The sequence below is a fragment of the Hemiscyllium ocellatum genome, chromosome 8, assembly GCF_020745735.1.
Source record: "Hemiscyllium ocellatum isolate sHemOce1 chromosome 8, sHemOce1.pat.X.cur, whole genome shotgun sequence".
Lineage (NCBI taxonomy): Eukaryota > Metazoa > Chordata > Chondrichthyes > Orectolobiformes > Hemiscylliidae > Hemiscyllium > Hemiscyllium ocellatum.
In genome coordinates this window covers 29,655,417-30,699,985 of record NC_083408.1, presented here as the reverse complement: position 1 = coordinate 30,699,985, position 1,044,569 = coordinate 29,655,417, and the positions used below count along the sequence as shown (strand labels likewise).

The 1,044,569-nt window shown below is 41.0% G+C and overlaps 10 protein-coding genes, 1 long non-coding RNA gene and 1 pseudogene across 24 annotated transcripts; 8 read left to right on the top strand and 4 right to left on the bottom strand.

Annotated features, from left to right (window-relative positions):
* Window positions 1–29,955: 29,955 nt before the first annotated feature.
* On the top strand, window positions 29,956–100,938 carry ccdc135 (coiled-coil domain containing 135). Its single transcript, XM_060828941.1, has 17 exons — window positions 29,956–29,991; window positions 30,474–30,583; window positions 37,828–38,002; window positions 44,132–44,257; window positions 49,418–49,612; window positions 61,604–61,762; window positions 64,119–64,337; window positions 66,143–66,262; window positions 72,401–72,473; window positions 73,913–74,041; window positions 76,615–76,743; window positions 80,757–80,980; window positions 84,928–85,143; window positions 87,002–87,112; window positions 89,316–89,426; window positions 91,327–91,521; window positions 100,795–100,938. The coding sequence occupies exons 1-17, from the start codon at window positions 29,956–29,958 to the stop codon at window positions 100,936–100,938; spliced, it is 2,472 nt and encodes an 823-aa protein (XP_060684924.1).
* Window positions 100,939–115,628: 14,690 nt separating this feature from the next.
* knstrn (kinetochore localized astrin (SPAG5) binding protein) lies at window positions 115,629–143,413 on the bottom strand. 5 transcript variants are annotated; one of them, XM_060828766.1, is made up of 10 exons: window positions 142,987–143,413; window positions 134,420–134,467; window positions 130,854–130,949; window positions 128,857–129,007; window positions 127,457–127,504; window positions 126,858–126,957; window positions 124,825–124,939; window positions 119,716–119,777; window positions 118,950–119,024; window positions 115,629–116,754 (listed from the first exon to the last, which is right to left on the bottom strand). In XM_060828766.1, exons 1-10 carry the CDS (start codon window positions 142,994–142,996, stop codon window positions 116,581–116,583), a joined length of 879 nt encoding a protein of 292 aa, XP_060684749.1. In that variant the 5' UTR covers window positions 142,997–143,413; the 3' UTR covers window positions 115,629–116,580. The 5 variants fall into 5 exon arrangements, with proteins under 5 accessions (XP_060684749.1, XP_060684752.1, XP_060684751.1 ...); XM_060828769.1 differs by lacking the exons at window positions 134,420–134,467; window positions 142,987–143,413 and adding exons at window positions 136,409–137,187; window positions 137,439–138,237; XM_060828768.1 differs by lacking the exon at window positions 142,987–143,413 and adding an exon at window positions 137,439–138,237.
* On the top strand, window positions 143,278–256,418 carry knl1 (kinetochore scaffold 1). 6 transcript variants are annotated; one of them, XM_060828761.1, is made up of 26 exons: window positions 143,278–143,297; window positions 151,973–152,030; window positions 155,974–156,016; window positions 159,427–159,486; window positions 164,501–164,568; window positions 179,300–179,349; window positions 182,931–182,973; window positions 188,459–188,496; window positions 190,604–190,656; window positions 191,001–196,880; window positions 198,838–198,982; window positions 206,887–206,945; window positions 207,397–207,495; window positions 209,901–210,016; window positions 213,244–213,334; window positions 213,703–213,819; window positions 220,272–220,359; window positions 224,694–224,789; window positions 225,903–225,942; window positions 233,745–233,825; window positions 238,882–238,982; window positions 244,768–244,836; window positions 247,752–247,861; window positions 249,343–249,461; window positions 250,347–250,469; window positions 255,726–256,418. In XM_060828761.1, exons 2-26 carry the CDS (start codon window positions 151,996–151,998, stop codon window positions 255,862–255,864), a joined length of 7,863 nt encoding a protein of 2,620 aa, XP_060684744.1. In that variant the 5' UTR covers window positions 143,278–143,297; window positions 151,973–151,995; the 3' UTR covers window positions 255,865–256,418. The 6 variants fall into 6 exon arrangements, with proteins under 6 accessions (XP_060684744.1, XP_060684743.1, XP_060684745.1 ...); XM_060828760.1 differs by having other exon boundaries at window positions 143,283–143,495; XM_060828762.1 differs by lacking the exon at window positions 143,278–143,297 and adding an exon at window positions 144,261–144,406.
* A 34,900-nt stretch (window positions 256,419–291,318) lies between these two features.
* Window positions 291,319–377,541, top strand: rad51 (RAD51 recombinase). Its single transcript, XM_060828312.1, has 10 exons — window positions 291,319–291,411; window positions 305,035–305,137; window positions 317,745–317,882; window positions 335,423–335,540; window positions 355,788–355,879; window positions 356,634–356,728; window positions 365,923–366,036; window positions 370,304–370,433; window positions 371,880–372,001; window positions 376,601–377,541. Exons 2-10 carry the CDS (start codon window positions 305,057–305,059, stop codon window positions 376,722–376,724), a joined length of 1,014 nt encoding a protein of 337 aa, XP_060684295.1. The 5' UTR covers window positions 291,319–291,411; window positions 305,035–305,056; the 3' UTR covers window positions 376,725–377,541.
* A 97,779-nt stretch (window positions 377,542–475,320) lies between these two features.
* On the top strand, window positions 475,321–477,815 carry LOC132818092 (cytochrome P450 1B1-like). The gene has a single exon (XM_060828759.1). It carries the CDS (start codon window positions 476,125–476,127, stop codon window positions 477,751–477,753), a length of 1,629 nt encoding a protein of 542 aa, XP_060684742.1. The 5' UTR covers window positions 475,321–476,124; the 3' UTR covers window positions 477,754–477,815.
* A 4,613-nt stretch (window positions 477,816–482,428) lies between these two features.
* LOC132818093 (uncharacterized) lies at window positions 482,429–496,924 on the top strand. 3 transcript variants are annotated; one of them, XR_009644957.1, is made up of 3 exons: window positions 482,429–482,541; window positions 485,543–485,661; window positions 496,481–496,924. It is a non-coding gene; the product is annotated as an uncharacterized LOC132818093 (long non-coding RNA). The 3 variants fall into 3 exon arrangements; XR_009644956.1 differs by lacking the exon at window positions 482,429–482,541 and adding an exon at window positions 482,565–482,724; XR_009644955.1 differs by lacking the exon at window positions 482,429–482,541 and adding an exon at window positions 483,635–483,908.
* Window positions 496,925–504,279: 7,355 nt separating this feature from the next.
* Window positions 504,280–737,185, bottom strand: LOC132817814 (regulator of microtubule dynamics protein 3-like). Its single transcript, XM_060828311.1, has 12 exons — window positions 736,651–737,185; window positions 726,336–726,522; window positions 723,366–723,512; window positions 713,671–713,866; window positions 708,328–708,430; window positions 685,864–685,924; window positions 569,648–569,723; window positions 538,264–538,341; window positions 516,621–516,719; window positions 513,729–513,782; window positions 512,551–512,631; window positions 504,280–504,479 (listed from the first exon to the last, which is right to left on the bottom strand). The coding sequence occupies exons 1-12, from the start codon at window positions 736,838–736,840 to the stop codon at window positions 504,420–504,422; spliced, it is 1,332 nt and encodes a 443-aa protein (XP_060684294.1). The 5' UTR covers window positions 736,841–737,185; the 3' UTR covers window positions 504,280–504,419.
* Window positions 737,186–737,361: 176 nt separating this feature from the next.
* Window positions 737,362–804,196, top strand: gchfr (GTP cyclohydrolase I feedback regulator). 2 transcript variants are annotated; one of them, XM_060828757.1, is made up of 4 exons: window positions 737,362–737,559; window positions 773,894–774,000; window positions 789,027–789,121; window positions 803,023–804,196. In XM_060828757.1, the coding sequence occupies exons 2-4, from the start codon at window positions 773,917–773,919 to the stop codon at window positions 803,156–803,158; spliced, it is 315 nt and encodes a 104-aa protein (XP_060684740.1). In that variant the 5' UTR covers window positions 737,362–737,559; window positions 773,894–773,916; the 3' UTR covers window positions 803,159–804,196. The 2 variants fall into 2 exon arrangements, with proteins under 2 accessions (XP_060684740.1, XP_060684741.1); XM_060828758.1 differs by lacking the exons at window positions 737,362–737,559; window positions 773,894–774,000 and adding an exon at window positions 777,947–778,223.
* Window positions 804,197–804,670: 474 nt separating this feature from the next.
* Window positions 804,671–964,951, bottom strand: dnajc17 (DnaJ (Hsp40) homolog, subfamily C, member 17). 2 transcript variants are annotated; one of them, XM_060828756.1, is made up of 11 exons: window positions 964,739–964,951; window positions 924,280–924,349; window positions 910,862–910,920; window positions 906,481–906,568; window positions 902,072–902,148; window positions 884,585–884,681; window positions 881,665–881,714; window positions 880,769–880,846; window positions 877,653–877,733; window positions 870,249–870,383; window positions 804,671–804,861 (listed from the first exon to the last, which is right to left on the bottom strand). In XM_060828756.1, exons 1-11 carry the CDS (start codon window positions 964,811–964,813, stop codon window positions 804,754–804,756), a joined length of 918 nt encoding a protein of 305 aa, XP_060684739.1. In that variant the 5' UTR covers window positions 964,814–964,951; the 3' UTR covers window positions 804,671–804,753. The 2 variants fall into 2 exon arrangements, with proteins under 2 accessions (XP_060684739.1, XP_060684738.1); XM_060828755.1 differs by lacking the exon at window positions 964,739–964,951 and adding an exon at window positions 925,414–925,635.
* A 271-nt stretch (window positions 964,952–965,222) lies between these two features.
* zfyve19 (zinc finger, FYVE domain containing 19) lies at window positions 965,223–988,527 on the top strand. The gene is made up of 11 exons (XM_060828310.1): window positions 965,223–965,414; window positions 974,051–974,172; window positions 974,973–975,026; window positions 976,679–976,830; window positions 980,075–980,220; window positions 981,439–981,547; window positions 983,732–983,938; window positions 985,585–985,664; window positions 986,789–986,881; window positions 987,663–987,802; window positions 988,147–988,527. The coding sequence occupies exons 1-11, from the start codon at window positions 965,361–965,363 to the stop codon at window positions 988,217–988,219; spliced, it is 1,230 nt and encodes a 409-aa protein (XP_060684293.1). The 5' UTR covers window positions 965,223–965,360; the 3' UTR covers window positions 988,220–988,527.
* Window positions 973,293–973,651, bottom strand: LOC132817860 (large ribosomal subunit protein eL33-like; annotated as a pseudogene).
* A 36,829-nt stretch (window positions 988,528–1,025,356) lies between the features above and the next one.
* LOC132817812 (intelectin-1-like) lies at window positions 1,025,357–1,036,251 on the top strand (the record flags this gene model as incomplete). The annotated part of the gene is given in 7 exon segments (XM_060828309.1): window positions 1,025,357–1,025,395; window positions 1,025,857–1,025,917; window positions 1,030,494–1,030,741; window positions 1,032,875–1,033,033; window positions 1,034,367–1,034,487; window positions 1,035,407–1,035,510; window positions 1,036,099–1,036,251. Coding segments are annotated over 7 exon segments (885 nt in total), but the record flags the coding sequence as incomplete, so codon positions are not given.
* Window positions 1,036,252–1,044,569: the final 8,318 nt, after the last annotated feature.

The window sequence follows — 1,044,569 nt, the reverse complement described above, 5'->3', positions numbered from 1 at the left end:
CCCAGACACCCCCCACATCTCCCCATAACCCTCCCAGGCACCCCCACATCTCCCCTATACCCCCCAGACAACTCCACATCTCCCTTATATCCCCCTCATCACCCCCAGAAACCCCACACATCTCCCCTATACTCCCAGACACCCCCCACATCTCCCCTATACCCCCCACATCTCCCCTATATCCCCCCAGCCAGCCCCCATCTCCCCTATATCCCCCCAGCCACCACATCTCTCCTAAATATACACCCAGACATCCCACATCTCCCCTAAATGCCATCCAGATACCCCCTCATCTCCCCTAAATCCCCTATCAGACACCCCCACATCTCCCCATATCCCCCAGACACCCGCCACAGCTCCCCTATATCCCCCTAGAGACCTCCACATCTCCTCTATATCCCCCAGATACCCCCAAATCTCCTATATCCCCCCAGACACCCACCATCACCCCTACATACCTCCACACACCCCATATCTCCCCTATGTACCCCAGACACCCCCACATCTTCCTAAATACCCTCTGACACCCCCCACATCTCCCCTAAATACCCCCACATCTCCCCAACATACACCCAGACACCCCCACATCTCCCCTACATACCCCCAGGTTACATCTGGATTACACCTCTTCCCACCCTACCTCCTGCAAAAATGCCATTCCATATTCCCAATACCTCTGCCTCCACCATATCTGCTCCCAGGAGGACGAGTTCCATCACACAACACACCAGATAGCCTCCTTCTTTAGAAATCACAATTTCCCTTCCCACGTGGTTGAAGATGCCCTCCAATACATCTCCCTATATTCCTCCAGACACCCACATCTCCCCTATATCCCCCCAGACATCCCCATCTCCCCTATATCCACCCTCACCTCCCCTATATCCACCCTCACCCCTCATCTTCCTTCCTCCTGCTCCTTCATCTCATTAACCCCACCCCTCATTTCCCCCTCCCAACCTCTACATTCCCCTGTCCCCTTCCCTCCATCTCCCCTATCCCTGCTCCTCCTACCTAACTTCATCATCCCTCTTTCCCCCCCATCAATCCACTGCCTTCATCTGCCACCCTGTACCCCCAACCACATCATATCCCAGAACCTCCCCCCTCCCCTTCCTCATTCAAATTCCTCCCCCCTCACCCCTTCCTCCATTCCTGTTGCCCATCTATCCCCTTCCCAATATTGTCACCCATCCCAGACACCCTCCTCCTGATGGGAGAAAGTGAGGACGACAGATGCTGGAGCTCAGAGTGTGGTGCTGGAAAAGCACACACATTCCTGTTGAAGAGCTTATGCTTGAAACATCGACTCTCCTGCTCCTGGCCGTGTGTTCCCAGCACCACACTTTTTTGACCCTCCTCCTTATGCACCTCCTAATCCCCTTCCCTCCTCAACCCACACCCCTCCCCAAAATACTCATCCATTCCCTCCTCTCTCAACCCTTCCCTTTAACTCCCCCTTCCTCCAACTCGTCCACCCTCTCCCCAAACTCCATTTCCAATCACTCATTCATCCTTTCCCATTACATTCTCTCCCTTACCTCCCCATATTTCCCCTATACCGACATTGGCCTCTACCCTCTCTCTACTCCCTCAGCCATCCTGTCCCTCACTTCTCTCTGCCCTCCCCTGATCTACTCTGCCCACTTCTCGCTGTCTCCTCCTCATTGACCCTTCAACTTAATTCACATTTCTCTCCCACTAAATACCCAGCAAGCCTCCCCATCCCCCCGCAGGTGAGCTGGAGTCAAAGGGAGGATATGAGTGGGGCTTCAGCTGGCAACAATTCTCCAATTAGTTTGTGGATGGTTAGGCCAAGGGGAAACCTGAGGAATTCCTAAGGGCTCTTCGTGGTAGAGCTAGGTTCAAGTGACTGAAGTCTTCTTCCTGCCAGTCCTGTTTATTTTTCATTCACAGGATGTGTGCATCACTAGCTGGGTTTGCCCATCCCTTGAGAACGTGAGGTGAATTGCCTTTTTGAATTACTGCAGTCCATTTGCTGTAGGTATATCCAAAGTGCGTTAGGGAGGTCGTTGGAGGATTGGGACCTAATGCCACTGAAGGAGCATCAATAAATTTCCAAGTTAGGATGATGAGTGGCTTGGAAGGGAACATGCAGGTGGTATTCTATGCCTGCTGCTAGCAAATATGTATGTCTGGCTTCTATGTCATCCTTCTAGATGTTGGATGCCATGAGTTTAGAAGGTCACATGAAGAACCCTGGTGAATTTCTGCAGTGCATCTTGTAGATGGTACGCACTGCAGAAATTCGCACTGCTACTGGATTGGGGAGGGAGTGAATGTTTGTGGATGTGATGCAAAGCAGGTGGGCTACTCTGTCCTGAGGTGTCAAGTGTTTTGAAAGTGTGTTGATGGAATCATGCAAGTGGGGAGCATTCTATCATAGTCCTTGCTTGTGTCTTATAGATGATGGTAGGCTTTGGGGAGTCAGGACCTGAGTTTCTGACTGCAAGGTTCCTAGCCTTTGACTTGCTCTTACAGTATTTTTATGACTAATCCACTTGAGTTTCAGGACAACGCTAATCCCCAGGATTTTAGTAATGGTGGACTCAATGATAGTGATGCCATTAAATGTTAAGTGGTAGTGGTTAGATTCTCTCATGTTGGTTATTGCTTGGCACCTGTGTGGCATGAATGTTACTTGCAATTTGTCAACCCAAACATGGATATTGTTCAGGTCTAGCTGCGTTTGAACACTAACAGATTTAGTATCTGAAGAGTCATACATGGTCCTGAACACCAGCGAACATTCTTCACTTCTGACCTTAGGATGGAGGGAAAGTTAAAAACCACACAACACCAGGTTAAAGTCCAACAGATTTATTTAGAAGCACTGGCGTTCAGAGCGCTGCTCCTTCATCAGGTGGTTGTGGAGAATAAAATTGTAAGACACAGAATTTATAGCAAACATTTACAGTAAACTGTACATCACACTGTAAACTTTTGCTATAAATTCTGTGTTACATGATTTATAACTTTGTCCACCCCAGTCCAACACCGGCATCTCCAAGATAAAGCAGCCATAGATGATTAGGCCATCTGAGGAATTACTAAGGTGTGGTGGTAGAGCTAGATTCAAGTCCCACCTGCTCCAGAGGTGTGTACATGTCCAAACAGGTTGATTGAAAAATACCTCCCGAGAAACTTCTGGCTCCCAGGAGGGTGAATAGCTTGGGGTGTGAGAATGTGCCATCAGACCTCTGAAAGGGAAGGAGCTGTTTTCCCTCTGAAGTGAAAAAGGGCCTTAAGAATTGCCAGTTTATTTGACATGTAACAAAAACGTCAGATATTTTTATAAAAGTAAGCCAGCGTGAAACTATGCCCTCTGTCAGCAAGTGAAATTATCTGGAGAAGGAAGATTGTGAAGCAGCTAAGTCCTGACAAGTCAAAAGGATCATCTGCTCAGTTAGCTCAGTTAGCTGGATGGCAGGTTTGTGGTACAGAGGGACACCGACAGTGTGGGTTCTCTCCCTGCACCAGCTGAGGTTACCACAAAGGTCCCATCTTCTCAACCTTGCCTGGGTTATCTAATGAGGGAGTAGACCTCTAGGAGTGGAATGACTTTACCTTTTATGAGCAGCATGGGAGCACAATGATTAGCTCTGCTGCCTCACAGCTCCAAAGATCTTGGCTCAATTCCAGCCAAGGTCTTTTCCCCAGGGTAGGGGAGTCCAAAACCAGAGGGCATAGTTTTAAGGTGAAAAGGGAAAGATTTAAAAGGGACCTAAGGGGCAACATTTTCACACCAATGAGGGGGCATGTATGGAATGAACCGTGATAGGAAGTGGTCGAGGCTGGTACAATTACAACATTTAAAATGTATCTGAATGGGTACATGAATAGGAAAGGTTTAGAGGGATGTGGATCAAATGCTGGTAAATGGAACTAGATTAATTTAGGCTGGTCAGCATGGACAAGTTGGACTGAAGGGTCTGTTTCCATGCTATACATCTCTGTGACTCGATGACTGCCTTTATGGAGTTTACAAGTTCTCTCCATGTCTGCATGGGTTTCCTTCAGGTGGTCCGGTTTCCTCCTACAGTCCGAGTTAGATGGATTGGTTATTCTAAAACTTGACCCGTTGTGTCCAGAGATGTGCAGGTTTGGTGCGTTAGCCCATATGATTATGGGGATTGGGGAAGAAGGTGGGTCTGGGTGGATTGCTCTTCAGAGGGTCGATATAGACTCAGTGGGCTCAATGTCATCTTTTTGCACTGTAGGGATTCTATGATGTCAGTGAACCCTGTGAATTAAACTGTCTATCCAGTCTATCCCTTTCTCACTTTTTTTTTCCTATCTGTCTGAATATGTGTGTAGAGGGGGAGTTTATAAGTGGGTATGTTTTTTGACTAACAGAGTTATTTGCCAACATATCATTTTGTTTACCTGCAGCTGGAGTCTTATTTATTTGTAATAAATGGTGATTCTTGTCACGTAAAGAAACCTGTTTCATGCTTTGTCACCCTTGGGTTAATAGACAGTAAATTTGTGATTCTGCATACTTGTAAAAATCTTTAACTTTTGTGATAACTCCAGGAATAGTGGGGCTAAATTTCCAGCATGTGAGTTGTAACCAATGTGACACATAAATGCACTCTAAATTCATTAATTTGTCCAGCGCAGTGGTTCCTCAATGCCTTTTCCCCACCCTCAATTACATCCCTGGATTGGGGAGAGAGGAACTGAGGGAATCCTTTCCAGATTTCTATCCAACGACTCTGATTGACAATGTGCTGTCAATTTTCACAGCAGTGACCACATGGATGGACGGTAGTGGGTTGCAATGTTTCTTTCAGAGGAAAACTTTGTGAAGTCCTGGTCAACTCCAGGCTAGATTCACTGTTTGGTTTGTGGCAAGTGGGTTCCAAAATTCACCCCTTTGTCCTCAAAGTGGAACCTGGCTAATGGGGAAGAAAGCCTAAATCAAAATAAGATGAAGTACAGTGGGACATCTTAAGTACTGAGCTGCCTCAGTGACTGTGCAGGCTACTTAGAAATCCTGGAAATACTCAAAAGATAGAGCTCTGGCAAAAAAAAAGTTCCATCCAGCAGAACAGATGGCAGAATTTGTGCCAATGGAATATCTTGACTGCTATTCTGAAGAATGAAGGATACAGGAAAATGAATCCTCCCCAGCAATCATCTTGGTTTTGTTGTCATTGGACCAAGATATTGTTCTGTCAAGATACATATGGAAGTTGGTGTGCAAGTTTCTCCATGCTAAAATATGTCATGCTCAGGCATCTTCCTTTTTGCATACATCCTCCAAGCTCTTTGGTAACCAACAAATGACGACAGAAACATTTGTCTGAAAACTTCTATACAACATGATATCCAACATAAATAAAAACAGAGAATCAGCAGATATCTCCAAATGAAAGGTGTGGCTTTGGGTACCTACATGACTGTCTCTTTGTGGGCTATATGAAACATTTCTTGTTGTAGTTCTACTCGGGCTCCAACTCACAATTCTTTCTCTACGACGTTGATGATGTCATCAGTGCTGCTTCCTGCTCTTATCCAAAATTAGAAAAAATCATCAATTTTCTATCCAATTTCCATCCTCTTCTCAACCTTCACCTGATCCGTTTATGACTTTTCCCTTCCTTTCCTTGACTTCTCTGTTTCCATGTCTGGGAATAGGTTGTCCACCAATATACACTAAAAAGCCACAAACTCCCATATGTACTTCTTCACACATTGCTTCCTGCAGGTATTCTATTCTATTCTCGGCAGATGCTGCCAACCCTGCTGGGTTTCTCCAGTACTTCCTGTCTTTATTTCAGATTTACAGCATCTACAATATTTTGCTTTTATTGTGATCCTCTAGCACTTGGATGAGGATGGGATTCCTTTTAGCAGCTGCAGCTGTACATCCTTTTTTAGGATCCGCTCAGCTAACCTTTTATTGGGGAGGGGACTTGGAAAGGTGCCATAAACATAATCCACCTCAGCTCATCCAGCTGGATAGCAGTGTCCCGATGGATCACCTGCTTTGATGAAGTTAAAAGTTACACAGCACCAGGTTATAGTCCAATAGGTTCATTTGGAAGCACTAGCTTTCGGAGCACTGCTCCTTCATCAGTTAGTTGTCTGATGAATGAGCAGCGCTCTGAAAGCTAGTACCTCCAAATAAACCTGTTGGACTATAACCTGTTATGTGATTTTTAACTTTGTCCACCCCAATCCAACACCAGCATCTCCATAGCATATCTTCTTCAATAAAGAAAACACAGGAGATATAAATATTGATATTTGCTAATCAGTCTGTTTATGAATGTTATGACACACCTCTGGAGCTGATGGGACTTGAACCCAGGCTTTCAGATTTGGAGTTAGGGGTACCACTGCACTGAAGATCCCCTATACAAATGTATTAAAGTTTGGCACTTGAAAACATAAGCACACTACTGTGAGTGAATGCCTGAAATGTCACATTGCTGAAAAATGTGTTGCTGGAAAAGCGCAGCAGGTCAGGCAGCATCCAAAGAGCAGGAGAATCGACGTTTCGGGCATGAGCCCTTCTTCAGGAAGAAGAAGGGCTCATGCCCGAAACGTCGATTCTCTTGCTCTTTGGATGCTGCCTGACCTACTGCGCTTTTCCAGCAACATATTTTTCAGCTCTGATCTCCAGCATCTGCAGTCCTCACTTTCTCCTGAAATGTCACATTACAAACCCCAGTGACATGACCTCAATGTAACCTGAGTGACAGCCAGTGAGCTAAGAGGGCACCTCAAAGAAAACTATACTTCCTTCTGAAAGGGAAAATCACATGATTTCACTTCAATCACAAAAGGAAAATTCTGTGACGAATGTGAGAGTTCACAGAACTGGATTTGTCATCAAGAATTAACTTGCCAGCCGGCTTCTTGAGTTTAATTTTGAGTGCCTTATAACCTTTTATCTCATACTGGCAGAGTGTGCCACCACGATCAGTGAATATGTTCGAACTCTAGATGCCAGGGATGAAACCAAGCAATATTCCTCTGCCAAACTTGACCAAGCTGCCTTTGATGTTCAAAGGCTTTGTCTTTTCAGTGAGGAAAGGGATTCAAATCTCTGATATGGCAGCATGGGCATCAACTTATCGACTGCCTTGCTCCTCAAATGCTGCTTGACCTGCTGTACTTTTTCCACAATTTATCGATTCTGACTTCTCCAGCATCTGCAGTCCTCACTATCTCCAAGGAATTTGAAATGCTAACTTCAACAGCATTCTTCTGTTTCCCAAATATGCAGAACATGCAAATATCATCCCCGATACGCTTCCACTAGAACAGCAACTCACATGGCGATGTGGATAATTACATAACCATCCATGCTTGGAATTACAAAGATGTCTGTACCATCAGAGCAATGACAGAAGTTGATAACTGATGAACCAAGCAATGGTTTATTTCTTCAATCTTGTACATTGAATGATAGAAGGATCAAAAAAGATGTTCATGCAGCTCTGAAGGATCCAATCAAATCATACCAATTCCAAGGTGCCTTGGGTAGGGAGGCTGGGGGATGAGGTGGGTAGAGCTGAAAAATGTATAGCTGGAAAAGCGCAGCAGGTCAGGCAGCATCCAAGAAGCAGGAGAATCAACGTTTCGGGCATAATCCCTTCTTCAGGAATGAGGAAAGTGTGCCAAGCAGGCTAAGATAAAAGTAGGGAGGAGGGACTTGGGGGAGGGGCATTTGGAATGCGATAGGTGGAAGGAGGTTAAGGTGAAGGTGATAGGCCGGAGAGGGGGTGGGGGCGGAGAGGTCGGGAAGAAGAAGGAGAGGTCAAGAAGGCGGTGCTGAGTCCGAGGGTTGGGACTGAGATAAGGTGGGGGGAAGGGAAATGAGGAAGCTGGAGAAATCTGCATTTATCCCTTGTGGTTGGAAGGTTCCTAGGCGGAAGATGAAGCGCTCTTCCTCCAGGCATCATGTTGCCATGGTCTGGAGATGGAGGAGGCCAAGGATCTGCATGTCCTTGGCGGAGTGGGAGGGGGAGTTAAAGTGTTCAGCCACGGGGTGGTTGGGTTGGTTGTTCTTAGATTAGATTACTTACAGTGTGGAAACAGGCCCTTCAGCCCAACAAGCCCACACCGACCCGCCGAAGCGCAACCCACCCATACCCCTACATTTACCCCTTACCTAACACTACGGTCAATTTAGCATGGCCAATTCACCTGACCCGCACATCTTTGAACTGTGGGAGGAAACTGGAGCACCCGGAGAAAACCCACGCAGACACGGGGAGAACGTGCAAACTCCACACAGTCAGTCGCCTGAGTCGGGAACTGAACCCGGGTCTCAGGCGTTGTGAGGCTGCAGTGCTAACCACTGTGCCACCGTGCTGCCCGCGAGTTGGTGCGGGTGTCCCAGAGGTGTTCTCTGAAACGTTCCATAAGTAAGCAGTCTGTCTCCCCAATGTAGAGGAGGCCACATCGGGTGCAGCGGATGCAGTAAATGATGTGTGTGGAGGTGCAGGTGAATTTGTGACGGATATAGAAGGATCCCTTGGGGCCTTAGAGGGAAGTGAGGGGGGAGGTATGGGTGCTAGTTTTGCATTTCTTGTGGTTGCAGGGGAAGGTGCCGGGAGTGGAGGTTGGGTTGGTGGGGAGTGTGGACCTAGATATACACTCTGTCTAAGTCATGACAGAGCCCTGTAACTTTTCTATCCTGCAGAAGCCTGAGATTTGAAGCCTATAGACTTAAGGAATCCAGGAGACAAATTCTAAATGAAAATTGACTGAATCAAAATAAGATTCTGCAATATTCCATTCACCGATTTTCTCTTATTTGGCTATTTGCCCTTTAACTAGGATCTGATGGGGATGGAAAACATCAAGTATCTGGTGTTTTGAACTCTGGATTTCTTTACAAGACAATTATATTTTGAGATGTCCCTTTAGGTTTAAGGGGGAAAAGGGGGACATGAGACATGACAAACACGTCCATGCAGACATACACTGGTGTGAGTTGATTGCCAGAAGCAGAGAAACACAGAGGCCTACTGAAATACCAAGTGACAATTTCCACACCTTGACAAAGTAGCTCACCAAAAAGGACAGCTTTTTTTTGAGGACAAGAAAAGACAAAGAAATAATGCTGTGGGGGGACATAAGGACTACTGCTGTGGAGAAGTAGAGAAGCACTATTCTACGTTAACAACCAAACTGAGTGCTTACAAAGTTTTGTTTCCTGTTTCAATGAAAAGGGGCGGAACTAATGGGACTTTCAGAAATAGACCAGGGTGTTGCCAAGATGAGCCTTGCTGGCAAGAATCCATTCTGTAAGTCTTAAACTGAGTAGATCAATTCTCAAAGGAGTGTTTTAAATTAAAACATCAAGTCACAAGATTGCCACTAAAACAACAGTACAAAGTATTCAGATAATATAGCTGCATTCCATGTAAACGTTGGTCTCTCAGTCACACAAAGGGAATAACCTACAGTGGTTATTCTTTCTTTCAATCTTTCTTGATTGAAGTCTGAAAGCTTCTACCCACCTCATCCAGGAGAAAGTGAGGACTGCAGATGCTGGAGATCAGAGCTGAAAAATGTGTTGCTGGAAAAGCGCAGCAGGTCAGGCAGCATCCAAGGAGCAGAAGAATCGATGTTTCGGGCATAAGCCCTTCTTCAGGATTCCTGAAGAAGGGCTTATGCCCGAAATGTCGATTCTTCTGCTCCTTGGATGCTGCCTGACCTGCTATACTTTTCTAGCAGTAGGGTAAAAAATGAGGTCTGCAGATGCTGGAGATCACAGTTGAAAATGTGTTGCTGGTTAAAGCACAGCAGGTCAGGCAGCATCCAAGGAATAGGAAATTCGACGTTTCGGGCATAAGCCCTTCATCAGGAATGAGGAGAGGGTGCCAGGCAGGCTAAGATAAAAGGTAGGGAGGAGGGACTTGGAGAAGGGGCGATGGAGATGTGATAGGTGGAAGGAGGTCAAGGTGAGGGTGATAGGCCGGAGTGGGGTGGGGGCGGAGAGGTTAGGAAGAAGATTGCAGGTTAGGAGGGCGGTGCTGAGTTGAGGGAACCGACTGAGACAAGGTGGGGGGAGGGGAAATGAGGAAACTGGAGAAATCTGAGTTCATCCCTTGTGGTTGGAGGGTTCCCAGGCGGAAGATGAGGCGCTCTTCCTCCAACCGTCGTGTTGTTATGTTTTGCCGGTGGAGGAGTCCAAGGACCTGCATGTCCTCGGTGGAGTGGGAGGGAGAGTTAAAGTGTTGAGCCATGGGGTGGTTGGGTTGGTTGGTCCGGGCGTCCCTGAGGTGTTCTCTGAAGCGTTCCGCAAGTAAGCAGCCCATCTCCCCAATGTAGAGGAGGCCACATCGGGTGCAGCGGATGCAATAGATGATGTGTGTGGAGGTACAGGTGAACTTGTGGCGGATATGGAAGGATCCCTTGGGGCCTTGGAGGGAAGTGAGGGAGGAGGTGTGGGTGCAAGTTTTACATTTCCTGCGGTTGCAGGGGAAGGTGCCGGGAGTGGAGGTTGGGTTGGTGGGGGGTGTGGACCTGACGAGGGAGTCACGAAGTGAGTGGTCTTTGCGGAACGCTGATAGGGGAGGGGAGGGAAATATATACCTGGTGGTGGGGTCCATTTGGAGGTGGCGGAAATGACGGCAGATGATACGTTTTATACGGAGGTTGGTGGGGTGGTAGGTGAGAACCAGTGGGGGTCTGTCTTGGTGGCGGTTGGAGGGGCGGGGCTCAAGGGCGGAGGAGCGGGAAGTGGAGGAGATGCGGTGGAGGGCATCGTCGATCACGTTTGGGGGAAATCTGCGGTCCTTGAAGAAGGAGGCCATCTGGGCTGTGCAGTGTTGGAACTGGTCCTTCTGGGAGCAGATGCAGCAACACATTTTTCAGAGTGTATATCAAGGCCAAGTTTCACCATCCACGGGGGAATTCTGTCTTCAATTAACATACTTATAGTTTATCATAATCCCTTGTGCAATGGACAGTGGGCCTTAGGGGCTTTTGTGGTGTAGTGGTAGAGTTCCTGTTTCTGAAACAGAAAGATCCAGACTCAAGTTATGCTTGGTCCAGAGGTGTACAGTAGAACTCTGAACAGGTTGATTAGAAATATCTGTCAATTGGGCAAGCATTTGAGCCAAATATGTACACATTCAATGAAGAGCCTGAATATCATTGGAAGGTAAGTAGTTAATTTATTTTCCTGAACTGAGTTGGAAACAGGGATTGGAAGATCTAAGTATGTATCTTGACTGATATCAAATCCAGTTCACTCACAATGAAACTCCCAAAGCATTGGTATTTTAACCAGCGGACCTTTGCATTCAGTCCAGACCAGAATCTCATGAGCATTCTCAGGGTTTATGATTAGAAATTACAATGAACCTTTCAGGAAGTCAATAGCATCACATACTACGTGGAGCCTTTTCTCTTAAATGTTGGAGTTAGTTTTCAGAACTAAAATCTGCTAAACGAAATAAACAGTGAACGATAGTGACTACTAAAGGAAACTGTGACTACTGGGGAGCTCCATCACGGAAGTCTAAGGACCTTGACCAACTCTCCTTCAACTTGTCAAATTTGGAGAGATGCAGAAACAACAGCATCTTGATTATAATTAAACATCCCAAAGCACTTCACACAAATGTAATCAAGCAAAATTCGACAATGAGCCCCGTAAGGAGATATTTGGAAAAAAAATCCTGTTCGATGAGATAGATTTTAAGAAGTGTTTTAAAGGCCAAGAGAAAAACAGAGAGCTGTCGGGAGGAAATAGAACACACGAGTAAAAGTTGAAGGCACAGCTGGAAAACATGAGTTATTATAAACAAGGATCCCCAAGAGACCAGAAATGAAAGAAAGCAGAAGTCTCTGGGAATAGATTGAAAATCAGACAGGCGTGTATCTTTAAAATAGTTACATGATGTCATCAGATATAACATTCCAGCACAAAGGCACCAGCCTTGCCTTCAGTCACTCTCTCAAGGCAGTAGTTTGTTCAGCCAGTCAGTTATCTAATGTACAATAAAACCTTCCTCAAATCCCATCTAAACCTCCTGCTCTTAACTCAAAACCACGCCCCCTAGTTATTGAAAGGTAACTTCCTGTCCACCATATTTATGCGCCACAGAACTTTGTATACCTTAACAGATCCTGACTCAGCCTTTTCAGCTCAAAGAAAATAAGCCCAGATGATCTGATCTTTCTTCATAGCTGATTTACTCCGGCCCAGATGGCATCCTGGTGAATCTCCTCTGCTCTTTCTCTAGTGCAGTCACACCTATTCTATAGTATGGCAACCAAAACTATACATTGTACTCCATCTGAGGCCTAACTAATGTTTTAAATATCTCTATATCGCCTTGCCCTTGCATTCAATACCTTGGCTAATAAAGGTGAATATCTCTAAGTCTTCTTAGTCATCTTATCCAACTTTCCTGCTTTCTGTAAGGATCCATGTATATGCACACCAAGGATGATCTGATCCTTTGTACTTCCTAGGGTCATATTATTCATTACGTACTTCCTTACCATGTAGTCCTCCCAAAGAGCATCATTTCAGGATTAAAATTGCTCATCTGTCCTGTGGTATAATGCTTTCCCCTTCACTGTTACCATACCACTAATTTTTATGTCATCTTCAAACTTAATGACTAACCTTCTGTATGTCTACACATATCTAGGTCATTAATGTGCATTACAGACAGCAGGGGATCCAGAACCAAACCTTGTGGTATCAGGCTATCAGTTACAAAAACACCCTTCAACCATCACCCTTTTCTTCCTGCTACAAAGCCAATTTTGGATCAAATTTGCCAAATTGGCTTGTAGGACATGTGCTCTTAGTTTCTTAACCAGTCTGCCATGTGAGAACTTGTCAAAAGCCCAACTGAAGTCCATGTAGACTACATCAACTACACTACCTTCATCTAACACCTCGTTACCTCCTCAAAAAATGCAGTCAAACATGATCTCTCCCCTAACAAAGTCCTGCTCAATATCCTTGATTCATTCTTATCTCTCCAAGATCAATTCTGTTCCTCAGAAATGTTTCCAGTAGTTTCCCAATACTGATGTTAGACTCTGGCCTGTAGTTTCCTTATTTATCTCTATTACCTTTCTTGAATAATGATATTACATTAGATGTCCCCCAGTCCACTGGAATTTCTTCTGTGGCTAGAGAAAATTTGAAAATTAATATCATGTAATCTCCTCCTTTGTATCCCATGGCAGACTGATACTGATTTCATCTGGGTCTGTGGGTTTATCTACTTTCAAGACCACTCTAAAACTGCTAATACCTCCTCTTCAATGCTAATTTGTTCACGCATATCACTGGCCTGCTCCCTGATTTATATATGTGTGAGTAAAAAGTGAGGTCTGCAGATGCTGGAGATCAGAGCTGAAAATGTGTTGCTGGTTAAAGCACAGCAGGCCAGGCAGCATCCAAGGAACAGGAAATTCGACGTTTCGGGCAACATTCCTGATGAAGGGCTTTTGCCCGAAACGTCGAATTTCCTGTTCCTTGGATGATGCCTGACCTGCTGCGCTTTAACCAGCAACACATTTTCATCCCTGATTTATATACCTATCTTATCCTTCTCTATATGGAATGGAGATTCAAAGTACTCATCTAAATCCTCAGCAATGTCTTCTGGCTCCACACATAGATTGATTGCCACTTTGGTCCTTAATTGGCCCAACTCTTTTCCTCTGTATTTTCTTACTCCTAAAATACTCATAAAACATCTTTGGATTTCCTTAATATTACCAGTATTTTTTCATGCCTCCTCTTTCTATTAATTTCTTTTTTAAGCAAACATCGCTCTTTCTTTACTCCTCTAGGCCATGCATTGTTTTTAAGCCTTTGGTATCTACCATAAACTATTTGTTTTTTTCCCCTTGTCCAACTCTACACATCCAGGTTACTATGGACTTGTTGGTCCCATGGGAACATGTTGGTCTTGTGCTCTCAGGTTTACCATTCTGAATGTCTCTCAGTGCTCTGACATTGATTTTCGTCCAAGCTGCTCCCAGTTCACTTTGTAGTTTGGCCAGATCCTGTCTTATTAAAATTAGTCTTCCTCATTTCAGAACGTTTAGTTCCAGTTCATTACTTGTAATTACCTTTGAATAAGGTCACTATTACCAAAATGCTTCATCACTGACATATCTTCCACTTAGAGTCATAGAGTCATAGAGATGTACAGCTTGGAAACAAACTCTTCGGTCCAACCCATCCAAGCTGACCAGATATCCCAACCCAATCTAGTACCACCTGCCAGCACCTTGCCCATATCCCTCCAAGCCCTTCCTATTCATATGCCCATCCAGATGTGTTGCCATTGCACTAGCCTCCACCACTTCCTCTGGCAGCTCATTCCATATATGTACCACCTTCTGCATGAAAAAATGGCCCCTTTGGTCTCTTTTATATCTTTCCCCTCTCACCCTAAACCTATGCCCTTTAGTTCTGGACTCCCTCACTCCAAGGAAAAGACTTTGTCTATTTATCCTATCCATGCATCTCATGATTTTATAAAACTCTAGAAGGTCACCCCTCAGCCTCTGACACTCCAGGGAAAACAGCCCCAGCCTATTCAACCACTCCCTATAGTTTAAATCCTCCAATCCTGGCAACATCCTTGTAAATCTTTTCTGAACCCTTTCAAGTTTCACAACATCCTTCTGATAGGAAGGAGACCAGAATAGCACACAATATTCCAACAGTGGCCTATCCAACATCCTGTACAGCCACAACATGACCTCCCAACTCCTGTACTCAATACTCTGACCAATAAAGGAAAGCATACCAAACGCCTTCTCACTATTCTATCTACTTACAACTCCACTTTCAAGGAGCTATGAACCTGCACTCCAAGGTTTCTTTGTTTAGCAACACTCCCTCGGACCTTACCATTAAGTGTATAATGCTAAGATTTGCTTTTCCAAAATGCAGCACCTCACATTTATCTAAATTAAACTCCATCTGCCACTTCTCAGCCCACAGGCCCATCTGATCAAGATCCTGTTGTAATCTGAGGTAACCCTCTTCGCTGTCCACTACACCTCCAACTTTGGTATTCTCTGCAAACTTACTAACTATGCATCTTATGCTCACGTCCAAATCATTTATATAAATGATGAGAAGTAGTGGACCTAGCACTGATCCTTGTGACACTCCACTGGTCACAGGCCTCCAGTCTGAAAAACAACCCTCCACCACCACTATTTGTCTTCTACCTTTGAGCCAGTTCTGTATCCAAATGGCTAGTTCTCCCTGTATTCCATGAGATCTAACCTTGCTAACCAGTGTCCCATGGGGAACCTTGTTGAATGCCTTACTGGTCCTTAAAATTAAATCCATCATCACCCTCTTTAGTCAGACTTTCTACATGCTAGCTTAAATACTCTCCTGGACACATTTTTAGAATTCTGTCCCCTCTAAGCCTTTCACACTAAACTGCTCTTACTTACATTTCGGGAATTGACTTTGTGTATCTGGCAGGAGGTAGAATGGAAACTGCATAAAGCTGAGGCAAAATGAAGTAACAATGAGAGGCCTCTCAGTGCTTACTGGTGAGAATAGGGGCATGTTTTCAAACTCATGTTCCTTCCAACTCAGCACCACCATCTTAAACTGTCCAATTGTCCATCTTACTTCCCACATATCCACTCCACCCTCTGCTCCGACCTATCATCATCACTCCCCCCACCTGCCTTCCCAGCTATCTTGCCCCTCAGCCCAACTCTCCCTCCTACTTATCTCTTAGCCTGCTCCCCCCCCCCCCACCCCCACCAAACTCCTGATGAAGGGCTTATGCCTGAAACATCGATTCTCCTACTCCTTGGATGCTGCCAATCCAGTGTCACACTTTTTGACCAAGAGCAGGAGTAGTAAATTCAGGTCCCCAAACTTCCCTGGCCATTCAATATGATCATGGTTGATCTCACCTACCCCTCAACTCCACTTTCCTGATTGTTCTCCATAACCATTCAACCCATGACTAATTAAACATCTGACTAGGTCCTCTTTAAATTTACTCATCTAGCTTCTCATCTTGCTGGTCTCAGCAGTCTTATCCTGCTGGCCAACATTTCATTGGAAAATGGGACTTCCTTGCTTTTAACATCAAGGAGTTCCCCACTGCCAATTTTACATGATTTTTCCAACTTTTGAGAATGCCCAAGTTATTCAGTGCCTGGGAAGTTTGTGTCCCGTTGTGTCTTGGGAGGTATGCACTGTCTCTCACCCAAAAGCTACCACCAGCAAATGATTAAAACAATTCTTAAAAACTGTAATCCCCTGTCCTTTGTCATGGCTCATCTCGACCATACAAAGCTCATCCAAATTCTGTTCCCCCATTTACACATCAAAACCTTTCCCCCACCATCCTTGTGTTTAGTGACCTACAGTAGCTCCTGCACAAGTCATGTCTTGATTTTAAATTTACCTTCCATGTTTTCAAACTCATGTTCCTTCTGTCTGTAATCTCCTCTGTCCATGAAACTTTCCGTGAGATTTCCACATTTTTTTAATTCCAACCTCTTGTGGAGCCACAATTTGACTTAATTATTCCTTAAGCTAACTTGGTTCTTAGCTCTGGAATATCCAACCTAGACCCGACCATTTATCTACCTCGATTTCCTCGACTTATTAAATCCTACCATTTTGACAAAGCTTTTGGTCTCCTGACCTGATATATTTATGTGATTTGTTGTCATATTTTGTCTCACAGTGCTCCTGCCCTGGAGTGTTTTGGGATGTTTTATGTTAAAGGTGCTATACAAATCTATGTGGTTGTTATTGTTGTAATCTCTGGCCTACTTTCTTGAGATCTCTTCCTACCTGGAATCGGTCTTTTCTCCCCTGCCCATACACATCCATGATTCCTCTGTTGCTGTACGCCAGTTTTAGAATTTCCAAGTTGCAGGTTCCAGCCACTTCCTCTATACCCATAGACGTGCAATTCCTTAACACATCCATCTGCCACTAGGATGGTCTCAGGACTCTTCGTTTCTTCCTGGAGCAAAGGCCTGAACCATCCACACCCTCCTCCACTTGGCCGAGTTCGTTCTCACCCTTAACAACTTCTCTTTCAACTCCTCTCACTTTCTTCAGGTCAGAAGGGTGGTCATGGGTACTCACATTGGCCTCAGTTAGGCCTGTCTCTTTGTGGGGTACATGGAACATTCCTTGTTGCAGTCCTATTCTGGCCCCCACCCTCAACTCTTTCTCTGATATATCAATGCTGCTTCCCTCTCTTGTCCAGAATTGGAAAATCTCATCAATTTCACTTCCAATTTCCACCCTGCTCTCACTTTCACTGGTCTAGCTCTGATTCCTCTTGGTATCTTCCTTTCCTTGGTATCTCTGTTTCCATTTCTGGGGATAGACTGGCCCCTAATATTTACTATAAACCCACTGATTCCCACAGCTACCTGACTATTCAACCTTAGCACCCTGTGTCCTGTAAAGACTCCATTCATTCTCTCAGTTCCTCTGTCTGCATCATATATATTCCAATGAGGCCATCTTCGACAAGGGAGCCCCCAAAATGTCCACCTTCTTTCTCAACCAACGACTCCCCAGCACCATTGTTGACAGGCTCTCAACCAGGTCCGACCACTCCCATACTTCCACCCTCACCTCCTCTCTTACCTCCTGCAACAGTGACAGGGTTCCCTTGTCCTTACCTACCATCCTACCAGCATCCACATCCAGGGGATCATCAGCCGTTATTTCCACTACCTCCAGCAAGATGTCACCACCAGACAACTATTCCCCTCCCCTCCCTTATCCGCCTTCCACAGGGATCATTCCCTCCAGGACATCCTGTCCATTTACCTCCTCCCTCCTGAGTATGCAAGGGCCCAAACATACCTTCCAGGTAAAACAGCACTTTACCTGGACGTCTCACAATCTAATCTACTGCATTCGCTGCTTATGATGTGGTCTCCTCTACATTGGGGAAACAAAGCATAGACTGGGTGACCGCCTCACAGAACGACTACATTCTGCAAGCAAAAAAGAGTTTCCAGTTGCCTGCCACACCCCACCCTGTTCCCTGCCCAACATCTCTGTCTCAGGCTTGCTGTGGTGCTCCAACAAACTCAGCGCAATCTGGAAGAACAAAACCATATTTTCCAGTTGGGGTCCCTGTAGCCCTCCGGACTCAATATCGAGTATAATGATTTTAGGACCTGAGTTCCCCCATGTCCTCATGCCTAATCCCACACACCAGGCCTTGTTATCACATTGTTTGCCATTACACACTAATTGTTAGCCACTAACAGTCTCCATTAATAGCTATTCACCCTCCTACCCAGATCACTATCCACTCCTTTGCCTCTCCAACTGTTCTTTTTTGATCTGTATCCCTACCTATCATTTACTCCTGACCCCTTCCCTCACCCTAACTTCTGCATATAAACTGACATTTTACTAGCTACTATCTATGCTGAGGAAGGGTCACCTGATCCGAAATGTTAACTTTGATTTCTCTTCACAGATGCTGCCAGACCTGCTGAGCTTCCCAGCAACTTCTACTTTTGTTCCTGAGAACTGTCTTAGTTTTGACAGGAAAAAACTACAATACCCAGAGTGCCCTGCCTGTTGCTAGGGACTGGTTGCTAAGCTCTGGTTGCTAATTAAACATAGGTTTCCAATCAGCATCACAGGCCTGAGGCACTTTCTCCTCAAGGAAAAGTCTGAAAAAACTAACAGTTTAGACTATTTGGGAAAACACAAGGTAAGGGATCATTATTGACATTATTTAATTTATTATGTATTTATTTTATGTACCTTTTCACACAATGAGCCAATTGTTAATTTTTAATTTGGTGAGTGAGCGAACCAGTTATTCTCATTACATGTAACCTAGGAAGCTTGCTCAGTATTAAATTGGTGAGAATGTGTAGCTGCACAGTGTTTGGTCCCAGGTTATGTTACTTCCTTTGAAGAATAAAGAAAAAGTTTCTACAAATCGGGAGGAAGTAATTCATGTTTAGCTGTTATTGAAGGAATAAATAATGGGAGACATAAGGGAAGCTACATTAGATTACCTACAGTGTGGAAACAGGCCCTTCGGCCTAACAAGTCCACACCGACCCTCCAAAGAGTAACCCACCCAGACCCACTTCCCTCTGACTAATGCCCCGAACACTACGGGCAATTTAGCGTGGCCAATTCACCTGACCTGCACATCTTTGGACTGTGGGAGGAAACCGGAGCACCCAGAGGAAACCCACGCAGACACAGGGAGAACATGCAAACTTCACACAGACAGTCATCCGAGGCTGGAATTGAACCTGGGACCCTGGTGCTGTGAGGCAGTAGTGCTAGCTACTGAGCCACCATCATGTATGTTTTTGAAAAGGGTATTTTTGATTTGATAATCACTCATCTTAGATTATGGGGGTTGAGGTGTGGTGCTAACTCCCAGCAGGACCCCTGGAAAACAATCTGGGTCTTCTTTAAAATGATATCAGGGGGTTTTTCACACCCACTTGAGAAGGCTTTGGTTGAGCATCTCATCCAGAGAACAGTCCCTATTCTCTCGACTGAATCTGGAGTGTCAAGTTAGCTTATCTGCTCAAGTCTCTGGAATGCCCTGTACCTAAGGGAAGCCAGTGATGTTGCCAAAATTTACTGCCTGGGCAACAACACTGTCCTTGTCTGGGGGAGATGTGAGGAAGTGGTGTGACCTGGCAAAAATTGCACTGGTGACAGCCTTAGTACATTTGTGGGTCAAGGGTTGAGAGATTCCGAACAGGTCCTCAGTGGTTCCTTGAAAGGAGTCATTTGCGTGAAAGTTCAATGCAGCTATCACTTTGATAGCCTTCAGGTTGTTGGTCTCACGCTGGCTGAGATTACCATGAAAATTCCACCTTCCCAACTTGCCCCTCACCTGAGGTGTGCTGATTCTCAGGTTAAACAACCATCAGTTGTCTCTCTTTCTAATGAGAGAGCAGCCCTATGGTCCTCTGGGACTTTGATTTTAGCTTTAGGTCCTGCTTCAGCCGTTGGAATAATTCTGTGACGCTGTCCTGGGATATAAGGGTCCTTGATATAAGTCAGGGTTATGTACCAGAAATGTGCAGCTCATACTGAAGTGACTTTTATAGAGGAATTTACCCCCCCAAAAGAATAATGTAAATATGGACTTATAGAGAATGTAAAAACATTAATGTTGCCTAATTGATTTAAACTAAGGTGAATTATCCCTGAGAAACAATGGAATAAACTATTAATAGGGACTTTTACTTAATGAAATGTTGTGATTCAGACATACCAACCAAAGTACGTACTATATACGTACTATATTTCCCTTCCATATTCACATGTCCAATTGTTGCTGGTTATTGTTGATGAAGTACCAAGTCTGGTTATCCAACTAGGGCCTAACCAATCCCCACTCATCACTACCCTAAGTTTCTCACTCCTGGTTTTAATCACCAATCTTCACATTGGCCCCCGCCTTATGCCAATTTTGACCTCTGTTGCACAACAGCTCAAATCTATAGAACATAGAAGGATACAGCGCAGTACAGGCCCTTCGGCCCTCGATGTTGCGCCGACCGAATCCTACCTAACCTATACTAGCCCAATAACTTCCAAATGCCTATCCAATGCCCGCTTAAATGACCATAAAGAAGGAGAGTTCACCACTGATACGGGCAGGGCATTCCATGAACTCACAACCCGCTGTGTGAAGAATCTACCCCTAACATCTGTCCTATACCTACCACCCCTTAATTTAAAGCTATGTCCCCTAGTAACACCTGACTCCATTAGCGGTAAAAGGTTCTTAGTATCTACCCTATCTAAACCCCTAATCATCTTATACACTTCTATCAGATCTCCCCTAAACCTTCTCTTCTCCAATGAGAACAGCCCCAAGTGCCTCAGCCTTTCCTCATAAGATTTTCCTACCATTCCAGGCAACATCCTGGTAAACCTCCTCTGCACTCGTTCTAAAGCTTCCACATCCTTCCTATAGTATGGCGACCAAAACTGCACACAATACTCCAGATGAGGCCTCACCAGAGTCTTATACAACTGCAACATGACCTCAGGACTCCGGAACTCAATTCCTCTGCCAATAAAGCCCAGTACACCATATGCCTTCCTCACAGCACTATTTACCTGGGTGGCAACTTTCAGAGATCTGTGTACATGGACACCAAGATCCCTCTGCTCATCCACACTACCAAGTAGCCTACCATTAGCCCAGTAATCCATCATCTTGTTATTCCTACCAAAGTGAATGACTTCGCACTTAGCTACATTGAATTCCATTTGCCACATTTCCGCCCAGCTCTGCAACTTATCTATATCCCGCTGTAACCTACCACTTCCTTCCTCACTATCCACAACTCCACCGACTTTTGTGTCATCCGCAAACTTGCTTACCCAGCTTTCAAGTCCTTCCTCTAGATCATTTATAAAGATAACAAAAAGCAATGGTCCCAAAACAGATCCTTGTGGTACACCGCTAGTAACTGCGCTCCAAGATGAACATAATCCATCAACTACTACCCTCTGTCTCCTTCCAGCCAGCCAATTCCTAATCCAAACCTGTAATGTATCCTCAATGCCATACCTCCGAAGTTTTAGCATTAGCCTACCATGGGGAACCTTATCGAATGCCTTACTAAAATCCATATACACAACATCTACTGCTTTACCCTCATCCACTTCCTTAGTCACCTTCTCAAAGAACTCAATAAGGTTTGTGAGGCACGACCTGCCCTTCACAAAACCATGCTGGCTATCCCTGATCACGTTATTCCTACCCAGATGTTCATAAATCTTATCCCTTACCATTCTTTCTAAGACTTTGCCCACCACTGAAGTCAGACTCACTGGCCTATCCTCGTGATTCTGGCCTACTTGTCTTACAGTTATTCTGATCTACCCTGGCAGCTGTTGCCTCTGTACTGTCCCCATATTCTGACCAGCCTGTCATGCCGCAGTTCTGAATATTATTGTCACTTTGCACTCTAGCATACTTTGATTGCTCAGACTAACTTAACAGGCCATATTCTTTGATATGGGGTCTGAGATATACCACACAAATTACCAGATGTACCTCATGACACAACAACATGGGTATGTGGGAAATTTTATATTTCGTTCCTCAAAATATCAGTGACGTGAATGCGAAACAACTTATATCATGATAACGTATATTGCAGTAACTGTAAGTAAAGCCTGCAGCAATCTCACTTATCTGGAGACAATGGACATTATGGACAAAAACCTCTAGCCCTTCTAAACCTTCTGCACATCCTGAGGAAACTTTCAGCTGTACCTCCCTCGTGGAGGCTGTTCAGCATATTTCAGGGTATCTGTTCCTTCTCCACTTCCTTTGTTAGACTGCCGCAATAGTGACAATAACCCTGCTGTGACTGGATCCATCAATTACGCTTCAATGAACCTATGTTAGGAATGCAAGAAACAGAACAGGCTTTCAGTAATTTGAGCAGTCAGCCTTCACATTGCCCACAAATGGCAGATTAGCATACTCTTCCATACAATGGTTCTTGGAGCACTCCGACAAAGAGATCCATGGAATGCAGCACCAGTAATGATGCAAACAGATAGTGGGAGATTTTCAGTAGTCGTGCAGCACTTACACTTAATCCTCCCACCCCTACTTCTCCTAAGAAAGCATCACTGTGTATAAGATCATGTCAATGAATGTCACAGGTCAAGGTGAGCAAATCAATCTCATGCCCCAGTGCAGCCTAGGAGACCTTGCAATATTTTGTCCTGAAGGTCTATAACAGAAAGACCAAGCCCAGACTCGGGGACTGGTTCACAGAGCATCTGCACTCTGTACACTCCAATCAACACCACCTTCCAGTTGCCAGGCTTTCAACTTCCACTCCCACTCCTTTGGCGACATAGAGTCATAGAGATGTACAGTATGGAAACAGACCCTTTGGTCTGACCCGTCCATGCCGACCAGATATCCCAACCCAATCCAGTCCCACCTGCCAGCACCCAGCCCATATCCCTCCAAATCCTGCCTATTCATATACCCATCCAAATGCCTCTTAAATGTTACAATTGTATCAGCCTCCACCACTTCCTCTGGCAGCTCATTCCATACATGTGCCACCCTCTGTGTGAAAAAAATTGCCCCTTAGGTCTCTTTTATATCTTTCCCCTCTCACCCTAAACCTATGCCCTCTAGTTCTGGACTCCCCAACCCCAGGGAAAAGACTTTGCCTAAACCTCTTTAAGGTCACCCCTCAGCCTCCAATGCTCTAGGAAAAACAGCCCTAGGCCGTTCAGCCTCTCCCTGTAGCTCAACCCCTCCAACCCTGGCAACATCCTTGTAAACCATTTCTGAACCCCTATCAAGTTTCACAATATCTTTCTGATATGAAGGAGACCAGAATTGCACACAATATTCCAACAGTGGCCTAACCAATGTCCTGTACATCTGCAATATGATCTCCCAACTCCTGTACTCAATACTCTGACCAATAAAGGAAAGTATACCAAATGCCTTCTTCACTATCCTATCCACCTGCAACTCCACTTTCAGGGAGCTATGAACCTGCACTCCAAGGTCTCTTTGTTCAACATCACTCCCTCGGAACTTACCATTAAGTGTATAAGTCCTGCTAAGATTTGCTTTTCCCAAATGCAGCAACTCGCATTTATCTGAATTAAACTCCATCTGCCACTTCTCAGCCTATTGGTTCATCTGGTCCAGATCCTGTTGTAATCTGAGGTAACCCTCTTCGCTGTCCACTACACCTCCAACTTTGGTATTGTCTGCAAACTTACTAACTATGCATCTTATGCTTACATCCAAATCATTTATATAAATGATGAGAAGTAGTGGACCCAGCACCGATCCTTGTGGCACTCCACTGGTCACAGGCTTCCAGTCTGAAAAACAAACATCAACCACCACCATTTGTCTTTTACTTTTCAGCCAGTTCTGTGTCCAAATGGTTAGTTCTCCCTGTATTCCATGAAACCTAACCTTGCTAATTAGTCTCCATGGGGAACCTTGTCAAACGCCATACTGAAGTCCATATAGATCAGATCTACCGCTCTGCCCTCATCAATCCTCTTTGTTACGTCTTCAAAAAACTCAATCAGGTTTGTGAGACATGATTTCCCATGCACAAAGCCATGTTGACTCTCCTGAATCAGTCCTTGCTTTTCCAAATACATGTTCATCCTATCCCTCAGGATTCCCTCCAACGACTTGCCCACCACCGACGTCAGGCTCACCGGTCTACAGTTCCCTGGCTTGTCGTTACCACCTTTCTTAAAATTGTGGCACCATGTTAGCTGACTCCAGCCTTCTGGCACCTCACTTGTAACTATCGATGATACAAATATCTCAGCAAGAGGCCCAGCAATCACTTCTGTAGCTTCCCACAGAGTTCTAGGGTACACCTGATCAGGTCCTGGGGATTTATCCACCTTTAACCATTTCAAGACATCCAGCACTTCCTCCTCTGTAATATGGACGTTTTGCGAAATGTCACCGTCTATTTCCTGACAGTCTATATCTTCCATATCCTTTTTCACAGTAAATACCGATGCAAAATACTCATTTCGTATCTCCCCCATTTTCTGCGGCTCCACACAAAGGACGCCTTGTTGATCTTTGAGGGGCCCTATTCTCTCCCTAGTTACCCTTTTGTCCTTAATGTATTTGTAAAATCTCTTTGGATTCTCCTTAATTCTATTTGCCAAAGCTGTCTCATGTCCCCTCTTTTGCCCTCCTGATTTCCTTCTTAAGTATACTCCTACTTCCTTTATACTCTTCTAAGGATTCACTCGATCTATCCTTACATATGCTTCCTTCTTTTTCTTAACCAAATCCTCAATTTCTTTAGTCATCCAGCATTCCCTATACCTACCAGCCTTTCCTTTCACCCTGACAGGACTATACTTTCTCTGGATTTTTGATATCTCATTTCTGAAGGCTTCCTATTTTCCAGCCGTCCCTTTACCTGCGAACATCTGCCCCCAATCAGCTTTCGAAAGTTCTTGCCTAATACCGTCAAAATTGGCCTTTCCCCAATTTAGAACTTCAACTTTTAGATCTGGTCTATCCTTTTCCATCACTATTTTAAAACGAATGGAATTATGGTTGCTGGCCCCAAAGTGCTCCCCCACTGACATCTCAGTCACCTGCCCTGCCTTATTTCCCAAGAGTAGGTCAAGTTTTGCACCTTCTCCCGTAGGTACATCCACATACTGAATCAGAAAATTGTCTTGTACACACTTAACAAATTCCTCTCCATCTCAACCCTTAACACTATGGCAGTCCCAGTCTATGTTTGCAAAGTTAAAATCCCCTACCATAACCACCCTATTATTCTTACAGACAGCTGAGATCTCCTTACAAGGTTGTTTCTCAATTTCCCTCTGACTATTGGGGGGTCTATAATACAATCCCAATAAGGTTATCATTCCTTTCTTATTTCTCAGTTCCACCCAAATAACTTCCCTGGATGTATTTCTGGGATTATCCTCCCTAAGCACAGTTGTAATGCTATCCCAACTCAAAAATGCCACCCCCTCCTCCTCGCTTGCCTCCCTTTCTATCCTTCTTGTGGCATTTGTATTCTGGAACATTAAGCTGCCAGTCCTGCCCATCCCTGGCAGATTAATGTTCCAGGATACAAATGCTACAGGAAGGATAGAAAGAGAAGCAAGAGAGAAGCAGGGTCATGTCCATCCTGGACATCCTCCACATGCAAACTGGTGGAATAACACCTCACATTCTGTCTTGGGAGCTTACAACCCAATGGCCTCAACATAGAGTTCACCAGCTTCAAAATCTCCCCACCCCCAACTTCAACCCATGTCGAGGCCTTCCTGTCCTCCTTGACCTGTCCATCTTCCTTTTCACCTATCTATTCCACCCTTCCCACTGACCAATCACAATAACCCCCTACCTATCACCATCCCACCCACCTTTTCCCCAGCCCCACCTGCTACCCTCTATTTATTTCCAAGCTCCCTTCCCTTTCCCCAATCCTGATGAAGTGTCCTGACCCGAAACTGACTCCGATGCTGTCTGACCTACTGTGGCCTTCCAGCTCCATATTGTATCGACTCTGACCTCCAGCATCTGCAGTCCATTCTATCTCCAAGTCACCAGTGATTACTTCTCCTTCACAAAGATGACAATCTTCAATCTACATTGACAAATGACATGATCAAGATGGCTTGTGACCAGCATTTGCACCCTATACTGTTGTATACTTGATGTGTTTCACATGCATGTTATGATTATAGATGATTTCAACCTGTCTATGAAATTGCCTGATTGGTGCAGTCACACCTTGAAGGGCCTCAGATCATAAGTGGATCTCATATGTGGAGACAGAACAAAACCTCTGACTCCACTCTGGGTGTGTTCACAGCCATGTTCCCTTTGCAGTTAACATTGAGCAGTTGATTGAATATGGAACACGATACAGGCACAGTGAGTCATAGGCTAAGCCTGTTAATCAAGGGGTCTCCCTGAACCTGCATGTCCCTTTCCTCTTATAATCCACAACACTGAGTTCCTCAACCTCCCTGATGCAGTCTTCCCTGATAAATCCACCGTGCTCTGTTGACTTTCGTTCTGTTCACCCTCAGTACTGATCATGGTCTACCATCCGACTGACCCAACTGATGACTGACCAGACCCTTTTAATGATTTGTGTGCCGCTTCCCATCTGACTTACTGTGACCTCCCTTATTGTTTGTAGTTGACCTGCAGGACCGAACATGGCCCACTTCCCAGACTTCAGTGAAATGGACCCCTGACCATGTCTGCCCCAAGCAGTCAGCTGACTGTGTTCAAGCCCCTGGACTGAGATCAGATGATGCCCATGTCTTTCTGTAATGGGTCCCCTGGCTAATTTGACTTGAGTCAGAACCACTCTCGTTAGACTTTGAGAAGATCATTCCTGCTGAATGTTTCTCTGGACCTGGGAGACCATACTGACCTTGGTGGCAATCTTTGACCAAGCTGGTGTCATGGCTCCTTTGCTGGTTCTGAAGGAAGAGGACAGTGAACAAGGTCCTTTAGGTCCCTGTCTACAAAGAGGGGTGTCAGTTTTCCTTTGGGCCATTATTTTTCTCTCATCTGCATTGTGTGGAGTAAATAATTGAGCAGGAAAGCTCCAGACGGACCATGTGCACAATGGCCTGGAAGACAAAAAATGGCATCCTGAGACAAACAGAAGTGCAGGAGGCAAATGGAGGGAGAAATTTAAAAAAAAACACGCTCAATCAGGAAAAATTCCTAATGAATCAAATGGAATAAAAGTCCTACAGGTTCACTGGGTTTGATGGCCTGCATCCAAGGATCTAAAGAGAAGTGGCTTGAGAGATAATGGATGCTTTAGTTGAAAGTTTCTGAAATTTCCTAGATTCTTGAAAGATCCCAGCTGATTGTAAAACAGCAGGTGTAACATCTCTGGTCAAGAGAGAAGTGAGACAAGAAGTAGGGATATGGAATAGACAATTTAGGGATGAGATCAGGAGAAATTCCTTCACCCAGGCAGTAGTGAGCCTGTGGAACTCTTTGTAACGGTAAGCAGTTGAGGCCAAAATGAATTATTTCAAGTAGGAGTTAGCCATAATTCTTCAAACTAAAGGATTAAAAGGGTATGGGGAGAAAGCAGGGACAGTGTACTCAATTGGATGATCAACAAGATCATATTAAACGGCAGAGCAGACTCAAAGGGTCAAGTATCCCTCTCCTGCTCCTATTTTCTATGTTACTATTAGTTAGTCTAATATCTTTCTCGTGGAAATGCTTGAATTCAATTTTAAGAATCTTATAGCAGTGTTAGAACACTTGCTGATTTTGAATGATTTTTTCTTTGATCAATGTAGTTTGGAGCTATGCGCTGAGAACTGTGAGTTGATAATGACCTTTGGACTGTGGGCATCAGCTTGTGTTTAAAACAAAATTTGAACAATCAGGTTGGTTTGTTTGTGAGGCCAGGTCCTGGAAGTTAATAGATGTGAAGCTGGAAGAGCACAGCAGGTCAGACAGCATCCAAGGAGCAGGAAAGTCAGCGTTTCAGACCATAACCCATCATCAGTCCTAATGAGGGGTTGCGGCCCAAAACATTGAGTTTCCTGCTCCTCAGTGCTATCTGACCTGCTGCGCTCTTCTAGTTTCACATCTATTGACTCTGACTTCCAGCACCTGCAGTCCTTACTGTCTCCAGGCCTGGAATTTAATTGATCAATTGGTTCTACTGATGCTTCAACAACAGGGTAGAGTAATATTTTTTAAAAGATAGTACATGTTGGCCATTAATGAGGTCAATACCAGGGAATTAATTCCAGCAAGTTTGGGAGAACCCTTATACTCCAGGAGTTGAATGGTAACTGTGGGAGACAGGCTGTCTGACAGGGAGAGGCCAGAGTTTTGAACTGGGTTTCAGATTGCATTTTCTGTGAGAAGGAGTTTGGCTGCTGATGCTACAGCTTGGAGATTCGAAAGCTCCTTACCTAACTTCCCATTCTCAGATATTGGAAATTAAGAGAATAGAAACTAAGTTATAAATAATACTGACTTGCTGCATTGGGGTGGTCAAAAGGGATGAAGCAGGGGAATTTGGTGAGGGTTGGTGTGTGTTGGAGGATGGGTGGAGTAAGGTACTCTATAATTGAGGATGCAGGAGAAAATACTTTTACATTTTAAAAAAATATTTAAATGCATTTTGAGCTTTCTTACTGCACCTCAATATTCATTGATAACTTCATCAGAAAATCCAGAATTATGCATTTGAGTAGGATAGAAGACTTGAGAATCAACCCACCTTCATTTCCTACTGTGCCTTATGAGGCTATAGACCCATGTTTTCCAGCATGTTGGCAAAGATTGTGTTTCCGACTTGAAATTGAACCTGCATCCTGCCTTTGCCTCTGAGCAACAAAAGCAGACACTATATTCTGCAACAGGACGTTGATAGGTTAAGTGATTGGGCAAAAAAAAAATGGTAGATGGAGTAAGATGTGGGAAAATTTGAGATCTTCCACTTTGGTAGGAAGAGTTTTATTTAATTGGTGACAGAACTGCAGAATGCTGTGGTACAGATAGATTTGAGTGGCCCTGTATGTGAATCACAAAAGAAGTTCGTATACAGATACAGACGTAATTGGAAAGTCAAATGATATTTTAATTTTTATTGCAATGGGAATGGAGTATAAAAAGAGGGAAATCTTTCTGCAACCATATCAAGGTATTTATGGAACTATATCTAGAGTACTGTACTGAGTTTTGGTTTTTTAGTTAAGGAAGAATACACTTGCATTGTAGGTAATTCAGAAGGTTCACCAGGTTGATTCTACATGGAGAGACTGTCTTTAGAGAAAAGGTTAAGCAGTTTGGGACGATACCCATCAGAGTTTAAAGGAAGAATAGGTGATCTGTTTGAAATGTGTAAGATTTCGAGAGGGTAAATGCTGAGAGGATGTTTTCCCTCGTGAAGATATCTTAGAACTAGGGGTAACATATTCAAAGGGTCTCTCGTTTAAGATAGATATGATGAGGACTTCCTTTTCTCAAAGGTCATTAGTCATTAGAACTCTTTACCATAGAATCCCTATAGTGCAGAAAGAGACCATTAGGCCCATCAAGTCTGCACTGACCCTCCACAGAGCATCCCACCCAGATTCAGTTCCCCCACCTCACCCTATTCCCTTAACCCCACATTTACCATGGTTAATCCACCCATCCTGCACATCCCCTGGACACTATGGGACAAGTTAGCATGGCCAATCCACCTAACTTGCATATCCGTTATTCCTGAGGACAGTGGTAACTGAGTTATTGAATATATGAAAGGCTGAAAGGGTTATGACAGGAAACTGAAGTTAAGGCCACAAATCAGATCAGCCATGAAGTCAGCAAGGCATGGTGGGCCAAATGGTGTACTTCAGCACCAATTTCTGAGGTTCAGAAGAACTAGCTTGAGGGCATGGCTACCAAAGGTGGAATGATGAAAATCAGTGATGTATGATTAGGCCGACGTGGAGAAACAGTGTGTTCTTGGAATATACGGAGGAGGTTATGGAAATAGGAACGGGTTAAACACTAACCTGTGAGGGCGGATGGATTCCTCCTGCACACTTGGTATAATTTCAAAACTGATTTGATTTATTATTGTCACATGTACCTAGGTACAGTGAAAAGTTTTGTTTTGTGTCCAGTAGAGGCAGGTCATACAAAGTGTGTTAAGGTAGGAGAACAGAATGATGAATATAATGTTACAACTGCAGAGAAGGTGCACAGAGTGTGGGATCAATTTAAAATTTGAGAGGTCCATTCAAAAGTCTAATAACAGCAGGGAAAAAAGCTATTCTTGAATCTATTAATCCTACTCATCTGGTACACAGAGGAAATCTTCAACAGCAATTACGCAATTGTGACCATTACACAGATATCAAATTAGACGTTACTCCCCTGATCTGGCTTTTTTCTTGGCTCCCTCTCTAGGGTGCAATGGATCTGCTGGAGGAGTCAGATGAAGACCTTTTCCGAGATGAAGATGATAAAGTACCTAAGAAGGGGAAATTTAGGGTATCTGCTCCTAAAGTAGACCAACTGTAAGTAAGGTTTATTTCTGTTTTCATAACTTTTCTTGCATGTTTTGGAATACGTTTCCCAGAATACAAATCTAAAGGCAACATGGGAACTTTGTAATGGAAAAAGGAATTAAACAATATAAAATATAATGGATGCAATGATGAGCCTACATAAAACTTTAATAAGAGCCCTGTACAGTTTGGGCTGCACACTGTGGGAAGGGGCTTTAGGGATTATAATGCAGACTCATTAAAAGATTAGTTGGAATGAAGAAATAGGAAACATGAACGAAGATATGTAAGATTGGGATTTTTTCTTTTAATTTGAGCAATTAGATAAACATGTTGATAATTTTGAAAGAATAGAACTGAGTAGTTAGAATTAGAATCCCTACAGTGTGGAAACAGGCCTTTCGGCCCAATAAGTCCACACTGACCCTCCAAAAAGTATCCCACCCAGACCCATTCCCCGACATTTATCCCTGACTCATGCACCTAACATACATCCCTGAACACTGTGGGCAATTAAGCATGGCCAGTTCACCTAACCTGCACACCTTTCGACTGTGGGAGGAAACTGGAGCACCCAGAGGAAACCTACGCAAAGCACCAGGGACTTGGATTTGATTCCAGCCTCAGGCAACTGTCTGTATGGAGTTTGCATTCCTGATGAAGTGCTCTTGCCCAAAACATCAATTCTCCTCCTTCTCGGATGTTGCCTGACCTGCTGTGCTTTTCCAGCATCACAGTCTCGGTTGTCCAAATGACCAGCCGTAGTACTCTGGAAGTCAGTCCCAGTTTTAATGGTGGCTGGGGGAGATTTGAGGGTTAGAGGAGGTGACAGAGATAGGGAGGGGTATAGGGGTGACAGAGGTTACACAGATAGGGAGAATAGGGGCTGCAGGATGTTACACAGATTGTGTAGTGTGTAGGGGATGCAGAAGGTGGCAGGGTTAATGAGGAGTGTAGGAGCTGGGTAAAGTTACACAGATAGGAAGGCACTGCAGGGCTAGGGGAGGTTACACAGATAGTGAGGTTTTAAGGGGCTGGAGGAGGTGACAGAGAAGGGGAGGAGTGTAGTGATTGGTAGAGGTTACAGATTTAAGGAGGAGTGTAGTGTGCAGCAGAAGGTGACAAAGATAGGGAGGAGTGTAGGAGGCTGGCAGAGGTGACAGAGATGGCGACAGTACAGGGGCTGGAGGAGGTAACAGAAATAGTTATAAGAAAAATGGCCCTTACTCCTCATCCACCATGCACATTTCCATGCTCCACTCTTACCAAATCAAGCCATCTCATGGCTTATACTCAACCCTTCTACTGTCCATGTCAACCTATGCCTCTCTACCTGTCCCAAAGTCTACTTATGGAGTCTACTTCATACCAACTTTGAGCAAGCTCATGCTAACCCATGACCCCACATTCATCCCCATGGCCTTTTATAGCCCATATGACAACTTGTGTCATACCCCCACTACATGCTCAATGTCAATTCATCTAGTATCCAGAGCAGGTAAATCTCAGAAGCCATGCTGAAAAGAAATAAAATAAGTATCTATCTATTACAGTCTTCACTATATTAGAAAAGAACTATAATTGATAAAGGCCTAATCAAGCTTAGTATTGAATCAAAAACATATTCACAATCCCATCAAACACAGTTGTATCAAGCTGTGAATTTACAAGATGGGCTGCAGGATAAGGCATTTGTGGTTGCAGTCAAACAGTGATAATACACTGCAGCGGTAACATAATACAATGTTATTATATTGTATTAAATATACAATATTTAACCCTCAGGCTTTTGTCAACAAGTAGCTTTAGAAAATACAAGCACTGATATTTTTAACTGAGAGATTTTTTTTCAAAATTTTAAAAAACAGTGGATTTTAATGACTTGCCAACTTTTCAGTTCCAAGACCTTATCTACATTGGTACATGGATCGACTAATGTAACAATCCCAAAGGGATACCTGACTTCTCCAGTAGGATACTTGATTTCTCCAAATAACTTATTAGGACCAGACGTTTTCCTTGAATTTGAAAATCCCATCAATCATGTTTCAGAAATCTAAATGGGGGTAAAATTTTGATTTTGATGAAGACAAATGCAATTTAAAATGTGTTTCTGCCTCCATCAACCATGGGTGTGCCAATTTTGATTTGACCTTACACCTTCAGCAAAAATGGTGACTGCCAGATGTTGGAACAGACTTCCAGATGTGGATATCTGGTGCCATTTTGGCTAAGAAGCTTCTATGTATTCCATAATTTTGACTTGCACCAACATTTGTGATTAAAATGATAAGCCTGAGGAAGTGGAAGGACTTGAAGGGATAGGAAACAGAAAATTAAATTTTACATGGAGCAAAGTTTACAAAACAGAAACTAGCCATTTGTCCAATGGATACGACCTTCCTGCCACCTTAGTAATCCGAACAAGCACACTAACCTGACCAGGTTATGTGGTAACAAAACGTCTGTTGAAGAATTCAAGGGAAACATCTTAACCCAGAGAGTGATTAGAATGCAGAAGAAAACTAAACAATAGTTAAGGTGAATTAGAATCATAGAATCCCTACAATGTGGAAGCAGGCCATTTGGCGCATTGAGTCCGCACTGACCCTCTAAAGAGCATCACACCCATAACCATCCCCATCTTATCCCTGTAACCCTACATTTCGCATGTCTAATCCGCCTAGCTTGCATATCCCTGGACATTATGGGCAATTTAGCATGGTCAATCCACCTAATCTGCACATCTTTGGACTATGGGAGGAAACTGGTCCAGCCAGAAGAAACCCATGCAGACAATTGCCCGAGGGTGGAATCGAACTCAGCCCCCTGGTACAGTGAGGCAGCAGTGCAAACCACTGAACCACCATGCCACCCTTCTTGAAGTCAGGTTGCGTGTGAATGCAGCCCAAAGCAGGTGGCAAACTCCATCTAAGGCTAAATACTGGCACAAGACTGATAGTCAACAAGTACCGTAAGAGAAAGTTGAAAAGAGAGTTCAAGAGGGCATGGAACTATGAAGAGGTTAATGGGTGAGGAGTCAGTGCAGGAGGCCCATGTCCTCCTGATCAAGACCTAGCTTGGGGATTGTGTCTTCCACATATTTACGCTGTCAATTAGGAATTAGTCACCAGATCCAAGCACTGATAAAGTGCTTAAAAGCACTCTTAAGGTGTCACTTACCTTGTTCTTTCAAACAAAATTCCTTGCCAGAGTGTCTTGAAAGGATTCTTGTCTTAGAATTCAGAGAAACAGTGAAGCTGTCCATCTTCAAATACAACATTACATAAATGTATTTAAAGAGAAGCCAGACAACTGCATGTGGAAGAAGAGGGACAGAGGATTGTGCTGATAAAGTGAAATTAAGAGGGGTTCAGCATGTGAATATGTGGTACATAAACACTGGCACAGATGAGTTTGGTCAAATGGTCAGCTTTTTGTACTGCAAATGTTATGTAACTGTGCACTCACTATATATTAACTGATCAGTATATCTTTCTATTCCTTACTCACTAATTTGTTTAACTATTCAGTAGATTCATTGTTCTTTCAGCGATCCAGCACAGACATGTTAGGCCAAAATAAATTTCCCTGTGCTACAACCATTCTTTTCCAATCAACATTTTCTTGGTTAAGAATATTTAGATGTACAGAATGGATGTGCCTATACCTGCTGTCTAGCTCAAACCTGAAGAATGCAATTAGGACATGATTGGAGAGTGCTTGGCACCAATGCTTGTATATTTCAACACAGATCAAGATCTACAGGAAAGTAAAAAGGTGCAACAAATTGGTGCCTGATCAGAAAGCTATAACATTGTGTTTTCTATCTTTAAGGTTTTTTTTCTCCACATCTTCTCCCCAATCCCCTTAAAGTAACGATTCAGATTGGATTGATATTCTGCCAATTCCAGATATTTTTTCTGGAGTTTTTATATGTTTGAAATCTGAACCTCGATAATGCACTTTAATCCTATTCATGAAGGAGCAGGAAATAACATGGATAGTAATCATGTCCAATGTCTTCTCCTCTTTAGACAGTTAAGCTAAAGCAAATTGAAATATCATTCTGATACCTGAAATGAGATCAGCTTACTTGGCAAAGGTTGTCACTAGTATCTTATGGTCTGAATACTGTATGCTGCCTTTGCCATTCTTTGGCCCATTTATTATATCTCTTTATTATCCCACTTGAGGGCATCTATCTTGGCCCAAGTACAGTGGCATTAGCAGGTTGTGAGACAAAGCCCAATTCCCAAGAGGTAAGCACGTTCCAAGTTGACATTTCAATAAAAGCACAGGGGTAGTCTTGTTTAGATGGAGGTGCTGTCTTTTTGAATGAAACATGAAACTGAGGCTTGTATGCCCTTTTGGATGAATGTAAAAGATTCAAAGGCACATTATTTGAAGAACAGAGTTGCTGTGATCTTCATATTAATGTTGATTCTTCAAGCAAAATCATTTAAAAAGTCAAAGAGGATGCGAATTTGACAGAGCGACAGGAAACAGATGACAGTGACAAGCAATTTTTTTTCTCTGACTGAAGGAAGGTATTGAATGTGGCAGAGGCAGATGTGCTGTTCCTCAACTTTATTAAGGTGATGTGATTGTTCAGTGCAGCCATGTGGGATGATGGTGGTGGCAATGGAACAATACTATGGGTAGGCTCAGATAGCTGGAGCGGACTTACACAGCACTGGCAGGTATCATGCCTCGGGGTGTACAATAGCACTTAGGTGTTTGCATTTGGAAGTTGAGCCCTTGGTATTTTGAATTAATCACGTTGAGAGGATCTGTTTTTCTGTTTAAGTGCATAAAAGATTTGGTGTCTGTGAAGTATAAAATCACCAAATGGAGTCATCAAGTGTTCAGTGCGCTTATTCCTGTGTTTCATTTGATGCAGTGGGCAGTACTCAGGCAGGCACTGATCCCCTAGTAAGTTATCTTTGTGGCCAGTGAGATCCAGGGCAGTTGCCTTTTCCCAGTACATATCATAGTGTAACTCTCAATATCTTCACTCACATTTGAAGAGATGGAAATGGACTTGACACAAGAAGAGAGGCTGAATAAGCTGGGACTTTTTTTCTCTGCGGTGTATTTGCTGAGGGATGACCTTTAGAGGTTTGTAAAATCATGAGGGGCATGGATAAGGTGAATAGTCAAGGTCTTTTCCCCAGGGCATTGAGTTATGGTGAGAGGGGAAAGATTTAAAAGGGACCTAAGGAGTAACTTTTTCATGCAGAGGGTGGTGCACATGGAATCAACTGGAGGCTGTTATAATTACAACATTTGAAAGGTATCTGGATGGGACATGAATAGGAAGGGTTTGGAGAGATATGGGCCAAATGCTGGCAGATGGGATGAGATTAATTTAGGATATCTGGTCAGCATGGATGAATTGGACCAAAAAGTCTGTTTCTGTGCTGTACATCTTTATGACTCTATAACTGAAACTGGCTACATCACTCATTTGTTCAACTATTCACTCGATAAATTGCTCTTTCAGAGAGTCAGCACAGACACATTGGGCCAAATAATTTCCACTGTGCTGCATCATTCTTTTCCAATCAACATTTCTTGGTTGAGAATATTTAGGTGTTCAGGATGACGGCCTTCATCTGCTGAGTAGGCTCAAACCTGAAGAATGGCAATTTGGACATGCGATTGGAAGAGGCTGATTGAAAGGATAAATGAAGGAGCTGGGACTGTGCATCATAATCAGTCAGCTCCCCATCTTTGTCCCAGTGACGTCGTGCTGTCTATTGGGTCTGGTGCAGCCTTGCCAAATAGTGATGGAGATGGTGAAGGGTGCAGTGCTGGCACAATTTTCTGCAAGCAAGGTCGTTTGTGATGAGGACAGTTTTGGCTGGTTTGTGTCAGCGTAGGGGCTTATGCCTCAGGCCACAGGCAGACATTTAGTCTGCTATTTTTATTTCAGCGTTGAACTCTTGGCTGGTTTGGTTTCAGTGGAATAAAGAGTCAATGAACTGGAATCTTCAGGCATGTGTGTTCTTTCCCGCATTATGTAATGCGGGGTCTCCAAGAACTTAAGACCGTAAAGAATAGGAACAGCAGTAGTTTGTTCAGTCTCTTGAGTCTGCTTCACTATTCATGGCTGATCTGACATTCCTCATACCAATTTCCTGCATTTTCCACATTACCATTAATTCCCTGAATGACGAAGAATTTATCAATTTCAGCCTTGACTGTTTTAATGATCTATATGAATCGATATAGATGAATGGAGCACCATTTCAAAATTTGAACTTGGAAGTATTATGAACTGAAGGATAGTGATAGATCTCAAACACATTTCGACGTATTGGTGAAACGGTGGCAGATTAAATCCAATGCAAGGAAATGTGAGCTGATGCGCTCCAGCCAGAAAAAAGACGGGTGACAATTTTAAACAAAGGATAAAGTTCTAAGAAGGAGTGTAGGAACAAAGGACCCTGGGAGCATGTTATTGAAGGTGGAGAAGGGGAAGAGAAAATAGTCAATTTAGAGTAAGCGAACCCTTTATAAATAGTGACATCAAGTACAAGAACAAGGAAGTTGCAGTGAACGTTTGTAAAACACTGGTTCTGCCTCAGCTCAAGTATTGTATTTAATTTTGAACACCACTTTTAGGCAAGATCTGAAGGTTTTAGAGGTGATGGAAACAAGATTTATAAGAATGGTTTCAAGAATGAGGAAGTTCAGCTACATGGATCGAAGCTGGGGGCTGGTTTCTGAGAAGGTTGGGCAGAGGTGACTTTGAGGCATTCAGATTCATGAGGGGAAACATCAATAGGGTGAAGCTTTTTCCATACATGGCAGAGAACCAGAGGACACTGATTTAAGGTGACTGTCAAAAGTACCAAAGGTAACATAGGGAAAACGTTTTTATGCACCGTGTGGTTGGAAGCTGGAATACACTGCCTGTGAGTGTGGTGCAGTCAGATTCAATCATTCCCATCAAAAGGAAAGTAATCATCCAAAGAACATAGATTTCAAGGCTGCGTTAAAAGATTGGGGGAGATGGGACAGACTGAGCAGCTCTTGTGGAGAGCTGATACAGACATGAAAGACTGAATGGTCTCCTGTGATGTAACCGTACAATGACTGTATGGATCCTATGATCTGTTCATAATGTTATTACTGTGGAACCTTGCCGTTACACTCATTATATACAATTTTTTAAGAACATTCTGAGGCTGGAGCGGTGTTTTATACAAATTAAAACTATTTCTTTCTTATGTTTCCATATATAGGGAGTTACTCAATCTGGAAATAGGCATCTTGAGTTACCCAAAAAGTTATCAAGTAAACACTCCTAAAGAAGAGAAAATGCTCCAATATGCTGAAAATTTCAGACGACAATATATTTATCTGTACCCAGACAGAAAACCACTGCTTCTTAATCCACTCAATGAATGTCAAGTTGAGGTATTTATTTTACTGAGAGTTTTGATGTTAGGAAATAAATGTTGAATAGTCTATGGTCTTACAATTTTATTGTAAGTCTTAAAATAAGTTTTGATTGTTTTCTCCTAACCAATGAATGACCAAGCTTCTGCATTGTACAATTTTGTTTCCTGTTCTGCTGACAAAATTATCTTCTCATGGCTCTTATTCCCCAGGTCCTAACACCCAAGTGCCCATCATTCACTTGAGTGTGTAAAGTGAATGTTATCAGACACTGTAGAAAGCACCATCACAGAGCTGCATCATTTCATCTACATGTGTTGTTCATCATGGGCCTTTCAATCAGGATCAAGATCAGAAACTTTAGTTGGACATTTGTTTCTTTCCCAGATGAAGAAATTGAGAAATTTGGGCTTGTCCATTTGGCAGAAAGAATAGAATAGCAGTACACTATTTCAATGGAGAAACATTTAAAAAACTCAGGTTTACAGATGGATGGATCGAGGTGTCCTAGTACATGAATCACACCAAGTTAGTATGCATGAACAGCAAGTGGTTATAATGCACATGGAATGTTGTTGTTTATTGAAATGAAAGTGAAATGTCAAAATAGGGAAGGTTTTGCTGCTGTTAGCAGCATTGGTGTGACCATATCTGGAGTACTGTACAGAGCTTTGGTCTCTCTATTTGCAAAAATGGTGCAATTGATTGAGAGGCAGTTCAGAGAAGATGAGCTCGATTGATTCCTGGGATGAAGAGTTTATCTTATGAAGAAATGTTGAATAGATCCGCATTTATTGGAATTTAAAAGATTGAGAGAAGATCTTATTGAAACAGATAAGATGAGGTCTGCCCACTCACCCGTATTCCATCCTGCCTACTTGCCAGTCTACCCTGTACACATTTTGAAATAACTCCTTATAGGCTGCTATCCCACCACCAAGTCACACTTTATTTACACACACATAGTACTCGACATCAGTCCGGCTTCCTCAGAGGCAGCTCAGAGTGAACAGAACCTCTGACACTCCTTTTATTTTGGTCAACTAGGGCTCCCTGATCGGAAATGTTAACAGCCCCAATCATTTCATATTCTATGAGGTCCATCTGGCGGAGCTCATTACAATCACTGCATCTCTCCTCCTCTAAGTCCAGGGATGTAGGCCTATTCTTTTTCTTATAACCTGTTCAGGGGCGTTTTTCACATTGGGTCCAATTCCTCCGACTCTGCTTCGGATATGGGCAGCATGTACTGGAACATAGTCTGTCTCTTGTGCTCGGAGTATCTTGGAAAAAATTAATCCCTTTCTTCAGGCAGTAAATGTGTTGAGACTGCAATATCCACCATGTCCATCTCAGACTGAGGGCTCCTCGATACTAGATGGAAAGGGAGAACTCATAGATTCTGACAGCTATGCTGGCTGTTCTGAGGGGCCATGTGTGTTTTGCACCCATTTGCGAGTTAGCAGCTGTCATGTATGGTCCCCATGCTTGTTCAGGGCCGCCTCATGTACCAGAACTTTGTACTTCACAGGACCTGACTTCACGTCGGTCATGCCTCTTACCTATTCACGGTCATCGCCGTGGTTTCGGCACCAAACTTCGAGCCCCGAAGTAAACTGTCTCTCTTGCTTCAAGGAGTCTTACGTCTGGTATTGGCATTCCTCATGCTGTTTCACCCTCCCCCTCCATGTCCAGTAAGATCAGATTTAACCTGGTGTGGGGTCTTCTCCCTATGAGCAACTCTGCTGGAGCTTTCCTGGTTGTATGAGGCGTGGGCCAGTAATCAAATAGGAACTGGGACAGTTTTGTATCGAGTGAAGCTGTAGGTTGTTCCTCGAAGCCTGCCAAGCCATTGGTAGGCTCATATGCCAAATGCCATTTGACCTAAGGAAACACTCAAATTCACTGCTGATAAACGATGGCCAAACCTTCCAGGAGCAGGTGTATGGCAAACGATGCTTGTAGCTTTTCTATTGTCATACCTGTGTTTGACAAATGAACTCTGTGCATGTACATCCACTTTGAGCGGGTTCCCACAATGGCTAAAAACGTTGAGCCCATGAGAGGACCTGCTTAGTTTCAGGGTTTACCTGAACTTTCCTACAAACGTAATTTTTCTCCTTGTTGGCGCTCTGGGCACAGCCGCACCAATGTGGCAATGCATCCAATCCAGCCACCAGACATAGCTTCTTGTCAACATCATCAGTTTGGAAATCCTTGCATGACCCTGGTGGAGTTCAGCCAGTATCTGGTGATGACCTTTGTTCAGGACAGCCACTCTTGCTCCCCATAATAATACGCCATTCTCTTCCAGTGATCTAGTGTCACTGGGCTCAGAAAGGTTTCCATTGTGGTTGTGATGGACCTTTACTCCCTTCACCACCAGCTGTTTCAGTTTTGCCAGGACCAGATTTTTTGCCTCCATAGTCTGATATTGTCAGTGGTTACCAGAAGGATATCCGGAAAGTTTAAAACCAGAATGGAGTCTTCCAGTGGTGGCACCACCAGTGACGTATTTGCCAATGAGAGGCAGCTCAAGACATCTTGCATTTGCAGCTTGGCCTCCAGAACTGTGTTTCAACTTGTGATTTTATATACTTAGTATGAGAGCCCACCGCTGAATTCAATCGGAAACTATGGGTGGCGGGGCCTTGTCCTCTTTCTGTAGCCCTAGCAGGGCTTTTTGGTCTGTTACTATGACAAATGTAAGTCTGTAAAGGTATTGGTTGAATCTTCTCACATCCAAGATGGCCGCCAAACCTCCCTTCTCTGTCTGGGCGTATTTGCGCTCTGCATCAGCCAAAGTCTGGGAAGCATACCTATTGGGCCATCAGTTAGCCAACACTACCCCGATCCCCTATGGACATCCCCTATCACAAATCTACACTAGATCTCACTTGGGATCATAGTGTATCAACACCCTAGACAATGATAGCTGCTTCTTCACTTCCCTAAAGGCTACTTTTTGGCTACGAGACCATTTCCAAACTTGCCCCTTTTGCAACAGCAGGTGTTAGGGTGACAGCATGGAGGCCAGGTTAGATTTGAATCTTCTGCAATAATTTACCACTCCAAGAAAGACCTATGCTCCAGTATGGACATGGAACTGGGATACCTTTGATTATCCTCACTTATCTTCCAACAGGTGCAACCGGGTCTTCTCTACTCTGTCACTCAAATAGGTCACTTGGGGTGCCTGGAACATATTTTTTCCTTTTAAGGCATACACTCATCTTGGAGAAATGTGTAAGGACTATAACTGAGTCCTCTCAATGCTCTTTTTTGGTTTTCTGTTATTAGCATGTCTTCCAGATAAATGGTGACCTGGGGTAGACCATGTAAAATGTTCTCCATCTTCTGCTGAAAAATGGCACAAGCTGATGATAATAGTCTCATTTATTGGCATAACCCTTTGCCGTTTATTTAAAACACATACAAAAATGAATCGACCTGTCAGGCTTCACAATCAGTATGACTGGTGTTGCCCATTCCGCAAACTGTTGGGGTTTGATAGTTTTTTTCACTTTGCAGCCTCCAGATGTCTGCCTGTACTTTTGAACATAAGGCAAGTGACAATGGGCAGGCCTTGCAGAATTGCAAGGTGTCGAATAAGTCAAGCTTCCCAAGTAATGGCACGATTCCAGAAATGCTTACCACAATTCAAAAATGAGTATTGCCGGTGATTTTCTTCAGGAGCATACTTTTTCTCTCATCACTGTGCAAGGAGTTCTTGGCTGCTTTGATAGTCCCGAGACATCCTTGAAAAATGTCCGGGTATTTAATTAGGATTTCACTCAGGCAGCCATTTTCTAATCGAAAGATGTTTAAACAAACGAGGTGAATGTTTCTCAACCAATTTTGCCCCGTCAGGCTCGGGCCTGAGACTTTTACTACAATCACTAGTAACTGAACCGGCTGTTTTTCATACAAGACCAGAAGTGAAGTTATATCCTTGATCTGTAAGGGTTCCCTGTTATAGGTCTTACACAATCTAAAGGGTTAGCGTCCATAATATTATGAGTGAATATTATTAAAGCTTGGTTCTGCAATCACTGATACCAACCTCCATTAGAACCAAGTGAACATTTACCTAGGCATTTATTTTGATTGGCTCTGATTTGGCTGTTGCTAAGCAATTTAGCTGTTTTAAGATAGATGGAGATGGGTGTGCACTGTCCTGAATATGGGTCATAGAGTCATAGAGATGTACAGCATGGAAACAGACCCTTCAGTCCAACCTGTCCATGCCGACCAGATGTCCCAACCCAATCTAGTCGCACCTGCCAGCACCTGGCCCATCTCACTCCAAACCTTTCCTATTCATATACCCATCCAAATACCTCTTAGATGTTGCAATTGTACCAGCCTCCACCACTTCCTCTGGCAGCTCATTCCATACACGTACCATCCTCTGCGTGAAAAAGTTGCCCCTTAGGTCGATGAGTTCTCTTACTCAATTCAGGCCTAGTGGAACTCTTTCTCTGTCTCGAGTCCACAAACTGGCAGCAACTGGCTTGCTTGCCTCAATCCTGAAGAAAATGTGAACCATTTGGCCAAGGATTAACTTTGTTTCAGGGTTTAACTGTGGGCTGATCTAGAGTCCCTCTGTTCAGGACATGTCCTGAGTGATACTATGCAATTGCCTTCATTCAAGTGATATTCCCCAGTTGGCCTGGTAAAGGTGAACACTTCTATTGACATACCCTATAATTCTACTTGTTGCATTTTCTAATGACAAAGCCAGTTGGAGTGCCTGTTTGAAGTCCAATTGGGCTTCAACTAGTAGTCGCTTTTGCATGGTTACATCATAATCTCACATACTGAACTCAGGATCTCATTAAGGATTAAACCAAAGTTACATGCCTCTACTAGTCATCTTAACCTTGTCAAAAATCCTGACACTGATACCCTTTGGTTTGTACTGCTGAGTAAAACTAATAGCATCTAAGAATTAGAGGAGCCTTTGGGTCATAATATTCCTTAACTAATTCTGTCAATTCTTGAAAGGCTTTAGCATCTGGGGCTTCAGGAAGCATTAGGTTCCTAATAACTGAAAAAGCTGTGGGTTCTACAAGCTGTCAAGAGAATGACTTGTTGTTTTTCATCTGCCCAAAGTCATTTGCCCAGAAATAATAATGCATATACGGGGCCCAGTCTTCGATGGCAAAATCAAACAAATAACAGTATGATTCCAGAAATGCTTACCACAATTCAAAGATGAGTATTGTGAGTGATTTTCTTCAGCAGAAAGCTTTTTCTCTTGTCGCCACTGAAATAGCTCCATAGAAGCTGGTATCCTATCATTAAGTCACCTTTTGTTTAGATGTGCACATTGCGTGTATTAATCCAGCTACATCAGAGCCAGCTTTCAGAATGAACAGAACTTCTGACACTCCTGTTTATGTCTGTCAGCCAGGGCTCCCCGATTGGGACTGTTAACCTTGTCCGATCAGGGAACTCGTATTCTATGAGGTCCAACTGGCTGCCCTCGGTACAATCACTACATGCTTAATTGATATTATTTACTTCTTACAAAGAAGCTACAAGATATTTAAACCCAGTGCTTACCATAATACACTAGCTTGTGCTGTACAAATGGGTTTTCATAGAATCATAGAAGCCCTACAGTGCGGAAACTGGCCATTCGGCCCACCCAGTCCACACTGACCCTCTGAAGAGCATCCCACCCAGACTTATTCCCCTACATTTCCCCTGACTAATGTGTCAGTGGTGAAAGTGAGAACTGCAGATGCTGGAGATCAGAGTCTAGATGAGAGTGGTGCTGGAAAAACACGACAGGTCAGGCAGCATCCGAGGAGCAGGAAAATCGACGTTTTGGGCAAAAACCCTTCATCAGGAAAGCTCTGTGGACCCAAGAACGCTGTATTCCTTGTCGAAAGTAACCTTAATTCTCTGGTTGTGGGAGGGCAGAGCTCAATGTGTTTTGCTATCTAAGGCCTAATGTGATTTCAAATGACAGCAGCAGTCCTTCAGTGTGTGTTAACATGTTGTAGCCTGTAGAATGGAAGGAAAACAAATGATAAACCACCCAGTGAATGATAGTGAATGCATTTAAGTTTAATCCTTTTGTAATAAGAAATAATGTGAATAAGCTAACAAGCTAATTTTATTTCTTTTTGTCAACAGAAATTTGTAAGCACGACACTCCGCCCAACATTGCTGAAGCACGAGGAACTGTACAACTGGAAGGACTGTGCCCAATTTGTGGCTGACTTTCTAATAGTAGATCCTTTAGATCCTATCAATGATGTGGTAAGAAAGTCCACTTTGAAGGGGAAATTTGCTCTCCTTTTGAAAACATCACCAGTGGGGAACAGCAAATTTCTCCGTGAGCAACAATTTTCAACAATGATGACAAGAACTTGCTTTCTCGATAGTGCTTTTAATATTTAAAAGATCATTTCTGAGTGGTTTGAACAAAGAATCCTTGGCAAACATGGGTGAAACTTCTGATTAGAGAGTTGAGGCAGCGGGGAACATGGAGTTAGAAGAGCAAAGGATTCATGCAGAATACATCATTGCCTACTATTCACTCCTTTCCTTTACAAAGACCTTGGGATGTGTTTTGTCTCCCAGATCTGTGCCCATCTTTGCCCAGGCTTCCAGTCTGAATCCCTCAAATCAGATTGCTGGACTTTTTGCTTCACTGTTATCATACATTATCAATGTCACATGTTGACATCCTCTGTCAGTGTGATCATGGTAAGCTATCTTTCTTCTTTGTTCTCAACATCCAAAGAAATGTTGGGTAGAGTGAAGCCATTGACTTCATTCCTCTCAACAAACTTCATTACTTAACCATGATTTCAGCTGTTTCAAGACTTAACCAAATAATTTACTGTCCAGCAGTGGCATTATATTCAACTGTAACTGGACAATAAGCAAATATCCAATCCATCACCAAGACTGCTTTCATAGCTGCAGCCTTACTCAGCTGCATCCTTTCCTGAACTTGCTTCTGAAAGATTTTTGTTACCTTTAGACTCAACTGCATCCAGGTTGTTCTGGCTGGAAGCTTACTTTGCAATCTCTACAGACATAAATTCATCTGCCTCAGTGCCTGAATCTCAACACTCAATAAATCCTGTTCACCCATCACTTCTATACTGGTCGACCTACATTGGTTCCCATTCTGAGAATACCTTGAGTTTTGATTTCATCCTTGTGTTGAAATCCTTTCATGCTTTCTCCCTAACTCTTTCAGCTCTAAACTCACTAAGATCTCTGTTTTCCCTCCATTGTGATGACTCAAGCATCCTCAATTTTTCTGTCTTCACATATTGAAGCCCTAACTTCTTTAGTTCCTTCCTAAGCCTCTACCCTCAGGTTCCTGCATTATAATGCTGCTTAAAACTTTTCTCATTGTGCTATCTTCTTGGTTCCACCCTACCTCAAGGCCATATTTACAGAAGCAGGTTTAGGGGAGAGAGGTAGGAGGCTGCATTACCTGCTCACATGAGGAGGGTAATCTACATGGCTCACTCAGAGTTTATTACTGCCAGCCGGGCTATTTCTACTTGGAATCAGAAGCACCACAGTCCTCAAATGATGGCCTGTCTGCAAAGTCTATTTTTAATCCATTTACAGATTACAGGGTTAATGGCAGGATTCTTGACAGTGTGGAGAAACAGAGGGACCTTGGAGTCCATGTCCATAGATCCCTCAAAGGTGTCACCCAACTTGATAAGGTTGGTAAGATTTTATCTGGTGTGTCCAGAAAGAATTCCTGACTCAATATGTAATAGACCAATGAGGGGAGGCTAATAGGAGCATACCTAATAGGTATGGGAAAGTATTTGATTGGGAAAGGGGAAATTACAATTTCAGGAAGAAACTGTGGAGCATAAATTGGGAGCATGTATTCTTAGGGAAATGTATGACAGAAATATGGAGGTTGTTTCGGGTGCATTTGCTGTGAGTGCTGGATAGGCTTGTCCCATTGAGACAAGGAAGGGATGGTGGGTTGAAAGAACCTTAGATGTCAAGAGATGTAGAACAACAGTCAAGAGGAAGAAAGAGCTTACTTAATGTTGAGGGAGCAAGGATCAGACAGGGCTGTAGAGGGTTACAAGGTAGCCAGTAAGGAACTGAGAAATGGACTTAGAAGAGCTACATTTATGTGAGGAAGAAGAGAATAGCAAGAGTAAGGGTAGGGCTGATCAGGGATAGTGGAGGAAACCTATACCTGGAGTCGGAGGAAGTAGGGGAGGTCCTTAATGAATACTTTGCTTCAGTATTCACTCATGAGAGGGACCTTGTCGTTTATGAGGACAATATGAAACAGATAGATATCTCAAACAGGTTGATGTTAAGAAGGAGGATGTGCTGGAAATTTTGAAAAACATGGACCAAACGGGATGCACCCAAGAGATTGCTGCACATTTGGCGATGATCTTTGCATCCTCACTGTCCATTAGAGTAGTACAAGATGATTGGAGGGTGACAAATATTCACGAAAGGCAGTAGGGAGAACCCTGGGGATTACAGACCAGTCAGTCTTATGTTGGTGATGGGCAAATTATTGGAGAGGTTTGTGAGAGACAGAATTTATGATTATTTGGAAAAACATAGCTTGAATAGAAATAGTCAGCATTGCTTAAAGAGGGACAGATCATGACTCACAAACCTTATTAAATTCTTTGAGGATGTGACAAAACACATTGATGAAGCGAAGCATGAGGTCCACTGAAGATATTACCTAGTAAGATAATGAAACGTCTGGAAATGAACCTTTCAACTTAGCGAGCAAATCTACATCCAAAACATTGAAGGTTGAGCAGTGGCTGTGGGTTGTATGGATTTTAGCAATGTGTTTGGTAAGGTTCCCCATGGTAGTCTCATTCAAAAGGTAAGTGGGTATGGGATACAGGGATATGTTTGGTTGTCTGGATACAGGATTGCCTGGCACATAGAAAATAGAGGGTGGTATTAGATGGGAAGTGTTCAGCCTGGAGCTCGGTAACCAGTGGTGATCCGCAGGGATCTGTTTTGTGATCTCTGTTCTTTCTGATTTTTAATATAAATGACTTGGATGAGGACGCGGAAGGAGGGTTAGTAAGCTTACTGATGACACAAAGTTTGGTGGAGTTGTGGAGAGCTATTGTAGGTTGCAGCAAGACATTGATAGAATGCAGAGCTGGGCGAAAAAGTGGCAGATGGAGTTCAACCTGTAAAAGTGTGAAGTGATTCATTTTGGAAAATTGAACTTGAATGCAGATTACAGAGTTAAAGGCAGGATTCTTGGCAGTGTGGAGGAACAAAGGGATCTTGGGGTCCACATCCATAGATTTCTCAAAGTTGCCACCCACATTGATAGCGTTGTTAAGAAGACATATGGTCTGTTGGCTTTTATTAACACGAGATTGAGTTTAAGATCCGCGAGGTTATGCTGCAGCTTTGAAAAGCCCTGGTTAGACCTCACGTAGAATATTATGTTCTGTCCCGATTGTCCCATATGAGAAAGGATGTTGAAGCTTGAGAGAGGGTGCAGAGGAGATTTACCAGGATGTTGCCTTGACTGAAGGACATGTCTTATGAAGAAAGGTTGAGGGAGCTCTGGCTTCTCAGAGTCATCTCAAAGAGATTCATATATAATAAGTGAAAGACTGCGGCTATTTCTTTATAGGTGAAAATGCCTACTCAATTTGCAGGCAGCAAAAGGATAATGATTTAGTTCCTTCATGTTGGTCAGAGTTAGAAGGACTGCCTGCTCTTCATCAAATAGGGGCATGGGGTTTTTAGCATCTATTCCACAGGGCCTTCTCAGTACTGTGTTCTAGTGTCCACCTCAATCACATGCTCACATCTTAGACTAGCAATTGATCTCAGAATCTTCTGGCTAAAACAAGTGTGCTGTCAATTGAAACCAGTTCACGTAGCTTATCCTACCTACAATTACTAAATAAGAAGATCAAATATAGCCTGAACGTCAAGCAAAACGTTTCCAACTCTTCCTATTCTTAGACGTTGCACAACGTAGGGATTTACTCTCCAATACTTGCACCAAGTAACATCTATTCAAAAATAAGCTTTAGTTGTGAGCTATGGCAAAGTATTTGATTGATTAAGGCTATGCAGCCAAGAACCATCTTCAGCTAACTTTCTTTGGTTTTCATTTTTACTAGCAGACATCACCAGATAGCAGTCAGAGGGGTGATTTCTTTCCTCCCATGAGGAGGAATGCCGAAACTGATTGCAGCACCCTTACTTTCAGATCACTTAAGTAAAGACTGACCCAGTATTGGACCTGATATCTTTCTGGCTCGGCTTCACATTGGATAGCAAATTTGAATCACTCAGGGAAAGTGGTATAGTCATTTTTAAAAACATGAATTCAAAAGAAGTATTTTATTGTGGAACTATTCCAAATTTCATTATGATTATTGCAGCTATTCACTGCCAGATATTTGTGAAATTACCTCAACGTGCATTTGAGAGGACAAGTAGGTCAAATCAGTGCTTTCCAATCTCTGGGGCCAGTTCTCAGACCAGACAGTTAACTGAATTGCTGCTGAGTTTGTGGGCAGTTGATTGTGGGAGTCATTAGCCCTCTTCCTCAGGTCCATCACTACAGAGTTCAGTGATTCAACACTAATTAGTCTTTTTAACTTAATTTATCTTTTATATCAAACTGATACACTCTCATATGAGTTGAAACGATCCCACAACACTGAGCAGAGGAGTTCATCTGGTGTCTCAGCTGCCACATATTTTATAACCAGCACATAAAACAGATGGTCCAACCTTTAATTTCCATGTTGATTATGATAGCTTGCAACAGCTAAAATACTCTATTGATTGCAGAGTCCATTGGGACATTCCAAAGTCATGAAAGGAGCAATGTTAAGTTCTTTTTAACTCGGAGATGCTACAAGCACAGCCAATGGTTATGTTAAGTCATTTCAGTAAAAGCCCATAAAAATAGCAACACTCAAAAAGAGAATAGTATGCGAAGACTGTTCTGAGTCTGGTACAGCAACCATCGTTTAACTGGCAACTTATGAACCAGCACTCCAATAAACCAGCAAATTTACTGCAATATCATGACCTCGGCAATGTCCAAGTAATCAGTTTAGGGTGTGAGTGAGAAGGTCTCTACCTTATTTAAGTTTTATTTAAGATAAAGTTGCAATACTATTTAAGTGATGTATTCTGTAAATAGTGGTCTATTCTATAACAGTGTATGTATACCCCCGCAGTACCTTTCTGTTATTAGTGTGTGTTTTTACATTGATTATGTGGACCTCTTGACCGACCGGTACACTCCTAGGTGCCAGTTAATAAAAAGTTTGCTGTTGGATGCGTACACATCAGTTCAACCAGGTATTGCATGTGGCTTAACTGACAGTTTATGTGATTTTACTTTTGGTTTTAGATGTATTTTGAACATGTATATTTTTGCCTCCCCGACAGCCAGAATACTTATTTTCCCCAACCACCTTCCTGAAACGTCAGAAGGGAAACTGCTTTGATTTCAGCAATCTGCTCTGCTCATTACTGATTGGCACGGGATACGATGCATATTGTGTCAGTGGATATGCTGTCAAAGAAATGTGTCTGGTGGATGAAACAAGGGAGATCTGTCCACTGCTGAAAGAAAGTGATCAAGTGAGAAAATAATTTTGCACAGTTAAATATCCTAGCCTCTGGCTGTACTGCAGGTATCAGAATGGAAATATTTTATAGCAGGTCGGCGAGAAGCATCCCAGCCAGGTTGAAGCTGTTCTACCATGTTCAAGGAATATAATATAAGAGTGGAAGTAAGGCATTTGGCGCATCGAGTTCACTCTGCAATTCAATCATGGCTGATGGGCATTTCAACTTAAATATGATAGTGTAATGGGAACCATACTCTGTATCTAACATGTTATCATAACCAAACAAAGACGGTTTTATGCAAAAGTGTAATGGGAGGTTCATGTTGCGCTGATCCGTGCTGTACATAGTTTTGGAGTATTTGATAGGAAGAGTGCAGGTACCTTTACTGTATTATGGCATGGTGGCTCAGTGGTTAGCCCTGCTGCCTCACAGCACCAGGGACCCAGTTTCCAAGCCTTGGGTGACTGTCTGTGTGGAGTTTGCACCTTCTCCCTATGTCTATGTGGATACCTGCCAGGTGTTTGGTATCCTCCCACAGTCAGAAGATGTGCAGGTTAGGTAAGTTCGATAAAATGTGGAGCTGGAAAAAGCACAGCAGGTTAAGCAGCATCAGAGGAGCAAGGAGTCGACATTTCAGGTCAGAACCTTTCATTGGGAGAATTCCGACATGAAACGTCACTCCATACTCCTGTGATGCTGCTTGACCTGCTGTGCTTTTTCTAAATCCATATTTTATTGACTGACATTCCAGCATCTGCAGTCCTCACTATCTCCAGGTTAGGTAGTTTGGCCATGCTGCATTACTCCATAGTGTCCAGGGATATGCAGGCTAGATGGATTAGCCATGGCAAGTGCGGGGTTATGGGGAGGCCTGGGTGAGATGCTCTTCAGAGAGAGACACTGCAGACTTGATGGGCTGAATAGCCTCTTTCTACTATTCTATTTAATCTCCTATTCTAGTGATTCTATTACTAACCGATAGTTTTTTTTTCTAACTCTGCTGCACAGTATCTGATGGTTTGATATAACGTTGTAGAGGGAGCTTTGTTCTATGGCTGCCCTTGCTGTTGAGGCTAATTAGGATAGTGCACTGGAAATAAAGCCCCACTATTACCAAAGTCATCACAAAACTTAACTATTTTATAAAATGCAGAAACTTCCCCCAATTTATTTGCCTTTCAGACCCAGGTTGATGGAAACCACTGACCTGGACTCTGTACTGAACAAGAAATTACAACAGGTAATTAGACTCTAGCTGCAGATAAATACTTACAAACTGTCAGAATACAATACCATGGTCTGAGCTTGCCTTCCATGCATCCCCACCTTTATGTTTCTATACAAAGGCAGACTTCTTGCTGGTTGCCACCCACTGATACTTTTCCGTGTTGTTGCATTGTCATCTTTGTTGTTGATTCACAGATAACCCTTTTACTTGACATTATAGCATTGTAACAAAAACATAGAGAGCTGGAGAAACACAGCATGTCTGGCAACATCTATTGAAAGAAAAACAAAGTTAACATTTCAAGTCAAATGAACTTCCATTAGAACAGTTGGGAGCAGCAGATATCCTGGGCCCTCGAGGATTCTGCAGCTCATAAACACCTGGTGAGTTGGTATATTCACAATATCTGCAAACAATGTGCCTTAGAATTATGTTCAAATCATTTACTTGAGATGATCTCACAACATCACCTAAGATTAGCTGAGATGTTAAGAAAAAGGATTGGCTGAGAAATTGCAGGTTGGATGTATGCCACAATTTGGCACTGTGTTAAAGTTTACATTGTTGTCCTCATACATCACTAGATAGCTTCTCAAAAATCAGCATTGAAAATGCATTGTAGTTCCTGCTGAGTCTACCTAAGCATTGCAACTGATTTGTATGTAAATATGTTACATATAAGAGGTTTATAATGTTATTATATTTTGGGATTAGAGTTTTAAATTTCAGGTAAATGAGGGGAGCTTTTGACTTGTTTCACAGTGTGTCTGACAATATGTGTGGATAATTTGATTGTTAGAATTCAAAGGATGACTCAAATTGTTTTAGTGAGGAGAAAGTGTGAAACATTTACACTTGGTGATGATGGCAGCTGCCTCTGAGTTTACAATGAATAGATCCTGAGTCCTCCAATGTCCCAGAAAGGTGTTGTAGGCATCACGTTGTAAGCTGTTGTGTTGTGAACTGGTCATTTTACTTCTCAGATGAAAGGGAGTTGAAGTCAAGGATATGATATTGCTACCTATTTTCTAACTATGTATAAGGTTAATTTGTTTCATACTGCCAGAGGAAGAGAGCAAAGGAAGTCATCTTCCTTCAAGATTGGGTTACAGGCTTCCCAAAAACTCAATGACGATCAACAGAAAAAAGTCTTATGTGATCAGAAGGATTGGAAGGGAGACAGTCAAAGAAATGCATCTTGGAGCTATCTAAGGATTTCAGGAGATTCATCCTGGCATTGCTGTTGGGCAAAGACCAGCAGAGCAGCAATTAGTGCTATTGATGCATCTAAAGAATTCTCTGAAAACTGTAAAAAGACCCTGAAGATCATCACTTGAAGTTACTACTCAACAAAGTAAAGATTTGGAAACCTATTGGAGGTTGGGAATATTCTAGAAGGTAGGCATTGTGACACTCCCTGGATAGGTGACACACGTCTGTATGATTTGTTATCTTTGTTTACAAATGAGCTGGACATTAAGCGAACTCTTTTCCTATTCAGGAACCTGGCTGGATGATGCCATACAGCTTTGAGCGCTGTATGTGCTGTTGATTGTCCCACAAACCTGAAGGAACACAGCGATGACTGCAAATTTGACAGCTCAAGCAGCGTGTCTCTCTGGGTTCATTTGAACTGGACAAACTGCATTGCTTTCCTGTAAAGGGTATCACTGAACGTATGACAGCATTTGTGCTAATAGAGAGATGTAGAGGTACCCTTTTCAGCTTTGAAAAGAGCCACTGGCTGAGAGGTTTTGTGCCCAGTATTCAGCACAGGTGTAAAGCTGCCTCCTAAGCAATGTGCCTCAGATCTGCCTGCGGAAGGTGGCAGATGTAGGTAACTGCTCCAAAGAAAAACAATCCCAGCCTATCTAGTCTCATAGTTTTAAAAGCTAACATTTACGGAACATCCTGGTGAGTGTTAGTGTCCGTGACTGTCAGCAATCTACTATCTTCATTGGTCACATTACAAGTAACCCTACCTCTAAATGTGAGCCAAACTAGAAACAAAATGCTGGTATCAGTAAAAATGACCATGAAGCTGTCAGGTTATGTGAAAAACCCAGTCTTTACTTACCCGGCCTACATATAACTCTGTTTCCACAGTAATGCAGTTCCCCCTAAACTGATGAGGAGGTGCCAGTGTCGGACTGGGTTGGGCAAGATCAAAAATCACATGACACCACGTTATAGCCCAACTGGTTTATTTGAAAACACGAGCTTTCGGAGTGCTGCTCCTTCGTCAGGTGTTAGTGAGACAGGAAGACCTTAGACACAGAATTTATAAGGAAAAGATCAAGTTATACAATTTATGTGAACAAATTGAACACGCATAAGATGGCTCTTAAATCTTTAATCAGTTAGAATAAAGGTGCAGGTTGATTAATATGCAAATCCCAGAATTTCTTTCGAGTCACTGCCCTGAGACAGCTTAAGGTGCTATCAGTATAAAGGAGGTGACACCTGCAGTCAGATAATATATTTTAGGCTAGCGGTCTTGTTCAGAGTCTGTCTGTATTTTCTATTTCCCAAGTAGGAGTTTATAACATGCTACATTAACTGGCTGTCTACAAATTGTCTGAACAAAATAGAATGTGTCTGCAAATACAAATATGCAAATTCACCCCACAGATTTGTATGTGTGTGCGGTGGGGGCACAGGGAAGGGAGGGAGAGAGAGTGTGTGTGTGTTTGTGTTTGAATTTGAGAAGAGAGTGTTTGCGAGTGTGAGGGAGTCTGTACATCTGAGAGAGAGAGTATGTGTGTGTGAGAGAGAGGATTTGTGTGTGTGTGTGTGTGAGAGAGAGTGTGTGTGTGTGTGAGAGAGAGAGAGAGAGGGTTTGTGCATGTGCGAGAGAGAGAGAGGGTGTGTATGTGTGAGAGAGAGAGTTTGTGTGAGTGTGTCTGTGTATGTGTGAGAGAGTGTATAGTGTGGTGAGGTCACTTGTAGTGTGATATGAACCATGTGAATTTTCCCATGAGTGCCAAACGTGGCTATCAGCCTTTTAAGAAACATTGTATTGTTGTGCACCCTGAAGCCCACCTTGGAGGTTGTTTACTCAAAAATCCAAGGATGAATGTCCTTGAACTCTAAACTGATCATTGAAATGACCCAACAAACGAGTTGTTTTCACAAGTCTGAACATTCACTTCCTCCACTGCCAGCATACTGTGGCTGTATTGTTGGTTATCCAAAGGATGCCCTGAAACAACACACCAAGGCTTTCAGGAAACCTGCAATTGCAAATACTTAAAAGGTCAAAGCAGAAGATGAATGGAAACAGTATTTCATGCAAGTTCCTTGCCAAGCTACTCAATGTACTGACTTGGACTGTGTCACAATACTTTAACTATAGTTAACTCAAATTCTTGAAACTTACTCACTAATAGCAGTGTCAAAAGTCACATAACACCAGGTTATATTCCGACAGGGTTATTTGAAATCACAAGCTTTTGGAACGCTGCTCCTTCATTAGGTGAAGTGAAGAGAAGCACACAGGCGGAGAGATCAAAAGGTGGTGTGAGTAGAGAGTCACCAGGCTTAATAACAAGTCTGTACAGGTGATCAAAAGTGTCAGGCGATGTGAGTAAAGTGTCAACAACTGAATAGCAAGTGAAGGGATGACCTATGATCTGATTAATTGAGGCGGAGGGATAATGACAAAAAATAAAAATAAGATGGTGCTGCAGACAAAGCAAATGACTGGAATAACATGATAGGTATAAGAGTCACATGCTGAAGGTCTAAACAAAACAACAAGTAATCCAAAACTGTATAAACTAATTAAGGTAGAGAGAGATCATAACACGTGCTTCTCGCATAGGAGATTTCTACTGCCTTCCAAAGATACACAAAGTCAACACACCTGGACGCCTCATTGTATCAGGCAATGGGACCCTGTGTGAGAACCTCTCTGGCTGTGTCGAGGGCATTTTGAAACCCATTGTACAGGGAACCTCCAGGTTCTGCCATGACACTACAGACCTCTGACAGAAACTCAGCACCCACAGACCAGTCGAACCAGGAATATTCCTTATCATGATGGGTGTTTTAGCACTCTACACTCGCATCCCTTATGACGAAGGCGTCACTGCAACAGCCTCAGTACTCAGCGCCAACAGCTGCCAATTTCCAAACGCCAACCTACTTCATCCTCGACCATAACGTCTTCACTTTCAACAATCAGTTCTTCATGCAGACATATGGAACAGTCATGGGGACTAAATTTGCACCCCAGTACACCAACATTTTCATGTACAAGTTCAAGCAAGACTTCTTTGCTGCGCAGGACCTCCAACTAATGCTATACATCAGATACATAATGACATTTTCTTCCATTGGACTTATGGCAATGAATCACTGAAACAATTACACAATTATATCAATAAGTTTCACCCTACCTTCAGACTTACCATGGACCACTCTTTAGTATCTGTCTCATTCTTGGACACACGCATCTCCATTAAGGATGGACAACTCAGTACCTCACTTTATCACAAGCTCTCGGCTATCCTCACAGTGCTGCTTTTTTCTAGTTTCCACCCTAAACATGTTAAAGAAGCCATCCCATATGGACAAGCCCTGTGTAAACACAGGATCTGCTCAGACATGGAGGGACACGATAGACAACTAAGGATGGTGAAAGACACCCTCATAAGAACAGGATATGATGCTCAATGCCTTGATCATCAGTTCTGAAGTGCCACAGCAAAAAACTGCAACGACCTCCTCAGAAGACAAGCACAGGATATGACTGATAGAATAATCTTCATTGTCCAGCACTTGACCGGACCAAAAAAATTGTCCTTTGCAACCTTCAAAATATCATTGATGACAACGAATATCTTGCCTCCACTTCTCACCTTCAAACAACCACCAAACCTTAAACAGATCATTATTTGTACCAAAGTACCCACCCTTCAGGTCAACATCAACCACAACACCACCATGGCAACCTCTGCAAGATATGCCGGATCATTGACAAGGATACTGCCATCACATGTGGGAACACCACCCACCATGTACATGACAGATACTTAGAATACTCGCCCAATGCTGTCTACCTCACATGCTGCAGGCAAGGATGCCCCGAGGCTTGGTATATTGGTGAGAGCATGCAGACGCTTTGGCAATGGATGAATGGACAGCTGCAACAATCACCAAACAGGAATGTTCCATCCAAGTCGGGCAACACTTCAGCGGTTAAGGGCTGAAGTAAGCATCCTCCAAGGCAGCCTTCAAGATATACAACAACACAGAATTGCTGAACAGAAACTGATAACCAGGCTCTGTACCTATGAAGACAACGTCAGCCGTGATCTTGGGTTCATGTTGTGCTACATGTAACACCACCATTCTGTGTCTGCAAATTCCTCCCTACCATCTTGCTTTGACACCATCACTTTGATAACATGAAATGATCTCTCTAATTAGTTTGTATAGGTTTGGATTACTTACCTTGATTAGATCCTTGGCATGCAACTTTCTTATACCTATCATGTTATTCCAGCCATTTGGTTTGTCTCCAGCACTATCTGATTTTTAATTTTTTGTAATTATCTCTCTGCCTTAATTAATCGATCAGAGGTCATCCTTTCACATGCTATTCAACTTTGACACTTTACTCACATCATCTGACACTTGACCACCTGCAGAAACTTGTTACTAAGCCTGTTGACACTCCACTCACACCATTTGTATGATCTTTTAATGTCTCTGCCTGTAAATTATGTGCCTGTGTGCTTCTCTTCACTTTATGACTCTATGACATTGCTCCATCAGATAGATATGTACAGCACGGAAACAGACCCTTCAGTCCAACTCGTCCATGCTGACCAGATATCCTAATCTAATCTAGTCCCATTTGTCCATATCCCTCCAAACCCTTCCTATTCATATACCCATCCAAATGCCTTTTAAATACAGTAATTGTACCAGCCTCCACCACTTCCTCTGGCAGCTCATTCCATACACGCACCACCCTCTGCGTGAAAACGTTGCCCCTTAGGTCCCTTTTGTATTTTTCCCTTCTCACCCTAAACCTATGCCCTCTAGTTCTGGACTCTCCCACCTCAGGGAAAATACTTTGTCTATTTATCCTATCCATATCCCTCATGATTTTATAAACCTCTATAAAGTCACATCTCAGCCTCCGACATTCCAGTGAAAACAGCCTTAGCCTATTAAATCTCTCCCTATAGCTCAAACCCTCCAACCCTTCCAACATCCTTGTAAATCTTTACTGGACCTTTTCAAGTTTCATAACATCCTTCCGATAGGAAGGAGACCAGAATTGCACACAATATTCCAATAGTGGCCTAACCAATGTCCTGTACAGCCACAACATGATATCCCAACTCCTATAATCAACGCTCTGACCTATAATGGAAATCATACCAAACGGCTTCTTCACTATCATATCTACCTGTGGTTCTACTTTCAAGGAACTATGAACCTGCACTCCAAGGTCTTTTTGTTCAGCAACACTCCCCAGGACCTTACCATTAAGTGTATAGGTCCTGCTCTGAATTGTTTTTCCAAAGTGCAGCAGCTCGCATTATCTATATTAAACTCCATCTGCCACTCCACGACCCATTGGCCCATCTGACCAAGATCCCGTTATACTCTGAGGTAACCTTCTTTGCTGTCCACTACACTTCCAATTTTAGTGTCATCTGCAAACTTACTAATTACACCTCCTATGTTCACATCCAAATTATTTGCATAAATGATGAAATATAGTGGATCCAGCACCGATCCTTGTGGCACTCCACTGGTCACCAGCCTCCAATCTGAAAAATAACCCTCCACCACCACCCACTGATTTCTACCTTCAAGCCAGTTCTATATCCAAATGGCTAGTTCTTCCTGCATTCCGTGAGATCTAACCTTGATAGCCCGTCTCCCATGAGGAACCTTGTCAAACGCCTTTCTGAAATCCATTTAGATCACACCCACCACTCTACCCTCATCAATCCTCTTTGCTACTTCTTCAAAAAACTCAATCAAGTTTGTGAGACATGATTTCCCATGGGCAAAGCCATACTGACCATCCCTAATCAGTCCTTGCCTTTCTAAATATATGTGAATCCTGTCCCTCTGGATTCCCTCCAACAACTTGCCCATCACTGATGTCAGGTTCACTGGTCTATAGTTTCCTGTTTTTCCTTATCATCTTTCTTAAATAGTGGCACCGCATTAGCCAACTTCCAGTCTTACGGCATCTCATCTGTGACAATCAACGATACAAATATCTCAACAAGGGACCCAGCAATCACTTTCCTAGCTTTGCCAGAATTCTAGGGTACACCTGATCAGGTCCTGGGGATTTATCCACTTTAATGCATTTCAAGACATCCAGCATCCAGTAATATGGATATTTTTCAAGGTGTCACCATCTATTTCCCCACATTCTACATTTTCCACATCCTTCTCCACAGTAAACACTGATGCAAAATACTTGTTTAGAATCTTCCCTATCTCCTGCTGCTCCACACATAGGCTGCCTTGCTTATCTTTGAGGGACCTTATTCTCTCCCTAGTTACCCTTTTGTCCTTAATGTATTTATGAAAACCCTTTGGATTGTCCTTCACCCTATTTGCCAAAGCTATCTCATGTCCCCTTTTTACTCTCCTGATTTTCCTCTTAAGTATACTCCTACTGCCTTTATAGTTTTCTAAAGATTCCCTGAAAGCTTGTGATTTCAAATAAACCTGTTGGACTATAACCTGGTGCCATGTAACTTTTGACCTTGTCCACCCCAGTCCAACGGCGGCACCTCCACATCACTAATAGCAATAGAGGATTATCTTCACCAGGTGGACTACACAGGTTCATAATGGCCAATTTTCACAGGCAATTGGGAATGAGCAAATATGTTATGATCCAGAAGAGCTGGTGTTGGTCTGGGGTGGACAAAGTTGAAAATCAAACAACATCAGGTTATCATCCATCAGCTTTACTTGGAAGCACTAGCTTTCAGAGCACTGCCCCTTCAGGTGGATGTGGAGTATAAGATCGTATGACACAGAATTCATAGCAAAATATGACACTGTCATGAAACTGAAATGATATATTGAACAAACCTGGATTGTTAAGTCTTTCCTCTTTTCGACTGGGTTGCAGGTTTCGGTTCATTAATATGTAAATCGCAGAACTTCTTTTAAGTCACGTTCTCGAGATAATTTAGGGTTTTATAACAAAAAGTGACATCTCAGCTCAGACAATGCATTAAAGATGTGAGGTTAGAGTCTGTCTGTATCCCAATTTTGAGTCAGACTGCTTCTATTTCCAAAGTAGAATTTGCAAAATATTACTTGTATTGACTGCCTGTCGATTGTGCATTTTTTGAGCAGATAGAATGTATCTGCAAATACAATTCTGCAAATACAAATTCACCCCATAGACTGATGTGTGTGTGCATGCATGAGAGAGGGAGAGAGAATGTGTGAGTGGTATGCATTTGAGTCGATTTGGACCCCTCTGGACGGCCACTGCCCTGGGCATGTATGTTCAAATTAGCAGGGAATATGTGAATGCCAGATTCATCAGCCGCACGCACAGAGTAGAGCAAAACATCACCTAATCACAATACAATGCCATCCAAAACCAATTGCAACATTGTCATCAAACCAGCAGAAAAAGGAGGAGCCATCGTCATTCAGAATAGAATGGACTACTGCAAGGAAGTGTACCGACAACTGAACAACCAGGAACACTACAGGCAACTACTGGCCAATCTGACCAAAGAAGCCGTGAACTAAACACATTAATCAAGTCTTTTGATCCATTCCTTTAAGTTTCCCTACGCACTCTCATCCCACGTACTTCTCGCAAAGGCGACTTCTACTGCCTTCCAAAGATACACAAAGCCAACACACCAGGACGTCCCATTGTATCAGGCAATGGGACCCTGTGTGAGAACTTCTCTGACTATGGCGAAGGCATCTTGAAACCCATTGTACAGGGGACTCTAGGCTCTGTCACGACAGTACAGATTTCTTCCAGAAACAGCACCCATGGACTGGTCAAACCGGGAACATTTCTCGTCACAATGGACATTTCAGCACTCTGCACAAGCATCCCCCAAGATGACCATTCATTGTCCAGTATTTCCCGGGAGCTGAAAAACTACGCCATGTTCTTCATGCCTGCAGCACATTATCGATGAGGATGATCATCTCACCAAGACCTTCCCTACTTCTCCACTTCTCGCATTTAAACAATCGCCAAAACTTAAACAGATGATTGTTCGCAGCAAACTGCCCAGCCTTCAGGACAACATCAACCACAACATCATACAACTCTGTCATGTCAACCACTGCAAGATGTGTCAGTGTGTTGGCACGGATACCATCATTACCCGTGGGGACACCACCCACTGTGTACTCATGTGACTCAGCCAATGTTGTCTATCTCATACACTGCAGGCAAGGATGCCCTAAGACATGGTACATTGGCGAGACCAAGCAGACACTACAACAACAAATGAATGTATACCGAGTAACAATCACCAGATAGGTGTGTTCCCTCCCAGTCGGGAGCACTGTACACTCTCTCTCTCACACACACACATGCACACACTTAAATATTCACACACTCACGCAGACTTTCTCATACACACAGTCTCTCTCATATACACACACACACATGCCCCAAGCATACATCCTGTCACAGGCTTATACTCCATCACACCCACACACACACTTTCATACATGCAAGCACACACTCTCTCATGTGCACTCACACTCACATGCACACACTTTCTCTCTCCCTCTCTCATACATGCACACCCATTTAAAGTCTATGGGGTAAATTTGTATTTGCAGAATTGTATTTGCAGATACCATTCTATTTTGCTCAAAAAATGCACAATCTGCCAGCAGCCAATCCTTGTAATATTTCGTGCATTCTACTTTGGAAATAGAACCAGTCTGACTCAAGATTTGGATGCAGATAAACTCTGACCTCACACCTTTAATGCTGTGACTGAGCTGAGACGTCACCTTTTGTTATAAAACCTTATGTTATCTCGAGAAGGTGACTTAAAAGAAGTTCTGGGATTTACATATTAATGAACCAAATCTTGCAACCCATTCTAAAAGATGAAAGACTTAACAGCAATCTAGGTTTGTTCAATATATAATATCAGTTTCATCACATTGTAATCTTTTGCTATAAATTCTGTGTCTTATGATCTTATATCCACAACCACCTCATGAAGGAGCAGCGCTCTAAAAGCTAGCAATTCCAATAAACTGGTGGACTATAACCTGGTGTTGTATGTTTTTTAACTTTGTCCAAATATATGTTGGTCTTTCAGTGATGCTAAAGCTCTGTAGATGGGTCAGAACAGAAATCCTATCAGTTGTGTGGATAAATGCATTTAACAGTACTGAGTTTTATAGCTCAGGGAATGCTCAGCTCACTCTTTCATTCTGTGCTACTGTGAGCAACACATCGTTGCATTAGTTTGCTTCAGTGTTTCATGACTCAAGAGGGACCAAAACACACTGATATTCTATTCCCTAGCTGAAAACATTTGCTGGAAATTTATTCATGTGCAGACAGGGGCATAAGTGCACTATGATGCTTCATGTGGTTATATAGCTTGCCTGCACCATGGGCTCATAACAGGATGAGACGCTATAGCACTGTGCAATCCATAAACCATCAGCTGCTGTGAATGTGGAGAAAGAGTAATTATGAACAAAATTGTCAAATGCTGTTGTCATCAGTACTTTTATTATACACACATTTTTCTTTTCAAAAGATCAATAAAGAACATGAAAAACCACCTGTGAAGAAATACTCGGTGAAACCAGTCCGAGAGTTAAGGAGCAAATTTGAAATGAAACAGGAAGCACGCAGGCTGGCAGAGGAGAAGGCAGAAGAGGAAAGGAAGCAGAAAGAACTAGACTATTTGGCAGATGTGAGTCCCATTAGTTAATTCTTCTGTTTATGTGCGCATTGAGTTGACAAATATGGCGCTGGAAAAGCACAGCAAGTCAGGCAGCATCCGAGCCCTTCATTAGGAATGTGTGTGTGTAGGAGTGGAAAGGTAGCTGGGAAGGCAGTTGGGGTGACGTGATAGGTCGGTGGGGAGAGTGGAGCAGATAAGTGGGAAGGAAGATGGATAGGTAGGACAGATCAAGAGGGCGGTTCGAGTTGTAGGGTTGTTTTGAGGTGGGGGGAGGGGATATTTGGAAACTGGTGAAGTCGATGTTGATGCTGTGTGGTTGGAGGGTCCCAAGGCAGAAGATGAAGCATTCTTCCTCCAGTCATCGGGTGGCTTGGATTTGGCAGTGGAGGAGGCTCAGGACTTGCATGTCCTTGGTGGAGTAGGAGGGGAAGTTGAAGTAATAGGCCACAGGGCAGTGGGGTTGTTTGGTGTGTGCGTCCCAAAGATGTTTCCAAAAACATTCCACGAGTTGGCGGCCTGTCTTCCCCCATCAGAAGAGACTACATCAAGGGCAGTGGACCAGTAGATGAACTGTTTGGATGCATAAGAAAATGTCTGCCAGATGTGAAAAGATCCTCTTGGGCCTTGGACCAAACTAAAGAATGGGTGGATCTTGGTAAAGATAACCCAGACTAGGGAAATCACTGCTAGAACATAACAGCATGAAAAATAGGAGTAAGCGTAAAGTACATATTCTGTTGAACCTGCTTTACCAATCAGTTGGATCATAGCTGAATTTTTGGTTTCAATTCAAGTTTTCTCCCTCTCACCGTAGCCATTAATTTTCTATGCCCAAAAATTGATTTTAAAGACAACAGTCCCCCCGTATCCGCAGGGGATACATTCCAGGACCTACTGCAGAAGCCCAAACAGCGGATAGGAATGAACCCATTTATTTAAATGGGAAATGTACCTTCCTGGCAGCCTCCTGGTCCCTGGTTCCGGAACATTCCCATTTATGTGTTCAGGCCACGGTAGACCCCAGGTAAGTGAAACTGCAGTAACTGGATCTGTGGATACGGGGGTGTCGCCCTATTTTTAAAAGAAGGGAGCATCCACCATTTTGTGGGGTGGGCAATCCCAAAGGTTCGCAACCTTTAAAGTATAAAGAAAATCTCATCTCCATCCAAAATAATTGGTCCCTCCTCATGAGACTGTGCCCCTATTGTCTAGATTCCCCAGCCAGACGAAACTACTTCTCAGTAACTTGCTCATCGAGCCTTTTCATAATGAGATCACCACTCATTTTCCTGAAGTCCAGAGAATACAGCCCCATTTTACTCAGCCTCTTTTTAAGCCCCTCCTTATTCAGGGACAAATCCAGTGAAGCTTTGCTATACTGCCTCTAAAGCATGCATGGATAAAAGGAAACTGTTCGAAATACTCAGCAAAACTCTTTAGACAGCATTAAATGTACTTGCTGGAAATGTGTTGCTGGAAAAGCGCAGCAGGTCAAGCAGCATCCAAGGAACGGGAAATTTGACGTTTCGGGCATAAAGGAATGATGAAGGGCTTATGCCCGAAATGTCAAATTTCCCGTTCCTTGGATGCTGCCTGACCTGCTGCGCTTTTCCAGCAACACATTTTCAGCTCTGATCTCCAGCATCTGCAGTCTTCACTTTCTCCTATTAAATGTACTTGGAAGAACTTTCGGCCTTCATTAAAGTTTGGCCACTGGCTGGAATTCCATTTTGGTCTGCTGACTGGGTGGAGTTCTAAGATGAAATTCTAAAACCGCTTGATTAGTTGGGAGTGGAGGGATAGGTCCAAGTCTAGATGCAACTTGGTGAGATGGGTTCAGGTAAACCACTTTAGACAGGTAGGAGCCTGGAAGAACACAGCAAGCCAGGCAGCATCAGGAGGTGGAGGAGTCAATGTTTCGGGTGTAACCCTTCTTCAGGACTTGGGGGTGGGTGTAGAGGGTGCTGCAGATAATGGGGTGGTGGGGCCGGGTGGTGAAGACAGGTAGAGGGTGCAACCTGATTGGTCAATGGGAGGAATGAATCTGGTGGGTGGCAGGGAGGAGTGAAAGGGAGAGGGACGGGCTGAGAAGGAAGACTGGTGATGGGAAGGGAGGCTATTTGAAATTGGAGAACTCAGTGTTGAGTCCTCTGGGTTGTAGGCTGCCCAGGTTTTGAAATTGGAGAACTTAATGTTGAGTTCTTGGCTACCACTGCTGCTCCATTAGTTGATGAGCTGAAGTCTTTTGCAGTTTGATACTGATCTTTGCTATTGGAAATCCTAATGCCCTAAGAGGAAAATAAGTCATTAGGGAATTAGAATTCAAGGAAGGCAAATGTGTATTAATCATATTCTCTTATTTTAGCTCAAGATCAAAGGAACGCATGACGTCATGCATGGTCTGCGGGTGCATTGTTGGGTTTTGGTGCTTTCAGGCAAAAGGGAAGTCCCAGAGAACTTCTTCATTGACCCTTTCACAGGAAACAGCTATGAAACTACTAATGAAAGATTCTTGGGAATTGAGAGCATTTGGAACCATCGTAACTACTGGGTGAACATGCAGGACTGCAAGTTTGGTTGCAAGGTATTCTTTTCCAATTCTAAAATCAACCCGTAAATGCTAACTTGTGCAAGTTACCTTCTCTCCCAGTGCACCCCTGCATCTTCATCAATTGTCCGCTTTATATCCAGTGGTATCAGGTAGTCCCATGACACACATGTTGATTATGTACAGTGACTTGTGATGCATATCACCCTTTACCCCCAGCCTCCAAAATCCAAAAGAGTGTCACCTACTCCTGCTCTGTTGTCTTTTCACTTTCTTACAAACCATATCCTTGTGTGTTCCTATATCGAGCTGAAAACGTGTTGCTGGAAAAGCGCAGCAGGTCAGGCAACATCCGAGGAGCAGGAGAATCGATGTTTCGGACATGAGCCCTTCTTCAGGTCGAAGTATGTTCAAGCAATACTACACTTGGGAGCTCTCTGCTCATTTGGGAATTGGAAAATCACTTGGACCAACCTTAACTAAATCTATTGTCAGCCTTCAGTCCGCCTGACTCTATATTATTTTCTGCTGAAGGTATCAGGACTTTGTGCATGGGTTGGAGGAGGGGGAAGGACATAGTTTTGATGCTGGGCACATGGTTGGAATTGGAATTTAATCTGATTATTGCTTTTCGTTTTAGTCAATTGCTTATGTTAACTTCTTGTTAAATTTAGTGTAGTCTGCTTTACACGGGTTAGGTTGGCTTAAAAATAGCATATTTTAACCAGCACAGTCGACAAGTCAGGTGTTCCGGCATAATATCTTGCTCATGGCCAAACCTTCTCCTGCCAGACCTTACCCTCTGCAGTTGGGCTGCATCTCCCTTGACACAATGATTTGAAAGTATCTGGATATTATGAGGAAAAGGAGAGACATTGTTGCTGAGATGTGCGGAGGGGAGGAAAGACAGTGAATAGAGCAAGTTAAGTTTTTCATTCACATCAAAAAAGGGAAAGTTCACTGGGAGAATCTGTGGGCATCTCACAATAGTCAATGGCAAAAGGCTTGCTCCAAAATGACCAAGAATAAAGCAGTTGTGCCCACCAGTGCTCTCCAATTTGACCCAATAGATATTTCGGGATCGATGATGGGTTTGCATTGGGTAGGTGTATTGGTGACGTTCAGCTGCTCCATGCCCGTGGACCAGCCGTTTCTCTCCCTTGATGTCCTCACCACAGTCTGGTTATATTCTGATCAACCTATGAACAAACGTGCCCATCCCGAATAAAATTTTAGACAAGGCCAGTCCCAGAATCTACATTTGCTGCTGTAGTGATCCGTTTCTCTCCCTGCCTCTTGTTCTCACTCCTAGGACATCCAAGCTTAACATTTTGATGTCATCCCAATTTCCCATCAAAATTGTAGTAAATTAACTCTTAGAAGCCTGACTTGTTTCAGGCAGACAAGATGCTGTTCTGAAGGGATAGAAAAGAGAAACCATGAATTCTGGATTTTGGAACTGTTCCATCTGAATCAGATACCAGTAATTCTGCCGCCAGCTTCCTGCTTTGATTTAAAACGTGTATTGTTCAAATTCATCTTTAATACACTCTGTATCTTATCGTTTGGATTTCCCAACATCCTGTCCCAGACCTGTCATTTTCCAACCTAATAGAGAAAATGTAAAATGCCAGCCCCTATGTCTGATGTGACCTGTGAAATTCCTCAGGACCCCTCCACTTCCACAATGTTTGCAGGGACCTGATGGATGAACATGGTTTTTGCTGAACTTGTGCCTGATTTTCAGTGACGGAACCTGAGAGACCCTGAGAAAATTCCCAGTGAGTATTCCTTTGTTGATATATGCAATAAGTGATTGTGTTATTCTTTTTTTTCTCTAGAACGTTGTCTTTGACCTCGGTGACCCTGTGAAATGGGAGTATATGCTGCCTGACTCTGATAATTCGCAGGTTGTCCTCCCTGAATCCTATGAATACCTTGTGGACGAAGTTGATGATGATGTGAGACCTGATTGATAATCACGTAGTTGATAGTGTTAGTTAACAAGATCGCAAAATTTTGTTAATGCAGAGCAAGAGTAAGTTCTCTTTCCTCATTTCCTCACAGTGCTAACTTGCAAGCTACAGTTCTATGGAGGCAGCCACAGCTAACTGCCAATCTTTATTCAAATTTTAATCAGGTGGCTTAGTTCTGATAGGTCAAGGCATTGCCATGGGAGATGAACAACAGAATGATGTTAACACTTGGCTTTTTCAATTGAATTAGGCATAGTACGCGTGCACGTTCTGTCTACAAACCGTAGTTGTTGAATGAATGCTAATGCAACAGTTTAAATAATTTCAAGCATTTATCACTCTCCACTGTTTTTCAGTTTAGATCTACTCAAAGCTCTAAACAGTTTTCAACATTAGATGTGATTCTGTGATGGAACAATATTTGCTAAATAATTTTGAATGTGCTAAGAATTATGCTGACAACCAGTTTAACATTTTCCTTTGGTCTTGTGTGTGGTACACTTGAATGAACTAGAAGCTACATGTTTTAATACAGAGTGTTTTGATTTTTGCACACAAAAAGATATATACATGCATTGTGCCTGGTTCTGCTGAACAAGGCTTTGACCAATCAGAGTCAACCTGTCTGCTTTATATTTAGAACTTGGGTTATTTTTAGAACAGATAGAACTGTTGAGAGCATTCAAAACCTTTGAATCTGTTTCATGAATGTCAGTACCAAGCCAAGCCTTCATGTGTGAGAACTCCATTGGATTATAAGATGTTTCATTTTTTTCAACTTCACCTTGCTACTGAGATTTGCCTCATCGAGGATACTGTGTGATTGGTCAGAGTGGTGGCAAGAAGGAGGCATGGGTTGGCCTGTAGTGGGCAGGAGTTGGAATGGAAAACCACATGAGTACTCAACATTGAAAGAGGTGAGAATTGGAGGGCCTAGTCGCTTCTAAAAATCCAAGAGAACTAAGGTAGGCCTTCTAACTTTGGCACCCATCTGTCCCTGTGGCCATCTACGACCAGCTTTCTGAGTCAGTGGACCTGATTCTATTCCACCTCTTGTTTTCAAAATGAAAATCTGGTGTAGTTGGGCTCAGGTGTAACAAGAGCCCGAGACCTTTGATCATTGTTGCTGGTGACTTAAAGAACGTGTTACCAAAATACCATGAACACGTCATCTGTTCCACTAAAGGCGTGAACATCTTTGACCATTGCTGTACATCCATCAAAGATTCCTATCTCTCCATCCACCATCTGCATTTTAGAAAATCAGATCACAATATTGTGCTCCTCCTCCCAGCTTACAAGCAGAAATTGAAGAGTGAGGACACATACAGAAAATCGTGCAGTGTTGGTCTGAGGCAATGGAAGGACTTCTATTGCTTAGAGATGATGGGCTTGTCCGTATTCAAGAACTGAGCAGCCAACGTAAACAAATATGCCGCTACCGTTATAGACTTTACTAGTAAGTGTGTAGAAGACTGCTTGACAAAGAGGTTAATCTGAATGTTCCCCAACTGGAAACTATCGATGAACCAGGAGATCAACTTCCCCACCGAAGTCCAGATCTAAGGCGTTCAAGTCTGGCAACCGTGACCTGTACAGGAAATCCAGGTACCACCTTCGTCAGGCAATCAGAGACGCCAAGAAGCAACACTAAGCTTGGACCACATGACACCTGACTTTTATGGCAAGCCTTAGACAACATAATGGGCTACAAGGTGGAGTCAAACAGAATCGTAGGCAACGGTACATCCCGACCCGATGAGCTCAATACATTCTATGCTCACTTTGAACAGAAATTCAATGAAACGATGTCACCTGCACCAACAGCCTCAGATGTTCCTGTACCCAAAGTCACCACTGCAGACGTCACATCGGACTTCTTGAGAGTGAATCCATAGATGGAGTCCTCGGCCATACATTCATATCCTGTGAGGACCCACCCCTTATTATGATCTGAACTCCCCACCTGCTTCAAGAAGACCACTAACATCCCGATGCTAAAGAAAAATCTGCTACTGCCTGGTGGCTCTGCCCTCAGTAATTATGTCGTGCTTCGAGAGGTTAGTCATTGTTCACTTCAATTCCAAATTGCCTTGATTCTTTGCAATTCACTTACTGGTGCAACAGGTCCATGGCAGATGCTATCTCTCTGACCCTACACTCATCTCTGGAACATCTGGATAACTAGATACCTAAGTCAAGTTCCTACTAATTGACTACAGCCTCACTTTTAACACCATAATTCCAGACAAGGTCTTCTCTAAATTCTCTAAGACCGAGGTCTCGGCTCCCACCTCTGTAACTGAGTCCTCGATTTCCTGATCCATAGACTACAATCTGTAAGAATAGACGACAATATTTCCTCCACCACAATCCTCAACAAGGCTGGGTGCTCAGCCCCCTATTTTACTTCTTATACACTTGAGACTGAATGGCCAAATTCCACCCCAAATCCAATTACAAGTTTGCTGAGGACACAGAGTTGTAGATCGGATCTGAAACAACAATAAGACAGAATATAGGGAAAAGATTGAGGGCTTCACAGCAAGGTACAAAGACGACAATCTCTCTATCAACATTAGCAAAATGAAGGAGCTGCTCGTTGACTTCAGAAAGCAGAGTGGAGGGCAGGCCCCTGCCTGCATCACTGGCTGAGGTGAACGTGGTTGAGAGTGTCAAGTTTCTGGGAGTGATGATCAACAATCTAGCCTGGTTCACCCTCATTGACACGACAGTTAAGAAAGCACAACAATGTCTCTACTTCCTCTGGAGGCTAAGGAAATTCAGCATGTCCACAAGGACTCTCTTACCAATTTTTATAGACACACCATAGAAAGCATCCTGTCTGGATTCATCACAGTGTGGTAAGGCAAATGCTTTTCCCAAGACCACAAGAAACAACAGAGAGTCATGGACAACAGACCCGTCCATCACACAAACCGGTGGAAGTGGGTACTGCATATGCTGGAGATCAGAGTCAAGATGAGAGTAGCGCTGGAAAAGCACAACAGGTCAGGCAGCATCCAAGAAGCAGGAAAATCGATGTTTCGGGCAAAAGCCCTTCATCAGGAATTCCTGATAAAGAGCTTTTGCCTGAAATGTCGATTTTCCTGCTCCTTGGATTTTGCCTGACCTCTAATCATCACACAAACCAGCCTTCCATCCACTGACTGTATCTGTAATTTCTGCTGCCTTTGAAAGCAAACAACATAATCAAAGATCCCTCCTACTCCAGCTATACTCTCTTCAACCCTGTTCTGTTGGGCACTAGATATGAAAGTTTGAATACATGTACAAACAGATTCAAGAACAGCTTTTTCCCCGCTGTTATCAGACTTTTGAATGGACCTCTCAAATGTTAATTCTGATCTCTCTTTGCATTTTCTCTGAGATTGTAATACTGTATTTTGCACTCTGTTCAACTACCCTGATGAACTTTGTGTGGTACGATCTGCTCATATAGCATGCAAAACACCACTTTTCACTGTATCTCAGTGGATGTGACAACAACAAAGCAAACTCCTCAGACTCTCTGAACTTAGGATTGTCTGCCAAATTAAGAAATTTCCTGATTTGAGCTACCTGCTGCACTGGCAAAAATCCAGCCCTCATCTTTTTTTTTCCCAGAGAAACAATCCCCAGCCTTTTTAATCTTACCAAATAGTTGCATCCTTGTGATTTTGTTATACTCATGGACAACCACTTTGTACTTTCTCCACTGCTTCAGCATGTTGTTAGTATTACAGAGACCAAAGTACTCCAAAAGTGGTCCATCTAGGGTTCTTTGACTATTTACTGTCACGTCCCGTGCCTTTATGTTCCACTGCTCTGGAAATTAACCCCAGAGCTTTGAACGTTCCATGGCTCAATTTGCATTGCTACTTCGTGGTTTATACATCAAATGTCTGAGGCCTTTTTGCTCCTCTGTGCCACTTAGCTTAATACCATCCAACAAATACCTTTCCTTCTTACTCTTCCAATCAAAATAAATCACATCATACTTTGCAAGATTTAACTTAATTTACCATTACTCCACCCATTCTGTGAGCATCTTTATATCTTCCTATTGTTTAGTGCAACTTTCCACATTGTTAACTATAACCCCTAACTGGGAATTGCCTTTGATAATATCGACACGATATCACCAAATTTGATTCAAAATCTTCTAGGTGTATAGCGAAGTCAGGTGAGTTGGAATAGGTGGGAGCAGGAAGGACAGGCTGCGAGAAATTTGCACACATAGCAGAGTAAATGATGGTCTCAACAAGATATATAACAGTGGCATAGAGTTCTTTGAAGGGACTCACACTTGATGGGCCAGTTCCTAATCCTCTCCAGCAAATATGACAGAGACATAGCTGCAGGCTGATATAGATTGGGAGCTAAATCTTGAAGGATACCCGACAATTACGAGGGATAGGATGATAGGAGCAGGTGGAAGAGTGGCACTATTGGTTAATGGTGATATTAGCACAGTAGAGTGGGATGAAGTAAGTTTAGGAAACTAGGATGTGGAAATGGTTTGGGTAGTGAGAATAAATAAATGAGAAATCACTTGTGGGAGTGGTAAGGTGCAGTATAAGGAAAGAAATTTGGTATGCTTTCCTTTATTGGTCAGAGTATTGAGTACAGGGGTTGGGAGGTCATGTTGCGGCTGTACAGGACATTGGTTAGGCCACTTTTGGAATATTGCATGCAATTCTGGTCTCTTTCCTATTGGAAGGATGTTGTGAAACTTGGAAAGTATCAGAAAAGATTTACAAGGATGTTGCCAGGGTTGGAGGATTTGCACTACAAGGAGATGCTGACTAGTCTAGGGCTGTTTTCCCTGAAGTGTCGAAGGCTGAGGGGTAACCTTTTAGATGTTTATAGAATCATGAGGGGACGGATAGGATAAGTAGACAAAGTCTTTTCCCTGGGGTGGGGGACTCCAGAACTAGGAGGGTATAGGTTTAGGGTGAGAGGGGAAAGATATTAAAGAGACCTAAGGAGCAACCTTTTCACACAGAGTGTGGTATGTATTTGGAACGAGCTGCCAGAGAAAGTGGTGGAGGCTAATACGATTGCAACACTTAAAAGGCATCCGGATGGGTATATGAATGGGAAGGGTTTGGAGAGATATAGGCCAGATGCTGGCAGGTGGGACTCGATTGGGTTGGGATATCTGGTTGGCACTGACAAGGTAGACCGAAGGCTCTGTTTCCATGCTAAATGATGATAGCTTATCCAAGAGGTAAAGGCACAAAATGTACTCTGGGTGGGGGATTTAATTATCCATCACCCAGAGTGGCTCAGCAGCAGCCCTGGTGATTTTTTTGCCAGTCCTAAAGGGCGTAGCTGCTATACTGGACCTGTAGCAGGCGATGAGGGAACCAACAAGAATGAAAAATGTACTTGACCTTATCCTCACTAACCTTTCAGCTGCAGATGCATCTGTTCATAACAGTATTGAAACAAAGTCCTGCTTTCTCATTAAGAGCATCCTCTATTGTGTTGTGTGGCACTATCACCATTCTAAATGGGACGGACTTTGAACAGATCTAGCAACTCAAGACTGGGCATCCATAGGCACTGTTGCCCATCAACAGCAGTAAAATCATACTTCAACATGATCTGCAACCTCATGGCGTGGCATATCCCCTCTCAACCATTACCAACAAGCCAGGGGATCAACTTTAGTTCGATGGAGAGTGCTGGAGGGAATGCCAGGAGCAGAACCGGGCATATCTAATCATGAGGTGTCAACCTAGTGAAACTACCAAACAGAACTACTTGTATGCAAAACAGCATGTGATTGAGCTAAACAATCCCACAATCAATTAATCAGCCATTCGCCATCCTGACTTTGAAACATATTGCCATTCTTTCACTGTTGCTTGTCAAAATCCTAGAATTTCCTCCCTACGAGCATTGTGTCTCTATCTACAGCGAGTGGACTGCTGTGGTTCTCGAGGACAACTAAGAATAGCCAATGAATGCTGGCTGGCCAGTGACACCTATGCCCCATTAAAAAAAACTAGTGGGAGAACTCAGTGCTGACTGTTGACATCAGCTAAAAAGAGAATTGTAAAATTTGTGCAACAAAATTAAAATTATTGTGCTTACAGATCTCTCTTTTTATAGGATGAAAAGGAATTGGAAAAGATTTTTGACATGCCTCCTTCGTGGGTACAACCAATTGTTATTCCTGCTAAAGGTAAAAGGACCTACCTTAACTTCCAATGTTACAGTTTTGCATATTGTTCCTCAAAGTAAAGATTAGAACTAGAAAAAGATGAATGAAACAATGCAAAAATAGTCAGCTGAATCGAATTACTGACACTGGGTTCTAAGGCTTAAAGTGATAACAGTACATTTGCATTTATAAAATGAAATAAAGAACTTGAATTCAAACACCAACTTCATTCAGTCTTAGCAATGTTATCTATCACAGGCAAAGACCAAAGAACAGTATAGCACACTAACAGGCCCTTTGGTCCACCAAGACCGCACTAACACATGATACCTTTCTAAATTAAAAAGCTTTTGAACTATGCAGTCCATATCCCTCTAGTCTCTGCCTAATCATATACTGGTCAAGATGCCTCTTAAATGTTGCTCTTGTGCTTCCCTCCATCATTTTCTCCAGCAGCACATTCCAGACACTTACCACCCTTTGTGTTTAAAAAAAAACTTGCCTCTCACATCTCTTTTAAACTTTTTCCTTTTTACTTTAAACCTATGTCCCCTAGCAATTGACATTTCTATCCTGGGAAAAAGATTTTGACTATCCACTCTATCCATGCCTCGCATAATTTTGTAAACTTGAAGTTTGATGTTTTGAAGCTCCTGTTGCTTTGTAGGCAAGCGTGGCAGCCAGTTTGCAGACAGATAGGTCCAACAACCGTAAATGAGTTGATTGATCTGTCATTTTGTGGGGGAACTGATTGAAGGAGTAATGTCAGTGGGGACAGTAGGAAATGCCTGAAAAATGCAGAGAAAGATGACAGCCATAAATAACCCTGTGTGAGTTGAGTTGATGACACTACTCAAAACACGGGTGGTTCAAGCATTTTCAAGTGGACTTAAGATACTTCATGGCACTCTTTATAGAAAAACAAGGAATTCTTTTCAGTTGTGCAAAAATTGCCATTGCACTCAAAAATACTGCAATGGCTGTAAAATGTGTTGAGATGTTTTATGGAGGTGAGTAGTTGCAATATATTCAAGGCCGTTCCTCCTCCTTCTCTGCTCACTAGCCACCAACTCGCTCCCAAACTCTGAGGCTGAACTGTTCAGTTTGCAACCTCAGCATCATGTATAACTACACATGACACCATCATTTTAACCTTCTATTTCCACCCATTACCCAACTCTGACCTTGCCTCAACTCATCTGATGCTGAAATATTCATCCATGCCTTTGTTACCTCTGACTTGACCAATCCAAAGTACACTTGGCTGATTTCCTATACTCTATTTTTGTAAATGTGAAGTAATACAAAAACCATGTTGCCTATGTCCTAATTTGTAGCAAGTTCCATTCACCCATTAGTATTATTCAAAGATATAAAGTGTTCAGAACTTAAAAGCATGATCATAGAAAATTGGTCAGTCAATGAACAGGGACGCTCAGGTGATTTTTGTGCTTCTTTAGACATTGAAACACGCTGTCCAAAAGGTGAGAAGATAATTCAGTATAAGAAGGCAAACTTAGAGAAGTATGCACCATACTTGAACATTGATGGGATGGTGAAGCGACTGATAGAATACGAGGACATTGAATGTAAGTTTTTATTTAGTTTTACATATTTATATCACCTTTATTGCCTTTCATTTCTGAAGGAATTCTGTCATGTCAGGGACAATTTAATGGATATTGGCAGTCTTGGTTGACCAGTCTTGTTGACCAAGGCTCTTATCTGAATGCTGGGAATAATGACACGCTGTTCAAGTGCCAATGAGTATCACAACCAAAGCCTTTTGGTCCTTATCCAGTATCCACACAAGTCATGAACTTTTCAGTAAAGTGTGGAGGAAGGTTGCTATATGACAACTAGCTGATCAGCATCAGACCTTCTGCAACCCTTAAACCTCAGAACTAAATTAGTAAAGGTGCATTGGATGCTGAGCTGTTCAAATTTTAAGCCCTTTTCATCAATAAAATAGCAAATCTCCATAATAAGACCCTGTCTGGCTGGGTTTTCTGTAGGTTGATTAATGCTAAATATTTCAGCTCAGTCTGCTTGTTCGAGTTTTGTTTATTATACATATCAAGAAATCATGGATGTGTAGAACAAAGAGAAAGGGACAAATTACAATTAGGCTGAGGGCAATAGAGGAATTCAATAAATTGTTAGAGGGAATATTCTCATAAATCAAAGGGAAAATATTCTCATAATTCAAATTAGAACGAAAACAAGTTCAGAAGTTGAGAAATGTATGTACAAAATGTTAAACAAGTACATAATTTCAGCTTGGAATCTGCAGCTTTACCCATATGGGCATGGGTTATTTTACTGGTTTGCCTTCAGACATCCTCAGATGGCATGTGGGATCCTTGCCTTTTTAGCTAGAAGCATTGTGCATAAAAACAAGCCATTGACGAGATACCTTTATAAAGCACTGGTTAGGTCCCAGCTGGAGTATTGTGTTTAGTTTTGGGCAATTACACTTAATTAAGGATGTCAGGCCTGAGGGAGGATAATAACAGAATTGTTTAAGTAAATTCAATAATTACTTTCAAAGGGGAGTTAGATTTGTATTGGACGTTTAGAAATTTCACATGGCTAAGGGGAAAGAGCAGAAGAGTGGGATAATTTGAATTGTATTTTTAAAGATCTATCACAGATATGATGGGCAGAATGACTCCCATCTGTACGGTACTGTATTTTTACTTGTGTTTTGGTGTTTTCTTTTTCCACCCTAACAGTTGTAGTTATGTTGGTGTGTGCCCTTTTTCTGCTGTCTAAACTGTGCAACCAAATAATCACAAACTGTTAATCATCACATTTCTGAACGTGTAATCGTGACACTAAGTGTTTCCCATTCAGCAATGTCAAATGTTTCAGACATGTTATGATTTATCTTATACTGAAAGCTAGAAGAATGCCGCTGTTTGTTTGATTATCATCTCATTAATTCCTTCTGGCAAGCAGGACAGATAAGCAACATGTAAAGGCAGCCCTCATTGACATTCAGAAGGTAATTGCATGAGCTAGAGTCTTAGAAATGTTCATGATTTGGAGGTGCCAGTGTTGGACTGGGGTGTACAAAGTTAAAAATCAAGTAACATCAGGTTATATCCAACAGGTTTAATTGGAAGCACCAACTTTCAGAACGACGCTCCTTCAATCACCTGATGATTTTTAACTTAGAAATGTTCAGCTTTTTCACATTAAAATAAGTACAGAGAGGAAATTGACATAATTGGTTAAGTATTGTTCAACACATTGCAGTGACTACTGTGATTTATGTCCATCAAATTTATTTTTCTGTACCATTTCCGTATATCCTGCTGATGCATCTTTGTTCATCAGTATCTGGAACCTGGCATCAGTGTATCTCAATTTCTTCACTCTCTTTTCACAAGTGATCCCATTGTCTTGGTAATTAAATGCTTTCTGCATATTGTGCTTGAGGAACACGATAAGTGGGTCAAATAAGAGGAAGCAATTATGTTGTTCTGCGATCCCCTCTCTATAATGAATAGCAGTTTTTAAAAAAGTCCAAGCACCCTTGCAGATTAAACATCCTGTCGACATATGACGTCAGAAGAATCAGACCTTCGTTTCTTTGGTATATGTTATCTCTTTGCTCTAGACATTACACAATGAACTGAGTAAACTCTAGTGGTCTCTGTGATATTGTCAACAAAATTACACATGTCTAAAAAGTGGCCAATGTCACTGTAAAATAGATAGTTTGTTTTAGATGTTCTTCTCTTTTATTTAAGAAACTTTGCACTAAAAAGTTGACTGAAAAAAATTAATAACATGTTTACACTACAACAGCTTGTTGAATATAAAGGCTCCCCATCACCTTCTTAAGGGTAATTTGGCATAGGTAAATGTTTGCCAGTGACATCCACCTCCCATTTACAAATAAAAATTACAGGTGAGAAAAGTCATTAGCTCCATTTTGGTTCTTCAACAGGATGCACATCTCCAATGGGATGGTATTCTATGAAGGAAACAGATTTAAAAGCCAGTTTTGTTGACGAAGAATGCTTAATAGAAGTCAGCATCCTATAGCTCTCTACTTACAAATAACCACATGACTAACAATGAATAATAAAGAATAGAGCAGAAGGCAGAATAGCAGGAGATTCAAAATATTTGTTTTTAAAACCATTCACAGGTACTTCATTTGTGAAGGTGACAGAGTGGTATGCAAACAGAAAGGACATGCTGGAGAGAATTGAACGCAACATGAGAACTCGCACCATTACGGAGCATTTTAAGAATGGCCGATATATGGCAGTTAAGAGTAAGAGCAATGGACCCTCTGTAAGAAGATTTTGATTGACTGGAAGGGGGTTTAATAAAACGTTCGATCACACTGAGGCTCCACACATCCCTCCTTGAATCAACTTCCCTCTAATTTTGTTTTGGGTGTTTGAACCTCTAAGCATCGCTAAGAGGGAACCTGGAGTATTGCACACAGTTTTTGGGGTGGGGGGATGTAATAGAGTTGCCTATGAAAAAAGATTGAGGAGATTAGGCCCATATTCTCTGGAGTTGAAGAGTCTAGGATGTGATCTCATTTGAGAATTCAAAATTCTTACAGAATATGTCAGGTTCATCACAGGAACTAAGTTCCCCTATCTATTTCTAAAACCAGGGGACAAAGTCTCAGAATAAGAGCGGGACATTTAAGACTGAGTTCAGGAGAAATGTCTTTACTCAGAGCATTGTGAATCTTTGGAATTCTTTCTGGAAGGTCAGACATTGAGATTGTTCAGGACAGGGATTGATAGATATTAAAGATATCAAAGGCTATGGGAACAGAAAGTGGCAGAGAAGTCAAACATCGGCTATGATATAGTGAATCGTGGAGCAAGCTTGAGGTCCCAATTCCCTAGCCTCCTGCGCCCTCACCATGCATTGGATGTGTGTTTTGCTGACTACCTGACACTATGTTCTGTCCACAAAAATTGACCCCGAGCTTCCAGATGCCTGTCACTTCAACACGCCACTGTATTCCCTGGCCAACACCTCTATCTCAGACTTGCTGAGGTGCTCCAGCAAGGCTCAGCAAAAGCTGGAAGAACTGAATCTCATTTTCTGCTTGGGGACCCCGCAGCCTTCGGGATTCAACATTGAGTTCTCAATAAAAAAAAACTTTGGGCCTGAACACCTTTTTCCATGTTCTTTGCCAGTTCCCACACTGACACTCCCATGCCTTTAGCACAGCCAATCCATTTTCACCTTATAGTCCCATTATCAGCTGTTCTTTCTCCCTGGCTTACCATCATCCATCCCTTTGTTTCCCTAACTATCTTTCACTCTCTCTCTCTCTCTCTCTCTCTCTGCTCTATCTCCACTTATCGGTGCCACTTTACCACCCCTATTCATTGCCGTCTCCTCCCCATCACCTTGTATTTTCAGCATATTTATCACCTTTTCCTAGCCACCATCAGTTCTGAAAAAGAGTCACTGGACCCAAAACATTAACTTTGCTTTTTCTTCACAAATGCTGCGAGACCGACTTGCTTTCTCCAATAATTTCTGTTTTTGTTTCAGATTTCCAGCATCTGCGGTTCTTTATTTTATTTTACTACCATGATCACACCTGGCCTGGCATACATGTGACTCCAGAGGCTGACTATTAACTGCTTTCTGATTAGATTAGATTAGATTAGATTACTTACAGTGTGGGAACAGGCCATTTGGCCCAACATGTCCACACTGACCCGCTGAAGCACAACCCACCCAGACCCATTCCCCTACATTTACCCCTTCACCTAACCTGCACATTTTTGGATTGTGGGAGGAAACCGGAGCACCTGGAGGAAACCCACGCAGACACGGGGAGAACGTGCAAACTCCACACAGTCACCTGAGGCAGGAATTGAACCTGGGTCTTTGGCGCTGTGAGGCAGCAGTGCTAACCACTGTGCTGGGTAATTAAAGGTTGGGAATTATTGTTGACCAAGCCAGTGATACCTCGCATCCCATGACCAAAAAAAAGACATTGTTTTTGGTTTAAAATATCTAACGTGAAATACTCAGTTACTCTCCACCTTTCGATTTATAGCACCTTGAGATTACAATGCCTCTACCCCAGAGCCTTGCAGGCTGGGGAGTTGCAGTAGGAATCTGAGAACTGCTTGGATTGACTGCAAGTAGAAGAAGAATCTAGCTTTAAGACCGATAAATTGGCTGTGCTTCGCGTGCTGATTCACTGAAACCCTAAGCTGTTTAAAAATTAAGTAGGATATTGTGCATGGGGTTTAGACTCTGCCTACCTCACTGCAGTGAGCTGTTTGATTTCAACCTAAACTGACAATGGGACGAAAATGCTTCAGCAATTCATCTAAAATAGGTTTGGTAATCGTACCCAGATGCAGCAGTTTAGATATGATATGTTAGTTAATTAGACAAATCCAATAACTATTCTGGAGAGTGGAGGACAGGGGCATGAACCCCAATGGTTTACGAGCAGTGGAATGTTTATCCCTGGTGTTTTAAATTTTCTTTCTGGTAGTCTTTGGTAGCAACCATCTTTGTTCTTCCAGCGGACTGATGTATGGGAACTCCTCATTTTCTAACAAGGAGATGGTGATTTGTTTCCTTGGATTTCTTCTTTCTCCCTCTCTCTTACCCCATCTACCCCTGTTTATATATCTTATTCTGGAGCCTTATCCTTAAACTGTGTCAATCAGCTATCCAAATCCCCTGGACCAATGACTACAGGCAGAATGTTACTCAATGCTCCAGAATGACCATAATACCCTTCCCTGCTACCTGAGGATTAGCTTCCCATTCTTTCTAAGAACAAAATCTTCTTACTTTCCCAAATAATACTCTCTTAACAACCTGAGTGGGATCAGGAGTTAGCTGGAACAGGCATACAGGCAAGGCTGCCTTCTGACCTTTGCACCTCTGACCTCTATCTTGACAATGTGTTGGAGAAATGCCTATGTTCACATCACTTGACTTGTGCCTCCCCTTCACCAAAGTTGAATAATTCCTTGCCATCACAAGTACATCCTGACAACTTGAGTGATTAAAAGACAAGGAGAAAGTGAGGACTGCAGATGTTGGAGATCAGAGCTGAAAATGTGTTGACTCTAGTTCAGTGAGGCATTGCGAACTCATGATTCTTCCCTTTTGTTTCCTTATATGAAAAATTTTAAAAATTACTTGTTGCTCTAATAGCAGCCAATAGAAATCTCACGCTGCACAGTGAATACTAGGAAAGTTCAATTTTATAGAGATCCCAATTTCTAACAAATGGTAAGATATTCCATTTCCTAGCAATAATACCCCTTACAAAACACTTCAAAGAGAAAAAAACATAATTAGGAAAATTTAGCATTCAGTGCATAGATAATAGTTATGGGTTAAATGTCATTAATCATCGGTGCTCTGCTTCCCCTTCCTTTGCCATTATCCTCTCAGATTTTTAAAATTAGAGCTTGGCTCATTGTCTCCTGGATTAACTTTACCGCAGCCTCTTATCCCTACTCCATTTTGACCAGGAGCATTATTTTTGTGCTACTGTTGAAGTAATGCTGTTTGGAAAAACTGAGCTATTGGCTCCTTGCAATACAGTTCAATTAACTCAACTTATCTTTTAATCAGAGCTGAAAATGTGTTGTTGGAAAAACGCAGCAGGTCAGGCAGCATCCAAGGAGCAGGAGAATCGACATTTCGGGCATGAGCCCCATTCGTGAAGAAGGGCTCATGCCAGAAACGTTGATTCTCCTGCTCCTTGGATGCTGCCTGACCTGCTGCACTTTTTCAGCAACACATTTTCAGCTCTGATCTCCAACATCTGCAGTCCTCACTTTCTCCTTGTCTTTTAATCACTCAAGTTGTCAGGATGTACTTGTGATGGCAAGGAATTATTCAACTTTGGTGAAGGGGAGGCACAAGTCAAGTGATGTGAACATAGGCATTTCTCCAACACATTGTCAAGATAGAGGTCAGAGGTGCAAAGGTCAGAAGGCAGCCTTGCCTGTATGCCTGTTCCAGCTAACTCCTGATCCCACTCAGGTTGTTAATTACAGGCTGAAGTCAGCTGAGGCTGCAGTCATGACAGAGTAGCCTGTTATCATGTGCTACCTAAGTTGATCATCATTTCTGGGAAGTTAGTGATTTGAGGGTTGTCAGTAGTTGTAAAACTAAGCACAGAAAATGAAAGAAGGGAAGAAACCTGGTCATTATTGGGACTCTAATAATGAAGTAGTGAAATGCTTTGGGTCACTTTAAACTTCGATTTGTGGAGCAGTCTGTCAGTGTCACTTATTGTACAGCTCTTTCCTGGTGTTGCAGGGCACATATATCGATCGTCTGAACCAGAGACTGATCGGACTTTGAAGTACAACAGCAGGCTACGTGTGGATGGACTGGTGAGCAGAGTGGAAACACCTGCAGAGATGACAGAGAAATTCAAGAACAGGCCAGATTTCCTCACTTACAGACAAACAATATTTGCCAAACGAATGAGGAAAGTGAGGCTCCCTGGAGTTTTTCATTTAAACTATCGCACCATATTGGTAAGTAGTCCAGTTTATTCCTTGCTCCCTCTTCTTTATTTTCCCAATTTGCTGCACCTCCTGCAAGAGCTATTACTTATGTGAGATTTTGGCACTTTGTACGAGAGCTAACGTTTCAAGGGTGAATCTAAAACAGTCAACTTGGGGTGGTGGGGGAGTCACCATAAGCTGAAAATGTGAAGGTTTATTGGACAGTTAGGAGCGAAAGGTTCCTCAAACACATTGTAATCAGTGTTACTACTCACACCATTGTTCTCCAAGTCCTGAGATTAACGCCAGGGGTCGTGACTGTTAGTAGGGTCACGGCATAAGATGTTATTCGTTTCAGGGGTTCCAAGGCAGCGCTGGCTGCTGCAGAGCTCAGACTGACAGCTGTGAGGCTCCTTCAAGCCCTTGAGTAATATTCTTTGTGGGCATGGCCAGATTTTTGACTCCTGATTGCTCCTGAAAGAAAAAGTCTTTTCGTTAAAGAACTGCAATTTATATAATTCCCGCCGTGCTGAAAATCACTCCTCACCCCATGCTTAGCAGTTGAAGCTAATTTCTTCCCCACCACTCAAGAGCTATGTTATTATTTCATATGATAAATGTGTGTAGCCAGTGCAATGCACCCTGGTTATTGGCTGATATCACAATTTACTAGGGCTGTGGAAAGATTTGTGGTGCTGGAAAAGCACAGCAGGTCAGGCAGCATTCGAGGAGCAGGAGAATCGACATTTTGGGCAAAAGCGCCTCATTCCTGATGAAGGACTTTTGCCCGAATCATTGATTCTCCTGCTCCTCGGATGCTGCCTGACCTGCTGTGCTTTGCCAGCACCAAACTCTCGACTCCAGCATCTGCAGTCCTCACTTTCACCAATAGAAAGATTAACTGCACATCTTCAAGGATAGTGCATTGTGAGTGTAAAGTGATGAGAATAATTTTAAAAGTGAATCTGTGCTTTGAAACTATCGTGGTTGATGGACATTAAAACTTTGGTGGTTGACGCAGAAAGCACTAAAGTTTCCTGATGGTGTCTTAGTGCAAGATGCAGAGAGGGAAAGGCATCTTTATTTGTAAACCCAAGTCCAACATCTGAAGAATGTGCCAAATGTAAGTGAGCAACTGGCCTGAGACTTTATGATGTTACCTGACTTGAGCCATTCAGCACTTGAATGTAAGAACAGAAAATGCTGGAGAAACTCAGCAGGTCTGGCAGCATCTGTGGAGAGAGAAGCAGTTGATGTTTCAAGTCTGATATAACTCTTCTTCAGAATTGGAAGCAGGCACATTCAGCTTCCAAGGTTATTACTCGATGTTTAAATTCTACTAAGGTGGACCTGCTTACTGTTAATGCTCCAGTCATTACAAGGAAGCAAGGTCCTTCCAGAGTAGTTCTGAGGAAGAGTCGCTGGACCTGAAACAGGAATTCTGATATCTTTCCAGAGATGTTGCCCAGACCTGCTGAGCTTTTCCAGCAATTTTGTTTTTTTCCATCCAGAATAGAATGGGCAAAACTGACCAGTGATGCTTGTCAGCATCCCTTCCAAAAACAACCAACAGCAAAGAAGCTCAAGTCCAGGGGGCAGATTCCTAGATGATGACAAGCCCCTAGAATGTAGCCCACAGATGCCACCTTGGCAATGATCACACCTTCTACAAATCGAGGCACAAAAGTTGCCAAATGATCCAGAGGTACCCGTCCCATTGGCAACCAGTGAAACATGACCTACTCGACTGTGTTCTTACTTTCCTCAGGGCTGTTTTCAGCCACCTACAAGGCCTTAATGCAGATTGCTTTATACCGCCAAACAAATCCTGTCGATTTTGACTGCAGAGGGGCATCACAAATGATGAAATGTCTCCTTAAATGCCCTGTACTACCAGAGTCATATAGGTATGAAAGTCTGAGCTTGCACCTTTGGAGAACCATGGCAAGGCAAAGTGGAGCAACATGTCAGGAAGAAGAAATACATTAGGGAGTGCTCCTGCAGAATTCAATCCGACCCCTGTCTGGGAACTGTTTTGGGTTGGCTATCACAACCGCAATGATGTGAGGCAACAAACAGCTGCTGGTATCCAAAATGCTTTCTCAAAATACAGGGCAGAAAAGATTTCTGAAACATTTTTTTTAATGAATGCCATGAGCCCTGGTATAGTGGGGTTGTACGGTTGGCTCTAAGTCAGAAAGTGCTGTGTTCAAGTCGCATCCAGACATTCCAGTGCAGTACTATCAGTGAAAAAGTAAATCAAGGTACCCAAAAGAAATTCAGCCGATCTCTGGCAACATCTGTGGTGAGAAAATAGACTTCCCTTTATGAGTCCAGTGACCCTTTTTCAGAACTATAAGTTGACTTGAAATGTTAACTCTGCTTTCTCTCCATAGGTGCTGCCTGAACTGCTGGGTTTCTCCAGCACATTCTGCTTTCAGCATCCACAATCTTTGTTGTATTAAGGTGAATCAAGGCTTTACCTAGCCGCCCAGGTGAACTGAAGGAACCCAATTCCAATATTTTATAGAAGAACTAGACAATCATCTCCTCACTGCTATTTCGGGCTCTTTTTGTATGCAAATTTGTTCCACCTCACTGGAATATCATGTTAGAAATCAAGCCCCAATATTCCCAAGTCAATTCAAAAACTAAAAGTATGCAAAGCCCCCAGTTTACCAAACTTTTAGACCAGGGTTGACAAAATTTGGACCTGATTTGTGTATTGAACAAACATTGCTATTTATTAGAAGTAGATGGATTCTATCTACAGACTTTGCTAATAAAATCTCTGATCCCGTTACCAACTCACCTACAGAAACAAACCAATGCACACACACACACAGACACACGCACACAGAGACACACAAACAGACAGACACTACAGACACACACACAGACAAACAGACACACACACACACACACACACACACACACACACACACACACACAACACAATCACAGACACACACACAGACACATGCACATGCGCACACACACAAACATAGGCACACACACAGTCATGCAAACGCATGCACACCCACACACGCACACGCACACACACACACACACACACACGCACACGCACACCCACAGGGAAAAAAAGTCATGGGTGTTATGAGCAGAGGGAAAGACTGAGAAGGCAGTTTGGTGATTCTTGAGATGAATGTTATGATTCTTATCCTGGTCAGAATGCTACTTCTCAGTTGTCCTTCTCCGGATGCTTTCACTGGAATCACAGAGTGGCTGGCTCACTGATAAAAGATATCTGACTAGCCGATTTAAAATCATGGCTAACAGCAACTGCTGAAGGAAATATTAATTCAGACTTAAATTGACTTTTACTCAGAGAATAGACAGCTCCTGTGCTAGTGGAGATCTGAAACCTATTTGTTCACAAGCCCAAGCTGTTCAGTTACTTGAAAACCCATCACATAGTTGTTGGCAAGCAGAAGGCCTTTGTGATTGGTCTGTGGACTAGTAACCAATTACCAGTTATTTGCATAAACTAAAGTTCCGACTAACCACAGCTCTTTGGTTCCATTTTGTCTGCGTCCACATTTTAACCACAGCTCGTGCCAGCAGCTGTGAGAACAGTGCTTACAATGGGTGTGAGATTACCTGCTTCCAAAACATGCAGCCAACCTACTGCAGTCCTTGGTTCTGAAACAGTTCTTTTCTCATTTTGATCCACAATTTCCTTGGCTGAACAACCTCCTTCGGTACTATAACAATACAGTCATTTTCTTAATTATCACAACAACTCCAATTCAAAGATTATTTCATTGATTTTAAATTTTTTTGGGATGTCCTATGGTTGTAAAATGTGCTACGTAATTACGTCTTTCTTTGAGTGTCTGTTGTGGTCACTGTTCCTGTAAAACTGTTGAAAAACAAATAATATGTGTGTGTGTGTGTGTGTGTGTGTATATATATATATATATATGAGTTGTTTGCTTTCTCACTTTGCATTTTAGAAAATAACAGAGCGTTTTGCCAGAAACAGAAAAAAGCCAGCTCACGAGGATGTGGCAGAACAAGTATTTCTGATCACTGCAGAGCACATCCATCTGACTTATCATCGAGAGGATGACAGGATTACAGCACTGAAACGTGAATTCGCCCTCCCACCAAACTTGATGCAAAAAGATGACCAAGAGATTAACATGGAGCAGATTGTCGTCACTTTTGAGGTACATTAACACAGTTACTGCACAGCACAAAGTCCGTTCCTTCCCTGAATATGGGCCTTCTTGGCAAAGCCAGCATTTACTACTAATCTGTAGTAGGCCTTGAGAAGGTTTGAGAGCCTTTTTCTTGAACCACTGCAGTCCATGTGGTGTGTGTACACTTGCAGAGTTGTGAGCGAGGAAGTTTCAGGATTTTGGTCCATTGATAAAAAGGAATGCATATATGTCAAAACTGGGATGGCATTTAACTTTGAACAGGACTTGCTTTGCTTGCATCAGCTGCCAATGAGGTTGCAGGTTTGAAAGATGCCATTAAAGAAGCCATGGTACAACTGCAGTGCTTTCTGTAAAGTGTGCATACTGTATGCTGGAGGAAACTGATGGAGAACCAATCAAGTGGAATGCTTTGTCCGCGATAACTTCTACTGTTTAAAGCATGATTGGAGCTTCATTCACCCTAACATGTGGATGTTTTTGCATCATGTGCCTGTTCTGTGCCCTTGAAAGTACTAACCTTTGGCCTGCTCAACCACATTTATGTGGCTCATTGGGTAGGTGGCCACAAACAAATAGATTGTGGGTAGGGGGCTTTTTGAATATCAAGGTGAGCTGGTTAATCTGTCCCTGTCACAGATGATCCTATACTGATGGCCTGAGGTCTCCATTTGGCAGTAACCCACACCATGAGTGAGAGATCTCCTTGAATAAACTAAAAACAACTGGTGAGCATTTGATGCCTAAGCCTGTACTGTTCCTGATATCAGTGATTTGGGTTCCAAGGTCAGTTAAAGGATTGCATTTTAAGCATCAAAGGCACTTGGAATATGACACGTGAATTATTTTAAAAATCAGATCATTATGTTCAACTCTCAGCACAGCTGTTGCCTCAGGGTTTCAGAGTCTTGTTTCATGTTGCATATATCTTGTTAGATGGTGATAAGGCTGAGGTATGTTATTGTGAACTTAAAAGGCTGAGGCATGATCTAGAACCATTTAAAAAAAACACAGAAAGAGACTTTTGGCCAATTGTCTGGGAATCTTTTCAAAGGTCTTGCTGATATTCATGTAGACTACACCAAATGTGCTATCTTCACTGAATGTCCTTGTTACCTTCTCAAAACATTCCATTCTGTTAGTCATAAATGACCTTCTATTTATAGGTTCATGTGGCTGGCCTTGATGAATTTACATTTTAAATTGCCCATCATAATTGTTTCTTATAATTTTCCCACTACTAAGATTGGGCTGTTGGCCTTTTGCTACCTGATCTAACCACAACCTTCTCAACAGCATTTAGGAATGATTGAGCAGTGATCCTAGTGATGTCCATTTCCCATGAATGATTGTGAAAAAAGTCTTCAGTTAAGGTTGAGATAAGGGATCCAATCCCTCTATGGGTTGGATGTAGGGAGTATAGTTGCACAAACTACTATTCCTTCTGGCCCACTAGTAGTGAGCTAAAGGCATCTTCCACCTTCCTAAAATTGAACTTACCTCCTTTCATCTGTTAGGCTTCCCAGAAATTTTCTGGTCACTGTTAAGCCAGCAAAGTGGGACAATCACAGGATGCCAGTCTCTTAAACATCTTGAAGTTACCAATCCCTTCCTGGTTGACCTCCCCCACTTATCCCCAGAAATGGACAGATGGAGTTGGGTTTCTAGATTTTTAAAATTTTAAATTCTAAGCTGACCAGGATCACTTTTGCATCAAGTTTGGTGGGAGGGCGAATTCACGATAAAATGAATCATCTTGCAGCCACTCTAATACTTTATCATAGTAGATATAAACCTTCTACCTCAGGAGAAGCAATAGAAATTCTGACATTAAAGAAATCCATCTACTACATTTACTGTTCTGCAGGTTGACCCATTGGCGAAGCCTTGCAAAAATGTGGTTCTGTATCAAACCATGATGGACCTGCTGAAGACACAGGCTGCTTCGATGCAAAGTGTCAGAGATTCAGAGCATGAGGTAGTGTTTGTGTCACTTTCTTAATTTGTCAGAAAGACATTGGTTTGTTAAGTGTAAAATGAAACTTCCAGTTTGGGAAAGAGAAACTCTCCCTCAAGCTTACAGCTCCACCTAAGAGGAAGTATTCAATGAAGCTCGATGGCTTCAACTTGGCTTCTCCCAACCCTCAAAAAAGTGTGGATGAATATACAGGCCTTCTGGGATCTCTTTGTACCAGTGCTAACATGCTTTAGTGAATCCACCCAGGTTCCTTCCCAATTCCTTTTATTCCCTTTGCACCTGTTTTTAAACCTTATTCGAGAATAGAAATCTTTATTAAAATTGGATAGGGACTGTGTGGAAATTAATTGTATCACAGCTAGGCCATTCATACATTAGACTAGCAGGTACTTTCTTGCTAAATTATGTCAGAGATTAATGGAAAACATAAAATGTTTGATTGCTGGCTTACTTTAGGCAAGAGTATTAAAGGCAATGGAACCAAGGTATGGGTAAGATATAGATCAATCATGATCTAATTGAATAGATCATGGAACAGGCTCTGGAGACTGAATGCCCTACCTCAGTTTCAGCTTTGTTGACTCGGATGAGAACATTACCAAACATTATGCCTACTAAATGTAGTCTCAAAAACATATTATTCATTTATTTCCTCTGATATTCCACTACCCATCACCTCCCTCGATTCTCCCAAACTGAAGGTTCTGACCCTTGAAAGATCAAAAATACAACAAATTTCCAAGTTGCCATTTACTTATCTGTTATCTTCACTTGCCTTCTTCCTACAATAATCAGATTGTTAAGTCATAAATTTGGAATCAACTGGTCATTGCTTTCTGATTTCCCTCCATTGCGCTATACTGGCTTGATGAGAATGTTTAATAACACAGAAGATCCAGGGAGAGCCCAGAGAAATGGAATAATGACACAACCAATAGTCTCTCATTTCCATCCTCACAGACAATGAAGGACACAAATTCAACTGGGATAATGTAACCATCCTAGCACAGACAAAACAGAGACACGCAAGAGAATCTCTTGAAGTCTGGCACTCCAATTGGGAACTCACTCAATAAACACATTCAACTGGACCCCATAAACAAACCACTCAGAAAGTACCAGAAAACAAAGACATGTAAATACCAGGCAAAACAGACCAACAATGATTTACTGGAGGCACACTGACAATGCCACCTAGCGAGGTGATGAAACATCTACAGAAAAGCACATTAGCTCGTCGAATGAATCTACAACATGGAGTAATGATGTTCACTGTTTCTCCAAGGAATCAGTGGCTCTTCTGTTGCAACTTTGGCAGACAAAAATGGGAGAACGTGTTTTGGAAACAGAACTCCATGTTGTGCTGCAACATGCTCTTTGAATCTTTTTTTTCTTAATAGTTCTTTTGAATATCTGGTAGCAGAAGAATCATGGACAATAGTCACCTCTAACTTTCTGATGGGCCACTTGGATTGGTGAAATGTACAGGAGAGTATGCTTCATTTTCCTTGGCTGGGTATTCAACTCCCACGTCACTTTGACAAATTGTCTTTCCAACAGGAGCAGCATGGTGGCTCAGTGGTTAGCAATGCTGCTTCACAGCTCCAGGGACCCAGGTTCGATCCCTGCCTTAGGTAACTGACTGTGTGGAGTTTGCACATTCTCCCCGTGTCTGCATGGGTTTCCTCCCGCAATCCAAAGATGTGCAGGTTAGGTGAATTGGTCATGCTAAATTGCCCATAGTCAGGGGTGAATATGGGGAATTGGTCTGGGTGGGCTACTTTTCTGAGGGTCGGTATGGACTTGTTGGGCCGAAGGGCCTGTTTCCATACTGTAGGGAATCTAATCTAATCAGACTGGCATTCTTTAAGTATAAGTTGGTACAGCCAAACTTTTTCATCTAAATTAGCCAGACATTTCCAAAGTTTAATTGTAGTTGTAATGCAGGAAACACAGCAACCATTTTGCCCAGAGCCAAGTTTCACATGCACCATTATTGTTAAGCTATGATGCGTGCGTATTATTATATGGGCACTAAACTGAGTTAGTACTTTTGTGAAATGCTGTAGCGCAGGGTTGCACAGAATGCATTAAGTGTTGAACGTGAACTTACTCGATCAGAAGTTCTACCTTGAACTGTGCACTGAACAGGATTTCAAGTCAAAAGCCACTCAATTAACAGATGATCATTACTATGTTTAAGATACGTGAATTTCTCAAGGACAGAGCAGCTGAACGCAAGGCAAATGAGCTGGTTATCTCTGTGTATGACACAGAAAGAAATGAAAAGGCTAAAGAACACAGAAAGGAGCAGGTAAGTCTGGAAGGAAGTACCCCAAATTTGCTTATGTTTAGAAAAAGTAAGTACTACCCATTATCCTACAATCCGGTGTCAGGTGAGTAACAATTTTGTATTGGACTTGAGTATGAGGAGTTACATTAATACCATACAAATGGGATTTGTTGTGAATTTCTCTGCTTGTTGAAGGATGGTAACTCTGGGGCATGAGGTTATTCTTCCCTTTATCTAAAATAAAATTAACAAAAGGTCAAAGAGAACTAGACCATTGTTAAGAAGACAATTGTATCAGGATTATAATAGCAAGAAATAAACAGAGTCTGGGCTGGCACATGTGAAACAGCAACGGCATAGGCAAAGTGGCAGAGGTGGGAACAGAATTGTTGTCACCTTGAGACATTTGTATTCCATGGGGAGTGGCACTTTAAAAATCCTCCTGATCTGCTGGAGGTCAGATTGATGGATTACTCTGATGCCTTGAACAAGTGTACTCACAGCCAGATGGCACAGTTAGCCATTTCACTGCGCCGTTTAAACCTCTGATGAACGCTGCTTGTGCTGTATGAAAGTTGTCACATTGCTTATGAGACACTGCGTCATGCTGGGTTCCAGAGGTAACTCCTGATTAATACACCTAACCTACACGTCCCGATTCTCCTGTCAACCGTTGGGATGTCCTGTACTCAGTGGGTTGGCCAGCCTGCCTCTGAGCCAGAAGCTCTGGGTTCATGTCCCATCGCGTGCTGACCTAGGAAGGAGCATTTATAATAAGATGAAACCAATTTGCAAACCCTTCCAACATAAATAAGTGGCAGTAAGAATTGGAGAGAGATTCCTGGTCAGCTTTGTGATCGAAACAACATCAGAACTAAGAGCAGGAGTTCAGCCCCTCAAGCCTAGCCCACTGTTAGATAGGATCATGGCTAACCTCAACTCAGCTGCAATTCCACTTTTCTGACTGCTCTTCACAACCCTTCAAATCATTGCTAATTAAAAATCTGTCATCTCCTCCTTAAACTTACTCATATTGCAGCATCCATTGCACTCTGGGGTAGTGAATTCCACAAACTCATGACCCTTGAGAAGTAATTTCACCTCATCATTAAACTTCAATAATACTAAATTACATGCTGTTCCTCTTTCTCACATCCTTTCTATCATGGTGAATTATATCTAATCACACAATATCATCCTTCAAACTCAGTTTTTGCTGGGACTTTCATCTTTCCTCCCATGCTTGCTAGTTTCAAACCCATGTTTGCTTGATTTTACTGGTTATTTCATGGTTCACCCCGTCCTTTTATTGTAGGGCGGCACAGTGGCTAGCACTGCTGCCTCACAGCACCGGTTCCTAGGTTCAATTCCAGCTTCGGACGACTGTCTGTGTAGAGTTTGCACATTCTCCCCGAGTCTGCGTGGGTTTCCTCCGGGTGCTCCAGTTTCCTCCCACAGTCCAAAGATGTGCAGGTAAGGTGGATTGGCCATGCTAAATTGCCCGTAGTGTTAGGTGCATTAGTCAGAGGGAAATGGGTCTGGGTGGGTTACTCTTCGGAGGGTCGGTGTGGACTGGTTGGGCCGAAGGGCCTGTTTCCACACTGTAAGGAATCTAATCTAATATAAACTCTTCTTAATATTGTGCATGCTGTACTTACACTCAATGATAAACTGGTTTAGAAGCACAATATTGATTGATAATAACCACAATAATAAGATATTGGAATAATTGTCAACTTTAATGTGACAATAATGTGATTTTTAAAGAACCCATTCTGATTATTCCAAAGCCAATAGGAATGGGGCACATTCTACGATGACGCATATGGTCAGCTACCGAGGCAGTGGAGCTGGGAATTATTTCTTACAGTTTTCAAATGACGTTAACAATTTATGCTGTGGCAAATACTTTATTCCTCAGGTGCGGTTAGAGGAGGAACAGCGACTGCGGCGTGCTGAGGAGGAGCTTGATTATCTTGCACCATTCCTTGCTCGACTCGGACAGCCCAGAAGAATTACAAAGAAAGTAGCCATGACACTCAGGAACGACTGCTTAACCGACATGAAGCAGAGGCTCATCGATAAAGCCAATCTCATCCAAGCCCGTTTTGAGAAGGTATTGAACATTCTTGTACACATTGCATAGTTCACCCACAACTATGATAATCCAACCCAAAGTTTGCTTATGATCAGGGTGTGCCATCAAACTATTCCACATGGTGCTGAGCTACAGGTCTGGAGCTGACCTTGTGAACTCTGATTTTGAACATGTGAGTGTAAAGGTTTTCACTTGCTGCACAGAAGCTGTCACAAGTGACTCCAAACACATTCTCTGAACATTCTTTTGCTGGTGGTCAAGAATTAATAGGAAACATCACTAAACTTCCAACTAAGTAACATGTATGGTGATATGTAATGGTACAGAAACATGTGGAACAGGCAAAAAGTGAAAAGAATGAAGTGTTTTTTTATTCTTCTAAACTCCAATGATAAAGTCCTATTTTGCTCAATCTTTCCTAATAATTCCTCCATCCTGGGAGTCAGTAGAATGGGTTTTCTGAACACTTCAAATGCAATTATATCACTCCTTATATAAGAAGATCATAACTGAACACAGTACTCCAGGTGTAACCACACCAAGGTCCTGTACAGGTGCAGCAATACTTACCTGATTTTATACTTAATTCCCCTTACAATAAACATAAATGTATCATTTGCCTTCTAAACACTTGAAGGATTGCACACCAACCTTTCTTTGATTCATTTACCAGGACATCCACATCTCTCTGTGTCAAAGAATTCTGTAATCTCTGGCCATTTAAATAATATTATATTCTCTATGTCCCAGTGGACACGTTCACATTTTTTCATGTTATTGTCTGTCTGCTTTATTTTGCCTACACACTTTGCTTTTTTAAGTCTCTTTGTGTACTCTCTATGTCCTCCTCACAATTTACTTTCCTGCCAGTTGAGTTCAAGACTGTAAAACCATATAAAAGCATTAGCAGGATTTTTTCTTTATGTTTAAATTTAGTTTCTCTTTCTTCATTATCCTTGGTAAAAACAATGTTTGCAGATGCTGGAAACCAGAGTCTAGATTAGAGTGGTGCTGGAAAAGCACAGCAGTTCAGGCAGCATCCGAGGAGCAGTAAAATCGACGTTTCAGGCATCAGGACTTCATTATCCTTGTACAATTCAGCAGTCAAAAAGGATAACCTCTCTATTCACTCCCAGGCCAGCTCTAATTCATCACTACCTCTTTAACTGCTCCATTGTTGCTAAGTTATCAAATTATTTATCCAACCTCCAGTCTCATAGAGTCTTAGAGATGTACAGCACGGAAACAGACCCTTCTGTCCAACTTGTCCACGCTGACCAGATATCCTAACATAATCTAGTCCCATTTGTCAGCACCCAGCCCATATCCTTCCAAACCCTTCTGATTCACATACCCATCCAGATGCCTTTTAAATGTTGCAATTGTACCAGCCACCATCACTTCCTCTGGCAGCCTCTCTCTCTCTCTCTCTCTAGTTCTAGACTCCCCACCCCAACGAAACAACCTTGTCTATTTATCCTATCTATGCCCCTCATGATTTTATAAACCTCTATAAGATCACCTCTCAGCCTCTGACGCTCCAGGGAAAACAGCCCCAGCCTGTTCAAACTCTCCCTACAGCTCAAACCCTCCAACCCTGGCAACATCCTTGTAAATCTTTTCTGAACCCTTTCAAGTTTCACAACATCCTTCCGATAGGAAGGAGAACAGAATTGCATGATTGCAAAAGTGGCTTAACCAATGTCCTGTACATTTGTAAAATGACCTCCCAACTCCTGTACTCAATACTCCGATCAATAAAGGAAAACATACCAAATGCCGCCTTCACTATCATATCTACCTATGACTCTACTTTCAAGGAGCTATGAACCTGTACTCCAAGGTCTCTTTGTTGACCATCACTCCCTAGGACCTTACCATTAAGTGTATAAGTGCTGCTAAGATTGGCTTTCCCAAAATGCAGCACCTCACATTTATCTAAATTAAACTCCATCTGACACTCCTCAGCCCATTGGCCCATCTGATCAAGATCCCATTGTAATCCGAGATAACCTTCTTCACTGTCCACTACACCTCTAAGCTTGGTGTCATCTGCAAACTTACTAATTATACTCTTATGCTCACATCCAAATCATTTATATAAATAATGAAAAATAGTGGACCCAGCACCGATCCTTGTGGCACTTCACTGGTCACAGGCCTCCAGTCTCAAAAACAAACCTCCACCACCACCCTCTGTCTTCTACCTTTGAGTAAGTTCTGTATCCAAATGGCTAATTCTCCCTGTATACCATGAGATCTAACCTTGCTAACCAGTCTCCCATGGGGAACCTTGTCGAACGCCTTACTGAAGTCCATATTGTTCACATCTACCACTCTGCCCTCATCAATCCTCTTTGTTACTTCTTCAAAAAACTCAATCAAGTTTGTGAGACATGATTTCCCATATTGACTATCCCTAATCAGTCCTTGCCTTTCCAAATACATGTACATCCTCTCCCTCAGGATTCCCTCCAACAACTTGCCCACTACTGACGTCAGGCTCACTGGTCTATAGACCTCGGCTTGTACTGACCACCTTTCCAAAATAGAGTCTTAGAAATGCACCACGTTAGCCAACCTCCAGTCTTCCAGCACCTCACCTGTGACTATCGATGATACAAATATCTCAGCAAGTGGCCTAGCTTCCCAAACATTTCCAGGGTACACCTGAGGATTTATCCCCTTTTTTATTCGTTTCAAGACATACAGCACTTTCTCCTCTGTAATATGGACATTTTTCAAGATGTCAAGATCTATTTCCCTAAATTTTATATCTTCCATGTTCTTTTCCACAGTAAACACTAATGCAAAATACTTGTTTAGTATCTCCCCGATCTCATGCTGCTACATACAAAGGCTGCCTTGCTGATCTTTGAGGGGCCCTATTCTCTCCCCACCTACCCTTTTGTCCTTAACGTATTTGTAAAAGTCCTTTGGATTCTCCTTAACCCTATTTGTCAAAGGTATCTCATGTCCCTTTTTTGCCCTCCTGATTTCTCTCTTAAGTATACTACTACTGCCTTTATACTCTGCTAAGGATTCACTCGATCTATCCTGTCTATACCTGACATATGCTTCCTTCTTTTTCTTAACTAAACCCCCAATTTCTTTAGTCATTCAGCATTCCTATACCTACCAGTCTTTTGTTTCACCCTGACTGGAATATACTCTCTCTGGACTTCAAAGTTTGGGAGAAGATTTGTAGCTCAGGTGCTCGTTCTGTTTGCCGAGCTGGGAATTTGTGTTGCAGACATCTCGTCCCCTGTCTAGGTGACATCCTCTGTGCTTGGGAGCCTCCTGTGAAGTGCTTCTATGATGTTTCCTCCGGGATTTATAGTGATTTGTATCTGCCGCTTCGGGTTGTCAGTTCCATCTGTCCGCTGCAGTTGCCAGTATATTGGGTCCAGGTCGATGTGCTTATTGATTGAATCTGTGGATGAGTGTCATGCCTCTAGGAATTCCCTGGCTGTTCTCTGTTTGGCTTGTCCTATAATAGTAGTGTTGTCCCAGTTGAACTCATGTTGCTTGTCTTCTGAGTGTGTGGCTCCTAAGGATAGCTGGTCATGTCGTTTCGTTTCTAGTTGGTATTCATGGATGCAAATCGTTAGCTGTCTTCCTGTTTGTCCTATGTAGTGTTTTGTGCAGTCCTTGCATGGGATTTTGTACACTATATTGGTTTTGCTCATGCTGGGTATCGGGTCCTTCGTCCTGGTGAGTTGTTGTCTGAGAGTGGCTGTTGGTTTGTGTGCTGTTATGAGTCCTAGTGGTCGCAGTAGTCTGGCTGTCAGTTCAGAAATGTTTTTGATATATGGTAGTGTGACTAGTCCTTTGGGTTGTGGCATGTCCTCATTCCGTTGTCTTTCTCTTAGGCATCTGTTGGACTCTTGTTATCTCATTTCTGAAGGCTTCCCATTTTCCAGCTGTCCATTTACCTGTGAACATCTGCCCCCAATCAGCTTTTGAAAGTTCTTAGCTCATATCATCAAAATTGGCCTTTCTCCAATTCAGAATTTCAACTTTTAGATCTGGTCTATCCTTTTCCATCACGATTTTAAAATGAATAGAATTATGGTCGCTGGCCCCAAAGTGCTCCCCCACTGACATCTTAGTCACCTGCCCTGCCTTATTTCCCAAGAGTAGGTCAAGTTTTGCATCTTCTCTAGTACGTACATCCACATACTGAATCTGAAAATTGTCTTGTACACACTTAATAAATTCCTCTCCATCTAAACCCTGGACACTGGCAGTCCCAGTCGGTGTTTGGAAAGTTAAAATCCCCTACCACAACCAGCCTATTATTCTTACAGATAACTGAGATCTTTTAACAAATTTGTTTCTCAATTTCCTGCTGACTATTAAGGGGCCTATAATGCAATCCCAATAAGGTTATTATTCCTTTCTTATTTCTCAGTTCCACCCAAATAATTTCCCTAGATGTATTTCTGGAAATATCCTCCCTCAGTACAGCTGTAATGGTATTCCTTATCAAAAACACCTGTCCTCCTCCACCTCTCTTGCCTCCCTTTCTATCCTTCCTGTAGCATTTGTATCCTGGAACATTAAGCTGCCAGTCCCGTCCATCTCTGAGCCACGTTTCTGTAACTGTTATGATATCCCAGTCCCATGTTCCTCATCGTGCCCTGAGTTCAACTGCCTTCCCTATTAGGCCTCTTGCATTGAAATAAATGCAACATAATTTGTCAGTCCTACCTTGTCCTCTGCTTTGTCCCTGCCTGCGGTCCCTGCCTGCCCTGTTTGACTCGCTTCTTTTCTCAACTGTACCAGTCTCAGATTGATCTCTTTCCTCACTATCGCCCTGGGTCCCCCTCCGCCACTTATTATTTTAAATCCTCCCGAGCGCTCTAGCAAATCTCCCTGCCAGTATGTTAGTCCCATTCCAATTCAGGTACAATCTGTCCTTCTTGTACAGGTCACATCTACCCTAGAAGAGATTCCAATAATCCAAAACTGTGAATCCTTCTCCTATACACCAGCTCTTCAGCCATGCATTATCTGCTCTATCCTCTTATTCCTACCTTCACTAGCTCGTAGCACCGGGAGTAATCCAGATGTTACTACTCTCGAGGACCTCCTTTTTAAATTCCTGCCTAACTCTCGATATTCTCCCTTCAGAATCTCATCCTTTTCCTTTCCTATATCATTGGTTCTGATGTGTACAATGACCTGCTGCTCCCTCTGTTCACAACTTTGTCCCTGACGTGAACACCATCACTCAGACTGATTTGAAGGAGGACATTTTCGGTGTCCTAAATTCCATTATGGTAGAGAAGTTGCCAGGGCCAGATGAGATCTATCCCAGGTTACTGCAAGAGGTAAGGGAAGAAATAGCTTGGGCATTAGCAGATATCTTCACACCCTCTTTCACCACAGGCGAGGTTGCAGAGGACTGGAGATTAGTCAATGTTGTTCCCTTACTTAAGAAAGGATAATCCAGGAAATTATAGGCCAGTGAGCCTGATGTCTATGGTAGGGAAGCTCTTGGGACAAGATGTGTGCACCAACCTGACTGAATGTTTTGAAGAGGTGACAAAGATAATTAATGAGGGAATGGCTGTGGATGTAGGTTATATGTACTTTAGTAAAGTACTTGATGAAGTTCCACTTTATCAGATTGGTACAAAAACTAAAATCACATTGGATTTGGGATGGACTGGCGAGATGGATACAAAACTGGCTTGGTCATAGAAGATAGAGGGTAGTGGTGAAAGGGTGTTTTTCAAAATCGAAACGCAACTATTGATGTCTTAGGTCCTCTGTTGTTTGTAGTATATATAAATGATCTAGAGGAAAATGTAGGTGATCTGATTAGCAACTTTGCAGATGACATGAAGATTGGTGGAGTTGCTGATAGTGCCGGCAATTGTGAAAGGATACAACAGGATATAGAAAAATTGGTGACTTGGGAACAGAAATGGCAGATAGAGTTTAATTCAGATAAAAGGATAGACCAGATCTAAAAGTTGAAATACATTAAGGACAAAAGGTTAACTAGGAAGAGAATAGGGCCCCTCAAACATCAGCAAGGTGGCCTTTATGTGGAGCCACAGGAGATGGGGGAGATTCTAAATTAGTATTTTGCATCAGTATTTACTTTGAAAAAGGACAGGGAAGATATAGAATGTAGGGAAATAGAAGGTGACATCTTGCGAAATGTCCATATTACAGAGGAGGAAATGCTGGATGTCTTGAAACGCAGAAAAGTGGATAAGTCCCCAGGACCTGATCAGGTGTAGCCGAGAACTCTATGGGAAGCTAGGGAAGTGATTGCTGAGATATTTGTATTATTGATAGTCACAGGTGAGGTGCTGGAAGACTGGAGGTTGGCTAACCTGGTGCCACTGTTTAAGAAAGGTGGTAAGACAAGCCAGGGAACTATACACCAGTGAGCCTGACATCGGTAGTGGGCAAGTTATTGGAGGGAATCCAGAGGGGCAGAAGTACATGTATTTGGAATGGCAAGAACTAATTTGGGATAGTCAACATGGCTTTGTGCATGGGAGATCATGTCTCACAAACTTGATTGAGATTTTTGAAGAAGTAACAAAGAAGATTGATGAGGGCAGAGTGGTAGATGGACTTCAGTGAAGCGTTCGACAAGGTTTCCCATGGGAGACTGGTTAGCAAGGTTAGATCTCATGGAATACATGGAGAACTAGCCATTTGGGTACAGAACTTACTCAAAGGTAGAAGACAGAGGGTGGTGGTGGAGGGTTGTTTTTGAGACTGGAGGCCTGTGACCAGTAGAGCGCCACAAGGATCGGTGCTGGGTCCACTACTTTTCATCATTTAAATAAATTATTTGGACGTGAGCATAAGCGATATAGTTAGTAAGTTTGCAGAAGCGAAATTGGAGGTGTAGTGGACAGCGAAGAAGGTTACCTCAGATTACAACGGGATCGTTATCAGATGGATCAATGGGCTGAGAACTGTCAGACAATGGAGTTTAATTTACATAAACGCAAGGTGCTGCCTTTTGGGAAAGCAAATCTTGGCAGGACTTATACACTTAATGGTAAGGTCCTAGGGAGTGTTGCTGAACAAAGAGACCTTGGAGTGCAGGTTCATAGCTCCTTGAAAGCGGAGTTGCAGGTAGATAGGATAGTGAAGAAGGCATTCAGTATGCTTTCCTTTATTGGTCAGAGTATTGGGAACTGGAGTTGGGAGGTCATGTTGCGGCTGTACAGGACATTGGTTAGGCCACAGTTGGAATATTGCTTGCAATTCTGGTCTCCTTCCTATCGGAGAAGAGCGGCACGGTGGCACAGTGGTTGGCACTGCTGCCTCACAGCGCCAGAGACCCGGGTTCAATTCCCGACTCAGCCGACAGACTGTGTGGAGTTTGCACATTCTCCCCGTGTCTGCGTGGGTTTCCTCCGGGTACTCCGGTTTCCTCCCACAGTCCAAAGATGTGCAGGTCAGGTAAATTGGCCAGGCTAAATTGCCCTTGGTAAATGTAAGGGGTAAATGTAGGGGTATGGGTGGGTTGCGCTTCGGCAGGTCAGTGTGGACTTGTTGGCCCAAAGGGCCTGTTTCCACACTGCAAGTAATCTAATCTAATCTAATTTGAAAGGAAGGGTGTTATGAAACTTGGAAGGGTTCAGACAAGATTTATAAGAATGTTGCGAGGGTTGGAGGATTTGAGTTTTAGGGTGTGGTTGAATAGGTGAGCTCTGTTTTTCCTGAGGAAGATGGATAGGATAAATAGACAAAGTCTTTTCCCTGGGATGGGAGAATCTACAACTAGAGGGCATAGGTTTAGGGTGAGAGGGGAAAGATATAAAAGAGACCTAAGGGGCAACGTTTGCACGCAGAGGGTGGTAGGTGTCTGGAATGAGCTGTCAGAGGAAATGGTGGAGACTAGTACAATTGCAACATTTGAAACGCATCTGGATGGGTTTATGAATCGGAAGGGTTTGGAGGTATATGGGCCAAGTGCTGGCAAATGGGGCTAGATTAGGTTAGGATATCTGGTCGGCATGGACAAGTTGGACCGAAGGGTCTGTTTCTGTGCTGTACATCTCTATTTCTCTAAATGCAAGGTGATGCATTTTGGAGGATCAAATTTAGGTATGAATTATACTGTAAAAACCCTTAGGTACATTAATGTATACTTGGATCTGGGTGTGCAGGTCCACAAGTTCCTAAAAATGACAGTTGGCCAAGGTGATTAAGGAGGCATATGACATGCTTGCCATCATCAGCCAGGACATGGGGTAAAAGCGTTGACAAGCCAAATTGCAGCTGTATAAAACTCTTGTTAGACTGCATTTGGTTGCCACATTACCAGAAGGTTGTTGCAGCTTCGGAGACAGTGCAGAGAAGATGCACCAGGATGTTGCCTGGTCTTGAGGGCATCACCTATGAGGAAAGGTTAAAAAATCTGGGCTTGTTTTCGCTGGAAAGACGGTGGCTGAGAGGTGTCTTGATTGAGGTCTACAACATTTGAAAGACATAAATAGGGTGGATAGTCAGAGGCCTTTTCCCAGGGTTAAAGTTTCAATTACAAGGTGACACAGGTTCAAAGTGAGAGGGGGAAAGTGTAAGGGAAATGAGTGAGGGATGTTTTTCCCACAGAGTGGGAGTAGGAGCCTGGAACACACTGCCAGAAGAGGTGGTGGAAGCAGGCATGTTGGCAACATTTAAGAGGCATCTGGATGGTTACGAGAATAGGGAGGGAATAGAGGGATATGGGCAGAAGGTTTGTCTTTTAGTCTAGTTAGGACATGATGATCAGCACAGGCTTGGAGGGCGGAAGGGCCTGTTTCTGTGCTGTATTTCTCTTTTGATCTTTTGATATTTCCACCTTTTGACTTAGAATCATAGGATCCCTACAGTGTGGAAATAGGCCCTTTGGTCCAACAAGTCCACACTGACCCTCCAAGAGTAACCCACCCAGACCCATTCCTCGAAACTATTACTCTAATTTAACTCTAACTAATGCACCTAACCTACACATCCTTGAACACTAAGGGCAATTTAGCACAGTGCATTCACATCTTTGGATTGTGGGAGGAAACTGGAGCACCCAAAGGAAACGTTTGCAGACACGTGGAGAATGTGTAAACTCCACGCAGACAGTCGCCTGAGGCTGGAATCGAACCCGGGTCCCTGGCGCTGTGAGGCAGCAGTGCTAACCACTGAGCCACTGTGCCACCCCATTTTGGCCCTATCTTAGCAATTCTGTTGCAGAAACTCATTCATGCCTTTGAAAGTAAGTGCCTTTAAGTCAAAATAACTCCTTAACAGTTTCATGTTGTTTCATTCTAGGAGGCCATGGAGCTGCAGAATAAACAACAATGGTACCAGCAGAACCAGATATTCATGACCAAGGAAGATGAACAGGCTTACTTGGCCTACTGCTCGGAGGCTATGTTCCGCATCCACATCCTTGAAATGCGCCTCAATAAGTAAGGCTTCTTATTTCACTTAATTTTTGAAACTTTCAAGCTTATTTCCTCCTTCATCTCCCAGTAATATTGCTGGGTTCAATTGCATGGTGAGAATAGCTTTCCAGTCTCCATCAATGAGGATTAGCAGGTTAGTTGGACACATAACCCCGGCCTGATCCCATCATCTGACAATTAATATCGAACCTCTGACTGATTTGTGTGTATTTTCTTGGAGCTTTACCATTATCCAGGCTAAGATCAAGTAATTTTGTACACATCATGAATAGACTTAATTGTCTAAAAGTCAACACTGGAAAGTGCACATAATAATGAATCCACGAGGAAGTCTGGTTTCTACTTTGAAGAATTACTAAGCTGGTCAGATTGCGTGCATAGCCTACAAATCTTGTAGTTTGATGTGTGACAGCTCGCTACAGGCAATTTCAGCAGGTTTAAATATATCGCTCATGTAGTTAAAATGCCTGCTTCAGAGCATGTCAGTCACATCACACTGTTCAAAGATTTCCCTATCCCTCCTACAAAAATACACAGCTGAAAATGTGTTGCTGGAAAAGTGCAGCAGGTCAGGCAGCATCCAAGGAGCAGGAGAATCAACGTTCAGGCATAAGCCCTTCTTCAGGAATCAGATTGCATCAGAATCCATCAGGATTCACCAGAAATCCTGAAGAAGGGCTTATGCACGAAACATCGATTCTCCTGTTCCTTGGATGCTGCCTGACCTGCTGTGCTTTTCCAGCAACGCAGTTTCAGCTCTGATCTCCAGCGTCTGCAGTCCTCACTTTCTCCTGCAAAAATACACAGCCTCATATTTATCAGCACTGAATTTCACTTCCCAGTTTGCCTATTTGCAAGTTCAATTTGCTCTCATAATTTATTGCAATTCTCTTTAGTTTTAACTATCCCTCTCAATTTGGTATCATCACAGATTTAGACATTTATGTTGTTTGATTCTAAACTCCAAATTGTAAATATAAATTGTGAACAAGAATGGTCCCATGGCACTCTTGTGGAATGCCATAGAGTCATAGAGAGAAACAGCAATGAAACAGACATGCTGATCAGATATCCGGAAATAATTAGTCCCATTTTCCAGCACTTGGCCCATATCCCTCTAAATCCTTCCTATTCATGCATCCATCCAGATGCCTTTTAAATGTTGCATTTGTAGCAGCATCTACAGGCAGTTCATTCCATGCACCACCCTCTGCATGAAAAATTTGTCCTGTAGGTCCCTTTTAAATCTTTCCCTCTCACCTTAAACCTATGTCATTCAGTTTTGGACTCCCCTATCCTGGAGAAAAGACCTTGACTATTCACCCGATCCATGCCTCTCATAGAAGTTTATATAGTCATAAGGTCAGCCCTTAGTCTTCGGCACTGCAGGAAAAACTTCAATCAGTCTCTCCTTATAGCTCAAACTCGCCAACTCTGGCAACATCCTTGTAAATATTTTCTGAACCCTCTCAAGTTTAATAATGTATTTCCCATAGCAGGGAGACCAGAATTGAATACTGTATTCCAAAAGTGGCCTAACCAATGTCCTGTGCAGCCACAATATGACCTCCCAACTCCTAAATTCAATGCACTGACCAATAAAGACAAGCATACTGAATGTCTCCTTCACTCCACCATCTACCTACGACTCTACTTTCAAGGAACCTGCACTCCATGGTCTTTTTGTTTGGCAACAATCCCCGGATCCTTACCATTACGTGCATATGTCATGCCTTGATTTGCCTCACCAAAATGTAGCAGCTCACATTTACCAAAATTAAACTCCATCTGCAACTCCTTTATCTATCAGCTTGTACTGGAAGGTGACATTACTTGCTGCACACTATACCATCAATTTTAGTGTGACCTGCAAACTTACTAACTATTCATCCTATATTCGCATCCAAATGGTTTATATAAATAACAAAAAGCAATGGACCCAGCACCAATCTTTGTGACACGCTGTGGTCACAGGCCTCCAGTCCAAATGGAAACTCTCCACCATCACTCTCTATCATTGAGCCAGTTCTTTATCCAAATGGCTGGTTTTCCCTGTATTCCATGTGATTTAACTTTGTTAACTAAGTTCACCATGTGGAACCTGTTGAACACCTTACAGATGTGCATATAGATCATGTCCACCATTCTACCTTCATCAATCATCTTCATCACTTCTTCAAAAGACTCAATCAAATTCGTGGGACACGATTTCCCATGCACAAAGCCATGTTGACTATCTCTAATCGGTCAATAAAAATAACTGCATATACTGCAAATCAGATACAAATATGGAAATTGTTGGAAAAGCTTAGCAGGTCTGGCAGCATCTGTGGAGAGAAATCAGTGTTAACATTTCCAGTTGAGTGACCCTTCCTCAGAATCATGAGTTCTCATAGAATCTGTACTGTGTGAAAATAGACCCTTCAGCCCAGCAAGTCCACTGAAGAGTATCACACCCAAACCCGTTCCCCTACCCTATTACTCTACATTTACCCCTTACTAATACCCCATACCTACTCATCCCTGAACACTATGGGCAATTTAGCTTGGCCAATTCATCTAACCTGCAATCTTTGCATTGTGGAAGGAAACCGGAGCACCTGGAGAAAACCCACGCAGACATGAGGAAAATGTGCAAACTCCACACCGTCTTTGGCGCTGTGAGGCAGCAGTGCTAACCACTGAGCCATCGTACCGCCCCCTTCTGAGAAAGGGTCACTCAAGCCGAAAAGTTAATTTTGTTTTCTCTCCACAGATGCTGCCAGACGTACTGAGCTTTTCCAGCAACTTCTGTTTTTGTCCCAAATTAGCCCTTGCCTTTACAAATACATATACATTCTGTTCCTCAGAATCCCCTTCAAGAACTTGCCCACCACTGAGGTCACGGTCACCAGTCCATAGTTCCCTGTTTTTTCCCTTTCCACCTTTCTTAATTAAGGGCACATTGTCAGCCAGCCTCCAGTCTTCCGGCATCTCACCTATGGCTATCACTGATAACAATATTTCAGCAAGGTGCCCAGCAATCACTTCCCTAGCTTCCCACAAAGTTCTAGGATACACCTGATCAGGTCCAGGTCATTTATCCACTTATATGCTTTTTAAGAAGTCCAGCATTTCCTCCTCTGTAGTACTGACACTTTTTGAGGTATCACTATTTATTTCCCCACACTCTCTATCTTCCATATCCTTCTCCATAATAAATATTGAAACAAAATACTTGTTTAGTGTCTCGCCCATCTCCTGTGGTTACTGTGATCTTGCTGATCTTTAAGGGGCCCTAGTTAACCTTTTTTTCTCTTAAATGTATTTGTAAATGCCCTTTGAATTCTCCCTAACCTTATTTGTAAAAGCTACCTCATGTCCTCTTATGGCCCTCCTGCTCTCCATCTTAAGTATACTCCTATTACCTTTATATTCTTATAGGGATTCACTCGATTCCTGCTGCCTATACTTGACATATGCTTCCTTTCTTTCCTTGACCAGAGCCTCAATTTCTCTAGTCATCCAGCATTCCCAAACCTCTCAGTCTTCCCTTTCACACTCACAGGAATGTACTGACTCTGGACTCTTACTGTCTTATTTTGAAGGCTTCCACTTACTCGCTGTCCCCTTACATGTGCAGATCCGCACCTAATCAACTTTTGAAAGTTCTTGCCTAATACCATCAAAATTGACCTTCCTCTAATATAGAATGTTCACTTTTTCCATAAGTATTTTAAAACTAATAGAATTATGATCATTGGTCCTAAAGTGCTCTCCCACTAATCCCTCAGTCCCATGCCCTACCTGTTTTACCAAAAAAAGGCTAAGTTTTGCTGATAGGTACTGAATAAGATAATTTTCTTGTACACACTTAACTAATACTTCTTCATCCAAGCCCTTACCATTATTGCAGTCCTAGTTTGTTTAGAAAGTTAAAATCCCCTGCCATTGCTACCCTGCTATTCTTACAGAAAACCCATCTCCTTACAAATTTGCTTCTCAGTATTTTGTTTTTGTGTGGGTGGGGTGCTATAGTACAATCCTAATAAGGTCATCACCCCTTTCTTATTTCTCAGTTCCATCCAAATAATTTCACTGGAATACTCCCCAGAATATCCCAAATACACCAGTCACACTAATCAAAAATGTCACACCCTCCTCTCTTGCCTCCGCTTTCTATCCTTCCTATAGCATCTATACCCTGGAACATTAAGCGATCAGTCATGTCCATCTCTGAGCCACATCTTTGTAGTAGCTATGATATCCCAGTTCCATGTAGCCAACTGTACCCTGAGTTAATTTGCCTTCCCTGTCAGGCCTCTTGCATTAAAAAAATGTAGTTTAATTTATCAGTCCTATCTTATTGTCTGCTTTACTTCTGCCTGCGTTGACTGTTTGACTTGCTCCTTTCCTAACAGTGTCACAGAGTCATAGAGACGTACAGCATGGAAACAAACCCTTCAGTCCAACCAGATATCCCAACCCAATCTAGTCCCACCTGCCAGCACTCGGCCCATATACCTCCAAACCCTTCCTATTCATATACCCATCCAAATGCCTCTTAAATGATGCAATTGTACCAGCCTTCGCCACATCCTCTGGCAGCTCATTCTATACATGTACCACCCTCTGCATGAAAAACTTGCTCCTCAGGTCTCTTTTATATCCTTCCCTTCTCATCCTATGCCCTCTAGTTCTGGACTCCGCGACCCCAGGGAAAATACTTTGTCTATTTATCCTATCCATGCCCCTCATAATTTTGTAAACCTCTATAACGTCACCCCTCAGCCTCCGACGCTCCAGGGAAAACAGCCCCAGCCTGTTCAGCCTCTCCCTGTAACTCAAATCCTCCAACCCTGGCAACATCCTTGCAAATCTTTTCTGAACCCTTTCAAGTTTCACAACACCTTTCCGATAGGAAGGAGACCAGAATTGCATGCACTATTCCAACAGTGGCCTAACCAATGTCCTGTACAGCCGCAACATGACCTCCCAACTCCTGTATTCAATAATTTGATCGATAAAGGAAAGCATACCAAAAACCTTCTTCACTATCCTATCTACCTGCGACACCACTTTCAAGGAGCTGTGAACCTGCACTCTTTGTTCAGCAACACTCCCTAGGACCTTACCATTAAGTGTATAAGTCCTGCCCTTTTCTCGCTATCTTTTTGGGTCCCACTCCCCTTATTTAGTTTAAATCCTCCCAAGTAGCTCTAGAAAAATCTCCCTATCAATATATTAGTCCCCTACCAATTCAGGTGCTACCCATCCTTCTAATACACATCACTTCTACGGTAGAGGAGATTCCAAAGATCCAAAAATGTGTGTTCCTCTTCCCTGCCATGCATTCATCTGCTGTATACTCTCCTTACTCTCACAAGCACAGGGCACCGGGAGTAATCCAGATATTATTACCCATGAGGACATACTTTTTAAACATCCTATATCCTCTCCTCATCCTTTTCTCTTCCTGTCATTCATTCCAATGTGTGCAACAACCTGTTGCTGATCACTCTCCCCTTTGATAATATTCTACATCCTCTCCAAAACATTCTTGACCCTGACACCAGGGTGGCAACACCATTCTGATACCTTGTTGTTGGCTGCCCTTCTACCTCTGACTAAAGAGTCCCTGATCACAATCAATTGCTTGGATCCTGATGTATCATCATATTACAGTAGGTCCAGACTCGGTACCAGATATTTTGCTGTCCTACATTCTCCCCTTCTTCAAAGACTGCCATTTCCCATTCCACATGTTGTTGATGCCCTCCAGAGCATCCACTTCCGGCAACTCTGCCTTCACACCCCACCCCTCCAACCGCAACAAGGACAGAACTCCCCTGGTCCTCACCTTACACCCTACTAACCTCTGTATACATCGCATCATCCTCCACCAATTCCACCATCTACAAATGGACCCCACCATCAGAGATATATAGATATATTTCCCTCCTCATCCCTATCCACTTTCCGTAAAGATTCTCTGCGACTACCTCGTCAGGTCCATGCTTCCCTTCCCCAACAACCTACCCTCCCCTCCCGGCACCTTCCCCTGCAACCGCAGGAATTGCAAAACCTGCTCCCGCACCTCCTTCCTAACCTCCGTCCAAGGCCTCAAAGGAGCCTTCCACATCCATCACAGTTTCACCTGCACATCCACAAGTCACTTACTGTGTCCGTTGCTCCCGATGCGATCTCCTGTACGTTGGGGAGACAGGACGCCTCCTCACAGAGTGCTTCAGGGAACATCTCTTGGACACCCGCACCAACCAACCCCACTGCCCCGTGATGGGCACTTCAACTCCCCCTCCCACTCCACCGATGACATGCCAGTACTGGGCATCCTCAATCGCCACTCTCTAACCACCCGATACCTGGAGGAAGAACATCTCATCTTCCACCTCAGGACCCTCCAACTCTATGGCATCAATTTGGATTTCACCAGTTTCCTCGTTTCCACTCCCCCCACCTTATCCCAGTTCAGCACCGCCCTCATGACCTGTCTTACCTGTCCATCTTCCTTCCCATCTATCCACTCCACCCTCCCCTCCGACCTATCACAATTACCCCCCACCTCCATCCACCTATTGCACTCTCTCAGCTACCTTCCCCACCCCAGCCCCACTCCCCTCCCATTTATTTCTCCATCCCTGAGGCTTCCAGCTCATTCCTGATAAAGGGCTTTTACCCAAAACGTTGATTTTCTGGCCCCTCGGATGCTGCCTGCCCTGTGCTTTTCCAGCACCACACTGTTGACTACATTCCCGAAGAGTTCATCACTCCCTACATTTTCCAAAACAGCATACTTATTTGAGATGGGGATATTCTCCTGTGGCTATCTGCCTACCGTTCCTAGAAGTAACCCTCCACTGGATTGTATCTGCAATTTTTCTACCTTCTTGAAACTGTCATCCATCACACCCCTAAGCTCCTGTAAATTCCTCATTGCCTGTAAATGATCAAATCTATCCATGTGATCAGTTAGGATTTGCAACCAAACACACAGACATAACTATTAGTTATATTGAAATTCTCTCTAACCTCCCACATCCATAAGGGTCCACTACTATTTGTCATTTACATAAATGATTTGGATGTGAACATAGGATGTATAGTTAATAAGTTCACAGATGACACCAAAATTGGAGGTGTAGTGGACAGCAAAGAAGGTTACCTCAGATTACAATGGAATCTTGACCAGATGGGCTAATGGCTGAAAAGTGACAGATGGAGTTTAATTTAGATAAATGCGAGGTGGTGCATTTTGGAAAAACAAATCAGAGCAGGATCTATATGCCTAATGGTAAGGTCTAAGGGAGTGTTGCTGAACAAAGAGAGCTTGGAGTGCAGGTTCGTATCTCCGTGAAAGTAGAGTCGCAGGTGAATAGGATAGTGAAGAAGGCGTTTGGTATGCTTTCCTTTATTGGTCAGAGTATTGAATACAGGAGTTGGGAGGCCATGTTGCAGCTGTAGAGGACATTAGTTTGGCCGGTTTTGGAATATTGTGTGCAATTCTAGTCTCCTTCCTATCGGAAGCATGTTGTGAAACTTGAAGGGGTTCAGAAAAGATTTTCAAGGATGTTGCCAGGGTTGGAGGATTTAACCGATAGGGAGAGGCAGAATAGGCTGGGGCTGTTTTCCCTTGAGTGTCGGAGGCTGAGAAGTGACATTATAGAGGTTTGTGAAATCATGAAGGGCATGGAAAGGATAAATAGACAAAGTCTTTTCCCTTGGGTAGGGGAGTCCAGAACTAGAGGGCATAGGTTTAGGGTGAGAGGGGAAAGATATAAAAGGGACCTAAGGAGCAGCCTTTTCATGCAGAACCTGGTGTGTGTGTGGAATGAGCTGCCAGAGGACATGGTACAGGCTGGTACAATTGCAACATTTAAAAGGCATCTGGATGGGTAAGGATTTAGAGGGATATAGGCCAAGTGCTGGCAAATGGAAATGGATTAGGTTAGGATATCTAGTTGGCATGTATGATTTGGACTGAAGGTTCTGTTACTGTGCTGTGACTGGTCACATCACTCTACTAAAGGCTATCTTTCCCTGCTAACAATCTACAGACCCAGAAAGTAGCACTGCTCTAAAACACTGCTGCTGGAAACCTATGTTTTATATTTTAAAAAACAGCAAATCAAGAGACTGATCTGAATAAAACACATACACAAAAACATCTACTCACTATTGTAGATTTACAGGAAAAGAGTACGGTTAGATTAAAAAAATACGCTTAGCTCACCCCCTGATGTAAATAGTTCTCAATACTGAGTCTCTTCAAGGTCAGCCGTTCACTTTATCAATTTTTTTTTTCCGAACTCCGATGTCCAGAGACGTTTGTAACTACACAGGTAGTCAGCTGTGAAAGTTCACTGCCTGGTCAGTCAGCTGTGCAGGTTCACTGCTCCTTTATTTTCACCTTCCACATGGTTCCTGCTCTCTCTCTTTCCTCCAGTTTTAAAGTACCATTGTTTTGATTTTGCCTCCAAAGTTCCAAAACAATGGCAACAATTTATAAAACTGCTCCAAGAAATTGAGGAAATCAGCCCCAACACTGAAAAAGGATCACCTCTTCCAGCCACAACTTTCTCCCAACCATCCTCTTGGCTTACCATTTCCCACCTTCTGCCACTCTGCTTTTTGTCATAAAACCAGATGACAATCCATTTTGTCACTTTTCCCATGCTTTCACATTCATTTGTTTATTGTGACTTTTCTACGTCCAGGTAAATCACTTTTACTGCTTGCACTCTCTGTCTACTCTGTTGTTGTTTTTGTTTCGGTTAAGCAAGATTTTCGCTTTTGAAATCTATGCTGACTACTCCAGAGTTTCCTTCTCATTTTTTTCTACCAATGATGTTAAGCTGCAGTTTGGAAATGTCTGGACATATGCTGATCCACTTTTACATACAGGAATCATGTTAGTTAGGTGAGACTTGATACATCTCCTTTTTTCCGAAGCTTAAAAACATATTCTAATCATTAGAACACGTTTCAAGAATCCACCACAATATAATATTTTGAAGCCATGAGGTGGAGGAGCTGGTATTGTGCTGGGGTGGACAAAGTTAAAAATCACACAACACCAGTTTATAGTCCAACAGGCTTGTTTGGAAGCACTGGCTTTTGGAGCGCCACTCCTTCAGGTGGTTGTGGAATAGGACCATAAGATGCAGAGAGAGTGTGTGTGTGAGTGCAAGTGAGAGTGTGTGTTTGTGTGTGTGCAAGCATGGTAAAGTGTGTGTGTGAGTCTAATGGGGTACAAGTCTGTGAGAGGATGTGTGCATGTGTGAGAGTGTGGGAGGTGTATGTGTGTGAGTTGAATTGAATTTATTGTCACGTGTACCGAGGCACAGTGAAAAGCTTTAGTCTTGTGAGCAATACAGGCAGATCACATAATTAATAGCATAGATAGTTAAATAATAGGTAAACAGCAGCAGAAACAAAAACAGAGGTACAGGTGAATGTTAAGAGTTTGTGAGACCATTCAGTATTCTAACAACAGTAGGGTAGAAATTGTTGCAAAACCAGCAGGTGCGTGCCTTCAGGCTTCTTTACCTTCTCCCCGATGGTCGAAGTTGTAGAAAAACATTGCCGGGGTGGGATGGATCTTTAAGAATGTTGGTGGCCTTTCCTTGACAGCGGGCCTGGTAGATGGATTCTTTAGATGGGAGGTTGGCCTTTGTGATTGTCCAGGCCAAGTTCACCACTCTCTGTAACAATCTCCACTCTTGAATGGTACAGTAGCCATACCAGGGAGTTTGACATCCAGACAGAATACTCTCAATGACACACCTATAAAAGTTGGCAAGGGTATTCGCCGTTATGCTAAATTTCCTCAGCTGCCTGAGGAAGAAGAGATGTTGTTGGGCCTTTGTAACAGTACATCCACATGAAGAGTCCAAGAAAGCTGCTTGTAGATTACCACTCCCATGGGTATACAGTGAGTACATTAGGGGGCTGCGTACATACCCCTGGGGTGCTCCAGTGTTGAGTGTTAGTGAGGATGAAATATTGTCCCCAATCTTCACTGATTGTGGCCTGTGCGAAAGGAAACTGAGGATCCGGTTGCAGAGAGTGAGGCTTAGTCTGAGATCTCGAAGTTTAGCAATCAGTCTTGAGGGATAATAGCGTTGAAGGCTGAACTGTAGTCAATGAGTAGGATTCTTGCCTTGCTCTTCTTGGTGTCAAGATGTTCTAGGGAGGAGTGAAGGGCAAGTGATATGGTATCTGACGTGGATCTGTTGATCTGATAGACAAATTGGAGTGGATCAAGAGTAGTGGGGAGGCCGGAGTTGATCAACGCCATGACCAGCCTTTCAAAGCACCGAAATTCGGGCCACTGGGCAATAGTCATTGAGACATGCTGCAGGAGTCTTCTTAGGTCCAGGGATGATGTTGGCCCTCTTGAAGCAAGCAGGGACATTGGCCTGCTGCAGGGAGAGGTTGAAGATGTCCGAGAAGACCTTTGTCAGTTGATGTGCGCATGCTCTGAGTGCACGACCTGATACTTCATCTAGACCCATCACTTTCCTTGGACTCACAATAAGGTAAACTGATCTGACCTCTGATGCAGTGACTGTTGGGATAGGTTCGTCAGGACTTATCAGAATAGGTATTTCCTCTCCACCAAAATTCTGCTCAAAGTGAGCATAGGTGTTGAGACGATCTGGGAGGGATATGTCATCATCTGCTATCTTGCACTGTCCCTTTTTAGAACATGTGATGTCATTCAGTCCTTGCCATAGTTGCTGGGTGTCTGTCTGGGTCTCTAGTTTGGATCGATATTGGTCCTTGGTTGTCTTAATGGCTCTGCGAAGGTTGTACATGGATTCCTTATATTTGAGTGAATCTCCTGATCTGAAGGCCTCACGCCTGGTTTTTAGCAGGTTCTGTATGTCCGGATTCATCCAGGGTTTCCTGTTGGTGAATATCCGGATTGACTTCCTGGTATGCAGTCCTCCGCATGCTTGCTGATAAGGTCTGTGATGGCGATGGCATACTCGTCCCACGTACTCTGTGTGTGCATGAGAGAGAGCTTGCATATGAGAGCGGGTTGCATGAGTGTGTGAGAGTATGTAAGTGTGTATGCGAGAGTGTACAGTGTAGTGGGGTCACCTGTAGTTGTGACAAGAATCCAAGGTCCTGGTTGAGGCCAAAGATTCCTGAAGAAAAGCTTATGCCCGAAACGTCGAATCTCCTGCTCCTTGGATGCTGCCTGACCTGCTGCGCTTTTCCAGCAACACATTTTCAGCCCTGGTTGAGGCCATCCTCACGGGTACCAAACTTGGCTATCAACCTCCGCTCAGCTGCTTTGCGCTGTTGCCTGTCCCGAAGTCTGCCTTGGAGGATAGTCACCTGAAGATCCAAGGCCGAATGTTCCTAATTGCTGAAGCATCCCCCAATGGGGAGGGAACACCCTTGTCTGGTGAATGATGTGCAGTATCCATTCATCTGTTCTAGTATCTGCTTGGTCTTGCCAATGTACCATGTTTCAGAGCAACCTTGCCTGCAGCGTATGAAATAGACAAAGCAGGCTGTGTCACATGAGTACCTGCTGTGTATGTGTTGAGTGATGTTCCCATGCGTAATCAGTGTTGACACTCTGACACATCTTGCAATGGTTGCCATGACAAGGTTATAGTGGTGTGGTTGATGTCACACTACAGGTGACCCCACTACACTGTACACACTGTCTCACATACACACACTCTTACATACTCACCCAGACCTTTTCTCATACACGCACACAAACATGCCCCACACTCACACCCATGTGTGCAGCCTCTCACAGGCTTATACCCCATCACTCTCATACTTTACCAAACTTGCACTCATACAAACACACTCACGTAAGTCTATTGAATTTGTATTTGCAGAATTATATTGATAAATACATTCTACTTTGCTCAAAAAATACATAATCAGTAGGCAGTCAATGAATCCATGTAATAGTTTGCAAATTCAACTTTGGAAATAGAACCAGTCTGAGTCAAGATTGAGTACTCTGACCTCACACCTTTAAGGTAATGTCTGAGCTGAGATGTCACTTTTCTGTAATTAAACCTTAATTTATCTTGAGAACATGACTTAAAAGGAGTTCTGGGATTTACATATTAATGAATCAAAACCTGTAACCCATTTTAAAAGATGGAGACTTAACAACAATCGAAGTTTGTTAAATATATCATTTTACTTGCATGGTACTGTAACCTTTTGCTATAAATTCTGGGTCTTATGGTCCTACTCTACAACCACCTGGAGGAGTGGTGCTCCGAAAGCTAGTGCTTCAAAATAAACCTGTTGGACTATAACCTAGTGTGTGTGATTTTCAATACTTTGAAGATTTGAAAGCTTGTCATGATTTGATGATCACCCATCTGGCAAAGTTTTCATTGGTCTCTTGCAGTTGCTCAACAACTTGTCTGGTTTATGGTTGGCTTTTCAGTAGCACTGCATAAGCATTGTCATCAGAACATTCTTCCTCACTGCCTTTGTCCTTGATCATGTGCCTTACATTGCTTTGAGCCAGCTTCTGTTCCTTTGTAATGTAACACCATGATCAATAATGCACAATCTGGACTGGTTGCATATTCTAGAAAGCTTTGCTGCTATCCAGCTATTTGTATTTCTAACTTGCTTCCAGCCCAATGCACAATGTTTGTTAGTTCTCTAGCTACTTGCTTTTTGTCTCCAGCTCCTTCTCCACAATCCTTGATGATTGACATGTATAGGCAATTGTTTTCTTGGCAAAGTTTTTTTGCACTTGCCTTCCAATGCAGAATTTGAGCTAGTTATAATCCTTTCTCCATTTGTGTCATATACAAACAGTTAAAGATCACACAACACCAGCTTATAGTCCAACAGGTTATTTGTAAGCACTGCCTCTTCATCAGGTGACAATGTTTAAGACAGAATTTATAGTAGAAGGTCACAATGTCATACAGTTGAAATATATTAAACAAACTTAGATCAAGTGTTTTATCTTTTAGAATGGGTCTCTTAGTTTTGGTTCGTTAAAATGTAATCCCAGGACTCCTTTTAAATCACATTCTCAAGATTATTACCTCAGATTTTCCACAAAAAGGTGTCATCTCAGTTCAGACAACACATTAAAGATGTGAGGTGAAAGTTTGTCTGTGTCCCAATCTGGAGTCAGACTGGTTCCATTTCTAAAGTGGGTTTAGAGAATCGTACATGGATAGACTGTAGGTTATGCATTTTTGAGCAAAACATGACTTAAAAGGAGTTCTGGGACTTAGATGTTAATGAACTAAAACTAGGAAACCCATTCTAAAAGATGGGAAACTTAATCTAAGTTTGTTTAATATATTTCAACTGCATGACACTAACTGTTTGCTATAAATGCTGTGTCTTATGGTCCTGCTCCACAAATCCTTAAGAAGAGGCAGAACTTTGAAAGCCAGTGCTTCCAAATAAACCTGTTGGACAATAACCTTGTGTTGTGATATTTAACTTTGTCCACCCCAGTCCAACACCAGCTCCTCCAAATAGTGTATACAAACATAGTAATGCAATATGAAAATCTTGCTACATTGTTCGATACAATGAGCACTGAATTAACAAAAACATCCCAAATACTCTGCATGACCAATTGAGAATTGATGGTAAGGTGATGGTGTGATATGGGTCACTTCTTACTTGAAATAGGTTAACTATTAGAGGGATGCAGGTTTTCTTCCAATAGAATATTTCACCTGCTGCAGCAATGTTTACATTTTCCCCTGCGACTAATGTTCCCTTTAAGTTGTGTGGTCACTGCTGGTTCCATGCACTCCAAATGGTGTGGCAATCCATTGCTGTCTTATTTGGACACAGACCTGAGAGGTCCACACACAAAAGGAAAGGAAGTGTTACTTGTAATATCAGACCCTGGACATGAATGACATAGTATTGAAGAATCCAAACAAGTTTAATTATATGCTCCAACTTAGAGTGCCAAGCTTCAAATGATTCAAGGAAAGATGGCATAGGAGGCCGTAATAGTCTCCGGTTACATGCTATGATAGAGTAAACATGTATCAAAAAGTTAAACTGGTATACTGATGAGACACAACATATTTCCATTTCCCTTAGTCCAAGAGGAGAGTTGAAGGGGAAACTAAGCTTTTAACCGTCTGCTAATTTTTCCTTAAATATCATGGTGTGATAATTTGTTCAATAACACTTAAGTACCATGACATGTGGCTGCATTAAAACCATGACAAAAGCAAGTTGTTATCATAACTTTTCCTACACCAGTCGTGCTTCAATAAAAGATCAAGTCAGTGTGAACTTGTGGCACATTGCAATGGTTCAGTGCGATGGATCTACAGCTACAGGAAAAAGTCTAACACAAAACTAATTTTACATTAGTTCCTTATTAATGAGAGTATTCCTCTTGCATTTAGCTTAGTTTTGAACATCAGAAATAAAATACCCTGCTAATCCATTAGGATTTAAAAATTAGATATTATCAACCATTCATAATTTAAAAATTAAACCCCCTATTGTCAATTAATTTCCTTCTACCTTCAAGTACTAAATTAAGACTCCAAACCTTGACTTGTTTACAGGCACAAAGAGACAGCACCAATAAAGTATCTTGAACTGGAAGAAAAGATTCGCAAGGACCCGCGCTTGGCAAAGAAATTAAAGAACTGCTGAACATATTTAACTGTCTCAATGAAAACAAGTACTGTGACAAAATTATTGGATGTGCAGTAATACACTTTATTTGGTAATCCCACATACAAAATCTAAAAATGGTTTCACATGAATAATTTAAATATATTTATGTTTTAGTCATATCCATTGACATTTTTTGTAATAAAAGGTTCATATATAATTAGGCTGTGTATTGTTCACCTGAAGGATACCAACTGTTCTTTAGGGAATGAAATCAGCAATCCTTAACTTGGTCTGGAAACTCCTGAAGACTAGATGTGATTGACTCTCAACTGCCTTCTGAAATGGCCTAGCAAGTTAAATTTATTGAATCAAAGCAAAAATATACTTCAGGTAAGGGCAGGCAATAAACAAAGCAACCTGAAAAGTATGGCTTGGAGCTAATTAGTAACCCAAGTCCATAAACATTATACTAGCCTATACTGCACCATTTAAAAGATAAGCCGAGAACAAGTCCAATAGTGATTGAAAGTTTGAGGCAAGAGAGTAATATGGGCTGTTGATAATATTTAAGACAATTGGTTTCTCCATCATATCAGACAAATTGTCAGTTTGGACTTATTAGGCCCAATTGTCTGTTTCAATGCTGAATACAGAATAATGTGCCTTAACCTTAAACTTACTAACTTCCTTTCATAAAAGCCCACAAATTTTATCTTGGACTGAAATCCATATTTGCAGGTTAAATACTATCTACAGCATCTGTCAAGTTTTGTGACACAGTAGCTCAAGACAGTTCAGATAATTAGCTGAAGGTTTGACCAAAAGCATTTCTATAAAGAAAAATACTGTAAGGAAGGCAATAGCACATAAAACAGAATAACGTAACACCCATGTTAGTTTACCTTGGGGATAGATTTCAGTGATTTGTCTATTGTGTGATATCAGTATATCAATGGTTCAAGATCCTAACAGGCTGATTCCATTATTCCCTCTGTGCAACTTTATTAAACTTACACAATCAATATACACCTTAAAGCGATTCATTATAATCGCAAGGATCAGCACATTCAAAGTCCGGATGTAAAAGTTGTTTTGATTGGTTTAAAGATATTCTCCACTCCTCCAGGTCCTTCTGGATCAAATCGGTCTCTTGTATGATTCTAGCACTCTCCTCCTTTGCGTTCTCCAACTTCAGCCTCGTCACCTATTCATAGGGATAATAGGAAACAGTATAAGTGGCACATGAATGATCACCGAGTAGAAAACAACCATGAGGAAAATTTATTTCACCCTGAGTCTAGTGGGGGTCTGGAATGCACTGCCTGGGAGTTGAAGCAGGTAACTTCACACCTTTTTAAAAGATACATAGTTTAGTGAGAACACTATGTACATTAACAAGTTCTCAATTTCAATCCACCATGATGATTTTGATGTTTAAGTGTGATCACAGTAGGTTAGTAATGAGTACCGATTGTAGGGCTCCAGAAAAATGAATGTTCAACAGCTCCTCTTTCTGCTGCAACCAGGAGATCCCTGATGTCAGCCCAATGGTCAATATCAGAGAGGGAGAAAACCAGGTTTTTGTTTTATTAATTCATGGGACACAGGCATCGCAGCATTTATTGCTTGTCCCTAGTTGCTCTTAAAGATAGTGGGAAGCTGCTCAATTACTTCCATTAGGGAGGATATTCTAGGATTTTGACCAGTGACAATGAAGGAACAGCAACGTATTTCCAAATTAGAATGGTGAGTGGCTTGGAGGGGAACTTGCAGGTAATGATATTCTCTATGGACAAAATGCTTACTTGTGAAGTTCTGATTCACTAATGTCCTTCAAAGAAAGAAATCTGTTCTTAGTTGGTCTGGTTGTCTTTTGGTTGTTGTAACTCCAAAAAGGTCTAGTGTGTCAGTTTCATAAATAGAATGATAAACAAACTACAATACATATAAATAGTCCATCTATCTATTTAAGTTCTGGGTCTGGACATGACAAATGCAATCCCAGCCTAGCAAAGTTTTTCTCATCAACATTCCATAACATGGAACTTGTGCCAAGATTGAGATAGTTGTTCAGTGGAATAGCCAAGTGAAACAGCCTATCAATCAAATTCTCTAAACATATTCACAAACCCACCTCTAATATTGGAAATGAGAAAGGCAGCAAGTACATGGCAGACATCACCATTTCTATACGTCACTCACCATCCAGACTTGAAAATGATCATTCCTTCCTTGTTACCCAGTCAAATTACTAGAACTCTCTGGCTCAATCACACTAACTGCACCATATTGAATACTGACTCTTCAATGTGTCAGTTCTGCTTTTAAAGGGCAGTCAGGGAAAAAAAAAGTTGATATTTTTACCCATTTTGATTCAATTACCAAGTAAACCGACAGAATCTTATATGCACATGAGCAACACCATGATGATTCCATTAATTCTTACATTTTCTCAAATCTCTATTGTAAATAGACCTCAAACATTCGTTTTTAAAACATACTAACGCACAGGGCTGAACGGTTCTTCCTTCAATTGTTTAGGATATTGTGGAAATTTCAAAAATTCCAATATCCTAAAGACCACAAAAATAAGCCATACTTCAGAAATAAAACTAGTCTTAAGGATGGCGTATCCTTCAGTGACAAACTTATCTGACAATTGGCAACCCAAGATTATATTCAGGAATAGAAAAATTTCAAACCCCAATTGTAAACTGATTTGAGCATTATTGTTAGGCAAAGGTTGATCAGACCATCCTATCAGACATCCAGCATAAATGATGTCTGTTAAACTGGATTACATCTTTCTTCAGTGGCAATGTCTCCTTTTCAAATAATATGTACTGCGGTGTAACCCAATTCACATCATTGCTGACAGAACTGAAGCACCTACTCACATGCAACATGAATGCCTTGGATCAGATAAATATGTTTCCCTCAAGAACTTAGAATAATGTGATAATTCTGATCAATATAGTTATGAGTTAGAAACAAACATTGCTAGACTATACTATGGTTTCAAAAAGAATCATAGTCACCTTGGTAAAACAATTTTGACACAGGTATCCATTTATCTGTGCACCCTCACCAACTGACATTTATTAACTAATTGCATTGTGCTGCCTGCTTCAGATCATCAGATTTCATCAATTTGTGCAATGTTTAAAATTTACTCATTAGTTAGTTCAAGTTTCCCTGCAGTACTAACTTAAAAACACTTCCATCAGAAATTTTCTTTTTGACATGACAGTTTATACATCGGTAAAATTATTTATATCTTGTTCCCAGTTTGTGCTGCTCCAACAGGATTCTTACATATTCATAAAAGTAAATGTTAAATTATTTTTTATTGGAAAACATTGCAATGAAATATTACAATGCTTAGAAGTAGATTCTTACCTGGAACCTCCCCCTCTTTTCTTCTGTGAATTTTTCCAGCGTTTGTAGTTCTGCCAGGAGATTCTCCACATGTACCTGAAGCAGACAAGTTATTCCGCAGTCATTCCATTTCGTAACTCAGTAGTACAACTTAGAATATGAAAAAAGGGTGTGGGGAGTGAAACCTCTTTTGGTCAGTGTTTTGAAATCTTCAGCAGCAATAGGGAAAGAAAAAACATGTTCGTTTGTGGTGGAGGAAAGAGATCAATCACAAAATGGTCTAATTTTGGAGCAGAAAGTTTCAAAATTGTTGCTTTTCTTTGTACTGTATATGCTTAATAACTCATACATAATTTCTAACTGAAATAGAACTGTTGACTTTGATTCAGATGTGTAGCTTGCAATATAAAAAATAATGCCCAAAACAAGTTAAATTCATGGTAGGAATTTTGACTCAATTAGAATAGATTGTTGTTTTACAACTGAAATGCAATCTTGCTATAAAGTCGATGTGGCATCTGTTCTGTCAGTTATAATTTGTAGACTTACTTGCATGTATTTTCTGATATTTTTTTCCCCATTCCAAATCCCTCCTTGGGATGCAGTTCCATAGTAAGTAAATTGCCCTCTTGAACCAGATCCAAATGGGCAGGGAGCACTGGCAACCTCCAACTCTAAAGCAGGTCAAATTATACCCACAGCACCCAAACCCTTGGCTGCAGACCCATTTCCAAATTTCACTGTCCACAAACAAGCAAAAATCAAACAAAAAAAAAAATTACCTTACCATTACATCCCTTCGGCATGCATTCTTTTGATCATGTTCTTCAATTATTCTATTGGCTGAAACTGAAAAAACAAAAATAAGCAAAGATGAGAACAGACATTAGGGGTATATCCTAAATCAGAGGCCTCTTTGTGAACAGGACCTTTAACTATTTACACTTTTGCACTTCAAGGAAAGAGTAAAGCAGCAGTCTCACTCAAGGGGGAAGCAAGGTGATGACAACCATCTGTTTATGTGTTGCTAGATACTTTTTGTTAATTCCATTCTGTTAGAACGGTGCAATGACAGAGCTAAAAAAAGGTGTGCTGCGCTGCTGGTGAGAAAAACGAAACAAGCTTGGTGAGAATTCTACAGCTACACTCAAAAAAAATTATGACTACCTCCAAAGAACTGAGCCTGATTTTAAACTTCATGTCTTTGTATTTGGTTATCCTATACTGTAATTTAACACCACTAGGTAACCAAGCAATTGTTTTATTGAACAGTAGAAATTGGAGCAAAATCAAAAGTTGTAAAACAAAATCATAGATTTCTGATACTCCCATGTTTCACGCTGCACAGCAATATATGGCTAACCAATACCTTTAATAGAAACAAATATGATGACCAGGACTTACTTTATTCATTCCTGGGCTAGCATTTGTCACCCATTACAAACTTCCATTGTCCTTCAATTGGAGTAGCTTGTTAGGATATTTCAGAAGACATTAAAGAGTTAATCACATTGCACAAAGTCATGATTCACATGTTTACCAGACCAAGCAAAGATGGCAGTTTTCCTTCCCTAATGGATTCTGGTGAACCAGAAGAGTTTCACAACAATTCACAATAGCAATGGTGACTCTGAAACAGAGATTGGCAGAGGCTGTTCTCATAATACTCAAGGATGTGTGGCATAAGAATCTAAGTACAATGTGAAAACCAATTCATATAACATGCAGGTTGCCATGTATAATGTAAGCATCAACCAAAATAGAAAAATGACTCCAGAGATTGAAAATAAAATTTAAAAATTCTGTAAACACTCAGCACGTCAGGTAGAGTCTGTATAGAGAGAGAAATGGAATTAAAATTTTGATTCCAGTAAGAATATTCTTTGGAACCAACAGCCAATTTATGCATTCATACCCTTTCTGCTGCTACGCGTGTTTTGTCAACGTGAACTGGCTGCAATGCAATTGATGAATAGGTGAACACTGCTTAGAAAACGAACTTTCACATACATGTGCTGGCTATTACACGATTCCATCTCTTAACACTAAGTGTCGCAGCGCGTGGGGAATACATTGTTTATGCCAGAGTCTGCGTCAACATCACATGTTCACTTGACTCTCGTGCTTTGTTGTGAAATGCTTTTTGAGAGATACTCCATTATTTTCAGTTTATTTTTTGCAAATGTTGCTGTGTTACCTACAAATATAGGAGGACAACATAAAGAATGTTTACAAGCAACATCCTGGTGATAAAATTGCAGGTGGTGAAAGTAGAAGAAAGGCTATAACACTTGAAGAAGTTCGATTTTATAAAATGTTTTGAATGTAATGAAAGAACATATGATATTATTGATGCAACAGGAATAAAGCAGTGTATGTTATGGGGCATTAGAGACAATGTAGAAAAATTAAAGCTGTATTGCTGGAACAAGTCTTAGTACTAGCAAATCTGAGAGATCACAGCCAAAGGAACTTGAGGAAATAGAGCTGCTTCTAAATGTGTGGATAGAAGATCAAAAGAAAAAGTGATCTGGGACCAGCTTTCTCACCATAAATGAGAAAGCCTTACGAATTTATGAAATTCTAAAGAAAAAATGCTGAAAAACCTACAGATTTGCCTGCCTTTAGTGCTAATCATGGCTGGTTTGCTGGTTTTAAGAATTGCTATGCTTTTCATAAAGCAAAGTTACGTGGTGAAGCTGCCGGTGCAAATGGACAATGTGCGACAATAATTCCTCCCATAGTGGGAAAAAAAAAATTGATTTAGAAAGAAGGCTACAACTTTGATCAAATTTTCAATTTGGATGAGACAGGTTTATACTGGAAGTGATTGCCACCAAGCATCTACATTTCTAAGAATGAAGCACGCACTTTCGGCTTTAAGGTTGCAAAGGATCATATGACTGTTGTTGGGTGCCAATACGAGTGGAGACAAAGCTTAAGTCTGTGGTGGTGTACCACTGCCAACCTGTGAGCCTTGAAAGGTTGTCTTAAGTCCACTATAGATATCTACTTTAGGTCACCAGAGGGGTTGAATGATGGGGCAATTTTTTTCTGACCTTTATTGTTGATGTTTTTGAAGATGTTTTTAGAAATTATTGCAAGAAAATCACTTTGGATTTTATGATTGTCCTCATTCTGGATAATGTGCCAGCCATCCTCCAACATTGCTAAACATCATAGAATATAGAACATTGCAGCACAGTACAGGCCTTTTGGTCCTCGATGTTGAACCGACCTGTGAAACCAATCTGAAGCCCATCTAGCCTACACTATTCAATTTTCAGCCATGTTTATCCAATAACCATTTAAATGCCCTTCAGGTTGGCAAGTCAACTGTTGCAGGCAATGCATTCCACATCCCTACTACTCTGAATAAATAAACTACCTCTGATATCTGTCCGATATCGATCACCCCGCAATTGAAAGCTATGGCCCTTCATGCTAGCCATCACCATCGGAGGAAAGAAGCTCTTACTGTCCACCCTATCTAACCCTCTGATTATCTTTTATGTCTCAGTTAAGTCACCTCTCAACCATCTTCTCTCTAATGAGAGCAGCCTCAACACCCTCAGTCTTTCCTTGCAAGGCTTTTCCTCCAAACCAGGCAACATTCCTAGTAAATCTCCTCTGAACCCTTTCCAAAGCTTCCACATCCTTCCTATAATGCAGTGATCAGAACTGTACGCAATATTCCATTGCGGCCACACCAGAGTTTTCTACAGCTGCAGCATGACCTCGTGATTCCAAAGCTAAATCCCTCTACTAATAAAAGCTAACACACCGTATGCCTTTTTAACAATCCTATCAACCTTGGAGGCAACTTTCAGGGATCTATGTACGTGGTCACTGATCTCTCTGCTCATCTACACTACGAAGCAAACTTACCATTAGTCCCGTTCCTGCTTTTCCCTGTTTATTACTGTTACTCCTTCCAAAGTGAATTACCTCACATTTTTCCGCATTAAACTCCATTTGCCATCTCAGCCCAGCTCTGCAGCTTAATGTTCCTCTGTAACTTACAAGATCCTTCTGCACTATCCACAACTCTACCGATCTTAGTGTCATCCGCACATTTACTAACTCATTCTTCTACGCCCTCATCCAGATAGTTTATAAAAATGACAAACAGCAATGGACCCAAAACAGATCTTTGTGGTATAACACTAGTAACTGAACTCCATGATGAACATTTCCCATCAACCACTATCCTCTTTCAGCCAGTCAATTTCTGATTCAAACCGATAAATTGCCTTCAATCACATGCCTCTGTATTTCATGTAATAGCCTACCATGGGAAACCTGATCAAACACCTTACTGAAATCCAAATACACCATATCAACTGCTTTACCCTCATCCACTGGTGTGGTCACCTTCTCAAAGAACTTAATAACGTTTGTGAGGCACGACCTAGCCTTCACAAAACCATGTTGACTATCCCTAATCAACTTATTCCTTTCTAGAGGATTATAAATCCTATTTCTTATAGCCTTTTCCAACACTTTACCCACAACCGAAGTAAGGCTAACTGGTCTATAATTACCAAGGTTGTCTTCTTGAACATTGGAGCAACACTTGCTATCCTTCAGTCTTCTGGCACTATTCCTGTAGACAATGACGACATAAAGATCAGTGCTAAATGCTTGGCAATCTCCTCCCTGGCTTGCCAGAGAATCCTAGGATAAATCCCATCCAGCCCAAGGGACTTATGTATTTTTTACGTAATTGCTAACATCTCCTCTTTGTGAGCTTTAATCTCAACTAGTCTAGTAGCCTGTATCAAAATGCTATTTCTATTTCCAAACACAACCTTTGTCCTTCATGGATGGAGCAGGGTGTAATAGCAGCTTTTAAAGCTTATTATTTAAGACATAGATTTAAGAAGCTAATTTCAGCTACTGAGAGGGATAATAAGGGCAGTATTCTTCAATTTTAGAAGAGCTTGAACATCAAGAGTACTATTGACATTATTTAGAAGCCTGCGATGATGTCAGTAAGGACAGCTTGCATGCAATTTGGTGGAAGCTTCTCCCAGATACTATTTATGATTTTATAACTTTTGAACAGTCAGAGGAGCTCCCACGCATCAAAGAACATTGTATTGCTCCTGCAAAACAAGTTGGATTTAAAAAAGTGGAGATTGAGGATGTTGAAGAGCTGCTCGAGTCCCATTATGACCACCTATGGAAAGTGAAGAAGAAGATGATGAAGTTCAAGATGCAGCTGCATGAGAGCTTCCCACTTCTCTTCTATGCTGAGAAAGTAGAGAGGCAATTGCAGCTCTTAAAAGACAATGATTACAATACAGAACACAGCAAGATAGCAGTTTGTGGAAATAAGGTCTTACTTGGCACCCTATGAATAGCTTCCTTATGAAAGAAAAAAAATGGTAAAATAGCAAAACTTTAAGCCAACCCCCTGGAAACAATCAGAATACAATCAACCACAGCCATCCATTTCTGGATTAACTATTTTTCATCCTAACCCTGCAACCACAACTGGTGACGACGACGACTCTCAGACCATCTTAACTCAGCAACCTCAAAACCACACTCTTTCCCCCATCAAGTTATCTTCAAAGTTTTTTTAAGGCAAGTGTTAAATTTACTCATTATCAGATATGAATTTAATATTTAACTGTACTTTCCATTGTGTTAGGCTAACTACTATATTTGTTTCAAATCTTAACTAATATTGTTGGTGGTCTGTCCCGGCTGTATTTTTTCCATAAACCTGGTTATTTTTATTGCGTGATTTTCTATAGTGCAAGGTTTCACAGGAATGCAACTGTCACATTATAGTAGAAAGGAAAGTACACGTTTCACCAGGACTTGTATAACTTTTTTAACCAAAACAAAACCCTTACAGTGGTGACAAAGACTTGGTCAGATTTACCAGGATCAATCAGGTTATTTTCCAGTACAGTTGTGCAGTTCTGAAGCCTCCTGATTAGTGTTTCCTTCTCAGATTGCAAGCTCTTCGTCCTTGCCGTTAACTCCTCCGTTTGGCCCTATTAACAAAATGTGGGATAATAGTTGAAATAGTACAGGTAATAAGAGCCGTGACACCTTAGTCTTTTTTAAAATCCATGTGACCAAAAAGAACTTAACCAAACTCCAGTATTCACATTAATATGGCAGGTGCTAGTTTTTTTAAAAAAAAATCTGGGATTAGATGTGGGCATGGTTGGATAGGCCAGCATCTATTGCCCTACCTAATTGTCCTTGAGAATGTGGTAGTGAGCTGCCTTCTTAAACTGCTACAATCCAGTTGGTGCAGGTACACCATAGTATAGTTAGGGAGGTGATTCTATGACTTTGATCAGTGACACTTAAGGTACAGCAATATATTTCCACATCAGGATGGTCAGTAACTTGAAGGGGGAATTGCAGGTACTGGTGTTCCCATGTCTGATACCAATGTTCCTCTAGATGGTAGTGGTCATGGATGTGGAAGTAGCTGTCCAAACAGCCCTGGTAAATTTCTACAGTACATTTGTAGATGGTACACACTGCTGCTAATAAGTGTCAGTGATAGAGAGAATGAGCCTTTATGGATATGTTGCCAATCAAGAGGACTGGCATGTTCTGGATCGTGTCAAATGTAAAATAGAAACAGAAAATGCTAGAGAAGCAGCATTTGTGGAGAGAAATAAAGAAGTTCTCAGAACTCGTCAACATTAGAAGTTTAACAGATTAAGAACAAACAGAAACAGGATGATGGGAGGAGAGAACAAACAAAAAAGGGGGCCAGTCTGGAACAAGGTAGAAAGCAGGAATACTGCTGAGTATTTCTGCACTTTGTTTTTATTTGACAGGTTCTTAAATCGAGAACATTCCAGTAGAAATACAGTTCTTAACTAAGAAAATTCCTTACTATTATATTTTTGTCAAATTTTGACAAGAATTCCTGTAACTCCAAAATTTGATATCTAATTAAATTGTTTCTATACCTGCCATAGCACAGAAATCGCCGTTTGTCACACAGTAACACCCTATGTGTTATGTGCTGTCCTTTCTCAACCGGTTGGTTAAGAATAAGAATGAAGCAACATATGCTTCCTTCTTATTCTTAACCAAAAACTCAATTTCATGAGTCATCCAGCATTTCCTATACCTACTAGCCTTGCTCCAACAGGAACACACTGTCTTTGGACTCTGATCTCATTTTTGAAGGCTTCCTATTTTCCAGCCATCCTTTCACCTGCCAACATCAGACCACCCCCAATCAACTTTTGAAAGTTCTTGCCAAATACCATCAAAATTGGCCTTCCTCCAATTTAGTATGCTAATTTTAGATCCAGTCTATCTTTTTCCATCACTATTTTAACATTAATAGAATTATGGCTCCAAAGTGCTTCCCCACTGACACCTGCACTGCCTCATTTTCTAAGAGTAGGTAACGTTTGGCTCCTTCTCTCTTAGGTACGTTCACATACTGAATCAGAAACATTTTGTACACACAAATTCCTCTCCATCTAAGCCCTTAACACTATGGCAGTCCCAATCTACGTTTGGAGATTATTTACTACAAAATAACCGGTGATATAAACTATAAATGGTAAATACTTGTTTGAATAACAGCTTTCATGAGCAAAGAACTAGAAAAGACCTCAGAACTAGTTAGGGTTAGTTATATGATCACTTTGTCATTGTTAAGTAATCAAACCTTAAACATCACATTCAAGAAAAATGGAACAAATTCCTTCACAAATTCAGGATACTTTTCACAAATGCTTCAGAATTAGGCTGGCAGTAAATCTAGGAGGAAGTGAGGACTGCAGATGCTGGAGACCAGAGTTGAAAAATGTGGTGCTTGGAAAACACAGCAGGCCAGGCAGCATCTGAGGAGCAGGAGAATTGACGTTTCAGGCACAAGCCCTTCTTCAGGAATGGCAGTAAATCTACTCAGCCAGAACAGAATCTTGCCTTTGCCATCTTCAGTTCCTGCTTTAACTGCTGCTGGGCAACTTCCAAGAGTTGATTTTGGTCTCTAAGCTCTGTTTCAACCACTCTCAGTGCCATGTACCTAAAGAAATAAAATGATCATGAGGATTGAAAGAAATCTCAACATACATCACTAGAGATATCAAAAGCCAAAGAATAAAGTCACCTGCATAGTTCTCTTTTACAGCTATCACATACATTTACAATGACTCTAGATACTTTTAGTTATACAAATTGTTTTGTGTAGTTGCACTCAACTGGGGGCCTGCTTGGTTCTCAGATGGATGCAAGAGATTTTGAGGCATTATTTCAGAGAAGAGAGGAGCCATCCCCAGTCACCTGGCCAATACCAAAATCGTCCAAAATTAAAAGCACAAACCTTCTCATCATACCTATTGGTGTGGGGAGAGGATCAGTTACACTCTCAGGGGCTAACTAGGATCAGTTACACTCTCAGGGGCACAACAAACTTTTAACCCAATTTACCGTGTAACAACATTTTAAAAAGGATTTGAGTATGCCAACTATTCAATGCATTAAGTGCACTCAATTCAAATGCATCACAGCCAAATTTCACTTACTTTTCCATATCAGCACGAGTCATCCTTGATAGAGGGGGTATTTTCTTTCTGAAAAAGAAAATATATTAAAATCTAATTCAAGTTATATTTATTATGCACTAAAGTAAGAACATGCATTTTAGTCAGAAGATTTACGTCTGGAACAACAGTGAAAGAGACAAATATACTGTCAAAATCAGTACGTCAATTTCAAACCTATTAAAATTTATCCAATTCATAACAATGCCAGCATTCGTGAGCAAAAAACAAAAAGGTTGCCAATGTTATCATGGCAATATCAGATTTCAAAATTAGTTGACACCACCAGGACCAAGCAAGCAATGTATACTGCATGAATAATACACAATTATAGGTATCTGTGACTATGGAGTTATTTCAAAATAAATTTTGAAATAAAAATGTTTCAGTATGGTAAGAAAATAGTAGAATTGCATCCATATTAGAAGTCTTACTTTTGATGCTGTAACAAAGACATGCAATGAATTAATTTTGCTTCTATGTTTAAAAACATGACCTTTGAAGACTGTGCTGTCAACAGTCTGATCGAGGTTAAACACACAAATATACAGTATATAGATCGGAGGTTTCTCATTTCATGAATGATTCAAGATTGTTTGTAGTAAGATTATATGATGATTGGCAAAACTATTGACAATAACACAAGGAGAAGCTTATGACTACACCAAGCTGTCAGAGATATTCATCAATTTGTAGTGAAGCCTGTAATCTAACTTCAAAAATGACTTCTGTAATACCTTCCCCAAATGCGAGAGAAACAATGGTCTTGTTTCTCAGGTTGAAATACTAATTTGTTATTCTTTTGTCAAAATTAAATGCAGAGTTCATAGCGCTACATTTTACAACTCAATAGTACTAAGACCTGAGATTCTGGACGTCTCAGACTGTTCATTGAACTCGGAGACTGTTGCCTTTATGATAAACTGCAAACAACTTACTCCATCACCTCAGTACAAACTTCTAGATTTCCACTGATACTTAAGTACCCAAGGCTTGTTGTCAAGTAGGTGGTTTCACAATAGAATGCCAACTTTTAAAACTTTCACAAAATTAGTGAATGTGAAATTGTAAAAGGAATTAAATAAATACATTTTCTCCAGTTAAAGAAAGAGCAGTTATGCATGTAAAAGGTACAACTTCCCCTTCTAGGTTGAGAATACCTAAGAAAAAGGCAGCTAGTATAAATGAAGGATCATTGCAAGGGAATGGAGACAGTCAGAAAAGCAGAACTTATCCTGTTTATGTAATCCCAGTTAGCCCAAAAGGCATCAATTCGTTACATCTCAGTTAATGCGCCAAGTTGTAATGTGGAGTTGGTTACTGGGTGTATTCACAGATTATTAATTTACACTTCTGAGCTCAGATTAGAGAGTAAATTTTACCTTTTATTTAACGTCTGTTTACTTGGCTGTGCTGTTGCCTCAAACAGGACAGCACTAGACTTTTTCTCTGAAAAATTAAATGTCCGAGGTAAATCTTTCTCAAATTCTGGGAGTACAGGGAGCTTTCTCAAAGATGGCCGTGAGACTTTATCTAAATTGAGAAAGAAATGGTGAATTGAATAAACATGGAAATTTCTCAATTATTGCTGATATTAACGACTCAACAATAAATTTCTTTTGAAGCTAGTGTCCTGACAAATGAATCTCTTAATACCCTCAAGTTCAGAACAGTTATTACCCTGGACTTGAAATTGGTTTCTCTCTACACAGATGCCTTCCAGACCTGCTGAGTTTCTTCAGCATGTTCTACTTGGTTTCATAGTTCCAGCATCTGGAGTATTTTATTTTTGTTTGAGTACTTCGCCCCATTTGATGTATAACCTAACCAACTTCTTGATCACTGCACCAGCTGAGCTGCATCAACGTCTGATACACCAACACTTGCTGATCAAACCCCCACCATGGTCTTGCACCTCTCCATCTTCTGACTTCCTCTAATAGTAAAACCAACCAAAATTGTGTTCTTTTGTTGCACCACTGACAACCATACTTTCATTCAGCCTTTGGCCTTGGAACTTTGAATCTCCCCATTTATGAAAATGCATTAGTGAAACTGTATCTACAGTATGCAGCATAAAATGCCATACCCAAATCTTAGAAGCTAGCTGAGGTGAAGGTTGGGGAGACACTGACCAAGAAATCAGCTAGGAGAAAGTGAGATTACAGACACTGGAGATCAGAGTCAACAGCATGGTGCTGGAAAAGCACAGCGGGTCAGGCAGCATCAGAGCAGGAGAATTGACATTTTGGGCATAAGCCCTTCATCAAGAATAGGAGCCCTCATTCCTGATGAAGGGTTTATGCCTGAAACATTGATTCTGCTACTCCTCAAATGCTGCCTTCCCTGCTGTGCTTTTCCAATACCACACACTCGATCTATGAAGAAATGAATGGATTTTTAAAAATTCACCCATGGGATGGGGCATCTTTAATAATCAATTCACAGTTACCCTCAACATGCTGGTGGTGAGCTGCATTTGTGTGCTATAGCTAGGCTTACAATGCTGGAGGGAATTCCAGGATCTTGACCAAGCAATGAAGAAGTCAAGATAATGAGTGGCTTGGAGGGGAAATTGCAGGAGGTGGGTGGCCCCAGGTATCTGTTGCCATTGTCCTTCTTGATGGAAGTGGTCATAGGTTTGGAAGGTGCAGTATAAAGACCTTTGGCAAATTTCCGCAGTACATCTTGTAGATAGTACACACTGCTACTACTGAGCATCAGTGGTGGAGTAACTGAATGTTTATAAATAATCAAGCAGGTTACTTCGCCCGAATGGTGTCAAGCTGGAATGTTGTAGGAGGCCAGTGGACAATATTCTATTACATTTATAACTTGTGCCTTGTGGATGGTGGATAGTGTTTGGGAAGTTAGGTGGTGAGTTATTCATTGCATTATTCCAAGCCTCTGGCATGGTCATTCAGCCACATAGTCCAGTTTAGTTTCAAGTCAATAACAACGCCTAGGATAGTTGGGGTTTCAATGATAAGTCACTGAATGTCCCTTATTGGAAATGGTTATTGCCTGGCATTTGTGTGGCGTGAATACTACTTGCTACTTTTCAGCTCAAGCCTGGGTATTGTCCAGGTGTTGGTACATTTGGACTTGGCCTCCTTCAGTATCTGAGGAGTTGTGTAAGGTGCTGAACCTTGTGCAGTCATCAGCAGACATTCTTACTTGTGATCTGATGATAGAGGGAAGGTCACTGATGAAGTAGCTGAAGATGGTTGTACCCGGGACACTGAATTGATTGAAGATAGTGGGTTGCATGTAGAAATGAGCATCATGTAAGCTGCTGATTCATATTCAATCAAAATATGCCACTGACTTTGAACTTCACCTTACTAAACAAAAGACAAACAAAAAAAATTGAGTTTACCTGTTCTGAGCATCTTGGCAGTCGGGGCCTCCATTGGAGGCATGGCATTTTGTGGGTGTCTCGGACGGTAAACAGGTAATTTGGACCGCTGCATCTCTTCAGACAGACAATATTGAAGAAATATAACATTGTGAAGGAAGACAGTAGACAGAATAAAGACCAAAACAATTTAGTTGCATATTCACTTCTGGTTTTAAACTCAATTACCAGTAGCTGGTATTTCATCAGACTTCTGTCTTATGATTTAGAGATTGGATCAGGCATAAGGGAGAAAAGTGATGAATTATTTGAGAATCCCCAACTTCTGACCTTTCTTGTAGCCACAGTATTTAGATGGCTGATCCAGTTCAGTTCCTGGTCAAGTAACCCTCAGTTTCATTTGCAAATAAGAATAAAGAGAAGAGAAGATCCAGCAACATAGTGCCATTGACTGTCAAATGGAGATGGTAGTAATCTCTAATTTTAATTGATTATTGCTTGGCATGTCTGTTGACTTATCAGACCAAGCTTGGATGTTGGCCAGATCTTGCTGCATGTGTCATACAGTGCTTTTGGGGCTCAAGTGGTGACAAATGGTGCTGAATGTTGTGCAGTTGTCACAGAGAATCCCCACTTCTGATTACATGATGAATGAAAGGGCATTAATGAAACAACTGAAGATGAGTGGGCCTAGGACAGTAACCTGAAAAACCTAAGGATGTTTTGTGCCACAGCAGTAGCATCTCTTCCTCTGTACCACAAGGTCCACGCACTCATCCAATGTGTTCCAAAAGTATGTTATTACATTTCTGAACAGGCTGACTAAAAAAAGAAACTATTTTGAAGAAAACCTGTCACAATAGTCTAGAATTGAGATGATTGATCTCCAACAAACACAGTTCATCTTCCTTTTTATTGGACACAAATCCAACCAGTAAAACCATCCCTCCGACACCTCTCCACCAATTTCCATTGTCTCCAGTTTCGTTACGGCTTACTTTTGGGGTTTTTGGGGAATAATGGTTGTGTGCCAACCCCCTGGGCCAGGAGATCTGGGTTGAAGTTTCACCTGCTCCAGAGTTAAATAAGAACATCTCTGAACAGGTCAATCAGAGAACATCTGTTTTAAGGGCTTTGTGATGCCTCCTGCTGCCTATCAAACACTGGTTTGATGCCAAACACAATAGCTCACTGATGGTGTTCAACTGGGGAAATACAAATTCAGATAGTTGGTGAGGGGCAGGTGACATGACAGTAGAGTCATAGAGATGTACAGCATGGAAACAGAACATTCCGTCTAATCCATCCATGCCGACCAGATATTCCAACCCAATTTAGTTCTACCTGCCAGCACCCAGCCCATATCCCTCCAAACCTTTCCTATTCATATACCCATGCAAATGTCTTTTAAGTGTTGCAATTGTACCAGCCTCCACCACTTCCTCTGGCAGCTCATTCCATACCCATACCACCCTCTGTGTGAAAAAGTTGCCCCTTCGGTCTCTTTTATATCTTTCCCCTCTCAACCTAAACCTATGCCCTCTAGTTCTGGACTCCCCCACCCCAGGGAAAAGACTTTGCCTATTTACCCTATCCATGCCCCTCATAATTTTGTAAATCTCTATCAGGTCACCCCTCAAACTTGGACGCTCCAGGGAAAACAGCCCTGGCCTGTTCAGCCTCTCCCTATAGCTCAAATCCTCCAACCCTGGCAACATCCTTGTAAATCTTCTGAGTCCTTTTAAGTTTCACAACATCTTTCCGATGGAAGGAGACCAGAATTGCATACAATACTCCAACAGTGGCCTAACCAATGTCCTGTACAGCCGCAACATGACCTCCCAACTCCTGTACTCAATACTCTGATAAATAAAAGAAAGCATACCAACACCTTCTTCACTATCCTACCTACGACGCTACTTTTAAGGAGCTATGAACCTGCAAGGTCTCTTTGTTCAGCAACACTCCCTAGAACCTTAAGTGTATAAGTCCTGCTCTGATTTGCTTTCCCAAAATGCAGCATCTCTCATTTATCTGAGTTAATCTCCATCTGTCACTTCTTGGCCGATTGGCCAATCCGATCAAGATCCTGTTGTAATCTGAGGTAACCTTCTTCGCTGTCCACTACACCTCCAATTTTGATGTCATCTGCAAACTTACTAACTGTACCTCTTAAGCTTGCATCCAAATCATTTATGTAAATGACAAAAAGTAGAGGACCCAGCACTGATCCTTGTGGCACTCCACTAGTCACAGGCCTCCAGTCTGAAAATCAACCCTCCACCACCAGCCTCTGTTTTCTACCTTTGAGCCAGTTCTCTATCCAAATGACAAGTTCTCCCTTTATTCTGTGAGACTTAACTTTGCTAACCAGTCTCCCATGTGCATGTAATCTTCAGGAAGTTTCCCTGACCATCTTGGACCTGATGCTGTCAAAGGAAGTTCGTGGAGCAGTTTGTCACAGTTTCATGGCAAACAGATCCACTTCTGCAGAATTGCTAAACTCCTTCTTTAAAAAAAAAACGACATGGGCAAAAAGGGGACATGAAATTGCGTTTGGCAAATACGGTTAAGGAGAATCCAAAGGTTTCTTATAAATATGTTAAGGACAAAAAGTTAATAGGGAGAGAATTGGGCCCCTCAAAGATCAGCAAGGCAGCCTTTGTGTGGAGCCGCAGAAGATGGGGGAGATACGGAACAAGTATTTTGCATCAGTGTTTACTGTGGAGAAAGGGCTTATGCCCGAAACATCGAATTTCCTGTTCCTTGGATGCTGCCTGACCTGCTGCGCTTTTCCAGCAACACATTTTCAGCTCTGATCTCCAGCATCTGCAGACCTCACTTTCTCCTTACTGTGGAGAAAGATAAGGAAGATATAAAATGTGGGGAAATAGATGGTGACATCTTGGAAAATGTCCATATTACAGAGGTGGTGGTGCTGGATGTCTTGAAATGGATAAATCCCCAGGACCCGATCAGGTGTACCCCAGAACTCTGTGGGAAGCCAGGAAAGCGACTGCAGGCCCCTTGGTGAGATATTTGTATCATCAACAGTCACAGTTGTGGTGGTGGAAGATTGAATGTCGGCGAAAGTGGTGCCACTATTTCAGAAAGGTGGTAAGGAAAAGCTAAGGAAATATAGACCAGTGATCCTAACATCAGTGGTGGGTAAGTTGTTATCCTAAGGGACTGGATTTACATATATTTAGAAAGACAAGGACTGATTATGGATAGCTGCATGGCTTTGCGCATGGGAAATCATGTCTCACTAACTTGATTGAGTTTTTTGAAGAAGTAGATTCTGGGTAAAGCAAGATGGAGGACGGGAAAAATTCCTGGCTGTAAGACTGCTCCTTTTTTTTTAAAAAAGAGGTATTTTAGGAGGTGATTTTGTCGAATTCCAGGAGCAGCAGTTACTGTTTTATATGCTGTTGCATTGTTTTGGAACTTTGGGAAAAAAAAAGTCAAAACAACAGCAGTTTTGAAAGGGAGAAGAACACACAAAGGAAGCACATAGTGAGGACAGTGCAGGCAACAGAGAGAGAGAGACAGAGAGAGAGAGACAGAGAGAGAGCCTGCACAGTTACCTCCTTTGCTGTTTTTGAATTCATGTACCACTGGACATCGGAGTGCATCTGGGAAAATTAACAAACAGTGAATTTCACAACCAATCGTGGAGGAACCGGTTTGGGCGATGTTGACAACACAGAATCAGATAAGTTAATTGTTGTTTTAAGTCTGTCCAAGAGAAAGGCTGCATTAGTGAGTACAGTGGGTTCTTTCTTGATTATATGTTTTTGGAGATAAGGCTCTTGATTAAACTTAAAATATATGCCATAGCTATTAATTTAACCTGGTGCAGATTTTTGTAGAGGAATAAGACAATGTTATTTTCTGAGTCTGTAGATTGTGAAGGAGCAAAAATGGCCTTTAATAGAGTGATATGTACTTCTTGTCAGATGTGGGAGTTTAAACAGAGTTTAAGGGTTTCAAGGGCTGGAAGATTTGAGCTATAGCGAGAGACTGAATAGGCTGGGGCTGTTTTCCCTGGAGCGGAGGCTGAGGGGTGATCCCATAGGTGCTTTATAAAATCATGAGGGGCACGGATATGCTAAGAAGACAAGGTCTTTTCCCTGGGGTGGAGGAGTCCAGAACGAGAGGTCTTAGGTTTAGAGTGTGAGGGGCAAGATATAAGAGTCCTTAAGAGCAACATTTTCATGCAGAGAGTGGTACATGTTTAGAATGAGATGTCAGAGGAAGTGGTGGAGGCTGGTACAATTACAACATTTAAAAGGCAACTGAATGGGTCTATGAATAGGAAAGGTTTAGAGGGATATGGGCCAAGTGCTGACAAATGGGACTAGATTAGGTTTGAACAACTGGTTGGCAAAGACAAGTTGGACCGAAGGATCTGTTTCCACGCAGTACATCTCCATAGCTCTATGACACACCTCTGAACCAGATTACTCGAACCAACACCTTCTTACCCAGAGGTATGAACATTACCACAGCATTACAAAATACCTTCAACTAATACACCTTATTTTCTGATCGCCCTGTTCAGGGATGTTATAACAAACCTCTGGAGCAGGTGGGACTTGAATCCAAATCTCCTCGATCAGAGATAAGGGCATCACTACTTCTAACTAATACCCCTTTCATGACTGATAAATCTCCATAACATACAAATCATTAAATCTTCCATTAAAATTTGATTGTATCTTTTTATGCTGGCAACCTACAAGACAAGTAAACCATTTGTCAATCCCTAAATCTTCCATCACAAACAAAAACAAAATTGCTGACAAAGCTCAGCAAATTTGGCAGCATCTGAGGAGAGAAATCAGACTAATGTTTCGCGTCCGGTGACCCTTCCTCAGAACTTAAATCTTTCACTGTAGATGTTACACCTGGAACCAGTTGCACTTTCACAGCTCACATCTTTTTACAGAGACAAAAAAATACTGCTGGCTGGAATCCAAGAGACACAAGCAGAAAGCTGGAAGAACAGCAAGTCAAGTATCATCAGCAGTTGGAGAAGTCAATGTTTCAGGTGTAAGGGGAGCTGCAGATTTGGAGGTGGGGGTGGGGCAGTGGTTTTGCTGAGGTAGGGATACATGAACACAGGTCGAAGGTATGACCTGTTTGCTCGATGGGAGGAATGAAATCGGTTGGTGGCTGGAAAGATAGATCGATGAGATGAATAGAAGGGAGGGCGAGGGGCTGGGAAGGGAGTTGGGTGCGGGGAAGGAAGTTTATTTGAAATTAGAGAACTCGATGTTGAGTCCTTCAGGCTGTAGCCTGCCCAGGTGGAAGATGAGGAGTATTGTTCCTCCAATTTGTGGTCTGGTTCATTGCGGCAATGGAGGAAGCTAAGAATGGTCATGTTGGAAAGGGGGTGAAATGGGCAGTGGGGGAGGGGATCCAAGAATTGCGATGTAGAAAGATCATGCTGCAGATCTCCGTGTCACATTGCAAGCGGGATGAAGTCCTAACCCACCCTATCTGGATCACACAATATCCTAGGACTTTGGAGAGGTCATGGAGTCCCAGGAAACTGTTAAAGAACAAGTTACCTCAGTTTTCACCATCCAGGGACGCTGAAGGAGGGAGCAGGCACATCCAAGGCCAGGCCTGCGGCCCAATCTTGAGGATCCTCGGGCTCGATTTCCTACCAGTCCTGGTAATGGAGCTTGCAAAATCTTGCCAGATGTTGGGTAAGCAGATAGAGGAGAAGCTGGCCCTGATCTCCATCATGCTGCAGATGCATGAACAAGCAGCTGGGAGACCTTGAGAAAAAGATGGATGAGGAAGAATGCAGTGGTGGAAACTGATACCGATTCCTCCAAGGATAGGATCTTGGCCCTGGAAATGCAGCCCATAATTTGCTGACCAGGTTGATGACCTCAAGAACAAGGGCACAAGAAGAAAAAAATCTTTGGATTGTTGATCTGTTGGAGGGTAAGCAAGGTGAGCGACCAGTGGAATTTATTGAGGACTGGTCGCTGAAATCCCTTAACTTGGAGGCTGGAATGGGAAGCTTGAAGATTGAGAGGGCTTACTGGTTCACGGCACGGAGGTCAGGTCTGGACCAGTGTCCTGGTCCTATCTTGGTACAGCTTCATCATTATTGAGATGATAAGAGAATCGTGGAAGTTTCCAGAATCCGGGGAAGGATCCAAAGGCCCAAGTTTACAAGGGCTCAAAGATCATGTTCTTCCAGGACTCCGCAGCAGCAGTAATCCAGAAAAGAAAATCCTACGATGGCATCAAGAAAAGACTGAAGGAGCTTGGGATCGAGTACTCTGAGGTATCTGACAGTGTTTCGTATCACCTTGAATGGATCTATATATCTCTTTGACATGTCGGAGAAAGCAAGACACTTTGTGAACAAATTAACTTAAAATGAACAATTTACTATGTACAAATAGTAGTGTTGCTTGGGTATGTCTCTTTTCTTTAAAAAGAAAAAAGAGGAAGTCTGGTTGGGGCTCTTATTTTTATTAAATTGGCGATAATCTGGTCTAAACTACGCTCGGGGGCATTTGGGATGTTTGCTTTCAATTTCTACGTTAAGTTATACCAAAGGATGGGTGAGGTACTTACTTTTTTTCGAAGATTTCTTTGTTCACATTGTTATTCCATGGTGCATTTTCTTTCTTTACTGCTTGTGTTTGTGGTGCGGTTCTAGCTAGGAGAGAAAATAGTTCCTAGGGAGGAATGGCTAGATGCCTACTTACGACCAGTTTATGCCGAGTTCAGGTATTTAAATGCCCTGGCTGCTATATTGGCAGCAGAATGGGAAGTTGGATTTTGGCATGTGTAGGTGCCCCCTTTGGGCAGGGGGTGAGTTTCCCTCTTCAGCACCATTAACGTTTTATATGTTGATTTGATTTTGGTTCTTGTTTGTGGGCGGCACGGTGGCGCAGTGGTTAGCACTGCTGCCTCACAGCGCCAGAGACCTGGGTTCAATTCCCGCCTCAGGTGACTGACTGTGTGGAGTTTGCACGTTCTCCCCGTGTCTGCGTGGGTTTTCTCCGGGTGCTCCGGTTTCCTCCCACAGTCCAAAGATGTGCAGGTCAGGTGAATTGGCTATACTAAATTGCCCGTAGTGTTAGGTAAGGGGTAAATGTAGGGGTATGGGTGGGTTGTGCTTCGGCAGGTCGGTGTGGACTTGTTGGGCCGAAGGGCCTGTTTCCACACTGTAATGTAATCTAATCTAAAAATCTAAAATCTAATATAGCCTTTGACAGCTTTGTAGGTTTGTTAACTGTACTGGTTTTAGTTTATGTAGTTTTTACATTCAATGGATCTTGCGACACTAAGGCTCACGATTTGGGTTTCGAGTTCCTCTTCTTTGGAATCCAAATGTTCCTGCAGAAGGTTACAGCTAATGACTTGATTAAATGGCGTACCTGGAACATCAAGGGGAGTCACTCAACAATTAAGAGAAAAAAGGTACTCTCGAGTCTTAGAAAGGAAAAGGTGGATATTAATTTATTACAGGAGACACATTTGGATGATAGGGAACATTTGAAACTACAGCAGAATGGCTTTGATTGGGTTTCTTTTCATCTTTTAATACCAGAAGTAGTGGAGTGGCTATATTGGTTAGGAGGAATCTCCTATTTAAGTTAATGGCACACCCGGGAGGTTTGTAATCCTCAAAGCTTTGATAAACGGGGAAGAATATGGTATTTTAAATGTTTATTGCCCTCTGGCCCATCCTGTCAAGTTTCTGGTAGATGTGTTCTCTAAATTGATTTGTCTCAAGTGTCAGCATATCATCATTGGGGGAGATTTAACTGTCTCACAGATCCCACAGTAGACAGATTGCCCAAAGGCCCCTGACATCCTCTGTACAAACTAAACAATTAGTGGATTGGTGCGTGAAGTTAAGGTTGGCGGACGTCTGGAGGCATCCGAATCTGACAGGAAGGCATCTTCCGTTATTTCAATCTACACAGATGTCACACCAGGATTGATTTTTTTTTTGACTCCCATGGCAACCCTGGACTTGGTGGCATCTTGTATGATTTGTAATATTACCATCTCTGATCATACTCCAGCGTACTTGTTGGTTAGGATTAAGGAAACTATAGTGGGCCTGAGGCACTGGTGAATCTTTATTCTTAAAGATAATATAATTGTGGAGTATCTCTCAAGAATTTAAAATGTTCCTACACATTAATTCAGGCTCAGTTGGTCACCCATCCATCCTTTGGGAAACTGCCAAAGCCTATTCTGGGGGTTACTTATGTCCAACTTTGCCAGTAGAAAGTGGCAGAAGGGCAAGCAGCAACATCTTCTCGAAGCACGGTTGAAGGCAGCCGAGAAGGCCTACATTGACAGGCCCTTGTTCGCCAAGCTAGAGGATTATGGCGCTGCACTCTGCATTTAATTCAGTGCTCACACAGACAGCAAAGGAGCCTACTTTTGCAAGACAAAGGTTGTATGAGCAAGGTGACAAACCAGGCAAGTACCTAGCGTATCAAGCCAGGGGAAAAAACCCCCTCAAATCATTATGTCAATTAAGAAGGTGCTGGGAACCTAACATGTGATTCTAAAAAGATTAATGTGGAGATCCAAGATGGCGGCGACTCAGCAAGTCTGAGTTTACAGTGCTCTTCCCAAAACCTGGGTAAAGTGAGTTACTCACCCCCACCACACTTACCAAACCACCCAAAAAAATTTTCTAACCTTAATTAGCTGCTTACTATTATATCTAAGCAGTTTAATATTAAGTGGATAATGAGTAAACCAAAGGGATCCCGCAGCTCTCAGAAAACAAAGACCCCTCCCCCACCCTCCTCTCCTCCGGCTGCAGCTGATGTAAAAACAGGCCTTGAAGAGATGATTGCCAGGCTGGAAACGACACTCGTCAATTTCATCGCAGAATCCAGACAGAGATGGAACTCATTCGAAGAAAAGTTACAAAAGTACAGCCAGGCTCTCGAGGAATTACAGGGCCGAGTGGAGGGGGCGGAGCTAAAGGCCACGACCTCCGAGGCTGCAGCACAAACAGCTGCAGAACAGGTGCGAGCTCTGGAGCAGAGAGTCCGGGCCTTTGAAATCTACATGGATGACCTGGATAATAGAAATCGGAGAAAGAATATCCGTCTTCTGGGCCTCCCTGAACAAGAAGAGAAGGGACAGTTAGCAGTATTTCTGGAGCGATGGTTGCCCAAGCTTTTAAACCTGGGGGCTGAAACTGACCGGGTAAGGGTGGAGTGGGCCTACCGGGTCGCAGTACGCGGATCTGGCCCAAACCAGCGCCCACGCCCGGTCCTGTTCCGGATGCAGAGTTATAGGGAGAGGCAGATACTCCTGGATGCCTCCAGAAATCTTGGAAAGGATCCTAAAGCTATGATTCATGAAGGATCCAAGATTATGTTATTTCAGGACTTCTCCCCGGCTCTGGCACGAAGGAGGAAGGCGTTTGATGAGGTGAAGAAATGTCTAAGGAACTTAAATATTCAATACACCTTACGCTACCCAGCGACGTTATGCTTTACCCACGAAGGATCCGAGTATAATTTTAGATCACCAGAAGAGGCTAAGGAACTTTTAGACTCGTTTAAATAAATCGTAAGAGACAATTTATGTTGGCTTGCCTCTTCCACACTCCGTGGGGAGAAATGGATACTTTACTTTACTTTTGCTTCTGGGAGCAGGGTTGTCTTCTCTTGCTATTTTATGTTATTATACTTAACTGTAATTTGTTGGAGTTGTAATTTTATAGTTATGTGTGTTTGTACGTGGCATTGATGCTATCAGATATACTCAGGTATGGGTGGGGAGGGGTGGGGGTGGGGCGCTCACTGTCAACTCTAGCTCGGTATTATATCTAAATCCTATTAAGGAGCGCCCGGGTTAAGGGTGGGACACTGTTTGGGAGAGGATATGGTGGACCTTTAGAAAGGAAGTAAGGCCCCCTGAGAACAAGGGGGAGGATCTCCATTCAAACATGTTTTATTTTTTTTGTTCTTATTGTTTGGAAATAGTTTCCTTTTTATTATACTGTTACGAGTGTATTAGAGAACATTTTCTCTTGTTTGAAGGATGTAAGTGACTCAACTATACACTCTGGATAATTGTGGATTAGATTAGTAGTTAACTGAGTTTCATTGTTTTTCTTTCTTCTTTAGTATCATTCCTTTGAATTTTGATGATTATATATTTAAGATCTATTTTTATATTAATGTTTGTGCTTGAAAGTTCTGTTTATTTTTGTAAATCTGTCAAAATATTAAATTTCTAATAAAAATATCTTTAAAAAAAAAGATTAATGTGGCATTTGGGAGATTTTACTGAGTTGAGGGGAGGGGGCAGGCCAAAATGGAGCACTTTTTCAAGGATCTGGAGCTTCCGGGTATGACCCCGAACAAGAGTCTTTTCTCAATGCCCCCTTATCAAAGCAAGGGGTGGAGGCTGTGAAGCAGTTTCAGAGAAGGAAACGTGCACTGATGGACTTCCCAGTGAATTTTATAAAGAATTTATAAACATATTGTTAGGCCTGACGCTCAACATGTTCAATGACTCATGTATTTGGGCATATTCATCACTCCAGGTTTTGATTGGTTGTTTAAAAGTTAAAGTTGTTCAATTACTCAACAAAATGAAACAAGATCTTCAAAGATGCAAGGCGCTTCCATTCGCATGATTAGGTTTGATCTTAAGATAAACATTCTCTGTTTGTTGTACACTATATGAATTCTCCCCTGAATTTTGAAAGGCAAATGTTCAAGAGACTGAATGACTAGTTCAGCTCTTTTAATTGGCATCATAAGCAGCCCCTTATTAAATTAGCTAAACTACAATTGTCTCAAAATTTGGGGGGGGGGGGGTGCGGGTGCAGGGAGAGAGAGAGACACTGCCAGCTTTTGCCCAAAACATCGATTTTCCTACTCCTATGATGCTGCCTGACCTGCTGTGCTTTTCCAGCACTATTATAATCTAGACAGAGGTTTACATGCCTTTCGCTGCACCTTGGATGCTGCCTGAACTGCTGTGCTAGTTTGTCACTGGCCACTTGGGTGTTTCTTTTCTTCCTGGTGATGGAAATTGAATTAAAGAAAAAGAAACAAACAGCACTCTTGCTGATACCTATCATCTCTGGTCACTAATACCCTACTGGTGACAGTAATCACACCATTACCTATTAATGCTGTACAGGGGGTCTGGTGGCACACTGAAAAAGAACCTCTGAACAAGTGGATCAGAAAAGATCTACTCATTAAATATTCTCACACAAAGCTACCTCCGTGGCAGCACGGTGACTCAGTGGTTAGCACTGCTACCTCACAGCACCAGGGTCCCAGGTTCAATGCCAGCCTTAGGCAACTGTCTGTGGAGTTTGCACATTCTCCCCACGTCTGTGTGGGTTTCCTCCGGGTGCTCTGGTTTCCTCCCACAGTCCAAAGATGTGCAGGTTAGGTGAATTGGCTATGCTAAATTGCCCATAGGTTAGGTGCATTAGTCAAAGGGAAATGGGCTGAAAATGTGTTGCTGGAAAAGCGCAGTAGGTCAGGCAGTATCCAAGGAGCAGGAGAATCGATGTTTTGGGCATGAGCCCTTCTGCTGTGCTTTTCCAGCAACACATTTTCAGCTCTGATCTCCAGCATCTGCAGTCCTCACTTTCTCCTCTCAGAGGAGAAAATGGGTCTGGGTGGGTTACTCTTTGGAGGGTCGGTGTGGACCTGTTGGGCCGAAGGGCCTGTTTCCACACTGTAGGGAATCTAATCTAGTCAGTCATGCCCCACCCTATACTCAATGGTCACTAAAACCCCAACACCCGGCAAACGTTATGCTCACCAATACACACACTAAATCCCCGCCAGCATCATATTCAATGACCACCCAGCATTTTTTCAAAAAAAGTCATCTACTACTTGCAATTATTAGTGTCCCTCGGAAGCTGTGACCTGCCATTTATATATAAAAAAAAACTTATTCTCTAGGACGTGGACGTCTCCACCTCCTGATGCTGCCTGGCTTGCTGTGTTCTTCCAGCCTCCCTGTCTACCTTAGATACCAGCATCTGCAGGCTTTTTTTTGTCTCTAAGGTAGCACTGACTAGCTCACCGTCGCGACCATTACCTATGCCCCCCCATAAATGTTTCACAGTCCTCCACGTCAATAAAACACACATTACCTTTACTCATTACTGCCGTCCGCCTCCCGCTAGAATATTTCTGCAAAACTATACACAGGGATTATACAGATTTAGAGTGGAGACAAATCGCCGCCTGAAAATTTAAACTTAGTCCCGCCTAGTCCCTTGACGTCACTTTCCTCCCGTGAATCCGTTACTAGGTTTTCCTTTTCCCCACAAGGCAGACTCCACATAGCGTGCTCAGAAATTATTGAGTTTTTTTTTCTCTCTCGACTTCAAGAAGTTGAAAAGACCGCCGAAGGAAGCAACTTTTTTTTTAACCACCCGACAAAACGTATGAGGATGGATAGGTGGGTGGGTGCATCCCCTCGCTAAGCACCGTTAATGCGCATGCGCGGCAGCTCCTGCCCGTCAAGGCGGTTGAATTTAAAATTCTCTCGGGCTGAAGGGCCGCGCGCCGATTGGTCGGCGGTGGGAGTTTGTTTTCCCGGGGAAGGGGAAGTTTCAGATTGACCGTTCGTTCGGACAACCCTCTTTTTCCCCCTTCGGTAAGGAATGGATTTATCATTAATCGTGGTGCTAATCGTACTTCCTAGCCGTTGTTTGTTGTCCGTCCGTTGGGCGGTTGGCCTTTCGTGCTTCTGTACAAAAGGCGCATAAAGTGTCTGTTTGCTTGTTTTGTTTTTCTTTTCCGGCGCAGCTTGGTTTTCGAGTTTGGGGGGTGCGAGGAGGTTTGGGAACCATTCCAGCCTGGAGTGCTTTGTGTCACGGGCGGTGGGGGAGAGTATTAAGTTGCTTTCCCCCCCACACAAACTTCTTTCGCTGCAGCTTGTAGCTTCTGATGCTTGTCCTTTTAACGTGTGTAGATTTTCACTTTGTAAACCTCTCCTACCCCTATCCCTGCTGAGGGATTGCTGTTTGTCAGACTTGGTTTTTCTACGTTGCTACAGTGACTACGCCCCGAGGTTTTTTTAAAAAAAAACGTGAGTGGCGAATAGTACTTGTGCTAGATACCACTCCCTTCGTGACTCCCTTGTCAGATCCACACCCCCCACCAACCCAACCTCCACGCCCGGCACCTTCCCCTGCAACCGCAGGAAATGTAAAACTTGCGCCCACACCTCCACACTCACTTCCCTCCAAGGCCCCAAGGGATCCTTCCATATCCGCCACAAGTTCACCTGTACCTCCACACACATCATCTATTGCATCCGCTGCACCCGATGTGGCCTCCTCTATATTGGTGAGACAGGCCGCTTACTTGCGGAACGCTTCAGAGAACACCTCCGGGCCGCCCGAACCAACCAACCCAATCACCCCGTGGCTCAACACTTTAACTCCCCCTCCCACTCCACCGAGGACATGCAGGTCCTTGGACTCCTCCACCAGCAGAACACAACTACACGACGGCTGGAGGAGGAACGCCTCATCTTCCGCCTGGGAACCCTCCAACCACAAGGTATGAATTCAGATTTCTCCAGTTTCCTCATTTCCCCTCCCCCCACCTTGTCTCAGTCGGTTCCCTCAACTCAGCACCGCCCTCCTAACCTGCAATCCTCTTCCTGACCTCTCCGCCCCCACCCCACTCCGGCCTATCACCCTCACCTTGACCTCCTTCCACCTATCCCACCTCCATTGCCCCTCCCCCTAGTCCCTCCTCCCTACCTTTTATCTCAGCCTGCTTGGCTCTCTCTCTTATTCCTGATGAAGGGCTTATGCTCGAAACGTCGAATTCTCTATTCCTGAGATGCTGCCTAACCTGCTGTGCTTTGACCAGCAACACATTTGCAGCTGTGATCTCCAGCATCTGCAGACCTCATTTTTTACTAGATAAGGACCATCTCCAGCAAGTCGGTCTACCTAACGCATTTTGATGTATAATGACATGACTATTGCTGAGTCCTCCACTGTCAACATCTCTGAGCGTTAACACCGTCCAAAAACTGAACTGGATCACCCATATAAATCGCGTGGCTAAAGAATAGGTCACAGGATAAGATTTCTGTGGTACTTAATTCACTGCTTAACTTTCCTGTCTGTGCCCAGCCTATACAAGGAACAGCTCAGTGTGATACAATGCTTTTTTTTCTTGCCTGGATGAGTGCTGGTCCGATAAAATTCAACCTTAGACCCATCAGGACAAAGCAGTCTGCTTGATTGGTATCCAATCCACCAACTTAAATATTGTTAATTAATAAGTGAATGTTAAACTCTCGCTTTGCTGATATGTGGGATAGTTGTCCCTGTTTTTGCACGCAATTTTACTAAGTGGAACTTTAGCAATTTTAACAAAGCTGTTTTGCCTTGATTTATAATGTGCATAGTATTTGGAACGATATAAATGAATTAATAGCACAAATAGAGGTTAATGGATATGATCTTCTAGCCATTGTGGAGACATGGTTACAAGGAGTTCAAAACTTGAAACTAAATATTCAAGGTTAGTGACCTTTCAGAAGAGTAGTAGACTGGAAGGAAAGAATAATGAGATAGTTTAGTGTGAGATGGAATAAGTATGATCGCAAATAATGTTTATGGATTAGAGAGAGAGAGAGAGAGAGAGACGGAGGATCTGTATGTTTGGAGGCAAAAATAGGGCAAGAAGATGCTTTTGGGAATAGTTTATAGACTCCCCAACAGTAGCTGCTTGGTAGAGTAGAAAATGAATTTAATGATGATTTGATAAGAGTATGTATGTAGAAATGGCAGTACATTGTAGGTGACTTTTGATTCTTATGTAGATTGGGTAAATCAAATCGGAAAAGTTGGTCACGAAATAATCCACACATTATTCGAGACAGTTGTCAATCGGAGGGATCAGTTATTTTAGATCTGAGAACCTACAGTGAGTTAACTTTAACAAATAATCTAAGTAAAAGATCCCCTCAGAAACAATGACCATATCATAATTGAATTTAGGATAAGAAAATGACAAACTTTGCTAACTGTAAATAAGTGCAATTACAAAAGAATGGGGACCATGCTAGCTGTAGTGGATTGGAAAAGGAGTTTAGGAGAATGTTGAGAAACAGTGGGAAAACATTTAAGAAGTTAGTTCATGGCACACAGCAAATGTACATCCTAATTAAGAAGATGAACTCTAGAAACTAGTATCTAGAAACTCTAGAAATGAACTCTAAACTAGTATCAAGATAGTCAAGAGTGGGGAAGTGATGGTCTAGTGGTATTATTAGACTATTAACCCAAGTAATGTTCTGGGGACTTGGATTCAAATTTTGCCATTAAGTGGTGGAATATGAATTCAAAGAAAATCTCTATTCTTGACCAGAAATCATTATTGGGAAAAACCATATCTGGTTCATTTATGTCCTTCAGAAAAGGAAATCTGACTTCCTTATCTGGATTGGTCCACGTATGACTCTCAGTTGCCCTTGAAATGACGTAGCAAGCTATTCTGTTGTACCAATTGCGACAAAGTCTTAATGAAATAAAACCAGATGGATCACCTGATATCAACCAAGGCACCAGAAGATACTGACAAAACAGCCCTGTTGGCCCACCAAAGTCATCCTTACTAACATTTGGAGGCTAGTGTCAAAATTGGGAGAGCTGGCTCAGGCTAGTCAAGCAATAGCCTGACATTGTCTGTAAGGAATGACTCCGTGAGTATGACCATGTCCCAGACAGCGCAATGGTATACAGCCCTAGGAACCCTCAACATTGACTCCAGAATCCATGAAGTCTCATGTTTTCAGATTAAATATGGACAATATGTATCATCATCCCGCTGCTGATGAGTCAGTATTGCTCCATATTGAACAAAACATCAAGGAACCACTGTAGCAAGGGTGCAAAATGTAATATAAGTGGGAGATTTTAGTCACCAGAAGTGGCTTGGCAGCAGCACTACTGGTCGAGTTGGTTGCATCTTAGACTGAGTGGGCAAATGGTGAGGTAACCAATGAGGGAGAAACACACCAATCTTCTGGCTGCCGTTGCATCTGTCCCAGACAGTATTGGTAAGAGGTATTGGTACGCACAGTCCTTGTGGAGACAAGGTCTCACCTTTTGCATTGAAACTACCCTCCATTGTGTTGTATGGCACTATCATTGTGCTAAATGAGCCAGACTTCGAATATTTCTGGCACTTTACAGATTGAGCATCCATGAGGCCCTGTGCATTATTAATAGCAGCAGCATTGTACCCTAGCACAATCTGCAACCTTGTGGTCTGATATCTCTTCCCCCGCCCGCCCGCCCGCCTGCCTGCCCGCCTGCCTGCCCCAACCATTCCCATCAAGCCAAGGGATTAGCCCTAGCACAAAGGAGAATGCAGGAAAGCATGCCAGGAGTAGCATTAGGTATTCCTAAAGATGAGGGATGAACCTGGTGACACTATGAAACAGGGCTACTTGTGTGCTAAACAACAAGCATCCAATGATAGACAGAACTAAGTGATGCCACAACCAATGGATCGGTTAGAAGCACTGCAATCCTAGCACATCCAATCGTGAATGGTGGAGGACGATTAAACAAATGATGACAAAAAGAGGATGCTCCACAAATACTCCCATCCTCTACACATTGCTGTGAATACTTCAGCCTTATCTTTTGCACCAATCTTTAGCCAGAAGTGCTGAGTGGATGATCCATTGTGGCCTCTTTTGCCATCTCCAGTGTTAGTGATACTCTTCAGCCAATTCAATTCATTATCCTTGATATCAAGAATCAGAATCCCTACAGTATGAAAACAGGCTATTTTGGCCTAATAAGTCCAGACTCCGAAGAGTAACCCACCCAGACCTATTACCATACTCTACATTTACCATTGACTAATGCATCTAACTCCACATCCCTGAACGCTACAGCAATTAGGCCAATTCACCTAACCTGCACATCTTTGGACTGTGGGAGGAAACCTACGCAGACACTGGGAGAATGTGCAAACTCCCCACAGATAGTTGCCCAAGGCTGGAATGGAGCCTGGGTCCCTGGTGCTGTGAAACAGCTGTTCTAACCACTGAGCCACTGTGCAGCCCCAAACAGTTGGAGGCACTGGATACTGTAAAGACAATGGGCCCTCAACATTATGGCAATCGTACTGAAGAGTTCTGATCCAGAACTTGCTGCTCCTTTCACTAAGCTCTTCTAGTACTGTTACAACACTGGCATCTACCTGATAATGTGGAAAATTGCACAGGTATGTTCTGTACCTAAAAAGGAAGACTAATTCAACCTGGCCAGTTACTACCCTGTCTGCACTCACTCAGCTGTAAAGTGATGGAAGATGTCATCAGTGCTATCAAGCAGCACCTGCTCTGCGATGCTCATCTTGGATTCGGCCAGGGCCACTTGGCTCCCTACCTCATTACAGCTTTGATTCAAACATGGACAAAAGAGCTGAATTCCGGACGTGATCCTTGACATCAAAACTCTACTTAACAAAGTGTGTTATCAAGGAACCCAAGTAAAACTGGAATAAATGGGTATCAAGGGCAAGCTGCTTAGGGTCATACCTGCAATGTAGAAAGATGGCAGTGGTAGGTGGTCAGTCATCTTGGTTCCAGAATAGTCTGCAGGAGTTTCTCTGGATAGTGTCTTAGGCCCAACTATTTTCGCTATTTCATCAATTACCTTCCCTTCATAAGGTCAGAAGTGGGGATGTTTGCTGCTGATAGCACCAGTGTTCAGTGCCATATGTGACAACTCGGACACTGAAGCAGTCCATGTTCAAGTGCAACGCAATCTGGACAATATCCAGGCTTGTGCTGACAAGTCGTGAATTTGCCTGATTATCACCAATAATAAATAATCAAACTACTGGCCCATGACATTCAGTGGTATTACCATCACTGAATGACATTCACTGTCAAGGAACTATGAACCTGCACTCCAAGATCTCTTTGTTCAGCAGCACTCCCCAAGACCATGAAGTGTACAAGTCCTGTCCTGAATGGCATTCATTTTTGGAGTCTCCACATAAATGCAGTGGTTACAAGAGCAGGTCAGAGGCAAGAAACTCTCCTCTTGACTCCCCAAAGCCTATCCATCATCTACTTAGCACATGTCAGGAGTGCGATGGAATACTTCACACTTGTGTGGATGGCTGCAGCTTCAAGAACACTCGAGAAGCTTGACGTGTAGGACAAAGTAGTCTGTTTGATCGGAAAGACATCCGCTCCCTCCACCACCCTCAGCAGCAGCGATATGTACTATCTACAAGATGCAGTGCAGAAATTCAAAGTTCCTCACACAGCACGTTCCTAACCCATGACCAATTTCATCTAGAAAGTGAAAGGCATTGGCCGCATGGCATTATCACCACCATAACCTGCAAATTCCCCTACAAGCTATTCGTAGCCCTAATTTGGAAATATGTCATCATGCATTCACTGTTGCAAAATTAAAATCCTGGAATTCTCTCCCTAATGACATTGTGGGTTAACCCATGAATCAACATGAGTCAAGAAGACAGCTTGCCACCACTTTCTCAAGGACAACAAGGCTTGGGCAATAAATGCTGTTGAGCCACCTTGCATCCCATGAATGAATTAAATAAAAAACACTAATCTTTGCTCATATTTTAAATCTGAGGACTTGGAAAGTTTTGAAAGCCAGTAAAGACGACCAAAGGAAAGGAAGAAAATAAACCAGGAAAACTAACAAGTAATATAAAAATATAGAGCATTTTACAAACACTAAAAGGGATGAGAGAGGCCAAAGTGAATGGAAGACTCTTTAGGAATGAGACTGGGCAAATACTTTGCATTTGTTTGGATGAGGACAAGAATAGCATTCCAAAAATACTAACTAATCACTGGCAAAGGTAGGAAACACCATTTTTAAAAAAATTGGGTAACCTTAAAGCTAAAAGCTGATAAATCCTTGGACCTGATGGGGTTTGTCCTCTGATTTTCAAGAATGTAGCTACTGTAATGGTAGGCGCACAGGCTCAAATCTTCCAAGAATCTTGGAGCCTGTGGTGATAGGCAGTTTATCAATGTCTAAACATCTAAATTCAAAAAAGGAAGAAGAAACATAAATGGGTCATTATAAGCCAGCTGCAAATGTGTTGCTGGTCAAAGCACAGCAGGTTAGGCAGCATCTCAGGAATAGAGAATTCGACGTTTCGAGCATAAGCCCTTCATCAGGAATAAGAGAGAGAGAGCCAAGCAGGCTGAGATAAAAGGTAGGGAGGAGGGACTAGGGGGAGGGGCGATGGAGGTGGGATAGGTGGAAGGAGGTCAAGGTGAGGGTGATAGGCCGGAGTGGGGTGGGGGCGGAGAGGTCAGGAAGAGGATTGCAGGTTAGGAGGGCGGTGCTGAGTTGAGGGAACCGACTGAGTTGTCTCAGTCGGTTCCCTCAACTCAGCACCGCCCTCCTAACCTGCAATCCTCTTCCTGACCTCTCCGCCCCCACCCCACTCCGGCCTATCACCCTCACCTTGACCTCCTTCCACCTATCCCACCTCCATCGCCCCTCCCCCTAGTCCCTCCTCCCTACCTTTTATCTCAGCCTGCTTGGCTCTCTCTCTCTTATTCCTGATGAAGGGCTTATGCTCGAAACGTCGAATTCTCTATTCCTGAGATGCTGCCTAACCTGCTGTGCTTTGACCAGCAACACATTTGCAGCTGTGATCTCCAGCATCTGCAGACCTCATTTTTTTACTCATTATAAGCCAGTCAGACTAACGTCCTGTCGTTGTGTGAAAATGTTAATCTATAATAAAGCATTTAGAAACGCACGATAAAATCAAGCAGAATCGACATGGCTACTTGAAGGGAAAACATTCTTAACAAATGTATTATAATTATCTCCTCAAAATAATAAACTGGATAGATAAAGCAGAACCCGGAGAAGTAATTTATTTTGATTTTTTTCAAAAGCTGTTGGATAAGGAACTGGTACTAAGCTTGCAATCTTGTGAAAGAATAAAAGAAACCTGAGGTGACTTTGGGTAAAGGGTGAGAAGTTGCTATGTCTTTGCTGAATTAAATAAACATGTACAAAAGAGTGTGTGTGTGAGTGTGTGACTAAGATCTAATACCTTCTTTCTCTTTTACCATTACTTTTATATGGCTTGGAGGTAGGAGACCAGGGTGTTGGTGGAGGGTTGCTCTTCAGACTGGAGGCCTGTGACTAGCAGTGTGCTGCAAGGATTGGTGCTGGGTCCATTGCTTTTTTGTCCATAATATCAATTTGGATGTGAATATGGGAGGTCTGGTTAGTATGTTTGCAGATGGCACTAAAATTGGTGGTATAGCATACTTGAGTGGCAGATGGAGTTTAATCGCTATTATAAATGTGAGCTGCTACATCAGGGAAGTTGTTATAAACTTAATGGTAAGGCTCTGCAGAGTATTGCTGAACAAAGACACCTTGCAGTGCGGATTAATTGTTCCTTGAAAGTGGAGTTGCAGGTAAACAGGATAGTGAAGGTGTTTGATATGCTTAGTTTTATTAGTCAGTGAATCGAGCAGAGGAATTGGGAGGTAATTTTGCGGCTGTGCAGAACACTGATTAGGCCACTTTTGGAATCTTGAAAGGGTTCAGAAAAGAATTACAAGGGTGTCGCCAGGATATGAGAGTTTGAGCTACAAGGGGAGGCTGAATGGGTTGGGGTTATTTTCCCTGGAGTGTCGGAGGCTGAGGATGACCTGATAGAAATCTATAAAATCATGAGGGACATGGATAGGGTGAATAACCAAGGGTTTTTTTTTCTGGGATGAGGAGTCCAAAATTAGAGGGGAAAGATTATAAGGGATAGGTTTTTCATGCAGAGGGTGGTATAGTGTGAAACAGTTGCTTGAGGTACAATTGCAACATTTAAAAGTCATCTGGTTGGGTATATGAAGGGTTTAGAGGGATAAAGGCCAAATACTAGAAAATGGGTTCAGTTTTGGATATCTGGTTGGTGTGGACGAGTTGGACTGAAGGGTCTGTTCATGTGCTACACAAATCTATGACTTTATGTGCTGCAACACAATTAACCTGACTTGAAATTAGAAGTCTCAGAGACAATTGTTTTTGAATCCTATTGAGTTATTTCTTTCTCATCTTGCAGGTTTTCAGTTCCTGGTTTAAACCATGGATGAAAATTTTCCTGTATTTCCAGAGGCTAAGTATGTTCTTCGTGTTGATTAGCATCTGTTTTTGGTTTGCTATCATTTTAAGTCATGTACCCACTGAGCTCTTTTAAGATTAATGAAAGTGGTTCAACACTTAACCATTCTTTTATTATTATAAGCAAAGTTCTTGTATTTGCTGGTCATGGAAACAAATGAACCTTGTCCATGCAGTTTTCTCCTCCTTTATCTGTTACAACTGGGATTTGTTCCAAATTTGGTTGACATTTGGTGATTCCACCTGGTGGATCAACTGCACTTGTATTCAAATGCACTAAGTAAGAGTCCAACCCAAGATTTATTTCCATTGGGAAAAAGTGGGGAATATCTGTAGAACAACTTGACAGGTGAAGAAGTGAAAGTGTGCACTTCTATATTTTCTTGGACAAGAACCAGTGGAGCCAGTATTTTTGTTTTCAGTGTAAATGGATGCCAAATGTAACACCTGGAAGTTTAGAATTAAAATGTGATCCATTGTCCATCATATTTGGATATAACTATTATTTCCTGACTCTCCAAAGAACTCCTTTTTTTTATGTAGCAGAATTTGAGCCTGGTTCAGAGTTAGATACAGCATAAATCTAGAACCCTTAATGAGTTACCTTGTATTGAAAATAATTATAGAAATAAACATGATGGCACTTTATATGAAAGATTAACTCCGAGTGTAGGCAAGGAATTTCTAACGTATTGGGAAGCCCATTATGTCTACTGTTGACAAGTTTATGAGAAGACCAAATCTCAAAAAGAACTACACCTTATATTGTATGAGAAGAATGATTTTGATTGATTGTCATGTCGCCTGTAGTCAATGGATTATCATTCTGAATGTTAAATGACGAGCTTTCCTTTTAAAGTCAAAGCAGGCAAGTAGAGTCTCGTCAAGGGTTTGCTAGGGCAATTGCACCATGGGATCGCTATCTGAAAAGCCTCTGAGCTGAAAAAAAAATGCAATTTATGGACAAGTTATTTCTGTTTGCAAGGGTCAGGGCCAAGTGTATAAGCATAGGTGGCTTCTAGTACACAAAGCCACACTGCAACCCCAACCGGTGATCTGAATTAGTCATTGGTTATAATGTTTAACACATTGTTTAGCAATAGTTGCCCAGTCTACGGAATTGAAGTGTTTGGAGTTTTGCTTGTCTGGGCTAATTGGCTGTAGTGAGTAATACATAAGAGAATAGACCAGGAGTGGAGCCTACTTTGCCAGTGAATTAAGTCATAGTAGACAATGCATTTCAGTGCCAACTTCCCATAATATCTCTGTCACTTGATGTCATTAGTCTTTAAAAATCTATCCATTTCTGTTTTAAAAATGCTCCATGATTGAGCTTCATATTTTCTAATTTTTCTTCTCATCTGAAATCATGACCTGGATTCTAGACTCCTCAACCAGGGAAAGAAGCTTGTCAATGTACAACTCATCACACCTGCTAAGAACTGAATTAGTTTTGATGAGACCATCTCTCAATCAAATTATTAGATAATACAGGTTCAATCTCCACTCAAAGGCAATTGCATCACTATTTTGTGACCTGGAATAGCCCACATGCATGGATGTAGTGAACCATTAGAACAGTCCTAACACACATTCACTAGACAGATCATTATCCTTATACAATTTTAATGAAGTATTTTTAAAACTTGCTTTCAAGCAGAACACTGCGCTAGTGGAATTGATCACTAAGGACAGTATTCACTTTGTAACATTGCTCATGCTTTGTTCAGGATAATTATTCCAGTAATTTCTGTGGGCTTTTAAGTATACCACCAGATATTTGTAGTGCTTATGAAAATCAGCAATGTCCTTGGTTATTGAACAACAGGTGCATTTAAAATCAGTTAGATGTGCTTTTAAGGACTTGGTCTCTTCATTTAATGCTGTTGTGCTGTGATTATTGAATATAGCGGTGTTTGGTCAAATGCAAATACCTCTTCCCATTTGTGGGATGAAAGTACTCCAAAATGAAAGCCATGCATGAGAACAAACTCCAAGTTTCAAAGAAATTTACTAATTGTTTAGTGTTCCTAATTTTGCTGCCAGACTATTTCTGTTTAAATGGGATTGGAATACAATCTTGTTTCAAACATCTTTTGTTTATTATGTGGTCATCTATTGAGGCAATGTCGTGGCACAAATGCATCAAACTGAAAAATGTAATAAATTTGTGCACCTTAGACCAAAGAATGTGGGACATGTTCCTCCTGCACTTAACAAAGACTTGGGGAACTTCTTTTGACCAATCCAAGTAGACTTGCCAAACAATCTCCACCTTTTCTCATAGAACATAAATTGTTCTTGTGATTTGGTATTCTTGATTCTATCTTGATGCATGCAAAGAGCTTTTTACTACAATATTCTAGTTGTTTCCAACACCAGAGTGGTACAATATTATTGATTGCTGTGATGCTTGTCCTGATCAATTCAATGTTCTTATATGGAACCTCTTCCTTGTGTCCATCTCAACAGCATTGTTGTCTTGGTATGCTTATCTTTATCAATTTGTCCAGTTTATCTCCTAAAATCCATTCTGTATTTTCTGTTAAATCCATGGTACAAATCTGGGCCCCTTGAATGATCCTGATTTATGTACAACATCCTTTGGCAATGCTGTTCCCAAGTATAGATTCATTACCACTTATACCCATCTGTGGCACAACCATCAACCTTGATCTTGCAATTAATGCAAATTCTGCTCCTCCCTGAGGCTTATGATGGATGAATTGGAATGTTTTTGCAATTGAACATGAACAAACCAAAGAATAAATCTGACCCCTCTCAAGGTTTATGGCATATCTCCAATTTCATTCCTGATGCTGAATTTGATGATAATCAGCCTTGTAATTTGATTGTATGGTGCAGATTTCAAAGTAAGATCAATGAATCTGTCAATCAAGCTGTGTCTGTTTGGCCACCTGCTAGTGTCCACATTTTCATCTTCAGATACCAACACCTCAGCTGTCTCCTATATGCTGTCTGGATCTACTTCATCTGAACGGCTACACCTTTGCCATATTCAAACTTCCTTTGAAATCTTGTCTGTAAAATTCATTGGAGTTTGATTTTAAACATCATGTAATTTTAATGTATTAAAGCACTTATTAGCATTTCAATAATTGTTCAGCACATAATCTTGGAGCAATCTAATATTTGGCCATTGGAAATGTATAATGAAGAGAAAAGATGTCTAGGTTTAAAGAACTGCTACTGTGCAGTATGTAAGCTAGCTGTTTGCACAAGGTCAGTGCTATACCTACATGTTCTTGCTGTTGAATGCAGAGCAATTTTGTTCATTTGAATTAACCATTTGCATTGGAAAGGTAGAAAAAAGTTATTGATTTCTGGTACAGTTCATTTTGATGAATATATGTAGTTCACCAGCAAAATCGATTTTTGCTTTTTTGGTTAGGCTTCGCAATGATTTAGTTTTCAGATTTTGCACTGTTTTTGTTCATTTTCCTGTTTTTTTTAACACCATTGCTCTTGTACTCTTAAGGTTATAGATTCTGGGATAGTAAGAGAAGACTGCTGGGAAGCTCATCTCCTATAGATGTGTTAAACACCTCCATTAGGACTTCCCAACTAAACTTAAATATTTTCTTCTAGTTGTATCTCACTGTTTTGGTATCCAAGTCTAAAGACAAAGCGTCTCCTTCTCTTTTCCATTCTATTCAGTCTTTGAAAAGAAATGTAAATAGTTCATATTATAAATTCTCATTTTAAATTACTTTTCCATACTTCCCACATCAGTCTGCCAAACCAAATGTTCGAATGTTGGCTGTTGTGGATGTCATGAATTTTTCAAAGTAGTTCAAATATAAAATTCCAGTTTTCACCACTGCAAAATTAATCTTTTTGACCAAATGAAGAGACTTCAAAAAGATCACAGTAGTGTTGAATTTGTATTAGTTCTAAAGCTATCCTTTTCTTACTTTTCAGTGCTGAAACCCAGGAAGGGAAATGTAAGAGAAGACAATCAGGTGTAAGTTTTTGATTTAGTTATTAATTACCTTTTCATGACCGAAGGTGCATTCAAAAAGAATTCAAATCTTCACTATGTTTTATGTGCAATTCTTGCTGTGCTTACATTCCTGAATTGTGCATCACAAGTGACAGTCAAAGACGAAAAAATGGCAGATGCTGGAAACCAAAGTAGACAAACAGGAGACTGGAAAAATATAGCAAACCAGGCAGCATCAGAAGTTGGTTATATTCAACTTTTGAGTACAACCCTTCAGGAATGAAGGTGGGGTAGGAGGAGTTGCAGATAAAGGGGTAGGTGGGGAGAGGGTTGGAGTCATAAGGTAATGATAAATAGTTGGTATGACCAAGTTGTTTGATGGGAGGACTAAATCAGCTTGGAAGCTGGAGGGAGTGGTTGATCAGTGGAATGGAGGGATGCTGGAAAGGGGTGTTTTGTTTGAAATTGGAGAACTCAATGTTTAGTCTTCCAGGCTGCAGGCTATAGGGGCGGAAGATAGGGTGGTGTTCTTTCAATTGGCGGTGTAGTTCGTTGTAGCAATGGAGGAAGCTGAAGATGGACATGTCGGAGAGGGAATGGGAAAGGGAATTGAAATGGGCAGTGACTGGGAGCTCAGGCCGGCCCCTGCAGGCCCGCTTAAATGCCCGAAGAAATGTCCTTAGTTTACATTTTGTCTCACCAATGTAGAGAACCACCTGATGAAGAAGCAGTGCTTCTAAACAAACCTGTTGGACTATAACCTGGTTAGCGTTTTTTAACGCGATAAAGAAGACCACATTAGAAGCACCAAATGCAGTAAACCAGGTTGGGGGAGAGGCAGGTGAACCTCTATCTCACCTGGAAGGACTCTTTGGGGCCCTGGATGGAGGTGAGGGGGGTTGGTGTGCAAAACCTGCCAGCACATTTTCTTATTATGGGGAAGGTACTGGGGGGGGGTGAACCAAGGAGTGTCAAAGGGACCTTTCATTGGGGGAAGCAGGGAGGGGTGGGGAGGGGAAGATGTTCTTGGTGGTCAGGTCTAGTTGGAGTTGACAGAGGTGTTAGAGGATGATATGCTGACTGTGGAGACTGGTGGATCCTCTCCTTATTGCATTTGGTGGTAGGGGGACAGGAATAGAGTTTAGAGCAGTGGAGTGAGGAATGGAGGAGGTACAGTGAAAGGTTGCTTGGATGACTGGGAAAAGCATGTTGTTTAAAACAAGTTGACATTTTGGATGCTTAGAAGTGGAATGTCTCCTTGACAGAGCAGATGTGACAGAGAAATTGGGTAAACGTGCTGGAATTTTTGCAGGATACAAAGTGGGAGGTATGTTCTTCCTGTTTGACTACTCACAAATGACAGTCAGCATGTAAAGAATCCAATTGAAAACATCAACCTCCTTTTCAGCATTTCCAAGTTATTTTTACTGAGGTATGTTTTCTTTGTCACATTGTTGAAATTTAATTAAATATGCAGTGATAGCAATTTGAAATCTCGATTTCAGTTTGCAAAAAATAGTTAAGAGGCCACAACACGACTGCAAAAGATCTAACAACTCCTGAGTTTTTAATTGTAGCTGTGATGATTTGTCTTATTTGGATATGAAGATTTTAGATTAGATTAGATTAGACTTACAGTGTGGAAACAGGCCCTTCGGCCCAACAAGTCCACACCGACCCGCCGAAGCGCAACCCACCCATACATTTACCCCTTACCTAACACTACGGGCAATTTAGCTTGTCCAATTCACCTGACCCGCACATCTTTGGACTGTGGGAGGAAACCGGAGCACCCGGAGGAAACCCACGCAGACACGGGGAGAATGTGCAAACTCCACACAGTCAGTCGCCTGAGTTGGGAATTGAACCCGGGTCTACAGGCGCTGTGAGGCAGCAGTGCTAACCACTGTGCCACCGTGCCGCCCACTAAGATCTGAAGGTTTGAAAAGCCTTTGTTCAAGGCAGTTTTCTCGTTGAAATGTCAACCTGTACCTGAGCACAATGACATGATAGTATTACAAGTTTGATGAGATCCTTAGACAGTGCAAGTCATTTGCAGAACTCAGCATGCACAGACAAAACAATGTGACGCTGATCAAAATTCCAGTTCGTTAAAACATGCAAGAATGTTTTTTCATTTTGTTCTTTTTCACCTCAGAGTAGGAAGCAACAAATTTACAAAATCTGCTTTGTTAACACAGATTATTTAACATTCATCACTAGTCCATCAATAGCTATAAAAACATGCAAAATGTTTCGAAGTATCTGTTGATGAAATGTCCTTTGTAACTGCACCATTAATTGTATAAAAGAAGGTTGATTATATATTACTAGGATACAAAGGACATCTAAGTTAATTCAGTGATGGAGACATCAAGTATCCAACTATTTTGTGGTCATTAGCTGGAAATCATTGTCAGTTTTCAAACATTTTTATGTCCGATTTTATAAAAATAAATATCACTATCGAAACATTTGTGACCTTAAGGAAACCATGCAAATATATTTAAAAAGCCATTTTAATCATGTCCCATTGTAATCATGTGAATGGAATTTTTTTAGTTAGGAGGATGACCAGACAACCAACTTCAAAAAGGGGAGAAAAAAACATTAGGAACAACTGGGAATTCCGTTTCACTTCTAGCCTATCCTGATAACTAACATTTAAGGCACGAGACCATTTGCAGCCAAAATTAGCATGGTATTTACATTTATTTTTCTTGCAGATTTATTATTGGCTACAATGTCATCTTGTTTTCCTGTCAGATTGTTTGCTTTCGGCTGTCTTCTAAGGAATTACTTTGTTTTCATTGATATTCACGTTTTTAAATTTTCTTCACTTTGTCCATCTACAATGAGAACTAGGGTTTAATAAAATCAGCTCAATATTGCACCAGTATGAAGAGTATCTCAATATGATAGTTAAATATGGCTACCAATATTCCTATTTGGTTAATTATATAAACTTAAATGCTAAACTCATTGGAATTTTTAAAAAAAAAATCAGCATTTAACTATTGCTGGTCACCTTGTTCTCTCAGTTGATGTATTGAAATAGATTGTTAGGTTTTTTAAAAAAAATACAACTATGTTTAATATATCTTCAGTGTTTTAAGTTGTCCTGAGTTTTTTTTTATGGCAGGTTAGAGGAACACAATTTTAAGTGAGCTCTTGACTATTATCAATTCCAGTTTGAACTGATGCTTCTGACTATCCGCTGTCTTCTCAGTTGTACCAATTTAGACTGCACAAAGATTTGCAATTACTGAAAGTTGCTTTGTGTAAAAGGCCTAAACGGCAATATGATGCCATTTAAAATTACAGCTAGTCTTTTCAATTTTAAGCCAAATTAGGTACTGACTCATGTTGATCCATCTGTCTTAGAATGTTTTATACTTAAGATTCATTTTTCTTTCTCTCCCTACCACAAGATTTTGAAAGTTTCAAGGAGCCCACTTCGAACTTTGAAAGAAGCAGATATCAGCCAGAAGGTAACAAGGAATTACCAAAATAAGCAAATCTGCTGAACTGTTAGGATTACAGATAACAAAATTGTGTGGTATGTCATTTGTGACATACCTGGCTTTGTGACATGGGAAATAAGACGTGGGCAAATTGGCAGAGGAGAGGTATTTAAGCTTACATATACTGATGATTTGATTCTACACAAGTGGGTACTAGAAGCCATACTGAAGCCCATTTGAAGTGACTAAATTGGTATATGGATAGACCAATTTAGCATTAGCAAAGAACACATTCAGATTGGAATGCTTCTATGGAAACTATTGTTTGCCATTTCCAATCTAATGGTGTGCCCTAGTCCTGGGTGACTGTGCTGCATTTTGGGAAAGCAAATCTTAGCAGGACTTATACACTTAATGGTAAGGTCCTAGAGTGTGTTGCTGAACAAAGAGACCTTGGAGTGCAGGTCCACAGCTCCTTGAAAGTGGAGTCGCAGATAGATAGGATAGTGGAGACGGCATCTGGTGTGCTTTCCTTTATTGGTCAGAGTATTGAGTACAGGAGTTGGGAGGTTATGTTGCGGCTGTACAGGTCATTGGTTAGGCCACTGTTGGAATATTGCGTGCAATTCTGGTCTCCTTTCTATCGGAAGGATGTTGTGAAACTTGAAAGGGTTCAGAAAAGATTTACAAGAATGTTGCCAGGGTTGGAGGATTTGAGCTATAGGGAGAAGTTGAATAAGATAGAACTGTTTTCCCTGGAGCATCGGAGGCTGAGGGGTGACCTGATTGAGATTTACAAAATTATGAGGGGCATGGATAGGATAAATAGGCGAAGTCTTTTCCCTGGAGTCGGGGAGTCCAGAACTAGAGGGCATAGGTTTAGGGTGAGAGGGGAAAGATATTAAAGAGACCTAAGGGGCAACCTTTTCACGCAGGGGGTGGTACGTGTATGGAATGAGCTGCCAGAGGAAGTGGTGGAGGCTGGTACAATTGCAACATTTAAAAGACATTTGCATGGGTATATGAATAGGAAGGGTTTGGAGGGATACAGGCTGGGTGCTGGTAAGTGGGACTAGATTGGGTTGGGATATCTGTTCGGCCCAGACAGATTGGATCGAAGGGTCTATTTCCATGCTGTACATCTCTATGACTCCTCTGATTCAATAACTATTTTGAATCAACCTGTTCAGATATGTTATACATCACTGGAGCAACTGGGATTTCAATCCAAGCCTTCTGGACAAGAGGTAGAGACACTACCATTGTGCCACAAGAGTCCCATACACATGAGGTTAGTTAGGCTGTAACACCCCATACAAGTGGGGGTTAAACCTGGGTATTCTGATTCAGAGGTGAGAACACTACCATTGCACCACAAAACGCAGTACACAAGTGAGTTGATATTTTCTCAGATGTTAAGGCACAACTCTGCAGCAGTCTTGAACACAAGCCTCTTGGCTCAGACAGAGACACTGCCATTGTACCACAAGAGCTTCCACACACAAGTATGTTTTAATCAACTTGTTCAGATATGTTATGAGACACTATGTTTGAGGGCCAGTTAGTTCACTTGACTGATTTGCAATGCAGAGTGATGCCAACAGTGTGGATTCAAATCCCACTCGGGCTGTGGTTGCCATAAAGAACCCTCTGTCTCCACCTACTATTCTGCCCTAAGCGTGGTGACCCTCGCAGTAAAACATGACCAGCAGTCTCTCTGAGAGAAAAGCTCCATTTTGCTGTAGACTATGGGTAACCATTTCATCATTCCTTGATGAAAGGTTGATGCCCAGAACATGAACTCTCCTGCTGTTTGGATGCTGCCTGACTGACTGTGCTTTTCCAGCACCACACTCTCGACTCTGATCTCCAGCATCTGCAGTCCTCAGTTTCTCCTAGTTGAATTACTTCAATCTGCATACAATTGGTGAAACTCCATGTAACGTATTCTATCCAGTTTTCTAAAATTATCGAAATGTGGCCAAACCTCAGACTTGCAATGAGTCATCTTTCATATAAATTTTAATCATTAATTTTAAAATTATTCAAACCTCCTCCACTATCAGTTTGCTTGACTCCTAGTTCTGAAAATACTTTACAGCTGATCATGTTTCTGGCTGGACGAAAAGTGCCTGGGCCCATCTTTGTTTTCTCTTCAATTGGGGTGGAACCCATGTTCATACATTGATTTTATTTTCCTATTGGTCGTAAGATTCCACTTCCTGAAAGCATGAAATCTAGTCATCTTTATACCTGGTTTGTCATCTTCAAACACTCTCCAGTCCTTTTATTTAATTAAAAAAAGCTCCAATTTGAACTTTCTATCTGAAAATAAACCTTCATTTCCAGCTTTCACTTTTTAATGACCATCTTCTCTCACCAGGTTTAGAAGGCCTTCAAGTCTAAAGAAGAATACAATAAGACTAGAATGTTTGAGATTTTTCTGTTGTGTGCCACTGAGCTCGTATCTCTGTTCTAAAATCGTCCACCTTAGTGCTGACTGACTCTTTATTCACATTTGAGAGTTTTGTTTTAAAAACATGTTCAGAAAGTTATGACATCTCTTCAGGGGAGGTGGAGCTTGAACCTGAACCTTATCTTCCAGAGATAGGGAAGCTATCCCTGCACACCTAAGTTTGTTTTTCTTTCAGTCAAACTGTTCTGATATGTTAGGATATAACTGGAGCAGGTGGGACTTGAAACAAAGGTCTTTTGGATTGGTGGTAGGGACCTCTGCATCACAAAATATGGGCGACAGTGACTCAGTGGTTAGCACTGCTGCCTCACAGTGCCAAGGACCTGGGTTTGATTCTAGCCTCAGTGACGGTCTATGTGGAGTTTGCACGTTCTTTCCATATCTGCGTGGGTTTCCTCTGGGTGCTTCAGTTTCGTCCCACCGTTCAAAGATGTGTAGGCTTGATGGATTTGCCATGCTAAATTGCCCATGGTTTTCAGGGATGTGTAAGTTGGGTGCATTAGTCAGGGGTAAATGTAGAGTAATACAGTAGGAGAATGTGTCTGGGTAGGTTACTCATTGAAGGGTTGTTGTGAACTTAGAACACAACTAGGAGTAGGACATTTGACCCTTTGAGCCTGCTCTGCCATTCAATGGCTGATCTTTTCAATTCAGTTCTAAATCTGATCCCTCTAATTTTGAGGCTGTTGTACCACCTCTGCACCTCCTTCAGTGCCAGTACTTCCTTTCTCAAGGAAGTATAATCAAGGCTGCACGAAGTACTCCAGGTGTGGCCTCACCAGCCCCCAGTACAGCTGCAACATAATCTCCCTGCTTTTAAACTCGATCTCTTGAGCAATGAAGGACAAAATTCCATTTGTCTTCCTAATTACTTGTTGTACCTGCACACCAACCTTCTGATTCATGCACAAGACAGTGCAGGTCCCTCTGCAGAGCAACATGCAGCAATATTTTACCATTCAAGTCATAATCCTTTTTACTGATACTCCTACCGAAATGTATGACTTCACATTTATTTACATTGTATTCCATCTTCCACACCTTTGCCCACTCACTCAATATATCCATGTTCCTCTGCAAAGTTTCACAGTCCTCTGCACACTTGGCTCTGCCACTCATCTTAGTGTCATCTGCAAACTTTGACATCCTTCACGTGATCCCCAACTCCAAATCATCAATACAAATTGTGAATAATTGTGGTGCCAACACGGATCCCTCAGGCACACCACTCATTACAGGTTGCTAACCAGGATAACACTCATTTATCTCCACTCTTTGCTTTCTGTTAGTCAAACAATCCTCCATCCATGCTAATACTTTACCGTTAATGTGACGCAGCAGTCTCTTGTGCAGCACCTTGACAAAGGTATTTTGGAAATGTAGATACACTGCATCCACAGGGTTCTCATTGACTTTGCTCGTAATGTCTTAATGGAGTTCCAAAAGATTAGTTAAGCATGACCTGCCCTTCACGAACCTATTGTGTCAGCAGAACAGGACAATTTCTATTTAGATGCCTTGCTATTTCTTCCTTGATAATAGACTTGAGCATCACCCCTACTACAGAAGTTAAGATAACTAGTCTATAATTCCCCATCTTTTGTCTACCTCCCTTTTTGAACAGTAGCATCATATTTGCTGTTTCCCAATCTACTGGAACTGCCTCAGAATCCAGCCAAATTTGGAAAATTACCACAAGCGCAGTTGTGGTTTGTGCTGCCTCCTCTTTTAGTACGCTGGGATGCATTCCATCAGGGCCAGAAGATTCGTCTATCCTTAGCTCCATTAGCTTGTCCAACACTACCTCTTCCATAATATTGATTTGTTTCCAGGTCCTTAAGTACTTTTGTCTCTTTGTCAATTACTAGCATGTTATTAGTGTCCTCCACTGTGAAGACCTTCACAAATACCTACTCACTGCCTTGGCCATTTCATCAAATCCCATAACTAAATGCCTATTCTCTTCCCATAAAGCCAATCTCTTTTTCATTTTTATATATTTATAGACACCTTTTTTTTTTGCTTTTTGTGCTATTTTGTAAGTCCTATTTTTTTTATGGCTTTCTGTTGAGCTTGAAAGTTTTCCTAATCTTCTAGTTTCTGTTGATTTTGGCCACTTTGTATGCCTTCTCTTTCAATTTGATAGCCTCCCTTATTTCTTTAGACACCCATAGCAGATAACCCCTTTTTCTTACAGTCCGTCCTTTTCACTGGAATGTACTTTTGCTGAGCACTTTGGAGAAATTGCTTTGAAAGTCCTCTACTGTTTACAACTGTCCCATCATAAAATCATTGGGTGTCTTGGGCGTAATGGCCTGTTTCCACACTGTAAGGATTCTATGAAAAAAAAGCCTCTACGCATCTAAGTATAATTAAGAAGTATTAGTCAATATCTGCTTTCTTTATTACCTTCAACTACTAAGTATTTAACATTCAATAATACTAATCTAATGTTATCATGGGTGTAATGTTTTCAATGGTCAGAAATACCAATATACAAATAATCAAAAGTACAATTTAGAATAGTAGTTCTGATTTTTTTTCTTCTTCTTTCCTGCTTTGTAGATGGAGCCTGTGGGAAAACTTCGCAGGAGCTCTCGAAGAGTCAGCTTTGCAGAGACCAAAGAAATCAAGTAAGTGAAAGAGGTGGAGCTTCACACATTAAAATTCCATTTAACATGAGCATCATATAAGGATTTAAATTCTTGACGGTTTATTTGGACCAAGCTAATTTTTAAAAAAATTGACCTTTTATTTTTCTAATCACTGTTCCGAAATATTATTATACACCTTTGGGAGCTGGTAAGACTTGAACCTAGCCCTTTCTCTCTGGTGTTGGAGTAGGGAGACTGACTGTGCCACGAGAGGGCATGCCAAACTAGTGAATGTTGAAATCTGTGCTTTAGTGTAGACCACCTGGTAGTGGTTAAGTGGTAGACATCTTGTTCTTTGTTTGTCCCACTGCACTCCTTTAACTATATTAGAAGTTTTTAAAATATATATAGTTGCCAAGTGTTAGGTGCATTAGTCAGAGGGAAATGGGTCTGGATGGGTTATTTTTTTGAAGGGTCACTGTGGACTTGTTGGGTCGAAGGGCCTGTTTCCACACTATAGAGAATCTAATCTTTAAGAAAAAATCCAGTGGTCCATTTGCATGTAATGAATTGAGTTTTTTATAATCAGGCAGATTTGCAGGTTTTCTTAAGCTTTAACAAAGAGGTTAGCATTAATGTACTTCATCTAGTCATAGTAAAATCATAAAAAATATACTCTCTAGCTTCGGCGTATACAAAATATTGTTGGGAAGGATAGATAAAGTAATTTAGGAAAAAGAAAATGCAAGGGCATGCAACCAGTGTAGATTGGTGGTTTGGTTGGCTTCAAGTTGAATTTTGTGGTTTCAGACTTCCCCATAGTTCTGATTCTTCTTGGGTCATAATTTCAAAACAGAAATGGGCAATTTGTCTGTTCTTCTGGGGATAGCATTGCTGTGTGAAATTGTCATTTGCCAACTAACTAATTCCAGTCAGCGAACAGGAGTCGATGGTCAAGAGGAAGACCAACTTACCAGACTTGAGAGTCAAAAGGTATGGCACAGCAGGTCAGGCAGCAACCAAGGAGCAGGCGAGTCGACATTTTGGGTGTAAGCCCTTCATCCTGATAAAAAGCTTCTACCTGAAATGTCAACTCTGCCGCTTCTCTGAAGCAGCCTGGCCTGCTGTGCTTTTTCAGGTCGCACTTTTCGACTGAGTTGTCGTCATTACTTTCTCCTAACCAGAAGTCAGTCAGGACTTCGTCTTTGCAAAGAGAAATTAAGGTATGACATGACTAGGGAGTAGGTAGTTTATTGGTTGTTGAATAGTTCCTATTCATCCAAGCTAGGAAGTTTCAATTTTGTTGTAACAGGCAGAACTTCGAAACATCATTTGGAAATCTAACTAGTACAATAGTGACTGAATTAGCACATTATAATTTAGTGTTTTTGCTCTTTTTGACCCTGATTGCATTGCAGCAAGTAAGTTCCAGGGTGGAATAGAATGCCCTTTTGTTGTCCTGTTTATTTTTAACTGGTTTGCAGCATTGAGTGAGAGATGGTAGGGAACAGTTCTTTACACTGTTCAGTCCCACTGGTGCACTCCCAGAGTTGAAACCAGTGTTTTTAACGTGTATCCTTCAAAAGCAAAATGCTAATTGAAGGTTAGCCTGTTTTGATGTACTTTTGTGTGGTCATTACCACTCATTATCTTTGTAGTCACAAGATTGCAGTCCAGTTTTCACTACCCCCTCAAAGCCCCCTCTGAAAAGTTGCTATTTGAATTTCCTCTTTTATCATAGATGTGATACTGTGGATCTGTCTTTCTAGCTCTCTCCAGACAGCCACTTAACGCACATTGCATTTATTATTGGCTGAATCAGCCCTCATCTTCAAAAAACAAAAGGCCATTTCAATACTCCAATACTTTTGGGTTTCTTACCTGTGACCAAGAGAGATTATTTTGATTTATGAAGTATTGGCACCAGTTCTAGAGAGAGTTGGTGCTATACTGTTAGGATGCTCTTCATCTGAACTGTGCAGAGACCAGCACTATGGGCGGTTGTATAATTTAGGTGTCCGAGAGGGCTTTACATTAAATGGTGGAAGCAAATGATCAACTAAGGGGCGATAGGATAAATTGAAAGAAGAGCACAAAGCAAGAGAACAAGGCCATGATAAGGTTATGACAATCTGAATATGGCAGGAAGAGACAGTGTGTACAAATGCACGTGTCAGCAGCTATGGGCAGAGATACGAGTATAGTAAATGGATCCTGAAGGACATAACGAGATTGCTGAAGTTAAGACACACACACCAGGTTATAGTCCAACAAGTATTTGTGGATCTGATGAAAGAGCAGCGCTCTGGAGGCTAGTGCTTCCAAATAAACCTGTTGGCCAATGACCTAGTGTGTGATTTTTAACTTTGTACACCCCAGTCCAACACTGGCAGCTCCAAATCGAGATTGCTGAAAGTATGTTTCACCACTGGCAGAGTCAAAAAGAAACAGCATCTTTAAAAATAAGAGAGATTGGATTCTCCCCAATCTCAGAATTTGCAATGAGGTTCTTGAGGGTAAGAAGCAGAAGGTGATAGTGGAAGGATGCTTGTCAGATGAGAGGCCTCTGACTAGTGGAGTGCCTGGAATCGCTGTTTGTTACCTATATTAAAGATTTGGGTGAGACTGTGCAAGACATAACTTTGCAGATGACACTAAAATAGACAGTATTGTGAACAGTAAGGAAGGTTCTCAGAAATTGCAACGGGACCTTGATCAGCTGGGGAGATGGATTGAGAAATGACAAATGGAGTTTAATTTAGGTAAGTGTGAGGTCTTGTGTTTTGGAAGGTCAAATCAAGGTAGGAGTTTTATGGTGAATAATAATGCCTTAGAGTATAGTGGAATAGAGGGATCATGGTGTTCAGGTGCATGGTTACTCTGAAAGTAGAGTCCAGACAGGGAGTGAAGAAAGCTTTTGGCACATTGGCTTTCTTCAATCAGGGCATGGAGAATGGAAGTTGTGTTGCAGTTATGTAGGATGTTTGTGAGACTGCGCTTGGAGTATTTCGTTCAGGTTTGGTCACATTGTTGTAGGAAGAATGTTATTAAACTGGAAAGTAGAGAAGAAATTTACAAGGATATTGTATGGACTCGGTCTGCATTACAGAGAGAGGTTGGACAAGCTAGGACTTTTTTCTTCAGAATGTATGAGACTGAGGGGAGACCTTTTTTATACAGGTAGATAAAGTAATGAGCTGCATGGATAGGGTGAATGCACTTGGTCTTTTTCCCAGATTTGAGGAATCGTAGACAAGAAGGCATCAGTTTAAGGTTAGAGGTGAAAGATTAAAAGGGAACCTGAGGGGCAACTTTTTACAAAGAATGTGGTACACATTTGGAATGAGTTACAGCAGAAGTGTTTGAGGTAGATACATTAACAACAATTTAAAAGGTATTTGGACAAATACATGGATAGGAACAGTTTAGAAGGATGTGGGCCATGCAAGGAAATGGGGTTAGCGTAGATGGACATTTTGGTCAGCGTGTTTAGTTGGGGCCTGTCTCCATGCTGTAGGACTCTATGACTCTTGATTTGACTTTCTAAAATACAAAACCCCACACTTTCAGTGTCAACTTGTAGATTTAAATGAGCACAGCACTTTTTAGATTACTTACAGTGTGGAAACAGACCCTTCGGCCCAACGAGTCCACACCGACCCACCGAAGCGCAACCCACCCAGATCCATTCCCCTACATTTACCCCTTCACCTAACACTACGGGCAATTTAGCCAGGCCAATTCACCTAACCTGCACATTTTTGAATTGTGGGAGGAAACCGGAGCACCCGGAGGAAACCCACGCAGACTTTGGGAGAATGTGCAAACTCCACACACAGTCGCCTGAGGCGGGAATTGAACTCTGGTCTCTGGTGCTGTGAGGCAGCAGTGCTAACCACTGTGCCACTGTGCCACCCACTTGTCTATTTCCATATCTGTACCTCGTTTTTCTTTCTTCTTGTCAACATCAGTGGACTGGAGTTCATCTTTTCCTAATAAGGTGACTCCTTCAACCCAGAAATTATTGACGTTAAAATTCTGAGGGTCTGGAACATGTGGCAGTCTCCTCTCCAGAGAAGTGGGGGATCAGCTTTAAAAATATGCAAATTCTTGACTAATGAGGAAGTCACAGCATAAGAAGTAGAGAGGAAAGTGTAGGTTAGAGAGATACAAAGAAGTATTGCATGGTGCCAGGCAAAGTTGTGATGCTGCTTCTTAGGTTATTTTGTCCTTGAGTTTTTTTTTAAACCCAGATATGGAGTTGCCAAAATGTCAGAAAAGACCCTGGTTTAACATGGCAGGGGAGTGGTCAGTTCTCCCAGTTCAGTTTAGTTTTCCAGTTTCTTTTTAGGTGTAGCAGAGAAGCTGCTGCAGTCCAGAGAAAAGTTGCAAGCTTCAGCAGATGGTTCCTCTTCTTCCTGTATGAACCTGTGTTTGAATTCACCTTTTGTCAAGGAGAATGTTTATGGGATGTTACAGGAAATGGAACAGCTCCCTTGTTAAGTTCTGGGATCGAGTTGGTTGAGTTTTCAAACTGTTTTATTTTTGCTCATTTTTCAACTGTGTTGTTTAAATAAATTGTTTCGCTTAAAGTGGAATCCTTTGACTAGCTGCATCACACCTGGAATATTCACTTCACATCTGCGTTTAAAATAAAAGCTATGGTCGAGGCTACCTTGAAGTATTTTGAGGGTGTCTGGTCTGGTCCATAACAACAGATTTGTGACTTATCCAGGATTTGATTCAATTGTTCCACCTGAAGATTAGGGTTAATGGACACTAAGTGGTGAGTGGTATGTGTTAGTGTCTTTTTGTTCTGGGCATTGAATTCAGTTCGTTTAAACAGTGCTTTATGTAGCAATGGCACTTTTAGTCACTAAATGTTTTCTGGGGGTGGAAGAAGTGACTTTCAGGGTTTTACAAAAGTTGAGGAAGGCAAAGCTGCTGGAGTTAGAGTTGCCCTCATCAATGAGAAAAGGAGAGATAGTTACAGCAATAGTTCTGCATTTAAGCTTGCTGGAAATGCCACCAGAATCTTTGCTTCATTTTCAATTGAATTTTAGCTGCTTGCTTCTGAGACAAAACAAAGAGAAAAAGAAATTAAACACCTTGAATTATGACTAAAAGCAGAGGAAAAGAAAAAGAACGAATTGTCCTACCAGAACAAAAGACAAAGTCAGAATAGTTTTAGCAGAACAAAAGGAAGAGAGGAATGTCCTAGCAGAAGTAAGGGAGAAAGAGAGTTTGAACTTCATAAATTGGCACTTAGACAGGAAAATCAGCTTTAAAAGAATAGAGGTCAATATAGAAGGTGGCTTAGTGAGGAGTTAGGTTTGCTCATCCTCACTATCATAGCCAAAGCCCTGGTGAGGATCTACTTAAATATAGGTGAAAGTGAAGACTTCAGATGCTGGAGATCCGAGTCAAAAGATGTGGTGCTGGAAAAGCACAGCCAGTCATATAGCATCCGAGGCGCAGGAATGAAGAGCAGGTGCTCGAACTGCCGCCACATCTGTTTAAATATATCCAAGCATCATCTAAACTTGATGAGAAAGATGTAGAAGCCTTTTTCATCTCATTTGAGAAGGTAGTTAAATAATTGAAGTGGCCTGTGACCATGTGGATTTTGTTGATCCAATCAAAACTGTTAGGTAAGAGCTAGTGAGGTATTTGCATCACTACCACAGGAGGTATTTGGGCAATTGAGGAGATGACCAAAGCCATCTTAAATGCATTTGGGCTTATACCAGAAGCCTACAACCTCTGGAATCGAAGGAGGAACCCCGTTGAAACAAACATTGTGTTTGAAAGGATCAAACAAGCAATTTTGATAGGTGCATAAGTGCTTGAAAATAGATCAAACATATTCTGTTGTTAGAGAGACTATTATTTTGGAAGAGTTCAAAAATTCACTTCCTGAAATAGTGAGAACTCTGAAGAGTAAAGAGTTAAAACAACATTCGCTGATGATTGAGATAATTCATAAATCAAACTTTGGTTTCTACCATCAATTGCAATCCATTAGGGATAGAAATTGGGGAAAAGAGAAATCCTCATATGGTAAGGGGAAAGTATATCTCAGTGAAGATAAGAATAACGTACTATAGGGTATAAAGGAAACAATGAAGGGGAAAGAAAAGTTGAAAAGCTGCACTGTTTCCACTGCAATAAAAGTGTACCACATGAAGTCGGTGTTGGTGGATTAGAAAAAGCACTGGGAAGATGGATGTAGGAAAACAGGAGAAGCCAGTGAATTTTGTTGAAGTGGTGAAGGAAAGCACAGTGGAGGCTAATACGTTGGACCAAAATGTACAATCTGGAGGTTGGTTTTGGAGGAAGTGCCAGATCTTAAACCATTTACTTGCAAAGTTAAGGTTGACTTGCAAAGGCCAGGCGCAGCAGGTAAAGAAGTTAGTGTTAAGAGGTATGGGATCATCTCAATCTTTTTGAGAGATGAAATATGTAATTCACATGGACTACTGCTAAAACATTGCTTGTCTGTGGAATTCAGTGAGATAAGAAGTGCTCAGTTATGTAGAATGAGGTTAGGGTGTCCAGTGAGAAGTGGTAGTAGGAGTACTGGATGAACTCTTGGCACTAGGAATACAATTTGTCCTTACTAATCATATAGTTTGGTCATAGTAGGAATGCTGCCTACTGTGGTTGAAAAACCTGTGAAAAATCAAGCAACTAGACTTTTCTTGACTGTGCGGTAATAAGGTCACAAAGTCACCAGTCAAAACAGCAGGAGAAATCAACGAATACAGATAAGGAGATTGAAATAGAATTATCAGAAACCATGTTGCGACAAAACAGAAACACATGGGGGACAATGTGGATATTTTTAGCTCCGAAATTAACTGAGTTACAACAGAAAGATGAACAACTGAAGCAATTGTATCAAAAAGCATACATGGAAGAAGAATCTGAGTGTATCCCTGAGTATTACTATCTGAAAAATGATGTTTTAATGAGGAAATGAAGAACATTACATATTAAGGCAGAAGAGAACTGGGCAGACGTTCATCACTTATTACCAGTGGGTTATAGAACATTACAGCCCAGTACAGGCCCTTCGGCCCTCATTGTTGCATTGACTTGTGGAACAAAGGTTATATAAAAAAAAAAAGTGATGTGGTTATCGCATCAATTACCAGTAGGAGGTTATTTAGGGGTAAGAAAAGCTCAAGCTATAAAACAAACATTTTTATTGGCCTGGGCTGCGTAAGGATATAGTTATATTTTGCCAGACATGTCAGGTAAGTGGAAAACCACAGGCAATAATAAAACCTGCACCTTTTTAATACCTTTTTTCTGCATTTGAGGAACCTTTACGGGAGTCTTTAATTGATTGTGTCGGACCCTTACCTCAAACAAAAAGTGGGAATTGGTGTTTGTTGACAATAATAGATATAGGAAAAAGTGAGGACTGTAGATGCTGGAGAGTCAGGGTCGAAAAGCTGCACTGGAGTCGGGTAGCATCTGAAAAGCAGGAGAGTTGCTGAGTCCACTAGATTTCCAGAGGCCATTCCATTATGCAATATCTCAACTAAAAGGATTATACAAGAATTACTGAAATATTTCACTAGATATGAGCTACTCCGATACAATCAGATAATGTGTTAACTTCCTTGAATAATTTTGATTAAAATTTATGGACAGCTTAGGAATAAAATAATTTAAACCCACGCATACCATCATGAACTGCAGAAAGATGGCATTAAATATGAAAGACCATTTTAAGGACTTATCGTCAAGACTATCCAGATGATTGGGATAAAGGGATTCTGTTTGTACTTTTTGTAGTTAGATTCACCAAATGAATCTACCAAATTCAGTCCATTTGAATTAGTTTTTGTGCATGAAGAGAGAGAAATCCTGAAATTGGTGAGTCAGAATTCAGAGGCCACATTTGAACTATTGAGTCAAATTTTAGGGAATGATTAAATAGAATGGGTGAAGTTGCCTAGACGGTATTTAAAACTATCACTGCATACAATGAAACAAAGAATACAAAATCAAAAACTCATCATTTTGCTCATTGAGGTAAGGTTTTAGTGTTACTTCCTCGTAATAGATGAATCTTTTTGGGGAAAAAAAATGCTGAGTGGATCTTAGCTTGCCTCGCTCAATTCCTTTTGACTTGATATTTGATATGTCACACAGATGTCTGTCTGGAGTCTTGTGAATGTGCTCAAAAGGTATTTTGATAGGGAAGGAAAGTAGAAGGAAAATATGCTACTGGTTACAACACAGTAAAGAACTAAGTTCAGAAGATTCTGAATTTACATTCTGCAAATCAAATTGGACAGACCTCAAATTAGATTGTACAATGAGCAAGTTACCAAAAACTTCAGGATAAATTGAGTTACTTTCCAGAGGAAAATTTAAAATGACCTGAAAGAGTTATTGCTATGCATGGGGAGGTATGTGTGAATACACTGGGATATACTAGATCATAAGAAATGCTGTTCCAATTAAGCAACATCCTGATAAATTTAATCCTCCAAAGCTGGCACAAGTTCAAAAAGGGATTACACACATGCTGCAAGACAACATAATTGGAGTGAGTTGCAACGACTGGATCTCACCTGTTGTAATGTGCCAAAGCCAGATAGTCCACACATAACCATTGGGTACAATCGCAAAATCAATGCAATTACAAAGTCTGATTCCACGTTTGTGGACTGTATTGGGATAGATTTACTCAGAGGATACTGGCAAGTACCTATATCTGAAAGAGTGCAGACAATTTCAGCTTTTGTAGCATTGAATGAACTGTATCACTTTAAAGTTTATTTGGTGTGAAAAATGCACCAGCTGCATTTCAATGGCTGACCAATATTATCATTTCTGGATTACCTAATTTGTGTGGTATATATCGACAACTTTTTGTGATTTTTTTTTGTCACACAAGGAAGGACCATTTACAGCATGTATCAGAATCTTTCTATCAACTTTGGGAGGCAGGCTTGATCATAAACCTGGCTAAATCAATTTGCTAAAACCTAAGTCATATTCCTGGGCCTTGTTATCGGTCGTGGACAGATGGCCCCACGGAATGTGAAAATAAAAGTAATTGGAGAAATTTTCTTTACCATCGAAGAGAGCATGACTACTATTCCAGGATTGAGTGGGTTTTATCAGAAAACTATCGAATTTTAGCAGTGTTGCTGCTCCACACAGTTACTGAAGAAAAGTAGTGGATGGCAGACTGTCAAAAGGCATTTGACAACCTTAAAGCTGTGTTAACCATTGCCCTGATATTAGCCACACCGAATAATGCAAAGCCATTCAAGGTGCCTATCAATGCGAGTGATAGGCCTATTGGATATTTCTTCAGGAAATTGAACATTCATCAACAGAAATATTTGACAGTTGAGAAGGACGTTTTGATCTTGGTGTTGGTGTTACAACATTTCAGCGTTTATGTTGCCAGTAATATGTCTGAGACAATCCTATATGAGGATTATAATCCATTAAAGTGTTTGGAGAAACTTAAGGACAAAAATACCAGACTGATCAGGTGGAGCTTATTATTGCAGCCATTCAATTTGAAAATTGTACATGTGGCCGGCCGAGAAAACATAATTGCTGACGCATTGTCGAGATTTGGATGAGTAAACTCAGGTTTTCGGTGGCAAGAGAAAACAGACTGAAATAGAATGTGCTTTCATGGTTAAAGTCGATGTAAATGTATTGTAGTGTACTAACAGTAAGACCAAGGGATTTTAAAATGAAACCATTTTTGTAGATTGATGGTTAATTATTTTTAGGGGGGGGGAGCTGGGATGATGATGTCACTTTTACAAGATTTTGTCCTTTTTGGTTTTTTTTTTGAGGTCGTAAAGACAAAAGTGCCAAAATGCCTGAAAAGCCCCTAGCTTAACAATGGAGGGGAGTGGCCAGTTCTTCCATTTGAAGTTTGTTTCCTAGTTCCTTTAAGCTGTAGCAGAAGCTGCTGCAGTCCAGACAAAGCTTCAGCAGATGGTTCCTGACTGACTTTTCACTCTGAAACCTCTTCTTCCTGTAAGAACCTGTTTGAATTTACCTTTTTGTCAAGGAGAGTGTTTATGGGATTTTACAGGAAGTGGAACAACTCCCTAGTTAAGTTTTGGTATTGTGTTGGTCAAGTTTTCAAATATTTGTTATTCTAAATTGTTTTATTTTTGTTTGTGTTTCAACTGTGGTGTTTAAATAAATTCTGTTTTGCTTCAAGCAGTCATTTGACTAACTGCATCACGTCTGCAATAACCACTTCACATCAGTTTTTAAAATAAGAAAAGTTAGGGTCTCAGCTCTCCTCTTGAAGTATTTTGAGGGGGTCTGGCCTGGTCCATAACAAAGTGCAGGGTAATCCATCACATTCCTGATTTGTACCTTGGAGATGATGGACAAGCTTTGGGGAGTTGGGTGGTGAGTAACTCTCTCTCCAAAGGCTTTCCTGCTTTTTACTGCCCTTAGCCCCGATATTTAAATAGCTAAATAAAAACCAAAAGAACCGGAGATGCTGAAAATCAGAAACAAGATCAGAAATTGCTGGAAAAGCTCAGCGAGCCTTGAAGCATCTGTGGGGAGAAATCACTTAGTTTTAGGTCCAGTGACCCTTCTTCCAGTCTTATGGTAGCTCAGAAAAGATTGGTTTTCATACAGTATGGGGAGAGGGTCAAGAGATAGTGTAAACAATAATTGGAGATGGGGCCCAAAGAGAAAAGAAGAGATGAACAGATAAAGGACTGTATAAACATCTGCTTAGAATGAATAGCTACCAATGGCTAACAAAGGGTTGTGTGTAAAAGCAGAAATGTGCTAACACCTGGTGTAAGGGTTGGGATAAGGACATGGGAGACGTTACCTTATAGAGTCCAGAAGGCTATAGCATTCCAAGCAGAAAATGACATTTTTCTTTAGGCTTTTGCTGAGCTTTCCTGGTTAACTGTAGCAAGCCTGAGATATTGGTCAGGATACAGTCATAGTCATACACCACAGAAACAAATCCTTTGGTCCAACCAGTCCATGTTGACCACAGTTGCAAGTAAACTGGTCTCACCTACCTGTGTTTGGCCCTTGTCTCTCAGAACATTTTCTTTTTTATGTACTTATGTTTTAAGTGGTGTCAGTGTACTCCTAATCACCACTACTTCTGGAAGTTCATTTCACCCATGAACCACCCTTTTTTAAAAAGAAAAGCCCATTGTGTCTTTTATAAGTCTTTCTCCTGTCACCTTAAAAATATGACTGAGTGTTGAAATCCCCCACTTAGAGGAGTGGAAGTAAGGGCATTCAGCCCATCAAGTCCACTCCGCCGTTCAATCATTGTGATGGGCATTTCAATGCCACTGACTTGCACTCTCCACATATCCCTTAATTCCTTGTGAGATTAAGAATTGATTAATCTCTGCCTTGTAGACATTTAAAGTCCCAGCCTCACTGCACTCCGAGGCAATGAATTCCACAGGCCTACCACTCTCTGGCTCAAGAAATGTCTCCTCATTTCAGTTTTAAATTGACCCCCTCTAATTCTAAGGCTGTGCCCACGGGTCCTAGTATCCCTACCTGATGGAAACAAATTCCCAGTGTTCACCCTTTTAAAGTCATGCATTATCTTAAGTTTCTATTAGATGTCCCCTCAACCTTCCAAACTCTAATACAATCCCAAGATCCTCAGCCATTCATCATTATGTTAGGCCTTCCATTTCAGGAATCATCCATGTAAATCTCCGCTGGACATGCTCCAGTCCCAGTATGTCCTTCCTGAGGTGTGGGGCCCAAACCTGGACACAGTATTTTTAATGGGGCCTAACCAGAGCTTTATAAAGTCTCAATAGCAAATTGCTGCTTTTACATTCCAATCCTTTTGAGATAAATGACAACATTACATTTCTTAACCGTGGACTTAACCTGCAAATCAACCTTTATAGAATCCTGGAGTTCCACTCTCAGATCCCTTTGTACTTTGGCTTTATGAATTTTCTCACTGTTTAGAAAATAGTCATCCCTGTACTCCTTTCTCCGAAGCACAATACCTCACATTTGCTCACATTGAATTTCGTCAGCTATTTCTTGGACCACTCTCCTAAACTTTCTAAATTTTTCTGCAGCCTCTCCACCACCTCAGGACTACCTGCCTGTCGTCTTAGCTTCGTATCATCAGCGAACTTCGTCAGAATGCCCCCAGTCCCTTCATCCAGATCATTAAAATATAAAGTGAACAGCTGCAGCCCCAACACTGAACCCTGTGGGACACCACTTGTCACTAGCTGCCATTCCAAAAAAGAATCTTTTATCCCAACTCTCTACCTTCTATCAGATAGCCAATCTACAATCCATGCCAGTAGCTCACCTCAAACACCATGGGCACTCACCTTACTCAGCAACCTTCCGTGAAGCACCTTATCAAAGGCCTTTTGGAAGTCTAGATAGATAACTTTCACTGGGTTTCCCTGGTCTAACCTACTTGTTACCTTTTCAAAGAATTCTAACAAGTTTGTCTGGCACGACATCCCCTCCTTACTAAATCCGTGCTGACTTGTTCTAATCCAACCGTACATTTCCAAGAATTTAGAAATCTCATCCTTAATCATGGATTCTAGAATTTTACCTACAACCGAGGTCAGGCTATAATTTTCCATCTTTTGTCTTGATCCTTTCTTGAACAAGGGGGTTACAACAGCAATTTTCCAATCATCTGGGACTTTCACTGACCCCGTGATTTTTGAACGATCACAACCAATGCCTCTGCTATTTCCTCAGCCACTTCGCTCAGAACTCTAGGATGTAGCCCATCAAGTCCAAGAGATTTATCAATCTTTAGATCTTTTAGCTTTTCTAATCCCAGCCTCTCCCTAATAACTTAAATCTTCCATTCCTGGACACAACCAAAGTAATTTTCTACTGAGCCCTCCAGCTTAATAATATCCTTCCTGTATCTCGGCAACCAGACTGGGCACAGTACTCTAGAACAGGCCTTGCCAATGTCTTGTACAACCTTAACAAAGCATCCCAACTCCTATGCTCAAGTGTCTGAGCATCAAAGGCAATCATGCTAAACATGGTGGTGATTTGGAATGGCAGGCAACTGGGAGCGCTCATTCTCTGTGTGCAGAAAGTTCCTATGTGTTATGTAAAGCAGTCACCCAGTCTACGCTTTGTTACCTCAAAGTAGAGAACACCACATTGTGAACAGTGAATGCAATAGGTGACAGTGACTGAATTACAGACAAAGTGCTGATTCACCTAGAATGTGTGTTTGGGCCATTGGATCTTGGTGAGGGAGGAATTAAACTGGCACGTGTTACACCTTCTGCAGTTGCAGGGGATGGTGCTATGAGGCTGTGTCGGGCGTGTTGAGGATGAAGGAGGAGTGGACCAGGCTTTCACAGAGAGAATAGTCCTTGCATAAGGCTGACAAGGAAGGGGAGAGGGATATGTGTTTGATGGTGGCATCCTGCTAGAGGTGGCTGAAATGGCAGCTAATGATGCTCTGTACTCGGATGCTAGGGGGATGGTAAGGGCGCTTTTGCTGTTGTAGGAGGGAGGTAGGCAATGGAGTATCTGGGAGAATGGAATAGTGTCTTTACAACAAGTAGGGGTGTGAGGATATATATAGTCAAGGTAACTGTGGGAGTTGGTTGGCTTGCATTGGATACTGGTGGCCAGTCTATTGCCAGAAATGGAAATAAATATCAAGGAAGGGAGGAGTCATGGATGGACTAAGTGTAAATTTGAAGAGAAAGTGATTAACTTTCCAATTTAGATGAGAGACTGAAGCAGCATTGATGATACCATTGATATGTTGGCGAAAGAGTTGTGGGTGGGGAATAGAGTAGGACTGGAACACAAAGTTCCACGCACCCCACCAAGCAGGCCTGCATGATATTCATCCTTGATGAAGGGCTTGTGCCCGAAACGCTGATTCCCTTGCTCCTCGGTTGCTGCCTGACTGGCTGTGCTTTTCCAGTACCCCATGTTTCAATTCTGATCTCTAGCGTCCGCAGTTCTCACTTTCTCCTGGATAACTGGGGCCTGTGCACATACCCATGACCACCCTTTTGACAGGAAGAAAGTGAGAGAAGTTGAAAGATGTTGTTCAGAGTGAGGGCAAATTTGTCAAGGGGAGAAATGATATGGTGGATAGCTATGGTTCAGGTCTGTTTTTTCCAGAAAGAAACTGAGAGCGTGCAGTCTGTCCTGATTGGGAATGGATATGTGAAGGGATTGAATGTCTATGGTAAATAGGTGGTGGCTGAAATTCTGAAAGTGGTGTAAAGATTCAGAAATCACAGATGTAAGTGGGAAGAGACTAGACAAAGGGAGGAAAAGGTCAAGTCAAGGTTGGCAGAATTTAGTTCTGTGGTGCAGGAGCAGGCCAAGACAGTGGATCTTGGGTAGGAGGTAGAAGTGAGCTGTGCGGGGTTGGGAGACTGAGCTTAGAAGAATTGTGGGGGCATGGGGGGTGTGGGGTGGGGAGGCGGCTTCTGAGAGCTGGCGCTCAACCTCCGTAATGTAGAGGCCAGTCTGGTAGACAACAGCACCATCCTTGTCAGCAAGCTTAATTACAAATTTGGGGTTGGAACTAAAAGCAGTGAGTGCAGTCACTTTGTAGGGGAGATAGGTTGGAATGGGTGATGGGGTCAGAGAAACTGAGACGACCCATGTCATGTTGACCGTTTCTAAGGGCTCCTGGGGTAGGGGGTAAGCGAGAGGGGAAATGGTTGGGAAAACCTAAGCATTGTGCATCTCATATTTTTGTCTTTTATTTCCTGTTTAGGGAGTTTGTGACTGATAAAATGATGATGATAATGCAAGATGTGGAAAATGGTAAGTATGATTCCACTTCAGAATACAGATGTCATGAGTTAATTTTTATAATCAGGACAAAAAAACTTAACAAAATTATTGGGATCAAGAATCGGCCACTCTTCAGGGAAGCAAGAAAGCATACTCTTCACAGGGCTTTAACAATGGATGCACTGGAATCAGTGGGAAGGGCACTAAACTAAATAGGTAGGTGTTTACAATGGGCAGTTTTAGAAAGTTAATAATCAATGATAGTTCAGTGAAGGGGCAGAGCGATGAACAAGAGTACTGGTGAATAAAGTCAGAATAAGAAAAATTGAAGAGACAGAATTAAAGTTTTTTTTAATCTAAATGCATGGAGTATAGGGACCAAATGGGCTGCTTGATTTTCAGGGAGTACTTTTTTGTTTCTCATTGTCTCAAGCATATGATGCAATTTTTTTTACCTAATGTTTACCTGCTGTATATGTGTTCACTTTTCTAAAAAAAGATTTTCCTCTTTTTTAAAAAAAGGATATAGCACAAATACTAAAGATTATATAGCCTTTTTTGTTAGATTTTTAACGCATTCAAAGCATGTGGGTATAACCTTATAAGGATGGCTGTTTCCTTCCCTAATGGTCACTAGTGGACAAGGTGAGTTTTTCTGACAACCTACAGCTTTCGTGGTCATCATTAGACTCTTAATTTAAGATATTTATTGAATTCAAATTTCCATCATCTGCCATAATGGGATTCCAACCTGGGTCTCCAGAACACTGGCAAGGTTTCTGGATTAAAAGTCTAATTCTGTGGCCACAAGATCATCAACTCACATTAAATGTTTTAACCTGGAATCTGAGTGTATGTTCTTTTTTAGATTCTGATAAATAAAGCTCGTAAACCATGTTTCCAAAATGTGGTCATGGAAAACCGTGAACTGACATTAATTCAAATTTAGCAGATGGCAAATTAGGTCAGGAAAATTTGATCAATTATGAACTGAAAAATTCAGAGCATCACATTGGGACAAGTTTCAAAAATTATACGTTCAATTTGATGCAACTGCATAGTTTGAATCATTATTGCGTTTTCCCAACAGCAACCAGAAACAGGTCTATCTTCCAAAGCTGTAAATCCCAATCACTCAACAGCTGAGTGATCCACCGAAGCCGCCACCCCACTTTTGTAGTCCAAAAATAATCTCTCCAGTATTGGGCTTTTCTTCTATTTCAGAAATGTTCTGCATAATAGTTTGTTGACCTGTACAAGCCAATCCAATGTATATAGAATCTACACGGTATATCCACTGTTTTTCTCCTCCCAAATTTCACTTTTTCTGTACCCCTCAGCAAGGATTCTGACTCATTGCTTTTCTAACAAATAAGCTTAAGAAAATAATGACAGTAAATTAGTTAGTGATTTTATTATGGAATGTGAGCAATCATATAAATCAGTGATGCCCCTCAGCTTAAAACGCCACCAGTTGTCTCACTTACTTTAGAGTTTATGATGTTGAGGAAATTGACATGGATAGAGAATTGGCTAATGAACAGGAAGCTGAACTGTGTTAAATGGCTCATATCAGGTTAGCAAAAATTCATCAGATCGGTGCTGGGCCTCAGTTATTTGTAATCTGTGTTAATGACTTGGATAACAAGACTGAAGGATGTCTTGAGGCAGAGTGAGTAGTGTCCCTGGTTCTGAGCCAGAATTTCTGAGATCAAACATCACCTCCAGATTAATGGCCAAGGAAGATGTGTTTGTAACGCAGCCAAATCAGTTCAGTGTCAATTTGTAGATTGTTCCAATAAACATCAAATTCAGGCAGGAAGAGCACGAAAGTTTCCTGGTAAGCCATATGATGGAGACAAAATTGAAGCCTTTATTATCACTGTTAACTACAATGTGGGTGGCTCAGTGGATAGCATTGACTGCCTGACAGCACCAGTGACCCCGGGTTCGATTCTAGCTTCTGTGACTGAAGTTTGCGTGTACTTCCAGTTTTTCAATAGCTTTCTCCTGTTCCTCCATAATTCAAAGATATGCAGGTTAGGTGGATTGGCCATGTTAAATGACCCATGGTGTGCAGGGATTGCAGGCAAGGTGGATTATTCATAGTAAATAAGGATATAAGTATAAAGGGCTTTTGCCCAAAACGTCGATTTTGCTCCTTGAATGCTGCCTGACCTGCTGTGCTTTTCCAGTACTACTCTAATGTTGACTCTAATCTCCAGCATCTGCAGTACCCACCTCTGCCTAGTTGATTTTAACCTTACTGTGAACCCTCTTCCAAGGATGCCTACCTTGAAGAAGTTCTTCTCCTCCTCCCTCTACAAGGATCTCCGTGAGTGTGTGTGTCTTTCTCTCTCTCTCTCTCTCTCTCTCTCTCTCACACACACACACACACATTCACTCACTCACTCACTCACTCACTCACTCACTCACTCACACTGCAACCCCCAGGTTATCTCCTCTACCCTGAAGCTCTTAAACCATGTCCTGAAACAGACTCACTACCACAGCCACATCTCCTTCCACAGTGTCTGCCTCTAGAACCAACTGATCCCATGTGGACTCAGAACCACATTCAGACCATATCATCCAAATACACCAAGTGATCAGGAAGACACCTGGAATTTTAGCCATTTTTGATCGGTTGATAGATTATGAAAAGAAAGAATTCTTGTCACAGCTATGTAGATCTTTGTTGAGGCATCACCCAGATACTGCATACTTTATTGGCTCTTATTTAGAGGGATACACTTGCATTGGAAACAGTTTAGAGGAGGTTTACTAGTTTGATTTCTGGTGTGAAGTATTTGTCGTACTATTAAAATTGGATCTTGTAATCATTTGTCATTTAGAAGAATGATAAGTGATGTTGATAGGATAAATGGATAGATGCTAGTGAATGTTTTCCCTCATGGGGCAGCCTAAAACTAGAAGAAAAAGTTGCTAAATAAGGAGTATTCCATTTAAGACCAAGATTAAAAATTTCTTCTCTTGAGATTTGTTAATTTCTGTGCCATAGAGACGAGTGGAGATTTGTCAGCCTCAAATTATATTTAGAATATTGATTTCAAGGAGTGGAGGTATATAGGTAGATAATAGTAGGTAGCATCTATCTTCTATAGCATATTTTAAAAATGAAAACACCCAAAAGCATTTCACTGGTGCACTATACAAAAAAGACACACAATCACCGGGGGTATTAAGTCAGATGACTAAAACACTAGTCAAAGAAGTGATTTTTAAGAATTTGTTTGAAGAGAACAAGTGTGATTAAAAAAGCATGACACCAGTAGTAGAATGATTATGATAGATATTTATAAACAAAGTCAGAATTAAATGAGGTCCTGAAGGAGATTAGAGATTGGGAGGCGAAGACCATGGAATGCTTTAAAGAAAAAGGATGAAGACTTTAAATCAAGGTTGTCACCCTGGGAGTAAAAAGTGAAAGTGCGGCCACAGTCAGATCATTGAAAAGTGGAGCATGGCCTGTGTTTACTTTTTATGTTGTCATATTCTTAGTAATATTTTCTGTTAAAAATTAAAATTGGAGTACTTGCAAAAAGGATTCATGTTTTTATTCATTTTGTAATTGCTGAATTTTTTTTTAGGAAAAGACAGCCTAAAGGAGAACCAGTCAGCTGAGTTAGAAAGGTAAAGGTAAAATTTTATTTAATTTGTTTATTCATTTGCAAGCCATAGACATAACTGGCATGCTCAATATATTGCCCACTTCTAGTTGCTGTCAGGTAGTATGCTGACTTGAACTACTACTATCTCTGTGGTGACACAACTACCATGGGGCTTTTAATGAGAGGGTTCTCGGATATGCCTTCGATTGAAGGGGTGCCTGGCTTGTTGAACTTTATTGGAGCTGCTTTGAGCACTCTTAACTGTGCCTTATGGAGAGTAGAAAACCTGTGGGAAGTCAACAACAGCTCAGGAAGTACCTTACAGTTCACCAAGTTCTCCCTTCTACAAAATTGTTTGTGCATGACAAAAGTAACCAATGTTTAGCAGTACATGCTCATGCACAACAAAAAAAAGGAATGTTCTTTCAAAGTTGAATCACTCGATATAACCGCAGACAGTGAAGTCTGCAGATGCTGGAAATCAGAGTCGAGAGTGTGTTGCTGGAAAAGCACAGCAAGTCAGGCAGCATCCAAGCAGCAGGAAAATCGACCTTTCGGGCTGGAGTACTTCATCAGGGATGAGGCTGGGAGCCTCGGGTGGAGAGGTAAATGGGAGGAGGGTGGGGGTGGGAATAATTTAGCTGAGAGTGCAACAGGTGGATGGAGGTGGGAGTAAAGAGGATAAGTTGAGGGGGTGGAGGGTGGAGCACATAGATGGGAAGGAAGATGACATGTCTTGAACGTGGTGCTGAGCAGGCAGGTTGGAATTGGGGTAAGGTGGGGGGAGGGGAAATCAGGAAACTGGTGAAGTCCACATTGATGTCCTGGGGTTGAAGGGTCCCGAGGCGGAAGATAAGGCATTTTTCCTCCAGGCGTCTGGTGGTGAGGGAATGTCGATGGAGGAAGCCCAGCACCTGCATGTCCTCAGCAGAGTGGGAGGGGGAGTTGAAGTATTCAACCACGGGGCAATGGGGTTGGTTGGTGCAGGTCTCCCGGAGATGTTCTCTAATGCGCTCTGCAAGAAGGCATCTAGTCTGCCCAATGTAGAGGAGACCACATCAAGAGTAATGGATACAATAACTGACATGTGGAAGTGCAGGTGAAACTTGATGGATGTGGAAGGGTCCTTTGGGGTCTTGGATGGAGGTAAGGAGGGAGGTATGGGCGCAGGCTTTGCAATTCTTGCGATGGCAGGGGAAGGTGCCAGGAGGGAGGGGGAGTTGTTAGGTGGCGTGGACCTGACCAGATAGTTGCGGAGGGAACAGTCTTTGTGGAAAGCAGATAGGAGTGGGGAGGGAAATACATCCCTGGTGGTGGGGTCAATGTGTAAGTGGCGGAAATATCAGCGGATGATGCGATTAATGCAGAGGTTGGTGGGATGGAAGGTGAGGACCAGGGTGGGGGGTTCGGTCCTTTTTGCAGTTAGAGGGGTGGAGCTGGTCCTCCTGGGAGGAATGACGAGGAATTGTGAATATTGGATAGCATTTTTGCAGGTGGTAGAGTGGGAGGTGGTATAGTTCAGATAGCTGCGTTTGTTTTAAAAAAAATGTCAGTGTTAAGTCGGTTCTTGTGGATGGAGAGGTCGAGGAAGGAGAGAGAGGTGTCAGAGATGGTCCAGGTGAATTTAAGCTCTGGGTGGAATATATTGGTGAAGTTGATGAACTGTTCGACCTCCTCGTGGGAACACGAGTTGGCACCGATGCAATCATCAATGTAGCAAAGGAAGAAGTAACTCCGGAAGATGGACTTTTCTACATAGCCACAAAGAGGTAGGCATAGCTGGGGCCCATGCGGGTGCCCATGGCTATCCTTTCGTTTGGAGGAAGTGGGAGGATTAGAAGGAGAAATTGTTGAGGGTGAGGACCAGTTCAGCCAAACGAATGAGAGTGTCAGTGGAAGGATACTGGTGGGAGAGAAAGAAACTAAGGGCTCGGAGGCCCTAGTCATGGCGGATGGAGGTGTCGAGGGACTGGATGAGGTGCTGGGGGCCGAGCAAACGCAAGTCTTGGAGGAGGTGGAGGGCGTGGGTGGTGTCCCGAACAAATGTGAGGAGTTCCTGGACCGGGGGGATCGAACAGTATCGAGGTAGGTGGAGATGAGTTCGATGGGGCAGGCGCAGGCTGAGACGATAAGTCAGCTGGGGTGGTCAGGCTTGTGGATCTTGGGTATGAGGTAGAATTGGGCGGTGTGGGGTTCTCAAACTTTGTGGTTGAAAGCTGTGGGTGGGAGGTCCCCTGAGGTGATGAGGTTGTTTACGGCCTGGGAGATGATGGTTCAGTGATGCGGTGTGAGGTCATGGTGGAGAGGGCGGTAGGAGGGGATGTCTTTGATTTGGCGCCTGGCTTCAACAGTGTAGAGGTCAGCGCACCAAACTGCGAACTGTCCATCTGCCTTCCCACCCATCTGCCCCATCTTCCCCTTCGACCTATCACCTTTAGCTCCACCTTCATTTACCTATAGCACTCTTAGCCTCATTGCTTACCATCTCCCCATGCTCACCCCTCCTCTTTATCTCTCCACCCCTGAAACTCCCAGTCTCATTGCTGATGAAGGGCTCTGGCCCAAAACGTTGATTTTTTTTTCTCTCTGCTCCTCTATCGCTACCTGACCTGCTCTGCTTTTCTTGCAACACACTCTCAACTAGAATAACCAGCCTTTGACCTTATCTTGTGGTCACAGTGCTCGCATAATTGGTTAAGTTTCTGGGAGAGGGTAATGTCAGACTCTTGATAGTGCCATTTGAATATAATTGGACTCTCTTATTGGGAATGGTCATTATTTGGCCAGATCTTACTACATCTAAGGATTGCTTCAATATGTGATGAGTTGCAAATGAAACTGACTTGTGTGCAATCATCAGTGAACACCCACTTGTGACCTGAAAGTTATGAAGTCATATGGGGTATGATCGCAACCATTAGAGAGCTTTCTCTCTGATTTTCATTGATTTAAGTTTTGATAGATCTACTCAACGTCAAACACAGTAAAATTCTGCTTTAAATGTAAGAGAATTTGTTTATGGGTTTGTCAAAGCCAGCAGTGGGGTGTCCTTCATGAAGCTGGACTTGAGCTATGTGTACTTGCAAATGTGGTTATATGAGAATTTCTACAACTAATACTGATAAGGATTTGTACCAATATATGACACTGCCATTGGGGTAATGTCAGGCTGCTCAATGTTTCCATATACAATGGAAAACATTTTACAAGGTCTAACCCAGGTCACCATTGATCTGGATGACATGCTAACAACAGGAAAGATCAATAATGAGCACTTGGAGAAGTTGGACATAGTACTTAGACATTTCCCCCAGGTGGGCATACACCTCAGAAAGGAAGAATTTGTGTTCCAGGCACACCAAGTCTGGGCTACAAAGTCAGTACTGGGTTACGTCCATTGGAAGATAAAGGCTCCCACATCTGTACCAGAGCTTGGGTCTTTTCTTGGGCTGATGAATTATTAGAGCCACAGAGGTGTACAGCATGGAAACAAACCCTTCAGTCCAACCCCGTCCATGCGGTCCAGATATCCCAACCCAATCTAGTCCCACCTGCCAGCACCTGGCCCATTTCCCTCCAAACCCTTCCTATTCATATACCTATCCAAATGCCCCTAAAATGTTGCAATTGTATCAGCCTCCACCACATCCTCTGGCAGCTCATTCCATACATTATGGAAATGTCATACATAACTTGGCCTCCATTCTGATATCTTTTACATCAACCCTTTTAAAAAAACGGTAAGTCTTGGAAAGTGCCCAAAACGTCAATTTTACTGCTCCTCGGATGCTGCCTGAACTGCTGTGCTTTTCCAGCACCTCTAATCCAGAATCTGGTTTCCAGCATCTGCAGTCATTGTTTTTACCTCGTTGATTTTAACTCTACTGCGAATCTTCTTGCAAGGATGCCTGCCTTGAAGAAGTTTTCCTCCTCTCTCTACAAGAATCTCAGGGAGACCCTCTCCCACTGCAACTCCCAGGTCATTTCCTCTGCCCTGAAGTTCTTTCAACCATGTCCTACTACAGCCACATTTCCTTCCTCATTGGCTGCCTCCGTAACCAACTCATCCCACATGGACTCCAGACCACCTCTAAACGGGGTCCTTGATGCCACACTTGGTTGGATGCAGCTTTGATGGCAAGGGCTGTCACTGTCTCACCTCAGCTCAGCTATTTTGTCCGTGTTTGAAACAAGGCTATAATGAGATCAGTAGCTGAATGACCCTGTGTGTCACTCAGCACGTTAGTGCTGAGCAATGTTGATGATACCTTCGATCACTTTACTAATGTTTAAGAGTAGACTGAAGGGGCGGCAATTGGTCAAGTTGGATTTGTCCTTTTTTTTTTGTATGCATTAGTGAGCCAGGTGGGTTTTTTGACAATTAACAATAGTTTCATGGTCATCAGTAAATTCTTAATTCCAGATAGTTTTTATTGAATTCAAATTTCACCGTCTACTGTGGTGGGTTTTGAACCTGCGCCCTCAGATCATTTACTGAATTTCTGGGTTAATAGTCCAGCAATAATATCACTGGGCCATTGCCTCCAGCATGTGCCCCTATAAGCCTTTTGAAGGTGGTAGAAAATGTTGCATCAAGTTGTTTTTAAAAAAAAAAGTGTACAGGACAATTAATTTTATAGTTAGAGCATGGAAAATGAAAAAAAACGTAATGAAAAACTATTTTATAAAAAGACACTCAGCCTAGCTTTGGTGTTGTGGCCAATAATGGGCATCATTACTTTAGAAAGAATGTCAAGATCTTGGAGATGGTATAGAGGAGATTTACGAGAATTGGATCGGGATGAACACTTAATTCATATGAAAAGACTAAGAAACACTGGACTTATTTTCCTTTTCGGCAGATGGTTTTAAATGGAAATTTTGATTTGAGGCATTCGAAATTAGAAAGGGTTTTCATAGATTAGATGAGGCAACAGGTTGCAGTTGACAATAGAGTCAATAACCGGAGAACAGATTAAGGATCGTTTTCAAATGAAGTAAGTGACATGAAGAGTTGTTTTCTCTTTTTGTTTAATTGAAGTAAGTTATCATCTGAAATGCACTTCCTGGAAGTGTGGTGGAAATAAGAATAAATTTGAAAATGAATTGAGTAAGTAAATAAATGGAAAGATTTGAAAGAAAAAAGAATGGATCTAATTGGGTCATTCTTTGTCAGAATATTGATATTAATAGATACAAGTGAATTCAAGGATGTCTTTACAACCATTTGTGAACTCTTCTTTGTTCTCTTGCTGAATTGTTTTCTTTCTGAATAAAACAGCCTCCTTCTATCCTGTGGATAACTATCATGAAACGTGTAGCTAGCAGAATGTCCTTTTGCTTTCTTTTTCATGTAGCTTAATGCTGTGTGCCATTTTGATGGTCTATAATGTGGAATACCGGAGGCATGTTTCTCAAGTGCAACAATTAAAGCTGAACATAAATTTGTTTGCTTTAGAAGTATGTAATGTAATGTAATGCAATAAAAGCATGTTTTTATTTCGTAGGGACTTGATGCCACAAAATACAAATTACAGCATTGCTGGTGAGTAAACGCATGCACTTTCAATCATTCCTTTAATATGTAAATTCTCCCTTTTTTTGGAAGGGTTTTATATATTTGTTTTGAACTATTGCAATCTGACATGACATAGAGCACTTCTGAGAGCACATGATATAGACTGAGGGAAAAGTTCTTGCCTCTTTTTACATTTCACTTAACAGCATTTTATTTAGATTATTTGCGTGTCTCATTGCCTTTACTTTATGTTCATTGTTCTGTACATTTTTTGCTTAAATGCTTTACTTTGTTGGGACTAGCTTTATTGTGTGTCTAATTCTAAATGCTGCCTCCATGTTTACGTGAATGCATCATGACTTGCTCATTTGTCTGTTCAGACCCTTGGTTTGTATGTGACTGGCTAACTCATGAACACTTTTCTGTAAATGAAATGAAGATCTGAATAGCCATTCTGTGCGGATAGGAAAATGCATTTGCTCATCAAAGCTAAATTTCCAGATTGTCTTCCTGTCTTGCTTATGACACAGGGCAGGGAATGTTTAAGCCTTGGGCTATGATTAATAGGATAAGTGTTTTTTAAAAAAAAGTGAAAGATTTGTTTTTGAAATGTTTCATTTTATTTCTGTTTTTATTTGAAGTTACAAACAGATAAGTGTAAGTGAAGTATTTTGCAAGGAGCTTGTGCTCCAATCGGAGACCCTTTCTCTCCCTTGTGCACTCCTGCAGGCTTACTCGTGAATCTATTGGCAGGAGATTCAGAAGAGACATGATCTGTGATTGGAGGAACAACAAACAGCTTGAGGCATTGAGTCATGATTCTTCTTAGACCAACAGAGTGAGGGTATATGGAGAAGGGTAATGGTGATAAAGAGGATAGGGGTAAAACTGTGTGAGAGGCAAAGCAGGCTGAGAAAGGAGGAAACCGAACTCTATAGGTCTGTTCACTTCTGATATCAACAGGTCAGGAGCATTCAAGGAGCAGGAGAATCCGTGTTTGGGCATAAGCCATTCAGAAATCCAGAGCTTATGCCCGAATCGTTGATTCTCTTGCTCCTCAGATGCTGCCTGACCTCAGTGCTTTTCCAACACCACACTCTCAACTCTGATCCCCAACATCTGCAGTGCTCACTTTCTCCCATTCACTTCTGATACCCATGTTCAAATCCAGTATGGTGAATTACCAACTAGAAATGACTTATGGGTCAGCATTAGTTAAACTTAACTGCTTAGCTTAATCCAAGTCATAGCTTCATCCCCTGTTAATCATGAATTGTAGATCTGCTTCTTAACCATAAAGGCGAATATTGGCTTTACTTTTAAGCTTTGTCTACTTCCCATTTTCTAATGGTAATTTCTATTAACCATTCAAATGATTAGTTTATTGCTTTTAAATCTTTTTTGAATAAATTCATGTTTGCTGTTGCAGCAGTCCTTATCTTTCTGAAGTTTTTTCACTGGCCTCCTGAGGAAGAGAAATTTAGATGTAATGCCATCCCAAGCAAAAACTGGCCACCCCAATTTAGCTGATAAAACAAAAAAACAGTATCTTGTCAATCTAATTACTTATTTAAGGTCTATTGAGCATGTTGGAAGTTTGTTTCATTTCAGCACATCTGAATTGCATGTTGCCATAAATACCTGATCAATATTTCTAATTTCTGAATGAAATTTTCTTCACCTTTCTAATAAGCAATGTCTTTGACTGTAGTAAATCTCTCCTTTTGCTACATTAAGCCGATTAATGCCTTTTAAAAATCTTGTACTATGCCCATGCAATATTCAAGCCGATCCCACTGTCTAGACTGTTGTGATGAAGCATTTCTATACCAGAGTAGAATTAATTAATTAGAATCAAAATAGTTCAGCAAGTGCCTCAAGCTATTCATTTCCAGATACTCCACTGTTTATTCTGCCATGTCCTCTGCTTCTGTTGAAAATTTTGCAATACCTTTGATTTGACTTTTATGTTCTTGTGCAACTCTGTATTTGAGTCCTCTGTGACAAGCATATTTTACACTTAAGCTTTATGTTCCATCTACCTATGTACACTCATGTTATATATAATCTGATGAATTAGAGATATCTTCTGGATGGTGCAATACTGATTCTTGGTATTTTTTTCTACTCAAAGGAATGGATGCACTACTTCATGCACCTCTCCGAATCCCATTGCAACAAATTGAGGTAAATCAGCATTTGTCTTTGATACAAGTACTGATGTCTGTTTAGGATTGTACCTTCAACTGTGAAACCTAATAGTTTGCCTTTATTCAAAGGAAGAGTAAGAAGAATTATGGTCATATGTTTCGTATCTGTGACTGAATTTCCATACAATTTTGACAAAGCATGTTTGAATTAATTTGGTCCATTTCTGGTATATTGAAGTTACAGCAATTTTATAGAAAGTTTTTTTTATTCTGGCAAATGTGTTCAAATTCCATTTTAGTTGTTTAAAATCAAGAACAGCATTTGAAGCAAAATGTCTAATCTTTGAGTTTTAATGTATTTATTTTCCCATTTTTAAACAGCACTGTGAACATATTAAGACTGTCAGTAAACATCAAAACTTCCCTATTTCTGGAGTTGAAATACAAAGAGACCTTGAAGAGACAGTCCAGTCTTCTGCAATTACAGCTGTAACTACACATTCTCAGAAAATTGACTTCAAGTCTTTTTTGGCTGGAATTGATTCTACAGAACAAGTGTATACCACTGTGTGTTTTGACACTGAGAATGAGAATGCTAATAAGTCCTTCAGCTCTACCAGACAAAATGAGGTTCCTAAACAGCAAAAGACAATAGATTTTAAAACATTCTTAAATAGCATAAAGCAGAGTGACACAGACCAAAATAAAATGACATCAATGACTTCCATTTTTGAGGAACAGATCATGAAACAGAAAGACACTAGTGTTCTTTCAGCTTGTGGAACAGTTAAAAATGTTGGGACAACAAAGGACTTAACGAAAATTAATTCCAATAACAATTTAGATTCAAACAAAACTGTGCTGTTTCTAGACCAAGACAACGATATGGAACTTACTAGAAGTCATACTGTTGCTATTAACCATTTTGCCTTGGGAAATGTTACCACTCTTCATTCAACCACAGTCTCTAACAATGTAGAGGGCTTAGGTACTGAAAGTTCAACTCATTCTCCCTTTTCTCAATATAAAACTGTTTCACCTTCTGTAGAAGATGATATGGATTTGACCAGATGTCATCCTGCATCTATTGACGTCAGGAGGGTAGAACTCCTCACAAATCAAAATCAACTGGCAGCTGTCTCAATTCAAAAAGAAGATAAATCAATAATGCCCTCCTTTACTCCTCATGAAGATAAATTATTCTCTGATAACAGATGTTGTGGCAAGATTGACCAAAATGAGGCTTTAGTTGCAAGTAAACTGAGCTCCAAATCTGTGCCTGATCTGTCATCTTTTCCCAGTGATAAGACCATCATATTTTCAGAAGCAAATGACATGGATATAACCAAAAGTCACTTAGTCACAATTGACAGTCGAAGTCTTGGGCGAGTTGGAAATGAAGTGAAGGGTTCAGATAAATATACTTTGAGACAAAGTACTGCTGGATCTGTTCTGTCATTCTTTCCAAATGATGAGACAATGGTATTTTCAGAAGCAAATGATATGGATATAACTAAAAGCCATACAGTCACAATTGATGATAAAATCACTGGACAAGTTGCAAGTGAAGTATTGGGTTTTACAAGAATGATCTCTGGGCTGACTTTACCTGGATCAATTCTGCCACCTTTTTCCAATGATAAGACTGTGGTATTTTCAGAAGCAAATGATATGGATATAACTAAAAGCCATACCATCACAATTGACAATGGAAGCATTGATCGAGTAGAAAATGAAGCTTCAACAAAATTGATTTCAAGGTGGAGTACTGTCAGGTCTTTATCATCACATTTTCCCAGTGACAAGACAATATTATTTTCAGAAGCAAATGATATGGACTTAACGAAAAGTCATTCAGTTCCAATTGACAATGGAAAATTTGGTGCAACTGCAAATTCTTTCTTTCCAAGTGGTAGAACTGTGGTACTTTCTGACGCAAACGATATGGACATAACAAAAAGTCATACAATTCAAATTGACAGTGAAAATGCGAGACAAAATACAGCTGGAACATTGGCTCCGAAGAAACTATCCTTGAGATCCAGCACTGCTGCATCTGTTCTGTCATCTTTTCCCAATGATAAGACAGTAGTATTTTCAGAAGCAAATGATATGGACATAACCAAAAGTCATACAGTTGCAATTGAGTGTGAAAACCTTGGGACTGTTGTAAGGCCTACAGTGGGACCAGATAAAAAGATTTGCATTGAGAATGCAACCGTGCCTATACTGTCCACTTTTTCCAATGATAAGACTCTGGTATTTTCAGAAGCAAATGATATGGACATAACTAAAAGTCATACCGTCACAATTGACAATGGAAACCTTGGGCAAGTTAGAAATGAAGCATTCGCATTAACTAGAATGTCTTCCAAGCACTCTGTCCCTGAGTCTGCAGCATCCATTCACAGTAATAGAACTAGTGTGTTTTCAAAAGCAAATGATGTGGATATAACAAAAAGCCACACTGTTGCAATTGAGAGTGGAAATCTTCAACACATTCCAAATGAAGCATTGGGATCAATGAAACTAACTTCTGTTGAGAATACTGCTCCATGTGCTCAACCATCTTTTTCCAGCAAAGCAACCTTGGGGTTTTCAGAAACAACTGACATGGACCTAACCAAAAGTCATACAGCCATAATTGAGAGTGAAAACCTTGGGCTTGTTGCAAGGCCCATAGAGAAACCAGATAAAAAAAATTGTGTTGAAAATGCATCCGTCCCTATTCGATCCTCTTTTCCCAATGATAAGACCTTGGTATTTTCAGAAGCAAATGATATGGACATAACTAAAAGCCATACTGTTACAATTAATGGAGGAGATGTTGGGCAAGTTACAAATGAAGCATTAGGCTTTCGAAGAATGACCTCTAAACACAGTGTGTCTCGATCCATATCATCTTTTCTCACTGATAAAACTGTTGTCTTTTCAGAAGCAAATGATATGGACATTACCAAAAGTCATACAGTTGCAATTGAGAGTGAAAACTTGGGGCCCATTGCAAAACATGCAGAGGGTTCAGAAGCAAACGACATGGACATAACTAAAAGCCATATTGTTACAATTGATGGAGGAAACCTTGGGCCTGTTGTAAATTGGACAGAGAGCTTATGTACATCTTTTCCTCATGACAAGACATTAATATTTTCTGACACAAATGATATGGACATCACAAAAAACCATACAGTTCCAATCATCAGTGGCAATATTGGGAAAGTTAGAAATGAAGATTTGAGTTTACCTAAAGTGATTCCCAAGTTGACAGATGCTGGCTCTTCTCTATCATCCTTTCCCAGGGATAAATTCACAGGGTCTCCAGGAGCAAAAGATATGGATATTACCAAAAGTCAGATAGTTGCAATTGAGAGTGAAAACCTTGGGCCTGTTGCAAGGCCTATAGTGGGTCCAGATAAAAAGCTTTGCATTGGAAATGCATCCATGCCTAGTCTGTCCACTTTTCCCAATGATAAGACTCTGGTATTTTCGGAAGCAAATGATATGGACATAACTAAAAGTTATACTGTTACAATTAATGGAGGAGATCTTGGACAAGTTTCAAATGAAGCATTAGGTTTTCGAAGAATGACCTCTAAACACCATGTGCCTCAGTCTATATCATCTTTTTGCAGTGATAAGACTGTTGTCTTTTCAGAAGCAAATGATATGGACATAACCAAAAGTCATACAGTTGCAATTGAGAGTGAAAACCTTGGGCCTGTTGCAAGGCCTATAGTGGGTCCAGATAAAAAGATTTGTATTGAGAATGCAACCGTGTCTATACTGTCCACTTTTCCCAATGATAAGACTCTGGTATTTTCAGAAGCAAATGACATGGACATAACTAAAAGTCATACCGTCACAATTGACAATGGAAACCTTGGGCAAGTTAGAAAGGAAGCATTCGCATTAACTAGAATGTCTTCCAAGGACTCTCTCCCTGAGTCTGCAGCATCCATTCACAGTAATAGAACTAGTGTGTTTTCAAAAGCAAATGATATGGATATAACAAAAAGCCACACTGTTGCAATTGAGTGTGGAAATCTTCAACACATTCCAAATGAAGCATTGGGATCAATGAAACTAACTTCTGTTGAGAATACTGCTCCATGTGCTCAACCATCTTTTTCCAGCAAAGCAACCTTGGGGTTTTCAGAAACAACTGACATGGACCTAACCAAAAGTCATACAGCCATAATTGAGAGTGAAAACCTTGGGCTTGTTGCAAGGCCCAAAGAGAAACCAGATAAAAAAATTTGTGTTGAAAATGCATCCGTCCCTATTCGATCCTCTTTTCCCAATGATAAGACCTTGGTATTTTCAGAAGCAAATGATATGGACATAACTAAAAGCCATACTGTTACAATTAATGGAGGAGATCTTGGACAAGTTACAAATGAAGCATTAGGTTTTCGAAGAATGACCTCTAAACACCATGTGCCTCAGTCTATATCATCTTTTTGCAGTGATAAGACTGTTGTCTTTTCAGAAGCAAATGATATGGACATTACCAAAAGTCATACAGTTGCAATTGAGAGTGAAAATCTGGGGCATGTTGCAAGACATACAGTGGGATCAGCTAAAAAGACTTCCGTTGGGAATGCCTCTATCTCTGATCTGTCATCTTTTCCTAACAATAAAATTTTAGCATTTTCAGAAGCAAATGACATGGACATAACTGAAAGCCATACAGTTCCAGTTGTCAGTGGAAGTATTGGGGAAGTTAGAAATGAAGATTTGAGTTTGCCAAGAATGATTCCCAAGCTGATGGATGCTGGCTCTTCTCCATTATCTTTTCCCAGGGATAAATTCACGAGGTCTTCAGAAGCCAACAATATGGACATAACCAAAAACCATACAGTTGCTGCTGAGTGTGATGGATTTGTATCAGCCATAAGTGAGTCATTAGGTTCAGATAACATGACTTCCAGATTTACTGCTCATGGGTCTGTTTTGCCACCATTCCCCAAAGATAAGAATACAGTATCTGAACAAGTTACACCAGTTAGAGAAATCGGTGGCGTGTCCATTTCCAATAAGTGTGCTGTTTCCAGTAATCGCCAACTTTTCCAGTTGGAGCTTGAAAAAAGGCAGAAATGTTCTGGTAACCTTTCAAGCAATGTGAAATTTGTCAACATACAAACCACAGTCGAAAACACTGCGTGTAATGTTAATCAAGCTGTTCATACAGTTGGTACTTCTGATCCTTCAACCAGGAGCGTGGAAATCACTGTTCTAAATACAGAAGGCGAGACAGAGGAAGATGGAGAATGTGTCAGTTCAATGTGTGTAAATGAAAAGCTGAATAGGAAAGAAATCAAAGAATCTGTATTGAGCAAGGGGAACTCTTTGGATCCTATCCTGAAAGGTAACAATGACCTTGAAGCTCAGGAAATATTGTGTCAGGTCAATCAAAGTAGGGAGGCAGCTTCTGAAGAATTAGTCAGGCATCAAGTTAGTGATACCCAAACTGGAAATAATATGACTGATGTAATTGAATATGAAAATACAGCCAATAAACATATGGGACTTAATCAGTCCAGAAAGTCCAGTCTTGCTAATATGCAATCACTTCAAAAATTGAACACTGTGACCAATGTAACTTACGACTCTGTATCAGAAAGGCCTCCAGTGGGTGAAAAAGGTTCTTCAAATGATCAAACCTTGGATGCAAAGTCACGACTCTTAAAGCAAAGTTCACTTATTAACAGCACATTTAAATACAACCTTTCTCTAGGAATCTTTCCTCCTAAATTACCTATTAGAGAGAATTTATATAAAGCTGTAAGTTCAAATCATCAGCATGTAGCAAAATCATTCGGAGATCATCTTGGCTCTGACTCACTTCTGAGTACCATGTATAAATCAAACAAATTTGAAGTGGATTCAGATAAATTAAGACTTAATATTGACCTAAAAAAACCCCCCGATATCCAGAACAAAAGCCAAGTAACTGATCATGACCACAAAGAAAAAATATTTGATCAATCTGAACCTTCTCTGTCCTTGAAGTCCCCTGATTTGACCTGCCTCGACATCTCTGAACAACTTGGAAAAGAACCTTCAGCTTCTTCTGAACAGAATGAGAATGTTATGAGTTCTCAAGGTGCTGCTCTTGGAGGTTTGAAAATGATTAAGTCAGTAGAAGAAAAGCTTTATCATAAACGATCGTGGAGCGAAGTGGAGGAAAACAGAAATTCATGCAGCAAAAAGAAAATGAGAAATTTGGGTCCTGAAGATACTGATTCTTCAAGCCAAAAGGTAACTTAAAAAAAGAATGTGCACAAGAAGTATTGTCTAACATAAAATTGATTGTATTAATAGTCTGCATGTGAGATAAATTGGGTGAAAGGAAAAACTTGATTAGAAAGCTATCTGAAGTCTATACTTTCCTGGGAATGAAGCAGCTGAGCTTCTGGAATAATTGATTTTGGTTGCAACTGACATTTGACGTAAATAGTTACCCTTTCTGCTAACCTTTTTTTCTTCTTATTAATCTGAGGCAAAAAAATAAATTCCACAATAATTGTTTGCCTGGATTTCTTAAAATCCCATGTACAATGCCTCTCCTATGGTGGTAACATTTTATCTTCCGGACAAAGGCTTAGTATGTAATTCCTTTGATAATGAGGTTTTTTTGTCTTGAACAAAATGTCTCAATTTATTCAGTTGGAATTTAGATTGGGTAAAAAATGAGGTCTGCAGATGCTGGAGATCACAGTTGAAAATGTGTTGCTGGTTAAAGCACAGCTGGTCAGGCAGCATCCAAGGAACAGGAAATTCAACGTTTCGGGCATAAGCCCTTCATCAGGAATGAGGAGAGGGTGCAAGGCAGGCTAAGATAAAAGGTAGGGAGGAGGGACTTGGGGGAGGGGTGATGGAGATGTGATAGGTGGAAGGAGGTCAAGGTGGGGGCGGAGAGGTCAGGAAGAAGATTGCAGGTTAGGAGGGTGGTGCTGAGTTGAGGGAACCGACTGAGACAAGGTGGGGGGAGGGGAAATGAGGAAACTGGAGAAATCCGAGTTCATCCCTTGTGGTTGGAGAGTTCCCAGGCGGAAGATGAGGCGTTCTTCCTCATGTTGTTATGTTTTGCCGGTGGAGGAGTCCAAGGACCTGCATGTCCTCGGTGGAGTGGGAGGGAGAGTTAAAGTGTTGAGCCACGGGGTGGTTGGGTTGGTTGGTCCGGGCGGCCCAGAGGTGTTCTCTAAGTATCGTGTTCCCCAAACCTGGGTGACGAGCACCGCAGGGCGGCAGAGCCATCGCACTTGCCGGTTGGCAGAGGAAGGACCGGACTATGTACAATAGCGGCCAACCACTCCCAGAGCCGGTTGTGCGGCGTGTGAGGTCTGCTCTCAGCGTAAGAGGTTTTTGGGAATGCTCCAGCAAGGGCCAGCCTGCACCCTTCCTGGCCGCACCCACGGGAACCAGGCTACTTGCGATCCTTTCCGCCAAAGCAAGTGCCTTTTGGAGGGACGGCCGGAGTCAACGTGGGGTTTGCCCGCCCTCCAAAGTGTCAAGAGACCGCCGCACAGGCCTCTGACTGATTCTTAGAACAGGCAGCAAGAGTTGGGTAAGTCTGTCGAAAATTTGACAAAGTGTCAAAAATTAGACTTCCGAGAGCTCTTGGGCATGCACACAGGCCTGTCATTCAAGTGCTCTGCCCGCGGAACCGTTTTTTGGATGCCTTTCAAAGTGGTCCCGCGCCGCCATTTTGTTCTAAAAATCGTTTCAGAATTTAGATTGCCTGAGCAACGCAAACTTCTGGAAAAGCTAATAAAAAGTGAATACTATTATTGCCTGATCCTCATCTGAAAAAAAGGAGATGCAATGTGTAAATTTTCTTACAGTTCCAACTGTAAATTGAATAACAGCTTATCCTCCTTACACCACTTCCTGTCTCCCACAATAGTGAGATGTTGCATTGTGGTACTTTTATGAACTCCTCCTTTGAATGAAATCCTCTACATCACTTTAGACTGGTCTTACTGTTTATTTTCCCAAGTATACAATTTTACTTTGCCTTACCTCCACCAATTCCATAAAATCATGTATACTATTCAGAACAAATTCCTTTTAGTAAACAGTTTAATTCAACTGTATACTTCAGTTCAATAATAAAATTTCTACTATTTGTGCAGTAAATATTTCTTAATGGCATCAAGTTGAGTCCTCAGATGTTTAAATGGCAACTGTAACTTTGGAAACATTTTTAACATAGGCCAACAATGCTCCAGTTGTGCAATGGGAAGGCATGGCTCATAAAGTCGTGGAAGAGAACCAACTCAGTATGATGACAAAAAGCCTGGATAGTAATAGTTCCTTAGATTCAACCAAAGGAGATGGAGCCTCTGCAGATGTTGCCAGTAAGTTGTGATCTTTTAGTCAACTTGCACCTCATGTTTAGAAGTAAAGAAAGGAAAATAACTAATTTCAGACAGGGTCTAGCCTACCTGTGACTTCAATCTCACATTAAGTAGTTAGCCTTTCTTGGTTGGAACACAACCAGGGGAAGGCAATAAATAGATTATCACATGTATTTCCTTCTAGGTCACGACTCATCCTGACTTGGAAATATATTGCTATTCATTCACTATCACTGTATCAAACCTTTGGTACTTCCAGAAGTGGAAGATTGCTTCCTTTTTACTGAAGCGCCAATTCTGGACTTTGAGGTTACAAAAGATCAGCTTTTACTCTCTTGATATTGTCTTAGAGTAATAGAATCGTACAGCATGGAAACAGATGCTTCGGTCCAACTCGACCATGCTGACCAAGTTTCCCAAATTAAACTAGTCCCACTTGTCTGCAGTTGGTTCATATTCCTTAAACCTTTCATATTCATGTACTATCCAAGTATCTTTCTAATGTTGTACTTGTACCACTTCCTTTGGCAGTTCATTCCACATATGAACCACACTCTAAAATGTTGCCCCTCCAGTCACTTTTAAAACTGTTCTCCTCTCACCTTTTAAAAATATTCCCCCTAGTTTCAAAATCCTCCACCCTAGGGGAAATACTTTTTTTTTGTTATTCACGTTAGCTATACCCCTCATAAGATCATCCCTCAACCTCCTACACTCTAGCGAAATAAGTCCCAGTTTACACATCCTCTCCTTATAACTTAAACCCTCTATTCCTGGTAACCTCCTGGTAAATGTTTTCTGAACCCTCTCCAGCTTAATATCCTTCCTATAACAGATACCACAGGAATTGGTACTAGGACACCAGCTATTCACATTATATATGAATGATTTTGATGAGGGAGATAAATATAATATCTCAAAGTTTTCAGAAGACACAAAACTAGGTGGAATGGTTAGTTTTGCTGAGGGTTCAAACATTTTGCAGTGTGCATTGTACAAGCTGAGTGAGTCATAGAGATGTACAGGATGGAAACAGACCCTTCGGTCCAGTCCGTCCATGCCAACCAGATATCCCAAACCAATCTAGTCCCACCTGCCAGCACCCGGCTCATATCCCTCCAAACCCTTCCGATTCATATCCCCAACCAAATGCCTCTTAAATGTTGCAATTGTACAAGACTCCACCACTTCCTCTGACAGCTCATTCCATACACATAACACCCTCTACGTAAAAAAGTTGCCCCGTATGTCTCTTTTATATCTTTCCCCTCTCCACCTAAACCCATGCCCCTCTTAGCTATTTGTCTATTTTGTCAATTTACCCCATCCATGCCCCTCATAATTTTGTAAACCTCTATAAGGTCAGCCCTCAGCCCGATACTCCAGGGAAAACAGCCTCAGCTTGTTCAGCCTCTCCCTTTAGCTCAAATCCTCCAACCCTGGCAACATCCTTGTAAATCTTTTCTGAACCCTTTCAAGTTTCATAACATCTTTCTGATAGGAAGGAGACCAGAAATGCACTCAATATCCAACAGTGGTCTAACCAATGTCCTGTACACCCGCAACATGACCTCCCAACTCCTGTTCTCAATACTCTGGCCAATAAAGGAAAGCATACCAAACTCCTCCTCCACTATCCTATCTACCTGCGACTCCAATTTCAAGGAGCTATGAACTCTCACTCCAAGGTCTCTTTGTTCAGCAGCACTCCCCAGGACCTTACCATTAAGTGTATAAGTCCTGCTAAGATTTACTGTCCCAAAATGCAGCACCTCCCATTTATCTGAATTAATCTCCATCTGCCACTTCTCAGCCCATTGGCCCATCTGGTCAAGATCCTGTTTTAATCTGAGGTAACCTTCTTCGCTGTCCACTACACCTCCAATTTTGGTGTCATCTGCAAACTTACTGTACTTCTTATGCTCACATCCAAATCGTTTATGTAAATAACACGAAGTTGTGGACTCAGCACCGATCCTTGTGGCACTCCACTGGTCACAGGCCTACAGTGTGAAAAACAACCCTCCATCACCACCCTCTGTCTTCTACCTTTGAGCCAGTTCAAATGGCTAGTTCTCCCTGTATTCCGTGAACTCTAACCTTGCTAATCAGTCTCCCATGGGGAACCTTGTCAAAAGTCCACATAGATCACATCTACTGCTCTGCCCTCATCAATCCTCTTTGTTACTTCCTCAAAAACCTCAGTCAAATTTGTGAGACATGACTTTCCACGCATAAATCCACATTGACTATCCCTAATCAGTCCTTGCTTTTCCAAATACATGTACATCCTGTCCCTCAGGATTCCCTCCAACAACTTGCCCACAACCGACGTCAGGCTCACTCGTCTATAGTTCCCTAGCTTGTCCTTACCACCCTTCTTAAACAGTGGCACCACGTTAGCCAACCTCCAACCTTCCGGCACCTCACCTGTGACTATCGATGATACAAATATCTCAGCAAGAGGCCCAGCAATTACTTCTCTCCCTTCCCACAGAGTTCTAGGGTACACCTGATCAGGTCGTGGGGATTTATCCACCTTTAACTGTTTCAAGACGTCCAGCACTTCCTCCTCTGTAAACTGGACATTTTGCAAGATGTCACCATCTATTTCCCTACAGTCTGTATCTTCCATATCCTTTTCCACAGTAAAAACTGATGCAAAATACTCATTTAGTATCTCCCCCATATTCTGTGGCTCCACACCAAGGCCACCTTGCTGATCTTTGAGGGGCCCTATTCTCTCCCTAGTTACCCTTTTGTCCTTAATGTATTTGTAAAAACTCTTTGGATTCTCCTTAACTCTATTTGCCAAAGCTATGTCATGTCCCCTTTTTGCCCTCCTAATTTCCCTCTTAAGTATATGCCTACTTCCTTTAAACTCTTTTAAGGATGCACTCGATCTATCCTATCTATACCTTACAGATGCTTCCTTCTTTCTCTGAATCAAACCCTCGATTTCCTTCGTCATCCAGCATTTTCTATACCTACTGGCTTTTCCTTTCACCCTGACAGGAATATACTTTCTCTGGGTTCTTGTTATCTCATTTCTGAAGGCTTCCCATTTTCCAGGTGTCCCTTTACCTACAAACATCTGCCTCCAGTCAGCTTTCGAAAATTCTTGCCTAATACTGTCAAAATTGGCCTTTCTCCAATTTAGAACTTCAACTTTAAGATCTGGTCTATCCTTTTCCATCATTATTTTAAATCTAATGAAATTATAGTCACTGGCCCCAAAGTGCTCCCCCACTGACACCTCAGTCACCTGCCCTGCCTTATTTCCCAAGAGTAGGTCAAGTTTTGCACCTTCTCTAGTAGGTACATCCACATACTGAATCAGAAAATTGTCTTGTACACACTTAACAAATTCCTGTCCATTTAAATCCTTAACACTATGGCAGTCCCAGTGTACGTTTAGAAAGTTAAAATCCCCTACCATAACCACCCTATTATCCTTACAGATAGCTGAGATCTCCTTACCAGTTTGTTTCTCAGTTTCCCTCTGACTATTAGGGGGTCTGTAATACAATCTCAATAAGGTGACCATCCCTTTCTTATTCTCCGTTCCACCCAAATAATTTCCCTGGATATATTTCTGGGAATATCCTCCCTCAGCACAGCTGTAATGCTATCCCTTATCTAAAATGCCACACCCCCACCTCTCTTGCCTCCCTTTCTGTCCTTCCTGTGGCATGTGTGTCCTAGAATATTAAGCTGCCAGTTCCTGCCCATCACTGAGTCATGTTTCTGTAATTGCTATGATATCCCAGTCCCATGTTCCTAACCATGCCCTGAGTTCACCTGCCTTCCCTGTTCGGCCCCTTGCATTGAAATAAATGCAGTTTAATTTGTTAGTCCTACCTTGTCCCTGCCTGCCCTGACTGTTTGACTCACTTCTGTTACCAATTGTACCAATCTCAGATTGATCTCTTTCCTCACTGTCTCCCTGGTTTGGGCAGAAAAATTGCAAATTATGTAAAGTGTACCATAGATACTCGAATAATAGTCGATCTCATGTAAAAGTCGACCCTCTAGTTTTGGCCAAATAACCTGGAACTTTCCATATATCTCCTGTAAAAGTCGATCTTAGACCAATCTTTGAGTCAGTGTGCTGGCCATCGCGTCTTGCTCCAGCTTTCCCGTCTGCCAGTAGTTCCGCTCTGCACCCGATCTTGCAGTCTGCTAGCTGTTTAGTTCCGCTCCAGGTTTTCATAATTACCATAATTTTTTTTATTTGTTTAATGATCAATTGGACTTCTGCTAATGATATGATATGAATTTTGATGGGCATGAATTTCAGCCCCTCAAAAGTAGTATCTATGTAATAGTTGACCCCATAAATTTAACCTTTAAAAAGTAGTCAAACATATTTGACTATTACTCCAGTATACAGAGGAACCTCGATTATCCAAACGACATGGGCAGCAAATATTTTGTTAAGATAATCGAATGCTAGATAACACAGTTTAGCCAAACATCGGAATGTTGCAATCTTGTTTGGATAATTCAAAATTTGGATAATCAAGGTTCCTCTGTATATGGCAGATAAATGTGAGATTATCCACTTTCCAAGCATAAATTGGAAGGCAGATTATTATTTGATTGTAAATTGAGAGAAGGGATTGTACAATGAGACTTGAATGTCCTGTGTATGAGTCACTGAAGTGAAGTGTGCAGATGTAGCAGGCAGTAAGGAAGGCAAACCATATATTGGTCTTCATAGCAAGAGGATTTAAGAACTGAAATAATTTCTGCAACCAAATAGGACATTGGTGAATATTTTGTGCTGTCTCAGTGTCCTTTTCTAAGAAAGAATGCTCTTAACTATACAGGGAGTGCAAAGATCCCAGAGATTTACTTACCTTTATATTTTGTAAGATCTCCAGCACTACTACTTCTGTAATGTGAACTGTTTTCAAAACATCAGTGTGTATTTCCGTGAGTTCTCTAGGCTCTATTATATTCTCCGTGGTAAAAACTGATGCAAAATATTTGTTTAATATCTATCCCATTTCCTGAGGTTTAACACAAAGACTACCTTTGACTTTTAAGGGGCCCTACTCTCTCTCTCTAGTTACTCTCTTGCTCTTAATGTACTTGTAGAATCTTTGTCAAACAAGGTTAAGGACTAATCCAATGCTATCTGATATTCTCTCCTTGCCTTCCTGCTCTCCCTCTTAAGAATGCCCCTACACTCTTAATCAAGTTCAAGAGATTCATTTCATTCCAGTTGTCCATATCTAACATACAATTTTTTAAAATTCTTGACTAGACCCTCAATCTTTTCATCCATTGTTCAGTAATCCTACCAATTTTGCCTTTCATTATAACAGAAACATAATGATTCTGAATTCTTGTTATCCCCAACATCAGACCTCCAAACAGTGTAATCCAATCAATTTTTGAAAATTTTTGTCTTGTACCATTTAAAATTTGCCTTGCTCCATTTAACAACTTTATTTTTGTGGAAGCCTTATCCTTTTCCATAACTATTTTAAAGTAGTTAGAATTATGATCACTAGACCAAAAGTATTCCCCTACTATCAATTCAGTGACTTGCCCTGTCTTATTATCGAACAGAAAGTCAAGTGGGAACATTTACATGTTGATAAAGAACATTTTCTTGAACACGTTTAATAAGTTCTTTGCCATCTAAACCTTTAACAGTATGATAGTCCCGGTCAAGATGTCTGGAAAATCAAAATCACCTACTTTTACAACCTTCATATTGGTTCCTCAATTTTCCTCTGATGTTTAGGGTGTCTATTGTACAATCCCAACAAGGTAATTTTTTTTTCTCCTAATTTCAAGACATATATTTTCACCAGATGATTTTTCAGAAGTTACAGCAATAATGTTTCCCTTAATCAAAAATGCCACTCCCTCTCCTCTTTTGATTATTTGTATCTTTCCTATATCATCTGAAACCTAGAATATTGAGCTGCCAGTTCCATCAATCCTTGAAGTTACTCTAACAGTGGTAATGTCTCAATCCTGTGTTCTCAAACGGGCCCGAGTTCCTGCAATTTAATTCTTCAGAGTAACTTAGTTCTGTGCCTTGTTCTTGTCTGTCTTTTATAATTAACTTGATCTTTTCAGAATCAAAACCATCCTGTTCTATCTTGCCCCTTACTGTGATTCCTTGGACCAGTGCCCACCCCATAATTTACAATTTATAATTTAGAAGAATGAGGGATGATCTCATAGAAACCTGTAAAATTTTAACAGACAAAACCGGTTAGGTTCAGGAAGAATAAAAAGTAAACCATTTTGGAACTGAGATGAAAACAAATTTCTTCACCCAGAGAGTAGTGAGCCTGTGGAATTCACTTCCACAGAAAACAGTTGAGGCCAAGACGCTCCTGTAGCTGAAGGGATCAAGAGGTGTGTGTGTGTGTGTGTGTGTGTGTGTGTGTGTGTGTGTGTGTGTGTGTGTGTGTGTGTGTGTGTGTGTGTGGTGAGAATAGAACAGGATGGTTTTGAATCTGAAAAGATCAAGTTATGCACGTGGTATTACATTTCATGACAAGGCTATTGTTTATGTGGTTTTACTTCTGCTTTAAGCAGAAAGTGAGTAAATGTAATAAAACATCATTCCACTGCTCACTAGAACAATCATTCATTTTCTAATCGTAAACTCTGGTTTAGAATGGGACAGAAAGTCAACTTGTCCTACCTAAGTTCATATTTGAAGAGTAGGTGGGAACAATGAAACAACAGCTCTGATTTAATTTTTGATTTTCCTAATATTCTCTTACACCTGACTCAAATGGTAGTTATTCACACAAGTCCAGTCATTTTTGAAAATCCAGCTAAAGGCAACAATTGTTCTTGCCCATTTTCTCCTGAGTTCTAGTTCTAATAAGCACTAGATCTAATTTTGAATGTTTTGGTCTCAATTGCTTTCAGTGGCTGAGAATTCTATAGACTCTCCATTGTGGATGAAGAAATTTCTTAATGGACCACTCTATATTCTTAGACTGTGATCCCTAGTTCTGGACCTCCTCTGTACATTTACCTTTTGAGTACTGTTAGGATTTTAACTTTTCTCCCTCTGTTCCACCATTCTTCTAAACTCCAGTGAATACAATCCTAACCAGCTCAATCTCTCCTCCATCATCAATCTCGTCCCAGGAGTCAATTTGGTAAAACTTTATTGCCCTCTCTCCATCGCAAGAACATCCTTCCTTCAGTAAGGAGTCACATAATACTCCAGGTGTGGTGTTATTGAGGCCCTGTACAGTTGCAACAGGACATCTCTATTTCTGTACTCAAATCCTTTTGTTAAGAAGGCCATCATACGATTTGCTTCATTCACTGCTTTTTATAGCTGTATGTTTGCTTTCAGCAACTGGCGAACAAGGACACCCAGATCTCGTGGAAAAGGTGCCACTCAGATAATCTGCCTTCCTGTATCCACTATGAAAATGGAAAACCTCACATTTGTCCACATAATACTTCATCTGCCATGCACTCAAAGTGTCCAAATCACAGTAAAGCATCTTTGCATTTTCCTTGTATAGCCTCTTATGCAGCTTTGTCATCTGCACGCCTAAGGATATTGCATTTAGCTGTGTCATTAAAATCATGAATATGTATTATGAATAGTTGACAGACTGTCTTCTATATTCAGAACATTTTTCAAAACGTTTCTAAATTACGTCAGATTAGTTTTACTAATAGATTGACAGTACTTTTAGCATAATGTGACATCACAATATGTAGTTACTTTTGTGTGACCTGGGATGAAACTGCAAAATCAGCAGTCATTGAGATAATAGCACCAGTTAAACACTTTAGAAAGCCTTGTAAGCCAGTAATATTGTTAACTTAGGTGAAAGAAATATAGATCTATAGCTGACCATTCTGAAGCTTCACTGTGCAATTTCTGTCTCTCTTCTTAGATTCAAAGTGTAACCTGAATACATCTCTAGTGATTTTAGAAGAATCTGAGTTACATGAGGTATAGTCATTCTATTCCTTTGTTAAGTCCACGACTTAAAATTCCTTGTAAATGCTTACTGGGAAAATTCCGATGTTCACATCTATGTTAAACTTAGCTTGTGGAAAATGTCTCACATTATATACTTACTTGAAACTGATAGGCTATTTCACATATCTTAAGGGCACTCTGCAAGATGTCCTAACATGTGTATGCTTTATAACTTTGGTTTATAGGAATAAACCAAGTTTTTCAACATGATTTACAGAATGCTTCCACGTGTAATCTAGTTACCACTAAAAAGTTGCCACTTAAATGTGTAAGGAATGTAATGGGTATGTGCTAAGAGGAAAGAATAACATCCTAAAGAGCTACAAATACCGACATGTACTTCTGTATGGCATCTTGTAATAAGTGCAATTTCATATAAACCACCTTAAGAAGAATTTTGCTATTTTGTTTCTTTCTATAGAAATTAATGGATGGCCAGATCACAGTCCGAGAATTTTTCAAACTTTTGAAAGTTCAAACCCATGCACAGAAATCTCGCCAGAGTGAACTACATGTTAATGTAAGAATGTGTCTATAGATGTTCAGACTCCTGAATTCTTTCCATGCAATTGTCTGCTGCAAATCCACCTCCAAGCTATGCATCACAATTAAAATGTCAAACATCAAGCTGCATTTTGTGTGTTTAATCCTTGTACTTTTATACAGGATATTGCTTAGGCCATTGTTGGAATATTGAGTGCAATTCTGGTCTCCTTCCTATCAGAAAGATGTTGTGAAACATGATAGGATTCAGAAAAAATTTACAAGGATGTTGCCAGGGTTGGAGGATTTGAGCTAAAGGGAGAGGCTGAACAAGCTGGGGCTGTTTTCCGTGGAGCATCGGAGGCTGAGGGGTGACCTTATAAAGGTTTACAAAATTGAGGGGCATGGATAGAGTGAATAGACAAAGTCTTTTCCCTGGAATCGGGGAGTCCAGAACTAGAGGGGATAGATTTAGGATGAGAGGGGAAAGATATGAAAGAGACCTAAGGGTCAACATTTTCACACACACAGTGGTACGGGTATGGAATGAGCTGCCAGAGGAAGTGATGGAGGCTGGTTCAATTGCAACATTTAAGAGGCATTCAGATGGGTATATGAATAGGAAGGGTTTGTAGGGATATGGGCCAGGCAGGTGGGACTAGATTGGGTTGGGATATCTGGTCGGCTTGGATAGGTTGGACCGAAGGGTCTGTTTCCATGCTGTACATCTCTATGACTCTGTGACTATTTACCTAGCTGTCTCTTTTTGAATGAACCACAGTTTATAAGAGTTTGAAAGTTAGCTATGGTTAAATTCTGCTGTTTGAATTGATAATGGTTGAGAGGTTTGTACAGTTTTGTTGTCTTCAAAGTTTGAAAGATTCATTGTGTAACTGAAATGTAAACAGCACCTGTCATCTGGTTTCCTAGCACTCCAAATAAAGCTGAAATTTTGCATTATCTGTTTAGTAAATAGTCACACGAAGCATTGAAATTATTTAGATCGTTAATCAGGCAATTGAAAATTAACAGTGGACACATTTCTAAAGAATTAAGTATTTTTTTTTATTAAAGCTTTCAAATGGTTACAGGTCAGAATATGATAATTTGGCCTTTATTGTCCCCTTATTCTTCACTATTTTCCCAATCTATTATTCCCTATCTACTTTGTCCATATGATTTTGAACACTTTTCTATTAATCCCCTCATGAATATTGAGCTCAGGATTGGATGCAGTATTGTAACAGACAAACTGTTGTGGAGCTACAATCTGTCCTGCCGTCTTTAACAATTTGTGCAGGTATACTCCCATGCTGTCTGCTCCCGTAATCACTGTTAGAATTTTATTTTTCATTTTGTGTTGCTACATCTCTTTGTTCCTCGCAAAAAAAAGCCACACTTCTTTCCGCTAAATTTCATTTGCTGCATATCTGCCCTTCCACCAGCCTGTCTATGTTCCTTTGAAGTCTACCCCGTCAGCTATTCCAAGTTTGGTGTCACTTGTAAATTTTGAATTTGTGCCCTGCAAATCTTAGTTTTGATGATCAACATAGGTCAAGAAAGTTGATCATTTCAGGAAGTCCTAGTGTGGACTCTTGGAAAGCCATTCCAGCCATTAAACAAAAACAGTCATTCACCACTGTTTTCTGGTTTCTGTCATTCAGCCACTGTCCCTTCTAGTCCATATGCTTTGACTTTTCTAAAGTAGTTGAACATAATTTGTCTTAAATATTTTTTGACTTTCGTAAGTGCACATTTGACCAAGTGACTGTTAATTTTGTCCCAGCTTTTCATTTCTAAAAGCTTTTCCATTAACAAGATTAAATTGACTTATAGTTGCTGGGTTAATCCATACAACATTTTTGAACAAGTATAATTTCAATTTCCAAGGTTTTTCTTAACATTAATGAGAATTGGAACACTATTGCCATTGCTTTTGTAATTTCCAACCATCTTTCCCGCAGTTACTTTTCAATGTATCCCATCTTGTTACGTTGACCTATATAACACTTAAATGAAGCCTTCCTTCTCTTTGTTGATTTGAACTTACCCAGTATCCCAACTATCTTCACTATGATTTTGGGAGCATCTTCTTGGTAAAACCAATTGCAAGGTACTTTTTAAAATTTCTAATCTGGCTCCAGAATCCACCATCTGAGATGAGAAGGAGGTGGAATGCAGACACTATATCTAAGTTAGTCAATTTGTCACAAAAACAGTTAGACATGAAGAGGACGTCAAAATGATGCAGCATTGTTTCTTTTGAGTTGGCATGGTTTTTAAGAGGACTGGGATGCCTTTTCCAGTAAAAGCGCCAGATTGGCCATTACTGCTGTGGTACTATTAATTATTTCACTAATATTTCTGAGTTCTGAAACAATTTGAATTGTAATTTAGGGTATTTATTTGCCTAATTTCTATTTCCGTTCATACTTTGGACAGGTTGAATTGGACAAGTCTTCAACTGTCGAAAATTGGCTGGCAGTGAAGTTTGTTCACCGGCCAAAACGGGAAGTCTATGAAGAGGATAGCTGTGCTCTCTCTGCAGCCATAGCTGAGTAAGACCTTGTAATATTCAGATAAGAGGAAAGCAATCAACTGCAGTCAGATTTTTTTCCCCTCTACTGAAGTGTACCTTAAAATCAGTATGCTCGTGTGAAAATTAACATTGTTTTGCTAACTTGCTAGTGATCGGGGGAAACATATTATTTAAAACAATAATATAATATAATATAATATAATTGAATAGGTATCTTCCTTGGAATAAGTTATTTAAATAAAAGTAAAGTCACCACAGGGATATACTCGTTAAAGAGAAGTGACTGGTAGTAGTTTAATCTGAGGGTTACCATTCCTCAGCTGAAGGGAGAGGTTGATAAGGAGAGTCTATTACTAGATGAGATTAGATTCTTTATAGTGTGGAAACAGGCCCTTTGGCCCAACAAGTCCACACCAACCCTCCAAAGAGTAACCCACCCAGACCCATTTCCCTCGGACTAGTGCACCTAACACTACGGGCAATTTAGCATGGCCAATCCACCTGACCTGCACATCTTTGGACTGTGGGAGGAAACTGGAGCACCCGGAGGAAACCCACGCAGAAATCCACAGGGAGAATGTGCAAACTCCACACAGACAGTCACCAGAGGTTAGAATTGAACCTGGGACCCTGGCGCTGTGAGCCAGCAGTGCTAACCACTGAGCCACCGTGCCGCCCTTCATTAACGTCAGCAGTATGGGGATTGAACCTACGCTGTTAGCGTTACTCTGCATCACAAAGCAGCTGTCCGCCAACTGAACTAACCTACACCATTTTTAAAAAATAATCATCTTAATCTGATAAAAATGGGATAGCTTGAGATTATTCTGCATTATCTAGCACACCAAGCTGATTTTGCTCATTTCATTCCTAGTAGTATGGAATTATGTCAGAATTGATTTAATCTAATACAGTGAATTACCTACAAACTATAAAATCTTTCTGGTAAACATCTTGCCACTTTTGAGAAGTCCACAGTTAAAATAGATTCTCATTTATTACAAGTTGTGTGCAGCACAGAAATAGACAAATGGTCTATTTGGATTAAGTTGGTATTTATCTTGCACATACTGACACATCCTTCCATTCCTTTCTCCCTCATAGCTTTCCTTTTAATTAAAATTTAAGATATCTTGTCAACAACTACGCGAGGTAACACATTCCATATTCTCCTTACTTGTCAGATAGAGTTTTTTCTGAATTCTTTATTGGATTTATTTATGACTGACTTTTGTCTACATTTCCCCTAGCAAATGACTTCATAATTTACAAGGCCTATCAAGTTCCTTTTTTGATTTTCCTCTTCGAGACAAAATAGCCTCTGCCAGTCTGGTCTTTTCTGATAGTTTCAACGCCTCGTATCTGGTGTTTTTCTTGTACATTTTTAATACGCTTTCTTCAATGCTGCTTTACATTTTTAACATTATGGAGGTTAGACCTATGCATAGTATTCTCCATTGTGGCCCAATCAGAGGCTCCGTACAAATTTTAAGCATTTCTCCATTTTTCATTTCTACTGCTGTAGCACTGTAACCCAGTTCTTTGAAATTCTTTATGGCCTTGAAACTTGCATTGCTACTTTATTATTTTGACTCTTTACCATTCTAAATTTTGCTGATCTATTTAAAAGCTTGGAAAGCGAACTTTTTTTCCTAGTATTTATGGCTATCACATAATGGGCAAATTGTTTTTACGCTTAGTCCACTTCTGAGTGGTGGAGCCTTTAATAAACTAGTTTTAGTGTATTGCATCCTGCGAACTATATCATTTTTAAAGGATTACTCTGCAAGAGAAATGTTCTGTTACATTTCTGTCCTGTTGGTCATCAGCTTTAAATAATTCTTATGAATTGAATAATCTTGTTACTTCTCTTATATACAGAATATTGCATTCAAAATGGTCTGTAATTATAAAATGCCACTAGGACTTTTTTTTGGATTACATTGAGTTGATTCAGAGAATAAGAATGTTTATATCCAAAATGAGTGTCAATATTTAACGTGCTTCTGCTTTTATTTTGGTTCGAAATATGGCATTGAAGTCTGCCTGCCATATTACTGTGTCTGAATCCTGTGGAACGTTTTGCTACCTTTTAATGTGATATAACTGCTTCAAAGCAGCCATCTGGGACATTCCAAACAAAAAATTTTACGAAGTCGGGGAAGATTGATGACTGCTGTTGCCCATAAACATGGGCTAACCCTAACTTCTGCTACTGGTGTCCTAACTTACATTCACCTATTGTAACTGTGTTCATTCTTGTTAACACCTCATTTTGGAATTCTCCACCTTGCTTTCAAGTTCCTCATTGACACACTTCTCACTAGTTTTCTAATATCCTTCAACACTACAATGTTCATAAATTTCTGTATTCCTATAATTCTGGTGCCTTGCACCTGTCTGGATGTTGGTTGTTCTGCCATCAATATTCCATTGTCTGTCCTAAGCTCTGGAATTTGCTTCCTAAACATCTGAATATCCATCTCTTTGTTAAAGTTGCTTATTAAAACCAAATTTCTAATTTGTCCAAACGTTTTGTTATCTGTCCTTATATCAACTTTGATGGCTTGGTGTTAATTTTCTTTTCATAACACTACTGTGAAACACTTTTTGGGCCATTTTACTACTTTAAATTTGCTATAATATAGGTTGTTTATGGCCCACACCTGATGAATCTGACTTGAGCCAATGCAAACTTACTACTTGTTAGGCACTTGCAGCCAGGAAGAAAAGGAGACTTTCATCCTTGAACTTGAGCTGGCTTCTGGTCCAATATCAAGACATAAAAAATGTTTGATTCCATTTTGTATTCTGATTCCCAGATTATTTTCTCTTCTCTGTTATAAACTGAAATGATACAAAGCGTAAAATATTACAGAATAGACATGGTTATATGCCACATGAACACGTATGACTCTTCAACTAGAGCTGTTTCCTTTCCATTCTCTTTCCTGGGAGAATAACTAAAGAATACCCTTATCAAAGCTTACCGGCCTTAAGTTAATTGTACAATACATTCAAACTTTATGTTGAAAGCTTTTTTAAGAATGGATTTGTAAGTTGCAGTTATGCCTAATTTTACCTTTCAGCAAAAAAATCCTGTATGAAAATGTGCTCACAGTTTTAAAATGATCAAACTTTAGAAATTAGAGTTTGCATATGAGAACAGGAGACAAAAATCTAGATAATACTAGCATTGAATATTCAATGACTTTGTAATGTTCTGATTTTCCTTTGTCTTTGCAGACTGAAAGATCAGTTGTTAGACCTTGATAAACTTCTGTCAGAGGTGAATCCTTCTCTTTGGAAAGATGTGATGGAAATGACAGAAGAGGAGGTAACAAATTTATCAGTGTTGAAGTTATCTACATGGACCTAAGTTCAGTAATTTATTCTTTCAAAATTAACATTTATAATTAATGTTTGGTGCTGAGATTTTTTTTCCTGAAGCATGTTACATTTATTGATGCTCAATTTCACATCATTCTTGATCATACCTGCAAACTGGACTAAATTTAGATTTATGGCATTCAGATACCTGATTCATTTTAAGATGAATTTGTTGCCATAGCTTTGTTAATTCAGCAATTTGTTTTAAAATGTGCCAACCAGAATTTGATAGGAATAGATTATCTTGAAATCAACAACAACTGCATAATGAATTAAAAGCTTTTAAATTGCCTTATTGAAAAATGTTCTTTTCAGTTGCGACAGTTTCGTTCTTGCCTGAATGCCAAGAAATCTACTTTTGTGAAAAAAACCAAAGCAATCTGCCATGAACAAAAGGTTGAGCTGTATTCAGCACAGCTGAATATGTTCAAGGTAAGTTTGCTTGATGGATCTATTTCAGCAACATTTAATGGTATGATAATCTGGGTATGCACAGTAAGGTCTGACCCTTGAATAGCTATCAACTTCAAATGCATTATAATTTCAGAGGTTGGAACTCCATGCCCTGGAGAGCTGTGGGGGCTGTGTCAGTCCTTTTGTATATTTAAAGCTGAGATAGGTCGATTCTCAATCAGTAGGGGAAATCGAGGTTTCTGTGGAAAATGCAGGAAAGTGGAAATTAGTGTCAGATCAGCTGTGTTTTTAATGAACGGTGGAACAGACACAATGGCCTATACCTGTTGCTATTTCTTATAGTCTTATGACTTGGAGTTTCTGTTGAATAATTAAATTTAGCACCTCTCCTGTCGCAATTTGGGCTTCAAGGCACATGTTAAGTGGTAGTTTAACCTTCGAAAAAATGTGTCTTCTCAAATAATAATATAACTTGTGATTTAATATTCAATTTGTAGCTGTTAATTTGTGTATTGAGTATTTTGCTTTGCAGCAATTTGCACATCATGTAATGAATACATTATTCTTTAATCTGTGGGTGCAATATTTAATGTGAATATGTAAATAAGAAGAATTGTGCCTTTTATACAACCCTCCAATTCATGCTATGATCTCCTTTTCTTGCTGAATATGTTTGATTCAAGATGCTTTCGATCTTTATTGAGCATATTTAAGAAGATTTGTGATATTGTTTGGACTAAGGCCCATACAGACGGTTTTACTTATGGTATTGGAGAGGGTTTAAACCAGGAGGGTGGAAACTTGAGAGAGAATTCCGATTGGAGAGAAAATAAGGTTGGTTATGGTAAGAGGAAAATTAGCAAACTAACTTGGAAGATAGCAGAAACAAAAGCGGACATCAAATGGAGAGAAGTTACAAAAAAGGGCAAAATTAAAGGCATGTACGAAGGCATGCAGGCAGTAAACAGATATGATTTAATTGCCCTTGGAGAGATGAGGCTGTAAGGTGACCAAGATTGAGAATTGAATATTCAGAAGCAATAGACAAAAAGGACAAAAGTAGGAGCAGAGTAGTTAATAAGTGAAGTCAAGACCTAAGTGAGAGAAGATCAACCAAACAGCCTAAAAGTTACTTGTTGTTTATTAGCCATCAAGCTGTAGAGGTAATGTAAGGCACACTATGAATCTGGAAGATAAAGGTCAGTGTAACAAAGACAATTTAGTTATCAAGGGAAACTTCCAACATACATATAGCTTGGCCAAACGTAATTTGCATGAATGCTGTGATGTGGCCATTTTCTGGAATGCATTCAAAATGGATTTCTAAAACATTATACTGAGAAATCAACTAGAGAATGGATTATTTTGGATCTAGTTTTGTGCAATGAGAAAAGATTAGTTAATTTTGTGGAAAAGGAGCCTTTTGGGAAGTGTGGTCATAATAGAATAGAATTTTAGATTAAATATGGAAAGGTTTCTCCCACTTTCCTTTCTTGAATTTATTTGAAATTAAAAAATCTCCTAGGTTATGAAAACAGTTATTCCAGAGGCACTGCTGAATATTTTGTTTTATTATTGGGCAGCAAACATTAGAAATTTTGGCTCCAATATGAGAACCTTGACGTGCTCCTAATTTGGTTGACTATTGAGGCAAATTCTACCCATCTGGTAACATTGAAGGCTTTATTGCTTTCATCTCTCCTTTCTTCAGCCTCTATTTACATGAACAATGTAATTGTTTAATCCTGTCTTAAAATTTGATTCCAATTTAGACGCCACTTTAGCTTTCAGTCATTTTCTACTAAGGTGCAGTTGGCGGCAAATCATATTTTTCCTCCATATTTAGCGGACAGTGCCTTTTCTGATTGGGCTGTTAGGAATAAAACCTGTGAAAGATTTATATATTGATGGCATTTTTGCATCTTTTCAATTATTATTTATTAAGTTTTCACTTTCTAAAAGCCACTTTAGATACCTCCAAGTTCGTAGTTTTGTCCGTAGTTCATTTCAGGTTTTCCCAGCTCTCCTTCATGATTCTGATTTTGACATCTTTCTAGAACCGATTTCTACATTAAAGGAGGCTATTTCCACTATTTATTCAAACAGTCATAAAGTATGCTCAGATTCATTTGATTCTATTAAAGCTATCTGGGAGGCAGATCTGGGAGAGGTAATTCAAGGTAATGTGTGAGATGAGATTTTACAAAGGTGCACAGATCTTCTATCTATGCAAAACATTGTTTTATTCAGTGCAAGATTCTGCACCGCACCCATAACACCAAAGTTCAACTTGCAAACATATTTAAGGAGGTGTCTCCGTCCTGTGATCGGTGTCAACAAACCCCAGCAAATTATATGCACATGTTCTGGCTTTGACCTTCTTAAAGTTGCGGCTGGACTGATATCTTTGACACCTTATCTAAGGTATCCAGAGAAAATCTTACTCCTAATGCTCTTACCGCTTTGTTTGGGGTGTCACCATCTTTACCTACTTTCCTTCCTCTGCAAAATATGTGATAGGATTCACTATCCTATTGGCCAGAAGACTGATATTGCTAAAATGGAAATCCCTAATTCCTCCTACTCATACACACTGGGTTAGAGATGTGCTATACTTTTGTAAATTAGAAAAGATTAGATTACCCTTATTTGGCTCCTCTAACAAATTTATAAAAATCTGAAACCTTTTTTCTCATATGTTAAGGGTATTGTCTTTTTAACCTTTCCAGACTCGGGTATCTTCTATTGTGGTGATTTTTTTCTTTATCTTTTGCTAATGCAGTTATCTTACTGCTGGTCTAATTTATTATGGTTTTGTGCTTTGTATATGTTTATATTGGGGTCATTTGTCAATTTTTTTCTTTGTATTTTCGGGTAGGTATGTGCTGTGGTTTTTGTTTACTATTACTTTTGCTTGTGTTTGCACCTTCTTCTGCTGTCATTTTATTTGGAGAAAAGTCAATAATTTTTTTTCAAATGAAAATGTGCAATCAAAACGACCAGTGTACCTTGGTAATTTCCTTTGTTTAAATTCACAAAGGGCATGTTTACTGTGGTAGATTGGAAATTAATACATTTGTTACTGTTGAGGCAAATTCCGGTAACATTGGAGGCTTTATTGCGTTCATCTCTCCTTTCTTCAACCTCTATTTACATGAGGCACAAAAACCTAGTGGGGCAAGTGATCCAAATGTAGCTACCAAAATGTTAACGTTAAGTCCAAAACAAGTCATAAGCCTGAGGATTGGTGGTGTTTTAAATTGTAGTAAATGGGGATCAAGAAATTGACAGAAGGACATTAGGGCATGCAAACCAGAAAAAGGTATTAAAAAAAAGGATTGTAAAAGCTTCTGCAGATACTTTAAACGAAACCTATTAGCAAAGGCAGTTTACAGGCAGGGACATTGGGGAATAAGGAAATGGAAGAGAAACGAAGGAAACACATTGCACCTATCTTTTTGAAGAAAGATGCAAAAAAAAGCCTGAGCAATGCTATATGTTCAGGGAGTAGCAAGAATAATGAACTGAAGAAAGTTAGTATCAGTAAGTAGTATTGACACAGCTAGGTGGGAATGAGAGTTGTAAGAAAGGTATGAGGCAATTTTAGAGGGTTTAGTGAGTGGATTTGAACATGATGAAGAAAATATAGTGTGGAAAATGGAAATAGACTATTTCTCAAATGGTTAGAAATTGGGAAGTGTTAATGTCCAAAGGAATTTTGGTGTCCTTGTTCATAGATCACTGAAGCTAACATGCAGGTGCAGCAAGCAGTTAGAAAGGCAAGTGGTAAATTGGCCTTTATTGCTAGAGGATTTGAGTACAGAAGTAAAGTAGTAATTATGTAGAACTTTCATGAAACAACATCTAGAGTGTTGTTTTCCATTTTGGATTCCCATATGTAGCGAAGGACACAACAAAGATTCACTGGGCTAGTTCGTGGGATGGTAGGATTCAAGTTCAAGTATAGAAATCACTCTTAAAAGCTAGTGAATTGGACCAAAAATTACACAAGTTAATGAAATGTTGGCTCCTATCTAAAACGATCAGAGCACAAAGTGGTAGTAGTTGTATTACATTATGCTGAACTCTTGGTGTGACTTCAGCACTGCAATTAGTTCAATGAATTGCACCTCACTCAGAATATATTAATCTTTTTGAGTGAATACAGTGCACATTTGTCATATTAATACCAAGACTAAAACGATTAAGTTACATGAACAGGTTGCATTGTGTAATCTTAAATTCATTTGGATATAGAAGCATTAGAATGATTTCAAAGCATTGGTTGATTAGATAGAAACTGTTTTCTCTGTTGGGAAAATCAGTAAAAAGGACCTAGACCATTGAGGACTAATGTCAATAAACAGTTCTTAAAATTATTTTGATTAAGCCTTAGTAGCTTTTTTTAAGATTCTGGATTTCCAATACTATATGAACTAAGATGGATAGACCTTTGTTTGATAAAATATGTTAAGCAGCAAAGGAACCAAAGAAAACTGAGTTGGGAACATAGATGAGCCACAATCTATGGGTGGCACGGTGGCACAGTGGTTAGCACTGCTGCCTTACAGCGCCTGAGACCCCGGTTCAATTCCCGACTCAGGCGACTGACTGTGTGGAGTTTGCACATTCTCCCCGTGTCTGCGTGGGTTTCCTCCGGGTGCTCCGGTTTCCTCCCACAATCCAAAGATGTGCGGGTCAGGTGAATTGGCCATGCTAAATTGCCCGTAGTGTTAGGTAAGGGGTAAATGTAGGGGAATGGGTGGGTTGCGCTTCGGCGGGTCGGTGTGGACTTGTTGGGCCGAAGGGCCTGTTTCCACACTGTAAGTAATCTAATCTAAGTAATCTAGTCTAATTGTGAATAATGGAGCAAGCTTGAAGGGCTGTGAGGCCTGCTACTATTCCTATAGTCATCTACTGAAGGGCTTTTGCCCGAAACGTCGATTTTACTGTTCCTCGGCTCCTGCCTGAACTGCTGTGCTTTTCCAGCACTACTTTAAACTCTGGTTTCCAGCATCTGCAGTCATTGTTTTTATCTACTGTCTTACAGTCGGATCCTGGATTAAATTCCCCAATTTTTTATATTTCCAAACAGGCTTCACCAAACTGTAAACTCATGGATGAGGAAGGATGAACTGGCTCTCTTTTAGTCTCGCACAATCTCAGTTGATTTCAGTGATGTTCATTTGAAAAGGATCTCCTCCATTGTGAATACTTTTCACATTCTTAAAAAGGCACCAATGTAGCCTCACCTAAATTAACAAAACAGTGTGTTTGTTTGTCTTAGGTTTAGTGATTAGTAACGCAACACACAGGCACACATAAGAGAGGATTCCAAAAAGATATTAGATATACTGATCAGTCTCTGAAATATTCATGAAAAGCTAGATAGCCATTGAATTAGAGATTACGAGTGGCGTTGACTGTGGTATTTGAACAATCCATTTAATGATCCTTGGAATCTTAACTGATCAGTGAAACTCATTTTTGTATTTATTTGATTGTTTGAATTTCAGCATTCAAGGTGAGAGTCATATTGTTCTCCTTTTCCTTTTTGCCTGGCACCCAGCTAGCCAGCTAACTTGCACTCTGAGCAAAAGACTGTCTTTACCTGCAACACAGTTATGACTATGAGAGTTTTTTTGAAATTGACCTTCATAGCACATTAACTCACACTGAGGCTAATGTACCTGAAAATGTACAGTGCCACTCGTACACTTCAGTAAAGTTGAAACTGATTCTTATTTTAGTTAACCCTTGTCTTTGTATGTCCTTTAAAAGAAAAACAATATAATATGCCTGGAACTTAGAATATGATCCACTGGGATCCTCGACTCCTCATTATCATATGTTGATGCTTCTGTTTGAATTTTCTTTTACTCTTAAAGCTGTCAGGTCTCATCAGTCCCACACAACTTTTTCCAGCCAGTCACTGAATTTGCACATCAGTAATTTTGTCACAGTAGCAGTCCTTGTTTTTTTTAATGAAAAAGAATGTTGGGATTAAGGACTAAAAACATCTGTAGTATTTTTAGGGTTCCGACCAATTACTGTAACAACTGGGGTGAACAGATTAATTCATTCCCTGTCATTCCTTGCTCTCCACTTGAGCACAATATAATTTATTTGTGTTTTACTTCATAGCTTGTACTTTTTATAATACACCAAGGTTTTCAAATTACATCACAGAAGATAACTGAAACATTTAACTCACACGAAGGCTACTGTACCTGAGAATGTTCAGTGCCACTAGTACACACACAAGTAAAGTTGAAACTGATTTTTATTTTTCGTTATCCCTTGTCCTTCTATGTCCTCTAAAATAAAATAAAACCAAGCATGCCTGGAATTTAGAATTTACTGGAATTTACTCTTCTCCACCAATTCAAACAGAGACTTTCTACTTAAAATGGTTATGTGCTACATCTCCAATCTCTGACAAATTTAAATCCTTTCTCTCTTTAATTTAGGAACAGCGTCAACAGAGAAGTGAATATGAGGCTTATTTGGATGATATATTACACAAAATGGATGATTGCCTTGCATCATTAGATCTTGGTAAGTAAATATGGATTTGTGTAGCTGAATTTTCTTTTCTTCAATTCCTTCCTCTTCCCCTTCCACTGCAGCAGTAAAAATTGTCCTGTACATTATCTAAGATGATGATTTAGTCGATAGTTTCTGGCAATTAGTGGAGAGATAATTCTGTTGTGGCCTGCAAACCCTAGTCAAATGGTACAGCAGATCAATATCCATATCTTTGGGCAGCGTGTCAGTTGGTGTAGTGTATAGTTTAGCGTAAATCTTTTTAATGTGGTAATGATAGGGTGTAGTATTATTTGAAATATCATCTTTCAAGTAACCTGTTTGATGACGATCCAATGTACTTTAATGTCGGATGTAAATAACCTCTGAGCACTATTTAAAATATAATTACTTGTTGACTGGGCAACATTTTTATTTACTGTGCCGTTAGTAGCCTTACCACAATGCAATATGCTAGACGTCCAAGTTTGAGAATAACTAAAGCCTGTTTCCTAACACAGCCTATCCCATTGAAGTAGAGGTTAATATTCCATTAGCATTTTTTGTTTAGTCTTTCTGTCTGTGCACTGACATAATTGAGTTTTGCACATGGGTACCTTGCATCTCTATTGTCTCTTGCAAATTAGAAAATAGTTTGGACTTTCTGGATGCAAAATGGATGACCTTATGCTTTGTCACATGTACCTCCATGCCAGTCTTGCCCATTCAACCTTGTAACCTTCTTGAGGATATGCAACTTTCTGTACCTTAATTATTTGTTATCTGAAAATTTGGAGAAAAAATGTTATTCTTTCATGCTACTGAATACTATGTGGTCGAAAGCTCTGTTTCCAGGACAGATTGGTAGTGAACTGTTTGCCATAGCCCACCAATCGATGAACACTCCCTTCATCCAGACCTATTTCCAAATTGCATATTCATGACTGTTTCTTTCAATTCCAATTTAATTTTTGTTGATCTGTTTCACTGGCTCTTAAGAAATGCCTGTGAAAGATCATCTCAAGCCTGCTTCACATTCAGAAAATTTGTAGTTAACCATCAACCTTCGTGCCTTTTTCCCACACTGTATCCCTATCTTTGTCATTGATATTTAGTAATCTGTCAATTTCTAAACCAACACGTTCACTAAGTTTCCACAGATCTCTGGGGTAGAAAATTCTAAAGATCCATAAACGCCTGAGTTTAAGAAAAGAACTCATTGTCTATGACTTTTCTGGTTTCCACTTTATTTTGACATTTGTGTCTTCTAGTTCTGGGCTCCCCAACCAAAGAAAACACTTGCATCTAACCTGTATATCCCCTTGCAGTATGTTGGAGGTTTTAATGCAGTGGCTTCTCATTCTTCATAACTCTAGAGAATACAGGTCAAGTTTGCCCAATTTCTTTTCATAGCACATCGATTAGGTTGACCTAGTCTACATGCAGATTGAAGCCATCCATGATTTCCTTGTTATCAATACCACATTCTTCTCCACTCTCCTGATTTAATACAAGGCCCATACTATATACACTGTTTGCTAGCTGATAAACAATGCCTACTAATGTTTGCTCCTTGCTGTTTCTCAATTCCACACAAACATATTCCACACTTTGTTATTCCATTTCTGAAATCTTTTGCCTGTGCTATATAAATGCCCAATATCCTTGAATATTCAGCTCCTAGTCTTCATTGCTGTGTAGATTTGTTTCTGAAATGGCAATTAAACCATATACATTTACCTCTTTTGTGCCTTGAAGTCCTCCAACTTGTTGCAAATTCTGATTACATTCAGGTAGAGAGCCCTTAACCTTTGCCTTTTTGACATTATTCTGTAAGCTGACACCATCGTCTGAATTCCTCAAATGTTATACCGGACAGACTAGGTAGGCCATCTTCGTTTGTTGGTAAATATTTGTAGAAGCTCAAGCGTCAAGCAGATGGCCTGTCTCGACAGATCACAAGCAAAGGACTGGTGTCTCTAGATTCCTAGGAACCTCATTAGAGGTTCAACTCCAGCTATTTTCTTTTTACTCCCATGACAAATCCACAATGTATTGGCTTAGAACTCCCAGTCAGTTCCTGTGTTTGTGTTTGCACACTTTCTCAACCCATGCTTTCTCTCTAGTGCTGCCTTCTTATTTTTGAACCACCTCTGTCACTTGGTCTTTTCCTGAAAATTAAATCGTTTCCAAAGCAATTTGTCATTGCCTGTTAACTTTGGCTCGATGTAAGCTGTTCAACCATATTTACTGGCATATTGCTACAACTCCAAAACTATCTTTTTGTGCCTTTTTATACGTGCATTCTCTGCATTCCTAAGCCTACATCTAATTTGCCTCCTCTGTAACTGGATCCTCCAACTTCTGACCCATAGACAACAATCAGTAAGATTATGTGACAACATCTCCTCTACTATAATCCTCAACACTAGTGCCCCGCAAGGTTGTGTACTCAATACCCTACTATACTCCTTATACACTCACGACTGTGTGGCCTAATTCCACCTCAACTCTGTTTACAAGTTTGCTGACACCACCATTGTAGGCAGATCTCAAACAATGATGAGACAAAATAAGGGAAAGAAATTGAGTGATTGGCGGCATGGTGTAAAAATGACAACCTCTCCATCAACATCATCAAAACAAAGGAGCTGGCCACTGACATCAGGAAGCAGAATGGAGGGCATGCCCCTGTCTACATCAATGGTACTGAGGTGGAGATGGTTAAAAACGTAAAGTTTCTGGAAGTGCTGATCACCAACAATCTGTCCTGGTCCAACCATTTGACACAATAGTCAAGAAAGCACAATAACACCTCAACTTCTTCTGGAGACTGAGAAAATCTGGCATTTCCACAAGGACTCTTGCCAATTTTTATCAATGCACCATAGAAAGCATCCTATCTGGATTCAACACAGTGTGGTATGGTATGTACTCTTCCCAATACCAATATAATCCAAGACCTTTCCCACCTTGGTTTTACACACTCCCACCCTTTTCCATTGGGCAGAAAATAATGAAGTTTGAAAACGCGTACAAGCAGATTCAAGAACAGATTCTTCCCCGTTCTTATCAGACTTTGAATGGACCTCCCAAATGTTCATTCTGATCTCTTTCTGCACCTTCTCTGTAGCTGTAATGTTTAATTTGCACTATTTTGCTACCCTGATGAACTTTGTGTGGTAAGATCTGCCAGTATTGTTCGTAAAACACTTTTTTTCACTCTTTCAATGAATGTGTCAACAATAAGTCAAACTCAAACTCTCGTTCTCCTTCATTTCATATGCCAATCTTCTTTCTTTTACCAGTTTTAGTTCCTTCCAATTTGAGTTAACCCTCAGATTTTCATCCCCTGACACGATAGTTCAGACTGTCTCAAATAAACTTACTGTGAGAATATTAATCTTGCTTTTATCCAAGTTTAACTGCCCAGCTTGTTCACGTCCCAATGCCTCAGAAAATGTACGCCCTTCCTTCCACACTACTTCTCCAGCAATATGTTCAACTGATCAATCCTTCTCATCCTGTACTTACTACCCATGCCACTGGGAATAGTCCTAAGATTACTGCTTTTCAGGTTCTCCTTTTCAATTTTCTGCCTAACTCCCTGAAGTCTGCTTTCATGATTCTCTTTCTATCATGTTTGTACACCTGAAAGATGCCCTCTGGCTGTTCACTCCCTCTCCTCCCGAAGGATATTCTGCTGCCATCTCAGGTATCTTTGACATTTACTGTTGCAGACAAGGTCTGCTTGATCTCGTGACTATGAAATCCTCTATCTCTATTGCTCTTCCACTCTGATTCCTCCCTCCTTCTACAAAAGAATCACCAGGGCGCCAGAGAGTTGGGTCTGACTGCAGATCCCTGCAAAATCATAACTCTCATCAGTGTCCAAAATTGAATATCAATCATCAGACAAGGTACTTGAGTGACTTCTGCACCACCTGCCTGGTTCTCTTGTATTAACTCAGTCAAATGTGACCTACTCTACACACATCCATATTAGCTTTTGGTATTATAGTGCTTCAAGTGCTTTGTCCCATTAATAGATTTCAGTAAGTTCCCCATAGCTTGTGTTTAACTGAGAAGACTAGAGTTTTGTGTTTTCCATCATTCCTTAAAATAGTAGTGATGTTGAGATTTTCCAATCCAAAATCACGTATCTCAAATCTAGAAAGCTTCAGAAAATTATGATTAACATATACAAAAATGTGAGAAAATTCCACTAATATCCTGGATTGGAAATGCTCATTTCATAGAGATTTGTTTATCGTATGACTCATTGTATTTGCAGTTATCTAACCTTTATACATTAACTTCCTTAATTTCTTTTTCTTGAAAATTAATGCGTTTTCTCTTGAATGTAGCAAATTTAGATCATCTGGGTGAGAGCAGTGCCGATGTCATTGACAATGATGATAGTATTACACAGCTGGAGCAAACTGTGCGTGACAGACGTGAGGGTAAGCAATTGGATAGCAAAAGAAGTAGGCATGAGGAAAAAATCTTATTGGTTATAGAAATCATATTTGTGTAGGTGGTTCTGATTTTGATATTTGAAAATTGACACTTAAAACTGAAGCATGTCATGAATGCAAATTATAGTCAGTTCTGACAAGTTTAAGCAAATCCGCTAGCATGTGTGCTTTGCCACTTGAACACCATTATTTTAGGAAACAACACTGATTTCAAACCATTGGCTAAATTTCTATTTTTAATTCGAAAGCTAAGTTATGAAAATAAGTGAAGTATACATTTTGTATAAAAAAAATTATGCTGAGTACGGAAATATAAGGTCAGCTTTAATTTGACTTCTCTCTGTTTCTCCCTCTTGGTCGCTTTGTCCGTGTTTCATTTTCCTACCTAGACATTTGAAGTATTTTCTTTGGGGAGTAGGTGGAAAGCTACATTCTGTGACATCTAATTTTTTTGGGGGGGTATGAATGAAGTTAAAACTGATTGGATTTAGTCTCCACAGTTGAAATAATTCCACAAGAAAATTTGCTGCTTCATAGAGTAAAATATCTCCTCTCATTGCACTAATTTGGAACTCAGGTACTGGAAAGAAATGTAAAGTGACTTGGAGAGATGCTTTTCAGGTTATGTTGAAAGGAGTGATGTTGCTGTGCTATATGGGGAGCTATACATGGCCATTGTATTGTTTTAGCTTTTCATCTGTTTGATGCTGATGAGTAACTAAAAAAGGATTGTTCACAAGCACTGAAGGTCTCCTCATCGAAGATAGAAAATTTCCTTTAATTCTTAATGTGTGAATGAATGGCTTATTCTTACTTAGCTCCTTGAAATATCAGTAATCTTGAGTATGTGCAGAGTTAGTGTTGTTTGATCTTGGACAGTTGTACAACTAACCATTGTTGATGTCAGTTGCACATTTTATCTAGATTTATCAGTAATTGTTCTTGCAGGTTTATGTTCTGGCGCATGATGCTGCTCAATAATAGGAGTAATAATTTGGGTTTGACAACCAAAGAATAAAAATGTGTAAAATTGGCAAATAATTTAAATGTTATATTTTTCAATACTGCTCTAAATAACTCAGCTCTTTTTCTGTACAGAGCTGAAGAAACTTCAAGCAGAATACTGTGAAGTGGAAAGGTATGTTTTATACCATTGTGTTTGTTAATGTGTTTTTTTTTCCCAGCTATTTTACCATAGTTCAGCTTTCAGGATTGGATCTGTATTTCTCAATGCTTCTGTCATATGAATGTTTGTTTAAACATAGAATCATAGAGACGTACAGCACAGAAACAGACCCTTTGGTCCAACTCATCCATGCCAACCAGCTATCTTAACCTAATCTAGTCCCATTTGCCAGCACTTCGCCCATATTCCTCTAAACCCTTCGAATTCATATACCCATCCAATGCCTTTAAATGCTGTAATTGTATCAGGCTCCACCACTTCCATATACTCACCACCTTCTGCATGAAAATGTTGCCCCTTAGGCCTCTTTTATATCTTTCCCTTCTTGCCCTAAACCTGTGCCTACTAGTTCTGGACACCCCCACGCCAGGGAAAAGACCTTGTCTATTTGGAGTCGTAGAGTCATAGAGATGTACAGCATGGAAACAGACCCTTCAGTCCAACCGGTCCATGCCGACCAGATATCCCAATCTAGGCCCACCAGCCAGCACCCGGCCTATATCCCTCCAAACCCTTCCTATTCATATACCCATCCAAATGCCTCTTAAATGTTGAAATTGTACCAGCCTCCACCACTTCCTCTGGCAGTTCATTCCATACACGTAGCACTTTCTGTGTGAAAAAGTTGCCCCTTGGGTCTCTTTTATATCTTTCCCCTCCCACCCTAAACCTATGCCCTCTAGCTCTGGACTTCCCGACCCCAGGGAAAAGACTTTGCCTATTTACCCTATCCTCATAATTTTGTAAACCTCTATAAGGTCACCCCTCAGCCTCCGACACTCCATGATCTTATAAACCTTGATAAGCTCATCCCTCAGCCTCTGATGCACCAGGGTAAACAACCCAGCCTATTCAACCTCTCTCTATAGCTGAAGCCCTCCTACCCTAACAACATGCTTGTAAATTTTTTCTGAACCCTTTCAAGTTTTACAACATCCTTCCGATTGAAAGGAGACCAGAATTGCATGCAATATTACAAAGTGGTCTAACCAATGCCCTGTACATTAAAGGAGAGCGTACCAACTGTCGCCTTCACTATCCTATCTACTTGCGACTCTACTTTCAAGGAACTATGAATCTGCTGTCCAAGGTCTCTTTGTTCAGCAACACTCCCTTGGACCTGACCATCAAGTGTATACATCCTGCTGTGATTTGCTTTCCCAAAATACAGTACCTCTCATTTATCTAAATTAAATTCCATCTGCCATTCCTCAGTCCATTGGCCCACCTGATCAAGATCCCTTTGTACTCTGAGGTAACCTTCTTTACTGTCCACTGCAAAGTTACTAACTATACCTCCTACGTTCACATCCAAACCATTTATATACAAATGACGAAAAGCAGTGGACCCAGCACCAATCCTTGTGGAACACCTGTGGTCACAGGCCTCCAGTCTGCAAAGCAACCCTCCACTACCACCTTCGAGCTACAAGCCTTTTTTTACATCCAAATGGCTAGTTCTTCCTGTATTCCATGAGATCTGAACTCGCTAATCAGTCTCCCATGAGGAACGTTGTCGAATGCCTTACTGAAGTCCATGTGAATTGTGTCTTTTGCTCTGTCCTCACCAATCCTCTTTGTTACTTCTTTAAAAAACTCAATCAAGTTCGGGAGACATGATTTCCCAAGGACAAAATTATGCTGACTATCCCTACTCGGCCCTTGCCTTTCCAAATACATGTAAATCCTGTCCCTCAGGATTCCCTCCACCAACTTGCCCACCACCGATGTCAGACTCACCAGTCTATAGTTCCTTGGCTTTTCTTTACCACCGTTCTTAAATAGTTGCACCACGATAGCCAACCTGCAGTCTTCCAGCACTTCACCTGTGATTATCAATGATACAAATAACTCAGCAAGGGACCCAGCAATCACTTCTGTAGCTTCCCACAGAGTTCTTGGGTACACCTGATCAGGTCCTGGGGATTTATCCACTTTTATGCATTCCAAGACATCCAGCACCTATATTATAGGCATTGTTCAAGATGTCATCATCTATTTCCCCACAAGCTATATTTTCCATGTTCTTTTCTACAGTAAACACTGATGCAAAATACTCATTTAGATTCTTCCCCATTTCCTGCAGCTCCACACATCAGCTGCCTTGTTGATCTATTCTCTCCCTAGTTACCCTTTTGTCCATAATGTATTTGTAAACACCCTTTGGATTCTCCTTAACCCTATTTGCCAAAGCTATCTCATGTCTTCTTTTTATCCTCCTGATTTCCCTCTTAAGTATACCGCTAAAGCCTTTATACTCTTCTAAGGATTCACTCGATCTCTGCTATCTAAACCTGACATAAGCTTTCTTCTTTTTTTTTAAGCAAAACCTCAATTTCTCTAGTCTTCCAGCATTCCCTATATCTACTAGCCTTTCTATCTGAACTTTAGTGTTTGTTCCAATTCAATATTTGCTCGCACTGAGATACAAAGAGTGATTTTTCATCTTTGAACAGACGCCGGTTTCAATTTTGCTAGTTAAACTGAAAATTTATCTTCAATTCAGTAATTATTCATTGATTTAGGTGCAAATTTGAGTGAATCTCAGAACGATTGCACAGATAGTTGAGAAATCCAAAATTTAAGGATGGGTTTAAGGGATGCATAAAAGAGGATGGTGAGAATTGGTGAGCATTATAAGATATAAATAAATGGGTTTTTAGTTTTCAATTGAATTAAGATAACTTTTTTTTAAAAGGTCAAAAACACGTGTTCGGAAATGGATCGAAACAACATTTCCTAGAAATATGTTTTAAGCTAGTTGACTAAATGAGCTACCTGATAAAATAAATGCCTTAAGTGTTGATTAAATCAAGCTCTTGTAATCCAGAGAGGGAGACAGCTGGCTAAAGGCCAATAGTAGGTCTATTTTGGAGAGAAAAAATTGTCATATCAGCAGAAGTTTTAGTTTTGGCAGTCTCCAGACTATCAGATATAAATATAGTCATCAGCCATTTTACCGGTCCAAGTAGACAATTTGAAAAAAGCCCAGATCTTTTGTTAGAGTTCAGTGAATTAGTCGGTGTATCGATCGTGGTCCACGTTGGCACCAACGATATCGGTAGGAAGAGGGGTGAGGATGTCAGACAGGCTTTCAGGGAGCTAGGTTGGAAGCTCAGAGTTAGAACAAACAGAGTTGTAGTCTCTGGTTTGTTACCCGTGCCACATGATAGAGAGTCGAGGAATAGGGAGAGAGAGCAGTTAAATGAGTGGCTACAGGGATGGTGCAGGAGGGAGGGATTCCGGTTTCTGGACAACTGGGGTTCTTTCTGGGGAAGGTGGGACCTCTATAAAAAGGATGGTCTACACCTGAACCTGAGGGGCACCAGTATCCTTGGGGGGAGGTTTGCTAGTGCTCTTTGGGAGGGTTTAAACTAACTCCGCCGGGGCATGGGAACCTGGACTGTAGCTTTAGGGTACAGGACCTTGAGTGTAGGGAGGTTATGAATAATGCAGCGATCTCGGAGGAGGGTGCCTGTAAACAGAAGGGTGGATTGAAGTGTGTATACTTCAATGCCAGAAGTATAAGAAATAAGGTAGGTGAACTTGCAGCGTGGGTTGGTACCTGGGACTTCGATGTTGTGGCCATTACAGAGACGTGGGTAGAACAGGGACAAGAATGGCTGTTGCAGGTTCCAGGGTTTAAATGTTTTAGTAGGATCAGACATGGGGGTAAAAAAGGGGGAGGTGTGGCATTACTTGTCAAAGATAGTATTACAGCAGTGGAAAGGACGATGGAAGAGGACTTGCCATCTGAGGTAGTTTGGGCTGAGGTTAGAAATAGGAAAGGTGAGGTCACCCTGTTAGGTGTTTTCTACAGGCCTCCTAATAGTCCTAGAGAAGTAGAGGATAATATTGCGAGGATGATTCAGGAAAAGAGTGAAGGTAGCAGGGTGGTTGTTATGGGGGACTTTAACTTCCCAGATATTGACTGGGAGAGCTGTAGCTCGAGTTCATTAGATGGGTCGGTGTTTGTCCAATGTGTGCAGGAGGGTTTCCTGACACAATATGTAGACAGGCCAACAAGAGGTGAGGCTATACTGGATTTGGTTCTAGGTAATGAACCAGGCCAGGTGTTAGACTTGGAGGTAGGTGAGCACTTCGGGGACAGTGACCACAACTCGGTGACTTTTACTTTAGTGATGGAGAGGGATAAGTGTGCGCCGCAGGGCAAGAGTTATAGCTGGGGGCAGGGAAATTATGATGCAGTGAGGCATGACTTAGGATGTGTGGATTGGAAAAACAGGCTTCAAGAGAAGAACACTAATGAGATGTGGGGATTGTTCAAGGAGCAGCTACTACGTGTCCTCGATAAGTATGTACCAGTCAGGCATGGTGTAAAGGGCCTTGTGAGGCAGCCGTGGTTTAGTAAGGAATTGGAATCCCTTGTGAAAGGGAAGAAGGCGGCATATGTAAAGATGAGGCGTGAAGGTTCAGTTGGGGCGATAGAGAGTTATAAGGTAGCCAGGAAGAATCTAAAGAGAGAGCTAAGAGAAGCGAGAAGGGGACATGAAAAGTCTTTAGCTGGTAGGATTAGGGAAAACCCAAAGGCTTTCTATAGGTATGTCAGGAATAAAAGGATGACTAGGGTAGGTATCGGTCCAGTCAAGGATAGTAGTGGGAAGTTGTGTGTGGAGGCGGAGGAGATTGGAGAGACACTAAATCAATACTTTTCATCAGTATTCACTCAGGAACAGGACACTGTTGCTGATGTGAATATGGAGTCACAAATGATTAGAATGGATGGCCTGGAAATATGCAGGGAAGAGGTTCTGGGAATATTGGAGAGGATGAAAATAGATAAGTCTCCTGGGCCTGATGGCATTTACCCTAGGATCCTATGGGAAGCTAGGGAGGAGATAGCAGAGCCATTGGCCTGGATTTTTATGTCGTCATTGTCAACGGGAATAGTACCAGAGGACTGGAGGATAGCGAATGTGGTCCCCTTGTTCAAGAAAGGGAGTAGGGATAGCCCTAGTAACTATAGGCCAGTGAGTCTGACTTCAGTGGTGGGCAAAGTCTTAGAGAGAATGGTAAGGGATAAGATTTATGAACATCTGGATAGGAATAACGTGATCAAGGATAGCCAGCATGGTTTTGTGAAGGGCAGGTCGTGCCTCACAAACCTTATTGAGTTCTTTGAGAAGGTGACTAAGGAAGTGGACGAGGGTAAAGCAGTAGATGTTGTGTATATGGATTTTAGTAAGGCGTTCGATAAGGTTCCCCATGGTAGGCTAATGCTAAAACTACGGAGGTATGGCATTGAGGATACATTAGAGGTTTGGATTAGGAATTGGCTGGCTGGAAGGAGACAGAGGGTAGTAGTTGATGGACTATGTTCATCTTGGAGTGCAGTTACTAGCAGTGTACCACAAGGATCTGTTTTGGGACCATTGCTTTTTGTTATCTTTATAAATGATCTAGAGGAAGGGCTTGAAAGCTGGGTAAGCAAGTTTGCGGATGACACAAAAGTCGGTGGAGTTGTGGATAGTGAGGAAGGAAGTGGTAGGTTACAGCGGAATATAGATAAGTTGCAGAGCTGGGCAGAAATGTGGCAAATGGAATTCAATGTAGCTAAGTGTGAAGTCATTCACTTTGGTAGGACTAACAAGAAGATGGATTACTGAGCTAATGGTAGGCTACTTGGTAGTGTGGATGAGCAGAGGGATCTTGGTGTCCATGTACACAGATCTCTGAAAGTTGCCACCCAGGTAAATAGTGCTGTGAGGAAGGCATATGGTGTACTGGGCTTTATTGGTAGAGGAATTGAGTTCCGGAGTCCTGAGGTCATGTTGCAACTGTATAAGACTCTGGTGCGGCCTCATCTGGAGTATTGTGTGCAGTTTTGGTCGCCATACTATAGGAAGGATGTGGAGGCATTGGAACGAGTGCAGAGGAGGTTTACCAGGATGTTGCCTGGAATGGTAGGAAAATCTCATGAGGAAAGGCTGAGGCACTTGGGGCTGTTCTCATTGGAGAAGAGAAGGTTTAGGGGAGATTTGATAGAGGTGTATAAGATGATTAGGGGTTTAGATAGGGTCGACACTGAGAACCTTTTACCGCTAATGGAGTCAGGTGTTACTAGGGGACACAGCTTTAAATTAAGGGGTGGTAGGTATAGGACAGATGTTAGGGGTAGATTCTTTACACAGCGGGTTGTGAGTTCATGGAATGCCCTGCCAGTAGCAGTGGTGAACTTTCCTTTATGGTCATTTAAGCGGGCATTGGATAGGCATTTGGAAGTTATTGGGCTAGTGTAGGTTAGGTAGGATTCGGTCGGCGCAACATCGAGGGCCGAAGGGCCTGTACTGCGCTGTATCTTTCTATGTTCTAGTGGAGAGACAGTTACAGTGAGAAACACATGTGGTGAATGTGCAGAAAGTTGCCAAAAGGGAACACTTATGAACTCATCAGTCAAGTAAGAAATTTAAGTGGATAGCAGACAGATAATTCACTAAAATGCATGGTTTCCCTTTGGAATCTGGTTTGTCCAGTATTACCACCAGCTGGGTTCATAACAGTAACACCCGTATTAATATACTGAACCAGCTAGGTTTCTCTTCCATACCAATCACCCAGGCTGTTAATAGTAGGAGATTCAGAGATGTTCAATGTCAAGAGGAGATAGTTAGTTTGATTTTATTTTGGTGACGATAGCTGTTGTCAGGCATTTGTGGCATGAGTGCTACTTGCCAGTTACTAGCCAACTCTGATTATTATGCGGGTCTTGCTGCAAGAATGGAAGTACCTTCATCAACTGAGGAACTGCTAATGGCACTGAACATTGCGCAGTCATCAGCAAAAACTCCCATTTCTGCCCTTGAATGGGAAGGAAGGTCATTATTACAGTGGCTGATGGTGACTTTTGTATGTTGCAATCTTAAAGAATGCTCAAGGACACAAGAAATCAATGTAGTAGTAGACTGTAAGACCTGTTGAACCTGTCCTGCCATTCAGTATGATCATAGTTGACCTTGTGCTCCAACTCCATTTTCCCACCAGCACCTCTGCTTCCAATAACCTTGATTCCCTAAAATAACAATAATCTGACTCTGCCAACTTTTTATGCATTCTACAATACAGTATCTCCAATGTTCTGAAGTAGATTCCGAAGACGGTCATTTGAAACAATTTGTCCATTCTAAATGATTATCCCCCTTTATCCTGAGACTGTTCCCTGATGTTTTAGATTTCCTGACCAGTGAAAGCAACACCTTGGCATCTACCCTGTCAAACCTACGTGATTCTGAAGGGGATTCAATGAGTTTTTTTTCTCATTCTTCTAAACTCAAGAGATCATGGGTCCAATTTATTCAGCTTCTCATTCCAGGGACCGATCCGGTGAACCTTTTGCTCCAATAAAAGTATGCCCTTAATTATGGAGATCAAAACTGCCCAAAGCTATCTAAATTTGGCCTTGCCACAACTTGGTACAATTGTGGCATGCTGGCTTTACTCCTGTACACAAATCTCTTGCAACAAAGACCAACTAATCTCTTGAGTACTTGCATGCTGACTTTGTTTTCTATGTATGCACACACTAACATGTCTTTTGAAATCATTTACAAGTTTCTCGCATTTTATTAAATAAAAAGTTTTTCTATTCTTACCACCACGTTGAATAGCCTTTCACATCCACATTATCTGTCGTATTGTCTACTCAATTTATCTGTAATTCGGTTAATTTTCATTCTAAAATGTATTCTTGATTCTTGAACTGTTTTATTAAGACCATTTAATATTTTTTCCTTCAGTCAACTCACCAAAGTTCTTAATGAAAAAGAACTGCAGGAAAAGGCTGCCAATGTGTGGGATCTAAAAGAAGAGTTCCAGGAGTGAGTACCAAAGCAAGTAGTTATTGTAAGAACAGGAGTAATTTGTTCAGCCCCTTGGGCCTGCTTCATTCAATAGGATCATGACTGAGCCAACATTCCTCACGTCTATTTCTTCTTTCCCTATAACCGTACTGATGAATAATGAGTCTATCTCTACCTTAAATCAACAGAAGGACTCTGCCCCCACAGCTCTCTATAGCAAGGAGTTCCAAAGATACTCAACCCTTTGCGAGAAGAAATTCCCCCTCATCTCATTAAATAGGTGCCCTTTATTCTGAGGCTACATCCTCTACTTTTAGATTCTCCCATGAGGGGAAACATTGTCTCAGCATTGACCATGGTAACTCCCTTAAGAATTCTATACATTCAATGAGATCAACTTGTCTTTCTTTTAAATTCCAGTGTTTAGTCTTTACTCATAAGGCAGTCCCTCCATACCAGGGATCATTGGAGTGAACCTTCTCTGAACTGTCTATAATGGTATGATACCTTTCCTTAAAAAACAAGACCAAAACTGTTCACTATTCCAGATGTGGCCTCATCAGCACCTTGTATGGTTGAAGTAAGACTCCCCTACTAATACTCCAACTCCTTTATAAGGACCAACATTCCATTAGCCTTCCTGACTGCTTATACACCTGTGATTGTTTTGTGTACAAGTACCTCTAGTCCCATTATGTTGCAACTTGCTGCAGTTTTTCTCCATTTAAATAATATTCTATTCTTTGGTTCTCCCTTCCAAACTAAACAACTTTAAATTTTTTCTGCATTATACTCAATTTGCCAACTTCTTGCGTATTTACTTAACCTATCATTCTCTCTCTCTAATTGATTTATATTCCTCTTAGAAACTGCCTTTCCATCTATTTTTGGCTACAGTAATTCATTTCTTTCTTCCAAGTATAGTGTATTGTGGTCCCAGCAATGATTCCTGAGGAACCCATTGCCAACCTGACAAAGAATACCTTTTGTCCACTCAGTGTTTCCTACCAATGCCAGTACACCACCGCCAACATTGGCTGCTATGACTTAATCTTTTGTGCAGTACTTTGTTGAACACCTTGTGGAAGTCCAAATACAATGTTGTTACAATGCTATACAAATATCAGTTCTGCTCTCTCCATCTAGTTGAGATGTCCTCAAAAAGCTCCAATAAATTAGTCAAACATAATTTCCCTTTTCATGAAGTCATTTTGACTCAACTTGATTAGATTATGATTTTCCAAATGTTTTGATATTACTTTCTTAATAATTGATTCCAATACTTTTCCAACAATAGATTTTAGTCTCATTAGCCGACAGCTACCTTTCTTTGCCTTGCCCTTTTGAATAGAGCTGTCATACTGGTAGTTTTCCAATTACGTGGGACTTCTCCAAAAACCAAGGATTTTTGGAAAATTACAATCAATGCATCCACTATCTATAGCTACCACTTTTAGGATCCTAGAATGCAAACCATCAGGGTCAGTGGACTTACCTGCCTTTAGTCCCATTAGTTTGTTTAATATTAATTCTGTAGTATTAATTCCTCCTTAATATTCCTTTGTATTAATGTCCAAAGTATCTTCCACTGAAAAGATGATACATTTCCTTGTTTCTTAAAACTATCCCCCAGATTCATTTTCTAAGGGGCCTATGTTTACTTTAATCTCTCTCTCTTTCCTATATTTAAAGGTGCTTTTATTGTCAGTTCCTTTATTTTTTGCTAGTTTGCCATCATATAATCTTTTTAGTCTTCCTTTGCTGGACTCTGAATTTATCCCAGTCTTTGGGGGCAGTCTCTGACTTTGGCCTCCTTTCTATATGGTTTATCTTTCAATATTTTCTTAACTTCCTTGTTTAGCCATAGTTGATTTATCACACTAGAATCTTTCCTCTTTACTGGATGTATTTTTGCATGATAGACATGAATTACCGTCATAAATGTCTGTCATTGTTTGCTTACTGTCATTCTTGCCCAGTCACCTTTTAGCTAATTCCATACTGAATTCATTGTAAATCTCTTTAAACACAGTTGGTTCCAAAATAAGTTTCTCACTTTCAAACTGAATATTAAATTAACTATGTTATAATCACTACCTGCCTTATTACCAGATCCAAGATCAGAAGCTGATTTTCATGAAATGTGATCTGTGCCTAACTGTATTCCAGCTACACTTTCCTGTGGGCTGGGGAACTGACTAATCTTAAGCTGAACTTCTTGCTGCCTTGCTATAGAAGGGGAAAGTAACTTGCAAAAGATTTCAGTCAAGGTATTGGGGGGGGGGGTGATCTTTAATTCAGTGCCTGTGTTCTGCAGTTCAAAGCTTAAAAGGAATAACTAACTTTAGATTTATATTGTTGTCACTACTTAAATGTTGCTTTTGTTAAGCAAATGGTAATATTTTTTGCATTTAAATGTCAGTTTAAAAGATGATGGGGTGTCTTGCTCAGTAATTCTAACCTCAAGTCTGAAATCTTTCTTCTAATCTGGTATAATTTAGATTATTGTATTTTGATTATTTTACCCCATTTCTGTTCTTCCAACCTTCATTAGCTCCTTTTGTGATAAGGAAGAAGTTGTATTATATTGCCTGATGTGATAAAATGGCCAACTGAACATTTTTTAGTTTATTTCTCTTCCTCTTCTTCCCCTCTCTTCTTTCCCTGTCAAAGCTATCTATACTACCCTGATTTCAGCCTTTCACTGAGATAAGATTATTGTCAGTTAAAAGCCTTTTGTGTTCATGATGGATAGTGATTGAAAAGTATGATAATGTCAACTTTGAAAAAAGAACAAATGAACATATGAAGAAACACTGTTCTCTGTAACTAGTTGGTTATTTTGCAAATTTGGCATTTGTACACCTTTTAAGAAATATGATTTACTTCTGTAAAACCACTTAGTGCAAAAGCAACCCTTGATCCACCAGTTCTTTTCTCTAGGCATCAAACTTTGTTATCAAACAACCAACCTGGTTACTATTTTGTTTCATTCCTTTAAAATTCTGAATTCCTGTTGAATTTGTATCTACTGCAGCCTGCATAATGCAATAATATATCTGTTGCAATTTTTGAAAGACGTTATTGGTGGCATTGACACCAATAACTGCCCCATATAAAAATATTTCTTGGTTGTAAATAAGTATAAAGTTAATTCTTCGAAAAGCACTGGATAAAAAAAGAAATCTTTCATCAGAATGATGGTAATGAAAATAAGCATTACATTAATGACAGCAACATAAATATCTCTATAATTCTGAAATATCACCGAGTTTAGACAATACAGACTCTACTTAATCTCCTCCTCCTTTCAATAAATGTACACATCTGTTTTCTACCAAAATATTATCTTGTTAATAATGCATACAATACAGTAATAGTCACTAATATGAACTGGAAACCATTTTATACAAAACTGTTAAAAACATAAATGGAATCCTTCTAAAATGAATGGCTATGCTTTTTTCCCAATTTCTGCTCAGTTGGAGTTTCCAGTCACATTTAACTGGGTTATATATCATACTTTGAACAAAGCAATAATATCGCTCAGCTTCTTTGATTTAAAAATAATCACTGTTTGAAGAATGTATGTACTTGGCAATCTCATTGCCTTCAGGGATTCTTGTGTGGTTTCAGTGAAGTCTCAAAAAATGGGGAGCAAATTAAACTTTTTGATGTTGCAAAATAAACATTTTCAACTTTCTATTCTTTTTTAGGAACGTTCACATTCTGAGCTACCAAACAATTACTAGAATAAAGCATTGGAAAACCAATGACATTACAAAACCATACTCTGCAAAAATAAAGGTCCATAGTGGAGAAAAAACAAGAAAACAGAAAGCAACACATTGATATGAGGCACAGGGGCCTATATATATGGTTTCTGCCTACGCTACAGATCCATAGTTGTGACTGAGCACCATCTGTTTCTATGGAGGTTAATTTAGATGGGTTGAGAGGGTGGAAGGAGAAAGGTGGAACATTGGTACAGAATTGAATTTTGTGATTATTCTTAATACAGTGCTTAAATAAGCATAAGGGGCTAATTCATATAGGCAAGTGGAAAATAAAACATATAAAGGTTGAAAGAGAAAATGCAAATAATTGAATAATTAATTTTCCCAGTCAGCATTTTATCATACTTTGACTATTTCAAATGTTTCAACTGATGTAAATATACCATTTCATCTCTCTGAGGAGAATAGATTAGATTAGATTGCCTACAGTGTGGAAACAGGCCCTTCGACTCAAGGCCACACCAACCCTCCGATGAATAATCCACCCAGACTCATTTCCCTCTGACTAATGCACTAATTTAGCATGGCCAGTTCACCTGGCTTGCACATCTTTGGACTGTGTGAGGAAGAAACCCACACAGACACGGGGAGAATGTGCAAACTCCACACGGATAGTCACCTGAGGCTGGAATTGAACCTGGGACCCTGGTGCTGTGAGGCAGCAGTGCTAACCACTGAGCCACCGTGCCGCAGAAGACTTTTATTTAACTTGATCTGAAACACTGTGCAGTGTCTTGTACAGCTGAGGATCTATCCTTTTATTGTTCCTACTCAATGTTGATATTAATACCAAAGAAGCCTTAGTGATTTGCTGCAGTGCATCTTACAGATGGTGCGCTCAATTGCCATTGTTAATCAGGATGGAGAAAGTGTACATTTCTGGGGATAGAATGGCCACCAATATCCTCTGCAAACCCACTGACTCCCATTATTACCTTGACTATACACGATGCCACCTATTTCCTGTAAAGGTTCTATTCCAATCTCTCAGTTTCTCCATCTTCATTACAGCTGTCCTCATGATGCCAAATGAAGTAGTTGACTCTACTTCAGTAAATGATTTTAAAGCTAAGATAGATTTTTTTTAAACAATGAAGGGGTTATGGTGAGAGGGCGTGCAAGTGGAGCTGCGTTCAGTCACAATCTTATTGAATGGCGGAGCAGGCTTGAAGGGCCAGATAACCTACTCCTGCTCCTAGTTGTTATGTTCTACCCAAAATGGTGTTGGAATGACTAACTTGTGGTGTTCATTGTTTATTTTCTTCATCTCTTTGCAGGCTGTTAGAGTGGACATTATGCCTCTGCCAGGATGATCAGGCTGTTTATAAATTTCTGTACGACTCTCTGGAACTCACTTTGAATTTTGGCGAGCCTGTGTGTAAGAATGCTAATTAATTGCCTTGAAATATAAATACATTTTTTGAACCAGTAACACAGTAATTATTGAGTTCCAATTTGATTTAATGTGTCAGATACATGGCTGTGGAGTTAATTTCAGCACTTCCGTTTCGTACTATGATATTGTAGGGTATACTTCATTGTACAACTGCATGATCCAAGTTCAGAGAGCTGAGTTCATAATGTGACTGAAAATGCCTAGGGGGAAGCAGTGATATAGAGCTAATGTCATTTGGACTAACAATCCAGAAGCCCAGAGACAGTGGTCCAAATTCCATTATGAAAGTTTAGATTTATTAATAGAATTTAACATTAATTCCAATAAAATCATTGCTAACTGTTGTGAAAGCCCATCTGCTCATTAATGAAATTTTTTAGGCAAGGAAATCTATCTGGCTGGTCCTGCATGTGACTCCGGACCCTCATAAACCCTCTGGAGTGGCCTAGCAGAGCGATTGGTTGTACGAAATTGTTTTTAAAAATTAAAATGGAATTAAACCAGATGCATCACCTGGACATGGACATAATGATGATCCATTGATCCTAGCATTTCTGCTGTTGCAAGGAGATGGGGAGGTTGTAGGGGTTTATGAGGAGATAGGAAAGTTGCAAAAGATCTTCAGGATGGAGATGGGAAGGCTGTCAGGGAGTTGAGGTGGAGTTAAGACAGCAGTATTGGAGGTTGTGGGGATGACAATTGTGTACTATTGGACCTGATTCTTGGAAATGAGCAGGACAAGTGGGTCAGTGTCAATGGGTGAACGTTTAGGAGATAGCGATCATTGTATTGTAAAGTTCAGAACAATGGTGGAGAATAATGAGCATCAATTCAGAGTAATAAAAATCAGTTGAAGAGTGTTGACTCCAATAGTACAAGAACATTGTTGGAATAAGCAGTAACTAAACAATGGACTACCTTCAAAGAGGACATGTTCAGATACAGTCTACGTATATGCCCTCAAATAGGAAAGATAAAATAAACTAATCCAGAACTCTGTGGATGACAAACAGAAGTAGAAACTAAGGTGGAGAAGAAGTGTGCTTGTGATAAGTGTCGATGGCAGCCATGATGTGAAGGTGCGGGTGTTGGACTTGGGTGTACAAAGTTAAAAATCACAGGAGTGGACCTCCAAAAGCTTGCAGTTTCAAATAAACCTGTTGGGTTATACTCTGGTTTTGTGTGATCTTTGACTTCGTGACACATGTGACATAGACGATAAAATCTACATCCAAGATGAATGCGGAAGGTTTTATGTAGTGATTGTAACGAGGTCAGCCAGGTAGAACTCCAAGTGAATTGCTTGATTGGGGCTGTTAATCTGGTCCAATCAGAGAACCCTGGCTGACAAAGTTGAGTGTCAGGGATACTGCCAGTCTGGTGCCTGACTCTGTATGAAGCAGTACTGTAATCAAGAACTGGTACTGTGTAAATAAAGTGTAATTTGGTGACAGGATACTGGCCTCTGTAGGGTTATTTCAGTTCAGAGGAGGTTAAATAAGAGGACCAAAAAAGGAATTGAAGAAAAACTGGCAACCAGCATATTTATGTGGTTCAAGGACTTAGATAGGTATATAAATAGTAGAAGAGTGGTGAAAGGTAGAAAGAGTGGTGAAAGGAGGAGTAAGGTCCGTTGCGGACCAAAAAGGGGTTTACACTTTGAGGCAGGGGCATTGCTAAAGTGTAAATGAATACTTTGCATCCTTCTTCGCCAAGGAGGGAGATGCTACCTACGCAATGACAAAAGAGGATGAAACTCTTGCTCAAAGGTTCAAACTTATAAGTCTTGGATAGACTGTGGATGCTTAAAGTTGACAAGACAAGATTATCCAAGAATTGTAAAGAAAGTAAGAGTGGGGATTGTAGGTTCACTAGCCATAATATTTCAGCCTTCCTATTGTCAACAATGTTGCCAGAAGACACTAAAATTGCAAATCTATAAAGCCTACTTCAAGAAAGATTGTAAAGATTACCGTGGTAGACCAGTCATTCTTCAGTGGTGGAGAAACGTCTAGATGCAATTTTGGGACAGAATTAGGGGTCATGGAAAAAGGTGGGTTGCGAGTCAGCCTGGATTTATAAATGGGAAGGTGTGTTTAAATAAGTTGCAGCAGCTTTTGAAGTGGTATCATAATAGCTTAGTCATGATAACTATATTAATGTGATGTATGTGGATTTCCATAAAGTGAGAAAGGTTTTAGATTATTGAATAACATGGTCAGTAGCAATTAAATTTGGCTCACTAACAGGAAACAAAGTAATAGTTAATTAAATTCTTATAATGCTAAAGGAAGGTTTGTAGTGGAGTTCCCAAGAGGTTGATTATAAGACGCTTGCTTTTTGTGACCTTTATTAATGATCTTGATGATGTTGTGCTGGGAACAGTTGCAAAATTTGCAGAAGACATGAAACTTGAAAGAACTGTAAACGTGTGGGTTGGACAATGTAGAACTTCTAATAGATATAGACAAGTTGGTAGAGTGGGCAGATAGTTGGCAGAAAAAGTGAGAGATGATGCATTTTAGTAGAAGGACCATTAAACCATGCTATAAAAGAGGAAGTATAAACTGAAAGGGGGTGCAGGAGCAGAGGGACTAAGTGTATGGATCATTGAAGGTGGAGGATAGATAGAGCAGTGAGTAAAGCAACTTTTAATTCAGCTACTTATTAAGAAACCTCTTACACAATTGAACACTGAAACAATTTAAACTTTATTGCACATAGAAACCAAAATAAGACCCTTAAGAAAGGAGGTTAAGCTTCACAACCCAACTTGGCTGTTACCCAGTTTAGTGGTGGAATTCTAAATTCCACACAACAGCACATGTCTCTCAAATCAAGTATTGTATCCTGATGTACTGGTCTTCTCCAGAGTACTGCTACTGAAGAATCCTGGAGTTGAACTCTTATAGTTTTTCCTGTCTTTCAACTTATGGTTTGACATTATTGATGATCCTTTAGATTCTTTCATCCACAATATTACAAGTCTGTAGCTTGCCTTCTTATCGTAAGAGCTTCCCTGTTCCTTATCACTTTTGGCATTGACTGTCAATTTGAAGACAACCATTTTCTCAGTGAGTAGTTAGAATAGAATCCTGGAAGTATAATGGAGAAGATTCATGAGGCATTCAAAAGGGCATTGGATAATTATTTGAATAAAAATAATTTATAAAGTGTATGGGAGAGAAGCAAGAGATTGGTACTATGTAATGATGCCCATTTGTGGAGCCAGCATAAAACTTCCGTAATTCTGAGACTAGGAGACTGCATTAGGACTTTTGAGAAGAATGGGTAGGTAACATTGCTGTGGGGATCTGCTTCAAGACAAGTGTAAGGACAGTATTCAACCTGTTTATCAAAGGGTTGGTCAGCTCACCATGAACCAGGAAATCTTAAAATAACAGATAATTAATTATTTGCAAATGGATGTGTTTTCAGGCTGCATATGTCCAGAAGCTACTATATAGGGGATCATATTTCAGTAAAAATGATGACAATTGTTAAATTTAAATTTGAGGATTTAAATTAAAGGATAGTAACTGTCAAATTGAAATATCCCAGCTAGGTGAATGTGATGGAAATGCATTAAATGTGATTTAAACAGTGACCTCTTTTTTTGAGCTGGATTTAGTGTGGTGGTTTCTTTTATTTAGAATTGTTATATCACCGACTTCAGGTTTAGGAAGAGGGGAACTTTGCTAACTTATGCCAATCGTTTTCTATTAATATGAATATAATGTTGTCTAAGGAATCAGTGATTATCTTGTGTGTTATAGTTTTATATTTGACAGTTGATAAATTATCAAAAATGTTGATAAATATACTTAAATATGCTACAAATACACCATATGTCAAAAGAAAAGGTGCTAAGAGGATGTTTTATCTCATAAAGGAACCTAGCCCTAAGGAGACACAATTTCAAAGTAAGTAAGAACAGTACAGCACAGGAACAAGCCCTTCAGCCCACCAAACCTGCAGTAAAATGTTTTTGCCTCAATGCAGTCCGTATCTCTATATTCCCTGAAAATTTATGTATCTGCAAGATGCCTTATTAAATCTTGCTGTTGTCTCTGTTTCCACCACCTTCTCTGGTAACACGTTCCAGGCACTGTCCTAGTAATTGACAGTTCTATCCTAGAAAAAAGACTCTGCATATCCATTTTATCAATAACTTTCATAATTTTGTAAACGTGTATCAGTTCACCCCTCGGCCTTTGATGTTCAAGTGAAGACAAACCAAGTTTGTCCAATCTTTCTTCATTGATAATATCCTCCAAACCAGGCAACATCTTTGTAAATCTTTTCTGCACCCTCTGCAGAGACTCCACATCCGTCCAGTAGTGTGGCTACTAGAACTGTACACAATGTTCTAAATGTGACCTAACTAAAGTTCTGTATAGCTGCAATATGACTTGCTCAGCTTTATACCTGCCCTAGACAGGTGTGCCCTAGACTGCCTTGAACCACCTTATTCACTTGTGTTGCTACTTTTGTGAACTGCACCTGTATCATACATCCTTCTGTATTTTAATGCTTCTGAGGGTTTTTTTGTTCTTCTAAGGGTGCCATTTACTGTATACTTCCCTCCTGCATTAAACTTTCTCAAATGCATCATCTCACATTTATCTAGATTAAATTCCATCTGCCATTTCTCTGCCCAGGTCTCCAGCATATTTATATACTACACTGTGTGTAGTTCCCCAGTCTTTGTCATCCGCAAACTTACTAATCAGCCCATGTACATTTTCCGCCAAATCATTTTTTTATAGATCTATAACAAACAACAGGGGTCCCAGCACTGATTCCTATGGAACACCAATGGTCACCAATCTCCATTCAAGAAAAATAGCCTTATGCCACTACTCACTGATTTTTTTTACCTTAACAGCTTGCTACAGATCCCCTGTGAATTCACCTTCTGCATCAGCAGCTATGAGGGACCTATTCAAAGTACTTACTAAAATCTAGGTAGACATCGATCACCCTGCCCTCAAAATTTTTTGTCACTTCCTCAAAAAACTCAATTAGGTTTGTGAGACATGACTCCCCCTGTACAAATCTGTGCTGCTTGTCACTAATAAATCCATATTTTTCCAAATGTGAGTAAATCCTGTCTATAAGAATTTTCTGTGTGATTTACCAGCCTGTAATTTTCCAGATTATCTCTGTTGCCTTTCTTTAATGAACTACATTAGCTACTGTTCAGTCCTCGGGAGTGCTCCTGTGACTAAACAGAATACAATGATTTTGTACAAGGCCCCAGCAATTTCCTCTCTTGCCTCCCTCAGTATTCTGGAATAGATTCTATCGGGTCCTGGGGATTCGTTTACTTTAATCCTTTTCGAAACATCTAACACTGCCTCCTTTCTTATAAGACATGCTCTAGAATATCAACATTCACTCAAAACTGAATAGAGTTGGAGTTCTTTCACTCAGAGGGTTGTTTACTCTATGGAGTTCTCCTTATAAAGAACTGTGGAGACTGGATCATTCCATATATTGAGGCTAAGCTAGGAAAGATTTCAATCTAGCAGGGAGCACAGGGTTATGAGGAGTTGAGATGTAAAGTGGAGTTCAGGCCACAGTCTTGAATTGATCGAATTGAATGGCGATAGCTCAATGAGCTGAGTGGCTTTCTCCTACTGTTATTTATTTCAGTAATGGTTTCGGTGGGTTATTTAATAATAATTAACTATTGTTTAAGTAACTACTGCTTTCGGGCCTGTTGACACTCAGCTAATTTATTGATGTTTCTTTTTATACATAGTGGTTGATCTTTCTCCTGGTGCAAAGTGTAAGAGAATCCTAGATATTAATCTTGTATCTGCTTTGGATGGTAAGTTAAAGTGTTCTAAGCGTGAACCTCAAATGAATTTCCCACTAATATTTTGCTTTAAATATTTCCTATAAATTGACCGATCTAAGAATAAATTTAAATTGGTTCCCATGCCTCCAATTAAAGGAATAACAAGTTTAATTGTCATAAACAATTAGTTTGTCATAAATAATTGGTCTGACCAGCCTAGATTGCCTTCAGACAAAGGACTGCTGGTTACTTAAAGCACAGGAAGGTGATTGGCTAGAATGTAATGTGATTTGGGAATTGGATTTCTGTCATTAGTCTTGAAGTACCGTCACTGAATCTCCCATCGACCGGAAATGAAATGGGACTAGCCATATAAATAATACGGCTTCAAAAGCATGTCAGAAACTAGGAATCCCGAGTGCCCAGAATCTGTCCTTCATCTACAAGGCATAAGTTAGGAGTGGACAAAGTTAGAAATCACACCTCACCAGTTTATAGTCCAATATGTTTATTTGGAAGCACTAGCTTTTGAAGCGCTGCTTCTTCATCAGGTGGTTGATAAAGAAGCAGCACTTCGAAAGCTAATGCTTCCAGATAAACCTGTTGGACTATAACTTGGTGTTGTGTGATTTTTAATTTTGTCCACATCAGTCCAAAACCAGCTCCTCTAAATCTAAATCTAAATCTAAATTAGGAGTATGATGGAATATTCCTCACTTGCATGGCTGACTGCAGCTGCAACAGCAAATAAAATGTGTCACCATTCAGGATAAAGGATCCGTGTGATTGGCACCACATCCGCACGGATTCGTTCTTCTACCACTAAAGCTCAATAGCAGCAGTGTGCCATCTACAAGGTGCACTGCAGAAATTCACCATGACTCCTTAGACAGCGCCTTCCAAACACATGACCATTACCATCAAGAAGGACAAGTGCAGTAAATACATGGGATCATCACCACCTGCAAGATCCCCTCCATGCCACTCACCATCCAGACTTAGATTTCTAACCCAACTCCTGCATGGACCTCCATCCCAAATGGCATTATGGGTCTACCTACACACCATTATGGATTACAGTGGTTCAAGAAAGCATTTTCCCGCCACCACCTCACTGGTAACTTGGAATGGATAATAAATGCTAGCCCAGTCAGTGTACCTGTATCCTCTGAGTGAATTTTTCTAAAAAAAATTTCGACTTAAATTGGATCTTTGGTTTTAAAACATTACTGAAGTGATTTATGTGAGATGTATTTTTGATGCATAGACAGATTTTTGCAAATAAAGGCGGTTGAAGGATGACATGATAATAGTCTCAAGGATGATAAAGGGATTGTTAGAGTCAATATGGAAAGTGTATCCACTTGTGGGGAAAGACAAAAACTAGGAGCCATGAATACATAGTAATCACTAACTCAGAAGAAACTGTCTAACAGAGTGACATAAAGTGAAACTCATTATGACAAGATGTAGTTGAAAAGATTAGCACAATGGAGTTGAGATGAGATAAACACGTGACAGAAACAAGTAGGAGCTTATACTGATGAGGATAGACCAGGAGGAACATGAACATCATGTCAACTTGTTGCTGGTTCAGGACTATATATTTGATGGAATTAAAACTGGAGAACAGATAAATATTGAAGTTCAAAGAGCAATCTGCCATCCATGGATTTATCCTGGAGTTGGTAATCTACCAAATCTAATACAAATTCATGGAGTAGCATATGATCTAAAAATTCTTTAAATTATTTCCAAAATTAACTTTGTGGTAGAAGATGGCGGATCATGGTAGAAGGCTGTTTATGTGACTGAAGCCAGGTGTCCAGTGGCATACCACAAGGATCCGTGCTGGGTCCCTTTATTGTTCATGATAAATGTGAATGATATTGATGAAAATTTGGTTGGGGAGATAATATTGCTGATGACACATAACCTGGGTGGATAATAGTGAGGAAGAATGTCTTCGTTTACAGGAAGATGTAAATAGGTTGGTTAAAAAGGCAGATTAATGGTAGATGCAATTTTCACCTGAAAAGAGAGGTGGCACACTTTGGAAGAAATAACAAAACAAGTGAGTACTAGGATAGGAGCAACAGTGAGATCTCGGTGTTTGTCCACTGATCCCCAAAGGTGACAAAACAGATTAATAGGGTGGTTAAGAAAGTATGTGGAACATTTGTCTTGGCATTGATGTATAAGGGTAGGTAAGATGCGTTTAAACTGTAAAAAAAATTTGGTAAGGTCAAAACCTGAGTGCTGTGTAGCGTTTTGAATTTAATTGCACTGGTGGGGGTGCAGAGGGAATTCTCCAGAACATTGCCTGGGTTGGAGCATTTTAGCTATGAAGAAAGGCTGGATAGGCTTGTATTGTTTTCTTTGGAGCAGAGAAGATTGAAGGGTGACCTGTTTGAGGGTGTGGATAGGAAGGGTTGAAGGGTCACAAAGGAAGGGGGCATAATTTTAAGGTGACAGGCAAGTGGATTAGAGGAGATGTGAAAAAAATAATTTTCTCACCAGAAGGTGGCAGAATGCTCCGCCTAGGAGGGCAATAGGAGTCAGAAGCCTCACAGCCTTTTTAAAAAAAAGGGTGAATAAGCACATGAAGTGTTGTTATGTTCAAGGCTACGGGCCACGTGCTGGCAAGTGGAGTTAGTGTTATAGATTGGTGCAGATGCAATGTCCTGAAAGGCCTGTCCAGTGCTGTATGACCCTGACTATGAATCTATGATTAAACATTTAAATTCTGCTTTGTAATGGTAACTGTTATCTGTACCTTTCTGAAAGGAAATAAGCTAGTAAGTTAACTCAGTTCTCATTCTATTGATCTTGGTGTTAAAGCTAAATATTATTTCTTGTCGATCCTACAGTGAAAGTGTTCCATCAGTTTAACATACTGAATTGCTATTCAAAAACACAAAATTTAGTTTTGTCCTATTTTTCAGAGGATGAGGCTCCGCTGCATTCAAAGCTTGTTCATGAGTTAATTATGACCTACTGGAAGAGTCAAGACAGTTGGCAAGATGTATACACAAATGAATTGCAGCTCCCCATGGTACGAATCTGGCTAGATCATTACTTTCAATCTTGTAGTCAATCCTAACTTCAGACATTTGTCTTTATTTTTTCCATTCCGCTATTCCACGATTTCATTTTCCTGACTTTGCATTTTAATAACAAACTGTTAAATTTCTAAATTTGTTTGAACAAAAATGTTGCTGTTGAGAAATATTAACTGTTTGTCTCCCCATGAATTCTGCCAGCATTTTGTGTTTTTAAATTCAGGTTTCCAGCATTCAAAAGTTTTCTTTAATAGCTTATTAGCTCCTTTTGACCTACTGTTAATATTGCTTTGTTTTTTCGGCAGCAGGAAGCTGTGGAATTCTGAAAGCAATCTGTTAGTTGTAATTGTCAAAAGATTGTCATTTGGCATAAACTGAACCCGTCATAATGTATCTCTAAGTCAAATAAATAATTTTTCTTTCAGTAGATAGAGAAAGGAAATGGAGAAATGTAACTAAGTGGATAGCATTTTTAGGAAGTTGACAGGCATGTGAGGAAAATTACTTTCTCCTAATTATTTTATAAACAAACATTGTTAAAATTAAAAGATGAGATTTTTCAATTTAATTTCCCAATTAATCATCAATTTTGTTTTGAACTGTAATTTACATGTCAAGTCTTATTTGTTGTTGTTTTTAAAAATCCAGGGAGTTGGCAGAAGAAAAACTCTGGGGCATTATACTTAAAAAAAAAAACCTTGACCAGCAGTACACAATCACAATTAGGTGCAGAAGGAGACTATTTGATCTATGGGTTTGCACTTATTCTATTACATACTGCTCATCTCCTGCTTGTTGCCCCCATCTCTATACTGTAAATCATATGTATATCATATATTCATCATGTCCTCTTGAATGCCTCAATTGAACCTCTGTCCACCACATTTCCAGGCATTGCACTCCATACCATAACTACTAGCTGTGTGATTTTTTTTTTCATGTCACCCTATTTCTTTTGCCTATCACTTTAAATCTATGTCCTCTTATTGTTCCTTTCACAAATGGGAACTGTTTCCTCCTATCTACTCTGCCTAACCCCATATGACTTTTAGACCTTCAATGGAATCTCCTCTGAATCGTGTTCTCGCCAAGGGGAACAGTCCAAATTTTCCCAGTCTATCCACGGAACTGAAATTTCTCATTCTGGAAGCATTCTTGTAAATCACTTCTATACTTTTATACTCAGGTGCTTTTGTACTCAGTCCCCTTTTACGCATGCACCCCCTTTGGAACTACTCCCTCTTCCCCTACCCTGTTTTGCATTGTCTTCTGTGAGGGTTGTCTGAATCACAGTTTAACACCTCAAACTGGATGTAAACTATAACTTGCAAAGTGACTGTTGGATTACTGGATCACAGTCCAAAGCTTCTGACTTCTTCCAGCCTGCAAGGGATGATGTATTTTGGAAGATTGAAAGGCTTCCGTACTCTGTTCTGGTTTTGGTAACATTTTGACTCTCTCTTTGCTTCTCTAGCTCTTGCTTGATGTTTCATTAGTGGTGAGTCGATGTCGGTTGCTTGGTGATGAGCTGGAATATTTGATGAACTGGGGATCAAAATTTGACATTCTGAAGACAGAGGTTCAAAACATGGAGTAAGTGTAGTGTATCACACAGTTTGTAATTACGCAGTCAGAAGTGGGTATGTAAGAGTTCAGATTTTGAAGCTTCACCTACTCTTTCCAAAGTGATCAGGGTTTGCACTTAGACCTGTCATTCAAGAACTTAATGTGATTACTTTGCATGCACAGTCTTTGACTTTCTTTGTGGAGCAGGGTCAAATTGTGTTGTGATTTGCGCACCATAAGTTTATAAACTCTCACCCCCATAACTGACTACATAGAGCAAAAACGATATATAAATGATAAATAATAGCTAGGAGATGCATTTGAAAACTTGATGGGCAACTGACAACAAAAGCCTAAAATGTCCATTCTTGTATGTCTTGTATATAGGTAAAGTTGCCAGAGGCCCATTGGACTGCTCTGTCATTAGAGAGAACCAACTAGTAATGGTTTAACCTGAGAGTCACCACATCTAAGGCGAGAGGCAAGGTTGAGAAAGCAAAACCTTCATGGTAATCTCAGCCGGTGCAGAATTGAGCCTGCTCTGTTGGTTTAACTCTGCATCACAAACCAGCTGTGCAGCCAAGCTGCATAACATTACCTAGCTTTGCCCCTGTATCAGCTTATCTGCTGAAACCTATACTTATGTCTCTTACTTCGATTCCAATGTGCCTAATACTTATGTAGCTTTCAAACTCGTTTTTTTAATGCCCTGCAAACCATCTTGGGATGTTCATTGCACTAGTGAGGTGATTATAAATTAAAATTTGTTATGAACTTTGTTTTCCATTTACTTCCCTAAGTACACCCTGGCATCTGAGTTTTCTGTTAATGAGTTAGTCACAATGTAAAGATTTAAATACATGTTTCTTTGGTTGACTGCTCTCTCTATATGATCATTGTTTTTCTTTGCAGTGTGAAGTGTCTTTTCTCAAGTTATGATGCACTATCGAAATTTGAACTTACATTTCATATCAAGCCAGGTTATCCATGGCACCTAGTGCAGTTCACATTTAACTCTTGGTTTGGAAACATCAGGTGGGTATGCATGGAAATTTCCATTTCAGTAGAAATTTCTAATTTTGTATGCCTTGCTTTGAAACAGCATCACCCTTCAAACCTCTCAGGGTGGTAATACTGTTCTTGTAGGAAAGTTGCATATACTTTCCACAGGATTGGAAAAATAATCATCAGTGATGTTGATGCACCGAGCTGAAACATTCTTCATTCATCCTTGTATGTTATGCAGTTTTATAGATACAGACATCTAGACAACAATACAATGACAAGCTTGGTAATGCAAGACAAAAAGTGTCAACAGCATCTCTTTCAGCAATACATGACGAATTCTGATGTAAATTTTGACTGTTTATTTAGAGTCGTAGAGATGACAGCACAAAAGCAGACCCTTCAGTCTAACTTGTCCATGCCGACCAGATATCCTACCTAATCTCGTCCCATTTGCCAGCGCTTGGCCCATATCCCTCTAAATTCTTCCTATTTAAATACCCATCCAGATAGTTTGGTTCTGCCCACACTTAACATTAATCGATGTACGTTTTCATGCTGGGGTAAATTTCAACAGGGCACTGACTTTTATTCATTCACCCTTGCATACTCATTCCACTCTGCAATGAATGGCTCTGAGGGAACTGATGGAGATCCACTCACTGACTACAGACTAAGAACCAAATCTGGACTGTAGCTGTATAAAGTCATGGAATGCTCTGGGTTGCAATTCATCGTCATTATCAAATCACAAACGTTATTTGTAGGCTGTATGAAGATAGAGAGCTTTGTTGCTGAATACAGCTGTAACCGGATGAAGCAGTTGTACATAACACATTCTACATCAGAATGTTACTTCAAAATAATGTTTAGAAATGGGAATCTTGAGTGATTCATCTTGGGTACTTTTAAACATTTTACAGTAGACCTGCTACATACTGCTGATGGAATTTGAATTCAACTAATACATTAATCTGGAAGTTCAAGCTATTCTCTGTAATTCTGACCATAAGGCTACCAATGATTTGTCACAAAAATCTGATTCCCTAATCTTCTGTAGGGAGGCAAATCTGCCATCAATCCCTGGTCTGGCCATTGGATGACTCCAGGGGAGCAACAATGAGGTTTATTTTTAAGTGGCCTTGCAAGGTGTTCAGTTGAAGGTCAATCGGGGATGGGCAACAAAATGCTCACATTTGTTAGCGAAAACCACATCCAAAGAAAGAGTAAAGAAAACATTAGTTAAACAAAGAAATTTAGTGTAGTATTTGATTTAAAATAAGGGATGTCTAAAGTTGCTGACTAACTAACACAAAATAATTCCAGAAATATTTGGGAATTGACTCTATTGAGAGGTAGGAACTTTAATTCATGGTGAAGGAAAACTAGTGGCAAAGTCTAATGGCAGACAATGTAGGATCCTAGAAGATTGTGGATCATTGGTTGTGAGCTTGAAAAATTTCCTAGATGTGAGAATGGTTGCACTGGATTGGAAGGTAACAAATTTAAAACAATTATTTGAAAAATGAAGAAAAGAAAAATGGTACTACCTACCAGTTAACCTGACATCAATCGTCAAGAAAAATAGGCAAGTTGTAATAGGGCACTTTTTTAAAAAAAGCAAAAAAACATAATGTCTCGGGAAATTGTTTGCTTAATCTGAGAGTTTTTTGAGGATGTAACTAGCAGGGTAGTGGGGTTAATCGTTGATAACTCCCCTGAAATAGATGTGTTGCATTCAATGACATGTAAAGGAAGTAGCAACAGAGATGGTGATTACATTGGTATTAATCTTCCAAGAATCCATGGAGTCTGGCAGTCTTCTAATCCTCTGGAACTTTTCCAATGTGACACCCTTATTCAAAAAGGCAAGAGGCAAAAAAGTGATAAGACCAGTTAAATCTATATTGATTCTATTTTAAATTATATAATGGAAGAGCACTAAAAATGCATGCTTTTACCAAACAGAGTCAGCAGAGCTTCATGAAAGGGAAATCATGCCAGGCAATTTTATTAGAATTATTTTAAGGAGGTAACAGGATAGATAACCAATGGTTGTCATGTATTTGGATTTCCAAAAGGTGGTTTCTAAGGTACTACATATCAGGCTGCTTAATAAGAACCCATGATGTTGGGGTAGCCATGATTTATTTACAATCTATTTATAAATGGCTTGGATGAGAAACTATTACCAAGTTTGTGGATGACACAAAACATGTGGAAAGGCAAGTCCTGACAATGACAGTCTGCAGAGGGATATGGACTGATTTGAGTGAGCAAAAACTTGGCAATTGGAATATACTGTGGGAAAAGGTTATGCATTTTAGCAAGAAAAATAGAGGAACTGAATGTTTAAATGAAGAGCAACATAACATTTAGAAGCAGAATTGGACCATTTGGAGTGTGCTGTATCATTTTAAATGAGATCATGGGGGCAGCATGGTGACTTAGTAGTTAGCACTGTTGCCATTACAGCGCCAGAAACCAGAATTCAATTCCAGTCTTGGACGACACTCTTTGTGGAATATTCTCCCCATGTTTGCATGGGCTTCTGCTGGGTGGTTTCTCCCACAGTCCAATGATGTGCAGCTTAGGTGGATTGGCTATGCTAAATTGTCCTGTAGTATCTAGGAATGTGTAGGCTGGGTGGGTTAGCCATGGTAAATGTGGGTTACAGGAATAGCGTGGGGAATTGGGCCTGGGTGGGATACTGTTTGGAGGGTTGGTGTCAACTTGATGGCTTAATATCTCCGCCTTTATACATCATGATAATGCCTAAACATTCCTCTGTGATAAATCAATTAGCTATACACTGATCAATAAAAAACAACCTTTCTTATCTCAAATTGGTGACTCCTTACTCTGAGGTTATGCCTTCTGGTCTTAGTTTATCCTTGTCGGAGACTATCGCTTTGCATCCACCTAGTCAAGTACCCTCAAAATATGTTCTGTATTTCAATAACATCTCTCATTACTCTGAACTCTAGGCTCAATGCTGATCTTGCTAATGTTGATCTCTCCAATGTTGATTTCTCCTAGTGCACGGCCTGTGCAATGTAACCTGAATGCCCCTCTCTCTATATCTTCTTGATCTGTGCAACCTTGCTCACTTTGATTTGGCTGTACTGCTCGTAAAGCTTTTAACTAAGCTTCGGTACACGTGACAATAAATAAATTAATCAACCAAAGCTCAATCATTGAGTTTGTTCAAGAGAAACTGATGGGTTTTTAGATACGACTCATTATAATGAGATTGACATCATGGGAAAATGAAATTGAGGTAGGCATGACTGAGAGTGGCAGAGCAAGCTTGAGAATCTAAATGGCTTAATGATCTAAATGGCGAGGCTGTTTTCCCTGGCTCAAGTCTAGAACAAGGAAGCATAGTTCAGTAGAAGATTGTCAATTATTAATGGTAAGTCCTCGGGAGTGTTGCTGAACAAAGTCACTTTGGAGTGCAGGTTCATAGCTCCTTGAAGGTAAGTCGCAGGTAGATAGGATAGTGAAGAAGGTCATAGAGATGTACAGCATGGAACAGACCCTTTGGTCCAAACCATCCATGTCAACCAGATATCCCAACCCAATCTAGTTCCACCTGCCAGTACCCAGCCCATATCCCTCCAAACCCTTCCCATTTATATACCCATCCAGATGCTTTTTAAATATTGCAATTGTACTAGCCTCCACTATTTCCTCTGGCAGCTCATTCCATACACGTATCATCCTCTGTGTGAAAAAGTTGCCCCTTAGGTCTCTTTTATATCTTTCCCTCCTCACCCTAAACCTATGCCCTCTAGTTCTGGACTCCCCGACCCCAGGGAAAAGACTTTGTCTATTTATCCTATCCATGCCCCTCATAATTTTGTAAACCTCTATAAGGTCACCCCTCAGCCTCCAATGCTCAGGGAAAACAGCCCCAGTCTGTTCAGCCTTTCCCAGTAGCTCAGATCCTCCAACCCTGGCAACATCCTTGTAAATCTTTTCTGACCCCTTTCAAGTTTCCTTTCCTTTATTGGTCTAAGTATTAAGTACAAGAGTTGAGAGGTCATGTTGCGGCTGTACAGGTCATTGGTTAGGCCACTGTTTGAATATTGCGTGCAATTCTGGTCTCCTTTCTATCGGAAAGATGTTGTGAAACTTGAAAGGGTTCAGAAAAGATTTACAAGGATGTTGCCAGGGTTGGAGGATTTGAGCTAAAGGGAGAGGCTGAACAAGCTGGGGCTGTTTTCCCTGGAGCATCGGAGGCTGAGGGGTGACCTTATAAAGGTTTACAAAATTATGGGGCATGGATAGGATAAATAGAGAAAGTCTTTTCCCTGGGGTGGGGGAGTCCAGAACTAGAGGGCATAGATTTAGGGTGAGAGGGGAAAGATATAAAAGAGGCAACTTTTTCATGCAGAGGGTGATACGTGTATGCCAGAGGAAGTGGTGGAGGCTAGTACAATTGCAACATTTAAAAGACATCTGGATAGGTATATGAATAGGAAGGGTTTGGAGGCATATGGGCCAGGTGCTGAATTGGACTAGATTGGGTTGGGATATCTGGTCGGCATGGACGAGTTGGACCGAAGGGTCTGTTTCCGTGCTGTACACGACTCTATTGAAAGACTTTAGATCAGACTGTTTCACACAAAAAGATTGTAGGTGCCCAACTGGTGAATATATTTGTCTGAGGTTGCTTAGAATTTTGGGCTCAAAGGGAATCAAAGTTAATGGGAATTGGCAGGAAGGGTAAGTAGAATGGAGGTCAAAGATCAGCCACTATGTTGAACAGTGAATCTGTGTAGTCCGTTCCATCTATTCTTTTCTTCCCAGGTGGCACAGTGGTTAGCACTGCTGCCTCACAGCGCCTGTAGACCCGGGTTCAATTCCCGACTCAGGCGACTGACTGTGTGGAGTTTGCACGTTCTCCCCGTGTCTGCGTGGGTTTCCTCCGGGTGCTCCGGTTTCCTCCCACAGTCACAAAGATGTGCGGGTCAGGTGAATTGGCCAAGCTAAATTGCCCGTAGTGTTAGGTAAGGGGTAAATGTAGGGGTATGGGTGGGTTGCGCTTCGGCGGGTCGATGTGGACTTGTTGGGCCGAAGGGCCTGTTTCCACAATGTAAGTCTAATCTAAACTTTTAAAGGTATAATATTCATTGATCAATCTCCTATGTGATGATGACTAGGTCAACTGTTTTAAGTAATTAAAGTAGTTTTATTAAATAAGAACTCTATTTTGTTGCTGAGTACTAACAATAATAGTTAACTTATTTCATACTGCTAATATTTTGTTTTACATTGTAGTGGTGAACATATCAATGAAGTCTTACTGACAGTAAAACCAGGACCCAAGTACCTGACCAAGATTGTGAAGAGTCTCTACTTGACATTGCTCGTCAAACCAGGAGCTAATAGATTCCGGTTACAGCATTCATCTCCATAACTAGGATAGAAAGTGTGTGCATTCAGCTATCCTTCCCAATCAAATCTGGAGAGACACCAATCGGTCCTGTCTGTACAGTGGAACTTTTGATGAGCTTTGTACAGGAACTGGTTTGAATCCAACTTATGATGAAGAGATGCATGGAGCCTATTTAAATTTCAGTATGACAATTTGAAGTGGCCATGGGCTACATAATATCTCCCTGAAGAGTTGGCCATTTTGTCCTGATAAACTAAGGATGGCCTCACTGACATGTAATATAATAACTGCTTTTCTGGGTTAGGTGTTAATTATAGTGTTTTTTTTTCTTGCTACTCTGATACTTATAATTTTATTTAGACATACTGATATAAAGTAGGTGGTATCAGTACAGAGTACAAGGAGACTTGCTTTGTAACACAACTACCAGAATGAGTGATAATTGCTCCATTTTCTAGAATTAATTCTTTCACCTAGAATACCACAAATATATACTATTGCTCTGCCATTAAGAGTGTGAAGTATTGGTGCCATAATTTCTGTACCTTGTATTGTAATTAAAAATTTGTATATCAGCTACTGATCCTGATACTTGAACTTTCAAATTCACCAGGTAGCACAATCAATGTAATGTGGTAGACATTGAGAGAAGTAACTACTTAGACTGTACATTAGTGTTGCAGTGATGAATATTGCAAGCACATTGGCAGAAATCCCTTCTTCAAATATTATCATTGTGTTTTATACCAATTCGAATCTGCAGTGTCTCTATTTAATATGTCATCTGAAGTTGCCATACAGCATTGTACTGAAGTGTTTGCAGTTATTACTTTTGCATGTTCTTGAATGACATTTGACAAGTGACTTTGACTTCAGGATGAGTATGCAGCCCAAACAAACCAAACTAACAATGACATAATATTATGAAACTTTCAACAAAATGTTGACCAAATCAATGTTTCAGGAGAGAATTTGAATCATGTCATTGGTTCCATGCTATAAGCCTCTTGCTAACTTTTTGATATGTTGTTTTTCCTTTAATAGTTTACATATCTGTCTTTTCATTGGTAGCTTTCTGTTGGGATCATGATTCCTAATTAAGTTGTCATAATTATCATCATTTATTCAGAGATATGCACAAATCACTAACATGTCGGGTGTCTGGGGTGAAGACTGTAAGAGGTATTTAAAAAGAAGCTAGGTAGGTACTCAAGGCAAGAGAAACAGCATGCTTGTAGAGGTGAAACACTGGCACAGGCTTGTAGGGCTGAATAGTTTGCCTGTGCTGTACATATATAAATATGAATGTTAACAGATGATGCTTTCTATCTTCCTGCATGTCTAATTCTTCAATACACAACTAGCTAGTTTATAAATTAATTGAATTTTTAATTGCGAGCAATCTCCTCTTCAAAGCTGATTCAATCTAATCAGTGTTTCTGCTGGTACTCCCTGGGGTTCTGTCACAAGTTAGTAATCTCAATTTATTGTCTTTATTTTACTTCCTTTTATATGTGGCTTTGTAAAGAGAAAGAAAGCTTGATCAGCATCCTGGTAACCATGAATTTTTTGAAGGGAAACTTACACTCAGTACTGTGGCACGTTTTGAGCTATTCCAAAGTGCTTCATATGCAATGAATTATGTCTGATGTGAAATCATTGTCGTTAAGTAGCAGCCAAATGCAGCAATCAAATTGAATTCTGCCAAGTCTCTCAAACAGAAAATAAAATAAAACTTTGTGTAGCTTTCCCAATCTAGGACACCCAACTTTACCCTCATGCTTTTGTTGTTTCCATTGTTTAGATTTAAGTTTCAAATTGAACTGCATCAAACTTAATGTAAAATTCTACCATATTGTGGTCATTCTTCCCATAAGATTGTTTTACAATAGGATTATTAACTTTTTTCTAGTTGCATTATACTACATCCAAAATAGCCTATTCTCTAGTTAGCTCAACATGCTGTTCTGAGAAATCACCCTGTATGCATTACATGAATTTGTCCGCTACAACATTTCAGCTAATTGGTTTACCGCGCCTATGTTTTCAGTTAAGATTCCTTGTTCAAAGTATGATCCTTGTTATAGATGGTGGGAATAAATGGCTCTTTTTCTGTTTGCAGACAATGACCTCCACCAATTCGCAATTTATATAAATGACTTGGATGGGGGAACAAGTACATTACCAAATTTGCTAATGACACAAAATTAATTGTGATTGTGTGTTGTGAGGAAGATGCAAGAAGGATTTGGAGGCTCTAGAGAAGTTTGGTTCACACGCCATTATGAAAACGGGGAGAGACTGTATAGATTATCCTAAATTAGGAAGTGTGGATCTACAAAAAAATAAGGGTGACTTGTACATCTATTAATGAAAGTCAATGGGCAGATGCAGCAAGCAATTAAGAAAGTAAATGCTATATTGGCCTTCATTGCAAGAGGATTTGAGTTGAGTAATAGGCATGTCTTACTGGAGTTATGCAGGGCCTTAATGTGACTGCATCTGGAGAACTGAGTGCAATTTCCCTATAAGAGTTGGTCTCCCTGTCTTAGAGTGGATATATTTGTCATAAAGTAAGCATAATGAAGTGGTCTTTTATGAAAAGTGATTGGTTCAAAATTCACTAAAGTTTAGGAGAATGAGACAGGATTTGATTGAAATATTTATTTTAAAAAAAACTAACCAGGCCAAATAGATTAGAACGGGAAGGATATTTCCCTTGTGCGGTGAGTCAAGGATACAAGGTTGGCCATTTAGGACAGGATGAGGAAACATTTCACTGAGGGTGGTCAACTTGTGAAATTTGCTCCTGTAAAGTTGTGGGAGTCAGGTCAAGAGAGTGATTTATTTTTTGAATTTTCAGGATTTTTAAAGGGGAGAAAAAGTGGGAGCATGGCATTGAGGTGGAAGAGCAGCCATGATTGTATTGAATGGTGGAGAAGGCTCTAACGGCCAATTAGCATACAACTGCTCCTAGTTTTCATGCGCCTGTATCTTCTTTATGTACCTGAACAGCAAACAGGGAGTTTCATGTGGGAGTAGTTTATCAGCCCTTTAACAGTAGCAATCCTGTTGGACTGGTATTAATCAAGAAATAATGAGACCCTCTAAAAATGGAGTTGCAATGATTATGAGAGATTTTAATGTAATCAAATTGGTAAAAGCAGCCTTATGAATAGAATGTAGAGTTTGTTCAGACTTGTTTCTTCAAACAGTACATTCTAGAACCAATTAATATAGCATATGTTAGGCTAAGTCCCACAAAGAGTTAACTGTTAGAGGGGAGGAAATGGCTACACGCATGACTTCAGAGTCTGAGAAAGTAGCATGGACAGAGCTAGTGTAAGGGAATGTTCTTGCATCTGTAAATACATGATAATAAAGTTATTGTTTTTTAAACTAGCAGTCTACAAGAATTATTGAAAGTACTGTATTCCAACATCATAGTAAGCGGTGAACTGTATTGGAGAGTTTCTAGAAAATATTGGGCTTTAAATAACTGATGCATAGCCAAACTGCTACAAGAGATTTGCTTGATTTAGTGCTGCATTGGGACATGCAATAAAGCCAGCCTGAAAGCTGGTCTCTCAACTTTTTTTTGTACACAAGGGGAGCTGTGCAGATACTATTTCAGTTGCCCTGGTTATCAACTATGGTAAAGCCACATATTGGAAGTTAATGATGCACTGGAAGCATAATTTAATGTTGACAAGAACACTTAAATGGAATACACTTTCATTATTCGCTCATGGGATTTGAACATCGCTGGCTGGCCAGCATTTATTGTCTGTCCCGACTGTCCCTTGAGGAGGTGGTGGTGAGCTGTCTTCTTGAACTGCTATGGTCCAGGTGCTATACCTTGGTGCATAGTGCCTTTAGGGTGAGAATTCTAGGATTTTTACCCAACGACAGTGAAGGAACAGTGACATATTTTCATGTCAGAACGGTAAGTGGAATGGAAGGGAACTTGCAGATGGTGGTATCCCCACTCATTGGCTGCTTCTAGTTGGAAATAGTTGTGGGTTTGGAAAGTACTGTTGAGAAACTTTGGTGAATTTTTGCAGTGCATCTTGTAGTTAGCAGGGGTATATATTGCTGAATATTGGTGGTTGAGCAAATTGTGGTACCAATCAAGTGGGGAGTATTCTCCATATTCCTGACTTGTCTTGTAGATGGTGGACAGCCTTGGGGGAGTCAGGAGATGAGTTACTTACCACAGTGTTTGTAGCCTCTGACCCCCTCTTGCAGTCACTGTTTGTGGTGAGCCCACTTGAGTTTTTGGTCAGAATTTATCCCCAGGATGTTAATCAGGGGTTCAGTCTTGGTAACACTATTGAGTGTCAAGCGTGGTTAGATTGTCTCTTATTGGCGATTGTCATTACCTGGCATTTGTGTGGTGCAAATGTTACTTGTCACTTATCAGCCCAAGCTTGGATATTGTTGGGATCTTTTTGCATTTGAATATGCTTCGGTATCTGAGGATTTGCGAATGGTGCTGAAGATTGCAATCATCAGTTAACATATCCATTCATAACCTTATGATGGAGTGAAGATTATTAATGAAGCAACTGGAGATATTTGGACCTTGGTCACTGAGGGATTCCTGAGATGACTGACTTCCAACAATCGCCTTCCTACATGCCAGGTATTAACTGCTATTTCTACACATCCTACCATCTTCAATGATTTATGTAAATGACCCAGGTCTCTTTGTTCTTGCAACCTGTTTGTAATTGTGGCCTTCATTTTATAAATTCTTCTTTTCAAAATGTAGCACCTCACACTTCTCCACTTTGAAGCTCATCGCTCGCTTCTCAAATTTATCAATGTCACTTTATATTCTTTTTCTCTGTCAGTTTCCAATGCTTCCAAGTTTCATAGTTTTGTGAGGTTTTACTACTCCTGAACTTTCCAAATGCTAATTTTTTTTTGAAGTGCCTGGAAAGGCTGGGGAATATGTATATTACATGTTTAAGGAGCTGGTGAGACCAAAATCTTGATTTCCCCTAGTAGTTGAATCCTGAAACTACAGCTTAACCTTGACATAGTAAAGTTGAATACAGTAGACATGACTTTTTGATACGTGGTTGGAGTTGAGTTGATGCTCTTTAGAGGATGAGTGCAGAATCAATGGGCCAAATAGTCTCTCTTCACATTGTAGGGATTTTATAATTCTATTAAGTTAAAAATGTCAAGGTAAAGATAACAGCACTTGCAAGCTTTTAAGGGCATCCAGAAACCAAAGCATATCAATGATCCTGGCCCTGTTTAAAAGAGTTGTTTTTTTTTTCCCTCTTGTCTTTGGCAATAGGTCTCAACTTGGAAAAGATCTCATCAGATTTTACTGAGTCAGCAACCCCACAGCCCAGCAAACTATGAATCCAAAGAAGTTGCTGATCTTAACCCAGTGGGCCTTTTCATCTCTTTGTGACCATTGCCCAGCAGCAAGCTTAGGCACATGGGAACAGGAGGAGACCATTCAATGAAATCATGGCTGACCTGTGGCCAAACTGAATAGATCTGCATTTGGGCAAAATCCCTTAATACTTTTGTTTAAAAAAAAATGTATCTCTCTCAGATTTAAAATTAACGACTGATCTAGCATCCACTGCCATTTGTGGAAGAGTTCCAAATACCTAGGACCCTTTGTGTAGAAGTGCTTCCTAACATCTCTCTTGAACATCTGGCCCTAACTCTATGCTCATTAATTCTGGAATCCCAAGTCATTATTAATAGTTTATCTTAATCTCTGTCTTTTCCTGTTATCTTTATGACTTTGATAAGATCATTTAGTCATCTAAATTCTAAAGAGGACAGGCTTAATTTGTATAAAAGTCCTTAAAGTCTAGATTTCATTCTTGTTAAACAATATTGTACTCCCTCCAAGACCAATATATTTTTCCTAAACTATGGTGCCCAGATCTGATCACTGCCTCAAGGTGGGTCGAACCAGGGTTTTGTATAATTTCTGCATTCTTGTAACATAAGAATATAAAAGATCGGAGCAAGAGTATGCCATTCGATCCCTCGTACTTGCTCCACCATTCAATATGACCATGGCTGATCATTGAATTTAATGCCATAATTCCATTCCACTACTACAGGTACTTGATCCCTTTAGCCATAGGTGGTTTATCTCCTATGTCCTTCATAATGCATAGTGTTTGGCCTCAAACACTTCCTCTGGTAGTGAATTCCACAGCCTCCACATTCTAGGGGTGAATAAATTTCTCCTCCACTCGGTACTAAAAGGATTTCCCCATATCCTTAAACTATGATCCCTGGTTCTGGACTCCCCTATAATTGTTGTACTCCAGTCCTCTAGGTATAAAGGCCAGCATTCCATTAGTGCTCTTGATTATTTTCTGCACCTGCTTGTGACACAGTAAAGATTTTAAAGGTGGCACAGAAGTCATGAAACTAGAAATCTATTCTGCAGATATTTGAGTCAGTGGCCGGTAAGGGGTCAAAGATGGTACAAGTGATTATAAATTTGGCCTTGATAGACTTTGAAATAATTGGCTTCCATCTCTTTTTCAGCACTGTAGGATCATTTGCCATAGTCTCCGAAAAGACTTGTAAAGGTATTTAATTTCGCCCTGGTAAGTTGTGCATTGATTGCTGCGAGTAAAAAGTGAAGTCTGCAGATGCTGGAGATCAGAGCTGAAAATGTGTTGCTGGTTAAAGCACAGCAGGTTAGGCAGCATCCAAGGAACAGGAAATTCGACGTTTCGGGCCTGAGCCCCTCATTGATTGCTGCGTCAATACTTATTATTATTTTTTTATTCTCCTTAGATCCCTAAAATAAAATAATTGCCTCCCTTTAGAAGTCACAGGTGTTTATATTTGAGGGGATTAAATACAAACTTGGAAATATGCTCTTTTAATATTCTAAAGAGATGATTTGCGCGGGGGCGCGGGGAGGGAGTTTGATGGGCTGAGATAGAAGAGATGGCATCAGACTGTAAATGGTGGAGTTTTTGTAGCTTATGTCTTGCCTCAATCATGTCCTAAATGCAGGGTTTGGGAGACTGTAATGGCTGTGATTGGAGGAGTGTTGGAAATGAAACTCCATGAGCCTTACCCAAAGTGTACAACTATTTACTTCAATCACCAAAGTAGTCATTTGTTTCTCTTTATTACTGCTATCTGGAACAAAACCGACTTTCACCAGATTTCTTCATTAAACTCAAAAATAATTTCTTAATATTAAACTTATTCTAGTTGCAAAATAGGTTATTAATTAAAATACTGTGTAGGATTGAACTCTAGCCCCTTTACTCCTACCACACACTATCATATTCACATAGGACAAAATTATACAGCTTTGCAGAGTATTATAACTTTGAAAATAATTGGGGAAAAACTCTAAGTGGATCAAAAGTCTAAACTAGTTGGGTACAATGGGCTGACATCTCATTGTTCCTTTGGTTTCTGTCAATGAGATCAAGTTACTGAGAGAAACTGAAGTGATAGCATATCTTCAGTCGAGATAAAAGATCCTGATTGGAGTATATATTAGACCAAATTCCATAAAGAAAAGTTTGAGAAAAGTCTTTACCTGAAAGTTAATTGGGTTTTTTTTAAACAATCAAGTTGACCGACAGAGACCAGTGTTTTAGTTGGCTTTGTGTCAAAGATTTTTTCCTTACTGACAGAATGAGCAATGTGTTTCCCTTTTTTCCAGCTTCCTTTCAAATGCCTATTTTTAGGAAAAAGTTTGCTACGTCCACCTTGGCAGTCCTTTCCAACTGACTTAAAAAGTTCACTAAAAGCCACGTGCATTCAGAGTGTTGTTTGGTAACTGGCAGCACAGGGTACCCCACCTCTAAAAATCCAGTTTGTTTGCTTTCTGGCCTGTAAAAATGGTGAACAATCTCCTATCTCTGTCTCAAAAGTTTTCTTCTTCCAAAGTCATTTTGCATGTTTGTAAATAGTAGTTATTTTCAATGTTTGTTGACTTTTTGAGTTCCAGGAAGTGACATGGTAAATCCTTTGAAATCCAGAAATTATCCAAATCTGTGATTTTCCAATTAGATTAGATTAGATTCCCTACAATGTGGAAACAGGCCCTTTGGCCCAACCAGTCCATACCGACCCCCCGAAGAGTAACCCACCCAGAACCATTTCCCTCTGTCTAATGCACCTAGCACTATGGGCAATTTAGCATGGCCAATTCACCTAATCTGCACAACTTTGGACTATGGGAGGAAACCCACGCAGACATGGGGAGAATGTGCAAACTCCACACAGTCACCCGAGGCTGGAACCAAACCTGGGATCCTGGTGCTGTGAGGCAATAGTGCTAACCACCGAGCCACCGAACCACCCGTTTCTCATAATCCATAAATATAAGTATATTTCTGACAAGACAACATCTCTCTTCTTCTTGTGGCCAGATTATGCATCAACAGCATGACTGATGACAGAGTAAGTTATATTGGAGAAAGCTGCTTTTGTAACCAAAGAGTCCACCTTTCCTACAAGGCTCTGAATCATTGAAAATGGTTAAAATATCTAGGGAATTGAAACACTAATTTACTCAGGACATCAGAGGATGTTGGAAGTCTGGATTGAGATCTAGGGGAAGATGTAGAACGGACTATATTGGACTAAATTCCATAAAGAGTTAACTGTAATAGTTGGTGATGAAAGGAAGTGATTCAATTGTAATCAGAGTTTAAGAGAAAGTAGCATAGAAAAAAATGTAGTGTAAAGGAATATTCCAATAGCTGTAAATATAATAAAGTTTGTGTTGTCTAGTTAGCAATCGTTGAATTATTAAAATGACCTCCAACCAACATAGCATCCAGTGTTAGACCTTGTAATGTTGACTGGAACAGAATTAAATAATGACTTAATAATGCAGGCAAGCATTTTAGAATTTCACATTCTATTTAAGGATGAGAAACATAGGTCTGAACCTAGTGTCTTAAATGTAAAGGCAATTACAAGGTATGAAAAAAATTGGCTACAAATGGACTGTAAAATAGTTTAAAATGTAAGATGGTAGAAACAGAGGCAGACATAATATATTCCACTGACTTAGCCATGGAATGCCCTTCTTGGTAGAATCTAACTATAGAAGTTGCGTATGCTCTCAAAAATGTATACTATACTGTAAAAATTAGTGGTATGACACAAAATTGGAAAAATGTTCACAAACCAGTAACGAATGATTTCACTCATTCTAACTTTTCCCTTTTTTTAAACTATAAAGAAAATATCAGATCATGTAAGTTTATTTATAAATATTGTCATGATACCATTTAGAGGAACACTGGACCAGCTGGATCTTTACTTATTCGACTTGATTAATCATTTTTTTTAAAAGAGTAGAAATGTGTGAAAGAACCAAATGTAAGAAAATAAGTGGCAGAATCAGAGGATAACTATAAATGACAAAGAAAAATAACTTTATTAAACAAATAAACAAACACACAAGCAATAAGACATTGTATAAATTGAACAAGCAAGGTAACTATTAAACCATATACATTAAAGACAACTTATTGTTTGGAATATTATGAAGTAAACATGAGTTGTTAGACAAACAGTAGTCAAACACTCAACAGATTGATCTTTCACTGACTGATGCATTCAAGACAGATCCCATCCAGACACCAGATCATTCTGGATTTATGGAGATGATGGAGATAACACATTAGCATGCATGTAGGAATAGTCTAACTGAAACAGGATAAATGGGTCATTTTCAGGTTCGGAAATAGTAACAGTGGAGTGCCACATGAGTTAGTGCTGGGGTGTCAACTATTTATCATGTAACAGTTTGGTGCTGGAAAAGCACAACCATTCAGGATTCCTGATGAAGAGCTTGTGCTCGAAACATCACCTCTCCTGCTCCTTGCATGCTGCCTGACTGGCTGTGCTTTTCCAGCATCAGTTTTTCAACTCTGAGCTCCAGCATCTGTAGTCCTCACTTTCTCCTGTCAGTTATTTATAGTCTTGACCGAATGAAGGAAATAAGTGTATTGTGGCCAAATTTATAGATGGGTAGGAAAACCAGTTATGAAGGCACAGAATCCATGAAGGGATATAGATAGATTAAATAGATAGACAAAGATTTGTTATAATGTGCGAACATGTTAATTTGTTCACTTTGACAGGATATTGCAGGTAAGATATTGCTGAATGCTGCAATGCAGAGGGAAATGGGTTTCCCATTCATCAATCACTAAAAGAATTATCAAGTATTTATAACATCTTGACTGGTAAAGATGGCAGAGACTCTAGGAAAACTATGATGTGTGTAGCATGCAAGATATTGGAGGTTTGAATGCACAAGACATCCAGATTAGTCACAGCTGCATGAAGTACCAGAGGGCAGTAGTCCTTCAACAACATATGGTTGATTTGGAGTAGCAACTCTACTGCACACCATACAAGGAGGAGAGAGGTTTCTGGAACAATTACACCAGAGGTGTCACTTGACATTGTGATGGGTGACAACGAAGACCATAGAGATGGCAGAAGACTGGGTAACCTCACTTGTTGAAAGGAAAAGAAACTTAGACTCCTTGGAGCCATCCAACAGTGGCCAGCACGGTGGCACAGCAGTTAGCATTGCTGCCTCACAGCGCCAGAGACCCGGGTTCAATTCCCGCCTCAGGCGACTGACTGTGTGGAGTTTGCACGTTCTCCCTGTGTCTGCACGGGTTTCCTCCGGATGCTGCGGTTTCCTACCACAGTCCAAAGATGTGCGGGTCAGGTGAATTGGCCATGCTAAATTGCCTGTAGTGTTAGGTAATGGGTAAATGTACGGGTATGGGTGGGTTGCGCTTCGACGGGTCGGTGTGGACTTGTTGGGCTGAAGTGCCTGTTTCCACACTAAGTAATCTAATATAACATTTTTATTCAGTGAGCAACATGACTGTGTTGGGGTGGATAACTCGAGGGAAAACCACAGTACCATGGTGCCCAAAGCTACTGTCAGAAAAATCAGGGAGGCTGGTAGGCAGATTAGAAAAGTGGAAGTAGTAGGTGACTCAATAGTTTGAGGAATAGACCATCTAGTTTGCAGCCAAGATTGAAAGTCCTGTATGGTTTGTTGCCTTCTGGGTGAAAGGGTTTGGGATAAAATGTCTGGAAAGGGAGGGTGAATAACCAATGCACAACCATCCAGGTTCCTATGAAGAGCTTGTGCTCGAAACATCACCTCTCCTCCTCCTTGCATGTTGCCTGATGGCTGTGCTTTCCAGCATCAATACTTCATGTGGGAACCAATGGCAAAGGGAGCTTGGAAGACTTGCAGGATAAGTTTCAGGAGCTAGGAAATAGGTTGAAATGTAGGACCTCCAGGGTAGTAATCTCAGAAATACAATCTGTGCCATGAGTTTTACCATTTAGGCAAAGGCAAATCCGGGAGGGAAATGCATGGTTTGTGGGATGGTGTAGAATGGAGGGGTTTAGATTTTTGGGACATTGGGATCATGTTGGGAAAGGAGAAAACTGTTCAAAAGAGATGGTCTTTACCTGACTTCAGGCTGAGAGAGTACATAGTGTATTGTCAGCTGATTTAAACTTGTAAGGCAGGGAGTAGTAAGGGTATGGAATGCTTTGCCTGCAATGGTAGTAGATTCGCCAAGTTTAAGTGCGTTTACGCTGTCATTGAACAGGCGTATATGGACGTACATGGAATAGTGTAGGTGGGATGGGCTTCAGATTAGTTTGACAGGACGGCGCAACATCGAGAGCCGAAGGGCCTGTACTGCACTGTAATGTTCTAAGATGGAGTGATTAATGAGCGTTGTATTGGAAAGATCAACAAGGGCAAAAAAGAAAAAATGAGGAACTGAGAAAAGGAAGTGAGGGAAGGCTTGACGTGAAAGAATGAAATGGTTCCCCCCCACCCTCATGATCAAGAGAGATAATGACAGGGTTAAATTGTATATATGTAAATGCTCTAATATGGTGAACATAAATAGGAAAATGGAAGCAGAAATTGCTGTTTGTGGATATTACATAGTAGCACTGATAAGACGTGGCTCAAGCCAGATCAGGAACACAGATGTAGCATCCTAGCTTATAAGACTTTTCATATAAAGGTTAAGTAAAAAAGGAATTGTAGCATTCTTGGTCAATGATGTAATTATAGCCCTTGAACAAGATGTAATTCCTGAATTACAATCTATACAGTTGGAGGTGAGAAATAGGGAAAGAGAAATGGCCTTGTTAGGTACTTATTATGGACATCCACGCAATGGTGAGGAAGTAAAAGAGAGCATTTGTAGGTAGATTATGGGAATTTGTCAGATTCTAATACTTGGTGATTTCAATTACCCTAGGGCTGACTGCAAAAAAGGTAGTGTGTGGAGCATGGAAAGGGAGAAATTCTTGCAATGTGTGCAGAAGAACAGTACTTTTCTGAAGTTAAAAATCACACAGCAGCAGGTTATAGTCCAACAAGTTTATTTGAAAGCACCAGCTTTCGGAGCGCTGCTCCTTCATCACAATCACCTGATGAAGGAGCAGCACTCCAAAAGCTTGTGCTTCTAAATAAACCTGTTGGACTATAACAGGGTGTTGTGTGATTTTTAAACTTTGTACATCCCAGTCCAACTCCAGCATCTCCAAATCAGTACTTTTCCAGTCCTGCGAGGGAGGGAACTGGCTGGATCTGGTCCTAGGAAATAAGGAACGCCAAGAGAAGAACAATGGCATGGGTGACTGTTTGAGAAATTGTGACGATAATATAATAAGTTTCAATGTTAAGTTAGAATAAAAATCAGTCAGGGATTAAGATCCCATTTGGAAAAGGGCAGATTTTAGGGGTCTGAAAGCTGAATTGAAGCAGACTGATTGGAAACACATTTTAGTAGAAAAAACAACAGAAGAAAACTGAGACACTTTCAGAAGAGAGAAGAGTAGGATGCAAGCTAGGTCCATGTTCATGAGAAATAAATGCAGAGTATCCAAAACTAGAGTAGCTTGGATGACTGAGGAAATTGAAGAGAAAATAAGGGAGCAAAGGCAGGAAATGATGCAATAGAAATCAAGAAGATCATCTCAAATTGCAAGAGAGAGGCTGAGGCTGAAATAAGGAGGACGAAGAAGAAGCATGAGGAAAGGATGGCAGGCTGCACTAAAATGGGTGGCACAATGGCTCAATGGTTAGCACTGCTGCCTCAGAGTAAGGGACCAGGGTTCAGTTCCAGCCTCGTGGATTGGCCTTGGGAAATGCAAGGTTACAGGGACAGAGTAGGGATAGAATGGGTTTGGCAGGATGCTGTTCAGAGGGGTGGTATAGAATTGATGGGCCAAATGGTCTGCTTCCATACTGTAGGGATTCTATGATAATAAAACATTCTTCAAACACATAATCCTTCGATACTTGTTTTACTATTAGAGTGGGAGCCATTAGGAAAATGCAGGGTAAACTACTCTCTAAAGCCAAGGGTATGGTAGAGATATTAAATGAATGCGTTGCTTGTCTTTACGAAACTGGAAGATGGCAACAACGTCACAATTGAAAATGTGGGTGTTGAGCAACTGAACTGTAAAGGGAGTGCTAAAAAGGCTGGCAGCTCCAGATAGAGAAGTCGCCAGGCCTAGATGGGATGGATCCTAGATTACTAAGAAAGGAGCAAATTGTGGAGCCATTCACTGAAATTCTCCAGGCCTGTCTGAACACAGGAATAGTCTGCAGGGACTGATTGATTGCAAATGTGATGTTGTTTAAGAAAGGGGTAAAGGATAACTCAGGAAACTAAAGACCTGTCAGCTCGACATCAATCATGGGGAAAACCAATGGAGGCCATAATACAAGAAAAGATAAATATACACTGAAGAGAAAAATAAGTTAATACTTGACAGTCAACAGGGTATTGTGTCTGACAAATTTAAATGAATTATTTGATGAGGTAATGCTGGCAATGAATGAGGGTAGTTGGACATTTAATGTTTCAGAAAGCATTTGAAATGGTGCCAATGAAAGGTCGGTCAGCAAATTAGAAATGTGTGGGATTGATGGGTTCATGACAGCACAGATTAGAAGTTGGCTCAAACATAGGAAACAGAGGGCAGCTTCCAGATTAGAATAAGTTGAAAGTGGTGTTCCTCAGGGATTGGTGTTAGGAACATTGCTTTTCTGGTTTATTTAACTGATTAGGAGTTGAGTGTTGAGGGCAAAATCTCTAAATTTGAAAATAATACTAAGCGAGTGAGATTAAGGAGTTGTAAAAATGATGTTGAGCCAAGTTCTGCAAATGAACAGGTACTTGGCAGATGAATTTCAATGCAGAGAAATGTGATGTAATGCATTTTGGTAGAACAAACATGAGACAATAGAGTGCATCGTACAAGAGGAGTACAGGAACAGACAGACCTTGGGGTTCAAGTGCATAGGTGGTCAGGCAAGTGAAACAGTTGTGAAGAAGGAGTCTAAGATGTTTTGGGTTGATAAATAGTGGAATAGAGTATAAAGTGCTACACCTCTACAAATCATTGATCAGACCACATTTGGAGTATTGTGTTCAATTCTAGGCAGCTTATTCAAGGATGAATGTTAAAGCCCTGAAGAGAGGGAATTTTCTAGAATGAAGTCAGGAATGAGGGATTTTAGATACAAGGAAAGATTAGAGAAATTGGAATTCTTCTCCTTGGAGCAGAGAGATTAAGTGGTGCTTTTATTGAGATGTTCAAAATTATGAACAATTTTGGCAAGGTAAAGGAGGATATTTTGTTTCCACAAGTTAGTATGTCAGTAACTAGGAGTCTCATTGTCGAGACTCAGCAAGAGAGCTAAGAGTGAAATGAGGGGAAATGTCTCTACTCAGAGTTGTTAGGATTTGGAATGCAGTGCCTGGTAGAGTGATGGAGGCAGATTCCAAAGGAGGTTTCAAATGAGAGCTGGATATATATCTGAAAGTGAAGAATTTACAGGACTGCAGAGATAGGGCTGGAGAATGGGACTGCTTGGGTAGCTCTTTTAAGAGCCATTAAAGACACACTGGGCCAAATGTGGACCCCTTCTATACTGTAAAATTCTATTTATAGAAGTGATTAGGAAGTCGAGTTAAATGTTAGTCCTTACTGCAAATGGGATGGAGTATAAAAGTTGGGAAATCTTGTTACAACTGTACCAACCATTGAGATTGCACCTCGAACACTGCAGTTTTGGCCTCCTTTTTTAAGGAAGGATATACTTGAGTTGAAATCATTTTAGAGAAGTTTTAAGGTGATGCAAGTGTTTCCATTGAGGAAAGGGTGAACAGACTCATTGAAGTGTTTCAGTATAAGAGATAATTTACTGAAACGTATATTTTTGAAAGGATTTGATATGATTGGTGCTGCGATGCAGCCACCCGTGACAGATTCTGAAACCAGGGACAAAGATTCAAAGTAAGGGGTCTTCCATTTAAGGCAGAAGAAATCCTTCACTTCTATCAGAAAGGCATTAATCTTCAGCATTCACAACCTCCACTAGCAGCCTATATTGAATTGTTTAATATATTCATGCCTGAATGTACACATTTTCTCTGGCAACCCATTCTATATACACGTCACTCTTGAGGTTCATAGTATCACCTGATGAGACTGTGAAGGTAAGGATACTACAGTGGAAAAATGGTGAGTTTGTTTATCTTTTCATGCATCCTTTATATTGATTTGCAAGTCTGCAGTGCTCAATTATGATAGCACTTCCCATTTTCTACAGTCTATTTTCTTTTTTATCTTGGTCTGTTTTAAGCATCTGTATTAAGAACATAAACAGAAGAAGGAAGCCATGAAGGCCGTTGAACATATTCTGCCACTGAATAAGACTATGCCTGATCTGATCTTGGCATCATTCCATTTTCCCTCTTGTTCATTTAATCCGAGACCCCTCAGAGAGTTCAAAACTGCCCATCTACACGTTGAATATATTATTTAATTATTGGGCATCCTGAGCTTTAAGTAGGGAATTTCAAAGGTTTGTGCCTGAGTGAAGAAATTCTCCTTAATCTCCATTTTAAACGTATGACTCCTTATTCCGAAATTATGTCTCCAGTTGGAGAGTTTGACACAAGGAGAAACATCCTTTCAGATCAAATCTTGTCAAGTATTGGAAGAATCTTGTTTCAATAAGATTGATTTTAATTCTTCTAATGCCTGTGATGTTCTATGCCTGAATACAAGCCCAACATGCTCAGCCTTTTGTTGCACACCCCAAGGATCGGCATAGTGGGGCGACTTTCTACTGCCTCCAGTATGAGGATACCCTTCTTTGGGACAGCACAATTGTATACAGTACAATTGGTCTCATCAATGTAAGTGCAACAAACTTACACATTTTTACATTCTATCTTTTTTCCAACAAGGCCAACATCATACTTGTCTTCCTAATTACATAGTATACTTGTGATATAACTTGTGTTTCTGTGCCAAACTAGATCCCTCTGTGCCATAGAATTCTATGATTTCTCTTCATTGAATTGATATTTTGTTTTTGTATTCTTTTAAAAGTGGTGATCTCACATTTTTTGCACAATATAAACTATCTGCCATATTTTTGTCCGCTCATCTTATCCATTTGCAGACTCTTTGTATACTCACATCATGTTTTTCCATCTATTTTTATATTATTCAGTAGAAATGCATGTAGCTCCTTCTTTAAAGCTAGTAATATAGATTGTAAGTGGCTGAAGCACTGACTCTTCTGATACCCCATTAGTTAGTTTGCCATCACATAAGAACTACGAACAACAGTAGGCATCTCAGCCCCTTGAATCTGCTCCATCATTTGATACCATCATGGGTTATCTAATCATCGCCTCAACTCTATTTTCCTGCTTACTCTCCATTACTCTTGAACTCGCTGTCAACTCATTTATGTTCAGTTCCCTGTTAAGTAGCCAGTCCTCTCTACATGCTAATATTACTGTCCACCTTTCTCTGTCCACCTTATTGAATATATTTTGAAAGCCAAAGGTACTGAATCTTCTGGTTCCCTTATCCATTCTGCTGCATATAATATCTTTGAAGAATACTAATAAATTTATTAATCAAAACTTTCCTCACAAAAATATATTAACACTGCATGGTTATATTATGATTTTCTCAATGTTCTGCTGCTCCTTTCTTAATGGATTCCAGCTTTTCCTAATTACAAATGTTGGACCAATTCATCAGTTGTTCCTGCTTTTTACTTCCTCTTTTTTTCATGAATGGGTTTATATCTGTCAGGATGTTTCCAGATCTAAGGAAGTTTGTAGGATTACAATCAATACACACTCCATCCCTGTAACTCTGTTTTAAGACACTCAGATGCAGTCCATCAGGTTTACAGGGCTTGCCAGTCTTTCATCACATCAGTTTTCAAAGTACTTCTTTTCTCCACCAACTGTCATCTTTCTTGCCATAGGTTTTCTCTTTTGGGAAAACTATTTGTCCATCATGAAGACAAATAAAAAATATTGGTTCAAAGTGTTTGCCATTTCCTACGAAAGATGGAAGGAAGTATGGATTGGGTGTTAATGTTATGCCAGTCTAATTTAATCTGGCATTAAAATATACTACAAGTCCCAACTCTCATATCTACTACTTTGCTGTAGACATCACTAATGAGCTTTATTTTAGTTTTTGTCACAAATAGTTCTATTTTACTGAACAACTCTTGACTTTTTCTAAGGCTCGAATCCAAGATTAGAATGCTGTTCAGTCTGCGAAGCCCTTCTAGAATCTTCTCATTTTTAGACTACATACAAAACCTTTTCATATCCAGCCTTACGCTGGTCTTTTGTTTTATCGTGACTGCTGTGATCAGTGCTCTGGAATTTTCCTCATATTTATCAGGTCTGAGTAAACCACCTTTTTTGAGGTATTTACCTTCATCTTGATCCTTGTGAAAAATCTGTATTCATCAAGTAGCTGTTTATTGACTGAATCTTTCTCTGGATTACTGCAAGGGTTGACAACTTCAAGTGAAGAAATTTCCATTCATTTCAGTCCTAAATGGCTACTTCCCTGACCTGAAACTGCCGCCTCATTATCGGTACTCTAATTCGATAAAACAATTTGTCAACTCCTACCCTGTTAGGATATTTATATCTTTTTTTGATTATGTTTTAATCAACAGAAAATTATGGAACCATTTTAGTCAACCTGTGTTCCTTTTTCTCATTGTCTCATTTCTCTCTAAGAAAAGTACAAGTGGCATCTGTGATAAGCTGGATGAAGAAAAAGAAAAGGGGCATAGGGGCTAGATACACAAATTTAATTAGGATTGGACCTTGTTTGGAGAATAAACAGCAACATGGAGAGATTTGATGAAACGTATGCTTCTGTTTTGTTCAATGGAGGACTTGAGTACAAAAGTCAAGGCTCACAATGCATTACTCCTCAGAAATGACACTGAACAACTAGGCATTGTATTTTGGATGAAATGTTAAACCAAAGCCCTCTCTGGACATATCATTGGATCTTTTTGCTCCTTTGAAGAAGAGCTGTGGGTTATCTTCAGGGTTATCCTAAAAAAAAGTATCACTCCCTCAAATCACAAAATTCAAATTTATTTTATCACATTGCTACTTGTGAGATCTTGCTGTGCCTTTTCTTTACTTTACAGCAGTAACTGCACTTCAAAGTATCGACTCATTATAAAGTACTTTAAAATTTTCTGTGTTTGTGAAAAATACCATATAAATGTTGTTTTAGCTCTCAATATTTGGTGTCAAATATTGATTTTCACCAATGTGAACTAGATCTGTTATTGGTGTATAACTCTCTGTGACAAATAGAGGGAGCCCCTGAGCTGCTGCAAAAGGTAATCTTCATTAGGACTGTGTAAAATACCATCACTGCACTCAATGAGGAGGATGTGGCATGGAATGATCAGATGCACATTCACATCCCTGATTTCCTACTTACAATACCATGAAGTAGCTTGTCATGGCAGTGTCTATAGTGAGACTCCATATCAGTTACAAAGGCATGTAAAAAAACAATATGGAAAGTTAGTACAAGTTAAAATATCACATTCATCCATGATAACAAAATAGACACTCGGACATTTCTAAAGCTCCTGAACGTAGTTCAATAAGTAATTGCGATAGTGTTGATCTCTATTAATTCCACAGTCCTGTCCAAGCAAATTTATCTAGAAAGTTTTCTTCCTCTTTACTTAAATGATGCTCATCTGGACTCTTGTTCAGTTGAGATGCACATATCCAAAATGTCAACTGCTGTTATTTTTGAGTGACTTGGGTTTTTTTTTCCACATTTTTATTTCCATGTTTCAGACCTCCAGCATGTGTTGAATTTTACTTTTTGTTCTGCAAGTAGTTGATTCATCTTCAATATTCTCCAAACCCTTAGGTGATCACAAATATAATGGTTTGATTTGACTTCTGGAACCTGACAGCTACCTTGACACAGCAGCATACAGTCATAGAGAATTCAGAGTATGGAAAGAGATCATTTACCAGTCATCAAACATCCATTTATCTAATCCCATTTTCCAGCACTTGTATCCTTGTATGCAAAGACGCTTTCTTGATTTTTCGATGTGCACAGCTCATGGGTGAAAAGTTTTTCCTCAAATTCCCTCTAAACCTCCTGCTCCTTATCTTAAAACTGTGTCCCTGGTTACTGGCCTTTCTAAAGGGAAAGGTTTCTCTCCATCTACCGTGTCTGTACCCGTCAGAACTTTGTACATCTCAAACACAACAATCAAGACAAGGGTGTTCCCTACCAGTCGGGGAGCTCTTCAGCAGTCAGGGACATTTGGCCTCAGATCTTCAGGTAACCATCCTCCAAGGTGGACTTCAGGATAGGCAACAACGCAAAGTGGCTGAGCTGAGGCTGATAGCCAAGTTCGGTACCCATGAGGATGGCCTCAACCAGGACCTTGGGTTCACGTCACATTAGAGGTGACCCCACTACACTACACACATACTCTCACAGTCACGCAGATCCTCTCTCTCACACACACATACACCCCCCACACTAACAGCCACGCACACATCCTCTCACAGGCTTCTACTCCATCACACACACACTTTATCACCCTTTCATACATGCAAATGCACACGCATCCACTCACATGCAGACACTCATTCTCTCTCAGCACGCACACACAAATATAGAGTGAATTTATATTTGCAGATACATTCTATTTGCTTAAAAAATGCATAGTCTGCAGGCAGTCAATACATGTAATATTTTGTAAATTCCACTTTGGAGATAGAACCAGTCTGACTCAAGATTGGGATACAGATAGACTCTGATCTCACACCTTTAATGTGTTGTTTGAGCTGAGATGTCACTTTTTATTATTAAACCTTACTTTATCTCGAGAAGGTGACTTAAAAGAAGTTCTGGGACTTACATATTAATGAACTGAAACCCATTTTAAAAGATGAAAGAGTTAACAATGATCCAGATTTGTTCAATATATTATTTCAGTTGCATGATATTGTAATCTTTTGCTATAAATTGTCTTTTTTTTAAGGTTCCCTACAGTGTAGAAACAGGCCCTTCACCCCAACCAGTCCACACCAGCACTCCAAAGAGTAACCCACTCACACCCATTTACCGCTGACTAATGCACCTCGCACTATGAGCAATTTAGCACAGTTAATTCACCTGGCCTGCACATCTTTGGACTGTGGGAGGAAACCGGAGCACCCGGAAGAAACCCATGCAGACACGGGGAGAATGTGCAAACTCCACACATACGGTCACCTGAGGCTGGAATCAAACCTAGGTCCCTGGGGCTATGAGGCAGCAGTGCTAACCACTGAGCCACCATGCCGCCCTAAAAGATCCTACACTCTACAACCACCTGATGAACAATGCTTCCAAATAAACCTGTTGGACTATAATCTGGTGTTGTGATTTCTAACTTTAACCAGAAGAAAGCACTTAGTTCTTCAGGTATTGCTTTGATGCCTGCCAACAAGGCCAAGTGGAATTATTTTTTTTGAAGAAAACTACTTATCCTTTTTGTTTGAGTTTTAGTTTTGGTACCTGTGCTTACATTTCTTAAATTGTATTCAAAAACTCTGTCTATCTTAAGAATAATCAGTAGATTTGGCTGTCTTCCACCAACTTTGGAGCCTGTCTAAGGATCATGCAATTTGAAACTGACCCTGAACAGATGCCTGATGTCCCACAACTACCAAAGCACTCCTACTCTTTAGCTGAATTAAGGCATGGATTTCAGCCAATATCAGAGTTTCACTGCTTGGATGAATATATGCTGCCCTGCAACACCAGATGTGATCGGCTTGGCTCAAACCCAGTTGAGTCTTTCTCATGGTAGATGTGACACCATGCCTAAGATCTTAACTTCTTGCTTGATATTATTCCAATTGGCAATGACCTTCAGTCAGAGCTTGCACAAACTCAAAGATCCATCTATTTCCTTTTTTTCTTGAACCATTCAATACACTCAGTGTCCATTGGACTGCAGGTCTATTTATTCATCAATTTGGCAAGAAATACATTTTAATTGCTGGAACCATAAGAGCCTTATGCTGAAGTTCAAAATATGAATCTGGTTTCAGCAATGCGAATGACTTATTGCCTCTTCATTTTAACTGTCCTCATTATACTTGAAAATAAATCAATACCATTTCACAGAGGCAGCTCGTTTATAAGTGCCATGCTTGCCATTGCAACGTAATTATTCAATATTATGTGGAGAGTTTGAGTAAATTTCAAGTACAAAGCATTAAAAAAAATCTCTTAGCCTGTTATTAAATAATGAGTAAATAATTTTCCATTCCTCCTCATTCTCTAACACCTCTGAGAATATATGATGGAAGTACTAATGAATTTAAGCAATGACATTGCTAACAGGCACACTGTCACGTATAATGGTAGATACTGTCTACTGGTCAAAGTGTGATATACCAACAATGTGTTAGTATTCATAGACTCTTATTTTTACTTTTTGGTTTTATAGAATAACGTGCTGCAGTAATTTTATTTCTGGACTAATATGCAAAGAATTTAGTTGGCAGTTACTTTTTTAGATTCCCTACAATGTGGAAACAGGCCATTTGGCCAACAAGTCCACACTGACCCTCCGAAGAGGAACCCACCCAGACTCATTTCCCTACATTTACCCTTGACTAATGCACCTAACACAGCAGGCAATTTAGCATGGCAAATTCATCTGACCTACACATTTTTGCAATGTGGGTGGAAACTGGAGCACCCAGAGGAAACCACACAGACACGGGGAAAAATGTGCAAATTCCACACAGTCACCTGAAGTGGGAATCGATCCCAAGTCCCTGGTGCTTTGAAGCAGCAGTGCTAACCAATGAGCCACCCTGCCGTCCTACTGGTCTGTGCCATATTATTTTCCTGTCCACAACTGGGAATTTAGTTGTGTGTAAAACCTACAATTTACAAAGTAGAGATTACAGTTTTTGAGTGGTGTACCAGCCACAATATAATTAAACATGTAATTACAATGAATAGTTTTGTAACAAAGTGAACTTAATTAAATATGTGCTAAATTGGACAGCTCACCATTGGAACGTGGTGTTGGCTAGGAAATCACTAAAAACTGCATGGGGGTTTTTGATACACAGAAACTTATGAAACTAAAATACAGGAAGAGACTTGGAGGAGAATTTTAATTCCAAGTTTGGGTTTGGGAGCAGATGAAAGGTTAGAAGTTTGAGTTGGGATTGAGAATTTAATGTACTGACTTCTAGTTTTAATGAAGTTGGGTTGGTGGATGTGTTGAAAATTGAGGTCCCTTTAAAATGGAATTCTTCTAGCATTTCATGCCGAGCATAATACCAAATGTAGCTGTTGTGACAGTAGTTGCTATCCCTGAAATATAGACAATTCCTAATTTTACAAAATGACAGAGGGGAGGTGACAATAAATGCCACTGAGGCTATGTTTCATTAAAGAATTATTTTACACAATTATTTATTATCAATGTAGAATTTAGGAAAATAAAAGTTTTGATCCTAGACAAATGAAAATTAACTTTCATATGAAAGAGGGCAAGGAGACAGTGGTTGTCCTGACATTGGGAATAGTTGTCCCATGTCCATTAGCTAGAAAGATTCAAGTTGGTGATTGACATAGTGTAAACTACCAACCCCTAGAAACTAAGAATATCAACAAGTGTTCAGAATTAGATTTCAGCTCCCTTCAGAGGGAAGATGAACTAGGAAAAAAAAGAAGCAAGAGGCAGGGGACAGTTCACAATGTAAGACTTCACCTTGAGAACAGGATGCTGGCCTGACAACTTTAATGAGATCATATACCTGTTCATCCTCTGTATCATTGATGGATCATCAGTTTTAATAATTGTGTACAGTTTTGTCTAACTACTTTATATATCAACTGATGCTTCTTAACTAATTTAATAGGTTATCTGGAAAATTCCTTATGAATAGCTAGGTAACTGTGGATCCCAAACCCCAAAATCTTAGATTGGTATCAGGAATGAGATCCATGGTGTCAAGGTTTAATTGGCTTTAAGTTTTGAGAAGTGACAGACTTGGATCACAATTGAATATGTGTAGCAGTTAAGAAAAATCAAAAACTACAATGACATTGGTATAACTTAGGTAAAGGTTGGTGGAGTGTTTAGTTACAAAAACTGGGGTAGCTGAAGCAAGTAATAGTTAGAGAATGTGACTAGAGATGATGAATCTATCACTGATAGATAAAGGAGGCTCAGAAGATTAAGTTAAAACCATTCCAGTATAAGTCAATATACAGTGCAAACATGTCTGCCTTAAAGACGAATAAAAATATAAAAAGTCAAGGGATCATGTTAAAAACTTATAAAGGAAAACTGAGAGGTCACAATTAATTACTATGAAAGATAGAAGAATGTGATGAAGCATGTTCTAAAAAGCAGAAAGGAAATGATGGGACAAAATGCTAAGTAATGAACTAATATTACTAGTTTGAGGGATGAACTAAAGGATACAAGAGACACTATGAGACAGACTGAAACAGAAGGCAATCCTTGTATAACTAAAATCTAGACAAAACTTAGCCAACAATGAGTAGAGTACAATCTACAGGTGCAGGAACAAGTGACTTTGATATATATGGGGACAGTATATGTGAATCATTTTCCTTCTGATTTTTATGCTTTATTGTGTAATTGATAGTTTAGTTGAAAACAAGCCCTCCCCTGGTCTATTAATGCTTTGTTCTGCCTATTTTCAGACGAGCAGAGTTAACTCTTTCTGCTGACAGCTTTTTAAAAACAATTTACTGTTGGAATGGCTACAAGTGTAGTTTAGCCATTCAGCATTTCTAAATGCACATGAATGCTGGTGCCACAGCAAGGAACCCGTGTGCCCACAAATTCAAGAACCTATTACCCTTGCACTCAAGATGTTGTCTTTCGTGGTCTCTGTCTTAATGAAATAATCACTTATTAGTCTGTAAGACAAAATCTTTGACAATGGGAGAATTCTAAATTTACTGCAATCAGTTGTATCACTAATATAAATCGATAATTTAAAATCACCAAATTGGGATTTTTTTAAAAATTGGGACTTATGGAATAACTTTTGTTTCCAAAGTTCTAAAACAATGCAACACCTTATAAATAAGTAACTACTGCACATAGCATTCGTGGAAATCAACTCTAACACTGAAAATACCAAAAAAGGAGCAGCTCTTACAGCTACAACTTTTTCCCATCTACCATTTTGAATGACCAGAATCTGATCCAAATTGCTATTTCAGGCACTCAAAGGAAAATTCACATGCCACTTAAGACAATGTCAATGAAAAGAGCCTTGGTGATTTTAACTTGTATTACATAAAGGGAAAACTTATTTAGTAAGTTATACCTGTATGTTGACCACGAACAAAACCTATCAGTCCAACACTACTAAAACTGTAAATAAATTTTTAAAAAGTGTGTTGTTGCCATATTTGAATTTAGGAATATTTTATGTAAAGAAAAATCAATTGTGGGCCTAGCACTTTTGAGAAAATAGTTTTTCAAAGAAATAGATACAATTTCTTAACCAATTTTGAAAACAAAAAATGCTGGAAATCACAACTGGTCAGGCAGCATCCATGGAGGGAGAGCAAGCTAAAATAAAACAGAGGCAGGAATATTTATCCCATCTGGAAACTTATCGTTTGCTTCCAACTATCTTAGGTCATTTATTAGTCCCCCTATCTATACATAATACACAGAACTCAGACTAAATATCTCCATGTAGAATCTCTCTTAACAGTTTCATCCTGTTTGATCTCATAATTTTCTCAGAAACTGTAAAATACATCCCGTTTTTCATTTCGGTAGAAGGTCCAGGATTCCTGTTTGGAAATTTTCACTCACCGTGCTTCCTTCCTGGTCCATTCTAAATGTCAGAGGTATGTTCTGCTCCATATGGATGTCACACACCATTGTCATGCCTATCCATCATAATTCATACAGCTTTCATCAAAACAAAGCCAGAGATCCCTTGGAGAGGTAAAAATAACATACAAATTGAGCCAAATTATGAGGTAAGACAGAGGAAAATGCCTCTCCAAATCCCTTGAGCAGTCAAAACTAATTCAGGAGATCACCCTGGCTCTGGTTTATGTTTCCATGTACTTACCTCTTTTATGAGGTAATCTCCATCCAGCCAGAAATTAGCCAGTTTTTATTTAAATGATTTAATGTTATTGCATAAGATCGCAATGCTCAATTACAATTACATCTCTTGAAAAAGTACCTCTAACTTTTATGTAACTTTAAAAATGATTCCTTCCTAAACTTTACATGACCTTGAAGCATGATTCCTTCTTAACCTATTCAGTGAAATAATTCATCTATAATACACAATCAGTCCCTTCATTGTTTTATAGGCTTTGATCAAAACACCTCTAAATCTATTATTTTCTAAAGTATACAGCCCAGGTCATTGAGCCTCCTTCTGTAATCAGTGAAATTAATCTCATGACTTGCTCTGAAACCTTTTTAAAATCTCATCATCCTTAATATATCAGACCAATGCAGGATATAGTGTTCCAACTATTTGCACAAGGGCAAAACAGTGCGGTTGAAGGCCTCCTACTATTACATTGATGGCAGGAAAGCTGTCTTATTGCAGAGACATACAGACAACACAGATCATTTGTTACTGAAGATGCTTGAAAGAAGGTGCGTCACAACAGAGTGATTAGTTGGTCCTATCTAAGGCTAAAGGTCACTGTTCAACAAAAGCACAGATAATAATTGTGGAGTGGCTAAGGGAGGCAGTTGGGAGGGTATTTGCTGTATCAATGCAATATTTTTTCTCCCTTTCTGCAAATGAACAAATTTGCCGATGTCAGAGTAAGATCGACGTACTTCTTAACTGGGTTCTGGTTTCTCACAGAGCCTATCAATCATGATGCAATTAGGAACACCTGGCTCATCTGGGAGGTATCAGTTCAAACACTGAACAACATTGTCTTTTTCGAAATAGTCTTTTTTGTACCCGCTTTATAACACATTTTTCTTTACAATGAAGTTCAGTTCAAACTTGTAGAAATATAAGACAGGATTTTGCAGGTTATGATCCCTGCCCCTTCTCAGAGTTATGGGGAATTTGTGAAGGAAAAGAACAATTACTCTGCTGCTGCATAAGACATTGGCTGGAGATGAGATTTCTGCTCTTCAGGGGCAATCAAATAGCTGACAGCACTTTTGGTTCCAGCACTATAAGGCAGGAGCAATGACCACTACTGTATAAACTAAATATCATCTTCAATCCAAAGTCCTAAGCATACGCAAAAAACTCTTACTTAGCACCTTATCTAAGGCATTTTAAAAACATTATATTTTCCTTCTTGTGACCTCATAAAAACCCTAATGGATTTATCAAACACAATTATCCAATTTAAATCCATGTTGACTGTTTAATTATATTCTTTCTAAATTCTTTACCAAATTCTTAATAATGGATATTAGCATTTGCCTATTACATGTTGGGCTAACTGGATACTTTACTCTCTCCCTTCTTTTTAAATAGAAAAATTATATTTGGAAGATTGATGGAGATGAAGCCTGGAGAGAGAGAATGACAAGGAGACAAAGCTCAGGAGGAAGAAAAACTGATAATGGGGACCATTTCAACCCAGGTAAAAACGGTTTGGCTGTGCTGAAAGTAAGTGAGGACTGCAGAAACTGGAGAGCCAGAGTCGAAAAGTAGGGTGCTGAAAAAGAACGGCCGGTCAGGCAACATCCGAGAAGAAGAGTCAACATTTCAGGCATAAGCTCTTATCAGGATGGAGGACTTATGCCTGAAACATCGACGTTCCTGCTCCTCAGATGCTGCCTGAACTGCTGTGCTTTTCCAGCGCCACACTTTTTGACTGTGCTGAAAGTAAGTAAACCATGACAGGGCCTGGAGGTGTGGCTTTAGGTAAAGGACATAGAAGAGGGTTTTTAAATTATTGCACTCCATATTGAGTCCTAAAAATCTGTATAATTCCCAAGTGGAAACTAATATGCCGTTCTTCAAGTTTGCAAGGAACGACACTGGAACACTGCAGCAGGTCCGAGACACAAATGTCAGCCAGGGACCATGGTGGTGGTGACGTGGCACGCAACTCAAAACTCAGGGTCATTTTTGCAAACAAATGTATTTATTGCACGAAGTGGTTGCCCAGTCTGCATTTCGTCACCACAATGTATAAGACCACATTGTGAGCAGCAAATACAGTAGATTAGATTGCGTGAAATGCAGGTAAATTGTTACTTCACCTGGAAGGTGTATTTGGAGCCTTGGATACTGAGGAGGGAGGACATAAGTGGGTAGGTTTTACACCTTCTACAATTGCATGGAAAGGTGCTGTGTGGGTTTTGTGAAGTGCTGAGAGTGTAGAAGGAGTGAATGAGGATGAATGTTTTCTAATGCTGAAAAGAGGTTTCCGTGTCATTTTCTCTCTCTCTTTCTCTGGACTTCATCTCCACCTATACACTCACCCCCAACTTTCCCCTCCCCCAACACCAACCCTATGCCTGTTTTCAATATAAATACCATTTTCTCCTTTTTACTATCAGCTCTGAAAAACTTGCTGAGTTTTTCCATCAGTTTCTGTTTTTGTACATATTTCCAGCATCCGCAATTGTTTTATCTTTTGTAATTAATTATCATTTCTACCTGAATGCAAGATTAATGTATTTCATGTTGCCATGGGGAAGAGGATAGAACAAACCATATTTGAGATCAGGTTTCAAGCTTCCATATAAATCAACGAAAATGTGTTTTGTGTGGTTAGCAAAGATAACAGTTTGCTTGGGTTTGAGAGTTACTAGCAATCATTGCAGAAGGGAGACAGTTTCTCGAGAGTCATTCTGCATCAATCTAAGAATTCAAAACATTCCTCTTCAAATGGCGAGAGGAAGAAGAATCCTCTGAACAGATCTTACTGCTGCTCATGGATATAAGAAGTTCTCAGAAAATCACCTGAAGTGCTTGGTAACCATCATTTCAAGTCACTACTTGGTGAAATAGGAAAATGACAACTCATCGGTGATATATATGTATATCTTCCTTAAAAGAGTCTATATTAAAGGGTTCCATGTTTTGTCTGTAGTTTGCCTGCTTAGGATTTGTAAGCTGTACACAATCGAAACAGTTTCTCCTGCTCCTTGGATGCTGCCTGATCTGCTGCGCTTTTCCAGCAACACTTTTTTAAGCTTTGATCTCCAGCATCTGCAGTCTTCACTTTCTCCACAATCGAAACAGTTGGCTAAAGGTAGTGTGTGTTTTTTTTATTTTATCAACAGTACAAATTACAAACAAACAGTTAACATGAACAGCTGTATACAAGAAACAGCAATTTACAGGGGAAAGGGACGGCAAAGCCAGACCCCAAACTCCACCACACAACCAGTTCATAGGGAAATGAGGATGAACCTCAAATTAATGTGTGCTTTATATGTGGCTTACACTTTACTATTTTAAATGAATTAATCCATGGTGTTAATCAATTCCTAATGAGCAATGGATTAGATGATTATCATGATACTATTAGACACAATAAGGAAAGGACAAAGAAGCTCGTGTATATCTTATAAGTAATGGGGCAATTAATATCTGTGTTGTTGCATCACCATAGACTTACCAGACCAAAGGGGGCTGTTCTCATTAGAGGGAGAAGCGACTGGTGGTGATTTAACTTGAGGGCCACCAGGTGTCAGGCAAGGGACGAGGTTGAGAAGGAGAATCCTTTATTGTAACCTCAAACCAGTAATATGAATTGAACCTACACTGTTGATATCATACTGCTCTGTGAACCAACTGAGTTAAACTGATTCCCAAAATCTGTGTAAAGAGATAGAGAGCAGAGACTCTTCACCATGTCTTCTGTCAGCAGGGAATATGCAGAGTTTGGCTAAAACTGACATGATTACACAAGACAATAAAATTTTGAAAATAATAACAAGGCATTAAAATTTGCTCAGTTATTTGGAATGAAGGTCTGCACAGACTTAGCATATTAGGTTTAACAGCCAAAGAGCTAAAAGATTCCCAAAGGATATGTGCTTCCAGAAAGATTTGCTGGACAAATCGAAAAATTAAAATGCAAAGAACTATTGGAAGGTTTAGTAAGTACAAAGCAATCCTTGTAGGTCAATGAAGTTTAGAGGCCTTAAGCATAAACTGGACAACTGTCACAATCAGTAGCACACCAAACGTAGCAAGAGATGTGGAAAGTGTGGCCTTCTGCATACACCAAGGAAATGCCCAGTTTCAATCAATTTTACAACACACACAACAGAAAAGGCTACTGGCAGAGGCAGTGCACTAAAGCAAGGGATTATGCAGCTGTAGAGAGCTGTGCACTGACCCAAACAATTTGCACAAAGAGTGTCTCAAAACTACAATAAGGAGCAGCTGTTATCCCACCAGAGCATATACATGAAGTAATCAAACCAGAATCTGACAATTGCATATGTTGAGACAAAGAGCAATGAACACATCTTGTTGTCAATCTCATGGAAAACATCACTGTCATCAAACCATCCAAGGTGATTACAAAAATTCAAATAATCTGTTCTCAGAAAACTGGTGACTATCTGTTATAGCTAACATTAACAGGGGGAAATGCCAATGTATTATGCCAGCAAATACTAAAACACATATACTCAGAGACACCTGTCCATTTTCTTTCCCACATATCCGCTCCACCTGCATCCACCTATTGCCTTCCCACGAGCCCCACCCCACCCTCCTATTTATCTCTCAGCCTCCTTCCCCAGTCAATAGACAATAGGTGCAGGAGTAGGCCATTCTGCCCTTCGAGCCAGCACCACCATTCATTATGTTCATGGCTGATCATCCTCAATCAGTATCTTGTTCCTGCCTTATCCCCATAACCCTTGATTCCACTATCCTTAAGGGCTCTATCTAACTCTTTCTTGAAAGTATCGAGAGACTTGGCCTCTTCAGCCTTGTGGGGCAGAGCATTCCATACATCCACTACTCTCTGGGTGAAGATGTTTCTCCTCAACTCTGTTCTAAGTGGCCTACCTCTTATTTTTAAGCTGTGTCCTCTGGTTCGGGACTTACCCATCAGCGGAAACATGCTTCCTGCCTCTAGAGTGTCCAATCCTTTAATAATCTTATACATCTCAATCAGATCCCCTCTCAGCCTTCTAAACTCAAGCATATACAAGCCCAGTCGCTCCAATCTTTTAGCGTAAGATAGTCCCACCATTCCGGGAATTGATCTCGTGAACCTACACTGCACTGCCTCAATAGCCAGAATGTCTTTCCTCAAATGTGGAGACCAAAACTGCGCACAATATTCCTGGTGCGGTCTCACTAGGGCCCTGTACAGCTGCAGAAGGACCTCTTTGCTTCTATACTCAATTCGTCTTGTTCCTAACGAAGGGCTTACGCCTGAAACATCAATTCTCCTGCTTCTCGGATGCTGCCTGACCTGCTGTGCTTTTCCAGTGGCACAATTTTCAACACTGACCCTCCAGCACCTGCAGTCCTTTCTCCCACACTCAGAGACATAGCAAGCCATGAATACCATCAATGCATTGTGCAGAAGACCTACATCACATTAACTGCTGAGATCAGCGACTGCAGGTCTACCAGTATGCAGTAATCTAACATTAGTCACAATCTATGCTGAGGGGTGCACTACTGCTTGGGGAGCTGGCACCAGGTGCAGCAGGGAAAGACCACCATCTAAGGTCTTTCTGCCAACGTACAATGGGGGTCCATTCAGTCATTGGATACTCCTGGACTCTCAATACATGTAACTATTGTCTTGTATAAATAAAAAATGCCTTGGATTTATTTGTTCTCCATATATAAAGACTGTACAGAATCAAACTGCTCTAAGTGACTGTGTACGTACATAAAGATTTTTAAAATAAAGTATGTTTTTGAAATTAAATGAGTGCAGTTAGACATTAGACAACAAATCGAGTTCTGAAACAGTGTCTATCACTAAACATCAAACTATCCAGAATGTCTTGAAAAAAATTGGCAGTTTCAAGGGAATTGAAATGATGTTCTCAAATGCAAACCCATCCATTGACGCATCATTCTAGTGCAGCACCCACTTAAAACTCGATGATTAAGCTAGATGAGATGGAGCAAAATGAAATCAATAAGAAAACAGTATGTCTCAATAATGTGTCAGAAATAAGATGGTTTTTATGCATGATGCCTAAGTGAAAGCTTTGAAATGGTACCCTGACAAAGTACAATTACACAATTCTTTGTCCGAAATCTGAAAAGCCCTGAAAACCAAAACATTTTTCTTCGAGTGTGGAGTGTCATTTTGGCATGTGAACAGATGACCCAACCCACTTGAATCAAATCACACAGATGTGATGTGGGGGTGTGGCTCAGCATTGGTAGGCATCAATTGTGTCTCTTAGCGCTTGTGCTATTCACATGTGTGTCTCCTTTTAGGTTTTTTTTATTTCACTGTGAAAATGTTACTTATTCTAAAATCTGAAAAATTCAGAATTCTGATAAATAACTGGCCCCAAGGCCAGGATAAAGGATTGTGTATCTGTACCTTAGAAAATTAAAAATTTCAAGATTAACAGGACAAAATTCTTCGTAAATTTCTTTGCTAAGCATATTTCTTGGTCAGTATATCTTGTGGTGGTATCTCATGAGCTCACAGCATTCCATACCCCATTCAGATGACACTACATAATTTTTACTGACTCCCCTTCAGACTATGTGTTAGCCAAGATTTCTTTCAGATTCAAACATGATGCACCTATATTGCTGATGACATTGCTGTGGTACCAGGGGTTGTTTTAGCTCAGTTAATTAGAAAAGTGGTTTGCAAAGTAGTATGAAGCCAACAGTACGGGTTAATTTCCCTCACCAGCTTAAGGACTCTCCTTCTCAACCACTCCCCTTGCCTGGGATGTGGTGGCTCGCAGCTTAAATCATCACCAGTCATTTCCTGCTAACGAGAGAGCAGCTCTATGGTCTGGTAAGAAGTGGCGACTTGACTGGCTGTGATACGTAAAACAGAGCAAGAATATTACCACAATCTGCACTTAAGGATGCAAGCAGTATCCAATGAAGCATAGGCAATCAGAGATGTCACATCAATGTGTCATATATTAAACATGATTTGGAGATGCTGATGTTGGACTGGGGTGTACCCAGTTAAAAATCACACAACACCAGGTTATAGTCCAACAGGTTTAATTGGAAGCACACTAGCTTTCAGAGCGACGCTCTTTCATTAGGTGATAGTGGAGGGCTCAATCCTAACACAGAATTTATAGCAAAACTTTACAGTGCAATGTAACTGAAAATATACATTGAAAACCTGATTGTCTGTTAAGCCTTTCGTCTGTTGGAACACAGTGATAGTTTCACTTCTTTCATGTGTAAATCATAAAACCTTTTTTTAAAAAGTTGCATTCTCGAGTTAGCTGTTAACAACGGTGATAGCTAGACAATATGTTGAAGGTGTTGCCCCCTCCCCCCACCGTTCTGTCTATGCCATGATGTTTAGATTGATTCTAATCTAAAAAGTGAAATAACGGAGTTTTACATAAATTCATGCAGTTTTTGAGCTCAGAGTTTTACATGAATGCATGCAGTTTTTGAGCAAAGTACAATGTAACCCTGCAAGTACAAATTCACCCCACAAAATATATGTGTGCATGTGGGTCTTTGTCTGTGTGTGTGTCTATCTGGGTTGGGGGTTGTGACTGTGAGAAAGTGTACGTGTGTGTAGCGAGTGCAGAGTGTCTTAAGTCTGTGAGGGGGTGCATGTGTGAGTGTGTGTGTCTATAAGGGTGTGTGTGGGTGTCTGTGTGCGCATCTCTGTATATGTGTGTATAGGAGTACCTGTGTGAGTGTGTGTGTGTGTGTAGTGCAATGGTGATCACCTGTAATGTGACATGAACCCAAGGTCCCTGTTGAGGCCCTCCTATGGGTACCGAACTTAGCTATCAGCCTCTGTTCAGCCACTTTTCTCTGCTACCTGTCCCGAAGTCCACCTTAGAAGATAGTCACCCGAATGTTCGAGGCTGAATGTCCTGGACCACTGAAGTGTTCCCCAACTGGGAGGGAACCCTCCTGTCTGTTGATTGTTGTGAGGTGCCCATTCATCCATTGTCGTAGCCTTTGCTTGGTGTCCCCAATGTACTATGCCTCCGGGCATCCTTGCCTGCAATGTATAAGATAGACAACATTGGCTGAATCACATGAGTACCTGCCATGTACAAGGTGGGAGGCGTCCCCATGCATAATGGTGGTATCTATGTCCATACTCTGACATGTCTTGCAGCGTCTACCGTGACAGGGTTGTATGGAGTTGTCCTGAGATTCGGGCAGCTTGCTACGAACAACGATCTGTTTGAGGTTTGGCGGTTGTTTAAAGGCAAGAAGTAGAGGTGTGGGGAAGGTCTTGGTGAGGTGCTCATTCTCATTGATAATGTGTTGCAGGTCACGAAGAACATGGCGCAGTTTTTCAGCTCCTGGGAAGTACTGAACAACGAAGGGTACCCTATTGGTTGCAACACGTGTCTGTCTCCTGAGGAGGTCATTACGTTTCCTTGCTGTGGCACGTCGGAACTGGCGGTCGATGAGTTGAGCATCGTACCCCATTCTTGCGAGGGCATCCCTGAGTACTTCCAGGTGCCCATCACGTTCCACTTCCTCTGAGCAGATCCGGTTACACGTAAGGCTTGTCCATAGGGGATGGCTTTTTAATATGTTTTGGGTGGAAGCTGGAGAAGTGTAGCATTGTGAGGTTGTCTGTGGGTTTGCGATAGGGTGTGGTTCTGAGGTGTCCATCCTTGACTGTTGCCGCGATGCCATCGTTGTGGAGGATGCTGGTATAGAGTGCGGAAACATCCATTGTAACGAGGAATGTTCCCGGTTCGACTGGTCCGTGGGTGCTGAGTTTCTGTAAGAAATCCGTAGTGTCGCGACAGAAGCTGGAGATCACCTGTACAATAGGTTTCAAGATGCCTCCCACATAGCTGGAGAGATTCTCACATAGGGTCCCATTGCCCGACATGATGGGACGTCCCAGTGTGTTGGCTTTGTAGCAACACACTACGGACTTCTTATAGAAACTCAGCACCCACGGACCAGTCGAACTGGGAACATTCCTCGTCACAATGGACCTTTCCGCACTCTACACCAGGGTCCCCCACAATGATGGCATCGCGGCAACAATCTCAGTACTCAACACCAACAACTGCCAATCTCTAAACACCATCCTACAACGCATCCGCTTTATCTTTGATCACAACGTCTTCACCTTTGACAACCAGTTCTTCATCCAGACACATGGAACAGCCATGGGGACCAAATTTGCATCCCAATATGCCAACATTTTTATGCACAGGTTCGAACAAGACTTCTTCTCTATGCAGGATCTCCAACCAACGTTGTACACCAGGTATATTGACGACACTTTCTTCCTCTGCACCCATGGCGAGGAGTCACTGATAAAACTACACAGTGACATCAACAAGTTTCATCCCACCACCAAACTCACCATGGACGACTATCGGTCTCATTCTTGGATACATGCGTCTCCATCAAGGATGGACAGCTCAGAACCACACTCTACCACAAACCCACAGACAACCTCACAACACTACACTATCACTGTATTCTAACAGATGAAAGGCTTAACAATTTTTCAATGTGTAATTTCAGTTACATCACGCTATAAATTCTGTGTTAGGATCACGCCCTCCACTATCACCTGACGAAGGAGCGTCGCTCTGAAAGCTTGTGTGTTTCCAATTAAACCCGTTGGACTATAACCTGGTGTTGTGTGATTTTTAATTCGATTAACATTACCACAACAGGCTACTTCATCTATCCATGGCGACAGCTCCTTCATTACAAGCGGCTTCGTCCAAACTGACAGCCGGGATAGGCTCCAGGTAAACGACCGTTATCCTCATGGTGCTCGCGCTCTCCTTCAGACAGCGATAATAGCAGCGCACGTTCCACTTCCGCCCGCGAACGTCTGCGGCTTGCGTCACTGCGTCACTGCGAAGTGGCGCGCGTTTTGGAAGGGCAGAGCGGACAGAAAGAAAGCCTGAGGCGGCGCGAGGGGACGCGGCCGCCCGCTTCAACGGACTAGCCGTTGGCCGCCACCGTCTCTCAGGTAAAAAAACAGGGAGTTCCTTCGGCAAGGCGGGACCGTGGCCTCCGATGGAGGGTACAAGTCCGAGTCGGGTTGCTGGCACTTCCCTTACCCCTACCTGTCCCAGGGGCAGCGTTTGTCTGTTGTGTTAATGTCTATAAGAGGATCTGGGAAGGGGGCAAAATTGACCCCGGGACCTCCATTCCATTAGTAAAATCTTGAGTTTGAATGCTGGCTGCACTGTAATGCGTGCAGTGGTTGCACTGCCCTGCCTTCTTCCTTATTACCTACTAAATTTAGATGCTAGCTTTTTGTGATTCATGCTCCAGGACTCCAAATCACTCTGTACTGCAGCTTTCTACACCCTTAATCCACTTAACTAGTGTTTAGCTCTTCTGTTATTCCTGCCAAAGTGCATAACCTCACATTTTCCCACATTTATATTTCACCTACCAAGTTGTTTCCTACTCATATAATCTGTTTATATTCATCTGGCGACTTCTTGTTTATCTGCATTAGTTGCCTTTGCATCTGTTTGTGCCATCTGCAAATTTGGTAAAATGATATTTGCTTCCATCATCAAATCTATTAAAGTTTATTGTAAATCATTGCGGCACTCCACTAGCTAAAGGTTGCCATTCCTGAAAATACTGCCTTATCTCAACTCTGTCTGATTAGTTAGCCAATCCTTTACCCATGCTAATAATGAGTGGCATGGTGGCACAGTGCTGCCTCACAGTGCCAGGGACCTGGGTTCAATTCCCACCTTGGGCAACTGAATGTGTGGAGTTTGCACGTTCTCCCCGTGTCTGCGTGGGTTTCGTCCGGGTGCTCCGTTTTCCTCCCGCAGTCCAAAGATGTGCAGGTTAGGTGAATTGGCCATGCTAAATTGCCTGTAGTGTTAGGTGAAGGGGTAAAGGTAGGGGAATGGGTCTGGGTGGGTTGCTCTTCGAAGGGTCGGTGTGGACTTGTTGGGCCGAAGGGCTTGTTTTCACACTAAGTAATCTAATCTAATCTAATCTAAAACAACCTCAACACCATGGGGCCTTATCTTAGTAGCCTTATATGGTACATTAGCAAATGCTATTTAGAGAAACAAATGTACTGTATCAACTGTGTCCTCTTTATCTATTTTGCTTGGTACCTCCAACAAAGAAATTTGTTAGACATGATTTTCCTTTCACGATGCCAAGCTGATACTGCTTAATTATACTGAGTTTCTAACTGCTGTATTATTACATCCTTTTATGATCATAAATGTTAAGATAACTTGCCTATAGATACTTGTATTTTCTGTAATTGGAGTTTATAGCATAGAAAAAAAGTGCATCGAGTCAAAACAGCACCTAAGTACTCTAATCCTATTTTCCAGCATTTCTACATAGCCTCATATGCCTCAGCATCACAAGTGTATAGCTAAATATTTGTTAAACATTATGAGCATTTCTGCCTCTACCACCCTTTACAGGCAGTGAGTTCCAGATTTTCACCACCCTCTGGGTTAAAAAAAGAACTTGCATCTCCTCTGAACCTCCTGCCCCTTACTTTGAATCTATGCCCCCAATCTTTGATTCTCTCCATCAAGAGGAAAACTTTATTCCTGATTTACCCTGTCTATGCCCCTCATGGGGTCCAGACCTAGAGGGCATAGGTTAAGGGTGAGAGGGGAAAGATATAAAAGAGACCTAAGGGGCAACTTTTTCACGCAGAGGGTGGTACATGTATGGAATGAGCTGCTAGAGGAAGTGATGGAGGCTGGTGCAATTGCAACATTTAAGAGGCATTTGGATGGGTATATGAAGAGGAAGGGTTTGGAGGGATATGGGCCGGGTGCTGCCAGGTGGGACTAGATTGGGATTCCTAGTCGGCATGGACGGGATGGACCGAAGGGTCTGTTTCCATGCTTGCATCTCTATGACTCAATTTGAATCACATCTTCCTCCTCAGTCTCCTCTGCTCTAAGTTTATCAAAACAAAAACAGAAATTACTGGAAAAGCTCAGCAGGTCTGGCAGCATCTGAGGAGATAAATCAGAGTTAACGTTTTTGGTTCGGTGACCCTCAATGGTTATGAGGAACAGAGAAATGATAACAAAGTGAAATATTTTGCATCAGTCTTTATGGCGGAATATACTTCAAACATCCTCTAAATACAAAAGAATACAGGGAAGGAATTAAGTACTATCGCCATCACCTAGAGAAGTAGTATTAGCAAACGAATGAGGCTAAGGATCCTAAAAGAAGTAACTACAGAGATGCTGGATGAATTGGGTGTAATTTTCCAAAACTCCTTGGATTCAGGAGATGTGTTGGACAAACGGAAAACTGCCAATGTGACATGAAGATTCAAAAAAAAAAGTGGGAGGCAAAAAGTCTCTTTAGGCCGATCAGCCAGACATTTAATGTTAAAATCAATTATTAAGGAAATATTAGCAGTACATTTGGAAAATCATACTCTAATCAGGCCGCATCAGCATGGCTTTGTGAAAGGGAAGTCATGTATAGCCAATTTATTAGAGTTTTTCAAGGAAGTCTCACCCAGAGTGGATAGAGTGAACCAGTATATGTTTGTATTTGGGCATCCAGAAGGCAGTTGACAAGTTACCTCACGAAAGGGTAAGTAATAAGATGCCCATGATGTTTAAGAAAGTATATTGGCACCAATAGAAAATTGGCTGAAAGTCATGGAACAGCAAACGGTAATTGGGGTTATTTTGAAGTTGGCAACATGCAACCAGTGGGATTCCACAGGATCAGAGCTGGGACCACAATTGTTCATAATATATATTAAGGACTTGGAAGAAGAAAGCAAATGTCCTGAATTATAGCCAGATTGGCAAATGATAACAAACATCGTTGGAAAGGCAAGTTGTGAGGGATGCATAACAACAGTTTACAGAGAGATAGTGATAGCTTAAAAAAGCGGGCGAAAGTTGACAAATGAAGTATAATGTGAAAACAAAGTTGCTTATTTTGGAAGAGAGAACAAAAATAGCATATAATTTAAATGGAGAAAAACTGCAGGAGGGTGCAACATGAAGACACTTCAGGTAGTTGTGCATGAAACATAGAAAGCTAGCAAGCAGATGGAGTAGGTAATCGGTAAGGCTAATAGAATGATGGCCCTTATGTCATAAGGTTTGGAGTATAAGATTAGGGAAGTCTTCCTGAAACTGTAGAATGTGTTGGTGAGACCATACCTACGAACTGTGCGCAGTTTTGCTCCCTTTATCTGAGGAAAGATATTATTTCATTGGAGGCAATTAAAACAAGGTTCACAAGGATAAGCCCCAGTATGGAGGGATTGTCTTATGAGTAAAGGCTAAACGGATTGGGACTCTGTTCACTGAAGATTTGAAAAATGAGGTAATTTCTTTGAAACATATGGGATTCTTGAGGGGCTTCACAGGGTAAATGCTGAGAGGATATTTCCCCACATGAGCGAGTCAAAGACCAGCAGGCATAGTGTCAGAATGAAGGGGCACCAATTTGAAATTGACATGGGGAGAATTTCTTCTTCCAGAGAGTTATGAGTCTTTGGAATTCCTTGCCATAGAGAGCTGTGGGAGCAGAATCATTGTTCATATTTAAGGCTCAGGTTGTTTCTTGATCCATAGTGGAATCAAGGGTTATGGGGTAAAGGTAGGAAGGTGAATGTGAGGAGTTGGATCAGCAACGATCTCTTGTTTATTTTTGGATTTTCGGTTGAATCTTCCCACCCACCCCACTGATTAGTCTAAAGCCTTTCTACCACCCTGATTACACAATTTGTCAGGACTCTTGTCTGAACATGGTTTCAATGATGCCTGTTTGAATGGCACAACTCTCTTTGCCCAGTATTGGTGACTGTGCCCCCTGAATTCAAACCCATTTCTCCCACACCAATCTTTGAGCTACACATTTACCTAATATTAGTTAACCTGTGCCAATCTGGACATTGGTCTGGTAATTATTTTGAGATTATTACCTTTATAGTTCTATTTTTAAAAATTTAACCCAAATTGCTTATGATCCCTCAGCAGTGCCTCTTTCCCACTCCTACTTATGTTCTTGCCACCTACATAGGCCACAACATGGTTCCTTTTTTGTCCCAATCTAAGTTCCTCTCCAGCCAGGGAGATGTGCTTAACCTTGGCATCATGTACTGAAAATGTGTTGCTGGAAAAGCACAGCAGGTCAGGCAGCATCCAAGGAGCAGGAGAATCGACGTTTCGGGGCATGAGCCCTTCTTCAGGAATTAAGAAGGGCTCATGCCCGAAACGTCGATTCTCCTGCTCCTTGGATGCTGCCTGACCTGCTGCGCTTTTCCAGCAACACATTTTCAGCTCTGATCTCCAGCATCTGCAGTCCTCACTTTCTCCTTGCCATCATGTAGGCAACACAATCTTCATTGCTGCAAACAGCAGTAACTCGTGTCCTAACTATGCTATCCCTTATCACTCTTACATTTTTCACTTCTCCCTACACTTGAATGGTTCTGTGTACCATGATTGTTTGGTCATTTCACTTATTCTCAGTTCAGTCAATGCTTTCATCTACATTGGGTAAGAACCTTGTACCTTTTGGACAAGGGGGCTGGCTGAGTCTTTTCCAAAGTTAAATTCTGGATCCCTGTCTTAATTGCAGTCATACCCTCTGTCCCTGACTACAAACCAAATTTGATGTATTTAATCTAAGGGGGTGACTGCCAACTGGAACAGTGACCAGATAACTCTCCCCAAACCTGCAATGTCAGTGTTTACAGTTTGGACTCCAGCTCATGAACTCTGAGCCTGAGTCCCTATTGAGCAGCCAACATTTGCTATAGATGTGGTCACTGTGGATTGCATCAATGTCCAGTAGCACTCTCACTGTAGCTGCAGTACATTGCCTGCCCAGCCATCTCTATTTGATTTGATTTAATTTATTTAGATGTTATTTTAAAAGTGAATTTCTTAATTGTATTCTTCAGCTGTAATATTATCTGCTTATTTAAACCAGTTGTCCAATTAAGTGACATGGAAGGAATACGCACTAAACACTTGTCGTTGGAGCAAGTGCAGAGCAAACTCTGAGATTTCCAAGGTCTACGGTGGTTAAACGGGCAGATTTTCAAAGGTTCTTTGATATCAAAGGATTTCCCTTTTAAACCAGAAATGAGAGGTTTTTTTTGAGGGTTGTACAGCAGTGGCACCCTATCTAAGAAAGTAGAGGTGGAGTCAGTATATATCTCTGCCTTAAAGATATTTTGATTCTTGTTAGATGTGCCAATCAATTGTAATTGGGGTTATATGCAAATGTGAAGCTAGAAGCACAGATAGATCAGCCAAGATCGTTCTGGATGTTGATGCAGGCTCAAGGGGGTTGAATAGTCTATTTCTGCTTCTGTTTTGTATTTTCATATGTACTGGATTGGATTTCACAATCCATGTCATATTTGACTCCAAAGTGACCTACCTATCGTATATCATGTTCATGACCAAGAATGATTACTTCTATCTCTCAGCATCATTAAACTCCAGTTCTCCTTGATTTATTCTACTTGATTTGAGGTTTTTGAGGAAGTGACAAAGACAATTGAGGGCAGGGTGGTCGATGCTCTCAACATGAACGTTAGCAAGGCCTTTGACTAGGTCCCTCATGTTAGGTCACGGTATCTATGGTGAGCTGGTAAGATGGATAAAGAACTGGATTGGCCATAGAAGACAATGGTGTTGGAAGGATGCTCTTTTTCTGGCTGGACATCTGTGATCAGTAGTTTAGATTAGATTACTTAGTGTGGAAACAGGCCCTTCGGCCCAACAAGTCCACACCGACCCGCCAAAGCGCAACCCACCAATACGCAGACACGGGGAGAATGTGAAAACTCCACACAGTCAGTCGCCTGAGTCGGGAATTGAACCCGGGTCTCTAGCGCTGTGAGGCAGCAGTGCTAACCACTGTGCCACCGTGCCGCCCAGTAGTGTTCTGTAGGGATCAGTATTGGGACCTATGTTTGTTATACATGTAAATGATTTAGAGGAGAATTTAGTAGGTACTGATTAGTAGGTTTGTGGATGACAAAAAGATTGGAGGAGCTGCAGATAGTGAGGAAGATTGCCAGAGGATGTAGCAGGATATAGATAGATTGGAGCCTTAGACTGAGAAGTGACACATTGAATTTAATCCAAACAAAAATGAGGTAGTTTGGAAAGTCTAATGCAGGTGAGAAGTGTACGCATATGGCAGAACCTTAAAACCATAAGAGATAAACAACATGGAAACAGACCCTTTGGTCCAACTTATCTGTGATTACCAGATATCCTAAATTAATCTAGTCCCATTTGCCAGCATTTGGCCCATACCCCTGTAAATTCTTCCTATTCACATATCACCCAGGTGTCTTTTAAATGTTGTAATTGTACCAGGCTCCACCACTTCCTCTGGCAGCTCATTCCATACATGTATAATTCTTTATGTGAAAAAGTTGCCCCTTAGGTCCCTTTTAAATTTTCCCCCTCTTATCTTTAATCCTATGCCCTCTAGTTTTGGACACTCCCACCCCACGGAAAATACCCTGTCTTTTTACCCTATCCATGCTGCTCATGATTTTTATACACCCCTATAAGGTCACTCCTCAGCCTTTGCTCCAGGGAAAATAGCATGGGTTTCTTGAGAGTCTCGCTATAGTTCAAATCCTTCAACCCTGGCAATATCCTTGAAAACCTTTTCTGAACCCTCCGCAGTTTCGCAATATCCTTCCTATAGCAGGGAGACCCGAATTGCACGCAATATTCCAATGTTCTGTACAGCTGCAGCATGACCTCCCAACTCCTATACTCAATACACTGCCCAATAAAGACCAGCATACCAAATGCTGCCTTCATTATACTATCTACCTATGATTCCACATCCAAGGAACTATGAAGTTGCAATCCATGTCTGCAAGCATTAACACACAAGGATCTAGGTGTCCATGTCCACAGTTCTCTGGAAGTAGCAACATAAGTGGATAGGTGGTCAAGAGGCATATGGTGTGCTTGCCTTCATCAGCCAGGGCAGAGAATGTAAAAAAATGACAAGTTATGTTGTGGCTATATAGAACTTTAGTTTGGCCCTATTTGGAATATTGTGTACAGTTCTGCTCACCATGTTATCAGAAGGGTGTGGAGGCTTTGGAGAGGGAACAAAAATGGTTTACCAGGATGTTGTCTGGTTTGGCAGTATTAGCTGTGAGGAGAGATTGTACAAACTTGGTTTGTTTTCACTTGAACTTCAGAGGCTGAGGGGGTCCCCGATTTGAAGTTTACAGAATTGAGAGGCATGAATAGTCAGAGATTTTTTTTCTCCGTGTACAAGTGTCAATTACTAGGAGACATAGGTTTAAGGAAAAAGGGAGGAAATGTTTGAAGGAAATATGAGAGGCAAGTTTTGTTTATGAATCTCTCCATGGCCCTATCCCTTCCTATCTCTCTAAATATCTCCATCCTGTTGAGTTTTTGCACTTCGGCCTCTTCACTTCTGGTCTTTGTACATTCCTAGTTTTAAATATTTCATTATTGGTGGCTTAAGGTGTTTTCAGTTTCCTGACCCAAAGCTCTTGAGTTTTCCTCCTGAAACTAGTTTTCCTACTTATTCACTTTTAAGATAAGTGTCTTCACCTATCCTTCTGTGGCTGTCCATTGATTATGCTTTTGTTGAGAGCATTGGGTTTTTTGCTTTGTCAGTGATGCTACATATATTGCAACTTATTGTTTATAGCTGCTGAAGTAGTGACTGGGAATGTGTGTCCCTCTCAGCTCCAAAACACCCTTATCCTCCCTTAAAATTGCAGACTCTCAACCCCTTCACTGTCTCTGTTATGATTAAATGTTGTGATGCAAATTCATAGTGTAAGCTGTGGAAAAAAAAGTTATGTTGGAGGCTTTTGGGGGCGGCACGGTGGCACAGTGGTTAGCACTGCTGCCTCACAGCGCCAGGGACCTGGGTTCAATTCCCACCTCAGACGACTGACTGTGGGGAGTTTGCACGTTCTCCCCGTGTCTGCGTGGGTTTCCTCCGGGTGCTCCGGTTTCCTCCCACAGTCCAAAGATGTGCGGGTCAGGTGAATTGGCCATGCTAAATTGCCCATAGTGTTAGGTAAGGGGTATATGTAGGGGTAGGGGTATGGGTGGGTTGCGCTTCGGCGGGTCGGTGTGGACTTGTTGGGCCGAAGGGCCTGTTTCCACACTGTAAGTAATCTAATCTAATCTTTACATAACATGTTTTGGACCCTGGGAACTCTTTCACTGGCAAGATGTTTGACACCCCCTAATGTAAAGCATTCCACAAAATTTATTTGAATATTGAAGAAAGAAAAGAAATGTGTAATTGTACAGTACTTTTTACAACCTCGGAATGCTACTGTATTCACAGCCATTGAAGTCCTTTCTGAAACTTGGTATTATGTTATTGTGGTCAATTTGTATACAGCATGATCCTAAAAACAACAAGGAATTAGAATACTAAATCTGTTTTAGGAATACTGTATACAACAATAACTTGGTTACATTTGGGGAGGCAATGATTGAGTGGTATTATCGCTGGACCGTTATACCAACGATCCCGGTCATGTTCTGGAGACCTGAGTTTGAATCCTACCACAGCAGATGGTGGAATTTGAATTCGATAATATTTAAAAAGTCTGGAATTAGGAGTGTAATGATGACCATGAAACCATTGCTGATTGTTATATAAACTCATCTGGTTCACTAATGTCCTTTAGGGAAGGAAACTACCATCCTTACCTGGTTGGGCCTGTGTTTGACTCTGGACCCACAGTAATATGATAGCCCAGAGAGCAGATGAAAGTCAATTAGGGATGGATAATAAATACTACCTAGCCAGCAATGCCCACATCCTGTGAATGAATAAAGACAAAATAAAGCCTTTGTTATAATAAAGTAAACTAAGGCACTCTGAAAGTATAGTATTAAAGTAAAATATTGCACCGGGGTGCATCAGTGATTGGCAAAAGCTTGGTCAAAGAGGTAGGTTTTCAGAAGACATAGATAAATAGGTTTCAGGAGGGATTTCCAGAGCTTAGAGAGTTTCAGAGGATATGGAAAAGCTAGTGTATTATCAATGATATAATTGGAACTTTAATTCCACCTAAGATTGCTAATAGAGCTTTTCAGGTGGCAAAGGCATCGAGGTATCTATCTAAACATCATCTGTATCTATCTCAGATTCTGAGGTATTGACACTTGATGGAGAGAGAGAGCCCACAGGTTCTGGATTTGCAAGCTTGCAGCTTTCATGTGATCCACATCCTTGTTAAAGACTGTCACATCTACCTGAACTTTAAACGTCACTGGATCTAACCTTGCATCAATAATGCCTCTTAGCCATGTAGAGCCATTCCTGTGGTTCCTACACCAAAACCTGATCCCTCAGAAATAAGCTGTCTCTGTTGCTTAGTGTAGTGTTGTGTCTGGCACTGGCATTCCTGATGCCATTTCACCCCTTCCCACCTGGTCTGGGAAGAACAGGTTTAACCTGATGTGGAGTCTTCTCTCCATTGACAACTCTGCTAGAGATTTCCCTGTAGTTGCATTAAGGATGGTCATATAATCAAGTAGGAACAGTATAGTGAAGCTGCAGGCTATTTCTTGACTTCCCTGAAGGCTATGGCTTGGCTACAAAACCATTTCCAAGGCTGACCCTATTTTAGTTTAAAGAGTTAATGCAAAGGTGGCGCAATGGAGGGCAAGGTTATTTATGAACTTTCTGTAATAATTCATCAGTCCAAGGGAAGACCTAAACTCTGGTACAGATGTGGGAGCTGGGTCCTCACTTTATTTTCCAACAGGTGTAACCTAGTCTTGTTAACTCTGTAGCCCAAGTAGGTCACTTGGGTTACCTGGAACACATTTTTACCGTTATAAAGCTTAAATCCACTTGGGAGAAAGGTTTGAGGACTGTGTCCAAGTTTTCTAAAGCTTCTTTTTGTCTTCTGTTATTGGCACATCTTCTAGATAAATGACAAGCTAAGATAGACCATGTAAAATGTTCTGCGTCATCAGTTGAAAAAATTGCACAGGCTGATACCCCCAGTAGCAGTATCATATATTGGTACAAACCATTATGGGTATTAATCGTAACATACTTCTGGGAATCCTTATCTAATCATAGTTGCAAATATGCGTGGCTCATGTCCAGTTTCATAAAGAACTGCCCCCATGCTGTCAGCTTTGTGTATAAATCCTCTATGTGATGGATTGGGCCCTTATTCAGCAACAAAAAGCAGCATACTGTTTGTTTTAAAATCTCCACAAAGACGAACCGACTCATTAGGCTCCACAATGGGTGCAACCAGTGCTGCCCATTCCACCAACTGTGCAGCTTTGATGATTCCTTTGCTTTCCAGCCTTCTGATTTCACCCTCTACTTTTGCCATAAAACAAATGGCACTTCCTGCAGAATCATGGAATTGCTTCCTGGTCAACCTGGCTATTTTAATAGTCCCTAGACCTTCCTGAAAAACCTCTGAATATTTAATTATATCTTCACTCTGACAGTCACCTCCTAATCAAACAGTTTTGAGCCAATCTAGGTGAACATTTCACAACTAATTTTGCCTCATCAAGTTTGTATCCAAGTTTTTTACTACAGTCCATGGTAACTGAACCAGCTACTTCTCAAAAGAGACTGAACTGAAGTTGTATCCTTAATCTTTGAAGATTTCTCAGTATAGGTTCTTAGTCTTGAAAGATTTGGGGTCTCGGGAAAGATTTGGTTCCTTAAAACAAAAAAAAGCTGTGGGTCCACAAGCTATCAGGAGAATTACTCATTGCCTTTCATTTGTCCCAATGTCACTTGCCCGGAAGAAAATAATGCATTTCTTCCACAGACTGGGCCCAGTCTTTGACGGCAGGATTGAACAAGTCAAGCTTTCCAAATGATGGCATGAAGCCAGAAATGCATTTCAAAGATGACTTGTGAACGAATTTCTTCAGAAATGTGCTTTTCTCTTTTTACCACTGAAATAACTCCACAGGGGCTGGTATCCTGTCACCAAGTCACCCTTTATTTACATGTGGAAAATCTTTGGCACTGATCCAGCTTTCTCAGAAACAGTACCTTTGACATTCCTGTTTATGGAAAAGCGCAGCTGGTCAGACAACATCCAAGGAGAAGGAGAGTCCATGTTTTGAGCATAAGCATGTGCTTTTCCGGCACCACACTTTTTGACTCTGATCTCCAGCATCTGCACCTACACTCCTGTTTATATCGATCTGCCAGGGATACCTGACTGGAGCTATTTATCTGGTCCAGTCAGAGACAACATTCTGAGATCCACCTGGTTGACCTCAGGACAATCACTACACTGACAGTATCTTATTTTGCCTCCTAATCCAAAATATGGTGGAGAGAAGTATTTGATTAATGTGGCAACCATTGTGAGTAAAGCCCAAGGATGATTTTTCTACAAAGTTGTTATCATGAAAATTTATAAACATTACCTTTATGTTGTTGTTCGAACTAAATCCAAGAAGTCGCAACAGTTTTGGGCTGCTTTTATATCAAAAATGTTGGTAAACAATCAAAAGTATGCTGTGCTCTCCTGAGTGAATTGAGATCTGGAGTCTCCATTTTAAACCTTGAACTGATCTGATTAAATGCAAACCGTGAAGTATGATGTCTTTGAGAAGGGGGTTCGGAAGTTCAAATTAAAGAAGTGCCATTGTGACCTCATTGTTGAGTGTAGTTTATTGTACGACATCTGTATATCATTCCTCTTTAGTCTACCTCTGATAGATGATTCCATTAGTTTCCAAATGACCAAGATTCAGCCAACAGCTGAGTCTTATCCCCTTGAGTGCGAACTGCTTCATATTTTTCAATTATTTGACCATTCTGGTGTTTTCCAATGAAATCCCCGGAGAGACCAAAAACTTGCAGAGATATTTGAATTTCCAATAGATAGCTGAAGGAATGACATGTTGCTTGCATGTTTTTAAAGATGTTTACAGCCAAAGAAATAACTAAAACACTACCTTCATAGCTTATTTCATTATGTGATTCAAATTATATTCCCCTGTTATTTACAAGCTAACCAAAACAATATTCTTCATAGGCTTACTTCTCTGTCCTTTATGCAAGCATTTAGTTTTGCTAGAATCAATCCAGTGATTTTTATCCCCAAGGTTTTATTTCTGTTACTTTTCTCAGTCTAGAACTGTCTTTCCTTGTGAGACTTTCTTTTCTTGCACACTCTTCTCGCCCAAACCAGAATATTTCTCGCATCTTTCAGCCTCAGTTGAACTTCACGTAAATTTGTTCTCTTCAATCTGAACAGATCCAAAACACTGATAGTCAAGAAAATCCTGTAACCCCAATCTTTACAAAGGTTTCATGTACTCTCTACCCCATATCAACCTTATATTTAAGAATAAATGATAATCAACTGTCATGGAAAGCCTAACTCTGTCTCATCTTTGAACTAAGTGAACAGTATAAAGCACAATTGTTTATAGCACAACTTTCTCAATACATATCTGGAACTTTGGAGACTTTGTTTCCATTGTTAACACACAGGCTACTGCCATTGTCTCCCAAGTGTAAATACCTTGTACCACCTTCCTTTTTCAAAGCTCTGCTTCGATCTCTAACAATCAAACCATTCTGCCTCCCTGTCAGGCAGACTTTAAATTATCTTAGATATAAAGTCATTGTCCCAAGCAATCTTATAATCTCATTGGAACAGAGTCGGTGCTTTGTGTGAACCTCTGTTAAACTTGCATAGAATCTCTTTATAAAACTCTTAAAAGAGGGCACACAGCACTTTTTCAAGTTTAGCACTGTCTGGTTAGTGAAGCTTTACAAGGATTATTGAATAGGAGAAAGATGCAGATCAGAGCTGAAAAATGTGTTGCTGGAAAAGCACAGCAGGTCAGGCAGCATCCAAGGAGCAGGAGAATCAATGTTTCGGGCATGTTCCTGATGAAGGGCTTATGCCCGAAACATCAATTCTCCTGCTGCTTGGATGCTGCCTGACCTGCTGTGCTTTTCCAGCAAAGGATTGTTGAATGATTGACATATTTATTGACCTATTCATTTTTCCAGGGTTGGGGAATTGAGAACTAGAGGGCATCCATTTAAGGTGATTGGGGAAAGAATAAAAGGGAAGCTGAGGAGCAATCTTTTTACACAGAAGGTGAAGCACATATGGAATGAGCTGACGGTGGGAGTTGTTGAGGCAGGTACATTAACACCATTTAAAAGGCATTTGGATAAGTACATGGATAGGAGGGGTTGAGAAGGACATGGGCCAAGAGTAGAGAAATGGGTTTAACGTGGATGGACATCTTGGTCAGCATGGACCAGTTTGGGTCAAAAGGCCTGTCTCCATGGTGTATGAGTCTATGATTTTATATTGCTATATTCATTGTCAAATTTCTAATGAAGTCCAAAGCATATGGTTTGTTTTCAAGATGCCTGATATGTCTATAACTAAAACTCATTTTATTGGTAGTTTTTCTTATCTCTGAGCTCTGCCTTTTTTTTTGCAACAATCTGTCTGTGTTTAAGAATAGTAGTTGACTTGGTACAAGGCATGGTTTGTGGCAGCAGTATGGCAGAACTGCTGAAACATTGGTGCTGTCTTCATAAAACTTTCTTCTTTATAACTTTGTTTAAATTTCAGTTTCTCTACTTGAAGTTCCAAAATGGCAATGCAAATGAGAACTGAAGAGAATGCTGGAGTTGAAGAGGAAAACTTTGGACCACAAGCTATATCTCGTTTGGAGGTGAGTGTGACAAAAAGGCTTAACCTTTGATTAGTGTCTGATAGATAGATCTTTCATAGATCTAGGATATCATGCCTAGGATACATGTCAATTCTGAATTGAACGTTATCTGCTGAGGCTGCAGAGATCGACCCTCCTTTTGTCAACATAAACCACAAAGATGGTGTGACCTTTCAAAAGTGCAAGGCTCAAAAGATAGTTTTAGAATTTGAATTGTCCAAACATCAGGACACTTCTCACATCATTGCTAGTATTGTCAAAAGGAAAACAAGTAAACATTGAAAGTACAAATTGTGAGTAGAAATAGAACAAGCTAAGGGAACCAAATGGCCTATCATTCAGTAAGGTCATGGCTGATCTGTTTAACAAGGTCCACATTCCCATCTACACCTGATAATTTTAGATTTTTCTTTAGCATGGGAATCGATCAACCTCCACCTTAAAGATATTTAATGTCCCTGCCTCTACTGCTTTCTGATTTCACATTTCTGGATCAAGTAGGACTTGAACCCAGGTCTCCTTATCCAGCGTTTGAGATGCTACTACTGTGCCACAAGAGCCCTGTGCTTCCCTTCTCTAAGTAATTGATATAAATTGTAAAATGTTGAGACCCAACACAGCCTTCTGAGGCAGCATTTCTTACATTCAGACAATCAAAAAAGGACCCATTTACCCATTCTGTTTTTGTGAATCAACCAATCTACTATCCAGGCAAGAATGTACTGCCATTCACTCTGCTTCTACTTTGCACAATAGCTTTTATGTGGCTGCTTGTCAAATGCGCTCTGGAAATACAAATACACTATATCAACTGCTCCTGATCTGCAATACGTGTTACTCCTTCAAAGATCTCAAATAAATTGGTGAAACAATTTTCTTTTCATAAAAGCATGCTGACACTTCCCAATTAACTTAAATCTTTCTAAGTACCCAACTCATAAAATTTATGACCATCAATTCTAGCACGTTCCCCATATCTGTCTTGTTAACTGGCCAATAATTTTCTGTTTTCTGTTTTCCTCACATCTTAAAAGATAGATTATATTTGCTCATTGTCAGTGTCATGGAGTCTTGCTTGAATCTAGAAAATTTGGAAAACCAACCTGTCCTTGAAGTGCCTCTCGCGCTCGCTCTCTCTCTCTCTCACCTTCTCCATTGATTTATCTCTTAGCCGAGTAACCAGTTGACTACGGCAAACTTAACTTTCGTGCCCTTATTTAAATTGAAAATGCTAGCCCTAAACCCACACAGCTTGATTCATATTGTGACCGCTGCTGCCTGGGGGTTGCCTTTACTCTGGCTGATTTAATTAATCTTGTCTTATTGTGCAATATTCCATCTAATCTGTTTTGCCTGTCTGATAGATCCATTTGGAACTAACCTCAAAACATTCTATGAACATAATGGGAGTTATGGTCAGGATGGTCAGGACCGGGGGTGCAACATGTACAGGGAAATAGAGAAGGCATATCAGAAAGGCAAGGTCACGGTGATCATGGGAGACTTCAATATGCAGATGGACTGGGTAAATAATGTTGCCAGTGGATCCAAAGAAAGGGAATTTATGGAATGCTTACAGGATGGCTTTTGGAACAGCTTGTCATGGAGCCCACAAGGGAGCAGGCTATTCTGGACCTAGTGCTATGTAATGAAACAGACTTTATAAAAGATCTTAAAGTAAGAGAACCCTTAGGAAGCAGCGATCATAATATGATAGAGTTCAGTCTTCGGTTTGAAAGAGAGAAGGCAAAATCGGATGTAATGGTGTTACAGTTAAATAAAGGTAATTATGAGGGCATGAGAGAAAATAGACTGGAAGCAGAACCTAGCAGGGAAGACAGTAGAGCAAAAATAGCTGGAGTTTGTGGGTATAATTGAGGACACTGTACAGAGGTTCATCCCCAAAAAAGAAAGATTATCCGGGGAGGGATTAGACAGTCATGGCTGACAAAGGAAGTCAGGAAATGTATTAAAGAAAAAGAGAGATCCTATAAAGTGGCCAAGAGCAGTGGGAAATCAGAAGATTGGGAAGGCTACAAAAACAAACCGAGGATAACAGAGAGAAATAAGGAAGGATAGGATCAAATATGAAGGTGGACTAGCCAGTAATATTAGAAGTGATAGTAAAAGTTTCTTTCAATACATAAACAAACGACAGGCAAAAGTAGACATTGGGCCACTTCAAACTGATGCTGGAAGCCTAGTGATGGGAGATAAGGAAATAGCAGGAGAACATAACAAGTACTTTGCGTCAGTCTTCACAGTCGAAGACATGAGTAATATCCCAACAATTAAAGGGAGTCGGGGGCTGAGTTGAGTATGGTTGCCATTACAAAAGAGAAAGTGCGAGAAAAGCTAAAAGGTCTTTAAAATTAATAGATCTCCTGGCCCCGATGGGATACATCCTAGAGTTCTGAGAGAGGTGGCTGAGGAAATAGCTGAGGTGTTGGTTGAGATCTTTGAAAAGTCACTGGAGTCAGGGAAAGTCCTGGGTGATTGGAAGATCGCTGTTGTAACCCCCTTGTTCAAGAAAAGATCAAGACAAAAGATGGAAAATTATAGGCCAATTAGCCTAACCTCGGTTGTTGGTAACATTCTAGAATCCATCATTGAGGATGAGGTTTCTAAATTCTTGGAAGAGCAGAGTTGGATTAGAACAAGTCAACATGGATTTAATAAAGGATGGTCGTGCCTGGCAAATATGTTGGAGTTCTTTTGAAGAGGTGACAAGTAGGTTAGACCAGGGAAACCCAGTGGATATGGTCTATCTAGACTTCCAAAAGGCCTTTGCTAAGGTGCCACATGGGAGGCTGCTGAGCAAGGTGAAGGCCCATGGTGTTTGAGGTGAGCTACTGGTATGGATTGAGGATTGGCTGTCTGATAGAAGGCGGAGAGTTGGGATGAAAGATTCTTTTTTGGAATGGCAGCCGGTGACAAGCGGTGTCCCGTAGCATTCAGTGTTGGGACCGCAGCTGTTCACGTTATATATTAATGATCTGGATGAAGGGACTGGGGGCATTCTAGCGAAGTTTGCCGATGATACGAAGTTAGGTGGACAGGCAGGTAGTACTGAGGAAGTGGGGAGGCTGCAGAAGGATCTAGACAGTTTGGGAGAGTGGTCCAGGAAATGGCTGATGGAATTCAATGTGAGCAATTGTGAGGTCTTGCACTTTGAAAAAAAGAATAAAAGCATGGACTACTTTCTAAATGGTAAGAAAATTTGTAAAGCCAAAGTACAAAGGGATCTGGGAGTGCTAGTCGAGGATTCTCTAAATGTAAACATGCAGGTTGAGTCCGTGATTAAGAAAGTGAATGCATTGTTGTCATTTATCTCAAGAGGGTTGGAATATAAAAGCAACGTTGTGCTACTGAGACTTTATAAAGCTCTGGTTAGGCCCTATTTGGAGTACTGTGTCCAGTTTTGGTCCCCACACCTCAGGAAGGACATACCGGCACTGGAGAATGTCCAGCGGAGATTCACACGGATGATCCCTGGAATGGTTGGTCTAACAAACGAGGAGCGGCTGAGGAACCTGGGATTGTATTCATTGGCGTTTAGAAGATTAAGGGGAGATCTAATAGAAACTTACAAGATAATACAAGGGTGGTCGCTAAGAAATTGTTTCTGTTAGGTGAGGAGACCACGACCCGTGGACACAGCCTTAGAATTAGAGGAGGTAATTTCAGAACAGAAATGCGGAGACATTTCTTCAGCCAGAGAGTGGTGGGCCTGTGGAATTCATTGTCACAGAGTGCAGTGGAGGCCGGGGCACTAAATGTCTTCAAGGCAGAGATTGATAAATTTTTCATGTCACAAGGAATTAAGGGCTAATGGAGAATGCTGGTAAGTGGTGTTGAAATGCCCAGCAGCCATGATTGAATGGCGGAGTGGACTCAATGGGCCGAATAGCCTTACTTCCACTCCTATGTCTTATGGTCTTATCTCAGCCAGGCTGTTGCCAACTTGATTATTTTCAATTGATGCTGAGAGTAAAATTGTCCATGATTATTTTTATTCCAAATCACAAGCAGCCAACAATTGTTCTTTTAATATCCCGTCCTACATGTGGTTAGAGTTAGGTGATTTATAGATTATTCCTATTAGTGATCACTTACCCTGAGTATTATTCATTTGCACCCAAACAGATTTTATGTCTGATCTTCTGAATCAGGATCACCTCTAAGCACTGCATCAATGCTATGTCTGATACCACCCCTCTGCCAGTACCCACTTCCCATTTTTCTTGCATGTTTTATATGCTTTAATATTCAGAATACAATTCATGTCAATATGCAACCACATTTCCATAATGGCTATCAGATCTCATATATTCAAGTGTACGTTTGATATGTTTACTTTTTATGAATGTTATTCACATTCGGGTACAGAGCCTTTATTTTTGTTGACTTGTGATCTTTGTTGTATATACTTGTATCTCCATGGTGACGACAGCTGAATCCTATCAGCCTCCCCGCTCTATTTCACAAGAGTGAAGTTAAAACCTTCAAAGACCCTCAAAACTGACCCCAGTGGATCCTCAGCATTTTTCAATAACCAGCCCTAGACCTTGTGAATAATTGGCTCCTGATACCAGGTTTATAGAATAAACAAAAGATTTAACAATTTATTAACAATGCGGTATCTCTAGTGGAGCAAAACTAAACAACAAAGTAATCCAATTAATGTTTATGATTCAAACTGTCATGACCATCATGTTCTCTCCCAGACTCTGGCACCAAGACCTATGTACTGAGCTCGTTAATGGCAAAACATCTATCCGTTTAAACATATTGCTTTTCCCAGAGTCAAGGATTCTATAGAGTCCTTTGTCAAGAACCAACCTGCAGTTACGTTTCGAGCATGGCCTCTTAAACAAGCGATTTGTTTTTCCATTTATTAAACACAAGGTACTACGCACAGTCCAAAGATCACTTCAGTTCACAGCTCCAAGCCAAAAATTCTATTTTAAAAAAAAGAAACATCAGTGACACAAGTCTGTAGTGTATTTAGTTTTTCAGTATGTTTCTTGCTACCACTTTGGTTTTTTTTGCTCTTTTTCGCATGAATGGCATTTCGTACAATAGTGCCATAGTTGATTAGCCCACCTATCCTTTAGTCCTCCCTGTCAGCCAAGTAAGCTTAAAAAATCCTCAAATCTGTTAGACATTTAGAAAGGCTGAAGCTCTTGAGTCCTGTCTTCTGAGTCCCCTTATTGCTTCCTTTTGGTTCCCACATTACTAAAAGGATGTGGTATGGAGGGTGCTAGCTATGAAGAGAAGTTGAGTAGGTTAGGATTATTTTCATTAGAAAAATGGAGGTTGAGGGGGGACCTAATTAAGGTCTACAAAATCGTGAGAGGTATAGACAAAGTAGATAGCAAGAAGCTTCTCCCCAGAATGGGGGACTCGATTACTAAGGGTCATGAGTTCAAAGTGAGAGGGAAAAAGATTAGGGAAGATACGCGTGGAAAGTTCTTTACTTTCCAGACAGTGTGGGTGCCTGGAATGCATTGCCCGTGGAGGTGGTAGAGGTGGGTGCAATAGCATAATTTTAAAATGTATCTTGAATGGGCTGAGAGCAAAGGGATACAGATACTTAGAAAATAGGTGACAGGTTTAGATAGAGGATTGGCGCAGGCCTGGAGGGCAGAAGGGCCTGTTGCCATGCTGTTTTTTTTTGTTCTTTGTTATTCATTTGCAATTACACCTTCTTGTCTTTGATCACTGTCCAAATCAGGCAGCCTTATTCGAAGATGTGTGACTCCATTTGAAATAGTGTCCAGTTGACCTCAGTTAGTGTAGGAATTAAACCACACTGTGCATTGAAAACTATATAGCCAAATGAACTAACTGACACCCCGCCCCTGCCCTCAAAATGTACATAAACATCCCTAACAGCGGTTATTTGCAAATCAATCAACCTATGACTTTCCTGTGTCTTGTGTTCTCCACACAATACAACTGCAAAACCCAACATATCTTTAATCTGAACCTCAAGGTATCATCTACCTCCTGTCATGCTACTGTTTTAAAGGTGAATTGCTGGACCTCAATTGTTGTCTGTCTCCTCTCTTAATGCTGTCTACAAGTTAAGGGAGTAAATCAGTACTGTTTGCTACTATCTCTAGAATAACCAAAAAGCTGCTTGATGGATGGCAAATTGTCACCTATGGCGCTCCATTCTCCATATTTTGTCAGGGGTTACTTCCTTAGCTATTCCTCTCCCAAGTCACCACAAGACAGTGAGGCTATTTACCCATAGCTGTAGGTCTGGTTAATTGGCACCAGGATGTAACCATACTCCAGGCCTGTATGTCATGCATCTGGGGGGGGGGGGGGGGGGGGGGGGGGGGGGTGGCGGTGCAGGTCTCCTCTGAATCAATACTATTTCAACCTGGATTTGTGAGCTACTTGATTTGTGTATGTTCCCATAAAGAGGCACTACATTGAACTTGCGAAAGAAGAGCCTATGTACTAGTAGGCTAATTGGCTTATGCACTTTTTTGCAGTATACTTATGGGCAGAGTTGAGGGCTGAAAATGAAAGGTGTCAAGCAGACTAACCACTGCACACAGCTAATGACACTTAACATCAACTGGAGACATACAGGAGCTGTTTAAAGGAACTCAAATTTGATGATATTTTTCTTGTAGTTCTTTAATTGCTTGAGTCTGATTTGCTCATGGCTCTGCCCTGAAATGGATCTGATCCAGTCCTTCAGTTAGTATTTACATTAAAGTTTTGGTCAAATATAATGATGGTTCTGTAAAACCAACTTTTCATATCCATGTAAAAATGTGGCAAGGCATCCAGCAATTTCATTTAAACCTGCAATTTGCCTTTTCAAATTTTGAAAAAAGCATCTTGAGCTGTGTTTAGAAAAGACTGAAAATTTGAGAAATTCATCCTCAAACCGTCTAGCCCTTGTTTCATGTGGCCCCCATCTGTTGTGGCATTTCTACTGATGCTAAAATGATAAATTCCTTTACTTCTGTTTTTCGTATCTCCTATTCCATTTACTATTTTAGGGTTATTACTGGTAGTGAAAGTCAACCCAAGTATTTGTTGCCTCATCTCTCCAATGTCTCCTCAAATCCCTTTCTCCCATCCTCCATCTTTATCCAATCCCAATTAGAAAGAATGATAGAATTGCTTGTTTTGGATTGAAACCACGCTTGCAAGTATGGTTTTGCCACCTTGTCCTCCCTGTTCTCGCCTTGTAACTCCCAACACCTTGCAATTTCTGTCCCATTTTCCCCTTGATGTCACTACACCTCTGTCTTTACTTCAGTCAAGTCTAGTTTTCAGTTTCTAAATTTTAATGAAGATACTAACTAAAGAATTGGGCCAGATGTGTTCTGAGACCTACCTTTATCTTTGATCATTCAGCTTTGTGAGCTTAGTGCAGTAATGTTCCTGATATCTAACATGCACAGGCATGAAATGTGCAGGTGACATGATCGTGTCAGTTATGGCTAGAACCACACGAATGTACTCTTCGCAAAACTTAATCAAAAAGTGAGAGCAGGATGAAATGAACAGTTCCAGATGTGAAGAAACCTACTTCCATTGATTGCATGTGAATTCTTGATAATGGGGACTTAATCGTAAAACTTTTCTTAGCTGATTTTGTTACTAGCTCCCTTTGCTGAAACACTGCCCCTGCCATCTTGAGTGAGCTGTTGTTAAATCCCTGCCATTTTTAACAGACCTACCTTTTACTTGACTCTAACAGCTGTCTCTTTAATTTGTGTTAGTTTAGGGTTTTAAAATATATAGTATCTTAATACTGTGTTTATCTGCTTCCTGACTTTTTCTCTCAGAACTGACCAAAAGCAAATAACAATTGTGAATTATCTGACACCTTTCATGTAGAAAAGTATTTGACAGATGTAAGGAATATAGATACTGAATCGGGAGAAATTTGGTGACTTGGTAAAGCCTTTGATTTGCCAAGTGGACTTCAAGGAAATACAGAGAAGTATGGAAAGGCTAATATACTATTCTCAATCTTAAAAACATTAACTTTGTGTGACAAAGTTTCGTGTGAAACCTTAATAAATTTAATTTTGAGGTCTTAGATTCATTCACTAAGCTGGTGTGTGTTTTTTTGCGGATGTTTCGTTGCCTTGCTAGGTGACATCGTCAATGCATCTTCAATAAAGTGTTGGTGGTCTGTCCTGCCTGGTATTTATGTGTGTCTGTTTTTTGGTACTTCCAGTTCTGAACTGGATGCAAGACAATGAATGTCCGCTGTAAAAAAGCACACTAGCAAGTCCAACAAATTTATGACCTCGTCCACAACCCGAGCTACAAATCTTTTCTAAAACTAAATGTAGTTTTACTATCAAAATGTATTACATCCACATTTCTGTCAGAGTTAGTGATTTTGTTTAATGCCTCTATTCACAGCTAGAAGGGAAACGTGCCCAGAACCTAGATTTTCTAGTGTTTTACTAAAGGCTAATGAATCGCTTATTAGGCAAAATCAACTTTAATACCTGTTCTATGAGAATAATAGCCTTTTTTCATTTAATTCTTTTTCTAGAAGAAGCCTGTGGCGGTACTGCGAAAAGCCCAAATTTAAAACAAACTATTTTCAAATCTATTCCATGGGGGGGGGGGGGGGGGAGAAAACATTAATCTGCTCATGATAGATAGTAGATTTGCAAGATTAAAGGACTGGTTTAATAATTTACTTCATAATGACTTAAACTATCCCTTTAAAACACTAAACACATGACCATTCATTCACGTAGAAGGCAGGCAAAACAGTTTTCCACCCATAATACAAACAGGAATAAACAAATTTTGTAATTCCAGACCGCACAGTGTATCTCACTGTTCTTTTGATTTTTTTTTAAAATGGTGATACAATGTTGTCTGGAGAATGATTATTTATGTTCGGTTTGCTGATCGGTGAATCTAGGGCTTAAGTCATGAGGAAATTTACCTTTTCACCTGGAGAGCAATGGTGAAGATGCTTCTTGTTTGCAGGCTCTGGATCTGTGGCTGCACTGCATTCTCACCTGTACTAAACTGCATCTGGACCAATTGAAAGGTGGTTGTCAGGCAGTTGTTTTGTAACTCAGACTGCTGGCATAATTCTTTCTCAAAGTTTCAATTTTGCTGCTCCACGAAGCTAAAATTATACGCCACACAATCCCACTTGTTCCTCAAGTTGTAGAGAAAAGAAATCTCCATACCTTTGTGATTTAACAGTGACCAACATCCATTTTTTTCAGTTTTTAGTTCAAAAGGCAAGATATGTAGTCCCTTCTAAAGCTCCTAAGAACAAATTCTGATGCTTGATTTCTAAGTTTGCACCATACCTATGATGTTTATTCAAAATTGTAATCGGCAAGCTTCACATAGCAAGTGCTTTCTTTGAACGGACATCTCAGTCCAATTTTGTTCTTAATTGTGCCATAATCTGAGTCCAGAATCTCCTTAATTTAGTGTATTTCACAGCATTGGGATCTCGGCCTCACTGGTTAGATATAGTCTCAAAAACATCATGCACCATTGTCATGAAGAAAATGTTGCTTAATCCTCTACTCCTCCCGTTATCCTTTTCAGTCAAATCTGTAGAAATAGAACAGTCGAAGAGGATTCACGATATACCTGAATATGATGTGCACATGGTGCAATCTTTCAAATTGTTCAGACTTCCCCAAATTCAACTAAAAATTCCACAAATGCCCTTCAGTGTTCTTCAGGAAGTCCAAGATGTGCCAAGGTGATGTAAATAGATCCACTATCCAGCTTGATGAATGCAGTTCCATGATTTTCGTCTGGCTGGAGGATTTATATTCTATTGAATGTTCTATGCTAGTTTAATTCTGTTGATGAATGCATCATTGCTTTTCTAAAATTGCTTTCTGTAACAAAGTAGGGGTAAGACCACTGTGCTTGTTTTGTTCTGTCAAGATTTTTAAAAAGATAATCCGTACAGTTAAGCCACCCATGGCATTGTGGACTTGGCTATGGTTGTCCTTCTCAGAAGAAGGATTGCTCTTGCTATAGTTCTTAAACAGTGGTTAGAGAGGGAAAATCATTGGGACGAGTCACCAAATATCTGGTACGTTTATCTGTCATGGTTAACCAGTTTCTTTCTTCCTGTAACCCCCAGCTGCTATCCAAGTGTGAAATGCATAATATAGGATCACTCTTTGTGCATCTACAATTATCCAAGAAATGGAAGCAGTACGCAGTCTCACATGACAAATACACTGCAATGGATATAATTATGTTGCTTTACCTTACCTCTTTGTCATCCACACCAAGTTATGACACTGCAAATGAGATATTAAACAGCTGCATTTAGCTGCAGAGTCACAAATTCCAGAATCCCACTGTTGTCCTGTAACTTTTATTAAAACCTTATCTTTTAAAAAACTCGGCCTACCAGTCAATCAGTAATTTCCTTTTATGCTGTCTTCATTTAGCTTTTTCTTTTGCATCTCTCCCTGAATGTGGCACTTTCTCTGGGCTCTCCACTTGAGCCTTAGCTCCTTCAAGTCCATGCTTTCTCTTGACTCTTTGGTTCTCTACTAATTCTTATTTGTACTAATTAAGGAACTGTTGGTTGGTTTGATTGTTTCCCTAAGCAGTATGATGGTTCAGTGACTTGTCGGGACATTGAAGTGTGTTACACTTCCATATTTGAAAATGAGAGCTTAGATATTGCTCAGTAAAATGTTTGCATTGATATAGTACAATTATCAAAACATTTCATAGTCAACTAATACTTCTCTTTTCTTTGTTGCATTGCAAAAAGATGGCACCCAAACTGAACATAACAAGGTCCCATAAACAATGTGATACTATATAATTGTCTTTTGCGTTCTGTTTGTGAGAAATAGTTGTTGGCAACATCTCCGAGAAAGGTACTTGCTATTAGAAAAAATTAATGGAATCCAATAACTAAGAGGATAGACTGTTTTCCAGTCAAACACTCCTGCAATATGAAACTGAAGTTTGTAAAACTAGATTGTGCTCAAGATTTTGAATAAGGGTTTGAAATCACAGCCTTCTGTACCGGGAGACAAGAATACTACCACCCGGTGGCAGCAGACACCAAAGCAGATGAGACAAAACAAATGAAATGGATAATTCTACTATCTAGATTTAAAGTAAAATGGCTTTCTCAATCAATTTTTTTCTGAGATCTTATTTTGTTCACATTATTCATGAAAAAGGCAATTCAGCCCATTTAGTTCATGTCATTTTGTGTATGGCAATCCACTCAGATCCATTCTTCCACTTGATCCTTTTAGCTCTGCAAGTATTGTTTTGCTCAAATGCTGGTTCAATTTCCTTTTGAGATCATTGATTGCTTTCACTTTCTTCATCCTCATAATGAGTAGGGTGTGTGTTTAAAAAGCCAATATTAAGACACCTAACTTGTTGACTTTTTAAAATATATTTTTGAGTGATTCTCATTAAAACAAACTTTAACTCATGTTAGGAAATTTTTTTGGCTGTTGATTGTCTTAATTTGTTTCGAAATAAATCTGTCAGCATGTTCAAACTAATTTATTGTCTTGGATATATTAGAAACAAGAGTGGTTACAACAATGAAATGTTCCTTGAGCCAAAGGCATTGAATATGTTATTGTTTTAGTTATACCACACGAGCAGTTTATTTAGAGCATAACTATATTTTTCATTAAAATAATTACTTGAAGACATGATGTTTTAAGAATGCACCTCTTTTTCTTGACATTTTTTAGGCCTTTTTGTCAAACTCAAAATTGTTGGAAGCTACAAATGAGATGTTAAAGAGCCGCATCTGGCTATAGAATCACAAATTTCAGATCATTGCTGTTGTCCTTTTGTTTCCATTAAGTAATCATAGTCTTCTTTGACTTGAATAAACTTGTCATAATCTTGTGCACTCCTTAATAATCTCCCCTTAATTTGGTCCAAAGGCAACAGCCCAGCTTCTCCTAGTTAACCTTGGAGGTAAAATCCCAAGTCTCTGGAATAGCCTGGTTAATATACTCTATACCTTCTCTAGGACCTTTTAAATTAATGATTGCTAATGATAAATTATCACTATCACTATAAATGCCAGAGGAAACATCTCCGAAGCGCTTCACAGGAGTCTCCCAAGCACTGAGGATGTCACCTAGACAGGGGACGAAACGTCTGCAACACAAATTCCCAGCTCGGCGAACAGAACCACAACAACGAGCACCCGAGCTACAAATCTTCTCCCAAACTTGGATTACCATTAGCAAAATTGGACCCAAAAGCTATCTCAAGCTGTCCACACACCTTGAAAAGATCAATGCATGTGAACCTTCTGTTTTCTCTATCCCTACACACCTCTTACAAATATGCTATTAAGTCTATAGTACCTCTTCCCTGGATCAATAACTTCTCTTCAAAGCTCCTTAACTTTTCCCTCCATAATTTTAAAACCTATTAAAGATCCTACTCAATTGTATTTTTGGCATGTTTTTATTTCCGTTTTACCTCTAATTCCTTAACTGCAAGTAGCTGATTAATTGTATGCATATATTATAGCATTAATGTATTGATCAGATTTTAAAAAGAGATTACTTATATAAATTTTAACTGACTTTGCTTCTATTCTCAGCAATGTGGAATCAGTGCTAATGATGTAAAAAAGTTGGAAGAAGCTGGTTTCCACACGGTTGAGGCAGTGGCCTATGCCCCAAAGAAGGAACTGCTAAATATCAAGGGCATCAGTGAAGCTAAAGCAGAGAAAATACTGGTAAGAATAGAACTACGTATTTCCTCTTCCAGTTTTTTTTTGAACAGTGACACCTGAAGGATTTTCTGCCAAGGATCCTCTTTAAACAGCTACAAAGTATTGAAAATTCAGCATTTCATATGCTAACTATTTCTATAAACTTTACAATTCACGCATTTAACACTGAAGCCAACTTATCTTGGGCATAGCTTTAACATCAATAGTAAATTCATACGATTAGAACGAGTACTTGATTATAAATGTTTGTCATCCCAAGTTCTCTTGTTTTTAGTTCTTTCCCATTCCTTTGGCACTCTCTTCCCTATATTAAAACAATTAAAACTTCCATTTGGAGGTAGAAAACTAGTAGCAAACAATTACTACAAAATATAAGCCATAAAAGTGTAAATATGGTACAAATCACCTTTTAAGTTGAGTTGTTATTGTTTTTAATTATAATGTATCGATGTTTGGTCTTACCTTGAAAATGATATATATTAACAGAATATGGCCAAGAGTTAGTCCATCTTCATTGTCTTAAGAGACAATTCTTTGCAACTGGGTATGTCCTCTGCAATCTACTGCTTTGGTTAAACCAACAGTAAGGAAAATAGGAATTGAAATACCACAGCATTTTAACTTCCTATTCACTTTCTGCCCTTCTTATCATCAACTATGTTTAATTTGAATTTACATAGCTTGCATGTTCAGAAGAACTGGTGTTAGACCTATGTGGATAAGCTGGAGTCTGTGTGCCTTGAGTTACAGCATTCATTTCTCACTCTGCTAGATTATCATTGAATTTTTCACAATTCTCCAAATTTCAAAATCAAGGTGAATAAAGGACAAAACCCAAAGTTCAAGTGTTTAATATCATCCTATCCTTGAGTGGGATGGAAAGAGGGATATAGAAGATAATTTATTTTCTGTGAAAATGGCACTTCCCTGGGAAACACAGTCATCAGCTCATAATCAGCCATTCCTACTGATTCACTTTTGTTGAAACATATGGTAACCTGAATTCAATTGCATTCTGTTCTGTAAACTGAGTTCCTCAAATAGATGTTACAGCCAGAATTGTAAATTGTTCAAACTAAATCAGTTTATTAGTTATTGGGTACAATTAACATTTAGTGACCTCAAAAGTATATTGTCGTTTTTCTGGATGAAGCATAACAACACGCATTCACATGTTTCTAGAAGCTTTTGATACAGCACTTACTTGAAATGTCTTCAAGGCAGAGATTGATAAATTCTTATTCGCGCAAGGAATTAAGGGATATAGAGAGAGAGCAGGTAAGTGGCATTGAAATGCCCATCAGCCATGATTGAATGGCAGAGTGGACTCGAGCTGAATGGCCTTACTTCCACTCCTATTTCTTATGGTCTTACTCTTTTGGAATATTTGAACTGAGATGGCAGCATTTACACAATCATGACTACACATTCACGTGTACTCTTAACACTTATTGCCCAAATAGCAACTTGTTCATTCTGTTGGACCAGTGGTAGCTGTTGTGCTTTACAATGCATAGTAAACCTGACTGCTCAATTCCATTTAATCTCCAGCCTTGATATTTAAGAGCTTTCCACTCCATTATCAGTGAACTTAATATTGTCAAAGCAATAAAGATGAGGAACTCTTCCATAATGTCTTGAAACACATGAAAATAGAGAAATCCCCAGGACCTGATCAAATCCTAGAACTTTGTGGAAAGCTAGGGAAGTGTTTGCTAGGCTCCTTGCTGGGATATTTGTATTATCGATAGTCACAGGTGAGGTGTCAGAATACTGGAGATTGGCTAATGTGGTGTCACTATTTTAGAAGGGTGGTAATCAAAAGCCAGGTAACTGTGAGACTGACATCAGTGGTGGGTAAGTTGTTGGAGGGAATCCTGATAGACAGGATTTACATGTATTTGGAAAGGCAAGGACTGATTAGGAATAGTCAGCATAGCTTTGTGCACGGGAGGCCATGTCTCACGAATTTGATTAAGTTTTTTAAAGAAGTAACAAAGAGGATTGATGAGGGCAGATCAGTAAACTTGACCTATATGAACTTCAGTAAGGCGGTCGACAAGGGAGACTGGTTAGTAAGGTTAGATCTCGTGAAATACAAGGGAGAACTAGCCATTTGAATACAGAACTGGCTTGAAGGTAGAAGACAGGGTGGAGGGTTGCTTTACAGACTGGAGGTCTGTGACCAGTGGTTTACCACAAGGATCAGTAGTGGATCCACTGCTTTTTGTCATTTATATAAATGATTTGGATGTGAACAAAGGAGATATAGTAAATTTTGCAGATGACACCAAAATTGGAGATATAGTGGACAGCAAAAAAGGTTACCTCAAGATTACAGCGGGACCTTGATCAGATGGGGTAATGGGCTGAGGAGTGGCAGATGGAGTTTAATTCAGATAAATGCGAGGTGCTGCATTTTTGAAAAGCAAATCAGAACAGGATTTGCACTTCATGGTAAGATCTTAGGGACTGTTGCTAAACAGAGAGACCTTGGAGTGCAGGTTCATAGTTCCTGAAAGTAGAGTTGCAGGAAGATAGGGTAGTGAAGAAGGCATCTGGTATACTTTCCTTTTATTGGTCAGAGTGTTGAATATAGGAGTTGGGAGGTCATGTTGCGACCGTACATGACATAGGTTAGGCTGTTTTTGGAATATTACATGCAGTTCTGGTCTCCTTCCTATTGAAAAGATGTTGTGAAACTTGAAAGGTTTCAGAAAAGCTATAAAAGATGTTACAAGGGTTAGAGGATTTGAGCTATAGGAAGAGGCTGAATAGGTTGAGGTTGCTTTCCCTGGAGCGTCAGAGGCTGACCGGTGATTTTATAGAGGTTTATAAAATCATGAGGGGCATGGATAGGATAAATAGACAAGATCTTTTCCCTGTGGTGGGGGAGTCCAGAACTAGAGGGCATTGATCTAGGTGAGAGGGGAAAGATGTAAGAGACCTAAGGGACAATTTTTTCACGCAGAGGGTAGTACATGTCTGGAATGAGCTGCCAGAGGAAGTGGTGGAGGCTGGTACAATTACAGCTTTAAAAGGCATCTGAATGGGTATATGAATAGGAAGGGTTTAGAAGGTTGTGGGCCAAGTGCTGGCAAATGGGACGAGAGTAGGTTAGGATATCTGGGCGTCATGGACAAGTTGAACCAAAGGGTCTGTTTGCGTGCTGTATATCTATCTCTATGACTAATTAACGCAAGAGAACACCTGGGAGGTGAACCATCCCAAGGCACCACTGCAGGTGTTCCTCCGGGTTAGTGTTTTCTAATCAATCTGGTCAGAGATGTTACTGCACATCTCCGAAGCAAGTGGCCCTTGAACCTCAGCCTCATTGTAGAGAGTTACTATTGTGCCACAAGAGGTTTGAGCTCTTCAGGATAGTGTTCTGGGTCCAATCATTTTCAGCTGCTGCTTCATTTACTACCACCAAAAAGTGTGGTGCTGGAAAAGCACAGCCTGTCTGGCAGCATCTGAGGAGCAGGAGAGTTAAGGTTTCTTGAACTCAACTTTTCACTCTGATCTCCAGCATCTACAGTCCTCACTTTCACCCATTTACTACCTACAACATTCCCTCCCTTTACCAGCAGCAGCAGTATATATCATTTATAAAATATACTGCAGCAACTCATGAAAGCTTTATCTACATACTTTCAAAGTCCTCGACCATCTCGATCTTGAAAAACAAGAGCAGCAGATGTGTGGCATGCTATCACCTACAAATTCTCTCTAGCACCACACAGCACACTGAATTAGAACTATAGAATCATACATCACAAAAAGGCCTTTCAGCCCACTGAGCTTGTCCAGCCAAAGATATACTACTACCTGCAATAGTCTCACTTTCTGTATTGTGATAGGTTTAGAGTTATGTCACTTCAACTGTTCACCCAAGTACTTTTTAAAGCCTGTGAGGTTACCTTCCTCAACTACCCTCCCAGGCAATGCATTCTAGACCCCCAACGCGCTCTGACTGAAAACGGTTTCCACAAGCCCCCTCTAAATCTCCTCCCTCCCAACTTAAAATTATCCCCCATTGTTCTTGCCCCTTCACCTATGGAAAACAGCTGCTTTCAATTGACTCTGCCTGTGCCTCTGATAATCTTATGCACCTCTATGAGGTTGTTACCTGCCCCAATCCCTCGCCTGATCTTTAATGCTGTAAAGTACACAACTTAAGCTACCCCACCTCTCTCAATTGCTAAAATGCGCCCTACCAAGCAGCATCCTGGTAAATTATCTCTTTACCCCATCCAGTGCAGTCACATCATTCCTATAGTGTGGTGACTAGAACTGCACAGTACTCCATCTGTGACCTAACCAAAGGTTGTACAACTCCAACGTAACCTCCCTACTCGTATAATCTTTGCCTTGACTGATAAAAGCTTGCATCGCATATGCTACCTTAATTACCCTATTTAGCTATCCTGCTATGTTCAGGGATCTATGGACAAGCATCCCAAGATCCCCTTATTCCTCCTAGTGTCTTGCCATTCACTCCTACTCCCTTGTCTCGGTAATGCATGGTGCATTTATCAGGGATTATCACATTAAACTACCGACACAGTAGCAGCAATTTGTAGTATCTAAACAATGCACCACAGAAATTCTTTTATAGGAAGTATATCATTAAGTTCGAGAATGTTCAGAAGAGATTTACCAGGATGTTGCTGAAGATGATGTCCATGGAAAATTTGAATTCTAAAGAGATGCTGGGACTTGTTTCATAATAGGAGGTTGACAGGTGATCGTATAGAGGTTTATAAAATTGTGAGGGGTATAGATAGAGTTAATAATGGGTGTCTTTTCCCGAGGATGGGGCATTTCAAGAATAGGGGGCGTATTTTTAAGGTGAGAGGACAAAGGGCAAATGTTTTCCGCAGAATATAATGAACTTCCTGAGGAAATGGTGTATGAGGCCATAGTTACACCATTTAAAATACACTTAGCAAAATACATGAATAGGAAAGGTTTGGAAGGAGCAGGCAACTGGGACTAGTTTAGTTTGGGATTATGTTCAGTATGGACTGATTTAGAAACAGACCCTTTGGTCCATGTTGTATGACTATGGCTCCATAGGATCCTCAGACAGCACCCTCCAAACCCATAGCCACTTCCATCCAGAAGAACAAAAGCACCAGAAACATGGCAACAAACTCAACCTCAGCTTCTCCTCTAAGCCATTCATCACACTGACTTGGAAGTATATCACCATTCCTTTGCTGTTTCTGGGTCAAAATCCTGGAATTCCCTGTCTAACGGCATTATAGGTTAAACTACAGCAAGTGGACTGTAGTGGTTCAAAAAGGCAGCTTACCACCACCTTCTCAAGAGCAACAACGGCCTGGCAATAAATGCTGGCCAACCAGCGAAGCCCACATCCCATGAATAATGAGCAAAGAACAACATAAGCTTTAAGGGGCCTTAAGAGAGAATGATGTGAACTCGGTCAGGGCAAAGTGATGGATTGCTTTCCTCCACCTTGTGATTTCATGGATGTTTGCACAAAGCAATCTCTTGATGGCAGTAAATTGCAGTTATTGATGGGCTGCATAAATTGTGGGGATTATAATACATGGTTTCATAAACTGACTTTAATATTAAATGTTTAAATATGAATTCTCCCATGTGATCAAAATGGTGGATTCTGCATATGGTTTTGTTGAATGTATTTCACAAGTCAAGGTTACAACGTAGTCTTGAAGAATAAATGCTTGAACAAGTGAAAACAGCTCATCCAGTGATGAAATAAACATGGTATTCAGTAATTCCATATGTGAATTGTGTGAGGCTTGCTAAATTTAACAATTTTTAAATGGATTTATTGGTCTGATTTGTATGTTTATAATATATGAAGCAGTACAGAATTGCATGGGACTTTGTTTTGTAGAGGTGCTCATTCCTTATCAGTGTATGTTTCTCAAATGGTGAGCTGAGTGTTTATATATGTTCTTATTACTACAGCTTCATGCTTGTTGAATTACTTGCAATTCAAATTTAGTTAAATGCATGGTATACAATTTTGAGAGTTTATTAAGTCTGCAGGGCTGCTCATGAGCATCATAAAGTTTTCAAATTTGTTCATGGCTTGTGGTAAAATTAGATCTGGTCATACTGGTACCTCATTAATTTTTATTTCAAATCTCTCTCTCTCTCTCTCTCTCTCTCTCTCTCGAACATTTCCAAAAAATGTTGATGCCATCTACTATATGCTTTAATAAATTTTCTGATGTCTTGGTGAAACAGTTTTATTTTTGGGACTAGATATTAAATGAGACTTTGCTTATAACCTGTGAAGTTCTTTTTTTTAAAAAAATGCATTTGGGCAGTGCAGGTTGACTGGCTATTTTGGCATTCTTGTGAAGGACTTTGCAATCAAAGTGATTTTTATTGGGCACCAATGCTTATACGTTTTCAGCAGGAAACATTGCTCTGAAGTCGGAGGATAACATTATTTTACATCTTCACCAATTTTTTATTTGCGTTGAAGAATTTTAAAATAGGTTGCTCATTTTATGCTACGAGAGACAGGGTTTGATTTCTGAATCAGGAGTGAAAAATAAGGGGAAGTTAAGTAAATCATCTTATCTAGTCGAAGGATTATTCATGCATTCAATCTGTTACCAGCTGGGACAATAACCTTTGAAAGTTTGAAATTAATGTTGTACAGATATATGGGATATTTATTGTGGCCTGGAACTAGTAATGGAATTTTAAAAAAACAAATTTGAAAAGATATGAAGTGTTGTGTGAGCTTGCTTTGAATTTTTTCAGGTTACAGCTCTACAGTAATTTTAAAAAAAAGTTTTTTGCCAGTAGCACTAATTATAGGAATACGATTTCTATAATTACAGTATTGTATAATCCTACATAGAACTATAAAGTTATCGAAATTTTAACTTAAAATGACCACAAAACCTAAAAACACGAAACCTAAACTGAAGTTGAAGTGGAAGTTATCATTAAGCTGTGTGGGCTCTTGTGGCACACCAACTGAAATAAGGTTGCTGGGCAAAAAGCACCCTACCCGTAACAGTAGTACTGTTCAACCATTTGTTAAAAGTCCAGCCAATTTTTTTTTTTGAAGGCCTACTGGCAAGTCAGAGAGTCCTCATTTTGGATTAGATCAAAACAATGGAAAATATGAAATGGCTGACTATCATAAGTTTCCACATGATTCTGAGATTGTTAGGTTGGTCTGCTGAGGAAGAGGAGAAGCTAGGGCTAACATTACTTTCAAAGATCATACTATTTCTATAAACATCATGATCCAAAGACCATAAGATATTGAGCAGAATTCAGCCATTTGGCTCATCGAGTCTGCTCCACCATTCAGTCATGGCGCCTATTCTCCTGCCTTCTCCCCATCCTGTTTGAACCTCTTATTAAGAATCTATATATCTCTATCTTAAATATACTCAATGACTTGGCCTCCACAGCCCTCTCTGGCAATGAATTTCACAGATTAACCACCATCTTTGGTGGTTAAATTCCACCTTTCTCCATTTTAAAGGGTCATCCCTACCGTCTGAGGTTGTGCCCTCGGGTGCTAGTCTGCCCTACTTGTGGATGTCGAGATGATTTTTCTACTCTATGTAGGCCTCTCTGTATTCTGTAAGCTTTGGTGAGAGCCCCATCATCCTTCTAAAATCAATCGAGTATAGATCAGTGTCCTCACATTCCTCATATGACAAGCCCGTCCTCCCCAGGATTGTCCTTATAAACCTCCTGGACCCCTCTAACACTAGCACATTCTTCATTAGATATGGGGCCTAAAACTGTCCTCAATATGTAATCTGACCAAAGCCTTGTAGCCTTCGTAGTACATTTCTGCTCTTGTATTCTATTCCTTTTGAAATGAATGCTAATGTTGCATTTGCCTTCCTGTCAACTCAACCTGCATATTAACCTGAAGGGGTTCCTGAATTAGGATTCCCAAGTCCCTTTGTGTCATTAGAAAATAGTCTACACCTCCAATCTTCCTATCAAAGTGCATATCCTCACACCTTCCCACATTGTATTGCATCTGTCACTTCTTTGTCAACTTTCCTAGCCTGTCCAAGTTCTTATGCAGTCTCCCTGCTTCCTCAACACTGCCTGTCTCTCCAACTTTTTCTGTGTCATCTGCAAACATAGCAACAATAGCCAAATGGTTGTGGCCTCAACACTGACCCCTGGGGATCTCCTCAAGTCACTGGTTGCCACCCTGAAAAAGACCCCTTTAATCCCTCCTCTGCCTTCTTCCAATTAGCCAATCCTCTATCTGTGCCAGTACTTTGCCCTAACGCCATGTGCTTTTATCTTATTGAACAGCCTCCTGTGTGGTACCTTGTCGAATGCCCTCTGGAAATCCAAATAGATCATGTTTACTGGGTCTCCTTTGTCTAACTTGCTCATCACATCAAAGAATTCTAATAGATTTGTCAGGCAATTCCCCTGTTTTACCCCACAATCTAGTGTGATAATGGACTCTCAAATCTTATCAACAATCAAGGTTGCCTATAATTTCCTGTCTTCTGCCTCCCTCCCTTCTTAAACAAGAGTGTTATATTAGCCATTTTTCAGCCCTCTGGGATCGTGATTCCTGAAAATTATCACCAATGTCTCTACAATCTCCTCAGCTTTTTCCTACTTCAGAACTCTGGGGCATAGTCCATCTGGTCTGGGTGATTTATCCACCATCAAACTTTTCAGCTTCCCCAGCACCACCTCCTTAGTGATGGCCACTATACTCACCTCTGCCCACAACTCCCTTGAAATTCTGGTGTCTTCCATTGTCAAAACTGATGCAAAGTACTTGTTGAATTCCTCCACTATTTCTTTGTCACCATTACTACTTCTCCAGCTCCATTTTCCAGTAATCCAATGCCCACTTTTGCCCCTCTCTTGCCTTTTTAGATATCTGAAAAAAGCTCTTGACCTCTTCTTTTATATTATTAGTGAGCTTACCCCATATTTAATTTTTCTTGCCTTTTTGCTGCTTTTTTAGTTTCCCCTGCTTGTTTTGCAAAGCTTCCCAATAATCTTTACCACATTGTATGATTTTTCTTGTTTTTATGCTGTTCCTGACTTCCCTTGTCAGCCATGGTTGCCTTATCCCCCTCTTAATATGTTGTTTCATCTTTCAGCTGTCTTCACTGCTAGGTTCCCTTTCTGGCCAGATCCTCCCTCATGTCTTTGAAATTAGCTTATACTCCATTTAATACCTGATTCCAGCCTTTCCTCCTCCAACCACATTCTATCATATTATGTTCAGTGTCCCCTTAGGGGTTCCTTCATTCCTAGCTCCCTAATCAAGTCTGCTTCATCAGACATCATCAACTCCAGAATCACCTGTTCCTTTGTATGCTCTATTACAAGCTGCTCCCAAAAAAAAACCATCTTGTAGGTATTCATTGCATTTCTTTTCTTGAAATCTGTTGTCAACCTGGTTTTCCTCGTCACTTGCGTACTGAAGTCCCCAATTATTATTATGATAGTGACATTCTTACATCTCCTGATTCATTTTCTTCCCCACATCCTGACTACTGCTGGGAGCCCTGCACACAATTCCCATCAGCATGTTTTTTTTAATCTTTGTGGTTCCTCAGCTCTACCCATGCAGATTCTAAACCTTCCAACTTTAACACTTCCTTGTTATTGATTTATTTATTCATTATTTATTTACTCATTGATGCAGGCATCACTGGCTAGGCCAGCATTTATTGCCCAGAGGGCAGTTAAAAGTCTGCGATATCGCTCTTGGTCTGGAGTCACAAGTTGGCAAGGATGACTCGTTCCTTCCCTTCCCTATAGGATGTGAGTGAACCAGATGGGTTTTTCCAACAATCACAATGGATTTGTCATTTTTTTTCTTAACTGAATTCAAATTCCACCATCTTCCATGGTGGGATTTAAACCCAAATTCTGAGAATATTACCTGGATCTTTAGATTAACAGTTCAGCGATAATACCACCAGGCTGTCACTTCCCCTCATTTCTTCGCCTCCTCTCCCATTTGCTAACCCTGCCACCTCTACCCATCTGCCTTTCTTTTTGATATCCTTGGATATTTAGATCCCAGTCCTGATCCCCTGGCGCTACGTCTCTGTGATACCCAGAACATTGTACCTACCAATATCAACCTACACTACGAGCTCATTAACTTGTTTCATATACAGCATGAGTTAAAGTGCAGCAAATGGTTCCCTCCCATTCCATCCAAGTTTCTCTACAGGATGACAGGATAAGAGATCCTGTTACCTAGGCAACACAGCCTTTGGTACTTGATCCTGGCTACAAAGAGAAGTATTTATTCCCCTGACTGTACTATTCCCAATTACAACTGCATTTATCCTTTCGTAAGCCTCCCTCCTTGATGGACCACAATATTATGGTCAGTTTGCTCATCCTCCCTACAGCCCTTGCTCGTAACCACACAGAAGAATTTCATACTGCTTGGGTAAGGTCAAGGGCTGAAACCCCCTTCTCATCCCTCTACCTGCCTCATTCAGAGTCAGACCCTCCTTTGGTTTCTTAATTTGTTTTTTAAAAAATTTTGTGCTGATCTTTTAGTTTATAGCCTGTAAATATTTCCCCTATTTACTTTCAATCTGAAAGTAACCTATCATGGTCAAGTTAGTGGTTGTCATCAACCAATGAAATTATGGTTTACCTTGTGCTTCATCCTGGGCTTCATTTAATCCTGTTTTTTTTAAACCCTAGAAAAAAGCAAGCAGAAAACATCACTTCCACACTAAATTTCCATGTTGCCACCAAATTAACGAAACTATATATCACTCGGGCAGTGTCTCATTCTGGATGTGAACTTCCTTCCTGACCATGCAAACTTAGTGCACTTTCAACAGGCCCTTTAAATGTGCAGTTGCCTCCTAAATCTATATTCATCTTTCCCTGTACTTCATGTTTGAATCCCTCCAACCAGAAGCAAATGGCTTTTCTTAAAAATCAGAGTCACAAATTACGTTATATGTGACCATGACAAAGGTGAACTTTCTTCCTTAAAAACACCAAATACTAGAGATCACAGCAGGTCAGACATGGAAGGGACATCACACCACAAATTGGAGGAACAGTATCTCCACCCAGTCTTCTGTGGCTGTCCCTATTTCAAACTAGTGTGCTTTTTGGAAAACATAGGGGGTGATGGACTGTTGGGAGTGTAGCACCAACGGTCAAGTTTCTGGTATCAAGGCAGGCTCTGATGTAATGAGGGATACGTCAGGTTCCAAGCAATTAATCGTGATAGGGTACTCCCTAGTCAAAGGTACAGACGGATGTTTCTGCGGCCAGCAATGGAAAATCAAAATTGTGTTGCTTCTCTGCTGCCAGGACGAAGGATGTCTCAGGGTGAAGAATGTTCTCAAAGGGGAGAGGGACCAGCAGTAGGTCATTGTACACATTGGGACCAGCGGCCTAGGAAGGGAAAAGAATGAGATTCTGAAAGGAGAATTATAGAAAGGCATGAATTGAAAAAGGAAATCCTTGAAGTAGTAATATCTGGATTACTCCCGGTGCTTCAAGCTAGTAAGGGTAGGAATAGGAGGATAGAAAAAAAATGAATGCTTGGATGAGGAGCTGGTGCATGGGAAATGAAATCATACTTTTGGATCATTGGGATCTCTTCTGGGTTCGAAGTGACCTGTACAAGAAGGATGGATTGCACCTGAATTGGAAGGGGACTATGCTCGTAGCCAGATTTGCTAGAGCTGCTTGGGAGGATTTAAGCTCATAAGATGGGGGTGTGGGGGTAGGGGGTGCAGGGAGATGGTAAGAAAAGAAATCAATCTGAGACTAATACATTTGGGAAAAGGACAGAGTCAAGCAGCCAGGGCAGGCAGGGACAAAGCAGAGAATAAGGTAGAACTGATAAATTAAACTGCGTTTACTTAGAGTCAGACAGATGTACAGCACAGAAACAGACCTTTCGGTCCAACTCATCCATGCCAACCGAATATCCCAACCCAATCTAGTCCCACCTGCCAGCACCCGGTCCATGTCCCTCCAAACCCTTTCTATTCATATACGCATCAAGATGCCTTTTAAATGTTGCAATTGTACTAGCCTCCACCACGACCTCTGGCAACTCATTCCATACGTGTACCACCCTCTACGTGAAAAAGTTGCCACTTAGGTCTCTTTCCCTTCTCACCCTAAACCTGTGCCTCTAGTTCTGGACTCCCCCACCTCGGGGGAAAGACTTTGTCTATTTATCCTTTCTATGTCCCTCATGATTTTATAAACCTCTTTAGGGTCACACCTCAGCCTCCAACGCTTCACCACCCTCTGTCTTCTACCTTTGAGCCAGATGACAGAGGCTAGTGGTGGAGGGTTGTTTTTCAGACTGGAGACCTGTGACCAGTGGAGTGCCACAACTTTTCATCACTTATATAAATGATTTGGATGTGAGCAGTGGTTTGTAATTTTGCAGATAACACCAAAGTTGGAGGTGTACGGACAGCAAGAAGGTTACCTCCGATTACAACGGGATCTTGATCAGATGGACCACTGGGCTGAGGAGTGGCAAATGGAGTTTAATTTACATAAATGCGAGGTGCTGTTTTTTGGGAAAGCAAATCTTAGCAGGACTTATACACTTACTATTAAGATGCTAGGGAGACCTTGGCGTTCAGGTTCATAGTTCCTTGAAAGTGGAGTCGCAGGTAGATGGGTTAGTAAAGAAGGCGTTTAGTATGCTTTCCTTTATTGGTCAGAGTATTGAGTATAGGAGTTGGGATGTCATGTCACAGCTGTACAGGACATTGGTTAGGCCACTGTTGGAATGTTGCATGCAGTTCTGGTCTCCTTATCAGAAGGATGTTATGAAACTTGAAAGGGTTCAAGGAAATTTGCAAGGATGTTGCCAGGGTTAGAGGATTTGAGCTATCTGAAGAGGCTGAATAGAACATGGACCATAATAGGCTGGGGCTGTTTTCCCTGGAGCGCCGGAGGCTGAGGGATGACCTTAGAGAGGTTGATAAAATCATGAGGAACATGGATAGGATAAAAAGACAAGGTCTTTTCCCTGGGATGGGTGAGCCCAGAACTAGAGGGCATAGGTTTAGGGTGAGAGAGGAAATATAAAAGGATCCTAAGGGGGGTGTGCGTATAGAATGAACTGCCAGAGGAAGTGGTGGAGGCATTTAAAAGGCATCTGGATGGGTATATGAATAGGAAGGTTTTAGAGGGATATGGGCCAAGTGTTAGCAAATGGGACTAGATTAGGTTAGGATAACTGGAGGGCATGGACAAGTTGGACAGAAGGGCCTGTTTCTGTGCTGTACATCTCTATGACTCTGTGACAAGAAACAAATTTTAAAGTTTGAGTCATTGGAACTTTTTGAAGCAGAGCCATAACTAGTTTCTCCTTATGTATAATTTCATTGGGAGGATGCAAAAAAAATGAGAAATGCTGAAATTAAGGTTGTACTAATACTTGGGTTGAAAAAGGAAAGTTTCAATGTAATTTTTTCCATGCTGAGAATGTTTGATATTTTAAAAAATTTGGTTTGTTAAAGTACTGGTTTGAAAAATCCTTTCAAGTAACTGTTTTGCCTTGTTTAAATTAGGATCGCAATTCAGTGTGTTTTGTGGGCTATGTAATAGGGCAGATTTTGTTTTTAGATTGCAGTTGTACAATATTATGTCCTTTTCAAAATTATTAAACTTGTAACCTTAAAACAAATTGATTGAATGCTTTGAGCCCCTGATTTGTTTGAAATTCTGCAATGCCTGTTTTTAAAAAAAAAGTTGGGTCAGTGCTCATATTTTAACCGGATGAGAGAATTGTATTAAAATATCTTTGCTGTGTTTTTAATGCAGTGTGTTCACAAAAAGAAGAAGGCATTTTTAGTTGGATGTCTTGTTAAGATTTTAGAGAATATTAGAACTTGAGGCTGAGCTGTTTCGGTTCTGTTAACCTCATCGGTCCCTTTCATTATTGCAAATTCAAAGAATGTTGATCTCTACCAAAGTTGCCACTGTAATTCCAACTGTCTTATTTGGGAAGTTTCATTTGGAGAACATAGTTCAAATATTCTGCATTTGTTTGCCATGAATATTTGAGATTTAAATCTGAACTGAAACTGCTTCTTCAATTGCTAAAGTACAAGAAACATTTTGATGTTTTCTTGCTATTCCAGACTTTTGAAAAACTTTTCCTGACAGTTTTCTGATTAGCCAAGTATTAATTTGTTAAAGGAAAGTAATTTTTGAATAAACCGAATGGAATACCCAAGGGCTTGATTTTAGGACCATTGATTGTTGTGTATAATTGACTGCGTAGTTTAGAAGTTTATGGATTGTATAAAACTTGAAAATGTTATAAATAGTGAACAGAATAAAAGAATTCAAGATGACTGAGAATTTTGATATAGGCAGACACAATTTAGTGTAGTTAAATACTTCATACTGATAACCACCTTGTTAAGGAAGGAATGAGCGAGGAAATGCAAAAATACTTTCAGCAGCTAACATTGTCTCTAGAGTTTCTCGGTTCACAGGTAAAGGGTGCCTTTGGACCACTGCCCACCCCTCCACAACCTGATCCAATGGATTCAGTCAGCTTCCCAGTTGAGTATGAAAAGTGAAGAAGCTAACAATAGTGAAGAGGAGGTCTGTATGCTTTTTGTCAGTGGCCTTCCTATTGACATTAAACCACATGAGCTTTACCTTGTCTTTCAGTCATTTAAGGGATATGAAGGTTCACTGATCAAGCTAACAGAACAGCCAGTTGGCTTTATTACATTTAACAGCAGAGCAGAGCAGAAACAGCAAAGAATGCTCCGTTCACCTAGCCTGCAGTTGCAGCTGCTGCACTGCATGTTCAGATGCGCTGGTATCCTTCATCTGAAACCTCTCTGGAAGGAAGAAAGTCTTGTCAGTTTTGTTAAATATTTAACTACCTTTATCCAAGGGTTCAGATTTCTCTGTGGAGTGATGCGCAAGGGCAGACTGTATTTTTGGACTTTACTAAAGAAGATTTTGGAGAACTGACTCATTTCTACTTGACTTGGAGGGGATGGAATGGTCACTAAGGATGTGGATTTAAGAACTTTACTAGTGAATTTTTTTCCACGTGGGAGGATTCTTCAAATTCTATTTGCTGTAAAAGACTATTAATTTTTGTTATTACAATCACTGCATGTTGTGTATTAATAACTTGCTTAAATACTGGCTGTCAGAGTCTTATGAAAGCTGATAATGCCATTGGTTATCATGAAATGATAAAAGGAGGGAATGAGAATGTGTATAGGGTATGAGCAGGTAGGCAAAGAATTGGATTTTGAGTTTTGTTAAACAAGAGGTTCAGCTGAGCATGGCTCAGATAAGATAAGAACTTGTACTTAATAATGGGGTGCTGGAGGCAAGGGTAATGGGTTAACAAGGTGGAAAAAACATTCATTATGTAGAGCTATTTAACAATATTGGAAGAATTCAGTATGTAAGGTCAGTTAACAAGATGAAAAGTATTATGTGAAGCTAGTTAACTAGGTTAAGAACATTCGTTGTGTGGCTGCAGATGGCTTAATCTTTACTATTGGCATTCACTGTTTGTATCAGTCACCCAATTAATATGTATGTTGCTCTGTCTGGATGTGTAAGTGATGATATAACATAAAGAACCTGCTGTTCCAAAAAAGACCTTGAACTCATGTCTCTCTGCACATGGGCAATCGTTTTCTCTCCCTCAAGGGCCTGGAATAAAGATGGAGGAGGTAAAACCATACTGTCTCTCTGAGCGTTTTGCTTCAACTGAGGCGGGAACGGGACAACACACACAGAGTTGCCCGAGGCTGAAATCAAACCCGGCTCCTTGGCACTGTGAGGCAGCAGTGCTAACCACTGAGCCACTGCTGCCCAAAAAGCATAGAGCAACATCCCTTCCTTTTAATAGACATAAGAGGAAATTTGCCCATTCATTTTTGGAGAAATACAGCTTAGGAAGAACACAAAGGGACAGCTTGGATGACTTGCAAGATTGTTTTGACTAAAAGTGAGCCAGGCACTCCTTAGTTTTCCACCAGTTTTCAAGGGATTAGATTAGATTATTTACAGTGTGGAAACAGGCCCTTCAGCCCAACAAGTCCACACCGACCCACCGAAGTGCAACCCACCCAGACCCATTCCCCTACATTTACCCCTTCACCGCACACTACGGGCAATTTAGTATGGCCAATTCACCTAACCCGTACATTTTTTGACTGTGGGAGGAAACCGGAGCACCCAGAGGAAACCCACGCAGACACAGGGAGAATGTGCAAACTCCACACAGTCAGTCGCCTGAGGCGGGAATTGAACCTGGGTCTCTGGCACGATTTTTAAAAAATAATCCTGAGAAACTAAGCAGATCCATAGTTTTTCTCCTTTGTTGGAATTAGATGACTATTCATGTAGAAATAACTGGAATATATAACTGGTTTTTAAACTTGGATGAACTGTCTAACATAAAATCAGGTAATTCAGCTCATTGTGCTAGTGCCATCCAAATTAGTACAGTTCCCATTTCCTGTAGCCTTTAAATTTTGTTCCACGGAAGAAGTATTTGATATCCTTTTTGTTAGTCGTTATTGATTTTGCTTCCATTGTCCTTTCGGGCAGAGCATTCCCAATCATAACACCAGCTAATTTTTTTTTAAAAAAGTAGAATTTCCCCTATTGCTCTTTTGCTGATCACTTTCAATTAGTGTCCTCTGATTAACACTCTTCCTGTTGGTAGAAATAGTTTCTTGCTTATGTACTCTATCAAAATTCCTCATCATTTTGAATACCTTCATTAAATCTCGCATTAGCCTTTACTGACATCACAGTTGCTCCATTTAATTTGTTTTTCATATTGTAACTGTTTCAGAAACCTTTCTGAATTTAAAATAATAAAATACTAATAAAATACAAATGTAACATAAACTTTAAAGTCATTCTGAGAATTATTAATGGTTCTGTATTAAATTGTTTTCTCTCTACAAAATAAGTTTTGTTCCTCTTAAGAGTTTGCTGTTGAATTCAGTTTTTGTGATATTTGTCTTTGATCCAAAATGCATTGTGAACACGAAAATGAACAATTCTGATACTTGGAAATGTTTTTAAGATCATGAGCATAGCAAACCTCTAGTTGGCAGCAGACCAAAGAACATGATGTGTCCCAAACTGACAGCTCTTGAAAATAAATAAATTCTTGTTTGAGATCAGTGACAAATTGTTCTGACGCTAGCATGTTTTGTAAATGTACATTGACATAAATGAAGTGGGCTAAGTACATCGAAGGGCAGGAAATTATTTCCAGAAAGAATATTTTATCAGATGCCAATATTGAGCTCCTGAGAACTTGAAAATACAATTCTTGTTCCTGGATTTAATAATCTTAAATGTGCCATTGTCAAGTAACATTTAATGAGGTTGGCAGAGTTGGCAGAATACAGGGCATTTGTATTTAGAAAGGAAATGCATAGTTTTAATTAACATTTTGTTGTTACCTTTGAGGCTAAATTTCATTGTCTTTGCATATTGCATAGCTGTTGCGCTGTTACATCTTTGTTTATTTATAGGCTGAAGCAGCTAAACTTGTGCCAATGGGCTTTACTACAGCTACAGAGTTCCACCAGAGGCGCTCAGAAATCATTCAGGTCACAACAGGATCGAAAGAACTTGATAAACTTCTACAAGGTATAAATTATAATTTTATTCAGAAGCTTGTGATCGTAAAGGGAAAGACCTCATTTCTGTCCTGTGTACCTTTTTATGGAAAACTGGGACTAATGCACCACACCCCTGTTGAAATGGATAATTGAAGTGGAGTCTGACAAGTTGTTTAAAGGGGTGCTCCCTTAACGGTGCATGCGTATCATAGCATAACAATATTTTACCCTTTAATGAAGTATCCCTACCTGATTATATCTTCTGCCATTTTGTTCAGATCAAACTGTTACAATTTCTCCTGGGAATTCCTTCTTTAACCTTGTTCTAGAGTTCTGCCTCTCATTTAAAGTTTTTGGAGTGTACTATGCAGCCAAGCGTCACTCCAAACTTCTCACGTATTGTCTCTGTTTTCTTTCCCTCTCTCTGCATTGGCAACTTCTCACCGTTCTCCAATTTCAGCCTCCTTTCAGCTTCTAATGTTTCCTTCCCTGAGTTTACTATCTTCCTTCCACCCCACTCCCATCTCTCCTTCCGTGTAAGCTTTCTTGCGTATGTCTGCAACCAACTCTTCAGCTTGTCTCATTATCCATATTGTTACTGTTAATGATAAACTGTTCTTTAATCATTTCCTTATCTCTTGCAGTCCACATTCCTGTTTGTGTACTATTACCACTTAGTGTCCAAAGATTCAATTCTTGGCCCCCCTCCTATTTTTCATTTACAAACTGCCCCTTAACAACACTATCTGAAGTCTTGGTATAATTTTCAAAGTATGTTGGCAACACCCAGTTCTATCTTACCAACACCTCTCTCATCTCCTTCACTATTGGTAAATTATCAGGCAGCTTATTAAAATCCTATTTGGATGAGCAGATATTTCCTCCATTTAAATATTATGCGAACTGATGCCATGACTTTCAATTACCACTCCAAAATCTGTTCCTCAGGAATCGATTCTAGTCTCTCCTGGGCAACGATCTGCAAATGAGCAAGTCTGTTTGCAAATTTGGTGTTTCACTTGATCATGAGATGAACTTCCAACTTCACACTCATGCCATGTGAGATCCTCAGTTTCCACCTTTGTATAATTGCTTGTTGATTTAAAACATGGAAGTGAACTTAACCTCAATGTTTACTAAACTGTGCTAAAATATTTACTATCAAGCAAATAGTCAAAGGACTTCATACAGACAGTAATGATCATCGCTAAAAGTCAAAGGCATCTTGATGTCCTAACTTTTATAGAATTAGTCCAATGCATCGAAAGTTGTTTTGGAGGTTATAACAAATTTGTTAGGAAGGCACACAACTACATCAGAGATGACCAGTTTGGATTTCGAGGAGGAAGCGAGTAAAGCAGTTGGCATGATGAGATTAATGAGTGATATTTGATCAGGGGTTTGGACAGGAACTGAAGGTTGTTTTGCTGCGATGTGACAGTTGTGTTCCTCTGAAACCTCACCCTATACAAAATCATGCTGTAGCAGATCGCTGTACGTGTTCAGCGGAAGGTTCATACTATTCAAACAGCGTCCACAATCCATCAATTGCGTTATAACCGATGTGTGTTGGCAAAATGTGTTATATCAGAACGATCTATATGTGCTTGTTTTGTAGATTTTGAGAAAGCATTTCATCAGGTTGACTGAATTTAGCTGTTAACGTGCTGAAATACATTGGGGTAGACTGGGGAGATGGATGACTTAGAATGACTCTGTACATGGGTCACAGCAAAAATGGGATAAAACTTTGTCTAATTGGAAAAGGAGGTTGGTGCCTTCAAAATTAGAAATGTTCATTGCCTGTGCAAAGGCAGTGATAACTTGAAGAGTCATACTCTGGTGTTATGATGAGCAGGTGTATCATAATATCGGTTAGAATTACGGATGATAAGCACTTGTAGCAAGCACAGAAGGAAGACTACAAAAGCTAATACAGCGATGATACCTTGGAGGGGGGGGGGAAGCGAATGACGGCAAAACCAATATATCTCAAAATCACCAAGAAATATGCAGCTATGAAAAGAAAAAGAATTAGAAGGAATCATAAGATTTGCAGGTAGAAGGCACAACAAAGAAATAAGAACAAGGAGAACAATGGAAAAAATCATATTTGATTAAAAGTGATAGTTGTGAACTGGAAAGCTGAATGAACAACTGAAAAAGTGACTTGTCGAGAGCTTGATTTGTGAGACATGGGCTTTCTGAAAGGGGGAGACCAACTTGGTAAAGACCTTTTCAAAATATTGGTTTCAAAGAATCTGCTGGACTTAAAAAGTAGCAAAAGCTCTTGGTGGGGGTGGGGATGGGGAGTGAATGTACAAAGAAATTTGTTGGAATATAATTAGGAAAATACAGAGAGACTGGTTCGGACACATTGCAAGAGGCATTATGAAGAATAGCGTTCAAAGAAATAGAAGAAGGAAGATAAAATTGAAGCTGGATGGCTTAGAAATTGAACGAAGGATTTGGCAAATGAAAGAAGTGGCACTACATGGAGATCCATAGAAAGATTACTGTAAGCCAAGGACCTGCCTTTGGCTCGAACATACATGAAGACAATTATCATCCCTCAACTTCACTCAGCTCAGTTCATCTGCCTTTGTGACTGTTCCAATGCACTGATCTTTCATGTTCTCGCCTTCATAAACTTGAGGTCATCCAAAAAGTGGCCTGTGTCCTAACATGCCAATGCAAGTCCTATTCCCGTACCATGTCTGGTTTGTTGACTTGTATTGGCAGATATGAGATTATCCATTTTGGACCTTAACAGGAAGCAAGGTGTCTTCCAAATGATGAAAAGGCCTGAAATGTCTAAAGAGATTTAGGTATAATATATACATGAATACAATAACATATAAAGGCACAGAAAATAAAACCATTCCGATGCTAATCTTTATCTCTAAAAGACTGGATATTTTCTAATCACCCTATTCAAGGATTTTATTACACGTCTCTGGAGCAGATGAGAGTTGAACTTGGGCTTCCTATACCAGAAGTAGGGGCAATGCCACTGTGCTACAAGAACCCTCAAGTCATCCTTCAACCAAAAATGCCTTAGTTAGATACACTGGTTACAATTACCAATCATTGCTTCATGTCTCTGGAAGGATATATTGGCTTTAATGTGAATTCAGTGAAATAATTGCTGAACTCCGAGTTAAACGACAAGGAGAATTAACAACAAAACAGGATAATAACAAAGGATATTGAAATATTAAAAATGTTATGGAAGGTCACTGACCTGCAATATTAATTCTGTGTTTCTTGCCATAAATAGTGTTTGGTAGACAAACATGAGGCTGGAAGAACACAGCAAGCCAGGCGGTATCAGGCGGTTGAGAAGTCAACATGTTGAGTGTCACCCTTCAAGGGTTCTTCCTGCCTCCTGCTTTTCTACTTTGAATTCCAGCATTTGCAGTTTCTTTTTTATCTGTAACTTAGTTTGTACCACTGTGAAGTCTCTTCAAAGGATGCCCACATTGAAGAAGTTCTTTGCCAGTCCTGAAGAAGGGTTACACCTGAAATATTGACTTCTCCACCTCCTGACTTGCTGTATTCTTCAACCTCCTGCTTGTCTACCTTGGATTCCAGCATCTGCTGGGTTTTTTTTTGTCTCTCACTATAAATGGTGCTTGAACTGCTGAATATTTCAGGTATTTTTGCTTTTAGTTCAAATTTCCAGTATCAGCCCTATACTTTTTTTTAAACTTGTGTTGTATTCAAAATGTACAACATGAGTCACTTGATCAAATATTTCAGGATACTATGGGAAATAGATAGAGGAAAACTATTTCTAAAACAAACCAAAAGAACTGCAGATGCTGGAAACCAGAAACAATAACAGAAATTGCTAGAAAAACTCAACAGGTCTGGCAGCATCTGTAGAGAGAAATCCGAGTTAACAATTCAGATGAAATGACCCTTCTTCAGAAACTAGTTCTGTTAGTTACGGGCATTGTCTAATAATTAGAGGTAGGTCTTTTTGAACTGAAATCGCCACACTGTTGCACGCTAAAGGCCATAGAATTCTGCTGGGGATATTTGATACTAAATTAGTTATTAGTTTTAAATCTGAGAATGCTATATTTTTGTTGATCAGAAGGTAATAAGAGTAAAGACAGCAGACAGAGTTCCTACAGCTAATGCTATAACTTAACCAGGAAGAATGCACTGACAACTGAGCTGTACTGTTGTGCAAGGTGTCACTAATGTGGAAATAATTAAACCTCCAAGGTGACCCATAACCTTTATGCTTTGCCAATCAAGACAAAGACAATTCATACCAAATTTTGTCATTTCAATAAATACAAAAGATTTTATTGTTAAATATGGTCATTTATTTAACAAGGGATAGAAAAAGTGTGCCTTAAACAATACAGTTTTGAAATCCCAAGTGTGCACATTCATTCATGGATAAGACAGACAAAAGACAGAAGTTGGAAAATTATGAACAGTGAAGACAAAATTCTGAAGACCATAAGTCTAGCCCATTAGGTTAAGAGTTCTTTCTCTCAGTTCTTTTGAGTTTAATGATGGTGACAAGCTGTTGTCTGAGGCAAGACAGCCGTTCTTTGATTAGATGCTCCAAGATCTTCTCTTCTAATAGAATCATTTCTTTTAAGTTCTTTGGCATATTTTATATTTTTGCTTGCATAGAGAGAAGGGACAGATTTTTTTTCTTTGCTGACTTTGTTTATGACTGCACTGCTTTAATCAGAGGGCTGTCATCAGGCAGTTCTTTTCTTAGATCAAAATTCATAGTGGCACCCTATCTTGATGATGTAACAATCTCAGGGCTCCAAAAGCAACATAATCCTGTCCAGTTAGAAATATGCAGCACGGTTTTCAAATCAGCATCCCTATCTCTGTGTATTTGCAACTTTGTAAAATTAAAACACTGTGACCTTTTTAAAATTGCTCCACTGGTTCCAAATCAGGCTTTTAAAATATTCAATACAGAACTGTGTATAGCCCATATTAGACATTAAGCTTAAACAAAAGAATTAGCACTTTATTGAAAATTCAGTTGATTAAGTAGAGCAGAGTTAAACAACAAAGTAATCTAATTACTGTCTGTGATTTAAACCCAATCTTCTTTTATTCTAGCCCCCATACTCTTTCAGACAGGCAACCAGACATATTTAATTGATAAATCTGAAGGAAAAAATGATGTACTTAAATGGTTCACTTAAAAGGTTTGCACAATTTGTAATATCACGTGATATGGGATTGTATCTTGCTCAGTTTCTGAAGACACCGGGCACTGAACAGCTTCCAGTAAGCTCTGAAGAATATTTATAACTTAAATTTTATAACTGATATTCTATTCTCCAAACTTCCAATGAGTTGCTAATGGCAGGATAACCAGGGAGACATGAAACCTCAATCCTGTAGCTTTGGCAAATGCAATCTTCTGACAAAAACACAGTTCAAAACATGTGATCCCTTACAGTAGTCTAGAGGTCTTGTGCTGCAGTGGTAGGGTCCCTGCCTCTGCGGATTGAAGTCAAACAGCAGCACTTAAAGCCATGGGAGATGTTTCATAAAATGGCCAAATGGGTATCGCCTTATAATTCCTTCTAAAAGTCATGAACCACAGTGTGTTAAGAGGAAGAGAGATTCTTCACTGATGACATGGCAGGAAGAAATTGGAGACTCTAATGTGGTTGTCGATAATTTCAGGCTACAAAATACATATTGACATGTATTTGGCTCACAGGACTAGATAATGATCAGGTTGTTGCCAATAGTGAGGTTTGATCTCTGTTCAAGTTGAGGTATATTCAGAACCTGAAAATGTGTTGCTGGAAAAGCACAGCAGGTCAGGCAGCATCCAAGGAGCAGGAGAATCAACGTTTTGGGCATGGGCCCTTCTTCTCCTGCTCCATGGATGCTGCCTGACCTGCGCTTTTCTAGCAACACATTTTCAGCTCTGATCTCCAGCACCTGCAGTCCTCACTTTCTCCCATATTCAGAACCTGCCTACTTGCCTGCTCCTGGTCTAAGTTGTTGCACTGTGGGTCAGACATGACTTCAGGTAAAGAACTCGAAGAGATAAATAAGAACAGTTTCTGTTGGATGTTTAACTTTGGGGATTTGTTATGTGACGAAATTTTAATAAAATCAAGTTTTAAATTTAGCATTTAACTTGACTGTGATAGTAATTTATAATTTCTTCGAGTTTCAGTCAGTGACAAATGAGTGCTCCCTTAAAAAGATGCAAAAATAAATAAGCAGGGACCAAAAAGCAGGAAGAAGCGGTGGGGTTGAAATAAAGTCATTGTTTTTGAATGATCAATTCAATGTGATAATACTCTTTTTGACTGGCTTCCGTGACAGATATTGATGTACATCAGACTGGAATATTCCTTTTGTTCCCTGTTGAGAAATGCAAGGTATCAATCTGTAGAAGCCTTATGCCAGGTGATCTTAGGCAGCCAATTTTCCCAGTTTTTTCCATCCAATTTTAAACTAGTGTGAAGTTCAGAGTATGGCATGATGTTAGTAAATATGACGCTGTTAATAACCTCGATGCATGCATTATCTCCAGAACTCATTGTTTCAAGTCTGTATTTGCATGTATGTATGTTTAAAGGATATCTTCATTGCTTTTACGTTTTTGGTTTTGTGTGGATAAACTTTTATCTTTTCTTTTGATTTAAACTTACCCTGTTTTATGTTTATTCTTTAAAGTCACAACACTCAAAGTTGAAAGCATTCTCTCTGAAAAATTATACAGGCAGCCCCCAGATTGTGAACAAGTTCTGGTTGCAAGTTGATTTCTGTGCTGGTCAGAACACAATGCAGGATAATATGAAGTAGCTGTTCTTATGTACAGGAATTGTTTGTATGTGGATCTTTAAAATTACACCCTCCTAGGATGGGATCTCCCTGTATTTTGTTGCATTCATCTGAGAGGTAAGGAAAAGTTATCCCATCACCTCTCCCTATTAGACTTGGAAGGTTGAAGATGTGGTTAAATCTGTAGTATGATGGTGTATGTTAGACTAAGACACTAAAAGCATTAATTGTATTAGTCTGTAATGTCACAGAAGGAAGTGGCACACACTTATGAGTGGGAGAATAATATGGAAAGAAGCTAGTGCCAGAAAGCTTTTTCATAACTGTAAATATGCACTTATAAGTTACTGTTGATAGGTTTCAGTAGTTTACAAGGACTGTTACCTAATAGTGTAATGTTTGACTGTTACTTCTACATCCAAAGGTTACAGATTGAAATATCATTCTAGAAACTTGCAACCCAAGATGTGAACAGGCACCAAGGGAGTGCTGAACTGTTGAAGATACTGTATTTCAAATGACATGTTAACTTAAGAGAGCCAATGGGTCCTCAGTTTATGGTCAAAAATCCCATGGCATTACTTGAAAAGACCTGACCAATGTTCGTACCTCAATTAAGGTCAATTTGGAAACAGATTATCTGGTCAACATCATATTGTTTTTGAGACTTTGGTCTGTGTAAATTGGCTGCAGTATCCTTTACATTGCTCCTCTTTCATTGTAAATTGCTTCAGGATATCCTCAGGTTATGGAAAACGCATAGCAATTACAAAATTGTTTTTGCCCCTTTATTAGTTTGTTGGGCCCTCCACAAACTGCTTCTTGCAAAATTTTGATGGGGGAGTGTGATAGCTACACTATTGTATATCACTTGTGCTGTTGGCCATGATGGACTACACATGTCACTAAAACCTTTAGTATGTGAAGCTTTTCTTGTTTAATTCCCATATTCAGAGTGATTTATGTTGTGCCTTTTAAGGCTTGTACATGTTCACATTCAGAAGACTTAAAAATTAAAACATTCCTATTGGTTTGTACATCTGGGTCTCATTGCACACATGCAATACTAATTACTAACTTACAGAAGGCAGTTCCTTAGAATCAAATAAAATCTAACAGCTTGTTGTAATTGATAGCAATATGTAATAGTGTAGTAGTTAAAAGCAAACTGAATTGGGGTACCAGTTGTGAAGTTTTGAATGAAGATGCAAGTATTATTGTAATATTTTTATTTATTTGTTCGCAGGTTATGGGCTGGCAGGGCTACCATTTATTGCCCAACCTCATGGCCATTGAGCTGGTGGTGAACTGTTGCCTTGAGCTGTTGAAGTCCATCAGGTGTAGGTACACTGACCATGCTATTAGGAAGGATTTTAACTCGATAATTGAAGGAAGCATGGTGTAGTTCTCTATTAGTTTGGCGTATAGGTAATGTTCATTTGCAGCTGCTGCTCTTATCCTTCGAGGTGTTAAGAGATTGTGGATTTGGAAGGTTTGAAAGGAGCCTTAGCAAGTTTCTACGGTGCAGCTTTTAGACTGTGTGCTGGGGGTGGGGGGCAGTGAGTGAATGTCTAAGGGCGTATATCGGTCAGTTAAGTTGTTGCTTGATCCTGGATGGTGTCAAAATTTGAAAGTTGTTGGAGCTGCACTCATGCAGGTAAGTGAGAATATTCTATCACACCGCTGACTTTATATTGTAGATGGTGGACAGGATTGGGCGAGTCAGGAGTGAGTGACTTGCTGCAGATTTCCCAGCCTCTGACTTGCTCTTGTAGCCACAGTGTTAATATGGCCATTCCAGTTCAGTTTCTTGTCGGTGACAACTCCTAGGATATTAATAGTGGGGGATTCAGTAATGGTAATGTCATTGAATGGCAAGTAGAAATGGTTGGATTTTCTCTCTTTGGAGATGATCACTGATTGACACTTGTGTGGTGGAATATATGTATAGATTTATATATATAAATAAATAATACTTTATAGCTAAGTTGTAAAGATTGTCTTTTCATTTTCATATATGTTTATGTTGCTGATGGATTGGGAAAAGAACTGTTTGATAAACAAAGGATTGCTGAAGGATTACTACATGTTTTTGAAAGCAAGTATCCTGACACTCATTGGGAGGAACTATTTACACAGTTGCAAATTCAATCAGTAGTGGAGGAATGTGCAGACATGCTGAAGCCATGAATGTACGCAGCTTCAATTGGCATCAATTATCTGATTGGTCTGTGGTATAGTGACCATTTATTGATGGCAGAGGCCTCTACCTGCCAAAATCTGATTAGTTCTCAGGTAGCTGAACAGCATGGGACTGAACAAGATTGCAAGAAACCATCAGATTTCCACTCGTTTAGGAATCCTCTGTTCTCTGCAGTAAACACTACTTCAAGCTTACAGAAAAGAAATGTATTCTTCCTTCAGTAGTTGCTGTAAGCTGCAACTTTTAATTAATAAGTCAGGGACTTTTAATAAATGTAAACCAGCCATCCTGTGCCGCCTGCAAACCTGTGAAAGGATCTGGAGAATAAAGACCGAGAAAGCAGCATTCTGATCAGCACAAGAATCATCTTAGCAGATTCTGTGAACAGGAACCACTGAACTACATTCCTAATCTTCCCCTCAGCCAATTGTTATTTCCCTGTGTGTGTCAGGAACAATTTGAGGAGTTAGAATTTTAAATAGATGCCAACTGTTCATTATTGTTTACATGTAGCTAGAATGTCTTATTGTCGTAAATATTAATTCTCGACAATTGCAGACAGCAAGTCTGTGCTGAATGTCAACCTGGACCTAAAAGACCAGTAAATTGGGCAATTCTTCATTCTCTTTAAAATCTTTAACTTTTGTTATATTCTGGGAATAGTGGAACTTGATTTCCAGAGCCCTACTCCAGTGAGGCATAGCACATCAGATCATGTTTTTGTTTAATTTGCAACATAGGATTTCTTGCAGCCTGTTTACAACAACAAATCTTCAATAATGTTGTCACATCCATATACTCGCAGAAAGAACGCACGAAAGAAAGCATAACAAAACCAGTGTGGCTTCTAAAAGGCACCCAGTTTTCATACATAAGTGTGGGTTTTAACATCAAAGTGGGAGAAATTTTAAAATTTGTGATTAGAGGCTCACAGTATGTAAGTAGTTTTTTCAGGCATCTGAGGGACTTTTTGTTTTTTGCTGGATTGCACTCTTGGCAGGAGGAAAGTTTATTCTAAATTCCATGCTTAGTTTGTCTTCAGAAATAGACATCTAATTTTCAGCGTCTTGCAACTTAAGAATGAATGAAGACTTTTTTTTAAAAAATCACTGCGGTTTAAGCCAAACCTAATTACAAAGGCAGATTTATTGTGCACTATTGAAACCAATATTTCTTTTCAGGACACCACACTGGTACTAATTTGAGAAGAAGCTCTTTTTTTTGTTTTAGACATATTTAGTCTTAAATAAATACGTAGTTACTCAGGGTATTAAAGTAATGATGTGCAGGAGCATGATGTTGGACTGTGGTAGGTAAAGCTAAAAATCGCAACATCAGGTTATAGTCCAACAGGTTTATTTGGAAGCACTGGCTTTTGGAGCACTGCTTCTTCATCAGGTGGTTGAAACCTGGTGTTGTGTGATTTTTTTTCACTCAGGGCTTCAAAGTTATATTCAGGCACGACCCAATGTACTAAATGTTACAATTCACAAAGCAACAAGTTTGATCACGACATGTGCTGAGTTAGCTGATCTTATTCAGGACAGCGTTGGAAGCCTACAGTAACCTTCAGTCTTAGTTGGCTGGATGAAGTTGAATCTGTTTTTTTTATTAACTTCTTTTGAAAACTATACCTGTATGAACGTCTGCTTAGACGAGCTGCAGAGCCTTAAGCGGCACATAATTCATAGTTTAGCCTTTTTAGTATTGATTTTTTTTAATGCAAACTGCTACAACTAAGTTCTTCCTTTCCCACTCCAAGTATAATTGATCTTCCAAATATTAGTGTTAGGCAGGCAACCAAACTTTAGTATAATTAGCATGACTGTGAGATACTTGTGTGAGATACTTGCAAATGTGAATAGGCATAAGCACTTTAGGGTGGATGGGCAAAATGACCAGAGCTCTACAATGTCAGAGGCCATTTAAGTAAGGGAATTAAATTGGGAATATGGTAAAGTTAGGAAACATCATAGAGGAATAGATCCTGTTATCTGCAGCCAATATTTGGTTTTCTGTGTGGTGCCAAGGCTTGGAAGACTTAGTCCAACATTTGTAGCCCACAGAGGAATGGTTTAGAAACCAACATAGGGCGAACACAATGTTCTGAAGAAATCATGTTGAACTCGGAGTTTTCATTCTGTTTCTCTTTCCACAGATGCCACTAGATCTGCTGAATTTCTCCAGCATTTTGGATGCTGGACATCTGAAATAAAAACAAAGTATTTTGGATTATGAGCTGTGAGGTGGACAGGAGGGATTGTATCTTCTTGACTTTTAAAACTTTTCGTGAAGTAGGACCTTTCTCGTGCTGCAGCATGCCTCTTAGCATGAATTTTGCAGGGGGAGGCCAGTTATGTGGCTGCCTGTCTGTTGATTGCCCAGTCTTTGTGTCAGCAGTGCAACTGCTGCTGAGGGCAAAGCGTGCCTGAGAAGGACTTTATTTTTATTGGTAGAGCAGCTTTGCTGCATCAATTCCAATACATCAGTCACTGCGACACCCTAACTCACTTCTATTGTTTTCTGGTGCAGACCCATGAGCTGCTAGCATTAGCCCAAGCTCACCACAGAAATAGTGGGACTACATTTGACAAACCAGCTTAATGCTTTTGTTCAAAACGTTGTGCCCCTCATCACCTTGAATAGGTTGAGAAGTCTTTCTCTCTAAGAGATTGCAAAGAACTATGGATAGGCCTGGTGAGTGAGCAACAGGATGACAGATGGGGTATAATGTGAGAACTTTATGATTATTCTTTTTGGTGCTAGGAGTAGAGTGCAAATTATTTTTTACAAGGTGTGAAACTTCTGACTTATTGTTTGGTGAAGTTTGGGTTACTTGTGCAAGGAACATGCAGTGGGACTGCAGTAAACAGTTGGGAAGTGATTGCCATGTTGGTTTTAATTGCAATGGGGTTGGAGTACAAATGTAAGAAAATCTTGCTACAACTCCAGGACCCAATGCCTTGACAACATTACAAAAAAGGTTCACGAGATCAATTCCTGTGGTGACAAGATTTTCGTGTAATGAAATAGGGTCTCTATAATCTCCAAAGTTTCTTCTCTGTTTTCATTAATGCAGTAAAACATACTAGATTCTAGAAGAATGTAACGTCGTAGATATTGAGAGTTTTTTTTTCCTGACTGGGGAAACTGATGTGGGGCACTAATTTTAGGATAAAAGGTTGATTATTTAGGACTGAGATGAGGAAGTAACCTTCACCCAGAATCCCTGGAATTGCCTTCACAAAAGTTGTCAGTGCTCCAGTGTTGAGGATATTCAAGGCTAAGAGAAATGTTTGGTCTCTTAAGAAACAAAAGATAGAGAGTTTTGGTGGGAAAATGGTAGATGATCAGCCATCTGTATATTGAATGTCAGAGCAGGTTCATCCTGTTTTATGTTCTTGTGCAAGAGCATACTGTCTAATGTTCGTATGAAAAATCATTAGTCAAAATGCTGCAAAGTCGTTGGTGCTATGAAGCAATGCCACTATAAAAGATCAGTATTTTTAAGAAGACTGAGGAAAGTACATTTATATCATTCAATACACATTACTGAGAATCAGTACTTTATTACTGGTAACTTTGCTTTTATACTGTTTTACTTTAAAATGTTGTACAATGCCTTTTGAACCTTTTAATTCATAAGAATGCAAAAAACAGTTGTTCCTCTGACACCAGCTTCCTAACCCATGACTGCTGCCATGTGGAAAGACACTACAGTAGATGCACGGGAATCTAACTAACTACAAGTTCCCCTCCAAGACACACATCATCCTGAGTTGAAGATATGACATTGCTCCTTCACTAGAAAATCCTGGAACCTTCTGTGACAGTACTCTGGGCATCGTGACACCCCAATAACTGCAGGGGTTCACCAAGGCATCTCACTGCCATTGCTCTAAGGCAATCATGGATTAGCAATAACTGTTAATCTCGTCAGTGACATCCGCATGAGCTGAAAATGTGTTGCTGGAAAAGCGCAGCAGGTCAGGCAGCATCCAAGGAGCAGGAGAAACGTCAATTCTCCTGCTTCTTGGATGCTGCCTGACCTACTGCGCTTTTCCAGCAACACAATTTCAGCTCATGTGGATGTCACTGACTAGTTTGCAGGGGGAATATCATTCCTGCACTTCTCCTGTCTCGTCCTGTTCTAATTTTGCAAGTTTCTTTGAGATCCTCCCTCATTCTTTTTGTAAGTGTAGCTAAGAGAATTTTGAGGAGTTTTGTAGCACAGATTGAGGTTTTGGATGTAGGTTTGCTCACTGAGGTGGAAGGTTCACTTTCAGACTTTTCAGTACCACACTAGGTAACCTCTTCAGTGAGCCTCTGGATGAAGCACTACTGATGTTTCCTGCTTTCCATTTATATGTTGCGGTTTCCTTGGTTTGGTAATGTCATTTAGATTAGATTACTTACAGTGTGGAAACAAGCCCTTCGGCCCAACAAGTCCACACCGACCCGTTGAAGTGCAACCCACCCAGACCCATTCCCCTACATTTACCCCTTCACCTAACACTATGGGCAAGTTAGCATGGCCAATTCACCTAGCCTGCACAGTCTTTGGACTGTGGGGGGAAACCAGAGCACCCAGAGGAAACCCATGCATACACTGGGAGAATGTGCAAACTCCACACAGACAGTTGCCTGAGGTAGGAATTGAACCCGGGTCTCTGGAGCTGTGAGGCAGCAGTGCTAACCACTGAGCCACCGTGCTGCCCAATGGTAATGGTATTTCCTATGGTGATGTCATTTCCTGTTTTTCCCCTGAAAAAAGAGCAGAAAATGAGATCACCATGTGAAATGACATCACCAACCCAAGGAAACCCAAACGTATAAATGGAAAGTAGGAAACACCAGCACTGCTTCATCTGGAGACTCACTGAAGATGTTACCTAGTATGGTGATGAAACGTCTGAAAGTGAACCTTCCAGCTCATCGAGTGAACCGACATCCAGGTAGTTAAGAGAGTCAATCACAATGTTATGGAATCATACGTAGTCTATATCAGCTAACAATGGCAGTTCATTCTCTAAAGCATATTAGAATACCAGATAATCAACAATGATTTCGTGGTCATCATTCATTTCAACTTCAGATCTTTATTGAATTTTAATTTCACATCTGCTGAAGCGGAATTCAAACCCAGGTCTGTAGAACATCACCTTCTCAATCTTATCAAAAGCCTTCTGCAAGTCAAAACAAATCACATTCATTGGCTCAGCGTTATACTCTTGAAAGTATTTCAGTGGGTTTGCCAGTATGATTTCCCTTTTGTAAATACATGCTGATGCTGTCCAATCCTGTCACTGCTTTCTAAGTGCTCTGCTATTAAATATTTTATACTGGATCCTAGCATTTCCCCACAATCAATGCCAGGCTAACTAGTCAAAAAATCAATTTTCTCACTCTCTCTTTTCTCAACTAATGGGGTTACGTTAGTTGCTCTGCAATTCATGGGAACGTTTCCAGAGTCTACAGAATCTTGAAAGATAATCACCAACGCATCAACTATTTCTCTGGCCACTTCTTTAAAGTCATCTCTGATATAGATTCTTGGGTCATAGGGATTTATTGGCTTTTTTTGCCATTAATTCCCCAACGTCATTTACCTTCTTATACTAATCTTCTTCAGTTCCGCCCTCTCGCTAGACCTTGTGTTCCAAAGTTCTGAGATATGATTTGTATCCTCATTTGTGAAGATGGAACCTAAGTATTAATTTAGTTAGTCTGCCATCTCTTTGTTTCCCTTTAAGTTCTCCTGTTCCTGACTATAATGGACCTACATTTGTCTTTACTAATCTTTTTCTTTTCACATACAAACTGTAAATGCTTCTATAGGTATGTTACCCGCAACCTTACTCCAGTACTCTGTTTCTCCCTTGTTAACCTATCTCTTTGTCCTCCTTTACTGAATTCTAAACTGCTGCCAATCCTCAGGTCTGCTTCTCCTATGACCAACTTGTATACTCCTTCCTTGGATCGAATACTACCCCTAATTTCCATTGTTAGCCACGATCAGGCCATCTTCCCAGCTGTAATTTTGTGCTGGACAGGAATGAACAATTGTTGGAGTTCATACAGGTGCTTTTTAAATATTTGCCATTTAAAGATTCAACTAATAGAGTTTCTAAGTTTGCCTAAGATTAGTTCAGTGTGATCTTACAGTTATTTCAATCATTTTAGACAGAGGTCACAGTTTAATGAAATAGCATAGGCTATATAACATTAAGATGAGGAGAAATTTCTTCAGAGTAGAAAGCCTGTGGAACCACAGAAGGCAGTTGAGGCCAAAAGACTGAATGTTTTCAAGAAGGAGTTGGTTGTAGTTCTTAAGGCTAAGGGGATCAAATGGCATGTGGCGAAAGTGGGGACAGAGTACTGAATTATATGATTAGTCATGATCATGTTGAATGGCAGAACAAGACGAAAGGCTGAATGGTCTACTTCTGCTCCTATTTTCTGCTTCTTGGGCATTGAAGCTGCATCCATCTCACCAGCATGGTTTCACTAATTCTTTGCTCACCTTATTGCTTATTTGAAAACTTGGTTGCTTTTGCCATGAACATCTCCAAAATCTTTCTTACAGTCTGGTGTTGTGTACATCTATAATGCGTTCTAATTTAGCTTCAAAGTTTCTTCTCTGTTTTCATTAGTGCAGTAAACAATGGCTCATTGATTTGCTCATTGTATATTTTTTCTCTTTATTTGCATGTTCTTCTCTCTCACACTTGCTCAAATCTCTACCAGTTTTACTCACCATCATTAGCGTTCCTCTGACCTTTTTTAGTTTATTCATCAAACACCAAATATGCTGTCAAAAAAGCTGTTTCTCTTTTAATGAAAGTTTAGAAACGAAGAACACATGGATTCTGTAATCCGAGATGGAAGATGGGAAAACCTGTGGGTGTAATGGCTACTCTACGTTTTTGAGGTACTTTCAGTGTTGCAGCTGATATCCTTGAATTCTAGGAGGAGTAGTTACTGTTAGAGAACTGGTTGATTTTGTTTTGGATCTTTGGAAACAAAAAGAGGTTAGGTTGGAGCAGCAGTTAGAGGCAGTGAGGAATTTACAGGAGCTAGGGGGTATAATGAATGGCAGTTGCAATGAGGGAGATAAACTGAAGATACAGTCAGGTAGATTGGTTGCCTCCAGGAATAGTAGGAGAGGAAGACAAGTAGGCAGGAGTCTCCTGTGGCTATCCTCCTCTAAAATAAGTATACTGTTCTGGAAAATGTAAGGGGCGATGCACTCTGAAGAATGTAGCACTGACAGTCGGGTTTCGAGTACAGAGACTAGCTATAATGTAACAAGGGGTATGTCAGGTCTCAAGTTATTGATTGTGTTAAGGATCTGTCTAGTCAGAAATTAAGACAAATGTTTCTGCGGCTGACACGAGACATCAGAATGGTGTATTGCCTCCCTGGTGCCAGGATCAAGGATACCTTGGAGACAGTGCAGAATGGAGAAAGTGAGGACTGCAGATGCTGGAGATCAGAGCTGAAAAATGTGTTGTTGGAAAAGTGCAGCAGGTCAGGCAGCATCAAAGGAGCAGGAGAATCGACGTTTCGGGCATAAGCCCTTCTTCAAGAAGGGCTTATGCCCGAAACATCGATTCTCCTGCTCCTTTGATGCTGCCCGACCTGCTGCGCTTTTCCAGCAACACATTTTTCAGACAGTGCAGAATATTCTCCAAGGGGAGATGGACCAGCAGGAGGTCATTGGAGCTAACGATGTAGGAAGAGAAAAGGATGAGATTCTGAGAGAGAATGCAGGAAGTTAGACAGGAATTTAAAAAGTACATCCTCATAGGTAGTAATGTCTGGATTACTCCCTGTGTCACAAGCTAGTGAGGGTAGGAATAGGAGGGTAGAGGAGATGAATGCTCGGCTGAAGAGCTGGTGCAGAGAGATTTACTGAAATCATTGACCAATATGGTATCAATTATGCAAATTCCTAACTACATGGCTTTGAGGGCATTTAAAAATCAATGATATTGTTGTCTCCTGGAGTCCTAAAGGACATTACTGAACCAGATTGGAGTTTTGTAAACAGTCGATCATGCTGTCATTACTGAGTTTCAATTTGAGACCATTATATGAATTGATTGAATAAATAAATAAATTTTAAATTCCAGCAGTTATGTAATAGAGTCTTCTGTATTGCACGTGTGATTTACTTGACCATCTTTGATGAATTACTATAATTTAATTTCCTTAAAAAAAGTTTGTTCAATTTCATTAGAGGAAAGAGCAATAGTAAGGTACGTAATAGCAGTGGGTATGTTCCATGAGATTTTTTTTGTAGAAATAATGAAATACTTCTTTATCCCCTCCTCTAGAAAGCGGGTGGGAGGGTATGAAACAAACTGACCGGGGTTCTCTTTAGACTTTATACAACCATATACAAGTGATTTTCGCCTAAACAGTAAAAGCAGTAGCCGGATCCTTGCACCGTATGCCTTGCAATCCACAGAAATTAAATTCTCCTTTCTACACATAATTATTCTGTCAGTTACGTTTTACATACCTATCAATGTAATTTTAGGCCTGAAGATACCAATAATGACAAAACGTGTCTAATATTCCATTAGTCTATCTTAACATGCTAGAATATAATGGAGAAGTAATGATTTAGGTGAGCAGTGATTCATCAGGACTCCTGACGTAGTGCATTCAACGTTGGAAGATTTATTGGCCTTGGAGCATTACAAAACAAATTCACTATGAGAGGAGGGTTTAAGTGGTTAAACTGGACAAACTGAATAAACTTTATTTATATTTACTTCAATATTCAAGTGATTAATTTGTTTAGATCAATACAGATTTATGAAGTTAGATACAATTAAGCTATTTTCTTTAGTGGGGAAATTCAGCACAAGGACTTATGAAATTACAGCAGAACTATTTGGGATGGAAATCAGGAAGTACCTGCTGCTATACCTTTTGGACTATGTAAATTCTCTCCCCGAAAGTGCTGAATGCTTGGTCATATGATATTTTCTGTAGGTAAATTGACTGATTTTTTAAATTATGAAAATGCATGCATTTTACCTCTTTGGGATGTTGACATTTCTGGGGAGAATTTAAACTCAATGATAATGGAGTGGCCATCCGATATCCAAGTCAAGAGGATGTGTTAATTAAAGAAGAACATGAGCACATCATGTTCCTTGTGTGGGTTATACTTGTTCTTCTAGGTTTTGGGAGTTTAAGTTTTGAAGAAGCCTCAGGAATTTGCTGGGAAAAAGCAACGATGTACCACATACTGCAACAAGGGCATACTCGTGATGGCAGGGCCTGGATGTTTAATTTTAACCTTGACCCCTTGTTCTGATCTCCCCCACAAGTAGAAAAATCTTTCTTGTCTCCAACCCATGGTGACTCTTAATGACAGTTGTAGGAACAGAAATAGGCCATTCTGCTCATTGAGCCTTGTTCACCATTAAATTAAAGTATGGGCAAGCATTTACCTGAATGCCACTCTCCTGTATTATCACCACATCTGTTGATACCATTAGTCTCCAGAAATCCCGTAATTTCTGGGTTTGAACATACTTGATGATCGAGCTACTGCAACCCTATGGGAATAGAGAATTTGCAAGAATTACCATCATCCAAGTGAGGAAATTCCTCTTTCTTTTGGTCTTAAATGACCTATCCCTTATCCTGAGGTTGTCGCTTGGTTTTAGATTTACCAGCCAGGAGATGCAGCTTATCTACGTTCATGCTATAAAGAATGCCTTATAATAATTTTGTATGTTTTGATGAGGTGACACCTTGTTCCCCAAGATTCTGTGAAACACAGACCCAGTCTCCCCAGAAGACAGTCCTACCATCCCTGTAATTAATCTAGTCAGCTTAATTGCAGTCCCTCTATGGTATATACATCCTTTCTCAGATCAAGGGACCAAAGCTGTATGCAACATTCCAAGTGAGAGCTCACAAAGGTTTTGTACAACTGAATAAGTAGCTATGAATTAGTCCATCCACTTAGTCTCCCCTAAGTCGTCTTAATACGTCCTCGTTTCCCCCTAAAGTTGCTTCCGACATAGTTTATTGTCATCTGCAAATTTGAAAATGTTTCATACGATTACCATATCCAAATCGTTTCAATAAATTGATTGTGTGTGGTTGTGCATTGATTCTTGTGGCACATTATAGTGTCAGGGACCCAGGTTTGATTCCAGCTTTGAGTGACTGTGTGGAGTTTGCACGTTCCCCCCATGTCTATGTGGGTTTCCTGCAGGTGGTCCAATTCTCTTTCTTCTCTTCCCCCACCCCCCCACCTCCCCCACATAAAAAAAAAACAGGCAATCCAAGGATGTGCAGATTAAGGGGAAATTCAGGGTAGGGTAGGGTAGCAGGGTGGAATGCTGTTCAGAAAGTTGGTGTGTACTCTGGCCAAATGCCCTGCTTCCATTCTGTAGGAATTCTAGGTCTACGATCCTGGTAACGTTCTATTTATTCTTAGTCCATACTTTCTGTCTCTTAAATACTTCTCAATCTATAGCATATTCCCCTCAACCACAGTGCACTAATTTTATTTCCTATCCTCATGGGGCCTTAACAGCCATCTGAAAATCTACATATACTACTTTCACTGGATTGTCTTTGTATGAGAAGTAACATCCTCAAACAAGCTCGAGTTTGTCAAAGATTATTTTCCCTATTTAAATGTTTTAATAAAATTTTGCCAGATTTTAGGTTGAGTGGTTCAGACTGGTCAGGGTTGTGTGGTGTCAAGAGTTAGTTGGAGCATGAGGATAGACACTGGCGAAAGAGACAACAATCTAACATCATGCAGTACTTCACTGAAAATATGTTGAAGTTGACTTTAATTAATGAAAAACATGACTCCGAGCACATTCTAAAAAATATCAGTTTTAGGATTGCTTCAGGTTTTGTGTAGCCAGCATTTAGTGTATGTAATTAAAAGCAAAATACTGCTGATGCTGGGCTGAAATAAGCAATGTGCTGGAGAAACTCAGCGGGTTTGGCAGCTTCTGTACAGAAAGAGAAAAACCATTAAGTTTCGAGTCCAGTGCAACTTTTCTTCAGAAGAAAAGTTATACGAGACTTGAAACATTCACTGTTGTTCCTCTCTCCTCAGATGCTGCCAGACCTGCTGAGTTTCTCCACCACATTCTGTTTTCATTTAAGCGTATGTACCTGCTTTACTTTAATCAGAAACTAATATGCTTTTGTTTTTTCCTGGATAAAGACCCTGACCATATTGTACTGAGACATAATTTGCTCTTGATGTTTCAGGTGGAATTGAGACTGGTTCAATCACTGAGATGTTTGGAGAGTTTCGGACTGGGAAGACCCAACTCTGTCACACGTTGGCAGTAACGTGTCAGGTAGTGTATTTTTCCCAATTATTTTATCCTCATTTGATCACATTAGTTCAATCACTGAATTTTTCACTTAGTCTGTCTGTTGATGATTTGGAGGTGCCTGTGTTGGACTGGGGTGTACAGAGTTAAAAATCATACAACACCAGGTTATGGTCCAACAGGTTTATTTGGAACATTAGCTTTTGGAGCGCTGCTCCGAAGTCTCAACCACCTGATAAAGGAGCAGCGCTCCAAAAGCTAATGCTTCCAAATAAACGTGTTGGACTATAACCTGGTGTTGTGAGATTTTTAACACCTGCCTATTGAAGTTACCGCCTGCTTCCCTGGACTGCACCAGCAATTCTGTCTGATTTTGTTTTTCATGAACAGTTAACTAACATCTATCCTTTCCTTTCTGCCGGTGGCATCCCGAGCTTGAGTATCTACTGTATGTGTTTATTTTGCTCTGGGGAAGTAACTTATGCCACTTGGCAATTTCTTTTGAACCTGCTTATAATTATGCGACCTATTAGAAGAATTCCGCCTGTGCCATAATCCAATTAACATTGTTTTGATAGTTGGATGAAAAAATGCACATGCCTTGTGCTGCTCCCACTGCATATGGGGTCACTGTTATCTCATGGCAGTGGTAGCTGTTCAGCATCAGAAGTCATTGTAGTGAAACAAAATGGTTCTTATTTAAAGGCCGTTACGAGAAGATGAAACCTACTGATGGTAAAAGGGCAAATATTTTGTTGAAACTTTCTTTGACTTACAGCTACCTATTGACCGTGGCGGCGGAGAGGGAAAAGCTATGTATATTGACACTGAAGGAACTTTTCGCCCAGAACGCCTTCTTGCTGTTGCTGAAAGGTTTGTAATGCATTGTATTTATTTCAATGGATTTTCAAGCAGTCATTAGACTGTATTTTAAAAGTTAATTGTCTCTAACTGTGCTTTGTTTTCCCCACATTCCTTATTAGATAATAGTAGTTTCAAGACTATTTGTCCTCATTACTTACCATCTCTGCCGTACTTTAGACTTTTGAGTGCACTGGAACTAAATAGTTGCCCTATCTCAACACACTTTGCCAGTTGGGGCTAAGAACATTGAAAACTCCATCCCTGATGGGCCCGCAGGGGAGCACTAAAAGCAAAGGTCAGAGGCCCAGGTTAAAGTTCCACCTGCTCCAGACATATATCTGTGAACAGGTTAATGTGAAGAACATAAATTGAATGGAGTTAAAATACTGTACTGGATTTATGAAGGGATTCGTTAGCAAAAAACATTAATTTGAATCCACATGTTGGAGGACAAAGATCCAGGAGAAGCTGACAATAGATGATCAGTAAATTGGCATTTTTTTTCTACAGGAAAGGAATGAATGATTTATTTTTCTGCTAGTTGTAGATTGAGGAGGGATTGAGGGTTTTGAGGCTGTCAGTTTTCAGGTATTGAATAATAAGTGTTGCACTTGTGATAAAGGCCAGCAATTTTGTATTAAGTAGACTTGATGGATCACTTGATAGTTGAAGCTCAACTTCATTGAACAAAATCAGCTGGTTAAAGCTGAAAAGCTACTGGTGAGGTTAGGTGCAGGTAGCCTACTGGTACATAGTTTTTAATTGCAGATGATTAAAATTGATTTGGTTTACCCAGTGTTAAATTTGAGAATGTTCTATCTCATCTGTCTGCAACTTGGTGTCAGGCATTTTAATAATTCAAGTGAAGAGGACGAACTGAATATTACCAGCATCCATGCAGGGTCTGATCTCTGCAAATGAAATGAAGGGAGGAACACAGGTTGAATTTTGTGTATACTCTTGTGGTTATTATATTAGATTATTGTCAGAAGCCACTTCTAGGTATGTAGTCAAATGGATAAAATGAGTACCATTCAAGATAGAGATGGACTATTGAGAAGAGAAATGGAACCTGCACAGTACTACAGAGGTTTAGACAGGCAACTCCTCTTCACAGAGGATGCTGGTGATCATGGAACAAGAGGATTCAGAAAGAGAATCTGACTCAAACAGGAGCTCTGCATGGAGCTGATTGTAGGCATGGTCTTGGATCTTGGCATGGTAAAGGTGCTTAGCTTTAATAGTCAAGAGGATTGAGGATATGATTTGAAAACAGAGAATTCTTGTTTTGAAGGTATAACATTGCTGTCTAAGCAAGACATTCATTGTTGTATTTGGGCAAGAAGAGAAAATTTGTCAAAATTTTATTGACAACAAATTTGATTTGACTGTTGGGTGTACACTTCATTTGTGGAATGTAGGTGTAGCTGGCAAAGCTAGCAATTCATTTTCCATCTCTAACTGCCCTCAAAATGAATGGTGAGCTTGCCTTCTTAAGATGCTGGAGTTCATAACGCTTAAACATACTCTGTGCTGTTAGGAAATGAGTTCCAGGATTTTGACCCAGTGAAAGTGAAGGAATAGAAATATAGTTCCAAGCCAGGATATTGTGTGGCTTGAAGAAGAACTTGCAGGTGGTAGAGTTCCTTTACAATACTTATCCTTGTCCTTCGAGGTGGTAGAAGCCATGGGTTTGGCAAGTGCTCTTGACACATTGCTGCAGTGGATCTTTAAAATGGTGTGCACTGTGTGCTGCTGGTGGACTGGGCTGTTTTATCCTTCATGATGCCAATCTAGTTTGTTTTGATTTTGCTGCATTTGGCAAGTGTAAAGTATTCAAATACAAGTTTGACTTGTAGATGGACAGCTTTTGAGGAGAGTAGGGCCTTTGGCCTGCTCTTGTAGCTACAGCATTTATGTTGCAGTTCCAGTACAGTTTATAGTCAATAGTAATCTTTGGAATGCTGCTTGTGCGGGGGTCTGGATGCTATTGGATGTCAAGAGAAGATGCCTAAACTGTCTTTCAGAGATGATCATTATCTTGCACTTCATGTGGCACGAACATTACTTGCTACTTATGAGATCAAGACTTCATGTTGTCTTGGTCCTGCTCCACATGGGCATACCGTGCTTCAGTATTTGAAGAGTTGCAAATGGTGCTGAATATAATGCAATCATCAGTGAACATCCCCAAATCTGACCTTATGGTGGTGGGAGGCATCATTGATGCTGCGTAGGCTCATAGTGATATATAGCATGGGAGCAGATCCTTTGGTCCAACTCATCCATGCCAACCAGATATCCTAACCTAATCTAGTCCCATTTGCCAGCACTTGACCCATATCCCTCTAAACCCTTCCTATTCATATACCTGCCCAGATGCCTTTCAAATGCTGTAATTGTACCAGCCTCATTCACTTCCTCTGGCAACTCATTCCATACACACACCACCTTCTGTGTGAGAACATTGCCCCTCAGGTCCCTTTTATATCTTTCTTCTCTCATCCTAAACCTATGCTTTCTAGTTCTGGACTCCCCCACCTCAGGGGAAAGACCTTGTCTATTTAGCCTATCCATGCCCCTCATGATTTTAGAAACTTGTTTAAGGTCACCCTTCTGCCTCTGAAGCTCCAGGGAAAATGGCCCCAGCCTGTTCAATATTTTCCTATAGCTCAAATCCTCCAACTCCAGCAACATCCTTGTAAATCCTTACTGAGCCCTTTCATGTCTCTCAATATTCTTCCAACAGGAAGGAGACCAGAATTGCACGCAATATTCCAAACATGACCTAACCAATGTTCTGTACAGCTGCAACATGTCCTCCCAACTCCTGTACTCAGTACTTTGACCAATAAAAGGAAGCATACCAAAAGCCACTTTCACTGTCCGATATACCTACGACTCTACTGTCAAGAAACTCTTTGTTCAGGAACACTCCCTGGGACCTTATCATTAAGTGTATAAGTCCTGCTCCAAAATGCAGCACCTTGCATTTATCTAAATTAAATTTCATCTGCCACTCCTCAGCCCATTAGCCCATATGATCATGATCCCATTATATCAAGGTAACCTTCTGCTGAAGATGTTTGGACTAGGACAATATCCAAGATTTGTGGTAGAGTGGCATAGTTCCTACCTATGAACTAGGAGGCCCAGGTTAAAGTTCCACCTGCTCCAGACATATATCTGTGAACAGGTTAATGTGATCTATCTACCCTGAAGAACCCGTGCAGTGATGTTCTGGGGCTGAAATGATTGATGATTGAAGTTCAACTGCCGCAGCTATTTCCTTTGTGCTAGTTGTAAGTGCAATTAGTGGAGCGTTTTCCTGGATTCCTATTGCCGTCAGTTGTGCTGCTGCTCCTTGTTGCCACACCTGGTGAGATGGCATCTTGATCTCAAGAGCAATCACTATTACACCCGAGGATGGTCACCTTTTTGTTCATGTCTGTAATGCGGTCAGTAGTTGAGTAGCCGTGGCAGAACTCAGCCTGATCGTTAGTGACCCAATTATAGCTGAGCAAGAACCACTTGGTTATGCTGTTGACAACACCTTCCATCTGTTTGTTGATGAGTTGCACATGGGATGGGATGGGAATTGGCTGGTTTTATTTGTCCTACTATTTGCAGCCAGGACACAAATCTGTACTAGATTAGTTTGGCTAGGCGCATATGTAGTTCCACAGCACAAGTCTTTAGTGCTATAGCCAGAATGTTAAGGTCCATAGTCTTGGCAATATTTAGTGCATTCCACCATTTCTTGATATTGGGTGGAGTGAATTAAATTTACTGAAGACTGACATTTAGGTAGCTGGGTACCTAGGTGAGAAGGTTCTTTTACACTGACTTAATGGGCTGCCCATGGGGATGGTTATTTCTGGAGTCACTACCTCCTGTTGGTTTTAATTTGCCATGCCATTTCCAACTGAATGTAGCAGGGTGCAGAGCTAAGATTTGATCCATTCGTTATGGGGTTCATTAACTTTGACTATTGCAAACTGTTTTCCACTGTTTGTCTGACCACACAGGACTACTTACAAACCAAAGTGAGGACTGCAGATGCTAGAATCAGAGTCGAGAGTGTGGCACACTGGAAAAGCACAGCAGGTCAGGCAGCATCCGAGGAGCAGGAGAATCGACATTTCAGGTGTGAGCACTTCATTAGGAAGCCTGATGAAGGGCTTATGTCTGAAATGTCAATTTCCCTGCACTGCGGATCTGATCTCCAACATCTGCAGTCCTCACTTTCTTTTAGTTGATTTTAACCCGACTGAGAAGCCTCTTCCAAGGATGCCTACCTTGAAGAAGTTCTTCTCCTCTCTTTGCAAGGCTCTCAGGGAGTCTCTTTCTCACTGCACCCCCCCATGTCATCCACTCCTGATGAAGGGCTTATGCCCAAAACGTTGATTCTTCTGCTCCTCGGATGCTGCCTGACCTGCTGTGCTTTTCCAGCACCACACTCCTGGACCTGTGTAGTAGCATAACAAAGGTTAATACTTCATTTATCGGTCTGCCTGTTGCACTGTTTGAATTAGAGTTGATTCCCTGGCTTGATGTTAATGATAGACTGGGAAATATATTGGGCCATGAATTTACAGAATATAGTTGAATGCAATCTTTCTGCTTCTGATGGCCACAGTACTTTGCGTATGCTCAGTTTTGAATTGTAAGACTTGTTTGGAATCTTTACCATTTAAGCACAAGTCTAGCACTGTGGAAAGTTTCTCAATGTTAATACAGGACTTCCATCGCCACAAGGATTGTACGCTATTCGGTCCAGCTAATACTGTTATGGACAGGTGCGAATATGATAGTTGTTGAGGATTAATTCAAGCTATTTATTTCCTTTTTGGTTCCCCCACAACTTGTTGCAGTTTCTGCTGGCGGTTATGTCCTTTAAAACTCTGCCACTTTTGTGGCAGTGGCACTAATGAGCCACTCATGATGATCCGTGTTCCCACTAATTATCTTTTTGGTTGAGTGGGCCTCTGACCTTCATTTGTGGCTGCAACGTTTGGAACCTTGGACTGCCTGCAGCTTAGAGGAAATGTTCTTGGTAATAAATATTTAATGCCTCCTACCACCTTCTCCTCCCCCAAAATATGGATTCTCTGCCCTTTCCAGAGTTGCTTTTTCCAATTGGGTATGATCGCAGAGTGATTATTTTACCACATTCATGATCCAGATGCCTGGATTAATGATTCATAGATGCATTCAAATACCACCATTCTAGCTGGATAATTTAGATTCAATTAGTTAAGTACATCTAGACTAAAAGCTAGCATTAGCAGCAGCAATCTTGAAACTATTTGATTGCAGAAAAAAACCTCATCTAGTTCACTAATGTAATTCAGGAAGAAATTCTGGCCTCCTTTCCTGATCAGATCTAAATGTGAATCCAGACATTCAATCATGTGATTGATTCTTTACCGACCTCTGGAATGCTCTGGTACAAACACAGTTGTCAAAAAGGTGGATTTTCACAGACAATTAATAATGGGCAATAACTTTTGGCCTCGCCATTGACACCCATTTCCCATGAACCAACAAATTACTGGAGGTTGGGTTTTGGAAATTTGCATGGAAAATAGGGTAAAGTTGCAAGGGTGACTATATCTGGACGCATTGCTAAGATTTTATATTGTTGCATTATTTTAACTTTGTCATTTGGATTGTTGGACTGTACTTTAAAGTCTTGACTAAGCTATATTTTGTGGTGAGATTTTTCTTGTCTGTCCTGCTTAGGACAAGCCCTGTAAGAGGTTTCAAAAGGGAGAGAGGACTGTATTTTTGTTTCCTTGAATTCTCTAACTTTGGCTTGTACACACACCTCAAATTTTTATTTCGGGGTTAATATAATAATGAGGGTTGTGAATCAATAATGAGGTAGTAGAGGCAGGCACGGTAGATTCATTTAAGGTACATCTGGACAGATGCATGAGTAAGTGGGGAACAGAGCGATCCTGAGGATTTGGGTGATAGGTTTAGTCAGTGGATTTGGATCAGCTCAGGCTTGGAGGGCCTAAGGGCCTGTTCTTGAGCTGTCAATTTTCTTTGTTCTTTGAATCAGAATTTAGGCATTTTTTTTCTTGAACTATACCAGTGCTTAAAATAACAGAGCAAGTCAGAATGTATATGAGTGAGCTGTTGACTAAAGATATGACCTTTCAGTTTTCCACTTTGTAGCCAAGGAATTTTGATATCTAACAACATCTTTTATCGGAGTTAAGAGTTTAATGAGTGAATCGACTGAAATCTGTTTTTTTTCTCAGTAATATTCACATTTCATGTACCTTTCAATTGTACGCAGGGAGTGTTATTGCAATTGTTGAATATTTGTACAGTTAAAGGAGAACCTGAAATCACATGACATATTTGTGGACATGAGGTCAATGACAGCAAAAAGCAAAATTTATGGCATTCATATCTGAAACAGATTTCTAGTTCTCTCTTGCTCCCCACTTCAATATCCTCCTCATCCTCATCCTCATCCTCCTCCCACCACATACATACTTCCACTCTTGAACCTCCTTTTATCTGTATGTGGCCTGTTTCTTGCATTCCTTTGAGACTGCTAAGGTCCTACACAACACAACCTAAAGGATTTCTTCTTGCTTGTGGTCTTTTTTTTTTCCCCTGCATGGCCCTTTTCCAATTGCTGCATAGCCTTATATCCGCACAGCTCAGGGGAAATGTTGCTCTCTATTGCCAAACTCTCCTTCGCATCTCTCCTCTCACTCCTCAATGCTAATAATTCAGACAGCAATTCATTCATTGAATTTTGGCTACAATATGAAAAAGTGGTGAATTGTAAATGTTTTTCTCTGAGCAGCATGAAATCAATAAATTTCAGTCCGTCTGCCCTGACTATTGTTGTTAAAGATTTATGTTTTCACAAATTGATGCTGAAATAATTAGTAATAACATTAACTCTGCAGTAGAAGACTTCTGACTTCATGAAGAGATTTGCTTAGGTAAGCCCAGCATTAATGAAAACCAGAAGCTAAAATTCTGGAAATTTCCCATTTACTTCTATCCCATTCTGCAAAACAGCTACCTTTGTGCTGCAACGATTTTGCAATTCCATTTCTAATTTACCATGTTTCAGATGCCTTTTTTAAAAAATGTATAATGCGGCTTTTCAAATCTGTATTCAAAAGAAGCATTAGAGTTATGCCTATGTAATTCAGTCCAATTTAAAAGTCACGCGTTCTATCCCTATTTGTAATCCTATCATAGGTTTCTATGTCCACATTAATAATGAAGCTATTTAAGTATACCTTTCCACTGTTATGGCACCGTTCTTGTCAGTGGCAGTCCAACAGTGATTCCTTGAAGAACGGAGGTTATATTCACTGTTTGAGAACATTGCAATGTTATAAATGTGGACAATACAAAGAAGTTCACCCAGTCCTCTGCTAATTGAACACTAATATGGGCTTTAGGGAGCAGACATTCTAAGTAGTTAAAATAGGAAGGAGAAAATGAATTGAAAAGATGCAGTTTAAATATATTTGGGTAGTTTGCAGATTATGTGTTACTTTTGAAGGAGGAAGCCTCAAGAACTTGAGGTTTTTTTTCAATCTTTGAATATTGATTGAAATTGAATTTAGAAAAAAAGCCACTGGGATTTATCTACTAAGTAATTGGTGTGAATATTACAAAATCACGTCTTGCAGAATATTAATGAAGATGAGCTATATCTAAAAATATAGAACATAGATAGAACAATACAGCACAGAACAGGCCCTTCGGCCCACGATGTTGTGCCGAACATCATGTACACCTATCCATGTACCTATCCAATTGCCGCTTAAAGGTCGCCAATGATTCTGACTCTGCCACTCCCACAGGCAGCGCATTCCATGCCCCCACTACTCTCTGGGTAAAGAACCTACCCCTGACATCCACCCTATACCTTTCACATTAAATTTATGTCCCCTTGTAACACTGTTGTACCCAAGGAAAAAGTCTCTGACTGTCTACTCTATCTATTCCCCTGATCATCTTATAAACCTCTATCAAGTCTCCCCATATTCTTCGCCATTCCAATGAGAAACTCTCAACCTATCCTCGTACGACCTATTCTCCATTCCAGGCAACAGCCTGGTAAATCTCCTCTGCACCCTCTCCAAAGCTTCCACATCTTTCCTAAAGTGAGGCGACCAGAATTGCACACAGTACTCGAAATGTGGCCTTACCAAGGTCCTGTACTGCTGCAACATCACCTCACGACTCTTGAATTCAATCCCTCTGCTAATGAACGCTAATACACCATAGACCTTCTTACAAGCTCTATCCACCTGAGTGGCAAATTTCAAAGAGCTATGGACATAGACTCCAAGATCCATCTGCTCCTCCACCTTACTAAGAACCCTACCGTTAACCCTGTATTCTGCATTCTTATTTGTCCTTCCAAAATGGACAACCTCACACTTGACGGGGTTGAATTCCATCTGCCACTCCTCAGCCCAGCTCTGCATCATATCTAAGTCCCTTTGCAACTGACAACAGCCCTCCTCACTATCCACAACTCCACCTATCTTTTGTATCATCTGCAAATTTACTGACCCATCCTTCGACTCCCTCTTCCAAGCCATTAATGAAAATTACAAACAGCAGAGGACCCAGAACTGATCCCTGCGGAACTCCACTCGTAACTGGGCTCCAGGCTGAATATTTACCATCTACTACCACTCTCTGACTTTGACCGGTTAGCCAGTTCTCTATCCAACTGGCCAAATTTCCCACTATCCCATGCCTCCTGACTTTCCGCATAAACCTACCATGGGGAACCTTATCAAATGCCTTACTAAAATCCATGTACACTACATCTACTGCTCTACCCTCATCCACATGCTTGGTCACCTCCTCAAAGAATTCAATAAGACTTGTAAGGTAAGACCTACCGCTCACAAATCCGTGCTGGCTGTCCCTAATCAAGCAGTGACTTTCCAGATACTCATAAATCCTATCCCTCAGTACCCTTTCCATTACTTTGCCTACACTTGCTCTTCTAAAAGCTTTGATGTGAGGTAACTGATAAATCTTTGGAAGCTCTTTTGAATCTTCATAGACAGAAAGCACATGACTATAATGCCAGATTTTGTAATTTGCAAATTTAACAATTTAATGATGCATATTTTGAGATAATGTTGTCAATGCTTTTTATGATTCAAAGAAGCTTTGCTTATATTTTCTAGATATAATCTTTCTGGAAGTGACGTGCTTGACAATGTTGCATATGCTCGAGCTTTCAACACTGATCATCAGACCCAGTTGTTATATCAAGCATCTGCCATGATGACAGAATCCAGGTACTGATTTGTTTAGTGAGTGTTTATAGTAGGATTGATCAAACTTTAAACTACCACATTAGAATTCACTTCATAATTTCAGTTTGTTTTTATGACTCCACAGTAATCTTGACCTAATTGTATAAAAGTAGCTGTTGTGCAAATGCACATGGAGAGTCGCATTTTATTAGGAAAAGGTGGGAATATTAAAATATTCAATTCATGGATCAGGCATTTAAATCTCTTTATGCAAAAAAACTATTTTTATGCTTAGTTAGCACAAAGCTTAATTGCCTCCATCAAATTAAATGTGCTTATGGTTAGATTAGATTAGATTCCCTACAGTATGGAAACAGGCCCTTCGGCCCAACAAGACCACACCGATCCTCCAAAGAACAACCCACCCGACCTTATATTTACCCCTGCCTAATGCACCGTTATATAGGATACTTGGTACGGTAGCAGACCATTCAGTCCGATATGTCTGTGTAGGTGTTTATCCTCCATTTAATCTCCTCCCATCTTTTCTAATTTAAATCTGCCATCACAACTGTTCCTTCTCATTCAAATACTTGTCTTAAGTAATCTATAAATAATCAGTAATATTTTCTTCAAACAAGCACTGTGGTAGCAAGTTACAGTTTCTGAATTTCTTGGTGATTTATTTTGTATTTTGCTCTCTCTCTCAGATGTAACATTTTCTGTGTCCATTCTCCCAAAATCTTCCATGATTTTAAAGACCTGGTAGACCATTCCTTAACCTTTTCCTAAGAACAGATTCTCAGTTTGCCATTTTTTTAATGCACATGCAGTTCTACTATTGTCCTTGTAAATTTTCTCTGCACCTTCTCCAGTGTGTCTCTATCCATTTCATATGGTAAGCAGAGCTATAAACAGTGCTTGTGTAAACAAACCAAGGTTACTCAGCATATCTTCCCTGTTTTCCAACTCTATCCCTTTCGAAACAATACTTACTGCTAGGTTTGCTTTTTCTATGGCCTTGCTACCCTTTGGTCCAATTTGTCGTGATTGATGTATTTGTTTTCAGAGACTCCTTTGTTCCTTTATCATACTTAGACTTGTATCTTCTGAGTAATGTGACTTCCCTACTCTCTAACAAAGTGTATTATCACACATTATTCTGTGTTGAACATAATTTGCCAATTATTAGCCTAATCTGCAAGCTTATTAATATGATCCTATAATTTTTGCACTCCTCAACATTGACTATTCCATAAGTTGGTGTCATCCACAAATGTAGCATTTATGATTTTAGTTCTAAAGTCCAAAATTTAAATATAAGTTGTGAACGTGGTCCTTGTGGAATGCCCTTTCCCAACATATGCTACTCTGGCTAACTACCTTTATTTTCACTGTCTACTTTGTTTTTGGAGCCAACTAACCATCTATTTGGCCACTGTCCTCTGCCTCTACGTTAGTCTCTAACATGGCACTTCATTAAAAGGCTTTTACAAGATCCATTTAATTAACCTCTTCTATATTCCTTTTGTACTTAAGTCAGCAGGAATTAGAAAAAGGAGTAGGCTGTTTCGCTCTTCGAACTTACTTCACCATTCACTGAGATCATGGTTTGTCCAATATTTCTCGCAAATCACTTTCCTGTTCTTACCCAATAACCCTTAATTCCCCTACAGATCAAGTATCTGTCAATTTCAGCCTTAAATATACACAGGAACTCTACCTCCCCAGTTCTTCATGGCAAGGAGTTGCAAAGATGCTCAAACTTCTGCGAGAAGAAAATTTTCCCCATCTCCGTCTTAAATCGGTCCCCCTTAATTCTGAGAATATGCTCCTCTGGTCCTAGACACTCCCATGAGAGGAAACCTTATTGGAGCATGTACTGTCAAGCTGCTTAAAAATCCTATATGTTTCAATGAGGTAATCTTCCTTCTTCTAAACTCCAATGAGTAGAGTTCCATCCTGTTTAGCCATTGTTTGTAAGGTGGTTCCATCATACTAGAGATTATCCTCGTGAAATTTCTCTGAGCTGCCTGCAGTGAAATGATATCTTTCCTTAAATAAAGGGATCAAAACTGCTCGCAGTAATCCAGATACTGTCTCCCGAGCTCCTTGAGCAATTGCGGAAAGCTCCCCGACTTCAATTATTCACAATTTACATAGATGATTTGGAATTGAGATCTATATGTAGTGTCTTCGAGGAAAAAGTGAGGTCTGCAGATGCTGGAGATCAGAGCTGAAAATGTGTTGCTGGAAAAGTGCAGCAGGTCAGGCAGCATCCAAGGAACAGGAAATTCGATGTTTCAGGCATAAGCCCTTCATCAGCAACACATATTTTCAGATCTATATGTAGTGTGTCAAAGTTGCAGATGACACTAGGGTGCTTGGCAGAGCAAAGCAGATTTAGAACTGAATTGAGAGGGAATTTCTTCACCCAGAGGGTTGAGTATCTATGAAATTCCCTGCCCAGTGCAGTAGTTGAAGCTACTTCAGTAAATGTTTTTAAGGCTAAGATAGTTTTTTTTTAAACAATAAAGGAATGAAGGATTACAATGAGAGGGCGGGTAAGTGGAGTTGAGGCCATGAAAAGATCAGCCATGATCTTATTGAATGGCAGAACAGGCTCAAAAGGCCAGATGGCTTATCCCTGCTCCGAGTTCTTATGTTCTATTTCACAATGCCCTTGAAATAATGGCCAACATCCCATTAGCCTTCCTGATTAACTGCTGCATCCATGTACTAGCTTTGTGTTTTGTGCACAAGTATCTCCCCCAATCTCTTTGTGTTGCAGTTGTATTCAGTTTTTCTCCATTTAAATGATATTCTGTTCTTTTGTTCTCCCTTCCAAAATGAGCAGCTTCACATTTTCCCACATTATACTCCAGTTGTCAAGTTTTTGTTCCCTTATTTCACTTGTCAATTTTTCTCTGTAAACCATTTGTATTCCTCTGAAAAACTGCCTTTCCACCTATCTTTATGTCATTTGTAAATTTGGCTGCAGTATATTCACTTCTTTCCAAGTTATTAATATATATTGTAAACAACTGAGGTCCCAGCTCTGATCCCTGTGGAACCCCAATAGCTACAGGTTGCCAACCTCAAAATACCCCCTATCCCCACTCACTGTTCTCTGCCTATGAGCCAATTCTCTATCCAAACCAATATACTCCCTTAAATACCATGGGTTCTTATCTTAGGACTTAACTTATCATATGGTTTCTGGCAGTCTTAACACAACACAACCACTGGTTCTCTTCTATCCACTCCAGGTCAGACTTCTCAAATAAATTAGTCAGATGCAATTTCCTTTTTATGAAGCCATGCTGACTCTGCTTGATGAGATTATGATTTTCCAAATGTTCTGCTATTACTTCTTAATAATAGATTCCAATACTTTTCCAAAAATAGATATTGGGCTAATTGGCGTAGTTACCTCTTTTTTGATTAGAGGTGTCATATTGGCAGTTTTCCAATCCGCTGGTACTTCCCCATAATACAAGGGTTTTTAGTAAATTACAAACTATCTCTACTTTATACACAATCTCTACTTTTAGGATCTTAGGATGCAAGCTATCAGGGTAAGGGAACTCATCTACCTTCAACCCCATTAGTTGGTTTAATACTACTTTTCTAGTGATGATGTGGAGTTGCGGGTGTTGGACTGGGGTGGACAAAGTCTCTCAAAATCAGGTTATAGCTCACAGGTTTATTTGAAATCGCAAGCTTTCAAAGCGCTGCTCCTTCGTCAGGTAAAGTGGTGGGAACTGCACAGGCACACAATTTATATATGCAGAGCAATAGTGGCAAGATAATTCCAGAGTGTCAAAAAATAAGTACAGACAGTGTGAGTGGAATGTTGACAGTCTTTGCAGGTGATGAAAAGTGTCAAACAGGGTGAGTAAAGTGTCAACTGCAAGAGATGACCTATGATCCTTTTTAATGAAGTTGAGAGATAATTGCAAATAAATCAAAAGTAAAATAGTAATAGAGGCAAACCAACTGGCTAGAATACCCTGATAGGTATAACAGTTGTACAATGATGTGAGGATAGAATCACACAATGAAGCCTCCAAATAATTTAATACCATACTCTCTTACTCAAGGGATGAATTAATTTTTGGATTAATTTTGTGACCAGATAGTGGAGGGATAAGTCGTGCAATCAATATGTAGTTGAATGAAAGAACGCTCAATATGAATTTTGATGGAGACTAATAGCTTTTCCCCAAGTACTTCTGTCCTCACATTGTTGAGAACTCTGCAATAGTTTGAATGCAGTGTTTTTTAAAGTCATATTTCCAACTTGTAGATATGCATTGTTAATTGTGGACAGTGCAACAGCCTTGTACAGGACCGACTATTCTGGGCGGGGTGAATTATCAGCTAGGCAGATGCATCTTGCACGATTTCTCCGAATGTTGCTGCGACTAGCAGATGAGGTAAGTCATCTACAATATGTATTGACATTTTTAATATTAATTCTGAATTCTATTTGTGGACCAAGGTTAAGAGGAATTCGGCCAGTCATTTTGTGGGAAACATGATAGAGGAGACTTGTAAGAAATATCTGAGGTAACGTAAGACAAGATAAATATAGAATAATATTATTTTGATTTGGGAGTCAATTAAGAAGATTGCTAACATTTTGTGTTGTGGTAACTTGTGGGAATCTGATGTTCTTAATAAGTGGGATCTAAATACTCAAAAAAAAATCCAGCTTTCAAAATGCTTACTGTCCACCTTATTCTCAAATTCTTTTTGTATACCAAATAGTTAGGGACAAACGTCCAGTAGTGTTGTCTAGAATGATAAACATTCATAGCACAGCTGGGCTATTTGATCAATCTTGTATGCCTGGAGCTCATTCGTAAACCAATGTAACTAATCCTGTGGTCTAACTGTACCCTTGTGTTTTCCAATGTTTTACGTACTTCTCCACTTCCATGTGATATAATCTTTTCTTCACTAAACCCTATGGTAAAGAATTACATGTTTGAACAGCTCCCTATAACTTGCTCTTCTGCTTACTTTGACAGTTGATTTTCATCACTGACTTCCTGTCCAATGCATATTTTGTCTTTATTAAGTCATCCTATTTTCTTATTGAAATAGAGGACTATTATTAGGATGTACACAAGGAAGTTTGTTGCTAACATTGCAAAATGCTAATTATGGTTTTTATTGAAACACAATATGTTGAAATTCCTCATCAGATCAGGCAGCACCTGTGATGAAAGAAACAGAGTTAATGATTCTGCTCAATTTCTTTTCTGAACTGGTTCTAGCGTTTCAACTTAACATTAACTGTATTTCTTTCTTTACAGTTGTTACCTCACCCGCTTAGAGTTTCCAGCATTTTCTATTTTCACTTCAGATTTTTCACAGCATTTGCACTTGCATTCATTTATATTTTTTATTTTATTTGTATATATTTGATCAAAAACCCTGAAAATTAACAGATTTGAACACGTGCATTTGAATGTAGAGTTTTGCAATACAGCTTCATGTTACGTGCTTTGTAGAGATTGTCACAATACTGCAAGTGTTTCCACTGAAAGTTGAATATGCCTGTCAGCACTTCAGGTGCATTCAGTCAGTGGGTCAGTTTTGTATTATGTTTGCAGTGTTTGAATCAGTTATCACTTTATTGGTTCTTACTGATACTGGGTCTGTTCCATAGGATTTTGCAACTTTGTATTCTTAGCTTTTCCGGCAAAGCCCTTGTTTACATTGGCTTTCTGAAATGTAAATTTCTCCTTTGTGTGTAGGAAGTGGATCCAAAAGGGACAGGGAAACTAAAAGAGAAGAATTGAGATTTCTGTAATGTATTGAAATTGGAGGAGTGTCCATCACATCCTAACATCTTGCACTTATTTTTCTTCTAGTTTGGGGTAGCTGTGGTAATAACTAACCAGGTTGTGGCTCAGGTTGATGGGGCAGCAATGTTTGCTGCTGATCCAAAAAAGCCAATTGGTGGAAACATTATTGCTCATGCATCAACAACAAGGTAAGATGGAATTAAAAGATGGTAATCATGCAGGACAAAAATTTTGTTTTCTTTTGTGTATCCTGGGTAGATGGGCAGACAAATGTAATTGAGCAAAGCTGAGTGATACAAGTTTAACAGTTGAAGTTTCACAAATTTCTAGATAGAGTTTAACCAACTGATTTCAAGTTTGCTTTGCAACTGGAGTGCAATCTACAAAGTCCAAATTGTTTGAGACTGTTACCTTGTACTTTAAATTATTTGTTTCAATTACTTGAGAATAATTTAACAATCTTTTCCAACTGTGACCCCTCCATAGTTGTAAGCTTAACTGTCTTAGTGCCATGTAATTTAATGGATGACAATCACAAATTGACACCGTATCAACGTGAGCATTTTTCATGCTGGAGGCTGTCATTGAGTATATTCAAGGCTGAGATAGAGATTTTTTTAACAGTGTAATTGAGTGTTATGGGAATAGGTGAGATAATTGGGTTGTGGCAAGGAGCAGATCAATCCCATTGGCAGAGCAGCTTTGAGTGACCATTGGCATTTTATTTTGTTCTTGTGTTCATACATGAGCCTTGATGCCAGACATAGATAATTTATTCATCAAAAAGATAATACATCATCAATTGTTTTATAATTGCTGGATATTAGTTGAGCTGGGAACTTGAGGAATTCCTCTTAAAAAATGTTTTATCAAACTATAGAACATGTCTCCATAGAATAGGGAAGGCTAATAGCAAAAAGCAAATTATATATCTTATTTTGTAATATAGTTGGAATTACCATAAGACATTGGAGTGGAAGTAAGGCCATTCGGCCCATCGAGTCCACTCCGCCCGCCATTCAATCATGGCTGATGGGCATTTCAACTCCACTTACCAGCGTTCTCCCCGTAGCCCTTAATTCCTCGAGACAACAAGAATCTATCAATCTCGGCCTTGAAGACATTTAGTGTCCCGGCCTCCACTGCACTCTGTGGCAATGAATTCCACAGGCCCACCACTCTCTGGCTGAAGAAATGTCTCCGCATTTCTGTTCTGAATTGACCCCCTCTAATTCTAAGGCTGTGTCCACGGGTCCTAGTCTCCTCGCCTAACGGAAACAATTTCCTAGCGTCCATCCTTTCCGAGCCATGTATTATCTTGTACGTCTCTATTAAGTCTCCCCTCAATCTTCTAAACTCCAACGAATACAATCCCCGGATCCTCAGCCGTTCCTCATATGTTAGACCTGCCATTCCAGGGATCATCCGTGTGAATCTCCACTGGACGCGTTCCAGTGCCAGTATGTCCTTCCTGAGGTGTGGGGACCAAAACTGGACACTGTACTCCAAATGGGGCCTAACCAGAGCTTTATAAAATCTCAATAGCACATCTCTGTTTTTATATTCCAACCCTCTTGAGATAAAAGACAACATTGCATTCGCTTTCTTAATCACGGACTCAACCTGCATGTTTACCTTTAGAGAATCCTCGACTAGCACTTCCAGATCCCTTTGTACTTTGGCTTTACTAATTTTCTCACCATTTAGAAAGTAGTCTATGCTTTTATTCTTTTTGCCAAAGTGCAAGACCTCGCACTTGCTCACGTTAAATTCCATCAGCCATTTCCTGGACCACTCTCCCAACCTGTCTAGATCCTTCTGTAGCCTCCCCACTTCCTCAGTACTACCTGCCTGTTCACCTAACTTCGTATCATCGGCAAACTTCGCTAGAATGCCCCCAGTCCCCTCATCCAAATCATTAATACATAATGCGAATAGCTGTGGCCCCAACACTGAACCCTGCGGGACACCGCTCGTACCGGCTGCCATTCTGAAAAAGAACCTTTTATCCCAACTCTCTGCCTTCTGTTAAACAGCCAATCCTCAATCCATCCCAGCAGCTCACCTCGAACACCATGGGCTCTCACCTTGCTCAGCAGCCTCCCGTGTGGCACCTTATCAAAGGCCTTTTGAAAGTCTAGATAGACCACATCCACTGGGTTTCCCTGGTCTAACCTACTTGTTACCTCTTCAAAAAATTCCAGTAGGTTTGTCAGGCATGACCTCCCCTTACTAAAACCATTACAGAAGTAGATCTAACAGATCATGCACAGGTTTGAAAACACTGGTTATCTTTGACTTGACCTGCATTGTCATGGCTGAATATGACTAGTCTAAGGAACACACATTAATGACAAGGTGGTATTGAACTCAAGCAAATTTTCTGCAAATGCATGTGAGGTATTTCATGATGAGGTGAAAAAAAATTGTTTACAGAAATAGAACATATACTAAAATTTGTTGGACTCTCTAGTGTTATCCGCTATTCCCGTAACTAGCTAAGAAACCGTACAAGTCACTTTGTTTGCAACCTGCTGCTTTTATTGTTTTGAAATGCTTATTGTCCACCTTTTAAAGAAACCTAGCCTGTGATTAGTTGTACATGCTAATTTTATTGCATCTTTCTTTCTTCTGCTTCTTTCTCTCCTCCATTCCTTATGCTGCTTTAAATGCAATAGAAATATAAAATCCTTCATGCATGTTAAATGTTCTCTTGATCCGATAACCAACTGGAATTGTGACCAGATGCATTTCATCATATCACCTCTTTATTACTTGTATTTACTTTCTTGCAGGAGTTTGGCTGAAATGTATTTTAGTCCTTAGTTTTAAAAATAATTCTTTTGGGAAATGCAATCTGGTAACCACATTAGAGTAATTTAATCTTTGCTCCAGCTATTTAATTGCCAATCTGAAACTAATTACCCGGAGTGTACCATATAAAGTTATTATTGAACTGTCACATTTTCTGCAATGAAGTGAGATTCCCAGTGAAAATTCAGCTGTGTTTAGAACAGCAATGGGTGATGTTCTCTGAAAAACAATTAGCTTATTGCTACTTCACCATACCTTGTAATTTGAACCTGCTATGTGAAACTGTTTTAAATGTCATGTTTTAGTAAATAGAGTACTGTATTTGTTATGGAATGCAAATAAGGATCATGTGACATCCAGTTATGTTCTGTTGATCCTTTAAACTATTCCTTTAAACTCTTCTTTCCCTTCCATTTTCAAATCCTTGATGTCACTGAGGCTTTCCTATGTGCCATCTATTACCTTTGATAGAACACCTTTGCTGGTGATTCAAGTTTCTTGCTCATACTAAATCAACCACTGTCTCTTTCCGATTGACGATATCAATTAGATGGCACAGGATTGTTTTCATGTGTACTAATAATACCCAGTCCTGCTGCTCCATTCCTTCCCCTTGACTGCATCCATGATGTTACACTAATACCTAAGTTATTTGATGAATCACAGCTTCCTCCAACTAAACATTAGGAAATCTGAATTAATTGACTTCGTCACATGTAATGAAGTGTCTGCTGAAGACCTGATAATACACTGGAGAAAATATGAAGATTCAATCATTATTGCTTTGTGACTGGCATCACTTATTTCCTGACTCCCATCAGATTAAGCCAGACCATGTAAAGTTGAAACTTTGAACTGAACTTCAAGCCCTATATCCACTTCATTACAAAGACTGCTTATTTCCAACTCTGCAGTAAATGTTTCCTTCCACTCATCAAAATCCATCCACCAACCAGACACTTACTCATACTCTCTGGACTGACTCTCCTTTTCTAATGCATCTTTGCTGGCTCTTATCCTCCTACCCTTTGTAAATTCCAGAAGTTCTGAAAGGATATTGTCTGGAATGTAACCTGCACAACTCAGCTCAACTTTAGACTGTCCATTGGCCTACATTTCATCCCATTCTCTCAAGCAACATTTCAATTTCTTCTCCAAGTTTCTGACCCTAATTGTACAACTTTCTTTAGTTTTATAACTCTGATTCTCTTAGTCCTCTAACTTTGCTATTTTTCTAGTCCCCTTTGCCACATTATTGGTGAAAAGGTTATCATTTGCCTTTGACTGTTCTCTGGAACAAGTGTCTTCTGACACATGCACATACGTGCATGCGCGCGCACACACATCCCTTGAGCCTTTTCTATACTAAAGTCAATGTACCTGGGGATTTTGAATTCCCTTAAGATACTGCAATCTGACGTTAAAAGAAATCAGTTTCACTGCTTCACCATCCAATTTGAGGACGACTTTTTTTTTCAGCCAGATTCTTCTTTCCTTCCACCTTTTTAACCATTCACTTTCTTTCTGGAATGAGCTTTTTTGTCATAATCGCTATTTCAATGATGATTGAATGTTGAGGCGTTGACTGATCAGCTTACCATGAAAGTTGACTCTGTCCTCAAGCTAAATCCAGTTGTGAATTTCCAGTAGAGATTTCTTGATGATGGGCAGCAGCTTTTGCTGATTGTTTCTCCAAATCTACATGAGTGAGTCCAGTTGTAGCTGTTTCTCTGAGAACCACTGCAACATTTGTCAGAAATTGAACAATTATGGCTCACCTGCTGAAAGAATTAACTAATTGAGCTGTAAGGAAAGGCTTTTAAGCTGCTTTCCTGAAGTACTAAGAACATTTTAGTGGGGAATGCAATATGGCAATAAGGCATTTCCAATTTACTTATAAGTGACCAAAAATGTAGTTATGACATCTGACTGTTAATTACACATTGCCTATCTTACCTTTCTTTCTTTTTCAGATTGTATCTGAGGAAAGGACGAGGTGAAACCCGGATCTGTAAAATTTATGACTCTCCCTGCTTGCCGGAGGCTGAGGCTATGTTTGCTATCAATTCTGATGGGGTTGGGGATGCTAAAGACTAAATGTGACTGGACCTTCCAAGTCCTATGTTGGAAGCAACTAACAGCAAACAAGTGTCCTCAGGTCAATCAGTAATGTTATACGTAGGCTCCTCATTATCCTGATTGACGTAAGCAATTTGAACTTGGACAGCTTTCACCTTCAGGGAATAAAGCCATACTTAATCACTATCTGATTTTTTTTTCAGGCAGATCTAATATTAAAATTGGGGCCATAGGGAGGATGATTTATTATGACCCCATGTTCATAATGTTTTGCTAAGATGAGTGGGCAGAGAACACAACATTGAATCGAGATTCATTACATGTTTGAAATAAATTATTTCCAGATTTGCATGCTGCAGTTCCAGTGACAGCAGTTTGAAACTATGCTGTCTGGATTACCTCTGTTGAGGTCATTGTAACAAACTGGAAACCTGTTGAACACAAACTGGCAGTACATGCCACGTTACTTTTGAGTTCAGAGCCTTTTTAGATGGAAAGTACCCTTTTGGCGATGAACCGTGCAACAACTGTAGCAAATGGCTCATGTCCCCTTCTGATAGAAGGTCGTTGAACCTATCTATGCTGCCCAAGGTTTGTCAGATAGTATATTCCCTTTTTGGTTTTGTTTCTTTGGTTTGTTTTAAGTAACAAGAACTGTAGAGGGTATAGAAATATATACACCTGGTGGATAAATGTTTTAAACTGAGTAATAGTTTGGCAGAAGAACTTATAATGCTTTTGTTTCTTTGTGCATCCTACACATGGTGCCTGTTTTGCTTTTTGAGGCAAGGCTAATAAAAAATCATTTTTGGTAATGATGGAAAACTTAAAATTCATAAAAATAAACTATTTTGACACATTTCAATTAAATCTCTACATTTTTGTTTTTTTAATTGTTAATGGGTGAGTATTATTAGCTAAATCAACATTAATATATCAAATGTCCATTCAAGTATGTTTCCTGGAGAGGAGAGGTCTTGTTTGGCAATTGGCATGCTCAGTTGGACAGCCAACAATGCAAGTGTGCTCACACAGAACTTGAAGCCTGAAAGTTGTTGTGAAACTTGTAAGGGTTCAGAAAAGATTGAAAAGGATGTTGCCAGGGTTGGAAGATTTGAGCTATAGACAGAGGCCTAACAGGCTGGGGCTGTTTTCCCTGGAGTGTCAGAGGCTGAGGGGTGACCTTATAGAGGTTTACAAAATTATGAGTGACATGGATAGGATAAATAGGCAAAGTCTTTTCCCTGGGGTCGGGGAGTCCAGAACTAGAGGGCTAGAGGGTTTAGGGTGAGAGGGGAAAGATATAAAAGAGACCTAAGGGGCAACTTTTTCATGCAGAGGGTGGTACCTGTGTGGAATGAGCTGCCAGAGGAAGTGGTGGAGGCTGATACAATTGCAACATTTAAGAGGCATTTGGATGGGTATATGAATGGGAAGGGTTTGGAGGGATATGAGTGCGGTGCTGGCAGGTGGGACTAGATTGGGTTGGGATATCTGATCGGCATGGACAAGTTGGACCAAAGGGTCTGTTTCCATCCTGTACATCTCTGTGACTCTCTAATAGGTTCAGCAGATCGATGCCATGCTTATGTATGCCTCAACTGTCCTCCTAGCTGTCTTCATTTAAAATTAGTAGCACATCCTTCTATTCCTTTCTCCCTTATGTTCGTATCTGGCTTCTCTTTCAATATATTTATGATTTAATTTGAGCATAATAGTCAAATACCAATGATGGAGTGCTGTGTTGTTGCACTCTTGGGAAGATGTTAAAACAAGGCCTACTCTGCCTTCTCTGGTACTTGTTATGGATCCCATGGCTCCTTTCTGAAGAACTCATGAATGTAGAAATAGGATGATTGAGTAAATGAACATGTGGCTGGAAAATTTGATGAAGCAGACTTTAGATTTTCACGCATTAGAACAGATCGGACGTGTGCTAAGAGGACAGTTTATATCTTAGCAGTGCTGGGACAGATATCCTGGTGGGGAGAGTATAAGCCATATTGTCAGGGGGTTAGGAACCAAAGAGGGGGAAAAATGTTGGAAATTAAAGTGCAAAGGAGAAACATCTGAGAATCAATCAAGGGTAATTTACTGAAGAGAATGTTAAAAAGTCACAATTAAATCCACTGTCTGAAAGCATACAGTACTGTCAATGAGGGGTGAATTGATGGTACGAGTGCCATTAGAGATGATCAAATCTGAGAAGTGAATGTTAAATGTGTTTAATATTTAGGATATAAAGGGAAAAGGTGCTGTGTGAATGCTATTGATGAAGGACAGGATCATTACATTAGAGGGAGAAGAACAGGATGCAGAATTTGAGTGGAATTAAAAATACAAGGTGCAGCAAGGATTTTAAATTATCAGAGGCGAAGGGATCTATTACATGTACTTTAGAGGACAACGTTTAATATTTTCCTGAGAGTCCAAAAGCCCCCTAAAGTTTTGAAAGAAATATTGGTTGTGTTGTGATTGTTCAAAATTCTGTCACTTCTGCAGTTGGAAGCTTGCAAATGTAACTCCATCATTTAAGAAAGGAGGGGCATAGAGAACATAGAGCTGCAAACCAGTTAGCCTGATGTCAGTAGTAGGGCAAATTTTAGAGAATCTATTATGAAGGTGTGATTACTGGCTGTGTAGAATGTAGTTGACTGAGTGGCCACAATCAAAATGGACCTATGAAGGTGAAATCGTGTCTCTTCAGAATGTTATTAGTAGAGGCTGTATTAGGGAACCATTGTAAATAGCATGTTTTGATTTACAAAAGACTTTTTGATAAAATTGCACCTATGAGGTTAGTATGCAAAGTTAAAGTGCATGGGATTGAAGTAATGTACAATCATGGACTGAATAATGGTTAACAGGCATAAAGAGTGTAGATATAAATGGGTCATTCCCAGGTTGGCATGACTAATTGACCTGTACTTGGACCATAGCTATTCATAATCTGTAAAAATTATGAAGCAATTGCATGATATCCAAGTGTGCAGTTATCCCTTTTAGTAGAAGGAACAAAGGTGCGGAATATTTCTTAAATGGTAAGTGATTGGAAAGTTTTGTTGTCAAAAGGGTTCTAGGTGTTCTTGTTTGTAAGTCACTGTAGCAAGCAATTGGGAAGTTGAATGGAATGTTACCTTCAGAGGATTTGAGTACCAAAACAAAGAAATTTTGATTCAGTAGTAAAGCACACTGGTGAAACCACACCTGGAGTATTGTGTGTAGATCTAGTCCCATTGCCTAAACTTGTCAAAGGGTAAGTGCAGTGAAGTTAACAAGTGTGATTCCTGGGATGGTGGGACTGTCCTGTGAGGAGAGATTGAGGAGATTGTAACTGTATTCTCTGGAGTTTAGAGAATGAGAGATCTTATCGAAACTTATAAATTCTTAAATAGATAATCAATCGGTGCAGAATCGATGTCACTGTGGTTGTGGAGTCTAGAATAAAAGAGTATTGGAGTAAAAGGCAAGCTATTAGGAGTGAGACCAAGTATATTTGCGCAAAAGGGTAATTTATCTTTGGAATCCTCTACTCCAGAGATCTCTGAAAGCTTAGACATTAACTAAGTTCAGAGGCAGAAATTGATTACAATTACTTAAGACGTCAAGGGTTATTGAGAACACGCCAGAATACAGTGTTGAGGTAGATGGTCAGCTACGGTCTAGAACAGTGTTTCTCAAGAGGGGCGGGAGTGCCCCCTGAGGGGCGTTTGCCTTCCTTTGGTGGGCATTGAAGTCAAAGGGGGCACTGAACGACTTTTGACAAAAATTGAACCAGATATTTATGATTTAGCAAGACAATATGAACCACAAGGATCGCGTTGACTATTTTACTATTACAGACTAAATTTTATACAGTAAGCCAAAAGTAGGTGGACAGTAAGAACAGTAATAAATTATAACATTTATTTTTTGTTGTATATATTTCACAAAAGTTTTCCATTTTCAGCACTGCAGTGCATTGCAGTTATATGTGCAAAAACAGACTTTGGTGATTTGGGGGCATTGCGTGATTTCAAGGACAAGAAGGGGGCATTGAATACAGAAAGGTGGAGTAACGCTGGTCTAGAATGATGGAACAGGATCAAATGATTGCATGGCGTACTTCTGTTTTTATGTTCCTGAGAGTGTAGAAATTTTTCCCAGTGAACTGCCAACATCTGTGCAGGAGATCTGATCATTCACGTTGCTCTGTATGGGTGTTTTCAATGTTTAAATTAGCTATCACCTTTCTTCTTTTTTTAATATATATTTATCAAAAAAAAATTATACTCACAAAAGGAAAAATAATTATAAAAATACAGGAAAAACAGAAATGATGTTAGTGTTATACTACAGTAATATTAACAATAAACTACCTACTACTCTCTGGGATTCAATTGTCTCATTTTTACCTAACTTAACACAAATTAAAATAAGTTTGAATTAAATGAAATAGACTTAACTTTCAATTAAATTAAATTACATTACATTATGCACTCGCCGCACCTCCACCGAAGCTCCTGTCCACGGGAGCAACAGTTGCTGTACCTGTATTTATTAGGTCTCCTCTCCCTGGGGTTTCTGGGCCACCTCATACACCCTCACGGCACTTTAAAGACTCTAATCAGTATCACTGATAGGTCCGTGTCTTTGTAATTTAAAAAGGACTGCCATGTCTTATAAAATTGTTCTGTTCCATCGCGCACCATACTTGTCAGGTAATCTTGGGGGGTATACTCCATCACAAGTCTGTGTCACCCCACAAAACCTGGGGTTCCTTCTGATATCTAAGTCATTAGGATGTTCTTCCTTGCACAATGTGTAAGAATGCTAAATAACCTCTTCCCGTGCTCAGCCAGAGAGGGCAGATTCGGCAGTACCAAAAGAAGGGATACTGGATCTATCTGAACTTCAATTCCCAGGATCTTCTCCAGATCATTCACAACGGCACCCCTGTATCCACAAATCTTGTAACAGGTCCAGTAGCAATGTGTAAGGATGCTTGTGCTAATTCTACATTTTAGACATCGTGGAGAAGATCCTTTCTTAAACTTTGCTGACCTCCCTGGTGCTGTATGGGCCCTGTGAAGGATCTTCATAGCTTGTGCTTTATTGCATATTGAGATTTTCTTTACATTCTCCCATATCTTCCATGTTTCCAATGAAAATTCTTTCCCTAGCTTCTGATTCCAGATTCCATGGAGTCTCTCCATATCCCCCAAGGCGCTCCCTCTCTGCAAACGATACTAACCAAGAGCACATCCCCACATCAGAGCATTCTTTTCTCCATGTCCGACTTGTAGGATTGTGCCAAGAGCATGGTCGTCTTCTGTATATAATCCCTAACCTGGAAATATCAGTAAAGGTCCCTGTTAGGAATCCTGTATTCCCGACTAAGCTGGCTGAAAGACATAAAGACCTCTCCATCAAAAAAATCCCCCAAACATGAGATTCCCTTACCTCCCATGCTTTGAAGTTGGAGTCCATTGACCCTGGCCTAAATCCTGGGGCTCACACTAATGGGGTGAATGTTCAAGTCTTAAGCAGATTGCCCTCACCCTGTTTCATTATCCTCCATGCTTTCAATGTGTTAAAGATAATTGGGCTCTCACAATGCTCAGCCATGGATTGCATCTTGTCCATAAACGGTAAATTGATGAGGGGACACCTCGCGAGGCCTCAACATTAAGCAATATTGACCTTGAATCCTTATATACCCAGTATCTCCTCAGATCTGGGAGATCCACCCCCACCACCATCCTGCAGAGGTTGCAGCTTGGTAAATTTAATTAGGGGGGCACCTTTGGCACCAAATAAAGGATCCAAGCCAACCCGCTAAACCTCCGCAACACTTCTCTGGGTAGCAACAATGGGAGCATCCTCGTAGACTACATTAGCTGAGGAAGAATGTTCATTTTAATCAAAGATGTGTGGCCTAGCCATGATATTGGTAGCCCCTTCCACCGTTGCAAGTCCTGCTTTGTCCTCTCAAATAATTGCACAAAGTTAGCTCTGTACAACTGATAGATGACTGGAGTAATAAAAATTCCCACATGGAGAAAACCTTTCTGCAACCACCAAACAGGTGACAGGCACTTATACCAATCCTTCCACGTGCATGACTTCCAATTTTGTAAAATTTATCCTGTATCCCGAAAAACTACTGAATAATTTTTTTGTATTGACCGGGGTACAGACTTTTCTGGGTTAGCCAAAAACAAAAGGACATCATCCGCATAAAGAGTAATTTTATGTTCCCTAATTTTCACATTTCTTCTTTTACCTCCTTAACTATCCTCAAGTGGCTCCGGTGTGAGAAAACTTTATCACACTCTCAGTTGTTAGGGCACAGAAGGCAATCTTTTCTGTATTGGCTCTCTGTGCATTATACAGGTTGGACAAAAAGGTCCATTTCTATGCTGTATGACTAAGTACCATTGTCCTGCCTTTTCCTTATAACTCTGAATATTATTTCTCTTTAAGTAATCACTCTATTGCCCTCTGAATTCCTCAATTGAACCTGCCTCCACTACAGGTGATGCATTCCAGACTTTCATGACTTGTGTGAAAAGGTTTCTTTTCTCCCATTGCATTTCCTACTTTTGGAAATTACCTTTATATCTGCCATTTTATTAATCATTTTATTAGCAAAAGCAGTTTTTCCTTATTTACTCTGCCCAACCCCTTCATGATTTTGGAGACTTATCAAATCTCTTTGGTTCCAATTTCTCCAAACTATCTTAACTGAAATTTCACCCCTAAGTATTCTGTTTTATAAAGGAAAGAACCCCTGACATTTAGGTTTTCTTAACAAGCGTAACCTCTCATTCTGGAATTAGTCTTGTGAAATCCAGAGTGTGACTTAATCTCACTTTGATATAGGTTTAACATCTTTAAGTCTGTATCTCCACAAATGAACTACTTTGTTTTTTTGTGTAGTCTCATTTTGCCACTTGTATTGATTTCTTGACCCCTGCAGTGTCTGAACTCTTCTACCTCATCTGAACTATTTTAACTATACAATATCTAGGTTTACATAACCTGAGTTCCTTTAGACAACATATAAAAAGAAATACATGGTATTGAGCATATTTATATCATAATTTAGGTTTATTTGGCTAAATTCACTAATGCTTTTAATTTCAAGATCAAACAAAGTACTGCTACTATTATAAAAAGCTTTTGGTCCCCAATGGATGCTCTTTTATATTATTTGTGGAAAGGCTGCTGATCTTTGTTTCCTGATTTATAACTGACTTTCTGATTGGGCACAAGTTGATGACTGCTAGATCTAAAATGTCCTGAGTTGCAATTTCCAGTGGCTAAACAAAGTGTTGAACTAAGTTTTTAGCTTAATTAAGAAAATAGTTGTGAATTATCTATTGTCATATTGTAAATATGCCTAGTATGTTTAAGGCACTAAAGTTTAAGGTTTATGTTGAACCTGTGTGATAAATAGCATCCGTGTTTTAAAAAAAATCCGGCCAAACTATTTACTTCTAAGTTTTTGAATACAAAAATACTCATAGTGGACTGGTTATAATACTTTTCACTTGATGTTTCTGATACTTGAATTCAAAAAGCTCTTCATTTTTATGCTGGAATGTTTTTGTCTATAAGTACTAATTGAATTGCTTTGCATTGTGTCTGTGTACTGCTGGATATCTTTGTTCAGTTGTTACATGCCATTATTCTCCTATTTAAGCCTCACGTTTTTAAATTGAGAAAAAGGCTTTGACCATCTTAACTTACAAACTCTTTTTCAATTTGAGGCACACCAGGGAAGTCAAGTGCATTCCTTTGCTGTTGAGCACTCCAATTTCACCAACCACTTCCAGTTCTTCTAGGCTATTATTAAGATGCCAGCTGATGATATTACCAGAAGAAACCTGGCTTGATGCATCATATTTTGATTTGAATAAAATGGTCTCTTGCTAAAACACAAACACACACAATTTTGCTTTCACAATAAGACAAGGTTATTTTGAAAGAAATTAAGATCAAATAGAACAAACTAACCATTTATTTAATATAAATCCAAACTTTTACTGCATTTAAAAATCATTATCCTATTAATCCCAAAATACTCTTTTATAAATTGAAAAGAGAGCACCTTTTGTATGTTATCCAAAACACAATTTGCAGTATCCAAAACTTGACTTGTACAACACTCATGAGTTCCTATACTCAACTGATAAGTTTTTAAGTCACTTGTTACTTCAGTGCTCAGACTGGAACTGTAGATAGTTTGTTCCTCGAGCTAATGTACATCTACTTAAATATACTCCATTTTAAATAATTTCTTCAAGGTTTTTCCACAACACTTCTGGCATGGGACTAAGACTTGCTCTTCTCTCTAAAGTTACTTCGTTCTTTATATGTACTTCCCTTCTTGGGAGAACCGATCTATGCAGCTATCCTATGACAGGGACTTCACGGGACTGTCTCAGACTCCAAGTAAAAACTGAAAAAATACCTCAGTCCTTAAAAGGAACTTCCTTGGTTAGGAGTTTGGTCATCTGCCACAAATATTTTATGATCTGGTATCAAATTCTGTTAAATACTAGTACTCCAAGAAAAATCTTGAAATGTTTGACGTTAAATATTGTATAAATATGTTTGACACTTGTACTAATTTAAATAGGTTTTCCATAAATGAACTGTCCTCAGTATAAGGCATTGAGAGTTTGATTGAAGGAATTGTCTTCAGTAACTTGTTAGTCGGCACAGTCACTGTGGCCTGAAGGGCCTATTTTTATACTGGATGGCTCTATGACTAACTTTTAAGTGTTTTCTGGTTTCGGAATGGCATTTCAGTGTGCCTTCTCAAACTAAAACTCCTTGTCAGACTTGGTGTAGGTACTTCTGATTTATTTGTTTAAATTTGGAATGTCTGACATAATTGACAATTAACAGATTTATTTAATCTTTGCACATGGAATAATTCATTCTGAGTTTACTGGTAGGCAATTGAAATATTTAGGAGGAAGTGAGGACTGCAGATGCTGGAGATCAGAGCTGAAAATGTGTTGCTGGAAAAGCACAGCAGGTCAGGCAGCATTCAAGGAGCAGGAGAATCGATGTTTTGGGCATGAACCATTGAAAAATTTATAAATGTTTTCAGTTTCTAGGGCGGCACGGTAGCTTAGTGGTTAGCACTGCTGTCTCATAGTGCCAGGGACCCGAGTTCGATTCCAGCCTGTACAGAGTGTGTACATTCTCCCCATGGGTGCTCTGGTTTTCACCCACAATCCAAACATGTGCAGGTTAGATGAATTGGCCGTGCTAAGTTGTCCATTGTGTTCAGGATTTGTGGGTAAGGTGCATTAATCAGGAGTAAATGTAGAGTAATAGTGTAGGGGAATAGTATGGGTGGGTTACTCTTCGGAGGGTCAGTGTGGATTTGTTGGGCCAAATTGCCTGTAGGGATTCTTGATGATTTCTATGAAAGAACACTATTATACCTGCTGATGGAAAATTACTGAAGAAATTAAATGCTACCCAAGACACATGTATCTTCAAGACACATTACAGCAACTTGTCAAGGCTCCTTTAATAGCATCTTTCAAATCTCTCACCTCTACCACTGAGAAGGAGAAGGGTAGCAGATGCAAGAGAACACCATCACCTACAAGCTCCTCTCAACTTGGAACTATGTCACCATTCATTCCACTGTCACTAAATTAAAATCCTGGAACACTCTAATGGCCACTGAGTGGCAATGCAGAAAATGTTCACCAGTTTAATTTCTAGGATGGAAAGGGTGATTTATGAGGAAAGCTCGAGACTATGTAGGAGTAAATTACTGCAGATGCTGGAATCTGTACTGAAAACAAAAAAATGCTGCAAATCACAGTGGGTCAGGCAACATTCATAGGCAGAGACAAGCTAGCATTTTGAGTCTAGATGGCTTAATCAGAGCTGATGTGAGAGGTGGAGGGGACAGCATTTATGCATTAGTGGGGCAGTGGAATGCTGGGGGAGAAAGGGAGTTGATAGTGCTGATTAAGTGATCGGGATGTGAGTTTGGCAGAACGATGGTGTGTCTAACTACCCAATGAGAAAAAACAGATGGTCCCAGTGGAGTGGAGAGGATAGGGTGACCGTGGTACAAAAAGTAAAGCTAAAAGAAATGGGAGTGAGTTCACAATCTGAAGGTGTTGAACCCAATATTAAGTCCACAAGATTGTAAAGTGCCGTGTCTGAAGATGAGACATTGGTCCTGCAGTTTGCGCTGTGGTTCACTGAAGCATTGCAGCATGCCGAGGACAGACAAGTGGGCATGCAGACAGGATGCTGTGTTACGATGACTAGCTCTGGGAAGGTCAGGGTCACGCTTGCACACAGTCTGAAAATAGTGACTCAAGCAGAAGGGTATTCATTTATGGAATTTCCAAACTAAGAGTTTGTATAGATGTTTTAAGCTGTCAGAACCAAAAGGGGGTTCCAGTCGGCATGGAAAGAAGTTGTAAAACTGTCTTAGCAGTCTAAGGAGAACTGGATAATGAGTCAAATAATAAATTAAGCAGTTGAGACAGTAGTGATACCTGTAAAATGATATTGTTGGAATATAGGTTTGAACATTTCACTCTTAACATCTCTCAAAGCTATCTTGTATGTGTATACCTGTAAAGCTTTTTCTTTCTTTTTTGTAATAAACTTTTGTGTTTGTTTGTTTGTTAAAGAAATTTGCAGACACGTGAATATGTTTCAAATACTAATCATTGCAATAACTAACTGCAAAAAAAAATGAAGATCTAGAATCTAACTTGCACAGTATTTCCATCATCTGGGATTGCAACACCATATTTACAATATTGTACAGAATAAGACTGCACCAATATGCAACAGGGACCTAGCAAAGTTACAAAATAGGCCTGAGAAAAAAATAATTAGGAACTGGAGAGAAATTTGTTCTTGGGGAAGCCCAGGGTAAAAAGGAGCTAGAATGTTGAGTGATGATATCGGGAAACGTGTTTTCACATTGCAGATTGGAATTTGTAAGTCTTCCTTTGGAAGCATGTTCAGGCAGTGTCATGGTGGTAATATCACCGAACTAATAATCCAGAACTTCAGGTTGATGTTCTGGAACCATTGGTTTAAATCCTATTTTGGGAGATGGTGAAACTTGAATTCAATGAAATCTACAATTAGGAAGTTAACTGAATTGCCATTTAGTCATTATTGTTTTAAAAACCAATCTGATTTAAATGCCCTTTGGGAAAGGGAATCTGCCATTCTTTCTTGGCCCGGCTTACGTGTGACTCTAGATCCACAGCAGTAAAGTTGACTTTTAAGCACCCTCTGAAATGATCAAGCAAGCCACTCCGACTGCTGCAAAGGAATGAAATTGAATGGCATCGACCTGGGCACTGGAAATGGTATCAGGTACAACCCAGCTGATTCTGCAAAGTCGTCCTTACCAACATCAAGGGACTTGAGCCAAAACTCAGAGAGCTGTTCCACAGTCTGACATTATCTGTAATTGAAATTCCATGAGTCTGGCTATGCCCCAGGTTCCATCACAACCCTTAGGAAAATCCTGTTCTACCAGAAGGGTAGAATCACCAAAGATAGCTGTACAATTCCACACAATCTGGGAGTACTCAGCATTGAATCTAGACTCCATGAAATCACATGGCATCAGATCAAAAGTGGTAACCTGCTGATTACCACTTACCAATTTACCTCAACCAATTAATAAGTACATTCTTTGAGAGGAAGATACAAAGGGTGGCAAGAGCATTGAATGTATTCTGACTTCATTGTTGCAATATGGAGGCAGACAGCCAAATCAAATCAGCTTCCCTATCCCTATATTTGTAACATAGTAAAATCAAATTACTCACCCTCAAAATTGACTTTTTGAATAACCAGTTCTTGACATTGTGAATAATCAAAACCAGGCACATAATTTATAGATGAAAACAAAAGACTTAATTTATAAACAATATAGTAGCTTTAGCTCAACAAATGCAAATCACAAGGTAATGTATAAAGCACTTTTTAACCAAGAAGCAGGACTGAAAATGAACGTTCAGTCCTGATCTCAAACAAATATCCGTTTAAAATCCATTTTTTACAGAACTGATCACAGTCCAAAAGTCATCTTTACTTCTCTGTTCATCGTTCACTGGTCCAAACCAAAATGGTAGAATATTGAAAAATCAGTGAGTTCTAACACCATCTAATGTAGTCAGAAGGAATACCTGAGAACTAATGGAATGAGGGAACAGATGATGAATATATTAATTGACTTATTTGGATGTGAATTGGTTGTATAAATATGGTGGGCTCGTAATCGGTGTCTTTTGAAGTATAACATTGAGAGCAGGGGAAGGTTGAGTCAAAATATGAAGTTTCTGGATACGATTACACTCTGCTGTTTTCTGAAAATGAGCCTTATGAAGAAAAAGTTACAATGAAGGACTAGGTTATTTCTTTGTCAAAGAAGAAGCAAGGAAAGACCTTAGTATTTTCACTACCATGCAGAAGCAAGATAAGCAAAGCATTGTTTCAGAATTGGAACATGTTGATTTGAAAATGGATGATGCTTTGAACAGGTTGTTAACTTTAATGGATAGGATTTAATGAAAAGACCCATTGACTGCTTATGAGGCATGGTCAGATTTTAACAAATTTAGACTGAGGACAGTACAATGGAAACATACATAATGGAATTCAGTAGGTTGTATGCAAGACTGCAGAAGTTTCATTTGGAAATCTCCCAATTCATGCCACCATTTAAGTTGCTGGACAGCGCCAAAGTATGGACAGACTTCTAATTTTGAAGGGAGTTGAATTTTCGAGTAAACATATGCTGCTCGAACAAATGTCAGAATCTCAAAAGATTCCTAACAAAGTATTCCTTCCCAGTAGCTTTCATGTCACGAAGAGGGTAGTTGGTGATGTGCCAGAAAATGGAGGAGACAATTCCAGAAAATGGAAGAGACCACATTCTCAAATTGGTGAGATCACCTGAAAGGAGAACTGTAACGAAAAGAAAGGATGACAGAAATACTATTGATAAGTTTGAGAACCAAAGAAAATTTTGGATTTACAGTAAGAGATGAACTCCAGAAATGATTAAGGTGTAATCAGTCGATGTTTTCAGGTGCAATTCAAGGTACCACTTTGTGGTGCTGTACTAAATGCTACAATAAGGTATTTTAAACCAAACATAAAATGAAGGATTTGAAGGTAAAAGCTGAAGATGCAAATGAAAGAGAAGGCATTGTATTGGTTGCAAATGTTCCAGCCCAATAATGAATGTGTTAGTGACAGGGTGTTTCAATTGTGCAGTTGATGTGTTTCTACTGTGTGTGGAATATATTAGCTAAGATGATACCAAGACTTTAACTAAAAAGGACCTGGACTAAGTTGAAAAATTTGACAGTTCTACCAGTTTCAGCTATTACGCCAAGGAAAAAACAGTTTTTGTTGATAAGAAAGCTATGAATTAATGGCTTAAGCATTTTGAACATACAATAATTTATAGGTTTTAAATTAGATTTCCTACAGTATGGAAACAGGCCCTTTGGCCCAACAAGTCCACACTGACCCTCCAAAGAATAACTCACCCACATCCTGTATTTACCCCTGACCAATGCATGTAGCACTATGGGCAATTTAGCATGGCCAATTCACCTGACCTGCACATCTTTGGACTGTGGGAGGAAACCAGAGCACCCGGAGGAAACCCACGCAGACACGGGGAGAATGTGCAAACTCCACACAGACAGTCGCCCGTGGCTGGAATTGAACCTAGGAACTGCTGCTGTGAGGCAGCAGTGCTAGCCACTGAGCCACCATGCCGCCCTGTGATTCTGTGCAGTATCTATTGGATGAATGGGCATAGAAATGCCATAAGTTGGTAAAGAGGTTTTAGGTGATCATTTAGGTGAATGGAGGAACATAGAAAGGCAGAGGAAGTATGGTTGAAATCATTCAGACACCTCAGTGTTTTCCATCATTTAGACTGTGTGATTCACAACGTCTCAGAAGAAGCTGTGATTGAGTTTTTGGAAGTGCGTGACACTCAGAGATGCCTATCTCCTCAAAGGAGGTGGCCAGATTGGAAGTGCAGGATGTGGATTCACAAACCACACTCCCCTCCCCCCACCCCACCCCCCCCTCCCCCGTGCCACTATCTTACACTAACAGAAGTTGGAAATCTGGAATCGGGTCCCACCCATCTTTGAAGGTCCATGGAGACACACCTAAATCCAGATCTAGCAGCATTGAGTGTTATGCTATTGGTTAGAACTTGAACAGTTTAACAGTAAAATACGTCCACTCACATGCAACACAAAAGCTTAACTTCATAATCCTTATGTGAGTATAAGTTTGGCTTAGTTAATAGCTTTCTCTTGCCAGAGTCAGAAGGTTATGGGTTCAAACCCCATCCTAGGGTGACAGCATCTTGGCTTACACTTCAATGCGTTATTAAGGGTGTGCCTCTTCTAGTAATGCAGTGAAAGAATTTAAAGGATCACATGCAACTATTGAAGAAGAACAGGAGGATCTCACATGTGGCCAAAACTCCACCCTAAACCAATGCCACTGAAAACAGATTAATGGGCATTTGTTGTTTATGCAATTTTGCTCAGCTATGCTTAATTGAATAACCAACAAAATTGTTGAATGTAAAATTCTTTGTGATATATGTATTGAGGAATTTTGTGAGATGCCATTTAATTGTGAATTCCTTTTTCTATTCAGAAGCATCTGTTAATTCATCTTTGTGAACTGGATTTGCCAATCAGTCTTTATGGCAATAAGTGAAGATATTTGAGTTTTGCTTCTTTTAATTATTTTGATTCAGGAGAGAAGGTAGAGCACCTTTTTTTTAACCTAGCTATTTCACTCCCCCACATTTTTCCTCACTTCATTTTAATGAATGTGAATATTTATTGGAAGTTTGATTCTCTAAGCAATGACATCTCTCCAGTGCCTCACCCAGATGATCAGACTTCAAACATAACCCTGGAAAATGTGTTAGTCAGCTGTTCAAACATGTGTGACTATTGCTTCCAATCCAAACCTCCCCATGTTCAGTATTTATGTTTGTGTGCTTTGAGTTGGATTGTTTGATTGAAGAGAAATGCAATTGCCTGTGTTTGATTGATTAATCCTGGTGACTAATACTGATTGTTGGACCCACCCATTCTTACTTCATTAGCAATAGATTTATATCTGGGGTTGTTATATTGTTTTAAAGGACCTTTTTGTGACTGCTTTAAGATTTCTGTTCTTTTAGCTTATGAACTGTGAAGCATGCATCTGTCTGGTGTCATGCCTCACTGGGGTAGTGCATTGGAAATCAAGCCCCGCGGTTCTCCGAGTCATCACAAGCGTTAAAGTTGGAAGAAGTATGTAGAATACCCCAATTTTCTTAGAGAACAAGGCTGACAGAAAGAATACAGACAGGAGGCTGGAAGAGCACAGCAAGCCAGGTAGCATCAGGAGGTGGAGAAGTCGACATTTCAGGTATAACCCTTCTTCAGGACACTGGGTGGGTGTAGGGGGAGCTGCAGATAAAGGGGGTGGCGGGGCAAGGTGTTGAAGTGGGGATAAATGAAGACAGGCAGAGGGTACGACCTGCTTGGTCAATGGGAGAAATGAATCTGGTAGGTGGCTGGGAGGGGGAGCGACTGGGAAGTGAGTTGGGGGAAAGGAAAGGTGGTTATTGAAATTGGAGAACTCAATGTTGAGTCCTCTGGGCTGTAGGCTGCCCTGGTGAAAGATGAAGTTTGTTCCGCTAATTTGTGGTTTGGTTGGTTGTGGCAATGGAGGAGGCCAAGGATGGTTGTGTCAGAAAGGGAATGGGAAGGGAAATTAAAATGGGCGGTGACTGGGAAGTCCGGTTGGCCCCTGCAGGCCTGGCTGAGTTGTTCGGCGAACCGTTCCCTAAGTTCACATTTAGTTTCCCCAGTGTAGAGAAGACCAGATGCAGTAGACAGAGGCAGGTGAACCTCTGTCTCACCTGGAAGGACTGTTTGGGGACCTGGATGGAGGTGATGGGGGGGGGTGTTGTACAAGCATAGACCAGGTTTCTCTGCGCTTAACAAGAATTATTATTTATTCCAGATAAATAGACTTGAGCTTCAAGTAAACAATTATGAACCATCGAAGTATAACTCCCTTGTTAAAACACTGACTTACCCGTAAAACTCCCTTTGTTCACGTATAAGCACTGACAGAAAAAAATGACGTTATAGACAGAGGCGAAGGACTGGGAAGGCAGTTCAGTTGTCCCTGTCCACAGGTTTGCTGAGATGATCCTTTTGCTAATCAGAATGCTGCTTCTCAATCTTCCTTCTGCAGATACTTTCACTTGTTTGCAGAAGGCGCAGGGTGACTGGTTCACACATATAAAAGCCTCTGGTTTATTCACTAAAAATCCCACATTGCAGCAACTGATGAGGGGAAATAAACTGGCCAATTTCAGGCTTGACATGCCTTTTACTGTTGAGGAAAAACAGCCCCTGTATCGGGGGCCTGATGGCTTCTCCTAAACATTCACAATCCCGAGTTACCTGGGAGCCTTCACCTTTGTCATCAACAACTGGTCACCACTTCAGAGACCAATCAGCTACTTGTTGCCAGCCAAGTCTCCATTCACACAGTCTTCTGGCTCCAGTTGACTGTGGCCCAGGAGACTTTTTTCCCACCATTTGAACCAACAGCTATGCACTGAGTGTCTGATTACTTGCTTTTAAAAGTGCAGTAATGAAGTTCTTTTCCCATTTCAGTGCACAATCAAAAATGCAGGCAATAAAAAAAAGGGATTTTTGAGATTTGTAGCTCACGTTGAAGTTTAGATTGTAAGTTTGCTGGCTCAGACATTTCATCACCATGCTAGGTGACATCATCAGTGAGCCTCCGATGAAGCACCGGTCTTCTGTCCAGCTTTCCATTTATGTATATTGGTCTGTTAAAGTGGGTGATATCACTTCTGATTCTTTTTCTCAGGGGTCGGTAAGTGAGGTCCAAATTGATGTGTTTATTGGTAGAGTTCCGTTATGAAAGCTAGGCCTTTAGGAATTCCTGTGCGTGTCTCTCTTTAGCCTGTCCTAGGTTAGATGTGCTGTCCCAGTCGAAGTGGTGTCCTTCTATGTCTGTGTGTAAGGATACTCGAGGTAATTGGTCTTGTCTTTTGGTGGCTAGTTGGTGTTTGTGTATCCTGGTGGCTAGTTTGCTGCCTGTCTATCCGATGTAGTGTTTTTTGCAGTCCTTGCTTTGGGTCTGCTATGTGGATGACACCTTTGTCATCATGAAACAGAACAAATTAGAGGAAACCTACAATATCATTAATAACATCCTTACTGGCATAAATTTCACCAAAGAGGAAGAGAACAACAACAGAATCCCCTTCATAGATGTCACAGTGGAATGAGCAGTCAATGGGGAACTGCAGACCAACGTCTACAGGAAAGCAACTCAGACAGACCAAACACTTAATTGTAGGAGCAATCATTCCCAACACCCCCAAACAGAGCTGCATCAGGACATTATTTAAACAGGCCACCACCCACTGCAGCACTCAGGAACTACGAGCAGAAAAGAAATACCTACACAGCGTATTCAAGAACAGCAGATACCCAATGAACACAGTCTGCCGATTCTTCACCCCTTACCCGGCAAAGATAAGTTAACGTGTCTTCACCCAATTTGTCTTTTTCAGAGGGCGACGAGTAAACTCGTCCAAAACATAATTTCAAAAACAGCCACAGACGAGTTTATACGTCAATTCTCGGCATTTCTGGGCCCTTCTCAGCTAGAAACGAGTATACTCGGTGACTCATACATCTGGTAGCTGTGTCTCTTCCGCCTCAGGCATTGCAAGAAGCGTCGACACACCGCGTTGGGCACACACTGTCATTCGTTTTTTTTCTGTTTTTTTCTACAAATTACACCCAGATGTCGAGCTCAGAAGATGACAATGAGTATGAACCTTCTATTAGAAGCTTGGATACATCAGATGAGAGCGCAAGCTCGTCTGGTAATGGCTATTCTCTCTCAAGTGAGGAGGAGGAGGATGGACGAATTTGGTGTCGACACGTGATGTCGGAAGAATGCATGCTTCCTCCACCACGCTTCCCATTCACTGGAAATCCTGGAATATCAATTGATCAAGACACAGCTGATATGAATCCTTTGGATTTTTTTAGTCTTTTATGGGACAACAGAATTGTGGATCAAGTTGTGGACGAAACTAATCGCTTTGCTGAACAGACTGGAGAAAGAGATTGTATGAGGCGCCCTGTAACAATGGCAGAAATTTGTGTTTTTCACCTTGAAAATGCTTGGGGGTATTGTGAAAATGCCAGATCAAGAAATGAACTGGTCGAAAGATGCGCTATTTGAAAGACCAATTTTATTTTGCCGAAAATGGTATCTTCAAAATAAAATTTCAAATAAAATATTGGAAATAGATAAGAACAAAAGTTATTTCCATAATCAGCATTAAAAATACTATTTTAAAAAAAAACAATAAACAAATTTGTCTGAAAATGAAATGTTTTCTCCAAAAAAGGTAGCCGGGGAAGGGGTTAAACAACAAACCCAAACAAATAGACACAACACGCCCCAGACACTCTACCCATACTACCATACATCAAAGACATCTCTGAGATGACTCCCAGAATACTCTGACCCTTTGATATCATGGTAGTCCACAAATCTACCAACACAGTGAAACAGCTACTGATGAACCTAAAGGACCCTGTACCTTCAACCAGCAAAACATGTAATTTATAAAATACCCTGCAAGAACTTGTCAGGAATTCCTGGAGGCCTGGCATTCAAACCAGAACTCCATCAATAAACACATCAATTTGGACCCCACTTACTAACCTCTGAGAAAAAGAACCGGCAATGAAATCACCCACCTTAACAGACCAAGACACAAGTAGGAAGTGAGACGGTACATGAGGACTTCACCGGAAGCTCACTGATGCCTAGCATGGTGACGAAACATCTAAAAACAAACCTGCCAGCTCAGTAAACAAACCAGCAACCTAAAAAGGTAAAACCTTTGCAGTAGAGGCACTGCCCATTAATAACATGGACCTTTACATTTCTGAATATGGTAAGTGACTACCAGGGTGAAAGATGGCAAGGAGGCCAAGTAATTGTTGCCGTGTTTAGGGTAGGTCAGAATGGATGGGAGAAATTGGATCAAGCAAGGCATGGGAAAGGGAGGTGTCAGCTCATTGATTAGATTAGATTACTTACAGTGTGGAAACGGGCCCTTCGGCCCAACAAGTCCACACCGACCCACCGAAGCGCAACCCACCCATACCCCTACATTTACCTCTTACCTAACACTACGGGCAATTTAGCATGGCCCGCACATCTTTGGACTGTGGGAGGAAACCGGAGCACCCGGAGGAAACCCAAGCAGACATGGGGAGAATGTGCAAACTCCACACAGTCAGTTGCCTGAGTCGGGAATTGAACCCAGGTCTCAGGCGCTGTGAGGCAGCAGTGCTAACCACTGTGCCACCGTGCCGCCCACGGTGAGTTAGACAGCAGGGAAGAGATCAGGTGTGGAGCAAGGGGGAAAAGAAACAAAAGAACTGTGGATGCTGTAAATCAGAAACAAAAACAGAAATTGCTTGAAAAGCTCTGGCAGCATCTGTGGAGAGAAATAATAGTCAATATTTCGTGACCCTTCCTCAGAAGTGGGGATGGTGGGTCGGTTGTGGATCATGCTAGGGGTGTCAAGTCTCTGGAGAGATGGGAGAGGGAAAGTGATACTAGAATGAGGAAGGGAGAGTGTCAAGTCAGGGCTGAGAGAGATTGTGTGTCAGTGGTCCGGAGAGGTGTACGTGGGGGTGTGCACAGTAAGTATGGGCTCTGTTAAATAGTTGAGGAGAAAGTGAGGACTGCAGATGCTGGAGATCAGAGCTGAAAATGTGTTGCTGGAAAAGCGCAGCAGTTCAGGCAGCATCCAAGGAGCAGGAGATTCGACGTTTCGGGCATGAGCCCTTCTTCCTGAAGAAGGGCATTTGCCCGAAACATCGAATCTCCTGTTCCTTGGATGCTGCCTGACCTGCTGCGCTTTTTCAGCAACACATTTTCAGTTCTGTCAGATAGTTGCTTGGAAATGTATTTAATAATCTAATTTTCTTGAGTAACTGTTTCCATAATTTAATCAGCAGTCTCTGATTTAAATGGTGACTGTCAGAGGGGTGCAGACATAGAGGAACGGCAAAATTCAATTTCATGGGCAATTCCTTGGGACTGTATTATAATGGGTATTCCACAGGGTTCTCATGCAAAACCCTCATCTATGCTGGAATAACAACTGTCTGACAGTCAGACATTCTGAGTCAATCTAGATGTCTTGAACTAATTGTTTATGCAATGTAGTGAAATGTATTGCAGAAAGCAATTGCAGCTTACCATAGGGTTACCACAATCACACTTAGGTTAGGTTAGATACTTGTGTCTGTGTGGGTTTCCTCCCACAGTCCAAAGATGTGCAGGTTACGTAGATTTGCATACTCAATTGTTCATAGTGTCCCGGCATGAGTAGGCTAGGTTGCTTGGCCATGGGAAATGCAGAGTTACAGGGAGGATAAGTTAGGGTGGGTGGGTCTGGGTGGGGTGACCTTCAGATGGTCGGTGTGAATTCAACGGATTGAATGGCCTACTTCCACTCTGTAGGGCGTCTATGATTGTATGATAACAGGGAAAGAACTATGCAATTAAACTGTCTGTTATTTCAGATGCATGCAATTCTCCCAACTTCATCCTGCCTTACTCATTTGTACGATTGTGTGCAGCGAGTACTCATGCTCAAACTGCTTTAAATTCAACTGAATTGTTGTCCAGAAAATGGGCAGGTTAGTGGATTGGTCATGCTAAATTCACCATAGTCTCAAGAGATATGCTGACTATGTGGATTAACCATGGGAAATGTGGAATTACAGGGATAGGGTAGCGGGGATGCTCTTTGGAGGGTCAATGCGGACTGGCTGAACTGAAAGTCCTGCTTCCACCCACAATGAATTCTGTAAATGATCACAAACTCAAGTGACTTATAATTTGATGTACCTCATCCCCATTGTATTTTTACCAATCTTAAATACAGTGCATATTAATTATCTCTGCCACCTTGGCTTCTGTAGAAACACCCCCCCAATCAGTTCATTTTTTAATTCAGTTGCTTGCTCTTAGTTAACTCCTGTAAAGCAGTCAGGGGTATCTCCTCAATCTGCAGGTTGATGTTAGCTGTTCCCAATCCCATACTATTTTGTAGAGCAGGAGCCTGATGTCTGTCCTTTCATCCTTTCCCAACAAATTTTACTTCACTTCAATCTCATGTTGTCTGCATTCAAAAATCCAAAAGTGAGCCTTAGCCTTGATCTGTAATCAAGTCCCAGTATTCCATAAGCGACCATTAATGTATAAACACAAAATAGTTAATTTGTCTGACTTTTAACTGCTACTCAGAAAAGGATGCAAAGGTAAGCCTGGGAACTATAAATCAGTAGGGTTAATATCTGAGATGAGTAAGTTATTTGAGAAGATTCTGAAAGATATGATATACATGCATTTGGAAAGACAGTTTTTGATCAGGAGTGGTCAGCATGGCTTTGTGTGTGGAAGATCATGTCTCATAAATTTGTCAGAGTTCTTTGATGAAGTGACCAGAAAAGTTGACGAGGGCAGGGCGGTAGACATAGTCTACATGGATTTCAGTATAGCCTTTGATAACATTCCACATGGTAAGCCACTCTGGAAGGTTTGATCGCATGAAATCCAGAGGAAGCTGGTAAATTGGATAGAAAATTCACTTGATGGTAAGAAGCAAAAGGCAATAGTGGAAGTATGCTTGTTGAACTGGAGGTCTGTGACTAGTGGTATGCCTCAGGGGTTGGTGCTGGGCCCATTGCTGTTCATATCTATAACAATGATTTGGATGAGAATGTACAAGACATGATGAGTAAGTTTGCAGATGACACTAAAATAGGCAGTATCATGGACAGTGAGAAAGGATATTAGAAATTGCAGCAGGACCTTGATCAGCTGGGGAAGTGGGCTGAGAAATGGCAAATGGAATTTAATATAGATAAGTATGAGGTTTTTCATTTTGGAAAGTCAAATCAAGGTAGGGGTTTTATAGTGAATGATAGGGCCTTAAAGAGTGTAGTGGAACAGAGGAATCTTGGAGTTCACATTCACAGTTCTCTGAAAGTGAAATCACAGGTAGACAGGGAAGTGAAGAAAGCTTTTGGAACACTGGCCTTCATCAGTCATGGCATTGCACACAGAAGTTGGGAAGTTGTGTTGCAGTTAAACAGGGATGTTGGTGATTCTGGATTAGTGGTGCTGGAAGAGCACAGCAGTTCAGGCAGCATCCAAAGTGCAGCGAAATTGACATTTCGGGCAAAAGATCTGCAGTCATTGTTTTTACCAGGATGTAGTGAGACTACACTTGGAGTATTTTGTTCAGTTTTGGTCACCTTGTTACAGGAAGGATGTTATTAAACTGCAAAGAGTACAGAGGAAATTTACAAGGATGTTACCTGGACTCAATGGTCTGAGTTATAGGGAGAGGTTGGACAAACTAGGACTTTCTTCTTTCAAGTGTAGGAGACTGAGGGGAGACCTTAGAGGGATGTAAGATCTTGAGAGGCACGGATAGGCTGAATGCACTCAGTCTTTTTCCCAACATTAAGGTTTAAGGTTAGAGGGGAAGGAATAAAAGGGAACCTGACTGACAACATTTTTACACAGAGGGTGATACGTGTATGGAATAAGTTGCCAGCAGAAGTGGTTGAGGCAGGTACATTAATACTATTTAAAAGGCATTTGGACAAATACATGGATAGGAAAAAATTAAAAGGTTATGGGCCAAGTGCAGGGAAATGGGGTTAGCATGAACAGACATTTTGGTTGGCATGGACCAGTTTGGGCCAAAGGGCCTGTCTCTTTGCTGTAGGATTCTATGAATCGATGTATTTCGCACAAAAGAAAATCATACCAGGTTTATCAATAAACAGAAAGTAAAATGTTATCCTTCAACAAATGGCAAAATGGTTTATTAACTCTATATATGAACTTAAACTGTGTCCCTATTAAATCTATGTTTGCACACATTCATTTGCAAATAGGACAGACAATAGAGAGGTCTGCAGAAATAGTATATGTGGAAAGTAGGCAAAATGAACAAATTTTGTGGATCAGAAGTCCAAACAGGAATGGTAGAATGAATTGACTTTCCCAGAATTCTTTTTGCATTTAGTAAAGATACCAGGGTGTTGTTGACTGCAGACCAACAGAAGATCCTCCGTTCAGTCGCGGTCATTTGGATCTGGGTCTTTGCTTCAGGTAGATATTCTTTTCTGAGTCTTTTGAGAGGTTTCTCATTCTCTTAAGGTGAAAAAGAGGTAGAGGCTTGTCATTGCTTGCGGGGTTTCTGGAGGTCTGTGTTCAAGTGTTTCTTCAGTCTGTAACAAGCTGCCATTTAAAATTCCAAAGGAACATTGCTAGGCAGATTTGTAACCCCAAGGCACCTGGTGTCAAGTTGTGTCACAAAAGTATCAAATCCAGCTTTTCCAAAAGATATGTGACCTTATTAACAAGTAAGAGAACAGAACATCGCTCCATTTTTGACCTTTGAGTTACAAAATGAAAATTCTCTGCACACAGTAGTGTCTAATCTTCCATTTCTACCAGTTTATATTCCCAAAAATAGACATGTTTTTGATGTGTTTAAATGAGGAACTCAGCTCATTTGTCTATTGCAACCACGCACCCCTCCAACCCCCCAGCCTTGTTAAAACTCGAAGTGGATTGAATTTGAGTTTTCAGTTCTGTCTTAACTCCTAGTGGACCTAGGTCCATCAATTTGGGATTTAAAATTACTCCCATGTGTCAGAAATGCCATTATTTTGGAAATTTTGGTTATTTCATGCCACAGAATCATGCAACAATTTAACCCTGTTTGCCTGTGTAGCTTTCTTGATCTATGCAGAAAATATAGTTCCAAAGCCCAATGGTCAATTCAGCAATGTTCACGTCATAAGACAATAGTCTAGAAAAAGGGGGTTAACTGCATTAAGCATCACCTGGTGTTTCCCAGTAGCCCCACTCTGACATGGTTGTCTCTGTCACATTTGTACAGATGAGAATAGTGGGCTGAACATGCATGTGATTTGCTGGTCTTGGTTTGCTTTGGGCCATCTTCTTGGCTAGCTGAACTTCTAATTTCTACTTCCTTCTTCCAATGTACTACAGAGGTCATGCTCATCAGCAGCTGTCTCTCAATTGTCAGTATCAATATCTGCCATCTGCAATACAACATTTTTGTCCACGTCATTTGTCATACAGTCATAGAGTCCTACAGCATGGAGACAGGCCCTTTAGCCTAAACTGGTCCATGCCGACCAAAATGTCTATCAATGCTAAGCCCATTTCCCTGCACATGGCCCGTATAATTCTAAACTTTTCCTATCTATGTATTTGTCCTAATGCCTTTTAAATGTTGTTAATGTACTTGCCTTAACCACTACTGTTGGCAGTTCATTCCATATGCGTACCACCCTCTGTGTAAAAATGTTCCCACTCAGGTTCCTTTTTATTCTTTCCCCTCTAACCTTACACTGATGCCCTCTAGTCCTTGATTCCCCAACCCTGGGAAAACCCTGACTGCATTCACCCTATCCGTGCATCTCATGATTTTCTACACTTCTATAAAATTCCCCCTCAGTCTCCTATGCTCAAAAGAAAAAGGTCCTAGTTTGTCCAACCTCTCCCTATAACTTGACCGTTGAGTTCTGGCAACATCCTTGTCAATTGTTATTACATCCTTCCTATAGCAAGGTGTCCAAAACTGAACACAGTACTCCAAGTGTGACATCACCAATGTCCTGTACCTCTGTACTCGACGCCTTGACTGATGAAGACCAGTGTGTCAAAAGCCTTCTTCACCTGTCTACCTGGACTCCACTTGCAGAGACCGTGCACCTGAACTTGAAGATCCCTCTGTTCCACTACACTCCTTAAGGCCCTACCATTCACCATGAAACTCCTACCTTGATTTGACTTTCCAAAATGCAAGACCTCATACTTATCTCTATTTGTCTCACTGATGCTGATGGAGTTTACAGGTATTATAGCCTATCTTTTTGCAACTGAAGATGTTATTAGAGTCATAGAGTCCTACACCATGGAGACAGTCCTTTCAGCCCAAACTAGTCTATGCCGACCAAAATGTCCATCCACACTAACCCCATTTTCCCGCACTTGGCCCGTATCCTGCAAAATCTTTTCTATCCATGTATTTTTCCAAATGCCTTTTAAATGTTATTAATGTACACGCCTCAACGATTACCGCTTGCAGCTCATCCCATATGCTTACCATCTTCTGTGTAAGAAAAGTATCAAGTATTCCTTGATATGGGATTCTAGTTTGGCATCGTCAATATAGAGCAGTTCTGTGATGGGGTCCAAGTGCACCTTTATCTTTAATCTCAAGCAAGCAAAGTTGAACAGCTTTCTATCCATTCTGGTATGTAAGTAGATGTACTTTGTAGATGACCTGAAGACCTGTGACAGTAATAAAAGAATATGCCAAAGAATGTCGGTGCCTTTTGATAGGCTTACTGCCATTTTGTTCCTTTCATGCAAGCCCCTAGCATTCTGGAATTTTGGCAACATTACATCCAGCAGTCTGCTGAATTTCGCTTTGAATGGCTATTCAAATATTCAGTGTCTTCTCACTGAGTGTGCATTGTCGTAGATACCAGGGATGCATATTATTGAGCGTTTCTTTTTGTCGGTTTAAGTTTTCCAGGTTTCACTGTCATATAGGTACACGCTAAGGATATAGGCCTTCTTTGTAGCTCTTTTTTTTGTGCCTGTGGATTAGTTTGTGTCTTTGATCATGTTAATTTTGTTAGTGAGCCAGAGTTAGTGACTGTCTTCCCAATATTTGTGCGGAGTCCCTTGTCAAAGTGCAAGTTGACTGTCATTGATCTAAGATGGCAGAATTTTCTGACTACTTCAGGTGGAATGTTTTGGCTGAGTCTAATTTCAGCTCCCATGTAATGTGATGACTAATTCCCATGATTTGTATTATGGAACATGTTTGGATTATTTCCATAATATACTCTCATAAATCACTGTTATTTTTATGGCTGATTAATGCTGAAAAACTTGACGTTCTGCAAATGAAAAAGATCAAATGATTTTCAGCAGGAAGTCAAGATCCATCTGCTGTATTACATTGACATATTAAGTCACATCAGAGCTTTTGTTGCAAATGAGTTTGAATAGTTTGAACAAATATGGGCAGTGTGTTTGAAAGGAGTGTTTTTTTTAACGTTTCTATATTTTGGGCCAAAGTGGGCTTTGAAGATTTGGATATGCCAATATTTGGTAAGAAGTGAAAACATTTTAGTGTTAATTATGGGCAATGAAACAGAGCATTAGTTCAGAATAAGGTGCTTCATTGACAAGCAAGTGAGTATATGAACAGAACTAAATTAATATTTATTCAAATAAAACTAAATATTTGCCATGATCATCAACAAAATTACACTGGAATTCTGAAATGTATATGTCGGGTATTAATATTTCTTTTTGGCTGTTTAGGTCCATTTGAAACTGGATACTGGCCATAGCAGGAATGTCAGTTTGACCGAAGAAGGCAGCCTCTTATCTGTCTACTTTTCTAATATAATATTCTTCTGAAATTTGAATTAAATGTTTTGGCTAAGACGTAATAGAAGATGTTTATAACTTATATTGAGTCAATCTTCACAGTTTGTTTTGAGCTTGAGAAAACAACTTCTATCCACAATGCAGGATACCATCAAGATTTGGAAAAGAAGTAAAGAGGAAAGATAAAACAAATTGCTTGACACACAAGTTTGGATTGAAAGGCATTGTAATAAAAATGTAGTGTGGCGACAAGAATTTTGACATTAGATTTGTTTGACACTCTCAAACAAATTCCTATTTTCAGAAAACACAGCTCAGCTAATAGGCTAATGCTAATTAGTATTTATTAGTAGTTAGTTGCGTGGGTATGGAAGTGTTGTGCTGGTGGAATTGCAACTCCTCAGTCATATGGGTTAAGCAAGATTGTGTGTCATTCTGTCAACCATTCCCTCAATCTTAACAAATCAGAATTCAAACTAAAGAAAATTCTTCTCTCATTATTTACTGCCTATGTAGGTTATGCATCATTATTGTATTTAGTTAAGCATGGCATTGGAACAATTTACTTGGTTATGGCATCGAAAATTGTGACCCTGGAAAAGTACAGCAGGTCAGGCAGCATCCGAGGAGCAGGAGCATCCATGTTTCAGGCCCTTCATCAGGAATGGCATGACAAAGGCTAGGCTCGTGTTTGTAATTCTCATTGAGATCCTCCTGTCTGTTGTGAAAGAGAACAAACTTGCAAAGACTTTTGTTACCACCATCTCTTCCATTCTTTCCTCTTGACTAAAGAAATGGGTATATGTCAACTCCGTTGACTCTTGTGTGTCACCTCACAACTACAGGCAATATTGGCAGAGAGCAGGGAACAGCTTGTCTTGGTCAGAAGTAAAGTGTGACTTTGGGAGAGTAAAATTTATGAAGGGAAGAAAAAAGAAAAATGCTTAGATGTATGATTACATTTTACATTGGAGGGGATGAAATATTGCTTTCCCTGAGACTTAATTCAACCTCAACTTTGAGTATAAAAATGGAAGAACCATTTGCAGAGCTTGTGAAACAAGAGTTTTGTAAAGTTTGTTCAGGATGGTGAAACATCTGATGTACCTGAAAGCAAATTTTGTTCCCAACAAAAGTATTTGTTTACAATTTTCTTTGTGGTCCCTATGTGTTGGCAAAACATGGTGTCTCTCGGACCCTGCAGACTTATTCGATCAGTACATGATATTATTAACCCAGATACATTTGCATATATCAGAGAAAGGGCACATAGCATGAAACATCGACAAATGAAACAGCCGCAACTTTATTTTAAGACAACAGGTAAGAACTAAGCTTTACAATTTTAAATATTCTATTTCTAACTACAAGTTGTTCCACTGTAATGTGTGTTTTGTTAATGCGAATTTGCTATAACACGATTGACGAATTGGGGACACTTATTTCTAAAGCACAAAGTTTTAAACCGTGTATTGATTATAACGTGTCCCATTACTTTAAATGGTGCTGCTATTATGTGATTTTCTTATAACATGGGATTGCACAAGAACGGAACCAACGCATTATAGCAGAACTGACCGTACTTGATTCTGTAGAAAATTAAATACTGGTAACCTTTGCCAGTTTGTCAAGTTGTTTGATCTGTTTCTCTCTCTCTTTATGGTTTTGTCTGGTTGGGGGGAGGGGCCGAGCCACTCTGGTCTCTGCCATATCCTAACCTGCCTCTCGGTGGGTGTCTGAAGGGAGGGGGGGCGTCAGGTCAAGCCCTGCCAGGGCCTGGTTCTTATTCCTTTCTGGTGACCTTCTGGAATTTTCCAAGGATTTGACCAGTCATGGGACGTTGCGTTAATTGGTTTTATCACCTTGAAATGGTATTAATTGTTTGCTCACAGTGAACTCTGTAATGTGTCTGCCCTTGGGCATGGAAGTCTGGTTTTGGGCCTAAGAATTGTTCTGTTTTACTGAGGCACAGCTGCCCCATGTATCTAATTGTGCTCTGTTCTGTCAGGAAATATTCACCAGCCCTTTTTTATACTTGCTAATATATTGTGGTACCTCTCTGAATTGCAGATGATCAGAATTCCAACAGTATGGAAGCAATCCATGTGGCCAATCAAGTCCACATCACCCCTCCAAACAGCATCCCACCTATACCACACCCTATTCTATCCCTGTAACCCTCCATCTCCCGTGGCTAATTTACCTAGCCTGCACATCCCTGGACACCATGGGCAATTTAACACTGCCAATCCACCTAACCTGCACATGGAGTCATACAGTAATACACCTTGGAAATAAGCCCCTCAGTCCAACCAGTCCGTGCCGAAAACAATCCCAGACTAAATTAGTCCCACCTGCCTGCTCCTAGCCGAAATCCCTCCAAACCTTTCCTATTCATTTATTTATCTAAATGTCTTTAAAATGTTGTAATTTTACCCGCATCCACCACTTCCTCAGGAAGTTCATTCCAGATGCAAACTCTGTGTAAAAAATGTGCCTCTCATGTCTTTTTTTAAATCTCTCTCCTCTCACCTTAAAAATGTACCGTCATCTTGAAATCCCCCAGCCTAGGGAAAAGACAACTACCACGAACTCTATCTATATCCCTCATTATTTTATAAACTTCTACCAGGTCATTTTTGGACTGTGGGAGGAAATGCATGCAACACAGGGAGAATGTGCAAACTCCACAGAGACAGTCATCTGAGGCTGGAATCGAACCCAGGTATCTCATTTGATTTACTCTGGACCAAGTAAAGAACAACATTTTCACGCAGAGGGTGGTGTGTGTGTATGGAATGACCTGCCAGAGGAAGCAGTGGAGGCTGGTACAATTACAATATTTAAAAGGCATCTGGGTGCGTATGTGAATAGTCGGCATGGCGGAATTGGACTGAAGGGTCTGTTTCTGTGCCGCACATCTCTGTGACTTTACTGCTGTAATTCTAAAGTCTAATACACTTCTCGTTGCCAGTTTACATGTTGACTGTCATGAGATCTGACTGGAGACAATAAACACAGCCAAACACTGTTAGTGTCAATGAATACACTCAGATTTTAGTTCAGATTGGTATACAATTTTGTCTGTCATAACCTGATTTTGAAGTAAATATCAAATTCTTCTATGCGGCTGTTTACTGTCCCTTTCCTCCCCTCTTTGCAGGCAGCTGTTTCATGTGATCTTAATGGATGCAAAGTCTCTTGACTGGAAAATTGGAAAGCATGATATTCGCAAGTCAATGCAAAATGGTCAGTACTTAACTCTGTCCAGATATAGAGTTGCTTGTGCCTGTACTCATTTGCCAGTGTAATGCAAATCCTCTGCCAGTGCTGTGCTCTTTACCTCGCTTTCCATTTTTTGCTGCTGAATAGATAAGTTAACTTGTTTTCAGATTTCTTTTTCGTGCAGCATGACTTACTATCCAATTTTGGTGTGAGTACCTACTCTGAGTACAGGATTAGTGCATGAACTTTTATGTTGCCATTTGAATGTAACTCCACATCACACCTCCATATCAGTAAGGATAGCGATCTTTTGTCTAGTCTCTGTACAGAGTGTTGAATTATCCGTGCCATGTTATATTATCTATTTAGTTGTGAATGCTATATCTTTATATTGCTACATCATAACAGTTGATTAAAGCACAGAATTACATAGAATTTTGAATTAAAGCCGTATCAGTGCTTATCTGAGCTCAATTCTACAAGGGATATATAGGTTCCTTATTTCAATTTCCATATATTCTCATTAAAGGTACACTGTTGTAATGGTTGTGTTACTGGATTAATTAGAATTAGAATTTCAAATTCTAACAAATTGGTTTAAAATCTTGAATTCACTTTTTAAAGAAGCTGGAAATAAAATCCAGCAACTGTAAAAGAGATCATGAAACTTCCAAATTGCAGCAAACATCCATCTGGAAATCTGCCGTTTGTACCTAGTCTATGACTCCAATAAAATTGCCTCTGTAAAATGGCCAGTAAGGTCCTCCGTTGTATCAAACTGCTATGAAGAATCACCACAGCAGTAGTTCAAGAACAGCACCACTTAGGCCTAGACTGGTAATAAATGTTGGTGATGCCGTTGTTATCCACATCCTGTGAACAAATTAAAGGTACAAGACCTGGACCTCTCAAACTATGAATACACCTGCCATCCCTGAATATATAACTCCATATTCCCATATATAGACTGACAATGTTCTTCCTAAAGATGACACAATTTACGCCATCTCCGAGATTAGAGGCTCAGAGATACGAAACTTCAATAACACTAGTGATGTATTATTTTCCAGGTTCATGGGAATATCTTTAATTACAGACAACATTGACAGGCAGATGATAAGCAGAGGTCCATTAAGTATGGTGTATATTATGATATCCAGACCCATCATGGTTATGTACTCTTCTACCCACTCCCAACCTCCAATTACATATACTATTACACAATTGCACCTTACACCCACTTCCTCTACCACGTAATCTCGAAAATGCAAATTACAAGAGAGAATACCCTGGGCCAATAATGTAACCTACAAAATCTCTCTCAGACCTCCATCATATGAGCAAAACCAGTTGTACACATCCAATTAACTAACAACTGTCTATAAAGACGTTTGGCATCTATCGACCCAGCTCGCTCACAGTAAGAGTAAGTAACCCACCCCTCAACAATCAGCCAGTAATTAATTCCATAATCATAAAGCTATAAGAAAAGAAGTACCTACAATCCAGACTACTTCCACTCTTGTATGAGTTAAAATTACGTTCCGATCCATTAAACCCAAATAATCTATTAATTATGATGCTATGCAGGCCTTTCATTATTTTATAGATATTTGTCAAGGCACACATTGAAGTTATTCAGGTCCTTAAGCATAACTGAATTGCCAATGTTCTTTAAGTTGAGAATCTTCATTGTTAGCTTGTTGTACCGCTTTCTAAGAACCATAAATCATCCACCACATGGGAGAATGAAAACTGGCCACAGTACTCTTGACACTGTCTGGCCAGTAAGCTATACAGTTGTCCTTTGGTTTGTACTGACAGGATCTGTTAATAGAATTCAGTAACCTATTAACATTAATTGCAGTTTCTCTACATTGGTTATGAACTTTTAGTGACTTCTGCAAGATATTTTTCTCTAAACTTCTTTTATTAATATTCCTGCAAATGATATGCATATTTTAATTGACCCTACCAACATGAGAATATTCCATTTATCTAAATTAAATGTTATTTGCCATATGCAGTCCACTCCTGTAGCACATCTAAGTTTTGTTGAATTTGAATTGCATGCCTTTACTAACTTAATCTATGAATAGATTTTCGTTCCATCTGCAAACTTACTTTCCATACTCCCACTTCCACTTAAAATCTTTATTAAGAGCCAGGAAGACTAATGGGTCCAGAATTTATCCCAAGGGGGACCTGTCATTTGCAATTCCGTGTTTTCTGTTACTGTTAGTGCCTGTCATCTCTCTGAGATGACCTAGTCTGAGAAATATTATTAAAGGCTTTCTGAAAGTCAGATAAACAATCTTCACCAACCCTCTCAATAAACCCTATATTCTTGTATAACTCTATCTCATTTGTTAAGCTGTTTTGTTGGAAGCTTTCCTAATCAATTTAAGATGACATTACTTCCTCTTCTAATATTAATATTGATACTTTATGCACATCCCATACCCCCACCAACATCTGGAATATGTGTTTTAGTGAGTATAAACTGATACATAACAGTTACTTAGTAAGTCTGTGATAATCTGAAAGTCATTTGAATCTGGCTTATGTTAAATGTCTTGCGTCCAGTTGATGAAGGAGGAGACCAGAGTCTCAGTTTTAGATTTATTAATAAAGTGAGACTATACAGATGTATAGCTCCTAACCCTACACCACATCACCACAATGATACACTCCAGTCCCTGCAGTGTCCTCTGATCCCCGAAGAAACTAATGATGCGTAAACATGACCCAGAGATTACGAGTCTTAAGGTCCAGAAACTTGACTCTAAACTTTTGTTAAATTAAATCAAATTAAAACCAAAACTGATTAACTGAAGAAATATTCCTTTAAATGTTGACTGAAAGGAAAGAAAACAATGGAATCAACTTTAAATTCCACCAGCTGCCTTAATGGAATTTGAACCAAAATCCTAAACGTTTGCCTGGGCCTCTATATTTATTAAAGTGTCATTACTACAATCACCTCCTCCCCAATCTCCTTTTTTAAACAAGCGTGTTTAGGCATGGAGGAATGGATCTCTGGAGCAGGTGGGACTTGAACCCACTCTGCCTGGCCCAGAGGTGGGCCACTTACCACTGCATGACAAGACTCTTCAAATGTTTTTGATACTTGTTATAAGAGAAATGAGAAACAAATTAATCAATTGACAGCCCCTTAAAGACGCATTGTAATAAAACTGGAACAGTCATTAAAATAGTTACAAGATCTTTGAAAAGGAAGATGGTGGGTACTAGTGACAACAATAGCAGAAGTTTTTTTTAAGTCATGACAGATAATCATAAAGAGTTAAATAGACATGGGCACTTAGCAGACACTGTAACAAAAAAACAGCTTCAGAGAAACCCTGTGAAATTTAAATTAAAATGCAATTTTGGAGGCTGATTTTCACTTCAATCTTTGCAGATCCCACTGGTTCTTGGTGCAGAAAGCATCAAACATACTGGCAGAGATTGAGCTTTATGTGTCTCAAGTTCCTGCAAAGTGCCCCCTCCAATGCACACGCTTAACTTCTTTCAATTAACACTCAAAAATATGTCTATTTGAACTTTTATGATGATCTGACATTGCTAAAATAAATTCTGCTATTACTGCCACAAGTATCTACCATCTTCCTTTTCAAAGGTCTCATAACTACTTTTATGATTTGGTCCGGTTTCCCTGACTGCATCTGATGGCAATCTCTGTTCTAACATTTTCCGATGAATAAGATAATTATTCCACTTCATCATTTTCCGATGAATAAGATAATTATTTCAGATCATAATAAAACAAAATAGTTGGTAATTATTCATACAGAACCTCACTTCTTATGGAAACATTGTCTATTTGCAATGTTTTGAATTCTTTTGTAAGTGTTTTTTAGAAAGAACAAAGAAAATTTACAGCCAGGGAACAGGCCCTTCAGCCTTCCAAGCCTGAGCCGATCCAAATCCACTGTCTATACCTATCGCCCAATTCCTAAGCATCTGTATCCCTACCTACTCATGCATCTGTCCAGACGCATCTTAAATGAATCTACTGTGCCTGCCTCTACTACCTCTGTTGGCAACGCGTTCCAGGCACCTACCACCCTCTGTGTAAAGTACTTGCCGCATGTATCCTCCTTAAATTTTACATCTCTCACCTTGAAAGCGTGACCTCTCGTATTGAATCCTTCACCCTGGAAAAAGCTTATTTCTATCTACCCTATCTATACCCTCCATAATTTTGTAGACCTCTATCAGGTCCCCCTTCTAATGAAAACAATCCTAACCTACTCAACCTCTCTTCACAGCTAGCACCTTCCATAATAGGCAACATCCTCGTAAACCTTCTCTGCACCCTCTTCAAAGCGTCCACATCCTTTTGGTAATGTGGCGATCAGAACCGTACACAGTATTCTAAATGCACTGAACCAACGTCTTGTACAATTTTAACATGACCTGCCAGCTCTTCTAATCAATACCCCATCCGAAGAAGATAAGCATACCATATGCCTTATTAACTGCTCTATCCACCTGTGCAGCAATCTTCAGGGTACAATGGACCTCAGCTCCCAGATCTCTCTGCTCATCGACTTTTCCCAAGACTCGTCCATTTATAGTATAATTTGGTCTAGAATTAGACTTCCCAAAATGCATCACCTCACATTTGCCTGGATTGAACTCCATCTGCCACTTCTCTGCCCAACTCTCCAGACTATCTATATTCTCCTATATTCTTTGACAGTCCGCTACCTTTCTGCTTCTCCACCAATCTTTCTGTCATCTGCAAACTTGCTGATCGTACCAACAGTGCCCTCTTCCAGATCATTCGTGTATTTCACAAACAGCAGTGGCCCCAGCACTGATCCCTGTAGAACACCACTGGTCACCTTTCTCCATTTCGAGAAACTCCCTTCAACAACTACTCTCTGTCTCCTGTTGCTCAATCAGTTCTTGATCCACCTAGCTAGAACACCCTGCACACCATGTGACTTCACTTTCTCCATAGTTTGCCATGGGAAACCTTATCAAATGCCTTACTAAAGCCCATGCATATGACATTGACAGCCCTTCCTTCATCTATCAACTTAGTCACTTCCTTAAAGAACTCTATTAAGTTGGTAAAGCATGATCTCCCCCGCACAAAACCATGTTGCCTATAATTGATAAGCCCATTCTTTTCCAAATATAAAAAATAAATAATTTTTTATCTACCAACCCAAATTTCCCTCCCTGATAAGCTCCTCCATTGTCACTAAAGGGATGTATCTTCGTAATCTCAGGAGAATCTGTTGTAACTGATAACACCACAATTTGTTTGGGACAGCTAAAGTCCTACTTGCTAAAATTGCACAAATCGTTTAAGTGACAGAGAGACTGAATCAAATTTTCAATGAGTACATTAATTCTCGATATAAAATTTGGACAAAAGATACTACTGGATTTTTGTATACTCTGAACAGTGTATCTGTTTATTAAACCACTGGGACCATGTCCATCAGACCTAAAGACATTAGCCAATACATTCCTATGGTGCTGTTTTCTCATTTGCTGTTGAAGGCAAAAATGTTCCAGGTTTCTAACAAAAGTGACTTTACATTTAAATTGTAATCCATTGCTAATCAAGCATTTTGGGACATCCCAAAGAAATTGTAAGGCTGTTAAGTGCAAGATTGGCTTCTTTCTTCATTTCATTTTCCTTATCACTTAGAATCATGAAAGAAAATCACAGAAAGAAACTCTAGACTATCTCTTAAATGTGCAATATTCAATTCTGCGGAATATATATGAATTCCTATGGCTTCAATAGAATAATGTAGTTGTATTTTCCATGGAATAGACTTCTATCTGACACGACCACGTTGCATCCCAAAGTGATTTACAGCCAATTAGATACTTTTCAAGAATAGTATTGATGTTGGAAATATAGCATTCAATTTGTGTACAAGTTCTTGCATATAGCAATTATTTTGGTTTGTTGTTCTTTGAGGGATCAGTATTTACCAAAAAGATCTCCTTTCTAATTCTCCAGTTTATGCCATATGAACTGTTATATCCATCAGGACGGAGGCAAAAAAAAACCCCATGGGTGCTGCCTGACCTGCTATGCTTTTCCAGTGCCACAGCTTGCAAAATAGAGATTTTTTTAAATGAGTGACGGAAATTTTGGTACATTGTCTCCTCCAAAGATGGCACCTCTGAGACTGCAGCATAATGCTGAGAGTGGGGGCATGATTCAGAGTGAGAGTGCTAGCTGCTAAACAGAGAGTATTTTTAGATTAATCCATTTGAATACTATACAATCAAGTGAAAGAGAGTTTGATCGAACAATCAGATTTCTACATATTGTGCTTGTATCACAAGTCTGAGGGTGCTGGATTCAATCTGGCCCCATAAAAGATAGAAAATTGTGCAAAGACGTTGTGCCTTGCAAAATAGAAGAAAGTGAGTACTGCAGATGCTGGAGATCAGAGTTGAGAGAGTGGTGCTGGAAAAGCAGGAGAGTCCATGTTTGGGCATAAGCCCTTTATCACGTTCCTGATGAAGGGCTTATGCCCAAAATGTCGATTCTCCTACTCCTTGGATGCTGCCACACCTTGCAAAATAGAGATGAACAAATTTATTTAAATGAGTGATGGGAATTTTGAGCCAGAGGTTTTGTGATTTTACACTTTGGGAAAGCTTATTTCAAACAAATCTACTGAACAGCTGCTGGAAATCCCCTTAAAAGGACAAAACCCCTGTGATTAGACTTACAGTGTGGAAACAGGCCCTTCGGCCCAACAAGTCCACACCGACCCGCCGAAGCGAAACCCACCCATACCCCTACATTACCCCTTACCTAACACTACAGGCAATTTAGCATGGCCAATTCACCTGACCCGCACATCTTTGGACTGTGGGAGGAAACCGGAGCACCCGGAGGAAACCCACGCAGACACGGGGAGAACGTGCAAACTCCACACAGTCAGTCGCCTGAGTCGGGAATTGAACCCGGGTCTTCAGGCGCTGTGAGGCAGCAGTGCTAACCACTGTGCCACCGTGCCGCCCAGTTGTTTGAAGAGTTTTTTTAATATATATATTTAGCATTCCTCCATTCTTGGAATCTGAGGTGGTAGAGTTTCTATTGGTTTAGCAAGGGAGTGTGCTTCCCAAACTGTCTTTCTCAGTTTTAAATACCTTGCCACCATCTGTTCTTCCTCTCCAACAGTGCTTCCCTGTCCAGATCCATGATGTGGTTGTACTTCTCTGCCTAAGGAAACATGACACATTCCTGTCTAATGGCTTGTGGAGACTGTCATTTCTCTATAATTAGTCATGATGTTATTTAAAATTATCAGTGCACAAAATACCTTCCAGGTGACTACAGTTTTCAAACATCTCAATACCTGTGGTTTTCTAACTTTAACTCCCCACATTGCCCCATATTGTGCATCACCCAACTTACTTTCTTGTAATGCTTTCCCCTGCTGTCTCATAATACTTGGCACTGTGATGCAGATAGATAGCATTACAGGCTCCTCAGTTGTCAGTTTGGGCAAAGTTATTGAGGGATTTGGAAGAGGACTGTCTGCTTCACTCTGGATGTGGTTTCTTTCAGAGGATCTTGAAGAGACCAGCAACCATTAAAATTGCCTATTGGTAGCAATCTGGCCTCTGAGTTCAAAACCCAGAGGTCAGGTCCCACTCTAGAGACTTGAACACATAATCCAGACTGACACACCAGTGAAGCACTGAGGGAGTGCTGCATTGTCAGATGAGAAGCCAGAAACTACAGCCCTGTCTGCTGTCTCCAGTGGAAATAAAAGATTCCATGACATTATTCACAGAAGAGCAACTGATTTTTCTCCAGTCATCTGATTAATATTTATCCCTTAGGCAACATGACTAAAAAAATTCTGATCAATGTTGCATTACTGTTTGAAAGGTTCAGATGAGTACAAATTTCATAAATTACAAATACCATATTTCCTACATTACAATAGTGATCACATTTCAAAAATGGTTGCAAATGATAAGTGTTTTGGGGCATTCCAAAGTTATGAAAGAGTCTGGAAGTACAAAATTTGTCTTTCTTTTATTAGGACAATTAGCACAGTGTATTTAAAGAATTTGTGCTTATCCATTCCCCAGATGAATCTAGAGTGACCTCTGCTCTCATGTGTGAATCTCGATTGCAAAACAAACATAGCGTTTTTTTTCAATTAACCTTACATTCTCATATGACAGAAGTAATTACAGAGCCAAAGTCAGCCTAGGCTAATGAAGTTAAAAATCACACAACACTAGGTTACAGTCCAACAGGTTTATTTGGAAGCACTAGCTTTTGAGGTGCTGCCTTTTCATCAGATGGTTGTGGAACATGACCATACAACACATTTACCGCTAATGGAGTCAGGTGTTACTAGGGGACATAGCTTTAAATTAAGGGGTGGTAGGTATAGGACAGATGTTAGGGGTAGATTCTTCACACAGCGGGTTGTGAGTTCATGGAATGCCCTGCCCGTATCAGTGGTGAACTCTCCTTCTTTATGGTCATTTAAGCGGGCATTGGATAGGCATTTGGAAGTTATTGGGCTAGTATAGGCTAGGTAGGATTCGGTCGGCGCAACATCGAGGGCCGAAGGGCCTGTACTGCGCTGTATCCTTCTATGTTCTATGTTCTATGTAACACAGAATTTATAGTCAAAGAGTTCCAGTGTCATGGAGTTGTAATGATATATTATGTAACTTCAGATAAAAATCACACAACACTAGGTTATAGTTCTTAAACAAATTCAGATTTAGTCTCTCATCTTTTAGAATGGGATATGGTGGTTTAGGTTCTTTAATATGTAAATGATAGAATTACATTCTCAAAGTGGTGTCAGCTTATCTAATAGTAGGTGTCATCTCAGCTCAGATAATGCATTAAATGTGTGAAGGTAAAGTCTGTACCAATGTTGAGTCAATTCTATTTCTAAAGTGGGGCTTACAGAATCTTACATGGATTTATGCAGTTTTTGAGCAAAATTACATTTAATTCTGCAAATACAAATTCACCACCGTAAACTTATATGTGTGCGCGTGCAGGAGAGACAAAAGTGGGTGTGTGTGAGTGTGCGCGTGCAGGTGTGAGTGCATGTGAAAGAGTGTGTGTAAGCTTGATCAAGTGTATGTTTGGGTATAGGCCTGTGAATGGGTGTGTGCTTGAGGGTGAGTGCAGGGCATGCATGTGCATACGAGAGAGAGCTTATGTATGGGAGAGGGTCTGCATGAGTGTGTGTGTGCACGTGCATGTATGCTTGTGTGTGTGTGGTGTGTGTCAGAGAGAGTGTATAGTGCAGTGGGGTCACCTGTAGTGTGACATGAACCCAAGGTCCCGGTTGAGGCCTTCCCCATGGGTATGCAACTTGGCTATCAGCCTCTGCTCGGCCACTTTGCATTGTTGCTCCTCCCGAAATCCATCTTGGTGGATGGTCACTCGGAGGTTCGAGGCTGAATGTCCTGGACCGCTGACGTGTTCCCCAATTGGGAGCAAACAGTCCTTGATCAGCCATGATCATATTGAATGGTGGTGCAGACTCGAAGGGCTGAATGGCCTACTCCTGCACCTATTGTCTATTGTCTGGTGATCGTTGCGCGGTGTCCATTCATCTGTTGTTATAGTGTCTGTTCAGTCTCGCCAATGTGCTAGGCCTCAAGGCATCCTTGTCTGCAGCGTATCAGATGGACAATGTTGGCCAAGTCACATGAGTAACTGCTGCATATATGATGGGAGGTGTCCCCACGTGTAACGGTGGTACCTGTGTCGACACTCTAACATACCTTACAGCGACTGCTGTGACAGGGTAGTACGGTGGCGTGGTCGATGTTGTCCTGAAGGCTGGGCAGTTTGTTGTGAACAATGATCTGTTTGAGATTTGGTGATTGCTTAAAGATGAGAGGTTGAGGGAAGGTCTTGGCAAGGTGCTCGTCCTCGTCGATAACATGTTGCAGGCCACGAAGAAGATGGCGTAGTCTTTCGGCTCCTGGACAAATTTAGGCTAATGAAAGCCTTGTTGCTGTAATAATGTTAAAAAGACATGTGTAATTTTTTTTAGGTAAACAAGAATGTTTCATTCCTCACTTCTGATATGTCTTGGACCTTTGTTGAGTATGGAATAGAACCTCCAGGATCACAAAAGTGCATCGGGACACACCAGGTTGCTATGCACCCTGGCTAGAAATTGTTCTAGATATGTCACAACTGATCTTGATGTCTTGAATCTAGGTTATAAACCACTCATCATTCAGGTTTACTGTTATGCAGAGACCTAGTCCAAAGGAAGAATGGGAATACTTAGCGGCAACACTCTAAATTAATGTTGACTATCTGTTTGCAAAATAGTGGCCATTTGAGAAAAAATGACAATGGAGAATTATCTCAGCAAGTACTTGTGTATTTTTCTGGTGGGAAACGTGAAATAAAGGCTAAACCTTTTATCAGACAAAAATAAAACCCCCAACAAATTGAAAAGTACAGCTCTAAGTTTAATTTCACTTTAAGTGATTTAGAGGTTATTGTGGTTTCTGTATTACACAAGCCTTTTAAATTAGTACCATCTGCTTAACTGGTGTGTTGGGAAGAGAGAAGCTTGCAAGTTGAAACATTCAATAACTGTCCATTGGTGAACAAATCCGAGGTTTGCCACAGTGCAACAGGCCAAGTATCTGACTTGTGGAGTAGAGCAAAGACATCAATCTCCCTAAATACTTCAGTAGGGGGAGTGTTATTATTATGAAGCCTGCAGAGTTCTGTTGTAGACAACTGGCTAATCAATGCTGGTTTACTCCACAACAAAATGATGACTGGATGTCCAGAGGACAGAGAGTCTACCTGATAAATTACACGTGAATAACCTGGGCTAGCAATCTTTAAGTAGCAAACCAGAACAGAGATTTATAGACGCAGTATTTATCTCTCATTTAGTTTCCTGTCCTCAACAATAACATCTTGCAATCATGTAATGAAGTGAAATGCCATAAGAACCTTTACAAGAGCATAATCAGACAAAACTGAGCTAATGTTAGGACACTTGTCCAAAAACTTGATTAAAGAGACATTTTTGAAGAGCAACGTAAATGAAGTAAAAGACTTAGAGAGATGAAGAAGTTTAGGGAGGAACTATGGCCTAGGTATATGAACCTACGAAGGCCAATGGTGGGATGGAAACTGGGGATACGTAAGAGGCCAGAATGAAGGAACACATACCTTGGAGCATTGTAAGATTGGAGGAATGTCGTTGCTGTCACTGAGTCATGAGAAAGGGGCAGGTTGGCAACTCAATTTTCCAAGATATAGGGTCTTCAGGCAAGGCAGGGAAGGAGGTTAAAGAGGAGGGTTTGTTGCAATTTTGGTCCGGGAATCTATTACAGAAGTAGAGGGATGACATCTTAAAAAGCTCCTCAAATGAAACTATATAGGTAGAACTTAAAAAAAAACAAAAAGGAGCAATCATATTGCTAGGTGTGTACTTCAGGGTCCAACAGTGAGAAAAATAGAACAGCAGACATAAGACCAAATGCCATTAGGCCACTCAGCCCATTGAGTCTGCTCTGCCATTCCGTCATGGCTGATAAGGTTCTCAACCCCATTCTCCCATTTACATTAGCATTACATTGGTGATTTCCCAGTCCTGACTGCAGTGATTCTTGGAAGATCACCACTAATACCTTCACTATCTCTTCAGCTATTTCCTTCAGGGTTTAGTCTATCTGATCCAGATTATTTATCCACCTTCAGACTTGCAGTTTTTCTAGCACCTTCCCCTTGGTGATGGCCACTGTACTCACATCTGCCGCTTGAGTTTTTGGGATGTTACTTGTGTCTTCCACCGTGAAGACCGACACAATGTACTTGTTCAGTTCCTCCGTTATTTCTTTGTTTCCCATTACTACTTCTCCAGCGTCATTTTCCAGTGGCCCAATGTCCACTTTTGCCTCTCTTTTGCCCTTTATAAATCCAAAGAAATTCTTGCAATCTTCTTTTATATTAGATTATTTACAGTGTGGAAACAGGCCCTTCGGCCCAACAAGTCCACACTGACCCTCCGAAGAGCAACCCACCCAGACCCATTACCCTACATTTACCCCTTCACCTAACACTACCGGCAATTTAGCATGGCCAATTCACCTAACCTGCACAGTTTTGGACTGTGGGAGGAAACCGGAGCACCCGGAGGAAACCCACGCAGACACTGGGAGAATGTGCAAACTCCACACAGACATTTGCTTGCGGCAGGAATTGAACCTGGGTCTCTGGCGCTATGAGGCAGCAGTGCTAATCACTAAGCCACCATGCCGCTCTATTATTAGCTAGCTTACCTTCATATTTAAACTTCTCCCTCCTTATTTCTATTTTTTCTTGTGCTCTGTTGGTCTTTGCGGGCTTCCCAATCCTCTGGCTTCCATCTGCCCTTTGCCGCATTATATGCTTTCTCTTTTGCATTTATGTTAGCCCTGACTTCCCTTGTCAGCCATAGCTGCCTCATCCTCCCTTGAGCATGCTTCTTGAGATGAATTTTTGCTGTGTCTCCCGAATTACTCCCAGAAACTCCTGCCATTGCTGTTACAATGTTTTTCCTATTCTGTCCTCTCTCAGTCAATTCTGGTCAGCTCCTCCCTCATGCCTCTGTAGTCTCCTTTATTCAACCACAATATGGTTACATCTTGTAGAGTAAATTCTAACATGTTATGGTCAATGCCTCCTAAAGGTTCCTTCACCTAAGCTCCCTTAACAAGTGCATCATTGCGCATCGTTAAATCCAGAATTGCCTGATCCTTAGTGTGCTCCACCACAAGCTGCTCCAAAAATATGTAAACAAGTTTTAGAGAAATGTAAATGTAATAGGGTGGTGATGGTGGGGATTTCAAGTGCCCCTACATTAATTGGATTAGTCATAGTTTGAAACATTTGGAAGGATCAGCATTCTTAAAATTCTTCCAAGAGAGCTTTTTAAGGCAGTATATAGAAGTAGGTGTGATCCTCGCCCTAATTTTAGGTAATGAAACTGGGCAAGTACCTGGAGGAGCATTTTGCAGACAATGATCAGAAATTCATTATATTCAAGATTGTTATGGAAAAGGTCAAGTATGGGCCTGAAATCAAAGTTCTAAACTGAGAAACCGCCAATTTTCATTAGATCAGATATGATATGGCTAGATTGGACTGACAACAGAAACATTTAGGTAACTCTGTATCAGGGTGCTCCTTCAATTATTTATTGGGTCAGCATGGTGACTCAGTGGTGAGCACTGCTGCCTCACAGCACCAGGGACCCGGGTTCGATTCCCGCCTCAGGCGACTGACTGTCTGTATGGAGTTTGCACATTTTCTCCATGTATGTGTGGGTTTCCTCTGAGTGCTCCGGTTTCATCCCACAATCCAAAGATGTGCAATTTGGTTGAATTGGCCAAGCTAAATTGCCCATACTGTTCACGGATGTGTAGGTTGGGTGCATCAGTCAGGGGTAAATGTAGAGTAATAGGGTAGGGGAATGGGTCTGGGTGGATTACTCTTTGGAGGGTCAGTGTGGATTTGTTGGGCCAAATGACCTGTTTCCATACTGTAGGGATTCTATGATCTATGATTCTAATAGTGGATGCATTCAAGAAAAGCGAGAGAACATAAGGCCAACATATTTCAATAAAGACAGAGGGTTGGATCAACCACAAATCAAGGATTGAATACATGATTGAATAAAGAGAAACAGGGAGGCTTATGGTAGATACCGAGTGATCAAAACTGCAGAAGCCCTAGAAGAATATAAAATGTGCAAGAGGGAACTTAAAAAGTAATTAGGATCAAGCACAAAGGAGGCGTGAAAGGATAATGACAAAGGAATCACCTAAATTATTTTACAAGTCCATTAAGGGTAAAAGAGTATAGAGAAATGTCATTTAATGGCCTTAGCAGTCATTTGTTACTGAAGTTGGAGGATGTAGGGAGGGTTCCAAATGAATACTTTGTTTGTGCATGAGGTTGAAGAGGTGGTAATAGAAATCAGAGAGAAGGACTGCGATAGAATTAAAGAAATTTGCATTGACAGGAGGTTCTGAATGATAGAGCAGGCTTAAAAGTAGATACATTTACAGGGTCAGATGCAATCTATCCCAGGCTGTTGTGTGAGACCAGGGAAGAAATAGTAGCGCTAGCCATAGTTTTCAATTTCTATCTTGCCACAAGAGAGGTGTCAGAGGACTGGAGGATACTCCGTGTAGTACCATTATTTAAGAAGGGAGGAAGGATAAACCAGGAAACCACATACCAGTCAGTGTAATCTCACTGATGGTGAAACTATTGGAAGTAATTCTGAAGGACAGAACTAATCCGTACTTGGAGAGGCAGGTATGAATGAAGAATAGTCAGTATGCTTTATTAAGGGGAGGTCATGTGTGATTACGTTGATTTTTACAAAGAGGTGACCAGGTTTGGAGATGAGGGCAATGCATTTGGCATAATCAGTTTGGACTTCAACAAGACATTTGTTAAGCTTCGACCTGGGATCTAAGGAAGTTTGACTAATTGGATTCAGAATTGGCTGAGTTGCAGGAAGCAGAAGGTGATCGTTGAAGGGTATTTTGTTGTCTGGAAGTTGTGTCCAGTGGGGTTCTGTGGGGATCAGTGTTGGGGCCTTTTCTGTTTATGGTATATGATTTATTTTTGAATCTAAGGGGATTGATAGTAAGTTTGCAGATAGTATGAAAATTCTTGGGTTGATCATATAAGAAGTAATTAGATATGTACTTGTGGTGCTAACGCATACAATGCTATGGTCTAACTGCAGGAAAATGGGAGAAGAATAGTTCGGTGCTTATTTTTGATGGGGCTGAAGGGCCTTTTTATGTTCAATAGACCTCAATAACCCTTTGACTCTATGAGATGGCAAAGACAGGGAAGAGCAAAGCTATGGAGGTGCCATTAAATGAAACCTCTTTTGGAGAGCTGTGTACAGTTCCGGTTGCCCTGCTACAGGAAGGATATTATTAAATTGGAAAGGGTTAGAAAAAGATTTACCAGGATAATGCCGGGAATGAGAAGTTTGAGTTATAAAGATCGGCTAGGATTTTTTTCACTGAAAGATTTCAGCATATGGCTAGACCATGTGTCCTGGGAGGGTACTGGACTCTTTAGACATTGCAACAAAATCTGGCCCTGTCGTCAGCTGGAGCATCCATGTGTGGAGCAGGATCTCAGCTCAGTAACTTTGCTTCCTCTAACCCAATGTCCTTTCAGAAGGGATGTGAGGCTATGTGTGAGGCACTAACATTACAATGTGGTTATTGAGTGGAATGAGGAAATGCTTTGGCCTATGTCATTGTTTACTTAATCATCCATTTCTTTTCTCTCAGTAGAGCGTGGCCTGTGGATGTAGCTGAGGGACATTGATTGATAGGGCTTAACCTCCTAGGAATGCCCTAGTACGTGATTGGCATTCTGATGAAATACCTAACCGTACTCGAGCCCAAAGTGAGTGTTACAATTGTCATCAAAATTCTAGGCTAGGGATCCCAAAATCTGAGTACCTATTCTGATTTGTGATCCAACTGGAAAATGAATGGTTTGCAGATGGCACCAAAATTGGAGGTGTAGTGGACAGCGAAGAAGGTTACCTGAGAAGGCAATGGGATCTTGATCAGATGGGCCAATGTAGCAAGGAGTTTAATTTAGATAAATGTGAGGTGTTGCATTTTAGAAAGGCAAACCAGGACAAGACTTTATACACTGAATGATAAGTTTCTGGGGAATGTTGCTGAACAAAGAGACCTTGGAGTATAGGTACATACTTCCTCTAAAATGGAGTCAAATGTAGATAGGATAGTGAAGAAGGCAGTTGTTATGCTTGTCTTTATTGGTCAGGGCATTGAGTATAGGAGTTGGGAGATCATGTTGCAATTGTACAGAACATTAGTTAGGCCACTATTGGAATTTTGGGTGTAACCCTGGTTGCCCTTCTATAGGAAGAATGTTGTGAAACTTAAGAGTTCAGAAAAGGTTTACAAGGATGTTGCCAGGGTTGGAAGGTTTGAGATATAGGGAGAGGCTGAATAGGCTGTGGCTATTTTTCCTGGAGCACTGGAAGCTGAGAAGTGACCTTATACAGGTTTATAAAATCGTGAAGGGCATGGATAGGAGAAATAGACAATGTCTTTTCCCTGGGATAGGGTAGTCCAAAACTAGATGGCATAGGTTTAAGGTGAGAGGGGACAGATTTAAAAGGGACCCTGGGGGCAACCTTTTCACACAGAGGGTGGTGCGTGTATGGAATGAGCTGCCAGAGGAAGTGAAGGCTGGTACAATTACAACATTTAAAAGGTTTCTGGATGGGTATATGAATAGGAAAGGTTGAGAAGGATATGGGCCAAATGCTGGAAAATGGGAATAGATCAATTTAGGATATCTGGTCGGCATGGACAATTTGGACCAAAGAGTCTGTTTCCGTGCTGTACATCTCTGTGAGGTCAGGATTGAGCTTGACTGTGATGCCTGGTGTAGTTCTCCAAAACTCAATTGTCCCAAAGTAGAACAAGAAAAGATTACTGCTTTGACCGTGGTTCCAGGTGCCTGTAACCATCCAATGATATGTTTGTAAGATCTGCCACCTTCAAGGAACAAGTGAAGAAAATGACAAAATGGGATTAAATTTTAAACTCGTTTTTAACATTTTTTTCAGTACAAGCACAAAGGTAAAATTTCACCCCATGAGACTGAGAGAAAGGATGGTCATTATAAATGAATTATCAGCCCCAGTTAACTAATATGTTATGTGCAGCTCCTCAACATAGGGATTTCAGATGTTCTTAGAGGAGGGAAACAATTCATTTCTAAGAGTGTTCAGAAGCAAAATGTCATGCAGTGAGTAGTGAAGAAAGGCTGTTTAAATTCTTGTGGTGTTCCCTCAGAGACCAGCCCAATAAACTGGAAGGCTCACCACAAGGGCAGGCACCACTGTGAATAGGAAGATTTGTTTTTGTCTAACCATGAGGCTCCATTTTCTACAAATGATCTATTTCTCTTCTGCAAGCCTGAAGACTTTCTGGGCATGATGATACTAGTACTGGTACGTGGCCCAAGTGGAAGCTTATTTGTATGCAACTGCAGTTTTTGTGTTATTGGGCTAATCATAGAGTCATAGAGATGTACAGCACGGAAACAGACCCTTCGGTCCAACTCGTCTATGCTGACCAGATATCCCAACCCAATCTAGTCCCATCAGTCAGCACCTGGCCCATATCCCGCCAAACCCTTCCTATTCATATACCTCTCCAGGTGCCTTTTAAATGTTGCAATTGTACCAGCCTCCACCACATCCTCTGGCAGCTCATTCCATACACATACCACCCAAAATCCATGGACGTTAGCACCTCAAGTTTTAACACAGTACAAGTAGATGAAGCAGATAAATATAAAAGCAATATCTAAATCTTGAAATGGCAAAGACTTTAGTGAAAGCACAATCGAGATACTGTGTAGAGGTTGGACATCCATTAGGCAACAGAAATCGTACTGAACATATATATTTGGATAAAGTGAGGACTGCAGATGCTGGAGATCAGAGCTGAAAAGTGTGTTGCTGGAAAAGCGCAGCAGGTCAGGCAGCATCCAAGGAGCAGGAGAATCGACATAAGCCCTTCTTCATTCCTCGATTCTCCTGCTCCTTGGATGCTGCCTGACCTGTTGCGCTTTTCCAGCAACACATTTTTCAGCATATATATTTGGATGTCACCATAGATGAACAACTATAGTTACTAATAGTGTTGAGTAAGCAGGGTTTCTTCTGAGAAGTTTAAGGAGTGACTTGATAAAGATCTTCAACATTAACAAGGGTTACGATAGAATAGATGGTAATGCATTGTTTCAACTGGTTAAGAAGACAGTAAATAAAAGGGTATACATTAAACACAATCATAAAAAGAATTGAAAGGAAAAGTTCTGGTTGGAAACTCAAATTCTCTCCTGTCCCTCATTGTTTAAGGGCATAGCAAAGGTAATTAACTGGCCTCTGTTCAGCAATTGTATATTTCTAACATGTCATGCAGTCATTTATTTTCAGTCCTGAGAAAAGTCACTGGACTTGAAACATTAACTCTGATTTCTCTTCACAGATGCTACCAGTCCTGCTGAGCTTCTCCAGCAACTTTTGTTTTTGGTAGTCCTTTCTTTTAAGTCTTCCAATCGAATGTCGCAGGTCAATTCTTGCGTGTATCAGAATGACTATTCATTGTTCCCAATGTTCACACATTCCTGATGAAGAGCTTATGCCCAAAAAAGTCAACTCTCCTGCTCCTCAGATGCTGCCTGACCTGCTGTGCTTTTCCAGTGCCACATTTTTCGATTCTGACTCTCTGACATCTGCAGGCCTCCCTTTTTCCTTCCCAAAGTTCAGACCAGCAAAGATAGTTTATGACTGGTGCCTTGGGTTCTTTCTATGGCATGCTGCAATCAGCCTGTATAGAAGTATTCTGAATGGGCATATCTATCAAATTCATACATTTGGTTTGGCTTTCACCTGGCTTAGAGCAGTGGAATCAGAAGACCACCTGCATTTGAAGATGGTTAAATGAAAAGTAAATCTGTGGCATCCTGTGATTAAGTGGTCAATCTATAGAGCAGCTTTCCTACAGAAGTAATCAATAATGATTCATTTAAAAATAAAGATGATAGATTTCCACCATAGTATGTAAGTCATTTTATATATGACTGGTATAACACACTTGAGAGCTTTGACGCTATGGTTTCTAACACTCTCTCAGCAGTGAGAGCTTCCTCAGATTGTGTCTAGTTTATTATAAGTTAATTGATAGAAATATATGCCACAATTAAAATACAACTCCATTATTAGTGCATCATACTGCTGCTACTAGGATGGTAAAAGGTGAATTAGACAGACCATGTTCTTTTACGGTAGTAAATGACTATGATATTATTTACTCATCCCTCAGCTCTCATCTGATTTCCTGATCACAGTAGGAATTTACCATGTCATGAGTTATAAACAAATCCAATTCTGAGCTTTATTATTAAAGCAAATATACCAGGGAACTACCTCCATTGATTCAGCCTTTTGAGGTAAGTAAATTAAAGTCACAAAATTAATGTTTTTTGGTTTTAATCCATATTGTATGATCCCGCTGGAAGAACAGATTTGTTTAAAAAAGTTCATCATCCAGATGTGGATAAAGTCAGCAACTATTACCTTGGGAAGCTAATACTGGGTCTTCTTTTTAAATCAGTGGAACATGTGGTATAGGTGCTCCAATTCCTATTTTGAAAGGTGCTGCTATTCTTTTTAGATTGATCCAACTGAATTATTTGTTCAACTACACAAAGGGCAGTTAAGAGTTAACCATGTTGGTATGATTCTGAAGTCACATGTACAATATGTAAGGATGACAGGTTTTCATTAAAGGACAACAGCGATCCAGTTGAGTTATTACAATTTGATAGTTGCATTTCACTTTTAAGGAGACTGCCATTTTCTTTTATTTCCTGATTTTTAAAGTAAATACAAATTCTCAAAATACTACTGCGAGATTTGAACTCACAATCTCGATGTCCTTCATTGGTCAGAGTATTGAGTACAGGAGTTGGGAGGTTATGTTGCGACTGTAAAATGTTGGTTAGGCCACTTATGGAATATTCCATGCAATTCTGGTCTCCTTCCTATCAGAAGGATGTTTGTGAAACTTGAAGAAAGGGTTCAGAAAAGATTGGAGCTATAGGGAGGGGTTACCAGGGTTGGAGGATTGGAGCTATAGGGAGAGGTTGAATTGGCTGCGGCTGTTTCCCTGGAGTGTCGGAGGCTGAGGGATGACCTTATAGAGGTTTACAAAATCATGAGGGGCATGGATAGGATAAATAGACAAAGTATTTTCCCTGGATTGGGGGAGTTCAGAACTAGAGGGCATAGGTTTAGGATGAGAGGGGAAAGATATAAAAGAAACCTAAGGGGCAACATTTTCATGCAGAGGGTGGCCCGTGTATGGAATGAGCTGCCAGAGGAAGTGGTGGAGGCTGGTACAATTGCAACATTTAAAAGGCATTTGGATGGGCATATGAATAGGAAGGGTTTGAAGGGAAATGGGCCAGGTGCTGGCAGGTGGGACTAGATTGGGTTGGGATATCTGGTTGGCATGGATGAGTTGGACCAAAGGGTCAGTTTCCATGCTGTACATCTCTATGACTCTATGACTCCTTCATTTTCAAGTTCTGAAATGACTCAAAGTTGAACCTTTGGGGTGACTGTGATTCTATTTGTTATTATAGTGTTATAAAGATATACTGCATGGACACAGACCCTTCTGTCCAACTTGTCCATGCCGACCAGATGTCCTACATTAATCTAGTCCCATTTGTCAGCACTTGGTCTACATTCCCCTACACATCTTCAAGTGTAACTTCATTATTGTCATGCCCTGCTCATCACTACACTACCTGCTGTCATCGTTAAGTTAGTCAGAGTGAGACACACTACAAACTCTGTGCCCCATGAATCTCTTCTAGTTCTTGCTCTATAGTCAAAGCTAATGGAAAATGATCTAACTTGACCATTACTTCTTTAGTACTTCAATGGCCCAGTTACAAAATCTGTCATGTATTTATCTGCCTGGTGTTTCAAAGTCCCTGAATTGCACCCTTGGGCTCCTATCAGTTTCTAAACACTTCAATGTCAAGCTTAACTAAAGCAAGAAAAACAGAGTGGACTTTACTGTACCTGTGTCAGAACGTATGGTTTAATTAAAGTGTTGATCTCTCTGTTTTCATGCAGCCGTTTCCACACTCTGCTAGACTTCTGAAGAATTTCAATTTTGACCACTTCATCATAGCTATTCACAACTTTTCATCAAGTCACCTCTCAGTCTCTTTTACCCGGACTCTACAGCAAGCAGGAACTAGAAAACAAATCAGGATCAGAGTCAGTATAACAAATCAAAGTGCACGTGCTGTCATGAGTATTTAATTATGTTTTTGTCAATTAAACCCGATGAAGGGATTTCCCAGGATTCGTATCACCTTTGAATAACCCATGTTCCTGGACCCCAAGTTCCTCTGTTAAACTTTAACAAGTTAAGATCTACTTCTTTTCCAAATTCTTTCCTCTGAAGTGTTTTACATAACCACTTCCTGTGCCAAACTGTATCTGCCACTTGTTATCCCAGTTTTCAAACCAGTGTCCTCTGGGCATCTTGCATAATGTTCACCATAATTTGCAACCCTTTCACTATCATGCCTTCTCAAGGCCCACCCAAACATACCTTTCTGTTACTATACTGCAGGTAATTTCCTTTCAATTATGCCTATTGTGTTCTTTTGTTTACCATCTTAAATTGGTTTACTCAAGTCCCCTATTTTTTTTCATTCACAGGATGAGAGTATCGCTGGATGGGTCAGCATTTATTGCACATCCCTAATTGCCCAGATGGCAATTAAGAGTTAACCACATTGCTGTGGGTCTGGAGTCACATGTTGGCCTCACCATCTTCCCCAAAGGATATCAGTGAACCAGTTTACTGCCCTGAGAAATGCCCTTCGGCCCATTGAATCCATTCTGTTCTTCAAGCAGCTTAAATCCAATTTCTTAAATCTTAATTTAATTTAATTTTAATTTAATCTTAATTTAATTCTTAAATCCAATTTCCCAGCACTTGGCCCATGGCCTTGCCAGCTATGCATTTTAAAAGTTCACCTAAATATTTCTTAAATGTTCTTTAATGGTTCCTGCCTCAACCTCAATAAATTCCATATAGCCACCATCCTCTGTTTGAAAAATATTCTCCTTAAATCCTTTCTCAACCACCTATCATTTACCTTAAATCTATGCCCCTTGGTTATTGACCGCTCTACTCAGGGGGAATATTTATTCCTGTTGACCCTATCTATACCAGTTACAATTGTATGGACCTCAATCAGAACCCTCTTCAGCCTTCCAAGGAAAAAACACCTCCCCTATGCAGTCACTTTTCATAAGTGAAATGCTCCAGCCCAGGTAGTACTCAGGTGACTCTCACCTGTACCCTCTTCAATGCAATTACATCCTTCCTATAGTGTGGTGACCAGAACTGAACATGTTACTCCAGCTGCAGCTGAATCAACATCCTATGCAACTCAATTGCAACTTCCCAGTTCTTGTATTCACTGCCTCAAGAAATAAATGTAAATATCCCATAGGCCTTCTTATCCCCCTGTTCTATTACCTTCAAGGAGCTATGTATACATGCAGACCAAGAGTTCTGCTGATTGTTAGAACAGCCAAGGGTTTACCATTCCTTGTGGATACATTTGTCTTATCTACTCTGATTTGAAGGCTTTTTTTTGCATTTAAAGTAAGGCCACATTTGGTAACATCATTAACTATATGATCTTTAATTCACCATAATTTAATTTCCCCTGTCATCCTTGAGACTTCAGCATGGTAAGTGTTTGGGATTGTATTTATTCACAGAATTTATATTATGCATATTCTCCATGGACAGAATTTTTCTGGATAATAAATCCTACTTAAATTAGCAGAATTTGCTGTAGTTTTTGTTGCAGCAGGCTTGGCGTTTACTGCTTTGAGTGATCTATCATTTTAATTCCCAGTGTCATCCTCCTTTTTCAGTTCACTCATTTATTCCAACCACACAGATAACGGAAAGTTTCTGGATCCTTCAGTGTGCTTCAGTGTAAGAATTTGCTCCTTTCTCACGATCTAGTTGCACTTGTACAGTGGAAATGATGACTTAAGATACACAATCACTCAAAGTCATGCTACGCATTCTCAGAAGAAGGCAGCGGAGAAAATTCCTGTTATCAAGCTGACAAACATCATCCTGAGTCGTCAACAGCTCTTAAAGCAGTCACCAAGAAAGCAAGGCAGAGTAGAAAATACCAGCAGCTAACGCAAGCTTGCATCTGACTGATTGACATCTAGTTAGTTTTATGTCAATTCAGGCAGAGGCAGGCCATTCAGCCCAACAGGTCTGAGTTGGGTTTATGCTCCAACAAATTTCCTCACATCATCCTTATCTAACTATATCAGTATATCATTCTATTGCTTTCTCTTTTATGGCGTCCCTTAGATGCTTAAATATTATTCATCTCAATTATTATGTTTGGTAGCAAATTGCACATTCTCATACCCTGTAGGTGAAGAAGTTTCTCCTGAATTCTCTATTGGATTAATGAGTAACTATTGCTTATCAATGTTAGTGATTATAATGAGGTCAGCCATCTGAACCTCATGGACTATGAGTTCCCTGATTGGGGCTGTTAATCTTGCCCAAACAGGAAGCCCTGGCTGACAGGTGAAAAGAGTGACAGAGGTTCTGACACTCTGGAGGCTGACTCTGATGAGGCTGCACTAGAGTCAAGGACTTTCCACCTGTTAGTAAAGGGTGACTTAGTGACGGGATAACGGCTACTGTGGAGTCATTTCAGACGATCCCTAATTTTGGTCTCCCAATAGTTGGAAACATAAAATAAAGTTAGGAAATGTGAACCTATGACAGGATCTGGCTGTCCTTGTACAATTAAACTAATGAGATCAATGAAAGTAAACAGACAGGTGTAAGCAAGCAGGGTCAAAAGGTGTGGCACTGGAAAAGTACGGCAGGTCAGGCAGCATCCAAGGAGAGGAGAGTCGACGTTTCAGGCAGAAGCCCGTCATGGTATGTCGGCTTTCATTGCAAAATGATTTGAGTTCAAAAGGAGGGATGTCTTGCTGCAATTATACAAGAGTTTGGTAACACCGCACTTGGAGTAACATTCCCGCAAAGCCATTCTAAAGCTTTGCGCACGTTGGTGGCATTGACTTACTGATCGTGGCCTTGACTCACAGTTCCAGAAGTCATTGCGTTGAATGTACTTCAGAGGTATGTGCATGATGGCAAAAATCAAGTAATTGAGAAGAGAAGAGGAACGTTGGCCTTCAATGAAGGGAGTTGATGGAGTAAAAAAAGTAGTGAAATTTTGCTACAAATGTAAAGGAGCAATCATGAGGAGTGCAGTTCTGGTCTGCATAATTAAGGAGAGATATAATTGTATTGGAAGTAGTTCAGGGAAGGTTTATTAGGCTGATTTCTGGGATTAAAGAATTGTCTCATGAGAAAAGATTGAGCAAGTTTGGCCATTGGATTTGACATGAGGGGGTTTGGCAGGTTAGATATTGTAAGAATATTTTCTTTTCAGAGCTAGGGGATACAGTTTCTAAATTATGCTTAAAATGTATATAAGTTGGAGTTTCTTCTCTCAAAACATCTTTGGCATTAAGAATTCTCTTCCCTAGCAAGCAGTGGAGGTTGAATCACTGGATCCATTCAGGGCTGAGTTAGACAGACTCTTGATTGACAAAGGAATTGAGGATTATAAGCAAAGACAGGAAAGAGGAGTCATGGCCCTAAGAGATCAGCTATGATCTTATTAACTGACATGACCAAGGGCATGATAAAGAGTCCAATTGGCTTACTCCTGCTCCTACTGTTTATGCTTTTACTCCTTACATCATAACATCTGAAATGCCACAAAGACCAAAGTGTACTTTCAGGCATTCTACAATTATCACAGCCTCCTGGAGTCTGAATAGTATATGATCGTGATGAAATGGTCAGTTTCTGTGAGAGTGAAGAGGTCAATTCCAATCTTCATCCATTTCGTCTGGAATGTTACAAATGGCTCTTTAGCTTGCTTAGCTTGATGGTCATTACAAACACCACTGTAGCTGATGTGGTCCTAAATCTCATTGCTTGCATTTGCCCAGTAGAGGACATCCTTTCAGCACCACTTCCTGCAGCATTTGAAGAGTTGCATCTGTTTCTGTAATTTGCTAACTTCAGTGCTGATGTGCCAGTCTATGGTATACAATGATTGATTAGAATCATAATCTGGTATCTCTTTAGCAACCATCTTATAGCCTTCCTCCTCTTCTTTGCAACAAAACAATTACATACATAGTAGTTCAACTCCTTGCTGTTGAAGCAGTCCTTTCCCCATGCTTTTGCATTGATCTTTCTGCTGGCCCTTCTGTAAGATGGTCTGCCTTTTCTTCATTGCCTTGTGCTTTTAGGGCTTGAACTACCTATCAACTACCTCTCCCAACAATACTCTCCAGCTAATAATTAACTACCAGATCATCCACACAGGTCCAATAACTTTATCGAGAGTGGGGTTCTTTTAATGGACAGGGCTTTAATGAGATCATACTTTAGTTGCCCAAATTCCCAAAATTCAGCTGGATGTCTCGCTGCAGTATTCTTTCTGTCTTTCTGAGCTGCATGTTAAATATGTAGCATTTATAAATATGATTGGCACAGGGGCTGCAAGGTCCCCAAAGTTTCATGCATCTTACTTTCTCATCATTGGTGCAATACAGCTTATTGGGTTCCTTTCCCATCACTATTAATGGTGGTGCTACCCTGATTTGTTCAGGTATAGGTTGTTATAATACACATTTCATCAGCGTGAATTCACTGTAACACGATGAATTGGGGATGCTGTTTCTACAGCAAACATTTAAGATATGCATTGATCCTAACATGATTACAGTGCCAACACTTTAAGCGCGATTTTTATATTGGACAACAATGCACTTTTTGTGTTATAGAAAAACTGACTGTACGTTTTTCCACTCTGTGGCAATTTCATCCTTCTGATGTTGAAAAATTGTCAATTCAATCTCACATCTCCCATTATCTCCACATTGAATATTCCAGTGCCTAATGCAAAGCTGTAATGTCTCACAAGCTGTCAATATCCTGCATAAGATTGCAGACCAAAATTTAATTCTTCTGTTTTGATTTTACATCTGCTGGCTTTCTTCCAGCTATAAAAATTCACTCAATCCCAGCTGCACAGATCTGACACCATGTTTCATGCAGAATGGTTTCGACATTTAAAACGGTTATTTAATGTCATGAGTATGATAATTCACAGTGTACTAGGGTATTTATTCAAATACTTTCTAGCAGCCATGATAATACCGATGTCCTGAGGTCAAGTGTGCTTCCTGCTATCAGTAGCCTAGCTGAGGTCATGTACTTTAATACAGACACAAATTCAAAGCTAGAGACATGGAGTCATACAGCACAAAAACAGACCCTTCAGTGCTGAACAAATTTCCCAAGCTAAACCAGTCTCATTTGGCCCATATCCCTCTCAACCTTTCCTATTCATGTACCTATTCAAATGTCTTTTAAACATTGTAACTATACCTGCATCTATTACTTCCTTTGGCAGTTCATTCCATGTATGAACCATACTCCGCGTAAAAAAAAGTTGTCCTTCAGGTTCCCTTTTTACATCTTTTGCCTCTCACCTTCAAAATATGTCCCCTAGTTTTGAACCCCTCCAACCCCAGGGATAGATTCATCTTTTCTATGCCCCTCATGATTTTATAATTGGCCTTAGCTAACTTCGAAAGCTTGATCTCACTTGGGGACCTCTTGCTCGAAAGTGCCAGTTGTGGATATGAGAGAGTGTAAAAATGCAGCACAGTTGTGGTGTCCCTCATTGTGAAGGCCATTTGACAATCAGCCACAAAGAAAGAGCAACGGGATGACACAGTGGTCATCCGACAACCACAGCCAGAATGGTTTTGAACACTCTGGGATGCGAAGGCAGGAAAAAACTCTTCTGCAAAGGCACAGAATTAAATCTGTCCATGTACAAAGACTTGTTTTGACACAAGGAAAGCCAAGCAGAGTGAATAGTGAAGAAATTAGATGAAAGGGTTGAAGGAGGGGTTCCAGAGAGGAGAACCAAAGCACAAGCAGGAATAAGGGCTAAATAGATAAAGTCCATTACACACAACCTGGATGTTTATAACCTGCTTCTTCCTCTGTATTCATCACTGCCCTTTGCTACTTTCTGGAGGACTTCAGTTGCTGTCCAGCACTTTACTATTGGTGATTGGTCTGGGGTGTTTGGGGACATTTATTTTCTTTGTGGCTCAGTACAATGCTGCACTGAGCTATTTATCACCTCCTTTTTTCTTTTTCTGTTCTGTTTGACATAATATTTTCACCACATGCCTCGAGCTAAAAGTAAAATACTGTGGATGTTGGAGATCTGGAATAAAACAGAATGTGCTGAAGAAACTCAGCAGGTCTGGCAGCATCTGTGGAGGGAGAAACAAAATTGATGTTTCAAAACTACGATGACTCTTTGGAATCAAAGAGAGGTGGAAAACTGATTGGAGTTTCATAAGCTTGACAAAGACTGGAGGGACGAGTGATATGAGAAAGAAGATTGGGGAAGGTTAGAGGGCAAAGGTAAAACAAATAATAAAAGGTAAAGGGATTGATCATTGAGTTGAAACTTCGGTGACTCATCGGTACACAGCAGGTGTTAAAAGCAAGAATAAAGGTCAATTCAACAAAAACATGAGAACAAGATACTGACACTGGGGACAAAAAAAAATTCAATGAAAAGCAGGGTTTAAATTGTTTGAATGCAGTGTTGAGTCCAGAAAGTTAAGAGGATAATGAGATACTGTTCATTTAGCTAGAGTTGGGCTTCACTGGAACCACCACTGCAGCAGGCTGAGAGCAGGAATGTGAGCAGCAGAATAAGATAATGCATTTAAATAACAAGCAACTGGAAGTTTGAGATCTTGCATTGTGGGCTGAGTGGAAATGATCTGCAATATAGTCACCAGAGGTGGAAACTAAGGACAAAAGGATCGTTATTGTGGTTATGGAAGGTTGAGAGAGGGTTGATGGCAGAATCACAGGCAATTTTATTCATTTGTAGGTATAAATATCTCTGACGAGGCCAATATTTGTTGCTCATCCTTAATTGCTCTTCAGAAGGTGGTAATGAGTTGCCTTCTTTAGCTTCTGTAGTCCATGGGTTGTAGGGACACCCCGCTAGGTTTTTAGGGAGAGTGTTCCAGGATTTTGATCTGGGAACGGTGAAGCAATAGTGATAATGTCATAAGTCAGAATGGTGTGTGGCTTAGAAAGGAGCTTGTTGGCAATGGTGTCCCCATGTATATGTTGATAATAAATAAATATAGTCACCACTTTATGGTGGCATGATGGCACAGTGGTTAGCACAGCTGCCTCACAGCGCCAGAGACCCGGGTTCAATTCCTGCCTAACCCGGGTTCAATTCCTGCCTCAGGCAACTGTCTATGTGGAGTTTGCATGTTCTCCCCGTGTCTGCGTGGGTTTTCTCCGGGTGCTCTGGTTTCCTCCCACAATAGGTGTATTGGCCGTGTTAAATTGTCCCTAGTGTTAGGTGAAGGGGTAAATGTAGGCGTATGGGTGGGTTGCGCTTCGGTGGGTCAGTGTGGACTTGTTGGGGTGAAGGGCCTGTTTCTACACTATAAATAATCTAAGTAAATTTTCTAAAAAAAAAAGAGTTGTGGGAGGGAGGGGAGGGGTGTACAGGTAGGACTGGAAAACGGCATGTTCTACAAGTCCCACAAACAGGAGAGGCATAACTTAAGGTCAAGATGGTTCCCATTGTCAAACCTTTTATTTGGAGGAATAGCGACAAGCTAAAGGAGAAGTTGTTCAATGAGAAGCCAAGCACAGCCAGGTGGAGGAGATGGTGGTGGTGGTGGGTGGACCATCTTCAAGGAAGAAGCCAAAAGGCCTCAGGTCATCCTGGTGTGGATAGAGGTAGAGAGTGATTGTACATCCGACAAGAAGAGAAGGTGGTCTGGCCTAGGAAACTGGAAATTTTTGAAATGATGTAGAGCATTAGAAGAGCCATGAGGGAGTGACTGGACAAGTGGAAAAAAAAATGCATCAAGGTAGGGAGAAATAAGTCAGTGAATACCAAATATGTTTAGCATGAAGCCTGAGAGTTGAATTATTTTAACTTGTTTGCCTTGGCAATTGGGAAGAAATATTGTTTTTCTACAAGATGCCACAGACCTTGATTCGACCTTGTTGTAAAATTTGTAGAACTAAAACTGTCACTCACAGGAGTGATAAATGGCAAGAAGGTGACTATAAGGGTAACTTATCCTATTACAGACATGGTTCTCAGAAAAAAAAATACGTCTCGTGTGTGGAACGATTGCTTGTGGAATGAAGCTAGGAAATAGTTTCTGCAGAACTCTCTGGGATATTATAAGAAAACATAGTTTTGACGCATCCTATAAATAAATGTTATATTTTTAAAAAAAATTTTCAGTATCATTTTGAGGGTGTGGTAGATTTAACTACCATGATTATGCCAGAGGGTATGGTATTTGTTTACATTGTTAACTAATTCTTTGAAATGCTGGCCACACATTTTCATGAGGTTTTATAAATTCAGTATCATAACACTGCTCTCTCATTGAATTATAGAATCATACACCACAGAAGGTAATTTGTCCCATCAAATTACTGAATCCATGCTGAATCTTTGAAAGACCTAGCAATTCATTGTGCTCTCCTACTTTTCACTATAGCCCTGAAAATATTTTCTTTTCCATTATTTCCCTAATCTCCTTTTGAAATTACTATTGAATCTGTGTCCATGATGTTTCTGATTATACTCGCTGCAGAAACACAGTTTTCTACATCTCTGCCCAGGTTCTTTTTCCTAATTGTCTTGAATGCATATCTTCTATTTTATAGACCTTCTTACCAATAGAAACAATTTATTCCTTTCCACACAGACAAAATGCTCCCTCACAATCATGAGTACCTCCAGGAAAGCAATAGAAAATTGTGATGGCTACTTTTCCTTTTCTTAAACTGAGTGGCCCGTTTAGACATTCAGTTTAGGGTTAGCGTTGTTGCTATGGGACAGGAATCACGTATAGACCAGGGTAAAGAGAAGCAGATTTCTTTCCCAAAAGCTACTAAGAAATTCAATCAGCTGTATTTTATTAATGAGAATTTGACAATTTCTAGTTACTTTTACTGATACTAGTTTTTTTTTGTTAATTCCAGATGCTCCAATTGTACTCAAATTAAAAATAAAGAATTGCAAACAAAAACAGAAGTTGATGGAGAAACTCAGCAGGTCTGACAGTATCTGTGGAGAGAAAGCAGAGCTAACAGTTCAAGTCCTGTGACCCACCACAGATGCTGAGTTGCTCCAGCAACTTCTGTTCAAATTTAAAAATGTTGGCTTCCTCTTACTTTGGTTTTCCTTGTGAAGTTCTCCAACTTCTATTTTTGTTTCAGATTTCCAGCGTCTGCAGTTCTGTATTTTACTTTTTAATCTGAGTTCATTTGGAGAATCTGGAAACAACAAAAAACATTTCAACAAAATGTGTATTTTTATCAGCAATAGTCAAGTTCTACACAACCAAATGACTGTTTATTTACTTGAGTCACAGATACCCAGAGAGACAATAAAGGCCAAAATCAGGTTATCAGCAACATATTTTTACTTACAGGTAAATTTAAAAAAATAAATTATTTAACAATTTTTTCCAACAGAGCGTGAAACCTAAGGTTATGCCATTTTTCATTTCCAAACATATTGATAATGCTAAATGAGACACAGTCCCACAATTGAACAAGTATGTAAACTGGATGAGATTGAATAGATTGATAACAGGGTTACCAATTTAGGCCATGCTGTTTGCTGAAATGCATTGATTTCGCTCATTGTTTGATTTGATTTGTTTATGCCAGAATATTGCTTCAATAGATGACCATACCATAATTTGAATTTGCATTTAAAAACTACCCACACACCGTAAACTCTCACAGCGGTAGAAGTTTCACAACACAGCTCACTATACCATTGAACATATCATAAATCTCTCTGAGTTAACCTGCCTGGTTTAAATTGCATTTCTGTATTTCAATAGTTTGGTCATTGATGCGTTTGGTGATAGGTTCATCCTGTTGTAGCACTCCTGCACCTTGATGATGAAGTTCCTAACAGCCCTTTTGCAACTTAGGATATTCTGGGGCATGTCATGAACAATGAAGTAGCTTTGAAGTATAGTCAATGTTGCAATTTACGGAAGACAGCAGCCAAAATGTACATAGCATGCTTCCACAGTCTGTTTGAAAATGGTTATGATCGAGGAGCAAACAGTGGACAGGAAACCCCAGGTAATCCCTTGTTTATTTTCTTTGTTAAGTCTTTCTTTCGTTATGTGGCCTGCGAGGTTTAATATGATCTTGGTTTAAATCTTATCAGAATGAAAATGCCTCCCACAAGGCATTACTCCCACTGCCCTGGGAATATAAAACAGCTGATGTGCCTAAATCTGCAACCTTCTGAGACAAAGTTGAAGATTCAGATCTCATTGCAATATTGCAGTCTTCTTTTAAATGAATCTCCGTTATTTGAAAAGACTGGTATCAGTTGAGAGCGGGAGTGGAAGTTGGAGGAATGTCGGGGTTGCTGCTTTCTGGATAAATATATTTGGCCAGGTACCAGTCATTCTACCACAAACAATGTTTCTTTCTCAAAGCATTTGTGCAGGAATTTCCTTCTTTGAGGATTAGTCATTTGTGGTTGTTTTGCTGTTGGATTGTTGTCAAGTTTATACAAAGATATACAAATCATAAATCCATCAGTAACACCAATTCACAATGTCCCATCTAATTGCTGGTTAGATGAAACTGAGATGATGCTTGGCCAAGGACTAGTCTTTGGGCTCCCGTAGTAAGACTGTGAAATTACTTATGTATTATCACACTCAATGCTCACTCTGATGAGTTAATGCAACGAGGAAGCACCTATAGCACTTGAGACTGTACTACAAGCATCTGTAAACAAGGTAAACAATGAGATTTGTGTTCTGCACTGCACTCTTAGTACTTGAACAGTGAAACCAAAATTCAGTGTCTATATCAAACAAATACTGGGTGGTGAACCTGTCCGTCCTTTCCTGTACCTCTAAAGGAGAAATTGCATTAAGTAGCTACATGTTTTTCTAGAAATGTTATTATTTATTTCATGCTGTCCTTGACAGCAGTGGCTGATAGTCTTGTCTCTGAGAGAGATATTTAAGGTTCCACTCCAGAGATTTGAGTCAAATGTTTAGATTGAAACCTCAGTGCACTACTGGGGGAAATTGCTGTCTATTGGATAGGATGATATCCAATATCCTGTTGCCTCCATCTGTGAAAGATTCCTTGCCTCTATTTTGAAGGAGAGCAGTGGGGTTCTCCGTGGTCTCTAGGAAATATTATCCCTCAAGCAGCACCTGTTACACACAATATGATCAAGAACTGAATGCTTTTTTTATGGGAGCTTGCTGTGTGCAAATTGGCTGCCATTTTTCTTACACCACAATGGTGACAATACCTCAGAATTATTATTTTGGCTGTGATGTTCTTTGGGATGTCTCCAAATGGTGAAAGATCCTATATAGATAAAAGTCTTCCTTTTTCCTTCTGGACTGCAGTTATCTTAGCCAAATCATAACATAGAACAGTACAGCGTAGTACAGGCCAATTATCCTACTCTAAGATCAGACTAACCTACATACCCTTCATTGTACTATCTTCATGTGCCTATCCAAGATCTGAGCTGAAAATACCTGTAGTTTGTTTTGCAAGAGAAATGAACAATTTATAATCAGAGATCAAAAAACATTGCTTCACTTCTCTTATCCTCAAAATATCTCTTAAAAAAAAAAGTTATTCATTTCATTTAGGAAGAAATTATAAGCACAATTAAATATGGAATTCTGTTGCAAGAATTAGAGCATTGAAATTACATTTTCCAAAAAAAATGCTCCTTAGTACTCACTCCTGGATAAAAACTACAACATTTGGGGAAATAATATTCAATTTCTGTTCTGCAACATGGAAGTTACTAGCAAATAGGTAAGGGTGAACCAGTGTATGTGGTATGTTTGCATTTTTAGAGTCTCCTGATAAGACCTGACACAGATTTGTAAACAAAATTACATCAATTGGGAAAGGGGATAATATGCTGGTCTGAATTCAGGATAGGCAAATGAATAAAAAACAAAGCAATAAATGGGGCATTCTCAAATTTGCAGGCTATAATTAGTAGTGTGTTTCAAGGATCAGTGCTAAGACCCAGATGTTCACACAATCTGTTAATTTGGTTGCAGGTACAAATTGTACATTTTCCAAGTTTGCAATGGTACAAACTATGTGTTGTGCGAATGATGGAAAGAGGCTTCAAGTGGATTTGGACAGATTGAGAGAGTGAGCAAAAATGATATACACCGAACCTAATGTGGATTAGTGTGAGATTATTCACTTTGGTATGAGGAACAGAGAGGCAGTTTATTTCTTAAATTCAAGAGTTTTATTTTCCAATAGAACCTTGATGTCCTTGTTCATAATTCACCAAAAGCGAGCATGCAGGTTAATCAAGGAAGACAAATGATATGTTACCCTTTTATTACGAAAAGATTTCAGTACAGGAATAAAGCTTCAATTGTATGGAACCTAGGGAAGACCACACCTGGAGTGTTGTGTGTATTTTGGTCTCCTTACTTAGGGAAGGATATATGTTCTACAGGAGAAGTGCAGTGAAAGTCCACCCTACTGTCCTGAAAGGTGGCATTGAGGAGACTGGGTCTGTATTCTCTAGAGTTTAGAAGAATGAGAGGTAATCTCTCTGACACTTAAGGAATAGAATGGGCAGATGCAGAAAGAATGTTTCCTATGCCAGTAGGGGAGAGGTTGGTCATGTTGTTGGTCTGGAACGAGTGGACACAGGTCTCAGAATAAAGGTCAGACAATGTAAGATAGATGAGGAAGAGCTTCTTTGTTCAGAAAATAGCGAGTCTTTGGAATTTTCTAACTCAGAAGGCTATGCAAATTCAAGCATTGAATATGTTCATGAAAGAAATTGATAGACTTCTAGAAACTAATGACATCAAGGGAAATGGGAATAGTGTGCAAAAACAGTATTGAGGCAGTTGATCAGCCATGAACTAGAATTGTGAAGTAGGCTCAAGGGTTGAACAGCTTACTGTTGCTCCATTTAATTAAATGGAATTGGGAGTAAAGATGCAATTACTCTTAAAATTAAAATCTTGAAGTACTTCAACTCTGTGGATTTGCAAATGTATGAATCACTTTAAAATCGTGATGATCAAAATGGAAAGTTTATTTGTCATGAATGAAAATCCCCAATTTTATACGGTCCATGAATGGTGACTCTTTTACAGAGGGCGTAGGTTTAAGGTGAGAGGGGAGAGAGTTAAAAGGGACCCAAGAGGCATCTTTTTCACACATAAGATGCCGAATGTATGGAACGAGCTGCCAGAGGAAGTGGTGGATTTGGATACAATCGCAACATTTAAAAGACATCCGGATGGGTCCATGAATAAGAAGAGTTTAGAGGAATCTGGACCAAATGCTGGTAAACTGGACTAGATTAGTTTAGACTATCTGGTTGGTATGGACAAGTTGTATCAAAGGGTCCAATTCCATGCTGTTTAACTCAATGACTATGACTCCATGCTGAGGGTCCAAGCACTTTTCTAACCCTCTTCAACTCTTTGCCTCTCTCTTTCATTCCTTTGAGAAGCTCCTAAAACTAACCTTTTCAACCAAGTTTTGTTCATCTTCCTAATTTCTCAGTTTATAGCTTAGCATCAAATTGTGTCGTATCGTAAGGATGAATTAGTTAGCCAGAGAATGCCCAGATACACTTAAAAGCTGTGAATTAAAAATTATTATAATGTTTTGTCTCAAACTCCTTATCAGGCAGAAGAAATTGGCTATTTCTACCAATTTAATTTTCTACCAATCTAAGTATTAGGCAATGAGAAAGGGATAGTTAATGATCTTGAAAAATAAACTTCAGAGAATAGTGACCATTGTAGGATAGAATTTCTATTGCACTTGAAAAATGTGTCATTCAATCTGATTCAAGAGTGCTAAATCTAAACAAGGACAATATGAGGAATTTAGTTGCAGTGGATTGGAAGATTTGATGGTAGGCAATGGCTAGTATTTAATGAATAAATCCTTAATTTTAAAAAAAGGATATGTCCTTTAAGTCTGAAAGATCCAACAGGAAAAGTGACAGAGCCACAGATAATGAAATAAGTTAAGGATAGTACCAGAGCAAAGAAGGCTTATAAATTGCTAAAATAACTTAGTAAGCTTGAGCATTGGGAGAAATTTATAATTTGGCAGAGGAAGACAAAGAAATTGATAAAGAAAGAACAAAATATGAATGTAAATTATCAATAAACCTAAGAATGGATTATAAAAACTTATAAAGGTATGTTTAAAGGATAAGATCAGCAAAGACAAATGATGCTCAGAGACAGGACATTTTATAATCGGAATTTGCGAAACAGCAGAGAAGCTAAATAAGTACTTGGTGTCAGTATTCATGGTGGAAGATACAAGCAGTTTCTTTGAATAATTGAAATTCAAGTTCCCAATGAGAGTGAAGAACTAGAAAAAAATATATATTCGTAAAAAAGTAATTTGGAGCAATTAATGGGACAGTAAGTTAATAACTCCTCAAGGCCCACTGATCATCATGCAAGGATGTTAAAGAAATAATGATGTATTGCTGATCATGCTGCAATGATACCTGCAGATTGGAAGGCTGCAACACGCAATTCCACTGTTTAAGAAAGGAGTGCGAGAGAGAAAACAATGAACTACTGACCTGTTAGCCTGATGTCAGTAGTCACGGAAATACTAAAATCTATCCAAATAGATGTGTATTTGGATATTTAGAAAATTATTGTCTAATTGGGTTGAGTCAATATGGATTTATGAAAGGAGAAATCAAATTTGGCAAAAATATTGTGTTTTGATGATGTTACTTGTAGAGTTGATCATAAGGAACCAGTGGATGTGGTGATTTGGATTTTCAGAAAGCTTTCAATAAATTCCCAACACAGGAGGTTAGTAAAAACATTAAGGTGCACCTTTGGCAAAGGTAGAAAACAAGACGATGTAAATGACTCAGTCTAAGGTTGGCAGACTGTGACAAATGAGGATTAGTGATTTTTAGATTAGACTTACAGTGTGGAAACAGGCCCTTCGGCCCAACAAGTCCACACCGACCCGCCGAAGCGCAACCCACCCATACCCGTACATTTACCCCTTACCTAACACTACGGGCAATTTAGCATGGCCAATTCACCTGACCCGCACATCTTTGGACTGTGGGAGGAAACCGGAGCACCCGGAGGAAACCCACGCAGACACGGGGAGAACATGCAAACTCCACACAGTCAGTCGCCTGAGTCGGGAATTGAACCCGGGTCTACAGGCGCTGTGAGGCAGCAGTGCTAACCACTGTGCCACCGTGCCGCCCACCGTGCTTGGCCTCCAGCTTTCACAATACAGAACAACCTTGATTATCTGAACGAGATGGGCAGGGAGTATTTTGTTCAGGTAAGTGATTGCTCGGATAACTGATCTGATCATAAACAAACGGTAATTTATGAGTGCTGGTTTTCTGAACATTTCTCGGTTATCTCGCAATGCATGCCATAATGCCATTTAACTGATAACTGAATGCTGAGTTGCCTAAGCTGTTTTTACAAGACCCTGAGATCTGGATAACTGATGTTCAGATAATCGAGGTTCTCCCTGTAATAGCCACAGAGAGAATACAGCAGATGTCCACCAAACTGATTCCTGGAAACTTGGGATTCCTCCATGCTGAGAGATCTTGGAGATTGGTCCAAAATTCTCTGGAGCTTCCAATATTGAAAGGTGATCTCTGAGAAATTTAGAAAATTCATAAAGGATAAACAGGTTAGATGTAAAAAGGATGACCTCAGGACTAAAAGGCAAACCAGTTAGGACTGAGAGGAGGAACATTTTCACTCAGATGATGGTGAATTTGGAATTCATCAGAGGTTTGAGGAAAGTCAATTATCAAGAAACTTCAAGACAGAGACTGTTAGATTTCTACTTACTAATGGCATATGGGAATGGCAGAAGAATATAGTGTTGAGAGGATGAACAGTCATGATCTAGAATGCTAGCACAGGCTTGAGGGGCTGAAAGGCTTAATAGTGCATCTATACTACATTCCTGAATGGACAGGTGAATTGGATTAAAGAGATTTAATACAGAGTGGGGGAAATGTCTTTTAGACAGAAGTATCTGAGGCTGTTATCTCACTAACCATTATTGGTGCATGGAGCAGAGGCCATATTAGCACTTAAGAGCTGGTGGATGGAAAAAATGAGATAAAGGGATATGGGAAGAGGGTACTGACTTTGAATTAGGATTATTACTCATTATGTGGAAGATAAACACCAACTAGTTGAGCCCATCAGTCTGTTTTTGGTTTACCATTTCCATATACTCTCTGTATAGTAGACTTCCTTCTATAGTGACCATGCTGTAGGACCTTAACAACACTAATCCTTCATTTATAAAGCATGACAACTTCTATGTAACATAAGTGCCAGGCAATGACCATCTCCAACAAGACAGAATGTAACCATTGCCTCTTGGTTTTCAATAACTATTGTTAAATTCACCCACTATCGACATCCTAGAGTTAGGATTGACCAGAAATTAAATTGTAACAGCTACGTAAACACTCTAGCAACAAAGGCAGGTCTGAAACTAGGAATCCTACAGTGAGAACTCACCTCCAGATTCCCAAAGCCTGTCCATTATCTATGAGTCAGGAGTGTAATGGAATACTCCCCACTTGCCTGGATGGGTGCAGCTCCAACAGCACTCAAGAAGCTTGACACCATCCAAGACAATGCAGTCTGTTTGATTGGCATCACACTTCAATAGTCATTCTTCACCACTAATGCACAGTAGCAGCATTGTGGAGCATCTACAAGTTGCACTGAAAACTCACCTACATTCCTCCAAAAGCACTTTCCAAACATATGACCTCTACAACCTAGAAGGACAAGGGCAGCAGATACTTGGAGTGGATATCAATTACAAACTTATTTCCAACCCACACACCATCCTGACTTGGAAAAGTATCACAGTTTCTTCCTTGTCATTAGATTAAAATGCTGTAACTTTGTTCCCAAACGTCCTACACCCCAAGGACTTACAGCAGTTCAAGAAGGCAGCTCACCACCATCATCTCCAGAGCGATTTGTAAGGGCAATAAATACCTAGCCAGCAATATGCAAAACTGATAATGAATTTCATAGAAGTACTATTCTTATCTGGGTAACAGATAAAGCAGTCATATTTAACTGGAGCTAGAACCATAGGGCAAAGGAATTAATGGAATTTATTATTTACAGTGTGCTGTGGAGAAAAATGAAAAGACAGAAAATAGATGTTTATACACATTTGTAACACATCTTTCACAACCTCCAAGCTCTTTACAGCCAAAGAAGCCTCTGTTTGGGATCAGTGCAATTTATACAGATGCTACTTCCAAAAAAAAAAGAGTGGATAAACAGAAAAAAGTAAAAGAAAAATGGCATGCAAAGAACAAAAATACGATTTAGCCCTTCGATTCTGACCAGTCACTCAATTATGGCATGGGTGATTTGCAAAATCTAAGTTTATACTCCAATAAAGTACTGAGAGAATGCTATATTGTCTGTTTTTGGATCCCACAAGCAGGTACTAAAATAAATGCAGGTTATCATGCTTTGGTGCAGAGCATTCTTGCCCTTTGAATTGTTCCACAGGATCTTTTGTATCCACCTGAGATGTGAATTCGGGTCTTGCATTTACAATTTCATCCATTGCATCTTCAGCAGTGAAATTCCTTCAGCACTGAGCTGGGTTGTCAGTCTGGATTATGTGCTTAAAGCATCTGGAGTGTGACTTAAGGCCACAATCTCCTGACTCAGGCAAGTGTGCTACCAACTGAGCCACAGCTGCAGCTCCCTCAGTAAACAAATCTGCAGATGTGTTTACTGACAAATATTTTAGAAGGGTATGCCAAGCATTTGTTAAAAATTACAACTACATATTTAATGACGAGTGATGCCCTCAGTGTGTTCCAACTCTACTTTGTGGTGAAGAGAACCATCCCTCCAATGGATAATAGCTACTAACTTTCTGCTCCTGATCCTGGGGAACCTAGCCACCATTCCCAGTTTTCCATCCCTGATTATATATTCCCATTTTCCAATCCCAGTCCTCCACTCTGTATTATTCACTCACAGAATGGGATAAGATTCATGAAACCTTCAACATGAAGGTGATGGTTTTGTATCATGTCTGGAATAATTATACTATCTTGGATAGTCTGATGTAACATAGAGTCATAGAGACCATTTGGTCCATCATGTTTATGCTAGTCATCGAGCAACTATCTACTCTAGTCCCATTGTCCAACACTTGGCCCGTAGCCTTGCATGCTATGGTGTTTCAATTGTTTATGTAAATACTACTTCAATGTTGTACCACCTTTCCAAACAATGTTTTAAGTACCACCGCCAATTTGGTTATGGTGTACAATTCCACCCAATCCCTGCAACCCCAGTCCCTAATACCACTAAGGGATTTATATTCCTCTAATCCCCTCTAAATGTCCTTCAACTTACTTTAAATGTATGCTCTTGGTTATTGGCCTCTCTACAGTGAGGAAAACTTTACTTCGATCCACTGTATCTTTGCCCCTCACATTTTGTACACCATAATCAGGTCCCCTTCAGCCTTTTCTACTGTGAGGAAAACAATCCCAGCCTTGTTTTTTAAAAACCTTCTCACAGTTGAAATGCTCCAATCCAGGAAACATCCTGGTGAATGTCTTCTGTACCCTCACTCATGCAAACACATCCTTCTTACAGTGGGGTGATCAGAATTGCACACGATATTACAGATGTGGCTTAATTAACTTATATAGCTGTATTATAACTTCCGAGCTCTTGCATTCAATGTTTCGATTAATAAATTGCATATACCTTCTTACCCACTTTATCCATCTGACCTGTTGCCTTCAAGGATCTATGGACATGCACACCAAAGGTTGCTCTATCCTTTTGTATTTCCTAAGGTCATTCGTTTAATCATGTATTCTCTTGCCTTGTTATTCCTTTCAAAATGCATCACCTCTCGCCTATGAGGGTTAAATTTTATTTGCCAAATTTTATTGTTCTGATCAGTCCATATGCATTATTCTGTAGTCTGAGGCAATACTCATTATTTACCACACTTTCAATTTTCATGTCATACCTCTTACATTTATGTCTAGGTGTTTAATCTACACAACATACAGCAAGGGACCAACCCTGCAATAAGGCATTGGACTTTGGCTTCCAGTCACAAAAAATAATCATCGATCATAATCCTCTGCTTCCTGTTATTAAACCAATTTTGGATCTGATGTACTAAATTGCCCTGGATCCCATGCATTCTTACCTACTTGATCCGTGCAAGACCTTGTCAAAAGCCTATACTGAAATCCATGTAAATTACATCAACTGAACTACCTTCCTTACACCCATAAACACACCTTGAAAAATTCATTCAAATTTTGTTTGACTTGATTGCCCCCTGAGAAAGCTATTAATCCTTGCCTGTCCAAGTGGTGATTAATTCTGTCCTTTACAGTCTTTCTCAATAGTTTCCCTATTTTAGAATCACTGGCCTGTAGTTTCCTAATTTATTCTTACCAAGTTCCTAATTTATTGAGTTATGGTAAATATCACTAAAATGTACTTTTACCACTTGCCCAGCTTTGTTGTATAAAGTTAGATCCATAAGAGCATAAGAACTAGGAGCAGGAGTAGGCCTTCTATCCCTTCGAACACACTCGCCATTCAATAAGATCATGGCGGATATTTTCATGGCCTCACCTCCACTTGGAGCCACATCTTGTACAGCCTAACATGGTCCATGATGTTGATTCTATTCATTTACCACTTTGGATAGCTTATGCAAGGTGATTACACATTGGCCCAAGATAGGGGGTCATTTCAGATACTAATAACTAGGACTACTGTACTTAAGTCAGAGGTTGAGATTGCTGTGCTAGAGTCAGGAGGTTGGGTGGAATGGGGCCGCTGAGATTGGGCTGGAGTTAGGGTAAGTGTTGATGAGGGAGAAGATACAGGTAGGGCTGATGTACTCAGATCAATGGTAAGGCCACCAGTGCCTAAGAACAGCACTGGGGTCAGTGATTCTGTCTCAGCCCTTGCCTATCCATCCTCCCATGTCTGAGGAATCCCAAATGTTTCTTCGTTGTACTGACTGATTTTTGGCCTTGATTTCTACCAGGGTAAAGAACCTGATTCCCTGTTCCAAAGCTGACTTATCATTCGATTGACAATAATGATAACTTCATGTCCTTCACACAGATTACTATGTGATCTCTAAGTAATGTAACTGTCAAAGCTTCATAGCTACGATATCCTCTGTTTGATATAAATCCATTGAAAATACTTCTATCAATTCTCCAAAGTGCTGTGATAACCAGTTAAATTTTGCCTGTTTTATCACTAAATTTCTTAGGGTGCTAAATAATGCATTGAATGAGATCATCAATGCATGATTCTCTATAGTACTTTCTTCCATGTTTTTTTCTTATCAGGTCATCACTGGCTATTGAGTCTGCTGTACATGGTTGGGGCTTCATGTGCCTGCTTCTTAGCACCTTAAGTCTGACAACACTCTGGCACTGAAACTAAAATTGGCTTATTGTGGGGCTTCAACATTGTTAAATCATCAAGGCAATGGTAAAGTCTGAGCTGTCATCTCACACCAGACTCACACTATCACACCAGACTAATCTGGGTGATTTCTTCTTCTTTCTATTGATATATTCTGATTCTGTGTTTGCCTCACCAGTGTATTGCCAGGCATCAATGTCACCTGAGATTCATTTTCCTAATCTTCGGAGTCTTCCCAGTCTGTAGCCCTGAAATCAAAATCTTCTGAGGTCTTAGTCTGTCTTTAAGAGTCTTCCTGCTTTTTTTTCTCTCATTTTCACCTTTTAAGCCTTTCAAGGTCTCTTCCTGCCTTTGGAGTCTTCCCATTTTCAGCTATGGCTTTAGTAGCTCTGGGTCTCTGCATATACACTATGCCTGAGGCTTCTTGCTCCTTATATCTAAGTAAGGTCCTTTGGCTCCTTTCCATTATTTACAACTGTACACAGGCTGCATTTTCAAGGTATTCCATCGTTCCTTAATCAGCTTTCCCTGACCCCAGGAGTCGTTAACTGAACTGTGATGAGCTTTGTCTTTATTTACTACTTAAAAATTATTATGTATGACTTTTATTAAGATGGGCACTGTGTATAAAACTTTTCACTGTATTTTTCATGTAAAAGTACATGTGACAATAAATTTCTACTCTAGAGTCTCAAATACAGCTCTTCTTTGTAGTGTCTTCTCCCTTACTGATCTGATCTGGGTGTATGGTTTCCACAGACGTGCTCTCTTGAGCTGCTTCTCCACCTCCCATTTGTTGATGGCATTAATGTGGGGTTGGTTAGCTCAGTTGGCTGAACAGCTAGTTTAAAAGGAGAAAATGAGGATCGCAGATGCTGGAGATCAGAGCTAAAAATGTGAAGCTGGAAAAGTGCAGCAGGTCAGACAGCATCCAAGGATCCATTCCTGAAGAAGGGCTCATGCCCGAAACGTCGATTCTCCTGCTCCTTGGATGCTGCCTGACCTGCTGCGCTTTTCCAGCAACACATTTTCAGCTCTGAACAACTACTTTGCAATGCAGACATAAGACTAAGACCATGGGTTCAATTCCTGCACTGGCTGAGGTTACCATGAAGATTGCACCTTCTCAACCTGTCTACTCACGTGAGGTGTGGTTTCCCTCAGGTTACGCTGCCACCAGTTGTCTCTGTCTCTAATGACAGAGCAGCCCTGTGGTCTGGTAAGACTATGGCAGATTATACTTTTTATCTTGATCACAAATTGAAGCCTGATATGAAGCACATGTTCCTTAAATTTATCACTTCCAGGCCAGTGAGAAAAAAGCTGTTCATCTGCAACATCACAAGGATTACCTGTGAAAAAGAAAAGGTTATTTATCTTTAACAATGTGAAGCCTAATATCTTTATCCATGCACCTCTGGGATTATTTTCCTGTGAACCATTCTATATCCTTTCCTTAAAACAAATTGTTCTTGATCAGAATTTCCTTTCTCAACTTTAGTTTTCATTTGTCAAGTTTGTTTTAGTCCCCCAAACTAAAAGCTTTCCTTCATTACTGCTTTCAAGTCCTTTGTAATCCAGTGTTTATTATTTGGTTAAATCAGAGTTTGGACATGAAGCTGTTTGAAAAAGATCATATAATCCTTTATAATGCATGTAAATACTCTTTTAAAAAAGAATTTATGTCATCAAAGAATTTTTTAAAATCTTTAATGGCTTCATAATCCCAAACTTTAACCACTTTCCATCATGTTTTACTTATTTGTTTCTGTCAGTATTTGGGAAACTACTACGATCTGAATCTTCAAATCCTGGTCAATTCAAATTCTAGATGTAAAGAATGGAACAGAGAAATTCATCCACTGTCTTCTCTCAAATGAGTTAGTTTGTCAACATACCTGGTGAAATGACAGAGGGTACCCTTTTCAACAAAAATTTCTGTGAAATGTTGGTTTCATACATTTACACCCCCTTTATTTTTCAAAAGGATAATTTTACAGTGTTAATTAGTGGTTGGTACTGAGCTTCTGTTCTTGAGACATCTGTAACTTGTAAGATTTGGTGCACTTAAAGAATCAACAAGTTTGTGTCCCCAGATATTTTAGTTATAAGACATTTGGTCTGAATTGTCATGCAGATATACAATTTTGTTGTGTATTAAAATGATTGGTTGCTGTACGTGAACGTGTGATGAGATGTTTCCAATTACTATAAGACATAGGAGTGGAGGTAAGGCCATTTGGCCCATCGAGTCCACTCCGCCATTCAATCATGGCTGATGGGCATTTCAACTCCACTTACCAGCGTTCTCCCCGTAGCCCTTAATTCCTCGAGACAACAAGAATCTATCAATCTTGGCCTTGAAGACATTTAGCGTCCCGGCCTCCACTGCACTCTGTGGCAAAATTACAGGGAAATCAAAACTTTGGGTCATAAACATAACATAGTTACTGTTTGACCCAGTAGGGAAGTTTGGAGAAAATTATTTTCACAGTGAATGGTGGCAAAGTAAATTTTGCTACCTCTGGGAACAGATGAGGAAAATAGCTTAGGTTTGCAATAAAATGCTGGCCAGCCAACAACACCCATGCCCCATGAGTGAATTTTAAAAAAATGATACATTTAAAGGCAAACTGAATAAACACGCAAGTAAGAAAGGAACAGAAGGATGAGGAATTAGATAAAGAAGGCTGAGGTTGATGTAGAGCATTGACACTGACACAGATTTGTTGGATTGAATGCGTTAATACCATGTAATATGTTGAGTTCTGGCTCCACAATTAAATATCTCCACTTATTAATTGGTAACTCTGAGGCCCCGATTAATAGAATTATAGATTTAAGACCAATATATCTTTATTTGTTCTTGGTTCAACTTCATTTTTTGAAGGTTTAAGAGGGCCAATTTTAATTTTTTCAACATTTCACCTCCACACACCTTGCTAAAACGTCTGGTGGGAACAGTGTTGGCAGGGGTTACATTAGCAGTGTAAGTCTTCACACCACTCTCCTTATATGTTTCCAACATATTCCTGCATTTCCCCACCATTTTTACTGACAATATTTCATAGGAATAGAGAAGGAACCCTCTACAAGGGAGCAAGTACCTACACTTCTACGTCATCTGCAGCTATGTTGATACCATTGGACACAGAAGGCATTTTAACAATATGCCCAAATACAATCCGCTAATACCTGCATTGGCATCAAGATTCCAAGTATATAGACCCACAAGGGGTTACAGTGATCAGGATGTAGGGTAAGAAAGACTTGTTGTTACTGAGAAGGTCATGGAAGAAGCAGTTAAGGTTGCTAGATTTGCAGAGTGTCTGAGAGCACGGGAAGGAGACGAGTTAATAAGGGGTCACATGGAGGTAATAAAAGTGATGGAGTTACAGGATGTCACTGAAGAGCTTCCTGAAGGTTCCAAGAGAGGGAGGTAAGATCGGCCGGGTGTCACTGACATTCAAATGAAACAAAGCTGGTGTTACTTAGGGACCATTGAGTGCGTGGAAAAGGGCTAAATGAACCAGTAGGATCTTCTGTTAAACCTGGTATAAGAATATAAGGAACTGGACAAGTTACACATTTGACAGGATACCAGACCCATTTCCAGCTGATTCCATCGTTTCTTACCGAGATGTCATTGCATATCTTACCACATGGTGGTGCTGTGCTACTAAAGAATGTGCTATCCCCAGGTTTCGAGGCATAGTTTAGGAACAAGTTGCTGGTCGTGGTCCTGGTCTTAGTGGGATTCTGTACAAGGACTGAGACCTATCTGGAGCAAACCAATGCCCAGCGTAGAATGCACAAATTAGTTCTTCTCCACAGTTTGTTCAAAAATTGTCAATATTCTTCTATTTAAAAGTTGACAATTAAACAAGTTTTATAATAGATAGCCCTCTTTGAAAATAATTCTTACGTGGATGTATTACTAATAGGAGTTTCTGATAGATCATTAAAGGGACCCTGATTGAGAGACTCCACTCTGTGTACAGAAATAATTACAGTGAATATTCTTCGAATGAAGGGCTTATGCCCGAAACGTCGATTCTCCTGCTCCTCGGATGCTGCTGGCCTGCTCTGTTTTTCTAGCACCACATTCTTGACTCTGATCTCCTGCATCTACATTCCTCACTTTCTCCCAGTGAATATTCTGTATTATTTTAAAGCCTGGTATGGCAAAGGGAATCCAAATATACTTCAGTACGAAGAATGGGGTGGAGTCTAACTTACTGAAGTCCTTTGCTTAAACTGAATGAATGTCAACAATGTAAGATTGTGTAGCGTGTGGATGAAAACCATCCACAACCAATGTAAAGAGTTTTGAAATGGTAGCATGGGGAAACTGCCTCTACTGGCAGAAGAGTTCATACCAATTACCAACAAAGAAAGAGTAAGATGAGAAGAAATACCTTAGGGAATGTTCCAGACAAGTTTGATCAGTGCTGCAATGTTTCACCTCGATGTAGAAGTCTACCTGAGAAAAAATATTTTACTATAAGTCTGTCAAGTGGTCGTCTGCATGTAGTATCCTCAAAGTTCTGCAGGAAAAACTGCTGGTGCACCTTGTTAGACGTGCATCTTCCCATGATAAGATTGTCAAAGTTATTTTGCAGAATATCTCATCACTAGAACTTTCAAACAAACAGTAAGGCATATCTTGGCTTGTGAGGACAAAGTCATTCCCTGTCAGATCCTTCTTGCACAGCCAAAGTCTCACCACCTCTGCACCCTGAGCTTGCGAAGATTTAGGTGGGAAAGGCTTTGTTGTTCTTCTCCTTTTACAATCTGCCTTTGCAAAGAAGGCTCTGAAAGGAGATGCAGTAGCTTTTGTCAAAGCTCACCACAAGGAGCTCTGTGATGTCAAGAGTCTGCGCTCTTCAGGTTGTTCCTAGGGATGCACTTCAAAGCAAACATTAACCACTGCTAGAGAACCATTAACTCAGTGAAAGACACCATTTGGTCTGGCCAAATGTTGTTGGTCTTCCAAGGCAACTGATATGATGACGTTTCATAATATGTTATTGCCTGAGAGCTTGGATTCTAATTGGACGAATTATGCATGGCCAGACAATATGTTGAAGGTGTTAGCCCCCGTGTTCTCTGTCTATGCCACGATGTTTAGATTGATTCTAATCTAAAAAGTGAGATGACAGAGTTTTACATGAATTCATGCAGTTTTTGAGCTCAGAGGTTTACATGGATTCATGCAGTTTTTGAGCAAAGTACAATGTAACTCCGCAAATACAAATTCACCCCACAAAATATATGTGTGCATGTGGGTCTTTGCCTGTATGTATGTGTGTCTGTCTGGGTTGGGGGTTGTGTGTGTGAGAAAGTGTATGTGTGTGTGTAGTGAGTATAGAGTGTATTAAGTCTGTGAGGGGGTGCATGTGAGAGTGTGTGTGTGTGTCTGTAAGGGTGTGTGTGAGTGTCTGTGTGCGCGCGCGTGTGTGTGTGTGTATAGTGTAATGGTGGTCACCTGTAGTATGACTTAAACCCAAGGTCCCGGTTAAGGCCCTCCCTATGGGTACCGAATTTAGCCATCAGCCTCTGCTCGGCCACTTTTCGCTGCTTCCTGTCCCAAAGTTTGTCTTGGAGGATGGTCACCATAAGGCCTGAGGTCAAATGTCCTGGACCGCTGAAGTGTTCCCCAACTGGGAGGGAACACTCCTGTCTGTTGATTGATTCTACTCTAAAAACAACAATCTAAACATCATGGCATAGACAGAGAACACAGGGGGCTAACACCTTCAACATATTGTCTAGCTATCACCCATTGTTAACAGCTAACCTGAGAATGCAACTTTTAAAAAAAGGTTTTGTGATTTACACCTGAAAGAAGTGAAACTAACATGGTATTTAAACAGATGAAAGACTCAACAGACAATCAATTTTTCAATGTATAATTTCAGTTACATCACACTGCAAATTTTTGCTATAAATTCTGTGTTAGGATTGAGCCCTCCACTATCACCTGATGAAGGAGCGACGCTCCGACAGCTAATGTGCTTCCAATTAAACCTGTTGGACTATAACCTGGTGTTGTGTGACTTTTAATGATGAAAAGAATTTGCTCCTAGGAAGAAAATGGAAGGAACTATTTCATACAACACAATGTTTTGATCTGGAATGTTTGATTGCACTGCCTGGAAAGGTGTTAGAAGCAGATTTGCAAAGAAATTGGATATACAATTTAAAAGCTGTATAGGATAGCTGGGGGGCGGAGAAGCACAAAAATGAGACACAGACATGTTGGGCAGAATGGCCTACTTCTGTGCTGTAACCATTCTTTGTGACAATGTTTTATTCCTTATAGGTTTTGTAGAATATTCCACCAGATTAACCAGTTAGTTAATGGAATAGTGATTAGTGGGTTTACTGCAACCTAGCAGTGGAAAGTAATCTCTTGCAACACGGATGGGTTTTGCTCAAAGCAAGAACCTGTACCTGGAGTTTTTTTTAATGGGTTGAGACCTGTTACCACACTCTTCTGACCAGAAAATCCCCATGCTCTTACTGCCTACGATAAGTATGTCAGAAGGAATTATAAATGAATAATCCATCTATTGGCCATCAAGCTCTAAGGTGGGACTTGAACCCAAGAATTTCTGACCCAGAGAGAGGAATGTTACGACTTCACCACAAGACCACCTCAATCCAGCAGCAACAAAATTGCAGCAATCCACAATTCCTGAGAATTCAGAAAACCTATGTTCAATTGCCACACGTGCAGGCAATTAAAGTTTCTTGAACATTATATAGGTTATCCTAAAAGTAACAAGTCCATAGAGATTCCAGCAATGGAGGTTACTGGCTGAGGTGACTCTTGGTAAGTCATTTGTTTTTTTGTGTTGAGAAGTAAATTTTAGATGATCAACAAGCAATGTCTTCTTGAACTTACTTGTCCATCTGCCTTCCCACCTATCCACTCCACTCTATCACCATTACACAACAACCCCCCCCACCTTCATCTACCTATCTTCTCAGCCATCTTCCCCCCAGTCCCACCCTCCTCCTATTTATCTCTCAGACTCCTTGGGCCCCCCACATCCTGATGAAGGGCTTATGCCTGAAATGTTAACTCCTTCAATACTACCTGTGCTTTCCAGCACCACACTTTTTGACTCTGATCTCCAGCATCTGCAGTCCTCATTTTCTCCTAACTAATATCTTAACCTTGTCTTGGATAGACTACACTGGCAAGTGGCAGATGGTCACTGGCCACCACACCTCAGCTGTGGTGTTCCTATGAGGCCTGAAACTCCACATGCACCTTTTGACTTTTACACATATTATGGGTCATCCACTGCATTGGTTACCTCTTGCCTCAGTGTGCTTTGTTAGCCTTTTACCTCTTGCTGCACTGATATTTCTGTCATAAAGACCACAAAGCTCATGCTCTCATTCAATTCTTTCGTGTTCCTCATGGGTCAAGATGTTAAATATTTGGAGACAATTTTTAAGGGCTTTTTGTAGTCGAAGGGAAATTGATACAATCTTCATTGCTATACTAAAAGAAGAAAATAAGTTATTAATTGCCAGTGTTTGGCTAGGCCTCAATGTATGGAGAGGAAACACTGGAATAAACAAGGTGGGAGAAGCCATTGCAAATAATGTCCTCCTGTTGACAAAATGTGCCTTGCATGGCCTCATTATAGCAAACAACCACTTCCACCAGCTGGATAAAAAAACTATAGTGACATAGATGAAAGCATTGGCACCTCCTGGATTATGTCATTTTACAGATCAAAGACCTAAGGAACACTTGTTTCACTCAATCCGTGTAAGGGACAGATGCATGCTGTGATGATCAACTTATCTAATCAGTAATGAATATCTTTCTAGCGCCAAGAGATTACAAGATCCAAATGTCCAAAAGGAAGAAGATCAATGTCTCAGGCTTAAAGCAGCCTGACTGAAGAGGGAAATCCCTTTATGGAGGAAAATCTTCACACATCCAACTCAATTCGAGTCAGTAGAATCACTTAAAGTCAGATGTATTACACTCTCGAATGCAGACCATTAGGTTTGAGCACTATCACAACCAGGGCTGGATCAATAGAAACAAAGCTGAAATATGTGACCTCCTAGAACAAAAATGAGCAGCTCTCATTGCCTGGCAAAATAACCCAAGTAAGCAGCATCTCAACAGAGGCTGAATCCCAAAAACAAATCTGACAGATAAAGGGCATGTGGTGAGAACAGAAAGCTCAAGATGTCAACAATATGCTGTTCATTATCGTATAAGATTTTTTTGTGTCACCAAGGGCATCAATCTCAAATGGACAAAATCCCCTTTGTAAATAGCACGGTGTTCCTCTTACGGATAGCAAAGCCATTCATATACTCTGGAAAGGAGAAATTTGAATAACTCCTCTGCCATGAATCCTACTAACATGAAATTTCCATGAAATCTAACTAATTCCCAGTACCATGTGTAGAATCCATGAATAGACTGCCATCAATGGGAAAGCTTCAACAAGCAATCAGTTTGAAAAAAAATGCAACTAAGCCTACAGCCTTGAATGTTTTCCAGCTGAAATCTTTAAAGCAGGAGGATTTTTGTTCACGTCAAGACTCTTTGTATTCATTTTGTAGATTTAGGAGGAAAAGAAAATTCAGATGTCCATGAAATTTCTTCACAAATATGCAGTTGCTTCATGATGATATAATTACAAATATCTTGAGTGGGAGAACTGATGGAGACATCAGAAATCCAAATCAGTGTCATGTAAGGCTGTTTGATTGCCTCCATACTACTTAAAATCTACCCAACAGTGGCTATTCACCTCAGCAAAGATCTACTGCTCTCTGGAGTCTGTATTTGTGCCTGTGTCACTGGGGTGGCACAGTGCCTCAATGGTTAGCACCGCTGCCTCTCAGTGCCAGGGACCTGGGTTTGATTCCACCCTCAGGTGACTGTCTGTGTGGGTTTCCTCCCACAGTCCAAAGATATGCTGGTTAGGTGAATTGACCATGCTAAATTGCTCGTAGCCTGCACATCCCTGCATACTAAGTGGATTAGCACATGAGATATGTGGGGATGGGATGGATCAAGGTGGGATGTTCTTCAGAGGTTTGATGTGAACTCATGGGCCGAATGGCCTGCCCCCACACTGTAGGGATTCTATGATTCCAATGAATGTTTTGATGGAAATTCTAACCTCAATCATCTCTATACCAAAGCTGACCACCATAAATATACTTGATCTATAATTTGAGGAAGACTGTCATTGTCAGGTTTACAAGACAGTTTCAATCTAATCAATTTCAAGAAAATAGGCCTCTCCTTGAAGGCTGCCATCGCAAAATTTGTATATCAACCTATTCTGGTCAGCCAAATATCTCCCACCTCCTAAGTATGTTAAAGGAAAGACTCTGGAATCTGTTGACCACTTCCAATTCATTGGCAAATATTTCCCAAAACACCACCATTGACAAGGAGATCCAATATTGGATCAGCTATACTAGCTCTGGCAGTCAACAAAAACCTCTGCAAATCAATAAAAGTCCTAGTGTGCAGTCTATTTATCGAAGAAGGGCTTATGCTCCTGCTCCTCGGATGCTGCCTGGCCTGCTGTGTTTTTCCAGCACCACATTTTTCAACTGCAGTCTATTTATTGTTGCTACACTCCTATACTGCTGTGAGATCTAGAAAATGTATCAGTAGAACATAAGAGCACTAGAGGTATTCCATTAGCATTGCCTCTGCCAAATTTTCAGCATTCAATGGAACAACTATTAAGCAAAGACTGGTATTCTTCTTATGGCCAGTTCCACAAACAGAGGCAAACCTTGGCAAAATTATACTCCAATGGACAGTGTCAGGATAAAAACCGACGTCTTCTTCTCTCTAAAGTCGATCTCCTACACCTTGTGAGTGTAAATAAATACTGTAAGACATTAAATTATTATTTTTAAACACCAGCCACTCTGTTGATTTATCATGACTACATTTGCCTACTTTAAAGTCAGTTCTATCTAAATATAGAATTTTAGTAGCTGTTTTCTGTTTATTTCTATTCAACACTATTGAATTTATTAGATAAATATCCACTCACTAACTAAATCTGGCTTGTTCCTCATTATTAAATCTAAGATGGTCTGACCTCTTATTGGCTGTTGGACATATTACTGCGGAAAGATGTCACAGTTACACTTTGAAAAATTCGCTACCTTTCTAACATGTAAAAGTTAAAATCCACTTTGTTTTTTATATAATTGTTTAATCCCTGCATTGATGCATTATACTACTTCACAGCCTCTAACAAGGGGCCCACACATAATTCACATAAGTTTTAAATCCTTTCACATGACATTGCTATTGTCTATCCCTAATTACCTTTGCCTTTGTAGCTAATTCAAGCCATATAAAGTCTCATTGCTTGCTTACCTCTTGTAATATCCAGTATAATTACTGAAGTCACTTCATCCTTAATCATCAGGTTACATTGCTTTACTATTTTCCCTATTTTTTTTTCTCTATAGTTCTTATAGTTCTTAGGGGTTACTATGTTTGAGTGTATATATGTGCACAGAAATTAAATATTTAGAATACTGAAGTCATCATTTTTGGTCCAGACCCAAACTCCTCTTTCTTGCTACTGATTCAATTTCTTTTTTTTCTGAGCTGCCATCACACCTACTGATTCAAAACATATAAGATATACAACACCTGCACACTGTGATTGTGGGATGTTAATGCTGTGACTGAGTTGAAAAACTATACAAAACCCAACAGGGAAACAAACTGCTTCTTGACCCATTGCCCATCCTCCCAGTGAGGACAAATTTGATAAAATTCACCCTTGTACAGACACACATACATACTCACTCAAACTCAATACACCAACATAGAAAAATACATACAGACACTCATTCACACTTCACATGCTTGCAAACATATATAATGTACAATTAAATGTAGGCACATATATGCACAAATTCACACACAGGCACACTCACAGTTATGCCAATGCACAGACACCTACATATACCAACATATTTGCACACTGTCTCCCACAGGCCTACATACTCATATTCATAGATTCTCACACATTCACACAGACTTAAATATACTCACACTTACACATGCACTCACACAAATACATACAGAAACAGAAATGCACATGCATACACTAACACACATACTAATGATTACACTAGCACATAATCATACCCACAGACATACATAGACGCTCAGATTTGTCTGTACATATGTACAGGGGAGTTACAAAATAATTTGCTACAGACTTTTGAGAAATGTTTCCACAACAAGTTTCTATTTTCTTTCTACTTGCCTTACTGTGTTTGCTTTTCTAAACTGTGAACATGATGTAAACCCCTTTGGGAGCCAAGAAGTTGTGGGAGCTGGACAACAAATCTTCTGATGGAATAAGCAGACAACCATGTCATCCCCAGAGAGAAAGAGAGATTGAAGCAATGATGGATGTGCCTATGTGCATTATTGCCAAATTGAAGAGAAGCTGGACTGTGTAAGGACAAGAGTGAAGATCAAGGCCATCAATCTTGTAACCCATCTCCAGCCTTGGCAAGTCTATACACACACATATCATCCATTTCTGCTGAACTCCAGTGTATTCTTAAACATTGTTTATTATCAGACTCCATATTATTATTTTTAAAGTTATTTCTCCCCTGATAACCTTTTCTCAATTTGTAAATGGTATTATGATTGCAGCTGATAATACTTGTCAAGTCAGATTCCAGAGTGACAACTGGCTTGGTAGATCATACGGTGAAACTTTACAATTGGTTACCATTGCGGTTAGTCACTGAACATATTCACACAAGGCTTCCAATGTTCTTCCACACAAGAACTCAAGGTTATTACGTATAATGAAATAAAAACAAACAAAACTACATGTAAATCAGTTTAGAAAAATCTTAACATAAACAGCAAAGGAAATTTTCAACTTGCTTACTGGAAATATTTTTGGACAGATGGTCAATTTGAAGAAATATAATTCCTACATCGACTATTTAATTCCTCACTGAACTGACTCATCTCGTTCTCCTTCTTGGACCACTGAAATACTATTGTTACTTCTTTCCAGTTATGGTGACATGAACCTTCTTTCAAATCAAAGATTTGAAAAATTCTAGACAACTATCAAGCTTGGCGATTTATAAACTAAAACCCTTCTGCTGGGGTGAAAATTGTTCTGAACTGAACTCCCGATTCCTCTGAACAGAAGTCAAAACGAGTTTAAAAAGCTGTTTTCTCTGCTTGTCATAAACTCAGCTGTATAAACATTCCAACCACTAATACCACAGGTATATTGCTCAGCACTTGACAGAATCATGCTTTCTTGAAAATGATATAATTAGGTCACTGTTCCAAATGACTTTCAACATTTAAGTTAGCCTCACAAAACTGAAACCAAAATCCATTTTCCTCTACTTTAGAACCTAAATTCCAAAAATGATTATAATACCTCGTACATCTTTACTCATGTGGTGTATAATGTCCCCCAGCAGTAACTTCAATGTCGCATGAGAGATGTTCCAGAAATTCTCTTCCATCCCCGCATGGCTATATCAGTTTTCTACTTAGCAACTTCATGTTGTGATATATCTAGAGATTAGATTAGATTACTTACAGTGTGGAAACAGGCCCTTTGGCCCAACAAGTCCACACCGACCTGCTGAAGCGCAACCCACCCATACCTCTACATTTACCCATTTACCTAACACTACGGGCAATTTAGCATGGCCAATTCACCTGACCTGAACATCTTTGGACTGTGGGAGGAAACTGGAGCACCCGGAGGAAACCCACGCAGGCAAGGGGAAAATGTGCAAACTCCACACAGTCGCCTGAGTCGGGAACTGAACCAGGGTCTCTGGCGCTGTGATGCAGCAGTGCTAACCACTGTGCCACCGTGCTGCCCACAATACCAGAGATCCGGGATTCCTTGGTATTAGGGATAATTGCTCTGGATCATCACTCTGTTTCCACTTCAACTCCTTGGGTCTTTTCCACTTAATTTTTTTGTACTTCTTTTAAATCAATTTTACACTGCATTTTAGGGCGCAGTTCACAGAAAGGATCAGCCCGGAATGAAAGAAGACAGCATCTCCTGTTTGCTTGTTTCACAACCATCTACTGAATGATTTGATGCAGCAGCCCAGGTTGATTGAAAGTTGGTTTCCCAGGAGAATTTCCACAGTACTGCTTGGTACCATTCCCTCAATAGTACCATAAAATACCATTGTATTGAGATAGCTGAGGGTTGGAACTGATCATTGGTGAAATAATTTGAGTTGACCACAGTCTGCAATGCAATTGTCTGGTCAGTTTGTTTGTGCTCACAAAGATGGTGGCTGTTAATTCTGGGACTGCCCAAGCAGTAACAATAAATACATCTAAGGTGGAACTGATCAGGGTGGGGAGAAGGTTACCTTCAAAACTGTGCTGATCCAAACCAAATCCTTCAAACCAGGTAACCAAATAGGTGTGCATCCATTTCTCTAACATTAACACCAATGACAGCAGGTTTGTTAGTACTCTTCCTGTCTCTGTTAATCTCCCACCATCACTGTATAGATTCTGTCACTATTGATTTATGTCATAATCCTGTGTCCTCTCACTTACATAACTGGTCTCTGTTGTATGTGTACCTTGTCTTTAAGAGGGTTTATCTTTAAGGTCTCCATGTGCTATGTGCATGCACTGACTATTTGTCAATTAGTCTGCTGTGGTTCCACAAGCTGCATAGAAATGAAATGTTGTGCTGTAATATCCATTTCATAACTTATACGTGTTTTATGTAAACTAACCTATTGAGTTAAACAATCTTTGATGAGCAGTTGATTATGACACCATTATTATTAACATGACATGGTAAACAGTGCTGGAATATTTTGCTGATGAGGGCTATTATGCTTAAACAGTTGGCAAGTTAGGAGAATGTGACAACTGCAGATGCTGGAGATCAGAGTCAAAGAGTGTGGTGCTGGAAAAGTACAGCCAGTCAGGCAGCATCTGAGGAACAGGAGAATTAACGTTTCGAGCATAAGCTCTTCATAAGGATACAGCTGGTCAACAGTCTTAAAATATGCTAAAGTACATGAGCTAACCTTTGGTATCTTTATTCACTACTGTGTTGGACAGTGTTGAAAACTCAGTTTGCTAGTTAGCAGACAAATCCTTATTGAGATGTCAATTTAACTGACTCGAAAGAGGGAAATAATGGGTGTGTATACTAAATTGATAGCAAACAAGGGAAGCTTAAAGGCATATTGTTCAAATGTCCACAAAATTCCCCAGTTTAAATTGGGATAATGCAGACCTCTTAACAAACTTTAAAATGTTTAAACAGCATTCGGAATTATGCTGATTTGCTTGCGTCTGTTGAAGAAACGAGGGCCATTAAGATTTATTTAACCATTGGGACTAAAGGCCTACAATAGGTCTAAAACATCAGAATTAACAGCTGAAGAGCTAAATGATTAGAAGGCCTATTCAGAGTCAGATTAAACTTCTGTATTAATTGAATAAAATTCATGCCACCTGAACAGAAGTTGACAGAACCCATCAACCACTCTGAGCAGATACAGAAAAAATGACTCATTATGTAATTTTTCAAATCGAGAGCTATCAAACAGAATTGAGTTGGTGATTGCATTCACCCCACAGAAGCTTTCCAGAATGTTTTGCTGGAAACTGAAGACTTATAGCAAAGAACTATTAAAGGTCAGATGGTCGAAGTGATCCTTGCAGATCAAAGAAGCTTACAGGCCCTAAGTACAAACTCAATGGTTGTCACAATTGTTACTGCACCTAAACCTAGCAAGAAGTCCAGAAGATTCAGCCTTCAACATGCACCCAAAACATTGCCAGCTTTCAATCCATTTTTGCAAAGCATGCGGCAGAAAAGGCAGCGCACTGAAGCAAAGGCTGAGACAGCTTTAAAGAGCTGACTCAAACCAATCACACACAGGAGATCATCAAGCTGCAATAAAGACCATCTGGTATCCCAACGGAGGAGTTTATATGAAGTGATCCACAAACTAGAATCTGACAGTGCACACAATGGGACAAAGAAGGCAAACACATGTTCAATCTCATAATAAACATCAATGTCATCACACTCTCTAAGGTTTGCAAAAATTCAAATTATCTGTCTTAAGAAAACTGGTGACTTTATTATTGTATAATACTGACAATACATTAACCCTGCAAATTCTAGACAACATCTTGCCACAGATACGGAAAGCTGTGATAAAATCTACATAATACAGGGTATAAGAGTTAACCAACTCCAAGTGCGTGCACAACTGTGTTAGGGGACAAATGTACAATCAGATGTTGTTCTACATGATAAACAACTTTAGACCAACAAATGCAGGTAGACCAACATGCACTATTCATAACTGATGGAATCAGCCCATCATCAGAAACCCACAGAAAGTGCAGGAGATTGTTCAAGAAACATTTGCAGATATAAGTATCAAAGAAGAAAATAACTTATTTTTAATTGGTAGAATAAAAGTCTTGCTCTCTACTGTGGGGAGAAAGGTGAAAATTAAAGAGGAAAAGGCTGAACTACTAGCTCAGATTAAATTCAAACTTGAGAATACCAGCCCTGGAATGATCAAGTCTTCAGTGGGATATCTCTGCTCAGCTCACAAAGGTGAATAAAGAGTTGAAAGGAAAAGAAAAGCAGGATTGACCAATTTCTGTGTGTCATAAATCCAGTGAAAGATTACTGGTTTACAGGAAGATCTGGAGTAACTCAGATGTCAAAGACATAAAGAAAGTAGGACATAGAAGAAGCTAAACAATCAGTGAAGCAGCAAGTGGAAAAGGTCCAGGTTTCAAAGAAAGGAAAAGAAGTTGTAAAGACTGGACAGTTATTAGAACAGGTTATGAAGGAGATGGTTATATACAGAATCAACAGAAGGCTAAACCTTTGATAGAATTAGAAGAATCTAGAGTGTAAAACCAGTAGCTTTAAAATGAGCTGAAAGTTTTGAAGGAACAAAACAGTAAATGCTAAAATGATTTGAACCACTTGTTTGTGGAATGCAATTAGCCACTAGCTAATCTGGAACAAAACTTGGCTGTGCAATATCAGGATAAGTAAATTCTGGAACAGCAACTGCAGTCCATGAAATAAAAACTTGGCATCACTAACAGAAAACAGACAATATCACTGATGACTGGAAATCAACAGCATCTCCAGGACACAGTTGCCATCATGAGATCTGGAAATACCAGCAAATTACCCATACATTATATAGACTCATAGGCTCATGTCTAATTGAATCATTTATTTCAATAATCACTTGATTATGCAAGTGAATAATTAAATTATATTCTGTTTTGTTGTGGTTAGCTTTAATCAGTTTTGTAGAGAGAAAATACAGTCCAGGTCAAAAGAAAAGTCATTGGTTTATGGTTGTTATATGGCTCAATCTAATATAAACTTAGGATAGCAAATTGAAAATGCAAAAAGGCTTTTACTCAGAACACTGTGCATTTTAGAATGATTTAGCTTTTTATGGTTATTTTGAGCTTTGCTAACTTTGCTTTATAATCTCAGTATTTGTATCAATAATTATTATGGAATCATATAGGGTTTTTTTGTTAAGGGAGATTGGTAGGTTTAGGAGAATATTCAGATAAAACAATTGGGACATTTGGGATTATAGTTAATTACCAGGAAAGTGATACTACATATTATAAACAGTTACATAAATTATTCACTGGTATCACCTGATTGAGGTAACGATCTAAAGACAAAATAAAAGGGATGACCTTACAAAATAATTTGTATGTCAAAGAATAAATCAGGAGATGGTAGAAAATGAGGTCACTAAACTGACCATTACTTTTAAAGAATTGGAAATGACTATTTAACCAATTCAAAATTGGCCATTAACTGTTCATGCACGAAGTAAACCAATTAGAGTTCAGAATATGACTGATCACACACAAAGTGGAACGGTTAACAAGGATTGCTTGGTGGTTTGATGCACAAGTAGTAAGATCAATGACAGAAAGACGTTTAGTAAACAGAGCAAAATAATGAAAGAAGATAGTGTCCTAAAGAAGATAGACTGTACAGCACTACTTTAATTAAGTACAGATCGTTCTACTATAACGTGCAAATTTGCTTTAACGTGATTGATGAATTGGGGACACTGTTTCTAAAGCACAAACTTTTAAAATGTGTTAGCTGTAATATGATCACATCACCAGCACTTTAAGTGTTATTTCTAAAGCATGATTTTTCTATAAAATGGGGTTGCACAAGAAAACAGCCAGTTATAAACTGTATTATTTATTTTGTACTTGAAATGATAAATGTATTGATTCTGCAAATCTTATGAGAACATATTCTGTACCTGGAATTGGTGCAGTAGCTAATCAGAATCAGCAAACTTTGATGAGCTTTTTGACTTAATTGCTGGAGTACGATATCAAGTGACACCACCATCATAGGATCAATTCCTGCACTGGCCAAGATCATCATGAAGGCTTGCCTCTCACCTGAGGCATATTTGCCATTAGGTTAAACTCACCATCCACTGTCTCTCTCTAATGAACAGACTCTAATGAATAGAATTATGAATAGAACACTAAAAAAATGAATAGAACACCATCTCCCTATAATGAATAGAATTGATTAAATTAAACATTGGTCCTTTAGAGGATGAGAAAGGGCATTTAGTTATGGGATATGATGAAATGGCCGAGGCATTGAACAGGTATTTTCTATCGGTCTTCACAGTGGAGGACACTAATAACATGTCAATAATTGACAAAGAGACAAAGGTAGGTAAGGACCCGGAAACAATCATTATTATGGAAGAGCTAGTGCTAGGCAAGCTAATGAAGCTATGGATTCATATGGAAGCTATGGAAGCTATGGCATGCATCTCAGGGTACTAAGCAAGATGGTGGGAGAAATAGCAGGTGCACTGGTGGTAGTTTTCCAAAATTTGCTGGACTCTGGGGCAGTGCCAGCAGATTGGAATACAGCTCATGTGACTCCACTGTTTAAAAGGGGAGGTAGATAAAAGATGGGGAATTATAGACCATTAGCTTAACCTCTGTAGTGGGGAAGATACTTGAGTCTATTATCAAGGAAGAAATAGCAGGGCATCTTGATAGCAATTGTCCCATTGGATAGATGCAGCATGAGCTCATGAAGGGCAGGTCATGCTTGACAAATCTTTTGGAATTCTATGAAGAAATTTCAAGCAAGGTGGACAACAGAGACCCAGTGGATGTGGTGTACCTTGATTTTCAAAAGGCCTTCGACAAGGTGCCACACAAGAGGCTGCTGCATAAGATAAGGATGCATGGCATTAGAGGTAAATTATTAGCATGGACAAAAGATTGGTTGGCTAACAGGAAGCAAAGTGTTGGGATAAATGAATGCTATTCTGGCTGGCGATCAGTGAATAGTGGTGTACCTCAGGGATTAGTGTTGAGACTGCAATTATTTACAATTTATACACATGATTTGGAGTTGGGGACCACGTATAGGGTGTCAAATATTGCAGGTGACACAAAGATGAGTAGCAAAGTGTGTAGAGGAACATAGATACATTGGGCAAAGGTCTGGCAGATGTAATACGATGTTAATACACGTGAAGTCATACAGTTTGGTAGGAGTAACAGTAAAAAATATTATTACTTGAATGGTAAAAAGTTGCAGCATGCTGCTGTGCAGAGGGACATAGGTGTCCTAATGCATTAATCACAGAAGGTTGGTCTGCAGGTACAAGTAATTAGGAAGGCAAATGGAATGTTGTCCTTTGTTACCAAAGCGTTTGAGTTTAAAATCAGAGAGGTAATATTGCAGCTGAAGGTGTTGGCAAAGCCATACCTGGAGTACTGTGTGCAGTTTTGGTCTCTTGACTTGAGAAAGGATGTAGTTGTAGTGGAAGGTTGCAGAGGAGGTTCACTAGGTTGATTCTGGAGTTGAGGGGGTTGGCTTATGAGGAGAGACTGAGTAGATTGGGATTATACTCATTGCAATTCAGTAGAATGAGGGGGGATTAGAGTCACAGAGATATACAGCATGGAAACAGACCCTTTGGTCCAATCCGTCCATGCCGACCAGATATCCCAACCCAATCTAGTCCCACCTGCCAGCACCCAGCCCATATCCCTCCAAACTCTTCCTATTCATATACCCATCCAAATGCCTCTTAAATGCTGCAATTGTACTAGCCTCCACCACTTCCTCTGGCAGCACATTCCATAAACGTACCACCCTCTGTGTGAAAAAGTTGCCCCTTAGGTCTCTTTTATATCTTTCCCCTCTCACCCTAAACTTATGCCCTCTAGTTCTGGACTCCCCGACCCCAGGGAAAAGACTTTGCCTATTTACCCTATCCATGCCCCTCATAATTTTGTGAACCTCTATAAGGTCACCCCTCAGTCTCTGACGCTCTAGGGAAAACAGCCCCAGCCTGTTCAGCCTCTCACTATAGATCAAATCCTCTAACCCTGGCAACATCCTTGTAAATCTTTTCTGAACCCTTTCAAGTTTCACAACATCTTTCCGATAGGAAGACCAGAATTGCATGCAAGGTGGACAACAGAGACCCAGTGGAAACTGCAACCTTCCACTACAACTACATCCTTTCTCAAGTCGAGACCAAAACTGCACACAGTACTCCAGGTATGGCTTTGCCAACACCTTCAGCTGCAATATTACCTCTCTGATTTTAAACTCAAACGCTTTGGTAACAAAGGACAACATTCCATGCAATATTTCAACAATGGCCAAACCAATGTCCTGTACAGCCGCAACATGACCTCCCGACTCCTGTACTCAATACTCTGACCAATAAAAGAAAGCATACCAAATGCCTTCTTCACTATCCTAACTACCTGTGACTCCACTTTCAAGAGCTATGAATCAGCACTCCAAGGTCTCTTTGTTCAGCAACACTCCCTCGGACCTTACCATTAAGTGTATAAGTCCTGCTAAGGTTTGCTTTCCCAAAATACAGCACCTTGCATTTATCTGAATTAAACTCCATCTGCCACCTCTCAGCCCATTGGCCCATCTGGTCAAGATCCCGTTGTAATCTGAGGTAACCCTCTTCGCTGTCCACTATACCTCCAATTTTGGTGTCATCTGCAAACTTACTAACTTTATCTCTTAAACTCACAAATCTTATAGAAACATATAAAATAATGAAGGGAATGGATAAATGTTATGAAGGTATATATGTACTGTACCTTTAAGGGAGACTGGAAGCTGTCGTGGACTTAGAGAGGCACAAAGTGTGCTGAATATAACATTTGACTGTGAAATAAATAGTGCATGATACAAAAACCAATTCAGATCTGGCCAATCGGTTTAAATTATGCCCCAGATACCAAAATCCAATCACATTTGAATTTAATATTTTGACAACATCAAATCAATGAAATGATCTGATGTTTTGGGTTATAAAATTGGACAAATGGAACAGTTGGAGGGAGAACTACCAAGAAAACCAACAAGCATAGACTGCAAGCCAAATAGCTCTTTGCAAAGTACCTGTACATAAGAAAGGTTGTGCAGCAGAAGAGACGACCCAGGAAAGCCTAGAGAAAAATCGACAGAAGAAAATCTACAAAGGAGAATCGACAAAGCTGACTGGATTTGAGACTATTTTTTTGTTAATCATAATTGGGGTTTTTATAGTATCAGTATCGTAGAGCAGGAGGTAAAAGATAGGTTTAAGAGAAATAGTTATAGTTTAATGTTCTCTGTTGGACTTAAGGAATAGAATTGTTAATTTTTACTTTAACTAGTGACCTCTGGGATAGTTCTTTGCCTCTCGAAATTTAACAGATTACAGAGCATGGTGAGCTTCTCTTTGTTCTGGATTAGTGGTGCTGGAAGAGCACAGCAGTTCAAGCAGCATCCAAAGTGCAGCGAAATTGACGCTTCGGGCAAAGGCCCTTCATCAGGAATAAAGGCAGTGAGCCTGAAGCGTGGAGAGATAAGCTAGAGGAGGGTGGGGGTGGGGAGAAGGTAGCATAGAATACAATGGGTGAGGGGATGAAGGAGATAGGTCAGGGAGGAGAGGGTGGAGTGGATAGGTGGAAAAGGAGCTAGGCAGGTAGGACAAGTCCGGACAAGTCATGGGGACAGTGCTGAGCTGGAAGTTTGGAACTAGGGTGAGGTTGGGGAAGGGGAAATGAGGAAACTGTTGAAGTCCACATTGATGCCCTGGGCTTGAAGTGTTCCGAGGTGGAAGATGAGGCATTCTTCCTCCAGGCGTCTGGTGGTGAGGGAGCGGCGGTAATGGAGGCCCAGGACCTCCATGTCCTCGGCAGAGTGGGAGGGGGAGTTGAAATGTTGGGCCACAGGGCGGTGTGGTTGATTGGTGCGGGTGTCCCAGAGATGTTCCCTAAAGTGCTCTGCTAGGAGGCGCCCAGTCTCCCCAATGTAGAGGAGACCGCATCGGGAGCAACGGATACAATAAATGATATTAGTGGATGTGCAGGTAAAACTTTGATGGATGTGGAAGGCTCCTTTAGGGCCTTGGATAGAGGTGAGAGAGGTGTGGGCACAGGTTTTACAGTTCCTGCGGTGGCAGGGGAAGGTGCCAGGATGGGAGTGTGGGTTGTAGGGGGGGCGTGGACCTGATCAGGTAGTCACGGAGGGAATGGTCTTTGCAGAAGGCGGAAAGGGGTGGGGAGGTAAATATATCCCTTGTGGTGGGGTCTTTTTGGAGGTGGCAGATGATTTGGTTTATGCGAAGGTTTGTAGGTGGAAGGTGAGCACCAGGGGTGTTCTGTCCTTGTTACGATTGGAGGGGTGGGGTCTGAGGGCAGAGGTGCGGGATGTGGATGACATCTTTAACCACGTGGGAAGGAAAATTGCGGTCTCTAAAGAAGGAGGTCATCTGGTGTGTTCTATGGTGGAACTGGTCCTCCTGGGAGCAGATATGACGGAGGCAGAGGAATTGGGAATACGGGATGGCATTTTTGTAAAAGGTAGGCTGGAAAGAGGTGTAATCCAGGTAGCTGTGGGAGTCGGTGGGTGTGCAAAACATGTCAGTGTCAAGTCATTAATGGAGATGGAGATGGAGAGGTCCAGGAAGGGGAGGGAGGTGTCAGAGATGGTCCAGGTAAATTTAAGGTCAGGGTCAAACGTGTTGGTGAAGTTGATGAATTGCTCAACCTCCTCGCGGGAGCACAAGGTGGCGCAAATGCAGTCATCGATGTAGCAGAGGAAGAGGTGGGGAATGGTGCCGGTGTAATTACGGAAGATCAACTGTTCTACGTAGCCAACAAAAAGACAGGCATAGCTGGGGCCCATACGTGTGACCATGGCTACCCCTTTGGTCCAGACCACTAATCCAGAATCAAGATTGGAGGGAGCAGATTTAGGTCTGAATTGTGAAGGATCTTCTTCACCCAGAAGATTGTTAATCTCGCCATGTCGTAACAATAAGATAGAAGTAGAGAGGATGTTTCCACTAGCAGTTGAAGCGAAGGCAAGAGGACATAGCCTCAAGATTAGAGGGAACAGATTTAGGTCTGAATTGAGAAGGAACTTCTTCACCCACAGGATTGTTAATCTATGGAATTTCTTGCCCAGCGAAGTAGTCGACACAACTTCAATAAAATGTTTTTGAAGCTAATGTTTTTGAAAAATAAAGGAATTAAGGGATACGATGAGAGTGTGGTTAGGTGGATCTGAGTCCACTTAAAGATTAGCCATGATCTTATTGAACAGCGGAGCAGACTCTAAGGGCCAGACGGCCTACTCCTGCTCCTGGTTCTTATGTTCTTATAAAAGCAGTACATGGCCCTCTGAAACTATGACAACTTTCCATTTACTTAGGTATTGCAGTTAAACTAAATCCCACAATCTTATAAATTTAATGTAAATTGTTAAACTTTCTTTTGGAAAGAAGGGGTTATTGTATAAACACCTTGCCTTTAAGAGACTTCACCATTAAGGATCCCTGACAATTCGTCTGCTGTGGGCCTGCCAACTTTCACACACTCACAAAAAATTAGTCAGTTATGACTACTTCATAACTTATAATTTGTATTACTGTTAAAATAATCTAGCTAACAGACTTTATCAAAACGTGACAAGTGATTCATTATGAGACTATTACCATTAACATTACAATCTAGCAACAGGATGAAATTTGAAATAAGACAGCACCTTCAGAATTTTGGAATGTCCAATTTTACAATGTATTGAATATATGAATTGCACTGTCCTGCCTCTCGAGATAATAATCTGTTGACTTCACATTCTCACCGCCCTTGATAAGCTTCTACCTTCTTGTTTATCAAGAACCTATTGACATCTGGATTAAAAAAAGTATTTAAAGAAGCTTTCTTCCTCCACCTTTTGAGGAAGAGATCTTCTGAGGGAAAAATGCCTCATCTCTGTCTTAAACCGTGACCCCTAGTTCTAGATTTTCCCACAAGAGGAAAAATCCTTTCCAAAAACACACTGCCAAGTCACCTCAAGATCTTGTACATTTCAATCTTACTTGTTTAAACATCAGTACACACAAGTAGCATGTCTAACCTTTCCTCACAATACAACATTCCAGGAACTAGTGCAGTAAAATTTCTCCATTGCATTTACATCCTTCCATAAATAATGAGACTAATACCTGTATTCCAGATGTGGTCTCACTGATACTATAAATAACTGAATCATAAAGTCCCTACTTTTGCAATAAATGGTTTAAAAATTCATTAACTTCCTAATCATTTGCTGTACCTACATACTAACAATTTGTGATTTATGCTGAAGAACACTAAGAACACTGAGGAATCGCTCACCATTGGTATAATATGCTTCTTTGTATTTTCTGCCAAAATGGCCAATTTCACATTTTCCCTCCCAGTCCATTTAGCAGATCTTTGCCCAGTGATTTAACCTTCATATACAGTAATCCCTTTTCACTTCCTTATGGCCTCTTATTTAATGACTAGTCTTTGTGTACTCAACATACTTCAGTCTCTTCATCCAAACCGTTTGTATTAACTGTAAAACATTGAGACCCTAGCACTGATCCCATGGTACATTAATCAATACATCCTGTCAACCAGAAAATATAACCCATGTGTTAGTCTTTGTTTCCTGTTAGCTAGCCAATCTTATATCAATGCCAATATATAATATGCTTAGTTTTAATATGCAATATAATATGCACACAATATGCTTAGTTTTTCAGTAGACTTTTCATGTTGCACCTTATGAAACATCTCTGGAAATCTAAGTACTGTATATCCATCAGTTCCCCTTTATCTACATGTAACTTCCTCATGATTTCCCTTTTACAAAACCATGTTGACTCTGTCTGATTACCTTGAACTTTTTTTGAAGTATCCAGCTTTAAAGTCATTAATTATAGCTTCTAACATTTTCTCCATGAGCTAACTGGCCTGTACATTCCTTTTCTTCGTCTTTTTTTCTTTTTTGAATAAAGGAATTATATTAGTTTTTTTTGCCTAATGCAACATTATTTATAAGTAAGGATTTTTCAAAAATTGAAATTAATATAATCACCTATTTCACTAGCTACTTCTTTTAAGATCCAAGGCATGAAATTCCATCAGGCTCCGGGCACAACTGTTTGCTCCTACAATTTACTTCATACCACTTCCACGGTGATTTTAATTTTCTTGATTTTCCCTCTCCCATCAATTTCCTGATATTACTCTGTTTCTGGGATGTTACTTGTATCCTGCTGGGAGGACTGATGCAGAATAACTGCTCAATTCATCTTCTGTCACTTTATTTTCCATTAAATATTAATTAATTCATCACCAATGTCCTCTTCAACTGTCTCCTCCCTGTGGTTGAGGAACTCCTCCCAGAATTTCAATTTGGTTTTCAGCCATGGAGGAGGGGCACAACGGACATGATTCTCACCACACGATGAGAATGGCAAAAAGATCCTTGCCATGTACACAGACTTGCCAAAAGCCTTTGTCACAATCAATGTGGAAGCATTATAGAGACTCCTTCTCCGTTTTGGTTGCACTGTGAAGTTTGTCACCATCGTCTGCTCCATGATGACATGGAAGTCATAGTAATGACAAATGTCTCCAATTCCTAGCTATTTCCTGTTTGGACCAGTGTCGAGCAGGACTGGATCATTGAGAACAGTCTTGGGGCAATTTACCTCGCTTCAATGTTGCACTTCACTGCTGACATAGATCCGCTGGAATGGAGCTAACTTACAGAACCAGTGAAAATTTATTCAATTTCTGCCACCTTAAAGCTAAAACTAAAATCACCTCAACTAGTGTCATTGACCTGCAGTATGCAGATGATGCTTGCGTACGTGCAATCTCAGAGGATGTACTCCAGAGCACCTTTATGGAGGTATACAAGAGCATGGGTCTCACCCTGAACATCCATAAGATGTAGGTCCTCCCCCAATTTGGCCTGGTATTGTGGAGCGAGCCTCAGACCATCATGGTTCACGGGGAGGTTTTAGAGAATGTTGATCACTTCCAATACCTTGGGAGTGTCCTCTTGGCCAAAGCAACTATTGACAAAAGAATCCAGTACCACCTCCAGTGTGCTGGCGCAGCCTTCAGCTGCCTGAGGAAAAGGGTATTCAAGGACAATCACATCAGATCTGAAACCAAGCTCATGGTTTACAGAGCTGTGATGCCTCCTATATGGCTCTAAAACAAGGACTGTCTACAGCAGACACCTCAAGGCATGTTTAAGATCCTGTGAGTCCGCTGGAAGAAAGACACACCAACACCAGCATCCTTGACCAGGCCAATACCCCCAGCATCAAGGCACTGATCATCCTTGATCAGCTACGATGGGCTGGGTGCATCATTCACATGACCATGAGAGCAGATGCTCTACTCCAAAACTCCAGGGGGACAAAAGAAGCACTTCAGCGATACCCTCAAGGCTTCACTGGTGATAGGCAGCATTCCCAGACACCCAGGAATTACTGGCCTGAGACCGTCCAAAGTGGAGGTAAGCATCTGAAGGCACCTTGCCACCAGAAAAAAGCTGAAGGCAGGCGATAACAGAGTAAAGAGCATGTTGCCGCAACCCTTCCTGCGACCTCTTTTGCCCCAAGTGTAACAGAACCTGTGGAAACCGCATCAGTCTATAAAGCCACCTAAAGACTCACCATGAGAGTGGAAGAGAGTCATCTTTATCTGCGAGGGACTGCCAATGATGATAATTGATTTCTCAGATCCCCTTTCTATAGAACCAATGCTGACTTTAGCTCTTTGCTTTTCTAAATACCTATAGAAACTCAGTATCTGGTTTAATATTTCTAATCAGCTTTCCTTTTTATTCTAACTTTCCCCTATTACATTTTTTGCATTGTTTTACATTCTGCCTTCTGTCCATCTTTGTAGAATGAAATGTTTTTTTGCTTTAAACGTGATGATATCTGTAATTTTGTTAGTTAATCATGGATGATGGATCTTCCCCTTGGAATTTTTCTTTTACATTGGAGAAAGTGAGGACTGCAGATGCTGGAGATCAGAGCTGAAAAATGTGTTGCTGGAAAAGCGCAGCAGGTCAGGCAGCATCAAAGGAGGAGAATCGACGTTTCGGGCATAAGCCCTTCTTCAGACGTCGATTCTCCTGCTCCTTTGATGCTGCCTGACCTGCTGCGCTTTTCCAGCAACACATTTTTCAGTGTATCTATTTTGTGCAAGCTGAAATTTCATCGCCAACTGTAACAAAGCCGGTAGGAAACATGAAGCAGTTCAAATGTGCACAACGAATTCCCACAGACCACAAATGTGATAACGATCAAATCAGCTTTTTTTTGAGGTTTGAGGGATACATATTGGCCAGGATAGCATGGAGAACAACCCGCTGTTCTTCAAAATATATCGCCGTAAAATCATTTAATCACTTTGAGAGGGCAAACGGGACTCTACTTTAACTTCTCATCCCAAGGACAGCACCTCCAACTGCGTGACACTCAGCACGGTAGCCCTTATTGCGACTGGAACCCAGGGAATTCTAACTCAAAGAGGGGGAAAATGATGCCTTGTCATTTAAAACAAAAACCAAGCCAGTGAACTGCTGAAGCAATTCTGCGTTGGGGTAAGGGCCAGCTTTCTGTCCGACGTTATGACAATGCCATGGTGTTCATTTGAAGGGTGCCTGCACAATACTTACTCCTCACTTGGCATGGGAAAAAATATATATCTGTCCACGATCGGTGTAGTTTGCGCCTGTACATCGCAAGTACTTATCTGGATATGAAATCTCACTGTGTAAATGCGAGCTCTTTCTGACAAGAATTTCCCAGAACGAACTCCAGCGGAGTTAAGAGATGAATATTCATTAATGCTATCCCGCAGCTCCAGTTGCAGTTTATTTCTTGCGGAATATATTTACCCGAACGTGGTAATTTCTCGGTTTCTAAGGTCCGCTCGCTAGACCGTCACCGACATCACAGGCGTTAAAGAGGGGAGGGGAGGAGGACGACTCTGCTGCGGGTGTGGTTTCTTTAAAGGGGAGGAGACGTTCACCCACTCCGGGGGATCAGAACCGAAGATGATCGCGCTGATGTTGGGGAGAAAGGGGAGTCTGCCGGATCTTCCAACCCCGGAGCCGTCTTATTCCCATTGGTTTGACATCACGTAACAGGATGGAATGGAGTGAAGACAGTTGGAAAGGGAGGGCAATATGCGGGTCCTCGCACTCTTTATAAACTGGACCCCCCTCCACACACACACTTCTCTCCGAGTTATCAAAACCTCAGCGCTTCAGAGCAGAACATTGACCGGCAGCTCCTTGAAGTCCCTGCAAGAGCCACGGCCACGAAACTGCAAGCAGCAAGGTGACCAGGAGGAGTGGAAAGGGTGGGGAAAATAAAAAGTTCAACTCCATTTCAACACGAGGATTGGCATCGAGAAGGAAGTTTGGGAGAAGAACAAGCAGCAGCAGCAGGAAGAAGAAGAATGGGGATGAGGAGGTGAAAAAGGAAATCATCTCTGGAGAACTTGGAAGTGCAAAGGTCGGCTCGGTGTGGTTGAGTTTGGGGTCTGAGTACAAGGCGCCCAGCCAGAGACACTTTCCAAGGTCAGGGATAGAGGGAGGGGGAAGGAGATCCTCGCTCCCATGGATGTTGCCCTGGGGCTGAGTGAGGGCGGCTGGAGGCTGCAGGTGCAGCCCGCCCTGTGGCTCTCCTTGCTGCTGCTGCTGCTCTGCCTGGAGGCGTGCGGCTGGCTGCGGGACTGGCGGAGGGGCGGGGCCGGGGGCGGGAGCGCGAGCGGGAGCAGGCGCCTGCCGGGGCCCTTCCCGTGGCCGCTGGTGGGCAACGCCCTGCAGCTGGGCGACTCGCCGCACCTGACCTTCGCCCGCATGGCGCGGCGCTACGGCGACCTCTTCCAGATCCGCCTGGGGCGCCGCCGCGTGGTGGTGCTGAACGGGGAGGCGACCATCCGCCGGGCGCTGGTGCAGCGCGGCGCGCAGTTCGCCGGGCGGCCGGACTTCGCCTCGTTCCGCCTGGTGTCGGGCGGCAGGAGCCTGGCTTTCGGCCGCTACAGCGAGCGGTGGCGGCTGCACCGGCGCCTGGCGCAGAGCACGCTGCGGGCGGTCTGCGGGGGCGGCGGCGAGGGCCTGCTGGAGCAGTGCGTGTCGAGCGAGGCGTGCCGCCTGATCGAGGCCTTCCTGAGGCTGGGGCCGGCCGGGCGGCCCTTCGAGCCGGCCGCGGAGCTGGCGGCCGCCGCCGCCAACGTCATGTGCTCGCTGTGCTTCGGGCGGCGCTGCGCGGACGACGACGGCGAGTTCCGGCGGCTGCTGGGCCTGAGCGAGCGCTTCGGGCGCGCGGTGGGCGCCGGCAGCCTGCTCGACGTCATGCCGTGGCTGCGCGCCTTCCCGAACCCGGTGCGCGCGCTCTCCCGCGACTTCGAGCGCCTCAACCGCGACTTCTACCGCTTCGTCGGCCGGCAGGTCGCCCGCGGCCGCGCCACCTACCGGCCCGGAGTCCGCCGGCACATGAGCGACGCCCTGATGGCGGCGGTGGGGCGCTGCATGCCGGGAGAAGGCGGGAACGCCGAGGCGCGCGAGGCGCCGGAGCGGTTAGGCCTCGAGCCCGAGTACGTGGAGAGCTCGGTCAACGACCTGCTGGGGGCGGCCCAGGACACCACCTCGGCCGCCCTGAGCTGGATCCTCTTCCACCTGGTGCGCCTGCCGGGCCTGCAGAGCCGCCTGGGCCAGGAGCTGGACCGCGTGGTGGGCCGGGAGCGGCTGCCCCGGGCCGACGACCGGAGCCGCCTGCCGTCGCTCGAGGCGTTCATCTACGAGACGCTGCGCTACAGCAGCTTCGTGCCGCTGACCATCCCGCACGCCACCACGGCGCCGGTGGAGCTGGACGGCTACCGGCTGCCCGCCGACACCGTGGTCTTCGTCAACCAGTGGTCGGTCAACCACGACCGCCGGAAGTGGGCGGAGCCCGGCGCCTTCCAGCCGTCCCGCTTCCTCCGCCGCGACGGCAGCCTGGACCGCGAGCTGGCCGCCAGCGTCATGCTGTTCTCGGCGGGAAAGCGGCGCTGCCTGGGCGAGCAGCTCTCCAAGACCCAGCTGTTCCTCTTCACCGCCATCCTGCTGCACCAGTGCGCCTTCCGCGCCAACCCGGCCGAGCCGCTCAGCGCCGGCTGCACCTCCGGGCTCACCATCCGCCCGCGGGCCTTCACCCTGTCGGTCACACTGAGGGACAAGCGGCGGGGCATCGTCTCCCCGGCGTGAAGCTGCTGGGCGGGCTGTTCACAGCCACATACACCCCCCCACACCCCACCCCCCCCCCCCCCCCCCCACACACACACACACACCCACAACCCTCACACACACACCCACAACCCTCACACACACACCCACAACCCTCACACACACACAACCCCCACACACACAACCCCCCCCAAACACACACAACCCCCACACACACAACCCCCCCACACACACACACAACCCCCCACACACACACAACCACACACACACAACCACACACACATACAAACCCCCCCACACACACACACACACACAACCCCACACTCACCCACACACCCGCAACTCCCACACCCACACACACACCTACAACCCCCCCACACGCACACAACCCCTACACCCCTCACACACACACCCACAACCCCTCATCCCACAAACCCCCCCCCACACACACAATCTCCACACACATCCACAAGCCCCCCACTCTCACACACACACATCCCCCCACACACACACCCGCAACACTTCACACACACAACCCCCTACACACACACATCCCCACATACACACCCATAACCCCTTACCCCACACACCCACAACCCCCCCCCCACACACACCCATCAAGCAATCAACAGATACCAGCTCCTGCTAACCCCTATCTCCCCCCACCCGCGCACACACCCCACCCACTCCCACACGCACACAGACACTTTACACCCATACACACCCAGCAATGAACAGATACCAGCTCCTTCTGGTAACCCCTATTCTCCCCACCCACACGTACACACACCAAGCAATGAACGGATGCCACTCACACCCCACTAGCACACTCCGCGCCACACACACACCAATGAATGAACGGATTCCAGCTCCTGCTCAACCCCCCACCCCCCAAGCAATGAATGGGTACCACCTCATTCTGCTAACTCCCTGCCCTGCCCCACCACCACAATATCATCCAAACTCAACACCCTCCAGTGAATGCAACATCAGAAATTTGCTGCCAAGGACTCAGCAGGTCCTGCACCACCTGTGGAGAGACAACTCGAGGGTTAACTTTTTGGGTTGAGTGGCCCTCCCTCACAACAGGATGAACAGCACCAGGATGTCACATTCTGTGCCGTCCTTCCTCTGTATTCTCGGGATCGGCTTGCAGGGTGTGCAGCATAGCTCATGTTTGGACAGCGGTTTCTGCAGTTAACCGGGTTCCCTTCGAATCCATGCCTTGGAATTTGACCGTCTAGCCAAAGCCGGGTGTTAACTTCAACCGATGTTGGGTCCACGCCCCAGCGGAGAGCGAGAGGGTCTGGAGGCTCTACCTTTTTGACATGAATTGGTTCCTGTTGAGAATTTATGTTTAGTTGTATTTCACAACACTGTATGTCTTCAGATATGATGTGGTGAACTGGGTGGACAAAGTTAAAAATCACACACCAGGTTATAGTCCAAAAATTTTCTTTGGAACTATAAGCTTTTGGAAGCACAAGCTGCTACTTCGTCAGGTAGCTAGTGGGGCAGGATCATTGGGCACAGAATTTATAGTAAATGATCAAAGTGTTGAATGGTTTAATTCATCACATCAATTGTATGAGACCTGATCCTGCCCCACTAGCTACCTGATGAAGGAGGTGATCTCTGAAAACATGTACTTCCAAATAAACCTGTTGAACTATAGCCTGATGTTTGATTTTTAACTTTTTTCTTCAAATAGACATTCAAAACTGTTGCTTAAGCATGCAAGCTGGACTGCACTGAGATTTGAACTGTGATCAAGCTCTGCTGGAAAGGACATCTTTTACAATTACAAAGGCTTCCTGCTTGGTGTGAATATTCAAAAGCTTTTGAGAAACTCGTGATTTTTTAAAATTTATGTTACATCTGTCTGAGTTGTGAGACTGACGATAGCGAGCAAATGTAGATGTATTGGGGACCTCTGAGTTGGCTAATGTTTTAATTTGCATTCACACTGGATGAAGAGTCTTCTCTGAACTTCATGCTAAATTTTTAAGCAGTCTCTTGGTGATCCCACTGCACTGTCATTGATACCCTATGAAAAAAAAACGTTTTGCCTTAGACAATTCACTGAGTGCCACTGGTAGTTAATAGCCAGTAAGAAGAACTCCCAGTTTGTAGAGTAGTGAAATGAGGAGTCCAGTTCTGCCTGTATGCTTCTAACCTGTAATGGGGTGGGGGTCACTCTGGCCAACACAGCAATCTAGAATCAGACAAAACCAAACTATAGCTATCAGCACCACAGCTTGTTAACATATATACACATTATATACTACAATAGAAATATGGAAGTTGAAGTATATTCAGAAAATGTAGAAAGCTCGGTGCACAATGAAGAGACAATCTTTTTGATGCTAAACCTTTATTATAATACAATTCTGAAAGTAGACTGCACTTCAAAACTGAGCCTGTTTTGCTCATCTATATTTTACTATTGTGACAGACATGTCGTGCATTCCTGGCTTTTTCTGGTGTTGACACATACATAAATGTAGGCACAATCTCCATTGCTGTGATGTGCTTGACTCCCATTGAATGCTGTGAAGTCAATGTAATTCAAAATTAACTCATGATTAAGATGTGAAGTTGAGGAAGGTGTCATTAGATTGTGTATTGACATTTCTTATCCACCAGCAAACCTGGTTAATTTGAAGTTTGCCTAATGCAATCTGTATTTAGTTTCAGTGTCTGTTTAAATACTGTAACAGATTGATGTTACACACTATGTATGCGTTTCGTATAACTGTCACTGTACATGACTACTGCTGTAAATTATTCTGCTAATTCATGCATATACTGTGGATGATAATAACACAATTTCTATCACAATCCTAGAAGTGTCTTTTTGTGTGTTTGCTTATCCTGAGGGGGTTTTGTAGCAAATAGTTAGACTTTCAAATCTTTTATGTCATTGGTAAAGATCGGTAACTTTCCCTCGTAAATTTGTTGGGTCTTCAAATTGGTAGATTATTGGATCCGAGCACAGTCCTCACTGTGTTCCTGAATCGTTCGATTCCTGCCCAATTGGCCCATCCCAATTTAGTGATAGTGTTGGTGTGACTATTAGCTTGCGGAAATTGGTCAGAATTTCTGATTTAAGTTCCTATGCCTTGCTCTCTGCTCGTTGTTGTGAGAACTGAATTTTTAAGTCTACTGTGTCCAAATTGTCAGACAAGCCCCCTTCCCCATTTTCAACGTTTGTATGTGACGAGTATCTCTGAGCCAGAAGCTCTGGTTTCAAGTCCCACTTCAGGACTTGGCGCCAATGGAAAGTGTGTCATAATACGGCCGAACGAGTTCATTGTCGATGCGTAAATCCTCCAGGTACGTAAAAAAGGCCGGAGTTCCCCGGTCAGTCAGAACACACTATTGTTACAGCCTCTCCTCCGCACCCGTGTTGAGATTCCACATGCGGGTTATTGTGGTCAGAAAGTGTCAGCCTGAGGGACTGCCACACACAGATAGGGTGGAAAAGGTGTCTCTGAAACAGCCAGTGTTACTGTACAGCAGGGGAGAAAGCCAAGGTAGAACTATCAGCCCCAGCAGTTATTTGTTGTCATTGCAAATGTGACACGGTATGTCTGTAGATGCGATCTCCTTACGTGCCACCTTCTTAGCAAACACCAAACTGAACGGAAACAGCCGCTCAACAGCCACCCGTGTTTTCCTCCTTGAGTTGTCCGGGCTAATCCCACTCACCTTTGATTGCACCTGCTTCATTTTGAGTGTGGAGCACCTCCAAAACATTTGCCAAAATTCCTTACCCTCACCGCCGCCAAACGCACGCACATCCTCTTTAATCCTTTCTGCGAGTAACGTGTGGACTAGCGGAAACAATCTGTCCTCATTTACCAGATCGTTTAGCTCTTCAAAATGTGGAAGGTCTGGGAAGAATAGCCGTAGCCTTTACCATGTCGAGAAAATCTGGCATTGTCAAACATCCCTTCAGGTCAACAATCCCTGGAGAGAACTGGCCTGCACGTTCTCGACAGCTTTAACACTATATAAAGTTGCAAACGGAGACTGACCAAAGTCTTGCGTAAATACTGTAATAACAGTTCTGAAGAAACGTTAGCTGTTTTCTTCCCACAGATGCAGCGAGGCCTGCTGAGTTTCTCTAGCAATTTCTATTTTTGTATCTATAATTACTCCTTCCCGTTGCAAAATACGGAACAGCCTTTTGTGATTTTTTTTGGCTTCTCCTTTTATGAAAATCCACATATAAAAAGTGAGCTTCCTTTCCTTTATCTTATCAGTTTTGTTTATTTTTGAATCCAGAAGTGCTCTTACACAACCAAATGGTTGTTGACACCACCAAATCATCCGTAGTGTATTTTATTTAATCAGTTAATTACCACCACTAAATCTCCAATGTTTTCCAATTAATTACTTTAAGCGCATGGGTTTGCTAATAGTTCATAACTTCTCGTCTTCGGTTACTTTCGCAATTGACTGTAATCTCAATTTGTCACCTGCAAATTTCATGGTGCTGTATTCGAGTTCCAACATGTGGAATATTCAGATATAAGTACATTCATTTAATTGATATATCAACATTTCAGATCTGCAACTACTGATTCTGACAGCGACGTTATTCTCAGGGGAGGTGTAAAAATTTCTGCAATGCCTGTTCTTTGTTCCAGTCACGACACAATTCAGTGGAGGATTTGAGTTATTGCTGTGCGAATATCTGTCAGACAGCAAGTTAACTTGAGTTCAGACGTTTGAACTTCCCTTGGGAAGCAGTAAATTACTGCGGGATTCGAAACTAAATTGATGCGGAGTCTTTTTGGAGAGGTTAGCTCTGAGAGTTCATGATGTTGCTCTTTATCGTAACATTGAATACACATTTAGCACACCGTCATTCGGGTGTTAAGGTATCGGGTTCCCCATCCAAAGACTAAGTCAAAAACTTGCGAAACCAACGTTCAAAATGAAAGGAACCAGAACTATCCATTTACTAAAGGCTATCAGAGGGAGGTAGGAAGCCGTAATTCAACCTTTCAGTTGTCAATCACAGCTGTTTTCCCTGTCCATCTACCTCACAGTACCTGTCTAGCTAGCAGTATTCCTGAACGCTTACTGTATACTGTCCCATTCAATGTCTTAGTGAAGCATGTGCAGCGAGGTAACAGTTTATCTATTTTGCAAGTCGAAAGACACGTCAGTGAATTGTACAACGGTGCAGCACTAATCGCTCCCACGAGTCTCATTCTCCAGTCGCTCATTGTTTTCCCCCCTTTTTAATCGAATTTGCTTTTGGAATTTGCGATAGAATTCGCTACCCAACATCTTTTCAGTGTGTTCCGTATCATATCTTGCTGCGTTTTAGATAAGTTCTTGTCTTAGCTCTTGGTTCCTTTGTTAAAGTGTGTTGACCCCTCCCCAACCCCGGTTATTAACTGACCCCTGGGAGAACATAACTCTTTTCAAAACCTCTCACCATCTCAACAGCGGACAGACTGGATATAGGTAATTCTCGTCTGATTTTCTGCTTGGATGACACACAGTGAGCGACTGACCAGATACCAGACTCTAACTACTGGCGAAACAAAAACTGAATTTACAGCGTCCGCGGTTCTTTCAGTTTTTATTTAGTTATCAACATGAGCCAGTCTAACTCTGTATGGAGGAACACAATGAACTTGCGTGGAACACCGGCTTGCCCAGTGCATTCACCCCACACTACACCAGCAGACTAGCAAACATGTTCCTAAAGGGTTAACTGCAGGGTGGGCGGAAACAGCGCTAAATGTTGATGTCGGAAAACAGTCTGCAAAACTGCTGCCAACATCAACAAAATTACAAAATGAGTTTAGATGGGACGGTTTTATTAAAAACCTAATTAACCTTTCGATTGATAAGGTTGTTTACAAGTTCAGTTTTTCTCCATTCTTAACTGCATCCTGGGGTGTATTTGCGATTGCACTGGCTGTAGGTTCTTTGGTACCTCCCCATTGAACATTCCGGGTGGTAACATTGACTTTTTATAATTATTTTTTATAGTTTTGACCTTTTAGTGTATGAAAAACTGTTCAACTTTGAAGGACAACTCCTTCATCTGATAGCCACACTTCTAAAGCGCGCTATTAGCGCCTTTTGTTTGCAGAGCGATTGTAAAACAAATACGAACACAAAATCACGTTACGAGGACATTTGGTCAGGTGAGCAAAAACTTGAGAGAAGAGATGGGGTTGTAAGGGATATGTTAAAAGAGCTAAGAATTCGATTCATCTCCCTCCACGGCGGGAGCTCCAGGGTCGGAAGTCCAACACATGAATAGCAAGTATCTTATTTCCGACATCGTTATTGCAAGATAGAGCCACGCCCGGAAAGTTTAGGAAGCAATTGTTTAAATGGAGCAGCGCTGATGTGAAAGGTTGTGCTTTTCGATGTGAAAGTAGTAGGGTGGGAAAGATGTTCTGCAACGCACGTTGTGGACAGCAGAGGGAGACAGTGGCCCGAAAGACAGACAAGGAGGGACCCTGATGAAGGAGGCGACATCTATGGGCAGAAAGCAGGATGAGAGTTCGTGATGAAGAGTCACCGGACTCGAAACGTTACCTTCCGCTTTCTCTCCACAGATGCCTCCAGACCTGCTGAGTTTCTCCAGCAATTCCTTTTTGTGTAGAGTGTAGGGTGCTACAAACCTTCACAAATCCTGTTTGTGTTTCAGACCTCCAGAGTCCGCAATTGTTTTGTTTTATAATGCTGATGAAGGCGAGAGACCGGGGGAGAGGGGAGGAGAGTCAAAGCTACAATTATGAGATCTTGCGCGGGTGAAGACGAAAACAACTCGGGAGCAAAATAAATAAAAATACAGGTGTCCTTGTTTAACTCCCACCCAGGCTCTGAAACGACCCTGTAGTGCACCAGGCAGACGTTTTGAAGACACCATATCCCTCATGAAACAGTTGGATCTCCATTAATCGAGGCTCTCCCTATCCCTTCCCCCGGTATCAATGGGATCGTGACCTTAGATTCCTGACAGTGTGGAAACAGGCCCTTTGGCCCAACAAGTCCACACTGACCCTCCGAAGAGTAACCCACCCAGACCCATTCCCTTACATTCATCCCTTCACCTAAGGCTAGGCATGGCCAATTCACCCACGCTGCACATCTTTGGATTGTGGGAGGAAAGCCAAGCTGACAACATGCAAACTAAACACAGACGGTTTGCCCGAGGTGGGAATCGAACCGGATCTCTGGCGCTGTGAGGCAGCAGTGCTAACCACTGCGCCATCACAAAGGTTCTCACAACCAGACCCCTTACTAAATGTGGGTTTTTACCACTAGACCCTCATGAAATAGAATCATCACTAGATCCTCGTTAAAATGGGAGGCACTGGTACAGTGGTAAAGCCACTTGATTACTAATCCAGGAGACCGAGGTAATGTTCTTGGGAATTTGGATGCAAAGCTCACCATAGCAGATGGTAATATGAGTCTGGAAATAAAAGTGTAACGTTGGCTATGGATCAATTGTCTCCATTAATGCCCCCTTCTGGGAGGAAAATGTACTGCTTGACCTCTGTGTGACTCCAGACCCACAGCAATATGGATTCCTAACTGTTCACTGAAATAGCCTGGCAGCAAAATACTGCAAATGCTGGAAATCTGAAATAAAGACAGAAAGTGCTGGAGAAACTCAGGATGTCTGGCAGCATCTATAGAGTGGAAAACAATTAATGTTTTGAGTTCGATATGACTTCTTCAGAACTTAAGAGTCGAAACTTTAACTCATTCTCTCTCAACTGATTTGTTGGAGTTTCTTCATGTTTTTTGCTTTTATTTATAGTATGCTACTTAGTTGTGTGAAGCTTAAAAAGAATGAAACTGGATGGATGACTTGGCATCAACCTTGGCACCAGAAATGACAGCAGCAAACTCAGCCCTGTCAACCCTGTACACCTTAAGGTTAGTGCCAAACTTGGGAGAACGGTCTCACAGACAAATAACAGCCTGACTTGTCATATTCACAGAATCATACAGAATAGATGTCACATGTCCCAGAACAACCTTCCACAGTCCTGTATGTCCTTTCAGCTCAGCAGAGGTGGTGGCATAATGGTACACAGGCAGAAGGGAGTTGCCCTGGGAGTGATCACTATTGATTCTGGACCATAATGTCTCATGATATCAGCTTAAATATAGACTTGAAACCTACAGCTGATCACAGTCCCACTCAGCTGATGAATATGTGCTCTTCCATGTTGAACATAACTTGGCGGCTGCACAGGGGATGGAGTACAGAAAGTATTCTGGGTGGGGAATTTCAGTGTCATCACTAGGTGTGGCTCAGCAGCACCACTACTGACTAAGTTGGTTGACTCCTGAGGACATTATTGATAGAATGGACCTGTAGGCAGTAGTGAAGGACCAAACAAACATCTCTCATTCTCACAAATCTACCTGTTGCAGATGCATCTCCTACATTATCGGTAGAAATGACAGCCACACCTCTTGTTGAGACAAAATCTAGAATGAAAATTAGAATGAAAAGCATCTTCAATAGCCTGTGGGCGCTGGAGATCTGGAACAAAAATAGAAATTGCTGGCAAACTCAGCAGGTCTAGCAGCATCTGTGGAAAAAAAGAGTTAATGTTTCAAGTTCTCCGTTACTCTTCATCAGAACTGATGATCAGAACATGCTCAACTGTTAATCCAGAGAGCCAGGTAACGTACTAGGGACCCGGGTCTGAATCTCACCATGGCAGATGGTGGAACTTAAATTCTATTCAAAATTAAGAGTCTAATAATGACCATGAGTTGATTGTTGGAAAAAAACCCATCTGGTTCACTAATATCTTTTGGGAAGGAAATTGCCACCCTTACTTAATCTGGCTCAGATGTGACTCCAGCCACACAACAATGGCTCTTATCTGTCTTCTGGGCAATTAGAGCTAGGCAATAAATGCTGATTGAGTCCTGCGAATGAATAAAAAAAATTCTCATCTCTGTGTTGGGGAATGTCAGCATGTCAGTGCAAGTGATAAGGCTGAAGAAATTGCAATAGTCCTCAGCCAGAAGTGCCCATCTTGCCCTCCTCCAAAGGTCCCCACCATCACAGATGCAAATTTCCAGCCAATTTAAATCAATCCATGTAATACCAAAAAACAGTTGGAAGCATTTGATATAATTAAGGCTATGGGCCTCTGACAACATGACCCTTGGCAATAGCGCTATAGATTTGTGCTCCAGAAATAGTTGCATCCTTAAGCAAACCTGGCAATCTCCATTTTTGGAAGTTTTAACTAGCATAAAGGAAGATGATTGTTGTTGGAGGTCAGTCATCTCAGCTCCAGGACATCTGGTTCAACCTGTTCTGTGATGCTAATACTTTACACACATTTGAACCAGGTGGAGAGGTTCAGAGGCAAGAGCGCTACCACTACACCACAAGTTCCGCAGCACAGTGCTCTCAGCCCAATCATCTTTAGCTCTTTAATCAGTTAGCTTCCCTCTACCACAGTCAGAATTGGGAATGCTTACTGATGATTGCACAATGTTTGGCACCAACTGTGATTCCTCAGATATTGAAACGATCTATCTCCAAATGCAGCCTCAACAACTAACCAACTGACAAGCAGCAAGTAACATTGATCATGGAGTCCAGGACCAGATGGCAAAGCTTAAAGATACATGGTAGACCACTTAGGACCGAGATGAGGAGCAGTTCCTTCACCCAGATAGTGGGGAACCTGTGGAATTCACTGCCACAGAAAGCAGTTGAGGCCAAAACATTAAATGGTTTCAAGAAGGAGTTATAGTTCTTAGGGCTAATGGGGTCAAATGGTATGTGGAAAGAGCAGCCACAGGGTACAGTTAGATGAATAACCATGATCATAGTGAATAGCAGAACAGGCTTGAAGGGCTGAATGGCCTATTGCTGTTCCTATTTCCATGTTTGCGCCACACACAAGTGACAGGCAGTGACCAGTTCCAGTAAGTTTGAACCTAACCATTGCCCCATGACATTCCAAAGATATTACCATTGTAGAATCCTCCATTATCAATGTCCCTGGGGGAGCTGTTGTGGTGTACAGTGATGGTGGAATCCTGCAGTCAGTAGTCATCTGCTGTCCATCATCAACAGGGCACAGGTCCTGAGTATGATGGAATATTCCCCACTTGTCTGGATGAGTGAAGCTCCAACAACACTCAGGAAGCTTCACATCATCTAGCACAAAGCAGCCCACTTGATTGGCATCACATCTACAAACATTCAGTCACTCCACCACCACCACTCAGTAGCAGCAGTGTTATCCATCCACAAGAAGCACTACAGGATTTCACCAAGGCTCCCGAGATAGCACATTCCAAACCTACAACCACCATCTAGAAGGATACACCGAGCAGACACGTGGGCACACCATCACCCGCAAGTTCACCTGCAAGTTCCCCTCTAAGCCAGTCACCATTTTGGTTTTGAAATAGTGCCATTCCTTCAGTGTCTCTGGGTCTAAATCCTGGAACTCACACCACCCTCACCACCTTTACCATTAGTGCTTTGGAATGTGCCTACACCAAATGGACTGAAGCAGTTCAAGATGACAGTTCACCTTCTTTTCAAGGTGAATAGGAGCAATAAATGCTGATACTGCCAGCAATGGCCACATCCCATAAATGAATCAATAAAAAGACAGCTCACACTGGGTCCCCTTTAAAGGGAATGTCATCATCAAGAACCCATTTAAAATGGGCTCTCACCACCAATATCCCATTAAACTCAGGCTCTTGCCATCAGATCCCACATTGAACACAGGATCAATACAAGATCCCATTAAACAGTGGCTCTCTCTTTTGTTTGTTGGGTAGTGGTATGGTTAGAAACTGTCAGCTTGTATGGAATAGATCTGAAGAATTTCTTTTAAAAAATATGGAGGAGATGAGGAACTAAAATTACTTGGTCAGAGAGTATAAAAATTCTATTAAAATGAACAATGAGTAATCCACTGAAGAGAATTAAACTGATCCAGCTATATACCACATTCCCTAATGTTAGATAATGCTATGACTGTCTTCGTGATTTTGATCTGGTGAAGGGAAATTAATGGACACTGGGCCCTTAAAGTGTGCTGGATCTTCATGTACTACATCTCAGCCCAAGTGCCAGTCAGTGTTCTCAGGAAAGAGAAGATTGAAATCCTGAACCATACAAACAAAAAGAAAAAGCTTTGCTTTCATTTTTGGTTCAACTCCACATTCATGCCATAAAAGAAAAGCTCACAAAACTTCACTAATTCCACCAGCATGGCCAGTTCCTCTCCCATGTTATGGAGCAGAGCAGATGCTCTCAAAATATTTTAAGAAGGTAGCCTAGACCTTAACGTTTTTTTATTTTTAAAGGTAGATATGAAGTACCACTTCCAGATGCAATACGACCAGTCAAACTACTTGACATTAAGCAAAACACAATTTATTTAAACACTACAGTTAAAATCTAGAACAACAATTGTTGGAAAACTTAACCGAATAATAGATACAGTACCCATTACTAATTAACCATTCTAACATAGTAACATTCCATTATCACATCACTTGGCAAAATAGGTAAATTCACGCACAGATTCTTACATGCAGTTTTCCAATCCAGGATGAAGGAACATCAAGAGAAGATTTAAGAGAATAGCAGCTAGGAATCATTCATGGAAGCTTCCAACTCTTTTGAAACCTTATAGGCTTCTGCTGCTGAAAGCTAAAACCAAAAACTAGGAGGCCACACCTGTGCTGCCTCCAACTGTTCCAGCTTTAAAAAAAAACACCTCAAGGCCTCACGTATTGTTTACTTGAGTCATCTTCAGTAGCTAGTTCAGCACCTCTGCCTTAAAAAAAGGACAAAATAACCTTTTAAAGTGACAGCATCATCACACCCTAAGGAATAGCACTGGGTCAAAAGTGATATAGATGTGTGTACATTTTTAAGAGGTGGTTCTTTTAGCAAGATCTAGTTCGGTGAGTTACAGGTGAAAATGTAGATGCTGAGGGGACGGTGAGGTTTCTTGAATGACAAAATCTGGGAAGAAGAACAAACATGAGAGCAATGCAGACAGCATATGCCACACTGTACTGACTGTCCTGCAGAAACGTTCCTATTAAGGTAAAATCTACACCATTAATCAGGATTGAGAGCTGCTCCACTGCTTATAGTATAAATATATAAAGAATAATAAATAAAGAAACAGATGTGCTTTTCTTTTTAATTACTGATTCATTGCACCGATTGTGATCACGGTTCAGTCACAATTTGCAGGTCTAGGAACAATGGTTTATTTTAGAATCAGTTTTTGAAACTGGCTTTCAAAGTGCATTCAGTGCTGCTGAACGTTATTGCACTATTCCAGTACCTTGTTTGTTTAACACCAAATCTCCATATATTAATTTTGGAAGGGGAATACACTGCACAAAGAGAACACAGAACATCAGATATGCCATGTCTTCTAGTCTCTGAAGAGAACTTAAGATTTGCATTGGATATGTATTGAATGGCTGCAAGAGGAACAGCCCACATCTGTGGGTTACTCCAGCAAACTGAACATTGCGTAGGGTTTAATTTCCATTGTTAGTGTTTCCGAACAACAGAATAAAAGTCAAAATGTCCTCGAGATTAAATGAAGCTAATTTTTGAAAAAAACATATATAAACGAAAACTAACATTATGAAGGTACAAGGAAGAAGTTGGCTCTTGTGGATCGGAAAAATACATTAAATGTCTGATGGTAGATAAGCAATGGCTAATATTTAAACACTTTATGGGGAAAAAAGAACATATGTTCAAGCGGAAAAGCCTGGGGATTTGGAAAAAAATTAGAATTCAGAAGAGGACCAAGAAATTGATAAAGGAACAGTGAATAGAATCTGAATGTGAAATAACAAGAAACATAAAAATAAACTGTAGAAGCTTCTACCGTTATGTGGAAAGTGACATTAGTAAAGACAATTGAGTCCATAACAAACACAGACAGGAGAATTTGTAATAGCAAATAAAGAAATAGTAGAGAAGCTTAATAAATACTTTGTATCCATCTCAACAGAGGAATACACAAGACGTTTCTTGAAAAAATTAAGATCTAAGGGCCTAGTGAGAGTGTGAAACTGAACTAATATCAGTAAAAAAAGTGTTCAAGAATTTAACAGAACTGTAAGTTATCAAGCTTATGAGACACGATGACATTCACTGTAGAATTTTCAAAGTGATTGTGAGAGAAATGGATGTAGTAGTGATTATGTTTCAAAGTGTTACTAACTCTGCAACTGTGTTGACAGATTGGAAGAATGCAAATGTAATGCTGTTGTTTAATCAAGGATTGAGGTGAAAAAAGGGACCTACAAACTTGTGAGCCTCATGTTAGACCATAGTAGGGAAAATGCTAGAATTTAAAGAAGTCATCATTAAATATTTAGAAAAAAATTAGATAGATTCAGCACAGATTTATAAAAAAGGAAAATCATGGTTGACAAACCTGACAGTTTTTTGAGGATGGTATTCACAGAACTGATGAGGGAAACTAGTTGATGTAGTTTGGATTTTCAGAAGGCTTTAGGTAAATATCCATGCAGGAGGGAAAAGTGCATGGGTTTGGATTAATTTGGATTGAGAATTGGTTTCTCGGCAGAAAGTAGAGAATGCAAATGAATGAATCTTTCTCAGACTGGCAGCTGAGACCAGTGGGGGTACTGCTGATCAGTGCTTGGGCCCCAGTTGTTTACAATCTATATTACTGATGCACATGAAAAGGAGGAAATTGTAATTTTTCCATGTTTGCAGATTACACAAGACCAGTGGGAATGTTTTGTAAGGCATATGCAAGGAGGCTTTAATGTGATTTGGACAGTGTGATGAGTGAAGTGATAAATAAGTTTTAGAGTTTGTATTTTGAAACAGTGGCAGAGATGGGTTTATTTATATAAAAAGTTTAAAAATATAACTAAATCATATTGTCCTTCCAGAACAATGAGACAATCACATATGTCGTAGAGCAGGCACCCATGTAGTGCTAATGGAAGATTGCTTTTATTGTTATGGTTTACAACAGGCAGAATAACACTGAAGACCATTGGTCTCACTGAAGTGTATAAAATACTTAAAGGGACAGACAAAGTACATGTAGGTTAAGATACATTCCTCAGTTGGAGATTCTGGAACTGGGAGCACAATTTAAAAGTGGGATGTTATTTAGGACCAAAGTGACGGGTTTTTTAAAACTTCGTTGAAAGTTTTGGCATTAAAGTAGAAATCAATAGATTTCTGATTACCAAAGACATAAAGGGTTATGGGGATAGTGTAGGTAAAAGGCATTGAAATGTTTGTTCAGCCACAATAATATTTAATAGTAGAGCAGGCCAGATGGTCTGAATGATTACTTCCATTCCTACCAACTTGTTTTTTGTCAAGATAATCAAGGTTTATAGGAGACTTAGCTGGGGGGAAAAGTCAAATATGATTTCTCCACTAGAAAAGAGTATTGAACTGTTCAAGAGAAGTATAATTACCTCAGTAGAAAAGTTTAGTTTGTGAAATTTCCGAACCAGGACTGGTTATTAGAACCAGGTTATTAGAAGCTGAGAAAATCTAAGTTTTCAATTTTGAAAGTTTTCATGTAAAACTACTTCTACAGGAAAGAACTGTAGAGAATCAGTTCAGCCAGATTTAAAGATTTGATACAGAGGGGTAAATTTTCCAGATTTGAGTCGCTGTAATAGGATGTGATTTGATTTGCTATACGTTTTGAGAACTTTCAAATTGTGTTCTATATATAGATAGCTTTCTTCCCCCTTTTTGTTGTTAAAGAATCTCTGCAGCCTTGTTGTGTAGCTATGTTTCAGTAACTCAACAGCCCATATTAACTAAATAAACCATATGATCTATTAGGCCTGGGATCTGACATGTTCAACGCTACCTTCAACTGGGATCATAACAGACAGCAGATTATATCACCCGAGGGGTGGTGGTGGGAACATGCCAATGAGAAATAGGAGGAAGTCAAAGATATATCTTTGAGGAACACGGACATAGTGAAGGAGAAAGAGAAACCATTGCAGATGATTCTGTGGCCACAGCTGGATGGATAAGAATGGAACTGTGCGAGTGCAGTTCAACAGTAAAGGAGAAGCATTGGATTGTCTACAAATAAGTTGATAAGGATAAGATCATCTATCACAGTCATATAGGATGTCATTTGTCACATTGATAAGAGGCAGTAAAAAATCTTAGTGAACATTGTGACAGCTTCATGGTCACTTTTATCAGTTCTGTAACTTAAATTCCAAAGCTGCTCTGGTGGGATTTGAACTCTCAGAGTCTTTGATTACTAGTTTAGTAATATACACCATTACAAACTAGGGTGATTGGAAGGCAGTCAGGAGGAGAGATCAAGATTCTCAGTTGCCTTCAGGAAGATTGTGACTGACTAGAGTCCTTATTGTCACCTTGGCTGAGAGCAGCTAACTCAGCTCAGCTGGCTGGAGCCAGGGACTCTTGCCTTAACTACAGACCAAGGTCAGAATTTCAAAAAAAATGGTTCCTTGATAGTTCTATTTTGGTTCTCTTGTATTTTCCTTCAGCTCAAGTGGCTCTAAAGTACAAATTGCCTTCGTTGCAGCTGCTTTAAGTTGTGAAACAGATGCAATGAGACCCAATTTTGAGGGTTAAAGTTTTGCAACGTAAGTATGCCTGAAAAATATATGATATAAAAAGATTGGGCCATTTTTCAGAAGCTGCTGGCAGCCTAATGTGATATTATGTCTTAACGTAATTGATAAGCCTATGAGTGCTTTTAGGATCCACAGTAGCAACTTAATTGCAATGTAGGATAGAAATTGCTCAGAAGTCTTACACAGCAGTCAGCTGAAAGATTCAGGTATTGTCCCGGTGCAGTCAGTGGAAACAGGAACCATAGCTGTCATTCCTCCACTGCAATCTCCCATAACCCCATTCCTAATCCACCATTGCTAAGCTCCATACCATCCTATGCATGAGGCAGATGGTTTGCATTCAAACTCTACAACTGTGTGAGAGACACCATTAGCTCAGATATAAAATGAGCGAGGCCTCACTCTGGGCAGATTTTGGACACTTCCGTTGGCATTCTTTCTGGGCCTGAAAATGGTCCAGCCAAATTCCTCCAGCCTCAAGTTAGTGATGCAAGATAACATTTATATTGAAGGACTCTCAAGCTGGATGTGATCACCAAGTTTATTAAATTATATCTTACAGAATAATTCCATGAAAAAGAACAAAGTTTGCAAATAATAAATTAAAAGAAAGGCAAAATTAAGTTCCTTAGGAAAAGTTGTAGTACCTGGTGATAAAGTGTGGTGAAACATTTTTACTCCAGTTAGTGTAGTAAAGTTAAAATAATATACATTTCTGGGAACAATATTCAGCTTCTTATTGGATACTCCTGTGCTCAGAACTTGTTTTCACTGATGAAAGACTGGCAGGATACTTCTTCAGTGTACTGTACTGGTAAGGGTTGGCCAATAGCTGCAATCAGTGAGTGACAGGATCTATAACAAATATCTCTTCAAGCACTTGTGCAGGTGGCAAGGAAATGAAAGATAAGGATATTTATATAATGCAAATGAATAAAAAATTGCATGGAAAAATGAGGTATTTGTTAGTCAGGAATGTAATCATTCAAATGTGCATTTTAAAATAAGGGTCAGGCAGCTTTTGCATCATGAAACTTCATGACCAAGTACTGGAATATTTAATTGATAGCTGATGAGGAAATTTCTTCCACTCCCTCGACATTTATGACGTAAGAAACAAGTTTCCTTCTCTTGAATGAGAATATTCTCAATGTTGAAGCATCAGGCAGTGAAGACATTGTATTAAAAAGTGCATGTGGGCACAAAGCATAACATTACTTTTAAACACATTTCCAAACGATCAAATGACTTGAATACAATATAATCACAAAACAAATTCTTGCCAATGGTGGAATGTAAATTACAATGTTAAAATCTTGCAAATGTTTTTGGAAAGAAAATTGATCAAAGTTTCATTTGATAGAGGTGAAAGTTCCAACTTCATTTGCAAATAGATATGTTGTGATTGAATGATGGCAAGTTGCTATTTGCAATTAACATGATGTGGAGGCTGATTCAGAGTATTAATATTGCAATCTTTTGCTTTCATGAAAAACTAAATATTTTATTAAAATTTTAAAAAAAGTTGAGACTCTAAGCCTAAAAGGGGTTTACATGTTTCAGTGGTGAGCCTCTGGAATTATCTGCTTAGAAGGGAGTTGACAAGAAGTGGCAAAACATTGAATGCTTTCGTGAAGGAGGTAATATAGTTCTGAGAACTAAGGGGGTCAAAGGGTATGGAATGGAAGCAGGAATTAGTGAATTGGATAATCAGTGCTAATCAATGAATTGCGGGTGCAAGCTTCTTAAAAGTGGCAACATAAGTGGATAAAGTGGTAAAGATGGCATAGTGCATCCTTGCCTTCATCAATAGGGACATTAAGTATAAACGCTGGTATGTTATGTTTCAGCTGGGTAAAACATTAGTTCGACAACATTTGGAATTCTGGTCACCACACTATAGGGAGCATGAGGAGGCTTGGAGAGTGTGCAGAAGAGATTTTCCAGGATGTTGCCTGGATTGGAGTCTATTAGTTATAAGGAGTGGTTGGACCAACTTGGATTGCGTTCTCTACAGCTTTGAAAGCTGAGTAGCAACTCGATAGAAGTATATAAAATTACGAGAGACATGGACAATAGGAATCTTTTGCAAATACTAGGGACATAGTTTTAAGGCAAGAGAGGAGATGTGTGATGCAAGTTTTTGTATACGGGGAATGGTAGGTGCTTTGAACATGCTGCCAGGGGAAACAGTAGAAGCAGATATGATAGCAACGTTTAAGAGGCATTTAGATAGAGGCCTATGGACCACGTGTAGACAGATGGGATTAGATTAGAATGGCATCATGGTTGGCACAGGGATGATGGACTGAAAGGCCTGTTCCTGTGCTGTACTATGCTTTTCTATGTTCAGGCTTGACGCAGGAACTCCCGTTCCTATTTTCTATGATGGTAAAATAAGAGGTCATGTGCTCATTACTGCATTCAGATCCACTTCATTTCTCAAAAAAAAAACAAAAATCTCTCAATCAGGTTAGAATTTAGGGACAGAGCCTTACAATGATCCAGACTCTGCGCAGGATTATTACTGTTCAGAGAACCCTGTAGGTGTAGTGATGGGTTATATAGCAGTGGTTTAATAAAGTGCATTAAAGCTCAATTACACCAATATATTTAATTACCAGTAATTCATCCTAATCACGCTTCATGTTTGGAAAGATAACAGTACCATTGAGTATATCGTTGGGGACAAAGTGTGGAAATTTCACCTCTCCAGCAACTTCTTTCCCCCCCCCCCCCCATCCCTCCAAGTTCCTTTTATAAAAATCCCAATGGTAGATCTCAATTTCTCTTAGAAATTAGAACAAATACAGCTTCAATTATTAATAAATACAATACAAAAACTGTAAATCCTAAGGTTGTGCCAATTTTAGTTGTTGTAAAACAAAAACAAGGCTGCTTGATGCAAACATACCAAATATAACAATTCAGATAGACAGATCGATAGAAGTTTGTTACATGTATTTATGAAAATACAATAAAGTGTGTATAAGTCACTACAAAACAGTGCCATTTAATTACACAAACTACATTAAAAATGAGACAAAGTTAAGACAAATATCATTTTTTGTTCACTCCACAGCTCTCGCTTTCACGAACCGGCCATTGCTGAAGACTGGAGCCTGCCGAGGACTGAGGCTTTCTCCAACTTCCGAGTGTGACACCCCTGAATAAGTCTGTTGCTATCCGAGGTTGTGTGTTTTATCATTAGTTATGCATGTTGGTCAGTTAGCTTGAATATTAAAACTCCTGTGGGTTCTAATGCAACAACATTGCAAAAATAGGCAAAGTAGAACATTCGTGCCATTCTAATTTAAGAGTTAGAATTGATCCCTGTGGTCCTGATAGTGCATTGCCACTATTTACCCATACACTTTAATGCATGGCTGCTCTGCATACTACCTTACATCATGCTGTAATCTTTTGCTATAAATTCTGTATCTTATGATCTTATACTCCACAACCATCTGTTGAAGGAGCAGCACTCCAAAAGCTAGTGCTTCCAAATAAACCTGTTGGATTATAACCTGGTGTTGTGTGATTTTTAACTTTGTACACCCCAGTCCAACACCAGCATCTCTAAATCATTAACTGTCTTCTGACAAGATGCCACCCAGGTAAAGATTAGACACTATTAAACACCCATTTTTGTAAGCTTAATCAATAGTGATTAGTCTTCTTTCAAAATTCTGGAATTCTTAGTCTTACTTATTTCCTCCAATTGACAAATTAATTTCTCCAAACTTGTTAAATTCCCATCCTATTCCTCCCCCATCACATAGCACTATCCATTAATAGGTGCCCTTACATTGCTGTCATGTGTAAACTTGTTCTAAATTTTACTACTCCTAAATTGCCTGCTCCCTCTGCCCATTTGCTCAATAAGGGAATTAACTCACTTTGTGGGGGACCTATGAAATAGAATCCCATTGAACGAACCTCTGAAAAAACATGGCAACATGGTGTCCTTCAATTCAACAAACAGCATGTGCTACTGCAGTTTGTTAAACCATGTGAACTCTTTAATCCACACAGCTGCCTGTTATTAGATTCACAATCCATTACAAAGATGGAGAGAGTTAATTACATTTCCACACTGAAGTAGTATTCACTGGACAACTAGGGCGGAGCTGGCTTGAAATACTTCAGAAAAATTCTCTCAAGTGGTATTTATCAATCTACATCTTGTGGACAAAAAGGCTGTCACTTTATGTCATACTACACAGGTTAGTTCATCAATCATCTAGAAAATTAACTGATTTGTTACATAGACACATTTCAACCACTTTGGTATGGTGAAAGATGTCAGTTGGATTGTCCTGTGGATGAAGGACTCATAGCTTCCATTGTGATGGGTACTGATTTGTCTCACAGAAACTTGCAAAATATTATGTTCACCTTTTGTGAATATTTCTAATGTGTGTCAGTCTTGTGAAAATGATATGCGTCACCTACTGATGCGAGATGCAAACTTATCCTGACAGACATTTAGTTCTGTACACAATCTAGATTTCAAGTATTCCTATACTCACATGACTCAAAATTATTTGAATAAAAAGTTGCGAGAGAGCAAAGTTATCTTCAAATGCTATGTGGAAAAGATGAACATAGCGTGGCTATTTTTCACTGGATTTTATATAGGGGCGGCACGGTGGCACAGTGGTTAGCACTGCTGCCTCACAGTGCCTGAAACCCGGGTTCAATTCCCGCCTCAGGCGACAGACTGTGTGGAGTTTGCACGTTCTCCCCGTGTCTGCGTGGGTTTCCTCCGGGTGCTCCGGTTTCCTCCCACAGTCCAAAGATTTGCGGGCCAGGTGAATTGGCCATGCTAAATTGCCCGTAGTGTTAGGTAAGGGGTATGGGTGGGTTGCGCTTCGGCGGGTCGGTGTGGACTTGTTGGGCCGAAGGGCCTGTTTCCACACTGTAAGTAATCTAATCTTGACTATAAAAAAAGCAAAATAAATAATTTAGTTTTACATGTATCACCTCTTCTGTGACTTTTCTCAAGGCCAATATTCAGGTCACTGATGATTAGGTTCCTAGAGGAATGACAACTTTTGTGTTTTTTTAAGCTGTAAAAATTAATTTTGATATCTTCTTATACTTTGCACTCTTCCTTAATACCCTCACATCCACAACTTGTCATCAATCCCAAGACTATGTTCTATCCCTGGTACAGGAAGCTTTGGTATATATCTGTGGTATATACCAATGCAACCATCTGCATTTCAGAGAATAGAATCAAGATAAATATTTTGAATAATTCCTGCCTGTCAAGGAAATATTTCATGAGGTCTAGCGATATACACTCCCAGTCTTTAAATCGATGGAACAGTTTGGGAATACACAGGACAATCTTCACAGTTTGTGCTGCAAGTGGGAATCCTGACTGTGAGTCGTGTATTTTAGGAAATTATTAAAGCACCAATCCCCATTTTACAGACATTAAAACTAATTGTTGAAAAACTGCACATTTTGCCCATGGATTCCAAAACATGGAGCAGATGGAGTTTTGGGAGGATCTCCAGTTATGTTTGAACTCCAGTTCAGAGGGGACGACTTCATATGGAGGACCTGTACTTGCCCATGCACCATGTTTTTGCCTCCAATCCCACAATCAAATAATTCAAAATAATAAAAGGAACAAGTTCTTGTTCAAAACAAAAATATATCCACAAAAAGATCAGCCATGATCTTATTGAATGGTGATCTTATTGAAGGGTCAGATGGCCTACTCCTGCTCCCAGTTCTTACGATCTTATAAACCACATACTACATTTTTAAATTTCACAGGCATTAGCTGCCATGTCTATTTCAAGTTGAAAAGAATTTGAAGGATTTTGAATGTAGAGTGTTCTCATGGTATTCATGTAATTTTATACATATCTATTGAGACTTTTCTCACAGGATAAGCAAAGGGCAAAGAGCAAACAAGAACATAGGGTGAATGCAGCATGATCTGAAACACTGAGGATTAAAAGACAGAAAGAATGGCCCACAGAGAATGAGGAACAAAGATATGGACAGCTGGTCAGATTCCAAGTGGAGAGTGAGTGATTTGCAAGTTCAATAGCCTTCCCGAGAAGGAGTCCAGGAAGTGAATAATTGGAAAATTTTGGATGCCCAAGGGGGAGAAAGACAAACTGTAGTGGGTTCAGTGGATTGAAAATATGTTGTTAGGCCTTACAGAGAAAAAAGGAACAACTTGCACACATACTGGGTCTTAAAATTAGGTACTTGTCTTCCAAAGATTAGTGAATCAATTGGCAGAGAACTGAAAAGGCAGCTGAGGAAGAATTCAACATTCTCATTCCCTGTAAGTGTTGTGGGGTATAGTGAATATCAACTAATACCAAAACTGGTTATTAAGATTTGTTTCTCTTCACAATATCTGTTTGGTTGTTTTATGCACTAGAAACACTGAAAAGTTTTAAAGCTGGTGTCTCAAAGTCATACCGAATCAGTCCAAAATAGGCAAAAAATATTAAAATTGGAAATAGATGCTGCAATTCAAAGGAATATTTGTTAGACAGTTGAAGATGATTTGCAGCCTTCCACTCCCTCCATAGTGACAGTCATTTTACAGTAATGAGTCCTATTGGATCTTTGTAAGGTTGGTGGGCTAACCATGGTTATGACCATATACACAAAGGAAACTGAGTTCACACTGCTTCTTGCTTGGTTATAATAAAGTTATTTGCAGTAATTTATATATAAGATCTGTGTGTGTATTGGGATCATGCAAAACAAAATTGCACAGAAGTGAAATGCAAAATTTGCATGAATGTTTGGTCATTGATTTTATCTCAAACGATCAGCATTTTTGATGGTTGTCTAGTTATATATCATTCGTGATTATTTAACACTGAAAGTGTAACATTCCAAAATGACCATGCTGTTTATCATTTTCCCATTGGATAATGATAGGATTAATTTATGTTGCTGATACATCAGTAGTAGAATTTCTCATTCAATATATATGTGGCAGATTCCTGTCAGTCCTGCTGCTAAATCATTTTGTTGCAGTCACAAAATCTAACATAGTACACAGATTGTACACAATGAGGGGAGGGATGGGGCAGAATGTTACAAGTTTCCTTGTTGGTAGCATTTCTAACATTAAAACCTTTCATTCCTTTAAAACCTAGTAAATGGCCCAAATGTTTCTGCAGACATTTTGAGGCGTCAAGTCAGTTTTAAACTTAAAACAATCAACAAATTCTCGTTACACCAGGTTCCCTAAAAGTTCTATTTTTTTGTTTTATGCAGAAGAGCCCTGACCTTTGTATTTATCTGACTATGCTCTACAGAGAAAACAATCTGTGTCTGAGACTATTTTATCTGCCAACACTACACTTGTCATTCATTGTAAATGAAAACAGTGCCTTTGTTGGACAAAGCGACAGTACTAAGTTACTTGGTTACTTACTTAACTTGCAGACATTATACCTGAATTGCTGTGAAGAACACACACGTGAACTTGCTTGGATGTTTACATAAAGATTCTTCACTGTGCCTTATTTCAAATATTTCTTAACTATAAATGGAGATATTTCTCCCAGGTCAAACATAATCGTCACTGAAAATTATTGGCTTCTTCACCACTGCACTGCATTACCAACTTACTGCACTATGAAAAAAAAGTTATAAAATGGTAACAAATCAATCTCACATCTAAGTTAAATCTAAATATTATAGCTAATGAGGTGAAGATGATAGTTTCTATGTGCATTGCAGAAATACACATCTCTCTCTGTACCACCATCTTGAAGCCATTGATTTAGGTGTTCCAGGAATTCCTTTCCATAACTGCCTTTCACAATCTTCACAAATACATTGAGGCAGTAAAAGCTGGCAGATCAAGGTCAAATTTACAAAAAAAACTTTCATAGGATGTAGGCTTCATGGGCAAGGTCAGCATTTGTTGTCAGTCCCTGATTACCCTTCAACAGAAGGGCCAGCTTGCCTATTTCAGAGAACAAAATTAGTGAGCAAAATTAGGGCGCATGGTATTGGGAGCAAGTACTAACTTGGATTGAAAATTGGTTGGCTGACAGGAAACAAAGAGTAGTGATAAATGGTTCCCTTTCGGAATGGTAGGCGGTGACCAGTGGGGTACCGCAGGGATCAGGGCTGGGACCGCAGCTTTTTACAATATATATTAATGATATAGAAGATGGTATTAATAGTAACATTAGCAAATTTGCTGATGATACAAAGCTGGGTGGCAGGGTGAAATGTGAGGAGGATGTTAGGAGATTACAGGGTGACCTTGACAGGTTAGGTGAGTGGACAGATGCATGGCAGATGCAGTTTAATGTGGATAAATGTATGGTTATCCACTTTGGTGGCAAGAACAGGAAGGCAGATTAGCTAACTTGACTCCATTTAGGTAGTAAAGGGGCAGTACAAAGAAATCTGGGGGTTCTTGTACACCAGTCAATAAAGGCAAGCATGCAGGAACAGCAGGTAGTGAAGAAAGCTAATAGCATGTTGGCCTTCATAACAAGAGGGATTGAGTATAGAAGCAAAGAGGTTCTTCTACAGCTGTACAGGGCCCTGGTGAGACTGCACCTGGAATATTGTATGCAATTCTGGTGTCCAAATTTGAGGAAAGACATTCTGGCTATTGAGGGAGTACAGCGTAGGTTCACGAGGTCAATTCCTGGAATGGTGGGACTATTTTACGTTGAAAGATTGGAGCGACTGGGCTTGTACACCCTTGAGTTTAGAAGACTGAGGGGGGATCTGATTGAGACGTATAAGATTATTAAAGGATTGGACACTCTGGAGGCAGGAAACATGTTTCCGCTGATGGGTGAGTTCCGAACGAGAGGACACAGTTTAAAAATAAGAGGTAGGCCATTTAGGACAGAGATGAGGAGAAACTTCTTCACCCAGAGAGTGGTGGGTGTGTGGAATGCTCTGCCCCAAAAGGCAGTGGAAGCCGAGTCTCTGGACTCGTTTAAGAAAGAGTTGGATAGAGCTCTCGAGGATAGTGGAATCAAGGGTTATGGAGATAAGGCAGGAACAGGATATTGATTGAGGATGATCAGCCATGATCATAATGAATAGTAGTGCAGGCTCAAAGGGCCTGAACCTATTGTCTATTAACACCCACATTGCTGTCAGTTTAGAGTCACATGCAGGCCAGACAATGTAATAGTGGCAGATTCTTTTCCTAAAAGACAAGTTTTTAATTCAGATATATCAATCGAATTTAAACTCCAGTGGGTAATTTGGTGGTATTTGAATCAGTGTCTTTATAGCATTAGCTGGACCACCAGATTATGAGCCCAGTGACATTACCGTTATGCCATTACTTCCCCACATCTGATCCTGAACCTCTTCTCAACAGTTCATACATATTTACACTTTCTGTGCTGATCAATTGAGTAAATATTGAGAAATTCCTCCTCTCTTTAGGCCAGGATGTTGAAGGCCATCTGAGGCATTGTCACTGATGCTGGCTCTGAACTTGGTTAATGACAACATAGAATGAGAATCCAACCTGGGTTGCTTTGTTCTGAATGATCACTATACGTTCACTTTGCCAAATGAGCAATAAGACCATAAGTCATAGGAGTGGAAGTAAGGCCATTCAGTCCATCGAGTCCACTCCGTCATTCAATCATGGCTGATGGGCATTTCCACTCCACTTACCCGCATTCTCCCCGTAGCCCTTAATTACTTGTGACATCAAGAATTTATCAATCTCTGCCTTCAAGACATTTAGCGTCCTGGCTTCCACTGCACTCTGCGGCAATGAATTCCACAGGCCCACCACTCTCTGGCTGAAGAAATGTCTCCATATTTCTGTTCTGAATTGACCCCCTCTAATTCTAAGGCTGTCCTAGTCTCCTCGCCTAACGGACATAATTTCCTAGCGTCCACCCTTTCCAAACCATGTATTATCTTGTAAGTTTCTATTAAATCTCCCCTTAATCTTCTAAACTCCAACGAATACAATCCCAGGATCCTCAGCCGTTCCACGTATGTTAGGCCAACCATTCCAGGGATCATCCGTGTGAATCTCCGCTGGACACGTTCCAGTGCTTGTATGTCCTTCCTGAGGTGTGAGGACCAAAACTGGACACAGTACTCCAAATGGGGCCTAACCAGAGCTTTATAAAGTCTCAGTATCACAACGGTGCTTTTATATTCCAACCCTCTTGAGATAAATGACAACATTGCACTCGCTTTCTTAATCACGGACTCAACCTGCATGTTTACCTTGAGAGAATCCTGGACTAGCACTTCCAGATCCCTTTGTACTTTGGCTTTACGAATTTTCTCACCGTTTAGAAAGTAGTCTATGCTTTTATTCTTTTTCCCAAAGTGCAACTTCCATCTCTAAATATTTTTATGACCTCATTGCTCAGTCTCAGACAGCATCTTTCATCATGGTTCTAAATAATCATTTTGTTAGTCACAAAGGTACAGAAGCACTATAAAAGTGTTGAGGCAAATGCACAATAACAGTACAAAGTTTCAGTCACAGAGTGTTCTGAAACACCAGTTTTGTGGTGTTGGAAACTTTTATGCTGCATTACTTTTAAAAAAAGGACAATGTCTTTCTTACAGCTGTGCATATACCTCTTGTATCCTTATCAAAATAAATTGAAGGATTCAACCTTTAAATGAGCTCCTATGCAGCTCTTGTTGGAAGCATGTGAATAGGAGCCATGAAAAATAAGAATTCTTTTTACATACAGGAGCCAAGCCAGTCACTTCGCACAGCATAGGAAGTCTCAGCTGCCAAAATAAATTAAAATTGTCAACTCTTTGACATCCAATATCTATCCCTTGCATTGTAAGGGTTTGAGAAAAGGTCCCTTTGTGACTTGAAGAACATTCTCAACATCTGACCATCAAGTTGACATGATTTATGATATTTTGTGATACTTCAGAGACAGAATAAAATACCAGAATAACAGGATAGTTTGGATTCAAAGTGCTTTACATAACATTCTGCAGTGGAACAAAGACCTTCTAAGCTCCTATGCTTAACAGGACAGTGCTTAGCTTCTTAGGCTGAGGACATTTTGCATTTCTTGTAGTTCACTTTCGGCATTTTTGTCCTAGATGAAGAGAAAGAACAGAATTGTAATATCTGGAGACATGCAACTTTTGCATTAGAGAAACAGGAGCCTGAGAAACTCAAAGACCACTTAAATATAGCCAGTGGGCAGGAGAAAACAACCAGTGGGCAAAGAGGGCTTCAGGGACAGAATATCAGAAGGCAATGTCAACTGGCCACCATTCTCACCCTCATCAACCCCTTCCTCACCCTCACATTTCAATTGATTGTATGGGTGGAATATCAGAACAACCAGAGTCAGAGTTTCTGAATGACAGAAGAACTACAGAGTAAGTTGACAGTACAATGAAGGAGAGAATGTATATGAAGCATATCGCAGGTTAATAGTACATGTGAGAACCAGGCTAAATGTAGGAAGATCAAAGAGGTGGTGAACAAGAAAATGAGAGATGAGAGGGGGTGCAGTAAGATGTAGTGCCTGTTTAATTATAATATTATACAATTAATAATTGGACCTTTCAAAATGGATCACAGCAACTCACAAAATGGCTCTCAAAAGTCACATGATTACCCTTGAGGATTGAGCTGGCACTGAGGCAAGACTACTAATCTCAGGAAGAAATCATGATACCTTGTTGAAATTCAAAAAACCAACTAAACAGAAACTTCCAGACAATGGTTTATCTGGAGGTGTGAGCAGCTCATCCTAGCTCACCGCAACCTGCCAATGAGAACTACCGAAATTGAAAGATAAGACAGTTAAAACTAATTAGCTTGATATGATGATAATAGGTGGTACTACAATCCAGACCAAAGCAACTCAGTAGATAACATGGAAGCATGATGTGTCAGTTTTAGGACGGTAGCCATCTTAAGTTTGACTTGTATGAAAATCTGAGAGACTCTATTTTAAAATAAAACCTGTCACATATGAAGATGGTTCTGGTTTGTTGGAGGTCAGTCATTTCAGCTTCAGGCAATTCTGCAGGAGTTCCTCAGAGTAGTGTGCTAGGCCCAAACATTTTCAGCTGCTTCATTGATGACTTTCCCTTCATTATAAGGTGAGAAGTTCACTGATGATTGCACAATGTTCAGCACCGTTCGTGACTCCCTCAGATACTGAAGCAGTCCATGTTCAAATGCAACAAGATCTGGACAATATCCAGGCTTGGGCTGACAAATGACAATTAACATTTGCGCCACACAAATGCCAGACAATGGGGAGAAAGGAACGAGAACCATACTCCTAGACCAAGAGCCATGAACATTTCAAATGGTTTCCTCCTTCAAAGATTGCAATTTCCCCTCCCATGTGGTCGATGATGCCCTTCAGCATAACTCTTCCATTTCCCACACCTCCGCCCTTGAATCCCACCCTCCCAATGCAATAAGGACAGAACCCCCCTGGTTCTCACCTTCCGCCCCACAAACCTCCATATACGTTGCATCATCCTCCGCCACTTCCACCATCTCCACACAAACTCCATCACTACTATTATATTTCCCTCCCCACCCCATCAGCGTTTTGGAGAGACCATTCCCTCTGCGACTCCCTTGTCAGATCCATGCCACTCACCCCCCGCCAACATCAGCCCACACCCAACTCCCGGCACCTTCTCCTGCCACTGCAAGAATTGCAAAATCTGTGCCCACACCTCCACCCTCACCTCCACCCAAGGCCCCAAAAGAAATTTCCATATCCGACAGAAATCTACCTGTACTTCCACAAATGCCGTGCACTGTATCCGTTACCAATGTGGTCTCCTCTCGGATTGTTTCAGAGAACTTCTCAGGGATACCCTCACCAACCAACTCCACCGTGCTGTGGCCAACTACCTTAACTCACCCTCCCATTCCACCAAGGACATGCAGCATGTCCTGGGTCTCCTCTGTCACCAAACCCTAACCACCCGATGCCTGGAGGAAGAATGCCTCATCTTCTGCCCTGGGACACTACAACCACACAGGATTAATGTAGATTTCACCAGTTTTCTCATTTCCCTTCCCCCCACCTTATCCCAGTCCCAAGCCTCCAACTTGGCACCGCCCTCTTGACCCCTCCATTGTCCTTCCCCTCTATCTGCCCCACTCATTTTGCCTAAAGGGCTTATGCCCGAAACATCGAATTTCCTATTCCTTGGATGCTGCCTAACCTGCTGTGCTTTAACCAGCAACATATTTTCAGCACCCTTTTTGCCTACCTATCATCTGCTCCCCCACCTTCATCTACCTATTGTATTCTCAGCTACCTTCCCCCAGCCCCACCTTCCTCCCATTTATCTCTCAGCCCCCCGGGCCCACAAGCCTCATTCCTGATAAAAGGCTCATGCCCAAAACGTTGATTCTCCTGCTCCTTGGATGCTACCTGACCTGCAGTGCTTTTCTAGCACCATACTCTCGACAAATGCCAGACAATGTCCATCTCCAAACAACCTAACCACCACCTCTTGGCATTCATTGTGTTACCATCACTGAATCACTCATTATCAACATACCTGGAGGTTATCATTGACCAGAAACATACCACATTAACACAGTGGCTACAAGGGCAGAACAGAGGCAAGGAATACGGAGGTGAGTAACTCACCTTCTGACTCTCCAAAGCGAGTCCACCATCTACAAAGCACAAGTCAGGAATGTGATGGAACATTTCCCACTTAGCTGGCTGGGTGCAGCTCAACAATACTCAAGAAACTTGACACCATTCAAGATAAAGCAGCCTACTTGATTGGCACCATGTCCGCAAGCATCCACACCCTCCACCACCAATGCTCAGTTAAGAGCAATGTTTACTATCAACAAGATATACTGCAGAAATTCACCAAAGATCCTCAGACAGCACCTTCCAAATACACAACCACTTCCAGCTAGAAGGACAAGGGCAGCAGATACATGAGAATACCACCAGCTGAAAGTTCCCCTCCAAGCCACTCACCATTCTGACTTGGAAAGGTATCACTGTTCCTTCATTGCCACTGAGTCAAAATCCTGGCCCTCCCTAATGGCATTGTGGGTCTACATACAACATGTGAACTGGAGCTGCTCAAGAAGACAGCTCACCACCAACACCTTCTCAAAGGCAACTAGAGTTGGGCAATAAATGTTGGCCAGCCAGCAAGACCTAGGCCCCACGAATGAATTTTAAAAGAATGCCTCACAGCAACCTACTGTTGCTGGCAAATAAAACTTGAGGAGAGTGTAATTTTAACACAAACAGAAATTGCTGGAAAAGCTCAGCAGGTTTGGCAGTATCTCTGAAGGGTCACTAGACATTAACTTTGCTTTCTCTCCACAGATGATGTCAGACCTGCTGAGTTTTTCCAGCAATTTCTGTCCATGTTTCTGATTTCCAGAATCTTTCTTTTTTATTGATTTGTAGGATATGGGCATCGCTGGCTGGCCAGCATTGATAGCCCATCTCTATTTGTCCTTGAGAAGGTGATGGTGCCTTCTTGAACCGCTGCAGTCCACTTGCCGTGGGTTGACCCACATTGCCATCAGGGAGGGAATTCCAGAATTTTGACCAACTACTGTGAAGGAACAATGGTATATTTCAAGTCAGATGGTGCGTGACTTGGAGGGGAACTTGCAGGTGGTGGTCTTCCCAAATACCTTCTGCCCTTGTCCTAATAGGTGGACGTGGTCGTGGGTTCAGAAGGCGCTGTGTAAGGATCTTTGGTGAATTTCTGCAGTGCATGTTGTAGATAGTACACATTGCTGTTACTGAGCTACCAATGGTGTAGGGATCGAATGTTTGTAGATGTGGTGCCAATCAAGCCGGTTGCTTTGTCCTGGATGGTGTCAAGCTTCATGAGTGTTGTTGGAGCTGCACCCATCCAGGCAAGTGGGGAATATTTCATCACACTCCTGACTTGTGACTTGTAGATGTTGGATAGACTTTGGGGTGTCAGGAAGTGAGTTACTCACTGCAGTATCCCTAGTCTATGACCTGCTCTTGTAGCCAGTATGTTTATGTGGTGAGTCCAGTTGAGTTTCTGGTCATTGGTAACCCCAAGGACATTGACAGTGTAATATCATTGAATGTCAAGGGGTGGTGTTGAGAGTGTCTCTTAATGGTGATGGTCATTGTCTGGTATTTGTGTGGTGTGAATGTTACTTGCCACTTGTCAGCCCAAGCCTGGATATTGTCCAGATCTTGTTGCTTTTGAGCATGGTCTGCTTCAGTATCTGAGGAGTTGCGAATGGTGCTGAACACTGTGCAATCATTGGCGAACATTCCCACTTCTGATCTTATCTGCACTTCTCTGTTTTTTTTGTTGTGTAGAATTGGCTGTATTAACGCTGGAGGATGGGCCCTTTTCCATAGTGCTGGTTTCCCTACCTTTGGGCCAGGTGGCTCAAGCTCACGTCCCACTTACTCCAAAGGTCTGTCATAACAACTCTGAATAGGTTGTTTAGAAAGTATCTTCTTATTTATACTGGAGAGCTAGGCCATTGTGGTACAGTGGTATTGTTCCTACTTCGAACCAAAAGACTCCAGTTCATGTTCCCCTCCAAAGGTGTGTAATACCATCTCTAACCAGATCAATTATAAAATATCTATAGTCCAACTGAGTATAGAGCAAGCAGAACATGTTTACTTTCGATGATATGTGGGGAATTTATTAGATGTCTGCATGGGATGGTTGATAGACTCTCTCAGTGCAAAGTTACAAGAATATCATGGATCCGAGACTTACTGGGATTTTATTTGGTCTCTTGTGGTGCAATAGTGGTGTCCCTACTTCTGAGCCAGGAGATCTAGTTCAAGTCCCGCTGTTCCAGTGTGTATCTGAACAGATACATTTTTTAAAAAGTCCATCCTTCCTTAGTGTTGAGATCAAACCTGTGAATGAGGTCATCCCATATAAAGATATAATTCTAAACGGGTGGAAGAACATAGAGAGGCTTATGTGTAGAAATTAATGAAGGTACATGGAATCTCCTTCACAGGAACGGCGCAGCTGAGAGGCAAGAAACAGGAGCGGAAATGGCACCTTCAGGCGTATTCAGCAGACAGCAGATGCTACGGCCAACCTAACAGGAACTTCAATCAACAATGATGTGAAGGAGCTGGTGTTGGGCTGAGGTGGACAAAGTTAAAAATCTCACAACACCAGGTTGTAGTCCAACAGGTTTATCTGGAAGCACTAGCTTGCAGAGCGCTGCTCCTTTATCAGGTGGAGGTGCTCCAAAAGCTAATGCTTCTAAATACACCTGTTGGACTGTAACCTAATGTTGTGTGATTTGTAACCTCAATCAATAAGACACAGTTGCAGGTCTTTTGCTGGAAAAAAGTGCACCCTATAGCCCTGCAAATATGATGCCAGCAATTTAATAGATAGCCTATTTGTGGTTCAAAACTGCCACCGTGGATCTGCCTCATCTCTATTTCTGGTCATCTGACATTGTAGGTGATCCTGAAACTGTAGGAAAAATTGTAATCTGTTTCTACAATAGGGGCTTATTGTTCCATTAAGTGTCCTAATTAGCTAGCTACTGGTATTGGAAGCTCACCTCTGGGACAAATGCCTGGAAGTGGAAACAATTAGCAGGACTGACCTCATACAAGTTGATTGAATTTTCCTCTCATTCCACCTTCAAAGTTATCTATTCGGGACTCGGAAAATTTGGCACATTGTGTTATATTTTGCACACTGCCCATTTGTAAAAATGTGAAATTATTAGAGGGAGTGTAGAAACAGTATACAGATATAGATCCAGAAATGAGAGACTTCAGTTGAATGGTTAATATGGAGAAGCTGAGTTGTTCTTAGATTTTTAAGAGGAGTTCTGAAGGACGTATTCAAAATTATGAGGTATTATGCTCATCCCCAACTATCCTTGAGAAGGTGGTGATGAACTACTTTCTACGGTTTGCAAGGTGCTTCAGATAGGGGTTTCTAGGATTTTGACTCAGAGAGAATGAAACAACAGCGGTTCAGTTTCATGTCAGGTTGGTAAGAGACTAGGAAGGGAATTTGCAGGTTGTGGTATATGCTGTCTTTGTTTTTTTAGGTAGTAGGGGCCACACATTTGGAAGATGCAGCAATACAAGTTTTGTGATTATCAGAAGAATTACAGAAGAAGCAGAAGAAGATAACATGAAGACATTTTTACACATGGTAAAAACAATGACTGCAGATGCTGGAAACCAGATTCTGGATCAGTGGTGCTGGAAGAGCACAGCAGTTCAGGCAGCATCCAACGAGCAGCGAAATCGATGTTTCGGGCAAAAGCCTTTCATCAGGAATAAAGGCAGTGAGCTGGAAGCATGGAGAGATAAGCTAGAGGAGGGTGGGGTGGGGAGAGAGTAGCATAGAGTACAGTGGGTGAGTGGGGGAGAAGGTGATGGGTCAGGGAGGAGAGGGTGAAATGGATAGGTGGAAAAGAAGATAGGCAGGTTGGACAAGTCCGGACAAGTCATGGTGACAGTGCTGAGCTGCAAGTTTGAAACTAGGATGAGGTGGGGGAAGGGGAAATGAGGAAGCTGTTGAAGTCCACATTGATGCCCTGGGGTTGAAGTGTTCCGAGGCGGAAGATGAGACGTTCTTCCTCCAGGCATCTGGTGGTGAGGGAGCGGCGGTGAAGGAGGCCCAGAATCTCCATGACCTCGGCAGAGTGGGAGGGGGAGTTGAAATGTTGGGCCACGGGGTGGTGTGGTTGATTGGTGCGGGTATCTCAGAGATGTTCCCTAAAGCGCTCTGCTAGGAGGCGCCCAGTCTCCCCAATGTAGAGGAGACTGCATCGGGAGCAACGGATACAATAAATGATATTAGTGGATGTGCAGGTAAAACTTTGATGGATGTGGAAGGCTCCTTTAGGGCCTTGGATAGAGGTGAGGGAGGAGGTATGGGCACAGGTTTTGCAGTTCCTGCGGTGGCAGGGGAAAGTGCCAGGATGGGAGGGTGGGTTGTAGGGGGGCGTGGACCTGACCAGGTTGTCACAGAGGGAACGGTCTTTGCGGAAGGTGGAAAGGGGTGGGGAGGGAAATATATCCCTGGTGGTGGGGTCTTTTTGGAAGTGGCGGAAATGTCGGCAGACGATTTGGTTTATGCGAAGGTTGATAGGGTGGAAGGTGAGCACCAGGGGCGTTCTGTCCTTGTTACGGTTGGAGGGGTGTGGTAGTTAGGAGTTAAAATAAACTGTCCGAGATTAGTGGAGGCAGATTCAGTCATCTTTGAAATAGGGAACTGCATAATCATTTGAAGAGGAAAAGTTCTTACAATAGGGAAAGGGTAGTGGAGCAGAACTAACTGAATTGCGCTTGCAAAGAAATGACACAGATATGAAGAGACAAGTGGCATCCTGTGTTGTAACCATTCTATGGTAATACAGTACTGGCAGTCCTTTTGTGTTAGAAAAAACTTGTGTACTGTCAAAAACTGTGACTCAGCAGGTTAGTTGAATATTCAGTGGCAGTCAATGAAAATCATAACTGAGCTGTTTACTGTCCTCGCTCACATCTGCACATGTATACACTTCCAAAACAAAATGTCACAGGAAAGACCTGAGGATAGGCAATACTTACTAAGTTTGTTTCTTTATGGAGTACAAAAGATTAGGGAGTGAGTTAATTGCTGTTTTCCAGCTTTTGAATGGAATTGATAGGAGAGATAAAGAGAAACTTTGTTTGTAGATGGGGGAGTCTAAACCAAAGAGCCATTACTTTAAAATCAGAGACAGGCTGTTCTAAAGAGAGGTTAGAAAACACCTCTGCACACAAAATGTGGAACTTCCATCCACTAAAAACAGGAGGTACATTAGGATACAGAACCAAGGTGGAGTAGGATATGGATCAGCTGTGATCTCACTGAATGGCAGAACAGGCTTAAAGATTTGAATGGTGATCCTTTTTTATTACATAAAAATTCTACATAGATATAAAAGAACAGTGTGGCATTCAACAAAAGACATACCAAGTGTTTCAAAACTGGTTTCTATTGCAGAAGTGAAGTTCAATATTGCAAAACTGTCAAAATAAATTACAATAATTTTAAATGGGCCTGTACTGACATAACTCACTTGCAAATAGTAACTTCTGTCTAACTTGATAATATGTTTTTTTCAAAGGAAAAAAGGATGCTAATCGAGTGCTGAATTATTCTTACCTCCTTAGATTTGATGGGTAATGCAGATGCTAATTCAAGCCAATGTAGGGCAGTGGCATAGCTCCCAAGATCCCTGTAGCACTATGAATACCAGAAAAGTTAAATTAGTTACAGTAAGTGGAGTAGACTTGGTGAATACTATAGCCAAAATCATCTTCTGAAACTCCGAGTGCTACAATGGTTTGTGCAGATTGAAAAGCAAGTATAACTCCGCTATTTAAGAAAGAAGGAAGAGAGAAAATGGGGTTCTACAGATCTGTTAGCCTGACATTAGCAGGACAGAAATTACCCAAGTCTTTTATCAAGGGCATTACGATGTAATTAGAAGGGCATCATAATAGTTTTCTGGAAGATACCCTATCAAAGAGATTTACAAAAGTTAAGATTAAATCACAAGTAAATTTGAGTGAATAAAACAGGGCTCATTATGTTAACATAAGGGATGTGTTACCACTAAACAAGATCCTTAAGATTCAATCAGGAGAAATTAGCCTCAGTGAGATGGCAACTCAATGAAACTGAAGTAGGGTTTGTCCAGTGCTCCAGCTGTGATAGGGAAGTTAGTGAAGTCAACTGTGGGGATTGGAGGCAGTATGTCTGGAAGCAGACCGGACAATAATTGTTAAAGGGAAGGGGGTGGGGAAAATAACTATGCATTGGAGAATATGGATTATTGCTTACGTTTCAGTGAAATAAAGAAAGCCTAGTAAATACATTCCATAAAAACTCTGATGACCAATACATTGTCAGAAACTGTTAAAATTGGAAGTAGTTTAGTGGGTGATTCGGGTTAACTGATGAATTAGTTGGCCAGATAGATAAATATAAAAGAATAGCAGGTAGAATTATTGAGTGGAAGGAACTATAAACTTGAGTAATTAATAAACTCCAACCACAAAGAAAGATATTTAGATTCCTGTCTCACCCACTGGCTTGGATCTAAATTGACAGAAATTATTACTGTAAACTGGATAGGATGACAAAAGTATCATCGTTGTTAATGCTGTGCGAGCCCCAAAAGCCCTCAGTCAGCCTTTTGAACCTCTGTTACATTGAACACAATTGTATCTGTACTCTTTACAATAGAGTGCAGTAATTTTATGCTTTGGCCAATTGGCATCCCAAAACCCCTTTAGCTATCCCACTGCTAAGCAAACAGAAAATTGGCACTAGACTACCTTTGCAATGTAGACCGAGTTCACTTTGGAATATCCTGGTTTCAATTCTTCAGCCTGTAGAGGATAAAAATAACAACATTTGTTTAGTTACAGTAGCAGATGGATTATGATTGTGAATGGTTTTGCTCATGAATTTAAGCCCCTTCCGGCTAAAAGAACAATGAGGAAGAATGGCTGCTCCATTTTTTTTTAAGTGCCCTAAATGGAGGATATTCTGAATTTTCTGGTTATTTTGTTTTACTTTACCCCCACATTACTGCCTAAATGTGGTAGTGCTTATATTTTCCCCAGCACCCATGTTGTGTGTGTGCAGGTGTGAGACACAGTGAAAGACAACAGGTATACCAATCTTTATTCAGTTTCCACCACCAGGAAGAAAGGAAACACCTGAGTGGCCAGTGACAAGCAATGCCCTTCACATCAGAGGACAATGTTGCATGATCAAACAGTGAAGGTGGTGGGGGGGGGGGGGCAGGGATTACATCAAAATAGAGTTGCAAGGGGAAATAATGCACTCAACTCCCTGTGGTGCCCACCTTTCCCTGAAAGTATTGAGGGTGTTGGTGGACACCTGGGCTCGGACATAGCCGTGGAAGAGGTGCAGGCAACCAGTGGCTGCTCCATTAGTATTTAATAACCAATTGGTCATCAGTGAAATTGAGATGGTATTTCTGCCCCTCATGTCCCATCTTAGCGATCTGAACTAGTCACATAACCAACAGCTGTGTGATCCCAGCAGCACCGCGCAAAGGCAGTGATCATTACTGGGTCCATACACTGTCCCCAGTGGAGATTATCGCTGGAACTTCACACCAAGCTAAGTGGAGGAATATCACCAGCACAAAGCTGGCAGTCCCCTGCAATGTGGGGTTATGGATGGTTGCTTTGAGAGGCTGGCAACTGGTGGTAAAGGAAAAAAAAAATCACCTTGCCGTGAATGCCTGCAATAGGGGAAAAGAGTCACAAAAAGGTCCCGCCTTTGCTTTATAAAAGCCTGTGCAGGTGAAGCTGCCAGCTTCCTATGTAGCATCTGCTGGATTTTAGCAGGTTCCCTGGCTTTCATAGCTGCTGCTCTGTTTTGGGAGTGGTGGTCTGAAATCCAGCTGAACAGGTTAAGATTACTTCTGGAAAAAGACAGGGAATGATCAAAGGCAAGAACATACAAGAGGAAGAGACCTCCTTTTACTAAGTCAAAAAAAGCTCTCTGTCCCAGATAGGATGAAATATTTTTATAATCGATAATTGCAGGTGAGGTGCTGGATGACTGCAGAGTGACTAATGTGCCTTTGTTTAAGAAAGGATGTAAGGAGAAGCCTGAGAACTATAGACCTGAGAGTCTGACTTTGGTTGTAGGTAAGTTATTGGAAGTGATTTGGAAAGAAGTTATTTATATACATTTGTAGAGGCAAGAAACGTTTAGCGGCAATCAGCATAGTTTTGTATGAGGAAATCATGTCTCACAAACTTAATTACGTTTTCTGAGAAAGTAACCAAGAAGATTGATGACCACAAAGCGGTGGACATTGTTTACCTGGACTTTAGCAAAGTCTTTGGTAAGGTTCTGCATGGTAGATTAATTAGAAAATTAGATCGCATGAGATTTGGGGTGAGCTTGTCAATTGGAACCAAAATTTGATTAATGGCAGGAGACAGAGAATAATGGTGGAGGATTGTTTATTGACTGGAGGCCTCTGTCCACTTTTGTTTATCATTTATATAAATTCTTTATATGAAAATAAAGAAGGCACGGTTAATAAGTTTGTGGATGACACCAAAATTGGTGGTATAGTGAACAGTGAAGAAGGTTATCTAAGGTTACAAAGAGATCTTGATCAATTTGGTCAATAGGTTGAGAGTGGCAGATGGAGCTTAATTTGGATAAATGTGAGATATTGCATTTTGGTGAAACAAGCAAAGGCACAACTTACACAATTCAAAGTAGGCCCTTGGGTAGTGTTGTAGAACAGAGAGACTAAGGGTTCAGTTACACAATTCTTTGAAGTTTGTGATTTGTATAGATAGGGTGGTTAAGAATATCTTTAGCATGTTTGCCTTCATTGCTTAGACATTTGAGTGTCAGCGTTGGAATGTTACGCTGATGTTGTACAGAACGTTGGTGAGGCCTCTTCTGGACTACTGTGTGCCATTCTGATCACTCTGCTTTAGGGAATATATCATGAAACTGAGGAATGTTCATAAGAGATTTATCAGGATGTTGCCAGGAATGGAAGGTTTGAGTTATAAAAATAGGCTGAATAGGATGGGACTTTTTTCACGGGAGCATAGGAGGTTGAAGAGATGACCTTCTGGAGGTTTATAAAATTATGAGGTGCATAGATCAGGTGAATAGCAAGGGTCTTTTCCCTTTGGTAGGGGAGTTCAAAACAAGGGGAAACATTTTTTAAGGTGACAGGAGAAATTTTTCAAAATGACATAGGCACAACTCTTTTACACAGACAGTAGTTCGTGTATGAAATGAACTGCTAGAGGAAGCAGTGGATGTAGGTTCAGTTACAACATTTAAAAGACATTTGGATAAGTACATGAATAGTAAATGTTTGGAAGGATATGGGCCAAATGCAGCAAATGGGATTAGTTTAGTTTGGGAACATAGTCGGTGTGGACAGGTTGGACTGAAGGGTCTGTTTCCATGTTGTATGATTATGATAAGAGCACTAAAAAGAATCAGCACCTTTAAAGCAAAAGGAAAATATTACTTCCTGGGATTACAGAAATTATCCTGAGTGCACAACCCTGCCCTTTTCTGAAAGGGATATCTATAATTTTTTAAGGTTTTTGATAATCATTAGCTTTTTCCCCCATTATAAGAACCATCACATTATCAGCGATACAACATAAAAATACTAATATTTAGATCAAACTGGATCTCACCTTTAAAAAGTTATTTAGAGCTTCATCAATGGTGGAACTTGGAGGTGTTCCATAGAAAGTTGCAGCTGCCTTCCTTTCGATCCAGCCTAATTGCGCTACCTGCAAAAGAAAATTCAAGTACCTTGTAAAATTTTATAAAGTGATATACACCTACCATTTAAACAATACTTATTTTACAAAGGTCTTTGTGGCATATTTCAAACAAACTGAACTGCTGACGTGAGAAATTATTTCAAAAACATCTTCTGAATTGATACAGCAGATAGTATTGCTGTAAATTAAATGTAACCTTTTCATATGTACAGTACTAGGATTTTTACAACTCTAGTACATGCCTCCAAAGTAACAGGCATATGTTTACACACTGCACGACCAAAGCTGTTAAAGGTCACATGGCTAAAACAGAGTGTTCTAAGGATTCTTCAAGTGGATGTTTCTAAAAATTTTTTACACTTTTGTCTTATTCTTTAATTATTACCTTATTTGTAAACTTCTGCATATTATTTAATGTGCAATTACACAGACCTATGTTGGCTTCTGGCAGTGGCATGCTTTTATTTTAAAATTCACATCCTTGTTCCTTCCCCATCTCTAGACTTCTCCAGCTAAAAAGCCCTCAGAGATCTCTGTGCTTTCCAAATTTTGCTTCCTGCGCATTCACAATTTTCATTACTCCATCTGTGGTGGCTGCACCTTCAGATGCCTAGACTTTAAGCTCCTGAATTTTCTCCCTAAAACATGCAGCTTTGCTATCTCTCTTCTCGTTAGATGCTTCCTAACACCTACCACTTTTACCAAGCTTTTGGCCACCTGTCCTAATGACTTCTCATGTGGCTTGGTGTCAAATGTGGTTTGGAATGCTTCTGAACTGCCTCTTAATATGTTTTACAACATTCTACATACATTAGTTACTATTACTGTGGTTATGTGGAGCAATTGAAGAAAATCCATTTTGTTCACACTTTATGAAAAAAGGTTCTAACTTATAATAACAGTTTCTCGTTTTTTTTATTTTGTAACCTTTTTAAAAAAGTAACATTTCAACTGCTTACTACTCCTTTGCAATACTGACCAACACAAATTGGGACGAGAGTGAATTATTCCTAAGCCTTTGATTTGTTACTTGAAAAACAGAAGTAACTGAAAAACATCACAGGAGAGCTCAGATTACTTCAGATGACAAACTGGAGTCAACGTCCCAGACTTTGCATAATAATGACTGAAAATATCAGCATCTGCCATCACAGCCTCATAATTCTGAATCACTATGAGCAATACTACAGCAGGTCCTTGCATTTTTGCTAAGCACGTTTGTTAAAAATGTTGGATTTATGAAACTCTTGAATACAATAAAACCAGTGTTTCCACTTTATAACATTGCTCACCAACATGGAGGTTGAAATACAAATCTCGAATCAATACAATTTCATTGATAAGTCTAGCAAATTTCTTGGAGGGGTGGTGTCACAATATTTGGAGTTGATGTTACACGGAGGATAAGTCCAATGCAATGTGAAACTGGATTTGAATTGTGCCCATAGTTTCCGTTAGACTTCAGGGACACCTTATAAGTAGACATGGAGTGAACTGTAATATACTGGCACTACTATTCCGCACTGTCCATACAATGACATCATGGATAGAAGAGGGACAGGAATAGTTGTTGAAGGTTCCTAGTTACAGATGTTTCAGTAAGATTAGGGGAGGTAACGTTGCTAATTAGAAATGGTATAACGGCTGCAGAAAGGCAGTTCGAGGGGGATCTGCCTTTGGAGGTAGTATGGGCTGAAGTCAGAAACAGGAAAGGAGCAGTCACCTTGTTGGCTGTTTATTATAGGCCCCCCCCCAATAGCAGCAGAGATGTGGAGAAACAGATTGGGAAACAGATTTTGGAAAGGTGCAGAAGCCACAGGGTAGTAGTCATGGGCGATTTCAACTTCCCAAATATTGATTGGAAGCTTTTCTAACTCAGTATGTAGATTGTCCAACCAGAGGGGAGGCCATATTGGATTTGGTACTTGGTAACGTACTGGGCCAAGTGATGGGGTTGTTAGTGGGTGAGCATTTTGGTGATGGTGACCACAATTCTGTGACTTTCACCTTGGTTATGGAGAGAGATAGGTGCGTGCAACAGGGCAGGCTTTACAATTGGGGAGGGGGGGGGTGGAAGGGTAAATACGATGCTGCAAGACAGGATCTGAGGAGCATAAATTAGAAGCATAGGCTGTCAGGTAAGAATGTCATTGAAATGTGGAACTTTTTCAAGGAACAGATATGACGTGTCCATGATATGTATGTACCTGTCAGGCAGGAAAGAGATGGTCGTGTGAGGGAACCTTGGTTGACGAGTGAGGTTTAATGTCTTGTAAGGAGGAAGAAGGAGGCTTACAAATGGTTGAGGAAACAAGGTTCAGACAGAGCGTTGGAGGGATACAGGATAGCCAGGAGGGAGCTGAAGAAAGGGATTAGGAGAGCTAAGAGAGGGCATGAAAAATCTTTGGCGGATAGGATCAAGGATAACATCAAAGCCTTTTATGCGTATGTGAGAAACATGAGAATGACGAGAACGAGGGTAGGTCCGATCAAGGACAGTAGTGGGAGACTGTATATTGAGTCGGAAGAGATAGGAGAGGTCTTTAATGAGTACTCTTCTTCAGTATTTACAAATGAGAGGGACCGTATTGTTGAAGAGGAGAGTATGAAATGGACTGGTAAGCTAGAGGAGATACTTGTTAGGAAGGAAGATGTGTTGGGCATTTTGAAAAACTTGAGGAGAGACAAGTCCCCAGGCCTGACGGGATATATACTAGGATTATGTGGGAAGCAAGAGAGGAAATTGCAGAACCGTTGGCAATGATCTTTTCGTCTTCACTGTCAATGGGGGTGGTACCAGTGGACTGAAGAGTGGCGAATGTTGTGCCCCTGTTCAAAAAAGGGAATAGGGATAACCCCAGGAATTACAGGCCAGTTAGTCTTACTTCGGTGGTAGTCAACGTAATGGAAAGGGTACTGAGGGATAGGATTTATGAGTATCTGGAAAGACACTGCTTGATTAGGGACAGCCAGCACAGATTTGTGAGGGGTAGGTCTTGCCTTACAAGTCTTATTGAATTCTTTGAGGAGGTGACCAAGCATGTGGATGAAGGTAGAGCAGTGGATGTAGTGTACATGGATTTTAGTAAGGCATTTGATAAGGTTCCCCATGGTAGGCTTATGCGGAAAGTCAGGAAGCATGGGATAGTGGGAAGTTTGGCCAGTTGGATAGGGAACTGGCTAACAGGTCAAAGTCAGAGTGGTGGTAAATGGTAAATATTCAGCCTGGAGCCGAGTTACAAGTGGAGTTCCGCAGGGATCAGTTCTGGGTCCTCTGCTGTTTGTAATTTTTGGAAGAGGGAGTCAAAGGGTGGGTCAGTAAATTTGCAGACAATACGAAGATTGGTGGAGTTGTGGACAGTGAGGAGGGCTGGTGTCAGCAGCAAAGGGACTTAGATATGATGCAGAGCTGAGCTGAGGAATGGCAGATGGAGTTCAATCCTGTCAAGTTGTCCATTTTGGAAGGACAAATAAGAATGCGGAATACAGGGTTAACGGTAGGGTTCTTGTAAGGTGGAGGAGCAGAGGGATCTTGGGGTCTATGTTCATAGCTCTTTGAAAGTTGCCACTCAGGTGGATAGAGCTTGTAAGAAGGCCTATGCTGTATTAGCGTTCATTAGCAGAGGGATTGAATTCAAGAGTTGTGAGGTGATGTTGCAGCTGTATAGGACCTTGGTAAGGCCACATTTGGAGTACTGTGTGCCGTTCTGGTCGCCTCATTTTAGGAAAGATGTGAAAGCTTCGGAGAGGGTGCAGAGGAGATTTACCAGGATGTTGCCTGGAATGGAGAATAGGTCTACGAGGATAGTTTGAGAGTGCTAGGCCTTTTCTCATTGGAACGGCGAAGGATGAGGGGTAACTTGATAGAGTTTTATATGATGATCAGGGGAATAGATAGAGTAGACAGTCAGAGACTTTTTCCTTGGGTACAACAGAGTGTTACAAGGGGACATAAATTTAAGGTGAAGGGTGGAAGGTATAGGGGGGATGTCAGGGGTAGGTTCTTTACCCAGAGAGTGGTGGGGGCATGGAATGCGCTGCTTGTGGGAGTGGCAGAGACAGAATCATTGGTGACCTTTAAGCGGCAATTGGATAGGTACATGGATGGGTGCTTAAGCTAGGTCAAATGTTCGGCACAACATCGTGAGCAGAAGGGCTTGTTCTGCGCTGTATTGTTCTATGTTCTAACTGTGAGGGTAGGAGCCCTGTGCATACATGAAATTACATGTGGACAGGAGAATAGTAGCTCAGGGAAGGCAATGTAAACAAATACTGTCAACTCCAACTGTCACAGCTCAAATCCAAGAAGACCACATTGGAACAGCTCTGCAGTGTGAAGGAAGGCATATAGCAGGGGCAGGAGCAATAAATTTCAATTCCTCCCTGATCACAGAAAAGAGGTATTAGATACTGGAGGATAGTACTACAGCAATGTAATCCATAGCTCTTACTCAGGCAGGGAATAAGAGATAAATAGGAAACTTCAGGCCAGTCACTCTACCCTTAGTGGTGGGGAAACTATTGGAAAATAGTCTGAGGAACAGAAATAAACTGCACTTGGAGAGGCAAGAATTGATCAAGACTAGTCAATATAGTTCATTAAGTGAAGATAATTTCTGCTCAACCTGATTGATTTTTTGAAAGAGGTAACCAGGAGTGTAGATGACGCAATACATTCAATGTCATTTACTTGAACTTCACATTCTGCGCAACATTGGACATTAGGAAAGGGTAGAACTCCTTTAGTTAGGGCCCACATGAGAAATTGATAGCAAAGGGAAAAACCAAAGGCATTCACATTTGGCTGAGTGGCAGGAAGGAGAGGTTGATGGTTGAAATGGTTTTGTCTCTGGAAGTCTGTGTCCAGTGTTGGGGCTCGGGGTGCTGGCAGGTGGGAATAGATTGGGTTGGGATATCTGGTCGGCATGACGGGTTGGACCGAAGGGTCTATTTCCATGCTGTACATCTCTATGACTCTTGTTGTTTGTAGGATATATAAACAATTCAGACTTGAATGTAGAAAGGTTGATCAGTAAGTTCATGGATGATGAGTGAATTGATGGGATGGTAAATAGTGAGGAGGATAGCTTTACATTCCAGCCAGATAGGGTGATCAATGATAAATGAAATTCAATATGGATAAGTACGAGATGATACACTTGGGCACGATAAACAAGACAAGGGACAACATGATGAATGGCAGGACTCTCTTCACAAAGCGATTCAAAGTCTTATAGCCTGCACAAGGGTATGGAGCTGATTTTCTCTCAGCATTAATTGTATTTGCCAACATTTGACACTGCCCTTCTAAGTCGCAGTGGGAAGTGGAGTTAGGGATGGGGGGGCAAAGTTTCAGTTAGCTTAACATCTCCTCTGGCATTCGGGGACCTGATTTGTACTGCATACATAGGATTAAGTTCCCCTATGTGGAAAGTCCATGTGAATGTAATCCATGTCCAATATGGAGAATTGTGCTACATGGTTATTTGTGTGTGATTGAAAGCTGATTGCTCACATTACAAAGAACCTATTCTGCTCCTGATATTCCCCACACAGGGTCATTGGAGCTATGACTAATGGATCCAGCCACAGCAGAGATTATTGTCACTGTGGTCCTGGTGCAATGATTTGTGCAGAGAAATTGAGAAGAAATAGATGCTTAACAGATCCAGGACCAGCAGCAACCTTCAGCAGCTGTGGAACAGTCTCCACATGAAGCAGTCACAGCTGAAGCTCCCCAAAGGATGTGGAGGAGGTACACACTCCATCATTCTTGATGCCATTTCCTCAAGATAAGTATGGTAAATGTCCTAGGACACTGTCACAGAACTATGCTAACTGCTGGAGTGGGATTAGTGACTGAAGAGGGTGGGTGGCCATTCTATCCCAGTGGGCATCATAATGACAGGTGCATTAACTCGTTACTTCCAAATATCCACCAAACACCTGTGTAGGATCTTTAAAGCCTTTACTAAAAATGTATTAAGGCTGTTATGGACTAAATTTATGCCAGATCACATTGCTTCATCTTATTTCCCCAGTGCCGCAGCCAGCCTGTAAGCTTTCTAAAATGTAATGTTCCCAAACCGAACAATGATCACATTCTGCGCAACATTGGACAATAGGGAAAGGGTAGAACTCCTTTAGTTAAGGTTCTAACATGGCATGGTGGGCAGGATGGCTAGACTGTGTAGCTTGCTTCTTGTAACTCTAATTCCAATGACAGTCAATCAGACGAGTTATGTAAAATAGCAATGAGTTTATGAACGTGAAATTTATTTTCAATGGAGTCTAACTTTACCACCTGTATGCCCTCAAAAGCCTTTTTATTTCATTTCCTCCTACTAGATATATTGTGAAGGGCAATCCTTAGGTGGCAGCATTTGATCGGCTGCATAGCTTATTTCTAGATACAGTGCCAGTGCCATAAACCCTGGAAAGTCCCGGTGGTCCCAAGTACTTACACCAACGGTGAATGCAAGATAGCATGGGCACAATGCATTATGATATAAACAGCACAAAATCAAGTGAGAAAACTTGCCAGAGCTCATGAAGATAAATCCTCCATGGATCTCTCTGAAATTGACACAGTACGTATGCACATCCTTGGCCTTATTCTCAACTCAGTTGTGACTGGAATATAAATCCATGAATACTAGATACCAGTCAGTGCTGCCCGAAACTCGGTGCGCATGAATACAAGTAGTAAATACTGGTAGTACATTACGGTTGTTAAAGACTCCGTCATCAAGTCCAATAGTGTCCAACTAATTCCAAAGATAAGTCATTCTGGACTTAAAATCAACGCTGTTTCTCTCTCCAAATATGTTGAACTTGTTGTCCTTCTCCAACTGGGTTTTACAATTGGGTTCAAATCAATTTTTCAAATAATATAAAGTGTGTAGGGACATTCTTTGGTGGGGTGGGGGGGGGAATCATCAGGAAGGCAAAGAGAGGATGTGAGATAGCTTTGGCAAATACATTTAAGGATAATCCAAAGAGAGCGACTAAAGAGAGAGAAGGGCCCCTTAAAGATCAAACAGGTCGTCCATATGTTGAAGCTCAGGAGATGTCAGAGATACTAAATGAAGATTTCACGATGGGTTTTACTGTGGAGACTAGAAAACTCAGGGGAATAAATATTGATGCTTTGAAATTAGTACAAATTACAGAAGAGGAAATGCTGGAGGTCTTAGAAAATATAAAGGTGGATAAATCTCCAGAACCTGATCAATTGTATCCCAGGACAGTGTGGAAAGTCAGATTGCAGAGCCTCTTGCAGAAATACATGTATCATCTATACTTTGGGTGAGGTGCTTCTGAAATCTGTTCTGCCATCTCCTTGGGTTCAGCTACAATATAGAGTACATCTCAAAGTGATACAAAACTAAACTAAGGGCTTTTTATTATAAATGTCAACAGGATCTTTCATTCAAGCTTCATTTTCCTGTTCCATCATCTCTCCTGAACATGCCTTCTCTTTCTGGATTCAGATCCCTGTATGTTGCCTAGGTGCCCATTCTTAATAGGAATCTAGAAGAATGCTCACAGGTAATTCAAAAGTGGAGACAGTCAAAGCTGCAACACCTCATTGTGCACGACACTCTAGACATGCAATAGACTTGAGCTGAAAATGTGTTGCTGGAAAAGCACAGCAGGTCAGGCAGCATCCAAGGAGCAGGAGAATCGACATTTCGGGCATCAGCCCTTCTTCAGGAATCCTGCTTGACCTGCTGTGCTTTTCCAGCAACACATTTTCAGCTCTGATCTCCAGCATCTGCAGTCCTCACTTTCTCCATGCAATAGACTTGGCCAATCTTCTGCCTTAGCTCAATTTTCCCACCTACTCCCCATATTCTGTGATTCCATCAAACCAAACATCTGTCCATCTCAGCCTTAAACAAATTCAACAGTGAAGCAATACAGAACTCCAAGAATTCACAAACCACCAAGGAAAGTCATTAAAAGTCATACAGCATGGAAACAGACTCTTCAGTCCAACATCCTTGCTGAACAGACATCCCAATCACCAGCATTTGGCCCGTATCCCTCTAAATGCTTACTATTCACATACTCATCCAGATGCCTTTTAAATGTTGTAATTACACCCACCTCCATTACTTCCTCTGGCAGTTTGTTCCGCACATGCACCACACTCTGTGTGAAAATTATTTCTCAGGTCTTTTTAAATCTTTCCCCTCTCACCTTAAACCTGTGCTCTCTAGTTTTGGAATCCTTCACCCGAGGAAAAAGATCTTGGCTATTCACCCTATCCGTGCTGCTCATGATTTTACAAACTTCTATAAGGTCACCCCTCGGCCTTGAATGCATTAGGGATAATAGACCCAGCCTACTCAGCCTCTCCATATAACTCAAACTCCCCAGTCCAGGCAACATCTTTGCAAATCTTTTCTGCATCCACTCAAGGTTAACAACATCCTACCTATGGAAGGGTGACCAGAATTGTACACAGTGTTCTAAAATGTAGCCTCAATGTCGTGTACAGCTGCAACATAGCATCCCAACTCCAATAAATAATGTTCTGACTAATGAAGGAAACTATGCCAAATGCCACCTTCACCAGCCTGTTTACCTGCGACTCCATAAATCCCTGCATAATGATATCAACTGGCCTCCAGGATGCACAATATTAGTCGATTTAAATTGATCTAAAGAGCTTTGGCATGGCCACATATGACAAGTTGCATATGCGTGATTCGTCGTACTCCCTGAGGATTCCACCTGAAACTTATCACAGAAGGTAAGACAGGTATGAAACACTGCACAAAATCTTATTTAAAAAATTGAAAAATGATAATTGAGTTACATGGCTGCATGCTGTCAAACAGGTGTGCAGAATCCATCTTCAATACAAGATTTATTTTAAGTTGTATGAATTTAGTGTTAAAATCAATATCATCCTGTGAAGATGGCAATAATGAGGTTGAATATTCTATAATATGCCATTTAATTGATAGATATAGTCATAGATGTGTTGCTTCTAAGTTACAATTGCTCTCTCACTGGGAAATTATGCAGGCAGGTGCCCTCATCATAACCCTCCAAATGAATATCATGAAGCACATTTCCAGAATCTGTAAAAACAGATCACTCTCAAACTTTCTCTTTTCTATGCAGAAGAGCTCAGGACCACAGCTGCATCAATGTTTAAATGTTAACACGCAGACAATTGACTCCAAACCCATGTTCTACAGTAACACTGTTCACTAAACTTCAGAAGACTCCATTTCAGTTCCAAACTCATCTTTCGTCACGTACTGTGCCCCTTCTGTGCTATGTCCATGCCCAAACATGCCTGGAGAGGGATCATGCAGAATCTGCTGTGATACTTGAGATGTTTCATGATTGAGGAGTACCAGAGGGACTGGGGTGTAATACCAACTTCAGACTGTCAGCCCCTTAATTGTCTGAGGGCTACCATTAAAAAATAAGGCCGCAATACTGATTTCTCAACCTCTCATTGTCACAAGTAGGGTTCATGTTAGTTCAGTTTGGCTGCCAGCTCTAAGAGTCAATGAACTCTGTGGGGTGGAACTATGAATGCTTGGTTTTGTAAGAAATTAAGGTAAGTTAAATATAATAAATAGCTTTTTTTTCAAAAACTGAGTGTTTTGTTTTCATCAATCAACACTTAAGAGCTTTCTATAACCTCAGCATAGTTATTGAGGTAGATGTTTTGGGAGATGATAGTGGGCCATGAGCTTGTGTGATTTAGAACTAAGTTGATTATAAACAATCATGCTGGTAAAGGGATACTGGTTTGCATGGAAGGTATGTAGGAGGGTAGATAAAGGGTCATACCTTGGCATGGAGGGTAAGAAGGTTATGGGGGTTTACTGAGAACATCAGGTAGATGGATGGGGCATAGGCAATGTGCTGGGGTGGAGAAATGGACTGGGAGGTGTGAGAGTTGTTTTAAGTTTTATTGTTTTTCTTATAGCTTCAAAGTGCCAGTGCACTTTTGCCCACCATGCTTCTGTACCTGGCAGCTTCTGAACTCTTTCCAGGGTTGCCCTCATTCTACCAAAATGTCAGCCCTTTTCCCAGAACCAAGAGCTGGTTGGATGCAGAGGTGAGAATTGTCCCCTCTCTGTGTTTTTGACCTGGGGTGAAAATTTAGGCCTTAGCTTTTCTGAATTGAGTAAAATGTCTGATTGAATCAATTTTTATCTTTGGTTACCGCAGTTACCCACTGCTTAACTTTCAGGCTTAAATTGTATGATCAGTACCAATACTTATTAATTAATTAACACAATTGCTAATAATCCACTCGAGATGTGAAAATACTTAAAAAAGTTAATTTTATTTAAATAAAAATGTTTGAATGTATAAATTTGTAAAGGAGACTCTCCAGTATTTTCATTGCACTAAGAAAGTTAAATAATCTTTGGTCAGAAACCAATAATTATTCAAGTTTGGAATGCTGGCATTTTAAACTGCAATACAGCAATAAATCCCAAAACTGAAAATGTAAGATTTTGCTCCTGAATGCTAGATTTCAAGATACAGATATAATTATATAAACTTAGGGCGAGGATAGTGCCAAGGGAGAAGCAGTTATGGAGTCATAGTCATAGAGTTAAAAGAAGATACTATATGGAATATATCAGGTAATGGCAGATTTTAAGAGTTCAATTACTGCAGGAAGAGGAGAACAACCAGACGATTGGTCCTAATCTCAGTAAGGGAAAAAAAGGAGGGGAGAAGGAGTAGGATAAGTAGAACAACACGTCAAGAATGTAATAGCAACAAAAAAAGGACAGCTTACAGGAGCACCATCAAGGTGGCAAATGGTGGGACAAAATTGGTTGTGATGAAGAAGTTATGGTAATTGGCCAGGATGGTGCATATAATAACTAATTAGATGACAGACCTTCTTCTTCAGTAAGGTGGTGGAAGACCTTAAGGGCCTATACAGTCTTGAGAAGAAAATGTGTTTGGTAATAAAACAGGAACCTGGATTTTTTTTTTGGATGTAGCTTCAAAGAAAGGAGGTAGGAGTATCACTTCCAGAAACCAGATGCGACAATAAGATCTATTAAAATATCACTTGAATAAGTAACTTTCAATTAATGAGCATGGAGTGCGTAGGTTGGATTTTCACTCCAGAGAAATAACAGTCATAATACACCATTACCACTCCAATTAATTGAAACTGCAGTTTTAACTTTCATTTCTCTGTGGGCTTTAGTGTACTATCAAAACCAGAGTGCAGGCCAGAGAAAACACAGCTGTAATCTCTGGTTTCTCATGATCAGGGAGAAGGATTTCAGCCAGAAGCTTAAGAACCATTACATGTCTCTGCAGAATTTCTGCCCTTCAAGAACATTATTTTACATCCTTTGAGAATTGGGTCAAAATCTGCCAGCTTACAAAACGAAAGAGTGAAGTCAACCAGTTCTCCATTTTATGGAATCTTTAGCTCTATATCAGGGATATGGTTATTTTTCTACACTTTTATATAAATCTCAGGTCTCGATTATAACAGTAACACAATGTAAATTTACAATATGGAACAGCCTGGCAAATGACAGCCATTTCAATGCATATATTATTGAGTTCATTTGGCTAAAACTTTGTGTTGGAATTTACAAAAACAAATTTAAAAAACTCAATTTACAAATGCTTGTTTATTTTCAAGGAAACATAGTATTTTCAAAGCATTAGGAAAGTTGAATAATCTTTTGTCAGAACTCAATACATACTCAACCTTTTACACTCAATCACTGCAAACTTAAATTTTATCTTTGTTTATCATTGTTTTGAACCCATACTTTTAAAAAAATCCAGTTTTTAATTTCCTCCTTAGTATGTGTTACCTAGTTCTTTGCTTAGACTTGTGGAAATTCTGAATTGTAAATGCCAAAGGTACAGAATGGAAATTAGACAGTTGGCCCTTATTTCAAGGGGAGTAGAGAACAAGAGTAGTGACATTTTATTACAAGTACAGAACAACCTCGGTTATCTGAACATCAATTATCCGAATTTCAGATTATCTGAACATGATCTCAAGGTCCTGTAAAAAACATTATCAGTTAGCCGTACAATCAGTTATCTGAACAAAATATTTCCCACTCGTCTCATTCATGTAATCCTGGTTGTTCTGTAGATGAAGTGAGACCACATCTGGAGTACTGGGAGTAGTTTTCGTCTCCTTACTTTAAAATATATTATTTCATTGGAGGAAGTTCAGAACAGGTTCATTAGGATGATCTCTAGTATGGAGGGATTGTTTTATGAGCAAAGATTAAATAGGTTGCAACTCTTCTATTGGAGTTTAGACAAATGAGATATATAGGATTTTTAAGGGGCTTGACAGGGTAAATGCTGACAGGATGTTTTCCCTCATGGGAAAGTCTAGAATCAGATGGTGTAATTTAAGAAGGGGCAACAATTTAAGACTGAGATGAGGAGGAATTTCTTCTCACAGCGGTTTGAGTATCTTTGCAACTCCTTGCCACAGACAGCTGTGAGGACTGAAACCTTGTGTATATTTAATAAATTATTTATTAGTGGGGAAGTAGAAGGTTATAGGGTAAGGAAAGAAAAGTGGAAGTGAGGATCAGCCATGATCCTATTGAATCGTGGAGCAGGCTTGACGAGCTGAACAAAACAGGAGTACGCCATTAAAAATTGTTCTGTCATTGAATGAGATTGCATATGACATTGATCCAAATTTAAATCCCATCTACCTCTCGAGTCCATTGCAACCTAAAAAAAACTATTGCTCTCAGTCTCAGAGTTAAAAATATTCATTGAGTCTCTATCAATTTCCTTTTGAGTGTTCCATGCTCATCAGAAGTTGGTTCTATCTTGTTTGCATTTTATATTTGTGACCTTTTGTCCCAAACTCAACACCCACCCATCAGCAAAAAGTACTTCGCCCTATCGATTTGATTCAATATCCTAACCTGAATTAAATATCCTCTTAACACTCTTTCCAGGCAATACAAGTCTAGTTTATATAGTTTGTTTTCATAATTCATCCCTTGGAGTCCTATTTGTGTTCTTATGAATCTTGTTCCAAAGTCAATACATCTGCTCTAAATTGCAGTACCCAGAACTTTATGCAGAATGCCAGGTGTTGTCTAACCAAGGAACATTACTATAGTTTAACTTTCTCTCCACTATATTCTAGCCATCTAATTACAAAAACTAATATTCCACTTACCAGGTTTGCCTATATTTTGTACCTAAACGCCATTTTAATGATCCATGCATTTAGACTCTTAAATTGCTTTTGATTTCCACCGTTAATAGGGATTCACAACTATCTGCGTATATTCTCCATTATATATTTGTTTACGGGCCATACCTCATACTTTGTTGCAGTGAGATCCTTCTTTCAGTTTTGCCCATTCCTTTTATCAATGCCTTTCAGTCATTTTATCATCAAACCACAGTACAATACCAATAATTATTGTCTCGTTGGCAAACAATAGTGTTAACTACTTTGTTATTTATATCAATGATGCATAAACTGGTCGGCCCAGGTCATCTACCTCCTTCCACCTATCACGTCTCCATTGCCCCTCCCCCAAGTCCCTCCTCCCTACCTTTTATCTTAGCCTGCCTGGCACCCTCTCCTCATTCCTGATGAAGGGCTCTGGCCCGAAACGTCGAATTTCCTGTTCCTTGGATGCTGCCTAACCTGCTGTGCTTTAATCAGCAACACATTTTCAGCTCTGATCTCCAGCATCTGCAGACCACACCTTTTACTCGAAGATTTTAATCTACTGCGAATCCTCTTGCAAAGATGCCTTCCTTGAAGAAGCTCTCTTCCTCCCTCTACAAGGATTTCAGTGAGTCTCTCTCTCACTGCACCCCCCAGGTCATCTACCTCCTTCCACCTATCACATCTCCATCGCCCCTCCCCCAAGTCCCTCCTCCCTACCTTTTATCTTAGCCTGCCTGGCACCCTCTCCTCATTCCTGATGAAGGGCTCTGGCCCGAAACGTCGAATTTCCTGTTCCTTGGATGCTGCCTAACCTGCTGTGCTTTAACCAGCAACACATTTTCAGCTCTGATCTCCAGCATCTGCAGACCTCACTTTTTACTCATATCATTCATGCAAATACTAGGTTTAATTGCAGCCCTCATTCTGAGGAATAAATAACATTTATAAGATTGGTTATATCATTCAATATTCAAGGACTTAGTTGGGGTGGGGCTCACTAAATCTGCTCATATGCAGCAATAGTCAGTAAAAGACAATTCATTTGACAAAAGAAATTGAGAGGTAGATGAAAAACTTTTAGATTTGGTGTCATGCCTCTATGGTGTGTCCATTTTCTTGATACCTTATTGGGTTTAATTAAAATACATGCTTGAATTGAGGATAAAATCTGCCAACCATGATATTAAAGTACTGGGATTGAGGAGTTATAAATACTTCTTATTATTTGACTTTTAGCCTAAAGGGGCAATAAAACTATGAAATACTCCATAATCTGACAACAAAGGAGTGCTTTCATTGAGATATTTTCCAACAAGCTCGAGAAAATGATCATTTGAAGGTCAGATTAATTTTAAATTTGGCTTTCTATTGGTAAACACAATTGATGAACAAAAGCTGGGATTCCTTGGATGAGTTCAAATTAAAAATGTGACTTTTAAAAAGGTATAGGTAAAATAAAACAAAAAAAAATCAAGTGGAGCAAAGAACTAGAGGGGAAACAAAAATCATTAGAAAGCTAAAGTATACAATGAGGAAAGACAGTGGATTACAGAAAAAAATCATTTTATAAATATAAAAGCTAGAAGAAGAATAAAATCAAGGAGGACTCCAGTTTGCGATGTCAGTACTGGAGAGCTACTGCACCTCTGATTGGCGAGCGTTTCTCCTTGGTGGGATTTCAGTGCTGTACGGGTTGGTGCAATGATCTACTATTTACACATCACAACAGGGGTTCTGCTGCCAATTAGGCACAGCACTTCATTCTGTTGGGGTTTCCAAAGATTGAGTCAACAGGAGTGTCACCAGCTTTCATTTTGGATGTTAGGATCCCCCTTGCCTGCATTAAATTCTGCTCTTTATCTCAGTTTTGAGCAAAAGTTATAATGGAAACAAGGAGGAGATTGACCAAAAAAAATAGGTTTTAACAGAAGTAGTACTGTTAAAAAACTGATGAAGCTTAATATGGAAATGTGCTACGCCCTGAGGGAAGTCAGAGAGGAAATAGCAGAGGTGTCAACCACATCCTTGGATTATGGAAGTTGTGACAGAGAACGAGAGAGTTGCTAATGTAAAGTTCAGGAGGAGATTAAATTAGATAACGATAGTCAGCTGTAAAATGGTAGCACAGAAACTTCTAGATACCATTAACACAAAATAAAATTAATACTTATTTTGAAAGACCAGGACTAAGTGTAGGCAGCTTGGATTTGCAAATGACAATTCATATCTGACAAATTCAGTTGAACCTTTTGAGAAAATAACAATATATTAGTACATGAAACAATTGGATGTTGCATATTTAGTTTTTGAAGAGGAGTTTGTTAAATGCCAAATGAGAGACTTACAGATAATCTTTTTTTAAGGGAATCTGGCAGCATGGAACGGAAGTTGGTCAAAGGATATAAAAACAAAGAATAGTAGTTAATAGCTATCTTTCAAACTAGAAGGACGTAAACAGAGGTGTTCCGCAGGGGAACACTATTGGGAACATAACTGGGATCATTAAGAAAAATGGGAATTATTTTCCTTATAGCATAAAATGTTATAAGGAGATCTGACAAAGGTGTCCACAATTATTATTGAATGGGTGGCTGTACTGTACTATTCAAAGAAACTATTAAATCTATAAATAGAGAGGCGGACGTACCACCAGAGCTTCACTGAAGGCTCTCAGTGATGATGTTACCTAGTCATGGTGACAAAACATCTGAAAACAATCTTCCAGCTCAGCGAGCTAACTTCCATCCATATCATCAACTTGAGATGCAGATCTTCTCAAAAATCGCTAACTATCAAATCTGTTAGATTCTTCCCCCAAAGCTTCCAAATGCCTGCTTATTTCTGGCAGATTGGAAGGGCTCTTCCTTGCATATAACTCCCAGGTTTCAGAATTTCCTCTCAAATGTTCATAAATCTTCAGACTGCAGACATACATGCTTACGAATTAGAAGGAGGAGTCAACCAATCAGTCCTTAAAGCCTGCTTCATCATTCAATAAAATTGTGGCTCATCTTCCTGCAGTCTCATAGATGCATTCCTACCTACCCCAACAACCTTTGACACTCTTACCTAACAAGAATATATCTACATTTGCCATACAACTATTCAAGGACTTCCACCACCTTTTCAAGAAGAGAATTCCAAAGACGCATGACCCTCAGAGAAAAACATGCCTTATCTCTGTTTTAAATGAACGATTCCTGATTTTTAAACAGTTACCCCGGGTCTAAATTTGTTTACATGAGGAAACATTCCCTTTACACCTACCCTGTCAAGCGCTTTCAGGTATTAGCCTGGTAAGCTTTCTCTGAATAACCTCCAATATATTTATATTTTTCCTTAAATAGGGAGACCAATATTGTGCACAGTACTTCAGATGCAGTATCATCACTGCCCTGTATAACTGAAGCATAATCTCTTAACTTTTGTATTCAATTCCTCTTATGATAAATTATAATCCTCTTAGCTTTCAGAATTACTTGCTGTAAAATATAATTTTGTGCAGTTCATGCATGAGAACTCTCTGCAATCTCTCTCATTATTTTGATAATATGCTTTTTTTCACTTGCTGAAAAATAGATAATCTCACATTTGCCCAAATTATACTCTATTTGCCACATCTTTACCTACTCGGTCTATGTATAGGTTTGTAAACTCTATGTCCCCTTTACAGCTTCCCTCCAGCCTATCATTGTGTTGTCAACAAATTTGGTGACTATACCTTTCATTCCTCCATTTAGGTCATTTGTATTCATTGTAAACAATTGAAGACCTGACACACCACATGTTACATTTCATTAACCTGAAAAAGACTCATTTAGGTCTGCATTCTGCTTCATGTTAGGCAGCCAATCTTCTATCCATGCCAATATGCTAACCCCAACAACATTAGCTTTAGGTTTTCACTACAATCTTTGACATGGAGCTTTATCAAATGGCTTTTATAAATCTAAGTATGCAATACATCTAAAGTATGTGTTACTTCCTCAATAGCTTGGTCAAACATGGTTTCCCTATCAAGAAAACCACATTGGTTTGCATGATTACCTTGAATTTACCTAAGTGCCCTCTTTAACTTATTTAGTAATAGCTTCTAACATTTTTCCAATTTAAGCTAACTGACCCATAGTGCTGTTTTCTGTCTCTGGTCCTTTTTGAATACATTTGCTATCTTCTAGTCTAACGAGAATGTCCCCAAACAAAGGAGCTTTTGAAAATTAAAACTATCTCACTAGTCACTTCTTTTAAATGAATTCCTTCAGGATCCAGGTATTTGTAATTCTGCAGCTCCGACAATTTACTAAAAATGACAAAAAATATCATTGGAATTTTCCTGAGTTCCTCCCTGCCTTTTATTTCTTTGATCTATCACTCCTTATGAAAGTTACTTGAATACTTAATAATGAAGACTGATGAAAAATACCATTCCATTTTCCATTAGTAATTCTAAAGATGCACTCTCTATAAGACCTATGCTCACTTTGTTAATTCTTTTTTTCTTTAAATATTCATAAAAAACACTTCTATTTATTAGTATATTTCTGGCTATGTCTTTCTCGAACTGTATTTTTTTCCCCTCTTTATTCATCTTTTTAGTCATTATTTGTTGTTTTTATACTCCATCCAATCTTCTGACCAGCCATCTGTCTTTTACAATTGTATGCTTCTTTTTGTGTGTCTGCAACTGCATCTCTATCGACCTATACTTCAATCTAATTTGTCAATTCACTTTCAGCTCTGCTTTCATGACCCAAATTTTAAAATAAAATCTTAGATGCACTCCCTTCTCCCTCAAATGAAATGTAAACTGCAATCATAATCACTGCTACCTAGGGGCATTTACACAATGAGATTGCTGATTAATCATGTTTCATTGCATCATACAAGGTCTAGTACAATCTGCTCTCAGAGATGTCAGTTTTCTCCTTTTACAAATCCTAGGCTGTTGGCTGAGCTCAGATTTCAGGCCCTTGGAGATTCCTCCCTAAGATTTCCAAATTGCAAAACCCCCATTCAATTGATTCCAGATACTTGGACCTACAGCAGACTACTCATTCTGAGTAGCAGCCCTTCTATAATATCCCTTGAGCACAATTTCCCTCCCCGTAGTTCATTAAGTGGAGTCACCAAATTATTTCTCATCCTTTTACTTCAGACTATATGACCTAATTCGACTCCTGATAGACCTTGCGACCCATTCTCATAACTGTCTCTGATATTGAAATTCAGTGCCCTTGATAATATTATTAATATCCCAGTGTTTAGAAATTTCCAAGTGACCACGGGAATACCATGAGAAAAGTTTTGGTAAACTACAAAAACATATCAACAAAAATAAAAACATTAGAAGTATACCATTCCTGGAGGTGAATCATACATTAAGAAATAGATGGTAGTTTTACGTGGAAAACAATAATGGACAAATGTGCACTGATCCACCATGCATGTCACTAATCAAAGAGCATGGGTTTTCAGATTCATATTGTCAGATCATTAGAACTATAATATTTGGTTATGAGCTACAGTCTTATGAAAACTCTGCTGAAAAAGTGGTTAAAGCAGCATCAATGACTACTAACTTTCCTGCCTATTCTGAATTTAATTAGTAGGAAGTTGGTTTTACTTCAGTAATATTGTGAACTCTGTTGGCATTCGGTAATATTTTATCACATTGATATAAATAGTTAACAATTACAATAACAAGTGTCTAGAGCATCTATCAAGTGTAGTGTCTGTACAGCTTCTGTGCTAATTAGCAGTCTGAGGTCTGGCATCTGTTCCAGATACGTTCACAATGTGCAGCCCCTTTACTATATAATCTAACCAATAAACTATCACTCTGTAATATACAGAGCATCAAAATGTAATCATTATTTCTCCTGGCCAGGGAAATCTAGAACCTGGGGACACTACCTCAGGATAACGAGTCAATCATTAAATCCTGAGAGAAGTATAAATTTCTTCACTCAAAGTGTTGCAATTCTTTACATTTTTTGAGAATCCAACATTGTGCATATTTAAGGCTGTGACAGCTACATTTTTGGTCTTTCCTGAAATCCAAGGATACGGGGAGTAGTTGGTAAGGTGGAGCTGAGGCAGAGATCAAGAATGATTATATTGAATAATAGAGCAGGCTTGGGGGCACAGGTTATATGGTCTTCTAAGCCTATTTCTTACATTGTAATAAAATAGGAGACCCTCACCAAAACATTTGATCACCTACTCCAAGTGAAATTTGCATTCTTCATTTGCAATCAGCGTTGCCTTGTCTCAATTATATTCATCTGCCAATTAAAGGCTGAGCATACCCTCCCCAATGTTAAACTGAAATCGATTGCTAAGTCTCAGCCTGACCACAAATGAATGGATTCTCCTCCAATATTACTGACTAATAGAAAAATGTTTAAATGGCTGGTGCCATGTTGCAAGCATGTTCTTCAAGATCTGCTACAAATAGGTTTGTTCTATTGTTAGATTTCAGATCCTTTAAAATGAGACAATATCTGGTACAGGAAACTGGTTAAGTATATAGAAAACAGAAAGAAATACTGAAAGTTGGAAGTGCTATAGTTCAGAAAGAAAATATGACAAGAGCTTTTTCAGATAGGTTCAATTACATTCAAAAGACGACCTTACATATGGAAGAAAATGTAAACTTTCCATTTCTGCACAAACATAATTCATATCATACAAATCAAGGTTATTTTTCTACATTATTGCCAGTTTTAGAAATAAGCAGCTCAATTTCATCCTTGTAATCATGCATTCTTCTTTTCATCATAACTGAGAATGAGATAAATCAGTGGGGAGAAGCAAAATAACTCCCCCAATAAAGAGACTGAGATGCCATGAAGCAAAATGACATAATGTGAATGTAAATCTCAATTACCATTTGTTGCATATGAGATTAGGCTTTGGGTTCAATGTCTAAAATAACGTGCAGTCAAAGCAGCTTTATTCCAGATACTCTCTATACCCACTATAATATTCTTCATAGTTATGAGGTAATAGATAAATGGATTAAATGTTTCATGAAAATCTCCGAACTGGAACAAAAAGTGCCCATCATGCCCACTCCTGCCTACATCAATGTTTCTGGCTCAATTGAGTACCAACCAGCTAATTAGGGACAGCTGATCATTAGGACTGCTGACTACTTTGCACCTGTCCAGTAAGGCTCTCATTAAATCACAGGCCTAGGGCTGGTGTCCACCTCTAATGTAGTCAGGCTGAGACTTGGTAATCAATTTCAGTTTAACATTGTGGAGGGTATGCTCAGCCTTTAATTGACAGATGAATATAATTGAGACAAGACAACATTGATTGCACAGGATCAAGGGACTTAGGAATTAGAAGAACCAGAAAGCTATTCAACCTTTTGCATCTCCACCACTGGTTAACAAGATCATGGCCTTTCCTATAGGCTTTGTGCCCATGAATATCAAACCTAACTTCCTTCCTGTGGTCCATGTGCACCATAATATGGAATGGTTCACATAAAATGTAAGTCAACTGCCTTTTAAAATCATTGAATTACCAATTAATTGGACACTTAGAAAGGCAGGGAGGCATCCTACATTATTGGCACCCTACTTTGTGAAGATGTGGCCAAACTACCTGTGTAAAATCTATCCCATGCTTTTTGGTCAGACAAGTGAAGGCTAAATACAGACTCAACAAGCACTGCTATCTCATCATATAAGGAAAGGCTGAACAGGCTGGGGCTGTTTTCCCCAGAGTGTCAGAGCTGAGGGATGACCTGACAGAGGTTTACAAAATTATGAGGGGCATGGATAGGATAAATAGACAAAGTATTTTCCCTGGGTTGGGGGAGTCCAGAACTAGAGGGCATAAGTTTAGGATGAGAGGGGAAAGATATAAAAGAGACCTAAGGGGCAGCCTTTTCACACAGAGGGTGGTACATGTATGGAATGAGCCACCAGAGGAAGTGGTGGAGGCTGGTACAATTGCAAGATTTAAGAGGCATTTGGATGGGTATATGAATAGGAAGGGTTTGGAGGGATATGCGCCAGGTGGGACTAGATTGGGTTGGGATATCTGGTCAGCATAGATGGGTTGGACCGAAGGGTCTGTTTCCATGCTGTTCATCTCAATCAATAATTGGATTGTCATACTTTACCCTATAGACTCAGATTGGAGTGGTTAAAGAGTTCAAACTCTTTCTGTTTAAATAAAAATTTGGCAAGGTTGAGATGAACAGCTTTGACTCATGGTTTATTCTCACTGCCAGAGAATATATTTTACTGTCAAACTTTACAGGCTACTGCCAGCTTTGTACACTACAAGATGCATAATAAAATGACCCCCTTTTCACCGTCACTCGAATATTACCTCATAACACCATCTTCCCAACAAGTAGTATAAAGAAGGGTCATTAGGCTTCAGCTCAATGGCCTTGTCGATGTGCTCCTAGAAGAATATCAAGAAACACAAGTTAGATGGTAAACTTACTAATATTGCAGTTCGAAGTCAGCAGAATATGATCAAAAGTATCCAAAATATACATCCAAAACCTGAAGATATAGCTCAGTCCAATACTTCTATTTTTGTTCTTTATTTAGCTATAATTTGATTTATTTTGTCTTTGTCATAAAGACCTTACATAAATTCAAGGGATGCTAAGCAGGTGTTCTATTGCTGGAAGTGCCAACTGTCTTATAATGACAGGTCTTGTCTGCTTACTCAGGTGGATGTAAAAGATCCCATGACACTATTTGAAGTTGAGCAGTGTCTTGGACATTAATATTTCTCCAGTAATTTATACCTTGACAGGTGAACTGATCGTTTATTTCAGGCACAGCAGTAAATGTGTGCCAAACAACTCTCATTTCTGGTAAAACTGCAAAGTTGAAGGGCACTATAAGTAGGAAAAGGAATAGAGAGGCAGTAATTCAGGAATGTGGAAGCTGCAAGAAATAATTACTGGATTCTGGGTATTTCACAAATGGAGGACAGGGAAAAGTTGTGGCTGTAAGAGCTGCTCCTTTCTTCAGATATTTTAGGTGTTGGAGCTGATTTCCTAGAATTCCAGGAACAATAACTACTGTTTTGGAACTTTGGGAATAAAAGATCAAAACAACGGCACTTTCAAAAGAAGGAAGAGAGATAAAGGATGGACCACATGGTCAGTGAATAAAACGAGAAAGAAATCTACACTGCTGTCTGACACTGCAGTGAATCTGCACAGCTACTGCCTTTGCTGTTTGAGTTCAAGTATCTCTGAACATTGGAGTGCGTCTCTAAGAAAAATTAAACAGTGAAGTTCACAGCTGATCTTGGAAGAACGTGTGTGGGAGAGTTCACATCACAAGAGCAGCTATGTACATAGTTTTAAAGTATAACATTGCTGTTCTTTTTCTATATCTACAATAGTGAATACAGTGGGTTCTTTTTTGATAATATGTTTTATTGAGTTCTGTCTCTTGATTTAAATTTTAAAAGTATAAAACATAGGTATTAAGTTAGCCTGGAGCAGTGTTTTTTTTAGAGTAATAAGACTGTGCTATTTTCTGGATAGCACAATCTGGATCTGTAGATTGTGAAGGTGAAAAGATGGTCATTAGTACAGTGATGTGCTCATCCTGTCAGATGTTGGCGATTAGGGAGAGTTTCCATGTTACTGATGATTATATCTGCAGTAAGTATCTTTGGTTGTGAATCCTATCAAATCGCATGGATTGGTTACAGTGGCAGATAGAAGCAATGCACAATTTACAGGAGCTAGGTGATGATGGATGGCAGTTATAGGAAGGGAGAAAAACCGCAGATAAGTCTCAGGTTAGATGGGTTACTTCCAGTAAAGGTAGGAGAGGGAGACAGATAGTGTGGGGTCACCTGTGGTCATCAAGGGTCAAAACAATATGCTGTTTTGGAAAATGTAAGGGGTGATACGCTCTCAGGGAATGTAGCACGAATAGCCAAGGTTCTGGCTCTAATGTAACGAGGGATATGTCAGGTTCCAGGCAATTGATTGTGATAGGGGACTCTCTAGTCAGAGTCACAGACAGACTTTTCTGCAGCTGACAGCGAGAACACAGAATGGTGTGTTGCCTTCCTGGTGCCAGGATCAAGGATATCTCTGAGAGAATGCAGAATATTCTCAATGGGGAGAGGGACCAGCAGGAGATCATTGTACACATTGGAACTAACAACATAGAAAAGGAAAAGGATGAGATTCTGAAGGGAGAATATAGGAAGTTAGGCAGGAATTTAAAAAGGAGTCCCGCGAGGTTAGTAATATCTGGAATACTCCTGGTGCTCTGAGTTAGTGAGGAAAGGAATAGGAGGATAAAGCAGATGAACGTATTTCTGACAAGTTGGTGCAGGTGAGAAGGTTTCACATTTTTGGATCATTGGAATCTCTTCTGGGCTAGAAGTGATCTGTATAATTAGAAGGGGACTAAAATACTGGCCGGGAGATTTGCTAGAGCTGCTTGGAAGGATTTAAACTAGTAAGATGTGTGGGTGGGGGGGTGGGACCCATGGACGTATTGAGGAATGAGATCAGTCTGAGACTGGTATAGCTGGGAAAAGGAACAAGTCAAACAGTCAGGACAGGCAGGAACAAAGCAGAGAATGAGGTAAGACAGACAAATTAAACTGAATTTATTTCATTGCAAGAGGCCTAACAGGGAAGATAGATGAACTCAGGGCATGGTCAGGAATGTGGAACTGGGATAACATAACAATTACGGAGATGTGGCTCATGGACAGGACTGACACTTAATGTTCCAGGATCCAAATCCTACAGGAAGGATAGAAAGAGTGGCAAGAAGAGGGGGCTGTGGCATTTTGATAAGGGATAACATTACGACTGTACTTAGGGAGGATATTCCTGGGAATATGTCCAGGGACGTTATTTGGTGGAACTGAGAAATAAGGAGGGGATGATCACCTTTTTGGGATTGTACTATATACCACCCCCCCCCCATAGCTAGTGGGAAATTGAAAATCAAATTTGTAAGGAGACCTCAGTTATCTGTAAGAAGATCTCAATTATCTGTAAGAAGATAGGGTAGTTATTTTAAGTTCCAAACATAGACTAGGACCCCATAGTCGAAGAATGTGGTGCTAGAAAAGCACAGGCAGTCAGGCAGCATCAGAGGAGTTGGAGAATCGATGTTTTGGACATAAGTTCTTAATCAGCAATGAGGCTTGCTGCTCAAGGGGACTGAGAGATAAATGGGAGGGGGTGGGCTTAAGGGTTTAGATGGAGAGGAATTTGTTCAGTGTGTACAAGAAAATTTTCTGATTCAGTATTTGGATGTACCTACTAGAGGAGGTGCAAAACTTGACTTGCTCTTGGGAAATAAGGCAGGGCAGGTGACTGACGTGTCAGTGGGGGAGCACTTTGGGGCCAGCGACCATAATTCTATTAGTTTTAAAGTAGTGATGGAAGAGGATAGACCAGATCTAAAAGTTTATGTTCTAAATTGGAGGAAGGCCAATTTTGATGGTATTAGGCAAGAACTTTCACAGGTTGATTGGGGGTGGATGGTTGCCAGTAAAGGTACGGATGGAAAATGGGAAGCCTTCAAAAATGAGATAACGAGACTCCAGAGATAGTATTGCCTGTTAGGGAGAAAGGAAAGGCTGGTAAGTATAGGAAATGCTGGATGACTAAAGAAATTGAGGTTTTGGTCAAGAAAAAGAAGGAAGCATGTGTCAGGTGTAGACAGCAAAGATTGAGTGGCTCCTTAAAAGTGTACAAAGGCAGTGGGAGTATACTTAAGATGGAAATCAGGAGAGTAAAAAGGGGACAGCAGATAGCTTGGGCAAATAGGGTTAAGGGGAATCCAAAGTGTTTTTATAAATACATTAAGGACAAAAGGATAACTGGGAAAGAAAAGGGTCCATCAAAGATCAGTAAGGCAGCCTATGTTTGGAACCGCACGAGATGGGGAACATACTAAACAAGAATTTTGCATCACTGTTTACTGTCGAGAGGACATATAAGGTACATAAACTGTGGAAATAGATGCTGACATGTTGAAAAATGTTCATCTTGCAGAGGAGGCAGTGCTGGATATCTTAAAATGCATAAAGGTAGATAAATCCCTAGAATCTGATCAGGTGTCCCTAGAACTCTATGGGAAGCTCGGGAAATGATGCTGGGCCCCTTGCTGAGAATATTTGCAGCATCGATAGTCACAGGTGAGGAGCTGGAAAATTGGAGATTGGCTAACGTGGTGCCACTATTTAAGAAAGGTAGTAAGGAAAGGCCAGGGAACTATAAACTGGTGAGCCTGACATCAGTGGTGGGTAAGTTGTTGAAGGGAATCCTGAGGGACAGGATTTACATGTATTTGGATTAGGGATAGTCAATATGGCTTTAAGCATGGGAAATCATGTCTCACTAACTTGATTGAGTGTTTTGAAGAAGTAACGAAGAGGATTGATGAGGGCAGAGAGGTGAACTCGATCTACATGGACTTGTGTAAGGCATTTGACAAGGTTCCTCATGGTAGACTGGTTAGCAAGGTTAGATCACACGGAATACAGGGAGAATTAGCTATTTCGATACAGAACTGGCTTGAAGGTACAAGGTGGTAGTGGAGGGTTGCTTTTCAGATTGGAGACCATCGGTGTGCCACAAGGATCAGTGCTGTGTTGACTGCATTTTGCCATTTATATCAATGATTTGGATGTGAATATTGGAGATATAGTTAGTACGTTTGCAGATGACATCAAAATTGGAGGTGTAGTGTACAGCGAAGAAGGTTACTTCAGAGTCCAACAGGATCTTGATCAGATGGGCCAATGGGCTGAGGAGTGGCAGATGGAGTTTAATTTAGATAAGTGAGCTGCTGAATTTTGGAAAGGCAAATCAGGGCAAGACTTATACACTTATTGGTAAGGTCCCAGGGAGTGTTGCTGAACAAAGTAACCTTGGGGTACAGGTTCATAGTTCCCTGAAAGTGGAGTTTCAGGTAGATAGGATAGTGAAGACGGCATTTGGTATGTTTTCCTTTATTGGCAGAGCATTGAGTATAGGAGATGGGAGGTCATGTTGTGGCTGTACAGGACATTGATTCGGCAATGTTTGGAATATCATATCCAATTCTGGTCTCCCTCCTATAGGAAGGGCTTGTGAAATTTGAAAGGGGTCAGAAAAAACTTACATAAATGTTGCCAAGGTTGGAGGGCTTGAGCTCTCGGGCGAGGCTGAAGAGGCTGTGGCTACTTTCCCTGCAGCATTGGAGGCTTAGGGTGACTTTCCAGATGTTTTTAAAATTATGTGGGATGTGGATAAGGTAAATAGACAAGGTCTTTTCCTTGGGGTGGGGGAGTCCAGAGCTTAGAGGGCATAGTTTAAAGGTGAGAGGGGAAAGATTTAAATGGTACCTAATGGGCAACTTTTTCATGCAGAGGGTGGTGCATTATGGTATGGTGTGTGCCAGAGGAAGTGGTGAAGGCTGGTACAATTGTAACATTTAAAAGGCATCTAGATGGGTATAAGAATAGGAAGGGCTTAGAGAGATGTGGGCCAAATGCTAGCAAATGGGACTAGATTAATTTAAGATATCTGGCTGGTTCGAAGGATCTGTATCTGTGCTGTACATCCCTATGATTCTATGACTCTAACTAAAGCCACAACAGAGTCATTCTAGATTTTTTTCCCCTTAAATTTCCCAGTTTCTATCCCAATTCCTGTATTTCATTGAAATCTCCAGCCAATAATGAATTTAGGGAATTATCCACAAACATGCTGACTTTGATCATTGGTAAAGTTCTGAAACTACTTGCTGAATTTTTTTGACATGATTCTAATTTTCTGAGATGGCCAACTTATTTCAACTTTTATCATCAGAAGTTCATCTGGAGCAGGCCTTGATTCAAGAACTGAGCGCAAGGAAAGACAGAGGTTCAAAGAGACAGCAAAAGTACTGGGAGAACAAGAGAGAAAAAGTAAATTAACTTTGAAGGAAGCTTGCAAAGAATCAAAGAGAAAAAAGAAAATGATTTGCAAATATTATCAGAATTAAACTTGGAACAGAATATTTTCTGTGTGTGACTGAATTCAAACACAAGGACAAAAACAACATCCGTGTATACGCACAAAAAAAGTTAGAAAGTACAAGCCAAAAAATACAAATCAGAACTGACAATGATCTGCAAACATTGACTATTCCCCATGCATTCCCCATTAAAACAAATAACACAGCTGACAGACATTTCAACTTTCAAGCCAGTTATTCAGGGACATAGTCCAACTTAAGAAAAAAAACCAAAAGAACTGTGGATGCTGTAAATCAGAAACAAAAACAGAAGTTGTTGGAAAAGCTCAACAGGTTTGCCAGCATTTGTGAAGAGAAATCAGAGTTAGTGTGGCAGGTCTGGTGACCCTTCCTCAGAACAGAGAAAGGGTCATCTGACCCGAAATGTTAACTCTGCCAGACTGCTGAGCTTTTCCAGGAACGTATGGTTTTATTCTTAAACAAAATCAGAAGACCATAAGACACTGGAGCAGAAGTTAGGTCATTCAGCCATGGCTGATAGGTTTCTCACCCCTGCTCTCCCACCTTCTCCCCATAACCCTTGATCCCCTCGACAATCAAGAACCTATCTATCTCAGTCTTAAATACATTCAAGACTTTCACAGCCTTCTATGGCAATGAATTCCATAGATTCACCACTCTCTGGCTGAAGAAGCTACTCCTTATCTCCATTCTAAAAGGTCATCCCTTTACTCTAAGGCTGTGCCCTCAGGTCCTAGACTCTTCAACCAATGGAAACATCTTCACAACATCTACTCTGTCCAGGCCATTCAAATGTTCTTTAAGAGATCCCCTCTTTTCCTTCTAAATTCCATCGAGTATAGACCCAGACTCCTCAAACACTCCTCAAATGTTAAGCTTTTCATTCCTGGGTCCATTCTCGTGAACCTCCTCTGAACATGCTCCAGGTTCAGTATATCCTCCCTGAGGTATGGGGCCCAAAACTGTGCACAATACTCCAAATGTGGTCTAACCAGAGCTTTATCAATCCTCAGAAGTCCATCCCTGCTTTTATATTCAAGTCCTCTCAAAATAAATGCCATAATTGCATTTGCCTTCCTAAGCATTGACTCAACCTGCAAGTTTAACTAGACAGAATCCAGGACTGGAACTCCCAAATCGCTTTGCACTTCAGACTTTTAAATTTTCTCCCCATTTAGAAAATAGTTCATGCCTCTATTCTTCTTACCAAAGTGCATGGCCTCACACTTTCCCACATTGTACTCTATCTCCCACTTCTTTGCCCACTCTCCTAACCTATACAAACCCTTCTGCAGCCTCCTGTCTTCTCAATGCTACCTGTCCCTCTATCTTTTTTTCTAACACAGTCATTTAACTTCTCCTAATGCATCTATGCTATTTGCTTCTAACACACTATATGTTATAACAAACTCCACATTGTTACTACTCTGGAAAAAGTAATCTCTTCTGAATTTATTATTGTATTTATTCATGACTATCTTATAGTTATGCCCTCTACATTAGCACTTTTGAACAAATAGAAACATTTTCTCTATGTCAATCCCACCAAACCCCTAAACAAAAACAGAAAGTGTTTGAGAAATTCAACAGGTCTGGTAGCACCTGTAGAAAGAGAAACATAGTTAATGTTTCAAGTCCAGTGAGAGTTTCTCCAGTAATTGCTTTTTTTTGTTTCAGGTTTCCAGTATACAGTCTTTGTTCTATTAAACCCTTCCATTTTCTTAAACGTCTCTGTCAGGTTACCCCACATCCTTCTCTTTTTGTGCAGCAAACAATCCTAGCCTGTTTTACAGAGGAAGAAATGATTTAAAAAAAAATTATAGAATACAATCCTACAGTGTGGAAACAGGTCCTTTGGCTGAACAACAAAACCACCAAAGAGTAACCCACCCAGATCCATTCGCCTACTATTCTACATTTACCCCTGACTCATGCACCTAACCTACACATTCCTGAACACTATGGGCAATTTAGCATGGCCAATTCACCCTAACCTGAACATCTTTGGAATGTGGGAGGAAAATGGAGAACACGGAAGAAACCCATGCAGACACTAGGAGAATGTGTAAACTCCACACAGTCAGCCGCCCGTGACAGGAATTGAACCCATGTCTCTGGCACTGTGAGGCAGCAATGCTAATCACTGAGCCACCATGCCACTAAAATTAAAATTTGGTTAGATAAATTGATTCTTTGGAGGGTGAGATAGTTCAATAATCTAAATGATCATTTCCTGTTTCACATTTCTAAGCTTCTGTAAAGTCAGGATTAAAGTGATCAATATATTTCTAAACATTCTCCTACCAGTTGTTATAATAAAGATGTTCCTCTTTCCACTAAGTTTGAACTGTCCTAATTCAGCTCCTAGTGCACTTGGGTCAACAGTAATAAACTGATATTAAATATGGTAATCTCCCTCCAAGTGGACATCCGGTTGCAGGATGCTGGCTTCTACTTTTGTGCATTCAAAGGACATCCCAGCTGGCAGGAGGCTAGAATGGGGGTGAGATCCGTGCACATTCAGCAAAGACAACACTTGAAATTGCTTTGGAGTACAACATCCACCACTGGACTCACACACATTCTTGAGATTCATTCCAGAACCAGTTTGGCCTCTTGGCTACTTCTTGCAGGTTGAAGCAAATACAGTATTGGTGAGGTATTTGTCCTTCATTAATTCCAGTTCTACTTCTCCCTGGATTGTTCACTATTTCAGCTGTCCATGCTTTTGCTGAGATTAAATCTCTCAATTTTGGTAATTCTGATCTTTTCCCCGTGAGCCTGAACTTCATACCTTGAGATTCTCCTGGCCCTTTTGACCTGCTCAAAGTGGGCTACAAATCAAGCAATTTCAAGAAATAACTTGCTAGTCACTCATGGTAAGGATAACAAGGACTTTTGACCTCAAAAGAATCAGCTACTAAATACAGATCAATAATTAAAATCTAATCTCTGTGGGGGGCGGGGGGGGGGAAAGGGAAGTCCAGGTACTATTGATAAAGCTAATTACTGCAGATGCTGGAATCTAAAACCAAAAGAGAAAATGCTGGAAAATCTCAGCAGGTCTGGCAGCATCTGTAAGGAGAGAAAAAAGTTGACGTTTCGAGTCTAACTGACCCTTTGTCAAAGCTTTGACAAAGGGTCAGTTAGAATCGAAACATCAGCTCTTTTCTCTCTTTATAGATGCTGCAAGACCTGCTGAGATTTTCCAGCATTTTCTCTTTTGATTCCAGGCACTATTGTATGTTGTGTAATGAGCAATTACTCTGTGTATTTGTACCACATGCTTCCATTTCTAGTTTATTAAGGCTTTAGTCACTTTTTCTTGCTCTCATTAAAGTGATAACCAAAGATAGCTGCTGCAACTCTTAAATAAAAAAGAAAATGCTGGACATATTTGGTTTGAGGTAGCATCTCTGGATAGAAAAATTAAGAGTCAGCAATGTGAAACTTTTGTCCAAATGTTCTGAACTAGGCTTGATTCCCTATTTTCAAACCAAATTGGGCAAGAAGTTTCATAAAGTTACCTGCAGATTTTTGGGTCCATCTTCTAATAGGGGATTCTTTCAAGCTCATCAAAAATAGAAATTCTCACAGAGAAGAATGAAGAAAATCTTCTTGAGACACCCCACCTTTTCTTAGCACTAGATTCTGTATTCCAGTATGTAAACATAATTTAAATGCCCAAAGTCTCTTTGAGAAGACACACAGAGAAGGTGAGAGTGCAAGATAAGTGTGTAGGGGTAGTATGTGGCTGATGGAATAGGATGGTAAGTCAATGAGGAAAGTAGAGTTGGGAGGGAGGGAGCAAACAGTTCAGGTATGATTATGGGGGATACTCAAATGGATGGGGTCAGTGGGTAGTATCAAGGTTAGGCAAGGATAGTTGGTTGAGGACAGAGTCATGTATAGTGGGTAGGCAGTTGCTGGTAGTTGTAGGGCTGGTCACATCAGATTGGATTGAGTGTATATTCAGGGGTCAGTGAGTTGGGAGTAGTTATTTTGGGTGGGTGGGAGTGGTGGAAGTGATTCAGGATGGGGTGGAATCATGAGAGGGTGTAGTGGAGAGTCAGGGGGTTAACCTTTAGAGAAACCATAAGTTTGACATCTTAGGCAAATCAGAAAAACAATGCTACTGGTGTGGAGAGTGATCCCCATTAGAAGACTGATTTTGGCCAAAGCCAATTTAGCCTTGTGTCTCTGGTATATGAGCATGGACAGCAAGCTTCCATAGTCACCTGACCTGTGCTAAATTAGGATTGTTCTGGAGTCAGCCAGTGGAGCCTGACTAAAATTGGGGAGGATCCAATCTTGTGGAGCCTTGATTACATAGGTGATTGCCTGTCTCCACTGTGTGGGATTCTGGGCAAGATTTCCAATTAAAATATTTTGCGATAAATTTATGCTTGTAGGTACTGGATTATTTCACACAGGGTTTCTGCAGGAAACAGACTGTCAACCCTTCAATATTATTTATTTACATTTGAGTTTTCATGACCATTCAAGAACTTTATAGTCACAATTAGTGGTGCTATTGTCTATTTCCAGATTGCTTTATTTAACTGAATTCAAATTCTCAAATTACCATGGTATGATTAAAACATATGTTGTCTATGGGCTATTAATCCAGGCCTTGCTATAAAAGCAACTCTACTCCCCCAAAAGATGAAACAGGCAGCTTAAAAGTTTTTGCTATTTCAAAGGACACAATACCCTATACTAGCACAAAACAATTCCACTGTGCTATATAAAAATGTACTAGGGATTTGATGGAAATATTTCCTTTACCCCACTGTCTATTAGACCTCCATCTCAAAAGGCCATGTCTCCACTTAAAAAGTTATAAAAACTATGACAGGAACTATTTAAAAGAAAAAAAAAAGTTGATACATCTCATCTTCTATTTCACTGCATAAATGGCACCTTGGCAGAACCTATTGGCAGCTACAATAAATTTTGCGCAGACCACAAACTAGTTGCAAATGAAAATGTAAAAGAAATGCAAATGTCAGTACTTTATCTTCTAAGTTTAATTTTTAATCATTTCCATCATTATAAATGTCCTATACACTGGTTTCCCAGGAATTAAATAATGAGGTGTACACTCTTTACAGAAACACTGGTTTCCTTCAAATACATCATGAAGGTTTTTTTTTATTGCGGCATAACACTAGATAATTTGCAAGAAATAACTTTAGATCAAGCTTGCATAAAATAGCAAAAAATATACGCTGCACTTGGAGGCACAGTATTTATTGTATCTAAATAATGAGTATCATTAAGGTCTTGTTCTGCATTTACTTATTATAACATACATACAGGATGTACTGGTAGGAGATTGTTGACTTATATTGCCTGGGTTTCTGCCCTTTTAAACTAATGGGTAGGAAACCAGACACTGTTCAACAATTTCCCCACTAGGATTCCCTTGAGCAAGCCTTCTCTTTCCAAATGTCCCAGTTGGGATCAGTTTGATCTGCTCAAACACATTCAACAGCTGGCAGCTCAGCAACTTGAAAAGATATTACCATTATCTTCTGTCAGAATGAACGTTGGCAAGACTGTCGGAAGTTAATCATTTTCTGGACTTTCAGTATGATATTAAGGACAGTAAGACAACACATCTGGTCAGCAATAGTTTTCAAATTAAACATACCAAAATTGTGATTGGAATGATGGCAGCTGAATGAGACCTTTCTTCTTAACTTCGAAATAATTCATTTCACTGCTCAACATATTGACATCAGGGATAAAAGTTCATCACCCCAATCAGAATGTAAATCTGTCTATGGAATTGTCATTTGATTGAAGACGACATTTTCTTTGAATTGGAATAAATCACAATTTTCTTTATACTTGGAATAATTATGAGTCTTTTATACATTACAATTTTATTTTATCATGGGATTTAATATCAGACAGCTGCATGCTAAAATGTACAAATCTTGCTCAGTGTAGGAATACTTGAATGGTTTGAGCATCCAGGAAGAACATACTGCATTCACCCAGATCAATTTTGAGCTGGAAAATCAGCAAGAATGACACGGCACACATGGGAAACAGAGGGATTTTTTGAACCTCTGTTCAAGGGGTTATCACCTCAATGTTGTAAAATACAGCATTTTATCTATGTTCTAACTGTCTTCTTTTCCTGTGTTCTGTCTTTTCATTGAAATACTATTAGGATACAATATAATTTTGAAAATGATACAGCCCATTTGATGCCCAGCGACCAGGCGAGGCCAATATGGCTTGTATGGGTAATATGTAAGATAACTGCCTCAAATTACGACACTTTGTTAACTCGCCTTTTCAAAGAGAGTAGAAAAACTAAAGGCAGACTATTGTAGCACGTAAAGTATATGTGTGCAAAGTGTGCAATAGCAGTTTTACCAACTACATTTGTATACTTTTTGGGTGAACACAATGTGTGGCATTACTTTTTGGTTTTCTCTCATTAAAAGGTGTTACAAGGTACACCTTAGGCACACTCTGTTTCAGTTCAGCAATACTACCAGGACATATTAGAGGATCTGTGGAAGACTAACAATGAAATCTACTTCAGTTAACTTTGAGGGGTCTTATTTCAGATGTAATTTTAGTGCAATGATTATTTTAACCTTTTCTTATTTTCTGCATTCTGAGCAAGAATGAAAATGATTTTGCATATTATGGAAATTTCATAAATCATTTCATGGTTCATTGCCTAAACCATATCTTTGCAGAATTAATTCTACCGTTTAAAATCTGATTGAAGATTTGTAGCTCGGGTATCCGTTGTTGTGGTTCTGCTCGCCGAGCTGGAAGTTTTTGCTGCAAACGTTTCGTTCCCTGGCTAGGGAACATCATCAGTGCTGTTGGAGCCTCGTGTGAAGCGCTGCTTTGATGTTTCTTCCGGTATTTATATTGGTTTGTTCTTGCCGCTTCCGGGTGTCAGTTTCAGCTGCAGTGATTTGTATGTGGGGTCCAGGTCGATGTGTCTGTCACCAATCTCGGGACTCATAGCAGAGGCAGTTATGCAAAGGTTAGAACATACAGCCATACCACAAATCCAACCCAAACTCTGGATCAGATATGTTGATGACACCTTTGTAATCATCAAAAACACAGATATAAAAAAAACACACCGAATCATCAACGCCACACTCACAGGAATCCGATTCACACGAGAAGAGGAAAAGGATAGCCAACTCCCATTCCTAGACGTGTTAGTAGAGGGAACACCCAACGGAGAATTCACCACAAGGGTACACAGGAAACCAACACACACAGACCAAGTCTTAAACTATGAAAGTAACCACCCCAACACACACAAACGAAGCTGCATCAGGACACTATTCAAAAGGGCCACAACACACTGCAGTACACCAGAACTGCGAAAAGAGGAAGAGGAACATCTATACAAGGTATTCGCCAAAAACGGATACCCACGCAACTTTATCACCAGATGCCTAAGAGATAGACCGAGGAACGAGGACATGCCACAACCAAAAGGACTAGCCACTCTACCATACGTCAGGAGCGTCTCAGAACTGACAGCCAGACTACTGCGACCCTTAGGACTCATAACAGCACACAAGCCAACATCCACGCTCAGACAACAACTCACTAGAACAAAGGACCCAATACCCAGCATGAGCCAAACTAACGTAGTTTACAAAATACCATGCAAGGACTGCACAAAACACTATATAGGACAAACAGGAAGACAGCTAACAATCCGCATCCATGAACATCAGCTAGCCACAAAACGACACGACCAGCTATCTCTTGTAGCCATACACTCAGACAACCAGCAACATGAATTTGCCTGGGAAAACACCACTATCATAGGACAAGCCAGACAGAGAACAGCCAGAGAATTCCTAGAAGCATGGCATTCATCCCCAAACTCCATCAACAGACACATTGACCTGGACACCATATACAAACCACTACAGCTGAAACTGACACCCGGAAACGGCAAGAACATCCATCAACAGACACATCGACCTGGACCCCACATACAAATCACTGCAGCTGAAACTGACACCCGGAAGCGGCAAGAACAAACCAATATAAATACCGGAAGAAACATCAAAGCAGCGCTTCACACGAGGCTCCAACAGCACTGATGATGTTCCCTAGCCAGGGAACGAAACGTTTGCAGCAAAAACTTCCAGCTCGGCGAGCAGAACCACAATAATTCTACCGTTTTACAAAAATCAAGATTATGATATTTCAGCCTGTAGTGGATTCAGAAAGCAAGGTTCAGTCATAAGTTTTGTTTTAGCTTCAAGTTAGTAAACTAAACCAAGAACAAGGAACTCTTGCAATATCCAGGTCAACATCCCTTCCTCAATTCCAACATTAAATAGAACATCCTTGGCAAATACATGAATTGTACTGAAGTTTGGACATTTAAGGATGAGATGAAGTGAGATATACATATACTCACACACACAAGCTTTTTTTCTTTTTGTTTCAGAAATCAACAATAAATTGAATTAATAAATCATTCAAAAATGAAATGAAGAGGGAGACAAACTCTACAAATTCTGCAAGAAAGGTGAAGTAGTAGATCATGTAGAAATGGGAAAAGTGGTCAAAGAGGCATGGGAAGTAATGGAAGTGCAAATAATTTCAAATTATCACCTTTTATTCAAAATGTATCAGTAATAGTGTGGTTAGAGAAGAGGCAAGAAATCTAAGACATGCAAAGCAAGGGCAAGTACACGAAATAGCTAATGTTCTGCTCCCAGTCTAACAAATACAGCTTGAGTCATTTAACTAGGGCTACATTATTGCTAGTTATGATTAAATACATAACTTTCTTCTCTTCCTTCTCTACCAGTGTTGCTGAATTAAGGAAATACCTGTTGAGCAATTTGCTTCCTTTAAGTATTCAATAAGTAACACAACAGCAACAAATGCACCAAACATTTTAATAACTGACGTAAAATTGATATATGTTTCATACACTGATCTACATGATGAATTAGGCAGCAAACGAGTGTTAGAAGGGTTTAATTATAAATGCATATTGTAGTATAAACATCAGTTTCCATGTTTCCCTATCCAGAAGACAATACTCAACCGGGGAAGAACTTAGACATTTTTAATCAGCCTGATCAGACATATTACAACATATGGCTGGGAAAGGAAGTCCTTGAACCTAGATTTTCTGATCAAGAAGTCAGGGCACTTTGATTGCTCCCCAAGAACTCTTCAGGGAAGAACTTAGTTTTTTTTTTAATGAACCTATTTAGTGATGTTATTATGCACCTCGGCGTAGATGAACTTAAATACAAAGATCCAATCATCATTAGCTGTTCTGAATCAATTCTAGAACTGATTTATTTGAGTCTTTAAGGGAGCTCCATTTCTAACTCTAACAATATAGACATAATAAAAATTCCATTTAAAATAAATAATCAAAACAAATTCATTCTCAGGGTGCAGAGTAGTTAGTTCATGCCAATTAAAATGACCAAGGACAAGATTTCAAATGCCAATAAACGGGAGTCAATGAATCCTGAAGAGATACTAGCAGAGTATAAATATATTAAGATGGCATTCAAAACTCTAAACATAATATTTTGTTTCAATATCATACAAAATAATCAAATTTATTCTTAGGAGAAAAAAAAGAAGTGCTGGTATAATAACCATTTAAGGACTAACCCATCCAGATTCAGAAAACAGAACTTCTGCCTAATCAACAGCTTTACTCTCTTTTGAGTGCCTTAAACCTTCAGTGACAGTTGTAAACCTTTTGACGTATGAAATACAGCTATACATGCCTAGCTAGATTGGTGGATTATGATGGTATAAACCCCTCCTGTGGAATACTATCAGCAATCTTAATCTAAGGTCGTAAAAGAGTAGATTAGAAGAGGTCCATTTAAGTACATCATTCAAACAAAATAACATTCTATGTTTAGGTACAGTTCTGTTACAATCACTTAGTCTTGATTAAAAACTGTATAAGTTGACAGAGGAGAGATTCTAGCACAAGAATTCCATACAATTTCACCGATCATAAACAAATGTGGTTCAGAGTTTGCAAGTTGCAGATTAATAATATTATGAACATTGTTAAGCACTGATATAAAACAAGTCATGATTTGGAGGTGCCGGTGTTGGACTGAGGTGTACAAAGTTAGAAATCACACAACACCAGATTATAAGTCCAGCAGATTTATCTGGAAGCATTAGCTGATGATCACCTGATGAAGGAGCAGCGATCGGAAAGCTAGTGCTTCCAAATAAATCTGATGGATTATAACCCGGTGTTGTGTGATTTTTTAACTATATAAAACAAAGAACTGTTGATGCTGGAAATATGAAACAAAAAAATAGAAATTGCTAGAGAAACCCAGCGGGCTTGACAGTAAAGTGGAGAGAAAACAGAGTTAACATTTCAAGTGACCTGTCTCCATCATTAAAAAGCAACTTGGAGGGAGCGAAGATAATGGCGATCTAGGAAGATCGCGTTACAGGGCTATGCACTGCATTGCAAGTGGGACAAAGTTCTAGCCCGCTCTACCTGGACCACGGTGATATCCTGGGACTCTGGAAAGGTCGTGGAATCCCAGGAAACTGTCAGAGTACAACTTACCTTCGTTTTCACCATCCAGGGATGCCGAAGAATGGAGGAAGCACATTCATCGCTGGGCCTGTGGCCCAGTCTGCAGGATCCTCAGACTCTATTTCTTACCAGGTCCTAGTGAAGAAGCTCATGAAATCTTGAGAGATGATGGGCAAGTAGACAGAGGAGAAGCTGGCCCCGATCTCTATCATGCTGCAGAAGCATGAACAGCAGCTGGGAGACGTGGAGAAAAGGATGGATAAGGTAAAACACAGAGTTGCAGTGGTGGAAGCTGATACTGGCTCCTCCAAGGATAGGATCCAGGCCCTGGAGATGCAGGTCCATAATTTGCTTAACCAGGTTGATGACATCAAGAACATGGGCAGGAGAAAAAATATTCGGATTGTTGGTCTGCTGGAAGTTAAGTAAGGTGAGCGGCCAGTGGAATGTACTGAGGGCTGGTTGCTGAAATGCGTTAACTTGGAGACTGGAGTGAGAGGCTCACTGAGTTACGGCGCAGAGGTCAGATCTGGACCAACATCCTTCTCCTATCTTGGTGCAATTTCATCACTATAGAGGATATGGAGAGAATCATGGAAGCTTCCAGAATCCAGGGGAAGAATCCGAAGGCTCTAGTTTACAAGGGCTCGAAAATCACATTCTTCCAGGACTTTTCAGCGGTACTAATCCAGAAAAAAAAAATCCTCTGATGGTGTCAAGAGAAGACAGAGAGCTCGGGACCCAGTTCTCTCTGAGGTATCTGGCAGTGCCTCGAATCACCTTAGATGGATCTGTACATCTCTTTGACATGTCAGAGAATGCAAGAGACTTTGTGGACCTATTAACTTAATCTGAACAATTTAGTGTGTACAAATGTTGTTTGGGTATGTCTCTGTTTTTCTTTAAAAAAAGAGGAAGTTGGTTGGGGCTTTCTTTCCTATATTTTATTATTGGTAATAATCTGGTCTAAACTATGCTCAGGGGCATTTGGAAGCTGTACTTTCAATTTCCAAGTTAAGTTATACCAAAGGATAGGTGGGGTACTTACATTTTTTTTTTCCAAAATTTCTTTGTTCACATTGTTATCCCATGGTATATTTTCTTTCTTTTCTGCTTGTGCTTGCGTTGCAGCTCTAGCTAGGAGGAGGGAAAATGGTTGGGATGGCTATAGCTTATGGACAGTTTATGCCTAGTTCAGGTATTTCAATGCCCTGGCTGCAGTATTAAGTGGGATGGGAAGTTGGGCCCTGGGATGTTAGATACCCCCTTTGGGCAGGGGTGCATTCCCCTATTCAGCACCATTGGCATTTTATGTGTTGGTTTGTTTTTTTTTGTTTTTTGTTGATTATAATCTTTGATAGCTTTGGAGGTTTGTTGACTGTAGTGGTTTTAGTTTGTGCAGTTTTTATGTTCAATGGATCGTGTGACACTAAGGCTCGACAATTTGAAATTTGAGTTCCTCCTCTCTGGAATCTAAATATTACTGCAGAAGGTTACGGTTAATGACTTGATTAAATGGTGTACCTGAAACATCAAGGGGAGTCACTCACCAATTAAGATGAAGAAGGTACTCTCGAGTCTTAGAAAGGAAAAGGTGGATATTTCTTTATTACAGGAGACACACTTGGATGATAGACAGCATTTGAAACTACAGCAGAATGGCTTTGACCAGGTTTACTTTACATCTTTTAATACCAGAAGTAGTGGAGTGGCTATATTGGTTAGGCGAAATCTCCCATTTAAGTTACTACAGTGTGTTAATGACATACATGGGAAGTTTGTAATCCTCAAAGCCTGTTAAACGGGGAAGAATATGGTGTTTTAAATGTTTACTGCCCATCCCGTCAAATTTCTGGTAGATGGATTCTCTAAATTGGTCAGTCTCGAGTCCCAGCATATCATTATAGGGGGAGATTTTAATTGTCTTATGGATCCCATGGTAGACAGATTGCCCAAAGGCCCCCCTGATACCTTCTGTATAAACTAAACAATTAGTGGGTCTGCAATGTGGAGTTAGGGTTGGTTCACATCTGGAGGTGTCGCCACTCTACTAGCAGGGATTTTATGGGTTTTTTTCCAGTCTACACAGATGTCACACCAGGATTAATTTTTTTTCTGACCCCCGTGGCAACCCTGGGCTTGGTGGCACCTTGTACGATTGGTCATATTACCATCTCCAATCATGCTCCAGTTGGTTAAGATTAAGGATGCTATAGTGGGCCTGAGGCACTGGCGAATGGATCCCTTTATCTTTAAGAATAATAAATTTAGGGTGTAGGTTTGCTCGCTGAGCTGTAGGTTTGATATTCAGACATTTCATTACCTGGCTAGGTAACATCATCAGTGGCGATCTCCAAGTGAAGCGAAGCTGTTGTCTCCTGCTTTCTATTTATATCTTTCTCCTGCATCGGGTTCCTGGGGTATAAATAGAAAGCAGGAGACAACAACTTTGCTTCACTTGGAGGTCACCAGTGATGATGTTACTTAGCCAGGTAATGAAACGTCTGGAAATCAAACCTACAGCTCAGCGAGCAAACCTACACCCTAAACCTCAACCTGAGCTACAAACTTGAGAATAAATTTGTGGAATACTTCTCTAAGGAATTTAGGGTGTTCTTACACATTAATTCAGGCTCAGTTTGTTGCCCATCCGTCCTTCGGCAAACTGCCAGAGACTATGCCAAGGAGTTAGTTATTTCCTACTCTGCCAGCAGGAAGCAGCAGCAACGTGTACTCGAAGCACAGTTTAAGGCAGCCGAGAAGGCTTACTTTAACAGTCCCTCATTGGCCAAGCTAGAGGATTATGGTGCTGCAGTCTGCATTGAATTCCATGTTCATGCTGACAGCAAAGAAGGAGCTTACTTTCGCAAAACAAAGGTTATATGAGCATGGTGACAAGCCAGGCAAGTACATAGCATATCTCGCCAGGATAAGGTGTGTCCCTCAAGCCATTACGTCGATTAAGGAAGGATCTGGGAACCTAACACGTGATTCTGAAAACATGAATGTGGCATTCTAGAGATGTTACATTGAATTATACCAATCTGAAGGTTATGAGGAAGGGTGGGCCAAGATGGAGTTCTTTTTCATTGACCTTGAGCTCCCAGGTGTGACCTCCAATCAATGCCTCGTTGTCAGAGCAAGAGGTGCAGGAGGCTGTGAAGCAGATTTAGAGTGGAAAGGCACCCAGTCCTGATGGACTTCCCAGTGAATTCTACAAGGAATTTATAAACATATTGTCAGGCCTGGTGCTCAACATGTTCAATGACTTGTACAGTCATGATTGTCTCCTGCTATCTCTAAGAAAGGCCAATATTTTGCTTATTCTTAAAAAAGGAAGGTCTTGGAGGATGGTGCTTCTTTACAGGCCCGTTTCACTCTTAAATGTGGACTTTAAAATTCTCTCTAAGAATCTTGCATTAAGACTGGAGACTGTGCTACCTTTTATTGTTAAAGAGGACCAGACAGGCTTCATAAAGGACCGCAGATCTTCAAATAATGTTAGGAGGCTGCTTAATGTAATTCAAGTGTGTCAACAAAAGTCAATACAGGGATTGGTGATTTTTCTAGATGCAGAGAAGGCATTTGAACGAGTTGAGTGACTGTACCGTTTTTCATACTCTAGAGCGGTTTGACTTATGCGAAGCCTTTATAAGATGGGCAAAGGTTCTCTACGGTGACTCTCTCGCTGCGGTCATCAACAATGGGGTGCAATCAAGCAACTTTAGTATTTTTAGGAGCAACCGACAGGGCTGTCCCCTTTTGCCATTGCTTTTTACATTGGTGATTGAACCTTTGATGGAGGCCATTCATAGGGATCCTAATGTATCGGCTTCAGAAGTGGGGCAAAAATTACATAAGATTTTGTTGGTACACGGATGATGTCCTTATTTTTCTTGTCAAATCTAGCATCGGCTCGTTTGGCACCTTTTCGGGGTACAAGATTAATTTTGCAAAATCACAGGCTATGCCTATGGGTAGTCTTACGAAGGTGCTAGGTCTTGAGGGCAAATCTCGATTTCCATTTAAGTGGTCACGGTGGGGGGAGGGGTGTTCTATATTTGGGCATATTAATCACTCTAATTCTTGATTGGTTGTTTAAAGCTAATTTTGTTTAATTATTCGACAAAATCAAACAAGACCTTCAAAGATGGAAGGTGCTTTTGGTCTCATGCAACAAAAGAGTTTGAATAGCCCTGCATTCTTAACATAGTTATGGATTTAACAGTACAATTTATGGAATAAGGGGTCACTTTTCTGTTTGACAAAAATTATGTACCACTCATTTCTACCTTTTTCAACTCTTCTGCACTCGCAGCAGTGTTTATATTCAGTCTCACTGTGGTAGTTAAAGCTACAATTTGATCCATTGCATTTTTCTTCTGAGCTCCTTTCAGACTTACTCTTATGAGCATCAATAAATCCCATGGATTATCCACGTTCCTTCCAGCATGCTCAAAGGTGTCCCACTCTATTACAAAGGAAATATTTAGACCTGCAGTTTTTCCTTCCACAGTGAACAACTTTCTTTCTGCTCTGAAGAGGATCTTCGGATTTCCCAGCCACTTTCTCTGGCTACTTGCTGTCCCTTCACTCTTCCATTTTTTATCCTTCTTGGGTTAACGAAGGTGACAGTAAACATTTTTATAGATCAGCCCACATCAGCCATCTCCACTGTTCTAGCTGTTGCAATCCTCTGGCTTTCAACACAGATTCTAATTGATGGAAAGACTGAATTTTGAAATTCTTCAAAGAGAATAATTTTCCTTAAAGATTGATACCTTGCTTTAACCCCTACTGCCCACATCCAATGCTATACTCTTTCAAATTCAATGTAGGTCTGCACAGGCTGTTGCTTTAAATTTTTAAACTTTTTACCTTAATGCCTCAAGAGCTAACTCGTACTTATCAAGAATAGTCTTGTTTTGCTTTAAAACTGTGCCATAATCCATAGAAACCTCTTCTGAAAGCGATGCATAAATCTTATGAGCTCTTCCTGCCAACCTGCTCTGCATAGGCAGTGTCAAGATTTTCTTTGGCTACTTTTTTATTTTCCTACTTTCTTGGATGACATAAAGAATGCCTTCACATTCTTTTCCTCAAATCTTGGAAGGGCTTACACAAGCTTAAACACTTCAAGACTGGACTTCAAGGTATGGGGTTGGTTGTTGCTCATTAGAAATTTCCTTTGCGCCTGAGGTCTTTTTTGTCTTCAGATTTCTAAGCTGTCAGTACTTATCTATCTCTCTCTCCTTTTGCGTTTATTGTCTTTTTTTCCCCATTGCAATTCTAATTATGGCTGTTTAAGTACTCTTCCTTTTTTCTTTCTTCTCTCTGATATTCTTTTTCATCTTTCTGAAGCGCTCATTTAATCTCTCCGAAGTACTCCACATTTTAGATCTCTAAAGCGCTGACTTTTCTTTTCCTTAAGTTCAAGCTTTTAAATGTCTATTGCCCTTTCAATTTCAAACCACTTCATTTATTTTTTATTCTCAAGCTACTTTCTTGCTTTTTCAGGCTCAGGATGCCTTAACTACAACTGTATTTTTGCTAACTTAACTGATTCATCACTTGTTATACCTAGTTCTCTCGTAATTTCTTTAATTCCAAAAGTTTCTCTGCCTTCTTAGGTTTAAATGCAACTCCACTTTTAACTCCTTTGCCAATTTTGTTACCTTAGTCGAATCGTGTGAACCATTCAGGGCTACCTCTTTCACCTTTAAGAATGTTTTGGAAACTTGCAATGCCATTTTGGTTTTATAATATGAAAAATTTGGAATAGGTCCTTCTCCCCTTTAACAATTACTGTTACTCTATGTCCAATTTCACACTGCCCTTGTCCAAGATCCTAGATGAGCATTCAAACATTTTTACAACTCTGATGGAAGCAACGTGTTGGCAATCAAGCCCCACTACTCCACAAACCATATCATTCTTGTGAATGTTTTCAAATCAACTACCAAAATTGGCCAAATTGTTACTTTTATTACTACTCTCCAGCATTAGGAAAACAGTGGTGTACTGGTAATATAACTGGACTAATATTCCAAAATTCCATGTTTTGTTCTGGGGACATAGGCTCAAATCTCACCATGGCAAATGGTGAAATTTGAATTCAATAACAACCTGGAATTGAAAGCCATGGTGACCATGTGACCACTGTGGATTGTTATAAAAACCTGTCTGGTTTACTAATATACTTCAGGGAAGGAAATCTGCCATCTGGTCTAACCTATGTCCAACTTCAGACACAGCAATTTTGCTGACTTTTAATGATCCTCTATCGTGGCCTAGCAAACCAGTCAGTTCAATGCGGAATGGACAGTAAATGCTGGTCCAGCCAGTGATATCCACATCCCATGACTAAGTTGAAAAAAACAATGAAACTCTCTCCAAGTTTCTTGAACAAATTTAAGATTAAGTGAAGATTAATATTAACTGCAAATAAACACATGTGTATAACAAATGTGACAATACAGTTCTGTGGTGATGGTATAGGTTTTTAAATAAAGACAGGCTAAAGAAGAAAACCACCCCATTGATGACCTTTCAGGGATTATGAGATAGTCAGAGAAATTTAATATTTGAGAACTTTCTTAGATTTCCACAATTATTTTTCTGAGAGAGTTCTGTGCAACTTGTCCTACTGTAAAATTACTTTTTGAGGAGAAAGGAAAAAGTCTTATTTACTGCACACATTGGAGACATTTGTCTCTACTACACAGCCAACTTGGAAAAACAGACACCAGCTCCAGAAAGATGCTGCTAGCCAACCATCAGCATACAGACCTCATCTCTTCAAAACCAAGTTTATCCAGGCATTAAAGCCCTAAACTTCATCTATTATATCTCTCTTAAAAGCTTTGATTTTTCACTTTTCAAAGTTACTCGACCTTTCTGTGACTAAGTCACAGCTCATATTATCATTGAGAAATTCCAAGATGTTACATGTCCTTTCAGAACCTTGCTTAACTCTTTTTGACCCAAAATGTCCTTCAATTCTATATCCCAATTCCTCATTGTTTTCACATATAAATATCTATTTTTAACAATACATTCCCCATATCACAGAATTATGCACTTGAACCCCAAGGTCCCTCTGCTCCTCCCTCAAAATTATACCATTCAGTTTATATTGTCTTTCAATGTTTCTTTTACCAAAATGCATTACCTTACTTTTCTCTGCACTGAAATTCTTCTGCCAGGTGTCTGCACATTTAGCCAACTTGTCAACATCTCTCTGAAGTCACTCAGCGTCATCTTCACAATTCACTTTTCTCCCCAACTTTGTATCATCTGCAAATTTCAAGATTTTGCCCTGAACACCCATCTTCAAATCATTTATATAAATCAGAGAAAGCAAGGGACCAAAAACCAATACTTGGGATCACCATTTAGAATTTTTCTTGAGTCTTCATTTGTCTTCATTTTACTTAAATTAAGGACTACAACCTCACCATTTCCCAATCACTGCAGCTGACCAGGCCCTTGAAAGTGTCGCACATTCCAAACAATCTCATCCCACACAAAGCCACAATAAAGGTTCCCCATAACTTTACTTTCTGCTCCACAAGCATCTGTTCAATAGATTTTACTAACTCTATTGATGGCGCCACCAAACATGTCTTTCCATTCCCTTTCATCATTCTGAAAGGTCTGTTCCTTCCATAAGATTCTGGTCCATTCCTCAATAACCTCAACACTCCCATTCCATTTCAATAGCATACTTCTATTCAAGTTATTTTATCTCCTTTTCCTCACTGTCCAAGGCACCTAACAAGCAAATTGGTCATTTACATGCACATCTTGAGTTTTACTGTGTTTACTGCTTCCAATGGAATCTGCTCCGCAGTGGGAAGACAAAACACAGACTTGATTGTCGTTTTGTGGAATACCTCTGTTCAGATCACAAGCATGGCCGATCTTCTGGCAACCTGTCGATTTAATTCTCTTTTTCTCTCACACAAATCTCTCTGCCCTTAAACTCCTGTAAAGGTCTAGTGAAGCTCAATGCAAGTTTAAGGAACAGCAGTATATCTTTCAATTAAGTACAATTGAACTCAATTTTGCAGTTGTTCACCAATCTGCCATTCAAATTTCCTCGAGACATATCATTTTTTTTTATCTGTTCCATCACCACTTTCCCTGGTTTTGCATTGTCAATTTGTTTGTCAGCTAATATCTCTTGTCTTAAACCCTATTTCAGTTGTTCTCTTTTGTTGATTTTTCTCCCTCTCTATAGAGTGGTTCAGTGGTCAGCAATGCTGTCCCACTGAGGCAGGGACCCAGACTGAATTCCACTCTCGGATGAATGTGTTTGTGAAGATTGCACATTTCCCCTCCCCTCGTCTGCGTGGGTTTCCTCTGAGTGCTCTATTTTTCTCCCACAATCCAGAGATGTGCAAGGCTAGGTGGATTGGCCATGCTAACTTGCCCATAATGTCCAGGGATGTGGAGGCTAGGTGGATTAGCCACAGAAAATATAGGGTTTCAGGGATAGGGAGAATGTGTGGATTTGGATGAGATGGTTTTTGGAGGATCAGTGTGCAATTTGATGGGGTGAATGGCCTGCTTCCACACTGTAAGGATTCTAGAATTCTATTCTATGATTCCATGATTATTTCAGCTGCTTAATCCCTATTATGTTTTTACTTTGTCCAGTCCTGTCAAAAGGTTACTGACCTGAAATGTTAATTGGTTTCTCTCTCCACAGATGCTGGCAGACCTGTAGAAACTTTTCAGCATTATCTGTTTTTGTTTCAGATTTCCATCATTCACAGCATTTTGATCCTGTACCAAAATCTCTAAGCTTGATTAACTTAATTATACTGAACCCCTATCAATGCACCAAATGGATACATAGGATTTGCACAGTCAATGCTATGATATTGCAATACTACATATTCCAATGTGAAGTTAACAGTGCACATCCAGTGTGCAGCTTTTGACAAATTAATAAGCCTGTAACAACAGATATGTGGACAGATTAGAGAAACTGGAGTTGTTCTTCCTAGTGGGAAGATTCTCCACCAGAAAAGGTTCAGGGGTAATTCAACAGAAGTGTTAAAACTGTGAGGGGGATTGATCAAAGAAAATTTGAAAAATGCTTCCAGTGGCATAAGTAGCACCCAGACAGCACAGAAGTATGGTAATTGCCAAAAAAAGTGACAGTGCATTCAGGTATAGAGATAGTGTGCGCTTCTGGTGTATAATCACCTGCTCCCCTCACTTCCACTCCCCAGTCCTGAAAAAGGGTTATACCAAAACATTGATTTGTCTATCTCTTGATGCTGCCTGGCTTGCTGTGTTCTTCCAGACTCCTGTTTGTCTACTTTGGATTCCAGCATCTGCAGTTGTTTTATCTCTAACTAAGTAGAACCACCTGTGGCAGCTTTGTGTTTGTAATACATTTGCATGCCAAGAATATTCTTTAGCATAAACCTTTTAGAAAGACAATCTATCTTCAAGTTCATTTAAAGGTGGTGTGTCAAGAACTTTTTTATAGTTGTGTCTGATGTCAGCCATTTTCCGAGTGTCACATTGAAACCTGGTGCAAGCAAGGGTGGGTTAGGGGTGAAGGAATAGGTTTGAAATCTGAGGGTTCAATTGAATACAAGGTTGTAAGGGCATACAAGAGCGGTTAAAACAGTGGTGGCAGGGACATGGAAGAGTAAGGTAAGACAGACTTGGCTTCCTATGGTAGGGTGCTGAGCAACATCCGGGCAAAATAAGAAAATGAGAAGGCTAAAAGGTGGGGATAATATTGTCCAAGCGTGTATCAATGTTAGGCTGGCTGAGTCTTTACTGAACTTTTAGTTCACCCATCACACTTCAATCATCCCCACTGAGATTTCTCTCAGAGAATCTGCCTTAAAATATAAAGGGAGGGAGGGCTAGCTGAACCTGCAAGTTTAGTCATGTCACACAGAATGAAAAGAGAAACACATGAGCCTTCAATCAAGAGTGAACAAAAGAAACACTGCATTAGTTCTTCCACAGTACAGGAGATGTTCCTAACTCCCTTGTAACCATCACTATTTGTAACGATCAATATTTGAGTAAAAAGTGAGGTCTGCAGATGCTGGAGATCAGAGTTGAAAATGTGTTGCTGGTTAAAGCACAGCAGGTTAGGCAGCATCCAAGGAACAGGAAATTCGACGTTTCGGGCCAGAGCCCTTCATCAGGAATGAGGAGAGTGTGCCAGGCAGGCTAAGATAAAAGGTAGGGAGGAGGGACTTGGGGGAGGGGCGATGGAGATGTGATAGGTGGAAGGAGGTCAAGGTGAGGGTGATAGGCCGGAGTGGGGTGGGGGTGGAGAGGTCAGGAAGAGGATTGCAGGTTAGGAGGGCAGTGCTGAGTCCAAGGGAATCGACTGAGACAAGGTGGGGGGAGGGGAAATGAGGAAACTGGAGAAATCCAAGTTCATCCCTTGTGGCTGGAGGGTTTCCAGGCGGAAGATGAGGTGCCCTTCCTCCAACCGTCGTGTTGTTATGTTCTGGCGATGGAGGAGTCCAAGGACCTGCATGTCTTCAGTGGAGTGGGAGGGAGAGTTAAAGTGTTGAGCCACAGGGTGGTTGGTTCGGGCGTCCCAGAGGTGTTCCCTGAAGCGTTCTGTCTCCCCAATATAGAGGAGGCCACATCGGGTGCAGTGGATGCAATAGATGATGTGTGTGGAGGTGCAGGTGAATTTGTGGCGGATATGGAAGGATCCCTTGGGGCCTTGGAGAGAAGTAAGCGAGGAGGTGTGGGCGCAAGTTTTGCATTTCCTGCGGTTGCAGGGGAAGGTGCCGGGAGTGGAGGTTGGGTTGGTGGGGGGTGTGGACCTGACGAGGGAGTCACGAAGGGAGTGGTCTTTGCGGAACGCTGATAGGGGAGGGGAGGGAAATATATCCCTGGTGGTGGGGTCCGTTTGGAGTTGCAGTCACCGACTCCCACAGCTACCTGGACTACACCTCCTCCCACCCTGCTCCCTGTAAAAACTCCATCCCATATTCCCAATTCCTTCGTCTCCGCCGCATCTGCTCCCAGGAGGACCAGTTCCAATACCATACAGCCCAGATGGCCTCCTTCTTCAAGGACCGCAGATTCCCCCCAGACGTGATCGACGATGCCCTCCACCGCATCTCCTCCACTTCCCGCTCCTCTGCCTTTGAGCCCCGTCCCTCCAACCGCCACCAAGACAGAACCCCACTGGTTCTCACCTACCACCCCACCAAACTCCGTATACAGCGTATCATCTGCCGTCATTTCCGCCAACTCCAAACGGACCCCATCACCAGGGATATATTTCCCTCCCCTCCCCTATCAGCGTTCCGCAAAGACCACTCCCTTCGTGACTCCCTCGTCAGGTCCACACCCCCCACCAACCCAACCTCCACTCCCGGCACCTTCCCCTGCAACCGCAGGAAATGCAAAACTTGCGCCCACACCTCCTCCCTTACTTCTCTCCAAGGCCCCAAGGGATCCTTCCATATCCGCCACAAATTCACCTGCACCTCCACACACATCATCTATTGCATCCGCTGCACCCGATGTGGCCTCCTCTATATTGGGGAGACGGGCCGCCTACTTGCAGAACGCTTCAGGGAACACCCCTGGGACGCCCGAACCAACCAACCCAACCACCCTGTGGCTCAACACTTTAACTCTCCCTCCCACTCCACTGAAGACATGCAAGTCCTTGGACTCCTCCATCGCCAGAACATAACAACACGACGGTTGGAGGAAGAGCGCCTCATCTTCCGCCTGGAAACCCTCCAGCCACAAGGGATGAGCTCGGATTTCTCCAGTTTCCTCATTTCCCCTCCCCCCACCTTGTCTCAGTCGATTCCCTTGGACTCAGTACCGCCCTCCTAACCTGCAATCCTCTTCCTGACCTCTCTGCCTCCACCCCCTCTCCGGCCTATCACTCTCACCTTGACCTCCTTCCACCTATCACATCTCCATCGCCCCTCCCCCAAGTCCCTTCCCCCTACCTTTTATCTGAGCCTGTCTGGCACCCTCTCCTCATTCCTGATGAAGGGCTCTGGCCCGAAACGTCGAATTTCCTGTTCCTTGGATGCTGCCTAACCTGCTGTGCTTTAACCAGCAACACATTTTCAGCAACGATCAATATTTGCCAACCATGAGGACTACCAGCATATTTAGTTCTCTGAGGAGGCTTGTCACAAAGATGAATAAGGTGAAACCAATGTGATTTGAATGACGATTTTGTTTTACCTCATTAGATTAGGATGCTCTATTAGGTGTAAATTTGCAAGTGAAATTTAAATTTGGAGAAAAAAAATCCATTCTACCTTTGTGCTCGTAATAAGTGTTATGTTAATGCTAATGAAGTTGAAAAGTTATACAGCTTCCCTGCTTGACTAGGACTTTTATAGCTCACTTGGAACTGCTGTATTGTCAGCTGACTGTGGATTTCATTGTCCAAAAGTTTCCTCTGAAATGGAATTACATGTCTCCTGCACACATCACTGGCATTTCAAATTGAATTGTGATTGAAGAGAAATAGTAAGAAAGTTGAAGCAGCACACACATTTGGATCTGCTGCTGGGACTGCCACACTGATCAAGACTCAGTGATTTGAGTCTTGTCAGTGCCAAATATTGTAATTTGAGGTGTGTGCCACTAGATGTCCTGTATGAGCTAGGTAAAGGAAAATAATGCGATACCATTAAATCCACAGGTCTCTCATCACTAACATCCGCTTATCCTGAGCTTCCTGAGAAGTTCAGCCATTTTTGATTTACTAAATGTAATTATTTTACATCATTTTGGTCTTAGGTAAAATTTGAAGACAACTGAGCTGCCACAACAATGCTTACAAACCTAGCATAATGGATCACTGATTTGCTTCAGTCGTGCAACTGTGAAACCTTCATATTGCGGACTTCATTTAAACATATAAAAGGTTCATCTTACATCACAATACAATTTCTAGGCAATTAGAATCTTGAACAAGAGTTTACTGAGAGAACTTGTCAGGAACACTTAAAATGACTAGCAAAACAGCCAAAGATAAAATGAGGAAAACCTCTTGTATGTAGTGAATGGCCCCCATCTAGAAAGCACTGTTTGAATTAGCAGAGAACACAGTCAACTCCATTTTCCTGCCTTATCACCACAACCCTTGATATCCTTAAATGATTAAAAATCTATCTCAGTTTTGAATATTCTTAATGACTCAGTCTCAACAGTCCTCTCACTACCCACTGAGAGAAGAAATGCCATCCTGAAAATGCACCCCTTATCCCAACTCTATCTTCTATTATTTATCCAATCTCCTCTACACATTAATATTCCACCTCCAACACAATGGGCTCTTATGAAGTAGTCTATTGTTTGGTACCTTATTAAATACCTTTTAAACATCCTAATGTATTACATCTATTGCTTCCCTTTTATCTATACTACTTGTTATCTCTTCAAAGAATTCAAGTAAATTCAAAGATTTGTAGTAAATTTGGCAGGCATGATTTCCTCATCATGAAGCAATGATTATCTGCTTGATCATATCAGGCACTTCTAAACACTCTACTGTTACATCCTTCATAATAGACGCCAACATTTTCCCTACAATAGATATTAAGCTAATTGGCCCATAGTTATCTGATTTACTGACTTCTTCCATTTTTAAATAAAGGTTTTACATTGGCAGTTTTCCAATCCTCTGAGACATTTCCAGAATCCGAGGATTCTTAACAAAAGTTTTCAGTATCTAAGGACTTATCCATCTTTAGCCTTACGAGTTATTGTATTTATTTATTCTTCCCTTTTTGTCCCTTGTTTATTTAGTAATTTTGGAATGTTATTTGTGTCTTTTACTGTGAAGACTGATGCAAAGTATTTATTCAACTCCTATTGTCATTCTCTAAGTGTCTGATATTCAATTTAGCTTCTCTCTCCTTTTCAGTGTATTTAAAGAAGATCTCGTCTGCCTTGAAAGCTTATCTTGCTCCTCTTTATTATTGTTTGGGTGTCTTTTGTTGGTTTTTTGAAACTTTCCCAATCCACTAACTAACCATAATCTTTGCCACACTGTATATTTTTCTTCCAATGGGATGTTAGCCTCAACATGCCTGGTTAACTATGGCTGCCTTACCTCCTTCCTAGAATCCTTCTTTTTTACTCGGATATTTCTTTGCTGTGAGCTGTGAATTTTTTTAAATTGTCTCCCATCATTCCTCATTAAGTCTATGCTGCTATACTCCTTTCCCAGTCCACCCCAGATATCTCTGCCCTCATTCCAAATTTTCCTTGAAGTCACACACCATTCTGATTTGAACACGTATCATAATTTCTTCTTCATGGTTGAGTCAAAATCCTGGAATTCCCTACCAAAAACACTGTTAGAGCACCTTCACTGCATTGACTGCAGTGGTTCAAGAAGGTGGCTCACTGTCACCTCAAGGCCAATTAGTGATAGGCAATAAGTACTGGTGTTACTGGTGACACCATTTGACTTAAAAAGGTCAATGACTGTAAAGTACTGAACAATAGATGCCGTACAATACATCTTTGGGTGCACAATATAGGTGGTGTCACCAGATTGCATCTTCATGTCCATAAAAAAACAAAAGTACTGTGTGAGGTAGCTGTTCGCAAGTGATGTGCCCCTTGAAACTGGTTTCAACAACCTTTGAGAGCACAGATATGGAGATTTCCAAATGCATAATCTTGGTTGATTAAATAATAGTAAATTCTGCAATTGAACTCAAGTAAACAACTGACAACACCACAAGAGTATGAGTCTGTCCAAAGGTAGAAATTGCATGTTAGGATTCATTACTGATATTCAATGCTATCTTTCTGGACTAAGTTATAATGCTCAAGTACAGCTGCAATAGCTCGTGGCATAAATCGGATGGTTTGGCATAGATCCTATAAACTTCTGAGGCACTTTTCTTGGCATAGAAATTTGTGGCTTTTATTGCTTGACCACATCTCTGCAATGTTTTGAAGTCAGGTTTCTGGCATGCAGTGAAGGAATCCTTACCTAGCTTGTTGCTTGAATAGTCTTGGATGGCATCAAGCACAGCAGCAACATGTGAGTGTTGTCTGTTGCCTGCATGTAACTGAAATATTTTGTTGCAGGCAGAAATAATTTTTCATAATATGCCTTGGCAAGTCTAACTTCTTCATATTCAGCTCTCTGAACTTGGCCTACCTTGAAACTATGTCCAGCTTTGATACGATTCTGGACGGTCTCATTGTCAGCCTGTTTGCCACATAGGATAGCATACCTGAAATAGAAAGGTATGACGTCACATGCACTGAAAACAAAACATAATATGGCTTTCCTTCAGTTGGTTTAGTTTGCTTGGTTGTCGAATGTGCACATTCAGCGGCTGCTCAGTAACCATCAGAGAAAATCCAGATTCTGTGACCCTTTTCACAGTTAATTAAGAATCTGGCTGCAAGCATTACATTCAGAACAAGACACAGCCACTTGGTGCATGAAAGCTCACTCCTCCAACACCCAAGTATACTAATCTTAGTCATGTGTGTTCCAGCTTTCCCAGACTGTTTCGATAATTTATCACTGAATGCATAGAACAGAACAGCGCAGTACAGGCCCTTCGGCCCTCGATGTTGTATGGTCGATTCAATTTTTCTTTCAGAGGGTTACCTTGCAAAAGCAACTGTACCAAGACTTTATCTTCCACATGAAACATTCTAGATGTTAATTGTTTATATGCCCATTATTCAATTTTTGTTTCTGAAAATTCCAGATGCTCTTACGTTGCCCTATATGCTCCCGAAAGTATTTCTAAAAACAATACAAACTTAATCCAACTTGGAGAATCTGTCTTTTTGATTCAAGAATTTCTTCTAAATCAATTTTGATGAACCTGTCATCTCAGGACCATAAATCAACTTGAATGACTAAACCCAGTAGATTCACTTGGGGAATTTCTAATAGCAAATAGTAAGACATCTAATCCTTGTCCCAGACCTTTGGATATTCATGACAGCTTGTCTTAGTCATGATCTTAACAGTCTAATGGCATCTCTCCAAAGCTCTTGTATTTGTGCATGATAGGCAGTTGATAAAAATTATTTATAACCAAACCGCTAATGATCTCGTGGAAAACTTGAGACATAAAGTCAGAACTGTGATTAGATTGTATATTAGTTGGTAGTCCATAAAAAGTAAAAAAAACATTTTCTGCCACTACCCTAGAAATGGCAACTGGCAATTAGGTTGTCATATCCATAAATGTAAGGGTACATGGATGAACCTGTTTCCGTTTTCAGTAATAGTCCTACATAATCTATTACACTCCAATGAATGATTCTTTAGAATCAGTATCAAAGATACAGGTTTAATCATACGTTGGGGCTTTCTAACAACTTGACTTGGACGGCATGAATTGGGATATACTGTCTATCTATCCCATTTACTAACACTTTGGCTTTCAATGAACTCTTTGAAGGGAAAACTCAACCCTTCCCCAGCATTCATTTGGGTAGCTCCTGTATCCCTTTCTATAGTTATGGGCTTGGATGCTTCCCTGAAGGAAAAAGCAGGTTATCATCTCTTCAGCTCTCTCTACATATGTCTTCTGCACTCACAGCACTGCATGTCCAGAAGACATCTCTGGACTCTTGGATGTAATTAAAGCACCATTTGATTTGGGCCCTTTCTTTTTGTATTTCCTTTTCAGATTCATTCCAATAAGTTTCACTGGTTTTCCTTCCAACTTCCATCATTCCGAATGGACGTATCCCACCTTCTTAAAATAGAAAAGCCTAAAGACCAAAAAGCCAGAAGACTTTTGGTCCCTCGAGCCTGCTCTGCCATTCTGCAGGATCATCCATTTTCCTGCAATTTCCCCAGAACCCTTGATTTCCCCAAATAATCAAAAATGTATGTAACTCAGCCTTAAATGTATACAAGGACTCTGGCTCACAGTTCTCTGTGGTAAGAAACTCTAAAGACTCTCAATGGTTTGTGAGAAGAAATTCCTCATCTCAGTCTTAAACTGGCACCCAAACAAAGAACAAAGAACAAAACAGCACTGGAACAGGCCTTTTGGCCTTCCAGATCTGCACCTTTCATAGTAAAACTGTCTTCACTTACAGGATCTGTATCGCTCTATTCCCTTCTTATTCAAGTATTCGTCCAGTTGCTTCTTGAGTGCTGCCACTGTGTCTGCTTTCACCACCTCCTCGGGCAGACATTCCAGACACTCACTACTCGGTGTGGAAGACTTGCCTCGCACATCTCTTTTAAACATCCTCTCCCATACATTGAATTTCTGTCCTCTAGAACTGACCCCTCCTCCCTGGGAAAAAAACCTTATACTTTCCACTCTATCCATGCCATTCACAATCTTATAAACTTCTATCAGGTCACCCCTCAACCTCCTGCATTCCAGTGAAAACAAACCCAGTCTATCCAACTTTGCTTCACAGCTAAAATCCCTCATACCAGGCAACATCTGGTAAATCTTTTCTGTACCCCGTCCAAAGCTTCCACATCCTTCTGGTAGTGTGGCAACCAGAACTGTATGCAATATTCCGAGTGTGGCCTGAAGTTCTATAAAGCAGCAGCATAACTTGCCTATCCTTATACTAAATGCCCCTTCCAATGAAGGCAAGCTTGCCATATGCCTTTGCTATTACCTTATTTACCTGCACTACCACCTTCAGTGATCTGTGGACCTGCACCCCCAGGCCCCTCTGCACATCAATACTGCCAAGGGTTCTCCCATTACTGTATAATTTCACCTGTACTTGACTTTCCAAAATGCATCACCTCACATTTGTCCAGATTAAATTCTATTCGCCATTTTTCTGCCCATGCCTCCCACTGATCTATGTCTTCCTGTGTCCTCTGACAATCCTCTTCATTATCCATAACTCCACCAATCTTTGTATTATCCGCAAACTTACTAATTAGATCAATCACACTTTCCTCCAAATAATTTATGTAGACCATGAACAGCACAGTTCGCAGCACGAGTCCCTGTAGAACACCACTAGTTACAATCCTCCATTCTGAAAAGCATCCTTCAACCGCTACCCTCTGTTTCCTATGATTAAGCCATTCATCTAAAGGCTATATTCATCTTGCCAGCTTACCCCTGATACCACGTGACTTCACCTGTTATACCAGTCTGCCATAAGGCATCTTGTCAAAGGCTTTACTGAAGTCCACGTAGACAACATCAAGCATTTTTCCCTCATCAATTATCTTCATCATCTCATCAAAAAACTTGATCAGGTAAGTGAGACACAAAACCATGTTGGCTCTCGCTAATAAATCCATTTACTTGAAATGCTTGTAGATCTTGCCACTGAGAATCTTTTGCAATAATTTCCCTACCACTGCCGTGAGGCTCATGGGCCTGTAATTTCCTGGATTATCCCTGTTAATCTTCTTAAACAAGGGACAGCATTGGCAACTCTCCAGTCCTCTGAGACCTCATCTGAGACCAAAGAAGATACAAAGCTATCTGTTAATGCTCCAGGAACTTGTTTTCTTGCCTCTCTCAATATTCTGGGATAGATCCCATCAGGACTCGGGGACTTATCTACCATAATACTTTTAAAGATGCAGGAGACTCTTTCTTTTTAATAGCAACCTGGTTTAGAAATTCCACACTCTCTTCCGAGATCATCCTCCACCCATTCTGTTTGGTGAAAGTATTCGTTTAGGACCTCAGCTACCTCTTCTGGATGCACACACATATATTACCTCCTTTGTCCTTGAGTGGGCCAACCTTTTTCCTGGCTACCCTCTTGCTTTTTATATGTATAAAAAGCATTAGGATTCTTCTTAATCCTGTTGGCTAATGAATTTTCATGACCACTTTTAGCTCTTCTAGATCCTTGTTTAAGTTCTTTCCTTCTTCCTTATATACTTCAAGGGCTTTGTAAGTTCCCATCCTCTTAGACCTCATGTATACTTCCTTTTTCTTTTTGACCAAGGTCATATGATCCTTGGTCATCCAAGGTTCACGTAACTTACCACACCTATCCTTCATTCTCGCAAGAATGTGACGCTCCTGTACTCTTATTAAATGCCGCTTGAAATATTCCCACATATCCAAATTTACCCTCAAACATCTACCTCAATTCAGCATTCTCCAGCGCCTAATGTTGTTGCAGTTTGCCTTCCCCCAGTTTAATGCCTTCACCCAAGGACTGCTGTTATCCTGATCGATGAGTATCTTAAAACTCACTGTGTTATGGTCACTACTCCAAAAATGATTCCCCACTGAAACTTCACTCACCAGCTGAGCTCATTTCCCAAAACTAGGTCAAGTATAACCCTTTCCCTGGTTGGACTGTTTACATACTGTGTCAAGAAACCCTCCTGAATGGTCCTTACAAATTCTGCCCCATGCAAACCCCGAGTATGAAGTGAGTCCCAGTCAATATAAGGAAAGTTAAAATCACCCACCACAACAATCCTGCTGGTTTTACATCTTTCCATGATCTGTCTACATATTCTCTCCTCTATCTCCTGCTGGTTGTTGAGAGACCTCTAGTAAACCCCCAGCATTGTGATTTCAACTTTCCTATTCTTGAGTTGTACCCATATTGATTGATGCACGAGTTCTCTGACATATCATCCCTCAGTACAGCTTTGAGGTACCTCTTTTACCAGTCATGCAACTCTGCCACTCTTTTTACATCCCCTCATCTAAGTCCTGGGACATCCAGCTGCCAGTCCCGTCCCTCTTTCAGCCAAGTCTCCATATTTGCAATAATGTTACAGCTCTAAGTACTAAGTACTAACCAAAGCTGTAAGTTCATCTGCCTTGCCTAATATACTTCCTACATTTAAGACCACCTTCCCTGCTCTTTTCAGCAACGTTTCCCTCACCATTCTTGTTCTTAGTCATGTTTGCCTTGGCTTCTATCTCTCCCTCAATTTCTGCACCTACTGCCCTATTCTGATTTCCATTACACTGCTGGGCTAGTTTGAATCCTCGCCAACCATTCTATCAAGTACTCCTGGTCCTGCCTAGGTGTTAATGCGTCCAGTTTGTACAGATCCCACCTCCCCCAGAACTAGTCACAATGGCTCACTAATCTGAAAGACTCCCCTTCACACCATCTTTTCAGCCACGTGTTCACCCTTTATATCCTGCTGTTTCCACTCTGACTAGCTTGTGGTACTGATAGTAATCCTGAGATAACTACCTTTGAGGTCCTTTTTAGTCCTTTATATTTTGCTTTTAGGACTTCATCCTTTTTCTTAACCCATGTCGTTAGTATCAATGTGTACCATGACCACTGGATGTTTGCCCTCTCTCTCCACAATGACCTAGCGCTCTGAGACATCCAAGACCCTAGCACCAGGAGGCAATGCACCATCCTGGACTCTCTTTTGTGACCACGAAAAAATACCTAGCTACAGAGGAACTTCGATTATCCAAACGAGATGGGCGGGCACTATTTCGTTTGGATAATCGATTATTCAGTGAATCGATTAAATGCCCTTCCTCTGGAGCTCAGAATTTTTAAAGTCTGCTCCCCGTTCAGGAGACTAGCAGCAGCACACCGCGCGGGAGCCCCTGCACCCCCAACCCTGTCCAACATATCCCCCTCCCCCTCCCCCCAACCGTCCAACACCACTCCCATCCCCCAACCGTCCAACACCTTCCCCCTACACAGCCCCCGCCTCCCAACCCCGTCCAACACTGCCCCCCGACACCAAGAAGATGCAATGGTGATACTATAACTGAGAAGATATTAAGCAGAAAAATCTGAACAGGCTGGGACTTTTCTCTCTAAAACAAAAGTAAACTACAAAACATGACAAAAGTTGAAAAAAATCACGCGACACCAAGTTATAGTCCAACAAGTTTATTTCGAAGCACAAGCTCTCCGAGCGCTGTATCTTCATCAAGTGGTTGAAGGAGCAGCACTCCGAAAGCTACTGCTTCCAAATAAACCCGTTGGATTATAACCCGGTGTTGCGTGAGTTTTACCTTTGAACACCCCAGTCCAATACCGACACCTCCAAATCATGACAAAACATGACCTGATTGAGATTTTTAAAACAACAGAAGGGATTTAATAGTGACGTTTCCACCTAAAGATCAATTAAGTTGGCTAAATAGGTAAAGCATGGCTCAAAATAATACCACCAATGTACTTCCAATCTTTTCAGGCTTAGTTATACTTGGGAACTGGTTCCTCAGCCCACCCTCTCATCCTGTTCATTGAAATAGGTGGCCATGACAACCCACCACTGACAAAGACTGCCAAAAGATTAGCTAAGAATGATGCATCAGCAGACAAGGAGGAAAGACATGCTTACAGGTACTGCATACACGATGTGACATGCTTCCACCTAAAGGAGCATGAGAAAACTAGAGGTTACAGCTATACAGAGTCACCATGAAATTTCACAAAGAATTTAGGCAAAACTTTTTTAACCTAGAATGTGTTGAGAAAATAGCAGTCTTTCGTGAAATAGTCAAGACTAAAAGCATACATGGTTTTAGGGGAAAGAAAGCACGTGTGAGAAAAGAATTAAAGAATATGTTAAAATATGTTATATGAAGGGTGATATGAGAAGTTTTGTGTAGTATCTTAACACATCAACACAGTTATGCCAGAAGACTGGTTTCTGGGCCATAGCCTCAGTGTAGCTCAATGTAATTGGACAGCATCAGAGGCTCCAGAGTCCAAATTGCACCCAACTTGGCAGTGTGTGTAGTACAGGCAGGAAGGCCTGAATCTCAATCTTATAACAACATCAGAGTCAAGTATGTGGTGCTGGGAAAGCACAGCAGGTCAGGGAGCTTCCAAACAGCAGGAGAATCGACAATTTGGGCATAGGCCCTTCATCAGGAATTTCTGAAGGGCCTATGCCCGAAACGTCAATCCTCTTGCTCCTTGGATGCTGTTTGTCCTGCTGTGCTTCTCCAACACCACATTCTTGACTCTGATCTGCAGGCCTCACATTCTCCTTATAGCAACATCACATCTACAAGCCATTTTCCACCAGCTTCCGCAGTTTCTCTTTTGAGGTATCCATAACCTTCTCTGCTCCTTTTTGGCAAATCTAACTCTTCTTAATAATTAGACCCAGAGTCCATTCATCAGTTTAGTAACAGCAGGAAAGAAGCTGTTCTTGAACCTCTTGGCGTGAGTTCAAGCTTCTGTAACTTCTGCCTGGTGAAAGAGATTGAAGGAGAGCATTACCAGGGTGGGAAGGGTCTTTGATGATGTTGGCAGCCTTTTCATGGCAACAAGAAGTGGAAGTGGAGTCCACGGATGCGAGGTTGGCTTCTGTGATCATCTGGGCTGTGATTGCAACTTTCTGTAGCTTACTTATAGTCCTGGGTAGAACAATTGCCATGCCAGGGCATTATGCACCCAGATAATGCTTTCTATGGTGCATCTCTAAATGTTGGTGAGGGTCCTTATGGGACATGCCTGAGTAAGAAGTGGAATTGTGATGCCTTCTTGATTGTTGCATCTATGTGGAAACTTGACTGTCCTGACCCTCTCCACCTCAGCTCTGTTGAAGTAGATGGAGCCATGTCCTCCTCCTTTCTTCCTGAAAATCATTGCTTGATATCCATCCTATCATGGTGATGTCATCAGCAAACTTGTGGATGGCATTCATTCGGAATGTGGCAACACAGTTGTAGCTGTACAGGGAGTACAGTAGGGGGCTGAGAATGTAGCTTGCAGGGCTCCAGTGTTGAGGGTTAATGTGGAGAAAGTGATATTGTCTATCTTCACTGATTGCAGTCTGTGGATCAGGAAGCTAAGGATCCAGTTGCAGAGGGCAGAGGCGAGACCTAGGTCTCGGAATTTTGAGGTTAGCCTTGAGGGGATTAAGGTGTTGATGGTGGATTTGTAGTCGTTGAGTAGGCATTTGACGTAGATATCCTGGTTATCCAGATGTTCCAAGACTGAGTGCAAGACTAGGGAAATGGTGCCCACTGTGGACCTGTTTCATCAGGAAGCAGGAGATTGAGTCAGGCTGACAGGCTAGAGTTGATGTAGGTCATGACCAGCCTCTCGAAGCACTTCATAATTATTGAAGTCAGAGCCACTGGGCAGTAGTCATTAAGGCACACCTGCATGTGCTTTCTTTGTTACGGAGATATTGGTGGTGTTTGTGAAGCAGGTGGGGACTTTGGATCGTAGGAGGGAGAGGGTGAAGATGTCAGTGAATACCTCCCCCAGCTGGTCCATGCTGGATCTAAGTGCACAGCTAGGACTCCATCCAGGTCTGTTGTTTTCTTTAAGGTGACTCTCAGGAGGACCAATCTGATGTTTGCACTGGTGATGGAGGGAATAGATGCCTCCGGAGCTGTCATGGTAGGTGACACTGCACCACTGACCGTCTGCTCAAAGCAAGCATAGAAAGCATTGAGCGCATCAGGGAGGAATGGGTTTTGGCCCGCTAACTTGCTCTGTTTCATTTTGTATGCCATTAGATTGTGTAGGCCTTGTCACAGGGGGTGGGTGACTGATGGCTGATTTGGGCCTCTAACTTGGTCCAGTACTGCCTCTTGGCACGTCTGATGGCTTTGCGGAGGTCATATCTGGATTGTCTGTATTGGTCTGGATTGTCCGACCTGAATGCTACACATCTCATAGGTAGGTAATGGATTTCCTGGTTCATCTGGGAATAGGGTTTAATTGCTAACAAGTCAACTTTCATCAGTCAGGATATTGCCATATAGAATGCAATAGGGAACAGTTGCCCTTAATGCTTTTGTTTATTTGAATTTGATGCAATGCTTGGTCACATTCTGTTTGCAGAGCAGGGAGGGTCTATGTATAAATACATACTACTCCTATCAGGTGTAAATGAACTACGTAAGTGAGCTTGATTGATTATCTTAAATAGACTGTTGATGCAATGTTTTAGTATGTTCAGGATTTTTCACTACAAGCTGATCAATCACAAAATCACATTTAAAGTTGGATACTATGTCCTGACCATTGCCAACACAAGATGTTTAATTATGATCAGTAGTTTTCTTAGTGTGAACAGCTAAAGCAACACCATGTAACTCAGATAGATGATGTTGCCATGGGATTCCCTCTAGGCACAACCCTTGCTAACACCTTTATTGGTAAACATGAGAAACATATTTTTTATGGCAAGACTACTAACCTTGCACAACTTTGCATATTTCCAAGATGTAGATGACACATTTGCAATATTTGAATCTGCAGCTACAAAGGATTTCTTTACACAATTTAACTCTAACCTGTGCTCAAATTTACCACTGTAATGCACCAGTTAAATGAATCCTTATTCTCAATATACTAGTTGAGAAGTCTGATAATGTGTTTTTAACTATTATCTCCCAAAAAGTTTACATTCACTGGTCAACATACACAGAGCTTCCCAACAGTCCCACATGCTATGAAAGCAATCTATTGATAACCTCATGAAGAAGGCTGTAGCCATCTGGTCATTGCGTAAGGTTGATGAGATGACAGGGAATATTAAAACTATCCTGCGTTATTAGAGATAGCTAACCAAATCAGCCCTTGATGTGTATTGCAAAAATTGAAGAAACAGCCAATGTCTACCACCTGAGGACATGAGCAGAACTCTGTCTACCTCAGCTTAATTTTGCCCGCCACGTAATTGCTTAATGTGACGCATGAGTTTGTGTTAGTGTGATGCCAGGTTGTAGATCGCATGTCCCAATGTCTGGCAGGCCATATTAATCACATTCCATTATCCATTCACAATGTGCAACATACTGCTCATGCTCAACAAGATCATGGTTACAAGCCTCAGAAGTGATTCTGCTATTGAAAATCATGTACTAAATAAGCTGGACTATACTAATAGCTAAATCAGAAACCAATTTAAGGTCATAGTTAGGATTGCCCTGTATGTATGTTAGAATGTACATATATAAATACCCAGGACCCTGATTCATGTAAACAAAAGAAATTTGTACAGATATTGCACTTTTTCAAAAATAGGAGTAACGGTGACAACAGCCAATTGCTGCTGTATCCCCATGGCAATTACCTGACCAATTAGGGTCTACCTACTGGTTTGAGAATTAAGATTGTGAGGTTTTTGCTATATCACAATACCAATAATAATTTGATTAATCAGCATCATCTTTTGATGCTGCACAAAATGGTGTCTCTTGCATTCCAGATGAAGAACCCCAATTTTAGTTTCCTTTTAGCAATGTTTAAGTTCTATACAGATTATTCTGTTATAACATGAGTTTCGTCAATGCAAATTCCATGTAACACAATTAACGAACTGGGGACATTGTTTCTACAGTGTGAACTTTTAAAATGCGTGTTGGCCGTAACGTGAATACAGCGCCAATACTTTAAGCGCCGTTTCTAATGCATGATTTTTCTACAAGTTGGGTTGCACAAGAATGCAATTATTGTGTTATAAAAGAACTGACTGTATAAACTATTAATTTATCATTATATATATATAAAAAAGTATAAAATGTACGTCTATCACAAAAGTTAATAAATGGGCAATTCAAGATCTGTAAAGGAAAATATTTAAACAGGACACCAAGAAATGCTCAATACAGTGTCAAGTTACAAGATCAGACCTACTCCAATTAAAATAAATGACTATATTGAATACAGAAAGAAAATGCACTACTTCCAACCCTAAAACTCCCACTTCCAAAACAAATAATCATTTCTCAGGAGATAGGCCAAGTTAAATTAGCTAACAGCTTTACTAAGCTGTCCATAACCTACAAAAGGACACAATCAATATTGCTCATCATTTAAATTTGTCATCTAATCCCCAAAAATCAGGCAATATCATTGTTTCGACATAGTTCAGTGTCATGTTACTTGAAAGCTTCTTGGCTTAAAATGTTCTGCTCTTAGTCTGTTCATATTTGGAATTTCATTCCCCTTTCCTGGGACCTTGACTTCTTTTGTGGGGCATTCAATGCAGAATGTTTTGGAATGAGTAGGGAATAAGTGGGGTTGATTTAGTTAAAAAAAAACAGGGGGAGGAATTTTTAGCTCTGTTTGATTTCTGCAGGAGCATGATACAAGGACTGATTTAGGGTTGGAGTTGGGGCAAGGAAGTAGGACACAGGAGCCAGTGTGTTTGTATGGTTGCACAGCTGACATCCCACAATGTCGTACACAGTACCGAACTCTGAGGTTTGTACTTTGGCTGACTCCCTTTAACCTGGTCCTGATCGCATTCAATGTGCCCCATGGACTACTGAACTGTAAGAAATATAGCTCTCCATAGTCTTGCATGTCCAAGGTAGCAGTGCTATTTACTGCCAAAGGAAACAACAGCTTCCTCTTATTCAGTAAATCTTGCATATCGCCACATACATGAGCTGCCAGAATGAACTTCCAACAATCACAAAGCAAAAAAAATTATCAAACAAAAATACAAATGCACTTGATCTCCAAAGTTGTACAATAAAGTTCTCAAACATCATAGATACAACATTGATTTCTGTTAGCCTTCTGCAGACCCTAAACTTACACAACGAAAATTAACACATTTTCATATGTACTTTTACACAGATTCTCAGAAACATTTGGAAGTATTTCTTGAAATGTTGTAACAGCTATGATGGCAAATAATTTGAACATGGAAAGATCCCACAAAGACCAATGAAGTGAGAGTTCATCTGGTTGATGTAGTTGAGGAATAAATCCATTCCAGGAAACTCAGGTCATCTACAAATAGCACCATTCAAGATGATAAACAGGCCACCAAATTAACAGCTCATCTGAAGGACAACACAATGACATAGTACACCCTCTGCAATACAAGTGGAGTGTCACCCTGCTTTGTAGAAAAGAATCATAAAATGCCAATGCACAGAGGATATACAGTCACTATGACTGTGCCAGCTTGAAGTAAATTGAGACAGTCTCACTATCCTGTTCTTTCGCATTGGGAACATAAGAGCAGAAGTAGGCCGTTTAGACGGTCAAACCTGTTCTATCATTTGAGACCAAGGCAGATCATTCACCTCAATGTCACATTCTTGCACTATCTTCATATCTCATCATTAAGAGTAAATCTATTAATCTCTGTTACAAATATATTGAGCTTCCACAGTCTCTGAGGTAAAGAATTCCAAAGTTTTGGCATCCTCTAAGTGAAGATGTTTCTCTGCATCTCAGTCCTAAATGGCTTGCCTTTTATTCTGAGACTGAGTCCTTAATTTAAGATCCCAAAGTCAAGGAAGCATCCTTACTGCAGCTCCTCTGTCTTTAAGAAATTTCTAAGTTTCTAAGATCACCTCTGAATGTTATACAGCCTCAAGCTCCATAAACTCTCCTCATAGATCCCACCATCACAGTGATCAGTCAGATGAACCTCTGCTGGACTCCCGCTAATGTAGCAGTAAAACTGCACACAGTACTCCAAATGTAGTCTTACTAGTTTTATATAATTGAAGCAAAGTGTCTTCGTTCCTGGACCCAAATCCACTAGTGATAATAATGTTTGCCTTCTAAATTACTTGCTGCATCAGCATGTTAGCTTTTAGTGACTTATGGACAAGGACATTAATGTTTTCCATTCTCTTAACATTTAAGAAATATTCTACATAAACTTTCCTCCTAACAAAAGGGATCCTCATGCAAAATTTATTCAAACTATCATGGTCTTACTCATTCACTAAGCCTATCAAAATCCCTTGAAGTTTCTTTGTATCCTCAACTCATGTTCCCAAAGTTTATATCATTTGCAAAATTTGAATATTATAATTGGTGCCCACATCCAAATCTATGATATAGACTGTGAATATTAAGGGCTCAATTATTGATCCTTGAGGTATCCCATTGGTTACAGCCTGTTAACCTGAGAATGACCCATTTATTCCTACTCTCTGCTTTCTATCCGTTATCTAATCCTGACTATGCTAGCAAATCATTCCAAATCCCATGTACTTTAAGTTTTTTTTATTATTAACTTCCTGTGTGGGAATTTATGCTTGCCATAGAAGGAGTTCAGCAAAAGTTTGTCAGGCTAATTCCTGGAATGGTCGGACTGTCATATGAGGAGAGGTTGAGGAGGCTGCGCGTATTCTTTGGAGATCAGAAGACTGGGAGGTGATCTTACAAAATTCTCAAAGGAATAGACAGAGTTGATGCAGAAAGAACATACCTCCTAACTGTGGGGTCCACAACCAAGATGCACAGTCTAGAATAAAAAGCAAGTATTTAGCACGACTGAAAGAAGGAGGAATATCTCCATTCAGAGGGTAGTATGTTCGAAAAATCCAATATACTACATCCATTGGATCTTCCTTATCAACTCTGCTAGTGGCATCGAAATGCCCTAAATGCTCTAATAATTTCCCTTTTGTAAATCTGGGTTGACTATGTCCAATCATTTCTGATGAAGGGCTTTTGCCTGAAACATCGATTTTCCTGCTCCTCAGATGCTGCCTGACCTGTTGTGCTTTTCTAGCATCACTCTAATCTTGATTCAAATCTCCAACATCTGCAATACCCACTTCTGCCTCTGTCCAATCACACGACTATTTTTAAATGTGTAGTATATATATTCTTTAGATTAGATTATAATTTCTTCTTCAATTTGTCAGGCTAACAGGTCTGTAGTTCCCTGTTTTCTCACTTCCTCCTTTCTTAAACAATGGAGTACATTTGCAATTTTCCAAACTACAGACACCATTACGGAATTAATAGAATTCTGAAAGACAATCGCTTCTGCATTCACAGTCAATCGAGGCCAAACTGTTGTATGATTTTGTGGGATATAGGTAAAATAGTGTTACTTCTGCACATAATTACTTATGCAAGGTAAATGAACTCACACCAATGTATAATTGTTTCAGCCAAGAGCTGAGTCAACAAGAATGAAAACTATGTGAAGGAAATATGTAATTGTTTTTGTATTAGCTAAAATGAGAATGCAAGAATGAAATGTGCCTGCAAACAATGGTAGATGTTACAGACAAATAGATAAGATGCTGTGAGGGGAGGGGGTTAAGCTAGATATGCCTGTACAAACAGTAGTTAAAAGCATTTGTTTCCCGCTTCTGCAAAAACAAGAACAAAACACAATCAAGAAGTCATGAGGTCATAAGATCATGACAAGTGAGGGAAATAGATGATAGTGAAGAAGGATATACCTAACAATGGCCCACAGCAGGATGTGGTCAAACGGCCTTGTGAGGCCAGAAATAAGCATTTTGTCACAGATAAGGCTGGATAAGACAAGAGAAAAACAAGAGTAATGGGCGGCGGTCTTAGAGAGGTGAGTGATGTAAACAGGGGAGGAGCAATGAGATGAAAGAATAGGAACCAAATTACATAAATGCTGTGTACTAGTTGAATTAAGTGTGTGTGTGTCCCTGCCTTGTGGGCAGTGGATGCCACACCGTCTTGCAAGAGTGTAATAAATGATACTACTGATTCAGATCTTGTCTCGGACTGAAATTATTGAAGTGAGTGAGCTTCGTTTCTCACAATTTCAAGAAGTTGGAGCACTTGGAGTAAAGGATTCAAAAGGATATGGGGGAAAAGCAGGAACAAGTTACTGAGTTGGATGATCAACTATGATCGTAATGAATGGTGGAGCAGACTTCAAGAGATAAAAGACCTACCCCTACTTCTATTTTCTATGTTTCTATGGTGTAGGCTGTCATCAGGTCTGAGGGATTCATCAACTTTCAGTCTTCGACTTTTAACAAATATTAATTTCTTTCACTTCCCCTCACTCAACCTGTGGATCCCAATTATTTCGGAGAGATTTCTTGTGTCTTCCTTTGGGAAGACAGATACAAAGTACATAGTAGGCTTCTCTGTCATTTCTTATTTGTTACTTTGAATTCTGCTGTCTCTGACTATAATAGACACAGACTTATCTTTGCTAATCATTCCCTTTTTATATCTCTATAGAAGTTCTTTCAATCTAATGTTTCTTGTTAGTTTATATCATATTCTATTACTTCTTCCTTTATCAATTTGTCAGTTGGTCATCCTTTGCTGAATTCTAAAATTCTCCCAATGCTCAGAATTTTTTTTAAGCAACTTCTATCCTCCGTTAATCGAACACTATATTTAACTTGTTTGATGTGGCTCTCATGCTTCCTGTTGAACACTTTTCCATTAAAGTAATATGCTTTAAAACCCAACCATTAATTATTTAAATGATATCAATTGTCCATTTACAGTCAAACTTCTAATATATTTGTTTTCAAATCAAGCCACCACAGCCAACTTCCTCCTCATACCTTCATTACTATCCTAGTTTAGATTTAGAGGAGAGAGTGAGGACTGCAGATGCTGGAGATCAGAGTCAAGACTGTGGTGCTGGAAAAACACAGTGGGTCAGGCAGCATCAAAACATCGATTCTCCTGCTCATCGAGTGCTATCTGGCCTGCTATGTTGCTCCAGCACCATAATCTTGACTCTGATCTCCAGCATCTGCAGTCCTCACTCTTCCTCTGAATCTAAACTAGGATAGTAACTAGTTTAGATTTAGATCCTAGTTTCAGATTGAATAACAAGTTTTCAAACTTAATGGAAAAATCTATCATACTATGGTCAAGATTGCTTAAGATTAAATCCAAAATAGCCTATGCCTGAGTCGTTTTCTCAATGTATTCCTCCAGAAAACTATTTCAAACATATTCCAGGGATTCTTCATCAACAGCATTGGTGCTCAATAACATATTTTTCAAGATTATATGTGGTTTGAAGTGACCCATAATTGCTGCAAAGAATCAAATTTCCTTTTAAAAGTTGTCGCTGAATCAGTTTTCACCACCAACGAGACAGTGTATTCCAAATCATAGCAACCCATTGTATAAAATTTATTTTCAAACATCACTTCTGGTTCTTGTGCCAATTTCTTAAACCTATGTCCTTTAGCTACTGACTTTTCTGCCATGGGAAAAACTTTCTGCTGAGTCACTACAACAAAGCTGTTCACATTTTTAAATACTTATACAAGATTTGTCTCTCATTTTCTCTGATTTAAGAGCAACTTGTCTGTAATTGTAAAGCTATAAATCCTATAAGTTTTAAAAAACCTTTTCAACTGTCTTTGCACCTTCAAAGAACTATATATCTCCATTCCAGGTTTATATGTTATAGAGTCATACAATATGGAACAGACCCCTTGGTCCAACCAGTCCACGCCAACCATGTTTCCAAACCAAACCATTCACACTTGCCTGTGTTTGGTTCATATCCCTCCAAACCTTTCCTATTAATGCATTTATCCAATGTCTTTTAAATATTGTAAATGTACCTGCATCCATCACTTCCTCTGGTCGTTCATTCCATATACAAACTACTGTGTAAAAAAAAAAGCCCCTCATGTCATTTTTAGATCTTTCTCCTTTCACCTTAAAAATATGACCCCTAGTCTTAAACATCTCCACCCTATGGAAAAATACAGTTGCTACTCACTTTATCTGTACCCTTGTGATTTTATAAACCTCTATAACGTCACCCTTCAACCTCCTTAGGCTCCAGTGAAAAAGCCCCAGCCTGTCCCACCTTTCCTTATATCTCAAACCCTCCAGTCTCTGCAATGACCTTGTATATCTTTTCTGAATCTACTTCAATTTATTAATATCCTTCCGATAGCAGAACGAGCAGAACCAAACATAATACTCCAAAGAGAGCCTCACCAACATCCTGCACAACCTCAACGTAATGTTCCATCCTCTATACTCAATGGTCTGAGTAATGAAGGCAAGCGTACTGAACGATTTCGTAACCACCCTGCCAACCTGTGACACAAATTTCAAAGAAATATGTGCCTGAACTCCTATGTGTCTCTGCTTTACAACACTACCAAGGTCCCTATCACCAATTGACAAGTCCTATCCTTGTTTGTTTTACTAAAATGCAATACTTTGCATTTATCCAAATTAAACTCCACCTGCCACTCCTTGGCCCATTGATCCACTGACTCGATTGATCTTTGTAATCTTAGATAACCTTCTTCTGTTGAATATACTGACAATTTTGGTGTCATCTGCAAACTTACTAACCATGCCTTGTATGTTCTCATCCAAGTAATTTCTATAAACAATAAACAAAGGTGGACCCTGTGGAACCCCACTGGTCACAGGCTTCCAGTCCAAATAACAAACCTCCACAATAAATGCGACAAGACAGTCCTCACAATCTCCTAAAAGGAGACAAGCTGAACCAGGAGCTGAGAGTGGTGATAAATAGAGACTATTCACACCTCCTTTCAATGAAGAAATGGACAGCCTTACAACAATTCTAATTGGGAAGGCATTCTTTGGGATCAGAGGTGAAAGTAGGGCCATGATTTGTTGAGGTGATAGAGGGCTGATGCACATATAAACTGTACACCGACAAAAGGCAGCCCCTTTAGAATGCATGTGAACGTACAAAGGAGTCTTTGGGAATAGCCTGAAGAGATTACTTGTCAACTGCTGCTAGGACTAGATATGAAACTCTCTTCAGATTGCTATCCAATGAGTTTTTATTCTTTGATACCTGCTTGTTTAATAGAGCCTCCAGCAGGCGGCGATGGTGCAAGATAGCACCAAACAGGGTGCTTGAGCAGTCAGGATGCAAGGGTAGCTTTGTCAGGAAAAGACCACTTGGAAGATAGGAAGAGACAGACAAAGTATTGTGTCAGGCAGATGGGAAGCCTGTATTGGGCTGAGACTCATTAAACCTGAAGGCTTAATTCAATGTCATTCCATTTTCTGCTTTTCTAGTTCAAACTTAATTTCCCTTCATGTTTGTAAAGAACCAAATCCCTGCTTTAAGACCTATGCACCATCTGTATGCTTAAGTCTTGTGTTAGACCTATCGGAGTTTAAACATTGGTGCTTAGTTCCTTTAAGAAAATGTCTTCCTGGAGAAACAGTTGGATCAGTTGTCACAGATTGATATAGTACAGAAGGAGACCATTTGACCAATACCCAATACGTTAGGATATTGGATCTGAGAAGCTATTCAATTTAACTAGCCCAGATCTTTTCCCCACAGTCCTGTACCATTTTTCCCTTCAAGGAGAGAAAGAATTTTCTTTCTGCCTCCTAGGTTCTTACTGGGAATGTGTCACCTGTACTATGATGGGGAATGTTGAAACCCTGTGTAAGTGGGGGAGCACGGTTCTGTCAGGAGCAGGAACATGGGCCTATAACACATCCAAAGTGTGTGTTGCCAAACTGATCAAGATGCTACCCTTGCAGTCCCTGTACACACTTTGCAGACTGCAAGCTGCTGACCAAGAATATAAAATGTATTTCTGGTGCATGCAGACTCGATGCAGTGAATTTTAACTGGGGCCAGGGGATGTATTACCAAAGAAAACTTTGATGGCAACATAAAGCATATTTACATCATTACATCATAAACTGATGTTTGACACTCTGCAGAAGTGGGAAAGGTATCAATCTGAAACACTCACAAACAAGTTCTCTTGACATCTGATTAATTACTGGAAACTTTATTTCTCCCAGGGTACATTCATTTCATTTACTAATGATGGAATGTTAGAGTTAATGGATGGCTCTGGTAGCTTTTTTTCTCTGGTGTAACTCCTTGTAGCTCTTTGAACTTGGCAGAAATGAATCTTCAATGACTTTCAAAACGGGATGAGGTCTAAGAGACTTACAAAGTGGTTTTGAAACTGTTTCCCATGCAATGTTGCTTTCTTTTGGTTCTGGCTATTTAAAGGAACATCATCTTTGGAAAGAGGCAATACAGACTCTATGGAAGGGACAAAACTCTGTCTTTCAGTGCTGTTCACAGTGCGACTATACATACCGGTGAACAAGGCTCATCGTGTAATTCTGTCAGTTTGAAAAGGACAAAGTGAAAAAAATAGGGCCATGGCATGAAGCAAACTGCTCTTTGTGTGTGTGAGAGAGGGACAGTACAGGTATACTGGAGCAAATGGGGGAAGGGCAGTGAAATAGAAATAAATGGAGATCGAAAACCATCCTCTCTGCTCAATGATTGGAGTGGTAGCCATACTCCCTGACTATTGCATGATGTTGAGGACTCCCAGCTTGGATAGAGTGGGTCTGAAGGTGATAGGTTCAAAGCCCCACTCTGAAGACTCAAGGGCATGCACATGGCTGGTGTTCTTGTTGAGTAGAGGGAGTCTTTCAGGGTTAACCCAAGGTCTGATCTCCTCTCCTAAAATGGAAGAGGTAGATCCCAAGGAACTATTCCAAGAACAGCAGGGAGTTATCCCTTGGTCTTCTGACCACCTTTCTCTCATGCAACATGAGAAGAACAGATAACCAAAACACTGTTGTGTGCAGTTTCTCGTCAACGAAGTTGTAATTGGCTGCTGGCTGGGAAATGGAGAATGAGAATTGCTGGAACATACACAGTCCTGACCTTGTCGATCTATCTTGTTGGTACATATTCCTATCCATGGCATAATTCTTGTCACCGCTCAATTGGCACCAGTGCTGGCGATCTTTGAAAATCTAATGCCTTTGTGTTGTTTATGATCCAGCCACCTCCAATACACAGCTTAGCATCCAGATTTCATCCTGCCTCCTGCCCATTACCCCCAGTGCAGTCAGAGAAAGGATGCCATTTCCTGTGTGTGCGTATGTGAGAGAGAGAGATAGACACACATACATAAGGCAATTGGTGTCTGTGTGAGAGAGAGAGACAAAGAAATGGGTATGGGTGTGTGCGTGCGTGTGTGTGTGAGAGAGAGAGAGAGAGAGAAAGAAATTGGTGTGTATGAGAGAAAGAGAGAGAGAGAAAAAAGTTAGTGTGTGCGTTTGGCTTTTAGCTAAGGTAGAAAAGACCATTCGACTACTGAACTCTCTCCCTGTTTCTCCCTCTCAGATTAGCACACTGGGAGGTGAAAACAAACTGACAGACTTCAAACAGGAAATGGAGATTTCAGGTGGGACGATCATTTGCAATGGTAGTGGGTTCAAAGGAGTGATTTGAAAGGGTACTAGCAACAGGTAAGAAGAGGAGGCAAGAATCCTCAAAGACAGTTCTTGAATCACCCTTTAACACTGTACCATTTGTCTGCAATTCATACTTTTCGACATTAAACTTAATTTGCTACATGTGTCTCCAGTTAAGTCTGCTGTGGTTCTCCTGACTATTCGCTACATTTTTTAAACTTTTGCATCATCTGAAAACTTTGAAATTGTGCCCCATATACCCAAGCCCAGGTCATTCATAAAACATCAAATAAGCAATGGTACCAACAATGACTTCTGGAAGACATAAGCACATGAATCCTTCTGAGCTGAAAAATTCAGCATCTGCTTTATATTCTTTAACTAATTTTATATCCATTCAACCACTGCCCTTTCATGGGTTTCAATTTTCTAACAAATCCAATAGAACTTTGGACAAAAGATTTTTTGTAAGTCCATACTGTGTACAGAACATGAACAGCATTATCCTATCACTTTTCTCTGATACGTCATTAAAGATCTCAATAAGTTAGTTAAACAAAATTTGCTTAAACAAATCCACATTGCTTTTCATTTACTGGCTTGATTTTTGCTAAATTAGGATTAATTTGGTCCTGGACTATTGTACCTTTATAATTCTCCCACCACTGATATTAGGCTGACAGATCTGCAGATAAAGTTACAACATAGTTGCAGCATAGTAAGATGCTATTTGACTTATGGAGCTTGTGGTGACCTTTTGCAAGTGTTAATCCGAATACCTCTCATTGTCTTCATAGCCCTGGGTATTTTCTCTCTTCAGATATTATTCAATTGCCTTTAGAAAGCAACGATTCAGTCCGCTCCCACCACATTGTTCAAAATGCACTCCAGACAAAAAAAGGTTGTTGCATAAGATTATCTCATACTGACTTTGGTTCTTCAGCAAATCTCTTTAAATATGGCTCCTTTGGTACTCAACCTTTCTGCCAACGAGAACACTATCTATCTAGTGTCTAGACCCATTATTATATGGAATATCTCTATCAAGTCTTCTTTTTAAGGAGAGCAACTCCAGCTTCTCCAGTTTATCTCCATAATTGGATCACCTCTTATAAATCAGTTCTGCAGCCTCTCTTCAAGCCTTCGTGTGTGTCCTAAAGATTTGGATAAAACACTCCAAGTGATGTCACCTGGCATATGGTTTTTGTTGGAGCTCAATCATCTCAGTCCCAGAACAAGATCTTCCTCCGGTCAGTGTCGCAAGCCCAACCACTTTCTGCTACCTCGTCAATGTCCACACCTTCATCATATGGTCAAAAGAAATGTTTGAGATGATTGCAAAATTTTCATCATCATTTGTGATTCCTTAGATACGGGAGCTGTCATTATGCTGCCAGACCTGGACAATACAGACCTCTTTCCACACTATGGAATCTAATCTAATCTAATCTAATCTAAATACCCAGGTTCGGCTAATAAATAGCAGGCAATATTTGGACCACACAAAAAGCCAGGAACGAGTATTGCCATGAAAAGAGAAAACTTAACCATCTTCCTAAGGCATAACCTTTGCTGAATCCCATCCTATCAACATCCTGGGGTTATTTATCAGAAACTGAACCGTGTCCACGTGGGTTTCCTTCGGGTGCTCCGGTTTCCTCCCACAGTCCAAAAATGTGCATGTTATGTGAAGTGGCCATGCTAAATTGCCCATAGTGTTAGGTGCAGGGGTAAATGTAGGGGAATGGGTCTGGGTGGGTGCGCTTCAGTGGGTCAGTGTGGACTTGTTGGGCCGAAGGGCCTCTTTCCACACTGTAATCAATCTAATCTAATCTAATCTAATCTAAATAATTTGGCTACATGAGCAAGCCACAGGCTAGATGGTCTGTGGAAAATTCACTTCCTGGCTTTTTAAGAACTTGTTCACCAACTTCAAAGAACATCAGGAGTGTGATGGCATAATCTTAGCTCGCCTGGATGAATGTAGCTCAAGAGTGCAAAACCAACCAGGACAAAACCTATCACATGATTGGCACTCCATCCAACATACAAAACATTCAGTCCCTCCAGCAGTGTGCATCACCTGCAAGATACTCTGCTGCATCTGATCAAGACTATCGGAAACTAGAGAACATCAATTTCAGGTTAGAGGGGAAAGAATAAAAGAAAACCTAAGGGGCAACCTTTTTACACAGAGGATAGTACATATATGGAATGAGCCACCAGCAGAATTGGATTAACAATATTAAAAAGACTTTTGGACAAATACATGGATAGGAAAGGTTTAGAAGGATATGAGCCAAGTGCAGGGAAACGGGGTTAGCATGGATGGATGTTTTGATTGGAATGGACCAATTTGGGCTGAAGGGCCTGTCTCCACGCTGTAGGACTCTATGACTCAACTGATAACACCTCCCAAACTGGTGACCTCTACTATCTAGAAGGACAAGGACAGTAGAAGCACGGGAACATGATGACCTATAATTTCCCTTCCAAGCCACACACCATCCTGATTTGGACTGTTGTTGGGTCAAAATCCTGAAACTCCCTTTACAACAGCTCTGTGGATATACCAATATCACTTTGACTGTACCAGTTCAAGGTGACGGCTAAACAGCATTTTCTCAAGGGAAATTGGTGAAGGGCAATAAATGCTAGCCTATTCAATGAAATCTACATCCCATGTAGGTATAACTTTTTTTTTAGAAAGTGGTTTATAAAGTTTATCATAGCTCCCTTGTTTTTGTTTCTTCCAGCAGATACTGAGCCTTGGCAGCCCCACTGGGAGGGGCTGGTGCTGCTGAGAGATCAAAAGAGCACCTCACTATGGATATGCTCTTGCTGGCCTACAAATCAAACATCAACTAACTGACATCTAGATACCTGAGTTAGTTGTAGGAGAATTCCTCTGATGTCTCACAGAACAAATGTACATTTTAATTAGTGTAGCCTCATTATTAAATCTGTGGAGTCTTTGGCTCTAATAACATTCCCTAGTCTTCTGTAAGGAAATCACATCTGCTGAGTGCTCAGCACTGCATCAGATTGAGAGTCACTGCATCATAAGAAAAATATCTGCAGGTGCAAAATGAACGCTATCAAGAGTCTTAACAGTATAAATTTGTTCAAACAGAGAAAACTGGAGAAATTCAGTAGGTCTGACAGAATAAGTGGACAGTAAAAAGTTAGTGCTTCAAGGAGAAGACAGAGGGCGGTGGTGGAGGGTTGTTTTTCAGACTGGAGGCCTATGACCAGTCGAGTGCCACAAGGATCGGTGCTGGGTCTTCTACTTTTTGTCATTTATATAAATGATTTGGATGCAAGCAGAAGAGGTATAGTTAGTTAAGTTTGCAGATGGCACCAAAATTGGAGGTGTAGTGGACAGCGATCAGATCAGACAGGCCAAGATCTTGATCAGACAGGCCAATGGGCTGAGAAATGGCACATGGAGTTTAATTCGATAAATGTGAGGTGTTGCATTATGGGAAAGCAAATCTTAGCAGGACTTATATACTTAATGGTAAGGTCCTAGGGAGTGTTGCTGAACAGAGACCTTGGAGTGCTATTGAAGTGATTGTTAACATGGTGCCACTGTTTAAGAAGGGTGGTAAGGATAAGCCAGGGAACTATAGACGAGTGAGCCTGACGTCGGTGGTGGGCAAGTTGGAGGGAAGCCTGAAGGACGGGATGTATATGTATTTGGAAAGAGAAGGAATGATTAGGGATAGTAAACATGGCTTTGTGTGTGGGAAATCATGTTTCTCAAACTTGATTGAGTTTTTTAAAGAAGTAACAAAGAGGATTGATGAGGGCACAGCGGTGGATGTGATCTATATGGATTTCAGTAAGGTGTTCGACAAGGTTCCCCATGGGAGACTGATTAGCATGGTTAAATCTCATGGAATACAGGGAGAACTAGCCATTTGGATACAAAATTGACTCAAAGCTAGAAGACAGAGGGTGGTCGTGGAGGGTTGTTTTTCAGACTGGAGGCCTGAGACCAGTGGAGTGCCACAAGGATCGGTGCTGGGTCCACTACTTTTCATCATTTATATAAATGATTTGGATGTGAGCATAAGGGGTATAGTTAGTAGATTTGTAGATGGCACCAAAATTGGAGGTGCAGTAGACAGCGAAGAAGGTTACCTCAGATTACAATGGGATCTAGTTCAGATGGGCCAATGGGCTGAGGAGTGGCAGATGGAAATTAATTTAGATAAATGTGAGGTGCCGCATTTTGGAAAAGCAAATCTTAGCAGGACTTATCCACTTAATGGTAAGGTCGTCTGGAGTGTTGCTGAACAAAGAGATCTTGGAGTGCAGGTTCATAGCTCCTTAAAAGTGGAGTCGCAGGTAGATAGGATAGTGTTTGGCATGCTTTCCCTTATTGGTCAGAGTATTGAGTACAGGACATTGATTAGGTCACTGTTGGAATATTGCGTGCAATTCTGGTCTCCTTCCTATCGGAAAGATGTTGTGAAACTTGAAAGGGTTCAGAAAAGATTTATAGGGATATTGCCAGGATTGGAAGATTTGAGCTATAGGGAGAGGCTGAACAGGCTGGGGCTGTTTTCCCTGGAGAGTCAGAGGCTGAGGGGTGACCTTATAAAGAGTTATAAAATTATGAGGGGCATGGATGTGATAAATAGACAAATTTTTTTCCCTGGGGTTGGGGAGCCAGAACTAGACGGCATAGGTTTAGAGTGAGAGGAGAAAGATATAAAAGAGACCTAAGGGGCAACTTTTTCACACAGAGGGTGGTACATGTATGGAATGCGCTGCCAGATGAAGTGGTGGGGGCTGGTACAATTGCAACATTTAAGAGGCATTTGGATGGGTATATGAATAGGAAGGGTTTGGAGGGATATGGGCAGGGTGCTGGCAGCTGGGACTAGATTGGATTGGGATATCTGGTGGGCCTGGACGGGTTGGACCGAAGGATCTGTTTCTGTGCTGTACATCTCTACGACTTTATGATCTTATGACAATGAGATTCTCTTATGATCTCATCAAGTTCCACTAATATAAATTTGTGCGTGGTTCCTCCACAATTTAAATTACTGTAATTTTATTGTACTAAATTAGTTGGAATCGTAGAACAATCTAAAATCTTCAATGTGATTTTATTGACATAGATTTATAATTAATTTTCAATTCTTAAATGATGCGGCTTGAACTTGTATTATTTGGATCAGTTTTTAAGATCTCTTGATTACTAGTCCAGTAATATAACCATTAACTATCAAAACTTGAGTAAAGGCTGGACACATGATTCATATTTGAATTTGCTTTGTCCTGACTGTAAATTGATTGTGTGAATGCACCCTTGTTCAATAACTGGTGCTTCAAAATATTATGAGGCAGGACAGTAAAGTCCTGACAATGTCACATGGTCTCATTATACTGCCCATAATATTTACTCAGAGGACAAAATGTATGAAGTTTTTTTTGAAAGTTTATTCCCCCTCATTATGATATGATTCCAAGTGCTTTGTTATCTCAGACAAATAGACAGTCTTGTTAACAGTGTACAATAGTTAGCTTGTTTCTGGGAGAAAAGGGTGGCATTGCTAATGCTAGCTCAGTTTACCAAGGTACTTTTACAGTATGTGTTGCTGTAAGCTTTAAGTAGTGAGATATATTTCATATGGGTTTCCATTATGTAATTTATACACAATTGAAGCTATCTCTTTATAGGACATCTGGTCACATAACCAGAAAATTGCTGTAAGGACATTTTGCAGAGAAAGTGCAGCTTAATGAGAATATTAGTTGTTATTTGTTTATTTTTGTACAAATACATTTTATCAAATGCAAAATTATTTCATACTAATTTCTGCTCCCCTCCAATTCACCTTCCTCAGGATTACATGAGCACTCTTTTTTTGATATACACTCTTCTTTGTCCCTGTATTTTACTCAATCTCTCCCTCCAACTCAAATCAGTATCTTCTTTCCTTTTTCTCCGTACAGCATGTCAGCACCTTTCCTCCAACATCTTGTTGCTTACGGCTCCTAGGTGGTAGTGCTTAATCCAAGTACTTAAATATCATGGAGTAGGAACTCACTGTTCATGTGTGATTGGGAATTTTTCATTTTCTTTGATGCAGCAGCATCATCAGGAATGAGCTGGATGGGGAATCTACAGCAAAATGGAAAATCATTCATCCCCAGTCGTGGAGGGCCAAGAGGAACATGATTAGATTAGATTAGATTCCCTACAGTGCGGAAACAGGCCCTTTGGCCCAATAAGTCCACACCGACCCTCTGGAGAGTAACCCACATAGACCCATTCCCCTTCCCTATATTTACTCCCGACTATGGGCAATTTAGCATGACTAATTCACTTAACCTGCACATCTTTGGATTGTGGGAGGAAACCGGAGCACCTGGAGGAAATCCAATCAGACATTGGGAGAATGTGTAAACTCCACACGGTCAGTCACTCAAGGCGGGAATCGAACCTGGGTCCCAGGCACTGAGAGGCAGCAGTGCTAACCACTGGTGGGGAGGGGGGGGGCATGGAGAGCCGGCAGTTATGGAGGAGGATCCCACTGTCACAAGCTAATTCAACAAGTTGTGGAGATTGTTGTATCAACTTCAGGATTCATCTTTGCCCTCACTTCATTTTCAAAAAGCTTTTCACAGCATGGTTTCAAATGCTGACCAACTGCAATGCAGGGAATGTTGATTTCAAACACAAAGATAGATGGAGGCAAAACATAGTGCCATGCTGTGAAGAGCCTCTGGTTGTATTGATCTCACAGTTGAGAAAATACTTGAACACATTGTTCGTAGATAACTATTTAAGAACACCCAAGTTTCAAACATGCTGACAGAAATATCAATATGAGTCTTGCATTGACGTCAAGCCTGTTCTGCTTAAATGCTTCCTTGAAACACAAAAATTAATCTGCTCAGCAGGGTATCCATTCAGTTTTAATTAGTGCCTTTACGATTTTGTTTCTGAGAAAATGGTCAAGCATGTGTGCCAAGTCTAGTAAGTCAACTAATATTTCTCAACTAGGGAGAAAATATACCAAGAATTCAGCATTCATTTCCTTTTAAAAGGACCAGTAATTAAAATAAATCATTTTTGTAAAGTCATTGAATTTACAGAAAAGTTATCCAAGATACATAAAATTGTGAGGCGATTCACTTTGGAAGGAGCAACAGGAATAAAAAATACTGGGCTAATGTTGAGATTCTCGGTAGTGCAGATGAGCAGAGATATCTCGGTGTCTATGTACATAGATCCCTGAAAGTTGCCACCCAGGTTGATAGGGTTGTTGAGAAAGCATACGGTGTGTTAGCTTTTATTGGTAGAGGGATTGAGTTTTGGAGCCACGAGGTCAGGTTGCAGCTGTAAAAACTCTGGTGTGGCCGCACTTGGAGTATTGCATACAGTTCTGGTCACCACATTATAGGAAGGATGTTGAATCTTTGGAGAGGGTTCAAAGGAGATTTACTAGGATGTTGCCTGTTATGGAGGTAAGGTCTCATGAGGAAAAGCTGAGGGTCTTGAGGCTGTTTTTGTTGAGAGAAGGTTGAGAGGTGACTTAATTGAGAAATACAAGATAATCGGAGAGTTAGATAGAGTGGGCAGTGAAAGCCTTTTTCCTTTATGGTGATGGCTAGCATGAGGGGGCAGAGCTTTAAATTGAGGGGTGATAGATATAGGACAGATGTCAGACGTAGTTTCTATACCCCAAGAGTAATATGGGCATAGAAAACACTGCATGCAACAGTAGTAGACTCGCCAACTTTAAGGGCATTTAAATGGTCACTGGATAGACATATTGATGAAAATGGAATAGTGTAGGAAAGATAAATTATAGATTGGTTCAATGGGTCAGCACAACATAGAGCCTGAAGGACCTGTACTGTGCTGTAATGTTCTATGTTCATAAATAATTGAGGAGAAAGTTAGGATTACAGATGCTGGAGATCAGAGTTGAAGAGTGTGGTGCTGGAAAAGCACAGCCAGTAAGGCAGCGTTCGAGGAGCAGGAGAATCAACGTTTTGAGCATAAGCCCTTCATCAGGAATGAGGCTTATGGTCCAAGAAGTCTGAGAGATAAATGGGAGTGGGGTGGGACGGGGGGGGAAGATGGATAGAATGAAAGTGGGGGTGCAGGTGATAGGACTGGAGAGGAGGGTAGAGTGGATAGGTGGGAAGGAAGATGGACATATAGGACAGTTCGAGAGGGTGGTGCCGAGCTGGAAGGTTGGATCTGGGATAAAGTAGGGGAGGGCAAATGAAGAAACAGGTGAAATCCACATTGATCCTGTGTGGTTGGAGGGTCTCAAGGCGGAAGATGAGGTGTGCTTCCTCCAGGTGTCAGGTGGTAAGGATTTGGTGGTGGAAGAGGTCCATGACTTGCATGCCCTTGGCAGAGTGGGAGGAAGAGTTAAAGTGTTTGGCCACTGGGCAGTGGGTTTGTTTAGTGCATGTGTCCCAGTATAGTACAATAAAATCAAGCTGCAAATATTTACAGAATGTCTACAACACAGCTCCACAACATGCTGCCTTTGGTTATATATTTCTGCATTTGTTGGTACAAAACTTAAAAAACTGCTAAAATTTCTACTTTTTGGTATTTATGAAAGCAGCATCTACAAAGCACAGGTAAAAGAAAAGTCACAATTGGTAGAAACGCATGGTAGTTCAAAAAGTGCAAATGAAAGGCCATTGATTGAAATGAAAATCCTGATCTGAATTCTCTGGCTCCAAACTGTTCCAGGTGATTAAGCACGAATGATCATCAAGGAGGAACTCATAGCTCATGTGAGACGGGGAATTCCCATTTTTGTGTGCAATAGACTTCAAAACTTGGAGTAGCATCATCATTGGAAAGAATCAACTCGGTAATCTGCAGCATGGCCGAGAACCACTCAGTTCCAGATGTGGAAGGGGAAATGCGCTTTTTTTAGGTCATTTATGACAAAATTACAGTAACAATTTTTCATTAGCGATGGCCACCTTCACTTCAGAGGGGTGATGGCCTACTGGCATTACTGCTAGACTATTACTCCAGAGAGCTATGATATTTTGAGGACCAGTGTTTGAATCCCAGGAATTTGAATTCAGGGAAAAAAAAAATCTGGAATTAAAGGTCTAATAATGGCCATGAAATCATTATTGATTATTGGAAAAGCCTTTCTGGTTCATTAATGTCCTTTAGGGAGGGAACCTGCATCATTATCTGGTTTGGCCTACACATGCTCCAGGCCCACAGTAGTGTAAGTTGAAGCTGAAGTGCCCTTTGAAATAGCCCAGCAAGCCACTCAGTTGTAACAACTACTAGAATGTCTCAAAGAAGGAATGAACTCAGATGGACCACTTGGCATTTACCTAGGCACCAGAAGTGACAATGGCAAACACCGTCCTGTTGATGCTGTGAAGTTCTCCATAGTAACCTCTCTGGACAAGTGCCAACAAATTAGACAGTTGCCTTGCAGACTAGTAAAGCAACAGCCTGATATAGTCATTCTCTTGGAATCATGCTTTATAATGTCCCAGCCACCAGCAGAGGTGATGGCACAGTGGTTTACAATTGGTCCAGAATTGTCATGGGAGTCCTCAACTTTGATTCCAGAAACTGTGAAATCTCATGGAACCATGTCAAATACAGGCTAGGAAGTCTCCTGTTGATTAACGTGTACCCCCACCCCGACGCCCCTCTGATCTTCCATGCTGAACCATTTGCAAGAAACACAGAGGGTAGCAAAGATGCAGAATGTACTCTGAGTGGGAGATTTCAATGTCCACTACCAAGAGTGGACAGCAGCACCACTGATCAAACTGGTTAAGTCCTAAAGGATATTGCTGGTGGACAGGATCTGCAGTAGGTGGTGGGGGAACCAATGAAAGGGAAGAGCCTACCTGACCTCATCCTCACCAATGTGCCTGCTGCAGATGCATCTGTCAATGATAATATCAATAAGAGTGACCACTACACAGTCCTTACGGAGACAAAGTCTTGCCTTCACATTGAGAATACCTTACACCTTGTAGTGTGGCACTAAAACTGTGCTAAATGGGACAACACAAGACATCCGTGAAATGGCCAACAACAGCAGTCATATTCCAACATAGTCTGCAACCTCATGGCTCGGTATATCTTCACTGTTGCCTTTACCTGATGAAGAGCTTATGCTCGAAATGTCGCCTCTCCTGCTCCTTGGATGCTGCCTGACCAGTTGTGTTTTTCCAACACCACACTTTTCAACTCTCATCTCATTTTCTCCTCCTTTACCATCAAGCCAGGGGATCAACCCTTATACAATGGAGTGTGCAGGAGGGCTTGTCAGGAAAAGTACCAGACATTCCTAAAATGAGGTGCTGACCTGTTGAAACTACATGCAGGACTACTCACATGCCAAACAGCATAAATAATAAGTAATACACAGAGCTAAGTGATTCCACAACCAACGGATTGAAACTCTGTAGTCCTGCCACATCCAGTCAAATGGTGGTGGTGAAATCTACAACTCACTGGAGGAGGTGGCTCCACCAATATTGCCAATCTCAATAACAGCCCAACACATCAGTGCAAAAAGGTTGAAACACTCGCAGCAATCTTCAGCCAGAATTTCTGAGTGCATGCTCCATCTCGGCCCTCTCCTGTGATTACCTGCACCATAGATTCCAGTGTTCAGCCAATTTGATTCACTGCATGTGATATCAAGAAACAGTTGGAGGCACTGATACTGAAAAGGCTGCGGGACCTGACAATATTCCAGCAATAGTACAAATATATGCTCCAGAAATTACTGTACTCCTAATCAGCTTATTCCAGTGCAGCTACAACACTGGTATCTACCTATGTGGAAAATGTCCTGTACACAAAAAAGCATAACAAATCCAACGTGCCAGTCACTGCCCTATCCGTCTACTCTCGATCAGCAGTAAAGTAGTGGAAGCTATCATCAATAATAATGTCAAGCAGCATTTGCTAACATTAATCTGCTCGCTGATGATTAATTTGGGTTCTGCCAAGGCCACTCAACTCCTGACCTCGTTATAGCCTTAGATCACTCTCAGATAAAAGAGATGAAATCCACCAGGGAGGTGAGAGGTACAGCCCTTGACATTAAGGTCACATTTGACTGACTTGGCATCAAGAAGCCCTAACAAAACCAAAGTCAATGAGGATCAGGGGAAAACTCTCCAGTGACACCCATATCCCATGAATGAAAAACAATTGCACAATGAGGAAGATCCTGAGAATGGCAGTATTTAGGAGACAGTTGTACCTGCAAGAGAAACAATTATGTCACCTGATCTTTTTCTGACATATGGAAATGTGCTTTTGAATACACAATGCTGGCTCTCCATCTCCTTCATTTCTCACAGAGTGTACCTTGCAGCCTAAAAGCTTTCTATGCAAGAAATGTAATTAAAATTTGGACAGTACAACTGCCTTTGTTTGCTCTAATTGAACAAGTGACCCTTAAACAAAATACTACCCTAGTAGTTTGCTAAGATGTGACTTGGAGGTTAAAATATAGTACAGCTCTGAAATGATTGCATGTACAGGCCCTATCAGGTAAAATATTGCTCGCAGCTCAAATATCCTCATTTTGTTCAGCTACAGTAGACTGCAAATATCTTCTTTAGCAAGTCTCCACTTCCTTTTGACACAGTAGTCCAAACCACATATTTAATGATCTGAGAGTCAGAAATAGACATAGATCAAAGGGCAATGGCCTATGTCCATGCAAGTCTGAAAATGCCTGCTCTTGTCTGATCTTGGAAAGTTAAGCAGACTCAGCCTGGTTAATACTTGGTTGGGAGACCACCTGGGAATATCAGTTGCAGTAGGCTTTTGTGACCTCTTATGTTGCAGCAGTAGTGTTCCTACCCCTGGACCAGGAGGCCCAGGTTCAAATCCCACCTCCTCCTAAGGTGTGTAACAACATCTCTGAATGTTGATTAGAAAAATAGGTTAAACTTTTAAAAAATCAAAGGGATTTCACAGAAGGGCAGATGTCCTATTGTCCCAGAGGTGTATTGGACAATCCAGGGTCTATGTCAAACCAGATAAAAGACTACAATAACCATTTTTGCTGTTGTCCTCTGTGTTTTGTTCACTTAACTGTTGTCCTGTTTGGCCTAAGCTAGTATATGATGAAGAGCTTATGTTCGAAACATCAACTGAACTCCTGCTCCTTGGATGCTGCCTGACCAACTGTGCTTTTCCAGCACCACACTTTTTGACTCTGAACTCCATCATCTGCAGTCCTCACTATCTCCTTTGCTTGAAACGACTGACTTCTATTCCAGCTAAAAAAATGAGTTGCTGGAAAAGCGCAGCAGGTCTGGCAGCATCCAAGGAGCAGGAGAATCGATGTTTCGGGTATAAGCCCTTCTCCTGCTCCTTGGATGCTGCCTGACCTGCTGCGCTTTTCCAGCAACACATTTTTCAGCTCTGATCTCCAGCATCTGCAGTCCTCACTTTCTCCTAGTTGATTTCTTTTACATCCTCCCTTCTGGCTGCTGACTGATCTCTCATTATTACATGCAGTTCTGCCATTTGGTTGAAAATAAGGTGCAATGGATTCGCAGAATATCAAGACAAGTACAAAAGCAAGGAAGTTTTGATGAACCTTAAGTATTCACCTAAAAGTGGAGTATTGTATCAATTTCAGGGCACCACACTTTATGATGTGAAAGCTAGAGGATGTAGAAAAGGTTTACAATAGTTTCAGGGGCAAGGAGCTTTAGGTTTTGGATAGGTTGCAGAAGCTAAGTTGCTCCCTCAGAAATGACTGAAAGTTGACTTTGTAGAAGTTTTCAAAATTATGAAGGACTCTGAAGGTTTAGATAAAAGAAAACTCATTTGTAGGAGGTTCAAAAACTAGAGGACACAGATTGAAGAAGATTGACCAAAATCACCAAAATTGATATGAGCAAAAGTCTTCATATGGACAGAATGGTTATGATCTTTTAATGCAACACCTGAGAAAGTGGAGATAGCAGATTCAAATGTGGCTTTCAAAATGAAATTGAATAAGCACCTAGACTGAATAAATCCGTAAGAATATTGGAAAAGAATAGTGGACTGGGAATATCTGAGTTGCTTTTTGCAAAGAGCTCGCAGAGACTTGATGGATTGAATGACCTCTTTTTGTGTCATAATCATTCAATAAGGCCCCCTTACTGCTACGTAGCCCGCATTCCTGATGAATGACTTATGCCTGAAGCATTGATTCTCCTGCACCTTGGATACTGCCTGACCTGCTGTGCTTTTCCAGCACCACACTTTTCGATTCCGATCTCCAGGATCTCCAGTCCTCACTTTCTCCTCCTTATTGCTATGAACAACTCTCTAATCTCCACCCAAGACTGATGAAAGAACTGCCCAACTGGTAAAAGCATGTTGTATTGTAATTTCATATCCCCTTACTGTTTGATTTTGATACTGTTTGATACTATTTAACTTTCTGAACTAAGTATCCTAAATGATGAAACTAAGGAAGAATTGGCTCCTTTGAACCAGTTTCATAATTCCAATTGGAAGAGAAATATGAATTCTCAATACAGCTTTCGCTGGGTGCTGTGTATAGAGGACTTAAATATCCGGTTGACCTTGCTTCTAAACTATGCAAATGTTAGAAAAAAAGAATCATCCAGGCATTAAGGGTCCTTATGCTTCCACTGCCATTCATCTGAACTCCACTTTCCCTCTTCATTCCCATAGTCCATGACTCATTTGGTACCAAAAGAGATATTTATCTTTCTTGAATATACTCAACAACTGAGCATCTGAATCCCTCGGAGGCCCAGATTTTTGTTAAGAATAACAACCATCTAAGTGAAGAAATTTCTCCCTTTCTATCCTATGTGATAGAACCTTCACCTTGAGACAATGCACTCCTCTAGGCTCCAGAACCAGTGGAAATAGCCTCTGGTTAAAAAGGCATTTGGCATGTTTGCCTTCATTGCTCAGTCCTTTGATAATAGGAGTTGGGAAGTCATGTTGAGGTTGTATTGGATATTGGTGAGGCTTCTTCTGGAATACCATGTCCAATTCTGGTCAGTCAGTTAAAGAAAGGATATTATCAAGCTAGAGAGGGTTCAGAAGAGATTTACCAGGATGTTGCTGAGCATTAAAGGCATGAGTTATAAAGAAAGGCTGTATAGGCTAGGACTTTCTTCACTGGAATATAGGAGGTTGAGAGGAGACCTGTTAGAAGTTTATATAATGAGAGAAAGAAATAGAGTTAATGATGCTTGTCTCTTCCCTAAGATGGGAGATTTCAAGACAAAGGGGAACATTTCTAAAGTGGAAGGAGAGAGATTCAAAAAAGACATGAGAACCAATTTTTTCATACAGAGGATGGTTTCCATGTGAATGAACTTCCTGAGGAAAAAGCAAATCTTAGCAGGATTTATACACTTAAGGGTAAGGTCCTAGGGAGTGTATCTAGATACAAGGTGTGTTTCACTCCACCATGGGGAAGGAAACAAGGAAGACATTTTCTAGATGACGTTTATTGGTTTACCTATCAATCAATAAATAAATATGGTCAGCAACAGTTCTATGTGGTCAGCAGAAAGGAAAGGATCTTGGCTTTGTGAGCTAACACAACTGTATACAGAAGGTTTCTAGTCAAAGTGATATATTCTGCAGCAATTCAAGGATTCCAGGAGGTGTGTCCTGGCATTGTCATTAGTACAGAATATCATTGATTTTAGATTTTTTTAGATTTAGATTTCTTACAGTGTGGAAACAGGCCCTTCGGCCCAACAAGTCCACACCGACCCGCCGAAGCGCAACTCACCCAGATCCATTCCCCTACATTTACCCCTTCACCTAACACTACAGGGAATTTAGCATGGCCTATTCACCTAACCAGTAGAGTGTTTTTTTGGACTGTGGGAGGAAACTGGAGCATCCGGAGGAAACCCACGCAGACACGGGGAGAATGTGCTAACTCCACACAGTGAGTCGCCTGAGGCGGGAATTGAACCTGCGTCTCTGGCGCTGTGAGGCAGCAGTGCTACCCACTGTGCCACTGTGCTGTAGAATGGGCTTCTGTTTTAATGGCAGATTTAGCAAAGTCCGAAATCTCAAGAAAGCACCAGGTAAAGGTTACTCAAAGTTACTACACAGCAAAGAGAGGGAGCATTGGGAGCAACAATGGACTGTTTGGCATAAAGACAGCATATTCATGGAAAATACAATGTGTGAGAAATATTGTCATGATAATGGATCAAACCCTGAACATATACTGAAATTTTAATTAAGTGTTATTTTTATGAAAAAAGTACAGCCAAAAGAAAACTATGGATGTAAGTTTGGTGGCTATTTGAAGACAAATGCTGGAATGCCAGATGTTAAGACATCATGGGAATGGTAAACAGAACCCTTTAATAGGAAACGAGGCAAGTCAAAACAAACTTGACAATAATTTTCAGTGCCTAAGGGGATATAAGTGTTGAAGCAAGCCATTTAACCCATTTAGTCCATACCAATGCTCTGAAGAGCATCCCACCCAGACCTACTCTATCCCTGTAATGCTGCATTTCTCATGGCTAATCCATCTAGCCTGCACATCTTTGGACTGTGGGAAGAAACCGGAGCACCCAGAGGAAACACACATAGACACAGGGAGAATGTGCGAACTCCACAAACAGTTACCCGAGTACCCGAGGGTAGTATTGAACCCCAGTCCCTGGCACTGTGATGTATAGGTGCGAACCATTGAGCCACCTTGCTGCCCCGAAATGACAGTCATTTCCTGTGGAATATATCCTAAGGTGCAGACATGTTTATGTGTTCTCCTTTTTAAGAACCAGCTTCAATCAGCTTAAAAGCCAGCTTCAATCCTGGTCTGGGTTTAAGGTGGGCAAAGTCGTATGCTGCAAGGGTCATTGCAGAGAAAACCTTTAGTCATCCTTATGCTGCAGATAAAATGAAATGGAGTGCCTCCTATTGCTGAGGACCAGAATGTTAGCAAAAAACTTAGCAAAAGATAAAAGAGAAAAGAACAATGCCTTTCAGCTGACTTGTAAAGCTAAGCAAATGAAAATCAACTGCTTACCTACCAACATTAGTGCTACTTACATCAGACAAAGTAGTTTCTGTAATGTCCCATCACCTAATTTTCAAGAAACTTGGACACTCATCTCCGTTCCTTTTTTAAACATCTTTTTTGGATACCCCTCATCTCTAATCTGTGTATTCCTGTATTGCATTATTATTTCCTTTCACATTTAGAAACCAAATGTATTCTTTCCTTAACTCAGGAAAGACTGGTTAAATGGCTTGTTTTAAAATAAAAATTAATTAGTCTAACAGAAATGCATGCACAAGTGCATCTAAATTAACCTAGTTACAACCAACCAAGCAGGCAGTTGAATAAAGAAAGAAAGCCAATTCATTTCTCCTCACCTGGCAGCTTTAAAGTTTAGGAGAAAGTGAGGACTGCAGATGCTGGAGATCAGAGCTGAAAATGTGCTGCTGGAAAAACGCAGTAGGTCAGGCAGCATCCAAGGAGCAGGAGAATCGATGTTTCGTGCATGAGCTCCTGAAGAGGGGCTCATGCCCGAAACGTCGATTCTCCTGCTCCTTGGATGCTGCCTGACCTACTGCGCTTATCCAGCAACACATTTTCAGCTTTAAAGTTTAGGGCATCTTGTGGAGAACCATAATAAATTGGGGAATCAAGCACAATACTAGCCTTACAATATAAATTGTGAATTTTCCTCTCTTTTGTCCACAAAAAAAATAAAATTTTGTAAAAGTATTTTTTGTAATTTGTTCTTGTAAATGTGAAATTATGAAAGCATTCCTTCATCCATTAATGTTAAGGTCAAATTGTTTTTAAAAAAGTGATCAGTCTCTATGGGGATTGAAACATTGTGGAGAGGAACTTTGATTATCCAAATTTCAGGCAATCCGAAGAAAATTTCAAGGTCCGCCAAAATGTTACATCAAAGAGTTAAGTGTATTTGATTTACCTGTACTGAAGGACATGTGAAAACACTGGCAAAAACAAAGAAATACAAGCAGGTCAAGTATCAGCAATTGGATATTTTTTAGATAAGGATTGTTACACAGCCTTTTGCAAAACTAAGTGTTTTACAGTATTTCTGTCACTTTACCTCCCAGGCCATTCATGAAAAAACGAACTGAGAACGTAAATACACGCGCAAGACTGAATTCCTGGAAACTGACAAATGCTCTTGCGACCGTAGACACTGTTTGGGACCTTGCTTAATGCAGTCTTCACCACTTCTTGCCAAATGCTAACTACTGTTGCATTTTTTAAGTTTTCTTGTGTTATCATTGCTTTATTTTGTTCATCATATGAAATCTGTGTCTTCTTGTGCTCAATGCATTAAAATTATAGATTTAAACAATTTAATAAAGAATGAAAACTACCATGTTTTGTTTTTGCACATTCTTTACAGAGTACAAGGGCTGCCCAAATATTAGGAAAAATAAGAGGCTGGTGATTCATACATCTAACATTTTAGCTACCAAACTAAGTTTAGTGGATTTTTACTCTTGTTCTATAAAGTTATGAGGTAGAAAACACAGATGCTCAAATATATTTCCAATCTAGACATCTGAACCATTTTTGTGATGCAGACCAATAACTTTTGTGAAACAAAAACAGTAATTGCTCAGAAAACTCAGCAGGTCTGCTAGCATCTGTAGACAGAAAACAGAATTAACGTTTTGAGTTTAGTGACCCTTCTCCAACAACCTTGTGAATGTGCTTTGACTGACTCCAATTTTTCTGATCTGTCAGATACTCCCAATAAATCAATGGTTAGAAAGGATCTTGCATAGTGATCATCAAAGTGATAATCCAGAGTTTAGCAATGAGAAATAACTAGCAATGAAGGCTCAGGTAAGATAGGACTGAATAGGTTTGGATCCAAGAAAAAAAAACAGGTGAATTATGGCATTGGAACCTTTCGGGCAAAAATTACAATTGGAAAAACTTTAGTAGTTTCCTTACAAGTTAAGAGCAAGCAGAAAAAAATCTGGACTTGCTTAAACCATTAAAATAAAAGATAAATGGAGATTCTAACATTTTCTGCTGTGAAAAACACCAGATTATTCTGCTGCCAACAACCATGGAAAATGAATTGATGGTTGCTAAGTAAATCAGGGGCCCTTACAAAGCAGAACATGGGAATTGACTTGGCTGCTCCAGGCATAATGTTCTTAATATGGTAATTATCATAGATTATTCTTTTCCCCAAAGGATGAAGACATTTGTGAAAAGCGAACAAATTATGCACATTCCTTCGTTAAATAAATCTCAGTTTTCTTCGTCTGCTGTGTTAATATAAGGACACAGACACTATGCACAAAATATCTGCATTTAATGGAAGGTGCTAATTGGGCAAGAAAACTGATTTTCACACCCATTTCTTCCAGTGAATTCTGGCACCTATTTTCTCTCTTCTATTTCACTTTTAAATCAATCAAATTAGATGTCATGATTCTGGTCACTTGTTTAATACTATAATGTATTTTTCATTTATTCAACTAAGTAGATCCAAACAACAAATACAGTATTTTAATATGACTGATTTTGATGTTTATACTCCTGCCATGTTCCTTAATCTATCAACATTAGAAGTTTGAAACTATAATTGTGCACTTCTAGTGTACTATATGTAACAAGATCTTCACTTCAGATTCTTGACTTGATCAAATATAAACAAAACAGAATAAAGCTCTGTACATGCCACAATCATTCAGTATTTAATTGCATGAGTGTATTTCATACCCCCTGTCACGACATAGCTCTGGATACCTTACATGCAGACAACAGACAAAAGGTAATGCTTCAACTATATTTCCAGAAATGTTTTGTACAGTCACTGCAGGGGAGTGAGTTATTAGGATTTTTCTCACAAGCTAAAAATTATTGGAAACTGAACACTAGGCAATGTACTGATGATTTGTAACAGTCAGTCAAGAGTGTGAGCCAAAGAGCCGTTGAAATGTTTCCCCGCTAAAATTGGTCAATTTCTCAAGATTTAATACTTTGACAATTAATTGAAGGAATAGAAAAAAAATTGCATTGTTCTCCAAAATGTCTGTTTCCCATCAGAATTTAGTGGGCAAAGGTGATGAAAGATCATAGTAGAATTGGGACTGTGGTGCGGGATGGGTGGGGAGAAGTGTTGAGGGCGAGTGGTGGGACAGATTCTATGTGGACCCCCCCAAGGTCAGAAATTAAAATATTTCACCTACTTTGGCTTCTTCCAACCCTGTTGTTCCTCCTTATCATGATTCAATGTGCTAACTCAGAATCATGTTTCAACTCTGTGACATTTACATTTTAATCAAGCCCTCTTTTCCCAGGTGGTGGATGGCTTCTAAACTGCCATAATCCTGGCAGTTCAAACACTGGAGAGAGGCAGGAATGCTGCTAGAATGGAATGACTCCCACTCAAACACTGTTTAACTACAACCATCCCGCCCCATTGCCATCTGCACCATTTCTGCCAGAGTGGCAGGATTAAAATCTTCCCTTACATTTCTTATAATATGGAACATGTTGCACGGTGTAGATCATAAGTAGCTGACATGTTTACAGGGTGAATGATACACACAAGTACAGTGAATATAATTTCTCTTTTTCTTTTCTTCAACAGAAGGGACTATGATGCAAAGTTTAACTTTTTTGTTCAGTAGTAATTAGCTTTACTAATAGAGTTTGATTAAAGCAAATGTGTTCATGCTTGGTGCCACTTGAATACTCTGAACTTATCACAAATTAATTCTGTTGAAAGAATTCAGAAACAAAATGAAAAACATTATTTCAATGAATGAATGAATGAATTAATTAGCCATCAGCTACCATTTTGACAAAATTACTTTGGCAGTGTTCAAGCCACTCAAAATAATTTGAAAATTTAAAGTCAAGATTGGTGTCGATTCCAAGACATTGCATGTTAAACTTTCCATTCAGCATGCATGCTGTTTATGTTACTATGGACTAATTTACAGGAATTAGATACTGTCAGGGGGATGTTTTAATGAGGGCTGCAGATAGTACAGTTAAAAAAGTGTCTGAGGTTCTGAGGAAGGGTCACTGGACCTGAAGTGTTAACTTCTGTCCATATGCTACCAGACCTGTAGAGCTTCTGCAGCAATTTCCTGTTACTTTAGCATTCTCTCTCATTAGGATCCATGGATATTTGGCATCATCAATGCATCAAAAAGTGGCGTTTGTGGGTGATTTTCCTAATTTTCCATTGAAACGAGATTCAAATCCCAATGACGTCACTGAGGTGAAGTGACAACCTCACAATATGAAGCACTCAATTGTAAAAGGAAATGATGTAAAGTAAATGGCAGACAAAGAAGTGTCTTCTTTCTTGTTGAGTCAAGATCCTTACTTAATCATATTTGCTATGCAGATTGCAAAGAAAACCTCATTATCCAAGAACTTAAAAGCCTGTCTCTTTACATTCCTTGATTGCTAAAAAATGGATTTTGGAGATCAATACAAAACAATAATAGACTGTATCATGATCAGAAACATAATTAGTACTTTTTGAGCAACCTTTACTTATATAGCATTTTTAGCATATGAAAATGCTCCATTGCACTTTACAAGTTCATTATCTAACATAACTCAATGCTGAATCATGTCTGGTCACCTATCGTGATGTCTCACAAAGCTTGGTCAAAGAGCTAGGCCTTAAGAACACAAACAGAGAAGTGTAGGTTTAGGAACACCAAAGCTTTGGACCTAGGAAACTGCATATTCAAATCAGGAGTTCACAAATGACCAGAATTAGAGAAACGCAAAGATTGCAGAATATCAGGGAATGGGAGAAGGCTATAGAGTAAAATAGGGATAGCAGTTAATATATTATGGATACTGGAATATAAGTCAACATTCTTTCAAAATTCCTTCAAAATACTTTCCAAAAGTGAGGAATGACTTATATGCTGGGTACAAGTGTGAATCAAGGGTTTGGATGGTGATCATTTCGAACTGTGAAGATAAATAACACTGGTAATTTATACGCAATTAATATGGCAAGTTTATTGAATAATTTTCTCATATAAAATATCTTTAATCACAAATAAACTGTTTCATGACCAAAGTTATTGTCTTTGTTGGCTGATACAATGAGTTTGTCAAATTCATTCTGTGTCACTTTGGCTGTGGCAACATCGTAAGATTCCATTGTGGATCAGATGAGATGCATTTGCTTGCAGAATCATTCTTCCACACAAATAATCTTCCTCTCCTTCAACTGAATTAGAACATTCTTTGAAGAATTTGATCAAAGATTATGCGTTATAGAGGCATTCCACAATTTGATGACTGAACCCCATCAACCACTAACTGGAGTAGCGCGAACATTTCCACACTTTGTAAAGATTTTACTCACTATCCACCAATTCTATTTAGTGCAAACAAGATCCTTGAAAAGCCTGTTGAACTTTCGCATTTCATCCAGTTCGCTGATGTAACACTCGTGTTTTTGCAGCCATTTGATAATCATTCATTATAAACTGATCATGTTGGCAGTAAGAGTTTTTGTAATCCCCGGGCAATCTCAGTCTTCTGCTGCAATAAAAAATATTTTTGCACCATAAAATGAATATATCAACTTGCTGCTGTTCCAAACCCTTTGCTGGACTCAGCATTTGATATGGCCCATTGCTATGGATCCAGTTGATGATGCTACTGGACAAGTTAAATCCCTAAATGAAATCTGGCCAGATTTTTTTCAATTTAACATGGCAGTCTTTCATTGAAGCATAAGCAGACAAGGGTGCAGAATTGCCTTAACAATAAAATATAAGTTTAAAAGAAATAAAATGAAATGAAACAAACCAAGCTAAATATAATACTTTGAAGATTTCAAAACACATGGGAAACAAAATTCCATCTACTCACAACACCATCACTTGATAGTTGATAAATTCTAGTAAAACCAACCCTTCGTCATCAAATCAGTAGGTTTGACTTAAAGTCTGGTTGAAGATTCGTAGCTCGGGTGTCCGTTATTGTGGTTCTGTTCGCCGAGCTGGAAGTTTTTGCTGCAAACGTTTCGTTCCCTGGCTAGGGAACATCATCAGTGCTATTGGAGCCTCCTGTGAAGCGCTGCTTTGATGTTTCTTCCGGTATTTATAGTGGTTTGACTTAACTGCTTTTTTAGCATTCTGGTCCTTTGAGGCCTTTTCTCTTGACTATTCACTCAGTTGAGAACTTAGACTTTCTCAGTTCCATCATAACTTGAAAGGTTCTAACCAAATAGTCTGGTTTGAAAGTTTCACAAGCTTCATTCCATTGCTAAGTTAATTTATTCCTTTAAGTGATCTGCACAATCACCTTTTTGAGGAGAGACTATACTTGCTTTTGACTTCAGTCAGGCTTTCTTAGAAAAGCTTTTTAACAATATATTTAAAAACCTGCTCATCCTAGGATCTGCTACAGCTAATGGCTTAATGTTCTCTCTCTCCTGTCATAAGCCCCACAATATAAATAAATTTCCATCACTCCAGAGGTTCTTATGTCATAAAGTCATAGAGATGTACAGCATGGAAACAGACCCTTCTGTTCAACTTGTTCATGCCTAAATTAATCTAGCCCCATTTTCCAGCACTTGGCCCATATCCCTCGAAACACTTGCTATTCATATACCCATCTGGATGCCTTTTAAATGTTGTAATTGTACCAGCCTCCTCCACTTCTTCTGGCAGTTCATTCCATACATGCACCAGCTTCTGCGTGAAAAGGTTGCCCCATAGGTCCCTTTTAAATTTTTCCCGTCTCACTGTAAACCTACACCCTCTAGTTCTGGATCTCCCACCCTAGAGAAAAGTCCTTGTCTATTTATCCTAATCATACTCCTCATACTTTTATTAGCCTTAATAAGGTCACCACTCAGCTTCCAATGCTCCAAGGAAAACAGCCCCAGCCTATTCAGCTTCTGTCTGTAGCTCAAATCCTCCAGCTCTAGCAACATTACTGTAAATCTTTTCAGAATCCTTTAAGGTTTCACAACATCCATCTGCTCATCTGCTCTTTCTGATGTATACTGGTTTTACAGTCAAGTTTCTGGAAATACTAACTCTGCCAATTTTTAAACTTGACAAAAAATACCAATACTCATATGCCACAAGTCTAAAATCCAAGCTCTAACATAATGTCATTAATATATATAAATTACATACTTTTCAAAACATCATTTAAAAGCATACAGAAAACTTGTATTTCTGGTGAAAATTTTCTGATGATTTTCGAGGACCCGTTCCAATATATGCTTTTCAAACTTTGACCAGTGGCTTGCTGCATTTGGTCATGGGCATCTTCTTCAAAATGGATTGCTCCCTCTTCCATTCTCACACCAGTTTTCTATCAAATACTGAACTCCCTTGCTACAGCACAGTTATAGAGGAACCTCAATTATGCTGCATTCAACTATCCGAATTTCGGATTATCCATATAAGATTGCAAGGTCCCAATGCTTAGCTAAACCGCGTTATCCAGCATTTGATTATCTGGTATTTGATTATATGAACAAAATACTTCCCCCGTGTCAGTTGGATAATCAAGGTTCCTCTGTATATAACTAGTTAACAAACATCACGAATTTTAGCTGAGACCTTGATTTTTTTTGTTTGAAGACTCATTTATATTTGGTAATTACCATTTGAGGGAGTCAAGAGTGTGGTGTTGGAAAAGCTCAACAGGTCAGACAGCATCCGAGGAGTAGGACAATCAACGTTTCGGGCATAAGCCCTTCATCAGGAATATTTACCATCTGAGTTCTGCTGTGTGGGCATGTCTTAAACGCTCTTGCATTTTCACAACAGAAGCTGTAGCCTGTATTTGATCATCACCCTCCTTAAAAGTAAGGAAAGCATGCATTTGTGGGATGAAAAATGGATACTTACTATTTACGTAGGTGAAGCTTGAAATGTCCTAAAAGTGGCAGGTGTGTGTGTGTGTGTGTGTGTGTGTGTGTGTGTGTGTGTGTGTGTGTACGCGCGCGCACAAAATTATGACTTATGGGATTGGAAAAACATGAGTCATTGCATATGCTACAATCTAGGGTAGATTTTGCTTTTTAAGTGCATATGCTTTTAAAATGTCTAATCTAGACAATAGCAGTGTGTTAATTCTGTGGAATGATGACATATTTAAAAACAGTTACAAAAAGAAACATATTAAATGTTTTTGTAACCATGAATGTAAGTTTTGTTGAATGTTCTGCATTACATTAATAGTCCAATATTTTAAAACTGCAATTCTTTAAAACAGGGATTCCTAAGAATGTAAGGGTACATTTGTTTTCCTCTTGAATTGGTATTCCTATAAATTGTTCTAAGAATGCACCCTGAGAAACTTTGACAAAAAAATGCCTTTTTCAGCAATAGTCTTCCTTCTTTATGTCTTGGAAACACCTCGAAGAAATATCTAGATCTTGGATCAATAATGCTGATGAATGTCACATTTGAATCAGTAAATATGCCTATAACATAACATTGGTCCAAATATCATTCATGAATCACAAATCATAAAATTGATACAGTGCAGAAGGCCATTTAAATTTCTCAACCCTGCAACCAATCTTGTAAACTTTTCCAGCACTCTGTCCAATGCAGTCCCACAGGCCACAATCAGTGAAGATTGGGAACAATATTTCATCATCACTAACACTCAACACTGGAGCCCCCCAGGAGTGTGTACTCAGCCCCCTACTATCCTCACTGTAAACCCATAACTGCGTCGCCAAATACCAGACAAATGCCGTTTGCAAGTTCGCTGATGACACCACCATAGTCGGTCGAATCTCAAATGGCGACAAAACAGACTACAGATGGGAGGTTGCAGACCTGGGAAAATGGTGCACTGAGAACAACCTAGCTCTCAATGCTAGCAAAACCAAGGAACTCATTATTGACCTTAGGCAGGATGTTACTCATGTACACATTAACAGCACAAAGGCGGAATGAGTGGAGAGTGTCAAGCTCCTGGGAGTGGTCATCCACAACAAGCTTTCTTGGACTCTTCTTGTGGACGCACTAGTTACAAAGGTCCAACAACGTCTCTTCTTTCTCGGGCAGCTGAGGAAATTTAGCAAGATGGCGAATACTCTTGCCAACTTTTATAGGTGTGTCATCGAGAGCATTCTGTCTGGATGTATCATTATTTGGTAAGGTAACTGTACCTTCAAGATTGGAGACGGCTACAGAGAGTGGTGAACTCAGCCTGGACAGTCACAAAGGCCAACCTCCCATCTAAAGAATCCATCTACTAGGCCTGCTGTTAAAGAAAGGCCACCAGCATTCTTAAAGATCTATCCCACCCTGGCAATGTTTTTCTACAACCTCTACCATTGGGGAGAAGGTACAGAAGCCTGAACACACGCACCAGCCAGTTTTGTAACAGTTTGTATCCCACTGTTGTTAGAATACTGAATGGACTCTCAAACTCTTAGCATTTGCCTGTACCTGTGTTTTTGTTTTTGCCGCTGTTTACCTATTGTTTACTTATCTATGCTACTTCACTCTGTGATCTGCCTGTAATGCTCGCAAGTCAAAGCTTTTCACACTGTCTCAGTACACGTGACAATAAATTCAATTCAGTTAAATTTAATTCCTATCCTTCATACAGTGCAGCAATCAAAACTGAACACTTTACTTCAACTGAGGTCTAACTTATGTCCTATATAAGTTCTGCTCAACTTCACTGCTCTTGTATTCTATGCAGCTATCAATAAAGCCTGAATTCTTTATTAACAGGTCTCTCTTCAGGACATTCTTTAGAATAGTACCCCTTTTTTTATATTGTTTACCCACATTCTTCATCCAAAGCACATCCACTTCACACGGCCCACATTGTACTTCTTCAATCACCTATCCACTCACTCCACCAATTTGTCAATGCTGTTTAGAAGTTCTACACTGTCCTCCTATCAGTTTACAATTCTCCCAAGTTTTGTTTAATCTGCAATCTTGCAGAAAAGTTTTGACAAAACAGATCTTTTTTGCTAGCCAAATAAATAATAAGTTCAGAAAAAACTGATCACTTAATGTGTAGTTTAAGACAGCAAGGCAGACATTGATAGCCCTACTAACGATCAAAACAACTAAACAGGTTGTGCAGGAATTAATTGAAGAGGGATTATGAAAAAATAACTGATAGTTAACATAAAGGGAAATCCCAAAAGTGGGTAAGGATACATAAAAAACAAAAATATGGTGAAAGGAGGGTAGGGCCAATTAGAGATTACAAAGGAGTCTACATGGAGGCAACAGTAATGGCTGATGTATTAGATTACTATTTTACATTGGTTTTTATATACAAAACAAATACAACTTATAAAAGACATTTGGATAAGTACATGAATAGGAAAGGGATATGGGCTGGGAGCAGGCGGGTAAGACTAGTTTACTTTGGGATTATGTTTGGCATGGACTGGTTGGACCGAAGGGTCTATTTCCATGCTGTATGACTCTTTGACTAGAAGAGTTTGAAATTGATAAGGAGGATTTTATTGATCAGTAAGTAAAATTGACAAACATCAGGGACCAGAGAAGAAGAATCCCAGGATATTGAAGGAAATGAAAGTGGAAATTGAGGAGGCACTAAGAATAATCTTTCAGCTTGTCTGGACTCAGAAATGGAGTGAAGAATTGAAGGATTGACAACATTATGTAGCATGCAGGGGCAAAAAAAATTCAATCACTTGGTCATTCATGAGCAATCAACATCAACACACCTATTTAAAATTTAAACAAAACCTGTCATTTAGCATTAATGGGAGCATTTTCCATGCCAATGCCTCTACCACTGTGCATTACTGCTTACACCCAAACCAAGATCGTCAAGTTCAGTACATTGTTGGGATGTCAATGTGGAATTCTTCAGGTCTTTTCACCTTAGTCACTAACTTGCCTAAGTTGATGAATCATCCTGAGCCCTGTGTGTGTTTTCTTCAAATAATTTCTTTTAAAAAAGTAAACATTTAAGACTGTCCTACAGGTTGGAAGTATTTAGGCAAGCTAATTAAAATTGAATTCTCTGTTACTTCATACCTCTTACACATAATCTCTTTCAAATAAATGCTAAAGGTACCATCAATACCCAATACTTAAATGAAAGTACATCTTCTTAAAAATAGACAAGTTGAAATAAAAATGGTTATGAGAACTATTTTTCTCCAAAATGCAAATGAAATTTCTATTTAAAATGAGGTAAAATGCAATTTTAAACTATATATAATAATGAGAATTTCATTTAAGTTTTCTTCTATGTCTTTATCAACAAAAGCATAATATATTTTCCAGACGTCTAGGATGAAAATATTTCCCTCTGCCTTCTATTTCTACATTGCCCTCTCAAAGAGTGCAACGCTAGATTACAGGGTCTTGCATTACATGTAATAAAATAATTAGGTTGGGCCAAAGATGTTGATCATAGTACAGAAATGATCAGTGTCTAAAAAGTATGCAAAATTAGGGCACTACCATTTCAAAGATTTTTATTTCAATGTTACTGGAAGAACAGTCTGGCAAGGTATCTGGCAAGGTGTTTTCACAACAGCAATTCCAAAATAGGAATAGTTCATCAGGGTTACTGGTAAGGAATTTAACACAGCAAGTTCAGAATGCACTGAGCAATTCATATTCCTTAAGCATATCAAGTATACCATGACGCTTACATGTGGGACACCAATATTTAAATATTGGACAAAACAAGAATAAATCAACGTTGAAGAAACAGCTGTTGTGGAAGGCTGTAGTAATAAATTTATTATACAATTACTTACTGAACATTTTTGCTAGTTCACCAGTGAAAGTTTGATGAGAGAGTCACATTCCATCAGAAGAGAACTTTGGACGCAGAAAGGCTAAATTTGTTACATTTAATGTGAGATAATGGACAGCTGTCCAAGATAGAAGTTGTACGTCATGTCCATTTTGTTATATTTCAACTCAATTGAGTTTGATTTTCCCCACCATGTTCTTTCCTATAAAGCTGGAAGGTTTCCTTTGACAATGTGTAAGGACAAATCTTCAGACTGCCCGTATAACTGAGCATTCACATTAATATAACTCCTCCAGCGGTGTATATTCTTAGTACAATTTGCAGCACAATGTAACTCAGTGATTCAAATGCACAGTTTCAGATATCAATCCAGTGTACAGCTCCGTTCTTAGCAGTTTGCCATTCAATAAGGGAGTGACACCAATATGTTTAATAGCAGCTCCTCTTCGGACAGAGTCTGGGTTTTTCTCATGCCCTTTTGTACAGTGTCCATTTTCTTTCTACTCTTTGGTTTCTGTACTTTTGCTGTAAGTTTCTTCCTCAAACATTCAATGTGCCTTTTTTTGCTACCGTTCCTATATAGAGTTTCTTTATACCGGCAATTTGTGGCTGCATTACCTGTTTTCCACATCGATGGTGGTTTTGAGTCTACATGGGTGCTTGTCCCACAACCGCTATTTTGACAGCTCTCATGCTCAAGCTCAGCTAATGAGCCTCTTCGGTTGGTAGTTCCATCAACACTGCTATTTTCAGTTCTTTACATCTCAGTTCCTTTCCCTAAATAATCACTTCTGGATTGCTTTATATCTTGATGCACACAATAGTCTTCCTCTGACAGTAGCATATAAGTTGTCTCTGAATTTGCAATACTCCGTTAACTTCTTTAAAATTGCTATGAGCCAGGAGATACATTTACTATTATGCGAGTTGCATTTGTTCTGAATTTGAACCTTGCACCAATGGTTTTAGTGAAAAATAGTTCTTTAGGATTCCTAGTATTTCTTTATAACTTTGGAACCTGGTTACTCTGGTTGTATCAAGGCTGCTATTTCCAGTGCTTTACATCAAAGTTTTTTTTCCTAAATAATTTCTGGATTGCTTTACATCTTGATGCACACAACAGTCCGCCTCTGACAGTACCATATAAGTTGCCTCTGACTCCTCAGGAAGTTAAGCTTCTCCCTCATAATACTCAAGAACATATGTACAACTATAATATCTTCAATTATCTTAGCACAACCTGCCTTCTTCCTGTTTTCCTGAGGCTGGCTGTTTTTTTTGGTCCACACCCTTAGCTCAAGATATTTCCTTTCATTTAGGATACTCATTCCTCACTATGTACCATCAGGATGGAGCACTCAGGAGAAGTGGTGAACCTCTTCTGCACTGTCGTTTGATTTATCATCTTCTTTTTATCAAAGATCTGTAGGCAAGGCCAATTTTCTTTCAACAAATATGTGGATAACTTGTGCATTTCGAAGCAGATTTCAACCTCGCCACTGGTTTACTTTTTGTGTTAAACTTCAAGGAGGGTAGTGGGCCAGCAGGTTTAACAGCAACAGGAGATTTATTAGATTAAGCATTTACTTTGCAGGCAAGGTTAGACGAAACACTTTCCTTCCAAAATGGTCAATGATGTAATCAGCATGTCATATTAGAAAATGCCAACAACGTTTCACATTGTAAATTAATTAGTAAAGTTACGTCACATGGGATTCAGGGTGAGCTTGCCAATTGGATACATAATTGGCTTAATGGGCAGGAGACAGAGTGGTGGTGGAGGGTTGTTTTTCGGACTGGAGACCTGTCACCAGTGGTGTTCCACAAGGATCAGTTCTGAACCCTGTTTTGCTTGTCATTTATTTAAATAATTTGGATGAGAATATAGAAGGCTTGGTTACTAAGTTTGCATACAACATCAAAATTGGTGACATAGTAGACAGTGAAGAAGATTTTCTAAAATTACAAAGGGATCTTGATTAAATGAGTCAATGGGCTGATAAATAGCAGATGGATTCAATCTGGAGGAATGTAGAGTATTGCATTTCGGTACAACAAGCAAAAGTAGGGCTTATATAATTAATGGTAGGGCCTCAGGTAGTCTTGTAGAACAGAGGGACCTAGGAGTTCAGGTATATAATTCTTTGAAGTTTACATCACATTTGGATAGAATGGTTTAAAAGGCGTTTGGCATGCTTGTTTTCATTGCTCAGTCCTTTGAGTATAGGAGTTGGGCAGACATGTTCAGGTTGTACAGGATATTGGTGAGGCCTCTTTTGAAATACCGTGCCCAGTTCTGGTTGCCCAGTTATAGGAAGGACATTATTAAACTGGACAGGGTTCAGAAGATATTTACCAGAATGTTGCAGGTACGGAAGGTTTGGGTTATAAAGAAAAGCTGGATAGGTTGGTATAGGAGCATAGGAAGTTGAGAGGCAACCAGATAGACGTTTACAAAATAATGAGGGGTACAGACAGAGTTAATGGTTGCTGGCCTTTGTCAAGACAAGGGAATACATTTTTAAGGTGAGGGGGAGAGATTTAAAGAGGTCATGAGGGGCAAATATTTTATACAGCTGGTGGTTCGCTTGTGGAATGAACTTTCTGAGGAAGTGGTGGATGCGGGTACAATTACAATGTTTAAAAGATGTTTGGATAAGTACATGAATAGGAAAGGTTCAGAAGATATGGGCCAGGAGCAGACAGGTGGCACTAGTTTAGTTTGGGATTAAATTCGGCATGGACTAGTTAGACTGAAGGGTCTATTGCCATATTGTATGACTCTTGTAAAAGAGTAAAAGACAACATGCAATCATTGCTTGCACATCATTAACAAATCAAATCTTGGGATAAAAATGAAGGTAACTTGCTGCTAAGATATGACTAGATCAAAATATGAATTTGCATTAAAAATGGACACAACCTGTGAAAGAAAGTTTTTTTTAAAATAAATGGATGGATAGCTTTGGCATGGTTACTCCCATTACACAAAATAGGGGCAATGACCTTTTGTTGTTGGTGCTTCATAGTTGACAAATTAAAGCAACATTACATGCAAAAGTTTATTTATTCAGCCACATGCTTTAGATACCTTGTAAACAACAGTTGAGATGCCTTGGCCCAAGATCATTCTCAATTCTTTCTCAAAGTTATTACTGAATCTGCTTCCACCAGGGAGTATATTGCAGATCACTGGACCAGCTAACAAGATGCTTCCTCAGTGTGTTTCTGGTTCTCTTAAGAATGATCTTAAATCTGAACGCTATTTACTAAATCAAAGGTCTTCATGATTTTTTTTAGATTACTTACAGTGTGGAAACAGGCCCTTCAGCCCAACAAGTCCACACCAACCAGCCAAAGCGCAACCCACCCAGACTCATTCCCATACACCTAACACTATGGGTAATTTAGTAAGGCCAATTCACCTAACCTGCACACATTTTTAGACTGTGGGAGGAAACTGGAGCACCCGGAGGAAACCCACACAGACAGGGGGAGAATATGCAAACTCCACACAGACAGTCGCCTGAGGTGGGAATTGAACCCGGGTCTCTGGCTAACCATTAAGCCACTGTGCCGCCCAGCTGTATTATGGCACGTCTCCTCCAAACTTTCAATGTTCTAAAGGAAATGGCACTAATTTCTCCAGTGCCTCCCCACTGATGTTTCTTATTTTTGACAATATTCTAGAAACCTCATTCTGAATACACTTTAAGGACTTGGCATCCTTCCCAGAGTATGATGTCCAAAACTGACCATAATGTACCTGCTAGGAACTAATCAGTGATTTCTAAAAACTGAGCATTGTGTATTCTGGTGTTTCAGTGTGGTCTGCTTTAAATCATGCCAAAAACAATCTCAAACAAGAGATCATGAAGTGGTTTCAGATGTGATTTCTTAATTTATGAGGCATTTCAATTTCCCAAAGTTACAACATGCAACAAAATTGTTTTAAGCTACTAATCTCATTGGAACCCTTTTTTAAATTCCATTCGAAAGTAGGTTTCCTTGAGATCTAGTTACCAGCCTGTTTACCAGATTGATTGCACATTTGATGTACAGGGTGATCATAGTTCAACTTTTCCATCAAAATCAGGTCTTCCTTAAGAATACATAGTGAACCTCTAGGGTCAAAGCATTGAGAGCTGATTAATGGTGTTTGACCTTTGGCTATATAATATGAGAGCAAGATTCATTTCAGCATTACTACCATGACTTAAGCTTGTGTAAGATGATCAAGAAATCACAGAGAGGAGAGTCAAGGATTTAACTGATTCTGTTTTCTGAAGTTATGCAGAATTGGTTTGAGTGGAGACAAGGAATAGTATGGGAAAGAAGTCATGAGTGGGATTGGTCTACAGGTCCCTAACAATAACTGCAATGCAAAATGTGGGACAATGCTTACAGGATGAAATATTGGTGTTTGTAATAAAGGGACAGTAATCATTATGGATGGCTTTATCTTTGTATGTGTGTGTGTGTATATATATATGTATATATATATATATATATATATATATATAAATAAAAGATGCTGCTCATGATGGTTGGTGCTATTTTCCTAAAATTTCCTCAATTCAGCAAAAGTCCCATCAGACTGGAAAGTAACAAATATCATCCCTCGATTCAGTAAGGAGGAATGCAGAAAGAGTAAATTACAGATCAATTAGCCTGACGTCTGTCATGAGCTAGGTATTAGAATGGATCATTAAAAAGATGATAGTTGTACCCTTAGAAGAACTCAATGCAACTGGAAAGAGTCAGCATAGTTTTGCCAAAGGGAAAACATGCATAACCAACTTATTTGGTTTTGAAGGAGTACCATTCCTATGGACAACACTGTACTTGGAATTCTAGAAGGCATATAAGGTTAAAAATTGCTGTGGAAAATAAAAGCACAGCAGTGGGTAACATATTGGCATGAGTAGAAGGTTGGTTGACAGGGCAAAAAACATAAGTGTGTGTTTGCATGATTGGCGGGATATGACAAGTGGAGTCCCACAAAGATCTGTGCTGAGGTTTCAACTGTTTACAATTTACGTTCATAACTTCGACGACAAAAGTGAAGACATGTCAGCTAAACTTGCAAACAACATCAAGATAATCGGTAAAGTTTTGTGAGATGACATATGGAGATTGTAATAGGATACAGACAAGTTAACAAGTTAACAGACAAAGATCTTGCAGATGGAGTACAATGTGAGAAAATGTGAAATTGTTCACTTTGGAAGGAAAAATGAAAAATAAAAGTACTACTTAAATGGAGAATGATGCAGATTTCTGAGGTTCAGAGAGGTCTAGGCATTCTACTGAAGTTATTGCAGGTATAACATATAATCAAGAAGGTTATCCTTTATTATGAAAGGAAGTCAACATAAAAATATTAATGTTATACTTCATTATACAGGGCATTGATGATATCATCTTGAATATTATGCACCACTTTCAGCTCCTCACGTAACAAAGGAGTAAATACATTGGCGGTGCTGCAGAGGAAGTTCACTAGATTATTACCAGGGGTGAGTCAAAGTCTACCGCTTTACCTTCATCAACTTCCTTTGTCACCCCTTCGAAAAAGTTAGTGAGACACAATTTCCCATGCACAAAGCCATGTTGACTATCACCGATCAGCTTTTCCAAATGCATGTCAAAACTGTCCCTCAGAAACCTCTCTAACAACTTAACCACGACTAATGTAAGGTTCACCGGTCTACAGTCCCCTGGTTTTTCCTTACAGCCTTTCTTAAATAATGGCACCACATTAGAGTCATAGAGATGCAGAGTACAGAAACAAATCGTTTGGTTCAACTCGTCCATGCTAACCAGATATCCTAAACTAATCCATTTGCCTGCACTTGGCCCATATCCCCCTAAACCCTTCCCATTTGCATGCCCATCCAGATGCCTGGGCTCCCAGCCTTATTCCTGATGAAAGGCTTTTGCCCAAAAAAGAGATGGAATTGTGGCCAAGCAGCCTTACAAAAGTTGCATGTTTACATCAGTGCTGCAAATAACCCCCAACGTCAGCTGGATATTTTGCCATCACTAGAACTTTGAGTCATTAGATTTAATAACCTCAATCCAGTTTGGATTGCATGAATGCTACATGGCACAGATTAGAGAGAGCAACACTTACACCTAAACTTCCTCTACATGCACTGCCTAGATTACTTTCAGTTCTGTCAGTCAAGGAGAGCTCCATATCTCACACTGCTCATTATCCCAAGAACATCAGCATTAAAATATTTCACAGAGCCACAGGATCAAACCTCCCCTGAAGGTCCTTCCTGCTCTCGGCTTGAATTTTTATTGTCTTGTGAATAAGACCCATCCCTGACTTCATGACCTTACTCATCCTAATGACCACCTACCTCCCTTCAAATCCTCATGTCAGCTGATACTGATAATAGTTCTCTCCCTTCAGACTCGTTGGTCTCGCCTTTAAATCAGTCCCATCATTTTCAAAACCACTTTTTAATCTCATTATCCCTTCTCGAGGATCTATCCTCGACCTCTCCTTTTTCCTCACATCATTGCAGTTTCTCGTTATAATCATCTGAAAGTGAAACATCCATTTTTGTATATTGACTACATTACCCAGACTTACCATGGCTCACTTCGTAACATTTGTGCCTTTAAGTCCTACAGTTCTGGGTTCAAGTCACAGTCCTAGGACTTGAATGTAAAAATTAAATTTGACATTCTAGTACATTGTTGGACATGCTAACTTTTGGATAAGGCATTAAATGGAGTCACCGTTTGTCTGGTGGAGGTAAAAGATCCCTTGGCATGATTTCAAAGAAGAAGAAGAAGAAGAAAAATAAGGCCTAATAGTATTATCGCTAAATTGCCAATACTGATTCCCAGGTAATGTTCTGGGGACCTGGGTTTGAACCCTGGCGTGGCAGATGGAAGAATCTGAATTCAATAAAAAAAAACAAAAATATCCAAAATTAACAGTCTAATGGTGATCATGAAACCATTGTCGATAGTTGAGGAAAAAAAACCTATCTGATTCACAAATGCCCTTTAGGGAAGCAAAGTGCCATCCTTACTTGGTCTGTCCTACATATGACTCCAAACCCACAGCAATGTGGCTCTCTCACAAAAATTAGGGACAGGCAATAAATTTTGGCACAGCCAGTGATACTGTCATCATAATAAATTAATTAATTAATTCAAAAATAAGCAGGAGAGCCATCCCCACCACTTTGGTCAATTTATTCTTCAATATATATCACAAAATCAAATTATTTATAATTATCAGTTTTAGTTCATGTGTATTTGTTGTATACAAATCAGCTGCTGTTTACTCAATTATAAAGTATACTGTTGAAGAGTGGTAGAATAATTCCCTCTTTTCTCACTCCTGATTTGACCAAATCAGGTTTCTTTTTTTTAAGATTGCCAATTTCAGTACGTTAACAGTTTACAGGTTGTGACTGTAAAAGACATACAAAGGCAGGATTCCGCTATGTTTCAAAAAGAAAACAGCATCGTATTTATTTGTACTTAACCCAAAATGAAAATGTTCTGACTTTCATGCATGTATAAGTCTAAGTTACAGAGGGAGAATATTTTTAGCAGTATTTTTAAAGTCCGATACAATTGAAGGTATACAGATCGTGTAGTTTGATGTATTGGATCTCAATTGGTCTCCCTGGATTTGCATCAACTAAGTTCAAATATATTGATGGATGAAGTATATGTGATTTTGTGGTGTTGGCACCTATGGGGCTGGTTCTTAAAAAAGAAATTCTATCTAAAACGGGTGGATATATTGAATAAACAGGGCTCATACGCCAGCTGAAAGATAGATGTACTGCACTTTTGGCATTTTCTCTGCTTCTTTTCTGGGAGAAAGTGAGGACTGCAGATGCTGGAGATCAGAGTCAAGAGCGTAATGCAGGAAAAGCACAGCAGGTCAGGCAGCAACCAAGGACCAGGAGAATCGACGTTTCAGGCATTAGCCCTTTCTTGATGAAGGGCTTATGCCCAAAACGTCAATTCTCCTGCTCCTCGGATGCTGCCTGACCTGCTGTGCTTTTCCAGCTCTACACTCTTGAATCTGCTTCTTTTCTGGCCTAGGGTAAAGTAGTTTTTAAACATGATTAAGAGTTGACTGGACCAAATGATCTCTCTCTCTCTCCAACTGATCAGACACCTAAATATGATCATGACAAATGGATTTCAGGTACTTGGTTTCAACTTGATCAACTGTAGATGAATGAATTCCTTTCTCAGCCATATCTAATGCTTGGTTCTCACTCAGTTGAATATCCCTGTGATTTTCTTGTTACTTTGTTAGTTAAAAAGATGATCTCTTCACACTCCTCCAAAGCAATCATTTCTGATGGGGTTTTCTAGAAATTTCAATAGCTTTGGAATGCGAATGGTACAGTCCTGCCATCTTAGCTGGTTCAGCCATCTTAGAAAGTACTGTTTCAAGTCACTGCACAGCTTTCAGTCTTTTAAAACTCAGTGGTTTTCAGCAAGTAAATGATTTCTGGATTTCGACATAAAGCGTGTTCATAACAACTTGATTAGTTGTAAAACATTTTGATATATCTGGTCATCATGAAAAGTGCCATATGAATGCAAGCTTTTCTCTGCACACTGCCTAAGCTGCTTATCTGACATCGAATATTGGATGAGCAGAAATTTTCTCCAACTAAATATTGGGAAGGCTGAAGTCACTGTTTTCTGTTCCTGCTCCAAACCTTGTTCCCGATATACAAATGCTTTCAGTCTCCCTAGCAAGTGTCTGAGACTACATTACATTGTTTGCAACTTCAGTATTAAAACTGACCCAGAGGTGAGCCTCTGGCCACACATTTATTCCATCACTATGATTAGCTACTCTCACCTCCATAAGATCACCCCCACCTCATCTCACCTGTTGCCAATATCATTTATGCCTTTGCTACATTTATATTTAACTTTAATATGGAATATTTTAAGTTACACCTGGCTGGTCTCCTGCATCTCAGTCTCTATATGGGCGGCATGGTGGCACAGTGGTTAGCACTGCTGCCTCACAGCGCCAGAGACCCGGGTTCAATTCCCGTCTCAAGTGACTCTCTGTGTGGAGTTTGCACATTCTCTCCGTGTCTGCGTGGGTTTCTTCCAGGTGCTCTGGTTTCCTCCCACAGTCCAAAAATGTGCAGGTTAGGTGAATTGGCCATGCTAAATTGCCTGCAGTGTTAGGTGAAGGGGTAAATGTAGGGGAATGGGTGGGTTGCGCTTTGGCAGGTCGGTGTGGACTTGTTGGGCCGAAAGGCCTGTTTCTACACTGTAAGTAATCTAATCTAAACATGAGATCATCGAATACACTACTAACTTTGTCTTTTCTCTCAACAATCTCCATCAGCTTATCATTCTTGGGCTCACTGAACTACACTGGTCCTTGGTCAAGCAATATATTGATTTTAAAAACCTCACCCTTGTTTTCAATTCCCTGCATCACTTCAAACCTGTTTTCACAATGTTATCGAGCCCCACAATCCAGCTGGATATTTGCACTCATCAAATTTTGGCATTCTGAGTGCTGTTATTTTAATTACTCCACATTGTGTACCTTGGATTTCAAGCCCTGGGCTTCCTCCCTTAATGTTCTCTCTGAGCTGCATGGCTGCCATGCACTGTGATTGACATTGGCACACTGATTGCAGCATTGATTTCTCGTTCCTGAGGTTGCTGCTGCACACAGACCTCCAAGGCCTATGTAGCTGGAAAGAAATTGAGGGCAAACACAGCCTTAAACTTCCCAGGTCCTCTTCCACACTTTCCACCTTCAAGACACTTCATAAAATGTACTTTTTCAAAAGTTTTTGATCAGCTAACCTAATATTTAATTTTACAAACCCCTGTGAATCAACTTGGGATGGTTTATTAAATTAAGGGTGCTATCTAAATACAAATTGCTAATGTTTACTTCTGTTAAAATCATTGAGTAAAATATTTCTAGTAACAATTAGCTGTTGTGGTTAAAGTGAACTGCTGAATTCTAAAGAAGCTTTCTCATAAGTTATAACATTTTTAAAATATTAAACCATCATGTTAAATAAACGCTGTCTTTGAATGACCATCTGAAAGGTTTCTGTCTACATTTCACAGCACTGATGAGCTATCGTGATGAGGTGAAGTTTAAATCATCTGTAATGTATCATTCAGTTCATTAAGCTAGAATGGTAGAATCTTTGCAGACTGACTCCAGATGAACCGGAGCCAAGGGGTACATACATAGGAAGATCTGGCCATCAACAAGAAACTGATTGTCTGAATGGGAACTGGTTGTTGATGAAAAATGTCTTCTCCCTGCCAGCAATTATGTAATTGGCTCCTGCAAGACTGAACAATCTGTGGATTAATGATTACTCAGAAGCCATTGAACTTAAGAAAGGAGAGCATCTTCCTTTCTAATGTCATAAAATTGCCTCAAGGCTGAAGAAAGCCAGTTGATTTTCCCTCACTAGTTGCTATAAACTGTGGTTTATGAACTGCTTATAATCAATAAGTCAGAGGCTTTATAAGTGTGACTAAATGGTCTGCGTCAACTGCGAACAAGTGAAAGAACCTGCAGAAGGTACATATGCAGAATTGAGGAGCAGCTTGTCCTAATAAGCAACAGGTTAAGCCTCAGTGAATCCTGCGGACATGGGTCATTGAACTGTATTCCCAGTCTTTCCCTCCACCCATAACACCCTTCTTTACATCTGTATATGTATTTGGGGGAAGTTTTACCATGGGAAAGTGAATCAGAAGGAACCAGTCATTACTGACTAACTATCACTGCTGTTTTCCCATAGCAGAGTTGTGTGAAAGTTTCATAATTGCTTACTTGTGGTGTGAATCTGTGTGTTGAAATAAACAGTAATTCTTATTAAGTAAGAAACATGATGCATGCTTCTGTCAACCTGGGTCTAAAAGACAGGTAAATTGGGAAATATTTCATACTTTTATAAAATTTACAACTTTTGTGACAACTCCAGGAACAGCAGAGCCTGATTTCTAGCATGCTGCCACAGTGAGGCATAACAGTAAACTACATTTCAGTATTGCATCAAATGTCATGGTCAAAAATATTGTCTTCAAATTATTTGAACCGATGTCCCACCTGTCAATTCAGGTGGGTGTGAAACATCTCGTCACATTATTACTAGAAAAGTAGGGTTTATTCCCAACCAATAAGACAATGTCATGAGAAAACAAAATAACTGGCTCACTTATTTCATTGTTCTTCACTGCATGGAACTAACATATTATGCTTGTCTATATAACAGTGACAAAACTGAAAAGGTAATCTCTTGGCCATGAAACTGGTGAATCTTTTCTGAACCTTCTCCAGCTTAATAATATTCTTCCTTTAACTGGGCAATCAGAACTGGACACAGTATTCCAGAAGAAGCCTCACCAACTTCCTGTACAACCTCAATATGACTTCCCAGCTCCTATACTCAAAGAACTAAGCAATGAAGACAAGCATGCTAAATGCCTTTGTAACCACTATATGTGACGCAAACTTCAAAGAATTATGTACCTGAACTCCTAAGTCACTCTGTTCTACAACATTGCCCAAGGGCCTATCATTAATTATATAAGCCCTACTCTTGTTTGTTTTACCAAAATGCAATGTCTTGCAATTATCCAAGTTGAACTCCATCTGCCATTTTTCAGCCCATTGACCCATTTAATCAAGATTCCTTTCTAATCTTAGAAAGCCTTCTTTACTATTTACTATGCCACAAAATTTGGTGTCGTCCACAAACTTACCAAACATGCCTTCTATATTTTTATCCAAATCATTTATCGAAGAGACAAACAAAAGAGGACCCAGAAGCAATCACTGCTGGTGACAGACCACCTCTTTGCCTCCTGCTGTTAAGCCAATTAGTATTCAATTGGTGGGGATCAATGCACTATTTGAGATGGTAGTCGAGGCAGGTACCTTCACTACTTTTAAAATACATTTGGATAAGCAGTTGAACCGTCATAACATTCAAGCCTATGGGCCTGGAGCTAAAAAGAGGACCAGCACTGATTTAACATAGATTTCTCAGTACAAATTTGAAGGGCTAAAGAGCGTCTTCTATACTGTATGATTCTATGATTCACAGGATAGCGAGCCTTCAACAATGCATAGAGGAATTAGCTTTTTATCCAAAAGGTGCCTTATAAAGGAACCAATATGCACTGCAGAAATTCACTAAGGTAATTTATAGAATAATTTGCAAATACATAATCACCATAACCATCCTGAAGGACAAGGCAACAGATAAATGGAAACACCATCACTTACAAGTTACTTTCCACATCATTCACCATTCTGACTGAGAACTATATTGCTGTTCCTTCATTGTCACTGTAACAAAATCCTGGATCTCCTCCCTAACTTCAGTGTGGATGTACCTAAAACCCAAATTCTGCGATGATTCAAGAAGCTGACTCTTCACCACCTTCTCAAGGGCAATTAAGAATGTGAAATAAATGCTAGCCCAACCAGTGAAGCCCACATTCTCTGAATGAATAAGAACATGTAATATGGTTTTTTTTGGGATATATTCTATATTACTAGTTCTCGCTCATTCTATCCAGCATGAATTAATATATTTAATTGGCACCAAAATTTAAAAAAAAACTAGAAAGATCACAATGAAGGTAACATATCATTATTCTGTCAATATATTTCTAGTGTGTTATGTCTAGTTCATCACCTCAAATTGCTCCCACCCCAAGTATCAACATTTAACTTTCAATGTTTCAACATGCTATTTTGCAGCTCAAAATATCCTTTCTGGACACAGCCTAAGTTTGGAAGATAAAGAAATTGATGTTCTTCTCAAGAAGGAAAAGTACCAAAATTTTACACATCTGTGAAATCTTGTAAAATTACAAGTGGAGGGAAGCAGCCTTTTGTGGCCTGTATCCAACATTAAGCATTTTCAACAACTCACAGGAGCCAATATTTTAAGAAGGTCTCATTCATGTTTTCAAGAATAGCAACTTGTATTTGTACAAATGTTGTTAATGTAGCAAAATTTCCCATCTTACTTCACAGGAGTTCCATTAAACTAAATCTGATGCTAAGTGCAACAAAAAGAGGTGAGGTCGGGTAATCAAAACCTTGGTCAAACAGATATGTTTTGAGGAGCATGTTAATAGGAGGAATGAGAAGTAGAAAAGCTCAGGGATGGATTTCCAGGGCTAAGGGCTTTGTCATCTGAAAGCATGGCTATTAATGTTGAAATGATGAAAATTGTGGACAGTGATGAGGAAGATTAGAAATAGAGAAATGAGGCCACCAAGGAATTTGAAAATGAGGTTGAGAATTTCAATTTGAAGCATTTCTTATTGAGGAGGTAACACAGGGCAGCAAGCACAGGGTTGCTGGGTGAGTAGAACTTGGTGCGAATTAAGATTTGGACAGCTTTGAATGACCTCCAAATTATGGTAGAAGGCAGGAAATTGGCCAGAATAACAAAGTCTAAAGCGACAAGGACTTGGATAAAGTTGAACCAGGATTAGATTTGGGTGATGTCATAGAGATGGAAACAGGCAATGTTAATAACGGCTTGAATGTGTAAACAGAAATTTACATTGGAGTTAAATAAACTAAGCCTGTGAACCAACTGGTTCAGCTTCTATTGGTTGCTGGGGCAAGTGAAATTAGTGGCTAGGATCAAATATTCTGGACTGGATCAAAGACAATGATTTTAATAGTCTCAATAATTATCTGGAGAACATTTCCCTTGGAGGTGAAGTACTTCTCTATTTTTGTAACCTCTTCCAGCTCTACAACCTTCTGAGAAATCTTTAGTTCTGTCCTCTTGTGCATGCTGATTTTGATCTATCCTTAGCAGAAATGCTTTCAGTCAGCTGTGACCTATGCTAATTAATTCCCTTCCACATTTCTCTACTTCTTTCTTCGCCTTTAAGACATCTCTTAACACCGACCTATGTGATTAGGGATTTAATCATTAAACATCCCATTCTGTGTATTTGTGTCAAATCTTGCATCTTAACAAGGTGAAACGCCCTTGTTGCATTCGTCTAGTATTCCAGTTCTCTTCTCAACAACAGCTTTGATTTACAGGCTTGCAATCTTCACCATGGCTAGGGCAAACAGGCAGGTTGAAAATCCGCCTCAGCCAGAACGGATATTGAATCTCATGTCTTTGGTACCAATCTGAACTATTTTGGTTGTCCCTCGTTCCACCTCATTTATCAACACTATATGGCTAGCAATTTAATGGATTGAATGTGCACTTTGATTAAATCTCTTCAAGTAGATCATAAGAAACATCATATATGGTGACCATTTGACAATTTGTTTATATTTTACAGACCCTTACATATTCATTGTGCACATACTAAAAACATTTAACACATAAACAAGATGTAACCACACTTTTTTTTTAGAAAAGGCTATAGGAATTCCCATCTCTATATTAACTGTAACACTTTCCATTGAGTTTCAACTTCCAGGAGTATACAGTCATCTGCCAGAGGACGTGGTGGAGACTGTACAACTACAACATTTAAAAGGCATCTGGATGGGTACATGAATAGGGAGGGTTTAGAGGGATATGGGCTAAGTGCTGGCAAACGGAACTAGATTATTTTAAGATATCTAGTCAGTATGGATGAGTTTGACCAAAGAATCTGTTTCTGTGCTGTACATCTAAAGAAAGTGAGGACTGTAGATACTGGAGATCAGAGTCAAAGAGTGCAGTGCTAGAAAAGCACAGCTAGTCAGGCAACATCCGTGGAGCAGGAAAATCGACGTTTTGGTCATAAGGAAACGTCAATTCTCCTAGTCCTTGGATGCTGCCTGGCCTGCTGTGCTTTTCCAGCACCACACTCTGACTTTGATCTCCAGCATCTGCAGTCCTCACTTTCTGCTCCTTCATCAGGAAGGGCTTATGCCTGAAACGTCAATTCTCCCGATCCTCGGATGCTGCCTGACTGGCTGTGCTTTCCAGCACCACACTCTTTGACTGTGCTGTACATCTCTGTGACTCTTTAACGTGATGATCTTATCCTTAGAATTTTGATTCAGAATAAGTAGTTAGAATCATAAATAACAAGCATGAAAATAAGGAACAACTAGAAAATGTACACCTGCAATTATTGGACATCATTGTGAACGTATGCATGCTTCTCTACCTCAAAAAAAACTGAAATGGGATGGGGCAGATACCCAGATCAGTTTTGTGGAAAGAACATGGCTCTGAAACTGGCAAAACTAAATTTTGTGGCTATTCTTCCAAGCATTATCTAATTACATGAGACTGTACTTAGAGCAGTGAAATCTTAAAATTTCAAGAGAACAAGTTACATTCAGTGTCACATTTGGGTGTTTACAAAGCAACATATCCTTCAACTTGCTGATAGGAAACTTGTCTGATTGCATTGTATTAGTGTGTACAGCAAATACTTTCAAACAGAAATGACATGAAGGATGAGTTTTGAAGTGACTGAGGGAATGTTGTACAGGTAAGCAGATTAACTATTCTTCACCTTTGTGGGACTGGGACTGGGACTGATGTCCTAGGGGAGTACTGCTAGATTGGTTGGGGAAGCTTTAAACTAAAAATGCTTTTTCTTGCATCACCCTGCCAAAGAGTCAGAGGAAGGGGATTCAAAGACAAAAACAAAAGACAGAAAGAGGAATAAGAAAAGTGATAGGCTGAGACATTAAGAGACAGGACCAAACTGGGACACAGTGAAAAATAATGGGAACTGGACAAGTAATGTTAAAAGGATAAGGCTTCTGGCTTTGTGCCTTAATGTGCAGAGCATTCACGATACAGTGAATGAATTAATCATGCAAACAGATGAAAACAGGCATGTTACTCAGAATTACAGAGACATGGTTGCAGGATGACCAGGAATGGGAAATGAATATCCAGAAATGTTTAGTACTTAGGAAGGGGATGCTGTGAAATTTGAAAGGGTTCAGAAAAGATTTACAAGGATGTTGCCAAGGTTGAAGGATTTGAGCTGTAGGGAGAGGCTGAATAGGTTAGGGCTATTTTCCCTGGAGGGTCAGAGGTTGAGGAGTGACCTTATAGTGGTTTATAAAATCATGAACGGCATGGATAGAATAAATAGACAATGCCTTTTTCCTGGGGTCGGGGATCTAGAACTACAGGGCATAGGTTTGGTGAGAGGGGCAAGATATAAGAGAGACCTAAGGGGCAACTTTTTCACGCAGAGGGCAGTGTCTGTATGGAATGAGCTGCCAGAGGAAATGGTGCAGGCTGGTACACTTGCAACATTTAAGAGACATCTGATGGTATATGAATAGGAAAGGTTTGGAGGGATTTGGGCCGGATGCTGGGACTAGATTGGGTTGGGATTTCTGGTCGGCATGGACGAGTTGGACCAAAGGGTCTGTATGACTCTATGACAGATAAAAAGGAAAATGCAGTGTAGTTAAAAAGGATATTAATGCAATAGTGAGGATGGATATTGGCTCAAAAGATGTGGAATTTGTGTGGGTAGAGCTGAGAAACACCAATGGGTTGTATAAACACCTCCAAACTGTAAGGGTGATGTTGGGAATGACATTAAACAGAAATCAAAGATGCTTGCAATAAAGGAACATGTGTAATTATGGGTGACTTTAATCTACATATAGTTTCAGCAAATCAAATTTATCTCAATACCTTGAAGAAGGAATTCCTAGATTGGGTATAGGATGGTTTCATGGACCAAATGTTGAGGAATGAACTAGAGAATGGACTGGGTATTGTGAAATGAGACAGAAATAATTAGCAATCTAATTGTGCAAGGATCCTTGGTGTCAGTGTCCATAATATGATCGAATTCCTCATCAAGTTGGAGAGTGATATATACTTGACTCTGAGACAAGGGTCCTGAACATAAATAAAGTAAATTAGGCAAGAGTTGGCTCTGATAAACTAGGGAATGTTATTTAAAGGAATGATGGTGGAAATGCAATGGCATACATTCAAAAGAGCACATGGGTAAACTGCAACGATTGGTAATTCTGTCTGGTGCAGAAGTAAAATGGGAAAGGTATCCAAACCATGGCTTACAAGTGAAATTAGAGATAGTATCAGATCCAAGGAAGAGGCATATAAATTTGCCAGAGAAAACAACAGACCTGAGGAGTGGGAGCAACTTAGAATTCAACAAGGGGATTGATTAAGAAAGGGAGAGTAGAGTGCAAAGGTAAGCTTGTGAGGAAGACAAAAGCTGACTGTAAATGTTTTATGGATATGTGAAGAGAAAAAAAGATTGGTGAAAACAAATTTAAGTCCCTTATAGTCAGAAACAGGGGAATTTATAAATAGGGAACAATGAAATGGCTGACTAACTAAATACTTCGTGTTCAGTGTTCATAAAGGAGGACACAAACAACATACCAGAAATTTGGGGAGATAGGGTCAAGTGAGAGGGAGGATGTGAAGGAAATCAGTATTAGTAGGGAAATGGTATTGGGAAAATTGGTGGGATTGAAGGCCGATAAATCCCAGGGCCTAATCATTTACATCCTAGAGTATTTTAATAAATGGCCCTAGAAATAATGGATATATTGTGGTCATCTCCCAAGACTCCACAGACTCTGAGCAGTTTGTACAAACAGGAGGTTAGCTATTTAAGGAGGGAGACAGAAAGAAAACTGGGAATTCTAGACCAGTCAGCATGACTTCTGTTGTGGGGAAAATGCCAGAATCCATTTTCAAAAAAATAGTAGTTCAGTATTTGGAAAACAGTGGAAGACTTAGACAGAATCAGCATGGATTTATGAAAGGAAAACTACGCTTGACAAAGCTACTAGAATTCTTTAGTGATATAACTAATAGAGTTAATGGGGGGAGGGGAGCCAGCGTATGTGATTTATTTGGAATATAAGGAGGCTTTTGACAAAAGTTTTACTGAGATTAGTATGTAAGTGAGGAGGATAGAAAACTGGCTGACAGACAGGAAGCAAAGAGGTCTTTTTCTGAATGGGAGGCAGTGACTAGTGGTGTACTGCAGGAATCAGTGCTGGGACCCCAGCTTTCACAATATGTATTATTTAGATCAGAGAACTAAATTTAAGATTTCAATATTTGCGGATGACACAAAGCTGGGTGAGATGGTGAGCTGTGAGGAGGATACAGAGACGCTTCAGTGCAATTTGAACAAGCTGAGTGAGTGGGCAAATGCATAGCAGATGCAGTATAATATGGATAAATGTGAGGCTATATATTTTGGTGGCAAAGACAGGAAGGCAGTTTATTATCTGAATGGCTATAAATTGAGAAGGAGGAATGCATAACAAGACCTGAGTGTACTTGTATTTGGTTGCTGAAGGAAAACATGCAGGTGCAGCTAGCAGTAAAGGCAGTATGTTGACCCTCATAGCAAGAGGATTTGAATACAGGAGCAGGCATGTCTTGCTGCAATTATACCAGGTGAGGTCACACCAGGAATATTGTTTGCTGTTATATTCTTTTTATCTGAGGAACGATGCTCTTACTATAGAGGGAGTGCAGCAAAGTTTTACCAGATTTATTCCTGGAATGGCAGGACTGATACAAGAGGAAACAAAGAATTGATTATGATTACATGTGCTGAGGTTGAGAAGAAGTGGTGGGGGTAGGGGAATCTCATATAAAGCTAAACAAATCTAATGGTATTAGACAGGTTACATTTGGAGTCCAGAATCAGGGACCATACTTTAAAGATAAGGGAGTAAACTTTTAGGATTGAGTTGAGGAGAAATATATCCATCCAGAGAGTGGTAAACCTGTGGAATTCATTAGCACAGAAAATGGTTGAGGTCAAAACATGATATTTTCAAAAAGTATGTAGATGCAGCTCCTATGGTTAAAGGGATCAAGGGATATGGAGGCAGCTGAGAAGAGGACAAGATTAGATTATTGAGCTTAATGATCAGCCATGAATATGTTATTCCATCACATGATGTCTATGTTACTACCAGAGTTGCAGATTTAAGCCAAGTTTGCAAGAATTGTATATATAAATATAGGTGCAATGTGGGGCTGCTTTGTGCTAAGCTTCCCTTTCACGAACATTGTGGAGAAGCCTCATTCAAATCTAAATTAATACTAGATTTGGAGGCACAACATATCCAAAATATGTGTGGTATTACCAGACTTCATTTGAAATAAGTTGTTTCGAAAGAAACATGTAGGGAGGGTAACTGCACAGCATAATGACGCTTTGGTGGTCTGAGACATAATGTGCTTTGGGCATGAATTCATTATATTTACCCACATGCCAGCTTCTAGGTCTTCGACTCTGCTGCCATGAAAAAAACACTAGCCTGCAGAGTAAGCAGCTTCTCCAGAAGGTTAGACAATCATCTGCAAAATGCCTCAGACCACATATTTGCAACTCATGGTAGCTGTCCAAAAAGGGGGAAATGGCATGACAGTACATTTTGATAGATGTTAGTGAAGATTTTGTTTATTTGGTGACATTAAAAGGAGATTAAAAACAGTAGAGTTTTTTTTGCAATCAGTTGAGTTGAAGACATTCGAAAGTTTACTGTTTTCATTTGAGCTCAATGAATAATTAAATGGCCTGTTTTGAATCTGGATTTTATATGCGTAACATTTTTTGGCAAAATATTAAGGCATTTATGATATTACCTTAGTGAGAACAGAAAAGAACAATACACCATTTAAAACAAAATAGTTCTTGTTCCCTAAGGGGATTTTTATTTTAACAAAGCCATATGCTTTAGAAGATTTAATGTCTACTTGGCAAAGTTAGCTGCAACCTCATCTGTGACTCAGATGATTTTAGGGTCATCCCTCATTCAGGACCTGAAGCGTAATCTAGGTTTTCGTTTCAGCACAGTATTAAGCACATGCTGTATTATCAGAGGCATAGTTCTTCCATTGAAACATTGACTAGAAATCTTGTATGCCTGTTCCAGTGATTAGGCGAATGTTAAAGAGACTGCCACACTAATTATATTGAGACAAAGAAAATAGGAGGAATAGGCCATTCAACCCTTCAAGCTTGCTTGTCATTCATTATGATCAATAGCCTGCTCCTGTTTCTTGTCCATATCCTTGATCCCTTCAGCCACAAGAGCTACATCTTCTTCCTTCCTGAAAACACAATATTTTGGCTTCACATGCTTGTTTGATAGTGAATTCCACAGGAGTTATCACAATCTGCGTGAACTCTCCTTAGTCCGAAATGGTTAACTCAATATCCTTAGATTGTAACCCTGTTTGTGAAATCCACTGCCATAAGGAACATACTTGATGCACCTACCCCTACTAGTCCTATTAGAATTTTATAGGTTCTTAGAGATCACCCTTCATTCTTCTAAATTCCAGTGAATACAATCCTAACCAACTGAATCTCTCCTTATATATCAGTCTTGCCATCTGAGAAATGAATTTGGTAAACTTTTGTTGCACTTCCCTCTTTAGCAAGAATACCTTTCCTCAAATAAGGAGACCAAAACACCACAAAATATTCCAGGGGTGTGGTCTCATAATACCCTGTATAATTGCAGTAAGATATCTTTATTCCTGTATTTGAATTCTCTTGCTATGAAAGCCAATGTACAGTTTGCCTTCTTTATTGCCTGCTGCACCTGCACGCTTAACTTAGCAACTAGTACATGAGGACACCCAGGTCTTGCTGAACATTCACTTCTGTCAATTTATAGCCATTCAAATAATAATCTGCCTTCCTATTCTTGTTACCCTTATCCACATTGTACAGCACCTGCCACGCATTTACCCACTCACTCAGCCGTCCAAATCACACTGCAACATCTCTGTAGCATCCTGACAGCTCACTCTCTCACCCAGCCTTGTGTCATCCATAAATTTTGAGATAATGTAACAAATTCAGCAGTGATTAGAGCAGGCATCCCACAGTGAATGAAACAGCAATTAAAGCATGTTACTTTTATTTTCAATTTGTCATATATCTTTATTGTCCCAAAAGTAGAGTATTTGTAGGATATTGTCTATTTACCAGTTCAAGAACAAGGAGAACAGTGTAAATAACGTCTTTAAATGTTACAAAAATGTATCCAAGATATCTTTGGTTATAATTCACTTGTAAAAGATGCTTGATTGGAAGATCATAGCCTTACCATCCTTGGTTATGCTAACCCTCAGAAAGAGTAGCTTGAGATTCTCCCCAGTTTCAAAATGTTGTACTTTATAGTTGAAATTATGTAGACATCACCAACTTTTTTCATGATGTTAATTATACCATTACTAGTTGCTACCATCTGTTGCATATGCTGTTGCTGTCTGTTTTCTTCCAATTTTCATTGCAAAATACTTCTTTTATCTTTATTGCCTATGGAAATTTGTTTCACATTCTTCCCTATAATGATGGGAAAGCTATCTGCTGGAACTGAATCTCTTTAATGTGTGCTCTAACCTAATAACGGTGTGCTAAGTTATTTTTAATACAATTCTACATTCAATCCTGACACAGATGATACAGTAATAATTAGAGCTAAAAAGTATCCCGCACTCCAATGAGTGCAGCAAACAAAACGATCTACAGACCACTGCAGGCAGTGTGACACCACGCAGATAGTGTAACTTATCTTGTAGAATACAACAGGTAATACCATACATCTCATGATGTTTACAACAAATCATGTAACATATATAGTGCTTTACCACATTTGCAATCTACAAATATAGTGTTATATATTCTGCAGAATGTAGCAATGTAACAGATCCCTCACAGATAGTGTTACACATTGTGTAGGTTGAGCAGTTAGGGTAACAATCTTGCCATTACAACAGATAATATACCATATCTCACAGACCATAGCAGATAGTGTAACACATTTGTACACAACAGATATAGCGTAACATATTCCACAAATTATAACAGATACCTGTCATGCAGGGTGTAACAGCAAATTTCACATACCTTGCAGGATTCTAAAAAAAACTGTTCATGGTATGTTGGCTGGACTAGCGTTTATTGCTCATCTAATTGCCCTTTAATAGGGCCATTTCAGAAGGCAGTTCAGAGTTAACCACATTGCTGTGGGTCTGGAGTCACGTGTATGCCAGATGTTAAAGACAACAGATTTCCTACCACAAACAATTGTGTTCACCACAAATTTTACATGGTCGTTATTAGATTAGGTTGTAATTCCAGATTTTTATTGAATTCAAATTTCATCTGCCATTCGAACCTAATTCCCCAGAGCATTAGCCTGGCGTTACTAGCCCAGCACCACCTCCCCAATGCAGCAGATACAGCCAAATATTACAGTACCTCATATAACATTGCCTACAGAATGCAGCACAAGGGCAAAAAAATCCAGAATGATTAGAACAGTGTACCATTTTGTGTAGACTATAGCAGGTAGCATCACAAGTTCCATAGACGACAGCACCACATGCTGCAAGGAACAACAGAGAATGTACCTCACCACAGAGGGCGCCGCAGATAACATACCATATCCTGTACAATCAACAGATAATGCACCTCATCTCATGTGCATAGCTGAGAATGTACTATATCTCACCATAAACAGCAAATAGTGTACCATATCCCACAAAGCACAGAAGATAATGTACCACATCTCATTGAATACACCAGGCGGTGCCACAAGTAATAGCGTTACACACCTACAACAATTTGAACAGGATATAACTGATTCAAGCTGACAGTGTAATCAGTCCTACTTGATCTTGTTATTGTCAAAATAATAACTGGTACTGCAATGGTAAATGCAATTTGAAGACAGTGGAAATTCAATAAATTGCAGTGAAATAAAATCAGATGAAATTACTGCAGGATCGTCTGGCTAATTCACTCAAGTTTTAAGAATTTCCTTTTATAGAAATCCTTTACACTACAGTGCTATAAAATAATGATTATATTCCGAGGCACAAAATGTGAATGAAATTTGAAGCCAGCAAGAAAAGAAATTATGATACAAACATCATGAATGGTAAAAGAAAAAGCAGTTAGTTACTGCAAAAATAAAATACCTCCAGCAATAGAAGAAAATGAACAGTGGTCTGGTTATTTCAATGGGCAGATAGTCATAGACGTAGTGCAGTTTGGAATTGTGTGCATGGACCTTGCAGAATCCCAGACACAGCAGATTCCGTGGAAATCGTAGATTCTGATATTGGAAAATTCTCTGTATCTGGAACCCATTGAAAGAATCCATTGAAAATGGAGAAATTGGAGGGCTCTGTTTCAGCAAAGTTACCAGTAGGCTAGGAAAAGCTACATTTTTTTAAAATTAGGCAAACTCCTGGGTAACTATTCAACTAATCAACTCATCACTCAACCCAATTACTACACCTCCCTTGGAGCCATGACAACCACTGCCTGATCAGAATACCCCTATCCCAACAGGATTCCACTGCCAGGAGCTGACAACCCCTTATCACCAGACCTGACAGTATTGTCGAACTTGACACACCTGGACCTGAAACGTCCATCCCCTTGCTGGATCCAACACCATTCTACCCACTGGATCTGACAATCTCTTTCTCCTGCTTACACCTTCTTTCACATGACTCCCTTGCCTAGCGGAAGAAAGAACTCTTTATAATATATATATAAAACTTCCCTCTTTATGTTGTCAAAAAGAGACAAAGTTTTTGGATAGAATCATCTGGTATGCAGCCTTATTCAGCATTTGTCATGCAAATACTTCTGTTTGGAAGTGGGGACAGCTTTTCTCACAAGGTTATGAGACTCTCATCTCATTATGTATGCATGAACATGTAAACAAAGAGCATGAGTACACTGCATGGTTCCCTGAGCCATGCGTGAAGAGAACAATCAAGTTTGAGGGGCTTTCGGCTGTAATTCTCTCCCTGCCAAGGTTTAAGGTTCAGAAATAATATTGAGGGGCACCCTGACTGACATCCACATTCTGCAAACCAGGATGATGAGTCACCCTGCACTGGTCCTCTTCCCCAAACCCTGTTGATGTCACAGACAAGACAACCGTGAATGGAACACTTCAGATTTGTCTCACTGCAGGTTCTTCTAGGCTGTCAATGAAATGCAAGAGATGGCAACAGGAGGCTCTCCTGCCAGACAAAGATGTCTTGAATGGTGGTAGTAGTTGAGCCAAAGCTACGTAAAGATGTCGTGCTGCTCCAAGAAAGGAAAATGGATATTGAGGATACATGGGTGGCATGAGTGTTTAGTCAATATGTATAGCTTGGACTACTGTAAAAATATATGGCACGGCACACAAGCTTGTTGCAATCTCATTACATGGCTAGGCAGTGACATGGTTGGATGCATTGAAAGGTCTGAAGAATCTTCCCTGATCAGAAAGTGATAATGGTTTTTTATTGAGATACTGGCTCTTTTCATCAGCAATATCCACTTCTCATTGCTCTCAGTATCTTGAGAAGAGTGAGTTTTCCATGGAGGGGTTGCAACCAAGGCTCATGGTGGTGAGGAAGGAGGTGTGGGTGCTGGTTTCACAATTCCTGCTGTGGCAGGGGAGGGTGCCAGGAAGGGAGGGTGGTTTGTTGGGGGGTGTGGACCTGTCCAGGTAGTCACAGAGGGAATGGTCTTTGTGGAAAGCAGGAAGGGGTGGGGAAGGAAATATATCCCTGGTGGTGGGGTCATGATACTGATTGCATGGATAGTGAAATTGTCAAATGAGGCAAAAGTGAGGGCTGCAGATATTGGAAACCAGAGTTTAGATCAGAGTGGTACTGGAAAAGCACAGCAGGTCAGGCAGCATCTGAGGAGCAGGAAAAAAAATGTTTCGGGCAAAAGCGCTTCCATCAGGAATGGAGGCAGGAAGCCTTCAGGGTGGAGAGATAAATGGCAGGGGGAAGGCGCTGGGAGAAGGTAGAAAAGAGTACAATAGGTGGATGGGGGTGATAGATCAGAGGGGACGATGGAGCGGATAGGAGGGAAGGGAGATTGGCAGGTAGGACAGGTCATGAGGACAGTGCAGAGCTGGACGGCTGGAAATGAGGCAAGGTGGGGGGAGGGGAAATGAGGAAACTGGTGAAGTCCTCATTGATGCCCTGGGGTTGAAGTGTACCGAGGTGGATGAAGATGCCCTCAAATGCATCTCATCCACATCCCGCACCTCCACCCTCAAACCCCACCCCTCCAACCGTACCAAGGACAGAACCCCCCAGTCCTCACTTTCCACCCTACCAACTTTCACATTAACCATATCATCCGCCAACATTTCCGCCACCTCCAAACGGACCCCACCGCCAGGGATATATTCCCTCCCCATCCCTTCCCGCTTTCCACAAAGACCATTCCCTCCGTGAGTACCTGGTTCGGTCCACACGCCCCAACAAACCACCTTCCCTTCCTTGCATCCTCCCCTGCCACCACAGGAATTGCAAAACCTGCACCCACACCTCCTTCCTCACAACCATCCAAGGTCCTAAAGGAGTCTTCCACATCCACAGTTTCACCTGCACATCACCAATGTCATTTATTGCATCCGTTGCTCCCGATGCGGTCTCCTCTACATTGGACAGATTGGACGCCTCCTTGCGGATCGCCTCAGGGAACATCTCCGGGACACCCACACCAATCAACCCCACTGCCCCGTGGCCCAACATTTCAACTCCCCCTCCCACTCTGCCGAGGACATGCAGGTCCTGAGCCTCCTCCACCACCGCTCCCTCACCACTCTGATCTAAACCCCAAAAAATTGTCAAATGAGCCAAGTGAGAGAATAGGCTTTGTCTGTTACACTGCAGGATACAGAGAAACCCCCAACATGAGGCATAAAGAACTCTGACAGGGCTCTGTGGGGTAGGCGAAGGAAGGATATTTTCCCTGATTTGACTCTCCAGAGTCAAGACAAACAGTTTCAAAATAAAAAGTTGACAATATATAACTGAGATGTACAGGGCTTTTCATATTCCCAGCTGTTCGAGAATATTTGCAATTCTCCCTCCCAAACAGCAGTGAAGGCACGATCACTACGTGTGATCAATTATTGATACATAAGATTTCTTAAAGAGAAAGATATCCCGGTTTATTGGCAGAGTAAGGAAATAAAGCAAACAGGAAGATTATCAAGTCTGATTGAGAAGAATGGCAGAGCATTTGGATGGTCTGATTTTCCTATTCTTGTTCAGCTTTCCTATGTCCCTATAACCCCTGGAAAATATTCTCAGCAGGGCACTACCCCATTTGGCTCAGGTTGGCATGAGTGCATCCAAGCAAGACTAAAACAGCATGTGACTTTCAACACAGTATGCACAAGCTTGTTATTTCCGTCAGGATTTTGAGATCACGTTCGCTTGTGTGTGAATGGTGCAATGGCTATATCTTTCAATACTAATTGACACTTGCAAGGGATAACACTACCAGCAGAGATCAAGTAAAACAGAATGCTTTATTTAATGTAAGCATCTGTGCTTATCAGAAAGTAGCAGCAACACCCCCACGCCAACATCCAGCAGCTTTTAAAAAAGCAAAGTGAAAAACACACATATTGGTGCATCATTAGACCTGGAAGTTGTAAGCTATAAGGTTGTCCTAGCCTGCCTGCCTTTGTCTCATCAATGCATTGGCTTTTTCTGGCTCATCGTGACACCCTACCCCTCTGATATTGCCATCACTATCCCTTTCTGCCTCAGAGGAAACATGCTAATCCTTCATCTCTCCCTTTGCAAAGACATGCAGCCTTTGTTGAGTGAGGTTGTGGAAGGCACAGTATACTAGGATGATGCAGGGCATTCTTTGTAGAGAACACTGAATTGTCCAAACATCAGCAGGCCCATCAACTGTTCAACAGTGGCTCCCACCTGGATGAGGTGCAGCAACACATCTCTCCTCGATGGCACTCTTGTGGATTCCTACCTGGTGGCATCAATCAGGTCTGCTGGGGTATCTTACGTCCAACAATATCCAGCCCTGCAACTGCTGCTGTGCAAATTCTTGTGGTATTTGTGCGCACTCAGCAATGTGAGAATTCCTTGGGAAGCATGTACAAATCTGGAGGATTTGCCTGATGTGACTGCATATGAGGAAAAACATTTTCACCCGGAGGGTGGTGAGAATCTAGAACTCACTGCCTATAAGGATGGTAGAGGCATTAAAAACTCCAAAAAATTAAAGTAGTATTTAGTTCTACACTTGCAATGCCAAGGCATGCAAGGTTATGCATCAAGTGTTGGAAAATGGGATTAGAATAGTAGGGCTAGGCATTTTTGACTGGCATGGACATGATAGAAAAAGACCTTGAAGCCTATCTGTAGACCTCTACAACTCTATTGCAAATTAAGTGAGCAGGTCAAAGTGATTTCCATTAAGGCTGTGATGCAGGATGAATTCAAAATTTAAAGATGGGCATCAACATTTTTAAAAAATTAGGCAAGTGTTTCAAAGGATATGGAAGGATTGTGGATAAATGGAATTGAGACACACATCAGCCACAATAGTGTTCATGAACTGAATACATCACTATCTCTATATTTTGTGTGCAGTAGAAAAATAGCAAATGCCAACCTACATGATTGTTAGTACTATTAATAGATAACAATAATTGGTAATAATATATCTATTACAAAAGAAAAACTGATCAGTGATCATATGACATGAAGGCAAGGTTGTCTTCTGGCGACAGGAAAACTATAGAGGTACAACTGGATCAGAAAAGGTGGGTAAAGACTGAACAACATCCAATGTCAAGCATCTTAATGGTGCAAAACTTTCATTTTATCTTTCCTAATGAAATAGTGATGATACACACATCACTGAAGTGAGGATGTATGAATTGTATTGGGAATTAGGCATCAAGCATAAATGCAATTAATAAACTTTATCTTTCAACAGTATATAATGCTTTTGTATTTTCTGAACTGAAAGATATGTATTTTGAGGCTGATGCATTCCACAAGTTAAAGGTTGACAAGCACTTGGCATGCAATTCACAAACTCCATCAATGGGTTACATTGGCTGTAGCATTAGTGTTCTTTGGAGAATGTATTAATTTCTGTGAGTTATGTATTCTTGTTGTAAATATGCTTTTAAGGAAGAATCTAATTTGAAGATAAATTGAATAAAAAGTTTAACATTTTAATGGAGTTTCAGATTGGCAAGAATAAGCATAGGATGAGACTACAGGATGATCCACAGAATGGTGACATGAAATGTACAATCAAAAAGAGTCAGAATTCATTTAAAGCCTTAAAATCCAAAGGCATTATATATAGCCAAGACACATTACACACACGTCTGGAATAACTAGTCTGCAAAACAACAAACTGGATTAGAGATGTAAACCACTGAGATCGCGAACAGAAACTATAAACATTGGAAATCCTCCAGCACTAATAGCTTTATCTCTAAATAAAACATGTATTTTTAATCTCCTTAATGATCTGAGGCTACAATCATTTAGAAAGTTGGTACATAATTTGCTCCTAAAAGTGTGTAAGACAAGCTATTTCTGTGAGATCACGGCATTTAGATAATCTGTTGTGGAGAAGCTTAGCCTTCTGCTCCTGATTTTATTTGAAAAAAATTCAAATTTTCTACCTTCATTTACGCTGTACCAGTTATACTCATTTCCGTTTTTGTATTGTACATTTTATATGAAGAGTTGGGTTAGGACAGGAGAAGCATTGACAAAACAGATATCATAGACATGCCAGGACATTCAGAAAAGGTACAAAATGAGTAATCACAACTACCACTCGAATACTCATTCCTGAAGAAGGGCTTATGCCCGAAACGTTGATTCTCCTTCTCATTTGATGCTGCCTGACCTGCTGCGCTTTTCCAGCAACACATTTTTAAGCTCTGATCCCCAGCATCTGCACTCCTCACTTTCTCCTACTCGAATACTCAAACCAGATATATTTCTATCACATTATATGAATATTAATTCAAATTTGCATTAACTGTATGAATCAGTTTAATGCTGAAATTGTAACCCATAAATACTTTAGGGGCATGGGAAAAGGAGTAGGCCTTTCAGTCCATCAAGCCTGCCCTGTGACTAAATATGATAATTGCTGATCGAGCACTTCAATACCTTTTATCCAACAAATTTCAATAAAGCTGTAGACAACTGGTAAGCAGAAATTCAGCAAATTCAATAATAAATATACATAGATTGAACCTGCACAGTCCTCTGTAGTACAGAATTCCAAAAGTTCACAACCCTCTGTATAAAACAAATTCTCCTCATTTTGGACCTCAGTGATATCTCCCTTAGTTTTAAGTTGTGTCCCTGGATCTAGACTCCCCAACAAAGGGAATCATCTTGCCAGCATCTATCCTGTCTTTCCCTTCAAGTATTTTGTTGGTTTCAATTAGATCACTCTCATCCTTTCAGACTCAGGAGGATAAAAGTCCAAGTTGTTAGCTCATGATTGCTGTACTCAGTAATCATAATGAGCTGAAAATATACAGGTCAAAACAAGAACACTGACGTTTCAGCAATCCGACAGGGAGAAAAGACTGAGTGGCTGGCTAATCTGCTGGTTACTGATGAATTGTTTACAGCACTGTTAAGTGTAAATTAATTCTGATCAGCAAGAATCATACACTTATTAGCGACTTATAATAGTTGGGCAATAGCCAAATCAATTTTCATAGCATATTTTTATTAAGTTTAGTTGAGCTTGGGCTTACTTTACTGAAAACTTAAAAATATTAAAATTGTTACCAGCAACACAGCAAAGATTTATCCCATACAGTAATCTGTAAAAATTCGAATGGCCAAGAACTATTTAAAGTAAAAATGAACAACTTTATTTGTTAAAGTATAACAAAGATTAATTAACTAACAACTATTTATAATTCCTTCCTCTAACCAATCTTTTACTTTCCCTTCTATAATACTAGTCCAATAAAACTCCCAATTAAGATTTACAGAAAAATCCAAATTTTAAAACCAGCCAATGGTCGAATCTCTTTATCTTCTTCGATAAATTGGAAGATGGTGTTATGAGGTAGTGCAATTAGGTTGGATCGAAAGAAAGGCAGCTGCAACTTTCTATTGAACACCTCCAAGTTCCACCATTGATGAAGCTGTAAAAAACTTTTTAAAGGTGAGATCCAGTTTGATCTAAAAGTTAGTGTTTTTATGTTGTATCGCTGATAATCAGGTACCAATGCTCTAGCGAAGAGAATAAATAGGGTGGTCAGTAGGACTTTAAACTTCTGAGTAAAAAATGAGGTCTGCAGATGCTGGAGATCACAGCTGCAAATGTGTTGCTGGTCAAAGCACAGCAGGTTAGGCAGCATCTCAGGAATAGAGAATTCGACGTTTCGAGCATAAGCCCTTCATCAGGATTCCTGATGAAGGGCTTATGCTCGAAACGTCGAATTCTCTATTCCTGAGATGCTGCCTAACCTGCTGTGCTTTGACCAGCAACACATTTGCAGCTTTAAACTTCTGAGTTGGGGGGAAGGGAAAGTGAAAGCGACAGGGAGTATGGAGTTAAATGGAAAGATAAGCAACAGGATAGCATATGTGCAGGCGGATTTAAACTTGAGGCAGACTGGGAAAGCAGCAAAAAGGAAGGATAACTTAGGACATCTTATGACTTCCAATATCTCTAATGATAAAGTTAGCATTAAGGCACTTTACCTGAATGCTCATAGCATTCGTAACAAAGCAGATGAACTAATGGCACAGATCATAGTGAATGATTATGATGTGGTAGGCAACACAGAGACGTAGTTACAGGGGGGTCAGGACTGGTAGTTAAACATCCAAGGATTTTCAACTTATCGTAAAGACAGGGAGGTGGGCAGAGGGGGTGGGGTTGCCTTGTTAGTTAAGAACAAAATTAAATCTATGGCACTGAATGACATAGCGCCGGATGATGTGGAGTCTGTGTGGGTGGAATTGAGGAACCACAAAGGCAAAAAAACCATCATGGGAGTTATGTACAGACCTCCTAACAGTGGTCAGGACCAGGGGCGCAACATGTACCGGGAAATAGAGAAGGCATGTCAGAAAGGCAAGGTGATCATTGGAGACTTCAATATGCAGGTGGACTGGGTAAATAATGTTGCCAGTGGATAAAAGAAAGGGAATTCATGGAATGCTTACAGGATAGCCTTTTGGAACAGCTTGTCATGGAGCCCACAAGGGAGCAGGCTATTCTGAACCTAGTGCTATGTAATGAACCAGACTTTATAAAAGATCTTAAAGTAAGAGAACCCCTAGGAAGCAGCAATCATAATATGGTAGAGTTCAGTCTGCATTTTGAAAGAGAGAAGGCAAAATCAGATGCAATGGTGTTACAGTTAAATAATGGTAATTATGAGGGCATGAGAGAGGAACTGAAGAAAACAGACTGGAAGCAGAGCCTAGCGGGGAAGGCAGTAGAGCAAAAATGGCAGGAGTTTGTGGATATAATTGAGGACACTGTACAGAGGTTCATCCCCAAGAAAAGGAAGATTTTCTGGGGAGGGAATAGACAGCCATGGCTGACAAAGGAAGTCAGGAAATGTATTAAAGAAAAATGAGAGATCCTATAAAGTGGCCAAGAGCAGTGGGAAATCAGAAGATCAGGAAGGCTACAAAAACAAACAGAGGATAACAAAATAAGGAAGGAGAGGATCAAATATGAAGGTAGGCTAGCCAGTAATATTAGAAATGATAGTAAAAGTTTCTTTCAATACATAAGAAACAAACGACAGGCAAAAGTAGACATTGGGCCACTTCAAACTGATGCTGGAAGCCTAATGATGGGAGATAAGGAAATAGCAGGAGAACTTAACAAGTACTTTGCGTCAGCCTTCACAGTGGAAGACATGAGTAATATCCCAACAATTAAAGTGAGTCAGGAGGCTGAGTTGAGTATGGTTGCCATTACAAAAGAGAGAAAGGGCTAGAGAAGCTAAAAGGTCTTAAAATTGATAAATCTCCTGGCCCCGATGGGATACATCCTAGAGTTCTGAGAGGGGCGGCTGAGGAAATAGCGGAGGCATTGGTTGAGATCTTTCAAAAGTCTGGGAGTCAGGGAAAGTCCCGGATGACTGGAAGATCGCTGTTGTAACCCCCTTGTTCAAGAAAGGATCAAGACAAAAGATGGGAAATTATAGGCTACTTAGCCTAACCTCGGTTGTTGGCAAAATTCTAGAACCCATCATTAAGGTTGAGATTTCTAAATTCTTGGAAGAGCAGAGTCTGGTTAGAACAAGTCTACATGGATTTAGTAAGGGGAGGTTGTGTCTGACAAACCTGTTGAAATTCTTTGAAAAGGTGACAAGTAGGTTAGACCAGGGAAGCCCAGTGAATGTGGTCTATCTAGATTTCCAAAAGGCCTTTGATAAGGTGCCACACGGGAGGCTGCTGAGCAAGGTGAGGGCCCATGAAGTTCGAGGTGAGCTGCTGGGATGGATTGAGGATTGGCTGTCTGTCGGAAGGCAGAGAGTTGGGATAAAAGGTTCTTTTTTGGAATGGCAGCCGGTGACAAGTGGTGTCCCGCAGGGTTCAGTGTTGGGGCCGCAGCTGTTCACGTTATATATTAATGATCTGGATGAAGGGACTGGGGCATTCTAGCGAAGTTTGCTGATGATACAAAGTTAGGTGGACAGGCAAGTAGTACTGAGGAAGTTGGGAGGCTGCAGAAGGATCTAGACAGTTTGGGAGAGTGGTCCAGGAAATGGCTGATAGAATTCAATGCGAGCAAATGCGAGGTCTTGCACTTTGAAAAAAAGAATAAAAGCATGGACTACTTTCTAAACGGTGAGAAAATTTGTAAAGCCAAAGTACAAAGGGATCTGGGAGTGCTAGTCAAGGATTCTCTAAAGGTAAACATGCAGGTTGAGTCCGTGATTAAGAAAGCGAACGCAATGTTGTCATTTATCTCAAGAGGGTTGGAATATAAAAGCACCATTGTGCTACTGAGACTTTATAAAGCTCTGGTTAGGCCCCATTTGGAGTACTGTGTCCAGTTTGGTCCCCACACCTCAGGAAGGACATACTGGCACTGGAGTGTGTCGAGCGGAGATTCACACGGATGATCCCTGGAATGGTAGGTCTAACATACAAGGAACGGCTGAGGAACCTGGGATTGTATTAATTGGAGTTTAGAAGATTAAGGGGAGATTTAATAGAAACTTACAAGATAATACATGGCTTGGAAAGGGTGGACGCTAGGAAATTGTTTCCGTTAGGCGAGGCGACTAGGACCCATGGACACAGCCTTAGAATTAGAGGGGGTCAATTCAGAACAGAAATGCGGAGACATTTCTTCAGCCAGAGAGTGGTAGGCCTGTGGAATTCATTGCCTCAGAGTGCAGTGGAGGCCGGGATGCTAAATGTCTTAAAGGCAAAGATTGATAAATTCTTGATGTCACAAGGAATTAAGGGCTAATGGGAGAATGCTGGTAAGTGGAGTTGAAATGCCCATCAGCCATGATTGAATGGCGGAGTGGACTCGATGGGCCGAATGGCTTTACTTCCACTACTATGTCTTATGGTCTTATGGCTCTCCAGGTCAGTGTTGAGGTTTTTCTCTGTGCATACTCCTTCTCTAGACAGGTACCTCTCAGACAGTTCTAACTAGCAGTCTACATCTGTTCCCAAATGTTCAATTTTCCCTGTCTTATACTCCAAAACATCGGATTGTATCATCGGCTTTTAAGATTGTCAATATATTCAATTCAAACTTGGCTGAAATTTGGTATTTTTCAGGGTATAATTTAAACTGATTGGCCTAATTCAAATCTGTTTTGTTGTTTCCAGGCAACCAGATATTCCAGTAGCACGTTACATTGTGTCTTATTGAGAACACTTAGTGCTGTCACTGCTAGCTTTTACTCTCAAAGGTATAGTACACCCACATCTTCAGAACAAATTCAAATTACATTCAATACAATCAATAAAAATGAATTACATTTTGACTTTGTTAATATGATGTTCTGGTAAGATACCTTCTTTCTTTTAAAATAAATAGAGCACCATTCATTACCTCCCTTCATTATTCCATACCTGGTTTTAGGCAATGTTGCTCTGAAATTGAGTAGAGGGGGATGGGCAAAAGTGCATCAGTGGGATCTTCCTCATTTTGTTCAGTGGAACAGCCCAGCCTTGGAAATTGTAGGGAATACACAGAATGAATCTGTGTCCAACCAGGGAACTTGCAGCACAATGGTATTGTCCCTACCTTTGAACCAGGAATCCAAAGGTCAATGCTCCACAGGTATGTAATAACATTTCTGAATATGTTGATTGAAAACATCTGGGTTTCAATCCCACTTGCATTGGAGGTGTTTAGTAACATGTTCATGTCCAGCTATTAACTGGAGCATAGGAGGTTGAGGGGAGACTTTATTTTATAAATTTCTATAAGGAGGAGTATAGATAGAGTTAATGGTATGGGATTGGGGATTTCAAGACTGGGGACACATTTTTAAAGTGAGAGGGGAGAGAGATTTAAAAAGGACACGAGTGCAAATGTTTTACACAGAGGGTTGGAATGAACTTCTTGAAGAAGTGGTGGATGTGGGTACAATTATCATGTTTAAAAGAAGTTTGGATTAACACATGAATAGGAAAAGTTGAGGGATACAAGCCAGGAACAGAAAGGTGGAACTAATTTAGTTTGGGATTATGTGTGCCATGGACTGGTTTGACCAAAGGGTCTGTTTCCGTGCTGTATGACTCCGTATTGGGCTCTTCAATTGTACAGCTTACAAAATGGTATTTTAATTTAATCTAATGGGGTTGATGAAAGATGCAACCTTAACTCAAGTCAGAAGAGCAAACACAAATAGAAACATAAAAGTTCTTAATTTACCCCATTTCAGAGTTACAGAATGTCCATGGATTTAATTCAATGTTTGCACATTTTTGCAAAAGCTTTCATCAAATTTCCACCTTGAAACAAAACAGATCTTTCCAGTTCCGCCAGTGCTCCTGACTTTTACCTAACTCTTTAAGCATCTGGAAGCTACTTATTAAAGACCAGCACAACAACTTACATCATTATTGTCAGAATTAAATAAATTACTACCTAAAGGAGAATGGTGGCCAAACTGCCTTATAGTGCGTGTCAATGCTGTCAGCAAAATAATTCTGTTCCAAGTAAACAAAAGTAAATCCCTTAATTATTAGAGTGATAGCACAGAGTCAAACATTTGGTAGTTCCAGACAAATGCATGAAACCTATTTAGTACCTTTGCAAAAAAAAAAGTGTTCTCTGCTCTCCAATTCTTGAGTTTCAGATCTCCTTTGCCTAAAAACTGCAAGTTATTCTGAATTCCTTAAGTGGTGCTTTGGCACAGTCCTTAGCCTGTATTAAGTGGCAATTTTTTTTACATGAGAATCTGGGTTTCATGTGTTGGTACAAGATGGATCATCAATGCTTGACCTGAATACATCCTGCCCAAACATTGACAGATGTGTCCCCTCAGCAGAGGCCACCAAATGGCAACCACGTCTGAAAATGCTGGCTGAATTGATTCTCCTCCTTGGCTGAAAAATTCCAGGGAAATGTATAGCGCTTCAAAAACAAAAGTCTCTTCAAACTCAGTGGTTAACACAGTACAGACAAAGCCTTAGACTAGGGACTTATTTGTAATCGATGTGTGCTTGTTCCACAACATGTGCTGCATTTACTGATGAGGAATTCTTGAAGAAACAGCACATTTGCTAGATTGTACTGGACGCAGTTGTTGGCAGCACTTCCTTACGTGCTCAAGGTACAATGGCCTTTGGGTATCATACATCCCCAAAAGAGTAACCTTCATTGAATGTGAATTAGAAGCAATGCCAACTGGGTTCAATTTTGGAAAGTGGAATTTAGAATTCTTAAAGACTGAGTTAAGAATCCAGTTGCTGAAATGAGCAAACTGAAACTCAGGCTATGGAGTAAAGTTTAAACAAGGGTCACGTCTGCAAAAATATTAAAATGGCATTAAATTAATGGTATAAGACAAATTTTTAGCTAAGAACTGACAATTAATTTCAGAATATTATCAGAGCTTGTTGGAACGCAATGCAGCCAGACGCACACAATTTTTCTCACCGCAGGTATTTGTGTTTCTTTAAAAATTGCTAAGCCTTGACGGAGTCCTGATGAAGAGTCCTACCTGAAATCTCGACTCTCCTGTCTCTGGCTGATGCTTGACCACTGTGCTTTTTTCAGCAGCACACTTTACTGACTTTGACTTTCCAGCATCTGCATTACCTCCTGGTAGCATTTTCAATTCCAAGTAAAACTCCACATCAGAGACATGAACACAATCTAGATTGATAGGTCAGTGCAGCACTGAGGTAGTGCTGAATTATGTAAGATGTCTTCTTTCAGAAGATATGCAAAGAAAAGTACACCACTATTCATAGGAAATGAGGGAAGATCTCCTAAAGTATTTTATTCTTTAATACTTAAAGCAGGCAAATGGTTCATATACTTCATGGGGCTTTTCTATGTCTAAGGCTGTTAGGTTACTTGCATTATACTTCAAAGCGCAATTTAAAAGTAATTAATTAAAACGCACTTGGGAAATCCAGAGGTTATGAAATGTGCTATATAAACCAAAGTCTGTCTTCTTCTCTCCCCTCCCAATATGTAACCATACATTCGTTGTCTTTATTTTATCTCTCTGAGCACTGTCTCCATCTGTTTACCTTACTAATTCCCACACCTGCCAATCCCAACTCCTTCACCCCATCATTGTCATAAATACCAACATTTCCTTGCATTCTGGAATAAATCTGAAGCAAAAGGAGAATATAATGCAAACATAATTGCAGAAGGTTACAATGCAGTTCTCAATGATGAGCATGATGAGCAAAAAAAGGGGATACCCAGTTTCAATTACAATTTCTATGACAAGGATATCCCATTTGCTTTTTCCCTTACAAAAAAGGCTCTCCTCAAACCACTAGCACCCAGCATTTCACAAGTGCAATGTTTTCCACTCAATGCAGAGATTTAAATACAGAACAAATTTATTTATTTGTTCGTGAGATATGGACATCACTGGATGAGCAGTGTCCATTCCTAGTTGCTCGGAGAACAAAAGAACATAGGTATTTGGAGCAGGAGCAGCCATTTGGCCCCTCAAGCCTCCCCGATAGTTAGCAAGATCTTGGCTGAACTGCTCCAGGCTTCAACTCCACTTTTGTGCCAGCTCAGCATCCCTGTCAACTCTCTGATATTTCAAAAATCTACCTCCTTTTTAAATGCTTTCAGTGATCTAACCTCCACAACTCTCAGAGAATTTCAAACATTCTCTGGGAGAACAAAATCTTTTGCATCTCAACTTCAAGTAGCCTTATTCTGTAAATTTGAGGTGATGTTTTCACTGGTGGAAGATTCTTGAAATATAGGGCATTTGTGTTTTTATATTTCTTGCCAATTTACATCATTAATTTTCTCCCTTTCTCAGCTTTTTATCCATCCACTGCTGGTTCCTAAACTGAGTGACAATGATATAGCTCCAGGTCAGAATGGTGTGTGGTTTAGAATGGAACTTGCAGAGGGTGGTGCTCCCATGTACCTATTGTTCTACATGACACAGCTTGTCGATTTTGAAGGTGTTGTTAAAGGCAGCCTGGATAGCTATTGCAATGCATCACTGCTACCATATCAGTGGTGCAGGATATGTATTTTGAAGGTGTTTTGTCCCGGTGTTAGATTTTTTGAGAACTGTTGGAGATGCATAAATCTAGAAAACCACACTGTTGAGTTATGCTTTATGATAGGCATTGGGGAGTTCTGGTGTCTGACCTGCTTTCGTATTTAGGTGGCTGGTCCAGATCGTTTTTGGTCAATGAAAATCCCTGGGCCATTGGTAGTGGGGAATTCAATGGTAATGCCATTGAATGTCAAACAGGTGAAAAATGGTTCTTTCTTGTGGGAGATTATAATTTCCTGACTATTGTGGTGCCAATTTTCCTTGCCACTTATCAGCCCAGGCTTTGATATTGTCCAGGTCTTGCTGCACATGGATATGAGCTGCTTCAGTATTTGAGATGACCCACATGGTGCTCAGCATTATTCAACAGTGAATACCCCAACTTCTGACCATGTGGTGGAAAGAAGGTTATTGACAAAGTAGTATTAGATGGTCGTGTCAAAGATACAACTCTGAGTAAACTCCTGCAGAATGAGGTGGGACGGAGGTAAATGAGTTCCAACAGCCGCATACATTTTCTTTAGTCTTTGATATGACTCCAATAAGAGAGTTTTCACCCTGCTTTCCATTAATGTGAGTTTTAGTAGGTCTCTGAATGCCATACTTGCAAATGCTGGCTTGATGTTAAGGACTGGGGTAAAAAATGAGGTCTGCAGATACTGGAGATCACAGCTGAAAATGTGTTGCTGGTTAAAGCACAGCAGGTTAGGCAGCATCTAAGGAATAGGAAATTCGACGTTTCGAGCATAAGCCACTAAATGAAACACCTGGCCTGGTTCATTACCAATCACCAGATCCAGTGTGGCATCCTCTCGTCGGCCCTTCGTCATACCGTGTCAGGAAACCCTCCTGCACACATTGGATAAAAACTGATCCATCCGACGTACTAGAGTAATAGCATTTCCAGTCAATGTTAGGGAAGTTAAAGTCCCCCATAACGATCAACCTGTTCCTTTCACTCCTACCCATTATGCCAATCCTCTCCTCCATCTCCCTGGAACTTTGCAGAGGCCTATAAAAAAACACCCAACAGTGTGACCTCTCCTCTCCCGTTTCTAACCTCAGACAATACCTCAGCAGACAAGTCCTCGTCAAAAGTTCTTTCAGCTACCGTTATACTATTCTTGACTAACAAGGCCACCTCCTCCTCTTTTACCACCTTGCCTGTTCTTAATGAAAGATCTAAACCCTGGAACCTGCAACATCCATTCCTCACCTTGCTCTATCAATGTCTCCAAAATGGGCACAACATTGAAGTCCAGGTACCTATCAATGCTGCAAGCTCACCTACCTTATTTCGGATACTTCTGACATTGAAGTAGACACACTTCAAACCAACTTGCTGTCTGCCAACACATTCCTGTAACCGTGAAATCACGACCATGCCCTCCCTACTTGCATCCTCCTCTGCGCTGGAACTACACCTCAGGTTCCCATCCCCTTGCTGAGCTAGTTTAAACCCTCCAAATAGCACCAGCAAATGTCCCACCCAGGATATTAGTATCCCTCTGGTTCAAGTGAAGACTGTCTGTAGAGGTCCCACCTTCCCCAGAATGAGCCCCAATTACCCAAGTACCTGAAACGCTCCCTCCTGTACCATCACTACAGCCACGTGTTCAGCTGATTTCTGCCAATTTCTTGCCTCTCTATCATGTGGCGCAGGTAACAAACCAGAGATAACAACTCTGTTTGTTTTAGCTCTCAGCTTCCATCTTAGCTCCCTGCAATTCTGTCTTACATCCCTATCCCTCTTTCTGCCTATGTCGTGGTACCTACGTGGACCACAACTTGGGGCTGGTCACCCTTTGCCTTCAGGACCCCCAAAACACAATCTGAGACATCATGAACCCTGGCACCTGGGAGGCAACACACCAACCATGAGTGTAATTCGTTCCAACAAACCTTCTATCTGACCCTCGAACTGTTGAGTCCCCAATGACTAACACTCTCCTCCTTTCCCTCGCTTCCTTCTGTGCAACAGGGACAGACTCTGTGCCAGAGACCTGGACCCCACTGCATACCCTTAGTAAGTCATCCCCACAAACAGTATCCAAAACGGTATACATGTTTTTCAGGGGAATGACCACAGTCCACTAACTGTTTTTCCCCCTTCAACCAGTTACCCAGCTTTCTTTGTACCTAGGAGTAACTGCTTCCCTGTAACTCTTACTTATCACAGTCTCTGCCACCCGAATGATCCAAAGTTCATCCAGCTCCCGCTTGAGTTCCCTAACACAGTCTTGGAGGAGCAAGAGTTAGGTGCACTTCCAAGATGTACTTGGATGGGACACTAATGGCACCCCTCACCTCAAACATCATGCAGGAGGAACATTCCTCTCCTTGCACTGCCATCCCTGGTAGTCTCCTTATCAGAAAGTAAAAAAGAAGAGAAGCTAATCTGATGTGTCCCTGGTGTTTAAGGTTAGAGGACGTGGTTGGGTGGGAGGCCGTACAAAGTTAGGGTCTTGGGTTTAGAAAACACTCACTTATATAGCTGGATGGAAATAAGCAACCTCCTGTGCAGCACCATGTCAAAGGCTTTCTGGATATTCAAACATATTATGTCCACTGGCTCTCCTTTAACTTGTTCATTACCTCCTCAAAAAGTTCTAACAGATTTGTCAGGCATAATCTCTCTGTGACAAAGCTGTATTGGTTCAACCCTATGTTACCATGCACTTCCAAGTATCGCAATTTCATCATTAACAATGTACTCTAAAATCTTCTAGAAGAAAGTGAGGACTGCAGATGCTGGAGATCAACGCTGAAACTGTGTTGCTGGAAAAGCGTAGCAGGTCAGGCAGCATCCAAGGAGCAGGAGAGTCGACGTTTCGGGCATGAGCCTTTCTTCATTCCTGAATGTGATTCCTGAAGAAGGGCTCATGCCCGAAACGTCGACTCTCCTGCTCCTTGGATGCTGCCTGACCTGCTGCGTTTTTCCAGCAACACAGTTTCTACTCTAAAATCTTATCAACAACTGAGATCATGCCTATAATTTTCTTGTCTTCTGCCTTCCTCCCTTCTTAAACAGAGGTGTTACATTAGCCATTTTCCAGTCCTCAAGGACACCCCCCGACTCCAGTGATTCTTGAAAGATCACCACCAATGCCTCCACAATCTCAACTATCACTTTCAGAACCCTGGAGTGTGGTTTAGCCGATCAGGGCAATTCATCCATCTTTAGATCTTTCAGCTCCCCAGTGGCTTCTCCTTAGGGATGGTCACTGCACTGACCCCTGACTCTCTTGAGTCATCTGGTATCTTACCTGTTGTCTTCTGTCATGAATGCTACACCAAAATCCCACATAAATACAAGGATCTTGACTCAAAAATAATTATAACATAAACACTTTAATAAGAACCAACTTTGTTTTATACAGCAAAGACATAAAACAAAATTTCCCAACATAAGCTACTCTTTCATACTTTTGAAAAAATTCAAATCTTGAATCATTAGAATTTTCGTGAGAATTTTGCTGCCTTATGGAAATTGATCCATTTCAGTCTAATAATTTTACAATATATATCCTGTTCTGACAAAGGAAGATTACATCTTCCTGGATTTCTCAAGTGGCAAGCTCTTTGCTTCAAATTTCTGACTGCTTATTGGGATTTATGATTAGAATTTCAAACTGAAATAATAGGGAATTCTGTGGAAAATAATAGTTTGATGAAGCTTTCAGTCATGAACAGAGAGATTTGTGATCCCAGACTTTTACTTCTTCCGGACTTATATACATTTTGGTGGAAAGCCAGAAAATACTGACCACAACAGAGCAATCATCTAAGTTATAATTGAGATACTACTATAATTTATATAGTGACATGATAGCAGTTATACAATCACTGAATTGTACAGCATGAAAACAGACCCTTCAATCCAACTCACACCCTCTCACCCTAAACCTATGCCTTCTTGTTTTGGACTCCCTCCAAATGGTCCCAGGAATGAAAAGCTTAACATATAAAGAACGTATTGCCTACAATCCAAAACCAAGCTCACTGTCCTGCTTGAAATGCTTATTGACTCTCCCTGAATAAAATAGAATAGTCACTGCTTCAGTGCATATGTAGCAAAGCATTTCATGTTGCAACCATCTTCTGCATAAAACCATTTTGTAACTACTGTATGAGAAGTCTTAAATGGGTAGCTCCTTTCAACTGACTGCCATACAAAGACAATATTTTCGTATTCAACCTCTCTAAATCTTGTACATTTAAAATATCTTCCTATCGGTGGCACCTGGCATGGCTGAGGCATTCTGAAAGACAGTAATTTTTAACTTCTTCAACAAGTACTCAACCTCATCTGGAAAGATGTCACAAAATGAAAACTAATGGAATGGCTACTTTCCTCCCAAACCTCCTCCTTATGCATTTTTAGTTTTACAAAGCCAAGAATCACAGGTCGCTCAGCCCCTGCAGCCTCATGTAGAAACGGAAGAACCTAGGAGCTCTAAGGAAAATATACCTACTGACCTAATACTCACACAGCTAGTGGCCAAGATCCTGACACTGTTCAGACTTCAGATGCTAGATTAAAGTAGAATCTGCATGTATCAGTTGCCAGGAATGAACGGGCTGCAGTAAAGTCATGTGTAAACTCCTCAGAGGGCTGAACAGGACTCAGATGGAGATTTCTTTGGATGATTATAGGGGAAGAAATAATTGATGAACAGTGGATGCATTAGGCAGACTAAAATATGCTGTGCCAACCTAGTGAAGCTACAGTACAGGACAATGTGCCTGCTGAACAGAGGAAATAATATTATATAAAAAGAACGAAGTGATCCCACTCCTGATGGATAAGATCAAAGTTCTGAAACATCCAGTCTTGAATGCTGTAGACAATCAAACAGATAACCAGAAGAGCAGACTATAGAGAATTTTTATTTTTCCAAGGGTGTACAGTAATGGCACTGCAATGCAAAAGACAGGGATAAAGCATTTGCGACCATCTACAGTCAGAACTGCTGAGTACATAATCCAACTCAGCCTCCTCTTAAATTGCCCACTATCATATCATCAGATTCACTTCACTTCACATAATTCGAAGAAATGGCTGACAGCACCAGTTTACTGCAAAAGCTACAGGACTGTGACAATAACTCAATTGCAACACAGAAGATAAATGGTCCATAATTAGACAATTAGTTTCAGTCATATTGCAACATCGACATCTACCCAACAATGTGGAAAATTGGCCTACAATGACTGCCGATTCAATGACATTAGATTCACACTTGATTGAGTATGGCATCAAGGAATCCTAGTAAAATTTAAGACAACAGAAAATAATCCATTGCTTGGATTTCTATCTTGCACAAAAATAAGACAGTTTGGCTGTTTAAAGTCAATCATCTCAGCCTCAGACAGCATTGCAGGACATCAGGGTAGCATCCTAACCTGAATACTCGTCAACAGTTTTATCAATAATCTTATGCCAACACAAGATCAGAGAGGTTGGATTCTATCATTTACACCATGGAAATGGTGAGCAACTCCATGCCAGATTAATCCATAATGGCATATCTTAGCTTCCACTGCAGCACAGGTTTAGTCTGCTGTGTACATGATTGAAGCACCAACGGAGGTTATGAAATCCCTGCCTCTTGGAATTAACCACTCAGGGTACTGATATTCAGCCTCAGTTTTCATCATGGATATAGAACCCGATGATCTAGAAATATGATTAGATTAGATTCTATACAGTCTGGAAACAGACCCTTCGGCCCAACAAGTCCACACCAACCCACCCAGAACCATTCCCCTATATTGACCGCTGATTAATGCACCCAACACTACGGGCAATTTAGCATGGCCAATTACCTGACCTGCACATCTTTGGACTGTGGGAGGAAACCCACGCAGACACAGGGAGAATGTGCAAACTCCACACAGACAGTTGCCCGAGGCAGGAATTGAACTCAGGTCCCGGCGTTGTGAGGCAGCAGTGCTAGCCACTGTGCCACCCCAAAAGGATTCAGAGAGTTTTAGTGATAGATTAGATTCCCTACATTATGTAAACAGGCCTTTCAGCCCAACAAGTCCACACTGATCCATTCCCTTACCCTATATTTACTCCTGACTAATGCACCTAACACTACGGGCAATTTAGGATGGCCAATTCGCCTCACTTGCACATATTTGGATTGTGGGAGGAAACTGGAGCACCCAGAGTAAACCCACACAGTCACCCGAGGTGAGAATTGAACCTAGGTCCCTGGCGCTGTGAGGCAGCAGTGCTAACCACTGAGCCACTCCATACAGACTCTTGTAGCAGCCTGGTATCCCCAGTAGATTATAAGAAATACTGAGGTGCCAACATGTGGAAAGAACAGAGACATTGTAAAACACAAATCTGCTGTCCTCTCTCAAGTGCCCTTGCTGTTGCCTCTCTGATAACCAGTCCAGACTGCTATCAACTATGATGGAATGGCACTCCACTCTTTTCTGTCCTGTTGCATGCCCTTGCCCCACCCTCCTCCTCTTTCTCTTCCTCCTGCAGTGGCAATGGCAGGAGTTGGGCACTCAACACTGACTTCTATTCATTCATGGGATGTTGGCATTACTGACTGGGCCATTACTGGATAGGCTGGGCTGCCTATCTCTAGCTATCCTTGAGAAGATAGCGGTGAGCTGTCCTCTTGAATCACAGCAGTCCATTTGGTCTAGATAGTAATAGTCGTGCGAGTGGAAGGTGTTGTCTAAAGAACTTTGGTGACTTTCTGCAGTGGTGAGAGTGAACGTTTGTGGATGTGGTGCAAATTAGGTGTGCTGTTTTGCCCTGGATAGTGTGAATTTTCTCAGGTTTTGTCAAGTGTCAACTATTATTGGAGCTGCACTCACCCAGTCAATTAGGAAGTATTCCATTCCACTGCTGACTTATGTCTTATAGATGACGGACAGGCATTGGTGAGTCAGAAGATGAGTCACTGTTGCAGAATTCATAACTTCTAACCTGTTGTTCTTGGCACCAGATTAATAAGACTAGTCCAGTCAATTTCTGATCAATGGTAACACCAGCATGTTCAAAATGGGGGAATGGCAATGCCATGAAATGTTGAAGACATTGGTAAGATTCTCTTTTATTCGAGATGGCCCTTGCCTGGTACAAATGTCACCTGGATTTTGCCCAAGTCTTGCTGCATTTGGATATGGACGTCTTCAGTAGATGGCACTGCATCACAATGATGGTGACATGTTCAGGCTTGTCCTGTAGTTATCCACTCTTTCCTTCTCAGATATCTTTCTTTTTACATAATAGCTTGCCCCATGGCTCTCAGTAAAGTCACTGACCTCCTTCTGGGATGAGTGAAAGAGTTGATATTCAAGATGTGGGTGGGGCATCAACTGTCAGCACGCATGTTATCTGTTGTCCAGCTTATGGGCCCAAATTAGCTACTGCAAAATACTGGGAATTAACATCTCATTACCAGGTCAGTATGCATTCACTGAGGTGAACCTCTTGTTTCTGTGTCACATTCAAACTATACATTGACTGTAGTGATAACCCCTGCAGTTGTAGCATTTCTCCCTGTTCACTTGAAAGGCCCTGCACAATCATGTATATCCATTTGAGAACAACCTGAATAACTAGGGTATCAAGTATCCTGGTGAAGATACATGAACTTTCATCCTCGCTTTCCTTCCTAAGGTGGATGATGAAGAGGTACCCTCTCTTCTGAAGTGTCTCTGTACCTTTTAAAATATTTAAATGGACAGCAAGTTATGACAAATTGCTAATATAATCAACTCTTGCATGCAAAACTGTAGTTACAAAGAATCAAAGGACAATGGTGTTCTTCACAGCCACTGACAAAGATGTCCTGGCTTTGATTTGCACCTAAGGCCTTTGTGAAGGAGCTGAAACAACTCAGTTATTACATTCCTAGTAAAACAAAGTCTCTGGAGGCATTACTTCCAGGTCATCCCAACATACTGCTGCTGGTGCTTCTGGAAGATGGTCTCAAGATAGGAACTTCTTTCTGTTTCCTCCTCCATGTCCTGCTCATGGCATAGAACAAGTGATAACGATTACTGTCTCTTAAGGCAACGTAATTCCATGTCTTTCTATAGTCAGCATTGCCTTTCAAACTTCTCCAGCATTGCACATAGTGCTTCCACCAAATTTGCCCGAGTATAATTAAGTCAAAAGCAGCTTAGCTTCAACTTGTTCAAGAGTCCAGATCATGGTCAATTTTCTTTGGGAAATGAATAAGAATGGCAATCTTTGCAGCATCACAATCTTGATCTTTCAACTTCCTCAGGAACCTGCAAAGTATACTCACATGGATGTCAATCAAGTTTCTTTTGATGGATAGGAGGTGACCAGTGGTACACTAACTTCTCAGCAACATACGAATTTTACAGCTCTAACATCTACCCACAGCCTTCTCGTATGGATACAGTCTCAAGCCTCCAGGAACAAGCACCTCAAAAGACACTTCCACTATTTGATAAGATCATGACTGATCTGTGACTTAACTCCTTCAATCCAAATTTGCCTTTTTTGTAATGCCTTTATTTTTAAAAATCTACTAATTTTTAATTTAAGTTTAACAACTGTCCTGGTATTGTTTGCTATTTGCGGTAAAGCGTTCCAAGCTTCTTCCAAACTTAATCTGTAGGATTGTTTACTAACTCCCTGAAAAACCTAGCTCCAAATTTTAGAACTTACTTCTGAATGTTCCAAAATTACTGTATAATTAACTTACCCATCTATTCCTTTTAATATCTTTAATCCAACTCGGAAAATTTTGTCTGTCCAATTCATCTCTTTTCAATTTTACGTCTTCATCGACTATTCTCAAAGTTGCTTACCTTTCTGTCACCCATAAATCAAAACTGATGTGAATGTTGGAAATCGGAAATAAACCAGAATGCTGGAAATATTCAGCAGGTTTGGTAACATTTGTACAGAGAGAAAATAGACTTAGCAGGTTAAATCTTGTAAGTTTGGCAGGTGCCTTGTGCACCACCTGAATAAGGGGAGAGACACAAAACCTGCTGAGGAAATTCTGTTCACGAGAATGATCCCAGGAATGAAAGGCTTAAAAATATGAGAAATGTTTGAGGACTCTGGGTCTATATTTGATGGAGTTTAGAAGGATTGGGGGGGGGATCTGATTAAAACTCTCAAAATACTGAACGGCCTGGATAGAGTGGACATTAGGAAGACTTTTCCATTGGCAGGAGAGATGAGGACCCGAGAGCACAGTCTTAGAGTAAAGGGAAGACCCTTTAGAATGGAGATAAGGAGAAACGTCTTTAGTCAGAGAGTGGTGAATCTATGGAATTAATTGCCACCGAAGGCTGTAAAGGCCAAGCCATTAAGCATATTTACAAGAGAGGGAGATATGTTCTTGATTGTCAAGGGGATCAAAGGTTAAGGGGAGAAAGCAGGAAAATAGGACTGAAAAACCTATCAGCCATGATTGAATGGTGAAGCAGTCTCAATGGGTTGAATAGCCTAAATTTTGCTCCTTGGCCTTATGGAATTTCAGCACTTCCTGATTTTATTTATATTATAATTATCTCAGCATCTGTGTTATAACTGTGTGCAGTTTCTCATGTATTGGTGGCCAAAGGGCCTGTTTCCATACTGTAGGGAATCTAATGTAATCTAATCTACTTGGCATCATTCTGTTTTTTAGAGTTATAGAAATGTACAGTATGAAAACAGACTCTTCGATCCAACCCGTTCATGCCGACCAGATATCTCAACCCACCTGCCAGCACCTGGCCCATATCCCTCCAAACCCTCCCTATTCATATACCCATTCAAATGTTTTTTAAATGTTGCAATTGTACCAGCCTCCACCACTTCCTCTGGCAGCTCATTCCATACACGGGATGGGTTCTAGCTCTGTCCTGCTGATGTTGAAATGCGGAACCCAGCTAAAGCAATCCTCCTAGACTGCCACCATCTTGAATCTCCTGGCATCATTCTGATTAATCAACATTGTATACTTTAAGAAAGCACTTAGAAATTACTTAACAGTCTCAAACATACTTATCACTCTCTCATTTTCTCTCAATAGACCACTCATTTGCAGCTCTATTCATCATACATTCCACAGTGCATTTACATTTATTTCTCCTCATGAAATGCATCAATATCATAATACTCCGTAATGAATTGTCTTTGTCTGCCACACATTGCTAACCACTTTCTTAAAGCTTTTGTAAAATTTTTTGCTGCTTGCCAATTTTTGAAATTATATTCCCACAGACCCCTGACATTGGGAGCACAGAGAGACATGATGCAAGGTCATGCTGAAAAAAGGAATTGTGCTGGCAACTTCATTTTTATTATCCCACGTGTTTGAATATTTAATTCAGTTGTGAATTCTAAGAACTTTGTGATTCTGGATTCGCTAACTTTTCAGGATGGGAAGGAAACTGAGAACGGAGAGCGATAATTTAAGCACATGGTTGTCACATATTGTCAGGACAATATATTTCTTACTTCTGCAAAGCAAGACATCTTTGAAATTCTAGCCTAACTCACCATCATTGTTAAGACAGTTAAGATAAATTTTCATCTTAACAATTTGGGTGGAACAGTGGGAGGAATATAGGGTGGATTCTAATCAAAAGTTACGATCCATTTTCTCAGGTTGCCACTCAGAAGTGAAGGTGAAAATCCAGTTTTAATATATTATCCATTACATCTCCCAAGTTCAATTTTAAAGTGTAAAAATGTCCTACAGAAGCATTATTAGATCCCAGCCTGTTAAATTCACATGCTAAACTTTGAGATTACACAAAAACCATCTGTGTACTATTTATGTCATTCATAAAGTTCCTTCAGAGACAAGATACATACCAACTGAAGGAAGTTTACTGTCCTCAGACAAAGCCAGCTAAGGAAGCAGTGTTCTGATTCAATCTACATATTTGACCTTTCACATTGTTTAGAAGGTTGCATTTTAACTTTTAGTAATGATTCTAGAGACAGACCAATTGTAATTGTTTTAATTTTTTAAACAACCAATTTGAGTTACTGACAGTTCAGCTATAGTTCCATTAACCAAATCCAGCGAGGCTGACGTTCTACCTTTAGGATACTTAGTTGTTGTGGATCAACGGGATCTTATACTTACTATGTGCAACTTCCCTTTTATAATAAAGGAAAAGTCAACAAGTCAACTAATACTCATCCATTCAGAGACAATTCAAGTAAAGAAACATACAGAAATAATAGTGGGTTTTCACATCAGAATTTATTCAATTCTAGTACTTAAGTAAAGCTATCGGGAGCTAAGGGAATGCCTGATAGATCAATGAAATGCCGAATTATTGCGGGGTAGGGAGAGTCCCTATTCTGAATCCAGGAATAAGCCTTACTCAGTTGAAGTCTGCTGTAACTGGAGAAAACCTTTACACCACTGTGCATTCACAGTAGGAATGTTTTGTAATTCTGAAATCAAAAAGGGAAATAATCAATTAAAATAATCGATTTGCTATGCAATTTTTCTCTACAATAATACAAATGATTGTTGTCTACTCTAACCTATTTTGTCCATTGTTAAATGGTTAACATTAAGTTCTTTACAAATTACTGGTCAAGTTCCAGCTGACGTATTGTGTTCAGTTCTGGAATCACACTTTAGGAAGAATGTCATGGTCTTGGACTAACTGCAAGTGACATTCACCAGATAATAACAGGGATGAGGAACTTCGATTATGTGGAGAGACTAGAGAAACTTTAGCTGTTCTCAGAAAGAGAAGGTTATGGTGAAATTTAATATAGGTGTTCAAAATCATTAAAATTTCTGACAAAATAAGGAGAAAATATTTCCAATGGCCAAATGTTTAGTTTTATAAGTCACAGATTTAAGATAACTTGCAAAAGAAACAGGATTGAATTTAGTACAGTAAGCTATAATAACACAGTGCACATTGCTTGGAAGGGGGTAGAAACACATTCAACAATAACTTTCAGAAGATAGAATATATATTTTGAAGGGAAGAAAAGAAAGGCTGTAACAAATGTGAGAGAGAGGGGTTAATTAAACAGCTCTTTTAAGCTGCAACTGATGAAAGATTGGCTTCCTTTTGTGATGAATCATTCTATGATTCCATGAAACAATCAGCATTGGAACTGCACAGATATGTCCAACAATTTTATGGTCAACTTATTACTGGGTAACGTGGGGCACAAAAGAAAGAGAAATAACAGGATCCCAATGAATCAGTCCAAACTGAAGAGCATCTGGAGTTACAACTCATCATAATTAAGGAAAATCTTGATTTCATACTGAAGTTAGAAGCTACAGTTATGAAGCAACAGTAAAACAAAATCAAAACAGTCATGCACTTACACTGAAAAGGTTGCACTTTGGAACTGGAAGACTATGACAACCCTTCCACCTCATAGGTTAAATCCATAAAGTAATTATAACAGAACAACTATTTTTTCGTACACTATGATCTTGTAGATTCAAGTTTTCTGAAGTCCAGTCATGCTGATTTTGGGTGTGTGGAGAGCATGACATGAGGGTGATAGTGATATGAAATACAAGTAGTAAGTTTGGTAATACCTGCATGATGCTAACCTCAAACAGGAGCCAATTCAAAAGGTGTCAAGCTTCTTCAGTGTTATTGGAGCTACACTCACAGGCTAAGTGATGAGTATTCCATCACACTCCTGACTTATACCTTGTAGATGATGAATACGCTGTGGGGAGTCAGGGGATGAGTCACTTGCCACAGTATTCCCAGCCTCTGACCTGCTCTTGTAGCCAGTCTATTTACCTGGCATTTGTGTGGCATGAATGTTACTTGCTATTTGCCAGCTGAAGGCTGGATTTTGTCTAGATCATGTTGTATTTGGACATGGGCTGCTTCTGTATCTGAGGAGTCACAATTAGTGTTGAACATTGTGCAATCATCAGCGGATATCTCCACTTCTAACCTTATGATGGAGGGATGGTCATTGACGAAGCAGCTGAAGATGGTTGGACCTAGGGATACTCCCCTGAGAACACCTGCAGAAATGTCCTGGTGTGAGATGATTGACCTTCAGCAACCATGACCATCTTGATTGTGGGTGGCACAGTGGCTAGCACTGCTGTCTCACAGCGCCAGGGACCCAGGTTCGATTCCAGCCTTGGGTGACTGTCTGTGTGGAGTTTGCACATTCTCCCCATGTCTGAGCGGGTTTTCTCGAAGTGTTCCGGTTTCCTCCCACAGTCCAAAGATGTGCAAGTCAGGTGAATTGGCCACGCTAAATTGCCCCAGTGTGAGGTGCATTAGTCAGAGGGAAATAGGTCTGGGTGAGTTACTAATAGCAGGGTCGGTGTGGATTTGTTCGGCCAAAGGGCTTGTTTCCACACTGTAGGAAGTGTAGTCTAATCTTCCTACACATTAGGTATGACTCCAACGACCACAGAGTTTGCCCCCTGAAATTCATTGACTCCAGGTTTGTTGGTGCTCCTTGATGCCACACTTAGTCGAATACAGTCTTGAAGTCAACTGCTGTTACTCTCACGTCACATCTTGGATCAGCAAAGGGAATACAGTACACGACATTCAGGAGGTTTCCTTGCTCACATTTAACCTGAATCCATGAGACCTGCTGAGGACTGGAGTCAATGTTGAGGACTATCAGGGCAACTCCCTTCCAACTGTATACCACTATGTTGCCACCTCTGTCCTACCAGTGGGACAGGACGTATCCAGGGATGTTGATGATGGTGTCTGGAACATGGTCTATACGGTATAATTCCATGAGTACACTATGTTACTTGAATAGTGTGTGACATAACACTAGTCTCTAGATGTTAGAGAGGAGGATTTTGCAGGTGAACAGAGCTGTTTCTGCCATGATCTTTTCCAATGCCTAGGTTGATGTTAGTTGATCCATCTGGTTTCATTTCTTTGAGACTTTGTAGTGATTGATACAAAAGAATAGCTTGCTTGGGCATTTGAGAGGGCAACTGAGAGTCAACCACATTGCTGTGGGTCTAGAGTCACATTAGATCAGATCAGGTCAGAATGGCAGGGATATTAGTGAATGAGATGTGCTTTTCTGACAATTGACAATCGTTTCATGATCATCAATAGACTCTTAATTCCAGATTTTTTTTCCTATACTCTGTTTAGTGTCAACACTTTCCACTCCTCGGAACCTCAACCTGTTTGCCCACCTTTCTTTGCCTCAATATTGACAGAACCTAGAGATAGATAACTCATCTGTTGAAATGGTTCTATAACCAATTTGACTCTCAACTACACTTTGATTTTAAAACCGGATCTGCTAATCTGCCTGCCCATGCATTAGGTAGGTTTACTTTTAGTAATTTTAGTATGCCTTTCGTTCCTATATCATAATTCACATTGTAATAATACTCCCGATGATTGCTGATTTGTACACCTTTAAGAGATCATTTTTTGTTGATTCTTTTCAAGACTGGAAAGCTTGAATTATCTTTTTTTTTCTAACACCAAGCTTTCAATTGCCTACCTACTTTCCTTCAAAAGCTCAGTCAATCATTATTCTCTCTCAGATTATTTATTTAAATCTGTAAACGTTAAGAAAATGTGCACAGCAAGACTGAAACTGCATTAAAGCTGGATATGTAGTGCAGTGGTGGAGGAAATCAATTAGCTGTGGTTAAAAATTGAATTGGACTGGTGGAATGAGAAATAGATGAAAAACTGAAAGCAGCTCAATATTTGAATCCAGAATCCAGAGAGAAGGTTATATTTCAGCAGGATCAACCAATCTGATTGCCAAATGATCCTAAAACCACCCCATGGGATTTTGCAGTCCAAAGGTTCCAGTTTCTTCTTGCTCAAGAACGACAGAAGCAAATTTTCTTTTGCTGGAATTACATGCTTGTGGATATGATGTCCTCTGCGACAACATTGGGGCAGCACGGTGGCTCAGTGGTTAGCACTGCTACCTCACAGCGCCAGGGACCCAGGTTCAATTCCTGCCTTGGGTAACTGTGTGTGTGGAGTTTGCACATTCTCCTTGTGTCTGCGTGGTTTTCCTCTGGGTGCTCCGGTTTCCTCCCACAGTCCAAAGAAACGCAGGTTAGATGAATTGGTCATGCTAAATTGCCCATAGTGTTAGGTACATTCGTTAGGGGTAAATACTGGGTAGGGGAATGGGTGTGGTTGGTTTGCTCTTTGGAGGGTTGGTGTGGACTTGAGCCAAAGGGCCTGTTTCCATGCTGTAGGGAATCTAATCTAATCAAACTGAAGCATAACCTCCATATTTCTTAGGTGGATCTATTTTGTGTGGTGATAATAGTTCATATTATCTCTTTGCTTCTTTTTCCACCATTGTTTCTTGCGCTCTTTATAGACAAATAGTAAAAGGAAATCCACGATGGAGGATGGGAAAAATTTCTGGGGTAACAGCTGCTCCTTTTTCGGAGGTATTTTTGGTGCTGGATGTGATTTCCTCTAATTCCAGGAGCAGCAATTACTGTTTTATATGCTGTTGCATTGTTTTGGAACTTCATGAATGAAGAAGAGTAAACTCAGTTTAGCAAATAAATAATAGGCTGCATAATAGAATAACCTATCTTATTACTTAGGCTCGTTTCCTGAAAATTTCTCAACTACTTCTGACTTTTTTGTTCAAAGTATCTAGGTTCCACGATTTCAGTTTATGTAATGTCATTGCTGAGCTTCTGTTCTAGCGTAAAATCTCCCCAGGGCAGCATTCTAGTTAAACAGGCGATGTTGAAACATGAGCTTTACATAATAAATTATTCCTCTTAAAAGGAAATATACATTGTGGCAATTCAGGGTCTCTAAGTAAGTCATGATTTAAAACATTCCAGAGGTGTTGCCTATCAATGAGCAAAGGAATTAGGTTCAGTTTCTTTCTGAGCTGTCAGAAAAACTAAATTTCTTTAACCAGTTCCAGCAATATCCTCACAGTTATATTTTCTCCACAAATATGCAATAACATTATTTTCCAATTTCCACATGCACACTATGTGAATGCCTCATCCACATGAAAACAAATAAAATTTAATGCAACTACGATTAGAGGTGTGAATGTGTGGCTCAAAGGCAGGTGCAGGCGTGTGTCCAAATTTATGCGATAATGGCACTATTACTGGAGAAAGTGGGATCTACACTGTATGGATGGTCTACATCTGAATCAAATATTGGGACTGGCATTATAGCAATTTGCAAAACTAGGCAAGTAGAGGGCTTTGGACTAATTTTTCTTTTAAAAGGTATGAATGATCAAGCTTGGGTGGATGCAGCAAATCAAAAGGATAGATTCAAGGCTGGAATCAATATATTAATAAAGGAAACGAAGGTCAGAGAATGCAGGAAGGGGCAGGGGTAAAAGAAGACGTAAGCATACTCCAACAGTCATGGGTAGATGTTACAAAGTCAAAGCCAAATGCATGGCATTTATAAAATAAATGAACTGATAATAGACATTCAGGTGAATATGATCCACAGCCAATACACAGACATGATTATAAGATGACAAGAATTATGTTATGAATGTTAAAGAGTAGATAATATTAAAACAGAATAAGAAGCTTAGTAAAGGTTAAGGGACAGCACTGTTAACTCAGTTGTTCCAGATGACCTTGATTCAAGTGATCAGAATGTAGAATCAGTTTGGTTGGAGATGTGGATTAGTAGATGAAGTAAATTGCTAGTATGAGTTATCTACAGTACCCATAATGTTGGATAAAGTATGCAAAACGAAACTTTAGGAGCTTGTGATAAAGGGACAGCAATAATCATGGGTGATTTTAATCCACTTTTAAACTGGAAAAACCATAGTGGCAAAAATAGTCTGGATAATAAAGTCATAGAATGCTTGAGTGATAGTTTCTTGATTTCTAGAACTCACCAAATAGCAAGTTATGTAAGACTTGGTACCGCATAATGAGACAAGATTATTCGTGAGCTTACAAGTACATTTAGGCAGCAGTGACTATGAAATTACTAAATGTTACGTGCAGTTTGCAAGTGAATGCTCTAAACTTAAATCAAGGTATTTACGTGCATCAAAGTTGAACGAGCTGAAGCGAAATGGGTTTATTGGGTTAGGAGATGGAGAAGCAGAGGCAAACATTTAAAGAGACATTTCAGAATACTTTGAATCCTCTGGTTACTGAGAGAAGTTAAAGAAAGCATTGCATTTAAGGCTAAACAAATAACTGCACAAAAATAAATAAATGGAAGGTTAATGATTGGTCAGTACATAAAAAATGCCAAAGAATGAGTAAAAGGTTAATCAGGCAAAATAAGTTAAAAGTATGAGACAAAACCAGATAGAAATGTTTAAAATAGATGAACAGGCATCTTGAAAAAATAAAATGAGTAGAGTGGGGAGTTAACAGTAGATAATAAGGCAGTGACCGATGAAATGAATGAATATTTTGCTCTGTGTTTGCTACTGAGAATATTTTTAAAAAAGCTGCAAAACATGAAGTGGTAGGGATGAACTCAGTGAAATTACAGAGATTGAACAAATTGATTACAAGCTGACAAGTCCCTTGATGGAATATGTGCTAAATTATTTTTAAAAAGGTGGCTATGAGGTACTAAATGCATTGATGTTAATTTTTCAAAACTTTTTCATTCTGGAATTTAATGAGAATGGAAAGTAGCAAATGTAAACCTTCTATTCAAGGAGGGTAGCAAGCAGAAAACAGAAAACTAAAACCTAGTTAGCTTGATGGCTGCCGCTGGGAAGATATTAGGAGTTCATCATGGAGGTGGTTATAGCTGGGACTCAAATATTCAAGGTAATCAAAAAATTTAGCATGGATTTGTGAAAGGGAAAACACATTAAACCAATTTATCGGACTTCTTTGTAGGAGTGACATGTGTGGTGGGTAAGGAAGAGCCTGCTAATGTACTGCATTTGGATTGTCAGAAAGAATTTGACAAAGTGTCACGTAAAAACTTATTGTACAAAATATGAGCATGAAGTGTGGGTAGTAATCGATAAGGATGAATGGATGGAAGATTGGCATGCTGTACGAAAACAGAATATGCAGAAATGGATATTTTTGATTGCCAAGATATGATGGTTCAGTCATGCAGGGGCCTGTTTTGGGGCTTCAGGTTTTTCCAATTTATATCAATGACTTAGATGAGCAGAGCAAACTAAATTTGCAGAAAACAAATATTTCATACACAATCTTTATGTCATGAAAACGACTTGAGGAAGTTGCAGACCCACATAGATAGATTGACTGACTTGACAAAAATCTAGCAGGTGGACTCTACTATGGAAAAGTGCAAAATTGTTCACTTTGGAAAGAAGAGTAAAAAAGCACATTATTATCTAAATGAAGAATGATTGCAGAATTCTGGATGCGGAGGAACGTAGATCTTCTGGTGCACAAATGACAAAAGCTTAATATGCAAGTCAAGCAAATAATTAAGAATACTAAGGAATGCTGAGAGGAATTGTGATGTTATGCTTCAGTTGTACAATTGCTGAGACTACATCAGAATACTATTTACAAGTCTGGTCTCATTATTTAAAGAAGGATGCAAATACATCAGTGGGTTCAGAGGAGGTTTACTAGACTTACACCTGGAATGAATTGGTTATATTATGAAGAAAGGTTAGACACGCTGGGCTTGCTTTCCCTGCAGTTTAGAAGATAGCTAATTTGATAGATTTTGAACATTCTAGAAAGGATGGGAATGGGAATGGATTTGGAAATTAATGTTTCCTCTTACGAATGAGACAAGATCCAGGAAGCAGTGTTTTAAAATTAGGGGTCACCCTTTTAGGACAGAGATATAATCAATTTATTTCTCCGTGGATTGCATGACTTTGGAACTCTTTGCCACAGGTGGTGAAGGCAGAGTCATGGAATAACTTTAAGGCCGAGGCAGATAAATTTTTATATAACCAAGGGAATCAAAGTTTATCAGACGTTAATGGGAACGTAGAATTTTAAATACAAACAGATCACGATCTTGTTGAATGATGAGAAAACTAAAAGAGTTTAATCAACTAGACAAAAGTGAGGATTTCAGATGCTGGAGATTAGAGTCGAGGGTGTGGTGCTGGACAAGCACAGCAGGTCAGGCAGTATCCTGATGAAGGGATTTTGCCCAAAATGTTGATTTTCCTGCTTCTCAGATGCTGCCTGACCTGCTGCACTTTTCCAGCACCACACTCTCGACTCCAGAGGAGTTTAATGGCCTACTTCTGTTCCGAATTCATGTTTGCGTATGAAACTCTAAGGATTAGCATATGTTTATCAGCAGTTAACTTTCACTCCGAAATAACATTAATATAATGAAACAATTTTTTGGCAATAATAAACTGAAGTAAAGCAGCTCCAAAAGAGATACAACATCAGATACTAGAATTCAAGAGGCTTTAAATAAATTACAATATTATAGTAACTCTAATAGAGTCATAGAGATGTACAGCATCGAAACAGACCCTTTGGTCCAACCCGTCCATGCTGACCAGATATCCCATACCAATCTAGTCCCACCTGCCAGCACCCGGCCCATATCCCTCCAAACCCTTCCTATTCATATGCCCATCCAAATGCTTCTAAAATGTTGCAATTGTACCAGCCTCCACCACATCCTCTGGCAGCTCATTCTATACACGTACCACCCCCTGCGTGAAAAAGTTGCCCCTTAGGTCTCTTTTATATCTTTCCCCTCTCACCCTAAACTTATGCCTTCTAGTTCTGGACTCCCCGACCCCAGGGAAAAGACTTTGTCTATTTATCCTATCCATGCCCCTCTTAATTTTGTAAACCTCTATAAGGTCACCCCTCAGCCTCTGACGCTCCAGGGAAAACAGCCCCAGCCTGTTCAGCCTCTCCCTATAGTTCAGATCCTCCAACCCTGGCAACATCCTTGTAAATCTTTTCTGAACCCTTTCAAGTCTCACAACATCTTTCCGATAGGAAGGAGACCAGAATTGCACGCAATATTCCAACAATGACCTAACCAATGTCCTGTACAGCCGCAACATCACCTCCCAACTCCTGTACTCAATACTCTGACCAATAAAAGAAATGATTATGAATCCAAGTATGAACCAAAGTTATCCAAGAACATGACAGGAACCAACCTTAATATTTTTTCCACAGTTCTAATTGTCTCCCTTTAAATCTCATGGCCTGATGGCAGTGTTGCAAGCTTGGGTATGACATTTCACAGGCGACAATCATCCAGTGCCTGGTTGAGCCAGTATTTCTTCATTGCGAGTCCGATATCCTGGCAGGATATCGGATCCTAGCAGCCATTCCAGAGCAGTTCTGCACTATGCCACCCAATGTCTTTCTTAGAGATTCCTAAACTACTTATGCAGTGCTCTCCTTCAGATTTCTGCCTGATGCATGCTCCATATTGTGGCAATGATATTCACCATACCCAGTAAAGATGAATTCTTAGTTCAATTAGATAGGATTACATTTCTTATTTGTCTTCCAATTGGCTTCATTTGTTCCTCAGGGATTAACATTCACAACTTTATGTTTCAATTGCTGAGCTTTCAAATATTGAGCAACATAACTCACTCTGACACCAGTTATACAGTTGTAGAAGCCAAAGTTTGCTGATGAGGATGTGGTTTGCAGTGTTATCCAATACTTTATAGCTTTGAAACACAATTCATGTGTCCTTGTATCTCAGATAAACATGCCTCCTATTTCCACATTCCACGCATCAGTTTGAAAACTTTGCATCTGCACAAATCACTTCCAACAAGATAAATGGGAATGAGTGCCTGGCAGCTCCTCTTACAGCTTGACTTTTTTAATGACACTCTCACTGTGGCCATCATCATTCAGTATAGGCTTTGATACTAATGTCTTTTTGTGACTTGTTCTATACCAGAGAAATTATCTGTACCTACCAGGGAGCTTCTAAAAAGTTTTGATTAATTGGCAGAGGAAAAAGCATACTGGATCTCTAAAAACAAACAACTGCAGATGCTGAAAATCTGAAACAAACTGCTGAAGAAACTCAATAGGTCTGGCAGCAACTGTGGAGAGGAAAGTGAAGTCAACATTTCAGATCCAAAGACCCTTTATCAGGTCTGTTCTGAAGAATGATTTGGAGAACACAGGAGGCTAACACCTTCAACATATTGTCTAGCTAACACCCATTGTTACAGTTAACCGGAGAATACAATTTTAAAAAAAAGTTTTGTGATTTACACATGAAAGAAGTGAAACTATCATAGTATTCTAACAGATGAAAGCCTCAACAAACAGTTAAGGTATTATTCAATGTATAATTTCAGTTACATCACACTGTAAACGTTTTTGCTATAAATTCTGTGCTGACAATTGTGTCCTCCATAACCACCTGATGAAGGAGTGGTGCTCTGAAAGCTAGTGTGCTTCCAATTATACCTGTTGGACTATAACCTGGTGTTGTGAGATTTTTAAAACTTTGTTCTGAAGGAGTATCACTGAACCTCAAATGTTGACTCTGCTTTCTCTCCATAGATGCTGCCAAACCTATTGAATTTTTTGAGCAATTTCTGTTTTTATACTAGGCTTCTGTACAATATTAGGAGAACACATGAGTAGCAGTCCAGAAAATGCAATAACTCAGTTCTCATTTTGGCATAATACTATTATCACATATTTCTTTATTAACAGATACATATAATGTGCTATTCACTACACTAAAAGTTTCACTTCAAATAAACAGACTCAAAGATTAGTATACATGAGATTGATGTTGCACATTAAAATGCAAAATCAAACAATCAATAGCATTTTCTGCTCTAGCCAGTGCCATTTTTAGTGTAGATATGATGTGAAATTAGTTACAATGGCTAAGAGATTTACTGCACATTAAAAACATTCTAATCCTAGACGTGTTGAGGAATTTCTGAATCCAATATTAACATTGGACACAGCCTCAGCACAGCATTATCTAAACGGCAGTGCTGTGATAGTTTCTCTCGTCTTTTTGAGCCACCCTGAAGGATTTTCTTAGTTTAGTGCCTATAGCCTACCAAAAATTAGACATGCTTATTCAAAACCCAAATTTTAGTCACAGCAAGATATGCAAATCTTATGTAGAAAAAATATTTTCAACTTATTAGTTGTTATCTGTACTGTTCACCTATGTCACAAGAGAGCTTTAATGTATTTTAATGATGTAATTTCAATGTTAGCAACAGGAAATAATTTACAGAATATTACAGGAAAGTTGCATATACAGCCTTTTGTAAAACCAAACTGCGTGTAAATCAGTGCGTGAAGCGTAATTCGTCAATGGATTTAAGTCCCTCAAGAAACTTCAGCACATGTCTAGTTTTAGTACTACAGTGCAAGATTTGGAGATTGCTGCGCAGTCAGAGATGCTCTATAGGTAAACATTAAAATAAAGCCCCATTTGTCCTCTCAGGTGGACATAATAGATCACATGCCACTGACAATATCTTTTTTGAGATTGTTGTTGCATGAAAGCAGTTGCTAGGTTGAAGGCAATTGAAACCCTACCCCCAAGTTCTTGTTTTCATAATTTAACAAAGCAACTAAATTGCTCACTAAACAAATCAGTGTCAACCACAAACAAAAATTACACCGTTGCTAAACATAGTGGATGCAAACTCAAACATGTGACTTTGAAATGAAACAGTGTAATGAAAGAAACATGATAAACATCTATATGAAAGGAAATGAGATTACTTTTCTTCTCATATCTAACATTCACAAGAGTTGAAAATTCTACTGAAGGCCAGACCAAAATGTTAGTGAAAAGTTTCAGTCTACTGGTAACAAATATTGCATGCAATAGGTCTAGTGAGCAATTCTTGACACCAGGTGATGCCAAAATATTTACATAGTGCACTGGTGGCACCTAGTGGCAGTAATAAAGTACAACCAAAACTTGGTATAAATAAATAAATAAAAACTGCAAACACTAGGAATCTGAAATTATAAATTCAAAATGATGGAAATACATAGCCAGTCAATTAGCATATGAAAATACCGAAGGTGGGTACATGTTTTGAAGCCAACTGATTCACAAAAATGTTAGGCAATTCAGATCCATAATATTGTGGTTAAAACCAAAATTTATGACACAGGTGGCCATTCAACCCATCATGGTATCTTCTTTGAAAAAATCTAGAAAGCCATTTTGTTGTATTCAATTGCTGCAAAGAAGCACAGTAAGAATTGCACCAGAGAGATGATTCAGTGTTAACTGAGGCATTGGATTAAAACACAGCAAAGGCACATTGTGCCCAATCAACCCGACAAATGCTCCTCTCACATCTGAAGACTTGTGTCAAAATTGGGAGAGCTGTCCCACAGACTTTTCCTGCAATATCCTGACATGTTTGCTGAATCCTAACTTCCAACTAATAGTTCAGGCTTCCCAATCACCATCCCTGGGTAATTCCTGGCTCACTGATGGGACAAATCCATTGGAGAGGAGAACAGTGGTAGAGAATGCACCTCGGAATTTTCAACGTTGATTCAAAAGCCCATGAAGTGGCACAGCTTCAGTTCAAATATGGGCAAGGAAACAGCCTGCCAATTATTACTTACGAGCCTCTTTAATTACATTTATAAAAATAGTAATAGCAAAGTTGTTCTGCTATTCAACACATCACAGTTGATCTTCTGCACCAATCGCACTTTCCTGCCCATTACCCACATCCAATTCCATGAAATAACAAAAGTCTATCTCTCTGAACTGCTATCTGCTACATAAAGATGAGAAGGGGTGAACTGGCTGTCTTCTGTTCAGCTTCCTTGTTTGCTCACAAAACGTTATTTTTATAGCATGAGGCTGTACGGCCACCTAATTACGGACTAGTGGTGCTGGAAGAGCACAGCAGTTCAGGCAGCATCCTAAGTGCAGCGAAATCGACGTTTCAGGCAAAAGCCCTTCATCAGGAATAAAGGAATTATTTGCTGTGCTCTTCCAGCACCACTAGTCCGGAGTCTGGTTTTCAGCATCTGCAGTCATTGTTTTTACCCTGTTTTTTGCCACCTAATTCGTCAATTTTATTTAAATGAGAACCCAGCACAAGTCTTTCTTGAGTTAAAATAAGAGCAAATTTATTACTTGCTCAAAATATTCCAGGTAACTTTATTTCAGCATAGTTTTATGCTTGAAAATTAATTTTGTCAGTCAATGAAGCTCATATCACAATAAACCTTGCCTTCTCATGTCCTGTGGTTTTAACTAGAAATGCTTTTGAATGTTTCCACTCCAAATTTCAGTTACTGGGCATGATAAAACTCATTGGCGTGAGTGATGTAATAGGTATTCAGACTTTCTGAAGAAGAATCTCTGGAAACTGGATAATTTGACGCTGAGGTGTTTTCGTAGTCTCTAAACAATTTTGAACTTCTATCCTAACACTAGTTTTCTACCATAAAGCAGTTACACCAAGCACTGTTGCTCCAAAACCCTTGCTGGGTTCTGGAATTTACTTGGCTCACTTATGTGTGAATGCATGCATTATGTTTCTGAAACACTTCCAATACATGCTTCTCAAGGTGAGGCCAGTGGCTGGAAGCTGTTTTCATGGCACATTTGATCTTGCATTACTTCTTTAGGGCATATTCATTTTCATTTTCTCAAACAATGAATTCTTTCGCTGCTGCAGTTATTTGATGAGTTAGCAAATGTTAAAGCTTTTAATGTAAAACTAACTTCATATATCTTTTTCCCCCACAAAACAGGAGAATCCATTTTCTGCTTGTTGGTCACCATACACCAACATTCTGCTTTGCACGCACGTGCTCTAACTCCTAAACATCTTCATAAAATTATAGCCCATATTATCTATTCACTCCCAACAATGGACAAACATTTAAGGAGATTAATCCTAAACATGAATTTTTAAGCTGAAAAATTCAGACCAACTCCCACGACATATGTAACCTTAAACATGATTTTATTAGATGATAAAATGAGGGGCTGGCTTATAAGCTGAGTATAGGCCTATACATGAATTATGATGCTGAGAAAATAAAACAGATTGGTCTTAAACATTGAGTTGACTTCTATACCATGATCTATGGTGATCAGAGGAGGACTCAGAATAGGAATGTTCACAATGACAGTACCTAGCAGGGTAAAAAAGATGAGGTTGAAACAGTTGCAACCATTTTCATTCAGAAGCATTGAATGGCTGACCAATCTGCAACTTCTCCAAGATGTGATGCAAGTCTTTAGCCAGTATGCCTCAATTCATGTGATGCAAAGGGTGTGTGTCTTGACAACCTCATGGCTAGAGAATGTAGCAATGATGACATATGCTCCAGAACTAGCAGTGCCTTTAGCCAAGCTGTTCCAGTACATTTAGCACACTGACAACTACCCAATGAAGTAAATGGGAAGTAGGACAAGTTCAATCTAGCAAACTATCAGAATTAATGGACTATGTTATTGACAAATCTATCAATAAGTGTTCACTCAAAAATCTGCTTAGTGATGCTCAATTTGGGTTCTGTCAAAACCAATTAGCTCCAGAACGCAGTCCAACTTTGGTCTAGAATTGTCAAAAGAACTGATTCCAAAAAAAGGTGTTGTGTGTGACTGCTCTTGACATCTAGAGAGCACTTGATTGAATGTCAAGGTGTTCTAATAATTTGAAGTCACAGAAAATACAAGGAACATTCTCCACTGGCTGGAGTTATATCTAGCACAATGGAAGATGGTCACGGTTGACTATGTTCAGGGAACAGCTTCAGCCGTTCATTGGACCTACCCTCCAAAAGAAGTTGGAAAGATGATTAGCGTGTTAATTCTATTCACAATTTTGCAGACAATGAAGTAGTCCATGCATGCATCGAGACTTGGACAATATCCAAGCTTGGGCAAATAAATAATTTCTATGCCATACAAGTGTCAAGCAATGAAAATCTCAAACAAGTAAATCTAACCAACCTCCATTACAATCAATGGCATGACTAGTGTGGAATTGCTTGTTGTCAGCTTTTTGGAAAATTACCATTAACCAGAATTTTACTGAATCAACCATGTAAATAGCGTGGCTATTACTACAGGCTGGTTGAGAGTGACTTATCTATTGACTCCTAAACACCTTTCTGTTACCTACAGTGTACATATTATGAGTGCGTGTTTGAATATCCAACACTTGGCTGGATAGGTCAGTTTTCAACATGATTCAAGAAACACAACACAGCGCAGAACAAAGCTTGATCAGATATTCGTCCACCACCGGTAGGGTTCATTCTCTCAACACCTGCTTCAAGAAACACAACACCTCAGCAGTTTGTGATGCCAACAAGATACACTTAAGAAACTGACTCAGGTTTCTCCGGCAGCATCCCCAAAACTTATAATTTCTACCACCTAGGATGATGAGCAGAAGCAGGATGAACACAGCCACTTTCAAGAGCTCCTCTAAGCCACGCACTATCCAGTCTTCGAACAATTTTATTTGTTCCAAATGGGTCAAAGTACCTTCACTACACAGATTGCAATAGTTTAAGAAAGTGACTTTCTACCTTTTAAAGGGCAATTGAAACGGGTATTGACTGCCGTTCTTGTCAGTGATACCTACAGCCCACGAATGAATTTAAGAAAAGTTAAAAGTGAAAAGTATAAGATAAGATGCCTCAATAGGGCTGAACAAGTCCTGGTTCAAGTTCCATCTGCTCCAGGGTGTGTAATACCATCACTGAACAGGCTGATTAGGAAAGAAAAAAGGACCAGTGAGGTTCGAGGTAAAAAGGTCAAAAGAGAATATAGCAGGCTTCCATCATCGGACAGTTAATGGGCAAACTTGGTTTTGGTCGGCTGTGACACTATGAAAATTGAATCCTTTTGTATGCTGCATGTAGCAATTGAAAAAAAAATTTTTCTGATAATATGAACATTGATGAAAAGAATTGGGAAATGGCCCATACAGCTGAAAAGTGAGTCAAAAAAGTTGGCAAAAAAGAAATTACTGCAGTACAATACCCAATATCACAAATTTGGCCAAAAAGCATTATTGCTGTGTTTTTGGTAAACCAAGTGAGTTTCAGCAGGCTGCATCCTTTTTTGCTCGAGAACTGACCTCCTTTGCTCAGAACAAAACTTGGCAACAAACTATATATCTGAATTTTAATTCTGGAAATAACCTGCACAGAGTCACAGAGGAGAAATCACTGCACTTGCCAACAAACATGGTCAGGAATAGCAAACAGCAGACTTGGGGATTGATGGGAAATGAGTAAGCAATAAAGTGCGCAGCAACTCTGCCAAATAGTTTTTTTAGTTTTTTTTTAATTTTTCAATAAACTTGGGCTTGGACTCTGATAACATCATGTTCTTTTTATTTTAGTATCAAACATGAACAAACAAATCATTCCAACTCCTATCATATATGAAGTCCGATGTTCTCTGCCACAACCCTTTTTTCTGCTTTTGAACTGACAAACAAGATTTAAAACTAATCAAATTTCAAAACTGGAAAAAGAACGACAAAACATATGCAATTAAAATATTATGAAACATATAGATTGGAATCACCGATAAGTATGATAACCTCCAATGTCTGTTGTGGTAGCCATTAAAGTAACAGCCATAGGTCAATTAAATAAGGCAAACCATGAGAAAAATTGGACCTGAAATTCAGATACAATGTTCAGCTACATTCAAAATTGAACAGTTAAAGAATTGAAAATGGCACTGCTTTTCTGATATTTATGCACATATAACATAAAACTGGACTTACACAAAACACAGTATTGCAAGTACAGGTAATCAGAATTAGTTGTGTTCAATTGTGGATAAATCTTAAATCTCACAAAATAGGCCAAGTTAAGGAGGTGGCAGTGATAATGTAATCTGAGGGACATGGGTTTGAATCCCACTAAAGCAGATTAAGAACTTTGAATTCATAAAAAATTAGGAGTTAAATACTAACTCCATGAAAACATGTCAAATGTCACAAAAATCAAATGTACTTTAGGGAAGGAAATCTGCCATACTTACTGGAATCCTACAATCCTTGGCTCTTAAAAGGCCCACTGAAATGGCCAAGCAAACCATGCAAAGGTGTCAAACCATGACACAGTCTAATGAATTTGACCAAGGTGCATGAAATAACAATGACAAATCCAGTCCTGTTGACCTATAAGATCCTACTCAGAAATATCTTGTTGCTTGTATGCTGGGCGGCATGGTGGCACTGTGGTTAGCACTGCTGCCTCACAGCACCAGGGACCTGGGTTCAATTCCTGCCTCAGGCGACTGACTGTGTGGAGTTTGCACGTTCTCCCCGTGTCTGCGTGGGTTTCCTCCGGGTGCTCCGGTTTCCTCCCACAGTCCAAAGATGTGCGGGTCAGGTGAATTGGCCATGCTAAATTGCCCGTAGTAAGGGGTATATGTAGGGGTATGGGTGGATTGTGCTTCGGCGGGTCGGTGTGGACTTGTTGGGCCGAAGGGCCTGTTTCCACACTGTAAGTAATCTAAAATTTGGAGAGCTGCCCCACAAACTAATCAAGGAGTTTAGCAATAAAATTATATCATACCTCACAGGCCCATCGTCATCGCAGGTGTGGTGGCACAGCGGTGGGGTTACCCTGGGAATGATCAAAATTGATTCTGGACTCCATGACATTTCATGATGTGTCAAAAACAGGTTAAAAAAAACTTCTTGCTAGTTACCACCTACTGCTCCTCTTCAGATGACTAACCAGTGTTTCTCCATGTCAAACAACACTGTCCAGGGCACAGTATATTCTCAAGATAAGGGACTTCAATATGATTACCAAAAATGGTTCAGTGGCACCACGAAACCAAGCTGGTCAAGTCCTAAAAGAGACAGTTGTGATTGCGAGGGGATCAACAACTGGCAAAAAAATCCACTTAACCTTGTCCTCACCAGTCTACGTACCCCAGATTTGGATACACTCCACTTGTCTGGATGGGGGCAACTCCAACAAAACTCAAGAAACCTGACAACATTCAGAACAAAGCAGCTCACGTGACTGGCCACTCCTGCATCACCTAAACAGTCACTCCTTCGCTGTCATGCAGTGGCAGCAACGTGCAAAATCCACAAGATGAACTTGCCCAGGTTCTTTCGACAGCACATTCAAACTCATGCATGGAAATCCCACCACCTGTAATTACCCTTTACGCCACACAACATTGAAACTTGGAACCATATCACTGTTTACTCACCGTTTCTGGGTCAACATTCTAGAACTCTTTTTTAAACAGTATTGTATATGTACCTAGTCCCCGAGAACTGCACCAGTTCAAGGAGGTAACTCACTGCCATCTTGTCAAGTTCTAGCCAACAATGCCCAAATCCCATGAAATAATTATATGTAATTGATAGAAAACAAATAGTCACAGCATTCAGTATGTATCCCAGTGTATTTTCAGTAATTTTGTTTCTTAAAAAAACAGAATGCTTATAATTCAGAGCTGGCTTCTTGCAAATGAATAGAGTCTCTATAGAGCATTTCAGAGAATGACCAACAATGAGTCTGAGCTGAACATATCTTTCCAGCTGTTAGTTTCAAATGTCAGCTTTTTAAAAACTGTGACAAAGTGAATCAAAGATGTATTTCTTTCTATATTTGTATTCCTTTTGTAATTAATTAAATGGAATAAGACAGGGAGGAATGAAGAGTATATAATTAATACCATGTTATCCTACTGGAGATCAATTTTTCAAAAGTACACATTTATGCTAGATGAAACCATTAATTGAATTATCCAGAGAATTAATAGTCATATTGAATAAAACTCTTGCAATAAGTCAACGGAAATACTCTATAAACTAGAAGGAAAACCAACTGTTGTCAACCAGTTCGTGCCCATAAGAGAAACTTGCTATACCCATAAATTGGAATCTGGCATATTGTTGTCATCAGGAAGTGACTTCATGAATGAAATCTAAACCATAGATTATACTGGATCTTTTGCAAAAACTGCACAAATGCAGCTGTGTTGTAAATTAGCACAGATTCACTTGATCCATGAATGTTGAAACACCATTGAATGGATGCAAGTTTGTTCAGTGAACTGGAAGGTTCGTTTTCAGATGTTTTGTTACCATACTAGGTAACATCATCAGTGAGCCCCCAGTGAACCACTGGTGTTAGTGACATACTTTCTATTTATGTGTTTTGGTTTCTTTGGGTTGGAGACTCCATTTCTTGTAGTGATGTCATTTCCAGTTATTTTTCAGCAAGGGTGGTAAACGGGGTCGAAGTCAATGAGTGTGTTGATAGAGTTCTGGCTGGAATACCATGTTTCTAGGAATTCTCGTGCATGTCTCTGTTTGGCTTGTCCTAGGATGGATGTGTTGTCCCAGTCGAAGTGGTATCCTTCCTTATCCGCATGTAAGGAAACTAGTAAGAGTGGGTCATGTCTTTTTGTGGCTATTTGATGTTCATTATTCCTGGTGGCTAGTTTCTGCCTGTTCGCCCAGCGTATTCAAAAAAGAATGGGTACCCAATGAACACAGTCTGCCGATTTCTCAGCAACAAACACAAACGAGCAGAGAAAATACATCCAGAAACCCTAGCCACTCTCTCCGGCATCAAAGACATCTCAAAAATGACTGCTAGACTACTCAGACCTCTTGGCATTATGGTAGCCCACAAACCCACCAACACACTAAACAGCAGCTAATGAACTTGAAAGACCCTACAATGACAACAAGCAAAACTAATGCCATTTACAAAATACCTTGCAAGAACTGTAACAAACACTACATCAGACAAACAGGCAGAAAACTAGCTACCAGGATACGTGAACATCAACTAGCCACAAAAGGACATGACCCACTATCGCTGGTATCCTTACACACAGATGAGGAAGGACACCACTTTGACTGGGCCAACACATTCACTCTAGGACAAGCCAAACAAACAGAGACACACACACGAGAATTTCTAGAAGCATGGCATTCTGAGCAGAACTCTATCAACAAACACATTGACTTAGACCCCATTCACCACCCGCTAAGAAAAAGAACAGGAAATGATGTCACCAACCCAAGAAAATCTAAACACAAAGAGAAAGCAGGTCACTAACACGAGTGCTTCATCGGAGGCTCACTGATGATGTTACCTAGTATGGTGATGAAACGTCTGAAAACGAGTCTTCCAGCTCAGAGAGTAAACTTATGTCCAGAACCTCAACCTGAGCTACAAATCTTCTCAAAGCTCGCTAATGCCACTGAATATTCTTTCTCCCCAGTGCAGTGAGATGAGTACATACCACTTGTGGCACTCTGCATTTGCATTGTCTTTCCGAAGACCAGCTTCTGCTTCTTCTTTCCCTAAGAGACAAAAATAAAAGAGTGACAGCACATCAGCTAACTCACCATTTGCAAACTCATTTAATCTCCTGGAGTATGGCTGCCTTCAATACTGGACCATGCACATAATTGATCAAATGTCAACAAGAACAAATTGGTATTGTTTCATTAATAAAGGTTCCCTTTGTTTTCAGTCTCATTGCTGCTAAGTCACTTCTGAAGAAAGACTAGCAAAATATAATGCTTAAAATTAAACTGATACTGACCTCCAAATTAACATTGGGTTAATGCTGCTTTAGAAAGTTTTAATTCATGAACTGGCTTTCTCCCCTTGTACAAAGTAAACATTATTTATGGGATTATCCTCGAATTACAATTTAGGGCGGCACGGTGGCACAGTGGTTAGCACTGCTGCCTCACAGCGCCAGGGACCTGGGTTCAATTCCCGCCTCAGGCGACTGACTGTGTGGAGTTTGCACGTTCTCCCTGTGTCTGCGTGGGTTTCCTCCGGGTGCTCCAGTTTCCTCCCACAGTCCAAAGATGTGCAGGTCAGGTGAATTGGCCATGCTAAATTGCCCGTAGTGTTAGGTAAGGGGTATGGGTGGGTTGCGCTTCGGCGGGTCGGTGTGGACTTGTTGGGCCGAAGGGCCTGTTTCCACACTGTAAGTAATCTAATCTAAGTTCTACTCAGTTCTTTTTAAAATTGAAACTTTAGTTAATTTTTAAGGAAGGAGAGTTGTTCCAGGCAATAGTGGCAGGTTTTGTGCAAGTAGTTAAATTTAAGTATACTTGAGTCAGGGTTCCGACAACTTACAGCCCTTTGCCAGATTTCACTGAGACAGGATTGAAGATAACCGGGGAAGTCAATTGGATCTGTCAGTAAGTACTTTAAATACTCTTAAAAACAAAAATTCTGGAATACCAGCAAGGGCACCCATTTCCTGACCCATTAACAATTTGCCAGGGTCATTGCAATGATTACACAAGGTGGAAAGAGGTTCTTCAGTCAAACTGACAAGTTGAGAAGACTTTGAGGTGAAAAAGTGAAGGGCTCCAACCATGGCTAGTTTAAAGCTATTCAAAATGCTTCTTCTCTCATCATCCTATTAATGTCTGACAGGCTTCTCATCAAGTACCTTCACTCAGTTTCAGCTACATTTCTCTGCAATCAATAAACAAGAGGTGTAAGCGTAGGCCATTCAGCCCTTTGAGCCAGCACCACCATTCATTATGATCATGGCTGATCATCCACCATCAATATCCTGTTCCTGCCTTATCCCCATAACCCTCGATTCCACTACCTTTAAGAGTTCTATTCATCTCTTTTTTGAACGTATCCAGAGACCTGTCCTCTACTGCTTTCTGAGACAGAGCATTCCATATATCTACCACTCTCTGGTGAAGAAGTTTCTCCTCAACTCTGTTCTAAATGGCCTACCCCTTATTTTTAAACTTGTCCATAAGTGGAAACATGTTTCCTGCCTCCAGTGTGTCCAATCCTTTAATAATCTTATACATCTTACTCAGATGCCTTCTCATCCTTCTAAACTCAAGCGTACACAAGCCCTGTCGCTCCAATCTTTCAACATATGATAGTCCCGCCATTCTGGGAATTGACCTTGTGAACCTACACTGCACTCCCTCAATAGCCAGAATGTCCTTCCTCAAATTTGGAACCAAAACTGCACACAATACTCCAGGTGCAGTCTCACCAGGGTGCTGTACAGCTGCAGAAGGACCTCTTTGCTCCTATTACTCAATTCCTCTTGTTATGAGGGCCAGCATGTCATTAGCTTTCTTCACTGCCTGCTGTACCTGCATGCTTGCTTTCATTGACTGATGTACAAGAACACCTAGATCTCGTTGTACTTCCCCTTTACCTAACTTGACTCCATTTAGATAGTAATCTGCTTTCCTGTTCTTGGCACCAAAGTGGATTTATCCACATTAAATTGCATCTGCCATGCATCCGTCCACTCACCCAGTCTGCCCAAGTCATCCTATATTCTCCTAACATCCTCCTCACATTTCACCCTGCCACCCAGCTTTGTATCATCAGCAAATTTGTTAATATTACTATTAATACCTTCATCTATATCATTAACGTATATTGTAAACAACTGCGGTCCCAGCACTGAACCTTGTGGTACCCCACTGGTCACTGCCTGCCGTTCCGAAAGGGACCCGTTTATCACTACTCTTTGCTTCCCGTCAGCTAGCCAATTTTCAATCCAAGTCAGTATTTTGCCTCCAATACTATGTATCCTAATTTTGCTCACTAACCTCCTATGTGGGACGTTATCAAAGGCTTTCTGAAAGTCCAGGTACACTACATCCACTGGCTCTCCCTTGTCCATCTTCACAGTTACATCCTCAAAAAAATCCATAAGATTAGTCAAGCATGATTTCCCCTTTGTAAATCCATGCTGACTCTGACCTATCTTGTTACTGCTATTCAAATGAATCGTAATTTCATCTTTTATAATTGATTCCAGCATCTTTCCCACCACTGACGTCAGGCTAACTGGTCTATAATTCCCTGTTTTCTATCTCCCTCCTTTCTTGAAAAGTAGGACAACATTAGACACCCTCCAATCCACAGGAACTGATCCTGATTCTATAGAACATTGGAAAATGATTACCAATTCATCCATGATTTCTGGAGCTATCTCCTTAAGTACCCTGGGTTGCAGACAATCAGGTCACGGGGACTTATCAGCCTTCAGACCTAACAGTCTATCCACACCATTTCCTGCCTAATATAAATACTCTTCAGTTCATCCATTACCCTGGGTCCTTTAGCCACTATTACATCTGGGAGATTGCTTGTGTCTTCCCCAGTGAAGACTGATCCAAAGTACCTATTCAACTCTTTTGCCATTTCCGTGTACCCCATAATAAATTCACCCGTTTGTCTTCAAAGGCCCAATTTTAGTCTTAACCATTTTTCTTTCTTTTAACATACCTAAAAAAGCTTTTACTATCCTCCTTTATATTTTTGGCCAGTTTGCCTTCGTACCTCATTTTGTCTCCGTGTATTGCCTTTTTAGTTATCCGCTGTTGCTCTTTAAAAGTTTCCCAGTCCTCCAGTTTCCTGCTCATCTTTGCTACATAATACTACTTCTCTTTACTCTTTATACAGTCCTTCACTTCCCTAGTCAGCCACGGCCGTCTCTACCTCCCCTTAGGGTCTTTCTTCCTCTTTGGAATGAACTGATCCTGCACCTTCTGCATTGTATCCAGAAATTAACTGCCATCCCTGCTAGAGTACTGAACTTTGGCCAGCTCCTCCCTCATAGCTCCATAACTTCCTTTATTCAATAGCAATACTGACACTTCTCTCGCAAAAATTGCTGATTAAAACTTATCATTATTATGGTCACTACCTCCTAATGGCTCCTTTACTTCGAGGTGCCTGATCAAATCCGGTTCGTTCCGTAACACCAAGTCCAGAATTGCCTTCTCCCTGGTAGGGTCCAGTACAAGCTGTTCTAAGAATCTATCTCGGAAGCACTCCACAAACTCCCTTTCTTGGGGTCCAGTAACATCCTGATTCTCCCAGTCTACTTGTATGTTGAAATCCCCCACAACAACTGTAGTAACACCTTTGCAACAGGCCAATTTCAACGCCTTATTCAATTTGCATCCTACATCCAGACTACGATTTGGGGGCCTGTAGATATCTCCCATTAGGGTCTTTCTACCCTTAGAATTTCTCAGCTCTATCCATACTGACTCTATATCTCCTGATTCTACACCTACTTAAATAGAACCACTAACCTTCCCAACAGCCTCTGTTCACAAGAGGCTCCCAAGCACTGAGGATGTCACCTAGACAGGGGACGAAACATCTGCAACACAAATTCCCAGCTCGGCGAACAGAACCACAACAGCCTCTGTTCTCTAACTATGGCATGGGAGCAATGTATACAGCTGTATATGCAGCCTTGATGACAGACAAGAGAAGTAAAACCACCAACAGTACTAGCAGGTGTTTTTACTACTGCTGCTTCTTTATGCTCTGCCACATGCTCCTCCACTGGACACAGAGAACAGATCACAGAGATTCAACTGGAAGGAGACAAATTCCCAAATAAAGGGCACACCACATCTTTGCAAAATGGGCCTCAGGTGACTTTGGTTATCATCACAAGATCACTGTTGACATCTGCAGCCTCTCGAACAAGACCTCCTTTCTCAGTGGAGCTGCTGCGTATGCAGTGGAGTTCCCTGGCTCTTGAACAGCCAGGGAATTCCTAGAGGCATGGCACTCATCCACAGATTCAATCAATAAGCACATCGACCTGGACCCAATATACCGACCACTGCAGCGGACAGCTGGAACTGACAACCGGAAGCGGCAGATTCAAGCCACTACAAATGGCGGAGGAAAGATCACAGAAGCACTTCACAGGAGGGTCCCAAGCACTGAGGATGTCACCTAGACAGGGGACGAAACATCTGCAACACAAATTCCCAGCTCGACGAATAGAACCACAACAACGAGCACCCGAGCTACAAATCTTCTCACAAACTTTGAAGTTAATCCCACTTTTCTGCACTTAATCCACCGCAAAAGGTTTTCCATTTTAATTATGCGTGGTATTCAGTTTTGTAATTATTTTTGAATCTGCTTTCATTATATTTTCAGGCGGTGTGTGCCTGAACACAATTCACAGCATACTCCACTCTACAATCAAAAACTTTTAGACACAATCCAAAACAAAGCATTTCAATTAATTGGTACTCTATCCACCACCTGAAACATTCATTCTCTCCACTGTTGCTACAAATTGGCTGCAGAATATACCACGATAAGATGCACCACAGCAACTCATCATAGCTTCTTTAACCACACTAACCAAATCACGGACCTCTAGCGTCCAGAAATAGTAGGGCAGTAGATGCATTCAAGCATCACAACTTTCTCAACCGCTAAACACATTACCTTGACTTTGAAATTTATGTTCCAGTTGGATTAAAACCCTGAAGCGCCCTAACTGCTTTGGAAGGGCTTTCGGACACTGTAGTAACTAGTAATGATGTCATTAAACTGGTGCTCATTGGGCCTGATTAGAACAGTGTGGGTGAAGTTAGAAAAAAGGAGTAAAACATATGAAGAGTGAGGCAGAAGCCAGATATCCAGCAGTTTGAACGTTAGAAACATGTGCAGAGAAGCATAAGATGGTAGAGAATTTGGAATAGTTTCTCAATAAGGCAACAGCAAAATTATAACTTGGCACATATCTCTCTTAGAATACCACAAATTGAATATTTGTCTTGATTTATGATAGTCTTATAAAGATAAGCTGAAAGCCATTTCTTGACAATATCTTCTCTTCAACCAGTATGAAATGAACCATAACACCCAGATGTGGCTATAAAACCACACAAAAGATGACAGCAGTGATGGGATCGACTGCCTAGAAAATCATAGCAGTAGTGAAGTTCAAGAAAAAGACATGAAATCATTTGCAGAGAAGAACTCAACAAATTGTATTTCAACACATCATCAATATAGTTAACAGCCTGAAAAGCCAGCTTCTCCAAAAATATCTCTGAACAGAAAATTCTTAGAGATATAATCAAAAACAGCTTTAAGTCCGAGCATAAGCCTTTTATAGCCAGTAATGGGGAAAACAAGGAGAAAGTGACGACTGCAGATGCTGGAGATCAGAGTAGAGAGTGAGGTGCTGGAAAAGCACAGCAGGTCACGCAGCACCCGAGGAGCAGGGGAATCAACATTTTGGGCATAAACCCTTCATCAGGAATATTTTCCTGATGAAGGACTTATGCCCGAAACATTGAATCTCCTGGTCCTCAGATACTGCCTGATCTGCTGTGCTTTTCCAGCATCTCATTCTTGACACTCATGAAAAGAGGCTATTTACTGCATACCCAAAGCAGACTTGATTCCTTAAGCAAAGATGAAATCTCAATAATGCCCAGTCACTTTACCCTTTTGTCCTTAATATATTTGTAAAAACCCTTTGGATTCTCCTTAATTCTATTTGCCAAAGTTATCTCATGTCCCCTTTTTGCCCTCCTGATTTCCCTCTTAAGTATACTCCTACTTCCTTTATACTCTTCTAAGGATTCACTAGATATATCAAGTCTATACCTGACATATGCTTCCTTCTTTTTCTTAAACAAACCCTCAATTTCTTTAGCTGAAAAAGCGCAGCAGGTCAGGCAGCAACCACGGAGGAGAATCAACGTTTCGGGCATAAGCCTTTCTTGAGGAAAATTTTCCTGATGAAGAGCTTATGTCCAAAATGTTGATTCTCCTGCTCCTCGGATGCTGCCTGACCTGCTGTGCTTTTCCAGCACCTCACTCTCTACTCTGATCTCCAGCATCAGCTTATGCCCGAAACGTCGATTCTCCTGCTCCTTGGATGCTGCCTGACTTGCTGCGCTTTTACAGCAACACATTTTTCAGCTCTGATCTTCAGCATCTGCAGTCCTCACCTTCACCTCAATGTCTTTAGTCATCCAGCATTCCCTATACCTACCAGCCTTCCCTTTCACGCGGACAGGAATATACTTTCTCTGGATTCTTGTTATCTCATTTCTGAAGGCTTCCCATTTTCCAGCCATCCCTTTACCTGCGAACATCTGCCTCCAATCAGCTTTTGAAAGATCTTGCCTAATACCATCAAGGGTCAGTTTCCATGCTGTACATCTCTATGACTCTATGACACTGAACTGCGAGCATGAAATGTTTGAGAACAGCTCTGGTGAAAATCACAAGACATGAGAAGATGTGATTCATGGTGGCATTAGCCTGCTTGGGCAACAGAATTAACTATAATTTTCAAATGTAAAACCTTGCTGAAAATCAAGTTGTCTGTAGTAGATTTTATGGATGCCCATGTTTGGGAGAGAAGAATGGTGTGAATTCATGAATCAATAATATGTAGAGTATGCACCGCAGTAGTCAACAAAGATGACAGCTCACTAATGTGGCACATGACCAGAGATTTTTAAAAGTGTTGAGATCAAGAGGTATCTGCAACAAAATAAAAACTGCATTGTAATTATACCTCAGGGTACAATGTCCATAGTTCACTCTTTTCAACACACCATTCGAGGATCATACTCACACTGAATGGAATAGGTGGATGGCTGATGGAAGAAGAGCCATCATTAAGAGTGAAATAAGCTTGCTGCACTTGGGTGACATCATTAAGTGTGAGGCACTGTGTGCAAAATGTCACCAAATCATTCAAAATATGTGGAACATCCAATTCAATGCAAGGAGAGAAATGTGGAGTGATGATTTTTAAACTGAAAACAGCACATCTGATGCAGAGTGGGACATTCACGAGGATTCCCTAGACAAAGTGACTCAAAAGAAATGAAATGAAATGAGGAGGAATTTCTTCAGTCATTGTGTATTTAAGAAGCTACGTAGGTAGTTTCTTGATGAGTAAGAGGATCAAGAGTTTTTAGATTAGATTACTTACAGCGTGGAAACAGGCCCTTCGGCCCAACAAGTCCACACCGACCTGCCGAAGCGCACACACCCAGACCCATTCCCCTACACCTAACACTACGGGTAATTTAGCCAATTCACCTAACCTGCACGTTTTTTTTTGGACTGTTGGAGGAAACCCACGCAGACACGGGGAGAATGTGCAAACTCCACACAGAAAATCGCCTGAGGCGGGAATTGAACCCGGGTCCCTGGCGCTGTGAGGCAGCAGTGCTAACCACTGTTCCACCATGCCGCCCACAAAGAAGGAGGCAGGAGAATGGCATTGACAAACATATCAGCCACAAGCAAATAGTAGAACAGATTCGATGGGCCAAAAAGCCCAATTATACTCCTATATCATACGGTCTTATGAAATTAGACGGACATTATCCATTGAACACCAAAAACAATGAACTTGAAATGTTTTAAAAAGAGATGGTCCTAACCACTGGATTTTAACCTGTCTAGTTAAATATTTATACATTATTTAATAAGCCATGTCACATTAAATTAGGGTTAGTTTAGGAATGACTTCTTATTCACTCACTGAGGACACCTCACCACTTGTGGTGGAACATCTCATGTTCCATCACTACTGATGGTTTTCTCTTTCTCATTCTCATCATTCTTAGTCCCTTTCTTTCCCTCATTGCAAAAAAATTGGCCTATCCCTGGACTGATGTCTCCACAGTACCCAAACCAACTTAACTGTAATCTCTGAATTCATTGGACTTGGCTTACAGATCTTGAATGGCCCAATCCCAAAGTGTAAGGACATGGATGCTGACTATGCTACAACTAAACGCTTGACTGACCATAGCGAACCCTGGGCAGTAACAGCACTTCTCGACTATAGTCCTTCTTGATCCCACAGGTCCTCTTATTTTCAGATTTGGATACCTAGTTGAAGCATATACATTGCGTCTGCCACACAACCTGCTGACACAAGAGTTGGTCCCAGAACAGGTATGACAATATAATTAGCCTGGTTGTTTGGCTATGCCAAATTGCATGGATAAAAGGTAGAGGTGGATAGTGCCTATAGTACATGCAGGATCATTATTATGAAGACAGAATCGGATAAAAGGACTGGAGAAGCAAGTGGTGAGCTGCTGCCACCAGGTAATTGCTCTTACATATGAAGGAATTGGTGCAGTGTAATTTCTTGAGGAAGAAGAGAATTTGAAGCTGCAGAGAAATGACGTCCATTGAGGCAATAATGATATGAAAATGCACGCAAATAAGGAAGTCACCACTCATTAGTGAGATTTTTAACTCACCATTTAAACCTCAAAGGGAAAACAGGAAATTTATTCTTGACAATAACATGCTGATTCTTTCACTTGCACTTATTTTCTAACACATCTTACCCTTGCCCCCACACTGCTCTTGGGAGTAAACAATTCTACCACATTGTACACTTATTACAACTTAACTGTGCTGATAATGAAGTTCCACTACTCCACAAGCCATTAACAACTATTGTTCACAAGGATCAATCCAAGAATATCCACCTGATTGGGCTGCCACAGTGGGAAGAGAGAGGCCAGCTGATCAGCTTCTTGGAGCAAAGGCTCCCACAGTTTTTGAAGCTGGAGGTCGAGGCAGACTGGGTTCAGATCGACAGGCCCCGATCAGACCAGCCACTCCAGAACTATAGAGACAAGCAAATGGTGTTGGAAGCTTCTAGAGCACTGGGGAAGGGTCCACAGGCTCTGATATATAAAGGATCAAGAATTATGTTCTTTCAAGACTTTTCTGCAGCCGTGATCCATAAGAGGAAGGCCTTTGATGAGGTAAAAAAGGAGGCTGAGGGACTTGAATATTCAGTACTCTGTGATATCCGGTGATGTTATGTTTCAGCCACGGAGGGTCCGTGCTTAATTTTGATTCATTGGAAAAGGCAAAGGACTTCCTGGACACCTTAAAATAGACTGGCTGGCTCAAATAATACGGAAAATCGTGTTCACTTTCTGTTTTCTGTAGTTTGTCTGGTTTTGTCTTTTTTAATATGTGGGGTCTCCCTTTTTTCTCTCTCTCTCTCTCTCTTTCCTCTCCCTTCTTTCTCCCGTCCCATTATCCCATGTTTGTCTGTCATTCCCTTTTTCTCTTTCTTAGTCTGGGGTGGGTTTTTTTTTAAACCATCACTGCCTGGGGTCAAAGAATGGATGGGATGGGTTGAATGTCAACTTTTAATTTTTTTTGTTGTCAGACACTTGTAACTTTTTTGTACTTCATTTTGACTGGGTTTGAGGCACAGCTTCAGCTAGAAGGAGCCATTGAGGGGATAGAGGATATTATGAGCGCCCCCTGTGGGCAAGGGTGAAGTCTCGACTTATTTGTGTGATATATTGGTTCATTGTAGAAGTAATTGTTAGAAGTTATAATTTGGCAGTTGTTGTAGTTGTACTTTATACGAACTGTTTATTGTTTTCACTCGGTGCGTAATAAATGGGATTCTTCCTCTCAGGGGATCACAGGCTGCTTCGGATGGCTGTGGCTAACTGCTGGTTTAAATGGTGCACCTGGAATGTTAAAGGGAGTCATTCACTGACTAAGGGAAAAAAACAGATACTTTCCAGCCTTAGAAAGGAAAGGGTCGATGTAGCCTTGCTGCAAGAAACACATCTAACCGATTAGGAGCACTTGAAGTTATAGCAGGGAGGTTTCGACCGGATTTTTTTTATCTTTCAATTCGAAAAGTAGCTATACTCATTCAGAAGACTCTTCCATTTCAGTTGTTAGATCAAATTAAGGACGAATGCGAGGTGGTTTCTGATCCTTAAAGCTTTATTACATGGAGAGGAATGTGGAATCATGAATGTATATTGCTCCTCGGCACACCACCTCAAATGTTTTCTTTTAAACAGATGCGCTCTCCAGGTTGATGACCCTTGGGCCATGTCACAATTATAGGGAGAGTCTTTAACAGACGTATGGACACCGAGGTGGATAGGATGCCAAGGGGTCTTGTGGGTATATCCCTGAAATCCAGGCAGCTGGTGGACCTGAACAGGGAGCTGAGGTTGGTGGATATGTGGAGATGTCTTCACCCTGCGGGTAGGGACTTCACTTATTTTTCTAATCTACATATGTGCTATACTAGGATTGACTTGTTTTTTGCCCCCTCGGCCTTTGTGAATTCAATGCTGTCCTATAGAATTGGGAACATAGCTATTTCTGATCATGCGGCAGTGTACATGGAAGTTAAGGCTGGTGGCGATGGGACAGGAACGTGGCACGCACACATGGATCCTTTCCTCCTGAAGGATAGTAAGCTCAGAGAGTATTTTTCATGGTAATTTAAAATTATTTTGGGACACGAATTTGGGTATGGCCGGTCAGTGCTCTGGGAGACTGCCAAGGCCTATGCAAGGTGTTTGATTATTTCTTACTTGGTGACTCTGAAACGGCAGGAAAGGAGAGCAGCAGCCTGTGTATGAGGCTCAGCTGAAGGCAGCCGAAACAGCATATCTTGACAGACCGTCAATAACTAGGTTGCAGTGGATTATAGCCCTCTGAATGCCGCGTTCACCCAGGCAGCAAAGAGAGAGATTTCTTTTGAGAAACAGATTATTCGAGTATGGTGATAAACCCGGTAGGTATTTGGCATACTAGGCCAGAAAGAAGAGTGCCCCCCAATCTATCATATCCATTAGAGAGCATTCTGGTATTATCACCTGGAATCCCAAGAAGTTCAGGAGGTTCTACTCTGGGATGTACCAGTTGGAGGGCTGTTTGAGGACAGATTGGCGAAGATGGAGTCCTTTTTTAAGACCTTGAACCTCCCAAGTGTAACATCAGAGCAGGCATCTCTTTCGAACGCCCCTCTGACAATCCAAGAGATACAGGAGCGGTGAGGCAGCTCCAGAATGGTAAAGTACCCAGCCCAGATGGATTTCAGAGTGAGTTTTATAAGAGGTTCATAGACATGATGGCTGGGCCAATGTTGAATATGTACAATTTTTCATGCAGACAGGACTGCCTCCCATCTTCTCTGAAAGAAGCAAATATTTATCTTATTCCCAAGAGAGAGAAAGGCACTTTGTATCGGCCTATATTGTTATTAAACATGGGCTTTAAAATTTTGTTGAAAATGTTGGTGTTGAGGCTGGAGAAGGTCTTGCCCTTCTTTGTAAAGGAGGGCCAGACAGGTTTTATTAGGGGTCGCAGTTCCTCTAATAATATTAGGAGAGTGCTAAATATGGTTCAGGTGTACCAGCAAGGGTCGATTCTGGGCTTGGTAGTGTCCATGGATGCAGAGAAAGTACTTGACCGGGTGGAGTGGGCGTACCTCTTTTATATACTGGAATGGTTTGATCTTGGAGGGGTCTTTGCCAGGTGGGTGGCAGTGTTATATTGTGACCCTAAAGCAGCGGTTCTCAGTAATGGTAGAAAGTCTGACAATTTTAGTATTGGCAGAGGCAACCGACAAGGGTGCCCCCTCTCACCGTTGCTATTAACATTGGGGATTTAGCCATTGCAGAGGCCATCCGGATAGACCCCAATATAATTGCCCTGGCGGTAGGAAGGCATAAGATCATCCTTTACTCAGATGACATTCTTCTCTTTCTAACACTAAGGTCAGTGGAGACTTGGACAGTGCCAAAGGATGTTGCAGGTTACAGAGGGACGTGGATAAGTTGCAGGGCTGGGCTGAGAGGTGGCAAATGGAGTTAATGCGGAAGAGTGTGAGGTGATTCATTCTGGAAGGAGCAACAGGAATGCAGAGTACTGGGCTAATGGTAAGACACTTGGTAGTGTAGATGAGCAGAGAGATCTTGGTGTCCATGTACATAGATCCCTGAACGTTGCCATGAGGGTTGTTAGAGTTAAGAGGCATGTGGTGTGTTAGTTTCTATTGGTAGAGGGATTAAGGTTTGGAGCCACCAGGTCATGTTGCAGCTGTACAAAATTTACAGTACTGCATACAGTTCTTGTCACCGTATTATAGGAAGGATGCGGAAGCTTTGGAAAGGATTCAGAGGTGATTTACTCAGATGTTGCCTGGTATGGAGGGAAAGTCTTATGAGGAAAGGCTGAGCAAATTGAAGCTGTTTTTATTAGAGAAGAAGAAGGTTGAGAAGTGATTTAATCGAGACATATAAGGTAATCAAAGGGTTATATAGGGTGGACAGTGAGAGACCTTTTCCTTGCATGGTGATGGCTAGCACAAAGGGGACATAGTTTTAAATTTAGGGGTGATAGAGAATAGTAGGGGTGTGGAACACACTGCCTGCAACAGTGGTACTCACCAACTTTAAGGGCATTTAAATGGTCATAGGATAAACATATGAATGAAAATGGAACAGTGTAGATTAGATAGGTTTTAGATTGGTCCCACAGGTCGGCGCAACATCGAAGGCCAAAGAGTCTGTACTGTGCTGTAATATTCTCTGTTCTGTAAGTAGTTTCTCCTCAACTCGGTTTTAAATTTGCTATGCCTTATCCTAAGACTATGACCTCTCATCCTAGAATGCCCCACAAAAGGAAGCATCCACTCCACAACTACTTTATCCACACCTTTTATCATCTTGAATACCTCAATTTGATCTCACCTCATTCTTCAAAATACCAAACAGTATAGGCATAAACTGATCAATCTCTCTTCATACCACTAACCCCTCCTCTCTGGGAAAACGGAGTGAACCTCCTCTGAACTGTCTCCAATACCACTACACTTTTCCACAAATAAGGGGACCAAAACTGTACAATACTCCAGGTATGGTCTCACCAATGATATGCATGGCTGCAGCAATACTTCCTAATCTTTATATTCTATTCCTTTAGCTATAAAAAACAAATTCCATTCACTTTATAATTATGTACTGTAGCTGCATGCTAGTTTTCTGAGTCATGATCAAGGACACGCAGATCCCACTCTACTGTAGAACCCCAAAGTCTCTTCCCATTTAGATAATAGGTCGTGTTTCAATTTTTCTGACCAAAATGCATGAACTCACACTTATCCATGTTAAACTCAATCTGCTACATTTTAGCCCACTCTCTTCATCTATCTATATCCATTTGTAAGGTTATTATTTACTTAGAGGAGAAAGTGAGAACTGCAGATGCTGGAGATCAGAGCTGAAAATGTGTTGCTGGAAAAGCGCAGCAGGTCAGGCAGCATCCAAGGAACAGGAGAATTGACGTTTCGGGCATAAGTTCCTGAAGGGCTTATGCCCGAAACGTCGATTTGCCTGTTCCTTGGATTCCTGAAGAAGGGCTTATGCCCGAAACGTCGATTCTCCTGTTCCTTGGATGCTGCCTGACCTGCTGCGCTTTTCCAGCAACACATTTTCAGCTATTATTTACTTAGCGCAATTTAGCACCATGCCCATTTTTATATCATCTGCAAATTTAGCTGCAGAGCCAGTATCTCTGTATCCAAGTCGTTAACGTAGATTGTAAAGCTGGGGACCAAGACAAATACTGTGGTACCCCACTAGTTACTTCTTGCCATCCAGAAATAAAAACCATTTATCCCACACCGGTATCTAGACCATTTCTGTGTTCCCCACTATTAGCTCTCTGGTTTCACCTTCCAAGGAACCAACATTTACCTTAGCGCCTGTCTTCCCTTTTATATACCTGTAGAAGCTTTTGTTATCCTTTTTGGTATTTTGTGAGAGTTTTCTTTTGTAATTTTCCATAGATCTTTTTGTTTTAGTATACTTTTGTTTATGTTTGAATGTTTCCCAATCCTCCAGTTTGCCATTGGCCTTTGTAATATGGTATACTTTAATTTTTGACTTCATAACCTTGACCTTGACCTCCTTGTTTAGCCGTGGATTTGTTTTACCCCTTTATCACCTTTCTTCCTCACTGGGATGTATTTTAGTCTTGAGGAATTGAGTAGCCACCTTAAACAGCTGCCATTTCTCATCTGCTGTCTTACCTTTTAGCTCTCCTGCTCAATCTACTCAGGCCAAATTTGTCCTAATGCCTATTGCAGTTTAATTGCAGTACACTGGTATGAGACTGACCAAATACTTCTTCCCTTTGCTTTCTATTATTTCTACCCAGGCTGCTTTCACATCTTGACCTCTCTTGCTTATATCATTTCTCATTAGAACATCAATCCCTTCCCTCACCAGAATAGCAACACCACCTTCTTACTCTGGTCTCAGTAATCACTACTACATCATACCCATTCATTTCCATTTGGGCCATTAACTCATTCAGTTTGTTTTGAATGCTTTGTGCATTTCGATAAAGCTTTTAAATTTGATCTACTGGTAAACTTCCCCCATCTCTTCTAGAATTCCTTGGTGCATAAAAGGCATTCATCTGTTCTGCCCCTTGCGATTATTGAGCAGTAACCATCCACCACATTGCTAACATGCACTCTTACGTCCTCCTTTAAGTTGGGCTTTCTAATTCCCTCTCCTCTCCCCCCAAATATTTAGTTTAAACCCCTGCCTACAGGCCTAGTTATCAATTCACTAGGACTCTAGTCCTAGCATGATTCAGATGAAGACCATCTCTTCCTTCTTCCCCAGCACTGGTGCCAACGTTCCAGGAATTCAAACTCATTTCTCTCACACCAATCTTTATGCCACATATTTATCTGCTCAATCTTATTGACCCTGTGTCAATTAGCTTGTGGCTTTTTGGTTCTGCATTTTAATTTAGCCCCTAGCTGTTCAGACTCCCTTTGCAGGACCTCTGCCCTCCCCTAGTTTTATCCATGTCATCGATACCCTACATGGACTACGACAACTGGACTTTACCCTCCCACTACAAGTTCCTCTGTGGCCCAGTTAGATACCCCAAATCCAAGCACCATGTAGGCAATACAACCTTTGGGATTCACCATCCTGGACACAAAGAACAGCATCTCTGCCCCAAACTATATTATCCCCAATTCTGATGTGGAGATGCTGGTGTTAGACTGGCATGGACAAAGTTTTAAAATCACAACACCAGGTTACAGTCTAACAGGTTTATTTGGAAGTACTAGCTTGTGGAGCAATGCTCTTTTATCAGGTAGCTGTGGAGCAGGATCATAAGACACAGAATTTATAGCAAAAGATCAGTATCAAGCAATTGATACGATATATTGAACAAACCTAGATTGCTGTTAAGCCTTTCATCTTTTAGAATGGGTTGCAGGTTTTGGTTCATTAACATGGAAATCTCAGAACTTCTTTCAAGTCACATTCTTGAGACAGCTTAAGATTTTATAAAGAAAAGGTGACATCGCAGAGTCATAGAAATGTATAGCATGGAATAAGACCCTTTGGTCCAACCTATCTATGCCGACCAAATGTCCCAATCCAATCAGTCCCACCTGCCAGCCCCCAGCCTGTGTCCCTCTAAACCCTTCCTATTCATATACCCATCCAGATGTCTTTTAAATGTTGCATTTGTACTAGCCTCCACCATTTCCTCTGGCAGCTCATTCCATACACGCACCACACTCTGTATGAAAAGGCCTCTTTTACAGCTTTCTCCTCTCACCCTAACCTATACCCTCTAGTTCTGGACTTCCCCACTCCAGGGAAAAGACTTTGTCTAATTATCTTATCCATGTCCCTCATGATTTTATAAACCTCGAAAAGGTCACCCCTCAGCCTCAGACCCTCTAAGGAAAACAGCCCCAGCTTATTCAACCTTTCCTGATAGGTCAAGTCCTCCAATCCTTGTAACATCCTTGTAAATCATTTTTGGATCTTTTCAAGTTTCACAACATCCCTTCGACAGGAAGGAGACCAGAATTTAACTGCTGTACTCAGTACTCTGACCAATAAAGGAAAGCATACCAAATGCCTTCTTCACTATCCTATCCACTTGCGACTCTACTTTCAAGGAGTATGAACCTCCACTCCAAGGTCTCTTTGTTCAGCAATACTCCCTTACCATTAAGTGTATATGTCCTGCTAAGATTTGCTTTTCCAAAATGCAACACTGCGCATAAATTAAGCTCCATCTGCCACTCCTCAGCCCATTGGCCCATCTGATCAAGATCCCGTTGTAAGCCAAGGAAATCTTCTTCGCTGTCCACTACACCTCCAATTTTGGTGTCATCTGCAAACTTACTAACTGTACCTCTTATGCTCACATCCAAATCATTTATTTAAATGACGAAAAGTAATGGACCCTGCACTGATCCTTGTGACACTCCACCACCACCCTGTCTTCTACCTTTGAGCCAGTTTTGTATCCAAATGGCTAGTTCTCCCTGTACCTCATGAGATCTAACCTTGCTAACCAGTCTCCCATGGGGAACCTGGTTAAACGCCTCAGTGAAGTTCATATAGATCACACCTACTGTTCTGCCCTCATCAATCCTCTTTGTTACTTCTTCAAATAAACTCAATCAAGTTTGTGAGACATGTTTTCTCACACACAAAGCCATGTTGACTATCCCTAATCAGTCCTTGCCTTTCCAAATACCTGTATATCCTGTCCCTCAGGATTCCCTCCCTCAACTTGCCCACACCAATGTCAGGTTCATCTGTCTATAGATCCCTGGCTTGTCCTTACCACCTTTCTTAAATAGTGGCACCACGTTAGCCAACTTCCTGTCTTCTGGCACCTCACCTGTGTCTACCAATGATACAAATATCTCAGCAGGGGGCCCAACAATCACTTCCTAAGGTTCCCACAGAGTTCTAGGGTATACCTGATCAGGTCCTGGGGATTTATCCATTTTTATGCATTTCAAGACATACAGCACTTCCTCTTCTGTAACATGGACATTTTTCAAGATGTCGCCATCTATTTTCCCACATTCTGTATCTGCCATGTCCTTCTCCACAGTAAACACTGATGCAAAATACTCATTTAGTATCTGCCCCATCTCCTGCAGCTCCACATAAAGGTCATCTTGCTGAGCTTTGAGGGGCTCCATTCTCTCCCTAGATACCCTTTTGTCCTTAATGTATTTGTAAAAACCCTTCTCCTTAATTCTAGTTGCCAAAGCTATTTCATGTCCCCTTCTTGCCCTCCAGATTTCCCTCTGAAGTATACTCTTAATGCCTTTATACTCTAAGGATTCATTCGATCTATCCTGTCTATACCTGACTTATGCTTCCTTCTTTATCTTCACCAAACCCTCAATTTCTATAGCCATCCAGCATTTCCTACACCTACCAGCCTTTCCTTTCACCCTAACAGGAACATACTGCCTCTGGACTCTTGTTATCTCATTTCTGAAGGCTTCCCATTTTCCAGCCATCCCTTTACGTGCGAACATCTGCCCCAATCAGCTTTTGAAAGTTCTTGCGTAATACCGTCAAAATTAGCCTTTCTCCAATTTAGAACGTCAACTTCTAGATCTGGTCTATCCTTATCCATCACTATTTTAAAACTAATAGAATTATGGTCGCTGGCCCCAAAGTGCTCCCCCACTGACACCTCAGTCACCTGCCCTGCCTTATTTCCCAATAGTAGGTCAAGTTTTGCACCTTCTCTCGTTGGTTCACATTCTGAATCAGAAAAATTTCTTGTACACACTTAAATTCCTCTGCATCTAAACCCTTAACACTATGGCAATCCCAGTCTATGTTTAGAAATTTTAAATTCCCTACCATAACCACCCTATTTTTTCTTACAGATAACTGAAATTTCCTTACAAATTTCTTTCTCAATTTCCTGCTGACTATTAGGGAGTCTATAATACAATCCCAATAAGATGATCATCTGTTTCTTGTTTCTTAGGTTACCCAAATAATTTTCCTGGATGTACTTAGGACAGCTGGAATGCGATCCCTTCTCAAAAATGTCACTCCCCTTCTTCTCTTCCTGTAGCATTTGTATTCTGGAACATTAAGCTGCCATTTTTGTCCATCCTTGAGCCATGTTTCTGTAGTTGCTATGATATCCCAGGCCTATGTTCCTAACCATGCCCTGAGTTAACCTGCCTTCCCTGTTAGGCCTCTTGCATTGAAATAAATGCAGTTTAATTTTTCAATCCTACATTGTTCTCTGCTTTGTCCCAAGCTACCCTGACTGTTTGACTCGCTTCTTTTCTCAACTGTATCAGTCTCAGATTGATCGCTATCGCCCTAGGTCCCAACTACCACCCCCTCCTCCAACCTTACTCGTTTAAATCCTCCTGAGCAGCTCGAGCAAATCTCCCTGTATATATTAGTTCCCTTCCAATTCAGATGTAATCCGTCCTTTTTTGTACAGGTCATTTCTATGAGATTTCAATGATCCAAAAATGTGAATCCTTCTCCCATTCACCAGCTCCTCAGCTGTGCATTAATCTGTCCTACCCTCCTATTCCTACCCTCACTAGCTCATAACACCAGGAGTAATCCAGATACTACTACTCTCAGGGACCTCCTTTTTAAATTCCTGCCTAGCTCTCGATATTCTCCCTGCAGAACCTCATCGTTTTCCCTTCCTATGTCATTGGTTCCAATGTGTACAATGATCTCCTCTGGTCCCTCTCCCTCTTGAGAGCATTTTGCACCCTTTCTGAGACATCCTTGATCCTGGCATCAGGGAGGCAACACAACACTCTGATTTTTCACTGTGCCTCGGGCTGGAGTCCCCTAACACAATCGATCTCTTGGAACCCGACATAACCCTCATTGCATTAGGGCCAGTCTCAATACCAGAAACTTGGCTGTTCATGCTACATTACCCTGAAAATCCATCACCCCCTACATTTTCCAAAGCAGCACAAGTTCACTGCTGTGTCAGGGAGCAGTGTGGGTTTCTGTCTCTCTCTCTCTCCTGCACTAACCTAACCGTGTGCTGCCATTGTCCGTTTCTCTCCCTTTTAAAAGTGCTATTGTTTTGACGCTTTTCTCTAAAGTTCCAAAACAATGTGTTTGCATATGAGAGGGGGAGAGTGCAGAGAGAGACAGAGAGAGACAGAGAGAATGAGGCAGCTTCAAATGAAATACCAGATCTGAATCCATTCAGATGGAATACCCGGGTACCAGATTCTACTGACATTAATAACATGATAAACAAATATAATTGCTGAAAACCAAAGTTTTCTGCAAAAGCTAAGAGGAATGTGGTCTGATAGCATTTTACTGGACTTCTATGCTACACTACAAAGATAAAATAGAAAAGCAAGAAAACCAGTTATGAAATACTGATGGGACCTTAGTTTAAGGGTTTTGACAAATAGCTTCAACTGACAGAAGGGTCATTGGAAGAGAACACAGAAATAATACAAGAGGCAACATGAATTTTAAAAATGCAGAGAGTTCTGATGATCTGCAGTGCACTCCCTGACAGTATAGAGCAGATTTCATGATAACTTTCAAAAAGAAATTGGATAAATAGCTGACAGTGAAAACAATTATGGGTGCTTAGGACAAGATTAAAAAGTGGGATTATTTGGTTAGCCTTTTCAAATAATCCACAACGATCTCCTGTGGTGCATCATTCTAAGATTCTTACTTACTTTATTATTGTTTTTCTTTGTACCATAAGTGTTCAAGAGCACAAACAAGACAAACATTTATGTTCAACATACTAAAGATAAAATTGATCTACTTGAACAATAGATTTCTATAGGGATTACAGTCATGATAAGAAGGAATGTCAAGTGCTTTTCCTCCAATGAAATAAAAAGAATTTTTTTAAAAAATTCTGTAAGGAACTAAAAAATGTGTTCAGAGAAAGTGAGGACCGCAGATGTTGGAGATTAAGTTGAAAGCACGGTGCTGGAAAAACACAGCAGAAATGCTCATTCCTGATGAAGGATTTATGCCCAAAATGTCAATTTTCCTGCTCCTCGGATGCTGCCTGACCTGCTGTGCTTTTCTAGCATCACACTCTCAACTAAGAAATGTGTTATTCTAGTGAAAACTGCAGTGTAACTAACTTCAGATGAGAACTTCCTTAAAGAGTTTCTAAGAGTAAGAAAGCCAACTGAATAGCTACTCAGACTCCTCGGTTTCCCCTGTTTTCCATTCTATCTGATATTCTCTCACACTCCCTTACATCTACAGTCTGAAGTTTTGTCCCCAAAGCTTGGAACAACTCCATGAAGCACGCTGCATGATTTCAAAAGGCTAACTTGGTAATACTGCAAGTTTTAATCTCAACCTTTGGACAATTTCATTGCATTTCTGGCTTGGCTCCTCCATTCTCCCCTTCATAAATTTGAGGCCACCCAAAGCTCTGCTGCCTGCATCTTAACTCACACAGTATCCTACATAGAACATAGAAAAATACAGCGCAGTACAGACCCGTTGGCCCTCGATGTTGCGCCAATCCAAGCCCACCTAACCTACACTAGCCCACTATCCTCCATATACCTATCCAATGCCTGTTTAAATGCCCATAAAGAGAGAGAGTCCACCACTGCTACTGGCAGGGCATTCCATGAACTCACAACCCGCTGAGTAAAGAATCTACCCCTAACATCTGTCCTATACCTACCACCCCTTAATTTAAAGCTATGCCCCCTCGTAATAGCTGACTCCATACGTAGAAAAAGGTTCTCATGGTCAACCCTATCTAAACCCCTAATCATCTTGTACACCTCTATCAAGTCATCCCTAAACCTTCTTTTCTCCAATGAAAACAGCCCCAAGTGCCTCAGCCTTTCCTCATAGGATCTTCCTACCATACCAGGCAACATCCTGGTAAACCTCCTCTGCACCCGTTCCAGTGCCTCCACATCCTTCCTATAGTATGGCGACCAAAACTGCACACAATACTCCAGATGCGGCAGCACCAGAGTCTTATACAACTGCAACATGACCTCAGGACTCCAGAACTCAATTCCTCTACCAATAAAAGCCAGTACACCATATGCCTTCTTCACAGCACCATTTACCTGGGTGGTAACTTTCAGAGGTCTGTGTACATGGACACCAAGATCCCTCTGCTCATCCACACTACCAAGTATCCGACCATTAGCCCAGTACCCCGTCTTCTTGTTACTCTTACCAAAGTGAATCACTTCACACTTACCTACATTGAACTCCTGTTCCCCTTCCACCCCTGTTCACTCTATGCTAGCTCCCATTCAAGCATTGCCTTGATTTTAAATTTCTCATCTTTGTTTTCAAATCCCTCTCAGTCACTGTAATCTCTAATCCCACAACCATTCAAGAGATGTGTGCTCTTCTAATACTAGCCTCTTGTGTATTCACAATCATATTTGCTGTACCATTGGTAGCTGAGTCTTCAGGTGCCTCAGCACAAAGCTATGGAATTCTCCCCATACACTTTGAAGCTCACCTTCCTTCTTAAAACCTATTGATTTGACAAAATTTTTGCTGGTTCATATTTGTTTGCAACGTTCCCATAAAGCACCTTTCATTAGATTAGAAACACACCACAGATAACAGCTGTTGGCTCAAAACATCAAATAGAAAGAATCTCAAGGCAAATATGATGTGAGCAAATTTTAGACCAACAAATTTAAATGTTTAAAGTTTTGGTCAACAGTGTGACAGAATGGATAATTACTGTAGCAATTTGATTGAAATAACAGATGCGCTGCTGCCTCACAGCGCCAGAGACCTGGGTTCAATTCCCGACTCAGGTGACTGACTGTGTGGAGTTTGCACATTCTCCCCGTGTCTGCGTGGGTTTCCTCCGGGTGCTCTGGTTTCCTCCCACAGTCCAAAGATGTGCAGGTCAGGTGAATTGGCCATGCTAAATTGCCCGTAGTGTTAGGTAAAGGGGTAAATGTAGGGGTATGGGTGGGTTGCGCTTCGGCTGGTCGGTGTGGACTTGTTGGGCCGAAGGGCCTGTTTCCACACTGTAAGTAATCTAATTATGCCCATATATCTCCTATGATGACATATTGTCATACCTCCATGCCTCCTCAAAACTACTGCATGGCTCCTATTCTGAAGTTGTTGACCTTTTACTGAGTTCGCAGTCCCAGATTGTCCATTGGTAACTCTCTTTACCCAGTAAATTATTCAATAACTCAGTATATTAGCCAGCCAAGTAACAGTAAGAAGCTATGTTGAATGCATTCTCATACTCAAATTTTAAAGAACTAGCTTACCCTTAACCAAAAAGGACTTCTTCTCAATTTGATCTTTCGATATCTCCACCATATCACAATATGCACGAGCCAGTCGCCAGCAGAACTCGGGCTTCGAATGATACTGTAAATGCAAATGGCAAAGGATACATGTGGGTCTGTGTATTGTACGTCATTAATGATAGTTAATGGCCAAACAACTAATGACTGTTCTGTGGACTGACAGAAATTTAGGCTTTGGTATTTAGCAAGTAAATAATAAGGCCAAAGATAATCAACGTAAAGGTGATGCCTGATTGAAATAAATCATCTGAACAACCATAAGCAACTCATCAGTGGAAACAGGAATGCTACTGACAAAATAAAGAAGCGTATTTGATTACTATGAAAAGTGTTGTAGTAATCAGAATCAGCAAGCATGCTTTCCTTTTGCACGTGTGAGTTAATTAATTTATTTAAAATGATACTTTACTTAAACCCATGCCCATGCATATTAATGCAATGAATACAACAAATACGATTGGTTTATTGCCACATAATATTATTAGATGTAAGAGAACAGATTGTTAGGAGTGAATTACAAATGTAGCAATCTAGTTGTACAATAGAGAGTGGAATGTCAAACAGGAACTGAATTGCTGCCTCCCACCAGTACAGTTTACGTGCTCATTAACAGAGTATTTTAAATGTTGGAAGCCCGAAATAAAAACAATGAGAGGGGATAGCTATTCCACACCCTACTCAAGGAGCAGCCTGACCTTTATCATCAAGGAACTATAGCTTACTGACAAGGACCCTGGCTCCACCAATCCATCTTTAGCTACATCCTGTCTCACCAGCAGAAGACCTCTACAAATGTGGAAGCACAATCAGGAATGAGCTGCCTTGGGAGTCCTCAACATTGATTCCAGACCTGGTAAAGTCTCACAGCATTTTGAATAGTGAGGAAAACCTCCTGCTGATTAACAGCTATCTCCTCCATGGTGAACACCACTTTGGTTAGTGGACTACTCAATGCAATCAGAGTAGTTCATTACCAAAACTAGTGACTGAACAAATTGAGTCCTAAATGGGCACAGTTGCTAGACTGATCCTGTGCAAAACAAGAAGAAACTTTTTTCTTGGCTTCACTCTCACCAGTTTATTTGTAACGGACATGTCTCTCCATGATATTGTATAGCCATAGTGGAGACAAGGTCCCATCTTCACATTGAGGATATCAATTGATCTGCATGGCACTACCACTATACTGAACGGGACAGAATTTGAACAAAGTTTGCAATTAAAACTGGACATTGATCAGGCACTGTGAGCCATCAGCAATGGCAAAACTGTATTCTATAATCTAATGCTGCAACAAATCTCCTACTCTACCTTTACCATCAAATAGGAAGATCAAACTTGGTTCAATAAAAAGTGCAGGAGGGCATGAGACAGAGGGAGGAGAGGATTCAGTACTTATGCAAAATATAATAGCTAGGAAAATAGCTGGAGTTGGGTGTAGCACAAGGATGTGTTTTGAGTCCACTGCTGCTTGTCATTTTTGTAAACAACCTGGATGAGAGCGTAGAAGGATAGGTTAGTAAATTTGCGGATGACACTAAGGTCGGCAGAGTTGTGGATAGTGCAGAAGGATGCTGTAGGTTACAGAGGGACATATATAAGCTGCAGAGCTGGGCTGAGAGGTGGCAAATGGAAAGTGTGAGGTGATTCACTTTGGAAGGAGCAACAGGAATAAAGAGTACTGGACTAATGGTAAGATTTTTGGTAGTGTAGATGAGCAGAGGAAACCCAGCGTCTACGTACATAGATCCCTGAAAGTAGCCACCCATGTTGATAGGGTTGTTAAGAAGGCATACAGTCTGTTAGCCTTTATAGGTAGAGGGATTAAGTTTTGGAACTATGAGGTCACGCTGCAGCTGTACAAAACTTTGGTGTGGCTGCACTCGGAGTATTGCATACAGTTCCAGTCACCGCATTAAAGGAAAGGATGTGGAAGCTTTGGAAAGGGTTCAGAGGAGATTTACTAGGATGTTGTCTGTATTGGAGGGAAGGTCTTACGAAGAAAGGCTGAGGGACCTGAGACTGTTTTCATTAGAGAGAAGATTGAGAGAGTTGATGTAATAGGTAGTCAGAGGGTTAGATAAGGTGGACAGTGAGAGCCTTTTTCCTCAGATGGTGACGGCTAGCATGAGGGAGCATAGCTTTAAATTGAGGGGTGACAGATATAGGACAGATATCAGAGGTAGTTTCTTTACTCATAGTATGGGCATGGAACGCACTGCCTGCAACAGTAGTAGACTCGCCAACCTTAAGGGTATTTAAGTGGTCATTAGATGGATAGATGGGCTTCAGATTGGTTTCACAGGTCAATGCAACATAGAGAGCCAAAGGGCCTATACTGCACTGTAATGTTCTATGTTCTATAACTGATACCGTCCTCTGCAGCAAAGACAAAGTTCTGAAGACTATCTTGCCTGCCTGGAGCAGAGGTTCAGGGTGTCTCTTCTGGGTGAGAAAAGAACTTGGAGTTGGTGGTTCACATAGGTACTAATGACATATGTAGGAACAGCAAAAATGTTCTGCTGAGGGATTATAAGCAGCTTGTGGCAAATTTTAAAAATCGTAACTACAATGGTAATAATGGGAGTCGGGTTGAGAGTGTGGTGCTGGAAAAGCACAGCAGGTCAGGCAGCATCCAAGGAGCAGAAGAATTCACATTTCAGGCATAAACCCTTGATCAATGTCGAAATCTTGATTCTCCTGCTCCTCGAATACTGCCTGACCTGCTGCACTTTTCCAGCATCACACTCTTGACTCTGATCTCCAGAATCTGTAGTCCTCACTTTCTCCACAATGGTGATAATGCCTGGATTACTACTTGCAAATTAGCATAGGATAAATAAGATTACGAATGTAAATGTGTGGGTCAGAGAAATCGGTCCAATTCATGAGGCAATGGCCCCCGTACTTGAGAAAAATGTGTTGTTTCATCAGTATGGACTTCAAGCCATGCAAATCATACAAGGACTATAAAGATTTAGAAATTCCCTGTAAAATATAATTCTATTAATCTCAAAATCACTCTTTTAGACTACCCAGATCAGAGGATTTAACCATTGCTTCAAATTCCTCTATTGTAAATTGGATTGTCTCTTTCTGGAGCATTCATACAACCGAACGCAGATTTTCTCAGTTTAAGTAACTCTTTCAGAGTTGTTCCAAATACTTCTGGTCTGGAACTTTCAAACAAAACAGTACAGACAAAGGTGACCTTTTTCTTAACAGTTCTAAAGCTCCTTTATGCCTCCTTTCATCAAGCCCAAGTGCTTTACATAATTAGTTCCAGCCAAGACTTCTGTAAACAGCCAAATTGAAATCCAAAAGTTTGCAAACTATGGTTGATTCCCCTAAAAACTCCAAAATCCTCTATCTGAAGGCCTAATGCACAAAACGGTTTATTTTATAAACTCTTCCAATGTAAATATATCCACATTACTCCTCCGGAAGTGTGTTTCTAATACTGGGTTTTAAAATATTTTACCATGGCTACAGAAATACTTACAAGCTAATCATGAAATACTTCAGACATACAGAAAACCCATATGTCACTCCTCAATATTCAAAAATCAAAAAAAAATTATATTAAATCTATTTAAATCATGTACCTTACCTTCATGCTAACACTGTAAAATCAACAGCTTTATATGGGAACGATATATAGCCAGAGCTGCTGATAACAGTAAATTGACTCTCAGACTTTTAGAGTCATAAAGCACAGAAACAGACCCTTTGGTTCAACTCATCTAAACCAATCAGACATTCCAATGTGACCTAGTTCAATTTGGTAGCATTTGGCCATATCCCTCTAAACCTTTCCTATTCATACTCTCATCCAGATGTCTGTTAAATGTTGTAACTGCACTCACCTCCACCACTCTCCCTGGCAGCTTGTTCCATGTACACACCACAGTATGAGAGAAAAAGTTACCCTGGAGTCTTTTTCGAATTTTTCCCCTCTCACCTTAAAACGGTATCCTCTAGTTTTGGACTCCCCACCTAGGGAAAATACCTTGGCTATTCACCCTATCCATACTTTTATAAACTTCTATAAGGTCTTGCCTCAGTGTCTGATGCTCCACATAAAAAAGTCCCAGCTTATTCAGCCTCTCTCTGCAGTTTAAACCCTCCAGTCCAAGCAACATCCCTGTGAATCTTTTCTAATGTTTAACAGCACCCTTCCTACAGGAGGGCAACCAGAATTGTACACAGTATTCCAAAAATGGCCTCACCAATGCTCGTACAACCGCAACATGACATTCAACTCAATGTCATGATCAATAAAGGTTAGCGTGTCAAATGCCTTCTTCACCACAATGTCTACCCTGCAACTCCATTTTCAAGGAATTATGCACCTGCACTCCTAGGTTTCTTTGTTTGGCAATACTCAATTTACGTATAAGTGCTGCCCTGGTTTGCTTTACCAAAATATGAATCCCACATTTATCTAAATTAAATTCCATCTACCATTCCTAAGCCGATTGGCCCCTCTGATCAAGGTGCATTTGTACCTCGAGATAATCTTATTTTGGTGTCATCTGCAAACTTACTAACCATACATTATATATTCACATCCAACTCATACGTATAAATGACGAAAAGCAGTGGATCCAGCATTGATCCTTATGGCACACCAGTGGTCACAAACCTCCAGTCTGAAAAATATCCCGCCACGCCACCCTGTCACCTACCTTCAAGCCAATTTTGTATCTAATTGGCTAGATCACCCTGGATCCCATGTGATCTAATCTTATGAACCAGTTACTGTGCAGAACCTTGTTAAATCCTAAGCAAAGTGCTACCACTCTGACTTGACCAATCTTTTTTTGTCACCTCTTCAAAAATTTCAAGCAGGAAATCACACAACTTCCCAAGCACAAAGCAATGCTGACTATCCCTAATTAGTCCTTGCCTTTCCAAATGCACATAAATCCTGTACCTCAGAATCCCCTCAAACCCACCACTGAAGTAAGGCTCAACAATCATCATGACGCAGTTACTAGATTGTAAGATTATAGTCATAGAGCCATACAGCATGGAAAAAAAAACCTTCGGTCCAACTCGCCCATACCAACCAGGTTTCCCAATCTAAACTTTTCCCATTTGTCCATTTTAACAGAGTTAATTTAGTTGCCTGCTAGGGGCAGTTCAACAACAGGAAATTGAAAAAAAAACAGTCCATGTGAGATACTGTTGATAATCAGGGACACCTACAAATACAGGTTTCTGGTCAAGGGAGGAGAACATAGGATTAAGTACTGGACAATTTCAAACAAAGCGAAAAAATGTCTCAAAGATGTTTACCTTGGTTTTCTTATCCAAGAGCAACTTAAACCCCTTTGTTTTGTCTTCATCTCCACCTTCATGCAACCTGTCTGCTCTGCATAGAAGTTGAGTGAATTCATCTGAATTATGAGATGAGTTGCACATGGAATCTGGTGCATTTGAATTTGCTGCTTCTTCACGGTCATTATCTGACTCTGCATTAGCTGTAGTATATCTGGAGAAAATGAAGTTAAATTACTTCAATTAACACCACTGGTTCAGGACCAACATTGTTTGTGCCATGACTGCTGATTAAGATGCTTTCAATACCCCATTTAAAAATTGGACTTAATCATTGTGTGTCATCGACCTCGATGTGACTCTAAGGTCCTTCGGCCATCGGGTCTGCACTGGTTAAAAGTTAGGACTCAACTATTCTAATCTCATTTTCCAGCACTTGGCCCACAGTCTTCTTTCTTACATGCCTTCTATTTGTATAACAGAATGACATGATAGAGCTTTAAACCAGTTTGCTGGAAGTAACGGTTTGGCAAGTCGGTTTAGAAGCACCAGGTAACTTTGAGCATAGATAAAATTAAAACTCTGAAGCTCAAAAATTAGGAAACTTTGAATGACTCTTATCAGAGAATCTTCTTTTAAATTAAAAAGCAAAACATTTTAAAAATTGAATAACTGGAACAAAAGGTACATGCTGAATTTGGTGTATCTTAGAGATAACGACATTCTAACGTCACCCTTGCCTTCAATGGAATTTAGAGAAGTGCAGGACGGAGACATTGCTGTGTCTTGTTCTGGCCATGTTTGCAAGGAGCTGCTGTGTGATTGAGGTGCTGCTGGTTAGACCCAAGAGTGAGTGAGTGTAGATAAATACCAGGCTTTGTTGAGGAGTGGAAGCGGCGACAAGGCAAGGGCACTTTTGTTGTTTCCTTAAGTCCACTAATCGTTAAGGGTGTAGAGATGGCAGTGGAGTATATGATCCTCCTGTCATATGTGAGAGATCAGTGATAAGTTGGAAATAGATATAGTGACCATATAGAAAATGGAGCTTAGAATGTTAACTAAAATGGCTGAAGCACATTGGCTATATTGCCCAGCATCCCGAGTGAACAAATTGCTAATACAGCAACTTGCACAGGCTGGGTAAACATGTCTAATCCCACAGATCTGAGAATGACATAGTACCAGCACTAGGTCAAAGGGCAGCCATCAGAGGAGTACTGGTGCCTTACGGTCTAGCTGTAACACAGTAATGAGGTTTGAATGTTTACATTTAAAGAGCATCTCTGAGATTTGACTGTTGCCTTGAAGAGTTAGAAAAATAATGGGAGTTAATGTCTGACTTTAAAGATAGTGTTAATATCTTAACCAGATGGGTGCTGGTGACTGTGTGTTAGATTTAGAGCATGTTTTGATGTGTAAGCTTACAATTAAGTATACTTTGATTAATATACTTTGCGATAGCTTAATGACACGGGACTCTGTATTGCGTGAGAAGTTATGTATAAATGTAACAACTTTCCCTATCAACGGTGAGAGAATCCACTCTTTAGTACCCAGTGTGGTCTAAGTGGCTTTTCTCTCCCAAGCCTTGTTAGTATATTCATATACTGATAGTCTTGAATAAAAACAGTACTGTTGAAGTGTATTAATTAAGTGGTGGTTCTCTGTTCTTGGACAGGCGTTCACAGAAAGCCAGGTAACGTGGCTGAGCTTTCACATCAGAGAGAGCCATATGTCCCCAGTGACCAGGTCTGCAAGAACTGTACCTCCTCTCAGACTGGATAAATTAATTAGAGCTGCAATTGGAAGCACTAAGGAGCAAACAGGAGGCAGTGTGTGCGATAGGTAGTAGCTTCATGGAGGTGGTCATACTTCTGGTACAGTCAGGTAGATGGATGACTGCCAGGAGAGGGAAGTAGTAGTGCAGGAGTCTTCTGTCGCTATCCCCCTCACAAATAAGTATATAATTATGGAAATTGCTGTGGGAAATAGGCTCTCAGGAGGAAATAGCAGCAGCAGACACCAGGTATTTGGCACCATGACAGGATATCCAGCTTTTCAGCAGAGCCAAAGTCCAAGTGAGCAATTGTGATGGGGACTCTCTAGTCAGGGGCACACATTTGCATTTCTGTTGCCATGAATGAGATTCCAGATGATGTGTTGGTGCCAGGGTTAACATCTTGGAGTTGTTGCAGAAAATTCTCAAAGGGGAGAGTGAGCAGCTTGTGGTCATTTGTACTGGAGACATAGGTAGAAAAGGGGGTGAGGTCCTGCAGAATGACTATGAGGAGTGACGCAAGAGATTAAAAAGCAGGACCTTAAGGGGACTAATCTGTGAATTACTCCTGGTGCCATATGCTAGTGAGAGTAAGAATAGGAGGACAAGGCAGGTGAACGCTTGTCTGAGGAGATGTTACAGGGGACAGGGATTTGGATTTCTGGATCATTGGAATCTCTCTGAGGGAGAAGAGGCATGGATTGCACCTGAACTGGAGGATGGCCAATATTCTGGTGGGGAGATTTGCTAGAGCTATTTGGGACCGTTTAACTTAGTCTGACAGAGGGATGGGATCCTAAGCAGTAGTAGTGAGAGAAGGTTAAGACTGGTACAGAGATTAAAGGGAGCAAGTTAAATAGACAAGGCAGACAAGAGCAAGACAGAGAAGGGAGGGAAGACTGACGAATTAATTTGCATTTATTTCAATGCAAGAGGCCTGACAGGTAAAGCAGGTGAACTCAAGGCATGGATGGGAACGTGGTACTGGGATATCACACCTATAACAGAAACATGGCCGAGGGAGGGAAGCACTGGCAGCTTAATGTTCCAGGGTATAGATACAATAGGAAGAATAGACGAGGAGGCAAGAGAGGAGGGGGAGTGGCGCTTTGATTAGGAACAAAATCACCGCAGTGAGGACATTCCTGGGAGATCGTCCAGTGATGCTATATGGGCAGAACTGAGAAATAAGAAGCAGGTGCCACTTTGATGGGACAGTACTATAGCCACCAAACCCCATCCCTCCAGTCAGTGGGAAATTGAAGGGCAAATATGTAGGAAGATCGAAGATAGCTGTAAGAATTATAGGGTTGTAATAGGAATTTTAATTTCAAAACACAGACTGGGACTGTCATAGTGTTAAGAGCTCTGACAGGGAGGAATTTATTAAGTGTGTTTAAGAAAACCTGCTCAATGTGTATAGAAGGAGCAAAATCTGACCTTCTCTTGAGAAATAAGGCAGGGCAAGTGACTCAGGTGTTAGAGGGGGAGCATTTTGGGACCAGTGACCAAATTCTATTAATTTTAAAATAACTATAGCAAAGAAGAGGCCTGGTCCATGAGTTAAATTTTAAACTGGGACAAGGCCAATTTTGATAGTATTAGGCAGAAACTCAAAAGTTGATTGGGGAGGTCATTCACAGGTAAAAAGGAACATCTGGCAAGTGGAAGGCTTTCAAAAGCATGATAACAAGAGTTCAGAGACAGCATGTTCCTGTTGGTGTGAAGGGCAAGGCCAACAGGAGTAGGGAATACTGAAAGACCACAGATATTGAGACTCGAGTCAAAAAAAAGGAAGAACAGGTACAGATAGCTGGGATTAAGTGAATCTCAAGGAGGATAGGGATTGTAGGATTACATTTAATAGGGAAATCAGGAAAGCAAAAGCAGGACATGAGATAGCTTTGGCATATATAGTTAAGAAGAATCAAGAGAGATTTTATATTCACATTAAAGTCAACTAATGAGTAACTAGGGAAAGAATAGATTAAATTAGATTCCCCACAGTATGGAAACAGGCCATTTGGCCCAACAAGACTGTCTGAAGAGTAACCCACCCAGACCCATTCCCTTACCTTATATCTACCCCTGACTGGCCAATTTAGAATGACCAATTCACCTGACCTGGATCTTTGGATTGTGGGAGGAATTCGGAGCTCCCGGAGAAAACCCATGCAGTCACGAGGAGAATGTAAAAACTCCACACAGGCGAGAATCGAACCCAGGCCCCTGGCACTGTGAGGCAGCAGTGCTAACCACTGAGCCACTGTGCCGCCCTTCAAGATCAAAAAGGCCATCTATGTGTGGAACCACAGGAGCTGGGTGCAATCCTAAATATTTCACGTCAATATTTACTGTGGAGAAAGACATGGATATTAGGGAACTCGAGAAATAAACTGATATCTTGAAGAGTCTACATTACAAAAGAGATGGTGCTGGACGTCTTAATCGTACAAAGGTGAATACATTACTGAGACCTGATTAAGTATATCCCATGACATTGTGGGAAACTAGGGAAGAAACTGTGGGGTCCCGAGCAGAGTTATTTGTATCCTTAACGGGTGAGGTGCTGGAAGACTGAAGGGTGACCAATGTTGTGCCATTGTTTAAGAAAAGCTGAAAGGAAAAACCAGGGAACCATAGACTGGTAAACCTGACATCAGTAAGTTAGAACATAGAACAATACAGCACAGAACAGGCCCTTCGGCCCACGATGTTGTGCCGAACATTTGACCTAGCTTAAGCACCTATCCATGTACCTATCCAATTGCCGCTTAAAGGTCACCAATGATTCTGACTCTGCCGCTCCCACAGGCAGCGCATTCCATGCCCCCACCACTCTCTGAGTAAAGAACCTACCCCTGACATCCCCCAATATCTTCCACCCTTCACCTTAAATTTATGTCCCCTTGTAACACTCTATTGCACCCGGGGGAAAAAGTCTCTGACTGTCTACTTTATCTATTCCCCTGATCATCTTATAAACCTCTATCAAGTTACCCCTCATCCTTCGCCATTCCAATGAGAAAAGGCCTAGCACTCTCAACATATCCTCGTACGACCTATTCTCCATTCTAGGCAACATCCTGGTACATCTCCTCTGCACCCTCTCCAAAGCTTCCACATCTTTCCTAAAGTGAGGCGACCAGAACTGCACACAGTACTCCAAATGTGGCCTTACCAAGGTCCTGTACAGCTGCAACATCACCTTACGGCTCTTGAATTCAATCCTTCTGCTCATGAACGCTAATACACCATAGGCCTTCTTACAAGCTCTATCCACCTGACTGGCAACTTTCAAAGATCTATGAACATAGACCCCAAGATCCCTCTGCTCCTCCACTTTACTAAGAACCCTACTGTTAACCCTGTATTCCGCATTCTTATTTGTCCTTCTAAAATGGACAACCTCACACTTGACAGGGTTGAACTCCATCTGCCATTCCTCAGCCCAGCTCTGCATCATATCTAAGTCCCTTAGCAGCCGACAACAGCCATCCTCACTATCCACAACTCCACCAATCTTCGTATCGTCTGCAAATTTACTGACCCACCCTTCGACTCCCTCTTCCAAGTCATTAATAAAAATTACAAACAGCAGAGGACCCAGAACTGATCATTGCAGAACTCCACTTGTAACTGGGCTCCAGGCTGAATATTTACCATTTACCACCACTCTGACTTCGACCGGTCAGCCAGTTCCCTATCCAACTGGCCAAATTTCCCACTATCCCATGCTTCCTGACTTTCCGCATAAGCCTACCATGGGGAACCTTATCAAGTGCCTTACTAAAATTCATGTACATTACATCCACTGCTCTATCCTCATCCACATGCTTGGTCACCTCCTCAAAGAATTCAATAAGATTTGTAAGGCAAGACCTACCCCTAATCAAGCTGGCTGTCCCTAATCAAGCAGTGTCGTTCCATATACTCATAAATCCTATCCCTCAGTACCCTTTCCATTACTTTGCCCACCACCAAAGTAAGACTAACTGGCCTGTAATTCCTGGGGTTATCCCTATGCCCCTTTTTGAACAGGGGCACAACATTCGCCACTCTCCAGTCCCCTGGTACCACCCCCGTTGACAGTGAAGACGAAAAGATCATTGCCAACGGCTCTGCAATATTCTCTCTTGCTTCCCACATAATCCTAGGATATATTCCGTCAGGCCCAAGGGACTTGTCTATCCTCAAGTTTTTCAAAATGCCCAACACATCTTCCTTCCTAACAAGTATTTCCTCTAGCTTACCAGTCCGTTTCATACTCTCCTCTTCAACAATACGGTCCCTCTCATTTGTAAATACTGAAGAAAAGTATTCATTCAAGACCTCTCCTATCTCTTCCGACTCAATTCACAGACTCCCACTACTTTCCTTGATCGGACCTACCTTTGTTCTCGTCATTCTCATGTTTCTCACATACACATAAAATAAGTTGTTGGGGCTATTCTGACAGAGAAGATTGGGAGAGACAAAGATGGATTAGGGATAGTCAGCATGGCTTTGTGTGTGGAAAATCATGTCTCAAAAACTTGATTGAGAGTTTTTTTTAAAAAGGACGTGACCTTGAATATAGATGAAGCAGAGCAGTACACATTGTCTACATGGTCTTTATCAAGCCCTTTGATGAGATTCCACATGAGAGATTGATTAGTAAAGTTAAATCACATAAAATTCAAGGAGAGCTTGCCAATTGGATAAAAATGTAGAGACAGAGGATGGTGGTGAGGAGGCATTGTTTTTTATGCTGGAGGCCTACAACCAGCGAACTTCCGCAGGGATCAGTGTTGAGTCCACAGGTGTTTGACATTTGTATCAATGATTTGAATGAGCACAGAGGAAGTAAGTTTGCGGATGATACAAAAATTGATGGTATAGTGGACAGTGAAGAAAGTTGCTTCAGAGTACAAAGGGGTCATTATCTGATAGACCAATGGGTCAAGGAGTGGCAGATGCAGTATAATTTAGATAAATGTGAAGTAATACATTTTGGTAAGGACCTTAACTTACACAGTTAATGGTAGGCCCTGGGGAGTGTTGTCGAACAGAGACCGAGGATGCAGGTACACAGTTCCTTAACAGTGGCATCACAGGTGGTCAGGATGGTGAAGTAGGTGTGAAGACATTTAGCATGCTTGCCTTTATTGGTCGAGTGTTGATTACAGGAGTTGGGATGTCATATTAAGGCTATACGAGACTTTTGTAAGACCACACTTGGAGTATTGCGTACAATTCTGATCGGTCTGCTATAGGAAGAATGTTAATAAAATGGATGTTACTGAGACTGAAGGGCTTGAGTTATAAGGAGAAGCTGGATAGACTAGACTTTTTCCCTCCTAGAGCGTAAGAGACTGAGGAGTGACCTTATAGAGGCTTTTCCGCAGGATAAGGGAACCCAAGTCTGGATGGCATAAGTCTAACGTGAGAGGGCAAAGATTTAAAAAGGGACCTAAGGAGCAATATTTTCACACAGAGGATGGTGCATATATGGAATGAACTGCCAAAGGAAGTAGTAGAGGTGAGTATATTTACAACATTTAAAAGACATTCAGACATAGATAGGAAAAATTTAGAGGAATATGGGCCAAATGCAGGCAAATTTGATTAGTTCAGTTTAGGAAACCTAGTCGGTATGGACAAGTTGGGCAAAGGGTCTGTTTCTGTGCTGTATGACTCTAAGTTTTGATGAGTTGCTGTAGTGCATCCTAAGGATAGTAAACACTGTACACATGGTATGACAAGGTGAAGAACAGTATTGAGTTTCACGAGTACTATTGGAACAACAGAAGTTCAGGCAAATGAAAAGTTTTCATTCACAGTCCTAGTGTTTGGTGAGGCTTTGGAGTATCAAGAAAATAAATTGCAGAATAGCCAAATTCGCTGTAATGGCCATATAACATTTAGATATGCGATTTAGTTCAGTACTTTATCAATGAATGATTCCCCAGCTAGTGGTGGTAATACCAGCTGGATATTAAAGGCTGCTGGTTGGACTCTATCATGGATTAGGCGTAGTCTGCTACTTCAGTGACATTTAGGACATACAACAGTCTTGATACAATGGCAAAATGCTGGAAATCTGAAATGTAAGAAACAGAAAATGCTTGAAATAGAGTAGAGATCAGGCAGCATTTGAAAAGAGTAACAGTTAATGATCTTACATCAAAGCACCACAAAAAGGTGAAATCTTTTTTTCCAAATTTATACTCCATTGGCCTTGCAGTAAATAACATTCAATTGCCTTACTTGCATACTTTGTGGTTCATCAACCAGAACACTATATGGCTTCACATTACTTGACGAAGCTTTGTTGGAACACTGCAATAGGCCCAGGACAGAAATATTTACCTCAAAGCAAAGTGGTTTAATGAACTGGCAAGCAACTGGGAGATTGGGGTCATTCTTATGGACAGTACGAAGCTGTTTCACAGAAGTCACCTAGTCTGCACTTGGTCTCGCCAAAGTAAGGGAGACTGCATTGTGTGCAGTGAATGCCATCACTTAGATTTTCTTTTTATATTCACCCAAGGAACATTAATATTGCTGGCTAGACCATTGCCCTTAGTTACCCTTGAGAGAGTGATAGTAAACTGCCTTCTTGAACCTCAACGTGTTGTAAATAGACCAACGATGCAGTTAGGGACAGAATTTCATGATTTTGACCCAGCAACACTGAAGCACCAGCAATATATTTCCAAGTCAGAATAGTGAGTGTCTTGGAGAACTTGCAGGTGGCAGTGTTCCCATGTATCTGCTGCCATTGTACCTTTAGGGCAGCACGGTGGCACAGTGGAGGGCAGCACAGTGGCGGGTGGCACAGTGGTTAGCACTGCTGCCTTACAGCGCCAGAGACCCGGGTTCAATTCCTGATTCAGGCGACTGACTGTGTGGAGTTTGCACATTCTCCCCGTGTCTGCGTGGGTTTCCTCCGAGTACTCCGGTTTCCTCCCACAGTCCAAAGATGTGCAGGTCAGGTGAATTGGCCGTGCTAAATTGCCTGTAGTGTTAGGTAAAAGGGGTAGATGTAGGGGTATGGGTGGGTTGCGCTTCGGCGGGTCGGTGTGGACTTGTTGGGCCGAAGGGCCTGTTTCCACACTGTAAGTAATCTAATCTAGATGGAAGTGGTTGTGGATTTGGAAGGTGCTATTTAACGACCTTTGGCTGTTCTCTGCTGTGCATCTTGTAGATATTACATATTGCTGCCACTGAATGTCGATGGTGGAAAGAGTCAATCTTTGCAGTTCCTGATGAAGGGCTTTTGCTCAAAACATCGATTTTCCTGTTCCTCAGATGCTGCCTGATCTGCTGTGCTTTTCCAGCACCACTCTAATCTAGACTCTGATCTCTAGCATCTGCAGTCCTCACTTTTGCCTTTGCGGATATGTTGCCAATCAAGTCGGCTGCTTTGTCTTGGATGGTCTCAAGTTTTTTTCAGTGTTGTTGGAGACGTACACATTCAACAAGAGGGAAATGTATTCCATCACAATCCTGACTTGTGCCTTCTAAACAGTGAACAAGCTTTGGAAAGTCAGTGAGTTACTCACTATAATATTCCAAGCCTCTGACCTGCTCTTGTAACCACTATACTTTGAGTTGACTTCAATATCAATGGTAGTCCCTAGGATTTTGATAGTGGGAGAGAACTGCAAATGAAACACTGCTCCACATTCAAAGCATTCAAGGCTATGGGTCAGGTGCTGGAAAGTGGGATTACAGTAGATAGATCAGCACAGACACGATGGGCGTCAACTGTGTAGTATGGTTCTATGTCTGCAATGAAAGCAGAAACACTCAGATTTATGATGTTCTAAGAGTGTCAAATACACTATTGTCAAGCAATGTTTTTCATTTCTCACTGCTTTATACAGGGAACAAAAATGCAAAATTATGGTGTTATTTTAGATCACTATTCAGTACAGACTTTTCTACTTACCCTCCTTCACTCTCTGTTTCAGCACTGCTCTTATTCCCAGTGCTGGGTGTGAAATAGATGGAGTTTGATTCAGCAGAGTTACTTCTTTCTCTACTAAATCCTATTCTCTTCTTTTTTCCTGATTTTCCACATTGACCTAAATGTGACCTTTGTGAAACAAAATATAACTTAGTGCTTTCGTTTTTTGGCATTAACGTTTAGCATAATAGGTAAATGAGTGGCCTAGATGGAGCCAATGTTTTCTATACTAATGTAACAAAATAGGTTGGTAGTAGGTCTCAGCTTCTTAAATTAAGTCAAAAAATTCTGTATGTGAACTTTGAAAGATCAGTTTGATAAAATGAAGCTTAATTACAACATCTAGCTCCAGAAAAAACAATAATTCTACATCATGTCTCAATCAAGATTTCAGAATGGAGATATCTAAAAAGATGAAGGCTTGCTCCTATCAAGCTTTGTACAAAAGCATCTTGGACACTGAAATTATCAAAGCATTTGAGAGTTTTTGGACCCACCAAACTCAGCTCCTAATTTTTCTTTACTATCTGATGTCAATTTCTGTTGTGCCTGTGATAGGGTTAGGACTAGGGTTGGTGTGAAGAAGAACAAAATGATGCCATTTCAAAAGTACTATACCTTTGATATAAAATGCCTGAAGACACCAATAGGTATAGAAAGTACCAAGAGTCAAGAGAATTTTAAATATGCTCTGCACTGAAACAGGTTTGTTCTGAGAAATATGGTGAGAACTCGCTCATACCACAAGTACAGCATTATGCACAAAGTGTCAAGTGTACTGGCTTCTTTCAATAAATAACTTTGTATACAATACCTGAACAAACTGGACACTAGACACACTATCTTTCAACTTGATTGAAGAATACACGATTGCTCAAGATTGGACAGAATTGGTTGACTTTTGAGGCTAACATCAGTAGACTGAAAAATTATTTTGAAGTTCAAAATAATGCAAATAGTTAGCTTTGACTCACTGAACCATTTACTTTAATTTGAACAAAGCTCGCAAAAATGTAAAACAGTTTTAAAACCATGATTAAACCAAAGTGCATTCACAATTTTCAGACTTTACATATGTGGCTAGGGGATTGTCAGTGGGAGTGGTGTTGATATGTCAGTATTATACCTCAATTGGATGAAGAAATAATCCTGGAAAAACCTTTGACAGAAATGGCTGATCTCGGCATTCTGACATCCACTTAAATTAATCTTGTGCAGTTGGATGTATAATTTGGATATAAATATTTGATAAGCAATAAGTGCAATACTTTGACCAAAGACCACAATCCTATTGGGCACACCTTTTCTCTACTCTTTCCAGGCAGATTCCAAAGAAACTAAATTCTTAACTTTCACAATCTGGATCCAATGTACAGAATAAAACTCATGGGAGGTTGAATCTGTATTCAATTGGAAAACAAAAACAGCTGTATAGATCAACAAAAGCCAACAGAATCCTTCCAACTTAAATTAGGTATTGACAGGTTAGGAAAGGAACGAAAGTGTTGGCTTGGTTTAAAATTATCCATCAAATGTTGCATCACATCCCATTTATTTATTAGAATGCTGGACTAAATAATTTAAATACGAATGGTGATGTTGGGCACTTGGAGCAAAAGATTGGCAAATATTGGTGCCCGTATAACCTCAGCTAAGCCTCTAGCGATATATTTTTTTTAGATTAGATTAGATTAGATTACTTACAGTGTGGAAACAGGCCCTTCGGCCCAACAAGTCCACACCGACGCACAACCCACCCATACCCCTACATTTACCCCTTACCTAACACTACGGGCAATTTAGCATGGCCAATTCACCTGACCCGCACATCTTTGGACTGTGGGAGGAAACCGGAGCACCCGGAGGAAACCCACGCAGACACGGGGAGAACGTGCAAACTCCACACAGTCAGTCGCCTGAGTCGGGAATTGAACCCGGGTCTCTGGCGCTGTGAGGCAGCAGTGCTAACCACTGTGCCACCGTGCCGCCCACAAATCTTAATTTTAGTTCCAAATGGACTCAATTATGCTTATGGAAGACCTGTCGATTTGCTTCTGGTCTTGTGTACATTCCCAATTAGATTTGCTCCACTATTTTTACCAGGCTTTCAGTTGCCTGTGACTGAAGCTCTTTAATTCCTTCCTTACATCACCATCCACACTTAAGACACTCCTTTAAACCAGTCTCTTTAACCAGGCTTTTGATCCTAATATGCTGCGTGTGTACTTCATTTTAAAAGGTGCTTCTCTGAAGCATCTTGAGCCATTTTGTTCAGAAAAAAAAATTACAAAACGTTTAGGTTTTGTTAAGAGCCAATTAATTCACTTAGCACTGCTGACAAGTTGCAATCTTTTTAGAAAGTCAACATTTTAAAATTCGGTGCCAATTAGATTAGATTACTTACAGTGTGGAAACAGGTCCACACCGACCCGCAACCCACCCATACCCTTACATTTACCTCTTACCTAACACTACGGGCAATTTAGCATGGCCAATTCACCTGACCCGCACATCTTTGGACTGTGGGAGGAAACCGGAGCACTCTGAGGAAACCCACGCAGACACGGGGAGAATGTGCAAACTCCACACAGTCAGTCGCCTGAGTCGGGAATTGAACCCGGGTCTCTGGCGCTGTGAGGCAGCAGTGCTAACCACTGTGCCACAGTGCCGCCCACAGATTACTCAGATTAGCCATCAATTGGCGACAAACAAACGAAAGAAATCACATAAACATAATGAAGTAGGATAGTACAAACACTGAAAAGTCAATGTTGTTATAAACTCAAATTGACACATTATCAAGTACAGTCTAAAAAGAAACATAAGAATATCCTGTTCTCATTATTACAACTAAATCACTTGACAAAACTTAGCTATTGTCACAATACATAATTATTTGCTATACAGTTTAAGTACATCAATTTTTACAAACAAATGCAAAAAAGAGATTACCTGACATCACCAACAATCTGATCAGTCATTCCAGTCAAACACTCCCGAAGATCGACCACTTCCTCCTTCAGCTCTCTCACACATTGAAGGATTACGTCTAATTGCTCCCATATCTCCAGTTGCTGTTTCTTCAATTCTGCAATGTTACTACAATCCTCTGTCACCTGTGTTTTACTTTCCTTTGGTGCTAAACCAAAATAAATAAATTGTTTGAATACAGGTTAAATGTATCATAGGAGGAGATTTTCCAGACAGTACATGAGACATATGTTGCTAGCTGCAGTTTAAACTGCATCCTTTTGCATTTGGGCTTAAAGAGTACTGTCCTGGCTGCTGGATGCAAGCAACCACACACAGCCCAACAAGAGGCAGTTCAAAGGTGCAGAAATACCAAAGCCATATCCTGCTGGATATTAGCACGAAATGTACTTGACCTCGAGCTCGCAGTATTGTGACAAGTTTCGTTTTTAAAATGTCAAGCATTTTTATAAACTACTTTAAAATACCACAGGTATTTCATTGGTTTTAACAATATTGTTTTAATATTTTAAGGTATATGTTTTGAGTTTAGACAGCAATACTACTTATGAGTTTAAAATATTTATACATAGATAAGGGATTCTTGGATTCATTTCCAGTTTTTATAACAGGATTCAAGTCCAAAAGGTTATACAGTGGATAGTCATTGGAGGTATTGATTGTTCTAAAAGTTTATTTTTAAATAAATTTCAAATAAAAAAAATGACCTTGCTGATACAGTTTACACTGTAAATTAATTCCAATCTTGTTCATAAATCTGTGGTTAGGAGTTGGTGTAACTATCTGGGATACTTCAGGATATTCAATTCAAATGTGCATGGCAGTCAATTCTATGCCATGTTGGAGGATTCAACTGGACAGCATATATCTTCCTTCTGACTTATTTAAACTACACATGGCAGCAACACCAAGACGTGCATGCAGAATATCTTCTGGGTCCTGAAGCAGACAGCAATGAGATTATTTGTTTCCTGTTTTCTCCTGGATGGTGACAAGCTTCTTGAATGTTATTGGAGCTGAAATCACCAAGTGGAGAGTATTCTAACACATTCATGACTTGTACCTTGTGCATGGCACAGACGTCCCAGGCTTTGGGGAGTTAGAAGTTGAGTTTCTTGCCACTGAATTGTGTGGCCACAGTACTCAAGTTGTGATTAAGGTCTATCACATACCATCATCATTTAGTAATTTGGGTTTAAAGTTTTTTTTCAGAAAAAGTTAAAGACAGACAGTTACTTGGAACAGTGAACTGAAGACATTATTTTCAAGTAGGACACAAGAGAATCAGATTTTTAATTTAGAAGAACACTGTATTTATAAAGTCTTCAAAGTGAAAATTTTGAACCTGACCAGGGACCCAGATTCGATTCCCACCTTGGGCAATTGTCTGTGCAGAGTTTGCACATTCTCCCAGCCCCCGCATGGGTTTCCTCCCACGCAGTCTAAAGATGTGCAAGTTTGGTGAACTGGCCATACTAAATTGCCCATAGTGTTAGGTGCATTAGTCAGGGATAAATATGGGGAATGGTTCTGGTGGGTTATTCTTCGGAGGGTCAGCGTGAACTTGTTGGGCCAAATGGCCTGTTTCCATACTGGAGGGAATCTAAGCTAGTTTGTTTAAAATAGCAGACTCATCAAAATTATAGATTTTAACAAACTCTCCAGTATTGCAGAGAGTTAGATTAGTATGACCTCCCTTGTTTAAGGTAAAATCAATTAGCCAACTAATCAATTATCCAAATGAAATATTGCCAGCCTGACTCATTAGGATAATCAAGGCTCCTCTGTATATGGCAATCTTTTTTAAGAATCCCTACAGTGTGGAAACAGGCCTTTCATCCCAACAAGTCCACACAACCTCACTCCTAGACCCATTCTGCTACTTTATTACTCTACATTTACCCTTGACTAAAGCACTTAACCTACACATCCCTGAACAAAATGGGCTCCTCTCCATTGAGTCACTTATGAAATATTACCCCTATGCCATACAGGAAAACACTGCACGTGAATACCAGATCTTGCTTGGGATCAGTGTGCCAATACCTGAGAGGATGATAGTGGTTTCTCCACTTCCCTGAAAGCTATGGCTTGGCTATGAAACCATTTCCAAGGGTGACTTTTTAAAGAGTTGATGCAAAAGTACCACACTGGGGGGCCTGGTTATACATGAACTTTGTAATAATTCACCAGTCCAAGGAAAGACCTGAGCTCCAAAGCAGACATGGGAGCTGCGGCACCTTTGCTTGCCCTCACTTTATCTTCGAATGCTTGTAACCTGGACTTGTTGACTCTGTAGTCCAAGTAGGTCACCTGGGGTGCCTGAAATACACATTTTCCCTAAGGGATACACCCAGCTAGGAGAAACATCGGAGAACTATGTCCAAGTTCTTGAGTGCATCTTATTGCTTTTCCTTGTTATCACACCATCTAGGTAAATGGTGACCTTTGACAGACTACATAAAATGTTCTCATTATCTGCTGAGATCCGAAATGGCAGTCTCGCATTTGGTGCAAACACTTCTGGGAATCATCGAACTGGAATTGCTAGTAAACACGTTCGTGTCCAGCTTCATTAAGGACAACTCCCTTGCCAGTTTTGCATATAAATCCTTCATGAGGGGGATTGGATATTTATGGTTTGTTTAAAATCCCTAAAAGGCAAACCAACTCATTGGGCTTCACAATCAATATGACTAGTGCTGATGATTCTGCAAACTGGACTGGTTTGATGATTCCTTCACTTTGCAGCCTTCCGATTTCTGCCTCTACGTTTGCCCACACAGCAAATGGTACTGGGCCAGCTTTGCAGAATTGTGGAATTGTTTCCGAGGCAATATGCAAGAGTTAACAGAACCTCTGACACTCCTGATTATCTGTCAGCCAGGGCTCTCTGATTAGACCAGATTAACAGGCCCAATCAGGGAGCTAATATTCTGAGGTCCACCTGGCTGACCTTGTTACAATCATTGTGGCAAATGTCTTTCGAAATGCTCATCACTATAAGTTACAACATAATTGAAGGCTTTTAAGGTCCCACCAAGTTGCCAAAAGTGGCCCTACAAAAAGTAAGCATTTGATTTAACTTGAAAATAAATGATTTTGTAATTTTATGATAATATTGACATCTACACGTATTTTAACCATTTGACTAACAGGACAAGACAAGGACAAATGAGAATCAGAATGCACCCTGGTATGCATTCACTTCGATAAGGCTGCGCGAAAGGGCTGAAAGCAGAAGATGGTGAGCAATTAAATTATAGAGGGAACAGATCAAATTTCAGTAGCTCCACATGACTCAGTTGAAGGCTTTTCGTTGTCATCAAAAGTTATATAACCACATGGTATTTAAACTCTGAGGGTAGGAGAAAGTGAGGACTGCAGATGCTGAAGATCAGTCAAAAAGTATGGCACTGGAAAAGCTAAGACGGTCAGGTAGCATCTGACAAGAAGGAGAGTCGATGGTTAGTGTAAGTTCCATATTTCTGATGAAGAGCTTATGCGCGAAACGTCGACTCTCCTGTTCCTCAGATGGTGCCTGATCGCCTGTGTTTTCCCAGCACCACAATTTTACGACTCTGTAGAATTCTTATGATATTTCCTGAGAACTGGGGCAGGGGAGTCCAGAACTAGAGCGCACACGTTTAGGGCGAGAGGTGAAAGATATAAAAAAGACCTAAGAGGCAACTTTTTCACACAGAGGGTATACGTGTATGGAATGAGCTGCCAGAGAAGTGGTGGAGGCTGGTACAATTGCAACATTTAAAAGGCATCTGGATAGGTATATGAATAGGAAGGGTTTGGAGAGATATGGGCCATGTGCGGACAGATGGGACTAGACTGGTTGGGACACCTAGCCAGCATGGACGAGTGGCTCTGTTCGCCGAGCTGGAAGTTTTTGTTGCAAACGTTTCGTCCCCTGGCTAGGAGACATCATCAGTGCTGTGGAGCCTCCTGCGAAGCGCTTCTTTGATGTTTCTTCCGGCATTTATAGTGGTCTGTCCTTGCCGCTTCCGGGTGTCAGTTTCAGCTGTCCGCAGTAGTGATTGGTATATTGGGTCCAGGTCGATGTGTCTGTTGAAGGAATTTGTGGATGAATGCCATGCCTCTAGGAATTCCCTGGCTGTTCTCTGTCTGGCTCACCCTATGATAGTAGTGTTTTCCCAGTCGAATTCATGTTGCTTGTTGTCTGAGTGCGTGGCTACTAGGGATAGCTGGTCGTGTCGTTTCGTGGCTAGTTGGTGTTCATGTATGCGGATTGTTAGCTGTCTTCTTGTTTGTCCTATATAGTGTTTTGTGCAGTCCTTGCATGGTATTTTATAAACTACATTAGTTTTGCTCATGTTGGGTATTGGCTCCTTTGTTCTAGTAAGTTGTTGTCTGAGCGTGGCTGTTGGTTTGTGTGCCGTTATGAGTCCTAGGGGTCGCAGTAGTCTGGCTGTCAGTTCTGAAACACTCCTGATGTATGGTAGTGTGGTTAGTCCTTTTGGTTGTGGCATGTCTTCGTTCCGTGGTCTATCTCTTAGGCATCTGTTGATAAAGTTGCGCGGGTATCCGTTTTTGGCGAATACCTTGTATAGGTGTTCCTCTTCCTCTTTTCGCAGTTCTGGTGTACTGCAGTGTGTTGTAGCTCTTTTGAATAGTGTCCTGATGCAGCTTCGTTTGTGTGTGTTGGGGTGGTTACTTTCATAGTTTAGGACTTGGTCTGTGTGTGTTGTTTTCCTGTGTACCCTTGTGGTGAATTCTCCGTTCGGTGTTCTCTGTATTATCACGTCTAGGAATGGGAGTTGGCTATCCTTTTCTACTTCTCTCGTGAATCGGATGCCTGAGAGTGTGGCGTTGATGATCCGGTGTGTTTTTTCTATTTCCGTGTTTTTGATGATTACGAAAGTGTCATCGACATATCTGACCCAGAGTTTGGGTTGAATTTGTGGTAGGGCTGTTTGTTCTAACCTTTGCATAACTGCCTCTGCTATGAGTCCCGAGATTGGTGATCCCATGGGTGTTCCGTTGATTTGTTCGTATATCTGATTGTTGAATGTAAAGTGTGTAGTGAGGCATAAGTCCAGTAGTTTAAGTATGCCGTCTTTGTTAATAGGTTCCGCCTCCTGTTTTCTGTTATGTATGTCCAGTAGGTTGGCTATTGTTTCTCTGGCTAGGGTTTTGTCAATCGAAGTGAACAGTGCCGTCACGTCGAATGAGATCATGGTTTCTTCTTTGTCTATGTGTGTATTCCTGATGGCGTCCAAGAATTCCTGTGTTGATTGTATGGAGTGTTTGGATCCGCTGACCAGTTGTTTCAGTTTCTGTTGTTGTTCTTTGGCCAGTTTGTATGCTGGTGTCCCTGGTAGTGATACCAGGGGTCTGAGTGGGATGTCTGGTTTGTGTACTTTGGGTAGTCCATAGAATCTGGGGGTGTTGTTGCTTTCCGGTTTCATTCTTCGTAGGTCCGCTTTGGTTATCTGTCCGTTTTTTTGTAGATTCCTTAGAGTGTTATTTATTCTATTGGTGAGTTGTGGTGTGGGGTCCGAATCCTTCATTTGGTAGGTGTTGGTGTCTGCTAGTAGGTGTTGTGCTTTTTTGATGTAGTCTGATTTATCTAGGATGACAGTCATTCTGCCTTTATCTGCTGGTAGTATGATTATGTTCTTATCATTTCTTAGTGCTTTCAGTGCTTCCCTCTCCTTGGTGTTGAGGTTATGTGTTTGTCTTTTTCTTATCATCATAGGTACAACCGTTTGTCTCACTGTTTGATGTGTCTCTTCAGTTAGTCCATTGTTCCTGAGTGTGCATTCCAGTGCTGCTAGGAAGTCTGCTGTCTTGGCGTCCCTGTGGTTGTAGTTGAGTCCCTTGGTCAGTATAGTTCTTTCCATGTCTGTGAGCTGTCTGTGGGAGAGGTTTTTAACCCAGGTGTGTGTTGTAGTGTCCTCTTTTTTGAGAGTTAGTTTGGCCAGTTTTTCTTTTAATGCCGTTTGTTTTGCGATGTGTTGTCCTGTTCTGTCCTATAGTGACAGCCTGTTCTATGGTCCGGGTCCATTCATGATTAGCGGTCTTTGAAATTAACGACTTTTGGTGCGCAATTTCTTGTTTGTATTTGTGCAGTCGGTTGTGAGCTTCTGTGATCATTACCTGGATCATCCTGAGTCCGTTCTGCTTGGCTGTTTCCCTGGCTTGTGGATTATTGACTAGTGGTCTGTACCTGACACATTGTGGAAGGATTTGATTCTTTCGGCATTCGTGTAGAAACCGGAGTTGTTCATATGTTGCGCTTAGGCGGTTAGCGCAGGATTCCCATTTCCTGGCTTGTCTCAGCGTCTCTCGCCCGTAAGTGTTCAAAGTTTGTGCGAAGATTTGTAGCTCGGGTGCTTGTTGTAGTGGTTCTGTTCACCGAGCTGGAAGTTTTTGTTGCAAACGTTTCGTCCCCTGGCTAGGAGACATCATCAGTGCTGTGGAGCCTCCTGCGAAGCGCTTCTTTGATGTTTCTTCCGGCATTTATAGTGGTCTGTCCTTGCCGCTTCCGAGTGTCAGTTTCAGCTGTCCGCTGTAGTGATTGGTATATTGGGTTCAGGTTGATGTGTCTGTTGAAGGAGTTTGTGGATGAATGCCATGCCTCTAGGAATTCCCTGGCTGTTCTCTGTCTGGCTTGCCCTGTGATAGTAGTGTTTTCCCAGTCGAATTCATGTTGCTTGTTGTCTGAGGACCAGCTATCCCTAGTAGCCACACACTCAGACAACAAGCAACATGAATTCGACTGGGAAAACACTACTATCACAGGGCAAGCCAGACAGAGAACAGCCAGGGAATTCCTAGAGGCATGGCATTCATCCACAAACTCCTTCAACAGACACATCAACCTGAACCCAATATACCAATCACTACAGCGGACAGCTGAAACTGACACCCGGAAGCGGCAAGGACAGACCACTATAAATGCCGGAAGAAACATCAAAGAAGCGCTTCGCAGGAGGCTCCACAGCACTAATGATGTCTCCTAGCCAGGGGACGAAACGTTTGCAACAAAAACTTCCAGCTCGGCGAACAGAACCACTACAACAAGCACCCGAGCTACAAATCTTCGCACAAACATTGAGCATGGACGAGTTGGACCGAAGGATCCGTTTCCGGGCTGCACATCTCTATGACTGTTTTGGAATAAAACTTGTCTTGTCCAGGATCAAACACTTTCCAAAGAGGATGGTACCTTAATTTGTCTTGAGAATTCTGACAAAGATCTTGCAGCCCACAGTTCTTGCATTGACCACAACACCCTTTGTTCAGTTATAATTTTCCTCTTGAAAATCCATTCATTACATGGTGTTCTTGTAATTTAATATAGTAGCAAATTTCTATCTTTAACCATTAACTTAGGAATCTTCAAATTGTTTAGATGGGAGAAATACTTCTGTATTTAATCATTCCTACATCAGAATTATTCACTCTATTCTAAAAGCCCAACTTCAGTCCACAGCAACACAAATGTAGCTGCTTCATTCAATAATGCAATACTGTTTAGTAGTCCTAAACTGGAAAAACATAGATAGTAGGTTAGAGGTAAAGAACAACTTTTTCAAGTAAAGTTGCATTTTGGTCAATGTCCCAACTGTGCTCTCTGTAAAGTTTCCATTGTTGTAGTAATTGTGGTAAAGACTAACATACACGAAGGGCTTATGCCCGAAACGTCGAATTTGCTGTTCCTTGAATGCTGCCTGACCTGCTGCGCTTTTCCAGCAACACATTTTCAGCTCTGATACTCCAGCATCTGCAGACCTCACTTTCTCCACAAAGCAAATGAAGTCTTGAAGTGTGTCATCTCATCAAGAATTTCCAATTTCTGAGACTCGCCACAGGCTTTCTTCTCCAGTCACTTTTTTTTTGAAAGACAAGTATGAATCCAATTAATACATCTAGTTCTGGCTCCATTTCTCCAAAAGCTGCCTTTGTGGGGACCATAATTCAGTTCATTTTTAAAATGTCTGATTTCACATTACGTACAATGTTAGCAAGACTGAGATGGTGAAAAACATTCCACTTCAGACACTGCAGGTGTCTTGACGTTCATCTTCGTCAGTTCTCTACCTAACTTGCTTGGTCATGTTATGACTATGAGCAATAAACCCGTGAGCTTCTGGTTCAGAGGTTACCTACTGTGATACTGATACCTATAATTATAGTTGAGAGGAAATTCAAGGATTTTGACTCAAATATGGCAAAGAAACAGCTATACATGTCCAAGTCAGAATAGTATAATATAGAAGGGATATTTTTACACAATGCTGCTTCCATTCTTCCTGGTGATTCAGAGCGCTGTAACGGAAAGACATTTGGCTAATTGACACTGTGCATTCCACAGAGCACATTCAGCAATCACAATTGAAAGAGGCCAATACTGAGTCCAGTGACCGATGAACTGATCAAGCAGGCTACTTGGTGCATTTAGAGTTTGTTTTTATTGTTATTGCAGCTGCACCTATTAGTTAGTTGCTAAATATTGCAATAGACCGTCGGGTTGAGTTTTGTAGATGTAGATGAGCTTTTGGTACCCTTAAACTCAATTATTCAGTGCTCTGCTACCTGTGTCCGACTTAACTCATGCCAAGTACTGTGCACCCATCACGTGTTCACGAATGCAACTGGCTCCTGTATTAACATTGCTTCAAGATTAAAAAAAAACACCATAATCTCCTCACCCCAATTTTTATAATCCTCAATTCTCCAACATCTGTGCTCTTCCAGTTCTGGTCCCTTGCTTGTCCCCAGATTTCTTTGCACTATTGCTGACTTCAGCCTAGCTCTCAAGTTCTGGAATTTCTTTTCTGCTGAGATTCTGCTTAAAATTTATTTGGAGAAAGTGAGGACTGCTGATGCTGGAGATCACAGCCAAAATGTATGGTGTTGGAAAAGCACAGCTGGTCAGGCAGCATCCGAGGAGCAGGAGAGTTGACGCTTCAAGCATATGCACTTCATCAGGAATGTGGGGGAGGCTCAAGGGGGCTGAGAAATAAATGGGAAGTGGTGGGCCTGGGGGTTGGGCAGGAGAGAAGGTAGCTGGGAATGGGATAGATAAATGAAGGTGGGGGCTGATGGTGATAGGTTGGAACAGCTGGTGGAGCGCATAGATGGGAAAGATGATGGACAAGTAGGATAGTTCAAGAGAGTGGTGCCGAGTTGGTGGGGGGGGGGGGGGGGGGGGGAGTAGAGATGAGAAAAGTGGTGATTCTGTGCGGTTGGAGGGTCCCAAGGTAGAAGAGGTGGCCTAGGACTTGCATGTCCTTGACGAAGTAGGACTTGAAGTTTGACCACAGGTTGGTGGGATTGTTTCGTGCGTGTCCCAGAGATGTTGCCTGAAACGTTCCACAAGTTGGTGTCCTGTTTCCCCAATATAGAAGAGCCCATATTGGGAGCAATGGACACAGTAGATAACGTGTGTGGAGGTGCAGGAAAATCTCTGTTCGATGTGGAATGATCCTTGGGGGCCTTGGATGGAGGTGTGTGTGTCCACACCTCCCCTCTCACCTCCATCCAAGGCAACAATGATCCTTCCACATCCAGAGATTTTCCTACACCTCCACTAGAACACCACAGGAAACCCTCACAGACATGGGGAGAATGTGCAAATTCCATACAAAACGTCACCCGATGGTGGAATCGAACCTGGGTCCCTGATGCTGTGAGGCTGCAGTGCTAACCACTGTGGCACCATACCACCTCTGGAATGCCACTGGCAGGAAAAATTTGAAATGGTGAAATAAATCTCAGTTATTTACACATGCTAAATTTCAATTAATGGCATATTCTTCACAATCTAAGAAGATTTCAAAAGATACTTTTAAGTACTTTTTGAAAGTGAACCACTGTTGCAATAAGGCAAATATTCTAGATAGATCTGTCAAGAAACTCCACATCACTAGCTATGACTAACATCTCTGCATTAGAATTTCTGTCTATCAGTTCATTCACGTAAAACCAAATAGAATCAAGGAAACAAATTGAAGGCCTTATCGTGGGTTAAAAACTTTACAATTTCAACTAAAGGGCAAGGTGAGAGCGGAGGGAGCAAGGGGTGAAAAGGAGAACTTGTGGAGCATTACAAAGGGTTCACCACTCACACGGCAGAATATGGTACCAGGAAAAAGGGTTACAATGGCATAGGTTACACTATATAGCATGAACAAAGTAACGTAGGCAGGTGTTTGTAAACGATACTCTGGTGGCTTAAATATCTTTTGTATGAAGGTAATCACACTACAATAATCTAGCCAACTTTCTCACTCACCTGCCTGATTCTGCACGGCTGGCTTGCTAGGTTTCAAATTGCTGAAGTCAAGTGTGCCATATTTGCCCCGACAGGTCCTCTTCCCCAGTCCCCGACTGTAGGCTAGATACAACAGACCGAGGCCGGCTGCTGCCCCCAGACCCAGCCCCAGGCCCGCCCGGGACCCGCAAACACTAAGATCCCCGCTCATCGTCCTCGTTTAGATCCCTTTTGGGGGCTCGCCCTACATCACTCAGCAGTGGCACCTAGTACATTCACAGGGTGCGAACGTAGCATTACTTTGTTTTGGGGGGGGTGGGGGGTGTTCCAGCAGGGTGCCGAGGTGGCAGGATGACAACGTTGCACTAGGAGTCAGTCTCTGAATGCTGTTTCCCCCCCAAACCCCACGAGACCAGCTCAGAATCTCAGGGCAATCCTCCCCCTATTTAAATCCCTAACGGTCCGCCTCGCGCCAGCTGGGCAACAAATATTAACCGCGGAATTTGCTTCATCGCTCGCTTCTCCGGCGCCTCTAAGATTCCTTCAATGCGCCGATAATGCAGTTTCGCTTTTATTATTATTATCGGCAGCGTCTACCGTTATCTTGACTTTCATGCCCCACCGTCATGTCCCCGCCCCACCCGAGCGCTTGTTGTGAGTGGACACCTTTTGTACTACCGAATAAAGAGTCCCCCGCGCTTCCCCCTCCCGCCGGAACCGTCGGGACTCCCGCATGGGTTCCGGATCTCTTCCTGCCTCTGCGGCGTTTTAACCGTTTTGAAAAAGTGGGGGGGAATCGTTCGATGTCGTTTTAAACGCCGTCCCCACCCCCTCCCCCCTGGATGTGAAGCAGTCTCGTTGGGACCAGCAAAGAGCCAACGGCAAAGCAGGATAGAGGGAGAACTGCATGGTCGAGATAGTTAGTCCTTTGTAAGAACTTTTAAATCGAAACTTTCACTTGCCTCTTTAGGTTTTTTTTTCGCTTGTTCTTTTTTTTCTCTCTATTTTCTCTGTTGCCAAAGATCCCAAATGATAATAAGAAAGAACGAGGGACCTCACATACTAGTGTACAATGTCCTGAAAAAATGTTCTCTTCCCTCGAGCCACAAGTCCCGAGCTGTCTGGGCTTTAAAATTGAGTCTCTTGATCACAACATCAAATTAATTTTTTTTTCGAATCAATCGAATTGGTCACCTCTAAACCTCCCAGATCAGGAGTAGGGACATTACCACAGCTTCACATCAATTTATGTCCTCCCTTTAATAAGCTGTGCCCACATGTCACCAAAAGGAATAGTGAGATACCTGAAAACTTTTGATCTTTAAAACATTTTAACAGGCGGGAGAAAGGGTGGATGGAAGTTTTGGGGAGACAACGCAAGAGGGATGGTTGATAGGCGGTACATTTTGGAATATGCGAATCACAGTATTTAATGAGGTCAAGTTTATTGAGAATGCAAATTGGTGACTAGGCAAAAGAGCAATGGTGTGGTCGGATCCAAAGGTTACCGTAGACAATGTTCTGAAACAGACATGAAGACAGTTGGCCTTTATGGAGATGGAAATAAGCAGTCTTGGTGATGGAAACACAGTTTAGATAGCAGTAGGCAACAAGGAATTGGAGGTAGTGGTTAATAATTGAAATTGTGTTAGGGCAGACAATGGCTTCCTCCTTCCTAATATTGGAAACAAATCTTAGCTCTTTAAAATGAGGGACTGCAGATATTATGCACGTTCATGGAGAAATAGATCAGTGTATGTGTCAATGGACATGTGAAATTTAAAGTGTTTCAATGCATGATCATATATTGTTGACAGACAACTAAGTATTGAGGAGTGCTATATTGTCAGAGGTACAACATCCCTGAATGCCCTTCATACTAATACTAAAAATCTCTGTCTTGAATTTGGTCAACAACTGAGTTCACTGGAATACGGAATTCTAATGCTTCTCAACACTGAGTGAATAATTTCCTTTCAGCTAATGTGTAAATGTACAATCTCTTATTCTGAGACTGACCCCTTGTACTACATCCCCATCTAGGGAAACATATTTTTATCATGTATCCTGTCAAGCTCCTTAAGAATATTTTATGTTTCAATTAGATCTCCCTTTGTTCTTTAAGATGTCAGAGAATATAGTCTACTCCAATTCTTCCTCAATTCCCTCCAGACTAGTCTCTTTAATGACTGTTTTGTGGACTCCCTGTAGAGCACGTAAGTCCTTCCTTAGATTAGGAAAACTAAACTACATAAAGCACTCCCAATGTGGCCTAACCAATATACAATATAATTGCAAGAAGATATCTTTCATCTTGCAATTCCTGATAACAAAAACTAACATACTGTTTTATTGCTTTTTTTTTAGACTTACAGTGTGGAAACAGGCCCTTCGGCCCAACAAGTCCACACCGACCCGCCGAAGCGCAACCCACCCATACCCTTACATTTTACCCCTTACCTAACACTACGGGCAATTTAGCTTGGCCAATTCACCTGACCTGCACATCTTTGGACTGTGGGAGGAAACCGGAGCACCCGGAGGAAACCCACGCAGACACGGGGAGAACGTGCAAACTCCACACAGTCAGTCGCCTGAGTCGGGAATTGAACCCGGGTCTACAGGCGCTGTGAGGCAGCAGTGCTAACCACTGTGCCACCGTGCCGCCCGTAATTATGATACCTAAAACTGAAGTACCATCAATCTATCATGGCATCAATTGAACAGGGATGGGGAAATTCTCCTGATGGCTTGTTCAAGTTTTTTTCCCTCAAGTAACACCTTCAAACATGAGTCAGTAGGGAATACAGCTCATTGTTGTTTGTAGAATCTTAATGTGCCAAATGACAGTGGTGTTTGCCTAACTAAGTCAAAAATCCAAATTAATTCTTTCGTTATCTATTATTTAATTAAATTTTGTAATTTATTTTTCAAATTAATCTATTCCTAATTGTCCTCAAGGAGGCTGTGTTGAACTACCTTTGACAACTTCTGCAACCTTTATGGTAAAAAAATACATCCGTGGTACTATTGAGTGGGGACATCCATGATTTTGACCCAGGATTTTGTTGATGAATGATGGGTGATACATATACAAATCAGAATGGTCTGTATGGCTTGGAGATATAGATTTTTCCATGCATCGGTTGTACTTAACTTTCTAGCTAGTGCTGGAGAACATGGGTTTGGGAGGTGCTTTTGGAAAACCTTAGCTTAAATATTGAGAAGACCATCGTCTTCAGATCCCATGACAAACTCTGTTGCTTAGCTGCTGATTTCATCCTTCTTGATGTTGAACCATATATTAACAACTTTGATGCTATTAAGTATTTGAGACAGAAATCAGATTCCAGCCATTTTAAAAACTATCAGGAATACACTTCTCCCCTTCCCTAATATAGAATCCTAAAGCATAGAAGGAAGCCATTCAGCTCATCAAATCCACACAGAACTTCTGAAGAGCATCCCACCCAGATCAAGACCTCTCTCTAAAACCCCACATTTACCCCATGGCTAACCACCCAGCCTGCACATCGCTGAACACTACAGACTATTTAACATGGTAAAATCAACTAGCACATCTTCAGACTGTGGGAGGAAACTGGAGCATTGGAAGAAACCCACGCAGACTTTGGTCCCTGACACTGTGAGCCAGCAGTGTTAACAACTGAGCCACCTGACTTCAGCCCACCTCTGTTCATCTGCTACCAAAAGCCAAATTCATGTCTTTATTATCTCAAGACTTGACTAATTCATTTCACTGCTGGTTTCTATTAAATTAAGATCATTCACATTCTGCTCCCAATGTCCACAATCCCTCACATTCTTGTACACCTATCAATTGGGCTGATCAATGTGAGCGCACAGTAAAGAAATCCTTCATTTTAAAATTCTCATTGTTGCTTTCTCTTGTTTTGATTTTTCTTCATGGCCTGGTACCTCCTCTTTGCCACCTCCAGCTTCATAATCATAATACTTGTGCTCATGTAGTTCTGGTCTTTTGAAAATCTGATTTTAATCACTCCAGCATTGATGGCTGTGCCTTCAGTTACCTAGGCCTCAAGCTCTTGAATGTTTTCTCTAAACTCCCCCACTCTCTCTGTCTTAGACACATACTCTCTCTACCTCCCTTCCTTTAAGCGTCATCTTAAAAGCACTGTGATTGAGCTTTTGACCAAAGCACTAGTATTTCTTTGTGGTTGGATATTGAATGTTGCTTCTTACTGTACATGCAAAGGGCCTTTGGATATTTTATGATAAGAGTATTACATATAGTAGATAAAAATTGTTGGCAATAAAAGTTGGAAAATTACTGCATAGTAACTTATGAATGAGCACTGAAACCGTCATTTCTTTTATTTTTCTCATTTTTGGTTTGGAACTGAGAGTTGCAGTTGAGAATTGAACTTTGAACTACAAGCTCTTGGTTGTTAGAAAGGGAGAGAAAACAAGACTGATGTTGCTGTTGGGAATTAGTCTGGAAAGATGATGCAGATTAAGTACTGCTCTAAGAACATTATAGGTGAAGTGGCAGCAAGATGTCATTATGATTAGAAATTGGGAGCAAGTTGGTTGTTGATCTGGTTAACCAAATAAGGATCAATAATGGTAAGCCAACCACAGTGTATGTTGGAAAATGAAAGAGAAACTACTTTTCTTTAACTGGGTTTTGAGCAGGAGGCAGTGTTGCCGTGCAAGCTGTAGAACTGATCTTTTTTTAGTTTTGCCCTCTAGTTATTCTCCAGTTATTGACCTGTTAAAAATCCTGAGAAAAGAACCTCCATTTATAAGAAATCAGGAAAAGTCTCCAGAGATCTGCAGAATCATTGACTGGTGATTTAATTCAAGCAAGATACATCCTATACCCCTGTAATACAATCCATAAATACCGTGAAAACCTGGTATTCATCATTTGAAGTGTTAACAAACTCGCAACTTATGATTCTTTGATTTCTTTTTCAAAAATGTGTTCCTTAACCCTGTCTGCTTGCCTGTTGGTGTGTGCCTGGGAGTTGGTGATCAAAGAAGATGGTAGACATTAATCAGATTGTCTTGTAATTCATATGTGTTTCTGCTAAAATTGCATTATAAATAGTAAATTGTTAATTTTGTTTCGATTATAAATTTGATGTCCAGGATCAGTTATTTATGAAGTCTGCTTAGGAGCAATTGAGCAATTTGAGGGTCAGCAAATGTTTAATTTCACTGTGTGATGCATCCAGTATTTAATGAGTCTGGTCTACTCTGGCTTGCTATCCCTGTCTCATAACATGATACACACTGCAGGTCAGTAGTGTCTATAGTGGAGGTAATGAATATTTAAGGTCGTGAATTGGATGCTAATTAAAACTACTTTGTCTTGTATAACATCAAACGTTTTGAATGCTGTTGAAAGTGCACCTATCCAAGAAAGTAGGGTGTGTTCCTTCATTATCGTAGAAACATAGGCAAAGAAGAATAGGAGCAAGAAGAGGCCATTCGATTCTTTTAATCTGCTCTGTCATTCATCACGATCATGGCTGATCATCCAACTAATAGCTTAATCTTGCTTTCTCACCATAACCTTTGGTCACATGTGCCCCAAGTGTTATATCTACCTGCCTCTTGAATAAATTTTGGCATCAACTACTTCCTGTGGTAATGAATTCCAGAGGCTCACTACTCTTTGGGTGAAGAAATCTCTCCTCATCTCCATCCTATAAGGTCTACCTCAAATCCTCAGACTGTGACCCTGGTTCTGTACACGTGCACTATCGGAAACTTCTTCCCTGCATCTACCCTCGTAGAATGATAGAGGTGTATACCACGGAAACAGACTCCTCAGTCCAACTTGTCCATGTCGACTAGATATCTCAACGTAATGAAGACCCATTTGCCAACACTTGGCCCGTGTATTCCTCTCAACCCTTCCTATTCAAATGTACCCATCCAGATGCCTTACTCATGTTAGAATTTTATATCTCTCTGAGATCTTCCCTCATTCGTCTGAACTCCAGCGAAAACAATCCTAACCTAGTCAGTCTGTCTTCATACGTCAGTCCGTCCATCCCTGGAATCAACCTGGTAAACCTTCACTGCACTCCCTCAAGAACAAGAGTGTCCTTCCTCAGGAAAGGAGACGAAAACTGCACACTATCCTAGGTGTGGCCTCACCAAGACCCTCTATATCTGCAACAAAGCATCCCTGCTCCTGTATTCAGAACCTCTCATAATGAAGGCCAATATACTATTTACCTTCTTTACTGCCTGCTGCACCTGCATGTTCACCTTCAGGACTGGTGCATGATGACACCCAGGTCTCGTTGCATACTCCCCTCTATCAATTTACAGCCATTCAGGTAGTAATCTGCTTTCTTGCTTTTGCTTCCAGCATGCATCATTTGTGCATTGTAAATGTAAAGGCTTTGGGGAGTCTAGAATGTGAGTCTGTCATTCCAGAATACCCAACCTCTGACCTGCTTTTGTAGCACAATGTTTATGTGACTGGGTCAGTTCAATTTCCAGTTTATGGTGACCCCAGTTGATATTGGAGACTTGAAGGTAGAAATGCCATCGAATGTAAGTAGAAATTGTTATTGTCTCTTGTATTTGGTCATGGCCTTAACTTATGTGGCATGAATGTTTCTTCGTACTGTTGCAAAGTCGAAAGCATGTATGGTCACTTTAAGATAGAAAGTGCTTTTCTGAATTTAAAGTACAGTCATAGCTGTCACCTAAATGTTGGACTGTTCCAAATGTAACAATTGGCCGTTGCATGGATACCTGAGTTTTGGTGGTTGTTTCGACAACAATTCGAATTTAGTCAATTAGTTCAAATTACACCAAGGATACCAAAATTTGAATTTTATTGTTTTGACACCTGGAAACTAATCAAGTTATAAGAAATTAATGTGTCATGTGGGTATACAAACCCAGTATCTTGAAAAGTAGAGAGAGAACAACTGCCATCAAACAACAGAGCAACTGCTGTAGAGCAAGAGAGCTCACTACCCATCTGGCATCTTGCTGTCAAATAAATTAGGAAACACTCTTTCATTTCTCTTCATGTCAAACATACTCGCAGTAAAAAGAAAGACAACGACTCAGGGAGATCAGATGGAAGACTGAAGACAGCGGAGAAGACCGAGACTGTGCAGTTTTGAGATTAAGTTAGTGTAATGTTTAATAACTGTGGTATTGGAACAGCATTTTTAAAGAGGTGGAGTGTCAGCTCAGCGAGTGAACTTACATACTTATCATCAACCTGAGCTACAAATCTTCTCAAAAATCACTAATAGATAGTGAGTAGTTAAAAAAAGTGGGGTTTAGATTTGCGAATTTGTTTATTGTTGACTATTAGAGTGAGGAAAATAATTTGTAATTTTCTTTTAAATAGTGAAAATTTGGAGTTCTCTGTCACTCATTCACATTTTAATAGATTACAAGGTAAGGTGAGCTTTTCTGGGTGTTTGGTTTTAATTTATAAAGGAGTTCGACCACTGCGCCATAACAATACTGATCAGCTCAAACCTAAATGTTGTCCAGATCTTGATGCATGTGAGTACAGACTGCATCATGCATGGATTATGCAATTTTCACCAGATATTCCAACCTTCCATCTTAATATGGGGGCGGTCTGTGATGAATCAACTGAAGGTTTTTGGACCTAGGACACTGTGTTGTTCTGAAGCTGAGTCATATTAGATTCAAAATGTTAACTTTATTTCTTTCTCTACAGATGCTGCCAGAGCTGCTGAATTTCTACAGCCCCTAGTGTTTCTATTTCAGAAATCCACCATCTGCAGTACTTTAGTTTTATCTTCAAGCAATATCATTAGCTCAGGTGATTGACCCTAAGTCAAGGAGTATTTTTTTGTGTGGTGGATTGGTAGAACTAAGTCTCTTGCTAGGTAAATTCAGTAACCTTTAAAAGCTAATCATATTTCAATATGTCTGAAGTCAAATTATAGGCAGAATGAGAATATTAGATAACCTTTCATTAGAACATTACTGAACTAGTTGAGCTTTTATCATGATCTGCATTTTATTCAGATTTAGTTAATTAGTTGATTTCAAATTTATACACTGCCACTTTGAGATTTAACCTTATGTCTCTAGAGAATTAGGTCACTTTTCTATTTTACTAGTCCTTTAACATACCCATTATGCTAAAACACCCATAACCATTCAATTTTTTAAAAAAATTACAATCTGAGGTCTATCTTTGCTAGCGAATTCAGATAGGCATGTACTGATACAAACACATTTAATACCTTTTATTCCTGCACTGTATGCTGAAACACATTTGGCTGAGGTGAGACAACACACAAGAAGCTAGATGCAGAGAATGCAGGATTGGAGAGTTTACGGAAACATAGGATTGGAGGAGCTTACAGATCGGGAGGAAATGGCCATGGAAACATATCAGAAAAGGACAAGAATTTTGTATTTGAGACATTGGGAAAACTAGGCCTTGGACAAAAAGAATCATGGACCCAGAAATCTCACCCATTTGTAAAAGATCTTACTTTTGCTGGAGTTGTAAAGACGATGATTCACGTGAGGGAAACCCAAAACCACCAAGCTATTTGAACTCAGTGCTGACAGAATCCATTTTTGCAGGAGCAAAATCATTAAGAGCGAACATTAATGTATGTAAGAGCTGAATGAGATCAGTGGAACTGTTTAGCTATCACATTATCAGGAGCAGCAATTACTGTCTTATATGCTATTGCATTGTTTTGGAACTTTGGAAAAAAAGTCAAAACAGCAGCAGTTTTAAAAGGGAGAAGAACAGAGAAAGGAAGCATATGGTGAGGTCAGTGCAGGAGGGAGAGAGAGAAAGAAACTGACACCAGAGTGAACCTGCACAGTACTGCCTTTGCTGTTTGAATTCAAGTATCACTGGACATCGGAGTGCGTCTGGGAAAATTAACAAACAGTAAAATTCACAACTGATCTAGGAGGACCTATTTGGGCAAAGTTCACCGCACAGAATCAGATAAGTTAATTGTTTTAAGTGGCCTTCACAAAGTCTGCAGTAGTGAGTAGCGTGGGTTCTTTTTTGATTTTTATGTTTTTGGAGATATGTCTCTTGATTAAACTTAAAATATAAGCCGTAACTATTTAATCTAACCTGGGCAGTGTTTTGTAGAGGAATAAGACGGTGTTATTTTCTGGGTCTGTAGATTGTGAAGGAGCAAAAATGGTCTTTAATAGAGTGATAGGCACTTCTTGTCAGATGTGGGAGTTTAAAGAGAGTATAAGGGTTACTGTGGATCATATCTGCAATAAATGCTGTTGGTTGCGAATCTTATCAGATCGAATGGATCGGTTGGAGAGACAGATAAAAGCAATGAGGAATTTGCAACAGCAACAGTATGTGATGGATGGCAGTTATAGGAAACGGGGAAAGTCTCAGATACAGTCACATAGATGGGTTAACTGCAGGAAAGGTAAGAGAGGTAGGCACCTAGTACAAGTGTGTTCTGTGGCTACGCCCATTTCAAACAAGTATGCTGTTTTGGAAAATAGGGCGTGATGGATTCTCAGGGGATTGTAGCACAAACAGCCAAGTTTCTGGTGTTGAGACTGGCTCTAATACAATGAGGGGCATGTCGGGTTCCAAGAGATCAATTGTGTTTGGGGATTCTCTAGTCTGAGGGACAGATAGATGTTTCTGTGGCCAGCAGCGAAAAATCAGAATGGTATGTTGCTTCCCTGGTGCCAGATTAAAGGATGTCTCAGAGAGGATGCAGAATGTTCTCAAGGGAGAGAGGGGCCAACAAGAGATCATTGTCCACATTGGAACCAATGACATAGAAAGGGAAAAGATTGAGATTCTGAAGGGAGATTGCAGAGAGTTAGGAAGGAATTTAAAAAGGAGGTCCTCGAGAGTGGTAATATCTGGAATACTCCGGCGCTACGAGCTAGTGAGGGCAGGAATAGGAGGATAGCGCAGATGAATGCATGGCTGAGGAGCTGGTGTATGGGAGAAGGATTCACATTTTTGGATCACTGGAATCTCTTTTGGGGTAGAAGTGACCTGTACAAGAAGGACGGATTGCACCTAAATTGGAAAGGGATTAATATACTGGCAGGGAGATTTGCTAGAACTGCTCGGGAGGATTTAAACTAGTAAGATTGCTGGAGGTGGGGGGGGCTGGAGGGGGGATCTCAGGGAGATAGTGAGGAAAGAGGTCAACCTGAGACTGGTACAGTTGAGACCAGAAGAGAGTCAACAGTCAGGGCAGGCAGGGACATGGTAGAACTAATAAATTAAACTGCATTTTTTTCAATGCAAGGGGCCTAACTGGGAAGGCAGATGAGCTCAGGGCATGGTTAGGAACATGGGACTGGGATATCATAGCAATTACGGAAACATGGCTCAGGGATGGGCAGGACTGGCAGCTTAATGCTACAGGAAGGATAGAAAGGGAGGCAAGAGAGGAGGGGGAGTGGTGTTTTTAATAAGGGATAGTTTACAGTTGTGCAGAGGGAGGATATTCCTGGAAATACATCCAGGGAAGTTATTTGGGTGGAACTGAGAAATAAGAAAGGGATGATCACCTTATTGGGATTGTATTATAGACCCCCTAGTAAGCAGAGGGAAATTGAGAAACAAACTTGTAAGGAGATCTCAGCTATCTGTAAGAGTAATAGGGTAGTTATGGTAGGGGATTTTAACTTTCCAAATATAAACTGGGACTGCCATAGTGTTAAGGGTTTAGATGGAGAGGAATTTGTTAAGTGTGTACAAGACAAATCTCTGATCCGGTATGTGGATGTATCTACTAGAGAAGGTAAAAAAAAAGACTGCAGATACTGGAAACCAGAATCTAGATTAGAGTGGTGCTGGAAAAGCACAGCAGTTCAGGCAGCATCCAAGGAGCAGTAAAAAGGCTTTTGCCCGAAACGTCGATTTTTACTGCTCCTCGCATTTCCAGCTTTTCCAGCACCACTTTAATCTACTAGATAAGGTGCAAAACTTGATTTACTCTTGGGAAATAAGGCAGGGTAGATGACTGAGGTGTCAGTGGGGGAGCACTTTGGGGCCAGCAACCATAATTCCATTAGATTTAAAATAGTGATGGAAAAGGATAGACCAGATCTAAAAGTTGAAGTTGTAAATTGGAGAAAGGCAGATGTTCGCAGGTAAAGGGATGGCTGGAAAATGGGAAGCCTTCAGGAATGAGATGACGAGAATCCAGAGAAAGTATATTCCTGTTAGGGTGAAAGGAAAGGCTGGAACATATAGGGAATGCTGGATGACTAAAGAAATTAAGAGTTTGGTTAAGAAAAAGAAGGAGACATATGTAAGATATAGATAGGATAGATCGAGTGAATCCTGACAGTAGGAATATACTTAAGAGGGAAATCAGGAGGGCAAAAAGGAGACATGAGATCGCTTTGGCAAATAGAATTAAGGAGAATCCAAAGAATTTTTACAAATACATTAAGGACAAAAGGATAACTAGGAAGAGAATAGGGTCCCTCAAAGATGACCTTTGTGTGCAACCACAGAAAATGGGGGATAGGAGGAAGTGCTGGATGTCTTGAAACGCATTAAGGTGGATGAGTCCTCAGGACTTGATCAGGTGTGCCCGAAAACTCTGTGGGAAGCTAGAGAAGTGTTTGCTGGGCCTTTTGCTGAGATATTTGTATCATCTATAGTCACAAGTGAGGTGTCCGAAGACTGGAGTTTGGCTAACGTGGTGCCACTGTTTAAGAAGGGTGGTAAGGACAAGCCAGGGAACAACAGATCAGTGAGCCTGCCGTCGGTGGTGGGCAAGTTGTTGGAGGGAATCCTGAGGGACAGGATGTACATGTGTTTGGAAGAGCAAGGACTGATTCGGGATAGTCAACATGGCTTTGTGTGTGGGAAATCATGTCTCACAAACTTGATTGAGTTTTTTTGAAGAAGTAACAAAGAAGATTGATGAGGACAGATGTGATCTATGTGGACTTCAGTAAGGCGTTCGACAAGGTTCCCCATGGGAGACTGATTAGCAAGGTTAGATCTCACGGAATACAAGGAGAACTAGCCATTTGGATACAGAACTGGCTCAAAGGTAAAAGACAGAGGGTGGTGGTAGAGGGTTGTTTTTCAGGCCTATGACTGGTGGAGTGCCACAAGGATTGGCGCTGGGTCCACTACTTTTTATCATTTACATAAATTATTTGAATGTGAGCATAAGAGGAACAGTTAGTAATTTTGCAGATGACACCAAAATTGGAGGTGTAGTGGACAGCAAAGAAGGTTAACTCAGATTACAACAAGATCTTGATCAGATGGGCCAATGGGCTGAGAGGTGGCAGATGGAGTTTAATTCAGATAAATGCGAGGCGCTGCATTTTGGGAAAACAAGGTCCTAGGCAGTGTTGCTGAACAAAGAGACCTTGGAGTGCAGGTTCATAGCTCCTTGAAAGTGGAGTCGCAGGTAGATAGGATAGTGAAGAAGGCATTTGGAATGCTTTACTTTATTGGTCAGAGTATTGAGTACAGGAGTTGGGAGGTTATATTGTGGCTGTACAGGACATTGTTTAGGCCACCGTTCGAATATTGCATGCAATTCTGGTCTCCTTCATATCAGAAAGATATTGTGAAACTTGAAAGGGTTCAGAAAAGATTTACAAGGATGTTGCCAGGGTTGGACGATTTAAGCTATAGGGAGACGCTGAACAGACTGGGGCTGTTTTCCCTGGAGTGTTGGAGGTTGAGGGGTGACCTTTATAGAGGTTTACAAAATCATCAGGGGCATGGATAGGATAAATAGACAAAATCTTTTCCCTGGGGTCAGGAAGTCCAGAACTAGAAGGCATAGGTTTTAGGTGAGAGGGAAAAGATATAAAAGAGACCTAAGGGGCAACTTTTTCACATATAGAGGGGTAGGTGTATGGAATGAGTTGCCAGAGGAAGTGGTGGAGGCTGGTACAATTGCAACATTTAAGACGCATTTGGATGGGTGTATGAATAGGAAGGGTTTGGAGGGATATGGACCAGGTGCTGGCAGGTGGGACTAGACTGGGTTGGGATGTCTGGTTGGCATGGACAGGTTGGACCGAAGGGTCTGTTTCCATGCTGTACATCTCTATGACTCTATTGGAGAGACCAAAGCCATTGTCTTCTCAGCCCACTACAAATTCAGTTCTGTTGTCTAGCCATTAACTTCAACACCTTCTCCAACATTCTGTTGCAACTATTAGAAGCCGACTCAGTCTGTTTACGAATTGGTGTCCTATTTGACCTCAAGATGAGCTTCTAAACACATATCCATACCATCGTTAAAGCTCTCGTGTAACATTGCCCAATTTCACTCATGTCTCAGCTCATCTGGTACTCAAACTCTAATCAATGCCTTTGTTAGCAGTAATCCTTAATATCCCAATAGTCCTCCTGACCAACCTCTCAACTTACACTCCAAACTTAACTGAAAATGCTCCCCATATCCAAATGTATGTCAAGCCCCAAATACCATCACCCTGTTCTTGCAGGTATTATTTGTATTAATAAACAATACCTCCATTTTAAAATCTTATTTTTGTTTTCAAATCCCTTCATGACCCAACCACACTCTAACTCTGTATATCTTCTTGATCTCCAGTGCGCTGTGACAGCTATTAATCCATCACTGGCCATCAATTACCAAGATCCCGCAATTTAAAACTCCCCCCTTAAATTTTCACCTCTTCCTATTTTTATGTAAAGCACATCTGAAAATCTGTATTTTTTACCAGGTCCCTTATTATTTATAAGTTCATAGAGCTTAATATTATATGTATTCATGTGAAACATCATGTGATGTACCTTTCAGGGTTTTATTACAAATGAAATGGTGATTTAAGGCAGAAATTCAGGGAGCTAGGTTGACAGCTTCGAGCCAGCAGTTGTTATCTCTGGTTTGTTCCCCATGCCAAGTGCTAGCAAGGCGAGGAATGGGAAGAGAGAGGAGTTGAACATGTGGCTACAAGGGATGGTGCAGGAGGGAGGCTTTCCGATACTTGGATAATTGGGGCTCATTCTGGGGTAGGTGGGACCTCTACAAACACGATGGTCTACACCAGAACCAGAGGCATACCAATATCCTGGGGAGGGAAATTTGCTAATGCTCTTCTGGGGGGTTTAAACTAATTCAGCAGCGGGATGGGAACCTAAATTGTAGTTCCAGTGTCCAAGAGATTGAGAATACTGTGGTCAGAAATATGGATTCAAGGTTGCAACAGTGCACCGGCAAGCAGGAAGGTGGTTTGAAGTGTGTTTACTTCAATGCCAGGAGCATCTGGAAAAAGGGGGTGTATTTGCAGCATGGGTTGGTACCTGGGACTTTGTTGTTGTGGCCATTTCAGAGACATGGATAGAGCAGGGACAGAAACGGTTGTTGCAGGTTCTGGGATTTAGATGTTTCAGTAAGCACAGAGAAAATGGTAAAAGAGGTGGGGTGTGGCATTGTTAATCAAGGATAGTCTTACAGTGGCAGAAGGGACGTTTGAGGACTGGTCTACTGAGGTAGACTGGGCTGAGGTTCGAAACAACAGGAAAGAATAGATCATCCTGTTGTGAGTTTTCTTCAGGCTTCCGAATAGTTCCAGAGATGTAGAGAAAAGGATAGCAAATATGATTCTGAATTGGAGCGAGAGTAACAAGGTAGTTATTTTTAGATTGGATTCCCTACAGTGTGGAAACAGGCCATTTGGCCCAACAAGTCCACACCAACCATTCAAAGAGTAACCCATCCACCCACTACATTTACCTTTGACGATGCACTTAACACAATGGGCAATTTAGTATGGCCAATTCAACTGACCTGCACATCTTTGGATTGTGGGAGGAAACCGGGGCACCTGGAGGAAACCCACGCAGGAATGGGGAAAATGTGCAAACTCCTTCTGGGGGTCTTTAACATTCCAAATATTGACTGGAAATACTATAGTTCGAGTACTTTAAATTGGTCAGTTTATGTCCAATGTGTGCAGGAAGGGCGAATCCACATTTGATTTGGTACTGGGTAATGAACCTGGTCAGGTGTTAGATTTGGAGGTAGGAAAGCACTTTGGTGACAGTGACCACAATTTTGTTATGTTTAGAAAAGGAAAGGGATAGGTATGTCCCGCAGGGCAAGAATTATAATTGGGGAAAGGCAATTTTGATGCAATTTAGGATGCATAGGATGGGCAAGGAAACTGCATGGGATGGGCACAATTGAAATGTAGACCTTATTCAAGGAACGAGTAAAAAATGAGGTCTGCAGATGCTGGAGATCACAGCTGCAAATGTGTTGCTGGTCAAAGCACAGCAGGCCAGGCAGCATCTCAGGAATAGAGAATTCGACGTTTCGAGCATAAGCTCTTCATCAGGAAGCTACTACATGTCCTTGTTAAGTATGTACCTGTCAGGCAGGGAGGAAGTGGTCGAGTGAGGGAGCCGTGGTTTACTAAGGATGTTGAATCTCTTGTCAAGAGGAAGAAGACGGCTTATGTTAGGATGAGACATGAAAGCTCCATTAGGGCGCTTGAGTATTACAAGTTAGCCAGGAAAGATCGAAACAGAAATCTAAGAAGAGCAAGGAGGGGACATGAGAAGTCGTTGGCAGATAGGATCAAGGAAAACCCTAAAGCTTTCTATAGGTATATCAGGAATGAAACAATGACTAGAATAAGATTAGAGACAATCAAGGACAGTAGTGGGAAATTGTGCATGGTGTCCGAGGATTGGATTAGATCCCCTGCAGTATGGAAACAGGCTCTTTGGCCTAACAAGTCCACGCCGACCCACTCCCCTTCATTAACCCTGATGAATGCACCTCACGCTATGGCAATTTAGCATGGCTGATTCACCTGACCTGCGCATCTTTGGATTGTGGGAGGAAACAGGAGCACCTGGAGGAAACACATAGACATGGGGAGAATGTGCAAACTCCACATAGACAGCCGCCTAAGGTGGGAATCGAACCTGGGTACCTGACACTGTGAGGTAGCAGTGCTCACCACAGAGCCATCGTGCCACCCTAGGAAATAGGAGAAACATTAAATGAATATTTTTTTTGTCAGTATTCACCCTGGGAAAAGTCAATATTGTCGAGGAGAATACTGACATACAGGCTACTAGATTTGGCAGGATTGAGATTCACAAGGAGGAGTTGTCAGCAAATTCTGGGAAGTGTGAAAATAGATGAATTCCCCTGGGCCGGATGGGATTTTATCGTAGGACTCTCTAGGAATCCAGGGAAGAGATTGCAGAGCTTTTGCTTTGATCTATATGGCGTTATTGTCCACAGGAATAGTGCCAGATGACTGGAGGATAGCAAATATTGTCCCCTTGTTCAATAAGGGGAGTAGATATAACCCTGGTAATGATAGACCAGTGAGCCTTACTTCGGTTATGGGTAAAGTGTTGGAAAAGGTTACAAGAGATAGGAATAAGTTGATTAGCGATAGTGAACACAGTTTTGTGAAGGGTAGGTCATGCCTCACAAACCTTATTGAGTTTTCAGAGAAGGTGACCAAACAGGCGGATAAGAGTAAGGCAGTTGATATGGTGTGTATGGATCTCAGTAAGGCGTTTGATAAGATTTCCCACAGTAGGCTATTGCACAAAATATGGAGGCATGGGGTGAGGGTGATTTTGCAGTTTGGATCAGACTTTGGCTGGCTGAAAGAAGACAGAGGGTGGTGGTTGATGGAAAATGTTCATCCTGGAGTTCATTTACAAATGGTGTACCGCAAGGATCTGTTTTGGATCCACTACTGTTTGTTGTTTTTATAAATGACTTGGAAGAGGGCATAGAAGGATGAATTAGTAAATTCGCGGATGACACTAAGGTCAATGGAGTTGTGAATATTGCTGAAGGATGTTACAGGTTACAGAGGAACATAGATAAGCTTAAAGTGTGATGTTGGAAAAACACAGCAGGTCAGGCAGCATTCGAGGTGCAGGAGAATCGACATTTCGGGCAAAAGCCCTTGCTGCAGAGTTGGGCTGAGAGGTTGCAAATGGAATTTAATGCAGAAAAGTGTGAGGTGATTCACTTTGGAAGGAGCAACAGGAATAGAGTACTGGGCTAATAGAAAGATTCTTGGCAATGTAGATGAGCAGAGAGATCCCTGAAAGTTGCCACCTGGGTTGATAGGGTTGTTAAGAGGGCATACGGTGTGTTAGCGTTTATTGGTAGTGGGATTGAGCCACGAGGTCATGTACAAAATTGTGGTACGGCTGCACTTGGTGTATTGCATACAGTTTTTGCACTGAACGTTATAGGAAGGACATGGAAGCTTTGGAAAGGGTTCCAAGGTAATTTATTAGGATATTGCCTGGTATGGAGGTATATGAGGAAAGGCTGAGGGACTTGAGACTGTTTTCATTAGAGAGAAGAAGGTTGAGAGGTGACTTAATTGAGACGTACAAAATACTCAGAGGGTTAAATAGGGTGGACACTGAGAGCCTTTTTTCTCAGATGGTGATGGCTAGCACAAGGGAACATAACTTTAAATTGAAGGGTAATAGATATAGGACAGATGCCAGAGGTATTTTCTTTACTCCAGAAAGTAGAAGGGGCGTGGAATGGCCTGCCTGCAATAGTAGTAGACTCACCAACTTTAAGGGCATTTAAATGGTCATTGGATAAACTTATGGGTGAAAATGGAATAGTGTAGGATAGATAGTCTTCACATTCTTTTTGCAGGTGGGCACAACATCAAAGGCTGAAGGGCCTGTATTGCTTTAATGTGTTTTTTTTTAAACACAATAGACTTCTTTACTGATGTTGTTTCTACTGACCTATCTTATGAATCACCTGCAATGACTAGATCTAACTTTATGATGGTAAGGACCATATCATTGCAAATATGTTTAAGTAAAAAAAAAAGAGCTCTGGCAGTGTTTCACTCCTTCCCACTGGGTCTTTGGAAAATGAAAGTTAGCTTGTACTTCACTCAACACCATGATCTGATCCTACTGTTCACTGATCTCATTTGATCAGTGATAAATGTTGTTTGCTTGCAAATTCATCTGAAATCTGTCATGTCTACATAACTGAAATTTTTCAGAATGCTATTTCCAGCACATTCAGTTCTGGTGTGTGGTTTCATGATCGTTTACTATGGGTAATAGATACTTTACAAAAGGTTGATAATTGAAAAAAGCTGTGGGTTTCTGTAAGACTGTTGAGGGATCAAATTGTTTAGTACAATTCCCAAATTGTAACTATTTGAAGCAGACATGGAATCACCTGGAATTTGCTACAGTAAATGCATCAGTTGTGAAAATGTTTCATGAAACACTTTTTTTCCCTTAACATTTTCCTTTCTAAGTTTAGCTTAAATTCATTCTAAGCAGGGCACCCATTGGATAAAATTGTTGATGGTTGCCCTGTCTCAGGTTTGTTATTAATGACTATCGCTTTATCACAATCACCAGCTGTACTGAATATTTCTTCTAAAATGCAGTGTGTGCAGTGTGAGCCAAAATTTGCAGCTGGTCGTATGTCTAGATCATTACTTTCTGACCAATTGGCACTGCTGCCTGTGCTGCAACCACAAGCTAATTTCCTGTCGTTTCCCACAGTTCATGACACGTGCCATTAAAACATCACCACTGTGTTGTCTTTCTAAGCCAATGACTCTCTTTTCTTAGAATCACATTCTTACTCTGGATTTAAACCAATGAAGCTTTCATTTTGGTTGTTTTTAGACATTGCAGTTGCTGGCTTGATGTTGCATCATTGTCCTTTCAATTTTAAGAACTAAATCAAGCATCTGCTTTTAATACTAGTTCTTGGGCCTGTTTCACCAAGTTCCTTCATCACTTCTGCATATTCCCATCAGTACTAACACATTGTAAACACATGTTTTTAAAATGTTCACATTTTTGGGGGATAAAAATTAGGTAATGGAGAATAGGGAAAATTGAGATGGGAAACCATTGCACCAGACCTTCACCAATCCAATATAACACCTGCATTTCTGGTTTGTGTATTGATGGCTGGAAGAAGATCCTACTAATGCAGGTTAATATTTCAGCTCAGAAATGATAAAACCACTAAACTGTAGAATTTCCAAAGTTTTAAGCCTATCTGGCTCATTGCAGTCTTTTCATGACTAGTGGGTGCTGCTCCAGAATTGAATTAAATTGAATTTATTGTCACGTGTACCGAGGCACAGTGAAAAGCTTTGTCTTGCATGCAATACAGGCAGATCACAGAGTTAAGTAGTATAGATAGTAAATAATAGGTAAACAGCTTCAAACCTGTGAGTTCAGATAAAACAGAGTTATTAGTAATTTTTAATCGCATGCTATTAAGTTTAAAGAGTGTAGAACAATTGTAGGAAATAGGAAACTTAGATCTGCACACCAGAGCTTGCAAGGGGTCAACCATATCCGGCCTGCCTGTGGTAGTGTGTATCATTTGAGACAGCTGGCAGTTCTCCCATCATTCCCCTGCCCCATTCATCCATTGCTGTTTAGGACAGGGCATAACTAAGTTAAAATAATGGGTGAAAACCTGAATTTCTACTGGGGCACTGATCTATATATGGAATGAAATTAAAGAGTCTTATCATTTTCAAGTCATTCTGGCCATTTTCTTTTAATATTCTTGTGTTTATAAACACATATTGTGATGTAGCATTCCTCCCATCTCCAACTCTTAAAGCAGCATTATTCTGGCACACAAAGTCATCTTCGAGTAGCTGCTGAGCAACCAAGGCTATCCAATATAGACTGGTGGCACGTAACGTTTCTAATATGCTTTGGGTCCCCAGCTAAACAAGGGTATGAAGAGGTGCAAGCGTTTACTATTGTCATCTTTGTGCACACAATTGGACTGTGGAAGTTGCTTTTCATATGCCTGATTAGATCTTGGGAAGCTTTGCATCATAGATCAGTTACAATTTCATGGTTAGTCGGCATTTACTGAAGATCAGAGTTGAAAAGTGTGGCGCTGGAAAAGTACAGCAGGTCAGACAGCATCCAAGGAGCAGGAAAGTCGATGTTTTGAGCATAAGTCCTTCATCATGAATGAAGAGGGGGAAGGAAGAGAGATAAATGGGGGTGGGACTGGGTGGAAGGTAGATAGAAGTTGATATGTTGAGAAGTTGAGAGGAGAGATGGGAGGTGAGGAGTGATGGTGATAGGTCAGAGGGGAGGGTGGAGTGGATAGGTGGGAAGGAAGATGGGCAGGTAGGATGGTTCAACAGGGTGGTGCTGAGTTGGAGGGTTAGATCTGGGATGAGGTGGGGAGAGAAGATCAGACTTACAAAGAGACATTGTTGAAGGCAACAGACAAAGTAGGCAAACAACATAGTTGGGACCTCCAAAAAGTGGAACAACAGTTCCAAAAAGCTGTAGAAAAGAATTCTCATTAACTGCAAGAACCATTAATCAAGTTTTCATACCAGAGACTTCCTAAGTTAGAATTATGCCCTATTGTATAAATAGCACCATTCCTATGCCCTCATCAGGTATCCTTTTATTCAAAGTGCTATGAAGCTTGCCCACTGCTGACTTCATTCTTGCCACTGAATGATAAATGCACTCAAAATGTGAAATAATAATATGTCTATAATTTCAATCCATCTTGATTTTAATAATCAAACAAATCTACTGTTTGCTCAGTGTATCCTATTGTTAACAACATGTAACTCTACATTTATTTCTAATTAAGAACTGCTTCAGCAGCCGAAGTATTTAAGCAAGAGGCTGTTCTGTACATTTTCATGTGCAGATGCATGTTAGAATGAGCACTTTATCTGCTAACAACTGATTTCAAGGATGATACATCTGTGCCACCTCTGTTATTGTATGGACAGACTACATACAGAGACCTGGCAAATGTCTAAGTGGTGACATTATCATCGGACCCTGTTCTAGATATGATTTTGCTATTAGGTAGTGCCTCTCCATGACCCCTTATGATTTTCTAAACCAGCGATATTCAACCTTGGAAGTGTGACCATATCATTCAGGTGACTCGGTCAAAATCTATGTTTTGACCAAGTCACCTATTTCCAATTACTATTGCTGAGTAAAATGTCTAAGCAAGTCCATAAATAGAACAGAAAAGCCTGGTAGATCTCAATGCTCATATGACTTGAGATTTTCATACAGCATATTGTGCTAAATTTTCAGCTTGTGCAAGAATTTGGGTGTTCTGTGTATCAGCAAAAAATGATAAAGCAATCTTCAAAAACATAACTGCTATACCTAATGAAATGACTCAGTCTACAGAAATCTTCTGTGTGAAATAGATATTCATTATATATACCCTTATTGGCCAGCAATGATCAACTGAACAGTCTCAACATCTGTAAGTAATCTGTTTGTTTGATTGATTGGGCCAACGTTGAAACAGTGAGAGATATGAATTTGATGAGGAGGGAGGGGCAGTTTTGTCTGAGCCACAGTTTTAATTGGTTGGTGTGTTGAATTTCTGTAGCTGGGCATCTCACAACAGGGCCAATAGTTTTTTTTTGTTTGAGAAGTAGTTGAAAATGCAAGTTGATAATGACACAATAAGAGAAACAGGAGGTCCAATACCTAAGTGATTAGGGCAAACAACCACAGAATATTACCTAGAAAAAAGGGGATCATGACCATCATGTCCAAACAGTTTATTCTGGTTTTTCAATTCCATTCAAACTTTCTCTCATCCTTCTTCATCTAAGTCTATAAGCATAACACTCAATTTCCTTCTTCGTCATATGATTATCAAGTTCTCCCTTAAATAGATACATTACTCACTTCAAATACTCCTTGTGGTGACAAGTTCCACTTTCTAAGCACCTCTTGGTAACAAGACTTCTTCTAACATGAAATTTGATTCATTGGTGACCACCTTATATTGATGCCTTTCACTGTTCCTTTATTATTGGAAAGACTTGTCCTGTACAGCTGCAACATGACCTCCCAACTCCTATACTCAATGCTCTGATCAATAAAGGAAAGAATATCAAATGCCTTCTTCACTATCCTATCTACCTGCAACTCAACTTTCAAGGAACTATGAACCTGCACTCCAAGGTTTCCTTGTTCAGTAACATGTCCTAGGACCTCACTGATTTGCTTTTCCAAAATGCAGCACCTCGCACTTATCACAATTAAACACCATCAGCCAAATTCTCAGCCCATTGGCCCCATCTGATCAAGATCCCGTTGTACTCTGAGGTAACCTTCTTCGCTGTCCGCTGCACCTCCAATTTTTGGTGTCATCTTCAAACTTACTAACTATACTTGTATCACCTGATTAATAAGAATTATCTGACAATGGAAAAAGAGCCCCAGAAAATCAAAAAGGAGCTGCACGGTGGCTCAGTGGTTAGCACTGCTGCCTCACAATACCAGGGACCTGGGTTGGATTCTACCTTCAGCTGACTTTGTGTGCAGAGTTTGCACATTCTCCCTGTGTCTGTGTGGGTTTCCTCCCACAGTCCAATGATGTGCAGGTTAGGTGAATTGACCATGCTAAATCGCCCATATTGTTCAGGGATCTGTAGGTTAGGTGTATTAGTCAGGGGAGATGCAGCCATAATAGGGTAGGAGAATGGGTCGATGTGGATTTGTTGGACCAAGTAGCCTGCTTCCACACTGTAGAGGGTCTATGATTCATGATTCCATGATTCAAAATGTAGTCCCCAAAATACTAAGCCTGCAGACAATGTCGACTCAAATATCCCCCTACTAATGAAAGCCATTCTTAACAACCCTTCTTAACAACCCTATCAACTTTGGTGGCAACTTGGAGGGATCTATGGACGTCGAACCCAAGATCCCTCAGTTCCTCCACACTAATTCTGCCTTTAACCCTGTAATCTGCATTCAAGTTCAACCTTCCAAAATGAATAACTTCTCATTTTTCCAGGTTGAACTCCATCTGCCACTTCAGTCCAGTTCTGCATCTTGTCAATGTCTCGTTGAAACCTACAACAGCCCTCCATACTATATCCACAACTCCACTAACCTTCATGTCATTGGCAAACATACTAACCCACCCTCCCACTTCCTCATTCAAGTCATTTATAAAAATCACAAAAAGCAGAGGTCCCAGAACAAATCCCTGAGGAACACCACTAGTCACAGAGTTCGAGGCAGAATATTTTCCATCTCCTACCACCCTCTGTCTTCTATGGGCCAGCCAATTCTGTATCCAGACAGCCAAATTTCCCTGTATCCCTTGCTTCCTTACTTTCTGAATGAGACTATGTCCACTGCTCTACCTTCATCAATGTATTTTGTCACAACATTCAAAGAATTCAGTAAAGTTTGTGAGACACGACCTGCCCCTCACAAAGGCGTGCTAAATACCTCTAATCAAACTATACTTTTCCAAATAATCATAAATCCTGTCTCATGGAATCTTCTCCAATAATTTGTCCATCACCGATGTAAGACTGATTGGTTTGTAATTCGCAGGGTTATGCCTATTCCCTTTCTTAAACAAGGTAATAACATTTGCCACCCTTCAATGATCTAGTACAACTCCAGTGGACGGTAAGGACGCAAAGATCATCACCAAAGGTGTAGTAATCTCTTCCCTTGCTTCCTGTAGTAACCTTGGGTGTATCCTGCCTGACCCAGGGGACTTATCTATTCTCATGTTTTTCATTGTCTCACACGCAAGTGTGTTCCAAAAGTCAAAGTTAGGGAGTTTTACCCTTCTAAATCTTGGCTGTGGCACATAGCTGCTTAACTAAGTGTGCAAGAATTGTACCGCTGGCCAGCTTTCTTTTTTTTTTAACACGACAAAAGCAGCAACCACCCTTCATAGTTCATAAACAAAGAACAAACACCAAAACAAACAGAAAAAAAAGCAGGACAAGCCAAGCTGAACAGATACGACAGAAATAAACTCGACATAAAACTTCCACTAATCAACAGCCTGACAACGAACAACAAGACTAATGAGTGGCCAACCATCAAACATTTATCTACCAGTCACCGGTGACTTTTCTTTTTGTTTCTGATGATGTTTAACTCAAGCACATTCATTTTTGAGGACCTCAATAGATTTCATGGTACTATTATTAGTTAATTCAACTGCTGCCACAGTCTAATTATTTGCCAAATCAATTGCTGGGCCGATTTAACCAATTGAATATTTTTAGGGCCAGCTAGTGGCCACTGCTTATCACCTAATGTTTTTTTAAGGTGCTAAAAGCTTCCACAGACATCAGATTTCTCCAGAAATTTCTCGCACGTATAATATTACCCATCTTAAACAATCTTCCTTTCATAGACCCAACTAAAAACTTTTACTATTTAACAGCCTATCAACACACAACAATCTACCGACTTCCACAGACCCTTCTCAATTTTCCTTAACACTCAATAATCCTGTTATAATATATTGTGATACTTCCTTATCTCACAGAACAATTTAAATACCAATTTAAATATTGCCAATCCGACTGTATCAGAGTTCCTAATTCTACTCACAGATCCCCATCTGCTAATAGAAGTTCCTAACTTCTGTAGGATCCTATCTTATTTTTTCTTTTCTCTTTAATCAGAATTCCCAATTCTGCTTACAGAACCCTGATCTGCTCATGGAAATTCCCAACTTCCGTAGGATCCTATCTTACCTTTTCATTTCTCCTTTTTCTTTTCTCTTTATCTAGTGTCCCCGACCCCCAATCATACCGAGACCGATCTGTTACGGGCTGGACTGAGATGATAGACAATGAGGGGTCAGGTCAACCACTACTTGAATGAGATGAAAACTAGAAAGATTATAAAAGTCTCACGTCTAGGTGGCCGATTCCTCAACACTAAATAGTGGAGGACTCAAGGTTCTTTCACTGTTGTCCACAATCCATCCGTGCCATATCTGAGTCACAGGAACCATACGAAGATCTAGACCCCCGAGAGGGACCTCTCGGTTCCGCAATTGGTCAAATAAACACTAGGAGTTTGGTGTCTTTTAACAAGTATTAACAATTTATTACGACGCTGGGCATAGGTTATGCGGCAACATAGGGGTTCAGCACCTCTGTGTACTCTGGAAAAGCTGCACACAACCTTAAAACACAGATACCTTTTATAGGTTTTTAACAAACAAAACAGCCTTAATTGCAAAATTAATCCAATAAACTGAAATGCGAGGTGCTGCATTTTGGGAAAGCAAATCTTAGCATGACTTATACACTTAATGGGAAGGTCCTAGGGAGTGTTGCTGAACAAAGAGACCTTGGGCTGTAGGTTCATAGCTCCTTGAAATTGGAGTCGCAGGTAGATAGGATAGTGAAAAGGCGTTTAGTATGCTCTCCTTTATTGATCAGAGTATTGAGTACAGGAGTTGAGAGGTCATGTTGTTGTGGCTGTACATGACATTGGTCAGGCCACTGTTGGAATATTGTGTACAATTCTGGTCTCCTTCCTATTGGAAAGATGTTGTGAAACTTGAAAGGGTTCATAAAAGATTTACAAGGATGTTGCCAGGGTTGGAGGATTTGAGCTAGACGGAGAGGCTGAACAGGCTGGAGCTGTTTTCCCTGGAGCGTCGGAGGCTGAGGGGTGACCTTTATAGAGGTTTACAAAATTATGAGGGCATGGATAGGATAAATAGGCAAAGTCTTTTCTCTGAGGTCAGGGAGTCCAGAACTAGAGGGCATAGGTTTAGGGTGAGAGGGGAAAGAGATAAAAGAGACCTAAGGGGCAACTTTTTCACACAGAGGGTGGTATGTTTATGGAATGAGCTGCCAGAGGATGTGGTGGAGGCTGGTACAATTGCAACATTTAAGAGGCATTTGGATGGGTATATGAATAGGAAGGGTTTGGAGGGATATGGGCCGGGTGCTGAAAGGTGGGACAGATTGGGTTGGGATATCTGGTCGGCATGGACGGGTTGGACCGAAGGGTCCGTTTCCTTGCTGTACATCTCTATGACTATGACTCTATGACTATATGACAAATAGACATAAAATTAAGCCAATGATATTTCCTTGTAACTGACTTGTTTTGTGCTTCTTTATTTCTGGGACACCTGGTTTCCAAGGTCAATTAGGATACTTGAATAATGTCATATCTTACTTGTTAATTCATACTATGAGCAGGGCATTGTTTGATAATTTCTTTCAATTAGTTCAGAAATGCAGTTTTCAGCAGAATTAGATGCCATTGCTCCTAGAAGCCAGTTTGTTATATTTTATGTTAGTTGCATTAAGAAGCCAATTTGTAGTTAGTAAAAGCATGCATTAAATGGTTGCTCCTGATAATAGCCTAAATCCAGATTTTAGATCCTCACATGGATAGGGTTCGGGAGACAGTTCTGGGTGGAGTGCTCCTCTTTGGAGTGGCGGCATAGATTTGATGGGCCAAATGGTCTACTTCCATTCTGTAGAGATTCAATGGTTCTATTCTATGATTCCTTCATTAATATTTTCTGAATTATAAAACATTAATAATTTCCTCCCTTGACTTATTTTTGGATTCTCTCGTAGAGTCAGAGAGTCATAGAGATGTACAGCATGGAAACAGACCCTTCGGCCCAACCCATCCATGCCGACCAGCTATCCCAACCCAATCTAATCCCACCTGCCAGCAACCGGCCCATATCCCACCAAACCTTTCCTATTCATATACCCATCCGAATGCCTCTTAAATGTTGCAATTGTACCAGCCTCCACCATTTCCTCTGGCAGCTCATTCCATACACGTACAACCCTGTACATGAAAAAGTTGCCCCTTAGGTCTCTTTTATATCTTTCCCCTCTCACCCTAAACCTATGCCCTCTAGCTTTGAACTCCCCGACCCCATGGAAAAGACTTTGTCTATTTATCCTATCCATGCCCTCATAATTTTGTAAACCTCTATAAGGTTACCCCTCAGACTCTGACACTCCAGGGAAAATAGCCCCAGCCTGTTCAGCCTCTTCCTGTACCTCAGATCCTCCAACCCTGGCAACATCCTTGTAAATCTTTTCTGAACCCTTTCAAGTTTCACAACATCTTTCCAATAGGAAGGAGACCAGAATTGTACACAATATTCCAACAGTGGTCTAACCAATGTCCTGTACAGCCACAACATGATCTCCCAACTCCTGTACTCAGTACTCTGACCAATAAAGGAAAGCATACCAAACGCCGCCTTCACTATCCTATCTACCTGTGCCTCCATTTTCAAGGAGCTACGAACCTGCACTCCAAGGTCTCTTTGTTCAGCAACACTCTCTAGGACCTTACCATTTAGTGTATAAGTCCTAGGAGAAAGTGAGGACTGCAGATGCTGGAGATCAGAGCTGAAAATGTGTTGCTGGAAAAGCACAGCAGGTCAGGCAGCATCCAAGGAGCAGGAGAGTCGACATTTCGGGCATGAGCCCTTCTTCAGGAATGAGGAAAGTGTGTCCAGCAGGCTAAGATAAAAGGTAGGGAGGAGGGACATGGGGGATGGGCATTGGAAATGCGATAGGTGGAAGGAGGTCAAGGTGAGGGTGATAGGCCAGAGTGGGGGTGGGGGTGGGGGTGGGGGCGGGGGCGGGGAGGTCAGGAAGAAGATTGCAGGTTAGGAAGGCAGTGCTGAGTTTGAGGGATTAGACTGAGACAAGGTGTGGGGGAGGGGAAATGAGGAAACTGGAGAAATCTGAGTTCATCCCTTGTGGTTGGAGGGTTCCTAGGCGGAAGATGAGGCACTCTTCCTCCAGCCGTCGTGTTGCTATGGTCTAGCGATGGAGTAGTCCAAGGACCTGCATGTCCTTGGTGGAGTGGGAGGGGGAGTTGAAATGTTGAGCCACGGGGTAGTTGGGCTGGTTGGTCCGGGTGTCCGATAGGTGTTCTCTGAAACGTTCTGCAAGTAGGCGGCCTGTCTCCCCAATATAGAGGAGGCCACATCGGGTGCTGGTCTGGCGATGGAGGAGTCCAAGGACCTGCATGTCCTTGCTAAGTCCTGCTAAGATTTGCTTTCCCAAAATGCAGCACCTCGCATTTATCTGAATTAAACTTCATCTGCCACTTCTCAGCCCATTGGCCCATCTGGTCCAGATCCTGTTGTAATCTGAGGTAACCCTCTTCGCTGTCCACTACACCTCCAATTTTGGTGTCATCTGCCACCTTACTAACTGCACTTCTTGTGCTCGCATCCAAATCATTTATGTAGATGACAAAAAAGTAGAGGGCCCAGCACCGATCCTTGTGGCACTCCACTGGTCACAGACCTCCAGTCTGAAAAACAACTCTCCACCACCACCCGCTGTCTTCTACGTTTGAGCCAGTTCTGTATCCAAATGGCTAGTTCACCCTGTATTCCATGAGATCTAACTTTGCTAATCAGTCTCCCATGAGGAACCTTGTTGGATGCCTTACTGAAGTCCATATAGGTCACATCTACCACTCTGCCCTCATCAATCTTCTTTGTTACTTCTTCAAAAAACTCAAATCAAGTTTGTGAGACATGATTTACCACGCACAAAGCCATGTTGACTCTCCTGAATCAGTCCTTGCCTTTCCAAATACATATACATCCTGTCCCTCAGGATTCCTTCCAACAACTTGCCCACCACCGATGTCAGGCTCACTGGCCTATAGTTCCCTGGCTTGTCTTTACCGCCCTTCTTAAACAGTGGCACGACGTTTGCCAACCTCCAGTCTTCCAGTACCTCACCTGTGACTATCGATGATACAAATATCTCAGCAAGAGGCCCAGCAATCACTTCTCTAGCTTCCCACAGAGTTCTCGAGTACAAATGATCAGGTCCTGGGGATTTATCCACTTTTAACCGTTTCAAGACATCCAGCACTTCATCCTCTGTAATCTGGACATTTTGCAAGATGTCACCATCTATTTCCCTACAAATTATATATTCCATATCCTTTTCCACAGTAAATACTGATGCAAAATATTCATTTAATATTTCCCTCATTTTCTGTGGCTCCACACAAAGGCCGCCTTGCTGATTTGAGGGGCCCTATTCTCTCCCTAGTTACCCTTTTCTCCTTAATATACTTGTAAAAACCATTTGGATTCTCCTTAATTCTCTTTGCCAAAGCTATCTCATGTCCCCGTTTTGCCCTCCTGATTTCCCTCTTAAGTATACTCCTACTGTCAGGATTCACTCGATCTATCCTATCTATACCTGACATATGTTTCCTTCTTTTTCTTAACCAAACCCTCAATGTCTTTAGTCATCCAGCATTCCCTATACCTACCAGCCTTCCAATTCACCCTGACAGGAATGTACTTTCTCTGGATTCTTGTTATCTCATTTCTGAAGGCTTTCCATTTTCCAGCTGTCCCTTTACCTGCGAACACCTGCCTCCAATCAGCTTTCGAAAGTTCTTGCCTAATACCTTCAAAATTGGCCTTTCTCCAATTTAGAACTTCAACTTTTAGATCTTTTCATCACTATTTTAAAAACTTATCAAAAAAACACTCCCCCTCCTCTCTTGCCTCCCTTTCAATCCTTCCTGTAGCATTTGTATCGTGGAACATTAAGCTGCCAGTCCTGCCCATCCCTGAGCCATGTTTCTGTAATTGCTATGATATCCCAGTCCCATGTTCCTCATCATGCCCTGAGTTAATCTACACTCCTGGTGCTCACCTTCCACCCTACAAACCTTCGCATAAACCAGATCATCCGCCGACATTTCCGCCACCTCCAAAAAGACCCCACCACCAGGGGTATATTTCCCTCCCAACCCCTTTCCGCCTTCCGCAAAGACCGTTCCCTCCATGACTACCTGGTCAGGTCCACGCCCCCCTACAACCCACCCTCCCATCCTGGCAGTTTCCCCTGCCACCGCAGGAACTGTAAAACCTGTGCCCACACCTCCTCCCTCACCTCTATCCAAGGCCCTAAAGGACAGTTCCACATCTATCAAAGTTTTACTTGCACATCCACTAATATCATTTATTGTATCCGTTGCTCCCGATGCAGTCTCCTCTACATTGGGGAGACTGGGCGCCTCCTAGCAGAGCGCTTTAGGGAATATCTCTGGGACACCCGCACCAATCAACCACACCGCCCCATGACCCAACATTTCAACTCCCCCCCTCCCACTCTGCTGAGGACTTGGAGGTCCTGAGCCTCCTTCACTGCCGCTCCCTCACCACCAGATGCCTGGAGGAAGAATGTCTCATCTTCCGCCTCGGAACACTTCAATCCCAGGGCATCAATGTGGACTTCAACAGTTTCCTCATTTCCCCTTCCCCCACCTCACCCTAGTCCCAAACTTTCAGCTTAGCACTGTCCCCATGACTTGTCCTACCTGCCTATCTTCTTTTCCACCTATCCACTCCACCCTCTCTTCCTTGACCTATCACCTTCATCCCCTCCCCCACTCACCCATTGTACTCTATGCTACTTTCTCCCCATCCCCACCCTCCTCTAGCTTATCTCTCCACGCTTCAGGCTCACTGCCTTTGTTCCTGATGAAGGGCTTTTGCTGCCTCACAGTGCCAGGGACCCGGGTTCGATTCCAGTTTCGGGCGACTGTGTGGAGTTTGCACATTCTCCCTGTGTCTATGTGGGTTTCTTCCAGGTCCTCCGGTTTCCTCCCACAGTCCAAAGATGTGCAGGTTAGGTGAATTGGCCATGCTAAATTGTCTGCAGTGTTCAGGGACGTATAGGTTAAGTGCACTAGTCAGGGGAAATGTAAGTGAATGGGTCTGGGTGGGATACTGTTCAGAGGTATGGTGTGGACTTGTTGGGACAAAGGGGCTGTTTCCACAGTGTAGGAATTCTAATGCTCATTCTAATTCTAAATGCAATCTGATGGCAGGTACAAATTCTTCCTGAAACCAGGATAAAAACAGTGGATATGTCATCCATGCCTTGTTTTGTGATTTGTACTTCATGGGAAATGAGTTCTTGTCACAGTTCTTGAAGCAACGTTAATTGGAATAACGGCAAATGCAGACAAGTGGTAGTATGGGAAAATCGTAATGTGATCCTTCTGCGCTTTATGTCCCAATACCTGCTTTTCCTCGGAGGAATCAAGTTATTGTCCAGCAATACAGCCAAAACAATCCACTTTCATCAGCATTGTACAATTGTTCAAGTTCATAATTTTTTTTCTCAAATGATGGATTGTAGTTTCTGTCTGAATTCTTCCAAAGGTGCTGTCATCCATGAACTTCTGCTCTCTAAGAAAGCTGAGTTGCCTAATGCCGTGACAATCTTTGAAATGTTGTAACCAACCCAATGATACACTGTAATTGGACTCTTGTTCTGCTTTACCGGCGTGTATTCGTTCATGGAACCTGGCAGCTTTTTCTTGTAACATCAGGCCAGATATGGGAATCCTATTTTCACTCTGCTGTGAAAACCACAAAAATATGGCATGGTCAGGTTGTTCATCTTTCACTGGCCTCATGGATTTTTTTTTAATGCATGTGAAGTGTCACATTGTTTGATGAATTTCTCAGTTGCTGGTCTTGCTTTCCTGGTGTTGGAAACTGTTGTTCTTCCAATATTGTACTCTTGTACAATCTTTGCCTTTTCACCATGATCCAAATGCTGTAAAATCTCACTTTTCTGTTCGATTGTCAATGCTATTCGCTTTCTCTTCACTGACATGGTAACAGCGACAAACTCAATCACTTATACTAGATACGTACTCGAACAAAGTTGTAGAGGGAATTAAGACACCAATGATTTTGCCATGCTTTTAAATCGTTCAGCATGTCAGTCCCTTTTATATGTTAAAATTATTTTCATGCCGTTTAAAGTGATGAGAGAACTGTTAACAAAAGACGCGATCGTTGCATCAGTGTCGGTAACACCTCTTTGATGTAACATTTTCCAGGATCTTGAGATCTTGTTTGGATAATTGATGTTCAGATAACTAAGGTTGCACTGTACCGGTGTTCAAGGTGATTCAGAGCAGGTTCACAACATTTTCTTCTGAGATGTTGAACAGATTGGGCTTGTACTCTCTGGAGTTTAGATGAATGAGAGAAGACTATTGAAACATGTAAGCTTCTTAGGTGCCTGGCAAAGTAACTGTGGAGAAGTTGTTTCCTCTTGTAGGAGAGTTTAGAATAAGATGGTACAATCTCAAGAGTAAGTGACCACCCATGTGAGACAGAGATGAGGATTTTCTTCTCTGAGGGTAATTAATCCGTGGAATTCTTCACCACAGAGAGCTGTTGAGGCTGGGTCATTAAGTGTTTTCAAGGCTGAGCTAGATTTTAAATTCGTAAGAGAATGAAAGATTTTGGGGATAAGACAGGAAAGTGGCATTGAGGATTATCCTTCAATCTGTCTTTGATGTGTGGACCAATGTCAATGGGCTGAATCCTGCTTCATTCTGCACCTATGTTTTATGGTCATCTTGCCCTACCGTGAAGATGGCTGTGAACTATTCATTAAACTATCGGATGTGTTATGGCTTAGTCCATAACACATTTCTTAAGCAGGCTGGGAGGCAAGGTGGCACAGTGGTTAGCACTGCTGCCTCACACAGCGCCAGAGACCTGGTTTCATTTCCTGCCTCAGGTGACTGTCTGTGTGGAGTTTGCACAATCTCCCCGTGTCTGTGTGGGTTTCCTCCAGGTGCTCTGGTTTCCTCCCACAGTCCAAAAATGTGCAGGTTAGGTGAATTGACCATGCTAAATTGCCCGTAGTGTTAGGTGAAGGAGTAAATGTAGGGGAATGGATCTGGGTAGGTTGCGCTTCGGTGGGTTGGTGTGGACTTGTTGGGCCAAAGGGCCTGTTTCCACACTGTAAGTAATCTAATCTAATCTAATCAGGCATGGCAGACCATAACTTTGTAATTTGTTTCGGTAAGCGTACAGTGAAAATTACCCGGATTAAGTTAGCTAAATTGACTACTAGATTTTATAACAGACAAAAATTAATTCACAAAATTACATAATGAAACATAAAGAACAGAATGAAGAAGCTCTACAGAACTCAACCTATCCAACTAGACTTAAATGATGCTATTGTTCCCGCCCCTACTACCTCCGCTGGCAAAGCGTTCCAGGCACCCACTACCCTCTGCATGAAGAATTTTCCACGCATATCTCCCCTAAACTTTTCCCCTCTCACTTTGAACTTGAGACCCCTAGTAATTGAGTCCTCCACTCAGGGAAAAAGTTTATTGCTATCCACCCCGTCTACACCTCTCATGATTTTGTAGGCCTCCATCAGGTCCCCCTTAACCTCAATCTTTCCAATGAAAATAATCCAAATCTACTCAACCTCTCCTCATAGCTAGCACCCTCCGTACCAGACGGACATCCTGGTGCACCTCCACTCCACCTTCTCCAAAGCATCCACATCCTTTTGGTATTGTGGCAGAATTGTACACAGTATTCCAAATGTGGCCGAACCGACCTGCCAACCCTTGTACTCAATACCCGTACGATGAAGGATAGCATGCCATATGCCTTCTTGACCACTCTACTGACCTGCGTTGCCACTTTCAGGGAACAATGGACTTGAACACCAGATTTCTGTATACATCAATTTTCCCAGGACTTTTCATTTACTGTATAGTTTGCTCTTGTACCACTCAATATTTTCTTTGTAACACTTTGTTGCTTTTACTTTGCTCTGTCAGTATATTGAATCTACACTTTTTCGTACATTTTATGTTTGTTTTTCCTTTAGTTTGGTAATCTCTGTACATTTGTTGCTGAAGGTTGTTTAACTATATGACTGGAATTGTTATCTCTTAGATGTATATCCTGGTGTTCAAAGTTTGTGAGAAGATTTGTAGCTCGGGTGCTCGTTGCTGTGGTTCTGTTCACTGAGCTGGGAGTTTTTGTTGCAAACGTTTCGTCCCCTTTCTAGGTGACATCTTCAGTGCTTGGGAGCCTCCTGTGTAGTGCTTCTGTGCTGATTCCTCCAGCATTTATACTGGTTTGAATCCGCCGCTTCCGGTTGTCAGTTGCTGTCCGCTGCAGTGGCCGGTATATAGGGTCTAGGTCGATGTGTCTGTTGATCGAATTCGTGGATGAGTGCCATGCTTCTAGGAATTCCCTGGCTGTTCTCTGTTTGGCCTGTCTTATAATAGTGGTGTTGTCCCAATCGAATTCATGTTGTTCACTTCTATTGACAAAACACTAGCCAGAGAAACAATATCCAATCTGCTGGATACACATAACAGACAACAGGACGCTGAACCTATTAACAAAGACGGCATACTTAAACTACTGGACCTGTGCCTCACAACACACTTCACATTCAACAACCAGATATATGAACAAATCAACGGAACACCCATGGGCTCACCGATCTCCGGACTCATAGCAGAAGCAGTAATGCAAAGGTTAGAAAAAACAGTTTTAACGCAACTACAACCCAAACTATGGGTCAGATACGTGGACGACACCTTTGTAATCATAAAAAACACAGACATAGAGAACACAAACCGGATCATCACGAAACGTTTGCAAGAACAACTCCCAGCTCGGCGAACAATATATCCTGGTTTTGTATTGTTCCAAAAACTTGTTTGAGCATTCAGTTCACCCATCTTACTGGGTCAATTTATTTCTTGTGGTTTGCATTTTGTCTTAACTAAGTTAGAAATTCTGTCATATCCAACTTTTATATCCGACTAGACATTCTTTTTATTGAATGCATGAAGCATTAAAGTAAAAGTAAATCTGTTGGAAACTAAAGTTCAGCTTAAAGGGTATAGTGTGATAGTGGTCATGATTTGGAGATGCCGGTGTTGGACTGGGGTGTACAAAGTTTCAAATCACACAACACTAGATTATAGTCCAACAGGCTTATTTGGAAGCACTGGCTCCTTCATCAGGTGGTTGTGGAGTGCACAATTGTAAGACACAGAATTTATAGCAAAAGTTTAGTGTGATGTAACTGAAATTATACGTTGAAAAATACCTTGCTTGTTTGTTAAGTCTGTTATCTATTAGAATGACCTTGATAGTTTCACTTCTTTCATATGTAAATCACAAAACTTTTTAAAGTTACATTCTCAGGTTAACTGTATCAATTGGTATCAGCGCAGATAAGACATTGAGATGTTGAAGATGTTAGATCCCTATGTTCCCTGTCTGTGCCATAATGTTTAGACTGATTCTAATCTAAAAAGTGAATTAACAGAGTCTTGCATGGATTCATGCAGTTTTTGAGCAAAGTACAATGTAACTCTGCAAATGCAAATTCACCCCACAAACATATATGTGTATGTGGGTTTTTTTGTTTGTGTGTGTGTGTATGTGTATCTGGGGTGGGGGTTTGAGTGTCTTTGGGAAAGAGTGCATATGTATGTGTGTGTCTGTGAGTGTAAAGTGGTTTAAGTCTGTGAGGGGGTGCATTTGAGAGTGTGGGAGTGTGTGTGTGTCTGGGATGGGGGAGTTGTGAGTGTCTGAGAGAGAATGTATATGTGTGTGTGAGTGTAAAGCGTCTAAGTGTGTGAGAGGATGCATGTAAGAGTGTGTGTGTCTGTAGGAGTGTGAGCATGTGTGTGTATCTGGGGTGGGGGGGGTTGTGAGTGTCTGTGAGAGAGAGTGTATATGTGTGTATGTGAGTGTAAAGTGTCTAAGTCTGTGAGAGGGTGCATGTGAGTGTAGGAATGTGTGTGTCTGTTGGAGTGTGTTTGAGTGTGTATAGGGTTTCCTCTGTGTGCATGCGCAGGAGTGTCTGTATGTGTGTATAGTGCAATGGTGGTCACCTGTAGTGTGACCTGTTGTGTGACATGAACCCAAGGTCCCAGTTAAGGCCCTCCGTATGGGTATCGAACTTAGCTATCAGCCTCTGCTCGGCCACCTTTTGCTGCTGCCTGTCCTGTACTCCACCTTGGAGGATGGTCACCTGAAGGTCCGAAGTCGAACGTTTTGGACCGCTGAAGTGTTCTCCTTCTGGGAGAGAACGTTCCTGTCTGTTAATTGTTGTGCTTCTCATTTTATTCTTACTTCTCATTGTACAAATTCTAATGTTCCTAACATTTGCATCTATCATTTTCATTGAAATATGTGAATTTTGCTGATTTCCTTTTTATGTAATCTTTAAGATCATTATTTGTACTCAGAACAAAGTTGGAAAGAGATAGGCGAAGAACACGGATGGCAGAAGCAGTGTTATAGTTCTCACTGGTGCTTTGTGTTGATATTCTAGATTATTCAGTAGTGGCAATGATCTGATCACTTAAAAGTACAATTTAAATTCTGCGCAATTAACTATTGCTTGTAGCTGGTAAAAGTTCTCAAAATAAGTCCAAGTGCCAAAACAATTATATAGTGTAATAGCAAACTGAAAAGAGAAAGAAAGACTTCAAAAATAGTTTCAGGAGGCAAAACTAGGATGAAGCTCAAAATTAAATTATTGAGACTGTCTCACACACAGGGATGTTTCAGCAAATTGCAATATCTGCAATCACACAGGGCACCACCCAGAAAGGCATCTCCCATTAGTTCAGGAAAAGAACATCTAAGCATCTCTGATTCACAGATCATTTTCAGATTGATTTCTTCTGTCTATTGCAAGCAGGATTATTAGCAGTTTAATCAATAGTATTTAGTATCACAATCTAGTAAAGCTTTAGGATCACAGAAAAGTAAATACCTGCTCAGGTCCACAGAAATATCCCACACAGTTTGAGTGCAATTTGCATTAAAGCAAAGGAAAATCAGTTTTGAGAGATTAAAATTGTTTTCCTTGGAGGAGAAGTCTGAGAGGAGATTTGATAGAGGTTTTCTAAATCATGAAGGGTCTGGATATAGTAGATCCAGAAAACTATTCTCACTCACGAAAGATTCAAGAATGAGGGCACAGAGCTAAAGAAATTGGCAAAAGCAGCAAAAGGGATAGAGAATAAACATTTTCAGTTCACTCATTGTTATGGTCTGGAATGAATTACCTGAGTGTAGAGTGGACCTAGGTTCAATTGAGGCATTCAAAAGATAATTAAGTGGTTATTTGAAAAGGAACAATATGCAAGTGTGCAGCAGGAAGGTGACAGAATAGCACTCAGTGATTCCAGCAGCCAGTGCAGATGCGTGGGCTGAGTGTCCCCCTTCTTTGTTGTGATAATACTGTGTTTTTCATGCAGCAATGTTGCAATCATCCTCAAAGAGTTAAACGCTACACAGCTTGATGCTCGATATTATGAAGATTTAAATCCAGTGTGCTGTCATTGAGTGATTGAATACCCTTAGCTAGATAAAATCTTTAATATCCGCAGCTCACTGCTTTGAGAGATATTGATTTATTCATTATTTTGTTTTTGGTTTTATTAAAAAGTGGATCATATCAGTAGGAAATTTATTAAAGATTTCACAATGTAATTAGAAAATAAAATATGACAAAGACCTCTATCACCTGAGAATGAAAACTGTGGTTTGGCCTGTAATGCTCAGTCTGCTTAATTTTTGATTTTCCCATAAAGGCTTTGAAGTGCCAGTGGCGACCATGTCTTTAGCTGTCCAAGCAAAAGTTGAAGATTGCCAAAATCACTGTCTCCCTGATTATCTCCTGCTGATCAAGTCAATCAAAGTAAGCCCTTCCCTCTTCATTTGTACATTTCAGAATCACAAAATTGTTATGGTGCAGAAAACCATTTAGCCTATCATGTCCTCACTGGCTCTCTCAACATTTCAATCTCTTGCATTTTCTCCAAAACCTTGCTATTGTTTCAATTTAAATAATTATCCAATGCCCTTCTTAATGCTTTAGTTGAACCTGTTTCAACCACACTTCGAGGTAGTGTGTTCCATATTCGAACTCCCTGCTGTGTGATAAAAGGTTGCTTTCCCCCCATTCTTGTCTTTGCTTCTTGTACAAAACTGGTTTAAAACCATGCCCTCTGGCTCTTGTTCTGATTACTAATAGAAACAGCTTCTTATCTATCCTGTCCAGGTCCCTCATTATTTTGAAAATTTCTATTGAATCTCTCTTAAGTTTCTCCTCTCCAAGAAAAACAGTCCCGACTTCTCCAATCTTTTTCATAACTGAAGCCTCTCACAGAATCACAGAACCTCTACAGTGCGGAACATTCTCATAAACCACTTCTACACTTCATCAAATGCACTCTTATCCCTCCTTTAGCGCTGTGCCTGGAACTCTATATAATACTCCAAATGAGGTCTAACTAATGTCTTATATATATTCAACAAAACTTCCTTCTGTTGTACACTATATCTTTATTTATGAAATCTAGGAATACTGCATGCCAATTAACAAGTTTTTCTACCTGAACTGTCACCTTTAACGCTGTCCGTGCATCTACATTCAGTCTCTCCGGTCCTGAACACCGTTTTGAATAGGAAACCATACTTTACATTATAAATCCATGTTCTTTGTCTCAAAATGCATCATATCACACTTCCACGTATTGAGCTTCATCTGCTACCTACCCACCCATTCCACCAACTTCTCAATGTCCTTTGATGTTTTACACTGTCCTCTGCACAGTTTTCAATTCTCTTCTTGTGTCATCCAATAATCTTTGAAATTGTCCCCGACACACCAAGATCTAGATCATTAATTTAAATTAGGAAAAGCAAGAGTCCCAATACTGACCCCTGGGGAACCCAGCACAATTTTTCTTACAGGCTGAAAAATACCATTATCCATTATGCTCTGTTTCTAACCCTCAGCTAATTTTGAATTGACTTTGACTTTGTTACTTTCATTTCACCACCTATCATTTTCCTGACAAGTCTGTTGTGTGCTACTGCATGGAATGCCTTTTGGCAGTCCACATACGGTCACAGTCTTCCCCTCATCAGAAGTTTCCCCACTACAGAAGTTAAACGGACTGATCTGTGATTACTAGGTTGATATTTACAACTTTTCAACAAGGTCAGGGGATGTCTTAGATCGGGTCTACAGGATTCTTAAGGGGGAGAATGAGCAGCCAGTACACATCGGTACTAATGACATAGCTAGGAAGAGGGATGAGGACCTGAAAAGTAAATGTAGCGAGTTAAGTTGGAAGCTAAAAAATAGGATAAATAGTGTAGTGATCTCAGGATTGGTGAGGATCTAAAATCTGGATTTAGGCTGTTGTCAGGAGCAACCATTTAATGCATGCTTTTACTAACTAAAAATGGTTTCTTAATGCAACTAACATAAAATAACATAACAAAATGGCTTCTAGGAGCAACAGCATCTAACTCTGCTGAAAACTGTATTCCTGAACTAATTGAAAGAGATTAGCAAACAATGCCCTGTTCATAGTATGAATTAACTAAGTAAGATATGACATTATTAAAGTATCCTAATTGACCTTGGAAACAGGTGTCGGGAGATAAAGAAGTGCAAAACAAGTCAGTTCCCAGGAAATATCATTGGCTTATTTTATGTCTATTTGTCATATTATTTCATTTTATTGGATTAATTTTGCAATTAAGGCTGTTCTGTTTGTTAAGAGACCTATAAAGGTTGTCTGTGTTTTAAGGTTGTGTGTAGCTTTTCCAGGGAATACAGAGGTGTATAACTTCTCTGTTGCTGGATAACCTATGCCCAGCATCGTAATAAATTGTTAAAGCTTGCTAAAAGAGACCAAGCTGCTGGTGTTTATTTGACTAATTGTGGAACCGAGAGGCCCCTCTCTAGGGTCTAGATCTTCACATGTAAACCCTGTAATTCCCATAGTTAATCCATCTAGATAGGATTTTCAAAGTTCTAGAACTTTGGTTTCCATTTCAGGATATTAAAAGAAGCAGGTGAAAAAAAATTAATGTGTTGATTATACTAAAGATCTTTTGGATCGAAATTGTAAATGACAGTCCATTATTGAATATATGAGGGAGAAAACAAAAATTAGAGTTGAGAAAAGACTTTTTTTAAAAATTATATTCACTTATGGGATAAGGGTGTCACTGGCTAGGCCAGCATTTATTGCCCATTCCTAATTAGCCCACGGGACAGTTAAGCATCAACCACATTGCTGTGAGTCTGCAGTCACATGTCAGCCAGACCAGGTAAGGAAGGCAGTTTTCTTCCTTAAAGAGTATTTGTGAATCAGATGGAGCTTTTCCTGATAACCAATAAAAGATTCACTGTCATCATTAGACTCTTAATTCCAGATTTTTAACAAATTCACACATCACCATCTGCTGAGGCAGGATGTGAACCCAGGTTCCCTGGATTAATAGCCTAGTGATAATATCATTAGTGCACTGCCTCCCCATGGGAATTTGGAAATATTTGTTTGAGGAAACAACTAGCATAATGAAGGTCTTGTGGTTTAGTGGGTAGTGTCCCTGCCCTCAGCCAGATTCAAATTCAACTTTAGGACTTGATGGCCATAAAATCTATGTTCATAATGCAGTCAAGCATGGTGAGTATCAGCTTGCAACAAATTCCAATAGTAAGCAATAAGGACAGAGAGATCCCTGATCAGCCTTGTGATGGATAGAAATTGGAGCTCCTACCATCATTATTTTTTATTTCAAAATTATACTTTATTCATAAAAGTCTTTATTTAAAAGATAGTCACTAGAGTAGTTAAATTCTGTAAAGTCTTTACGTATATAGAACAAACAAACCAGAGGTATTTCCTACTTATACAAGATTATATTTGTATACATTTGAGGCACCAGAAGTGTCTGATAACTGAATGGACCCCCATTGTACTTTGGCAGAAAGACTACTATCCACAAGTCCAACATGGATTGGGACAAATAATGTAATTTTTGACTTTGGATCAAAAACTTGGTTCCTCCTGGTGATTGTCATGGAGCTCTGCCTCCAAAACAGTGAACTTAACAATAAAAATTAGCCCGGTGAATAGTTTATCTATGAATATTTCCTGACAGGATCCAGAACATATTAGCCAAAACTGGTGCACATGGAATTAGAGAAAGTGAGGAGTGCAGATGCTTGAGATCAGAGTCGAGAGCGTGGTGCTGGAAAAGCACAGCAGGTCATGCACCATCTGAGGAGCAGAAGAATCGACGTTTCGGGTATAAGCCTTTCATCAGAAAATTCGATTCTCCTACTCCAAGGACGCAGTCTGACCTGCTGTGCTTTTCCAATACTTGGGAATGGAGCATGAATAAACTGGGGGGCACAAAGTACAAAGGGTAATAAATAAAATTGAGTGGCTAAATTATACAATGATAAATGTAGAAAGTATAAGATTATGTTTGGATCCAAAAAAGTACATAAAATTACCATTTGTGGAGCAATGTAAATTACGTGTCTGGATGAAAGACGGGAAATTTGTTTTTAAATCTCAAATGGGTTGCAATTCCAGAGGCTATAGTCAGTTGTTCAGAGCCCTGGTCGGCCAATCTCGGGTATTCGAGGACTGCAGTTGCGGTTCGGTTTCAAGCACTGAATCTGGTGTAGCCACGTCAAATGACCAAAATGATACCGGGGATTCACACGTTAAAGCAGGAAGTACAAACTGCTTGCAGCCTCCCGCTGCGGGGTTAAATCATGTTGATTCTCATTAAAGAAAGATGAAAGTGATAAACCTGTTTGACGCACATGATTGCAAAATACCAGTGGGTTGGCACATTTTTAGAAGCTGCATTTCCACAGTTTGTAAACCAGTTTCAGGAGATTGCTGTGTTTTACTTCAGTGTTATTACGTGAGCTCAGGTAGAGAGTGATTGGCTGGAGTCAGAGTCAGTGAGGAAGTTACACAATCCGTCCCGGGCCGCAGAAAGCCGGGGGGAATATTATTAACGTAACAGTCAGAAGCACCAGGAGACCAGAGGCTCACAAGAATGCCTTATGTTCTCATCAGCACTCAAATCCGATTGGTAAGTAAATATACACTTTGCATATCGTCTGGGTCTCGTTTGCACTGGGTTCATCTGCGGGCACCAGTCCTTGCTCAGTTCTCCTCAACAGTCGGCAAAAATAGCTTCTGTCCCCGACTCTAACGCCGAGATTAATTTGTCCCTTGCAGCTGGTGTTCAATCACCATTTATATTGAGGTATGGAGGATGTACGGGAAGTAGGAAGTATTCGATGTGACTCGGGGTTTCTTACAGTCATAGTTAAAAAGTACCATCTTGGCCCAAATTAAATGACCAAAGTTGATCGAATGCTCGGAATTGTTGCTACGCCTATGTTTTGTTCTGATCCCACCAAATTGTAAGTACTGGGGATTGAAATTGACAACACAGAAGTAACTAGCTGGAGAAGTGGTACCTGCTAACTTAACCAAACAACATTGTCAATGTGGAAAATGTGTTGCTGGAAAAGCGCAGCAGGTCAGGCAGCATCCAAAGAGCAGGAGCATCGACTTCCTGAAGAAGAGCTCATGCCCGAAACGTCAATTCTCCTGCTCTTTGGATGCTGCCTGACCTGCTGCGCTTTTCCAGCAACACATTTTCAGCTCTGATCTCCAGCATCTGCAGTCCTCACTTTCTCCTCGAACATTGTCAATGTACAGACTAATTCTTTCGATGGTGACTAAGCCAGAATAAAGATAACATTGGCAAGATCATAGGTAACCATTTCCACTTCAATTAAACCTATACTGCAGCCTCCAATACCAATCCCTCTTGTTATCTACACAAATATACAGTCTCAGTATTGAGGTCGACCATACTGGCACTAACATTCAGTCCAGAGCTAAGCTGGTATTCACCTCAAAATTGACAACACCTTCTTGCATTGTTGCCCACCCCCACTGCTCTTAAAATTCGTTTCATGTCTTTGCTACTTAGGGGCTTAACTTTTGCAAGTACAGTAGTCATAGTGTCATACAGCACAGAAACAGGCCCTTTGGCCCAACTAATCCATGCAGACCAGGTTTCCTAAATTTAATTAATCTCATTTGCCTGCATTTGGCCTATTTTCCTCTAAACCTTTCCTATCTATGTACCTGTCCAAATATCTTTTAAATGCTGTAATTCTACTCACCTCTACCACTTCCTCTGGCAGCTGTATCCATATACACAACACCCTCTGTGTGAAAAGGTTGCCCCTCAGGTACTTTTTAAATTTTTTTGCCCTCTCTCCTTAAACCTATCCTCTCTCGTTTTGAGCTGGGGAAAAGACCTTGGCTATTGAACTTACCTGGATCCCTTATAATGTTTTATAAACCTCTTAAAAGTCACCCCTCTGACTCCTACACTCCAGGGCCAAATTATCTCAGACTCTCCAGCCTCTCCTTTATAACTCAAGCCCTCCAGTCTTGGTAACATCTTTATAAATCTTTTTGCACCTTTTTCAGTTTAATAACATCCTTCCAATAGCAGGGCAACCCAAGTTGTACGCATTGCTCCAAGTGTGACCTTACCAATTTCTTGTACAACTGTAACATGATGTCCCAACTCCTTTAATCAACTCTGACTGATAAAGGCAAGCTTGACAAATGCATTCTTCACCATGCAGTCTAGCTGTGACACCACTTTTAAGGAACTATGTACCTGTACCTCTATGTCTCTGTTTGTTAACACTTCCATGGACCATGCTGTTAACTGTGTAAGTCCTGCCCTGGTTTGTCTTTCCAAAATGCAAACCTTGTATTTATCTAAAAATCCTTCTACCATTCCTCAGCCCACTGGCCCTGTTGATCAAGATCCTATTGTACTCTTAGATAATCTTCTTCACTGTACATTATACCACCAATTTTAGTGTCATCTGCAAACTTACTAATCTATATTCTCATCCAAATTGTTTATATAAATAGCAAGCAACAATGGACCCAATCCTTGTGGTATACCATTGGTCACAAGCCTCCGGTCTGTACAACAAGCCTTCAGCATCAGTAGCTCAGACAGTTTGTTCTAATTCTGAACTAAGCCCTCTTTTCTCTTCCTTATTCGTCCATATTGAATGTCACTGCTTTGACATACTGTGCAGTGAAATTGTATTTTGTTTCTGTAGGAAAATTTGTTTTACTGTTGTTTTATTTGACCTTGGACCTGGACAGTCAGAATTGGTAAAGGCACAGTCGTCTAAAAACGTTAAAAGATTAAATGAAATCTTTTTATGTGGGCAGATTATTGGTGTAGGCCATTGGTGTCTCCTAAATAGATCTTATCCTTTTCCCACCTTTCAGGGATGCCCAGACTGGTGTTGCAAACATTGTCCTCTCAAACTACCCTCCATTGCTCTTCAACTCCCAATGTTTGAAACATTACAGTATTATATTCCTATTTGCTTTGTTCATCTGGTTCAAGTTAACTGCACCTATCTCCATTTGTCTGCTCTACTGTTGGCATCTGCCTTACTCTCCCATTCTGAAACAAATTCTCTAAAGCTTCACTATCTTGAAGTATATCTCAAAAGCCTCCATAATTCCAATTGCTTTTGGAGGGGGCCGGGGTGAAAATGGGCAGATATTGTATATAAGCCTTCAGAACAAACAAGACTCTGTTAGAAAGTAATTTTTCAAATACACATTTTGCAATAAGGTTACGATAATGTTAAATGCTAATGTAAAATAGTATGACTACCATTAATATCACAACTTAAGTGAAGAAAATAAAATTGGAACAAGTTTCATCAGATCAAAAAGCTTTAAAGCACAAAGTCCAAATGTCAGTTACAAGTGTTGGTTTATCAATAACTAATTCTATCCACTGCAATATTGCCATGAATATTCAAAATCACTAGCCAGCCTAACAGGTTTCTACTGGTTGAATTGTACAACTGACTAACTTTAGAAGAAATACCCATTAATTTTATGGTTTATTAAGTTATCGAATTTGTCTTGGTTTGAAAGAAAGACTGGTTTGTTTTCAGCAGGGAAAGGTCCCTTTTTATGTGTTATTAATCAGTGCATTGGGTTTCACTGGGCAGTTCTAATCTCATCATAACTTTTGAACAGAAGTGGGAAAGTATTGTTACATTTTTATAAATGTCTTCAAGATGCTGTCTTCCAAGGCCCCTTTCAAGATTTAAAACTTCCTAACTGCTCTCCATCACTCCAAGTGCTGCCTGACTGAACTCAGCTGACCAATTAGCGCAGTGGGTTTACCCAGTGGTTCAACAGGAGAACAGGCCTTCAAATTTAATCACCTTGTCAAAATTATATTTAAAGTTTATGCTGTGTTATGGATGAATTGGATGTTAGTCATAGAATTAAGCATCACAGTAGGTACACTCCCTTGTCTTTTCTATATCACACCGCAAATTTCACCTTTTCAAATATTTATCCAACTCCTTTTTAATAAGAATTAGTGAATTTGGTTCCAACACACATTAAGGCAGTGTATTCCAGTGGGTTGATGCCTTGATTGGATTTGATAATAATGATAGCAGGTCTTAAATTGTAACATTTTTCAAGTGGGAACTGATACATCAGTGAACCTGGATAACGGAATGCACTTGGTGCAGTTAGAATATGGGTGACAGAATTTTGGATGAGACTATGTTTGTAAACGATGGGGGATGAGATAATGACAAGAAATATATTGGACTAACTGAGTTCAGTGCAACAAAGCGGCAGCAATATATTGACAGGGAACCCTGTTTCAAGGGTGGAAGTAACATGGTCTTAGAGATGATATACGTGATCAAAGTTTATTTGAAATCAGATGTGACACCATGTTTGTGAATAGTCTTGTTCTGCCTCTAACAGATGCTACACTGAGGGACAGAGTAAAATACGATTACAACATTTAAAAAGCATCTGGATGCAACATTTAAAAGATATCTGAATCGGTATATGAATAAGAAGGATTTAGAGGGGTATGGGCTAAGTGCTGGCAAATGGTACGAGATTAGGTTAGGATATCTGGTCAGCATGGACGAGTTGGACCAAAGGATCTGCATGTGAGCTGTACATCTCTGTGATTCTATGTGGCAGGAACCAAGGATAATAGCTATGGACTTCCTAATATTTAGTTGAAGGAGACTCTGTTCATCTGGTTCTGGATGCTGGACAAGCAGGCTGACAGTGTACAAGTAGTAAAGTGGTCAAAAGGGGTGGAGGTGGGAGGAGAGAGGGAGAGAGTTTTGGGGGTCATCAGTTATATATGGAATCTGGCATGTTTTTGAATGAGATCGCCAGGGGATTACTAAGTAAGGAAAAAGATGGAATCAATTAAAGATCATTGTAGACACCCTGGACAACAGTCTGGGAGCAGAAAGAAAAGCTGGTGCAGGTGATTCTCTGTCTACTATTAGATAGAAGAGCGGAACTGGGAAGAACAGTTACACCCAGCTAGATAGTGAGGCATTGGTGAAGGAGTAAGATAGTGTGGTTAACTCTTAAAAGGCTGCAGATAGATTGAAAAAGACAAGGGGGATAGTTTACCATAGTCACAGTCACATAGAGTGTCATCTTTGACATTCATAAGGATTGTTTGGATACTGTGGTCAAGCCAAAATTCTGACTGGTAGCGTTCACACTTGGAGTTCAGTAAAAGCTGGGCATAAATTTGCGAAAGGCTACAGGAGGTTGAGGATGGTTTATCAGGACATTATGTTCAATCGTTTTATATTTTGCAGAAAAGTATGATGACAGATTTGAAGCAGCTTCATATGGTTTGGTTTAAATAGGTTACTGGCAGATGCATCAATGAGCAATTAATAGAGTTTCTGGTTTTGTCTTTTTACTAGTACCTGCCTGAAGTAATGAAAGAATTTGGAGTCTGATTAAATGTTGCCAGGCTGTAGCATTAATACTCCTGCTCCAGCCATAACCTCCATATACCTACACAGATGGCGGCATTTATGAATTTGCACCAAGAAAGGGCACTCTCAGTGTATGTTAGCACAGAATTCTGAGATCTGCAGTCATTATGCCTAGATCTTCTGATTTTGAAGTGAAAATATTGCTACTAAATCAAATCTCTAAATCAAAGCTTGTTTCAGAAATAGATCAAAACTAATTGAATATTTAAGAAAGTTTTAGGATATGAAGTGCCTTACCAGACAGAAATTGCAAAATTGCAATCCAAAGTAGCTTTTAAGTGGATACCATAAACTGTAAATATTTTGAAAACTAATCAATAAGTTTATGAAGCAAAAGGCAGAAAAATTAGATAGACAGAACAGGAGTTAGCCCCTTGACCAAAATTCATTTGCCTTTCTGAGTGCCTTTTGTATTTTCCTGCTAGCTCTAAATGATTTCTGTATTCTGACTACTAAGGCTCGCTGCTCCTCTTCATTTAGGAATTTCTCACCATTTGTAAACACTCAAACTTGTCTTTCTTTTTTGGTTAAATGGATGACTAACACTGAATATCATTTTGCTCTGTCAGTTTGTCTGTATCCACTTACAATTTCTTATTTCCACCAATATTAACCTGACTTAACCAACTGAAAACATGCTGCATGACTGTCTATTCCGGTTGATAAATAATGTGGAAAATTGACTCCCAAGGCAATGGGCCTCAATCAAAAAAACTGCTTTTCATTCTTTATCACAATTTCGTACCTCCCAGCCAGTTTCTAGCCCACGTAAAAAATTATCTCCAATTCCATGTGTTCTATTTTCAACAAATAACCTCTTTCATGCAACCTTACTGAATTCCTGTTGTGTTGTTACCAACAGTGAAAAATAACAATACATTGATGTTGCTATGTGAGTCGTTGTTTTTTGACAGCTAGACCCTTGCATTCCCTTCTATACTTACTCTAGGATTTATTGTAATTAAACGGCAAACTGAATTATGAATCATTGGATAGTGTTGCTTTTAATGCAAAACTAATTCATTTCCAAATCATCTTTTTATAACATCATTATAAACTAATAAATGACTAAGTTTATTTAATTTCCTGATTATTTACACTATTGAGTGCATAATCTTTGCTGATATGCTGAACACAAATGTATATGAAGATGTCATCTATAAGCTATTCCATTGTAGGACAACTGCTATAGAGGCATACGGAACAGAAACAGACCCTTCGGTCCAACCAGTCCATGCCGAACATAATCCCAAACTAAACTCGTGCCACCTGCCTGCTCCTTGCCCATATCCCTTCAAACATTTCCTATTCATGTACTTATCCAAATGTCTTTTAAATTGTGGAATTGTACCCATATCCATCACTTCCTCAGGAAGTTTGTATCAACACACAAACCACTCTCTGTGTGAAAGATTTGCCCCTCATGTCTTTTTTAAATCTCTTTCTTCTAACTTTAAAAAGTTTCCCCGTAGTCTAGAAATCCCCATCCTAGGGAAAAGACAACTACCATTAACCCTATCTATACCCCTCATTATTTTATAATCTTCTATAAGGTCTCCTCTCAACCTCCTATACTCCAGTGGAAGAAGTCCCAGCCTTCCAAATCCAGTAACATCCTGCATTCCATATAATTCATGGCTGTTCTATATAAAATATACATGACATTGTCTCGTAATTCATTGTATTTTCTATATATAATATCAACTACATAACATGCTTTATAACGATAACAATAAATTTGAATCATATGTTAGAACTGGTGATTGAAAAAAACTGATTATTGTATGAACATGACTTGCCAAGCCTTCTTTGACAGCAGCTTTCAACACCTGACCTCTACCACCTAGAAAATAATCTGCCATCCTTATCTGGTCTGGCCTGTGTGTGAGTCCAAAGCACACAATGTGATTGATTGATTCTTAACTGCCTTTGAAAATGGCCTTGCAAGCCACTCAATTTAATTAAACTGTTACACAAAATTCATTAAGGAATAAAACCAGATGGATCACTCAGCATTAACATAGATACTGGAAATAACATTTGCAGTGCCATATCCAAACTTCCTTAGAACAAGCTGAGGGCTTGTGATAAAATTGGAAGAATTGTTCCACGTTGTAGTCAAGCAACAGCTTGACAAGTTATAAATCAGTGAGTATGACTATGTCCCAGATGGTACCATCATCATTCTTGTGTATGCCCTGCCCCACTAGCAGGATGATACACCAGGCTGGCAGCACTGGGGCATTCAGCCAGGATGGCTGATTATTTTCTAGGTGGTAGAGGTCAGGTGTTGAAAGCTGCTGTCAAAGAAGGCTTGGCAAGTCATGTCCATACAATAATCAGTTTTTTTCAATCACCAATTCTAACTTATGATTCAAATTTATTGTTATCGTTATAAAGCAAAATGGAACTAATGTAGTTGATATTATATGTAGAAAATACAATGAATTTATATAGAACAGCCATGAATTATATTGCCCTGTGTGTCCACACCTGACTCCAATTCCTATGAGGTTTCATAGTATCAGGTCAAGCACTGGACTTAATAATGATTAACACCTACTGCCCTAAACTAATGAATCAGTGTTCCTCCATGTTGAATATCCTTAAAAGAAGCTCTGAGGGCAAGAGGGTGGAATGTATTCTAGTTGAGGACTTCGACACCCATCATTTAGGATGGCTTGATTTGAATCACAAATCCCATCTGAAATCTGGGCATTCATGAAGTGCCATGAACTCTCAGCTGCAGCAGAATGTATCTAACCCAATCTTGGTTTTATGCAGAGTGCAGAAAAGCATTCCAAGAGCATCACATAAAAAATGAGGTTATGGTGAAATGAGTAGTGTAATGTCACTGATCTAGAAACCCAGAGATCCAGGCTGCTGCAAGGAGGTCATTAAAGGAGTCATTCTCATGTTGGCAGGGTGTGACTACAAAGTACTCGGGCCCCAGCTATTCGCTATATATGTCAATGATTTATATTTGAGCACTGTTGGGCTCTGTGACATAGTGGTAGTGTCCCAACCTCACGGCAAGAATACAGGTACAAATCTCACCTGTTGTGTAGTGTGTGTGTTATATATCACAACATATCTGAACAGGTTAGTTAGAAATATCTACAAAAATATCTAGAAATTGCAACTAAGATTTCTTGTGGCACAGTGGTGGTCTCTCTACCTTGGAATCAGGGTTCAAGTCCAACCTGGTCCCAGAGGTACGTTGTAACATTCAGGAGGTGGGTTGGGGGGTGGTGCACGGTAGTAATGTCAAGGGATTAGTAATTTTGAACCCCAGGCTATTGTTCTGGAAGTCACTGGTTTGAATCTCACCATGGCAGATGGTGAAATGAGGGCTGTTGAGGCATAGTGTGAGTGGAATTACATCATGCTTAACTCGCACCTGCTCAAGATTAGGTAAACCAGGCCAGCATCTCCAGGGGTCAAAGAATGAGAGGTGATCTCATTGAAACCTACAAAATACCTAAAGGGATAGAAAGGAGAGATGCAGGTAAGATGATTTCCTTGGGTGGGGTGTTTAGAACCAAACTGGAGGTAATAGCAGTTTGGACAATGGTCTGACCCTGAAAGCAAAGGGGACACAATTTAAAAAGAAGGCATGCAAATGTTTGAGTATGTATGAAGGTAGCAATTGGTCGATTTCTGATTACCAGTGGTTTACAGGGTTATTGGAATGGGATGGCTATAAGGCATTGAAGTGGTTGATTAGCTATAGTCAGCTATTGAAGGGTGGTGCAGAGTCAATGGGCTGAATGGATCACTCCTATTCCCATGTTCTCCTAAATTACCTGAATTCGTGCTGGGTCTGGTTCCACAGATGCTGCTAACCCTCCTGTACTCCATTCGTGCAGCCTTATTTATGTGTAACCCAGGTAGCTATATATTGACAGGCTATTTGATAGTGAAGGCATCATACAGGTTTGCTTTCCTGCTGGAGTCACTCGATAGAGATGAGCAGTATAATGATTCCTACCTCCCCAACTTTATTCTGCCTGCCCACACCACCCTCCCCCAACTGGTTATGCTGATTTCAACCGTAAGGGGAGGCTTTGGCATTGTGATAATTTTATTGGATAGTAATCAGACTAATGAGGACATGGCTTTAAATCTCACCGTGGATGATGGTGATATTTTGAATTCAATAAAGATCGGGATTGAAAGACTTGTCTAATGGTGATCATGTAATTATTGGTGATTATTCTAAAAATCCATCTGGTTCACTAATAGCTTTTATGGAAGAAAATCTGCTATTCCTTCCTGGTGTAGCTTACATGTTACTCCAAACCCACAGCAATGTGGTTGAATCTTAACTGTCTTATGGCCAATTGATGATGGACAGTAAATGCTGTCCTAGCCAGCACATCAGAATCCCATGAATGAATGAAAAATATAACCAGCACAGACCAAGGATGTATTTAGGATTTGCTTTATGTGTTTTAGCAGAATGGATTATCATCAAACACCAAACTAATTCCAAATAACTTTTTCACCTTTTGGTAACAAGTTTAAGTCTTGGGAATAGATTATATGATCACAGTTTATATCAGGATTGAAATATAACCCATGACAAAATTTGGAGGTAATAGCAGTTTGGACAATGGTCTGACCCTGAAAGCAAAGGGTGAACCTTGCATTCGGTTCGAATGATGATTTACCTGATGATAAGTATATACAAGTAGAGGAGAGAGAGTCTTCCAGACCCATCATAAGCAAGCAGAGTCCTGCATGTATTGATCCACTAGCATATTATAAATCTATCACTGTTACTCAGTGGAAACAGTGTTCACCTATATTTCTCAGTTGGAATGAAACTGACCCTTTGTTGCTGCAGAGCATTCCCATTATCACCCTCCATTCATATGGGTTGTAGGAGACTTTCTTCAACTCAGAATTTGGTCTTTTTTTTGTATGTGCCAGCCATCCATTTAGTCAGAGTTGTATAGCACGGAAACAGACACAACCAGGTCCAACTTGTCCTTGCTAACCAGGTATCCTCAACTGATCCTGTCCCATTTGCCAGCATTTCTGTCTAAACCCTTCCTCTTGTACCCATCAAGATGCCTTTTAAATGTTGTAATGTTCTTTATCCCATTTCCCTCAAACTGTCTCTCCCTCTAGTCTTTTATCTCGCTCCACCTGATCCAATGTCCCCCACTTGGCACCCACCCTCCTGCCTCTGGGAAGATTTCCTTCCTCACTGACTCAATTGACACTCACCTTGTGATTCTGAACATTTCGATTCAATCCCACCTGCTCCCAATTTTCTCTGCTCCCAGGAGAACGATCCTGGCTTCTCCCAGTCTCTCCTTGTGAACTGAAGACTAGAATCACAGAGAGGTAGGGCGCCCTGTGAAAAGGGTGTCTTCACTCAAACACTTGTCACTTTCCTGAAACTTGTTCCCCTCCCATCTCGAAGGAGGTACATTTGCAACAGGGCAATCCAAATCCCTTTCTCTTTGTTTTCCCCTTTTCAAATATTTGTCCACATCCCTTTTGGATTCTGTTTCTATCACTGTTTCTAGTAATGAATTGCATATCTCAATAATCCCCCAGTGCAAAGAGAGATTGCTGACATTCAATTATATTCTTTGGTAATGATACTGCAATAGCTAGAAGACAAATGTATCATGGTAGGACACACCTAGATCTCACTGGCACAGTGAATGAATGTTTGAATGCTGTTTGCACAAAATATGGTACAAATTTTCAATTGCAAAATTGTGGTGATGCATGCATCTGGGTCCAGTTTGCACTGTGTCGGGCTGGGGGTGCCTGCTGTAATTTGAACTCGTAAGTTTAGGAATTTCTGGAACAGCGTGCACTGTCTGGGAGGTTGGAGTAAATTTTGTGTTGACCAGTGTAAGCTAAACTCACCATCACAGCAGGAGGGGAGAGAATATGAACCATGTCCAAGCAATTTCAGAAATAAAAATATCTCTGTTTTACAGGAAACTGGGCCCACAATTGTGGGCGACGAACACTCGGATGAAGAACTTATGAGATACCTCGGAGCTGAGAAAACGACTATGTTAGGAAGTAACTTGTGAGTAAGGGTGTGTTAGAACACTTCATTTACTTGCATACCCTGCTCTGGCGTTTTAATATATTTTACCCCCAAATTTTGTCTCTTAGCTTGCGAACTGGCTGTACAGGGACAATTTTAGAGAGTTGTTGGTGATTTTTTTCCCCCCCTTACTCAAGGAGAGGGGAGGTAACTGTAAGACCTCTGCTTGTACCTCACCAGAGTTTTGCACTGAGGTAGTATCATGCCCCTGCCATTCCATGGCACAGCTCCTCCACCATTTTTTTTATTTGTTTGTGGGATGTGGTCATCACTGACCAACTCTAAGTACCCAGAGAGCGGTCTCACAGTCAACCACATTGCTGTGGGTCTGGAGTCACATGACTAGGTAAGCATGGCAGCCGTCTTCCCTAAAGGACATTAGTGAACCAGATGAGCTTTTCCTGACCATCAAGAACATATTCATGGTCATCATTAAGACTCTGAATTCCAGATTTTTATTGAATTGGAATTCCACTATCTGCCATGGCAGGATTTGAACCTGGGTCCCCAGAACATTAGTGGGCCTCTTAATTAACAGTCCAAGTGATATCATTAGACTATCACTTCACCAACTACCTTGCTCTATTACACTGTCCTTTTACACCAGAACTATCAGTGACAATATAATGGTTTGGAGTGAGTCATGAAATTAAGTACAGCAAGACCGATTGTAAAGCCTTTTAACCACTTACCAACTGTTTTCTGGGAATGTGACTCACCAATAAATGATAGTTTTACCCTGTGAAAAATAACTAAATCTCAACTGAAGCCCTAATGCTGGAATCTCTTAATACATGCATCCCAACTGGGAGACACTGGATATCTAGGATCTCCCAATACTAGAAAGGTCAAGTACACAGAGCTTATAGGGAAAGTAAGGACTGCAGATGCTGGAAGTCAGAGTCAATAGCTGAAGCTGAAAGAGCACAGCAGGTCAGACAGCATTGGAGTAGTGGGTAAGTCAAGTCAACTTTTGGGATGAAACCCTTGGTCAGGACTGAGGAGGGGGAAGGAATCCAGAAATATATAGAGGGAAGAGATAGGGCTGGTGAGGAGGGGTAAGGGTAGGTTTGGATGGTGATAGGTGGATGCAGGTAGGGAATTGTGATTGGTCAGTGGGAAGGGTAGAGTGGAAAGGTGAGTAGGAAGATTGGATAGGTTCGAACAGGCCACGGAGGCGAGGAGGACTGGTGGAGCTAGAATGGGATAAAGCTGGAGGAGGGGGGACTTTGAAGCTGGTGAAGTCAATGTTGAGGCCATTGAGCTGGAAGCTTCCCAGGCGAAATATAAAGTGATGTTCCACCAGTTTCTATTTGGCTTCACTCCAACAGTGGAGGAGGTCAAGGATGGACATGTTACCGGGGACTAAGGGGGGGGGAGTTAGAGAAGGTTATGTGGTAGGATGAGAATATGGGGAGAGGAGTTTGGGTGTTTGTAGCTTGGAGGGAATTGGGGACACAAAGGTATTTGTAGTAGTGAGGTACATGCCAAACAAGAGAGAGGATTTTAAGTGGTTTGGTGTAATGCAGAATTAACCACTGACTTCTAATGGTTGGGGGTTCAGTACTGCCAGCAATCCTCTACTTTTTTGGGACTTGAACATATGCCTCCCAGTGCAGGAGTAGAGACACTACTGCTGCAACACAAGAATACTCTTCAACAATAAGAAGCGAATTGTGGAATGTTTGAAGTAGTTATTTTGGGTAGATATTGTAAACGATGGTGAAGTATGAAGACATTTAGATAGATACTGTATTATTTTGGTGTTATTAAGAGGAAAACATTTTCATAACATATACCAAACTGGACAGATTGAGGGAGGGCTGATGAAGAAAGAGTATATTCTAACTAGTTAGTTTCATTTCAAGTTCAAAACATTAGTAGTTAATTGTGGATTAACTACTGAATATCAGTATACCATCCTGAAAATCACAGTATACTATAAAAAATCGATTTTTGCCTCATGACAGGAGTTAGTTGTTTTCGACAGGTAAACAATATGAGTGTTTGCAAAGTTTGCTATGATTGTGCAATTTGCATTTCAACAGAGACTTGAATTGGAAGCTCATCCTGGATGTATTATGATTAACTATAAACAGCTCCTTTTGCATCCTAAATGGAGGAAAGCATACCATTACCGCTCAGTTCTTCCTGAGCTTTGTGACAGAATGTGACTGAATCCACTACAGCTGATCAAACGATGATAGCAGCTACCAGCGTGAACTCTGCATTGGACCAAAATATAGAACCACTTTAATTATGCACAATGATTCATCAACTTAGCCAGTGAAGAATAGAGTTGCAGTTTTTCTCTGTTTCTGGCTATGGATGTTAACTTCCATAGTTTATGTTTTAAAAAAACTTTTTTTCTCAGCTGATGCCCAGTGCAGTACCAGGGAACATTGCACTGTCAGGGTGTCATCTTTCAGGTGACATGAAGCCAAGGCTCCATCTGTCCGGTCCAACATATGTAAAAGATCTCATAGCACATTTTCAGGAATTATCCCTGGTATTCTGTCTAATATTTCGCCCTCAGTCAACATCACAAAAAGATGATCTGGTCCTTATCACGTTGATGTTCGTAGGAGATGGCTGTGTGCACGCTGCTATGCTTCCTACAATAAAAACATCGTTCTACACTTCAAAGTATTTCGTTGGCTGTAAAAACAGGTCCAGTGAAAAACATGTTCAAGTCTTTTACTTATCGCTAAAACTTTTATTCCCAAGAAAACTTTCATCTCAAACTTGAAGCCTTTCAGTAAACTATCAGCTGTTGGAAGTGTGTTTCACCTGTCCATGAGGGAATGCTACAGAAAATCCATAACTCAGAAATCCGTTCAGTAACAAGTAATGAGGTTGATGTGAATGATTGGAAACATAATTCTGATGGTTTGTCGGAGGGGGAAAGAGGCTGAACTCCAGCCTTTACAACGCTGCCAATGGATCGAAAGGTCATGGGGATGGCGTGGAACTACATTTTCAAGCCGAAAAATGTGTTGCTGGTTAAAGCACAGCAGGTCAGGCAGCATCCAAGGAATAGGAAATTCGACGTTTCGGGCATAAGCCCTTCATCAGGAATGAGGAGAGTGTGCCAAGCAGGCTAAGATAAAAGGTAGGGAGGAGGGACTTGGGGGAGGGGCGATGGAGATGTGATAGGTGGAAGGAGGTCAAGGTGGGGGCGGAGAGGTCAGGAAGAAGATTGCAGGTTAGGAGGGCGGTGCTGAGTTGAGGGAACCGACTGAGACAAGGTGGGGGGAGGGGAAATGAGGAAACTGGAGAAATCTGAGTTCATCCCTTGTGGTTGGAGGGTTCCCAGGCGGAAGATGAGGCGCTCCTCCTCCAGCCATCGTGTTGTTATGTTCTGCCGGTGGAGGAGTCCAAGGACCTGCATGTCCTCGGTGGAGTGGGCGGGAGAGTTAAAGTGTTGAGCCACGGGCTGGTTGGGTTGGTTGGTTCGGGCGTCCCTGAGGTGTTCTCTGAAGCGTTCCGCAAGTAAGCGGCCCGTCTCCCCAATATAGAGGAGGCCACATCGGGTGCAGCAGATGCAATAGATGATGTGTGTGGAGGTACAGGTGAACTTGGGGCCTTGGAGGGAAGTGAGGGGGGAGGTGTGGGCGCAAGTTTTACATTTCCTGCGGTTGCAGGGGAAGGTGCCGGGAGTGGAGGTTGGGTTGGTGGGGGGTGTGGACCTGACGAGGGAGTCACGAAGGGAGTGGTCTTTGCGGAACGCTGATAGGGGAGGGGAGGGAAATATATCCCTGGTGGTGGGGTCCGTTTGGAGGTGGCGGAAATGACGACGGATGATACGTTGTATACGGAGGTTGGTGGGGTGGTAGGTGAGAACCAGTGGGGTTCTCACCTACCACCCTTGGTGGCGGTTGGAGGAGCGGGGCTCAAGGGCGGAGGAGCGGGAAGTGGAGGAGATGCGGTGGAGGGCATCATCGATCACGTTTGGGGGGAATCTGCGGTCCTTGAAGAAGGAAGCCATCTGGGCTGTGCGGTGTTGGAACTGGTCCTCCTGGGAGCAGATGCGGCGGAGACGAAGGAATTGGGAATATGGGATGGAGTTTTTACAGGGGGCAGGGTGGGAGGAGGTGTAGTCCAGATAGCTGTGGGAGTCAGTCGGTTTATAGTAGATGTCTGTGTTGAGTCGGTCGCCTGAGATAGAAATGGAAAGGTCTAGGAAGGGGAGGGAGGAGTCTGAGACAGTCCAGGTGAATTTGAGGTCGGGATGGAAGGTGTTAGTAAAGTTGATGAACTGTTCAACCTCCTCGTGGGAGCACGAGGCAGCGCCAATACAGTCATCAATGAAGCGGACGAAAAGGTGGGGGGTGGTGCCAGTGTAGTTGCGGAAGATGGACTGTTCCACATATCCTACGAAGACACAGGCATAGCTGGGGCCCATGCGGGTGCCCATGGCAACTCCTTTAGTTTGGAGGAAGTGGGAGGATTGAAAAGAGAAGTTATTCAGGGTGAGGACCAGTTCAGTCAGTCGAAGGAGGGTGTCAGTGGAAGGGTACTGGTCGGTGTGGCGGGAAAGGAAGAAGCGGAGGGCTTTGAGTCCTTCGTGATGGGGGATGGAGGTGTACAGGGACTGGATGTCCATCATGAAAATAAGGCGTTGGGGACCGGGGAAGCGAAAATTCTGGAGGAGGTGGAGGGCGTGGGTGGTGTCCCGAACGTAGGTGGGGAGTTCTTGGACTAAAGGGGACAGAACCGACAGAAGCGGAGATGAGTTCGGTGGGGCAGGAGCAGGCTGAGACAATGGGTCGGCCGGGGCATTCAGGTTTGTGGATTTTGGGCAGGAGGTAGAAATGGGCAATGCGGGGTTGTGGGACTATGAGGTTAGAGGCGGTGGATGGGAGATCCCCTGAGGTGATGAGGTTATGGATGGTCTGGAAGATGATGGTTTGGTGGTGGGAGGTGGGGTCGTGGTTGAGGGGGCGATAAGAGGAGGCGTCCGCGAGCTGGCGTTTGGCCTCAGCGGTATAAAGGTCGGTGCGCCAAACTACTACCGCGCCTCTCTTGTCTGCCGGTTTGATGGTGAGGTTGAGATTGGAGCGGAGGGAGTGGAGGGCTGCACGTTCTGAGGGTGAGAGGTTGGAGTGGGTGAGAGGGGTGGACAGGTTGAGTCGGTTAATGTCGCGGAGGCAGTTGGCTATAAATAGATCGAGGGCGGGTAAGAGGCCAGCACGGGGTGTCCAGATGGATGGGGTGCGTTGGAGGCGGGAGAAGGGGTCGTCAGAGGGTGGGCGGGAGTCTTGGTTGTGAAAGTAGGCACGGAGGCGAAGGCGGCGGAAGAATTGTTCAATATCTCGCCGCGTGTTGAACTCATTAATCCGAGGGCGTAGGGGAATGAAGGTGAGGCCTCTGCTGAGGACTGATCTTTCATCCTCAGAGAGGGGGAGGTCTGGAGGGATGGTGAAGATCCGGCAAGGCTGGGAGCTAGGACCTGGTGTGGGACTGGAGCTGGGGGTGGGGGTGAGGTTAGGGGCGGGGACAAAGATCGATGTAGGGCAGGGTTAGACGCGGTGACCCACGCTTGACCCCGCCCCCACACCGAGCCCACGCTTGACCCCGCCCCTACATCGAGCATCGTCACCACGTCTAACCCCACCCCTACATCGATCTCTGTCCCCGCCCCCACCCCCAGCTCCAGTCCCACACCAGGTCCTAGCTCCCAGCCTTGCCGGATCTTCATCAGACCTCCCACTCTCTGAGGATGAAAGATCAGTCCTCAGCAGAGGCCTCACCTTCATTCCCCTACGCCCTCGGATTAATGAGTTCAACACGCGGCGAGATATTGAACAATTCTTCCGCCGCCTTCGCCTCCGTGCCTACTTTCACAACCAAGACTCCCGCCCACCCTCTGACGACCCCTTCTCCCGCCTCCAACGCACCCCATCCACCTGGACACCCCGTGCTGGCCTCTTACCCGCCCTTGATCTATTTATAGCCAACTGCCGCCGCGACATTAACCGACTCAACCTGTCCACTCCAAACTCTCACCCTCAGAACGTGCAGCCCTCCACTCCCTCCGCTCCAATCCCAACCTCACCATCAAACCGGCAGACAAGGGAGGCGCGGTAGTAGTTTGGCGCACCGACCTTTATACCGCTGAGGCCAAACGCCAGCTCGCGGACACCTCCTCTTATCGCCCCCTCGACCTCGACACCACCACCAAACCATCATCTCCCAGACCATCCATAACCTCATCACCTCAGGGGATCTCCCATCCACCGCCTCTAACCTCATAGTCCCACAACCCCGCACCGCCCGTTTCTACCTCTTGCCCAAAATCCACAAACCTGCCTGCCCCGGCCGACCCATTGTCTCAGCCTGCTCCTGCCCCACCGAACTCATCTCCCAATACCTTGACACGGTTCTGTCCCCTTTAGTCCAAGAACTCCCCACCTACGTTCGGGACACCACCCACGCCCTCCACCTCCTCCAGAATTTTCGCTTCCCTGGTCCCCAACGCCTTATTTTCACGATGGACATCCAATCCCTGTACACCTCCATCCCCCATCACGAAGGACTCAAAGCCCTCCGCTTCTTCCTTTCCCGCCGCACCAACCAGTACCCTTCCACTGACACCCTCCTTCGACTGACTGAACTGGTCCTCACCCTGAATAACTTCTCTTTTCAATCCTCCCACTTCCTCCAAACTAAAGGAGTTGCCATGGGCACCCGCATAGGCCCCAGCTATGCCTGTCTCTTCGTAGGATATGTGGAACAGTCCATCTTCCGCAACTACACTGGCACCACCCCCCACCTTTTCGTCCGCTACATCGATGACTGTATCGGCGCTGCCTCGTGCTCCCACGAGGAAGTTGAACAGTTCATCAACTTTACTAACACCTTCCATCCTGACCTCAAATTCACCTGGAATGTCTCAGACTCCTCCCTCCCCTTCCTAGACCTTTCCATTTCTGTCTCAGGCGACCGACTCAACACAGACATCTACTATAAACCGACTGACTCCCACAGCTACCTGGACTACACCTCCCCCCACCCTGCCCCCTGTAAAAACTCCATCCCATATTCCCAATTCCTTCGTCTCCGCCGCATCTGCTCCCAGGAGGACCAGTTCCAACACCGCACAGCCCAGATGGCTTCCTTCTTCAAGGACCGCAGATTCCCCCCAAACGTGATCGACGATGCCCTCCACTGCATCTCCTCCACTTCCTGCTCCTCCAACCGCCACCCAGACAGAACCCCACTGGTTCTCACCTACCACCCCACCAACCTCCGTATACAACATATCATCCGCCGTCATTTCCGCCACCTCCAAACGGACCCCACCACCAGGGATATATTTCCCTCCCCTCCCCTCCCCTATCAGCGTTCCGCAAAGACCACTCCCTTCGTGACTCCCTCGTCAGGTCAACACCCCCCACCAACCCAACCTCCACTCCCGGCACCTTCCCCTGCAACCGCAGGAAATGTAAAACTTGCGCCCACACCTCCTCCCTTACTTCCCTCCAAGGCCCCAAGGGATCCTTCCATATCCGCCAGAAGTTCACCTGTACCTCCACACACATCATCAGTTGCATCCGCTGCACCCGATGTGCCCTCCTCTATAGTGGGGAGACGGGCCGCTTACTTGCGGAACGCTTCAGAGAACACCTCGGGGACGCCCGGACCAACCAACCCAACCAGCCCGTGGCTCAACACTTTAACTCTCCCTCCCACTCCACCGAGGACATGCAGGTCCTTGGACTCCTCCACCAGCAGAACATAACAACACGACGGCTGGAGGAGGAGCGCCTCATCTTCCGCCTGGGAACCCTCCAACCACAAGGGATGAACTCAGATTTCTCCAGTTTCCTCATTTCCCCTCCCCCCACCTTGTCTCAGTCGGTTCCCTCAACTCAGCACCGCCCTCCTAACCTGCAATCTTCTTCCTGTCCTCTCCACCCCCACCCCACTCCGGCCTATCACCCTTGCGTTGACCTCCTTCCACCTATCACATCTCCATCGCCCCTCCCCCAAGTCCCTCCTCCCTACCTTTTATCTTAGCCTGCTTGGCACACTCTCCTCATTCCTGATGAAGGGCTTATGCCCGAAACGTCGAATTTCCTGTTCCTTGGATGCTGCCTGACCTGCTGTGCTTTAACCAGCAACACATTTTCAGCTGTGATCTCCAGCATCTGCAGACCTCATTTTTAACCCGTACATTTTCAAGCCGCCAACAGTCCGAGCGCGAGCGGAGACGTGATGAGGTGATTGACGGCACGGCGGGCAGGAACGTGGCGAATTGGGGATTTAAATCCCAACTGCTGGAGCACGAGGAGGCGGAGACAGCGAGCTGAAATATGAGTGACGTCAGGGGACAGGTTCGGTTATGGAATATATTCCCCCAGACTGATGTTGGAGGCAGATTCACTTCTCGCTTTCAAAAGGATATTCCAAAATATAAAGAAATGATTTGCAGAGCTATGAGGAAAAGGCAGGGGGCTAGCATTAATAATTTGCTCCATTTGTGAGAAAGCAAAGACATGGGGGACCGAATGGCTCTGACTGTTCCATGACACTAACACTAATTAGTACAACTAAAATTAAATTAAATCAAATCTCACTGATAATGATTCTGAAACTGCCCCATAATCCTAAAAATCCTGGTTCACTCATCTATTCATGAAGGAATCTGCTTTCCTGACCAGGCCTTGCCTTCATATGATGCCAGCTCCAAATCAAGGTGGTTGACTCTGTAAACAAGCTATCCAGATTGGATCAAACCACAGGGTGCCCACATCTCAAGAATGAAGAAGATTCAAACTGGATGCAGTTACTATAGAACTTGAGTTTTTCCTCTCTGAATGAATTGGAGTTGGGGTTGACTTTTGAAGGGCTGAATGGCCTTTGCTTTAAATCCTGTTTTCCTCTATATTCCACCTTCTTCATGTTTTGTCTGGTTTTGATGCTTTGTGTAAGTGGGCCAGTGGGCTGAAGAATGGCAGATGGGAGTTTCATTTTGATAAATGCATAATGTTACATTTTGGTATGGTAAACTAGGACAGGACTTACACAGCCAATGGTAGAGCAATGGGGAGTGTTACAGAATAACAAGATGGCGCGGGCACGGGGGTGGTCCTTTCGGCCTACGCCGACGACGTGCTCCTCACTTTCACCGACCCGGCTGACCTGGGGAGGATGCGCGAGTGCCAGGCCGTGTACTCGGCGGCGTCTTCCGCCAGGATCAACTGGGCCAAATGTTCCGGGCTACTGGTGGGTCCGTGGCGGGTGGACTCCCTGCCGGAGGAGTTTCGGGAGTTCAGCTGGAGTACCACCCATCTCCTCTACCTGGGGGTCGACCTCAGCCCGACCGAGGAATCCTGGCCGGCCAACTGGCAGGAGCTGGAGGCCAAAGTCTCGGCTCGCCTAGGCCGCTGGACAGGACTGCTCCGAGTGCTATCTTGCAGGAGCCGAGTGCTGGTCATAAACCAGCTGGTGGCTGCCATGCTGTGGTACCGGCTGGTCACTTTGGTCCCTCCTCCTGGCTTTGTCGCTGACATCCAGAGAACGTTGGTCGACTTCTTCTGGGACAAAAAGATGCACTGGGTCGCTGCGCAGGTTCTGAGTCTCCCCATTGAGGAGGGCGGTCAGTCGCTGGTGTGCGTCCGCACCCAGGTCGCGACCTTCCGCCTTCAGACCTTGCAGCGATACCTTTACGTCGAGCCTCCTCCTAGGTGGTGCGCCCTGGCGACGTATTTTTTCCGCCAGGTGCGTAACCTCAACTGCGACACGCAGCTCCTGTTCGTCGACCGTGACGGTTTGGAGGTCACCCTCAAGGTGCTGCCTGTCTTTTACCAGGACCTGATCACTGTCTGGAACATGGTCGAATCGCGTCACGCCTACCCTCCGGCAGGAGTAGCGGCTGTCGTCAGGGAGCCGTTGCTCAGGAATCCGCACCTCCGTGCTCGCGGGTTCGAGTGGCTGTCGGAGGGGAGGGCCGTGGCGGCGAGGGTGACCAGGGTCGGGGACGTGCTGGGTGCCGGGGGCCTGGGCTGGACGTTGGTGCAAGACATAGTGAGCAGGGCAGCGGTAGACGTCCGGTACGTGGCCACCGGCATCCGACGCCTTAAAACGGCAGTGCTCGGACCCGACGTAGTGCACCAGTTGGAGGACGCTCAGGTGTGCGGTGGGATCCCGTCCGCGCTCACCCCTGCCCGGACGGAATTTCACATTGGCCCCAAGGTCCCATACTTCCCGCGGGAGCCTGTGCCCAACAACCTGAGCCGCCTCCGAAATTTTAATTTTGTCCCGTTCAAGGACGTTAAAAGGCGCGCCCTGTATCGACTGCTGCTGCACACCGTCCACCTCTTCTCCCTCATCCACCGCCCGGACACGCCCTGGCGTGCCCATTTGCCACCGGGCGGTGGGGATCCCCAGTGGAGGCCCCTCTACGCTGGAGTCCTCCCCCTTTCTCTCGGGGATCTGGGGTGGAGGGTGCTGCACGCAGCAGTCCCCTGCAACCGCAGATTGCGGTGGTTCACGGACTCCCAGCCCAACTGCTTGTTCTGTGGAGTCTGTGGACCATGTGTATATTGGGTGTGGGCGTTTGCACTCCCTTTTTGATTTTCTTAAAAACCTCCTCCTCTGCTTTTGGTTGCACTTCAGTCCCACGCTCCTGATCTTCGGGCACCCGGGGCGGAGGAGGGAGGGCAGGTCTGAAGACCTCCTCGTGGGTCTGCTCCTGGGCCTGGCCAAACTGGCCATAAACAGGTCCAGGCAGCGGGCCGTGGAGGGGGTCGTTAGAGCCGACTGCCTGCCCCTCTTCCGCGGTTACGTTAGGGCCCGGGTGTCCTTGGAGAAGGAGCACGCGGTGTCCACCAACACCCTGGAGTTATTCAGTGAGAGGTGGGCGCCGCAGGGAGCGGAGTGCATCATTTCCCCCTCCAACTCTATTTTGATTTAGTCCCTGCCCTCCCCTTCACTGTTTGTTCACACAGCATTGCCCTTTGATGTGAAGGGCACTGCTTATCACAGGCCACTCGGGTGTTTTCCTACTTTTCCTGGTGGTGGAAATTGAATAAAGATTTGTACACCTTGTCTCTCACTGTGTCTCACACCTGCGCACACACACCATGGGTGCTGGGGTTAAAAAATAATAAGCACTACCGCAGTTAGGCGGTAGTGTGGGGGTTAATATATATAAAAAAAAATTTAAAAAAATAAACAGGGGTCTAAGGACACTGCTTGTCACTGGCCACTCGGGTGTTTTCCCAGTCAGGAGTTGGACCAGTGGCAGTGTTGTGCCTAAAACAAAAAAAAATAGAATAACAAGATCTAGGGATACAGATTAATGGCTCATTGAAAATGGAATCACAGGTAGACAGGGTGTTGAAGAAGGTTTCCAGAATGCTTGCTTTCATCAGTCAGAGCACTGAATATAGGAGTTGGGGCAAGTTGTCACAGCTGTACAACACATTGATGAGGCCATGTTTGGACTACTGCATGCAGTTCTGGTCACCCTACTATAGGAAAGATATTATTAAACCAGTAAGAGTGCAGAAACTATTTACTAGGGTGCTATCTGGACTGGAAGGTTTGAGGTTGAGGAGAGGTTGGATAGTCTGGGACATTTTCCCCTGGCGTAGGGGTCTGAGGGGTCACCTTACAGAGGTTTATAAAATCATGACAGGCTTAGATAAAGTAGATAGCCAACAGCCTTTCCCCACAGTATAAGAGTCTAAAACTAGAGGACATAGGTTTAAGATGAGAGGGGAGAGATACATAAAAGTCCAGGTCGGGAATTTCTTTCACCTCGAAGAGCATCTGGAATGGACTTCCAAAGGTGGGTGGTGGAAGCCAGTACAATTTTGTCATTTAAGAAACATTTACACAGGTACGTGGATGATAGAGGGATATGGAACAAAGGCAGCAAATTGAACTAGTTTAAATTGTGAAAACTGGGCAAGTTGGACTGAAAGACCTGTTTCCATGCTCTAGACCTCTATGACAGTAGTGAGGTCTAAGGAGCTCCAACACCTAAAGACAAATCCATTGCAGCCAATTTACCCATACTTTCAGATTTCAGCATATCCAGCAGAAATTTGTGCTGCCAAGGGTACAGTTTACCACAAGAAAAGAGTATCAACTCAGGCATGCAGAGCTACCAGTGGAGGATAGATGAGCTTCTGAGAATCTCTCTCGAATTCCAGAACAGGCCGATCTGAAGTGAAAGTAAAACAGATAATGCTGGAAATAGTCAGTGGAGTAGACAGTGTCTGTGTGGAGAGTTAACATTTCACCTCAATGACCTATCACTCACTGTGTCACAACAGGGATTAAATATCACAGCCCAAAAAGATATTCTCTGATAGCACTGGAATGTTGTTTTATTGTTCAAAAGGCACACTCCAGCAATTTTTAATCAACTTTTTTTTAGGGATGTCATAACACATTTCTGGAACATGTGACTTGAACCCAGAACTTTGTGGTCCAGGGATATGGCACTACCACTGCTACAAGATTCCTACATGCCATACCATATCCTTATCATTTATGTGATTGCCATCTAGGGCTGATACCAGTATATTCTGGATGCTCGAGAGAATTGAACAGACCTAAAAAAGACCAGCCTTGACAAGCCTGAGTCCCACTCAGAGTCTGTCAGCAAACAATTGGCAATGAGACAGTATAACATGAAACTATCTTCAATTGTACTTTATCAAATTGGAATTGTACTTTTCACACTTCTTAAAATAACACACATATCAACCATGATTCAATGCATTCTCTGCACCCTCCCCACAAAATATTGTAACTAAAGCACGTACCTAAGTGGCACCATACACCGTATGTAAAGCTGCAACAAATCAGTGGGAAGGGATGAGAACTCATCATTTCCCAATAGATCAGGTAACATACTGGCACTTTTTACCAATTTAAAGTCTACATTATGTATTCTGCAGTATATGATTATTCCCCAAAGCCTGCTCCTTTGCTTTTTTACTTGAGTTGGTCCTGTGTATATTGGCAAATTGCTCTAAATATCTTGCTTCACTTTTATCACAATTTTGTTATTTTCTGGAGACAAAACCAGCTCTCTCCTCATGTTACTTGTTCTCCATAAGCCCTGTGCTGACCTCTGCTGAATCACAGTTAGAACTGTTTCAGGACTTTCAGATCCAATTTCCTAGTTTTTGTTCCTATGGGAAGCCTTAAAGTGTATTGCACTGAGAATGGATGTCAGTCCAGAGCAGCACACGATCTGATAACTTTAAGAACTCTGAGGCTACTGCAAATTGTCATGATACATGAGTGACAGATATTGCAGTGTCTCAAATACTAGGAAAGGGAGTTAGCCAGCCATGAAATCCTGCACTACTTCATTGTAGGCCAAGTACACTTTTCCTCCACTGAATGCAGTCATCAAATATTAGACAAAAGGAGAAGGGAGACAAATGAGGCAATTGTGGTACTAGAGTATTTAAAGAGATGGGGATTCATGAGACTATGGTATTTTTCTTTTGAAAGGGAGATGGGTGGGTACAAACAAGATGTTAAATGGATGGCTCCTAAATAAGATAAGTTTATGGGGATTGAGTAGTGAATGTGTGGGATGGTGCAGCATGGAATACAGGCAGCTGAGGTTTGGATTATGAATTACAGGAGTCTGACTAAAACAGGAATAGAGTAGTAGAGCCTGTAGGTGATAGATGTGGTGATTCCAACATCAAGAATGCTAATAATTGAGTGCGTATGAGGATGAAAATTCCATTTAAAGTAAAATAAATTACTGAAGCAGTGACCTACCCACAAGAGAGGGGCTTCAGCACACAATACATTTTCAGTTAAAACCTTGATGTGAAAGTAGTGATTTAAGAAGAAGTACACATTAATGAGAGATTAATTCATATTTGTATCCACAGTTCGGAATTTCGTGTGAGAGATCCTCCACGGCTGGTGCTGGACAAACTGGAGGCAATTGGCTATAGTGTGATCAGCATGACCGGGTTAGGACAGACACTAGTCTGGTGTCTGCACAAAGCTTCGGATAAATCTTAGCCAAATGGAATCTCTACCATTATACCACTAGACTGAATGGATATCAAGACAAGATTATCGCGCATATTGCTTAGAGACTTTCATACAGCATACATTCCATCAGAAATGTTTCAAAGACTGAGGATACACTAATGTCCTCCAATCCCTACTTTCTCGCATTTCACCAATTTTTATGGAATATAGTCTTCATCCGACAGATATCCTAAATGTACACACCTTAGTGTTCGATGTTGCACGGTTTGATCAGATTTAAGTCTCACTTATCAGACACATACACTTTGCAGTAAATGCTAGCTAATGATCAAGAGCATTTTTTTCAGATTAACTTTACCCCCCTTCCTAGTACTGGTCACTAAGAACTACAAGCAGACATGTTTAGTGACTAAACCTTAAAAATCCAAATGGCTTGTCACCATATTGAACAATATAAATAACAGCTAATAGGGAAGCTAGCACTACAAAGGCACCTGAATATTCAGTTTGAAATCGATAAATCCTATGGGAACGAGACTCCAATTGTACACAACGCTTACTCCCTCTGTTGGAGTGTGATTTCTGCTTAGTAGCCAACAATGTCGTAATATTATTGCAACAGGGAGCTTGTGGTTGATGACCAGTGTTACACTGAGATGTAGCTTGCCCAATTTATCCAGCTTGCTAAAGACAATAAGCAGCTGTGCTGTTCAGCCCAGGGAAGTCCCACATTCAATCTCTTGCTGCTTCTAACCAAGAGTAAGGGAAGCAAAGATTAACTGGAAAACCTACTGTTACCCATCATTCAGTGATCCATGCTGGGAATGAGTGTTATTTTCAATGAGTGAAATTGCTCATGTCCTCTGCGGTTGAGCAACAACATATGTAAGAGTTATTGTGTTTCAAAGGAATGAATTGTTCAGGAGGCACTTACTGAGAATGATGAGGTGCCATATAAATGCAAGCTTTATCTTTTTCTTTGCTGACGTTCACTGTTCAGTTTCACAATGGAATCATGTCCTTTTGAATGAGGGTCAATTAAATGAAAGGATGATAATTTACAAATCTGTGTTGTCTATCATTTTGTTCATATACAACAAATCATTAGAACTACAATAAACATCTGGAGATCAGCTCACATTTTGAACTCAACTTTCATAAAGCTGATACTTTTATTCGCTTTATTTTGTGTTTCTGAGAATCTGTGCATCATTTGGCTAATGATGAGAGTTTATCAAATATTCATGGCTCCATAGGTAAAAGAGAGAAAAAAAATCAGCCTAACTAGTTGTTTGGTCCTTGGTTTTATTCCTCAAACATTTGTATTGCATGTCCAATCTACAGTCAGATGGGTGACAGTCTGGGACATCAGAGGTTAGGGAGATAAGAGATTATTGACTTATTTGCTCAATGTATTTCTTCCATGTGGAAGCTTAGTCTGGGCTCAGCATTTCTGGGGATAAAGTAATAAATATTAACATATCTCCTTGGTAGTCTACAGGGTAATCTCAAGCATAGACTCACGCAGAGAACAATGAGTACCGATTAATAAAAATAAAGAGCAGTTTATTCCAGTTCAAGGGAAACAGAAGGGAATCTGAAGCATTTGCCAATGCCAAAGTTTAAGAATCATCCTCTTGAAGTTGTTTGATGAGCCGCTGTCGTTCTGCTGCCTGTCGCATCCGCATCATCACAAGACTTTCATAATCTCGTTCTGTGCGTGCTGTATTCTGGAAAAGAAAAGGATGCACTATCAGTACTGAGCATTTGAATCGCCGATATATTGCAAAATTAAAGTCTGTTGCAAAAACCTGCTCAGCTTCAATGGTGTCAGCCACTCCTGAAAGGGATGCTTTTATGGAGGTTTGATGCACAGCTCAAACTCAGGGATACAACAACATTCCCTCAATATAAGCTGAACCATCAAATTATCTCCTTTGTTTCGATCTCTCCTAAGGTAGACTGAGTATACACTTTAGGGATAATATGAAACATTCAGAAACTTGATTTCATATATAGAGCAATAGTTAAGATCAGGTTCACTTGTTCTTGTGTCATGCAACCAGGCCACACTTGTCCATCTCAGTGGGTCACCACTGTTATGGACCACAATCAGACCTCTTCAAGATATTTTACTGTATCCTAGACCCTAACTTTTCTTATTTTAAAAGGCAAATGTAAAGTCTCTGTTCCAGATGCAATGCAACTGGTCAAACTACTCTACTCGAGGTTAAGCAAAACACAATTTATTTAAACACTGAAGTTAAAATACAACCAAAGAAAGGGGAATTTAGAATAACTTTGTTAGAAAACCTAACAGAATAATATTACAGTAATTATTAATAATTAACTGTTCCAATATAGTAACATCCCATAACAAACACCTTGGCAAAAAAAAAGGAAAATTCAGACACAGATTCTCACATGCAGTTCTCCAATCCAGGAGGCAAAAAAATCAAGACAAAATTCAGAAAGAATAACAACCAAGAGATATTCACTGAAGCCTCCAATTCTGTTGAGACCCCAATAGTTTCTGATGCCACTGAAAATCTAAAGCCCAGAAATCCTAATCTGAGACAGGTGGCCACACCCATTCAGGCTGTTTAAAAATACCCAAGGTCTTCCAAGCTGTTTACCCAAGTTGATGGTAAGTAGCCAACTTGACATCTCTGCCTTGCAATCACTCAAAGAAAAAGACTAGGCTGAAATAACCTCTCAAAGTGACAGCATCGTCACACCACTCTTGATAAATTCATTTCTAACTCACCAATATTATGTGGCTGATAGCATTTTTCAAGGCCTCAATGCTCTGAGGAGAATAAATTTTAATTCATATGGCACCTTTCACAATGTCAGGACGTTTCAAAGCGTTTTACAGAATATAGAAACAGACAAAAAAGGAGCAAAAGTAGAAATTGGTCCAAAATTCAATATGATCATGGCTGATCCTCTATCTTCACACCAAACTCTTGCTGTCTCCCATACTGCCTGACACATCAATTTCTTTGCAAAATATTTTCATTAACTTGAGCACTGCGGATTTATGTCATAGAGAGTTCCACAAGTTCACCACCCTGTGAGTGAAGTAGTTTTTCATTTCATTCTGAAATGGCCTACCCAGCCCCATGAGAAGTTTGCTTAGTTCAGTGAGATCCCACAGCGAATACAGACCCAGTCGACACAATCTCATCTGTCATTCCAGGAATCAGTCTGGTAAACACACAGTGCACAGCAAGTATGTCCTTTCCTACGTAAAGAGATCAAAACTGCACATAATATTGCAAATGTAGTCTCACACCTGAAGCTCTGTAGAGCTACAGCAAGACATCCTTGCTCCTGTCTTCAAATCCTCTTACAGTAAAGACCATTTGCTTTTCTAACTGCTTGCTGCATCTACATTAACAGAAACAGAAATTACTAGAAAAATTCAGGAGGTCTGGCAGCATCTGTAGAGACAGTTGTTTTCATTGGCTGGTGTACAGAGACACCCAAGTCTCTTCGTACATCAACTTTCCCAATCTACTACCATTTAAGCAATACTCTGCCATTCTGTTTTTCCTATCAAATTTATTCATGATATACTGCATGTGCCACAAACTTGCCCAATCCATCAATTTGTCTAAATCATCTTAAAGCTTCTTTACATCCTCACCAACCACATTTCCTAGTTTTGAAGTAACAACCAACTTGGAAATAGTACGTTTGGTTCCCTCATTCAAATCATTGATCTATGTATTGAACAGCTCGGGTCCAAGCACCAATTGCTGTGGTACCCCAATTAGTCGTAGCTTTCTACTCTAAAAATGGCCCATTTATTCCTATGGTGTACAGTAGCCAATTCTCAATTGTGCCTATATATTACCCCAATCCATATGCTTTCATTTTTTACACTAAACTCCTAGGTGTGGCTATAATGAAAACTTCCTGAAAATCCAAATGCAATGTTGATTGGTTCACCCTTTATTGATTCTATAAGTTACATCATCAAAAAACTCTTATGGGTTTGTTAAGGACAGTTTCCCTATCATAAATCCATTCTGACTTTGTTTAACTTTGTACAAAACCCATCACCAAGAGTGCGGCAGAAGCTACTGATCAAGCTGACTGGGTCCTAAAATACATTGTTGCTAGACTGGATCTGTGGTAGCTAGTGACCGGCATCTACCTGACCATGTGGAAAATTGCCCTCTTACATCTCATATGTGAAAAGCAGGTCAAATTCAACATGGTCAATTAATGCCCTGTTAGTTTACTCTCAATTGCAAAGAAATGGACGGTATCACGGCAGTGATATCAAGCAGCACTTTGTCAATACTAATACTCACTGAGGCTCACTTTGGGCTCCACAGGGACACTCAGCTCCTGATCTTATAACTGACAAGTATGGGCAACAGAACTAAACTCAACATACAATACCTAATCAAATGCCTGGTGTAAATGATAATGTAAAAACAAGGACTGCAGATGCTGGAAACCAGAGTCTAGATTAGAGTGGTGCTGGAAAAGCACAGCAGGTCAGGCAGCATCCGAGGAGCAGGAAAATCGACGTGGCTTTTGCCCGAAACGTCAATTTTTCTGCTCCTTGGATGCTGTCTGACCTGCTGTACTTTTTCAGCACCACTCTAATCTAAATTATAAACAAAGCTTAGCAACTATCAGTTGTCACGAAGGGTGGATTCTCTGTGGCAATGTCTCTACTAGAATCCTAAATAATTTGCAATCTCCTTTGATACAATGTAAATGCTGTTTTTTCTCTACTTTGGTAATTCTTGTGAATTGTCCTGATGCATGCAAGAGGAAAAGCATCAACAAAATGTGTTTCTTTTTATCAGTGATGTTCACATTCTCTCCTGAGGAATGATCTTTTGTGGAGGAGTCATGGTTACTGCCTTTCTGTAAGGAGGATTCCAATGTTTACTCCAGAAATATAAGCTTCCGTGATATTCCTTGACAGTACTGAGAAAGGTACATTACGATGAGGTGTTAAACCAAGACACTGCCTGCTTTCTCAGGTAGACATAGACAATCCCTCGGCAATATTTCCCAATGGTTACTACTCAGCCAATATTCTCAGAATATCTGCTCATTATCATATCTGTTTATGGGAGCTTGCTGTTCACAAATTGATCCCATATTTTCTATGCTCTTTCAGTACCAACAATTCAATAGCAATTTGTTGGCAGTGAACTGCTTTGGAATGTCCTGAGATGTTGAACAGCACTGAATAACACTCCCGGCGCACAAACTTTCAATGTGGCACAAATTATTTCCACTGGATAAACAGTCAGTGAACCATACCACACCCTCTAGACAGTCTTCCCAATCACTGGTGTCATAGAGCAGAATCCCACAATATCATACCATGGGACAATTTTGCAAAGTATCTATGCACAGTTTAATTTGAAAAACTGAAACACTAACAAAAGAGTCATGTAAGTGACATTAATGGTCCAGTTATTTTCCCTTGATGCATCTGCCAGATTGAGCTCAGTCGAAATATTCTCTTTCAGATTCAACCTGATTTCTTCATATAACATTAGATGCTTTTACACATAATTAACATATAAAATTAAAATGATTGACTTATTGTCTGTTGATTAGATCTCAATTAATTTTCCTGAAATGGTCTCATTCTGCTTTGATTTTCTCTGCTCATACACCACACGTTAATGAGCATGTAGTAGAGCTCTCTTGATACAGATGTGGGTCTCAATGAAGAGGAAAGAGAAGTAAAGAGATCGTGGGAAGAGACTGGTAGCTAATATAAATGGGAATGCAAAAGTCTTCCCCAGGCAGATGGATAGTAAAACAGGAGTGAGGGAAGAGGTGGTACCAATTAGGTAGCTAATTGATGCTCTATGGATCAAGATTGGGGATATGACTAAGGTACTAAATGCCAAAGTCAGAGCATAGCAGGAATGAGTTGAGACCCTGTATGGGCGAAGAATTGATAAGAAAGAGCTATTAAAAAGACTGGCTGCATTTAAAGCTGGTGAGTCACCAGGATTGGATGGGATGCATCAGTGGATGCCGAGAATACAAGATCACAAGAGCTGAGAAAGTAAAGGTGGAAACTAAGATATACTAACTCTTTCGAAATAGGTTTTGCCAGGCGACTTGTTCAAAAAAGTGTGTAAGGTGTAATGAAGGTGTAAGTGTGTACTCTACCTTTGAGAGAGAGAGGAAGCTAGTGGACAAGTATTGTAGAATGGGAGGTAAAAGATAGGTTTAGGGGAAAGGAGTTGTAAATAGTTGTTTGTTTAATGTTCCCTGTTGGACTTAAAGAATAAAATTGTTAATTTTTACTTCAAGTAGTGACATCTGGGATAGTTCTTTGCCTTTTGACATGTAACAGACTACGGCGCAAAATGAGCTTCTCTGCATGTCAGATTTAAAATTAGCAGAGGGGTTTAACCCGTGCCATAATAAAGGAGAAGCACAGGAACGACAGTTCTGTTCTTCTTGATGGGAAAACTTTCAGAAATACTAATCCAGGACAAATTTAGCAGTCACTTCTATAACTCTGTATTAATGGAGGAAATACAATATGGATTTGTTAAAGGTAAGGTTAAACTAACTTAATACTTTTGAAGAGATAACAGAAAGAGCTGATGATGGCAAAACCTTTGATGTGGTATATATAGACTTCCAAAAGATATTTGATAAGAGATGTATCTGCAGAATTCAAGCCCTAATCTTAGGAATAGTCACTGATGGGTACAAGATTAGCTGAGTTCAGGAATCAGAGAGGAATGGTGAGCAGTTGTTTTTCAGGCTGCAGTAATGAATACAGCCTGGATCCCCAGTGTCAAGGCCAAATTTGCTGCTTTTGTGACACATATTAATTACCTTGACGTTACTGTACAGAGGCACCATTTGAAAATTTGCAGATGACATAAAACCTAAAAGCACTGCAAACTATAACCAGGCTAATGATAGATTTTAAGAGGACAAAGGCAGGTTTTGTGGAATGGGCGGACACATGCAGATAAAATTTCATGCAGGAGAATACAGAGCACAGACAGCCAATGTAAAGGTACAATTCTAAAGTGGGTGCAGAAAGACAAGGGTAAAGAGATATACGTGTACAAATAACTGGAAGTTAAAGGGCAGGTTGAAAGAGTGCTTGAAAAAAATATTTGAGATCCCAAACTTTATAAACAGAGACACAGAGTATAAAAGCGTAGAAACACAGACAATAGGAGCTGGAGTTGCCATTCAGTTCTTCAAGCTTGCTCCCCCAAACAATGCAACCATGGCTGATCATCCTTCTCAATACCCCGGTCCCAGTTTCTCCCAAGCTGTTTGATCTATTTAGCCCTCAGAACTATATCTAATTCCTTCTTGAAAGTATTCAATGTTTTGGCTTCTTTTGAAGTTTTTGTCACTTTCTGCGGCAGAGAATTCCGCAGGCTCACCACTCGGGTGAAGACATTTCTCCTCTTCTCAATTCTAAATGGCCCACCCAATGTCTTTACACTGACCCCTGGCTCCAGGCCCCCTGGTCATCAGGAACATCCTGCAGACATTTACCACAACCAGGAAGACGTGATGGATCTTTGGTTTGGTCCCAGCTGGCCTATCGTGTCCGATTCTGAGCACTGCATTTCAGAATGGATGGAAATGCTTTATACAGGGTGCAGAAAAGCTATATAGGAATGGTTCCAAGGATAAGAAGTTCAGGCATCAGAAGACATTTGAGAGGTTGGGGTTGTTCCCTTTGGAGAAGTGAATATTGAGAACACGTTTGGGGTGGCACGGTGGATCAGTAGTTAGCGCTGCTGCCTCACAGTGCTAGTGATCTGGTTCTGATTCCAGCTTCAGGCTGCTGTCTGTGTGGAGTTTGCACATGCTCCCAGTGTCTGCATAGGTTTCCTCCAGGTACTCTGGTTTCCTCCCACAATCCAATGATGTGCAGGTTGGGTGAATTGGCAATGCTAAATTGCCCACAGTGTTCAGGGATCTGTAGGTTAGGTGCATTAGTCAGGGGTAATGTAGAGTAATAAGGTAGGGGAATGGTGTGGATAGGATATTCTTCAGAGCTTCAGTGTGGACTGGTTGAAATGGCCTGTTTCCACACTGTAGGGTTTCTGTGACTTCTCTGAAGTTTGGAACAGATGTTAAAAATCATGAAAGGGCTAGACTGGCAAATGACAAGAAATAAATGATATTCCATAAGTGGTCAATGTTTAAAGGAAAGAAAGTTTTAAGAAATATCGGGCCAACTCAGACATGACTTGTTATGCCTCCAGCCACAAACCAAGTAGTGCCAAGTCAGATTTCGTGTCCTGAATAACAAAGCAGTAATTGAGAATTAATGGTTCACACGCAGACTATGAAACAACTTATTCTATAAAACACACAATCCGCCCTGCTGGAATGCTTGAACTCTGCTCAACTTGGAGCAAGACTTCAGCACATCACAGTAAGTTGACAGAACAATCTGTGGGAATGCCTCAGTGAAATAAAACAGGGGCTACTTTTTGCAAACTCTCTACAGCTTGTGTTCAGCCTCAATACACAACTACTCAACTCCTGCAAAACACAGTAATAGCTGCACTCATGCTTAGAGTAACACATATCACAACTAACTAGCTCTACAGAAAGGTATTTTGGAAACTGAGTAGAAATCACATTATAATCTTTTTTAGTGAGGGTCATCATAGGTCAGTTAGCCTAGACCATCCTGATTTGTCAGAGTTTTACAGTAATAGCATGTGGTAACTCTAGCAACCACCATCAAATAGCAGGAAATGTAAAATAAAACCACTGCAAGAGCAGTAATGATTTCCCGTTGTATATGTAGTCAGAGGGTCATTAAGGAATAGGCAAAGTGCCAAAGTGGGTTCATGAAATGCATCATAGTTTTTGAGACATTTAATATTTGTGACTGAGGAAAAGAAATGAGCTTAAGAGACACAGAAAGGAAGAATAATGAGGCAGGAAAATAGGGAGATGGAGAAAATGAATGGGAGAGTTAATTAAGGCAAGGGACAAAAAGCACAAGGCTAGAGTGGATGGGGGAGAAAATCAGGGAGTGAGAGCTAAGACAGATTCACAGAAAAAGGAGAGATAGTGAAGAGAAAAGATCGCTCATGGTGGAGGCAGGGAGGTGTGCAATGGTGAAGTGAGTGTAATGTATCACGGTGGAGGGTAAAGAGCACACAGCAGATAGACAAGTGAGTCAGGGTGCCTGGGTTGAGGGGACTGGGTACAGAAAGAGAGAATGAGAAAGGGGAGGTTGCAAAGAAACTGGAATGAAAGGATTACACAGAAAAAGGAAGTGACTGACCAGAAAGACAACATCAAATTCAGAATGACAACTGAAATCTGGTGACATTTCTGCATGTGCTCAGGTTAGAAATAATCAACTGATTAAAATATTATAAACTGCGACTGATAGAGTGTTAGATTCACTGTTGAATTATCTTATTTAAGTACATTCTGTTGACATTTGGATTTTTATCCGGTCGCTTTTAAGGTACTCCCCTACCTGTTTGCAACTATTTGGATCACATCATATTTCCTCATTCCATCCCCAATCATAAACACTTTGACGATTGTTTGAAAGGGAGGGAAAAATCGTAAAACTTTGAAATTTAAACACAGGTTAAAGAACAGTAAGCACCAAAATGTCACAGATCACAAAGATGGGAGATGGATGAAATTATGTTTGAAGAAATCACTCAGGATGAACAGTAACACACTCAAGGCTTGGTATGATAGATCTCGACCAATAAGCATGATTTTCCTCACTCTTTAGACACACAGGCAACCTGAACTTATGAATGATTGCTTCCCGAAACTCAAAAGGATAAGCACGATGCTGTCTCTTACAGAAGCTAGCTTTCTCATAGGTCCTTCTAATTACCTGCGAGGATTTCACATTGAATCGCAGCTCAGTTTATTAACACCACTAGATTTCACTGCAACCCTCTTCCAGGTGGACAAACTTCTCACATGAGCTTAGTAATGGAGGAATGAGTTATGAAACAAGTCAGCCACCACTTCCAAAGCAAAAGCTGCAGTTCTGTTATGTCGCTGATCAAAGAGACCTTGGAGTGCAGGTTCATAGCTCCTTGAAAGTGGAGTCACAGGTAGATAGGATAGAGAAGAAGGCATTTCGTATGCTTTCCTGTATTGGTCAGTGTATTGAGTACAGGAGTTGGGAGGTCATGTTGCGACTGTACAAGACATTGGTTAGGCCACTGTTGGAATATTGCATGCAACTCTGGTCTCCTTCTTATTGGAAAGATGTTATGAAGCTTGAAAGGGTTCAGAAAAGGGTTACAAGGATGTTGCCAGGGTTGGGGGATTTGAGCTATAGGGAGAGGCTGAACAGGCTGGGGCTGTTTTCCCAGGAGTGACGGAAACTGAGGGGTGACCTTATAGAGGTCATGAGGGGCATGGATAGGATAAATAGACAAGGTCTTTTCCCTGGGGTGGGTGAATCCAGAACTAGAGGGCATAGGTTTAGGGTGAGAGGGGAAAGATATGAAAGGGATCTAAGGGGTAACTTTTTCACACAGAGAGTGGTACGTGTATGGAATGAGCTGACGGAGGAAATGATGGAGGCTGGTACAATTACAACATTTAAAAGGCATTATGAATAGGAAGTGTGGAGGGATATGGGCCTAGTGCTGGCAGGTGGAACTAGATTGGATTGGGATATCTGATTGGCATGGACGTGTAGGACCGAAGGGTCTGTCTTCTTGCTGTACATCTCTATGACTCTATATCGACACCTCATCAGTTGGCCTAAATAGCTATTCACTCCATTATCAGTGCACAATGGCTGCTGCTGTGTGTACCATCTACAGGATGCATTACAGTAACATCCTAAAGCTTCTTTAGCAGCAATTCCATAAACTTCGACATCCACTGTCCAGGAGGCATGGGATTTTACAAGATCCAGGATTCCCTCGGAGTTGAGCACTTATCAAACTTGATCATAGACGACCATTCTTTTATTGTCAAAATCTAAGCACTCTACTCAAAAGAACAGTTGGAGTATCTTCATTGATTACAATGATTCAATCACCATCTTTGCAGGAGAATCGGTGTACAAAAAACGATGTAGTAGCAAAGGTAGGCCACTCAGCCATTGAGTCTACCATACCATTCAATAAGATCATGACTGATCTGATTATCGTCAATTCTAACTTACTGCCTTTTCTCCATAACCCTCAATTCCCTTACTGAATAAAAGTCTGTCTATCCCGGCCTTGAATATATTTAAATGGCCCAGCCTCAGCCATCCCCAGCAATAAAGAATTGCACAGATTCACAAACTTCAGAGAAGTAATTTCTCCTCATCTCGGTCTTAAATTGGCAACCCATTACTCTGAGATGATGCCCTCTGGTCTGAGACTCTACCACAAGGGAAAACACACTTTCCACACCTACCCTGTCAAGTCCCCTAAGAATGTTACATACTTCAACAAGATTATCTCTCATTTTTGTAAACTGCAATGACTGCAGACTCAACCTACTCAAACTCTCCTCATAAGACAATCCTCTTGTACCTAGGTAGTAGAAAGTGAGGACTGCAGATACTGGAGATCAGAGTCGAGAGTGTGGTGCTGGAAAAGCACAGCAGCTCAGGCAGCATCCAAGGAGCAGGAGAATCAACATTTCGGGCATAAACCCTTCATCAGGATCAGTTTCCTGATGAAGGGCTTATACCCAAAATGTCGATTCTCCTGCTCCTTGGATGCTGCCTGACCGGCTGTGCTTTTCCAGCACCACACTCCCGACGATTTGTACCCAGGATAAGTTAGCATCCTCTGAACTGCCTCCAAAGCCTCAGATCAGGGGCCCAAAACTGTCCACAGTATTCCAGCTGTAGTCTGACTAGTGCCTGATGGAGTTTTAGCAAGGCCTCCTTATTTTTATACTCCATTCCCATTGAAAATAAAAGCCAAAATTCCACTTGTCTTCCCTAATAGGCAATGATTTTGGATGTGGATGATTTAAGATTCATGCAAATCCCGCTGTGCTATAGATTTTTGTTTATTTCAAAAATATACTTTATTCATAAAATTATTTGGATCTCTTTACAATTGGTCATGCCATTCTTGTGCACACATTACATTGCTTTACATATAGACATCGAAATTTATTTTTCCTATATTCAACTCTATGTACATTTACTATCCAGCTGTTCTGCTGAGGTATCAGCAGAGCCCACATGACTGCGTGGGCCCCCTGTTCTTCTTAGCCAGGTAGATGTTACACGGTGGTCTTTCCCTACTGCACCTTGGCAGCAGCTGCCCCAAGCTTCAGTGTGTCCTGGACCTTGGAATATGCCAGTCTGCAACACTCAGTCAGGGTCAACTCCTTTAGCTGGAAGATCAACAGGTTTTGGACCGCCCAGAGAGCGTCCTTCACTGAGCTGATGATCCTCCAGGCACAGTTGATGTTCGTCTCGGTGTGCGGGCCGGGGAACAGACTGTAGAGCACGGAGTCCCGCATCATGGCGCTGCTCAGGACGAACCTCGACAAACACCATTGTATTCCTCTTCAGACTTCTTCTGCATAGGCACATTCCAGAAGGAGGTGTGTGACAGTCTCGACCCCCCCGCAGCCGCTTCGAGGACAGCGTGCGGTGCGGCTGAGAGTCCGGGCGTGCATAAAGGATCTCACAGGCAGAGCCCTTCTCACCACCAGCCAAGTCATGTCTTGGTGCTTGTTGGAAAATTCTGGTGATGAGGCATTCTGCCAAATGGCTTTGACAGTCTGCTCAGGGAACCGCTTGGTAGGATCCGCCCTCTCCTTTTCCCGAAGGGTCTCAAGGACACTACGTGCTGACCACTTCCTGATGGACTTGTGATCAAAGGAGTTTTTCTTAATAAACTTCTCCACGAAGGACAGGTGATACGGAACGGTCCAACTACTCGGAGCGTTCCACGGCAGCGAGGCCAGGCCCATCCTTCGCAACACCGGGGACAGGTAGAACGTAAGTACGTATGACACTTGGTATTTGCGTACCGGGGATCCACACACAGCTTGATGCAGCCACACACAAAGGTGGCCATCAGGGTGAGGGTAGCATTGGGTGTGTTTTTTCCCCCGTTGCCCAGATCTTTATACATCGAATCCCTTCAGACCTGGTTCATCTTTGATCCACCTGGCCCATATAAATTGGAAGATGGCCCGGGTGACTGCAACGGCACAGGTTCTGGGAATAGGCCAGACCTGTGCCACGTACAACAGCAATGATAGTGCCTCACACCTGATGACCAGGTTTTTTTCCCGTGATGGAGAACGACTGTAGCTTCCATCTGCCCAGTTTCTGTCTCACTTTGCTGATACGCTCCTCCCAAGACTTGGCAAATGCCCCAGCCCCCCCGAACCAAATACCCAACATCTTCAGGTGGTTGGTCCTGACGGTGAAGGACATCGAGGATTGGTCGGCCCAGTTCCTGAACAGCATGGCCTCGGTTTACCTTGGTCCCCAAGACCCGTTCGAACTGGTCACATATGCACATTGGTCTGTGTACGGACAGCAGATCAGGCCCGCTGTGCTATAGGTTGTGCAGTTTTTCTCCATTTAAATGGTATTCAACTCCCTTATTCTTCCTGCCAAAGTGCTTAACCACACAGTTTCCCACATTAGATTCCATCTGCCAAGTTTCTGCCCACTCGCTGAACCTGACTATAATCCCTCTGAGTATCATCCTCACCACTTGGCTTCCCACCTATTTTTGTGTTAGCTGCAAATGTGGCTACAGTACGTTCACTTTCCTCATTAGCTTCATTAATATATATGGAAAATAACTGTGGCCCCAGCACTGACCCCTGTGGTACACCACAAGTTACAGGGTGCCATCTTGAAAATGCCCCTTTTAGCCCTACTCAGTTGTCTACTGGTTATTAAATCCTCTTTCCATGATAAAACTCTACCTCCACCACCATGGGCTCTTATGAAATAGCCTAATGCACAGTACCTTGCCAAACAACTTTTGATAATCCAAATATATTACATTCACTGCTTCCCCATTGTTGGTGAAATTGCTAGTGACACCAAAAGATTGAAAACAAAGAAAGTTTGTTCGTGGACTGTAAACTTTAAACCTGCACCCTTGAATAACATGTTCAAACAGACTTGAAATTTACATTACCACTCCCACAGCCCAAAGGCATACAGACTGTCTGGAGACCAGGAACCAAAAATATCCAAGTGCCGTAACACAAAAAAAATGCTTCTACTTCACAGGAAACGTAGATTTACTGCACAGTCTCATCAATCATTAAATGCTCAGTGTCACTCTCCTCCTGAGAATGGAGACTACAGGGTGTGACTGAAAATACCTGAGACAGACAGCAGCTCACTTCTATTACAAAAATCTGGCCATTTCTTTTTTGTTGACCATGGGATTTGACCATTGCTGGCAGGGTCAGTCTGGATTGCCGATGCCTAGTTACCTTCGAGATGGTGGTGGCGAGCTGTCTTCTCGAACTGCTACACTCTATGTGGAATGGATAGAGGCATAATGCTTTTCTATGGTTTAGAAGATCATTTCACAGTCAGTTAGGGGTTGACCATATCAGTGCCATCTGGGGTTACATTTTGGCCAAACGTAGTAAGAATAGTGGATTTCTTCTCCTGAAGGATATTATGAACAAAATCCAGCAGTTCTATAATTATTATTGATGAAACTCACATTTTGAGATTTATTAAGCAACGCAATACTCCCAATTTCCAGCACATTATTTTTAGCCTCTCAATTATTAACCCATTAACAATATCATTATGTTACTTCCTCATGTAATCTTACACTGGTTCTGAAATATTTCCTTTCTCCAATAATTACTAGGCTTCAATGCTAGTTTGTACATTAAAAATCATCAGTAGTGAAGAACAGCCATTTTAGAAATGAAATGTTAACTTTTTTTTCTTTCCAAAGATGCCACCTACTGAGTTTCTCCAGAAATTTTCATTTTTATTCAACACCATTACTGTTGTATTTAATTCTAGTTATACATTTTTAAACACATGGGGCTAGATGTGCCTTTGATTGTTCAAAAACTGAACAAGTTAATAATTGGCTTAAATATTAATCTAAATTTCTAATCGGGAGGATTAAGCCATTCATAATTTTAGGATTAGCACATTAGAAAGGGAGTGTCTTTTGTACCAATCAACAAAGGGGAATATTCAAGGGCTCAATGGACATGAAAAGGATCTAAAGTTACCATTAGATCACGTGCATGTGACAGCATGTACATCTGTGCAAACATGGTATGTGTATCGGTATCTGTGCACATTTGCACATGTGTGCATGTCTGAGTGAAAAGTGAGAGAGAACGAATGAGTGAGAAATAATGAAGGAAAAGAAATAAGGGAAGGAAGGAGGTGAATTCATATGAGGCAAAGGGAAGGTGAATTGTTTTGAGAAAGAGACAGGAAGATATAACCTGCTGCATAACCAGTTACTAAAAACAGGTTTTATCGGTCTATTCCTGTGCATCATTCGTAGCTCAAAAGGATTTCAAAATGGCAGACAAGGTGCTAAAGGAGTGAACAGCATAACATAATTCATCATATCATGTGAAACTTAAAAGGGCTCAGAAAGGATTTACAAAGGTGAGCACTTTAGTGATAGCGATCACAGTTCCGTTATGTTTACTTCAGCAATGGAAAGGGATAGGTAAACACCAGAAGGCAACAGCTATAGCTGGGAGAAAGGCAATGACTATGCAATTACACAAGATTTAGGATACATAGGATGGGGAAGGAAACTGCAGGCAATGGGCACAATAGGAATGTGGAGCTTACCCAAGGAACAGCTGCAGTGTGCCTTAGATAATTTTGTACTTGTCAGACAGGGAGAAAGTTGTCGAGCGCAGGAGTCATGGTTTACTAAAGACATTGAATCTCTTGTAAAGAGGAAGAAGGAGGCTTATATTAGGATGATTTGGAGATGCCGGTGTTGGACTGGTGTATACAAAGTTAAAAATCACACAACACCAGGTTATTGTCCAACAGGTTTAATTGGAAGCACACTAGCTTTCGGAGCGTCGTTCCTTCATCAGGTGGTAGACTACCAGTAACCAGAAGATTGGAGGTTAGCAAATGTTCCCTTGTTCAAGAAGGGGAGTAGAGACAACCCTGGTAATTATGGACCAGTGAGCCATACCTCCTTACTTAAGTTAATTAGGGATAATCAGCATGTTTTTGTGAAGGGTAGATTGTGCCTCACAAACTTTATTGGTCACCTTGTGGTGTACATGGATTTCAGTAAGGCATTTGTTAAGGTTCCCCACAGTAGGCTACTGCACAAAATACGGAGGCATGGGATTGAGGGCAATTTAGCAATTTGGATCATAAATTGGCGAATTGAAAGACAGAGGGTGGTGGTTAATGGGAAATGTTCACCCTGGAGTTTGGTTACTAGTGGTGTACCGCAAAGATATGTTTTGGGTCCACTGCTGTTTGTCATTTTTATACCTGACCTGGATGGGGGCATAGAAGGATGTGTTATTAAGTTTGAGGATGACACTAAGCTTGGTACAGTTGTGGATAGTGCCGAAGGATGGTGTAGGTTACAGAGGGACATAGATAAGCTGCATTGCTCTACTGAGGGTTGGCAAATAGAGTTTAATGCAGAAATGTATGAACAGGAATGCAGAGTACTGGACTAATGGTAAGATTCTGGGTAGTGTAGATGAACAGAGAGATCTCTGCGTCCATGTACATAGATCCTTCAAGGTTGCCAGCCATGTTGATAGGACTGTTTAAAAGGCATACGTGTGTTAGCTTTTATTAGTAGAGGGATTGAGTTTTGGAACCATGAGGTCATGCTGCAGCTGCACTTGGGAGTATTGCGTGCAGTTCAGGTCACCACATTATATGAAGGACATGGAAGCTTTGGAAAGGGTCCAGAGGAGATTTACTAGGATGTTGCCTGGTATGGAGGGAAGGTCTTACAAGGAAAGGTTGAGGGACTTAAGGCTGTTTTCATTAGAGAGAAGGTTGAAAGGTCACTTAATTGAGATGTTCAATATAATCAGATGGTTAGATAGGTTGGACAGTGAGAGTCTTTTTTCCCAGGATGGTGATGGCTAGCACAAGGGGCCATAGCTTCAATTTGAGGGGTGATAAATATAGGTCGGATGTCAGAAGTAATTTCTTTATTCAGAGAGTAGTAGGGGTATGGAATGGCTTGTCCTCAACAGGTGTAGACTCGCCAACTTTATGGGCATTCAAATGGTCATAGGATAGGCATATGGACCAGAACGGAACAGTGTAGATCAGATAGGTTTCAGATTGGTTTCACAGGGTGACTCAACATCTTGGGCCGAAGTGCCTGTACTGCGTCGTAATGCTCGATGTTGTATAAAATAGACCCAAGGGGCAACATTTTCACAGAGAGGGTGGTGTGTGTATGGAATGAGCTGCCGGAGGAAGTGGTGGAGGCTGTTACAATTACAGCATTTATAAGGCATTTGGAAGGGTATATGAATAGGAAGGGTTTAAAGGAATATGGGCCAAGTGCTAGCAGATGTAACTAGATTAGGTTGGCATGGACAAGTTGGACGGAAGGGTTTGTTCCCGTGCTGTCCATCTCTATGACTCTATTTGCAATGTCAAGACATACAAGACATACAAGGTCAAGGTCTGAAAAATGGGATTAAAATAGTTAGATGCTTATTTTTGAAGGGGCCTTTTACTGTACTGGTGTGGATTTCTATGACTGTTTTAAGATACGAGTGTCCTCCATGTTAAAAATGACTTAAATATAAAGTGTAATTATTTGTATAAACAATTTTACATCAATAAGAACAGAATGCTGTGTTGCTAAACACAGAATTTATTACACAAGGAACTAGCAAGTACAGCTCAATAATAGTCATTTGATCCCACTTTTGAAATTGAGTGCCACGTCGAACTTTAAGACTCAAGGCCCTCTCTTTTTGCCAAGCTTTGAAGGCCATGCTTTCACAAAAAAAAGATGATAAACGCCAGACAGTGTTGGACATTGAGCAGTAATCAAGAAAATGAATGATTACGCAATTGGCAAAACTCTCCTGCCCACAGCTAACCCACTGCAAAGAATGACACTGTCTCAAATCGTATCGGACAGACAAACTGGAGCTCTCCCTTATTTAGACATCCTTCCCCACCATCCCACCTGCAACCCTTTCTTTTCCAGATTTGTGCATCTATATGGTTGACAGTCTCCAAAATATCACAGAAAATAATATCTAATGCCTATAAGCTTCAGCATCACATTTAAATGTGCTAGGTTGCTTTGTTCAGTACCACTCCATGTATTCCAGCAGATTATTTTTATTTAACACTCCAAACAATATGAAAGTGTATGTACAAATTTGACAGAGCAAATTACTGGATCAGAGGGATTGAATCAGTATTCTCACTGGAAAAAGACAATGTTGTTGAAGAAAATATGAAGAAATAGGCTACGAGACTAGATGGGATTGAGGTTTCACAAGGAGGTGGTGTTAGAAATTCTGGCAAGTGTGAAAATAGATAAGTCCCCTGGGCTGGATGGGATTTATCCTAGGATTCTCTGGGAAGCCAGGGAGGAGATTGCCGAGCCTTTAGCTTTGATCTTTATGTCATCATAGTCTACAGGAATAGTGCCAGAAGACTGGAGGATAGCAAATGTTGTCCCCTTGTTCAAGAAGGGGATTACGGTCAATCCTGGTAATTACATACCTGTGAGCCTTACTTTAGTTGTGGGTAAAGTGTTGGAAAAGTTTATAAGAGTTAGGATTTATAATCATCTCAAAAATAATAAGTTGATTAGGGATAGTCAACATTGTTTTCTGAAGGGTAGGACTTGCCTCACAAACCTTACTGAGTTCTTTGAGAAGGTGACCAAACAGATGGATGAAGGTAAAGCTGTTGATGGGGTGTATATGGATTTCAGTAAGGCATTTGGTAAGGTTTCCCATGGTAGATTACTGCACAAAATACAGAGGCATGGGATTGAGGGGGATTTAGCAGTTTGGATCAGAGATTGGATAGCAGAAAGAAGACAGAGGGTGGTGGTTGATTGGAAATGTTCATCCTAGAGTTCAGTTACTAGTGGTGTATCACAAGGATCTGTTTTGGGTCCACTGTTGTTTGTCATTGTTATGACCAACCTGGTTGAGGCATAAAAGGATGGGTTAATGAATTTGCAGATGGCACTAAGTTTGGTAAAGTTGTGAATATTGCCGAAGGTTGGCGTAGGTTAGAGGAACACAGATAAGCAGCAGAGCTGGGCTGAGAGTTGGCAAATGGAGTTTAATGCAGAAAAGTGTGAAATGATTCACATTGGAAGTAGTAACAGGAATGTAGAGTACTGGACTAATGGTAAGATTCTTGGTAGTGTAGATAAACAGAGAAATCTCGGTGTCCATGTACATAGATCCGAAAAGGTTGCCACCCAGGTTGAGAGGGCTGTTAAGAAGGCATACGGTGTGTTAGCTTTTATTCGTAGAGGGATCGAGTTTCGGAACCATAAGGTCATGCTGCAGCTGTACAAAACTCTGGCGTGGCATCTCTTGGGAATATTGGGTGCAGTTCAGGTCACCGCATTATAAGAAGGATGTGGAAGCTTTGGAAAGGGTTCAGAGATTTACTAGGATGTTGCCTGGTATGGAGGGAAGGTCTTACAAGGAAAGGTTGAGCAACTTGAGGCTGTTTTCATTACAGAGAAGGTTGAGTGATGAGTTAATTGAGATGTCTAAGATAATCAGAGGGTTAGATAGGGTGGACAGTGAGTCTTTTCCTTAGGATGGTGATGGTGAGCATGAGGGGACATAGCTTCAAATTGAAGGGTGATAGATATAGGACAGATGTCACAGATAGTTTCTTTACTCAGAGCAGTAGGGAATTGAAACTCAATCTAAATTAGAGTGGCGCTGGAAAAGCACAGCAGGTCAGGCAGCATCCAAGGAGCAGGAAAATAGATGAGAATGGAATAGTGTAGGTTAGATGGGCTTCAGATTGGTTTCACAGGTCAATGCAACATCAAGGGCCGAAGGGCCTGTACTGCCCTGTAATGTTCAATAGGGAATGTGAAGTACAAGAACACAATAATGTAAGGAAGAAAGGAAAGGAGAATACAGGGAGAACTAGCCATTTGGACACAGAATGACTCAAAGATAGAAGACAGAGGGTGGTGGAGGAGGGTTGTTTTTCAGACTGGAGGCCTGTGACCAGTGGAGTGCCATAAGGATCGGTGCTGGGTCCACTACGTTTCATCATTTATATAAATGATTTGGATATGAACATAGGAGGTATAGTTCATAGGTTTGCAGATGACACCAAAATTGGAGGTGTCGTGGACAGCGAAGCAGGTTACCCAAGAGTACAACAGGATCTTGATTAGATGGGCCAATGGGGTGAGAAGTGGCAGATGGAGTTTAATTTAGATGAGATGCTGTATTTTGGGAAAGCAAATCTTGGCAGGACTTATCCACTTAATGGTAAGGTCCTAGGGAGCAATGCTGAACAAAGAGACCTTGGCGTGCAGGTTCATATCTCCTCGAAAGTAGACTTGCAGATAGATAGGATAGTGAAGGCGGCATTTGATAAGCTTTCCTTTATTGGTCAGAGCACTTCACTGGTGAGCCTGTGAAATTTTGTGCCACAGTAAGTAGTTGAGGCTAAAGTGCTGAATGCTTTCATGATGGAACTAGATATAGTTCTGAGGGCGAATAGAATCAGGAAGAAAGCAGGAACAAGATACTGAGTATAATGATCAGCTATGATCATATTGAGGGAATAATGAAACAGGCACAAAGAAACTAGGACCATTCAATCCTATCTTTCTAAATATTCATTTGGCTCTGATGAAGCTTAATTTTTTTTAATAATGGTCTTAAAGCAGATTAAGGTCGGTGAGGACCTAGAAACGATCACTATCACAAAAGTGTTGGGCAAATTAATGGAGGTAAAGATAGACAAGATGCCTGCTTCTGATGGAACTAAAAGAGATGGTGAGAGAAAAAGCAAATGCATTCAATAATTTTCCAAAATTTGCTGGATACTGGGGCAGTTCCAGCAGATTGGAAAATAGCAAATGTCACGCCACTGTTTAAAAAGAAAGGTAGACAAATGATGGGAAATTATAGGCAGATTAGCTTAACTTCTGTAGTGGGAAAATTGCTTGAATTTATCAACAACAAAGAAATAGCTCGACATCTGGATAGAAATTGTCCCAATGAGCAGACGCAGCATGGATTTATGAAAGGTAGGTCATGTTACACTAATTTACTGGAATTTGATGAAGAAATTACAAGCGCAGTGGACAATGCAGACCCAGCAAATGTGGTCTATCTAGATTTCTAAAAGTGCTGCACAAGGGGCTGCTTCGTAAGATAATGCAAGGCATTACGGGCCATCTATTAGCATGGACAGAGAATTGGCTAACTAATAGGAAGAAAAGAGTGGGGATAAATGAGTGCTTTTCTGGTTGGCGATCTGGTGTGCCTCAGGGCTTAGTGCTGGGACCGCAATTATTTACAATTTACATCCATGATTTGGAGTTGAGAATCACGTGTGGTGTGTCAAAGTTTGCAGATGACACCAAGATGAGTGGCAGAGCAAAGTGTGCAGAGGACTGTGAAAGTTTCCAGAGGTGTGTAGATATTTTAAGTGAGTGGGCGAAGATCTGGCAGATGGAGTAAATGTTGATTCATGTGAAGTCATCCTTTTTGGTAAGAATAACAGCAAAAAGGACTATTATTTGAAAGGTAAAATATTGCAGCACGCTGCTGTGCAGAGGGACCTGGATGTCCTTGTGCATGAATCACAGAAGGTAGGTCTGCTGCTGCAATAAGCAAATGGAATTTTGTCCTTCATTGCTAAAGGGATTGAGTTTAAAAGCAGGGAAGTTATATTGCAGCTGTACAGGATGCTAGTGAGGCCACACCTGAAGTACTGAGTGCAGTTTTGGTCTCCCTACTTAAGAAAGAATACACTGACACTGGAGGGGTTCACTAGGTTGATTCCGGAGTTGAGGGGGGTGGTCTATGGGCAGAGACTGAGTAGACTGGGATTATATTCATTGGAATTTAGAACAATAAGGAGGGATCTTAGATAAACATAAAATTATGCATGGAATAGATAGGATAGAAGGAGAGAGGATGTTTCCATTGGCGGGTGAAACAAGGATAAGAGGGCATAGCCTCAAAATGAGGGGGAGTAGATTTAGAACTGAATTGAGAAGGAACGACTTCACCCAGAGGGTTGAGAAGCTGTGGAATCCCCTGCCCAGTGAAGTGATTGAGGCTTCCTCACTGAATGTTTTTAAGGCTAAGATAGACAATTTTTGAACAGTAAAGGATTTAAGGGTTATGGTGGGAGGGTGATAAGTGGAGATGAGGCCATGAAAAGATCAGCCATGTTCTGATTGAATGGCGGAGCGGACTTGAAGGGCCAGATGGCCTACTCCTGCTCCTACGTCTTATGTTCTAAAGCAAGCCAAGATGGAAATAATTGGTTGTTGTAGTTATTTAAACTATTATGATGGTAACATTCCTTTGTGTTATCTCAACCTCCCCTTCAACCAGCACTTCAAAAGTATTTCAACTTGCAATTGTTTAATGGATGGGATGTTGTGGGACAACAGGACAAACAGTACAGACTACAGATTCAAAAACACCAGCACCAGTTCTCTTTCAGGATCCTCCGCTCCACGCTTGCAGCAATGTGCCGGCACCTAACCTCTCTACAGTCATCCCTGCCTCAGCTGAGGGCCACACTCTCTCAGAATTGCAAAGGACCCACTCTGTACTACATCCTCAGGAGAATTCATACTCTCAACAAACAGTATTTCAATTCCATCTCAAACATCAAAAACTGTAAGTACAACAAACTTTTATCTACCCACCTCCATAACCAGCACTCCTCAAACATTCCAGAAGATTCTCCTGGCCTCGGAACGCCATTAGCCATGCGGCTGATGCAGCTACCACCCCCACGCTGATTGATGATAACACTTCCGCCCCCATCATGGCCACTCCCACAGCCACTTCTGGCCCTCACACCATCGCTGATGCCACACGCTCAGTGACTTCTGCCACCCCAACTGCCGTGTCTGCCACCACCTCCGCCCCCACCAGCGCCACTCACCTGCATTCTGCTGACACGCCCCCCCACAGACCCACTGTCACTATCCCCACCCCCCAGAACCCTGAGGGGAAGACTACCCCTGCTCATGACTCCAACCCCATTCCCCCCACCATCACACCCGCTCCAGGTACTGGCTCCGACTCCACTCCCAGCTCCAAACCCACACCAGATCCCAGCTCTCAGCCCTGCCGAGTTTTCACCATCCCTCCAGACCTCCCCTTCACTGAGGACGAATGATCAGTCCTCAGCAAAGGACTCACCTTCATCCCCCTCCGTCAACGCCTCAATGAATTTAATACACGCCGTGACGTCGAACAATTCTTCCGTCGCCTCCGCCTCCAAGCTTACTTTCACAATCAGGATTCCCGCCCACCTTCCGAGGACTCCTTCGCCCACCTCCAACACACAGCATCCACCTGGACACCCCGCGCTGGCTTATTACCTGCCCTCGACCTCTTCATTTCCAACTGCTGCCAGGACATTAACGGCCTCAACCTGTCTACCCCCCTCCCCCACTCTAACCTCTCACCCTCACAACACGCAGCCCTCCAATCCCTCTGCTCCAATCCTAACCTCACCATTAAGCCAGCGGATAAAGGGGGCGCACTGACCTCTACACCGCTGAAGCCAAACGCCACTCGAGGACACCTCTTCCTACTGCCCCCTCGACCATGACCCCACCCCCCCATCACCAAACCATCATCTCCCAGACAATACAGAACCTCAGGAGATCTCCCACCCACAGCTTCAACCTCATAGTCCGGGAACCCCGCACTGCCTGGTTCTATCTTCTTCCCAAGACCCACAAGCCTGACCACCCTGGCTGACATTGTCTCAGCATGCTCCTGCCCCACTGAACTCATCTCTACCTACCTCGACACTGTCCTATCCCCCCTAGTCCAGGAACTCCCCACATACGTTTGAGACACCACCCACGCCCTCCACCTCCTCCAAGACTTTCGTTTCCCCGGCCCCCAATGCCTCATCTTCACCATGGATATCCAATCCCTCTACACCTCCATCCGCCATGACCAGGGCCTCCAAGCCCTCCATTTTTTCCTCTCCAGACATCCCCAACAGTACCCTTCCACCGACACTTTCATTCGTTTTGCCGAACTGGTCCTCACCCTTAACAATTTCTCCTTTGAATCCTCCCACTTCCTCCAGACCAAAGGGGTAGCCATGGGCCCACGTATGGGCCCCAGCTATGCCTGTCTCTTTGTCGGCTACGTAGAACAGTTGATCTTCCGTAATTACACCGGCACCACTCCCCACCTCTTCCTCCGCTACATTGATGACTGCATTGGCACCACCTCGTGCTCCCGCAAGGAAGTTGAGAAATTTATCAACTTCACCAACACATTCCACCCTGACCTTAAATTACCTGGACCATCTCTGACACCTCCCTCCCCTTCTTGGACCTCTCCATCTCCATTAATGATGACCGACCTGACACTGACATTTTTTACAAACCCACTGACTCCCACAGCTACCTGGAATACACCTCTTCCCACTCTATCTCTTGCAAAAATGCCATCCCGTATTCCCAATTCCTCCGCCTCCGCCATATCTGCTCCCAGGAGGACCAGTTCCATCACAGAACACACCAGATGGCCTCCTTCTTTAAAGACCGCAATTTCGCTTCCCACGTGGTTAAAGATGCCCTCCAACGCATCTCATCCACATCCCGCACCTCCGCCCTCAGACCCCACCCTTCCAACCATAACAAGGACAGAACGCCCCTGGTGCTCACCTTCCAACCTACAAACCTTTGCATAAACCAAATCATCCGACGACGTTTCCGCCACCTCCAAAAAGACCTCACCACCAGGGATATATTTCCCTCCCCACTCCTTTCCGCCTTCCACAAAGACCATTCCCTCCGTGACTACCTGGTCAGGTCCACACCCCCCTACGACCCACCCTCCCATCCTGGCACTTTCCCCTGCCACCGCAGGAACTGTAAAACCTGGTGCCCACACCTCCTCCCTCACCTCTATCCAAGGCCCTAAAGGAGCCTTCCACATCCAAAGTTTAACCTGCACATCCACTAATATCATTTATTGTATCCGTTGCTCCCGATGCGGTCTCCTCTACATTGGGGAGACTGGACGCCTCCTAGCAGAGCACTTTAGGGAACATCTCCGAGACACCCGCACCAATCAACCACACCGCCCCGTGGCCCAACATTTCAACTCCCCCTCCCATTCTGCTGAGGACATGGAGGTCCTGGGCCTCTTTCACCGCCGCTCCCTCACCACCAGACGCCTGGAGGAAGAACGCCTCATCTTCTGCCTCGGAACACTTCAACCCCAGGGCATCAATGTGGACTTCAACAGCTTCCTCATTTCCCCTTCCCCCACCTCATCCTAGTTTCAAACTTCCAGTTCAGCACTGTCCCCATGACTTGTACGGACTTGTCCGACCTGCCCAGCTCCTTTTCCACCTATCCACTCCACCCTCTCCTCCCTGACCTATCTCCTTCATCCCCTCCCCCACTCACCCATTGTACTCTATGCTACTCTCTCCCCACCCCCACCCTCCTCTAGCTTATCTCTCCACGCTTTCAGGCTCACTGCCTTTATTCCTGATGAAGGGCTTTTGCCCGAAGCGTCGATTTCGCTGCTTGTTGGATGCTGCCTGAACTGCTGTGCTCTTCCAGCACCACTAATCCAGAATCTGGTTTCCAGCATCTGCAGTCATTGTTTTTACCTCACTGCAACTTTGGTCATTAGTTGCTTATGGCATTTGAATTCTTCCCTGAGGAATTAACCAATAATTTGCTAACAGAATTTGGGGCATTTATGATTTGGAGTACACCACTGGATACAAATGACCTGCTACTGGGCTGTGGCTCTAACCAACATTGCGGATCTACAATAACTATCGAATGCAAAGCTGTAAATAAACCAAATAACATTTGGAAGTGCAGTTGTACTGTGAAAGCTGTTTGGGAGAACACGGTTAACAGAAGGAAAGGTATCATATACATCAACCTTTGAAGCATACATAACCTTTAATAGCCCCCGTGACTTATCCACGTGTGGAGTTCTACTTACACACGATAGGCAGTCAGAAAGTATAACAAGTAAGACAGCATAGCACTTTAGTTACATAGAAGTGACTGCACAAAAAACAGGGCATATGGTGCAAATTATTTAGACCAACAGTTATGACTCTCCTCCCATTAATAAAGGGTTCATGGATGGGAGGAGAGTCATCAATCAACCTTCCTGCTGATTATGTAAGGCACCAGGGGATCTGTTGTTCTATAAAGCTTAACACTACTCTGCACAATCCTTTTTTAAAATTTAATAGGCCTCTGTGTCAATTGACCAAAGGTAGATTGAGTTGCTGAATTACAGTCAAATGAGTTGTGGATCAAATATTTATGAGGTATCTACTTTTAAAAATCTGCAGCATTAACAAAAATCCTGGTCCGTGCTCAGCATGATGTATTCAAACCACATTCGGGGCTTGACTATATTTCCTTTCAATACGAGTGTCTAGGGTTGCATCCTAGATGAACTGTTCACCATCACCAAAGCTTACACAGAAAACAAACATGTTTGCAATCAGCACCCCTACAGAGGATCAAAGTTCCTGACCATTAGTTGGCTTCAGTCATGTATTATGTAAGAATATCTGGAATGTTCGTTTTTGTTTGGGCCCAAAGCAGTTCCATAATCGGCTCTGCTTAAACTAACAATACTGATTGTTCCTGATATACAGACGTTGGGCACTCAGTAGCCCAACATCTATCTGCACACCAGCATTCCTGCACATGCCACCTGATTCAACAATTTTCTCAAACAAACGTATTAACCCATTGATTACTGTTACAACCTAAGACTTTCCATAGCTCAGCTACTTTTGTTTCTATCTAGCTCATCTAGGGAGAGACTGAAATGAATAGTAAAGAGAATTAGTAAATCTAGTTAAAAAAAATGAAAACTAATGAATTCTGCGGAACTAAAACACCTTGAAATACAAGCTAAAGGTTAATTTATACTTACTCACCCATATTCCCTGCTACTTTCCTACTGTCTATTCTGGGATGGAAGTGTCGGTTTTCATGTTGTATGACTTTATGATTACAGTGACTTTATCCTTTATATGACACCAAACCTCCCACTAAAGGAAGCAGATAGTTAGATGGGAAAATGCTTGGTCAAAGACTTTTAAGGAGTATTTTGAAAGAGTTCTGGGTTCATGGTCATTATTCAGGTTACTTGAGCCTGCCAAGGCTGGGGGTGAGAATGCCCTCTTCCCATCACACCAGTTGTGGGTGCCCATGAATCTGTCTCGCAGTACAGACTAACTACACTGTGTCCCCTGCAGGAGGTCGGCAGAGAATATCAGCCTGTAAATCCTTTCACCATTTCACATCCTCCAAAAATCTGTGTGGAGTTTGCATATTCTCTGTGTCTGCGTGGGTTTCCTCCGGGTACTCCGGTTTCCTCTCACAGTCCAAAGATGTGCAGGTTAGGTCAATTGGCCATGTTAAATTGCCCGTAGTGTTAGCTGCATTAGTCAGAAGGGAATAGAACTGGGTGGAATACTCTTCAGAGAGTCGGTGTGGACTTGTTGGGCCGAACAGCCTGTTTCCAAACTGTATGGAATCTAATCTAAACTAATCTCAAAACCAAGCTCAAAAACCTTTCCTTGTCCACATTAAGGATAGCTGGTAATAGTCCAAAACACATAACTTGTTCCATAGACTGGGAGGCAATATCATTATGCTTTGAGATTACATTACACATCCTTACATCGAGACTGATACTTCAATGACATCCTTGCCATATTTAGGGGGACTGAAAAAAAAATCCCAAGCAGGGGTCAAAATACAAAGGTGGGCAGAAGTGCAGACGAATTCAAATATCCATAAAACAGTCCAAACAAAATCAATGCTGGGGCAAGAAATGAGAAATAGGTTGCTTTGGCATGTGCTGTCTTACATATGGCTCCTGCATAACCCTATCAGGTTGCACACTGAAACACGCAGCCATCACTGGCACTGGGGAAATAAAGCACAGTTGTGACTGTGAAGCTATCCAAACAGATGGTTTCCCCTTTCCAGCTCTCATACTCTCCTGCTCAGACAATCTGTAAATAGTGAAACCACAAGGCTAGGAGGGACAGAACTTGTGACTGAAAGCGTGGCTATTCTGGCCAGTCCTGTTGTGCCAATACTAATCACATCGAGAGGAGGCATAGTAGGAGGTAAAATCAAAATATTTTTAAGAAAGGAGGAATGTGGCAGCCATAAAACCCAATATCAAGGCTGCAGGTGCGGCCACACAGCCCACCTAATGAGGCTCTCAGCTGACCTTTCTCCTTCTCATACGGTAGAGCTTGTACAAGTTGGCAGGATGCTGTTTTGAAGGGTGGCAAGAAATGGAGAAAATGTGCAGAAGGAGTTGTTAATGGGAAGACTGGGGCTCTGTATCTGGTGCCATTCGGGATCTGGTGGTTAGCTTGGTGCTGCAGAAATAAATTTCTGTGGATTGCCCTCATTGTCCCACCGTGACGTGCTCTTCGGCAGGGTCTAGGGTTCTCGTGGTGTCCTAACTAACACCACCCTCCCCCCCCACCCCACCCCACTTTGGATATTTGGAGTTGTATCTACACTGTTGGGTGCAAAGTTTGGATCTACATGATTAGGGGCACCCTCTGTGCTTTGTATCTACACATTAACTCGGTTTCTCTCTCCACAGATGCTGGCAGACATGCTAAGTTTCTCCAACATTCTCTGCATTTATTTCAGATTTCCAGCATCTACAATATTTTGCTTTTATGTGGTACCTAGATGGCTGCGAGTAGTGAGTCCAGGTTTGACTTTTAATCAGCCCGTCAATTTGCCTCAAAGACCAAGTATTGCAGACGATGGATATCTTTCAGCAGAAATGCTGGAAACACTCAGGTCATGCTGTATTGGAAACCTAGTGCTCTGATGTCTGGTTTTGGAGGCTTTCATACACCCCATGCATCTGTACCTCTCACACCAATCTGTGTGTACCTCAGGCCAATCTGCTCAATGATTCAACACCGCTTGATTGAATGAATGGAGTTAAACCAGCTGTCAGCAAAGTAAAATGCTCTGCAATCACTTAGTCCTGAGGTAGAAAATGCCACTTGTCAGTGCCTGAAGAGTTAAGTAGAGAGAATCATTTTAATTAGATTGACAATGTTTTAGTCATTGGGGCTTTACTTTCACAGATCATTCCTTTGTTCCTAAATGATAGCTTCTTTTTTCCCTCAGAAACTCCAAGCAGTGAAATGTATGGTGTGGAACTGCAGCAGTGTGAAAAGTTAGTCATTGTCAGAGCTACGCCAATCAGCTTTGGGTGGATCAGATATGATTCACGTCTCTGTGCAACTTCCTGATCAGATACACACTCAGGTGTAAAACCGGTTTTCACAATACTGGTTTTCCTTCTTTCTGTTTCTTCAGAAACCAGGCAGCGATGCCTATTGATTCAGAACAACACCCCCTCACCACAAGATTATAAGTTAAAACCCTGGAGTTGTAGCTGTAGTCAGAAAAAAGGAGAGTCAGGCACTTACAACAAGATAATGTCTGGTTCACTAAAGCAGTGAATTGGGAGCATTGGTCTCAAGTAACAGCAACATTCACCTTGACAGAACACAAACACAGAATCAACACTGAAATCAGGTTAGTAATTTTACGGATTTTAATATATTTCCATTTGTTTTTCTTGCATTTTGTTGGCACAGTTCAGTGTTTGCCTAATGATATTATCGTACAAGTTACATTTTTCTGACTGATTTTTCAATGCAGAGCTAGTCCACTTCAATTTCCTGTAGCCAGTAAGTCCAAATAGCTTCACTTACACCTGAACTGCTCAACTTCACATACTTGCACAGCCACTAAAAAAAAATCACATCCCTGCGACATAACTGAGTATTCAGTTGCTGCTCAGTGGGTGAAAACTTTCACAAGGTATGGATTGGGAATAACAGTCAACAGCATTACTGTTGAAGGGCTTATGCCCGAAACGTCGAATTTCCTGTTCCTTGGATGCTGCCTAACCTGCTGTGCTTTAACCAGCAACACATTTTCAGCTGTGATCTCCAGCGTCTGCAGACCTCATTTTTTACCCAACAGCATTACTTTGTCTGATCAAACTTGGACTGTGCCTGAGAACATTCTACATATATTCTGCAATAGGGTGACCTTCTGGCAGTGCGAATGGTGTGAGCCATTACAGAAGAAGAAGAATTAGGAGTATCACACATCAACCTAATCTCAACCCTCAATGCTGCTTTCAATTTCCAAGCCGGATAACTGACAACATAGGGCCATTTAATGATTCAATGACGACTTAACGGTGCAATTCAACATCTAAAATTTGCAAGGATAAGTGATTGCTCGAATAGATGTTGTGCATATGAGGTAACATCAACACAACAAGCATTACATAACACATTTAACATTGGAACATATTCCAAGGTACTGGTCAAGGGTGTAAACAGACAGAAATTAACACCATATCATAAAGGAGCTATTACAAGTTAAAGAGGATCTGTTTGAATGGATGACTAAAAACCTGGTTAAGAGGCACGCTTTTCAGGGGGATGTAAAGGAAAGCATGAGTCACACAGTCTTAGGGAGTAAATTTAATTTGCTGGAGCCCACGTGGCTGAAGATGTAGTTATCAGTGGTGGGGCAGTTGGATTAGAGGCCGCAGGAGAGGTCAGATTTAGAGGCAGAGATAGGGAAAGGCAGGACCACGGAGGAATTTAAAACTGAGGTACTGCCAGGCCAACTGCCAGTGTGGGTCATCAAGTACAAACGTGATGGGCTAACTTTATGGTGCCAAGTTTTATAGGTGGCTGGGTTTCAGATGGGCTCAAGTTTTCACAAGTTGCAAGATCACTATGAGGGCACTGGAATAGGTAAAGGAATGCACGTACAAGTGAGGGTTTCATCGGCGGCTAAGCTGGGCTAAGACTGGAGCAGAAGTATTTGATTGAAGGAAATTGCGGCATTTTCAGCACAAGATGTCAGATAAGCAGCATGACAAACCCAGAGACAGCCAATGGGCGATGGTGTTGGTGGTAAGGCAGAACTGAACCACATGTGTGTGAAACCTGATGTCATGACTTCAGATAACATCATTGAGAGGAGGACGGAAATTGATGAGAAACAGGAGGGTCAAGGAGAATCCACATTGTACACCAAAGGAAATCCTCTGGGAGTTAAACAGAGGAATGAAATGCAAACAGATTGATACTTTGACTCACCTTCATTAGAATGGAAAAGCCATGGTAAATCCTTATAGATTGGATGCTGTCCAAATGCACTGATTGCAAGCCCTGACTGGTAATAAACAACCAAGGAGATAATTCAGTCTCCAGCTTTCAAATGATGCTTTCTGTCTTTTTTGAATTCCTGGAGTCTATATCTGGAGTTGTTAGGAAGCTCAGTTGGCTAGATAGCTAGTAGGTGGTTCAGAATAATAACAACAGAGTAGGTTCAATTCCCATTCCGGCTGAGGTGGACACAGGACTTGACCCCTCAGCTTAGGAGTTGAAATATATGGAAAACCATAATGGATAAAAAACATCAAGAAAAAAAGCTTAGGTGAAACATCAGCAGACAATGCGACAATTTAGGTAGAGCACACATGAATGAATGTTCATAACAATATTGGAAACTGAATGCTCAGTATTGGGAAGATAGGTACGTTGAGAAAACTCAACACCATTTAGGACTATCAGAGCAACTGACTTCAACAAGAGATGCATTTATATCGGAGATCTCTCAACCTCAGGACATCAGAAAGTGCTTTATAGATAATGAAGTGTTTTGGAGGGTTGGTATTACTGTTGTAATGTAAAAAACAAAGTAAATAATTTATCTGCAGCAAGCTCCCACAAATGGCAATGCAGTCAATAACCGATAATCAAAGTTTTGGTGACGTAAGGGATAAAGCTTAGCCAGAACACCAGTCATTACCACTGCCACCCTGCTTTAAAATCGTGCCATGAGATCTAATGCATCCACTTTAGGGAAATTGGACTCAATGTCTCCAAGGAAAAGGTATCTCCAAACAGTTCAAACTCCCCCAGTACTGCATTGGAATGTTAGCCTAGTTTTCTTTTGCCACACAAATGGAATGGAATCCAAGATCTCCTGATTGGAATGTTAGCCTAGTTTTCTTTTGCCACACAAATGGAATGGAATCCAAGATCTCCTGATTGGAATGTTAGCCTAGTTTTCTTTTGCCACACAAATGGAATGGAATCCAAGATCTCCTGATTCAGTGTGTCACCCACTGAACCACAGTTCCTGTAATTGTTATCTACCTTCTTCACTCAGTGCATTATGTGCACCAGATCCCTTGTACAATCTGCATACAAGATGTTGCACAGAAACTCAAAGGTTACTTCAACTACCTTTGTGACCACTACAACATAAAAGCTGCGTCAGGATCAGCAAAGACATGGAAACACCAACACCTCCAAGGCAAACACAATACTGGCTTGGATATATAATATAACTCAACCAGTAGCACTGGTTCAATTTCTGCCAGCATTGCTCACATCTTGAGAAAGGAGAATAATTTTGTAATTACACCCTCTAAGCTGTGTTGTGGATCTATGATTTGTAAAGGCTACAATTATAATGTGACACCTTTAGACAGGCAGTTCCTGATATAAATGTGGATATAGGAATTTATAACAGAGAAAGCGGACAGATCAGTTTCAATATATTATGGATATATCCTAGTAATTACATTGTATACATACATTGACTCAACTACACTGGCTTTGTCAGGCTCTCCACTTCTATTTCTTCAGTTTCCATCTCACTTTTTATTTGGGAAGCAATGAGTGACACAAAATGGTCAGCTTGCTTTGGATAAAGGAGTTGACAGCAGCTAGGCAAGTATACAGTCTCTTTGCTCTACATCTCTTTTCACAAGGTTGTTATACAATGCACAATAATTACACTGTTTTGTAAATATACACACGTGTTATATGGGAGGTCATAAACACAGGGGAAAGTGAGGACTGCAGATGCTGGAGATCAGAGTCGAGAGTGTGGTGCTGGAAAAGCACAGCAGGTCTGGCAGCATTTGAGGAACAGGAGAATTGACGTTTCAGGCATAAGCCCTTCATCAGGAATCTGATGGTCATAAACACAGGGATGATGGCTAAGGTGGCATAGAACAGGGATAGAAGAGCATTGGATTAGCACAGCTTTATGAAAAGTAGACAAGGGTTGCCCTGCGAACAGTTGAGTCTGGATGTGACAGAAACATCGATGATAGGCTATATTTTGTTTTAACAAACTCAAGGGAAGAAGGGCCCTGAAGTTAATTGATATCATTGATCAAGAGCCAGGTATCAGTGCCAGGACTGGAACTATTTACAATATATATGAATGACCTGGAGGAAAGAAGTGAATGCATTGTTGCCAAATTTGCAGATGACACAAAAATAGGTGGAAAGGCATTTTGTGAGGGGAATACGAATAGTTTACAGAATGAGGTTAGGTAACTGGGCAAAAAGCAGGCAAATTATGAAGTTGTTTATTTTGAAGGACGAACCAAAATACAGGGCGTTATTTAAATGGAGAAAAATTTCAAAAAGCTGCAACACAAAGGGACTTGGAGATATTTTTACATGAAACAGACAGTTAGCACACAAGTGCAGCAGGTAATCAGATAGGCCAATGGAATGCTGGCCCTTTTTTAAAAGGGTTTGGACTATAAGAGTATGCATATCTTACTGCAACTATACAAGATGCCGGTGAGACCACATCTGGCATATTGGGAGCAGTTTTGGTCCCCTTATTTAGAAACACAGAAAATTGGTGGAGTAGGCCGTTCGGCCCTTCAAGCCCACACCACTATAAGAAAAGATATTATTTCATTGGAGGGAGTTTAGAGAAGGTTCACAAGAATGATCCATGGTATTGCTGTCCTTGAATTATGGGAACTGCAACTCATTTGATTATCATCCATGCACATCAGACACTACATGTTTAAGAATCTTTGACTTTGATTTTTTGAGTTTTTTTTGTAATTCATACTTTTTCATAAAAATTCATTTGGAAAACAGAAAACAGAAAGATGTCTCAGTGAAGATATGTTTAAACAATGCTCAAAATATGCAACAGAAACAGCAGTGAAACAACTGGTTCTGGCTGCAACCAACAATCTGGTCACTGCTTTCAGAGATCTCTCCCTAAACAAATATTATTGGAGACAGGAGCTGCACATGATCAGTTTTATGTGCAGCGGGTTTGATAAATGGATGCAAATGGTTGAGGAGTGTCCGTTATATTGATGTACAATTCGCTTACATCCAAAATAATGTGAAACACTTATGTGACATGTTTAGTTTTTGGTCAAATTACAGATCCCCCTAGATACAGTAGGAGAGAACATCTGATGTTTATTAACTCTTCAGTACTCCCTTCTTGGAAATGTGGTCAGTTTCATCATTGCGCACTTGTGAATGTTACACCAGTACCTGTTGTTTAAAGCTTGTGGGCAGTATTTGAGGATTGTGGGTATTAAGGCTTCGTTTCTGGAATGGCAACAAGACATCAAATCTTCAACAAGTACATGAGAGCTACTTCAAGCACGTTTTGTCCATGCCACCATTCACCCCCAATACAGCACATGACACATATCAGAACCTGCTGTCTTGTAAAGACAAGTTACTAAATTATTCCAGAAGTAAGCACTGCTTAGAAACCGCTGAAAATGTGTTGCTGGAAAAGCGCAGCAGGTCAGGCAGCATCCAAAGAGCAGGAGAATGTCGATTCTTCTGCTCTTTGGATACTGCCTGACCTGCTGCGCTTTTCCAGCAACACATTTTCAGCTCTGATCTCCAGCATCTGCAGTCCTCACTTTCTCCTCACTGCTTAGAAGCCCCACTGTATATGAACTGGGAGGAGACTGGAACAGCGTGTCTACAAATCCCCACAGCACTGAATCTCAAATGGATTGATGTGATAAGTACTTAGCTGAAGTCAGGAATTCACCGCAGAAAAGGAGACTATAAACGAAGGTAGTGTTGGCCACAGTGTCTCTCGAATATTAGCATAGGCAGGAGACTAGCAGGGAACTATTACCAGTTTTCTGCAGAGAATACAGGAAGGACTGGTGGGTAACAGAGGAAAGCATAAAAAAAACACACAGATATCCCTTCCCAATAGATCCCAGATACACAGCCACTTCAAATGGAACACCCTCCAACTTGTACCTGCCTCCCATCATTTGTGCTTTGAACAGTGGATTAGAGGAACAGTTTGATTTTCCTCTGATCCCATGATTGCTCGGGATAGATGACGATGATTCCCAAACAGCTGAATAGCTAATAAAGCACCAGTACTGCACAGCTTCAATCTGAGAGGTCAGCACTAGCTTCAGTGCAGACTCACAGCTTCAGTATCTGCTCCTTTGTAAGTACTAAGTACCACAATCCGTTGAGCACGTAAAGTCAGCGTTTCCAGATTTGTTGGCTAGCATGGTTATTCATGTTTTTTGAATTGTTGAAATATTCTACATAGTCTTAAGGAGAAATTTGGAAGTTTGGCTTTTCTTTTCACTCTTAGTCCTTTAGTGTGAGTGAGGTACTAGCAATGCGTGGGGGTGGGGTAATATTTTATTAGCTGAGAAATAATGTTATTGTTGTTTCAATGTGTGCAGTATTATGTTGAGGAAGAGACAAGGTCATGCATGTCAAAATGGGTTTAGTTTGCTCAGCCCATTCTTTATTGTTCTCAGAGTAGCAAGTCATCTTCTGTCTCAGGTACCTCCTGGGAAGGGCTGGGGAGATTTGCAACGATTTAAGTTGCAACCAATTTACTGAAAACCAGCCCAAATGATAAATAACTTCATAAGAGGCCTTATAATCAATATCCAAAATCTGCACCCCTGACGTGATCAGATCCAGTCATTCCCATTTGCACAGAAACTGACAAAAGGAAACATTAGAAGCTGCTGGCAAACAGCAATGTTGTCAGAGCCAGAATATCATTCTATGCTGGGTCAACACACATGGTAGCTCAGGTAGGTAAAAACGAGGACTGCAGAAGCTGGAAACCAGAGTCTGGATTAGAGTGGTGCTGGAAAAGCACAACAGGCCAGGCAGCAGGAAAATCAACATTTCGGGCAAAGGCCCTTAATCAGGAAAAGAAGCAAGGAGCCTGCAAGGTGGAGAGATAAATGAGAGAGGGGTGGGGATGGGGAGAAAGTAGCATAGAGTACAATGGGTGAATGGGGGTGGGGATGAAGGTGATAGGTCAGAGAAGAGGATGGAGTGGATAGGTGGCAAGGAAGATAGGCAGGTAGGACAGGTCATGAGGAGAGTGCTGAGCTGGAAGGTTGGAACTGGGGTAAGGTGGGGGGGGGGGGGGAAAGAGAGAAAGGATCTGAAGTTTATACTGAGAGGGTGAGATAAAGAAGAGTGGAAACAGGCTTGACTGGAGAATAAACTCCAGCATGAATGTGTTTAGCCAAGAAGCCTGTTTCTCTGCTTTCTATTATTCTATGTTGACATCACCTAGTCTGAAATCCTAAATTCCATGGGCTGACTCCCATGTCTCGGTGAGTGGTGTAAAAAGTTATCAGCAACGTCTGAAAGTGCTAGACTGACAGTAAGTACAAGTCATTCAGAATGAGTCACACATTACAGCCCACGCTGACGTCTGAGTACTATTTCCTGCCTCTCTGTTCTCAGGCGATATCATCCCTGGGACAATCCATCCAAACTAACCACGCACTGAACTAACACAAGCCAGGTCAAGTTCTGAGAGTATCGGCTGTCTGATTTCGAATAAACATACTGTAATATAGTGATTAAAAGGAACAGCAAAGACTGAAGTGCAGAATATCCATTAACATCAGTCACATGTAAATACGCTTACCTGAACAAATATTTGTCCATGATCAAGAACAACTGAAGAAAATGCAAGAAACTTGCAGGAAATACTGCACCAAAAAAAAGGAGCTGCATTAACAGAGGAGATGAGACCCTTCATTTCAAGGATACTATTTTCTTCATTGAGATGTCAAATGCCAGTCAGCTCATTTTCTGTTTTCATTTCATACTCTCAGCATTCGAAGTTTTAAATCATTTAACCTGTTAGACCTTAGACTTCGGCAAAATTTATCCAAATAGTACACATACCTGCTCCAAATCGAAAACTCTGCAATGTTATCACCACTGATATTCCATAATTATTAGCTACTGAGACCATGTAACAACCTGACCATCATAAGTCACAACTGAGAGCAGAAATGCACATAAACATTGAAAGCAGTGCACACACCTTACAGAATAGATAATACTAGCCTTAATTTAACCTCAAGAACTAAAAAGCAATTATTTGAACTTGAGTACACGCCATCTGAACCTCCATGTTGGGTCCAGAGGGCAAGCAAGAAATCTCCATTAACAAAATATTTCTGACATCCTCAAGACATGCCTAAGTCTATTTGTGAAGTGCACGAGTCAGTTTGTGAACAGCAAGATCACATAGTCAGCAAATTTCAACTACCTGCAGTTCTATGTCTCTTTTAACATAAGGAAGAATGTCCAAAGGCGCTTTTCAAAAGAGTAATTAGACAGATATAACATATTGTAAAAAGGAGATCATTTTAGGACACAAAGCTTAAAAGTGTTTAGGAAAATGGGTATAGGAATGTATAAGAGGTCAGAGTTTAATCCACTCTTGGAAGAAGAGTTCATAAAGATGGAAAAAGGCAAGGCAATGGAGGGATTTAAAAACAAGAGTGAGAAATTAAAATTGGAGGTATGGGGGTGTGGGAGTCCATGTAGGAAATGTGAAGTGTGATAAACGAATGGAAACTGTGTAGGTTTGGATCAGCTGTTACTTATGGAAAATGGAAGATGGAAGACTGGTCAGGAAAAGATTGGAATTGTCTTAGCTGCATTAGGGAAAAGCACAAGTGAAAATTTCAGCAGTAGATAGATTATAGTAGGCTGAGGCTGGTGAAATTAAGTGGGTGAAAACAGCAAGGGAGGCGATGGCCTAGTGGTATTATCGCTGGACCATTAATCCAGATATCCAGGTAATATTATGGGAACCCGTGTTTGAATCCCACAATGTCAGATGGTGGAATGTGAATTAAGTTTAAAAAAAACTGGAATTAAGAGTTTAATGATGACCATGAATCCATTGTCAATTGTCAGAGAAAAACCCATCTGGTTTGCTAATATCCTTTTCAGGGAAGGAAATCTGCCTTCCTTACCTGGTCTGGTCTACATGTAACTCCAGAGCCACAGCAATGTGGTTGACTCTTAACTGTCCCCTTGGTAGTTAGGGATGGGCAATAAATGCAGCCTTAGCCAGTGACGTCCTGATCCCATGAATGAAGAAAAAAAATGGAGAAACTGCAAAAGTTGGAGTTGCTTTCCATTGAGCAGGAAAGATGGAAAGATGTTCAAAATCATGAACCAATTTCATGAAGTAAGCAAATAGAAACAACTACTAGTCACAGATGGATCAGGAATTTGATGAAACAGACTGAAAGTGTTTGTGTTGTCTTTGGCTCTTTTGCCAATTTTTAAGATAGTCAGTTGGTGATGATTTGGAATACTTTGCTTAAATGTTCAATAGTTATCAGAAAAGGGAACTAGATAATTACAGAACAGCAAAATTTCCAAAGCTACAGGGAAAGAGAGAAAATGAATGATCATAACTGAACAGCTCTATTTAGGAACCAACTCAGACACAATGGACCAAATGACCTCCTGTGCTGTACAGCAATATAGAAACCATCTGACCTTTGGTAAAGTTAATGCCTTTATCTCACTTTGGAGACTTTGTTATTCTCTGTGTACATATAGAGTGCCTCTCTCAGTCTTGCAGCATAAACTTTGGCTTCATGGACAAATGAACAGCTTGATTTGATGCCACAAAACAGCTTTTGATCTCATTCAGTTTTATTGTGAAACAAAGGTCGGGGTGGGGGGGAAGGAAGGAGAGAGAGAGGGAAGGGGGGGGGGAATGCGAAAGAGAGAGAGTGTGGGCGGAAGAGAGAGAGAGTGTGGGGGAAAAGGGGGGGAGAGGGAGTGAGGCGGGAGAGAGAGTGGGGGGCAGAGAGAGGTGGGGGGCAGAGAGAGGTGGGGGGCAGAGAGAGGTGGGGGGGAGAGAGAGGTGGGGGGGAGAGAGAGGTGGGGGGGGAGAGAGAGAGAGAGAGGTGGGGGGGGAGAGAGAGGTGGGGGGGGAGAGAGAGGTGGGGGGGAGAGAGAGGTGGGGGGGAGAGAGAGAGTGGGGGGGGGAGAGAGAGTGGGGGGGAGAGAGAGTGGGGGGGAGAGAGAGAGTGGGGGGGAGAGAGAGAGTGGGGGGGAGAGAGAGAGTGGGGGGGAGAGAGAGAGTGGGGGGGGGGAGAGAGAGTGGGGGGGGAGAGAGCGTGGGGGGGGAGGGGGAGCGAGCGAGAGGAGAGAGAGCGCAAGAGAGCGAGAGAGAGCGCGAAAGCGAGAGCGAGAGACAGCAAGAGAGGCTGAGCGCAACTTGCAGTTTTCTGGTACAATTACCTCATTTCAACTGAATGATTTAGTGAAGTGGAGAACAATGTTACAGGCTCAGGCCTGGGTTTGTAGGAGTGTTAAGGTTTCTCTTTTTATTTCAACAGATATGTGCCACCAGGAGCCAACTTGACCACCAAGCTTTTCAAACCCTCTTTGCTGTAATTAAACCATCTAAACTACATTGGGAAAGTTGTGAGGTGATCAGAAAATGTCTATCAGAACAGCCAGCCACTTCAAAACTGGGATTGCAGGAAAGAGCAAGAAGGTGAAACTGCGGGACGTCCTGTCAACAGACATGATTAGCCCCCCACTTGGGGATTTTTGCCACAGATCGCATATTGGCAAGAGTGGAGAGAGCGACACATTTGGTGACATGTCTTTCCTCCAGGGACAGCATGATCTCCTGTCAACCTTGGGTACATCAAAAGACCTAGAGGGCAGGGGGCCCCCAAAACCCCCTCGTCTACACCTGAAAGAGTCTCTCAATCTGGCTCATAATGCGTCAGTCGATACCATGCCAGTCACTATCAAACCTACAAATAATCAACCAAGTGCTGACTCAACCACCCTCCACCACAACCGATCAGGGGGCTCACATGAAGAGTTAGCCGATGGTCAGAAAGCCGATGAGAATCAGCAAGAAACTGAAGATTTAGAAGCACCACAGTTCCCAACTGAGACTAAAGTTTATGAGTGTCCGTCAGACTCCATGTTTTCATTTAAGATAGATTTGGGACCTTCAATATTGGAAGATATTCTCAAAGTTATGGATAATTACAGATGCTAAGACTTCACATTTTGTTAGCTGCTGAAGAATGGCAACAAATTAAGCAGAATAATGCCAACCTTTACTCGAAGTCTAATGACACCCTAACTCATCCAGTAGTCAAAGAAAGAAAAGTTTATTATTAATGAATATTTTGTAATAAGCAAGGCTGGAAAATTGTAAGTAAACCTTGTACAGTATCACATTCACATGAATCCAAACATTATGACACTATTATCAATTGATCTGTGATAAAAAGGGCTAAGGGGGAAATCTCACAGGAATAAGAAGTTTGCTCTCGAGGGTCATTTGCATGGCAGCTTGCAAAGGTTTTCAAACTAGCACAAGCATTTTTAGTGCACTGTGATCTATATCTGATGCTCTTTTATTTCCCATACCCTGCCATAAGGTGGCAACTTATCATTCCCAAACATCTGGAATTTAGCAAGAGGAAGCACACGACAGTAGACGGAAAGTTTCATTTTCCAAATTGCTCCTCCTTCCACTTGAACCCTTTGCTAATGGCAGAACAGGCATAAGAATGGGAGAGGCCCATTTAGCCCTTGTGCCTTTCCCAACTACTGACTCAGACCATGACTGATAGGTATGCTAACTCCACCTACCAATCTCTGATCTTCTCAATCTTAACATTCTGTGCAACAAAAGCCTGTCAACCTGAGATTGGACCTGCAGTTTCAATGGCATTCTTTAAAGATAGAAGGAGATAAAGAAGATGGAAGTTGCATATTTCCACTACCTTTGCACGAAAAAAAAGCTTCCTGACCTGACCTTTGAACAACCTAGCACTAACTTCAACTTTAGTTGTATACCTGTTCTTCTGGATTCCCCCAAACAGATTGGAAATAGACAGCTCAATTGCATCACTATTTAATCTGGTACACTCTCAAGTCAAGCCTACACAATCTGTTCTCTAAATGTAATCCTTTTAAATCGAGCAGGGCATGTATTGTTAAGGAAAACCAGGTTCTCTTATCTGCAGTGCACTGGAGTAGTCGACACTATGCCCCCTATGAAAAAGCACTGATCTATTTCTAACATAAAACATCACAACTTTTTTTTTTAACACAATGATGTGAATTCCACAGGAACAAGAGGAGGTCATTCAGCACTCAAATAAAAGCAAAATACTCACTATGCAAGAGATTTGAAATAAAAACAAAAAATGCTGCAATGACTCAACAGGTCTGGCAGCATCTAAGGAGAGAGAAACAACTAATGGTTTGAGTCCAATATGAATCTTCATCATTGAAATGTTAACTCCATTTCTGTCTCTTCTCTGGCGCTACCAGTGTTTCTCTAGCATTCTCCATTCATTCCTCAAGACTGTTTTGAATAGTTAATCAGATCCCAGCTAATCTATTTCTCATCTCCATTTATCCCCTGGTGGCTGATCTGCATCAATTTCAAATCTATCTACTGTTGGCCCTTTACCTTAACAATCTTACAGTGAGCGGAGTCATGAAAATTTAAATTATTCCAGCATTTTGATGGGCAGAAAGAATATTTCCAGGTTTCTACCAACCTTCATGTGAACAATTTCTGCCTGAGATCACTCTGGAATGGGATAACTCCCTCTGGATATGATGTACTAAAACGTCCAAGGTCCATCTTGTTTTATCATCCCAATACATACAGTAATAATGGGAGTAATTGACCTGAATAATCAATCTATCATTAAGACAAAGACACATGATTAGAAAACCCAGTGGTGACAAACATTGGAAATTATAGGTCAATAGAACCTGCGGTATAGTTGTCATATCTCAGATTGCCTGTATTCCCAAAATATTACTTTCTGAAAGAAAACCCCTGCTTTCTATCTGCCTTGATCTTCCCTAGAATCTGAATGCACAGGTTGATCACCCTATGTTTACCCCTTTCAAGGTAGGCCCTTCCTCTGGTTCTACAATTCTGAACAAGATGGAACAGCTAATCCTAAATCTTCCAGAGAATATGGATAATTCAAACAATCCAATTCCTCCAGCTCCTCAAATCATTCTGGATTCTCTTTTCCATGTTATTTCAATCACTGCAATAGCCTTTCTGAACTGGAGTGACAGACCTATACACAGCAGTCCAAGCATAATTGCAACGATTTAATATGTGGCAAGACTACTTCACCATTTCAGCTTTATTGCAATAACCTCATTTTTATAAGCAAACACATGAATCATTTTCATTTTTCATGCATGTTGGTTTCTTTCTATTTAAGTAATATTTGCTGGATTTTTTTTGTTCCGTTATGCAACCTTTCTCACTACCCAACATTTAATTTAATCTGGCACCTGTTTGCCCAGTTTCTCTAACAGTTTATTGTATTCAGCTTTGATATCTACTAGTTCATGAATTTTGTATTATCTGCTCAAATTAAGACATAAAACAAGAGCAGGAGTAGGTAACTCAGCCCTCCGAACCTGCTCTGCCATCTGATATGATCGTGGCTGATCTCATCTCAGCTCCACTCCACTTTCCTACCTGCTCTCCATAACCCTTCAACCCATTACTAATTTAAAAAATGATTTCACCACTAGAGGAAACAGCTTGCTTCTGTATTCACAGTACTTTTATAACTTTAAACTCAAGTTAATTTGAGAACGGGACTTTCAACATTTGGATAATTTGTTGCAGTCACGAATGACATACTTCATACTTATTTAAATATTCTTCACAATCCACCTGTTGTTTAACCTTCACAATATCTCATTTGGCTTTGTATCAAAATACAAGTGTTACAAATAGTGACACACTACAACTTTACCACTAAAATGTTGGTGAAGCATTCATCTCAGGCTGTATTCGATGTGAGAAACACTCAACACAGCAGCTACAGATAATATCACCCTAAACTCGTCTACAATATTTGTACTTTCTTATACAAATTGAGAGCAATCGTTTCCCAAATTGAAGCTTACTGCACTAAAAGTAGCACAGTGGTAGTATGGATATGAAATTGGCTATGGGACAGAAAGCAGAGACTTGTTGTGAACAGAGCTGATATAGTGGTGTTCCTCCACTTTGGATATGTAATAAGCTGATCATCACTTCAAAGTTGGGCAGATGATAGAAAATTTGAAAACATTTCAATGACTGGTAAACTTCAGGAGGACACAAACAAGCTGGTGAAATAGACCAAAATGGGATGCAATTCAATTAGAGAATTATGAAATGATACATTTTGGTTGAATGAATAAGCAGAAGCAATTTAAACAAATTTTATAGTGAACTCAGGAACAGAGCCACCTGGGGTTTAAGTACAGATATCTTTCAAGATGGCAGTACATGTCGTGATGGCTGTTTAAAAACAACATATGGAGTCTTTGGTTTTACGAATAGAAAATCTCTGGTTAAACCCTACTTAGAGACTGAGGCCAACTTTAGACATCAGAGTTTTGAAAGGATGTCAAAGATGAAGAGAAAATTGAGCACAATATTACTAAAGGTAAGGGAATCTCATTCACAGAAGTTGGTGTTGTTTGCCTTAGAGTAGAACAGGATAAGAGAAGACTTAGTACAGCCATTCTTTGAAAATAATTAATAGGGAGAAACTATTCCCAGTGGCAGAGGAGCTGTAACCAGACGTCACAGGCTTAAGGAAATTGGCTAAATGAAACAACAGTGAAATGGGGAGTTTTTTAATGCAACATGTTAGAACGGCCTGGAATGCACTACTTCACCAGTTTGATGTAACAATCAAAAGAAAGTAGAGAAAACGGCAACACAATGGGAGAGACAAAATAGGGGCCGGCTCCAGTACAATGGCGCAAGTGGCCAGCCTTTGTACGATGACATCTATGGTTCAATTAAATATTCAAAAAAGACAACTTGGGCAGCATGATCAGTTTCTTCTGCCTTGCACATTGGGTATGCAACGTTTTGAGTTGATTCACAATGAGATATAGAGGTGTGGTTTCATCTGAACTCCCATACTACTTTAAACCAATAAATCTTATTGTAGTATTTGAAATACAGGTCGTGCTGCTATAACGTGTATTTTGTCAGCGCGAATTGGTTATAATGAGATTGACAAATTGTGGACATTATTTGGAAAATGTGAACTTTCTGCTGAACGAGTATAGAGATTTTCTATTCCTGTTTTTCTACTGCGTGATTTTCTACAGCACAAGATTACAGAGGAACACAACGGTTACATTACAGCAGAACAAACTGTACCTTTCTCCTCTTCGCCTTGTGTATAAATTTCATTTATGTAGGGTGACAATACTTTTGATGAAACATATTTTGATTTATTCATGTATAAGGTCTGCCTAGATTTAGACGCTATGCTAATCTTCATGAAGTTACAAATAAACAGTGGTATTATAGACAGAACTGCATTGAGTATGTAATACACAAGAGTCATAGATTTACATCTACAGAATCTCACTATCAACCTCTTGGTCACTCCCTGAAAATACAGTGGGAACCAAATGATGTGGAACATCCTTTGAGACCACAGAATTTATTTACATTACGCAGATGTACAAAAATCGAAAGAACTTGCATAATAAATACTGAGCACATTTGTGATCAGTGATTTTGAGCAAGCAAGACTCATCACCAAAGTGAAACTGTGTCAAACAGTAGCATAAAATCCAGTGAGGATGCTACTCTTACAATGAGCAGGTTAAAAACCTTTACATTCCAGACAAAATGGAATTGAAAAGGAATGCATGAAACCATCATAATTAATTTACCAGAAACCCAAAATGAAGGACACACGCACATTCACTAAAGACAGAAGTTCAAAAGGTTCAAGACAAAAGGTGCTTTACCTCACGAGAGCGGTCAGGAAGTATTACATTGATGTTTTAGGACAATGAGAGGACTTGGGAGCTCTGAGGAAGGAACGTTATGATTGGGAGGCAGTGCAAGGAGTGAAATAGAAGAACGTCCATTTGAAAATCAAATCAGGTTTCTAAAGGTTTCACCAACTTAGAGCACTCATTAAGTATCTTATAAGTATCACATGTATGGATCTGACTTCTCAAGCCACTGAAGTATATAAACCTGATAACATTGAACAGACCATCTTACAAATACAAATTCCGAAGTTATTTGCATGTTGACATCTGTTCTCACACTTGTAAAAGCTCAATCAAGGAGTATTTTTGGAACAAGTGCAGAGATAGATTTTGTTCTCCATATATTAAATAAATGTTTGAGCTGATGTCAATGTGCCTGGATCCAACAGAAGGGGTTCAAATACCAGCAATCTCTAATTTACCTTAATAGAGACAGTCCAAACTAAATTACTGAAAGGCAATGAAACAATACCGACCCACTCTCACTACCTAGTAGAGAACATGGAATTGTGATCAGAAATGAGTGAATTCCTCCCACCTCCACCATTGATTTGGATGTCTAGGCATATGCAGCTGAATAGAGTTATGGCATTGTTTAGTATGATTAATAATCTGCTAATGGTAGATCAGGCAGGATTCTTACACTCCTTAGGCTCAGACACAGAACCAACTATTGGCTCCTTCCAGGACTTTTTTTTTACTTTGCTACTTCAGGTATAGAAGAGCATTCTGGGCTGCTAAGTCTGTGATGATGATACTCAGTTATGATAATGTGATTTAAAGAAGACACTGCATTTAGTCAGGATTCAGAATATTAACATTTCTAGAATTCAGATGTCAAATCGTCATTTATCTGTGGGTGATTAGGTTCAGTGGGAACATCTCAAAAAGAAATGATGCACTTTGATTGAATTTTTGTTTCTAGAAACAAAGAGCAATCAGAGGTGACCTTTTTTCTCTTATGGACCTGACAGCTCTTCAGTACGCAATCCGAGCAGCTTTCCACAAATGCGCTGATGTAGCAAACATTAAGAGGCTATTCAAGCACAGTAGCACATCACAACAAAGTACAGTGCTGTTCTCATCCCACACATTCACATTTTCTTCAGGGGTCATTGTACAGCAACCTGGGCCATGAAACTGCTCAATTTCATTCCTGTCCACCTCAGCGTACAGGCAAGGCCAACTCCAACAAGCCTGCAGAGATCTGCTAATTTAGCATGGAGCTGAAATGAAGAGAGGGATGACCTTAGTTCAGAAAATCAGGATGTAGAAATAGATTGGGTAGAGATGAGGAATGACAAAGGCAAGAAGTCACTTGTTGGCCCCTAACAGTGACAACACAATAGATGGGGCAACCAAGGAAGAAATAATGCGAGTTTCCAAAAAAGGGTACGACAATTATCATGGGAGGTTTTCAAATAGATCTAAACTACAAAAATCCAAATGATAAATGACAGAAGATGACAAATCCATAGAATATTTTTGGGCAAGTTGCTAAAAACAGCATGTTCTGGCACAAGCAGAGAGCAAGCTATGCTGCATCTGGCATTGATCAACATGGTCAGGTTAATTGATGAATTCATAATGGAAGTGCCCCTCAGCAATTGTGATCATTATATGATTGAATTTTACAGACAGTTTCAGAGAGAGAAGACTGGATATTAGACTAGGTATTTAAGCTTAAATAAGGGCAGCACGAGGGCATAAAAGCAGAGCTTCCTCACATGAACTTGCAATTTAGATTAATGAACAAGTTAACAGAGACATATTGGCAGACTTTTGAGGAGATATTTTGGAATGAACAGAATTTATCCAAGGGAGGATAACTCTCTATTGTTAACTAAAAAGATTATTTTAAACTTGAGGAAAAAGCATACAATTATGCAAAAATGGGTGTCAGGTTAGATGATTGACAGAATATGAAGAACAGTAAAGAATGACTCAAAGGTTAAAAATAAATGAGTAAAAATTAAGAGTATGACAGAAAACTAGCTAAAAATACAAAGACAGATATTAAGAGTTTCCATAGATGTTTAATAAAGAAAAGGGTTATCAAAGTGAGACTGATAAAGAGAAGTCTAGACAATTAAAATGGCAAATAAGATGATGGCAAACGAATTGAACAGGCATTTTGCATCTTCTTCACTTTAAACAATACAGGTAACATCTCAGTAATATCTCAGATGTCATAATCAGGCTACAAAAGGATGAAAATATATTTGAGTGAGTGAGCAAAGATTTGGGAAATGAAATATAATGTAGGAAAATATAAAGTTGCTCATTTTGGCAGGAACCTGTGGAAGCAGATTTAAATCTACCAGAGAAGTAGCACTTAGCAAACTGTTGGAAACAGTGGGTCATAATGTCCGCAGGTCCTGATGGGTTTTCATCCTAGGGGCTTAAAAGAAGTGGTTAGTAACAAAGCTGGTGCATTGATTTTAACTTTTCAAAATTGACTTGATTTGGGAAAGGTGCAATTAGATTGAAAAATAGCCAAAATTAATACATTAAAAAAAGAGAAACTAAAAAAACAGGAAAGTGTAGACCAGGTAGCTTAACATCGATCACAAGTAAAACACTAGAAGTTTTTATTAAATTCAACATAATCAGTCAGAGTCAACATGATTTTGTGAAAGGGAGATGTGTTGAATCAATTTATTGGAGTTCTATTAAGTAGTAACATATACTATCAGTGTACAATGTACTTAAACTTTCAGAAGGTGTTTGTTAAAGTGGTACATCAAAAGGTTGCAACAGAAAATAAAGGTTCATGGTATAGGCAGTAACATATTAGCGTGGGCTGAAGCTTGGAAAGCTGACAGGAAAGAGAGAGGAGGCATGCATTTACTGGTCGGCAAGATACAATGAGTGGGAGCAATGCTGGGGCCTCAACCATTTACAATGTATATAAATACTTGAAAGAAGGAGTCAAAAGATATGGCTTGCCAATGGTACAAATTAGGGTGGAAAGTAGGTTGCGAAGCAGTTGAGAGGACGTTACAAAAGAATGCAAATAACTGAGGATTTGGCAAATGGACTATAATGTGCAAAAGTACAGAATTGCCCATTTTGGCAGGAAGTAACATTTCCTTTAAACTGCATGTGCAGCCGCTCCAATTTTCCATGCACAGCGATTGGTACAGGCACTCTGATCACAGCATAGACTTCAGTTTCTGGGAGTCACTACTGTGCATGGGCTTCAGAGGCCTGAGCTTTCGCTGAGAAAATTAGCAGGAGCACCATCAGTAGCAATAAAACAAAAGCACACTATCTCAATTGTGAGGGATTGTAGAGCTCTGGGTGTTCAAATACATGAATTGTAAAAAGGTTAGTATGCAGATACAAGTAATTAGCAAGGTTAACACAACATTATCATTTATTGTGAGGGGAACTGAATACAAAAGGTGGCAGGTACGTAGTTATTTGGGGTAATTAAGAATAAACCATATTGCTGTGGGTCTAATCACATGCTGACCACACCAGGTAAGGCCAGCAGATTTTCTGCCCAAAAGGACATTAGTGAACCAGATTAAGTTTTCCAATTATTGAAACTGGCTTTATATTTATAATTAAATTCAAATTCCATTAGCCACCACAATGAGATTTGAACTCATGCCTCTAGAACCTGGGTTTCTAGATGAATCCAGTGTAATTACTACCTGCTACCATCTATACCTATTATGGGTGTGTTGAAATTGGGGTGCATAAAAAAACTGAACTGTTCTAGGATTCACTGGGTAGCATGAGATTCCATTTACTTAACTTTCCAAAATACCAGCTTATGAAAAGAAAGGGAAAACTTACGTAAGGCAGAGGTCACAATGCCCAAGACTAACATCAGCAATTCATCTGGCGTCAAACGCACCCCATTATCAGTATGTTGGTTTTGAAAATAAGCTTAAAAAGCATGATAAACAAACCCACAAATGAAGGCAGGCAAGGGGACGATGATCATCCAATAAGATAACTGGCTATCCCACAGCCATTGGCCAAAATGGTTCAGACACAGAGAAAGTAACCTTTCCCTAGAAATGACATAGCAATAAGTGTCAGGCCCAGAGAAAGGAGTACTCAGGATAGAAGACCCCAGGATAGGCCCACAGGGGCTAGGCCAATTCCACACTGAATAACACACTGGGGCCAATAAAGTTAGAGAAGCTGGAAAAGCTGCACAAGGTTTATGAGAGTTAAGAAGTCAGATTCCATGTTGGAATATCTTTGCTGGGGCGAAGTCAAATCTTCTTTGGAGGATCTGCACAGGAACCAAGAAAAGAAGCAGAGTGGAGTTTCTCCTAAACAACAGTTCTCAGCAAGCAGGCCTTATAGACAGCTGTCTTCATTGAACAGTCTTCACTAGGCAGATGGAAGACAGATCAGAAGGAGAGGAGGAAGACCCAAGGAAGAGCTTCCTAACAACTTGCCTAGAGAGAGGATGCTGTCCCTACTGCTTTAACAAGACAGAAACATTCTGTGTCAACAGCCTGTTTGTCCCCAGTATGTGAACAATCCCCAATTGTTACAGTTGCAAGCTGTATCGTACCTAAACTACTGCTGCTTAACAACCTCAATAAATTACCAGAAAATTACTAACACATCCTTGACTGCTTAATTGTGATCACAAACCCCCAAACACAACTGTTATAAGCAATACTAAACTATCCCATTGTGGTGCTATCATCCCAACAAAAATAATTTTCCAGAGACATTTTTGTCGAACATAATTCTCTTCTCTGTAAGATTGTGTTCTGCAGTTATTCATAACAAAACCCACCTCGGTTTCTGACATTTGACTTGTATTTCTATTTTACTTATAGATGGGTTCAATACCACAGATGCAGAGCTTATAGTGCAGTACACTGAAAATATTACATAATTCCCACTTAAATTGTAAGAAATACCTATCAATCTGATTTAGCCCTTTCAACTCAATTTTTTGAAAAGAGCAATCTCGGATACTTATGGTGATAGTGAAGCCCTTTGATTTACAGACCTGCTGATACCAGGGATAGAAGGTTAGAATGGCAAATAGGTATGATAATGGTTCAAAGTTTTTTTTTCTATTGCATATTGACGTTACTAAACTAAACAAGGTTTTTGAGTAGGGTTCCTTAGCCTGCTGAGAAATGATTTGATTTACAGAGAGCTAGAAGCATCTCATTAAATAATTTAAAGGATCCAAAATGTTTATACAACTGTTACATATTCAACAGACCACGTTTTGGAGAGTATATTTGGTTATCGTTCGATCTAACCAACACAGCACCTATTGCAAGTTCTGAGGGACCTCAGAGCCTGCTACAGCACACTGAGAACCTCTACTGGTATATAAGCTGTCACTGCAGCCCACCACTCAAACCTGCAGTATTTTTCTCCCACGCATGTAACTTGCTTTCCCTTCCTTCATAAGTATCAAGGAAACAGTCATAATAGGACATGGGATCAGAGTTTCCAAGGCCAACAATAGCGAAAGTTGAGGGATCAACCACTTTAGGATCTGTCGAGACACCTTGACATATGTAATTGCTCCAGTGGACTGATGTGCACTGGCCAGACATCCCATAATGTCTCCTGCACTGATCTGTGTCAGAAACCTGGATACATGCTATTTACCTTGGATATTTAACCTGGAAGCATTACAATATTTAATCTCTGCTGTAATTCAGTGATTAAAAAATGAGGTCTGCAGATGCTGGAGATCACAGCTGAAAATGTGTTGCTGGTTAAAGCACAGCAGGTTAGGCAGCATCTCAGGAATAGGGAATTCGACGTTTCGAGCATAAGCCCTTCATTCAGTGATTCAAATATTAACTCAATCATTCACCACACACCTAACCCGTGACACCTCCAACCATCCCTCACCTACATATCTAGATACTCTGAATCCCACCACCCTATATTTCAATTGTAATCCACGACTCAGCCCCCAAGCAATCAGAATACCCAGCCTAGGCTCCTCAACCTAATGGCATCCCACTGAAAACCTCTGAATACATTAAACACTTAACTGAATGCAGCAGCTGATGTTGTAAGTATGGTCTGTGGCCTTGTTCTGTTCTTCTTTATCTGTGGGTGGATGCACTGAGGCATCAAGAGAAGGGCTGTTTGGGCAGATTGTAACTCCACCCTGTCAAGACCCTTCAGGATCTTGTGTGTCACTCTTCTAAACTCCAGTGTACTGTCCAACCCTTCATCGAAGGCAACACACTCATTCCAGTTATTAGTCCAGTAACCATTCGCTGAACCGCTTCCAACACATTTACACCCTTCTTTAAATAAGGAGATCAATACTATACACAGTATGCCTGACATGATTTCACCAATGCCCTGTTTAACTGTTTAATTATTTCTCTATTTTTGTATTTGATTCCTCTTGCAACAAGCAATTACATTCTATTAGCATATCTAATTACTTACTATGCCTGCATACTAACCCTTTGCAATGCATGCAGAAGGACACTAAAATCCCTCTGCATTTCAGAACACTGCAATCTCTCACCATAAATCATCTAGTTTATTCTCCCTGCCACAACTTCACATTTTTCCACATCGTTCTCCATTTGTCAGATATTTGACCAGTCACTTGATCTATCTGTATCCTTTTATACCCTCTTTATGACCTCTTCACAACGACTATCTCTGTGTCATCAGTAAATTTAGCAGCTGTACCTTTGGTCTCTGAATCTGAACCATTTATAAAACTTGTTCAAAGTTGAAGCCTAGGTGCTGGCTTCTGCGGCTCACCATTTGTCCAACTTGCCAACCAGAAAATGAACCATTTCACCATTTCAGCCTACTCTATTTCCTGTTAGCTAGCTAATTATCTTTCCATGCCAATACACTACACACTACATAATGAATTTTTACTTTCTACAACAAACGTTGAATGGGCATCACATCAAATGTCTTCTGGAAATTCAAATGCAATATGACTCTTTATCCACACCATGTTACTTCCTCAAAGAACACCAATAAATTGTTTAAACACAATTTCCCTTTCACAAAACTAGGTTAACCTACTCTGACTTCCTTGAACACTTTTCTAAATGTACCATTATAATTGCTTTAATAATAGCTTCTAACATTTTCTCGGTGACAGATATGAAACTAACTGGCCTGGAGTTGCCTGCTTTCTGTCCATCTCCCTTGTTTGAAGAGAGCAGTTATGTTCGCTGTTTCCCAACCATATGGTACCTTCCCCAAATCTTACGAGATAGTGAAATCAGGTTCCAATTGTACAGTTGCATAGAATATCTCTCCTAGGCATTTTTGTCATTGTTGTCTGGTTCAAAGTTCTATTAACATTTGTTCTGCAGCTGGTGAATTGCTGTGTTACAAATTATTTAAGTGCTCACACAACACTTCAGCTGAAAAATATATAAAATAAACATCCCCCGACTCCTTAGCATCTTACGGAACAATAGCACAAACTTTGTACTGGTTTTGCCAGACAATAGCTCACAGTAGGTTTGATGACGTATATTAAATGGAGCACAAAACTGCAAATACAAACTCCCACAATGACTAAGCTGCTAAAACTACTCATTTAATAGACTTAAGTCAGCCCTAGCTCAGTGGGTAACTCATTGTCCTCTAGAGTCAAAAGCTCATCAATTTACGCAACTGAATACCCGAATCCATGAGGCAAACAGCAGTAGACAAGGGTCAAAGTGATCAACACACAAGCACAGGCTTTCACGATGGATGTTGTCACATGGCCTAACTGCAGAGTATTTCGCAATTAAGCTGCAAACAATGGCCACGCATAACCAATTCAAAAGTGTGTAATCAGCACCAGGAATCGGGACAGATCTTCTGCTTAAATTAAGAACATCAACATGAGATCAAACTGAAAATCAAGGCTGGAATCTTCTCACTTGTGTAACTCTGCCAATATTTTGAACAAAGTCCATCATAAAGCTCACCAGTTGGAAACTTCCTCCTTTAGCTATCGACAATTGTTTCATGGATAACAGTCCTGCATCTGGATTGAAAGGCTACAGGCTCAAATCCCAAATTGGGATTGACTAGTTGTGGGATCTAGCTGTGCAAAACTAGATTGCTGGGTTTCCTACATTACAATAATGGTTACTATTCCAAAATAATTCATTGTCAGCAAATCACTTTGGGAGTTTCTGAGGGTGTGAATGGCATTGCATTAAATTGTCTTTTGACAATGAACTCGATATCAGGGAGGTAAATGGCAGCCCACTGAGATTCCACACATTAAATATATTCATGAAAGGGTTTGGGTGACAGAGATTCCTTGCAATGAAAGTGAGCAGAGAAGGTTTGACCCAGTGAAATCATGAACAACTTGGGAATACATAAGAAGCGACCTGGACAATGAGATGAAAAGTGATTTTTTTGAAGGTATATGAAGTTGTCCTCTACAAGTGCACAGCCCTTGGCTGTCCTTTGCAGGAAGTAAGGTCCAATTCTGACTCCTGTCAAAGATTAGTAACAACAAAACAATAAGCAAAACAAGACTCTGTTTCTGAACTGGATTGTAAAAATGCTTCAGGATGCTTAATCACTTTCAGAAAAGAATTCCAAAAATAACACTGGTCCTTTAGTATTTCTGGAGATGAACACTGTGTGGCAACTCAAAGTGAATTTAAGCTGGCACACTTTCAGCCTTTTGAGAAGGGAAGCCCATTAAAGTCCTTCCTGCAGATAAGTTACACCTTGAGATTACTGCCCCAGAAACCAATGATCCAGTACATTGTATGCTTCATTGTTGAGAAATTCTCCTTCGGAAGTTGGAATCAGCTGCTGTCTGCACAATCTTTGTTGATAACTTCAGTTCAGTAGCTGAAAGGAAGCAGACCAGAGGAGATGGTGTTCCAATTGAACCTTTGGTTCATTTGCCTTTGAGTAGACAATTAGCCAAGTGATTTTTGAAATCTACTGGCAAATCCATTCTCATTACACAACTATTACATGCCTGAGGGAGAAAGTGAGGACTGCAGATGCTGGAGATCAGAGCTGAAAATGTGTTGCTGGAAAAGCACAGCAGGTCAGGCAGCATCAGAGGAGCAGGAGAATCAACGTTTCGGGCAAAAGCCCTTCATCAGGAATGAGATTGGGAGCCTCAGGGGTGGGGAGATAAATGGGAGGGGAGTGGGGCTGAGGGGAAGGTAGCTGAGAGTGCAATAGGTGGATGGAGATGGGGGTAAAGGTGGTAGGTTGGATGGAGGGTGGAGCGGATAGGTGGGAAGGAAGATGGACAGATGGGATGGGTCATGAGGGCAGTGCTGAGCTGGAAGGTTGGAACTGGGGTAAGGTGGGGGGAGTGGAAATGAAAACTGGTGAAATCAACATTGATGCTGTGGGGTTGGAGGGTCCTGAGGTGGAAGATGAGGCACTCTTCCTCCAGGCGTCGGGTGGTAAGGGAGTGGCGATGGAGGTGGCCCAGGACCTGCATGCCCTCGGTAGAGTGGGAGGGGGAATTGACTGAGTTGTAACTTACAATGCATCAAGGTCTTTCAGAGGCTTAGATTGTCCATTAAGCGAAACAGCAAAGCTTTATGGGTTTGGTACATTTTGATTAGCAAATGCAAGAATATCATGGAGGCCTCAAAGACACACAGCGATGGCCAGATTCCACGTCATTCCTTGCTTAAGATTTTAAGATTCAACGTGCATTTCACATGGCAAAAATCTCCCATGCACCAACCATTTCAGTTCATGAATTCAGCTTGTCGATTAATTTGTGTCAATTTTATACTGGAAGAAAAGCTGGGTAATTCATTTATGCCGCAGCATGCATTCATCTCAGCCTGAACAGCTGTTTTGGCAACTGCTTTGCTAAATTGGAAACAACACACTCAAACCTTATCTTATACTTGCTCTTTGTCCACCTGGATGAAATTTGCTTTCTATCCCAGGACACTGAATCAATTGTAATTGCCAATTGCTACACCAGTTACTATTAGCTATCTTAGAATTGTCAATAGGATAGGAATTCCTGACCTGTATGCTTCAGATATTCACTGCCTTGACAAACTAATCCATAAGAAACTAAACATTTTGTTTCAAATTTCTCAAAACGGTCTGTGGTGGTTGTACTAACAATACCATGTCTGAAATATCAGTTCACCATAACCAGGCTATAAACTCAGTGTTTACAACACTTCAAGGTGACCATCATCATAGATCAGTCACATGAACAGAGAAAACACAACATCTCAGGTCAGGTATTATGAAACATTATAGATCTCACAGCACACCAGCTCACTCTCTTTCACTGATAGATTAGCCTAACAGCTGCAATATGACTGAAGTTTCTTTTTTACAGTTCGTAAAGAAACCTGAAACTCCAAGTGAGATTACTGCTCTGTACTCACTTACAGCTCATAACTGCCCTCTAAAGATTTTATAATGGCACTTGGGAACTATAAAAAGTGCACTGTGGGTAATGCTTGGAAAAGACTCAGTGAAGAATTGAGAACTCTACATGTAGTTACACAGTTACAGTGGAACAAAGGCTTTGAAAAATCTATCAGCCATGAATGACTGGTGGAGCAGACTTGGGCCAAATGGCCTAATTTCTGCTCCTATGTCTTCTGGTCTGTGGTTTAGAGGCAAGGCAAAAAGCTTTCTCCTGTGATCCTCTAGTTGATTATAAGTAGTTGGTGACATTGACATATGTGCTCAAAAGGCAACAAACTTTTAGATGCTGCACCTCAGCTTCCAGAAAACAGCCAATTTCCTATTAACCAACAGCTGACAGGCAGATGATAATGACTTGGCAAAGGTAGCCACTTGGCAACAGCATGATGAGTTTTCCTGCCCCACCCATATGGGTATGGCACATCCTCCAGCTGGCTGGTCCATTCTTAATGCTCATCCGATTGGAAAAGGAAGAAGAGGGATGGCATTCCTTCCATGCATAAACATTTGTTGCAAAAAAATGAAAGACATCAGGGCAGACTATGGTTTATCACTGCTGTTTAACCCCTCAGGCGTTCTTTTCATTATATTCATTTATTGACTGATTATGGCAACATTCCCATCAGGCCCGCTGAGATGCATTTCCTTTGCCCACGTATTGTTTACACTGAATCGCCCTGCCTTTAATTTTCTTATGCTTAGTTCATCATCCCATGGAGTTTTCTCTTCAGCTTTTGCCTCTGAGGAAATCATTACTTTCTCAACAACACCCAAGACCCTCAGGCAATAACAAAATAATCTTGCTCAACCAGCTCAGTTTGTGGCCTTTGAGCCAGCAGGGTTTATGCACATGATCCACTCATAAATGAGCATGCTCAGGACTGATACTCCTGTGCAGCACTGACGACTCCTGGAGGCGCTGCATTTTGTATATGAATTGAAGCCTAATCAAGCACTCACAAAACATTGCACAAACTGTAGACTGATATCCCAATGTGCTGATCAGCATTTCTCCCTTAACCGAAACCACCAACAACAGATTACTAGAGTCATAGTCATAAAATCAGATGTACAGCATGGAAACAGACCCTTCGGTTCAAGCCGTCTATACCGACCAGATATCCCAACCCAATTTAGTCCCACCGGCCAGCACCCGGCCCATATCCCTCTAGACCCTTCCTTTTAAAATGTTGCAATTGTAGCAGCCTCCACCACTTCCTCTGGTAGCTGATTCCACACACGTACCACCCTCTGCATGAAAAAGTTGCTCCTTACGTCTCTTTTATATCTTTCCCCACCCCCTCATTCTATGCCCTCTAGTTCTTGATTTCCCCCACACCCGGGAAAAGACCTTGTCTATTTATCCTATTCATGCATCTCATGATTTTATAAACTTCTTTTAGGTTACCCCTCAACCTCCGACACTCTAGGGAAACAGCCCCAGCCTATTCAACATCTCCTTATAACTCAAATCCTCCAACCCTGGCAACATCTTTCAAGTTTCATAACATCCTTCCGATAAGAAGGAGACCAGAAATGCACGCAATATTCCAACAGTAGCCTAACCAATGTCCTGTACAGCCGCAACATGACCTCCCAGCTCTTGTACTCAATACTCTGACCAATAAAGGAAAGCACACTAAACGCCTTCTTCACTATCCTATCTACCTATGACTCCACTTTCAAGGAGCTATGAACCTGCACTCCAAGGTCTCTTTGTTCAGCAACACTCCCGAGGACCTTACCATTAAGTGTATAAGTCCTACTAAGATTTACTTTCCCAAAATGCAGCACCTCGCATTTATCTGAATTAAACTACATCTCCCACTTTTCAGCCCATTGGCCAATCTAATCAAGATCCTGTTGTACTCTGAGATAACCATCTTCGCTGTCCACTACACCTCCAATTTTGGTGTCATCTACAAACTTACGAACTATAGCTCCTATGTTCGCATCCAAATCATTTATATAAATGACAAAAAGTAGTGAACCCAGCACCAATCCTTGTGACACTTCATTGGTCACAGGCCTCCAGTCAAAAACAATCCTCCACCACCCCACCCTCTGTCTTCCATCTTTGAGCCAGTTCTGTATCCAGTTCTGTACTACTCATCCTTCTTATTTATTCTCTGCAAAATATTGGTGTGCGTGACTTGGCTGTCATGTTCCTTTGACTGGCAACCGACTGGAATTATAGAATCTTTACAATAGAGATGGACACCGTTTGGCCCATTGAGTCCGAATTGACCTTCCAAAGAGCACCTCACCCACATTCATATGCCACTCACCCACCCTATCCCCATAACCCAACATTTACCATGGCTAACCCATCTAGCCTACACATCCCTGGACACTACGGGACAATTTAGCATGCTAACCCACTAATGTGCACACCTTTGGACTGTGGGAGGAAACCGGAACACCTAGTGGAAACCCACACAGACATGGGTAGAATGTGCAAAATCTACACAGACAGACACCCAAGACTGAAATCGAACCTGCATCCCTGGTGCTGTGAAGCAGCAGTGCTAACCACTGAGCCATCATGCCACCCAAAATTTTTGAGGTGCATATGTTATGCATTACAAGCAGTCACAATATAAACACAAGTTCATTCCTTCCATGTTGTCTTTTCTCCTATGCTCTTCTGATGACATACTTGCCTGAACTATTGGTCTCGCCTTCTAGCTCGACTATATAGAAGATGTGCCTGGCTGTCTCACACGCCTTTGTTTTCTCGAGACCACTTGATAAGATCATCGATGAAATAAAAATAGTAAATGCAGGAGAAACTCAGCAGGTCTGGCAGCATTTGTTGGTAGAGAAAGTGTTAATGCTTCGAGTCCAATATGGTTCCTCTTCAGAAACTGTCACATTGGACTTGAAATGTTAAATTTGATTCTCTCTACAAATGCTGCAAGATTTGTTAAGTGTTCAGGGACGTGTAGGCTAGGTGCGTTAGTCAGTCAGAGGTAAATGTAGACTGGTAGGGTAGGGGAATGAGTCTGGGTGACTTACTCATCGGGGGGGGGGGGTCAGTGTGGACTTATTGAACCAAACAGCTGGTTTTCACTCTGTAGCGATTCTATGATTATTGGAACCATTGTTTGCAGACTCGGCAACTAATTCTGTTTCCAAATCATCAACTCCATCATTCACCACAGCAACTACTGGAGGTTGAACTAGGCAACTTGCAACCTTGGAGATGTGTGGCCCAGAGATGGGCTTCCAATCATTCATTCATGTCATCAATGAAACTTACCTTCACCTCTGTTTTAATGCCCAACTTTTATTTTCATCTCCCTCAGTTCATCTATTGGTGGAATCCTTATCCATACCTTTGACAGCTTAAGATTCAGCTGTTCTAATATCCTTGTTCAACATCCAGGTTTCACTCTCTCAAAACTGGAGATCACCCAAGCCACTGCTGCTTGTACCAAGTCCTATTCACTCATCAGCTCTGTTCAATGATCACCTTGACTCCTGTTAAAGCAATGTTTTACTTTTAAAAGTTCATAACTGTTTTCAAATCCCTCTGCCCCTCTCAGTCATGCAATATACTCCAGCCCAACCACACCTCCAGGATATCCTCCCATTCTGATCCTGACTTGGTGGTCTTGCCTTTAGCTGACAAGGCTCTGAGCTCAGGAATTCCCTCCTTAAATATCTCTGCCTTTCTTCCTTCAGACAATTGTGCAAATCTTGTGTTTCAGTAACACCTTAGTAAAATATCCCGAATTATTTTAGGATGTTAAAGGTGCTACACGAATACACATTATTGTTGCTTTGCTCTAATCCTCTTTCACTTCGATAATACAGTCTCTGCAAAGAGAGTCAATGGATGATTTAGTTTTACAGAAGTATATTAAATATTATTTAGTATGTACTTATGATCTGAAGCAGGACAGGTCTAAACAATGACCAGGAATCAAGAACCAACAATCAAGCTCAAGCTAGGGCTGTTGAAGCCAACTCCCTGGTGAGACCTTCTCAGTAAGTATCGAGTGACGACTGAACTGACGCTATAGTGAATGAGTTTGAAGTTGGAAGGGAGCAAGGACTATCCAAAGACCAGCTGCAAAATTCAATAAGGAGCAACATTGTCCTTTGTGCTGGGTCAGGAATACATTGCTAAAATAAAAGGGATGCTGAATAGATAATCAGATATCCCAAACAGAGAACATCTGTGGAAGAAAAACATGCTCAAATGTGAATTTCCAACTCCCACTGTGAAGCTGTTACATTCCCATAATTCATCGACTTGAAAGACCTAGACCCAAAATGTACAAAATCAATATTAGTTCATGGGTCAGATTTATTTATTTTTTTCACTGGATGAATGAGCAACTCACAAGGGAACAATTACATTTTAATCTGCAAGCCCAGCTGAAGTTGTTGTTGTTACTTCCTATCTAGTTCATGGGTTGCTTTGCATTTCTCCCTTGTTTTTACAACATCCATCTTTCTCTCAAAGTCAGTTTACAATAGCTGGCCTCTAGGTTTGCTGCGAATGAAATGCTCATGAACCTGTAGCAGCAACAGCCCCTGTTAGCTCCTTCCTGCAACAAAGCCAGCCCTACTGAGGTTTACTAGTCTGAATGTACATTTCCTTTCACTTTCTCTTAACTCTGGTGGTCTGATTTTGAGTGAATTGAAAGCTCTTCCAGTTTTGGTTCAAATGAACATTCTTCCAACAACGTGACTAAGCAACATATCCAAAACATGTCCTCTGCACACGCCTATCCATACATTTGCAGACTGGTGAATTGCATTAGATAGTGCATGAACAATGCTTTCCACTTTGGTGACAGCTTGAGGAAGTGTCTCCTCAGGTTTCCAGGCTCTGCTTATGTGGGTCATTCGAATGTCTTGTGATGTGATGAGATGATGTTATTCAATGTAATTTCTGAAACCGGTGTTGGAGGATACTAGCAAGACAGCAACTTTTAAATCTGGAAAGCAGCTGTATATTGGTTGAGGCAATAGCATGGTGGCTATGTTTCTGGATTAGTAATCTAAAACCTTTGGCTAATGTTCTGGGCATATAGGTTCAAATCCCAGCATGATTGAATGGTGGTGCAGACTTGATGGGCCAAATGGCCTAATTCTGTTCCTATATTTCATGGTCCCACCATGGTCCATAATTAAATTTGAATCTAATAAAAAGTTAGCCTGTCAATTATCATAAAAATCCAAACTGATTCGTTCATGCCTTTCAGGGAAGGAAATCTATCATCCTTACATATCTGGCCTAGATGTGACCCACAGTAATGTGGTTGGCATTGAGCTGCCCTCTCAGCAATTAAGGATGAGTGGTATATGTGCTGGCTCATTCTAAAATTTGTTTTACTCAACCATTTGACCGTCTAGTTGCTTCTTGTGTGAGTCAGCACATTGTTTACTGACTATCTACTCATCGGTATAGAGTTAATCTCACTTGGCAACACATAGCCCAACTAGAGACGTAACAGGTAGCAATCATAGAAACTTTACTGATATCTCGCTCTATAACTAAAAGATAAGGGCAGATATCAGTACCTAAGTTGTTCTGTAGGCACTGACTGACCTAACATATTGTACACTGGACCTTCTACTTCTATTCCTGAAGAAGGGCTCATACCCGTAACGTCGATTCTCTTGCTCCTTGGAGGCTGCCTGACCTGCTGCGCTTTTCCAGCAACACATTTTCAGCTTCTACTTCTTACAACTTATATTGCACACAAGACCTTTTTACATGAGGTCTTTCTGAGCAATTGTGTTTTTCATTTGAGCAATACTACCATTGAATAGATTCCTAATTTATTCCTGACCAGTATTTGGCATGAAATTGTCAGAGGAAACAGCATTTTGGATAAATAAGATTGTACTCCAATGATTTTGCAAACTGTTTTATGTTAGTGTATGGGAACTGGATGGCGCAGTGAATTGCCTCAATGTTGTTGGCTTGAAATCAAATCCAGCTAGGTCCAGGAAGAATATCTCATCAACTTGCTGACTGTGAAGTTTTCAAGAGACATTAATTTGACATGGAAAGGTTTGCCACAAGGAATCTAGTTATGTGGAAAATAATACCCCTCAAAGATTTAAGATTTTGTCTTTTCGCATGAGATTCCAGTTTAGGGTAGTGAGGAGGTGACTGAAAAGATGAAAAGACAGTGAAGAGGGGGCACTTGTCCTAATCAAGTGCCTTCTCCAGTAGTGGAGAACTGACTTTTTGTACCCAAGGACTTTAACCTTTACACTTCCTTGAGGCAGTGCAGAGGAAGCACTTTTGCAGGTGGCCTGGACATGCCTTGATGAAAGGCAGATCAGGCATTTGTCAGTGTGAAAGCTACAGATCCAGCTGGGCCAGCACTCAAACTTGAAAGAGCGCTTTGAATGTCTTCCAGAAACACTATTTTTATTCTTCCTCCAAACGGTGAACACAGCAAATTTATTTCTGAAAAAAAAAACAAGGAAACGCAGGGCAACCTTTTCTCATACAAGAACAGAGGAAAGGAAACATTTGAGGGTGGTGCACAGGAAGGGAAGATGTACCACCCATCAGTGCTGTCAAGATAACTTAAAAGGACAACGTTCTTTACTTTCCCTGTTCTCAGGCTGGGTTACTCACTAGAATACCGAGAGAATGCTTTAATGAAAACTGCAGAGGCATCTTATTTGAGAACTGAACCTTATTTTAATTAGTTGTGTTCTAATCCAAGCCTCATCCAACCAAACAAACCGATGAGTAAGATTATTTGGTGCACCAAAACAGTCTAAGTATGATCTGGCAATTTTAAAACACCAGTTTAAAAGCTAATTTTTAAAACTAAAACTTGGAAATTAAAAGAATTTGAAACAATATTTTGAAATAGTTCCAGGCTCAGTCATAATTGTGAATTTCAGACTGGCCTTCTACTTCAGTGAGGACAGCAGACAATGCACAATGTAGTCATTGTTAACGTGATTTTGTTCAGGAGTAAAAAAGGTTCCACTGATGATTCACCATGAGAATGTAGATTAGGCATTGAACACATGAAAGTGTAAGTACCACAGGTGACAGAGGGCCACTTTCAAAGTATCAATGCCTGAAAAGAAAAATGACAGCTTTTTGGAGGGAGGGAGGGAATGAGTGAGAGTGAAATACCTACAATGTTAATCTACTTGAGTGACTTTCACTTTTAGAAGTATTTTACCTTTACTTACTTTTAAACTGTGACTTTTATCTAACAGCTGTATTAGGGCTTTTGCTCAATAACTTCCAGCAATCATTGCACAATAAACTAACCAACTGGAACACTAAAAAAATGGAGCTAAACAAGCTTCATTAATTCATGGACCACACTATGGACATGCCTGGTGCTTCTGACAGGTGTGTTCAGATATTATTGAATTTATCACTCCAAAGTAAAGTCTCATTTCAAATGTCGTTTTGTGCCAATAGTCTGAAATGGATATGATTTAAAAGTTCCTGAAGATTTAGCTGCTCCGAAAAAGAGAGCTCACCACTGGCAGTTGCTGCATTTTTCTTAGCATTGTGTAAGTATTAAGTCTGGAAATGTTCAGTAGTTTTATCTCAAACAATTTGTTTTAAAGGATTTCTGATGTTAAGAACAAACTGCATCCCAGAGATTAAGCTTCCAGCAGCAACACCTTATTCTGCACTTAAACACTTAATCACAATTCAGAATATTAGAACCTCCGGTGAGTTTTTAATTCCCCACCTACACTCACAATTAGATATGGCAGGTCTGCAGAGTTCGACTTGGGATCTGCTGGTTGTAGAGCTTAACTCTATCACTTGCTGCTAATGTTGTCTGGCATACTAGTGGCCATGTTTTTCAGTTTCACAAGGTTTACACCTTGTTTTTTTTAGATAAGCTTTGTGCAGTTCCTGACATGCCCTCCTGCACTTTCCATTGAACTAGGGTTGATCGCCTTGCTTGACGATAATGTTTGAGTGGGGGATATGCCAGCCACGATGATACAGATTGTTTTGGAACACAATTAGATTAGATCAGATTACATTAGATTCCCTACAGTGTGGGAACAGGCCCTTCAGCCCAACAAGTCCACACTGACCCTCTGAAGAGCAACCCACCCAGACCCATTTCCCTTTGACTAATATACCTATACTATGGGCAATTTAGCATGGCCAATTCACCTGACCTGCACATCTTTGGACTGTGGGAGGAAACCAGAGCACCCGGAGGAAACCCACAAAGACATGGGGAGAATGTGCAAACTCCACACAGACAGATACCTACGCCTGGAATTGAACCTGGATCCCTGGCGCTGTGAGGTAGCAGTGCTAACCACTGAGCCACTGTGCTGTTGATGATGACCCAAAGCACCTCACAGATTACCAGTCTTGAGTTGCTAGATCTGATCAAACTCTCTCTCATTTAGCACAGTGATAGTGTCACATAACGTGCAAAAAAGTTAGTTTAACTGAATGAACGTTTATACATTCAATCACTGACTAATGATCCATATCAGTGAACATCAACTTACTTCACCTGCAGACAGTGTGAGACTTCTAAAGTTGTTGAGAATATTCTTGGTTTTATAAGGGATGATGCTTAATTTTACACCCTGGATTTTGCAAGTAAGTACAAATCACAGCAAGTTAAATTTTTGAAAAAGCCATTTATAGAAATGGTATCCATGATTCTCAACCTGTACTTGGTACATAAAACCAAATAACATCACAGTACAAAGAATGAGGCTATTGGTCCATCAAGTCTCAACCTTCACTACTTTGGTGTACAGTGCAGATTGTCTGTTTGTTATAAAACCCACCAAATTAATTTTTATTGCGCTTAACAAATCTCTGCGTAAAATCGTTTCTAATTTTGGTGCCATCTGTAAATTATTGTTGTTAACTGGGCTCATCAACCAGTGGGAATACTCTTAGCTCAATGCATTTCATCAATATCTGTTTTGCATTCTCTCTGAAAATATTCTCTCTGTAGTATATCCCTATTTTATAAAGCCAGCTATATTCTTTAGCACTGTTCATGTACAGTCAGGAAAATAGGAGCAAGTATGAATCAAAAGGACCAGGGCATTTGTTGGCGACAGGGTGGAATCCTATTATGCCAGATGGTGGAATTTAAATTCAATCAACAAATCTGGAATACAAAGCCTAACTCAGTAATGGAGACTATGAACCCATTATGGATTGTTGCAAAGATCCATCTGGTTCACAAATATTCTTTAGAGAAAGGAATCAGCTATCTTTACCCATTCTGGCTCAAATGCAACTCCAATCCTACAGCAATGAGGTTGACTTTCAACTGCCCACTGACCTGAAGCAGCAAGCCACTCAATTCCATGGCAATTTTGGAAGGGACCTTACCCCTTACCAGCATTATTCACATCCCATGACAGAATAAAGAGACTTGCTTTTCCCTTTAAGGCAGCTGTTCGATGCGAGGTTGTGGGCTAAACCATTTACAGGCTAGTCAAAGTTGAAATGTCATTTGGTGGAGAAATGTGGGTGATAAGATGGTTGTAAATTTCTAGGGTTCATGAAGTGGAAAGCAAACAAAGTGTAGTCTGTGCCTCTTCCAGACTGCAACGTTTCACTGCTGGAAATTAATACTGGCTGATTTCATCAAGGTTAATTACAGTCAGTCTAAATCTCAAATTCACACAGATGGGAACGGAGAGACTGCTGGTAACACATGCCAATTTAGGATGCACTATGTTTATAATATAGATTAGCTAAAGCCAGCATGCTTGCCTACATGTTGACACACACACACAGTTGTACACAGAAACAGAGAGCTCCCTGTCCTTCTTCAAAGAAGGAAAGACCAAAGAAGAAACTGTAATATCTTATTGAGCTTGTCAGCTGTGATTATGAGCTTATGGCTTGGAGTGCTGCGTGAACCAATAATCTTCTGACTCAGCAATCCTATCAACAGCCAGCCTGATGGCATTTTTCTCCAGATATTTTCAGGTAGCAAGGAGTCCTGTCTAAATTCTCTACAAGGATTCCATTTGAAACAGTACCAGTAACTTGAATATATTCTATATGTTTATAGTAGAAACATACTGTCTGAAGTCTGCAGAAGCCTGTGTGCCTTACAGACACTTTAGATTTTTACACAGCCTTATTCAAAACAGCCCTTCAATTTTCTCTCTTGCAGACGATGGATGTTGTTAAGGTATAATGCTATGTTGCCAATTTGCCTTCAGTACTTTGCCTACGCGGCCATTCTCCATCGGAGTCCAAAGCTAGGCAGTTCTACTAGTAAGAGTCATACAGTTAGTTTTATCATTATCCCCACTCAAATACATACACACACCTTCGAACAAAGGACAACAGAAAGTGATCAGGATGAGAAACCATTGTCTATTTTTCCCATCTTTAGACCACAGACATGGAGACAAGTTGTGGAAGTTTTATTGCTACAACAGCGAATTGGTTTATTTATCAAGCCTATACTCTCTCAACATGAAGATTAGTATTGTACATCATTAACGTCTTCATTCACTAGACCACCTGAATAGCCTGCCTGTCTGCATTGCTTAATTCACTATAATCTGATGGCAAGCAATGAGTTGGAGAGATTTCCCCAAAACCTTGAATGATCTGGGACATTGCAAATGTCTGAGGTCATACAGCAGATACAAAAAGGCATAATCGCAAGAGTGTGAGGCCTAATCACCTTCAGCTACTTCATCAATGAACCTCCCACCATGATAAGGTCAGAAGAGGGTTGCTCACTGATGATTGCCCAATGTTCAGAACCAACCAAGATAACATCCAGACTTGGCCTGTCAAGTGTCAGGTAATAACAGTGTCAACCAAGAAAGAATTTAACCATCTTATCTTGAATATCAATGGTATTCCCACTTCTGAATTCCACACAGTCAATATCTTGGAGGTTACCAATGACCAAAAATCAACTGGACCAGCCATATAAATACTGTGGCTATAAGAAGTGGTCAGAAGCTAGGAATTCTGCAGCTAGTAACTTGGTCTCCTATCTTCTCAAAATCTGTTCACCATTTACAAGCTGTAAGTGCAATATAATACTCTCCATCAGCTTAGATGGTGTTGCTCCAACATCGCCTAGGACAAAACAGCCTGCTTTACTGATACCTCCATCCACCACCTTCAACATTCATTCCCTTTTCAGATACACAGTGGCAACAGCATGCACCATTTACAACAGACAATGCAGCAAGATTCCATTGATGATCCCCCTCCACACTGTCGGCCTCTACCCTTAGAAGGGCAAGGACAATAGATGCAAGGGAATCCCATCACCTCAATTACCCCTCCAAGTCATACACCACTCCTTCAGTTTCGCTGGGTCAAAATCTTGGAATTCCCTTCCGAACAGCACTGTATCTGTAGCTACACCTCAAGGACTGCAGTACTTCAAGTCAACAGCTCACCATCATCTACTCAAGGTCAATTAGGGATGGGGTAGACAGTGATATCCAGATCATGTGCACACACACACAAAAAAAGAACTATTTTAGACATTATCTTACCTGGAACAGATTAGATGAACTTGTCTCCAACGATGATGATGTCGGGTTGCTTGTATTTGGAGGGGGTGATCCTTCCAACCAGGAGATCTTCAGTGGGTTACTTGTTAACCCAGTCTCATTTTTAAAAGCAAGCTCCTGTTCAAAATAAATCATGGATTAGTTGACATTGATAATTTTTGGAGCTGATATATAAACCTTGAATGAGGGCACTTAAATCACTGATCATTTTCCCACAAGAGATCTATGTTTCAGGTAGGCCCCAATACCCTCCCATTTACCACCTGTGTCACAAATCAATAGTGGCATTGAATAGACAAGCAAGACATGTTTGGTTCTCCTAATAGAAAGTGAGGTCTGTAGATGCTGGAGATCAGAGTCGTGAGTGTGGTGTTGGAAAAGCACAGCAGGTCAGGCAGCATCCGAGGAGGAGAATCGACGTTTCAGGCATAAGCCCTTCATCAAGAAAGAGGTTTGTGGGCCTGGGGTCTGAAAGATAAATGAGAGAAGGGTGGGTTGGGGTGATGGTAGTTGAGAATGCGATAGGTAGATGAAGGTGAGGGAGAAGATAGGTCGGAGAGGAGGATGGAGCGGATAGATGGGAAAGGTGATGGACAGGTCAAGAGGCCAAATTGGAGGCTTGGAATGGGGATAATGTGGGGGAGAGGGGAAATGAGCAAACTGTTGAAATTCACATTGATCTCGTGTAGTTGCAGGGTCCCAAGGCAGAATATGAGGCGTTCTTCGTCCAGGTGTTAGGTGGTAACGGTTTGGCTATGGAGGCGGCCCAGGATCTGCTTGTCCTTAACTAAGTGGGAGGGGTGTTGAAGTGTTCAGCCACACGGCACCGGGGTCAGTTGGTGCAGGTGTCCTAGAGATGTTCTCTGAAATGGTCCGCAAGTAGGCATTCGGTCTCCCGGATACAGTGGATGACATTGGTGGAGGTACAAGTAAATTTCTGTTGGGTGTGGAATGGGCCTTGGATGGATGTGAGGGGAGTGGTGTGGCAGAGGGTGTTGACCTTACGAGAGTGTCGTGGAGGGAATGGTCTCCCTAGAATGGCGATAGGGATGGGGAGGGAAATATATCTATGGTGGTGGGATCCATTTGTAGGTGGCAGATGATGATGCGACGTATGCAGAGGTTAATGGGGAGGAAGATGAGGACCAGAGGTGTTCTGTTCTTCTTGTGTTGGGAGGGTTTGGATTCAAGGGTGGTGGTGTGGGAAGCGGAGGTGATGCACTGGAAGGCATCATCGTGGGAGGGGAAATTGCAGACTTGGACGAAGGAGGCCATCTGGGATTTTGTAAGGTGGAATTGGTCATCCTGGGAACAGATGCGACGGAGGCGGAGGAATTGGGAATAAGGGATGGTATTTTTACAGGAGGTAGGGTGGGAAGTGGCGTAATCCAGGTAGCTGCTGGAGATGTTTAGTCGTTCGCCAGAGATGGAGAGGTCCAGGAAAGGGAGGAAGGTGTCCGAGATGGTCCAGGTGAATTTGAGGCCGGGGTGGAAGGTGTTGGTGAAGTTGATGAACTGTTCAACCAACTCATGGGAGCACGAGGTGGTGCTGATATAGTCATCAATGTAGAGGAGGAACTGGTGAGGGGTGGTGTCAGTCTAACTGCAGAAGATGGACTGTTCCAAGTACCCAACAAAGAAGCAGGCATAGCTGTGTCCCCTATGGGTACCCATGGCTAACCTGTTGGTTTGGGGGAATTGGGAGGATTGGAAGGAGAAGTTGTTTAGGGTGAGAACCAGTTCAGCCATGTCGATGAGGTTATCGGTGAAAGGTACTGGTTGGGACGGCGTGAGAGGATGAAACGGAAGGTTGGAGACCTTCGTCGTGGCAGATAGATGTGTACATGGACTGGATGTCCATGGTGACAATACAGTTTCGGTGGCTGGGGAAATGAAAACCTTGGAGGAGGTGAAGGGCATGGGTGGTAACCCTAACGTAGATGGGGAGTTCCTAGACTAAGGGGGACAGGACGGTATCAAGGTAGGCAGAGATGAGTTCAGTGGGGCAGAGCAGGCTGAGACAATGAATCGACAGGTTTGTGAATCTTTGGTAGGAGGTAGAAACGGGCATTGAGGGGTTCACGGACAATGAGTTTGGAGACTGTGGATAGGAGATGGCCAGAGGTGATGAGGTTGTGGATGGTCTGGGAGATAATGGTTTGGTGATGGGAGGGGAGGTCATCGTCGAGGCAGAGGTAGGAAGAGGTGTCTGCAAGTTGGCACCTGGTTCAGAGGTCAGTGCACCAAACTACTACTGCACCTCCCTTGTCTGTGGATTTGATAGTGAGGTTGGTTCTCCATCAGGGGAGGACTTCTCAGTGAGGCAGTGGCATTTTCAGGACATTGCTGCACACAATCTCAGATTAGTGTCACATATTTAAAACAGAGATGAGGACGAACTTATACTCTGAGGATTGTGATTTTTTTTACCACAGAGGACTGTGAAGCTGGGTCATTTGGTATACTCAAGGCTGAAAGAGACAGATTTTAATCAGAAAGGGAATCCAAAGTTATAGAAAAAGGAAGGAAAGTAGAGTTGAGGATGATCAGATCAGCCAGGATTGGGTTTAGCATTGCTGACTCACAGCGCCAGGAACCTGGGTTCCAATTCCACCCTCAAGCGACTCCCTGTGTGGAGTTTGCATGTTCTCCCTGTGTCTGCATGAGCAATCTGGGTGCTCCAGTTTCCACCCAAGGACGTGCAGGTTAGGTGGACTGGCCAAGGGAAATGCAGGGTTACAGGAATAGGGTAGGTCTTGGTGGGATGCTCTTCAGCGGGTGCATGTGGACTCGATGGGCCAAATGGCAGGTTTTCACACCATAGAGATTCTATGATTTTCAGAGGTTGACAGAGCAGACTCAACAGGCTTACTTCTGCTCTTACGCCTGGAAACTGGGCTGAGTTTTAATTAGGGGCAGCATGGTGGCTCAATGATTAGCACTGCTACCTCACAGCACCAGGGTCCCAGCTTCAATTCCAGTCTCGGGCGACTGTCTGTGTTTGCACATTCTCCCTGTGTCTGTGTGGGTTTCCTCCGGGTGCTCTGGTTTCCTCCCATAGTCCAAAGATGTGCAAGTCAGGTGAATTGGCCATGCTAAATTGCCCATAGTGTTAGGTGCATTACTCAGAGGGAAATGGGTCTGGGCGGGTTACTCTTCGGAGGGTTGGTGCGGACTGGTTGGTCCAGAGGCCCTGTTTCCACACTGTAGGTAATCTAAATTGTTAAACTGACTCCCCTCTCTGTTACAGTTTTGTATTTGTTCTATTGGTGAGGGTATTGTCAGAGGTCAAAATATTCACTAGCTTTATCTGGTCAAATACATAATTTGGCAATAGGCTTCATTCTTCAATCTTATCATCTTAAAACGAAATAGTGCCGCTATCACGAGTAAGTTTTAAAATAATAGAAAACAAGGTCACTTTTACAGTCAATATAGAAATCAGGATTTAGTTTGTGCTAATCAATCTGATCTGCCATGTTAGTGCTTCAAACTGACAGTCAAGTGAAATAGGTTGCAATGTCACCCATGGTCAATCAGCATTTGTGGTCATCTCATATGGCCTGGAATGATACCTGAGACCTAGTAGTACAAGGAGCAGGTAATGGATACTTTAAATAGGGGTTACTTGGGTGTGAATTGATTGTATAAACATGGGGAGTTAGTAATCAGTGCAGTGGGTGTTTTATAAAGTGATGCTAGCTGAAACAAAGCTTGCACCAGAAGTGGGGATGTGGAATCTGTTCAAAACCATCGATCTTCTGGTACATAACCGCACTTGCTGTTTTAAGACACATATAAAAGGTGTCACTGGGATTGGCTGCAAAAAGATTACTTTGGACTGTAGCTCAGCAAAAGTCACTGTATTTAGATAACAAAAATGAAGAGATGGCAGCCGAGAGCATCTCCTCACCATTCAATATTTTTGATGTCTCGAAGAATTAAGGGCTACGGGGAGAATGCGGGTAAGTGGAGTTGAAATGTCCATCAGCCATGATTGAATGGTGGAGCTCGATGGGCCGAATGGCCTTACTTCCACTCCTATATCTTATGCTCTTAATATAGTAAAGGGGTTTCCAGACGATAGCCTGTAGGGATCATGCAAACTTTCAAACCTGACAGTTTGCACTATGAGGCCCAGACAAGCTCAGTCTTACATGTTTAATACACTTAATACACAGCTTTCACCAGCATTCATTAATTAGATACGAAAGTCTGAAAAGGTACAGCAGGTCTGGCAGTATCTGTGGAGACAAAGCAGAGTCAATGTTACAAGTCCAGTGATGCATCTTCACAGCATTCTGAGTTCTGAAGAAGGGTCACTAGACTTGCACAGCTAACTCTGCTTTCTCTCCACGGACGCTGCCCTGACCTGCTGGGTTTTTCCAGCAATTTGTTTTGTTTCAGATTTCAAGCATCCAGAATTCTTTGTTTCATTTTTGAGGTTTGGAAAAGTAAAACAGATTATGAGAGTAAACTAGCTCAGAATATAAAGACAGATAGCAGAGATTTCTATAAATACATAAAATGAAAAAGAGTGGCTAAGGTAAATATTGGTCTTTTTCAGGATGAGAAGGGGGATTTAGTAACGGGATATGAACAGGTATTGTGTGTCGGTCTTCAATGTGGAGAACAGTAATTGACAAGGAGCTCCCCTCCCCCCCTCAAAATTAGGGGGAGTATATTTAGGACTGAATTGACAAGGAACTTCTTCACCCAGAGGGCTGTGAATCTGCGGACCTGGAAACAATCATTGGGCAAGCTAATGGAGCCTGAAATCTCCTGACCCTAATGAATACATCCCAGGATACTGAACGAGATGCCAGGAGACACAGCGAATGCACTTGTGGAATTTTTTCAGAAGTCCCTGGACTCTGGGGCAGTTCCAGCAGATTGGAAAACAACAAATGTGATGCCACTGTCTAAAAAAAGGAGGTAGACAAAAGATGAGAATTATAGACCGGTTAGTTTCACTTTTGGGGTAGGCAAAATGCTTGAATCTATTATCTAGGTAGAAATAGCAAGACATCGAGATAGAACTTGTCCATTGAATAAACGCAGCATGGGTTTATGAAAGGTAGGTCACACTCAACTAATTTACAGGAACTTTATGAAGACATTATGAGCATAGTGAACAACAGGGACCCCGAAGATGTGGTGTATCTAGATTTCCAAAGGCATTTGACAAGGTGCTGCACAAAGGGCTACTGCATAAGATAAAGATGCGTGGTATTATAGATAATATAATCAGCATGGACCGAGGATTGGTTAACTAACAGGAAGAAAACCATGAGGATAAATGAGTGCTTTTCTGATTGGTGATTAGTGATTACTGGTGTGCCTCAGGGATCAGTGTTGGGACCACAATAATTCACAATTTACAAAGGTGATTTGATCTTTGGGACAACGTGCAGTATGTCAAAGTTTGCGGATGGCACTAAGCGTAGTGGTAGAGCAACGTGTGCAGAGGACTGTGAAACTTTGCAGACAGACAGAGATCATTTAAGTGAGTGGGCAAAGGTCTGGCAGATGGAATACAATGGTAATAAATGTACACTCATTCATTTTGGTAGGAGTAACAGTAAAAAGGACAATTATTTGAATGGTAAAAATTTACAGCATATTGCTGTGCAGAGGGACCTCTGCATGAATCACAAAAGGTTGGTCTGCAGTACAACAGGCAATTAAGGCGGCAAATGGAATTTTGTCCTTCATTGCTAAAGGGATTGAGTTTAAAAGCAGAGACATTATGCTGCAGCTGTACTGGGTGCTGGTGAGGCCACACCTGGAGTACTACGTGCAGTTTTAGTCTCCTTCCTTGTGAAAGGATACACTGACACGACAGGGAGTGTAGAGGAGGTTCACTAGGTTGATTCCAGAGTTGAGGGGGTTGGTTTATGAGAAGAGACTGCGTAGACTGGGATTACATTCATTGGAATTTAGGAGAATGAGAGGAGATCATACAGAAACCTATAAAATTATGAAGGGAATAGATAAGATAGAAGTAGAGAAGATGTTTCCACTGGCAGATAAAACTAGAACAAGAGGGCATCGCCTCAAAATTAGGCGGAGTAGATTTAGGACGGAATTGAGAAGGAACTTCTTCACCCACAGGGTTCTGAATCTGTGGAATTCCCTGCCAAGTGAAGGTGTTGAGGTTCCTCATTGAATGATCTTAAAGCTAAGGTAGATAGATAATTCCTTTACTGTTCAAAAAGTTAAGGGTTATGGTGAGAGGGCAGGTAAGTGGAGCTGAGATAACGAAAAGATCAGCCATGATCTTATTGAATGGCAGAGTGGGCTGAAAGGGCCAGATGGCCTACTCCTGATCCTATTTTTTTATGTTCTTATGTACTCTGGCTGAGATAAACTGTCTTAGCAAAAGTCTGTTGTTCAGCCAGGACATCGATTAGGCCACTGTTGGAACGTTGCGTCCAATTGTGGTCTCCTTCCTATCAGAAGGGTTTTGTGAAACTTGAAAGAGTTCAGAAAAAGATTTACAAGGATGTCGCCAGGGTTGGAGGATTTGAACTATAGGAAGAAGTTGAATAGGCTGGGGCTGTTTTCCCTAGAGCGTCGGAGACTGAGGGGTGACCTTATAGAGGTTTATAAAATCATTAGATTAGATTAGATTACTTACAGTGTGGAAACAGGCCCTTCGGCCCAACAAGTCCACACCGACCTGCCGAAGCGCAACCCACCCATACCCCTACATTTACCCCTTACCTAACACTACGGGCAATTTAGCATGGCCAATTCACCTGACCTGCACATCTTTGGACTGTGGGAGAAAACCGGAGCACCCGGAGGAAACCCACGCAGACACGGGGAGAACGTGCAAACTCCACACAGTCAGTCGCCTGAGTCGGGAATTGAACCCGGGTCTCAGGTGCTGTGAGGCAGCAGTGCTAACCACTGTGCCACCGTGCCGCCCACAAAGGGATATGGATAGGATAAATAGACAAAGTCTTTTCCCTGGGGTGGGGCAGTCCAGAACTAGAGGGCACAGGTTTAAGGGTGAGAGGGGAAAGATATAAAAGAGACCTAAGGGGGAACCTTTCCATGCAGAGAATGGTGCGTGTACGAAATGCGCTGCCAGAAGAAGTGGTGGATGCCGGTACAATTGCCAACATTTAAAAGGCATCTGGATAGGTACATGAATAGGAAGGGTTTAGAGGGATATGGGCCGGGTGCTGGCAGATGGGACTAGATTGGGTTGGGATATCTGGTCAGCATGGACGGGTTAGACTGTTTCCGTGCTGTACATCTCTATGACTCTATCTTCAGGCCTGTGTGGCACAGATAACTTACTGACCAAGGCAACTGATAGGTGTTGAGGATGAGAAGGTTATATCCACTTTGGAAAAGTAGAGACACAATACTCACAGCAGTCTTGGTTGAGGAGAATTCCACAATAGCGGAGCCTTTCTTTTTACTAGATATGAGCAGGTTCAAAACCTCACCGTACTGTAGGAAGAAATATCCCTTGATTAGTATCTGACACCAGCTCAAAACACCACCCTCTGCCAGTTTTGGACTTTAACGCATTTGATAAACAGCACTCAACATTTAGTTATGTCCATAAAATATAACTTCAAGCCAAAGGCAAAAAACATATCGGCAAACAGTTAAACAGAACATGTATTTGAAACAACAAATGCCTGAGAGTATAACAGGTTATTGTTTATATTAATTGTTAATGTTTTAAGTCATCACTAATTTACATTTTACAATACTTATTACTTTGTCCCTTCTTGCAGTGCTTTCATAACTGTCTTTGCACTCACTGAAAGGGAGAGGGGACAAGATAGGGAAGAAAGAATCATGTAAAAAGAGAAGAAAAGTATTTCAAAAACAAAAACAAATATAGAACTTCAGATGTTATCTTATTCTTTCCATGAGACTACAATCAGCACTGTACTTGTTGCCTTCACAGGAAATTGTTAGTGTCAAAATGGTGTCCAACTGTGGACAGTGTAGGACAGAATGGGAAGGCAAATTTCTAGCATGGAGGGGGACCGTGGTGAATTCCTTCATTTGATTTATTAGTTTTTGTGCTCTCCAGTTACTAACCTCCTGCTCATTATCCCTCCCCATAGAATTCTTGACCTGAGAACACAGCCATATCTTGTTAACATCAATGCGTGCCTGCAAGTTATGCCTCAAATGAAATGCAGGAGAAGTTTTTTTTAAATTCTCTAGTATCTGGAAACTGATAACCATAGGTATGGAAAAATTGGGAGGTTCAGCATCTTTAGTTCAATAGGTGGCAGCACTTTGGCCATCCTGCAGTGGCTGATGGGCATTATATATGACCTTTTATTTCTGGAAAGTAATTGACTGTAGCATTACATTGAAATTGCAGTGTACAGGATCTTTTTGTTACCCATTACAATTTTTGCAGGTGCCCATTAGTTCATCAGATCTCAGTACCTTTTTGTGCTGCTGACGCAGACATGATATTTTTGATGTTCAGTATAACACATAATTTATGCAATGGATGGCTAACACTGCCCTTCAAACACAGGAACTAGAAACCCTGGGAATCAACAAGAGACTGCAACATTTGTTTGACTTTCTTCTTTACTCTCTCTTTCCACTACATTTCTCTGGGACAGTGTCCTATGGTATTCAATCCCCTTTTGTGTCAACACAAGGCTCAGCAAACCATATAATTAGAGATGGGTCATGTCTGAGCCTGATATAATGCTCATCCAATGTCCATATGGAGACATGTTCTACAAGTAGATGTGGGAAGGTGTCAGATTCCTACCCTTCCTTTGAGCTTGTAGTCACTGACCCCAGCATAACAGCATGTAGTGTATTTACCCAGTATTGAACAAAGAAAGCCTCCTTTACAAACCATATGGCCATGAACGCTGGGAGGTCTGTTGGGACCCAGCTTCTTAATTAGAGTGGGAACATTTCAGGAAGTTCAAAACTGGATGGGGTGGGGGTGGTGGTGCTTAAAGATCAGGCCAAGATATGAAAACAGACTTCAAAAATTCAGTGCTTGGAAAGTTCGCACTTGGAGAGTTACCAAAATGAAAGTGCTTACAAGAGGTGTATAGCTTTCAAATAAAATGAAATTGTGTGATTTTCTTGCAGAATGGCTTGCAAAGGGGTTCAGCAGTAGGATCAACCTTTTAGAATATTTTAAAAATACATCACACTGCCAATCCCAAACTATTATGAAAATACCCACTATCCCTCGTGGATAATAGGTTCTTTACCGACTCCAACACACATGCCATTCTACAGTTTGTGACAGGATATAAATTTTACTGAGCCCCATGATGACATGATAACAACTAATTTGATAAAGGCTAATTCTTCAACTTACAAATGAACTGACTGGTCTGCATTTCTAAAAAATTCAATCTTATGTATCTAGTTATTTCAATTTAAGCTAACAATTATTTACATCTTACTTACTTCATTTCATACTCTTGTTCCCACTACACCAATTTCTCAAAGCTGCTTAAATCTGCAGTTCAGATATCTTGGAAGGAAAATTTTCAATCTCCACATTGAGGGCTGCTGCTTTTATTTAGCTTCCAAATGGAGGTTAGCATGAAGCCATGCATTTGAGTATTTTAACAAGTACTAATTTACACTTCTCCATACTTATTACTTTGTCCCTTCTTGCATTGCTGTCATAACTGTGGAGGCACCACCGATAATTGCACAGTCAAGTCAATTAAAGACTGCATAACTCAAAGCGGTGAATGCCAACTCTACTTTCAACAACAGCCTCAAATTTAGTTTGACCAGAGTTCCCTAGTGCTTGCTTGAAAGAAAAAAAGGAAAAAAATCTTCTCTGACTGCGGTGAGTTTGAGGACTGTAACTGAAAGCAATGACTGCTTGCAACGTTTCAGGCTGGGGTTAAAGATCTGGATTTCTACCCCCTCGACTCTAAACATTCAACATGAACCAGTTCTCTGTCACGGTTACCATTTGACTGTATAACAGTTCGATTGGTGGGTTACCAACCCAGAGGTTTAGCAGTCAAATCCTACCAAGACAAGCTGTAACATTTAATGCAACAAAAGCAAACATTTGTGGGTGAAGCATCAGGAGAAATGGTCGGATTATCCTGAAAACAAAACTGGCTCACAAACATCTTTCCAGAGTTTAAAGGGGAAAATAACTAAGTGTGAGGAAGAAAGGAATAAAAAGATAGGCTGATACAGTTGGCTTGACTGAAATATAACGGAATGTAAGTGACATCAAATTGGCAAAATGGCTTACATAGATAATTAACTGTAGATGAATAGCATGAACTTAAAAACCTGAAGAGAGAGCTAAATTGCTTTAAGCTGGCTGTTCACTTCTTCATCAGTACAAAAGGCTACTATCTGAACTGACAGACTGGAGCCTACCCTTGGAGGTGGCAATGGGGAAATACAGGATGCAGGCTGTGGGGGGTGGCAGTTCAGAGTTTTCAAATCTGGTTGCGTCTCAAGACCTCTTGATTGGAAAATTCTTGAGAACAACTTACCTTCTTCAAGATGGAGAGGAGGTATTCATGAGAGTAGCCACCATTTGATTCGTCATCTTTCTTACACTTCCATTTCAGCTAAGAAAGAGAAAGGGAAGAGATCAACGTAGTAACCCTTTAATGCTACCCACCACAATCCTTTCATTCTGTACAATAACTGACTCTAAATCTTCACCACAATCTAACAGGCAGCATCTGCCTGCATTCGATACTCCATCGACTACTCCTGGCTAAGATCAGCAATGCTCCGTTGTTACAATGCTATACTCAAAGTAATTGATAAGCAAGTTATCTTTGGTACATCAATCCAGACAACCTTCAAGTTATCTTCTTTTGTACATAATGAGGAGCCAAGTACCCCAGAAGGACAATCATCCAATTGCACCATCACTGAAATTTACTCAAATGAACAAAGCTGATCCCACAGTGTGAAAATCCAGCTGTCCCACAGACAAGTTGAAACACTGCTATTGGCCTCAATGAGTGAGATAGTTTTTTTCAAATCAGCCAAGCATCTTCATGTCTATCACAGATAGCCCGACCCTGGAGAGTGACAGGTCCAAGATTAGCTCTGATATAAATGATCACTCAGTGCAAGAAAAATTAGGAATTGAGGTACTGGAGGCTGATGCCCTTGGAATCTCGTCTCAATAAGTGATTGTATCGCCAGTGCAGAATTAAAAGGGGATGAAATTAAAATTTAGACCCGCTGCATCAAGGGAAAGCAACTGCCAGTTAAATATGAAAATTAGGACATTTCTCAGGTCATCTGCTTGGATTCCCAATTGCCTGCATTAACTCTCCATACATCCCAACAGAGACACCCACAGTACAAGTTGCATTTTGTAGACATTAACACAAATCATGCTAACAGCCAGCTCATTAGAACTACTTACTTTCAGTTTAGGGGTTGAGTTGTTTATGGAATCAGTTCGGACATCAGATCCTACGGAACATCAAAATGAAAAATATAAAATCCACTCGGAAAAAGTAAGACGGTGTGCCAGCATTGCCTGATTGCTGCACAGTGACAGCTTACTGCAAACAGTGACCAATTCTGAATGAGGACAGAGAAACAGAAGGAAGCCAACTCTTTTAATACCCTTCATGAGAGATTTATAAATATCTGAATTTTCAGATCCTTACATAATGGTGTCACATGTAAATCTGTGAGCCCCAGCACTGATCAAACTCACAGCCACACCATTCCTCTACCCTGCACAGAGCAAAGCCTCACACACAGCTTAATTTCTCACTGAAGTCCCCACTCCTCTATGATCCACTGACCTTTGCTCCAGGTCTTCTCTTGGCTCTGCGCCCCTTCTGCTGTCCTCCCCAACACCTTACAAGCAACCTCCCACTTCCCCAGTGGCCTTCCCTGCTCAGTGATCTCTGATTCGAATTGGGGGGAAACGTGGTGTCAGTGGTAAGCCAGGAGGTCAGATTCATCATTAGGTGGGAGTTAGGGTAGGTATTGATTCCACTAACATTTAGCTCAAGTAACTATTAAGCTCAAGTGAATCAGGACTTTCTGAAATCTCTGACTTTAAGATACATTGTCAGAAGGTTCTAGATGCAGGTTAACTGTCAATTGGAATTTACAATTTCCCAGAGTATTCCCTCTGAGTCAATTCCATCAGGATTTCCCAATGTGTAACTGAAATCCATAATGGTGCTACAAATCTCTCCCCATTGGAAAATCCAGGCTTTTTCCTTGTATTGTCCCCACATCCTATTATCTGCCCCAGGCTGGCTTCGGATGGGCTCCAATATATGTCCAAATGATCCCAAAGCCCCTTCAACCTCGCCATCATCGAGTAGCTCACTCTCCAATGTAGCTCACTCTCACATGAATGATAAGGCAACTGGACCCAACTGGTGTCCATTTTATTATGAAAACATAATGTTTTAATCTTGTTATCAAAGATGAGAATTAAAATTGCTCAACAGGTTTGTGACTTGATTTTCTCTTGATAGCACGATGTATTTATAATCCTCAAAATTTCCCAGGCAAAGGGGATGGTAGATGGACATACATTGATCCACAACAAGGGACATCAGACCTGATCCCAACATCCTTTTGCCCTCTGTGAGCCTTCACTCAGACAGGTACAGAGATGGATAGGGAACAGCATTCTCACGTATACTGTCAGTGCATGGATTGCACAGTTGTCTTGATCTCATCAGAGTGCAGTTAGCAAGAGCTGAACTGATACAAATTGGCAAGATTGTTGATAGGCTTAAAGTGGATTTAACAGCAATCTAGGTTTGTTCAATATATCGTTTCAGTTGCATGACACTGTAATCTTTTGCTATAAACTCCGTGTTTTATGATTCTGCTTCTCAGCTACCTAATGAAGGAACAGCGCTCCGAAAGCTAGTGCTTCCAAATAAACCTTGGTGTTGTGCGACTTTTAACAATAGCCTTAAAGAAAAACTTGTGCTGGCAGAATTCATTTTGTAAGGTATAAATTATTGATTTGAGAGATAATGTCTACCTTGTAGGATTCTTTTCAAGTGTCGCAGTTGTTAGGGAGGGAGTTCCAGGATTCTGACCCAATGATTGCAAAGGAACAGCAATATATTCCAAATCAGGATAGTGTGCGGCTTGCAGGTGCTGGTGTTCCTACACTTCTTATCTATCATATTATTTTGATGCCTTGAACTTTTTCTCAGAACAGGTCTCCACGCTTGGGTTTTTCCCCAAAGCATGGTTCCCAAAACTGAACACAACGCTTTAATTGCGGCTAAGCTTGAAATTCACATGGCGGCTCAATGTTATCTCTTGGGCTTTTTACCGAGTATCACATAGGGAAGATAGATCGGATGACCAGTAACAAAGAAAAAGCTTTAACAACTTGTTCTATTTTAAAAATGCGAACTTACCTGTGTTGTGAAAATTCAAGGAAAATCTATTCGTGCTCACACTGAGAACATGTTGTAGCACAAACAGTATACCTACACCAATACAATCTGTCCCAGGCTACATGCATGGATTCGTGGAGTTTGCAATGTGCACAATATTTTATAAATATAGACTACAAGATAAGAAGTCAGGCTCTACATGTTCAGTCAAGATTTTGGAGAATTGATTGCTTAAGAAGCCTTCATTACTCAGACCTTTGAGTATAGGAGTTGGGAAAACATGTTGAGGTTGTACAGGTTAAACAGGCCTCTTCTGGAGTACTGTTTCCAGTCTGGTCATCCTGTTATAGGAAGGCTATTATTAAGCTGGACAGAGTTCAGAAAAGGAATGCAAGGTTTGAGTTATAAGGAGAGCCTGGATAGGGTGGGAACTCTTTTCACACGAACGTAGGAGGTTGCGGGGTGACTTTATAGAGGGTTTTTAAATCACAAGAGGTATAGATATGGTGAATGGCAGGTGTCTTTTCCCTAGGGTGGATAATTTCAAGACTAGGGGGCATATTTTTAAGGTGAGAGGAGGGGCAACTTTTCTTTTACACAAAGAGTGGCTCAGAGGAAATGGTGGCTGCAGGTACACTTACAACTGTTTAAAGACATTTAAATACATAAATAAGAAATGTTAGGAGGGACATAGGCCAAGCACAGGCAGGTGGGATTAGTTTAGTTTGGGATATGGTTGGCATGGGAGAGTTTCTGTGCTGTTTGACTCTATAATTAACAGGATAGCTAGTCTGCAGACTAAGCCATAAAGTTCAAAATTTGGCAAATGGTCAGCCTCACCCATGAGGCCATGGTCCACGTGGGCAAAGAATATGGGAAGGATGACTGATAAAAATGAGAAATGAGAGTTCCCAGATAACAAAACATACTGATAAACAAGCACTATTTTACCTCGCAGCCTCTGCTCTCTCTCCAGCAGTATTTGTTCTTTGACAAGCCTCTGCTGTTCCTCTAAATGTCTAGAGCCCTCTTCCCTTAGCCTGGCAATCTGCAAGAGGACAAAGAGGTCTTCTGTTACTTGGTAACCAAATGCAATGAGAATTCCTGTTCAGGAATTAATGAATAAAATCAATGAAAAAGCAATAGAAGCAATAAAGAGCGGTACGGTGACTCAGTGATTAGAACTGCTGCATTACAGCAGCACGGTCCTGGGTTCAATCCCACCCTCAGGTGACTGCGTGTGGAGTTTGCACATTCTCCCCACGTGAGCAAGGGTTTCCTCCGATTGCTCCGGTTTCCTCCCACAGTCTGAAGGTGTGCAGGTTAGGTGGAGTGGCCTTGACAAATTGCCCATAGCGTCCAGGGACATGCAGGCTAAGTCAGTTAGCCATGGGAACTGCAGGACTACAACGACAGAATAGGACAGGGGAGGTAGTTCTGGGTGAGATACTCTTCGGGGGGGTGGACCTGACGGACTGAAGCGCCTGCCTCTACCCTGCAGGAATTCAATGATTCTGTGAAAAAAGTAACGACTAGGACAAAGTTCACGTCTGGCAAAATAAGTAAATGAAAGCAAATGTAAGACTGCTGTTTCATTTTCATATTAAACCATATTATATTGTTTCTGATGTTTATAAATTTCTTCCTCTCTTTCTCATTAGGCTGCTCTAATTTCCTAATGGATAGTTCAATATAAGCCGACAGATGCAAAACAAAACGTCATTCTTTGTTTTTGAATGTCGGTAAACATTTCAACCACAGGAGAATCATAAATATACTGATCCTGTCTTCATTCAACAGCTACATTTCTTGCTTTCCCAGCAGAGGGAACAAACAAGAGCAGCAATGCTTTAAGTTCTTCTTAGCTGATGGGTGCTGAGGCCAACTACAAAACTTGTGACTAAGCTGCAAAACAGGAAGAGGCGTGTTAAACTCCCCAACCCCTCTCTCCACAGAACACTCTGAAACCTTGCCACACCCCATTTGAAATACTTCTTAAGATCCTTTGGTGATTTGACATGCCCCAGCAGCTCAATTGTAGCTTTGCAACATCGAATCCTCAGCCAAATTTGGATTCAGTAACATCCGAACCATTGGGACGTACAGTATTGGGACCACTTCTAACAGTGTCTCAGTGAGTGACAAAAAGTACTTCAACGGATGATAACAAAGTTAGAGAGCCTCTGTCTCCCTGATAAATACTGCTGAAGGAGACACCAAAGCAAAGCTTTTTGTATTGCATTCCTCAGGACTAGGAAATGTCACAACCCTTGATGGGAATGGTACACTAAGCCATCACAACTGTATAAATGATGCATTTAATCACTTACATTGCTGATTGGTTTGATTTGACCATTATATAAAAATGTCTTACCAGATTTCATCTATAAACAAAAAACAATAAAGAAAACAACTGGTTGATTCTATAAAAACACAGTAGTACCTAATTTCCAGCTTTCAAATAAAAAACGTATGTAGTCCTTAAATGCCTTCCTTCTTAAAGGAGATGACTTTTAGTAATGTTTAAACCATAACTCATACAAACGCACCGTCCCATCCTGGCACCTTCCCCTGCCACTGCAGGAATTGCAAAACTTGCACCCACACCTCCTCCCTCACCTCCATCCAAGGCCCTAAAGGAGCCTTCCACATCCATCAAAGTTTTACCTGCACATCCACCAATATCACTTATTGTATCCGTTGCTACCGATGCGGTTTCTAGCTGGGGATTAACTTCATTTCTCTGGAACATTTTAATTCGTCTGCACCTCAGAATTCTGCAGCGATTTTCCACTTAAATAGTGCTCTACGTTTTTTTCTACATTAAAAAGGGCCAGTTAGCTCATCAAGCCTGCATCTCTCACTGTCATCCAAACAAACGGAAAAAAAAGATACACAATCGCAAAGGCTGAGGCTGGGACCCCTGACGTTTTTTCATTTTCTTTCTTTGTCAAATAGCAATTGGAAAATAATTTATAACACCAAGAAAACAAAATGACTGGGTAAAAACAGAATATTGGTTAGCACAAAGGGAACATCCACTGTCCTCCTTGAATCCTCAACTGAACAGGTTTATCCAACATGTCAGCTAAAGAGTTACATCTTTGACAACGTAGAACTCCCTGACACCACATTTCAAAGGCTGTATGTAATAGTTCATTGAATTTAAGGGCAATTCAGCAAGTGTACATGAGGCTTCTCCCAGAATACTTCGTCAGCAAAGGCTGCTATCCCTTTCTTCCTTAACATTTTATCCAGCTTCCCATTAAATGTATCCAGTTAAATCAGCTCACCTATTCACTGTAGTAGCAAATTCCACATTCTAAGATCTTTCTGAATGAATAAGCATCTCCTGAATTCGTTATTGACTTTCTTTGGCTGAACTTTCCCACAACTGGAAACATTTTCTCAGTACCATATCCACAAACATTCACTCCTTTCACCACCAATGCTCAGTTGCAGCAATGTCTACCATCCACAAGATGCACTGCAGAAGCTCATCAAAGCTCCTCAGACAGCACCTTCCAAATCCAAAACACCACCACAAAGGCAGCAAATTATATGGGTACACCAGCAAATATCTTCATAACTTTCAGACCTCTATAAGACTATCATCCAAGTTTTCTCTTTTATGTACAATTCAGCCATAGACTGTTCATCCTTTTCAGATATCACTATTCTTTGTGAATATTTTTGCACAATATAGTGACTATACCCTTTTTAAAATACAGAAAACTGAACCTTGCATCCATTTTAACTGTGCTTTTGAACAAGTTTCAGTAGGACTTTAACATAACTCTGTTTTACAATTTTATTCCGAGAATTTGATGTTATATTTTCCTCCCCACTTCTTATAATTTGTGTTTTCTTGGGTTCAATTCATAGACACCAAGACACAGCCATATTCTGAAACTGAATAGGACATTCAATAATTGAGCAGAGTTAAGTTGTTAAAATCTGAGCTCTTTTCCAATTCTGATCACCTTCAAGAGTTCATTACAGTTCAGAAGTAAATTAAATCCACTATGAGCTAAAATCTCTACAAATGTAATTCTTAAGTGATGGTGACACATAGAGGCTATCTGAGTAATAGACTGAAGACCACAAATGTATTCTTGCATTACAAACTGGACTTTTCCTCACATGATTAATATCAGTGTCAAGCTGTCAATCAACTCAAAGAGTTAGTTAAAGCAAAAAATGCTGTTACTTTTATTGAAACCAATCCTAAAAAAAAAATCACAGTTCACCAAAAGCTGAGCAATCACAGAGCTATCAACACCAGCAATTAATTCAAACCCATTAAAGCAGAGAGATTAAATTTCCACCTTTCAATCGGTTTGCATCAACACTTTTACCCTTGATCCGACATGTCCAGTTCACGTAGCCAAGAAAATTACACTAGTTTGTTTCCTATAATTGACATGGCAATTTCCCAACTTGTAATTGCAAAGCAGCAGATACCAGCTTAAATCCTGGATAACTAAACACAAATCCAAAATAGAAAATCATTATCTTATCAGACAGCAATTCTGGAATGTGATGTGTCAGAAATGTTTAGCAACAACTTGCCCTCAAAAAGCACCATTAAGATGGTTCACAGAGACATAAGGAGAAACAAGGCACTTAGAGTCATAGAGATGTACAGCATGGAATCAGACTCTTCGGTCCAACCCGTCCATGCCGACCAGATATCCCAACCCAATCTAGTCCCACCTGCCAGCACCCAGCCCATATCCCTCCAAACCCTTCCTATTCATATACCCATCCAAATGCCTCTTAAATGTTGCAATTGTACCAGCCTCCATCACTTCCTCTGGCAGCTCATTCCCATACACATACCACCCCCTGCATGAAAACGTTGTCCCTTAGGTCTCTTTTATATCTTTCCCCTCTCACTCTAAACCCATGCCCTCTAGTTCTGGACTCCCCAACCCCAGGGAAAAGACTTTGTCTATTTATCCTATCCATGCCCCTCATAATTTTGTAAACCTCTATAAAAGGTCACCCCTCAGCCTCCAACGTTCCAGGGAAACAACCCCAGCCTGTTCAGTCTCTCCCTATGGCTCAAATCCTCCAACCCTGGCAATATCCTTGTAAATCTTTTCTGAACCCTTTCAAGTTTCACAACATCTTTCCGATAGGGAGGAGACCAGAATTGCACGCAATATTCCAACAGTGGCCTAACCAATGTCCTGTACAGCCACAACATGACCTCCCAACTCCTGTACTCCACACTCTGACCAATAAAGGAAAACATACCAAATGCCTTCTTCACTATCCTATCTACCTGCGACTCCACTTTCAAGGAGCTATGAACCTGCAGTCCAAGGTCTCTTTGTTCAGCAACACTCCCTAGGACCTTACCATTAAGTGTATAAGTCCTGCTAAGATTTACTTTCCCAAAATGAAGCACCTCACATTTATCTGAATTAAACTCCATCTGCCACTTCTCAGCCCATTGGCCCAGCTGGTCAAGATCCAGTTGTAATAGGAGGTAACCCTCTACGCTGTCCACTACACCTCCAATTTTGGTGGCATCTGCAAATTTACTAACTGTATCTCTTATGCTTTTATATAAATGACAAAAAGAAGAGGGCCCAGCATCGATCCTTGTGGCACTCCACTGGTCACTACCTTTGAGCCAGTTCTGTATCCATATGGCTAGTTCTCCCTGTATTCCTTGAGATCTAACCTTGCTAATCAGTCTCCCATGGGGAACCTTGTCAAACACCTTACTGAAGTCCATATAGATCACATCTACTACTCTGCCCTCATCAATCTTTTTTGTTACTTCTTCAAAAAAATCAATCAAGTTTGTGAGACATGATTTCCCACACACAAAGCCATGCTGACTATCCTGATTCAGTCCTTGCCTTTCCAAATACATGTACATCCTATCCCTCAGGATTCCCTCCAACAACTTGCCCACCACCGAGATCAGGCTCACTGGTCTATAGTTCCCTGGCTTGTCTTTACCACCCTTCTTAAACAGTGGTACCAATTTTGCCAGTCTCCAGTCTTCCAGAAGCAAATATGGGAAATTAGGAGAAAGAGGTGGAGAAGTTTAAGAAGAAATTCAGAGATTATGATTTAGGTGGCTGAAAGTACAGCTTACAATAGCAGTTTAAAAGTTTGAAGGCAGAGAAACAGTTTGATGTAGTGAGAGTTGTAGGGGTGGAAGCCATTATAAAATGAGGAGCAATTTTATGAAGGGATCTGAAAAGAACAAATGGGTGAGAAATTAAAATCTACAACTTATAGACTGGAAGAAAATTAATGTAGGCGTGAGGAGCAGAGAGACATTGTGCTGGATAAGGTTTTGTTTGATCCATTGCATCTGATGGAAAATGCAAAAAACGTGAATGGACTGCTTTGGAGTAATCAAGTCTTGAGGTGACAAAGGCATGAGTCAGGTATTCAATAGTAGTAAGTCTGTATTGGATGGCATTGAGGAAATAGAGACAAGCAATTTTTATCATTGAGAGATGAGGAAGTCAGAAGCTCAGCTCAGGTGTCAATAGGCACAGCCAGAGATCATCACCATGGAGGGCTCGAGTTGATAGTGAATGTGCAGTGTTTGTAAATTGGGTATTAAGGCAATGGATAGAAAATTGGATGCATCCTGATAATACAGGATGTGAATGAGTTACAAGAATGATGCAGTGATGTAAGTTTAAGTAACCAACATACATCGGAGTTCGAATGGTATCGCTAAAGGACAGTACGCACACAAAGGTAAAAAAGAATCTAAGGAGGGATTCCTGGTAGACCTGTGAAGTGAGAGAACAACTAAATAGGTGAGACATTTAAGAATAGGCTAGTTTGATGGTTTAAAGTGAGGAGAATACAGACAAACAGAAGCAAAGCAGGGAATGGGATTGGAATAACTATCCTTATGGAGGACAAATACCACATGGCCTGGTCAGACTCAATGGCCTGTTTCCAAATGTAATTTTATTAAGCACGGAAGTAAGCAAAAGCTGCCTGACAGAAATTTTAAAAATGCAAAGCAGTTGGAGAGGATGACTGGATCAACCACGTTGACAGTTGTAAAGAGGTGAAAGATGAGCTGCAACAGCATGGTTACAGAAAATGCCAAGGATATGGGCTATTCCTGATGACCACAGCTGTATGCACGCCTATCAGGTTTCATAGCCGTGTCATCCGCAGCAAATCCATCTTGTATCTCCAGAAACGGATGTCTTACCTCTCAACACCTGGACTCAAATGTACTTTGCAGCACTCAAGATTAATTGAAGAACTTGCAATAATGTTTTTTCTCCAGAATCAAATTTACACAAAAATGAAAGTCATTTACTGGTTTTTGCAGAAGCAAAAAAGCATTTCTCTCCCTTGTGCTTGAAACCCAGCACACTCGCACCTGCCTATTTATTTTCTGGCATCATCACATTTAATCTGGGGTTACACAATGGGAGAACAGCCTGAAGTTAGTATTTTGTTTTAAACAAAAATAAACGTAATTTTATTTGACATGGTGTTCCAGCAACATATTTTATTAGTTACAACCTTCCTGTATATGTTGTATGCTTCGCCTGACCTGTAATTAGAGTTTACACTGCTTAAAACATTTGCATTTGTGAAAGGCTCCAGTTTCACATGATCGCAGCATTAGGTTCACCAGGTCCACTTGGATGCTTTCTTGGAGGCTGAATCACATGACTCCATCTCCTACCATCTCATCCCCACATTCCTATTGTTAATAACTCAAAAGTCCATCCTCATTGCACACCACCTTCCTTCATTAACTAGAAAACAAACAACCTATTTCTATAAACTGACCACTGATCTTTGACCAACAAAACATTTTTCCGCCTATCTTTGACTATTTTTAATGCTTCCATGATTCTTCTCTAGTTTGTTCACAGTGCCCAACCCTGGGGAGCCCAATGCTAAACACAGCCATTACTTGTTGTCTCCTAGTCAGAAGGCTTCAAAACTGACATGATGTACAGTCGACAAAGACAATTCAGCAGTGTTCATTATGCTACCTCTTGGATTGGTATTAAACCGAAACGGGGTTCAGGCAAGTGGAAAAGATCACTTGGCACCATGAACAGCCCCCAACAGCCCCCCAAAGCACTTCATCTTTGTTTTACAGACATTTCACAGTATTTAAATTGGCCACTACTGAAAGCTCACAGAACTAAGAGGTACTTTAAAACTGGCGGCATGGTGGCTCGCTGGTTAGCACCGCTGCCTCACAGAACCTGGGACTCGGTTCGATTCCAACCTCAGGCAACTGTGTGTGTGGAGTTTGCATGTTCTCTCCTTGTCTGCGTGAGTTTCCTTCGGGTGCTCTGGTTTCCTCCCACAGTCCAAAGATGTGCAGGTTAGGTGAACTGGCCATGCTAAATTGCTCATGTTCAGGGATGTGTAGGTTAGTCGGAGTAAATGTAGAGTCATAGGGTGAGGGAGTGGATCAGGGTGGGCTACTCTTTGGAGGGTCGGTGTGGACTTGGGCTGAAGGGCCTGTTTCCACACTGCAGGGATTCAATGAAAACCACATTATTGATTACGATGTGCTTGGGGAATTCCAGACCATAGAGTGTGCGATACACACTTAGTTAACTTTCCAGAACATAACAACATGACGGCTGGAGGAGGAGTGCCTCATCTTCCGCCTGGGAACCCTCCAACCACAAGGGATGAACTCAGATTTCCGCAGTTTCCTCATTTCCCCTCCCCCCACCTTGTCTCAGTCGATTCCCTTGAACTCAGCACCGCCCTCCTAACCTGCAATCCTCTTCCTGACCTCTCCGCCCCCACCCCCACTCCGGCCTATCACCCTCACCTTGACCTCCTTCCACCTATCACATCTCCATCACCCCTTCTCCAAGTCCCTCCTCCCTACCTTTTATCTTAGCCTGCTGGACATACTTACCTCATTCCTGATGAAGGGCTCATGCCCGAAACGTCGAATTTCCTGTTCCTTGGATGCTGCCTGATCTGCTGCGTTTTTCCAGCAACACATTTTCAGCTCTGATCTCCAGCATCTGCAGACCTCACTTTTTCCTCGAAGATTTGTGTAGAGCATAGTAAAGCTTTGTAATAGCAACATATGTAAGGCAATATATTGACTTTCAAAATGTTGCCTGGAACCTGAGCACGACCTACAGTTAAAGTCAACAAATGTGAAGCTGGAAAAGCACAGCAGGTCAGACAGCACCCAATAGATGGACGGACGCAGATAGGGGGTTATTGTGATTGGTCAGTGGGAGGGGTTGGAGTGGATAGGTGAGTAGAAAGATTGTCAGGTTAGAACAGGTCAGGGAGGAGAGGAAGAGGGAGAGGGCTGAACAATGGATAAGGCTGGGGCGGAGAGATTTTGAAGCGGGTGAACTCAATACTGGAGGCCATTGGGCCATAAACTCCTCAGGCAAAATATCAGGTGTGATCCCTCCAGTTTCCACTTGGCCTCACTCTAACAGTTGAGGTCGCTGAGGATGGGCATGTCGCTGGGGGAGTGGGAAGGGAAATTAAAATGGATGATAACTGGAAGGACAGGTTAGTTAATGCGTGCAGAGTGCAGATGCTCTGCGAAATGGTCCCAGAGTCTGCATTTGGTCTCTCCAGTACAGAGGAGACCACATCGGGGTTGAAGGATGCAATAGATGAGGTTGGATGAAGTGCAGGTAAATCTCTGTTGGATCTGGAAGTATTGCTTAGGGCCTTGGTGAAGGTGAAATGGGAGGTGTCGGGGCAGGTGTTGCACCTCTTGCAATGGCAGGAAAAGGTGCCGGGTGTGGTGAAGACATTGGTGGGGACTATAGAGTTGACGAGGAAGTTGTGGAGTGAATGGTCCTTGCGGAAAGTGGACATGGGTGGAGAAGGAAATATTGTTTTGGTGGTAGAGTCGGACTGTAGGTGGCAGAAATGTCAGAGGATGTGTTGAGTTCGGAGTTTAGCGAGATGCTACATGAGGACTGAGGGGACTCTATCCTTATTGTTGTTGGGGTGAGGGAATTTGAGGGCAGAAGGGTGGGAGATGGAGGAGATGCAGTTGAGGGCATCCTTAATTACTGAGGAGGGAAAACTACACTCCCTAAAATAGGAGAATATCTGGGATGCCCTGAAATGGATTGCCTCATCCAGTAAGCAGATGCGGTGGAGGTAGTGGAATTCGGAGTATGGCATTGCATTTCTGGAGCAGGGTGGTGCAAGGTGGTGCAGTTGAGGCAGTTGTGGGAGTCAGTGGGCTTGAAATGGACATAAGTAACAAATCGTTTTCCAGAGATAGAGACAGAGAGGTCCAAAAGGGGAGGGGGGTGTCAGAAATGGTCCAGGTCAATTTGAGGGTGGGGTGGAAGTTGTTGGCAAAGTTGATGAATTGCTCAAGCACTTCACAGGCGCACAAGGCAGCACTGATGCAGTCATCAATGTAGTAGAGGAAGAGCTGAGGGATGATGCCTGTGTAGTTGTGGCAGAGGGATTGTTTCACAAACCCTACAAAGAGGCCTGCACAGCTCCAGTTTATAGGAAGTGGGAAAAATCAAAAGAAGAATTGTTGAGGATGAGGAGCAGTTCTGCCAAGTGAATAAGAATGTCAGTGGAGGAAAACTAGTTAGGCCCAAGGGAGAGGAAGTAGAGGGATTTTAGGCCCTATGTGTGGGGGATGCAGTTGCAAAAGGCCTGTACATCCATGGTAAAGGTGAGATGTTGGTGAACAGGGAATTGACAGTTTTCGAAGAGGTAGAAGAAATGGGTTGTGTCACGAATGTAGGTAGGGAGTTCCTGACCAAAAAGAGAAAGCTTGGAGTCAAGGTAGGAGGACGTGAGCTCGATGGGGCAAGAGCAGGCAGAGGCAATGGGTCAACCAGGCAGTCAGGTTTATGGTTTTTGGATAGGAGATAGTTCCCCAACCCCACACTGCCCATTTCTATCAGGTTGGAGGCTGTAGATCGGCGATCTCACTAAGTCATGAGGTTGTTGATGGTCTGGGAGATGATGGTTTGGTGATCAGAGTTGGGTCATGATCGAGGGGACGTTAGGAGGAGCGGTCAGAGTTGGTGTCTGGCTTCAGTGATGTAGAGGTCAGTTTGCAATACTACCACCGCACTTCTCCTTATTGGTGGGTTTAATAGTGAGGTTGTGGTTGGAGCGAAGGGTGCATTTGGCTGCATGCTCCATTGGGAGAGGTTGGAGTAAAATATCCAAGCGATTGATGTTGTCGGGACAGTTTGCGATGAAGATGTTGAGGGAGGGTGGGACACCGGGAGGGTGTGTCCAGGAGGAAGGGGTTTGCCGGATGCATGAGGCGGGGCCATTAGAAGGGAGGTTGGATTCCTGTTCAACCAAACGTTAACAAACTGTCCATCAGAAGAAAAAGGGTTGCTTTTCAATCCAGGAGATACTGGAAATGAGAAGGTACAGTGCTGTTTAGCCAGTTCCAATTTGTCTGGTGCTAACTCAGATAAAGATGGCTTGTGCAACACGCAAAACCCCACATAGGAACAACAGAGTAGGGTGAGGGCTCAACAATATTAGTTCTGACAAAAATCATAGCCATTTCAGACAAACTGTTTAAAAGACTGTGTGAGAGGATAACCATTAGTTCATCCATCCAGAGAGTCTATTGTTCTCCTTCCTCCAGGATAATACGTAACATTTTCATGACCGATTCCAAAGTTTTTCTCTGTTCCTGGGAGTCTATTCCCTGTACTGATCATTTTGTGAGAAAGGGAGGTATTTGGTCCCTGCCTTACATTTGCGTTTGACAGATTTGATGTCCCCTTGTTCTACTCTCACTATTTCGTTTGAAGTAATTATCTGGAACATACCTTTAACAAAACATTTAACCTAGATAATCATTTCTAGTACTTCACTGTAATTAATATTGATTAATTCAAGTGTACATCCAACCAATGATCAGTTCATCCCACGGGGTTTCAATTCACCCAAGTCTGTTCTGTTGTATTTAATTGAATACCTTCTGAACGTCTACTCATATTAACTTGGCTACCATCAATATTTGCTGTTACTTTATTCAAACATTCAATAAAATTAGTCAAATGTGATTTGGTTTCATAAATCTCATGCTGGCTTTCATTTATAAGCCCATAAATTTCCCACAGGCAATTAACTTTGCTCTCAATACTAACATTTGACTTGTCTTTGCTGGATTTAGCACTCTCTCCTTTTTAGGGACATGGGTGTAACATCTGTAATCCTGGTATTCTCGCACTAAGGAGATTTTGAAGCTCACAATTTGCAGCTACAATTTCCCTAGCAAACTACAATGCATTCTGTAATAACCAAATGATTTTACTGTTTTCAGCATTGCCAATGTACCTCTTCATCTGTTTTAAATCCCATCTCTTTTTTTTCTCTTTGGCAGCATTCTCTCCTCTGGTGCCAACAGTTACTAAGCACACATTTAGGAGCTTTCCCATGCCTGCAGTCCAAGAAATGGTTGTTTTTGATCTTTAATAGTCCAAACCCTTCCTCGTGACTACTTGTTTAATATTTATATAGAGTCAAACAGCATGGAAACAGACCCTTCGGTGCAACCCATCTATGCCAAACATAATCCCAAACTAAACTAGTCCCACCTGCTGCTCCTGGCCCATATATTTCCAAACCTTTCCTATTCATGTACTAACTTAAATATCTTTTAAACATTGTCATTGTACCCACATCCACCACTTCCAAATGTCTTTTTAAAATCTCTCTCTTCTCACCTAAAAAAAAATGCCCCCTACTCTTGAAATCCCACATCCTAGGGAAAAGACAGCTGCCACTATCTCTATCTATACCCATCAATATTTTATAAACTTCTATAAAGTTACTTCTCAACCAGTGGGAAAAGTCCCAGCCTTTCTTTATAACACAAAACTTCCATATCCGGCACTATTCTGTTTAAAAGGTTTGGAGCTCCCTTTAACGTTACCTGTTAACTTAGTCTGATACACTCTCCAACTCAAGTGTTTGCTCTGCATTTTTGTAATCAGCTTGGCTCTTTACTGTAATGGATTATGATCCTTATTACACACCCCCTTTATCTACTTTATGTGAAACGCTTTATGTTTCATGTTTCATCATTGAAAGAACTCTCTTGGTAAGTGTCTCCAATCAGAATGGACCATATTTCTTTTTAACTCACTGAAATTAGCTCTCTTGGGTTAAGCATTTTCACATTAATTTCTCAAGAATTCTTCCCCATTTCTTTCAAACTAAAATTTAGGATAATTGAAGACCTACATTGTTATGAATTATTTCACTCATTGTTCCTGATGTTTGAGTAAGGGAACTGTAGGCCTAAGTTACAAGTGTAAGCCAATTATCCCCAGTTTTTGTGTTTAACCACTGTAATACATATGGATGAAACATGATTCAAAACATCAGCTTCTTGCATGAGCAGCTCAATATGTAAAGGGATCTCAGGCAAGATCCAATTCAGCTCTAACGCCAGTATAATAAAAACAATCTGGTAGGAATGCAGACAATTCTATCCTTCTCTAAAAGGCAATTACATTTTTCTTTCTTGGGTATATGTTTCAGCTGCTGGCTGACTTGAAGAAGTCAAGGTGAAGTTCAAAGGCCCCATGTTGAGACACTGTTGCAGCTGGGCTATGCACTTTCAGCATTGTCTTTTACTGCTACAGAACTAGCAACTTCATTCTGATTTTAGTTGTTTTTAAACAACCAGCCTGTCTGCTGGAGTTTGCTAAAGTAAACCACATGGTGACAGGTATTCTCTGTCCAAAGTCCTCACCCTTGAAGTTTACCTACCCTTCAATTTTGTTTATGAACACTCTACAATACCAAGAAGTATTCAAGGTTTGTGCGAAGATTTGTAGCTCGGGTGCTCGTTGTTGTGGTTCTGTTCGCCGAGCTGGAAGTTTTTGTTGCAAACGTTTCGTCCCCTGGCTAGGCGACATCATCAGTGCACTGATGATGTCGCCTAGCCAGGGGACGAAACGTTTGCAACAAAAACTTCCAGCTCAGAGAACAGAACCACAACACCAAGAAGTATTTCATTGACACAGATTAAACATGTTAAGAAGTCCTCATATCAGACCAACTGGTAATCTTCTCAACATCATTCAGATGAATAAGGAGCAAATGTAGACCTTTCAAGTCCTGCCATTCCATAAACTCACAGTTAATCTGTTTTTCTTTCAAATTCCACATTCCCATCTATATGAAAAGTTTAACATATGATCGTTAGACGGTTTGACTATACGTACGGGGTATTGAAAGATGACTGGGGGATTCAATTGAAATTTTAAAAAAAGTGGGCGGCAAGGTGGTTAGCACTGCTGCCTCACAGCGCCAGAGACCCAGGTTCAATTCCTGCCTCACGCGACTGACTGTGTGGAATTTGCACATTCTGCGTGGGTTTCCTCCCACAGTCCAAAAATGTGCAGGTTAGGTGAATTGGCCATGTTAAATTGCCCATAGTGTTCGGGGCAGGGGTAAATATAGGGGAATGGTTCTGGGTGGATTGCGCTTCGGCGGGTCGGTGTGGACTTGTTGGGCCAAAGGGCCTGTTTCCACTGTAAGTAATCTAATCTATATCTGATAACCTTTGATTTGTCTTCCTGACAATATTGCATCTACAAAGGCAGAATATTCTAATATCACACAACCCTCAGAGTAAGAATTTTCTCTCACTGCTGTACTGAAAGGGCAACTTCTAATTTTACAATTGGGCCCCCAGAGTTCTGTGCTCTGCCACAAGACAGAACATTGCTTCCACATCTACCTTGTCAAGACTGTTCAGGAACTTCTTCACTTCAATCAAGGCACCCCTCACTCTTTCAACTCGCAGTGAAAACTAGCCCAGCATGTTCAATCTTTCCTTGATTTGGAGATGCTGATGTTGGACTGGGGTGTACACAGTTAAAAATCACACAACACCAGGTTATAGTCCAACAGGTTTAATTGGAAGCACACTAGCTTTCGGAGCGTCGCTCCTTCATCTGGTGATTGTGGAAGGCTCGATCGTAACACAGAATTTATAGCAAAAATTTGCACTGTGATGTAACTGAAATTATACATTGAAAAATTGACTGTCTGTTAAGCCTTTCATCTGTTAGAATATAGTGATATTTCACTTCTTTCATGTGTAAATCACAAAACCCTTCTTTTTAAAGTTGCATTCTCGGGTTAGCTGCTAACAATAGTGTTAGCTAGACAATATGTTGAAGATGTTGGCCCCCTGCGTTCTCTGTCTATGACCTGATGTTTAGATTGATTCTAATCTAATAATCTTTCCTTGGCAGAGAACCCACATGTCCAGGTGTTAATCTAGCAAACTTCTTCTTAACAGCCTTCAAATCATTTACATCATTCCTTAAATAAAGGAGACCAAAGCTGCACCCACTATTGGAATTGTGATCTCATCAATGTCCTGAACAACTGAATCATAACATTCTTGCCAAAATAATACCCAATATTCAGCACCTTTTGAGGGATCTCCCACACTCAGTAGTGTAGCAATGGTTACAACACCCACGACATTGTAATCAATGCCAATAACAGGACTAAAAGGAGGTTCTAATTATTAAGGGAATCAAGGGTGATAGAGCTAAAACAGGAAAGTGGAGTTGAGCATTGTCAAGGTCAGTCATAATCTCATTAAACAGCAGAGCAGACAATGGACTATTTGGCTTGTTCCTACTCCAACATCTTACAATATCTTATCCAAGTTCCCATTCTTCACACAGAGAATAGGGGAGCTGGCATTGGCAAGTTATTCAATGGTAGAAGAGTTAATAATGTAACCCAACCAGATTCTGCCCACAGCTTTTGCTCCTGTGTGTACACTTACCAGTGGAGTCCTTTGATATCAATCAAACTAGAATCCAGTAGTGTTCTTCCACTAATATCCCAATGCCTTAATGCAAATGGAACCAAAACCCTACTTATAAGCACAGAATTCCTAAAGTGTGAAAGCAGGCCACCCGGCCTATTGGGCCAACACCGCCCCTCTGAACAGCATCCTAACCAAACCCAACCCCTATCCTATCCCTGTAACCTTGCATTTTCCATGGCTAATCCACCTAACCTACACATCTTTGGGCTGTGGGAGGAAACCGGAGCACCCAGGGGAAACCCACGCAGACATGGGGAGAATGTGCAAATTCCGAGGCTGGAATCAAGCTCAGGTCTCTCGCGCTGTGTGGCAGCAGTGCTAACCACTGAGTCACCATACTGATGCCAGAATTTGGCAAGTTCTGTGTCAAAATCCAACAGCATAGACTAGTTTGGGCCAAAGTGTCTATCTCCGTGCTGTAGGACTCTACCCTCACCTCAGAGAGGTACCACATATGAAATAGAAGCAGGAGTAGATCTACTCCACCTTTCATGGTTGATTTGATTGCAGCCTCAACACCTATGCCTGCCTGTCTGTGCTATCCTTTGACTGCCTTGTTAGTCAAGAATCCATCTACCTCTGCCTTAAGTATTCAATGACCATCCACCTCCAGGAAGAGTGACCCTCACTGAAAAATGGCTCTCCTCACGTCTGAAGGGACACGGGGCCTTGAAACATTCTCTCTGCTTTCTCTGCACTGAGCCTGACAGACCTGCTGAGTTTCTCTGACAACTTTTGTTTTTATTTCGACTTTACAAAATCCACAGCTCTTTATTTTATTTTCATTCTCCTCACTGCCATCTTAAATGGCATACCTCTTATTTTTAAACTATGCCCATATTCTAGTCTCCCTCGTAAGGGGAAACGTCCTTTTAGCACCTGCCCTGTCAACTCTCCACAGGATGTAAAATGTTTCGGAAAGATTACAACTTATTTTTCTAAACTCCAATTGACACAGGCCAAACAAAGTCCATTTTTTTCTCATTAGGTCAGTACCCTCACAACGACAAAAGCAGAAATTGATAGAAAAGGTCTAGCAGCATCTAAGGAGAGAATTCGGAGTTAATGTTTTGGGTCCAATGACTTTTCCTCAGAGCTAGATCATAAGGATCCTCACAGGCATCCTCATCCCTTCCACGTAAGACAAGCATAAGCAAGTATCAGTTAGGTGAACACATTCTGAACTGCTTCTAACATATTCATATCTTTTATGAAGAAAGATCAAAACACTAGACATGGTCTCAACACTGCTCTGTACAGCGCTTGCACTAAATGACAATTGCTTTTCTACTCATCGGCTGAACCTGTATACATTTTGTTTTGCGAGCCAAGTATAAGGACACCCATATCCCTCTGTACCAGAGTATTCTGCGGCTATCTCTCCATTAAAATAAAATGCTGCTTTTATTTTCTTCCTTGCATAGTGGACAAGTTCATATCTTACAACATAACATTTAATGTGCCAAATATTTGCATAGTTAATTAACCTATCCACATTTCTTTGTAGACTCCGTACATCCTTTGAAGAATGTATTTGGGTACCTATTTTTATATCATCAGCAAAGTGAGCAACTATACATATGGTCAAGTTATTGACATAGATTATAAATAGTTGAGGTCCCAAACTGATCCCCGTGGTACTATCATCATTTCTTGCCAATGACCTATTTAGGCCTATTCCCTGATTCCTACTAGCTAGAGGCAATAGACAAACCCTGGTGTGGATTTCTATCTCATACTCATTTACTCATTTCCCCTCATCAATGATCTTGTCTCCATCACATTCAACATCTTAACTGACCTTGTTTTGACCTAATGCCAATTCAACCTTGTTTTGACCTAATGCCAATTCAACCTCACCATTGAGACTCCATAGTATTATCCAATAACATCACTGTAGCTACAGCTTAATGATATTCCTCATCATCCTTATCCCCATTATCACCCCAGCTAATTTACTGCACAATGCTCCTGCTATCGTCCTACATCACTAACTTCACAGAAACCTCAATCATAATTGTACTTCAATATCTGATCTTACACTTCACACTACCACTAAATAAATCCAACCAGGACCTACAGTCTTATTTCACTCTTTAAAGTTAGACCTGTTCACTGACTGTATTCTCTCCACTTAGTCCCTATTACACCATCCAACTCTGCAGTCAAAACTCATGTGGATGAAACTGCAGTAAACATGCATATAGATAAAACAAATACTCAAGTAAAATTCCTGTATTTGAACTTCTCATAACCAGTTTAATTTCTTTAAAAATAACAACTGGGTACTTCACATGTAAACATACTGGCTTTCCTGGAGTTTTAAAGATAGATTGCATTGTTCTTAGACCAACTGCTGAAAGATTGATCCTCAGATTATCATTGATTATACTAATTTCAATTTATTAGGAATCAGCATCAGTGAACCAAATGTTATCGAACTGCTGTGCTTATATTATTGTTTGATTTCATTGGATGGCAGTCTTTGAGTACCTTGACAAAATGGTTACTTTTGTGCATGAACTTTATCTTTGGCAGAAGCCTAATTCACCTGCATTTAATACTTTACAGAGATCTGAAAGTGATCTTGCACTTACCACTTCATCTAAATTCTTTGCAATCTTAATTTCCTCTTCTTCATTGAGCTGGGCTTCTCTTTCACGGGCCTCCAAGTCTAAAATTGAACAACAGTTTTACCTGTAATTACGTTCAGACATAATAACCTACCAATACCAAAAATTAGGAATTTTTTGCAAGTCCCCCATGCTGAGTTTCAACTCTTTACAGACTTCAGTTAATGTTTTGTAGTCTTAGAGATAAAAAATGTTTGTCCCATAAACAGAAACCTATTCATTGACCCTGCCTATTGCTAGCATTAGACATGGTTAAGTAAGCACAATTAATTAAAGAGTTGGCAGTGCTGGTGTTAGACTGGGGTAGACAAAGTTAAAAATCACACAATGCCAGGTTATAATACAGCAGGTTTATTTGGAAGCACTAGCTTTCAAAATAACAACCACCCTGATGAAGGAGCAGCGCTTTGAAAGCTTATGCTTCCAAATAAACTTGTTGGACTATAACTTGATGTGTGATTTTTAACTTAATTAATAAGTAAAGCTTTACCGCAACCTTAGAAAATGGCACTGAGAGAGAAGCTTCTCTATCTCTGCACCATAGGTTGAATTTCATTGAGACAGACTGATTGTGGAGGTATTTCAAAACATTGGCACGATTTTATTTTACTTCCATGTGGTTCCAGAGTGAGTATCTATGGAGGTGGCATGGCTGCACTGGATAGCATGGAGGTGGCAGAGAGGAGCATGAGTGAGTATGCGTTGCTGGTTAAAGCACAGCAGGTCAGGCAGCATCCAAGGAATAGGAAATTCGACGTTTCGGGCATAAGCCCTTCATCAGGAATGAGGAGAGGGTGGCAGGCAGGTTAAGATAAAAGGTAGGGAGGAGGGACTTGGGGGAGGGGCGATGGAGATGTGATAGGTGGAATGTGGTCAAGGTGAGGGTGATAGGCCGGAGTGGGGTGGGGGCGGAGAGGTTAGGAAGAAGATTGCAGGTTAGGAGGGCGGTGCTGAGTTGAGGGAACCGACTGAGACAAGGTGGGGGGAGGGGAAATGAGGAAACTGGAGAAATCCAAGTTCATCCCTTGTGGTTGGAGGGTTCCCAGGCGGAAGAACCTGTAGAGGAGGCCACATGGGGAGACGGGCCGCTTACTTGCAGAACGCTTCAGAGAACACCTCAGGGACGCCCAGACCAGCCAACCCAACCACCCCGTGGCTCAACACTTTAACTCTCCCTCCCACTCCACCGAGGACATGCAGGTCCTTGGACTCCTCCACCGGCAAAACATAACAACACGACGGTTGGAGGAAGAACGCCTCATCTTCCGCCTGGGAACCCTCCAACCACAAGGGATGAACTTGGATTTCTCCAGTTTCCTCATTTCCCCTCCCCCCACCTTGTCTCAGTCGGTTCCCTCAACTCAGCACCGCCCTCCTAACCTGCAATCTTCTTCCTAACCTCTCCGCCCCCACCCCACTCCGGCCTATCACCCTCACCTTGACCTCCTTCCACCTATCATATCTCCATCGCCCCTCCCCCAAGTCCCTCCTCCCTACCTTTTATCTTAACCTGCCTGCCACCCTCTCCTCATTCCTGATGAAGGGCTTATGCCCGAAACGTCGAATTTCCTATTCCTTGGATGCTGCCTGACCTGCTGTGCTTTAACCAGCAACGCATTTTCAACTGTGATCTCCAGCATCTGCAGACCTCATTTTTTACTAGAGGAGCATGAGGACAGTCACTTCCAAACTTTCGTCAGAGGCAGAAGGCCCAACTTGAGAGAATAAAGTGTACATGTGAAGTTCAGTTTCATGGAGATGAATTGGCCAACTTAGGACATATCCCCACTCAAGCCACCTGCCTCTATGGTGCAAATATAGTCCATGCGTCCTGTGACCTTTGAACAGGATTATCTCGAAAATTGAAGGAGCAAGGGTTTTTATTGACACACTGAATGTAAAAGTATTTCACACTGGGTTCTTACTAGCAACACTCAGGGGAAATTTTGGCTAATTTTTGTCTATTTCAGAGTCAAATGTGTTAGCCCTGGCATCAGAAAACTCCAAGTGGCAATCAGTGAAATTGCTTGCCACACAGAAAGTAAGTACAAAGAGGGGTGCCAAAACGATTAACCATTTAATCTGTGTGGAGGAGTCTGGCAACTCCTAATAGGAACACGGCTAGAATTCAAAGTCAACCAATATGAGTGAATTGAGTAACCAAATCCAGATCATATCGGTACAGGTTAAGGGTCAGTTTAGCTTCAGCATGTTTTATGATTATCCCACAATAATAATCAGACTGTGGGCAGTTGATAGGAGTTCCTTCAGTTTCAAACTGTCATTCAATAACATTTTATTGATGGCCACAGAAGTCATTGACAATGGGGTGAATGGAATGGGAGTGGCTGCCTGCAATTTCTCCTGTGATTAACAGTCTGCAATGAGGAAAACAATATGCTGCTATTGAAGCAAACCCTTTAAATCACCCTAAAGGTAATGACCCCCAATTCAAAAAACAATCCTTGGTTGGTGAATGAAAAAAAATAGAGGAAACAACACAAATTTCAGCTCACATCAATCAATATCTTGAACCCTGATAGACAGTGAATGAAGGCCATTACAGGTGTCACAGCACATCCAAAACAGACTATAGGGCAAAGGAGAATAGTCTTTAGTATTTATTATGAGTTTCGATGCTCTGTTTGAAGCATCATTTTTTTTTATTTCCCTGCGAAATACAACATATTTCAAACTTTGGTGCAGCTTACCATCTGTTCATTGATCACACAGCAATGATCATTCTTCGTTAAAATGTTGAATATTTGTCATTCTGATTGTGAGGTAGATCATTGAGAGTTTCAAGGGAACACTTGCCCACTTTATACATCTAATTTCAGAAATGGACAGTCAGTAAAACTGATAAGACAAAGGTGTGTCCCTTCTGCTCCGCTGTGTCAAGGGCTTCAATGTCAACCACAGGAAAACTTCAAGCATGATTTCAGAGAGTGCATTATTAAGCATTTCGATGTTATAGAAATGTTATTCAATGTCAACATGGTTTCATCCAGGGGAGGTCATGCCGGACAGATTTGTTAGACTTCTCTGAGGAAATAACGAGCAGGTTTGACCAAGGAGAGCCAATGAAGTTCAGGTAGATAACTTCCAAGTTGGCCTTTTACAAGGTGCCGCAGAGGAGGCTACTGAGTGAGATAAGGGTCCATGGTGATAAAAGCAAGGTGCTAGCATGGATAGATGATTGGTTGCCTGACAGAGAGCAGAGTGGGGAATACAGGGTCCTTCTCAGGATGGTTGCCTGTGACAACTGGTGCTCCGCAAGACTCTAAGTTGGGCCCAAGACTTTTCACTTTATACATTAACGATTTAGATGAAGGAACTGAGGATATTCTGACTAAGTTTACAGATGACACAAAGATAGGTAGAGGGACAGGTAGCATTGAGGTGGTGGGAGACTGCAAGACAATTTGAGTAGGTTAAAAGAGTGGGCAAACAGTGGCAGATGGAGTACAATATGGGAAAGTGCGAGGTCATGCACTTTGATAGGAAGAACTGACTATTTTATAAATTGGGAGTAAATTCAGGATTCTGAAATGCAAAGACACTTGGGAGCCCTATTCCAGGATTCTCTCAAGGTAAACTTGTAGGTTGAGTCCGTAGTTAGGAAGGCAAAGGCAATATGGCACTTATTTTGAGAGGACTTGAATATAAAAGCAGGGATGTACGTCCGAGACTTTATAAGGCTCTGGTCAGACCATATTTGGCGTATTGTGCGCAGTTTTGGGTCCAAATCTCAGGAAGGATGTACTGGCCCTGGAGCGTGGTCAGAGGAGGTTTATGAGAATTGTTCCAGAAATGAAAAGCTTAACATATGAGGAATGTTTCAGGACGCTGGATCTATACTCAAATGGAGTTTAGAAGGATGAGGGGGGACTCTAAATACAACATACAGAAGACTGATGGCCTGGACAGAGTAGATGTTGGGAAGATGTTTCCGTTGGTAGGAGAGGCAAGGACCTGTGGACACAGTCTTAGAGTAAAAGGAAGACATTTTAGAATTGAGAGAAGGAGAAACTTCTTCAGCAGAGAGTGGTGAGTTTATAGAATTCACTTCCACAGAAGGCTGTGGAGGCCAGGTCATTAAATATATTTCAGACTGAGATAGATAGGCTCTTGAGTATCAAGAAGATCAAGGGTTAGGGGGAGAAAGTGGGAAAGTGGGGTTGAGAAACATATCAGCCATGACTGAGCAGACTCGATGGACTGAATGGCCTAAACTGTGCTCCTATATCTTATGGTCTTATTCAGGTGAAAGATAGCACACCCTGGACTATCCAGTGCTGTGATAGCTCAAGCCTTTGGTGCTTCATCTGTTACCTCAATCTACTTGCACTACTTTTTCCAATTGTACATACCAAGCTTTACTTTCTTTCTCTTGCTGTCGAGTTTCTGGTTCCTCTCTGCTGCCTGCTTTTTCGCTTTTCTGATTTTATCATAGGCTGCCTTGAAGAGAAAGAAAATTGAGAAAGTTAATTTGCCCATCACAGATACCTACAAAAGATGTGATCTTAGACTTGATTTGGAGATGCCGATGTTGGACTGGGGTGTACAAAGTTAAAAATCACACAACACCAGGTTATAGTCCAACAGGTTTAATAGGAGCTAATGTAGTAGCTTTCGGAGCAACGCTCCTTCATCAGGTGGAGCTCCACGACCACCTGATGAAGGAGCGTTGCTCTGAAAGCTAGTGTGCTTCCAATTAAGCCTGTTGGACTATAACCTGGTGTTGTGTGATTTTTGACCTTAGACTATTTGACTTTGATAATAGGTCATTCATTTCACAGAGTCGTACAGTATGGAAACAGACTGTTCAGTCCAACCTGACCATGCTGAACAAAATTCCAAACTAATCTAGTCCCACCTGCTTGCTGCTGGCCTATATCCCTCCAAACCTTCCATGTACTTATCCAAATGTCTTTTAATTGTACCCAAATCCACCACTTCCCCAGGAAGTTTATTCCATGAACTGTGTATAAACTTTGCCCCCCTCTCTCCTCTTAATAATCACCCCTTCTAGTCTTAAAATAATGAGGCATAGATATGGTTAATAGTATGATGGGGAATTTCATGAACTTCTATAACATCGCCTCTCAACCTCCTACGCTCCAGTGAAAAAAGTCCCAGCCTATCCAGCCTTTGTTTATAACTCAAACCTTCCATACCCAGCAACATCCTGGTAGATCCCTTCTGAACCCTCTCCAGCATGAAAATATCCTTCCTATAAATGGATGACCACAACTGGACACAGTATTCCAGAACAGGCCTCACCAGTGTCCTGTACAACCTCAACATGACTTCCCAACTCCTGTACACAAAGGACCGAGCAGTGAAGGCAAGTGTACCAAAAGTCCTTTTAACCACCCTGTCTATATGTGATGCAAACTTCAAAGCATAGTGTACCTGCCCCCTAGGTCCCTCCGTTCTACAACAATGCCCAAGACCCTACCATTAATTATATAAGCCCTAACCCTGCTTATTGCACCTGACGTTTATCCAGATTTAACTCCATTTGCCATTTTTCAGACCATTCACTCATTTGATCAAGATCCCTTGGTAATCTTAGATAACCTTCTTCAGCACCACAGTTTTCAACTCTAACCTTCTTCACTGTCTACTATGCCACCAATTTTGGCGTTGACTGCAAACTTACTAACTGTGCCTGCTATATTCTCATCCAAATCATTTATATAAATTACATCTGAAGTATTCTCCTTTGCTGGCATCCCACGATTCAAATCTTTGATCTAATTTTACATGGGTCCCAAAAGCCAGTGGAGGTAGTGCCAAACATGGGCCTCCACCTCATTTGCCCGTCTAAAGAATTAGGAGAACAAAGCACGGAAAGTCATGCTCATGGTCTTGGCTTCAGTTCTGCTTTCACACTGCACAAAAAAATGATAGCAGGATGCCATCAGAAATAAGTTAAAAATCACACAACACCAGGTTATAGTCCAACAGGTTTAATTGGAAGCACACTAGCTTTCGGAGTGACGCTCCTTCATCAGGTGATTGTGGAGGGCTCAATCATAACACAGAATTTATAACAAAAATTTGCATTGTGATGTAACTGAAATTATACATTGAAAAATTGATTGTCTGTTAAGCTTTTCATCTGTTAGAATACAGTGATAGTTTCACTTCTTTCATGTGTAAATCACAAAACACTTTTTTTTCAAAAGTTGCATTCTCCAGTGAGCTGTTAACAATGGTGATAGCTAGACAATATGTTGAAGGTGTTAGCCCCCTGTGTTCTCGGTCTATGACCTGATGTTTAGATTGATTCTCATCTAAAAAGTGAGATAACGAAGTTTATGAATTTATGTAAAACTCTGTTACCTCACTTTTTAGATGAGAATCAATCTAAACATCAGGTCATAGACAGAGAACACAGGGGGCTAACATCTTCAACATATTGTCTAGCTATTACCATTGTTAACTGCTAACCCGAGAATGCAACTTTAAAAAAAGGTTTTGTGATTTACACATGAAAGAAGTGAAACTATCACTGTATTCTAACAGATGAAAGGCTTAACAGACAATCAATTTTTCAATGTATAATTTCAGTTACATCACACTGCAAATTTTTGCTCTAAATTCAGTGTTAGATCGAGCCCTCCACAATCACCTGATGAAGGAGAGTCGCTCCAATTAAACCGGTTGGACTATAACCTGGTGTTGTATGATTTTTAACTTTGTACACCCCAGTCCAACACCGGCATCTCCAAATCATCAGAAATAAGATTTAAGTTGAGAAACCTACACCAATATTTTTGCATTCAGTACACAGGGTTTGTTATGGCTGGTTTGAATACATCCAGTGCTCAACATTGAGACTGGAAAGAAGATAAATCAGCAGCAGCAAAAAACAGAACAAAGACAGTGACTGCAGGCTGTCCTGTGAGAAAGCAAATCTGTTGATGACTGGTTACGATTAAGGTGTTTAAGAGAAAGGCGAGAAAGTGGCAACTCCTGTTGTGGCGTTAGACCTTGGGGAATGGACAGCATGCCAGCAATTGTTTACAGTTGGAAAAGGCAATCCTTCAGGATCAGAACATGTGTGCACCATACCTGATATTGATATTCAGGGCATATCTGCGCTGTGCTGAATGCCAGATGGATTGGTTTGGAACTCCAGTTATCAGTTTGAGAATGGGAAAGCAAAATCAATTACATAATATGCAATAATGTAACAATGGAATAGTTTTTAACAAAGTGAGATAAACTAAACTCTGTTTAGTTGAATTAAAGCATAAAAAGAGCTTCTTTTTGTCTCTTTCCATCTATAGGTGATGGGGTACAGCTCCATAGATACCAACTTGAACACAGCACCTCAACCTGGTATTATTCATATTTTTGAACATGGATAAGTGATCATTGGCAAACTTGCCAGATTGCGCAAAGCAGTACTGACAAGTACTTCAGTTCTGAAGAACAGTCTGATGAGACTTGAACCGTTAATTCCTGCTTTTCTCTCCACAGATGCTGCCAGGTCTGCTGACTTTCTCCAGCAATTTCTGGCTTTGTTTCAGCTTAGTTCAAAAGATCATATCAAACTTGGGATCTTCTGGTTTGTACAGATGAGCACCACACCACATTGCATATTTATTCACCAAATAATCAGAAATATAAAAATCTACAATGGTTAACACCCCAGCGAAGGAACAGGTTCTCTAACTCAATTCCAATTCTACATCTGAATCCCATATGACAGGACTCATTTTTCTTAAATCAGGAGTTGGCACTCAGTCTCACAATAAATGATAATTGGGCATTCTGTGTGAAGATGTACTTTCTGTTTTGGGAAGAAACATCAATGAAAACAAAATGAGTGCAGCTGTTAAGAGGAAATTAGCGCAGGCTTTATATTGATGCCAATTTGCAACAAAATATCTGCTGAAAACATTTTTTAAGTTTGTTGCTTCTCCACTAGGAAAGAACTGGCAAACAACCGTAAATATTATTCTTGTAACCAACGTCTGGTGTAAATTATAGCCCATTTTATTCATCAATTGTGGTACATACAGCCTTGAAAGATGCAATATAATGTTTGAAAAATGCAGCATGAAGAATTAAGAACAAACTCTCAATTTACAGGATGCTAAATTGAAACCATCTGCCTCAACATCTATTCAACAAGAATATGAGGAAAGACTGTAAATTGGAAACTTACTCAAAGGTCACTGGATGGTCAACGTGTCAAAAGGGAACACATCACATTGGTGCTGTGCCAATACTCTCCTGGGTAGTAAGCAGTTTACTCGATATGAAAGAGATATTGGTTTGAAATTTCTGGTTATAGAGGGATTTTTACTGTATCTATCGAAAGCTGACCTGATTTCTTAATGGCTAAAGGGGCAGCATTGAGAGTTCATTGAACATTTACACAGGGAAGGTTTGATGAGACAACATATTTGGAGCTTTGCATCACATTGATCCTATGTTGTATATGGCTTAGGAGTGTTTTGGGATAATTAAATTAGGAAAACTCCTTAGTATCAATTATCAACTTGAAACAAAAAGATAGTTCTCTTAACCACAACAACCTACCACAACTGCTCAAAAAATACCTATTTACAGCTGGAGAAAAGTGGTGGTCACTGAAGATAGACTGAATCTATCAGAGAAAATGTCTGATCGCAAATTGAAATAGTACAAAAGCAGCATTGTTACTGCAGAAAGTTATCAGGTCAGGAAGGTATTCCAATAACGTGAGGAATATGCAATTAAGAATCTTACCTTTGCAGCTGCATCTGTCAGAACTTCCAGAGCCTGGGATAACTGATGGAACAATTCCACTATAAAATTCAGAAAAAATAAACAATGAATATAAGAAGAGTAAGTCTTAACTGTAGTCCAAAATGCAATGCAGGTAGGATTGATTAAATTTTCAAAACTGCGGCTACTGAATTTGCTAAACATGTTAATGAACACAAAGCAAAGGAAGGTCAATGGAGTTTCAATCAGCCATAATTAAACTGAATGATGGGTCAAACTCAAGGAACATAACGAGATGTTACAGAATAAAATGAGGAGTCTTTCCTGCAGATGCCAACATAAACCAGAACCCGAGGACTTATGGTTCTGTACTAGCAACCCATTTTCTGCGATTGCATCCTACCAATGTTAGCTTGGAAAACTAGATTAAAGAAATCTGGTATCTGGCCTAACAACTGAAAATGAGCGTGAAACGTGTTGGATTGATGCTAGGAATCCAGAGTTGGTTCAAGGAACAGAATCTGCCATCTCCATCAAATCTGTACATGACTGATATTGAGCATACGTATGAACATGAGTTAGGAACTTGAGTACATCACCTGACACCTCGATCCTGCTTAATTTGATAAGATCTTACCGGAGACTGTGGCTTCAACTCTACTTTTGTGTCCATCTCCATGACCCTCAACTCACTTGTCCATCAAGAATGTGACTCAGCCTCAAAAGATATTCACTAACTATGCCTCCATGACAGGAAAAGGAAAATACTAACAACCTTTTCACAGTAAGAAATTGCTCCTTCTCTTTGTCTTAAATGGGACTCTCCTTGTTCCAAACTAGGCACCCTAACTCTAGTTCCTCCCACAAGGGAAATCATCCTCTCAGCATTCAAGTCACATTAGGATTTATAATGGTTCAAGAAGATTACCCCTGTTCTTCTAACTCCAGGCCTGCTTTTTCTGACTTTCCTAACAAACATATGGACATGAGAACAAGGAACAACAGTAGGCATGTGGCCCTTCAAACCTGCTCCACCACTGAATACGATCACGGTTAATCTGAATTTAACCTCAACTCAACATGCCTACATATCCCCAATAGTTTTTCATCCAATTGGTAATCAAGAATCTATATATCTCTGCCAACAAAACATTTGAAGATTCTGCAGGAATCCTCTTTTGAGGAATGGGATTCTGTCAATCCGTTGACAGAAAAATGTTTCCTCACTTCTGTTTTAAATGGGCAACCCTTTGCTTTTTAAACTTTTTCCTTGTTCTAGATTGCCCACAACGGAACATCTTTTCTCCACTCAACTGATCAATTTCCCTCAGGATCTTACTTGTTCTAATTAAGAAACATCTGACTCTTCTAAATTCCAGAGGATAGGCCTAGCCTGTCAAACCTTTCCTGATAAAGCAATCTGTTATTTCCAGGTGTTAGTCTGGGAAATCTTCTCTGAACTGTTTCCAATCCATTAATGTCCTTCTGTAAGTACAGTGACTTATACTGTACACAGTATTCCAGGTGTGATCTCAAAAAATGCCCTACAGCACTGGAGTTATAATCTCCCAACTTTTCCATTCAATTCCCCTCACAATAAAACATAATTTTCCATTAGCTTTCCTGAAAACTTGTTGTATCTGCATATGAATCTTCTGTGATTAATGCAATAGGGCACGTAGCTTTTATTTTTTACAATAACCTTTGATGTGGCATCTGATCAAAAACCTCGGGATATAAAATAATCCTTCATATGAGGAATTAGTAAAGTTAATCTTCTGGATGCAGGTTTGCTTGCTGAGCTGGAAGGTTTGTTTTCAGACATTTCGTCACCATACTGGGTATTATCATCAGTGAGCCTCCGGTTGAAGCACTGGTGGTATGGCCTGCTTTTTATTTGTGTGTTTAGGTTTCCTTGGGTTGGTGATGTCATTTCCTGTTCTTTTTCTTAGTGCGTAGTAAATAGTACCCAAGTCAATGAGATTGTTGATAGAGCTCCAGTTGGAATGCCATGCTTCTCAGAATTCTCGCAAGTATCTCTGTTTAGCTTGTCCTAGGATGGATGTGTTGTCCAGTCGAAGTGGTGTCCTTCCTCATCTGTATGTAAAGATACTAGTGATAATGGGTCATATCTTTTTGTGGCTAGTTAATGTTCATGTATCCTGGTGGCTAGTTTTCTGCCTGTTTGTCAAATGTAGGGTTTGTTACAGTTCTTGCAAGATATTTTGTAAATAATATTAATTTTGCTTATTGTCTGTATAGGGTCTTTCAAGTTCATTAGCTGCTGTTTTAGTGTGTTGGTGGGTTTGTGGGCTACCCTCACGAAGACCCTATACACTACAATGAAATTTCCCTACTTTAAGGTTCCATTTTCTTTGCAATAAACAATATAATTTCATTTGCCTTCCTAATCACTTGCTGTATCTTGTACCAGTAAGTCCAGATCCCTCAGTACACAAGTTCTGCAATCTCAATTCATTTAAATAGCATACTTTTCAGTTCTTCCTGCTGAAGTGCTCAAGTTCACAATTTCACAAATTATACTCCATCTGTGAAATTTTTGCCAGTCAACTTCAACCAATGTTGCCTCTTCGCAGACTGCTTATGCCCTCATTACAAACTACCGTCCTACCTATCTTAATCCCTGCTTCTTGTTGGCAAAACAATTCTTTATATGTACATTACACCCTTTATCATGAGCTCTTATTTTGTGCAGTAATCTTTGAAGTTGAACCTTACCAAGCGCCTTTTGAAAATGACTCTTTATTCATGTTGCTTGTTACGTCCTGAAAAAAGCTAATAAATTAGTCAAATCCTGTTGTGGCTTTCATAAAATCATGTTGACTCTGCCGACTGCTTTAAGATTTTTTAAGCGCCTGATCTATTTTCCTTAATAATAGATTCCAACATTCCCCTTATGAAAGGTGATAAGCTAACTAGCTTTTCTGTCTCCTTCCTTTTTGAAAAGTGGACCTACATTTGGTACTTTCCAATCCGATGGATTCTCTCCAGAACCCATGGAATACAACCAATGCGGCTACTCTCACAGCAGCCACTTTTTTTTTTAAAACCCTGAGATGCAGGTTCTGAGAACATTCAGCCATCTATTTTAGTAGTTTTCTCAATACTCCTGCCCTGTCGCCCACTGCCTTCAGAATCTCCGATTTCAACCACAACCTTCTCAAAGCAAAAATGGGCATGAACAATAATTCTGGCCTTCCCAGGACTGCTTAATTAAGAACCAAAAAAAAAATAGCAGATTTGCCTTCCTTCTGAATAATATACAAGAACTAGAAGCTGTGAAATATTGAAAAGATGTAATAAAAGTTGTTACTGTATCAAATATGTTTTCTTCACCCAAAATTGACTCACTTAGTTACCTCAAGTTATTATCTCCCATGTTCAGCAGTTCCTCAACAGGCTCATTAACACTCCTAAAAACGTGAATGCCACATTCTCATCCATCCTAATAACCCCTGATTCATCTGTCTAACAAGAATTTATCCAGGTCAGTCTTCAAAATATTGAGTGACCTCACCTCCACTGCCTTCAAAGAATCCCAACAGTATGGAAATATGCCATTTGGCCCAACAAGTCCATACCAACCCTCTGAAGAGTAACCCACCCAGAACCATTCCCCTACCCTATTACTCTATATTTACCCCTAACTAATGCACCTACACATCCCTGAACACTATGGGCACTTTAGCATGGCCAATTCACCTAACCTGCACGTTTTCGGACTGTGGGAGGAAACCTGAGCATCTGGAGGAAACCCACACTGACACAGGGAGAACGTGCAAACTCTAGACAGTCGCCCAAGGCTGGCATCGAACCCGGGTGCCCGGCGCTGTGCTAACCACTGAGCCACCGTGCCGATCCCTCCATCTTCTGAGGCAGAGAGTGCCAAAGTTGAGAGAGAGAGAAAAAAAAACTCTTCTGACCTGAAAAAATGTGACTCTTAACTTTAAAATAATGCATTCTGGACTGAAACACAAGATGAACCATCTTTTCCATATCCTCTTTGTAAAGATCATTCAGAACCTTATATACTTAAATAAAGTTACCTCTCACTTTTCTAAACTCAAGTGAAAACAAAACCCAACCTGTCCAATTTAACCACACAAGATAACCCACTTATTCCAGGCTGAAATCTAGTATGCCTCCTTTGAAATGTCTCCAATCCTTCGTTAAACAAGGAGACCACAGCTGCATACAGTATTCGAGCTGCGATCTACCACTGAGCCTGTTAGAAGCAAATGCTGGAGAGAACAACTTGTGATTAAAGCAACAAGGTGAATGGCAGCAGCAAATAAAGTTGGAGATGACAAAGGTTTTTGGTGGAATGATAGAGTGATATGGGATAAAGTTAGCTGGGGTGGGGGACGGATGTGGTTACTTTTGAGGGAAATGGCAAAGTGAGGCTGCTGGACTGAGGAGAGAGGCCACTGAGGGAGGATTGGGGCTGAGGCCAAGACCCAGGCTGGCTGCCAAGTATAGGAGCTGGAGGGAAAGCAAGGTGCAAAGGGGATAAGGGGCTGCAAACGTGGCTTCGAAAGCAGGGAGACAGAACTGCAAAGTGTGAAGAGGGAACTGCAAATGGGGAGAATAGTTTTACACTTTTCAATGAAAGAATACTCAGCTCACTGAGAACAGAAAAAAAAAGAAACAAACTGCTTGCAAATTAATATGGAGTCTCTAAAGCTGGCTTCCAAAATACATTGAGAATGCTTTTGTAATGACGTGTATAACTTAATAATCAGTAGCTATATTTCATATACGTGTGTAGCTGCATGTTATCACACCTCAAAGCAACACACATAGCATGAATTACATCAGCTGGAGCAGCTTAATTAAAGATAATCTATTTAGCTATGATCTCAGCAGTCTAGAGAAAGCATGTTTTGGATGATGCTTTTTGTGTCCAGAAGTGTGAATTGTTTCTGTTTGAAGAAAGGTCTTTGTTGCTAACATTACCTACTATTGCGTCTAAGAAATTGATGCTTCCATGTGTAATGTATCTTTAAGTTTAATGCAGCTATGAAGATTATTGAGAATATTGATAAATTCTTTTAATTCTGCTTCTTAGACAGATCAAAATCCCATTTATCAACGACAAATAAAGGCTGCTGGAAGGCTGCATAATCTAATGGAGGAGTCGATTGGATTGAAAAGGGAGCACCTGAAAACCAAGGATTGCCCTCAAATACTCTTAGAAATGCCCTCAAAAAAGTTGAACTGAGGTGGAATGAGAACAAGACAACCTGCAATTACTTGGGACCTTTAATGTATGAAAACAGCCCATATCATCAGATTATAAACTTAATTACAGCATCTGATTTGTAGCATGTGCAGTTCTTTTGATTTTCAATGGGTTATAAATTTGACTCTGACAAAAATGGTTTATTAGCCTTCCTGATACATTTTGCTTTTACTCAAAGGAGGATGTAAGGAGCAAAAGAAAAATGTAGCACTGAGGAGACATTCATTAGGGATATTCCCGAGTTCAGGGCTTTGGGGGCTGATCCTAGGTGGAGTGAAAGCTTTCTTTTCTTCTTACAGAGTGGGAGTGCCACTGGCCAGGCCAGCATTTGTTGTACTTCCCTAATTGCCGCTGAAAAGGTGGCAGTGAGCACCTTATCGAATCACCGATGTTCATCTGATGCATTTATACCCACAGCGCTGTTAGGTACAGAGATTCAGGATCTGACAGGAAACATTGACAGAACACAATATATTTCCAAGTCAGGATGGTGTGTGGTTTGGATAGGATCTTGGAACAGTACAGCACTGGAACAGACCCTTCGGGCCCCAATGGTGGCATTCTAAACTAACCTCATCTACCTGCAAATAGTCCTTATCCCTCTATTTCCTTCCTCTTTATATGTCTGTTAAATGGCTCTTAGAAGTTGTTATTCTATCTGCTTATACCACCACCCCTGGCACTGTGTTCCAGGTAACTATCACTCATTGTGCAAAAAGCTTGCTTCCATAATTTTCTATCCTTCCATCAGGTTGTCCCTCAGCCTCTGACACTCTCGTGAAAACAATTCAAGTTTGTCCAACCTCTCCTTTTTGCTAATACACTCTAAATCCACGCAACATCCTGGCAAACCTCTTTGCCATCCCCTCCAGAGCCTCTACATCTTTCTTAAAGAGTGGTGACCAGACTTCACACAAAACTCCTAATGTGACCTAACTAAAGCTTTATAGAGTTGCACTATGATGTTCCCATGCATTTGCTGTTCTCATCCTTTGGGGTAGTAGCAGTCACAGGATGGGAAAGTTGTTGAAGGAGCCTCGAATTGTTGCAATGAGTGCATCTTATATATTACATACTGTGCTTGCACGGTGTCTTGGTAGTGGAGGGAGTGAATGTTTAAAGTTGTGGACAAGGTGTTGATCAAGCAAGCTACTTTGCTCTGCATATTTGATTGTTGGAGCTGCATTCATCTTGACAAATGGGGAGTATTTCAACACATTTCTGACCGGAAGGATGTTGCGAAACTTGAAAGGGTTCAGAAAAGATTTATAAGGATGTTGCCAGGGGTGGAGGATTTGAGCTATAGGGAGAGGCTGAATAGCCTGGGGTTGTTTTCCCCGGAGTGAAGGCTGAGGGGTGACCTCAGAGGTTTATAAAATCATGAGGGGCATGGATAGGATAAATAGACAAGGTCTTTTCCCTGGGGTCGGGGAGTCCAGAACTAGAGGGCATAGGTTTAGGGCGAGAAGGGAAAGATATAAAAGGGACCTAAGGGGCAACTTTTTCACACAGACGGTGTTGCGTGTATGGAATGAGCTGCCAGAGAAAGTGATGGAGGCTGGTACAATCACAACATTTAAAAGGCATCTGGATGGGTATATGAGTAGGAAGGATTTGGAGGGATATAGCCGAGTGCTGTCCAATGGTACTAGATTAGGTTGGGATATCTGGTCGGCATGGACGAGTTGGACCGAAGGATTTGTTTCTGTGCTGTACATCTCTAGATGGCAGACAGGCAGTTAGCAGTCTGGTGAGTTACCCCATTGCAGAATTCGTAGACTCGGACCTTCACTTATAACCACTGTACTCAGGCTTTTGGATCAGTTAAGTTTCTGATCAATGCTATGCCCAAAATGTTGTTAGTGGGGATTCAATAATAGGAATATTATTGAAAGTTCAGGGGAGAATGATTAAATTCTCTTGTGTTTGATGGTCATTTCTTGTCACTGGTGTGATATCAATGCTACTTGTCACTTTTCAGTTCAAGCCTGAATGTTGTCCAGATTTTGCTAAACAATGGACATGAAGTAGAGTTGCAAATGGTACTAAAATTGTGCAACCATCAGTATGGTGAACATTCTTATTTGACCTAATGGCGGAGTTAAAATCATTGAAGAAACAGTTGAAGATGGTTGGGCATCAGACAGTACACTGTCAAGCTTGCCCCCATTCTCTCCATCATCTTTGATGGTCTGCATTCCCCTTCATGGACTCTGAATGCAAATTAATCAATTTAAAAATTACTGATGGTGCTTAGTAGATGGAAAAATACCATAGATGATTTGGTGATGAGGGTGCAGGGGGAAATTTCAGTTGTCTGTGTAAGAGCACTTCTAGAGAAAAATAACAAGCTCGTTCATTGTATGCTGGGACTGAGATGATAGTCCTCCAATGACCACAGCTGTCATTCTTTGTTCTAGGTCTGACTTGAGCCAATGGATATTGCCACTCTCTTGTCAAACAGCAGATGGGAGAGGGCAATCTGTGGGACTAATTTCCCAATTTCAAACCTTGTCCCAGATGTTAGTAGGAGTATTTGGCATGGACTGAGTAGCACTCACAGAACATATAACAGTACAGGCCCTTCGGCCCTCAATGTGATGCCGAACTTTTATCCTACTGTAAGATCAAACTAAGCTACATACCCTTCGTTTTATGATCATCCATGTGTCTATCCAAGAGTCAGTTAAATGTCCCTAATGTATCTGGCTCTACCATCACCATTGGCAGTGCATTCCATGCACCCACCAGTCCCTGTGCAAAGAACCAACCTCTGACATCTCCCCTAAAGCTTCCTTCAATCATCTTAAATGTATGCCCCCTTGTGACAGATATTTTTGCCCTGGGAAAAAGTCTTTACCTACTCTACCTGTGCCTCATCATCTTGTACATCTCTATCAAGTCACCGCTCACCACTCTAGCTCCCTCAACCTTTCTTCATAAGACATGCCCTCCAGTTTGGGTAAAATCCTGGTAAGTCTCTTCTCCACTCTCTCTAATGCTTTCACATCTTTCCTATAATGAGGCGAGCAGAACGGAACACGATATTTGAAGTGTGGTCTAACCAGGTCTCCATAGAGCTACAGCATAACCTCACAGCTCTTAAACTCAATCTTCCTGCTAATGAAAGCCAACACACCATACACCTTCTTATCAACCCTATCATCTTGGGTGACAGCTTTGAGGGATCTATGGACGTGGACCCCAAGATCCCTCTGATCCTCCACAATGCCAAGAATCCTACCTTTAAGCCTGTAATGTGCATTCAAATTTGACCTTCCAATGTGAATCACTTCACTCTTTTCCAGGTTGAACACCAACTGCCACTTCTCAGCCCAGTTCTGCATTCTGTCAATGTCCCATTCTGACCTATAAAAGACCTCCATCAACCTTTGTGTCATCAGCAAACTTACTAACCCACTTTTCCACTTCTGCATCCAAGCCATTTATAAAAATCACAAAGAGCAGAGGTCCAAAAATAGATCCCTGCAGAACACCACTGGTCACCGAGCTCCAGGCTGAATACTTTCCATCTACTATCACTCTCTGTCTTCTATGGGCCAGCCAATTCTGTATCCAGACAGACAAATTTCCCTCAATCCCGTGCCTCCTTACTTTCAGAATGAGCCTACCATGGGGAACCTTATCAAACGTCTTGCTAAGATCCATAAACATCACATTCGCTGCTCTACCTTCATCATGCATTTTGTCACATCCTCAAAGAATTCAATAAGGCTTGTGAGGCATGACCTGCCCTCACAAAGCCATGCTGACTAATCAGACTGTGCTTTTCCAAATAATCATAAATCCGTGTCTCAAAATCCTCTCCAATATTTTACCCACCACAGACGTAAGATTGACTGGTCTGTAATTACATAGAACATAGAAAGATACAGCGCAGTACAGGCCCTTCGGCCCTCGATGTTGCGCCGACCGAATCCTACCTAACCTACACTAGCCCAATAACTTCCAAATGCCTATCCAATGCCCGCTTAAATGACCATAAAGAAGGAGAGTTCACCACTGCTACTGGCAGGGCATTCCATGAACTCACAACCCGCTGTGTAAAGAATCTACCCCTAACATCTGTCCTATACCTACCACCCCTTAATTTAAAGCTGTGTCCCCTAGTAACACCTGACTCCATTAGCGGTAAAAGGTTCTCAGTGTCGACCCTATCTAAACCCCTAATCATCTTATACACCTCTAGCAAATCTCCCCTAAACCTTCTCTTCTCCAATGAGAACAGCCCCAAGTGCCTCAGCCTTTCCTCATAAGATTTTCCTACCATTCCAGGCAACATCCTGGTAAACCTCCTCTGCACTCGTTCCAATGCCTCCACATCCTTCCTATAGTATGGCGACCAAAACTGCACACAATACTCCAGATGAGGCTGCACCAGAGTCTTATACAGTTGCAACATGACCTCAGGACTCCAGAACTCAATTCCTCTACCAATAAAGCCCAGTACACCATATGCCTTCCTCACAGCACTATTTACCTGGGTGGCAACTTTCAGAGATCTGTGTACATGGACACCAAGATCCCTCTGCTCATCCACACTACCAAGTAGCCTACCATTAGCCCAGTAATCCATCTTCTTGTTACTCCTACCAAAGTGAATGACTTCACACTTAGCTACATTGAATTCCATTTGCCACCTTTCTGCCCAGCTCTGCAACTTATCTATATCCCGCTGTAACCTACCACTTCCTTCCTCACTATCCACAACTCCACCGACTTTTGTGTCATCCGCAAACTTGCTTACCCAGCTTTCAAGCCCTTCCTCTAGATCATTTATAAAGATAACAAAAAGCAATGGTCCCAAAACAGATCCTTGTGGTACACCGCTAGTAACTGCACTCCAAGATGAACATAGTCCATCAACTACTACCCTCTGTCTCCTTCCAGCCAGCCAATTCCTAATCCAAACCTCTAATGTATCCTCAATGCCATACCTCCGTAGTTTTAGCATTAGCCTACCATGGGGAACCTTATCGAACGCCTTACTAAAATCCATATACACAACATCTACTGCTTTACCCTCTTCCACTTCCTTAGTCACCTTCTCAAAGAACTCAATAAGGTTTGTGAGGCACGACCTGCCCTTCACAAAACCATGCTGGCTATCCTTGATCACGTTATTCCTATCCAGATGTTCATAAATCTTATCCCTTACCATTCTCTCTAAGACTTTGCCCACCACTGAAGTCAGACTCACTGGCCTATAGTTACTAGGGCTATCCCTACTCCCTTTCTTGAACAAGGGGACCACATTCGCTATCCTCCAGTCCTCTGGTACTATTCCCATTGACAATGACGACATAAAAATCCAGGCCAATGGCTCTGCTATCTCCTCCCTAGCTTCCCATAGGATCCTAGGGTAAATGCCATCAAGCCCAGGAGACTTATCTATTTTCATCCTCTCCAATATTCCCAGAACCTCTTCCCTGCATATTCCCGAGATTATTCCTGTTCCCTTTCTTGTAACACATTGTTGTAATTGTAATCTCTTGTTTTGAGGTCAATGCTGGTAAAATAAGACAAAGTCAGTATGGTTTCACAAGGGGAGGCCATGCCTGACAAAACTGCTACAAATCTTGGAAGAAGTAATGAGTAGCTTAGACCAAAGAAAGCCAATGGAATTCATCTACTTAGATTCCAAGGGGGTGTTTGGCAAGGTGCTGCACAGGAGGTTATTGAGTAAGATAAGGATGCATGATGTTACAGGCAAGATGCTAACATGGATAGACGATTGGCTGTCTGACAGAAAGCAGAGAGTAGGGATAAAAGGGTCCTTCTCAGGATGGCAGCCGATTACAAGTGGTTTTCCACAAGGCTCGGTATTAGGAGCAAAACTTTTCATTTTGTACATTAACGATCTAGATGAAAGAACTGGGGGGCATTCTGGCTAAGTTTGCAGACGATACAAAGACAGGTAGAGGGACAGGTAATATTGAGGAGGCAGGGAGGCTGCAGAAGGATTTGAACAGGTTAGGAGAGTGGGCAATGAAATGGTAGATGGAGTACAACGTGGGAAAGTGTGAGATCATGCACTTTGGTAGGAAGAATAGAGGCATGGACTATTTTCTAAATGGGGAGAAAATTCAGAAGTCTGAAGTGCAAAGAATTAGTAGTTCTATTCCAGGATTCTCACAAGGTAAACTTGCAGGTTGAGTCAGTAGTTAGGAAGGAAAATGCAATGTTCACACTTATTTTGGGAGGACTTTAATATAAAAGCAGAGATGAACGCAGATATCATGAGGGATTGTACTGGTGGAATGTATTATAGAAATAAGCAAAGGCAAGATGCCGACAAATTTGAAAGCATGGATTTCGATTTTAGGAGAAAAATGGAATGAGATAGATGTGGACTTAGCTGTTGACACAAGTTCAGCATATGGAGTCCATTGAGCTGTGGGTAAATTCGGACATCAAAGTTACATAAATTTGATCCAGTCTACGACATTGGATTGGAAGTGGATTGTAATTGGTGGTGAAGGAATGGAATGTGCGGTAGGGACTCAAAACAATAGCTTCAGTCTTCCCAATGTTTAACTGGAGATAATTGTATCCAGGAGCGCACGTCAGATAAGCTGGCTGATGACAAGCAGGCAGTAGAAAGAGATGATGATGAGGTAGAGGTAGCATCATCATTTACATGCATAAAGAGCCATTGTGTTTTATTTTGGGCTTTTTTGCAATTTTGGCAATCTCACCAACTCTATTCGCCACAGACACATATAATCAATTCAAAACAAATTTGATGGAAAGTTTTATATACTCTCCAATATCAAATGTTGACCTTTAACCCAGCTTTACATCCTTGTAATACAATGAACAAAATACTAAGCTTCCAAACAAAGCCAGAAACCAATGAGTGCTAGAGAATACTTCTAAACACCGGTGCCCACAGTTACTTAGGTCTGGCAGCAACTGTTGGAGAGAGAAACAGACTTAACATTTCAACTCCAAATTGACTCTTCTTTGAAACTCTTTTGAGCACTTTCGGGCTTTTCCTTCTGATTTCCAGCATTCTTGGTATTCTGCTCTTCTGCTCACCACAGTTATTCTATAAGCTTCTGTTTCATTTCAAATACATTTCTAACTTCTGACAACATGATAGTGTGGACTGTTTCATGCAACTATTGGGGGTGTTGGGGTTGGTTGATGGGGTCCAAGTCGATGCGTTTGTGATAGAGATCCAGTTGGAATGCCATGATTCTAGGAATTCTCATGCATGTCCCTGTTTGGCTTGTCCTAGAGTGGATCTGTTGCCCCAGTCAAAGTAGTGTCCTTCCTCATCTGTATGTAAGGATACTAGTGATTGTGGATCATGTTGTTTTGTGGCTAGTTGATGTTCATGTATCCTGGTAGCTAGTTTTCTGCCGGTTTGTCCTTTGTAAAGTTTGTTAGGTATTTTATAAATGACATTCGTTTTGCTTGTTGTCTCTACAGGGTTTTTAAGTTCATTAGCTGCTGTTTTAGTGTTATCGGGTTTGTGAGCTCCATGATGCCAAGAGGGTCTGCGTAGTCTGGCAGTCATTTCAGAGATGTCTTTGTTGTAGGGGAGAGCGGCTAGGGTTTCTGGACGTGTTTTGTCTGCTTGTATGAATTTGTTGCTGGGAAATCGGCAGACTGTGTTCATTGGGTACCTGTTCTTTTTATATACACATCAGAAAGTGAACCTTCCAGCTCAGTGAGCAAACTTACATCCATAACCTCAACCTGAGCTATAAATCTTCTCAGAAGTCCTATTCGTTTATTTACAAGAGGGCATTCAACTTGGTAATTCTTCTTCTTTGCAAGATCATCTTATTTTCAATTGCACATTCAAATCTCTTTTAACTTAATTCTCAATAGTATTTATTTCAAACCTCAAAGTTTCACTTCAGCCCTTCCTAGAAGTTCAGATTCCTTCATTTCTAAATGATCTTGAACATGAAGAAACCCTCATTTAGCCTATTGTCCATTGTCCTTCTCAAGCAGCGTATAGCACTGCAAATTTAATCAAATTACATCTTCCAAAGTGTGCTATGTCACATTCTGTGATCCCCTGCAAGTCATCAGGACTAATTATTGGTGGTCTACCATCCAAGTTAATTGAATGAAGCTTTAGATGTCAAACCAAATGAATAATACTTGAGTCACCCCTGAAAGAAACATATTGACCCACCTGCCTTGGGATTGTCTGGGTTCTTGTCTGGGTGACATTTCAAAGCCTTCTGTCTGTATGCTTTCTTGATCTATAAATTCAAGAGGCAAAAACAAAAAAAATTGTCATTGTAAGGAACATCTATGAGTAACATTACTTTCCAAACTGAATTTGGAAAAGTCATTCCTTGTACACTCCTCTCCACACTTAAAATTATTTTCTTTCCTGGAATTCGCAAACTATGCAATGATATAGGTTCACAAATACTGGCATGATGAATAATCAAGCTTCACTCAGACAGCAAGGACGTGGGGGTGCGGACATGTGTGCATTACCAGAGATTGAGACACAGCAGGGCCCAAGGAGGGACAGTACATTTTGCCTCAGTCTGGAAAATGTCCCAACCAGTGATCAGGGAGCCCCTACTGAAACATGGGCAGGATCTGCTGCAGTGGCAAATCACCTGATGACAAATCACAAACATATAAATGACTACTTGAGAAAACTGCATGTACACAACATGATCTGAACTTGTTGGACGACAAGGAAAGAAATGCAAAAAAATTAGTATTGTTGTATGACATAGTATAGTTGAACATTGAAAGTCCATGTTGCTATGCAGCAGGCAAATTGAGCAAGATGACAAGGCAGAGTTGTGGACAGAGAGCTCAGCAACGCAAGATCAAAGCTACAGAGCATCTTGTCAGCTGTATGATCGTCATTTCAAGGTTTCACATTTCACATTTGGATCCACGGAATTATGTTGTGGCTTCAAAGTGGCTGTCATAAAGTGGGTCATTGAAAGCAAACAACCTGAAGAGACGCAAGTTAAAAAAAAAACTTAACTACTTGACTTGTTTGCCAATTTGTGAATCACATTTGAGCAATCTCCGACAAGCTTAAGCTTCTGGCAATAAGATGGTTAATAACAATTATTCCTATTTCATGAGTAAGCACAGATTTTCCCAATTAAAATTTGTACTCAAAAGAAATGAAACTGCGAAGTCTGGTTGTAATTGTGGTTTTGAATAAGGAAATCACAGCGATCCAACAGCGTTCCGTGTGCTGTTTGTTTATTACCCTTGCTTGTTTTGAACCACAGAGAAACTGATCAGTGTGCTGTGGAGCAGATGGCACAGACTGGTTGCTGCATACCTCACTTGAGAACAGAGCAAGGTGTGCTGGTTCGATACCAACGATGAAGTGAACCAGAGAAACTGGACAGCTTTCAACTCTGTATTTGTCTGCATCGTCTGCCATCAGTCAACCACAGCTGGAGAGAAAACAAAACAACCGAATCGAAATCCAAGCACAAGGGTTTCAAAAGTACCATCAGAATACATTTGGAACAGTCTCATGCCAAACCTCAACACAGGAAGATTGCAATGTTATCCAACATTCAGGAGTGCAACAGGGGAGGGAAAGAACAAAGGGAAGCTGACCACTACGGTCTTAAAGAGAATGACGTGAGTGCACTTAGGTTGTTCCTAGTTAGCTCAAGAGCAAATTACTGGAAACCGATCAGTACTTGTGTTTGTCCACTTGACTGACAAGTGATGACTCATGTAAAACCTTTATGTTACGATCCTCAAAGTCTTGAGAATTCTAAGAAATAAACTAAAACCAACATGTACTAAACTTTACCTTGCAGGTAACAAATATTCTAAAATGTGGAAACAATAACCCAGACTAATGTCTTAATGTGACGATAAACCTCATGCTGCACATATGCACACTTTATAATAGTCCCCCCAGAATTTGTAAGGAACAATCCACAGTCACTCACAACCTCCAATGCATCCATCTATTCTCATTTAACAGAGTTGTAACATCCAGTAACCAATGAAGATCTTCTCCCTCAGTCCTCTGATAATTCCCGAACCAATTTCAACACTAAGCCTCCATTCTAGCCCTTTCATCACTGAGCCACGCCAGAGCAAACCTTCTAAGAGTCTTTCAACTGCCATGGGATATATATCAAGGAAAAGACACCTTCCGACTGCATCCTGCTTGACAACTCAGAGGATTAGTATCTTTCTCTCTTCTGATGACCACACCAGAATTGCAGAGTATTTTATTCTCAAACTCGGGTTTTACATAACTTTGAAGATGGCAGTGTAATAGACAGTGCGACGATCTGACTGAAACCAAGTGGAAGATTCCAGAAAACAATATATGAACATTTCAACTTTGCCAGTTGAAGTACTGCAATCTACTCCTGTTAATAGTCTTTTTAGAATAGGATTATCTAGTGAATTACATTAGGTAATTTTAAAAGGGCACAGGCAGGTTAGGTTTTTGCAGTTCAATTAATTCAATTAGAATTAAAATATAAGTCAAATTTGATAAATATGAATTAAGAGTAATCTGCATTTTCTTCCATTCAGTGTTGAAACTGTAAAATCAATGGAAAGGCCGTTCAGCCCACCCACAAACTCCACTAATCAGAATTTCTCTTCAGCATTTCAAAACTGGGTTCGTATGGACATTCTCTACTGACAAAGAATTACATAGAGTACACCTGAAGTGGATGGGTGAAAACAGAGACAAACACCAAATACCAGAAGGAAGACAATGTATGGCTGCTGTCTATCTTTGAGATGATGACGGATACTTAAGCTTTTCTCCTGTAGCACTGAAATATGTGCCTGGAAATCTGGGTTCATGGAAATGGTATATTCAACAAAAAAAAAGGAGACTTCAGTTCTCCTCACTACTTAGTGATTGTGCAGCATTGGAAAATTGGCAGAGGAAATGGCAATGCTCAACCCGTGATGGTGAATGCTAATTAACAGTGATCAGATGGGTTAGGTTTATAGCCTTCATCTTGAAGCAAATGAAGGTGACCATTGTAGCTGGCGAAAACAGGTGCTGGGAGACTGTAGGAATACAGTTACCAAAACAGATGAGCATTTAAAATGAGTATTTTACAGAAAAATCTATACTCTATATTGATTATAATGATTGCAATATGTTTTACAAGAGATTCCTAGAGTTTGACCATGTGAAGAGTGTACTCCATTTTTCTTACATTCTTCCCCACTCCCCTCAACCCTGCCCGAACATACATCCTTATCTTAGAGTCATAGAGCTGTTCAGCACGGAAACGAACCCTTTGGCCCAACTCATCCATGCCGACTGGATATCCTAAATTAATCTAGTCCCATTTGCCAACATTTGGTGCATATTCCTCTAAATCTTTCCTATTCATATACCCATTCAGATGCCTTTTAAATCTTCTAATTGTACCGGCTTTATCACTTCCTCTGGCAACTCATTCCATACACACACCACCCGCTGTGTGAGAAGTTGCTTATTGGGTCGGCCTTTAAATCTTTCCCCTCTCAAATTTATGCCCTCTAGTTTGCACTCCCCCCACCTGGGGGAAAAGCCCTTGTCCATTTATCCCATCCATAATCCTTATGATCTTATAAACTTTGATAAGCCTCTGCCTCTGACACTCCAGGGAAAACAGCCCCAGCCTGTTCAGCCTTTCCCTATAGTTCAAACCCTCCAACCCTGGCAACATCCTTGAAAATCTTTTCTGAACCTTTTCAAGTTTCACAACATCCTTCCTATAGGAGGGAGAATTGCATATAGTTTTCCAAAGGTAGTCTAACCGATGCCCTGTACAGCTGCAACATGACCCCCTAACTCCTATATTCAATACACTGACCAATAAAGGCAAGTATACCAAACACTTCCTTCACTATCCTGTCTACCTGCAACTCCACTTTCAACGAACTATGAACCTGCACTCCAAGGTCTCTTTGTTCAGCAACACTCCCCATGGCCCTACCATCAGCTACACATAAGTTGTTTGTGTCTTCTTTACTTTGCTTTTCATAGAAAGGACCCATTCTCTCCCTTTAGCACCTTTGTACCCACTTTACATCTTTTCTCCCCCCTTTCACTAGTTAACAACTCCTTTGTGTTTTGTATTAACCTCTACATCATCTGTTCTCTTTGATAGAGGTGGAGGAGGGACAAAGTATATAAGAACCCCATTTCCAATTCTTCCTATTCCAAAGAAGAGTCACATTGGACTAGAAACATTGACTCTGTTTCTCTTCCCACAGATGCTGCTCGACAACCGATTTCCGACAGCATTATCCGTGTTTGTTTCATGTTTTATTCCTCATATTAATGTATAATTACTAAGGTCTTTGACAAGATTCTGCAAACTAGACTGGTTAATAGACTCAGGTCACCTGGGATTCAGAGACACATTACCGATTGGATGCAGAATTGACTTGATGGTAGGGCAGAGGGTGGTGGTAAACGGTTGTTTCTTGGACTGGAGGCCCGTGACTAACAGTGTTCAACAGTGATTCCACATACTGGTCTTTTGTTGCTTGTCATTTATGTAAACGGTGTGGATGAGAATATAGGAATCATAAGTTTGCATATGACACCAAAACTGGTGGTACGGTGGATAGTAAAAAGAAGTTTATCTAAGATTACCTTGGGATCTCAATCAATTAGGACCATGGGCCGAGGAGTCGCAGATGAAGTTTAATTTAGATAAATGCAAGGGGTTACATTTTAGTAAGATGAACAAGGGCAAGACTTATATATAGTTAATGGTAGGGGAGTGTTGTCGAACAGAGAGTCCAAGGGGTTCAGATACATAACTGTTTGAAAATTGCATCACAGATAGTCAAGGTGGTAAAGAGGAACTTAGCAGACTTACCTTCATTGGTCAGACCATCAAATATAATAGTTGAGCCATCATGTTGTAGTTGTTTAGGATATTAAAGGCTTTTTTAGGTTTGTGAAAAGAAAAAATAAGGTTAAGATTAAAATTGGGCTATTGAAGACAGAAACGGGTGAATTTATTACAGGGATCAAAGAAATGGCAGAAGAGCTGAATTGGTACTTTAGATCTGTCTTCACTGGGGAAGACACGAGCAATCTCCCAAATATATGGCTGAAGGACCTGAACTGAAGGGAATTTATATTAGGCAGGAAATGGTGTTGGAGAGACTGTTAGGTCTGAAAGCTGATAAGTCCACGGGACTCGATGGTCTGCATCCCAGGGTACTGAAGGAGGTGGCTCTAGAAATCGTGGATACATTGGTGATCATTTTCCAAAGTTCTATAGATTCAGGATCAGTTCCTGCAGATTAGAGGGGGGCTAATGTTGTCCCACTTTTTAAGAAAGGAATGAGAGAGAAAACAGAATTATAAACCAGTTAATCTGACCTCAGTGGTGGGAAAAATGCTGGAGTCAATTATAAAGGACAAAATTACGAAGCATCTGGATAGCAGTAACAGGATAGGTCATAGTCAGCACATGGATTTATGAAGGGGAAATCATGCTCAACTAATCTTCTGGAATTTTTTGAGGATGTAACTCTGAAGGAGGACAAGGGAGATCCAGTGGATGTAGTGTACCTGGACTTTCAGAAAACCTTTGATAAAGTCCCACATAGTTGATTAGTGAGCAAAATTAGGGCACCTGGTATTAGGGGTAAAATACTGACATGGACTGAAAATTGGTTGGCTGACAGGAAACAAAGAGTAGTGATCAACAGCTGCCTTTCGGAATGGCAGGCAGTGACCAGTGGTATGCCGCAGGGATCAGTGCTGGGACCGCAGCTTTTTACAATGTACATTAATGATATAGATAAAGGTATTAAAAGTAATATTAGCAAATTTGCTGATGACACAAAGCTTGGTGGCAGGGTGAAATGTGAGGAAGATGTTAGGAGAATACAGGGTGACCTGGACAGGCTAGGTGAGTGGACAGATGCATGGCTGATGTAGCTTAATGTGGATAAATGTGTGGTTATCCACTTTGGTGGCAAGAACAGGAAGGCAGGTTACTACCTAACTGGAGTGAAGTTAGGTAAAGGGACAGTACAACGAGATCTGGGTGTTCTTGTACATCAGTCAATGAAAGCAAGCATGCAGGTACAGCAGGAAAGAAAGCTAATAGCATGCTGGCCTTCATAACAAGAGGAATTGAGTATAGAAGCAAAGAGGTCCTTCTGCAGCTGTACAGGGCCCTGGTGAGACCGCACATGGAATATTGTGCGCAGTTTTGGTATCCAAATTTGAGGAAAGACATTCTGGTCTTGACGGAGTGCAGCGTAGGTTCACGAGGTCAATTCCCAGAATGGCGGGAAAGATTGGAGCGACTGGGCTTGTTTACGCGTGAGTTTAGAAGGCTGAAAGGGGATCTGATGGTGACATAGAAGATTATTAAAGGATTGGACACTCTGGAGGCAGGAAGCATGTTTCCGCTGATGGGTGAGTCCCGAACCAGAGGGTAGGCCACTTAGAACAGAGTTGAAGAGAAACTTCTTCACCCAGAGAGCAGTGGGTGTATGGAATGCTCTGCCCCAGAAGGCTGTGGAGGCCAAGTCTCTGGATACTTTCAAGAAAGAGTTGGATAGAGCTCTTAAGGATAATGGAATCAAGGGTTCTGGGGATAAGGCAGGAACAGAATACTGATTGAGGATGATCAGCCATGATCATAATGAATGGTGGTGCTGGCTTGAAGGGCAGAGTGGCCTACTCCTGCACCTACTGTCTACTGACATTGATGAGGCCAGTTTTGGAGTATTGCGTACAGTTCTGGTGAAGTTGTGCTATAATATGTGTTTCTTTAATGCGAATTGGCTTTAATGCAATTGAAGAATTTAGACCATTATTTGTAGAACACGAAGATTCCTTACCTGTATTGGTGATAAAGCAATTCCGGCCCCATTGGTTTAAATAGTGTGGCCATTGCATAATTTTCCTGTCGCGCACAATCACACGAGAACAGAACTATCACGTTATAGAAGAACTGACTGTATTAAATTGGAGAGGGTGCAGAAAAGATTTACAAGGATGATACCAGGACTGGAATGCATAAGGAAAGGCTGGACAGGCTGGGACATTTTTAGAACATAGAACATTACAGCGCAGTATAGGCCTTTCAGCCCACCTAACTTACACTATTCCATTTTCATCCATCTGTCTATCCAATGACCATTTAAATACCCTTAAAGATGGCAAGTCTATGACTGCTGCAGGCAGGCCGATCCATGCCTCTACTACTCTGAACGAAGAAACTATCTCTGACATCTATCCTTTAGCTTTAAATTGAGAGGTGATAGAGATGTCCTTTCGTGCTAGCCATCACCATCAGAGGAAAAAGGCTCTCACTGTCCACCCTATCCAACCCTCTGATTATTTGTACATCTCAATTAAGTCACCTCTCAACCTTTTAACAAAAACAGCCTCAACTTTGTCAGCCTTGCCTTGTAAAATCTTCCCTCTACACCAGCAACATCCTAGTAAATCTCCTCTGAATCCTTTCAATAGCTTCCACATCCTTCCGAAAATGCGGTGACCAGAACCATACGCAATACGCCAAGTACAGCCGCACCAGAGTTTTGTACAGCTACAGCATGACCTCATGGCTCTGAAACCCAATCCCTCTACTAATACAAGCTAACACACCATATGCCTTATTAACAACCCTATCAACCTGGGTGGCAACTTTCAGGAATCTATGCACATGGACACCAAGATCTCTCTGTTCAACTACATTGTCAAGAATCTTACCATTAGACCGGTTCCTGTTGCTCCTTCCAAAGTGAATCACCTCACACTTTTCTGCATTAAACTCCATTTGCCAATGCTCAGCCCAGCTCTGCAGCTTATCTATGTCCCTCTGTAACCCCCAACATTCTTTGGCATTATCCACAACTCTACCAACCTTCATGTCATCCACAAATTGACTAACCCATTCTTCTACATCCTCATCCAGGCCATTTATAAAAATGACAAACAGCAGTGGACTCAAAACAGATCCTTGCAGTAGACGATTAGTAACTGAACTCCAGGATGAACATTTCTCCTCAACCATCACCCTCTGTCTTATTTCAACTTGCCAATTTCTGATCCAAACTGCTAAATTACCTTCAATCCCATGCCTCCATACTTTATGCAATAGCCTACCATGGGGAACCTTATCAAACGCTTTACTGAAGTCCATATACACTACATCAATTGCTTTCCCCTCATCCACCTGGTTGGTCATCTTCTCAAAGAACTCAATAAGGTTTGTGAGACACAACCTGCCCTTCACAAAACCGTATTGGTTATCCCTAATCAACTTATTCCTTTTGAGATGATTATAAATCCTCTCTCTTATAAACTTTTCCAACACTTTACCCACAACCGAAGTAAAACTCACAGGTCTATAATTACCAGGGTTGTCTCTATTCCCCTTCTTTAAAAAGGGAACAACATTTGCTATCCTCCAGTCTTCTGGCACTATTCCTGTAGATACTGGAACATAGGAAGTTGGAGGGTAACCTTATGGAGGTTTAAAAATCATGAGGAGAGTAGGTAAAGTATATTGCAAAGGTCTTTTCCCTCAGATAGGGGAGTTCAAAACTAGAGGGCACAAATTTTAAAGGTGAGAGAAGGATTTAACAGGGACTTGAGGGGCAACTTTTTCCTGTAGAGAGTGGTTCATATGTGCAATGAACTGTCAGAGGAAATAGTATATGCAATGTTTAAAAGATATTTGGACAGATACTTGAATAGGAAAGGTTTACAGTGGTATGGGCCAAATGCAAGCAAATGGGACCAGATTAGTTTGGGAAACTTGGTCAGCATGGAATCTGCCTCCACTCTGTATGACTCTATGTCACATTTTCATGCAAAATATCATCCTTAAGACGATCAATTTGGACATCCCACACTTTCCTCAGTTTCCAATGCAACACCCAAAGGATCAATGTGTTTCAAATACCTGTACAATCTGTTCAACCAGAATGCAACAAGACAGTGATAAATTACCAGAGTTAGGAAAACAACAACCAAGGGAAGAAGGTTCTGCACCACCGAAGTTTGTAGTTTCGATCCAACTTGATGTCCTTGGTTTCAATCTGGCTATTATTCTACTCAGAATTGTCATCCTGTATTATTAGAAGTATCTGATGCAGGAGCTGAAGAGGATAAAGTGAGACTTAAGAGTTTGCTGCTTTTTCTTAATACGTAAGTATTGAATTGTCAGAGAGGATTTCTCCCCAACAAGACGGGGAGTTAGCAGAAATCATGCATTTCTGCATATGGCTGCGAGGCAGGCTAACACTAAAAAGGGAAACATACAAGAAAACATCAGGCTTCAAAACTACTTGCACATGCTGAATTCTGGAGCAGATGTAACCCAATTGCAGAGCAGGATTATTTCCAAGCCAGAGCTGGGGGAAAACAGGACACTGATCGACATCAGACATAGAAATCACAAAAGCTGCAAATTCTTAAGGGAAAACACATGTGCACTCATAGACAGTGAGTGCAGTCCATGGTAACATGTATGTGGTTGTGGGCCAGTAAAAGAGAAGGCTCTTTCATCAGTAGAGAACCAGAACAAGATTCTGAAGACAACAAGGATGGCAGAAGAAGGCAAACACCACAGAAGATAGAAGATGACACAGAGTAGAAAGCTGAAAAAAGAAGCTAGAAGGGTGAACCTGCAAGAAGGGGGTGTTTTCCCATCCAGAATTAATATAGGAAGTATGTAATCTGCTTTAAATAGCAAATTGTTGCCTGAATTTATTGTCCTTATAAGCTTGCTCTCACTTTGTCTCAATAAGGTCGATTCAGAATTGAATATTCATCGTCAAACCCAATGCTGTATCACAAAGAGGATGAAACTAACAACTCCAGTACCCATCTAACTGGCACAGTGGTAGCATCCATATCTCTGATCCAGACAACCCAGGTTCAAGTCCCACCTGCTCCAGAGATGTGCAATAACATCTCTGAACAGGCTGATGAGAAAATATTTCTTTTTAAGCAGAACACACTACAGCACTTTGCTGGGAAGATGGTTCTAAAAGGAAACACAAGTATGAGGAGAATTACTCAAAAAGATATGTTTAAATTTCAAGGATGACTAAAAATGGATGTGTGCACTAAAGGGAGTCTGGTCACCAGTGGGGATGTTATCTTTTGATAAAAAGGTCTCAGCAAATAAAACAATTTTCATAGAGATGGTTCACATCTTAACATATTTATCAGAATTAGTGCTCCTCCTAATTCATTCCACCCATTGCCTTCCATAAAGATGATGCTTGCTGGGGTACAATTCCCCAGGAGTTGACAGTCTCTATGGTACAAAATACAACACCGGATACTGTCAGGCTTCGTGAATCTGACAGTATCATAAGCCCAGTTAAAAACACAAAACGGGGGGATCCAAGATGGCGGCGACCCAGCAAGACTGAGTCCACAGTGCTCTACCCAAAACTTGGGAAAAGTGGGCTATCCACCCCCACCACACTCACTAAACCATTTATAATAGTTGTTAACCTTAAATAGTTACCTATTAGTACATTTAAATAGTCTAATACTAGCTGGAAAATGAGTAAAGGGAAGGGAACAGGCAGCTCTAAGAAAGCAGGGACCCCTCCCCCACCCTCTCCCTCTTCATCTGCAACAAAGGTGTCTTCAGCTACTTCAGGAGATTTACCAATGAAGATGAGCTTTGAGGAGATGTTTGCCAGGTGGGAGGCGAAGATTGATGCTTTTATCGATGAGTCTCGGCAGAGCAGAGAAGCACTATCAGCCGAGCTGCAGAAGCAGGGCAGAGACATTCAGGAACTGGAGTGCCGAGTCAGAGAGGTGGAGTCGAAGGCCGCAGCCTCAGAGACTAGGATAAAATCAACAGCCGACCACATCCGTTTTCTCGAGAATCGAGTCCAGAACCTAGAAAACCACATTGATGACCTCGAAAATCGATGTCGTAGAAAAAATATTCGGTTGTTGGGCCTGCCCGAGCAGGAAGAGGGAGGTCAGCTGACAGCATTCTTAGAGCATTGGCTGCCACAACTTTTAAATCTGCAGGCTGGATCAGGCCAGGTAAGGGTAGAAAGGGCCTACCGGGTCACAGTACGTGGGCCCGGCTCAACCCAGCGCCCACGCCCGGTCCTGTTCCAGCTGCAGAGCTAAAGGGAGAGGCAGATTCTCCTGGAATCCTCAAGAAATCTGGGAAAAGATCCCCAAGCTATGACCCACAAAGGATCCAGGATCATGCTGTTCCAGGACTTCTCCCCAGCTTTGGTCCGAAAGAGGAAGGCATTCGATGAGGCGAAGAAGCGTTTAAGGGACTTAAATATCCAGTACTCCTTACGATATCCAGCGACGCTACGCCTTAGCCACGAAGGATCCATATATAACTTCGGATCACCGGAGAAGGCTAAGGAATTCTTGGACTCTCTTAAATAAACTGTAAGAGATTGTGGACGCTGGTCTGCCTTTCCCATTATTTTGGTTTACATCCCTTCATCTTTTCTTATCTTTCCCCCTATGTGTGTATGTATATATATATGTTGGGGCGTTTGGTTAATGTTGATGGGGAGAGGTGGTTACCTTATTCTATTTTACTTCTGTTTTTAGGAGCGGGGTTGTTTTTCTTTCCCCTGTTATTTTGTGGTATTATATTTAAGTATTACATGTTGAGATTGTAATCTTATAATTATATATGGTATTAATATTCCCAAATATATTTAGGTGTGGGTGGGGGTGGGGTGTTCACTGTTAACTCTAGCTTTATATTATATTTGAATTCTCCTCATTTTATTGAGGAACACCTGGGTCAAGGGTGGGGCACTGGTTGGAAGAGGGTAAGATGGACTGTGGGAGAGGAAGTGACGCTCCCTGGGAACAAGGGAGAAAATCTCCAATTCGGAATGTTTTATATTTTTTATACTTAGAAAGAGTTTTTTGTTATATTGTTTTGAGTGTATCAGAGTGTCTTTACTTTTGTAAATCTTGTATGCTCCATGCTCGGGATGTTCTAGATAGGGTTTCCCCTCCCGAGGGGTCTCGGATCTGTCCAGATGATTATGGCTGAACAGTCGGTTAAGTGGTGCACCTGGAATGTCAGGGGGAGTAATTCGCCAGTTAAAAGGAAGAAAATATTATCAAATCTTAAGAAGGAGAGAGTTGATATAGCTCTCCTACAGGAGACACACCTGTCGGATAAAGAACACTTAAAATTATGACAGGGCGGATTTGATCAGGCCTTTTTTTCCTCTTTTAATTCAAAAAGCAGGGGAGTCGTTATCCTTGTCCGGAAGAACTTCCCTTTGAAAATTCTAAATCAGATAAAAGACGAATCTGGACGATATATTTTGATTAAAGCCCTCATAAATGGAGAGGAATATGGGATCTTAAATGTATACTGCCCCCCGGCACACCCCTTTAAATTCATAACGGAAGCTTTTTCAAAACTGATGGCCTTTGGTGCCCGTCATACAATTATAGGGGGAGACTTTAATTGTATTATGGATCCGGAAATAGACAGGATTCCCAAGAGTGCCGCTGGAGTATCTCCCAGATCTAGACAACTGGCGGACCTGAATAAAGAATTAGGATTGGTAGGTGTATGGAGATGTCTCCATCCACAGGGTAGAGATTTTTCTTTCTACTCTAATCCACATAAATGTCACACAAGAATTGATATGTTTTTTGCCCCATCGATTTTTCTAAACTCTATAGCAACCTGTAAAATAGGTACTATAGCAATCTCTGACCATGCCGCTGTATACATGGAAACTAAGGTAAAGAACAATGGGACATCTGCTCGGCATTGGCGTATGGACCCCTTCCTGATAAAAGATAGCAAATTTTTAAAGTACTTCTCCCAAGAACCTAAAACTTTTTTAGAAATTAATACTGGTACGGCTAGCAATCCGTCAATGATGTGGGAGACCATCAAAGCTTATGCACGAGGTTTGATCATCTCCTATTCAGCGACCCAGAGGAAAATGAAGGGAGAGCAACAGCGTCTGCTCGAAGCTCGCCTAAAAGCAGCCGAAACAGCATACGCTGATAGACCTTCTATCACAAAATTGCAGAGGATTACAGCTCTTAGGACAGCTTTAAACACCGCGCTTACTCAAACGGCTAAAAGGGAAATATTATTTGCGAAACAAAGATTATATGAATATGGCGACAAACCGGGTAGATACTTAGCATTTCTTGCAAAGAAAAAGAAAGCCCCTCAAACTATTCCGACCATCAAGGAAAGTACAGGTACCCTGACTCATGATCATAAAAAGATCAATGCGACCTTTAAAGAATTTTATTCTGAACTATATAGATCGCAGGATTGTGAAGATAGGATTAGGAGGATGCAGTCATTTTTTAAAAATTTGACCTTCCCGGGCCTGACTCCGGAACAGGTGTTGGCCCTAAATACCCCTTTAACAGTCCAAGAAATACTTGAGGCAATTAGGCAACTTCAGAGCGGAAAAGCACCGGGCCCGGATGGTTTTCAAGCTGAATTCTATAAAGAATTTACAGGAATATTGGTTGACCCACTTATGGATATGTATAATTTTGCGCATAGTCAGGTCTGTCTCCCGCCCACGCTGAAAGAAGCAAATATTTCTCTTATCCTCAAAAAAGGAAAAGACCCAGAAGATTGTGCATCTTACAGACCAATATCCTTACTAAATGTAGACTTTAAAATTCTCTCAAAAATGTTAGCACTAAGACTAGAAAGGGTACTGCCATATATTATAAAGGAGGACCAGATGGGATTTATTAAGGGCCGCAGATCATCCACTAATATCAGAAGGGTCTTGAATATGATCCAAGCCTGTCATCAGGGAAAGATACCAGGAGTAGTAATTTCATTGGATGCGGAAAAGGCATTTGATAGGGTTGAATGGTCATATTTATTTTACACATTGGAAAGGTTTGGCGTTGGACAGGTGTTTACCAAATGGGTTTCAACATTGTATAATGACCCCAAAGCAGCTGTTATTACTAATGGGTTAAGATCGGATGGCTTCAGTGTGGGTAGGGGCTGCCGTCAAGGATGTCCTCTCTCACCATTGTTGTTTACACTGATAATCGAACCATTAGCAGAAGCCATCCGGACTGTCCTAATATAACGGCCCCGAGGATTGGTACAGGTAAACACAAAATTACCCTCTATGCAGATGACGTTCTCTTATTCCTCAGTAATCCTTTAATGTCAGTGCCTCGTCTAATTCAAGTTATTAATACATTTAGTGCATTCTCAGGCTATAAAATTAATTTTTCAAAATCGGAAGCCATGCCAATGGGTGGTCTGGCTATGATACCCCACTTAATGGACGGATCCCCTTTTCCCTTCCGTTGGTCCCTGGAGGGCTTCTTATATTTAGGTATTTTTATCACGCCAGTATTTGATCAGCTGGATAGGGCTAATTTTGTACAATTAATGGAAAGGATAAGGCAGGACCTCCAGCGATGGAGAGACCTTCCGATTTCCTGGCTAGGGAGAATAGCATTAATTAAAATGAATGTTCTGCCCCGTCTCTTATATCCTATGAGAATGCTCCCGCTGATGCTGCCAAGGCTAGCCCTACGTAAATTATATGGCTGGTTGGGCTCCTTTATTTGGAACCATAGACGGCCCCTTATTAAGCTGAAGAAGCTACAGCTTCCACAGGCAAGGGGAGGACTGGACTTCCCAGACTTTAGGAAATATCAGTTAAGCTCCCTACTAAGTTACATAGCTGATTGGGTTTCATCTGATCCACAATCAATTTGGCTGGATATTGAAGCCTCCCAAGTAAAATACCCACTTATTAACCTTTTATTTTCAGATAAGAGGAAAATCATTACAGACCACTGTAAAAATCCCATAATATTAAACACAATTAAGGCCTGGAATATAATGCGGCAAAATGAGGGTAACTCACATAAAACATCCCCCCATGCACCAATAGTAGGCGCGTGGGGATTCCAACCGGGGATTACAGATGCCACCTTTAAACTCTGGAGATCCAGGGGCATCTCATGCTTAGGGGACCTATTTAAAGATGGGATCCTGATGTTCTTTGAGCAGCTGCGTCTGAAATTCGGAATACCTAATGGGGATCTCTTTCGATACTTCCAAGTTCGAGATTATATACAGAGGAAGACTACATTAATAGATAGTCTTTATAAATCAGACAGAGAACGTAATGTCTTACGACCAGCGGGGGCATCCTCCGTTAGTACTATATACCATTTGCTACATGATGGAGTCTCAGGAGACATGAATGACCTGCTTAAAACATGGGAGCAGGACTTGGGGCTAGAAATCTCTGAGGATATGTGGAATGACATTTGGGAAAATGCTAGAAGAATTGCTATCTGTAACAGAACTCAGGCTATCCAACTAAAGATACTTCATAGGGCCCATATAGCTCCGGCTCGACTGGCAAAATTTAAGGCAGGAGCATCTCCAATGTGTCCTAAATGCAAAATAGAGGTGGGTACTCTTGTACATTGTCTGTGGACTTGTCAGAAAATCCGCAGATACTGGACTAAAGTGGCAAATACCCTGACAGAAATTTTAGGAACGGAAATTAGGGTGGACCCTGTATCTCTCCTTTTGGGCTTTTCGAACCTCTCATCTCTGGATATGCATGGGAAGAGACTATTTTCTATTCTCTCTTTCTGTGCAAGGAAAAATATTTTGGTGAACTGGGTGGCTGAGGGCCCCCCTGGACTTTCAAATTGGCACAGATTAATTATGGAATATATCCCCCTTGACTTCCTCACAAATATGGTGCACCGAAAGACTGAATTATTTTATAAAATATGGCAGCCCTTTTTGAATTATATAAATGCAGATATTTCGGCTATCCTAACAAGGGCTTTTATTTAGTGAAGATTTCAGACCGGGCTGCTCCGGGGCCCCTTGGGAGAGGAATCCTGCGCGAATACGGGTTTTATTATATTTGATGTTTATACATTCCGAGCATGTAAGAGACTTAGGTATACACTCTGGTTAGTTATAGGTTAGATTAGTAGAAAGTTGAGTTTTTTTTTTCTTTATTTTTTCGTTTTTTTTTTTCTTTTTTTTTGTTTTCTTTCTTTCTCTTTTCTTTGTTAAATTATGACTATTGTATATATGATTTAATTGTACATCAATGTTTGTATTTGAGAGTTTATTTTTGTAAATTTGCAAAAATGTTAAATTTCAATAAAAATATCTACAAAAAAAAACACAAAACGGATAAACTCAGGAGGTCTGGCAGCAGCCATGCACAGAGGAACAGAATTGATATCTCAAGTTCAATAACGTTCTTCTTCTTCTGAACAGTCATGCTGGACTTGAAACATTGTCTCTGCTTCTCTCGCATATCTGTTGAATTGCTCCAGCACATGGTTTTTATTTCAGATTTCCAGTACCTGCAGTATTTTACTGTCACACTAGCATCACAAGCTTAGTTTGTTCCGATCCTCACATGTTTAATAATATCCAAATATGGCAGTTTTCTACAGTACTTCATTCACAAGAAATGGGTAGAAACTTGTTGCTTTTCTAACATTCGTCCAAGAGCCTAATGTCAATTAAAGAAGCCCAAGGCTGCTTAGGCTAAAATCAGTTAATCCAACACAGATCAGGGTTTTAACCTGGGACTTTCTGGTCCAACTAGCTCAGTATCAGATCAGATGGTGAATTTACTTCCTGAATTATTTAACTAGTCCCTGCCACTCCAGGCACAGAGACAGAGACACATACACACCCAAATGTGACTTTTATCTCTCATCCCGTCCCCAAGGTTTGCTGCTCTGTCCCTTAAAGCTGAGCAAGTGACATCGTTTCTAAGCCCTCTGTTGATGCTGCCCTTAGCCTTGATGGTTGACTTCTGCCAGTTCTGCTTTTCAGGGACTTAACACCTCTCTTCAATTCAAAAGCTTGCAAATAATCTGAAATTGGGAATTCTGCATGCCTGAAAAATAATTTTTAAAATTCCTTTCCAAAGCATTTTCTTGTCTGGACCTTTTCTTAACTAGGTTCCTGTTTCTGAACATTCCCTCAACATTTGCGGAGCATATGTGAACATAAAAACAAACATACAAATTAAATATAGAAGTAGGCATTTGGCCCCTTGAACCTATCCTGTAATTTAATAAAACCACAGCTAATCTGTTTGAGTTGCCTAATCTACTAGAACAGCACACAGTATTGAAGTGAACTCATCAATGCCTGCAGCATAATGTCCTTAACTTAGTGTTCAATTCTTCTTGTGATAAAGGATAGTGTTCAATTAGCCTTAATTACTTGCTATACCTGAATACTAACAGCTTGTGGTTCATGTTCTAGAACATCTAAATCCTTCTGCACCTGGTGTCTGTTTAGGTAATATTCTACTTCTTTTAAAATTCTTCCTCAAAATGTTCCAGAATTTTTGTCTACTTACTCAATCTATCTGCAACCTCCTGAAGTCCTCTTCACAAAATATCTTATCTTTGTAATCTCCACAAACAGCCACCATACTTTTCTGCCCTCACTGAAGTCACTGATATAAATGGTAAAAAGCCCAGCTCAGACCATTCAGGACACGACTCATCACATCCTTCCAACTAGAAAAAGATCCACTTGTGTATACTCTATTTTCTGCCAGCCAATCTTCTGTCCATGTTAGTATGTTAGCTCCTACTGCATGTGCTTTAACCCTGTCCAATAACTATACGTGGCTCCTTGTCAAATACCTTCTATAAATTCAAATACAGTACATTATTGGCTATACAGCATTTTACTCCTTCAAAGAACTCCAACTGATGAAATAGGATTCCCCTTTCACAAAATCATGCTGACTCTTCCTGATTCCTTGAGTTTTTGGACCTCCTCAGCATTTTCTACTGTGAAGATTGATACAAAGTATTTATTCAAATCCTCTGCCATTCCTGGTTCCCAATTATTATTTCCATTGCCTCATTCTCAAAGTGGCCCATGTTCACTTTGACCTCTCCATTTTTTATGTATTTTAAGAAGCTTTTGCTATCTGTTTTGATATTACTTGCTAGTTTACCCTCAACATTTATTTTCTCCCTGCTTCTATATTTTTAAAATCATCTTTTGTTGCTGTGCTTTTCTTTTAAAACTTTCCCAATACTCCATGTGTCAACTCATTTTTGTCACACAGTACTTTCTCTTTCAATCTGATACTATTCTTAAATTCCTTGGTTCACTGTGGTTGGTTTATCCCCCTTCTAGAATCTTTCTTCCTCACTGGGATATATTCCTTACGATGAAAGTCGAGCTAAAGTGCCTATTGTTACCTATTTTCTGCCTTCCTCTCTTCTTGAATAGAAGGGTTATATTTGCTACTTTATGGAACCTTCCCAGCCTTAGAGAATTTTGGAAAATTAGCACAGAGGCTTTTGACGGTGGTTCTTCTGATGCTGGAGTTTGTTAAATAGGGACACTGAGAATTTGGGCTGTGAAATTGCCCCCCCTCCTTCCACTCTTTGGCTCTCAAGAGAACATAGACATTTTATTTTGTGAACTTCTGCTTTGTCTCTGTAATTCAATATTTTCCCATAATTGTAAAACTCAAGAAAAGGCACATATTTATAATGAAAAAAATGAAGAACTAAACCGGAGATACTCTGCTGAGTTTGGTGAGGTTGAAGTGATAGGCAGGACAGTACAGAACACACAATTATTCAGAGATCAGATGTGGTGAACTTGTAATGATCACAATGCAACTAACAGATTTCTCTTTGTCTGATTCATCGTGAGCAGTGCAATCAGTTTTGCTTTTAAAAAGCACAGCCATTAGCTTCTCATCGACAAAATATAACACAAAAGCAAGCACTTAATTTGCTACACATTTATTGATCTTCCACAGTCTTGCACAGCAGAGAACAAAACCAAGGCTTCAGTGAAAAAGGGGTTTAAAATATGCATCCTGTATTTATTTTCAAGTGGCTGGATTCCAATTTGATAGATACATTTAAATAGCCAAACAGTAGCAATTTGGAAAATAAATGATTAAAATGGTTTAACATAGGCCATTCAGCCCTTTGAGTCTGATCTATCATTCATTATGATCGTAGCTGATCCTCCAACTCAATAGCCTGTTGCAACTTCTTCCCCCCCCCGTCCTTTGATCCCTTTAGCCTTAAGTGTTATATTCAACTCCTTCTTAATCATAAAGTACTGTGATCTCAACTGCTTTCTGTGGTAGCAAATTTCACAGATTGACCACTCTCCGAGTGCAGAACTTTATCTTGATCTCAGCACTAAATGGTTTAACTGGTTTACCCCTTCCCTTCAGACAGTGACCCCTGGTTCTGGACTCCCAATCATTAAGAAAATCTTTTCTGCATCTACCGGTCTCGTCCTATTGGTATTTTATAGTTTACTATGAGATTCCACCCTCATTCTTCCGAACCCCAGCAATATAACCCTAAACGATTTAACTTGTCCTCATATCAGCCCTGCCATTCCAGGAATCAGTCTGGTAAACCTTTTGTTGCATTCCCTCTGTAGCAAGAGCATCTTTCCTCACAGAAGGAGGCCAAAACGGCACACAATATTCCTGGCATGGTCTTACCAAGGCCCTGTATAATTTCAGCAAGATAACCTACTCCTGTACTCGAATCCTCTTGCTATGAAAGCCAACACATGACCTCCTGCTGAGCTTACATGCTTACCTTCAGTGACTGGTATACAAGGACATACAGATCTTGTTACACATTTCCCTCCCTCAATTTGTGGCTATTCAAGTAATAACCACATTCCTGTTTTCTGCTTCCAAAGTAGATAGTCTCACATTTATCCACATACTGCACCTGCCACACATTTGCCCACCTCACTCAGTGTGTCCAAATCACACTGAAGCATCTCTGCATCCTCCTCACAGTTCACCCTCCCACCCACCTTTGTATCATCTGCAAATGTAGACATACTACATTTAGCTCACTGAGCCAAATTAATATACATTGTAAGTAGCTGGTGTCCTACCACCAATTCCTGTGACACCCCACTAGTCACTGCCTTTCGGAAATGACCCGTTTATTCCCACTCTTGTTCTGCCACTAACCCCAATTCCATGTCCTTTTACTGCACATGCTAATCTCTTATGTGGGACTTTGTTAAAAACCTTATGGAGGTACAAATAAACTACATCAATTGGTTCCTCCTCATCAACTCCATTAGTTAACATGGAGGCTAGGAGCTGCAAACATAACATTTACATATTACATATGTAATACTAATTATGTATTGCTGATGCAGGACATAAAGATTAGATTAGATTACTTAGAGTATGGAAACAGGCCCTTTGGTCCAACAAGTCCACACCGACTCGCCAAAGCGCAACCCACACATACCCCTTACCTAACACTATGGGCAAGTTAGCATGGCCAATTCACCTGACCCGCACATCTTTGGACTGTGGGAGGAAACCGGAGCACTCGGAGGAAACCCACGCAGACACGGGGAGAACGTGCAAACTCTACACAGTCAGTCGCCTGAGGGGGGAACTGAACCCGGGTCTCTGGCGCTGTGAGACAGCAGTGCTAACCAGTGTGCCACCGTGCCACCCATAATTAGAGAGTAACAAATTTACATAGTGGTTTTTCTTTACTATATGTGATACATATAAACATATATATACACACACACACACACACACACACACACACACACACACACACACACACACAAACTCTGAAAGAACATGCTGCATGCCATTATAGCTTGTGTCCAAGTTTGGTATGCGTACTTAATGAAAAGATATTAACACTCACATGAAGGATTAGTGATTATAGATCGTGGGTACAGTTTGATTCAATGGGTTAAGCTAAGAGACGGAATATATTGCTGAACATAACATCTATTTTCCAAATTGTACATCACTGTTCATCTACTAAGGCAAACTGACAACAATACTAACATACATAGTTCCAAGACAGCAATTAATACAGTCCTTCAGAGCAGACGTGATGGCAGTAAATGACAGGGGCACAATTGTCCAATACCCAGCCTCGGAAAAACAGTGCCCAATTTAGAGGGGGGCAGGAAGGGCTTAGTGCGGGAATGCTGTCCAGTGGCAACAGGATGTCAATAAGCCTCATTAACAAACTGGGATTTAAAAGCTTAGAGATTGAATAAGATGTGCCTCACAAATACTGTGCAGCAAACCCTATTAGGCTTGCTGGCAGTCTATCAGGGTGGTCCCTCATTAGATGGACACTGAGTGCATTTCAAAGGAGGGAGAATTGCTGTCACAAGAACTAGATTCTGCCTATACAGTCAATTTAGATGCCAATGGCAAACTACTCAATTGCCAAAGTTTAAGTGAAAGTAACAAGGGATCAATGGGGTTAAATGTGTCACAGATCCTCTTATCATAACGATCAGTTCATGCCCCAGAGAAATATACAGGAAAACAGGGTAGAAGTACATAATGCGGCAGAATGCCACGCAGACATTTCCTGGATTGGGGCTCACACGCACAGGCTTGGCATCAAGTCAGGGACTTTAAATGAAGCCCACTTTAAAATTACACACAAGCAATACTGAAGTACAAACAGTATATTATTTTTGATGAATTTTATATTCAGACAGAGGCATTTGGGTTATGCAGTTGAACTTTCTATGTTCCCAGTACTTTGGAGCTAATGGTGTCCCTTCGGTTTTGCTGCCCTTGTATTTCTAAGTGGTAGAAGTCAGGATTTGCAGAAGGGTTCGCAAAGAATCATGAATACGTGCTGTGGACAAGATATGTCAATAATGGAGGGCATTGATATTTAGGATAAAGGGCAAAGTGCCAGTCTGACCGACAACTTTGGCTTTATGGCTTCCGGAGAGTTACTGGAGCGGCACCTATCCAGACAAGTCCATGTCACTCTCAACCTGTGCCTTGGCATTGGAGTGATTTTGTAAAATCAGAAGGTTAGCCATTTTCCATAAAATGACCAGTCTCTGTTCCATTCTATATTGATATAGTCAAAAATTACATGGAGCTATTGCGATTGAATTTCAACCATCTTGATGAGACTAGTTACACAAGAAAAGCAGGTTCTTTCCCTCAATGGTGGCTCAGTGGTTAGCACTGCTTCCTTCCAGCATCAGGGACTCTGGTTTGATTCCAGCCTTGGCTGCCTGTCTGGAGTTTGCACATTCTCCCTGTCTGCGTGGGTTTCCTTCAGATGCTTTGGTTTCCTCCCACAGTCCAAAGATGTGTAAGTTAGGTGGATTGGTCACACTAAATTGCCCATATAGTGTCCAGGGTTGTGCAGACTAGTTGAATATGCAGGGTTACGGGGATAGGTGGGGCTGGTGGGTCTGTCTGTTTTGGATGCTCTTCAGTCAGTGCAGACTTGATGGGCTGAATGGCCTTTTTCCACGCTGTAGGGATTCTATGATTATAACATCGGTGAATCAATTCAGAGTTTACATCAATTAGTTCTTCATAATTACTTCTAATGATATCAACTGAATTTGTGAACACCGGACCTAGGAAATTGAAGGCTGCCAATAGTGGAGCTATTAATAATGAAACAATGAAAATCAGGGAATCATTACCTATTGTGCAGTACGGTGGCTCAGTGGTTAGCAATGCTGCCTCACAGTGCCAGGGGCACAGGTTCAATTCCTGCCTTGGGCAATTGTCTGTGTGGAGTTTGCACATTCTTCCCACGTCTGCATGGATTTCCTCCGGGTGCTCTGGTTTCCTCCCACAGTTCAAAGATGTGCAGGTCAGGTGAATTGGCTATGTTAAATTGCCCATAGTGTTAGGTGAATTAGTCAGGGGTAAATATAGGGGGGTGGGTTTCTCTTCGGAGGGTCGGTGTGGACTTGTTGGGCCGAAGGGCCTGTTTCCACACTGTTGGTAATCTAATCTAACCTATCCTCATAAACTGACATGGTCCCTGCATCAAGTAGGCATTCCTCAGTTTCTTGATATTTGGATTAGAATCATCATCCTGTAGTCCATCTTTGTTCTGATGTTCTGGCCCCCAATATCCACTTTACCACTTCATCAATTATTACTAGAAATCACAACAAAATCGACTATACCCAGCTTCTAATCAAATCCCTAAAATTAAAGAACCTCATGTGCTGGAAATCTGAAACAAATGAGACCAGAAAGTTTTGGAGAGACTCAACAAGTCTGGTAGCATCTATGGAAAAAAAAGACAGAAGTTAGTCTTTTGAGTCCAGTGACCCTTCTTCAGAACCTTCGGTTTTCGTTTGCTTCTCAAGAAGCCACACCCATTGGGCTATGATATCTCTCTTTCACCTAAAATACATTTAATTCACAAAAAATTCTTAAGTTACAAATTTAACATTGAAAAAAGTGCAAAACAGATCAGTTTCTTTGAACACAGTAATTGCCATAGGCCTTAGAAAATGGCCTTCCCTATTGTGCCTTTGCTGCTGTTGGCCCAAGCTTTACTGCACCCTCAGCATATACTGGAGAACTTTTAAAAAAGGTTTTGCAATTTACATACGAAAGAACTGAAACCAACATGGTCATTCTAAAAGTTGAGAGACTTAACAAACAATCCAGGTCTTTTTCAATATATTATTTCAGTTCCATCACACTGTAAACTTTTGCTATAAATTCTGCGTCTTACAATCTTATTCTCTACAACCACCTGATGAAGGAGCAGCGCTCCAAAAGCAAGTGCTTCCAAATAGACCTGTTGGACTACAACCTGGTGTTGTGTGATTGTTAACTTTGTACACCCTCAGCATGTAGTCCTGGATCTTGGAAGGTGTCAGTCTGTAGTAGCTAGTTGTTCATAATAGCTTTTTGTGCAGGAAAGCCAGCAATTTTCAAGCAGCAGAAAGGGGCATCTTTCAATGGAGCAGTTGTTGTTTATCATAGTGCATACGGTACTGGGAACAGATGGAGCACAGTGTTACAGAACTGCACGGGATGAACTTTGGCAAAAATCACTGCATCTCTTTCCAGGTCTTGTTCATAAGTGTAAATCGCAGAAGGAGGCACACAGCAGTCCTTCCCCACTGCAGCCACAGAGTGAGGAGTGTTTGGATTCCAGGTATGTAGACTGGGAGGGCTTTCCCATCCAATCAAATAAGCTGTATGTTGATTTTTGTTTGGAAGTTCTGATGACTAAGTGCTTTACCAGAAGACTTTAACAGTCTGCTCCATGAATCATCTCCTTTACCATCTCCCTTTCCCACAGGACCTTGAAGATATTGCATTTGGATCAGTACCCAATTGTTTCTCTGCATAAAAACTTCACCACGAGGTACCAAACAGTCCAACTTACTGCAGTGCTCTGTGGCAACGTGGCAAGATTCATCCTTCAGTATGTTAGAGATAAATAGAACCTCAGAACACAGCAACATGGTGTTTGGATATCATTGGTTTATACTCAGCTCAATGTTATCTCTAGTCTGGCATTGCCCAGTGACTATTGGAGACAGACCAATCACTGTCACCCTCTAGCTTCCCTGCACACTGACCTTTACAGTCAGATTGGTCATCGAGAGTCATTAATAGTCTGAATATTTTGACTGCAGATCATAAGTCCCCACACTTAATATAATTCTAAACATTCGCAGCTTGCCTTCTCTATATAACCTACAAGTTTTACTTTTCAAAATGCACCTGATGGTTCAGTAGTTAAAGTCACAGCTTGAGAATATTTGAGATATAGGAGTACGTATGCCTCAGTGTCCACAGCTGGGCTTCGAAAATGAGAATTTTGCGCGAGTTTCACACCATGACCATAACCTAGCATCTTTTATGGGACCGATACATATATTGTACAGGATCAAAGTATGCCATGTGACATGCTCCCCATTCTACAAAAGCTATTCCCCTCCCCAATCTGACACTGCAAGAATGGTGACCTGATTGGTGACCGTAAACTAATCAAAAAATAATGTCTTAATGAGAGGCAGCCAGAAACTTGGCAATGTCTGCATTACTGGACAGAAGTGGGGGAACTCACTTGTGAGTTTGACTGCCTTGTTCTAATAGACGACAATATTAAGCTGCATAAATTCAAACACAGGCTGTAATTCATCTGATAATAAAAACTTAATCAGCTGTCATCACACATGGTAAATTGCCTAGGTTAACTGAAGTGCAGGCATATGAAAACCATTACTGCTGCTGTATACAATACCTACATCTGCAACTCCAATCATGGATCACTCACCAAGTTGGCCACAAATTGTGCCGAGATATAGAGCCTGCATTGTTTACTACTTCCTCAAAAAAGCAAACGAGCTCCCTTCAGTGCAGTAAGCCTGCTGTACAATTCCCAAAGGCAGCATTAAAGATACGGGTGAATGGAGAACAGACACAAGTGAGGAAAGGAAGAGGGGACATCTGAGGAAAGGAACAGCTTGTGTTGATGAGGGGAAAACTGGGAGAAGACAGGAGGCGAGGTCAATTTTAAACTTCTTTCTAATCAGAAAATTACACATCAATACACAGAAACTCCAGAACAGCACAGACCACAGCAATGTTATCTGCAGACTCAAAAACAGACTTTCTCCACAGGCAAAGTTAAATTTCTGACTTCATGTCTAAATAACCCTTGAATAAACTTAACCAGTCTTAACATAACTTACTCCACAAAAGCTATTAAGTCATGTCCCAAGATTATTTATCTTTCTACTTTCAGAAGATTTGGCAAGAATGACTTTAAATTAATAGCATATGAGCACTGAGCGTGGTAAGGGCACAGAATGGATTCTTTGGGGTGATGGGAATCTACAAGGTGGGTCTGTCGCAATACTCCTCCCCTAGTTGGCTGTGTGCTAAAGAACGTAGTTGCTGAAGTAGACCTGCAGCAAATGGTGAGGTAATTAACAGGAAGAGAAAACCTACTAGACATCCCCAATCTACCTCTCATACTTGTATCTATCCTTGACAGCATTGGTAGCAGAGACTGCCACACAGTTCTTGTAGAGATGGAAGTTCTGACTTCAAGTCGAGGCCACTCTCTTCATCATGCTATGTCACATCACCGCAGTGCTAAATGTGACAGATATGGCACAGATCTAGCAACTCAAAACTTGGCACCCATGTTGTGCTTTCAACCATCTGAAACAGCAGAATTACATTTAATCACAATGTATAACTTCATAGCCTAACAGAGAATAGAATCCCTACAGTGTTGAAACAGGCCCTTCGGTCCAATAGGTCCACACTGACCCTCCGAAGAGTAACCCACCCAGACCCATTCCCCGACAGTATATTTACCCCTAACTAATGCACCTAACATATACATCCCCGAACACCATGGGCAATTTAGCATGGCCAATTCACCTAATCTGCAAATCTCCAAATTGTTTGAGGAAACCTAAGTATCCGGAGGAAACCCACGCAGACACAAGGAGAATGTGCAAACCCCACACAGACACTCATCCAAGGTTGGAATTGAACCCGGGTCCATGACGCTGTGAGGCTGCATTGGTAACCATTGAGCCAATGTGCCACCCCCTTACACACTATCAGTATAATCAAGCTGAAGGACCAACCCTGGTTCAAAAAGAGAGTGTGCGCACAATGGCAAGCCGAGAGTAGCACCAGCCATGCCTAAATTTAGAGTGTCGAGCTGATGAAGGTACAACACAGGACTATTTGTGGCTAACAGTAGCAGCAGTATGTAATTCATAGAATGATAAAACACAGAAAGGCCATTCAAACCTTCATGCCAGTCATGGTTATTTGGTAGTGCTTCCCAATTAATCATATAACTCAGTTCTATCACAATAACCCTCAATATTTTGTTTCCTTTAACTTTTGACCAATTCCCTTCACTTTGAGACAAAATGGATGGGTCTCGACTACACCAGGAGACAAAGCATTTCAAACCACAACTCAGGTGGATAAAGCTAAACAATCCTGTAACCAATGAATCAGAATAAAGTGCTGCAGTCCTGCCACATCCCACCATGAATGACAATGAATTAAAAAGACAACCGGTGGAGATCTCCATCATCGATAAGGGCAGTGGAAGAATGGGAGCATCACTGGCAACTCCCACTTCAAGCCACTCACAAACCCAATTTGGGACTCTTTCACCGCACCTTCACGAGTTCAAAATCCTGGAACACTCTTCCTTACAGCATTGTGGGTGCGTCTAGGCCCCAGGAATACAGCAGTTCAAGAAGACAACTCACGATTACATTCTCCAAGGCAATCAATAAATGTTAGCCTTACTAGGACAGCCCACATCCAGTGAAAGAAATAAAATAAAACTATGTACATTATTTTCAAATTATTACGTGGAACAACATTACATTGACTGAATCTGATCATAATTTCAGCTCTGCTAGCTAGAATGGAAAAACTTAGTTGCTCTAAGTTTCCTCTCATTTGGTGTTGTCTAGGTATACCATGTGGGTGACTGAATAAATACACACAAAAAAAACACAGCTTCATGTACAAGATATTGTTGGGAGGACTGGGTTATTCACTGTACCCCTGGATCACTTTATTTTACGTGTCACCACAGGGCAAGGCGAATTAATTCTTAGAATGCAAGCTGCTAAGACTAATTTACACGTGTGACATATGTCACTGAAATATGGAAGATATACATAAAACATACAAAGTCTACTCTTGAGCAGTAGGCTATCTTGCTTTGCACAGTTCAGTGTTCCCATCCCTGAAAATCTGAACAAAAAGCACAGCTCAATTGAGAACTGCTTTTGTGTAAAGACTGTATTGCATTATGGGCTCTTAACTTTAAAGTGTAGTCTCAGAACCTCACCACAATGTTCCCAGTAGACCTCATATTTATGAATCTCAACAACTGAACATTCAATCCTTATGTTAAAACATTGAGGTAGTAATGCACATGGGTGATACATGTTCCTGGTATGACCAAACAGCTTGAGGATCAAGCGATTAATCCTTTCAAACTGCCGATTTGGCCAATCTTTGAATATTTTCCTCTGCATTTCCAATTCTTTCCTTACCAACATTTCTCCTGTGTCATAATTCCTAAAGAGCTAACTGGGGTTTACCAAAATGGTGACCAGATAGAGATCCAGCAAAATGCTAAGGAGATGGCCTGGAAATTTACTTAATAACAGCAACTGGTACTTTTGTAACCCAAGTCAGTAGGACCCCAAGGGGCTTCTGCCAGTTTCAGGGAGGAGAAACCGTGAATGTTTAGCACCAAACTCATTCAACTTCACAAAACAGGCACAGCCAAATTACAGTGACCACAGTTATCTTGATAAACTGTAATGTTGTTGCTGCTGCCCATTAGATTAAAGTTAGAACTCATTTGTCGTTTAAAGAATTGCAGTCCCTGGAGTACGACTGCAGTTTTCCATGGACTGTGTTAAAAACATTTTTATAACACTGAGAACAGCGGTGTTACAGTGCCACTTGCTGGACAAGCAATTTTATAACTCCCAAACGGATTTAGTTAACAGTGATGTATATCACCTGTTTGTGTGTTCCTGTTAACCTTTTTGTACCCAGTAATCAATTTTTGTTAATCATGAGACAATGCTTCTTCCTAAAAGATATTATGTATATAGGCCGTAGTGAGGCTCCAGAGAGTAGAAAGTATCATTTCACAAATTAATTTACTTCCACAGGAAAAGCCTGTGTTCTGTCAATAGATAAGTTGAACTCTCAGCTCGTTCTTACAAATAAATAATAGGACTTTGGCATTGTTGCTTTGGATAGACCTTCACCCCATAGGTGCACCAAAAATACTAAGATCAAAATGACCAGAGTATAATAGGGGACATGTAGTAAGAAAATTAGGTCTTGTTGCACAGTGGGTAGTGCCCCTGCCTCTGAGCCAGCCCTCCAGGTTCAAGTCCTGTTCCAGGATGGTCAAGATTATGTTGATTATTAGCTGTAAGTTCTTCCAATATGCCAAAAGCAAGCATTAAGAGCTGGACACACCTTCGGTCAGCCATGCTCAATGTGAACTGCAGCCTCTCAAGCTACAGTCTCTGGTGATGGTTAACAGGCTACAAGAAAGCCAGTCTGGGGAAATGGACCAAACTATGTGCCTTGACTGTCTCATACACCACTAAGGAAACTGAAGAAGAAACAATACATACTTATTTTTATTCAGTATAGCACTTTTCACAACTGAAATCTCAAAGTCCTTTACAGTGACGAAACTACTTGTTTCAAAAGTTTCATCAACATAATAATGTAGGAGACACGGCAGTCAATATATGCACATCAATTTCACAAACCAGCAATTTGATAGTGGCCAGATAATTTGTTTTCTTGTGATGTTAATTGACAGATAAATATTGACCAGGTCACTGAGGATAACTCTCCTTCTGTTCTTCAACATACTGTCATTAGGATTTTTCACATTCATCCAAACAGGCCTTCAGTCTAATGTCTCATTCAAAAGGTAGCACCTTGGATGTTACACTACTCTGTCACTGCTGCATTGGAGAGTCAGCATTTAGTATTGTGCTCAAATCCTGGAGTGGAACTTAAACCTGGAACTCTGTGACTCACAACCAAGATGGGTCATTGCTGATTGACAAAGGCAGAAAAGAGAATCAGGTCAAGGTGTGAAAAGAAGCTCAAAGGCATTTGGTAGGGTCAAACTTGTATGAGCATAAAGCTGCTTTTAACTCCTCGTGCTGTCTATACACCTCAACCCTGATTTAATGTGTGTTAGGTTCCCAGACAATAACTTGGTTGCTAATCTCTGCAGTGCTACTGAAGGCAACATGCAATAGGTAAGATAGGAAAGTTAGTTTGCCCACTGAAAACTGAGTGTAACTATCAGCCAGCTTGAGCTGTGAAGCACTGAATGGAAAGCAAGAAAACCTGATACAAAAGTAGCGAACTGTACTGGAATAGAATCCCAGAATTGTTGCAGCACAGAGGAAGACCACTCTGGCTCTCCAAACGCACAAGTCACATTGTGCCATTTTCCAGTCTTCTCTCTGTAACCCTATATATTCTTCTTCTCAAATAATAGTCAACTTCCCTTTTGAATGCCTCGATTGAATCTGGAATTGACTGAGTCTCCACAAACATGTGATGAAGGAGCGGCGCTCCGAAAGCTGGTGCTTCCAATTAAACCTGTTGGACTATAACCTGGTGTTGTGTGATTTTTAACTGGGTACACCCCAGTCCAACACTGGCATCTCCAAACTGATTGAATTTGGCTCTGACGCTCTCTGACAGTTCACTCCAGTTCCGAACCACTGAGCGTGTGAAAGAAGTTTCTCATGTCACTTTTGTGATAATGCCTTTTAATACACTGTCTGGGAGAGATAGTTTTGGGGAGTGATGGATTTGTGTTTGCATTGGGAAACTTCACTCATGAATATTACGTTTTCAGATAACATTTTCAATATTAGTCATTTCGGAGGGGCTTAGGAAAAACACTCATAGCTTAAAAAAATAGTTTTTTTTAAACTTGCAAACAAAGCCAGAAAGTGCTGGACAAACTCAGCAGATCTGGCAGCATACATTGAAAGAAAAACAGACCTACTTTTGAGTTCAGTGACCCTTTGTCAGCATTTTAGTTTCAATTTGGACAGTTCTGCAGGGTATTTAGTTAAAACTGGATATGTAGAAGAATTGTATTAATTATATTACAAATCTGGAAAGAGGCTATCATATTCTCCTGACTGTGAACTGAAGCCATAGCTAAGTCAAATCATACGTGGGATAAAGAAGAGCTGATGTTTGAGTGCTGTAATGGGATGTTGTTGAGATCATGGGATTGTATTTTGTGAAAGAACATCCCCTTTAATTCTTCAAATTTTTTGATTATTAACTGAAATGGGAAAAGGATTGATTTAAAAATTAAGGATTGTTGAAGGATTACTGTACTTTTCAAGCAAGTAACTTTATACTCATTGTAAGTGCTATTTATGAAGCTGTCTGTTCAAGCATTGAGAAGAAGTCTAGTTACAAGTGAGCTGGAGCTTGGAAGCTGTGACGGATGAAGATCTGACTGGCAAAACACAACTGATTGACCTGTGAAATGAAAGCAGCTATCAATGACAGAGACATCCTGCCTGCCAATAACTAACTATGTGGCGGGCTCCAAAGTAGCTGAATAGCTTGGGATGTGTGAAAGTTTGGATCAGAAGTCACTGGACATTGGAAGGAGCTGTTTTTGCTTTGCAGTTGAAAGCATCCAAAACCTGAAGATAGACAGTTTATTTTTCTTCTTCATTTGCTGTAAGCTGTGACTTTTAATTAAGATGTCAGAGACCTTTATGTGTGTGAACCAGTCATCTTGAATCTCATGCAAGTGAAAGAATCTTGAGAAGAAAGATTGAGTTCTGATCAGCAAAAGGATCATCTCAGCAAACTTTGCAGACAGGGATCATCTTCCATATCTTTCCTTCCTCTCACAAAACATTTTTCTTATGTCTTCATGTGTGTGTATGGAGGGGAAATATTATTGTGGGTTAGAGTTTTACCTGGTACAGCTATGTGTCAACAGTTCATAATTGGTTATCTATAGTTTAAATATATTTGTTTGTAATAAAGAGTCATTCTTGTCAAGTATAGAAATCTGATCCGTGCTGTCAACCTGAATCTAAGAGGTAAATTGGGGAAATCTTCACTCATTTTAAAATCATTAATGTTTATGACGACTCCGGGAATAAGATTAGATTAGATTACTTACAGTGTGGAATGCCTTCATTTCCAACATGCTACCCCAGTGATTGAAGCACATTAAAATGTGTTACTAAGTGTTTAAACTACATTACCTTCAACTCTTTGTGCAATAAACTTGCATTTTATTGCTAAATCTGAATCTGTAGCACAGTGTGAATTTGCATTTTCGTGAAAGACTATCTTGTGACAACCAACAAACAGCAAATGTCAAGCCAGACTTCAATCTGGGATGTCTTGTATAAATCATCATACTTTGGTTTCTTTCTGCCACTTGTTTTAAGTCTTAGCCCTCTTGTTCTCAGTTCTTTCACATGTGCAAACAATTTCTCTATCTGCTCCATCCAGACCCTTCATGATCTTGAATACCTCGATCAAAACGATCCATAGGGATTGGCATGGCTTGTGTTTCAAACAGTATATTTGTCAAACAATATAGACATATTATCTTATCATGGGATGGTATCAGGAAAAAGCTTGTCATTAGGAAATTTGATGCCATGCAGCAAAATGCTGTTGCAGAGTTAACTGCTCTTACCATTCTCTCATAATTGTGCCAGCTACCATCTCCAAGCTAACCTCAGTTTGAATGGAGGGTCTTTTTAAAATCAACATGACTTGGCGTCAGCAGAAACCAACAGCAACTTTTCAAATTTCATCCCATCTAACTACATATAGACCACAGCAATATTTCCACTCCCAAGGTAGCCTGTGTAAGGTGCTGAGTGACCAATGGAGTTACACTCGATACTATCTTGGTTTGATCATTTATTTTTCAAATGGACTAATTATCCACATCACCAAAACGGCACCATGTACAGACGTAGCCAAATTTCATCAGCTGCCGGGGACAGACGAGGGAGTTCTCCTTTCCCACCTCTGCTTTCAATCCCGGCCTTCCCCAGCCACTCTACCACTTGGGTCCAAGCCCTTCCTGAAAATAGGAGAGGCTATGCCTAAAGGCTGAGAATGCAGTGCTTCCCTTTGCTCAGGAGTGACCCACTTGGGTTTCTACATGCCAAAACGGTTGCTAGCACATGCATTGTTGGTGTTGGCTGGCAGTGCCACTTTGTTGCTGTGCACATACTCCATCTGGTGTTGGTGTTTACAATAGATGCACCCTTTTCTTAAATAAAAACTGCTCGCTGAATTTTGCAATTTAAAATAAATTGAACATAAAAGTTCACCAAACATGATAATGGAAAATGAAACTTTTCACAAGGCTCAGTGTTGAAATAGTTTAAAACTGGTACAGTTACAATGTTTAAAAGACACCTAAAATATTCATAAGAAATGTTTGAAAGGATATAGACCAAGCGCAGGCAAGTGGGTCTCGTCTAGTTTGGTATTTTCATTGACATGGACTAGTTGGACCGAAAGGTCTGTTTCCATGCTGTATGACACTAATTCCTAATAATAGTCCACAGTCAGGGCAATTGCATTAACGTAGACCCACTGATAATCTTTGCTTGTGAACAAACCAGGCACTCCATCATTCATACCAACCTAGCACATGAGATGTGAAGGTATAGAAATAGTATCAACATCCAGTATGGATTAAATGCAGAAATACATTCCACTCGATACTAGACTCACCGACCAAATGCCATTTGAGCAATAGTAATCATAAATTAGGATGCATTTCACACGAAAGGGTCACCACAAATTAGATCTACTTGCAGCATCAGAATTCACTTCACAGCAAAATCACAGCATCTAGCAACAACAGATTCGACTTTAATTAATTTTAATTAAAATTAATTTGGATGGCACAGTGGCTCAGTGGTTGACACTGCGGCCTCACAGCACTAGGGACTCGGGTTCGATTCCAATCTGGGGAAACTGTCTGTGTGGAGTTTGCACATTCTCCTTGTGTCTCCATGGCTTTACTCTGGGTACTCCAATTTCGTCCCACAGTCCAAAGACATGCAGGTTAGGTGGTTTGGCCATGCTAAATTGCCCCATAATATCCAGAGATGTGTAGGACATGGATTGAGTAAATGCAGAGTTACAGGGATCAGGTGGGGGCAGGGACTGAGTGGGATGCTTTTCTGAGGGCTGGTGTAGACTTGATAGGCGAAATGGCCTCTTTCTGCATTGTAGAGATTGTATGATTTCTAATGCACGCGTTGATGGCAAAGGATCAGACTGCAAAGTCACCCACAATACTAAATATGTAGAAACACAGATTGTTAGTCTGTACACGTGTCACCAATTCAATCCATAAAGAGCTCATACTGTTCTAAGATTAATAATTCAGGTCGTGGAGATTTAAGATATGACTGCTATTCTTTCAGTAATGTGGACGTTGCTGACTAGGCCAATATTTGCTGACCTATATTGAGTGTGTGTTCCTGATGAAGGGCTTATGCCCAAAACATCAATTTTCCTGCTCCTCAGTTGCTGCCTGACCTGCTGTGCTTTTCCAGCACCACACTCTGGACTCTAATTTGCAGTCCTCACTTTCACCCATTTGCTGACCTATCCCTAACTACACTTTCAAAGGTAGTAGTGAATTGCTGCAGTCCTTGGGGTGCAGGGACATCCACAGGGCAGCTCAGAAAGGAGTTTCAACAAATTGACGCTGCAACTGTCAAGGAATGATAACAACATAGGATGTTGAGAGATTTAGAGAAGAATTTAAAAGGTGGTGGTTTTCCTGTATGCTTAACGCCCTTTTCCTTCTAAGTGGCAGGGGTTACTGGGGAAAGGTCCTGTGAGAGGAAGCTTGAGCTGCTGCAATGCACCTGATAGATAGTACAGACTGTTGCCAATCTGTGTTTTTGGTGTGGAGAGTCAATATTTCCATTGATGGATCAAACAAACTGTTTTGTCTAGTCGAGAGTGAATAGATGACATAGCTGCTCAAACCTCCCAGCCTCTGAGCTGCTCTTGTGGTGCAAGTGTTTATAAGGGTGGTCCAGATTTCTGGTCGATTGTCACCTCCGAGATGTCAATAGTGTGGTTGTCAGCAGTGGAAATGCCATTGAACATTAAGGTGTGATAGAATAATAGAATAGAATCACAGAATCCCTATAGTACTGTACAGTACAAAAAAGTCATAATGAGATTCAGCCTATCATACGGCACCAACCCTCCAAAACAGCATCCACCCAGACCTGTGGACCCCATCCCGTCCCCACATATGGTTTTTACTTTGGCTAAGCCATGTAACCTGCACTTGCCTGGGCATTACAGGCAATTTTGTTTAGTGTTGCTAGTCCACCTGTACTTCTTGGATTGTGGGAGGAAACTGGAGCATCCGAAGGAAACCCACGCAGTCATGGGGAGAACATGCAAACTCCACACAGTCACCCAAGGCTGGAATCAAACCTGTCCCTGGTGCTGAGACATCAATGCTAATTACTGAGCCACCGTGCCGCCCATGTCTCGATGCATACACTCTCGTTTGTCGGAGTTGGTAATTTGCAAACACACACTTGCAGACCCAAGCATGAATGTTGTCTAGATATTGTATTCTAGACTGCTTTAGCATCTGAGGATATGTGAGAGAGTAATTAATTAATTCTGCTTGCAAACAAGTCCACTGCGATGGTACAATCTAAAAATTACAGCTCAGTAATACAGTAATACAGAGCTAATGTCCTCAGGCAAAAGGCAGTGCAAATCTGAAATGGATCTGAGGAGGCTATAGAAGCTAGACATCAACAGAATGTTAACATGATTTTAGAGTAATAGGACCAAAATAGGTATATGGCATTGAGATACAGATAGACCATGACTTAATTGCATGACACCAGGTTATAGTTCAACAGGTTTATTTGACGGTACAACTTTTCAGACCACTGCTCCTTCATCAGGTAGCTCGTGGAGTAGGGTCAAAGAACACAGAATTTATAGCAAAAGATCGTAGCGTTATACATGGATGCATTATATTGAACACATAATATCGACATGGATACTACCATTATACATGGGGGACACCACCCACCATGTACGTGGCATGTGACTCAGCCAACGTTGTCTATCTGATAATGCTATGGTATAAATGGTGAAACCAAGCAGAGGCTACGACAATGGATAAATGGACACCGCACAGTGGGAGATGTTCCCTCCCATTCCGAGAATACATCAGTGACCAGGGGCATTCAGCCTCGGATCTTTGCGTGACGGTCCTCCAAGGCGGACTTTGAGATATATAACAACGTAGAGTGGCCAAGCAGAGGTCGATAACCAAGTTTGGTACCCATAAGGAGGGCCTCAACAGGAACCTTGGGTTTGTGTCACACTACACGTGACTCCATTACACTATACACGCTCTCTCACACATTCTTAAAACACTCACACAGACCCTCTCTCACACACACACATCCCCACATTCTATCAAGCACACACATATATTCACACACTCTTTGTCACTCTATTGCATACATACACACACAAGTTGACGGGGTGAATTTGTATTTACAGAATTGCATTTGCAGATATATTCAATTTTGCTCAAAAAAAGCACACAATCATAGGCAGTCAATATTTTTTATAATCCATGTAACATTTTATAAATTCCAACTTTGGAAACAGAACCAGTCTGACTCAAGATTGGGATACAGCCAGACTCTAACCTCACACCTTTAATGCATTGTCTGAGCTGAGATCTCACCCTTTTTATAAAACCTTATGTTATTTCGGGAATGTGACTTGAATATAGTTCTGGGATTTACATATCAATAAATCAAAACCTGCAACGCATTCCAAAATATGAAAGACGTAACAGCAATCTAAGTTTTTTTCAATATATCGCATCAGTGTATGACACTATGATCATTTGCTATAAATTCTGTGTCCTATCATCCTACTCCACTAGCTACCTGATGAAGGGGCAACACTCTGAAATCCTGTGCTTCCAAATAAGCCTATTGAACTATAACCTGGTGTCATATAATTTTTAATTTTGTCCACTCCCAGTCCAACACCAGCACCTCACATCATGATCTAATTGAAAGGCTGAAGAGACTCGAGGCATGAAATAACATACTACTGTCGCTGTGAACATCCTGCTCAACTGTTTCAAGTAATGTGTATAATGGCTGCCATAAACTAAAGTGAAAGCCAATTACAAAGGTAGAGATCACATGACAAATGCAAACCCACTTAGATGTACAATTGCTTTTCTCCAAGTATATAACAAATTTGCATGCATGTTATCTGCTGTTAGACATATTCCAAGATATACCGTTAAAGAAAAACCTCCATGATCAAAACTCTTCAGTCAAATCTGTTCCACTTTCATATGTCTTTGCATATGTATTTAGTCCATTATCTCTAAAGCATGTACGTGTTTTATTGATATGCTTGCAAGTTGCTGTTGTCAGTTTGTCTGGTGACTGCTTATACCTGAATTGATATTCTTTCTCGAGGAAGTGCCATTTCTGCTTGATCAAAGCAAGACAATTTCCTTTCAGATTCAATGTCTCTGCTGGGTTCATGATTTCCAGAGTATGTTGGGTTGTTGCTTTTTTTAAATTTCGAGTCATGGAATCACACAGTATTTCTCAGTCCAATTTGTCCTTGCCAACTATGTTTCCTCAGCTAAACTCATCCCACTTGCCTGCGTTTGGCACATATCCCTCTAAACCTTTCCTACTCATGAACCTGTCCAAATGTCTTTTAAATATTGATATTGTAACCACCTCTACCACTTCCTTTGGCATCTCATTTTATACATGCACCACCCTCTACAAGAAACAGTTGACCCATAGGTCCTTTTTAAATCTTGCCCCTCTCATCAAAACCTATGCCCTCTCATTTTGGACTCTCCTTCCCTTCGAAGAACTGGACTATTCACCTTATCCATGCCCCCCATGATTTTATAAATCTCTACGAGGTCACCCCTCAGCCTTCGACACTCCAGGGAAAAAAAATGTCCTAGCCTCTGCAGTCCCAGAAACATCTTTACAAATTTTTTCTACACTTTCCTGTTTAACAACATTTTTCCTATATCATGGCAACTATAACTGTATGCAATATTCTAAAAGAAGTTGCTTTTTGTCTATGTCCCAAAACCAGTGGACATCTTTAGCAGTGAACTTGCGCAGATATTCACACTCTGATGACAAATTGGGCAAGAACATTCCAGACACTTGACAAATCCAACAGATCATTGTTCTGCTTTCATATTATTGGTCAATTCATCTCTGCTTCACCTTGTCAGGATCCAGGTAAAGTATTTGTTCTGTCAGAACCTGACTGTTGTACACAGCTTCAACAGCTTCATCTGCATTATTTCCTTCTTGTTCCATTCTATTTTATCACATTTTTTTTCTTTTACTGCCTCTCCTGCTTTCACTTACTATCATCAGCTGCCGGCTCCTCAAAGGACAATTTTGTTGGCCTTCTCATCTTTATTTCAATTTTCCAGCATCTTCTGAGTCAGTGAGGCCATTGCTCCCCTATGCTGACACTGTGCCAATGTGCTCTAAATTTCGTCGTCAAGAGAAAACTCAACATCAGCCCTCCTCAATATCTTCTGAAGTTCTATTTAGATTGAGATTACCTCTCATTCTTCTAAACACCAGAGAATAGTAGTTCAACTTACTCACGAGGTCAATTCCTGGAATCAAGGGTTATGGAGATAAGGCAGGAACAGGATACTGATTAAGGATGATCAGCCATGATCATATTGAATGGTGGTGCAGACTCGAAGGGCAGAATGGCCTACACCTGCACCTATTGTCTATTGTCTTATGATAATTCCCTCACCCAGGGACTAACTTAGTGAATTCTCACTGGATCACCTCATTGCTAGCACATACTCTCTTAAATATGGAGAGCAAAACTGCGCATAGTATTGCAAGTGTGGTCGCACAAAAGCTCTGTATAAATTATTCTTTATTCTTGTACTCCGATCTCATTAAACCTGAAGGTTAAAATGCCAGGTCTTAATATTGCTAATAAAGGGTAGTGTAAGAGCTAGATTTATTTTGTTTGAAATACAAGCTGGAAGATGGATTCTTGCATAGTGTTGCAGAAAATCAACTCGTTATTTTTCAACTCGAAGCAGAACTAGAACTTTGTGGTGACATAAAAACATGCAATTTCTCAAGAAATCGGATTTCATACTTTTGCAAGACAAATCGGCATCAGGTGCCTTTGGATCGAAATAAACAAAAACTGCCCAGCAGCAGCTTTTAGGCTGCTTTCAAGTAGCCGATTGTCACAGAAATGAGAAGAGAGCTTCAGGGACTCAGAGCTTCAAAAACCTGCAAGGACGCCAAACCATTCCACTCTGAGAGTGGAAAATAATTAACAAGTGAGGTGCCAGAAAACTGGAGATTGGCTAATGCGTTGCCACTATTTAAGAAAGGTGGTAAGGACATAGACCAGTTAGCCTTACATCGGTTGTGGGCAAGTTGTTGGAGGGAATCCTGAGGATTTACATGTATTCGGAAAGGCAAGGACTGATTAGAGATAGTCAACATGTCTTTATGCGTGGGAAGTCATGTCTCACAAACTTGACTGAGTATTTTGAAGAAGTAACAAAGAGGATTGATGAGGGCAGAGTGGTAGATGTGATCGATATGGACTTCAGTAAGGCGTTTGACAAGGTTCCCCATGGGAGACTGGTGAGATCTCATGGAATACAGGGAGAACTCGCCATTTGGAGGGTGGTGGTGGAGGGTTGTTTGTCAGACTGGAGGCCTGTGACCAGTGGAGTGCCACAAAGATCAGTGCTGGGTCCACTATTTTTCATCATTTGTATAAATGATTTGGATGCGAGCATAAGAAGTATAGTTAGTAAATTTACTGATTACATCAAAACTGAAGGTGTAGTGGACAGTGAAGAAGGTCACCTCAGATTATCTTGATCAGATGAATCAATGGGCTGAGAAGTACAGGTTGAATTTAATTTAGATAAATGCAAGGCGCTGCATTTTGGGAAAGCAAGTCTTAGCAGGGCTTATACACTTAATGGTAAGGTCCTAGGGAGTGTTGCTGAACAAAGAGACCTTGGACTGCAGGTTCATAGCTCCTTGAAAGTGGAATCGCAGGTGGATAGAATAGTGAAGGCGGCGTTTGGTATGCTATCCTTTATTGGTCAGAGTACTGAGTACAGGAGTTGGGAGGTCATGTTGCGGCTATACAGGACATTGGTTCGGCCACTATTGGAATATTGCATGCAATTCTGGTCGTCTTCCTATCGGAAAGATGTTGTGAAACTTGAAAGGGTTCAGAAAAGATTTACAAGGATGTTGCCAGGGTTGGAGGATTTGAGCTATAGTGAGAGGCTGAACAAGCTGGGGCTGTTTTCCCTGGAGTGTTGGAGGCTGAGGGGTGACCTTATAGAGGTTTATAAAATCATGAGGGGCATGGATAGGATAAATAGACAAGGTATTTTCCCTGGGGTGGGGGACTCCAGAACTAGAGGGTATAGGTTTGGGTGAGAGGGCAAAGATATAAAAGAGACCTAAGGGGCAACATTTTCACACAGACAGTGGTACATGTATGGAATGAACTGCCAAAGGAAGTGGTGGAGGCTGGTACAATTGCACCATTTAAGAGGCATTTGAATGGATATATGAATAGGAAGGGTTTGGAGGGAGATGGGCCAGGTGCTGGCAGGTGGGACTAGATTGGGCTGGGATATCTGGTCGGCATGGACCGAAGGGTCTGTTTCTATGCTGTACATCTCTATGACTCAGAGATTTGATAGAGGTACTGAAACTCGTGACATAGAAAACTGGGAAGAAAACTATTCCCACGCGTGGAAGATTTAAGGAGACAAGTAAAAGAAACAAAAAGAAACCTGAGCAAAAACATTTTTACGCAGCGAATGGTTAAGATCAAGAATGCAGTGCGTGATGAAAGCAATTTTGGTTGATACATGCAGGAAGGAATTGGGAGTGTGACTTGAAAGGGAAGGGGAGGTATAGAACCAGGTAAATTGCACATTGGGTGGGGAGGCGCGCACACACGTGAAGGACCGAACAACCTCCTTCTGACCTGTGACCAATCTGTCATCCCTGACGCTGCGACTAGGCAGATAGGACCAGTTGTAAATACTGTCCCTGACTAAGACCCGGCTTCAGGCAGTAGTCACCGGCGGGTATTTCAAACCAAAAACTGCACAGACATTTCCTTACCTCTTTACCAGTTGCATCCTCACTAACCCCCAGTAACGAGTAGAGGTCTAACTGCAGGATTTCTTTAGCTGCCATCCTTCCTCACGTTAAAGGTAACCTAATCCGAGGCAGCAGATTTTGGCCTTCCCTTTCAAAACCGACTGCGAACAAAACTCGGGCCTCGTCATTCACCACTCGGTGCTCAACCCCGACTTCCAAAACACACCAGGCCCTAGATCCTCGAAGCCCCTTGGGATTGTAGTTTCCGAGTCTCCAACTGTCTGCTCATACCAGTTGGCATTGCACCCCAGAAAAGACTACAACTCCCTGCGTGCATCACGGCACACACTGGCGGACGCTTGGGATTGTAGTCCAGTTTGCCGTCGCAGTGGACGCGATGCGAGATGGGACCTGTAGTCCACACTGCGCCGGTTTCACGAGCACTGTGTTCTTCTCCTGGAAATAAAGGACTACAGCACCCGGCATGTATTGGGGGAATGGTCTTGTTTCCGGTTGGGAGTCCTGGAGATGGGGAGTGAAGGACTAGTGCATTGATGGGTTGGAATGTCGGAGTCGGTGTAATGTAAAAGTAGTTAGGTTGTTTCCTTTCATACTTGCGAGGTTAACAGCCAGCAGGCTGAGGATGGCTGGAAGATGCTATGGTTGCGCGTCTAAATTCACTCTCCTGAGGAAAGAGGCAAGTTCGTGTTCTCCCCAAAACAGGGGGCCTGTTTGTGTAAAACTTTGCAGCAATTCACACCAGTCAGTGAACGTTTTCTATCAATCTGTCATCGAAGTGGTTGATGTTCTTTTTAGGTTGGTAGAGTTCCAAGGAGTGTTTGCGTACAGTTCTGGTCGCTGCATTATAGGAAGGACGTAGAATCATTGGAAAGGGTGCAGAGGCAATTTGACGTTTTGGACAAAAGTCCTTCATCAAGAATGGAGGAAGATCGCCTCATCTTCCATCCCGGAACCCTCCAATCCGGTGGTATCAATGTGGATTTCACCACTTTCCTCATTTCCCCTCCCCCCACCTTACCCCAGTTCCAACCTTGCAGCTCAGTACCATCCACGTGACCCATTCCATCTTCCCTCCCAACTATCTGCTCCATCTCCCCCTCTAACTTATCACCTTTATCGCTATCTTCATCCACCTATTGCACTTTCAGCTACCTTTGCCCCCTCCCCTCCCATTTATCTCTCCACCCCTGACGGTCCCAGCCTCATTTCTGATGAAAGGTTTTGTCTGAAATGATTTTCCTGCTCCTTGGATGCTGCCTGACCAGCTGTGCTTTTCCAGCACCACACTCTTGGCTCTAATCTCCAGCATCTGCAGTACTCACTTTTTTGCCTGCAGTGATTTACCAGGATGTTACCTGGTATGGAGGGAAGGTCTTATGAGGGACTTGAGACTGTTTTCCTTAGAGAGGAGAAGGTTAAGAGGTGACTTAATAGAGATGTACAAAATGATCAGAAGATTAGCTAGGATGGACAGTGACAGCCTTTTTCCTTGGATGGTGATGGCTAGCACAAGGGGATGTAGCTTTAAATTGAATGGTGATAGAAAAAGGACAGATATCAGAGGTAGGTTCTTTACTCAGGGTGTGGAATGCCTGCAACAGTAGTAGACCTACCAACATTAAGGGCATTTAAAATGGTCATTGGATAAACACATGGATGATAATGGAATAGTGTAGGTTAACTGGGCTCTAGAGTGGTGTCATATGTTGGTGCAACATTAAGGGATGAAGGGCTGTTCTATGACCATATTTATTAAACAGGCTACTTATATTGTGGAAAATAATCAGATTTATCCTGACTGAAAAGGCTGCAATATTATGATGCATGTTCTTATTTAATTTGATCAAATGGAAATAAACTGTTTGTTTCAAAATTCTGTGTGCTAGGGTAAATCGTTGGGGATGGAGGTGGATGGGCTTGTCAGCCAACATGGGCATGTTTAAGTTTATGATGTTTGAGACTAATATGCTATTTGAACACTTGAGGCTAGAGGTATCAAAAGCATAGTACCGGTTGGGTTGGATTTTCATAGAGGTGAAAACCAACAGTTTTGATGAATTGATTACCCTAAAGCTGGCCTGCCGTTTGAACATTGCATGAGGATTTCTCAAGGCTTGGGTGACTGGCTGGAGAAGGGAAGGAATACTGATCAAGAGAGAGATTGTAGAACGGAAAGTAATGTCCTTGATTTGCTTGATATGATGAACAATCTTAAATCTTGTGAGGTGTTTAAATCTGAGTTTATTTAGATGATAACTGTAACACTTAAGAATATTATAGTGCATTTAATAAATGCACTGTTTGTCTGGTCTTGAATCACAACCAGAAATTTTTTTTTTTTAGATTAGATTACTTAGTGTGGAAACAGGCCCTTCAGCCCAACAAGTCCACACCGACCTGCTGAAGCGCAACCCACCCATGCCCCTACATTTACCCCTTACCTAACACTACGGGCAATTTAGCACAGCCAGTTCACCTGACCCGCACATCTTTGGACTGTGGGAGGAAACCGGAGCACCCGGAGGAAACCCACGCAGACACGGGGAGAACATGCAAACTCCACACAGTCAGTCGCCTGAGTCGGGAATTGAACCCGGGTCTCAGGTGCTGTGAGACAGCAGTGCTAACCACTGTGCCACCATGCCGCCCTTAATGGATGCTTCAACTATACAGTTTGTTGTTTTAGTGCAGCAGCTGAGATTTTGAAAGGGGAATAAACCTCTCCCTTCCTGGTTACCTCTGATAGAAAGTCCAAAAGAGTAGGGATTAGCAACCAAAAGAGAAAATGCTGGAAAATCTCAGCAGGTCTGGCAGCATCTGTAAGGAGAGAAAAGAGCTGATGTTTTGATTCTAACTAACCCTTTGTCAAAGCTGAGTGGGTATTAGCTGTGGGTGGGACTGGGATTTGTAGAATCTCACTGGGATCAGAATCAGCTGTGGTGTTCTCCAAAACACATCAGGTGAACCTGAGGAAGTAAATTTCTAAATTTCTACTTTCCATGGCTAAGTCAAAACTTTAAAAAAGCTAAATGTTTGTTTATCTGATCTAGTATTTTCGTTGAGTCAGGTTTACTGCATGGAAAGAGACACTTTGACCCAACTTGTATATGCCGTCTGGTTTTCACAATTAAACTAGTCCCATTTGCCTGCATATCATCCATTTCCCTCCATATCTATAACATCTGTATGTCTGTCCAAATGTTTCTTAAATGAAATTGTATTCACTTCCACCACTATCTCTCGCAGCCCGTTCTAGGCACTCTCTGGAAGCTTTTGTATTTCTCCCATTAAACCTATGCCCTCTAGTTTTAGACTCCCCTGCCAAGGGGAAAGGCTGTTGGCGATCTACCTTATCTACACCTCCCATGATTTTATAGACCTCTATAAAGTCACCCCTCAGATACCTATGCTCCAGGCGATTTTAAAAAAATCCCAACCTATCCAGCCTTTCCCTTTTAACTCTAAACTTTCCTTTGTACGTGAGCTCTGAGGAAGGGTCGCTGGACCTGAAATGTTAACTGTTATTTCTCTCCACAGATGCTGCCAGACCTGCTGAGCTTTTGCAGCAATTTGTTTTTGTTGTCATAAATATTCTCTGACAGAGTGATGCAAGTTGAAGCTGTGAGCTGTGTTTAAGGCTGCCTATACAAAAGCTTCATCCAGACTAATAGTACAACCCTCTATACACTGAATTGGAAATTCATGCTTTTTTTTTGTATGCTCATCAGATTAGTTAAAAAACATTAAATGAAATATCGCCAGTTTGAAATGATCAGGCTTCTTCACTTCAGGAGTCCATAGAAAAGCAATCATCGTGATAACCTTCAGCTGTCAAGTTTCTCCTTAAACAACTCTGACTCCAACCAGAATGTTATGGTTGAATTTGCCGAGGTGTCCCATAATACCAAAGCAGTCAAATCGATACAAACACAAACCAGTATCAGTGCAAAACTGTCCCAACTTCATTAGGAACAAATTTACAATGATTTTCAATACTAAACATACTATTTTTAATACTATTTGGCCTCTTATGGTTACGATACTTCCCAAGTCTCTTGTAAATGTATATAGTGTCTCTGTCTCTGGGTCTGTGAATCTGCTTTCTCTTGCGCTCTCTGTTCTATCTGGATGGTCAGCTGGTCTCTTTGGAAAGCCTCAAGATTCCAAGAGAGGTCTGCAGGTGAACTGTGTTTTTATACCTTTTTAGATTCATTTTTTCTGGAAATTTCCATAATTCTAGCGAATCAGGGAGATACGCTTAATAGTTTGAAACAGAATCAATCATTTGGATGGCATGATACTGTTCATTTCTTTTTTCAGCAGGACCAGACTTCTGTTTGGTCCCTCCTTTGTTTGGTGGATAAGTTGTTACGGGCATGTCTGTCCAGGAAAATATTGCGTTTTACAGTAAGCTAATGTCACTAGCATCTAGCTGCTGTTTGCACGGTGTCTGGTGTGTGAGTTTTGTGATTTCAGAGTTTAACTTGGCTAATGCACCCAGCATCCCTTGCTGTTTGGCCAAGTTAGCAATCTATCTGTGTTTTTGCAGCCTGAAGGTTTCTACACTTCCAGTATAAATTATCTTTGTGAAACATAAAGAAGATGTTGGTGGATCATGTAGCTTGCCTCAAACAAACAATCTCTTGTCTTCCTGAGTCTGTGAATTGAATCACTGTCTTTGAAAACCTGATGAATGCATCCGTGCCTGTTCTTTTTAATCTGTGTTTACAAACCAAGACTTTTGGCCTGAGGACCTCATTGGGGGTGTGCAAGACAAAACACCTCCAGAAACATTGGAATGAAGACGGCAAAACAATTTTCTAATTGTCAATCAGTCTTTATTTTGAGGGACAATAACAAAAGCCTGGCCTTTCCTAGAAAAATGTGTGAATTTTCAACTTCAAACAATTTTATTGTGCTAGCAGGTGGGACTAGTTTCGGTTGGGTTATCTGGTCAGCATGGACAAGTTGGACCGAAGGGTCTCTTTCTGTGATGTACATCTCTATGACTCTAAACTGTAACCTTGAAATAAATTGTTTCCTCAATTTTCTCTAGAACATTGCCACATATTGTGATTTTTCACAATACCAATTTAAAATAAAGCCAGTGTATGGACTGTCTGCTCTGTACTGTTGGAATACTGACATTAACTCAACAAAGGTTTACTGGAAGCAGGAGTTGCAGAAAGAGGAATTGTCAGTAGGCAAGTGAAGGTGTTGATAGCTTTAAGCTATCTGGGAGTACTGGTACTACTGATAATCAGACACAGCAATATTCAAATGTTGAGAAACCAAAAGATTAGTGCAGAATCAGACCCTTTTGCTTTTCACTTTCTCCTCTATCTAGTATTCCCCCAACATCTTGCCCTTGTTCTTTCCTCCCTTATTCACCCCATTACAATGCAGTTGTATTGAGGTATTCTTGCACCTCCAGAACCTGCTTCAATTTACCCTTCTGCAATGTTAAACTTGTATGTGACAATGCCAACCTTTCCTGAAGGTGTTCTTTTTTTCTTGAGGAGGAAAACCTATAAAGCAGGTAACAATGTACTGAGCTTAATCTTTTTCTCAGCACTTGACAGATTTTTTCTTTACACTAATTGTCTTTCATATATGCAAAGATTCTATTGAGTGACAAATTTTTTATTAAGATTGATGAAATTTTATTTCTCCCAAGCTTTCAGTCGTCTGTCAAGACTCGGTAGGTGACTTATTTGCACAATTGTTTCAGTATTCTTTTGCATTTGATTGGTGCGGATGCTAGTTCATCTAGTCACTTCTGTCTACTGAAATCGTCAACCTCCTAAGAAGTGTTCGGTGTCCATCTGAGAACAAGGCAAGTTAAGGCATACTGCAAGGTCATATGCCACATAAGTGTAACAATGGTTGGTGTTGTCCTGGATGAAACAACAGTGTGACACAGAAGACGGAGCATCTAGGTCAGTGCTCTCATGTTCCCATATACACCCAAATTACTTGGCTGCTGTGTTAATATCAAGCAGGACCAGTATGGTGCACAAGTGTAATTTGTGAAACACATTTATTCTCTAACAGGCCGAGCACACAGTATAATACACCGTCTAGGTATCTTTCATGTACATTTCAACCAGTGTTGTGTGGTGGTTTACTTGTTGACACTGCATCATTGAGCTCCCAATTCTTTATGCGTCGCTTTGGAGTATCAAAATAAGGAAGTTTTGCTATAAATATAGAAGTCAGTCCACACCTGGAATACTGTGAATAATCTTTATTCCTTCCTGAAAGGGAAGATGGAGTAGAATTGGATACAGTCCAGAGATGGTTAACAACATTGATCCAGCATACGGCGAAGTTTTTGTAACAGGAAGAGTTTGAGTATGTTTGGCTTGTACTCATTTGAATTTGGAAGAAAACGTGCTGACTTTATCAAAATGTATAAGGAGGCTTGACAGGATAGCTGCTGGGAGATTGTTTCCCCTAGGGAAAGTCGAGGACAAGAGCTATAATCTCAGTAAAGGCAGAGATGAGAAAGGACTTCTTCTCTTAGAGAGTAGTATATCTCTAGAATTCTTTACCATGAAGGGTTGTGGAAGCTGGTCCATTCACTATATTTTTAGCTGAGGGAGACTGACTGACTGACTGATTTTATTTTTAAATAGTAAGGGAATCGAGAGGTATGGGGGAAAATAGCAAGAAAGTGGAGTTGAGAAACACCAAATGAGTCTTGAATCTCACTGAATAATGTAGCAAACTAGATGGGCCAAATGACCTACTTCTGCATTTGGACATTATAGCTCATCTGGGCTGAGAATGTCCCATGCACTGATTGCCAACAACACCATCAGATCTAGGGAGAAGCAGTCACTAAGGATAGGATTCATTACTGCAGAAATGCACTGTGGTTGATTATTGAGCTGGAAGTTGCTGTTCAAGCTCACATACTTTAATCAACACAACCTGTTTATCCAAAACGCACTGACTGAACAATTTTGTCAGTAAGCCAATTTTAAAAACACAATTAACATCACCTTTTGTTTTGTGGAACTGGGAAAATATTCTGGGCTTAATTTCCATCCTAACCTTCACTTGTACCTGGCATCTTATCACTGGCCGCAGTGGATACGTATTTAATTATTTAAGGTGTATTTAAAATATTTAAACATACTTGTCAACAATCCAGCTCCTTTCTTCTCTGTAATGTTGTCTTACCCTACATTTACCTCAGCTCAATTTTCTGCAATTCCATTGATATTTATGCAATGCATATTCTTACCCCTTCTGCATTACTGATTTTAATTCCTCCATAATTGGGGCCGTGTCTTTAGTTGCCAAGGGCTTAAGCTAATGTATTCCCTCCCTACCCTGCTTAAAGCCGCCTTTAAAATCCTCCCAGCTCCATGTACACCCCTGCTGCTTAATTTTCCTTCACTAATAAGAATCTATCACATTCTGGTTCAAAATTAATGATTTTAGCAGTAGTGTTCCAAACTTTATTACCATTTGCGTGAAGAAATGTTTTCTAATTTTCACTTCTACTTCCAAGTTTGAGATTACATCCTCTGCTGCTATATTTCCCAACTAAAGGAAATCATTTCTTCCAGTCAAACCTATCTATTCTGTTAATAATTGACTGTTTTGATCAAACCTTCCTTTTAACCTCTAAGTTCCAGGGAATATAACACTAGGATATTTAACCTCTCCTTCTAGCTGAACTCTCAGTTGTAATATCTTTCCAGTAAACGTACAGTGTAGTCCTTTTGAGGCCAGTTTATCCTTTATAAGATGTGGAGCACAGAACTGCTCAGTTTTCCAGGTATGATCAGACCAGAGCTTTATGCAGCTGACATATGATTTCTACTTCCTTGTATTCTGTTGCCCTCTTAAACGCCAGTATTCTCTTCACTTTTTTAAATTGTTTTCTGTACTGGCTTGTGATATTTTTATAGGTAAAAACAATGACTGCAGATGCTGGAAACCAGATTCTGGATTAGTGGTGCTGGAAGAGCACAGCAGTTCAGGCAGCATCTGAGGAGCAGTGATATTTTTATTATGAGTACCTTGACATTGAAAACTCTTTGACCTTCACTGTTTCTAGCTTTCCACCATTAAGAAAACATCCTGTTCCATTTTTCGTTAGGTTCAAGTTGGATGACCTGACATTGAAATCAATCTATTACAGCTTTGCTTATTCAATTTTTAAATATAACTATACACTTACGATAGTGCCTATCTTTGTCACTGATAAAATATCCCATTACAATTTGTGTTAAATTTCACCTGCCACTTGCCCACCCGTTCAACCAACCTGTTTATGGGTCATAATGCTTACAAGTCCATTCATTTTGAAATATAAATTAAAATACATGTAAATATTACAGATCAAGGAATGATCCGCCCCATCACCCTCCCCACACCATCCCCACCGACCCCGACCCCGACCCACAAACCACCTTCCCCAGGTTTGAAAATCAACCAATCACCACTGCTCTTTCCTGTAGTTTTCCATATTTGTATCTTTGCTGCCATTGTTTCTTCAACTTTGTGCAGCCTGTTTTATTTAAAATCAACCATTTTGCTATTTTATTGTCAATTTATGTACATCTGTGCGTTTGATCCTTGATGGATACAGCATCGCATAAATCCTGTACCTAATAGCTTCAGAGAGCAAGTTGCTGCTGAACTTTGTACACACCATGCCGCTGTTTCAGTCAGAATGTGTCACTTTACCTCAACTAACACCTTGTTTGGTTAGCCATTAGGATTCACAGTGTTATTCTTGTCTTTGTAGACATAAGCACATCTCCTATCCAGGCAAATTCTGTTTCATATTGGCAATAAACACTTTGAATCTTGAGTGGGATAGCGAGCCTTCTGAGTTTGAAGGCCTCGTTTATAGCCTGTAAACACAGCTTTGCACCACAAGCTAGCCGGCATTGAAAGAGCGCTTAGGGCAGCTGGATAGCCTGGCCAAATAGCCAGTGTGCTTGGAAGTTCCATATACACATTGGCCACATTTTTATCATCAGACCTCTCTATTATGTCATCGAAAAACTCAATCAAATTAATCAGTCATGATTTACTTATTATAATTCTGTTCTGGCTTTCTTTGATCTGCATTTGTCTAAGTGACTCTTAATTTTGACCTTTTATTAGTATTTCTGAAAGCTTTGCCTCCTCTATGGTTAAACTGACTGGCTGCTGTTGCTGGGTTTATCCTAGCACCTTTCCGGAATGAGGACATAATATTTGCAATGTTCCAGTTATCTGATACCATCCCTGTAAATGAGGTCCTAGTGACTTATCTAATGTATTTTTCTTTTTAAATTTTGGCAGCTTGGGTGCAAGAACTGCGGCCATGCGTATTGTTCATCATGTCTCAGCTATAGCACCTTAGTCCCTCGTTGTGGGAATACACAGCAAAAGGTCTGCAGGCAGTGCCATGGAACTCTCACAAGGTATTCACGAGTTACTGAGATCATACGTGTGTAGTAGCATGAGCCACATCTCTCCATAACAATATAAAACCTGAACAATCAAGGAAGTTAATCAACTATTCTCATTCATGGTGACACCACAGCACAACCTAATGGTGACACAGCAGAATAGTGAGACACAAAGAGAGAACTGAGAAATAAGTTGTGTAAATATCTGAAGAAGAGTCATTTTGGACTTGAAACATTAACTCTATTCTCTCTCCACAGATGCAGCCAGACCTGCTGAGTTCTCCAGCACTCTGTGTTTGTTTCAAATTTCCAGCATCCACAGTATTTTGTATTTATGTATGTTGTGTGTTGGAAGGTAAAGTTAAGCTAATAACCTCCTATCTCTTTCCTGTTTAGCACAGACAGGACAGAACAAGAAATGAAATAATGTAGTTTAGCTTGTCGGTACTTAAGTTACAATTTTGTCTCTATCACCCAACTATCCAAATACTTGCAGATGAATGATAAATGGTGGATTTTACATTACGGCAGCATGACTATGTGAATGTATTATTGCTGGCTTATGTTGGTACCTGTTATAATCAGGCTAGTGTTTCTGATTGATGCTTCAGTATGTTCCAACTGTTCTATAGGTTCCAATCATATCTTTATGCAGTGAAAGGGGAGACATTGTTTGGCAGGCACAGAAGGTTAGCTTTGTTCTGTGATTTCACCCTTTGGACTCAGCAGTAGTCCATAAGATATGAAGATGCAAAAATGGAGCAGGGAGAAAATAGAATCTTTGAAGAAAATATTTGTTTATTCTTTCACAGATCTGGGAAACAGGACAATGCTGCAAAATGGTCTCCACCAGAGAATTACAAAAAGTGAGTAGTTGATTGTCAATTCTACACTGGCAAATTGTATTTGTTACTGTCAAGTTATAAGTTCCATCACCACCATTGTGGAACTTGAACTGAACAACCTTGATAAGAAACAAAATTAGGAACATCTGAAAGGGAAAACTGAATGGTTTGCTGATTAAAGGAGCAGTTATACGTGATTTAATACATATTCACTTTTTAGTTATCTTCTGGCTGATCTGTACCTCCTGTTACCCACTTTTTAATCTAAATCCCTGTCTAAGATTTTTAAATGGAATTGGAAACTGATGAAGTTTGGAACTCAGCAACATGTGAATGCCGCAATTTTAAAGTTTTCCTGAGTTTAACATGTAGAATTTGTCCTGCATTTGTCTGTCTGTCCCTCCTGTGTTTAAAGTGATACAATGCTAATGTTGATTTGTGTCTCTTTTTTTGTATGTGTTTCACTCTGTGTTTGTTTGTTTGTGTGTGTGTGTGTGTGTGTGTGTGTGTGTGTGTGTGTGTGTGTCTATCCCTGCCTGCCGTGGGACACACTTTGTCTTGGATTGAAGTTGAAATGAATGAAAGAGTGATGAACAAAGGCTCAGAATCTCAGGCTCTTGCTCTCAGTTCCTCTTGTGCTTCATGTAATGCTCCCTATGCTACTGCCCAAGTGGTAAATTTTCTTTGGGAAACAGTCAATTCCAGTGAATCTCTCAGGCTGCACAGTTGTTTCGTTCTTTGAACAATGTCTTTGGAGAAATGGAGCAGTTTTGTCCGGTCACTTTCATCTGATTACTTTTGAGATATGAGCAGGAGATTAACATACCCAGTGCTAGTCTCACCACTTCCATTTTTAATTTCTTTTCAGAGAAGATTACAAATTCATAGAATCCCTACAGTATGGAAAGAGGGTATTTGGCCCAACAAGTCCACAGCGACTCTCTGAGGAGCATCCCATCCAGATCCTTGCTTTCCCCTCCTTTCCCTGCTCCCCCGCCTTCCCTCAGAAAAAAAGTCCCTGTAACCCTGCATGTCTTATGGTTAATCCACCCAACCTACATGTCTCTGGACGCTGTGGGCAATTTAGCATGGCCAGTCCACCTAACCTGCACATCTTTAGATTGTGTGAGGAAACTGGAGCACGCAGAGGAAACTCACGCAGAGATGGGGAGAATTTGCAAACTCCATGGTGTCTTACTGGGACTGGAATTGAACCTGGGTCCCTGTGAGGCAGCAGCACTAACTACTGGCTACCGTGCTGTGCTGCCCTAAATTGCAGACACTGTAACAAATTCACCTTGTCTCCTTACAAAATGGTTTACTTGGAGTTGCCTGAATAGAGTTGCAGTGGAGATACTCAATTTTAATGTGTATAATGTTAAGAATACTGCCCAAAGACAAATAACTGTGGGCTAGATAACTACAAATAACTATAAAAATACCTTAGAGGAAATGAAAATATTTCTTTACATGAGCATCTTCCACTCTGTGGGACCTCAGTAACAATTACAATTCTCTCCACACAAGTCATGTGTGTGCATTTTCAGACAGACTGTTAATAGCTTCCACAAATAAAACTCACCTTTTGAAAATGCAGGAATGTATGAATGGAAACCGCTATTGATGTGCTTCCCAATGCCCCTATAACGCTTTGTTCTGGGTCTCTAATCTAGGCGAGTAGCTGCTCTGGAAGCTAAACAACAGGAACAAACAGCAGCCAACAAAGCGGGTAGTCACACACCAAGCATGAAGTATCTAGGTCTATCAAAAGAGGACCAAGCCATTGCTGAGCGACTGGAGAAGTTAAAGGAAGAAACCAAACTGAGTGAGTGATCATTTTTAATCAGAACAATTTCACTGCATACAACAGAAGTCAAGGAAGCAGGGAGTGGGGATAAAAGGGTCCTTCTCTGGATGGCAACCAGTGACAAGTGGTGTTCCACAAGGGTCAGTGTTGGGATCGTAACTTTTCACTTTATACATTAAGGATCTGTACGCAAGAGCTGAGGACAATCTGGCTAAGTTTACGGACGATGCAAGGATAGGTAGAGGGACAGGTAGCATTGAGGAGGCGGGGAGGTTGCAGAAAGATTTGGACAGTGCGCCAAGATGGAATACAATGTGGGAAAGTGTGAGATCATGCACTTTGATAGAAAGAATAGAGGCATGGAGTATTTTCTAAATAGGGAGTATATTCAGAAGTCTGAAGTGCAAAGAGACTTGGGAGTTCTATTCCAGGATTCTATCAGGTTGAGTCAGTAGTTAGGAAGGCAAATGCAATGATAACATTTATTTTGAGAGGATTTGAATATAAAAGCAGGGATATACTTGTAAGGCTGTATAGGGTTCTGGTCAGATCACATTTGGCATATTGTGCAGAGTTTTGGGCCCCATATCTCAGGAAGGATGTACTGGCCCTGAAGCGTATTCAGTGGAGGTTCACGAGAATGGTCCCGGAAATGAAAAGCTTAACATATGAGGAACATTTGAGGTCTCTGGATTTATAGTTGATGGAGTTTAGAAGGATGAAGGGGATCTAATTGAAACATACAGACTAGTAAATGGCCTGGGCAGAGTAGATATTGGAAAGATGTTTCTATTGGTAGGAGAGACTAGGACCTGAGAGCACAGCCTTAGAGTAAAGACCTTTTAGAACAGAGATGAAGAAAAACTTCTTCAGCCAGAGAGTGATGAATCTATGGAATTAATTGTCATAGAAGGCTGTGGAAGCCAGGTCATTGAGTATATTTAAGACTGAGTTAAGATAAGTTCTTGAGTATCAAGGGGATCAAAGGTTACAGGGAGAAAGTGGGAGAATGGGGTTGAGAATCTTATTCCCCATGATTGAATGGAGGAGCAGACTCGATGGGCTGAATGGCCTAATTTCTGTTCCTATGTCTTATGGTCTTTATAGAACTTTTTAGTTGAGCCTGGTAAGTAGTCCAGGCCAATATGTACTACTGAAAGAGTTGCATTGTCTGAGGTGTTACAGATTGGAGGCTGAAAAATATTATACACTGTTTAAAATATGAGGATTTTTGAGTGTGTTGTGATCAACATTGCTTTCCTCAATTCTGGATTAACTGGTTGGTGAGCTCAGTTGGTTGGATGGCTGGTTTGTGATGCACAGTAACACCAATAGCATGGGTTCAATTCCTGCACTGGCTGAGGACTGAAGGACTATTAACCTCTGAGGTGTGATGACCGTCTGGTTAAACCACCACCAGTCATTTCTCTGTAATGGGAGAGTTCACCTATGGTCTCACAGGATCATGATAACATTATGTTTATCTTTAGATTGAGGTTCAGACACATCTCAAATCTGGAAGCCTGTATTTTTAATATTTACTATTTGCTAATGAAATGTACCTAGTCACTTGTAATTTATATTGGTATAGGTGATTTTGTAAGCAGAATGCAGAATGGTGCAACTTGTTCCCTCTAGGTTGAGGATACATGGGTGTATGCATATGTCATTTTTCGAGCAGGTGGGTTAACAAAAATTATTTAACCTACAACACCTGTCATTTATCCTTGCTATTTGTAGAATTTTTCTGGGTACGGAGCAGCCAGTATTTTGCATTCCGTAACATTAGTGATTATTCTTCAGACTAACTCATTACATATTGAGCAGGAGACATTGTGGTTTATGATACAAGCCATTTTTCTTGTTTAAATTGGATATGGCAGCGAGAGGTGATCAATTCAAAATATGTGAGTCATGAGTATCACTTTTCCTGATTTCTGCTTTCACTGTGTCCCCAAACTGTCTTGGGCCAATTGGAGACTTACATTTACACTCCCCCAGTGATAACTTGTGGGAACCAGTGAAGGGACGCAATTTGTGCCCTTTACATGACAAATCAGCGATGTTGCTTACCTGCTATGTTTGCTGGGAAACAATCACAGCATCCAACACGTGGGAAAAGTAGTTAAGAGTCTGGAAGAATAGAAAACTCCTCAGTGTGTAATGCAACTTTCTTATCATCCTTCAAGGTTTTGCAAGGTGTATAATAACAAAGTTCCTGGAAGTACCATCCCCAACAGTGGTGAATAAATCTAGAACATTCAATCTTTTTTTTGGAATTGGTTGTTCCCAGTGATAAAAAGCTGGGTAACTGGACAAAACACATGTGAAGTAATTTCCTGAAGAATTCATGCCAAGGTGAAATTTGCTTTTGCCTACAGAAGTTGTTGCAGCCTGATTTGCAATGTTTGAGTGGAGGGTAGAAGCAAACTCAATAATACCTTTCTGAAAGGGGAGAATTTGCAATGTGTTCAAGGAAGTTGACCTTGGAGCAATCGGCAAATTGAAGTTGCCTTCTGTTAATTAAACCAAACACCCACCCTTGCCTTGTAATCTGTTAAAATATGAGTGATAGAGAACTCCCAAATTTGAAGATAATAATATCAGTTCATGTTTTTTACTCTGAAAGTGAACATTAAAAAACAATTAAGCACAATTCTAAGACCCCCCTTTTTTCTTAACTGCTTATTATCTGCCTCAAACTCCATAACAATACACTGTTCCAATTAGACCCTTTTTAAAAGTACATCAAGTTAATCTCAAAACCACACAGCCACTGCCATCTTCAGTGTCTTTCTTCTTCTGGCTGAAGATTTCCCTGGGTTGTCATCTTTCTTCCACGTGGCAAAGTCCTGATGTCATAGTTTGTTTGGTGCTTTTGGCAAGCGATGAAGCTGACTCTCATCATCTTGGGACTGGCACAGACAGTGAAATGTTTTAAAATGTAGTCACTGTTGTAACCTTTACAAATCACCCTGAAATTCCCTTCATTCAAATTGAATCAACCCTTAAGCTGGAACATTTTGCTGACAGTGTCTGGAAAAATGTTCTTCTTTGCTGCGACTTTTACAAAATTCAAGAATAGAAATCAGGAGAAACAAAATTGAATATGATCATGACATGAAAACTTACAGATGATCCATTTGGACTGGTCCTCACCTAGAATGCTAAAAATGTTGCAACCCTTAGATAGGGAATGGATTGGATCACTCCCTGGTTCCACGTTGTTTTCCATGCCATAACATGTTCCTTTTTGTTGCAGAATCTATACCTTCTCAGCAGGAGATTGAAATGCGATTGGCCGCACTAAAGAAGGACCCTCAGCGACCTATACTCTCCACAGCAGAGATGGAGGACAGATTAGCTCTGTTAAAGGGTCAGCCACCACCTTCCAAAGCGCCCAGACCTGTAAGGGCCTAGTCTTTTCTTCCACTGTTCTAAAAAGTTACAAACAGGAATTGCTTTGAGTCTGGAATGAATTTTGCTAGAGACCGAATGAAAACAGTATGATATAGTTGTGTGAACATAGTGAAATTTCCACAAATGCCATTGCCTTTGATCATTTCCTGAAGTTTTGCTTATTGGAGTAGTGGAAAATGCATTGCAAGCTATGAATTGTTAATGTTTTTGCTTCAGTGTTATAAAGATTAGTTCAGAAAAATGAATTTCCTTCAACTTAAAAAATCACATTGCTTAATTTTCTAAATTGTTAAATTTCCTGAGTAATTGAGGCAAAATTTAACAAATGCGTTCTTAGTTTTGATTAAACGTGGATGTGACAAGTTTGTCCTTCTTAAATAGCAAGTCTGATAAGAGTTGAGTCCAAAGCCAAGTTCTTGTAGGTTTCAGATCTTCTTACTGGTGGCAAAATCTCCAGATTCTGTCAACTTCTAAGTATAGCCTTGCTTCTTGTGTCAAACCTTAGAGCGGTAAACCCAGAAAATGCTGGAGAAACTCAGCAGGTCTGGCAGCATTTGTGCAGAGAAACAGGAGTTAATGTTAAAATGCTAGTTTCTTCAGCATTTTGTTTTCCTTAGTTTTACAGTACTACAAGATTTTGGTTTTATTTAAGCTTAAAGAGATTCTTTTCTTCAACAACTTAGTATGACATTCATCTGTTTACCTTTGTAATTAGTAATGTATTCTATTTTGCACTGAAGCTTTACACTCATTGGTCAGACATAGCTCCTGAACTTCTGCAGGATTTGCCTTTTTCCCAGTCCAAGCATCCTTTGGACTGTCCTGGACTAGAATCATAGAGTTGAACAGCACTGAAACAGACTCTTTAGTCCAGATCATCCATACTGATCAGATATCCTAAATTAATCTAGTCCTGTTTGCCAGAATTTAGCCCATATCCCTTTAAATATTTCCTATTCATGTAACTACCCAGATTATCAGGTTAATGCTGACTGAGCAGTTGTATATCAAGGACTGGGTTAAGAATGTTCATTTTCACACAAAGTTCTTCAATCGCAATTCATAATGAGGCTTTCATCCCAACAGCCTAAATAGAGGCCAGTTTCACAGCTTTGCCTATCATATCCCAAGTTCACTTTCTTAGCTGTCTACAAGTTCCAGTTGCAAGTTAAGCTGAAGTCTGTTTGTTTATTTTTACTGTTGTAGAGTTATCAGGGTCCTGATACTAGGACTCAGACGGAACAAGTCAATGACCTCTTCAAACAAATGTCAGAAGAAGCAGCCTTAGATCAAAAGTACGGCCCTGGCCTTGAAGGCAAGTTTTAAGAAAAATCTTCTGTTCAGTCTTTTCCTGTGCCTTTCTTTTGAGTTTCTTGAATTCCAAAAGTCTGAGGGTGTCAATGAAATGGCCACTCATAAAACCAATGAGGATTCAGGAGAAAGTTCTTTAACCAGGGAACACTCAAGATTGTCAAAGATGCTGCCATGGGGGTATTTGAAGTGGTTAGCTTGGAGTGTTTATTGGCAGCAAGGTGTTGTGAATGAGGGAGAAAACAATGAAAAATCCGGCTGTAGTAGGTGGGGAAGGACGTTTCCAAGAATAGAACTATTGGACTGTTGCTTACTGGTGCTGTCTAGTCTTTCACAAATTCATTTCAAGAATCCTTTCTCTGTACAAGTTTTTTTTAAAAAAATTCTTAATATTCTCTGCTTGCGAATATGACCAAGGCAGATCGCTATATTCCCTGTCTGAAATCAAGAGAAGCATGAAGAAAGAGCCAGTTTATTCTTGTTGAATGCAAAGAAAAACTGAGCCTAGTTCTCTTACTTGGGACAGTGGAGTTTTACACCCCACCCTCTTTCCCAATGCTCCATGCTGTTGCATGTTAATTGATGCACCATTCTGTCCTAATACTCCCTGCATTTATTATTTTTCATCATTTAATTCCCTTATTGAATGTGTTAGCATACTTACTAGCAATGTCACAGGTGCTAGCAGTCACTGGTCATTATTCATAGTGAATGGCAACTATTTTTCACCAGTGAGCAGCAGTCATCATTGTTGTATGATTTTCTGTGTCTGTTGTTGAGTGGCTGTTAGAAGCTGGAGGCCTAGTTAGTTATTCTTGTTATTATCCTGACCACAGGAATTATTATGTCTAGTTGCAGGGTTCCATTTATTGCCTTTATCTTTTATCAATTAACTGGCACAGACTGAAATAAAACTTGAGTCTTTTCTGGGTTGTATAGCTCAATACTTAACCAGGCAATATATTTTCACATGGGAAAACTTCTAATTTCCTGTAATTCTTTTAATTGGCCATTATGAAACAAGGCACGTGCAATGTTGCACATGCAATATGAACAAAGGAATGGGAATACATTGCCTGCATGTGTTTGTGATCAATTTCTCAATCTATTGTGGTACAATAAGGAGAAACATCTTGGCACAAAGTTTTAGGTGCACTATTCCTAACTATCCTTTGTAACCGAGAACTTGCCCTGCAGAAAGTTGAATATTTGTCAGAACTGGACTTCTGTGCTGAGATTCCTTTACCATTCAGTAAATGTTAAGGGAGGATGCCACTGGGAATCAAAATGTTTGTGTAATCACGGAGAAAAACCAAAGGATGCTGCAAATCCTTTCAGACCTATTATGTTAATTGAACTGTTGACCCAAATCAGAGGAACCTCGATCATCCAAAGGACAGGGCAAGCAGTATTTAGTTTGGTTAATCGAATTCCGGATAACATAATTTAGCCGAGCATCGGGACCTTGCGATCTTGCCGGCTAATCCGACATTCGGATAATTGAATGTTGGATAATCGAGGTTCTTCTGTAAACTGCTTCTGCCTTTTTTTCTGTGGGCAGGTGCACTGGGTATATTGGTACTAAGTTTTGCTTCCATGTCTGATTTCAGGGCACTCTGCATTGGGTTCACAATTGGTTGCACAGTTCCCATCATGTCACAGTACAGTGAATTGGAGTGTAGTGCCTTAACATCAGAAAGAATAACTCCACATATACAGCTCTGTTCATGTAGTATCTTGCTTGGACAATGTGAACCTTGTCTACATCACTCAGCATTGTGAACATTGACCTCAATAGTCATTCATTAACAAAAGCATGAAACAAATGCCTTAATTGCCTTTGGTCACCAGCTTTTCCACTGAGTTGTATGATTACTCGAATGACCTGTTTAAAACAGCCATATTGGCCTGTGTTGAACCCTCTGTGGGTTGTGGTTGGATGCTGCAATTGTACCCCCACCCTCCATAAATCCTTATGGTGACCTATTAAACCCTGCTAAAAAGGACACTTACCTGAGTGCTCAGTGAGGATAATACCTTTTGATTTTAATGACTATTGCAGCAGAAGTGTGCGTACATGCCCATATTTGAACCTTATGTGACAACTGTGTTGGCTGAAAGTCACAGATTCTACACAGGCTAACACACTTGTCTAAAATCTCTAAGCAACAGTTATGTTTGATTATAGATGGTGAGATGAATGACCTGAATAAAGGAATTGATCCACGTAATTTCAACAATGCCACTGACAATAACACCAAAAGCTTTGAGGAAGAGAAGAGTAATCTGCTGGACCAGGCAACAGCGGAGCTGAAGCAGGACAATTTGCACAAGGAGCAAGTTTCAAAGATCTCCCAGAGACTGGCCACACTGAAAGGAGAAGACCCCAAAGCTGGTGAGTGCAGATTGGTTTGGATGAGCTTCTAAAACAAAAAAAATTACTCTTTTGCGTGTGATTGCTACTGGCAATGCCGTTTCTGTCTGAGGCTGAGGAAACAGATTTTTACTTGGGAATGCTGCAAAGTATTTGGAAGGCAGAAGGGTGCGGTTTTTTTGTATCCAGTGACTGAAGCACAGTGAAATGTGGAGGTGCAGGAACAAAGTATTTCCTCTCCCCTGTTCAATTTTCCACAGTGTTCAAGAGCTAATAACCATGTGTGTTTAGACACTCTCTATTGACTAGTTACTCTATCGTATAACGTGCACTTTTCTGTGGGTTATCTGATGGTTTTTAGGTGCTGCTTGTCCATTGCTCTCGTCTGCAAGAGTTGAGTTCAACTAATCCAGTAACAACTGAGAATTTAACCTTGGGTTTACTGCAAAGCTCAAGTTAAAGACACCTAGGAGCATACAATGTAATTTTTTTTTCAATTTGTATTGAATATCTAAATGAAATCACATACAATTATCTAATGTCTAAGACCATTTTACCTGGTCATAATTTATGATAGCTTTGACTATGCAGTCCTAGCTTGAGACAGTGATACATTCAGGTATTTCGTTCAATATGTATGTGAAGGGGATTGACCTTTCCTTTAGGTGTTGGGTCTTCGCATTTCATGGTCAGCTGGTGGATTGCAGTAGTATCTGCTGAGAGAGCCAGACTACTCCACATTTCTACTGCTCCAGGTGGGAGCTGAATATCACTCATTCATTCTGCTCATCTTACACTTAATTCAGCTTATTGGGAAATTCTGCCCTTTACCATAGTGTGCGGAGCAGTACAACATAGGTGAGGATGCACCTTCCTCCAGGTACTGAGAATGGTGTGACATAATCATTGTTGAGGCTCTCAGTCTGCAGTGATCACGCCCAAAGTGCCCTGAACTTGGCCAGAATATCATGGGTATAGTGGCAACAATCCAGTTGCAGACTTAATGATACTGTGCATTGGAGGGTGTCTTTCTGATCATAGTCAGAGGGATTTAAAACAATAGAACTTGAGTGCAATATACCACATTTAGCTGGTCTGAGGACTTATTTTGCAGGTATTTATGTTTGTATTGGGACCTACAACTAATTGCTTCATTGTAAAAAAAACTAAAGTGTTGCTAAAAGGAGGCAAGAGGTTGAAGCATTTCATCTGGCATTGATCAGAACTGGGATGCAAGAAACTGACTTGAAAAAAAGAGCATCTTTTTATGTTGTATGAGAAGAGGGTGCTGATTGGTCAGGCCATCGTTGGCATGGAGATACCTGTCACTCTTAATCCTGAGACCAGTCAGGTAGATTCTGATTAGTCAGGATGTTGCCATAGGGATGCAGTGGAGAGGTGGAAATTTAAAAGCAGAATTCATATGATTCTTGTGCACCACATATTAGTTCAGTGTTCAGAAGCTGTGGTAAAAGTGACATTCACTGAACAGTGAAATTTTGTCAGCAGTGAATTGAGTGATCCAGAATTGAGACTATACTGCTGGGTTAGTGAGTGTGATACCGTCACTGCCAATGTACATTTCTGCAAATACACAAGGACAATGATAAAGACTGTAGTAAATGGATTGCAGACTCATGGATGATTTCTACTTTCTGTCATCATAGCTGTGGATGACTGGAAATATGCTGAGCTGGACAGTGATGAAGAAAATGAAGAGCTGCTTACCCAGCGAATTCTGAAACAGGTCTGATTTGCAGTGTTTTGAGGTAATTTTTTGTGTGTCTTTAAACCTGCAGAAGGGCTCAGTTTAAGTGAGGAATGAAAGATACAGGAGCCAGGCAAGATTTTAAAATTCTTCTCTTTGTTTCCAAATGCATTTGTGGTCTCCTTGCACCTTTAGCAATACAGTAACCCTCTCCTGAAAGATATCCTGCCCATCCCTCATTTTCAGTGCTCAACCTCTTCCACTGCAAGCTAACCTCACCAAGTTTTTTTTATTTGAAACATTTGAACAGCAGAAACTTTCCAACAAGCACCAAGACATGGCTTGGCTGGTGGTGAGAAGGGCTCTGCCTGTGAGATCCTTTATGCACGCCCAGACTCTCAGCCGCACCGCACGCTGCCCTCGAAGCGGCTGCAATGGGGACGAGACTGTCACATACCTCCTTCTGGAATGTGCCTATGCAGAGGAAGTCTGGAGAGGAATGCAGTGGTGTTTGTCGAGGTTCGTCCCGAGCAGCTCCGTGATGCGGGACTCCGTGCTGTACGGTCTGTTCCCCGGGACACACACCGAGACGAACATCAACTGCGCCTGGAGGATCATCAACTCGGTGAAGGATGCTCTCTGGGCTGTCCGAAACCTGTTGATCTTCCAGCTAAAGGAGTTGACCTCAACTGAGTGTTGCAGACTGGCACATTCCAAGGTCCAGGACTACATGTTGAAGGACGCGCTGAAGCTTGGGGCAGCTGCTGCCAAGGCGCAGTGGGGAAAGACCACTGTGTCACGTCTGTCTGCCTAAGAGGAATAGGGCGCCCACGCAGCCATTTGGGCTCTGCTGACGCGTCTCCTAAAAATGTAATCGTACAGACCTGTAAATAGGAATGATTACTCTGTTTCGGTATGCAAAGAAATGGAATGTTTACATATGTATAGCATGTCCAATTGTATAGATCAACAAAGTATTTTATGAATAAAGTATATTTTTGAAATAAAAAAAATTTGAACAGCAGAATCATTGTTAGGTTTCATAAGCACTGTTAGAACAGGTACATTTGTTCATCAATGATTTCCTATAAGCTGCCAATAAATGATCAGTTCCTGTTAAAATCATGTTTTCTGCACACTGAATGCATTCCTTATGCTTCTAGGTTAATGAAGAAATTGCCCTGGATGAAGCAAGTGGTTATAACATCCCTCCAGAGCGACCTAAGCCAGCTCAGGCCACATCGGCTGGGAAGAAGGTAATGTACATAAATGGAAATCAAAGTAAATATATGTTTATCTCTATTACTGATGCTGCTCATCTGTTTGACCAGATTTCGCACTAATTCAGTGTTCCTTTTGATGCTTCTGATGAATTTTCAGCTAAGGTTACATTAGTAATATAGGTGTGAAAAAAAACTTCAGACAGGCAGGAATGATGTTAAATGAAATGAGTTTGCTACTGGAAACTGCCGTAAATCAATGCCATGTGTCAACTGCACAGAACTGCCTCAGTCTTGTCATCAGTTGGCAATACCTGTTTAGACACAGGGCGAGTCTAAGAGCCAGAGGTTTTAGAGACAAGCCAGTTCCCTCTTAACAAATTATTCTTACCAACTGGACTTCCCAACATGCCTGTTGTCCATCTCTCTCAACTACTGCAACCAATTGTTCCTTAACCCATTTTTAGCCCTCCCATCTCCATAACCACCTCCTATTCTATGACCCTTCGAGATGTCTGTACTTGTCCAATTCTGCCTTCTGATATATCCTTGATTTTAATCGCTCCACTATTTGACAGCCATACGTTCAGCTGCTTATGTCCAAAGCTTGTATTAAGTCCTATTCTTTCTCTATCCCCTTTCCATCCTCTCAGGCCCTCTTTAAAACTTGCATCTCATTTCCCTTGTGCGATTTGATACCATTTTATTTATCATCCCACTCCAATAAGGCACCTTTGAATTCTTTACTTTGATAAAGCTGACATATAAATACAGGCTGTTTACTAAAAGTACTTCAGACTTTGTATCTCTCTCTCAGTTGCAGTCGACACCCACAGTGCCAACTGCTGAGGCAACAGACAGTGATGAGGAACTGCCTTGGTGCTGCATCTGCAATAGTGATGCTGTGATCCGTTGTCGTGACTGCGATGGAGACCTCTACTGCCAGAGATGTTTCAGGTAAGAATGATTGTATGTTACACCTCACTTACTGTTCCAAAATGACATGTTGAAACTGCCTACTACTTGTCACCACGATTGAAGAAGCAAAGTCGTTTTATCGTCATTCATTTAGAACTTGTCATAACGGTTGCTGGAATTTAACCATGTTGCTTTCCACGCAACATAAAATCAAGACAGAGACCAATTCTAGTCATTGAAAAGTACTGAGTCAATTGACATGAGCCTTTTTAGCATATTAACCTGAGATATTCTGCTTATACGCAATTTATTTCACTTATTTGCGATCTTTCTTGATAATAAGGTAACTTTGAAACAATTGTTGCATCAATTTATCTCCACAGGGAGGGTCATGATAAATTTGAAAGAAAAGAACACAGAACATCCAAGTACCGTCCACCAAACAAGAAGAAATAACATCCACATCAACATTCTTGTGAAATCTCCCACCATCTGACACTAAGGAAGTTTTATAATCTAGATTTTCACATCTAGTTCAGTGAACACTGATCAAGAACAACTGTGACAGAAATTGCCCCACTCAGCTCCTGACTGAGAAGCATCCAGCGTTGTCTTATTTTTTGCAGGGTTCCTGGGAGTCTGCCGCACCATAACAATTTTTTGTGGATTTTTTTTATGCATGTCCACGGCAACACCTTATCTCGGGACCTCTTCTCATTTAGAAATGTTGTGCATTAACAGATTAAATGATGCTCAGCTTACAATCCTGAATCCAATTTTGAATATGTTAATTAGAGATAAAAGGACACAAGCAGAGGTTTATGTTGGAGCTCACTGAAATCAATGTTGATTAACAGAATGAAATTGTACTATAACTTGACAAATTTAAATATATACACACGATTGAAAATAATGTTTGCCCTCCCTCAGCAGTCATTTGTAACAGACTGATATTTTCTTAATGGAAATAGATTATAACTACGTTTCTTTTTTTTTGAAAGCTACAACGATTTTTAATCCTCAGTCGTCACCATGCTGTGGTCATCTGTTCTCCTTTTCCATGAATACCACTTTCATGACCAACTATTGGGAGAAATGTGCAAATGAGTCTAGTACAATATGACCCCGTCCCTCTGTTTTCATTTCCATTCTGTTCACGTGAACATGTTTGGTTCCTACTTATGCTTTTGCATAGTGCCAGCTGTTGGTGTAATGACCTTCAGTAAGTGGCCAATCCGTCTTGGTCACACTACTTAAATAAGTTACATGTCGCCTTTACTGAACTCCTCTCCTGAATACAGAGAGCTGTTTAGGAGGCAATCTACTAATTCCAAATCTGATAACATATTTGTGTACTTAAGTACTGACAAGCAAAGATTCACAATAAAACAACATTTTAAGAGAAAAAGCTGTGATCTCTGTTTCCAGATTTATGTAATGCTAGGAGTGCATGTACCCAGATCTATTGAAAATTGGACTGTTAACTAAATAACGCTACCTCCTAAGGATTTATAAGGTCACAGCTCGCATGACAGCAGGCTATAGTCCAACAGGTTTATTTGAAATCATGAGCTTTTCATAGTAATTCTAATCACAGCTATCTCATTGATTGCAAGAAGTATTATCCTACTCAGTGCAATTCTATATTGAGAAGCAAAGTAATTTAAGTGAAAAATCCATGCATTAAATGGTCAGAGTAAGTTTACCCAACAGTTTAAAAAAGCACAGTTGAGAGTGTACTGCAGGACAACATAGCAGGTCAGGCAGCATCAGAGGAGCAGGAGAATTGACGTTCCGGGTACAGGCCCTTCATGGCAGATCATTCCTGATGAAGGACTTATGCCCGAAACATTGATTTTCCTGCTCCTCGAACGCTGCCTGACCTGCTGTGCTTTTCCAGCACCACACTTTTGACTCTGATCTCCAGCATCTGCAGACCTCACTTTCTCCTAGTTTAAAAAGGCAATAATAGTTCAAATTCCAAACCCAGTATTAGCTGGCAAATATGCATTGTGTCTTAGATGATAAACTGTGTGAGCTGCAACATTTTCAATGGCTTGATTGGCATCAGGCCTAAATAGCAGAGCAGTGAAAAAGGAAATTTTTTTTTTAAAAAGCAGTAGGCATTCTGTTTTTCCAAACAGATCATGGCTAATCCTCTGAATAAAAATCAAAAGAACTGCAGATGCTGTAAATCAGAAACAAAAACAGAAATTGCTGGAAAAGCTCAGCAAGTCTGGCAGTATCTGTGCAGAGAAAGCGAGAGATTCCATTTTGGGTCTGGTGACCCTTCTTCAGGACTGATAACCTGAAAGTAATATTATATGCAGAAGATAGGGTGTAAGGAGTAAACGGTTAGGTGGGTGTCGGAGAATTGTCCAATTATGAATAAAGCTTGTATGTGAATCTTGTGAAATTGACACACCCTGGTTTATTTCATGACATCATGGGAAGAGAAACTGACCACTCGTATACAGAATGGTCACTACAGATGAGTCTCAGCCTCTTTCCCCGAAGTACAGACACATCCAGTTTTACAAGAGATCGATGCTATTTGCAAGACAATACAGTTCTGATTACAGTTGATTGTTCTGTCCATTTCAAAAATGTCAAACTATGCTGTGGGTCTGGCAATATTGATCAGTTAAATAATGGCAACAGGAGATTAGTTAATCTAAAGGCATTGATAAAATAATCGGGAGTATTCTGTCCACAATAATCCTATTAGGCTGTGGTCATCCTTATCAAGTACCTTGGTGACATCTAGTCTGCAAAACTATTGTATCGGCTGGATCCCTGGAGAGGCAGGGAGGGCCTTCGGGGCTTCTGGAGGTGCAGTGTCATTGTGAGCTACGGAATCCCATTAACAGGTCTTTTTAGATAACTCCGATGAGGTAATGGCTTGTTTACTGCCAGTTCCTGAGTATAGCTAATTTGAGGCACCAATGGCATTGTGGGTAGGCTCTCTTTTAGCTAGGGACAAACATGGTTTCCATAAGCAAGTGGTCTGTAGGCCTTTTTCCACAGTGGGGATAGAGCCCAAAGAGAGAAGAGCAGTTGGACTGACAAAGGAGTAGGGCAGAACGTAGACGTTCTTCAAAGCGGTCACCCGGTCGATGTTTTGTTTCCCAATGTAGAGGAGACCACATTATGAGCAGTGAATGCAGTGGAGTAGATTGGCCACCAATATCCCACCAATATGCATGCTCGCACTCTATTTCCTGTAAAGACTCCATTCCATTCTCCTAATTCCTCTGTTTTTGTCGCAAATGTTCTGACCAGGCCAATTAGGACAAGGGAATCTCCAAACTGTCCACCTTCTTCCTCAACCAAGGATTCCCTAGCACCGTTGTCAATTGGGCCCTCAACTGGATTCAATCCATCTCCCACAATCTGCTCTCACCCTCTCTCTTCCCTCCCACAACAATGATAGGTTCCCCTGTCCTTACCTACCGTCCCATCAGCATCCATATCTAGAAGATCATCAGCTACCAATTCAGCCATCTCAAGTGAGAAGCAGCACTTCACACAATGTACTCTACTGCATTCGCTGCTCACAATACAGTCTCCATTACACTGGGGAAGCAAAGCATAGACTGGGTGACCGCTTCGCAGAACATTTACATTCTGCCTGCAAAAATGACACTGAGCTTCCACTTGTCTGCTACTTTAGCACACCACCCTGTTCCCTGGCTAAAGTCTCTGTCTCAGGCTTGCAAAGGTGTTCCAGTGAAGTCAGTGAAAGCTGGAAGAACAAAACCTCATTTTCCATCTGGAGACCTTGCAGCGCTCTGGGCTCTATAAATAAAGTTCAATAATTTTAGGGCCTGAACTTTCCCATGTCCTAGCCCATACCCCACACACCCGACCTTGCTATCATATAGTCTACCTATTGTTAGCCACGAATAGTCCCCATTAATAGCTCTTTACCTTCCTAGCCAGGTTGTTATCTACTCCTTTGCTTATCCAACTGCTCCTCTCTTTGGATTCTATCCCTACCTCTTGCTTATTCCTTACCCCCTTCCTCACCCTAGCTTCTGCATATTAACTGACATTTTCCTAGCTACCATCAGTTCTGAGGAAGGGTCACTGCACCTGAAATGCTAACTCTGATTTCTCTTCACAGATGCTGCCAGACGTGCTGAGCTTTTCCAGCAACTGTTTTTGTTTATGGCTAATTTAACTCTATGACGCATTTCTAACACATCACTGACAAGTGCTTTGTTTTAATATTCAGACAAAGAGAGAAACATCTCCTCTGAATTAGAAGTGTCAGTAAAAATTGGATTTCACAAATACCTATACAAAGGTGACTTGAATGCTGAGCAGCACTGCATGTAGAGATTTCACAAATGAGAAGCTTGCTACCGAGGCAGCTTGTTTATGGATAAGCAATAAGGTTAAAGAAGAGGCAGGTTCACTTGCCTTACACAACACCCTGCCTGTTTTTCATGGACACCATAACTCTGACGTTATCTTACAGACCACTCATTGTGCCCTCAAATGACATTATTTGAATAGCAAAAGTTTGCTTTGCCAATGCAATGACATAGAAAGAGAGAAACTCTCAACAAGTAGGAAAAGACATTATTTTCCCAATAATTAACTGATGTAAGTAAAAATTCTTACAAAAATAGCTGCAGGATAGACAATAAATTTGGAGACCTGATATAATCAGGAACTGATGGATAGTGAAGACTCAAGCTCAAATCTCTGCAATACGGAGTTATTTATCTGCTTGTATTAAACTAAATTCTTAACATCCACACACTTTCTATTTGAGAGCAAGATGTACCTTGTCCTAGCATTTCTGGAACTTTTGCTTTGATTGGCAATCTTTTAGGTTGCTTAAAGGTAGTTTGCACATCTAGGCTAATTCAGGAACTGGTTTGGCCTCAGTGAGACATTTACATACCAGCACCTCAACATTTGCAACACATTCGTCAGTTCTGGGATCGAGCAGTACAATGCATAGTCTCCATTTTCGGGGGGACCTCTGCGTCTGCAAGAAGTACACAGATGAGAATAAATTTAGTAAGGAAAAGAAAAGGATGAAGGAAATGACCAAATGTTGTCTTTGTGGAAGATTGCAATAGGAGCTCAAGTTTTGCTGGAAAGAGCATTGGATCAATATCTTTGCTATCACTTCCTTAATTTCGGTGTCAGGTCATTTTGATTTCTGTCAAGTGGATTAACCGAGTGGCCTGACCGTGGTGAATCAAACCAGCTTTCTTTGCAAAGTATGGCATCAAAGTGGGTAAGTGTTTCTGAGAAATTGTTATCTGATTGTGTACACACACACATATATAGTCCGAGACAATATATGCAGGAATCCAAAGGAGACAAGCAGGAGGCTGGAAGAATACAGCAAGCCAGCCAGCATCAAGAGGTGGCAAAGTCAATGTTTCAGGTATAAGAGGAGAAAGGAGGGGGGGAGAAAGGGCAAGGAGGAAAGCAGGGGAGGGTAAGTGAGAAACGGGTAAGGGACGGAGAAGTAGAGGGAGTGAAGAAAACGGAGGAGGAGTGAGGAAAGGTTGAGTGACAAAAGGAAATAGGAATGTGCAGGGTGGAGGAGTGAAGGAGAATCCAATGGTGGAGAGTGAGAATATGGGGGGAGAGGCATTGACTGTGGAAGTGGCAGGCATTTTGGAGGCCAGGCACAAGCTGTGCATGATCCATGCAAGCAAATGAAATATGGAGAATTCAGAGTAGGTTCTGTTCACTGCTTACTCCAAAGGGAACTCCATGTTGTACAATGATATCTCCAGGGCATACTCCATGGGCTCCAGCCACACTCACGAATGTCCCGTCCTTCAAGAACCTCCATGGTGTAATCTCTGATCCACTGGCAAGAATTTTTAGTCAGGGGATTCCAGGATAGCAATTGAAGAGTGGCCACTGGAACTGGTCCAGAGAGTGTTTATTTATACAATCCTGCACTGATTCTGGGTTAAGATCCAATACAGAGTTGCCCATGTGATCAATCCTGAGATATGCTGCCAGAAAGATTCCATTCCAGTTTCCCTTCTTTCATATGTAAATCACAAAACACTTTTTAGAAGTTACATTCTCAGGTTAACTTTAAAAATTGGTGAAGAGCCCAGATAATGTGTTTAAGGTGTTAGCCCCCTGTGTGCTGTTGTCAGTGCCACAATGTTTAGACTGATTCAAATCTAAAAAATGAGTTAACAGAGTCTTATATGGATTCATGCAGGTTTTGAGCAAAGTACAAATTCACCCCACAAACGTATAAGAGTGTGTGTGTGTGTGTGTGTGTGTGTGTGTGTGTGTGTGTGTGTATATAGTGCAATGGTGGTTACCTGTAATGTGATATCAGCCCAAGGTCCCGGTTTAGGCCCTCCCTTTGGGTACCAAACTTAGCTATCAGTCTCTGCTCAGCCACATTTCGCTGCTGCCTGTCCCAAAGTCTGCTTTGGAGGATGGTCGAATGTCCTGGACCGCTGAAGTGTTCCCCAACTGGGAGGGAACACTCCTGTCTGTTGATTGTTGTGCAGTGCCCATTCATCCGTTGCTGTTGCCTCTGCTCGGTTTCCCCAATGTACCATGCCTCAGGGCATCCTTGCCTGCAGCATATGAGATAGACCATGTTGGCAGAGTTGAATAAGTACCTGCCATGTACATGGTGGGAGGTGTGCCTACGCGTAATGGTGGTATCTATGTCCACACTCTGACACGTCTTGCAGCACCCACCGTGACAGGGTTGTATGGAGTTGTCCTGAAAGCAGGGCAGTTTGCTACGAACAATGATCTGTTTGAGGTTTGGTGGTTGTTCAAAGGCAAGTAGTGGAGGTGTGGGGAAGGTCTTGCTGAGTTGCTCATCCTCATTGATAATGTGTTGCAGACCGTGAAGAACATGGCGTAGGTTCTCGACTCCTGAGAAATACTGAACAACGAAGGGTACCCTGTCAGTTGCAGCACGTGTCTGTCTCCTGAGGAGGTCATTACGGCTCCTTGCTGTGACACGTCGGAATAGGCTGTCGATGAGTTGAGAATCATATCCTGTTCTTATGAGGGCATCCCTGAGTACTTCCAGGTGCGTGTCACGTTCTTCCTCATCTGAGCAGATCCGGTGTATGCGTAGGGCTTGTCCACAGGGGATGGCTGTTTTAATATGTTTTAGGTGGAAGCTGAAGAAGTGTAGCATTGTGAGGTTGTCTGTGGGTTTGCGGTAGAGTGTCGTGCTGAGGTGCCCATCCTTGATGCAGATGCATGTGTTCAAGAATGAGACAGATAGTAGAGAGTAGTCTATGGAGAGTTTGATGGTGGGATGAAACTTGTTGATATCATTGTGTAGTTTTATCAGTGACTCCTCGCCATGGGTCCAGAGGAAGAAAATTCATCAATGTACCTGGTGTATAATGTTGGTTGGAGGTCCTGCATAGAGAAGAAGTCTTGTTCGAAGCTGTGCATGAAGTTGTTGGCATATTGGGGTGCAAATTTGGTCTCCATGGCTGTTCCATGTATCTGGATGAAGAACTGTTTGACAAAGGTGAAGATTTTGTGATCAAGAATAAAGTGGATGAGTTGTAGGATGGTGCTTGGAGATTGGAAGTTGTTGAGGCACCAATGGCATTGAGGGTCAGCTCTCCTTTAGCTAGGGTTCCATAAGCAAGTGAAAATGTGTTGCTGGTTAAAGCACAGCAGGTCAGGCAGCATCCAAGGAATAGGAAATTCGACGTTTCGGGCATAAGCCCTTCATATGCCCGAAACGTCGAATTTCCTATTCCTTGGACGCTGCCTGACCTGCTGTGCTTTAACCAGCAACACATTTTCAACTGTGATCTCCAGCATCTGCAGACCTCATTTTTTTTCCATAAGCAAGTGGTCTGTAGGCAACATGGTTTTCCCTTCTCCCACAGTGCGGTTAGAGCCCAAAGAGAGAAGAAGCAGGTCGACAGACAAAGAAGTAGGGCAGAATGTTCTGCAAAGTAGTCACAAACTTCCCATCCTCCAAGAACCTTCACGGTGCAATCTCTGATGCACTGACAAGAATCTTTAGTCAGGGCATTCCAGGATATCGATTGAAGAGCAGTGACTGGTACTAGTCCAGAGAGTGTTTATTAATATAATCCTGCACTGATTCTGGATTAGGATCCAATACAAAGTCGTCTATGCGACCAATCTTGAGATTTGCTGCCAGAAAGATTCCATCATATTCCAGTTGAGTGTCTCCTCTAACACGTTGTAGTTGGAGCATCTTATTTCCGTCGTAATATAGATAATCCGGAACAAGATGAATCAGTCCCATGATGTGTCCGATCCCATTGGGCTGTAGTTGGCTCAATGAGACAAATAGAAAGTGATACCTGTGCCAAAACACCAAGAGATAAAACATTTAATTGCTGCTGTTCAGATTACTGCAATATGAATAAAAGGTATAGCACTGTTACTAATCATTCATTTTAGTGAACACCAGGAAATTAGACAAAATAATTATATGGTGATATTTTAAGCAAGCTCAAATGAACTATTTTATCCAATTACCTTTTCCAAAGCAGCTATTTGGATTGTTACTGTCACTATACATTCTAAACCTGTTACTTGGTAATCATTGTGTTCATTATTTTTCAATTGCACTTGGATTAAAAATTGTTTTGACATTCTTAACTTACAGCTTCACCTTTTTGACCAATAGATACTTTGCTGGATCCAGTTTCTAAATGTTTTCTTCTTTCCTTTTTGTACTCTGCACCTTAATTTACAAAGCCAAGTATCCTGTATGCTTTCTTATCAATGCATCTGCCACTGTTAAAAAGGTATGTGAAAATGTATCCCCAAGTCCTTCTGTGCTTGCACCCTCAGTCTTTGTTATGGAGTCTCCATATTGTTTCCAAAACTACTTTATATTAAGTTGGATATGTTTATATAGCTGAAATTTGCTGTTCACTATTTACTACATTTCCAATTGTTGTAGCATCTGCAGACTTCAAAAATTTTGACTCCCATTCACTAGGCAAAGAATTTACAGAACATTACAACATGATTTGGCCTATCATGTTCCTGGCATTCAATAAAGCCTTGCCCAGCCTTGTTCCACCTTCCTGCATTAAGTTCATAGGCCTGTAAATCATGACTTCTCCAGTGGACGGCCATGTAACTTTTTAAATGTGAGTGCTTCTGCTCTCAGGTAGAAAGTTTGAAATCCATCCAATCATCTGGGTTAAAAGAAATTTCCTCATCTTCACTTAAGTCCTCTAACAAACACATTCTCTGTGAACTTTGACCCCTTTACTCTACTCAGGCCCCTCAATCTTAGATTACTCAATGAAGTCGTCTCTTGGCCTTCCTTGTTCCAAGTAAGGTAACCCTAGGATGCTCAATCTCTTCTCATAGCAAACACTTTTCATCCTGGCAACATGCCTGTAAATCCCCTCAATCTTTTCAACCGCAATCTCATTTTCCCTGTTAACATGGTCTGCAGGGCTACATACCATACACAAGTTGTGGCCCAACAAGTGTTGAGTACAGTTTTAGCATGTCCTCCCTGTTCTTCTCTTCAGTGCATTGGTAAACACACATTTTCTCAACCAGCTCATTTGACCAGATTCTATAAAAACTTTCAATTCTACAGAAGATTCATACTGAACTTTAAACACTGAATCTTTCACTTTCCAGATGCTGCCAGACCTGCTGAATTTTCTCCAACAATTAGTGTTAACTCTAATTTCGAAATATCTATCTTTCCAGACTGCTCAGCATTCTCCCATTTATTCTGTACTGTAAGTCGCAAAATATCTCCGCGCACACCTATTTGTATAAAATTTTATGTTTCACTGCCCTATTGTCTCAAAATCTATATTTTTCTGCTCTTTAAAGCTTTCCTCCTCACATAGCCAATCTTTGTTTTACCTGCAAAGATTAATGACCTGAGAGCTGAGCTCTATAGAACCCCATTAGTAACAGTTTTTCAGTATAAGAACACACATCAATCACTACCATTTGCTTCCAGCCAGCAAACAAATTTTATACAAATGTATTGTTGTAATGTATACATAATACTGTCTTCATCCTTCCTCTTTGTAACTTCACAAGGTGGATTAGTCAGGGTTTGGAATGTGGGAAACTGGTTAGCTCTGTCGACTAGCCTGCTCGTGTGATTCAAAAATGTCAATACCTAGAGTTTGATCCCTGTTCCAGTTCAGGTAGACTTGAAGTTTTACTCATCACTTTGCCTTTTAATTTTAAAAAAAATCTCAAGCCATAGTTCAGAGATCCTGAAATGATTGAGGATGCTACCTGGAAAAGATGATTGGATGTAATTTCTCTTCATCAAATATTTTTTTAAAAATTCTTAAAAAAAAACATCAGTCTGTTTTGACATTTTCTGACAAATCCAGGGCAGGTACAACTTGATCCCTGAGTTTCGAGCCTAGAGTCAGGGACACAATCACTGCACCACAACATTCTCTTGCATCCTTGATTAACATGTACATCTCCAAGTGCCAGTTAATGGTTTCCCCACCATTTTGACCATTTTGTTCCATTCTCTTTTATGAACAGAGTTGCAGTTGAGAGATAACCATTGGCTAAGAGACTGAGGAAACTCCTAGCGTCCTGCAAGATCTTTCAACAGTCAGCTCCACTGACAAACTGGATTGATTCATTTGAGTAACGTTCTCCTCAAGTGAGTTGAAAAAAACACAAGGTGGACCATGTTTAAACTGAAGTGGATCATTCATCCTGTGTCTTCTGCACCTGTGAAAAGGGCAACAGGAAATTTGATTTAACAGTCAGGGGATTGTTTAACATACTGTCAGCAATCTATATCTTCCAATCCAACTTGGATGGCAGCTACTTCTGTTGCTGAGACAGTATTTGTAACATGTTTGCAGTTTGATTCTGTTGGTGATATGATGTAAGTTTTCCCAGTTGTTACAATTCTCACAGAGATCAATAACCATAAAGTAAAGGAATCCCCAACCAATGCCTGACAAAAGGAAGGTTTCGTTTCGAACAATATTTACTCGAACAATCAAACTGACATTTAACTTAATTCAAACATTAACAGGCAAATGACCATTAAAACTATATTGTAAATTACATTGTAGATTAAATAATCAAAACAATAAAGATACATTTTGCAAAATTGCAAGGCCCCTTCAGCGATAAAGGCAATAAACTCAGCTACTGAGTCCTATGGACATCCGTTGTTGATATAATTCTTTTACTGATGCAGAGAATAGCCCCAACATCTCCTCAGTTAGTCAGTCATTTTGTCACACTAACATGGAGCTAAAAATCAGATCCTTCCAGAAAATCGTTTTAGCATTTAACTCCCAGAATCCCTTTGTGGATAAACAGAAACTGAACACTTTGACTTTAAGGAGCAAAAGTACTCATAACCAAGCAGAGCTTCATCCCCTCCGCATTCACTCCCTTCTCTATTGCTGACCATCTTCAGTTCTGGTTTGCTGACATAGCATACATCGGGATTGGGAACTTGGGTCCATATCTCCAATTGGCTCCCTCTTCAGCCTTGCCAGGGTTCGCCCAGGGCTGTGGTCGCTTAGCTGCCTCATATCCACTCTCCAGGTTTTCAATTGGATCTATGGTTCCATTGGATCCAATGTTAGGTGTTTTACAACCATTCAATTCCTTACCTTTTATATGGTTTCTGTGTTTCAGATCCAAGGTCATTTTTTTGCTATTGCACTTATTCCATCTCACACTAACAAACCATGTTTCCTACTGTCCTGTCCTTTCGAAAGGTTACAGATCCCTGCGTATTTGATTGCGAACTTTGATATTCTTTTAATAATTATGGGAGACAGTTACAAGATCATGCTCATTAAATTTTGTGTGCCATTAATTAACTTACTTTTGCTCGCTACATGGCCCCTCCGAATATATTTTGCATTTAAGTAAAGAGCCATTAATTTAGCCTTTTTTCTATTTCTCCCTCTTGACCCTATCTGCAACTGTTTTCCAATGTTTGTACTCTGTTTGTTCCTGTACCACCCTGGGTATTGATTCTGGGCATTGTTATCTAAAAAGGCTGCTGTATCCTTTTGCTTGTCAGTCTACATATCCCCCCATCCAAACACTCCACAGACCCCTTATTGATTTTTTTTTAGTTGTTCTAGTCATAGATATAGAGTTATAGAGTCAAACAGACCTTACGGTCCAACTCATCAATGCCAATCAGATATCCTAAACGAATCTAGTCCTATCTGCTAGCATTTTGCCCACATCCTTCTCATCCCATCTTATTCATGTACCCACCCAGATGCCTTTAAATGTTGTAATTGTACGTGCCTCCATCACTTCCTCTGGCAATTCATTCCATACACGCACCACCAAATGTTGCCCTTCTCACTTTCTCTCTCACTTTAAAACTATGCTGTCTAAGTTTGGATTGCTGTATCCTGGGAAAAAGAGCTTGGCCATTTACCCTCTTCATGCCCTTCATGATTTTATAAGCTTCCAGAAGGTCACCCCATAGCCTCCAATGCTACAGGGATAATAGTCCCAGCCTATTCACCTTTTGCTATCACTCAATCCCTCCAATCCAGTCAACTCCCTGTAAATGTTTTCTGAATCCTTTCAAGTCTAACATCTTCCTTACGAAGTGCAACTAAAATTATATGCAGTATTCTAAAGGAATACTACATTCAAGGAACTATACACCTGCACCCTGAATTCTTTGTTCAGCAGCACTCACCAGAGCCTAACCATTAATTGCTGCAAATGTGTTGCTGGTCAAAGCACAGCAGGTTAGGCAGCATCTCAACACATTTGCAGCTGTGATCTCCAGCATCTGCAGACCTAATTTTTTACTAACCATTAATTGTACAAGTTCCGCACTGGCTTGCCTTATCAAAATGTGAAACCTCACGTTTATCTAAATTAAACTCCATTTGATACTTCTCAGCCCATAGGCCCATCTGTTTCTGCGCTGTACATGACTCTATAATAGTTAAATTTCCAGCTATTACCAAGCAATTCGGTTTTCCTATGATGCCACCCTTTATTTTGTACTGGACACCTGATCCTGGGCTTTAATTTACCCGGCTAGAAAGACTTTGCAAACTATGGACTAAACAGCAAGCAAAAAAAAATCTCTTCCTCTCTGCAACAAGTTCTGTTGTTGCCTCCAAAGTCCCTGGGCTAGGTATTTACTCAGGCAGTGTCTCACTCCAGATGTAATCTCTTTCCTTCTTCTGTGAAGCTTTCTGAAGTTGCACTTTCAACAGGCTTGCTCTTAAAAAGAACTGAGTTGACTTCACCAAGTAAATAAAGGGTGGCTTCACAGGAAAACCAAATTGCTTAGTAATAGCTGGAAACTTAACTATTATAGAGTCATGTACAGCACGGAAATAGACTCTTTAGTCCAACCTGTCCATGGCCAATCAGATATCTCACCTAATCTAGTCCCATTTGCTAGCACTTGGCCCATACCCCTCTAAAACCTCCCTATTCATATACCCATCCAGATTCCTTATAAATGCTGTAATTGTACAAGCCTCCATCACTTCCTCTGGCAGCTCATTTCACACACGCATCACCTAGGTCAAATTGAAGCTTTCTGAAGATGCTCTTTCAATAGGCTTGCTCTTAAATAGAACTGAGTTGAATTACACTAGTTTATTTCTTTTAGAATATTTTCCTAATCAACCTGCTCAGAGATGACGTTGCACACCTCTGGAGCAGGTGGGACTTGAACCTGGGCCTCTTAGTCCAGGGAGAGGGGCATTACCACAAGAGGGCCCCATGACACATTCCAGTTCATCTTCAATAACAATTAATGTCCATTTAGACTTCAGGTGACTGACTGACAATTGTCCCTCTGGTAACTGAGTCAGCTACATTATTAACCTGTTGCCAAAACACCTGGTTTGAGCTCTTCATTTATTTCTGAACCTTTGGAAATCAGCAATTTTCATACGAAACAAATAAGTTAAACAGGTAAAGTGACTGCACCTTCCAGCAGGAGTCTTTCCTTGAGACCAACAAAATATTTTTCGAGGGTAAAAGAGCGCCTTAGTCATCAGCAATTGTAAAATATTTGGCGCCTTCTTTTGTAATTTTGGACTGTGGAAGGAAAAAAGAGAAAAATAATTCTTGTAAACAGAAGATGCCCACAATGTAAAAATATGATTACAATGGAGAGTCAGCTTTTGACTCTTTCCAAAGCAGTAATTTGTAAATGAAACAAAGAAATATAAACAGATAATGTGACTGTACCTTTCAGCAGGAGGTGTTTCTTGACATTTATGTGACATCCTTCCATTAATAAGAAAATCATTATTGATTAATAATTGGAATTTACGTGCTGTGGTGATACCTTCGTTTCTCCTGGGAAAGGAAAAAAAACATAATTCGTGTGAACACAGGATGGATTCATTCACTCAGATGAGACACATGATTAAATTGGATAGCCAGCTTTAGTGCAAGGTAATTCTGGATGCTTGGAAATAGATTTCTCTGTCAGGCTGGCATCTTTTACACTGTTTATAGAAAATAAACCAAGTTTATTTCTGTGAGTGTTTCGATATGTGGTAAATGTTGACATGCATCAATATCAGCCCTAGGCGGAGAATTGTGAGGTGGTGTGGGTAAGAATTATCCAGTTTATTTATTGGTTATTTTTCAGTCCAGCTGGCATTTCACCACCACATGCTGAATAGTGAGACTATCGGGTACATTGAGATAGCCTCCATGTGGTGTCCTTGGTGGGGGAGGGGCTAAGGAGAAAGTGAGGATCGCAGATGCTGGAGATCAGAGTCGAGAGTGTGGTGCTGGGAAAGCTCAGCAGGTCAGGCAGCAACCAAGGAGCAGGAGAATCAACGTTTTGGGCAAAAGCCCTTCATCAGGGGGATGGGGGTAATGGAGGGTGCCTTCCTTTCTGGCTCTTCCACTTGTTTTATTTACTGACAGGGGATTTGTATGCTGCTGACTGGATCTGTTGTCCACCTATTGTCCATCTATCTCTTGACATTGAATAGTGGTCTATATGGAGGCAACAGATCTGGACAAGGATGGGGGTGAATGACTCTAGTGGTGTCTTCACTGGGGATTGTGAAGGCAGTAATGCTGGAGAAGAGAGCAGTAGAGAAAGTAAACTTTACAGTAATGAAGTTTTGAAAAAAGGTTTTGGGAAAAATTGAGAATGAGACCGGTTTCGGATTAGTGATGAGTGGATCATGCAAAACACTGACTATTTGAACGGGATTAGGAAGCACACATGCTCTGTGCTGTATTTTAAAATCTGCCAATCACTAAAGCTAAAAAGAAAAGCCCCTTTCTGGCCCAACCATGGTAATTTCTGTTGGAGGAGGTATTTTTGATACTTACATCATCTTGTACTTAGAGAAAGTTGCAAAATTTCTTCTTTTAGGACAACAATCCTCTGAGCAAATACTCCGCTGATCAAGGGATTATGCTCAAAACATTGATAGTCCTGCTCCTCAGATGCTGCCTGACCGGCTGTGCTTTTCTAGCACCACACTTTTCTTCTCTTGTTATTGGCTGACATTTGTGTAGCCTAAAGGTTATTGCTGATGATTAGCCAGATATTGGAACAGTGCCTGCATGCAGAGTGGTCTGGACAATATTGAGGCTTGAGTTAATAAATAACATTCATGCAGCAGAAGTGTCAGGCAATGTCCATCACCAACAAGAGAGAATCAAACTTTTCCTACTTCACATTAATATAGAATCACTAACAGTGAATCCCCCACAACTAGTAATCCTTCAGATAGTAGTTAACCTCCGGTCTCCCCACAGTCTGTTCATGCTCTCGAAGGCAGAAGTCTGATGGAGTAAGCTCCCTTTGCCTGAATAAGTGCAGCTTCAATAACAGCGATGAAGTGTCAAATCAGCCAGGACAAGTAATGTGCTTGTTTAACACCTCATTTACCTCCTTAAATATCATTTATTTTATTTATTGTAATCGTGTGTACATAAGTACAGTGAAAAGCTTTGTTAGCGAGCAGTACAGGCAGATCATAGTAATTAAGGACATACAGATCACAGGGTGCTTAAACAGAGTGAAGCATACAAGTTATACTGCATAGGAGGTGCACAAAGCAAGAACAGCATTAACAAGATCAACATTATTTGAAATTGGACAGTTCACGGTGGCACAGTGGTTAGCACTGCTGCCTCACAGCGCCAGAGACCTGGGTTCAATTCCCGCCTTAGGCAACTGTCTGTGTGGAGTTTGCATGTTCGTCCCGTATCTGCGAGGGTTTCCTCCACGTGCTCCGGTTTCCTCCCACAGTCCAAAAATGTGCAGGTTAGGTGAATTGGCCATGCTAAATTGCCCGTAGTGTTAGGTGAAGGGGTAAAGGTAGGGGAATGGGTCTGTGTGGGTTACTGTTTGGAGGGTCGGTATGGGCCGAAGGGCCTGTTTCCACACTGTAAGTAATCTAATCTAATCTTCATTTATCAGTCCAAAAACGGTAGGGAAGAAGCTGTACTTGAACTAGTTGGTGCGTGTATTCAAGCTCTGTCAGATGAAAGAGGGGTGTAGCAGAGTATTACCAGTAGGGGAAGGGTCTTTGATGATGATGATTGAGTTGACTGGGATTATAGTCATTGGAATTTAGAAAAATGAGGGAAGATCTTATAGAAACATATAAAATTATGAAGGTAATAGATAAGATAGAAATAGCAAGGATGTTTCCACTGGCGGAGGAAACTGGAACAAGAGGGCATAGCCTCAAAATTAGCGGGGTAGAGATGAAAAAGCCTGCAGGGGCAGGAATCCAAAGTAGACAGGCAGGATGCTGGAAGGACACAGCAAGCCAGGCAGCATTAGGTGGTGGAGAAGTTGACATTTCGAGAGTAGCCCTTCTTCAGGACTGGGGGTGGGTGTAGGGTGAGATTAGATTAGATTAGATTACTTACAGTGTGGAAACAGGCCCTTCGGCCCAACAAGTCCACACCGACCCGCCGAAGCGCAACCCACCCATACCCCTACATTTACCCCTTACTTAACACTACGGGCAATTTAGCACGGCCAATTCACCTGACCCGCACATCTTTGGACTGTGGGAGGAAACCGGAGCACCCGGAGGAAACCCACGCAGACACGGGGAGAACGTGCAAACTCCACACAGTCAGTCGCCTGAGTCGGGAATTGAACCCGGGTCTCAGGCGCTGTGAGGCAGCAGTGCTAACCACTGTGCCACTGTGCCGCTGTGAGCTGCAGATAAAAGGGGTGGCAAGGGCAGGGTGGTGAAATGGGGATAGGTGAAGTTAGGCAGAGGGTACGACCTGGTTGGTCAATGGGAGGAATGAATTCAGTAAGTGGCTGGGAGGAGTGGAAGGGAGGGGGATGGTCGGGGGAGGGAAGTGAAGTTATTTGAAATTGGAGGACTCAATGTTGAGTACTCTGGGCTGTAGGCTGCCCAGGCAGAAGATGAGGTGTTGTTCCTCCAATGTGTGGTTTTGTCCGTTGTGGCAGTGGCAAAATTAGGGGGAGCAGATTTAGGACTGAATGAGAAGAAATGTCTTCACCCAGAAGGTTGAATCTGTGGAATTCCCTGCCCAGCGAAGTAGTTGAGGCTTCCTCATTGAATCTTTTCAAAGCTAAGATAGATAAGCATTTTAACAGTGAAGGAATTACGGGTTATAGTGAAAGGATGGGTAAGTGAAGGTGAGGCCATGAAAAGATCAGCCATGATCTTATTGAATGGTAGAGTGGGCCCCAAACATCAGTTGGCCTAACTCCTGCTCCTGATAGTTATGCTCTTATGCTTTTCTTAACAAGACCTGAGAAAAATAAAATTCTCTGCTCCTCAGTCTTATAGTGAAACCCTTTATTCTTAAACTATGCCCCCAGTTCTAGTCCTACCCAAAAGAGGTAACAGCCACCTAATAATTACTTACTGGATGTATGTAGTACCATGGATAATTTTGTCCCCGTCACGGCCGTCTATTGACTGCTATTGCACACCATCCACATCTTCTCCCTTATCACTGCCTGGACATGACTTGGCCATGGGCAATGCAGATCCTCAGTGCAGGACTCCCTACATGGCTGCCCTCCCCCTTTCTCTTGGGGATCTGGGTTGAGGGTGCTGCACACATCAGTCACCTGCAACTGCAGATTGCGGTGGTTCACAGACTCCCAGCCCATCTGCATCTTCTGTGGTGCTGTGAAGTCTGTGGATCATATATATATTGGGTGTGGGCATTTGCATTCCCTTTTTAGTTTCCTCAAAGACCTTTTATTTGTGTTTTTGGTTGTGTTCAGTTCCATGTTCCTGATCTTTGAGCACCCGGTGCAGAGGGGCGCGTCCAGTTCAGAGAACCTCCTTGTGGGCCTGCTCCTGGGTCTGGCCAGGCTGGCCATAAAAAGGTCCAGGCAGCAGGCCATGGAGGGGATCATTAGGGTTGATTGCCTGCCCCTCTTCCAAAGTTATGTTCGGGGTCAAATGTCACTGGAGAAGGAGCATGCAGTGTCTGCCAACATCCTCCATGTTTTCAGGGAGAGGTGGGCACCATGGGGTGTGGAGTGTGCCAAGTAAGACTTCAATTTTATTGTGATGCAAACCACCAAGTGCATAACATTTTAAAAATTTTTTAAATGTAAAAATAAAGTCCAATATTTACCAACGCTCGTTACACGCTATGTAAACAGGAAAATACAATTAAAGATCATTCGATTAAGGTAGAAATTCACAGCTTGCAGTATGGAAAAAATTCAAAAACTTAGCAAATATGATGAAAGGAGACAGAGATAGAGAGAGAGAGAGAGAAGGCAAGAGAAAGAGAGAGACAGACAGATAACCAGTGTGATTTGTGCTCTAATTCCCACTTCAGCATCCACAAAAATGCTGAATCACATTACCTGTCTCAGTGTCTGTTACATATCCAACTTTGTTCATGTCTACAGCTTATCTTTGGCCATTGCATTTTATGAACACAAAGTCTCAGGTCATTGACTCACTGTGTTGTTAACAGCACAGGAAAATGGGACATTTTGACATTTCTTGTTCATTGAAGCGTAGGAGGTTAAGGGGTGATCTTATAGAAGTCTGTAAAAATTAGATAGTGTCTTTTCCCTAGAGTGGGGGATTTCAGGACTAGGGGCAAATTTTTAAGATGGGAGGAGAAAGATTTTTTTCAAATCATGTGCTTTGTTTTGCACAGAGAATGGTGTGTGGAATGAAATTCCAGAAGAAGTGATGGATTCAGGTACAGTTACAACATTTAAAAGACATTTGGATAAGAACTGTCAATTCAGCCTCTATCTGGATGAACTATAAAAGAAAGCCCAAAATAAACTTGGATGTAAAACATTATTGCTGGTCGATTCAAGGTCGATATGCGATCAAGATTAAAGTGATTAAAGCGGTTAGGCCACTGTTGGAATATTGCGTGCAATTCTGGTCTCCTTCCTATCGGAAAGATGTTGTGACACTTGAAAGGATTCAGAAAAGATTTACAAGGATGTCGCCAGGGTTGGAGGATCTGAGCTACAGGGAGAGGCTGAACAGGCTGGGGCTGTTTTCCCTGGAGCGTCAGAGGCTGAGGGGTGACATTATAGAGGTTTGCGAAATTATGAGGAGCATGGATAGGATAAATAGACAAAGTCTTTTCCCTGGGGTCGGGAAATCCAGAACTAAAGGGCATAGGTTTAGGGTGAGAGGGGAAAGATATAAAAGAGACCTAAGGGGCAACATTTTCATGTAGAGGGTGGTACGTGTATGGAATGAGCTGCCAGAGGATGTGGTGGAGGCTGGTACAATTGCAACATTTAAGAGGCATTTGGATGTGTGTATGAATAGGAAGGGTTTGGGGGGATATTGGCTGGGTGCTGGCAGGTGGGATTAGATTGGGTTGGGATATCTGGTCGGCATGGACGGGTTGGACGAAAGGGTCTGTTTCCATGCTATACATCTCTATGACTCAATGAAAGAAATATTTTGCAGACTGGACGACATTTAGGGACAATTGTTTTATTTCTTGTTTCTTTCCCCCTACTTACATTCAATTGTTGCTGATAGTAATGTGTGGGGATTTTGATGTAGTTCCTTATTGATCACCAAAAGCAGAGACACAACACTGAGAAAAGGAATAGAAAGATATGTTGGCTGTGTCAGATGAGGCTGCAAGGCAGGAGACACATGTGAAGCATTCACCAGTTAGTCTGAACGGTTTGTTTCTTTGTTGTCATTTCCATGCATTCAATGTGCTGATGTTTCTGCAGCTATTACTTTTGATGCATGCACAATACTTTAGAATTGTACTGGAGGTTCCAGGGGTCTTAATTTGCTCATTTGGGACTTTACCCCATAAAGTAACAAGGCACAGTCTAGTTCAGTGACTCAGAAAACCTTACTTAGGTCATAAATAACAACTATTAAAGGAGACCAGTGACCTGCTGGGTACACTCTGGATCTTTCTTCCTGGGATGGGGATACAGGCTCAGAGATAGCTCTTGGTCTCTCTCCAATGCCTTGAGGTCTTCCACTTCTGATTAAAAGCAGCAGAACTTCAAACATCTTGAGATTTCAGTTTCTCCATTTCCATGTTAAGATTCACTCTGTTGTCTCTGAATCATTTTGACTCAGATTTATGTAAATAGAGACAGAAAAAGAAGAACAAGGATACAGCTCTCGGAGAAGGTAGAGATCACACTTGGTGGGTTTTGTATAATTGTGGTCTCCCCATTGTAAAAGGATACGGCAGCATTAATGGATGATCCAGTGGTTTAGGTTGGAAGAAAGAACAAAGAACATTGCTGGGCCTCCAAGCCTGTACTGATCCAGATCCTCTATCTAAAACTGCTGTCTATTTTCTGTATCCCTCTGCTCCCTGCCCATTCATGTATCTGTCTAGATACATCTTAAATGACTCTATCGTGCCCATCTCTACCACCTCTGCTGGCAACACGTTCCAGACACCTATCACCCTCTGCATAAATCCACGCATAAATCCACGCATGTCTCCTTTAAACCTTTCCCCTCTCACTTTGAACTCATGACCCCTACTAATTGAGTCCCCCACTTTGGGAAAAAGCTTCTTGCTATCCATCCTGTCTATACCTCTCATAATTTTATAGACCTTAGTCAGGTCCTCCCCTCCCCCTCCCCCCCAATCTCCGTCTTTCCAACGAAAATAATCCTATCTACTCAACCTCTCCTCATAGCTAGCACCTTCCATAACCAGGCAACATTCCATTGAACCTCCTCTGCACTTTCTCCAAAGCATCAACATCCTTTTGCTAATGTGGCAACCAGAACTATAGGCAGTATTCAAAATGTGGCCAAACCAAAGTCTTATACAACTCTAACGTGACCTGTTATTGCTTGTACTCAATATCCTGTCCGATGAAGAAAACATGCCGTATGCCTTCTTGACCACTCCATTGACCTGCATTGCCATCTTCAGGGAAAAATGGATCTGAACACCCAGATCTCTCCCAACATCAATTTTCCCCAGGACTTTGCCATTTACTGTATAGTTCACTCTTGAATTGGATCTTCCAAAATGTATCACTCCACATTCGCCCAGATTGAACTCAATCTGCCATTTCTCCATCCAACTCTCCAATCCATCTATATTCTGCTGTATTCCCTGACAGTCCTCTCACTATTTGCTACTCCACCAATCTTAGTGTCATCTGCAAACTTGCTAATCAGACCACCTATACGTTCCTCCAAACCATTTATGTATGTCACAACTAACAGTGGTCCCAGCACAGATCCCTGTGGAACACCAATAGCCACAGTTCTCTGTTTTGAGAAATTCCCTTCCACTACTACTTTCTGTCTCTTGTTGCCCAGCCAGTTCTCTATCCATCTAGCTAGTACACCCTGGACCCCATGCAACTTCACTTTCTCCATCAGCCTACTATGGTGAACCTTATCAAATGTATTATTCAAGTCCATTTATATGACATCTACAGGCCTTCCCTCATCAATCAACTTTGTCACTTCCTCAAAGTATTCTATTAATTTGGTAAGATATAACCTTCCCTGCACAAAACCATGGAGACCTCAAACGATAAGTGACTCAATGTTGGGAAAATTAAAATCTCCCATCACCACCATCCTGTTGCTCCTATGTCTTTCCAAAATCTGTTTACATATTTGTACCTCTATCTCACACTTGCTGTTGGGAAGCCTGTAGTACATTGTTACCATAGCCTTCCTATTTCTAAGCTCTGCCAAATATTGTTTCACTGCTCGAGTCCTCCATCAGACCCTCCTGCAGCACAGCTGTGATATCCTCGCTGACCAATAATTCAACTCCTCAACCCCTTTTACCTCCCTCTCTATCACGCCTGAAGCATCGATATCCTGGGATATTTAGTTCCAATCATGCCCTTCCCTCAACCAAGTCTCAGTAATAGCAATAACATCATATTCCCAGGTACTAATCCAAGCCATGCCTCTCGGTAAGAAGGTCTGGATTCAAGTCCCACCTGGACAGGATGTGCTTCATAGCATGTTTGAATAGGTTGAGTATATCACTATAGAGGCACTGAAGAAGGATTTGTTGCTGGCCAATTTTGCACCTGGAAGTCAACTGTCCCTGTTATACCCTAGAGTTGAGGTTTTTGAAGAAAAATGAGATAAATATATAATTAGAAAGATTTTAATGTGTGGTGGCATGGTGGCTCAGTGGTTAGCACTGCTGCCTCACAGTGCCAGGGACCTGGGTTCAATCCCTACCTCGGGTCACTGTCTGCGTGGAGTTTGCACATTCTCCCTGTGTCTGTGTGGGTTTCCTCCCACAGTCTAAACAATGTGCCAGTTAGGTCGATTGGCCATATACTACATTGCCCATAGTGTTCAGGGATGTGTTGGTTAGGTGCATTAGTCAGGGGTAAATGTAGAGTAGTAGGGCAATGGATTTGGAGGGTTAGTGTGGGCTGAAGGGCCTGTTTCCACACTGTAGGGATTCTATGTAATAATTTTTTAAAAAGCAAGCAAATATTAGTCTTCAACAAAATAAAGATTAGTTTGTGGCACAACCATTGCTTCAAGTTATTAAATTAAAGTATAAACTTAATAAAATTGCAGACTAAAAGTTATGAAAGTATTCAAAGATAAAAAGAGATTTTTGAGATGAAAATAAGATCAGTCTTGAAGACTGTTGGCAGAGGGTCTGGGAGATTGAGGGAGAAACTGGACCCATGTTTTTGAGGAGTGTGGTGGGGTGCTGCTGAAGGGCTACAGGAAGTGAGTTATAAACTTCAATATGTCAGCAAACAGAGAAAGTAACACCCTGAGAGTCTGCAGAGAGCGAGAAGGTGTGGGCTGTAATGAGGGAGAGAGAGGAAGAAGAGAGGAGAGTGAGGTACTAACCTGAGGGTTAACAAATGTAAATCCTGGTTCTCAGGTAGCTTTGAGATCAGGAGCAGGGTTTGTGTCTCTGATACAATTGCACACAACAATCATCAGTCTGTTACTCACTGAATACTGGAATCTGATACATCCCCCGCTCCTAGCCTGTTATGTCCCAATTTCCTCTCATCTATAAACACAGGCATTTAAACAGGGCAGTTCATTGAGCCTCCCATTCCTCAGGTCTCCACACAAAATGAGAATTCACATTGAGTGGTTAGCAATGCCGCCTGAAAGCATGAGGGACTTGGATTTAATTCCAGCCTTGGGTGACTGTAGGGTTTTCATGTTCTCCCCATGTCTATCTGGGGTTTCCTCTCACAGTCCAAAGATGTACAGGTTAGGTGAATTAGCCATGTTTCAAAATAAACCTATGTGGGCTGGTACAGACTTGATGGGCTGAATGGTCTCTTTCTGTGCTGTAGGGATCGTGTTTTCACAGATCATCATATTATATCATCAGATAATAAGCAAAATTCAGCATTTGATTTTTAAGTCTAAACTGTCCCAAGCTTCTCCATCATCCAAAAATCAGAGGTATAGTGGAATATTCTGCACTTACCTGTTTGAATGAAGTTACATCACCTAAGAAGCTCCTTGAGAATAATGGCCGTTTGTACAGCCCCTATTGCTCCTATGCAGTCACACCTTCGCAAACACCGTACAGTTCGAGCAGTGTGTACCATCTACAAGATGCACTGTAGCATCTCAACATGACTCTGCATCTTCCAAATGCAGGACCTCTACCACAGAGATGAACAAAACCTCCAGATGCACCATCACGTGCAAGTTCCCCTCAAAGCCACACTTTCCTGTTCACTGTTCCTTCAGTACTGCTAGTTCCAAATAGGAAAACTGCCTTCCCAAACATCACCACATGTTCCTTACCTCACATCGACTGCAGCACTGAGAAGGGAGCTCTCCAATCCCCTCCCCCACCACTATCAATCGCAATTGAGAAAGGCAATAAATATGATCAATAAATAATAAACAAGACCACCCCTGTCAGTGATGTATCCGTCCAGGAATGAATAAAAAGGAAATGAAATATGTGATTATGTGAAGAAAATCACCCAGAACAGGGTTTGTCCTTTATCCTTCAAGCAGATTTAGAAAGGTACAGACATTATTGTTTTTGGTAATTATCTGAAGTTATTATTGTTGAAGCTTTAATTTTAAACACCCATTTGTACTCATAGAAGTGAGCCCTGTCTTTGAAATGCCTGTGAGAATATACAATGAGTGTTTCTGAAAATCTCTGTAGAATCGTTACACATCTGTAACCTGGTGTTACTATAATCAACCACATGGAGTTGACCTTCATTTGAACCTATGGGAAGAGTTCACGAAATCTTTAGCATGTGTTACTCAGCATTCTGTCCCTCCTTAAATATCATCTCCCGGGGTAATAACTGTATTTTTCATTTTAAAAAAATGAAACACCAGCAACAGATTTATTTGAAATTGTAAGCTTTCGGAGCTCTGCTTGAGAGCGATAAGGAACAGTATTTATAAGCAAAATGTTAACAACTTTTAAGCTAGCTGCCCTTGGTGAATCCTTTAATCTGATAGGAAGTAGACTGCTATTAAAATGCAAAATCCAGATTCCTTTCAAGTCCTTGTCCCTCGATGATTAAAGGTTCTATCAATGTACCTGAGATGATATCTCAGGTTAGACAATGCACTTCACGTGTGAGGTCCTGCTTTGAATCTGTCTATGTTTTAAGCTGAGGCCTGTTTTTTTTTGACAGAAAAGAATCTTGAATAAAATAATTCTCCCCAGTATGTGGGTGGGTGAGAGAGAGAGAGAGAGAGACAGTGTGTGTGCGCGCATCTGTGTCTGTGTTTGTGTCTGTGTGCGTGTGTGAGTGAGAGAGAGTGTGTATATGACACGTGTGTGTGAGTGCATTTGAGAGTGTGACTGTGTGTATACGTGTGCATGTATGTGTGCAAGTGTACATGTGTGAGTGTGTGTGGGAGAGGGACTGTATAACTATGTGAGAGTGTGTGTGTGTATGTGAGAGAGTCTGGTATCAACAATGATCTTAGGTTCATGTCACATGACAGTAACCCCACCACACTCTCACTCTCTCTCTCTCTCTCTCTCTCTCTCGCTCACTCTCTCTCTCACATGCACATAGACACACAGACACAGACACACTCACGCAGCCACACACACGCACACGCACACGCACACAAAGGACAGCTTTTTGCCCGCAGAGGGGGTGCATGAATGGAATGAATTGGTAGAGGAAGTGGTGGAGACAAAAAAACTGCAAATGCTGGAATCCAACATAGACAGGCAGGAGGCATCAGGAGGCGCAGAAGTCAACGTAGCTGGTGTAAACCTTCTTCAGGACTGGGAATGGGTGTAGGAGGAGCAGCAGATAAAGGGGGTGGCGGGGGGCAGGGTGGTGAAGTGGGGATAAGTGAAGACAGGTAGAGGATATGACTTGATTGGTTAATGAGAGAAATGAATCCAGTTGATGGCAGGGAGGAATGGAAGGGAGGGGCAGGGCCTGAGAAGGGAGTTGAGGGAAGGGGAGGGAGATTATTTGAAATTGGAAAACTCAGTGTTGAGTCCTCTGGGCTGCAGGGTGCCCAGGCAGAAGATAAGGTGTTGGTCCTCCAATAGACTCTCTGATTTGTTTTGGCAATGGAGGAGGCCATGGGTGGTCATGTGGGAAAAGGAATGGTTGGGGGAATTGAAATGGGTGATGACTGGGAGGTCCGCTCGGAGCCTATGGGCCCGACTGTGATGCTTAGTGAGCATTTCCCTAAGTTTACATTTGGTCCCCCCGATGTAGAGATGACCACATCGGGAGCATCTGATGCAGAAAACTAAGTTGTGTACTAGGAAGTGGTGGAGGCTGGTACTATTACAACATTTAAAAAGCACCTGGATAGGTATATGAATGTGAAGGGTTTCGAGAGATGTGGGCCAAATGCTGGCAAATGGGACTAGATTGGGTTGGAATATCTGGGTGGCATGGACAAGTTGGAACGAAGTTTCTGTACTGCACATCTCTATGACTCCATAACTCTAATTGTGGAAGAAATGGGCAAAGAAAGATAAGGTAAAAACAAGGACTGCAGATGCTGGAAACCAGAGCCTAGATGAGAGTGGTGCTGGAAAAGCGCAGCAGGTCAGGCAGCATCTGAACAGCAGGAAAATCGACGTTTCGGGCAAAAGCCCTTCATCAAGAATAGGGGCAGGAAATTCGACGTTTCTGGCAAAAAGCCCTTCATCAGGAATAGGCCCTATTCCTGATGAAGGGCTTTTGCCCGAAACGTCGATTTTCCTGCTCCTCGGATGCTGCCTGACTTGCTGCGCTTTTCCAGCACCACTCTAATCTAGATAAAGGAAGAGAAGAATCATAGAAGAGCAACCTGTGAGCCATATGCTTAATTTAAGCAATACCCTGTCGAATATAATGGAAGGAAATGTCAAGGTGATAATGAACCATTAAATCGCATCACTTATGAGGAGATTAATTGATGAGGAGATAGAACAGTTGTCTGGGCCTTTCAGTCAATGTAAGTGCAAAATATTTTATTTGCTTTCTTCCAGCAGTAAAAGGGCATCACCTTCAACTGGTGACCTAAAGCTTGGTGCAGCACTGGGAAATAATAAAGAGCTTGAATTTTAGGGCCTGTTACATCCAAAACAAGAATCAGCAACACAGTCTACGTGATAGTCACAGATGTTCAGGTTGTACAGGAGTCCTGACCTCATTGAATGGCTAAACAGACCAATACTCTTGTTTATATGTTTGTAATTCAAAGCTTTTTTTTTTAAATTTCAGAACTATACTTTATTCATAAAAGAATCTCTGTACGTATACATTGTCAAAAATACAGTTCGGTTCTGTACATTTGCATGTTCAAATAAACAAACAAAACATTGGTCTTTGACTCTATCCTCAAAACTTCAGACCACTCTTCGACATACAATATAAATATTTACATATATGTGAGACACTGGGAGGGTCCGATAACTGAATGGACCCCCCCATTTCCCTTCAGCAGGAAGACCTCAGACAATGCTCTTTTCCCACTGGACGTTGATGGCCCAAGCTTTAGTGCATTCCAAATCCACTCCCAGAATGCTTTTTACTTCAAGAATATACTTGATTCATAAAAAAATCTCATTCTTCAAACCATGACGTCATTATACAAGAACTGACAATGCTTAGCTAGCTTTCTGTCAGGGCCACTCAGCTCTAGACTCATTATTAACCTCAGTTCAGAAGAGGTGAGGTGAGATTGCACAGGGGAGGTGAGAATGCAACCACCCAGACTGCATATGAGCGAAATAGAAACAGCAAATTTGGAAACGATCCACCTCATCACCATAGCTCCCCCAACTCAAAATTCTGAAAATCCTCAGCAGCTCTGGCAACAGCAGCAACCATCCGTTAATATCTTTCTCCTCACTAACTGCGCCTCTTTAAAATGTGATATTCAAAGATCCCGATGTGTATTATTTTTATACTTAAATAACCATGCTATTTATTGTGTGTTTGCAGGTGAACTTGAACCAGGATATGAGTCAAGATTAAAGTGGTGCTGGAAAAGCACAGCAGGTCAGGCAGCATCCGAGGAGCAGGAAAATCGACGTTTCAGGCAAAAGCCCTTCAAGTGAGTGAGTGTGTATGTGTGTGTGAGAGAGGGAGAAAGTGTGTGTGAGATTCGACAATGAAAAAGCAGCACTGGTGATGTGTTCCGGAGTGAAATACAATGGATGCAATTCAGAACACGCAGGTACAGGGCCTGCAGCAACGATGGATGTCAGAGGGGTGGGTGGATGGTACGAGTGAGGAAACAGAATCATAATGATGCAGAGGAGGCCATTTGGTCCATCATGCTGATTGTGCCAGCGAGAAAATAGCGAATAAGGAACAAATGCAAACGCTACAAATGTGGGAAATCTGAAATAATTGTTTTTAAAGTGATGGAAAAACCCAATAGGTCTGGACCATTTGTGGACAGAAAGACAGCATGACTGTTTCAGGTCTGAAATGATTCTTTTCTGGAACAGAAAGCAAGCAGCATCCACAGACAGCCTTTCTAGGAGAGGGATTAATAGGCACCCCAGATTATGTTTCCCCCTTGAACTGAATGGAGCTCAGATTAGATTAACTAAGAACATAAGGCTATCAGACAAAAGAAGTGAAGTGGGCTATTCAGCCCATCAAATCATGCACAGCCACGCAATGAGATCATGGCTGATCTGGTAATCCTTAACTCAATTTTTGATTCCTTCATGAATTAAAAATCTGTTTTATCACAGACTTGAACATACTTATTGACCCAACATCTACAGCCCTCTGTGGGAAAGAATTCCACAGATTCATTACCCTCTGACTGAAGAAATTCCTCTTCATCTCTGTCATAAATGGGTGACCCCTAATTCTGAGATTGAGCCCTCTGGTCCTAGACTCTCCCACAAGGAGAAACAACCTCTCAGCATCTACCTTGTCAAGGTCTCTGAGAATCTTGTCTTTCATTCTTCAACATTTCAGCAAGTAAAGGCCCAACTTACTCAACGTCTCCTCGTAGGCCAGTCCCTCCATAGCCAAGAGCAGCCTAGTGAACCTAGAGACAGGCAGTCCCTGGAATGCCTCCAATGCCAATATGTTTTCCTGAGATAAGGAGCCTAAAGTTGTTCACTTTATCTGAGGTATGGTCTGACTAGTGTGTTGTATAGTTTTAGCAAAATCTTTTGACTTTTGTACTCTATTCCCTTTGAAATAAAGATGAACATTCTGTCTGCCTTCCCTCTGATCCGCTGAAATTGGATGCAAGCTTTTTGTGATTTATGTTTGAGGGCTTCCAAATTCCTCCTTTCTGCAATCTGCAATCTTCTCCCATTTAAATAATGTTCAGCTCCTTGCAGGCAAAGTGCATAACCACACATTTCCCCATGTTATAGCTGCTGTTGTTTGTGGGGAGATTGTAACTGCAGCTTTCTGAATCAGTGCAGTCCAGCCTGTGTCTCAATAGTTCTTCTCCTGGTGTTTTTGCCCACCAGAATGCTGATGAATGTAATTGTTGAAATATTTCATATTGTTTGTGTCTAGGTCTGTATTGGAGGTGGAGGATACTTCCCTGAGACATCGCCAAGGCAGTGTGGAGATTTCACAGCCTTTGACTGGAATGGTGTTGGCACACACCAGTCATGGAGTGCATTGAAGGAGGTGACAGAGGCTGCAGTGTTGATCTTTGACCGTTAATGCAGGCCATGGCTTCACAGGAGTCTCTGGTTGGTCCACTGACAATTGACTGCAATGTGAAGAAATACCTTTGTTTAAAACAAATTGCCTTGATATAATTGTGTACTTCATTCTACATTCAGAAATTAGCAATAGTCCAAGAAGGGACTACTTGTACAACATTGAATGCTTGGTATGCGGGAGATATCATGAATCGCTGATCATCTGAGGGGTTTCTGACAATTATTTTTTCTGCACTGTCTTCTATCAGATTTCTGATAATATTTCAATAAACTGGAATGCTATCTGTGTATGTTTGTTTCCACAATTTACTGTATCATCTAACTTATCATAGTTTGCAACTTTATACAAGAATGTCTCTTAGGAATGCTTTCTGAGTTCTGATGAGTGATGAGTTCTGTTCAGTGGCGAAAAATTAGAAAAAAGTAGGAGGTATCCTGTCCAGATATTCATTTCTCTTATCAATGTTGAAAATCCCATGTGTGTTCATTTTCTCTCATGACTCAAAATAACCCTTCAATATTTTAAATGGCAACTAATCCTAACATTCAATCCTGATGAAACGCTTATGCCCGAAATGTCGATTCTCCTGCTCCTTGGATGCTGCCTGACCTGCTGTGCTTTCCCAGCACCACACTCTCGACTCTGATCTCCAGCATCTGCAGTCCTCATTTACTCCCAATTCTAACACATACTTCAATCTGATTGGCCTAAATCAATTCATCTGAACTTAATTTTATTCCAGTAAAAGAAGAATTTCACACGATGCAATGCTATACATTTCAAACTGCTTTACCCATACAAGGCCAAATCTGTTCTCTTCATGTTTACCTGGGTTTTAAAACTCCACATTACAGCCAATTTATGTGATTAAAGGAGTCAGGTTGCTAATGTAGTTGTTACCTGAAGAAATATGTATTCAAAACGGTGCAAGATTTGACATCTTCCTTTTTGAGTCAAACTATGATGTTGGCATCCACCCATTCCTGTAAATCTCTCAGGTTACACAGTTGTTTCATTCTTCAAACCTTGCCTTTGGTGAAACAGAGCAGTTTTGTCCTGTTATGTGCAATGTTGCCTCTGAGATACAAGCAGAAGGAGATGAACACACCCAGTACTAGTCTCACTTCCTCCACTTTTGAATTCTTTTGAGAGTAGATTACAAATTGCAGACAGTGCCATAAAATTCACCTTGTCTTTACAAAACTGTTCACTTGAAGGTAGCTGGAAACACTTGCAATGGAAATAATCGATTTAATGTGTGTAATGTTAGGAATACTGCCCAAAGGCAAAAAATGTGTATTACATAAAGAGAAATAGCTGTTAAAAAAATTGCTGAGGGAACACAAATATTTCTTAATATGAGCATCTGCTACTTAATATGAGGGACCTCTTTACAATTGCAATCCTCTCCAGACCAGCCTTGGATGTGCCTGTGTCTGTGTGTGTCTGTGTTTGTGCATCTGTCTGTGTGCATGTGTTTCTGTGTATCTGTGTATGTGCATGTGTGTCTGCATGCGCAGGTGTCCGTTTGTATGTCTTTGCGTGTGTATGTGTCTGTGCATGTGTGTCTGTGTGTATCTGTGTGTGCCTGCATGTCTGTGTTAAATTCCCTAATTAGAATGGTGACCTATTTGGAGGTAACTTGCCGGCAGTGGTATTTCCATATATCTGTTGCCCTTGTCCTTCTAAATAGAAATTTTTGTGGGTTTGGAAGGTACTGTCTGTAGCTCCCCCACATCACCCTCCCCCCCCCCCCAACATCTCACTTCCACTGCTAAATAAAACCCCACCCTCAGTGCTCACCAACCCCCCACCCCCACAGCTCACAGCCCCCTCTCCACCCCTGAGGATAGATCACATTACCCATAGCAATCACATTACCCTCTCACCATCCTCACCTTCCACAACATTTCACCTCGCTCATCCACTTGCCTAACTGTCTTAACCTGCAATCCCTGTACTCCTGAGCCCATTGCACTGCTCCTGTCTCTCAATGACAGAACATCCAACCAAGGTCATGGGATAGTGCAGGCTGCAGCAACTACCAATCACTTCTCGTTCCAAATTTAGTCCAGGAGTAGAAAGGTAATAGAAGTATACTTAAGAGGGAAATCAGGAGGGCAAAAAGCGGAAATGAGATAGCTTTGGCAAATAGAGTTATGGAGAACCCAAAGGATTTTTACAAATACATTAAGGACAAAAGGGTAACTAGGGAGAGAATAGGGCCTCTCAAAGGCCTGAATAGGGATAGTCAACATGGCTTTGTGCGTGGGAAATCATGTCTCACAAAATTGGTTGAGTTTTTTGAAGAAGTAACAAAGAGAATTGATGAGGGCAGAGTGGTAGATGTGACCTATATGGACTTCAGTAAGGCATTCAACAAGGTTCCCATGGGAGACTGGTTAGCAAGGTTAGATCTCACGGAATACAGGGAGAACTAGCCATATGGATACAGAACTGGATCCAAGGTAGAAGACAGGGTGGTGGTGGGCAGTTGTTTTTCAGACTGGAGGCCTGTGACCAGTGGAGTGCCACAAGGATCGGTGCTGGGTCCACTACTTTTCATAATTTATATGAATGATTTGGATGTGAGCATAAGAGGTACAGTTAGTAAGTTTGCAGATGACACCAAAATTGGAGGTATAGTGGACAATGAAGAAGATTACTTCAGATTACAACTGGATTTTGACCAGATGGGCCAATGGGCTGAGAAGTAGCAGATGGAGTTTAATTTAGATAAATGCAAGGTGCTGCATTTTGGGAAAGCAAATCTTAGCAGGACTTATACACTTAATGGTAAGGTCCTGTGGAGTGTTGCTGAACAAAGAGACCTTGGAGTGCAGGTTCATAGCTTCTTGAAAGTGGAGTCACTGGTAGATAGGATAGTGAAGAAAGCATTTAGTATGCTTTCCTTTATTGGTCAGAATATTGAGTACAGGAGTTGGGAGGTCATGTTGTGGCTGTATGGGACATTGGTTAGGCCACTTTTGGAATATTGCATGCAATTCTGGTCTCCTTCCTATCGGAAAGATGTTATGAAACTTGAAAGGGTTCAGAAAAGATTTACAAAGATGTTGCCAGACTTGGAGGATCTGAGCTACAGTGAGAGGCTGAACAGGCTGGGGCTGTTTTTCCTGGAGTGTTGGAGGCTGAGGGGTGACCTTACAGAGGTTTACAAAATTATGAGGGGCATGGATAGGATAAACAGACAAGGTCTTTGGGATGGGGGAATCCAGAACTAGAAGGCATAGGTTTAGGGTGAGAGGGGAGAAATATAAAAGGGCCTAAGGGGTAACATTTTCACGCAGAGGGTGGTATGTGTTTGGAATGAGCTGCCAGAGGAAGTGGTGGGGGTGAATACAATTGCAGCTGGATGGGTATATGAATAGGAAGGATTTGGAGGGGTATGGGCTGGGTGCTGGCAAGTGGGATTAGATTGGGTTGAGATATCTGGTCGGCATGGACGAGTTGGACTGAATGGTCTGTTTCTGTGCTGTACATCTCTATGACTCTATGCGTCTTGATTTCAGTGGAGAAGTGGATAACGGGCTGAGTGCAGACTATTTATAAGTAAAGGTTAATGTGTTTTGAAACGATGCCTCAGGCGAAATGCTGAGGTGTTTGTGAGTGAACATCATGATCCTGTTGCTTTCAAATACATCGTAACAGGATACTCACCATCCAGAAGGACAGCTACCATTTGTTGGTAATTGCTGTTAAAGCCATGAGGAGGAATCTCTGAAACAAACCAGGAGACCATCTGGGCCAGATATCCAGAGTTTTGGCAACATTTATCCCAGAAAATTCCTGAAGAATTCTCCCATATCAGCGTAAGTAGAACACTGAGAGCTGTGAGATGTTGGTTTATAGAGCTGGCTTCTTCTCCCTTTCATGTTTATTTAGAAGAAAATCAATAGCACAGTGTTAGTTCTTAAGTAAGATAAAAAGTTTTGTTTTGTTCTTCACCGGTGAAAGTAACCAAGTAAAATGTCATGTGCTAAATGCTAAAAGTCAATGCAAGCGTTGGTAAAGAGTTCTATGTAGGTTTTTATTCTGTGAGGAGATCTGGAATGTTTTACAGAAAGTTATTAATATGGAGAATGTTAAAAATCACACAACACCAGATTATAGTCCAACAGGTTTAAAAGGAAGTACCAGCTTTCAGAGCACTGCTTCTTCATCAGGTGGTTGTGCAGCAGGATCATAAAAGAACAGAATTTATAAGCAAAAGATCGCTGTGCATGACACTGTGCAGCACTCTGAAGTTAGTACTTCTTAATAAACCTGTTGGACTATAACCTGGAGTTGTGTGATTTTTAAAAATTTGTCCACCTCAGCCCAAAACCACCACCTCCACAATGTGGAGAATGATGAACAGATCGTGACAGGAAGGGATTGAGAGTTCATTTCGAAGAGTTTATCAGCCAGAAGTTACAAAAACCATTTAAGGATTACATTAAAACTATCCTCCTAATGTGCACAACATTCGAAAGAAAATGGATGAATTCATAATGCAAATCGAAGGAAGTAAGAATGAACTGATTTTCTTTTGTTTACTTATTGACACAAGTTCAAGGTTTGTGTAAAGATTTGGAGCTTGTGTGCTGGTTGTCATGGTTGGGGTATGTTCGCCGAACTGGGAAGTTGATTTGCAGACATTTCACCCCCTGTGTAGGTGACATCTTCAGTGCTTTGGGTCTTTCTGTGAAGTGCTGCTGTACTGTGTCTTGTGGAATTCATTTGGTGCTGTTCCTGCTAGTTCCGGTTGTTCGGTGTAGTGACCGTTACATTGGGTCTAAGTCAATGTGCTTGTTGATGAAGTTGTGCTTCTAGAAATTCTCTGGCTGTTCTATGTTTAGCTTGTCCTATGATTGCTGTGTTACCCCAGTTGAATTTGTGGTCATTGTCATCTGTGCGTATGGCTACAGTTGGAGCTAATCCTGCAGGTTCCGTCACATGACATTGGGTGCAGTTTTCAAATGTTAATTAATTGACATGAATGTTAATTCAAGCCTCAAAATCCAAATGTTGTAGGCTTCTTTATACAAGCCCAGCAAGTTCAGAAATTCTTCATAAATCAATGTAAATGTTGCATGTTCGTCAGTGCCAGAGCTGTGCCAAGATAGCAACTGCCAGATACATTTCTAACTCAGCATTGATGAATGCACTGAAGTGCTTTATTTAGAATTATTGCCACACATAACAGATGTCTACTCTCATAAGATCTAATTTCTTAGATCTTGGCTGGGTAAACTACAAACATTTGCAACTCACAAAACGGATTGAACTCCCTGCACATGGAACACTAGGAATTGCAATTAAACCCGATTAGCTTGGTAGTGAGTGTGGGAGGAGGAGGTGCCAGGGATAGAGAGAGGTGTGGGAAGTCTCCTTCAGAAGATGTTCATGTTTGAACAAAGGCTATAATGAGGTCATGAGCTTTGAGGCCCTGGAGAAATCCAAACTGGGCATCAGTGAGCAGATTATTGTTGCTTGGTAGCACTTTTTGTGACTCTTCCCATGACTTTACTGATGATCAAGGGTAGACTAATGGGATGATTAATTTGGCCTGCTTTTTAAATACATGACATATCTGGGCAATTTACTCTATTTTCAGTACATCCCATTTGTACCTGTATTGGAACAGCTTGGCTATGGGAACATCTGCAACACAAGTCTGCAGTGCTATTGCTGGAATATTGTCAGAGCCCTTAGCCATTCCTAGATATAGTATGTGGGAACTGAATTGGCTGAAGACTGGCCACTGTGATTCTGGGCACATCTGGAGGTGGATTAGCTGAATATCCATTTGACAGTCCTGGCTGAATTTTATTGTTGTACTGATGGGCTGTACTCCCCCAATCATTGAGAAGAGAAAAAATTGCAAAATCTGTTCATTGTTTAATTGTGCATCACCTCCCATTAGCTAACCATTACCTTGACTTTAAACTTCTGACCTTTGTTACAAAGGCAAGAATGTGCCCCTTCCTGTCAACTATTCTTGCCATTTTCAACAACTCTATAACAATTCTTATTTTTCAAAATTTCTCCTTTTTACCCCATTCTTATTGCTCTCTCTATATCATTCTCTACCTGATTTGACAATGATTTTGTTGTATTATTTGGTTAAGGAATGTTTGCACAGATGGCATTTTTATCTATCCATATGTGCCCACAAGGAGGTGATTTTGTGCTTTATCCATCTCCACTCCCCATCCACTCTCCATCCAGCATCTGCAGTTCTCACTATCTCCAGGTTACTCTATGCAGTCTGACTTAGATTTCCAGTGATACCCATGAGTAACTTTCGACAATAAGGCAGGAACTGACTTCATCCATCCCAATGTGTAGAGTTAATGCGTTAATGCAACATTCAAAATGCCAGCTGAGGTAATGTACTTTCTCTCCTCCCTTATCTTGTTGACTATGACCCCAGAATTACAGCCCTTCACAGAAAAGCTGTTGTGAAGAAATGAAGGTCATCCTTCTTCTATTCCTTGTTATTGCCAGCACTGAGCAATCCCCTATTCAACATGAAGGTAAGTGATGACTCTATCACGATTGTATTTGTTTTGTGAATTTAAACTGGGATACATAAAATAATGGGTGGGACTGTACAGAACAGCTTGGATCCTGGTCTGTACCATTGCATCCTTTCTCAGGGGTTCCCTCATTCCCCAGGATTCATATCCCCTCCCCCAGACATTCTTGGAGCTACATCTCTTTATTGCTTGATGAAGAGGATACTGACTACCCATAGATGATCAGTGCGGCGTTCCCATCAGGACTGTAATCAAGTCAGCAGTGTGCCAGAGGACACACAATGCCTCTGACCGGCAATACAACATAAATCTCTCCATCTATTGCCTCTTCCTTATTGTCCTTCTGCCTGCGGCTTTTTTTTCATGGTCCTATTCTTCCTGATCGTGTTAAACGTGGGCAATTTTGTCAGCCTGGCTGTTTCTCCCTCCTCTCAAGGTTCTCGTTCTAATTTTAACTCAGACTCTGTTAACTCCTTCTAGGAGAAAGTGAGGTCTGCAGATGCTGGAGTTCAGAGCTTAAAAATGTGTTGCTGGAAAAGCGCAGCAGGTCAGGCAGCATCAAAGGAACAGGAGAATCGACGTTTTGGGCATAAGCCCTTCTTCAGGAATGATCATTCCTTCATTCCTGAAAAAGGGCTTATGCCCGAAACATTGATTCTCCTGTTCCTTTGATGCTGCCTGACCTGCTGTGCTTTTCCAGCAACACATTTTTAAGCTCTGTTAACTCCTTCACCCTTTATGTGCCTGTTTTCCTTTCTGCCTCACTGCCCAAATTGTCACTCCATCTCTCTATATGTTACCTTTCCAAAGTTTGTGCGAAGATTTGTAGCTCGGGTGCTTGTTGTAGTGGTTCTGTTCGCCAAGCTGGAAGTTTTAGTTGCAAACGTTTCGTCCCCTGGCTAGGAGACATCATCAGTGCTGTGGAGCCTCCTTCGAAGCGCTTCTTTGATGTTTCCTCCGGTATTTATAGTGGTCTGTCCTTGCCGCTTCCGGGTGTCAGTTTCAGCTGTCCGCTGTAGTGGTTGGTATATTGGGTCCAGGTCGATGTGTTTGTTGATGGAGTTTGTGGATGAATGCCATGCCTCTAGGAATTCCCTGGCTGTTCTCTGTCTGGCTTGCCCTATGATAGTAGTGTTTTCCCAGTCGAATTCATGTTGCTTGTTGTCTGAGTGTGTGGCTACTAGGGATAGCTGGTCGTGTCGTTTCGTGGCTAGTTGATGTTCATGTAAGCGGATTGTTAGCTGTCTTCCTGTTTTTCCTATATAGTGTTTTGTGCAGTCCTTGCATGGTATTTTATAAACAACAGCCAGGGAATTCCTAGAGGCATGGCATTCATCCACAAACTCCATCAACAAACACATCGACCTGGACCCAATATACCAACCACTACAGCGGACAGCTGAAACTGACACCTGGAAGCGGCAAGGACAGACCACTATAAATACCGGAGGAAACATCACAGAAGCGCTTCGCAGGAGGCTCCACAGCACTGATGATGTCTCCTAGTCAGGGGACGAAACGTTTGCAACTAAAACTTCCAGCTCGGCGAACAGAACCACTATATGTTACCTTTCCCTTCTCTGTGATCCTGGCATTTCTGTTCCAGATTTATTTCCCTCCCCTCTTGTTTTCCTTGTCACTTATCCAGCTTTCTGTCTGTCTATGTCATCATCCCTCAATCCCATGTCTCTTTTCATGGCTCTCTCTGTTTCTTTCTCTTTCTCTTTGTTTCCTTGTCTGAATCGCTGTGTCTCTGTGTCCCTCACCCCCTCACTCCCTTCCCTTTTTCTCTTCCTTTCTCTGCACCGCTACCTTATATGCTGCTACATTCCTGTCTCTTCGTGCCTGTGTCTTGTTATGTCCAATGACGCAAAGTCTTTTTCTTATTTTAAGATGAAACTCATGGTTCAAAAGTGGACAAGGGAAATTTCCAGGTAGTTGGCAACTTCGAGTTGAAATATGACGGCTGTAATGGTAAATCGAAGCCCCGACATGATTTCTCAAGGAGCTGTCGGGAACTCAAAGAAAAACATGACATCACCCAAGGTAAATGTTTTTGACATCAAGTGTGGCCAGTGTGCTTACAATTCCCTTCGGTGCCTTGGGGAAAGGGCAAAACTTAGTCTAGCCCTCCCCGACACCAGTAATTCCTAAACAATCACCACCAGCACCTCTACAATCCCCTCAGCTATCTCCTTCAGTGGAGTGTAGTTCATCTAATCCAGGTGATTTAACCAGCCTTCAGACCTTTCAGCTCTCCAGCATCATCTCCTTTGTGACGGCTACTACTCTCACTTCTGCTCCCTGACCCGTTTGAAGTTCTGACCTGCTGCGGGTGTTTTCCACTGTGAAAACTGATGCAAAGTACCTTCCTCTGCCATTTATTTGCTCCTCGTTACTATTTCTCCAACCTCATTTTCCAGAGGTACAATGTCCACTTTTGTCTCTCTCTATCCTTTTATATACATACCTGATAAACAACCCCTGCAAGCTTCTATTAGATTACTAGCTAGCTCACCTCATATTTCATCTTCTTCAACCCAATTGCTGTTTAGGTTATCCTGTACAATTTTTAAAAGACTTCCCAATTCTCTGGCTTCCTACTAATCTTCATTCATGACATTGTAACCTTTTGCTTTGTTTTTATGCCGTCCCTGACTTCCTCATTCTTCCCCTAGTATGCTTCTTCGTCCTTGGGGTGAATTTCTGCTGTGCCTCCACAAACTACCCCCAGAAACTCCCGCCTTTGCTGCTCCACCATCTTCCCTGTTAGCCCCCCCGCCCTTCCAATCATCCCTGGACAGCCCCTCCCTCATGTCTTTGTAGTTACGTTTACTCAACTCTAATACTGTTACATCTGATTCCAGCTTCTCCCTCTCAAACTGCAGGATGAATTCTGTCATATTTTGATCAAAGTCAAAAATCACACAACACCAGGTTATATTCCAACAAGTTTATTTGGAAGCACTAGATTTCGAAGTGCTGCTCCTTCATCAGGTGGTTGTGAAGCAGGACCATATGAAACAGAATTTATAGTGATGGATTGATAAGTCTCTCATTTTTTAGAATGGATTTGCTGGTTTCAGTTCTTCAATATGGAAATTCCAGAACTTCTTTTAAGTCACATTCTCAAAATAATTTAAGGGTTTAATCACAAAATTTGACATCTTAGTACAGACAATGCCTTAAAGGTGTGAGGTTAGAGTCTGTCTCTATCCTGACCTTGAGTCAGACTGGTTCTATTTCCAAAATGGAATTTATAAACCTTACTTGAATTGACTGCCTGCATTGACTGCTTGCAGGTTCTGTATTGTTTGAACAGAATAGAGGGGTGGCACAGCAGCTCAGTGGTTAGCACTGCTGACTCACAGCACCAGGGTCCCAGGTTCAATTCCAGTCTTGGGCAACTGTCTGTGTGGAGCTTGCACATTCTCCCGTGTCTGCATGGGTTTCCTCTGGATGCTCCGGTTTCCTCCCACAGTCCACAGATGTGCAGGTCAGGTGAATTGGCCACGCTAAATTGCCTTTGGTGTTAGTGCATTAGTCAGAAGGAAATGGATCTGGATGGGTTACTCTTCGGAGGGTTGGTGTGGACTTGTTGGGCCAAAGGGCCTGTTTACACACTGTAGGGAATCTAATCTCAAACAGTGAAATGTTTAACGGATCACACAGTGATCTAATCTAAATAGAATGTATCTGCAAATACGAATTCATCCATGTGTGCACATGCAGGAGAGTGTGTGTTTGTGTGTGTGCAAACTTGATAAAGTGTGTGTGTGGGAGGTGTATGTGTGTGCGTATGAGAGAGGATCTGTGTGAGGGTGTGTTTATGTAAGAGTGCGTACTTGTGTGTGAGAGAGAGTGTATAGGGCAGTGAGGTACCTGTTGTGTGACATGAACCCAAGATCCCGGTTGAAGCTATCCTTATGGGTACCGAACTTGGCTATCAGCCTCTGTTTGGCCACTTTGCATGGTTGCCAGTCCCGAAGTTTGCCTTGGAGGACGATCAACTGAAGGTTCGAGGCCAAATGTCCCAGACCGCTGAAGTTTTCCCTGACTGGGAGGGAACACCCCTGCCTGTTGATTGTTGTACAATGTCCATTCATCCGTTGCTGTAACTTTTGCTTGGTCTCATCAATGTACCATGCCTCAGGGCATCCTTGCCTGGCATATGAGATAGACAATTAGCCCGAGTTTTAGAACCAGTCTGACTCAAGATTGGGATAGAGACAGACTCTAACCTTGCACATTTAAGGCATTGTCTGAGCTGAGATGTCACCTTTTGATATAAAATCTTGAATTATCTTGAGAATGTGACTTAAAAGAAGTTCTGGGATTTCTGTATTAAAGAATCAAAACTAGCAAATCCATTCTAACACATGTATCATTGTAATCCTTTACTGTAAATTCTGTCTCTTATGGTCCTGCTTCACAACCACCTGATGTAGGAGAAAGTGCGGCACTTTGAAAGCTAGTGCTTCCAAATAAACCAGTTGGACTTTATAACCTGGTGTTGTGTGATTTTTAACTTTGTCCACCCCAGTCTAACACCCCAGCTCCTCCAAGTCATATTTTGGTCACTTACCGCTGGAGTGGACCCAACTCCCGAATCAAGTTTGCTCAATACACATCATCAATTCCAAAACTGTCTGTTTTGTAGTGGACTGTACCACAAGCTGCTCCATTAAAAACATCTTGCAGACATTCACCGAATTCCTTTTCTTGGACTGTGATATCAACTGGATTTTCTCAGTAAATTGAAGTCCCCCAGGATTATTGTAAGAGTGCCTTTCTAACATCTTCTGATTTATTTTCTTCCCCACATCCTGATCAGGATAATTCCTCCTTTGCATTTCCTCAACTCCAACCACACAGATTCTATATCCTCTGACTCCATATCACTTCTTGCTATTGATTTAATTTCATTTCTTACTAACAAGGAAACCCCGCCCCCTCTGCCTGTTCTTTCAGTAAGACGTATATCCTTGGATATTTCGTTCCTTGTCCTGATCTCATGCGGCTCTCCTGCCGTCATGTTGCTGTGACACCCACAACATCATACCCACCAATTTCAATCTGCACTACAAGCTTATGTACCTTGTTTTGTATACTGTGTGCATATAAACATAACACCTTCGGCCCTGTATTGACTGTCTTTCTACTCATGGTTATCCTCTCATTTGCTGTCCTATTTCTTGTTATAGAACATAGAAAGATACAGCGCAGTACAGGCCCTTCGGCCCTCGATGTTGCGCCGACCGAATCCTACCTAACCTATACTAGCCCAATAACTTCCAAATGCCTATCCAATGCCTGCTTAAATGAACATAAAGAAGGAGAGTTCACCACTGATACGGGCAGGGCATTCCATGAACTCACAACCCGCTGTGTGAAGAATCTACCCCTAACATCTGTCCTATACCTACCACCCCTTAATTTAAAGCTATGTCCCCTAGTAACACCTGACTCCATTAGCGGTAAAAGGTTCTTAGTATCTACCCTATCTAAACCCCTAATCATCTTATACACTTCTATCAGATCTCCCCTAAACCTTCTCTTCTCCAATGAGAACAGCCCCAAGTGCCTCAGCCTTTCCTCATAAGATTTTCCTACCATTCCAGGCAACATCCTGGTAAACCTCCTCTGCACTCGTTCTAAAGCTTCCACATCCTTCCTATAGTATGGCGACCAAAACTGCACACAATACTCCAGATGAGGCCTCACCAGAGTCTTATACAACTTCAATCACACCTCCTGAGCCTCCCTTCACTTTACCTAGTTTAAAGTCTTTGTGACCGCAATTTACCCTGAGTTACGCCATAATTTCATCGACCTTATTCAGAATGCTGCATGCATTAAGGTACAAAGCCTTTAAGATTAGATTACCTACAGTGTAGAAACAGGCCCTTTGGCCCAACAAGTCCACACCGATCCTCCGACGAGTAACCCAGCCAGACCCATTTCCCTCTGACTAATACACCTAACACTATGGGCAATTTAGTGTGGCCAATTCACCTGATCTGCACGTCTTTGGACCATGAGAGGAAACCAGAGCACCCAGAGGATACCATGCAGAACAGGGAGAATGTGCAAACTCCACTCAGACAGTTGCCTGGGTTCCTGGTGCTATGAGTCAGCAGTGCTAACCATTGAGCCATAGTGGCACGCTTTGTTTGTTCGATTATCCAGTTTCCCTACACTTTTATGGTTCCCTGATACAAAATGACACTCGCATATTTTGTCCCTTTTATTTTCTAGTAATAATCAGCCCCATCACTAACCTGCAATCTTACCTTCTCCTTCCATTTTGATTTTGTATTTTTCCATGCAACCGAACCCACTCCCCCTTCACTATACAATATATATTACATACATACAGAGTCAAAAATTGTGTCCCTCTAATCACACTACTTCTTATTTTAAGACCAAATGAGCTTGTCAATTTATCCTATTTGATTTTCCTTTCAATGATTCAACACATAAGAAGTGTAATCAGAAGAGATTCTTTTCCCATTTGCCTTCCCCTTGTGATGGTACTTCCCTCGAGTTGATGCACAGGGTTCAGGAGCCAGCGTTACTCATGATTGCTCTGATTTGCTGAATATCACTTTCTTCACCACAGATGGCATTCACCGCTTGATAACCAGTAATGGTGAAAGCTACCAGGCTTTCTGTGACATGACTACCGACAGAGGGGGTTGGACTCTGGTTGCAAGTGTCCATGAGAACAATATACTCGGGAAGTGCACCACTGGGGACCGCTGGTCCAGTCAGCAAGGGGGTAATGTCAATTTTCCAGCAGGAGATGGGTCATGGTCCAACTACGCGACATTTGGTTCACCGGAAGGAGCGACAAGTGATGACCTGAAGGTGACCAGTTTCTGTGAAATCTCTTTGTTTAAAACAATGCTTGTCATGACTGGTGTAAGTGGGACCGCTGACCAGAATTGAAGCAAGGAAGAGAAATTGAAATGTGGGTATAAATGTCAAACAACTAGAACAGTAAATGTAAAGTAGTATAAAGGGAAGCGAATTATCAAAGAATATGTGGACATACACCGATTGAAAAATCATGCATGATTTGGTTGGGTTTAACTGTAAACTTATAAAATAATTAATATTCTTTCTGTACCATGAGGCTAGACGGGAGGAGTTCCGAGGAAGAGTCAAACGTGTGATGCCGGAAACTCCAATGCTGCCTGACCTGCTGTGCTTTTCCAGCACCACACTCTTGACTCTAATCTCCCGCATCTGCAGTACTCACTTTTGTGGAGTTCAGAGGACACTTCTTTATTGGGGGCGGCATGATGGCTCAGTGGCTCAGTGGTTAGCACTGCTACCTCACAGCACCAGGGACCCAGGTTCGATCCCGGCCTCGGGCAACTGTCAGTGTGGAGTATGCACATTCTATATCTATGTGGGTTTCTTCTGGGTGCTCTGGTTTCCCCCCACAGTCCAAAGATGTGCAGGTCAGATGAATTGGCCATGTTAAATTGCCCATAGTGTTAGATGCATTAGTCAGAGGGAGGATGGGTTACTCTTTGGAGGGCCGGTGTGGAGTCATTAGGCCGAAGGGCCTGTTTCCATACTGTAGGGAAACTAATCAAGGACACTAATTAAGTAATGATTCCATAATGTTGGATTCAGTAACAAGAGAGTCACTGAATTGTATTTGTTTTCAGTGAACAAAAGAGAATGGAGAAAGGATCAATATTTTTAAAGATTTTTGGAGAATGTAACAATTAGATGTTAATTTGAATTATGGGGACATGACCTGGGTAACAGTAGGAGATGCGTGAGACTGAAAATACTTTGAGATGCTACTAATAACATAGTACTTCAGGATAGAGGAAAGCCAATACACATGCTGATCCTCCCTAATCCACCACTCTATGATCCAGTCAACCGTGATCCAGCAGGTTCTGCCTTCAAGATCCGTGCGGTGTTTCCAATGGCTGAGACCCAAATAACACCAATGGTGACGTGAGGAATAACTTTTTTTATGCAGCAATTGGTGAAGAACTGTGGTCTGATGTCTGAGTGTGTTGTGTAGGTCGGTAAATGTTGGCTTTGCAAAAGGAATCGAATAAGCATCTGCCAAGAGGAAAAGCACGAGTCTTTAAGGAAAAGGCAGGTGAAGAGTACTAACTGAAATACTCTTGGTGATGGTCACCTTCACCCACAAACAGAGCAGCAGCAGTGTGTACCATCTATAAGACGCACTGTCTTGTGGGTGGCACGGTGGTTAGCACTGCTGCCTCACAGCGCCTGAGACCCGGGTTCAATTCCTGACTGTGTGGAGTTTGCACGTTCTCCCCGTGTCTGCGTGGGTTTCCTCCGCAGTCCAAAGATGTGCTGGTCAGGTGAATTGGCCATGCTAAATTGCCTGTAGTGTTAGGTAAGGGGTAAATGTAGGGGTATGGGTGGGTTGCGCTTCGGCGTGGACTTGTTGGGCCGAAGGGCCTGTTTCCACACTGTAAGTAATCTAATCTAAAAACAAACTCGACAGCTTCTGAACCTGTAACCTCAACCATTTAGAAAGACAATAGGAGAAGATGCATGGGTCCACCATCAGCTGCAAGTAGCCTTCCAAGACACTCACCATTCTGACTTGGAGTGATAATGTCATTTCCTCACTATTTTGGAACTCAAAAGCCCAGAGACTCTTTGGCACAGCCCTGTGGTTGTGCATCCACCCCAAGGACTGCAGCAGTTCAACAAGCAATTCACCAATTTCTCAAGGGCATTGGGAAGGGATACAAAAGCTGGCCCAGCAAAGCAGCAATGCTTACATTCTGAGAACCAAATTATTAAAAAGTAAGCTGATATGGGATTTTATGGAAGATTGGTCTTCCCTTGCCATGTAGACATTCTACGAAAGTGTTCTCAATTTCACTTTTTACAGCAGCATGTGACTATTATCCAGGTTGTCTTCAGTAGCTCTGTGATGCTCGTGAACTCTATTCGCTGTTGCTCTGACGATCTGTGTCTATTTCTGAACAGAACCCAGGTTACTATGACATAGAGGCCTCAGACATAGCGATCTGGCATGTGCCCAATAACACACCACTGAGCAGCTGGAAAGATGCAGCAATCCTCCGCTATCACACCGAAACCAACTTCCTAGAAGAATATGGAGGAAACTTGCATCAGCTGTTCCATGTGAGTGTCTCAGCATTGCCTCTTGCAAAATATGGAAAATAAAAGCACAGTATGAGCCGCAGTGGCTTGCAATCGAGAAATTGCACCTGAAAAAGAGCTCATAATGTAGCTGTTTTGGCACACTATGGCCTTGTATCAACATTAACTTAAAATTCTTCCAACTCAGGTGCATATTGTAATCAAACATAATTGTTTTTGCTGCATTTAAGTGGGGTCAGTTAGCTCAGTTGGCTGGAAGGTGGTTTACAGTTTGCAGTGATGCCAGCAGTCTGGGTTCAGTTCCTACATAAGCTGAGGTTACCATAAAGGGTTCTCTTTCTTAACCTCTTCCCCCTACCTGGGGCACGGTGACCCTGAGGTTAAGCCACCATTAGCAGTTTCTGTAATGAGAGAGCAGCCCTGTGATCCAGTCAGACAATGGTGAAATTACCTTTACCTTCTTCCTTGATGCATTTGACAGTCATAAGCTAGGACAATTTTAAAACTACAGTTTAAAATGCAAAAATTAAGCATTCTAAAAGATGCATCCAGTTCTACTGTTGTGGTTTAGTACATGGTTAGCGTCTTCCTGTTGAAGATGACACCTACAATAGGAAAATGCTGGGTTTTTGCATAGGAATATTGGTGAATTTAATGAAAAACAAAACAAAATTTGTATTTTGTACTTTGTAAAGCTATCTCAAAACATTTTACAGCCAGTGGAATAATTTATTGAAATGCAGTTACTATTATAATTTTACATCTATATTTTGTCATTAATTTCTTCAAAGGCAATGAATTGATTTTAGTCATTTGTTCTATAGCTAAAAGCTGCATTGATAGGAAGAGTTCAGAGAGAGCAATTAAGGGACAATTGTAGATGAGGACACTAGGGGAATTATCCTGCTTTTATTTGAATTGAGTCATAAAATCATCTCTATCCTTCTGAGTTGTGGGTTGTTTTTGGAATTTATCATGCAAAGAATCTTCCAATAATGTAACATCCTCTCCCAATGCAACAGACCCTCTGTGCTGCACTGAAATGGCAGTCTAGATTGTGTTGCCAAGGTCCTACTGTGAAACTTGGACCAATCCCCTCTGACAGGCTGACACCAATGTTGTCATTGGAACAGGATGATAATCAAAAGGTATTGGGAGCTTCAACAGAGAAAGCAGTAATGCCTTCATGGATGAAATGAAATTGAAAAGCTTTGGGTAGGACGATATTGTTCAACGAGGAGATAACTGAGAAATTAAGAAGTGTGGGAGAAATGGGCACAGGAAGATTTTTTAATATAAAATCAAGACATCAAGTGCTGATTTTTGAACCTGTGACCAATGTGCTCAATTTCAGCAATTCCCTGTAGAATACAACAAAGGGATATGCCAAGAAAATAATGGACCTTTCTCTCAAATTCTTTATGACCTTGGCAATGATGCGAAGGTCAAAAGTTTGTATGGGCCTAGTTCTCAAGGTTAGTGCAAAATGCTCTGTTTACTTTTTTTTGGCTAAAAAGGCTTTTGCCTTCAACCGATAACTTAAAGATTTGTACAACATCTGAAAAGCCCCAAGAAGTTCCTGTTTGTGATCTGGTTTACCCATATAGGGCTAGTGGAAGGTTATTTGGAGTAAATGCCTTTCAGCTGCCCCTAAACCACATTTATCAAGGAGAGTTTAACACATTTTACATTTGGGAAAACGGGTGGAAAATGCAGTCCTGTTATGGAAGAGTAAACAATCAGAACCAGAATCTTACACTCTCCCCCCTTTCCCAGTTTGCATCACATTCCTTTTTGGAAGTTGCTGATGAACATGGTGCCAACAAACTTTCAGTGCATTCAGGATAATAATCGTGGGGAAGACTGGAGACATTCGGCTAGCAGTGCAGCACAGTGGCTCAGTGGTTAGCATTGTCTCACAGCACCAGGGTCCCAGCTTCCATCCAAACATTGGGCAACTGTCTGTGTGGAGCTTGCACATTCTCCCCGTGTCTGCGTGGCTTTGCTCCAGTTTCCTCTCACAGTCCAAAGATGTGCAGGTCAGGTGAATTGACCAGGCTAAATTGCCCATAGTGTTAGCAGAATGCGTCTGGGTGGGTTACTCTTTGGAAGATCAGTGTGGACTTGTTGTGGGGAACCTAATCTCAAACAGTGAAATGATTAAGGGATCACACACTGCAGTATTTGCCATCATTTTGAAACAGCAATAAACACAAATAAAATGTTCAAATCCATAGAGGCTGTACCGGAATACATGTACCATTGGTGCTATAAACAGTTCCTTTTACTCATTGACAATTGCACATTTTCAATAAGTACAGAACTTTGTCAGAAGTTCCAGATGTATAATTGTTTTATATCTAAATAATCGTGTAATTTGTTCTGTGTTTGCAGCTGAGTTTGATCCAGGATTTGTCCAATTCAGGGTTTTTAACAATGAAAAAGCAGCAATGGCAATGTGTTCTGGAGTGAAATATAAAGGATGCAATGCAGAACATGTAAGTAAGGGAACTGCGGGAAAGAGGGATGTCAGAGAAGTGGCGGGTGGGGGACGGGAGGGAGGGAAGTGGTGTGATTCACGAGTGAGCAAACAGAAACTCTGGACAGTCCTTCCAGCAAAACGCATTACATGGGAATGAGAAGCAACTAAGCTTATGTTTCTATAGCAGAACAAGGAACTGGGGACATTGGAAGTTTGAAACGAAAGCGTAAATTGCTGGAGAAACTCAGCAGGTTTGGCAGCATGCGCGAAGGGAGAAAGCAGAATTCATGTTTCAGGTCCTTTGTCAGAACTAATTGCCATGGCTGGACCCGAAGCAATCAATTTGCTTTCACAGATGCTGTCAGACCTGCTGGGTTTCTCCAGCAACTTCTGATTTTGTTTCAGATTACATTTCCGCACTGAAGTCTAACACTGCCCCAAATAAGATTCAGTGGCTTCCAGTGCTTGTGCTGGGGTTTTGGGGAAATCATTTCTGAATCAGTGCAGATCAGCCTGGGTCTCAATAATGCATTTCCTGAAGTTTCTGCCTATCGAAATGCGAATAAATATAATTGTTGAAATCTTTCAAATTGTTTGTGTCTAGGTCTGTATTGGAGGTGGAGGATACTTCCCTGAGGCATCGCCAAGGCAGTGTGGAGATTTCACAGCCTTCGACTGGGATGGGGTTGGTACGCATATAGGATGGAGTGCATCGAAGGAGGTGACAGAGGCTGCAGTGTTGATCTTTTACCGTTAATACAGTCCTCATTGCAATCTCTTGTTAGTCCGCTGACATCTGACTGCTATGCATTTTAAATATTCTCAAAATTTGTTTGTTGTGGTGAAGTTTTCTGCTTTTTAGGAAAATACATTATTCCAAAGAAAGTGCTGCTTATAATGTTTGGCATTGCAGAAATATTATTAATATTTGATCATAATAGTGGTTTCTGGCAATCGTCATTTCTTAGTACTGAAGTCAATCCCATCAGAGTCTTGAAGGGTTCTGAATAAACTGGAATTGTAACTTTTACCTGCCTGTATTTATTTCCATAACTTACTGTATGATTCAAACCTTACTATTTTATGACTTAACGAAAGAAGAACTTTTAAGAAGATTTTCAGGAGATTGACTGCAATGAAAAGTAAATTTTAAATAATAAACGACAAGATGCACCCTGCACAGATTTCATTTTTTTCTTTGAAAAGCTCATACTTTTTCCCATTTTATCTCATGCTTCAGACATGAGCTGCTTAAGATTTTACCCTGAATCTCCTCTAACATGTTAAGACCTCCTGAAAAGATGTTTGATTTGGTGATTGCAATCTTTACTTTTGGGGGTGAAGATCATAACTCAAGTGAAGTGCGACTTTCTTGCATGAAGTCCAGATAAATTTTGGGGAGCACTTTTTTGTCCAGAACCAATAAAGTGACAAATGATCATAGATGTTGGAATGTATAGTGGGACAGACGTAATTAATGGTGTAATGGCAAAAGAAGATTCATCTCACTATGATCAAATTCAGTGTTCGGTTTGAAAGGAAGAAGCATAATCTGGTCATTAAGATTCTGGATTTTTCAAAAGGAAATCTTTGTTGGGTGAGACAGAGACTGATGATAACAAACCGTTCCAATTGGATTATTGTGATTGAATAAACCTATAGATGAACAATGGGAGCTGTACAGATCATAATTTAATTCAGTTCTAGTACATATCACTCAGAGGCAGGGTCATTACTTATAAAACAGCATTAAAATGGGTGAAGTGTAACGTAGAACAAAAACACAAAGCCACTCATACTGCTAATCCAGGGTGGTGATGACCGAGATGAGGGACAGTAAAATAAACATAAAATGTGCTAAGAGCTGCAAAGAGAGAGAGTGCAGTAGGAAACTGGGATAGCAAAACTAATACGAGGGAAAGGAGAATTACAGATTAAAGAAAATGTGGACCACTTAAAAAAACTGAAGTAAATTTAATTGTAAAAATCTGAAAACAACAGACTTTGTAATACTGATTTTGTATCAGTCTTCACATTAGGGATTTTCAAAACATATAAACATATGACATAAAAATGTATGAAAAAGATGGAACATTTGGTGATTCATCTCTGCTCCACTAACACTATATGTTTAAGAGACAGGAATAGTGAATGTTACAATCTCCAACCAGTGTATTTGAAGTTGAGTACTTTTGAAAATACAATATAGTAGGTGTACATTAGGCTGCCTGTTTGCCCTTTGGCTAATTAAGGGGCTGATGAAAGGTCACGTGGCCCTTAATCTCCAGAATTTAAGGGGTAGCTGAGGAAGTCTGAGACAAGGTGGGGGGACTCAATAGCTTTCTCTGCAATGGCTGCTGTTGGGCAGTAAAATGGGGGTTAGCCCTTCGGATTGTATCATTCATCTTCCCTGACTGCCTGAACCCGAATCCTTGACCTATCTGAAGGCTGCATTCCATAAGTACATTTGTAGGGATTGTCTGTGGTCCCAGCAGGTGGTAGAACTCCATTCAGTCATTGGGATGGAACTTCCATACAAGTGGAGGGTTAGACATTCCACATAGATCGAATTAAAGCTGCCCTCAACATATTATCACAGCTAGGCTTCCTGGGTGGAGGTTTGTTACAGATGTATCATTTTGAGGAGAAATCTGTGCTCTGCTACAATTAATAACGAGCGTACACAAAATCTAATGGAAAGCAGATGTAAGACTTCCAAGATCTGAGATTTTCCCACCTAGTGCATCCTTTTATATCTGCACAAAAATGCTGTGATGTGGATGTTACATCTGCTTGTTTGCATTATCACTGCCTGTACATATGTGCTGGTGAGGTTAGTTTAGATTAGATTACTTACAGTGTGGAAACAGGCCGTTCGGCCCAACAAGTCCACACCGACCCGCCGAAGCGCAACCCACCCATACCCCTACATTTACCCCTTACGTAACACTATGGGCAATTTAGCATGGTCAATTCACCTGACCCACACATCTTTGGACTGTGGGAGGAAACCCACACAGACACGGGGAGAACGTGCAAACTCCACACAGTCAGTTGCCTCAGTCGGGAATTGAACCCGGGTCTCAGGCGCTGTGAGGCAGCAGTGCTAACCACTGTGCCACTGTGCCACCCAAATTTGGGTTAGTTGACTGGATCATTGTTTTTGAAATGCAGAACGATGCCAGAAGTGTGGGTTTGATTCCAACACTGGCTGAAGTTGCTATGAAGGTCCCACCTTCTCAAAGCCTCCCCTTGCACGAGGTAGGGTGAACTCGCCAACAGTTTTTTTGTTGCCATACAGCAAATATGTATTGGGCTTGATATTGCTCTGAAGGCACAGAAATATTACATTTGTACTTGCCCATAGACTTTCTGGAGGGATGTGTTTGAATGGGCTGCTCCATGTTCGAGGAGATCACAGAACTGTGACCTCTGGAAAGAGTCCAGAGACCATTTGAACAGGACAAGAAACTGTGCTTAAGCAGTCATGTGGAAAATTATTATCGAGCAAAAAAGTCTGAAGAAGAAACCATTAGTTTGCATAACTCACCCTCAAGTCGGTCATCAAATCAGCTTCAGAAACTGAAATAAAAAAGGCAATGGATTATTAAGAGATTAAAGACATTGAAAGTAAGAAGTAAAATATTCTTTGGTTTTACTTTTCAAAATCTCCAGCAATTGAACCTGGGTCACATTTGGGCGGCACGGTGGCACAGTGGTTAACACTGCTGCCTCACAGCGCCTGAGACCCGGGTTCAATTCCCGACTCAGGCGACTGACTGTGTGGAGTTTGCACATTCTCCCCGTGTCTGCGTGGGTTTCCTCCGGGTGCTCCGGTTTCCTCCCACAGTCCAAAGATGTGCGGGTCAGGTGAATTGGCCATGCTATATTGCCCGTAGTGTTAGGTAAGGGGTAAATGTAGGGGTATGGGTGGGTTGCGCTTCGGCGGGTCAGTGTGGACTTGTTGGGCCGAAGGGCCTGTTTCCACACTGTAAGTCTAATCTAATCAATAAATAATACCTGAATGAAATTTATTCCATACTTGGAAATGTTAATTTTCAGTGACAAAGACAAAGATTTGACAGTGATTGCATCATGTTTCAGAGTCTTGATACTGGAATGGATAACACCTAACCTTTTGTAATGATCTTAATTCATGTCCACAAGGTGAGTAAATAAATTTCTCATGATTTGATATACTTAAATAGGAGCCCAATGACCAGATACCATATCAGGATGTTTCCAACACACCTTGCAATATGACAGACAAAAGTGAGTCCTAACGCCAGTGCATTGGACATTATCAACATTGCGATGGTGTGAAAAGAATGAAATGTAGAATTATTCTTGCTATTCTTTCCTGGAAAGTGAGTCACCAGTGATTGTGCGCTTTCAGGTTAGCAATGATTAACAGAGAAAGAGAGAAAGCTACAGACAGAGCGAGACATAAAGAGCTACATAGAGAGCCACAGCCTCTTTGGAATACTTCATCTTCTCCACGCTGCATGATACTATGACTTTAAGGCTATTACTCAGGGCAATGTCAATTCCAGCACACACCCCACTAACAGCAATCTCCCTCTGCTGGACCCTGTGAATATCACAGCATCCAGCATCACCCCCCTCTACTGGGATCTGTAAATATTATAATCTTTATCTTTCTCTCTCTTTCTCTTTCGCACACACACATACAGACACGCTAACAGTCAGAGCTTGATCCCCCTCTACTGGGGACTGTAAATATTACAATCTTTCTCTCTCTCACACACACAGACGCAGACACGCTGACAGTCAGAGCTTGAGCCCTCTCTGCTGGGGACTGTAAATATTACAATCTTTCTCTCTCTCTCACACACACAGACGCAGACACGCTGACAGTCAGAGCTTGAGCCCTCTCTGCTGGGGACTGTAAATATTACAATCTTTCTCTCTCTCTCACACACACAGACGCAGACACGCTGACAGTCAGAGCTTGAGCCCTCTCTGCTGGGGACTGTAAATGTTACACACACATTCGAGAAATGAACAAACAAATGGCAATCACTGACTTTGCTGAGTTAAAATACGTGCACCACTACGTTATTCATTTCAAACTGCCTGCCCGCCAGAATACCACGTTTGTTTCCCTCTTGTTTGTGTTTGAACACTGTACGAAACTAGCAGTTACTAGCGGTGTTCCGCAAGGATCTGTTTTGGGACCATTGCTGTTTGTCATTTTTATAAATGACCTGGAGGGGGGGTTGGAAGGTTGGGTGAGCAAGTTTGCGGATGATACGAAAATCGGTGGAGTTGTTGACAGTGAGGAAGGATGTGGCAGGTTACAGCGGGATATAGATAAGCTGCAGAGCTGGGCAGAAAGGTGGCAAATGGAGTTCAATGTAGGTAAGTGTGAAGTGATTCACTTTGGTAAGAGTAACAAGAAGATGGAATACTGGGCTAATGGTCGGATACTTGGTAGTGTGGATGAGCAGAGGGATCTTGGCATCCATGTACACAGATCTCTGAAAGTTGCCACCCAGGTAAATAGTGCTGTGAAGAAGGCATATGGCGTACTGGCTTTTATTGGTAGAAGAATTGAGTTCCGGAGTTCTGAGGTCATGTTGCAGTTGTATAAGACTCTGGTGCGGCAGCATCTGGAGTATTGTGTGCAGTTTTGGTCACCATACTATAGGAAGGATGTGGAGGCACTGGAACGGGTGCAGAGGAGGTTTACCAGGATGTTGCCTGGTATGGTAGGAAGATCGTATGAGGAAAGGCTGAGGCACTTGGGGCTGTTTTCATTGGAGAAAAGAAGGTTTAGGGGTGACTTGAAAGAGGTGTACAAGATGATTAGGGGTTTAGATAGGGTTGACCATGAGAACCTTTTTCCAAGTATGGAGTCAGCTATTACGAGGGGGCATAGCTTTAAATTAAGGAGTGGTAGGTATAGGACAGATGTTAGGGGTAGATTCTTTACTCAGTGGGTTGTGAGTTCATGGAATGCCCTGCCAGTAGCAGTGGTGGACTCTCCCTCTTTATGGGCATTTAAATGGGCATTGGATAGGCATATGGAGGAAAGTGGGCTAGTGTAGGTTAGGTGGGCTTGGATCGGCGCAACAGAGGGCCAAAGGGTCTGTACTGCGCTGTATTTTTCTATGTTCTATGAGACAGACGATCAATGTAGCTCAAGGAGCCAGGCTGTTAATGATGGAACACTTCATGAAATGTGCAAACATTCTTTTGCAGAGACCAGGCTAATCTTCAGATTATTCCAATTTCAGTGCACTAAAGTTCATATCAAATATACAATGAACACTCGCATGATCTGAATTGAACTCAGCTTTTTGGATTTATTAGTTCAGGCTTCTAGTTTAAAACATGACCCCCTATAGTGTTATAATGTATTTTCATAGCGTGGGGAAATAGTGCAACATGGAATCAGAGTACTTGATGCCCCGAATCCCACATCAGGAATTCTGTGTAAGTGGGAATTCTTTGACTGTTAATCCAGTTTGTGAAATAATGACCAAACTCTTGGACTTAAAGGACAAACTAGTTTAGAAACATAGGCAACAGAGACAGTCTGATCGTGTCCATGATCGGTCTCAATTCACCGTAAATGTTTGCCAGCAAAGTCAGTTATTGCAGAGGGAAGCCAACTCAGCTGTTACACGTGAATACAGTGACCCAAGTATTTGAAAGACCTGACGAGTTTATGGTCAGAAGGAAAAAAAAATGGAACAGCAGAATAATAGGTGACAAAGTGGCGGGGTTAAAAATAAAATTACCAACGAGCAAACAGTGGAAGGATGGAAATAAACAAGAGTTAGGCTGAGAGGAAATAATCACATCGATATAACAACATTGATGCTTCACAACAAAGACAATTATACTTATGGCAGGCACCATTGAGTATGAGGTAAAAACAAAGACTGCAGATGCTGGAAACCAGATTCTGGATTAATGGTGCTGGCAGAGCAGTTCAGGCAGCATCCAAGGAGCAGCATGAGGCTAAACCTGGCAAGACATCTGTGCACAGTCAGTTCCCCGGATAACAATGAGACCACAGCCCATTAAAACGCTGTGATGTTGGCTTGGACCAGTTTCCCCGAATTTACTGTGTGCTGAGATACAGATGTTATGCTGGAGCTGGACTGCCCCATGTGAAATTTGCCAACCACCAATGTCTTGAGTTGTGGTGAATTACAAATGTATGATTCGATCTGGCTTCACCATAGAACATAGAACAGTGTAGCACAGTACAAGCCCTTCGACCCACGATGCTGTGCTGAGCATTTATCTTAATCTGAGATCAACCAAATGTACACGCCCCTCAATTTACTTCCATCCATGTGCTTGTCAGTTAATGTCTGACTCTACAGGTAGACAAACCTTTATTTGAAACTCTCTGGACCAGCTGTCCTTCAGATTTTAGAATTTTTTTGGATAAAGGATTAAATGACATTTTCATTGTAAAATAAATTTTAAAAACCTGAACAGCAGATCCACCTGTGATTATTATGAACATGGAGACAGAATTGATGCCTGCCAGTACTGAGCCACATCTGAGTGACGTGGGTCGAGTGGGTGTGCAGTTGCATTAACTGTTTGCACGCCAAACAACCTTGCTAACATGAAAAACCTTCAGGAAAAAAATTCTGATTTCGGAGCTTTTTGGATTTTGGAATTTCAGATAAAGGATTGTCTCCTTGTACTACCACCTCTGGCAGTGCATTCCACGCACCCATAACTCTCTGTGTAAAGAACTCACCTCTGACATTTGTCCTATACATTCCTCCAATCACCCTAAAATTATGAACCTTTGCAGCAACCATTTCTGTCCTGGGGAAAAGTCTCTGGCTATCCACTCTATTTATGTCTCTCTTTACCTTGTGTACCTCTATTGAGTCACCTCTCTCCCTCCTCCTCTCCAGTGTGAAAAGCCCTAGCTCACTCAATATCACTTCATAAGACAAGCCCTTCAGTCCAGGCAGCATCCTGGTAAATTTCCTCTGCACCCTCTCTAAAGCATCTACATTCTTCCTATAATAAGGTGACCAGAACTGGACACAATATTCTCAGTGTGGTCTAACCAGAGTTTTATAAAGCTGCAGTGAAACCTTGCACCTCTTAAACTCAATTCCCCTGTTAATGAAAGCCAAAACACCATTCGCCTTTTTAACAACCCTATTAACTTGGGTGGCAACTTGGAGGGATCTATACAAGGACCCCAAGATCCCACTGTTCCTCCACACTGCCAGTCTTTAACCCTGCATTTGACATTCAAATTCGACTTTCCAAAATGAATCACTTTGCATTTATCCAGGTTGAACTCCATCTTCCACTTCTCAGCCCGACTCTGCATCTTGTCAATGTCTTGTTGTAGCCTGCAACAGCCTCAACACCACTGACCTCTGTGTCATCAGCACACTTACTAACCCATCCTTCCACTTCTTCATCCAGGTCAATTTTAAAAACTACAAAGAGCAGAAGCCCAAGAACAGATCCCCGTGAGACACCACTGGTCACTGACCTCCAGGCAGAATATTTTCCATCCACTACCACTTGCTGTCTTCTTTTGGCTAGTCAATTCTGTATCCAAACGGTCAAATTTCCCTGTATCTCATACCTTCTAATGTTCTGAATGAGCTTACTGTGGGGAACCTTATCAAATGCCTTACTGAAATCCATTTACACCACATCCACTGCTCAACCTTCATCAACTTGCCTCGTCAGATCCTGAAAGAACTCAATAAAGTTTGTGAGACATGATCTGTCCCTCACAAAACCACACTAACTATCTTAAATCACATTATGTTTTTCCAAATAGTCTCAGAATCCTTTTCGGTATTTCGTTTACCATAGACATATGACTGACTGTTCTGTAATTTCCAGGGATTTCCCTAGTCCCTTTTTTGAAAAGAAGAACAACATTCACCTCCCTCCAATCAGCTGGTACCACTCCTGTGGAGAGTGAGGATGTAAAGATCATTCCTCACTTCCTTTAGTAAAATTGGATATATCTGGTCCGGCCCTGGGGACTTATCTATCTTGATGCTGCCCAGAATTTCCAGCATATCCACTTTCTTAATATCA

Excerpts from the sequence above, each read along its gene's own strand:
- ccdc135 (XM_060828941.1), top strand. The coding sequence starts at position 29,956 with ATGGCTACCAAAGGTGGAATGATGAAAATCAGTGAT. Across the intron at positions 74,042-76,614 it reads AGAATACGAGGACATTGAAT|GTACTTCATTTGTGAAGGTG; the intron begins GTAAGTTTTTAT and ends AACCATTCACAG. Across the intron at positions 85,144-87,001 it reads AGATTGTCGTCACTTTTGAG|GTTGACCCATTGGCGAAGCC; the intron begins GTACATTAACAC and ends ACTGTTCTGCAG.
- knstrn (XM_060828766.1), bottom strand. Across the intron at positions 130,950-134,419 it reads ATTCAAAAACAGCAAAGGAG|AGATGCAGCGGTCCAAATTA; the intron begins GTAACTGTGCAG and ends GTCTGTCTGAAG. Across the intron at positions 126,958-127,456 it reads ACTCGTGCTGATATGGAAAA|GTACATGGCACTGAGAGTGG; the intron begins GTAAGTGAAATT and ends TTATTTCTTTAG.
- knl1 (XM_060828761.1), top strand. The coding sequence starts at position 151,996 with ATGGATGAAAATTTTCCTGTATTTCCAGAGGCTAA. Across the intron at positions 159,487-164,500 it reads AAGCAGATATCAGCCAGAAG|ATGGAGCCTGTGGGAAAACT; the intron begins GTAACAAGGAAT and ends CCTGCTTTGTAG. Across the intron at positions 210,017-213,243 it reads CTCTCTGCAGCCATAGCTGA|ACTGAAAGATCAGTTGTTAG; the intron begins GTAAGACCTTGT and ends TTGTCTTTGCAG.
- rad51 (XM_060828312.1), top strand. The coding sequence starts at position 305,057 with ATGGCAATGCAAATGAGAACTGAAGAGAATGCTGGAGTTGAAGAGGAA. Across the intron at positions 305,138-317,744 it reads AAGCTATATCTCGTTTGGAG|CAATGTGGAATCAGTGCTAA; the intron begins GTGAGTGTGACA and ends TTCTATTCTCAG. Across the intron at positions 355,880-356,633 it reads CGTTGGCAGTAACGTGTCAG|CTACCTATTGACCGTGGCGG; the intron begins GTAGTGTATTTT and ends TTTGACTTACAG.
- LOC132818092 (XM_060828759.1), top strand. The coding sequence starts at position 476,125 with ATGGATGTTGCCCTGGGGCTGAGTGAGGGCGGCTGGAGGCTGCAGGTG.
- LOC132817814 (XM_060828311.1), bottom strand. The coding sequence starts at position 736,840 with ATGAGCGGGGATCTTAGTGTTTGCGGGTCCCGGGCGGGCCTGGGGCTG. Across the intron at positions 726,523-736,650 it reads AGCCGTGCAGAATCAGGCAG|CACCAAAGGAAAGTAAAACA; the intron begins GTGAGTGAGAAA and ends ATTTTGGTTTAG. Across the intron at positions 569,724-685,863 it reads AATGCAGAGTGCCACAAGTG|GTATGCTATCCTATGTGGCA; the intron begins GTATGTACTCAT and ends TTTCTATTTCAG.
- gchfr (XM_060828757.1), top strand. The coding sequence starts at position 773,917 with ATGTCTTTAGCTGTCCAAGCAAAAGTTGAAGATTGCCAAAATCACTGT. Across the intron at positions 774,001-789,026 it reads TGCTGATCAAGTCAATCAAA|GAAACTGGGCCCACAATTGT; the intron begins GTAAGCCCTTCC and ends TCTGTTTTACAG. Across the intron at positions 789,122-803,022 it reads ACTATGTTAGGAAGTAACTT|TTCGGAATTTCGTGTGAGAG; the intron begins GTGAGTAAGGGT and ends TTGTATCCACAG.
- dnajc17 (XM_060828755.1), bottom strand. The coding sequence starts at position 925,518 with ATGGCAGACGATGCAGACAAATACAGAGTTGAAAGCTGTCCAGTTTCT. Across the intron at positions 880,847-881,664 it reads ACTCAACCCCTAAACTGAAA|CTGAAATGGAAGTGTAAGAA; the intron begins GTAAGTAGTTCT and ends TCTCTTTCTTAG. Across the intron at positions 870,384-877,652 it reads TCTCCTCAACCAAGACTGCT|GAGCTTGCTTTTAAAAATGA; the intron begins GTGAGTATTGTG and ends TATTTTGAACAG.
- zfyve19 (XM_060828310.1), top strand. The coding sequence starts at position 965,361 with ATGGCTGGAAGATGCTATGGTTGCGCGTCTAAATTCACTCTCCTGAGG. Across the intron at positions 974,173-974,972 it reads TGCCATGGAACTCTCACAAG|ATCTGGGAAACAGGACAATG; the intron begins GTATTCACGAGT and ends ATTCTTTCACAG. Across the intron at positions 983,939-985,584 it reads AGGAGAAGACCCCAAAGCTG|CTGTGGATGACTGGAAATAT; the intron begins GTGAGTGCAGAT and ends CTGTCATCATAG.